The sequence below is a fragment of the Panthera onca genome, chromosome C2 (genome assembly GCF_046562875.1).
Source record: "Panthera onca isolate mPanOnc1 chromosome C2, mPanOnc1 haplotype 2, whole genome shotgun sequence".
Lineage (NCBI taxonomy): Eukaryota > Metazoa > Chordata > Mammalia > Carnivora > Felidae > Panthera > Panthera onca.
This window is the reverse complement of record NC_138347.1, coordinates 104,925,958-106,079,390: the sequence shown is the minus strand read 5'-3', so window position 1 is coordinate 106,079,390 and position 1,153,433 is coordinate 104,925,958. Positions and strand designations below refer to the sequence as shown.

The 1,153,433-nt window shown below is 39.4% G+C and overlaps 4 protein-coding genes, 1 long non-coding RNA gene and 2 pseudogenes across 12 annotated transcripts; 3 read left to right on the top strand and 4 right to left on the bottom strand.

Annotated features, from left to right (window-relative positions):
* The first annotated feature begins 171,603 nt into the window (after positions 1 to 171,603).
* IQCJ (IQ motif containing J) lies at positions 171,604 to 372,218 on the top strand. Its single transcript, XM_078432573.1, has 6 exons — positions 171,604 to 172,117; positions 344,312 to 344,376; positions 350,493 to 350,573; positions 369,629 to 369,849; positions 370,868 to 370,970; positions 372,116 to 372,218. The coding sequence occupies exons 1-6, from the start codon at positions 172,109 to 172,111 to the stop codon at positions 372,216 to 372,218; spliced, it is 582 nt and encodes a 193-aa protein (XP_078288699.1). The 5' UTR covers positions 171,604 to 172,108.
* LOC132683315 (uncharacterized) lies at positions 255,877 to 259,629 on the bottom strand. The gene is made up of 3 exons (XR_009612162.2): positions 259,385 to 259,629; positions 257,303 to 257,413; positions 255,877 to 256,103 (listed from the first exon to the last, which is right to left on the bottom strand). It is a non-coding gene; the product is annotated as an uncharacterized LOC132683315 (long non-coding RNA).
* A 7,776-nt stretch (positions 372,219 to 379,994) lies between the features above and the next one.
* On the top strand, positions 379,995 to 929,010 carry SCHIP1 (schwannomin interacting protein 1). 6 transcript variants are annotated; one of them, XM_060639085.3, is made up of 8 exons: positions 379,995 to 380,126; positions 806,459 to 807,160; positions 900,392 to 900,510; positions 919,283 to 919,400; positions 920,607 to 920,804; positions 921,709 to 921,832; positions 924,274 to 924,367; positions 928,374 to 929,010. In XM_060639085.3, the coding sequence occupies exons 1-8, from the start codon at positions 380,064 to 380,066 to the stop codon at positions 928,423 to 928,425; spliced, it is 1,470 nt and encodes a 489-aa protein (XP_060495068.1). In that variant the 5' UTR covers positions 379,995 to 380,063; the 3' UTR covers positions 928,426 to 929,010. The 6 variants fall into 6 exon arrangements, with proteins under 6 accessions (XP_060495068.1, XP_060495071.1, XP_060495069.1 ...); XM_060639088.3 differs by lacking the exon at positions 379,995 to 380,126 and adding an exon at positions 805,835 to 805,933; XM_060639086.3 differs by lacking the exon at positions 379,995 to 380,126 and adding an exon at positions 806,105 to 806,204.
* Positions 846,076 to 869,599, bottom strand: LOC132683317 (ribosome biogenesis protein NSA2 homolog pseudogene; annotated as a pseudogene).
* A 12,108-nt stretch (positions 929,011 to 941,118) lies between the features above and the next one.
* LOC144617371 (small ribosomal subunit protein uS2 pseudogene) lies at positions 941,119 to 942,930 on the bottom strand (annotated as a pseudogene).
* Positions 942,931 to 1,011,832: 68,902 nt separating this feature from the next.
* On the top strand, positions 1,011,833 to 1,019,739 carry IL12A (interleukin 12A). The gene is made up of 7 exons (XM_060639093.3): positions 1,011,833 to 1,012,230; positions 1,012,873 to 1,013,027; positions 1,016,364 to 1,016,477; positions 1,016,817 to 1,016,858; positions 1,016,934 to 1,016,975; positions 1,017,079 to 1,017,222; positions 1,018,974 to 1,019,739. The coding sequence occupies exons 1-7, from the start codon at positions 1,012,215 to 1,012,217 to the stop codon at positions 1,019,127 to 1,019,129; spliced, it is 669 nt and encodes a 222-aa protein (XP_060495076.1). The 5' UTR covers positions 1,011,833 to 1,012,214; the 3' UTR covers positions 1,019,130 to 1,019,739.
* Positions 1,019,740 to 1,026,500: 6,761 nt separating this feature from the next.
* Positions 1,026,501 to 1,071,940, bottom strand: LOC132684250 (uncharacterized). 3 transcript variants are annotated; one of them, XM_078432201.2, is made up of 17 exons: positions 1,071,444 to 1,071,940; positions 1,061,322 to 1,061,356; positions 1,061,120 to 1,061,206; positions 1,058,570 to 1,058,626; positions 1,058,212 to 1,058,241; positions 1,054,789 to 1,054,833; positions 1,054,384 to 1,054,431; positions 1,053,973 to 1,054,019; positions 1,053,814 to 1,053,863; positions 1,053,322 to 1,053,539; positions 1,052,960 to 1,053,210; positions 1,049,774 to 1,049,908; positions 1,046,712 to 1,046,850; positions 1,033,081 to 1,033,134; positions 1,032,523 to 1,032,603; positions 1,029,478 to 1,029,747; positions 1,026,501 to 1,027,944 (listed from the first exon to the last, which is right to left on the bottom strand). In XM_078432201.2, exons 1-17 carry the CDS (start codon positions 1,071,923 to 1,071,925, stop codon positions 1,027,925 to 1,027,927), a joined length of 2,049 nt encoding a protein of 682 aa, XP_078288327.2. In that variant the 5' UTR covers positions 1,071,926 to 1,071,940; the 3' UTR covers positions 1,026,501 to 1,027,924. The 3 variants fall into 3 exon arrangements, 2 of the variants coding, with proteins under 2 accessions (XP_078288327.2, XP_078288328.2); XM_078432202.2 differs by lacking the exon at positions 1,071,444 to 1,071,940 and adding an exon at positions 1,062,706 to 1,062,884; XR_013549774.2 differs by lacking the exons at positions 1,026,501 to 1,027,944; positions 1,046,712 to 1,046,850 and having other exon boundaries at positions 1,029,637 to 1,029,747.
* Between the last annotated feature and the right edge of the window lie 81,493 nt (positions 1,071,941 to 1,153,433).

Sequence of the window (1,153,433 nt, the reverse complement as noted above, 5' to 3'; positions counted from 1 at the left end):
AGATTTCTTGTTTAGTTCCTTGTGAGTGTTTCCAGTCTTTTTCTTTCTCTCCAGCTACCTTTGCGGGGAGTGCTTTTCCTTTACCCTCTCGATGTGCCACACTCTCCCTCCTCCCCTCTGTACTCTCTCTGCAAAAACAGCTCCCTACCCTCTGCAGCTTCTCTGTCCCCCAGTTCACCTCTCTGCACTGTGTAGTTCTTTGCATTGCTGAGTTCTGTGGCTCAAGTTATGCATATTGTTGTGTTAATCCTCAGATCAGTTTCCTAGGTGTGCAAAATGATTTGGTGCTGATCTAGCTGCATTTCAGGAAAGAGAGAAGCTGAGAACTTCCATGCTGCTCTGTCATCTTGGTCCCACCTCTACAAATATATTTTTAAATTAGTTTTCTCATATTCTTGGGCAAATACCCAGTATTAGAATTACTGAATCCTATGGCAATTTGTTGTAGACTCTGGGTCTAAAGTTCCTTCTTTTCCAGCAAGAAAGCGGGACACAGGATTAAAATGCAAGAGATGGCTAATGTCCAGTAGGGAACAACAGCCCCGATTAAGGGTCCTTGCTCTGTTTTTATTAGGATCAGAAGGCTTACAAACATGGTGATGGATGTGCACAAAGAGACAATAAATCTGTGAACATTAACTCATGGGTGTGAGGGAAAGAGGGTTTTGAAGATATACATTGTTAAGGGTTTGGGTCAATGTAAAACAAGATCCTGGTGCTGGGCAGATAGTTGTTGATGGCAGACATGAGGCTCCTGTTTATCTTAGCTAGCCTAGGGGATAAGACAGAGCATGCTACCTCAGGGTCAGCAAGGCACCTTTCTTTTGCTAATTAGCTCTGCTCTGGACAGCTTCACCCTTCAGCAGTCTATAGCCCTATTTACCTAATTTGGTTCTTAGTTCCTTTGAAAGCAGATTTCTGCTGTAGTACTAAATTGGGGGGCATATCTGCCCTGAATACCTAATCTTATTGATCTCAAAACCTTTGTATTGGGACCTTTGCCCTGCCTCTCTATACTAATTTACCTAATCTTGTTTACCAAACTCGGGTGTGACCATCCTATGGCTTTGTAATTCTTTATGCCTTGTTAACCCATCAGTGCAGAATAATTCTATTTGAAATTTTGTGGGAACCTCTGTACTTTTTTCCACACATTGCCATCAGTATGCACTAGGATTCATTTTTCTCCACCTGCTCGCCAACACTTGTTTCTTGTTTTTAGCTATTCTGACAAGTGTGAAATGTATCTTACTGTCGTTTTGATTTGCATTTCTCTCATGATGAGTGATGTTGATCATCATTTCATGTGTCTGTTGGCCATCTGTATGTCTTCTTTGGAAAAATGTTCATGTTTTCTGTCCATTTTTAATCAGATTATTTGTTTTTTTCATGTTGAGTTGTAGAAGTTAAGTTTATTTTACTTTTTAAATTTTTATTTGATTTCTAGTTAACATACAGTGCAATATTGGTTTCAGGAGAATTCAGTGATTCATCACTTACATACAATACCGAAAGCTCATCACAACAAGTGCCCTCCTTAGGACCCATCATCCATCTAGCCCATCTTCCACCTATCTATTTCCATCAACCCTCAGTTTGTTCTCCATTTTAAGAGTCTCTTATGGTTTGTTTTCCTGTCTTTTTTTTCTCCCCCACTTTTCCATATGTTCATCTGTTTCTTAAAGTATGTTTATTTTTTATTTTTGAGAGACAGAGAAGGAGTGAGTGAGAGAGAGAGAGAGAGCACATGTGCATGAGTTGGAGAGGTACAGAGAGAGAAGGGGACAGAGAATCTGAAGTGGGCTATGTGATGACAGCCAAGAGAACTGATGTGGGGTTTGAACGCACAAACTGTGAGATCATGACCTGAGCTCAAATTGGACGCTCAATGGACTGAGCCACCCAGGTGTCCCATCATTTGTTTCTTGAATTCCACATATGAGTGCAATCAGATGTTATTTTGTCTTTCTCTTTTTTCGCTTAGCATAATACAATCTAGTTCCATCCACATTATTGCAAATGGCAAGATTTCATTCTTTTTGATGGCTGAGTAACATTCCGTTGTATATACACACCACATCTTCTTTATTCATTCATCAATCAGTGGATATTTGGGCTCTTTGCATAGTTTGGCTATCGTTGATATTGCTGTTTAAAACATCAGGGTGCCTGCACCCCTTTGAATCTGTATTTTTGGGTAAATAACCTAGTATCCTTTGGGTAAATCCTTTGGGTAAATAACCTAGCTAGCAGTGCAATTGCTAGATCATAGGGTAGTTCTATTTTTAACCTTTGAGAAACCTCCATACTGTTTTCCAGGGTTGCCACACCAGTTTGCATTCCCACCAGCAGTGTGACAGGGTTCCCCTTTCTCTGCACCCTTGCCAACACCTATTGTTTCCTGAGTAGTTAATTTTAGCCATTCTGACATATGTGAGATGGTATCTCATGGTGGTTTTGATTTTTATTTCCTTGATGATGAGTGATGTTGAGCATCTTTTCCTGTGCCTGTTAGCCATTTGGATGTCTTCTTTGGAAAAGTGTCTATTCATGTTTTTTGCCCATTTCTTCACTGGATTATTATTATTATTATTATTATTATTATTCGGGGGGGTGTTGAGTTTGATAAGTACTTTATAGATTTTGGATACTAACCTTTTATCAGATATGTCGTTTGCATATCTGATTCCTTGTCTTATTCCTGACTGTAGGAGAAAGCTCACAGTTTTTCCCCATTGAGCATGATGTTAGCTGTGGGTTTTTCATATATGGCATTTATAATATTGAGGTATGTTCCATTAGTCCCTACTTTGTTGAGGGTTTTTATCAAGAATTGATGCTCTATTTTGTCAGCTTCTTCTTCTGCATGTATTGAGAGGATCATATGCTTCTTATCCTTTTATTAATACGTATATCATATTGAATGACTTGTAAATACTGAACCAGTCCTGTAGCCCAGGAATAAATCCCACTTGATCATGGTGAATAATTCTTTTAATGTACTATTGAATTCGATTTGTTGGTATCTAACTGAGAATTTTTGCATCCATGTTCATAAAGGGTATTGCTTGCAATTCTCCTTTATAGTGGATTCTTTGTTTGTGAAATCAAGGTAATAATGGCCTTGGGAAGTTTTCTTTCCATTTCTGTTTTTCGGAACAGTTTCAGAATAGGTATTAATTCTTCTTTAAATGTTTGATAGGGGCACCTGGGTGGCTCAGTCAGTTAAACATCCAACTCTTGATTTTGGCTCAGGTCACGATCTGACAGTCATGAAATTGAGCCCTGTGTTTGGTTCTGCACTGAACATGGGGCATGCTTGGGATTCTCTCTCTCTGCGTCTTTCCTGCTCATGCATGTTCTCTCTCTCTCTCTCTCTCTCTCTCTCTCTCTCTTTCTCTCTCTCAAAATAAATAAATAAACTTATAAAATATCAGTGTTTGGCAGAATTCCCCTGGGAAGCCATCTGGCCCTGGACTTTTGTTTGTTGGGAGATTTTTGATTACTGATTCAATTTCTTTGCTGGCTGTGGGTCTATTATAATTTTCTATTTCTTCCTGTTTCAGTTTGGAAGTTTGTATGTTTCTAAGAATTTGTGTATTTCCTTAGATTGCCTAGTTTGTTGGCATATAATTTTTCATAATATTCTCTTATAATTGTTTGTATTTCTGTGGTGTTGGTAGTGATCTCTCCTCTTTCATTTGTAATTTTATTTGGGTTTTTTCTCTTTTGATAAGTTTGGCTAGGGTTTTATCAATTTTATTCATTCTTTTTTTAAAGTTTATTTTGAGAGATCGAGAGAGAGAGAGAGAGAGAGAGAGCACGCGCGCGCGCACAAGCATGAGCAGGAGAGGGGCAGAGTGAGAGCAGAGAACCTCAAGCAGCTCTGTGCTAGCAGTGGGGCCCAATCCCATGAACTGTAAGATTATGACCTGAGGCGAAATAAAGAGTTGGGTGTTCAACCTACTGAGCCACCCAGGCTTCTCCAATTTTATTAATTCTTTTGAAGAACCAGCTCTTAATTTTGTTGATCTGTTCTTCTGTTTTGTTTGTTTCTGTATCATTGATTTCTGCTCTAATATTTATTATTTCCCTTCTTCTGCTGGCTTTAGGTTTTATTTGCTGTTCCTTTTCTAGCTCCTTTAGGTGTAATGTTAGGTTGTGTATTTGAGACTTTTCTTGCTTCTTGATTTAGACCTGTATTGCAATATATTTTACTCTTAGGACTGCCTTTGCTACATTCCAAAGTTTCTGGACTATTGTGTTTTCATTTTCATTTGCTTCCATGTACTTTTTTATTTCGTCTTTTAATTTTTTTTTTTTATTTTTTTTTCAACGTTTTTTATTTATTTTTGGGACAGAGAGAGACAGAGCATGAACGGGGGAGGGGCAGAGAGAGAGGGAGACACAGAATCGGAAACAGGCTCCAGGCTCCGAGCCATCAGCCCAGAGCCTGACGCGGGGCTCGAATTCACCGACCGCGAGGTCGTGACCTGGCTGAAGTCGGACGCTTAACCGACTGTGACACCCAGGCGCCCCTCGTCTTTTAATTTTATGGTTAACCAATTCATCCTGTAGTAGAATGTTCTTACCTCCATGTATTTATGGTCTTTTCAAAATTTTCTTATGGTTGAGTTCAAGTTTCATAGCATTGTAGTCTGAAAATATGCACGGTATGATATCATTCTTTTTGTACTTACTGAGGCCTGACTTGTGACCTAGTATGTGATTTGTTGTGGAGAATGTTCCATGTGCACTTGAAAGGAATGTGTATTCTCCTGTTTTTGGATGAAATGTTCTGAATATATCTGTTATATTTATGCAGCCTAGTGTGTCATTCAAAGCCACTTTTTCCTTGTTGATTTTCTGCTTAGAAAATCTGTCCATTGCTCTAAGTGGGGTATTAAAGTTACCTACTATTTTTGTATTATTATTAATGGGTTTCTTTATATTTGTTATGAATTTATTTATATATTTGGGTTCCTCCAAGTTGGCATAAATATTTACAATTGTTAACTTGATGGGTAGATCCCTTAATTATGATGAGTGCCCTTTTTCATCTCTTTTTTTTAAAAAAAAGTCTTTTGTTTAAAATCTAGTGCACCCCTACGTTTATAACAGTATTATCAACAATAGCCAAATTATGGAAAGAGCCTAAATGTCCATTGACTAATGAATTTATAAAAAAAAGATGTGGGGTGTGTGTGTGTGTATAATGGAATATTACTCAGCCATCAAAAAAATGAAATCTTGCCACTTGCCATCTTTGCCATGTCATTATGTGGATGTAGCTAGAGTATATTATGCTAAGCAAAATAAATCAGTCAGTAAAAGACAAATACCATATGATTTCACTCCTGAAGCCAAGACTATATTGTATGGTAAGAAAACATATTCTTTCTTGTAAAGAAAACAGAAGAACATGGGAGGGTGAAAAAAGAAAAAAGAGAGAGGGAAACAAATCATAAGAGACTCTTAAGTAGAGAGAACAAACTGAGGGTTGATGGAGGGATATGGATAGGGGGATGAACTAAATGGGTGATGGGCATTAAGGAGGGCACTTGGGATGAGCTCTGTGTTATATGTAAGTGATGAATCACTGAATTCTCCATAAACCACTATCACACTATATGTTAAGTAACTAGACTTTAAATAAAAATTTGAAAATAAAAAAAAATCTAGTGTGTCTTGGGTGGCTGGGTGGCTCAGTCGGTTGAGTGTCCGACTTTGGCTGAGGTCATGATCTCGTGGTTCCTAGGTTCGAGCCCCGTATCAGGCTCTGTGCTGGCAGCTTGTAACCTGGAGCCTGCTTTGGATTCTGGGTCTCCCTCTCTGTCCCTACCCCACTTGCTGTCTCTTGCTGTCTCTTAAAAAATAAAAAAAAATATGTTAAAAAATTTCAAATCTAGTGTGTCTGATGTAAGTATGGCTACTCCACCTTTCTTTGGATGTCCATTACCATACTAGATGGTTCTCCATCTCTTCACTTTCCATCTACAGGTGTCTGTAGTCTAAAATGAATCTCTTTTAAGCAGCTTATTGAAGGGTCTTGGTTTTTTTTAATCTACCCATTTTATTGTCCTATGTCTTTTGATTGGAATGTTTAGTACATTCACATTCAGAGTGATTATTAAAAGATAGAAATTTAGTGCCATTGTGTTACCTGTGGAGTTGGTGTTTCTGGTGATGTTCTCTGTCCTTTCCAGTCTTTGTTACTTTTGTTCTCTTTTTCCCCCAAAGAGTCTCCCTTAATATTTCTTTTAGGGTTGGTTTAGTGGTCATGATCTCCTTTAGTTTTTGTTTTCTAGGAAACTATCTTTCCTTCTATTTTGAATGACAGCTTTGGTAGATAAAGTATTCTTGGCTCTGTATTTTTCTCATTCAGCATGTTGAATATATCCTGCCATTCCCTTCTGGCCTGCCAAGTTTCTGTGGACAGTTCTGCTGCAAACTTGATCTTGTAGGTTAGGGACATTTTTTCTGTTGCTGCTTTCAGGATTCTTTCCTTGTCTGTGTATTTTGTGAATTTGACTATGATATACTTTGTTGATGACTGGCTTTTGTTGAATTTAGTGAGAGTTCTCTGTGATTCTTGGATTTTGATGTTTGTGTCCTTCCTCAGATTAGGGAAGTTTTCAGCTATAATTAGCCAAAATAAACCTTCTGCCTTTTTTTCTGTCTCATCATTTTCAGTGTCTCCCATGATAGGAATGTTATTCTGTTTTAATAAGTTATTGAGTTGCATAAGTCTACCTTCATGATCTATTACCTTTGTTTTCCTCTTCAGCTTCATCATTTTCTGTAGTTTTATGTTCTGTATCATTGACTTGTTCCTCTGCTTTGTCCATCCTCATTGTCATGGCATCCATTCAGGTTTGCATCTTAGTTATAGAATTTTAAATTTCGGCCTGATTAGATTTTAGTTCTTTTATTTCTGTAGTAGGGGAACTCTACTGTCTTCTATGCTTCTTTCAAGCCCAGCTAGTATACTTATAGCTGTTTTCAGTTCTAGTTCAGGCATCTTACTTATATCTGTATTGATTAAATCCCTGGCCATCATTTCTTCCTGTTCTTTCTTTTGGGGTGAATTCCTCTGTCTTGTCATCTTGGGGGTCAAAAAACCTGAAAAATAAAAAAAAATAAAGGAAGCTAGATTCTGGGTGTGTTTTGGTTTGCTTGTTAAGAGAAGCGTGTTTAAAAAAAAGTAGAGATAAAAAATTACTAGGGGCACCTGGGTGGCTCAGTCAGTTAAGCTTCCAACTCTTGATTTCATCTCAGATAATGATCCTGTGGTCCATGGGTTTGAGCCCTGCATTGGGCTTTGTGCTGGCATCATGGAACCTGCTTGAGATTCTCTCTCTCTCTCTCTCTCTCTCTGCCCCTCACCCAAAATAAATAAATATTTAAAAAGTCCACAATTAAATAAATAAAATAAAAGATTCCTTTTTCTCTATCCAAAACAAAAATTAAAACTAAAACAAAAAAAACCCAAAGGAAGCTAGATCCTGTTTCTCCTAAAGATGAAGCTTTGCAGCATTCTGTGAACAGTAGATTTGGTACTTGTGAATGGTCTGTGTTGGTCTTCTAGGGGAGTGGCCTGCTGATTCTCAGGTAAACTTCCTCTAGTGGAGATGTGCCTACAGGGCACAGGTGGGTGGGGCTTGATGTAAGCCGGTTAGGTCTCCACTTGGTAGTGCTGTTTTTCTCTCACTGAGGTGGGTCACTGCTGGTGGGTGAGCCCATTTTCACCCCACTCTTTTGTCTCCCAGAGGGGAGCTCGTGCCCTCCACTCTTCAGGAAGACCTCACAGATGGGCAGGCAATTTTCTCTCCTGTGTCCCTGGCCTCTGTCAGATCCCTGCCTTCACCCTGTTTTAAGCTTGGCTCAGAAAAACAGTCACGTGACTGCCCAGCGGTTGGAAATTTATGGTAAATCGCAACACATAGCCAGGGGTTGCTGTCCACAGTCAGTGTCTTTCCTTCTGATGGTGAAGGGAACAGCTCAGTGGCTCCTGCAGGTCCTTTGCTCCCAGAGAAGCAATTTCACCTATACCAGATGCACACCTGGCCTGGGAACTGCTTCTCCCCTTGTGACCTAGGGAATTCTCAGACCATGCTGCCTGGTCCCAGGGACCTCCTTCCCCACCAGAGCACTACCAGGGATGATCCTGGTGGTGGCAATGACCTCTGGAACTTTATACACTCTGCGCTCTGCTGTTTATAAAAAACTGTTGGTATTTAAATCCTCTCTTTTTTCTCTGTCAGTGTTTTTGGGGAATAGTTTTCTTGTGTATTCCTCTGCATGTGTTTTCATTTTTTTTTCTCTTTTCACTCTTTCTCTTGTTCTTGTTCCTCTCTTTGTGATCAGGGCTCCCTCCTATCTGCCACAATCACTGCTCTTTTCTCCCCCAAATCAACTCTCCACAGCTCCTACCTTGCATGGGTCACTTTTTCTGCCTGTAGGGTTGCAGCTTTGTTCTCTAAGACCTCCGATCGATTTCTTGGGTGTTCAGAATGATTTGATATTTAGGTGTGTTTTGAGAGAGGAGGCAGGCTTAGGGTTGCTCTACTCCTCTGCCATTTTAACCCTCTCCCTGTTCTTTATGTATTTTGAATACTAACCCTTTCCTAGATGTGTTATTTGTAAATATCTTCTCCCATTCAGTAGGTTGTCTTTTTGTTTTGTTGATTGTTTCCTTCACTGTGCAGAAGCTTTTTATTTTGATGTAGTTTCAGTTTATTTTTGCTTTTGTTTCCCTTGCCTCAGGAGAGATATCTACAAAAGTGTTGCTGTGGCTGATGTCAGAGAAATTACTGCCTGTGCTCTCTTCTAGGATTTTTATGGTTTCAGGTCTCACATTTAGGTTTTTAATCCATGTTTAGTTTATTTTTGTGTATGATGTAAGAAAGTGCTCCAATTTCATTCTTTCGCACGTAGCTGTTCAGTTTTCCTAGCACCATTTGTGACTATCTTTTTCCCATTGCATATTCTTGCCTCGTTTGTTGAAAATTAATTGACCATATGGGGTGCCTGGGTGGCTCAGTCATTTTGGTGCTGGCTCTTGATCTCAGCTCAGGTCTTGCTCTTGGGATAGTGAATTCAAGCCCCATGTTGGGCTCCATGCTGGGCGTGGAGCCTAGTTAAAAAAAAAAAAGAAAATTAATTGACCATATAATTGTGGGTTTATGTCTGGACTGTCTGTTCTGTTCTATTGATTTGTTGTCTTTTTTTGTGCCGGTACCATACTGTTTTGTTTACTACAGCTTTGTAGTACATCTCAAAATCTGGGATTTTGATACCTCCAGTTTTGTTTGTCTATTTTAAGATTGTTTACTTGGCTTTTGTGGTTTCATGCAAATTTTAAGATTATTTTTTCTAGTTCTTTGAAAAATGGTGTTGGTATTTTGATGGGGATTGCATTAAATCTATATATTGCTTTGGGTAATATGGACATTTTAATAATATTGTTCTTCCACTCCATGAGCATTGAATATCTTTCCATTTGCTTGTGTCTTTTTCAGTTTCTTTCATCGATATTTTATAGTTTTGGAGTACAGAACTTTCACTTCCTTGTTTAAGTGTGTTCCTAAATATTTTATTATTTTTGGTGCATTTGTAAATGGGATTGTTTTCTCAATTTTATCTTTCTGCTACTTCATTATAGAATGATCCTTTTAAAACCTAATTGAGATCAAGATACTCCTCCATGTCTCCCCTCTGCATATGTTAATCCTTCAGTGTCTCCCTAGTTCTTGATTTCATGAACGGTGAGGTAATGACCTAAACTAAAATCAAGAGTTGGACACTTAACTGACTGAGCTACCCAAGGGCACTCAAACGTAACTAGTAATTCCTAACCGATATGGGCTCTCTTACATTTCTTGGCAACATCTCAGACAGCACCAAATCCTTTATGGTCGCTTTTAGTCATTAGAACAATGTTACATTCAGATGTGAACAAGTTCAGGCCAATTTAAACCCAAAATTTATGGTCTCATCCACTGTCAAGTTTCCTTCCCTTTCCCTGCCAAAGACAGGCTGAGGGACCTAGAGTGGAGAAAAGTGTGTGGTTTGCGTTTTCATTTTTTATCCTTCTCCTCACTATACTGCTCCTATTCTATCCAGAGTCCAGTGAAGAATGAAAGACTAAGGGTGGAGTCTGTCATTAACTGATTAGGTTGTAATCTGGTGGTACCTTCTCTGAGGCAGATACTCATGTACATGTTATACTCCCCTCCCCACAATTCAGGGACCTCTGAGATGCACAGAATCCTGATGTAGGTGAAATCTCCTTGAGTGACTTCTAGCAGGATGACCCACCTATAAGGTACCTTTGTGCTAGGATATTCTCATATTGGCAAGAGCCCTTTCATAATGTCTTGAAAGAGATGCTAGCTATAATGCTGCACAAAGAAAGACCTCCCACCTAAAGATAATTGTTAATACAGTTTATTTTATTGCTGTTATTCCTGTCTTGGGCTGTGATGCAATTAGGTAGAACCTAAGGAATGATTTGAATCTGTGGCCCCAACAGAGAAATGGAGATAGGTGGGACTCAGTCAGTCAATACAAGTTTCTAAACCTTAGTCTTCTTAACATTCAGGTGAACAAGTAAGTATATACACAGTTATTCCACCAGTAGTTAGCTGTGCGAAGTAGCAGTTAATTCATTTCTGGAACTCACCATCATCATCCATAAAGTGATGTGGTTGAAGTTTTAAGTTAATGTTTAGCTGTAGTATCCTGTGATTTCCTTTGATTCTCTGTATGTATGTATATTTCTTGGATACATCATGGAGATTGTGCATTGCAAGGTGTGTTAAGCTCCTGTGTTTAACTCTTTCTACGACATAGCAGTTCTAGCACTCTGAAGCATTGGTTTCAGAATCTATATTGAATTATTAATAAAATACCATTTGTGGAGAGCAAGGCTAGAACACAGGGGAGAGGCCAAGAAGCATGGAAATCTCAAATAGGGAATAGTCCATCCTTTTCTCTTCCAGTGACAGAGTGGCCACTAGAGATGATGAGAGGGGCTTGGTGGTATGTGCCAGGCATGCCTGCCATGGGTCTTGGAAAACAGAGGCTGTTCAGTAGATGGGGGAGATATATCTTCTTGACAAAGCTCCTGCCAGAAGAGAATGTACATAACTCAGCCCTGAGCCTTTCTATGAGCTCTGCCAAATCTGACAGGCAGGTAACAAAACACTGAAAAGAAAGTAATGTCAGCCCTGCCTAGCGATGGCCAATACCGCACCTTAATTACTCTACCTAGTGACAAAAGCTATTTATCAAGCTTGAAATAAAGTGGTTTTAAAGTCAGAAATTTATGTTCCAGCCAGTCAGGGGCTGTAATTTTCAGGGCATTGGCTTAAAGAGACATAAACTAAAATGAAAACAGATTAGAGAATTAAACAACTGTATATATGCACAATATCTCCATCAGTTTTTCTGGTTCTTCCTGATTTTTCTACCATGCCATTGCACCCATGTTTCTAGCCACTTACAACATTTCATTCCAGCCAAGATCCTACCCTGTAGCCAAAAGGATGGCACTCAGTTTTGATTCACTTACTCAACAACTACTTATTATATTTAATAAGTCTAGTTGAAGACTGTGAGGAGTCCTGGAGGAATTAATTCTTTTACTTAACAAACATTTATTGAGTGCCTACTATATGCCAGACATTGGCTGAGGGGCTAAGCATGGTGGTGGTGAACAAGACAGTAAAGACTTCTTCTCTCATAGAGCTCCCATATGTATAAACAAGAACACATATAAATAAATGAGGAAATATGGGTAGTGATAAATGATAGTGATTGGGGGAAGAATAAAAGATGCAAGAAGAAACGTGAAGATTGGGGAATAGAGAGTTCAAAGTGAAGGGAGCAATCCTTTACAAAAGGTCTAGAGCAGGAATAAATTTGGCTCATCTGAATGGGGGGGGGGGGAAGGTCAGTGTGACTAGAGTGGGAAAGAGTAGAAACAGATAAGATTATAGAAGTAGGTAGTGGCCAGATCAGAAAGGGCCTTGAGGGCCTTGTGAGCCAATATGAGGAGTGTGGATTTTATTCTAAGTATAGTGTGGGCCATTGGAGAGTTTTAAGCAGGAAGCAATGATGTGACCATACTTCATTGAAAATGAAGGAGTAGAAAAGAATTTTACAAAAAAAAGAGGCATTAATTACTTACTAGTTGAGTAATTAAATACACATTTATGAATTTCTCTATGTGCCAGGTGCTGATGACAGAAAAACTAGTAAGACACCCCTTGTCCTCAAGATGCTTACAGTCTATTGGTGACAGTCATGTGCATGAATAAGAACATGGCAGTGGACATTTGGGTTGCTTCCATACCTTGGATATTGTAAATAATGCTGCAGTAAACATAGGGGGGTATATATCTTTTTGAATCAGTATTTTCATTTTTTGGCAGGTAAATACCCAGTAGTGGAATTACTGGATTGTATAGTATTTCTATATGTATTTTTTTTGAGCAACTTCCATACTATTTTCCACAGTGGCTGTACCAATTTACATTCCCACTAATAGTGTATAAGGGTTCCTTTTTTTCTATATACTTGCCAATACTTCTTATTTATTGTCTTTGGCAGATGAATTAGTAAAGAAAATGTAAAACACACACACACACACACACACACACACACACACACACACATGCACGCACGCACACGGAATATTACTCAGCCATACAAAAGAATGAGATCTTGCCATTTTTTTATTTTTTATTTTTTTTATTATTTTTTTAATATATGAAATTTATTGTCAAATTGGTTTCCATACAACACCCAGTGCTCATCCCAAAAGACGCCCTCCTCAATACCCATCACCCACCCTCCCCTCCCTCCCACCCCCCATCAACCCTCAGTTTGTTCTCAGTTTTTAAGAGTCTCTTATGCTTTGGCTCTCTCCCACTCTAACCTCTTTTTTTTTTCCTTCCCCTCCCCCATGGGTTTCTGTTAAGTTTCTCATGATCCACATAAGAGTGAAAACATATGGTGTCTGTCTTTCTCTGTATGGCCTATTTCACTTAGCATCACACTCTCCAGTTCCATCCACGTTGCTACAAAGGGCCATATTTCATTCTTTCTCATTGCCATGTAGTACTCCATTGTGTATATAAACCACAATTTCTTTATCCATTCATCAGTTGATGGACATTTAGGCTCTTTCCATAATTTGGCTATTGTTGAGAGTGCTGCTATAAACATTGGGGTGCAAGTGCCCCTATGCATCAGCACTCCTGTATCCCTTGGGTAAATTCCTAGCAGTGCTTTTGCTGGGTCATAGGATAGGTCTATTTTTAATTTTTTGAGGAACATCCACACTGTTTTCCAGAGTGGCTGCACCAGTTTGCATTCCCACAAACAGTGCAAGAGGGTTCCCATTTCTCCTCATCCTCTCCAACATTTACAGTCTCCTGATTTGTTCATTTTGGCCACTCTGACTGGCGTGAGGTGATATCTGAGTGTGGTTTTGATTTGTATTTCCCTGATGAGGAGTGACGTTGAGCATCTTTTCATGTGCCTGTTGGGCATCTGGATGTCTTCTTTAGAGAAGTGTCTATTCATGTTTTCTGCCCATTTCTTCACTGGATTATTTGTTTTTTGGGTGTGGAGTTTGGTGAGCTCTTTATAGATTTTGGATACTAGCCCTTTGTCCGATATGTCGTTTGCAAATATCTTTTCCCATTCTGTTGGTTGCCTTCTAGTTTTGTTGATTGTTTCCTTTGCTGTGCAGAAGATTTTATCTTCATGAGGTCCCAATAGTTCATTTTTGCTTTTAATTCCCTTGCCTTTGGGGATGTGTCAAGTAAGAAATTGCTACGACTGAGGTCAGAGAGGTCTTTTCCTGCTTTCTCCTCTGGTGTTTGATGGTTTCCTGTCTCACATTCAGGTCCTGTATCCATTTTGAGTTTATTTTTGTGAATAGTGTAAGAAAGTGGTCTAGTTTCATTCTTCTGCATGTTGCTGTCCGGTTCTCCCAGCACCATTTGTTAAAGAGACTGTCTTTTTTCCATTGGATATTCTTTCCTGCTTTGTCAAAGATGAGTTGGACATACTTTTGTGGGTCTAGTTCTGGGGTTTCTATTCTATTCCATTGGTCTATGTGTCTGTTTTTGTGCCAATACCATGCTGTCTTGATGATTACAGCTTTGTAGTAGAGGCTAAAGTCTGGGATTGTGATGCCTCCTGCTTTGGTCTTCTTCAAAATTACTTTGGCTATTCGGGGCCTTTTGTGGTTCCATATGAATTTTAGGATTGCTTGTTCTAGCTTTGAGAGAATGCTGATGCAATTTTGATTGGGATTGCATTGAATGTGTAGATAGCTTTGGGTAGTATTGACATTTTAACAATATTTATTCTTCCAACCCATGAGCACGGGATGTTTTTCCATTTCTTTATATCTTCTTCAATTTCCTTCATAAGCTTTCTATAGTTTTCAGCATACAGAGATCTTGCCATTTGTGACAACATGGTGGACCTGGAAGGTATTATGTTAAGTGAAATAAGTCAGACAAAAAAAATACTGTATGATTTCACTTATATGTGGAATCTAAAAACCAGAACAAATGAGCGAAGAAATAGAAACAGGTTCATAAATACAGTGAACAAAATGGTGGTTGTTATAGGGGAGGTAGGTAGTGGAGAGCGATGAAATTAGGTGAAGGAGATTAAGAGGTATAAACTTGCAGTTGTATAATTAAGTCCTGGAGATGAAAAGTACAGCATAGGGAATATAGGCAATGATATTGTAATAACATTGTATGGTTACTACACTTACCATGGTGAGCGGAGTTAATATATACAGTTGTCAAATCACTATGTTGTATACCTGAAACTAATATAACATTGTATATCAAACTATTCTTCAGTGAAAACAACAATAACATGGCAGTAATGTACAGTGATGCCTTAGTGGACAAAGTCTTGTGCAGTCACTTCTGTTTATTAACAAACAGAATATGGCTTCTTAAAAGAGGCTCTCTGCATGTTAGTTTTTTAATATGAAAAGGCACCTACTACATTACAGACAAGGGATATGCCCCTAGGTCACCTCTCCCATGGGAAGTGCAAGTATTCTAAGAGGCCCAGTGGAACCACAAGGCACAAGACTGGGTTCTCTTCACTACGTGGCTGTGAGATGGGAGCAGACGTTACCAGGACTCTGGGCTTCGCTTCATCTGTAAGAGCTGAAACAATTGCTCTATAAAGTCTCCTCCAGCTCTGTTTCTGTACCTCAGAGGCTGCTTTGCCTTGATCATTCATTTTAAGCTCTGTTTTTGCCAGGATAATCCAGAAGACTAACTTTGAACTCTATTTAAGCAAAATGTTATCCATTCAAAAGAATTTCATTTTATTAGTAGACTTACACTGTAAAAATTGTACTCAGTTATGATTATTGTGTTTCAAGTTTCGTTAATATATTTTAGAAAGTTTTTCTCTCTTATATGTAAGTATTTCATATCCTTAGTTTGGGGTCATGGCCTGCGAAGACTGAAATATTTACTCTCAGGGTGATTCATATTTTAAGGCTAGAATACTGTGGAGCAGAGTGTTTCCTGGAATGAGATCCCTGAAACCCCATTCCTGCCAGATACTTAATGGAGAAGAGATTTCCATGGTCAAATAAAGACCCTGACAAGTCCTAAAGTAAGAAATAAACCAATTCGTGGCCATAGTCAAATGAAGAAACAAACCTGGGTCACTTTGTTTAACCCAGTGTTTCCATATGTGTTTGAAGTCATACCTTTTATTAGGTAACAACCCTTGGTTGAATTTTGAATACTGGTCATGAGCAGGTTCCCTCACACGCATTTCTGTGTGTTCTAAGAATGCACTCTTAATTTCAAGTTGCCTGCCTGTAATGTTAAGGAAGTCTATATTTATTTCAAATTATGTAGTCTTTCCCTTCTGGTGGACCAACTTTGCAGCAAATGGGGGAGCTACTCAGGCTGAAACAATGCTTATTTCTTCCAATCCTGAGAAATATTCCTTTTTAAGCCTCCATATTGTATGCCAGTTGGAGCAGAGCAGCCTCAGGATGAGGATATATAGATCTTTAGACAATGTAGAACATTTGAAATTGCTTTGCCTGGTTGTGGTGAGTGATTTGAACCAGTCATCTGCCTTCTCTTGCCTGGTTTATTCTGGATAACTCTTAACAGAGCACTGTCCAGCTTACTATGCTCCCTTGAGTTTCTCTGTAGGACAGCTACAACCAATGACAGCAACTTATAGTTCAGCCTGTGTTGTACAGGCCAGGCCTGTACCTGACTTCCACCTACCTTCACGTCAAGTACCACCATTTCAATATTAATAACCACCATTTCTTTTCATGAACCTCCTTGGTAGGTTTTGGCACTAGCCTTTGGCAGTGGTCAGTGAGTCACATGGAATGTATAGGGTCGTGCTCATCAAGAGGGCTTTATCAGCAGGTGTTCAACATCTGAGGCATAGACATTGGTTGAATGAATGAGTGAGTGAATAAATGCTGTTTAGCCCCAGACAGTTGTGTCCTGATGGGCAGGGACTGTGCAGTATAGGGGTTCTAGACAATCTTTGTGCACAGGATTCTATATATAAGAGAAGACAGGACAGAAAAGTTGAACAGGAATAGGTTTGAGTTCCAGACCTACCAATTAACCAAGGTATCACTTTGATCAAGTTCTTTACCTCTCGAGTGCTACTTTTTTTTTGTAAAATGGAGCAGTGATATCTATGTTGCTGCATTTATGTGATGATGAGGCTGCATAAAGGAATAGATGTGAAAGCTTTCAAGAATCTGGTATATGGCAAGCACTCAATGGAGCACAGCCGTAATTAAGAGATTATTAAGGATGGGAAGCATCATCAATCATTACCCTATACAGTCCCCTCATTCTACAGATTAGGAGACTTGGTTAGTATGGCACAGTTAGTGTGAGAGCACAGGTTTCCTTAGTCCTAGTTTAATGCTCTGTGTAGCACATTTCTCTTTCCAGTCATCCATTAACTGCTGATGGGAAAATCCTGATTCTAACCTTGCATATCCCTTGAAAATCCTGACTTTGCTTTGAGACTTAAAGGATGGGTGTCTGGCCTCTAGTGTGCATGAGTTGTACATTGTGACTTTTTAAGCACAAAGCTGAGAGAACATCGCCTTCCAGAAGGAATACATCTCTCCACTAGTGCCTCTCACATTGCCATGCTAGGACTTGGGAACACCAGGCTTACGGATGCCTCAGACACATGAGTGGGTGACCTGGCTTTGCATCAGGCCTTGGGGAAGGTGAAATTCCTTTGAACCAGTTGCTTCCTTCTTCTCTCTCTTTTTTTAATTCCAAGATTTTATTTAAATTCAAGTTAGTTAATATATAGTGTGGGGTGCCTAGGTGGCTCAGTTAGTAAAACTTCTGACTCTTGATTTTGGCGAAGGTCATGATCTCACTGTTTGTGAGATTGGGCCCTGTGTTGGGCTCTGCACTGGCAGCATGGAGCCTACTTGGGATTTTCACCTTACTTGAGATTCTCTGCTTCTCCCCTGGGCATATGCTCTCTCTCTCAAAATAAAGAAATAAACTTAAAATAATATATAGGGGCACTTGGGTGGCTCAGTCAGTTAAGTGTCTGACTTTGGCATAGGTCAAGATCTCACAGTTCATGAGTTCAAGACCCGTATCGGGCTCTGCTCTGACAGCTCAGAGCCTGGAGCCTGCTTCACATTCTGTGTTTCTCTCTGTCCCTCCCCCACTTGTGCGTTCACTTGCTCTTTCTCTCTCTCTCTCAACTGTAAACAAATAAACATTAAAAAATATAGTGTAGTACTGGTTTCAGGAGTAGAATTTAGTGATTCATTGCTCATCATAAGTGCCCTCCTTAATGCCCATCACCCATTTTGTCCATCCCTCCAACCACCTTACCCCAGAAACTTCCAGTTTGTTCTCTATGGTTAAGAGCTGCCTTCTTATAACACATCTGTCTAGAGTGGGTCTGGCTAGGGCTTGGTAGGGTGTACAAAGGAGCCACCTGAGTCAACTCAGATGAGTGGCAACATGTCAGGGAGGAGAGAAGTGGTGGCAACAGAAGGGAAGAGAATGACAAGAGCACTTGCCATAGACTGGAGCAAGCAACTTTTTTTTTTTCCCTCAAGACAACATTATTATACCTGGTATCTAGATTCATTTCCAGGTAGACCCATAAAAATCCCACTAAACATTATACAGCACTTCCTATTCTGGGTATTTATCCAAAGGAAACAAAAATTCTAACTCCAAAAGATGTCTGTACCCCCATGTTCATTGAAGCATTGTTTATTTATAATAGCCAAGACATGGAAGCAACCTAAGTGCCCATCAATAGATGAATGGATAAAGAAATGTAGTGTATATACACAATTGACTATTATATACAATGGAATATTATTCTGCCATAAAAAGAAGGAAACATTGTTTATGACAACATGGATGGACCTTGAGGACATTATGCTAAGTGAAATAAATTAGACAAATACTGTATGATCTCAATTATATGTGGAATCTGAAAAAACCCTAAAACTAAAATACCCTGAACTCACAGATACAAAAAACAGATTTATGGTTGCCAGAAGCAGGGGTAGGGGGTGAGGGAAATGGGTGAAGGTGGTCAAAAGGTACAAACTTCCAATTATAAAATATTAAATAAGTCCTAGAGATGTAATGTACAGCATGGTGACTGTAGTTAATAAATACCATATTGTGTATTTGAAAATTGTTAAGGGAGTAGATCTTAAAGATACTCATCATACACACAAATTTGTAACTTATGTGTGGTGATGGATGTTAACTAGAGTTACTGTGGTGATCACTTTTCAGTATATACAAATATCAAATCCTTATGTTGTATACCCGAAGCCAATATGATGTTATATGCCATTTATATCTAAATTAAAAATCCCATTTAGCACAGGGGCACCTGGATGGCTCAGTTAGTTAAGCATCCAACTCTTGATTTAAGCTCAGGTCATGATCTCACAGTTTGTGAATTTGAGCCCTGTGTCAGGCACTGCGCTGGCAGCATGATTCCTGCTTGGGATTCTCTCTCTCTCTTTCTCTCTGATGCTTGCTTTCTCTTTGTCTCAAAAATAAATAAATAAAGTAAAAAAAAAACCTATTAGGCACATACAGCATATGAACTGTAATACTCCAGAACTAATAGGGCTACCTGGGTTCCTGTGACCTGACCTGGTTATCTGCCAACTCCGCATTATCATATTATTAGCTTCCATTTATTATTTTACTATAAAAATATCAAAAAGTATATGAAAGAGTATAAAATAAGTCCTTTCCATTATAGTGTCTGAGAATATGTAATATTGGTCATTTCTCATATTTAAAAGATGCTTATTAGAATCCAGCTAATTCATTTCTAGAACTCTGGACTCCCTTGTTGGGAATGGCTGCACTAGATCATTATTCTGGAGTCTTGTGTTTCTGCTTTTGGCGACCGTATTCTCTGCACCCTGAGTTTCACTGTGCTTTCTTGTCCATTGATTACTCTCTGTGTCTTATAATGAAAGCACAGTGAAGACAATAGCACAGTGCTATTTATAATTTTCTTCCTGGAGCCATTTCAATTAAAAGTTAATTAAATGTCTTCACATCATAATTTTAAAGTATTCTTTCAGTAATAGTGAGATAGTATGAGAGCTGTAAGAATCCCCAGGTCTAAAATAAACTTATGCAAATACCTCTTCAAAATGCTGCTATATGTGTAGACAGCATTACTTAAACATGATTAGTACTTTTATGTCTTTCTTAATTTTATTAAAGTATTAAGAGAGTGAGCCTGTGATTAGGGGTATTCAGTTAAGGCATTCTTGAGGTGTTGGATTATAACATCGGAGTGAGCTGTTGACCCTTTTGTAGCCAGCTTTGCTTTAGAGCTGTGGTTCTCAAAGTTCTGGCGGCTACAGGGAGACACCTGAAGAACTAACAAAGAACACAAAGGCCTAGGCTCATTGGAGTAAGGATTGAGCCTTTTGTATTTTTATTAATTTTCCCACATGATTCTTACCCACCAAAGTGTGAGAAGCACTGCTTTAGAGCATTAAGGTGTTATAGTAGTTTCGGGTTGATTCTGGATATGATAAACTAGGAGGCAAATGTATTGTGCACTGCTTTAGGTATGATACTTTACTCCCAGCATTCCAAGAGTGTGAGTATATTGTTTACAAAGTAACTAAAATCATCAGGGGCCTCAAAAACTTCATGCCTAGGAACACCTCATGCACCCTTTAAAGTTGAGCTGTGGAATTCTGGAGTTCCATTAATAAGACTGCAAATGTGTGGATTTCCAGGTGATATATTGGCTTGTGCAAAGGCAGTTCTCTTATTTCCCTGCCAAATGTATCTCCTGATGTGGCAGCTCCTAAGTCTATTTTTCTGTCAAGGACCAGCGGTGGCTGTAGGTGGGAGAAGCCTGTGTGGACCACCCAGGGATAGAGCCTTCTCAAACCAAAGGCAGCAAGGGTTGCTAACCTATGGTCAGGAAGGATAGGGTTTCTGCAGGGTTTGACACTTTTAGGGCCACATCTTATTTCTGTTGTAGGAGAGAAAGATACACTTGGTTTTCCTAGTAATAGTAACTATTAGTGAGTACTAAGCACTGTTTCAAGTGCTTCATATGTAATGATTAATCATAAATTAATATGTAATAATTAATCACAAATCCTACTGACAGTTTATTATCCCCATATTACAGAAAAGGAAATGGAGATACAGAGAACTTGCCCATGGCCACCCCAGCTAGTTGTGGGAACTAAGATTCAACCTAGGCTGTCTGGCTCCAGAGTTTATCATTTTAGCTATTGTGCTCTGCTATCTCCCAATCTATTGGGATTTATGCCCCCCCTTCCATTATACTGGCCTAGGAATCATAAATGGGGGTGACACAGAGATGAGATACTTCAGGTGAAGCCCTGAATATAATTGAGGAGTCTGGTGACAGGCAAGACAACAGAGATCTCCTAGGATCCTTCCTTCACCTGAGCAACCAGGACTGGGGGTGGATGGGGTAGTGGTGGGGAGCATGTAGGTGGTATTCAAGGGAAAGTCTGAAATTTCTCCTTTCAGGCAGCATCCATTCTGATTGGGCAGTTCCATGGCATACCTGTCATTGAATGTTTTAAATATTGCTCTTGGATGTATGTACCTCCCTTGGAGAGCTTTAACTGGCTTGGTGATAGGCTCCTGAATTATCATGGACCTTCTTCTAGGTCAGGAGGAGAAGGCCAGTTGTTTACTGGGGCTTTTCAGTTGCTCCTGATACCTGGGAAACCCCTGGGTTACCAGGAGGAAATGGGCCAAAGGCAGGGGAGGTGTGATGAATAGGATAGGTAACATGATCCAGGGCAGGATTTCTAAAATTTGAGTAACCTAAGGGTTTCTTTTCAGAGAAAGATATTGTAGCATATTTTCGGGTTAAGTGACATTAACCACATTATGGTATTACTTAAATATGTCCAAACAGAAAACTAGTTACTTATTCCTTATATTTTTAGTTGTTGTACAGCTATAAAACCAAAACAATTTAGTAGAACCAAATAGAAACAAAATTACAGTAGAATAATATTCCATTTAATGGCATTGATTTGTGATGGATGCTGTTTTGCTGAAACAGCCACAACTTACCACGTGTATGTGGCATTGATACTACAGGTTCTTTGGACATTGTGGCCTCTACTTCCTGTGTCAGTTACCTGTCATCCTGCCAAGTATGTCTGGAGGCACAACTATCAGGCCTTTGTTTCTGTAGGGGCCTTGATGTCCTTTGGTTTCCACTAGGTGCAAAGATGTTATCAGTGAATTAGGTTGGCCTGTGCACAATTCCCTGGGGCCAAAGTGATCGCAAAACCAAGCTTGAGTACCAACACTGGATGGCACTTTTGGTGATAAAGAGATTGATTATACAGATGATAAAATGTGTACTTATTTTGATATTTTTGATATTGACTGGGGATTGCATTCCAGTGTAATGTAAGCTCTCATGAGAGCAAGGGCTTTTGTTTTGTACTGTGCTATTTCTTGGTGCTAAGAATAGTGATGGGGGTTGGGAGGGAAGGGAAAGTAGGTCATGGGCATTGAGGAGGACACCTCTTGGGATGAGGACTGGATGTTGTATGGAAACCAATTTGACAATAAATTTCATATTAAAAAAAGAGAAGAAAAGAAAAAGAAAAAAAAGAATAGTGCCAACAATGGCTCTGTCCAGTAGAAATATAATATAACCCATAAATATGAGCCACATATGTAATTTAATATTTTCTGGTACCTACATTTAAAAAAAACTGAAAAAGGAACAGGTGAAATTAACTTTAATAATATATTTTATTTAACCCAGTATATTAAAAATATTTCAACATGTGATCAATATAGAAATTATTAATGTGAGATTTTATGTTTTTGTTTTTGTGCTAAGTCTACAAAATTTGGTGCGTATTTTACATTTAAAGCACATCTTAAATTCAGACTGGCTACATTTCAAGTGCTCAATAGTCACATGTAATTAGCGGCTACTGTATTGGGCAGTGCAGGTATAGAAGATAATAGGCATTCAGTAAACATGTTTTAAAAAGAAGATTGCTGGATGACTTAAAAAAGAGCTTTTAGACCCTCAGGATACCGTTTTCAGGAATTCTGGTGCTTCCTCTTACATTACAGTGGGGGGAAGCAGAAGAAGAAGGGGCCCTAAGCTCTTTACCTCTCACTTGAATGAATATAGTATTCTCCTACCTGGTTTCCCTGTGTCCGGCCTTGCTCTTGTAATTGTTCACCTCAGGATAGCCAGAGTGCTTTTTCCTAAAATACAGAGCTACTCAAGTCACCCCCTTACTTAAAAGCCCTCTGGTGGTTCCTCTTCAACATTAAAATAAAGTCCAAATTCCTTAGCACAGATTATAGGCCCTTGGGCCTAGCCTTGCTCTCAGGGTATTCTCTCCCACTGTCCTCCTTGAACTCTCTGCCCCAGCCACACTGAGCTTGTTTCAATCCTTACACATGGCAAGCTGCCTTCACATTTGTGTCTTTGTACATGCCACTTCCTATGCCTGTGACAGTCCTTTCTCCACTCTTCATCCCCTCCCATTTCCTGGATAACTCCTACATATCCATCAGGTCCGGGTTAATGTGTCACTTCCTTAAGGAAGCTCCCCTTGAACTGCGTGCGCTGTTTGGCTTCTGATTCCTGATGCTGTGCACTGCACTCGTTGAATATTTTTCACTCTCATATCTCACACCAGATCCCCCTTTTTGGGAGCTATGCCCCCTATCCTTTGAGACGTGGGACAACGTAGGGAGGAAAAGGACCAATTTGGATCACGGAAGCCTGGCAGATTTTATTGTCACAAAGTGTGGCCAAGAGTATTAGGAGAAAAGGACCAGAATACATCCTACCTGATTTTAAAATGTGCATTATGGACAAGGCTTAAATAAATTGCAGAAATCCTTTTCCTCATGATAACACTTGATAATCCCTTCCCTTTCATCACTTCCATCAAGGACCCTTCTGTCCATGATCAGGGGCTTATTCTAGTTGAGATCAGACAGTCACTGTGTCCTTTCCACATTTAGGAGATGTTGGTTATTGGCAAACTTGTGACTTGTTGGTCCTTGAATATTGAGAGTTTTTCCCAGGTGCTCCCCCTCTTCAATTAAAATGACTCGCATAGTAATTATATTTAGTGTACATGTCAATTAGAACAGTGGTTCTGAACCAGAGGAGCATTTCAGAATCATTAGGGAGTTTTCCTAAAGTACGTTGTCCAGTATCCATCCTCCCCCAATTCACCTACAGACCTATGAATCAGAATCTCTTGGGGTGGGGCCAACGGTGAATAGGCTTCTCAGCCAACTCTGATGTTTCATCTCTGGTGAAGAATCACTGGGCTAGGATAAGAAAAAGGCAAAATAGTCTAAAACCAAAGCCATTGCAGATTATTATGATAGGTGCTTCTTTAATGAGGCACTTAGTCGCCCTAAGGGTGCTGATATTTCTGACTCTCAGAGCACAATCTGGAGAACTGTTAGCCAGGGCAGAAATGGGCAGCCAGTATGAAAGCCAAGAGATTTCCAAACCCAAGTGATCAGGCTTTATTTGTTCCTGTGCAGTTTATAATCTTAACTTTTTATTATTACATAGTTGCCAATTCAATTTTACAATGCAAATAAAAGTCTGGTATGTTATGATGCTTTGCATTTATTGTTTACAATATCTGTTAAGAGATGGAACAGTTTATTAAAAATTGTTCTTAAAGCACATTCAAATGCCTGTTGATAAGCAAGTTAACATAGTAAAATCTGATATTTTATCTTCTGTTGGCCATGAGGCTGTGGAGCTAAGGATAAAAAGTAATGCCCGTATCTTTGGGGCAGGGGTTGGGGGAGACACACAGTCCTGGCTATTAACAGTATTTTATATTTATTCAGTAGGTATGTATTGAGGGCCAGTGATGTGCCAGATCCTCTTTCTAAGCAGTGAAAAAAAATCTCAACCCTTCCCTATGGTGTACATTTTAGTGGAAGAGACAAAAATAAGTAAAATAAATATTTAAATTATATAGTACCACAGATGTTGTAATTGCTGTGGGGAACAAATAAAGCATTATTGTGTTTGGAGTGGTGATGGGCAGGAGTGGTGGTGGTGATATTTCAGCACAGACCTGAAGGAAGAAAGGGGTTGAACCATTCAAGTATCTGAAGATAAAGTGTTCTGCATGAAACAGTAAGTGCAAAGGCCCTGAGGCAGGCAGGAGCATGTTTGAAGTTTCTGTGGAATCATGAATCAGTGAGGGTAGCATGGAGTGGAGAGGGAAAGCATGGTAGGATGAGGTCAGGAGGTAACAAGGGGCCTGAGAGGGCATGGGAGGTTACGACAAGGAGTTTTGCTTTTTCTCTGAGTGAGACAAACAGCCACTATTGACTTTTGAGCTGAAGTATAGGAGACACAGTCAAAAAGATCATCCTGGTGGTAAGTGGAAACTATATAGGAACAAAAGTGAAGCAAGAATACCCTTTAGGAAGCTGTTGCAATATTCCAAGTGAATGGTAGAAGTGGCTTAGATGAGGGTAGCAGAAGCGGAGGTGGTGAGAAGGGATCAGCTTCTCAATACATTTTAGAGGTAGAGCAAGCAAGATTTGCTGGGTATGGGCTGTCTGTGAGAAGTAGAAGAGTCAATGATGAGGTGGGTTTCTGACCTGAGCTACTGAAGAGACGGAGTGGCAGTTAACTGGGATGGGGAAGATCTTGGGGAAGCAGGGCAGGGACAGTGCCAGAAGTTGAGGGATTTGTTTTAGATCAGTTTATAAAATTATAACAAGTGTTGGTTCCATTGCAGCATCCGAGATTGCACAGAGTTGCTGACTCTAAGGTCTTAACGCTTCTTGTCACCTCACTAGCTTAGGTCAAATGACAGCCTTTGTTGCTTATCTTTGTGTGGGAAAATAGTTAAGAATCTCCCCCCAAATTTTTTGATCTACCTTTATTCTTTAAAAAGAAAACTCTTGTTTGTCACATTTTCTCTATACCCTGTATGATTAATTTCTTAGCCCCTAATTTGGCACTCTCCTTTATGTCTCATTTCATCTTTCTTTTCAAAGTTCCTGCTTCTAAGGAGCTGAGGCAATCCCCCCCCCACCCCCCGCCTCCTCGCTCTTGAGGTAATTTCTCTCTTGAGTCATTGCCTTTTTAGAGTGGTCCTACCCAGCTTCCTAAGTTGTAAGAAACAGATCTACTCAATGTTATACTTAGTGATGAGAAATTCATTGTAAGGATTTTATAGGGAGAGGGGTTGGGGTGAGATTTTCTTTAACATGATTTATTTCTATATTTTTTGCCTGTGTATATCATAGAAGGAATAGCCATAAGACTGCAGTTGAATAAATTAACAAAATATAAATCTATGGGCTCATAGTGACACTAAAAATGATATAAAAATAAATCTCATTGGTCACCATTGAAGGTTGCTAGGCACCAACTCATTCTGAAAACAATAAAATGGTAAAGAAAAAGAATCAGCATTTTAAAAAATTCTGCCTTCCTTATAATGACTGTGTTTGAAGTTAACCACATGTTAAGTAGGGACAGTTTCTTTTAGAAGAATTTCAGCTAAAATGCAGAAGGAATTATACAGTCATAAAATAAATGTAGGATCTAGGCCATGTGTATCAATGTGTGGTAAAAACATTGAGTGAAAGGCAGGTGTAGAACTTCATGGTGGATAGATGGGGCTGGCAATACCAGAATCCACTGATTAGTCCATCTCAGCATTGCTCGAGGTCTAACGCTAGGTGATAGGTGTAGAGGGTTCAGTATATTTTATTTTTATGATGTTTGACACTTTTCTTAATGTGTTTTAAAAGACAAAATGTTTACACATACATAAAAATATTTTATTTTTAATTTAACTACAAATAGGATTATACTCAATAATACCGCTCTACATTTTCCTTTTTGCACTGAATTGACTTTTTGGGTTCAGTATTGCTTGACGAACTGGCTTCTAGACTTTCATAAAAGCGGCTTTGCTGAGGGTTTTTATTTATCAAGACTGGCAGTGAGTATAGGAGATCAAAAGATCAGGGACAGACCAGCACATTTTTTCCCCACATAGGCTTGCAAAGAGCACTCTGGCAAGGACCTCTTGAGTCCTCAGAGGTAAAAGGGGACCTTTAGATGAGCAGTGTTGGGGGAAATAAAAATATTCAAAACTGTTCTCTTTAGCAGAGAAAGGATGGATTCACAGACTGCTCATGATGCCATTTAGTGCATATAACCTTGGGAGCAGCTGGAGAGGAGGGCTGTTTTCTGATCTTGGGTCTGAAGCCCTCTCCTCAATATGTCCAGCTATGCTAGAGGCCAATCAGTTTAAACCCCTTTTCCCTGGGTTCTATCTCCAACCTCAGCAGTTCTTCCCAGGGAATTTGAATCTTTTGGTCTGGAGTCTGATATCCCAGAGGTTATTATATATGTGGTCAGATACAAGAGGCGAGGGCAGTAGATGGAAACCTAAAGAGGTAGCTCTCCTGGAAGATGTTCTGACAGATAAATGGGGAGAGCAGCCTGGTACGTGTGGAAAGAGCATGGACTTCAGAGTCAGGCCTGGGTTTAAACGGTTGTGTGTATGTGGGCAAATCATTTAATCACTCTGTGGTATTTTACTCTTCTTTAAAAATACTGACAAAAACCCCTCCTTCCTGTGGCTGTGGTAGGGCTCCATAACACCGTATTAACCAAGCCCACGACAGTACCTGGCATTGGCAGATGCTTTACAAATGCCCAGTCCCCATTTCTCCTTCCTAAGAGCAGGGCCACTAGGTGTATCAGAAACCGTGCTACAGAGATTGGAGCCAAAAGGATGAAAGTCAAGAATCATGGTTTGGTCATTGAGAAATAGGGCTATGTGGCCTAAAAGCTAGTTTCTGAGAGACTGGATCCAGAGCAAGCTTCTCGAGCTAAAGACCCTATTTCAGGGAAACTCAGCATTTCCCAACATCTCCGTGTATTGCTAGCTCAGTTGTGTCTAACTGTCATAGCCAGGATGCTCCAAAAAGACTGGGGCCTGGATGTCTCTTACTTGCCATGGTGTCTTATGGCACCTCACATGCCACGGGGACTTAATACCTCTCTGTACATGAGTGAATTAGTGTTTATGGAAGAAATTCTAGCAAATACAAATTGCAAAAAAGAAAAATCACCCCTAACCTAATCACCCATCCTTTCAGTCCCATTTGTTAAATTACGATGTACATTTATAATTTGTAAAACTGTGGCCATACAGTCTGCTTTGTGAAAATATATTATGAATGGTTTTCCTATAAAATGTTTTTAATGGCTGCATAGTATTTTTTGTGTATGTGTGTGTGTGTGTATATATGCCACATTTTTTGTAATGAACTAATCCCTTGCCTTTAGACATGTAGATAGTTTGTGCAGTATTTTGATGATATAAGCAGCATTGTGATGAACTTCCATGTAGCTAAATCCTTGATCAAATAACAGATTAGCTTCTCCATTTGAATACCAATTTTCTTTTACTCAGTATTTTGAGATAATTGTAGATTTGCATGTAGTTGTAAGAAATAATACAGAGAGATTCCTCAAACCCTTTACCAGTATCTACCAATGGTCAGATAACATATTGCATAACTGTGGGACAATATCATAATCAGGAAATTGCCACTGATACAACCCTTCAATGCCTATTTTTAGGTTTTTAGTTTGCTTTGGTCAGATGTTGTAGACATGCTTTGGGGAAGGTCTAGTTTTGCATTTTCAAGCATGTTTTTTCTTCTTCGATCAGCACCCTCCTCTGCTTTTCCCCTTCCTCAGCTGAGCTGTGTCTACTAGTTAGCCTACCCGGTTGGCAGTATTCCAGTGGTCTTTGCACAGGTGTGTGAGTTCTAGATTCACAGAATTCCAAGCACTAATGTTCTCCAGAGTCCCTGTGAGATAAGGTCAGAGAGTGTTTCTTCTGCTATGAAACTGTAGCCATCTGTTGGTTTCTACTCTTTAATACCAATGCAGATAGCATGCAGGGTATCAGAGCCGGCAGGCATAATAGATAAAGTCTGCTGCTGATCAGATTCACTAATTAAAACTGTGAGCCAGACGGTAAGGTTACATTTCCTTTGTTCTTCAGTTTGTAGAGTCACATTTTATGTGCATATGAAAGTGTGCCTATTAAATATTAACAGAATTTCACCTTATGCACAAATGAAATAAACACAAGTATTTCAAAGGAAAATATCAAGAATTGGGTAATCTCAGACTAGTCTAAGTGAAATGGTAGCTGTGTTTAACTTTTGCTTCACAGGAGTCTCACTTCAGCCCTGTAAATGGTGAAACCTACCATGGTTTGTCAGAACAGGAACTTCTATAGATGATGTTGGTTACTGTTGTGCCTTTATCTGAATATTCACTATTAGTATAATTAATTGTTTTTTTGTAATCATGAAATAATCACATAACATGTTTTCATTAAGGGCGGTATTGATATTGGTGCTAGTTGTAAAAATATGCCTGAAAACCAGTAACTGAAAAGGAATGTAGATATGATAAAGCACTGTTGAAACAAACTAATGCTTCAGTATACTGTGTTGTTAATTTCCAAGATAATACTTTATGAAATAGTATAGACAGTGCTGAGGAAATAAAAGACTGCATTACAGCAAAATATTGCTACAGTGTTGTAGATTTATGTGCCAGCATCTTCATACTTTGTATTTATTCCAATGGGAAAATTAGTTGTGAATTATGCAAGTTTTGATTTATACAAGGTCTTCAGTAATTTATCCTGAACATAAAATACATTCCCCTGTACTGGATTTACTTTGTACTTTCCCCATGATTCAAGTAGTGTGCACATTTAAGATGCACATTTAAGGTGGGAGTTTGAAACTTAGTCCTAGTGGAATTTATTTTTTATTTTTACAGATTATAAATGAGATTTTTAAGCCAGTTGCTTAAAATTCAAGAATATATTTCTCAAAGAAATAGTCATTAATAGGAACTCACATTTGTTGATTTCTTATTATGTGTGTGTCAGTGCTTCATATATTAGTTTTATTTTAATTTAGACCTTATAACAACTCTGGGGTCTGTCACCACCCTGAATTTGTAGAAGAGACTTCCCACAATTAGAGAGATGACGTCCAAGGCCCTACACCAAAGATGGGAGGGTCAGGATTCAGATTTATGTATGGTTACAAAACCTATGTTTCATCTAGGGGCTCATGGACTCCTGGGAAGTTAATAGGTGGGATTGGGTTCACTACCCCTAAAATTACAGGCAAAATTTTATTGGCCTGTGTGTTCATTGTTTTGAGCAGAAGGTCCATGGATTTCATGTAACATTCAAGGAGCTTGTTGATCCTTTCTAGTGTTATACACCTCAGAACTACACCAAAATCCCTCCTGAATGACCACACAGCCCTACCAAACCCTAACCATGTATCACCCATTGCAGTCAGTGATATTGGGTGTTAATTAAGCATTGATGTCTATATGAAAACATCTGACAGCATGCAGTACCTTTGGAAATAGGGTTTCTCTCTGCCCTAGGCTTCCTCTCAACAAGTTGAAGGGTGCAGTAAAATCTGTTAGCTGCAGATTGAAACTAATAATGACCCTTGCAACATTTTTTGCTCCCTGGGTTTCTAAGAGACTGGGGTCATTGTGTTGTCCTCAACATTGGGCATCCATTTGAATGTATACGATTATGCAAACAAAAAGCCATCTTATTTCCTATAGCTTTTCATTTGTTTGTCTCTTGAAGATGTTTTTCACATACCATGTTGCCTTAAAATGATTATGTTCATGCTTCCTCTCCCCATTCAAATTAGAAGGATTCTGAAAGCAGGCACCACATTTTGTTTATCTTAGGGTTCCCCGAATGCCCAGGATCATGTGTGACAAGGAGAAAAAAAACACTAAAGTATCAGATTCACAGCAGTCTTTCTCTCCAGGTCCTACTTAGTGTGGAGTCCTCTTTGTTGCTGCTGTGGCTCCTGGCCTTTGTGGCATAGATGTGGCAATGGGCAGGAGGTGCAGAACAGCATTGGTGGGGTAGCAGATCAACTTCAGCTCCCTGTGGAAAAAACGGAAACAACCAGGATGCTGGAAGAAAGGGGTAGGGCATGAAGCAATGTGGCACTGAGTCAGTGTGGGCTGGAGGCTTGAAAGTAGAGTGTGGAGATGGGAGGTGCTGTGGCAAGGGGGCTCTGAGGAGAGATACAGCAGAGACTTATGCATCCTCCCATCTCCCACCCCCATGCTTCTATGTAACTTGCAGAATTTCATGGATTTTCAAGGCTTTTGGGGCTAGGTTTCTTGTTAGATTTAAGTGTGTACCTAGGCTCATCCTGATGGGGGACATACAGATTTAAGTTAATTACACATATCTTTGTTTTTTATTAATTTTATTATTTTTTTAAAATTTACATCCAAATTAGTTAGCACATAGTGCAACAATGATTTCAGGAGTAGATTCCTTAGTGCTACCCTTACCCATTTAGCCCACCCCCCCTCCCACAACCCCTCCAGCCACCCTCAGTTTGTTTTCCATATTTATGAGTCTCTTCTGTTTTGTCCCCCTCCCTGTTTTTATATTATTTTTGTTTCCCTTCCCTTATGTTTATCTGTTTTGTCTCTTAAAGTCCTCATATGAGTGAAGTCATATGATATTTGTCTTTCTCTGACTGACTAATTTCACTCCAGTTCCATCCACATAGTTGCAAATGGCAAGATTTCATTCTTTTTGATTGCCGAGTAATACTCCATTGTATATACATACCACATCTTCTTTATCCATTCATCCATCGATGGACATTTGGGCTCTTTGCATACTTTGGCTGTTGTTGAGAGTGCTGCTATAAACATGGGGGTGCATGTGTCCCTTCGAAACAGCACACCTGTATCCCTTGCATAAATGCCTAGTAGTGCAATTGCTGGGTCGTAGGGTAGTTCTATTTTTAGTTTTTTGAGGAAACTCCATACTGTTTTCCAGAGCGGCTGCACAAGCTTGCATTGCCACCAACATTGCAAAAGAGATCCTCTTTCTTCGCATCCTCGCCAACATGTGTTGTTGCCTGAGTTGTTAATGTTAGCCATTCTGACAGGCATAAGGTGGTAGGTATCTCATTGAATTACACATATCATTTAAGAGCAGAATGAATATTAAACGATTAAGCAAATTGATTGGGTTAGCTTTAGTAAATGTGTTTGCATTTTTTTAATTTAAAAAACTTAGTTACAGAACATAGTATTTTCACGTAATTTAAGCAATGATGAAGTAAGTAATACAAAAAATAAAATGTCTCTTTCCCTTCATCTCCCCTTCTTCTCTTCCTACCCAAGTAACTACCTCTGTAAATAATGAGGGTTTGTCTCACCAAACTTCTTTGTACAGTATTCGTCTTTCAGTGGACAAAGCCCTACAGATTTGGAGAAGAAAAAAAATCTCTTCTTGAAGTATATGAAGTGTGACTAGTGACAGCCGTAGAATTTCTTCACCCAGTTTGACCAGAAAATATAATTGCTTCTTCTGTCACACTTGAAAGACCGCTTGTATCTCACTTGCAGGAAACCATCTGTGTGAGTAGGTCCAGAGTTCGGAATATGTGAACTCAGAGCAGCACATAAGGAAATCCCTTAAGTCTTTGTTGCCCTCTCCTGACCACACAGAAATTGCCTTTCCCCACTGTCATTCATTTGGTTAAGCGACAGCTGTTTTTATGGCTGTTTTTTCTTTCTTCCTTTTTTTTCTTTTTGTTTGTTTGTTTGATAGTGCCCTCTCAGTCAAAATGTCTTAGCAAATGCTTTTCTTTGCTCAGCTCCCAAGGCCATGTCAAATAGAGCATCAGGAACATCTGAAATAAAAACAGCATCCGTCACGGTGTTGATGCTGGCTGTAAATCAGTGCATTGGCAAGGTTTACAAACCATGGCTGACACTTGTCAGGGGCTGCCCCCATACTAGGGTGCAGACTTCTTTACTGATTCTATACATTTTATAGATTCCTAGCACTGTTCCTGAGGCCTTTATGGAAGCTCATGTTTGGTTTATCTGGGTTTCTGTCTTGTTTCAACTCACTGCCTACATCCTGGTGAGGTCTTATGGTGGGGGTCTGTGTTTTTGCTGTAGGTCCTTTGAACCTGCTGTGTATTCCCTGGAATGGTCTTATCCTGCTGTCCCTATCCCCTACTTGCATACCTTTTTTACAGGGCCCACCTTAATGTAATTTCCTCAGGTTTTCCAAATCAAGTCAGCTGCCTTTCTTGTCCTCCCTCCCCTTACAGTGTTTTGTATTTCACCTAACACTCTTCACACTTGGAATTTTTTGGTCAGTGTCTCTTTGCCTTGCTAGGTAGCAGTCTTCATAAGGGTAGGGACTGTGTCTGTCTCCATCTGCTACATCCCCACTATCTTGCCTAGAACTTGGCATAGAGGATATGCTTAATAAATAAGTTGTCAAATAATGGAATGAAGTGAGAACAGGGTTTCCCACACTTGCTTAATCGGAATCACCTTCAGAAGCTTGGTTGAAATAGAAGCCTTGGACTCTTCCACCTTAGAGATTCTGAAAGTAAGTCTCAGGTAGGGTCCAAAAGTGTGTGTTAAAAAATTTTTTTTTAATGTTTATTTTTGACAGAGAGCACAAGCGGGGGAGGTGCAGAGAGAGGGAGACACAGAATTTGAAGCAGGCTTCAGGCTCTGCACTGTCAGCACAGAGCCTGATGCAGGGCTTGAACTCATGAATGGTGAGATCATGACCTGAGTCGAAGTCAGACGCTTAACTGACTGAGCCATCCAGCTGCCCCAAGAAGTGTGTGTATTTAATAAGAATGCCTTCTGATCTAGTTTGTGGTCAAACTAACTTGGAAGACTTCTGGGAGACTCTTGAAGAGGAACAGAGAGAACAGAAGGAACATTAGCCTGGGTATCTGAATATCTTTCACTATCTATCTTTGTGTGCTCTGGGCCTTGCAACAACCAGCTTTCTCAGCCTTCATCTCCTCATCTGTAAACAGAGATGTGGATTAAATAACCTTTGAAGTGCTTTCCAGCCCTTACAGTCCCCACTTCTAAAACCTCTGATGGACCTTCCATAAACATATATGTATATATGTCTTCTCCCATTCCCACCCTCCTTTCCTTTGGGTTGAAGCAATGGAAATATAAATGTGAGGTGAGGCTTATAGATACAAGGCACCTAATAGCTTATCCACTAAACTGTGGTACAATCATTGGCCTGGGAGAAAGGAGCATGATAATGCCTTACATTGGTCTGTTACAGACAAACGTTAATTTGACTCTCATGATCTCTGCTTTTTGGTGTTCATTCCCTTGCATAATCTTCTCTTTGTAAGTGTGACTTGCTTCTAACCAACAGACTATGTAAAGATGATGGGATGTCACTCCGGTGATGATGTTACATTAAAATACTTAAATGGCTTTTAAACCACTTGTTGTAAGATTACATCTTGCTAGAAGACATGCTCTAGAGTCTTTCTCTTCCTGTTGCCAGCTGTAAAGAAGTGTAAGCTACAATGAATCCTGTAGCTACAAGGAAATGAATTCTGTGAATAAGTTGAGGGAGCTTGGAAGTAGCTCTGATGAGAACCCAGCCTTAATTTTGTCTGACAACTTAATTTTACAGCTTTGTAAGACTCTAAGCTGAGAACTCATCTAAGCCATGTCTGGATTTCTGATCCACAGAAACTGAGATAATAAATATGTGTTGTTCTAGGCACTAAGTTTATAGTAAGTTGTTATGCGGTATAGTCAGAAGTTGATGAAACAATGCCACATAACAAACCACCACAAAATTCAATGAAAGTTTATAATGATAAGCATTTATTCTTATGCTCTTAGGTCTGCAGGTATACTGTGGCATGGCTAATGGAGTCTGCGCTGGTTGCTGAATGTAGATTATGTTGAAGTCTGCTCCATATATGTTGGTCCGAGGGCACAGGTTGAAGGGCAGCAGCTTATTCTCATGGTGACTCACTGGCACTCAAGAACCAAGACAAAATGTACAAATACATCTAAGGCTCATACTTGTGTCACATTCGTTAGTATTTCTTGGCCAAAGCCAGTCACATGGCTAAGTCCAACATCAGTGGGAAGTGAATGTTTTCTGAACAATAATCAAAAGTACCAAAATTTGTCTTTTTATTTTTATTTAAAGTACCCTCGTGTGTACTAGCTCATTCTCTTCTCCCTACAATCTTATGAAGATAGAAAAAACATTTTTTTTTCTTTTTCGGAGGAAGAAAGAGAGGCTCAGATTGGTTGAATGAGATTCTCACTATCAGATGACTGGTTTCTGGTAGAGTTGGAACTACAAGGAAGGTTTTTTTTCACTTGGAGCCTTTTCAACTGTCATTTGCCTTTTATAAAGTTTTCGCCAATTACCTGGTGTCTGTGAGTGTCAGTTTAGTTATGTGTAAAATCTAGAATAAAAATAGTAACTACCTTATAGAATTAATTGTTATCCCATAATTATCTCATCATCATAATAAATGGCATAATAAAAATAAAGCTTTGCATAGTAAGCACTAAACGAAAGTGGTATTATTTTAATGAGAATATAATATACCTTTCTTACTAAATTATATACCTCTCAGTACTTGGTACAGCAAAAGTGCTTCATATAGTGTTAATTGAGTAAAGAGCCAAAGGCCGAAGGGAGGAGAGAGGGGGAAGAGGAATAGGTACTCTTATAACCTGGCCCATTTTGGAGCTGGTGGTTTATTGCTTCCACAGAGGCTATGAATCTCAGGGCAGCCAAATTCAAGGATACAAGAGACAACTCCTTTCCTCTCATTTTCTGATGATTAACAGTCGCAAAGACAGAAGAGTTTGCATTTTAAGGGCACTTTTATTTATTAAATGCCTACCAAGTTTTATGCTTTTCACATACAAATATGTCATTCAGTCCTCATGCCTACCCTGTAAGGTAGATATTTTTATTCCCATTTCACTGGGAGCTTATGTAACTTGCTCAGGCCACCTTATCTTCGTAAGTAGGGAAGGATTTGAACTTGGGACTTTCTGATTCCACTTGCCATGTTCCCTCTGGTCCTGAGCTTAGGTGGGCTCTCAGAGAGTATGTGCTTTAGATGTGCAAGGGATCACACCACAGAGAACATGGCTGGGGAGTTGTACATCTTAAGATCTTTCATTTATTTGCAAATTTATAAGATGTGTCTGACTGTGTGCAGGGGGAAGAACTTGTGGGAAACTTGTACCCCGAAATAAAGGTGTAAGAATCTATGTATGTTGTGACATGAATTCCTCTAATGGCTCCAAGCAAACACAATTCAAGAACAACAACATGGTGTATATTGGAGGCAAAGTTCTAATTCTGCTATGGTTTGTGCAGCTGTGTAAGAGATCGGAGTGTGGTCTTGAATCATCTCAGATTTGATGCAAATTTCATGAACAATTTAGAAATAGAGATTAATACTATACATGGTTTGTACTCCTGATGTTCAAATTTCCTTCAACAATTGAATTTACAAAACACCTTCGTAATTCTGGTGGTCTGATGGAAATACTGTTTGCCTAATCTCCATAAAAATTGACTTCAAGAAAGGTTAATTCTGGGTCCTAAAGTGACCAAATCTTTTCTTTAACAAGCTTATTTCCTGCCCAACAAATATAATGAGCTAATTAATAAACATGAGCTCAATTTGGCTACTCTTCTGAAGCCAGGCAGTCAGAGTTTTACTTCTGAGAGTTGCAAAAGGACACGGAGAGCTTCATTATTAAGTGCTAAGTGGAGTCACCTTCCTTTGTGCCTGGTTCCTTGTAACTGTTTCTCTTATTTAAAGGCCAGAAGCTCAGATCTGACATCTGGGAAGTTGAGAACTTGGCGACAATACCAAAAGGAAAAAGGGATATTTAATTACTTTCTTGCACCTATCAGTTCCACAAGGAAGGCAGGCCCCAGGATAATGACATCGACACCCTGAAAATGGTGTCTTTGTGCTTCTCTTTGATAGCTATTAAATGCACTGACATGTTTCACTGCAAATTACTTCTTAAACCATTAACCATAACCTAATAAAGAGACATTTTGACAGAATAAAATGGGAGAGGTTATTTTTGTATAATGAAAAAACATTTATGAGTTGATATAAAAATACAGTTTAAGTGCATAACTTTGCTTTAGCATCCGGCATATATATAAAGCACGCTACTCCTTAGAATGGATTCAGCACTTTCAATTCATTTGTGACCTGACCTAGGATCAACCATAAATTTGTTTTAGCATAGGAGTTTTTTCAAAGACCCAAGTAGTAGGATGGCTCAGGATATAGACAATGAGGTGATAATGGAAACTTTCCCCACTTCAAAGCTGCCAGGGACAGTGGTCCTTAAAAACTGGAGTGTTGGATAAATATTTACCTCAACAAGGCTCTTAGTGGGTAGATTTTATTTCAGAATGGTTGGGCCTGCAGGCCTCCCAAAGGCAGAGACGTTAGATCTACCACTTTGACAGCCATTTTGCAGAGGGCAGGGCCATGCCAGGGTGTATGGAACCCTGGGCAAATGTATTTTGCAGGGCCTTTACTATATAAACAAGTCTATTTAAAATGTCTTACAAAATTCACGAGTGCATGCGAGCTAAGTGACTTATCAATGAAGATTAAAAATAGAGGATAGAGAGGCAGTATTAACTTATGTATTGCTTTATTGTCTACTCTGTGCCAGTGAAGACCCTTTGTGGTGTCCAGGCACCATCTCTTCCTATTCACATCCAGAAACCATCTCTTTGTGTTCTTTATTGTTAATGCACTCTTCCTGGCTAATTTTATATCTCCCACTGTCAGGAAAAGGTAGTGATGCTATTATTGTTCGCACGGCTGTGACTCATCATAATCTGTCTGTTTTTGTGCCAGTACCATACTGTCTTGATGATCTTATTCTTATAACCACACCTCCATTTCCCTTTAAGTAACCAGCTGTCTTCTCCAACTCTCAGTCCATGTTGCCAGAGCAGTGTTCAGCAGACTTGTTCTGTAAAGGGCCAGATAATAGTTTTGGCTTTGTGGGTCATATGGTTTTTGTTTCAATACTCAACTCTGTCATTGTGGGGTGGAAGCAGCCATAGACACATACGTAAATGGGTGTGGCTCTCTTCTAATAAAATTTATTTGCAAAAACAGACCAGATTTGGCCTTTGGACAATAGTTTGATGATCCTTTTAGAATCTAGGGTCTAAAGCAATGGCTTTCAAATTTTTTTGAGTGTGACTTACAGAAAATACATATTTTACCTCACTACCTAGTATAAACACATATATGATTGAAATAAAAGTTTATGAAACTCTGCCTGTCTTTTATTTTTGATAAACTCTGATCTATTCTCTTCCATTCCTTTCCAATTTACTCCATTCCATTGTCTCTCATATTTAAAACGTGTCAATTCTGACTTCCTAATTTGATTTCATGACTCATTAAAGGTCACAACCCACCGATTTGAAAGACAGTGCCCTGATAGGGTTGACCCCACTGGAGAGTCCAGGAATGGGCATAGGCCTGTCAGCACATTCTATTTGTGCCTACTACTAGGCCCTTTTCTCACCTATCATCTAGGTATTCTGAATTCATTTCCTTAGGGAATTCATTTCCATAGCTGTACTGATGTGCTACAAGAAAAGAATCAATTCTTGGCTTTTGATATACAATCTAATTTAATGTAGATTTTGGAGATAGAATCTGATGAAGAAAATGCTTTGCAGGGCTGAGTACAGAATGAAATAATGAGATCCTTTGTTAAAAACTTAAGAATTTCAAGATGGCAGCAGCAGAGCATTAAACCAGTTGTGGGGCTCTTCCAAGCAGCAGGCCCTGTGTGACTGCACAGGTCTCACATATATTAAGCCAGCCCTGTTTGGAGACATAGTGAGTTATATAAAAACTCGCCAAACTGTGAGGAGGAAGTGATAGGAGAGGATGTGAGGTGAGAGAGGAGGAGATGAAGGGTATGGACATAGAACAATGTGTAAGTCAGATTGTTTCAAGTTCTCTGATCTCTCCCAGGTTCCTCTTGGGAAGTCCATGAGTAGAGCCTGAGTCAGTGCTCTGGAAACCAGCCTCCACTTGAGTGAACCCCATGCTTTGCCTATGTGGCTGAGCTGTGCGAGGTGCAGTTCCTGTTCGTATCAGGTGTAGACTTCTCTTTTATAGTAACCAGCATGTTGCCATTGGCCTTGGCTATGCAGGAGAGAGGCCCACGTGAGATAGAGGAGTGGCTTGGTCCTCTCACTTACCACTTGTTGGCAACAACCCCTTTAGCATTCCCAGATGCTAGTGAGCCCTGAGATGCAGGAGGTGCCTTGGTCACCCAGAAGAGTGATGCCTATGTCTGGAAGGGTGAGGCTTGTATTAGTTTGCCAGGATGGCTGCAACAAAGTACCACAGACTGGATGGCTTGAATAACAGAAATTTATTGTCTCAGAGTTCTGGAGGCCAGAAGCCCAAGATCAAGGTATTAGCAGCGTTGGTTCCTTCTGAGGGCTCTGAGGAAGAATCTGTTCCATGCCTCTCACCCAGCTTCTGGTGGTTTGCTGGCAGTTTTGGCATTCCTTAGCTTCTGCTGCATCACCCCCATCTCTGCCTTCACCTTCGCATGATGTTCTCCCTGTGTGCATGGCTGTGTAAATTTCTCTCTTCTAAGGATACGTGTCATATTGGAATAGGGGCTTAGCCTACTCCAGTAGGACCTCATCTTAACTAATCACATCTGCAATGACCTTATTTCCAAATATAGTCATGTTTCAAGGTGTTTTGTGCTATGGCCTTAATGTATGAATTTGGGGGGGGCACAGTTCAACCCATAGAAGAACTGAAAGAAACCAGTTTTTCTTTTTCCTCAGCTGCTTAAATGGTGAAACATATCTCTATAACACTTAGGACAGTAACCCCAAGAAGGGCTGTGGCTGTTGGTTGTATGCCCAACAGTTACTTCCAATTTCCTTTTTCTTGCTGACTTCCCACTAGAGGCTGGGAAAATCATATATTATCCGAATTCTTAGCTTCCCTTACAGTTAGGGGTATCTGTATGATCTAGTCTGGCTAGTGCTGTGGAAGGGGATATCATATGGTTGTGTCTGAAGAAGATTCTCTTCCCAAGTGAAAGCAGGGAGAGGCCAGTGGGGAGAGATTTTTTTTTTTCTCTTGGAATGTTGCTCTGTGAAACTGATGCTTGATGCTGCTCTAGTTTTCTGCCACCATGAGGGAAAGGCCAACAATCATAGAGCTTCACAAACCCAGCACTGTGACCTCCCTGAGCCCCTGGACCAAATAAGGAAAACCTTTGTCTGCACATCGTGATATGTGAACTTTGTAAGTATTTATGTTGTGTAAGACATTGTTGGCTGGGTATTGCCATTCACAACCGAAAGCATGCCAACTTCTATAGAAGTTGTGCAAGAAGTGGTTAAATAGATTAGGGAAAAGTTGAATATTACAATTTCTCTTAAAGCATGTTAGTGCATAAAAGCAACTCAAAGGCTTTAAAGGCATTCTATTAACTCAGTGTTTTCCAAATATTTTTAACTGTGAAGGCTTCTCTCTCTCTCTCCCTCTCCCTCCTTCCCCCCTACCTCCAATGGCATCTATTGATGTTACCATTGTCTTTTTTAGTATAACATCTCTTGGTGAAACTCATTTTGGAAAACATTAAACATATGGTATCAGATATGCTCAAACTCTTTGCTGCAGCCAAAGTTTCTGACTTTTTACTGCCATCCAAACCACCCCTGTTAAATACCACCTCCAGCATATCCTTCTTCCAAGAACAGACACCTCACTACCTTGCATGCCACTGTGCCTGGAGGAATGTGGCTGTACATGTTGCCCCCTAACTCGGAGAAGATGGCTGACTCTATTGTGGCACTCCTCGTGCCCCTTGAGTGATCTTCCTAGATGATGCAGGGACCTCTCAACAGCTCCTTTGCTATCTCACTGTGCTTCTCTCAGAGACAAGCGGAAAAATGTTGGAGCCAGAGGCTGTGCTTTAACTGTCAGCTCCCGAAGAGCCATTGTCTCCCTGGAACTAGCAGAGACTAAATTCAGGGAGAATGTATGTGCTCCCTCTCCAGGAGACAGAATGGAACAGATGGCCTATTAGCCAGAAAGGAGTTTCATTAGCATCAGCTAAAACAACTACAAAGAAGCAGCTTTGGTGAAAACCACTGGCAGCTTCTAGGGGGACTTAATTTCTTGTTGACAACCCCCACCCCAATTTCCTATCTTATGTTTTATCATTTCTGACCTGGCAAGATGGAGAGTGAAGCTAGCTTATTCTGCTTTATATTTGTTTTACATTCCATGTATATGAAGCTATTTTTATCTGCTCCCCATGGGGAATTCTCTTTGCTATCCCCTCATTATGGAGAGGAAAATGTACCTTTTTTTTTTAACCTTTAAGACTACCAAGATTAGAATTTGCGTCTTTTGACTTTTTTAGTTTTTTTAGAGGGGTACCTTTATAAAGCCACATCCCAACAATCTCAGAATGAAGTTCACATCAAACGCAGTGAGGCTACACTGAGTAATGGATAGCGATTCTTAATTTGTAATTAGACCAACCAGGCATGGATGCTGGGCCTCTAATATGTGATTTTCAAATTTTATTTAAATTCCACTGTAGTAAACACAAAGTGTTGTTGTAGTTTTAGGTGTATAGTGATTCAATAATTATATACATTACTCAGTGCTCATCATGATATATGTATTCTTAATCCCCTTCACCTATTTTTTTTTTTAATTTTTTTTTAACATTTATTTATTTATTTATTTATTTTTTTTTAATTTTTTTTTCAACGTTTTTTTATTTATTTTTGGGACAGAGAGAGACAGAGCATGAACGGGGGAGGGGCAGAGAGAGAGGGAGACACAGAATCGGAAACAGGCTGCAGGCTCCGAGCCATCAGCCCAGAGCCTGACGCGGGGCTCGAACTCACAGACCGCGAGATCGTGACCTGGCTGAAGTCGGACGCTTAACCGACTGCGCCACCCAGGCGCCCCTACATTTATTTATTTTTGAGACAGAGAGAGACAGAGCATGAACGGGGGAGGGCCAGAGAGAGGGAGACACAGAATCCGAAACAGGCTCCAGGCTCTGAGCTGTCAGCACAGAGCCCGATGCGGGGCTCGAACTCACGGACCGCGAGATCATGACCTGAGCCGAAGTCGGCCGCTTAACCGACTGAGCCACCCAGGCGCCCCCCCTTCACCTATTTCAACCATACCCCCACCCACCTCCTCTCTGGTAACCATCAATTTATTCTCTATAGTTAAGAGTCTGTTTTTTGGTTTGTCTTTTTTTTCTTTGTTTTTGTTTTTAAATTCCACGTATGAGTGAGATCATGTATGATTTGTCTTTCTCTGACTCATTTTGCTTAGCATTATACTCCTTAGATCCACCCATGTTGTTGCACATGGCAAGATTTCATTCTTTTTTATGGCTGAATAATATTTCACTACATATATACACACTACATATATACATACCATATGTGTGTGTTTGCGTGTGTGTGTGTGTGTGTGTGTACACACACATGCCTTATATATCTACCACATATATATACACCACATGTTTACCCATTAATTTATTAATGGACACTTGGGATGCTTTCATAATTTCGCTATTGTAAATAATGCTACAGTAATCATAGGAGTGCCTATATCTTTTCAAGTTAGTGTTTTTGTATTCCTTGGGTAAACACCCAGGAGTAGAATTACTGAATCGTGGTAATTCTATTTTTAACTTTTTAAGGCACCTCCATATTGCTTTCCATAATGGCTGTATCAGTTTGCATTCCCACCAACAGTACATGAGGATTTGTTTTTCTCCACATACTTGCCAACACTTGTTTCTTGTGTTTTAGATTTTGGCTGTTCTGAACAGGCGTGAGGTGATACCTCATTGTGGGTTTGATTTGCATTTCCCTGATGATGAGTAATGCTGAACATCTTTTCATGTGTCCTTTGGCCATCTGTATGTCATCTTTGGAGAAGTGACAGTTCATGTCTTCTGCCCATTTTTAGATTATTCATTTTTCAGTATTGAGTTGTATAAATTCCTTATATATTTTGGATACTAAGATTTTATTCCATATGTCATTTGTGTATTTCTTCTCTCATTCAGTAGGTTTGTGTTTTAGTTTTGTTGATTGTTTCCTTTTCTGTGCAGAAGATTTTTATTTTTAGTTTTGCTTTTGTTTCCCTTGCCTAAGGAGACATATTGAGAAAGTTTTGCTGTGTCCAGTGTCAGAGAAAATTATGGCCTGTGGTCTCTTCTAGGACTTTTATGGCTTTTAGGTCTCACATTTAGATCTTTAATCCAGTTTGAATTTATTTTTGTGTATTATGTGTATTGGGTAAGAAAGTGGCCCAGTTTCATTCCTTTATGTGTAGCTGCCAAGTTTCCCCAACACCGTTTGTTGAAGAGACTGTCTTTTTCCCATTGTTTTCCTCCTTTGTTGAAGATTAATTGACCATATAATTGTGGGCTTATTTCCAGGTTTTCTCTTCTGTCCTGTGGATCTATGTGTCTGTTTTGTGGCAGTACTATATTGCTTTGATTACTATAGCTTTGTAGTATATCTTGAAACCTGGGATTGTGAGCCTCCAGTTTTGCTCTTATTTTTTAAGATTGCTTTTTTGGCCATTTGGGTTCTTTTGTGGTTCCATACAAATTTTAGGAGTGTTTCTTCTTTTTTTTTGATATTAGAATGATGGCTTTATTTTTTTATTTTTATTTTTATTTTATTTTATTTTATTTTTATTTATTTTTATTTATTTATTTATTTATTTATTTATTTTTATTTTTTAATATATGAAATTTACTGTCAAATTGGTTTCCATACAACACCCAGTGCTCATCCCAAAAGGTGCCCTCCTCAATACCCATCACCCACCCTGCCCTCCCTCCCACCCTGCCCTCCCTCCCACCCCCCATCAACCCTCAGTTTGTTCTCAGTTTTTAACAGTCTCTTATGCTTTGGCTCTCTCCCACTCTAACCTCTTTTTTTTTTTTTTTCCTTCCCCTCCCCCATGGGTTTCTGTTATGTTTCTCAGGATCCACATAAGAGTGAAACCATATGGTATCTGTCTTTCTCTGTATGGCTTATTTCACTTAGCATCACCCTCTCCAGTTCCATCCATGTTGCTACAAAAGGCCATATTTCATTTTTTCTCATTGCCACGTAGTATTCCATTGTGTATATAAACCACAATTTCTTTATCCATTCATCAGTTGATGGACATTTAGGCTCTTTCCATAATTTGGCTATTGTTGAGAGTGCCGCTATAAACATTGGGGTACAGGTGCCCCTATGCATCAGTACTCCTGTATCCCTTGGATAAATTCCTAGCAGTGCTATTGCTGGGTCATAGGGTAGGTCTATTTTTAATTTTCTGAGGAACCTCCACACTGCTTTCCAGAGCGGCTGCACCAATTTGCATTCCCACCAACAGTGCAAGAGGGTTCCTGTTTCTCCACATCCTCTCCAGCATCTATAGTCTCCTGATTTCTTCATTTTGGCCACTCTGACTGGCGTGAGGTGGTATCTGAGTGTGGTTTTGATTTGTATTTCCCTGATAAGGAGCGACGTTGAACATCTTTTCATGTGCCTGTTGGCCATCCGGATGTCTTCTTTAGAGAAGTGTCTATTCATGTTTTCTGCCCATTTCTTCACTGGGTTATTTGTTTTTCGGGTGTGGAGTTTGATGAGCTCTTTATAGATTTTGGATACTAGCCCTTTGTCCGATGTGTCCTTTGCAAATATCTTTTCCCATTCCGTTGGTTGCCTTTTAGTTTTGTTGGTTGTTTCCTTTGCTGTGCAGAAGCTTTTTATCTTCATAAGGTCCCAGTAATTAACTTTTGCTTTTAATTCCCTTGCCTTTGGGGATGTGCCGAGTAAGAGATTGCTACGGCTGAGGTCAGAGAGGTCTTTTCCTGCTTTCTCCTCTAAGGTTTTGATGGTTTCCTGTCTCACATTCAGGTCCTTTATCCATTTTGAGTTTATTTTTGTGAATGGTGTGAGAAAGTGGTCTAGTTTCAACCTTCTGCATGTTGCTGTCCAGTTCTCCCAGCACCATTTGTTAAAGAGACTGTCTTTTTTCCATTGGATGTTCTTTCCTGCTTTGTCAAAGATGAGTTGGCCATACGTTTGTGGGTCTAGTTCTGGGGTTTCTATTCTATTCCATTGGTCTATGTGTCTGTTTTTATGCCAATACCATGCTGTCTTGATGATGACAGCTTTGTAGTAGAGGCTAAAGTCTGGGATTGTGATGCCTCCTGCTTTGGTCTTCTTCAAAATTACTTTGGCTACTCGGGGCCTTTTGTGGTTCCATATGAATTTTAGGATTGCTTGTTCTAGTTTCGAGAAGAATGCTGGTGCAATTTTGATTGGGATTGCATTGAATGTGTAGATAGCTTTGGGTAGTATTGACATTTTGACAATATTTATTCTTCCAATCCATGAGCAGGGAATGTCTTTCCATTTCTTTATATCTTCTTCAATTACCTGCATAAGCTTTCTATAGTTTTCAGCATACAGATCTTTTACATCTTTGGTTAGATTTATTCCTAGGTATTTTATGCTTCTTGGTGCAATTGTGAATGGGATCAGTTTCTTCATTTGTCTTTCTGTTGCTTCATTGTTAGTGTATAAGAATGCAACTGATTTCTGCACATTGATTTTGTATCCTGCAACTTTGCTGAATTCATGTATCAGTTCTAGCAGACTTTTGGTGGAGTCTATCGGATTGTCCATGTATAATATCATGTCATCTGCAAAAAGCGAAAGCTTGACTTCATCTTTGCCAATTTTGATGCCTTTGATTTCCTTTTGTTGTCTGATTGCTGATGCTAGAACTTCCAGCACTATATTAAACAACAGCGGTGACAGTGGGCATCCCTGTCGTGTTCCTGATCTCCGGGAAAAAGCTCTCAGTTTTTCCCCGTTGAGGATGATGTTAGCTGTGGGCTTTTCATAAATGGCCTTTATGATCTTTAAGTATGTTCCTTCTATCCCGACTTTCTCAAGGGTTTTTATTAAGAAAGGGTGCTGGATTTTGTCAAAGGCCTTTTCTGCATCGATTGACAGGATCATATGGTTCTTCTCTTTTTTTTTGTTAATGTGATGTATCACGTTGATTGATTTGCGAATGTTGAACCAGCCCTGCATCCCAGGAATGAATCCCACTTGATCATGGTGAATAATTCTTTTTATATGCTGTTGAATTCGATTTGCTAGTATCTTATTAAGAATTTTTGCATCCATATTCATCAGGGATATTGGCCTGTAGTTCTCTTTTTTTACTGGGTCTCTGTCTGGTTTAGGAATCAAAGTAATACTGGCTTCATAGAATGAGTCTGGAAGTTTTCCTTCCCTTTCTATTTCTTGGAATAGCTTGAGAAGGATAGGTATTATCTCTGCTTTAAATGTCTGGTAGAACTCCCCTGGGAAGCCATCTGGTCCTGGACTCTTATTTGTTGGGAGATTTTTGATAACCGATTCAATTTCTTCGCTGGTTATGGGTCTGTTCAAGCTTTCTATTTCCTCCTGATTGAGTTTTGGAAGAGTGTGGGTGTTTAGAAATTTGTCCATTTCTTCCAGGTTGTCCAATTTGCTGGCATATAATTTTTCATAGTATTCCCTGATAATTGTTTGTATCTCTGAGGGATTGGTTGTAATCATCCCATTTTCATTCATGATTTTATCTATTTGGGTCATCTCCCTTTTCTTTTTGAGAAGCCTGGCTAGAGGTTTGTCAATTTTGTTTATTTTTTCAAAAAACCAACTCTTGGTTTCGTTGATCTGCTCTACAGTTTTTTTAGATTCTATATTGTTTATTTCTGCTCTGATCTTTATTATTTCTCTTCTTCTGCTGGGTTTAGGCTGCCTTTGCTGTTGTGCTTCTATTTCCTTTAGGTGTGCTGTTAGATTTTGTATTTGGGATTTTTCTTGTTTCTTGAGATAGGCCTGGATTGCAATGTATTTTCCTCTCAGGACTGCCTTCGCTGTATCCCGAAGCGTTTGGATTGTTGTATTTTCATTTTCGTTTGTTTCCATATATTTTTTAATTTCTTCTCTAATTGCCTGGTTGACCCACTCATTCGTTAGTAGGGTGTTCTTTAACCTCCATGCTTTTGGAGGTTTTCCAGACTTTTTCCTGTGGTTGATTTCAAGCTTCATAGCATTGTGGTCTGAAAGTATGCATGGTATAATTTCAATTCTTGTAAACTTATGAAGGGCTGTTTTGTGACCCAGTATATGATCTATCTTGGAGAATGTTCCATGTGCACTCGAGAAGAAAGTATATTCTGTTGCTTTGGGATGCAGAGTTCTAAATATATCTGTCAAGTCCATCTGATCCAATGTGTCATTCAGGGCCCTTGTTTCTTTATTGACTGTGTGTCTAGATGATCTATCCATTTCTGTAAGTGGGGTGTTAAAGTCCCCTGCAATGACCACATTCTTATCAATAAGGTTGCTTATGTTTATGAGTTTTATATATCTGGGGGCTCGGGTATTTGGCGCATAGACATTTATAATAGTTAGCTCTTCCTGATGGATAGACCCTGTGATTATTATATAATGCCCTTCTTCATCTCTTGTTACAGCCTTTAATTTAAAGTCTAGTTTGTCTGATATAAGTATGGCTACTCCAGCTTTCTTTTGGCTTCCAGTAGCATGATAAATAGTTCTCCATCCCCTCACTCTCAATCTAAAGGTGTCCTCAGATCTAAAATGAGTCTCTTGTAGACAGCAAATAGATGGGTCTTGTTTTTTTATCCATTCTGATACCCTATGTCTTTTGGTTGGCGCATTTAATCCATTTACATTCAGTGTTATTATAGAAAGATATGGGTTTAGAGTCATTGTGATGTCTGTATGTTTTATGCTTGTAGTGATGTCTCTGGTACTTTGTCTCACAGGATCCCCCTTAGGATCTCTTGTAGGGCTGGTTTCGTGGTGACAAATTCCTTCAGTTTTTGTTTGTTTGGGAAGACCTTTATCTCTCCTTCTATTCTAAATGACAGACTTGCTGGATAAAGGATTCTCGGCTGCATATTTTTTCTGTTTAGCACACTGTAGATATCGTGCCAAGCCTTTCTGGCCTGCCAAGTTTCAAAGGAGAGATCAGTCACGAGTCTTATAGGTCTCCCTTTATATGTGAGGGCACGTTTATCCCTTGCTGCTTTCAGAATTTTCTCTTTATAGGAGTGTTTCTTCTAATACCGTGAAAAGTTCTGTTGGTATTTTGATAGGGATTGCCTTATTTCTGTAGATTGTTTTGAGTAATATGGACATTTAACAATACTAATTCTTCCAGTCCATGAGCATGGAATGTCCTTCCATTTGTTTATACTGTCTTCAGTTTCTTTTATCAGTGTTTTATGGTTTTCAGAGTACAGGTCTTTCACCTCCTTGGTTAAGTTTATTCCTAGGTATTTTGTGATTGCTGATGCAATTATAAATGGGATTGTTAATTTTTCTTTCTGCTCTATCTTTATTAGAGTATAGAAATGTAATGGATTTCTGTATATTGATTTTGTATCCTGTGACCTTATCCTAGGATTTTCTGTACATAGTATCATGTCATCTGCAAATAATGAAAGATTTACTTCTTCCTTAACCAATTTGGGTGCCTTTTATTTCTTTTTGTTGTCTAATTGCTGTGTCTAGAACTTACAGTACTATGTTGGATAAAAATAGTGAGGGGGGACATCCTTGTCTTGTTTATGATCTTAGGGAAAAAGCTCTTAGTTTTTCCCCATTGAATGTGATGTTAGCTGTGGGTTTTCCGTATATGGCCTTTATTATGTTGAGGAATGTTCTCTCTAAACCTGAGGTTTTTTTTTTTTTTTTCCATAAGTGTATATGGTGCTTTGTTAAATGCTTTTTCTGCATCTATTTAAACAATAATGGGGCACCTGGGTGGCTCAGTCGGTTAAGTGGCCAACTTCAGCTCAGGTCATGATCTCGTGGTCTGTGAGTTCGAGCCCTGTGTCGGGCTCTGTGCTGACAGCTCAGAGCCTGGAGCCTGTTTCGGATTCTGTGTCTCCCTCTCTCTCTGACCCTCTCCTGTTCGTGCTCTGTCTCTGTCTCAAAAATAAATAATTGTTAAATAAATAAATAAATAAATAAATAAACAAACAAACAATAATATGGTTTTTATCCTTTCTCTTGTTGATGTGATGTATCACATTGATTGATTTGCAAATATTGAACCACCCTTGCATCCCAGGAATAAATCCCAGTTGATTGTGGTGAATGATTTTTTTAAATGTATTCTTGGATTTTGTTTGCTAATATTTTGTTGAAGATTTCTGTATCTGTGTTCATTAGAGATAATGGCTTGTAGTTCTCTTTTTTTAGTGGTGTCTTTTTCCGGTTTTGGTATAAGAGTAATGCTGGCCTCATAAGGAAGTTTTCCTTCCTCTTCTAATTGTTGGAAATGTTTGAGAAGAATAGATATTAACTCTTACTTGAATATTTTGTGGAATTCACCTGCGAAGCCACCTGGTCCTGGACTTTTTTTTGTTGTTGTTGGGAGTTTTTGATTACTGATTTAATTTCATTGCTGGTATTGAGTCTGTTCAAATTTTGTATTTCTTCCTGATCCAATTCTGTGATGTTATATCTTTCTAGGAATTTATTTATTTCTTCTTCTAGGTTGTTCTGGTTATTCACATATAGTTTTGCATAATAATCTCTTACAATCCTTTGTATTTCTGTGGTGTTGGTTGTTATTTCTCCTCTTTCATTTCTCATTTTGTTTGAGTTCTTACTCTCTTTCTCTCTCACCCTGCTTCCCCCCCTCCCCTTCTCTTTCATGAGTCTGCCTAAAGGTTTATCAACTTTGTTGATCTTTTCAAAAACTAGCTCCTGGTTTCATTGGTATGTTCTTTTCATGTCTTTTCTTTCTTTTCCTTTTTCCTTTTCATTTATTTCTGCTCTACTCTTTATTATTTCCTTCCTTCTCTTAGTTTTAGGTTTTGTTTGTTTTTCTTTCTCTAGCTCCTTGAGGTATAAGGTGAGGTTGAGATTTTTTTTGCTTCTTGATTTAGGCCTATATTGCCATAAACTTCCCTCTTAGCTTTTGCTACCTCCCAAAGATTTGGGACTGTTGTGTTATCATTTTCATTTATCTCCATGTATTTCTTGATTTCCTCTTTGACCTCTTGGTTGACCCATTCATTGTTTAGTAGCATTTTATTTACCCTCCACTCATTTATATTCTTCCCAGATTTTTTCTTGTGATTGGTTTTCAGTTTCCTAGCATTTTGATTGGAAATGATGCATGGTATGATTTTGATCATTTGAATTTATTGAGACTTGTTTTGTGACCTAATATGTGATCTGTTCTGAAGAATGCTCCATGTGTACCTGAAAGGAAGTGTATTCTGTTTTAGGATGGAATGCCCTGAATATATCTGTTACATCCATTTAGTCCAATGTATCCTTCAAAGCCACTGTTACTTTATTGATATACTGTGTAGATGATCTATACATTGATGTAAGTGGGATGTTAAGGTCTTCTATTATTGTATTACTATTGATTACTTCCTTCATGTTTGTTATTAGCTGCTTTATGTATATGGGTGTTTCCATGTTGGGTGTATAAATATTTACAATTGTTATGTCTTCTTGTTGGATTATTCCCTTTATGATCACATAGTGTCTTCATTTGTCTCCTGTTATATGTCTTTGCTTGTTTTAAAATCTCTTCTGTCTGATACGAGTATTGCTCCCCTGGCTTTCTGTTCACTTCCATTTGCATAATAAATGCTTTTCCTTCCCTTCACTTTCAATCTGCATCTGTCTCTAATTCTGAAATGAGTCTCTTGTAGGCAACATATAAATGGGTCTTGCTTTTTTTATCTATTCTGTCACTGTGTGTCTTTTGTTTGGAGTGTTTAGTCCACTTACATGCAGAGTAATTACTGATAGATATGTACTTATTGCCATTTTGTTACTTGTTTTATGGTTGTTTTTGTAGTTCCTCTCTGTTCTTTTCTTCTCTTGCTCTCTTTTCTCACCATTTATTGACTTTCTTTAGCGATATACTTGGATTTCTTTCTCTTTATTTTTTGTATATCTATTACTGGTTTTTGATTTATAGTTACTATTAGATTTGTATATAACATCTTTTGCTTATAGCAGTCTATATAAGTTGTTGGTTGCTTAAGTTTGAACCCATTCTTTACTCCTCTCTCCTCCATGTTTTATGTAAGTGGTGTCACACTTTACATGCTTTTATTTTGTGAATATCTTGATTGATTTTTATAAGTATGCTTAATTTTATTACTTTTGTACTCCTTACTTTTATTACTCTACTTATGGTCTTTCCTTTCCACTCATAGAGTCCCTTTTAACATTTACTGTAGGGCTGATTTAGTGGTCATGAATTCTCTTAATTTTTGTTTGTCAGGCAAACTCTTTACCTCTCCTTTCATACTGAATGGTAGCTTTGCTGGATACAGTACTCTTCACTTCATATTTTTCCTTTCAGCACTTTGCATATATCATGCCACTCCTTTCTGGCCCGCAAAGTTTCTGCTGAAAAATCAGCTGATAGCCTTGTGGGGTTTTCCCCGTATATAACTGTTTTCTTTTCTCTTGTTGCTTTTATAATTCTCTATTTGTCACTACTTATTGCCATTTTAATTCCTATGTGTCTTGGTGTGGACCTCCTTGGGTTAATTTTGTTGGGGGATCTCTGTGTCTCCTGGATCTGGAGTTCTGTTTCTTTCCTTAGATTTGGCAAGTTATCAGCTATTATTTCTTCAAATAAATTTTCTACCCCCTTTTCTCTGTCTCTTCTTCTGGGATCCCTATAATGTGAAATTTATTATGCTTGATGGTGTTGCTGAGTTCTCTAAATCTGTTTACATGTTTTAGCATTATTTCTTCTCTCTCCTGTTTAGCTTGATTGCTTTCTATTACTCTGTCCTCTAGGTCACTAATCTGTTCTCCTGCTTCCTCTAGTCTACTGTTTATTCCCTCTAGTGTATTTTAATTTTAGTTGTTGAGTTTTTCACCTCTGCTTGTTTTTTTATGTTTTCTCTCTCTTTGTTGAGAGTCTCACTGAGGTCCTCCACACTTTTCTCATTCCAGTTCAGATCTTTATGGTTTTTACTTTAAATTCTCTATCTGGCATATTGCTTTTCTCTTTTTTCATTAAGCTTTCTTGGTGTGACTTTGTCCTTTCATTTGGGACATATTCCTCTCTGTCCTCATTTTTTCTTTCTTTTTTTTTTTAAAAAATTTTTTTTTAACGTTTATTTATTTTTGAGACAGAGAGAGACAGGGCATGAACAGGGGAGGAGCAGAGAGAGAGAGGGAGACACAGAATCTGAAACAGGCTCCAGGCTCTGAGCTGTCAGCACAGAGCCCGACGCGGGGCTCGAGCTCACAGACCGTGAGATCATGACCTGAGCCGAAGTTGGACGCTTAACCGACCAAGCCACCCATGCGCCCCTGTCCTCATTTTTTCTAACTCTCTGTGTCTGTTTTTATGTGTTAGGAAAGTCATTGATGTCTTCTACTTTTGAAAGTAGTGGCCTTATGAAGAAGAGGTTCTGTAGTGCCCTGTTGTGCAGTGTCCTCTATTCATTAGAACCTGGCACTGCAGGGGTATCTCCTATGTGTGTTGAGTGCACCCTAGTGTTGTGTCTGTGCCTTTTTTGGCTTCAGTCCAATTGTATACAAGGGCTCTCTTTGCTGTTGTGGGCAGGGTTTTGTTCCTGTTGTTAGTGGGCCAGCCTAGAGCTGCCTTGGACTTCATTTGAGTCAGCCCAGGCATTTACCAGAGATGCAATAGCACCAAATTGCAGAGTGATTTCCCTGTGTTGTCCCCTGAGAAGCTTTTTTGGCTGGGTGGGGCCTGTGGTCAGATTATATGTCTGCCCCTAGGTCACTGCTGGTGCCTTATTTGGACTGGTGTGTGTGGTTATCTTCCTTTCTCCTTGGGGCAAAAGGTACTTTGGAGTGGTGCAGTCCCCTGTTGGTGCTGCTTGCACAGTTCCAGGTTTGTAGCACTGCTTTGGATGGACTCTCGCCAAGGGCATATTGGAAGGAGCAGGTCTGCACAAGAAGGTGGGGACTGGCCTCAAGGTGTTAGCAGGGCTTGGGTAGTTCTGCTGTGGGAGGGGACCTGGAGCCACTTTAGAAAACTTCTCTGCAGGACTGGGGAGAGCGAGTCCATAGGAGAGTGCAGGGATATCACCTATGATATAAGAAAGGTTTGGAAGGTCTGCCCCGGGAGTAGACCTGGAGCTGAAGCCTATCTTGAGAGAGGGCATGTCAGCAGGAGAATGCAGTGGTTGAGGTGGAGAGTGTAGGCACTGCGCTGGTTCTTGCAGATATTTGTGTATTTAGGCTACGGGACAGGGGAGAGAAATGGCATTTGCCATCTCCTTTGTTCCTGGAGAAGTTTCCTAAAGATCTCTGCCCCTACCACATGCTCTGAGATTAGTAAAAAAATCTCCTTCCTGTATAACCTCAGACATTTTTCAAACTGATGCTTCTGTGCTTTATCTCCATGGAGCTGCTTGTTGTGCTGTCTCTTTAAGGGTAGGGGCTCAGTTTCCTGTCATCTTCCAGGCTCTCCCAAAGCTGAGCTCACTGATTTTTAAAGTTCCAGGTGTCAAGCCCCACTGATTTTAGAATTCTTGAAACTCCATCCTTCTGATCTTCAAAGCCTAATGTTATGGGGAATTTGTCTTCCTTGTGTGGGTTCCCCCTGCCTGGGGTGCTTGGTGTGAGGGTTTGTTTCTCTCCATTCTTTGGGCCCAGGGCATCCCTTCCTCCTGTGAACAGTCCCAGGCTGCTTTAGCTCTTGACTGCATCTCTGCCCTTCCTACCCAATTTGATGTGGCTTCTTTTCTACATTTAGCTGTGGAGAGTCTATTCTGCCAGTCTTTGGGTCTTTTTTCTAGATTATACACACTGATGTTGGTGTCATCTAGTTATATCTGTGGGATGAGGTGAGTTTAGGATCTTCCTCCTTCACCATCTTTTCCAGAAGTTTGCTTACATGTGACTTTTAAGGAAGTGACTTGAGTTCTCTAAACCTCTGTGTTCCTTGTTTGTAAATTGGGAATGACAGAATCTGCCTTGACTACTTCATAGCATTGTTGTATGGATCCCATTGAGGAAGCAGTCTTTAGCTTTTGGCTTGTTCCCTGGCATGTAAGCAATATTCAGTAAATGTATGTTGAGTAAGAGAATGAATGAACAAATAAAGGTTACTGTTTCCCACCACACTTGTAAATGTTATTCCTAGCATGCATAGAAGTTTTTAATTATAGATGTAGTTGTTTGGTTTGTGAAATTATTTGTATAATATTTTGTTTTGACATTTGCTTAACTATAAAAAGGTATACAAATATAATACTGTTTTTATTATCTAGAATCTAGATAGTTAAAATGGAAGTTAAAAGATTCTAGACTCTTCCTCCCACGTTTTAGTCAGTTGGTTGTCATAATATCACACTAATTCATGCCTTCTTTCTTCTCATATCACACTCACTGTTTTGTGTTTACTATTCAGTATATGAAAGTTACAGGGTATATAAAAGCTTCCCAAGTTTAGATTAGAAGATAGTAGGGATCGCAGAGTAACTTTTAGGATACACAACTTAATACTTTTGGGTAACATGGGAAGAAAGGAGTGGCAATATTTCAATAAGAAATATTGACATGAAGGTGAAGGTTGTTGCTATTTATATATTAAGAACTTCACCAAGCACCTTCTATGGTAGGCACTATGCCAGATACTGAGAACAGAATGATAATACAGACACTCTTGCCTCCATAAAGTATAGAGTTTACTTCTGAAAAGCAACTTAAAAAGTGTGTGGAAATAAAACTCACTCTTTGCAAAAAAACCAAAAAACAAAAACCCCAAAACCGACAACAGAGTCCAGTGGGAGGATAAATATTAAACACGTATTTGCACAAATAAGTCTATATGTATAAATTATATGTATATAATATACACAATTATATTACATCCAATATACAAATATATGCTAAGAAGGAAATTTAAACACTGCAGTTAAAAATTACAATGGAAAGAGAGATTTAGATTAGGGGACAGAGAGTGCTGGAGGGTTTCTATAAGAGACTAGAATAAACGGAGGCTTATAGAATCAATATATTAGACAGGTAAAGGGAGGGATAAGAGCATTCTAGGTAGAAGGAAGTGGCAAAAGCCCCAAGGTGGCCCCAGGGACATGCAGCAGGTTATAGGTGGTAGAAGTAAGTTGGAGAGGCAAACAGGACAGGTGATGCAGAGCTTCATAGGCAAAATAAAAGATTTAAGATTTTTTAAAATAAATTTTCACAGCTTTATTGAGATAAAATGGACATTTAACATTGTTTACTTTTTACAACATGATACATGTATAGAGTACAAAATGATGACTACAATAAAGATGATTAACATATCCATAATTAGTTGTGTGTATGTGTGTGTGGTGGTAACATTTAAGATCTACTTTCTTAGCAACTTTTAAGTATATAATACAGTAGTTTTAATTATAGTAACCATGCTATTCATTAGAGACCTAGAACTTACTTGTTTTGTATCTGGAATTTTGTATATTTTGACCAACATCCTCCATTTTTCCCACATCCCAGAACCTGGTAACCATCATTATACTCTCTGTTTCTATGAGGTTTTTTTTTCAGATTTTGCTTATAAGTGAGATCATAAAGTATTTGTCTTTCTCTGTCTTACTTACTTCACTTAGTATAATTCCCTTATTGTCCATCCATACTGTCACAAATGGCAGGATTTTTCTCTTATTTTTATGTTTGAGTAATATTCCATTTTAGATATACATACCACATTTTCTTTATCCACTTATCTGTTGATGGGCACTTAGGCAGTTTCCATGTCTTGCCTATTGTGAATAATGCTACAATGAACATGGGAGTATAGAAATCTCTTTGAAATGCCGATTTTATTTCTTTTGGATTTATGCCTAGAAGTGGATTATTGGATCATATGGTAGTTCCATTTTTAAGTTTTTGAAGAACCTCCTTACTCTTTTCCATAACGCCTATACCAATTTACATTCCCATCAGTAGTGCACAAGGGTTCTCTTCTCTCCACCTCCTTGCCAATACTTGTTATCTCTTGCATTTTTGAAAATAGCCATTCTAACTGGTGTGAAGTGATAGCTTATTGTGAGTTTACCTTAACTGCAATTGAGAAGCTATTGAACAGTTTTCAACAGGGAGTAAAATTTACATTTTAAAAGGATTGTATTGATGGATGCATGGATAATGAATTGGGGTCAAGTAAGAGTAACCAATTAAGAGGGTATTTATATAAATTAGACAAGGAATGTTGGTGTTTTGGATGAGACAGGTGAGGGTAGAGAAAAATGAAGGAATTCAGAATGTATTTTGGAGAAACTCTAAGACTGGTTGATGTATTGGGCATTTGGTGATTGGAGGAGATAGTAGATCATGGAAGACTGCAGAATTTGGGCCTGATAAGTTAGTTGGATCAAGGAGCTATTTACTGAAATGAAGACAGTTGGAAGAGAAGCAATTTTATGAGAAGATTTAGAAATGTGAACTCAGGAGTCCTTTTTGCAGACAGGAGAAGGAGAGAGGGAGATTGAGAGCAGAGTGTTAAGTTGGCACAAGAAAAGCACTCTGCCAAAACCATTGACTGGGCAATTGGGAGGAACTGACTATCACAAGTTTTTGCAAAAGTGGAGCTCAAATTCTGAAGTGTTCAAAGTTTGCACCATTCACTGGAGTTAATCTTGGTGGGTGGCAGCACTCCTGGGGAGAAGGAAGTTTGGAGGCCCAGAAGTGGACAGCGGACAGCATGGTGTGGGGATCCTCTGGGTCACACTGGGAGAGAAAGTTCCCCTTCCTGGAGCGCATTTGGAAGAGGGTATATTGCCTCTCCAAGGACAAAAAACCTGGATGGTGCCTTTGAATGGCTGTTCATCACAGGGGAAAGAAATGTTCACAGAGGGCAGATAACCTGGTTGCAGCTTTTTGCTGTGCTTTACCATAAACTCAGGCATTGGCATGGCTGTGTGGATGATTTTCTGGGACAGAATGGCACCAGGAACAGTACTGCAAAGCTCTCTTCTGGAGGAGGGGAGCAATACATGCCTTGCTGGATCTTTTAAAATTGAGTTTTGAATCCCAACCATGCACCAGAGATAAAACCCAGGAGAGGTACCAGGCATGGTGATGACCTGGGCATGGAAGGGTTGAGGGCAGGGATCTGACAGAAGCCAGGGACAGAGGAGGGGAGACTGTTTGCTTATCCAGTGGGAGGTCCCTCTCTGGGGACAAGACAGCAGGGTGACCCTGTCTCCCTTCTGCCCACTGGCACAGTTGGACTTCAGTGAGTAACACAGTGCCCCCAGTGGAGGCTGGAGATGCTTACTCCAAACCCTACTTCACTGCACCCTGCAGGGGCATCTTTACTAGGGCAGGTCTGACGGTGAGCTAGAGCATCGGGCCTCTTCCCCAGAGGACAAACACAGGCACCCCGCTTACATCAAGTCTACTAATCATAGAGTGATCCAAAGTGTCAGCCTTAGTTCTGGTGGAAATAGGACCAAGTTTTTGTGTTCCTTTTCCTTTTCTCAGTTTTTGAATCAGGCTCTTTTTTTTTTTTTTTTTTTTAATCAGTCTTATTTTAACAAACAAATCAAAGCACACCTAATTAAAGGTCCAAATACTCCCCACTGAAAGTAAGGAGGAATGCAGCAGAGGACTGACCTGGGGAAAAGAGTAGCCAAATCACACAACAGAGTGAATACAGCATACATTAGAAACACTTCTTGAAGCACCAGACCCTGGACAGTGTCTGACCCCTTCTTAATATAGCATTACTCTCAGGAGCAGGAAACATAACAAGCTTATATAACATGCAAAAGACAGAAAAGTAGACAAAATGACAAGAGGAATTCTCCCCAAAAGAAAGATCAAGAAGAAACTACAGCCAGGGATTTGTTTAAAACAAAATATAAGCTATATACCTGAACAAAAATTTAGAACAACAGTAATAAGAATACTTGTTGGACTTGCTAAAAGCATAGAAGACACCAGAGAAACCCTTGATGCGGAGATAAAAGACCTAAAAACTAGTCAGACTGAAATTATATAAAAAATGCTATAACTGAGATGCAAAACTGACTGGATGTAATTACAATGAGGATGGAAGAAGCAGAGGAACAAATAGGTGATACAGAAGATAAAATTATGGAAAATAAAGATGTAGAAAAGAAAAGGGAAAGAAAACTGTTAAGACATGAATATAGACTTAGCGAACTCAACAATTCCAGAAAGCACAATAATATATCCGTATGATAGGACTCTCCCAGAAGAAGAAGAGTGGGAAAAAGGGGGAGAAGGTTTATTTGAACAAATTATAACCAAGAACTTCCCTAATCTGGGGAAGAAAGACACACAAGTCCAAGAGGCATAGAGAACTCCTGTCAAAATCAACAAAAACAGGTCAACACCATGACATATCATAGTGAAAACTTGAAAAATACAAATATAAAGAGAGAATTATGAAAGTAGCTAGGGACAAAGGGTCCTTAACCTACAAGGATAGATATATAAGGTTAGCAGCAGACCTGTCGACAGAAACTTGGCAGGCCAGAGGGAGTGGCATGATATATTCAATGTGCTAAATGGGAAAAATGCAGCCAAGAATCCTTTATCCAGCAAGGCTGTCATTCAGACTAGAAGGAGAGATAAAGAGTTTCCAAGACAAGCAAAAGACTAAAGGAGTTTGTGAACACTAAACCAGCTCTGCCAGAATTATCAGGGGGACCCTTTAAGTGGGAAAGAGAGACCAAAAACAAACAATGACTAGAAAGGAACAATCTACAGGAACAGCAACATTACAGGTAATACAATGGCACTAAATTCATATCTATCGATTATTACTCTGAATGTAAATGGACTAAATGCTCCAATAAAAAGGCATAGGGTATCACAATAGATTAAAAAAAGAACCCATCGAAACGCTGCTTGTAAGAGACTTACTTTAGACCTAAAGACACCTCCAGATTGAAAGTTAACGGGTAGAGAATCATTTATCATGCTAATAGACATAAAAAGAAATCTGGAGTAGCCATTCTTACACCAGACAAACTATATTTTAAACCACAGACTGTATCAAGAGATGAAGAAGGGCATATATATATATATATATATATATATATATATATATATATATAGTGATATATCACAATAAAGGGATTGATCTGAATAGAAAAACTAACAGTTGTAAATATTTATGTCCCCAACTTGAAAGGACCCAAATATATAAATCAATTAATAACAAACATAAAGAAACTCATTGGTAATAATACAATAATAGTAGGGGGCTTTAACAACCTACTTACAACAATGGACAGATCATCTAAGCAGAAAATCAACAAGGATACAATGGCTTTGAATGACACACTGGGCCAAATGGACTTAACAGATATGTTCAGAACGTTTCATCCTAAAGCAGCAGAATGCACATTCTTTTTGAGTGCACATGAATAGTCTCCAGAATAGATCCCATACTGGGTGACAAATCAGGCCTCAACCAGTACAAGAGATTAAGATCGTACCATGCACATTTTTCAACCACAATACTATAAAACTTGAAGTCAACCACAAGGAAAAATGTGAAGGTTAGTTAAGAAACATACTTCTAAAGAATGAATGGGTTAACCAGGAAATTAAAGAAGTTAAAAAATACTTGGAATCCAATGAAAATGAAAACACAACTGTCTAAAATGTTTGGAATGCAGCAAAAGAGGTCATAAGAGGGAAGTATATAGCAATACAGGCCTACCTCAAGAAGCTAGAGAAGTCTCAAATACAGAACCTAACCTTACACCCAAAGGAACTAGAAAAAGAATAGCAAATTAAGCCCAAAACAAGCAAAGGATGGGAAATAATAGAGATTAGAGCAGAAGTAAATGAAATAGGAACCAAAAAACCCAGAACAGATCAATGAAACTAGGAGCTGGTTCTTTGAAAGAATTGACAAAATGGATAAACTCCAAGCCATACTTATCAAAAAGAAAAGAGTAAGGGCCCAGATAAATAAAATCATGAATGAAGGAGGAGAGATCACAAACACTGCAGAAACACAATTATAAGAGAATATTGTGAGCAATGATATATTCACAAATTGGGCAATCTGGAAGAAATGGATAAATTCCTAGAAACAGATAAACTACCAAAACTGAAACAGGAAGAAATAGGAAATTTGAACACTCCCATAACCGGTAAAGAAATGGAATCAGTAATCAAAAGTCTCCCAAAAAACAAGAGTCCAGGGCTGGATGGATTTTCAGGGGAATTCTATCAAACATTTAAAGAAAACTTACTACCTATTCTTCTGAAACTGTTCCAAAAAATAAAAACGGAAGGAAAACTTCCAAACTCATATGAGGCCAGCATTACCTTGATTCCAAAGCCAGACAAACACCCAACTGAAAAGAATTACAGACCAATATCCCTGATGAACATGGATGCAAAAATTTTCAAAAAGATACTAGCATATTGAATCAAACAGTACATTAAAAGAATTATTCACAGTGATCAAATGGGGTTTATTCCTGGGCTGCAGGGCTGATTCAATATCTACAAATAGTCAAAGTAATACACCACATTAATAAAAGAAAGGATAAAGACCATATGATCCTCTGAGTAGATACAGAAAAAACATTTGACAACATACATCATCCATTCTTGATAAACATCCTCAAGAAAGTAGGGATAGAAGGAACATACCTCAACATCATAAAGACCATAAGTGAAAGACCCACAGCTAATATCCTCAATGGGGAAAAACTGAGAGCTTTTCACTTAGGGACAGGAACATGACAGGGATGTCCTGTCTCACCACTGTAGTTCAACACAGTACTGGAAGTCCTAGCCTCAGCAATCAGACAGCAAAAAGAAATAAAAGGTATCTGAATTGGCAGGTAAGAAGTCAAGCTTTCACTATTCACAGACGACATAATACTCTATGTAGAAAACCTGAAAGACTGTATTAAAAAATTGCTAGAACTGATAAATTCAGCAAAGTTACAAGATATAAAATCAATGTACAAAAATCGATTTCATTTTTATGCACAAATAATGAAGCAGCAGAAAAAGAAATCAAGGAATCAAGCCCATTCACAGTTGTACCCCAAACCATAAGATATCTAGGAATAAACCTCTGAAAACTATATAACACATATGAAAGAAATTGAAGAAGACACAAATAAAAGGAAAAAACATTCCATGCTCATAGATTTGAAGAGCAAATGTTGTTATAATGTCTATACTACCCAAAGCAATCTATACATTAGATGCTACCCCTATCAAAATAACACCAGCATTTTTCACAGAGCTAAAACAAGAAATTCTAAAATTTATATGGAACCAGAAAAGACCCCAAATAGCCAAAGTAATGTTGAGAAACAAAAGCAAAGTGGGAGGCATCACAATTCTGGACTTAAGCTATATTACAAAGCTGTAATCATCAAGACAGTATGGTACTTTCACAAAAACAGACACATAGATCAATGGAACAGAATAGAGAACCCAGAAATGGACCCACAACTATATGGTCAACTAATGTTCAACAAAGCAGGAAAGAATATCCAATGGAATAAAGACAGTCTCTTCAACAAATGGTGTTGGGAATACTGGACAGTGGCATGCAGAAGAATGGACATGTACCACTTTCTTACACCATAGACAAAAATAAATTCAAAATAGATGAAAGACCTAAATGTGAGACAGGAAACCATCAAAATCCTAGAGACAAACACAGGTAGCAAACTCTTTGACCTCAGCCATAGCAACTTCTTACTAGACACATCTCTGGAGATAAGGAAGACAAAAGCAAAAATGTACTATTTTGACTTCATCAAGGTAAAAAGCTTCTGCACAGCAAAGGAAACAATCACCAAAACTAAAAGGCAACCTATGCAATGGGAGAATATATTTGCAAATTACATCAGATAAAGGGCTGGTATTCAAAATCTATAAAGAACTTATGAAACTCAACACCCTAAAAGTAAATAATTCAGTTAAGAAATGGGCAGAAGATACGAACTGACACTTCTCCAGAATAGACGTGCAAATGAAAAAATGCTCAACATCACTCATTATCAGGGAAATATAAATCAAAATTGCCATGAGATACCACCTTACACCTGTCAGAGTGGCTAAAATGAACCACTCAGGAAACAAGAGATGTTGTCAAGGATGTGGAGAAAGGAAACCCTCTTACACTGTCGGTGGGAATGCAAACTGATGCACCCGCTCTGGCAAACAGTATGGAGGTTCCTCAAGTTAAACATAGAGGTACCCTACTACCTAGCAATTGCACTACTAGGTATTTATCCAAAGAATACAAAAATACTGATTCGAAGGGGCATATACACCCCAAAGTTTATAGCAGCACTATCAACAATAGCCACATTATGGAAAGAGCCCAATTGTCCATTGACTGATGAATGGATAAAGAAGTGGTATATACATATAATGGAATATTACTTGGCCATCAAAAAGAATGAAATCTTGCCATTTGCAACAATGTGGATGAAACTAGAATGTATTATGCTAAGCAAAATAAGTCAGAGAAAAACAAATATCGTATGATTTCACGTGGAATTTAAGGAACACTACAGATGAACATAGAGAAAGGGAAGGAAAAATAAAGATAAAAACAGAGAGGGAGGCAAAGCATGAGAGACTCTTAGAGAACAAACTGAGAGTTGCTGGAGGTGGGGAGATGGTGGAGGGATTGGCTAAATGCATGATGGATATTAAGGAGGGCACTAGTTGTGATAAGCACTGGGCGTTATATGTAAGTGATGAATCACTAAATTCTACTCCTGAAACCAATACTACACTATATGTTAACTACCTTGAATTTAAATAAAACTTGGATGAAAAATGAAGAAATATGAACTCAGGATTTTTTCTTTTATTTTTTATCAGGACTTTATTATTTAAAAACATTTTTTTAATGTTTATTTTCAGGAGAGAGAGACAGAGTGTGAGGAGGGGGGGGGGCAGAGAGAGAGAGGGAGACACAGAATCCGAAGCAGGCTCCAGGCTCTGAGCTGTCAGTGCAGAGCCTGATGAAGGGCTTGAACTCCTGAACTGCAGGATCATGACCTGAGCTGAAGTAGGATGCTTAACCTACTGAGCCACCCAGGTACCCAAACTTACTTACTTACTTACTTTATTTGTTTATTATTTTCTTTATTTTTGAGAGGCAGAGAGAGAGCACGAGTGAGGGAGGGGCAGAGAGAGAGGGAGACACAGAATCCGAAGCAGGCCCCAGGCTCTGAGCTGACAGCATGGAGCCGGATGCAGGGCCCGAACTCATGAACTGTGAGATCATGACCTGAGCTGAAGTCGGATGTTCAACTGACTGAGCCACCCAGGTGCTCCAAACTTTATTATTTCTTTAAGAGAAATTTTAGCTTTCCAGTAAAATTGAGGGGACATTACAGAGATTCTCATATAACCCCACTGTCACAAACATATAGTAGCCTCCTCCATTATCAACATCCCCCACCAGAGTGATAGGTATTTTGCATTGGTGGACCTACATTGACACATCTTAATCACCCAGTGCATATTTACATTAGAGTTCACCTTTGGTGTTCTACATTCTGTGGGTCTAGACAAATGTATAATAACATATATCCATCATTAACATACAGAGTATTTTCATTGCCCTAAAATTCCTCTGTGTTCTACCTTTTCATCCTTGTCCCCCATCCCACCAACTCTTAACAACCACTGATCTTTTTATTGTCTCCCAAAGTTTTGCCTTATGAATGTCATATAGTTGGAATCATACAGTATATAGCTTTTCAGATTGGTTTCTTTTACTTCGTAATGTGCATTTAAGATTCCTCTATATTTTTTCATGAATTGATGGCTCATTTCTTTTTAGCACTGAATAATATTCCATTGTCTGGATGTGCCACAGTTTATTGATACATTCATCTATTGAGGGACATCCTGGTTACCTCCCAGGTTTTGGCAATTATAACTAAAGCTGCTATAAATATCTGTATGCAGATTTTTGTGTAGACATGTTTTTAGCTTCTTTGGGTAAATACCAAGGAGCATGATTGCTGGATTATATGATAAGAGTATGTTTAATTTTGTCAGAAACCACCAAACTGTCTTCCAAATTGGCTATAGCATTTTACATTCTTACCAGCAATGAATGAGAGTTCCCATTGTTCAGTATTCTGGATTTTTATCATTATAATAGGTGTATAGTGGTATCTTGTTTTAATTTGCATTTCCCTGATGAACTATGATGTGGAGCATCCCTTTCTATGCTTATTTGCCATCTGTATATGTTCTTTGACGAGGTGTTTTTTGTAGTTTTTGACCAAATTTTTAATCAGGTAGTTTGTTTTCTTATTGAGTTTTAAGAGTTCTTTGTATATTTTGTGTAACTTATAGTCCCTTATGAGATAGATATTTTGCAAATGTATTATCTTAGTCTGTGGCTTGTCTTCTCATCATCTTGATATTGTTATTTGCTGATTAGTTTTTACTTTTAATGAAATACAGCTTGTCAGTTATTTATTTCATGGATTCTGCCTTTGTTTTTGTATCTAAAAACAAAGATCATCTAGGTTTTTCCCTCCTCCTCCCCTTTTTTTTAGGAATTTTATAGTTTTGCATTTTACAGTTAGGTCTGTGATCCATTTTGAGTCAGTTTTGTGAAGGGTATAAAGTCTGTGTCTAGACTAATTTTTTCGCATATTGATGTCTCATTGTGTTAGCACCATTTGTTTAAAAGACTGTTTTTGCTCCATTGTATTGCCTCTGCTCCTTTGTCAAAGATCTGTTGATTATATTTATGGGGATCTATATTTGGGCTCTCTATTCTGTTCCATTTATCTATTTTCCTGTTCTTTCATCAGTTCCACAGTGTTGTGGTTACTGTAGCTTTCTTTACAGTGAATCTTGAAATCAGGTAGTGTCAGTCATCCGTATTTGTTCTTCTCCTTCAGTATTGTCTTGGCTATTTTGGGTCTTTTGCCTTGCCATATAAAGTTTAGAGTCAGTTTGTCAGTATTCACAAGATAATTTCCTGGGATTTAATTGGAATTGTATTGAATCTATAGATCAAGTTGGGAAGAACTGACATCTTGACAATTTTGAGTCTTCCTGTTCTTGAGCATTGAAGGATATCCTTTCTTTAATATTTAGAAACATATTTGGATTTTTTATATTCAACTTTCTATATTTTTGAAGCAGCTGCAGAATATATTTATTGAAAAGGTAAATGAGATTTACATTTTTAATCATCATGTTTTTGTTTTTTTTTTTTTTTTTTTTTTTTTGTTTTAAATTTTTTTTTCAACATTTTTTATTTATTTTTGGGACAGAGAGAGACATAGCATGAACGGGGGAGGGGCAGAGAGAGAGGGAGACACAGAATCAGAAACAGGCTCCAGGCTCCGAGCCATCAGCCCAGAGCCTGACGCGGGGCTCGAACTCATGGACCGTGAGATCGTGACCTGGCTGTAGTCGGACGCTTAACCGACTGCGCCACCCAGGCGCCCCCATGTTTTGGTTTTTATAAACAAACTTGTCAGTTGCGTTATATTTCTTAGTACCTTTGATGCAGATCTTTAGGCAGATAGGAATATGTTAATCACCACACATTCATTCTTTTGAGCTATGTCAGGAGAAGTGGGAAATCAGTTAATACTTCATAATGAGAGAAGGTCTACTTGGCATTACATGACAGGGATCCTGGTTAGATTTCTCAGGTTATGGGATATAAAGGGCAATTAAAGTGAAAATTTTTAATTACCTCTTCAGAATATAAGGAAGATTATTAAGAGTCAATCATATTGGAATATATTTCACAGTCAGAGGAAAGGTTAAAGGCAGTTGAAGTGTTCAAACCTGCCATGTTTTTTAAGGTCTCTGTTGAGATTTCACCAGAACCTTTTCATACTTGACAGCATTAGGCAAATGGCAGTGGGTTCCATTTATATAGGGAATTATTCCTTAGCCTCAAAAAGGGCTGTAAGCGCCTTCCCACTAAAATGTCTACTTGGATGAAGAATGGTTTATTTTAATTCTTAGTCTTTTATAGATCAGTGCTTACTTACTTGGTAGGGATAAAATACATGTTCTTATATTTCGCATTAAAGTTTAGAAGACTTTACTTGGACAAAACCCATCTATCTTTTTATAGTTGCAGGCAAAGTGGTAGATTCAAACAATATCTTAATAAGAATCATGTACCTTCATTTATTTGCCCTACTTGATTATCTGTATCAAATGACATTGAAACACATTGCTAGTAATGCAATGAAATGTCAGAATTGGATACCAATCACCAGAAATTCCTGTGTCAACATATTTTGGATTATTTAATATAGTCCAGGTTTTCTGTTTATGGGTTACACATCAAAACATGTAGTTAAAAAATATCAAGCTTAAGATCTACTCTTCACCTATTTATGTAATGCAAAAGTTAAATCATCGTTAAAAATATTACATTAATTTGATATCTAATTGAGAATGCCATACACATTTAAAATGTCTTCAAGGTATTTAACATATGAAAATCCATCTGTGTTACTGTTTATGTAAAAAAGCTTTTCCTAGTTCCTTGGCACTAACAGTTAAGCTTTATTTTCCATGTCAAAACTTAATAATCACAAAATATGATGTATATACTCAGTAAATTTACTTATGCAGAATACTGAGTCTTCTTTGATCAACTAATTATCTTTGAAACCCTCCTTTAGAAATTTTAGATTTCTGAAAAGCTGTTTAAGAAATAATAAAGTTAGAACATGGGAAAGAGAGTGTGGTTGTAGGACATAAGCCAAAGTAAAAAATAATTATGCAATTAACCAGTCCCTTAATGAGAGTAAGCAGAGGTAATTATACTCAGAAATGATAGATAATATTTATTTTATTTATCATTGTTACCTGGATGTATTACTTTCTTGGGGTTGCTGTAACAGAGCCCCAGAAACCTAGTTGTCTTAAAACAACAGAAATTTATTCTTTCATGGTTTTCGAGGTCAGAAGTCCTAAATCAAGGTGTTAGCAGGGTTGGTTCCTTTTTAAAGACTACTGGAGGATCCTTCCTTGCATCTCTAGCTTTGGTCAATACAGGTGTTCTTTGGCTTGTGGCAATTGGAAGTCAAATCTCTGCCTCTGTATATAGTTTCTTCCTTGTTCCCCTTCTTCCTGGGTCATCTTTTCTTATAGAATACTTGTCTTTGAATTTAGAGTTCACCGGGCTAATCTAAGATTATCTCATCTTCAGATCCTTTACTTAATTATAGCTGGAAAGACCACTTAAAAAAAAAAGAAGGTTACATCACGTATTCTGAAGTTTCAGACTTGGATATATCTTTTTGGGGCTGCAACTCAACCCACGACAGTTAATTAAAGCATTGTGTAAATGTTAATTTTCTGGTTTTGATAGTCGTACTAAGATTTTATAGTTGTACTAAGTCACAAGTATATGGTTTTTATGGATAAAAGTGGATGATACACCCACCAGACTTTTTGTGGTGGCTCTGGATTTCAAGAAATTTCTTGACTGAAACATATTTGAACTTAACTCCTTGTAAGTTTTTATTATTTTGGCAGTGCTGGAATTTACTTCATAATCTCTCATACAGTGACTTACGTTTACTTTGTTTTATGTAATGACCATTGACTGATTGTTTTTAAGGTAGAGTTGCAACCACTATAGAGAGGAGGGTAATTCTGTTTTCCTCTAGTTCCCAAATGGTAAGTTTTTCAGCTTAAATGCTTTGCATTGTAGGCTGTGTGGTACTTAGTCCTTTCAGCAATCTGATTCAGTAATTACTGCAATGACTGCCCTGCAAAGTTACTAGTTGGAAAGGATTTTAAAATTCAGTAAGCTATTTTGTGGACTTGACATCAACATGGTAGATTAACTGAAGTTTTCATTTGAATAACTGAATTTCTTCGTTTTTTTTTCTTTGTGACAAGTGATAGTAGTTTTGGTGTCTATAAGCTAAGCCTTAGTCTACTCCAGTGTTCACCATTTAAGTCCCCCTTGCCCCTTTTCAACTGCTTTAAGAAGACTTTGTCTGGAAGAACACATAGCGTAAGAGGTATGTTCATGGTTATTCAGTGAAGCTCTTCCCAAATCTGAGTGAGCCTCTGCATATGTATGGGCTGATGTGGGAAATTGACCAGAGAAAGTATATAAATATTAATATGCTTCCAGTACCACATCAAGGGATAAAGTGAGAGGAAAGAATAAAAGAACTTTGCCTGTGTACAGATGTGTGGATGCATTTTCTTCTTGGATCATGAATTTAGTTCACAGCTAGCCTTATAATTGAGGAGAATGTTTGAAGTTAGAACAATAAAGATGAAAGAGGGTTTGGTAGAAAGAAGGAGAGTAGAGAGAGAATTGAGGGTGAAAGAAAGCAGGGAGAAGATGAACCTTCTAAGTTGGCCTGTGTAGTCCTACTGTGTGACAAACTCAATACCTTCAGCTGTATAAATATTTGAACCCTGCTTTTAAATTTCAGCCAGAGACTCATTAGTTACCTATATATTTGATCTATTTTATCACTCCTAAGATCACAACTTGACTTGTTGTTTTTAAATTTTTTTAATGCTTATTTTTATTTATTTATTAAAAAATTTTTTTTAACGTTTATTTATTTTTGAGACAGAGAGAGACAGAACATGAACGGGGGAGGGGCAGAGAGAGAGGGAGACACAGAATCGGAAGCAGGCTCCAGGCTCTGGGCCATCAGCCCAGAGCCTGACACGGGGCTCGAACTCACGGACCGTGAGATCGTGACCTGAGCTGAAGTCGGACGCTTAACCGACTGAGCCACCCAGGCGCTCCTAATGCTTATTTTTATTTTTGAGAGAGACAGAGACAGAATGTGAGTGGGTTAGGGGCAGAGAGAGAGGGAGACACAGAATCCGAAGCAGGCTCCAGGCTCTGAGCAAGCAGTCAGCACAGAGCCTGATGCGGGGCTCGAACTCATGAACTCTGAGATCATGACCTGAGCCGAAGTCAGACGCTCAACTGACTGAGCTACCCAGGCATCCTGCTTGTTAGTTGTTTTAAATTGCCAGATAACAGAGTTCAGTCCTGTGTTTGAAGAAAATAAGCAGAAGGCTTCATAATTATCCTTATGGAACTTAAATTCTAATCATGAACTCTGCAACACAACACAGATTACAAGTAACAGAGTATTTTACTCACACAGAATACGCTGAAGTTGAGCATACCCTTTCCTCTGTGAGCCCAGAGTTAGTGGCTGTTGAAGTCTTATTCCACAACACAAAGCCTAGAATCCTATTGGGAGATTTATGGGGGTATGTTAAAAACTTAACTTTTTCAGGGTGCCTGGGTAGCTCAGTCAGTTAAGTGTCCAACTTTTGGTTTTGGCTCAGGTCATGGATGATCTCACAGTTTTATGGGTTCGAACCCCTGTCAGGCACTGTACTGCCTGCCTGGGATTCTCTCTCTCTCCCTCTCTCTTTGCCCCTCCCCAATTCTCACTGTCTCTCTCAAAGTAAATAAATAAACTTAAAAAAAAAAAAAACTTAGCATTTTCATGCCCATCAAGAAGTGATGATGTGTTCTAATGATTAAAATTAAATCATGTTAACATGTTAACATTTTGGCTATGAATGTTGGCTTCTATAAAAATGGTAACTCATATTTTGAATCACCTCACATTAAATGTTACTCTTCTATTTATCTATTCCTGTAGCACACCTCCCCTCTTCTCTACCTGTCACAGTAACCTGCACATAGTAGGCACTCAGTAAATAGATGTTTAATTTAAAAAGTGATAACAGAAAACGTTTTCAGAACTTTTACCTACTACAAATATACAAGGCATATTTTTAGGGGGAAAGCAAGCAATTTTCTTTTTAGAAATTTTAGGTGTTCACTGAACTAACATTTACTATAAATTTGTTACATTCTAGATATTCCTAGGGAATCAATGATGATGGAACATGAGCCTTGAGCTTACAGTCAAGTTAGGGAGATAAACATAAATGCAAGGCTATCACCAACTATGATCCCATTTATAGGTGTTTAGTTTGCTCAGTAAGTGCACTCTCCCCACTCCCTAGGGTTAATGTGGATTTCTCCCATCCTTGAGTGTTCAGGACTCCTTGCCCATTATGGGTTTCCTAGAGTGTGAGGAGGTTTGATGGGATGAGAACCAAGTAATGTCTTCTGGTGTGGAGTGTATTGGCAGTTGACACTAAGTTCACTCAGAACAGAGGTGAGGGGAAGGAGGCGAGTGAAGAAGGGCATCCTGTCTGGTACAGAAGAGGGATCAGGTGGCCTAGGTGAAGAAGATGGGAAATTCTCCTTGAAGATGAAAGCTGAGCTGTCCTTGGGTAAGAAATCCATTTCAACATGGCTTCCATTTGTTCTCAGGCCTAGGGACTCCCATCATTTTCCATCTCCTTCCCTGAACTTGCTTTCCTTTTCCTCTAGTCCTCTTGAGTCCCATGTTTCCCTCTGTATTCTGCATCAATTTTCCTGCATTTTCTTCTCTCATACACGAACTTATTGGAAAGATATTACCTACCCCCAATTTTTACCTAATGTTTCTGGAGGTCAGGAGTAAAATCTTCCAGTGCCCCCAGATAGTGAGGGAATATATTTCCTTTCATTCTACAATTGCAGCAAAAGAGGGGAAGAAAACATAACATTTACATATTAAAACAGGTTAGCATATTAATATTTACACTCACATAAATAGTTTCGTGAGCTTCAGTAGAGGCATATAAAAAAGTGTGAGAACAAAGAGAAGGGAGCAGGAGGTGAGTGCAGTTTTATCTGAGGAAATGATGTTGGAGCTAGGCCTTGAAAGTTGTGTGGTATATCTGACGGAGAATTCAGGTGGAAAAAAGGAATGCAAGGAGCCACAGAGGTAAACATTTTGGAAAGGCTGGGATAGATTTGGTGGGGGAATGGTGGACTAAGGCAGGGAAGCTAGATATGAAGGAGCCAGATTGTGATCAGCTGTGTAAGATATGCTAACGAGTTGATCTTGACCTTCCAGGTAACGGGGAAACTATTACCTAAAACTCACAAAGGCACCTTTTCCAACCCTCCCTCTAAATCAGTCTAGACGTTAATAGCATTCCTCAGCCTCACAATAAATATGGGGTCATCCTGCCAACTTGGGCTCACCCCAAGAAGCTAGAGAGCAGTTGTCATCTAGTAAATGAACCACATGTTTAGCAGGAAAGGCACTGCTTCCTCTCATTCCTCCCATCCTGTCTAGTTAATCAATACTTGTATATCAACAGAGAGCTGAAAAAAAAGAAAGGAAGATAAATTATAGTTGTTGAGTAAAACGGAGCCTTCAGATTCATGGAGGCCTTCCAGGGAAAAGCAAGGTCTAATCGGCATTTCTTATCTTCCTGGTTTGGGCTCAGGTGATGAATGAAAATGGATTCATGGACACAAGTGACAAAGCCTGATGCTCCCAGAGTGATGAACCCCTTCCACGTTTGTCCACTCACTTTCCTGGAAAATGAGGAGTTGCCTTCACTTTTTCCTTTGTTTTTGTTCTTACTGTCAAAAAATAAAAATCCATTAAAAAATGAAGTAAAGAGTTATCATTTATCATGCTGTGGTAATCAAAAGAGTAAGTTTAAATACAAAAGTGGTGTTAGGATTTAAATAATCCACTTAGAAGTAAAGCCAAAATGATTAAAATTTACCAGGAAAAACATACAAACACTCAAGTTTTACCTTTTTGGGTATCACCCGGGGCATATTTCTCCTTTCAGGTTTCCACTTTATCTACACAGTTTTTGTCTTGAACTATCCTGGAACCTTGCAGGGCTGACCTGGTATATTTACTGTAGTGAAGCTTCTGTAAATCTGTTCTGATGATAAGTACAGCCAGCAATGGCCTGGGTGAATTATGTATGGAGAGTGAAAATTAACTGCTCACTTGAAGGGCACAAATGTTGGGAGTTACCTAAGGGCATTTTGAAAATAGCAAGTGTCTGTAACTGATTTCAAAAAGGACATCTCATCTAATTAAAAGCAGTAGACATCACATTAAAGTTGCAAATCATATACTTGGAGTTGCATTTGGAATTCTCCTTCAAATTTCATTTACCTGGCCATTTGAATCTGGGTGAGGTGAGAGATGCCGCTGGACTCTAAGGACAACAATTCATCCACTCCCATTGTATTAACTTTTAAACTTCTCCCCAGCCTACTTTCTCCTGCTGACTTCTTTTCTCAGGGACTAGGGGACTGATGATATCAGCAGTAGGGTGCAGCCAAACAGGTAATTGGCTAATTGCCATCGTTGATGGTGGTGGGTATGAAGTCTAGGGGTAAAGAAAGAGGTATTGCTGGTTGTTTTTTTTTTTTTTTTTTTTTTTTTTTTACCTCTATCCCTTTTTCCTTTTTCTTCCTTCCTTCCTTCCTTCCTTCCTTCCTTCCTTCCTTCCTCCCTCCCTCCCTCCCTCCCTCCCTCCCTCCCTCCCTCTTTTCTTGTTCCTCCTCTACTTCGGTAATAACATTCATCAAACTGAGTTAACAGAGACCTGATTCATAATTCTTGTGAATTGATGATGGTTTTTGTTGGCCTGGAAAGCCAAGGTTCATAGACTGCATGGATCTCTTCCTAAACAGAGTAGGAAGTGGGGTGTCATTTCAGGCAATGCATTTAGAATCCTAGCATCTTAAAATCTCACATGCCTGGACTCATGCTTGAGATTTGGATTCAGTAATTTTGAGTGGAATGCATGGAGCCACAGAGGTAAGAGTTTGGCAAAGGCTGGGGTAGAAATCTGATTTTTAAATATTCCAGGTGGTTTTAAAAATGGAATGTTATTTATTTAAGAAAATTTTAAGTAGCTACAAAAATGAATAAAATTGAGGAATGAACCTCTATGCACTCATCATCTAGTTCCAGCAGTTATAATTTTTTTTCATTTCATCTATGTCCCCATTAAAATTTTTCTCCTATATACTTTAAATTTTTTTTTAACATTTTTTTTTTTATTTTTGAGACAGAGAGAGACAGAGCATGAATGGGGGAGGGTCAGAGAGAGAGGGAGACACAGAATCTGAAACAGGCTCCAGGCTCTGAGCGGTCAGCACAGAGCCTGACGCGGGGCTCGAACCCACGGACCGCGAGATCATGACCTGAGCCGAAGTCGGACGCTTAACCGACTGAGCCACCCAGGCGCCCCCCTATATACTTTAAAGTAAATCCAGACATCAGGTTATTTCATGAGTAAGTATTTAAGTATGCATCTCCAATAACTTTTTTGTTTTTGTATACCATTCTGGCATGTCACAACCAACAAATCAATAATTCTATATATCAATATTCAGTTCATTTTTATTTTTGTTTCTGTTATGTTTTTTGAGAGAGAGAGAGGGTGCAAGTGAATGGGAGCAGAGAGAGAGAGAGGGAATCCCATGAGGGACAGAAGTGGGGGGAGGGAGAGAGAGAGAAATGGGGCTTGCCTGATGCAGGGCTCATGCTCACCTGATGAGGGACTCGAACTCATGAACTGTGAGATCATGCCCTGAGCCAAAGTCAGGTGATTAATCGGCTGAGCCACCCAGACACCCATCAGTTCATTTTTAAATTTCCCTGATTATCTCAAAGATGCCTTTCTATGATTTGTTTATTTAAATCTATCCAAACAAGGGTTATACATTACAGTTGGATACTCTGTGTCATAAATCTCTTTATTTTTTACTGGTCTCCATTTTCTTTATGACATTGATTTGTAGAGAGATCAGACCTTATCTAGCTTTAATGTACATATGAATCACATCATATGAATCAGCTTTAGAATATTTTCATCACCTCAAACAGAAGCTCTATACACTTTTGTTATCATCCCCTTATCTGTTCATCTTTTATCCAGTCCCAAGCAACCACCAATCTACTTTCTGTCTCTATAGATTTCCTTGTTTTAGACATTTCATATGAATGGAGTGATATAATATGTGGTCTTTTGTGTTGGCTTCTTTCACTTAGAATAATGTTTTCAAGGTTTATCTGTGTTGTAGCATGTATCAATACTTCATTTTTCTGGCTGCCTACTATTCCATTATAGCACATTTGTATGATGCTTTTTATTTTTCTATATCATCATCAATTGATGGATATTTAGGTTGTTTTCATCTCTTGGCTATTATGAATAACACTGCTAAAAACAATCTTGTACAAGTTTTTGTGTGGACATGGGTTTTCATTTATCTTAGGTAAATACCTAAGAGTGGAATTGCTGGTAACTCATATATTAACTCCATGTTTAATCATTTGAGGACTGCCACACTTTTTTCCAGAATGGCTACACCATTTTTATTTCCACCAGCATGTATGAGGATTCTGATTTCTCTACATCCTTGCCAAAACTTAATTTCCAGTAAACTTTTTTTTATTATAGCCATCTAAATGGATGTGAAATGGTCTCTCATTGTAGTTTTTTCATTTACTTTTTAAAACATTGTTACTTATTATTGAAGTATCATTGGCATACAGTGTTACTTTAGTTTCAGGTGTATAACATATTGATTTGACAGTTCTATACATTACTCAGTGCTCACCATAAGTATGGTTACCATCTGTCACCATGTAATATTATTACAATATCCCACCTCCTCTCTGGCAACCATCATGTTCTCTTTAATTAAGTCTCTTTAAGACTATGTTTATTTTTTGCTTGTTTAGTGTTTTTTTTAATTTATTTTTTTAATTTTGAGACAGAAAGAGAAAGAGCGTAAGTGGGGGAGGGGCAGAGGTTGAGGCGAGAGAGAATCCCAGACAAGCTCTGTGCTATCAGGGCAAAGCCCAACTCAGCTCAGTATTTTGCACTTGATTTTGAGCCAAAATCAAGAGTCAGCTTAACAGACTGAGCCACCCAAGCACCCCTGTTTTTGTTTTTTAGATTCCACATATGAGTGAAATCATAAGGTATTTGTCTTTCTCTGTCTGACGTATTTCTTTATTTTTATTTTTATTTTTTAAAAAAAATTTTTTTTTCAAAGTTTATTTTTGAGACAGAGAGAGACAGAGCATGAACAGGGGAGGGGCAGAGAGAGAGGGAGACACAGAATCTGAAACAGGCTGCAGGCTCTGAGCGGTCAGCACAGAGCCCGACGCGGGGCTCGAACTCATGGGCTGTGAGATCATGACCTGAGCCGAAGTCGGACGCTTAACCGACCAAGCCACCCAGGCGCCCCTGTCTGACGTATTTCATATAGCATAATATCTGGTGGGTCTATTCATGTTATCACAAACAGCAAGATCTTATCTTTTTTTATGGCTAAATAATATTACAATGCATATCTATACCACATCTTAATCCATTTATCAATGAATACTTGGGTTGCTTCCATATCATAGCTACTGTAAATAATGTTACAATAAACATAGGACTGCGTATATCTTTTTGAATTAGTGTTTTCTTTTTCTTTGAGTAAATACCTAGTAGTAGAATTACTGAATCATATGGTAGTTCTATTTTTAACTTTTTGAGGAATCTCCATACTGGTTTTCACAGTAGCTGTCCCAATTTACATTTCCACTAGCAGTGCACGATGGTTCCTTTGTCTTTCCATCCTTGTTAACACTTGTTTCTTGTGTTTTTGATTTTAGCCTTCTGACAGATGTGAGGCAGTATCTCATTGTATTTTTGATTTGCATTTCCCTGAAGAGTAGTGATGTTGCACATCTTTTCATGTATGTGTTGGCCATCTGTGTGTCTTCTTTGGAAAAATGTCTATTCATGTCCTCTGCCCATTTATTAATTGGATTGTTTGTTTTTTGGTGTCAAGTTGTGTAAGTTCCTTATATATTTTGAGTGTTAACCCCTTATTGGATATATCATGTGCAAATATCTTCTTTCATTTATCAGGTTGCCCTTTTGTTTTGTTGATGGTTTTCTTCGCTGTGCAACAGCTTTTTGTTTTGGTGTAGTCCCAAATAGTTTATTTTTGCTTTTGTTTCTCTTGCCTCAGAAGATATATCCATAAATATGTTATTAAGGTTGATGTCCAAGAGATTACTGCCTGTGTTTTCTTTTAGGAGTTATATGGTTTGAGGTCTGACATTTAGGTCTTAAATCCATTTTGAGTTTATTTTTGTGTATGGTGTGAGAAAGTAGTCTGGTTAGAACTAGCTAGAACTAATGCTGTGTTGAATAAAGGGGTGAGAGTGGACATCCTTGTCTTCTTCCTTAGTGGAAAAGATTTCACTTTTATTTTTAAAAATTTTTTGTTTAAAAATTAAAACAATTTTTTTTCACTGTTTATTTATTTTTGAGAGACAGAGACAGACAGAGTATGAGCAGGGGAGGGGCTGAGAGAGAGAGGGAGACACAGAATCAAAGCAGGCTGTAGGCTGTGAGCTGTAAGCACAGAGCCCTACATGGGGCTCGAACCCATGAACTGTGAGATAATAACCGGAGCCAAAGTCGGATGCTTAACCCACTGAGCCACCCAGGCACCTCTTAAAATTTTTTTTTTAGTGTTTATTTATTTTTGAGAGAGACAGAGACAGAGGCATGAGCAGGGGAGGGTCAGAGAGAGAGACACACACACAGAATCTGAAAGCAGGCTCCAGGCTCTGAGCTATCAGCACAGAGCCTGATGTGGGGCTTGAACTCACAAACAGTGAGATCATGACCTGAGCCAAAGTCAGATGCCCAACCAACTGAGCCACCCAGATGTCCCAAGAATTCACTTTTTTATCATTAGTATGATGTTAGCTGTGGGTTTTTCCATATATGGTCTTTTATTGTCATGGAGTGTGTTCCCTCTAATGACACATTGTTGAGAGTTTTTATCATGAATGGATGGTGTATTTTGTCAAATGCTTTTTCTGCATCTATTGAGATAATTATATGGTTTTGTCCTTTCTCTTGTTAATGTGATGTATCATATTGACTAATTTATGAGTATTGAACCACGCTGTGTCCCTGGAATAAATCTCACCTCATCATGGTGAATGATCTGTTTAATGTATTGTTGGATTTGGTTTGATCATGTTTTGTTGAAGATTTTTGCATCTATGTTCATAAGAGACATTGGCATGTAGTTTGTGGGTTTTTTTGTAGTGTGTTTGTTTGGTTTTGGTATCAGGATAATGCTTGCCTCCTAGAATGAATTTGAAAGTTTTCCTTCCTCTTCTATTTTTGGAATAGCTAGAGATGAATTTTTAACTTTAAACGTTTGGTCAAATTTGCCGGTGAAGTTATCTGGTCCTGGACTTTGGTTTGTTGGAAGTTTTTTGATTATCAATTCAATATTGTTACTAGTAATTGTTCAGGTTTTCTATATCTTCCTGATTCAGTTTTGGAGGATTGTGTTTATAGGAATTTATCTATTTTTTTCTAGGTCACCTAATAATTTTTCATAATATTCTTTTATAATGCTTTGTATTTCTGTGGTGTTGGTTGTGATTTGTCCTCCTTTATTTCTGATTTTATTTATTTGAGTCCTCTTCTTTTTTCTGATGAGTCTGGCTAAAGGTTTAGGAATTTTGTTTGTCTTTTCCAAGAACCAGGTCTTGGTTTTATTGATCTTTTCTATTTTTATTGTCTCTCTTTCATTTCTTTCCACTGTGATCTTTATATTTCCTTCCTTCTACTAGGTTTGGGTTTTCTTTGTTCTTTTTCTAGCTCCTTTTTGTATAAGGTCAAGTTGTTTATTTGAGATTTTTGTTTTCTTTTTTTTATTCTTGATATAGGCCTGTATCACTATAAACTTGCCTCTGAGAACTCCTTTTGCTGAGTTCCAAAGATTTTGGACCATTGTGTTTTCATTTGTCTCCATATATTTTTGATTTCCTTTTGATTTCTTTGTTGAGCTGTTAGTTTTCTAGTGGCATGTTGTTTAGCCTCTATGTGTTAGTGGTTTTTTTTTTCCATTTTTTCCTTGTAATTTATTTCTAATTTCATACCATTGTGGTTGGAAAAGATAATATGATTTCAGTCTTTTTAAATTTATTGACATTTATTTTGTGGCCTAATATGTGTTCTGACCTAGAGAGTGTTCCATGTTCACTTGAAAAGATAATGTGTTCTGCTCTTTTTGAATGGAATGTTCTGTATGTATCTGTTAGGACATCAGGTCATGTTGTCATTCAAAGTCAATGTTTCCTTGTTGACTTTCTGTCTGGATGATCTGTTGTTGACTTAAGTGGGGGTATTAAAGTTCCCTACTATTATTATTTTATTATTTTAATCATTATAATTATTTTACTAGTATTATATAATAAATAATATATTTACTATTATTTTATTATTTTACAGTCTATTTCTTTATGTCTGTTAATATTTGCTTTATGCATTTAGGTGCTTGTGTGTTAGGTACTTAAGATATTTACAATTGTTCTCTCCTTTTGTTGGATTGATGCCTTTCTCATTATGTAATGCTGTTCTTTGTCTTGCTATGGCCTTTCTATTTTGTCTGATGTAAGTATTGCTACCCAGCTTTTTTCCCCCTTTCATTTGAATAGCATATGTTTTTCCATCCCTTAACTTTTAATATGTATGTGTCCTTAGGGCTGAAGCGAGTCTCTTGTAGGCACCATATAGATGATTTTTTTTTTTAATCCATTCATTCACCCTACGTCTTTTGGTAGGAGCATTTAGTCTATTTACATTTAAAGTAATTATTGATGGGTATGTACTTGCTGTTTGTTCATTGTTTTCAAGTTGTTTTATAGTTCTTCGTTCTTTCTTTTCTTGCTCATTTTGTGGTTTGACGTTTTCTTTAGTATTGTACTTGGATTCCTTTTTATTTATTTTTAGTGTATCTATTAAGGTTTTTGGTTTGTGGTTACTGTTGTGTTCATATAGAACATCCTCTGTGTATAGCAGTCTGTATTAAGTTGATGGGCACTTAAGTTTTAGCACATCCTAAAAGCACTAAATTTTTACTCCCGCCTCCACATTTTTTTTGTATATGATGTCATATTTTACATCTTTTTATTTTGTGTATCCCCTAATTTTTGTAGATATACTTGATTCTACTACTTTTGTGTTTTAATCTACACATTGGCTGTATAAATGATTAACCTACTACCTTTACTGTATATTTACCTTTATCTGTGAAATTTTTTCCTTTCAGAATTTTCTTAATTCTAGTTATGGCCTTTTCATTCTACATAAAGAATCCCCTTTAACATTTTTTGTAAGGCTTGTTTAGTGGTGATGAACTTCTTTAACTTTTGTTTGTCTAGGAGAGACTTTATCTCTCTTTTTCTTCTGAATGATAACCTTTCTGGGTATTCTTGGTTATAGGCTTTTTCCTTTCAGCACTTAGAATATATCTTACCACTGTCTTCTGGCCTGCAAAGTTTCTGCTGAAACATCAGCTGATAGCCTTACGGGGCTTCCCCTGTATATAACTGTTTTTTCTTTTTTCTTCTCTTTTCTTTTGCTGCTTTAAAACTTCTCTCCTTAGCATTACTTTTTTTCCATTTTAATTATTATGTCTTGGTGTGGACCTCTTTGGGCTCATCTTGTTAGGGCTGTCTGTGCTTCCTGGACCTGGATATCTGTTTCCTTCCCTGGTTTAGGGGAGTTTTCAGGTATTATTTCTTCAAATAAGTTTTTGCCCTTTTCCCTCTTTCCTCTTTACAGGATATCTGTAATGCAAGTGTTATTACACTTGATGATGTAGCTTAGTTCCCTTAACCTATTAATGTTTTTTTTTTTTTATTACTCTTTATTCTTTTTGATACTCAGCTTGGTTGCTTTCCATTACCCTATTTTCCAGATTGCTGATGCATTCTTCTACACTGTTTAATCTACTGTTGTTCACTCTAGTGTATTTTTCATTTCAGTTATTGAATTATTGAGCTGTGACTTTTTAAAAAATATTTTCCATATCTTTGTTGAAGTTCTCATTGAGTTAATTCATTCTTTTCTTAAGGCTAATAAGTAAGCATGTTTATGATCATTACTTTGAACTCTTTCTTTATCAGGCGTATTGCTTATCTGTTTCATTTAGCCCTTTTACTGAGATTTTGTCTTGTTCTTTCATTTTGGACATATTCCTCTGTCTTTTCACTTTGTGTAACTCTTTCTGTTTGTGTCTATGTATTCGATAGGCCAGGTATATCTCCTGGTCTTGAAAGTAGTGTTCTTGTGGAGAGGAAATTCTTTGATGCACTATAGTATCTCCCAGGTCACCAGAACCAGGTGCTCTGGGATATCACTTCTGTGGTCTCTGTATCCTTCTGTTATGGCTGAGCTGCTTTTGCTGTGGGTACACTAGTGGGTTGGGATAGCCTTCAGCTCAGCTGGCTGCAATGACCCACTTTTCCTTCTGTGGTACACTGGGCAGGGTTTGCTTTCATGCTGTTGAGAGGCCTGGCTGCAGCCCATGGTTTGATGGTGGGTAGGGCCAGTATTCAGCCTAGCTGTCTGCAAGTACCCTCTCTGCCTCAGCTGTAGGACTTGCTTCTTGTGCAGTCAGCTGAGAGGCCCAGCTGCAGGAACAGTGGGCACACTGGTATGTGGGGTTATCTGCCCTACTCCCCAGAACAGGAACTCACTTTGGAATTGGTGTCAGTCCTGTCTGGGGTTTCCTGCCAGGTGTGGTGGGGCAGAAGGTGCTTTGACAGGATGCCTGCTGAGTCTTTGGATTGGGTGTGGCAGGTCCAAAGGGGAATGTCTGAGTGGGAATGTACTGCTAGGAAGGTAGGTGGAGAATATTAGAACTGGATCCTTCAAGTCAGGCTATCTAGGCTGGGGGAGAGGAGGAAAAATAGTACCCGTCAACACTTTTGTTCCTGGAGAAAACTCCTGCAGATCTCTGTGCCTCCAGCACATGTTCTAAGATTAATCAGTGAATCTCCATGTATACCCTAGGTGCTTTTCAAAACTGCTGCTTCCGTGCTGTATCTTGGGCCAAGAAGCTGGTTCTTCATGTACAGGGACTTGGTTTTTTATGGCCTTCTAGCTCTTCTGGAATTAAGCCCTGCTGGTTTTCAAAGCCAGACACTATGGGGACTCATTTTCCCAGCATGGGTCCCCAGTATTAGGGTGCCTGGTGTGGGGTCTGATTCTCTTGCTTCTCTGTGCTTGTGATGCCTGTCCGATTTATGGTTAGCCATATCGAGAGTTTGGTTCCCAACTGCATCTCTGGCCCTCCTTCCCTTTTATATGTGGTCTTCTCTCTATGACTAGATGTGAATGATCTCTTCTGCCTGTCTTCAGATAAGTTTTCAGAGTTTTTTTTTTAGAGACGTATCTGTTGCCTGATACATTCATGGGATGAGGTGAGCTCAGGATCCTCCACTCTTCCATTTTCCAGACTCTCATTGTGGTTTTGATTTGCACTTCCCTAATGACTAATGAGATCAGGTATCTCATTTGTATATCTTCCTTGTGGAGATATCTGTGGTTTTTTATTTTTAATATTTGGTTCTTCTTAAGCTTCATCTGTAAGAGGAGGTTGTAATGCCTAGTTGTTAATAGGATTAAATGGAATGGTACACATAAACATTTAGCTTGTGTCTGGCTCTCAATTAATGATTCTAATTATTGTCATCATTCACATCTCTGAACCTCTGTTTCTTCATCTCTATTGTCCTGAAGTTCTGAAATTTTTTTCCTAATATACCAAAATTATAAAAGTAATCCCTAGTATTCAATATTAAACCATGTTCTGTGCCACATCCTAATGAAAAAAAGTATTTAATTTCTGCCAACTATGATCTTGATATTTGAGACTGACCCTTCCCAACCTGAAGCATTAACGAGAATGAAATTAAGGATATCCTGGGAATTCATTTGGAGGAACAGTGTGTAAACATCAGATTCCATAGGGTACAAGGATATTGTTAAAGGCCTGTTACTAGAATGCCATACCAAGAAAGCTTAAGAGTTAAGTAGAACAAAATCCATGGTCATAGTTCTGGATGAAAAAACAGTGCCTAACTCAGCTAACTCTTGTAATAATAAGAACAATCACTTGCATAGCAGTTACTGTGTGCCATGCCTTGTTATAAGCTCTCTCTACATATACTTATTTGATATGCACACAAAATATGGAATAAATGAAATTAACAAATAGTGCCTACCATATTCCAGGTTCTGTGTTATATGCTGGTGAGCCAAGTGGTGAGCCAAAAGGACAAATTTCTACCTTTAGGGCCTGCATTGTAGAGAGGGAAGTGACCTTGCTCAAATAATCCCACCAATGAATGTAAATTACACTGGGATAGAAACCATGGGAGAATGGTCATGGTGCCATACAGATGTATGCTGGAGGGGAATTGCTTTTCTGGGGAAATAATAACTGAACTGAGAGGTTAAAGGAGTGCTTTGGTTGAAGTAGAGGAGTGAGATGCCAGAGGGAATAGCATGAGCCAGTGTACTGACGGGAGGAAGCAAGGTGAGGTTGAGAAACTGAAAGATCAGGGTGGATGGAAGACAGCAAGTAAGCGGGTAATTGCAGTGAGGTGGGCAGGAGCCCTGTAAGCCTCAAGAAGGATTTTGGTCTTTATTTTGAGAACAATAGGAAATTATTAAAAGATTATAATTAGGGGGATAACATGACCAGATTTCTGTTACTGTGGCTACAGTGTAGGAAACAAAAGGGAGGGGCCTGAGGAGATTGGGGACACCAGTATAGACAAAGACTTAAGTGAGCAAATTGGAGAGGTTGAAGTTAATAAGGTGGATGACTCTGCTGGCCTGAGTCATTTTTGTAAGGCTTGGGTATTTGTCTTCCCAGTCATGCTGCAGGCTGTCTTCCAGGTGCCAGCCAGGAAAAATCAATTTCACAAACACATCTGCATATGATCCACAGATAGAACCTGGAGATACTGGGCCCATAGTAGATGCTATTCTGTTATAAATCTTAGAATGCCTGAAATACAGCCCCTCGTTCAGTGCCATGTTAGCCCTAGGCATCCTGTAGGACTTAACTTTAAGTCCCTCTTGATTTCTTTTCCCAGCACTCCTCTGAATTTCTCTTGGGTTTTGTAATCTCTTTCTAGTTTGGGCTTTGCAAGGTCAGAGCTTAGCGTCTTTACTGTGGTTGGACCTCCTGCTGTACCCAGGTGAGTATACCTTCTTATGACCTCATGCTTCCAACAGCTGGATTCTCCACAGGGAAGATTAACAGCAAAGGATAGCAGTATCCAACTCCCCTAAATGATACCCAGAACAATAGGCATTAAAATTACTTTTTAAAAAATGTTTATTTGTGAGTGTGAGAGAAGAAAGCACAAGCAGGAGAGAGACAGAGAGAGAGAGAGAGAGAGGGAAACACAGAATTTGAAGCAGACTCCAGGCTCTGAGCTGTCAGCACAGAGCTCAACATGGGGCTTGAACCCATATAAACTATGAGATCATGACTTGAGCTGAGTCAGATGCTTAACTGACTGAGCCACCCAGGTGCCCCTAAAATTACTTTTATTAGAATTACTGCACATATATATTAGCTTATATGAATAATCATTGAATTTAAATAGGCAGTTACTACTACCATTGAGAGAGATGCTTTTTTTTTTGGTCTTTTCTTTTTTTTTTCTTTTTAATTTTTTTAGAGAGCGAGAGAGTGGGAGTGGGGGATAGGGGCAGAGGGGGAGAGAGAGAGAAAATGAGAATGAATGAATGAATGAATGAATGAATGAATCTTAAGCAGGCTTCACACTCAGCATGAAGTCTGATGTGGGGTCAATCCCACAACCCTGGGATCATGACCTGAGCTGAAATCAAGAGTCAGACACTCAACTGGTCTGTTCTTTCTTTTTTCTTTTCTTTCTTTTTTCTTTTCTTTCTTTCTTTCTTTCTTTCTTTCTTTCTTTCTTTCTTTCTTTCTTTTCTTCTTCTTCTTCTTCTTCTTCTTCTTCTTCTTCTTCTTCTTTTTTAACTTTTTTAATGTTTATTTTTGGGATAGAGAGGGACAGCACGAACAGGGGAGGGACAGAGAGAGACGGAGACAGAATCTGACGCAGGGTCCAGGCTCCGAGCTGTCAGCACAGCCTCACACAGGGCTCAAATTTGCCAACTGTGAGATTATGACCTAAGCAGAAGTCAGACACTTTTAACTGCCCAAGCCACCCAGGCATCCCTTGGTCTGTTCTTAATGCTATAATCCAAAAGCCTAGAAAAGTGCCTGGCATATTGTAGTTGCTCAGTAGATGTTTGTTGGATGAATGGGTGGATGATGAATGAATGAATAGCTGATTGGATGAATGGAAAACTTGGTACATGTCAAACACTATTCTAGGTGCTTAGCTTGGATAATGTCACTTAATCCTTAACCCTAGAAGTTATTATTATTCTGTAAAGCAGGCAGTGTCCAACAGAAATATAATGTGAACCATGTATAAAAGGTCAAATTTTATAGCTACATTAAAAAAAAAAAGGCAAGGTAAAATTATTTTTATAGTATATCCTATTTAACTTAATGTATCTAAAATATTATAATTTTAACATGTAATCAATATAAAAATATTAGTAAGATATTTAACACGTTTTTTTGTACTAAATCTTTGAAACTCAGTGTATATTTCATAATTACAGTGTATCTCCACGCAGAGTAGCCACATTTCTAGTGCTCAGTAGCCACACATAGCTGCTGACTACCATATTGCCCGACAGAGCTCTAGAACTTAGGATGGCTGAAAAGCCCAAAGTCCTCAGTTAGCAAGCGGCAGACCTAGAATTCACTTCTGGGCCACTTGGTTCTAGAATTGTTGTCTTAATCACATGAATGTTGTTTTTTAATAAGCTCTACTTCAGGGCATATATAAGGAATTAAAAAATTAAAGACTTCTGCTGAATTTCTTCTTGGAGTCAGCCTCTTTGGGGCTTGCTGCTTGATCCAGACTTTAGGTCAGCTTGTTGTTAAAGTTCTTCTAAGGAGATGCCTCAGGCACAGTTTCTTTCTGTGATAAGTACAAATGGTAAAAATGATCTGTTCATAGTGCTTAGACTGTTAGAAGAAAAGGAAAACATGGCCTTCGTCCTTCCTGGTCCTGACCACTGGGTCCCTGCTGGGTTCTTCTTGGCTCTGTGGTTATTTGCTGTATATTATGATCAAATTGGAAGGAGACGAAAACTACACAGTTGCCTCATTGAGTGCCTCTTCCATCAGAAAGAAGTCTTTTCCTTTCACTTTGAATTTAGAGTTCTATCATTTCTGTATTTAAACTAAATAGTTCCTTATCAACTATTACAACCCTGGATACAATACTTTAGTTTTTTACAAAGGCTGCTTTTGAAAAGGGAGAATTTTTTTTTGATCTGTTATAAATTAGTGATAATATTTTGCAGATATGAGAAATAATTTACTCTTTCTACTATTTATTACTTGGTCATTGTTCAGCTTTCTATTGTTGTGAAACAACCCCAGAATTTGAGGCCTGGAACATTTGCAGTATTTAATTCATGATTTTGGGGGAATCATGGAACCTTAGAAGGGCTTAACTGGGCATTTCATCTCATGATTGGGGAAAGATCTAGTTGCAAGAGAGCTTCTTCACTTACACATCTGGTACTTTTTGTACATTGTATCTCATTCTCCAGGGTTTCTCCAACATAACTGGATCTTCACAGAAGAGTGGTATTGTAGTGATTGCTGTTCTTACATGGTGACTGGGTTCTAAGAGGTAGGAAGCAGAAGATGCCAGGAAGTTAAGGGTTATACTTGGAACTGGCATTGTATCATTTCTGCCATATTCTATTGGTCAAAGCTGTCAGCAGGCCCAACCAGATATAAGGGTGTAGAAAAATAGATTCCACCTATTCGTGAAGATATGTTAAGGTTGTACTGTATAAGAATATGTGGAATGATATATATTGTTGTAGTCATTTTGGAAAATACAATCTGCCAGTTATATGCCATTTTTGATGATGTCCGTTTGTGTCATATCTTTTTTGTCATTGAGAGTATAGGCATCCTTTTTTTTTATAACTTCTCTCTTTTTTCCTTTTAAAAATTTTAATTAATAAATTAATTAATTTTATTTTTTTTTTTAATTTTTTTTTTCAACGTTTTTTTTTTATTTATTTTTGGGACAGAGAGAGACAGAGCATGAACGGGGGAGGGGCAGAGAGAGAGGGAGACACAGAATCGGAAACAGGCTCCAGGCTCCGAGCCATCAGCCCAGAGCCTGACGCGGGGCTCGAACTCACAGACCGCGAGATCGTGACCTGGCTGAAGTCGGACGCTTAACCGACTGCGCCACCCAGGCGCCCCAATAAATTAATTAATTTTAAAGTAGGCTTCATGCCCAGCTCAGAGCCCAATGTGGGGCTTGAACTCACAACCCTGATATCAAGACCTGAACTGAGACCCAGAGTTGGATGCTTAACCAACTGAACCACCCAGATGCCCCCTCTGTTTTCTATAGAGGACAACAACCTCATAATAAATACTAATTAATGTTGATTTTCTGATAAAGCATCCAGAAATAAATTAGTAGCTGAAATTTTAGGAAAAAATATAAGTACCTAGTTATACCTTAACGGAAACTAGTTTTACCAGATGGTTTACTTAGTTGTGCAAATATATTTTGTGCTTTTTTTCTTATTGTACCTGTTCTTCTCATTACTTTCCACCTTTCTAAATCATCCTTCAAGGCTCATAGCCATCTCCTCCTGAAGGTCTTCTTCAACTAACTCAGCCTGCTGTGTTCTGTTCATTTTCTCTATTCTAGACATTTGTGCTCATTATGAAGATGTCTTCTCTTAGCTCCCAACCCACTCTTCTGTATCCTGCTTTGTGATACTGAGGCTGGCGTCCTACAAACCAGATTTCTCTTTTTTAGCTGTATTCCTATAAGGTTCCAGCAATAGGACATAATAGAAGGAGACTGGAAGATAAGAGTGGGATGTTACAGACTTGGTTCTTCTTGTTTGCTTGCTCTTCCTTGCCTGGTCCTCAGCAATGGTTGTTCACCGTGGCAGCAGTAGCTAGTTCTAATTTCCAACTCAATTACCTACACTGTGACCCCTCAGAGGTACCAGTTCCAGTTCGACAGTATGTTCTCCTTGGGAATCTGTAATCTAGCTCCACCAGGCCATCCCTCCAAGTTCCTATTACCAGCACTGGCAGATAGTGCCACCTCTCCTGGAGGTCTGGGTCTCAGATACATAGGTCCTCTCCGCCAAGTTTCTAGGTCTGATAATCTGATATCCTAACTGCTTCCTTTTGTTTCCCAGTCCTAAGGATGGTAGTTGCTTCCTGCAGTTATTAGCTCTGTGTTACATCAGTATTCCTTTTTGTTTTCACCATCCTCTAACACCAATCTCTTATATTAAATTCTCTCTGTTGAAATATATAGAGTTCTCTCTGTGCCTGACTGGACCCTGACTGATATACCATGCATAATCCTCATTTGATAATTGTTTATTACTTTGTGACATGTTCTATAGCTGCCCTGAGCTGTTGCTTACATTTTAATTACTATTTTCCCATATTGTTCTTGCTTTTCCACTTTATATTTTAAACTCCTTGAGATAAGAGACCATGCTTCTTTATGTTTTGCATAACACTTTACAAGGTATTTTGTACTTATTATTCCTGTAATAAATGTTTTATCATTTTTTTTAGTGGATTTGGCAATCAAGGATAGCAGATGTAAAATTCAAATCCTTCCTGAATGGTCAGGGCAACAGAACTGATTGCTCATGGAGATGGCGATGTTTTGCTACTGAGGTGTCATTAATTATGAGCTGATAGTGGATGGGACACAGTTACAGGACGCTTACCCCAGGGTTAGTTTGGGAGGTCACAGTCTGTGTTAGCTGAAATCCTTTAAACCAGTATTTGAAAATTTGAAGTAATTTTCCCTTCAAGTTGAGACAGTTCTTGTTGATGGAGTCCTAGGTACTGAAGTCCCACATTTTATTTGTTCAGGTTAGTTTTGAAAGTAGCTTGTCTTCAGTACACACCTTACCTATGTTGTGAAAAGTGAACTTGTTTAAGTAAATTAAACTATTTAAATGTGGACTACTGAAGTGGATGTGGGTGATTTTTACTTTGACATTTGTGACATTGTCCTTATATGAACTTAAAGATTTAGGGAAAAACTTCTTTACATTTGTATTTAGTAGTCTTCTTTTAAGACAGCATATGTGATTGTTTATGCTTCAGTATTTCATGGTAAAGTGGAGGCTACTTTGTTAAACTATGTGACTGGTTTCCATCTTCCCCCCCAGGCAGCCCAAAACTTCCCTTTTGTCAGAGTTTAATTTCTCCATAATACTGCTTTCTTATGCTGAACTTTCAAAGTTTGGTTTCTTAAGTTTCTCCTAGGCTCTCACATATTTAATGTAGTTGCTGAACAGGTAACTCCTACTTGATTCTTAGCTTTGCTCACCTGAATGTGAGTTTTAGTAAAAAACAAAAATCAGACATTTAGTCAGGTGTCAGTGTTTGGAATGGAGATTTCCAGAATATCTTTTACTTTCTTTTTGGTCAGACAAATGTTTTGATTAATCTGGCTTTTGGTTATAAGATAGAAATTATCAGAATGAACTTCTCTTGTTTTTTTTTTTTTTTATTTATTTTTTATTTTTTATTCTTAATGGGTTCCTCTCTGGACATATGTGTCATTTGGAGAAGGATTAATGACCACAGTAGCATCAACACTAATTATAAGCGGGTCACCTGATGAGGTGCTTCTCTGCTGAGTATCATCAGAATAAGCAGATAAAATTAAAAACTCTAACTTACATGGCTTTCTTGGTATTAAAAAGTACGAAGTTAATTATACCTTTCTTAAATTTGGCACTACTAAGAATCATGTTTTGTTTGTTTCATTTTGTTTTAATTACATTTTAACTTAAGGAATTATGTCCATGAAATGAAGTTGATTACTAGTTGTCATCATCCAATTTTATGCAGTTGACTACAAACCATCCCAGCACCTCTTCTGTTTGCCTGGAAAACTGATTCATTTTTTGTGTTCATTAATAATTTCTGTGCTTTAATAATGTTTGGTGCTTCTGGTTTTAGGGTGTGATTTGAAATAAATCTAATTTATTAAAAATTTAGGGTGCTTGCACAGTTGTTTGTGAATCAGGAATTAGTGTTTCCATGGAGGGATAAATCAAGGCATGGAAGGAAAGCCCATGGGCTATTTTAAAGTTAAGAAGGGATGCTTTTATAGCTTTCAAAACTGTTTGAAAATTAAATGTTTGGGGGCGCCTGGGTGGCGCAGTTGGTTAAGCGTCCGACTTCAGCCAGGTCACGATCTCGCGGTCCGTGAGTTCGAGCCCCGCGTCGGGCTCTGGGCTGATGGCCCAGAGCCTGGAGCCTGTTTCCGATTCTGTGTCTCCCTCTCTCTGCCCCTCCCCCGTTCATGCTCTGTCTGTCTCTCTCTGTCCCAAAAATAAATAAAAAACGTTGAAAAAAAAAATTAAAAAAAAAAAAAAAAAAAAGAAAATTAAATGTTTGATTTATAAGGGCTTGTGTGCACACAGGACTCAAATTATTCATGTATCATTTGGAAATGTAAAATGCTTAATGTTCTGACATTATGTGATAATTGCTATTCTAATATATAGTGTCTACTAAATCTTTTTGGGAGCTGGAGAGGGTGGCATTGATATACAGGAGCACATGCTTCATGTGCTAGTAAATCATTCTTTCATTGAATTAAGGCCAAGGAGGGAGCATTGAGTGGAACTTAAAGTGATATTATAGTATCTGGTGCTGTTCTAATCAAGAAGTACGTAGAAGTGCTAGTGAAAAATGGGCATAAACACACGAAAATCCACTAAGGAGAAAATGAAATCAGAAATTAATCAGTGATGTTTTTGGCAAAGTTTCCAGAAATCATGGTCATCACTAGATAGAGTTGCTTTTCAAGGTTGATGCCATCTTGGTTCTCTTTTGCATTGGTACTCCACTGAAGACATGAATTAGAATCTCCTCCAGGGGGGTGCTTATTAAGGAGTGAATTAGAGTCCCTCTGGCTCTGTCATTAGCCAGGGAGTTGAACTTGGACTTGGCTTCACTGTCTAAGCTTCTGTTTCCGTTATATTCATAGCTAGCTCATAGAATTAATATGAGTAAATGAGATAATTCATGTCAGGCACCTGGCACAGGGTTTGGCACACAGTGATCACTTGATATTGCTGTTATCACTATTCACCTTCTGCAGATACCTGCCCACAATTATTTTGACAAAAAGTGAAAGGATACATTATAAAAGACATTAGGGAAAGAATTAAGGAGGGACTATAGAATTGGTGACTTTATCCCCACAATGCCAGTATATGCAAATGGAGCTCTCCAAGTAAACATAAGGATATAAGATGCCTAAACCTAATGTACATAGGAACTAGTTGGCTAATTCCAGTTGTTTTTGAGTTGTAGAAAGGAGCTGCAGGCACACTTTTTTATATACTCTGGCCTGTATCAGGGAACTCAGTTTCTTCCCTTGACATTATAGAGCTCAGTACACAGGAGAAGGGGAAGTCCTCCTTAGCTACAGTTATTCTCTTCTCTGTCATGGAAGTCAGAAGCCAGGAAGACAGGCAGTACATCCCTTTTGAGGACAGTGGTATATAGATACGTATTATGGGTGTAGGGGTAAAGAGAAAGAGGGAACAAATTAGGCTCAGTACTCTATGTCAATATTAGGATGGTGAGTTCATTAAGCATCTTCAAGAATCAAATCTATGAAGAGTGTTTACTGTATTAATCGCCAATATAGGAGAAAACTCAAAGATGGGGAAAAAATCATGGATCTCTTTTCTTGTGGATCTTACCACCTAATGGGTGGAGGTTCTCAGGTTCCAGAAGCATGAACATTTCCCGCCCCCCACACAGATGGAATGACCTACCTATGTATGGGGAAGGTTGTGACACTATTCACACCCATCTGGATTTCTTTGTGTTCCTTGTCTTTTCCTTGTCCTTTGGAACCAGGATTGTTGAGGCCCTGACTTGTTGGTCTTGGGCTGGTGCTAAGAGAGACCTGAGACTCCACTGAGCTAATGTTAGTAGCAGATCTTCTGAAATAGTGGTTCTCAAACTTTTTATCCTCAGGACCCATTTAAAGTTTTAAAATTTATGAAGGCCCTAAAGAGCTTTTGTTTATGTCTTGTATATATTGACATTTACCATCTTAGAAATTAAAATATTTATTAATTAACTTAAAATAGCACGAATAAGCTCATTATTTATTATGCCAATAAATTTTTAACAAAAGTAATTACATTTTTCAAAACCAATTGAGAAAAGTAGCTTTTTTTTCCCTCCAACTTTCTTTAATGTTTGGTTTAATAGGAGACAGCTGGCTTCTCAGATTGGCTTCTAAACTCAGATTGCAATCTCACACATTAAGTTAGTTCTAGAAAGCTCTACTGTACACTTGTGAGATGAGTACAAAAAGCAAATAACATCTTAGTTTTTGTTTAAAAATATTTTTTTAAGTTTATTTTTTTGAGAGAGGCAGAGACAGCATGAGTGCAGGAGGGGCAGAGAGAGAGGGAGACAGAGAATCCCAAGCAGGCTCCATGCTGCTAGCTCGGAGCCCGATGCAGGGCTTGAACTCATGAAACCATGAGATCATGACCTGAGCCAAAGCCGAGTTGAACACTTAATCGACTGAGCCACGCAGGTGACCCTTAAAAATAGTTTTGACCTCACAGACCTCCATGATAAAGGCTGGGAACACACTCCTTAAGTTAATTTTAAATGCAGGAAAAAGGGGATTATCACCTTATAGTTTGGGGACCATGGGAAAACTGGCAGGTAGTGTCAGGAACTGGAAGTAGGGCCATGGTTCTACAATTAGAGCCCTACTTCTACCACTTACTAGCTGTGCAAACTTGGAAATGTTATTTATGCCTCAGTTTTTCCATCTTTAAGGTGGAGTTCATAATAGGATCTGCCTCTAATGGCTTTTGTGAGGCTTAGTGAGATAATGCAGGCAAAGTGTTTAGCTAATAATGAGTGCTCAATATTAGCTTTGTTTCTTTGGTTTTTATTATTATCAAGGTGCCAATCCATTATCAACCTCAGTTTCCTCATTTACCAAATGAGACCTGTCTGGATGGTCCTGAAAGTCTTACCCAGCTCTAACATTCTGTGATTTTGCCCCAAAGTCTTCTTTTCCTACATTAGGCATGGGTAGTAGGGGGAAGGTATATACAATTCTAAGAAAAGCACTTATTTTTCTGCGGTTTTTGGTAATTAACCACCCTTCCATGTATGCCCCCCCCCCCCATAAATCTATTAAAAACTTTCAAAGGTTTTAAGAATAAAACTAGGTGAAAAAAATTGTTTCCTTGGGAAAAATTAAATTTAGCCCTTCCAATTGGAGCCAATATAGGAATCAGAGCAAAAAGAAATTTAAAAGTTTGTTTCCAGATCCCATGGTAGTTTCAGGTCAGAGTCATAATAAGGTTTATCTCATGTCTAAATTTAATTGAAAGGTAAATGAAACTATGTTTAAAAAATATTGCTGACTCCTCAGTTTACAAAATACACAGAGTAGGTAATAGCCTTTTAAATGGAAAAGGAAAGTAAGGACCTCAGATTCATGGAGACGGGATAGAGGAGAAATAACAGGTATGAAAAAGCATACTGAAAGGCAAATGTTAGTCCTGCAGTTTGATAGAGGACCCAGATCAAAAGAAATCAATATAAATGCTTTGGTTTATTTTTTTTCTCCATTTTCACTTAAGTAGTAGTCTCTAATACAATGAAAAGCAGCCACAAAGCATATTAGAAAGGAAATAAGACAAATGGTCTCAGAAGTAATAGGAAGTGCAGCACGTGTTGCAAAGTGCTTAGTTTAAATTTACTGGAGCCTTGTTACAAGAACCTTGTGGGAAAGCATGAAGATTTGCATATAAGGACTTTATTGGAAGAGGATTCTTTGAGGAAATCTGAAGAACACCACAGCTGAAGCATTATTGCTTGTCATGGCTCTCAAGGACAGTACAATAGTAAGGCTTGAATTTGGTGTGAAAATGTGCTAGAATCCAAATCACAGAAACTTATATTGATAGCAAGAAATAATATCATGATGACAAACATAATGGAATAACGCTAAAATCATATGCTTAAACATGGCTATCCAGATAGCAACTTTATAATTATAGATAGAATTATTTACCAGATATGAAATCATATTGGTAATTTTGATACTACTGACATTACTCGAGTGATGCTTCATGTCAACTTTTCCATCAAAAGCTGTTTGATGCAATAATGGAAAGCATGAGGTCTTGCTCATACTGAACTCAGATTGAACGAGCAAACCACTTCTGAGAAAGAGGAATGTGTTTGGGCTCAAAAGAAAAGGATAATAGCTATAATCAGATAGATTAAGAACTCTTTTACTTGTAATCACTGAAAAAATGAGTAATTTTTTTCATCTTTTTAAAAAATATATCGATATGAAGGAGACAAACTGATTTGTTGCCATTTGCAGCCTGCAATAATTATGTTCTATGTGGAACTAGAAGTCAGCCACTTGAAATTTGTTTCCTTATCAAAGCTGTTATCTGCCTAAGTCTCTCATCTACCCAGAAAGTATATGGAAAGAGTCCTAACATGGCACAGGATCACAAATGCACAAATACATGGGTCCTTCTTTTTATACTGAGCAAATATGTTCCCACTTCTGGCCCCACACAGCACTCTTGAACTAGAGACACTACAACTCTGGCTGATACTTTCATGGAGCTGGGAAGTAGTTCTGTGGTTCTGTGGTACTATGGTAGATATGTGATACTATGTCTGGGAGCAGGCATACAGACAGAGGTCCATCAAAAAGGCAAGGGGGAGTGAGTAGTGAGAGAAGCAGTAACACCTTTTCTCTCTGAAGGACTGGGTGAGTAGATCTGTGGGCAGACAAACCTCTATTGATGTAATTAAAAGATTCCTAAAATCCTTTTGGGCACACCTTAGGTACTTAGGTAACAGTTTGATTGAAGTCCTCAGATGGTACAACTGAGTGAGACACATACATGTAATATATTTCTCTGATGATTAATTGAAAGAAAAGACTACAAACTGGTTTCTTTTCTCTATACAGTAGGCAGTCTACTTCAGGAAGAAATGATGATGTTTAAATTCCAGTACTGTCTGTCCTTTATGATAACTGGCACTTGAGCAAAACTCTGCTGAAATAGGAAGGGTTGTAAGTGTATTCACCTCCTTAAAACTGCTGGAGAGAATTTCGAGAGCAGGGTTCCCATTATTGACTTTGGTATGGATTTGTGAAAGTATCTTAACTTCTCTGTTACTCATTTCTCATCTTTGAAAATTAGATATGTTCCTCTGGGAGATATTTCCAATGCTCAGCTCACCCATGTCTAGATCTTTTCACCTTTTGGGTATGTGAAAGGTTTGCATTTCCCAACTTGTTTTACAGTTCGGTAAGTCCATGAGACCAATATTGGCCAATGAGTCAGGGTAGAAGTAGTGTGTGTCATTTACAACCAGAGAAGCTCATTGCTAGTGGAAGACCTCCAATATTCTTTTGCCTGTGTTGCTGCAACCAGGAATGTTCCAGATGGAGCCTCCATAAGCCTGGGTACTAGTGAGAAGCTGTGGAGCAGAGCTACCTTCCACCATCACCTGCACCACCATTGGTACCAGCTGGACATATAATGTGAGCAAAGATGAAAGTTTTGTTTCAAGTCTCTGTCACCGCAGCACAACTTATTCTGACTGATAAGTGCTCCTTGCTTGATTCTTCAACTAAATGATTACTTCATTAGTCTTTAATCCTTTTTCAACACACAGACCTTTGGTTCCCACCAAAGGCCTTTAGAATGCATCAGAATCACATCCTTTTTGTTCAGTTTGCAGGTTCCTAGGCCTTCTATAGGGTCAGAGCTGATATGTCTAGTGTTATTTCCAGGAATCTTCTTTTAAAAAACAAACAAACGAACAAACATAAGGCTTTTAAATGACTCCGATTTCAGGAGGAAAGACCACATTTCAAGAAATGTTGTAAATATGTATCATACTATAAAGACTCTGGATGTTATTTCTTAGGTTCTCCTAGTCAGGCATGTTCAGATATTAGTAAACGGTTACAGGCATTTAGGGCAGGAGTTAGTGTAATGAATATAAAGTTCACCAACTCTCTTTCAAGGTTGCATGAAACAATGATAAAGTGAAGACACAGAAGTAGTGATTAATAGACCCAACTACTTTCTAAATGAGAATTTTAAAGATTATAAATCATTTGAAGATTGAAGCGATGATCTGGGAAACAAGTTAAAATTAAGAAATCTCAAGTAAGAAATGGATTTGAAGAAGGGAAAGTAGAAAACATTGAGATAATTCCCTCATAGTTGATTTGGGAGGGAGGTGGAGAGCAGGAGCTGGAGGATGTTAGACTCTGTCAAAGGGCCAGAGAAGGCGGAAATTGTGTTTAGCTCCACTTCTGGGCTTTGTGCTATATCTAGAATTCTGAGGTTAACTCAATGCCTTGATACAGTACTACCATTTATAGTTGTAGTTTTTCTCTCGATCTAAGGAAGTGTTTTGGGGCCCTCTGGAGGTGAGTTTTGCTGAGTTCACAGAAGGAATTTACTTCTCTAAATTTCTTTTTTTTTTTTTTTAATATTTTTAATGTTTATTTGTTTTTGAGGAGAGACAGAGTGCGAACAGGGGAGGGGTAGAGAGAGATGGAGACACAGAATCTGAAGCAGGCTTCAGGCTCCGAGCTGTCAGCACAGAGCCTGATGTGGCGCTCGAACTTGTGAACTGTGAGATTATGCCCTGAGCTGAAGTCGGACGCTTAACTGACTGAGCCCCCCAGGTGCCCTTGCTCCTCTAAAATTCTAAATTAAACAGGCAGTAACCTCTTTGACCTAGGCTGCAGCAACTTTTTACTTGACGTGTCTCTGGAGGAAAGGGAAATAGAAACAAAAATGAACTGTTGAGAGACCTCATCAAAATAAAACGCTTCTGCACAGCAAAGGAAACAATCAACAAGAATAAAAGGCAACAGACAGAATGGGAGAAGATATTTGCAAATGATCAGATAAAAGACTAGTATCCAGAATCTATAAAGAGCTAGTATCCAACCTCAAAACTCAAAAACCAAATAATCCAGTGAAGAAATGAGCAGAAGACATGAATAGACACTTTTCCAAAGAAGACATCCACATGGCTAACAGACACATGAAAAGATGCTCAACATCACTCACCATCAGGGAAATACAAATCAAAACCACAATGATATATCACTTCACACCTGTCAGATAGCTAAAATTAACAACCCAGGCAACAACAGATATTGGCAAGGATGCGGAGAAAGGGGAACCCTTTGCACTGTTGGTGAGAATACAAACTGGTGCAGCCAATCTAGAAAACAGTATGGAGGTTCCTCAAAAAACTAAAAATAGCACTACCCTATGGCCCAGCAATTGCACTACTAGGTATTTATCCAAAGGATACAAAAATACTGATTCAAAGGGGCACACACACCCCAATGTTTATAGCAGCACTATCAACAATAGGCAAATTGTGGAAAGAGCCCAAATGTCCACTGACTGATGAATGGATAAAGAAGATGTGGTATGTGGTATATATATGTACACACACACACACACACACACACACACAAAATGGAGTACTACTTGACAATGAAGAAATGAAATCTTACCATTTGCAGTAATATGGATAGAACTAGAGTTCTACTCTACACTAGAGTGTATTATGCTAAGTGAAATGAGTCAGTAAGAGAAAGATCGCATATTATTTCACTTATATTGGAATTTAAGAAACACAACAGATGAACATAGGGGAAGGGAAAGAAAAATAAGATAAAACAGAGAGGAAGGCAAATCATAAGAGACTCTTAGAGAATAAACTGAGGGTTGTTGGAGGGAAGGTGGGAGGGAGGGTGGGTTAAACGGGTGATGGGCATTAAGGAGGGTACTTTTCAGGATGAGCACTGGGTCATATGTATGAGATAAATCACTGGATTCTACTCCTGAAGCCAAGACTACAGGGCATATTAACTAACTTGAATTTAAATTACAAAAACAGATATTTTTGATACCTGCCTCCAGCTATCTATCATTTCTCATACCTACTATTGTTTGTAGATGTATAAATTTAGTAGCATGGCACAAATTCCATGAGTTCTGCTTTTGGTGGGATAGAATCATTTAGGGATTCCTTCCTCTTGTAGTTTATCATGGGTTGTGGGTGACTACTTACAACTAATAAAAGTAGCTGTGGAGTCAGCATGTTGTTTTCGGGAGATGAGTACATTTGAACCTGTGGAGTCTACTTCAGAAATATGTGTCTAGAGAAGAACCAACCACCCATAGCAGAGCCATCCATAAGAAATAGAGATGGAGGAGCTTATCAGGGTTAGCTTAGAGGAAAGCAGGAGGCAGTGCCCATCTGGGGCTTTTAACCAAGGAGACAGCCTAGCAAAACTGGAGGTGGTTCTGCCAGCCAATATTTGAAGTGTCCTGAAGTCATGGTCTTACACACTGAGCAATTAATCTTCTCTTTTCCTACTGTCTTCAAGGAAAATCATACAACTATCCACCTGTGCCCACCATTACTGATATGCTACTCAGTCTGTCCTTGAGTGATTTCTTTTCCCCTGTACGGCGGCCTTTGCTGTCCCTTATAAAGACATTTTATTTGTCTAAGCATCTGAGGATAGGGAGTAGAAGCAGTGGGCAGCAGGATTTGCTTGAGTTCCATACTGAATTTTGGCCTGGGTCTTTTACTCTACATCCCCTCCAACCTGAAGGAGTTCAGAGTATGTCACCCCAAAATATGCCTCTTTGGCCTAGGATTTTTTGAGCTGAAGGCAGTTGAGAAAAAGCAGACACAAGATAAATGCTCTGCCCTCCTCCATTTGCCTTAAAGTGGAACATAAATTCCCCTTGTGAGGGTATCGCCTTCACCCTCACTTCCCATACCAGAAAGAGGGTAATAGCCTTATCACTGGAGATGAGGTGATATTAAAAAATATCAACACAAACTTTACTAACTGTCCCTTATCTTCTGTTTCTGTATATATTTGCCTTCCCATAATTTGCCACTCCAGAGGCTCAAAGTCTTTGTCTTTTCACTTTTCTAAAAAATTATTGACCTTTGCTAAGATGCCCGATAGGCTCAAGTTCTAACCACCCCTTTGAGTTACTCATCACTGAGTGCTCCTGTGTATTATGAACAGTGCACATGTTAATAAACATATGTTTATTTTTTTCTTGTTAATGTATCTTTTGCCATTCCACCTTATAGGGCCCCAGCTGGAGAATGTAAGGTGGGTTTTTTTTCCCTCCCCTAAAACCCTGTGTCCTATTTTTTTCATGCCATAATTTTAAAGATTTTTAACTTATGTAATTTAGAAGGAAAATTTTTGTTGCAAGAGAGAGGAATCCAAACTGACCTAGTATATGCAGGAAAAAAATATGAGTGCACATATATGCTGTGTGTGCATGCCTGTCTAAATGTCATATATCTGAAGAGTCCAGGAGTATCTGAGTTCAGTATGACTAGAGTTACATACTTACACAGTGTTGATGAATGTACACTTTCCTCAGTCCTGCTTTCTTCTTGGTTGTTTTCCTCAGTCATATTGTTCTTAAGAGATGGTAAATATTCTCTTCTTCTAGATTAGCTGAATCAGTGGAAGGAGAGTACCAATTTCTCTGGAATTCTAGCAGAAGTTCTTGGGTTGATGTCTGTTAGCTCTGATTGGCCTGTCTTGAGTCCTGTTCCGTCCTTGAATCAGTTACTGTTAAATGTTCAGGTGGACTATGCTAATTGGCCAGGTCTTGGCTATGTACCTACCCCAGAAAATTGAAGATAGGGTAAATTTCACCTGAATCATATGAAAGGAGACAAGGATCAGAGTGGTTACCCAAAGGAAAATCAGAATATTCTTAACCAGAAAAGGGAGAAATAGCTGCTGGTAGACAGAAGTTAAAACTATCCACAGCAGAAGGGATATGAAAGTCTCTTGGTTAAAAGTGAAAATTGAAGGTTTTAGATTCTAATAAATAGCCAAGAGAGGATGAGAATTGGATCTACTTCTTTCTCATTCACTTTATCAACCAGTCAGTACAGGAAGTAAACAAAAAAAAAAAAAAAATTCCAGTTCTCAGGAGTAACATCCTTTATTTGACCTGATTTAGGAATCATGAAAGAATTTGCAAAATAGGATTAACGTTGCTTCTTATTAGTGCCACATAGGCTGAAGCTCTTTAGGATTTCTATTATAAACTTCTGTTTTACTCTAATATATCTATAGGGAAGGAAAACTTTTTGCTTCCTCCTTTCTAGGGTCTTTGGCTTATCTGATAATTAAATTGACATGAGACAGGAGAAAAATTTAATTTCAAGTATATGGGAATTCATAAAAATATGAGACCCAAAGAAGTGGCTAGGGAAGGCAACTTTTATACTTTTTAAAGAAACAATTATTTGTGAAGAGTTAACAAAGGGATTTCAATTTGGGATAGCAAATTAATGAAAAAGTAACAAGATTTGTTTATGCAGCCTTCTAGGATCTGAATTCCCTATCTTCACCAATAAGGATGCCTTCTATACTCCAGGTTCAAGGACAGTACCCTTCATATGGGGAATTTATTTCCTGCTTTTGGGAGGCAAAGGGGGGTCGGGTGTGTCCTTCTTGCACCAGCTGTTTAAGTAACTTTAATTCAAAATGGTCAGCCTGCTAAAGTGGCGTATTTTGAGATGGCATATTGTGCTTCTCTTCATATCTAAACTTCTCAATTTGTTCATGAGATGTATATTGTCATATTCACAGTTCATTATGTCTTTCATTATTTTATATCTGGTATAAGATTCTTCACTGCTTGTTATAGTGAAAGACAACTAGTTGTGAAACAAGGTTTACCTTTATACTGAGAAAATTTCACTAGGAATAAAAACTCTATAGAATTCCTCTGTGACAGAATCTTTTACATTCTTAAGTTTAGTATTAATAAAGTGGACTCTGGTCAAACCTGAATGAGCTGGGTGACCTTGGGCAATTACTTAGCCTCATTTGTAAAATGGGATAAGATGGGAACCTTTCTCTTTGTGTTGGATGAGGATTAAATAAGTGAATGCATGTAAAGACTTTAAAACAGTGTCTGGCACATTGTTAGGATTCAATAGATATTAATCATTCTAACCTTTTAGATGGAGATACCTGACTTGGTAATTCCTTTCGCACATCTCTTTGATAATTTTATGTGCAAATTAAATGTAGGAACTGCTGGTTTGAGATTTGCAGCCTAAATATATCTTAAATCATTTTTAAAATAACTTTTTAAAGTTTATTTATCTATTTTGTGAGAGACAGAGAATGGACAGGGGAGGGGCAGACAGAGAGGGAGAAAGAGAATCCTAGGCAGGCTCCACTATCAATGCGGAGCCCAATGCAGGGCTTGAACTCACAAACCATGAGATCATGACCTGAGCTGAAACCAAGAGTGATTCTGAACCGACTGAGCCACCCAGGCATCCCTCTTACCCCATTCTTTATAAAAAAATTCCATGCTGGGATTAAGTTTTAAGTGAAGCAAATCCCAACTTCTAACTAAATGGTTGTAGTTACCATGAAAAAGAGAAAAATAAAGTAACTATAAAAATTGTTTTTAAAAAAGCAGTTAATTCTTCATTATTGACAAAAGTAAATACCTAGGCATTTAAACACATAAGCAGTTGGAGAAACAAATTAATAAATATATTTAAGATACAAAACATTTGAAGGTATACATATTGTAAACCTCATATAAATAATTACTCTCAAGGGGGAAGAGGTGGAGGAGGAAAAAGGGGAGGAGAGACTATAGCATGCCAATTTGGTGCCTGGTGAAATCTATGCTGCTTGGTTTTTGTCACCCCAGATTCTTTTTTTGTTTGTTTAATAGTATTTATTGTCAAGTTAGCGAACATAACAGTGTATAGAGTGTGCACTTGCACTTGACTTCGGGAGTATATTCCTGTGATTCATCACTTACATACAACACTCAGTGCTCATCCCAACAAGTGTCCTCCTCAATGCCCATCACTCATTTGACCCCCCCCCCCCACATCAACCCTGTTTGTTCTCTGTATTTAAGAATCTCTTATTTTCTGATCCCAGTTTTGTGATCTGATGACTCCTTCATGTCTCCCTTTTCCACCTTCATGGTGCTGAACTGCTTCTGAGTCTGATTTACTCTGACATAACACCTTGGGCATGCACCCCAAAGTGGGTGTTTCAACCTAGGATCCAGTCCTGCTGAAAGAAAGAGCACATTTGGTCAGTTCAGAGGAGGAACAAACTCCTTTTCTAGTTGCTTACCTAAATTGAGCTTTCAATCTAAGAGAATGGTAGGCTTGGTATTTCTATTAGGAAATAATCTTATGTGACCAATAGAGTAGCGAAAATACTGCGATTTAAGAATTCATCTATCAGCGCAGCATCACAATTGATAGGACCATCCTTCAGTTGGTTGGTTTAGTCAAAACAGTCGGACTGAGTGTTTAACAGAATTGGCCCGTGTGGTGTTTATTTTTATCTCCCTCCCTCCCCCAAGATTTAATGCTTGAAATTTGTGGATTTTACCCAGGAGGAACATTTGATATGTTGGCATCAATGACCAAGTTACTACCAGATCTGTATAAAAGTAGAGCACAACCCAAATAATTTGTTAAAATAAAGCAGAATTATCAATGGGTCTCTAAATTTTTGGGTGGATAAATGATTCATAATATAGGGCAAAACTTAAAGAACTTTTCAATGGGCTTCAATTGTCATCTGTTCTTGCTTACTTTACCCTCATTTCCCCAAATTGGCTTTAAAAGGAAGCTTTTAAAAGTCATTTTTTAAGTTTTTTTTTAAATGATAAAAGTCACAAACGTGGAACACTATGAAGCTGTTAGAAGCAACAGACAAGATTTGCACATAATATTATAGATAGATCTTAATATAGTTCTGAGTGAAAAACAGTAAAAATTTAATGAAAGTAATATCATAATACTAGTTATGTAATTAAAAATACACATATCAAAGCAACAGTGCATATTTTACTGCACAGAAGCATGGTTTCCTGTGGGAAAGGAATGGGAGTAAAAGTTTAAAAAACAAGCAAAGAGAGGCCTTGTAAGGACAAATAATGGACTAATAAAAAAAATTAATAAATGTGAGAAGAAAGCCCACATACCCAATCAAAAGAGGGACGGGGTGACTCAGAACACAGTGAAGTGAGGCTTAATCAATGTTCTTGCAAGAGTGGGTGTTTGACAGGCAGGCACACTTGGGGCAGTTACAGCAGACAGTTGATGTCCTAGCATGCAAGTCCCTCCCCTGGTTCCTCATTGACTGAGTACTACAGAGGTTACAGCCTTACCCAGATGTCACCTATGCCCATGTAGGGCAAAAAGTAGCCTGATTGGAACAAATGTATATTCCCTGAGGTGATGCAGAGACTTTCAGTCACTCCTCCCTTTGTTGTCTGGTGCATGCTCATTGCAAAGCCCATGAAAATATGTTGAAATGGAGAGGGGAAAAAAAACCAGGGAGTGAATTGTCTAAGGGTTTGGGACTCCAGTGTGATTGGTGGGGGGGGGGTGGTGGATCATACATATTTCCAATAGGTTGTAAACCTACTGTTAACTAGATAGCATAGTTTTACTTAGTATGTCTGAAAATGAATCATCTCCCTTCTCATAATAAATACTATAAAAGGTAAATAAAAACATATTCATTAATTCTGCTCTATAAAGAGAATTGGCATTGGCATTTTAATCTATCCATTTATAGCCTTCTAATTTTTTTAAAGACAAAAGTCTTTAAGGCTTTTTATATGGTTTTCTGAAGGACAAAAAGGTATAGACTTGTTCATGGCAATTTGAAATTTGTGCTTCATTCTATTACCTGTTTTCAGGTAACACATACAAGCTGCTTTACTGTATTATCTGTCTTCATCCCTTCCTAATTTACCATTTTCCCTTTTCTGTCTTCATTCAGAAATTTTAATGAATGGTTGGAAATATGGTTCAGAACTCAAGGGAAGGGCCTGGGTGATGATAATGACATGGGTGGTATCAGCTTTTAAATGCCATTCATTTGTCAGACAGAGAAAGACAAATACCAGGAGTTCACTCATATGTAGAATTTAAGAAACAAACAAAACAAAACCCCAAAGAAAACAAAGTAAACAAACAAACAAAAACAAACCAGACTCCTAAATACAGATAACAAACTGACAGTTGCCAGAGGGGAGGTGGGTGGGAGGATGGGTGAAATAGATAAAGGTGATTAAGAGGTACAGACTTCCAGTTATAAGATAAATAAGTCATGGAGATGGAAAGTACAGCATATGGAATATAGTCAGTAAGATTGTAATAATGTTATTTGGTAACAGATGGTGACTATACTTACCTTGGTGAACACTGAGTAATGGATAGAATGATTTTATTTTATTTGTTTTTGAGTATAGTTGACATACAATATAACCTTAGTTTCAGGTATACAACATAGTGATTCGGCTAATTTATACGTTATGCTAAGTTCACCATAAGTGCAGCTAGAGTCTGTCACCATACATTGCTATTACAATATCATTGACTATATTCCTTATGCGGTGCCTTTTATTCCATGAAGTATTCACTCATAACTGGAAGCCTATGTATCCTACTCCCTTTTACCCATTTTGCATGTACACACACACACACACACACACACAGACATATACCACTTTTTTATCCATTCATCTATTGATGGACACTTAGGCTGCTTTCATATCTTGGCTATTGTAAATAATGCTGCAGTAAACATAGGGGTCCATATTTCTTTTGAATTAGCATTTTCATATCTTTGGGTAGATACCCAATAGTGGAATTACTGGATCATGTGACATTTCTCTTTTTAAATATTGAGGAACCTCATGCTGTTTTCCACAGCAGCTGCACTAATTTAAATTGCCACCAGCAGTGTTCAAGTGTTCCTTTTTCCCCACATCCTAGCCAACACTTGTTATTTCTTGTGGTTTTGATTTTAGCTATCTGATGGGTGTGAGGTGATATCTCATTGTGGCTTTGATTTGCATTTTTCTGATGATTAGTGATGTTGAGCATCTTTTCCATGTATGTGTTGGCCATCTATATGTCTTCTTTGGAAAAAGAAGTGTATTCAGGTGTATTCAGGTTCTCTGCCCATTTTTAACTGGATTTTTTTTTTTTGGTGCCAAATTGCATAAGTTCTTTATATATTTTGGGTATTAATCCTTATCATATATATTATTTGCAAATATCTTCTATCAGTAGGTTACATTGTTGTTTGTTGATGGTTTCCTTCACTGGACAAAAGCTTTGTATTCCAATAGTTAATTCTCTTGCCTTGGGAGGCATGCCTAGAAAAATGTTGCTACAGTTGATGTCAGAGAGATGACTTCTGTGTTCTCTTACAGGAATTTTATGTTTCAGTTCTAATATTTAAGTATTTAATCCATTTTGAGTTTATTTTTGTGTACAGTGTTAAAAAGTTGTTCAGTTTCATTCTTTTACTTGTAGCTGTACAGTTTTCCTAATACCATTTATTGAAATGATTGTTCTTTCTCCATTGTATATTGTTTCCTCCTTTGTCATAGATTAATTGACCATATAATTGTGGGTATATTTCTGGGCTGGTCTATTCTGTTCCATTGATCTGTGTATCTGTTTTTGCACCAGTACCATACTGTTTTGAATTGCTTAGTTTTGTAGTTTATCCTGAAATCTGGGATTGTGATACCTTCAGCTTTGTTTTTCTTTCTCAAGATTGCTTTGAGTATTTCAGATCTCTTGTGGTCCCATATACATTTTAGGATTATTTGTTGTAGGTTTGTGAACAATGCTGTTGGTATTTTGATAGGGATTGCTTGAAATCTGTAGATTGCTTTGGGTAATACAGACATTTTAACAGTACTAAATCTTCCAGTCCATGAGCATTGAATATCTTCCCATTTGTTTGTGTCATCTTTAATTACTTCCATCAGTGTTAATGTTTGTCAGAGTACTGGTCTTTCACCTCTTTGGTTAAGTTTATTCCTAGGTAGCTTATTCTTTTTGGTGCAATTTTAAATGATGTTTTAAAATTATCATTCTGCTACTTTGTTATTGCTGTGTAGAAATGCTACTGATTTATGGTATAATTTTGTATCTTGCCACTTTACTGAATTTATTCATTACTTCTGGTAGTTTTTTTGGTGAAGGCTTTAGTGTCATGTCTTCTACAACTAGTGACAGTTTAACTTCTTTACAAATATGGATGCCTAGTTTCTTTTTCTTGTCTGCTGTGGCTGGGACTTCCAATACTGTGTTGAATGAAAGTGGCCAGAGGGGACTTCCTTGTCTTGTTCACGATTTTGTCTCATTTTTTTCCTCCATTGAGTGAGACTTAGCTGTGAAGTTTTCGTATGTGGGTTTTATTATGTTGAGGTATGTTCCTTTTAAGTCTAGTTCATTGAGAGTTTTTATCATGAATGGATGCTGAATTTTGTCAAATGCTTTTTCTGCATCTGTTGAGATATGATTTTTTATCCTTCCTTTAAAAAATTTTTTTTTATTTATTTTTGAGAGAGAGAGCACAAGCAGTGGAGGGGACAAAGAGAGAGGGAGACACAGAATCTGAAGCAGGCTCCAGGCTCTGAGCTGTCAGCATAGAGCCTGACATGGGACTCAAACCCATGAACCATGATATCATGACCTGAGCTGAAGTTGGACGCTCAACTGGCTGAGCCACCCAGGTGTCCCTATCCTTTTTGTTGTTGCAGTGTATGATGTTGATTGATTTGTGAATATTGAACCATCCTTGCGTCTCTGGAATAAATCCCACTTGATCATGGAGAAGGACCCTTTAAACATATTGTTGAATGTGGTTTGCTAATATTTTGTCAAGGACATTTGCTTCTATGTTCATCAGGGATATCTGCCTGTAATATTCTTTTTTGTGTGTGGTATTTTTGGGTTTAGTATCAGGATGATACTGGCCTCATAGATGTATTTGAAGCTTTTCTTCTATTTTTTTGGAATAGTTTGAGAAGAGGTATTATCTCTTCTTTTAGTGTTTGGTAGAATTCACTTATGAATCCATTTGGTCTGGGACTTTTATTTTTTGGTAGTTTTTTGATTACCAATTCCATTTTATTACTTGTAATTGGTCTGTTAGGATTTTCTATTTCTTCTTGATTCAGTTTTGTAAGATTGTATGTTTCTAGAAATTTTTCCATTTCTTCTAGTTTTCTCATTTTTTTGGCATACAATTTTTCATAGTGTTATCCTATATAATCCTTTGTATTTCTGTGGTGTCAGTTATTACTTCTCTCTCATTTCTGATTTTATTTGAGGTTTTTTCTCCTTTTTTCTTTGATGAATCTGGCTAAAAATTTAGGAATTTAGTTTATCTTTTCAAAGAACCAAATCTTGGTGTCATGTCATTGATTTTTTTTTTTTTTTTTTTTTTTTTTCTGTTTTTGGTCTCTGTCATTTATTTCTGCTCTGGTCTTTATTATTCCTTCTTTCTGTTCATCTTGGGCTTTGTTTTTTCTTCTAGCTTCTTTAGGGGTAAGGTTAGATTGTTTATTTGAGCTTTTTATTATTTCTTGATATAGGCCTATATTGCTGTATAGTTCCTTCTAGAACTTCTTGTACTTCTTCTCAAAGATTTTGGACCATTGTGTTTTTATTTTCATCTGGCTCCATGTACTTTTTGATTTCTTTTTTTGGTTGCTTCATTGGTCCATTGGTTTAGTATTATTTGTTTAGCCTCCACGTGTTTGTGTTTTTTCCAGTTTTTTTCTTGTGACTTATTTTTAGTTTTATTCCATTGCAATCAGAAAAAATGCATGGTAGATTTCAGTTTTCTGAAATTTGTGGCCTAATATGTGATCTATTCTGGAGAATGTTCCATGTGCACTTGAAAAGAATGTGTATCCTGTTGTTTTAAGATGGAATATTCTATATGTTTGTTAGGTCCATCTGGCCCAATGTGTCATTCAAAGACAGTGTTCAAAGAGACTGTTAATTTTCTGCTGGATGATCTAACCATTGATGTAAGTGAGGGTATTAACATCCCTACTATTACTGTATTGCCATCAATTGCTTCATTGTTGAGTGAATGGATATTTACAGTTGTTATCTCCTCTTATTTAATTGGACCCTTTCTCATTATGTAATGCCCTTTTTTGGTCTCTTTTTATGCCTTTGTTTTAAAGTGTATTTTGGCATTTTTTTCACTTCAATTTGGATGGTAAATGTTTTTTCCATTCCTTTTCCATTCCTGTATGTGCCTTAGGGGCTGAAGTGAGTCTCTTATAGGCAGCATATAGATAGTTCTTTTCTCTTTAATCAATTCTACTGCCTTGTCTCTATTGATTTAAGCATTTAGTCTATTTACATTTAAGGTAATTTTGAGAGGTATACACTTGTTGCCATTTTGTTATTTGTTTTCTGCTTGTTTTTGTTGCTCTTTTCCTTTCTTCGTCTCTTGCTTTTTCTTGGTGATTGATGAATTTCTGTCATGTTTGGCTTTCTTTCTCTTTATTTATTTATTTTTTGTGTATCTATTTAAGTTTTGGGTTTTTGGTTACCAGGAGGTTCATATATAACATTCTAAGTAAATTGCAGTCCATATTAATTTTATGATCATTTAAGTTTAAACACATTCTAAAGAAAAAAAGAAAAAGAAAAAAACATTTATTTAATAAGTTATAAAATAACTTTTTTCTTTTTATTTTTCCTCTTTTTTTCAAAAAATTTTAATGTTTATTTTAGAGAGAGAGAGGGACAGAGTGTGAGCAGGGGAGGGACAGAGAGGAATATCTGAAAGTAGGCTCCAGGCTCTGAGCTGTCAGCACAGAGCCTGATGTGGGGCTCGAACTCAAACTATGAGACCATGACCTGAGCCAAAGTTAAATGCTTAACCGACTGAGCCACCCAGGTGCCCCCTTCCTCTTCTTTTTTTGCTCCCTCCTCCATGTTTTATGTGTAGGCTGTCATATTTTACATATTTTTATCCAGAATTTTCTTATGTCTTATTATAGCCATTTCTTTTCCACTTAAAGAAGTCCCTTTAACATTTCTTATAAAGCTGATTTAGTGGTGATAAATTCCTTTATCTTTTGTTTGTTTGGGAAACTCTATCTCTCCTTCAAATCTGAATGATAGCCTTGCTGAGTAGAATATTCTTGGTTGTGTGTTTTTTCTTTTCAGGACTTTGAATATATCATGCCACTCCGTTCTGGCCCACAAAGTTTCTTCTGAAAAATTAGCTGATTGCCTTATAGTTTTCCCCTTGTGGGTAACTTTTGTTTCTCTCTTGCTGCTTTTAAAATTCTCTCTTTATCTTTAACCTTTGACATTTTAATTATTCTGTGTATTGGTGTGTGCCTCCTTCAATTCATCTTGTTTGGAACTCTCTGTGTTTCTTGAACCTAGATGTCTATTTCCTTCCCCAGGTTAGGGAAGTTTTCGGCTATTATTTCTTTAAATAAGTTTTCTAACCCCCACCTCTCTTCTTCTGACACCCTGTAATTCAGATATTTTTTTCTTGATGTTGTCCAAGAGATCCCTTAATCTATACTCATTTTAAAAATTCTTTTCTCTTTTTGCTGTTCAGCTTTGATGCTTTCCATTATGCTGTCTTCCAGATTGGTGATTTGTTCTTCTGTATCTTTTCTACTGTTGACTTCCTCTAGTGTATTTTTAATTTTTGTTATTTTATTCATTAATTGTTTTTTTAAGTTTATTTATTTGTTTTGAGAGAGACAGTGCAAGCAGGAAAGGGATGGGGAGAGAGGGTGAGAGAGAATCCCAAGCAGGCTCTGTACTTCTAGTACAAAGCCAGACATGGAGCTCAAACTCACGAAACTGTGAGATCATGACTTTAAACTGAAACCAGGAGTCAGACACTTAACAACTGAGCCACCCAGGAACTGCACTAATTGGTTATTTCTTATGTTTTCTATCTTTTAATTGAAGGGCTTACTGAGTTCTTCCACTCTTCTCTCCAGCCTGGTGAGTATCTTTATGATCATTACTTTAAATTAATTATGAGGCATATTGCTTATCTCTATTTCATTTAGTTCTTTTTCTGAGGGTTTTTTTTTTTTTAATTTCTTTTGGGGCATATTCCTCTATGTCCCCGTTTTGCTTTACTTTCTGTTTTTGTGTGGATTAGGCAGGACAGCTACTTCTCCTAAACCTGAAGGAATGGTCTTGTGTGTGGTCATTCCTCCCTTATGTAGACTGTGTGGTTGGTGACTTTTTGCTGGCTTCCTGGAGCTGTGGCTGATGTGGACTGGGGGTCCTGGGACTTTCCATGTAGCTGTTATCCTATTAGGACAGCTAAAGCTGAAGTGGATACAGGCTGGCATGTACTGGGGTTCTATGCACTGAGGGTGCTCTAGCAGGACAGCTAAGGCTGAATATGCACTGAGGGTACCCTACCCTAGCAGGACAGATAAAGATGAAATAGGTGAAAACTGAGGTGTCCTAGGGCACTCTGAGCAAGGAGTCCCTTGGCAGGGAAGCTGGAGCTGATGTGATGTGTGGACCAAGAGGACCCTGAGCTCTCTGTGCAGAGGGTGCCCAGGCAGGATAGCTGAAACTAAAGTAGGTACATGCCAGTATAACCTGGGGCTCTATACAAAGAGGTCATCTTGGCAGAATAGCTGAAGATGAAGTATGTAAGCCAGGGTATTTTAGGACTCTCTACACAGAGGGTGCTCTGAAGGAGCAGCTGGCACAGAAGTGAGGTTCAGGGTAGGAGGTCTTGGGGTGCTTTGGGCAGGGTGCTCCCTGGCAGAACAGCTAAAGCTAAATGGGCATGGGGTGGTGTGGTCCTTGGGCTCTGTAGACAAAATGTGCCCTACAGGATAGCTGAGCTGAAGTGATTATAAGCCGGATTGTCTTAGGGTTCTCCACACTGAGAGCAGTGTGGGGGGACAGCTGAAGCTGAATTGGGTGTAATCCAGGGTGTCTCAAAAGTGTTGAGTGCAAGGGGTGCCCTGGTCAGACAATTGGAGCCTAGGCCAGTGCTAGGGGGAGTGTTCTGGGGTGCTCCACACAGGTGGTGCCCTGATGCTGTGTCTGAAACTGATGCAGGACACAGTTCTTGGGTTCTTGGGGTGCTCCACACAGGGGCATCCTGGAAGGGTGGATGGATCTGAAGCAGATGTCATCCACAAGTTTCTGGAGCACTCTGCACTGCAGGTGCCCTAGTAAGCCATCTGAAGCCAAAATAGTGTGGGCCTGGAGTGTTCTGGGGTTCTTTGCACCTATGTCACCTTAGCATGAAGGCTGGGGCTGTAGTGAGCAGTGGCCAGGGGTGTCCTGGTGTGTATCACCCTCTGGTCATCTTGATGGGGTAGCTGCAGCTGGTGTAGTGTAGGGGCCCAGGGCTCACTAAGTCAGCAGGCCAGTTAGGGCACCCAGAATATGCATTGGTCTGTGATTTCAAGGTGGAGGGGGAGGTGGATGCCAGTCCTTGCCATCCTGAGAGTGTTCCGGCAGCTCCCCTTATTGTTTGGTGTGGTTCTTGGGATCTTTTATATGAGTTGCTCTTTTAAACTGTGGCTTTTTGATGAAAAACAAAAAACAAAAAAAGAAAAGCATAAAAGAAGAAAAAAAGAGAAAAAAGGAAAAAAGAGGAAAGAAAAAAGGAAGAAAGAAAGAGGGGAAAAAAAAAAATCCAAGGCTTATTTTCTGTGTCCCAGAGTGACTGGGGCTGGTGTGAACTTGGGAACCTAGGGCTTGCTAAGGCAGCAAGCTAATTATAGAGACCCAGCCCTGCTCCTATCTGCTTTTAAGGTGTAGAGGAAGCAGAAACCATGTCACTCTTTAACCTCTCTGTCCCAGAAAGCATTCCTGTAGTTCCTTGGCCCTTTTAAACCGCATCTTTCTGTGCCTCAGTGCAACCAGAGCTGGTGTGGGCTTGTGGACCCAGGGTTTTCTGAGGCATCAAGCCACTTATGATGGATGTCCAAACCCTGTTCTGGTCTGGGCTTTTAAGGTATAGGGGGGAATGTAAACTGGGCTCTCCAGTCCCTCTGACCTGGAGAAGGTTCTGCTGCTCCTCCTGTTGCCACTGCTATTTGGTGGAATTCTAGTGTGGTCTCTTTTATATTCTAGTTGCTCTTTAAACTGTGGCTCTTTTTCTGCACTGAAGGACAGAAGAATCTATTTCTGGTCTCTCAGTATTGTCCTTCCCCATTGTAGATTGCAGCATTGAGGGGTGGGAGTTCCCTTTGTTACCATGTCTGTGTCTCTCTTGCTGTTCTCTTTTGCCCATTCTCTCTGTCTTTGGTTGTGCAGAAGCTGTTTAGTCAGCCTTAAGTTCTTCTTCAGGAAAAATTGTTCTAAATATGGGTATAATTTGGTGTGTTCCAGGGAGGATCTTTCAGGGTCTTTCTACATCTCCATCTTGGACCAGATGTATGCCTGAAGCTAATACAACAGTGTATGTTAATTATACTTTCATAATAATAATAATAATAAAAACCTTTGGGCACCTTGCTGGCTCACTTGGTGGAGCATGAAATTCTTGATCTCAGGGTTGTGAGTTCAAGTCCCACGTTGGGTGCAGAGATTACTTACAAATAAAATCTTAAAATTTTTTTCCTAATTCCATGTATGAAAAAATAAAGGAAGGCCATTCATTTAGCACATGGTTATTAAGCACTGAATTTATTAATTGAAACAGTTAATTCTACAGTTGGTTATTGAGAGCCAACTATGTACCAAGTACTGACCTAATAGAGGGAAATAGGAGAGGATTAACAATCCTGTAATCGGTTGATTCTTTCTAAGTATTTACTGTGTGATTGCTAGGTGTATAGCCCCTTAACTTGCAATACTTTTTAAGGTAACTTGCAATTTGTAAAGGTAAAGTATTTTTGAGTAAAGTAAATATTAAACAAGTCTTTTGCCAGGAGGGCATCTTTTCTGGTGCAGTAGTAACCTTCTGAATCCTAAAACACTTCAGTCTATAGGTGGGCCATAAGAATTCCCTTAAGAAACCTATGTAGACTTTCAGCTTTGGTCCAATTATGAAGAAAAATTTATGTGAGAAAAAATTGTCCTGTATACAAGATTGTGAGGGAATGTTTAAAACTACTTAAGGACATTTTTATGTGTCCTTTTATTATGTTTTTTACTGTGTGAAAATATGTGTAACATGAAAATTATTATTTTAACCTTTTTCAAGTGTATAGTTCAGTAGCATTAAGTGCATTGACATTTTTGACCATCCATAACCATTATGATCATCCTCTATGTCTAGAGCTTTTTCATCTTCCTAAATACATTTCATATTCATTAAATAAAATCTTTCCATTCCTCTCTCCCCCTAATCCCTGGCAATCATTATGCTACTTTTTGTCTTTATGATTTTGGTTATCCCAGTGCTATAGACTGAAGCTTTTGTCTCTCCAAAATTCGTATATTGAGACTTAATCCCCATTGTGATGGGATTTGGAATTGAGGGCTTTGGGAGGTGAATTAGATCAAGAAGGTGGAACCTTCATGAATGGGATTGAGGCCCTTATAAAAGAGACCCCAGAGAAGGAGCCCTGTGAGGACATGATAAAAAGACAGTTGTCTGTGAACCAGGAAGTGGGATCTCACCAGCTGCCAGATCTGCTAATGCCTTGATCTTGGACTTTCTAGCCTCCAAAGCTGTGAAAAATAAATATTTGTTGTTTATAAGTGACCTAGTCTATGGTATTTTGTTATAGTAGCCTGAAGAGACTCAGATAACTAGGTACTTTCCATAAATGGGATCATACAATATTTGTCTCTGTGACTGGTTTATTTCACTTAGCATTTCACTTAACATTTTGTTGTATATACATTTTATTTATTCATTTATTCATTCATCTATTGATGGACACTTAATTGCTTCCACCTTTTGGCTATTGTGAATAATGTTGCTATGAACATGGGTGTTCAAATATCTGTTTGAGTGCCTGCTTTCTGTTCTTTTGGGTATATACCCAGAAGTGGAATTGCTGGACCGTATGGTAATTCTATGTTTAATTTTTTCAGAAACCACCATACTGTTTTTTCACAGTGGCTGTATCATTTTTACATTCCTATCAGCAATGCACAAACGTTCTAATTTTTCCTTGCCAACACTTGTTGTTAGTATTATTTTTTCAACTTTTTTGTTGGTATTTTTGATAATAGCTATTTTAATGAGTGTGCAATGGTATTTTATTGTAGTTTTGATTTGTACTTTCCTAATGATTAGTGATATTGAACATCTTTTTGTGTACTTATTGGCCATTTATATATTTTCTTTGGAGAAACATCTATTCAAGTCCTTTGTTCACTTTATTTATTTATTTATTTATTTATTTATTTATTTATTTATTTATTTTAATGTTTATGTTAGAGAGAGAGAGAGAGACACAGAGCATGAGGCAGAGAGAGAGGGAGACACAGAATCCAAAGCAGACTCTAGGCTCTGAGTTGTCAGCACAGAGCCCGACGCGGGGCTCAAACTCACGGACCACGAGATCATGACCTGAGCTGAAGTCGGATGCTCAACCGACTGAGCCATCCAGGCGTCCCCCTTTGTTCACTTTTAAATTAGGTTGTTTAGTTTTTTGTTGTTGAGTTGTAGAAGTTTTTTATTCTAGATATGAATCTCTTATATGATTTGAAAATATTTTCTTGCATTCTGTGGGTTGCCATTTCATTTGCACATCTTTCAAGAATCTTTAATACAGCTTAGAGGCATGTATTTACATTGAAGTATGCGACATTCATAGAGACACAGAGGCAGGATAAAGGAAGCTTTTGCCTTGCAAGTTCTCATAATCAAGTTGGAGGAGGAAACTAATAAACATAATTAGAAAGCAATGTAATAGGGAACATCAAGGGCTAGAAGAGCACAAAGAAAAGAACTCTGCTACATTAAGTGTGAAGTGTTTATATCTATTCATTAAAGATGTTACCCCAAAGACCTGCACTCGATTTCTCATCTAACCCAGGGTGTTTGTTGATACCATATGGATGGCCTATTAGGAAGATGAAAACCCAATTTCCTTTTCTAGACTGAACATCTTTTCCTAGATATCTTGCAAGTATGTCATAATCTTGTTCTGGCCAGTGTGAATTTTGTTTTATCAAAAAGTATAATGATTCACCTTTTCATCAAGTTCTGACTGAATTTATTTTCTTTAAAAAAATCACTGAATTTTTCACTTTCAAGGTCATTTTTGTACCAAGATGATGCTTAGATAATACAGAATACATAAAAAGAAGTAATTTTCAGTTCACTTTGTCACTGTCATGTTTTAAAAGTTTGATTGAATGTGAAACATTATTCATACATGATATTTAGTATTTCAGCAAGAAGGTTAGTATAAATTTCCTACAACTTCAAGTGATCGCTTTTAATATTCTAGAAAGATTTTGATAGAGTAAATATTTCACTATTTTAAAAGGTGGCAAGAGCTGTTGATCAGAAAGAAAACAACATATGTAACTCCATTCTAAAGCTACACTAAATTTTTAATCTTATCTTTAATTTTATTTATTCATTGAACATTCATTTTGCCCATCCATTTAATAATTGATTTTGGATAACATTATTCTTCCAAAGAGAACAAAACAGACTAGATAAGTCAGATTTTTCCAGTGCATAAGTGCTTTCCTATGAATATATTAGATGTTCAGAATCTATACAAATACTTTCTGTAAGGCTGCTTATTATTCATAGATGATAATAAAAATGATGACTAACAGTTACGTGTTTTTTATAGTTTATAAAGTGCTTTTGCATATATTTTCTCATTTTATCCTCATAGAAGGTTTGTGAAATAGGTGTTGTTGTCAGCACTTCTACAATATAAGTGAGGAAATAAAGGCAGGGAGAATTTAAGCAGCTTGCTCGAGGTTACTGGACAAGAGCTTGGCTCTAACCCAAGCCTGCTAAATACAGATTGTGTTCCCTTTCCATCAGTTTCCACATCTCCTCTCATCTCTTTTGATACATGAGTTTGCTTTTCTTCAAAGTTTTCAGGAGCCACTACTGAAGTCCCTTGTGAGAGCCTTCAAAGATGTCTCATATGAAGAGGTTGACCCATGTTACTCATAGGAGAAATTTGGTTATTATTGTAGAAGGAATGAAATCTTAATTCACCAGCTGAATTATTTAATTTCTAGTTCATAGTCACACGTTGCTTAATGTTTTCTAATGGGTAAAACTCAATCAATCAGGATAATCTATTACTTTGTTTTCTCAGTCAATTCAAGATTTTCTTCCACCATCATCGTTCTTATGAAGCCTGCTTCTAATTCCCAGAGACTTCCCACAGACTTTGTAGAGTCAGGGCATCTACGTTAAGTGGGGGAAGCATTAGATCTATGGGTTTCATTTGTCCAGGTTGGCATCTGCTAAACAGTACATTGGCCCATCTGGTCCCTGAGCATCATCTCTTTCTGCGAGCATCTGCTGAAATGTCTGAATTCCCAGCTGGCCTCTGGTAATCAGCCTCCTTTGGCATCTACTGTGATGTCCTTCTTATTCTTATAACAAGGTTCTTCAGATCTGCTTGCCTTCAGTGTTGTATTTACCTGGCTCTTCGCCATAATGGGCAAAGGTCTTCTGCTCCTTAGATCCTGCTCAAAGGCTGTGAACCCCTGTATGCTCTCTGCAGACATGGCTATGCAACTGTTCACCAGCTCTGCAATGCAAGGGAGCTTCTCTACAAGGCTTGCCCCTTTCTAAGCTGTGTTTGGAAAAAGTGTTGCCTTACCTAGTATTTCTTCCCCTATTTCCACTATAGGCCATGTCTGGGGGTGAGCAGTGTACAGGGGTGTTTTCCAAGGAACACTCACCATTAGCCATCTATCTTGCATCCCTAAGACTCTCTATTCCATTCTCCATTCCAAGGATTTATTTTTTCATGTATGATTTCCTTGAATGTTTAACTCTATTTATTTATTTATTTATTTATTTATTTATTTTTAATGTTTATTTAATTTTGAGAGAGAAAGCATATGAGCTGGGGAGGGTCAGAGAGAGAGGAAGACAGAGAACTCAAGCAGGCTCTGTGGTGTCAGCGCAAAGCCTGAGGTGGGGTTCAAACCCACAAACTGTGAGATCATGACCTGAGCTGAAATCCGACGCACAACTGACTGAGCCACCCAGGCACCCCTGTTTAACTCAATTTAATTCTTACTTAAGCATTAATTGTCGACTACTTATTTACTAAATTACTTAATGAATAATTTTCTTTTATCCTCATGACCTGTTCCTTCTCTCTCCTCCTTACTTATGGACAACCATTTCACCCTATTTAATGTGTAAGTTTTTGTTCGTATGTCTTCTTAAGTATGCATATTGTTTTAAGTGCGTTCATTTAATTTACATAAATTAACATTATTTATATAATAATACATAGTAATAACAATAACATTACAACTAATATTAAAATATTACCCTTATCTGTTTTGTCTTCATAGTAGGCAGGTACTGATGGGCGATTGGCACAAGAAGCAGACTGTTTCATTTTTGTATGTGTGAATATTGGAAATATTTTCACTTATTTGGATAATCTATTCATTTTTAAACAGATGTTGAGGGCGTCACATTAGCTGGACAATGGTGGAAAAACAAATGCAGCCATGTTTTAACAGCTTCTAGTCTTGAGGGCTTCATTGCAAGTGAGTGTCAGGTTGAACCTCTGTGAGAAAAGCTGCATGGCCTGTGTCAGATCTCATTTCCAGAGGTGAGAGAGAAGCCAGGAAGTGTTGATTAGTTAGGTTGAGATGTGATGCCATCACAGCAGTATCTGCCGACCCTCTCCCCGCAGAGCCCTTGTGACTTGGTTGGTGTCAGAGCTGCTGCTACTGCCAGGTAAGGAAGCCAGCTAGTCCTGGAGTGACTTAGTCCTGGCTTACGTGAAAGAAAAGTATTCCAGGAATCAGCAAGAAATCTAAAAACGCGTATTGTAGATAAAAATTTTTCACTACACTCAAGCTTTATAAATACTAACCCCAAACTTGAAATCCATGTGCTTTTAGGTTGAGTGTATTCTTTTTCTGCTGCTGTGAATGACACTCCAAGGCCAAAAGTGAGTGTGCGGTTATTTAAGTGTTGTGATGATTAACCATTTTAGCTTCATTTTCTGACTGCCAATACAGTGGGGGTCAACATATGGCTCTTCTGTCTCTATTAACGTTAACCTTCAGCACAAAGATGTCCAGGCCAGAGAGCCAGAGAGGACAAATTCTTGTAAAATCCAAACATGTACATATGCACAGCCTAATAAGACAGAGGTTTGGGATTGGAACAGGGTCCATATGGGGTGGGGGTGATGAAGAGGTGGTGAAAAGAGGCAAGAATTGCTATAGTTTCATCCGAAGTCAATCTAGCTTCAGTCCTCTGGTCTTGGAAGTGTTTATTTTTCATTATTTCTTATCCTTGCTTCCTGGGTACTCCCATGCCACCCGACCCTCTGTGCCCCTCCCAGAATTTTGTGTGCCTGCATTCAGGAAGCACTTAAAAACACATGTAGACCCTGTCTTATAAAAATCATATTATTCCTTTTCTCCTTCTAGGATGTTTTACATTATTATCTTAGGAAATGGGGATGCAGAGTCCTTGTTCTGTTGTGATTTGATTTGCATAAAACTCAATCACTTAGACATTTCTGAGATATTATGCTCTGGTAAAAAAAAAAAAATAGTCTCTATTTGGGAGTGCAGGGTGGTTCCTGTAATATGTTTCTAAATTTCTTGAGAAATCCAATTGTGAGGCCATCTGGTTCAGGGGTTTATGTCCTTGTCTTGAGATAATTGTATTATCTATACATCAGCAGTGATATCCTCCTTAGCTAACTGAGTCATCTCACAATTGCTGAAAATATTTTGATTTGATCTTTACTTTCGATTAAAGGACTGGAGCAATGTAACCTTATCAAAGAATGTTCACAAAAGGGATTGAATATAGTATTTTTCTTGCTTAACTTTTTAAGTGGAGCTAAGGGGGATTTCTTTTGTTTTTGTTGTCCCTTCCCTTCCCTAATTATAATCCTTCAGAAAATTTTACTAGGGCATAGCAGAAATGCAAAGTGGTAATTATTGACCATAGGTAAAATGATCATTAAAAAAAATGTATAGACGAGTGTGGTGATAGGGAAAGGCTAGAAGAAGGTAAAGGAGTTTGCAATTCAGGCATTTAGTGAATTATGACTAAAAGAAAAAGACAAATGCGTGTATGTGTGTTGAGGTGACGAATGAATCACAGTGGACAGACTGGATAAAGGAGAGGTAACGTGGAGGGTTAGGTGACGAAGGAAAAGACAGGGAGCAGAGTGAAAGTGAGGAGAGGTTAATATGAGAAGCTTGAGCCTAAAACATAAGGGAAAAATACCCCACAATGATTATAATGAAAATTTCAGTTCAGTGTTTGTAATGAAAACATTTATTTAATAAAAAGTTATGAAAAAGGAATGAGCTTGAGAAGGAAGTCAGAGGAGAATAAGTCGCCATAGCGATAGTCTAGTTATTTATTTATTTTTTTATTGGAAACACTGCTTTGGACCTGGTTGATGTGAAAACTAGTGACCTAGAGTCTAATGCCATTGTATCCAATTAGCAGTTTTTTAGTCATCTTAAAGAAAACCTGAAGTGCAAATGAACATGATCTACAATAGCCTGGAATGATGAACTGAATGGGAAACTGAATGAGAAATCTGACCTGTTGAAATGAAAAAGCAGGTACCTCATCTGTTTTTCTTGAGAGGTTTAAAATTTGGCATGAGAAATGTGCATGTTGTCTGGATAAGTTGTTTGGGTAATGGTTTTGAGTTCTGTTCTCCCACAGTTTCAAAGAGTTTTACTTCTCACTCCTCTGCTATCCTTCCAGTGTGACTTTTAAGTTTTGCAAGCATTATCAATAAATATAAAAGTTCTAGCAATTAATTTTCTAGGATTTTATGTATTGACAAACTAGCACATACAGGCAAACATGTATGTCTAACTTTGCAGCATTACCTGTAATAGCACAAGAAAGAAACATGTAAGTGTCCATCCATCTGAGTAAAAGGGTAATGTTGAGAAAATTATTACTGTGTTTCTTTCTCTTTCTTCTTTTTGAGCCCACGAGCATCACAGTTATTCTGAGAAGCGTTTCAGCCTGGAAAGGGAGAATAATCAGTTTCTGACATGCAAAGTAAGATCATACAGCAAGGTGATAGCCTGGAAAGCCAGGCAATTGTCTTAAGAAAGGATTTTGCAAATATCAGTTTCTCTCCTTTGACATGGAAGCAACCAGAGATGATCCACCTGCCTATGACAGCAAAGTGATAGGGCTCTTTTCCATATCTTTAATGGTGGAAGGAACAAGGGAAATTGAGAAAATCCTGGCCATTTTCTACCCTGGGATATTTAGGGAAGAAGAGAGAAGGGAAAGAAGTCAGTGGAATAGAAGATATGCATCCCAGTGTTCGCCCTTCCTGATTTTTGCAGATGGGGAGTGGGACATTCTATAAGGGAGTTTAACACTGAGGTGAAAGGAAAGGTAGGATCTAGAGAGATTTACTGTGGGCCATGCCCTCATGCACCTGGGTGAGAACACATCACTTTGATAGCTCATCTTCAAATGCTACATGGTTTCAGCAAACAGGATGAAAATAACTGAAGTTTTGCTTTGTTTTGTTTTGTTTTTAAAGAATGCCTTAGTGAAAGTAAACAGAATTTGATGCTATCATTCTTATCTAAAAGCATTGTGCCCTGTGGCCAATGAAGCTGAACTTGGGTAACTGACCACTGATGTGAGATTTCAGAAAGAAACAGCAACCCTCCAGTCCTTATTAATGACTGTCAAGGCTCTTTACCTATGATTAAAAGGATTATCAAAGAGATATGGATGAAGTGCCTTCTTTTATCCTTTGGGATGGGGTGGGATGGGGTGTGCAGTAGTGATTCCAAAACATTGGGACTACTAATCCTTTTTCTCAGCTTCAGTTTGTCCTGAGGATAGCTGCCCTTAACCAGGACTCCTCCCCCACTACTCTCCCACAGCAGGCTGCACTGACATTGCTCCATGTCAGGGGAATGAAGATAAGTCACCACTTAGAACATTCCAGCTATTTAGAGCATCACCATTCTGAGTAACTAAAAGGTTTACACTTAGAAATAAATGTGGTTTATCTTCATTTTTTTCTGCTGTGGGATGGTCCCGGCACACAGGCCCAACAGCAGCTGCTCTCCAAATGCCTGTACCCGGGAGTCTCTGAGAGCTGGGCTCAGTGCCCAAAAAAGTACAAGCATGAAAAATGAAAATACACACTGAAGAAAGTTGGGCAGAAAACAACCCTGGCTTGGAATTAATGAGCCCCAGAAAATCCCTTTACTAACAGGAAATTTTCATGTCTTCTGTGTCTAGAGGTCTATTTTGTTTTAAAATAAAATTCTGATTCATTTTTAGAAGGGCTTAGAGATATGTATAATATGCGTGATATTTCTGAGTCTGGTGGCAAATTCTGGTTCCTTACTCTCTTTTTCTTATTTTTAATCAAATTCTTGAAATAGAGGAAAAGCACCTATCTCCCCTCTCACCCTGAGTTAAAACAGAAATATATTATACTATACATAGTATAATATAATGTTATTACTTAATATATATACATATATATTAAAGTGAACACTTCATGATAAATTGAGATTCTATTTGCGGATTTCCCATTATCTAGCTCTGTGACCTTGAGCAAGCCACTTAATCTCTGTGGGCTTCAGTTGCCTCGGCTGAGAAATGGGCATGGGTTTTAATGAACTTACTCCAAGATGCCTACTAGCCCTAAGAACCTTGGGATCCATGCACATTCCCCACTTCCCCTTTCTATGAACTTCTCTACCCTCTGAGGTGCCTTCTTATCTTTCCAGACATTCAGTAATCTTAGGCTTGGAGGCTGCACAGACCCCTGCCCTTCCCACCTCCATAGTTTTTTCTGTTCTCTATCCCCTCCCTCCCACCTGATCTCAGTTGGCTACAGAAGCCAGAAAGCATCTGAATGTGGATGACTCCTTATAGTATTAGTACTTACCTATTTCATTTTCCTTCATTGCAGTTTTTGCCATGGCCACCAACTGTAATCCTCTGTTTTTGTGACTGTGTACTTAATTACTGCTCACCTCCCTCATAGATAGTAGGCCTCATGCAGGCAGACAGCATGTGTCTTTAGCTTGCTCTGGCCCTGTATCCCTAGTGCCCAGCACAATGTGTGGTACACAGTTGTGGTTCAGTATATATTTGTGTGAATAAATGAATGGGTCCTGTTGAGGCAGCACATCTTAAATTGCATTTAGCAGGCAGCTTAAGGTGGACCTTATTGAAATCCTTGTTTGTTTATGTAGGTCCATCCTGAGCTCCTATCTAAAGTAGTCACCAGCTTTTCTCCCTCCCACCCACCCACTCACCCTTGGACTTTCTCCATTCTTTTATCCTACCTTATTTCATTTCTAGCACTGGATACTACCTGAATTTATGTATTCCTAGCTTTATTATCTGTCTCTTTTACTGTAATGTAAGATTTGTGAGGGCCAGGACCATCTTCACCTTATTCAAGGTTGTATCTTCAGCACCTGGAGTAGTGCCAGCTCATAGTAGGCTTTTAATAAATGTGTGTTGGCTAAATAAATGAAAAATTACTTACTGTCTGTAGCCTATTCAAATGATAAGGACTCCCTCTAGTTCTATATCAGTTAGAAACCTCTGCCTTGCAGTGTCCCAGGCTGTTACCAGGTACTATTCTCCCTGCTGACAAGCCAACATGCTCTTGACGTATTTTTGTCATGTCCCCTATGAGGCCCAGAGCAGAAGCCATGTTCTTCAGTGACAGTTCAGAATAGACTGTTTTATCCTTAGCTTGCTTTAACCTCTTTGCCTTTATTTTAAAATTTTCAGAACTGTGAAAAGAAAGAGAACAAGAGACTTGAACAGAGTATACTAACTCCTCAATCGAATAATGTTTCCTTCACTAGGCAGGCAGGCATGCGTGGTACCCACGCCTCTCTGGTGAATGGGGAACATCTGCCCTAACTAAGCGTGATGTCTTGCAAAACACTCAAGGCTCCTAGTGGCTTCAAGCACAGTACCCAAGGTGCCCTGCCTGCTGTTACTGCTGCCTATTTGATGGTTGCTTTTTTCTTTCTTTGTGCCTTTGGGTGTATGTTTTTTGTTGTTATCTACAGAACCTCTGAGCTTTCTTATTGCAAAAGCCAAAAGAGGAATTGGAATAACAGATGTTTTTGTTTTGCTGTATAGAGAATTAATAACTTCCTTTCAATAAAGGCCATTTTCATACTGCTAAATATCTTGCTTAATTATGCTTTAAAACTGAATGTGTGTGTGTGTGTGTGTGTGTGTGTGTGTGTGTGTGTGTGTATGCGTGCAGGACAGAGGTGTTAGGGTGGGGACAGGGGCAGTGGAACTTTTGAAATGATTTTTCTTTTTTTGAGAGAGAAGGAGAGACAGAGCACGAGTATGTGTAGGAGAGAGGGGCAGAAGGAGAGAGAGAGAGAGAGAGAGAGAGAGAGAGAGAGAGAGAATCTTAAGCAGGCTCCATGCTCAGCACAGAGTCCGATGCGGGGCTTGATCTCATGACTGTGAGATCATGACCTGAGCTGAAATCAAAGAGTTGGACCCTCGAAATGACTGAGGCATTCAGGTGCCCCCAATTGAAATGATTTCTAAAGGAAAGACTTCCTGGCTTCTAAAAATATAAACACTTTTCTTCATTCTTCTAGTAAACTAATGTTTGTCTGTGTGGCAGGTACAGATGAACTTGAATTTAGCCCAAAGTGATTGACCCATGCTGCTCCTTAAAGTTTGATAAAAATTTCTAAACATCAGGCAAGTAAGAGAATAGATTAGGGAAAAGAAAATGTTTATATTGTAAACTGTTTCTCTATAATGAGTTTGATAGAATTAGGAGTCATGCACTGACTGCTCTTCTTATTATGCTGGCCTTTAGTACTGGCTTTCTAGGGTTAAAGTAAGCTTTAGTTTGTAAAAACATTCTATTTATAAAGTATACTTAATTTCCATGAATGCTTAACTTTCTCAAAATGGGTGCTTTTTCTTAACAATAAAGTGAATATTGGAAACAGTTTCTCACTAATATGATGTGGATTTCATGAAAAAGGCATTGTTTCTGTAGACAATTTACTAACTCCTTAAAAAAAACCTTTAACCTGTTTACTCACTTGCTCTGTATTGGAATAGTAGCATATAAATTATTCCTACCAAGGATGTGCTGTTTTATATGACTTCATTGTTAGCCTTCTCCTTCAGATTTCTTATAGCTAATTTAGCAAAACTGCATTTAAATTAGTCCCCGATGAGAGGACCTGGAGTTCACATTTTTGCTTTTAATAGACACATTAGTCTTCCTACATGGTAAGATTTCATAAGTGGCTTCTTATTCTTTTCTTGGGAGATAGCTATTATATATCACTCAGTGCATTTCTGGTCTTACCTTAGGGAATTTACAGGGCTTGTCATTGCTTTGGCTTCAGCTGAAACACAAGATGTTTTAAATTAGATCTTGTATTTGTGTTCAGGATTGATAAAACTCTTCATGTACATTTTAACAAGAGTCCTGTAAAGGTTATGTTGGCTAAGCTAATTTGAATAACCAAATATTACTTTAATACTTAGTTCTTTGAAGGTTGCTTTATCCTTACCCCCAGTAAGGAGACTACTGGCAGGGTTCTTTACATATTGGCATTGGGGCATAGAAGCTGTGGGAAGCCATGAGTGGGGTATTATCCTGCTAGGTGAGAAGTTAGAGTAGATTTTTAAACATTACACAGTGTAATTCACATTCATATTAGAACTACAGATAATACAAATCAACAAAACTGAGAAAAAAGATCATTCATAATCTTTCCATCCAGAAATAACTACTGTTAAAATGTTGTGTGTATCCTTTTTATGCTTTTTAAAAATGTTTGTTTGTCTTTTATGTTTTAACCACAAAAACGGGATCTTGTGATTCGTTAGTAAAGTGTTAGTGAAGTGTTCTCAATTAAAAATCTATACCCTTATCTACTGCTTGTTAAATAACCCTTGCCATGTGCCACATAATACACATAGTGTTTACAAAAAGAAGAAGAATGTGGCCACCACCCTCAGTCACCAGCTTCTCAATTGACTGATTTGAGATGAATTTGAAGAGTATATGGAAACAGAGTCTTCAGGAGAGAGAGCAATACCATGTGAAAGCTGCCTCAGTGAAGCCTTTAGTTAAAATGAAAACAGAAAATCCTGGTTGTGCATGTTCAGAAGTCACAAAGCAGGACTGGGACATTTGCATGAAGACTCATACACAAAATGGGGGAATGGACATTACAGGATCTGTAACCCTTACCTACTTGCCATTTGTCAGGATTTAGAAAGTGTCTGAGATTTGATCCTACTTGCAAGCTGGTGAATTAGCCTCCTACAGCTTCATGGATGCTGCCAGAAGGTACAAGATACCTGGATCAGAGACAAAGGACTTTGGCACAGACTTTTACTTATGGCACAGAAAGAAGCATGAGCTTAATGTTCATGTCAGTTTTCCTTGTCCCTGCAGTCTTATGACACAGAGAGGCCCAGGTGGGTGTCATCTATAAAAATCAGGCAACTCTTGGTTTGCACACCATGTGTGTCTCTTAAAACTATGCCTTACTCCTCCCCAACCCTCCGTCTCTGTACACCTTCACACATATTCTCTCCTAGTAGAATTTTCCCTACCTTAATAAAATTTTAGCCCTGGTAGAGCTATCCCTTAAAAAAAAAGTATTGTTAAAGTGTAGTTGCTGCTTTTCAAAACAGCTATCAGTTTTGAAGGACAGCTTTCCTAAACATCAGTGAATGCAAATAAAACTGGGCAAGTTCTTTCCTTGTTAAAAAAGAATGTGCTATGTATCAGATTTTGGGCCTCCTGCAGACTTTAGGGGCCTATTTCAGGCCTCACTTGGGGAGAATCAGTGATTAGGTTACTACTTAACAGGATACCAGATCATTAAGTCTCAGAGGAGACCTGGGTATTTTACATTTTAGGCTAACTGCTCCTTTTATGACTTTAGATGGCATCTAATTTGGAGAATAAACACCTTTGTAATTAGCTTAGAGGCATGGAAAGGTATTTGGTGTTTGCACCTTTGTTACCAGGATTGGCTCTGCCAGCCACAGTAAGTTTTAAAACCCTGAAAGTAAAGCCTGTATATATTTAGGAAGCTCTACTAGGACATCTAGTAATTAGGATTAATTTCCATCCTGGGTGTCCAATTAATATAATTAATATAGTATATTGTGACTTGGTCTGAGGATATGAATTGCAGTGTTTCTTATTTCACAATGTGAATTTGGGGGATCATGTAGGTTTGGGTGGGGCTTGGGAGGTGTGATTTCAGGCCTGGGGATATCCATGAGTTTGGGAATCATTAAAAAAATTGCTATTCAAGGCACCTGGGTGGCTTAGTCAATTGAGTGTCTGACTCTTGGTTTCAGCTCAGGTCATGATCTCACAGTTGGAGAGATCTAGTCCCATATAGGGCTTTGCACTGATAGCATTGAACCTGCTTGGGATTCTCTCCCTCTCCCTCCCGGTCCCTCCCCCTACCTCTCTCTCTCAAAATAAATAAATAAACTTTAAAAACTTGCTATCAAGCTCTAGTCGTAACCTTCTTTCCCAGCCTTATATAAGTTCATTATTTCCAGTGGAAGGATTTGCTCAGCCAGGCTGTCTGTTCTCTGGCTACAAAGAGTCGGTCATTCCCACCTTCACAGCTTCATCCATAACTTTTCCTTCCCCTCCTTTATGGAGGTAATTCTAATAAAGCCCAGTGAATTCCTGATCCTTTATAAACCTTCCTTTATTCACATTCCCTTTTCTTAAAACCCAAAGCATCGATTGTCTTTACTACTTTATTCACTCATTCATTCATTCCACAAGTATTTTGAGTCTGTTGTATCTAGGGAATAAGACAGATGCTAGTTCTATTTCTTTTATGGAGTTTATTTTCTAGTGGGAAAGATGGACTTAAAAAAAAATAAATATGGAAATAATTATTTTTGTCATAACTCTGAAAAGGAGAAAAACTGGACATAAGATCCTACTCATTTGGCACTTATTTGATACTATCTTTAGGGAAAGAAGATAGGCACTAGGCACATATTATCTCATCCCATCCCCCCAGTAGCCTTATGCATGAGACCGTGTTACCATTTTTCAGAAGAGGAGTCAGGGGCTAGCCAAATGCAGGACTGTCATCTTGCTAATAAATAGTGGAACTGAAATTTGACTATTGCTTTTCAAAGCATATGTACCTGTTTGTTATTCTTGTAGGTTAGTTTCTTAATTCCCTCAACTAAAGAGTATAAAGTTTTTTTTTTTTTTTTGTTTTGTTTTTTTAAATTTTTTTTTCAACGTTTTTTATTTATTTTTGGGACAGAGAGAGACAGAGCATGAACGGGGGAGGGGCAGAGAGAGAGGGAGACACAGAATCGGAAACAGGCTCCAGGCTCCGAGCCATCAGCCCAGAGCTCGACGCGGGGCTCGAACTCACGGACCGCGAGATCGTGACCTGGCTGAAGTCGGAGGCTTAACCGACTGCGCCACCCAGGCGCCCCTAAAGAGTATAAAGTTTGAATACAGGAACTTCACCTTGTACCTTGCTTAACACACTGCCTTACTAATAAGATCTCAGTGACCAACTGGCTACTTGACTGAATTAAATCATGAAATGAAATAATAGTGTATAGCAGCTTGAGGGATTTAGGGGGTAATCTAGCAAAAAGATATGACCACAAAAGGGATTTAGGGGCTGATTTAGAACAAGATAGAACACAAGCTTTATTGGTGCTTGGATAGGGTTGCAGGAGAAGGAAAGTCCTCATATTCAGAGGCTTATGGTGAGGGAGGAGGAAAAAGTAAATTCTCAGGGAGAGGGGAATGAGAAAGAGGGCTTGAACATCTACATGATGTCCATCAGCAGTACAGTTTGGGAAATTTCTGGGTCAGAGAGCTCTGTAGGTCAGAGAGCGGTTGTTTGGGGTACTATATATAGAAGGCCCTGTCCTATCACAATGTAACATTTATTCAGTGAGGTTTTGTGGGGTGTGCAAATCAGGCTCTGAATGCTAAAAACTTGCTAGTTTGGGCTATTTTCAAAATAACTGAAAGTGTTAAAATTTGAGCTTGGCACTGGTGGGCTTTTGAGCTAATGGGTCTCAGATGGCAGGGAAGAAATAAACAGCCTAGTAGCCAATACAAAAGACTTAAACTCCTTTATATAACATAGTAAAATGTGGCCCACATATCATTCTGAACTCGGATTTAGGCTAATTTGGTGGATGGTTTTGTGACAGGAGTTACTTACTCCTGCTGTTTCGTCTGCCAATAGCACCCAAAATTGTATTTTTATTTTTAAATTTTTAATTTATTTTTAATAAAAAAATTTTTTTGAGAGATAGAGTGCGCCCTTGCGTGAGTGTGAGCAGGGAGGGGCAAACGGAGAGGGAGAGAGAGAATTAAAATAGGCTCTATGCCCAGCGCAGAGCCCCATGTGGGACTGGAACATCATGACCTGAACTGAAATAAAGAGTCGGATGCTTAACTGACCCACTCAGGTACCCCCCAGAAAATGTATTTTATAAACATACAAACCTGAGCAAAGGCTTTGGCAGTTATGAACTGGTTCCTGGACTTGCTGTCTTTTATGATTACTCACTGCAGACTAAATGAAGGAAGAAGTGGGGTCGTTGTGGGCTCTGAAAGAAAACATCTGTTCTAGAGGTGTGAGTGGGTCAGTACAGTCCTGGTAGTGGTAACTGTGGGTGGCCCTGCTGTTACGATAGGCAGAGTACAACAAGGTTTGGTTGTAAAAGATTACTCTTCAGGTTGTTACCTATTTTATTTCTGGGCTTCTACACACTTTTCTCTATTTCAGGAGCTTGAGTAGGATAATACATTTGGCTTTAAAACTATAACCTCCTACCTTTTCAAACTCTTCTTCCTCAATCTTCTTTCTAGAATGTTAAGGTATTCTTGTTTTTGACGTTGCATTAAGAAATCTTCCCAATCTTTATCTTGTGTTTCTTCTGAGAGACATTAGAACTCAAGATAACAGTGAAGCATTAATAACTTATCACTCTGTGTTGAAATAGTCATTGGTTCTTTAAACAGAAGCATTAACTGAGTGCTCATCATTTCAGTCTTATTCCTCACTACTCTAAGAATTCCTAAGGATCTATACCTACCCCTAAAAAAAAGTTAGGTGAAAGAATTTAATTTGTATGAACTTGCTAAACTACTGATAAACAAATATCATTTCCTCATATTAAAGGCAGTGGACCTAATCCTATTGCTGAACAAGAACTAAAATGCTCACCATCTGGAAATTAATTAATTCTTTATGTCATTAGTTTTTCTAATGTTATATCAAAATGTTATCTTTCGGGTATCATTTCATACACTATTCATTTTGGAAATAGGACTAGACTAGTAGTTTTCAGAAAAGATTTGAGGTGATGTTGTATGGCTCAGCCATGTGGCTTGAGTAGGCAAAGAGGTCTTCTTTTCTCTCAGATTTATCATTTTGTACTCATCAAGCATATTTCATTTTCTTCCTATTCAGCCCAAACTTCTTTTCATCTGCTTTCCCCTCCTTTTTCTCTCCTTTTCATATGAACTTCCTTCTTCCTAGTCGTCTTCTGTGCTGAAATTCACACAATCTCAAAATTAGTAGTTCAACTTTTAAAGGAAGAGAATGGTTAGTCCTTGTCCTTTCAGTATACCAAAGTGACAGGGGTAGAGGCTACTGGGGAGGTTGGAGTAGAAGAGGGTGACCCCCCCCCCCCTTCCTTTCCAACACTTAGATATTTTAGGAGATATCTTATAATGGCTCTCAAGGATGGCTGCCATCAGCCAGGTGGAGGAATGGGCTGGGAAGACTTGTCAAGGGCATGTGTGGACACAGCCTTGGCAGAACCTTCCGTCAGCACCACAGTCTACTGAATTTTGACTTAAATTCCTATATTTGTGGATTAAAATGTCTTTGAAAAGGATGAGACTGTGAGGTAGCATTGAATTCAAACATTGTTAGATACAAGAAGTTGCTTATGCTAAGACAGTCAGTGACATTGAGGGCTGTGGAAATGGCCAAATCTCCAATTCTGGGTTGCAGATTTTCAAAGCGAGGAGTCTGGGGAGATGGTTTATACTCCTAAACACCTATCTGGTAAGAACATCTCACTGGCTTTCAAGGGAAGCTGTTTAGCATTACATTAAATATACTCTTAAAAATGAAATTAAAATAGCATACCTTATTCACATTTGGCACTCTTCCTATATAGAGGTTCTGAATTAGTTTTAGCCATTTTCTAAGTTATATTTAGACTCAGGAAGACATGCTAATTTTTGTAAGCTAAGCCCAAGATTTTGATTTCTTCATCACATGAAAAGTTTAGCATATAGTTTTTTCATAGAATAGTCTTTTCCATACAATGATATCTGTATAGCTAATATTTGTTAAAGATTTATCAAACTTTACTTTTTAATTTAGGTATAACTTACATATAGCAAATGACACAAACCTTATACATAGCTGACAACTTATTCATATGCAAATTACATACATAACCACATAAGATCAAGTTATAGAACATTTTTGGCACCCCAGAAGACTCCCCACAGAGTAATTACTATTCTGATTTTTACCCCCACAGGTTAATTGTGGCTATATAAATTTAAGGATACCGTGGTTTCCAGTTTTGCATGTAAAGAGCTTGAAAGTTGCCACTGCATCCTAACATTATGTAAAAAGCTGAACAGACTGAAAAACTAACAATTTTTATAGGATTTGTAAGAGAAGTGAGGTCACAGGCAAACTGCTGCCCTAAGATTGGAGAGATAAACAGAGGAATACAGGAAATCATGGCTTATCAGAACAGAGACTCATGAGTGGAGACTGTAGTGGGACCAGTGCTGGGGTAGAAAAACCTAAGGTGTAATGGACAAATTAGTGGACACACAGTGTGGACATCTCTGAGAGTTTACTCCAGAGGGGGCCAGATATTGGGGGCTGCCATAATATTGTGAATTTTATCTCTAGCTCCATCAGGTTCTGGTAGTAAATATCAGAGAAAATCCCCTTATGCTTTTTGCAGGGGAGGGGAAGAGTAACTATTTTGAAATATTCCAGAGTATTCTATTCTTTTTTTTTATTGAATACAAAACTTTAATTAATTAGTTAATTATTTTTTAAATATGAAATTTATTGTCAAATTGATTTCCATACAACACCCAGTGCTCATCCCAACAGGTGCCCTTCTCAATGCCCATCACCCACTTTCCCCTCCCTCCCCCCCCCCATCAGCCCTCAGTTTATTCTCAGTTTTTAAGAACCTCTTATGGTTTGCCTTCCTCCCTCTCTTTTTTTCCCCTTCCCCTCCCCCATGGTCTTCTATTAAGTTTCTCAGGATCCACATAGGAGTGAAAACATATAGTATCTGTCTTTCTCTGTATGACTTCACTTAACATAGCACTCTCCAGTTCCATCCACGTTGCTACAAAAGGCCATATTGCATTCTTTCTCATTGCCACGTAGTATTCCATTGTGTGTATAAACCACAACTTTATCAATTTATCAGTTGATTGACATTTAGGCTCTTTCCATAATTTGGCTATTGTTGAAAGTGCTGCTATAAACATTGGGGTACAAGTGCCCCTATGCATCAGCACTCCTGTATCCCTTGGGTCAATTCCTAGCAGTGCTATTGCTGGGTCTCAGGGTAGATCTATTTTTAATTTTTTGAGGAACCTCCACACTGTTTTCCAGAGTGGCTGCACCAGTTTGCATTCCCACCAACAGTGCAAGAGGGTTCCTGTTTCTTCACATCCTCTCCAGCATCTAATCTCCTGATTTTTTCATTTTAGCTACTCTGACTGGCATGAGGTGATATCTGAGTGTGGTTTTGATTTGTATTTCCCTGATGAGGAGTGACGTTGAGCATCTTTTGATGTGCCTGTTGGCCATCTGGATGTCTTCTTTAGAGAAGTGTCTATTCATGTATTCTGCCCATTTCTTCACTGGACTATTTGTTTTCCGGGTGTGGAGTTTGGTGAGTTTTTTATAGAGTATTCTATTGTTAACAAGACTTGACCTTAAGACAAACTATTTTACCAGAACCTAACTTTCTGGATTGTTATCAGAGCCTAATTGACCTGGGAGTAGGGAAATACTGAATGCTAGCCCATTATGCTCATCCTGTCCCACCTAAAGGGGAAGAAAAATATCTGAGGAACATTTGTGAAGTTTACAGTCCGGAGGTATAGGCTTGCTAAGAGACTGAGACCTAATTATATGGCTGTACAATTCTTGCCTCCCAGCGCCTCACCACCACATTACTGAAGCTATTTGTAGTGGTTCCTTTTGCCCTGTACATTATATCTGGCTATTAAGAAAAGAATTACAAGGCATACCAAAAAGCACAATTTAAAGAGACAGAGCAAGCATCAGAACCAGACATGGAAGGAATATTGGAATTATCAGACTGAGAATTTAAAACAATTACGATTGGGGTGCCTGGGTGGCTTAGTCAATTTCAGCTCAGGTCATGATATCATGGTTTATGAGATTGAGCCCCATGTTGGGCTCTTTACTGACAGTGCAGAGCCTGCTTTGGACTCTCTCTCTGCCTCTCTCTCTGCCCATCTCCCACTTGTGCGCTCTCTTGCTCTCTCAAAAATAAATAAACATTTATTTGAAAAAAAGAATAAGAAAAATAAATTTTTTAATTTTACTTTCAGTTATTCCTTCTTCAAAGCTCTTCCTTTATGTAGATCAGCATTTCTAAACTTTATCATTTTTCTTCCCTCTGAAGAATTTCTTTTAATTTTTTACAAGGCAGGTCTACTGGCAACAAATTACCAATTTTTGTTTGACTAAGAAAGTATTTCTTCTTCACTTTTCTATTTTTTAGTTTTTTTTTAATGTTTATTTTTCAGAGAGAGAGAGAGAGCTAGCAAGCAGGGGAAGGACACAGAGAGAGAGAGAGAGAGAGAGAGAGAGAGAGAGAGAGAATGAATCTGAAGCAGGCTCCAGGCTCCAAGCTGTCAGCACAGAGTCTGACATGGGGCTTGAACTCACGGACTGCGAGATCATGACCTGAGCCAAAGTCAGATGCTTAACCGACTGAGCCACCCAGGCACCCCTCTTCTTCACTTTTGAAGCATAATCTTGCAGAGTACAGAGCTCTAGATTGGTGATTTTTTTTCTCTTAATATTTTAAACATTTCACCCACTCTCTTCTTTCTTGCATGTTTCTGAGAAGTTGGATGTAATTGTCATCTTTTTTCCTCTATAGGTAAGGGATTTTTCTCCCTTTTGGCTTCTTTCAGGAGTTTTTATCTTTAGTCTTCTATAGTTGAAAATAATATTCTTAGGTACAGTTTTTTGGGGGAATTTATACTGCTTGGTGCTCTCTGAGTGTCCTGCATCTGTGGTTTTATGTCTTACATTAATTTGGAGAAATTCTCAGTCATTTTTTCAAGTATTTCTTCTATTCCTTTTTCTCTTTCTTCTCCTTCTGGTATTCTAGAAGTCAGATGCTTAACTCAGTGAGCCAGCCAGGTGCCTCTATTTTTCTTATTCTTAATTCATCTAACAGGTAACAAGGTAACCTTTGGGAATAATAATAGCAACAATATATTTGATTATATACTCTTATGTATATATCCTATGTATTTATAAATGCATGTGTATGCTTATATATAGGTGAAATGAGTGATAATAATGAAACAGAAAGGGAGGGAGGAATTAAAAGTATTTTTATTATAATATACACTATCTGTGAAGTGGTAGGGTATTACTTGGACTTGGACTAGTTATAAGTGTATATTACAAACTCTGAGAACCACTAAAAAAATTAAAAGAAGAGGTAGAACTGATATGCTAAGAAAGAAGAGAAAATGAAATCATATAAAATTCTCATTTAAAATTTTTTTAAAAAGCTAAGTACTGCAACTACTCAGAAATTAGCTCAGAAAACAAATAATTCTTCTGTTCCTATATACAAAATGTCTCTCAGCCCAAGGAAGGAAGCAAAAGGGAGAGCACATATCTCTATAAAGACATCACCCTCTAACCTGACCAGGAGCCAACAGCATATGGCCTAGTACCAGCAGAGCCCTGGACAACCTGTGCTTGATGTCCCTCTCCAGGAAAAAACAGACAGAACAGATACACCAGCTACCAAATGAATTATTTTCATAAAAACAAATAAATGGCACTCTCATGTTTATGTTCAAAAAAGTAAAACCACAAAAAGCAGAAAAAGAGTAGAAGACAAAAATCAAAACAAAGAACAAGGGCAGTCTATCAAAAAAGTAACAAATAGGGTATATATTAATCCACCTAGTCATTAATCACTTTGAACATCAATGGTCTAAATGTACCAATTAAAAGAGATTGTTAAAGTGGATCAAAAAACGAGCCCCAAATGTATGTTGTCTACAAAACCCCGCCTTAAATATAAGACACCTGTAGATTAAAAGTAAATGGATAAATATATCATGCAAACATTAATTAAAAAAAAAAAACTAGGAGTAGCTATTAATGTCAGACAAAGCAGACTTCAAAGCAAGGAAACTTACCAGGAATAAAGAATGACGTTACATAACGATAATGGAGTCGAGTCTCTGAGAAGACATAAAAATCCTTAATGTGTATGCACTTAACAGCATCAAACTACATGAGGCAAAAACTGATAGTAAGTAACTGCAGGGAGTAATAGATGAATTAATATTCTCTATCACAGCTAGAGACTTCAACAACTCTGTAATAGAAATGGAAAGACACATTGGGACAGATCCAGGTGATCAGTAAGGACATAGTTGAATTCAACAACACCATCAATCAACTGGGTATCATTGACATCAATAGACTACTTCTTTAACAATGGCAGGATACACACTCTTCTCAATTTCACATGGAACATTCACCAAGATAGACCATATTCTGGGCCATTGAACACACCTTAACACATTTAAAAGAACAGAAATAATGCAATGTGTGCTCTCAGGCCACAATGGAATTACACTAGAAATCGGTAACAGAAGCATTACTGGAAAATCCCCAAATAAGTGGAGATTAAATAATTCATTTCTAAATAACACATGGGTCAAAGAAGAAATCTCAAGAAAAAAAAATTTTTTGAATTAAATGAAAATGAAGACACAATTCACCAAACTTTGTTGGATGCAGCAAAAGCAGTGTTAGAGGAAATTTATAGCATCCAGTGCATATATTAGAAAAGAAGTAAGATTTAAAATCAATAATCTAAGTTTCTTTAGAAACCTTGGGAAACTAGAAAAAAGAGTAAATTAAATCCAAAGTAAGCAAAAAAAAAAAAAAAAAAAAAAGTGAAGGAAACAATAAAAAAAAGCCTACTCAATAGGAGAAGATATTTGCAAATGACATATCTGATAAAGGGTTAGTATCCAAAGTGTATAAAGAACTTATAAAACTTAACACCCAAACCCAAATAATCCAATTAAAAATGAGCAGAAGACATTAATGGATATTTTTTTCCAAAGAAGACACACAGATGGCCAACAGACACATGAAAAGATGCTCAACATCACTAAACATCAGGGAAAAACAAGTCAAAACTACAGTGAGATATTAAGTCACACTTGTCAGAATGGATAAAATGAACAACACAAGAAACAACAGATGTTGGCAAGGATGTGGATAAAGGGGAACCCTCTTGCCTGTTGGTGGGAATGTGAACTGGTACAGCCACTCTGAGAAAAGTTAAAAATAGAATACCCTATGACCCAGCAATTGCACTACTAGGCATTTACCCAAAGAATACACAAAAAATACTAATTCAAAGGGATACATGCAGTATTATCTATGATAGCCAAATTATGGAAACAGTCCAAGTGTCCAATGACTCATGAATGGATGAAGAAGATGTGGTATGTATACACAATGGAATATTACTCAGCCATAAAAAAGAATGGAATCTTGACATTTGCAACAACATGGATGGAGCTAGAGAATATTATGTTAAGTGAAATAAGTCAGAGAAAGATAAACACCATATGACTTCACTCATATGTGAAATTTAAGAAACAGAACCAATGAGCAAAGAGCAAAAAGAGAGAGAGAGAGAGAGAGAGAGAGAGGCAAACCAAGAAACAGACTCAACTATAGAGAACAAACTGGTGGTTACCAGAGAGAAAGTGCATGGAGGGATGGGTTAAATAGTTGATGGGGATTAAGAAGTGCACTTGTTTGATGAGCACTGGGTTTTGTATGGAAGTGTTGAATCACTATATTGTACACTGGAAACTAATATTATACTGTATATTAACTAACTGGAATTCAAGTAAAAATTTAAAAACAAAAACAAAAGTAACCCCACAAGGTAAGGAAAAGAAAAAAAAAAAAGAGAACTAGAGCAGAAACCAATTTAATTGAAACCAGGAAATTAATACAGAAAATCAACAAAACCAAAAGCTGGTTCCTTGAAAAGATTAATAAAATCAATAAGCCTCTAGCCAGGGTAACAAAGGAAAAAGAGGACACAAGTTTTTGGTTTAAGGATATCAAATAAAAAATAATACCAAAAAACAACCAAGTTTTCATGTACTCCTTGGTTGACTATGTTCACGGTAATTTAAGATGTCCATATGATAGCTTCTATTTCCATTCCAACTTCCCCTGTTCACTCAGTCTAGCTGGAAGGCAAAGGCAGGTAGTGTTTATGTTTAGAGAGTTTAGGGGGTTGCTTCAGCTGTGGAGTTTTCCTGCCTTTCATTATTTGATGCCTGGTATCACTGCAATGAAGTTTCCTTCTTTCAACTGAGTGAGTTGTGTCTGGAGGGTAGTGGTATCAGATTATTAGTATAAAGCAGCCTCTTCAGATTCTGTCTTTTAGAGAAGCCAGTCCACAGGCTTTGATAGTGAAGAAGTGAGGGAAAGTTGGGTGTTTAGCAAGGGCAATCTGGAAGGGAAGTGTTTCAGAAAGAGGAGAGAAGTTGAGAGTGAAGCTCGTCAATAGCTGACCAAGGGCCGCCCCTCCTCCCAGTCAGGCCTCCTTGCTTCCATCTCTGAGGATGCTGCCACAGGCCACCCTCCTCATGATCTTGCCTCCCTGTCTCTCCTTAGGCACCAAGCTCCTTCTGTTTTTGATGTCAGAGTAGCCTCATGAGCCGTCCAATGCCCAAGGCTCCTGTGCTCAGCTACTCAGGGTTGAAATGACTCAACACTACTAATCATGACCATGAAGATTGTGGCTGGTGACTTGTGATACTTCTATCCACAGCATCTGTCAGAACCACTGGGATGGGGAGATGGTTGGGGTGTTTCTGCCACAGAGTGAAGTGATTTGAGATGACTTGTTTTGCTCTTCAGCTAAATGGATCTACCCTATTTATAGAGGATGTCTTAGTACTCTTTCTGATCCACGTTTTGTCTTACGGTATGTAGAGAAATGTCCCTCTTTTCTGGCTCATATCACTGGACATTTTGGGACAGTTGAACTGTAGTTATGGCTATCCTTGGCTGAAAAGAAGAGTTAGGAAAATTCAGAATACATCCCTGCTTACTCTTCTCCCCCTTCCACTCATTTCCTTTCACAGTTTTATTTTCGTGAGAGCATATTAAAACCAAATGTAAAGGAAACAAAAACAAACAAAAAACCAAATGTGAACTGGAGGGGGTAAAGGATACCTCAGAAAGGTGTCAGACAGCCTAGTGTCTCACACTGCATGTGAGAGGAAAGAGAAGGGGCTATTCAACCTCCTCAGCACTCTTCTTGCTTGATTATGGAAAATGAGCACCTCAAATCTTGCTCTTTAGGGAGACACAGAATCTGAAGCAGGCTCCAGGCTCTATGCTTTTATCACAGAGCCCGACGACGTGGGGCTTGAGCCCAAGAACCTCAAGATCATGACCTGAAGTCAGATGCTTAACTGACTGAGCCACCCAGGTGCCCTGAATCTTACTCTAAATGCAGTGAAAGATTCCTGGAGAGTTTTAAGCAGGGAACAGATGTAATTTGATTTGGGTATTTTAAAAGATCATTCTGATTATTGTATGGTGAATGGATTAAGGATGAATGAGTAGAAGCAGGGAGATTAGTTAAAACTCATTGTAATAGTCTAAGATTAGAGGGTATCTTAGATCAGAGTGGTGTGGTAGAAATGGAGTGAAGTAGAACAGTTTGGATATATTTTGGATGTGGGTCCCCAAGGTTGTTCATAGATGGAATGTGGGAGAAGATGGAAAAGGAGGAATCAATGGAAACTCTAATATTTTGGCTTGAGCAACAACTGGGTGGGTGCTAGTTAAGATAGAGAAAACAAAATTTTGGAGGGGAGAGGAGACTATAGGTACAGTCTATGGAAATAAGGAGTGCTGCTTTAATAATAAATATGTGACATTAAACACCTATGTGGAAATGTCATGTAGGCAGTTGGATATAGGATTTTGTGCTCAGTGATGTTATCAAGATTGATGGTAGATATTTGTGAGTCATTGGTATATAGGTGGAATTTAAAGCCTCAGAAATGGATGTGGTCTTGTAGGAAGAAAAGAGGGCTGAGATCTGAGCTCCAGCAATCTAGAGGTGAAGCAGAAGAGAAGAAAAGTAAGAACACTCAGCCGGAGAGGTAAATCAAGTGCTTAATCCACATCTTGGCATGTAGTAATGGTAGGTACTATTTCAACCACTACTACTGCCACTGCCTTTATAGAGCTAAAGTATATAAAATCTCTAATTTCACTTCTCCTTGTAGACATTGTCTTTGATTATACAGTGCCAGCATTTCATGCATGTTCTTTAATTTTCTTATTTGCCTTCACAGTTGAAGACACAGGCAACTGGCTTGAGTCCAGTGAGCTTCCAATTGAGCCTAAAGATTCACTGTGTTAAGCACGTAGTGATTTCCAAGTTTGTATCAATTATATTAACTTTATAAGAATTGTACTTCCTGTCACTAGTATCAACACTTTCATTTCTATATTTCACACTCACTTCATAAAACAAAAAAGACAAAATGTAATAAAGTATTCACATAGTTGCACAAATTGCTGTATGAAGATGGTGACTGCCAAAATGGAACTGGTTGCAAGCAGACAGTGCCATAGTGTGATAGATTTAAATATTTACTACTCAGCTGAGGTATGAAAATATGCATATGAAGGTAGTTTTTTGGGTGCCTATATATTATCTGAAAATGCATTTTTCTGCCAAAAGTCACATATATAAAAGACAAGACATGCTTGTATTTGTTCATCACCAGGCAGACCAACTTTTTTTCATACACCACTTTAGCCCCTTTCTTCACAGAAGACAAGGATCAAGAAATATGGCCTCCATATGTAGCAATGGTGCTTGATTCAGTAATCAATAGCTCAAAATATCATTTAGTTGAATAGTCCTCTTGCTTAATAAGGAGTTAGAGATTGGCTAACAAAAGACATCACAGATGGTAAGCAACAGACTTAAAGGGAGCCATGCCAGCCACTAATTACTAAGACATACTTGGAGAGCATTGGTACTTATCTTAACCCACAAGTGAGAACTTCCACTGCTTCAGACTTCCTTCCATTTCCAGCAGTGTTTAAAGCATGGTTTCAAATCAAATGCTTTAGCAATTGGCTTGGTTTTCCAAATGTCAGGCTCATTTTAATAAAAAAAAAAAAAGAATCTTTCTTATTCCACAGAGATTAAAGAATTTTAATTTCTCTAAGAATTCTCCCCTCTCCCAATACATATCCCAAAACAGTGGTTGCTTACTGATTTTATTCAGTGCATATTTTCTTTGGAATCTTTACATTGATAAAACAAACAAACAAAAAACCATGTTTATCTTTGTGACCCATTTGTGAAGGCTGATCATTGATCAGATTTATCCCATTTTACAAAATTTGCTGGATATTTCAGTATTTCTTTACATCTAGAATGAGGAGATAACACCTTAAAAACTTTTTAAAAAAATATATCACAGGGGCGCCTGGGTGGCTCAGTCGGTTAAGCGTCCGACTTCAGCTCAGGTCACGATCTCACGGTCCGTGAGTTCGAGCCCCGCGTCGGGCTCTGGGCTGATGGCTCAGAGCCTGGAGCCTGCTTCCGGTTCTGTGTCTCCCTCTCTCTCTGCCCCTCCCCTGTTCATGCTCTGTCTCTCTCTGTCTCAAAAATAAATAAACGTTAAAAAAAATAAAAAAAAATGTATCACATATATATATTATATTATATATGTAATATAATATATATATATTATAGACCCATTCCCTGTTTAAAAAGGGGAGCTTCACTAAAGCTGGTTTTCCCCTTTTAATCTTGTTTTGCTAGCTGTGTCATCTTTATATTGTCAGAGCACACAACACTTTCATACTATTCTTTTGCTCTATCATCATCTTTTAACCTTAGTCTACAGTTAAATGTATTCAGTGTTCGATTCATTTTTTATATGCTGAAGTTTTCTCAGTAGTTTATTTGTCTGAAGCTCATTTTCCAGTAGAATACTCAGGAAAACTTCTAGAATTAGTATCTCCGAGTACTTACATATTCATAATTGGTTGAGGCATTCATGCTTTAGAGATGGATGTAAAATCCGGCTTATAGTTTCTTTCTCAGAATAGCTTTTAAAATGTTGTTCCATTGTTCTCACCAGAAAAAGTTGCTTTTGAGAAGTCTGATGTCAGTTTTATTTTCTCTCCTCATATGTGACCTGGTGTTTTGTTCAGATACCCGAATAATTTTTTCCTTTTCTTTAAGTTTAGTAGTTTCACGAGAATATATCTCGGTGTTAACTACTGTGGGGTAATTTCCTTGGGCACATGGTAGGCCTTTCTTTGAATGGATATTTAAGTCTTTTATTTCAGGCATATTTTCTTAAATTATTATTTCAATGTTTTTTATTTAGTTTTCTTTTGGGGGGGCTCAAATTATATGCAAGCTGCAAGTTTGAGCATTTTTTTGCCTGTCATTACTTTCTTGGATCTTTGTTACACTGCTTTCTCTATTTTCATGTGATTTTATTTATATTTTCTCTGGGGTCTATCTTCTTTTGTGTTCCTTTTGATTAATTTTTTTCTAAACCTATCTGATTTCTTTTTTTACATTTCTAATAACAAATATTCTTGAATTTTGTATTTTTATGTAATGCTATTGCCTTTTTTTTTTTACTTTTTCAAAAATGTTTATTTTTGAGAGAGGGAGAGAGACAGAGTGTGAGTGGGGGAGGGTCAGAGAAAGAGGGAGACACAGAATCCGAAGCAGGCTCCAAGCTCTGAGCTGTCAGCACAGAGCTCGATGTGAGGCTCAAACTCATAAACTGTGAGATCATGACCTGAGCTGAAGTTGGCCACTTAACAGACCAAGCCACCCAGGTGCCCCATAATGTTATTGTTTTAAAGATAATTTGTCAATTGCACAATAAGATATAATTTGATTTTTAGTTCTTTGTAAGTATTTTTTTGTGTAAGTCACAAATTAGGAAAAAATTTTATTGAGTCATTTGTTCTGTTGGTAGGGTTGGTAGACAAGACAAAAGTTAGGTTGCCAGGGAAATTTAGTTTTACACCACTTTATGTTAAGCTGTGCTAGAGAGTTCTTTTTTTTCTTCTTCTTCCTCCTCTTCTCCTCCTCTTCCTCTTCCTTCTTCCCTTTCCCCTTCCCCCTTTCCTCCCCTCTCCTTCTTCTTCTTCATCTTCTTTTGTTTTGTGCCCTCAACCTCTAAAACCTTGGGTACAATATGGAATCTGTAAAGACTTTGGGTAATTCAACCATGGAAGTATGGCTTTTGTCTATAAAACTGTATAAAATTTGCCAAACTATTTCTTTCCAAAGTAAGGGATGGATCAGAAAAGCACAGATTCCCAGTCTATTGTATTTTAGCTTTTGACCCCCTTCACTCGTGTTTTCTACCCACACCCCTTGCCTCTAGCAACGCATAATCTTGTTCTGTACCTCAGAGTTTGGTTTTGAGATCTGTCTCTATATGTATGTATAGACACACACACACGTATGTTTTTATATATACACATATATATGTTTTTAGATTCCACATATAAGAGATCATATGGTATTTGTTTCTCTCTGTCTTATTTCACTTAGCATAATGCCCTTGAGGTCCATCCATGTTGTCACAAATGGCAAGATTCCATTCTTTTTTTAAAAATTGTTCATTCTTTTTTATGGCTGAATAACAGCCATATGTATATATGTATATACATACATATATATGTACATACATATATATATACATATTTATATATGTATATACATACATATATATGTACATACATATATATACATATGTATATATGTATCAGAGTTTCCTTACCCATTTATCCATTAATGGGCACTTAGGTTGTTTCCATATCTTGTCTCTGTATATAGTGCTTTAATGAACATAGGGGTGTAGTTTTCCTTTTGAGTTAGTGTTTTTGTTTTTGGATAAATTCCCGGAAGTGGAATTGCTGGTCATATGGTATTTATATTTTTAATTTTTTGAGAAACCGCCATACTAGAGGTTTTCCATAGTGGCTGAACCACTTTACATTCCCACTTCCAGTGCAAAGGGTTTCCTTCTCTCCAGATCTTTGCCAACACTTGTTTTTTCTTATCTTTTTGGTGCTAACCATTTTGACAGGTATGAGGTGATACTTCATTGTGGTTTTGATTCACATTTTCCTGATGATTAATGATGTTTAGCATCTTTTCATGCACTGTTGACCATCTGTATGTCATCTTTGTAAAGATATCTATTCAGATCTTCTGCCCATTTTTTAATGGAATTGTTTGTGTTTTTACCATTGAGTTCTTTATACATTTTGAATTCTTAATCTATTTTGAGTAATAACTCTTAATCAGATATATGATTTGCAAATATTTTCTCCTATGCAGTAGGTTGCCTTTTCATTTTGGTTTCCTTTGCTGTGCTGAAGCTTTTTAGTTTGTTGTAGTCCCACTTGTTTATTTTGCTTTTGTTGCTTTTACTCTTGGTGTCAGATTAAAAAAAATGTTTGCCAAGACCTGTGTCACAGACCTCACCATCCATGTTTTCTTCTGGAAATTTTATGGTTTCAGGTCTTATGTTCATGTCTTTAATCCATTTTGAATTGATATTTGCTGTATGAGGTACGATAGTGGTCCAGTTTCATTCTTTAGCATGTAGGTGTCCAGTTTTCCTAATATTATTTATTGAAGAGACTGTCCTTTTCCTATTGTGTATTCTTGCCTTCTGTGTCATAAATTAATTGATCATATATGTGTGGTTTATTTCTAGGCTCTCTATTCTGTTTCATTGGTCTATATGTCTGATTTTCTGCTGATACCATCCTGTTTTAATTACTGTAGCTTGGTTATAGAGTTTGAAATCAGAGAATGTGACACATCCAGGTTTTTTCTTCTTTCTCAAGATTGATTTGGTTGCTCAGGGTCTTTTGTGGTTCCATACAAATTTTAAGATAGCTTGTTGTACTTCTGTGAGAAATGTCATTGGAATTTTGATAGGGAATACAAAGCAATCTGTAGATTGCTTTGGGTAGTATGGACATTTTAACAATATTAATTCTTCCAATACATGAGCACAGAATATCTTTTCATTTATTTTTGTATTCTTTAGTTTTTTCCTTAATGTCTTATAGTTTCTGACATACAGTCTTTCTCCTCCTTGGTTAAATGTATTCCTAGGTATTTTATTATTGTTGTTATTTATTTATTTATTTATTTATTTACTTACTTATTTAATTAATTAATGAGAGAGACCACAAGTGGGGGAGAGGGGCAGAGGGAGAGAGAGAACGAGGATCCCAAGCTGACTGAGCCACCCAGGTGCCCCTTATCACTTTTGATGCAGTTGTAAATTGGATGGTTTTCTTAATTTCTCTTTCTAATAGTTTGTTATTAGTATAGGAAAGCAACAGATTTTGGGAGCACCTGGGGAGCTCAGTCGGTTGAGTGTCTGACTCTTGATTTCGGCTCAGGTCATGATTTCACGGTTTGTGAGACAGGACCCCACATCAGGCTCTGTGCTGACAGTGTGTAGCCTGCTTGGGATTCTCTCTCTCCCTTCCTCTCTGCCCCTCCCTGTCTGTGCACACTTGCGTGTGCGCAGTCTCTCTCTCAAAATAAATAAACTGAAAAAAAAAAAGAAGCAGATTATTGTGTATTCACTTTGTATCTTGTAACATTTCTGTTCTGATTTCGGATGATTTTCACATTTCATTCTCTTCTTTGCTAGCCATTTTGTTTCTGATATATGCTGTATTTTTAAATTATGTTTTCTGTATTTCTTTTAGCTCATTTGGACATATAATAGTTTTCATCTGTTTTGAGTCTAAATTTCTCTTGTTTGTTGTCATTGTGTGTTGGGATAATTTATAATTAATTTTATTCTGTTTTTCTGGCAGTAATTTAGTATGGAATTAGAGAGTATATTCCTTTCATACTTCAGTGAGATGGGTTTTCTTGGGCTATGAGGAGAAGGCTTCAGAGTGATGTGGGGATTGTCCAAAGTAGCCTTCAGAACTTTATAGCTTAAAGGCTTTCTTTTATATTGTTACTATAAGAGATTTAAGTATTGGCTTTTCCTGCACAACTATTGCAGGACAAAATCTAGTTCAGGAAGGTTTTCTGCTCCTAGCCCTGATTTTCCTGAGCTTTAAAGACCTTGTCTTCAAAAGAAGGGCTCTAACCTTTAGATGTGGTATTTTGCTCTTCACTATTTCTTGAGTTCTGCTTCCCCTGGACTCTTCCTCACTATATAGTATTTGAAATAATCTTCCTCCATGGCCTTCAGGATCCTACCTTGCTAACATTTTTTTTTTTTTCATTTCCACCAATTTTTTTCTTGGATGAGACTCTGTCTTTCTAGGAGAGAATTTCATATATATATATATACATACATATATATATCTGAAATATATATGTGTATATATATGAATATATATGAATATAAATATATTTATATATATATGAATATATATGAATATAAATATATTTTTATATATATGAATATATATATGAATATAAATATATTTTTATATATATGAATATATATATATATATATATATATATATATGAGAGAGAGAGAGAGAGAATACCATTTGTCTTAAAAGTCTCTCTCTCTTTTTAAACTGGTATTTATATAGCTACCTCAGCTTTTTCTTGGTCAGTACTTCCATGATATATCTTATTTTATACTCTATTCATCCTTATCCACAGGGATATGTTCCAAGACCCCCAGTGGATGCTCACAACCATGGATAGAACTGAACTCTTTATATATTATGTTTTCTTCCCTATATATACATATCTATGATAAAGTTTAAGTTATAAATTAAGCACAGTGAGATTTTAACAATGATAAATAAAAACTATATATATTGTGATAAAAGTTATGTGAATGTAGTCTGTATCTCTTAGAATATCTTGTTGCATTATATTTACCCTTCTTGTGATGACATGAGATGATAAAATGCCTGTATGAGATGAAGAAAAGTGAATGACATGGGCATTGTGACGCAGTGTTAGGCTACTAGACCTACTGTTGGTAAGACATACAGAAGGAGAAGCATCTGCTTGTAGATCCCAGTTGACCCAAGGGTAACTGAAACCTCAAAAGTGAAACTGGGGATGAAGGAAGGACTGATGTACTTTTATTTCAACCTTTCTGTATCCTTCTCTTTTACGTAAGTATCTTATAAACAGGATATAGTTCCTTTTTTTTCCAGTTAGACAACTTGTTTTTGTAATTGCCAAATTAATTTTATTTACATTATTTTATTGCTGATAATGTCTGGAACTGTTTCAGCTGTCTTGGCATTTATATATGTACAATTGTTACTTTTCCCCTCCTGTTTCTTTTTATGTTTTATTTTCCTTTTACAAATTTCCCCCTCCACAGGTTTGAATTTATATACTGTATATTTTCAGTATTTTTTTTGTTTGAAATCTTATCATGTATATTTAATAATCCAACAAAGTCTAAAGATCATTAGTATGTCAGACCCCCTCCCAAGATAAAAAACTACATATGCACAAAGATGGAATCTGGTCATTCCTCTCCTGACTGATTCCCATGCTAACATTGCCCATTATGTTATTTTTAATTTTTTGCTGTTAAACTGGACTTTACCTTTATATGTTTTTGTTAGTTTCATAGCTGTTGATAACTATCATTGTATCATTTATGTTTCTACTTTCTTCATTTACCATTCCTTCTTGTGACTTAGACCTTCTACTCAGATTGTTTTGTTATGCAGCAATAGATAACTTCACAGTATTTTTTATCAGTTATGAAAACTCTCAACCATTATTTCTTTAAACATTTATTTTACATTCTCTATATTCTTCTTCTTTGGGACTCCAATTAAATGCATCTTATATGATCTTTATCTGTCCAAACGTCTTCTTTATATTTTTGACCATTAAATATTCAAGCTGTATTCTGTACTGTCTGCTTATCAATTATACTTCTCTCTTTAGCTTATCTTATCTACTATATGACTTCTCTATTAAGTTTTTAATTTCAAAATCAGTTATTACTCAGAAGTTTTTGTGTTTTTTTTAAATTTCCTTAGTCATTTTGGTACTCTCTTATTCCTTGCTAGTTTTGTTATTCAAAATTTTAAAGCATTTTATACTCAAATATTTATTTTATATGTGGTATCTAATAATTTCAACTTCAGATGTTCTTAGAGATCTATTTTTTTTTTTTTTCAATCTCTTGACTCTGACTGATGAAGGCTTTTTTTCTTGTGTGTTTGGTGAGTTTTGATTGTGAACTCATATGGTACTGAACTTACACTGTGGAAATTTTGAGGGCCTAAATTTTAGTTATTTTTCTGCAGAGAAGATTTCCAGCTGCATCTGGTAATATCTAGGAGGTGTTGCCAACTTGGAAAGATTTAGCTCCTTTTAAGAGTCCTTGCTTAATGTAGGCATTCAGGTTCAGCTCTTTCACATTGTGAAGGACAGATTCCTACGATCTTATCATCATTGGCTCTAGGAAAATCCTATGGCTTTGCTTCTTCATTAGTGTTAACTGACGGGCATTGTGCAAGATTCAGCTCTTCATTTTTCCTTTTTTTCCCTCTTGGTCTTGAGGATATCTCCTAAGCCTCAAAATGCTTTATAAAATATATTTAAGTTAATCTGTGATTTTGTTATATTTCTTTGGAATATCTACTTTTGGAACTGGATGTCAGGATTACTGATCACTCACTTTTCTCCAAAGCAAATAATTTCTCCTATATGTAGTACTTTAAATATGTAAAACTTCGAGGGCAAAGATATGATCTTTTCTATTAATAAACAAAGACCTAATGTTAGGTCTTCAAAAGAAACCCTACAAATCAGCTCATAACATTATTTGGTCCTCTCTTCCAGTATTCTTCCATGGATGCTAATAATCATATAAATATGTAATAATATATAGTAAGATATAATTTTCAATTAGCTATAAAGTATAGTTTCTGTGTAGTTTATTAAATAAACTTCTTTTGGTGTTACATCTGGGCATCATTCTATAAAAGCATCTATTTTCTAAATTTTTTGAAAATGTATTTTCAAATTCATCAAAGCAATAATACATGACAGAAAGTTTGGGGAAAACCACTGCAACTCTGCCTCTTCAGCTTTCAGCTGAGAAATCCATAAAGCACAGGTAGAGATGAGCTAATAAGCCCTGAAACAAGGATTCCCCTGATCACAGATAAGTCTGCTGGGGCAAGTGTATGAGAGAATCCATGAAGCCAGGTAGAAGGCAGAGCCAGAAGGGAACAAAGGAAAACCTTTCCCTTGACCCATGGGGACCAGGAATGTCAGAATGTCTATTCCCGAATCCTGTCCCAGACTCCACCAACCAAGATCTGAATTTCTGACAAACTCTCAGAATGACAAATTGTTTACAATTAAATTTTAGAATCAGTGGCCTAAAGCTTCCCACCGATTTTTTAGCAAGAAGAAATTAGATGTTGACATTAGACTCCTGACAGCTTTTGGTTGTTCTAATTATCTATGCTCAAGTTAATATGGGGTAGACATTATATAGTTCTCATTTCAGATTGTGGGTTCAGCCATCCTTAAAAACATTGCTTGATACATTATTAAGTGTTATAATTTTCATTTAAGTGTCATCTGTAATTACAAAATGATATAACAAGGGAAATAAATAATAATTTACTTATGTTGTACATTTAATCCATTTCCAACTTTTGGCTATAGTATTTAATATTGTAATAAAACTTGAAGTGCAAAGACCTTTTTAAAGCCTTATTTCTTTGCACTTAGATATTTAGATTTGGAATTACTGGAAGTAAAAACATTAACACACTTAAGACTCTTGGTGAGGATTGCCAAACTGCTTTCCAAAAGGTTATACCAGTTCTAACTGCTGCTGGCAATGTAAGAATATATTTTGTAGCACTCTGGCCAGCATTGGACATTATCATTTATCTATTAGGCAATTAGTGTTCTTATTGATTTTTAATTTTCAGCTGTTGGAGTCCATGGAGTCTACTTAATGAGTCTTCAGAAAGGGTTGGGCTGAGTGATGAGTGAAGAGATGTAGGGCAGAGGGCATCCCAGTTGTTTGGACATTCATCATAGAATCTAACCACATCTGTTTCCTCTTGGTCTACCAAAATTCAGGTTACTTCTTTTCTTTCAACTTCTGTTTTTTCATTCATGAAATAAAGGGGTGGGGCCAGCTACCTCCAAGATCCCACTTGGGTTCAAGATTCTGATCCACCTCTTGGTGTGAACTTCTAATTTCAAATCTGTGCAAATTTTTCTGGTTGTCTTGTCAGTTGCTGCAGGGATCTGTCTGTCCACCATCCATATTATTTTCTTTACTTTGGTGTCCTCAGTAGAATGTATTTTAAATTTTGTTCCTCCTCTGCTTCCCTTTCCAGTTTTGAAAATTTCAATAATAAAAAAAGAATGCAAATATGGTATATGAATATTTAAAATGTGATTTGCATTTAACAAATTACACATGATCACATAATTCCCAATGTGATTTTGCATCAGGGAAAGTGAGAATATGTATTTTATATTAAATGCATAGCATTTAAATACTTTAATACAAACAAACTGCATTTGAATATTAATCTTTCCAAAAAAGACCTTGCCAGGCGCATTAAATATTTAAAACTTTTCCTTAATACAAAGTTCTGGAACCCCTTGAACATTTTCACTTTTCTGTATTATTTGTAAGTTTGGAGAATCTTATTTTTTTATGCATTTATTGTCAAATTTGAATCTCTACTTGTGAAGTTTTTCCTCTACAAGGACAAAGGTAAATTAACAGGCTAAGAATCCCTCAGGGTAGAGAGTGTTAAAACTATTATGCTAAATGCAGCAGTGAGAGCTGACTGTGTGAAGGGGAAGGAAATTATCTCATAATAAGATGTTCTGCCTAAAAAGATAGAAACATTGATTCTTAATATTGCACATGACCTTAGAAGTCATCAAGTTGAATAATCTATCTAATGCAGAATCCATGTACCACATCTCCAGGTGGTTGGTCAGCTAGTTACTTCTTGAATATACATCTTCTGTGTTTGGGAGCTCATCACCTCACAGCCCAGCCCTGTCTTATACTATAATTGGACAGTGTTTGGGAAATCTCTTATTTGAGTTTAATTCTACCTCTAAATGAGCTACTGATTTTAGTTTATTCCTCTAGAGCAATTACATGTGATTAGGTAATTCCCTAAGTGATTTTGTACAAGATAATATTCTGCAAGCATGTTCACTGTTCTTAATAATGATTAAGAATAAGTTTCACAAAAAGGGATGATTTGTCAATTATTCACTGAGGAAATTGAACTCAAGAACAAATTAGGTGATCTTTTAGATTTTGCACCCAAAGCAAAGACAACAAAAGCAAAAATAAACAGATGGGACTACAACAAACTTAAAACCTTCTGCAGAGCAAAGGAAACCATCAACAAAATAAAAAGGCAACCAACTGGGAGAGAATATTTGTAAATCATATATCATTATCAAAAAGACAAAGAGTTAACAAGTGCTGGAGAGGATGTGGAGAAAAGGGAATCTTTGTACACTGTTGTTGGAAATGTAAATTGGTACAACAACTGCAGAAAACAGTATGGAGCTTCCTCAAGCAATTAAAAACTGGGGCGCCTGGGTGGCTCAGTTGGTTAAGCGTCCGACTTCGGCTCAGGTCACCATCTCGCGGTCTGTGAGTTCGAGCCCGGCGTCAGGCTCTGGGCTGATGGCTCAGAGCCTGGAGCCTGTTTCCGATTCTGTGTCTCCCTCTCTCTCTGCCCCTCCCCCGTTCATGCTCGGTCTCTCTCTGTCTCAAAAATAAATAAACGTTAAAAAAAAAAATTAAAAAAAAATTGAACTGCCATATGACTCAGCAATTCTACTTCTGGGTGTATATCCAAAGTAAATGAAATTACTGTCTTGAAGAGATATCTGTATCCTCATGTTCACAGCAGCATTATTCACGATAGTCTAGACATGGCCACAACCATCAATGGATGAATGGATAAAGAAAATGTGGTATATATGCACAATGGAATATTGTTCAGCCTTAAAAAGAAGGAAACCCTGCCATTTGCAACAACATGGGTGGGCATTGAGGGCATTATGCTAAGTGAAATAGAGAAAGACAAGTACTTTATAATCTCATTATATGTGGAATTAAAAAAATAGAACTCCTAGAAATAGAGACAGATCTGTGGTTGTCAAAGGCAGATGGGTGTGGGAGTGTGGGGGCAATGGATAAAGGTGGTCAAAGTGTACATACTTCCAGTTATAAGATAAAGAATTCTAGGGATGTAATGGTGACTAGTTAATAATGTGTATGTGAAAGTTGCTAAGAGAGTAGATCTTAAAAGTTTTCATCGCAAGAAAAACTGTTATAACTATGAGGTGATGGATGTTAACTAAATTTATTATAACCATTTCACAATATAAACAATATCCAATAACTATTTTGTATGGTTGAAACTAATACCGTGTTATATGTGAAACACCGTGGGGGAAAAAGATCAGAAGTCAATAAAGATATCTTTAAATCGGTGATCACAACATACTAATAACCGCCAGCGGTTTGTTAGCTATTTACAAGCACAGTACTTTATCATAAATAAATACTTATTTGGTTTATTTAAAAAAAAACTAGTTAAGACTTAATAATGGTAACAACAACAAACATTTAGCACATAGTGTTTCTTCTGTGCCAGGCAATACTCTTAAGTACTTTACATATTTATTTACATATTTATTGAATCTTTACAGCCATCTATGAGGTATATAGTGTCATCTCCATTTTACAGATGAGGAAACTGAGACATAAAGTAGTTAGATTTCCCAAGTTATAAATGACAGTGATTGGTTTTTAACCACTTTGATGCAGTTCGTCTTATTATGCTACACTTAGACTATATAATTTATCCTTCAAATCAAGACACTCTGAGAGTGAAAGAGGGCATTAATAATAACTACTCCTAGACAACACCACAGCTATACTGCTTTCCATTGACAGTCTAAGAACATATTGAAAGCTCTCAAAATAACCATGAGGGGCATATCCAAGTTTTCTGGAGCCTGGATGTTATGCAATTTTGAGCATCCAACTTCAAAAACAAAACAAAACAAAACAAAACAAAACAAAACAAAACATGATGGCTATGAATACATTAGATATCAAAGTGAATTTTTTTTAATGAGAGGGAAATCACAGCAAATCAGTGGAATCTTGGGGATTCAGGTCTCTTTCTTCTGAGATCTGTTTGAAAAATTTACCAGAAGCTCTTGATTTCATCTTGGCTTCCCTCCCTGCCTCGAACATTCTACAACTTCCAGATTTCATGGGGATAGTACAAATCAGACATCTGCATTAGGTTCATGGTAGGTCTGTCTCTGTTCACCATTTTCAGGTCACTTAGAAAATAAGTTGGGCACCTAGAATGTTTGTGGTGCTTACAACTTGGTAAGATAAAATAGTATTTTAAAATACATGTCCAAGAGTGATCACAGACATGTCAGAGTGGCCACTTTATAGTTACATGATCCCAATAATGCACCATTTAGATCCTCTGGAACCTGTGAGAACAGTTCCTACCTAGGCAGGTAGTGGGGTGACTTTTGGTGAATGGGTTAAGCTACTGGTTAAGAGTTTCTGGTATGGGTTCAGGCTAGCCAGTGTATTATTTTGACTTGACGTCCCATCTCCCTCTCTCTATTGATATCTTTGACCCTGTCTCCCGGGTCAGGGATGACTTCATAATCTTGAGTTTCCAGCCTTAGAATACCCATTTTGTAAAGAAAACTTGAGTGATTCTGCAAGGTCTGGTGCCCCTTATATCTAGAAATCTCATAGTGCCATATACATTTGCAACATTAGATTATCAGTAATAAAGGATAAGAAAGGCAAGTACTCATTTATTTGTAGTCATGTATAGATTTAAATGCTCTCAGATATAAATTAAATTCTTATTTATGTTCTATGTGGCCCCACCTCCATTCTCATTCTTTTCCTCTTCTCCTCCTTTATCTGTTCTCTCCTTTACCCATTGTCCCTTAATCTTCTAAGATAGCCAGTGTGGAAATTTGGGTTAGGAAAGAAAGAAAACCTATTTCAGTTGTTGTTGTTTTTTTTTTTTTTTTTTTTCTTTTTTGCGGTGAGGGGAGAGGTAATGGCTGTCTCGTCTTACATAATTTTTTTCCTATGATCCACCCCCATTGTTTCCTTGCAAAAACAATTATTAGACATGGGAATTGAAAAAGTTCCTTCTGACTATCCTAGTAAAGGACAGGAAGTCTGAAATCTGAAGCCAGCTACTGCCTGTCAGGCTAAGTTGTTCATTATATTCTTGTTTGTCTTGTTTAGATTATACATCCCCTGGGAAAGAGGCCGGGTGGTTTTATTACAGTACCCATCGGTCTGTCAACACCATCTAAATTAAAGCAAACACTCTACTCAAATGGTGCTTTTTGATCATGTCTCCCTATGTCTCAGACTGCTGAGGACTGAGAGCTTTGAGTTAGCTATGACACCATTAAAATGGACTGAACCCAAAATGACGGGGCTGTTCTTGAGAAAACTCATTTTCTCATCCTGACATGGACTGCAGAAGACACATTGAAGCTGTAAAACACAGCTTAGAAATGACTAGACTAATTTTAGAACCCGTTTACACAGCTGCTCCACTGAAAAGCTGACTTTCATTGTAATTCTTGCTCTGGGAGGGCTTGCCTTTTATTTAATTAAAAATGATCGGCAAGGCAGGCTTTTGATATAGTACTGTCCAGAGTAAAACTGCAAGGTGAGTGTGGCTGCAGTAGCTGTCTAACATTCTGCTTTATTAGATGTCAGCTTATAATTAAAAGTTTGAGTGGCAGAACTCTGGGTACCCAGCAAAATGGTTTTGAGGATCTTAATTATTTCCAACCATCTTACTAGCAAATATATGAGACTGTGAGATACAGCATGGAGGGAGACATTTGGCATTTCCCAAATACTCCCTTTGAAAAATGCAGAAATAGGAAATGCTCTAGGGTTTAGAGCCCAGGAGAGGAAAATTCACATTTTGAAATGCAATTGAAATCATCCCCTGCTAGGTGAAAGAGTTACATGTTTGAAGCAATAGATATTAGAAGCAAAACAAAGGGAGTCAAATATCCTAGGGAAAGACATCAGTCTTGGTTATGAAGTTAATTAGAAAAATAAAAGTGCTTTTTCCTTCCAGTTATGCTTGTTATTACTTATGCCATGGTATTCATTTTATGGGAATGCTTTTTAGAAATACCTAAATTTTACTGAAAAAAGGTTTTGAGTTTTTTTTCCATTTGGAAAACTAATATAACAATACACTAAACTTTGGGACTCATCAAATGCTCTTTTATTTTGTGACACCGAGGTGCCTAGAACTGAATCACAGTCATCAAATGTTCTTCTCATAAGGGCTATTTATATATCTGAAACTTCATACTTCGTAAGTGAGCCAGTTAGGAATTTCTGGGGAACCAACCAACTCAACTGTTAATCTTATTAGCAAATTACATAATGTAATAGTCACATATACTTTATATTAATATACTCAAGGCTACTTGCAATTTACTTCTAAGCTTGCTATGTTCAATACTACCACATTTTAAAGATCAAGTAGGTTTAGCAATAAGACTGTCAGCAAGGTTGCAGTTGAATCTGTTAAGGCTGTTTTAGTGGGTCAAAGTTAGGTTTGTAGACATCATTACGACTTGTTAGTTAGTACTATTTAATAAAGGGACTTATTAATTGATAAGCAGAAACAACGTAAAGAGAGATTGCATGTTCCAAATGACAGTTGGTCTGTTTTGATGGTGGGGAGTCTTTGTTTACATCCCTGTTTTTTAGAAGGAAATAGTAGCAAACAAAGAGAAAACATCCATTTTCTGTTGCCATCACATTAACAGGTCGCTGAAATTTCTGAAAACTAAATTTTAAAACCAAGTTCAGAAAATATTTAGCCATATTAGTTTCTAAAAACCTCAAATTAGAAGATTTTTAGAACTGTCTGCTAATTTAAATGTGAGAGGTGAATTACAGATTTAAATGAAGTACATGTGGTGTTTGGAGATGACTTTTTTAGTATGCAAGTTCTCCACTAATTAGCTCCCAGGAGGTGAATGAGAGTTTTTGTTGTTTTTCTAGGTTCAGCTTTAAGCAAAGTGACCCAGCAAAGTTAGCCACCTACAGGCACTTAAAGTATTGTTTGAAATCCCATACCTTCTCATCCCTCCAAAAGAGAGAATGTTATATAGGAGATAACCTAACTTTGGTTTACAAAATGTACTTTAAAAATATTGTGTTTATTATAGCATCTTCTTAAAATCATCATCTCATTTTCAGAATCATGAAGTTAAATAATGTATATATTTTTAAGTCTGATGGGGCCTTTCAAAATACTTTCAGTAAGGGGTAATTTTAAGTTGCACCATGTTTTGGGAAACAACCTAAGTGAATCTGAGGTGAAGGCATTATGAAGGCTGAAGAGACTATTAAATATGTTGATAGAGAATGTCTCAGCTGGCTGTTGGAAAACAATGTTCCTCATCAAGTCCTTATCCAAATTCTGTATTGTCCTAGCCAGCTTGGCTAAGTCCTTCTCCTCAGGTTAATTAGTAGTGTTGAGAAAAATAAAGAGCTATTGAAGAAATTATTTATCTTCTACAGTGTGTGTATGAAAGATCAGATTCAGGGCTTTAAAATTCTTGGCACAAATCCATAATGTTCTATGCAATCCCTCTTTCTTTTTGGTTTTGTTTTTTCTTGATACACAGAATGTGTTTTATTTTTCTTAATTTATTAAACTTTTAAAAATGTTTTATTTATTTTTGAGAGACAGAGTATGAGTGGAGAAGGGGCAGAGAGGGGGAGACACAGAATCGGAAGCAGGCTCCAGGCTCTGAGCTGTAGCACAGAGCCTGACGCAGGGCTTGAAACCATGAGCCACGAGATCATGACCTGAGCTGAAGTTGGCTCCTTAACCGACTGAGCCACCCAGGCACCCCGACATAGTATGTGCTTTTAAGTTTCCTTGAGTTCCATAAAATAAGACTCAAACCCTATTGGGATGAGTTAAGCCTTTTCCTTCCTCTTATAATTTTAATGACCACATGTGGTAGTGTATCCTTTAAAGTAGTTGGGCTGTATATTGATGAGAATCATTGTAGTAGTATTGGTCTGCTAATGAATTCATTCAAGGAGAGTGTTAAGGTCCAACTATGTGTTATGAATTGTTCAAGGTTCTGGAAATAAGAGTGAATAACACACAGTGCATTTTAAGGGAACAGTGAGTCAGGGTGAGACCTGAAAATAGATGAAGACAATCCAATGTAGGAGTGCTACAAATGATAGACAGGAAAGGACATGTATTATGCTAAACGGACTACTATAGGCACTTACATGTATTAATGTTAGTATAGTCCCCAGAAAAGCCCAGTGAGTCAGGTACTATTATTAACCCCATTTTATAGCTGAGGAAAGTGAAGGAAAAGAGGCTAACCAACTTAACCAATGTCACACACTCAGTAAGTAGCTGACCCAGGAAGCCTGGCACATGAATTACTTTATTTCTGCTCAGGATGACAATGACTCCATTTTGAACCCCATAATTTTTGGTGCTTCAGCTTCTCCCTACTCCCCACCCCAACACATGCAACAAGCCATCACTCTGTAAGACCCATAGGAGTGTGTAGTTCCTGTACTTTCATGAATTTTCTTGTATGGCCTGGCTTTTGGATGTCCCCATCCCTTTTTCCTTTCAACTGATTTTGTATCATAAGAACCAGGTTGGCAGATTAGAAATATGGATATCTACCTTTTATACCTTCTCTATTGGATGAAGAGAATTCATGCCAGTAATATCACTTTGAGTTACAGGTTTGAGCTTTCAAATAGTATTGGAATGCATGGTTTTGGAGGAACTTGAGATCTGAGACAGTGACTGAAAGATTTATGTTTCTAACATTCCCAAGGGTAATCTATAAATGGGGAAACAACCATGTATGCTGATTTAAATTTAAGGCTCTCTTTAGGTCCAGAAAATCCTTATATAAGAGAAAGAAGAATCCATTTATTCATTCTGTATACATTAATGAGATACATTTTTCCTGGCTTTGAGCAATTTATTATTTCTTTTGGGGAAACAAGACGTATATACATTAATTCAATAATAGAACAATTCCAAGACTTAACTTAGCAACTAAATGGAATAGATAGTGTTTCAAAGTTTGCCTTGATAGTGGAGGCAAGGTTTCTGATCATTGGCTTATAGTTAGAATGGGAAAGGATCCTAGAAATAATTTAATTCACCATTTCTCCATTCTGTGTAATTAGTACCTATATATTATTTAGTTAATATTTTTCCTTAAATCAACTTCCTGTTTTTATTTAAATATATTGTAAATGAAATCAGTTTTATATGCCATATATTTTAATGCAATAAGGGCAAAAAAACATTTTAATTCTAACTAAAAACTGCCTTTGCAAGACTCTAAATTTAAGGTGTACCCTTTGTTAAAAAAGGAGATTTGCTTGTTTTAGGGAAGTGTCAAAGCTATACTAGCATGAAGGTAAGACTTTCTCCTTGACCTTGTTAGAAAAGTTAAAAAGAGAATTGAAAGGAAAATAAATTTCTTTGGGATTCAAAATTATTTAATACTTTTAACTAACTCATCTATTATTTCCACTAATGTAGATCCCAAACTTTGGGACACATTAATTCAGTTGCATCTTCTTAATTTTCAAACCAGAAAGCCTAGATTCACAAAGAGAAATTGTAGCCCAAGTCAACACTGGAACCTGGGTCTCCCGATCCACAATCTTTTCCCTGCCCCATCTCCCTGCAATTAAAAAAAAAAAATGGTTTGGTTTTTAGAGGTGACCTGTCAACTTTGGGCATGAAGTCTCTTGTAACTAGTTATGGTTGCTGCTTTTAGTAATGAAGTGATCATTGTTTTTCTGCCTTCTTTAAGTAGATGTACTATTCCCTTTACATATCTGCTTGCTTGTTTGTATATACTTATTTATATTTAAACACATGTATATGTGGAATTTGAATTTTGGAGTTTCTCAAAATTAAGAAACTGGATTAAACTCAACCTCAGCAAGATCCTCTCCTCCCCTGCTGCCCCACTATATTGCCTGTGATGAAGTGATGAACAGCTGGAATTTTGCTATTACCCTGGGAACAGTTTATTTTGACTTTGTCACAGTCTACCTGCTTGCTATTCCTAGTATAGTACCTCTTCTCATTAGAGAACTGGAAACAAACATTGTATTATGCTTTTTAAAATTCAGGCTGAAGTAGGGCTTAGGAAAACACCGAAGCAATACACTTGGGGGCGGGTGGTGCTAAGGCACATTATTTTCTCTAAGACACATTTCATCACGTTTTTCTTAATATATTTTACACTTTACACCTCACTGTGAAAGAAAATGAACTCCTAAGCTGTCCAAAAAGGGCAGATTTAAAATCACATAAATGTTTTTAAGTTTTAGGGTTTTTTCCCCCGAAAATGAATACTATCCTATTCAGGTCTTCTTGTTATTATTACTTTTGTCGTTCTTGGTTTTAGTTCACTTTTTTTATTGATGCTGAAACTAATTTTTTAAAAGTATATATTTTGTTTCCTTTTTTAAATTTTTTTTTTAACGTTTATTTATTTTTGAGACAGAGAGAGACAGAGCACGAACGGGGGAGGGTCAGAGAGAGAGGGAGACACAGAATCTGAAACAGGCTCCAGGCTCTGAGCAGTCAGCACAGAGCCCGACGCGGGGCTCGAACTCACATACCGCGAGATCATGACCTGAGCCGAAGTCGGCCGCTTAACCGACTGAGCCACCCAGGCGCCCCTTTGTTTCCTTTTTTAAGTGAACTTGAGGTTAATATCAAATAAATAGTATAGACATTTTAAATGTTTGGCCTTTGTATATCGAGATATTGCTGCTACAAAAAGTTATCACAATCTTGATGTGTTAAAACAACACAAATTTATTACCTTACATTTCTGGAGGTCAGAAGTCTGACACAGATCTCACTGGCTAAAATCTAGATGTCAGCAGACCCACATTTCTTTTTGAAGCTGTAGGGAAGAATCCATTTTCTAGCTTTGACAGCTTCTAGAGACTGCTTGCATTCCTTGGCTCATGGCCCTTCGCCTCCATCTTCAAAGCCAGCAGTGGCTGGTGACATCTTTCTCACATTGTATCATGTTGACACTAATTCTTCCTCCATCTTCCACTTTTAAGGACCTTTGTGATTGCATTGGACCCACCTGGATAATCCAGGAAACACTCCCTATCTTAAGGTCAATTGATTAACAAACTTAATTGCATCAGCAACCTTAATTCTCCTTTGTCATTTAGTTGCAGTTTCAAGAATGTAGACATCTTTGGGAGACCATTCATGCAGTCTTTTCTTGAAGGTTATCTCCTTATTCATTCATTCTTTCTTTCTCTTTCTTTCTTTCTTTCTCTTTCTTTCTTTCTTTCTTTCTTTCTTTCTTTCTTTCTTTCTTTCTTTCTTTATAGTTTTTTAATGTTTATTTCTGAGACAGAGAGAGACAGAGCTTGAGTGGAGGAGGGGGAGAGAGAGAGAGGGAGACACAGAATCAGAAGCAGGTTCCAGGCTCTGAGCTGTCAGCACAGAGCCTGATGCGGGGCTCAAACTCACAAACTGTGAGATCATGACCTGAGCCAAAGTCAGTCGCTCAACCGACTGAGCCACCCAGGTGCTCCTCCTTATACTTTAAAAAATAAAAAATATATTTTGAGCAAAATATGAATCTCTTGTAAGTTGATTATTAATTAATTCATTTTAAAATCAAATATACCTCGTCACATAGATTAACATTTCCTGGAGACATACATTTTAAAGGTTTAAATTAGGGGCACCTGGGTGGCTCAGTTGGTTAAGCTCTCAATTCTTGGTTTTTGCTCAGGTCATGATCTCACAGTTCCTGACCCCTCGCTGGGCTCTATGCTGACAGCATGGAGCCTGCTTGGGATTCTCTCTCTCTCTCTCTCTCTCTCTCTGCCCCTCCTCTGCTCACAATCTCTCTCTCTCTCTCTCAAAATAAATAAATAACAATAAATAAAGGTTTAAATTCATTATGAAATCTTTAGTTTTTTGCAATTAGCATGGTATCATTAAAAGTTTGATGACCATTCAATATTTGTGTGTGTGTGTTTATTTTTTAGAGAGAGAGTGCAAGTTGGGGGAGGAACAGAGAAAGAGAGGGAGACAGAGAATCCAAAGTAGGTTCTGTGGTGCCGTCAGCACAGAGCCCTACGTGGGGCTTGAATGCATGAACCATGAGATCATAACCTGAGCTGAGGTTGGAAGCTTAAGCAACAGAGCCACCTAGGCACCCCTGACCATTCAATCTTAAACTTTTATATGTTTTTGGCATTTGGATGTGAAGTTTACAGAGATATTAGTCAACTCTTTGGTAGATAGATTTTTTTGAAGTTTGGTTGTGATGTGCTTTTCAGCCCACTGGGGTTTCTTTCTCTCCCTTAGTCCATTCTCTCCACATTATCCCTGTATTTCCTTCTACTGAAAGCTTGTCCAATAATTACTGATAAAAATCAACTTCAACACTTCCAACTTCAGATCCTCAGTTATAGAGAGAAGACTATGTTCTACTGTGGATTTACTTTTAATTTGTTTTGGCCTAATCTAAAAAAGATTCAAGGATTCTGAATTTATTTGTTATTATAATATAATATTATGATTTGGCACCTACAAAAGTGTGCAAAGTGCTTTTAAAAAAATTAAAACATATATGTGTTTTCTGTTCTCAGAGTGGCAAGGTGAAGAAATTAAACTAGAATAAGAATAATATATTAATACAGATTGACGAGACAAGAACTGTTACAGGCAGCACATGATCAATGATTAATTGGCAAATCAGTGGACAGGAAATAAATATAATGAGTTCTGAGAAAGATAACTCTCTTCGTATTGTGTGTACCCCATGCCCATATATTACCCATTACCACTTAATTAACTACATCAAGCTTGCCCCGAAGTCACAGCAATTCTCCATATTGTCATTAACCTGTCCTTGTAAAAGGAAAAATCTTGGTACTGTGTGCAAGTTGTAAAGCTCATGCCCAGATGTGCAGAAATTATGACTATTTTCAGATATCTGGGGTTCATAGGGTTATTTGCAGGAGGTTTTCAGAATAAAGTACTCATGGTGAATGCTCAGCAAATATTTATTAAAATAAAATTATATGAGTCAGATCTTATTATTTTTTCAAGTTGATAGACACTTCACTGAATTTTTGCTTTGTATTATTTTAATCTTTTCATGACTTTCATTTAACATTTATTTTGGGAGGATTTTTCAGTTATTATCTACATTACTCAATTAAAAATCCATGGTGAATTTAATTTACATGGTGTTTTCTGGTCATTAATGAGTATTAAAATCCAGCCTAATATCATTTTAAGTAATATTTTCTGTCAAAGGACCACTTTTTTCATCTCAAATCTTGAGATATTATCCATGTTATGTTTTTCCATGCTTTTGATATTATTGCAGATATTTGTATGGGATGGTTGCATTTGATGTTAATCATATAATTTAGTCCTATCCTAAGAATTTAAAACTATAGAAGAATATTTCTATAAAAAAGGCATTTCTAAAAAGCATTTTTGCCTTGTTAATTCAAGATAAGGGTAGAGTTTTCACACCATAGATTTTTTTCATTAGTGATTATTTACATACTGATTCTCTGGTAATCATGGTTGTCATAGATAGATATTACTTTTGAACATTTTGATTGGACTGTTTTTGCTATTGAAAAAGATTTTTTCCAGAGTAATCCAATTCTATTGTATGACTCTAATTTCTAGCCTCCCTAACACCGATATTTTCTTTCTGTTATTTGTAATTGCATTATATATGGGGGGGGGAGGGGGAGAGGGAGATGGGGTCCATGACAAGGATGTGGATACAGGAATGGGGAAGTATTGGAGCCAATAATTTAATCTATCACAATTACTACGGATTATATTAATAGATAGCCCTGAGAGATGTATGTATCAACAATGTGTCCAAGTTAAACAATTGGCTTCAGTAAATTAACAGCATTATGTGCTATCTGTCTATCCAGAGTACATTAAAAAGACCTCTATCTAGTTATATAATTGCATTTTATAACAACAGTAATACCTAAATTTTATTTTTGCATATATAATCTCCGCATGATCCTCACAATGATCTTGCTGATGTGAGATGCTGGAGTGAGAAGATTCAGAGAGCAACTGGTTCCTGGCTTGCAGCTGGAGCTTGTGAACCAGTGGAGGCAGATGAAGTGGGGTTATGATATGATTTTCTATCAAAGCAATCTTCCTTCCTCCTCATAACACATCTCTATTTGATCCTTTACTCCATTGTAGGTATCTTTCTCTTGTATTCCCATCTCAGTAAGATTAAACTACTTGACAGTAGAATGTGTTATGGCTGGCAGCAGATAACTAGGAATTCTATCTCCTGTCTTATGTTATTGTTAGTGCCAACTCTGACTAATATAAAGACCACTTTATAGAGAGCATTATTTTCATGTACACATATGCAAAGGAAGAAAACATAGGTCTAAAAGGAAGGTGACTTGGCTTGGTAGAGCCTCACTAGCTGCTCACCACATCCCTTGTCCTCATATTCCTGCTGAACTACATTTCTCATTCTCCTGTGTAGTAGGTGATAGGTGACTAAATTGTAGTCAGCGAGTGTGAGCAGAATTCATGTGTGCCACTTCCAGGCTTGGCCTAATTTATTATAAGCTTCTTCAATGTGATCCTCCATAATGTCTTCCTGTCAGATACACTGAAGATTTTGAAGATGGCAAAGACACAATATGGAAGGAGCCTGGGTCCCTGAGTCACTGCTCAGACAGTGCCCTGCTACTCTTGTAACAGGATTCTCATACACACAGTCGTGACACAAGGCTTTTCTTTCCAGAAAGCAACTTTATTCCTGCCAGCGTGGCTCAGTTGGGTTCGTATCTGAAGAACTGAGCCCCGAACACCATGTGGCATACTTTTTTGTATATTTTCCACTTCTTTGTCTCCCATGTATGGCAACATACAAACATGTAGTCTGATTAAGTGGTCTTATGTTACAAGGTCGTGAGGGATGTTGTCATGTACTCATATAACCAGGTTGCCTTGAGGTTTTTGTTTTTTTTTTCTTTCCTTAGGGAAGGGACCCTAACACACTCTGGTATACTGGTATTGTAAACAAGATGTATACTTCTCTTTCATTTGAGTATATGTTCATTTTGTTACAGCAGCTAAAATTAACTTAACTGATATACTTTGGTTTTCCAAAGTTATTTCTCTAGGCCTCAGTTTCCTTTTTTATAAAATGAAGGAATTTGCTAGACTGACCTTGCCTTTCCCCAAACACACAGAACATTTGGGACTTCTGCACTTGCTGTTTCCTCTGCCTGAAAACTCTTCTCAGAAATTCACACTGCTTGCACCTTCAATCCTCAGTTCAGCCTAAATGTGACCTTATCAGTGAGGCCCCCTGGGCACTCTAAGTGTTATAACATTTCTCCTTCTCCATTACTCTTTTCTTCTCTTATCTTGCTCCAGTTTTCCTTATAACACAAGCACCAAAGAATTATTTATTTGGCACCTAGTAAAATATTTGTTGAAGAATTGTGTGAAGTGCTCTCCAAGGTGCCAAAGAACTATAAAAGATTATGTTTTCTATATTCAAGAATTTGTGATCTGAGGGGGGAAATAAAATGGAATTAAAAATCAATTTTAGGGGCGCCTGAGCGGCCCAGTTGGTCAAGCATTTGACTCTTGGTTTCAGCTCAGGTCATGATCTCACGGTTTGTGAGTTCAAGCCCCACATCAGGTTCTGTGCTGATGGCACAGAGACTTCTTGGGATTCTCTCTCTCTATCTTTCTCTCTGTTTCTTCTCCACTTGTACTCTCCCTCCCTCTCTCAAAATAAAGAAATAAACTTAAAAAAATGTTTTTTAAAAAGTCAATTTTAAATACACAAAAGGCATGTACACTTTTCTTCATTATATTGCCAAATATGTACGGGAAGATAGGAATTATAAAAACTATTAAGTACTTACTGAAATTTTAAAGACATTATTTTGTTTGGTGACTCTGCAAAATTAGCATTATTTTACCCATCTCATAGATGAGGAAACAGGGTAAGAGGGTTGGAATGGGAGCTTCGTAAGAGTAGGATCACATCTGTCTTATTCTCTGGCATTTAGCAAAGCTTCTGACAGATAGCAAGAAATAATTTTTTTTTTAACAGAAAATGGGTTGCATAACTTGTCCATGGTGGATCAGTTGAGATTAGAACAGGTATTTGCCTAAAAATAAAGTCCCTGCTTTTTTTCACACTCCTAGGATGGCAGTTATGTTTCACTCTGATCTAATTCCTGACTCTGGGCTGCAGCTTTTTCTGTTTCCTCTCATGAAAGACTGTTCCCTTAGTAACCACATGTCTGAGTTGTTTCCATTTGTCAGGCCTCTGCCCAGCCATCACCTCAGTGGAAAGGCTTTTCAAGCCCCACCCAGGCCTACTGTACCAGAACTTGCATTTTAACAAGATCCCCAGATGATTCCTGTACATATCAAAGTAGGAGAAACCTGACTTTAGGAATATAGATAATACCAATCAATTAGCCTTGGCAAATAATAAGAACCCTCTTTACCATCTCTGTACTTCTCTGTTATATTCATCTAGAGCTAGAACCCTAACTTTGGCATTATTATATATTATCTAGAATGGGTAGGGCTGAGTGGAAATGATGTGGAAATATTTTGAAAAGATGATCTTCAGGTGTTTAAAAATAAAAAAGGTATTTGGTTTGCTAAAACAGGGAGAGATGCATTCTGGATCACAGGAAATTGAACAAGTACTTTTGGGATCAGTTCACTATGGCAATAGGTAAACATCTATGTACAGAATTGGGAGGATACTTGGTCTAGAGCAGTACTTACCTTTAATGAATGGATATAGGATGAAGGGAAATTAGTGTAGTGGCAAAAGAAACAGATGAAAGTAGCATTAAAAAGGCACAAGGATAGAACAAGGCTAGATAGGGTCTAGGTGAAGGATGATGTTAGCAGCTAAAAGCAAGAGGAGAGAAAAAAAACTGCCAGGGAGAATTAAATTTGGTAAGATGAAAATTATGAGTGTTCTTACAGAAAATAATTATACTAGGTAGTGAGGACAAATGTTATAATGTGAGAAGTTGCAAAATCAAAGGCTTTAATAAAAAAGAGGCTGATGAAAAAGTGAACCATGAATATAGATCATTTATTTATCAAATTTACCATTTAAGGAATCACAGAAAGAAGAGAGTTTATTTTTTTTTATTTTTTATTTTTGAAGTTTATTGCCAAATTGGTTTCCATACAACACCCAGTGCTCATCCCAAAAGGTGCCCTCCTCAATACCCATCACCCACCCTCCCCTCCCTCCCACCCCCCATCAACCCTCAGTTTGTTCTCAGTTTTTAACAGTCTCTTATGCTTTGTCTCTCTCCCACTTTAACCTCTTTTTTTTTTTTTTCCTTCCCCTCCCCCATGGGTTTCTGTTAAGTTTCTCAGAATCCACATAAGAGCGAAACAATATGGTATCTGTCTTTCTCTGTATGGCTTATTTCACTTAGCATAACATTCTCTAGTTCCATCCACGTTGCTACAAAGGGCCATATTTCATTCTTTCTCATTGCCACGTAGTACTCCATTGTGTATATAAACCACAATTTCTTTATCCATTCATCACTTGTTGGACATTTAGGCTCTTTCCATAATTTGGCTATTGTTGAGAGTGCTGCTATAAACATTGGGGTACAAGTGCCCCTATGCATCAGTACTCCTATATCCCTTGGGTAGATTCCTAGCAGTGCTGTTGCTGGGTCATAGGGTAGGTCTATTTTTAATTTTTTGAGGAACCTCCACAGTGTTTTCCAGAGTGGCTGCACCAATTTGCATTCCCACCAACAGCGCAAGAGGGTTCCCGTTTCTCCACATCCTCGCCAGCATCTATAGTCTCCTGATTTGTTCATTTTGGCCACTCTGACTGGCATGAGGTAATATCTGAGTGTGGTTTTGATTTGTATTTCCCTGATGAGGAGTGATGTTGAGCATCTTTTCATGTGCCTGTTGGCCATCTGGATGTCTTCTTTAGAGAAGTGTCTATTCATGTATTCTGCCCATTTCTTCACTGGATTATTTGTTTTTTGGGTGTGGAGTTTGGTGAGCTAGAAAGAAGAGAGTTTAGATGGAAGGGTGATCGGTTCAAGAATTACCTCCTGAGGCCTGGACAATCAGGGTCCCTGTGCTGAGCCCTGTATCTTAGCCTAGCTCGTATCCTTCTCTAGCTTGCCCTTTCCTATTAGGTCAAGGATCAAGGAACCCAGGAAACCGCTCCCCTGGTTTCTCTTGCCTCCATTTGAGAGCATGGTCTCAGATTCCAGAAGTGCCTACCTAAATGACTCCAGAGTCATTTCCAGGACCCTTGAAGACCTCTTTCTTTGGTCTAAAATCTTGAGGGCAGACTGCCTAACTAACGTGCAAATATCCAACAAGGGCTATGCAGTGGGGGTGTTTGTAGCCATGGGTTGGGAGTGATCTGAACAGAGCTTGCACTTGTCTTCTGGGTTGTCCATACACATGCCTATGAGGCCCCACATATTGCTTAATGGAGGTGGGGATGTGAACAGAAAGGGTCTAAGGCAAGGGGTGGGGGTGCTAGTTTTCAACTGCATTATTGCCCCAGGCTGGTGTTGGATTCGAGTGAAGCTTTCACTCAGTTCTGTACTCCATGAATCATCTTTTCCCTGTAGGAGAAAAGATGCCTTCATAATTTAGAAATTTAATTAATTTTGATTGAATCATCAATTAAGGGAGTTGAGTGATACACAGCTGAATGCAGTTATATTTACTGATTCTTCAGACATTCAGAAGGCATCAATATGGTGACTTCAATAAATAATTCCACTCTCAGTGCAGATGTGGGACTAATCAGAGTGCTATAGGGGAAAATATAGATTGGATTCAGCCCCTATTAGTAATGCACTTCCATTTTTAGAAAAGATCTTTTATCCTGAGAGCCATTCCTACTATACTAAAATTAACTACCATGTGATTGTAGCATTTACTGTAACATCATGCTTGTGTCTGGCATCTGTGTTTGTCTCCCTGTTAATTCCTCAACCTTTCCATTTATTTTTCATGTTCACAAAGGTTAATTGACATCGACTACTGTTTATATGAGGAATTCCTTGGTGAATCTTAGTGGTGGTCACTTTGTGAGGTTTCAGTTCAGTTGAGCAAGAATTTTGATAGTCAATCTACAAGGCTGTCTGGAAGCCTAGCACTTAATTGAAGTGCATTACCCCTGACTGGGCTGAATTGTTAGGCATGGGTGGCCGGGGGGGGGGAGTTTGATTTTCTTATCTCTTTCTTATGGCTTAATCCTCTATACACTGACCCCCTCTTAGGGTTTTTATAGGTGCTTGCTCCCTTTGCTAAGACATTATGTAGCTAGAACAGTAATTATTTATTAGTGATACTCTGATGTCTTGGGCTGAGGTAGGGCAGTAAGACCACAATACATTTGTATGCTCGTTTGGATTGGTATACAGATGGGTCTACTTGGTGTTGTGTTCCATACCTCAACACTATCAAGTAGCCTGGGCAGACATAATCCCAGCTATACTGATGGGAGATCTGCGGCTCAGGTCACAGTGCTCAGTGATGGAGCAGCAAGTGAGATTCTGGATCTTCTGACTCCTGGTCCAGTGCTTGTCCCCTGTACCACATGGCACATGGGCCCATTTAATTTGAAGTGATGATCAATTGTGCTTGCTGTGGAAGCCCTTCATACTCTGTACATTTTGAGAATCAGTGCATAGATGTCACCTCTTGATTTTGAGTTGGCAATTGACTCCTCATCACTCAACTTTCCATTTTTGGATTTCTGTGGGTGATGCTTACACACTGTTCTCATTTTGTTCCACTGGCTGGCCTTTCAGGGCTTGAAAGATTGTCATCTGCTGTTTTCACTTAAAGAATATGATAACAAATATATAACAATATAACAATAAATATAGAATTATATGTGTGTGTATTATATTATCTCATGATTTTATATCTACTATCACCAGATGGAATCAACGTAAAAAACTTGGTTGGGGCTAATTTAGCCTAATCATTGATGCTTTACCAGAGGGGGAAATCATGTCAATTTTCCCTTAGGTAAATTAATTTTTAGGGTTGATCTGTGTATCTAGTGTGGCAATGTCTATATCCTCTCATAAAATCACTTCCTGTCCTTTGCCATTTGGGCCCAGAGAAGTAACACCCATAATGTCAGGGAAAAGTGGCTAATATCACCACCCAAGCTTTCTGTTCCAGTCCAGTAATTGCAACCAGCCAGCACCTTGGCTGATGCTTCACACAGACCCATGGCGGTCTGCCTCTCAGTTGTCTGTGCAGGGCACCATCTGTGGTTGCTGGCCCCATGGCAGTGCTATGCCTCTGGGGATGGGTAGACACCAGAAGCTTCAGGCTTGAAGCTTCCAAGCCTCTGGCCCTTCTGTTGAGATGGTCTTCCAGCTCCTACCAAGTCTTCCACTAATGCCTCAATTTTATAGGATCTAGGGACCCCTAGGTGGGCCCAAAATGAATATGGGTGCATTGTTGCCTGCACTGCAGTGGGTATAGGCAGGTTTGTGGAGACAGCTGGGTGGCTTTGAAGCTCCCTTTCTTTAGCTTCTGACTGGCTTGATGTGTGGGAATTATCAGGGATTTTCCAAGCAGTAAGCATGAATTTACAAAAACATAACTCATAGGTAGAATAATTTGCCAAACTGTCACCTAGGATACTGTCATCTTGTTTTATTTTAAATTCCTTTACCTATGAGTATGAGTGGCATGGAAGTGCACTATCCCACATGGTCTCACCCTGCATTAGGTATATGGTAGACTTCTGCTAACCACCACTTGCAGAAGTTGAATTCTTATCTAGTGCTGTTTGCATGGAGTCTTGTAGCCAAAGCCTGGAAATCAAAGGAAATCATCGGGGAGAACAAAAGGTAATCTTCTGCCTTTAAGAGACAGGTCCTTCTGTTGTTCTATTAACTGCCCTAAATATCTGAATGATTTAACCAACTAGAGTACATTGGTCTCCCTGACTCTGTCTTCATTAGGCAGGTTGAGCATTAAACACACATGTGTGTGTATACATGCACACGTGTACACACATAGATTCTGTAGTCAGGTTCTTGTGAGAGTACAGCCCATGTTGCTATTTATCATTCATCAAAATATATGAGATTTCTGTTATGAAATGTTCTGTCTCCAAAAACAGATATTTCTTCTCTTTTAGAAAAATATCTTTGGCTGGATCCCTGGAACTTTAATTAAAATCCCGGTTGCTCTTTAAAAAAACGTTATTGCATTTCAGACAGCTTGGATGTAAAACAGGGAGTCCAGGAACCAGAACGTTTTTGCCAGTGGGATGGAAGGGACCATGAGGACAGATCAAAGTGTTGCCTGGGCTAGCTAGCCTGACGGGTCTCAGGGGATGGCTCTTGGGCTGAAACCTGCCACTTAATGAGGACCAGCCCATTAGCCCAAGTCCCTAGGTTTGAAGGTAATTATTGGAAGCAGTCACAAATTTTCCTTCATTTGTGTCCTTGACATTGTCTGGGCTGTTATATATAAAAAACTAAGAAGATTATCATTAACTAATTAGTTAATTCATTTATATAGTGTTATGGACTGAATATTTGTGTCCTTTCAAAATTCATACATTGTAGTCTTAACACTCAATGTGACTGTTATTGGAGGGGGGACCTTTGGGAGGTGATTAGGTGTAGATGAGGTCGTGAGTTTGGAGATCCCAAGATGAGATTAGTGTCCTTGTAAGAAGAGGAAGAAACACCAGAACTTCCTCTCTCTGCCATGTGAGAATACAAGGCGGCTATCTGCAAGTCAGGAAGAGGGCTCTTACAGGAACCAAATCTGCTGGCACCTTGATGTCAGATTTTCCAGCCTCCAGAACTGTGAGCAAAAAATGTCTGTTGTTTAAGCCACCTGTTCTATGGTATTTGTTGTGGCAGCGTGAGAAGACTAAGACATATAATGTAGTTATTCATGATGATTGTTTAACTTTTGTCTCCTTCAATAGACTGTGAGTCCCATAAGGGCAGAAACCACTTCTGTCTTGCCCACTGCTGTGTCCCTGGCACCTACTTGGGAATGTGGGAATAACAGAAGCTCAAAAAAACTTATAGAATGAATGTGGAGGCACATGGCATACTAAGTAAGAGGAATATGAAAGTGACTAAAACATAGTCCCTGTCTTTACAGGCTAATGGTGTACTGAAGGCAATTGGATAATTTTGATTATTATAACATAAGTTACTATTTCTTAGGCAACTTATGATGCATCAGGAACTTTTCATATTTTAACTCTCAAAATAACTTGATATGGCAGATACATTTTCTTTTACAGAGGAAGAAGCAGGATGAGGGAATTTAAATGGCCTACTCAAAGACGCATAGCCCCTAGGTAGAGAATCCTGTCTTCAAACTCAGGTCTGCGTGTCTTCAATATATCTGCAATGCTACCATCTTTGGACATTTGTGGTATTCTTTCTCTTTGTGCTTCAAGATCAAGCTTTTCTCATTTTCTTAACTGAGGACTAGAAGATAGAGAAAACATTTACTTTTTGGTAGAATTACTACAAGAAGAGGTTTATATTTTAGTTGGTCACTTGAGCTTTGTCTGAAAAATATCTGCTAAGGTTGGTTTGGTTTCTTCTTGAGTGAATGAAGGTGGTGCTGAGCACAGGGTAGTCAGTTGAGGAAAGAGGCTGAGTGAACCTTCTCCTCTGAGCCATTCTTATTGTCACTGTAGGTGGGCTTGTGGGGCACAGAGTGAGCTGTGATGAAAGTCAGAGGGTGGTGTGGGCAGGCAGACTGGTCTGAGGGTGTTGTGGCCATATTCTCTTACATCTTTGAGGAGTGGCATGGAATACTCCTTCACAACCACAGATTAGAAGTAGAGCCTGGAGGAGCTGCTCTCATAAGCCCCAAACTCACCATCTCAGGCCCTCACATTCATTTGAAGGGGATTGCCATGAGGAATGGGGTCAGGTGGTAGCCTGGCCTCTGTTGTGTGACCATTTGCTTGAAGGTTCCAGGATCTGTCATTCACCAGGGGGTCCTCCAGGCTGAAGCTGAGGCAGTTGCTGAAGCAAAGGGTGGAGTTGGCAGGTAATATGCTTGCTTTCACACTCTGAATTCCTCAGTGATCCCTGCCATGGGGAAATGGAGAAGGAGTATCCTATAATGCTGGTCCCCAGCTCCTTAGGCTGAAGGTTCACCCTCATGAGATTTGATCTGCTACTAAGTACATTATTGAGCAGTAAGATAGAAGTTAGGAATTCTGAGTTTTAACCTCAGTTGTGCTCGTGTGTAGGTGTCAGTGTGGCATGGAAATAAATGGCTTTCTCAAGTATGGTACTCATATATTTTGGCAGAGAAATTAGAGACTCAAAGCCAGTCCTGACCTCTCATTTTTAGATAAGGAAACAGCCCAGAGAAGTTCTCTGAATGTACCAAAAGATTTGAGCTTTATTTTTCTTTGCCTTTAGCTTTGGCTTCCAAATCCAGTGAGAACCTTGCAGACTCAGGCTCTGGGTCACATTGATCAAGTATGGGCCTTCTCCAAGGTAGAGTGATGAGCAAAGAAATAGAAGTGTGGGTCAGCTGGAGTAGTTGTATAGTTTGAGTCTACATGCAGCAGTGGATGGGATACACTCCTCTGAGAGTTTATCTCTTCCACTAGAGGGCTAATTAACAATCGTCTTGAATTGCTGCTAGTCTTATGGAGTGGAGGAGAGGATTTAAATCAGAATCACCTGGGGAGATTTTTTTTAAATGAATGTTTATTTATTTTGAGAGAGAGAGAAAGAGAAGGAAGGACAGAAAGAAGGAGAGAGAATCCTAAGCAGGCTCTGTACTGTCAGCACAGGCTCTGTACTGAGCCCGACATGGAGCTCAGTCTCACAAACCATGAAATCATGACCTGAGCTGCCATTAAGAGTTGGACACTTAACGGACTGAGCCACCCAGGTGTCCAAACAGATTTTTAAAACACACATACAGACTCTGCTTGCCTCATTCCACCAAAAGTGAATCCAAAATAGAAGAAATGGAGGTGAGCATGGGTATTTGTAAGTAATTCTGATGTGCCTATCCCTTAGTGAGACCCACTGTGTTACTGGCAGTGGTAAGCTCCCTGAGGGATGATCTCGTGGTAGGTGTCTTTGTGTTCTCCACAGAATTGGGTGGAGTGTCTAATTCACTGGATTTTTTCTGAATAGATGAAGCAGATGGCAGTGGAGAGATAAGAAAAAATCCCCTAGACAAAAAAGACTAGGCACTGGAATGTGAGGAAGCCTGGAGGCTATTTAGTCAATACATGTTTATTGAGCGTGCTTAAAGGTGAGCCCAGCCATCTTCAGCTGTCTCGCTATCGACCTTCTATCAATAAACATAAACACTGTTTTGCCCTTGACCTCAAGAGTTAAAATAATAAATAGCTTAATTGGTCATTATTAATTCCACTTTGAATTTATTATAGATAAATGTGGCCTTGAAAAGAATCACTCCCACATTCAGCCCATGCGTTTTATCCTTGAGCCTCCCAAAGGTGTGTGTGTAGTAAAACAAATAAAATCGGCCTCCCACCACCACCCTCCCATCGACAGCACATTTGCTATTGAGTCCAGGCAAATGGCCATTTGCAAGGCTGGATGAGTAGTTAAGCCACACAGGCACAATGTAATATGACAACATTCTTCATGGTAATACCGTCTTTCTCCTCATTACATTTGAATATAGATTGCCAGTGTGTGATGCTTCCAACCTCACACTCTATTCTTGAGCTGTGGAATTTTTCAGACAAGGTGAAGTCCACATGTGCTCCCCAGACATTATTGACTTATTTGTAAGCCTAAATAAAACCACAGCTATTGTCTCTAGGAACTTAATTTGCCAAAGCTCTTTTCTTCCTACCTTTAATTATGTATATATTTATAGACTTGAGCCACCTGCCTGCTCGGTGCTCGTGTATAACCGTATCTCTTATGTACCACTTAGTGGCTCAGGGCTTTTCCTTTATACCCTCTTCGCTTCAACTCAACATTTAAATATCTGTACTCAGCTCAGCTTCGGAGTATTAAAACATTTTTTCTTTACTTCCTTGAAAAGCTGCAAACAAGCCTTTTAACATTTTATCTGGACCAAACAGTAGTGGTCTTACACAAGAAACGAGAACTCTGTAAGTAAATCTGTGTATTTATATGACTAAAGTGCATTATAAAAAGAAGCAGTAAATCCAGTTTTCTACATAAAAGGAATTAGATTTTCCAGTTTACCTCTGCTCTGGGATTAATAAAATGTGCAACAAATAGCTGATGGAATGATCCATTTGAAGTTTGTAAGGGCATCTTGGGAAGCTGGCTGGAGTAGCTTTTTTATTTTTTCAAAAAACGATGCCTGTTAATTTTTTGATTCAGTCTTGTTCATGAATGACTGTTTTAAAACGAGCCGAGAGAGACTGTTACCTGCCCATTTCTGCATGGCTGAGCAAATTCACCCGTAAATCCAAGTTTCTCTTCATTTCCATCACTATACGTCTCCAAATTAAGGAGAATTCATTCCTGAGCTGGAGAGGTGCCAGAAGTTTCTCATCTACTGTCTGTGGGCTGCCTTTTTCTTTCCCCTCTTTGAGGCTTTCTGATGCTTAGAGTGAGCTCAACTCAAAGGTTTCCAGCCTCACACTCGCCTCACATTCCCCCACAGTCACACCGAGCTCTGTGATTCTGAGGAATACCGTGTGCCAGCATCCGATTCACAGTCTCCTTTTACCTGCAGGTGTTCCAGAAACTTCAAAATGCGTCTGGTAATGTATTTGCTCCTCTAAACATGCCACTTTGGCATGTATTTTATGCAGCTGCTTATTATTGTTTTTTTAAAAATCTGTCTTCTGAATAACATGCATGCTAAAAAATGTCAAAGGGGGCTTATAGAACAGTGTGGGCTCAATTATTGGTCTAGGTCTGCATGTGTGTGTCCTTGTTAATGTAGGCATGTTTGCATAAATATGTATGATTTATGTACGCATATATGTCTGGACAGGCAGATTTCACTAAAGGAATCTCATTGAAGGCACTACTTTTTATGTACATACAGGTTTTCTAATCAGATCTGTAAACATCTTACACAGCAGCAAGTAGAGGAAAATACATTTTTCATCCCCTTGCAAATGGCTTGTTTTAGGTACCTATTTGAAAAACCCTCCTTTCTTTCTTAAAAAAGGGTGAGAGAGAGTGTGTGTGTGTGTGTGTGTGTGTGTGTGTGTGTGTGTGTGTGTAGGGTGTGGGAGTGTTGGTTTTTGAGAATTTGGAGACAAGAGTTACCTTGCTGCTGCATGAGAATTTCTACCCCATGTCACCTGCCTTCTTAAAACTCACTAATCACTGAGAAGAAGAGATGTGGTTCTGCTTAGGAATAACCCCAGGGGGACAGTGAGCCGCAGTGTTCAGCAGGCATTATAGGTATTCTAAATACTACTGCTTGAATAATAAGTAGATGGAGTAGATTTGCTATCGCCGAGTCCTGCTATGTTTCCTGGCTTATAGAAATCACAATCACATTGTACATTTAGGATGTGCATGTGTTTATTGAACTCTAGGAAAGCAGCATGAGAGTCTGGGCTCATAAATCACATTATTTATTTGTCAGTGTTGGGTGCTAGATTCTAAAATTAAGAAATTACTTAGCAATTAATAATACATTCAGCATCCCTTGTCTCATTGGGTGAGATTTACATCTTTGGAACTTGCTCTTCTAGTTATAGAGACGAATGATTTAAGGTTCAGACTTAATTGCTATTTCAAATCTTTAAGCTAGAAAGATGGTTGCAATACTTTATTTAAAAGACTTATTTTGGAAAATGTGTATGTATATTTCTAACTGTGGTGGTGAGCTAATTATGACTATAATGTGTTGTATGTTTAAAATATACAACTTGAGTATTACCTGATAATAGAAATTTTATTTCTTGTCTTCATAGTATAATAATTCTTTCACTTTGCATGATGTTCTTGTTCTTGAGAGATCAATAATTATTGTAAAGATGAGAATAATGTAGCAACTCAGTATTCAAAGAAAAGTAGGTTGAACTAGCAGTTTTCTGAGAAATCAAATAATAATAGATTTTTACAAGTAAGTTTTCTAAATGTACAGTCAGTATTGATATTAGAAAATGGAAATATCTCAAACGTAAACTTGTTAAGTGGAACAGACTAGAATAATATTTATGCCATCTTGTTACACTTCCTCACTATATTTAAAACAAGGTAGTAAACAGGTTATTTTACATTGGCTATTAATTACTTTTGCTTCATGATATTGATTATAAGACAAACTATTTTTTACTGGCTTTGAATTTGAGATGTTGTAAACTTTGGTAAAATAGTTTACTGAATTATAACAATAAAATGTATATTCTTGAAAATCAGTGTGAAAACTATTGTTGCTTTTTAGCTCTTAAGAGCTAATATTTTATCACTTATAGAGCTGGGTACTTACAGAAGATTGTGTATATTTCAAGAAAATTCCCAGCTTTTAATGCTGATTTTTATCAACCTTTGTGTTCAATTTATGATTACTCAAAGCATCACAGTAAAAATACATTTCAATATGTATGAATGGTTCCTTGAAAGGGCATATTATATTAGGAGCCATTAAAAAACCCATGTAGGCTATTAATGTTATACTCGTGTATTGCTCTGTGTGTAAAGGATTTTTGTTTTAGGTACCATTCATGTCCAGTGTCTAAATACACCTAAAATTGTGACCTATTTGATGTAGGAGGCTTGGCTTTGACGTGAATATCTTGATGAGGATTTCAAATTGAAAGTATAGGATGACTGGAGATTTAGTAGCACTTTTTAAAATACGTGTTTTACAATATGCGTTATTGCATATGTACAAATATTGGACTATGTAAAAACATTGCTTATATTCAACTGTATCACAAAATACTTTCACCTTACTTTTGAAGTTGGTTGTTTTGTTTGAAGTCAGTTTCACAGGTGTAAAAAGAGGTTTTATTTTTCTGAGCCTATATGGCACTGTGTACTAGCAGGATAACATTCAGTGCCATTTTGTAGGGAATATAGCATACACTAAATAGTGAGAGGAAAAATGCCATGTTTCTGTTTCTAATTATGATTTCATAATGCCTTTTAGATGCAGTATAGACCAGGCCTTTATTTTATAAAACAGATTTGTGTTACCTACAATACCTGAAATGATTGTAAAACACTTCCTCCATACATTAGTTTCCCCATTATATGACTGAGATTGTTTTCTGAAGCATTTAATTTTTTAAGGCTCACATGTAGAAAGAGGATATAAATATATAATTTGTAGACTGACCATGCATCTACAATGGAAAACATTCATGCTTAAAGTAAGCATTTATTGAGCATGGCTTTACCAAGCCATCCTCTATCCTTGAGCACAAGGGTGGGTGGAGGAAAGGAGTTCTTATCTAAAGAAACACGAGATGCTATTTCTGCTGTTTCATCGTTAACAATTGTTTATGGTACAGACACTTTTTAAAAAAGTTTTTTTTTTTTTTTGTAACGTTTATTTATTTTTGAGACAGAGAGAGACAGAGTGTGAACGGGGGAGGGTCACAGAGAGAGGGAGACACAGAATCTGAAACAGGCTCCAGGCTCTGAGCTGTCAGCACAGAGCCCGACGCGGGGCTCGAACCCACGGACCGTGAGATCATGACCTGAGCCGAAGTCGGAGGCTTAACCGACCGAGCCACCCAGGCGCCCCAGTACAGACACTTTTAACATAGCTTGAGAATTTTACGTACATTGGTGTGATGTGTTGTGGTGTGGGTTGTGTGTGTGTGTGTGTGTGCGCGCGCGCACGTGCATGTGTAGTTTGTTTGTTTGTTCTACTTAGTTTCAAAATGATACCATTCTAGGGTTTGCCTGTAGAAAGGGATGATCACAGTTGGGGTGAGTAGAGCAGGCAGGCTGAATAAGGAAATTCTGGAGAAGATGAGTTCTCAACCAAGATTTGGAGGAGATTATTAGCAGGCACTGATGGAAAGGGGAGGAATAAGCATTTGGGGTGAATGGGAAAGAAAGATGGGGAGAAGAAATTCAGGTCAGGAAAAAACAAGGTGATGACATTGCATGGAGAAGAGGTACCATATTGGGAGTAACAGGAAGTGTAATTGAAAAAAATCACAGAGTTGGGTTTGAAATATTTGAAGATTGAATAATTTGAAGATTAAATTAATCTTCATTAGCTTTATCATATCTTGTGGAAAAATTTGCAAAAGTAAAAATTTCTTCCATTTTATCATAACCATTTACCTCTCTAAACAGCATTTCAAATTCTATTCAATAACATTACTTAATATTTCATGAGCATTTGCTATGGGTCAGGCACTGTGCTAAATACTTTCAGTACATTATCTTGTATAGTCCTCATTTACTATTAAAATCCTCATTCTACAGATGAAGAAAGTGAGGTACCGAGAAGCTATATAGCTAGTCTAAGATTGTACAAAATCAGAAGTGGCTGAGCTGGGATTGAACCTAGACTCTGGAGCCCAGCCTTCTAACCACTACGTGACAAGGCCATTGAATTTTGTGCCTTTATCTCTAGCTCCAGGTCCAGATTGGTGTGATCAATTGCTTACTATTCATATACATGTCATTTGTTCCCTTTGTTAACAGATGTTGAGAGAGAATTACTGAGCAAGGAGTTTATTGGGGGTGGATGGGAATGGGGTAAAGATAAAAGGGGAGGAAGCAGAATTGGACAGAGAAAGACTTTGGACCACAAGGCAGATGTGGCAGTCTCAGCCAACTCAGTGGTGACCTTCAGAGGGGGGATTGTCTATTAAAGGAGCCCCACTTGGACAGAAATTGCCAGGCTGAGTATCCCTAACCTACTCAGTTTCTGACTAGGGGTTCCTAGGAAAGACATGGCTGTGACTCAAAAGCTGAGACAGATCCTGAATGTTCTGTAACTGGAGGCTCTTAGCTAACACACTTTTTGCAGCTGAATAGCAAGTCCTTTCTTGAAGGGTGTTCTGAGTGGTGTACCTCCTTAGCTGCCAAGGTGATATCTCTACAAAATCTACAAAAACTCAGGGTGAGGCAAGGTAAGCACTTAGGGTAAAGAATTTAAGAAGGCACTCACAGTGCACCAAGTGCTGACTGGACACTTGGGAAGTTAATTTTGCACTGCCTCACTCTAATACTCAGACCCTCAAATTCAACACACTTAGAGTTTTGTTCATCATTTTCTTTCCCCTAACACATGTCTTTTCAGTCTTCCCTCAGGCAGACCCAATGGCCTGGGTCTTTCCATCTCTAGTTTCTTTGCTCCCATCCAGTTCAGTCTCCACTGCTACAGCATCATCTGAGTTAAATGCAACTCTGATTTATAATTTTAATGCTTAATACTCTTCATTGTTTCCATATATCCTAGAGAATAAATCGCAAGCTTCTTTCTATGGGCATAGAAGGACCCTGCATGATCTGATTGTCTGACAATCTGGACCCAGGGGTAGAGGAGTTTTAATACTACAGCTAAGTGCTTACTTTTATAGGTAGAATAAGTTATATTTAATTTGGGGGTTGAATGAGAGACAGGAATTTGTAGAGTTGAGAAGAACTCATGGAGTTCCTTCACATGGAGGAAGTAGCCTGAAGTAATTTGTGAGAGAATAGAGGGAATGGGCAGTTTATCTGGAATTTGGAAAATTCATAGGAGGTTAATGTATATGCCTGGAAAAGTAGATCAGAATTGATCACAAGACTGTAGCTCGGGACTGTGTAAGTTTTCATCTGAAGGTTTGGGAGCAGAGGAGTGATATGATCAAAATGGTCTTGTTATGGTCATGATGTAGAGGCTGTACTGAATGGAGAGCACTTAGGAGTCAGGGAAATTAGTTAGAAGGCTGGTTTGCTATTTTAAGCAAGAGGAAATGAGATCTTGAACTAGGTGTGTAAAGAATAAAAAAGATATAAGAAAATATGCTTTAAGTGTGAATAGGATTTCAGGACTGATTAAAGGAAGGAGGTGAGGAAGGAGAGTACTCAGGACTTAAAAGTTTGAATTAGGTAACAGGAGGCTGGTGTATGAGAACCAGAAAGGGACAGAAAGAGATTCTTTTCAGGGAAGATAACAAGAGTCCAAGAGGTATCTGCAGATGGGCCATCTCATTTATTTCCCCAAAGGAATGACATACAGATCTTCTCATTTTTCTCTCATGCCAGGCACTGCTTATTCAACTCCTCAAGTTTTGCCTGATTTTAACTCACTGTCTTAATCTCTTGAGTAAATGTTAAGGCATAGAAGACAAAAATTATGTTTATAGACACCAGCCATTCTGGCAGAGCTTAGGTTCTTTTTTCTAAATTCAAAACTATACCTTTTTTTGGATCACACAATTTCTAACTGCCAGTTTGAGTGAATTATTATCATGATTAATTTTCAAGAAGATACTTTTGCTTCATATAGACCCAATCCTGGCTAGCAGAGCTTGGCAGGAGTGGCCTATTTCATTGAAGGCTTATCTCATGAAGTAGGTAGAAAAGTTAACATTGTTATCGTGAGATGCAGAAAACCTGAAGAAACTGCTTCCCGCTGCCCAACTAACAAAGGGACAGATGTAATTGATTTAAAATGTACAAAAAGACTAAATTTCTTGGCAAGTAAAGATCCATATAATATAGGATTGTGATGTATAATTGAAAACACAATTTTCAGTGAATGACAAAGACTTAATGCTACCTGAGCTTTAGGTACAGAAATGAATAGTAAGTTTTTACGGATTTGCAATGCAATGAGAGAAGCTCAAAGCAAATATTTAATTACTCTCAAAACTGAACAACACAATGGTAAAATTTGCACGTTCTTCCAGGCTGACTTGTTATAGTACAAGAAGACACTTGTAGTAATATAACATTAGCATCCATGGTGTACAAAAAAAGTACACTTTTAAGAGATGATCAAATCTCCAAAGCCTACTAAGCAACCACACGTTGTTGACAATGATAACATAGATCTGATGCCCCGTTACAACTAGGGCTGCCAGACACAGAAATACGGGAGTTGCACCCTCTGACCTTCAGGGTATAGATCTATCATAAGAAGATGAGTAGAAATCTCCTTTGCAGTCCCAGACCTAAGCATAGGACAGTATGTTTTTCTGATTGCATTAAAACAAAAAAACATGAAACATTGAAATATGAAGGCAAAGTATCCATCTAGGTGGGCTTGGATGATGCTGTGCTTCACCCTCAACCTTCAGGGAAATGATCTGTGCTACAGTAGAAAATATTTAATCTTTATTATAGACTAATGTTGTTGATACTGTTATTACTACTTTTATAGATGAGAAAATTGGCTAGAGAGGTTTAGTAACTTGCCCAAGGCCACACAGCAGGTAAGTAGCAGAGCAAATTTGAACCAAGGGCCTGAAAAACTCTCATGCACTGTGCTGGACGCTGGGTGTAAGCAGAGCCGAAAGAGGGCTTTCCTACCTAAAAGCCTCTTCTCTGATACCCTCCTTCCTCTTGCTGCTCTTATCTTCCTTGGGCCCTCCATCTTTTCTGTGTACAATAAGGAAATATTGTTATAAATTCAGGAGCCAGCACCAAAGCTGTTTTTTTGAAGGACTGAAAATTATTTGCTCAGTGAGATTAAAAATATGTTGCTACCATTTCTTGTGATTTGTATCTCTGCTGTGCGGGAGTCTACCTGCTCATCCTCACCTAGCTATGTTGCTGTTCTTAAAGGGCTTTTGTTGATGTTTAGAATTAGACAATAATTCTGCCTTTAATTTTGGCTCACTTTAGATAGTTTGAACCCACACTTTATGGGAGAGCGCAAATTGCCACTGTCTGCTACTGTATAACCACATGCATGTGATTAAAAATACCTAAGCATTTTAACTTTATAGAACTTTGGTGAAGGAAGAATCAGGTGTGATAAAACTCCTGGTAAGTTCTGTTTGTTGACGGGGACAGCTCTTATTTAGACTTCCTTATATATCTCATTCTGAAGACATGATTCCCTTAACTGTAAAATGGGTATTACAACAACTAGCTTCTATATAGAAGTATGGTGCAGTAGAATAAATAGAAGTTTCAGAATTAGATGTGCCTGGGGTGCCTGGGTGGCTCAGCTGGTTGAGCTTTCAACTCTTGATTTATGCTCAGGTCATGATCCCAGGGTCATGGATCAAGCCCCATGTTGGGCTATGCACTGAATGTGGCATCTGCTTAAGATTCTCTTGTTTTCACCCTCTGTCCCTCTTCCCCTCTTGTACACACACACTCTCTCTCTCTCAAAAAAAATTATAATAAATAAATAAAATGAATTAGATATGCCTGGGTACTAATTCTCCCTCCTGTCACTTTGGGAAGCTGCTTTACTGCCCCTGAGGAATAGGGAGAATATTTGCATTGCTTTCAGGATAAGATGGTTCATGTGTTGTTCTAGGCATGGAATAGGTATTCAGTAAATATGTTTAGTACATCAGTAGGAGCACAGAGACATAAGTGGTTAAAAGCACCTGACTCTGGATTCAAACTTCCTAGGTTCAAATCTGAGCTCTATCATTTATCACCTGAATGACATTGAGAAACTTACTTAACTTCTTTGTGCATAGTTTTCTTGTATGTAAAATGAGAATGATACCTCCCTTATAGGATTGGCTTAATGTAAGTAAGGCACTAGGAATAGTGCCTGGCACATAGTAAGAATGAGTGTTAAGCCCCTCTTTGTGAGATTGAGTTCACTGAAATCTTGTTTCTTTTCAGAGTGAGGAGCCTGGTGATTCACAATACACCGAAGGCAAGAATTTATAGTTTCTTGGTATTTGACACCTAAAACTATTTATTTTCATCTAATGTCCACTGAGTCATTGATATTATATACCTAAGTCTAACAGTTTCTTGTATACTCTATACTCATTGTTGGTGAAGGTTGGGCCCCTAGATACCAATTGTTTTCTTTTACTTTTAGATGACAATTTGCAATCTCTCTCACCATTTTATGTTAATATTTTTATTTTATTTCAATTCCAATGTAGTCAAAATGAAGTGTTACGTTAGTTTTAGGTGTACAATATAGTGATTCAACAATTCTATATATTACTCAGTGCTCATCAAGATAAGTGCATTCTTAATCCTTTTCACCTATTTCATCCATCCCTCCACCTACCTCTCCTCTGGTAACCATCAGTTCTCTATAGTGAAAAGTCTGTCTTTTGGTATTTCTCTTCCCACCCACCCCCACCTTTGTTTCTTTTGTTTCTTAAATTCCACATATGAGTGACATAGCTAGAAAAATGTTGTTACAGCCAACTCCTGTACTCTCTTCTAGCATTTTTATGGTTTCAGGTGTCACATTTAGGTCCTTAATCCATTTTGCATTTATTTTTATGTATGGTGAAAGAAAGTGTATTCTTTTGCATGTAGCTGTTCAGTTTTCCCAACACCATTTGTTGAAGAGACCATCTTTCTCGTTGCGTATTCTTGCCTTCTTTGTCAAAGATTAATTGCCTATATAATTGTGGGTTTATATGTGGACTTTCTGTTCTGTTCTGTTGATCTGTGTGTCTATTTCTGTGGCAATACCATATTGTTTTGATTACTACAGCTTGAAATCTGGGATTGTGATACCTCCAGCTTTGTTTTTCTTTTTCAAGATTACTTTGGCTATTTGGGATCTTTTGTGATTCCATGCAAATTTTAGGATTGTTTATTCGAGTTCTGTGAAAAATGCTATTGGCATTATCTATCACCATTTTAAATGCACATCTCTTTTGACCTATCAATTTTACTTCTAAGAATTTTCTGATAAATGTACTAACATAATTGAGTAAAGATGTGGTGGAGTATTTGCTTGCAACTTTATTTATGATAATAGAAGTCTATTAACAACTAAATATATGTCCAGAAAGAAACATTTAAATAATTTATGGTATATCCATGCAATAAGAATACTGCAGAGGAGATTGAAAAACTTAGAGCCATAGTGAATATGAAAAACTGTACAAACTCTTAGGAGAAAAAAAGCATTTTTTAGAGCAATCTCTACAGTACAGTGATACTGTTTGTGTTAAAAAATAGATATATTAATATCCATTTGCTTATTTAAGCATAAAAATACTCTCAAAATATATATGAGAAACTGTCGGTAGTGTTTATAAAAGAGAAATGGAAATGTGCATTGAATAAAGTACTTTTACCTTCCACTATACATGTACTGTTTGAATTGCTTAACATGGGCATATATTGCTTTTATAATTTAAAAAAATGGTCAAGAAAAATACCTTTATTTCCCCTACCCATGGATGTTAGTTTTTGAAAAAAATTATTCCATCGTGTAAGTATAATCCTAAGCCTTGGTATAATATTTTTGAATTATTGAGCTAAGTATTATCCTAAGTTAAAACACAATGTGTAGCAGCTCAGTGCCAAAGCTCCAATTGGGAGCAGAAACCAAAATTACTAAGGAGATTTCTTAACATCAAGTCACAAGAGAGTCTTAAGTCCTGTGGCAAAAATTCCTGTTGTTCTAAAGTTCATGCACTTAGAGAGGAAATATTAAATCAAACAGCATTAGGTAGGAGAAAGTAACATCTATTCAGTGACTTTTCCTCAGGACCTACTTAATTGAATGCTAAACATGGGCAAGCATTACACATGGGACTTTTCTTACATTAAGGTTTCTCTGTATTTCTAAAGCCCCTCATTCAGTCTTTTGCAAAATGCTATATAAAAGTTACATTGCTTTTGGGTTTTGAGCATGGAAGTAATTTGCATGGAGAGGTTAATCAAGATTTTTTGCCCTTTGTACTTTTAAAAGTGCTTACACATACATTGTCTCATTTGATACAAATGAGGTATTTAGGAGAAGTATTATAAAGCTCATTTTCTACATAAGGACTTGAGGTTTGGAGAGGTTAAGTGACAAGCTTAAGCAAGTCAATGTGAAGCTGACACAAGGACTCTTGGTTATGTCTTGGCTGTCCTTGCCATTGGTAGCCAAGGGCATGACTGCATAACAGAGTCATTTCTACAGTTGTAATGTTGATCTAGTATTTTCTTGGAATCACACTGATTCTGATTTAGAAAGACCCAGCCATGACCAATTGAACTTTCTCCCCAGTGTGAATTATAAACAAGCTCATTTAAATAGCTAAGGGACATCTAATGAAATTTAGATGAATCCTGGTTCCCATTTTGTACTCCTTACTAGCCATGTAATCTTGGGCAAATTGTTCTCTCATCTATAAAATGGGAATAATGATAGCATCAATCTTCCAGAGATTCTCTTAAGAGTTTACACAAAGTAATGCTTGAACAGTGTTTTCCAGAATGCATGGAATATATAGCAAGGGTTAATAAACACCAGCTACAAAAATAATAGTAATGAATAATATTATAAATAAGTGAGAGTCTAGGTCAGTACAGCACACATGACTGTGGTAGAGACCAGAGTTTTTGTGCACTTGGAGATGATATCCAAGAGCTTCATCCCAGGGTGGGCACCAATCAGTTTCTTTCTTTTTGGAGAAAGCTTCCCTGGAACCACAAAGAACTAAGTACAGGCAGAAAGGTTGCTTAAAACTTCACTGAACCTTATTGCAGGGGCTTAGGAATCTTTGACCTAAGAGACCACCCCATCCAGAAATATAGCTCACCAATTTTCCAGTTTATGGTCAATAGTAAGGTAAGGTAAGTGAGTCTCTTAAATGTCAACTTCTTAAATCAGATTTGGGGGGAAATCTGAGAAGCCAGAGCTCAGAATCCATGTAAGGAATAGAGAAGGGATTTATTTGCTATTTAGCTTGAAAGTACTTTACTAATTCTTTTGAGTTTTTTTTTTAAACTTAATTTTCTTTACTATACAATTATTAATACACACTGCCAAAATACACAAAACCAAAACAGAAGAAATAAAAGTTCTTAGAAGGAAGCATTGTTCATATTTATTTTGGTATGCAGCTTTTCATACTTTTATAAATATATTTTTAAAGCAAGATGGTAAAGCACCCAGTATATAGTTTATGGCCTTTCAAATCCCAGCACTATATCATGCACATCTTTTCATGTCAATAAATGCTTTTCTAGAACGTAATTTTAATGATAGTATAGTATTTCTTTGTATGCATATTTCATAATTTAGTGCTTATGTTGTTTTATTCGTGAAAGAAAAATTGTTCTTGAAAAATAATTGTACAGATTCTTAATTTTTTCTTTAAAATAAATTCCTAGAAGTGGAATTTCTAGGTCAAAGCATACATGTATTTTTAAGGATTTTAGTTTCAAATTGTGTTCCAGTTAAATTTCACCAATTTTATCCTAATTAGTACTCAAGTGCAACTAGATCAATGAATATTTAAGTAAACATAACTTCTGTTCATTTATTGTAAAAGGTTACAATACTTTTATAATAGCCTATATTGCTCTGCCAAGAATAAAGAGTATTTCTTGTTAATGCCAACTTGCATTTTTGTTTTCATACAACAAACACAATATATCCATAAAATAGTGTGTTCATTTTTCTGGGGAGGTTGGTAATGATATCAGCATAACATGATTAGTTTTTGATGGAATGAAACAAAATTTGGTAATAATTTGGAGGAAAAATTACTACAAGCACACTTCCACTGTAGCCTGTTAATTCCACTCACCTTTTTTAGGTGTGAGAATAAAACAATCAAGGGCGTATAAACCCTTCCACTGTGGTTATTGTCACATCAATTTTCTCTAGGGTTGAAAGTAACCCTGTCTGATCCCTTCTGCACCACACTAAGTTTCATAGTAGAAATGTTAAGATTGGAACCTTTTTCAGTAGAAATTACTCTTGATGACACCAGCTCTGCTGTCAGAGTAACTCCTACTAGAAAGAGGGTGTTTTAATTAATGGTCTAATAAACTGAGTTAGTGTTTCATCTTGGCAAAGGATTAATTAGGGGGAAAGCATGTAACATTTATTTGGGTTCTTATTTGACAAGTCCTTTATTATTACATTACTGTGTTTACTACTCCCTATAAACCTATAAGGTAGATATTACTGTGGGCATAATGAAGCAACTGAATAAATTGTCTTGCCTAAGGCCATACAGCTGGTGAGCTGCAAAGGTGGGATTTGAACCCAGGTTCCCTGCTTCTGGGGTCTGTACTGTTTATACTGCTCCTTCTTACCAGTGATATAGCAAACCTGTTTTCTCTTCTAGAATATTCATTTTAAGTATGAATATACTGTTAGCCAACTAAACTCATAAAAATCATCATGTCAGGCAGGCTTAGAGACTGGATCCACTTATAAATGCGGTGTCAGGATACTTTTGTAGGCCCTAAACAGAAAACCCACTATCTTGCTTAACAAGATATCCTGAGGCAGAGGGGTGTCAGGTATTTTCAGAGGCTTGGTGATTTCATTAGGGACCTAGGTTCTTTTCTTCTTGCTGCTCTGCCACATTTAGTGCTGGCTCATATTTGCCTTTTGTAGTTGTGTGGTAATTTCAGGAGCTCCGAGTACATCTTCATAATATAATATTCAGAGACAGAAAAATGGAATGGCTCCTTCTCCCACACTTTTTTTGTTGAAAGAACAAGAACAAGACAAACTGCCCAGCAGATTTTCTCTTGTGCCTCATGACCCACAACTGTGTCATGAGCCCCTTCCTAAACCAAACATTGGCATGGAGAATGGCTTAGGCCAATCAAGATTCACCCCCAGGACTGGAAAGGGTGATCCCAGAAACCAGAGGTAGTCATGGTTGGAGGAAGAAACAAGTGAAAATGTTACTGACACTGTTTGGGGGAGATTTGGGGACACACTGAGGTTCTTCAATGGAAGAAAACTGTATTGTTAATTTTCTGGAGTTTTATTTTTATATAACTACCATCTGCAAATGAGCATGTCATTCTTTCAGTGTAGTCCACCAAAACCTTCCAATTTCCATCACCTTTCTGTAGTAGAAAACTAGGTAACAGGTATACAATATCTCTGTGTATTTTTTCTAACAACTACATGCAAATCTTTATAATTATCTAAAAATATAAAGTAAAAAAATGTGAGAAAAAATGAGTATACTAGAAAAGATTCATTTGGAAATGTTGAGTTTGGGAGTCTAAAGAAGCCTAGTATGATGTTTATAGGACAATTCCAGAGTTTAAGGACAATGTTAGGGGTGACAGGGGTTAATAAATCTGAGGGTTGTTTGCATGAAAACGGTTAGGGAAGTCTTTGATGAGATTCTGGAGTGAGAATAAAGCAATGATTGTAATGAGAGCACATATAATTGATGAACTACTAAATGCCAGATATTTGTGCAACTGCTTTAGACCTATAATGTAGCTACTATTAATATATACATTTCCAGATGAGGAAATTAAGGTTTAGAAAGGTTAAGTAACTTTACCAGGGTCACACGACTGGTAACCAGAGGAAATAGTCTGTATGACTTCAGAGGTTACCCTGCCTCCTGCAGTACAGAAGAGCCCTGGGTGAAAGCATAAGAAACATGATCATTGCAAGTCTTGGCAGGAAAAGAGAAGCTCATGAAAATTACAGAGATGGTAACCCCATTTCAACCTAGTTTCTGTATCCTGAGCTTTAATGAGGTTTTATTCTAGTCCTGTCCCTCAGCTTTCAGTTAATCCTAGCGTGTTACCAAGGGGGAATGGATAGATGCTGGGTGCATGAGATTGGTAGATAGGCAGATTGGTTCTTAAAAGCATATGGTCCACAGAGCTGGTGGGTAGGGATGGTACTGAGTCTCTTACTGTAGTCAGTGGACCCCCAAGGGAGGGAAGTAAGACCAGTGATCAGCAGACTTGGCCCAGGCTGAAAATTAGGAAACATACAGTGGCAATATCATAATGGAGGAACTGGGAAGAAAGGAATGAGGGGAAGTAAAGGTCAGCTGGTAAGTAAAGGTCAGAGGAAACCAACGTGCAAGTGGATGAAATGAGATGATTCTGGAGCTCAGTCCAGGGCTGCAGAGAACCTGTAGTGACCTTCTTTTCCACAAGATCTCAGATAGCCAGGGCTCTTCCCTTGAAGAGACAGAGCTGGGTCTGACATAACCCATTTGTCTGACTTAGTCTCAGGCTTCCTATCTTTTCTTTTCACTAAATTGACCAATTAGAAGGAATCAATCAAATTGATCAATTATGTGGTTTCATGTGGGTATAACATAAAAAAAGCCCCACTAGCTTTTAGGGAAAAGGAATGTCTTAGTTTCTTGTGTGCTCTGATTTCACCAGTTGATTTGTATTTTAATTCCTAAAGATGTAGCTTAAAAATAAACAAAATCCCTAAAGTATACTGAAAAGAACTAATTGAGGAACTTTCAAAATTATATTAATAATTTTGACACACAGTAACCCTAATTTGAATTTTTTCTAGTGTATTTCTGAGTACTTCAGCACTATCATTTTATAGGTCATCAGTTCACCAGTTTTTACTATAATAACATTGACTAAAAAGAATACTCCTATGATAAATGGATGATTATAGGAGGAGAGGAGTGAAATACAGGTGATTCAGAAATCAAGGCAGTTCTCTTCCTGATTTCAAAATGTATTACAAAGATATAATAATGAAAGCAGTATGATTTTGGTATAAAAACAGACATACATATCAATTGAGCACAATGGAAAGCCCAGAAATAAACCCAAGCATTTAAGGCCAATTAATTTTCACAAAGACACCAAGAATCCACAATGGGGAAGGGATAATCTCTTCAATAAATGTTCCTGGGAAAACTGGATATCCATATTGAAAAGAATGAAATTGAATCCCTATCTTACACTATACACAAAAATAAATTCAAAGTGGATTAAAGACATAAATGTAAGACTTAAGCATATAAAACTCCTGGAAGAAAACAGTTAAAAGCTCCTGGACATTGGTATTGTCCTGGACAACGGTTTTTTTGGAGTTAGCACTGATACCAAAAACAAAGGCAAAAAATAAAAAATAAATGCATAAGATTAGATCAAACTAAATCTGCACAGCAAAGGAAACAACCAACAAAATGAAAAGGCAATTTGTGGATTGGGAGAAAATATTTGCAAACCATGTATACAATAAAAGGTTAATATTCATATAAAATTATATTATTTAATAAGATTAAATTATTCTATTCTACTCTATTATATATATGGAACTCCTGCAACTCAGGGGCAGAAATCCAAATAACTCAACTGAAAAAAGGGCAAAGGACCTGAATAGAAAATTTTTCCAAAGAAGACATCCAAATGGCCAATAAGTATATGAAAAATTGCTCAACATCACTAATAATCAGGGAAATGTAAATCAAAACCACAGTGAGATATCACTTCATGCCTCTTAAGAAGTCTACTATCAAAAAGACAAGAGATAAACATTGGTGAGGATATATGTAACAGAGAACCCTTGTATATTGTTGGTATGAATGTAAATTGGTATAGTCATGAAAAATAGGGAAGTTCTTTACAAAATTAAAAATAGAACTATATGATCCAGCAATCCCACTACTAGGTACATGTCTAAAGGAAACAAAAATCACTGTCTCAAAGAGGTATCTGTGCCTTCCCATTTTTATTTCAGGATTATTCACAATAACCAAGATATAGAAACAACCTAAGTGACTATTGACTGATGAATGGATAAAGGAAATGTGGCATATTTATACAATGGAATATTATTCCATCTTTAAAAAGAAGGAAATTCTGTCACTTTTGACAATATGGATGAACCTAGAAATATAGTAAGCCAGACACAAAAGGATAAATACTGTATGGTATCATTATATGTGAACTCATAGAAATGAAGAGTAGAAGGATGGTTGCCAGGGGCTGAGGGTGGGGGAAGGTAAAATGGAGAGAGATTGGTCAAAGGGCACACATTTTTAGTTATATGATGAATAACTTCTGAAGAGCTATTGGACAGCATAGTAACTATAAGTAATAATACTGTATTGTTTATTTGAAATTTGCCCAAGAGGGATCTTAACATTCTTACCACAAAGAAAAGTAAATGTGTAAAGTGATGGATGTGTTATCTTGATTGTGCAAATCATTTCACAATGTATGCATATATCAAATAAGCAAAATATATTACAGTTTTCTTTGCCAATTACATCTCAGTACAACTGGAAAAAAAGAAATCAAGGAAGTTCTGAAAACCTAAAAGTGTCATTAATAGACACACACATACAAAGACACACAAGTTGACTTGAAGGAGTTCCCTTTGGCATATTTTGGGACAATTTGAACATCAAAATAATAATAACACTGAAGGACTATAACTCATTAAATAAAAAATTTCAAAGGTCCATGGGTTCATAGTGATACTAAGAAGATAGAGGAAGCAGGAAAGAGGAGTGAGGAAAGCTGTTCTTCATAGAATTTCAGCTAATAAATGAAGAAGCAATGATGGAATTAGACAACCACTAGTTTTTAAATTTCTAATAAAGTAGTCAAAGATTATCAGTGAATAATCAGTGGATGTGAAAATAATTTTGGGGATCCAGGGCATTTTCATAATCTTAACACATCACCCCATAGATAACTTAAATGATTACTGAAGGAAAAATGTGCCTTTATAGTGGAGAGATCCAGAGGGCACAACCTTATCCAAATTAGCATTGCTGATGGTGAGATAAGCTAACATTACCACGCATAGGAAGAATACAATATCACCTACATAGTACTCTTGATAAAAATGTTAAATCAGAATATAATCATAAAAGTAATCTGACAAGTCCAGAATCCATTTTGTAAGACAAGTGGCTGGTATTTAAAAAAAAAAAAAAAATTCCAGGGGTCCCTGGGTGGCTCAGTCAGTTGAGCGTCTGACTTCGGCTCAGGTCATGATCTCACGGTTCGTGGGTTCAAGCCCCACATTGGGCTTTGTGCTGATGGATCAGAGCCTGGAGCCTGCTTCAGATTCTGTCTCTCTCTCTCTCTCTCTCTCTCTCTGCCCCTCCCTTGCTTGCTCCTCTTTCTCTCTCTAGATCTCTCTCTAAAAAATGACTAAACATTAAAAAAAAATTCCAGTACAAACCATAAAAGACTCTTAAAAACTGAGAACAATCTGAGGGTTGATGGGGGGGTGGGAGGGAGAGAAGGGTGGGTGATGGGTATTGAGGAGGGCATCTGTTGGGATGATCACTGGGTGTTGTATGGAAACCAATTTGACAATAAATTTCATGTTAAAAAAAATTCCAGTGTAGTTAAAATACAATGTTATATTAGCTTCAGATGTACAATAAAGTGATTCAAACATTCTATACATTACTCAGTGCTCATCATGATGAATATACATTTAATCTCCTCTACTGATTTCACTCATCTCACTCCACCCACCTCCCCTCTGGTAACCATTATTTTCTCTATAGTTAACAGTCTGTTTCTTGGTTTGCCTCTCTTTGTTTTCTTTTGTTTCTTTAAATTGCACATATGAGTGAAATTATATGGTACTTGTCCTTCTCTGACTGACTTAATTTTGTTTAGCATGATACTCTCTAGCTTCATTTATGTTGCTGCAAATGGCAAGATTTAATTATTTTCTATGGCTGAGTAATATTCTATCATGTATATAGCATGTCTTCTTTATCCATTCATCTATCAGTGGACACTTGGGCTTATTCCATAATTTGGTGATTGTAAATAACATTTCAGTATACATAGGGGTGCATATATCCTTTCAAATTAATGTTTTTGTATTCTTTGGGTAAATACCTAGTAGTGCAATAACTGGATAAGGTAAGTTCTATTTTTAATTTTTGAGGAAGCTCAATACTGTTTTCCATAGTGGCTATACCAGTTGGCATTCCCACCAACTGTGCATGAGGGTTCCTTTTTCTCCACATGCTCTCCAACAGTTGTTGTCTCTTGTGTTTTTATTTTAGCCATCTGACAGGTGTGAGGTGATATCTTATTGTGGTTTTGATGTACATTTCCCTGATGATGAGTGATGTCGAGCATCTTTTCATGTGTCTGTTTGCCATCCATATGTCTTCTTTGAGAAATGTCTATGTCTTGTGCCCATTTTTAAATTGGATTATTTGTTTTTTAATACTAACCCTTTATAATATATGTCATTTGCAAATATCTTCTATTCAGTAGTTATAGTTTTATTGTTTCCTTCTTGTGCAAGAGCTTTTTATTTTTATGCATTCCCAATAGTTTACTTTTGCTTTTGTTTTGCTTGCCTCATGAGACATCTAGGAAAATGTTGCTATAACTAATATCAGAGAAATTATCGCTTGTGCTCTCTTCTAGAATTTTCAGGGTTTCAGGTCTCACATTTAAGTCCTTAATTCATCTTGAGTTTATTTTTGTGTGTGGTGAAAGAAAGTGGTCTAGTTTTATTCTTTTCATGTAGCTGTCCAGTTTTCACAACACCATTTGTTGAAGAGAGTGTCTTTTTACCATTGCATATTCTTGCATCTTTGTTAAAGATTAATTGACCATATAATCGTGGGTGTATATGCGAATTTTCTTTTCTGTCCTGTTGATCTGTGTGTGTGTTTCTGTGCCAGTACCATACTGCTTTGATTACTATAGCTTTGTAGTATATCTTGAAATCTGGAATTTTGATACCTCCAGTGTGTTACTCTTTTTCAAGATTGCTGTGGCTATCAGGGTCTTTTGTGGTTCCATTCAAATTTTGGTATTATTTGTTCTAGTTCTGTGAAAAATGCTGTTGGTATTTTGATAGGGATTGCATTAAATCTATGGATTGCTTTGGGTAGTAAGGACATTTTAACCATATTTGTTCTTTGAATCCATGAGCTGAAATATCTTTCCATATGTTTGTGTCTTCTTCAATTTCTTTCATTAATGTTTTATAGTTTTTAGAGTATAGGTCTCTCACCTCCTGTATTAAGTGTATTCTTAGATATTTTATTATTTTTGGCTCAATTTCAACAGGATTATTTTCTTAATTTCTCTTTCTGCTACCTCATTATTAGTGTATAGAAATGCAATGGATTTCTTTATATTGGTATTGTATTCTGCACCCTTACTGAATTCATTGATCAGTTTTAGTCGTTTTTTGGTAGAGTTTTTAGGGTTTTTTATATATACTATAGTGAAAGTTCTCTTCCTTACCAATTTGGATGCCTTTTATTTATATTTTTTTTTCTTGTCTGATTGCTGTGGCTATGACTTTCAGTACTATGTCAAATAAAAGTGTTGAGAGTGTCATCTTTGTCTTGTTCAAGATCTTGGGGAAAAGCTCTCAGTTTTTCACCGTTGAGTATGATATTAGCTATGGGTTCTTCATATATGGCCTTTATTGAGAACGGTTCCCTCTAAGCTTACTTTGTTTAGAGTTTTGATCATGAATATATCTACTTTTTCAAATGCTTTTTCTGCTTCTATTGAAATGATTATATGGTTTTTATTCTTTCTCTTGTTGATGTGGTATATCATATTAACGTGTGAACATTGAACCACTTTTGCATCCCAGGAATAAATTTCACTTGATCATGATGAATAATTTTTTAACGTATTGTTGGATTCAGCTTACTAATATTTTATTAAGGATTTTTGCATTTATATTCATTAGAGATATTGGCCTTTACTTCTCTCCTTTTGTACTGTTTTTATCTGGTTTTGGTATCAGGGTAATGCTGGCTTCATAAAATGAATTTGGAATCTTCCTTTCCTCTTCTATTTTTGGAATAGTTTGAGAGAAATAGGTAGTAACTCTTCTCTAAATGTTTGATAGAGTTCACCTATAAAGCTTTCTAGTCCTGGACTTTTGTTTGCTGGGAGTTTTTGATTACTGATTCAATTTCATTCCTGGTAATTGGTCTGTTCAAATTTCTACTTTGTCCTGATTCAGTTATGGGAGGTTGTGTGTCTAGGAATTTATCCATTTCTTCTAGGTTGTGCAATATGTTGGCGTATAACTTTTTATAATATTCTCTTACAATCCTTTGTATTTCTGTACTGTAAATTACTATTTTTCCTCTTTTATTTCTGAATTTGAGTTCTCTGTCTCTTTTTTGATGAGTCTGGCCAAAGATTTATCAATTTTGTTTATTTTTTTTCAAATAAGCAGCTCCTGGTTTCATAGCTCTGTTCTATTGTTGTTGTTGTTTTCTATTTTGTTTATTTCTACTCTAAACTTTATTATTTCCTTCCTTCTACTGGTTTTGGGTTTTGTTTCTTCTTTTTTTTCTAACTCTGGTAGGTGTAAGCTGAGATTCTTTATTTGAGACTTCTTGCTTCTTGAAGTACGCCTTTATTGCTATAATCTTCCCTTATAGAGCAGCTTTTGTAGCATCCTAAAGATTTTGGACTGTTGTGTTTTCATTTTCATTTGTTTCCATTTATTTGTTTATTTCCTCTTTGATTTCTTGGCTGGCACATTCATTGTTTAGTAACTTGTTATTTACCTTCCATGCATTTGTGGTCTTTCCATATTTTTTCTTGTGATTTATTTCTAGTTTTCATAGTGTTGGGTTGAAAAAGATGCATGGTATGACTTCATTCTTTTTGAATTTGTTGAGACTTGTTTTTTGGCCTAATATGTGATCCAGATAATGTTTAATGTGCACTTGAAAAGAGTGTGTATTCTGTTGTTTTAGTATGAAATATTCTGAATATGTCTGTTAGATCTATCTGATCCAATGTGTCATTCAAAGACACCATTTCCTTGTTGATTTTCTGTTTGTATGATCTATTCATTGATGTAAGTGGGGTGTTAAAGTCCTCTACTATTACTGTATTACTATTGATTACTTTCTTTATGTTTGTCATTATATTACTATAGATTACTTTTTAATGTATATATGGGGTGCTCCCAGGTAGGGTGCATAGATATTTACAATCGTTATATCTTCTTGTTAGATTGGTCCCTTTAGGATTATATAGTGTTTTTCTTTGTCTCTTTTTACAGTCCTTTTGTTTAAAATTTATTTTGTTGGATATAAGTATTGCTACCCCAGTTTTCTTTTCACTTCCATTTGCATGATAAATGCTTTTCAAAGTACCTTCATTTTCAATCTTCAGAAATCAGAAATTTCAAATCTTCAGAAATGTCCTTAGATCTGAATTGAGTCTCTTGTAGTTAGATATAGGTGGATCTCACTTTATCTATCCTGCCACCCTATGTCTTTTTATTTTGGGTGGGGGGGAATGGAATCCTTATTCCATTTACATTCAAATTAATTATTGACAGATACTGACTTTTTGACACATTGTTATTTGTTTTATGGTTGTTTTGGTAGTTCTTCTCTGTTCCTTTCTTCTCTCGCTGTCTTCTCTCACAGTTTGTTGGCTTTCTTTAGTGATATACTTGGATTATTTTTTTGCATATCTATTACTGGTTTTTGATTTGTGGCTACCATTAGCTTTATATATAATACCTTATGCATATACAAATCTGTATAAAGAGTTTTAACCCATTTTCTTCTTCCCCTCCCCCACATTTTAGGTAAGTGGTGCCATTCTTCATATGCTTTTATTTCGTGAATCCCTTGACTGATTTTTATAGATATACTTATTTCTACTGCTTTTATGCTTCCTACTTTTTTACTTCTACTTACGATCTTTTCTTTCCACTCAAGAGTTCCATTGAAGGGTCTCCTTTAACATTTCCTATAAGGCTGGTTTAGTGGTCATGACTTATTTTAACTTTTGTTTGTGTGGTAAACTCTTTCTCTCTCTTTGCATTCTGAATGATAGCCTTGCTGGATAGAGTATTCTTGGCTGCAGATTTTTTTCTTTCAGCACTCTGAATATATCATGCCACTCTTTTCTGACCTGCAGAATTTCTGCTGAAAAATCTGCTAATAGCCTTACGGGGTTTTCCTTGTATGTAACTGTTTTCTTTCTTCTTGTTGCTTTAAATTGACTTATCACTACTTATTGCCATTTTAATTACTATTCAGTAGCACCAAACTGTAGGGCACTTTCCCTGTGTTGTCCCCTGAGAAGCTTTTGTTGGTAGGCGAGGCTTGCAGTCCATCTAGATGTCTTCTGTCAGCCCACTGCTGGGGCCACAATTGGACTGGTATGTGGGGTTATCTTCCCCTTTCTCTGTAACAAGAGTCACTTTGGTGTGGTACTGGTCCCTGTGTATGCTACTTGCACATTGCTAGGCTGTGGCACCTGGATGGGCTCTGGTCAAGGGCATATGTGAGGGGGAAGGTCCACAGGAGAACACAGGTCATGGTGTGCTGTGCCAACAAGTCTGCACTGGTCTACTGCAGGAGGGGACCCATGCCCAGGGTCTGAAGAAGGCTCGGTTGGAAGGGGTAGATCTTCAGAAATGCACAGGGGTAGGGTATCAGATGTTAGCAAGTGTCTGCTGTGGGACTGGACCTGGAAATAGGCCTGGCTGGAGCAGATGTGTCAGCAGGAGAACATGGGGTTAGGCACCCTGTTAGGTAGCATTTTTGGTGCTGTGCTAATTCCTGCAGGTGTCTGTGCATCTAGGCTGGGGGCAGGGGATAGGAGGGAACTTGCTCTGCCAGCTTCCTTGTTCCTAGAGAAGTCTCCCAAAGATCCTTGCCCCTCCAGCACATACTCTGAGATGAGTAAATAAATCTCCCTCTTGTATACCCCAGGCATTTTTCAGACTGCTGCTTTTATGCTGTATCTCCAACCCCCACTTTGTGCAAAGGCTGTAGAAAATGTTTTAGAGAAAACAGAGGAGATTTAAATATGGACTGAATATAAGAGAATATTGAATGAATGTGATTTTTCTTAGCTGGGATTTTGTATTGAGGTCATGTAAGAGAATACTCTTAAGATATATATGCTGAAGTATTTAGGGTTGAAGTGTCATGGTCTTCAATATCCTATCATACATATCAAGATCTACTTTTAAAGAACTAAATTTTTATGGACTTAAAATCTGATGTGATTTGTTTAGGCCTTTAATTTATAGTTATTAATTTGGATTTTTCTCATTTCTCAAAGTTATGACAGTTTAAAATCCCTCTATAGTAGTTCATACTCTGTCTCCCATTTCATTAGCTTTTTGGTTTCTTTTCACTTTCCTAGCTTCTCAGCAATGATGGAGCAAATGCCTGGATTTGTATTAATCTCCTATGTCCTTTAGAATCTTTTCCCCACCTCTCAGTCAGCAGATATACATTGGCATAGTAAGCTTGCATGATCCTTACCATTTTATTAGATTCTTGCAACAATTTTGCAAAATGCATTTAGGTCTTTTCCCTGTTTCCAGTTAGCCTTTGTTTGAAAATGAATCTAGCTCATTAGTTTCCTAGAGAATAATCATTTAGAGAAAAGCCAGGGACTTTTATATTTCCACTTCCAGTGCCTTTTGTTGACTAATTATTTGATAATAAAAGATACATAGGAAAATTTTACGTATTTTTTAAATCAAGATTTGGCTCTCCCATTTTTCATAAAATGCCTCACCTTCATATGGCAGCCACAGTCAACTGCATTGCATACTGCCTTCCCAATGGACCTTCACCAAAACCTGGTGAGGCTGGAAGGACAGGGGCCACCCTCCTCCTCCTCCTCCTTCTTCTTCTTCTTCTTTTTTTTTACATAGTAGGTATTTATTTATTTATTTTTTAATATGAAATTTATTGTCAAATTGGTTTCCATACAACACCCAGTGGTCATCCCAACAGGTGCCCTCCTCAGTACCCCTCACCCACCCTCCCGTCCCTCCCACCCCCCATCAACCCTCAGTTTGTTCTCAGTTTTTAAGGGTCTCTTATGTTTTGTCTCCCTCCCTCTCTAACCTTTTTTTTTTTTTTTTTTTTTTTTTTTACCCTGGTGGTCTAGTGCTTAGGATTCAACGCTCTCACCCTCCTTCTTTTCATGATGGGGAGGTGGAGGCTATAGATGAGCTGTGCGACACAGGTAATTTGTGGTTGAGTTATGGGAACCGGGTCTGAACCTCCTGGTACTTTGGCTGAGGCTTTTTCTTCTTTACACACTTCTCTGCAATGTCCCAATCCTGTGCTTTTAGCCATTCTTGCAATGGTATTTCTTTTCCTCACAATTGTTGACTGAGAATCTACTGTACGTCCAGACCAGGACTGGACATTAGGGACAAAGACAAATATGATCTCAGGCCTCAAAATGCTATTATATGATGAAAAGAACTAGATTTCAGATATAATATGTAGAAATTAGATATTATATTAAATATAGATTAGATATTATAGAAAATGAGGGTGGAGAAGTTGGTTTGAGGCACCTCTGTGGTCTTCAGGATTTTATTTATAAGTCTCTGGAGGTTTCTAGAGGGAATCTACTATTCCTTTGAACTAATGGGTATTTCTATTCACTATTGGGAATTGTGGCTAAACATTGACTTATTTTTTTAATGTTTATTTATATTAGAGAGAGAGAGAGAGAGAGAGAACAGAGCAGGGGCAGAGAGAGATGGAAACAGAATCCAAAGTAGACTTCAGGCTCTGAGCTGTCAGCACAGAGTCTGATGCAGGGCTCAAACTCATGAGTGTGAGATCATGACCTAAGCCGAAGTCAGATGCTCAACCAACTGAGCCACCCAGGTGCCCCTAAACATGCATTTCTGATTATTCTTTTGATTCTAGAATCAAGCTCAGGCCTGCAGAAGTGTCAAAAGAACAGATACCATACCACACCTCACACCGTCCCTTCCTTCACTGTTACCTTTCTTTGCACATCTACAAAATGGAGAAAGCCAAATGTGTCACCACTGGATGGGTTCACTGAGGAGCAGAGAGTGACAGAGGAACCTCTTGTGAACCCTTAGAATAAGAGGATGACATTCAAGTAGCTAAAAGAGATCTAATAATTTAAGTTTTTAGAATTGTGTTTTAAGAGATAGGATTTGATCTTGGATGGATCAACTCATAATGATATTTTAAAGACATTTTCCTTATTATCAACTGCTTGCTGATGTTACTCGTTTTAATTGTAACCAGGTTGGTATTTATCTAATATGCACCTGTATAGCAGGGCCAGTTCTTACAGTATTGACATACTTCCACATCACTTGGTAATAATTATTTCTGTGTGAGAACTCTCACCTCTGCTCTCCCAGCAGCTTCTCCAAAACTGACTCAACCATCTCCACCTCCAAAATACATCAACCAAAGGATCAGTGCTTCTTAGCACAGCAAGTAAACTAAACTGATTGTTACATATTTTGAATATCTTTGTTTTCCTGGTAATTATAGTTTGTTTATTTCATGCCCATCAGTCATTCAGTTTTTCCTTTAAGACATTCTTATACTTGGGGTGCCTGGGTGGCTCAGTCATTTAAGCATCTGACTCTTCATACAGGCTCAGGTCATGATCTCACAGTGGTAAGACAGAGCCCTGTGTCAGTCAGGCTCCATGCTGAGCGTGGAGCCTGCTTGGGATTCTCTGTCTCTGTCTCTCTCTCTCTCTCTCTCTGTCTCTGTCTCTGTCTCTCGAAATAAATAAAGTTTAAAAATATTATATTCTCATACTTTAGAATGGGAGAACTTTTAAAACTATTTCAAAATCATGACATTAAGTGAAAACTTGGAGCCTTTGTAGTTTTCTAGTTAAAATAGTAAAAATAATTGTGTATAGACAGTGTTCGTATTCCTGAATGCTTGATAGAGAAGATGTGTCTTTTTGGAGTATACAGAACATCAGCCAAGAGGAAAATTAAGATGGAGCCAAGTGCGATGTAGCTTTATATACCGGAGGTATCATATGCATGTTGGTAGGTCATCCTATAGGGAATGAGCCTATTCTGTGGAGAAGAGAGAGCTAGTCAAGGGATATCAGCTATCATATCAGTGTGTTTTGTTATAAAGGCAGCCTTCCCCAGTTATTGATTCTCCTTGATTCCATCTTTGTCCACAAAACTCCTTGTAGTGATCTCCAGGAGCTGACCTTAGCTATCCCCCATGATGCTTTCTCTTGGACCATGGCCTCAAACCCATTTAATGTCTCCTAGACCTGGACTCTCTTGTCTTCTGGTTTCACCAGATACAGCTCAAATCTTTCTGGGATCAACACTTCCCTAATGCCAATACTTCTGTCCCTAGCTCACGTTCAGTTAAACATTTTTTTTAAAGGTGTAGGAAAAGCTAAATTCATTAACATATTTTATAGTTCAAGTGAAAATATTTCTATCCAGATCTCTATGAGAGTACGTTTCTGTATACGGTTTCATTTATCTACTATTTATACATAGCAGCTGCACATATTTAGCTACTGGGATGTTAGATTGCCTTTCAGATTCAGAAAAAGTAACTGCAGCTGACATGAGATCTGCACAATGGCTGTCTTTGACTATAGTTTCTCTAGCTCTTTTGCTATGATGAGTGTCATACCCATAGCCAGTTAAAAGCATGTTTACCTGAAATGGTTCTTTTTCCAAACGGGAAACATGACTTTGAGTGCTGTACATCAGTTGCCAAGCTAATAAGATAATCCTCTTTTCATTTCAAAGTCTATACTCTAATCTTAAAACAGAAGTCTCCTTTTCTCTTTGCAACGGTCACTGGATAAAGATTCTGTTATCGTAATCCTATTAAAATGTATTCACTTTTGCAATACACCTTGATAATAGTATTTATTCCTCTAAGTACCTAGGAAGAAGAGTGATAAGACAAATCTATCCAAAATTTCAAGGAAAACTGGGTTCAGAGGGAGGGCAGGTATGTTAAAAGCTTAGAAATAAGTAGTAACTAATATCCATCATAGGAAGAACAATCATTAATTTATGAATTAAGTTTCTATTTAGCCTGTAATTGAGAAAGAGTAATTTTCCAATTGAAATGCCCTATACTGACCATATGTGTCCACACAGGCACAGTTTATGTTAGATAAACTGAATTTCCCGAGCACTGAACTAGACACCAGTCATCACCTATGGCATTTCTAATACATCACCCTTTATAGACAATGATGGCTTTAAAGTTCCTAACACCATTTCAAAAAATAAACAAATGACTAACTTTGACAGGAGATGTGCAAACAGAGCTATAATTAGTGAATTGGTGCTGCTAAGAACATTAACTGGTACTGTCTCTTTAGTTGATACAGATATTGTGCTCTTTTCTTGATTTTGTATGGGAGCAGTTTAAATTTCTGGTGACTTCTGACATTTATGCCTACAGTGAGGAGGTCTCCCCTCCCCCCCACTTTTTTAGAGGATCCAATAGTAGTAAAGTTTAGTTGTCTATTCCTGATATGATCATCTTGTATTACTCCAACTTCATTTATGTAAACAGTACATAAAATGATTTGCCATTTCCATAGGTTTTTCTCTAAAAACCTATGAATTTTGTTTCAAATCAAAGTGCATTTCTAAGCATCTATGTAGTTTACATCTAGCACTAAGCTTTTCATTTATTTTCATACCAGAGTTTAAGCTATTTTGTATTAGTGATATATTTCAGATATATCTGTGGTCAGAAAATTGAGAAAATATCCACTTTTGTTCACAAAGGTTCCACCTGGAAGTTACTAACAAGTTAGTATAAACTTAATGTTTAATATTATTAAATTCCCTCTCAGTTGCAAAATGTGTACATAATTATAAATTTGCAGAAAATTTAGTGTCCACTATATATATATGTATATATATGTGTATATATATGTGTGTGTGTGTATATATATATATATATATATATATATATATATTTAATATAATTTATTGTCAAATTGGCTTCCATACAACACCCAGTGCTCATCCCAGCAGTGTCCTCCTCAGTGCCCATCACCCACTTTCCCCTCTCCCCCACCCCCCATTAACCCTCAGTTTGTTCTCTGTATTTAAGAGTCTCTTATGGTTTGCCTCCCTCCCTCTCTGTAACTTTTTTCCCCCCTTCCCTTCCTCCATGGTCTTCAGTTAAGTTTCTCAAGATCCACATATAAGTGAAAACATATGGTATCTGTCTTTTTCTGACTGATTTCATTTATAATACCATCCAGTTCCATGCATGTTGCTGCAAATGGCCGGATTTCATTCTTTCTCATTGCCAAATAGTATTCCATTGTATATATAAACCACATCTTCTTTATCCATTCATAAACAGTGTGAAGGTTCCTCAAAAAATTAAAAATAGAACTACCCTATGACCCAGCAATAACACTGCTAGGAATTTACCCAAGGGATACAGGAGTGCTGATGCATAGGGGCACATGTACCCTAATGTTTATAGCAACACTTTCAACAATAGCCAGATTATGGAAAGAGCCTAAATGTCCATCAACCATTTTATATTTTTAAAACCTGGAGAGTTACTTCTTTTGTAGATAAATTGACTTGACTAATTCTTTCCATTCTTAGGCACTGACATGATTTGATTGACATTTATAAAGCTTCCTGAAATATGCCATGTTTCACTCTTGAGGAATTTGGTGATTAAATTTAAAAAATGGAGACATAATAGCTTATGGATTGATTTAAGGGTGTTTCAGGATTTATATTTTTCTTGACTAAGGAGCAGACATATAAGGCAACTATTATCAAACATTAAGGAAGAAATTGACAATGATACAATATTAGTAGAGGACTTTGACACCCCACTTACATCAGTGGCTAGATCACCTAGACAGAAAATCATCAATGAAACACATTGTGGCTTTGAATGACACATTGGACCAGGTGGACTTAACAGATACATTCAGAACATTCCATCCCCAAAGAGCAGAATACACATTATTTTCAATTGCACATGGAGATTGCATGTTAGATAACATGTTAGGCCACAAAACAAGTCCCAGTAAATTTAAGTAGATTGAAATCATATCATCCATTTTTCCAACCATAATGCTATGAAACTAGAAATCGGTCACAAGAAATCTGGAAAGAACACATATATGTGGACGTTAAATAACATGCTGCTAAGAAATGAAACAGTCAACCAAGAAATCAAAGACAAAATAAAAAGATACATGGGGAAAAATGAGAATGAAAACATAATGTTCCAAAACCTTTGGAATACAGCAAAAGCTGTTCTGAGAGACGATTATAGCAATACAGGTCTTCCTGAAGAAGAAAAGTCTCAAACAACCTAGCATTACACCTAAAGGAGAAAAGAAAAAACAAAGCCCGAAACCAGAAGAATGAAGGAAATAATAAAGATTAGAGCAGAAATAAATGAAATAGAGACTAAAAACAATAACAACAAGAACAAAATGCAGTACAACACATTAATGAAGACAGGAGCTGGTTCTTTGAGAAGATCAACTAAATTGATTATAGTCAGACTCATCAAAAAAAAACAGGAAGACTCCAACGAAATCAGAAATGAAAGAGGAGATATAACAACCTATATACCACAGACATAAAAAGAACTGTATGAAAATATTATAAAAAGCTATATGCCAACAAATTAGACAACCTAGAAGAAATGGACAAATTCCTAGAAACATATCACCTTCCAAAATGAATCAGGGGATGTCTGAGTGGCTCAGTAATTAGTGTCTGACTCTTGATTTTAGCTCAGGTCATGGTCTCACAGTTCGTAAGATTGAGCCCCACATTGAGCTCTATGCTGACAGCATAGAGCCTTCTTGGGATTCTCTCTGTCTGTCTGTCTCCCTCTCTCTGCCCTTTGCCTGATTGCATGCTGTAAAAATAAATAAACACTTAAAAAATGAATCAGGAAGATAAAGAAATTTTGAACAGACTGATTACTAGCCACTAAATTGAATCAGTAATCAAAAAACTCCCAAAAAACAAAAGTCTAGCACCAGAAGCCTTCACAGGTGAATTCTACCAAACATTAAGAGAAGTTAATACTTATTCTTCTCAAACTATTCCAGAAAATAAAAGAAGGAAGCTTCTACATTCATTCTACAAGGCCAGAATTACCATGATACCAAAATCAGAAAAGACACTATGAGAAAAGAGAACTGTAGGCCAATAGCTGCTGATTAACAAAGGTACAAAAATCCTCAACAAAATATTAGCAAGTGGAATCCAACAATACATTTAAAAAATTATTCACCATGATCAAGTGGGATTTATTCCTGGGATGCAAGGATAGTTCAATATTTGCTAGTGAATCAACATAGTCTATCATATCAATAAGAGAAAGGATAAAAACCATACGATCATTTCAATAGATGCAGAAAAAGCATTTGACAAAATACAACATCGATTCATGATAAAAATCTCAACCAAATAGGTGTAGACTGAACATATTTCAACATAATAAAGGCCATATGTGGAAAACCACAGCTAACATCATACTCAATGGTGAAGAACAGAACTTTTCCCCTAAGTTTAGGAAGAAGACAAGGATGTCCACTCTCACCACTTTTATGCAACATAGTACTGGAAATTGTAGGCATAGCAATCAGACAATAAAAAGAAATAAAAGGCATCTGAATTGGTAAGGAAGAAGTAAGACTTTCACTATTTGCAGATGACATGTTACTATATATAGAAAACTGTAAAGACTGCATAAAAAAACTACTAGAAATGATAAATGAATTCAGTAAATTCACAGGATACAAAATTAATATGCCCTCATATACAAAACTACTATACACTAATAATGAGGTAGCAGAAAGAGAAATTAAGAAAACCCCTTTGACAATTGCACCAAAAGTAATAGAATATATAGGAATAAACTTAACCAGGAAGTGAAAGATCTGTATTCCAAAAACTATAAAACATTGATGAAATAAATTGAAATTATAGAAACAAATGGAAAGATAGTGCATGCTGATTTATTAGAAGAAACAATATGGTTAAAATGTTGATACAACCCAAAGCAAACTACAGATTTAATGATATGCCTATCAAATAACACCAACATTTTTCACAGAACTAAAACAATCCTAAAATTTGTATGGAACCACAAAAGACCCCAAATAGCCAAAGCAATCTTAAGGGGGGAAAAAAAAGCTGAAGATTTTATAATCAAACAATATGATATTGGCAGAAAAACAGACACATAGATCAATAGAAAAGAATAGAGTCCAGGAATAAATCCATGCTTTTGTGGTCAATTAATCTTTAAAAGGGAGGCAAGAATATACAATGGAGAAAAGATAGTCTTTTTAACAAATGGTGTTGGAAAACTAGATAGCTATATGCAGAAGAGTGAAACTGGACCACCTTATTACACCATACCGTAAAATAAACTCAAAAGGGATTAAAGACCTAAATGTGAAACCTGAAACTATAAAGTTCCTGGAAGAAAACATAGGCAGTAATTTTTTTTATATCTGCCATAGAAACATTTTTTCTAGGTAGGTCTCCTGAGGCAAGGGAAACAAAATCAAAATTAAACTGTTGGGACTATACCAAAATAACTTCCTTTGCGCAACAAAGGAAACCATCAACAAAAGAAAAAGATAACCTACTTAATGAGAGAAGATATTTGCAAATGATATATTCAATAAGGGGTTAATTTCCAAAATATGTAAAGAACTTAAGCTACTCAACACCAAAATAAACCAAAGAATCCAGTTAAAAAATGGGCAGAAGACATGAATAGATGTTATTTCAAAGAAGGCATACAGGTGGCCGGCAAACACATGAAAAGATCCTCCAAGTCACTAATCATCAGGGAAACGCAAATTAAATCGCCATGAGATATCACCATACCCTTGTAATGATGGCTAAAATAAAAAACACAAGAACCAACAAGTGTTGACCAAGATGTGGAAAAGAAGGAATCCTCATGCACTGTTGGTGGGAATGGAAACTGGTGCAGCCACTGTGGAAACCAGTATGGAGGTTCCTCAAAAAATTAAAAATAGGATTACCATATAATCCAAAAATTCTACTACTGGGTATTTATCCAAATAAAATGAAAACACTAATTCAAAAAGCTATATGCATCGCTACATTTATTGCAGCATTATTTACAGTAGTGAAATTATGGAAGCAGCCCAAGTATCCATTGATAAATGAAAGGATAAAGAAATCTTGGGGCGGCTCAGTAGGTTAAGTGTCCGACTTTGGCTCAGGTCATGATCTCAGGGTTCATGAGTTCGAGCCCCACGTGCGGCTCTGTGTTGATAGCTCAGAGCCTGGAGCCTGCTTTGGATTCTGTGTCTCTCTCTGCCCCTCCCCCAATTGTGTGCATGTGCTCTCTCTCTCAAAAATGAATTAAACATTAAAAAAATAAAAAAGTAAAGAAATCTTGCCATTTGCAACAACATGGGTGGACCTAGAGGATATAATGTAAGTGAAATATGTCAGAGAAAGACAAATACCATATGATTTCACTCAAATGGAATATAAGAAACAAAACAAAGAATAAAAAGAGAAAAAAAACAGACTCTTAAATAGAAAATTAAATGAATTTTCTTAAAATACTGGTGGTTGTCAGAGGGGTGGTGGGCAGGGTGATGTGTGAAATAGATAAAGCAGATTAAGAGTACTTATCTTGATGAGCACTGAGAAATGTGTGTAGAATTGGTGAATCATTATATTTTCTTCTTGAAACTAATGTTATGCTGTATGTTAATTAAACTTGAATAAAAAAAATAAAAAGAAGAGCAAATATATTTTATAGAGTAATTTAGGGCAAAAAGTCCAAATTAAAACTTGCCATTTTGAAATGAAATATTTATGAAACATGTTTTGTATTTCCCTTTTTTGGGCTAAGTCTAAAATTCCATAATGCTGGTATTTCTTATAGAAGTTTGTGAGGGATCTTCCGAGAGTTGACATTTAATCACCCACTTGTCTGCAGTGTTTTATATCTAAGTTGGACAAATGCATCCCTCATTTCTCTTTACATCAGACAGGGACACTTTAAATTTTTGGTAACTGCTTATGCTTAAATGTGGAATTTTTTTTTTTTTTTTTTTTTGAGAAGAAATAGTTTCAGTTTCCCATTTTTGAAATGGAAGCCCTGCAGTGATTCAATTTCACATATATTAAATTTGCACGTACCTACATGGGTTTCTTTGTTTATTTCAAGGACAAGCTGGTAAGACAGAGAGAGCCTGTCCAGTCTCTGTGTTTCTTGGCCAGTAGGACTCAGCAGGGCTAGTTAGTGGGGAGTTGATAGTTTAGAAATGAACTAAGCAAATGCTGCCGGTCATCTCAGGAGGATGTCAACCCACACAGGACCATTTGCTCTTCCCCAAGCCTGCCTTAAGCATTCTCTCTTTGGTATCCTGGAGAGCTAGTTTCTGGCCTTCTCCCATTCCATCCCTCCTTTGATTCTTTCCCTTTGGATTGGATTCAGAATTGAGTTAATCCCACTTCTCGGTTCATCAGACACTACCGTCAGCAGTCTATGCAAGATCCCTTTTTGTTTTATGAATTTATTTTCCATTTAATCCCTGATCATCACACTTCATTCTCCCTAAGACATTCACTTAAATGTGTTTGGTGTGTGATTCCTTATAAAATATGCTGTCTTTGTGTGTTTTTAAATTTGTGTAAGTATTATTGTGTCATAGTTCTGATTTTTTCTTACCTTTTCTCCTCAATACATTTTGCAATGTGTTCATGTACATATAGCTAGTTTACTGCTTCTAATTCTGCATAGGTATTTATGGTATAAATTTATCGTATTTTACTTGCCTATTCTCCTAGAGCTCCTGCTCACCTCAGTGGCCTTCCATCATTTCTCAATATTCTGAAGTTTAGTCAGATTAATTTCTTTATATTCCTCTAAAGTAGCAGAAGTCCTTATACTCCTGTTTGGTTCCCATGCCCACCACCTAGATAATACCTATTATTATACATTCTTTATATTTCTCCTTAAATGTAATTTAATTTGGGGCACCTGGGTGGCTCAGTCAGTTAAGCATCCGACTCTTGATTTCAGCTCGGGTCAGGATCTCACAGTTGTGAGATTGAGCTCTGTTTTGGGCTTTGCACTGAGCATGGAGTCTGCTTGGGATTCTCTCTCTCCCTCTCTCGGTACCCTTCACCTACACAAGTGCTCTCTCTCTCTCTTAATAATAAACTTTTAAAAAATGTAATTTAATTCAAGAAGTCAATCTTGATCTCCTTTCCAGAATATGCTTAGGTACCCATTCCATGTTGATTGCATTTCCCTTTTTGAAACCAAAATGGCACTTTATTATAATGCTCTACTATTCAGTAAGCTCATAAGGGGCTGGATCATGTCTGCTGTGTTCACTGTTGGATAATTAACTTCTCAGTAACTAGGTCAATGTCTAGAACATGTTAGATACTCTATAAAAATGTTGATTGAATGAACAAATGCATGAATAAAATTAAGACATGACCACTGAATCCAAGAACTCTTAATGCTGCTAATGACACAGCCAGTTAGTAATAGTATCTCCATTTTATTGGAAACTGAAGATTAAATAAATTGATTATTATTTATTTATTCACTTACTTAAATTCAAGTTAGTTAACATACTGTGTAATATTGGTTTCAGGATTAGAACCCAGTGATTCATTAATTACCTATAGCACTTGCATATAATATAGCTCATGCCAACAAGTGCCGTCCTTAATGCCCATAACCTATGTAGCCCAACTACCCACCTGCCTCCCTTCCAGCAACCCTCAGTTTGTTCTCTGTATTTAAGAGTCTCTTATAGTTTTCCTCCCTCTCTGTTTTTATCTTATTTTTCCTTCCTTTCCCCTATGTTCTTCTTTTTTGTTTTTTAAATTCTACATATGAGTGAAATCATATGGTATTTGTCTTTCTCTGACTGACTTATTTTGCTTAGCATAATACACTCTAGTTCCATCCACGTTGTTGCAAATGGCAAGATTTCATTCTTTTTCATTGCTGAATAATACTCCATTGTGTGTGTGTGTGTATATATATGGATATATATATATATCTATATATATATATATAGATATATATATATATATATATGGATATATACCTCACATCTTCTTTATCCATTCATCAGTTGATGGATGTTTGGGCTGTTTCTATAATTTGGCTATTGTTGATAATGCTGCTATGAACATTGGGGCTTCCTCAAAAAATTAAAAATAGAACTACCTTAATACTGAAGCAATACTGAAGCAATACCAGTTATTTAGCCAAAGGATACAAAAATGCTGATTCAAAAGGGCACATGCACTCCAAGATTAAATAAATTGTTAAAGTTATATGCAGATGAGTCATGGAGATGAGATTCAACACCTATTATCTTTGTGTATGGTGGTGTTTTAGATTCAGAGACCTTTGGGGACTAGTCTATGACTTTTTATCTCTGGTGATTTTATTATGTTGAATACTCTCCTAACTCCAGATACCTAATCCACTTCTTTTAGAGCTATCAGCTGAAGGGGAAGATAGCACATTGATTCATTAGGACATCCCTATTGAACTTCTGCTGTATTCCAGGCACTGTCTTAGGAGCTGAGAATACAGTGGTGGAGATAACAAGCAAAATCTCTCTTGCATTCAAGTTTATATTCTTCTACGAGAGACAATGAACAAATGAGCATATACTTCCAGGTAGTATTAAGGGATTTGAAAGAGACCTTGTGTTGGTAATAGGTACTTTAGATTGGTTGGTCAGGACATTTAAATAAATGAGAATGAGAACAGTCCAGTCACAGAAAAATCCAGGGCAAGAATATTTCATGCAGAAGGAAGAGGAAGTGTGAATGCTGGGAGCGGAGAACAAGCTTGGTGATTTGAGGAACAAGTAGGCGGCCCCTGAGGTTGCAGCTTGGTGAACGAGTGGTGGAGATGAGGTGAATGGTGTCTTAGTCCATTTGCTGGGTGGCTTATAAACAGTAGAAATTTGTTACTCACAGTTGTGGATGCTAGAAGTCTAAGATTAGGGTGCCAGCATTGTTGGGTTCTGGTGAGGACCCTCTTCTGGGTTGCCAGCTGCTAACTTTCATTTTATTCTCACGTGAACAGGTGAGAGAGCTGTTTTAGATCTCTTTTATAAGGACATAAATTCCTTTTGTGAAGGTAAAGCCCTCTTGATCTAATAACCTCTGGGGTTTCACTTTTTTATATCATCACCTTAGGGGTTAGGATTTCAGCATATGAATTTGGGTGGGGGAAGGACAAAAATGTTCAAACTATAGCAGATTGTTCAGCAGGTGACACTTTACACAGGTCGTATAGGCCATGATGAGGGCATTGTGTGTCAGGTACCCATTGGAAGGTTTTAATCCAAGAAGTTATGTGATCTGACTTATGTTTTAAAAAGATCACTTTGGGTTATTATAGGGGCAAAAAAAGTGAAAGGTGAGATACCAGTTAGGAGACTATTGCTATAGTCTGTAGGAATGGTAAGAAGTGGTCAGATCTGAAATATATTTCAAAGTATTACAGATAAGATTTGCTAATTCATCGAATGTGTGTATGGGGGAAGGGAGGTGATTAGGGTCATGGATATGAGGGAAAGGAAGGGACCAAAGTGGGTTGCCTGTAGGAGATGATGGAGCCACTGACTGAGAAGGGAAATACTAAGGATGGAGCAGATTCCCAAGTGAAAAGCCAGGAGCTCTGTCCTGGACATGCTTGGTTTGAGGTACTTGCTGGACATCCAGAGGCCTTATCAAGTAGGGCTACAGCCCAGAGCTTGGAGGAAAGTTCAGGCCAAGAGATATAAATGTGTCTGTGTCTAGAAAGTTTTAAATCTAGGCTCAGGGAGTAAAGGAAGAGAAGAGGGTGAATGATTGTAGCTCCTTAGTACCTCAACATGTGGAAGTCAGGATGAGGAAGAATGCCCAGAAAAACAGACTGAGAAAGAGTGACCAGTGAGGTGGGAGGGAAGAGAGAAAGTAGAGGAAATGTTCAAGAAGGAGAATATGATAGGCGGTTGAAAGGACAATGGTCACTGGAATTGGCAAAAACCAGGCTCATCGATGACTTTCCCAAGACCCACTTCCCACAGTGTGGCTGAAAAGCAAATGTACATGCTTTTTGCTTGTTGTTCATGTTTTTATAAATCAAGTTCTGCTTTATAGGTATCAGAGGATCCTATTACCAAAATGACTTTACAGAAGGGAGTCCTTTTGTGAAGTCAGCCATCCTGTTGTACTGCAAATTATCACCCCCCTAATTTTTGTAAGAGCTGTGATTCATGTAGAGATGTCTTTTCTTTTTTTTTTCCTCAAGTAAAACTCTCATTATTTTACCTGATATACCTAACTGCTTGAAATCCTTAAAGCCTTTAAACTTGCTTTCTGAACAATGACCATCTACCAGCTAATGAAGCTTCTGTCCAGTTTGCTTAAGAACAGTGGAGATTGAGTGTGATAGTAATATTTATAAACTGATAAGTTACAGTAATAAGTCTGAAAGTAATAATAATAATAATAATATATTAAGCATTTACCATATGCCAGGCAATATTCTAAATGCTTTCTATTTATCTAGTTATTTAATTCTCACAACAACCTAGGTACTGTTATTACTTTCTTCTGTGGATGAATAAACTGAGGCATACAGAGGGTAAGCAAATTGCCAAAGGTCAGGCATCTAGTAAGTGGAGGTCCTGAGGAGCCAAAGCTTGAGCTTTCTAACCACCAATGTAGGTTATCTTCATTTATTCACTCTTTCATTGGGTGTTCTTGAGTCCTGGGCACTCGTGACAGACAGGGATGAAAGGTTTCTACACACTAAGAACTCACTGTCATCCTCAACTCCTGCTTACAAGGGTTGTCCCAGAATAGCTGTGAACTGAGACTGTGCATGTTCCATCTGTGGTTTAAAAAAAAAAATTAGAAAATAACTTAATGGGCGTGAAAAGAACTTTAATATTGGGTTGGTGAAGATGACATTCATCTCTAGTTCAAGTAAGTGAATTAAAAACTTGCATAATGTAAGTGCCTTCTAGGAGCCCAGAGAAGCTGCCATTTTGATTGCTGTTTTATTTAGAGACTGTAAATATTGACAAATTGAGATTAAATTTCCCAGCTCCCCTTTTCTGTCAGCAATAATGACACTGAAGATCTGGTTAAAATTAATTACTTGATTGGTATGCATTTTGTTAATTGTTCATTGCCTCCAAATCTGAATATGTTCTAGTCTTGTAGAATAAAATAAAATAATTAAAGATGGCAACAAGACTAGAAGAGATAGAGACTTACATTTATAATAGTGTTCACTGATTCAAAAGTTGAGGCAATTCTTTGTCCTCTTAGGTGTTTAATTTTTTGGGGTCAAAGAGGAATTTCTTCCCTACATAAAATAGGTGATAAAGAAAACAACAAAGAGATTCGGGGTAGGTGGTGGATTTGTTTGTAAAAATACCTTATATTCTATTTGGTTATTTACATTGAGTCTTTCTTTAAAAAAAAGAATTTCAAACAGTGATTTACATAGCTGTATTAGTTGTGAAACTGTGCTGCAATAATTTGTTGGTGAATTTTATGCCCCAAGATGGAGCTCAGCCATAAATCCCCATCATCTTGATACCCTCTCACGCCTACCACTCATTCACGGAAGCAACTATTTGAAGTCACAAAACATCAAATAATTATGCTATACACTTGTGTTTTATTGTTTTTTATTTTTGTCTTCAGATTTCTAAGAAACTACTGTAATGAAAAATGGTGTCGTTTGGAAATCCCCACGAGATGGTAGGAAGCAAATTGAGTTCATATGGGAAGAGGGTTGGGATCGACAAATACTGGATGCCTCCTGGGTCCCAGGACTACTAGACACTCTGAAGCATTATCTAGTTTAATTCTGCCAACAACCCTGCAAAGTGGTTATAATCACTCTTGATTTATCAGCAACAAATACTGAGCTCAATCAGAAATCCTCAGACATGGGTGTTTCTGCCTGTCTCCAGTCTTAAGGCAGCCTCGAGCTGGGTAGAAACTGGGTAGAATGAATCTAGCACCTGGCACTTACTGAGTAGGTTGATGGAAAGTGGTTTCCATGCCTGCTGTTTTTGTTATGATTTTTCCCTTTTGGAGGGTAGAAGGGATTAGGTCCCCTACAAGGCCTTTCTCCAACTGTGTAATTTAAATATGTAAATCCACCCTTTCTATCAGACTCACTTGAGGAGAGCAGGTTAAGGAAATGATCCTACAACCCACAACTGTTAACTCTTGGTTTACCAAGGAGCCTTATGTTAATGATATTTACTTTCTTTCAACTAGGGAGAAAGCCTCACTTTAACTCTCAAATAGCCAAATTAAAACAGCAAATACAATTTATCAAAGGCTAAGAAAGCACATAGTGCCATAGGCTTTCTAATTGTATTAAACAAAAAACAATGCCAGTTGTACTTTTGTGTTGTTTGCCAATGAAAAGCTCTACTTTTCCAGTACCAAGTAATCATATTCCCTGTTATTTTACTGGTTTCTAGAGATAACCTCAGGTTCTGTATTTGGTGTAGCTGGTGTATGTGTGTGTTGATTTCTAAACATGGAATTGGGACATGCTGACTAATAAAGGATTTTGTCTAATTTTTCATTTATTTACATATGACTATCTTATGAAGATGTTCATCATACCCACTTAAGTATTAAAAATAATAAGTAAACAAAAATCCACCTTTGTGTAACCAAGATCTCTAATACATATAAACATTAATGACATAGTTTGTATACAAGCATCACTCCTATCTTTTGCAACAACATTTGAGAGGAATTTACAACATTTTATTGTCATGCATGTAAATGTTGATAGCAATGTAGTATTCTAGCAATCAGGTATGTTTTTTTTCCCTCTGCCTTCTAATTAATGCTTTAGCAATATCAGACTATTTATAGCTTTCTGAAGAGTAGAGCATAGAGGTGGAAAAGGTAGGCCGAGAAGACTTTGTTCCAGGTTTGACCTCAACTTTGCTACTTATTAGCTGTAGGATCTTTGGCAGATGAATCTCTCTAAGGCTCAGATTTATATCAATAGAATGGAGATAAAACTGTTGTGAAGATTAAATGAAATAGTGCACTTAAAAGTGTTTAACATAGTGCCTGATGCACAGAGCCACTCAGTGAAGGCTAGCTATGTGATTCTCCTCAGCGTCATCACATTATACTGTTTTATCTTTACGTGTCTTTGCATCTGTGTTTCCTCTGCATCTTCTCCCATTTGGTCTTCTTTCTAATGAACTCTTTTTTTATGTTTTCAAAGACTGGCTAGAGTCATTTCTTCTAGGAAGCCTTTCCTCAGCTCCAGCCTAGGCACAGTGATTTGTTCCTTTTCAGTGCACCTTTCTACCTCGTGCTTGATTCTGCTGTAACATTAGATGCCCTGTCATGATGGTTACTGAGTTGATGTCCTCTCCTTGTCTAGACCATGACCATTACAAGGAACTATTCTTTCTTATTCATTATGTATTCCCAGCACCCAGTGCAGCACCTGGCAGACAGTGGATGCCCCATAGATGATTATTCAGTTGAATTTCTAACAGATACAGGCTGTGCTGCGTTGGTATAAAAGAGTTCAAGGACTGTGAATCTGAGAATTGAGGGTGCGTAACAGTAAATATTCTTCTCTCCACCTGTTGCATCAAGTTGAAATCTGTTTTCACATCCAATAATGTCCAACCTGAAACTGTGGTTAAAGGAATTTTAGTGCAACATTGTACACAATGAAATTTAAAAGAAAATGACATGCATAAGAAAATGACTGCGTCCTTTATGATAATAAAAGAGGCTTACAGCAAAACCTTATTTATGTGGTTTTGTAAATCATAATTCACATGCTTTGCCCAGGACCTCACTGCTCTTGCTGTAGGCCTCCATGCTGCTGATATTCACACCTTGTGCTTTAGCCTTACTAGGGACTTATGTGTAACTGCCACATAGTTTTGATTTATATTTATGATTTTCATATTTCCAGTAAGCTCTAAGACAAACCTTTGTTCTCTAATCTCTTACTAGAAAATTAATGGAGTACATTCATGGTAGTGGGTAGAATTCAGGTATTACAATAATGTTCTAACTTGAAATTATATAGAACTATCCAGTAAATATGTCTTAATCACATGATATTGAAAATATTTCTCTTTAAGCCAGCCTTCTACTCCAGGATTTTAAACATTTTTAAAAAATGTTTACTTATTTTTGAGACAGAGACAGAGCATGAATGGGGGAGGGGCAGAGAGAGAGAGAGAGAGAGAGAGAGACAGAATCTGAAGCAGGCTCCAGGCCCTGAGCTGTCAGCACAGAGCCTGACATGGGGCTTGAACCCACAAACTGTGAGGTCATGACCTGAGCTGAAGTCAGACACTTAACTGACTGAGCCATCCAGGTGCCCCACTACTCTATGATTTTAAATGGAAAACAGTGAAAAAATAATTTAAAATGATAAATTGACCAGTATCTTTGGTCTGGGGCTATATTCTTGAGGCTGCAATGCATATTCTATGACAATCTTTAAAATTAGGTCTTTTGTTTTGATGATAGTCTGAAAATTAGTCCAAACATCTTCTGAGCCATCCTATAACTGAACACTGGGCTTGCCTACGTGCTAATGTTGGTGCCAAATGACCCCAACTTCCTGTGACTAAGGAGGAAGACCAGAAATTGGCCAAATGACGTCCCTTGTACACAGGGAAATGGGCCTGCTCAGGCAAATAAACTTGTGCCTTAGCAGTCAGCACCACATTCACATTCCCAAAGGTTATTTGGTTTTGCAAAAGCATATAAATTTGTCACATTAAAGTAATGCTATTAATTGGATTGTATTGGTTTTATAGTTTTATTTGCATTTAATTTTCAAATTTCTTCTGGTTTGATAATTGGTTAAAAGAACAGTAAGCATAAGGGATTTAGTTTTACATTTATACATATATATATATATATTTTTTTTTTTTATTTTAGAGAGAAAGTGCAAGTGGGGGAGAGGGGCAGAAGGAGAGAGAGAGAAAGAGGGAGAGACAGAGAGAGAGAGAGAGAGAGAATCATAAGCAGGCTCCACGCTTAGTGCAGAGGCTGACACGGGGCTCAATCCTACAACCCTAGGATCATGATCTGAGCTGAAATCAAGAGTCAGGCACTCAACTGACTGAGCCACCCAGACACCCTTACATTTACACACATTTAAATAAAATTTTGGGGTACCTGGGTGGCTCAGTCGGTTGAGCATCCGACTCTTGATTTTGGCTGAGGTCATGATCTCACAGTTCAAGAGTTTGAGCCCCACGTTGGGCTGTGCACTGACAGTGCGGATCCTGCCTGGGATCTCTGTCTCCCTCTCTCTCTGCCCTTCCTCTGCTCATGTTCTCTCTCTCTCAAAAATAAATAATAAATAAACATTAAAAAATAACATTTTAATTTTTTTTAATGTAATGCAACATTGTATCTTGAGGTTTATTTTTCTTCCAGTTCTTTGAAAGGAAACCATATAATTAGTCCATTTTGAGAAATACTATAATGGGTCCTACTTATTTTGCTGATTTTTTGGGAAGTTTGTCAGTGATGTAAGAGCCCCTTGTATATGGCATACCACATGCCGTAGGTGCTCAACAGTTCCTGATTACCTGAGGAGAGTCCTGGGTTCTTGCTCTCCTTCTGCTGCCTGCTCTTTGGGCAACTGTGAACAAGTTACAGAATCAGTTTCCTTATCTGAGTTGGTACTTGGATTTAAGGATCTTTTTAGCTCCTTCCACCTCTAACATTTGAGCCTATCCCACAGGTTTCTGCCATTTGTTTACTTTTCTACCCCATCACCCAACCTGACCTATAAAATTGGATTTTTTTTTTCCAATTTCTTAGACATCACTGAAACACTGACATGTTTCAGTTCATTCAATCAGTTTTCTTGAAACATGAACTCACTTTTCTTACTGGAAGTTGTAAAGTCGTTTTTTTTTTTTTTTTTCCTTGAAAGAAAAGAAATATAAAAGGAAAGCACTTAACCCAGACCTTTGGACATATGGAACCAATATATCCCCTTTGAAAGGACTTTAATATCTCTGACAAAGGCTGCTAAACAGAATGGGAATGTTAACTGTTCCCTCTCCTCCCGTGGATCCTGGGGCCATTGATTCTCTTAATTGGTATGAAATCTCTCCAGCAATATGACAGACATGGGACCTGGTCCATAATTCTACTCACCCTTGCACTGGGGCTCTGGGGGGTAGGGCGTGACTAGAACAACTCAGCCATGGGCAGCACAGTTGTGGTGCCTTGGACAGATCTTATGCTTAATGAATGGGCTAAGCTTCTTTGAGCAGTCTTAATAGAGACCCAGATTATTAACTTCCTTAGTCTCTCCGGGGTGGGACCTGCAGGGCTGGAGGGAAAGTAAGGGAGCACTTTCCCAGTGGAGCCCTCCTCCTCTGAAGAGTTCACCTCGTCCCAACTAGAGGCCTAAATCAACCTTCAGAAGTTCCTGAAGAAATGGCCCACTTAAGAAAATTTATCTCTAATATGTGATTAATTCACACTATTGTGTGCTGGGTGGCAGATTGGAAAAAGGGGAAGCTAATCTTATAATAACTTTTTGGTTGATGGGCTATAGGTGAAGTCAGGTTTGTTTTGAAGCAAAAAAACATGCCATGAAGAAAAATGTTTATAGTTGCCATTTGGTTTAAAGAGCCCTGGGGCTCCCATCTTTATTATGAAATACAGTCTTAGAACAAAAATATTTAGCTGCACTTCTGTAAATTAAAATCTAGTTTCTCCTTAGGCTTATGATTTGAAGTCAAGTTTCTGACTGAAGTGAGATAATTAAAAGGAAAACAAAGCAAGAGGATGATAGATGTGGCCCACAGCCTTGGCGTACAGAAAAGCCCCAGCTATTTTTCTTCAGCTCAGCGTAGACTGTAGATTTATCATCAGGACAGCTAACATATTCAAGGGGAGTAAAAGAAAGAGAAGTTACATATAAGCTTTTTGACAGCATCTGTCACAGAGAAGCAAATGAATATTCTTATAGGGACATTCCATTTAAAGCATTGCTTTTTATTGTCCTCCGAGTTGCTTTATGTTCATTTAATAAGCAACACTCAGTTCAAAGATAGCTCTGACCTTACGACGCTGGCGATGTGACGATCCTTGGCACCTCGATACGGTAGGCTGAGATAGTAATTACATCATTGGTACCTGTCAGAAGCTGGGCACCCAAGTGGAGGTGCTGGATGGGGAAAGCACTTAGGGATGGAAGACTCGCAGCTCTAATTAACTACTTACTGCTTACTCAGTGATCTCTGACAACATAAGTTGTATGGACTTGATGGAGCCTGAAGTAGTGTATAAGATGGATGGTGCCATAATAGGGGGGAAAGTCGAAAAACATTTATTTTTATGCATTGAAAAATTAAGAGAGTGACAGCTTAAAAACAGATGTAAATATTTGACAGCATAAGCATGCTAGAGACAATAGAAGGTCAAATAACAGTTCTGGCTGATTATTCCTTTCAGTTCATACTTGGCTGCTGAGGGTAATTTTGTTATTTCCTTCTCCTTCTCTCCACCCTGAAGAAAAAGAAGAAATTAGAGGTCTGTGTACTTGAAATTGGTACTTGTTAATTCGCTGACCTCATTTTTATGAGGTGAAGAGTCATTGAAACAGGCTCCAAGTTCCCTGAGCGCATTGGGTTTCTTGGGTAGTCTTGCCAAAGAAACAGTAAACTGTATCTTCTGGGGTTCTTTGTTGTGTGAATAATTCTTTTATATTTCACACTTATCAGTAACATAGGTTTAATTTCACGCAAGACTTCTTGTTTCTAAATGGTTTTGAGTAGTTTCTTTGGGTAGTTCACATTCTGAATGCCTGTGTACCCTTAACCTAGTGAAAGAGGAGCTGGGATGGGCCTTGGCCTCTGCTTGGCCCCTTTGTGCATCTGCAAGGAGAAGCCTGAGATGTTAAAGCAGCTGCTGGTTTCTCAAGCTGCCCAAGAAACACCATCCCCTTTTCTTAGTTTTGCCATTTCCTCTCTTTTCCCCATACTCCTGCTCTGTTCTTGCAGTGTAGATGAAGAAGAAGAAATTTCACAGTAGAACCAAACAAAACTAAATGGTCATGTCTCCCAACATGGTTCACCCTGGAGTAAGAGCCAGTGTATAAGTGACCAATTCAAACCAATTCAAATCAAGAAACATCAGACTAGAGATATATCAACCAGAAGGGTCTTTAAATGCTGTTCCATAGATTCTATATAACATGATTGCTTAAAAAATTAAGCAATGTGATCCTCTTTCTAATCAAAGTCTTGTGTAAAATTTCAATGCTAACACTTCTGTTCCTTCCCCTATGTAGCTTCATTTCTTCTGGGGTGGGGCTGAGAGGGATGAGATTTGGGGTTCCTACCCTCATTAATCACAGTAGCAATGCCATCAACTCTTTCTCCTGTTGGCTCACATAGAAGCTGTCATTTGAAGAATGAGTTTTGTGTTTTAAAAATGCTTTAAAACCAGTGCTCTAGAACAATGACATTCAGATTTTTTAGATTTGTGCATCCCATTTAGTGAAAAGTTTTTTGAGCATACTTTCAATATAAGTATATTTATATAGCACTTTGTCAACATTATGTGCATTTAAAAATGGCCCGGGGCGCCTGGGTGGCGCAGTCGGTTAAGCCTCCGACTTCAGCCAGGTCACGATCTCGCGGTCCGTGAGTTCGAGCCCCGCGTCAGGCTCTGGGCCGATGGCTCGGAGCCTGGAGCCTGTTTCCGATTCTGTGTCTCCCTCTCTCTCTGCCCCTCCCCCGTTCATGCTCTGTCTCTCTCTGTCCCAAAAATAAATAAAAAAACGTTGAAAAAAAAAATTTTAAAAAATGGCCCAAAATTGGTTAATTAAAAATGCGGTTGTAATAATTTCACCCTGTACACCAGCAGATGATCTTGCATACCTCCTGTAGTGCTTGCCCTCCTCTTTGGAAACCGTTCCTAAAGTTGTATTCATAGTAGGCTGACTTCTGTAACAGCAACCTCAAAATCTTGGTGACTTGCACAATAAATGTTACTTTTTATATGTGTCCTTGTCCAGCTTCGGGAGCGCAGGGCTCTGCCTTCTGGGTCAGGAACCCGGGCCTCTTCCTTTGTGTGGCTCTGTCATTTTCCAGAAGCCCTTACTCCTTCACATTCAGCTGGAGTATGGGAATAAAGCTAGTGTGGTAAATTGCAGAGGAAGGTTTTAATGCGCCAAATCTGCAAATGGCTACATCACTTCCTTGCCTGTTTCACGGGGCAGAACTCAGCCACATGGCCACATCTGGGGAAAACTGTGAAATGCACTCAGGAGTGGGACCAGGAGGAAAACAGGGTTTGGTGAACATCTGCAATGCTTCTGTCACCATAATGAATGCTACCCTGAAGGGGAAATTCATTATCTTCTGCCCATTCTTCCTGGATTTGAAGTCTCAATTTTACTTTTAGTTTGTTGAATGAGGCATTTAGAGAGAGGGGTATGTGCCTATTTTTCAGTTAGGGATTATGTTCTGCTGAGTATAACAGAAACCTATCTATAGTGGCTAACTGAAAAGGATTTTTTTTTTCTCATGTCATAAAAAGCATGGGGGTGGGCAGTCCAGAGCTGGTGGAACTGCTTCAGGGAGTTGTCAATTACCAAGCTCTTTCCAGCTCCCTTTTCATTGTTCTTCTCTCTGGTTTTTATACTCATTCCCAGACGGTGCTGGTCTTTCTCCAGATATCTAGTTTGTTTTCTAACAAGATAAAGGATGGAGAAAAAAAAGTGCAAATGTGAGTCCAGTTTGTCCCATTTAGCAAGCTTCCTAGAGGCCCTTCTGGTAGAGTTTGCGCATATCTCCTTGTCCATAACTGTGTTCCCAGACCATCATATCCAGCCATTGCTGCAAGGGAGTCTGGAAATTATTTTAAGCTGGACATATTGCTAACCTGAACAAATTAGGGGTTCCCTTACTTAGAAAGAAGAGAAGAATTACTATCTGTAACCATTTGATAATTCAGAAATCTCAGTTCTGTGTAAGTCCATCATGGTTGAAAAGAGGTTGGTAATGCTACCAAGCTGAGTATATACCAAGGCATAACTTATGCTTTGCCAACTTTTTGTCTGAGTTCAAGTTGGCTGCTGAGACCACTTATAAATGGCATTATAAAGTAAGCCATATTTTCTTTGAGGTTTAAATTTTTTACATGTATATTTCTTTTTAGCGAACTATAATATAAACCTTTTGAAAAACATTTTCTAGTTAACAGGAGTGCAAGTATTTAAAGCTCAGTGTTGTATTGTTTCCAAATGCTCCTGGGACAACTGATATGAGACAGAGAGCATAAGGGACTTTGATGTTGATCCTTGCAACAGTCCTGTTCTTCAGGAAGCGTATGCTTGGCATTAGATTATTCTTCACAAACACATCTTCTTGGTACACATTCAGATTATATGCAGGGGCTAGTAATGAAGAAATTTTTGCAGTCCTTAACATTGCTGCTTGGAGGCACTGTTTGATATGACTTTGGTGGCAGGTGGAATTGTGTCTCTTTTAAAGAATTAAGAATATGCTCCTTGCAAGCTTTGGAAGATATATAAGCCTCCTCACAGTTTTTTCTTTCTTTCTTTCTTTCTTTCTTTCTTTCTTTCTTTCTTTCTTTCTTTCTTTCCCTTGGCTACTGGGACACTCAGAGCTAATTTATTACTCATGAATAAAGTCTTATTTCGTATTCCTGATAAAATTATTCCCATTTTTTCTCTAAACAGCTTCTGATATCTTTTTCTTAACTTCACTTTTAACTATCTGCTATTGTGTGTGAATTTTTAACACAAACTGCCTTTTGAAATATAGAATAGAAATGAAAAATAAAGTAAAAATAAATGAGGAAAATCCAGATTGTTTATTAATGTCTTATTGTATGAAAACAATTTCCTTTGGTAGGGAGTAATTTAGGCTGTCAGATTTGTCTAAAGTCTTTGGAGTGTAGTATGGCACTTTGACTTTGGAAGTAAATAAATAAGCTACATTCTTCAATCTGTTCTTCTTTCTGCATTTTAACTAGAGTTTAAATCTTGAGGGGGGTTGGCATGAATGGGTAATTACCACCAAGATGAATGGTGATGATGTTTATTATTATGATGATTTTTCTTTTATTTGAACTTTCAGAGGGAAGTAGCATTTATCTCAGTCAGTCCTTGAGTTTGGGAAGATAGGGGCATTAAATTTTTCCCTTCTTTCAAAATGGTAAATTTTAAATGTGACAGGCAGTAAGTTCTGCTCAAAGCAATACAACAGTGTATTGTTGTTAATGGGGAATGTAACTGACATAAAGCAAGCACCAGGTAGGAGAAGCGTTCTCACCACCCACCTGGAATATATGTTCCTGTTATACACCTTACTGTAGATGTCCAGGACCCTGGACACTCCTGCCCAGTTGGGTTCTGGAATCTGTGTGGGAGTGGCCAAGGGACAGCTGCTTTTCTTGGGGGTCACAATGGGGGGTGGTTTGGAGCTTGAATGAGTGGCAGTCCATCATGGCACAGGTTAGGTTTGGGGGTGGAAATAGAAGGGGTGGGCAAGTCAGAGGCTGAGGACCAGGAGCTAAAGGCTGACTTTCCCCACATGTCTACATTCAAGTACCAAACTCTGGAGAGTCTGAGAAGTCTAAATTTTAACCTTCCAGCCTCAGGTTCTTTTAAAGAACCTAAAGGGCAATGCTAGAGACCTCTTGAGGGTAGAAGTTGCCTGTTTTTGAGTTATGGTAAAGAAAAGCTTTAGGACATGTAGAATTAGGAACTCCATCTAGATTCTTGCCTGGGCCATGAGAATGTTAGGGCAGGCCTGCCTAAAATATTCCTGTCTTTCCTAGGTTCTACTGTACAATGTCCGGACTCCTTCAGGTGGTTTTTAGGGTCCTACTCCACCTGGCCCCCATTCTCTTTTATACGCTTGCATCATCCTTTCATGCACCCTGTGTTTCCTACTTGTCTTCCTTCAGTGTGCACTTTCCCTAAATATCACTGCCATCTGATTCCCCAAGACAGAGAAGTAGAGTCATGCTCCATAGTTCTGGTTCCCTCATTCTCATTCCTGATCTGGAGTCCTACCTCTCATTTCTTTGTAGCCATCTGTCTGGTATGAATTGCTATCATTTTCACTTGGATTACTGCAGAAGCGTGGTCACCCCACATCTACTCTGACCTCATCCAATCCTGACTCCACTCTGTCACTAGAGTAATTTCTTTGATATATGATATTAAATCAGGTCACTCTTTGTTTGAAAGTCTGCAAAGGCTACTGTGGACAAATACACAAAGTTTGGTCTACAAGCTCCATCTGGTCTGGCTCTGCCTTCCTGTCCAGCCTCCCATCATATTACTCTGCTCTTCATTCTCTATACCCTAGTCATACTGCTCTTTTCACGGTTGCTTCCTTAGTCATGTGTATCACAGGACTCCATCTTTTAGCTGCCTGTTCAACTGTCTTTCAGAGAAGAAATAAGTAGGTTCCCCTGGAACATTATAGCACAATGTGACTTTTCATCATTGTACTTGCCATTATTTAGAACTATATATTCATTTGGGTGATTACTTCACTAGTCTTTCTCTCTGCTAGATTGCACTACATTCTATAGGTCAGGGGTTGTATTTGTTTTGCTCACTGTAACCCTAGGGTCAGGACAGTGCCTGACATATAGTAGATGTTCAAAGCATCTTTGTTGAATGGATGAAGGAATAAATGTATGAATAACTATTTCAGTGTGCTTTTCCACAGGGAAGCTGGTATAAACGGAAAGTAACAATAAGAGTTTTCTTTTTAATTTTTTTAATGCTTATTTATTTTTGAGAGAGAACGAGTAAGCAGGGGAGGAGCAGAGAGAGAGGGAGACACAGAATCTGAAGCAGGCTCCAGGCTCTGAGCTGTCAGCACAGAGCCCAATGTGGGGCTTGAATTCATGAACTGTACTGTGAGATTATGACCTGATCCAAAGTCAGACGCTCAGTGGACTGAGCCACCCAGGTGTTCCAATTAATTCATCTTTAAATGTCTGGTAGAAATCTCCAGTGAAACTACCTAAGTCTGGAGACTTTTTCTGTTGTTGACAGCTTTTTAAATTAATTTTTTAATGTTTATTTATTTTTGAATGAGTGAGTGAGAGAGAGAGAGAGGCAGTGAGAGGGGGAGACATAGAGTCAGAAGCAGGCTTCAGGCTCTGAGCTGTCAGAGCCTGATGAGGGGCTCAAACTCATGAACTGTGAGATCATGACCTGAGTCAAAGTTGGATGCTTAATCGTCTGAGCCACCCAGGTGCCATGGTAGTTTTTAATATTTACTGTTTATTCTGTGCCAGGCACTATTCTAAATGTCTAATACCTATTAATTCAATATGTACAACATATCTACAAAATATGTCCTTTTATTACCCACGGTTTTACAATTGAGGAAACTGAGGCACAGCAAGGCAAAGGGCCCACTCTTGTAGTGTGGACTACATGTAGTGACTTTCTTTTAAAGACTACAGTATGGAGAAGGGAGAACAAAGAAATACCTTTGCAGTCGAGAAACACTACCTCACACAGGTGATCAAGCTGAGCATCAACAGTCATCAACATGAATAAGTCATATTGATAGTATGTTCCCTTGATATGATGTGATGAAAATGGTGCTTTACTTCTGTGATCTTCCTGTTTGAAACACAAGACTAATCATGAAAAAACATCAGACAAATCCCAGCTGAAGGACATTCTACAAAATACCTGATTAGTCCTCCTCAAAACTGTCAAGGTCATTTAAAACAACAACAAAAAAGTCTGAGAAACTGTTAGAGCTAAGAGGAGCCTAAGGAGACATAAAGACTAAATGTAGTATGGCATGCTAGATGGGATCCTGGAACAGAAACAGGACATTAGTTAGAAACTAAGATAATCTCGGGGCGCCTGGGTGGCTCAGTTGGCTGGGCGTCGGACTTCAGCTCAGGTCACGATCTCGCAGCCAGTGAGTTCGAGCCCTGCGTCGGGCTCTGGGCTGACAGCTCAGAGCCTGGAGCCTGTTTCAGATTCTGTGTCTCCCTCTCTCTCTGACCCACCCCGTTCATGCTCTGTCTCTCTCTGTCTCAAAAATAAATAAACGTTAAAAAAAAATTAAAAAAAAATTAGATAATCTCAATAAAGTATGGGCTTTGGTTAATACAAATGTATCAATATAAGTTTATTAGCTGTAACAAATGATTCATATTACATAAGATGTTAATAATAAGGGTGTGGGGTATAAGGGAACTCTGTTCTATCTTAAATTTTTTTTTTTTTTTTTTTTGCTGGACCTAAAACTACTCTAAAAAATAAAGTTTATGGTGCACCTGGGTGGCTCAGTCAGTTAAGTGTCCAACTTCGGCTGAGGTCATGATCTCACAGTTTGTGAGTTTCAGCCCTGCTTTGGGTTCTGTGCTGACAGCTTGGAGCCTGGAGCTCGCTTCAGATTCATTCTCTCTCTCTCTCTCTCTCTCTCTCTCTCTCTCTCTGCCCTTCTGCCACTCATGCTCTGTCTCTGTCTCTCTCTCAAAAATAAATAAACATTAAAAATGTTTAAAAGTAAAGTTTATTTTATTTTTTTAAAAGTCAGAGTCACAGAGCTGGTAATGAATATAGCCAAAATTCAGTCCCCTGTTACTGACCATATACCCTGTTTTAACCTCTACATTCAAAATTCCAGTGTTTAAATTTGGCCCACTCAATACAAATCTGTATGTGATTCATGGCAGTTTGACATCCACAGAGGAACAATTTGGGGGACCTTCAGTTGTAGCAGGTCCATAGGTGTGCTGTAAGAACAATATTTTAACCAGGTTGAAGCAGGATTATAGGCAGTGATTAATGGGGAGTGGAGGCACTCTCTATACTCAGACTGGGTTTGTATCAGGCTGCAAGTTAAGGTAACTTCCCCAACAACTTAGCTAAGAGAAAGGATGGGCTTATTGCTGATACCTGGACAGAATGTTCCTCAGTCTCCTTCTTTTGAAATCCTACATTTAATCTCTAATACCCCTGTCATCCATAAAGCTATTCTGATCCTCTCATCAAAAACTAACGCCTTGGCAGTGTGACATCAACAGTGAAAGAGCATGGGCTTTAGAATGGGTGGTTGGGCATCCTGGCTCTGTTGGCCATGGTCATGTGACCCTAGGCCAGGTATTCAATCTTTTAGAGGCTCAATTTTTTCCTCTAAAATAGGGATAGAAATTCTTACATTTTAGGATTATTGTGAACAATAAAAAGAAGGGGGGATGTGAAAGCCCCTAGTTCAGTACCTGGCACATAATAAATGTTAAGTAGGACTTAATTCCTCTATTTCCTTCCCATTGTCCTCTTTATGGGGTCAAAGCACAGTTCTGATGTCATTATTAAGCCCTGGTTTTAATGTCTCCTATTAGTTCTAAAAATGACTCTGTCACTACAGGACCACAAACTCCTTGAAGGGCAGAATCAAGTTTAATTTTTTTTTTTTTATGTTTCAAGTTTTTATTTAAATTCTAGTTAGTTAATACATAGTGCAATATTAGTTTCAGTAGTAAAATTTAGTGATTCATCACTTACAACACCCAGCACTCATTACAAGTGCCGTCCTTAATCTCTATCACCCATCCCCCTGCCCACCTCCCTTCCAGCAACCTTCAGTGTGTTCTTTATAGTTAAGAGTCTCTTTTATGGTTTTCCTCCCTCTCTCTTTTTTCCCGCCTTTGTTCATCTGTTTTGTTTCTTTTTTTTTAATTAAAAAAATTTTTTTTAACTTCTATTTCTTATTGAGAGACAGAGAGACACAGAGCATGAGCAGGGGAGGGGTAGAGAGAGGGGGAGACACAGACTCTGAAGTAGGCTCCAGGCTCCAAGCTGTCAGCACAGAGCCCGATGCAGGGCTGGAACTCACAGACTGTGAGATCATGACCTGAGCTGAAGTTGGACACTTAACCGACTGAGCCACCCAGGTGCCCCTGTTTTGTTTCTTAAATTCTACATATGAGTGAAATCATATGGTATTTGTCTTTCTCTGGAAGGCCTATTTTGCTTAGCATAATACACTCTAGCTCCATCCATGTCATTGCAAATGGCAAGATTTCATTCTTTTTTGATGGCTGACTAATTACATTATATATATATATATATATATATATATATATATATATATATATTCATTCACTACATTATATATATATATATATATATATATATATATATATATATATACACACACATACACACACACTACTTCTTCTTTGTCCATTCATTAGTTGATGGACATTTGGGCTTTTGTCATAATTTGGCTATTGTTGATAATGTTGCTGTAAACATCGGGGTGCATGTGCCTCTTCGAATCAGTATTTTTGTGTCCTTTGGGTAAATACCTAGTAGTACAATTGCTGAATCATAGGATAGTTCTATTTTTAATTTTTTTAGAAACCTCCATACTGTTTTCCAGAGTGGCTGCACCAGTTTGCATTCCCACCAGCAGTGCAAGAAAGATCCTCTTTCTCTGCATCCTTGCCAACATCTGTCATTGCCTGAGTTGTTCATTTTAACCATTCTGACTGGTGTGAGGTGGTATCTCATTGTGGTTTTGATTTTATTTCCCTGATGATTGATGTACATTTTTTCATGGGTCTATTAGCCATCTGGATGTCTTCTTTGGAAAAGTGTCTATTCATGTCTTTTGCCCATTTCTTCACTGGATTATTTGTTTCTCGGGTGTTGAGTTTGGTAAGTTCTTTATAAATTTTGGATACAAACTAACCCTTTATCAGATATGTCATTTGCAAATATCTTCTGCCTTTTGGTAGGTTGCCTTTTAGTTTTGCTGATTGTTTCCTTTTCTGTACGGGAAGCTTTTTATCTTGATGAAGTCCGAATACATTTTTTGCTTTTGTTTCCCTTGCCTCCAGGGACGTGTCTAGTAAGAAGTTGCTATGGCTGAGGTCAAAGAGGTCACTGCCTGTATTCTTGTCTAAGATTATGATGGTTTCCTTCTCACATTTAGGTCTTTCATCTATTTTGAATGTATTTTTGTGTATGGTTAAGTGGTCCAGTTTCATTCTTCTGTACATCTCCGCCCAGTTTTCCCAACACCATTTGTTGAAGAGACTGTCTCTTTTCAATGGAAAAAAAAATGGGTATTCTTTTCCACTTTGTTGACGATCAGTTGACCATATAGTTGTGGTTCCTTTCCAGGGTTCTCTATTCTGTTCCATTGATCTTTGTGTCTGTTTTGTGCCAGTATCATATTGTCTTGATAACTACAACTTTGTAATATACCTTGAAGTCTGGAATTGTGGTTCCTCCAGCTTTGCTTTGCTTTTGCAAGATTACTTTGGCTCTTTGGGACCTTTTGTAATTCCATACAAATTTTGGATTGTTTGTTCTAGGTCTATGAAAAATGTTGGTGGTATTTTTATTTGGATTGCATTAAGGGGCACCTGGGTGGGTCAGTCAGTTAAGCATCCCTACCCTTGGTTTTTGGCTCAGGTCATGATCTCACAGTTCGTGAGTTCAAGCCCCACATTGGACTCTGTGCTGACAGTGCAGAGCCTGCTTAGGATTCTCTCTCTCTTCCTTTCTTTTCTCCTCCTCCTCTCTCTCTCTTTTCCTCTCTAAATAAATAAATAAATAAATAAACAAACTTTTAAAAAAGATATATAGATTGCTTTGGGTAGTATGTATATTTTAACAATATTTGTTCATCCAATCCATGAGCATGGAATGTTTTTCCATTTCTCTGGGTCATCTTTAATTTTATTCAAAAGTGTTCTATAGTTTTCAGAGTGTAGATCTGTTACCTCTTTGGTTAGATTTATTCCTAGATATCTTATGGTTTTTGGCTCAATTGTAAATAGGTTCGATTCCTTGATTGCTCTTTCTGCTACTTCATTATTGGTGTATAGAAATGCAACAGATTTCTGTTAATTATGTTAAATTTGTAAATTATGTTAAATTGTTAAAATTATGTTAATTTTGTATCCTGTGACTTTGCTTAATTCATGTGTAAGTTCTAGCAAATTCTTTTGGAGGAGTCTTTTCGGGTTTTCTACACAGAGTATCATGTCATCTGTAAATAGTGAAAGTTTGACTTCTTCCTTGCCAATTTGTATACTTTTATTTCTTTTTGCTGTCTGAATGCTGAGTCTAGGATTTACAATACTATGTCAAATAACAGTGGCGAGAGTGGACATCGCTGTCTTGTTCTTGACTGAAGAGGAAAAGCAGTCGGTTTTTACCCATTGAAGATGACATTAGCTGTGGGTCTTTCATATATGCCCTTTATGATGTTGAAGTATGTTCCCTCTATTCCTCTGTTGTTGAGGGTTTTTATCAAGGATGGATGCTATATTTTGTCAAGTGCTTTTTTTTTGCATCTATTGAGAAGATCATATGGTTCTTATTCTTTCTTTTATTAATGTGGTATATCATGTTGATTGATTTGTGAATATTGAGCCACTCTTGCAGCCCAGGAATAAATCCCATTTGATTATGATGAATGATTCTTTTAATGTACCATTGGATTTGCTAGTATTTTGTTGAGAATTTATATATCCATGTTCATCATTTTAGTGGGGTCTTTGTCTGGTTTGGGAATCAAGGTAATGTTGGCTTTGTAAAATGAGTTTGGAAGTTTTCCTTTCATTTCTATTTTTTGGAACAGTTTGAAAAAAATAGGTATTAAATATTCATTAAATGTCTTTTAGAATACCCCAGGGAAGTCATCTTCTAGGACCCCTGGGAAGGTCCTGGACTTTTGTTTGTTGGGAGATTGTTGATTACTGATTCGGTTTCTTTGCTGGCTATCAGTTTGTTCAAATTTTCTATTTCTTCCTGTTTCAGTTTTAGTAGTTTATATGTTTCTAGGAATTTATCCATTTCTTCTAGATTACCCAATTTATTGGCATATAATTTTTCCTAATAGTCTCTTATAATTATTTGTATTTCTGTGGTATATGTTGTGAACTCTCCTCTCTCATTCATGATTTTATTTATTTGAGCCCTTTCTCTTTCATTTTGATAAGTATATCTTGGGGTTTACTAATTTTTTAATTCTTTGTAAGAACCAGCTTCTAATTTCATTGATCTCTTCTACTGTGTGTTTGTCATTGTTTCTATATAAATTCTTTCTGCTCTAATCTTTATTATTTCCCTTCTGCTGGTTTTAGGCTTCATTTGTTGTTCTTTTTCTAGCTCCTTTAGGTATAAAGTTAGGTTGTATATTTCAGATTTTTCTTGCTTGTTGAGGTAGGCCTGTATTGCTATATACTTCATTCTTAGGATTGCTTTTGTTGCATCCCATAGGTTTTGGACCATTGTGTTTTCATTTGTTTCCATGTATTTTTTAAATTTCTTCTTTAATTTCCTGGTTAACCCATTCATTCTTTAGTAGGATGTTCTTTAACCTTCACATATTTGTGGTGTTTCCCAATATTTTCTTGTAGTAGACTTCAAGTTTCTTAGTGTTGTGGTCAGAAAATATGCATGGTATGATTTCAGTTTTTTGTACTTGTTGAGACCTGATTTGTGACCCCATATGTGAACTCTTCTGGAGAATGTCCCATGTGTACTCAAAAAAAATGTGTATTCTGCTTCAGGATGAAGTGTTCTGAATGTATCTGTTAAGTCCATCTGGTCCAGTGTGTTATTCAAAGCCATTGTTTCATTGTTGATCTTCTGCTTAGATGATTTGTCCATTCCTGTAAGTGGGGTGTTAAAGTCCCTTACTATTATTGTATTATTATCGATGAGTTTCTTTATGTTTATTACTAATTGTTTTATATATTTGGGCTCTTCCAAGTTGGGTGCACAAATATTTACAGCTGTTAGATCTTTTTGTTGGATAGACCTCTTAATTATGATATAGTGTCCTTCTTCATCTCTTGATACAGTCTTTGGTTTAAAATCTAGTTTGTCTGATACAAGTATTGCTGCTTTGGCTTTCTTTTGACATCCATTAACATGATAGATGGTACTCCATCCCTTCACTTTCAATCTGCAGGTGTCTTTAGGTCTAAAATGAGTCTCTTATAAACAGCATTTTGAAGGATCTTTTTTTTTTTTTAAATCTTTTCAGATACCCTTTGTATTTTGTATTTTGACTGGAACAGTTAGTCCTTCTACATTCAGAGTGATTATAGATAGATAGAAATTTAGTGCCATTGTATTACTTGTTGTCATTTCTGGAGATTTTTTCTCTTCCTTTCTAGTCTTTGTAACTTTTGGTCTTTCTTTTTCACTCAAAGAGTCTCCTTTAATATTTCTTGCAGGGCTGCTTTAGTGGTCATGAACTCCTTTAACTTCGTTTTTGTCTGGGAGACTCTTTATCTTTCCTTCTATTCTGAATTATAGCCTTGCTGGATAGAGTATTTTTAGATGCATATTTTTCCCATTCAGCATGTTGAATATACCATGCTACTCCCTTCTGGCCTGTAAGTTTCTGTAGACAGATCTGCTGCTAACCTTACTTGTCTTCCCTTGTAGGTTAGGGATTTCTTTTCCCTTGAAGATTCCAGGATTTTTTTTCTCAACTCTATTTTGCAAATGTTACTACTAGATGTCTTAATGTTGGGTGGCTTTTGTTGATTTTGATGAGAGTTCTTTGTGCCTCCTGGATTTGGATGTCTGTTTCCTTCCCCAGATTAAGGAAGTTTTCAGTTATAATTTCCTCAAATAAACCTTCTGGTTTTCTTTCCCTTTCTTCTTATTCTGGGACTCATATAATACAAATGTTATCTGCTTTATAGAATCGCTGAGTTCCTTCAGCCTACATTCATGATCCAATATTTTTCTTTCCCTCTTCTTTTCAGCTTCATAAAAAATAATGAAGCTGAAAATTGTAAAAAATACAATTTTATCTTCTATTATAACCTATTCATTCCTCTGCTTTTTTCATTCTGTGGTCAGTATATCCGGTTGGTTTTGCATCTTAGTTATAGCATTTTTTATTTCAGCCTCACTAGTTTTTAGGTCTTTTACCTTGGTGGTAAGGAACTCCCTGGTCTCCTCCATGCTTTTCTCAAGCCCAGCTAGTATCCTTATGGTTGTTGTTTTAAATTCTGGGTCAGGCATATTACTTATATCTGTTTTGATTAGGTCCCTGGCTGTGAATTTTTCTTGAATGAATTCCTCCATCTTGGCATTTTGTCTAGGTCTCTGTCTTCTTCTCTGTGTTAGGAAAGCCTGTTATGTTTCCTGCTCCTGAGAATAATGGCTATATGAAGAAGAAGTCATATACTCTCCAGGGCCTAGTGCTTTAGGAAGTGTTTCTGGTGTTTGCTGTGTGCACTCTGCTGCTGTGTTTTGGCTACTTTTCCCCTCCAGTCAGTTCTCTGCAGGGGAGTGTCTGGACCTTGTCCAGAAAGTGGTGAGTTTTATTTTTTTTTAATTAATTTTTTTTAACGTTTATTTATTTTTTGAGACAGAGAGAGACAGAGCATGAACAGGGGAGGGTCAGAGAGAGGGAGACACAGAATCTGAAACAGGCTTCAGGCTCTGAGCTGTTAGCACAGAGCCAGACGCGGGGCTCGAACTCAAGGACCGCGAGATCATGACCTGAGCCGAAGTCGGCCGCTTAACCGACTGAGCCACCCAGGTGCCCCGCAAGTGGTGAGTTTTAACTAGGTGTGTTCTGGTCTCCTTTTTACAAGGCCTGATGCTGTTTTCACTAGAGCTGAAGTTCTGCGGCAATCTGTGGTCAGTAGACTTGGTATGGGTGGAGGGTTTGTGCTGGTCTTCTGGGGGAGGGGCCTGTTGCTCTGGTTCTCAGGCACACTTGACCTAGTAAAGAAGCACCTGCAGAGAGCATGGGCATGGAGATTGGTGTATGTGGCTAAGGCCTCCACTGTTGGCACTGTGCTTCTCACTGAAGTCAGTCCATGCTAATAGGTGGGGGGGAAATGGTGCCAAACCTTTCCCTTGTCCCAAGAGAGGGGAGTTCACACCTGCCACTGTCTGAGAAGCCCTCACAGAAGAGCAAACAATCTCCCATCATGTGTCCCAGTCATCCCTCAGTTCTCTTCCTTCACCCTGTCTGTGTCCTGGCTGTCTCCCCACCTGGCAGCACACAGTGCACCTGTATTTTATCTCAGACACACCGGATGAATTTCAAAACTCCAAACTAGATACCTGGTGTGGCACAAACCCATGCTGGTCCTTGTGGGGGAGCTAGTGCAGTTTGTCCCAGAAAGGCATTTGCACCATTGTGCAGGAGCTTTGAGTTTAAAATGCAGCAAAAAGCCTGGGTCCAGGTTAGCCACCCTCAGTAGATGTCTCTGCCCCTATGCTTAAGGGATGGGGGAGCACAGTGGTACCCATTGGCTCTTTTGTCCCCTGAGAGGCCATGCCACCTCTCCCAGATGCACCCCAAGAAGGGGGAAGCATCTCTCCCAGTGAATCCCAGGGGATCCTCACATCATGCTGTCCACTCCTGGGCCTCTCCCCTCCTTCTCCACGGGAGTGCCTCTGTGCCCACCAGGCTCAACACCAGCCAAGGTGTGGACTTCTAAAACTCCGTTCTTTGAGGGGTGCCTGGGTGGCTCAGTCACCAGTGCCTGGGTGGCTCAGTGGGACTGAGCCAAAAGTCCCACTTTGGCTCAGGTCATGATCTTACAGTTTGTGAGTTAAAGCCCTGTGTCAGGCTCTGTGCCGACAGCCTGAAGCCTGGAGCCTGCTTCAGATTCTGTATCTCTCTCTCTCTCTGCCGCATTAAAGTAAAAAAAAATTAAAGTAAAACTCCATTCTTTGAGCTCTGCTGATTGTAAAAACTCATGATAATCAGCCCCTCTCATTTTCCCAGTGGCTTTGACGAAGTGTTTTCCTTGTGTAATCCTCTGTGTGCTGCTCTCTCTCCTACCTTCCTCTCCCACCCTGCCTCTCTGTGATCAGGTCTCCCTCCCCTCTGCGGCATCTGAGTTCCTTTTCTCCCACAGATCACATCTCTGCACCTCCTACCTTCCATGATGTGGCCTCTTCTTTTCGTCTTTTGTGTAGTCTGTTCTGTCAGTCCTCAGATGGGTTTCTTCAGTGTTAAGAATGATTTGATATCTACCTAGCTGTGTTCAAGGAACGAGGCAAGTATAGGGTCCTCCTACTATTCAGCCATCTTAACTCTACAACAGAATCATGTTTAATTTCTTTGTGTCTCTAATGCCTGAAACAGAGCAGTGTATGTTCTGAACAAATGATCAGTTTAACTAAACTGAATTGAATTGAATTGAATTGAATTAAGCTGATTGAAAAGGCTGGATGTTTTTCAAGTGATTCTTACTGTTAGGGAATTAGACACAAGTAGATAAACCCACCCAATGACCCTGGGAGCTACCTAAGACTTTCTGTTAATCTAAGTAGGTATTGTCTTAGCCAACATACTGATGTTTATTTTTCATTGGTTGACAAAGGACTTTGATCATCAATTGTTAATAAAATGGTTTCAAGTTAACAGAAATCAGCTCACCACTGCTTAATGTACCTGTTTCAGCCTAGGCTGATCCTACTTGGAGGGCAGAAAACTAAGGAAAGCCAAATACCAATGATTAACACAGGAGGGGTCAGGCTTTGGTTGATGAACCCTAGTGGGAAGCTCTGGGCATATTCACTTGGCCACTGTCCACTCTGGGCACTGGCCTCTGTGTGGCACAGATTAGGGGGCACCAAGGTGTGGCAAATGGACATGATGCTGACATACTTACGTTAATTTGGTAACAAGGAATTCCATGCAATTAATAAGCATGTTTTGAGAGCCTGTTGTTGGCAGAGTATCATCATCAACAAGAGAATGTGATACTATCCAAGCCATGGTTCATCTGGAACAAGTTACTGCCTTCTTCATTTATATAGTGAATTGGCAAAGTTTCTACCCTACAGAAGGAGTTGTAAGGGCACAGGCTTTAGGATTCTGGTTCTACTGACCAGCTGTGGAACTTGGACCAGGTAGCTAAATCCCTCTATCTATTTATGCATCTATATATTATCTTGATCCTTATTTGCAATGAGTCATTATGACAATGGTTATAAAGGCTCCTAGCATAGTGCCTAGTACAAAAGAAGCACTTAGGAAACTATAGTTGTTTTAAGTCTTGGCAGTACTTATTCTTTTAATCATAAGGTAATCTGTTTGCATTTCAAGACTGAACTTCCCAGTTGTGTGTTATTCTCAGGGTGAACATCAATTTCGCATGGTTTGCATTTTTTAAACTCTAGAAATGGAAAGACTGGTTGTTCTTGGACACACAAGGCGTAATAAATCTAGTTGTGTTAGTGGAGAAGAGGGTGGCAATTAGAGAATTTTATCAAATCTATTATCAGTAATTACAAAATATAGCTTGAACTATTATTATCAAAACTGTAAAGGAAAGTCACATTATTGATAGCATGCTTATTAACTCAGTGGGAATGACACTTAATTAAAAACCAGTAGGGGGTTGCCTGTGGGTTTTCTGTACACTGTGTACCAAAGATTTTGCTGCAATGCGGAAGTGTAATAAATGCTTCTCATTTAATCTGGGAGTTCTGTAACTCCACAGTGCTTATTTATGTGATAAATGGTTATCATTGATCTCTCATAAGTTATTACTGCTGTCTATTTAAAAAGAGACCTCGGTCGCTTTTATTATAGTGTATTTGAAAGGCTGTAGAGGGAAATATTGGAAATCATTGCTTTCTGGTTACCATCTTCATAAACCTATAAAGTGACTTGGAATTTTTTTTTTTTCATTTCATTTTGGCTAAATAAACCATAGTCTAGTGAGATGGTTCTGTTTTATTATCAGGCAAAGGTACATGTTAAAATTCATTGGATAATAAGTTGAGATTACCAAAGAAGACATTCATAAGAAAAATTTTGGAGGCTGTGAATTTTAAGTACATTCTAGGACTGAAAATTAGTAATAACTGAGATTAGAATTGGCTGTGGATATATCTATATATGAGCCAGAGGAATGGATAGAAATCTAGACATCAAGAATTAATTTCAGACTGCCTATGTCATTTCACCTAGTATAGACAAGAATATTCTTATCCATCTCATAACAGAATGGATGTTAGAAATATGTTTTTTCTTCTCTTGTTATCTGGGAATACACAAGCAGACTCCACAAATATTTTTCTAGTAATGCCTGTGGGGATTTTCCTTCTAAAGTATGAGTTTCATCTGTACATTTCACATTTTTTTCAGTGTTGGCACATTGTCCCTTGTTTTTAGGTTTCCCTCCCTCCTCGTTATGTCTTGCCTGGACTCTGGTGGGAGAGAGATCTTTCACTGCCGTTCTCATCTTCCAGTCTACAAATGTTTCAGTCCATCCTGTGTAGTCAAATCAGCTTCCCCAAAGCTCCACTCTGAATACATCATTCCCCCTTCTCTCTCTCAATACACGGAACGCTTCTTCCCACAATGTCTTATGAATGGATTTCTTCTTCTTTATGATACAGACTGACTCACCTTTTTCTACCCACCTCTCACACATATTCCTCCATGTTCTATCTAAATGAGGTTCACCTTGTTTCCTGAACATACGTGCCCTTTGTGCTCTTGCCTCTGTGTTTTTGTTCCTCCTAATCCATCAGCCCTGAAATGCCTTCTTTCTTATCCCCATCTTCATCTGCTAATATCCTATTCATTGGCAAAAATAACTGGAAGTGCCAACCCATAATACATTCAATGACAACACATTTTTTTTACTTTAATTAGAAAAATCACTAAAACAATATTATGCTAATTTGGAAAATAGAGAAGAAAAAATTACAACAAAGTCTATGATGTAATTATTAACATTTCCATTAAAAATTTGAGATAATAGTAGATTCTCATGCACTTCTAAAAAGCAATACAGAGACATACCATATACTTTTCCTGCACTTTTCCCCAATGGTAACATCTTGCATAGCTACAGCGCAAACAGGAAATTGGTGTTGCTACAATCCACTGACCTTATTTGGGTTTCACCAATTTTGCATGCCCTTATTTGACTCTTTGTATCTGTGTATACGTGTGTGCTTTGTGTGTATGTACCCATGGGTGTATTTAGTTCTATGCAATGTTTTCAAATGTGTAGATTAGTGTGACCACTGCCACATTCAAGACCCAGAACAGGTCCATCATTAAGATCCCTCGTGTTGCTCTTCTGTAGCCACAGCCACCTCCTTCCCCTGCCCCTCCATAACCTCTGGGAACCACTAAGCTGTTCTCCAGCTCTATAATTGTTATTTTGAGAATGCTATACAAGGGGAATAATAAGGTAAACAGAAACCTTTGATAGGACTTTTTCAGTCATTTGCTGAGAAGTTTTGTTATGTAAGAACTTCCATTTTCCTTATGTCATCTTCAAGACAGGCTGTGCTGCATACTGTTGCCTTTACAACCGAGGCCATGCAGAGACAGGATGTGATGGAATGCAAATTCCTGGAAATTGGCAGATGTTTTAGGGAGAGCTTTGATTTTCAAAGACCACAGATTTGGTGGATCTTTGAGCCCCTCATACCTAGGTCTCTGAGGGGCAAGAAGGGCATACATAGCCCACATTTGACATGGAGTGCATTTTGGTCACAGCACTTGCTAGCTTTGTATGATGAGCTTCCTCATCTGTAAAATGCAGGTGATAATAATGTCAACCTCTTAGGGTTGAGACGGGGATGAAATATATACATTGCATACCTTTTCTGGCACATCAAGTTTGAAACATAATAGCTCTTCAGGTGTTATAGAACATCTGTGGTATGCCAGGAAGTGCCATGCCAGGTAAAATGGTGAGCAAGGCTGGATGGACCTCTATAGAATATCCACTTTTAGTTAAGTGGAATGTGTTTTCAGATGACATATGGAAGCAGGACTAGAGCATAATGTAGTCTGATTTACTTTTCTACAAAAGTAGAGGTTTTAAGTAGAATCATACTTCTCCTGGTTAAGATCTTTTATATAAAAAGTATCCTTCCTTTGTTACCATTTAGCAATCCCTTTCATGTTGTAAATTGACAAAGATTGCAATCCTTTGCTCGTAAAATGCTAGAGAATTAGAAATAGTTTTGTGTCACACCTTTAACTTTATGTAGTCTACAGCTTTACTGGGTGATCTTTTTTAGGAGGTATGCCATTCAAATAGCACTCAAGTAGCTAGATGTTAATTCTTAACTCTGTTTATAAATTCTTAGGGAAAAATAAAATTTAGACTAGCAATTACAGATATATACAAACTTAATAAGAATTATCATAACAAATACCTGTTAGTGCCTTTCTCATTTTAGATTTCACATATTATCTGTCAGTGCTTAATCTTTTCTATTTGGCTAACTTATGTACCAGGAAGCCCCCACACTGTATTGCTTATTCCCTTCTCTTGTTTGATCAAGGACATTAATTATCACCTACTTTTTAGAAGAAAAGTGTTAATTGCTTCTTTGATCTTTAGCTGTTTCATCTGTGCAATAAAACTGAAGTCTAACTTTCTTACCCCTCAGGATTTAGGGAATAGATATGGTAAAGTATGTAAAAGAATTGGTAAGTAGCAAAAGGCTTGCAGATGTGGGGTATCATGAGAGTAGCAAAGAGGAATGAGCACATCCTTGGAACCAGAGATCTGGGTCCAAATACCAGCCCTGCCATCTTGTATAGATTGTGTAACTTGGAACAAATAACTACTCTGAGCCTTAGTTTCCTGACATATCAGACAGGAATGCCATTACTTAAATATGTCTTTCTTAAGGTTGTGTCTTGTTACTCTCCATACCCTCTTCCTCACAGCCCCTATCTTTTCTCTGCTTTTCTCTATGCCTGAACATCTGTTACTTGTGAATGAATCATGTAGACTCACTTGCCTTAAGTTTGGCCAGTGGGAGGCACTGGCGGATCAGACAGTGATAGGAAAGAGAAGCTGGGCAGTTCTTTGCTCTCTCCAGCTTCCGTGCCTAGTCTCTGGCAAAGATTGTATCCTTCCTTGAACTCAACACTCTGGACAACCTCTCCCCTAACAGTTCCAGTTCTCTCTGTGCTCCAGGAATGCCATCTTTTTCTGGGGTTTGGTAACAGCTTCCTAGTGTTATTAGTCCCTGGATACCTTGCCACCCCTTATTAGTTCTATTGACCCCATATGCACCTCTGTACCCTTCATTAAGTTCTGTTCCTTTGAACCAGCTGTGCTGATTATTATTCTTGTTGGGATCCCAATCTGTATATGTGGGAAGGGATTAAATTTAAACATGAATGAACGTTATTTAGCCTTGGATCTGGCACATAATAATAAACATGGTTCTTGGGCTTTCATTTGTCTACACTGTTTTCCTTCATTTTTGTGCAGAGAGTAACTTCTTTTTAATTCTCATGGCTTACGTCAAATCTACTTTTTCATGCTAAACACGTAAAATAAAGTAAACCTGATTTTTCATACAGAAATTATGTTCTCATGGATCCTTTTCTGCCAGCCCTTCCAGCAAATTCCCAGGCCCTCATCCCCAATCCTGGTTTGTTGTAAACTATAATTTTTTGTACTAAGTGGGCTAGTTATCCAAGCTTCTTCTGGAGTTTTTATAGCCTGTATTTTGATAGAGAAAATTTTGTTGTTGTTGGTTTTAAGATTTAGGCTCAGAACTGGAAGCTACCTGGGGGTCATCTCCTTCAGCTTCCCTTCTATACACAGTCTCAACAACACTCATGGCAGATGGGCACCCAGTCTTTTCAAGGTAATTAAGGTAATTAAGGAATATGATATGAGGGAAAAAAATTTAAAAACTCAACCCCTTCCCCCATGATATCTAGGCATAGATTAAGATGCTACCATTTGAATATCTTTCTGGTTAGATTTTTCTTCTTTCCTTAAATGATTGAGTGAGAACAATTAATTTTACAAATCTCTTTTGGTACTTGCAAGTGATTTTTTTTAATTATAGGATTTCTAGGAAGAAAAAGATATGCAGATAATGACGTTTCATGACCAGAGACAAATAATATGATTGCCAGTATTCAGAGTCTAATTGAAGTATATTTCCTGCCTTTGGATGTTTAGATTCCTGGGATTTTAGAGCTGGAAGGAGCCTTACTGGTCACCAATCAATTTCTACTTCTTACAGACAAAGCACCTGGAGCTTAAAGTTAGAAACTGACTTGCTCATTTGGAAAGACATCATTTATAGTTTTTTTTTAGGGGTAGTTAACTCAAAAGCATAATCTAAGTATTGCTGTTGACCTCAGCCCCTTGAGTATAGAGAGATGTTCCCATGTCCACCGACTCTTTTGGAAAGAGTCATAGAAATTTGAGAATGCTGACCCACTATTAAATTAAGAAAATCAGATGCCTGTGTGTATGTGTGTCTGCTCATATATGCATGCTTGCTTTCCTTGTTTTTGTTTTTCTCTAACAACCTCTAAGAACTGTAATCTTTGGTTCCAGTTTTTCTGGAATTTGTATGTGCACGTTCTTTTCTTCTTAACTTTTAATAGCATTATGTTTGACCTATCCATGGCATTTGCTTGTGTGAAAATTTATAAATGTAATAAATAAGAAACAAAGTATGCAAGCAAAGCAGGGCACTTTTACTCATCATATAGTCCTGTCACAAAGTCCAGGTCACATGAGGTTCTCAGGGAACAACAGAACACATTGAGACTTGAGCAAGAAATAGTTGACTCTAAAATTCTTAGGGAACCCTTCAAAAATGAAATTAATAAACATTTAATTAAACATCTCCTAAAATAACATTATGTCAGCTTCATTAAGTGTTCAATTTAGTATGTATAAAAATTTCATTATATTGTAAAACATTTGAAGGTGAGATGTTCTCCTTTCACAAGTTCCCAGGTATGCATGATAATTGCCACAAAATCATTGACATTCTAAATTAAATGAGTTTTTGAGCTAAATAATTTTCAAGGTAAAATTGTAAATTAAAAACGTTCTTGTTCATTTTCCTGCAGAGAAAATTATATTTAATGTGTCATGTGGGTGCATTATGATATTTATGTGATGTGGACTTTAGCTTCCTAGACTTTCAAAATATGTGGGACCTTTAAGGGACTTAAAATATGGCCAGGGATGACAAGTGGGAGAAACATTTTATAGTTTGTTAGAATATAGAATATAGTTTGTTAGCAGTGCCCTGCTAATGTAGCATTAGCATAGTAGAAGGCAGTTGTGGTCACTGTTTCTGTTAACAGACTGTATTAGTTATCTCTTGCTATGTAACAATAAATTGCCACATACTTAGTATCTTAAAACAACACATTAATTATCTCACAATTTTTGTGAATCAAGATTCACGGCATCATTTGAACAGGTCCTCTGCTTAGGGTCTTACAAGCTGCAAAGTGTCAACCACGTTATGTTCTCATCTAGAGCCTTGACTGGGATAAAATCTGCTTCTGAGCTCATTCAGGTAGTTTGTAGAATTTTTCTTGTGGTTGGATGGGGTGGAGGGCCCACCTTCTTGCTAGATGTCAGGTGGAGGCTGCCCTTTGCTTTTGGAGGTTGCCCACCATTCCTAGAGACTGCCTTCTGTTCCTTGTCATGCTGGTTTTCCCAGTACAGCTGTTTACTTGATTAAAGTCAACAAGGAGAGTCTCTAGTGTAAGTCTGATATGATAGCAAGACATATACCGTAATGTAATTGTAAGAGTGGCATCCCATTACCTTTGCCATTAGAAGCAAGTCATAAGTCCCTTCTACATTCAAAGGGAGATGATTGCACAAAAGTGTGAACACTTTCTACAGGCTTCCAGTTATGGAATGAATAAGTCATGAGGATTAAAGGCACAGTATAGGGAATATAGTCAGTGGTATTGTAATAGCATTGTATGGTGACAGATGGTAGCTACACTTGTGAGTATTGAATAATGTACAGAATTGTTGAATCACTATGTTGTACACCTGAAACTAATGTAACATTGTCAACTATCCATCAATTAAAAAAAGAGTATGGTGGGGTGGGGCACCTGGGTGGCTCAGCTGGTTAAGCGTCTGACTTTGGCCTAGGTCATGATCTTGCGATTCCCAAGTTTGAGCCCTTGTCAGGCTCTGTGCTGACAGCTCAGAGCCTGGAGCCTGTTTCAGATTCTGTGTCTCCCTCTTTCTCTGCCCCTCCCCACTCACACTCTGTCTCTCTCTCAAAAATAAACATTAAAAAATTAAGAAAAAAAAGGGGGGTGCTCAGTCGGTAAAGCAGCTGACTTGATCTCAGCTCACATCATAATGAATTTGGGCTCTGTGCTGACAGCCTGGAGACTGCTTGGCATACTATCTCCCCCTTCCCCCCTCGCTGCCCTCCCCCCTCAGGCACAATTTTGCACGCTGTCTTGAAATAAATACACATTAAAAAATAAAGTGTGAACACACGGAGGTAGGGATAATGGGGCAGCCACCTTACAGGCTGTCCAACAACAGAGAATGCTAAGAATCTATTCATTTGCATGAATTGGTTTGGTCTCTTTGATTAGGTATTTACAGCAGTTCTGCTTGTGAACAGTCATAGAACAAACTTTAGAGCACCCAGAACCACGTTTCTACCAAAAGCTTATACATCCCTTGTTGAGTATTGGCCTCTTCTGTCCTTCCTGGCACCCTCGGCAGAGGGCTTGCTAGCCCCCAAATGGTTAACATTTCCCCCAAAAGTGGCGTACCCAAACTTGCCTTTCTCTATATCTGTCTAAGCAGGAGATGAGCCCCAGTCCCATCAGCAAAAATTACCCACACCTCACTCCATTCTGTTGGGTCCCTATAAGCAATTGCGAAACTGTTCTTATAAAGTAGCAAAACTCAGGTATTCAGAGTTGATTATGACCTTATTTGTTATCCAACACAGATTGCATTTTCATGCTAATGGGGGGCAACACTGTGTCAGCCCAGGGTTGTGAGAATTGAAAGGATTTTAGTCATTGAGGCAAGCCCAGCTGGGAAGATATTTGGGCACATTATGACAAATGCAGGCCTAGAAAATTATACCTCTAGGACAGTTGGCTTGTGCTCATGGGAACAGGAACTCTGGCAAAAAAGAAAAAGGAAAACGAATGTCTTCTAAGGAATTGTCAGAAGCCAGTTGGACCAACACTTGTCATGCCTTTGAGCAGCTTTGCTGACTGCAGCCATCTTTCAACTTATACTGTGTCCTGATTTTTGTGCTTATCCTTTGGATTTGACATTTCTTGCAGGGCTTACTTAGTATTGGTCCCTGGTCTCTCCATAACTGTTTTCCTTTCCAGATAAGGTTTTTCTGTATCACCCATGCTTTCCTGGCATCTGATCTCAGCTGAATCCCGGTTTTGACTGAACCATCCCCTCTGAATGTTATAATGAGTTTACCCCAGTATGCAGCCCCATGCAGAAAATATTGAAGCATGTGATTAGGATAGCAGTGCTCGCTGCCCAAACAAAATCTCAGGAGCATAATACAATAAGGATGTATTTCTCATTGACAGAGCAGGATAATGCAGGCATTCTTGATCAGGCAACTCTTCCATAGATACAATGATGCTGGGACCCAGGCTCCTTCCATCTTGTGCCTCTACCATCTTAAACACACAGCTTCCGCCGTTACTTTGTTTATCTGAATTAAGCCATGGAAAGGGAAGGATTATGGAAGGTTGTGCCTAGGATTTATGGGATAATATTGCAGTAATGCCAATCAGTTCTCACTTTCACTGGCCACACCCAATGCAAAGGAGTCTGGGAAATGCGATGTATATGGCCAGAAAGAAGGGGATATTTAGCTAGCAGTTTCTGTTACATAGATTGTTTTGGCAGCCATGAACTTATGCCCATATACATGTTGGGAAAACATAGCTGGGCAGTGTCTTTGAGGGAAAGGACAATAACCAGTGGTTTATTTATTGAACATTTATGGAGAACTTCATATGTTTCAGATACTGCTCTAAGTATTTTTTTAAGTAATAAGTCATTTAGTTCTTATACAACCCTGTGGAGTAGGTCCTATTATTATCCTCATTTACATGGGGATGGGAAAACTAAGGCACAGAGTAGTTTAGTAGATTGCTTAAGGTAGTAGCACCAGTAAGTGTCAGGAATGAGGATTTGAACCCAAATATCCTGGCTTCAGAGTCCATGTTTTTACCAATAGGCTATATGGATTCTCCAACTTCATCAGTACTGTGACTCTTTCATCACAGTGAAATCTTTTTCTTCATAAAGAAATTGGGTATTTTAGTACAGCCCCGTGAGGAAAGGAAGTATTACTCCCATTAAAGTGATAATGTAATATAGTCCACAAAAGTTGAGGAACCTCCTCAAATCACACAGAGAGTAAATTGCCATGTCTCTGTGGGAATAATTCCATTTTGAATTAAGTTTGACATTTCTCATGGCCACATCTGGTTTTTGTTGGTGGAGCTGTAAGGGTGCTCCCTTCAGAGAGCATTTTGGTGCTACTTTATAAGCAAAAATGGGAAAGCTTCATCTGAGGTAAAAGACTCACTTAACCCAACCAGGGTAGGGTAAAGACAGGATTATGAATTAACTTCAGATCTTGTCACCTCCAAGCTGTTTTGTGTTCTTCAGCGTCGTAGAAATTAACAGCACGAATATCACGAATGTTTCTGTGTCAGGTGATGCTAGCAAGTGCAGTATTAAGGACTGCATTAAAGCTTTAGAAAATCCTTTGACTCAAGTTTACTTATTGTTGAAAAACAATACCTAGAGCTAATGATGTGATCTTCATACTTCTTTGTGAGTGAAGGTTACCAAGAGTATTAATGAATATTCTACAGCAAATGATCTGACCTTTGTACTTCATATAGCAATCTATGAATAATACCTAACGATTTGTTTTTTAAACATTTTTCCCTTGAATTTTCATATTTTTATCAAGAATATTTCATATTTTTATCAATTTTTTTATTAGCAAAAAATTTGGGACAGTATCTCTGATTTATCTTTTAATTACACTTTTGAATTCTAGAATTTTGCCATTATTTATTTTTGACTTATTGACTGTTAGTCCACACAGGCTTCTACAATAAAATAGCAGTGACTGGTAGCTTCTCAAGCACAGACATTTATTACTTACATTTCTGGAGTCTTGGAAGTCCAGAATCAGGGTGCTGGCAGATTCTATGCCTCGTGGGGACTCAATTCTTTATTGATGGCTCCCTTCCTTCTGTACTGCCATGGCAGGAGGGGCAAGGGAGTTCTGTCAGACCTCTTTTATAAGGGCACTAATCCCATTCATGAGGACTCCATCCTCATAAACTAATCACCTCCCAAAGACCTCACCTCTTAATACCGTCATATTCGGGGTTAGGTTTTAAAATTTTGGGTGGACACAACATTCAGACCTTTTCATTTTAAGTTTCAAGACCACATGCCTAATCTCTGGATTAAGTTGTGAGCTTATTAGTACCTTTTTAATAAATGACATGATTCTAACATCAATAAGAAATGACTCTGTTTTAGGGAGTCTTTTTTTTTTAGTCTCTCATGTTTTCAATGTAAAAAGTATAATGAGTCTCTTTAAAAAAACAACAAAGTTTTGGGGCGCCTGGGTGGCTCAGTTGGTTAAGAGTGCGACTTTGGCTCAGGTCATGATCTCAAAGTTTGTGAGTTCGAGCCCCACGGCGGGCCTCTATGCTGACAACTCAGAGCCTGGAGCAGCTTCTGATTCTGTGTCTCCCTCTCTCTCTGCCCCTCCCCAACTTGTGCTCTGTCTCTCTCTGTCTCTCAAAAATAAATAAATGTTAAAATTAAAACAACAACAACAACAAAGTTTTCTTAACCTTAGCAATATCACTTCTCGGCCTTTTGGCTAAGATCAAGTGTTAACCTTAACAATATTTTTTAAAGGCAAACTTTAAAAGCAAAACAGATGGCACAAGATTTTTATCATTCCAACTTAACTCCTGGTGTTTCTATGTATCTTCCTTTTGTTTTTATATATACCAAAAATCACAGTATTTTCAGAGTACAGTACTTTGAAATTTGGAGATTAATTTCATAAACAGCACTCATTCAATATTTTCATCACAGTTGTGGGAAGTAAATATAATTATAGTCCTCAGTTTACACATAAAGAGGCAGAGGCCTGAGATGCTGGGGACTTGTCATGTCCCACAAACACAACTGGCAATGTGAGGCCCAGTTTCTTCACAAGGATTTAGAATCTGGATTTTCCTGCCTCTCTCTGAGGGCAGAGAATTAATGTGGATGTTTTCTTGGAAATGTCATTAGCTGAAGGTAGGCTAGGAGGTAAGGGCCTTCTACATGTTCCCAAAAATCTGCCAGGCATTCCACCCTGCTCATAAAGAATTTCATCCTCATAATAGCACTTTGGAGTCAATGTTACTATTGTTTGTTTTCTTTTTTAAAGATGAAAACTCCTAAAATTTAGAAAAAGTACCTGATTTACCCAAGTGTTCACAGTTAATCACAGCGAAATCAGAATTGAAGCCTGTGTTCATATAGCTCAAGATATTCTGTGCTTACCTGTATTTCTTCCAAAATAAAACCTTGTTCTGAATACTCTGTGTGTGCTTAGACCTATTAGTATTGAATTTAACAGCAAATTAGATAACTGGACTCTGGTACTGGCTGGAGTCTAAACCAATACTTGATTGAGCAGTTGGTCATTAGTATAGGCCCATGTCAAAGTTGTATGTGTGCATTATATGATTGGGTATGTTTATGTTCACCTTATATTCCTCCTAGCATCTAAGTTAACCTGGTAGGTATGTTCCAATGCTTTTAGGTGAGACTATCTTCTTTTATATTTGAGATTGATACTATAGACTTGATATTTCATTTTTGACAGTATCCATATTTGTTGGTAGTACTCTTTAATAAGAAGTAATTTGGGAATTTATTCATAAAACAGCTATTGATTCTTATATGAAGAGCAGTTATTTACTTCCAGGAGCGAGATCCTGAAAATAAGATCTAGGATCTGTTTGTCACTTGGCCTAGAATCAAACAATTATCTTTTCTCTAATGCCTTGAAACAATGCCTTTCTTGTCTTAAGAAACCTAACTAACATTTAAGTAACTCTATATATTTGCATTCATATCTTTATATACAAAATAGGTTTTTCCTGAGTAAGGAAAGGATATGAAATCAAGGAACATGTTTTTTTCTTCCTTGAGCTCTGCTTTGTAAGCATGTTGGATTTTTATTTAACATTTTTATTTATATCTGTACACTGGCATTGGCATATTATGAAAAAGTGAATCCTAAGTTCTGTCAACACTTTGGCCCCGAAGTAACAATTAAAAAAATAAATCAATTAGCTATTTTTGCATGTATTTACTTGTTATAGAACTATATTTGAAAATAGTGTAGTTGGAAAAAATACATTTTATATAAAAGCATGTTATTAGCCCCTTTACTGTGAGACTGCGACTTGGATGCATCTCAAATTCTCACACCTTTGTCATGGAGTTTACTTTTTTCTGGTATTATTTATACATATCTTTACGGTCAGGCTGATAACTGATCCCCTCCATGAGGCCTGGTTCCACCATTCTTCCCTGAAGGCTAAAGTCTACTTGCCAGAGTCCTGCTTGGCTGCCTGACCCTGCTCGGTAGCTGGGGATAACAGGTTGGCAACTGTTGGAGTAATTGCTGTGGAGAAAAGTAGGGGAAATGCCTGATGGACTTGCTAAGGATCCCAGGAGTCCAGCAGCAATGGTCAGGAACACCCATTGAGAGGCAATTCAACAGAAAGATCTTTCTCACGTACTTACCCCTACTTGAAGCAACTGCCAATGAGGCAGGCCTTGAAAAAATATTTACTGAGAACTTACAGTCTCTACTTGAGCTTGCACTCAGTGCTTTCCTAAAGCTGTATCACAGATCATGTGAGGATTAGAATTAAGATGCTGTATTAGGGCCATTTTACTAATGAAGTTATATCACAATCAAACACATGTTGCTTAAAGTTTCACATGCAGTGATGAGCACCCAAAAGCCATATTTTTTGAAAATGGTAGGATAAAGTTAAACATTTTGTAAATAAACTTTATTTTTCAGGCAATTTTAGGTTCACAACAAAATTGAATATAGTTTCCCCTGCCTCTGCCTGCACACACAAAGCTTCATTATGAACATCCCCCACCAGAGTGGTACTTTTGTTACAGTTGATGAGACTACATCGACATATCATTATTACCCAGAGTCCTGGGTTTACATTATACTAGGTGTTGTACATTCTGTAGATTTTGACATTCATCTATTGTATTATACAGAATAGTTTCACAAAGTTTTAAAAGGACAACAAAAAATATATTCTGACTCCCAGTCTGACTCCCATTGATCAGCAACGCCAGGAGTAGAAAGGGAAGGCCTGGAAATGGACAATTGTGGATGGACTGCTATACAGATTGTGTGCAAAGGTCTGTGGATTACATGCTGAGCTTGTTACGGACCTCAAGAATCTTTAGTTTTTTGAATAGTACTATACTTTAAAATTTTTGGCACATGTCCATAATGCTAAATCATTAGGTTGTTTCCATAGAGACATCTAAGAGGAAAGCATTAAATGTGAAAAAAAGAGTTCAACACAGGGGCAGGAATATATAGGGTTTTCAAGTGCAGGCTCCAGAATGAAAGTACATGAGTTTCTCTCTTGCCTCTGCCACACACTAAAAGTGAAACATTAGGCATGTTGTCTACTGCCCAGTGCCTCAGTTTTCTCATCTGTAAAAAGAGAATTATGGTGCCTATCTCTGTCAGTTCCCCAAGATTGCTATAGCAAAATAGCACAAACTAAGTGGCTTAAAACAACAGAAATTTATTACCTCACAGTTCTGGAGACTACAAGTCTGAAATCAAGGTATTGGTAAGGCTATGCTCCATTTCAAACCTGTAGGAGAAAATCCTTCCTTTATCTTCCCAGTTCCTTATGGTTTGCTGGAAATTCTTGACATTTCTTCCCTATGATAGACCCTGCTAGAAGTCCTTAAAGACATCCCATACACTCAGGCTTTAATTATATGAAGTCATGAATGTGTCTACTTTTTATAGAATAAATTATGATGACATATTAGAACATGTCCCATTGCCCATTGATTACTTTGAGTGTGTACCGTTTTAATCAGTTCTAGTTGTACCTCTTTGTTATTGCTAAAAAAAAAATAAAGGATCAGTGTCCTTTAAGTGTTTGTTCCTCAGTTGGTTTGAGTAACTTGAGGTATGGAGTAATCAATCACTTACCTTGCATTTTGCAGGACTTACCAGTCCTGCCTCTGTAAAGTCTGACTACATTATTATTGTTTCCTCCATTTGAATAACTGATTGTCACAATTCCTTGAAATGGAGGATTAATATTTGATTCAATTTTGTTTTTTTAATTCATAGTTTTAGTCAAAAGCCTATGACTTTCAGTTAAGCTGATCATGGTTTAGTCTAATTTCCTAAAGCCTCCTGAGGATTGTTCAGAGGTGACAACTGCTTGTTTTTAGCACCCCAGGAGAATGTGGGATCTTGTGTTCTTTACAGTAGATATCCAGGGCCCTAAGGGCAATCAGTGAGAGGAGTGTATTGTTTAGGTATTGATGATGGTAGGTGCTAAGAAGGAAGCTGTCACCCAAAGGCCACGCACTGAGGAGACAGGACTTTTATTTTATTTTGTTTTTAGAACGTGCCGGGGTGCCTGTGTGGCCAGTCGGTTAAGTGTCCGACTTCAGCCCAAGTCATGATCTCGCGGTCCATGAGTTCGAGCCCTGTGTAGAGCTCTGTGCTGACAGCTCAGCCTGGAGCCTGATTCTGATTCTGTGTCTCCCACTCACTCTGCCCCTCCCCCCCACTCATGCTCTGTCTCTTTCACTCTCAAAAATGAATAGATGTTAAAAAAATAATAATAATAATAATAAAAAGAACGTAGTGCCAAATGATGGCTCCATGTCTGTAATACTGGCTTTCTAATATCCCATTGAGTCTTTTAATTGTCTTAATATTTTGATTACTATAACTGATTTCTTAAGTTACAGACATGCAGTATCTGGGGCTACTATAATTGTTGTATACAAGCCTTTGATATATATATTTCTATAATGATATATATTAGGTTTTGTTAGTTTAAGTGGCCTTGTGTTTGTCATCATTGTGCTCAAAATTATTTCCATGAAAATGTAAGAGGCAATCGCATTTGGACAAACTGGGTATATTATTTTGGGTATATTATTGCACACATCAACCATTAGACTTATGCAGCATACCCATACACCAGCTCTTGAGAAAGGAAATTTATGTTTTTAGAACAAAGCACTGAAGTCACCATCTCAATGTCACATAGCCAAATGGTGAGGTTTGAAGAAGTAACTCATAGCATTTGGTATGTAATGCTTGTAAAGCTGTGACTCACATGGTCAAGAACAGGCTACATTTAAAGAATCAGCTCCTAAGTAACTTCTTCATTTGTATTTCTCTCATTTAAAGAAGTCCACACAGATTCTTAGTGTTATTTCTACTATGCAGTAGCCTCAACCTTCTGATCCTACCCCCCATCCCAGAAGAACCTCCTTTCTCATGTATGCTGATTTTTGTTTTTATCATTTAATTATTTTTTCTTTTATTGTACTTTCCTGCAGAACAAGTGTTCTGCTCCATGGACACTTTTTCTCCTCAGAGATACAGGATAAAGTTGGGGAAGAGAAGCTAAACAGTAGTTGCCTAAGTGGTCTTTATAGGTTGGAGGAAGAAGAGTATGAAATGTAAATAATTATCTCTAAAATAAGTAGGAGAAAGCATTTTGTTCAAAATTCTAACCAGTTAATTCTTACTGTGCTCTACAGCAATAGTGGAGCTGGGAACTATACTAGAAATCAGAGAGGACATTGATGCTGTCATAGTTGAGGTGACCCATGCAGGCTTGCATATTTATTCACTTGCAGATCCAACAGCAGAACCGAAGCCTCTTGATACTTCACTTTAACTATGATTATGCAAAAATACTTATCTGGAGTCTTCAGTGGTGTGCAAGCATTCTAGATTTGAAGGTTTTGTGGATGTAAAGTATAGAACAGCCAGCAAACTTTTGGCATGATTTAGGAATCATAAGGAATTCTGATACCAGCCATAGGTGGAACACTGTTTTGGTGGGCAAATACTTTCAAGCACATTATCTCACTAGTCCTCACAACAATCTTATAAGCTGACAGATAATATCAGTCTTATTCATTGATGAAATATTGAGGATCAGAGATGCTACATGACCTCTTCCTGGTCACATTGCTGGGTAAGCGATTGAGCCACAACTAATTCCCAGATCTATTGACTTCTGGTCTATTTTCAGTCTTTCTGCTAAACTCTATCTATGGACACACACACACACACACACACACACACACACACACACACACAGTTCCTATTGTACAATGAATAGATCTTAGCAGGATCTTGGTATCTTCTTCAGGAAGAAAAGGTAACCTCACTACCTGTAAGAGGAAATAAATCAATGGCTTATCATTAAAGGAAATTTCTTTATCTTTAAAGAATTGGATATGAAGAAATGAATGGCTTCATGTCAAATAATGAAAATGTTTATCCTCTTTTTTAAAATTTTTAACATTTATTTATTTTTGAGGGAGAGAGAGGCAGAGCACAAGGGGATAGAGAGAGAGGGAGACACAGAATCTAGGCTCTGAGCTGTCAGCACAGAACCTGATGCAGGGCTCGAAGCCACAAACCACAAGATCATGACCTGAGCTGAAGTCAGATGCTTAACTGACTGAGTCACCCAGGTGCCCCATTTATCCGTTTTTAATTTTTTGAAATTATTTCCACCTTTTCTTCCAGCATTGCTCACAAATGATTAAAAGTTTCTGTAGAAGGAGGGACACCTGAGTGGCTCATTCGGTTAAGTGTCCGACTTTGGCTCAGGTCATGATCTCACAGTTTGTGAGTTCAAGCCCGTGTTGGGCTCTGTGCTGACAGCTCAGAGTCTGGAGCTAGCCTCAGATTCTGTATCTCCCTTTCTCTCTCTGCCCCTCCCTTGCTCTCTCTCTCTCTCAAAAATAAATATTAAAAAAAGTGTAGAAATCTTTTTAAAAAAAATTTTAATGTTTCTCTTTTATTTTATTTTTGAGAGAGAGAGACAGAGCGTGAGCAGGGGAGGGACAGAGAGAGGGAGACACAGAATCCGAAGCAGGCTCCAGGCTGTCAGTCCAGAGCCTAACATGGGAGTCGAACTCATGAACTGTGGGATCATGACCTGAGCCAAAGTCAGATGTTTAACTGACTGAGCCACCCAGGTGCCCCTCTGTAGAAGCAAATCTTAATGATCATATTCTTTTCTTTTCTTTTCTTTCCTTCTTCATTTCTTTCTCCATTCTCCCACTCCTCCTCCCCCCCACCTTTCTTTCCAGCTGACTTACTCTGAGCTGGAAGCAATGAGAAACTTCTGGTTCCTTTCATTGGTGTTATTCAGGTTAGTAGAAAATTCTGCTTCCTTCATCTGTCAAGATCTTCAGTCTTGTGCTTTCTTTGAAATCTGACCTCTGAACAAGGCTGTAACATCTGGAAAATAGTAGCTGAATTGATTTATTTCAGATTGTTGCTATGGTGATTCCCTACCAATATAGATAGAAAATGAAGAAGGGAAATGAATATGTTGAAGAGAGTGATGGAGAAGCTGGTCAGACTGAGGAAAAGGCATGCAGGGCTGAGGAGGGCATTTATGATTGATCTACTCAGGGGTAGAGTCATCTTATAAGTTTGCTATTAAGTCATCCACAGTGATCACAAATAAGTCATTTGCATTTGAGAAGAAGCAGTGAAATGTTTTTGTTACATGGGTAGCAAAAAATGTCCCAGACTTAAAATTCCCCAGAGATTTTCTTTTCCCTCTCTAGGAACAGGACAGTGAATATAAATTGTAAAAGAAATTTTTGTGACAGGGAACATTGTGAATCTTGAAATAGTTCTCAGCGTTGTGCTTTATTAAACATATTTTTTGAAATGATAGGAAAAAGACTTATCTGGAGAAAAAGTAGATATATCAATTCATTTTTATGTATTTATTCATCTGTTCATTCATTTCTTCAACTGTTTATCCATTCTTTAATTCAACAAATTTGTATTGATCCTTTATACCAGGCTCCAGATACTTTAGTAAATTCAATAAATATCAATAAACTCTACATATATTTATGAGGCATTAACTACACACAAGACAACCTACAGGTTGATGTGAGTTGTATAATCATCAGGGCCATTGAATAGCTGTTTCTGCCTCAAGGTTTGATGAAGGAGATATTTGGGAGAAAAATAAGGGCAAGAAGGATCTTGAAAGGTGTGTGGAGGTAGGATAGAGGGAAGAAAAATGTGAGGGAAATGCATACAATTGTGATTAAAAAGAGTTGATTACATTGGCCATTTATAGTCTTAGAGATTGATACCATATGTAGAAATGCTCTTCACTCTTCACTTACATTATTGACCTTTGGAAGGCAGGAGCTCAACTTGACATAGCTTAGAGGTATGTCAAATAGACACCTGGGTTTGGGTGTAGGTGATGTTGGGAAGGCTTTGGAAATAGACATTTGTAGCTGCTCAAAATCAGAATGTGAAAAAAAGGAGGAAGCAGTATAAATGCGGTAGAATCAAATACCAAGCAGGGTACAACCACTTTTTTCACAACAGGTGACACAGGGCCTCCTTGCCTGTTGTGACCCTTCAGGTTTTAGATTTCAGTCATATGGGGTTCCTGGGTGGCACAGTCTATTGAGCGTCCAACTTTGGCTCAGGTTATGATCTCGTGGTTCATGAGTTCAAGCCCACATCAGGTGCTGCTGTCAGCACAGAGCCTGCTTCAGATCCTCTCTCCCTCTTTCTCTGCCCCTCCCCTGCTTGTGCTCTCTCAAAAAATAAAACATTAAAAAAATTTCAGTCATATGAAAAAATGAAGAGAGGTGAATTCTACTCTTTATAATGCAGCCTTCCAATCCTGCTCCCACACAGGATTGGTGCCACAGTGAGGGGTCAAAGTCAAGAGTATGAACATACAAGTTTTGAACCTGGCTCTGACACGTACACTGTGTTTAACTTTGGACAAATCCTTTAACTTCCTGGGACTTTAGATTTCTCATGTCAGAACAGAACAACCTCTCAGCCAAGTAGTTCATAAGAGCATAATATTAGAATCAGAAAGGGCTATAGTGGTTTAAAATATATATTTTCAGCTGTATAAATAAAAGCCTGAGATGTAAAAGAAATATGTTAATTCTTAACTTCATTAATTCATAAGCTGTGTAATTCTCCCTAAGAACTTTGTGATTCCATCACATCTTTCAGCCAAGATTAGTCAAGGGCTGTCAGGTGGGCTCAGCTTCCTAAGACTTCATTATTATTAAAAATACACTTTGAGGAATTATCATAAATAATTAAAATAAATGTCAGTTATTTAAATAAATGAACAGGGGTGTCTGGGTGGCTCAGTTGGTTGAGAGTGTGACTTCAGCTCAGGTCATGATGGTAAGGTTTGAGGGTTCGGGCCCCACGTGGGCTCTGTGCAGACAGCTGAGAGCTTGGAGCCTGCTTTGGATTTTGTGTCTCCTTATCTCTCTGCCCCTCCCCTGCTCATGCGCTCTCTCTCTCTCTCTCTCTCTCTCTCTCTCTCAAAAATAAATAAACATTAAAAATTTTTTTTAAATAAATGAGCAAAGACTATATTCCTGTTTTTGCACAGAGTTTTCAGCATCTGTGAATTAAATAACATTCCTCATTCAATGCTGGGATTTAGCCTTGAGTAAATTCTATTCATTGTTCAAGTGTGTAATTTCCCTTTAATATGTCAGTGTAGAATTTATGCTAATTTTTACTGGAGTTAAGTGTTCATAGCAAAATGAGCTCTTTTTGAGCTCTTTTAATTTAATAATGGGAGAATGCACGGAAGCAGTTATTTAGTGGAAAGGGGCATTATTTATTTGTTTCTGGAATTTGGACTTTTCTTAAAATATTCATTATAGCACAAGGGCTATCATTTGCAGCAGGATGTAAAGCATGTGCTCAGCTGAAGCCCTGCACTTTACTTTGCATCTGCTACCTTTGCTTCTCCCCTTCTTCATGGTATCTTGAGACAGAATAATAGGTGATGTTTTCACATCAGGACAGAAAATCCAAGACCTCCGAGTAACAAGTATCAATTTCATTGACTTTATCTGTTCTCATTCTCAGAACGTTATGCTCTTGTTAGGGATTGAACTTGACCTAGGTTCTGAACATCCTGCAAACAGACTTGGTGACCTTACACAAATCTCAGTCAATCCTTCTACAACTTGTCTTTTAGAAAAGTTAGATTGGTTAGATTGGGGGTGGGTTATTAAGAAGAGGGATGTGATGTAAGCATTAATGTTATGAAATAATTACTGTGATTGAATTTTTTATCAAGTGTCTTGGTTTATTCGAAGATAACCAATATATGAATTCTTGTCTACACAATTTTTACAACTGGATCTCTCTCTGAAACGTACAAGAAAGGGCATGGCATAAAGTCTCTAAGGATGCTAACTATAGTGAAAGAACTATAAAATGGCAAATCCATTTATGCTATGGTTCTCAGAGTGTGGCCTCTGAGCCAGCAGCATCTGGAGGACCTGGGAACTTGTCCAAAATGCATATTTTTGGCCCCAGTCTAAACCTACTAAATCAGAATCTCTAGAGGTGGGATCCAATAGTTGTGCTTCTCTAAGTTTTCCAGGTGATACTTAACAAGCTATAGTTTGAGAACCATTAATTTATAGCATTCTACATATTCTGGTATGTTCTTTTGTTGAACTAAGCTGAATAACATCTGACTTGGCTATATTGTTACATTTACTTTGTTCTTCATTTACTGGTCTTTTTTCTCATGGGTTCTGTGACTCTTATAACTAATCTTAAAATGAATGTTTCCTCTTAAAATAAGTGTTTCCTCCTGAAAATAATATTTCCTCTTTATCTTTGGCTGCTAGGAAGCTCAGAGCCAAATTTGAGGCCTTGTACAAGATCTCACGGCCTCCTTCCTAGTTCTCTTTTTATTTTCTAACCTTATTGTCCCTTTGCCCCAATTTCCCCACACTATTACGTTACATGTTGAGTATTTTGAAAGATCATGATTAAATAAGCAAATTTATTAGGTGACAGGAGTAATAAATGCATATATCTGATATGATCCCCTGGTGTCAGTTCTCAGTGTGTTTATTTTATGTACAAACTGAAAACTTCATTTGGGATATCCTTGAGAGAATCTGTAAGATGCAAGCTTAAATATCCAGACTCATTTTATCTGATAGCTCCTACATATTGACATCTTTCTAGTATGAAGTGATCCATTAACTTAAATACATTGAAACCGAGAAGTCCTATTTACTTCTTAGAGGCACTAATGGTAGTGAAATTTTTCATCAAGGATTCTCTCGCCATCAAAGTCATTTTTTTTTGACATTGCAAAATCACCTCTACCTAATGGCTTTATTAACACATTGAGAGCCAAAATGTGATTGTAAAAGAGGGATTTTTCTTACAAGTGCTTTTACTTAAGATGGGTAATGTTAAAGGTTGTATAGAATTTCAGCTTTCAGGGACATTCACACATACAGCACCCACTGCTTGGGATGGCTCTGACACATTTTGGCAGCAATGCTATAATTAACAGAGTCAGAATGGAGCCTGATGTCAACCATATAATATGGATCACCAAAGCCACCCCCTTTCATTTAACGTATAGGTGTCACTCACCTCTAGCAGTTCTTAATTATGTCAGATCTGTGCAGCAAACAACAAATAGTTAGGGGAGGATTCATCCTCCTGTATATTTTGTAATGAAGCTTGTGAGCCTGCTAAATAATTAAAATAAACAAATGAAGACTAATTTGCTTACTTTTAATTTTTACCCAATCTACTTTAGTTAATAATTTACAAGGTAAAAATGAATAGAAGATCAAAATGACTTCCCTTCTGGCTCGCATGTCAGCGTGATGGTGGAGAGATTCTGCCTTATTGACTGCTCATTTGTAGTAGAAATAACCCCAGAGAAAACAGTGTTCAATGTGAACCAGGCTTTAATAAAAGGAGCGGCAGACTCCGGAGGTTTTTTTCTATTTCCATATAATCCCAGGATCATTTGTCTGGAGCTGTTTTTGAATTATTCATACCAACAGTAGCTCTTTCAAATATTAGATGTGAACAGTTTCTATGGTACAGTTTCACAGGCAGCGTCTTTTTTTGCTGGCATTTTAAAAATAGAACTTTTTTTTTTCCTATTCCAGATTGCTCTTGGGTGCTTCCAGGTGGGGTTGTATTATTAGCAAAACATTAAGAGGCTGTTTGGGGGCTAATTCTAAGACTTCTCCAGGTGAAAGAGGAAGAGAACAGAGAACTATAATGAGAATGTGATATTTCTGAGAAAGTGTTATTCATTTTAACTGGGCTTTTGAAAACCCTAGCACAGTCCTGTTGTAAGCATTGTTCAGGAGAGTGGAGTTACCATTTATTCTCATTCACTGCACTCTTAAATAAATTGGATTGAAGGGATTTATTCCGCTGATCCTATTGTTCTTATGCCCCATTTGACCCCAAGCTTTGAGTCTGTGTTTTGCAGGAGAAAACAAGCCTCTTTACCGAGGTCTCACAGGGCAGGGAGATGCTCTTTCTCCTACTTCTCCTGTCACTTCTCCCCACCCTTCACTTTATACCCCAGCCATTCCAAAGTCCCTTAAGTTCTCCACTCACCATGAAAGTTCTTTTGGTATCTTTTCTTTGCACTTGCTATATTTGCCTAAAATGCCAGCATGTCTTACCCACTGACACCTTGATTCTCTCTACTATTACGTATGTCCTCATCCTTTAAACTTAGGTTAAAGTGCTCATTTCCTCCCCAGAACTGGTAACTGATTGCCTGGATTAGAGAATTTCCCCAGAAATAAACTCTGAGTCAGCAATTTGAGTGCAAGTAGTATTTTGGGAAGTGATTCCAAGAAGTACTGGTAGGAAAGTGCGTGAGAAGGAAGTGAAGGAAGCCAATGGAAGGTATATTATAAGCAGTTTACTGTGGGCAATTGAGACTGGAGCCTGCTTCGGGACTCTGGGAGCCAGTGCAGAGTTAGGCCACACAGGGAGAAGCCAGCTGAATGATATCCTCTTGTTCCCATCTGTCACTGGCTGAGGACAGAGGACTGCTCCTGGAGGTACTGAATCCTTGTCACTTCTGGCCTGTGCCTGGCTGTGAAAAGAAGACTGGTGGAGAATTGCAGATGCATTCAGTAGAACGCATAGATATGTGCTAGAGCAGTGAGAACCAAGGGGATATGTGTTAGGAACCAGTACATCTATTGCATTGCCCTTGCTACACACACACACACACACACACACACACACACACGTGCTGTGTTTCTGTATGTTGAGGGTAAGGAACTGCTTCTTATTCATCTCTGTGCCTTCCGTATCCTAGTATAATGCCCAGCACACCATAACTATGCAGTGAACATTTGTTGAAGCAGCAAGTGTGGAATGATCGAGTGAGTCTATTAGGCAGACCCACCCTCAGCTTTTATTTCTGATGCCTCCTTATAAGCACACTCTACCCATCATTAAGGCACCTTCCTCTCCTGCCTACCTACTCAGTCCTCAGAGAGAGTCACTCCATATATCAAACAACTACCTTGGTGCTTTTATAGTTCTGCTTTTAGAGGAATATTCCATCCCCTACTCTGAGATGTGCCTACTCTATTAAGGCCTTTACTCTTTTTTATATGAGAGAAGGTGGAGGAGAGAGGGGGAGAGAGAGAGAGAGAGAGAGAGAGACAGAGAAAGAGAGAGACAGAGAGAAAGAAGGAGGGAGAGGGAGAGAGGGAATGAAAATCTTAAGGAGGCTCCACACACAGTGCGGAGCCTGACACGGGGCTGGGTCCCACGACCCTGGGATCATGACCTGAGCTGAAATCAGGACGCAGATGCCCAACTGACTGAGCTACCCAGGTACCCCCTCTGTCAGGCCTTTTCAAATGAGGTAGTGAAGTGGTGGGGGAGCTCTATGGGAAGATGCTGGGGAGTAGAATTGGTGCCAGGGTTTTAGTTCCCATATTGCCTTCCACTTTCTTCCTCTCACACACCAAAGTTGGGTGGCAGACACCCCCAGAGCCCTGCTCTTTTTAAAGGAGCAGAATCTCTCTTCCATTAGGAGGTTTGCTCAAATTCAGGGCAAAGAGAAGAGGTCCCTTTCCTGAAAACAGTAATCTTAGCCTAGTGGTCTGGGAAGCCCACACCCATCCTCTGTATGTGTCCTTCCTGAATGCCAGTCCACTTTGTGTTTTGGGTGGAGGGTCTCCTGCCATGAGTCCTGAATCCAGCCTACTTGGCCTATGCCTTTTAGTTTGGTCTGATTGGCTTGGTTCTGTCTTCAGAATTTCTGTAGCCACCCACCTGTGTTTTCTCAAAGCACTTTCCCCCACTGTGATGTCCAGCCTATCTTTGTCTCTCCATCTTCTTTGTAATCCTGAGAACTGGGGGGAGTTCTTGGGGGACTCCAGAAGCCTGGGGGGAGGAGTGCAAAGAATAAATAGGAATAATCTCTCCCCAACCCCAATTTCCATTATAGTAAGGAAGATAGAAATAGAAGCAAATAATTACATCATAGTCTGGTAAATCCAACAATAGCTTCAATGAATTAATAATTTGCTTACAAACAGCATATGGAAATTTCAATATTTCTTTATCTCCTACCTTGTAGAAAAGAATCTATTGCAAAGAGATGAGATAAGGCAGCATGTTGTAGGTTACTCATTTTTGGAGAGCTGTCAGGGCCATTTTGTGCAAAGGCGTAAAGGTAGGTAGTGAGGTAGAAGAGACACCAAACTAGGAACACACAGGTCTGGGAGTTAGTTTTGGCTTTGCCAGATTTCAGCTGTATAAATATTATAAGTCATTTACTCACAATGAGCCACATCAAATGTAAAATAGGATGTCTGTTCTTTTTCTCATAGTACTGTAATGTAGGTCAGTACAATAATGGTTTGATAGAGTTATGAAAATTATGCATAATTGGATATAAACTTTAAGGAAAAGAAAATAAAAATCTTACCATGCATCCTAAAAGTCTATCCCTTAATGGCAGAGTATAGAAATTTTCTGTAGAATATCTCTTAATTAACTTTTCTTTAATCAACTCCCCAAATAACTGTAACTCTCTACTTCCTCTATAAAATAACCTAACAGATGCCAACAGCACAGTGAAGATTTCAGGGTTATAATGCCTATGAATGTCTGCTACAACTGTTTGAGTTGTGTGCTCGCAAGAGTCCTGGTTACCATGTCTATTCATTCCAGTTCATTCTTTTATTCAGTAGATACTTGATCATCTACTCCAGACTGGGTATCATTTCAGGTACTAGAGATGTGGCAATGACCAGTGTCCACTGTATTCTAGTTGTATTTAATATTATAATTATGTAATTTAGTTAAAATATTTCATCAACTAACTAATGAAAAATAAGTGTGAAAGAATTGCTGATTTTTATGAATATTCGGTTAAAAAGTTATAATGGGCATCTGTCCTACTATCCAAGATCTTTTAAATTCCTTCTTAAACTTAAAAAAATTTTTTTAATGTTTATTTATTTTTGAAAGAGAGAGAGAAAGACAGTGTGAGCGGGTGTGAGGGGCAGAGAGAGGGAGACAAAGAATTTGAAGCAGACCACAGGCTCTGAGCTGTCAGCCCAGAGCCCAACGTGGGGCTTGAACTCGCAAACCATGAGATCATGATCTGAGCCAAAGTCAGACACTTAGCCAACTGAATCACCCAGGCGCCCCTAAATTCCTTCTGATGTTTCCATTTCTCTTGTGACTTTGGATGTGCCAGTCAGGTGCCCCTGTAACTAATGGACATGAGATTGGGTGTGGGGCATCTATTTCGTGTTGAGGTTCCAGAGTTAGCTGTGGTGGCAGTTTCCTCAGCTCAGTTCTGTAGCGTAATTCCTGAAAATTTGGTTTATAGCTACTTGTATATCTTCTCCCTCTCCAAATTCTGCATCTCCAAATATCTCTTAATAAATTCCTTTTCTTAATGAATCGGTCATAATGAATCCTGTTGTTTGCAACTAAGAACTTTACTCATTACAAATCCTTTGGAAAGATTTTTAAAAACTAAGCTTCAAAACATGCACACACACACAAACACACTGTCAAATTGGTTGTAGGCAAAACAATGTGCAACATTAAGGGGATGATAAAAATCATTAGAAATATTTCACTCTCAAATTGCTTCACAGTTTTTTTCTTATTAGTTTTGGTCCCACTTTAAAGAAATCTAAATTGGAAATCAGTGCTCTGGCATTGCGGGTGTGGGACTCTAGTTAGTGCATCCATGCTCAAAGAAAGGCCTTTACTCACCATCAAGGGGTAGAATATTGATGTACATTGATAAGTTTTTATTTAAAATAAAATATTTAAATTATTCATGAATCACTTTTGATAATTTTCAACTTTTGATCACTTTGATCCACCAACCTTTTGTCAGGTGCAGAGACTTCTATACACTTTGAGGCATGTGAGCTTGGACATCATGTCCAAGGAGGAGCCTCCTCCTTACGCCCCACTGTTGGCTTCTTTGGGCCTCTGCCTCTCAGGCAGTTCTAAGGGCTTGGCCTATGTCTTTCAGCAAGGCTTCCTTAAACTCCAAGATGCCCTTTCAGGACTGATACCTCTGGTAACTCCTTTGGTTGAAAATCTCTCTGAAGCTATAATGAGGTCAGGTTGTCTCTGGACAGGGTGTCATTTAGCATTGTGGTGTCATAGGTGTAGCCAGTGGCCATGTTAAGCACTCACTGTCCTCTAATACATAAATAGATTTCTTATTTCCTCACATCTTTTCCTTCTATTGTTCTTTCCTCTCTCTGTCTTCTCTCCTTTTCCTTTATCTCCCTCTCTTTCATTTGACTTTCTCCTTCACATTTGTCTCCCTCACTCTCATTTCAGCCTTTCCCTCCTTGTTTCCACACTTCCCCCCTTTCCAAGCCAGTGCACCTGAGATCCTGGTAGGAAATGAAGCAGAAATTCCCTTCATTGAACACGAGGGTACAGTTTCTGTGGTAATCTTTGCTGAATGATGCTTCTGTCTGCTGTTCAATGAAGGGCAGCAACTAATCCATCATTTTTTCTTGCCAAACATTTAGATAATATAGGTCCCACCTTACACCTCCATGAACTTTACAGAAGACCACATGTACTCCTTCTAAAATATTAACACTGTCTTTGTGTAGTCTTTGATGGTATCACAGAAGAAAAGATTTGAATTTTTAAACTAGATGGTTTTTATCTAAACTTTTGACATGAGAAAATAAATTGTGTGGATGAATTTCCAGTCACTCAGGCAAATTTTAATGTGCTAATTTTAATTTGCCATTTTAAAGGATTACTGTAGAAACTGAATATCTTAAGGCTTTAAAATACACAAATCACTTGAAATTCTATAAAACAGCTAATATTTTAGGTAAAATAAAATAATAATTAATTTATAGTTTTTTAAAGTAACATTATTACACATTTAGCCAAACTAACAACAGTACAGACACCAGACTGGTACTCAGTGAACATCTACTACATGATTGTAGATCATCTCTGAGGTAGTGAAATTTGCCTTTTCTGGCTAGTGTTAAAATTACCCAACCTATTTTGAAAATTGAGCTGTAGCCATACATATATACCTGAAAGGAATGCCAGAGACACTGAACACATGCCATCTCATTTCTAAATATATACACATATTTAGCACTCTTTATGCATTTTAACAGCCTCCTGATTTTATCTAATTCCCTACATGTTTTCATCAAATATTTCTTAAGCCCTGCTATGTGCTAGATCTTAGAAATGAGAGATATCTAAGACAAAACTGGATTCTGCCTTGGAGGAGCTTCTAATATTATTGGGAATATTGAATATGTTTGCAAGAAATGAATAAAATGGCCAGTTCAAGTGAATGTCACAGAGGTGTGAAGAAGTAAGAGATAGCCGTGAAGATTTCTTGAAAGAAGTGGGCATTGACAGGGGCCCTGGGCTGGGGTTAGAAGGTATTGAAGGTTCCAGTGCTAAAATAAAACTGCAAAAACCAGTGCCATGGTCAACAAAAAGACGTGCAAGGATTTTGAGCCCATCCAGGAGTTGGTAACTTATAAAGACTCATCTCCCAACCTGGCTACCAAATGGAAGCTAGCAAGTGGCTATTTCCCATTTTCTTTTGTCTAAATAGCAAAAAAATTTTTTAAACTAATAGATACTTTCTACCAACGGACTCAGTGTTCAAACTAGCAGATAATCCAAAAGTCAGTTAAAATTTGGCTTTGTACTGTGCTGCCAGATCTTTGCAGTGGCAGATTTACCTTCCTAATTGTGTTTTGCTTAGTCTAATGTTGAACTTAATTTGTATTCCCTGAACACGCAAAGGCTGGACAGTTCCAGAGAGGAGGATGAGATTGAGGAGAAGAAGTGAAGGGAGAAGGGTTGTTGTTCAGGGAAGCTGGCTCAGAATTTGGAATTTGTCACACATTGTTTGCACAGTGGACCATCCTCTCACAGGTAATTACAATCAACTGACCAGAATTGTTTTACAAGTTGTGGTAGTCTGTTCAAAATCACTTGTTTATAAGTGGCTTTCTTCAAAATTTATGAGTCTAAGTTTCATGTCTCTTGCCTCTGTCCTGTATATGCTTATTTCTGATGATTGTCTTTATTTTCTTCAGTAAAAACACACATTTTATAATGTCTCTGGTCACAGGAAGCCTTAGGCAATATTATTGTGTAAGCAAATATTTATCTTTATACAATGTGAGTAATGAACTCATTCTAACCTATTAGTAGGTATGAGGTAAAACCATGCAGGCATTCTCTGAAAGATTTTTTAAAAATAGGTGTTATAGCCATATAATCTTAGTTTAAAAATATATATATATATATATATATATATATATATATATATATATATATATATATATATATATATCTATGGGAATTTATATAGATATAAGTATGTATAAAGGTAAAAGATAACAATTTCTCTCCTGTCCTTGTCTACCATCTGCATGATCCCTGTGGCGCCTCATACAAATAACCACTGTCACTAGGTTTTTGTGTATTCTTCTGATTCTAAACAATTACAAGAAGTCTTGTATATTCAGAGTAGTGAAGCTTCCCTAGTGATGTCATTAGCCTTCCTTCCTTGGTGATTGTCTACAAGGAAAGTTTCAGGAACTCTTAGAACCCAAATCTGACCTGAGTTTTATAATGAGTAAAACAAAAAACAAACAAATAAAACAAAAAAAACCCAGTTATATTTGTTTACATGAGTTCTTACTTTAGGATGCACAGATCGTAGAATTCAGGGATCTTTGAACTTAGATGGGAAATACACAGTTTTATTTTTACTAACTTCTGTCTGAAATTAAACATTCTCTTTAATTGTGAATGTAAGCAAAACCATAGTAGAATTGGCAGTACCTGTGTCTTTGTTACTTAAAAAAGCATAAATATAATCCATAAATATAAGCATAAAAAAGCATAAATATAATGTCACATTATAGCCATTGCAAATATTCCAAAACATCATTTATACTCATCATTATATTGAAATGATGAAGTTAATTATATCTACTGCTAGTGTTCTAAAATTTGTATCCAGGATTTATTTTAATCCAGTATGGTAAGACACACAGACGTCGAAATGGCTGTCATAAAAGAATAAGTTTATGCTCACCAATCTCTAGTAATAGAAGGCATGCCACACCATGCAGGGCCATATGTGGAACATCTGGATTGGTTAGGAGGCAGAAGGAGAGAGGGGAGAGCATGGCCCAAAGCCTTTATTGGGGTTTTTAAGGGAAAGGATGGGCAAGGCAGGGATAGGTATACTGAGTAAATTTAGGATTGGGTAGCTTGAATAATTTTAGCAAGCTCTGGGCAATAGAAGCAGTCCCTAGTTGTCTTGTACGTGGCCTGGGGTTATTTTGGGTAGGGAGAATATTGGCTTGGTGTGTGATGGCTCCTTGATAAAGGAGATGGTTGAGGGTGTTGGCTCTGGATTGGTTGGCTTGCATATCAAAGTTGTGCTTTTAGGGGAGTACTTTGCTATCTCTAGGAATTACCTAGCCCTGGAAGGGGCTCTCCAGGATTAAGTTCCCAAATGCCAGAGCATCAAAAATACAGAAAATAATTACACTCAATACAGGTAGATATTTATTATTTAATGTGGTAATAATGAAGCACAGGTACTACATAATTACAGTTGTGCTTTTAAAAATATTTTAGTGATTATATATCATTCTAATTAGCTTCTAAGGACCCTCTGTACTTTATTTTCTGTATCTATGAACACTGTTCTCAGGAGATCATAGTCTTCACCAGACTGTTAAATTGTCCACAGCTCAAAGATGTTAGGCTCCAAAGAGAGATTGGGTTCTTAACTTACTGATTCTCCTGCATGTTCTATTTTTCTTTCTTGTGGATTTAAGTTTGTCCAAACTTAGGACTGGAACAAGTAATTGAAAGAGATGCTGCCTTGGCCCTACCACCAAGACCCATACCTTCACCTGCTCTTAACCCTCCCCTACCTGACCTTGTGCTAAATGGAAGAGAAATTCATTATGGCTGTGATTTATTGAACACTTGACACATGCCCAACACAATTCTATACATTTTTATGTATTATCTCATCTGCTTCTCATGGCCATTCTATGAAGTAGATATGGTTATTGCCATCATTTTACAGGTGAAGAAACTTAGGCATGGTGTACATATAACCTGCCCAAGGTCACACATCAGTGACAGAGCCATATTTTTTTTTCATTTTATTTATTTATTTATTTATTTATTTATTTATTTATTTATTTATTTTAATATATGAAATTTACTGTCAGATTGGTTTCCATACAACACCCAGTGCTCATCCCAAAAGGTGCCCTCCTCAATACCCATCACCCACACTGCCCTCCCTCCCACCCCCCATCAACCCTCAGTTTGTTCTCAGTTTTTAACAGTCTCTTATGCTTTGGCTCTCTCCCACTCTAACCTCTTTTTTTTTTTTCCTTCCCCTCCCCCATGGGTTTCTGTTACGTTTCTCAGGATCCACATAAGAGTGAAACCATATGGTATCTGTCTTTCTCTGTATGGCTTATTTCACTTAGCATCACACTCTCCAGTTCCATCCACGTTGCTACAAAAGGCCATATTTCATTTTTTCTCATTGCCACGTAGTATTCCATTGTGTATATAAACCACAATTTCTTTATCCATTCATCAGTTGATGGACATTTAGGCTCTTTCCATAATTTGGCTATTGTTGAGAGTGCTGCTATAAACATTGGGGTACAAGTGCACCTATGCATCAGTACTCCTGTATCCCTTGGATAAATTCCTAGCAGTGCTATTGCTGGGTCATAGGGTAGGTCTATTTTTAATTTTCTGAGGAACCTCCACATTGCTTTCCAGAGTGGCTGCACCAATTTGCATTCCCACCAACAGTGCAAGAGGGTTCCTGTTTCTCCACATCCTCTCCAGCATCTATAGTCTCCTGATTTCTTCATTTTGGCCACTGACAGAGCCATATTGAAGTTGGAGAGTGTGGCTGCAGTTCCCACATCTTGTACACTGAATACATTATGCTTGAGATACAAGCAAGATTGTGATCCATGCTCTAAATATGTGTACCAGAAAGAGTGTTTTCTCTTGCCACGACGCCATACTGATTAACTATTGGAACTTACAAAAGCTTGGAAGCCAATCTCAGTGCAAGTATGGAAGTAGTTAATTGCTGGGTCCAGGAGGCTTTAAGTCTATGATAAATATTCAAGGTGATTTAGAAAAAGAAAATATGGAAATGAATTTAAGGTGTGATTAAACTATGTTTCTCAGTGAATCAATTGGCAAGCTAGATTCACCCTTTGAACCTCTTTGAAATTTACTCCATGTAACTTACAAGGGCCATAAAAGTTCATAGTAACTGAGTCATATCAAAAGCTTGTCCCTGATTGCTCTATCAGAGTCATGATCACTTCTGGCTTTTTTGCTACAAAAAGAAAGAAACCCCAGTCTCTAGCCAGACTTTTTGCTTCCTTACTGACCTGCCTTTTACAGTATTTGATTTGTATAAATCAGATATTTGTAAAGTAGGCAGTGTCCATTTATTCTTTGCTACTGAGGTTCAGGTACATTGTATTATTGTTTTGAAAGTATAAGGGGAAAGTACGTTCATACTCTTTCAATCAAGCTTTGCCTTATTGTATCAGCCTACTATAATTAGGCTGGGATTCAGCTACATGAGTCAGAAAACTCAAAATAATGGTGTGTTATATACAATGGAGGCTTATTTTTCTCTAGTCATTCCAAAGAGGTTTTGGAGTGTACACTGTTTATGTATTTCTCAGATTTTGGTTCCACTATCCTTACATTTGGCCCTTGAATTTAGGGTCTACAGTGGCTGCTAAAGCTCCAGCAATGACATCTTTCTTCCAGGGAACTGGATGGAGACAAAGAGAGCAATGAGTGTCTGCAAGCAGTGTTTTAAATGAAATCTATTGCCACATAATACTGGTGCTTACATCTTTTTGGGAAAAATTTGGCTCAAGTTCACTTCTAATCAAGGGAGACTGAGAAATGTACCAAGCTGAAAATTAAGTGTTCTACAGCTATAGAAGAAGGGGAAATGGATATAGGCATGCAGTTAGCAGTCTTTGCCATGTATACTATTTGGATGTCTTCATTATGATTGAAGCATCTAGGGCAGCATACCCTAAGCTCAACTGCCTTGTGAGGAAAATAAATCTTCTGGACATACATGTGCAAGCCCAAATATATAGTGTGATTATAGCACATATCACAGTGTTAAGGTGTTAGCCCTCCAGATAGCACATCATGTTGACAAGATCTTCTGAATATAAACTCGCAACTCAGGGACCACCTCCAAGGGTAGTAATTCTGGGTACTGTGTGTCAATGGGAGGTTTGGGGATGGCAGAACTTTCTGGGTTATCCCTCAGATTTTATCACACAGGCAATTACATATTCTGTCTGAACACATTTTCAGTTACAACAGAAACTATACTGAAACAGCCTCATTTTGGGAAGAGTGGGCTATTGTTAAATTTTGTTAAAGTACATTTTGTAAAATATAACATCTATTTGCTTTGTTATATTTTGCGTACGTGTCTTTGGAAGTCTTTGGAGTTTTACAAGTGTCTCATGCATTCATTTGAGTCATTGGCTCATTTTCCCACTTTTCTGATTTGCAAAGAAATAATTTTATTGATGCTTTACTCCAGCAGGTGGAAATGAAAACAGCATCATGCAATGCAGGAAGGAGTTGCTAAGCAACCATTTTCAGTGTTAAAAAAATTCCAAACAAACCTTCCTTTTAAATGTCTGCAGCATGTAAAAAATTAGACAACTTTCCATCCAACTTTAAATGAACTCACACAACTTATAAAAATTACATCATACTTTTCTGTTTCCTACGCTTGTAACTTTCATCAACAATGCCACAATCTTCAAAGGTGCAATTTTAGACCTGGGTCAAACTAACCATGGAACACAGAGAATACAGTTAGAATTCCTTAGCTATGGCTTTTCCAATCTGACATCCATCGGCACAAGATTCTTGTAATCCATTTTCTATGTTCTTTGAGTTAAAATTATGTTAGCAAAAGTCTTGGGTGCTTCTGAAAAGCGGATTCTTTGCTGGCACCGGATTGTAGTTAAACTTTAATGTTAGCTCCCTCACTTCCCAAAATAAATTAAGTGGTCTGATGTGAGAGAATTAGTTCAGGAATTTGGAAATATTACTCTTCTTAGCACCAAGTGCAACACATAATTGGGGGGCATTTATATATGTATTTATTAGTTCTGCTGCTGTGTGATGGCAGGTGGATGCTTTCTTAGGTTTCCAGGAATACTTTATGCAAAGGGAGACTGAATGACTCCATCTAACCAGTCTGTAGTTGATTTTAAGACCCACAGAGGCTCAGCATTCTTCCTAGAAGATGGAAGAATATTTTGATACTCAAGATATGCTCCCCTGGCATGACTTCCTAGAGGTCATTGGAAATGTCTCCTGGAAAGTTGGGGCGGATCCTGGTGCCAAGAGACATGTGTATGATACATGTGAAAATGATGGGAACTTACCCCTAACCATACCATAAAATTAAATTCCGTAGGAGGCAACCACAATACAGTAAAATCTAGGTTTGTGAGCATAATTCGTTCCAGAAACATGCTTGTAATCCAAATCACTTGTACATCAAAGCAAATTTCAAGAAACATTGGGTCAATTTTGATCATTTGACATTGGGCATCATGTACTACTCGCATTGCAAGACATTGCTCATTTATCCAGTTAAAATTTATTAGAAATGTTTGCTCATTTTGCAGAACACTTGCAGAACAACTTACAATCCAAAGTTTTACTGTATTTCCTAGTCTGGCTGATGGTCTTGCACATACAGGCAGCCTTTGGTCAAACTGGGAAGTGGCAGAGTTCATCTTTGACCCCTGTTTTTTTCCTCTGTTTTATCAGGTGAGGACATTCTGGTTGCCTAAAATCCTAGCACAGGTATCTCTTACCATCTAAACATAAAAGACCACTGGATCCAGCTAGTGAGAAATTCTTGTATATCTATAGCTCTTTATAAAATGAGTTTTTACATTCCTTATGTCGTTTGCTTCAATAGCAATCCTGTCAACAAGGCAAGCCAGAATACTTTCTTTACATTTTTTAACAAGGAAAACAGGTCATCTATTTGATGGAGCTTGAATTCCCCACTTTCAGTTTAGAGTTTTTGCCACAGCATTGTAATTCACAATTTCTCTGTCTTTTGTCTCTTTCTCAGTGGGCTCTGAATTAATTAATGCATTAAAATAAATATATTAGGTTAATTAATACATTAAAGCTTATTTAAAAAATTGAGTTAAGTTTTCAGTGGGTCATAACTTAAAGCATTGTCCTTACAGGTAACATTTGAATCTCAATCTTGCAATATAATGCCATGCTTTAAAAAAGCCAATAAAGGTGAGAATTTCAGGTGTCATGAATTCTTTAGAAGACAGAAGATGGTATTTTCAAGCAGAATTCTTGAATTCATTAATCAGTCAATATTAATTGAGTTTCCTTCATGTGACAGGCCCTGGTATTACAATAGCAAACAAAACAGACATGATCCCTACTTTCATGAATCTTATATCTCAGGAAGCTCATTTGTGTTCACAAAACAAATTTTGTCTTCATCCAAAGCTATCTCTGATGTGAAGGCCTGGGTAAGATGATTGGATCCTGGTTATGACAGAGAAGAAGAGGAGAAAAGACAAGAGATAAAACTTTATTTTACAGGGCTCTAAACTATTTTGGGATCCTTATTGTTTTCAGAGAAGTTTTGCATTACCTGGATGGAATAGAGCAGGCAAGACAGATAAGGAAGACTGGTGGATGCTATCAGTAAAATCCTTAGGCTTAGAGAGAGAATAGCCTTTTAGTTCATTTTATTTTTTTCATTCTGGAAATGTGCATGGCCTCAGAGAAGAGGATGCAGTGCAAGCTAGAGGATGTCGATCTTGTTGAGGGAACAGGTTGTGAGACCAACCAGTCCTGCTTGAGGCCCATCTGTAGAAGATGCCTACTGTTTTGAATCCCGGCTTACTCATCTCCTTTCACTGTGTACTGTGAGCTTGAGTGGGGATGCTTCAGAGAGGAAGATTAGAATGAGAATGAACTTGAAGAAGCTTTTTGAAGGAAGTCCTTCTAAAACATGAACCAGCAAAGAGCAGAGACTCCCACATATAGTCTTCCTATAGTGTACACACTATTTAATTTGCAAGTGATTTACAAGTGATTAATGGTTTTAAAACCTTTTGTCAGTTACACTTGTGATGTAAAATTTTAAAATAAAAACTCAGTGAAATATAACTGTGGTTCCCCATCTACCACAACCACCAGTACAAAGTGATCTTAGAAATGGTTTCATTGGTCATAGCTGACTGTACATATGTTTTAACAAAACCATCAGATTTTGAGCAGACATATAAATGACTGACTTTTTCACAGCCTCTAAGTGCATTTGTTATTTCATCCATGAGATTAGTAATAGCACACTCTGCACATCTTCCTCTCATTGTTGCATGAAATAGCTTATTTCTAACATTACAGACAGTTGCTGGCTGAACTATTAGTTTGATTTATCTTCAAATAACCTGTTGGTTATTACTACTCTTAAAATATTTTGAAGCCTTATGTTAAAAACAAAATCCAAACACTGTCCCCCCAACCCCTGCCAAAAAATTTTAGTTTAACAGAGTCAGTGGATCCAAATAGCTGAAGTTACTCTTGCATGAGGATTATTCTCAGTGCCAGACTGGCCAAGCTCTCACAATGATCCTGATAGTAATTATGGTATAATATCCAACTTTTACTTTAAAAAATACTCATATAACATTTTTCAAGGACACTGTGACACTGTACTGATCTCTTTTCATGCATTACTTCATTCAGTCCTCATTTTGGCTATATAGCAGAGATACTTTTGGTATTCCTGTCTTATGATTGAGGAACCAAGGCTCAGATGGTTAAGAAAAAAAACACCTCGTTGCAACTTGTCAAAGAACATATAATTTAGAAATAAATGTTGAATGTGAGTCTAAATAACCCTAATGCCCATGTTTTTAATCACATCATAGCTCTAGCAAGTTGTTAGAATAAACAGGAATAAAGACAGGCATTGGGAGCTTTGGCTTGTTGCCCCATTACCTTTTAAGGTCCTGAGTCTAGCTTAGATTACTGGGGCCCAATTGTACTCCTTGAACTTGATGGTTATTTAGCGAGTTAGATTCAGTGGATATATAGAGCAAAGGAGGGAGTAGCCCTGAGGTGTTTAGCTATCTTCAAATGTGGTTTAGAGAGGGTAAGATATGAAAATTCCAACCTGTTTGAGATCATCCATTGTCAGGCCAGCACACCTCAGCAGCTCACCATCTGGTTCAGTATTTACAAGTAGATAGTTTTCCACCATTTCCAGAACTGACTTTCTGAATGTACTTTGGAGACTCAATTCTAGAAGGAAGGTTGCTTTATGTCAGCAAGTGGTTAGCAACATTTCTTGGTGCCCAGATATCTTTGATCATCTGATATACCCTGTGATCTTCCACCTTAGAAAAAGATCCATAACACGCTTACACACAACTTATTATTTATAATGTTAGGTCATTCAGAGACCATGTACAGCCTGTCCATACTTCCACTGAGAGGTCCAGGAACCCAAGTTAAGAAATCTTCAGGTATGTCCAGTGTCAAAGATGGATTTTTTTCACTGTATTTTTGAAGATTACTAGGTAAGTTAGAAAGAAAGGAAAAAAACAAAGGGATGGAGGGAGGAAGGGAAGAAGGAAGGAAGGAAGAAAAGGAAGGAAGGAAGGAAGGAAGGAAGGAAGGAAGGAAGGAGCAATGAGAAACAATATGATCCCTCTTCTCCCTGCCCCCACAGGGAGAATGGTCACTTATGTAAATAACTTGAGGACTTGTCTAATTGGGGTAGTTCTAATGACTAAGAGGGACATGAACAATTTTGGCCAGTTTGCTATTTTGATATGAGACTACAGCCAATGAGCCCTTTATATTTTTTAATGGATTAAACAAAAATTTAGTAAGTAACAAGATGATCTTCAGAAAATGAAAAGCCAGGCGTCCCTCCTGACTCCTAGCCTGAATGCTCTTTCACTCTCCCTTTCCTGTTTCTTCCCTTTTGCTTTTTCTTTCCTTTTGTATTTTAACTTGTCTGTGGTGGTCTGAGTCAGAGATCATTCCAACTGGGATAAGGTGTTGTGACTCTTCTTGCCACTATAGATGAGGGAGGCAGTGAACCTTGGATGTCCTGTGCCCATTGGCAGCTTGGCCCAAAAGCCTTAACTGTGGATGCCTCATCAGCCTTCTCTTAAAGCCCAAGTTAAAAAAAAAAAAAGAGCAGTGAAAGCAAAGTCACCTGTCATTTTAGTATCATCTAATATTAGCTTTCCAGTCTCAGTTAATAAAGGTGCAATGTCTTCCTCATTCTCAAGGCATGCTTGTATTTAAATAACTTTACTGATCTCTCCTTATGCTTGTGGAAAGTTTTGCCTCCCTTTTCTTTATAAGTTAGTCATGTAGTAATCAGCCAATTCTTTTTTAAAAACATATTCTATAGCTCAGAACACCCCAACTTTATATTTAAAGTCATTATTCTTAGGAATCAGTAGGTGAACAAATATGAACCATGATTAGTTTAACTAATTAAAGAAATATGATAAAACTAGCAACGAGTTACCATTCAACATCTCCCCCCACCATAAAATTAACCAATACTTATATTTCTCTATCTTGGTCTTTGTCCATACTCATGTATTTATATATTTATATACTTTTTGGTTTGATTACATACATGAATGTGTGTGTGTGTGTGTGTGTGTGTGTGTGTATACACACACATCTCCAAGAGAAGGTAATTGATTTAATAAGTTAATTTTACATCCTCATAATGGAATAGTCATTAAAAATGATAGCTGTGAAAAGTGGCAATGTGGAAAACTGTTGTGATTTAAATCCAAATAGAAAATACATAAGTGCTATGATTCCAACAACGAATATCTGAATATTATACACACATGCACACATAACTGTATAGGCATTTGTGCACCAGAGCCACTGGACTGTTCTTTTCCAAGCAGACCATTAGATAAGTGGTTCTCAAACTTTAATGTCTATTAGCATCATCTGGAGGGCTTGTTAAACACAGATTCTGGACCCCATCCCAAGGATTCTGGGGTGAGGCCTGATGATTTATATGTATGTGTGTATACTGGACAATTAAATCAGAACTTCTGGGAATGTGTCTCAGGCTTCAGTAGGTTTTAAAAGTTCCACAGGTGATTCTTATGTGCAACTAAAGTTGGAGGCTAGTGGTTTTAAACCAGTGGTTCTCAGACGTGGGTGTGCATCAGAGTTGCCTGGAGGGCTTTTTGAAACAGATTTCTGCCCCCACCCCCAGGGTTTCTGATTGAGTAAGTCTCTAGCTGGCCAGGGAACTTCCATTTCTAACAAATTCCCAGGTGATGCTGATGCTGTTAGTCCAGGGACCATCCATTGAGAGATACTGCTTCAAAGTTTAGTCTCAAGATCTGTGCTGGTCAACTGAAACATAACACTCCCACTGGTGTCACTGAAAATTGTAACATTTTTGGAATGGAGCAATAGATGTGAAGAATCATAAGTACCTTCATGCCTGTTGGTCTGGTAATTCTACTTTGGGGAAATCTATCCTAAGAAAATAGACTAGATATGGAAAACAGCTATAAGCTTGATGATCACAGAACTGATTTTTGTAATGGTCAAAATACTGTAGCTAAAAATGTCCAAAAGTAGGTGATTGGTTTAATAAATCATGGTACATTCCCATAATGGAACAGTTATTAAAAATGATAGCTGGAAAGTGTCGTGATTTAAATCCTCATAAAAATGTATAAATGCTTATGATTACAGCCATGAAAAAGTACACATAGGAAGAAAATATCAGAAGGAAATAAACTGAAACAATAAATGTCATGTCAAGATGATGGGATTTTTTTCTTTCTTTCATTTCCAAATTTTCTATGACTGTGTTTATCAATTTTATAAATATAACCATAGTTATACATATATACATTTTTATATTTGGCATCAAATTACTCATTACCACTTCCTTCATGATAATGTGGTTTTATCTTGGTTTGAAGTAAAATTTCTAAGAATTTTGCATTTGTCTGCAGATCCTAATTGCAACTTTTCCTAAGTGACAACACATGGTCTGTCTCCTACAGCTTCTGTTCAGATATTTTCTGAGTGATGTTAATTAACCTCAGAGGTGACACAGAAAGCTTAAAGGTTCTTATTAGACAGAGAGCAGCCAAAGAAAGAGGCAGGGGGCATGTTGATGTTTCCTTTTTATGATAATTGATAAAGCATTCAAATGAAACTCATCTCTATTCATTATGCCTGCAATATCTAAAGGATTTATAAGAAACTCCAATTATAGTCTTTGGTACTGTGCTGGTTCACCGGAGAAGTTGAGAGTTATTTTTCTAAGTCACTGTATAAGACAATATATAACACATCAAATCCTATGACTGGGAATATAACTTCAGGAGATTTCTCACTATCATTAAAATAGATTTAAGACGTACATGGCTTAGGGCAATCTTGCTTTGCAGACCTTATTAAGACTAGATCACCTGCCATAAACACCTCTACCATCTTTAGGACCAGACTGTGGATAGCCCTTAGGATGGCACACAGATCTCAAATTGGCAAAAATGATTATATTCCATGTTTAGTCTTTAAGCATTTCTCTTTTTTCTTTTTTCTTTTCTTTCTTTCTTTCTTTTTTTTTTTTTAATTTTAGAGAGAAAAAGAGCATGAGAGGGGGAGAGGGGCAGAGGGAGAAAGAGAGAGAATCTTAAGGAGACTCGGAGCTCGATCCCAGGACCCAAAGATCATGACCTGAACTGAAATAAAGAGTTGGATGCTCAACAGACTGAGACACCCAAGTGCCCCTAGTCTTTAATCATTTCTTAATTCTAAGTTTTTCTTTTTTAATTGTACCTGCTGTTTTTATTATAGTTTCTTTTCTAAGCTATTGACATTAACACAGTGTTCAGAAATGAGATGTCCTTGGAACTCAACATGATTTTTATATCTTTAACCTAAGTGCTTTGTCTATTTTTGGAGGATACGTTTTCTATTATATTATTATTTATAATAGAAACATTTCAATTTGTAAGTAAATTTTACCAATTTCTTCACTTACTGTTGTCCCTTTTATTTCATATTTACATTCCATGATAATTTCTCTTCTTGCTCAAATGCATCCCTTCTTTCAGATATCTGTGGGTAATAATTCTCACTTATGCACCTAAAAATATCATTATTTCTACTCTCTCTGCTTAATTAGGGTAAAAAAATTCTAAGTTTTCCTACCCATACTTTGGAGATATTCTCCGTTGTCTTGGGCTTCTTTTGTTGCTGATGAGTTTGCTGCCAATTGATTGTCATTTCTTCTGAGCAACCTTTCTTTTCTGTCCATAGCTCTTTTTCATTGATTTTTTTTTTTTTTTTGCCATTTTACTACAGGTATGTATGGATACAAATCTGACTGTATTTATTCTGCTTGTGTATTGTGTGATCTTTTCAATTTGACAACTCATGTTTTTTCTCCAGTTCTGGAAAATTCTTAGCAATTACTTCCTTCTGGAAGTTCCAATAGACATATCTTAAAACTTCTCAATAAATCCTCCATATATCTTAATTCTCTTCTATAATTTTCCTTCCTTTATATTTCTCTGCTGCCTTATCTGGGATCTACTCATTTCTAACTTCTAATTCATTAAGTCTCTTTGTACCTCTTTTTAAATCTACTCATCTACTGAGTTTTAAAAATTTCAATCACTGCATTTTTCATTTATAAAAATTTTAATTGCTTCTTTTTTTTTTGTATCTCCTTGTTCTAGTTTTATATTCTCTTGTTTTTGTTTCATAAGCTCCTATTTGTATTTTATGGGTACTATCTTCTTGATTTCTTTAAAGATTTTAAAGAACAAAATTTTCTGATTCCTCAAGTATTTCTCTTTCCTTGAGTATAAAATCTCCTTTGGTTATAGTTTTTTACCTATGTTTTGTGGTTAAAGGTCATTTTCAAAATTATTTTTTAAAAGAGGTTAGAGTGGGAGGGAGCCAAAGCATAAGAGACTCTTAAAAACTGAGAACAAACTGAGGGTTGATGGGGGGTGGGAGGGAGGGGAGGGTGGGTGATGGGTATTGAAGAGGGCATCTTTTGGGATGAGCACTGGGTGTTGTATGGAAACCAATTTGACAATAAATTTCATATATTAAAAAAATTATTTTTTAAACAGGAATCTATTTCCAATGTATATGTAAACAGAGATTAGTACATATTTATACTCCAGAAATAAAAAATGCTAAAATTTGGTTGTAAATGTTTCAGATAATTCTAAAAGTAATAAGCATTATAGATACTTAAATTTTATGTTTAAATATGCTTAAAATATACATTTATCCTCAGTTTCCTTCTTCTGCCTTATAAAGGCTAACTTCTGTCCTAAAGTTGTGAGTTATATTACTTACACATATTTATGAATATATTTTACACAATAATGTTTCCACAGTAATATTTAATATTGTTTGATATTTCTCAAAATTTACAAAGATAATTTATTTTGCTATATTTCAATATTCTTTTTTTATTAGTCTTAGTCATGTTTTTGAGATCTGTATTGATGCATATGGGGCACACATTCGTGTACATATCTCACCGTGTAGTTAAATGTAGTTAAAGTGGATTACCTAGGTCCTAAGGTGGTGCTATGGTTCTATGGTCTTAGGGTTCATTGTCAACTTTACTAGATAGCGTAAAATTGTTATTTAAGTCATTGTACAAATCTATACTCTCATTCACCAGGGATGTATGAGAAGTCCCATTTCTTCACATTGTCATTGATAATTTTTTTTGTGATTTAACTTTAAAAAAAATCAGCTTTATTTTCAGTGAGGTTTTTTTTTTATTTTTTTTAACATTTATTTATTTTTGAGACAGAGGGAGACAGAGCATGAATGGGGGAGGGTCAGAGAGAGGGAGACACAGAATCTGAAACAGGCTCCAGGCTCTGAGCTGTCAGCACAGAGCCCGACGCGGGGCTCAAACTCACGGACCGTAAGATCATGACCTGAGCCGAAGTCGGCCGCTTAACCGACTGAGCCACCCATGTGCCCCTCAGTGAGTTTTAATAGAGATATACACCCTACTACAATTAAGACAGAGACATTTCCATCGTGCCCAAATGTCATTTCTTGCCCCTTTTGATCACCCCATGTTCCTACCCACAGCCCCTGGTCGGATTTCAATCATTAGCATTCCTTTTCCTAGAATTTTGCTTAGTATAATGTGTTTTGAGATTCATCTAGGTTGTTACATGTATCACTAGTTTGTTACTTTTTGTTGTTGGGTAGTGTTCCATATAGATAAACTATTGATGGAAGATTGATGGAAATGTAGGCTGGTTCCTGTTTGGAGCTATTATGAATAGAAGTAATATTCATCTATAAATTGTTGTGAAGGTTGGGTAAATACCTAGGACTAGAATTTCTGAGTTGTATGGGAAGTATATGTTTAACTGTGTAAGAAACTGTTAAACTGTTTCCCAAAGTGGCTACACCATTTTGCATTCCTACTGCTAATACATAAGAGTTCCAATTGCTCTACATCTTTGTCAACACTTGAAATTAAGAAATGTGAGTCATTTAAGTAGGTGTATGCATTGCCCTAATGAGTAATGATGTTGAGCATTTTTCATGTGCTCATTTTCCATTCATGTAGGCTCTTTAGTAAACTTTTTGTTCAAACTTTTTGCCTGTTTTGAATCAAATTATCTTTTTTTTAATTTACATCCAAGTTAGTTAGCATACAGTGCAATAATGATTTCAGGAATACAATGCAGTGATTTATCCCCTGCATATAACACGCACTGCTCATCCCAACAAGTGTCTTCCTTAATGCCCCTTGCAAATTTAGCCCATCCCCCCCCATTAGCACCCCTCAGTTTGTTCTCTATATTTAAGAGTCTCTTATGTTTTGTCCCCCTCCCTGTTTTTATATTATTTTGCTTTCCTTCCCTATGTTCATCTGTTTTGTATCTTAAATTCCACATATAAGTGAAGTCATGATTTTTGTCTTTTTTAGACTGCCTAATTTTGCTTAGCATAGTACATTCTAGTTCCATCCACATTGTTGCAAATGGCAAGATTTCATTCTTTTTGATTGCTGAGTAATACTCCATTGTATGTATTTTGTGTGTGTGTGTGTGTATAGTGTGTGTGTATGTATGTATATATATATTCTTTTATATTATATTATATATTTATATTATATATAAGAGAATACACACACACACACACACACACACACACATACATACAACACATCTTTATCCATTCATCTGTCGATGGACATTTGGACCCTTTCCATTCTTTGGCTATTGTGGATAGCACTGCTGTAAACTTTGGGGTGCGTGTGCCCCTTCAAAACAGCACACCTGTATCCTTTGGGTAAATACCTAGTAGTGGAATTGCTGGATCGTAGGGTAGTTCTATTTTTAATTTTGTGAGGAAACTCCATGCTGTTTTCCAGAGTGGCTCTACCAGTTTGCAGTCCCACCAGCAGTGCAAAAGGGTTCCTTTTTCTCTGCATCCTCACCAACATCTGTTGTTGCCTGAGTTGTTAATTTTAGCCATTCTAACTGGTGTGAGGTGGTATCTTATTGTGGTTTTGATTTGTATTTCCCTAATGATGAGTAATGAGCATTTTTTTCACGTGTCTGTTAGCCATCTGGCTGTCTTCTTTGGAAAAGTGTCTATTCATGTCTTTCGCACATTCCTTCACTGGATTATTTGTTTTTGGGTGTTGAGTTTGGTAAGTTCTTTATAAATTTTGGATACAAACTAACCCTTTATCATATACATCATTTGCAAATATCTTCTGCCTTTCGGTGGGTTGCCTTTTAGTTTTGTTAATTGTTTCCTTCTCTGTATAGGAAGCTTTTTATCTTGATGAAATCCAAATACATTTTTTCTTTGGTTTCCCTTGCCTTCAGAGACATGTTGACTAAGAAGTTGCTGTGGCCAAGGTCAGAGAGGTTTTTCCCTGCTTCATCCTCTAAGATTTTGATGGCTTCCTGTCATACATTTAAATCTTCCATACATTTTGAGTTTATTTTTGTGTATGGTGCCATAAAGTGGTCCAGGCTTATTCTTCTGCATGTCGCTGTCCAGTTTTCCCAGCACCATTTGCTGAAGAGACTGTCTTTATTACATTGGATATTCTTTTCTGCTTTGTCAAAGATTAGTTGGCCATATGTGTGTGGGTCCATTTATGTGTTCTGTATTCTGTTCTGTTGATCTAAGTGTTTTTGTGCCAGTACCATATTGTCTTGATCATTACAGCTTTGTAATACATATTGAGGTCCGAAATTATGATGCCTCCATACTTGGTTTTCTTTTTCAAGATTGTTTTGGCTATTTGGGGTCTTTTCTGGTTCCATACAAACGTTAGGATTGTTTGTTCTAGACCTGTGAAGAATGCTGATGTTCTTTTGATAGGGATTACATTGAATATGTAGATTGCTTTGAATAGTATCAACATTTTAACATTTGTTCTTCCAATCCATGAGCATGGAATATTTTTCCTTTTTTTTGTGTCTTCATCAGTTTCTTTCATAAGCTTCCTGTAGTTTTCAGTGTATAGATTTTTCACCTCTTTGGTTAGGTTTATTCCTATGTGTTTTATGGTTTTCGGTGCAATTGCGAATGGAATTGATTCCTTGATTTCTCTTTCTGTTGCTTCATTATATTATTAGTGTATAGAAATGCAACCAATTTGTGTGCATTGATTTTGTATCCTGCGACTTTGCTGAATTCATGGATCAGTTCTAGCAGTTTTTTGGTGGAATCTTTTGGGTTTTCCACATAGAATATCATGTCATCTGCAAGAGTGAAAGTTTGACTTCCTCCTTATCAATTTGGATGACTTTTATTTCTTTGTGTTGTCTGATTGCTGAGGCTGGGACTTCTGAGAATGGACATCCTTGTCATGTTCCTGGCCTTATGGGGAAGGCTCTCAGTTTTTCCCCATTGAGGATATTAGTGGTGGGTCTTTCATATATGGCTTTTGTGATCTTGGGGTATGATCCTTCTGTTCCTACTTTCTTGAGGTATTTTATCAAGAAAGGATGCTGTATTTTGTCAAATGCTTTCTCCGCATCTATTGAGAGCATCATGTGGTTCTTGTCCTTTCTTTTGTTAATGTGATGTATCACAATGATTGACTTGGGGATATTGAACCAGCCCTGCATACCAGGTATAAATCCCACTTGGTTGTGGTGAATAATTCATTTAATGTATTGTTGGATCTGGTTGGATCTTGTTGAGAATTTTTGCATCCATGTTCATCAGGGAAATTGGTCTATAGTCTCCTTCATGTGGGGTTTTTGTCTGGTTTTGGAATCAAGGTAATGCTGACCTCAGAGAATGAGTTTGGAAGTTTGACTTCCATTTCTATTTTTTGGAACACCTTCAAAAGAAGAGGTATTAACTCTTATTTAATATTTGGTAGAATTCCCCTGGAAAGCCATCCGGCCCTGGACTCTTGTTTTTTGGGAGATTTTTTATCACTATTTCAATTTCTTTACTGGTTATGGGTCTGTTCAAATTTTCTATTTCTTCCTGTTTCAGTTTCAGTAGTTTATATGTTTGTAGGAATTTGTCCATTTCTTCCGGGTTGTTCAATATATTGGCAAATAATTGCTCATAATATTCTCTTATTATTGTTTGTATTTCTGCAGTGTTGGTTGTGATCTCTCCTCTTTCATTCTTAATTTTATTTTTTGGGTTCTTTCCTTTTTCTTTTTGATCAAACTGGCTAGGGGCATATCAATTTTGTTAATTCTTTCAAAGAACTAGCTCCTGGTTCCATAGACCTGTTCTACTTTTTTTTTTTTTTTTTTTTTTTGGTTTCTATAGCATTGATTTCTGCTGTAATCTTTATTATTTCCCATCTTCTGCTGGTTTGGGGTTTTATTTACTATTCTTTTTCCAGCTCTTTAAGATGTAAGGTTAGGTTGTGTATCTGAGAACTTTCTTCCTTCTTTAGGAAGGCCTAGATTGCTATATGCTTCCCTCTTACCACTGCCTTTGCTGCATCCCAGAGGTTTTGAGCTGTCATATTATCATTTTCATTGACTTCCATGTACTGGGAAATTTTTAATTTCTTCTTTAATTTCTTGGTTAACCCACTCATTCTTCAGTAGGATGGTCTTTTTTAAAAAATTTTAATGTTCATTTATTTTTGAGAGAGAGAGAGAGACAGAGTATGAGTGGGGGAGAAACAGAAAGAGAGGGAGACACAGAACCCAAAGTGGACTCCAGGCTCTACACTGTCAGCACAGAGCCCAACGTGGGCTTGAACTCACAAACTGTGAGATCATGACCTGAGTTGAAGTTGGACACTCAACCGAATGAGCCACCTAGGCACCCCAGTAGGATACTCTTCAATCTCCAAGTTTTTGTTGTCTTTCCAAATTTTTTCTTGTGGTTGATTTCAAGTTACATAGCATTGTGGTCTGAAAATATGCACAGTATGATCTTGATCTTTTTAAACTTTTTGAGGGCTGATTTGTGTCCCACTATCTGATCTGTTCTGGAGAATGTTCCATGTACACTCAAGAAAAATGTGTATTCCACTGCTTTAGGATGAAATGTTTTGAATGTATCTGTTAAGTTTATGCTGTCCAGTGTGTCATTCCTTGGCAGTGTTTCCCTGTTGATTTGTTGTTTAGGTGATCTGTCAATTGCTGTAAGTGGGTTGTTGAAGTCCCTACTATTATGGTATTATTATTATTGAGTTTCTTTGCATTTGTGATTAATTGATTTGTATATTTGGGTTCCTTCATGTTTGGAACATAAATGTTTACATTTGTTAGGTCTTATTGGTGGATAGACCCCTTAATTATGATATAATTCCCTTCTTCAATCTTGTTACAGTCTTTATTTTAAAATCTAGGTTGTCTGATATAAGTATGGCTACTCTGGCTTTCTTTTGGTAACCATTAGCATGATAGATGGTTCTCCATCTCCTTACTTTCAATCTGAAGGTGTCTTTAGGTATAAAAGGGGTCTCTTGTAAACAACATATGGATGGATTTTGTTTTGTTTTCCATTCTGTTACCCTATATCTTTTGATTAGAGCATTAAGTCCATTGACATTTAGAGTGAGTACTGAAAGATATGAATTTATCACCATTGAGTTGGAGTTTCTGGTGGTGTTCTCTGGTCCTTTCTTGTCTTTGTTGCTTTTGGTCTTGTTTTGTTTTATCTTTTTTCCCCGCAGAGAATCCCCCTTAAAATTTCTTGCACTGCTGGCTTAGTGGTCATAAATTCCTTTAGTTTTTGCTTGTTTGGGAAACTCTTTACCTCTCCTCCTATTTTGAATGGCTGCCTTGCTGGATAAAGAATTCTTGGCTGCATATTTTTTTCTGATTCAGTACATTGACTATATCTTACCACTCCTCTCTGGCCTGCCAAGTTTCTGTGGATACATTAGATGCAAACCTCACCTGTTTTCCCTTGCAGGTTAAGGGCTTTTTTTTTCCTTTGCTGTTTTCATAATTCTTTCCTTGTCTGTGTATTTTGTGAATTTGACTATGATATGCCTTGTTGATATTTGTTTGTTGTTGAATCTAATGGTAGTTCTCTGTGCTTCTTGGATTTTGATGTCTGTGTCTTCCCCAGGTTAGGAAAGTTTTTTTTTTTTTTTTTTTTTTTTTTAAATTTTTTTTTTTCAACGTTTATTTTTTTATTTTTGGGACAGAGAGAGACAGAGCATGAACGGGGCAGGGACAGAGAGAGAGGGAGACACAGAATCGGAAACAGGCTCCAGGCTCCGAGCCATCAGCCCAGAGCCCGACGCGGGGCTCGAACTCACGGACCGTGAGATCGTGACCTGGCTGAAGTCGGACGCTCAACCGACTGCGCCACCCAGGCGCCCCAAGGTTAGGAAAGTTTTACACTGTGAATTACTCACATAAACCTTGTATCCCCTTTTTTCTCTCTCTTCATCTTCTGTGACCCCTATGATTTAGATATTTTTCCTTTTTAGTGAATCACTGAGTTCTCTAATTCTTATATCATGCTCTTTTGCCTTAGTCTCCCTCTTTTTTTCTGCTTCATTATTCTCCATAGTTTTGTCTTCTATATCACTGATTAGATGGTCTACTTCATCCATCCTTGTTGCTGTGGCATTCTTTTGAGATTGCTTCTCAGTTATAGCATTTTAAATTTTGTCCTAACTAGATTTTTCTTCTTTTATCTTTGCAGAAAGGGATTCTATGCTTTTTTTCAAACCTAGCTAGTATTCTTATTATCGTGATTCTAAATTCTAGTTCAGACATCTTGCTTATATCTGTGTTAAGTCCCTGGCTGTCATTTCTTTTTGTTCTTTCTTTTGGGGTGAATTCCTTCATTTTGCCATTTTGGAAGAAGAAAAAGAATTAATAAAATAAAAAATAAAAAATAAAATTAAAAACAACACAAGAAAGGAAGCTAGATCCTACATATGTTTTGATCTGATTGTTGAAAGAAGCTTGATTGAATAGAGAAAAAAGGGAAAGAAAAGAAAGAAAAGTAAGGAAATGTTTAAAAATTTTAAAACATGTATACAGTAAAATAGAATAAAATGAATTGAAGAAGGTAAAATAGAATAAAAAAATAAGTTTACAAAAAATAGAAAATATTATATAAAATTACGAAAAAAATTCTTTATATAAACAGAAAATAAAAGTAAATTTTTCTCTTTCTGTATCTAAGAATAAAAAAAGAAAAGAAACTGAATAGATGGACCAGTGAACAGAATGAAATCTGAATGAAATGACATCTAGTTTCCCTTGGAAGTCAAACTATGAAGCACTTTATACTTCGTACACTAAGAAGGCAGAGAGACTTGTGATCCCTTAGGGCTTGGTTGGAGCAATTGGATGGGGCTTGGTGTAATGGCTCCATTCTCCACTGAATAGCACTACTTAGCTTACTGGGGTGGATCGTTCTGGTGATTGTATGTGCATGTGTGGGAGAGGTAAAAATGGTATCACCCATCTTCCCAGTCTCTAGCACCAGAACTCTGTGCTCTGACCGAGGGACAATCAACTCCCCTCCTTTGTCTCCAGCTTCCATCCACATCCTGCTTCTACACTGTCCACATCCAAGCTGTCAGTCTGCCAGGCGGTACCTCCCTCCCGAATTTTATCTCAGATGGGGCTGTGTTTCCAAACCCCTTCCTTCTGAGGGCCCTGTGGCTTGGACCCTCCCTGACCCTCTGTAGGAGGGTCTTGCCAAGCAATGGCTGGGTGCCAGCTTATCCCCAGGAACGTTCCTGCAATTGCACTCCTACAGAGGCTCAGAGGATGTGGCCAGATGCCAGCTTGCCCCAGAATAAGTTCCTGTGATCACATAGCCACAGCAGTTCAGGGATTATGGTAAATCACAGTACAGAATCAGTGCCAGGTTCCACCACACCCTGGTGTTTTTGTTCCAGAACCAGCAATTGTGTTCTCCTGGATTTGCTGGGACCTTTGCCTGTAGGGAGGCTGTATGGCCTCTACCAAATGCCCTCCTAGTAGGCATTCTCCCTGTGTGTCCCACAGACCCCTCAGACCTTGCTGCCTGCTCCCAGGGATTAACCCTTCCCACCAGAGCACTACGAGGTATAGAGCTGCAGAATTTCCAAAGCTGCTCTATCCTCTCCTTTCTTCTTTCTCCCTTTCTTGTTCAGTCACTTGTGAGTGTTTCCCCTCTTTCTCTTTCTCTCCAGCTGCTTTCAACAGAGGGTGCTTTTCCTGTACTCCCCCAGCTCTGTCCTCTCTCCACAAGTGAAAACAGCTCCCTGCCCTCTGTGGCTTCTCTCTACCCCAGTTCACCTCTCTGTGATGTGTACCTGCCAAGCTCTGTTGCTCAAGTTATGCAGATTGCTGTGTTAATCTTCAGATCAATTTTCTAGGCGTGCAAAATGGTTTGGTGCTGATCTAGCTGCATTTCAGAGAGTAGAAAAGCAGAGAACTTCCATGCTGCTCCGCTGTGTTGGCCCCTCCAACCAAATTATCTTTTTTTTATGTTTATTTATTTTCGAGAGAGAGAGGGAGGGAGGGAGGGAGGGAGGGGCAGGGCAGAGAGAGAGGGAGACAAAGAATTTAAAGCAGGCTCCAAGTTGTCAGCACAGAGCCTGGACACAGGGCTCGAACTCGGGAATGGCGAGATCATGACCTAGGCTAAATTCAGAGGCCTAACCGACTGAGCCACCCAGGTGCCCCTAAATTTTTCTATTTTTAACTTTTAATTTTATTTTTACTGTTCTGGTTTTTGTTGTAAATTTATTTTTAAAAATATTTTTCTTTATACATTTTATGTTGCTGTATCTTTTTTAGAAGAATATATAGAATGAATGAGTTTTAAAAATCTAATATTTTGTTAGTAAATATCTAACTTCTCTTGCTACACTTAATAACGGTATAAATTTATTTTAAAGTAACACTAGAGGGATGCTTGGGTGGATCAGTTGGTTAATTGTCGGACTCATGACTTTAGCTCAGGTCGTGATCTCACAGTTTTGAATTCAGGCCCCATCTAGGGCTCTCTGCTGTCAGCTTGGGATTTTCTCTGTCCCTTTCTCTCTGCCTCTCACTCACTTGTGCATATTCTCCCCCTCTCTCTCTCTGTCTCTCTCTCATTCAAAATAAATAAATAAACATTAAAAAAAAAAGTAACACTAGATATTGAAATGCCTTATAGATGTTGAAAATGTAACTAAATTTTAATTCTATTTATTAATAGCAATAGTCTTTTCTTCTATAGCAGTATTGCCTAACAGAAATGTAATACAAGTCACATATGTAATTGCATATGTAACTTATACTTCCCTAGTAACTACATTAACGAATTAAAATTAAAAAGGTGAAATTAATTTTAGTAATATATTTTACTTAACCCCAGTACATCCCAAAATGGTATCATTTAAACATATAATCAAAATGAAACATAATGAGATATTTTAGATTCTTTCATACACTACTTTAGTTTAACATATTAAAATGTGGCACATGTGACCAGGGGTGTGTCATATTTATTGGTCATTACAATTCTAAAGGACAGGCAAAATTTATTTCAATTTAATAATCTCCTACAGTGTACACAGTGCTGTACAATGTGTTGATAAAATATATGAGATTCAGCTGGGTAGCCAGGAGAATATAAAAAAGCAATTTCAGCTTTGACGATCTTGTGGAAACACCACTGGGTAGTTTATTAAAGCTCTATATGTTTATTACATCCTGGAAAGTGGATGTAGGTCTCAAAAATCCTGTTAGTGACAAGAATACTTTTACCATTAAACAGAAAACAGTAGGGAGGCTTTGTTCCTGCAGGCAAAGGAATTAATAGTTTATCAGTGTTATTGTTCAATGACCCATATCAATGGGGCTGCCTCTGAATGGTCTTCATTGGTTTAATTATCACAGAATTCCCACACTATATAAGAATCTGGGTGTGTGCTCTTCTTTCCTCCCCCTGTTCAGCAATACACACATAACAATTTACAAGGTCACTGCATTCCTATTAGAATGCCTGGTGAAAAACAACAATTAAAAATACCAAGTGCTAGAAGGGACATGGAGCAACTGAAACTCTCCTGCACTGTTGGTGAGAAGAGAAAATGGCACGGTCACTCTGGAAAACACTTTCTTATAAAGTTAAACATATAATTACCACCTCACCCAGCAATCCCACTCTGAGGTATTTACTGAAGTGAAGGAAAATTTGAGTTTGCACAAGTCAAGGATTTCTAGAAACTAGAGATAGAGGGAAGGCAATGGCTATGAAAAAGCACAGGAGAATTTTTTGACATGACTGAACATTTCTTTATCTTGATTGCATTGGTAATTACATAATTATAGGCATTTGCCAGACTCATAGAGTCATACATAAAAAAGAGTGACTTTTACTATAGATGTTGCTGAAAGAAAAATGTATTGGGTCACTAGTAAATGCTAGGTCCAAAGGAGGGACAAAGGTAAGAGAGTATAAATATGATACAATACCAATTCATGCAAAGTAATGGAATTTGACCTGGCAACCAGTATTGCTTTAGGTTAATTCAACTCAGTAAATATTTATTGCCTACCCTGTGTCAGATACTGTTCTTGGTCCACAGATAGATAGTAAGACATCTGCTGACTTCAAGAAGCAGTGTTCTTTTTTCTATGACGTCTGCAGACATATGATGGACATTTTTGTAATTTGTTCTCCTCCAAAGTTAAGTAAATACAGTTTGAGCATGTTTGCTGTAAAGCAAACACAAGGAAACTGTTCAGAAAGGATACTAGGCAGGGGGTGCCTGGGTGGCTCAGTTGGTTGGGCAGCCGACTCTTGATTTCCACTCAGGTCATCATGATCCCGGGGTCATGGGATCGAATCCTGTATCAGGCTTTGCCCTGAGCATAGAGCCTGCTTAAGATTCTCTCTCTCTCTCTCTCTCTCTCTCTCTCTCTCTCTCTCTCTCTCTCCCCCTCTCCCTCTCCCTCTCCCTCTCCCTCTCCCTCTCCCTCTCCCTCTCTCCTCCCTCTCTCTCTCTCTCTCTCTCTCTCCCCCCCCCCTCTGCCCCTCTTCCCCCATCATTCTCTCTCTCTCTCTCTCTCTCTCTCTCAAATTAAAAGAAATAAAGAAAGAAGGGATAGCAGCTTTTGAAATATATGTTCATTTCTATTCCTTATCATGTTTGGGATGTCAGTACCCTTTAAATGAATTCACTGGAAAGTAGGTAATGTTAAGTAGAAGTGTATCTTGCTACTAGCAGTAATAGAAAAAGGCCCATCATGGGAAACAGTGTGCTAAGATATATCATACATTTCTAGTGCTGATGACTCTGTACAAGACTCAACTTGAGTGACAACCACTTAGTCCTGAGTGAGTGACTTTTTGCCTAGTAATGAAACCACTCACTCTGATGATGGAAGCCATTGCAATCCTGCAGTCAGCCTAATAAAATCATTCCTGATGGGAATGAAGTAGGAGTCTTGGCACAGTGAATATTCAGAGAGTGACAAAAGCATTATCTCACAGTATAACACCTTTTGGGTGGCTTAAGGTTATACCTACATGTGCTTTACATCAACACCATTTTTCTTTATCTGCTCCTCATGTTCCACTCCTCAGTTGTATGCTGTCTCATCTTTCCATTGTGTTCCGCTCTGAAGGGAGTAGGCCTGTCGGACATCCAGGAAGAAAATAACTTCTATGTTTGCATAGTGTTTAATGGCTATAGAGCACTTTTAATTTAACTCAAACAGCTCTGTATGGTAAATAAAGGCAATATTAATAGTTCAGTTGCAGGAAGAAACAGGAGTCCAGTGGGGTTGTAAGTTGTCCAAGTTGCCCAACAAGAGTGGGATGGAATCAGTTCTCAAGTCTGAATCTTCTGATCCCTAGCCCAGTGCACTTACACCTCTATCATGATATCTTGTTACTAATTGTGCTGGCTTTTGGTTTAAGAAGCTATGGGCAGATGCGGGCGCCTGGGTGGCTCAGTTGGTTAAGTGTCCGACTTCAGCTCAGGTTATGACCTCACAGTTTGTCAGTTTGAGCCCCACATTGGCCTCTGTGCTGACAGCTCAGAGCCTGGAGCCTGCTTTGGATTCTGTGTCTCATTCTCTCTCTGCCCCTCCCCCACTGTGTTCTCTCTCTCTCTGTCTCTCAAAAATAAATAAAAATGTAAAAAAAAAAGCAGCAGCTATGGGCAGTGACGTAGTTTTGTTTTGTTTTAATTGATACTCTGAACTACAGAAAACAGATCCCACAATGCCCAAATTATCTCTGGCACAATGCCCATGAATATGGTGTATATATATATCATATATATATGTCATATATATATGATATATGTTAAATGAGGGAATTTGACTTCCTTCTTTGATCCAAATAATGTATAACAGTTGCCTTGCTGGTAGGCTTGTAGAAATTCTGATTTTAACCAGTGCAAGTCATAGTTACCATGATGCATTATTTGAGGGGAAAATGGAAAGGCTCTTGTAGGCTTGAACTGTCATGTCACCGGAATATATACCTGTTCTTAAAATCCTCACATTTTTTTCTTCTTGGCTTAAAATGTCTGCTGTAGGTATGGGGGGAAAGATGTGAGATATTTGGCCAGTGTCCATTATTAATGAGTCAGTGTTAATTAAACAAGTATTTTGTATATACTTCTATGAAAAGGGACTATTATAATTACTATAACTACCTCTTATTAAGTGATTAGTAAAGATTAACCCTTAACATATTATTTTCTTTATTTCCACAACAACTGTATGAGGAAACTTTGAATGAGGAAATGAGACTTACAGGTTAAATGACATGTTCAACTAAAAAATGGAAGAGCTGGATTCCAACCCAGATTTTCCTTAGCTTTGATTTTGTGAGCAAGACATAACCCTTGTACTCAAGTAGATGCAAGTGTATAAGGGATCCTGAGAAAAGGCTAAGCAAGTGGAGAGAGAGCAGTTCATGGCAGATATGATGGGATCTGTAAGAGGAAAATGAGCAAATTTCAAAAAGAAGCAAAATTCTCACCTGGGCTAAAAGCAGAAGAGGGATCATGGAGGATGCATCATCTGAGATGGGCTTGGAAGGAAAGATAGTGGCATATAGGGATGTTTACCTGTAGACCGTAAATATGCTTAAGTAGACATGTTGATTCTGCATTATCAGTAGAGAACAAAACATGAAAATTCTGGCTCCTGAAGTTTTATTTGAAGTCCTTTATTCACCCATGGGTCAAAACTCAGAACTAGTGCCCTCACTAGTTCGCTCTCTCTCTCTCTCTCTCTCACACACACACACACACAGAATAATAGTGATTGTGTGTATACATATACACTTAATATAATTAGTATGATTTAAAAAGTTATCCTCCTCAAAATGTCCTGGTTCTCAGGAGGAATATTTAAAGGTGAAATAACATGATGTCTGCCACTTAAAGTGATCCAACAAAAAGAGTGTATATATGTATTATATATATTATATGTGCATTATTCGTTTATATATGGACCATTCTTAAGGAAGAATAAAGTAGAGTGTATGTATATATGTATGTATAGATATAAAAAGGGGTGAGGGAGAGAGGGAAGGGAAGAAAGAGAGGAAGAGAGACAGAGACAGAGATTGAAAGAGAGAAGAAACATCTGAAATATGTTAACAATTAGTACATATGGGTTCTAAGTGAAGAGTATGTGGGTGTTCATTATACTGTAACTCTTCTTTGTTTCATATTTTTCATTAAAAGTTAGGAGCGAACAGGGAACATATAAAAATAGCAAAAGAAGCAAATAAAAACCACCCATAACCCCCCAGTCTGATATAGCCACATTAACAGAATGAATTCTGTTTCAGTCTTTTTCTAGATGTATGGACTTTTTGCATAATTTTGTCATCAAGTTGTATATACAGCTCTACAACATGCTGTTTTTCATTTAGCACTGTAACCCAAGCATTTTCTCATATCAGTAAAATCCCTAAGTCTAGTCCCTTCTCAAAGGGAAAGGAATTAGTTTCTGCCTTTGAAGAGAAAAGTATCATAGAATTTGTGCACATATTTAAAAATCACCACAATTACCTTTGCTCATCAAGAGGTCACAGATCAGGGGGATTGTCAGGATGGAAATAATTCTCCAGTAAATGTTGATTCAGTGAGGGCTAAACTTTTAGGGTCTAGAATAGATCTGATGGATCTAGGTCAGCCTAAGTAATTACATATCCCCAGCACCTTACACCGTGTAAACACTATAATACATGGTAGACACATTATGAATGTTGAATGGATAAAGGAAGGAAAGATTGATTAGATATGGGTAGATGATGGCTGGATGAAAGAATCTCAACTTTTAGGATCCCCAGCCATAATTAAACTAATCCTTCAAATACGGTAATTCAGTGGCCAATCTGGTTGCATTTGGTTCAGAATTACTTCCTTAACAATAAGACAACTTATCTCAAAACAGTTCACATAAACCAAATGTTGTGGAAAACCAGGTTGAAACTCTCATGTGTATGTTATTCAGGATTTCTAATCAGAAAATAGAACCTACAGTCAAGAGCAAGTCAATAGCCCCACATGCTCTGATATTATTAAGGAGACAGCCATTGTTTCTGAGCAGAAGAAAATGTTCTCACCCTCTAGGCTTAGCAAATTCAGATGGGAAGAAAGGTGACTGTTACTGTTCTATATTACTTTCCTTTTTCACCAGCTTGCATCACTTGCTATTTTTGAAAAGTTACTTCCTGTCTAGCAAGATGCAGTTAATGGCAGAGCAGCAAATTTCTCACTCATCAATCTGAACTAGCAGGTCTAAACCAGCATAGCACTTTTGAGAGAGCTGTTGAGAGAAAACGGAATGTCATCAGATTGGTTATCTTCGAAAGGTTTTCGTGAAGCACATGGCTAGTTTTCTGAAGAGTGAAAAATAAGCCTCAAGGTGACAGTGTTCTATTGTTCAGGCAAAAAGTTATGAAAAATCCATTGAACTCCTCTTTAATGTTGTTATTGAGTATCCAATCTTGGGACTTGCCTTAAAGTTTCTGTTTTGAAGACCCTGGATTAGACATGCTGTTAGAATATTTTTTTTTAATCTAGGGAAGTTATTCTACAGGTAAATAAAGGCAATTTGTAGCAATTTATTCAGCATACATTTAATGAGATCTTATTAGACACTTGCTGGTGTGCCAAGCCCTGGGAATACAAGGTGAACAAGAGACAAAGCGTGCCTCCCTTCATAGCCATTAAGGTCCAGCTTTTTATTCCTGAATGAAAACTCAGTATCAAACTCCAGTAAGGCCTGAACTTTTGACATTTTCATTGTCTTGCCCAAAAGTGGAGAACTTGATTGTGATAGACTTTTTGAAACACTTCCTCTAAGGGAGTTATCATGTTGTAAGGGCAATTCAAGAAGCTCAGTGGAGAAGCCCACATGGTGAGGAACCTCCAGCTATTAGATGAACTTGGTTCTACCACAGGCCCAGTGACTTCAGCACGGAAGGAACTTCTCTCTAGAAGGGTGTACCCTTTTCTGCTTAGTCAGGTGGCCACCATGGGCAATACTGTGAACTGTATACATCTATGATTTTAGTTTGAACTTTTCATATTGCAAAAGGCAGAAGCTCAAACACTGTGCTGTCCTCAGGAGCAGTCTTAGGGAAGTTCAAACAATGGCACCAGGACAGGTTTCTCAGCTCTGCTTCCTCTGGATATGAGCTGTCTCATTGCATCCCTTGGTTTTATTCTCTTCATGGTAACAAGATAGCTGCAGCCTCAGAAGCATCATATTCTCACACCCTGCTCCAGAGGAAGAGTAAAAGCTTTTCTTTCCAAAGGCCTCAGTGAGCAGTTCCTGGAATCCTACTGCTCTGATTGGTTCACATGCCTATTTTTGAACCAGTCACTGTGGGTGGGATATGCTAATTGGCTTAAAACCAGTCAGAACTCTTCACTGAAGCTGGAATGTGATCAATGTCCCTCAAGCTGCCCACTGAGGGTAAGGGACAGGTGATTTTTTAAATGATATTCAGGCATTAATAGGAAAAAGAGGGTCTATGCATGCCTTTGCCACTGTCTTTGATGTTCTCAGCCTTATTTTAATTTCTTTTTAAAAATAGTCTTTATTTTTTAGAACAGTTTTAAATTTATAGAAAAATTGTAAGCTAGCACAGAGGGTTTCCAACATACTGCAAACCCAATTTCCCCCATAATTAACACCTTACGTTAGATGCTACATTTGTTGTAACTAATAAACCAATATTTGATACAGTATTATTAAGGTCCCTAATTTATTCAGATTTTCTAATTTTCACCTAACTTCCTTCTGTTTCTGGATCCCATTCTGGATACAACATTACAATTAGCTGTCATGTCTTCTTAGGCTCTTCTTGGCTGTGGCAGTTTCTCAGACTTTCCTTGGAATCCCACTCCTTCACCTTGTAACTTAAATCAAGTGTTACCTTTATCAAATCAATGTGTCCAGCTCATAGTAGGAGTTGAAGAAATTACTTGTTGGATAGTTGAATTAAGAAAAGCTGGTTTTTATAGTCCCAATTCCTTTTTATGGCTTTAGAAATTTTCCCTCTAGGGGGATTTGCATCTTAAACTGGAATTTAGTTTAAATCAGAGTAGATGATGCTCTAAGTATGAAATTACAAGTTCAGTTGGGGGAGGTGGTGATGATGGGATTGGGGGAGAAGGAATATGTTATTTAGCCATTGAGGATTTCATGGCACATCTGAATTAGGTGTATGTAAAGTCTCATGTCATGGGTAGAACTTTGACATAATAGAGGATGGGATTCAGAAGATAACAACTTGGGGCTCCTGGGTGGCTCAGTTGGTTAAGTGTTGGACTTTGGCTCAAGTCACGATCCCAGTTTGTGAGTTTGATCAAGGCCTGTGTCAGGCTCTGTACTGACAGCTCAGGGTGTGGAGCCTGCTTCAGATTCTGTGTCTCCCTCTCTCTGCCCCTCCTCCCCCCTCTCTCAAAAATAAATAAATATTTAAAAAAATAGCAACTTGTAGGATGTTTGGGAGGGAAAATTATTAGTCAAGGAAATAACAACTACTACAGGTTATTTGCTTTATTGTATCTAAGGAAAGGTAAATTTGGAAAGGGAGGCTGGGACTCTAGAAGATGATAAGAGGTGATTATTTATTTACTTTATTATTATTTATTTATACAACCTTCATACCCTGAGGCTAAGGAGAAATGTTGATAATTTTTTTAGCCTAGTTTATCTGTAATTAACAAGTTAATGTTTAGTCCTTCAGAGTCTGCTAACAGCCATCTGTAACCTTTAGCTGTGAGACATCTAAGACCAGGATGGTTCTAGCAAATCATGGCTCTTTTCATCATTTAATGCTGCCCATATTCATCCTCTGGCTCTAGAGGGTGATAGTGACAGGCAGTTCCTAGAACTAACAGAGAACCTGAGTGAAGCTCTAAATACTAATTGTGTGGAATTTGCTGCCCTAGGTCAGTGAGTGTTTAGTCTTGGTCAAGGGTAGGAGTTTTTTAGTCTCCTACAAGAAGACTCAGGTTGGAGTAAGACAGGGAGGGTGTCAGTGGCTTCCCACTTCCATAAACATGTATGAATCTTATAATCGGCCAATCTCAGGCTCAGACAGACCAACACTGAGTAAGTAATCTGATGAAGCAGGCAAACTGGTGTTCCATGTCCCAGCTGTTCTTTTCCTAGCCCTTTCCTCAATGCTGATTCTGATCCCACCCTCCTCAAGCTGTACGGCCTTTATGCTAAGGTTCTCACACTCTCATATTTCCCTTTAAAAACCCACTCTTAGGAAAAGGCATTAACAAACCCATTTATATCAGAATGTGAATATCTGTAAATGCTCAACCTTTGTCAAGGAATGAACATTTAACTGTGGAATTTCAGGCATCATATAGTATGCCTAAGGTGTGGAGGGTGGATACAGTTTCAGGTAGGATCCCTGCTAGCCCAGTGCTCCTGAAATGTGGCCTTAAGTACCCAGATCCTACCCTGTGTAAGACCAGAGCTGGGAAGTGAGGTCAGGCGTAGCAAGCACTCTGCTCAGCTGCAGTGAATTGGAGAAAGGCTCTCTTTTTCCAAGTGAGATTTTTCTGTTTGATACAAGAGTCTTGCAATCGTTTCATTGTATTATTGAAGAAAACAGCCATTTGTCTCACTGCTCTGTGTTTCAGGCGAATGTGTTTTGTTCAATAAACATTTCTTGAGCACCTACTTATTCCAGGTGATGTATGAAGCTCTGAGCTAGGTCAGGTGGCATTGACTTCCCAGGGTTATGGTCTCATCTGGGATGCCTATACAGGAGCATGTCATTCTGTCAGGAGGCCCATTAGGGAGTTCATTCTTCTCTGGTTATAGAAGGACAAAGGGAAGCTGGGAGATGAGGGATGAATCCTAACTTGGAAGGGCTGCTTCAGAAGCAGCTGGAAGTTTAGGAGTGCCTTGTTGGATTTGGCAGGAAAAGATGGAGAAAAGGAAAGTCATTCCCAACACAAAGACTAGTCATATGGTGGATAAACTGGTGAGGCTATAGCCTGAGAAGCACAGAAAAGAAAGAAAGGGAAATAATTATCAGCAAAATCTTGGGGCCAGTTAGGTTCCAGAACTGAACTCAGACAGACCTGGGTCCCAGGTGTGGCTTCACTATTTACCAGCAATATAATTTTGGACATTTTGCTAAACTTTTCTGTGCCTCATTTTCTTATTTGTAAAAATGGGAATAATAGTAGTAACTAGCTTATAAGCTTGATGTCAGGTTTAAAAGAGATATCTAGGATATATTCTTAGAATGGTTTATGATACATGGCAATGGCTCAGAAAATGTTATTGTATAGTTAAAGTACCATTAGACATTGTATCAAATAAACCTCCAAATTTCAGTTCTTAATACAACAGAAGTCTATTTTTCACTCATATAATGATCCTATGGGGATGCTCCTATTCTCAGGGGTTCTTCAGTTCAGTGATTTTTATCATCCTTTGGGATCTAAGAGCACTTGGCATTTAGTCAGCATATAGAGGTGAGAAAAACACAACTCTTCTTAACCCTTACCCAGGCCTGAAGGCAACACATATCACCTAGTGAGAATGGGTCCCATAACCCTACCTGGCTGGCAGCTGCTTCACAGAACAATTCTATGCCCAGGAAGAGGAACCTGGATTTTAGTGTACAATTAGCTTCCTCTGCCTCTGTTAGTTAGATGATGAAGAGGAGGAGGAGGAGGCTGGGGTCTAATCAAGGAGCATCTTGGCTCTAGATTGAGGATCAAGATTTTGCCCAGACACATCATGGTTTGGAGGAAGCAGCAGTGATACCCCATCATACATCTGAAATTCTTTGCTCAGTTTCTCATGTTCCCTCAGGTAGGAGCCTTACACTACTGAGGCTCAGGGAGCAAGTGGTCATCTTGTTTTCCCTGTCATCGCCGAAATGAAGTGGGCGATGGGATTTATGGTTTATATAAGGCTTTTGAGTTCGTTTATTAGAGCGAGTTCATGCAGAGGGTTAGCCAAATAGCCCTCCAAGTTGAAAAATAATAACACGGCAGCTTTATCTCTGCTTTTATCTGAGGAGCTACAAAGCACTTTACAAAGCCTGACAGCATCCCCCTGAGGTGACTAATATTATAGCTATTTTAACAGGGAGATTTTATCTCTATTACAAGTTGGTATAAAGCTGTTCTGAAAACACTTTGGCCAAGGTTAAAAATTCTATTCAGGAAAAAGAAGCAGTTGGACACAAGCTCTGTTTTCCATTCTTCCCATTAGGGACTGTGTAGAGGTCTATATTTTATCATTATGATGATTTTCTTGGCTATATCTCTGGTACAGTTCTCCATACAGGAGACCAATGGTGCCATCGAAACTCTTTCAGACATTTTAGGAGAAAATTATTTCCCTTAAGAAGCTAAAATTTCCTCCCTAGAGGAGTGACACTGTTCTATGAGTCCAAAGGGGCGAGAGCAAAAATCTTTCCTCCTAACTAAGCTCACATGTGAATTTATGCTGAAAGCATTAGGAGGACTTTACTGTTTAAGGTATCTTGGTAGATGCTCTTTTTTGGGAAAATCAGAATTTTGGCTGCTATAGGCATACTCTTTCTGAGATCTCTCTTTAATAATTTTTATTAATAATTACATGCTTTGGAAACAAACATCCTTTAGAATCCTGGTATTGCCATTCTTATTGAGGGCAAATTTGGGGTGGAGAGAGTTTCTTTTTTATCCATTAAGTACAGAACCTTTATTCTGATGCTGTAGATCCAGTGTCCAGACTCTGAGATGGATAGTTGCATGTAAGACATTTATGGGAGAGTACTCTCATGAATCACTTTTATGAGGAAGTGAAGGAAGTAAGATTGGGCACAAGGAGAAGTTCAGCTGTGAAGCATTGTAACAAAGCCTCAGCCAGTACCACTGGGAACTTGGGAAATAGAATGGTCCATCAGAGTTGTCCAGAGATGAGGTAAAAGGAGCCTAGTGTTTTTTTTTTTTTAATTTTTTTGATGTTTATTTTTGAGAGAGAGAGACAGAGTGCGAGCAGAGGAGGAGAAGAGAGAGAGGGAGACACAGAATCTGAAGCAGGCTTCAGGCTCTCAGAGCCTGACACAGGGCTCGAACCCATGAACTGTGAGATCATGACCTGAACTGAAGTCGAATGCTCAACCAACAGAGCCATCCCAAAAGCAGCCTAGCTTTTATATCCCTGCATTGACCAGCCATTGGATGTGGACTGCTTTTGGGAGGCAGGATAACTTTGAGCAAGGAAGCCCTCTCAGCCAAGAACAATTCCTGGGAGGAATTCTTCTGTGCACCACCACTGGCCAGCACTCCTCACATCCAGGGGAATGTGTGTCTTGTTTCTGAAAGGCAGCCTGGACAGTATACCATAGCATCTACTATAGTTCACCTCTTGTGTGCTCAGATCCACTGCCTTCAAATACTAAGTTCATTCTATTTGGGAACAGATCCTCAAGAATTCTGGCTAGCCTCTTTCCTGAGAGAACTTATAAGAGGAAATTTAGAAGATAAACCTCAGCTCCAATTACTGCAGTTGGTCTCAGGGCCACATTGACATTTATTGTTTCCCTTTTCTGCTACCCACCCCTCACCCTCAAAATTGTTGCAGTCAAAGTAGCTTATCTTGTGAGGCAATCCAGAGTCTCATCCCTAAGAGGTCTCTGGTCACCATGTCCTTCTATGTGTGTGACTTCTATACTTGACCTTCAAAATTGGGCAAGAGAGTACCAAGAGATACCCTAATAAGTACCTGGTCAGAGGGAAATACTACCTCTCTGCAAGCCAAGATCTGTAGACCTGAATCACCTAGAGCTGTGAAGATGAGAGGCACAACTTCCCCAAGTAAGCACTAGGAATAAGGATAGTGGGGCCACTCCTACTTTCACCCCTTGATTCCAGATGCGTGTATTTTAATTACTGGTAGCATATTTCCCTTGAAAGGTGTCATCTCCAAACTGATATCTCAGCGAGCCTCCCAAATGCCAGCTGAGTCTGGAATCCTGTGAGTTGTATAGCATGTGATAAAGAGTGCTAGATGGCAATGCTCATATGCCCTCTGCTCTACCCTCTTTGCTCTAAAGTGGGTTCTTTGGTTCAGTGTGATGTTATGTGTGATTCTGTATTGGTGGATCAAACATTCTGTAAACCCTTGGATAATAATGTAGGATGAGACCCTATGGATAGAGAAAGCAAATCCATACCCAGAATACATGTCAGTTATAGTCAAGATCAATCACTTTTAAGCAGAAGGAATTTAATGTAATCAACTTGCCACAAAGTAGATATTTGATCTTTTCAATAAAGATCACTTCACTCCCTCCTCTTTCCAGTATGGAGGCCATTGGGCTTGTTTACTGGAAGATGAGACATTTGTCAGCAATGAAATCTAGGTAAGACTTGGTGTGAGGTTTCCCATGATGTCAGGCCCATGTATACCTTCCATTCCTGCCATCATGGCTACTTTGTTCATATGGTCATCGTACCCAAACTGGCATGTCCAGTGACAGAGGCTGGTTGTCATCAAGTGCCTGAGTCATTCTATCTACTTAGCTGTCAAAGGTTATTAATGTCCACAGTCCTCAAAATATGTTAATTTTTCACTTTACTCAGTGTATGGTTACCTGAGTAAATGGTCATAGATCCCACTGGGGAGCACTTGCCATGGTGTTCCAAGATCTTTTCTCCTGGTAACTTAATCTCTCCTGTAGCCTATGGGCTAAAGGTCTGAAAACTTGCTCAGATATGAAAAATGTATGAGGAATTAAAAAAAAATTATTGAAGAAAAACCCTAGGCTTCCTGATAATCCATCCTTAATTTGATTGTGTAAGCTATCCAGTACCCTGGTGAGATGCCCAACTCTCTTGCCCCTGGAGACTTTGTGTCCTATTAACCATTTCCATAGCTGTCTGTGGGTTAAATGTCTCTGGAAGCCACTCTGACTTTCCATTTACTGGAATAATTGTACCTACTTTCTTTCTGATGGCTGAGTGTCACTACCTGGCCTCTACTTTTTTGGAAACCTATCAAGTCTGTTACAATAAAGGAACCCAATTCTGTAACAACATCTCCTATCAATAGCCCTGGACTGCAAAGGATGTCCACTATTGAACTTCTCAGTGATGTTGGTATCCTTATCAGCAGCACATTCCTTATCATTTTTGACATTCAAAGTGACCTGTGAGTTCTCTGAGTCTACCCGAATACAGTTGACTGAAGGGTTTTCTAGCTTTATATACTATACCCTTTTTAGCATGCCACTGTTCTCAGCCCTTTGATCTTTCCTTTCATCTAACAATTATGGCATGACTTAGTATGAGCCATGAAAGCTTCCTTGAGCCATTCTATTAGCAAGCTAACGCCATCTGTTAAAGTCCTTGTCAGGGTTTTAAATCTTATATCCTTGGAGTATGTTCCTGTGTAAACTCTATAAACTCTCGTTTATCCAATTTTATTTTCTTCTCCTTGAGCCAGCATCCTTAAGACCCAGGCTGTGCATCCTCTCTTGAATCCTGCTGGTACATATTGCTAGGTCCTTTCCTCCATTAGGAGGCCCAGTACTTCCTCAGCTGGTTAGTTATAGCTCGATCCTAGTTTTTGGTTTGTTGGCCAATAGGGGAGGTAGGGGTCCACTCTGAGGAAGCACATATTGTCTTTCAAGTCAAAGTTCTTTGTACTATTATCATTAGGCAATGGGGGAATGATAGCTTTCAACAGGGAGGGTTGGGCCTCTTCTGTAAGCCCAAGTGGTTCAATGGGATGAGGGGTTTCAAGTATTTTTAAGTATGTCAAATTGGAAGTCCCTAATCCAAGTCTCAAGGTCCTATTCTATCTCAAATTGGGCATTAACCTTTCTTAGCAGACTTGATAGGGTAGTGAATTCAGCCTTCTCTGGAACTCTGCTACCATTATGATTAAGTCCCCAGCCTGATCTTCAGCTTATTCTGACCTCCCTCCTCTTTCCCACTATCAACTACCCTGGAGAGAGAATTCTTTTTTTATGTTTTGCCCAGGAGGCCCTCTGAATTTTATACTTCTCCTTAAATTAGTAGTCAGTCACCCTTGGTCTTCATGTTTACTGTCTTAGCTCAGATTCCCTGGGAAACAACTCTGAAATGAAGGTCCTTGTGCAGATAATGTATCTGGGTATGTTTTCAGGTACAATGCCCATGAAGGAATCATGGGAAGAAGGGAGAGGGGAGCAGTGAAATAATTGGCACAGAGGTTTCAACTGATCCCACTGAGAACTCTGGAGTGCTGCTGTACCATCGGAGATATCTTAAATTGATGCAAAGGAATTAGGGTTTTGTATCCCTATGTTGATCAGCCATTGGATGTGGATGGCTCCCTGAAAGGATGTGTGATCTTGGTGAAAGCAGTTCCTCTTGCCAAGGATAGTTCCTAGTTGTGAGCCAGCACTTCTGGCATTAGGGAAATGAGTGGCTTGATCCTGAAAGAACATCCCAGGAATGTATTACAGCATCCAGTGCACCAGGTATAGACCAGCTTAAAGCCTCCTAGTTAGGCCTGAGACACAAAAGTTGTCACCTCCACACTGAAAATAAGCATCAGACTCATAACTTAAAGGTCTTTATAATAATGCATTTACGTGTGTGTGATAACTCTGTGTGATAGTGAGATAATTCTTATTTTACAGATGAGGAAATTAAAGCACAGAAAGATACGTAACTTTCTTAAATTCACACAGCCAAGTGAATGGTAGAGCTGTAATTTGAATGAAGGACTAATTTCAGAGCCCTTGCTCTTAATCAGTACATTATTTTTACTCTGATTTCTGGTAAATAGTATTTAGATACTATTTTTATTATATCTTTGTAAGTCATGAACATACAGTAGTGTTATAAGAAAAGAATTATTGGAATTTACATTTAAATGTACATTTTGGTGGATGTAGTCCATTTTAAAATGAGAAATCCTACATCTTTTGTGTCTTCCAATAGGAATGTAGTTCTCAGAATTGGCTATAGATTACAATCACTTGAGTAAAAATTTTAAAACTCCCAACACTCAGGCCACATACCAGAACAACTCAATCAGCATCTCTGGTGGTGAGATCCAGACATTAGTATTTTTTTGGAATTGCTCCAGGTTTTACAATATGCAGCTACATTTGAGAACTGCTTCCCTAGGGCTCCATTTGTCTCTCTGCCTCCAGAAGGGCTCTGCATTTGGCTATCTTCCCTCTCCATCGTGTTCCCGAGGAAACACATCCTTTGTTCATGCCTTTTATGGCTCATATCTCTTTCTAAGGTCCCAGACTCACTCCTGTATTGCCATTATGAAGTAGGCATTGCCAATTCCCATTTTTCATAGGAAATCAAGGCACTGAGAGGTTAAATAACTTACTTACCCTACCAGGTAGGAAGTAGTACAGCTAGGATCCAAACCCAGCCATTCTGGTTCTAGAGTTCACGTGATTGAATATTATACTGTACCACTGGACATCTCTATCCATTATTTGAATCTTGCCTGCCAAAATAAACCCTTTAACTTCCCCTACCTCCAGCCTTTTCCCGTGTCCTACCCTCCAAAAAAGAAAACCAACAGTGCCCATTCTCTTGCATTGTTTGTCTTCATTAAAGGCACCTATCATTTAAGATTCAACTTTGATGCCTCCCTTTCCTTTGGCCCTTTTAGTTAAGAAACCTATTAGAAAACTAGCCAGGAATTAGAAGATGAGCAGAAGAGTCTGACTAACCTGGGGAGTGTGGGTATGGAAAGTCCAGTGAGATTCATGGAGGAGGTTAAGGGTAAATAAATACCCAAATCCAATCAATTATAAGCTCCTATTGATTCTGCCTCCTCCCAAATCTCCCACATCTGGCTGTTCTCCATTGCTGTAGTTCAAACCACCACTTCATCTCTTCTAAACCATTGCCTTTATTTTCTAACTCTTTTCTCCCCACTACAATACATCTTTGATCCAGACAAAACTGGCTGAAACACCGGTTCGGTCATGGCATCTAAGCCCACTGGTCAGAGGTACATTCTCAAATGTGGGCATGATTTTCATAGAATATTATAAGGCTGAGAAAATAATGTGACTTGATCCAACAGATTTTCACCTGAAGGAACAGGAACTATGCAAGTAAAAAAACGTAGTTATGCCTTACAGACCATAGAACTCAGAAAAGAGGCATAAAGTCATTTGCCTACAATAGCTAGGCAGAGAATATAGGTAAGCATCTGGGTAGATGAGGTGGGGAGCTGAGACAAACAAGAGTTTCTGCTCTGTGCTAAAGGAGTAGCTACTCTCAACTGAACACATCTTTACCTTGGGTGCTATGGGCCTGGTCTGTCCAGCCTTTCCCAGTTTTCTCCATAAGCCAGAAATTCAAATTTAATATGATATCTCTTGGCTTTTAAATGTTGGAAGCAAATAAAATTTTTTGCTAGCATAGTATAGACAAACAAACCATGCCTATGGGCTGATGTGTTCTGTGGCCTCTAGTTTGCAATTAGTGGTCTAGGGAAAGTTGTTTTCTCCTCCATGTACTCTGACTCTGTAGTTGAATTGTAAATACCCTAAGGCCTTGAATTTTAAAAGTAGGTCCTGTAAATCCTAATGAAAAGTACTCTCCAGCAATCTCTGAAATGAGCTTTATCCTATTAAACAAAGAATGTGTGGCAGAAATGGAGACATCTCCTCAATGGTTATAGGGTAACTAGATGGACTGTGAAATTTTAATCAAGTAGAAAAGCATATGTACTTCACTGCACCAACATTTCCTCACACAGTCATGTTTCCCTGATTCTAAACAAATGGAAAATGGAAAGAAAAAAATGGAATCTAACATTACTGAGCATCTTTAATATACAAAGCATGCTGCTAGGTATGATAACTAGAGTATTAATTCTCCATATAACCTTAGAAACACAGCTAGGTGAACACTTGCTTCCCCTGGGCACACTCTCCATGAGAGTAATATTTGACATGAAGATGTTAAAACAATGATGAAAAGCTATTAGCTTTGCCAGTAAGATATCAGTGGTTAGACTGTGAGATACATGGAAAAATAACCATGGGTAAAGTTTTCTTTTTTTCTTGAAAAAAAAAAAAAAGTAGGGGTATGTTCAAAGAAATAAAGTAACCCACCAGAGATTAAATAGCTAGTAAGGGGATAAACCCAGGATTCAAACACAACTCTATTTAATGCTAAAATCTGTGTCCTTTCCATTGCACTCCACCATTTCTATCCTTTTTACAAAAGGAGTCTTAAAGTTGGGTGGCACTGTTCTGAAATAAGTGATCTGAAGAATATTATAAATGGAAAATCATGGGATCTTATAATCCATGAAAAGAGGCATAGCTCCAAGGTACTTTCTACTACCTTCCAATACAGATCAGAGCAAATGGAGCAGTTGCCCTAGTACTCACTCTCACTTTGATGAGCTGATAAGCCAAACAAAGTGAATATTCTCCTCTTCTTTCTGAAAACAGAAATAAACTACATTCCCTAGCCTCTCTTGCAGATCTGTATGGAAATATGACTCTAAGTTCTGACCAGTAGAGTTTGAGATGAAGAGGACTGTGCTATTTCTGGGCCAAAAAACTTAAAGATGTGTCAGTGCTTCTTACATACTTTTTTTCCCTTTATGTGAGATGGATGTAAGTTGATAGCAACTAGGACCTGGGAAATGATGTCAGGGCCACAAGATGGAAAGAACCCAGGCCACTGAATTATCTCACAAAAGAAAACCATTCACCAACATGGAACACTCACATTGGCCTGTGTCAGCAAGAAATTAACTTTAATTGTGTAGGAGACCTTATACCCTTTGAGATCTATTTGTTACAACATTTTATATTACCCTGATATAGAAATTGGTACCATGAAGTGAGTACTGCTGTATAAAAACCTAAAATATGTGGTTCTAAATTTGCAGTCAGGCAGTAAAGCAATAGATATTTCAGGCGGAGAAGTTGGAAACCCAGTGGCAGAACATTTGGTAATGGTTTTTCTTGCTTCATTAGATAAGATATTCAAGTAAAAATTGGCTAGTTTGAGATTAAAAATGGAAGGTAATACGGAGAATCCAGAAATCTGGGGCTTCACTGGGCTTGAAAAGCCAACTGCTTTTGAATTTAAACACTAAAAGATAAACTAAAGAACTCATTGAACAATAAAAACTCATACAATTTTTGTAGTTAATCAGAGGGAATCCCAACTTGTGATTTCCCCTTTCTCTGGGTATCTGCCTCCTCCATGTTTGTGCCACAGTCAGAGGGAGAATTAGCTCCTTTAATAATTATCTATTTAAAATAGTCCAAGAAATGCAGAATCCCCTTCACTATTTCTGGACTTAGATATCTCAAGTATTTTCCATTGCTGTAGTAGGTTTGGCTGTTTTCTATTCAGACTATGATTATGGGAGGCATAATAATGTCAACCAAAGTTTTCTACCTCTTAATCTCTGGAACCTGTGAGAATGTTATTTTACATGACAAAAAGACTTTAAAGATGTGATTAAGAACTTTGAGATCAAGAGATTATCTAGGTTGGCCTTAAATGTAATAACAATTGTCCTTAAAAGAGTCAGTGAAGGTATGATAAGCAAAGCAGAACATCATATTCAGAGAAAGATTTGAAGATGCCTTACTGTTGACTTTAAAGTTGGAGGAAGGGGTCATGAGCCAGAAGTGCAGGAAAACTCTGCAAGCTGGAAAAGGCAAGGAAACAAATTGCTGCCCCCCCCGCACCCCCCCCCCCCCCCCCGCCCCAGCACCTCCAGAAGAAACACAACCCTGCAACACCTTGGCTTTAGTCTAGCGAGACCTGTGTCATACTTCTGACCTCTGAAACCATAAGATAACATACGTATGTTGTTGTAAGCCACTAAGTTTGTGGCAGTTTGTTACAGCAGCAATGGGAACAGACAGTTAAGGTGAAGATCACAGATATGGCAAGAAGAGAGCTTTTCTCTCTCTTGATTGGATAGGCTATGAGGGCATCACTCAGAACATTTATTGGGAGCTGAAGGGAGTGACAAAGATCTTTCGGATAGGGCTAAAGTTTAAAACAATCACATGTGGAGCAGTCCTGGACCCTTCACAATAGTCTACAATTAGAGTATATATCTCTTCAAAGCAGAAACTAAGTATCCTTTTTTCCCCAAAATGTTTATTTTTATTTTTGAGAGTGGGTGGGGAAGGACAGAGAGAGAGGGAGACCGAGGATCTGAGTGGGCTCGCACTGACAACAGAGAGCCCGATGCAGGACTTGATCTCACGATCATGAGATCACTACCTGAGCCAATATCAAGATGCTTAACTTAACTGAGCCACCCAGGTGCCCCAGAATTAAGTCTCCTTAACATAGGCCAATTATAACTGAGAGAAAAAGACTCCAAGACCCAGAAAGACAGCATAGTGAAATAACTGAGAGCACATATTCTTCAGATTTTCTAGGATGAAGCTACTTCTTGTCTGTGTGACTTTGAGAAAGACATTTAACCTCTCCACGACTCACTTTTCCATCTGAAAAAAGGGGATAGCTGTAGTATTTTCATAAAATTATTGTGAGGAGGAAATGATTGTATATCTAAAGCACTTAGAACAATGACAGGTGCACAGTAAGTGCTCAATGAGTGTAAGCACTACTACTTGCTACCTAGAGGATGAATAAATATCACTGAGACTCATAATTGTTATTGGCACAGTCAGGGTCAGTATCCAGATATCTTGGCTCCTGGTTGAGGGAATTCCACCCCCACTCCCCCCCCTCATTGGACAGAGTGACTTTCTGAAATAGTTGGTAGAAAAGAAGCATTTAACCATCTCTTAGTGGTATGATGTGGCTGTGGTATCAGAGAGGAAGTGAAGTGGTCTGTTTTAGCCTGCTCCCTGGATTTCTTTATAAATCGATGAAGGTTCTTTGGTTGCAGCCACAGAAAACTGCTTTGGCCGACTTAAGTGAAAGGGAGCTGATTGGCAGGATTGATGGTGGTTAGGGGGCTCTCAGGATTGATGGGAATGCTAGAGACCCCAGAAACAAAGGCCTAGCCATACATAGTCTTCTGGCAGGAAGGTCCAGGTTAGGGTGGGACCAGTAAATGAGTCTGAATCTTTTGTCCTTGTGTCCGTTGCTCAAGGTTCAAAGTCCTGGAAGAGAATATCTGATTTTTTGAGCTCTAGCTACATGCCCTTCTCCTGGCTATACTGTGGCAAAGAGGAAAAGGATCTGGCTTCTGGCCTCCTCATCATATCAAGACTATATTCGGGACTACACCACATCTTTACTGACTTCTAAAAAGCTTCATGGACAGATAAGGGGAGAAAGCTGGATGAGAGGATCCTGTCTAGGCTGAGTTGGGTGATACAGAAATATGCTTTGGGGAGGTTGTTAAAGAAGCAAGTGTAGGGAGTTCTTTGTTCTGACAAGGAGTTGCCACGGTTTAACAGCAATGTGAAATCTGTGAGTGAAGAGAAAGATAAGTGTAATAAAGAGGTGAAGAAGAAAATGAAATAAAAAGAAATTCATCGTTAAGGAGGTCTGAAAATGACCTGTTTGAGTTGCTATGAAGTGAAAGAGGTGGAGCACACATGTTTTTGCAAGAAGAAAAAGCATTGGTATAGAAACTGAAGAGTAATAGCTTGATTACATTTAATAATTGTGTGAGGACCAGTGCTTATTATATGTGTGTGTGTATTAAAATTAAAATTAATTTTAGCCTGATTGAGTAATTCTACAGAGACCACTCTGTTAACTTTTGAAAAGTGGAACTTTGGATTTTATAGTAGTAAGATCTAGAAAAACCCAACCAAAGGTATTTTGTGAACAATTAAGCATGCCAATGGGGAAAAATATCTAGAAAAAACAACATCATTAGAATATGATTCTAAGATATATTTTATGCCACTGCATTTATGGAAGTATGCTGGGTAGTACTTTATGGATGTATGTACATATGTGTGAAAAATCATTTATTTTGGAACAAGTGAAATAGAAGACCAAATCTGCCAAGAGTTGCAAGTGTAAAATGCCATTTTAAAAAACAAAACTGTTGACAGTGGTTCTAAATCTGATTTTTTTTTTTTTTACTCCACCAGTGAGTGAATGAGTCAATTATGGTCTATGTTGAAAGTAGAACCACCATGGTCCCTGCCCTCATGAGGCTTATAGTTTGGCTGACTCAGCTGGAAGACTGGTTTTCCAATGCATAGAATGCATTGGAAGCTGGGAAATGTAGGTTCTATACTAGTTCTTTTTGAGTGGCCTTGGGAAAATCACTTTACTTCTAAGACTTCCTATTCACTCCTAGGTTTCCTAAAATTGTATGTAAAATATTTGTGTAAGTTCATGTTCATATTTTTGGGGGGAGAATGTCCATAGCTTCATTAGCTTCTCAAAGATCCATTTGCAACTTGAAAGACCCTTTAAGATTCTGGTGGTTAAAACTAATTCTCATCTATAAACCCTAGTTTTCCTTTTATGATGTTCCAAGCCAAGAATAGTTCCCAGTCTGAGAACTAGAAGGGAGGATAACATCATTTGATGGATCAACTTCATTTTCTAAACATGAAAACTAAGGGCCAGATGGTTTATCAAAACAGAAGCAAATCGAAATATAAAGATTTGATTTTAACAGCAGGTTTCTCAGTTTATGTTCCCTGAGGTATTTCCATTCACTTGACTATATTTCCTGGATGCCTCATGCAGATCCCTTCACAGTCTTTCTGACAGGTCCAACGTGATTTTTTTCTCAAAACAGATAAGGATAAAACAGTTGCTGTTCTTCATGGTTTTTCTTGATCCTGTTGGCTCTCCGCACTAAGTATCCCAACTGCCAAAGCAAAGGGAGGCTGTATGGTGGCGAGCTAAGCAAATTGTAAATGCCCAATCACCACGCTTGTTCTGGGGCTGTCTAAGCAGCAGTAGAGCATAATTGTGCAGATTGCTGTGTATGGCATTTGGAGAAGGAGGGAGCTGCCTCAGTCAGCTTTCTTTTTAGCTCAATAATCACAGCTGAGCTCACAGACAAGTAACACAGATTCTTTTTGATAAGGTACAATGGGTTTTTAATTGACTCTTACATTTCTAACTGCTTTTTGACCCATACCTGATAGTTGTTAGTGGGTCTAGGATTCTAGGAAATGTATCATTAACTAAATCCCTTTCTGCTGGCTGTTTATTCTTATGCAGAAATTAAATAACTTATGAAAACTTTTCCTCCTTAAGCTCCCAGCATCACTGAGTGAGTTGAAGAGGGTGTTTTTGCTTCCTTTTCACTGGTTATTTAGTATAGGGTTGTTACTGAAGGGACACAAGACACTAGATTAAGCATTTTAACAACAGTCATGGAGGGTACAGTCTGTGGAGCGATTTTGCCCACTTTAATTAAAAAAAAAAACAAAAAACAACTGCACTTCTGTGTGGAAAGGCCACTGGTCAAGTTCACAGGAGCAAAGAATGGACCTTCTAGGTGTTGATTTTCTGGTTTGATGTGTGTTCCTTTTGTTACAACATGGCCACAGACATCACTCTCAACCCTGACTCATTTGCCCAACAATCTAACCCATCACCACCCTTTCTCTCCTCCTAAGGAGTCTGAAATGGCTATCATTAGAAGTAACTAATACATCAGACTCCAAAGGTCACATCATGGTCTCTACAAGGCCACTGTTAAGTGCTAGTTGTAGCTGAAAAGAGAAAGACAATGTTTGAGGGAGCTGCTTGATCCTGTGTGTGTGTGCATGATAGAGATGGGTGGAAGGATGGAGGAAGTGGGGAGAAGACTGAATGATCCTGTGAAAGATAGAGACAGAGACAGAGAGAAAGAGGCATCTCTGATCATGGAGGTCAGGCCATCAAAATGAGCACCACTCTCCAAGGGGGCATAAGAATGTGACCTTCCAGGTGTGTGAGAGCTCAGTCCCCAGATGGGAGAGGACTCAATCCTTGTGTGTGTATTAATGACAGTTTTATGTGGGTATTAGAAGGTTTTATCCTTGTGTATGAAAGAGCTTTGTTCATATGTGATGAGAGGACAGGGTTCTCAGGTGGGAGAGGGTTGAATTCCTGTGCATGCAACAGGGTTGGTTCTCTGTAGCTGTGAGATGGTTACAGCTCTGCATATGAGAGAGAACCAGGCTCCCAAGGCATGAGAAGGTAGAGACTCATGTATGAAAGACTGGGCCTCATTTATGAAGGAGTGCTATAATTATCTATTGTTGTATAGCAAACTTCCTAAAACTTAGTGTCATAAAAAAAAATGACCCTTTTATTATATCTTACAGATTTTTGGGTCAGAAATCTTTACAGGACATAGCAGGGATAATTCATCTCTGCTCCTGCATGACTGTGGCCTCAACTGGGTTGGCTGAAGTGACTAGATGACTAGAATGGCTTTACGGGGTCCTGTGTGTGCCCTCTCAGTTCCAGCAGTTTGTTGCTTCTTTAGATTGCATTTTGCAATGCTGGGATGTTCAAGAGGGCTTCTTCGTGCTCATGTTTGGCACCTGGGCTCAGCTGGCTGGAATAGTTGAGACTGCCCAGTCATCTTTACAAGGGGGTTAGCTTGAGCTTCTTATGGAGGGGACTGTCTTCCCCAGATCTAGTGCTCTAAAAGATAAGAAGTTGAAGCTGTGTTTCTCAAGGCCTGAGCCCCAGAAATGGCAGTGTCACTTCTGCCATGTTCTTTTTTTTTTAATTTTTAAAAAATGTTTATTTATTTTTGAGAGAGAGAGACAGAGTGTGAGCGGGGAGGGGCAGAGAGACAGGGAGACACAGAATCTGAAATAGCCTCCAGGCTCCGAGCTTCCAGCACAGAGCCTGATGCAGGGCTCGAACTCACAAACTGGGAGATCATGACCTGAGCCAAAGTCGGACACTTAACGGACTGAGCCACCCAGGCACCCCTGCCATGTTCTTTTGATTAAAGCAGTCACAAAGCCTGCCCAGATTCAAAGAGATGGAACATCCCATCTTTCACTGGGAGAAATGTCAGAAAATTTATGGCCATTTCAATCTGCTGTAATTATGGATGAGTTTCTGTGTGTGTACAAAGGCTGGATCCTCGGGTATGTGAGAGGGCAGGATCTTTATGTGTGTGGAGAGAGGGTTTCTGTTGGGTAGACTCCAGAGATAAGTGACCAATGTAGGTGTGTTGGAAGTAGGAGAATCTGGCAGAACAAGGTTTCTGAAAAGGACTGAATGAAGGCCTTGCCTCTGCATTCTGCACATTATAGGTTGCACCTGTCATTTCTGGCAGTCTTGGGTGGCAAACGGATGTGGTAAAGGGTGGCTTGCCAGGCAGGGTCTGCTATGGATCTCAAACTAAAAATCACCAGATGGCAAATCTTCCTTAGCTTCCACTCTGGTCCTGCTACCCTGGTCTCATATGTTTGTCTCCAGGTTGACAAGCAGGAAGCACTTCTGCAATTTGCAGTAAGCCTCTGTAGGGAGTTTTGCCAACCCCAATTTTAATAGTTTGTTAGAAGGACTCACAGAACTTACTGAAAGCTCTTACACTCATGGTTATTGTTTATTACAGGGCAAAGCATACAGGTTAAAATAAACCAAGGAAAGAAGCACACAGGGCAGAGAAAGGGAAGTGTCAAATACAGAGCTTCTACTGTTTTCTCCCTGTGGAGTTCAGGCCATGTTGTGTTCCCATCATTAATGTGTGGCAATACACAGAGAGTATTGTCAACCAAGAAAGCCCGTCTAAGCCTTGGTATTCAGAGTTTTTATTGGGATTCTGTTATGTTGGTATGATTGATTAATTTTCTGTGTGGTTAATCTCAGTCTCTAAGTCAGCTAATATTATATGATCCAAAGTCCCCACCCTAAATCGCACTGATGATCTTTCTGGAATGGCTAGCCTCCACGCTTATTCATATTGTTAATAATTTGGCTAGCTCAAGGACCACAACTAAGGATGATCTTACAGGAGCTGAGAGAAAAGGCTAGACATCTTTTTCAACAAGATTAAATTCTTTACTACACAACCTCATGTAGAGAAGGCAGCCAGCAGTGTGGATGGGCACCTCTCACCTACAGAATACTCTGAGAATACATCAGAGAAATACTCTAAGTAAAATCCAAGAATTAGGATGACATTTTACTCTGTAATATGTGAATTCTGGCAACTGTAATGTTTTCTGCTACAAAATTATAAAATATTTCAGGTTTTCGTTTCTTTTGTTCCCCAGTGTTCTCTGCAGCACCTGTCAACCCTAGGCGCCACCTTTTACTTATTAGAAATATTAAGGAAATGAACTGGGTAGGCAGTGCCTCAACTTCTCTCTGCCACAAGATTTTCCTTCTCCCCTTATTTTCTCTGTTCCCTCCTTCCTAATTCAGAGATGGGAGTGTTGGCCTGGGCCAGTTCCTCCAACCTTGAGAGTCTGTCCCCTAATTACTCCTCTGGATTCTCAGACCTCATTTATTACCTGTTTATCACCTATTTTCAGTTTCAGTTTCTCCCTTTTCAGTGGAGTGTGCTCATACCCATCAACTCCTCTAGCCACTAAAGTTTTCTATATCTTTCTAAATTCCAGTTTAAACTTCCAGTTTAAGTATTTTCCTACTTTTCCTTCCCTGCATCCCCCTCCCTGCCTAATTCTCTCCAATGGTAGGGTCATAATGATTGCACCTGGCCTTTATGTAGTGCTGTGTAGTTTACCTAACACTGTTGCATACCATAGTGGGATCCCTTGTTTTGTATGCCTAGTTAGCTGTTTCCCTTCTGTTAGGTAATAACACCCCAATTTTGCAGAACAATGTCTTCCCCATTAAGGGCTAGCAATCTGCTAGGATTGTCAATCAAGATTCCCTCTCTGTTCTTGCTAAGGAGTTGTTTTGTGATCCTGGCGAGTAAGTCAGGTGCTCTGAATAGGAATCTTACCTGAGTAGTACAAGATTGAAAGTGGTTAGCATTCGTTCAGCCCTGAGACTGATGGGAGACTGATGCAGACCATTAGATTCTGCTACCTGCATCCTCTAAACTTACATTGGTTCATGTCTTTTCCCAAGACTGAGTTCTTCAGCTTTTCTTTTAATTCTGTTATCTTTTTTGATAAATTTTTCCTTTTCCCCTAAGTTAGGCTGTCAGTTTCTGCTTCTAGCAACCAAAGTACCCTGATGGCACATTTTGATTCTCCATTAATCTTACAAAGTACAAAGAGAAGGGAAGCTAATATTTACTGAAAAAAATTTTCTAGTTTAGCTAATTTAAGTAAATTTATTTGTTTTAATTTTTTAAAATTTGAGTATGGTTGCCATTCAATGTTACATTAGTTTGTGGTGTACAACATAGTGATAATTTAAGTAAATTTAAATTTGGAAAGGTTACGTACCTTGTCAAAAGTCCATATAGTTTTAGCACTCCCCAATTTCCTGAGACATCTGTATTTGCTACTCCTCTATCTACTCCCCTCTCAATTCTTGAGCCCTAATAATTTGGTTTCTCTATTTTGCTCTCCTAAAAGACCCCAAGATACTATTACTCAATGCCCAACTTCATAATAGCCTTCTGTAACTCTATAATTACTGTACAAAGGCTTTGAGCCCAGCAACTGTGTTCTAGATGCCATTCTAGAAGACATGATTACACACACAATCTATGTATGTGCCCTATTTTGTAATTCCTTTTTGCTTTCATGTCATAAACCTAAAAGGTTAAGTTCATGGTTAGTATTCTGTTATTTTCTTCTTGTTTCAGAACCTTACTTCAAAACACAAGTGGATATAGCATTCAGCTGTGCATAGTCATGAAAAACAGTAGATAAAGGCTTTGTTGTTTTATTTTCCATCAACTTTTCCCCTTATTAATAAAATATGATTGTTAAAAGCTATGGCACTTCAAAATGAAGAGCTGTGGGGAAATTCAGGATTTTATAAAATGATCAAAGAGAAAAATAAATGTCCAGTACACTGTTTTTGAAAAATAAATAAAAAGATGACTTTGAAAATCACTGTTGCATTGATGGGTTTCAGAATATTGCTGCTCTGGTGTCATGGGGGTAAACAGGCCTAAAGGAGTCATATTCTCACTCACAGAAGTTGTAAATAAGATTCCTGATCATTTATCAAAAGTTGATAAGAAAGGAAGTTCAGTGTTTGGGGAATATAGCAAACAAGGGTAGGAAGTTGTTTTTGAAAAAATGTATCTTTTTGGGAAAATTTGTGGTAGTTATTAGAAATCTAGCTCCATCTGGTTGGTGTTGGGAGGGATAATAACTAACTTCATCTTGAACCTTTGGGGCACTTTGAAAATTGCACTGATTTTTCCAGTATGCATCCCCAGATGAACAAGCTGAAAAACAAATACAGCCAGATCTTTTGACTTCATTTGTACACGTGCTAAGAAAGCAAGCATACAATAGTTTGGAGGCAATTAGGGCTGTGGTGCAGAGCAGCATTATTTTAAAATTTACCCTTTAGCACAGTTGTGACAAGATAATGAATGTGCATTTGCTACTGTGGGAATGGAGCAACTTGGAAGGAAGGAAAAATGAGCTCATTGAGTGTTCATGGACCATCAAGTCCAGAGACCTTTCAGTGTGAAAAAGCCCTTTGTTAAATGCTTCTGGGGAGCTCCTGACAGATGATAGGAAAGGTCCCAGACTATTCTTCAAGGAAAGGCCACCCCCAGAACAACCATGCCATGCTCAGCCTTTGCTCCCAATCTCACCTTGTCCAGCTACTCATACTGAATGGCTTGTGGTTTCCATGCTGCTTTACCCACTGCCCTTATAAAAGAGACCAGCTCATGCACTAGCAAGGGTCACAAATTGTCCTGCCCACTCATAGTATTCTCTGTGATACTTCTGGCTCCCATTACTGTTCTTTGTGGGGACACCAAGCACAAACCTAAGCCTCTTTTTCTTGGCCTCTTCGGTTCTTGGTATTTTTCGGTCTCTTTCCAAGGCACTTGGCCCCAGGGCAGAATTCTTGGCCAGTGGGCTGAGATCTACTCAATATTTAACAATCCTCATTTTACAAAAAGGACTTCTCTTTTCTCCAACATCTTATTTGTGGGAGGTTCTTAGCTTACCAACACTGTCACTACCTGTAAGTATGTTGAATAATGGCCCCCCAAAAGATTATGTTCATATCCTAACCCCAGGAACCTGTGAATGTAACCTTATTTGGAAGAGGAGTCTTTACAGATATAATTAAGGATTTGGAGATCTCTTGAGATGAGGCCATCCTTGATTAGGGAGGGCCCTAAGTCCAAAGACAGAGGTCCTTAGAAGACACAGACATGAAGAAGAGAAACACAGAAAGAAGGCCGTGTGTAGACAGAGAAAGAGATTGGAGTTAGCAGATACAAGCCAAGGAATGTCTGGAGCCATCAGAAGCTAGAAGAAACCAGGAAGGATTCTCCACTAGAGAATATGGAGGGAGTATGGCCCTGCTGACACCTTGATTTTGGATTTTTAGCCTCCATAACTGTGAAAGAATAAATTTTTGTTGTTTTAAGCCACTGAGTTTGTGATAATTCATACGGCAGCTCTAGGAAACTAATACATTGCCTGCTTCAGCCAGGGATGGGCTTGGATAAAACTAGTCAAAGCTAACTTGGAACTATACCATAATAGCTGGAAGTGGGCCTTAGTGATGACCATAAAACAAATTAAACAATTGAAGTCTAGTGAATTCCTACTCTGAGGTTGAGAGGGATGAATCTGCCCCCTCCTGGGGGAGTTTATGTTCTAGTTTCTAGCATTATATCTAAACGTGCTTTTTAAAATTTCACGTTATTACATTGCGAGCTATCTTAACTGTAAAGACAGACACAAGACACACCAATATAAACTGAAGAACCTAAGGAAAAGCGGGCCAGAGCTTAGAGAATGGACTGAAAGGGCTGCTATGGTCTTATGGAAGCAGTGCCTGACCAAGAGTGGGCCAGTGGGAGCAGTCTACCCAGTGCAGACAATGAGTGCATAGTCTGTATGGAATTAAAAAATAATATAAAACCAACTAAAAGTCAGTCTGCTTTTTATTATCACCATGGGACAACAATTAGAAATTATGTCAGTGACACAGTGCCCCTCCCCACAAACCTTTCATTGGTATAAGTTTTAAATAATTGCTACAGTACTGATGTCTTAATATTATATATGTATGTTTCAAAATGGCACATTTTTATTACTTATCCTTTAATAAACATTGTATTTTACATTGAAGTTAATTCAAGTTATGCAGTTGACCCAACATGCAGGGTCAACTGTATATACTTGTTTTGAGAGTCAGTGTATGTGGTGAGGAATTGTTTGAGGTCACTTTGGGCACAGTTCATGTCTCCAACACCTGGTACTACATATTCTTGCATATAAGTACTAAATTCATAAGAAGCAGTGATAGCACATGGATTCTAAAGGCAAAGGTACAATTTGACTTACTTCAATTCTATTACTCTGTGCAACTACTTTGAATTTTCACTTGTGATTGAGTTTAAAACAGTGAAATTATAAGGTGTACTACTTTTGTTTGGTAAGTTCAAATTGTATTTCCTACATGAAATATTTTACTGAATTTGAAGATCTTTAAAATTGAAATGAATGGTTTTTAATTATTGTTTAAAAGTTAAAAATAAATCTAGAAAACATGGTTATTACTGATTATCAAATGGTTATTTCTGAAAATAAATTTTATTGTATTGGCAAGGTATTGACAAATAATGCATTTTGGGTGTCAGATAGGTAAGGAACATCACTGTGTGAAATGAGAAAGGGAGTTGTAAATTTAAGGAATGGTGGTTTTTAAGTCATTCTTCTGAATTTAAATTTGTTGCTTAAAATTATCCTGGTCAACTGGAACATTATTTTAACAAATATTTTACAGCAAAGAATGGGATTATGTAAATAATTAACCATATGACCATATGTCCTGGTTTGCCTAGGACACCTCTGGTTTAAGCCCATTACCCAGCATCATAGTGAATAAAGCTTCTTTCCACTCTCCAAAATCTTCCTATTGGTTATCCCTTTGATGAGGGGCAAGTTGTGCTCACACAGAACAAAGTTTAGAATTGGAAGTATTATTTGTATTTCTACATAAATGGACATTAAGAACCATCTACTAATAAGAGTGGCAGTTGGGGCACCTAACTGGCTCAATCAGAAGAGCGTGCAGCTCTTGATCTCGGGGTCATGAATTAGAGCCCATGTTGGGTGTAGAGATTACTAAAAAAAATTAATAAAATAAAATAAACTTTAAAAGTACCATCATTAAAAAAAAGAATGACATTTGACAATTTTACTGTCAATGGTGGGTGATAAATATTGAATGGTGAATAATGAATTATGAGTCCATTTAAATGGCAATCAACCCAACTCCTTTCTTTGGTTGGACTTTCAGATGCACTGGTACCAGTGCATCATCAAATTTCTGTTTCTTTGCTTAACAGTTTTGGAAGGATGCCAGAGTGGTGAAACACAATCTAGACAGAAGAGTTTAGGGGTAAAATTTGAAAATTGTCAGATTGGAGTCAAGTCAGGCAAAAAAGAAGGGAAAAGACAATAGAAGTTGTTAAAAAAGGCAAAGATGTTCCGTGGTGGACCATGTGGGTATTGGCAGCTGGGGTTCAATAGAAAAATGTCTGACTATTGAGAGAATAAATCTACAAACCATTTATTTTTTTTAATTTTATTTTTTTAAATTTACATCCAAATTAGTTAGCATATAGTGCAACAATGATTTCAGGAGTAGATTCCTTAATGCCCCTTACCCATTTAGCCCATCCCCCCTCCCACAACCCCTCAAGCAACCCTCTGTTTGTTCTCCATATTTATGAGTCTTTTATGCTTTATCCTCCTCCCTGTATTTATATTATTTTGGTTTCCCTTCCCTTATGTTCATCTGTTTTGTCTCTTAAAGTCCTCATATGAGTGAAGTCATATGATATTTGTCTTTCTCTGACTAACTTCACTCCAGTTCCATCCACATAGTTGCAAATGGCAAGATTTCATTCCTTTTGATTGCCGAGTAATAGTCCATTGTATATACCACATCTTCTTTTTCCATTCATCCGTCGATGGACATTTGGGCTCTTTCCATACTTTGGCTATTGGTGATAGTGCTGCTATAAACACTGGGGTGCGTGTGTCCCTTCGAAACAGCATACCTGTATCCCTTGGATAAATACCTAGTAATGCAATTGCTTGGTCGTGGGGTATTTCTATTTTTAGTTTTTTGAGGAACCTCCATACTGTTTTCCAGAGTGCCTGCACAAGCTTGCATTGCACCAACAATGCAAAAGAGATCCTCTTTCTCCACATCCTCCCCAACATCTGTTGTTGCCTGAGTTGTTAATGTTAGCCATTTTGACAGGTGTTAGGTGGTATCTCATTGTGGTTTTAATTTGTATTTCCCTGATGATGAGTGATGTTGAGCATAATCTACAAACTGTATTTAAAATAAAAGGCATAATCTGAATTAGATAGCAGATAAGATTAGGATGACATAAACCATGAGAGGATTTTTTCCCCAGGGTAGTTGTAAGTGAAACCCAGGATAACTGTGCATGTGCCTCCACATTTCTTTGTCTTACTGCTTGCCCTTTCTTGGAATAGGAATAGTCATTCCCATCTCATCCAAGGAACAAATTCCAAGCTGTCTTTTAAAAGGCAGTGTATAACGGTGGTTTTAAGCACTAATTTTTCAAGCAGAGTTCCTGGGTTCAAATCCCAGCATTATCACTTTCCAGCTGTGTGTTCCTAGACAAGTCAATCTCTGTACTTCCTTCTCATGTGTAAAATGTGGGTCAGTGGGGATGCTGTGATGGTGAAATGAGTTAAATGTTTAGTGTCTGGAATGGAAGCTGGCTCCTAATAAGTGCTACATAAATTAACTATTGTTATTTAAAACTCAGTTCATGAAATCAATGAAGTACTTGGGAGTACTTCCTGATTCCACTTCCAGGCTCTTACATAAGGCCCCATGGACAGCCTGTCTTGCACTGTAACTATTTTATTTGAGTACTCGTTTTAAACCCCTTGTACTAAAGATTGGATATTATAGATTCCTACATGCCACTGCCTAGCAGTGCTTGTAGTAGTAGGTGCTTGATAAATATTCATTGAATAGAGGAACGAAAGCTTGCTGGCAATTCGCCTCTCTCCTAGTTTTTGAAAGGGATGATACTGTTAGGAAGAAACTAAGCCAACTCTAGCAACAGGGCTCTGGAAAGAGGAATTTACTTCTTAACCACTGAAATCTGGCTTTTCCTCTCGATACTTGACTAGATCACAGAAGTGAACCTTACCGTCACCACAGACAACCTCCTACTTGTCAAAACCAGTAGATAGGTTTGATCTACTTGATCATTGGTGGCTTCTTATTAGAAACTCCTAACTTTTATGACCCCATTTTCTCCTCCTATTCACTGGCTGCTGATTTTCAACCTACTCTGTGGGCTTCCCTTCATCAGGTCATCCCTTAAATGTTCATGTCCCTCAGAGTTATCTTTATTTCTCACTTATTCTTACTCGACACACTTTCCCTGGAAAATCCCATTCTTCCTATTACTACCCGTTGATACCCAAATTTCTTTCTCTCTCCTGTACCATCCCCTGAGTTGCAAACCTGCCTTCTGGACATATCCACTTGGACCTCAAATGCAACAAACAGAAACACAAAACCGGACCTATCATCACCTCTATCCCCACCCAACCTGTTTTTCACTCTCTTTCTCTATCTGTTCTTATTAATGACATCTGTTGCTAGAGTTAAAAACTGAGGAATTATTATAGACAACTCTTCCTCTTTCCCTGATTTTATCAGGGGCTAGTCCTAGCTGTTTGACCTCTCAAAGATCTCTTGGCTCCATCCTGTCTTCTCTAGATCCTCATTTTGTCATTGTCCAAGTTCACCTTTCAGCAGATCTTGCTTGAACTATTTCCAGGTATTTCCATTAGGGTCTTCACAGGGTTCACTGGTGCTGCATGGTTTTTAAGCTTAGTTTCTTGGCTTGAGAAGCATTCATCAAATGAATGCTTCAAGTTCAGGCCTCTTATCTGCATAGCAGGCTTCAGTCCCTACCTGTTCATGATGATTCAATTATTCCATGATTTCCCCTCACCCATACACATATATCACAACTTCTTTCTGGCTTCCAGCCCTATAGGAAAGACCCTTTCTACCTTACTACCAGGTACTGGTGGTAAAAACCCACCTGTGAGGTATGCACTAACTCAGTGTTTCTGTAAGCTGCAGGATTTCAGCTCCGGCTCATAACTGTGGTTTTTGGTGACTTCTTTGTTTCTGGCAGCTGGAGATTTTCCTTTCTTAGTTTTGAGCATGGCTGTGTATGTACGCTTGTTTTTAAAAAGTTTATCCAGCAAGCCCATGTGTTTGGAGACAGAGGGGTTATTGCTATCCATTCTCAGTCTGCCACACTGAGGGGAAGTCTCTTGTTAAAAAATAATTTCAAAAGAGGATAAAATCACAATTCTCTTATAGAGCTGCAGATCTATGTTAAGGATTTTGTTTAACTCATTAATGAGAAAGCCGGCAAAGATGCTACACCAAATTAAGGAAAAAATTGAAAGCCAGACCCATTTATAGGCCAGGAATATTGAAAGGAAGGTGCAAAGAAAGGTAAAACTAATCTCTTACATAGAGGAGAGAGAGAAGTCAGTTGAACCTCCACTGGACATGACAAAGTTTGCATGTCTGTAGGCAAGGATTATTTTGCATTGTTACCATTCTCTACAATTTACAGAGTTGTAAAATAGCTTAGAGGCAATGAATAGCTAGACCAGATGACTCAGAGGATGTGCTGGATTTAGATAATATACAGTTTTCCACTGAAGCACAATTTCCTCCCTATACTATGCTGTAATTATTTGTTTCATGTCTGTTTCAATTTCTCTCAGGAATAGGAGTTGTGTTCAAGACATTGCTACATACCCAGGGCCTAGAACCTCTTATGTTACTTGGAAATGCCTCACTAACTGCAAATGGAATGAATGAAAGCTAAGTGTCCCTTGTAGAAACTGGAGGATTATCTCACCTCCCTTAAAGAGGGAGAATTTGGGGAGAAAAAAAGAGAGGGGAAAAAAACCTCATGTGTGTGTACACACACACACACACACACACACACACACACACACGCACCTCAGAAGAGGAACTGAGACACTTTTGTCCTCCACTTTTCTCTCTTGCCAACCCAGGCATTGGATAGGCTTGCTACTGATTGCACAGTATCACTGCATCATTGATGCATCACACTGTTGTAGTGAACTCCAAATAAAAGATCTCTCTTTTTAAATTATCTGTCATCAGGTCTAATTTCTTAAGGCATTTTGCCAAAGTATCTTTATTTTGATGAATAATGCCAACCCTTCTTGGAATACATGTACATAAAATTCTTAATTTTCTTTTCAGATGCTTCTGTATCTAAATTGCTTAATGGTGCTGCCCCTTAGGTCCTACCTTATCAGGGGGATCTTAGGGGCCTTGCCAGCAACACCATCAGTCAGGTAATTTACATGAATAGTTCTTTAATAAACATCCAGCCCCCTTATCACTGTTCCCTGCAGGATCCTCATTAGTCAGTAACCTAATTCAAGCTTGATAGATTTCCATTATGTTGCCCTTTGTTTCCTGCCCATTGCCTAATTTTCTGTTCAGCAGGACATTTTTTTCTGCAGCCTGCGACTTGTTTCTTGACTGACATACATGTATTTTTTTCTTCACAATAAATGAGTGCGTAAATGCACACAGTCCATTTCCTATTAATGGTGTGTTCAGTTTGGCAATACAATAAATAAAATGTCAGAGGGATATTATTGAAACAACCCCTAATGTCATCTTTAAAAACAAAATAAAGTGATAAATAAAAAATAGATAGATAAATAGAATAAATAAATAGATAGATAAATAGATAAATAGAATAGATAAATAAAAAATAGAAGTCAATAACCTGACTGTGAGTATACATGAAGGTACAAAGACAATCCAAACCACAAAATCAATTTAATCATTAAAATAATAGCTCCCATTTTACCAGTTTAAGAACTCAGTCATCTCTACCTTTTTTGCCTTACAAATTTGGGTCGAAACAGTAATCTAAATTGGAATATATCACTTAATATAAAAGTTTAGGATATTTCAAAACTTTTAAAAATTTTACAGATAGTGCTAAGTCAGTAATTTTCATTACTGACTGCACATTATCATCACCTAGGAAAGTTTAAAAACCTGCCAATAAATTGGTCCTATTCTTAGATATTCTGTTTCAGTTGGTTTGAGATGAGGCCTAGGAAAAGGTAGTTTTCAGAAACTCCCTAGGTAATTCTAATCTCTAACTAGGGTTGAAAAACCTCTAGATATTTTGCTCTGTAGAACTCTTATAAATAATGTTAAATTGTGATTTTCTTATTTTTGGATGACTCAGTTGTCATCTAGATTTCAAGGTGGTCTGTCAAGACATTTTTCTTTAGAAAAAAAAATCTTTTGTATTAGCTGAGCATGTATGACATGCTTGGCTGTGTTTAATCATGGTGGCCTGAGTTTGTGAGTTTGTATAATTCCTGTTATGTAAGAATCAGAAGCGTGGATTCCCACTCAATCTCTATGATTTGGGAATAATAATCTTGAATTTGCATATTGTACTGAAAACAGGATTCAATTTGCAGGGTTCTGGTAAATCAGGAGAGTCACTTCCAACCCAAAATATATGGTCCTTCCTGCACATCCTGTCCATCCTATAGGGAACATCCTTTTATTAATTCCCACTGCTCAGAACCTCTTGTTTTCTTCTTTTTATGGTGATTCCACAATACAACCTCCTCCTCAATTCCTTCATTTACCCGTCCAACTCCTTCTGTTTTCTAGGTCTCAAGTGAGGAATTACCTTCCTAAGTGGCCTTACCTAATTGTATCTACCCCCAGGTTCTGCATCCCCCTATGTGCTCCCAGAGCCTGTCCATTGAGGCATCCACCCTGAGTCACACTGAACTCTTTTCTTACATGACTCTCCCACTAGGAAGCTCCTTGATGACAAGAGCTGTGTTGTCTTCACTATTGCAGTATTGGTAGCAGTTGCTGTTCCAACTACTTTGTATAATCTCTTCATATAAGTCTCATAAACAACCCTTTCTGATAGTTATTGCTATTATTCTCATATTAAACATGATGAAATAAGGCAAAAAAAGGAAATTAATTTGAATATTCAAATTCATACAATTTAGGAAAAAGAGTTAGATAGATTTGAACCCACAAAGTGTGGCTCCAGAGTCTGAGTTCAATAAACATGCTGAATGATTAAGTGTATGTGAATGAGTACAGTCACAGGGGCCTAGGGGAATGATGAGTGTTAACTCCCATTTAGGTGTGCCTTAAGGGATTATGCTGAAAGATTGGGACTGTGATAAACACATTTCTCAAAAAAGAAATGTAAGTGGGGTGGAGTAGGGGATGGGGAGTAAGAGAGAGAAGGAGAACATATTGTCAAAAGTTCAAACACACAAGAAAGATGCAAGATTATGACAAGTCAGTCAATGATATGTCTGGGATGGGGCCAGGGGTCAAGTCAGAAACATAAAAATGCAATACTGTGTCAAAGCTTTTTGAACCAGTTTGTCTTTGTCTTCTATATAAGAAGAGAGAACATGAAGTAGTGTCATAATCTACCTGTGGCTTAATTGGACCATTTGAAACTCTCTAGGTGACCTGGCATGAGAAAAAAGATTTGAGAACAAGGCTCAGAATGGTTTATATCATCAGTGGGGTAAATATAAAGCAGGCATTTTTATTTTTTTCTTCAAGTTTTTATTTAAATTACAGTTAGTTAACATACAGTGTAATATTAGTTTCAGGTGTAGAATTTAGTGATTCAACAGTTCCATATAATACCCAGTGCTCATCATGACAAGTGCACTCCTCAATCCCCATTACCTATTTTAAACCATCCCCCCCACCACCTGTCTTCTGGTAACCATCAGCTTGTTCTCTATAGTTAAGTTGAATATGAGTGAAATCATATGGTATTTGTCTTTCTCTGACTGACTGACTTCGCTTAGCATAATACACTCCAGCTCTATCCACATTATTGCAAGTGGCAAGATTCATTCATTTTTATGGCTGAGTGATATTCCACTGTATACCAAACGATCCAGCAATTGCACTACTCGGTATTTTCCCAAAGAATATAAAAATAATAATTCAAAGGGATACCTCCACCCGATATTTGTAGCAGCATTATCAACGATAGCCAGCTTAAGGAAAGAACCCAAATGTTCATCAACTGATAAAGAAGAAAGGGTACACACACACACACACACACACACACACACGCACACATTACTCAGCCATAAAAAAGAATTGTCTATTTTAAACCCTCTTTGGAGACTATATAGATTGAATCTTTCTATTAGTTTTCTGTTGCTGCTGTAATAAATTATAAACTTAGTGGCTTAAAACAACACAAGTTTATTTTCTTACAGACCTAATGGTCAGTGGGTTTCAGCAGGCTAAAAGTAACTGTATGGAAGGCTGCATTCCTTCTGAAAACTTTAGGGGAAAATCTACTTCCATCTTCTAGAGAGTGCCTACATTCCTTGGTTCCTGGCCTCTTACTCCATCTTCCAAGCCAGCAGTGTATCATCAGCAGATCTCTCTCTTACTCTGACTCTCCTCTCTCCCTCATATAAGGACTCTTGTGATTCCATTAAGCCGTTTTGGGTAATCTCAGGTAATCTCATCTTGATATCCTTAATTTAACCACATTTGCAGTGTATCTTTTGCCATGTAAAGAAACATATTGACTGGTTTCAGGAACATCTTTGGAGGTAGAGGATATTATTCTGTTCTACTACAGTCATTAATAATCTCCAAGAAAACATGTCTAGTCAAAGGACACCCCCATATGTTGTATCTAGTTGAAAAGTCTGTAGAAAAAAAACCCCAAAGATTCAGAATTTTTTTCAGTCTTGTAATTTAAAAGGAAGCTGCTCTTTATAAGAATTTAGTTGCAGGAAGGATAGAATGGAGTCTTCTTCAGCCAGAAGCTTGGAACTACCACATCTCAGTTCTGTACATATTAAAATTACTAGCTTTCCTTTATGCATGAGTGTAGTGTAGGAACCACCTCCTTCCCCCCGCCACTGCAACCCCCACCAGTAGTGACCAATAGTCAGGAAAGAGAACAACCTCTTGATACCCAGGAGACACATGACCATTTGATGCTCAGCAAAGGAGGTGAAGATAAATTTTGTAGTCATAAATTAGCAAACTTCAAAAAGGTTATATGAAAAAAAACCCCACCAATTCCAGATCTTTCAAAATGATCACAATATGTTCTCAATAAAACATTAGGCCTCACCTTTGCTATGTATTTTAATGTTTTCCTTCTAAGTGTATTGACTTGTATCCATGCCTTCTTATGAAGTGGCTGGTCTCATTAGGAGACACATGTAAACTGGCTCATTTTGCTGTATTTAAGAAATGATTTCTGGTCCAGGCTAAAAAGACTTCTTCATAACTTCCACTTCATGTTGAAGTCTGCAGTATTCTCCTGTTGTCCATCCCATTGGACAAATCCCTAGGTGAGTGAAGGAGAAAGCCTACTTAAATGGGATGCTATCCTCTGCACATAGCAGTATGTCTGGAGAAGTTTGACAGGTTTCTCTTTGCTCTTTATATTCTTGAAACTTTTCTCTGTTGAGGCATGAATGAAACCTAATGGACAAGGGATGAGTCTACAATGGATATGTTTCCAATGTTCCTAGATCTCCGGTTTCCATGACATGTGCTCCTTGATAATTCCTTTTTTTATTCTCACATTGTCAGCCTACTGAAGGCAGTCCCTGCAGCAATGTGACTGCATTTGGAGATAGGATCTTTTAAAGAGATGATTGAGATTAAAAGAGGTCATAAGGTCGGGGGCCCTAATCCAATGGGATTCATGTCCTTGTAAGAAGAGGCAGAGATACCAGGGAAGTGTATATATAGAAGAAAGGCCACATGAGGACACAGCAAGAATGCAGCCATCTGCAGGCAAAGGGGAAAAGTTTTAGGAGAAACCAGTCCTGCCAGTACTTTGATCTTAGACTTCCAGTTTCCATAAATGTTTGTTAGTTAAGCCACCCAGTCTGTGGTATTTTGTATGGCAGCCCTAGAAATCCTCTTCTTTATAGCCACAGGGACTGGAAACACTCCAAATGGTGGCTGCTTCATTGGCCAGAGGCCCCACATCAGCATAGTTAAGCTACAGCACCCCAACAGTGGATCTGTGATGAACATGGAACATGAGCAAACATTAACTTTGTAGTTTTAGAACACTAAGACTTGGGGGCTGCATATACTGATTGCTGACTATGATTGTTGTTATTTTCATCTTAAATATTAGTAACCAAGTTGATAGTTCAAGGTGATTTGCCTAAGGTCTTCTGTCCCCTAAAGCTTCCATTACTGTGATCACGCTATTTACACACCAGTTGTCATTTACATGTTTTCGGGTGGGGAGGGAAAAATATTTTGCCTCTATTCATCTTAGGTTCTCAGGTTGGGGCCCTGTATATTAGCCTGACAAAAGAAAGATTAATAAGAGAAAAACAAACAAATTGATTAACCATGTGTATGGCATATACACATGGGAGTGGTCTGTGGTGAGTAACTCAAAGGGGTGGTTAGAACTTGGGCTTATATAGCATCTTAACAAAAGAGTAATATGTTTTTAGAGAAGTGATAAGACAGTGGAAAAGAAATTTGAATTTCTAGGGCAGCAAGTTTTAGGAAGGTAAGTATATGGGAAAATTAGTGGTAGATAAGGGCTAGTTTTAGTAAGATGGGTTAAATAGATTCCTCTGGTAGTCAATGAAGTGATAGGGTTCTTAACTGCTGTCCTTTCTGGTAGAGAGGGAAGGGTAGGCACCTTTGTATATTTATGTCTTGCTTTTAGGGGAATAGGGGAAGGACAGAGAGTTTTTCTTATATTTCCTTCATCTGCACTGCCTTCAGCTCAAAATAATCAATATACCAAAGTAGCATATTTTTGGATGGCATATTCTGCTACCCTTCAAGTTCTTTCAGAATCTGAGAAGCTTAATGATATGAAGGAAAAATCTGTTATGGAAAGGATAAGTCAGGTTGCCAGCATTTGAAAGATAACTTAGAATAAGACATCAGAGAGCAAACAAATCAAGAAGTCAGTGGGGAAAGAACAAAACCTTGGTTTTTGCTTTTTTTTTTTTCAAATTTCAAACAGAAAGTAACATTATTTATGTTAGAACAAGCCTATATTCAAATGCTTACTCTTCTGTAATGCTAGACAAGTACTTAAACTCTCAGATTTTTAATTTCTTCTTTAAAATGGTATTGATTAAAGTAGTCTCATGGGCTTATGGGGGAGAATTTAATTGTACAATAAATGTAAGGTTTCTGATTTAGGGTAGATGCTCTATCATTTCCAGGCCCCTTCCATAACACTGCGGATGCTGACAAGAGACCTTCAAGGGTTAAGTAATGCTTTTCTGAAAAGCTGTTCTTAAAATGATCTCTGCTGCAGTCCTAGATTTCTGGAGGAAAGGGCCTGAAGGTGATTGTCCCTGAGTGTTTTCCTGCAGAGAATGAAGTCATTATAAATTACAACAATTTTCTTTAAGTAGGGGCAAACACTGTGGCTTTAAAAGGCACATAATGTCCTGCTCAACATTTCAAAGATTTCATGGAGATTTGAATATAGAATGCCTGTCAGCTTTGTGCTTAGTCCAAATTCTTCCAAGTGGCAAAAGCCCCGGCTGTCTTAGTCCCTTAAGACAGACCAAACTAGCTTTTAAAAGGAGTTTCAACTGCATCCTCTCTTCCAATCTGGTAGGCTTATCCTAGAGTCAGCCTCTCTGCCAGGGAAGTGACAGAAGCCAAGAAAGAATTAAGAATGAAAGAAAGAAAGAATTTTAGAATTGAACACTGAACTAGAAGACACACAAGAGTGCATAAACACACAGTGCCTTCAAAGATATAGATGGTGAAAAGGAGGACAATACTTAAAATAAAAAAGAAATGAATAGAGATTTGAAAGAAGACATGCAACATATTCAGTCCCTAAAGAAGAAAACGAATGCAAAGGAACCAAATAGTGTAATTACAATTCATCAGGAAAACTTTCTGATTTGAAACTACATATTGAAGGAGGACCCTGTGTATCCAAGACTGATCAACCCAGAATGACAAATACCGAGACATATTCTAGTAGCTTTTCAACTAAAAAGAAAAATAAAAATAGCCATTAGATATCTAGGCAAGAAGAACATGTGACTTATAAGGGGAAAAAAAGTTAGATTACCTTCAGATTTTTCATTAGACACAAATAAAATGGAGTAACATATTTAAAATACTTGAGGAATCGGGGTGCCTGGGTGGCTCAGTCGGTTAAGTGTCCGACTTCGGCTCAGGTCATGATCTCACAGTCCGTGGGTTCGAGCCCCACGTCGGGCTCTGTGCTGACAGCTCAGAGCCTGGAGCCTGTTTCAGATTCTGTGTCTCCTTCTCTCTGTGACCCTCCCCCGTTCATGCTCTGTCTCTCTCTGTCTCAAAAATAAATAAAAGTTAAAAAAAAATTAAAAAAAAATAAAATACTTGAGGAAAGAAAACATATACCAAAGATCTTACATACTTGAAAGCAAAACTTCCAAAAGAGCAGTGTAGGGGAGGAAAGACCTTACACACCTAGGTTTGATACCTGGGCTGTGAAGTAAACTGACAACAAGTAGATGAATGTCAAAATGAATATGATAAATAAAATTGTATTAAATTTTAATATTACATGCATGCGGGCATCATAGAGGGGAAAATGAATAGCCAAAAAGGCCGTGAGATTTGAGAGTTTGTGTATCATCATAGTAGGGGAAGGAGAGGATGCAGGCAACTTATGGGAGAGCAAATGATTTTTAGGAAAGGTGAATGAGCCCTTAGAAGAATAGATAGGAGTTATGATTGTTTGTGACAAAGTATGTCTGGGAGGGGTATGGACCTCTAGTCTTCTGTCCTATAGTAAGAATCCATCTTCCTTGGTTGATGAAACTCCTGGGGAGGGCATTTATGGGTTCCTTTTGGGAAGGTATATCTTTTGACAGATAAGAGGAGTTCAGAGAAAGTCTGTCGCTGCGTGTGCTGTTTTTCAAGTGCTTTCAGCTCAAAAAAACCAAAATACCAAAGCAACATGTTTTGGGGTGGCATGTCCTGAACTCCTTCCATGCAAACTCTTATAGACATCTAAGAACTTAGGGAATTTTTCTTCTAAGAGTAATTCACTAGAGAATAAGCCTCAGGCAACCACACTGACCCGAGAGACATGAGCTGATGTACTGGTGGTACCTGTTAAATATGTGCTTACTGAAACATTAAGATTAAATAAGGGTCAAAAGAGAGAGAATATAGCATATAATGGCTATATGCGGCCATGTAGAAGTAATAAAACTGTTTAAAGAGATGAGGAATAAAAACTGAGGATAGCATATGTAAAAAAAATTAATTAACTATTTTGAATAACTTCAGTGGGTGGCAGTAGTATTAGCAATGTTACATGTGTGTTCTTGTGTGCATAATATAATTTTGGAATGAATGATTATATAATATTCTAATTCTCTTACCTCATATGTCCTTGAGAACCAGGACTTTAACGTGAAAGATGGAGATACAGACATACTATTAAAAAGGTTAAGTTAAAACTCTGCAGTCCTGAAATTGAATTGGAAATCTCACTATGAGCCCATGAAGTATTTTATTTTGTATCCTAACTCTATCACTGAGAAACCTTAGAAACAATGACCAGTGCATTGATGATGAGCATTCCTACTGCCCAGATTATGCTATGAAAATACCATTGCCCACTAAAAGAAATGAGGGCTTCTTAAAATAATGGCTGATTCCTCATTTGTGGCAGAAAATATATAAGTTTGGATCATTTTGTCAGAGCAAATAATAGCCGGGAAGTTATCAGAGACTACAGGGCTTGTATCAAAAGGACTCAACAGCCATCTTAAAGACACTCTCACTGCCCCAAAAAAGAATGATTTGAGTTTCAGTGATAAGAAAAATAATAGGAATACCTACTATTTAATAAGGAGAAAAACCAATCAAATTTGTTTATATGCATAAATTCTTAGTGATGTTAAAAAAAATGGGCCACCTTTGCAGGATGACAGAGAACTACTTTATCTTGTAAACTGCTAAAAGAAAATAATCAAGGTTTATCCTGTCTCTTTTAAATGAATGTACTACTGGGTAAGCCAATAGTAAATAAAGTTTTTTATGAAATTATTTCATATAATAAATACAATAAAATTATATAATTAGCACATAACCATCTTGCACCTCCCACCCTCAATTAATGGATGTAATCATTGAGCTTCAGTGGTCTGTCATCAAAGATACAGAGACCACCTGACTATTATGAGTCTTTGAAAGAACATGCCTCCGTCTTGCCAAAGGAGTCAAGCTAAAATCTGATCAAGCTTCTAGAGCCTAGAAGCTAGAGAACTTGAGCATGAACTTCACCATGGACCTATAAATCAGTAAAATCCAGACTAGGAAATTCTATAGTTCAATTTGTCTGGGTTTTCAACAAATTTATTTTAAGAAAAAGAAAAAGATTGAAGGGGAATGTGTAAATTAAAAGAAATTTAAGTACATATCAAAATGGTGAAAAATGGGAAACACAAAATACTAGTAAGGGTGCAGAGAAACAGGTTAACCTCTGTATTGCAGGTGGGAATGTAAAATGGTATAGTCATTCTGGGAAATAGGTTAACAACTTCTTCTAAAATTAAAAACTCACTAACCATGTGACTCAGAAATTGCATTCTTTGGCATTTATCCCAAAGAAATAAGAAGTAAAAAGTTATGTTTACACAATCATTTGTATATAAATGTTCATAGCAGTTTTATTCATAATAGCCAGAAACTGGCAACAACCTAACATTCTTCAATTGATGTCTGATTAAATAAACTGATACATCCATAAGCGAAATACTAATCAACAATAAAAAGGAATGATACTATTATTACAGACAGCAGTGTCAGTGGACCTCAAGGAAATTATGTTATGTGAAAAATACATCATGTATGGATCCATTCTAGAATATTATTGGAAGAAGTCCTATAGAGATGGAAAATAGATTAATAGTTGCCAGCATTAGGATTTGGGAGAAGAGGCTTGTGGCTATAAAGAGGTAGCATGGGGGAGCCTTGTAGTGATGTAACAGTTTGCATCTTGATCGTGGTTACACAAAGGTACACATGTGGTAAAATTGCCTAGTACTATAAACACACACACACACACAAATGAGTGAATATATAATTGATGAAATTCCAGTAAGTGAATTGTGTCAATGGCCATTTCATGGAGCTTACAGTATAATAGTTATGCCAATTGCTAATATTGGGGGATAAGGAGTGAAGGATGAGTGGAACCACGGTATACATTTTCCACAACTTTCTCTGAATTTATAATTATGTTTTAAGAAATTTAAAAGTGGGCAAGGCTAAACAATAGTAGTTAAGAATGCACAATTGGGTGAGAATATGGGGCATGTGAAGGGGCATCTCACATATTTGGCGAAGTTCTATTTCTTGATTTAGGAAATGGTTATAGGAGATTACCTTATAATAATTCACCAAACCACACATTTTTTTTTCACGCAAGTGTTGTGTGTTATGTGTGTGTTGTGTAAGTACATGTATGTGTACATTTTCTAGATTTGCTTTTGTTTGTGGAGCAGAAGAAAAGGTGAACAGGGCCCGTTTAAGCACACACAGTAGATTGCTTTCAGCTAATACTAGACAGCTGCTGAAATCAGGAGGCTTAATGAGCTGGTGCAATGCTCTTAGGTTTATGTCTTTGCATTAACAGGGAAAATCTCCAAATGATCCAGGTTTAAGTAATGGAATGCATTCTGAATTGTTAAAATTAGACTATTTTGGTAGCAATGAACATAGACAATGCCATGCTTCACCTTGAGAATGCATGTTTTTAAAGATATCAGGAAATCCATAGGTTTGGCTGTAATGAATTATAATCTAATGAATTTGTAATTATCATAAATTATTAAGCCACCACAAAATTGTAGCTAATTGGATTCCGAGGTCTATTAAAGCTTATAACCACTTATATTGATATTTTCGAGACCCTCTTACATAAAGTGAGCATCTTTATTATTTTGTGTGTGGGCTGCTGAGAGGATGAAATATCAGGACTCTTTTCTTTAAGGAAATGTCCCAGAATCCATTTGATCTTTTTCACCTTGCATCTGGGTAAATGCTGGGGTAATAACGACCTTTAAATGTGGCATTGTGGATTTGATGGCTATCTCCCTGCCTTAGCACTTCAAAGCTTCTGGTAGCAGAAAATTGCCGGGTCCAGAGTAGACTCTAAACAAATGTTAGCTGGTTGGAGTCTATTGTATGCATCAGAGTTGTTTTTTTTTTTTTTGGAAGATTCTGGCTGGCAAGATTACCCAAAGGGGATTCTGCCAGATTTCCACATGGCAAAGGAGAAACATTTACCCAAATGTTTTATCAAAGGAATGCATTTTCACGAGAGCTTTCCAATATAGGTGAGAACATGGATGTTACAGAGCAGGTATAAGAACACAGTTTAAGAACACAGTCTTGGAGAATTCAGGATGAAATCCTCAATTTGGAGATTTTACAGATGTTGAGAGTGACAATTTCATATTGAATAGAGGAGTAAGTAATAGGTGGTAAGGCAACTTGATGTGAATAGGGAGAAAAGAGAAGAGTAGTCTAGTCACCAGCCTGGGGATAAGAGCTTCAATGAACTGAGCACAGGGGAGTTAATAGCACTCATGAATTTAGCAATCCTGAATAGTAGAGAATGCTATTCCATGTTTTGTTCCAATAACTTATTATCCTCCCCTTTCTCTTTTTACTCATCCTCTACCTTTAGAAAACCACCTATTTTCCCCCTTGTATATTTCTACTTGGCTTTTAGATAACAGTTGTGTCACTATATCTTGAGTACATAGAGACTGCATGTCTAAAAGATACAATAATAGTTTTAATAACAGAGAGCTCAACCGGGGTTTAATTTCCTCTTTGTAACTTCGGCATTCTTTTTGAACATTCTGCTATAGCTATCTGAGGGAAAAATATCAAATTTAACATACCTTGGTTTAGAATAAAGTACTTCTTATCAAGATTGTTCACCTACTTGTTATGAAGCAATTTGAGCAATCACTAAAATCGTGAAATCTAATGATACAAATCTAATGGGGAATTTCACATATGAACAGAATAAAGTCATCTCATTGAGAATTCTTGTTGGTTTTGAAAAGTGATGCCCTGTTTATGTAAACCTAGTATTTTCCCTTCCCTGTAGGTTTTTCTATTCATGAAAATTAACCCTTGGTTTAGAATAGATTGTCCTTACCTTGGTGAGAAATGTGGCATTGAGTACCAAGGAGTGGGGGTTGGGGAATGATTTTTATGTGCGTTTTTCCACCTAATGCTAAGCAGTATTTTTCATATGTGGTCACTCATTTCTAAGATAAAAAGAAACATTGCCCTCCAGTACACACACACACACACACACACACACACACACACACACGAGAAAGACTTACTCTTCTGCATGATCTGCCTTTGATGTTACTAGACACATCTGGTAGTCAATTTTTAATAGATAATAGTATGCTGGGGGTAAATAGGTATTCTTATGTTTAGTGATGTCATGGCTCATCACAGGACAAAGCAGATGTGGACACACTGTCTTTTGTTCTCTTGTCTGCCTGCCTTGTTCTGTCTTCCTCAATAAATGTCATTCTTATTGAATAAGCCTCTAATCCATACTTGGGATTTTTTTGCATTTCAGTTTGGTGGTGTTTCCATCACCTTTTCACATTCTGCACACAGGCAAACCATTCTAGTCAATTCTAGCAATTGTCCCACCATGAGCACATGGATTGACAAATTTTTTCTTGGCCCTCTCTAGAATATCATCTTTCAAACCGACACAAGAGTCCAGCTAATTTGAGTGATCTGCATTCTTTCCTGAATGGCAAAATGTTTAAGCCAGTTATTGAATGAAAACAGTCATTGATAACTCCTTGGCTGCTTAAAACTCATCTTTCCTCATCTGGTTGTATTGGGCTTTTCAAGCTGCAGAAGGACAGGGCTATGCCTGCTTATTCTTGCCTCTGTCCCCATTATATACTCATAGGACAGTGCTTAACATATATGACTATATTTTTGTTAATGAATGAATGGAACAATGAATAATGATGAAAGAAAAGTTTGCTGACTTGCAGCGCTTTTTTTTTTTCATGTTTTCTCAAGTTCTTTCAATTTCATACTTCTGTGTTATGGCCTCCATTTAACCTCTAAGTGTCTCTTTCTTCTTTTAATGAATGTTATTGATATTTCTTCTTAACACCCACGTTATTGCTATGTGTCCAGAATTATGCTGGATGCTAAAATTTATCATACTTGATGTGCCCATGAGATCGTAATCCAAGCTCAGAAAGCTCAGCATCCACTAGGTCTGGTATGTAATTAGGTGTAGAAGTGAGTTTTCCTAGCTTTATACCATTGTGGTTAGAAAATATACTTAGTATGATTGATTTCAGCCTTCTTAAATTTGTAACATTTGTTATGTCTCTTTTTATGTGATTTAACTAGGGGATTCTTCTGTGTGTACTTGAAGAAAATGTGTATTCTATTTTCCTTAGAATGTTTTATATATATCTTTTAGAACCATGTATTCTGAAGTATCCTTTGAGTAAAAACTGTTCTAGTTGAAAAAATAACTTTAACTGAGGGTACTTGTTTAAAATAAAGCATATCAGAGGGAAGAAGGGTGGGGGATGGATGAAATAGGTGAAAGGGATTAAGAGTACACTTATTATGAGCACTGAGAATGTATAGAATTGTTGAATCACTATATTGTACACCTGAAACTAATATAATATTATATGTTAACTATACTGTAATTAAAAAAAAAACTTGGGGCACCTGGGTGGCTCAGTCGGTTAAGCGTCCGACTCTTGATTTCGGCTCAGATCATGATCTCATGGTTTGTGGGTTTGGGCTCCACATTGGGCTCAGCAGTGGCAGTGCAGAATCTGCTCGGGGTTTTCTCTCTCTTCTTCTCTCTCTCTGCCCTTCTCCTTCTCGTGTTCTTTCTCTCAAAATATAAATAAATAAACTTTAAAAAATAAAATAAGTGGTGCCTGGGTGGCTCAGTTGGTTAAGCATCCGACTTGGGCTCAGGTCATGATCTCACAGTCCGTGAGTTCGAGCCCCACGTCGGGCTCTGTGCTGACAGCTCAGAGCCTGGAGCCTGCTTCAGATTCTGTGTCTCCCTCTCTCTCACCCTCCCCCGTTCATGCTCTGTCTTTCTCTGTCTCAAAAATAAATAAATATTAAAAAATTTTTTTAAATAACATAAAATAAAATAAAATAAAATAACTTAATTAAAAAAAGGAAGTGAGTTTTCCCTTCCCTAATTAGTAATGTCTACTTCATTTGCTATTATGTGGATAGGCATATATGGATTCCACCTTCTTCCTCCACAACCAATGAGTTCCATAAAAGAGACAGAAATAAACTGTGGCATTGAAAAAAAGAATGTTACTCTTACAAGTATAAAATGTTTTTAATTTATGCACTGTTGATAGAAATCATACTATTACATACTTTCTTTTTCTAAAAAATATTTATTTTTGAGAGAGAGAGGGATAGGGAGCACAGGTTGGGGAGGGGCAGAGAGAGAGGGAGACACAGAAACTGAAGCAGGTTCCAGGCTCTGAGCTGTCAGCACAGATCCCAATGCAGAGCTTGAACTCATGAACTGTGATATCATGACCTGAGCTGAAGTCCGGTGCTTAACCAACTGAGCCACCCAGGTGCCCCTCTATTACATACTTTCGAGCAATCTTAACTTTAAAAATACCTGATATTCACTTTCCATCCTGACTAGGGTAGGGCTTATCAAATTCTCCACCCAGAAATCTTGAAGGCAGAGAATAGCATGTATATTATTGTTGGAGGGGTGTGGGAAGAAATAACCATATGTAAATCCTAGGATCTTACCCTGTAAGATCTTACCCTGACACCCCTGATACCCTACCACTAAGATCCTTGATCCTTGGGCGAGTTTTAGGGACTGTGTGAGAGGTATTTGGGATACAGAGAACTAAATATCCAGATATGGAGACATGTTCCAATGTATAGAGTTTTCCAATAAACCATTCTCCAGATAATTGAGACAATGCTGTCTTTATTATTTAATGATAACATATACACTGTAATGCATTATTAATTGTTTCTGTTTCAAAAAATTCTTTATCTCTGTTTGATTTAAATTTATACATGGACTGATTCATTCCAAGTATTTGAGCACCTGATCTTAAGTCAAGGTTTTTCTGACATGTTCATGTTCCAAGAGAATTAAGTGGAGTGGGGGTGGGTCTGTCAGAGAAAAGGGCTGGAGGGACAGATGGGACAGGTTACATAGAATCATTACATACATACATCATATGAGGTCCTGCCAGACTCAGGGGTTTAGGCTCTAACTTCTAGGTGAAGGGAGGCAAGAAGGGTTTCAAGCAAGTGACTGACCTGATGATGAGGTGGGCATTTTAGGTTGCTCACTCTGGCAGGCAATAAATTCTTAACTAAGGACAGTGCAAACAGGGAGGGTATGCTCTGGAGACAATTAGAAAATAGAGTTGGCAGAACTCGGTGAGTAATGGAAATGAGTTTAGAGTAAGCTGGGAGAAGATGTCTGGGTGTACATCCATGTTTTGGAGAGGCTAGAGAGAGATGATAATAAATTAATAATAGTGAAAATAATGAAGGTTATTGAATACCTACTATGTGCCTGGTGCAAGACTGAATGATTAACAGGAATTTTTAATCATCAAACAGCTTGGCAATCCTTGGAATTTGGTATAGTTAGTGTCCCCATCTTAAAGATGATGAAACTGGGACTCCAAGGGGTTTCCCAGCCCAAGATCACACAGCTAGAATGGAACAAAGCTGGGTACCACGGAAACAAGTGAGACGTAATTGCTGTCCTCAGTAAGACAGGCACTTAAGGAATCTCCTAGTGGGTGGCCAGTACTTTATTGTACAAAAAGCACTTTTAAATATGTTATTTTAGTTGATCCTCACATAACACTGTGGAGTAGGCATGGTCATCACCATTTCACAAATGTTGAAACTGCAGCCTAGAAGGGAGTTAATTGTTTAAGATGACACAGCAAGTAGATGACAAGCCTGGTTCAGATACGAAATCTCAGTACTTTGCAGAACACTAAAACTTCTTCATGGGCCTCATGGGTAAGTTACTGCCACTGCTCATGCCGTTGCATGTTCCATGTCATTCATGGGCAAAGAGTGGAGAGGATAAAGTTTAGATTCTGGAATTGGACTGCTTAGGTTGAAATGCCACTTTCCTTATAAGACCTTGGTCAAGTTATATAATCTTTCTCAGTCTGTTTTCTTATCCAGGTAATGGAAATAATAATTGCATCTTTTGCTATTTTTATGGGGCTGCAGTCATAATTTTAAAAAGATAATTTATACAAAGTGCTTGGGACCTAGTAAAATTCAATAAATGTTAGTAGTAATAATAGTAGTTCAAAGAAGTGACATGACATTAGCTGTAGAAGGAAATATTAAAATGTATAAAATTGCATTTGAGGTGAACTTTGAAGGATTTCAGAAGGGATAGAAGAAGCAATAGTGGGGTTACAGGATTAAGAGTATTTTTAATCCTGAATATTATTTTTGTTTAGAGTTTATGAGTAGGAGAGTTAAATTATTGGAAATGTATATGAAGAAAAACAATTAGGTAACCTATGTTTGGTTCTGGTGAGAGTCACTAAGGTCCTGGACACAGGTGACAGTAGAAGAAATGGAAAGGAAGAGAAGGACAGGTCTAAGGTATAGCTCTAAGGAAAGCTCTTCCCAGCATGTATTTGGGTTGCTTCCCCCCAGTATCACTTGGTGGCTACATAAGAACTGCAAATTCATTTTCTAGTTGGACTAAGAAAAAATCTAATCTGGATAGTATTTGCTAACTATAATGAAATGCATTCCAGAATCAAGCATTAACAATTTGGGAGTTACATGATGTTCTGATTGCCTGCACTTTGCTTTCATCCTTTGACACAGGAAACCAGGAGTTGGTGTATGGATTCACTAATCTACCTTTGTTGTTGTCTGCATTCTGAGAGGTGTTTGTTTGATGGCTTGTATGCTTATGAATGTGTGATTTTCAGCTTGAAGCATGGTATCTAGGATTTTGTTTTTCCAGAATACAGAAATGTATAAGATGCAAAAATATCTCTACCCTAGTGGTTGTACTTAGTATTTCAGTCTCAGTTTTCACTATTGTCTAGCTATTTAGCTGAATTAACTTTGAGTAGCATGATTACTTTAAAATTATTACTAATAGTGTTTTAATTTCTCATATCCTAGAGTGAGTAGCAGTGGATTAGACTTCTTGTAATGAGCTGAGTATTCATTTTATAATAATAACTTTAGAATGTCTGTGATCTAAAACTAGCAAAAGTTATTGAGACCATGCATAATCTCAGGGAAAGGAGAAGGGCAACATTTAGAACCTAAGTGGTATTTTTTCAACATACCTGTCTGACAATCCTGGATCCACTGGGGCCATGCAGTGTAGCCCGATGAAATTATAGGTGCTTATTCAGATTAGGGCAAGGGCTGACTTGGGTGGTCTGGTTGTCTATATCCCCTTCCAGATGAGTATCCTTCCACACATCTACCCCAGGAGAATCTCAAGGTCTGAAATAATCTCAGATCCAAGGTGACCAATGACTTATACAGTCATAAGTGGGTTTTTACTTAATGTGTTTCTATTTGGCATCTGTTCAAATGAGCTCAGGTGTTTGGCACTCTCAGAGTTGGCATTCAAAGGGATTTTTTAATGTCCTAATGCTTGTGAGTATAGCCTGGTTGGTCAAACAAGAATAAAGAATGAGCTGTCACAGCAATTCCCATTGCCATATCTCATGTTGGAAAGTTTGTAAGTTTTACTATGTATGAGGTAGCAAATAATAATGCCACTGAGAACTGGCACAGTGAAGCCTAGAATGACCTCACTCAGTGATTGTCACTATAAGATCACAGCCCCTCTGCATCTCATTGGACATTCAGAATGTCCTTAAAAAGTGCTAGAAAGAGGCAAATCTCTTTTTTAGTCCACTACCTCATATATGCCTCGTGTGCCCATAACTTACCTGAATGAATCCTTTAAATGAGCTGTTGATGTCCTATTAGCCATTTTTTCCTCCCAAAGAAATTCATGTTCAGCTGCAAGATAACTTCCTGTGTGAAATTTACAGGTCTGTCAGCCATAAAAAACATTAATGCATAATACATAAACAAAACAGATGCTCTTTTTGCAAAAAAAAAAAAAATGGCAAAAGGAAAAAAAAAAAAAAAAGGAATTTAGTCTCTGCTTTCCAAAGGGAGAAAACATGAATCTTGCATTTTTATTTTTGATGCCGTTTTGCCTTTAAATATATGAGATTACTATTAATGCCCATATTCACAGCAGGAGTAGAAGGGAAATGACAGTAAATTGTAAAGCACATTTACATTATAACAAGGCCCATGGAAGCATTGTAATTCACACAGTTATTTCAACAGAGGTTTGGACTCCCTCCAATTTAATTTTCTGAAGTTGGGCTGTGCAGCTGGGTCATTCCTGGTCTAATCTGGGAAATGTATCTCTTAAGGCTGTGGATCAGAATGCCAGCCTCCCAGCTGTCACCAAAGAGCATCATTTACAGCCACTGAGGTCCGAGGGCAAAGCATCAGAATCACTTTATGTGGACACAGCAGCCTAGCTAGCTTCATAAATTCTGTTGTAAAGAGCAATAATCAATATTTCATGTTTAATGATGCAGAGCTAAAATTAGTATAGATTTTATGTCTTCTACTTTTCCAAATTATGCAAACATTAGTAACTCCTTTTTTAGTGCCCTTATTACATTTCCATTAAAAAAAGACCAGGTTGGGGGGTTGGGCAGTGAGGAAGCTTGATGATGTTTAATTGAATGATTGAACTGTCAAAAGTGATTTTGACTCTTAATTTTTGTTAAATAGTTACCTTTAGGTTAACATAAAATTATTTCCAACGCAAAAAAAAAAATGATGTGTGTAAGTGGCACAGGCTTTGTCACACAGTGGAGTAAATTACAGATTGTTTCCATGATTTAAGTTACTTTAAATACTCAGGGATACGCTGGGAATAAAATGGCCATGGCGTAAGTCAGAAAAGTTAAAAGGTTGGTGTTTAGGCACAGGTGCACTTTAGAGAAAAATTAGTTTTGAGTGGGTTTCTTATTTTAAACTTGTTCAGGGAACATACCCTGATTCTTGAGATAGTAGAAGTGGCAGGGACAGAAAAAAAAAAAAAAAAGAAAGAAAGAACAATGTTTTATTATTGGGCAAGTTAAGGGTCTAACTAAGTGGCCACAGGGATGAGCTGTCTAACTTTTTAGCTATATCCCTCTGTTTGTGACAGGAGACAAACCTGCTGGAGTAAGGTAAGAGGGACGGCCAGACACAAAAGAAAAAAAATCCAGCATGTGCCCTCCAGGCCACATGTTCACACCCAAGTCACTTCAAAACAAGTCTTATGACAGTGGAAAGCATGGGCTTTGGCAAATAGTCAATCAATTATTCCCCCTAACAGTACAGCCTGTATTTCATAGCTACTTATAACACAAGCTTCATTTGGGAAAATGGGATTAAGGATATGCAATTGTCTGGGTTATGCTTGAATAATTCAATTTGTATTTTGCAAAGGGGCTTAGCCAAAATTTCAAAAAGCCAGAAATTAAATAGAGCATGGTAGAAATTATCTCCTTATCTAGTGAGTCAAACTGAGCCAGAAAATTGGAGCTAGACCTTTCAGTTGGGACAACTTCTATAGAGTCAGCCATCAAACAGACATATTCTTTTGTTAATTAATATGATCAATTAATTGATTAGTTGAATTTGTTGGATTATAGAAAAGGAATTGCAAGGATGGGGCAAGCAAAAACAAATTTAGGGTTCTTGAGGCATGTCAGCCAAAGTCCAGTGAGAAGACAGATGACTCATTTAAAAGGGTGATTGACAGAGTTAATGAAGTGAGTGCATAGATATGGGTAGGGTATAGGGAAAACCACAAGGGATGGTGAAGTATCTGAGGCCATCAATGGCTGGAAAGGCAACAATAAGGAAGGGGAGGGAAGTGAGGGAAAGGAATAAAAGGAAAGAAAGACCTTGGAGGGGTGAGAAAAGGGAGCAGTTATGGGACTATGGCAAGAATCACCTTGTGGGTGAGGCCACCCCATGGGAGCTATGGCCTCTAGTTACACCAGTGTGTGCTTTAGTACCAGGAGAAAAGAGAATACTCCAACTTCTCTCTTCTGCTAACCTCTGATCTTATGCAATGCCTCCCACTGCTCAATTCTTATCCAAAGCCACAGGATAGAGGGGCCTGGTTGATAAAGCCCAACATCCTGAGCCTCCCAGAACACAGAAGAGAGTGGAGATGAGTCAAGAGTATGAATAGAGAGATGTTGGTTAAGCGGAACAAAGTTTCAGTTATGCAAGACGAGTAACTTTTAGAGATCTGATGTACAACAGTGTACAGTTAACAATACTGTAGTGCATAATTAAAACTTGCTAAGAGGGTAGATTTTAAATATTTTAACCACACCAAAAACAAAACCAAAAAAAATAAAAGAAAGGAAGGGAGGAAGGGAGGGAGGGAGGGAGGGAAGAGGAAAGGAGAGGGAGAAAGAAAGGAGAAAGAAAGTGGTAACTATGTAAGGTGATGGATATGTTAATTAGCTTGATTGTGGTGATTATTTCACAATGTTTACATGTATCAAATCATCAGGTCATACACCTTAAATATGTACAATTTTAAACTGTCAATTATACCTCAGTAAAGCTGGAAAAAATAAAACATCAAATAAAAAAGCTACTGAATGATGAAAGAAAAGTGTGTTGGGAGAGGTAGAGAAGAATCATCAGAGGACATACAATTTCTTGGGATTTTTTTGGGCCATTAAGCTACTAAGATGTCTTTTCACCTCAGTCAGAATAATGCATTCAATTCATTTGTAATTCATTTATTCAATAATTATGTATTAAGTACCTGCTGAATGCCTCATTGGGGAATAGCCATCTTGATGTGAGCAGGTCACCATCCCTGACTTCAAGGATCTTAGTGGTAGGGTATCAGGGGTGTCAGGTAGAAAGGTAGTGCTAAAATAGGGATCACCATGGGTTGCTAAGGAAGCAAGGTGAGGTACCTGACCTTCCTGTTGAGTTTGGAAAGCTTTTATGGTGGAGGATAATGTTGGGAGCTTCCTGAAGGAAGAGTAGAGTGAGCCAGAAGAATAATTGAGGACACACTGTCATTGAATGTCCATTAAGAGAGAGTGTGAGTTCCAGGATTGTGTGAAGTTTCATATGACCAGACTTAGGGAGGAGGTGTGTGGGCCACGGCCTGTGAGGTGGAGTGGGGAGAGACAGATGGGCCCTGTTGCATCAGACCTTGGCTGAGGAGTTGGGAATCTATCCTCAAAGCACTGGGGAGCTACTGTTGGTTTCTAATAGGGAAATGTCACTGCCAGATCTGAAATCAGAGACAAAAAGGACTAGTGGGAGAAACCAATGATGGAAAAGGCCAATTTGTATATGTTTTTAATGGTAAATTGAAGCAAAACTTTCTTGGAAAGTAAAACTCCAAGTGAAGATCTGTTGAGCAAGCAACTTCCTTATCGATTTCCAAGAAAATGAGGACATGGTTTGGAACTTCCAGGCCCATTGAATTGAAGTGTTTTTGTATAGTTAGCTTAAATAACCAAATGATGAAATCAATCCTCCAAATTGTCAGCAGAGCAGCTGTTCAGAAAGCTCTTGTTAGTCATTGACCTTATGTTTAATATGATTTCCTAGAACGTGGATAGTCAGATTGAATAAAGTACTGCATCAAAGCCCTCCCCACACAGCAAGCTCTCTGCAGTGAAAGAACCAAGGAAAGGAGAGTGGCTGGCACAGAGTGCAAAAGCCCTTTATTTCCTGCCCCCCAGGTCCCCCGGGAAAAAGAAAAGAAGAAAGCACGCCACAGGCACATCTTAGAGAAGAAAGTGCTGGGACTACCAACAGCTCAGTCTCTTTCCTAATCATAATGCAGGGGGTGAAAAAGACCAAGTTTATGACCTAAAAATCCTCCAATCCTCCTCTGATTTTCAAGAATAACTATGGATCTTATTCAACCTATTTTCTCTCTGTATAACAGCTGCATCTATTGCCTATATCACTGGAGGTGGAATGGGATATGATGATTAGGTGGGAAGGTTGGAGGTTTGGGGGAAAATAGAGGATAAATGCAGAGACTTGTTCTTAGAATTAGAAACCAGCCTCTATAGTGCTGAAGAGTTAGTTTTACCTTGAAAATAAAAAGCTATGTATAAGAGTGAAAAGGATGCTTTATCAATCTATCTACCTACCTACCTATCAATCATCTTTATCTTCCTACCCACTTACCATGTATACACTCTGCCTATATCGTACTGGCTGCCACTTACTGTGAAAAGCACACATGTAAGAGTTAAAATAAAAATAAAGACTGTCACACATCATGTACATGTAGTGAAAGAGGGGGATATAATTGTACCAACAACATGGAAAAAGTAGTTCTGACAACTGAATATTTAATTTAGCTTAAGCTTCAAGGAAAAATAAACAACCTCTGTAAGACTTAAAAAGTTGTTGTTGATGAAAAGAAGTATACTGTTATATCAGAAGGGGAAAATATCCCTTAGTAGTAAATCCTAAAATGTTATTCTTTTGTATGGAAGAACCTGTAGCAAAATGTACAATGTCTTATACAGCAGTTTTGCAGAAGATGCAGAAGTATTCTTCATATGAGGTTTGTTGTACGAATATTGGATATAAAAGCAGCAGCCTTTAATAAAAAAGAACTGAAGACCATGACCTGCTTCATCCATTATTCTCCTGAATAGCACTTTTTTTTTAAAGAGACTGACAAAACAAAATAAACAACAACTGCCCAGTTCTGAAGTTTTATAGTCCCATACTTCATCTAGTTAGGGTTTTGTATACAGTAGCCCTAGGTTATTGCTTAGACTGTCACTTCTGAGTTTGAATTCTTTCAACTGAAAGAAAATAAAAACTCAGCCAAAAGTGCCTTAAGCAAACGGGAGAATCTATTGGCTCATGAAACTGAAAAGTCCATCAATATGCTGGTTTCAAGTTCCAGTTTGATCCAGAAGTTCACAGTATCATTAGGGCACTGGCTCCTTGTCTGTTTCCTTGGCCTCTGTCCGTTCTGCTATGTTATCTTTTTTCTCCAGTTAGTAGTTCTTACCCCATAGCAGACACTTACATTGCAGTTCCAGGGTTCTTCACTTCAAAATCTTTACGTTCTTAGAATTCAGAGGAAAAAAAAAAAAAAAAACAAGTTATTCCCCAGGTACCAAAGTGAACTTTAAACAATTAATATTGGTTGAGCAACGAATTTCAAAATATAATGCTGAGTGAATTAAACCAGACATGAGAGAATAATTTTGTATGCAGTTCTAGAACAAACCAAACTAATCTATGGTGATATAAATCAGAACCAAGGTGCCTTTGAGAGAGGAACTTTGTAGAGAGAGATATGTTCTTTATTTCATTTTGGGTGGTGGTTCTACCAATATACGTCAAAATATTTTTGTCAAAAGTCATACTGTATATTTATAATATGTGTATTTCACACACTTAAAAATGAAAGCCTAGGTACTAGAAGATCATGCTGGCTGATATAAGGACAATTGACTGAAGTAGGCTAATATGGGAAACAGAGACAAGAGACTCACAGTTGGCTTAGACCACACTGCAAAGCAGTGGTCAGGTCCTGGATGTATTTTGAAGTTGAGATCAATAAGATTAGCTGATTGATTGTGTTTTGTGAGAAGAACAAAGGTATAAAAGCTGACTCCTGGGGCGCCTGGGTGGCGCAGTCGGTTAAGCGTCCGACTTCAGCCAGGTCACGATCTCGCGGTCTGTGAGTTCGAGCCCCGCGTCAGGCTCTGGGCTGATGGCTCGGAGCCTGGAGCCTGTTTCAGATTCTGTGTCTCCCTCTCTCTCTGCCCCTCCCCCGTTCATGCTCTGTCTCTCTCTGTCCCAAAAATAAATAAAAAACGTTGAAAAAAAAAAAAAAAAAAAAAAAAAAGCTGACTCCTAGGTTTTAACTCTGTGTATCTAGGTGAATAGTGATACCATTGGCTAAAATGTGGAAGAAGTGGTAAAGAAGGAAGTTTGGGTGGGAGGGTAGAGGCAAGGAAATCAAGACTTTGATTTTGAACTTGAGATGCCCATTATAAGTGCATCAAGTAGGCAAGTGGATATAGAAGAGTGGAGTTTAGAGGAGAGATCAGGTACAAATATAAATTTAAAACCATGGGATGGGTTTTAAGGAATGGATCCTAAGGAATAAGGATTGATAGGGAAGAGGACAGAGGCGTAGGATGAACTACTGGCATGTTTCCAGAGGAGCTAAGATTTTATAGGAGTGAGGAGGACCTGGAAGAAGCAAGGAGGAGAAGAAAAGGTCCCATACCTCCTTCAGACCATGCTGGATATAGCCTGTGAGACATAAATGGCCACCTCTTAAGCACGCTGCAGGGGAGATGGTGTGTTCAAGGACTCAGCCAAGTTTGTCATCAGCAAAATCCTCTATATCCTAAAACTCTTTTCTAAATGATCCTTTGATTTTCTTGCTCTAACAAAAATTTAGCTGTCTCAGAACAGCAAGGCAAAGTACAGTCAGAATAAGTTGAAGGATATGTTCAAAGAAGTTGAGGAGGTAGAGGATTTTGCTAACAACAGACTGAATTCCAAAGGGCTCAGTGGAAAGGTTGGAGGCACTGGGGAGAGGTTAGTGACTGGGTCAAATTCTGGGATGCACAATACAGTATGAAGTTAAAGAAATTGAATAATGGGGATTGACCTAGGAGACTTGGATGTCTGGTAGCTTAGAAGCATGTTGAGACTAGTCCTGCTGGTCTTTTAAAGGGACAAATGTATGATTAATTCTAACTGGGGCTTCCTCTTGGAGCTTCAGCATTTTTTGTGATGAGCCAAGTAGTGGCCTCTGTCCTCTCCCTGAATCACTGTGGCCTGAAGAATGGGATTACAGAGACTATGGAAGCCTAAAATTCAGGGAAGTTGTGTGTGTTTGTGTGCGTGTGCACACTTGCACATGTCTGAGCACTGTGACTCGGGGATGAGGTTACCTAGAGTTCCCAGGAGACAGGAGAGGATGGTTGCTGAATGGCCAAAGCCAGCACATACTCATTAGAGCCCTTCACCCAGCAACCAGCAAACTTAATACTGTTGACAGAGTAAATTTGGGAAGAGAGTGAGTGGATCCGTATAAAAACATCCCCACTCTGGAAGAATAACAGGAAACATTATCTTTAGTGGCATAAAAAAAAAAATCACACAATTTGAGTGGCAGTATTGTATTCTAATTTGATCAAGGATCAAATTGAATTGTATGTCTAAGCACTTACCCATTGCAAAGTCCAGAACTCTTAACAGTGTGTTATCTCAATTTTGCAAACAATTGCAGTCAAATATTATTACCCACAAGTACATGGGGTCAATTTGTAAGATAATTCTTTTCTTTTTCACAGGAAGAAATGAAAAGATTGCAGAATCCTTTAGGACAAGTTAATGATGGAAAATATTTACTTGAAAAGTAAGTAAAAAATACCAAAGGAAATTAATTATGTTTGAGGTTTAAAAGCTTGCATGGGGGAAAAAAAAACAATCAAACACCTGGCAAGGCAAAAATGAATAAATAAATTTGACAGTTTCTTACGATATCATTGTGGTCAGGAACCCAGAAATGTGGCTCATTTGATATATAGTTAGATAGATTTATGGCTAGTTGAGCTATGATACACAAGCTATACTGATTAACAGATTAGTATGATGCATGGAGATGTCTTGGTGCTGTGTCTGAGGGCTTAAAACTTAACAACCCTGCCCTCTTTTTGCCTTTTAATCAATGGAGTGTATAGAAGGTAGTCCTAAAATTTGTAAAAAGTTTAAGGGTAACACTAATAGAATTAACATTAAAGTAATACTACAGAGGGGTGCCTGGGTGGCTCAGTCAGTTAAGCCTCCAACTTTGGCTCAGGTCATGATCTCATGGTTTGTGGGTTTGAGCCCTGCATTGGGCTCTGCACTGGCAGTGTGGAGCCTGCTTGGGATTCCTTCTCTCAGACTTTCTCTGCCCCTCCCCCCCCCCCACCCTCCCCACTCCCGCACTCCCCCATTCCCCTACTTTCCCACTCATATGCTCTCTCTCTCTCTCAAAATAAATAAATAAATTTAAAAAAACAATACTATAGAATAGAACAAAATTGAGCTGAAAAAAAACCAAGAAAGATGAAATTCAATATGAGTATATTTTTCATTTAGATTTTTAAAAAATTGTACAATCAGATACATCAGAGATATATTCTGATTTCAGTTTGTGAGTAGATGCTTAGAGGTTTTATCTGATGTTAACACAGGACCATGATTTTATATGACTTCTAAAAATATTACCACAATATTAGACTGATAATAGGCATGCATTGTCCAGATAAAAGAAAAAATGAACTATCATTTACTGAGCATTTATAATTATCTTCCATATCAGTGAATGCTTACAGATGTTTCCTCATAGAATTCTGATTATAGCCTTTTGACATAGGGATTATTTCCATTTTACAGATAAGGAAAGAGGCTCAGAGAGCTTTCAGCACTTGTCTACTAAGAGTAGTGAGGGTGAGAATCAAAACCACTCATGGATGCCACCAGAGCTCCTGATCTCAAACACTGGCTAAGTCTCAATGCCAAGCCCTTGTGAGTGTCACCCGTGGCTCTGGGTATCACATTTAAAAAGCCCGTAGACCTTCCCAAGAGCATCAGAGGAGGTCAGTTAAAATTGTGAGTTTCTGGGACCATATGAAACTACTACAGAGAGTTGAAGATGTGTCCTGGAGAAAAGAAATCTCAGAGGGAGCATAATGACTTTCCTTAAAGATTTGAAGGAATTTTCCCATTAAAAAGGGGCCAGAGGCGCCTGGGTGGCTCAGTCGGTTGGGCGACTGACTTCAGCTCAGGTCACGATCTCATGGACCGTGAGTTCGAGCCCCGCGTCGGGCTCTGGGCTGATGGCTCAGAGCCTGGAGCCTGCTTCCGATTCTGTGTCTCCCTCTCTCTCTGCCCCTCCCCCATTCATGCTCTGTCTCTCTCTGTCTCAAAAATAAATAAACGTTAAAAAAAAAAATTAAAAAAAAAAAAAAAAAGGGGCCAAATTGCTCTTCTTGCTCTAAAGGGCATAACAAGAATCAGTGAGCAGGATTTACGGAGAAACAGCTTTGTGACTCAGAAAAAGAATAACTATTGTAAAAATTCAGCCTGCCCAACAGAATGGACTTCTTTATTAAGCAGTGAGATGACAGACACTAAAAGTGCCCATCTGAGATGCTGTTGAAAACATTCCTGAAAATGGAACATCTTGAATATGATTCCTTTCTCTGATTTTATCCTAGCTTTGTGAGTCTGAACAAAGTATTTAAATATCCTGAACACAGTTTCCTGTGCCGATAATAACACTGACTTGACAGTCTTGGTGAGGGCCTTAAATAAGACACCCACAATAGCCCACTGGCTGCAACGTCAGCCCCTTCTCTTTCCATCTGGGTGGCTGTTTGGACTAGACGCATTCAGGTTCATTCTATCTCCGTGATTCTAAGAATTTGCCGTGTCATCACTTGGAAGGACAGTTTTCAGCAGTTTGATCAAATGAAGTTTCTGCGTTATCTTCAGATTGAATTTATCCTTATTATGGTGTGCCCTCACCATTACCATCACTAGAAGTATATAAATAATAACTAAAAAGTTTTTGTGTAACTAGAAAGATTTTCCTTTATGGAGATTAGTGTGGTAATGACATTAGATAAGTGATTCTTCATCCTGGATGCCTTTAGAATCACCTGGAAGTTAATAAAGATGGCATAAGCCTTGGCGTAAGCTCCACCCTAGACGAATTGAATCTGAATCTCTCAGGATGAGATCTTGAAATTAGTATTTCTCAAAGTTCCCTCCATGTGATTCTAATGAGGAGCTGGGGTGAGAACCAGTGGTCTAGGTACATTTTAGATTCCTTGTGGTTATTCAGTAATCTCACCGTGGCTTAATTTTCTTAGGACACACTTTCTCTGTGACGTGCAGCCCTTTTGATACAGGGCTGCTGAGCCCATCGTCAAGAATGAATTCTTGAGATGTTTTTGGTGCAAAAAGTACAGGGACAGGACCCATGGGAAGAAGGAGCTGTGCTATGATTGTGAGGAATGATTGATTATATACTTCTAGGTTGGGTGTGGGGGCAGATAGAGATAAAGGAAGTCATTAAAGAGATTTCCATATGTTAAAGAAGACTACAGGATCCTGGAGGTCTGGCTATTCTCAAAGGTTGCTTTTACTCTCTAGCAAAACATCAACATTAAGGCAGCCATGAGTTCCTTGAGGAGTGTCACGCCCTGCATGTCTCAGGTATTTATCAATGGGCTGCGAGTTGTAAGGAAATTTAATTTTATCTATATTTCTCTTGCCTTTGTTCTCCTCATCACTTGTATCTATTAAGTTAGGTTGTGCTGGTATTTCATTATTGATTTTAATGTAAAAAGTGAACTCCAGAAGTTTTTTTCTTGCTAATTGATCACAACTCTGTATTGAACTTCTCGCTAATCCCAACATGTATCTTTCCCAGCTTTCTGCTCTCAAGAAGATTTGTGAAGATTAATGGCATATATGTGGGCTTCTGCCTCCTCTTTCCTTCCCTATTCTTTCCTTCTTATTGTCCAGAAGCCTGGGAAAGCTTAAAGCTTCTGGAAATGGCTAATCTGCTTTGCATGCTTATTTTTCCTTATCGTGATTGAGGAATTCCAGAGATGGGAATTAAAGTCTCCCCTCAAAGCACACAAGCCTGTGGGGTAAGCTTCGCTTTCAAGTTTGTCCAGGACAGAGAGAGAACAAACAATGGCTGCCAGCCCTAACGGCTATACCCATTTGCCTGTAATTCTAGAGATTTTCCTGCTTTGCTTCGGGGCAGGTCTGTGTCCTTGAAAGCTGTCAAATTTGATTGAAAAACTGGTGTGCTCTGAGTGAGCAGTTAGGCATTTCATTATAGCTGTAGCTGACTTAGGTGCTGATGTAAATCACCTCAGCTACTTGAAATGGCCATAAGTTAAGTGATAGTGGTGTCATAGCAGTTGATCAGTTATTCCCCCTTGGAACATTACATTTATTCTGAATGCTCAACAGGGTTTTGTGGTAGACAGCGTGAAGAGAGGGGGAGCTGCAACTCTGTTCTTGAGACTATGCGCAGGGCCAGTCCAGGTCATTTGTACACACATACGTGCACATATTCAATAACGCTTTCTATGTGCTCATAAACAGAAGAGTAATTAGTAATGCCATTATTTAAGAGCCTGCTTATGACTCTGTTGTTTTTGATAATCATTTATTAACTTAAGTAAGACCTTAGGGTGACTGCTATTTGTTGTAAATATTGAATCAAGCTGGGTTTCTGGTGCGAAATATATGATTGCAAGCCACACATTCACCTCACATATAATCATTTTATTACCAACAGGTAATTATTGATGGAATGAGATAAAGCTATCCAATTAAAATCTACAGGTATTCATAGTTCATAGTTTGTTGAGGATGTATAACTGCAAATTGTAATTTATTATTATAAAATTTTTTTTCTGTTTTTGAAAACTTGAGTTTTGCCTTTGGTTGCTGTATAACTAGAGGTCCCACAACACCTCACATGTATCCCTATTGCCCAATTTACCAATATGCTATTAAGGGGGTTAGTTAACAAAATCTTAAAGTATCTTTCTTATAAGGCTTTTGTCCCTACAAGATCATAAAATTGCAAAAACAACACTTTCCATGCCAACTGACCCTGCATTAAGTCCCTCTGTTTCCCCTTTAATAACATCTGTCACTCTTGTAATTGCTTGTTTAATATCCACCATGTCTTAGATTGTAAAACCATAGAACACGGAACATGTCTAGTGTTTTCACCATTGTGTCACTTGTGTTTTGCATCATTTCTGACACATAGAAGATACACAATATACTTATAAATGAGTGAATAAGGATGAATTAATAATGGACTCAGAATACCAGTGGCATAGAGCAAAATGAGTACAGCACTTTTTTCCTTGCCCCTTAATATCCCAGCTAGGCCACCACAAGGCTATATTGTGCTGATGGCACCACCTACTGGCCAAGTAGGAATTTATCTAATCTATATGTTTCTCCACCTTTTTTGGTTATTCCTTTATAAAGAGGAGAAAGTCCTGGAGATACTTCCAGCTCAATTTTTTTCTTATCTTTTTCCTTTCTTTACTGGAACCACAACCTGGTCCTCATTATCAGACCAATTTGAATACCCTTCTAAATATTTTTTTCCCCCTTCTAAATGTTTTCCGTCCCTCTCCTTGTCACTGCTATTAAAAATCACCCTTAAACATCCCATTCAACTTTTCCTGCTCTAAATACTTTATGTTTCCCTGCAGCAATGTTTTTCAAACTATAGATAACAATCCACTGATGGTTTGTTAAATCAGTTTGATGGTTCACCACTGAAATGTAATATAAAAAATCTGAAATATAATAAAAGATATCAGCATACATTACATGTAGTTGGGGAAATAATATTTCTTGAAATTTTTTTTTCAGTTTTAATGAACACATATGTACACACACACATTCCCTTAGCACACGCATGTGTCTTGGATTGGGATGTCAAATATTTGACGTATGAAAACCACAGTCAGTAGCATTAAGTTGAATAAGTATGAAATTAAAATCCTTCAAGCAGTATTTTGTGGTTATGAAACTTGAGTTTCAATGTGGTTTCTGCTGTACAGTGACTTGAGCATAACCTCTTTGAGCTTCAGATTTCTCATCTGTACAATGGGGAAAATACATACTTGGTAGAGGCTACTGTGAAAATTTAATAAGATAATACATATAAAATGTTTATGACAGTGTTTTGTATATATTATGCGGCCAATGACTGTTAGTCTTCTGCTTATCCAAACTTATTTCCTACTTTTATCCTCGACTTTCACCAAATTGTTCTTTGTTATCTAAAAATAGCCTGAGTTTTTTCACCTCTAATCCTTTGTTTTAATATCTGTCTCATATGTATTACCTTTCACATCTTAACCTAATTCCTGTCCATTCTACAAAACCCAGATCAACTACCACCATCTCCACAAAATCTTAGAAGCAGTGATCATATATCTATGGATACAGAATTTTCCAGGGCAGAGATTCATGCTTTGACAAAGCTTACAGAATGAAAGAAGGAAAGGTTCAATGGCAGTGGCACCATTGAAGGGTGAGAATGAATGAGCTACATTCTCTACAACTTGGTTAATTCCATGGGATTTATAACACCCTCCTTTCGTTTTTTTCTCCCCCCAAAGTGGCCCAATATTCTGCTTTTCTCTTTGCTTAAAGGAAATGACTCTCATGCCTTAAATATGAATGTTGAGCTAAGGAGTAAGTGTCAAAAGAATAGCAAATGTAAAAAAACAACGTTTTGTTTTTATGGTGTGGTCATTTATCCATTATCTATCAATAGGAGACTTTAGGACTCTGTGAATTCATTAAAATGAACAAAATTGGATATATATCTGCTTTTTCAAATAAATACAAATTATCAATATTATTTTTATAAAGGTTAACTCTCTGTATTCAACTATATTGAGGCATTATTTCTGTTTCTAGTCACCAGATGGCCATGGATATGGAGAATAATATTGAAAAATATCACCTCAATCTACAGCCCCTGGAATCAAAGGTGAAAATGTAAGTTATTTCAAAGTTTACATTAAAACATTACAGTTCTCATTTTATGAACTTCTACACTACTCTTGAATTTGGGGGTATAAGAATTAAACATTTACTTGTTTCACATTTATGTGTTAAACATTTCTGTTTTGAACAGCAACAAAGCCGTTTTGGGCGAATAGCACCATCTACTGGATGGTGTGGGGGAATTATTATATTGTCGTCCCATCATCATTTCTTGGTTTTCCCCTTTTAGACAGAGTGCATTTTCTGCTGTTTTGTCTTAGTAACTTGGTTAATTCCACCTTGGAAAACTTGGTTATTTTTATATCATGCCATTTCTTTTATCACACACACATGCACGCACACACACAGGTTAATGCTCTGAGAAGCATGTATCCAAGAATTTTAACATGTCTGAGCCTGGCTAGGATCACTGATAATTTACAAAAAAGCCCAAAGAGGAATCTTTTAGAAAAGAAGTCACCCTGAAGAAGGGAGACTTCAGGTGTACAGCTTTAAAGAACAGTAAGCCATGGATTTGGGAACTGAGACAGAAATGATGCAGATATATAATATCCTGCTGCATAAAAGCAAATATTAACATAAACCCTTGTAAATCTACATTAGCCCTGGATATCAGTAAAAAGCTTGTATCTGAATGAGAACAGTGGGATACCTTCAAGATAAAGTTCAGACATGGCTTCTGAACCTGTTGGGTCCCCCACTATAGGAAGCCCTATGTCATGCTTACTAAATGAATAATAAATCAGGCTACCAAATTTATGCAAGCAATGTGTCAGCCTCACTACACAGGATGTTAGTTTTCAAACATAGGTTGTTTTATCCTTAGGAATTTTCTCATTAAGATAACGTCCTCTTAAATGAAAAAGTGCTGGAATGGAAAGTTGTTTGTGTGAAAAATTAGAGTGTTTAATTTGAATGCTGAAATGAAGCTAGGAATCCTCCCTGGTGTTATTTGGTTTTCATCATCTCTGATATGTATAGGCAGGGGGGCAGGTGCCAGGAGGAGGAGCAGGCAAAGAAAAAAATCTCTCTGCCTGAGATTCCAGCCAGCTCAGAGAGTCTGGGACTTAATGCGTAGCTGGCTTGATGGAGGAATCTTAGGTCAGTGAGGTGCAAAAAGAATGGTTTTATCTCTTCTAATAACTCTGAACCCCATTTCCACTCACTGGAGGGGGATGAGGGAGAGAAAACTTAATCTTGCCCAATAATGGAATTTGAGTCCCATCAGAGAATTTAGTCCAGTTCAGTGACTCTTGTCTAATCTGGTTATTAAATTCTTAACTCTCATGACAGGTTGAACATCTCCCCTCTATACACATTAGACTTTTCCTGTAGCTGTGCAGCCTGCTGTCCTCTTTAGTCTCTCCTCTTTCTAGTTGTCCCTTCTCCTTGTTATTCCTCTCCCACCCCTCATCTGCCAAACACCCAACTGCCCCAAGATTTTCATTAATGGTAAACATTTCGCTCCCAGGCAGTTGTTTCCTTAAAAATAGGGGTCGGGACATTGTGGGAAGCGCATTTCATCTACCCTGAGTCTTCCACCAATGGTGTAGGCTGTGTTTCTCATTATGTCCCTTGCTCTGCTGGGACATCTCCCTCAGGCTGACCTTGGCATCCTCAAGAGGGTGAATTTTGGCATACCCTCCTCCCCACTTCCCAAAGGATGTTCTTTAGACCTGCAGAGCACTGGGTATGAAAGATGGGACCTTCTCCCAGGTTCAAGAGTCACTGTCACACTGCACAGGCTTTCTGTTAAGGTCTTCTTTTGTTGGGGGGAACCTGCTGAACATCTGTCTTCCCGTGGTAGGTAGAGAGAAGTAGGGAAAGCGATGGTTACTACACTATAAAATCCGCTTTACTGGAAACTCTCCTCTCCCTTCTCTGATCAGGAGGAGAGAGGGAGACTAAGTTCCATTGAAGGTTTTCTGGACAGTCCAACCTCTGCAACCCCTCAGGTGGGATGCATTTTGGCAGGCCAGTCTCTGAGTGTAAAAGATAATAAAGCAAGATGAGAACTGTTCTCAGCTGTGGGCTGCCTCCATTTTATACCTGCACTGATGGGAACCCAAGGTGGAGGTTGGATGGGGCAGGAAAGACTCTCAGTTGTTTCCTCATACTCAAGCCAACTAAAAACAAAAGGATTTGATAAGGAAGCCTAAACCTCTATGTGGAGTGCAAAGTATCAGTGGAAGTAGAGACCTCCAGGGAAAGGACACATGTGAGTATGTGGATGGAATTTAGAGGAAATGTCAGGAAGGGTGCATTACCTGGTTCACGAATGCGACCATTAACAGGTAATTTTGAGTTTTAGAGTTGGAGGATCAAAGGACCGCATTGAAAGGGCAAAAGCAATCAAGATTGCACAGCTGTTAATAAAAAGTAATTTTGGGGAGGTGAAAGGCAGGTTTTCTGAGGATCCAACAAAAGCAAGCCTCTCAAGTCAGAAAACTTGGTGAAAGCAAAAGTAATAAGTGAAAGCACCACAGTGAAGGCTCTCAATGCAACTCGAAGACTAAAGACAAATATGTTAGGAGGCAAGGCTGGAACGAGGGCCTGAGGAGGAAGGCTCACATCAAGGAGCACATGCTTTAGCACAGAGACCTGACTGCAAAGGAAGGAAATGGACTCTCCAGACTCCATAAAACTGCTACCCTTTACATGGGGTCACATCTTGGATATAATAAGATCCGAAACCCACCTTCTAAATACAAACTGTCCCTTAACAGTTGTTCGTTAAGTGTGTGCAATCCCTGTCCTGATGTTTTAACCATATATTTATTTTATTATTGAACAACATAGACATCTGTTGAATACAGATCATCTTTTGAAAGTCAGCTCATTAAATATGCCCAATTCCTCTCCTTATTTTTTATTAATGTATTTGATTTAGTGATAAAACAACCTTTAGATTCTATAAAAGACAAAGAGAGAGACAGACAGATAGACACACTGGAGGAAAAAGACAATTCCCAAAAGAATTTAAAAGATATTTCTCAATGAAGCCTTGTTAGACTGCATTTGTTTGAGAGTAATGCCTATCAACTTTAGTCAAAAGCTTAATTAAAAGAAGATATGAGAGAAGAATGGTTGAAAGCATAGACTTTGGAGTTAGAGCAAATAAGGCAAATCCCAGCTCTGCTCCCTACCCACTGTGTGACCTGGGAGCACTGCTTACCTGTCTGGGCCACAGTTGCACTTCTCTGTATGATGAGAACACTAACCGTGTCTTAAAGGATTGTAGTGAACTTTCAATGAGAAAATCCTCCCTGCCAAAATTCTGACCGAATGCATCTTTTCCATGGGAGTTACACTGTTCCAAACACGTTTTGTAAGCCAAACTGGGCTAAGAAAATATTGCCCATAAAGATCCTCAGGAATCCAGCTTATCATATCAATGTATGTGATTAGCACACATTGCTTAAAAATTTTTGAAAGTGTTTGATTTTCTTAAGTGATTATAATGATTTATCTAGGGCCTCTATTGGTCAAGTTTGAGGCTGACTTAGATACCTTATCCTTGACTCCTTGCAAGAATTACACAAAGGTTATTATTATTCCTGTTTCTTTGGGTAAGCATAATGTAGGCCAATAACTTGAGTGCTTTGCCCAAAGGCCACAGCTAATGAGAAGTAAAACTGAGCAAGAACCTACATCTCTCTAAACATACTGAGTTTCTGGGGGGTTCCAGTTCAGGATGGCTATGCAGGAAGATCTTGAACTCACCTCCTCCCACAGGCATTACTGACTCTACAGCCACATATGGAACAATATCCCCTGAAAAAAAACCCTAAAAACTGGTGGAACAACACCTTTACATCACGCAAATGAGAGGGAAACCACATCAAAACAGGTAGGAAAGGCTAGGACATAATCTTGCAGTAAACCCCACCCTGAGCACAGTGACTCACAGTCAGGAGGGAATTCAAAACACAGAGCTCCTTGCTGCCTGAGGAAAGAAGGATTGTACTCTACACCAGGCACCCCCACTACTAAGACCAGCACCTGAAAGACGAGCCCTCAAAACATACGGCTTTGAAGACCAAAGGGGTTCCAGTGCCTGTGAGACCTACAGCTCTGTGGCCAACTGAAGACGGCTCTTAAAGAGCCCGCATGCATGGATTCACCAGTCCCAGGGCCCCATGCAGAAGTATCCCTTTGAAAAGTACCCAGACTTTATGTGAAAAGACTGGTTTCCTAATTTTAAAGTATTAGTCTGAGAGACAGGGGCCTGCTAGGATATTCTCTGGGGTCAGAGAATGGTGGGAGCCGTCTTCCTGCTCTCTGCCTTGCTAAAGCTGGTGGATGCCATCTTTTTAATTTTTCTCCTTTTTATTCTTTACCTTCTTTCTCTTTTCTTTCTTCTTCTCTTTTCTGTTTTTGGTGGGTGCCTCTTGGCATTCTCCGTCTTTCTTGCTCCAGCCAGTGAGCACCATCCTGTACTCTCCGTCTGCTGCACTCCAGAATACCATCTCCCAGATGACAGCTTCTACACAGGTTGGGGGCCTGGTGTTGGTGACTGTCACCCAGAGAACACCCCTTATCACCTGGCTCTGGAGGCCAAGGGGTTTGGATTCCTGGGTTCCATGGAGCTGTGGCAGTTAGACAGTTCTTGGCAGACCATCATTCCTGAGACACTGCATAGACAGCAGACTGAAACACACATTCACTCTTTCTGAGAAAGAGGCCTATTTACTGGTCCACGAGCTTTGGTCTGAGTGACAGGCTTCTGGTTTCAAGCATATCTCGGGTCCTACAGAGGAGTCTCAGGTAATGGAGGCCAGTGAATGCAATCTCCGTGCTCTCCCTTGCTCCAGCTCACTGGAGTCTTAGAGAAAGGAGCTTATACCTTGTCTGGTGCCCTGATTTTTGCAGCTGCTGCCAGGGTATACCTCCCCACTGCCTGGCTTTGGTGTGACTTTCAGGTGTTACTTCAGGACAGTAACCAGTAGACAGAGTCTTTAACAGCTACAGCTACCAGGGTACAGCAAGAGGCTACAGACCCAGGAGCTCACTACGATGTAAAAGAGGCCTATTTTATCATCATAGCTTATCATCATAGCTGCAGCCTGAAGCGCAGGCTTTTAATTAAACACACATTGAAGGACTGACTATAAACCTTTTCTAAGACCTCGGAGGCCAGCTACTACCTTTAAACTCTCCCTCTGCCACACTCCAGAGTACTAACATGTCTTGGACGGGAGCTCTTATATGTGTCTGGTGTAAGAGCCAGACTTTACATCCCAGTCTGTAGATCTGGTAACCTGATTTTTGTGGCTGCTGCCCAGGAGATACCCTTTGATTACTTGGTTCTGGTGACCAGGGGGGCTTACATTCCTGGGCCCTATGGGAATGTAACAACTGGAGAGACAGCAGGCTTCCACCACAGGGCCCTGAATAGACAGCAGATGGAACACACCCTTAGCCACTCTGTAAAAGAGGCCTACTTGCTTGATGTGGAGCTTGGGCCTTAGAGGGCAGACTTCAGATTTGGCACACATCTACAGGCTACAGATATGCTCTTAGGGAACATAGGCTGGGGGATACCGTCTTTGTGCTCTCCTTAGGCCTCATTACAGCTCAGCCAAATCTCCCAGAAAGGAGATAATACACTTACCTGCAGTCCCAAATTTTGCAACTGCTACCCAGATCAACTGGCTGTGGAGGCCAACACAGTTTACAATTGCAGCCCCACGGTAATGTTTACCTTTGCTTACTTTAAAAGCTTCTGCCTTCATAGGAAGATGGCGGCGTAGGAGGACGCGGGGCTCACAGCGCGTCCTGCCGATCACTTAGATTCCACCTACACCTGCCTAAAGAACCCAGAAAACCGCCAGAGGATTAGCAGAAGGGAGTCTCCGGAGTCAAGCGCAGACTAGAGGCCCACGGAAGAGGGTAGGAAGGGCGGCGAGGCGGTGCGCGCTCCACGGACCGGCGGGAGGGAGATGGGGCGGAGGGGCGGCTCGCCGGCCAAGCAGAGCCCCCGAGTCTGGCTGGCAAAAGCGGAGGGGCCGGACGGACTGTGTTCCGACAGCAAGCGCGACTTAGCGCCTGGGAGGTCATAAGTTAACAGCTCTGCTCGGAAAGCGGGAAGGCTGGAGGACAAAGGGAGGGAGAGCTGCTGAGCCCCCGGACGGCAGAGCTCAGCTTGGCGGGGAACAAAGGTGCTCGCCAGCGCCATCTCCCCCGCCCATCCCCCAGCCAAAATCCCAAAGGGAACCAGTTCCTGCCAGGGAACTTGGTCGCTCCGCGCAAACACCCAACTCTGTGCTTCTGCGGAGCCAAACCTCCGGCAGCGGATCTGACTCCCTCCCGCTGCCACAGGGCTCCTCCTGAAGTGGATCACCTAAGGAGAAGCGAGCTAAGCCTGCCCCTCCAGCCCCCGTGCACCTTGCCTACCCACCCCAGCTAATACGCCAGATCCCCAGCAACACAAGCCTGGCAGTGTGCAAGTAGCCCAGACGGGACACGCCACCCCACAGTGAATCCCGCCCCTAGAAGAGGGGAAGAGAAGGCACACACCAGTCTGACTGTGGCCCCAGCAGTGGGCTGGGGGCAGACATCGGGTCGGACTGCGGCCCCGCCCACTAACTCCAGTTATACACCACAGCACAGGGGAAGTGCCCTGCAGGTCCTCACCACGCCAGGGACTCTCCAAAATGACCAAACGGAAGAATTCGCCTCAGAAGAATCTCCAGGAAATAACAACAGCTAATGAACTGATCAAAAAGGATTTAAATAATATAACAGAAAGTGAATTTAGAATAATAGTCATAAAATTAATCGCTGGGCTTGAAAACAGTATACAGGACAGCAGAGAATCTCTTGCCACAAAGATCGAGGGACTAAGGAACAGTCACGAGGAGCTGAAAAACGCTTTAAACGAAATGCAAAACAAAATGGAAACCACGATGGCTCGGCTTGAAGAGGCAGAGGAGAGAATAGGTGAACTAGAAGATAAAGTTATGGAGAAAGAGGAAGCTGAAAGAAAGAGAGATAAAAAAATCCAGGAGTATGAGGGGAAAATTAGAGAACTAAGTGATACACTAAAAAAAAATAATATACGCATAATTGGTATCCCAGAGGAGGAAGAGAGAGGGAAAGGTGCTGAAGGGGTACTTGAACAAATTATAGCTGAGAACTTCCCTGAACTGGGGAAGGAAAAAGGCATTGAAATCCAAGAGGCACAGAGAACTCCCTTCAGACGTAACTTGAATCGATCTTCTGCACGACATATCATAGTGAAACTGGCAAAATACAAGGATAAAGAGAAAATTCTGAAAGCAGCAAGGGATAAACGTGCCCTCACATATAAAGGGAGACCTATAAGACTCGTGACTGATCTCTCCTTTGAAACTTGGCAGGCCAGAAAGGCTTGGCACGATATCTACAGTGTGCTAAACAGAAAAAATATGCAGCCGAGAATCCTTTATCCAGCAAGTCTGTCATTTAGAATAGAAGGAGAGATAAAGGTCTTCCCAAACAAACAAAAACTGAAGGAATTTGTCACCACGAAACCAGCCCTACAAGAGATCCTAAGGGGGATCCTGTGAGACAAAGTACCAGAGACATCACTACAAGCATAAAACATACAGACATCACAATGACTCTAAACCCATATCTTTCTATAATAACACTGAATGTAAATGGATTAAATGCGCCAACTAAAAGACATAGGGTATCAGAATGGATAAAAAAACAAGACCCATCTATTTGCTGTCTACAAGAGACTCATTTTAGATCTGAGGACACCTTTAGATTGAGAGTGAGGGGATGGAGAACTATCTATCATGCTCCTGGAAGCCAAAAGAAAGCTGGAGTAGCCATACTTATATCAGACAAACTAGACTTTAAATTAAAGGCTGTAACAAGAGATGAAGAAGGGCATTATATAATAATCACAGGGTCTATCCACCAGGAAGAGCTAACTATTATAAATGTCTATGCGCCAAATACCCGAGCCCCCAGATATATAAAACAATTACTCATAAACATAAGCAACCTTATTGATAAGAATGTGGTCATTGCAGGGGACTTTAACACCCCACTTACAGAAATGGATAGATCATCTAGACACACAGTCAATAAAGAAACAAGGGCCCTGAATGACACATTGGATCAGATGGACTTGACAGATATATTTAGAACTCTGCATCCCAAAGCAACAGAATATACTTTCTTCTCGAGTGCACATGGAACATTCTCCAAGATAGATCATATACTGGGTCACAAAACAGCCCTTCATAAGTTTACAAGAATTGAAATTATACCATGCATACTTTCAGACCACAATGCTATGAAGCTTGAAATCAACCACAGGAAAAAGTCTGGAAAACCTCCAAAAGCATGGAGGTTAAAGAACACCCTACTAACGAATGAGTGGGTCAACCAGGCAATTAGAGAAGAAATTAAAATATATATGGAAACAAACGAAAATGAAAATACAACAATCCAAACGCTTTGGGATACAGCGAAGGCAGTCCCGAGAGGAAAATACATTGCAATCCAGGCCTATCTCAAGAAACAAGAAAAATCCCAAATACAAAATCTAACAGCACACCTAAAGGAAATAGAAGCAGAACAGCAAAGGCAGCCTAAACCCAGCAGAAGAAGAGAAATAATAAAGATCAGAGCAGAAATAAACAATATAGAATCTAAAAAAACTGTAGAGCAGATCAACGAAACCAAGAGTTGGTTTTTTGAAAAAATAAACAAAATTGACACACCTCTAGCCAGGCTTCTCAAAAAGAAAAGGGAGATGACCCAAATAGATAAAATCATGAATGAAAATGGAATGATTACAACCAATCCCTCAGAGATACAAACAATTATCAGGGAATACTATGAAAAATTATATGCCAGCAAATTGGACAACCTGGAAGAAATGGACAAATTTCTAAACACCCACACTCTTCCAAAACTCAATCAGGAGGAAATAGAAAGCTTGAACAGACCCATAACCAGCGAAGAAATTGAATCGGTTATCAAAAATCTCCCAACAAATAAGAGTCCAGGACCAGATGGCTTCCCAGGGGAGTTCTACCAGACATTTAAAGCAGAGATAATACCTATCCTTCTCAAGCTATTCCAAGAAATAGAAAGGGAAGGAAAACTTCCAGACTCATTCTATGAAGCCAGTATTACTTTGATTCCTAAACCAGACAGAGACCCAGTAAAAAAAGAGAACTACAGGCCAATATCCCTGATGAATATGGATGCAAAAATTCTTAATAAGATACTAGCAAATCGAATTCAACAGCATATCAAAAGAATTATTCACCATGATCAAGTGGGATTCATTCCTGGGATGCAGGGCTGGTTCAACATTCGCAAATCGATCAACGTGATACATCACATTAACAAAAAAAAAGAGAAGAACCATATGATCCTGTCAATCGATGCAGAAAAGGCCTTTGACAAAATCCAGCACCCTTTCTTAATAAAAACCCTTGAGAAAGTCGGGATAGAAGGAACATACTTAAAGATCATAAAGGCCATTTATGAAAAGCCCACAGCTAACATCATCCTCAACGGGGAAAAACTGAGAGCTTTTTCCCGGAGATCAGGAACACGACAGGGATGCCCACTGTCACCGCTGTTGTTTAATATAGTGCTGGAAGTTCTAGCATCAGCAATCAGACAACAAAAGGAAATCAAAGGCATCAAAATTGGGAAAGATGAAGTCAAGCTTTCGCTTTTTGCAGATGACATGATATTATACATGGACAATCCGATAGACTCCACCAAAAGTCTGCTAGAACTGATACATAAATTCAGCAAAGTTGCAGGATACAAAATCAATGTGCAGAAATCAGTTGCATTCTTATACACTAACAATGAAGCAACAGAAAGACAAATGAAGAAACTGATCCCATTCACAATTGCACCAAGAAGCATAAAATACCTAGGAATAAATCTAACCAAAGATGTAAAAGATCTGTATGCTGAAAACTATAGAAAGCTTATGCAGGTAATTGAAGAAGATATAAAGAGATGGAAAGACATTCCCTGCTCATGGATTGGAAGAATAAATATTGTCAAAATGTCAATACTACCCAAAGCTATCTACACATTCAATGCAATCCCAATCAAAATTGCACCAGCATTCTTCTCGAAACTAGAACAAGCAATCCTAAAATTCATATGGAACCACAAAAGGCCCCGAATAGCCAAAGTAATTTTGAAGAAGGCCAAAGCAGGAGGCATCACAATCCCAGACTTTAGCCTCTACTACAAAGCTGTCATCATCAAGACAGCATGGTATTGGCATAAAAACAGACACATAGACCAATGGAATAGAATAGAAACCCCAGAACTAGACCCACAAACGTATGGCCAACTCATCTTTGACAAAGCAGGAAAGAACATCCAATGGAAAAAAGACAGTCTCTTTAACAAATGGTGCTGGGAGAACTGGACAGCAACATGCAGAAGGTTGAAACTAGACCACTTTCTCACACCATTCACAAAAATAAACTCAAAATGGATAAAGGACCTGAATGTGAGACAGGAAACCATCAAAACCTTAGAGGAGAAAGCAGGAAAAGACCTCTCTGACCTCAGCCGTAGCAATCTCTTACTCGGCACATCCCCAAAGGCAAGGGAATTAAAAGCAAAAGTGAATTACTGGGACCTTATGAAGATAAAAAGCTTCTGCACAGCAAAGGAAACAACCAACAAAACTAAAAGGCAACCAACGGAATGGGAAAAGATATTTGCAAAGGACACATCGGACAAAGGGCTAGTATCCAAAATCTATAAAGAGCTCATCAAACTCCACACCCGAAAAACAAATAACCCAGTGAAGAAATGGGCAGAAAACATGAATAGACACTTCTCTAAAGAAGACATCCGGATGGCCAACAGGCACATGAAAAGATGTTCAACGTCGCTCCTTATCAGGGAAATACAAATCAAAACCACACTCAGATATCACCTCACGCCAGTCAGAGTGGCCAAAATGAAGAAATCAGGAGACTATAGATGCTGGAGAGGATGTGGAGAAACAGGAACCCTCTTGCACTGTTGGTGGGAATGCAAATTGGTGCAGCCGCTCTGGAAAGCAGTGTGGAGGTTCCTCAGAAAATTAAAAATAGACCTACCCTATGACCCAGCAATAGCACTGCTAGGAATTTATCCAAGGGATACAGGAGTACTGATGCATAGGGGCACCTGTACCCCAATGTTTATAGCGGCACTCTCAACAATAGCCAAATTATGGAAAGAGCCTAAATGTCCATCAACTGATGAATGGATAAAGAAATTGTGGTTTATATACACAATGGAATACTATGTGGCAATGAGAAAAAATGAAATATGGCCTTTTGTAGCAACATGGATGGAACTGGAGAGGGTGATGCTAAGTGAAATAAGCCATACAGAGAAAGACAGATACCATATGGTTTCACTCTTATGTGGATCCTGAGAAAAATAACAGAAACCCATGGGGGAGGGGAAGGGAAAAAAAAAAAAAAAAAAAAAGAGGTTAGAGTGGGAGAGAGCCAAAGCATAAGAGACTGTTAAAAACTGAGAACAAACTGAGGGTTGATGGGGGGTGGGAGGGAGGGCAGGGTGGGTGATGGGTATTGAGGAGGGCACCTTTTGGGATGAGCACTGGGTGTTGTATGGAAACCAATTTGACAGTAAATTTCATATATTAAAAAATAAAAAAAAAATAAAAATAAAAAAATAAAAGCTTCTGCCTGAGGGTCTGGCTTCCAATCGGCCTGAATTTAGGTGCTGATTAAGATCCTCCCCTTTAGGGAGATTTTAACATAGCTTCCACTACTGGGAGCTATTAAAAATAAAATAGGCTGCTTGGACAATCACAAAGGTTTGAGAGACAGCCAACAGCTAAGGCAGGTTGAACAATAAGCTTTATCTGCTGCATAAGGCTGACCATTTAATACTCCAAGAGGTGACTGTTTCATCTAATGCATAGAAGGTGGCAGTATCAAGGAAGATGAAGAAACAGAGGTATGTGTTCCAAATGAAAGAACAAGATGAAACTTCAGAAAAAAAAAACCCTTTAATGTGGGGCGCCTGGGTGGCTCAGTCGGTTAAGCGGCCGACTTCGGCTCAGGTCATGATCTCACGGTCCGTGAGTTTGAGCCCCGTGTCGGGCTCTGTGCTGACAGCTCAGAGCCTGGAGCCTGTTTCAGATTCTGTGTCTTCCTCTCTCTGACCCTCCCCTGTTCATGTTCTGTCTCTCCCTGTCTCAAAAATAGTAAAACGTTAAAAAAACAAAAACCTTTAATGTAACAGAAATAAGTAATTTATATAATAAAGAGTTTAAAGTAATGCTCTTAAAATCACTGAACTTGCGAGAAGAATGGATGAGCACAGTGAGAACTTCAGTGAAGAGAGGGAAAATATAAGAAAGTTCCAAATAGAAATCACAGAGCTGAAGAATGTAATAAAAATGTTTAGTATCTAAGCACACTTCTTCATGAGGTAAAACCTTATCCTCTTTGAGGATTTATTGAGTTATTTCTGGGACCCAATGTTAGGAGAACATATTTGTTGATCACCTACTTACTGTATTTCTAGAACTGTGGCAATATGGTGGACATGTGTAGTCACTGCCATCAAGAGATTCACAATCTAGTGGAGGAAGAAGACTTGTTGGAAAAGAGTTGTCTGGATTAGCCTAATCTTCTTTTTGAACATTTAATATCTTCCAGAGCTGCTATTCTCTTTCATGGACTCAGTAGTCTCTGTGTGCCTTATTTCTAAAGTGCCTCCTTAACCTTCATAAAGAGTGTTATAGAGGCAAGACCCAAGTTGCTCAAATTCCCATCTGTGAGGGAGTTAGGGGTTGCTGACTGTCAGGATGGTTTGGTGAAGGAACCTGCAGAAAGATCCAGAAGAACGTAGGTCCCTGATGCTTTGGAAGTACCAACAGTCAAAGTAGGAAGTACCAACAATCAAAGGAAGTCAGGAGTTACAAACTAGGAAGAAACTGGAATGGAGTGGAAGCAGGCTAGAGATACAGGCAAATGCTGTGGGGAACGTGCCTATTGCGTGCAGCGGCCCGTTCCTGGCATTTGGACAGGTTTGTATCAGGATACAGGGTTGAGGCAGACACCAAATAATGAAAACATGGTACATCTGTTAGGGTAGTTTTAAAACACACATAGAAAATTTAACTAACACTTGCTGAAGAGACTGTCTTTATTCCATTGGATATTCTTTCCTACTTCGTCAAAGATTAAACTGGACAGCTACATGCAGAAAAATGAACCTGAACCATTTTCTTACACCATACACAAAAATAAACTCAAAATGGATGAAAGACCTCAATGTAAGACAGGAAGACATCAAAATCCTTGAGGAGAAAGTGGACAAAAACCTCTTTGACCTTGGCTGTAGCAACTTCTTAATGTGTTTCTAGAGGCAAGGGAAACAAAAGCAAAAATGAACTCTTGGGACCTCATCAAAATAAAAAGCTTCTGCACAGCGAAGGAAATAATCAGCAAAACTAAAAGGCAACTGACAAAATGGGAGAAGATATTTGCAAACAACATATCAGATAAAGGGTTAGTATCCAAAATCTGTAAAGAACTTATGAAACTCAACACCTAAAAAACAATCCAGTGAAGAAATGGGCACAAGACATGAAAAGACACTTCTCCGAAGAAGACATCCAGATGGCCAACCGACACATGAGAAAATGCTCAACATCACTTATCATCAGGGAAATACAAATCAAAACCACAGTGAAATGCCACCTCACACCTGTCAGAATGGCTAACATTAACAACTCAGGCAACAACAGCTGTTGGTGAGGATGTGGAGAAAGAGGAACTCTTTTGCATTGCTGGTGGGAATGCAAACTGGTGTAGCACTCTGGAAAACAGTATGGGGTTCCTCAAAAAACTAAAAAAACAACTATCCTGCGACCAACCAATTGCACTACTAGGTATTTATCCAAGGGATACAGGTGTGCTGTTTCAAAGGGGCACATGCACCCCCATGTTTATAGCAGCACTGTCAACAATAGCCAAAGTATGGAAAGAGCCCAAATGTCCATCAATGGATGAATGGATAAAGAAGATGTGGTATATATATACAATGGAGTGTTACTCGGCAATCAAAAAGAATGAAATCTTGCCATTTGCAGCTATGTGGATGGAACTAGAGGGTATTATGCTAAGCAAAAGTAGTCAGAGAAAAACAAATATCATATAACTTCACTCATATGAGGGCTTTAAGAGACAAAACAGATGAACATAAGAGAAGGGAAGCAAAAATAATATAAAAACAGGGAGGGGGACAAAAACATAAGAGACTCTTAAATATGGAGAACAAACAGAGGGTTGCTGAAGGTGTTGTGGGAGGGGGGATGGGCTAAATGGATAAGGGGCATTAAGGAATATACTCTTGAAATCATTGTTGCACTATATGCTAATTAACTTGGATGTAAATTTTAAAAAATTAACTAACAGGCTTAAATAGGGGTTCTACTTACCTACTCAAAGTCAGCATGTGACAAGCCAAACCCATCATCTTGCTCTCTTCTCCCTTTCTGCCTTTTGCTGAACCATGAAGTGGTAACACAATGTAATGGAGAGACAGGGGATCTGGTCCAAATGTTGTGTCTGTCAGTTAGCTCCCATTTGTTCCCTGAAACTTGTCGAAGACTCCTGTTTGCAAGTAACAGATACTCAACTCAAAGTAACTTACAAATGAAAAAGAGATTATATTAGATCATCTAACAGAAACATCCAGGGGCTGATGTGCTTCAAGCACAGCTAGATACAGGGGATACAGGGAGTCAAGCATCGTCAGATATCTCTGTGCTCTTTTTCTGTGAGCTTTGCTCTACACATTTTGCTTTATTCTTGTGTGGGCTCTCCCAACATTGTTGGCCATGGGTTGGTGGGTCCCCAAAGAAAAATGAGGCTGAAACAAAAAAAAAAAAAAAGGAGAAATTAATGTTGGGCAAGCAAAACTACCACTATGTTAATAATAGCATCTTCCTCAAAGCCCACTTGTGGTTAGGATTGAATGGGAGAATACACGTAAAAGAGCTATGTGTAATAGATGTTATCTCCAAAGATATTCAGACCTGTGGCCTCTTTGATGGTGCCTTTTTTTCCCCATCCCCAAATTCAGCCCTACTTGAGTCATAATGTATTTTGAAATTGTAAAAATTATTTGGTAACATTTAAGAACTAGTAACTTTCAAATAAAAACCCAGATTTCTGACTATCTTTGATAAGTAGTAAGTCCTGGCAACGATCAACTGTGTCAAGATGGGGTTCCCCCTCACAAGGAGCAAATGCTGCCCAGTCTTCCCCCAGCCTAGCCCCAGGAGACATCTGGGATCCTTTCCTGTCTTCACAGCCTGATGTCCTACCACTTTTCTCTAGGAACCTCCTGCCTTCTGCCTGGTACCCACACTTCAAGGCTTTGCCCAAAGACCTTTCCTCTTCCTTCCTACCAATCTAGATCCCATATATCCTACAAGTCTAATTAAAGTACCAGGACTCCCTCAAATCTCCTCTAAGCATTCTAGCTCTGTCTTTGAGATAAGAGCTAGATAAGAGCTTTGTCTTTGAGATAAGGACATCTTCTATGTAAGGGCATCCAGTGACAACCAGGACTGCACAGGCTGTGAGTCCCAAAGTGGCTGTGAGTGCACGGGGGAGCCACTGGCACTGTAAAACAGACAGGGATGTATATAGAGATGGCAGAGGTAGGCGATTATTCCTGAGATAGAAGATAAATAGGAATTGACCAAGCAAAAAAGTTATTGAAAAATTTATTTATCATCTACTTTGACATAAACCTCTGTATTTATAATTCAAAATATAGGAACACACAAAATGTGCTCCTTTACTGCAACCAGCCTTTGAAGAATTATATTGATAGCACAGCTTAGTTTTAGAAGTAAAAATGTCAAGGTAGTTGGTGGTGTTCAGGGTTTACTCTGCAGCCTTAAAGGAGACTCGTGAGTAGGAATTGTGGTACAGCTGTAATAAGAAGGATGAAGAGTGATTTCCCATGACTGATGGATGAGGGCTTCTACATTTTGTTTTAATTCCCTCTTATGGTAAAATAACATTTGGAGATTGTATTTAGAGAACTAATATTAGAACAATTTAATCATCAAAGGTCTCATCGGTGTGGTCAAATGGGAGTAAATAGTGTGTGATGTAAACAGTTTCCTATGATTCAGGGAGTAATAACATGATTCCACACGTAAAAATATCCAGGGTCACAATTTAGATAATAGTGATGTGGCTGGCCTCTCATTTTTAACTTCTGAGTTAAAAAGGAAGAAAATATAGTATAATATACCTTCAACTAAGTAAAATTGTTTCCATATATGTGGACAAGGATGGTGAGACAAATATTCAAAAATTAAATTAGATTTTTTATTAAGGAAGTGAGGAGGCTTATAGGAGTTTTTAATACATATTTTAAAAGTATTTAATCTCGACACATTCTCTGTCAACTAAAAGAGGATATCCATCCACTAGGAATAAAGGAATACTGTCTTCTTAAGGAACATTGTCTGACTATAAGGAAAACTGATATGTCACTTTCCAGATACCACAGAACTTGGAAGGGAAAGGGGATGGTTTAAGTGCAAATTCACCTTGCAGATCTCACATCCGTTTGCCCAGCATTATTTGGTTCTTTAAAGGTGTCACACTGCCCCCTAGTGTTCAACAAACTACAATATAATATCTCAAATGGCTGCTACAGTTTTTTTCTATATTTCTAAATAATCAAGATGGTAATGACAGAGAGTCAGAGAGAGAGGAATGTCTTGAATATAAATTTGTGGGTATTCTATGGCTTATCATTTCATATTTTTAAAATAGCCTATAAAAATATCATGTTTTTTAAGCCCTTAATGGGCAGGTTTATGGACTTTAGGTGCCTTCAAATGGCAGAACTTGTTGGCAGGACTCTGGGAGACCCCAAACACTTCAGATGATGTAGAAATTATTAACAGTTTCCAAAAGTATGCTACTCCTAATAAAATGGGTCCCTCACTGAAGAAGTAACAGGACTACATAACCCTTGCAGAACTTTCTCTGAGATTCTGTTTAAAATCCTTAAATAAATAAGTTAAGTAACTAAGTAAGTAAGTAATTAAGTATTTTGAGCAAGCATTGTGTAATAAAACAGTAACCACATATAACCCAAGGCAGGGCCATATTCTGCTTTAATAGGGTCTGAAGTATATACATAATTTAGAGGATACTTACAAAAACCCTAAAAGGTATCTACTTTTGCAATTTTATGCAAACCATGAAGAAATGCTCACAGGGTCTTAGAAGAAACTTCCGGCCCATGAAGGCTCCTGAAGCTTATGTTTCATAGCTTTGGGGGATCTTGGCCTCTTATTTCAAGATATTGTTTAGCTGCAACTTCTGGATTTTACTTTGAGCATTATAATTTAGAGCCTTAATAAATTAGGGAACATATACAAATTCAATAGCGTGGTCGCATTTTTGTGTCCTTTCTATCCTCTGGCTACTGAGAATTAATGGTCTTTGAACCATTCTAGTCAAGTGAAAATAAATCAGTTTGTTTACACAGAAACAACTTTAACCGCTTTATGTGTGGGAAGAATTACAGAAGATCAGATACTTCTAGAAGTCTAGAAGAGATAGTAATGGAATTAGTACATCTATTTAAAACTATCTTGGGGCGCCTGGGTGGCTTGGTCGGTTAAGCGTCCGACTTCGGCTCAGGTCATGATCTCACGGTCTGTGAGTTCGAGCCCGCGTCGGGCTCTGTGCTGACAGCTCAGAGCCTGGAGCCTGTTTCAGATTCTGTGTCTCCCTCTCTCTCTGACCCTCCCCCGTTCATGCTCTGTCTCTGTCTCAAAATAAATAAACGTTAAAAAAAAAAATTAAAAAAAAAAAACTATCTTAAATGGCTGAATCTTGACAATTGGTCTTCATGTTAGGCATTATAATTCCCAGAAGAGGATGGATTGTGTTCACTGATCACCTATGTAAAACTACATGTTAATCTCAAAGATTAGAAACCAGTCCAAGTGGAAACAAATTACTTCGCTTTCATAAAGAAGTTTTCTGTTACCCAAAGCAGAAGATGACTTGGTTTTGATACTAATAACAGGAAATAAAAAGCTTTCTTAAAGGGTAAAATCTCAAATAGCTACCTAATCATGTGTTAATTTTTTGAGTAGTATGTAACATCTTCAGATATTCTGTCTTCTCTATTTTTTTTTTTAACGTTTATTTTTGAGAGACACAGAGAGTGTAAGCAGGAGAGGGGCAGAGAGAGAGGGAGACACAGAATCCAAAGCAGGCTCCAGGCTCTGAGTTGTTAGCACAGAGCCTGACACGGGGCTCAAACTCACCAACTGTGAGATCGTGACCTGAGCCGAAGTCAGACACTCAACCAACTGAGCTACCCAGATGCCCCATATCCATTTCTTTATTTACTTATTATATACCATCTGTTTCCTTCCACAGTATGTAAAAATGCATGACCCAGGGCTTCTGACTGTCTTGTCCCAGAACCGGGCCACTGCATTTGGCCATGTAGACTACACTGTGTAACACGGGATTCCCTTCATTTTGAGGTCTGTGTGAATGGCACCCCCTAGGGCTACATTGCAGTCACTGTCCAGAGCCTAGGGCTGACCTTGGCACAGAAGAGTCTCTCAAGAATGCTGTGTTAGTGAACGAGTAAGAGATATGTCAGCTTATTTATTATTCTCATTTGAAATATAGGATGAGAAATTGAAAGATTTTGGGTCCCATAAATCAAAGTACATTTATACATGCAAACTAGTTTCACTTCGATGACTTTTTTTTTGCTAAGATTTTTTTTGACTAAGCCTCAGAGACTGATTTAGCTTAGTCAAGTCTGTGAATGTCAAACCAGTAAAATAGAGAAACAGTACAGGTCTTCTGATTTTCTGTTACATTCTATGTGTTACATTTTCCCTGTCTCCAAAGCCAATTCCTTCAGACTCCTTGTGCTTTTCTGAGTCTGTGGGCTGTGACCAGGGAATGACAGTGCATGTGCTTTTATTTATTTATTTTTTCCCCCAGCATTCAGAGAGCCTGGCGTGAGTACGTGCAGAGGCAGGACCCTCTGGAGAAGAGGAGCCCGTCCCCATCCTCTGTGTCCTCAGAGAAGCTGAGCAGCTCTGTCAGCATGAACACCTTCTCAGACAGCAGCACACCTGTGAGTGCCATGTTTCCTTTTTATGGCCTGACTGGCCAATCATTTGATCACCAGGTCTTTGATTCCAAGAAAGGAATCTCAAGATGTGAGCAGGTGGTTCATTGATAGGAGGATCTACATTGTTTATTTGCTATATTTGAACCCATGGTGAGGGTGTTGTCATCTCAGAATGAAGACATGATTCATAAGCACTACTTCATCAAGTCTGAGAGAAATCAGTTGCATTTGACCTCAACCTAAACTTACTCATATGTGTGTTTGCATTCCTCTGTTACCAAGAATATCTTTTTCCTTTTCTTTGTAACAGTATGTTCCCTTTAGTCTGTGCTTCTGGTAGAGTTTTGTGGTGCTAATATGATAGAAGATTAGCTTGGTTATAAGGATTATAGAGAGATGTTTTACAGGAAGAATTGAAAGGGGTCACAAACTCAGGGGTTGCAATTCAAACGCCTACTGGGGCCAGGTGGCTGATGTGGACGAGGTTGTCACTGGCTACTGAAGAGCACAGGCCTCACCTAAAGGGGTAGCCCCACTTGACTCCTGGATGTGCTGCCATGTGGGGATGCTGGACAGACATTGCCAAATGTGGTTTCTTCTTTCAAGGGATGTCAGAAATTCAAACTTTTTAATGTTGGCAACTAGTAAGAGAATTTAAAATGTAACTAGATCCTGCCTGCAGATCACAATTGTCCCAGAGGCCAGCTGTTTAAGAACCCCAGGTACAGGGTTTAGGAATGGAAACATCTGCTGAAAGTCTTAACAGCAACAACAACAACAGACAGACCAAAAAAAAAACATCCCAAATGTGGTAGTAAATAACTGATCAGGCAACTGTAATGCAGAGTTTTGTGGATATGGCCCTTGTGATCATTATGACAGCCACTGGAATACACAGAAAGAAGTTAGGAAGAGAAATGAAGTAACTATACAAGTATACTACTAAAAAAAATATTTCTTGACTACTTTGTAATCATGTTTATTCAGTGGTAAAAAGGCTTCCCAGCGGCCAAAATAATGTATTCACATTGGGATCAAGCAAAGGTTGCTTTGACATGTTTTCAGATGATTATGTTGCATGTATTTTAATATAAGGTTTTATCTAGTTATGGATTCTAAAGGCGAGCAGCAAGTTGAGTTTGTAGCTGTGCAGAAAACAGTGGCAGAAGATCTGTTTTTAGCAGACAGTAGAAAGCAAATAGTGAATCTGTACCTTTTTAAAGCCATTTTTAGAGGGAATGAATTGTCTTAACTGGTGTCACTGTCACGAGAGGGCGCTGATGAGCCACACTGGAAAATGTTTAAAGTGTGTGTTTATCTCATTGTTTGCAAGTCAAAAATAATATGAAAATTGAGTGTTTAGGATGCTTTTGCTGTCAACAACAATAGAATTAATTTAATAGAAATTAAATGACTGAAGATTTGATTTGAATGATGAAAGCTAAATATCAGAAATCATTCTGCCTCTGAGTTAAAAGGTTTGCATTTACTGCCTTTGTACTTTCTGCTAGCCCCAGTTCCTGAGAGTATCACCCATTGCTGTGTCCAGTGTTACCTGATGGCTTTAGTATTGCTGTAGGGTGGTTAACCTTTTGACTTTATTGAAATTCTGAAATAATCTATTTTTGTTTTACATTTACCCTGCCACACCACTTACATCCTAGCACCTTAAGAATCTTTGCACATAAATGCACATTCTTCCCTCATGGGTCATCACATAAATGTGATGTGAAATATCTTTTGCACAGCTTTGCTAACAGTTCTACCTTATTTAATTTACCCTGGCCTCCAGGTCCCCTGATGTTTCTTAGTAGAGCAGATTTCCTCTCTCAAATGTCCCCAGCAATTTTGTTTCCTGTAAAGTGTCTCAGAATGAATTGGGAGTGGCATCCTGCTCCACCACCATATTATCGTGTCTTATCTCTGTGCTCCTGGGACAAGGATAACTCTCTTCATTGTGTGGAAGTCTGGTTCATTCCCGATGGGCTAAATGTTTTGTGAAAATCAAAACATTTTCAAAAAACATTATCGGAAATAGCTTCAGAAAGCAAACAGACCCTGCCCAGAGTTCCAGTAGAGGTTATTGATTATAACAACTGTGGCATTGATAGTGGTGGTGGCATGACACTAAATATGCAAAATAAAATATGCAAATATAAGTTGTTGGGGCACTTCCAAGTGTCTAGTTTGTCAGGCAGATAAAATTTCCAATTCATAATTCTTAAAAACTTCATGCTTAGTTGTTTGGACTGGTATGTCTAGGTAGGGTCTTATTTCCCACGATCATCACTTTGCTGGGACCTCTTTCGGAAGATTCATTCGTACATTTTTTGATGGTCATAACCCCATGAAAGGAAAGTGACTGTGCTCCACCTTGATCAGCTTACCAGACCCACTGGGTTCATATATACTCTCAGGGAGTTCCAAGTAGGAAGACTTGGTTTTACTACTCTTTAATGAGTAGACCTCAAGTTTATGGAGGGGATAAGGATGAGTGAGCTCTGGACCACTTCGGCTAAGCCTGTCATAAAGAGATGAGCTTCCTCTAATAACCAGTGAGTCCATTTGGAATTTTAGGGGTAAAAGCCTTCAGTCCAAGTCAAATGCTCTCAAGGAGATATCTCCCTGGCAGATTTTCTGGGACCCTGACTCCTACCAGATACCCCCAGCTTGCTGAACTCAGCCCTCTTTGGGCTTGATCTCTCACTATTGCTGCCTAGACCATTGTATGTCTTTGTGAATTTGATCAGCTACCTGTCTTGTCCCAAGTGCTAACCCTCTACTGTCCTCCAACACAGCCTCAATTGGAGGCCAGTCTGCCCTTGTCTAACCTGTGGGCCTTTCCAGCTGCTCTGCCTGCCCCATGTCTATAATAACTGCAGTTACTGCCCACAATAGCTGTCTGCCCCAGGCAGGTGCTGCATGGGAAGCCAGCAACCTGATCAGGGTGAATCCCTGTGCTGAGCTGAGAATGATTCTCTTGTATGCTTTTGCTCTGTTTTGGCTAAGCATAATGGTTAATATAGTTCTTAGAATATTTCTGCTCTAAAATATATAAGAACAGTAATATTTCAGTATGAGCTCTCAAAATCATCATCTTAATAAGAGCTGAGCACTTGTTATTTGACAGGCACCTTGCTAATGCTTTCCATAGATTATTTCATTTAATCCTTTCAATGACCATAGGAAGGAGGTGCTATTATTATCTCCATTTTACAGATGATGAAAATGAGACCTAAAGAGATAACTAATTTGCCTTGAGTTACTCATTGGGCTGAAGCCGTCATGCTTCACTAGTCTACAATATTGTACCACTTGAAAATAAGCCTGAATTTAGACATGGTCAAGCAGAGGAAGAAATAATCAGTGCATCAATGCATTTCTAAGACTATTCTACAATTTAGTAGGTATAAACTCTGAAGGAAGTAATTGAGGAGCGCCTGGGTGGCTCATTTGGTTAAGCTTCCGAGTCTTGATTTTGGCTCAGGTCATGATCTCACGGTTCATGGGATCAAGCTCGTGCCTGGCTCTGCACTGACAGCATGAAGCTTGCTTGGGATTCTCTTTCTCTCTCTCTGCCCTTCTTCCGCTTGTGTGTGTGCTCGCTCTCTCTATCTCTCGCTCTCAAAAATAAATAAACTAAAAACAGGAGATAATTGAAAAAATAATCCTCATTTCATTTTATAAATTGCCTCATTCAGTGCTCTTTGCTTAAAACCTCAAGCCTCAGCTGCTCAATGCCAAATTAAAGAGCAACATGAGGGAAGATATATTGTTATGTTAGCAATTTGCATATTAAATCTCCTTATCCCACACTGTATCATGAGGTAACAGAAAAAATTGTTTTAGAAATAGCAATTTTGAGCAGCAAGTTATTGGGAAGTGGAGCTGATGGGTATCAAAATGAGAAAAAAAGAACTTTTTATCATAAAAATATTAGTTATTGCATAGAAGACAACAGTAGAAAATTATTTGTGTATTTTATTAACCAATTTCATATTACTTATTCTTTTAGTTCCCAGCTTTGAAAAATCTGTAATTTGTCTAATAGAATATCATGTAAAGAAACTGTAGAATGGTACATTCTAAATGACTTGATAACCTTTTCACAAGTCATTAGCATACCCCTCGGATAAACCCAGAAATATTTTTGGATTGTTTGGAGACATTTTCAGTCCTGTTTGGTTCATTCTGCCTGGATCTTCCTTCCTGGCCACGCCTGCTTACTTCCATTGGTTCCTGTGTTATTATGGTGTGGCCTACAGGGGGCTCTGTGGCTCATGGAATGAGGCCCTGGCTTAGTAAGGGAACATAACTAAATAGCAGCTCTGCCATAGTTTTTTTTGAGTCTAAGATGTACCACTTGAGAAACGATTCTTCATCTGCAAACTGGAAATAACACCCACCTTAGAGATGGGTTGGTATCGCTGTGAAGGTTAATTGGCATTACCTATGTGAAACATAGCACAGAGCCTGGGACCCAGAAGTCTCTTGATAAATGTCAGTAGATTCTGATTCTGCTCTTGAAAACACTCTATGTGTTCAAAACAATGCAAAAGTTGTGAACGGCAGGAGTGGAAATGTTAACTTGATTCCCATTCAGGGGCACAGCGCCTGCTTCTGATTCACCAAATGAATCCATGAGAATTATATATATGTTTTTTCCTCTAGGATTGGAACTGTACATTACAGAAGTAATACATCAAGCATTTGTTTTAGTGTTGCTTCTTTTAAAGATTAATATTCAAGGTCCAAAGTTAAAACTGGGTTGAAAGTTGTTTTGCTTCTCAGTGATTAGGCCTCTCCTGAGAGACCACACCCATGTACACAATAAAAGCCAGCCTAGGTCACTCTCCTCCCTTCAGATTTGGGAAAAAAGAAACAGAATCTGCAGGATGTTGGGGTGAATGGGTTACTTGGCCTCACTTCTCAGACAGGTCAATGCAACACACGGAACTCTAGCCACACAGCCTTACTTCACTCCTGGTGAGGAAGAATTACAGTTCTGAGCCACACAGCTTTACTTCACTCCTGGTGAGGAAGAATTACAGTTCTGAGCAGGTTCAAAGATTAGTGTGGTCTGGGCCAGCTAAAGACCCCATTACTTCATTTGTCCTGAAGAGAAGTCCATGGAGCCCTCCTATGTTTGGGGCTGCTGGGGTTGCCCTAGATTTTAGCAAGAGTAGCTGGAAGAGTTAGCAACAGGCAGCCAGGTGACCTGTCACACCTGCCCAAGTATGCTACCAAAGGCCAGTCCTGCTTCTGCCTGCCAAACATGACCTGTACAGCTACATTCAAACTGCTTTATTACCCTCAAGCTTTATTGCCCGTTCTGAGATTTACAACTTCCAGGCTTTAAATGTATCAGGAACAATCTTGTGACTAAAAGGATAAAGTCTTCTTAGAAAGTCACACTTGTTTTGGGGGGAACCCATACTCTAAAGGAGGATTTTTGGGGACGTCTTCCAGTATAGTCTTGAAAGCTGCAAAATGATAGAGAATGTAAGCCTTGTGCTACTTAATAATTTACTAACCTAGATTTTCCAGGTCAGGGACAAGTTACAATATTATGCCCAGCTGTTGTTATAAACTTAAGCCCATGAGTTTTAATGTTCAGTACTCAAGCTCTATCTCCCACCCAGCCTCTCAGACCCCCAAAATAGCACAAATTATAAGTCTATTCATCCCAAAATTTTGGTTCAGTGAATATAGGAGTCATATGTAAAAAGAGACTTCTTGGTACTTGCATAAAAGTAGATCTGGTTCTCTTTTCGTCAAACCAGAGTCTTAGAGAACAATTTTTTTTTCTCAAAGCTTTAGAAATTACATTATATAATATATGACCATATGTGACAGTTTGAATGAATATATTTTTATAAATTTTTAAATGTTTATTCAGTTTTGAGAGACAGAGTGTGAGTGGGAGAGGGGCAGAGAGAGAGAGGGAGACACAGAATCTGAAGCAGGCTTCAGGTTTTGAGCTGTCAGCATAGAGCCCGATACAGAGCTCGAACTCATGGACTACAAGAATGTGACCTGAGCTGAAGTTGGCCGCTTAACCAACTGAGCCACTCAGGTGCCCCAAATAAATTTTATATAAAGATATTTATCTTTATGCCAAAACACTCCTTTATATATCTTTGAATATTGGTTGATGTTATAGATTGTTTTTCTCAAATTATCATTTTTTAAATGTTTATTTATTTATTCTGAGAGAGAGAGACAGTGCGAGTGGGGGAGGGACAGAGAGATAAGAAGAGAGAGAATCCCAAGCAGGCCTTGCACTACAGCACAGTTACAGAGCTCATCTTATAAACCACAAGATCAAGACCTGAGCCTAAAGTAAGAGTTGGACGTTTAACCTACCGAGCCACCCAGGTGTCCCACAAATTATCCTTTTAATAATGATTTGAGGACATTTTTCTTAATAGGTTTAAAAGTAAGCATGTTGTTTCAGTTTGGGGATCAATTTTTTTAAAGGACTACTAATAGCAATCATTTTCTGGGTTCCAAATGATATACAAAATGACAGTTCATTGTTTGATAACTGACTCATCCATAGCAATATAATAAGTCCTCCTAGATGCATTAAGCATTTTACTTTTGATAAAGAGAGTTGAGAAGGAACTTGTTTCCTTTGTACTTTACCTCAAGTCCAGTCTCAGCATTTGTCCTCACATAGATCCTGTCCATATTCTATAGCTTTGGTGAGATACAGTGTCAAATCCCTTTGTTAGACCCAGAGTGTACTCTTTGTTATAAAATCCAATTTTAGTATTACAAATCAGTGTTTCACTCATTGGGTGAGTATGAAAGATGCTTTAGGATCCAAGGAGAAGTTGAATGTGATAGAACTAGAGTGAGATCTATTATTGTGTTCCTTTTATTCTGGATGCTCTTTGGCCTAAGGCTCTTTCAGACTTCCTTTCTTTTTGTAAGTAAGACATCATTGGGGATGGGGTAGTTATTCATATCCCTGGATTAGGTGTACATCATCTGTTCACTTATTCAACAAATATCTGAGTGCCTGTGTGCTGGGCCTTTGCCGAGCCCTGGAGACACAATCATCCAAATACACACAACCCCTGCTCTTGCAGAATTTACATAATTCCTCAGTCATGGTTGGCAACTCTTCTCACAGATGCACTGGTAACTTATAGGAGATAATAACATTTTATTGATTAGTTGTATAGAAGGTTGAGGTATTATTATTAATAAAAATCTGCTGAAATATCTTCTAGAGCAGAATTTCCCATGATGTGGTGCCTGGAATATTAGTTTTATAGGATATTGATGGATGTTAATTGGAGGAAGGGTGAAATAAACCCATTTATTTACTTCAGGACCTCTTAGAGCCTTTGTAAGCTAATACACATTTTGAATTTGCAGGAGGGTAGGGTACTGTTTTTCATGTTTTCCAAACTTCTGTGACCATGAAACCCAATAAGAGTCACATCTTATTGAACTATTAATCCATGGAACACTCCGTAAACACTGTTCTCGAATTAGTACTTATTGAAGAAAAATTCCAAGAGCTGGAGTTTCTAACTGGCTCAATAATAAAATTAATATGAGTTGAACAATGCATTTTGAGAACTTCCAATGAAATTTTTACACTCCTTTTTATAGGCCTTTATCACAGAATTGTATTATGCAAATGCAAATATTATTAAGTTACTTCACATGTAAAACTGGTTACATTAACTGGCTGGCAGGGTTTAAATAAAAAGGACGAGTGTCAGAAGATGTAGTTTTAGGGAGCCAATAAATAACTCCTTTTCCCTTCTTGATTTGGAAACTTATTTTGAAAGGCAAGAGATTTAGGAAGAGTGATACCAAAATCTCATCTTTACTTACTGTCAAACTTGGATTTGAGGGTGTAACTGACTTATGGCACCATTGAGCTGACCTTTGTAGGGAAACTTACCAATCATGGGAAGCACTGAAAACTGTCAGACTCACCCCACAGATCTCGCACAGGGAGTTGGATCTCATAGAAAAATGGAGAGAGAATGATCCTGGGCTACCCAGTCCCTTTGCCCAATCCTCCAATCAGGCCTACCTTTCTACCTTCATGGAGAGGATTGTGGTGTGGAAGTCAGAGGCTAGGAATATTTAGGAAAGTGCTTCCTCATGGAAACCTGAGGACATGAGAAGAAGGGCCCCTCCCAACATTGGATGCTTCATGAAGCGGCAATTTGGCCTTTTATTATGATAAATATCAAATTTTTTTTTTTTTGCCTATTGTGATTTTTTTTTAAAGATTGTGTACATTGTACTATATCAATTATTGCAATGTTTTCCAAGTAAGAATTACTTTGGGAACTTTTAAAAAAATATAGATTTCAGAACCACAGCAAATATGTTGCATCAGAATATCTGAGAAGGGTCCTGAGATTCTGTATTAAAAAAAAAAAATGTTCCAGGCAATCCTCCAAGTAATATTTTTTTGAAGTATAAAAAGCACTATGTTATAGGAATTGCAAAAAAAAAATAACATTTTATTTAGTAAACTTACATGACCAGAACATCCAGGTGATTAATATTTCTTCCAATTTTTATTTCAATCATGGAGAGGATTATAGCATGGCATCAATACACTTGGGGAGGTGTTGAAGCAAATTTTTCCTGATCTGATACCATAACAATCGCTATTGTTTTAATGGAATTTTCCCAGTGGCATTAGTTGTGTAGAAAATTCTGTTTTCTCTTCCTCAGTGTACTGTGCTCTTCAAGGAAGGTTTCTGTTGTTTGATCCATTTGGGTTTTTATTAAAAGGTGATACATTCAATAAACTGATTAGATTAGTTTCAGAGTACTCTTCACATTATGAAGATTATTTAGTTGGCATAAAGGGGGGATTCAATGACTTAACTATTAGCTGACAGGAATGTCAACTATGACTGAAAATCCTAAAATGTGTGATGTGTGACTACATAGTTGAGAAAGAGAAAAGAAATACATCACCTAAAGTGGAAATGGGCATTTCTCATTATTACACATTTTAAAAAATACTATGTATATATACCATCACCAGTTACATGTACGGGTTAGTTATAGTTAAAATTTTAATTGTTACTTTATTCAGAGTTGAAAAATATCTAAAAGTAATAAGTTAAAGTTTCCTGCCAACATTTGAAAACGTACTCAGATCCTTTCAGGTAGTGAAAGGATTTTATGTCTTTGAAACATCTTTAAAGTTTAGTTGCATAAAATGGTGTCAGAAGTTGAAGACAGTTGAATTAATTTTTATTCTGCCATTTTCATGGATTGATTTTAAGAAGAATAATTTTTTTAACTTGCTAAAAATTCTGAAAAGTGTTTTAGGGGTAAATTCTGTGTCTCTACAGTTTGTCTAGCTCCCGTAACAGCTCCTTCTTCACTATATTTGCCATGAGTTAATTACAATTATTCATTTCCTAAAGTGGCAGCAGAAGCTGGTTTTAACTTAAACAGACATGCTGCTTCACATGTAAGCAATAAATTGATTTTCTCTTTATGCCAGTATTTTGATAGGGTTACGGATATTGATAGAAGACCATGCTATTGAATGCAAGTAGATTTTCAAGAAAATCACTATGCCAAACACTTCACTAGAAGGACTTCATCTACATACAGCAGCAACTGTGACCTGCTTTAGAGATGACATCATTGGGTGTCATGTGGCTCTTTATACGTTTCAGCCTCAGAAAGAGATAATCTGTGAAAGCCACAAGAGCCTGATTTCTGCTGTGATAATCTTCAGCAGACAGAAGCTAAGGCTACAGTGAGGCATATCTATTTACATAGTGTGTGCAGTGCCTTGTCGAATTCTGAGCTTTATTTCGTTTTACTATTTTTTATCAAAAAGTAGATGCAATGATAGGATGAAGTGAATTGGATGCTTTGGACTAATGGGAGCTTGTTTTCTGCATTAAGATCAAGAACTTTTCGGAATCCTCTGTTCTCTGGGTAGCCTTGTATTCTGTGTGTGTGTGTGTGTGTGTGTGTGTGTGTGTGTGTGTGTGTGTGTGTGTTTCAATTTGAAGAACACTGAAGAAAATCAGCAAACTTCATCTCCCAAAGAGCTCTCTCTCTTTTTTGTCAATACTTGAAGATTTCTGCTCCAAAATCTTCTTTGAGCTGTCTGAGCATCGTGATTGATAACTGAAGGGCAAAGCATCTCCTTTGTAGTATGTGTTACAGAAATTCTTCAGATAACTTTACTTGCTAACACAGGCGACTCTTTATGGATTTCTTTCAAAACCAGTTCGAATAAATAACTCTTCCCTCTCAAATGGGCAAGGGTAGCTGGTCAGCACCATGGAGAGGTCTGGGCAGAGTGGGACAACGTGGGACTGTGACCAGGGCAAGCAATCTGACAGTGTAAGTTTCCCAAATATGTCATCTATTTTATGTGTATTATATTTTTCATACATAGAAAGGAAACTCTGAAGTCTAATTGAGCTAGGCTACTGTAAAAAGTGGTGACCTTTATTGCATTTCAAATTCAATATTAACCACTTAAAGATATTGTATTAGGAAGTGTTAATATATTAATTTGAAAAAGTTACTTTCTCATCACAACAGTTGGAATGTGAATGGTGCTTTGAATTTTGAGAATCTAAGTTTTTGTTTTAATTTACCATAAATTAATTGCATTGCAGTTGGAGAAAACAATTGCTTTGGAAATAGCATTTCTTTATACACATTTAAATAATTCCAACTTTGCAGTTTGTTGCCATTTGTAAAAACAAGGCTCTTTTTGAAAAGTAGTTTCTGATTTGTGTTTAGAAGGGCAGTTCTAATTTTTTAAATTGCAGCTCATATTTCTGTTACCAAAAAGAGCAAATGTTTAGGTATTCTAATATTGGGACACATAGGGGACATTTAATAACTTATGAAAAATTTAAATTTACAGGATAAAATATATACAGTAAAAGCCTATAGTAGGTGGAAAGGACAGATGCTTTTATAAAATGACTAAAGATAGGGCACTAAAGACATACTTTTAGGCATCATTGGAAATATTTTATTAGTTTCAAATAGTCTAATTTAACTGTTCAAACCAGAAATGTAAAAAATGGTTTATTCAAAAACATCTTTAAATACCCTCCTTAAAACTGTCAAAGGTGTTAGTTCTATGATATGATATCACATAACCAATGAAGAAAAGATACTTCAAACTGCTACCAAGAATGATCCCAATAGATATTTTGATGAACTATTCAAATTTGTCTAAGAGAACATAGTGTCATAAAAAAGTAATATAACAAATAATTATCTTTTCTCAGGTCAGTTAAGCGAGGTTTGGAACATTTATTTATAATGAACCATTTATTTTAAAGTCTACTAAAACTATCTTTTTATATTATTGTAATATGGAATTTATTTCCCTCAATAGTTCTTCTCATGTAAAAACCAGTAGTAAATGTAATTTACTTAGCTAAAACCCTACTTCAAATATAACTAATTCTTTTGTTATAGATAATTTCCAAGTGAAGTTGTTGTTGCTTCTTAACTCATTAGTAATTTGGCATTTGATTTTTGGATAAATTACATTTACATTTTGACAGTGTAAGATTTTGGAGGATGTGACTTAATTTTAAATTAAGGAGATCTTGTTATACTTTTTTGCCTGCTTGGCTTAATAGACCCACTGATGATTTCTTTAATTAGTGTCAATAGTTAAAAGAAACCACTTTTTGAAGGGAATGAAACGTAGATTTATGATTCCAGTTCTTTTAGCTTCATTTCCCCAAATTTTATAATCCTGCTTTGATTTTTACAGATGAATAAGGAGTGCCTTTCATACTATCAAAATACTGTTGAGTGCACCTCTGTGATTTTAAAACTTTATTTCTTTATGATAAACTGCATTCATTTTCTGCTGGTAGTGGACTTTGGACAGATCATTCTGGTTGATTATACTGCAACATTCTAATTTAGAGGATTTGAGGCTCATATCACAAAACACATCTGTTTTATATCCTCAAATGGGGGGGAAATGTACCTGATTCAGAAATTTATTCTCTGCAATATTTGTCTCCGTATTTGTCTCTCAAGGATGTCATTCAATTATGATATTGTCAGAAGTGTAGCATTTTATATTTCGTTTTGCACACATTTTAGTGATGTATTTATAATAACAGCTATCTAGTATTATCCATTTCGTAGTTGAGATATGGTTGTCTGTGTATTTATTTAACCAAAAATTGTTGCTGTATGATACACCACAAACATGTTTTGGCTTCTGCTTTGATAGCCTTTCAATCATTGTTGAAATAGCATAAGTCATCTGAACAATAGAAATATATTTAGAGCTATTTAGACTGTGAACCATTCACATTTCTTTCTTTCTTTCTTCTTCTTCTTCTTCTTCTTTTTCTTGTTTATAACATTCTGGTGGTAGCAGATGTGTGTGAACAATCTTAAATTTAGTTGAGTGACATTTTTGTTTTCTTGCCAATGCAAAAATATGCTCATGGATCTCTTTTTCATGGTCCACCCACCATTGCAAAGGCTTGATAACCTTTGATTAGAAAGGATTTAAGGGCATGTTTACTTAGTTGAAAACCACCCTAGTTAGGATGCTCTTCAGGGTGGCTGAATATAGGGAGAGCTGATTGACAGGTGTGGTTCTTACAGCCATTTTCAACCTATTTTTGGAACTAAGAAAGTTAAGTTGGTTTTGGAAATTATTCTTAAATTTCAGGTAGTCACAGACTCATTTCTGTTGCCTCAGTTTCCATCACAGCTTCCAATCAGAAGCACCTCTTCTAGCTAGAGTCCCAACAGGACCAGTTTCAGTAGGGGAGAGACTGAAAGTGGAATGTATTGTAAGAAAATCCCAAAGGGTAGTTTCTTAGAAGGAAATAGGGATTCTTGAGATTATTTTAGTGAAGCAGGACCCTAATTGGTTCCAAATGGATTCTGGGTTTTAGTAAATTTCTAGCATTATGGATAGGGTGATATCAGGTGCCCAAGGGCAGTTCTTCAGCTTCCTGGAGAATCACTCTGAGTTGATGCTTCTGCATAGGGATTTCCATCAAATGATTTTTGTTTTTAGTTATCATATTTTACCATCAAGTATTCCTTCACTCTCCCAATTTTACTCACAAGACACATTCTTACTTTATGTCTTACTTTATGTAAGACACCCTTTATGTCTTACTTTATGTGTATGTTGGGCCTAAGTAGATACGACCTAACTGATGTGAAATTTATATTAAATATTACTAGAAACTGTAGGGGTAATCTGAACTGTTTCAGAGAACTGAAGAGAGCTTAGAGACTTTCTAAGGAAGCTATCCAAGTATCTGAAAGAACAGAAATATCCTCCAAAGAGAAATAAGTCTGAATACCATGCATTTCTCATTTTAGCTAGTCTTTTAAATCCCAGCACCTCTAAATGAATCTGGCTCCCTCCCATCAGTAAGCTCAAACCAGAGCACAGAAAACACAACCGCCTACCTGGGCAGCCAGTTACCTAGGATGAATTCAGGTCATTTTAATCCTGCCTAATTTGTTGTGTGCTCTTAATTTTCATCTTACTTGTATCTTTGGCATCATCTCATTGGCACTTCGGCACTCAACACACTACGTTTCATGGTGCCTGACATCAATAATAAGACCCATCTTGGTGGAAAACCCATCTTGAATTCAACATTCTGCAGTGATCTCAATAGCATATTTCTCCAGGATGCTGTTTTGGTGCTTGGTCTCTGACCCCTGTGCACCACAGTGGCAGGAAAGAAAGATTTCTCCACCTAGGTCTTCATTTTGGGTGCATTGGAACTAATGGAACTATACCGGGCTGATCATAGTTTTGGCATAGAGAGCAGGTCTATTGATAATCCATGATATGGTATCTATATATTGTAATAATTGCTCAAAGATAGACTCAGCCTAACAATTTGAATTAGAAAAGAATATCAAACTTCAGTGCCTTAGAGCAAGTCATACAAATTTACAAATTTTAAGTTTTATTTGAATTACTGGGAATATTAATAAAGGCATTGTATCTGGACTTCAGTATGACTTTGAAGTTTTTTTTCCTGATACCTTTGAGAAGATAAAAAACTGTGGATGAAATAATTATACAAATTAGTACATGTTTTCTGGTTAAGTAGCCTTATCAAAATAGTGTTAACTAATAATTAGAGTTAGCCTAGAGATAAGTCTCCAGTGGTGTGTAATAAGTTTCTGTTATTTTTATCAACGATTTTAAACATTATTTGTTTTCCTACCTCTCATTTCATAGTTTAAATTTCATTCAGAAGAGGAGAAACAGCTTGTCAAAGGTCAGATAGTTGATCAGCTACAAAGTTAGAACTGAAAAGCAGGTTTTTTATTACCAGGCAAGGGAATTTCTATGGGGTGTGTGGCCTCGAAGGACCCCCAATGCTAAGCAATCAGTGAAAGTTTTAAGGAGAATTTTTTTAATTTAAAATAAGTACAACTTATGGGGCACCTGAGTGGCTCAGTTGGTTAAGTGTCGGACTTTGGCTCAAGTCATGATCTTAACATTCGTGAGTTTGAGCCCGTGTCAGGCTCTGTGCTGACAGCTCAGAGCCTGGAGCCTGCTTCGGATTCTGTGTCTCACTCTCTTTCTGCCCCTCCCCCACTTGCAGTCTGTGTGGCTCTCTCTCTCAAAAGTAAATAAACATTAAAAAATAATTTCAAAAATATTTAAATAAACACAACTTTATAAACTATCGAGCTGTCCTTCAGTAGTGTAAGCTTTCTTATAAAGCAGTGAGCTTCTCATTATCAGAAATATGTATGCACAGACTAGATATTCTACATCAGAGATGATGTAGACTGAGACCGTGTGTGTGTGTGTGTGTGTGTGTGTGTGTGTGTGTGTGTGTGTCTATCTGTCTATCTAGTAGTTGGACTAATTGATCTCTAAGATCTCTTTCAACTTGAACATGGAAAGAGGACATTAGTGCAATGTTGTCTCCTTAAAATAGAGAATGAGAATAATGTCTTCATTCAACAAACATTTATTGGGTACATACTCAAGGCATTGTGTGATTCTAAGAACTGATATGATTACCAAAATATGACTGATCCCCATGAGAAACTTTTCATTTGAGAACGAGTAAGAAAGAGGAAAATTAAGAAATGAATTAAGATAGAGGATGGGGAAAAATCACCCAGGAGGAAGGGTAAAATGCATTATTTGAATCTATTTGGGAAGGGAAAACTAGGTTAAAAGGGAAAAAGAAGAATCAGAGTTATAATTTATCTCTTAATTATCTGTAGCATGGAGATACTTCAATGTATTAAAAAGAAACAAAGATTTTAAATTTGTTGATCTCATAAATTCTGCAGTTCAGGATCATCAAATCTTTAATGAACCTTTTTGCTTGCATCCTTTCAACTTGTATAGCTGTAGCTGCAAATCTACCTTTAGAGATTCTATCCCAACTGTCATCTGTTTTTTTCCTAATTGAGGGAAATTCCAAATCTGTAGACCATCAGTTCAAGGACTCAACATCTTTTATCCTACTTCTCATTTGATAATTAATAAAATAACAGCCTTTCCTTTGGTTCTGCTCTGATTTTGAATTTTTTCTTGACCAACTGGGTTTTTACCATACATAGTATGTTTAGGCTATGCAACAACAAATAGCTCTCCAAAAGTATAATAGCTCAAACACAGTAGTAGTTTATTTCTTGATTAGGTATCCATACTGGACTGGTGAGCAGGTCAGTGGGGCAATCCTTCTTCATATAGTCATTTAGAGAACACAGGATGTTGGGGGTTCCACCATCTTCAACAGGTGGCTTCCAGGGTCACTCTAAAGTCATCTACATTCCAGCATACCAGAAAGGGAAAAAGAAATGGAGCAACATATGTGGAAGTTTTTAGTGGGACAGGTCTGAATGAGACACACGTCACTCAGCTTACATTCTTTTTACTGAACTCAGTCAGATGACATACAGGGGAGACTTGGGAAACATAGTCCTATAGGACACATAAAAATAAGACAAGAGAACAGATTTTAGATCATTTAGTACTTTCTGCCATACCTGTACTTCCTCCACCTGGAAGGAAGTCTTCCAAACCACTGCTACAAACTTGACATATGCTGCTGGATTTGCTTGATGATGCTTCTCTACATCCTTGGCCACTGCCTATTTCAGTCTTCCAGGTTACAAACTACAGAACCTGACCCAAGTTAATTGCAGCTAAAAATGAATTTATTAGAATAATAAAATTTACTTATTAGGAAAACTTATTTTATTATCAGCTATCTCACTAAATTGACAGGAAAGTCTAGAGCATCATACTCAGAAGAAAAGGGGACACTAAAGGAACATGGTTGACCAGAACCTCAGGCAAAGGCATACATGCAGGACAACATTGTTCAAGTGCTGCTGGCCTCATGGGACATTGGATACAGTGGTCATAAGGAGCTCTAAAATGTTCCTTGCTTCCTTGAGATACTTCCTCCAGATTCAGAGTCCTGAACAGGGCCATCCCCTTGACTGATTTACATCATATGTTCAAAATCAGATTGCTAGGATTCAGGGAAAGAAAGTTACTTTTGTCTTGTAGTGGGGAAGTGGTGGTAGAATCCTGTTCCTTATTGTAACTTCTGTAACAGTAAATTCTTTTTTTTTTTAATTTTTTTTCAATGTTTTTAAATTTATTTTTGGGACAGAGAGAGACAGAGCATGAACGGGGGAAGGTCAGAGAGAGAGGGAGACACAGAATTGGAAACAGGCTCCAGGCTCCAAGCCATCAGCCCAGAGCCCGATGCGGGGCTTGAACTCACGGACCGCGAGATCGTGACCTGGCTGAAGTCGGACGCTTAACCGACTGTGCCACCCAGGCGCCCCTGTAACAGTAAATTCTATAATTATGGGATGGGGGCTCAGATGTACCAAAAAAAAAAAAAAAAGACAAAAATCCACCATGCCTGCTGGTTTAAGATGATACTAATTCTACCTTAGATCTGCTGATGGCCTTCACCAATTCTTACTGATTGTAATTTGCCCCATGCCTAGACTGTGCCTTATTGCTATGCCTAGACTATGCCTTGTTATTCTTCCTAGGATGTGTTCTGATCACTTTCACCAGATATTACCCCAACCCACCTTGTAGCCTCTGTAAGACTTGCTCTAGCCCTTTTTGATGTTAAACTTTTCAGGTTCTTTCTTACAACACTTCGGCATTGTTTTGAGAACTAAATTCAGACCCGGGACCTATGTGATAAGTCTGCGTGGCCAGGGCCCAGATATTTGATGCACCTTCTGTGGGATTTTCTCATCTATAACATGAATAAGTCGGCTCAATTCCCATTAGTCTCAAAGGGACACCAAGAGGCTTAACAAGATGGTGCTCTGAGATATTTGGAACACAGGGTGGCATTATCACATTATTATTTTCACAAGCTGTTCACCTGAAGAGAGAAAATAAAAAGTGGAAGTTTAATGCCAGAGAGGTTTTTGGCACTTTGTCAATTCGACATTAGCTTTGAGGGCTTTTGGAATTTTGCCTGAAATTTTCAGTACCAAGCAGCTAGAAGCTATGTTTTTCTGGGCTTATGATATTTCTGTCCCCAGGGATGGCATTAAGCATTTGTGAGGGATGAACTGTGCCAGGCCCATTTTCCAATGTCCCACCAACAGACACACAAAAAAGCAATGCACACTCTGTAAATTGCTGCTCATGCCCATGTTTCACACTTGGAACAGCACCTCTGACTTGTGCCAGTAGAAAAGGGATGGAACATATACATGTGTTAAGGAAGCTCCCCGTCTGACACATAGGCTGTTTACGGCTGGATGGCTTCTATTTGAATGGTCACATGGCCCTACTGAAGGCCCACAGAACCTTTTTTAGACCTTTGAAAATCACTCCCATCACAGTCTTTGAAAGAGAGCTATTGGTTATGCAAATGTCACTTTTGCCAATTAAACCAAGTAGGCTAATTAGAAAATAGGGAGGAGAAGTATATACTTTTGGAACTTCTGTTAGTGACTTTGGAAGGAAGAGAAAGGCAGGAAAACTTATTGGAATCCAGGAAGTATTTATGTGACTGAATTTTAATCATACAGAAAGGTTCTAAATGGTTTTCTTTATTTGAATAAGAATCATTTTCAAATACATGGGCTTCTACATATGTACCTAAAATACATGTTTATGTATATTTTTAAAATAGTAATATGCCATTTATACATTCAAGTAAAAGAGGTTGATAGGAATTGCTCAGTAGCAAGAGCTAAAAGGTTCAGCTTCAAATCTGTAAATATGTTTCGCATTTTTATAAAGATCAACAAATGTGAACTTTGTTAGGAAGAATGGTGCTACTTGCATATTAAAACAAAGTACAGTCACCACTAGTTTATCTAAAACAGGAAATGAGGATTCTACTTAAATGGAATCTACCAATAAAGGCAGGTTACCTTTTTTGTTTGCTTTTCATATTTTCAATGACAATGTTTTTGAATTACGTTATAAAATTCTCTATCTTATTTTATAGCAATGCTTATTTATTTCTAATTATAATGTATATCTATGCTCATTTTAGAAAAAATAGACACTTTAAAAATATATCCAGTAGACAGAGACTAACCATTGTTAATATTTTGGTGAATTTCCTGAGAGTTCTACATATACACTAGAAATTTTATATATGTGTATACCTTAAGAAATATTTCCAATATTTTGAGCTGTGCGTTTTAAACTCAATGTTTTAATTTATATGTCACTAAAATTCCTCAAAGTCTGATAAATGTTTAATATTAAATCACATAGATATATGAGCTATAATTAATTGAACTATGCTACTCTTGATATCAACAACATCAATATTGTGTGTGTTTATGTATTTTTAAATTTCTGTTTCCTTATAAGAGATTACTATAAGTAGAATAAGTAGTAGATTACTATAAGATTACTATAAGTAGTAAAATTTTTATAAGATTTTCTAAGGATCTTGATATATATCAATATATATCAGTTCTGCCAATAACATAAAGATGATAGATTGAAAGAAAGCATGTTTTAAATCAGATTTCTTTTTTTTTAATTTATATGTATCTTTTTTTTAATTTATATGAAATTTATTGTCACATTGGTTTTCATACAACACCCAGTGCTCATCCCAACAGGTGCCCTCCTCAATGCCCATCACCCACCCTCTAGTTCCTCCCACCCCCCATCAACCCTCAGTTTATTCTCAGTTTTTAAGAGTCTTTCATGGTTTGGCTCCCTCTAACTTTTTTTTTCCTTCCCCCCTCGCATGGTCTTCATTAAGTTTCTCAGGATCTACATAAGAGTGAAAACATATGGTATCTGTCTTTTCTCTGTCTGACTTATTTTACTTAGCATAACACTCTCCAGTTCCATCCATGTTGCTACAAAGGGCCATATTTCATTCTTTCTCATTGCCACGTAGTACTCCATTGTGTATATAAACCACAATTTCTTTATCTGTTCATCAGTTGATGGACATTTAGGCTCTTTCCATAATTTGGCTATTGTTGAGAGTACTGCTATCAACATTGGGGTACAAGTGCCCCTATGCATCACAAAAAGCTTCTGCACTGCAAAGGAAACAATCAACAAAACTAAAAGGCAACCAATGGGATGGGAAAAGATATTTGCAAATGACATATCAGACAAAGGGCTAGTATCCAAAATCTATAAATAACTCAGATTTATTTTTAAAATTTTTGTGGTTTGACATTTTCACATGTTTTGTGGGCATTTAAATTTATTTTGTGAATTGTCTGGTTATGGTTTTTGCCTATTATATTGAGGTTTATTGTTTTTTTCAATTATTTCTATAAGCTCCTTAAATATTATGTATATTAATCTTTTACCTTCATATTTGTGGAAAATATTTTTTAATTGTATGCTTATTTATGCTTATACTATTTTAATCTATACAATTTTAAATAATTGTTTCAATAAAATAAAGTCTACATAGTATCTCTTTTTACCTTTATATATAGTTTTAGGGTTTTTTTTTTAATGCTTTCATCTTTAATGCTTGTCTTGTCATTTGAAATTTTGGCATATGATAGGAAGAAAAGCAATAATTTTATTTTATTCCAAGTTAGTTTACCCATTACCTTAGCACCATTTACTAACCAATCTTTTGTTCTCTGCTGGTATGTGACATGATCTTTATCACATGTTAAAAACCTATTAGAATTTCTTTCTGAACTATTTTCCTGGTTACATTTGTCAGTTCTAGCACTTGTATCAGACTGTCTTACATATTACATCTTTATCATAGATTTTAATATCTGGTAGAGAAATTATCCACTTCATTTCTCTTCATGTTCTTAGTTGGCCATATCATTCCAGATAAACTTTAAAATTGTGTAGTTAGCTTCCAGACACATCTTTGGCAACTTTAATTGTAATTGTACCAAATCTTTAAACTGATATAATAAGAACTGATATCTTTACAAATTTGTTCTTGCTATCTAGGAATATAACATATGTAGATAGGTAAAGATATAGGTACAGATATCAGGAAAGATTTGAAATTTCACTATAAACATTTCTTCCTTTTCTTATTAATTATTCCTATTACAAATTGGTTCCTCTTTTCCTTTTTCCACCTCTAAATGGTTATCACTAGAATATAGGAATAAATTTTTGTATGTTGATTTGTATCTGTTCACCTATTGAAATCTCTTATTAGCAATTACAAGTTTTTAGTTGATTTTTGGAGCATTTCTAAGCATGCAATTTTTTCATCTGCAGAAAATAATAAATGTGCCTCCTTTCCAGTAGTTATAGTGTATTGACTAAATAATCCATCCCAAACAATGTAGGTTTTCTTATTATCTTTGCTGATGTGATGAGTTATATTTTGGAAATTAAACATTCTTGCATTATGTTATCATCACTGTATTGTTTTAATGGGTGGTTTCCTCATAAGTTATTCTTTATTTCAACTTTCTGGTATGTTAAGTTTTCACAACTCTTCTAAGAAAATGAAATTCATCTGTAGTTTGTGATATTTTTCTCAAGTTTTCAAATAGGGCTATGCCAGCTTCATAAAATGAACTGAGAAAGTTCTCAGATTTTCCTTTGGCCTCTAATATTTATGTAGCATGGTGATTACGTGTTCCTTGAAAGTTTGGAAAAAAATTTTTAATAAAACTGTTAGTACATGAAGTCTTTTATTATAGTCTTTTTAAAATAAAATTTGCATTTCTTCCCTAGTTATTGGATATTTAGGCTTTCTACATTGTAAGCTAATTCTGGTGCTTAATTGCCAAGACATATCAATGAATACTTTGAGAGTAATTAGCATATTATAAATGTTATTTTTGTTTTAGAAATTTCTCTACATATGTTCTTTTATTAGTTTTCATATTTCTAATTTTGTTAACTTAATTTTTCTCTTTGTAATAATCAGCAATTGTATTAATCAATTCTGTGTTTTCTAATAATACATTTCATTGTTTAAATAGTATTTACTTTGCCTGTTAGCTTTGGGGACATTTTGTTGTTCTATTTATTATTTCTTGAGCTTAATGCAGTTAACTTGTTTATTTTAATGGGTTAATATTTTAACAACAAAATTAAGGTTTTGAATTTGCTTCTAATTCAGTTTAATCTAATTAACAGTATCTTCATTTTCTTTATCTTCTAAAGATTTTCTAGTTATATATTTTTCCTTTGACCCAATTATTATTTACAAAAGTAACCTTTATTTTTAGACTACAAAGAGTTACTATATTAGTTAATAATTAGTAAATTATTTATATTCTTTATCCCTACTTAATTTTTATGTTTCTTTGATAAATAACAGTAAGAAACTGGTTCTCAATATTTCTGAGTCATTTTTATTTCATTGATCATTTTATAAGCAGTATGTAGTTGAATTTTGTTTTAAATAGTAACACAGACTTTTTCTTTAATGAAGCGTTAATTACAATAACCATAATAGCAAATATTTTTTAAAATGTTTATTTTTATTTTTGAGAGAGAGAGACAGCATGAGCTGGGGAGGGGCAGAGAGAGAGGGAGACAGGAAATCCCAAGCAGGCTCCATGCTCAGCATGGAGCCCGATGCAGGGCTCTATCTCATGACTGAGATCATGACCTGAGCTGAAATCAAGAGTTGGATGCTTATCGCTCCTTATCAGGGAAATACAAATCAAAACCACACTCAGATATCACCTCACGCCAGTCGGAGTGGCCAAAATGAACAAATCAGGAGACGATAGATGCTGGAGAGGATGTGGAGAAACGGGAACCTTCTTGCACTGTTGGTGGGAATGCAAACTGGTGCAGCCGCTCTGGAAAACAGTGTGGAGGTTCCTCAAAAAATTAAAAATAGACCTACCCTATGACCCAGCAGTAGCACTGCTAGGAATTTACCCAAGGGATACAGGAGTCTTGATGCATAGGGGCACTTGTACCCCAATGTTTACAGCAGCACTCTCAACAATAGCCAAATTATGGAAAGAGCCTAAATGTCCATCAACTGATGAATGGATAAAGAAATTGTGGTTTATATACACGATGGAGTACTACGTGGCAATGGGAAAGAATGAAATATGGTCCTCTGTAGCAACGTGGATGGGACTGGAGAGTGTGATGCTAAGTGAAATAAGCCATACAGAGAAAGGCAGATACCATATGTTTTCACTCCTATGTAGATCCTGAGAAACTTAACAGAAACCCGCGGGGGAGGGGAAGGAAAAAAAAAGAAAAAAAAGAGAGTGGGAGAGAGAGCCAAAGCATAAGAGACTGTTAAAAACTGAGAACAAACTGAGGGTTGATGGGGGGTGGGAGAGAGGGGAGGGTAGGTGATGGGCATTGAAGAGGGCATCTTTTGGGATGAGCACTGGGTGTTGTATGGAAACTAATCTGACAATAAATTTCATATAATTAAAAAAAAAAGAGAGTTGGATGCTTAACCGACTGAGCCACCCAGACGCCCTACAAACTATTATTGTTTCATTTTCCCTTGCCTTGTTTTTTGCATTGTGTTTCTCATACTTCATTGTTTTCTCTCTCATGTATGAATGGATTATATTTTATTGTATGTATCATCAAATGAATTAGGATGTGCACATTCCATTTTTATTCTGTTGGTGTGTAATTATATATTTAAATTCAAAAATAACAACTGAAATTGCACTTCTATGATATTGAATGAATGTTCAGTCATTCAATAAATATTTATTGAGAACCTACTTCTTGCTAGGCACTGAGGACTTCTTGCTAGGTACTGAGCTAGGCACTGAGCTAGGGCACTAGCATTAGTAATACAGTAGAAACCAGGATAGTCAGTGGTTCATATTCTTTTTAGTTTTTCTCCTGTCTCATTATCCTCTCTCTCACTTCTCAATCTTTATTAATAATCGGGGTTCCATGACCACCCAGATTATCGTTTCTGTGGTTTTTAATTTTTTGAATGTTTGTTTGTTTGTTTGTTTGTTTATTTATTTATTTATTTTTGAGAGAAAGAGCGGGGGCAGAGGCAGGAGGGTAGAAAAGAGAAGGAGACACAGAATCTGAAGCAGGCTCCAGGCTCTGAGCTGTCAGCACAGAGCCTGACATGGAGTTGGAGCTCACGACCTTGAGATCATGACCTGAGCCAAAGTTGGATGTTCAACCAACTAACCCACTCAAGTGCCCCCTCGTTTCTGTGTTTTTTTTACATATATACTTTAAAACTTATCTTTCAAGAGTTATCTTTTGGAGTGCCTGGATGGTTCAGTCGGTTAGGGTCCAGCTCTTGATTTTGGCTCAGGCCATGATCTAGCAGTTTGTGAGATCCAGCCTGGCGTTGGGCTCCATGCTGACAGTATGGACACTCTTGGGATTCTCTTTCTCCCCTCTCTCTCTCTCTGCCCCTGCCCCCACTCAAGATAAATAAATAAACTTTAAAACAATGTTCTCTTTTGACATTTTCATTTAGTTTTATAACCTTTTAACAATTAGACCTTTTAATTAATTAGATTTAGTATATATTTTATATTTTCATTAATTTTTTAACCATTGTTTATACTGAAGTTTATTCATTCTTATTTTTATTTTTATTCTATACTAATTTTTTGAAATAGGCAAAAATATTCTTTATTTACTTGAATAACAGAGAACATCTTTTTTAGCTTTTGAGCATGAATTCTAGTCTAACATACTTTCAGTTTAAAATGATGCCTCACTAGTATCCTCTCATGTAATTGCTTCTATTTTTACATTAAAATACCTATGAAGTACCAGTAAAATATGAAAATGCACATCAACATTGAAAACCCCCATTGATAGACAGCTTTTTGCTGAAATCTTAGAGGAACTGCATTAACAATAGAATCAGTGAGGGTGGACAACGTTGAAGGCTGACACTTGCTTCACCTCACAAGCAAAGCTTGTGAACTATCAAGGAAAAAAGGGAATGGTATCTCTGTGGGAAGGGTGTTTCTGCTTGGTAGTTGGAGCATTGTTGAACCCTACCCCTCACACATACACAGACCATACTATCTTTCTGTAATCCTGTCAATAGCCTGTTTCTCCCTCGGGCTTCCTCTGTCAATAAATTGTCACTGAGATGGTCAGGAGAGAACACTGGAAGTCATCCTTGATTCCTTCCTTTCCTTACCACCACCTTGTCTTTCTTGTCTACATGTAATCTACCAGGTTTTGAGTCTACCTTCAAAAATGTCTCTTCACCTATTTATCAGTCAATGGAATTTGGGCTTTTTCTATAATTTGGCGATTGTTGATAATACTGCTATAAACATCAAGGTGCATGTAGCCCTCTGAATTAGAATTTTTGTATTCTTTGGGAAAATACCTATTAGTACAATTGCTGGATCACGGGGTATACAATGGAATATTACTCAGCCATCAAAAAGAATGGTATCTTGCCATTTGCAATGACATGGATGGAGTTAGAGTGTATTATGCTAAGTGAAAAAAGTCAGATATGTGGAATTTAAGAAACAAAAGAGATGAGCATATGAGAAAGAAAAAGAGAGGGAGGCACGCCATAAGAGGCTTTTAACTATAGAGAACACACTGAAGGTTGTTGGGGGGGAGGTGGGCAGGGGAATGGACTAAATGGGTGATGATTATTAAGGAGGGCACTTGTGATGAGCACTGGGTGTTATATGTAAGTGATGAATCACAAAATTCTACTCCTGAAATTAATATTATACTATATGTTAACTAGAATTTAAATAAAAACTTGAAACATAAAAAAAATTTAAAATAAGGGACATCTGGATGTCTCAGTCCATTAAGCGTCCAACTCTTGATTTTGGCTCAGTTCATGATCGCATCGTTCGTAAGATGGAGCCCCACATTGGGCTCTGCACTGGCAATGCAAAGCCTGCTTGGGATTCTCTCTCTCCCCCTCTCTCTGCCCCATACCACTTGCATGCTCACTCTCTCTATCTCCTTCTCTCTCAAAAATAAACATTAAAAAATTAAACTGTAAAAAATAAAAGTGTTAAAATGTCAAAGAAAACCCCAAAAAGCAAACAAAAGCAAAAACAAAAATGTCTCTTAATTTTTCATCACTGCTGCTGACACCTTGGCCTAAACTGCCATCATCTTTCATCACCATAGCTTCCAATGTTGAGTCTTTCTCCTGCTCTCACCAATCCCCACAAAGCAGCCAGTACAAAAATCTAAATTTATTAAAACCTAAATTGTATCACACCATCTCTTTACATCAGTAGCATCCATTTGTACATTAAATAAAATGCAAACTCCTTACCCTGATCTATAAGTCATAAAGTTATTTTTTGCTCTGGCTTTCACCTGTTCCAATCTATGGTCTGAAACTACACTGCAATTCTTAGAGGTCCTTGTTGACAATACCAAGAGGTAGTGTGTCTGGAAGAATTATAAATAAGGCAAAGAGCAGGTGTTTAATTCAAAAGATATCTCAGACAAGTAGGAGGCATGTGTCTTTTCTCCCTCCATACCTCCTTTTCTCTGTTTGTTGTCCTGGATATCAAATTAGCTGCTGAGCTTTCGTGAAAGCCTATTATTCTCAGGATATCATTTAGACAATTTGACTTAATAGTTATTGAATGGAAAATAATACTCTCTCTCTCACTCTGTGGGAGGGAGGGAGGTGAGAGGGAAATAGGAAACTTCTTTCAGATAATTATTTTCTTTAGGGGAAAATTAAAGTAACACAGAGGATTTCCAAGAACCATAGGGCACAAATATTAGAGTTAGATACAAGGTCAGAAACTACAAGGCAGTGATCATGGGTCCATCCTAACTCCAAAGGCAGTACTCTGCGGGTACCATGTCTCTGGGGCATTGTGATCATACATCTTGAATGGATCACATGGTGCTGAACAATGTGGACAAGTTATTTAACGACTCTTGGACTCAGTTTCCACATTTATACAATGAGGAGGTTGATTTAGTTGCTTATTAGTATATTAGCCTATTAGGGTGGCTTCATGTACTAGGGCAAGTAGCATGCTCCCAAACATTTGTTTTAGCAGAATATGATAAATATCGTTTAGTTTTATCTTACTACTAGCAGAATGACTATGTAGTCCCATCTCTCCATCAACAGTAAATGACAAATACTGATCTTATCAATTTGATTTGGGATTTTCAATGGACTCTCATAAGCTGGAACTGCTAATGAGATGCTTTAAAATATCCTCCTTTGTGTGTTGAAATAACTTTGAAAATTATAACTTGATAATCTATATTTATTTATAGCCCACCTTTTGGTTGAGATTTGAGATGACATTTTTTCTTTCAACAAAACTCTCAAGTGGCACACCATGATTTATAATTTTATTTGGTTATTGTCTGCATATGCTGCAGAAAGCTGAAAAATTATTCAAATCCTGCCAAAAAGTATTGACAGTTATTTTTTCTGCTACTGAAATTTCCACCTTCAAAACATTTTGAAGTCTTTATATAGAATCAAGGTTGGGCTTTTAGAGAAAAAAAGAAAAAAGAATGAGAAGAGCAAGTTTTTGTCTTTACCCAGAGAAACCTGAAGTAGATTTTAGAGTCTTAAACTACTGTCAAAAATCTAGAGTGGCAACAAATTTCTGTTTAGCAACTTGAACTGCCCAGTCTCCATAGGTACTTTATGCCTTTGTGCTGCTTGTTCATAAGAAGTAGAAATAATTTTTCTAAGCATCTTAGAATGGATCAGAAGCAGACCATTCATGGAGGGAGAAAGGTAGTTTTCTCCTGGTTATCTTACTTTATCAGGATGTCTTTTTGCCAGCTGACCCAGTTTCAGGCTTTGTAGATAGAAATGGCATGTATCCTGTAGCATATTTCTATTACCCTATATGACTCAAGATAGATGTCATACCCTACATAAAAGAAGCATCCAATAAGGAAGTTTACAGCTGTCCCCAAATTGTTCTTCTCATTCAATTTCATTTCTGGTTTCAGAATAACTAAGAAGATTTGCCTATTTAAAAATAAAATCTTCAGTACCCTGTACTCTCCTTCCCCCTTCCTTTCTTTGGCTCCTCCCATTTTTACTTTTGCCTCCGGCAGGGATCCTTTCCCAATGTGCCTGAAGTGTGCACCTGGAGAATACGTCCTTTCATCAGGCAAGGTCCACTTTCAGTTTTAGTTCTAACCTCTCATCCTCTAAGAAATAGCACTTTAATACCCCCTACCCTTGTGGCACTTACTTTATAGATCTCTATTTGCCATGTTGCCACTGCCCTGTGTTAGAACTGTACATGCTTATGTTTTTCATTCTAGGTGGCAGATGTCGTTGGCTTTGACCTTTGTATTTTTCTCAAGATATTTATACCAAAAGATATCCCTTTTTTTTGCAGTAGGTTTTCACACCCAATGCAGAGCCTAATGTGGGGCTTCAGCTCAAGACCCTGAGATCAAGATCTGAGCTGAGATCGAGGGTTAGCTGCTTAACCCACTGAGCCACCCAGGTACCCCTCCCATAAAATTTTTTGAATTGAAATAACTAGTATGTAATCTTTCTTAATATATCATTAATATTGTTCTCATACATGTCAGTGGTAGGGGAAAAACACTAAAAATGAGGTTTAAATGTGAAAAGGATAGAAACTTCAGGGATTATCAATGTTCGCTTTTCATACTGGGTTGCACAGTTATGTTTCATTGTCTCAAACCTCAATTTCCAATAATAAATAATGTCTTTCCTGACACAGGAGCCAGTAGGGGGTGGAGGGAGGGACTGCTCTTGGTGCTCCAAGTCGGGCATTATCATTCTCACTTTTTTTAACGTTTTTATTTTCATTCCAGTTAGTTAACATACAATGTTATATTGTTTCAGGTGTACAGTATAGTGTTTCACCAATGATTCCATACACTACCCGGTGCTTATCACAAGTGCATTCCTTAATCCCCATCCCCTATTTAACCCGTCCCCCACCCTCTCCCCTCTGGTAATCTCTGTAATTAAGAGTCTGTCTCTTGGTTTGTCTCTTTCTCTCTCTGTTTTTCTCTTTGCTGGTTTGTTTTGTTTCTTAAATTCCACATATGAGTGAAATCATATGGCATTTGTTTTTCTTTAACTGATTTTGCTTAGCATTATACTCTCTAGCTCTGTCCATGTTGCTGTAAATAGCAAGAGTTCATTCTTTTTTATTACCATTCTTACTTGTAAGGGAGATTCAGTCACTTGCTCAGCCCCTCACAGTCAGTAAAGCCTAAAATCAGAATCTGAACTCAGGGCTGTTAGAAAGCAAAAGCATGGTGCTCCCATCATGCTGCACTCACTGCCTAAACAATGATGACTATAAAATATTAACAGTGAAAAGAAAAATTTGCACACTACCATCAAAGAAAACCCATCTTTCTTTTGTAAGTTTGCTTCCACATTCCACAGGCCACAAACTGTAAATTTGAAAAGTGTGGTGATTGCTATTTCCAATCAACTTATTCATATCATGAAACCTTATGGTAAGAAAGACTTTTCTGATGACTCTATAAATTAACAACCCATCCCTGTCCACCAAGCTCTATTCCCTACAATGGGGAATTCCTCTATTTCCTTCTTCATTCATCTCCATCTGACGCATTACGGTACATTTGTTTCCTTGTTTAGTGCCTGTCATCTGCTTACTAGAGCCTACGCTCCATGAAGGCAGGGACTTTTTTCTGCTTTGTTCATTAATGTATCCCCAGCACCAAAGACTGCCTGGCACATGGACATGGCAGACTTCTCGCAGATATTTCTTGAAAGGTTGAATAAACACAGAAGAGAGGGTTCTACATTTCACCTAACTGATTCAAAATAGTGCTACTCTTTTGGGATGAGCACTGGGTGTTGTATGGAAACCAATTTGACAATAAATTTCATATATTAAAAAAAAAACAAAATAATGCTACTGATAGCTCCTCAATGACTGGAAAATCTGGGGTCTTTTTTTCCCCCAATTTACTTTTCTACAGTCTAAAAGATTTCTGCCTATGCTCACCATCCTGTTTCCCAAATTATTTCCTAGAATTCGTTTTCTCTTGTTTTTGCCATAGGCAACTTTTATCACAAGTCACCCACATAGACCTAAAGATGTTAATACTTATTGCAAGATTTCTTGCATTAAATCATATGTGTCACCCAGGGACTCCCCAGTGTCTTAATGATACTACTACACACAACTCAGCACACACTTCAGAGATTAATAAAAACTTTAATTGCCAAGACTTCTCCCCATTTCTACTCCCATAGCTTTTCTTTACTACTCCAGTCACTTATGCTGAAAACATTTATTATGGGCCCTTTATGTTACATATAGATAGAACAGTGAAAGAAATGGGTGCTCTCTCATTGCTTGTGGAATACACCAGTCCTAATCCTGTGGACCAGGTCTGCACCTGAAGCCACTTGAACACCTGACACTCAAAGCCAAGGAATTGCAGAAACCTTAATGGAGAACAACATGGAAGTGTTTGGAAAAGACCACAATGTTGAAAGGCAAGCACCAGAAGTGGTGATGGAGACTAAAAGCATAGGAAATAAAATCTAAAAATCAAACTTTAGTCTTTTAAAATAAGCCTGATTGGCCTATCCGCCTCTTTTTTGGAATTAAGCTAAATGGGCATTTTGTTAAAGTTAATTTTGAAGACTTTTTTATATTTACCCTCAGCTCATCTTCTCTGACACTCATTGCATTTCAGTAAATGTCACCACCAGCATCTGCCAGATGCTTTAGCCAGAAACCTCCAGTGTCTCTACCTCTCTCTGCATTGTGTCCAATCACCAAAACTTACGTGTTTCTTTTTTTTTTTTTCATTAAAAAAAATCTACTTGGCCAGTACCCTAGGAAAAACCTGGATTACTTGTTTTTAAAACTTGTAATTTGGTCATCTCCCATTGTTACAGGCTGAATTGTGTCCACACAAAAGATGTTGAAGTCCTAACCCCAGTACCTGTGAATGTGAAATTCTTTAGAGATAGGTTCTTTGCAGAAGATCAAGTTAATATGAAGTTATTAGGGTGAACTTAATCCAATATGACTGATGTCCTTATAAAAAGGGGAAATTTGGACTCAGAGACAAACACAACAGGGAGAACTCCATGTGAAGATGACGGCAGAGATCAGGGTGTTCCTACTAACCACCAAAGAAATGCTATTGGCTGCCAGCAAACCACCAGAAGCAGGGAAAGAGGCATGAAATAGATCCTCCCTGAAATCCTCAGAAATAACCCATCCTCCTGATACTTTGACCTCAGACTTCCAGCCTCCAGAATGGGGACTCAATAAATTTCCATTGTTTAAGTCACTCACTCTGGTACTTTGTTGTGGACACCTTAGGAAACTAAATCACCTATCTTCTCTTCTGTTACTATCTCAAATTCTACTTAAATTTTTAAAACTTTTTTTAAAGTTTAATTAATTAATTAATTAATTAATTAATTTAGAGAACACGAGCAGGGGAGGGACAGAGAGAGGGGGAAAGAGAGAGAATCCCAAGCAGGCTCCACACTGTTAGTGTAGACCCTGACACAGGGCTCAAATTCAGGAACCATGAGATTATGACCTGAGACAAAACCAAGAGTCAGATGCTTAACTGACCGAGCCACACAGGCGCCCCCTACTTAAATTTTTAAAAAGTTTACAAGAAATGTATTCTCCTTATAAAAACTTTACATTTATTTAAAGCTTTCTTTATGTGCCAGACACTAGGTGCTTTATATGTTATTTAAATCATTTAGTCCTTATATCAGCCCTATTATCATCTTCATTCTACAGATGAAGACACTGAGGTGTAGAAGGCTGAGTAACTTGTCTGTAGTCACATGGGACTGAGCTGGGATTCAAAACCACATGGTGTGGTTCTAGAGGCTGAGTACTCAAACACCATGGCATAACCCCTTTGATTACCACATGGTGCGCTCCCCAATCCCCTGAGAGTAATTGCTGTTAGCTTTTTTGTGTAATGTGCTACATTTACATGTTTGTATATGTACATGCATATGCGTATATCAGTATCTCTATAAAAAGTATGCAGCCTTAAAAATACCTAAAAGGATCACACGTATCTTCTTGTAATTTGCTTTTTTCCTACTTAATTAATTTATCTTAAACACCCACTTAAATAGCATATATATTCTTTCTGTATTGTTTTATATCATGAATGTTAATACTTGTGTACTAAGATGGGGGCAACAGCTTTTGATGTCCATGGAATGCCTTCCGAACAGTCAGAGGAGCAGGAAGACACATCAATGTCTGTGAGATGGTGTTGTTGTTTTTTTTTTTAATGTATATTTTTGAGAGACAGACAGAGAGACAGAGAGACAGAGAGAGAGAGAGAGAGCGAGAGAGCACAAGTTGGAGAAGGGCAGAGAGAGAGGGAGACACAGAATCCACAGCAGGCTCCAGGCTCTGAGCTGTCAGCACAGAGCCCGATGTGGGGCTTGAACTCACGACCTCTGAGATCATGACCTGAGCTGAAGTTGGATGCTTAACTGACTGAACCACCCAGGCACCCGAGGTGGTGGTTTTTGGAATTGAGAATTGACTCTGGGAAAAAGAATATGGGCCTGGAAATCTCAGTATTTGGTATTTATATTCAAGTAGGTTTCATTGGTTAAGTATCATCTCAGCTTTATTTATTATATTTATAAAAGCAGAGGTAATAGTTCCTGTCCTACCTTGTCATAAGATTTCTGTGAGGAAAAACTTAAATGAAATATAAAAATGTCTTGCAGTCATAATTGATGTTATGATTATCATTACCTTCATACTGTTTTCGCATACTAGATATCAGAAATATTGGTTTGTAGAGGCTTTGAAATACCACTATATGGGATAATTTTTTTTTTTTTTTTTGCTTTTATGGGATTGTTGTAAGAATTAAGTGAAGTGATGCATGTGAAAAGATTTCAGGACAGTGTATGGAATATGTCAGGCATTGGTGAAATCTAAATTTCCTCTCTTTTCTCTCCCTTTTTTCCCTATACATTCAGTGCCATGAGTGTCCTTACCACTGTCTTGTTGAAAGTCCTAGGATCTACTTTTCCATGATACAAACTCTAAAATATTTATGACTCAGAAATTTTTCAAGCCTTCTAACAGAGACAGCATTAAATCATTAATTATAAAAACACACAGTTTAGTGAATTTTTCATTGATTTTACATACAAGATTATTTGGCTGCTTTGTGTGTGTGTGTGTGTGTGTGTGTGTGTGTACTTTGCTCTCTCAAAACTGTCCCATTACTTGCACAGAAGCACACACCTTTTATGTCTTGGTCATTCCTGAATGATCTATCTCCTTTATCTCTGATAGTCTGAGCTTCAGTAGGGCCTGTTTTTCTTTTTACCCACGTGAACATGAATAGGGAGTTTGTACAGATGCTGCTTTGAGTAATAGAATTCATAACAGACCCAGCCTCTGTTAGCCCAAATTAAGAAAAGGGTACACATGGCTCTTTGAATACAATAAAAAATTAAAGCAAATGAGTAAAGTTTGAAGAGACATCCATCAAACTATGGTGATGGCCTCACATAGGCATTTCCCACACCATGAGGAGGTTCTTTAGATTGGTTGTCAGAGCTTAATAAAAATGTGTGTTTTCCATTTTCCTGGCTCTGCAGCTGAGATCCTTGACATCTTTGTTAAGGTTCCTATTGCCATTGTATTAGTTTTTCATACAGCGTAGTGTGATCTGTGTAGTGTCATCTTTTTCTGGCTGAGTGGGTCCCACCATAGAATGAGGGTTCCTCACCGTGATCCCTAATTGTCTGCAGGCCACTCCTGATCTACACCATGTGTTTCCGATGCCCACAAATTACCAGAGGATAGTTTCTTTCCTGAAGTGGCCTTGGCTACCCTTTTGGGGGCGTGAGCTCCCATACGTTCAACCTCAGAGAACGTTTAAACTTACATTCAGGGGTTCGGGTGATAGTTGCAAACCCATGGGAGAGGATAGGAGAGGTATAATTGTCTGATCTAACTACCCAATCCCCTTGTGCCTTGCAGTGAAGGAAGATCTTGCAAAGGTGAGGGTTGAAAGCAGGAACTTCAGAAGATGACTATGGGACTATTTTCTTCTTCTCTGAGCCACCTTCATGCCTCATTTTTCTGCAGCCCTTTCGCTTAATATCCTTCCCCTCTTCTAAGAAATCTGCATTTAAAAAAAAAAAAAAAAGTGAAAAAAAAAAATGTGTTATTTCTTTTTGAGAGAGAGAGAGTGCAAGCAGGGGAGGGGAAAGACAGATGGGGGCAGAGGCTCTGCCCTGCCAGCAGCAAGTCCAACGCGAGGCTCAGACTCACGAACTGTGAGATCATGACCTGAGCTGTAGTTGGATGCTCAACTGACTGAGCCACCCAGGTGCCCCAAGAAATCTGCATTTTTTAAACAATTTTTTTTAGTGTTTATTTATTTTTGAGAGAGACAGAGCATGAGCACGGGAGGGGCAGAGAGAGAGGCAGACACAGAATCCGAAGCAGGCTCCAAGCTGTCAGCCTGATGCGGGGCTAGAACTCATGAACCGTGAGATCATGACCTGAGCCAAAGTCAGACGCTTAACTGACTGAGCCACCCAGGCGCCCCAAGAAATCTGCATTTTTAACCAACACCATAGTCGATTGTAAAGACTCTGAGGAGATAGACACTTTGAGAAATGCTGGCCTATATAATATAAAGCCCAGTTCCATGGTGTGATGTTGGTGGACTTCCTGGTCTTTCCTGGCCTCCCTTGGCCCCTCTCTTCAGCTTCCTCTTCTGCTCCTCTCCTATATTCTTTCACCTAACCCTCAACTCCATGAAATTGACATTTGGCCAAAACTGAATTCTTAATTTTTCAAACACATGGAGTTACATAAAAATTCCAAGCTTTTGTGGCTGCAATGGCTTGCTTTCATCGTTAGCTCTCAGAGTAGTACTTACCCTGAGAGAGCCAGTGAGGAGACATCTTGTCAGATGATTCCCTCAAGGTCCCCTTCTTGTCCCCTTGTGCCCCCTCGGCCCTCTTCCTCCTCAAGTTGTAAAACTTCATCTCCTCCTCTGTTTGGTCACTTCTGTACTTTGCTTATATTTCTCTTATCATCCTTATCACACTACTTTAAAACCCAATTTCAGGTGCCTGGATGGCTCTGTCGGTTAAGCATCCGACTTGGGTCAGGTCATGATCTCACAGTTCATGAGTTCTAGCCCTGCATCAGGCTCTGTGCTGACAGCTTGGAGCCTGGAGTCTGCTTTGGATTCTGCATCTCCCTCTGTCTCTGCCCTTCCCCCCTCTTGCACTCTGTCTCTCTCTCTCTCTCTCTCAAAAAGAAAAAATAAACATTAAAATAATTTTAAATAAAACCAATTCACCTCCTCTTTAAAGTTTGTCCTGCTCTCCTGAGATATTCTCTTTCTTAAATATCCATTGCATGTCATCTTTTTTTTTAATTTTTAAAAAAATGTTTTTATGTATTTCTGAGAGAAAGAGAGTAGGCAGAGAGAGAGAGAGAAACACAGAATCCTAAGTAGGCTCCAGGCTCTGAGCTGTCAGCACAGAGCCCGATGCTGGGCTCGAACTCATGGACCATGAAATCATAACCTGAGCCAAAGTCGGACGCTTAACCGACTGAGCCAACCAGGTGCTCCCCTCGCCTGCTCTCTGCCAATTGCATGTCTTCTTTTTTTTTTTTTTTTTTTTTTTTTTAATTTTTTTTTTTTCAACGTTTTTTATTTATTTTTGGGACAGAGAGAGACAGAGCATGAACGGGGGAGGGGCAGAGAGAGAGGGAGACACAGAATCGGAAACAGGCTCCAGGCTCCGAGCCATCAGCCCAGAGCCTGACGCGGGGCTCGAACTCACAGACCGCGAGATCGTGACCTGGCTGAAGTCGGACGCTTAACCGACTGCGCCACCCAGGCGCCCCTTGCATGTCTTCTTAAACTGTGTCCATGTCACATTCAGTCTTAAAATTCATAATAGTACATGCATTTATAGCACCTGCTATGTGTCAGGCCCTATTCTAAACATTTTATATAAATTAACTCATTTAAGCCTCACATCCTTCTACAGAAGTTGGTGCTACTGTTATCCCTCCTTTCACAGATAAGGAAATGAAACACAGGATGAGTGACTTATGAAGTCCCCCGCTACTAAATGGCTAAGCCCTAGTTCAAACCTAGTCACTCTGGCTCAAGAATCTGCTCTATATGCCTTATATTTTGTAATTATTTGTATAAATATCTTATGACTTTTTTTCTTCCATCTCTACATACCTGTGTCTCCCAGTACATGGTAGGCATTCTCCAGATGCTTGAACAATAGAATTATATGGGAATGACTTTTTTCAGGAATTCTAAATTTTGGGAACGCCTTGGGAAAAAAACCTCCAGTATATCTGATAATGGAATTTCTAGTGGTGGTAAAGGTCAAACCATAAATCCCTTTTGGCAGGTAGCATTTTCTCAGGATTTTTGTTCTCCTACATACCTTTCCAGGCAGTTTTCCTTTTCATTTGTTTTACTTTTTCTTACGATATGTTCACACTTATATTTTAAATGATGGAAAGAAAAAGATCACTTGCAAATGCCAACTGGCAAAGTGTTTATTTTAAACACTGCTGTTCTGGTGCACCAGCTGCTGTTGCTATGCTTGCATATTGGTTGCTAGGGGTAGTGAGGAGAGTTAAGCTTGTGATGTTGAGATGACAAGGTGCTTCAACCCAACGTTCCATTGGCCAGGATTTTTCTGAGATCAGGAATCCTCAACTCCAGGCAATTAGAAAGGTACTTGGTTTTAACTTGCAGAACTAATTTAAAGGACAGAAAGAATTAATTATAATCTAGTCATTTTCTAAGTGTGGAAGGAAATGTGGCAGTTTGTACAGATTTAGAATTTGGACAAGAGTTTTTAAAAGTTTACTTCTCCCCAAATGATGATGTAATCATTACAGACAGCTAATAGTGTTGTAGAATAAAAAAAAAAGAAAAGCTACTCTTAATCTCAGGATATGTTATCTGTCCAAAAAAGGATTTGTTTAAATATATCAGTTGTCATAACACAGGAGAAGAGACCTCACCATTTTAGAAATTGTCCCACTGTGAATGCAGATTTATAGATTTATATTTATATGGAAATATTTGTGTGTGCTTATCATCATTTTGCTTATATTTTACATACAGACCCATTCAATAAGAAATCCTTAACCACCTACTACATGTAAAACATTTTCTGACGCATCAAGGCAGAATGACCAACTGTCCCAATTTATTTGGGATTTTTCCCAGTTTTAGCACTGAACATCTCATGTCTTGGGAAACCCCCAAGTCCCAGGCAAACACAGACAATTGATCACCATACAAGGAGGAGACAAAACAAGATTAAAATCGTCTCCAAAAACTTCCATGTGTCTAGGAAAACAAGTTGAACGGCCAAGTAATCAAGGGACACAAACAATGAAAGCTTGCATTTATCAAGTGTTTGTAAGGTAAATTCTATCATTATCTCCACTTTAAAGATAAGACCTTGCTGAGACACAGCAAGGGGAAATAACCCAGTTAGTGGAGGAGTCAAAATTTAAAGCCAGGAAGTTTGGTTTTAGACCACATACTATCATTAAATACTGTATGGAAAAGCTCTCCAAGGGGAGAGATTAATAGAGCCAGGAGCACTGGGGAAAGCATCACAGAGGAGTGAATGGCTATACCTTGACTCTAAAAAGTGAGCAGGAATAAGGGAGGAAAGCATCATTAAAGAGAGGAAATCACACAAGCCATGGTCTGGAGTAAAGAACAGGCTAAGTGTTTTCTCTCCAGAGACACGGCAGAGTTAGCCTAGGAAAGAGGACAGAGCCCTTTGTCTGATATTGCAGACAATTAAATGTAAAGGGAGAGAGAGAGGGGAAGACAGAAAGAAAGTGGCTTTCCCTGGAGAGATTTAGCCTCTGTGGTCAAAGGCAAGGTCACCTACTAGATGAGGAGGTGGGATTGAGGCTGGAAGAAGGGAGTGAAGATTTGCAAGCTCCTTTCTTGAGCTATTTTAAGAAGTCCGCAGGTGTCCAACAAGAGGATTCCTGAAGAGTAAGAAGGAGTTGAAATAGAATGTTAATAATTCTTAATTTTAAAATAGTCATACAAAAAATTCTGAAAAATAGAAAAAAGAGAAATCATGAAACCCACTATAACGTTAGTCTTTGTCTTATTTGTTTCTTACACACTTAGAATCATGGTGTGCCTGTATAGCTGAATCCTGCATTTGATTTTCCTTAATTTATGATCACAAGTATTTCCCATGTTGTTCTATAGTCTTTATAACCATCATTGTAACAACCAGACAATATTCTGTCGTGGATATATTCCACAGTTCCCTTAACCTTAATTTTAATTAATCTTAACTTTTTTTAAAAATTAACTTTAACTTTGTTGATGTTCAAGTTTCCAGTGTTTTCCTTTCATAAATGTAACTAGAATGAAATGTTCATGCTTATATCTTCTTCCCATTGTCTAACTAGTTCTCATATGTTTTTATTTTTTTATTTTTCTTTAGCTGCCGTGAGGCTATGAAGCAACAAGATTCATTTTTTACACAAGCGTACACATGCTAACACATCCACGTGCATGTTGTTTTCCTTAAAAAAGCAAAAAGTGGTGTTTTTTGGGGGGAAATATTGACTTATTTCACTGACATTTCTAATTACTTAAACGTTTGGATTTGTTTCCGTTTTTTGTAATTCCTTCAGAAATAGCCTGAATTGCCAACTCCGCCCCCCAACTGCTGGAAATTAATCTTGTATCTTATCTATAGTTTCTTATCTCATTTATAGCTACATATCTTATAAGTGCCCAGCTTTCAAAGAGGACTTGGCTCTGAATAAACTGGACTGGACCCAAACCAGAAGAGTTACTTGTTACTACCCAGAAGAGTTAACCTCAGAAATCCCTGCCTCTGACTCACAGTTTCTGCAAATAGCCCATCTCCCTCCCCAGTTCCACTGTGCCTCTTACCTATCCCTATCCCTCCATGGCTGTTGCTCTTTGAGCTCCATTTAAATCTCTGGTTCCTTGATTCATCCCCTTTCTTCAAGACTTGAAGTCAGCTCTTGACTTCCTCTCTCATACCCATCACTTCATCCTCTCTTGCAGCACCCTCCTCTCTTGCCTGCCCCTGCCCTGCTGATTCTGATTCCTGGATTAATCCAGCTAGGCACCTTCTTCATTCCCACATCTGGCCCAAATACCTTCTGGGGTCAGGTAGAAGATGGTTATCTTACAAATGTGATCCTGCACCAAGCTGTATCCTCAGGGCTACTCCATACTCCTTAACTAATGGTTAATTGAGTGCTTGGTAAGTGTTGTGCACCATTCTAAGTGCTCAGAGGTATTATCTTTGTTAATCCTATAGCACATTATGTCCATGAAGAAGCTGAAAGATTAAGTAAATTGCCCAATAACATGCCATTTCAGTGTGGGGGCTGGAATTGTACTAGGCACCTAAAAATGCTATCTTTATTGTAAAATACACAAATGTGTGACTATTTGAGCCTTCTTTATTTCTAATAACATAGAAGAATCTGGTTAGAATTTTGTCATCATTAAAATAAATATGTAATTTTCTACCTTAGTATAGACTTAAGTCCAGGAAGACAGGAGTCTGATCTTCTGGTGTTTTTGTATCTCTAATGTTTAGCTCGGTGCCCAGCATGTAGCAAAAACTCATAAGGAATATTGAATAATGTAATATAGTAATTCTTAGCCCTTCATTAAAAGTTCTCTAAAATCTCTATAAGGTATGTAAATGTATTTAAAATAATTAAATATTTTATGTTTATATCCCTTGACAAAATAATACCAGTCCTGGGAATTTATCCTTAGAAACTAATTCAAAAGGAGGAAGGAGAAAAAGCATTAGGCAAGGAAATGTTCATTGCAGTGATGGCTACACAAACAGAGAAATAAGACATACATAAATATAAAAGAATAGTGCAACAGTTAAAGTTATGATATATTTCTTAAAATGAATTTTGTGCAACCAATAAAAAAGATAAGTTCATTTAACATGAGATGGAAAAATAGAGCAGGATAGCCCACCCCACGACTTGATCACATAACACAGCAGGCCATATTACAGAGTGACCAGAACTCAATTCTAGGATCTTTCAAGTTGCCACACAACCTAAGGCAAATTGCTGAACTTTCGTAAATCTCAGTCTCCCCTGTTCCATGGGGCTGATGCTCTCAGAGTCATTGTCGGGATTAAATGAGCAAGCGTGAACAGTGGCCAGGACATCATCTGGCACACTGATCTGGCAACCATGCATGTGGTAAGGACTGGCAGAAAATATGGGCAAGGAAAAATAGTTGATGCTTTCTGGTGTGTGTGTGGGGGGGGGGAGATTGTGGATCAGTCTTTTTAATTTTTAAATTTTATGACATATGTGAAATAAATAGCAACTAATAGAAAAATTCAGTCACTTATAAAATATCCTACAATTAGTTTTTTCTCTAATTTAGAAAAACTTCAGTCCAAACAAGTGAATTGACTCAACTGTGCTCCAAGGCTCCTCTCAGAAACCTCACTAGCAGGACTGATGCTTCTCCACTCCCTGCTGCTCATGAGCTGGTTCACTGGTTCACCACCATTCACTGGTTCACCCAATTTCCACCAAACAGATGTGGAATTAGACTCATTTTCATGCTACAAAGATATAGAGAGAGTCATGCTCATCTGATAATGACAATGCTGTGGCCTGGTCCTTTGGTTTCCTGTTCACGTGTGGAAGGTATCTTGTAACCTTACAGGTTATCAGCTCACACTCTACTATTTCTCTTCTTCCTCCTTGTTTGTCTTCCTCTTATCAGACTGAAATTGGTAAAGATGAATTAAAGGTGCCTGCGTTATCCCTCAACCTGCAAACAACTTGGAATGTTTCAACACCTAACCTTTAGTTGTAATAAGCCTTATTTAGTTGAACACCTTGCCAGATCCACAGTACAATATTTGGATTACAAATATACTCAAAGCAAAATTGTTGGGTGCAAAATGTATCTGAAGGCATCATGACAGAGTTCCATGTAGCAAGAATCAATAATAATTATCTTGGCATAAATTATTTTCATTCTTTACGACCTCAGGATTCAGAGAAATTTTTGAAAAGAATAGTCTCCTGCATCTTCAAATCAAGCAGAAATGAAATCCGGAGTTCGGTGTAAGCTCAAGGCTTGTCACCACCTGCTCAAATGTGAGAACGGCACTTTAGGCATGTCCAAGTCTGCTTAGCTTATTCTTATTAGTAGGGGCATTTAATTAAACCAAGACAGTTTCTCTGCCTGACCAGGGCAACTACTGATGAGAACAAAATTGATGGGAGATGAACAGTTAACAGCAGGAGATACATGGGAACAAGAAATAAAAGAGCCATAGTCAAACTGAAGAATATTGCTGTAGTATATTATATTTGACATTTACTGCTGTGTCTAATAATGCATCCCTTACTTCTCTCCAGCAGCCATGTTACTTCATTATTTTAAATTTTGGGAGCTTTTGTTTTTTGAAAAATGACAAAAGTCTCAGTTCTCCATTCCTCATTAGGGTGCATATTTAATTGTATTCCTCTGTTCATTATATTTGAATGTTGCCATTCAACCAGAAGAGTGCTGGCAAAGATCATGTAAATGGCTATGCCTGGCTTTTCCAGGGTATTTAAAATTCTGTCGTTGTTTCCATAAGCCACAGACAGTGGGTTATTTTTCATGGACAGACAGTGCATTCTTCTCTTGGGGTTTTTATGGACAGACTGTATAAAATGATAACACAACGAATGGGATACCAGCTCTACTATATCAAGGGCTTAAATCAGCTATTTCAGACAGAAACTCAATGTGGTAGGGCACGTTTCAAATGGGTTTGCAGGTACAGGCTATAACACAAAAATTTCAACATCTTTTGTGATTAATTCTCATGAAAGGTTAATGACATTTTTTTACAATAAATTAGAGCTAAGGTGAGGGAGATTTCGGTAATGTAGGTTCAGGTGGCAACCTGAATCAAATCGATAAGATTTGCATGCCAGAATTAAAATAGAGATGTAATCTATCTTCAAAATGGCTAGGGTTTGGATTATTGTGGAAGACATAGCACAGGTGTTTCTTCTACTTGCCTGTGCATAATCCCTTCCATGTCACGTGATAGTTATTATGCGTTTATAATACCATATTCGCTGTAGTTCATTTCACACTCTCCTGAAAGAGAAGTTACTTCACTATAATTGCTTAAAAAGAAACTATTTTTATTTAAAAAAAATTTTTTTTAACATTTATTTATTTATTTTTGAGACAGAGAGAGACAGAGCATGAACGGGGGAGGGTCAGAGAGAGAGGGAGACACAGAAACCGAAACAGGCTCCAGGCTTTGAGCTGTCAGCACAGAGCCTGATGCGGGGCTCGAACTCACAGACTGTGAGATCATGACCTGAGCTGAAGTCGGACGCTTAACCGACTGAGCCACCCAGGCGCCCCCCCCCCCAAAAAAAGAAATTATTTTTAATGTTAATTTCTAATTAACCCCAACTTAATCATAGTCCTTAGAGCTTCCATTTTGTTGTTTCTTTTTTAAACCTGTTGTGAAAAAATGGTCTAATTTCTTAAAACTGTCTCTAAGGAGTGTGAAGAAATGTCTGTTTGCAGCTAATGATCCAGAAAATCAAGAATTACCCCCAGTCTGCCAATGAAGGATATTTTTTATTGGTTTGAAATTCTTTATAATAGAAAAATTTCACATGGAATTAATTTTTAAGCATAGCCTTTAATGCAAACTTAAATTCCCAGCTACCCAGGTGTGACATGTGATCCAGATCTCTTTTCTTGTTATATTTCTTCTGAGAATCCTAAGTTTGTATGTAGAGCCTCTATCCAAACTATTATGGCCACAGTTTTACAATTATTAGTATGTAATAAATGGATTCATTACTCAATACATTATAATAATATTATGTAACAGACATCAAAATAGTTTGGTTTAAATCACTGAAAGAATTTCAGCATTATATTCTACAGCCTTCCCACTTAATCTTTGTCTAATAATTATGATTGATAAACTTGTGAAGAGTTGATTTCTCTCTCACTGGAGAGAAAGTACCATATTTTTGGCTATCTAAAAAATAACAGGGGGAAATGCAACTGCAAAAACTCATAAAATATTATGTTCTTCATGATAAATCCATTTTATTTATTCCTTTATGTCTCATTCACTCCCATCAAGAATATAAGGAGGCTTTATCATTAGAGTGACTATATAATTTATCATCTAAACTTTTGAAAGTGAGAGGGTTAATATCAATCATCATACTGAGGCATAGACATAAACTAGCCCTATCCCAGAAAAGCTGGAACATATAGTTAGTCCTCCCAGTTACCAAAAGCTCAATACAATAAACCTATAGCCGAGACAAGACAAGACAAAAGGAAAAAGAAGGAATAATAAGGAATTGATAGTGAAAAACCATTCAGTCTTTTCATGAATGCCTGCCTGACTTTGATCTATCTAGACAGAACATATATCACTTAACAGGTTGAAAGTTGGGAATCTCCTATATCACTTTACTAAATCATAAAGAATACTATATCAGTCTGGGCAGGCTAACTGCTATAATAAAGAAATCCAAAATCTAGGTGGCATAAGACAATAAATGTTTATTTTTCAATCACATTACCATTCAGTGTAGATTAACAAGGAAGTGACGATTTGTGGGCATGGCTCAGTGGCCAAGGCAGACAGAAGCACCCTTCTCTTGAACTTGGGATAAGCAAGATAGCCTTGGATATAAATACCCATCCTTGAGACAGGAGAAGAAAGAGAGTGTGGAGGATCAACCTTTTGTCATGTGCCAATTCTGAAACTTATGTGCCTCACTTTCTCCTACATTCCATGGCCAAAACTCAATTGTATGACCCTCCACACTAGCTTCAGGGGACACTGGGTAATGTGGACTGGCTGTCCACTAGGAGGAAGTGAAAATGGGGTTTGGTAAACACATAACCATCTCTATCACTCTCCAGCATTCTGGTTACCAAGTACTCATTTCACTCTTCTTCCTATACACAGAATAAGCAAATCTCATATGTAGTTTCTGCATGGAGTTCAAACTCTAGAATCTCTGGGAGGTGCCCAGTTCTCATCAGCTTCTTATGTGGCTTCTTATAATATGCTGACCTATGAACTAGAAAGGCAAATTATCAGCTCCCTATCATTTTTCTTCATACATTCAGTAAACCATGGTGGAATAGGGATAAACACCATGGTTGACATTTCTGTAGGGAAAGATAATAATCAACTAGAAGGCATTTTTCTTACCTTTGCTTTTATAGAACCTTGCATTATTCTTTAGCTTCCATTAAAAGTGTCATCTTCTTTCCTTTTTACCGTTATTCCTCTTGAAAAATCACCCAAGTATTTGTGTCATATTAAGAATATATTAAATCTGTTCTCTTGTAGCTTAGATTAGAAACTATGCAGCTGCTAAGTAAGACCGTCTGCAGTCCTCATTCCTTAAAGTATATAATGGAGTTAATAACAGAAAGAGCTTCTTATCAGTGATTAGGAGGATTATGGAAGAAGATTTATAAGCACTAAAAGAGTTGAGAAAATTAATTCTCAACCAAGATATACAGGAGAGGAGGAAATTATATACAAGCAAAGTTATCAGTTTCCTGACATTCAAATTATTGTTAACTGGATTATATCTTTCTGTGTACCCCTAGACTTGGGTACTTTCTATTTGTTTTTATGTTTAGTGCCTAGTAACTATAAAGATCCCACTTCATTTTGTTGGCACAAACATTACCACTGTAGAGAACTGGGAAAAAAAGTGAAAGTCTGCTAATATTTATTGAAGATTTTGAATCCTAAAATAAAAATGGAAGAATAGCAAATAAACAGTTTTTAAATATTTTATTTCAAAATAATTTTAGACTTACAGAAGAGTTGCAACCATTGTATAGAGAATTCCTGTATACACTGCACCTAGTTTCTCCTAATGTTAACATCTAACATAACCATGGTATAATTTTCAAAAGTAAGACATTAATTTGGTATAATACCAAACCACAGACTTTGTTGGGATCTCATCATTCTTTCCACTAATGTCCTTTTTGTGTACGAGTATCTGATCCAGGATCCCATGTTACCTTTTGTTATCATGTATCCTTGGTCTCCTCCAATCTATGTCTGTTACTCAATACTTCCTGTCTTCCATCACCTTAACTTTTTGAAGAATATTTTCAAGTATTTTGTAGAATATTCAACAATTTTTATTGCATGAGGGTTTCTCATGGTTAAATTAAGGTTATGGAATTTAACAAAGAATGTCACAGAAGTACCTGCTCCATTGTATGATATAGGGAGCCATATTGTATCAAATGGACTTATCACTAGTGATGTTATCTTTAATCACTTGGGAAAGTGATACCTGTCAGGTTTCTCTATTTTAAAGGTACTATTCTTCTCATTAATAAGTATTTTTGGGGAGATACTGTGGTCAGTGTTTGTGTCTCATCTCTCATTGCAGCCATCTGCTTTTCCCTGGATTATGGGTGGTTAGTTGCCCTGTACCCTCAGCGCACGGGTAAGAGAAAAATTGTGAATTTGTGTTTGTTCAGCATTTTTGTTGTAAGTTTTAGAGTTTGTTGTTTCCACCCCTCAGCAGAAACCAAAAATCCAGAGTTTGAGGTTTAAATAAATACTCTTAATGTTAACTGTTACTGTTAGTTGTCATGTTGGTCAATATTCCAATATCCATTCCATTGCATAAGATCAGTCTTAGTCAAATCCCATCAGCCCATTTCCCCTGCCAGTGATTGACTTTGGAATTGGTTGTGACTCCCTTTTGGCCAATGAAATTTGAGGGAAACTGTGCTATGGTCCTTCTAAGGAAAAGTTCTTTTCTTCTAATATAAGAAATACGTAAAAGATAGTTTACCTTTTACCTCTGGATGTAACTATTTCTGGATATATTGTCTGAAACTTGACCACATGATTGACAATCATATTGTTTCTTGTACAAAAATGTAGCCAACACTGAGGACACCAGAACAAAAAGAACCTAAACCTGGTTGCTTACTGGCATATTTCAGCTGCTATTCTAACTAACCATGGAACCGAGCTTATCTATGTAGTTCTAGTTATGTGCAATAGTAAATTTCCTTATTGTTCCAGCCCAATTTGATTCTTGTTTTTTCAATTACTTGGATCCAATGTCTTGTAACTTACCACCACTTCAAGTAAATTATGATTTTTATGCAAATATACTACAATCTCTCTATCCATTCTACTCTTCGTGGGTATCCAGGTTGTTTCCAGTTCTTAGTTTTAGGAACACTGATGCTATAAATGTTTTAATACGTGTCTTTTGGTGAATATGTCCACATTTCTTTTCAGTGTATGCCTTAGAATGAAATTTCTCAGTAGTAAACTATGTGCACGTTCAACTTTAAAAATAGATACAACCAAGTGTGTGTGTGTGTGTGTGTGCATGTGTGTGTGTGTGTATTTAATATGAAATTTATTGTCAAATTGGTTTCCATACAACACCCAGTGCTCACACCAACAGGTGCCCTCCTCAATGTCCATCACCCACACTCCCCTCCCTCCCACCCCCCATCAACCCTCAGTTTATTCTCAGTTTTTAAGAGTCTCTCATGGTTTGGCTCTCTCCCTCTCTAACTTTTTTTTTTTCTTCCCCTCCCCCATGGTCTTCTGTTAAGTTTCTCAGGATCCACATAAGAATGAAAACATATAGTATCTGTCTTTCTTTATATGTTTCAACAATAGCCAAATATGGAAAGAGCCTAAATGTCCATCAACTGGTGCAGTGATAAAGAAATTGTGGTTTATATACACAATGGAATACTACTTGGCAATGAAAAAGAATGAAATATGGCCTTTTGTAGCAACATGGATGGAACCAAATATATTTTTTAAAGGCTGTTTCAATGGGGCGCCTGGGTGGCTCAGTCGGTTAAGCGTCCGACTTCAGCTCAGGTCATGATCTCGCAGTCCCTGAGTTTGAGCCCCGCGTTGGGCTCTGTGCTGACCACTCAGAGCCTGGAGCCTGTTTCGGATTCTGTGTCTCCCTCTTTTTCTGATACTCCCCCATTCATGCTCTGTCTCTCTCTCAAAAATAAATAAACGTTAAAAAAATTAAAAAAAAAATAAAGGCTGTATCAATTTACCCTCTTGTGAAAAATTTGTGAGAGTTACAGTCGCTCCATATCCTTATCAACACTTGGTATTATCAGTCTTCTCATTTAGGCATTTTGATGAATGTATATGTGTAGTTGTATCACACTGTGATGAATTATATTTATATGTGTATTAATATTTATATTCATATCCATTCTATATCAATTTCTATATTTGTTATCATTTTAGAATCACAACCTGGATACAAATTGTTGAGAAACTACCAAAAGACAGTTAATATTCATGTAAACTAAAAGTCTTTATACTGTACCTGGAAATAAGGTGGCAAAAAGGGAGCAATGTTAAGCTTAAGTGTACATTGTCCAGTGAACAAGCTCTAGTCCATTTCCTTTTTAAAAAAATATTTGCTTATTTATTTTGAGGAGGGGGTAGGGGCAAAGAGAGAGGTAGACACAGAATCCAAAGTAGGCCCAGCCCTGTCAGTGCAGACCAGACACAGGGATCAATCTCACAAAATGTGAGATTATGACCTGAGCTGAAATCAAGAGTCAGACGCTTAACCAATGAGCCACCCAGGTGCGTCTCTAGTCCATTTCTAAGGATAGAGTTGGTTTTGTAAAGTAGAATAGCAAGATTAAATAAAATACAGAAATTGCTTCCACTTATAACATGTGAGAGTTGAAACATACCAATGGGAGAGACATAAAAAGGCATGATGCAAAGAAGGGTTTTAATCAAATCATTTACTCTTTTTGGACTCACTATAAAGTGAAGAATAGATATAGATGATTTCCATATTTTTCCTTCCATCTATAACATTCTATTGTTTTTTATTTTCTCCTCAAGAATATTATTTATACTCTTCTAATCCAAATATTGTGTGCTTGTCACCCACATAAAACCCTGAGACCAGTTGTGGGGTCAGGAGGGCTCCCCGAATCTCAAGTCATTGCCCATAACCCCTGGAGAACAGGTGCCTTGATGGAAGGATCTCCTTGATTCACATTTGCATATGGGCAGTGGTGATATGGACGCTTCTCTGGAGAAAAAGTTTCATTTTCTCTATGTGCTGAAACTTGTACTTGTGAGCAGTTGTAAAGGTCAGTGCTCTAAAAGTTGGAGCATGAAAAGCTCTAGTTGTGGTTTTGACTGGAGAGAGCTAATCATAAGATAGACAAATAGCTATTGGGCTTCAAAACCCTGACGAAAGCTTATCTGCCTGTAGGTAATCTAAATGCCTTAATGAATATCTGTGCAGGTCTCTGTGTCTATTTAGGGTGTACTTGTAAGCCCATGGATTGTGGCTGAGAACTGGGCCAGATCATTTGTGCAGTGACTATTTTAAAGTTCTATTACAGTGGGGGCAACTTTTTCTTGGGCAGTGATGTTAATATTTAAAGCGTGCCTGTTTAAGCAGTTATCTTCTCTGACATCAATGCCTCATTTTCAATTTGCTTTGAAATCTATTGCTTTTTTTTGAAAGCATCCATCCACGTGTTTGTTTCTAGTTTTCAAGTGTAATGAATGATAAATGCATTCCCTCTCCTTTTATAATCATGGTTTACTCTTCATTTGAATCTGTCAGGCAGTACTTAATGTTGGCCAATTAAGTGTTTTAGGATGTCACATGTTTGCTCTGTTGATACTCTAATAGCATCCCCCTGTGGCACAGATAATGAGACCTGAGTTTGCTTAGCAACCTGGTTCCAGTAGTTCACCTCTGACCATCATTCTAATGCAGGGTCAGAGTCTCTTGGCATTTTGTACTCAAGGGCCATTTATTTTGGGAATATGGTAGTAAGTCCTGGTTTTTCTTTAGAAATAGTATAATCTTGATCATTCCTATTTGGGAAGTACATTTTTTGTTTATCGGATACTTCTTAGTATGTACAGTTTTCAAAAATGTGCGAGGGCAGCATGGAATTATACACCATGGAGTATCATAGATGTGGTTCTAATGCCAGCTTCCTTATTTGGCAACCTAGTGGCCTTTGGACATTTCTTCAATCTCTCTCTCTGCCATCTGAAGAATAAAAAGAAAATAAATAAACCTGGGAGGGATTTTGCAGATTAAATATAATAAATGTAAAGTATCTGGCGCACAGTGAGTAAATCCTTGGTGGTTATTCTAATTGCAAGAAACACCCCTCTTCCTCATACATGTATTGTGTCCTTAGTGACAGTACTCTCCATCTCTCTTCAGTGACATGAAGATTTCTTCATTTCAATTGGATAAATAACTGGTAATCTGAGAAATGAAGACTAATGATATTCCAGAGATAGCCAAACATAAAGATATGTTTTGCTGCTTTTATTAAGCAGATTCTGTTAAGGTAAATACTTAAATATAAAGAAATTGTGCCAAATGATTTCTTCTTTCAGGCAAAAATTGAAGCAGAAAAAGTAGATTTTTATTTTTAAAAAACTATACTTTTAGTTTTCTCTTAAAAAAAACTTTACTATTTGAAGAAGATAAAGTCATCATCTAATCAAATAAACTAAAAGGGACATTTCTATGGTTTCTAGCTAATGGCATGTATCCTAAACATTGTGATCCTAAACAAACTCTTTATTTACAGTGGTGTGATTTTGATGTTATACTTACTTTTTGATAACAGGGAGATATATTATTTAATGAGCAACTTTTTCTAAGTAGTATTTTTATATATATATTTTTTATTTTAAAGACAGAGAGAGAGCATGAGTGGGGGAGAAGGGCAAAGGGAGAGAGAAAGAGGAAGAGAATCTTAAGCAGGTTCCACGCTCAGCATGGAGTCTAACTCGGGACTCAATCCCACAACCCTGGGATCATGACCTGAACTGAAATCAAGAGTTGGATGCTCAACTGACTGAGCACCCATGGCACCCCTAAGTGGTATTTTAGTCAGAGAATACATCAATTTCTTTTGCTTTAAATCCCTTTTCCCCTCGGTGGAAAGTATTATTCTGGGCTATATATTTGCCACTAGTCCCTATCACCTTGTCCAGGCAGAAGACATCAAAGTTGTATATCATTTGGGGCAGAATTAGAAGACTAGATTTGAGCAGTTAGTTAGTAGAACTTAAATCCATCTTCCTAACCCTGAGTGTGAGACACTAGGCTCCTGAATTGTCTAATTTGTATTGGGCACTTATAACTTCTTTTAACAACACCCTCTCCCAGTGTTTCCCTTGCACCAGTAATTGTGATGCAGGGCATCTAATTGATGTTTGAGAAACATTTTGGCTCTCTTTTTTGCGATGGGGAAAAAAAAAGCTGGGAGTGTACCAAAGTTCCCTTGCAGTAATATGGTTGTTATTAGACAGATATGAGGTTATGGAACTCTGTTCTGAATGTAAAACCTAGGAATACGAGGGACTTCTGTCTATAACTCCTGACACTTCCATGATTACCAGAATTCATTTGGCCAGTATCCCCATTGTCACTGACTGCTCCAGCTGTAACTGCTCCATTGAAAAGATAACATTCTCATCAGTGGAGGACTGAGAAGCCATACTGGTTTTGATTAACTTGGTTCCCCACTCAAAGGATTAATATTAAAATTATTTTTGTGATACATTGCTGTATTTTTAAGGCTGGAAATCATATATCAGTTCAAATGCCTTTATGAGAAATTGGCCCTTCTGCTGTTATTCCAGGTATTGCAAAAGTTAGACTTTTAAAAAATTAATTTATGTACTCAAATAGAAAAGTCATGAACAAAATCAAAAGAAACAAAAGGATATACATACACAGTAGTTTACACTTCATCTTTATTTCTCAATCCTTCAATTCATCTCCCCTGACCAACCATTGTTAGCAGTTTCTCGTGAACTGATTTAGATATATTTAAGCATATATGATTATATACTATACACATTGTTTGCATCTTTTTATTTATATATTTTTTCCTTAATGATATTTTGGGGGGTTTTTTGGTAATTGGTCCTTGTACACACATATATATCCACCTCAAATTCTCTCAATATTTGTACAGTATTCCATCTAGGGATGGGCCATAGTTTGTTTTATCATGCTCCTCTAGATGAACATTTGAGTTGTCTTCAGTCTTTTGCTCCATAAAGCAATGCCAGAATAAATATTCTTTTACATACGTGTTTGCACACTGTTGAAATAAAAACAAAACAAATGAGAAAAGCAAAGACTATTTATTCAGTCTTGCTATAACTAAGGAGTCAGCCACTCTCACTTGCGTTTTGGCAGAGACTCAAAGGCAGGCAGAAGAGCGGGGAAGCTTTATAGTGTGAAAAGGGAAAGCTTCAAATGTGCCCTGATTGGAGGCTGTTGGCATGGGGAAGTTGGAGGTGAGTTTAGTAGGGCATCCTATGTAATTGGTTAGGGGAGCATATTTGCCTTTTTCTGATTGGTCTTAAGTTGGAAGTGGAGACAAAAATTAGGGAATCTGTCAATTATTAATAAAATTTTGAACTGATTATTACAGAACCTATTGTTTAGCTTCCTAGATTATTACTATAGACAGCTAATCTAGCTTTCTTGCAAGTCTGACATATAGCAAGCTGACTTCTTGGGCAATTTATGGCAGATAAGGAGTTGGTTTCCTGGGTAGGTTGCTTCAGGCTGTGGGTCAAAGTTCTAACTGTTCATTTGCATATTCAGTCTCTCAACACATATGCAAATACATCTGTAAGATAAATTCCTAAAAGTAGAATTTCTGAGTCAAAGATATATGCCATTTAATTTATAAATATTTTGTCAAGTTGCTTTGCATAAGTTTTCATGAATTTATGGTCCTTATAGCCTTGTGGGGATATAACAGGGTGGATTACCAAACTTTTTTATCTTTGCAAGTTTGATAGGTAAAAAAAAATACTATCTCAGTGTAGTTTAATTTGTATCTGAGGTTGAGAATTCTTTTTCACGTGTTGCCATGTTTTTCTTTCTCTGTGAGTTGTCTATTCATGTCCCTGGTATCAACATATTTTTAAGTGCTCCCAGGCCAAGGTATATATATAGAGAGAGTATAGAGAGTAAGTCTCTGGAATTTGAAATTATCACCTTGAAAATTCAACCTAGAATCAGGACAGGACATGAGATCCACTCTCTTAGCAAATTTTAAGTACACAATAGAGGTTCATTAACTATCATCACCATGGTGCACATTACATCTCTAAAACTCATCTTTATAATTCAAACTTTTTACCCTTTGACCAATATCTCCATATTTTCTCCACCCCAGCCATAGGCAACCACCATCTATTCTCTGTTTTTTTATGAATTTCACTTTTTTAGATTCCACATTTAAGTGAGATCATATGTTTGGTTTTTTTTTTTCCATGTCTGGCTTATCTCAGTTAACATAGTGGCTTCAAGTTTCATCCATGTCGTTGCAAATGTCAAGGTTTCCTTCCTTTTTATGGCTAAAAAATATTCTATTATGTAGATAGCAAATATTATATAGATAGATTGATAGGTATGAAGATATGCACATATCTTCAGTATACTTCGTAATTTTTTTAATCTATTCATCCATCAACAGGCACTTAGGTTGTTTCCAAGTACATGGGCTTTGAAGTTAGGCAACTGAAGCTATATTCCCAGCACAGGTATTCATGGCCTTAGGGGAAGTAGTAACCTTTCTCATCCTCCTTTTTCTCACTGGTTCAGTGGAAATGTTAATACCTATTCAGGAGTTCTTGTGTAGGGGGGTGATTTTTAGCATACTGCCTGGAATGTTGGAAGTACCCAGCCAATTGTTGGCTCATGTACTCTTCTTTGGTATCTAGTGAACTTTCTAGCCACTTGGAAATTGAGGCAATACTGAGATTATTAGCAAAAATTTCAAGTCAAGCCCTCATGAACATGAGTAACAGATGCTAAAGCTTTCTAAGTTGGCAGGACTTCTTTAAAGAGTCCTAGTTAATACTGGAGTTGGGGGGAAGGGATGGGAGCCATGGTGGATGTGTGTGGTGTAATTTTGTTGCAAATGCAAATTAGTTTTCCTGTCATTTGCTAGCAAGCCCACTGTTTATAATAACTGTTCATAATGAATCAGGCTGATATTTTGTTCATACATTTTCCCGTGAGGCCTTAATAACTCTGCTTCTGTGTTTTATGGTTACACATTGTGGAATGAGACTCTGGTGGAAATACAATCCTATTTTATAGCCTCTGTAGAAATGAAAGGCAGAAAAAAACAGCAATGGAAGCAAATTAGTGGTCAGAAAGAGTTCCAAGAAAGAGAGGGGTGCTCTTCCAGCCAGGCCTGGAAAGTGTATGGGAAATATGAAGGATGGTCTAGAAAGTCTCCATCAATGAGGTGGCTGAGAGGAATTTAAAAATATAGCAAAGGCTCTTAGGCTTGATTAGGTGGAAACCTTGGGTGACCTAAACTGAATGGCTATACAATTCAGCAAATAGTTACTGATACCTACTGTGTCCCAGACCCTTTATAAACTCTAAAGCTGTACTATCCAATATGATAGCCATTAGCCACATATGCATATTTGAGTTTAAATTACTTAAAATTAATATGGTTTAAAAATTCAGTTCCTCCATTGCACTAACCACATTTCAAGTCATGGGGCTGTGACAGAAATTTGTCAACATACTGTTGTGGGGGCTGACGCTAGGGTAAGGAGGCTTAAAAAGGATAGTGGCCAAATATCAGAGGATGAAGGAAGAGCAACTATTCAGAAAAGGCTTCGTAGTGGGTGGAGAAATGACCTGAGTCTTAAAGGTGAGTGGGTTTTCTCAGGTAGACAAGTGTGGAGGAGAGCATTACAAGCAGAAGAGGTAGATAAGCAAATCAAGGAAATGTGAACCAGTGTGGACTGTTCAGAAAAATGCCCATAGTTTAGTATGGCTGGAGTTTGCGGCCAGAACTAAGCTCATAGAAGTGGGTGGGGAGGGTTTAGGCACTATACCAAAGGGTCAGGATTTTGTATTTTGGGCAATGAGGAGACAGTGAAGAGTTTTAAACAGGAGAGTGAATTATATGGTCAGATTTACATGCATTGGAATGGAAAAAGTTCAGAGTTTATTGTCAAAGTCTTGATGTTTTAAATGCTACACATTTCACTGTATCTTTGGCCAAGTCATTTAACTCTTCTGAGTCTCAGTTTCCTCATGTGTAAAATGAGGCTTATCTCCACCTCACAGGGATGATAAGAGGATGAAATAATGTAGTAAAGCAGCCTGTATGGTCCCTGGCACACAGTAAGTGTCCAACAATTCTTAAATCCTTTTCTTTTGGCCTATTGTTGCAAAGGAAACAAAATGACTGAAGCCTGTCTGTGCTTTCAGAGATACATTAACGTTTTAATTAACTAATTAACCAATGTCCCTTAATGTTGAGTGGGAGTGGGAATATGTAGATGAATAGGAAAAGGGCACAAGTAACTACTGTATACCCCTCCAAACACAATCTCTCATACCCAAGGTTATATTCTAAGGTACAGGGAGGTATTGGCATCAAGTAATCTGTGTATGTGTGTGGGTGTGTGGGAGGGTGTTTGTTGGGGATTAGTTTTAGTGAGGGATTGGGCATGCTTAAAAGCAGAGGATTGATTGAGCCAAGAAGGTTATGTTGACATAAAGAAAGAAAATAAAGATGGTCCCTAGTACAATTATGAGGTAGAAAGAGATGAAGTCTATAGCAAAACACCTACTGAGCTTCCTCTCCTAGAGACTGTCCTTTGGGGCTCCACACCAGAAGGTTGGATGAAGGAAAGGCATGTTGGGTTCTGTGTGAGGGTTGCAAGTCTGGAATGTGGAGCACTGTCTGTGGAGTCAGTTGGATTTTCTATTTATTTATAAAAAACCTTCTCTACTCCAATTTTATAACAAATCCTACCTCTTTCTATGACCATTATCTCACTTATGTTTTTCCTTTCCATCATTTTCTGTTTTCTCTTAACAGTTGAAGATTGCATTTTGACAGTATATTAGGGCTCTAGTTCTGGTGGTAAATCTATGACAGTGTTTCCCAGTTTAAGACCCTCAACTCTCACATGCCAGTGGAAGAAAAAGTGAGGGCACAAAGACCCTTAACATTAAAAAAAATCCTTTGGCTAGAGTTCTGTCAAAACAGGGTGATTGCTATGGTTATATTCTATTGATTGAAAGTTCTGAATAGATTTGCTTAACTCTTATTAACAAAGTATTGGAAAATTAATTGTCAATATGTGCAGTTTAATGTATAAAATCTTTTAAAATACCTGGAGAGTTGAAAGGGATATTAGGAGGTGAACAGACCAGCAGTCACTGGCCTACAGCAGGATTGTTGTGGTGCGTGGAAAGATAAATCCAACTCATCATCTTTTCTTTGAGATTGTTGAAGGATGATCACAATTTTATACATTTTCTGCTGATTGTGTGGGTAGACTTTTATCAAAGTATGCATAGATCAAGAATGCCTTTTTCTATTTCTATGTGTTATTTACCTATGTAATCGGAGAGATGGTATCCCATAAGATTGCACACTAGTCTAGAAATTTTTTGTCATGAGAGATGTAGTGAGAATGGCACATAACTCTGAGATCCATAAATGTAGGAGATCTGTTGTAGTCTTATAATTCCAGAGCTAAATTTTCAAGTCAAATTAGTAATTTGTTTCTGTTTCTTCTTTTGGTGCAGTTGAGGTATTTTAATAAATATTCAACTTAGAACATTCCACTTAAAAATTTTAATCTTTGTAGATTTATAGTATTGCAGTTCCGCTGTCAAAATGACAGATACTGATACGTATTTTAAGGTAATCTTATATGATTATTTTTCAGTGCACCATATCAGTCAATCCCCTGACAGGTCATAAAATGTTACAGCTCATAAAGAACCAGTAAATACTCAATTTTCAAGGTACTGCAGAAGAACTATAAATTAAATTGATTACATAACTATAAAATAATTAGTCCAGTATTTCCAGATAACTTTGAGAACTTCTCTGCCACAGATCACTATTTGAAAATGAACTGGTACTTACTAATTTTATTCAGTTTCACACACTGTGCTTGAGTTTTTTTCTTTTTTCTTTTATGTCCCAATATCTCACCTCTTCTCCCTTCCTCAAGATGAGTTAATTTCTTCTTCTGGCTTCAACAAATTTATTTATGCTGATCTTTTCTAAATTTATGTCTCCTACCCAGACATCTCTTTCACTCTACAGATTCAGATGCCCCAGTGCCCACTGGGCATGGCTTGGATGGGATCTCCCCTTACAAGCAGACCCTGAGACAAGAGTTTGAGTGCAAGTAGTTAATTTGGGAGGACGGCCCAGAAAGTTCCAGCAGGGAAGTGAGGAAATGATACAAGAATCAAGAAGCAGAATACTACTTGTGTGCAACTGGGCTTCATTCCTGATGGGGCACTCTGGGAGACAGTATAGAAGATGTCTTAGATTTATCCCCCCCCAGAGGAAAAAGGGAACAAGGTGTGGTATATGTCCTTCAACTGTCTCTGTCATGGCCAGAAACTAGCTTCAGAGAATAACCTTCGTGTTGGTTTGTATGCCCATGCACAGGGGAGAGAGGAAACTCAGGTACAAAGTCCATCAAACTCTAGACATCCCAACCCGGTTCCCTAAACTTGTTTTTCCTCCACACCCTGAGGAATGTGCTGTAATTTACTCCTTTATCCAAGCAGGGACTGATACCATTACCTCCTTCTCAGGGACTGAATCTTACCAGTTTTACCTCAGTAGATCCTAACTGTCTGTTTTTTCCCTCAGCACTGGGTACATTACTTTAGACCCTGATTATTTTCCCCATGCTTACCTGTATTAGCCTTCTAACCAGTCTCTCTACTAGTCATATCCATCTGCCAGCCTTCTTCCTTCCAGATGTAAATGTTCCAAAACAAGTAAACAACAATGAGACATCCAAACATACATCTGACCTTGTCTTTTCTCTGCTTAAAATTATTAATGACTGTCCAGGGTGAAGTTTAAACTCCCGTGTTCTCCTTGTAAGGCTGTTCATGGTATCGCCATTCTCATCCCAAGTCACTTCTTCACTTCACCATGCACCCAGGCCACAATGAACTGCCACAGCTTTAGGATTTTGGCATAAGCTCTACTCAATCCCAGCTCATCTGTGAGGTATCCCCTTCAGAGGGTGCCTTGTCCTGACTCTTCACCTAGCAGTGGCTGCACTTACTCACATCCCTTAACATTAGTGTTACAGACTACTTATTTGTCCATCTCCTCAACTCAGTTCTGAGTACTCCAAAGACAGAGTTTCTCTATTAGTCTCAATCTCTGGCACCTTGCGCAGTATCTCCTCATAATAGGTGCTCAATAGTTGTTGAATTAATTATTTTGCCAAAATTATCTTCTTTACTCCTCAAAGGGGTTCTATGAGATTGTATCCTTATCTTTTCTTTATAGATTAAGATTTTGCAGTGAGGTAGATTAAACATCTTGCTCAAGATCACAGAGCTAATAAATGATCAAATCAAGATTTAAATTAAAATCTGCTTCCAAGGTCCATATTCTTTCCATTAAATCGTGCTAATTTTCACTATTGCAAAGCACTAAACAAATTTCTTTATTTCACTCTTTACGAATTAAAAAAACACCTGAATTTAAATTTTTTTTTCTGGAAATGAATGTATTCACAGTTAGCTTCTTCTAGAAATGAAATATTCAGCAATCAGGAATACAAATCCTGCAAGGTTCAGTGTAGAGCTTATTGAGAGTAGACAGTGACTTTGTAGTGGAACTTTTATGTATGGGGGTTAGATCATAGAAATGAATATCCATGGTTAAATTGTGATGCCTCTGAGCTTGTGAAATTTAAATAATCATCAGTCAGTTTGACAGTCAAGAAGATATATGCGAGGGCCTGGGGGTGGGCAGGGTGAGAAGATTTGGAAATATAAGCAGTAAATTTTCATACATCACTGATTATGGAAGTGAAATGATTATCCATTAATTACAAAGCAGTTAAATGGATATGTTTTCTGGGTTTTTACTGCACTACTTATGGATCCTGGTCTCTTGCAAGAGCTATTTATGCACCACAGCCCGTGCTTGACCGTCTGCATCAGTGTCAGTGTATGTTGGAAGCAGAGTGCTCATTGGATTTAAAAATAAATAAGCCACAAAAGAAGGGATGCTACTGAAAGAATGTTACTTTTGAAATAAAACACACACCTTGGAAATTATAAGGAAATAATTTTCCAAGATAAAATTAGGTCAGACTCACATGAAGTTTGTTTTTGCTTTTATACTGTGTAACTTAAAACATAAACTTACTTATTTGCAAAAGGTATTAAATTATCTATAAATCCAAAGTTGCGAAAATATGTTTTCATTACATTCATTTAAGCTTTGAGTCAGTTGGATCCCTGGTGCAAAATGTAACACTTGGAAGATTCAAGTATTATATGAGAATTTATGAGAGGAAATAAATGAGAAAATGAATGTAAGACATTTAATATAGTACATGGAATATAGCAAACAATAAGTGTTTGCTATAATTATTATTAATACTATTATGAGAGAAGACAATTGCTGAATGAAAAGTTATTCTTCTGTGATGCTGATATTAGTCAATGTCCACCTATTAGCAACTACACTCTCTCTTTCACACACACACACACACACACACACACACACGCCACTGACTCTTCCTATGAGACTGAAATTAAATTCATAATTTATCAACTGCTCACAATTCAATCCTAAAAGAACACAGCAGACACAAATGACACACAGAAGATACTAAAAACTATTCTTGCACATATGGACCTTACAATACCTTTAAAGATATTCGTCTGATCCAGATGGCTAACAGACACATGAAAAAATGCTCAACATCATTCATCACCAGAGAAATACAAATCAAAACCACAATGAGATACCACCTCACACCTGTCAGAATGGCTAAAATTAACAACTCAGGCAACAACAGATGTTGGTGAGGATGCAGAGAAAGATGAACCCTTTTGCACGGCTGGTGGGAATGCAAACTGGTATAGCCACTCAGGAAAACACTATGGAAGTTCCTCAAAAAAGTTAAAAATAGAACTATCCTGTAACCCAGCAATTTCACTACTAGGTATTTATCCAAAGGATAAATAGGAGTGCTATTTCGAATGGGCACATGCACCCTAATGTTTATAGCAACATTATTGATAATAGCCAAACTATGGAAAGAGCCCAAATGTCCATTGTCAGACGACTGGATAAAGAAGAAGTGGTATATATATATACATAGACATATGGACATAGATATAGATATATATATATAGATAGATATATATGGATATGTATAGATATATATATATATATATATATACACACATACATACATACATACAATGGAGTATTACTTGGCAATCAAAATGAAATCTTGCCATTTGCAACAACGTGGATGGAACTAAAGTGTATTAAGCTAAGTGAACTCAGTCAGAGAAAGACAAATATCATGTGAGTTCACTCATGTGGAATTTAAGATACAAAACAGATGAACATAAGGGAAGGGAAGCAAAAATAATATAAAAACAGAGAGGGAGATAAGCCGTAAGAGACTCTTAAATACAGAGAACAAACTGAGGGTTGCTGGAGGGGTGTTTGGTTTGGGGGATGGTATAGATGGGTAAGGGGCATTAAAGAGGGCACTTGGGATGAGCACTGGGTATTATATGTAAGTGATGAATCACTAAATTCTATTTCTGAAATCATTACTACACTATATGTTAACTAACTTGGATTTAAATTAAAAAAAAATAAAAGAACAATAAAAAAATAAAGATATTGGTCTGAATTCAGCCTTTAAGTTGAATGTTTATAATAGGCTGATATCACCAACATGTGATAGGATCCCTTTTCCTTCCACTCTGTCTGTAAAAAATACATCATATTAAATTGGAAAGTACAGGGGCACCTGAGTGACGTCAGTGTCTGACTTCAACTCAGATCATGATCTCGCCGTTCATGAGCTCGAGCCCTGCATTGGGCTGTGTTCTAACAGCTCAGAGCCTGGAGCCTGCTTCAGAGTCTGCGTCTCTTTCTCTCTCTGCCCCTCCCCCACTCACATTCTCTGTCTCTCTGTCTCTCTCTCTCTCTCTGTCTCTCTCTCTCTGTCTCTCTCTCTCTCAAAAATAAATGTTAAAATAATTTTTTAGTTTTAAATTGGAAAGTACAGAAAGTACTAATAGCCATGGGATTTCTCAAGTAAACATTAAAATTTAAGAATTGATTAATAGGTCTTTAGTCCTGATAGGCAGGACTGATGGCCCAAATGCTTAATTCTGAGTTCCCAGAATCAATGACATCCTTCTAGTGGGCTAAAAAAGACAATCAATATAAAAGAAAGCAAGTGTTAAAAGCACATCTACCAGTTTTGAAATATGCACTCAATAGTAAGCTCAAATACATTGCCGAAGATCATGTTCTGTGGAAGAAGAAAAGAAAACACGATATTACATACCCACAACAGATTATATCATTCAAGAATCAACTTCATCATGTGGAAATATTGCTTGATAATATATGCCCATTCTAAATTGGCCTTCCAGATCATCTGAAGTGTATAAAGAAGTTGTGGGTGAGACTATCTCACCAGTTTTTGCAATGGTCCAGGGGAGAGGCAAGTGAAGACAATCTATAAAGATCATTTACCTAAAAGAGACAACTGTATATTGGGTTTGATATGGCACCCTCTAGGCCTTCAGCCTTGCCCCAGCACCAGTGCCAGCAAATCTGCCCTTTTAAAATTTTTTATTTAAATATTTTAAATTTATTTTTTAAATTCAATTATAATTAACATACAGTGTTATGTTAGTTTCAGGTATAATATAATGATTCAACAATTCTGTGCATTACTCAGTACTCTTAATCCTCTTCACCTATTTCCCTCATCCCCCTGCTCACCTTCCCTCTGGCAACCACCAGTTTTTTTCTCTACAGTTCAGAGTATGTATTTTTGGTTTCTCTCTCTCTCTCTTTTTTTTATTCATTTGTTTTGTTTCTTAGATTCCACTATGAGTGAAGTCACATGGTATTTGTCTTCCTCTGATTGACTTATTTCATTTAACCTAATACCCTCTAGATCCATCTATGCTGTTGCAAATGGCAAGATTTCATTCAATTGTGTGTGTATACATCTTATCCATTTATCTGTGGATGGACTGTTGGGTTGCTTCCATATTTTGACTACTGTAAATAATGCTGCAATAAACATAGGGTATGAATTAGTGTTTTCATTTTCTTTGAGTAAATTTCCAGTAGTGGAATTACTGAGTTATATGGTATTACTATTTTTAGGTTTTTGAGGAACCTCTAATACTGTTTTCCATTTATTTTGTAAGTGGTTGCACCAGTTTACATTCCCACCAACAGTGCATGAGGGTCCCCCTTTTCTCTATATCCTTGCCAATACTTGTTTTTTGCATTTTTGATTTTAGCTATTCTGACAGGTGTGAGATGATATCTTATTGTGGTTTTGATTTGCCTTGACTTTTTATTTTTTATTGCTGACTGTTTTAAATTAGATGCCACATTTTTAGTATATACTTCTATGAGTTTTAACACATACGTTCAGGTAACCATCACCACAATGAAGATACAGAAGAGTTCTCTAATACTGCCTGTTTGTACTTTTCCATCACCATTAATCCCTGGTAACCACTTATAGGTCCTTCATCCTTATGCTTTCTTTGCAATGTCATATATATGGAATTATTCAATGTGTAGTCTTTTGAGACTGACTTCTTTTACTTAGTATAATACTTTGAGAATCATTCACGTTGTGTGTGTCAATAGTTTGTTTCTTTATATTGTTGAGTAGTATTCCATTGTATGGATGTATCTCCATTTGTTTATTCCCATTTAAGGACATTTGGATTGTTTTCAGCTTTTCACTACTATGTATAATGATGCTATAAACATTCATGAACAGTTGTTTTTGTTAATGTAAGTTTTTCTTTGGGTAAATAACAAGGTGGAATTGCTTAGCCAAATAGTATATACTCTGGTTTATAAGAACCTGCCAAACCATTTTCCAGAGTGGGTGCACCATTTTGCATTCTACCAGCACTGTGTAAGAGATCCAGCTTCTCCATATTTTCTTCAGCACTTGGTATGGTTAATCTTTTTTATTTCAGCCATTCTTTTTAAAAATATTTTTTAATGTTTATTTTTAAGAGAGAGAGAGAGAGAATGCAAGCTGGAGAGGGGAAGAGAGAGAGGGAGAAACAGAATCTGAAGCAGGCTCCAGGCTCTGAGCTGTCAGCACAGAGTCCAACGTGGGGCCGGAACTCACTGACTGTGAGATCACGACCTGAGTTGAAGTTGGACACTTAACCGACTGAGCTACTCAGGCGCCCCTGTTTTAAAGCCATTCTTAATAGCTTCCCTGTCTTCTAATGATCAAGTTTCTATTTCCAGTTCTCTGTACCATCAGGAACCCACCAGTGGCAGCCCAAATTGTCTGTCAAGAAATCTTGGGACACATTCTCTAATTTAAAATATTGGCCTCTTTTCAATTTAAAAAGTATATAATGGTATGAGATACTTCTAAATACTGTCATACATTGTAAAATCATCTACATCCTATGACAACTAGAATGCTTTCACATCGATAGTAATTAAACATCCTCTGCCGTTATGTAGATAAACATTTATCTTTGTTTATATTAGGCCTAGCTTAAGTGCTTAAACTGAAAAATGTCAAAGAACACTTAACAACACTTTACATATCCTTTGCTCTTATTTTTTATTATCATTTCATTTGTGATGAAACAGAAGTTTATTTGCTTTCTCTCTAGCAACCTGCTTTCAGCAAATATTTGTTGAGTTCCTTCTTTGTGCTAGGAACTTTACTGGGTACTGGGATACAGCTACAAACAGCACAGACAGAAAAACTTGCCCATACAATGCTAGGTTTTTAGAGTGGGTTAGGCAATAGAAAATAAATAGTTGATATAGGTAATATTGTAAATGCAAAGTGCTATAGAAAATAAAACAGGGAAAGAGCTTGCAATCTTAAATAGAGAGGATAGGAAAAACTTCAAAGAGAAGGTCATGTTTGAGTAAAAACTTGCATGAGGTGAGAGTGAACCTTGCATATACATCTGTAACCACATTACAGGCAGAGGAAACAAGGGCATAGGACTGGAGGCAGGAACCTACAAGTCATGATCAAAGATCAGCAAACAGCCTGGGTGGCTAGTGGCAAGAGTTCACAAAGAAATGGTATAAGATGAGGTGTAAGAGAGGTAATTAGAAGGAGGGAGGGAGGGAGGGAGGGAGGGAGGGAAGGAAGGAAGGAAGGAAGGAAGGAAGGAAGGAAGGAAGGAAACAACTTTTGGATAGGTTGCTAACTTTGGCGTTTGATAGCTACGAAAAATTTAACAGAATTACTAGGATGTAAATTTTGGCTACACTGTTTTATCTTTTCAGAATGCTTTTTATGGTGTCGAATGGGTAGTCCACAGTGCAAATGCTCATTTTTCCCATTCACTATCAATTCAAGACTTGTAATTATTTGGACACAAAATAGAATGAAGTTTGTCTTTGTTTAATATCATAATTATTAGAGAGGTAAAAACTAATTTAAATGAAATAGTTTCAAATTCTCAAACACTTCAGAGGTACCAGACAAATGCTGACTGTCAGCAGTCTTAGATTTTCACTAAAACAAGGTTACTAACAGCTGAAGGGCCCTAGTTTTCATGTTTACTTTATTTATCTCTCCAAAGTGAATGTAAAAACAGCCCCAAACCTCACATTTCTCACTGTTTGACTGCCCCCACTCACAATTAAAAATACTTTACTGTAGTTCAGAAAGTTCTGAATATGATAAATCTTGATTATTTTATGACTTCCCCTTGACAACTAATGATAACAGCTAGTATTTAGGGAGCACCTGTGCCAAACCCTTTATAAGAATGGTCTCATTTGACCCTTATAACATCCTATGAAATAGGTATTATTATTATCTTCATTATGGAAATGAGGCTAAGCTTAGTGGAGTAAGACAGCTTGTCCAAGTCATAACCTAAAGTAAGTGGCTTAGTGAGGATTTGAACCCAGATTTGTCTAATTGCAATATACCTAACCAAACTACTTCCAGCAGTATATTTTATGTGTTGAAGAAACATTTTCTAAGATAACAGTATCAAATGTTGCTCTTGATATACGTATGTTTTGTTTTCATTAGTTATTTCTGCAATAATGCCATGTAACAAAGCCCTACGGCTTCTCCTTGAATCACATTTGCTCACAGTCAGTTGGCTAAAGGAAATTGTAGGGCCGGGTCCCGTGTCAGTAGAGCAGGAAAGTATACTCTACTCCATGGGAATATATATTTCTTCCCCAAGGGAGAGAATATTTCTTTTTTTAAGTTTATTTTAATTCCAGTTAGTTAACATCCAGTGTTATATTAGTTTCAGGTATACAGTATAGTGATTCAACAATTCCATACATCACCCAGTGCTTATCACAGCATTCCTTAATCCCCATCACCTATTTTACCTATCCCACCCCTCTATTGTAACCATCAGTTTGTTCTGTATAGTTAAGAATCTGTTTCTTGGTTTGTCACTCTTATTTTTATCCCTTTGTTTCCTTTGTTTCTTAAATTCCACAGATGAGTGAAATTATATGGTAATTGTCTTTCTCTGACTGACTTATTTCACTTAGCATGATATTCTCTAGTTCCATCCATGTCCTTGGAGATGGAAAGATGCCATTATTTTTCATGGCTGAATAATATTCTATTTTATATGTATACTACGTTATCCATTTATCAATCAATGGACACTTGAGCTGCTTCCATAATTTGGCTATTGTAAATAATGCTACAATACACAGAGAGGTGCATATATCCTTTCGAATTAGTGTTTTCCTATTTTGGGGTAAATACCCAGTAGGGCAATTCCTGGATCATATGGTAGTTCTATTTTTAATTTTTGAGGACCCTTCTTATTGTTTTCCAGTGTGGCTCCACCACTCTGTATACTGGGAATACCGTTGTATTCCCATCAACAGTCATGAGGGTTCCTTTTTCTCCACATCCTCTCTAACACTTGTTGTTTCTTGTATTTTTTATTTTAGCCATTCTGACAGGTGTGAGGTGATACCTCATTGTGGTTTTGATTTGCATTTTCCTGATGATTAGTGAGGTTGAGCATCTTTTCATGTGTCTGTTTGCCATCCATATGTCTTTGGAGAAATGTCTATTCATGTCTTCCTCCTATTTTTAATTGGATTATTTGTTTTTTGGGTGTTGGGTCTTGTAAGTTATTAATATATGTTGGATACTAACCCTTTATCAGACATGTCATTTGCAAAATCTTCTCCCATTCCATAGGTTACCGTTTAGTTTTCTTGATTGTTTCCTTTGCTGTTCAGAAACTTTTTATTTGATGTAGTCCTAGCTTATTTTTGCTTTTGTTTTCCTTGCCTCAGAAGTCTATCTAGAAAAAAGTTGCTGTGGCCAATGTCAGAGAAGTTACTGCCTGTGCTCTCTTCTAAAGTTTATGGTTTCAGGCCTCACATTAGGTTTTTAATACATTTTGAATTTATTTTTGTATATGGTATAACAAAGTGATCTGGTTTCATTCTTTTGCATATTGCTGTCCAGTTTCCCCAATGCCATTTGTTGAAAAGACTTCCTTTTTTCCACTGGATAGTCTTTCCTGCTTTGTCAAAGATAATTGACCATATAGTTGTGGGTTCATTTCTGAGTTTTCTATTCTGTTCTGTTGATCTATATGTCTATTTTTGTGCCACTACCATACTGTTTTTTGATTACTACAGCTTTGTAATTTAACTTGAAGTCTGGAATTGTGATACCTCCAGCTTTGCTCTTTTCTTTTTCAAGATTGCTTTGGTTATTCAGGTTCTTTGTGGTTCCATACAAATTTTAGAATTGTTTGTTCTGGTTCTGTGAAAAATGATTTTGGTATTTTGATAGGGATTGCATTAAATATGTTTGGGGTAGTATACACATTTTAACAATATTTGTTCTTCTGATCCATGACCATGGGATGTCTTCCCATTTCTTTGTGCCATTTTCAGTTTCTTTCATCAGTGTATTATAATTCTCAGAATATAAGTCTGGTTTGATATATTCCTAGATAATTATATTACTTTGGGAACAGTTGCAATTGGAATGTTTTCTTAATTTCTCTTTCTACCACTTCATCATTGGTGTATAGAAATGCAACAGATTTCCATACATTGATTTTGTATCCTGTGACTTTACTGAATTTGTTTATCAGTTCTAGCAGTTTATTGGTAGAGTCTTTGGGTTTTCTATATATACTATCATGTCATATGCAAATAATGAAAGTTTTACTTCTTCCTTACTGATTTAGATTCCTTTTATTTCTCTTTGTTGTCTGATTTCTATGGCTAGACTGCCAGTACTCTGATAAATAAAAGTAGTAAAAGTAGACATCCTCATCTTGTTCCTAACCATCAGGAAAAAGTTCTCGGTTTTTCCCCATTAAGGATGATGTTAACATATATGGCCTTTATTATGTTGAGGTATGTTCCCTCTAAACCTACTTTGCTGAGGGAGTTTATCATGAAAGAATGGTGTATTTTGTCAAATCCTTTTTCTGCATCTATTGAAATGAGCATATGGTTCTTATCATCTGTCTTATTGATATGATGTATCATATTGATTGATTTACAAATATTGAACCACACTTGCATATGAGGAATAAATCCTCCTTGATCATGGTGAATGATTTTTTTAATGTATTGTTGGATTGGTTTGCTAGTATTTTGTTGAGGATTTTTGTATCTATGTCTATCAGAGATACTAGCCTGTAGTCCTCATTTTTGGTGGTGTATTAATCTGGTTTGGGTATCAGGGTAATGCCGGCCTCATAGAATGAATTTGTAAGTTTTCCTTCCTTTTCTATTTTTTGTAATAGTTTGAGAAGAAGAAGTATTAACTCCCCTTTAAGTGTTTGGTAGAATTTGCCTGTGAAGCCATCTGGTTCTGGACTTTTGTTTGGGGGAATTTTCTGGTTATTGATTCAATTTCTTTGCTGGTAATTGGCCTGTCCAAATTTTCTATTTCTTCCTGCTTTAGTTTTGGTAGGTTATATGTTTTTAGGGATGTATCCATTTTTCTAGGTTGTCAACTTTGTTGGCATATAGTTTTTCATAATATTCTCTTATTGTATTTCTGTGGTGTTGGTTGTTATTTCTCCTCTCTCATTTGTGACTTTATTTATTTGAGTCCTTCCTCTTTTTTTCTTAATAAATCTGGCTAGCAGTTTATCAATTTTATTGATCTTTTCAAAGAATCAGCTCCTGGTTTTATTGGTCTGTTCTATTGGGTTTTTTTTGTTTTGTTTTTTGTTTTTTGTTTTTTTTTTTTAGTTTATATATCATTTATTTCTATTCTAATCTCTATTATTTCCTTCCTTCTGATGGTTTTAGGCTTTGTTTGTTGTTCTTTTTCTAGCTTCTTTATGGGTAAATTTAGGTTGTTTACTTGAGATTTTTCTTGCTTCTTGATTTAGCCTATCTATATACTTCCCTCTTAAAACAGCTTTTGCTACATCCAAAAGGTTTTGAAACATTGTGTTTTTATTTGTTTCCATGTACTTCTTAAATTTCTTCTTTGATTTCCTGGTTGACTCATCATTGTTTAGTAGCAAGTTATTTAACTTCCATGTAGTTGTGGTCTTTCCAGTTTTTTCTTGTGGTTGACTTCTACTTTCATAGCATTGTAGTCAGAAAAGTTGCATGGTTTTACTTGGATCTTTTTTAGTTTGTTGAGGCTTATTTTGTGGCCCAAATGTTACCTGTGCTGGAAAATGTCCATATGCACTTGAAAAGAATGTGTATTCAGCTATTTTAGGATGGAATGTTCTGAATATATCTGTTAAATCCATCTGGTCTTGTGTCCCGTTGAAAGCCATTGTTTCCTTGTTGATTTTTTTGTTTAGATGACCTGTCCATTAGTGTAAAGGGTTGTTAAAATACCCTACTATAATTCTATTATTGATCTCTTCCTTTATGTTTTTATTAATTGTATTATGTATTTGAGTGCTATCATGTTGGGTGCATAAATATTTACAATTGTTATATCTTCTTGTTGGATTGTCCCCTTTACTATTATTTAGTGTCCTTCTTTGTCTCTTGTTATAGCCCTGTTAATTTTTATTTTGTTTTATGTAAGTATTTCTTTTTTTCTTTTTTTAATGTTTATTTATTTTTGAGAGAGAGAGAGAGAGAGAGACAGTGCAAGCAGGAGAGGGGCAGAGAGAGAGGGAGACACAGAATCTGAAGCAGGCTTCAGGCTCTGGCTGTCAGCATGGAGCCTGACATGGGGCTCAAACCCATAAACTGCAAGATCATGACCTGAGCTGAAGTCAGATGCTTAACTGACTGAGCCACCCAGGTACCCCTATATAAGTATTTTTACTCAGGCTTTCTTTTGACATCCATTTGCATGATAAATGTTTCTCCATCCCCCAATTTCAATCTTCCAGTTTTTTTAGGTCTAAAATGAGTCTCTTTCAAGAAGCATATGGATAGGTCTTTTTAAAAATCCATTCTGCCACCGTATGTGTTTTCATTGGAGTGCTTAGTCCATTTATATCCAAAGTAATTATCGATAGGTATGTATTTCCATTTTATTACTGTTTTGTGGTTGTTTCTGAAGATTTTCTCTGATCCTTTTGTGTCTTTCTCTCTTTCACAGTTTGCTAGTTTTCTTTAATCATATATTTGGATTTCTTTCTCTTTATTCTTTGCATATTTATTAGTGGTTTTTGATTTGTGATCACCATTAGGTTTATATGTAACATCTTCTGCAGATAGTGGTCTGTATTAAGGTGTTGGCCATGTAAGTTTGAACTCATTCTTTACTACTCTCCTCCTGACATTTAGGGATATGGTGTCATATTTTGCATCTTTTTATTTAGTGAATTCTTTGCCTGATATTTTACAAAAATATTTATTTTTACTGCTTTTGTGTTTCCTACCTTCATATTGTCATGTTTGGTCTTTCCTTTCTACTCAGAGTGCCCTTTAATGTTTCTTGCAGGGTCGTTTAGTGGTCATGAATTCCTTTAGTTTTTGTTTGTGTAGAAAACTCTCTATCTCTCCTTCTATTCTGAATTATAGCCTTTCTGGACTGAGCATTCTTGGCTGCAGATTTTTCCCATCCAGCACTTTGAATATATCATGCCACTGCCTTCTGGCTTGGAAAGTTTCTGCTGAAAACTCTCCTGGTAGTCTTACGGAATTTCCCTTGTATGTGACTGCCTTCTTTTGTCTTGCTGCTTTAATTTTTTTCTTTATCACTGTACTTTGCCATTTTAATTGTAATATGTCTTGATGTGGATCTGCTTTTATTGATTTTGTTGGGGGTTATCTCTGCTTCCTGGATCTGGATATCTGTTCCCTTCCCCAGATTAGAGAAGTTTTCAGCTATTATCTCTTCAAATAAATTTTCTTCCCCCTTTAACCTCTCTTCTTCTTTTGGGACTCCTATAATGAGAATGTTATTACATTTGATAGAGTCACTGAGTTCCCTAAATCTATTCTCATTTTGCATAATTCCTTTTACTCTCTTTTGCTTAGGTTGATTACTTTCCTTTACTCTGTCTTCTAGGTCATTAATTCATTCCTCTGCTTCTTCCATCCTGTTGTTCATTCTATCAGGCATGTTTTTCATCTCATTTATTGAGCCTTTATTTCTACTATGTTATTCCTTATCTCTGTATTAAGGGTGTCACTGATATCCTCCACTGTTGTCTCAAATTCATTGAGTATCTTTATGATCATTGCTTTAAATTCTCCATCAGGCATGTTACTTATATCTGTTTCACTTCTATCTCTGGCCATGGCCTTGTTCTATTCTTTCATTTGGGACAAATTCCTCTGTCTTCTCATTTTATCTAAGTTTCTGTGCTTGCTTCTGGAAGTTAGGAAAGTCAGCTACTTCTCCTATTCTTGGAAGTAATGGCCCTATGAAGAAGAGGTCCTATAGTACCGTGCAGTGTAGTATCTCCTCTTTTCCAGGGCCTGGTGTTTCAGGGAGTGTCTCCAAAGTGTGGTGTATATGCTCTCTTGTTGTATCCTGGCTGCTTCAGGCTAGTTGTCTGCAGAGGCTCTTGTTGTCTATGGTGGTGGTGTGTGGTCCCTGGCCCAAATGTGGTAAGTTTTAGCTAAGTGTGATCTCATCTGCTTGTGGAATGAGACCTGTCACCACTGCTGCCAGAACCAAGGCCCTGAAAAACTCTTGGGTTGGGAGACATGTTGTGGACAGGATCCCGCAGTGCTAAGACTGAGGTAAGGGTGGCTGGGAAGGGTAGTTCCACAGGGGTGCAGGGGCACAGGATTTGGTGTAACAAGTTAGGTAGTGAGTGTCAGCACTGTACTGGTTTTTGCAGGTGGCTCTGTGTTTATGCTGAAGGGTGGGGGAGGGAAATGGCACATGCCAGTTCATTTGTTCCAGGAGGGGTATCTCTGTGAATATTGTCTCTCTGGGACATGCTCTGAGATGAGCAAATAACTTCCCCACTGTATGTCCATGGGCTGTTTGCCCTGCCTTCTCTCCAAGAGCAGCTCCAATGTCTCTGGGCTATCCCTGAGTCAAACCTGCTGATCTTTATAACTCCAGGCTTTAAGCCCCACTGGTTGCAAGACCTCATGAAATTCAGCCGCTTTCACTTTCCAAGCCAAATGCTATGGGGATTTGTTATCCCTGTGTGCCCCTCTGTGTGTCAGTCTATCTCCTGCCCTTCTCTTTGACCACAGCTCCCTCCCCACTGCAGTGGCTACATTCTGTTTTGGGAGGATAGTTCTAAAACAGTTTCAATCTATTACAAATTGCTTGTGCAATGCTATGGGTAGAATGCTTTCCTTTGTTATTATCAACATTGTGCATGCTAAATTTATGCAGTGAACATGTGTATATATCACAGGTCCTATGTAGAATGGAAACTGAAGTATATAATAAATTATCAAGTGGAGTTTCTACTTTTATGGATAAAATTTAAATGTTTTTATTAATTCTTTAGTTTTCTAAATAAAAGATCTGCTGCTATTTGGAAAAATAGCTCTAATAAGGCCTTAAAATTATTTTGTAAAAAAGTGGGTTATCTAAAAACACATATACATAAATAAAAGTTGAGCCTCATCTTGGTTTCTTTTTTCTTTTTTTAAGTTTGTTTGTTTGTTTGTTTGTTTGGAGAGCATGTGTGTAGGCAGAGGAGAGAGAATCCTAAGCAGGCTCCAGCCAGCACAGAGCTGGACATGGGGCCTGATCCCATGAATTATAAGATAATGATCTGAGCCAAAATCAAGAGTCAGACCCTTAACCTACTGAGCCATCCAGCCCCCACTCAGCTTGGTTTCTAATGCCATTCTCCAATAAAAGGAAAAGTATGAAAAAGATGGGGGGAATGGAAAAAGTAATTTTACAGTAGAGAAACCTGACAAACACTACCTCAACCAGGTGGCCAAGATTAACATCAATAGTAATAAGTCATGTTGATCGTATGTACTCATGATATGATGTGCTTAAGTGACACTTTATGTCTGTGGTATTTCTCCCAAAATATACAACCCCAGAAAGACATCAGTAACATTCCAATAGAGGGACATTTAACAAAATACTTGACCAGTACTTCTCAAAACTGTCAAGATCATCAAAAATAAGAAAGATCTGAAAAACAGTCACAGCAAAGAGGAGCCTAAAGAGAAATGACAGCTAGCTATAATGTGGCATCCTATATAAGATATTGGGGCAGAAAAAAAAGTACATTAGGTAAAAACTAACAAAATAGGAATGAAATATAGATCTTAGCTAATAATAATGTATCCATGTTCATTTATTAATTGTGACAAATGTACCATAAGATGTTAATAGTAGGGGAAACTGGGTGTGAGATATATGGGAACTCTGTACTGTCTTTATAATTTTTCTGCAAATATTAACTATTCTAAAATAAACAAATCTATTTAAGAAAAATATTAGGGGCGCCTGGGTGGCTCAGTCGGTTAAGCGTCCGACTTCAACTCAGGTCACGATCTCGCAGTCTGTGAGTTCGAGCCCCCGCGTCGGGCTCTGGGCTGATGGCTCAGAGCCTGGAGCTGCTTCGGATTCTGTGTCTCCCTCTCTCTGACCCTACCCCGTTCATGCTCTGTCTCTCTCTGTCTCAAAAATAAATAAGCGTTAAAAAAAAAAAAAGAAAGAAAAAATTAAATTGCAAGGATATAAAATAAAGAAAAATAATTAAAAGACAAAGTCAAATACTGGAAGCAGTTTTTTTTAAAAGAAAATTATAATATTAGTAAATAATTATAGCAGTTGGGAAAGCCAATCAAAACTAAAAGTCATCTGACTATTGATAAATATGTTTCATTATGATCATTAATATTTTACCTTTAAACAGTTAGAGCTGGATGTCCTGAAGGAATTGCCCTAGGACTGCCTAAGACAATGGTAGGAAGGTTCAAATGCCAGTCTTATGGATTGAAAGTCCAATTTATTTGATAGCATTCTCTCTTTGTCTCTGTCTCTGTCTTTCTGTGGTACCATTGATCCTTGCTGTGGTTTCTTGTTCTCTCTTCCTGTTGCTTATTTCTGGACCCCCATCTGTCACCCTCACTCTTTTTACTTCTGACTACCCAAAAGAAATCTGTAATTACTTTGAGCTAATGAGAAAAGGAACATGGACAGGAAAGGGCTAAAAGGGGACTGGGAAGTGAGGATAGGTCTTGGAACACCCAGGTCACTAAGAAGCTAACTAAAAACATTTGAGAAATTTTTCAAAACCCCTGATGATGCAGAGTGAATAAAAAAAACTCTATTAGTTGCATCAAAAAATGAAGACTAACACCTTTTCAATGATTTCTTTACACAAGAAAAATTTGGTTGGATTTTGATAAAGGTGAAATGGCTTCTAGTAGCATCTCTCTCTCTCTCTCTCTCTCTCTCTCTCTCTCTCTCTCTCTCTCTCTGCTGTATTTTACAGTTTCTCTTGAGAGAAACCATGATATACCATTTCTGGTTCATATGTTTTAGAAAAAAAATGAAAGCATATTGTCAGTCATGTAATTGATATACAGTGCTTCTTGACATGTCTATTTTTAATTAAAACACATTTTAATTAAAAAAGGAGAGAGCAATTTTAAGAAGAGAAGCTCTCTGCCAGATGGTGATTCCTAATTTACCTCAAATGTGTTGGGAGCCACATGATTCATTTTGATTAGCTTGGGTTTGTGCATTGTAGAGAATAGCAATTTTGTTATAAAAAATAACAACCCATAGCACCCCTTTCTAAGTACGTGTGTAGGGGCATGGTCATTGGCATTAGTGAATATATTTTACAAATATTTACCCAGAAATTCTAATGGCATGAGTAAGATGTCTGTGTAAAACTTTAATGCAAGTTCTAGAGCTTTTGTTAATAAATACAGCCCCTGCAATATCAGATTCAGGTTTGCAAATGCAAAATCACATTTGAGGGCCAGTCCTCAGAGTCAAGAAATACTCCTGGACAGGGGTTCACTCATAGAGCTTCCAGTAAAGGAGACTGGGAGGAATAATATTGTTTCTCCCTTACTCTTTTCTATAGTTTCATACCTCATTGGCTTCATGACCAAATCTGAATTCCTCATAAGCTCTGTGGTATACAAATACAAATATTTCACGTTTCACGTGTTCCACATCTGTAAACTACAGTAAGTGTGTATATTACTATATGATATACTGTGTTTAGTATGCTATATACTCGACATTAGTAAGTATAGTTCTATGTGTATAGACTATACTGAGAGAAAGCAATGTGGACCAGAGGATAGTAGTTGTTCCAAAGAATTTCTCCCTATTTAGAGGGGCAGAGAGAAACTAACACCAAAGCATTCTAATAGACACTTCTCCAAGGAAGACATCACATGGCCAACCGACACATGAAAAAATGCTCCACATCACTCATCATCAGGGAAATACAAATCAAAACCACAGTGAGATACCATACCTCACACCTGTCAAAATGGCTAACATTAACAACTCAGGCAACAACAGATGTTGGCGAGGATACGGAGAAAGAGGATCTCTTTTGCATCGTTGGTGGCAATGCAAGCTGGTACAGCCACTCTGGAAAACAGTATAGAGGTTCTTCAAAAAACTAAAAATAGAACTATTCTATGACCCAGCAATTGCACTCCTAGGCATTTATCCACGGGATACAGATGTGCTGTCTCGAAGGGACACATGCACCCCCATGTTTATAGCAGCACTATCAACAATAGCCAAAGTATGGAAAGAGCCCATATGTTCCTCGATGGATGAATGGATAAAGAAAATGTGGTACATATATATACAATGGAGTATTACTCAACAATCAAAAAGAATGAAATCTTGCCATTTGCAACTATGTGGATGGAACTGGAGGGTATTATGCTAAGTGAAATTAGTCAGAGAAAGACAAAGATCATATGACTTCACTCATATGAGGACTTTAAGAGACAAAACAGATGAACCTAAGGGAAGGGAAACAAAAATAATATAAAAACAGGGAGGGAGACAAAACAAAAAGAGACTCAAAAATATGAAGAACAAACTGAGGGTTGCTGGAGGGGTTGTGGGAGGGGGGATGGGCTAAATGGGTAAGGGGCATTAAGGAATCTACTCCTGAAATCGTTCCACTATATGCTAACTAATTTGGATGTAAATTAAAAAAAATAAAAAATAAATGAAATTAAAAAAAAAAAAACAATTGCAGCATTCAGTTAAACTAAGCCTAAATTATCAGTTAAAGTATCAGAAGAAACCAGCAGTAGCATTCCGTGGATGTATGACTTGGGTGAGGCATTAACCTCTATGAGTCGATTTCCGTAACTGTGAAAACAAATAATAATACTTGCCTCCAATAATAATTGCAAGAAATGAATGGAATGACAATTAGGGTAATTTGTAATGGCCAAAATAGCATAATATATTTTATTAATAGTGAATTCAATAACGCTGCTTTTCTTGGATTTGAATATTCTATCATCTGCAAAAAAAATCCAGTGGCATTAATGTTTTTGTCTGTTTTTTAATATCCTCTGTGAGACCAAAGAGGAATGGAGCAAAAGAGAAAATGGCCCAGGTATTTTGGGATCTTAAACGAACCTAAATAGTTATTTCAATCAAGTTTATAATTTTAATCATTCATGAGACACTCACAGTTTCTTTTTCTTGCCCAGATTCAGTTCCTGAGTCATATTCAAAATAGCTGTAAAAATGAGAATATAAATTGTAGGCATTGTCAAAAACAACCATAACTTTGAAAACAAGATGTCATTTTATTTAAAATCCTGTGATGAAATTTATCCCAATTTGAAAAAAGGAAATCATTTATTGGACTCAATGAGAAGATTGTGCTTTCTGGTGTATTTTAAAGAATGTTTTAGTATTTAAACACTGAGTTTCTGACCACAATTTTAAGAAATGACAGGGTTAGGATACTGCATTGATTCTTACAAGTTATTATAACACAGTGAGATAAAATTGATTGACAAGTAATAGAAGCTTAACAAATTACAGATTTAAAGATTTTCAATAATAATAAAACTTTAATCCTCTCATAACTCAAATTCACTTGTGACACATGCCTTAAATTTTACATTGAATTTTGGTTGCAGCAAAGATACCCCATACCCTACATCATAGAATTTATCAGTGAATGAAAATAGTGTGAGAAGGGGGAGTAGGAAAGTTAAGTATCTTTGAGTGTACCTTTTAGATTAAAAGTCAGATATTTGACAGATGTCACATATATCTTGAGGTTAGTTAACATTAATCTTGCCAAAACACAGTTTTACTTCTAAATATTAAAGTGTATTTACACAAAGGCTATAAAGACATGGCTCATTACTTTTACCAAAATGACACTGCTGTAATTTATCTATCTAACTCCTACTTTTTATATTAGTTTACTTTGCATTGGCATGATTTCTAAAGTGTTCAGATCTTTTAAATTTGCATTTCAAAGTAGCTATAAAATATGTATTCCATTGCAAAACATTAGCATAAAGCGATTCGGTATTATATATTCTGTCGGAAATGCCAGGAAGAATTCCACAACTATTGCATTTCCATCTGGCAGCATCTTCCTACACTGAATATTTGCATAAATATTTCAGCAATAAAGTAAAATTATGAAACATAAACTCTTTAGGTTATATTCCAAATTGATAACCTCTTCAAAATTTAATAAGCAAAGGAACTATGCAATTGCAAGGAAATTACTATGGTGCTTTCCACCTATTTTGAACTGTCCTGGGGAAATAGTTCCTTCCTCAATTCATATTTCATTCATATCTTACTCTTTCTGTCCATAAGGAATGAGTGCTCAATGGTTGAAAAAATGAATTCCTACCCAATATAGGTATGAATGTTTAAGTAGTCTGGCTGCCTTTTCCAGAACGTTATTCAGCCTGAATGAAAGACTTACGTGCTGAGTTAATGACAGGTGACTGTCGTGGAATTGGGATATTATAGAGAAAGAACCTTCTATTTTATTTAAATGAATGCCATCTTTTTTACTGCAAAGATAACATTCATCCTCAGAGCTATATTTCTCAAGATTGGTGGTGATTGGTGTGCTAACCAAATTTCCAGAAGCCCATTTATTTTTCACCAGTGGTAACAGACAGCACCTATGCTTTCACCCATACTGTGGAGGGATGTTCATATTTTCAAGAGTAAGTGAAGATAGAGAAAGGTGCTTTATATGGTACTTTAATAATCTAACTCTTCAAGTATTATTATACATTAGGAGGTGGCTAAGTGTCCCTCAGTGGAGTCAGACAGAACTGGTTATCAATTTGGCTCTGCTTCTTATTGATTCTGTGACCTTGGGTAAGTTCCTTAAAATCCTTTTGCTTATCATGCAAAGAGTAGTAACAACAATGCCAATCAGTGGAGTTGTTCTGCGAATGAAGGGATATAATGTATGTCAAGAGCTCATTCCGAGTGCCTGGCATGGGTAAAGGTTAAGAAAATGAAGTATTATTATTAAAACTGTTCTTGTCTTTATTATCAGAGTTATTACCTATATTCCCAAACGTCACTAAATGACCTCTCTCATAGTTATGTGTGATTTAACAGAAAAAGAAAAAAACTGGGAGTCAGGGCACCTGGGCTCCAGTCTCAGTGCCATTACCTACTAGGGTCTTTGGGTCAATAATTTACATCTCTAAACATAATCTTCCTAATATTTAACAGAGGGTTAGGTTAGAAGATGATGGACAAGGAAAGATTCAGTTTTTTCCAGAAGACTAATTCTTACAGAATTAAGCAGTAGTGTTGGAAGCTTGAGCTGGTAAACTTTCCCAAAGCATCCCAGCAACCTTTCTTCTGACTCTGTAAGCCCTGGTCCTACTTTTGTCAGTGTGTAAATGATTTCAGGGAATAGTAGCCTGCAAAATGAGGAGATTTTAACATTTTCCAAAAAAAAAAAAAAAAAAAGAATGTTGGGTAAAGCTGTCTCTACATGCTGCTCTTGAGTTTTTACTACACTGTTTTTGTTTTTTAATGTTAAATCAACAAAACAGTAGAATCTATGGATAGAATGTTGACCAGCAATTTGCCTGAATATTTTGGTTTTATATGTGTGTTTTAGTATCACATAGACACCAAGAGAGGACTATTTTCCTGAAAGATGCTTTAGATGTCCAAGTTTATGTATTGAAAAAGGTAAATGACTTAAATTACACCTGGATGTAATACTGGTCACTGTTATAAAGGGCCCGCTATAGCCTAAAGCTCACATGTCCTACAAAAGGGACACATCTGTGTGTTAGAATGAGAGAGTTTGGTCTGGTGGACTGGAACCCTATAATATGTAGTTGTCTGCTTGTTTATTTGTTTGTTTGTTATTTTAGATAGCCTGATAATAGAGTAAACTTCAGGACTATAATGTTACATGCACATAAGTATGACACTGTCATTGTCCCCTTCCTCTACTAAATATTTGCAGGGGGGTTTTTGGTTGTTGTTTTGTGTGTGTATGTGTGTGTCAGGTATTTTTCCCATTTTGTCAATCCTGGAGATCTGAACACCACTATCAAACTATATTACTAGCTATCATTTAATGATCTCTCACTACATGGCTTTCACTGTTCTGCTACACACACCATACTACCTGGCAGTTCTACTCCTGGTATATACTTGATAGAAATTCATGTATATGTTCAGGAAAAGACACATGTGAGAATGTTTATAGCAGCACATTTTGCGACTACCCAAATGGCCATCTAGAGTAGAATGGATAAATCATACTAAGGTCACACCATACATAAAATTTATAGGAGATGTGGTTTATAAGCTATTATTACTTAATAATCTAAAACTCTACAAGTACTATTATTTCTGTTTTACAGCAAAGCAAGGGGAAGTTCTGAAAGCTAAACTGATTTGTCTGAAAGTAATCACTTAATGAGTATTGTGTACAATTGAAGCCCCTCAGACTTCCAAAGTCCAGATTCTCCATTATACCCATGGCCACTTAATAGCTTAAGCACTTTGTGTTTGGCTCTTAGATGCTTTACATGTATCATTGCATTTAGTATCATCTCATTTTCATGTAATAACTCTACAAAGTTAGGAAATTGAAATTCAGAGGAACAAGAATGTGGAGAAGTTGAGGTTAAAACCCAGCTCCTTTCAGTCTCAAAGCTCACATTTGTTCTGCCACGACACAATGTCTCATATGGTAGAGGCTATATATGTTTTTCTTTAAATAAATTTATGAAGCTTATGGTGGAAATATTTTACATGTAAAATCAGATATTGTATAGTAAAAAATATCTTATTGTGTTGTAATTATTTACCCTAAAATGTAATATTAGGTCTATTAAACCTGACAGTCTGTTTTGATTTTTTCCCCTCACTTTTTTCTTATTAAATACATATTTTTAATGTTTATTTATTTTTGACAGAGAGAAACAGAGTACAAGCAGGGGAGGGACAGAGAGAGAGGGAGACACAGAATCTGAAGTGGGCCCCAAGCTCTGAGCTGTCAGCACAGAGCCTGACTGAGTTGTCAGCACAGAGTCTGACACGCAGCTCGAACCCACAGACCATGAGATTATGACCTGAGCCGAAGTCAGATGCTTAACTGACGTAGCCACCCAGGTGCTTCTTCCATCACTTTTAATTACAAATTGTGATGGTTGGGGCGGCTGGGTGGCTCTGTGGGTTAAGCATCTGACTTTGGCTCAGGTCATGATCTCACTCACAGTTCTTGAGTTTGATCCCTACATTGGGATCTGTGCTGACAGCTCAGAGCCTGGAGCCTGCTTCGGATTCTGTGTCTCCCCCTCTCCCTGCCCCTCCCCTGCTCATGCTCTGTCTCTCTGTCTCTCTCAGAAATAAATAAACATTAAAAAAAATAAAAATGGTGATGGTGAAAAAAATAACTAGAGAATATTAGTATTTTCCTTACAATGGGCCTAATATTTTCAATGTTTGTTTTCAAAAAGTAATTGTGAGACAACCTGATATTTTTTTTCTGTAAGTTGTTGGGGAAAAAATGATGAATATTTTTGAGGTTATTTTTATTTTATTTTTTAAAAAAACCCATACATTTGATTAAGAGAAAGTGCCTAATATAAAGACATAAAAATACTTTAAAACATATCTGTATAATATTTAAAAAGTAAGTCTGGGTACAAAAAACATCATATCAGCTTTTTGGAGTCCCAAGGACTCTCAGAAAACCATTGGAGGAATTGATGTATCCATTTTTGCCATGAACAGTTCCCGAGACCTTCCTGCACTTAGAGCCCGAGACCTTCCTGCACTTAGAGCTCTGCAGAGCTGAGCATATACAGATTTTAATTTACTAATACAAAGTTAAAAAAAAAGGGACAGATCTTAAGTACAGATATTTTAACATTTTCTTGATCAAGGGAGTCTTTGTAGTAAATGAGAATAGATTCTCAACCCAACATGTATTTATTTATCTTCTGTCTAGTAAACAAAAACCAAATGGAGAAGTGAGGTAAATTTTGATTCAGAAAGAAATGCAACATCAATTCCATTAAATACCACCTTCTACTCTGCTGTGTACAAAGTAGGTATTCAATAAATATTTGTTGGATACTTTATTGATTTAATTTAGGATAACTTTTACTAGTTTAACAATGAATCTAAAAGTTACAAATTGTTTCATTTCCCAGTAAATTGCATTTTATGAGAACCAACTGTTAGCACTAAAGTTATTTTAAATTTTTATTTGTTTTCATTTCCCATGAACTTCTAAACAACAGCAAAATTGAATGAAAAATTCTGCTACTCACTGACTTACAACACTAAAAACAAATCTGTTATTTCAACTAGATTCACTCCACAATTTCATTACTTTCTAAAAAAATAAATTTATTCAGCTTTTAGTGAAAATACACAATGGCAATGGATTGGTGTTACAGTTAGTATAACCTTTAATACAAGTTATTCTAATTTTGGTTCACAAAATATAAAATAATTTTGTGTCTGAGGATCTTGCTGCATCTTAATTAGAAACATCATGCTACTATATATCTAGAGGCTATATTTGCAGTATTTATCACTGCATTAATTCATAGGAGTTTTCCCCTGAATATTATGAAGAGAGGCAGTGGATATTCTCTTTCAGAAAGATGCTTCTGGAGTTTCTCAATGGCTGTTTCAGGAAAGAAGAAAGCTTTTCTTCATGCTTTAAATTTTATTAACTTGACTTCTAGAACATTCTTATTGAAAGTTTGAAGAATATAAAGTGTTTATTCTCCCAAGGAAAGAGCACATGTGAAAATGGCTTAATAGTGATTTAAGATTAGGGATGCCTGGGTGGCTCAGTGGGTTAAGCCTCCGACTTCGGCTCAGAGCATCATCCTGTGGTCCATGAGTTTGAGCCCCGCGTTGGGCTCTGTGCTGACAGCCTGGAGCCTGCCTCAGATTCTGTGTCTCCTTTTCTCTCTGCTCCTTCCCTACTTGCACTGTCTCTCTCTCTCTCAAAAATAAATAAACATAGTGATTCAAGATTAAATGAAAGAAATACTATTGTTGCCAGGGTGACCCTTGCTTTCACATCTGGTGGGAGTAAAGGGGAATACTATACTAAAAGAACTAACTACCGGGGCTAGCATTTTAAAACTTTATGCATGCTAAATACAACAGCTATTTATAAGGAATGAACTTACTTCATTTATTTCACATCTAGTACTAGAATGATGTTAGGTAGGAAAATGCAAGTAAAACTCTGTTTTGATTCTTCATTGCAACATTTAAAGACAAGAACCACAGAAAGAAGGGGATTCTATTGGAAGAACTTCTTGCCTTTTCTGTCTTGACAACATGCTAAATGTAAACAGATTGGCAAGACTGAATCCATTGCCTGCTAAAGGTGGATTGTGCTTTTGTCTGTGTTTATTGACAAAACCTTTGCCAAATCTGTTAGATCTGCTACAGCTGCATCCAGCTTACAGGTTAAAGGGAGGCTTTGGGTCACATCATCAGCTCTCTAGAGTCATCCTGCTCTGCAGACATTACAACAATCCAGGCTAGACAGTATAGACTGGATGCTTTTATACACATACACAGACACACACGTACACCTCCCTGAATTTACTCAGGAAGCATTTAAAGAAACTGAACAAGCCCTCAAAAAGGATGAAAAGGGACCTCATAATTTACTCTCTAGAAGTCTGTCAGAGGGCATAAATCAATGACACTCATTCCAATGTAGCATCTCTCTTGCATCGAACCCCCCAAAACCATTACTGTGTCAGATCAAAAACAAGGAAATGACTAGATCAAAAGAGCCAGGGCTGAGGACATCTATCTTAGTCATTAGTGTAGAAAAAGGTGACGCTATATAGGATCAGATAGCTATGTGCTCAGAAATCTGAAAATCAGTTTTCTCAGATGCATGAAATAGAAACTTGATAAACATCTATTGTGCTTCTGGTACTCAGTATTAATCCTGCATTCAAAATTATATTCAGTTTCTTGGGGAAAGAGTTTCTCCATTCCCTACTCTTAATAATTCCTGGTTCCCCTTTTGTGCAACCCTCCAACCCACCCACCAATACCTCTCCCCCGACCCACCCCCATGTTACCAAATCTCTGCCAAATTTCCCACCTTACTATATTTTTCCTGATGAGGATAAATTTGACTTGGCAATTTAAATTAGAATTTCTTCAGAGATTACAAACCTTAGTGAGTTAGGACTTCATACTAACTGCTGTTTTGCTATTGCTTCACAAAGTCATTTTTTTCACTGCTTATTTTAGAAATTGAGAGTTTAATTCAGAATACTTTAGTGAAGGCCAGTCTGTTTTTCAAAAAGAAATCCTCTTAGAGTTGAGTATTTTATTATCCAGTCCTGTGCTACATCTGGAATACATTTTTGTAGGCAATGAAAAAATCTCAACATCCTTTCTGTACCATGTGTCCTTCTTGGTCATGCCAGTCTGCCTTCTCTTGTGTAATGAAACCTTAGTTAATTCCCTCAGAGTGGTAGGTCAATGTTCAGGCTTTGTTGGGGATTCTTTGTTTTGTTTTGGAGGGCAGTGGCCTCTATATTTAGGAAGTCCCCGTTGCTACTTCTGTCTTGCGCATAGTAGATAGAGAAACCTGACAAAATTTTGATTTGTCACTAGGGTTTGAATTAGGCATTTTAGTATGGAAAAAATTAGACTGAACAGATCTCAAACTTAATGACGGACACCCCCCCCCCCCGTAAGCTAATTAGACATTTTTGACAGTAGAATCAAGTTTCTTGCAATTATCAACCTCAAAAGAAAATGTGTCTTAGGGCCTGAAAGAGTTAAGCATCCAAAGATGCCTAATTTACTCCCTAGCAGTAGTTTAGGCCCTGGAAGAATTTTGACACATAGTTTTAAACTTTCTATCTGAGGGAGCAATTCACATAGAGGCAGACCGAACAGAGCCCTCATTATAGTAGAAACATGCATTGTGAGCCCCCTTTATGTCTTGCAGAGACCATGCAAAAGAGAGAGCAGCTCTAAATTATGCTTCTCACAATGCTTCCCAAAGAGAACGTGGCGAATGAATTCAATTCTTTTAAAGCAAATTACATACCTAAAGGAAAATAAATCTGGACAACCCACCTAGTTTTATGTGTTCCCTTCCATAATTTTACTGCATTCCCATTATTTGAATTGGGTTAGATCAAATTTAAGATAAAACACCTTAACACAAATTTGTGGAATGAGCTTTTAAAAAAGAGAGAGAGAGAGAGGGAGAGAGACTTTAGGACAGAGAGACAGCTTTCCTAAAATTGAATACCACTTGTATTCATAATCTTTCACTGTCTATAGCAATGGTGGTATATGTTATTAAAATAAAGCTAAGAAAATATACGTGCAGGAGAGAAACCCCCACAGAATCTGCTAAGATATTATCAGATGTCCACATGTAAAAACACAGAATAGACTAAGAATAAACCTCTCTTTTGTTACATATTTCCAGATTGCTGATTATAATTGAGATTCTGGGGAAATGTGTATTTTTCAGATAATGGGTTTGGCATAGTATCTGCACACACACATACATTGACATATACAGAAACACATACTAACTGGACAACTAGTCAAGAGAGACTCAGGTGGGTTTTATCAGGGAGAGGATAGGAACTATTGCCCTTTGGAACACATTGTTTCTAAATTTTTTTTAAATGTTTTTATTTATTTTTGAGACAGAGAGAGACAGAGCATGAGCAGGGGAGGGGCATAGAGAGAGGGAGACACAGAATCCGAAGCAGGCTCCAGGCTCCAAGCCGTCAGCACAGAGTCCAACGCGGGGCTCGAACTCACAGACTGTGAGATCATGACCTGAGCCCAAGTCGGACGCTTAACCGACTAGCCACCCAGGCGCCCTTGAACACATTGTTTCAAGGGAAAAATTACTGTGTGGACTAGAATAGCTCAAATATCTTACCAAAGATTATGAATTCTGGTAGGGAATTTTCTGAAACAAAAGTGTTTCGGTCACCCTGTTTTTAGAGTCAGCATTTTTACATCACTGGAGTTTTTTGTTTTTAGTTTTTTGTTTGTCTCTCTATTATATCAACATGCATAAAACCCTCTTAAGAAGCAGTAAAATAGTGTTTATTTATTTACTGAAGCAAGAAATGGTTATTGAGAATTTACTAAGCGCCAGGTACTATCCTGGATATGTAGTAAAAACGCAGAGAAATACAACACAACCTCTACCCTTCGAATCTACCCTTACAGCAGGGTTACAAGACACAATGAACTGAGCAGTAAAGTGAGAGTGCAGGAAGGGCTAATGTGCAGAGGATCACAGGAGATCAGGGTAAGAACAAGTGATTCTGCCCCCATAAGACACACAGAAGGGAAAGCTTCTGCTAGGGTGGGAGTGGTGGTATTTGAACCAACTTTGAAGGATTCAACTTGGTATCTGGGGAATGTTGGTGTTTGAATAACAGCCAAAAAAACAGAGTTTGAGGGGGCTTCATTTAGTACGAAACCAGGATCCAGCAATGGCTGTCCTGAATGCAAACACAGAGACTAGGGAGAGGGAGTTTAGAGGGGTGGGGGCAGTCAGATTAGAAATTTCTGTTGGACATGCCTGGCTGGTCCGCTGCCTGTCATTATACATAGCACCTGTGTAGCACTTCCCACCTCTGCAGACCCTCATAAAGGTAAATGGAGGTGTCTGACAAGTCCTCAGGACCACTGGGAGAGAAAAGTAATCTGGCAGAGGAAACAGCCTATGCAAAGGCTAAAATGCAGTATAATTGGGAAATGGCAAGTAGTAGGTGTGACTTGAATTTGGAGTATGGGCTCGAGGTACAGTACCATGGCTCTACCTACTGGAAGACCTGCCTGTGACAGGAATTGTCTTCTGTGCGTGGCAGGGGCTGCAAGGGGCCAGTGGGAGGCCCAAGGCCCTAACAGAGTCTGCACTTTTCACAAAGAGCCACCCTGTTATTGATGAAACTGCTTCAGTGAGAACTTTGTTGGCTTTTAAGTTTCCCAAGCGAATACTTCATAAGGTGTCAAAGACATGTGCCAAAAACAGGCACCTAAAAATTGAACAGAAGCATAGTTGGCATCTCATATTGATTTAAAACTATGCAATGTGTAAAAAATCCACATGGCAACTTAGAAAATAGGTGATATCAGGTGGCTAGTCAATAGTAAGGTGAACTTATGGGAGGGTCCCTTGGTAGTCGAAATAATATAAGCACAGTGTTGTTAGTTGAATTGCACATGGAATCTCATAGGATGTTTGAGTCAAATGTCTATATAATTTCACACTCATAAATCTTTTGAAGGACAAGGTGAAAAAGAACACGATTATATGCTGATAGGTTTCAGAGTGGCATAAAATGGTGTGAGGATTCATTTTTCATAAGAGAAATGAGGATTACTGATCCCTTATGCATAACAGGAATCTAGTCCTTTCCCTGCGTTTGATGGATCATGTGACCTTGAGAAAGTTATTTAACCACTTTGAGTCTTTGTCCTTATTTTTATTATTTTAATTATTAAGAAAATTTAATGTTTATTTTTGAGAGAGGCAGAGCATGAGTGGGGGAGGGGCAGAAAGAGAAGGAGACACAGAATCTGTAGCAGGCTCCAGGCTCTGAGCTGTCAGCACAGACCCAACTGCAGGGCTCGAACCCATGAACCAAGAGATCATGAGCTGAGCTGAAGTCAGACTCTCAACCAACTGAGCCACCCAGGTGCCCCAATGTCCTTATTTTTAAATCATTTCCAGCTGGTGGAAATGATACTTCCTGCCTGTCAGCTTAATTGATTACTATGAAAATTAAAAGATGCCACACAAATAAAAGTATATAGTAAAGCATAAGATACATATTAAAGATAAGGTATTATCAAGGTAATTAATAGGATAACCTTAAAATTTTCAAGATGGAGTTTACTTGAAAAGTGAATTATGTATCATATGAACCTGGAATTTGAGTAGAACAAGAATGCAGGGGGAAGGTGGGAGTAGGTATAGTAAAAATCAGAAAGAGACTCATTTTTGAACCAGTAATCCAAGGACTGAATGCTACTTCAACTAAATGTCCTCCTGTAAAAAAGTGAATCATTTAATTCATGAGTAGGTAAGTCTTATAAAGGGAAAGCAGATCTAGTCTCATGCAGTTACTATAACAGCAGGCCTGTTGTGAAAACAAAGACCGATAGGTGTGACTTTTGTGTAGGTATCTTGTTAGTTAGCTGACAGCACAAATGTGGAAGTGACAGGCCAGGGCGGGTTTAATAAATGACACCTTAGAGCAAACACATACCCAGAACTTTTCACTGCCAAATAGTGCATGACTGGACAAATGTAAATATCTGGACCCAGAGGAGCCCTCCCTGGTTGTCTAAAGATGCTCAATGCAAACATCATAAGGAGCCCAGGGACCATTAAGCTTCCACTTTCTTTCCGATTTATGAGTGTGTAGCCTTACAGCTTAGATTTTAGCAGAGCATCAGCAGTATCTTGTAAATGGGGAATGTCATTTAAAAAATTTACATACAGTGATATTCACTTTTTCTGGTGTATAGTTCTATGAGTTTTAACAAATACAGAGATCTTATGGCCAGCACTACAAATAGAAAACAGACTAATTCTAATACCCCTTGTAGTCAGACTTTTCTCCTATCCCTCACCCTTGGCAATCACTGATCTGGCCTTTGTTCCTATCTATAGTGTTGCCATTTCCAGAATTTCCTATAAATTGAACTAATCTGTATGATTTTTTTTTTTTTTTTTGCTGGGTTTGGTTTTGAGCTATGACAAGTTATTATTATAAAAGTGCATGTTGACCAGACCATCAGAAAAAAGCTAAGCTCAGATGGAATTTCAACTGGAAATAGAATTAGTTTTTTTTATAATTTTTTTTTTAGTTTATTTATTTTTGAGACAGAGAGAGACAGAGCATGAACGGGGGAGGGACAGAGAGAGAGGGAGACACAGAATTGGAAGCAGGCTCCAGGCTCTGAGCCATCAACCCAGAGCCCGACGTGGGGCTCGAACTCATGGACCGCGAGATCATGACCTGAGCTGAAGTCGGACGCTTAACCAACCGAGCCACCCAGGTGCATTAAAACTAAATAGAATTAGTTATTAAAACTAATAGTTATTAAAACTAAATAGAATTAGTTTTTTTTTTATTTAAAACAAATTTTTTTTTAAACGTTTATTTATTTTTGAGACAGAGAGGCAGAGCATGAACAGGGGAGGGGCAGAGAGAGAGGGAGACACAGAATCTGAAACAGGCTCCAGGCTCCGAGCTGTCAGCACAGAGCCCGACGCGGGGCTTGAACTCATGGACCGTGAGATCATGACCTGAGCCAAATTCGGACGCTTAACCAACCGAGCCACCCAGGCGCCCCTAAATAGAATTAGTTTTAATGAACCTTGTGTTTTTTCTCCATTCTTTGCTCAATTCCTGCTTAACAGGATTATGTTCTCAAAAATGCTTTTTGCATTAGGCCTTTCTTCTCAAGGACATTGGTAATTTTCTATCATCTATGGAGTCAGACTTTATTCCACAATCATTTACTGACCACTTACTGATTTCTCTTTATTTTTAAAAAGGTTTTATTTCAATTTCAGTTAATTAACATAAGGTATAATATTAGTTTCAGGTGTACAATATAGTGATTTAACACTTATTTTTAATTGGGATATGGTGCCCAATGCTAGGGATCTGGAGGTAAAAGGCCTTGTTTCTGCTATGGAGAAGCAAGAAGTTCTCCATCAGTTGTTTCCTGATGACTACTGATGTCTACTATGGAATTCTCAATTCTCTTAGACAACACCTGACTTATTTTCACCTTTATTTATTCAATATTCGAACATGTACTATGTACCAGGCACCATTCTTGACACTTGGGATTAAAACAGTGAACAAAAGAAAAGTTTCTGTTCCGATAGAATTTATAGTCCAGCTGGTGGAGACAAATAATAAACCATAAATATAATAAATAAGTAAATGGCATGTTAGAAAGTAAAGAGTGCTAAGGAAAAAAGAAAAGGTAAGGTGAAATAAAAGAGTGCTAGAGGGGGTAGAGTTGCTATTTAAATTATCTATTTTTAGAAAAGGTGACATTTATTAGATAGAGATGACAAGATTGGTCATGTTATCTGAGGAAAGAGCATTTTAGGCAGAGGACACAGACAATGCAAAGGTCCTGAAGTGGGAGCATTTCAGAGAGTTTCAAGAAGAGCAAGAAGAACATATTGGCTGGAACAGAGACAGCACGATAGTAGGAGATGAGATCTGAAAAGTAATTGGATGATGGGGACTGAGAGCATGTGGGGCTATGTAGATCATTATAAACAATCTAGCTTTCACTCTGAGGAAGATGGGAATGATTGCAGGGTTTTGAGAAGTAGCATTGCCTGACCTGACTTACATGTTAGAAGGAACTCTTTCACTAGTGTTTTGATAATAGATAGTAGGGGCCAATGGGGATACAAAGAATCTATTGTAGTAATCCAAGAGAGATAATATGATAAAAACCACGTTATTAACAGGGGAGGTTAGAAAAGTTGGATTATGGATATATTTTTAAGGTAGATCCAACATGATTCTCTAGGAATTTAAATCTGGGTTGTGATTAAGAGGGGAAAAAGCATATTCAAAAATGATTCCGTTTTTTTTTTTGTTTTTTTTTTTTTTTTTTTTTGCCTGAGGAATGGATAGTTTCAAATTCTCGTAAAATGAAGTATGGGAGGGCATGAATATAAGATTTGGGGAGAGATCAGCATATGTAGAATGTAAGACAGATATTAGATATCCATGAAGATTTGGGTTATATCTAAAGTTTGGAAGATAAGTATGAGCTATAGATATAAATATGAGAGATGGTATATAAAGTCATGACGAGAATACATAGAAACGGTACCAGATCATCTTCCTATCTTGGCTCTTATAGCTAAACTGAAACGAGATGGAAAAGTCTCACTCTCTCAGATATTAAACATTTCCTACAGTTTGGCCTAGTTTTTTCTCAGTAGTGGCCCTTCCTCCTTCCTTTCTTCCTTCCTTCCACTATGCTTTCTTATTCATCGGTACCAACTTCCTCCAATCAAAGGAGAGGAAGAAGAATAGAAAATGAGAGAGGAAGGAGGAAAGGGGAAAGGATTTTTGTATACTTTTGATTTGACCAAATAATCCCATTTCTCCTATTTTTACAATAAAATACTTGCCATTCACTAAATATACATGAGGCTTAGTTTATGATGAAGATAATTTTTAATTGTTCACATTTAAAGAGCCAGGAAGACAAAGTAGAAGTTTTGTTCAGTCTTTAAATGTGTTTTCCCCTTCCAAATTTTATTGAAGAAGATGGTGAAGAATTTTCTATTCTTTGCTGTGAAAGGGAAGGCTGCCAGTGAATTTTATTGAAGAACCTTTGCACGGCATGTGGAGACAATTGCTTGTTTTCATTTCACATACCAATTCTCAAGTGATTGGACTGTTAAAGTTGCCCAAGAGGGCCAAAAGTCAAGAATAAGACAGTTTTTTTATAAGCGACATATGATTAGTTACATTTAACCAATGTAACTAACCAATGCTTTTTCTCCCCCCTAAAACCAAAACTAGCCTCATAGATGGCTGGAAATTATATGGAAAATGTTCTTGTGTCCACCATTCTGAAGTAACTATTCCATCTCCACTTGATCTTGGCTGCCCAAGGGAAAACTAGGCAGGCTCAGGCAAAGCCCCTTCTCCTAGACTAAAGGCCAGGATTTGCACATCTGACCACGAGTTTGTTATTCCTAACACTGAGCGTATACTTCAGTCAGGGGAACCTTGACCCTTCTGCCTTCACCCTGTTCATTGCCTCTTTTAAGACTGCACTCTCTACACCACTGGGTCCTGAGGGCTGATCCCTATAATAGGACTGACTTTCCCTGGTACTGCTTCTGCTTCCCTCCCTCACACTTGGTGATGCCCATCACCTTCTCCTGTACCAGGGTGACTGGGCTCTTCAGGGGGAAATTGCACAAACAAGAGCAGGGTCCAACAAGCCTCTGTAACACCTATTACTTACCTGTTTTGCTCTCCCCTATCTCAGTTTCCTACTTCCAAATATTCCCAATTACAGCTCTTTTGAAAATTAGCTCATGCTTACTCTTTTACTCTAAGTGTGTATAGTTGGTGATGACCAAGGTCTGTCTGAGTGAAGGCTGACAAGGAAAATAAGTGGCCACAATATAATTAAATTAATTAAAAGGTGAATGAGAAGTAGAATAAAAAGATAAAAAAAGAAAATTGGCCTAATAGGTAAGTAAATCACTTTAATAAATTGTAATTTTTTTTTTAACGTTTATTTATTTTTGAGACAGAGAGAGAGCATGAACGGGGGAGGGGCAGAGAGAGAGGGAGACACAGAATCGGAAACAGGCTCCAGGCTCTGAGCCATCTGCCCAGAGCCTGACGCGGGGCTCGAACTCATGGACCGCGAGATCGTGACCTGAGCCGAAGTCGGATGCTCAACCGACTGAGCCACCCAGGCACCCCTAATAAATTGTAATTTTTACATGGTATATAAGAAAGTAAGAAATAATCAAGGACCTTGTATTTAGATAGTAAGCAGAATTTCTTCTTTAATGAAGAGCAGAGTGAAATATGGATAGAAATGATAAATGATCACAGCAGCTGCTAAGTTGGTTTGAAAGCTAGTAATGTGATAGTAATAAACCCAAAGGGTGATGGGCCCTCAAAAGTTGTCCACTAATGAAATATTGAATAAATACTATAGAGACTGCTCCTCCCTACCAGGCAGTTGCACATCTGTGTGAGTAGCCATCTGGCAGGCTTTGGTAGATAAAATTATCATGCTTAATTATCTGAATTTCTGTAAGACCCCTAACAAAACACCCACTAGCCCAATCATCCCCCAAACAACTATTTTTATCTAAAAACAGGATTATTAATTGGAATCTCTTCTCCATAGATCCTAATGTTTGGCCAGGTAATACCAACTTATGTCAAAGGTGATGTTTGGGATTGCAAATTGACATTGTCTTATTGAAGGTCATATTTCTCCCTATTCTGCCTGAAAAATAAAACTATACTTTTTGATATAGATAATGAGTTCTATTTTTACTAGAGGCTTAGGGAAGAATAAAGAAGTCTATAAACAGACTATACCTAAAGCCAAATAGGAAAATATATAGAAATTCTTCAACTTTTGTATAATGAAAACTATTAATTTCTTTGGACAAGGTAATTCTAAAATAGCCAAATTTACTCTCCATTTTTTTTCACAGTGCTGCATACCTATTTTGCATGGGTTTTTTTTTTTTTGTTCCAATAATAGTTTAACACAAAATTTGGGAATTTTCCAAGGGAAGAACACTTTGTACTATTTTCTGTTGACAGCATATCTTGCTATCATCACTCTACTTTCCATTGATCTCACAATAAGAACTGCATATTAGCCAAGCTGGGAAACAGGGATTTAGAGTTTGATGCAACCTTCTAAAAGGCCAATAAAACATAATCTAAGAGAATGTTACTTTCAGAAGTTGAGCACATAGTAGATGCCAACTAAAAATACTTTCTCATTTGTTATGAAGGACTCTGTGGCCTTAAAGAAATGGATTTTTCAGAACTAGCAGGATAGGAATTAGAACAGCTTATAGGTGATCAATGGCAATAAAATCAAGACTCAAGGAGAAAGGACTCTTTGTTTCTGTTCCTTGCATTGCAAAGGAAAAGTTTGTGTCTTTAGGACTTAGGTCTAGCACATAGTAGGTGCTCTATAAACATTCCTTTAGTGAATCTATAGCAGTGAATGTTCGTAACATTCTCCCGGTGGCTTTTCCAGAGGCAGTATTTCCTCAGTTCTACTGCCAGAGATTTAAAAGTACTTTGCAGTTTGGCATAGAAAGAAATTGAATGTCACCTCTGCAATTTGGGCAGCAGAAATGAAAGATACGGCTAGTACAAAGACTCGGGCAGAGCGATGTGGAAGTGACTCATGAGTTCAAAGATCATTATAAATCCTCCACTTGACTAATTAATCCCTGCATCATACAGGGATTTATGTGTCCCTTTCCCTGTAGGGTGAAATAGAATTGAGATAATGCTTATCAAATTTTAGAGTCATGAGATATTTTTATAGCTGATGCATATGTGTGCACAGGATTAGGGGAGGGAGCCTGTGCATTTCCTTGGATATTTTCGGTTTGTTGATAATGTTTTGAAACCATCTAAGTGCAAAACAAAGCACCTAGTAGGCTTGGCATTAAGGCATCCTCTACACTGGCTCTTATATCTGGTATTTAGTCTCAGAGAAAGAATTGAGCCTGACAGTGATGCCATGGAGCAACGCCTGTATCATGCTGAATTCATTACCATCTCCATATCCTGAAGAGCAAAGGATTGGGGCGGGTGCCCAAGAGATGGCAGACTTGACAGGACTGTCTTCTGATATGAAGTATAATCATATTGGTCTGTCTCTTTTGATATTGCTCTGTAGACAGATATTCTACTTTTAGAATATTCTGTAACAGAAACTGGGTATCGCAGGTTATTACATGATGTTGCTCTGTTATGGGGTAGTATGTTGAGATGTACTAAATTTCTTGAAAGTAAGAGTTGAGTGCTGGTGTGTATGATGTATTTCACCACTAAGTGCCTAGAATAACACCCACTCTATTTCTCCTTATTCCTTTGTCTTGATCACTTTCTCATATATTTATTGTTTATTGTTCCTCACCCTAGAGCACAAGGTTCACAAGGGCAGGGAGCTTGTCTGCCTGTTCACCATTGTTCCCTGATGTCTAGAACAGTGTCTGGCATATTATGAACATTTAAAACATTTGTTGAATTAATAAGTAATATACTCTGTGAGAGTCCTAAGGTTGAGCATGGGTCTCTTAGCTTTAATGTCTTTTCTGTGCTCTTCTTCAAATGGTTTACATGGTTTATCTGGTTGTTCATCCAGTAAAGTCATCCATTGAAATTCAGTGGTGAAGTCTGGTTGAATCAGTAGCCCTCTCTTCTTTCCTATATGTATTCTAGCCAAACGACTCCATAAATAGCTCATTTTCCTTGTCTCTAGTGACTTCAGTTTGTCCAAAAGCTCCTGTGCTTAGTCAAACAGAGTGAATTATCACTGTGTCCCAAGACTACACTTGGCCAAGGACCCCTCTCTCTTGTTTTTAATTTATCCTCTCACATTGGTCCTCTTGGCAGTCTTTTCTGTACTCAGGGTTTTTCATAACTACTTAAACATTAATGTAACTTGGAGTAACATGGTGAATAAGAACTTGGAATTCAGGCAAACCTGGGTTCAAATGCTAGTGTTAGCTCTTGCCAGTTTGTGTCGTTGGGCAAGTAACTTAATCTCCCTATCACTCAGTTCTCTACCTGTAAAAATAACTTAATGATAATATCTACCTCAATAGTGCCATAAAGGAAGCATTCAATAACGATTACCTATTGATATTGCTAATAATTCTAGACATACCTCCAGACTTAACCATTTGCTGACATTCCAGACTTATCTCTCATAGGCCCCACTGGATTTAAAGTTAAGAATCATCTGATAAAAGCTGAGCTACATTGTCTTCCCCCACACCCTATATCTCTCATCATGTCCCCTAATCTAGGGGTTACTCACCTGTAGATTGCATGGGGAAACATTTAAAAAGACATTTTTTGAAAAGGAAAAAGTAGTTTACATCATAGGAACGCTAATTTTTATTTAGTAAGTAGTAACATTTTTGTTTTTTTATTTTTATTATTTTTTTAAACGTTTATTTATTTTTGAGACAGAGAGAGACAGAGCATGAACGGGGGAGGGTCACAGAGAGAGAGGGAGACACAGAATCGGAAACAGGCTCCAGGCTCCGAGCTGTCAGCACAGAGCCTGACGCGGGGCTTGAACTCATGAACCACGAGATCATGACCTGAGCCGAAGTCCGATGCTTAACCGACCAAGCCACCCAGGCGCCCCAGTAGTAACATTTTTAAAATACCAATTTCCACTGTTAGCATGATTTCACTTAAAAATATTTTAACTTCCCCCAAAACTAGAAAGGATACAATCTTGGAAAACAGAATAAACAGTCCTTCTCAGAAAAGAATATCTAGCAACTATATCTGTACTGTGTCATCTAGGAATCAATATCTTTATGTATTACACTGCTTTTGTTTTATTTTTCTCATTTCACTGGAGACCTGCAAAAATTTAGGAGAGACAAGCACTGGTCCACAGTCTGGCATTTGAAAACCTGTCTCTCCCATGCCTATGTGATCTCAATTTTATCTCTTTAAAAATCTTCCAGGGTAGTTTCTGTAGCCTCCTTTGAACACTCTATAATGGTCATTTCTACTGTCTGTCAGAAATTTTAATCTCATGTGAAACCTTATGATCCATAAGCAGTAACTTGTAACTTCTTTCAGTTTACTTTAGTATTTTCTTACTGTTGGTCAAATAATACATACATACCTATGTCCTAGGTACTTCATTTGTATAATCTACAGAGAGTTGGGATATATAGGCTATCTTAGATATTCCAAATAAAATTTGTTCACAAACCATATTTTTTTTTCTTTCATGCAGAATTTCTTTGCTCCCACCAGCTGGCTTCACCCATAATGCCCTTACCCCAGAACACCCTGAAGAGATAAGGCATAGTGAGATAGAAAGTTAAATAATGTAAGAGGTGGTAACTGTTCAAACAACAATATGAAGAAAGATACAAGACAACATATGTTTAATTGCCAAGTTAATGGCATTGAAAAATTATGCTTTAGTAGCCGTGAATTAGTGAATGCTCATTGGTGCTTTGAATGTCTGTGTTAACTTGTTCATAAAACAGCATGTTACTACCTTCACTACTTTGAAAAAAAATTTTTTTAATGTTTTTATTTATTTTTGAGACAGAGACAGAGCATGAGCAGGGGAGAGGCAGAGAGAGAGAGGGAGACACAGAATCTGAAGCAGCCTCCAGGCTCTGAGCTGTCAGCACAGAGTCCGACATGGGGCTTGAACTCATAGACTGTGAGACCATGACCTGAGCTGGTCAGATGCCTAACCGACTGAGCCACCCAGGCGCCCCTTTCACTACATTTTTTTAGATATCTCTCTTTATTTTCATCCCAACTTTCTGATTCTTGTTTAATTCCTGATCTTATTAAGAGTTTACTAACCACCGCCTCCAGTATCTTTCCTTTTTCACTATCTTGAATCCTTCTAACTCCTTGGATCAAGATTCCACTTCTTATGTATGCTGGATACAATGATTTTCATCAAACACCACCTTATGTTTGTTATATCCTCTCTAATTTTTCACAAACTCTCAATTATTGACTTACCTAATGGTCCTTTCCCAGCTGGTTTGGGACGACCATAAGGACATTGCCTCTCTCTTATTCCTTGACTAAACATTTCTCACCCAGCAGTCAAAAGTCACCTCCTAGCTCCTCCTCCTACCACATTTATTCTCTCATTCTGATGTCTAACTGTGGTGATTTTTGGTTACCAGCCCTAAATATCTTGTTTGTTAATTATTTGTTTATTTGTTTTAAGAATTAAACTTTAATTCTTAGCACCAGCTTAAGAGTCAAAAGACCAAAGCTTAAGTTTGAAAGAGCCCTATACTGGTTAACTTTGAACAAGTCACTCACTGATCCAGTGCTAACCACAGAGTAAAACGGTGATTCTAAAACTTGGTACTTTAAAACATTTCATTACCTGATGAAGTAAAAATTTGACAACCCTATCAAGTAGGCTTTGTCCCTAACAGTAACAGTGAAACACGTCTTTTGAAATGTTGTTGACCCATGGAAGCCACACCTCTGACACCTCCTACATTTGTGAGCATGCTAGTAGATTTGGGCAGGGAGACAGTATAGCTTAGGTTTTATCCAATGATGCTTAACATTAATTCCAGAGGGGTCTGTCAGAGATGGGTCTGGAGAGCCAGCATGTAGTTAAGCCTAGAGAGACATGTCTAGACACAAACTACTAATTATAATAATGGGTAAGTTATTAGTATAACCAAACTGACACATCTGTAAATCAGATGATGTATGTGACTGTACTTCATAATCTCTGAGCTTTATATAAGTAATTCCATAATACTACCATTCTGTAGCTGATCAAATCTTACTTTTTCATTTGAGTGCCTGGTGCTTTTAGACAAGCAATGGAAGATATACTACAGAATCTGGGTCCAGGTCATAGCCTAATGCCGGCCCCCTAGAGGGCTTCTCTTCTCTGGGATTTTATATTGGTCTCTGAAAAAGCAGAGGCCCTTTTTCCTGGTTTCATAAAATTGAAATGATATCCACTATGAACAGCGATACACCAACAAATTGGATAATGTAGAAGCAATGGATGAATTCCTAGAAACATACCAGTTACCAAGACTAAGTGATAAAGAAATAGAAAATCTGAACAGACAAGTTACTAATAAGAAGATTAAATATGTAACCAAAACCTCCCAACAAACATAAGTCCAGGACTGATTGCTTCACTGGTGAATTCTACTAAATATTTAAGGAAGAATTAATGCCAATCCTTCTCGAGTTCTTCCAAAAAACAAGAGAAAGGAATTCTTCCAAACTAATTTTATGAGGTCAACATTATCCTGATGCCAAAATTGGACAAGAACACTATGAGAAAAGAAAATTATAGGCCGATATCACTGATGAACATAAATGCAACAATCATCAACACAATATTAGCAAACCAAATTCAACAATACATTAAGAGGATCATATACCATGATCAAGGGGAATTTATTTCAGACATGTAAAGATGGTTTAACATATAAAAAACAATCAATGTGATATATAACATTAACAAAATGAATGATAAAAATTATATGATTATCTTAATAATAGATTCATAAAAAACATTTGACAAAATTAAACATCTATTTATGATAAAAACTCAACAAAGTGTATATAGAGGATATGTACCCCCACATAATAAGAGTCGTATGTGACAAGTGCACAGCTAGCATCACAGTGGTGAAAAGATCAGAAATAAGACAAGGATACCCATTCTTACCACTTTTATTCAACATAATATTAGAAGTCTTATTAAGAACAATTAAGCAAGAAAGAAAGAATATAAATCATCCAAATTGGAAAAGAAGAGTAAAACTGTCTCTGTTTGTACATGACATGATATATATAAAAACACCTGAAAACTCCACCAAAAAATAGAACTAATAAATGAATTTGGTAAATTTTTTGAAAACACAAAATTAATGTACAGAAATCTATTGTGTTTCTATAAATAATAATTGAATATCAGAAAGAGAAATTAAGAGGGGCACCAGTGGCTCAGTCAGTTAAGCATCCAACTCTTGATTTCAGCTCAGGTCATGATTTCACTGTTGTGAGATCAAGCTCTGCGTAGGGTTCTGTGCTGAGAGTGGAGCCTCCTTAAGATTCTCTCCTTCCCTCTCTTTCTGCCCTGCCCCTGCTTGCTCACTCTCTCTCTCCCTTTCTCAAAAAATAAAAATAAATTTTTAAATTTTTAAAAAAGAAAGAGAAATAAAATAATCCAATTTACAATTGCATCAAAAGAATAAAATGCCTAGGAATAAATTTAACCAAAGAAATGAAAGAACTGTACATTGAAAACTATACAATATTGGTGGAAGAAATTGAATAAGACATAAATAAATGGAAAGATACTCCATGCTCATGGTTTGGAAGAATTTATATTGTTAAAAAATGTTCATGTTACTCAAAGCAATTTACCAATTCAGTACAATCTCTTTCAAAATTCCAATGGCATTTTTTACAGAAATAGAAGAAACAATCCTAAAATTTGTGGAGGCATCACACTAATTTCAAACTGTGTTACAAAGCCAAAATAAAACAGTATGGTATTGGTGCAAAAATGGACACATAGATCAATGGAACAGAATAGAGAGCCCAGAAATTAATCCATGCATATATGGTCGATTGACGTACAACAAAGGAACCAAGAATAGACAATGAGGGAAGGACAGTCTCTTCAATAAATTGTGCTAGTAAAACTGGACCCCTATCTTACACCATGAATAAAAATCAATTCAAAATGGATTCAAAATTTAAACATAAGGCCTGAAACCATAAACCCCTAGAAGAAAACATAGGGGGTAAGCTCCTTGACATTCCTCTTGGCAATGATTTTTTAGATTTGACACCAAAAGCGAGTACAGCAAAAGCAAAAACAAATAAATAGGACCATCAAGCCAAAAACCTACTGTACAGCATTGGAAGCCATCAAGAAAATGAAAATGCAACCTACTAAATGGAGGAAAATATTTGCAAATCATATGTCTGATAAGGGATTAGTAGCTAAAATATGTAAAGAACTTCTACAACTCAATAGCAAACAACAACAACAAAAACAAAAACAACTCCCAAACAGTCCAGTTAAAAAAATGGCAGAAGATCTGAATAGAAAATTTTCCAAAGAAGGCATACAGATGGGCAAGAGCTACATGAAATGATAGACAACATTACTAATCATTAGGGAAATGCAAATCAAAACCAATTAAGTATCATGTCACACCTGTTAGAATGGCTAGCATCAAAAAGTCATGAAAATAGCAAGTGTTAGGAGAAAGAGAACTCTTCTAGACTATTGGTGAGAATATAAATTGGTGCAGTCATTATGGAAAACAGTATGGAGGTTTCTCAAAAATTAAAAAATAACTATCAAATAATTCAGCAAAACCCACTTCTGGGTATATATCCAAAGGAAATGACAATAGGGTCTCAAACATCTGTACTCACATATTCATTGTAGCATTATTCACAATAGTCAAGATATAGAAACAACCTAAGTGTCCATCAACAGATGAATAGATAAAAAAAGATATGGCGTATGTATACATATGCAATGAAGTAACATTCAGTCATGAGAAATAAGGAAATCCTGCCATTTGTGATAACATAGATGGACCTTGAGGACATGTTAAGGGAAAATAGCCAAAGACAAATACAACGTGGTGTCATTTATATATGGAATGTAACAAACAAGCAAACAACAACAAAAGAAACCCAAAAAACAAAGCCAAAGTCAAATTCAGCAACCGAGAGTAGGAAATGGTTGCTAAAGGGCTGGGATTGGGGAAAATTAGGAAGAGATTGTTAAAGGGTACAAACTTTACTTATAAAATGAACATCTAAGTATCTAATATAAAACGTGGTGATTATAGCTGATAGCATTGTGTTGTATAATTGAAATTTGCTAAGAGAAGAACTTTTAAATGTTCTTACACTCGCACATAAAAGACAAATATGTGAAGTGATTGATATGTTAATTAACTAGGTGGGAGGAATCCTTCCATAATGCATACATATATCAAATCACCATTGTGTACATCTTAAATACCTTATAATTTTATATGTCAATTATACCTTAATAAAGGTGAAAAATTTTAAAACCTAATGATATGAGTGGGAATTAATTTTTTTTTTTTTAGCCTATTGTCTTCAATGAAAACATATTAAATATTTGCAGCTTTTCTTCGGTTAAAATTCCTAGTCTGGCACCACTTTGATTTACTTCAACAATTTATTTAACCAGTATCCATGATAACTTTTGCCAATAAAATGATAAATAATATAAATATGCTGTTCAGAAATTTTATTTCAATAACGGCAATTTAGCAATATTGTAATCTTGGTAATACCTCATATTGTGTATCTGTTATCAGCTTTACAAGTGGATATTCTTTGTCATTTCAAGAAGAAAGATAATAGTTCAGGGAAATAAGTGGTGAATAGTATGCCCATATAACCTAAACATCAGGTTGATCATCTGTAGCTAAGGATCCAAATATCAGGGAGTGGAGAGACTAAAACAAATTTGTTTGATATTATTTATGTATAAATATATGTAGGATTTTTTAAAAGAAAATTATGCCATATAGCTATATAGCTTTCAGATTCATAAATAACTGGCCCCAAGTGTTACTTGTCATGAATAAATAAAATTGAAGAGAACACTTTGGTGCATAAATAACCCAAAGGCAGCCAAATCAAAAGTGAACAATTCATTCTCACATTCAATTTTATTGTCTGGACAATGACAAACATGCACATTTTAAATATTCAGTGTATGTAGAAAGTTGAGGTTATCCAGTTAAAATATCAGGATTGATTGACTTCTTTTTATTTTTCTTGAAAGTAATCAGCTGCCCCTAGACATAATCAATGAGCAATTTAAAGGGAAACAAAATCATTCTTTTCAACCGTATTCACACTCCTGAGAACTATCTCTCAGTGAACAGTGTTGGAAAAAGAAACTTTTAGGCTAGCAAGCCTGAGTTCTGGTCCCATATTTCCAAATACTAACTGTATGACTTTAGTCACATGCTTGCTTTATGCATCAGTTGCTCCACATGTACATTCTTTTAGTGAATGTGATCTTGATAAAACTGAAATTAAATATGTCACTACTCTGCTCTAAATCCTCCAATGGATTTTTAAATTTTTAAAAAAATTTTAATTGAAGTATAGTTGACATAGAATATTGTATTAGTTTCAGGTGTACAACATAATAATTCAACAGTTATGTATATTACACAATGCTTGCCATGATAAACGTAGTTACCATCTGTCACCATACAAGTTATTACAGTATTATTGACTATATTCCCTATGCTGTACTTTTCATCCCCATGACTTATTTATTTTATAACTGAAAGTTTGGATTTTAATTGAAGTAAAGACCACAGTTTTTGCAATAGCCTTTGCGGCTGTAGATGTGGCTCCCTGTGTCTCCCTTGGTGTCCTTACTGATCCTTACTTGCTCACTCCCTCCAAGCCACACTGGGCTCCAACCTGCTTTCCCCCAGTTATTCAAGTTGTTCACTTCCTTCCTTTCTTAAATCTTTACTTAGTGTCACATTCTTTTTTTTTTTTTTTAATGTTTATTTATTTTTGAGAGACAGAGCCTGAGCAGGGGAGGAGCAGAGAGAGACACACACAGAATCCAAACAGCCTCCAGACTATGAGCTGTCCACACAGAACCCGACACAGGGCTAGAACTCAGGAACCATGAGATCATGACCTGAACCGAAGTTGGATGCTTAACTGACTGAGCTACCCAGCAGCCCCTAAATGTCACATTCTTAATAAGGCAGTCCTTTCTCAACACTCCTTGCACTCTTCCCTGCTTAATTTTTCTCCATGACACTTAATAATCATCAAACATTCCATATGTTTTCCTGGTTTATCTTGTTTATTGTCTGACTCTTCTCATAAAATGAAAGCTTTACAAGAGTAGAGATTTTTGTCTGTTTTGTTCAACTTTGCATCTCTAGCACCTAGAATGATAGTTGGAACTAAGAGGCATTTCACAAATATTTGTTGAATGAATAAATGAATTGGCCGTTTATTTCCTGAGCACATGTATCTTGCCATACATCATGTTGGCCACTAAGATCCAAACGTGAATAAAATTGCAACCCTAATCCTCAGAGAGGTCACATTCTGCCAATGTGAGCCAACATTTGCTAAAAAGCTGTCTAAGTTTAATAAGATACAAGGAGTGTTGGTCACATGGAGGTTGGAGTGTGAAACTCTTGTGGAGACTGAGGGAGGTTCATGGAGGAAGAAATCTTTAAGCTGAGATGTGTAGCGTTCCTTCAATTGGTTGAAGCCAAAGTACCGAGGGGAGAAAGAGGTTGGGTTTAAGGGCATTCCCTATATCACAGAGTTTAAAAAATAAAAGGAAACAGTGTATACGGAAGTGCTTTGCAAACTAGTGCATAAAAGAGTGTATATATTATCATTATTTACCTGTGTTTGTTTTTCTTTTCTCATTGGCATCATCTCACAGAATATTCCATAATACAGCATTATGGCAAAAGACAATCATGCACATTTGAATTTTATTGGAATAGATCATCAAAATTGAGATACTCATATTGGTCAAAGAATATATGTCGAGGAATGTATGAAATGTTTAGCATGCCTAAGCATTTTTTAAACCTGTTTTTTCAGTAATTAAAAGCTGTTATCTCTAATTTTTCAGGCTGAGTACAAATTAAGTAGGACACTCTGAAAAAAATTAGGCTTAAAATAAGCCATGCTATATTTCTCAAGTGTACAAATTGTTAATTAGAACCGGGAAGTGAACAGAAGGGGCTTAAAATAAAGACCTTCGATTTCAAATTAAAACTGAAAATGGACCATGTTTGACACTAGCATTAAAAAAAAAGCTAAGAATTATGAGGCCTGAAATAACAGTTGAGAATTTCTGAAATATTTAAATAAGTTTGACTTTAAATTTTTATATTTATTGACTGAAATGTTCATTTTGCCTTTTTATTTTAGTAATTTTGAATATTTTAGAACACAAGTATATTTTTAGAAAACATGAGAATTATTTATTTTTGTAGTTTTACATTTACTTTAACTTATATTTTTTATAATACGCTCAAACTTTGTATACTTTGAAAGCAACTGCATTTTGTTTTTCAATCATTTAGATAAGTGGTCAGCAGGTTATACCCTACAGACCAAATCTACACCTGTTTTTCTATAATCTGCATTCTAAGAATGTTTTTTACATTTTTAAATAGTTGAAAAAAATCAACAGAACAGTAATATTGTGGCATATAAAAACTACATAAGATTCCAATTTTAATGTTTATAACTGTTTTTTTTTTTACTTTTTTGTTTATTTTGAGAGAGAGAGAGAATGCAAGCAGGGGCAGGCAGAGAGAGAGAGGAAGGGAGGGAAGGAGGAAGCAGGGGGAGGGAGGGAGAGATAGAGAGAAAGAGAGAATCCAAAGCAGGCTCCATGCTGTCAGCGCAGAGCCTGATGGGGGGCTCAAACTCATGAACTATGAAATCATGCCCTGAATCCAAATGAAGAGTCGACACTTAACTGACTGAGCCATGGAGGCACCCCTGTTTATAAATAAAGTTTTATTGGAATACAGACATACTCATTTGTTTACATGTTGCTTATGGCTGCTTTCACATTACAAAAGCAGAGCTGGATAGTGGAGACAAATTCATAATGTCCATAATGCTGAAAATATTTACTATTTGTCTTATACAGAAAAAGCATGCTGACTCTTGCTTTAGATTATTATTGTCAATAGAACACAAATTATGTGGAAATCTTGACTATAATAACATACTATATCCTTAAGAAAAACAACTTATTTATATTTTAAATGAATAATATATCAAAGAGACTTTTTAATTTTATTACTTTTCTAAATATCACTGGCCCATTAACAGAACATAGCTTTACATGAATCATTTGAATTTGATATTTTCAATGTGTTTGTCAGTGGGGGAGAAATGAACATATTTAATGGATTATTGACTTGATTTATAAATGTTAAGTATTTAGACATATGGTATAGGTGAGGCCCCGCTTGTACTCTTGCCTCCAGCTCTGTGATGTTAAGGGAGCTGGGAAACAAAGCAACCATAAAGAAGCAGAAAGAGTGGAGGAGGTGAACAGAATGATGGCCAAGCAAGTGATTTGACAGAAGACACTTAAAGATTTCTGAGCACATTAGAGTCCAAGAAGCAAGCATATCTCTGAGCCCTGTGGGTATCTGTGGCCTGAAAGAAGCTCTTCCTAGGTAACTCCACATATCACAGAGCAGACTGAAACACAGTAAGATTATTAGTCATAGTGTTAATTATGATGAGACATGACTAACTAAATCAATCCATGCATCAAGGAATCATTAAAAATCCAGAGATTATAGAAAGATTTAATTTCAAAATTATCTGTCGTAATGACCTTACATGGAAATGTCAACTTTATGGCATTAGAGATGCAATACTTGATGTTGCTTGTGCCTGAGACACATTTGTGAACAACATTTATTAAATAACTTTAGGATTGTAGACACTGCACTAAGAGCAACGAAGTACAACTATATAGTTCAACATGGTGACCACTAGCCACGTATTGACCACTGAGCACTTTAATTGTGGCTGGTTCAAACTGATGTGTATTCTGTGTGTGTAAAATACACAATGGACTGTGAAGATTTACTATGAAGAAAGAGAATGCAGAAGTCTCAGTCGTAGTTTTTTATATTGGTTACATGTTGAGAAAATGTTTTAGATACATTGGGTTATGTAAATTTTATTAAAATTAATGATTATAAGTGCCCTCAGGGAGCTCACATTTTAGGCAAACCAATAAGGAAATAAATAATGGCAGATGACAGTTATAAGCATGGGCTGCTTTGGTAACATCCAGGCAAGCCCAGAAAGCCCAGGAAGGTCAGAGGAGCCTGAAGCAAGAGAGAATGCCCAGGATGAATCTTCAAGGATGAGCAGGAGATAACCTTTAGTCAGGGCAGAACAATCCAGGTAGAGAGTACAGCACAGCTGTTTGAAATAGCTTATCTTTGAGAAACCATTAATAGTTTGGTATATTTAAAACTCGGGTGAGTTTGTGGGAATGGGGAAAGCAAAACTAGAAAGGTAGTCACAGGCCATTAATGAAGGGTTTTGAAGGTCAGGCATTAAGGAGAGTTTGGAGGAAATTGTGGACCTGGTCTCATTTATGAAAATGTGCCATCTTCCATGAATGTTGAAAAAGCACTTATAAACTTGGAGTGAACCTTCTCCAAAACCGCCCATGTGAATTCTAGAAATGATACTGAGTGTTCCCTCACATTTGATCCATGAATCAACTAACATATGGCCCAACAGAAGAAGAGTGTCCACAGTATTATTGCATATGTATAAAATATAGATAATGCTTAGAAAGGTGCTGAAAAGTGAAAGGCCCTGTTAGGTAACAGAGAAAATAGTTTTCCAGAGAATGCAAGAGTTACTCAGACAAAGGCTACTTCCTTCAGTTGTAATTCACTAGTTTTTTATGCAAAAAGTAAGCAATAATCCACTGTCCAGGAGAGACTGCAGCTCTACATGTTTATGCAGTTGTCTTGAAAAAGAGACAAATGATGGTAGTATCAAGGACTTTGTAAAAAAAACCTTGTTTCAGAGCCAGCTCTGTACCTAGGGACTGATAATCCTGGTGTAACCATTGCTTGGCTCCTGCTGGAAGAGTCCTTTTCTGCCGATAGCTGTGGCTACTTGATTGCCCAACAAAAGCTTCAACTCTACCCCTCATCCTGGAACCAATTAATTGCTAAGTAAAGGAACACTTTAAGGCCCCCAATTTAGCACATTATTTGACTAAATATCACTTCCTATATGTTCCGACCTTGGATTCCAGGTCTAATAATGAGGCTTTGAAAAAGCACTTATTTTTTATTATTTTTAAACATTTTTTTTAGTGTTTATTTATTTCTGAGACAGAGAGAAACAGACAGAGCATGAGTGGGGAGGGACAGAGAGAGAAGGAAACACAGAATGAGAAGCAGGCTCCAGGCTCTGTGCTGTCAGCACAGAGCCCGACGCGAGGCTCAAACTCACAAACCGTGAGATCATGACCTGAGCCAAAGTCAGTCGCTCAACTGACTGAGCCACCCAGGCACCCCTGAAAAAACACTTAGTTGAACCTCAGCATCTTTTGAATGGGTACCTGCCATTCTCTTTCATCTAATCCAACTTCATATTCTTGGCTGGACCTTCTTCCTCTTCTTGCCTGTCCTACGCCAGTGAGCATGTCATGATTGTCAGCCTTGTCCCACCTCTGGGCCAGCACACCACAGTTGACCCTCTGCCTCTACAGCAATAGCCCCAATTGTAGACTCCACGTTGAAAATGCTCACTGAGAAAAGCACACTGTTTAAGGAGTCAGTAATGCACCGGCATCCACTGAAAAGGCTGCTTTGACCCTTAATATTGCAGTGTTTAGATGTGGTATCTGATTAATTTTATGAGCTTGGACTTTCTTCACAGGTGAACTACTCCATTGTTAACACCAAAGTTGAATTTTCAAAGGTGGCAGAACTCTTCAATTTTTACTTTATTCTTTTTCAGTTCCTTAATCCTTTTGAACCAAAAAGTAGGCTTGATTGCTAGGGGTTAGCAGTGAATTTACTAATTGTTTGGCTGGACTGTGGAACATAGAATGAATATTTCTGAAAACCAAGCACTCCCATTGACACAAATAACCCATTTTCTATACACTCCTATTAATTTTCCTTATTTCCAATCAAGATGAGCTGGGCAATTTTAGCCTGCCTCCAAAAAGTGCAGTATCTAATCCTGGTCCTCGTTTCCTGAAAAACAGCATGGCTGAAGTATTTCCTTCAAGTGCTTCCTTCAGGGTCACACTCTGGGTTCACAGGTTTAGCGTGGTCAGAGCCTGGGTCTGCTTACCTTTTGTTTTGCAGATGATTTGTTATGGCCTATAGACCTATATCCTGTAAGCATGGGGGAAATAAAGTTAAGTAGGAAGAATAGGCAATCACAGATCTATTATTTTTTTCAGACTTGGGTTGTCAGCTGCTGTCTCAGTCATCTATTTTCTGGTAGTCTTTTGAGATGCTGAGTAACTGGAGGAAGCAACTGATTTTTTAAGTAATTGAAGAATAATACCTCTCTTAAGGATCATGAGCCATTTACATTGGAGTGATTTTTATTTTTTCACCTGGAACTATATAATGCAAAATCAATTTTGTGTTTTTAGTCTCAACAGCTTGTGGTATTTAAGCACTTTTTAAAAAGTGTATGTTTAACAAGTCAGCTTACTGGGAGAAATCTTGTGATTTAGAATTTATAAACCAAAGGATGGGCTGTAAGAACCACAAAGACAGTGTAAGAGAGGAGTGAGAGGAGTAACCATGTCATCCGGTCTCAAGGACAATGAACACATACTGCATCTTCTGTTCCTTTCAATTGTGTACTGCCTTTGGTGAATTTGCTGCCAGGGTCTGTCAGGTGGGGTGATGTGGAGCCAGAGAATGGCTACATTTTAGGAATGATTAAGAGCTTAAAAAGGCAGAATCAATGACTGTGGCCTTCTCCCTTTGAAAACAGGATCCATCCCTAACAATGAAAACTCTTCAAAAGCAAAAGTATTTTCTTCAGCAGCCCCACACGTCTGCATTGTTATTACCTAATTTGTAGTAGTTAGGGGAGCAGCCCGGGAGATGTGTAAGGTTAATGTCGGTATTTGTGTGTCATCGAAATTCACACTGACTGCTGGGGTTTGCTGAGCTTTGCCACATCAGCCAGTCAGTTCCAGCCACAGTGAGTAGGCAAGAAGAGGTATTTGGACAAAAAGAATAATTCTTCCTGGGTGGTGGTATTGACTTTCAGGAAACCTTTTCTGGAGGTACAACATCAAAGAGATCATTGATTCCTAGAGTGGATGTTTCTGTTCTTTGTTTTTAACTTTCAAAATATTTGGGAACTGTTACATCTAACTAATATCTGATCATATCTAATCTCAAGACAAACTCACTCTCAAAGGAGGAAGTGGTATCTTCTTGTTGTGTGATTGCTCTGATTGGCATCAGGTCCTGAGGCTTGTGAGGGCACCCTTGTCTGTATGTCAGGTTTACACTGCACTCTGAACCCTGGGTACAGTGTTTTCAGGAAAGCTCTGAGCTCTCTCAAGCAGGAAAGCAGGTAATTGAAAACAACTGTGGAAGCCGAATCTGTTCACCATCATCTGTTATTATCACCTAGACACAGCCTCTTGTGAAGGCTTTGTATCTGAGAAGTCTGCCTCCAAAGTCGCAGTGGCAATTAATAATGTCCACACCTAAATAAAAATTCCTACCACTGCTCTTACTGGTAATGTAAGATTCTTCCTGTTTCTTTCATAAATTAGTTGATAACTGTCTCTGCTTCTCTTTTGAGTGAAAGGATTTTAATTACACAGTGCACAGAAGCACAAAGCTTCATCTCACGGGCAGCAGGCAATGGAAGCTCATGATAAAAGCACATTAAACCTTCATTGAGGTTGTTTATACATTTCTAACAGTGGCTGTGGTCGTCTCTGATAGCAGGGACAATAAATCAAAACCTTAGGATGTTCTTTTCATTAGCCAATGATTTTATAGCCTGTGGTAGTTTTGTTCTGTTTTTTACTATCTGTGCATAAAAGGAGTGATATAATTTGTAATTACTGGAAATAACTAGTTTTAATTGCCCCAATGGATATTTAGGGCTTTTATTTGATTTGGAAGATTTAAGTTGGCTTCAAAATAATGCATTGATAACCCCCGATCAGTCACACAACCCACTATGCATGCTGCGAACTTCCATAGGCTTCTTCCTCAGCCCTTTATTGGGGGTTACATTACTCTTATAACCCAGAATATGGCCGACATAGTGGTAGTGTTGATCCCAAACAGATGACAAAAAGAAAAGCCATCTGATCTCCTGGGGAACAGATGGGAAGAAGAAATGAAATGTGAGAAGAAATATAGAGAGAGAGCTCTCTCTGGGAAAACAGAAAACTATATTTGCATCCTACTGTACCACATACCAGGTGTGTGGACTTTGACTTATAACCTAGTCTCTCCCATCCTCAGTTTCCTCATATGTAAAGTGGAAGTTATCACATCTGTCTCATTCAGAGGACCAATGAGACGATGTCTACGACAGTGCTGTGCACAGTAATTGATTCAGTAAAAGGTGCTCAGTAAATTAAGACTCCTTCATTTGTTCAGTCATCTGCAACATGTGCTACCGAGTGGTCTGATATTTCCTTATCTCTTCCAAGAGGACTGCATGAAAAATCGATAATAATAATAATAATATTGTAGCCTCTTCAAAGTTCCCAGATATCATCTTTTTGTTTTCTAGCAGGAAATCGCAAATGAAATTTTGCATTTCAGAACCCTAGTTTGATGCTTTGAGTGTGGGTGTAATTTATAATTTCAACCCAAATCCCAGCCACACCCAGAGCATCAATTAGAGGGAAAAAATGGCAAAAAAGAGAAACTTAAAATGCACACATATCTGGTTTGAAATTTTGAGTCAAGTTTCCTTGAGCATCAGAAGGTGTCTGAAAACATCTGCAAAGTCCTGTTATTGAAAAATACCATGGTTGTAAGTGAGGGTAGTCAGTCCTAAAATCCTAGGGAGTGGTGACAGCCCAAAACCCATTTGCAGGTGGGCCTTGGGTAGAACAATCTTTCTCTCTTCCAGCCTCAATATCACCTCAGGAAATAGCTGTTATTCACCTTGTTTGATATCAGTTGTTGATGTGTTTAACAGTGACACATTTTCAATTGCATATCTTCTTTTCATCCAAATAACTAATGATATATAGGCCACCAAACTCTAGACATGACATGGTCAGGTAGAAGTTTCTTATTTCTTCTAATAAAATATATAGAATTGATTTTGCTTTGAATCTGCCTTAGGTGTCATTGTCATATTAATATTATTACTCTTATATCTATACTTAGACCTAATTAATATATTAATACCAATATTAAAGTATAGTAACTTTATATGTCAGTATGTAATAGCAGTCATTAATACATATATGTTATATATTATGATAATATCTCTATTTGCTTAGCAGTTCTCAGGTGCTAGGCTTTATATACATTATTCTAAATACAACATTCAAGAAAGATGGAAATTATCCTGAAGTTACAGATAAGGAAAGTGAATGAGGCTCAGAGAAGTTTGGCAAAATTTTCAGTGCTATATGGCTAGTAATTATAAAAGCTAGGATTCAAATACAGTCTGGTCTGACTATAAAAGCCAAGCAATTTTCACCATATGCGGTTCCATCTTTTTCTTGGAAAGTGGACCACACTCTAGTAAAAGATGTGTCTTATATGGAACAACATAGTCTACCACAGTCCATAACAGAACTTAAAGAGCGGTTGCTATTTTAGTCTCTGTTAATGCCATAAATGTGTCAAATAAGTGTCACTTTCATGTGGGCAAATTTTAACTACCTCATGAACTACATTTACAAGAAGATGCCTAATTTACTGTGGGTTGTTTATGAGAGCTCTCAAGTGAGGTGAATCATTTAGGACAATTTACTTTCACAGTAACACAAGTGGTAGATTAATAAAATACAAACAGAAGCATTTTAAGGAAACTCAGAACAAGGTGGACACAGCAGATTATGAGGCTAAGAGAGCTGAATTTTGAACTTAAAGACCCCTAATGCCTCTCTGTAACCCTGATGCAGATATCACTGGTCTTCATTTCACAAGACCAACTTTTTAGTGACTATAAAGCTTTTTCTTTTAAAAAATCTGAATTGAACCTTATTTACTAGAAGATTTCTTTCTCCCTACTTTTTTCTACCATATTTAGTTTAGACCAAAAAAACTTGGAGTCATCCTTCAGACCTTTTTCTTACATCTCCTACCTGATCCATCCAGAAACCCGGATATCTTACCTCAAAGATACATTGAGAATATGAATATTTTCACCATCTCTGAAGTTACACCCTGGCCTGAGACCCCATCATCTCTTGCCTGTGTTCTAACTGGTCTTTCTGCTTCACCTGTCCTCATGGTCTGTTCTCAACACAACAGCCAGCACGTGATCCTTTAAACCCTAGTCAGCAGGTCACTCCTCTGCTGTAACCCTCCGTTGGCTCCCGTCCCTCTCAAGGCAAAACCCTGTACCTCTTGCGTGACCTTCTTACTCTCATTGCCTTTCTGACCTCTTTTTCTACCATACTTCTGACTGCTTCACTTTAGCCTCCTGGCCTCTTTGCTGTTTTTTCAGTATAGTTCCCTGCAGGCCTTCATATGGGTTGCTCCATCTGCCTGGAGGATGGCCCCAAATGTCTGCGTAGGCAGTTACCTCACTTCTTCCAAGTTTTCACCCAGACGTCACCTTCTCAGTGAGGCTAAGCTTCCATAGTAGATAATATTGCAAATTGTCCCTTTACCCTGTTCTGCTACTTCTTTTTATGTAGCACTTGTCAACTTATTTATTATGCCCACTGTCTGACTCATTATGACTCTAGAATGCAGGCCACAGAAGAGCAGTGACCTTTGTTTCACTCGCTGACCTACCTCATGGGCCTAGAGAAGCACCTGGCACATAGTAGATATTCAATAAATATTTTCATAATGTTAGACAAATAAAGGTGTGGTGCCAGTATGGGCAAAGAAAAATAATGGTTTTACCTTATGTTTTAACATTTGGCAGATACTTTCTAAACATAACGTACGTTTTTGCTAGTGGACAATTCCATAGTAGACAAAGCTGGCATTTGACTAATACTTTGGACTAATGTGGCATTAGCATCATTGCCTGGTCTCTGAAACAAATGACTGTTCAAGGAATATGATAAACCTTTGGCTTTCTAGGATATAGCGGACTGACCTGGGTCTGCACCAGGAGGGTTTCATGCTCTCAGGGTTAAATGACATTCAAGAGATACACTGACTTCTACATTTTGCTCCAGTTCTACTTTTCATTGCCTGTGGTAGCAGCTCTTCAAAGCAACAGCAGCATGAAATCATGGATATCAATATCAGCAGATATTAGAGGTACTCCTTAACAAAGAAATAATCAAAGAGGCATACAAAAAGGTAAAGAGATTAAACAAAAAAAATTAGTCATAAATCTATATCAAAATATCACCAATAAAAACAGTAATAGCAACAACAAAGCCTACTATAGACTTTATATTATAGTTCATACAGTCATTTGTTATTATTTTCTCATTTTATCAAGTTGAGCCAATGCTTTTGACCAAAATGACCCAATATTCTTAAATTTGTACTCATATTGCTTATACTCTGCCTACTTCCAAAAGAGACTAAAAAAAAAAAAAAAATGAGGAGCAGATTACTTTCAAAGGTCCAAGTAATTAAACTCTTAAAAAGCATGAAAACTAAATATCAGAAGGTAGATGTAGAAATAATACATTTTAAAATGATATTTTCAGCAATTTAACATAGCATCTAGGTATCACTTAGGAGATGCTAGGTTATGCTGCAATAACAAATAATCTGAAAGTTTCCATGACATAATATAATATAAATTTATTTCTTTCTCATGTTATGCATTCAGTATGGTTTGAGAGTTCCCTCTGCCTCTAATTGATCAGTTTTAGACCCAAGCTGACAGCCTCTACCATCTTTTAGGCCTTATCCATAGCTTTCTTTTTCTGAAGAAAAAGAGCTGAGAGATGACTCTAGCAATTAAACGCTTTGGCCTAGAAGTGATTCATATTGCCCCTAGTCACCTCTTTTTTGGGGACCAGAATAAGTTATATAGCCATACCTACCTCCAAAGAATAGGGAATTATACTCTCTGTGTATCAGAAATAGACAAGAACTAGGTATAGGTGAATATACTTAATATCACAACTTAGATCGAAGCTCCTTGTCAGTGAAAGCCAAAAAAAAAAAAAAAAGTTTTTCTCTTTGCCTAATAAAAGATCACACCAGTTCATTAAGAGAGAAAAGCTTTTACTCACATCATTCCTTACGGGGTTGGAATTTGGCCCTTTTACCAAAAAATACCCTATGTTTTATTTATGGACATTTTTTTAATGTTTATTTTTGAGAGAGAGAGAGAGACAGACAGAGCGTGAGTGGGGGAGGGGCAGAGAGAGAAGGAGACACAGAATCTGAAGCTCTGAGCTATTTGAATCTGAAGGCTCTGAGCTGTCAGCACAGAGCTCTTTATGGACATTTCTTCTATCAGTCTTTGACAAACAGGCCAAGGGATTAATTTATAATTTTGTAAAGCTAGTTTCATTGAGAAGATGGATAATCCAGATATAGCGAATTATGATAACCTGTTTCAAGGAATAACCAGGTAGAGTAAATCTAGAATAACTAATGTCTGGCATATCTTTTAGAATCTCTAGAGCGTTGACTATTTCTCTGGGATTTTCTGATCTATTGTTTGCCAATCTCTGCAATTCACCATCACTAGGGTAAGCTGTGCTTACTGGAAATGATACCAAGTCATACAAATATAGGTTTTAAATGGAGTGGGCAAGAAACTCAATTATCTCAAGAGTTGCCATTTTTCCCCTATTAGATCCATTCCCAAAAAAGAGGAGCCATTAAAATTACATAAGAAATAATTGCATTAATGACAAAACACTAGAATCATTTCCACTAACATCAAAGTAAAGAATATGGTAAGAACAGCTGGCATCACTCCATTACTCAGTGATGTCTTGGGAATCCCATTCAATGGAGTAAGAAAGCAAAATAAATGTGGTATAGATATTTGAGAGAAGAAGACCAAATTACCAGTATTTATAAGTGATACGATCTTTTACCTGGAATATTTAAGAGAATCAATTGAAAAACATGCAGAACTAGAAAACCAACCATAAGGTAAACATTTAGAAACATAAATTTCTTTGCTCCATACCAGCGATAACAATTATAAAATGTAAAAGATTTCATTCATAAAAGGTCAGAAACTGAAAATGCCAAGGAATAAACTTAACAAGAAATACATAAGACGTAAGTGACAGGACTATAAGACTTTACTAAAAGGCATAAAATAATAGTCAAATAAAGGAAGTGGTGGTTGGGTTTCTGGATATAAGACTCAATAACTTAAAATTTTCAGTGTTTTCCAAGCATATTTATAAAATCAGTGTAAACCCACTCAAAATCCCTATCGGCCTTCTGTGGACCTGGACAAGGTAATTTGAAAATTCATCTTGAAAATTATATGTGAGGGCAGAATTAAGCAAAATGGGAAAAAGAGAAACATTGAAGAGGATTTGCCATTCCAAATAATAGAACTCCGGTTAAGCTAGAGTAGTTAAAATAGTACTATATATTTTTAAGAATTAAACAATGGGGGTGCCTGGGTGCCTCAGTCAGTTAAGCATCCAACTTCAGCTCAGGTCATGATCTCACGGTTTGTGGGTTCGAGCCCCACATCAGGCTCTGTGCTGACAGCTCAGAGCCTGGAACCTGCTTCAGATTCTGTGTGTCCCTCTCTCTCTGTTCCTCCTCTCCTTGTACTCTGTCTCTCAAAAATAAATAAGCATTAAAAAAAATTGCTTTAAGAAGTAACCAATGGATCAGTGATACAGAATGTAGACTTCAAAGGTAGACTCATGTAGAGCCCTGAGAATATATGGAATTGTTGCATCACTATAGTGTTCACCTGAAACTAATATAACACTATATATTAACTATACTGGGATTAAAAGTTTTTTAATTTTTTAAAAAAGATAAACTATTTGCTAAATTATTTTGAGATAACTAGTTTACCCATCTGAAAACAAACATCTTCATACCATATATGAAATAAATTCCAGGTGGACTAAAAGTCTAAATATATTAAGAATTTATAAAAGAATCAGAAAAATATTTTTATAAGCTTTGATTGGGAAATAGCATTTATAGAGAATCATAAAATCCTATACCCAAGAAAGAGCATTTTATACACATACACATACACACACACACACACACACACACAAATACATATATATATATGTGTATGTATATTATATATATATACATATACACATACATACACATACATACATACATACATACATACATACATACATACACATTTAGGTCAAATATCTCAGTGCTTTCCTTTCAGAGTGAAAAATTTTTTAATTTGTAATATTAAATGTGAGCAAGGTGCTTGGGGATGTGGTCGCCCCAAATACTTTTATTAGGAATAAGATTGTCAAGCATTTTTAGAAGGCAGTTTGGCTCTTTGGTTACTCTTTAAAATGATCATATCTTTTGATGTAGTAATTGTACTTTAAGAAACTCTCCTGCATAAGTACTAGCAAATATGTATTAAAATATATACATAAGCTCTGCCCCTCCCCTGCTCATGCTCTGTCTCTCTCTGTCTCAAAAATAAATAAAATATTAAAAAAAATTTTTTTTAATGGGGCACCTAGGTGGCTCAGTTGGTTAAGTGTCCAACTTCGGCTCAGGTCATGATCTCACGGTCCATGAGTTCGAGCCCCGCGTCAGCCTCTGTGCTGACAGCTCAGAGCCTGGAGCCTGCTTTGGATTCTGTGTCTCCCTCTCTCTCTGCCCCTCCCCTGCTCATGATCTGTCTCTCTCTGTCTCAAAAATAGATAAAACATTGAAATTTTTTTAATATATGCATAAGGATAATTAGTAAAATGTTTCTCACAGGAAAACAAAGTTGGAACAATATAAATGTTGCATTACCCTAACAAACCAAGAGTGATTCAGGGAAATGTGATGACTTTCTTACCTTAAATTGTTTGGAAAAATGGTTGAAGAGTAGGAAATGGGCAAAAGAGATTATGAGGTATTCTTTCAGTAGAGTTTAGATGTTGTCTAATGGACTCTCCATGGATTATATGATTCTATAAGTGTGTAAACCTCATATTTCTATTGACTAGACTATTTTTGCAACTCTGAAAAGACAGAAGCTGTAGAAAAGGAACATTAATACAAATGGTTCTTGTCCATAGGAATGCAAATGGACTATGCCCCAAAGAAATGTAATTGATTTCTACCCCATAGAGAAAGATAACCTCAAACATTACATTTAATTGAACCATAGAATATTAACCAGTTTTGCTTCTATTAGCACATTCATTTCACCATTTCTGATTGCCTGTATATGTTTGTTCTTCAAGTTCTCCTTTGAGCTGGTCTTTACATGTTTTGGATTCCCTTACTAATTTATGAGCTGGAAACAATCTTTGATATGTGGTCATTTTACATTTGCATGAGGATCAAGATTGTACCTTTCTGAAAATTATACATCAGCATAATATTGAAGTAGTTGCTTTTTATGAGACAAGAAGCGCTTTATTGCATAGTCTCTGCTATGGCTTTTGACATCTGTTTTTATTCAAAATAAAAATAAATTTTACTATGCCATGGACAAGAATAAGATTTATTTGGTGATACTGTTGAACTGTATGTTGAGACAAGGATGAGGCTTATCTGTTGGGCACAAAAACCAGGTGAGCCAGAGAACATTTCCTGGAGGTTCTGTATTCTCTTATCCCAAGGCACTTCAACACAGACTTTATGTGAAATTTATGCTAACAGAGAAGGGGATTTTAGACACCAAATAATTGGGGCATCAGAGAGAAGTCATTAAAAAAAAACAGTTCCTTTGATAATTAAAATATTAGAACAGTGGTTCTTGAAAGTTTAAAAAAAATTTTTTTTACACTTAACACTTTGTTTTCCTTTGCCAAGGTAAAATGCATCGTGGGTAATTTCAACAAAATAGAGCTGTGCCCTGTTCTAATCCATTTTGCCATGTGGGCTGCCAATACTGGTATTTGTTGAAGCAGATGTGAAGGCACAATAGTATGGACTTTTGTCATGCAGCCAAGTCATTCTTCTTGCCATGTAGGCAGTTCCTCAGGGAGGAGAAAAAATCAAGGTGGTTAAGGAAAAAAAAAAATAAAACAGAAGAGAGAATTCAATCTGTATAGCTCTGTGAAGTACCACTTGCTTCTTCCCTCCATACAATCAGTTAATCACCTTATAAAATGCCGAAATCATCAGAGCCTGAGCTGAAACAGCGAATTCAATTTTTTCTGTCTTTTAAATGTCTCCTTTTCAGTTATACAGTATTTTATGAAAAATTGATGTCTTGCTAGTCAACATGATGAATGTTGGGACATGCAGGGAATAGTTTAAAGAGTTTGTTTTAACAGTTATGCATTTAAATTGTCCTATTATAGTGGACATGTTTCCTTTGCCAACAAAAAAATCCGTTCTTAAAGGTCCAGTTCTCCTAGAATTTTTTTGCTGCTTTCAATCATCTTGATAGCAATCCTGATGAATTCATGAATTAAAATTATTTCATCCAAATGTTAGATTTCAAGGTGGCAGTTCAGAGCCTCTTTTTCTTTTATTGCAGGGCTTTAATACATAATGCTGAAGACATTTACAGTTTAAAAATATGATACGTTCTCTAAGGAAAACCTTTAGATACCTAGGCTCAGTGCAGCATTTGTCTGAAAGCAATTAGGTCGTACAATGTGTATCTGTATAAAAGCCACTTCTGCTACTTGATGTACTTTTGTTTCAGTCCCGTTCTTATTAGGTAAAGGTTCTAGCCTCTGATCTTGCTCCTAGTAGATACATAATAAATATTTATTAAACAAATGAGCACATAGAAAGCAACATATATTATGCTATTCCAAGAGTGAGAGAAAAAGATAAATTCTCTTTTGCTATCCCTTTGTTCTTGCTTTTCTACTTACCCCAGAATCATGGATTTATAGAATAACATAGCTGGACTTTATGAGCCATTAAAGCCAATTTCTACATTTTACAGATGGAGTAACTGAGGTCTAGAATTTTGAAGTGCTTATGCACAGCTACACAAGTTGATAGCATGACAACCAGATGGTAAACCCAGGCGTTCAAGGTGTGAATCCAATAGTTCTCTCATTGTGCCAGCTTGCTTCTCAGGTGTGTTCCCATAATCCTGGTAGAAGGTAAACTGAGACTAGTAACCTGGCTAGTAACTAGGCCTTTTGGCTTTTCCTTTTCTGGAGGAAAAGAGAGATCCCAAAAAGACCTTTCTTTTTTTTTTCTTTAAGTGTCCAGACTTTTGGAAGCACCCCAGAGCTGGTATATTTCTCCTTGGCTGCCTGTCATAAGTTATTATCTATTTCAGTTCATAGCAGTCAGTGCCACTTCTGAACCGTCAACAAAGCAGGATTAGTGGCAATGTGGTTGCATCAGTGTCTGTAGTACTATTCTAATAAAGACCAGTAAACATGACTGAAATTTAAGACAGTGTCCTTGGAAGAACTCCTCCCAAGGTGTTCTATGATTACAACAAGTTAGTGAAGGATTTAAGAGCTGTGATGAACGTTCTGGTAGGTTAGGGGTGGCCATGGAGGAGTTTTAAGCTTGAGAATGACACATCTGATTGGCTCTTTTGAAAAAGTAACTTCGGAAGAGTAACTGTGACAATAGAGCTATAGCATGAATGCAAGACTGGATGCAGGAACAATGAGAGGCAGCAGCTATGATCCTGGCAGTCTGTGTATGGGACCCAAGCTGAGAGGTAGTGGAAATGCAGAGAAGTGAAATAATTTGGGAGGTAGGTATTTTGCAGTAGGATAGTCAGGTCTTGATAGTCAGTTGAATTTGGTGAAAGGAGGAGTGAGGAATCAGGAGATTCAAAGATGACTCCCAAATTTCTGGTTTGGTTGACTGGAGAAAGTGCAGGGTCGGAGGATAATATGTTGAGGTTTTGTTCATGTCAAGTATGAGTATTTTAGGGCACCCAGGTGGAAATGTCCATTCGATGGTCAGATATACTACCTAGCATTTTGACATGTAGAGGATTATTCAAACAAGTGTGAATAGCAGTCTACAGCACAGCTCAGAGAATCTATTCCCACCCTAACCTTATAATCTAGTGCCCACCCTTACCCTCCACTCCATTCCAACTACACTGGCTTCATTTTTGTGGCCCTACCACACAGACACACTATAGCCTGAAGATTTTTGCAGTGGCTATTCTCTCTGCCTGGAATGTTTTCCCCAGATCTGCATGTCTAACTCCTTAAAAGCTTTGCTCATATTTTTCCTTCTCAGTGAGACCTTACCAAGACCACACTATTTAAAATTGTGATCCCAACCCCCTCTCCCCCACATTACTGCTCTTTCTTTCCTTGGTCTTCTTACTCTTTATTCCATAGTTCTTATCATCTGGTATCATACTGTATTGTGTATTTATTCACTCTATCTATCGTTTATTGTCTCTGTCCCTTTATAAAAATGGAGGCTCTATATAAGAAAAGATCATTATCTGTTCACTGATCTATCCAAGTGGCCAGGATAGTGCTTGGCACACTTAGGTCAATGAATAAGTATTTGTTGAATGAGTGAATGAATGTTTTTGTAGCACTTAAGTACCCCATCTATTGACTTTCTGAAGCATCAGAGTCTCTGTGTGGGAGCCCCCATCCCCACCACTGTGGGAGTCAAGGAAAGAATGAGGTCCGTATGTGCCAGAAGAGGTAGAGATGAGAGGACTGGGATGGACCTTGAAGAAAGGAGACAGTTTGGATAGGTACAGAGAAGATGGAGAGGACATTTGGTAGACAAGAGTACTATGCCTGTGATAATTGGTTGAGAGGCAATCGGTTGAGAAGTGTTTGGTTTAGTTCCTATCAGAAAACAGACTGGTGTATTGAGCAGTTAGACTATTCATTAAATAGTATCTAAAATAAATTCAGTATCTGTTATATGCTAGGTACTTTTTGTATACTATCCTAATCTTCCCATCAACCTATATAATAGTATTGCATGGTATCTCAAAAGAATTAAATTACTGGACTCTGAGTACATGATTGGCAGCTACTTGGTATTCAGTGTGAGTTTGACTCCAAAGCTTCTGCTCTTTCTACTCCAATATCATGCCTTATAGAAATGAATGGGTCTGACTGTGGGATCCTCTGCCCACTGGAAATCCTCAGATTCCTCCAGCCTCTGGAGAACTTGAAGTGATCCAATCATGGACTCTGGGAACAGTGAGCAATTGATGGAATGCCACTTTATCCTTTACTCCTCACTGCACCTCTTGAAAGAGAAAAACTATTCCTTTCCTCTCCACTACTACCATACTTACACTTCCAGTCACCAAATGTGTGGAGGTTTCTCCCAGCAACCAATTGACCAGTTCTCAGTGGACACCAGTTAGATGTTCTACAATTTCACGCAGTTTTGACACTAACTTCCTGTAGTTAGCAGAGACCCCCACAGGTTAAGGGCTCAGTCCTACAAAAATGTCCCCTTCTCTCTAATGTCAGGTGCCAGTCACAAGTCCAGGTTGTCACCTGTGCTTATGACTGACCAGCTGTAAATTGGAAGTTTCTATGACCCATTGTCAGGTTCAATAATTTGCTAGAACAGCACACAGAACTCAGGAAAACAGTTTATTACTAAATTACTGGTTTATAATAACAGGATATATGAATCAGGAGCATGCAGATGTAAAAGATACATAGGTCAAGCTATGTGGGAAAGGGCTCAGAACTTTCATGTCTTCTCTAGGTGCACCACCCTCCCAACACCTCCTCCTTGTGTTCACCAACCTGGAAGCCCTCTCCCTCTAACCCCATACTTCAAGGACTTTTATGGAGGCTTCATTACATAGTCATGATTCATTAAATTATTTGCCATTGGTGATTAATTCAACCTCTACCACCTCTCCTCTCCCTGGAGGTCTGACTTTTAGTCCCACGCCCCCTAATCACATGGTTGGTTCCTCTGGCAACAAGTCCCCATTTGTTATCTAGGATCTTTCCAAAATCAGCTCATGAATGTAAACTCTGGTGTGGTTGAAAGAGGCTAGTTATGAATAACAGAAGATACTTCTTTCACCTTTCTAGAGCTATTACAGGAACAAAAGACCACATATAACAAAAGATGTCCCCATCATTCCTTATTGCTTAGGAAATTCCAATGGTTTGGGGATCTCTGTGCCAGGAACTGGGAGGAAGACCAAATATATATTTCTTATTATAAATTACAGTATCACATCTCTGCTTCCCTCTTAATTTCCCTTTCATTTGGGTGTTCCTGCAGTTGAGACATAAGCACCTAATACCCATCTCTTGGGAATGGAAGGGAGCAAACTCTGGACTTCAAATTCTTCCCCATTTTCTTTGCCCTGTGACTCTGGGACAGTTACTTAACCTCTCCAAAGCTCAGAAGCCTTATTTATTAAATAAACATAATAATAGTACTTGCCTAATAAAGCTGTTATGAGAATCAGAAGGGATTAATGCCTGCAAACTTCCAGCCCTTGTGCATGACACATAGCAAGAGCTCAGTAAACGCTAGCGATCAGAGCACTTGCCCTATAGTATTTTATGTGCCCTTTATCTGTTTCCCCCACTAACAGTAAGCAACTTAAAGGCTTGAAGCATAGGGTATTCATTTTTGTATTTCCATACTTAATATTACACAAATAAATAACTGAACATACTATAATTCCACTGAATTCAGTAAATATCCAGGATTCTGGTATGTGCTGAGCTCTGCATTGATGGTGAAAAGTTGTGCAGAGTTGAAAAAAGTCCTACCTTTGGGTAATCTAGACTAACTGATGGTAGTTAAATTTGAACAGTATTGAATGACATCTATTTGTTGAACGAAATAATTTTAGATAATACTAATAAGAATAGTTACCATTTTTTACCCCTTTGTTACATGCCTGGTACATGAACAATTTCATTTCATCCCCATACTAACCCTACATGATAGGTACTATTTTTATCCCTACCCAAAAGAAAAATAAACATATTCCAAAAGGCTAAGTAATTTGTTCAAGTTCAATTAAAAAGTACAAAAAATGGTGCTCAAACTCAGGGCTTTGTGACTCCAAAACTCATACTCTTTTTAGCTTTCTCTCTACACATGGTGTGAAGTACTTATAGAAACATCTCCCAAACATCCAAACATTTATGAAGGGGAGCATGTAGATAATATTGTACCTAATGGAGAAGACATGGAAGGCCATTGGCCAGTTATTGTCAAACTGACAGAAACTCATTGACAAGGGTGACCCATGGCCCACCTACTCTATCCATTCTTTTAGTGGGTAACTAGGATGTGTGGACAACCAAGAAATGTAGGAGCAAAAGTTGGGTAGCATTTAAATATACATCTACTGTACAAATAAAAGTATGGATGATTCCTACTTGAACTATAGGACATATTTGCTGAAGGGTTTTGATTAGCAAATAGCAAATCAAAATTATGTTGATACACTAGTATATATTGAAGGATTAACAAAATAACCCAAAACAAAAGTAAATAATATACTTAAGAACTGCTAATAAGAAACCCTTAATTCCTTATTAAACTGAAGTCTATGAAATCTCATGTCATTTATCCATACAACAAAATGAAACACCTACATGTATGAACCAGTTCTCAGGCCATTATCTGGACCCTTGTGGCTTGGCACTGGGCCACACAGATCATACACTGAGAATTGCTCTCATGTTACATTGTAACAACAATTATAATTGAGACCTGTGTTCATTAGACCCAAAAGTCACTTTTAAAGCTCAGGTTAGTGAACCAGACACCATTCATGAGGCATGAAGACCGGGACTGTGAACCTTTTATTTCAGGGAAAACAGAGTGTAGTCATAGAGAAAAGTCCAGAGTTGAAATAAAAGAGAAGAGGAAAATCAGAGCAAGCAAGAAATGAAACCACTTATCACTTAATACAACTATCAATATATTATTATTATTATGTAATAATTATCAAGTGTTTATTATATGCCTGAGATTATGCTAACTGCTTTGTATATATTACCTTGTTTAAATTTCAAAACAAATCAATAAGGTAGTAACTGTTACCAACCCCCTGTTTATAGCTGAGGAATGGAGGCCTAGAAAGGATAAGTACCTTCTTTCAAAATCACTTAGCAGTAGAGTCGGATTTTGAACCCAAAGCCCATCCTCTTAACCACTAACCAATTCCATTACTATATGCTGAGTTTAATGTCCTCTCAGCTAATGTCCTATTAGAAATCAGACTACATCTCTTAACATAAGAGTTATCACTCAAACTGAGATACTTTTAACAATAAAAGGGGGCACTCTTTTTTGTGGTTGTTGGGCATTCACCAGGACGGTCCCAGGGAAACAGGGACATATAGCCAGCCTATTAAATATATTTCCACTTGACATTCTGACATGATACATACACAGCAAGAATTCAAATGCCAGTTTGTAACCGTAGTTGAGAATACTCAACTTAGATGGTATACCACAAACACCTGCAGGGTAACCACTATGATATATGTATCGATGTGTTAGCAGATCTCTAATGCACTTGGAGAAAATTTATTTTCCACGTTTGAAAGGGATCAATCAATTGTATGGGTCCAAAATAGTGCTTTGTGACTTTGTAAAGCAAAGTTGCACTACAAAAATCCACAGAGGCAAGAAACTATTTCAATGAAACGCTGGGACCTAGTTACAAAGCCAGCTCCCAACATCCCTGGCCCAGCAGGAAGGCAGTTCTGCTAAATAGGAGACAGGCACAGCTGAAGCATCTGGATGGGTCCAGGCTAGACTGACTGGGATATCAGAGCAGTACCAGAGCAAGAAAGGTAGAGGCATTATGGTTGGGGCAAGTGAGGGGTGGGAGAGAAAGAACAAAATAAGGCTGCAGAGGCAAGCTGAGATATGATCAATGTTAGTTATGCAGATTCCTTTCAGACATTGATCCTTTTATGATAATTATTTTTGTGAATTGAAAAAGGAATTTTAAAAACTCTTCTGCATAGATATTCATTTAAATCATCACAAAACATAAGCCATCACAAAACATACTTATCTCTGGGAGCTGAAGATTCCTACATTCATTCAACAAATATTTTTTGAGAGTCCATTAAATGTTCCAGAAAGTCTTCTAGGAGCTAGAGATATGTATCTCAATGCTTTTATGGAAAATGGCCCTTTAAAAAGGTATTTATATAAACAGTATTTTTCAAGTCATGAAAATTATATTCCCTCTCTAGTCCTCAGTTCCCTCAAGTGCAAAATGAGGGCACTGACCTGAATACCTCCCCAGGCCTCTTCCAGCTCTAAAATCCTATGACCCTGTTGTCATTTTCATCGGGTTGGTGTGAAGGGCAATGCCTCTCTTTATTCAACTTTTCGAATATTAATATTAAAAATCTAAATCCATCTGACTGCAACACATTCCATGTTTTTCCATTTGCTGAATACAAATAAAAAGGTTAAATACCTAAATCACTGAGGAATTAATTAGGAGGTATGGTTATGTGCCCCATATGTAACAGATCTCTCCACTGACAGCTACACCAGAAAAATCTTACTCTGCATTTTGTGGGCCTTATGTAAACCAGTATTCCAGAGAAACCAGAAGTGGCATCACACCATAATTAAGGAAGAAATTTTATTTTCCTTTTTTTTATTCTTGAATCTGAAATGGGTAAATAGACTCCAAAGATGGCCACCCTTTTCCAAAATAAGAAGAAAGTCACCATTTCAAGGTCAGGACTGGTAGGAATTAGCAAGCTAACGTAGGCAGAAAATCAGTCTTAAGGTTCCCATTCTCCATGTCAGCACTATGAAGTGACTTACATATCCAACCTCTATGCCTAATAAGAAGTCTATTTGGTAAGCATTGTTACTTTCCATTTTAAGATGAGGAAACTAGGTATGAGAAAGGGCAAGTAAATTATTCATGATTTAGCTAGGAAGGGGTCAGAGTTGAGATGCCATTTGAGTCCAGAACCCTACTCTTTGCAGGTACTTCGCTTTCTGGGCTACCCACAACATGTTTAATGCAGTTTAAAGACTCCAAATTTAATTATATATTCAGAATTTTAACTTTTGGTTCTTCACATGTAACTTCATAGTATTATTATATTAAAATAACATAGAGGTACTCCTGATTAAAGAGAATTTCTTTAAGGTCTGTCAGACAATTTTGGCATCTGTTATGTTGTCATTGGCATCTACTGATTGTCTTTTCCCCTGTGAATTATGGTTTTTCTGATGTGTGTGTGTGTGTGTGTGTGTGTGTGTGTGTGTGTGTGTGTGTTGAGTAATTTTGGATTGTGTTCTGGATATTTTGAACATTATGTTTTGAGACTCTGTTACTTAAATCCTATGGAGAGTGTTGATATTTTCACATTAGCAGTTAACTGTCCAATTAGGTTCAGGCCACAAGCTCCCACCAGCTTTCTGTGCCTTATGGTTTCAATGTCAGTTTCTTTCTTTTTCCCAGTCCTCCCACATGTGTGCCACTGGTTATGAAGATACAAGTAAATGCATAGCACAGTGCCCAGTACATATAGATGCTCAAATATTGCTACATGTTCTCTTTGAATTGTCATACCTATGTCTATCTAATTTAGTTAAATCACATGAATGAGGATTGATTTGTTTTGAGATCAGACAAGGAACTAAGCCAAATTAGTGAAGAGCAGTTGATTTAACACCAGCATGGTGAGGAAAAATGAACAGAGTTTGTGGATTCAGGGACAAAATTTGAATAGAAATTTGGGCATGTAATAACTTTGTAACTCTGGGTGAGTTACTCCAACTCTCCGAGTTTCTGTTTCATTCTCTGTAAAACAAAGCAAATAATACATTGCAGGATATTTTTACAGATTAAATAAAAATATACAAATTAAATACTGAAATTAAAATATATTAAACCCCTAGTACAAATACATGGCACATAGTAAGTACTATACTTAATAAATATTTTCATTACAATTTAAGAAAACATGTACTATAATAAAGTTATTAAAAAGAAAGAACAACAGTGATATTTTCAGTGCACTTAACAAAAGTCTACTTTTGTTTTGCTTTGCTTTGAGAATATATTCTCATTAGTGAAAGATGCTAATGGGGTTATGATGGGCTAAAACCCTTCCAATGGCAAGCAGTGAAACTGATGGCCTTTTAGATTTCACATGATCTAGCCCCTATCTCTCTGACCTTATTTCCTACCACTGCCCCTTCATTTACTATTTTAGGATCCCCAAATTGTCTAACCCCAGTACCTTTGCATCAGCTCTTTCCCCTTTCCCAAAATCTACACGTGGCCAATATTTTCTCATTATTCGGGCCTCAGAGCAAATGTAATCTGTCCAGAGAGACTTCTTCTGATCACCCCATCCCAAATCATGGCCCTACCTCCACCCATTACTGTCCATCCTATTACCCTAATTTTATTCACAGCATTTATCACTATCTGAAATTATTTAAGTTATCTGTTTATTTAGTTTTTTGTTTATTGTCTATTTTTACCCAGGAAAATATCAGCTTTATGACATAGGTATCTCTATATTTCTACTGTGGTATCCCCAAGGCCTAGAACAGTGTCGAGCACATAAAAGCCTTTTAAATACTTGTTGAAGGAATAAATAAGCAAAGTTGCATTTTGTTGCCTATAATTCTTGAACTGTTTTACTCTACTAGAAGAAAACCTATAAATATTATTTGTTCATTCAATTGGACTTTTTTTTCAATTTCTCGTCCCCCAAACATTCAATAATTCATCAACATACCTGAATAAATTTTTCATTTGGATTGATTTCCACATTTAAAGTTTTGATTTAATATTTTTGTTATAGAAGAATCCAATGAAAATAGGAAGCCATTAATTGTGCAACTTCTTGGCATCCAACACATGCATATGGTGTGGCTACATGGGGCTCCTGAGCAGGGCATTAAATTATATAACAATCACAGGATACTAATAACACACCTGAGGTTTCATAAGACAAAATGATCTATCTAATCACCTATGATTAGTGCCATCGCTCCCTCTAGGGAAAGCAGTCTTCAGCTTTGTACAAGACGAATGTGGATTCCTGACCGAAAGATGCAGCCAGACAGTCATGTCTGAGAAATATAAATTCTGTGATGATTCTAGCCAACTTCAATCTCTAATGTGGCTGAAAATGAACAGAGGTTGGATATTGGATTTCAGGCCAAAAGAGCTTCTCCTGAACTGGCTATTACATGTGTCATATTTCAATCCCTTTGGTCCACTTCATTTGGCAGAATTTGTTCAAGACAAGCCCGGGGGTCATTTATCCTCCTCACTAATGAGCTATCCCTCCAGCAGAGTAGCTCTCCCCAAGCTGGGGCCCAAGTCATTAACAGAAGGATCTGGAGGATACATTCAAATCTTGGGAGACCATTTGACAGAAAGAATTTGGGATTCAAAGTCACCGAATTATGAAGAGTCACTCTGAGTCTCACAGAAGCTTAGATACCTCAGTAAAATAGACATTTAAAATTTTTTAAATTAATTTTTTATGATAAGCTTACTAATTACATATAGTTCTAGAGATTGAGAAATGGATTTAAATATCTATCCCACCCACATCCACAAACCTACATCCCAAAAGATAATCACTATTGTAATTTCCTTGGCATCCTTCTAAAAATGTTCTAGGTAAATGTAAACATACATCTATATATGCTAACACTTAGGTAAATAGATGGCTGGGTAGTAATAGGGTCAATAAATATGATTCCTCAACTTATATTGTGTGGCAGATTGCAATGATGGCCCCAATGCTTCACTCCTTCCTGTAACTTTGCAGTGCTCTCCTGCCATAGGTAGTTGATCTGCCCTATGTCTTGACACTAGACTCATCTATGTGATTTGGTTTGGCTACTGGGTGATGAGGGACACAGGAAGCAGAGCTGAGTTGTCCCAGACTCCCTAGCCTAGGTCCAGTCTGGACCACCCAACAGCCTGGCAGCCCTTAGATTTGTGAGTATGCCCAACTAAGAGCAGTAAAGACTTCTGGCTACCTCTCCTCTCCCCATCTGACACCAAATGCTTAGGGAATGAACACTTTTTCCATAGCCACTGAAATTGGTGATTATTAGTTATGCAATGTTATTATGACAATAGGTAACTGATCCCTATGTCTTGTAGCTCTTTCCATAGTGGCATATAAAGACCTACCTCCTTTTGTTTTAATTACTGAAAAATATTCCATTGTATGTGAGTGTACTCAATTTATTCAATTCATTCTCTATAGACAAGCATTTATATTGTTTCTAGTTTTTTGCAAGACAAACAACACTACATAGAACATATATAGACAGATATCTTTCCATACTTGGCACATTGATCCAAAGAATAAACTCCTAGAGGTAGAATTGCTATGCTGAAGGACAGTGCACTTTAAATTTTGCTGGAAATTGTCATAAAAACTTGCTTCTAAAGTATCTGTGCCAGGTCTTGATTTTATTTTAAAGATGAGAATGTTTTCAGCCTCTTCTAGAGTAATACATCTTTTTGAAAGACTATTATAGGAATTTGATATTTATTAGCTTCTAAATTTTATTAACTGGCTTGTAGTGTTTTGCCTTCAAATTATACAAAGTATTGACTATTACCATCATTATTTATGTTTTGAGATATAGAGCTCTTTCTTTCTTTCTTTCTTTCTTTCTTTCTTTCTTTCTTTCTTTCTTTCTCATTTTTAAATGTAAGAAATTATATCCTCAAAGTCAGACTTCATTTGCTCAGCATGTCTGACCTGGAAAATTTCGATGAAGGACTGGGAGCCCATAAAGGGTTCCAGGACATAGTAAGAGCATAAAGGCCTAAGGGAAGTAGGACTCAATGGCCACCAACACTGCATTTCTCTTTGTAAGAGTTGCAGCTCTTTTGGGGTGCCTGGGTGGCTAAGTCGGTTGAGTGTCCGACTTCGGCTCAGGTCATGATCTCGCAGTTTGTGAGTTCGAGCCCTGCGTTAGGCTCTGTGCAAACAGCTCAGAGCCTGGAGCCTGCTTCAGATTCTATCTCCCTCTCTCTCTGCCCCTCCCCCACTCACACTCTGTCTCTCTCTCCTTCAAAAATAAATAAACATTAAAAAAAATTTTTAAAAGAGTTGCAGCTCTTACGCAATAGAAAGAACAAGGTTTTGGAGCTCACTGAAATTCAGTTTGTCTCAGGGTTTTGTCCTTTATATACTGTGTGAATTTGAGCATGTTATGTAAATCTGTGGGCCTTAGTTTCCTCGCCAAGGAAACTTCATCAAGGAGATGATGAAACATATGTATTCACCATTTTGTGACATCTAGTCCTCTTCTCATATGTCTGGGAACAAGCAAAAACACGAGGTGACCACTGGAGCAACTCATACTGTGAGATAAGGAAACATACTGAAGTGGAGAGAACACCACAAACCTGAGTAGAAACACTCAACATGCCTCTTAGTGGCTGAGTGATCTTGAGTGTGGTCAGTTCATTTCACTATAATTTTTTCCTCTGGACACATGGAACCTGAGTTGCAGGGCTGGTCTGAGGATTAGAGGTACTGTGTGTGAAGCACCTCACACAGGGCCTGGCTCACAGTAGATAGTACTTTTACATGTGTGACTTTCATGACTGTAAATGAATGGTTGTTACTTTCCCTTACTCTCTTCTCGTACAGTATTTTATATAATTTAGGAGCATATTCTCCACATTTCCAGATCTCTGAAAATGCTCTGTGGCTTAATATCAGTGATACTTTATAAATGCTGTCAACCAGGCTGTAGTTACAGTGTAATTGTCATTGCTTGTGAATGGGGAAGTTGGTGACATGAATGGACAACTAGAACCTCTCAGTGTCTCAGTTCACAGACCACTTAAAGACCATTTGAAGAAGGACTAGGATTCCCACTTATCTGAAAACTGGTTATTTCTACTAGTGCCATTTTTATTACCTTATGTTACAGCCAACATTTATTAAGCACCTAATAAGGAATCTGAGCTAAGACTGAGAAATGCAAAGATCTAAGAGTCTTACAATATCACCAGGAAAATAGGGCACAGACATAAAACATAATACATAATTAACTGTACAAGGCAGTCTGTGGCCGGTGCCAAGAAATAGTGCAAACACCGTATAAATGCTTTGGGAAGCAGAGAGAGAGAGAGAGAGAGAGAGAGAGAGAGAGAGAGAGAGAGAAATGGCTGGGAAGGTGGGAGTTCAGAGGAAAATTGTCATGGGACTTTATTATTTATTTTTTTAATGAGGATAGGATTTAGGGATGAAGGGAGATCTTTTTGGCATGGGGATAGCTAGAACAAAGGAGCAGTGTAAAAACATGAAAGGGTGTGAAAAAATATTAATAGTCTCTTTAGGGCGAAGCATCAGGCACCAGATGAAGAAATGGTGTGGCAAAGAAGAAAGGTGAGAAAGTTAGGTACAGGCTAGATTGTGACCTTAGAGTTGCACCGTCTGTCCCTCCCTATTTTAATTCATAAGTTAATGACGTGAATACTTGTGGATGATTGCCATTTAGGCCATTGAGAATAGGAGGGAAATTTCTTCTTCATGGATGATTTGATCTGATTATTCAGAACTGGAAGAGGTCTCAAAAGACAGTTTGTCCTGCTATCTCACTATTACTGGAAAAAAAATGGCATAATTATCAACCACCCAGAAATGGAGATCATTATTTTTGGCAGATGTCCTTTAAATGTAATTGGTTCAATTTGATAACCCCAGGAAACAAGTTGATCCTTCTGGTTCCTGAGAATCTTTATAGAGACATTTCTGTGGCCGTGATGGGCAATTGGTAACACCTGCTTTGAAGATCACACAAGGCCATATCATCCTGACAATATGGTATACAACTTTTATATATAAGCAATTATTTGTTTATGTAGTAGATTCAGGCCATTTCTTAAGGCAAGCCTGCCTGATGCTGAGAAAGAGAGCCTATCAATCTAAGAGTCTCACCTTATTGAGGTCCCCCAATATCCATTAAGGACGAGCCTTACCTTTCAGTAAGCCCTGAGATCTGGACAGTCTGTTGAAAATTACAACCTGCCCCCTTCCCTGCTGTTTTTTCTCCTATAGAATTTGTCACCTTCTAGCATGCTATATACACTTGTTTACTGAATTTATTGTTCATTGTATGTCTTACCTGCCGGAATGTATGCTTCAAAAAGGCGGGAATTTTAGTCTGCCCTGTTTATTACTGTATCATGGAGGTCTAGAACTATACCTGAAGTTTGAGAACTTCAACTATTTGAAGAACTATTACTTGGATGAGTGATACTAACAACACGAATCCTGGGGTATTGTGAAGACTGTCACACACTCCTGGGATCAGTTCCTCATATGATTCTGCAGTTTCATTGTTTCTTTATTCTCTGAATCCATGACTTTACACTACAAAAAAGGAGAACCATTAAAGTCAAATTCTTTTTAAAAATATTGGTTGAAATGTGACACATGCTTAAGCAATGTGTTATTGGATATGTCTAATGATACCCTGTCAGGTCTTTTTGATCTAGAAAAGGACCTACAGAAAAGGACATGAGCATATTCTTATATCTCTCAGTTACAGAAATTGACTCTATTGCTCTTAACCACTGGAGTTTGGAATTGAGGTATATAACTGCAAAATAAATAAATTAGATACACTAGTTCATTTATTGGATTCAGCTTTTACAAGGAATTCTTAACTTACCACCAGCCACTACCAGTAATTAAAGTCACATTGAGCCTACTGTATGTTTCTCTCAAGCCCTTCAAGGGCACTATTAAACCATGGTGCAATTATATCAGCACTATGACACTTCAGAGAGGGCTTGTGCTAGAAAGTAAATTAAATGAAGACAAAATTTTCCAATGCCAGTTCTCTTCTGAGAGACAATGCCATATATTTAGGTGAGAGTTGCATTATATTTTGTTATTCAGTTGCTGAATTTAAACCATAGGATCATTTTCAGCATTTTCTCCATAAGGGACAACACTCCATAGATGTTTCATCTGGTATGGCTCTCAATTTAGCATGTGTAAATAGTAATATGCCAAGTAGAAATCTAAGCTGTCCTCAATTTCGTTGTTGGATTGCAAGGTAGGGAATGGAAAGAGTGGGAGCACGTTACCTATTTATCCTCTGACTTAGAGTTTTTTTGGAAAATTCTTATTGGTTTTGCAAAAAACAAAACAAAACAATAAACAAAAAACAAAAACAAAAAACAAAAAAACAAAAAACCTCCTAGGTTTTATCAGCTTTTCCAGATACATCCAGCAAATGCTTTCTATGCTAAGAAGGTATAGGCCGAAAAAAGGAACACCTGGTGCCTTTAAATCCAACTAAACTAATACTAGGGGATTAATTAGTACTATTCTTTTAAAAAGATTGTATTGAGATTTTTCTTTAAAAAGGACTTATGGGTGCTTGGGTGGCTCAGTTGGTTAAGTCTCTGACTCGATTTCAGCTCAGGTCATGATCTCACAGTTCATGAGTTCAAACCCCACATCAGGCTCTGTGCTGACAGTGTGGAACCTACTTGGGATTCTCTGTCTCCTCTCTGCCCCTCCCCTGCTCGCTCTCTGTCTCTCTCTCAAAATAAATAAATAAACATTAAAAGGGGGGGCTTAAACTTATATAAGCTTACAGCTCAATAAATTTTTACAACCTGAACAAACCTGTGTTAACAACGCCCAAATTCAGAAATAGAACACTGTCAGAAACTCAGAAACATCCTCTTGTGATCTCATCAAATCACTAGACACCCCTCAAGGGTTAATCACTATCTTGACTAGCAGTTAAATGGATTATTTCTCCCTGCATTTTTGTGCCTTTTTTTTTTTTTTTTTTTTTTTTTGCTCTTTATATCAATGGAATCATATGGTATGTATCTTCTGTGTTGGCTTCTTTCATTTTCTTATGTTGGTGATAGATATTTTTTCCTTGGATTTAATTACAGATCATTCATCCTCACTGCTGTATAGTAGTGCACTGTGTGAATATCCCACAGTTTACGTACCATTTCAGCTCTTAATGGGAATTTGGACAGTTTCCAGTATGAGGCTATTGCAAATAATGCTCCCATGAACAAATTCTATTGCATGGGCTTACAGTGGAAATATATAGACATTTGTTACTTATATACCTAGGAATAGAATTTCAGATTCTAATACTTTTCTGTAAATGAACTTTGTTCTCTGGCAAGGAAAACATACATAAGCATCATCAAGAAGAGAACACATGATGGTGAGAGAATCCAGCGATAGTCATAAACTCTTGATGATTTCATAAGAGGGCTATAAAGCAGCTTCCATAGGGCCCTCCCTTTCTGGGGCCACGAAGAATGCAATTACATGTCCTCAACACCTGTCCTTATCTCCCCCACAGAGAGGTGGAGTGAGGTATAAATATCCCCATCACCACAAAAACCCACAGAGAACTTTCCTCTCCAAAATTAAAGCATCTGAGTGATAAGTGAGACCATTGCTTCTCATTCTAAGAAATTATCCTATTTGTATCTGCCAAGGAGGGCAGGGAACCATAATTAAAATTCACAGTTGCATATCACTCTCCATCTGTAAAGTACTTCATAGATATTAACTAATTAATCCTCTACCTCTCTCCTCCTGCTTTCCCACCCTTCCTCCCCACCATGAAGCAGGTGGCGTCTCCGTATTATGTTGCCCATTTGCAGAAAGATAAACACAAGAACAGGTTATGCCATTCCCTTGATGAGGTCCAGGAGTGTAAAATAAATACTTTGCTGCCTGGGGCCTTTGTGAAATAAAATTACCACATACTTTAAGCCTGGAGATCTAAATTGCATAAATAAAGACTCTGACGATTTTTTTTGTCACATATGACAGGAAAGATGGATTTATCATCATGTTTGTTTACTAAACTGTCACAGTGGTTGCTCATGAATATCAATGATGCAATTGCTCCTGGGAGAGCTGTGTAAGAACCCTAAGAAGGAAAAATTACTAAATGTTTTCTAATATGGTACCAAGAAAGGCTATTAAGGTGGTTACTCTGGGTTTGTTTGTTTCTCAATTCAAAGAAAAAACAATTGAAATTGGTTAGAAGAGAGAGCATGGGTGAAAGGACCCTGAAATTTTAAATATATAAAAAAGAAGTGGTATCTATTCCTTCATGTGTGTGTGATTAGAAATGAGCATTTTGCTGTGATTTTTTAAAATAACAGTACTGCATATGAGTTCTAGTTGTCTATATCCAGATATTAACCACTAATCAAGTTCAGTTTAAGTTATTATTTTCCAATCGGAAAAAGCCTAAGCCTGTGGAAATTTTTCTGTCATTTCACATTTATGATTTATAAAAATGGAGTAATCTACTTTAATTTTAGATACAACCTACATTTGTAAAACCAGGAGCCAGGAAAGTCATCAGAACTAGTGATTATACCAGACAAAAAAGAATTCTTCCTGAGGCTACATTCCGCTCTGATTCTATGCACACAGCTTGCTCTGGATTCCCAGGACATTTTTGTGCACATTGAGGGCACTGTAAGCTCCTTAGGGTATTGAATAGAAAAAAAATAAATAAAAGGGGGAAATAAACAGTTATTAGGCTTGATAAGTTTGTTCAAAAAGGAAATTAAGATGCTTAATATTTGATTTTTTTTCTATCCATTTAAGCACTGCTGGGATGAAAGCCCCAGATCAGAAACTACCAAGAAAATAAAATAGAGCACTGCCCTCAGGGAATTTCTATAGAGTGGCAGGAATAAATCAAGTAGACATATGTCTAAATTACAAGATAGACTAAGAATAGTCTTCTGTAATAGAGTAGACTTCTGTAGTGGAGCCACTCAGGAGGGTCCTCATCCCTGTACCCCCACAATATACAGAAATGCCCCCCAAATAATAACACATTTATTGTTCAATAACAATAAATGTATAACAATAAATGTTACTGAGAAATACAGAGAAGAAATACAGAGATAGAGAGCAATGCTCCAGGCAAGCAAAGGATATCTTGAGATTCTAAAAATGAAGAGGGAACTCAAAGCTAGAAAGGTAAGTAGGCATTGAAGCCAAAGCCCTAAGGAGAAAAGTCTACCTTAGGGCCAGGACTTCTAAGACTAATTTGAAGTGTATGTTGAACATCTCCTGTGGAGAGGTTTTTAATGAGTTTGAGAAATAGGAGAGAGAGGAAAACAAAGCAAAACAGCATCAGAAAGAAGAACCACTTAAGGAGATATGAGAGGACCAGGAGTGAATGGACAGAGCTGACTTGACTGAACTATGAGCATAGCACGTGCAGGGGCAGAGGGGCCCTGGACCAAGGAGCTGTTTTCTAATTTTGGTGCCTCCTAAGGTCACCGAAGATGAAGTCTGAGAGGCCATTGTGTTTGCACTTGACAATTAGAAAGTCTTTGGTGATGCTTGGGAGAGTGGTGTCAGCATGTAGTGGGCAGGGTAGAGTTTAAAAGGGAGTGGCTGGGGCCGCCTGGGTGGCTCAGTTGGTTGAGTCTCTGACTTTGGCTCAGGTCATGATCTCGCGGTTCGTGAGTTCGAGCCCCGCGTCGGGCTCTGTGCTGACAGCTCAGAGTCTGGAGCCTGCTTTGGATTCTGTGTCTCCCCCTCCCCTGCTCATCCTCTGTCTCTCTCTGTCAATAATAAATAAACGTTAAAAAAAAAATTAAAAAAAAAAAAAAGGGAGTGGCTGTGAAGGGTAGAGGTAGCTGAGGAGGAAGAGGAGGAAAGGTGGTGGGGAGGGGAACAGGCAAAAAAATGAAAGGAAAGCCAGACCAAATAAAGAGTTTAATTTGTTGGTGGTTGTTTTGTTGTTTTAGGTTAGAAGAGATCTTTGTATGTTTGCAGGCAAGAAGTCATAGAGAGAGAAAGAGACATTGAAATGCAAATGGCAGTAATAGATGGAGCAAAGTCAGGAAGAGGCAGAAAAGATGGGACTCAAAAGTAGGTGGAGGAGTTAACATTGGGAAAGGGTAGGTAAAAGCAGTGACTTTTCCTTTAGCCTTTCAAGATACTGTATTATCTTCAGGCGTTACTGTTGCTAATGAGAAGTCTGCTAGGCTGATGTCATTCCTTTGTAGGTCACCTACCTTTCTATCCTGTTAGTAGGTTAATTATCTGTTTTTGCAAAGCAAATTATTCTAAAAGGCTGTAGCTTAAAACAATAAGCATTTGCTATCTCACACAGTTTCTGTGGATCAGGAACCTAAGAGTAGCTTGGCTGAGTGGTTCTGACACAGGGTCTCCATGGTATAGTAGTCAGTATGTTGGCTGGGACTGAAGGCTTACCTAGGTCTAGAGGACCCCGCTCCAAATGGCTCACCCTCAAACCTGGAGATTTAGTGCTGGTTAATGACAGGACTCTTAGGAACTCCACATGTGCCTCTTCATAGGGCTGCTTAAGTGCCCTCACAACATGGCAACTGGCTTCTTCAGAGCAGATGATCCAGGAGAGAGAGAGAGAGAGAGAGATTGGGAGAGCAAGGGAGAGAAAAGAGGAAGTCACAAATCCTTTAGTCCTTTAGACTTGCAATCCTTCAGACTTGTAAGTTGCATACCTTCATATCTACCACATTCTGTTCGTTGGAAGTGAGTCCTTAAATGGTCCCTACATGTAGGGAGAAAGGAATTGGGCTCTACCTTTTGAAGAGAGAAGTGTCAAAGAATTTATAGACGTCTTTTAAAACTATCACTGGCAGCTAGATGTTGAGGTGGATACAGTTAAAAAGTTTGGGGAATCTTGGGGCTCCTGAGTGGCTCAGTTGGTTAAGCAGCTGGCTCTTGGTTTCAGCTCAGGTCATGATCTCCTGGTTCATAAGTTGGAGCTCTGCATCCAGCTCTGCGCACTCACAGCGCAGAACATGCTTCAGATCATCTGTCTCCCTCTCTCTGCCCTTCCCCCATGCTCTTTCCCTCCCTCTCTTCCTCTGTGTCTCTCAAAAATAAATATTGGGTGCCTGTGTGGCTCAGTTGGCTAAGTATCCAACTTCAGCTCAGGTCATGAATTTGCGGTTCGTGGGTTTGAGCCCAGCGTCAGGCTCTGTGCTGACAGCTCAGAGCCAGGAGCCTGCTTTGGATTCTGTGTGTGTATGTGTATGTCTCTCCCTGCCCCTCCCCCACTCACATTCTATCTCTCTTTCTCTCTCTCTCTCTCTCTCTCAAAAATGAATAAACATTAAAAATTTTTTTAAATAAATGTTAAAAATTTTTTTAAAAAGAAGTTTGGGGAATCTCACATTGGAGATAGTTAATATCCTTAGATGATCTGAAATTCATTAGGTGGGAAATAATGAAGTGTATGCCATGTTATTCTGCTATACATACCAGAGAAGGTGCGTGTAATTCTGAGGATATTATCAGTACATTGTATGTGCTGTGGCATCTAAGATAGTACAGTGCTGATATTGATAATGGAATGGATGTCAGGGAAGGGAGTAGATGCATCCATGGCTCTATTTCCTACTTTATTTCCTTGCAAACCTCCTCAGTGAGTACTCTTTCTTGAGGCTTGTCACAGAAGAAACAACGTTAGTCACAGAATTTCTGTAAGTTCCTACCTCACTTGTCCAGCTGGTCCCTTGTGTGAGTGGAAAGAGCCAGATTTGAAGGGAGGTTTCTAAAACAGACACATTAAAAAGAGGAGAATTTGCCCCCAGTTTTGTTTCCATTTTCCTTCTGTGAGCTTGGAAGGAAGAAGGAATTAATGAGATTCATTGTGTATGCAAGGGTAAGCACAGTTAGTGTTGAGCTAAGTCTAGCAGAAGCTGAAAAGGCATATCTGGCACAGCTAAGTAATTAGACTTCACATTTCTAGAATTTTGTAAGGAAAAAATGTCCTTAGTGGAAAGTGTCTTTAAACTCATTTTCCACAGACAGAGAAGACTTTCTCAGCCATCCTCATGCTTGGTCCTTTGTTGACTACATTTAAAATAAAGATGGAAATTGATATTGTCATGGTTTAAGTTATTTATATGCTCTGTACGAAAGGGGTGACTGCTTGAGGAGGAAAGAACATGTCGGTGCTATGTTCTTGGCTAGAATTAAAATCCAGCAAAATGTGTGTGCAAATCAAATGCAGGAACCAGGGTAGTGATGAAAGCATCTATTTCCATTTCTCTCAAATGATTGGAAATATTTACAGAACAGTGAACATATCTTCCATATACTGGCTAATACCTGATCTCTGTAGCCAGACGGTCTGGATTCAGTTCTGGCTCTGCCACTTACTCTCTGTGTAAATTAACTTCATTTTTCTTTTTTTTTTTTTAATTTTTTAATTTAAGTAGACTCCACACCCAGCATGGGGCTCGAACTCATGATCTCGAGATCAAGAGTCACACACTGTACCAAACTGAGCCAGCCAAGTGCCCCAACTTCATTTTTCTCTGTCTCAGTCTCCCCATACGTAAAATGGGAAAAATAATAGTACCTACCTCATCATGTTGTGGAGAAGAAATAAATAAATATGCGTAAGTCCCAAAAAACAGAAACTGGTGCATTATAAGCACTGTAAAGCTTATCTACTTTTATAATGATTACTGATTATTACCAAGAATAATGTCATGCACAGAGTAGGTGTTGAATAAGTATTTTCTATTTAAACTGAACACCAGGAAAATTAAGGGCAGAATCTATGAGGAGAGATGACTCCATCCCCATCCTGTCTTCATTACAGCATTGGTAACTCTACTTCTCATGGTCCTATAACAGTTATAGCACTCCTCTGTTATAGCACTTCTCACATTGCTTCATAATTTTGTGTCTAATCTGCTTCCCTTACTTGAACTACCAGCATATTAAAGGTAGAATGCATGTCTTATTTATCTCTTTATCACCAGCATCTATCTTAGTGCCTCACATATAATAGGAGTGCACAATGAATATTTGTGGAGAGATTAATTAATTAATTATAATTAATCAGCAAATATTATTAAGCACTACTATGTATGAGGCACTTTGCTAGGTGTAGGAATACAGCAGTGACAAAAAAAGACACCATCCTTGCTCTAATTAAATTCATGATCTAGTAGAGCTATTTCCAGAATGCTAGATCCCTCCAAGACATTGAAAGAGAGGAAAGGAAAGGAGGGCATATGTTTGCTGATTTCTACTCTACATCAGTTAGCATGCATTAGACTGCAGATATTGAGAAACCCAATTAATAATGGCTTAAAACCTAAGGAGGCATATTGTTGAAGTAACAAAAAATCTGGAGTTAGATGGTTCAGAAAATGGTTCATTAGTTTCCTGAGGTCAGGGTGATAGGTTAGGTTGTCAGCCTTTCTATTTGCCTTTCCCTCAGGGTAGCAAAATGGCTGTCTAAGGTCCAGGCATCATGTCCTCACATGATTTTTTTCCACCATTTTCCAAGTCAGAAATAATGGGTTTCAGTGTGCCTCTCTCCTTTTAATACAGAGAGAATATTTTCCCCCAAACCTCTCTAGCAGATCTTCTCTTGCATATCACTGGCCAGGATAGACTCACATGGCATCCCTACCTTCAAGGGAGGCTAGGGAATTGAGTTTCTGGTTTGTGCAGGTTTTGTAAGGAAAAATGCCAGAAGAAAAGGAGGGAGGTTGGGAATGACTTTTCAGTGGTCAACCAACAGTGTCTACTGCTCTCTGATTACTCCTGCTCTTCTATTGCCTTAACCTTGAGAAGAATGTGTGAACAGGCACTACTTGATACTCTGTACCCTAACACCACCCTGTCTTCTACCTGTAAAATGAGGAGATGGTGTGGATGGTCCTTAAGGGTTCATCCAGCTTTGCTTTTCTAGAATCAGTTAATCCATGATGATGGACTGCAAGACCTGATAACAACCAGGGACACTTCTGTGTGTAATTACTATGTGCCAGGTACTATGTGCACCTGACTGCAGTAGAATGGAATATTTGCAGTTGAAAGATCTAAATTCTAATCTTAGCCTTGGCTTTTGGCAAATCCCATGTCTTCTCCAAACTTTAGGGTTCTTATCATTTAAATAAGGATAATTACTCCCAGCAAGTTTGTTTTGAGGGTTAAATGAGTTAATCGGTATACTTTACATTTTATTTATTTATAATCTGCTATTTCAAGGAGAATTTGAGTTGGATATTCTTTGTAAGCTATTGTTATTACTACCTCTTTGTAAAAGAATCAGCTTTATTGGGATATAATTGATACACAAAGAACTACACATATTTAATGAGTACAGTTTGACACCCATGATATCATCATCATTTCCCCTACCCACTAGCCCCTGCCAACCACCATTCTGCTCTCTGTTTCTATGAGTTTGACTATTTTAGATACTTCATATAAGTGGAATCATGCATTGTCTATCCTTATGTGATTGGCTTATTTCATTTACCATGTTCTCCAAGATCATCCAAGTTATTTTAAATAGCAATATTTTCTTCTTTTTTAAGGATAAATAATATTCCATTGTATGTATCTTTATTCATTCATCTGATGATGGAACACTTACAACTCAATAGCAGAACACCCTAAAAAACAAAAAACAACCTTATTAAAAGCTAGACAAAGGACTTCAACAAAATTTCTCCAAAGAAAACTTATAAATGGTGAACAGGTGTATGAGAAGATTCTCAACATCATTAATTATCAGGAAAATGCAAATCAAAACTATGAGATACCAACTCATACCTATTAGGATGGCTGTTATTTTTTTAAGTGTTGGCAAGGTTGTGGGGCAACTGTTGGGGAGAATGCAAAGTGGTTAAGTCACTATGGAAAAAACTATGAAGTTTCCCAAAAAATTAAAAATAGAACCACCATATGATGTAGGAATACTACTTCAGGAATTGAAATCAGGATCTCGAAGAGGCATTTGCACCCCCGTGTTCATTGCAGCACTATTCATGTTAGCCAAGATATGGAAATGTCCCAAATGTTCATTGACAAATGAATGGATATAATTACCTCTTTATACAACTCTGCTATGAAAACAATCATATCAAAGCAAAAGAACACTCAAAACAAACCCCAAATATTTCCTTCTACACCTACAGTGACAAGTGCTAGCTCTCCTGGGGAACTTTGAGCTCATTGCCATCATAACTGCCTGTTTTCCGACTACAGGTGCTAGCAGTGAGCTCTTGTTTTATTGTGTCCCCTTGGACTTCTGAGATCTTCAAGATGATTAAACACAAACTGTGCAAGGCAGGTGAAGAACTTTGCCTTAGGCTTCTTACAATTTCAAGGTTCATTCATATAAGAAGGTATTTTCTTTCAGACAGTATGCATGTAAATGTAGTCTTAATTTTGCTAAATATTTGAAACATGCTAATAAGAAGGCTGTGTTTGTGTTCAGTTGTGCTCACGGGTATGCCACACTTTGCATGATGTCTTTCCCCATACTAAGCATGTGCTGCTCCTCACACTATGCAGGTGCGAATTTCTCTCATACCAGGCCCAAATCCTTGGAGGTATTTGAGGAAAGGTGGAAGTATAATTTTTTGAAATCAACTCATGATTTCTGAAATCTAACTCATTTTTTTTACAAGCTAAGCTTATTGAATCATATCACCCAGCAGGAGATGCAGACAGCCAAGCCAAATACAAGAAGAGCAGATTAGTCGAGTTTGCATGATAAGAACATCCTAAGCATGTGTCTTAACTGCTTAGGACACATGATGGAATCTGACAGCCCAACCTAAAAGCTTTAGCTAGAAAATGATGGAGAACAGAAAGCTGCTAAAAATGCTCCATAGGTGTGGTCACCTAAGGTAACTCTGCAGTGTTATAAGTGATTTAATAAGTACTGGTATCCAAATAAGAGTGCTGGAATTTTCTACACATCCATGCACATTCTCACACATAATTTCTTTAACATTTTCCTATCTTTTAAAATAAGCTCTGTACACAGAGTAGTAGTATAGGCTTTGTAGTCAAGCAGACCTGGGCTTGGATCCCTTCAGGACCTACTTGTTGAGTGATATTAGTTCTTGGCAGCACAGTTTTCTCAACTGTAAAATGAAAAGAATACCTACCTCGGCACCTTGCCCTGAGGATTAAGGGAAATAATCTCTAGAGAGAATCTATGTCTGTAGTGAGTGATCAATAATAGTTAAATTCCTTTCCTTTTTCACCAGGACTAGTGGAGATTTGTACCTTTTCTTGGCTGTGCTTACTATATTTTTTCCAAATACTAATGGCTAATGTAGTTAATTTGGGGAAAACCTAACGAACATTCTAGTTTTTTTATTGGACCTTAAACTTGGAGAGTGGAGTCTATTTTGACCAGATTATAAAGAGTGATTGGGACCCAGGTATTTGCAAAGGGAATTAAATACTGAAAGGGCAAGTGGCATATTTATTATGTGAACAGTAAGGGCTTAAGTGCCAGGTAAAATGGAGTGATATTTCTTAGCTTAGATGTCAGTTTGCCTCCTGGTCAGCGCATACGACATATTCCAGTAGTCTATCTTTCATGGGGTCATCCATGTCTAGGGTCCTATATCTGTCCTCTAGGCAGTTCTAAAGAGCTACTATGTAAAATGACCCTAGTGAGCATGACTGACTCCTACCAATTCTTAGCCTTGATTTATAGGTACTCAGTTACTGTTGATTATTAGTAATAGAATATTTCTATTGGAATAGAAATACTGTTCATTCTTTCTACTCCTAGCTCCTGTTGTCCTTTGCTAAGTCCATACTATAATTTATGAGACTCCCTATTTTCTTAAAGACAAAATCCAAGCTCCTTAGTATATAAGGTATTCTCTTACCATGTCCTTACTCTTCTCTTGAGTTATCTCCATTGATACCTCAGATACTTGATAACTTCTAGCCACACCAACTATCTTAAAGGCTAGAAATGTGTATCTCTCATCTGCATGCCTTTGAATATGTTCTTTCAACAAATGCCAGATTTGTCTTTTCCTCCTTTAACTATCTGGCTAAATCCTCCTGTGACCACCCTCAAATATGTAAAGGTGATTTCTCTAAGATTCTTTTGTAGCTTCTCTTTTGGAGTGTCATCCTGGCCTATGGCTGCTTCAGGACTTACTCTGTGAATTATAAATTTTCATTTCACTCTAGACTCCGAAGTTCTTAGTGTCAGGCACTGTGACTTGAATTCCCTGATCTCCACTGCTTAATTTGGTTCTGGCCCATGGCAGATTGTCAGTAAATGTGAAAGGAAGGAAGGAAAGAGTGAAGAAGGAAAATTAATCCCCATTGTCTTTCAAAAATATACTTCCTACAAAAGGAATCCAAAGTCATTTTCTTGCCCACCTTTAGCTAAAGGGCAATAAGCCTGAATTCTTGCTCAAAGAAAGCTCTAATGGAGAATGTTTTGGATGCCAAAATTAGTTTTATGAGACAAGGTTTATATTTAAAGGTGAAACCAAGTTTTAATATTAGAATCATGGAATCTTTGATAAAGAAAGGTACTAGTGAGAAGTAATATTGCACTGGCATTAAGAATAACAATCATGTAACCAGAGTATCTTGGTTCATATCCCAGCTCTACTGCTTAGAAACTTTATGAAGTTGCTTAATAGCTCAGTTTCTCCAACTCTAAAATGGAAATAATAATATTACTTATAGGAGTGGTTGAAATGATATGATGTACGTAAAATACTTAGAAAAGAGCCTTGCATGTGGTAAGCACTAGATAAGTGTTTGTTCTTATTCACAATTTTCTAGACTGGACTTTTCTTAAATATTTAGCTATAATTTTTTGTTTGCTTGTTTCACACAATCTTACCTGGAAGCCCATTACAAAATATAAATGTAGAGCTGTCATGTTGAGATGGCAGTGAGGTAGGCGGGTGGCTGGGATGAGGCCCAAAGCTCCTTACTGCCTATTCCTGAGGGATTTTTTTTTGAACTTTAGGGCTATAGGAGCCTAGTTGAGAAACTCTGATAATACCCCAAAGCCCTTCATTTTCTAGAAGGTGGATTGAGACTCAGCCTTGGCCTGAATTGTCCAAGGTCCTACAGGAACACCCCACTAGGCAGTAGCTTGGGGCCTAGGTCACCTGGTTCTTAATCCAAGCCTCTCTTCCCCTACCTTGAGGCCCCAAGAGGATTCAGAATTAGGACAGGGGAGCTGGTTACCACTTCACCTTCTGCAGTAATTTCTGAGTGGCCACTCAAAAATTTTGTTCCATGATGTGGTTGAATCTCTTTGTCTTCAAGAGTGGAAGAATGTGCTTCTGCAGACTCCAAAATTTATATCTTAGAGGCTGAAGAAAGAAAACAAATGAAGATAACAAATGAAGATGTGATTTTACTGTGCAATTATCCCTGCCCTTTTTGGTAAAATTAGAACTAGAATTCACTCATTTTTGATTCCTTTTTCCAAATATCTTAAGAATCTCCCCATCCTTAATTCATCACCAAGCATATTTTTAATCCTAATTTTCTATTATTTGAGCACTCAAATTGTCCCAAATCATATAGGCTATGACCATACTGTATGCATCTACGCCAATTTCTAAATCAGAAATTTTATCATATTATAGAAATAAACATATGTTCAAACCAACCCAACCTTTTCTGTAGTCCCTATTGGTCAGTTGGTTGACTCAGCAGAGATGTTTGGAGCTGGTTAACGTCCTCACTCAACTCAATGGCTCCTTTCCTAGTAACTAAAGTCCACTTTTATGGAGAAAATAATATATCTTTATTTCCTAAAGCACAGCTCTCTGACCAGGTAGCACACTTGAGAGCTGCATAGGCTATTTTCTCAAGACACAGGAGAATTATCTTTGTATGTCTAGATCCAGAGACCCATAATCACCATGCCTGTAGGGTAGGTTCTGCTAGCTTTATTGTTACCTGTGAGATCATGTGGAGTGGTCACAGAAAACTAGCCTTTCCCATTAGTTTGTTTTCCTAGACTCTGACCAAAAGAGAGGCTGTGAAATAATGTGTGCGCATGTGCACATGTTTATAATTCCTTGAAATATGTGCTTCCTGTTAGCCTTAAATGACCCTGCATGTTTCATTTGTGAATTATTTGTTTTTATTATTATGGTAGAAGAAGCTTGAACATGTTCCGTTATTCTTTTAGCATTCATTGATTACCGAGTGGTGATGACTCCTGTCTCCAGCTTCTAATTTACCTTCACAACAATCCTCTAAAGTGGGCACTGTTATCCCCATTTTATAGGTGAGTCAACATAGAAAGCCCAAATAACTTGCACAAAACCAAGCAATTAGTCAGGGGAAGAGCTGGGATTTGAACCCAGGTATGTGACACTCCAGGCCAGTATGCTAAACTACTACATGACATGCCTCCACTTGACAGAACTTACATGTGGTGATGAAGATTAAAAATAGTAAGTGACATGGGGTGCCTGGGTGGCTCAGTTAGTTAAATGTCTGGCTCTTGATTTTGGCTCAGGTCATGATCTCACAGTTTGTGGGCTCAAGCCCCTTGTCAGGTTCTATGCTGATGATACAAAGCCTGCCTGGGATTCTCTCCCTCTCTCTCTGCCCCTTCCCTGCTCTCTGTCTCTCTCTCTCTCTCTTAAAAATAAATAAACTTTAAAAAATTAAAAAAAATTGTGGCAAACTCTGCCTTTGGGAATCTCGTACATACCAATACATAACTCTGACAGAGTGATAAGTGCTACATGGAATGATACACTGCAGGGTTCTGGGCTAGGGAGGGATCAAGTCTGCCTGGCAGAGATCAGAGAGAGCCTCATGGAGAAAGACCTTTGATATTGGCTTTGAATGGTAGGTAAAAATTCTCAGAGGGCAGAGGGAGGAATGTTCTAGTAAGAAATAGCATGAACAATTAGATGGCTATGTGTTATGTCCAGGGAGTGGTGATTAGGCTGGTGTGGCCAAAGTGTAGTGTGACAAGGGTTAAACTGGCAAGAGCTGAGATTAAAATTTATCCTGAAGGCAATGGTAACTATATCAGCCAGCATTCCTTGCTTGCAAACAAGAGAAACAGATTCTATGTTAAGCCAAAGTACACTCATGGGGGAGTGCACTGAGAGCTTACAAAGTCTATAGGGAAGCTGGAGAACCATCCTTGCTGACTGACCAGAACTGTTTGCGAATAGCAGCTCCAGAGTGCCAGGAAAGAGAAATATCAGTAGTAGCATCCCAGTAGGAAGAATCTGGTCAGGATATGAGAGCTCCGACCATGTTTCTGTCCTCCATCACGTGTCAATGATTTAGAATCTGGAAGGATAAAGCACAACTGGTGACCTTAGGTCCCTTAACCTCCCTGGGCCTGAGGAAAAGGGCTGTGGGAAGAGCATCCAGAGGCGCTTTCAGTTTTTCACACAAAGGGAAGAGTAACTGCCCAGAAAGAAAGAAGAAGGATCTTCTGTTAAGGGAGAATAGATACAGGGTAGATGAAAACAAATTCCTCTGTAGGAACTATCTGTGGTTTCAGAGCAGGGCAATCACATGGTCACATCTATGAGGTGGGTGCTCTCTGGCAACATAGTGGGCAGTTTAGAGAAATTTGTAGGAGGGCCAGTGGTTTGGCTAAGAGGCTGCTGCTTTGGTCTAGCTGAGAACAGCTGCCTTCAGAGTGGATGTACAGATGGAGGTGAGGAGACAGATTCACAGGGTGAAAGGAACAGTGCTCCACTGCCATGCTTACCTAGAACATCCCTCACTTGGACAGTGTTACATTCATGTGATGAGAATATTATTGATCTAATGAGGGATTATCCCAAGGCTTATGATTTTATAAATGAGAAAATAACACACACTCCAGGGAGACTTAGCTGTTACATTAACAATTAATAGGAAAATCTGACAAAGCCAAGGCTTGGAAGTCATGCTTATCATGAATAATATAGAGCTGAGAGAGTTGGTCTGAGCCCAAATACATTCAGAGTAATTTTCCATAAACCTGCCACCTCTAGTTTGAAAATATTTCATGTGTGAGACTGCAATTTTCCCTGACAGGCTAGGATAGGAAGAAGAGGAAGTTGAAAAAGTAAATTGCTCTTTTTGTAATGGTAAAAATGTCATTACTGTGAAGAACATTAATCTTTCTGATCAGGTATTAGATTTTGAGCTGTGATTCTGCTTCTGTAATTCTCAGTGTTATTAAGCAAGCATGTTTGAGAACTCCAAGTATATGATAACTTGTTTTATTTTACTATCCAAACCATAATAGATGATTTTTTTTCAAGTCATTCAGTATAGCCAATCACTTTTCAAAACACTGGAAACAGCAGTAGTTTCAAGGTGAGGTCATTCTGATCATGGCCTCAACCAGCTCTGGTGGTTTCAGTGAGCTTCTTCCATCAGCCCTGCCATGTCTCTTGTATTCTCTGGGCAGGCTGTACTTTGTAGGATCTGCTGGAGATAATGAGGGCAGTTCTGTGTCCGTCAGTTAGCTTCACTGTGTTCCATATTCTAATCCTAGATCTGAGGACCAGAGGGCTGTAAGGAGAGGGTAGAAATTGTCTTCATTTAGTCTCCCCAACTGCAGATCCTGAGACAAGAATTTGGGAGCAAGTAGTTTATTTGGGAAGCACTGGTGAAGTGAAGAGTAGGAGAGGAGGAAAGACAATGAAGGTTGCATTTGTGAGTAGTACAGCTGTGGAGAAGGGGAGCTCAGTCACACCCAGGACCCTCACAGAAACTATATGGGACACACTTCAGAATTGTCCCCCTGAGGGCCAAGGAAGCTGGGACATTGATTCACCATCTTGTCACTTGTTGAGGGTCACTCCTGGAGTGCTAAATCTTTAGTGCTTTGGGCCTGCCCCACTCCAGTGCAGGCCAAGCATACCCCTGCAGTCAGAGAACGCCCTCAAGTCGCCTTTTGCATGCACAAGAACTGTCTGCTTCCAGGCAGGTGACTGCTAGGGTAGGCCCAGAGGATATGGGCAAAGTACAAACAGCAGGTGATACAAAATGCACTGGGAAAAATTAACGACTGTGTTGGAAAACCAGAACAGAACAAAACATGGCAATGAGTGCCCTTAAAGACTTGCCATTATGTTAAATGAGGTAGATTGATTTCCTCTCTGAGTGAGGCACTCAGAGTAGCTATTCAGCCATGGATCATACTTTAAACTACTTACAATTTAATAAAGGAGTTAGGATGTATTTACAAGTAAGTATAATACAAGAGACAAAGTGCTGAGAGATCTAACAAGTCATATACAGGGGGAGAGGTAGGAGGAAAGAGACTGAAGAATGACTTCTTAGAGAAATCAGCACTTGGCTTTTACATGCAGAGATGAGGAGGATGGTCATTCCATGCAAAGGAAACAGAACCATCAAAGACACAGAGGTTGGGAAGCAAGGGACAAGGCTTGGGTCAATCTAACTTGACCTTGGGGGAAGGAAGGTAAGCAGTTGGAGGGCAACTGGGCCCACATTGTGAAGACTATTAAATACCAGACTCAGGTTGTTGACCTTTGCCCTTGCAAATAGTGTACCAGGCACATGGAGGTGCCAGCAACCCTTAAAAGGTATGCTACCACTTGTTTTATTAAAATGAAAACTTTATTTTTGCTGCAGCAGACATACACCGCGCACACACATACACACCACTCTACACATACTGTGATGTTGATACATTTTAGGTAAACCTAGTGGGTCATGTATCATAGTGTAGGGCAGGGTACAATTTGCAAGGAGCAAGTAGAGAGAAGTAGAACGGAATGACACAACAATATTGCAACATGAGAGAATGCTGCCTTGTGTGTATATAAAGAAGCCTAGGCAGGGCAATAGAGAGATCTCAAATGCCATCTCAAGTTCAGAAGACAAACAAGTAAATAGTACAGTGACAATAGAAGTAATCCACTTAATACTTTCAGCTGGCATCTGCCCCTTTCCCAGTTCAATATTTAGGAGTGTGCCGAGAAATCAAAGAAGGTTGTTAATCATCTGAAGACAATGTAGAACCATTTCAAAGTTTTTCAGAGGGGAGCAACACATCTGACTTTGGCTCTGTTGTTAAGAGCATGAATAGTGACATGGGTTTTATGTTGTTCTCCATGGGTAAGGGTTTCTCTTGCATATGAATAGGTGTTGAGGCCATTTGCCATACTGCTTATGCATATGGCAAAGAAGGAAAGAAACTAAATAGGATATTCTGGGACTAGAAACAAAACTCTCTTTGATATGGGAATAGAAGAAAGAATCTAGACTCACATCAATATTCATTGATATGCTTTGGACAATTATGTACTAGACACTTTACTGTACACAGAACCCCTTTAAGTCTGGAGGCAGAAAGAGACTTAATATTAATACTCTATGATCTTAGTAAGCTACTGATCTTGGTTGGAGTTTGCTTATCTATAAAATAGAGATAATAAGAGCTGCCATACAGAGAAATTGTGAGGATTGAATGATACAATTTATTAAAATTCTTGGCCCTTGGTGGAAGCTTAATAAATGAGAAATCATAGATACTTTATCACTAGGTGTCTGAGGAGCAGACCTTGAAAGTCCTTCAAAGCAAAGCTCCAAGGAATTCTAGATGAGATGAGACTATCTGTTAAGTGAAGCTATGGTCTTCTATATAAAGGAAGTTCCCAGGACATTTAAGCTTATGCAGTTAACACTTGGACAATGCAGGGTTAGGGGCTAACCTCTGCATAATCAAGAATACATGTATAACTTTTGACTCCCAAAAACTTAATACTAATAGCCTAATACAACTAATAGCCCACTGTTGACTAGAAGCCTTCCTGCTAATACAGTCATCTCACACATACTTTGTATGTTATATGTGTTATATACTGTATTCTTACAATAAAGCAAGCTATAGAAAATAAAATATTATTAAGAAAATCATAAGGAAGAGATAATACATGTACAGTGCTATAGTATTTATTGAAAAGTTCATGTGTAAGTGGACCCCCACAGTTAAAACCCATGTTGTTCAAAAATCAACTGTATCGATACCATATGTTTTCACTCTTATGTGGATCCTGAGAAACTTAACAGAAACCCATGGGGGAGGGGAAGGAAAAAAAAAAAAGAGGTTAGAGTGGGAGAGAGCCAAAGCATAAGAGACTCTTAAAAACTGAGAACAAACTGAGGATTGATGGGGGGTGGGAGGGAGGAGAGGGTGGGTGATGGGTAGTGAGGAGGGCACCTTTTGGGATGAGCACTGGGTGTTGTATGGAAACCAATTTGACAATAAATTTCATATATTGAAAAAAAATATATATATATATATTGTTAAGTGAAAAAAATCAACTGTATCTGTTAATGTTGGGCGTAGTTCTTATAGAAAATGGGATATATATCTCTCTATATATTCTTAACTGGAACCATGAGGCTGAAAGTTATGAGAATTATATTACTACACAATTCTTCAATTTACTCTTCAACACATTATGTTACCTCACATACTTCTTTGTTTATTTAATAATTAATTCTACAGCCATTTTTTGAGCATATACTATAAAAGTAAGGTATGAAGGCGACAGAGAAGTTGAAATTTATTTAAGGATCTTACAGTCTACATGTAAAGTCAAACTCTCTCTCTATAATATTATGTATACAGTGCAAATATAAATTGTGCCAGTTAAGTAATACTGCCAGACAGTATTGATTAAGAACAAAGATGAAGCATGTGATCATGAATATTGTAATTGTTTAGAAGTGGAAATGATCAATCTGAGTTGAAATGGTGAAGAATGGTTCATGGACAGAAGCCTTAACATGGCTTTGAAGAATGGCTCAGATAGCATCATTTAGTAGGGAACAGGAGCCTGAATAAATTGGACAGTGAGAAAGTCAAGCCAGAGAAGAGGGTTATGTTAGGAATCAAAGGAAAATAAGGCTGTGAAAGTAGCAGGATTCATGCTGCAGAGAGATTTCATTGCCATATCAAGCATTCTGGCCTCTAGATCAAGATCATAAACCACAATACCTTCAGGAGTCAGTGAAAGTTTGAGGTGGTCAAGGTAAGAAGTAGGGAGTGGTAGAGACTGTGGGAGTGCAGGAAAGTATAAAGGTCTTTAAATTCAAAAATACTTCAAACACTTGGGCTTTCCAAACTAAACATGTCTCCAGGCCAAATCCTGTCAGCCAGAACCTGGTTTCTAGCCACTGTTGTAGACTATTTTCTAGACTACCCATTGCTATGCCACCTGATTAGCAGACATTATCAAACACACAGATCACTATTTCTTACTGAGCCTAGACGATCCCTTAGAATCTGCTTCGATATAATAAATTATGAGCATTAGTTCTTTATTGATTCTTTTCCCACCCTATTCCCCAGTCTTAATACAACTGTTCCAACAAGTTTTCTGTGTATTTGCAAAAATACATTAACTTATGAGTGAAGGGAAGTGGTATTATCAGAAGACTTATCAAGGTCTCATTATGTCCTGTGAACAAGGAATTTAGGGATCCAGGCTAGGGTAGACAGGGAAATAAGGTTATTTAGGGAATTGGAAAACAGATCCCTGGCTCCATTGCTGACTGGTATGAGTAACTTAGCCTCTCAGTCTCAGTTTCCTCAGCTGCCAATGAAGGTAATCATCTCTTCTTTGGCCACCTGGTGATGTTATTGTGAGAATCAAATAAGTTCATGGATGTATAATCCAGACAGCTAACAGACACGTGAAAAAATGCTCAACACCACTCATCATCAGGGAAGTATCAAAACCACAATGAGATATCACCTCACACCAGTCAGAATGGCTAAAATTAACAACCCAGGCAACAACAGATATTGGCAAGGATGCAGAAAAAGAGGATCTCTTTTGCACTGCTGGTGGGACTGCAAACTGGTGCACCCACTCTGGAAAACAGTATGGAGTTTCCTCAAAAAAGTAAAAATAGCACTACCCTATGGCCCAGCAATCGCACTACTAGGTATTTATCCAAAGGATACAGGTGTGTTGTTTTGAAGGGGCACATGCACCCCAATGTTTATGGCAGCATGATCAACAATAGCCAAAGTATGGGAAGAGCCCAAATGTCCATCGATGGATGAATGGATAAAGAAGATGTGATATATATGTATACATACACAGTGGAATATTTCTCGGTGATTAAAATGAAATCTTGCCATTTGCAACAACATGGATGGAACTGAGTGTATTATGTTAAGTGAAATAAGTCAATCAGAGAAGGACAAATATCATATGAGTTCACTCTTATGTGGAATTTAAGGTGTAAAATAGATGAACATAAAGGAAGGGAAGCAAAACTAATATAAAAACAGGGAAGGAGACACACCATAAGAGACTCTTAACTACAGAGAAAAAACTGGGGGTTGCTGGAGGGGTGTTGGGTGGGGGGATGGACTAAATGGGCAAGGAGCATTAAGGAGGACACTTGTTGGGATGATACCAATACTGGGTGTTGTATGTAAGTGATGAATCACTAAATTCTATTCTTGAAATCATTATTACATTACATGTTAACTAACTTGGATGTAAATGTAAAAATAATTATAATAATAATAAAATAAAACATATACCTTAAACAATACCTTAAACACCTTATCCAGTAGTGATTTGGATAATGTAAAATAAAAAGCACATGTATGTATAAGGGTTTGGCAAATTAATGTTAAAAGAAGGCTTTTAACATTATTCTTCTGTCTGTTCCTCTCATTTATCAATCACAAGGGATGAGCCTGGTATGTGCTGATTAAGTTGTATAATTTTAAGATTTACCGTTAAATATACAGTTTTAAAGGGTGTCCAGGAAGCCATGGGAGTTTTCTCCATAGAGAATCATGTTTGATGATAATAATCACAAAGAACAGAAGTAAAACAAAGAAATAAGCCATCATTTTCCAGACTGAGTGTTATTCTGTGCTACAGATAATGAAACTTGCTCCTCTCCAGCCGCTATCATCCTAACACCCCTTACACACTCGTGAACCCATGTGGTCTTTACAGTGCACCATGAAGTGGTCTAGAAAGAGATGAGTACCCTTAGTGAGACCTGAGGAAATCAAGAACAGAGAGGGGAAGTTACTCATGCCTTGTCAGTAATAGAACCGGGAATTAGATTTGGGTTTTCTGACTCCCTGCATAACTCTGTCAATTTCCCTATCTTTTCCTATCTAAAAATATTATACAACTCAGGTTCCAAAGGACTATGGGAATGGGAAAGAAAAAGAAATCAAAACGAGGCCATTCCTCTCTATGTGTTCAGTTTAGGGCCAGAGATTGCACTCCCAGATTTCGGCTGCCCTTAGCTTGCATACTCATGCCCTACTTAGTAATTTGTGTAGAAGTAGCCTTACTTGCAATTAACCTGATGCTCTTCTGCTTTGCCCAAATGCTAGAAGGGATGGATTTATACTTAAATCAATATTTAATCTAATGTACCTCCCTTGACTCCATTTGTAAAATGGTGTGTAGATTTTGGATAAGAACACAGCCTGTGAGCTTAACCAAAGCCTTTTGTAAGACAGTAAACTCAAGAAGGTGACGGTAATACACAGTAATATATGTAGAGGAGGGGATGTTTCTTTGGCAAGGACCAGTGTATTTTCCTACCTTCCCCCCTTTTTATTAGAGATATGGAAAAGGGAGTCAATAGTGATTTAATTGTGCCCTATTGCAAAAGAGGCTTAGGATTCCAATAGGCCCAAAGACATTAGCAATAATGAGAAACAATACCTTAATAACATGGGCAGGAATTCCTTTCAGTCATATATCATAATATTCTGCAGGATATTTTCTTTATTTGGAGGACAAAAGTCCCTGTGTATATCATTTTTCCATATCATAAAATAAAAAAATAAACACATGGATACTAAATTAAACTTAAACTCAACTATTTCATTTATTATGTAGAACTTGAAATCCACGGGTAGTTTTCAAAGTGCCTTGATATAAAATGATTTGTCCAATGTCATTTAGATTGTTAATTTCAAACTAGAAATGAAATTTTCAGCCTGATATTTCAGAAACAGGACTTGAACTTCAGTTTCCCAGCCTGTGAAATAAACTGTTGTCTATGGAATGGAGATGGTAAAGTAAGTGAGACTGAAGGAAGAATGGAAGGTGGGAAGAAGGAAAAATAAAGGAAAAGAAAAAGAAAGGGGAGGGAAGAGGAAGAAAGGAAGGAGAAAGGAGAAGAGAGGGAATAGTATATCTCTAGCGACTTGAAGGAATCAAAGTTACTAGAGTAAATAGTAAGATTTTATATCTTTCTTATTGTCAAGATGAGACTCATTTTTAATTAAGAAATTTTAAGGTTTTAAGTTTAGTGAATTGGTCTACTTAATTTAAACGTGTTCTCACCCTCCCTATGCTAAAATATTGTCCCACATTCGGTAATGTTTTATATGACCCTGGTTTTGATTGACAGTAAAATCACAGTAAGGGATTCATACCATAAATTTACAATTAAGTGACTCTATGAGGCATATGAAATGAGCAGCATTTCATCAGTGAATTCTATTGCCCACATCTAAGCATCAACAAAGTGCCTCTAAATCCAGGTTGCCTTTGGAATCACTCATTATGTTCATAAAAAACTTTAGTTATATGCTTCGAAATACACAGTTCCAACAAGCAGTGACACCACTCAAAACTAGTATGTTTAATATAATTTATTGTCAAATTGGCTAACATACAGTGTGTAAAGTGTGCTCTTGGTTTTTGGGGTAGATTCCCGTGGTTCATTGCTTACATACAACACCCAGTGCTCATCCCAACAAGTGCCCTCCTCAATGCCCATCACCCACTTTCCCCTCTCCCCCACACCCCCCGTCAACCCTCAGGTTGTTCTCTGTATTTAAGAGTCTCTTATGGTTTGTCCCGCTCCCTCTCTGTTTATAACTATTTTTCCCCTCTTCCCTTCCCCCCTGGTCTTCTGTTAAGCTTCTCAAGATCCACATATGAGTAAAAACGTATGATATCCATCTTTCTCTGACTGACTTATTTCACTTAGTATTTTTAATATTACTCATGGTAACTAGGGCTTTTGGAAGTCAACTCAGATTCTGAACAAGGAGCATGTTTTGATAACATATCTGTTACAAAGCTTGAGCTTTGGATTTCTTTGGTGGTGAAATGCTTTCTTATAGTCTCCTTCAGCCTCTGTCCCAGAAGCCTCTTCAAATAGATACATAATCAAAGCAGAAGCATGGTGCTTGCTGTGCAAATGCAACTTCAAGCCAAGTAGCTTTCTCCCCTTCAATCCAATGGCCTCCCCTAAGACCATACTATAACAAAATTTTATTGGAACAAAATCATTACATTTGAGAATGTACAAAATAACTAACTTTGCTCAATTACTATTTTCTTAGTGTGGCTATGAGATTTTGTACTACTTGGATTAATTCATTATAATAAGCTAAAAGTTTGATACAAGCATACAATTGAGAACAGCAGTCTCTATCTGGAGGGTAAATGTTATAGTCCACGTGAGTGGTCATTTGTTTGTAAGTTATTGCTTACACTTCCCTCTTAACCTTGATGGCACTTGTCTGATTATGTTAATGGACAAGAGAGTGTTGGACAAAGCCACTGTGGTCAAAATAACAGGGAGAGCAGATGGATAAACCACATGAGAATCGCATCCATTCATCTGTGACCTCTTTAAGAACACACATTTACACTGTGAAGGCCTGATAATGATATTTACTTTGTCATTTTTAAGTTTAACTAAATGGACAGTCAATTAGAAAAGCATGAACTATGCTTTAACTGACCTTCATTGTAAATTAGATTATACCACTCCTGTTGTATCCATTTGAAAAGATTAAATCAATACTTTCTTTAAAATTCACCTCCAAGAATTTTTAGTTGACATTTGAATCTCTTCACAACTGTTCAAGCACTTAGTCAACACATGTTTATTGACTGAATAATCTGTCTGGTGCTATGGAAGATGCAAAGATAAGTAAGACTGTCTTTCCATAGGGATTTTACAATCTAAAAGGAAAGTAAGATGCACACAGAGACCCATGATATAAAGCAGAACACACTACAAGGAATACATAAGTAAAATGCTGTGAGAGCTGAGAAGAGGATTTGACTGGAGCCTGTCAAAAGATGTAGATCAGAGAAAGCTTAAGGAACAGGTGGCTATTTAAAAGAGGGTTAGATTTTGACCCCCAGATAAACATACTTCTTTCCCTTCCAGAAAAGAAAATCCCAACTTTCATAATTTTGCTGTGAAGATGGTTACACAAAGAAGTCCTTAAGAAAGTGAACCGCATGGGCCAAATTGTCTGTATTGTGTGCAATTATTTCATCTAAATACCTAACTTCACTTAGCCATGACAATAAAGTACCCCCCAAAAAAACTTGAAACATCTCTTATAACAGATTTGCTCTACCATCAATGCAAGAGAGAATACAAAAATGCATAAAGAAAGTAAAATATCAGATGACAGAAGTTAAATTGCTAAAATTTGGCTCAGAATTCTTAAGAAACCAAACTTCTCTCTTATTTAATTTTGTAAACCTTGTCATATGGAGCTGGCCTCTGAATCAACTTCAGTTGATTCACAGCTGAGTCACAAAAGTCACAGCTGAGTCCTATCAATGTAGGTCCTACCAGTCAGTAGCTGTTCTCTCTTCATCTTTGATACTCATTCCAGTTAGGGACTCCCAACCAATTCTATTCACAGGGCTCAGGGCATCCATTAGTGGAAGCAGTGTGAGACCAAGAAGGAAGTGCTCACCTGGACCTGGAGTCAGGTGTCTTTTCAACCAGTGATGTGCCCCTGAACAAATAACATCTTATTTCTAGCCTCAGTTTTCTCATCTGCACCATGACATGCCAGCATGATGTGGTTGCTGTGATTCCCAGTGAGACAAGTTACATGGGAGTGCTCTTTTTCTTAAATGTTTTGTTTGTTTGTTTGTTTGTTTAGAGGGAGAATACGAGCAGGGGAGGGTCAGAGAGAGAGGGAGAGAGAGAATCCTAAGCAGGCTCCATGCTGTCAGCGCAGAGCCTGACTTGGGGCTTGATCCCACGAACCGTGAGATCATGACCTGAACCAAAATCAAGAGTCAGATGTTTAACTGACTGAGTCACCCAAGTGCCTTGAGAGTGTTCTTTAAACTGTAAAGAGCTGCTTAAATATCAGTGAATGTCTGTGTCAGCAACATCACCATTGGCGGTTGGTTTCTGCCCCAAACAAGAAACTTCCCTTACTGAGGCAAAACACTTATTTTGTCACCAAGGCCATTATTGCTACTGCTTATTAATTATGCAACCTCAAAGAAGCCATTAGATCTTGAGCTGCATTTTTCTCACCTACAAAATGGGCATTGAAATTAGGCCTGCCCTATCTTAGAGATTCAATATAACAATAATATAAGAAAAAGGGATATGAAAGCAAATTGTAAACTTAAGACATACCATAAATATTCATTGTTATACCCATACAGAGGCTCCAAGCCTGCATTCCTAACCTAGGCTCCTTGACTGAGTATCTGATCCTCACTTCTCACACTACCACCATGTAGCTTATCACCTGCTCTGACTTTCAAGCCTTCAAGCCTTCTGGTCATCCTCAAGCCTTGCTTGCCTCTCTGACTCCCAGCCCACCAAGTGCTGATATAGTACATGCCTTTACTTTGGAGTGCCCCACTCTACCTTGCCCTTTATTTCAGGAATCCCACTGCAGAACCAAGCCACTGCATGCCATGGCCCTGACCCTGGTCTCCAGCTAGCCACAATATTGTCAAGTCTTGACAATTCTAGACCTCTTTGCCCTGGGCCTATTACTGTCTGTTGCTTAGTCTTTCAAAACTCCCAACTGTTTTCATCTCACTTCATGTTTAGAATGCTGATAGAAGGCAGTGATTGTAAACATTGGCTGCATATTAGAACCATGTGGGCAACTTGAAAAATAACAATGCCTGGGACCCACCTTCAAAGATTGTGATATAATGTATCAGGAGTGTAGCTTGAGCATTAGATCTTTCAAAGCTATCTGTGAGATTTTAATATGTAGCCAAGATTGAGCAAAACTGAGCAGGTGGTTGCTACCAACCAAGCTATAACCTGAGATGGGAGTGAGGTATGGTGACAACCTACATTTCATCTGCTTTGGGTGTGGTGGCCAAAATATACAACAAAGATGATTCCTAATAAGCAACATGTTCAATCCTCACAGTCCCAGTCCTGAAGCTAAATCCTAAGGAGACTGATTCAAAATGGTAGCTTACTCCAACTGGATCACCAGGTCTTAGGTAGCAGAACTCACTAAAGAAAAGGATGGTAATGGCAAGACTAAATCTGGGCATCTATCATAGGCATTGTTTATATGCCCCTTAGGGTTGTAAGTGGTTAGGACCCTCATAGTTCAGGATAATGGACAAAGTTTTCCTTATAGTGGGCAAGAATTGAATTTTTATGGACCCAAACGTCAGCTTTTAGCTTATTCTTATTTGTGCTTATCTACAAGTTTGGACTCACTCCAGGCCCAGGAAGTCTTGGTCTTCCCCTATTCAAAGTCTTTGATAAAGAATCAAAAAAGAATAGGGCGCCTGAGTGGCTCGGTTGAGTGTCTGACTTCAGCTCAGGTTATGATCTCACAGTTCATGATTTCGAGGCCCATGTCTGTGCTGTCAGCACAGAGCCTGGAGCCTGCTTCACGTTCTATGTCTCCCTTTCTCTCTGCCCCTTTCCCACTCATACTGTCTGTCTCTCTCTCAAAAATAAATAAACATTAAAAAAAAGAATCAGAAATGAAGATGGCAAGAGCCTCAAAGGGCAGCCTTTTCATTTTACACGTGAGGAAATGGGCCCGTAGAGGACACTGACTTTTCTAAAGTCACATAGCAAGTTGGAGGTAGAGTTAAGAGTTAGGGTTCAGGTCTTCTAACAATGGGCATGGAAATGCCTTGTATATGATGTATTTAAATGCAAGTCAAGAACTATGTAGAAAATTCTCTTACAATAGATTGTGTTTTAGAAAATTTCTGACTAATGCAGGTATGTTTTAAATTCTTCTTCCATTTTGAGAATATAAATCAAAACACTTTACTAAAAGTGGGGGGCTAGCAGGTGAGAGCCAGGTGCCTGCCACTTATATTAAAGGGGGAAAACAGAAGAGAAAATGATTTGGGGGACAGATTTTTTTTTTCAGTGAGCATTTCCATTATCTTTGCTCTGTGATTTCTGAGGGAATGCAGTTAGTGGGCTGGGAGGCATTTTTAACCTAGAGTCAGGATATTGTTCTAAGACTCACACTGACTGCAGCAGATGTATAATATGTCCATATAGGTGACTATCAGGCCAAGGGTGAGCCACCAGAAGACCCATCTCCCGGGAGGATTTGGCTAAACAGGGAGACAGACAAAGCAATACAAATAATACTTGGCATTGAACTTTACAGATTATAAAACATTTTTAGGCACTGTTGTAGCCATGTCTTAGAAAAGTATACAAGTCAAGCAAGGGTCACAAAATAGGTAGAAACAATTCAAGCTATTTTAAGAGAAAAAGAAAAAGACACTTTATGAATGCTCTGTGGTTTGGAGATACCCATTTCTTAGGTGTCAAAACTAAGTTCAACAAGATCAATGTAACTTGTCAAAATGACACAAGAATAATGATAATGACCAAGTTTCTTTTTTTTTTTTTTTTTTTTTTTTACATTTATTTAGTTTTGAGAAACAGAGTGAGACAAAGTGTGAGCGGGGGAGGGGCAGAGAGAGAAGGAGACAGACACAGAATCTGAAGCAGGCTCCAGGCTCTGAGCAAGCGGTCAGCACAGAGCCTGATGCGGGGCTTGAACCCACAAACCGTGAGATCATGACACGAGCCGAAGTCGGACGCTCAACTGACTGAGCCACCCAGGCGCCCCGTGACCAAGTTTCTTATTTCACATTTAGAGTCTGTTTTACTGTCACACCGCAGATGCCTCATGGCAGATAATGGTAGGCTGAGTTGAGAGGCCAGGAGGCCAGAATTGGCAAGAACAACACTAAGTAGCAGGTTTGGCAAGCCCCAGTTGCCGGACTTGGTATGAGGTTTTGTGGGTTCATGAGTAGTGAGGGGGGTAAAGGTAGGACAGATGCCTGGGGCTGCAGTCAACTTGATGGAGGCAGAGATGCCATTATTAGTGACTGTTTCTAACTTGTCTGTATGCCCAGGTTGTCCCTGCTGTACTGAGGAGCATCTAGGCAGCTACGCAACTCAGCCAGCTGAGCTGAGTTTGTCTCTGAAAAGACCACTTAGATATAGCCTCGACCTAATAAAATAACTTAATGGAATTTTTCACTCTGATCAGATGGTTTCAGGACCAGTTAGGATGACTGATCACATTCCCACCGCCGTTCCCTCAGCCTCCCTTCAGTAGAGCTTGTTGGATTGGCTAGAGGCAGGATTTGAATGATGTTGCCTTATGGTTTGCGTCTCTATTTAACTTGGATGCATATTGTGGGACTTACATAAATTGTTTAACATAAACAGTGAAAGTATTTCTGTGCCATTTCTCTATGTCGAGAGAATAGTAAGGTAGAATAATAGACTTCATTTTAGAGAAAATCAGATAAATTGATCTTTTCATTTGTATGGGTACTGGGAGCTTTCATACTTTGAATTGGAAAGATGAGCCCAAACTCATAACAACTAAATACCTTATGCCCCAGAAAAGTCTCCTCTGTGGAAAACTGATCTTATAAGAAATCTAAACTATACTCTCTCCAGCCTGTGAAGATTGTGATCATTTTTCACAAGTGATATGTTTACACATCAATTAATACAAAGTCTCTAATTTAGAAAAAATAAATAAATAAACCCTGTGTTTGTGAAAACAGGACATTTCTTTAGTGAAGACTCTGGTGCCTGACCATGAGTTCAGGTTGAATTCTGCCACTTACCATCTGTGTGCCTGTGGGCAAGTTACTTAAACTCCTTTTGCCTCAATTTTCTCATCTATAAAATGGGAATTACCCAGAGGGTGGTTCAGAACATTTATTTAGTCAATTTATGTAAAGCATTAGAGGGCCTAGAACATGGTAAATACTCAACTGGATCATTTTAGTGGTCTCCTCTCTCTTATTTCTGTTTTGTCTCCCTTTTTCCAATTCCTTGCTTATCCAACCCAATCTATATCTGGTTACTAAACAGTCTTCTCAATGAACAACATATACAACTTCCCTACTCAAAAATTCACATTGAGAAGTTTCTTTTACAAAAGAAAGTGGAAACATTTTCACGTATTATATTTTCACATATAATAGGCAACTGAATCAATATGTGTATGCCTGTATAAACTGTCTAGATCATTGCAGGGGAGGGGGGAAGAGGGAGCAGAAGAGCACATGAAATGTTAGGGAAGTTATTGATAGATATTCAGAATGAGATTAGAGTTTAACAGGTAACAGACTTCCACTTCATAAAATAATCCATTAAAATCTTAATGGGTATTTTTCTACCCATTGGTCACCCTGACCTGGCCTTAGAAGTATCAAAGTATCAAAGAGTGAGAAAGTCACATGTAACCATTTTGAATAAGTGTGTATACTCATAAAAATAAATAGAAAATTTTAAAGATCATGATTTTTAATAAAAGATTTTATAGAAGCACACAACAATACCAGGGAGAGTTGTTAAAAAGCAAAATAATTTTGTCTTCACATGTCATGTATTTATCAACCTGAATTATATAATTAAAATTGTATATTAATATAAAATACACATAATATAATATATAATATATGCATAATATATAATATATATTTATTTTATATAAAATGTAATTTTATATAACATAATACCCTCAATATAATTATAATTTGGAATATTTTTAAAAAAGAATTTCTGCCATAAATTAAATAAGTTTGTAAACACAAGTATTTCTCTTGTCTGTGTAAATATATATACATACATGACATATGTATATGTGTATATATGTATATTTACATATACATGATATTTTTAGAGTAAGAAATAATGAGAAATTTGGGACATGGGTACTGACAACCATGCCTTTAATTAGCTCAACTTTCTCATTAGGGAATGCTGCTTTTAAAATGTAGGAGATTGCCAAGAATAATGGCTTATCTAATTGAAGGTCATTATAAACAAATTAGAATGTATTTGTGAATTATGCTAGTGATGCATGGTAAATATATGAAGGGATATTCTGGTGTACAAATACGGTGAATATCTGTCCTTCACATTTTTAGTAATTGTTGTTTTCTATTATGTATGTGTTTCCATTTTTCTTATATAAAGAATGTCATTTGGGGAGTAGGAAAATTGCAAAATTGCCACTGTGCTTTGGGAAAATTTTTCTGGTAAGTAAGTATAAGTTGATTGGATAAGCAAAGGAAGATCTTAATGGGAGATTCTTTGATAAAGAAAAGGGAAGAAGCTGTAAAGAAAATGTTAATTTTTGTTAATATCTGATCTGAAATGTCACATATCAAGTACTGATTCAGCAAAATGTTATTGTTAAGAAAAATATGAAATGTCATTGGAAGAATTATGTTTTTAAAGTATGCTAGCAAAAATATATTAAATCTCAAAATTGGCTTAGCAATTAATAAAACTTTTGAAGATGTCTTCTATGTAGGAAATTTAAAGCACTTTATCATGTATATATTTTCCAAGTGATGCAGAGTTCTAAGGGAATCATCCAGAAGAAACTTAAAAGAAAAATAATATGAAATCATCATGAGTTATTTTCAGGCAAATGCATCCACCCATATGACACTGTGGCAATGATCCACTGACACCCCTCCTGTCTTCCCTAGTGGTGGTTTTTTGTTAGGAATAGATGGCCAAGCCTGCTCCACATACAACTCTCTCCTGCAAAAATGTCTACCTTTTCCCCAGGCCTCCCTCTGGCCACCAAGTATACTCCTACCTGTAGCCAAAAAGAGGACTATAGCCCAGGAGGGCAATTTTATGAGGCATGCTGAGTGTCAGAAGGTATTTAGGGCATTAGAATGGCTTTTGGGCTTCTTTTCTTGGCTACTGAAAACAAAGGTTAAGGAGTAACTGGACTCAGCATCAGTGATTTTATATAAAAAGTTACATGTTTAGTTCAACCTCATAACAGATGAACTGACTTTTTTTTTTTTTAAATAGTTAATGGTTTGGGATGGTTGTAATAGCTCCTTGTAAGAGGTAGTAAAAGAGTTTTGTGGATTGAAGCCAAACTTGCCTTCAGTGGAAAAGCACATGAAGGTAATTGCTCAGAGAACTTGTACACTGAAGAAGAACAGTTCATGACATTTTAACACGATAAATGATGGTGAAAGGCCATTTGGGAATTAATTTCTACTCCATATGAGCTAGAAAGGTGAAAGAGAGAAGAGTAAAACTATTCTTTTATCTGACTTTGGAATGAAAGAAACCAAAATCCTGGGGGAGTTACATTTTCCCTGGAAAGTACAAGCACTTCCCTGAGATTGTACTCTGATTAAAAACAAAAAGGTTTTTAAAACGTGCACTTTGACATACATCTTCATGTGTACTTCTGCATTTTTACTGAATACCTTTATGCTATTTCTGTAAGCATATTATTCTCCATTGTTCTAAGTTTTGGCATCTAAGGTTACATATGTATTTGACAGTTCAAAAAGATAATTGTAAGTTTCCCTTCTCTGCTTTTTTTATTATGCAAAATATAGTGAAAACACATGTACTCTTTCTATAAACACAGTACTCAATCATGTTTGCTGTCCCTGCCCATTATTCTACCACTTTAAAAGTTCCCATGCTACTGATTGCTGCTGTCTCAGGTACTTTGTCTCCAGGACCCAATGGTGGTTTTACAATGCTCGGATCAAAGCTCAGTGATTTAACTGTAGCCATTTTAAGGTTATGGCCCAGAAAATACCAATCAAAAAGTTAATAAAATTGAATAAAATGAAGGTGGAGAGGAGCACTTCTTAGTCCTGCTCTTCCAACCTTCTTGCTCAAAATGCTAATCAGTGTTTATTCATTTGACAGACATCACAGAGTACCTACTATGTACAGAGTCTGTCTAAGGGGCTGGAGATAAGAGATGTGAATAACAGAGTCCTTGCATGAAGAATTTGACACACAACCAAGTTGTGAACAAACCAAGACATCTGAACAAAGTATTAGTAGTTTTTTAAATGTTTTTATTTTATTTCAGAGAGGAGAGAGAGAGAGAGGGAGAGAGGGAGAACACGAGTGAGGTAGGGGCAGAGAGAGAGGGGGACAGAGGATCTGAAGTGGCTCTGTGCTGACAGCAGAGAGCCTAATGTGGGGCTTGAACTCACAAACTGTAGGATCATGACCTGAGCCAAAGTTAGATTCTCAACTGGCTGAGCCACCCAGGTGCCCCAAACTATTACAGTTTTATATAAAATGTGCTATATAACAAAAAAAATGTGACGAGGGTGTGTGTATCAAATAGAAATATTTCAGTGCAAATGACACAAAGTACAACTAACCTCAAGGTGTCCCAAACAGCAAAGCTAATTTATTAGCTTACATAGCTAAAACAACTGTTTTTTAAAATTTTGTTTAATTTATTTTTGAGAGAGAGAGAAACAGAGTGCAAGCAGGGGAGGTGCAGAGAGAGAGAGAGAAGGAGACACAGAATCCTAAGCAGGCTTCAGGCTCTGGGCTGTCAGCACTCGAGGCTGGGCTCGAACTCATGAACCATGAGATCATGACCTGAGCTGAAGTCAGGTGCTTAACTGACTGAGCCCCCCAGGTGTCCCATAAATAAAACAGATATTTCTGATCCATGACAAAAACAGATCCAACAGCTCAAAAGTATGACAAGAGTCCTGGTTTCTATATATCTTTCTGTTCTGCCTTCCATAATATGGGTATGTTATGGGCTGAGTTGTGTTCCAAAATTCATATGTTGATGTCCTAACCCCTAGTACCTACAAGGTGACTGTGCTTGGGTATAGGGTCTTTAATGAGGAGATTAAGTTAAAATGAGGTCATATGCTTGAGTACTAATCCAGTCTCAATGGCATAAGTTTGGTATAAGATGAGATTAAGACACAGACATATACAGAAGGAAAACCATGTGAAGACAGAGGGAGAAGGCAACCATCTACAAACCAAGGAGAAAGGCCTGAGAAGAAAGCAATGCTGCAGACACCTTGGCCTCGTATTTCCAGCTGCCAAATTTTAATAAAGTGAATTTCTGTTGCTTACACCACCCAGTCTATGGTACTTTACTATGGCAACCCTAGCAAACTAATACAAGATAGCATCTCAAGCTTAATGGCGGCTCCCATCAACTCTTGGCATCATCGTTGGGGATACAAAATACCATCAGCAGTTCCAGACTTTATTATTTCTCACTATATCATCCAGGTACTACAACGGAAAGCTTCTAGTAGCTCTCCACAAGTTTTAGGATTCTCACTCTTTCCTATGCCCTTGTCTGAGCCGTTGCTGTGCTTGAGGACTGGGATCCTTGGATTGGCTTAAGCCACCCCTGAGGATAGGTGGGGGTCACATCCATCCAAACCACAGAAGGTAAAATCCTCAAAAGAAAATCAAGTTATGCTGGTGAGGCACAGCTATGGAGGTCACCAACAAAGATCCAAAGAAAGGGGTCAAATAAGTCCACCTAGGAAAACTGAGCAAAAGTAACCATAAGGGGTTTGGGTTGGGTGTTGGAAAATTAATAGACATTCAGCAGGTAGAGAAGGACTCAAAGGATAGTCCAGACAAAGGAAACAGCATATGAGAGGGCAGAGAAGGCACGAAAGAGCCTTTTGTGTTTCATAGGGTGATCAACTTGTCCCAGTTTTCCTGGGACTGTATCTTATTTAAAATAGAAATCTCAGGGTGCCTGGGTGGCTTAGTAGGTTAAGTGTCCAACTTTGGCTCAGGTCATGATCTCACAGTCCGTGAGTTCAGGCCTCGTGTCGGGCTCTGTACTGACAGCTCAGAGCCTGGAGCCTGCTTCAGCTTCTGTGTCCACCTCTCTCTCTGTCTCTGTCTCTGTCTCTCTCTCTCAAAAGTAAATAAACATAAAAAATGTTTTTAAATAGAAATCTCATATTCCAGGACCCCCTCAGTCCTGGACCAACTGGAATGGTCGGTCACTGTATGTTTGGAGAATTATGGGCAAAGTTTATGGGGCAAAGTGGCTGGAGATAAGACTGGGAAGGTTGGTTGCAAAGAAGTTTGTACTAGAGACGAAATCTATATTGTCCATCTGAAACATTTGTTGAAAAGGTAAATTGTAAGGTATTATTCCATGGAGGATAATGAGACTCTATGTAAATAATATGAATTCCATGGACATTTTGCAACTTGAGGTATTTCAAGAAGTTCATGCAAGTTCATGGAACTTGAGGATTATATCGCATTTGGGAACAGCAGACAGTTTTAGGTCAACTCTTCTGACTAGGAGGCATTAAAGGATAGCACAGTGCTGGGGACATTGTGAGTCTCTACAAATACTACTTGATTCTTGGTTATCAAGCCTCCCTTCATAACTTGAATTCGTTCTTTGCCTTCAATTACCCTCTCTGTGTATCTGCCTCTTACAACTGTCTCTCTTTTTTTTAACCTCATGCCTTCATTTCAAACTGCCCACCTGGAGCTTCAAATTCACAATATCTACCACTAACTTCTCACCTTCCCTCCAATATTACCTCTTTTGCCAACTTCCTTACATCTGTTGAGAAGGCTACTGTTCTCCCAGTCACCCAGCCCACACTATGGAATACATTGCAGCCACTGAAAAGAAGATCCTGGAGAAAACAAAGTGGCAAGCACTGAATGTTTAGAATGATCCAATATTTATAAAAAAATGTATGTGTATTTTTACATATATGAAAATATGTAGGAAAATGCCCAGAAGTATATATACCAAACTCTTAACAGTTACTATCTTGAGAATGTCTGGTAAGAAATGGGTTGAGGGGAATCCTTTTACTTTTTATTTTACATACATCTCTATTATTTGAATGTTTATAGAGTAAGCATGTATAGCTACTTTCCAAATAAAGATATACATGTTCACTATACAAATTTTTAATTGCAGATAAACATAAAGAACAATAGAAATCTGAAATTTTACCACCAGAGGTACTGTAAACAGTCTTCTGGGGAACAGCCTACCAGACCTCCCCTTGGGCCCCATGCTGATATAGACACAGAGACTGAACTGAGAGGCTCTCCCCCACCTGCCTCAACACCCTGCCTGCTGCCTGAGACCCCTGTATGTTGTATAGAAAGCCCTCCTATCACTTGTGCATCTGCAAGGTCTCTGGAACCTGTCACTCTCCATTTCCACCGTCATCACCCTTGCTGAGCTCTTATTAACTCCCTCCTGCTCTGCAGCAGTAGCATCCTAATGGCTCTCACTTCTTTCCTCTCTACTTCCTTGCATCCAATTTCCCCTACAGCATCCAGATTAACTGTCCTAGTTCTGATCATGTTAGCACTTTGTTCAAAAAGCTTCAGTGACTTTCTATTGCCTATAAAAGAAAGTCCAAACTCCATGATCTGGACTTGCATTGTTCCCTTGGGAACGTTTCTTCCCCTCAACTCTAGTTCGTATTGTTTTCTCTGACAGGACAGGAATACCATCATACCCAGGTATTTCCATTAATTAAAATTCCCCTCCTTCAGATACATACACACATGTGAGAAAATGTTTGTACAAGGATGTTCATTGTAGTCAAGTCTATATTGGAGAACATTAAAGCCAATGTAAATGTCCACCAATAAAAGACTGATTAAGTAAATTATAGAAATGCAAGTGTCCAAAGAGATACAGTTACAGCGATTAAAATGATACAGATACAGATTCTTATATATAGGCATGGGGAAAGTCTACAGAATGTTGTCAATCAAAAGAGTAGGTTATATAACAGTTTATAAATACTTTTTTTTTAAAGCACTCGTATTGGTAGAGCTCTCTAGAAATACATCATCCAATAACAGAGGTAAACTCTAGGTGGTTAAATTGGTTGATTTTTATTTTGTTCTTGGTAGTTTTCTATTTAATTTGAAGTTTTATGAATACAACCACAACTATAGAAGTTATCATTTTTTTGAGAGCTATTTGCCAAATACTGTGCTTGGTGTTTTGCATATAACTATTTAGTCCTTATGTCCAAACTTTGAGGATGGTTATCATCACCTTCATAGAAAAGTAAACTGAGGGCCAGAGAGTGAATAGTTATTCCCAGGGTCATACCATTAGTAAGAAACAGAGATAGAATTCAAGTTTCCATCTTTCTAATTCCAAAAGGCATATTCATAGGCATTATGTTACATGATAATGAATTTTCATTTTTACAAAAAGAATAAAGCTACTAAAATATGTTTTCCTAGTCTTACAATGTCACACTCAATTGCTCTACTCCCCAAAACCCTCTCTTGTCCCTATATCCAGAAGTATGATGTGGTAAGAAGATGAGAACACAATGAGAGATATATCAGAAACACATATAAAAGTTTTTGTTTTTTAATATAAATAACATCATTCTATGTATTACATTTTTTATGAAAATATCTGACTGTTCATACCTGAAAGTGTGCTGTGAACATCTTTATTGTAATTTATTGTATGGATGTGTATAATCATTTAACGTGCATGGCCAATAATGTTGTTTATAAATTTTGCTGTTGTAAACAAAAGCAAAATGAGCATCCTCATCTGAATCTATGTCTGTACACATGTGAGACTGTTTTGTAATATTGGATTCCCAGAAATACACTTCCTAGGCTAAAACAAAATACAGGTCTTTTCCTTTTCCTGTGTCAGAATTTCAAAAAGTTTTAGCTTTAGTGAGAGAATCTGATCTAGGAACCAGCTGGCTGGACTCTAGTGCCTTCGTTTCACCCTCACATCCTCCCCAGGCATTGGCAACTCTCTGCACACATGTCATTGCATCATCTCCAAACGGGCTTGTAGAGGAAGAGCAAACTGGGCTGTGAATTGCCTGAGTTCTGATGAATGCTTGACCAGCAAGTTGCTTTGTGATCCTCAGCAAAAAATGATGCCTCTGGTGACTTTCATTTCTTCTCTCTAAATAAGATCCTTCCAGCTCTACATTCAGTGTTTTTTTTTTTCTAATTTTTTTCATGTTTATTTATTTATTTTTTATATTTATTTATTTTTTAATATGACATTTATTGTCAAATTGGTTTCCATACAACACCCAGTGGTCATCCCAACAGGTGCCCTCCTTAATGCCTATCACCCACTTTCCCCTCCCTCCCACCCCTCATCAACCCTCAGTTTGTTCTGAGTTTTTAAGAATCTCTTATGTTTTGGCTTTCTCCCTCCCTAACCTTTTTTTATCTTCCCCTCCTCCATGGTCTTCTGTTAAGTTTCTGAGGATCCACGTAGGAGTGAAAAATATGGTATCTGTCTTGCTCTCTATGACTTATTTCATTTAGCATCACACTCTCCAGTTCCAGCCACGTTGCTACAAAAGGCCATATTTCATTCTTTCTCATTGCCACGTAGTATTCCATTGTGTATGTAAACCACAGTTTCTTTATCCATTTATCAGTTGATGGACATTTAGGCTCTTTCCATAATTTGGCTATTGTTGAGAGTGCTGCTATAAACATTGGGGTACAAGTGCCCCTATGCAGCAGCAATCCTGTATCCCTTGAGTCAACTCCTAGCAGTGCTATTCCTGGGTCATAGGGTAGATCTATTTTTAATTTTTTGAGGAACCTCCACACTGTTTTCCAGAGCGGCTGCACCAGTTTGCATTCCCACCAACAGTGCAAGAGGGTTCCCGTTTCTCCACATCCTTGCCAGCATCTATAGTTTCCTGATTTGTTCATTTTAGCCACTCTGACTGGTGTGAGGTGGTATCTCAGTGTGGTTTTGATTTGTATTTCCCTGGTGAGGAGCGATGTTGAACATCTTTTCAGGTGCCTGTTGGCCATCTGGATGTCTTCTTTAGAGAAGTGTCTATTCATGTTTTCTGCCCATTTCTTCACTGGATTATTTGTTTTTTGGGGTGTGGAGTTTGGTGAGCTCTTTATAGATTTTGGATACTAGCCCTTTGTCCAATATGTCATTTGCAAATATCTTTTCCCATTCTGTTGGTTGCCTTTTAGTTTTGTTGATTGTTTCCTTTGCAGCACAGAAGCTTTTTATCTTGATGAGGTCCCAATAGTTCATTTTTGCTTTTAATTCCCTTGCCTTGGGGGTGTTTCAAGTAAGAAATTGTTGCAGCTGAGTCAGAGAGGTTTTTTCCTGCTTTCTCCTCTAGGGTTTTGATGGTTTCTTGTCTCACATTCACGTCCTTTATCCATTTTGAGTTTATTTTTGTGAATGGTGTAAGAAAGTGGTCTAGTGTCATTCTTCTGCATGTTGCTGTCCAGCTCTCCCAGCACCATTTGTTAAAGAGACTGTCTTTTTTCCATTGGATATTCTTTTCTGCTTTGTCAAAGATGAGTTGGCCATACGTTTGTGGGTCTAGTTCTGGGGTTTCTATTCTATTCCATTGGTCTATGTGTCTGTTTTTGTGCCAATACCATGCTGTCTTGATGATTACAGCTTTGTAGTAGAGGAAAGTCTGGGACTGTGATGCCTCCCACTTTGGTCTTCTTCAATATGACTTTGGCTATTCGGGGTCTTTTGTGGTTCCATACAAATTTTAGGATTGCTTGTGCTGGCTTCGAGAAGAATGCTGGTGCGATTTTGATTGGGATTGCATTGAATGTGTAGATAGCTTTGGGTAGTATTGACATTTTAACAATATTTATTCTTCCAATCCATGAGCACAGAATGTTTTTCCATTTCTTTATATCCTCTTCAATTTCCTTCATAAGCTTTCTATAGTTTTTAGTATACAGATCTTTTACATCTTTGGTTAGGTTTATTCCTAGGTATTTTATGCTTCTTGGTGCAATTGTGAATGGGATCAGTTTCTTTATTTGTCTTTCTGTTGCTTCATTGTTAGTGTATAAGAATGCAACTGATTTCTGTACATTGATTTTGTATCCTGCAACTTTGCTGAATTCATGTATCAGTTCTAGCAAACTTTTGCTGGAGTCTGTCGGGTTTTCCATGTATCATATCATGTCATCTGCAAAAAGCGAAAGCTTGACTTCATCTTTGCCGATTTTGACGCCTTTGATTTCCTTTTGTTATCTGATTGCTGATGTTAGCATTTCCAACACTATGTTAAACGACAGTGGTGAGAGTGGACATCCCTGTCATGTTCCTGATCTCAGGGGGAATGCTCTCAGTTTTTCCCCACTGAGGATGATATTAGTTGTGGGCTTTTCATAAATGGCTTTTATGATGTTTAAGTATGTTTCTTCTATCCCAACTTTCTCGAGGGTTTTTATTAAGAAATGATGCTGGATTTTGTCAAATGCTTTTTCTGCATTGATTGACAGGATCATATGGTTCTTATCTTTTCTTTTATTAATGTGATGTATCACGTTGATTAATTTGCGAATGTTGAACCATCCCTGCAGCCCAGGAATGAATCCCACTTGATCATGGTGAATAATTCTTTTTCTATGCTGTTGAATTCGATTTGCTAGAATCTTGTTGAGAACTTTTGCATCCATATTCATCAGGGATATTGGCCTGTAGTTCTCTTTTTTTGCTGGGTCTCTGTCTGGTTTGGGAATCAAAGTAATGCTGGCTTCATAGAATGAGTCTGGAAGTTTTCCTTCCCTTTCTATTTTTTGGAACAGCTTGAGAAGGATAGGTATTATCTCTGCTTTAAATGTCTGGTAGAATTCCCCTGGGAAGCCATCTGGTCCTGGACTCTTATTTGTTGGGAGATTTTTGATAACTGATTCAATTTCTTTGCTGGTTATGGGTCTGTTCAAGTTTTCTATTTCTTCCTGTTTGAGTTTTGGAAGTGTGTGGGTGCTTAGGAATTTGTCTATTTCTTCCAGGTTGTCCAGTTTGTTGGCATATAATTTTTCATAGTATTCCCTGATAATTGCTTGTATTTCTGAGGGGTTGGTCATAAAAATTCCTTTTTCATTCATGATTTTATCTATTTGGGTCCTCTCCCTTTTCTTCTTGAGAAGCCTGGCTAGAGGTTTATCAATTTTGTTTATTTTTTCAAAAAACCAACTCTTGGTTTCGTTGATCTGCTCTACAGTTTTTTTAGATTCTATATTGTTTATTTCTGCTCTGATCTTTATTATTTCTCTTCTTCTGCTGGGTTTAGGCTGCCTTTGCTGTTGTGCTTCTATTTCCTTTAGGTGTGCTGTTAGATTTTGTATCTGGGATTTTTCTTGTTTCTTGAGATAGGCCTGGATTGCAATGTATTTGCAATGTATTTCCTCTCAGGACTGCCTTCGCTGCATCCCAAAGCGTTTGGATTGTTGTATTTTCATTTTCGTTTGTTTCCATATATTTTTAAATTTCTTCTCTAATTGCCTGGTTGACCCACTCATTCTTTAGTAGGGTGTTCTTTAACCTCCATGCTTTTGGAGGTTTTCCAGACTTTTTCCTGTAGTTGATTTCAAGCTTCATAGCATTGTGGTCTGAAAGTATGCATGGTATAATTTCAATTCTTGTATACTTACGAAGGGCTGTTTTGTGACCCAGTATATGATCTATCTTGGAGAATGTTCCATGTGCACTCGAGAAGAAAGTATACTCTGTTGCTTTGGGATATAGAGTTCTAAATACATCTGTCAAGTCCATCTGATCCAATGTATCATTCAGGGCCCTTGTTTCTTTATTGACTGTGTGTCTAGATGATCTATCCATTTCTGTAAGTGGAGTGTTTAAGTCCCCTGCAATTACCACATTCTTATCAATAAGGTTGCTTATGTTTATGAGCAATTGTTTTATATATTTGGGGACTCCCATATTCGGCGCATAGACATTTATAATTGTTAGCTCTTCCTGATGGATAGACCCTGTAATTGTTATATAATGCCCTTCTTCATCTCTAGTTACAGCCTTTAATTTAAAGTCTAGTTTGTCTGATATAAGTATGGCTACTCCAGGTTTCTTTTGACTTCCAGTAGCATGATAGATGGTTCTCCATCCCCTCACTTTCAATCTGAAGGTGTCCTCAGGTCTAAAATGAGTCTTTTGTAGACAGAAAATAGATGGGTCTTGTTTTTTTGTCCATTCTTGTACCCTCTGTCTTTTGGTAGGAGCATTTAGTCCATTTCCATTCAGTGTTATTATTGAAAGATATGGGTTTAGAGTCATTGTGATGTCTGTAGGTTTCATGCTTGTAGTGATGTCTCTTGTACTTTGTTTCTTTGCAACATTTCACTCACAGAATCACCCTTAGGATCTCTTGTAGGGTTGGTTTAGTGTGGTTTATTGTCCTTCAGTTTTTGTTTGTTTGGGAAGACCTTTGTTTCTCCTTCTATGCTGAATGACAGACTTGCTGGATAAAGGATTCTCGGCTGCATATTTTTTTCTGTTCATCACATTGAAGATTTCCTGCCAATCCTTTCTAGCCTGCCAAGTTTCAGTAGATAGCAGTGCCACTAGTCTTCTGGGTCTCCCTTTATAAGTTAGAGCATGTTTATCCCTAGCTGCTTTCAGAATTTTATCTTTATCCTTGTATTTTGCCAGTTTCACTATGATATGTCATGCAGAAGATTGATTCAAGTTATGTCTGAAGGGAGTTCTCTGTGCCTCTTGGATTTCAATGCCTGTTTCTTTCCCCAGACCAGGGAAGTTCTCAGCTATGATTTGTTCAAGTACACCTTCAGCCCCTTTCTCTTTCTCTTCTTCTGGAATTCCTATGATACAGATATTGTTCCATTTGATTGCATCGCTTAGTTCTCTAATTCTCCCCTCATGCTCCTGGATTTTTTTTATCTCTCTTTTTCTCAGCTTCCTCTGTTTCAATAATTTTATCTTCTAATTCACCTATTCTCTCCTCTGGCTCTTCAATCCAAGCTGTGGTCACCTCAATTTTATTTTGCACCTCATTTATAGCATTTTTTAGCTCCTCATGACTATTTCTTAGTCCTTTGATCTCTGTAGCAATAGATTCTCTGCTCTCCTCTATACTTTTTCAAGCCCAGCAATTAGTTTTATGACTATTATTCTAAATTCTTGTTCCGTTATATTGCTTAAATCGTTTTTGATCAATTCGTTAGTTGTCATTACTTCCTAGAGTTTCTTTTGAGGAGAATTCTTCCATTTCGTCATTTTGGATAGTCCCTGGAGTAGCACAGAACTGCAGGGCACTTCCCCTGTGCTGTCTGGAGTAATTTGTGTTGGTGGCGGGCCACAGTCAGACCCGATGTCTGTCCCCAGCCCACCACTGGGGCCACAGTCTGACTGGTGTGTACCTTATCTTCCCTTCCTCGAGGGGCAGGACTCACTGTTGAGTGTTGTGGCCCCTGTCCGGGCTAATTGCACAGTGCCAGGCTTGTGGTGCTGCTTTGATGGAATCTGGTGTATTAGCCAGGGTGCATCCTCTTCCGTGAGCCTCTTGTCTATGCTTGGCTCTGGAGAATCTGTTCTGCTAGTCTTCTGGCGGTTTTCTGGATTATTTAGGCAGGTGTGGGTGGAATCTAAGTGATCAGCAGTACAAGGTTTGCCCAGCGTCCTCCTATGCCGCCATCTTCCCCTGGATCCTTTGTGGGGAATACCCCCCACCCAGCAGTCGCCCCACGTCTGCAGTGGGGCCACCTGGCTTTGTCTCCCATGGCATCATGCTCTGGTGCTCGCTCTCCCCTACATTCATTGTTTCTTAAGTCTAAAGATAAGAATACTGTTTTGTCATTCTGAGCTTTTAGATGTAGGAAAATAATACATATACCATAAAGGGTTACCTTACCTCATTGAAAGTTCAAATGGTATGGTGATAAGGCCATATTAAAGGCATTTATAAAAGTCCATGGTAAAGAGTTCATTATGGTTCATTAAATCCCCTCATGCTTTTATCCACTTCAGTTACTGTATTTCCTGTAAACGGAATTTATGGCAGGACCACGTTAACACCATTTCATATTCTGCTGTGCTATTACCCATTGAGCTTGAATCAATTGAATGAAAGAAGCCTTTTTGAGTGTATTGATTTTCATTTATCCAAACTCATCTGTTTGCTTTGCTGCATGCTCATTCAGGAGAATAGTGCACAGCTAAACTTCTCCACGGCGTTGCTTTTTTCCCTTAAGCATTTAATACTAGAATATGCATATGACAAACACTAAGAACTGCAGAATATTTTCTGGGAACATAGTTTTCTATGGGTGATATAAGAGCCTGGATCTCTTACCCATGTCAGAAAGAATGCTGCCTACAGCAAGATATTACAGCCTCTCTCCCTGCATGAAGGCAGCTACCCTCTCCCACTCTCCCAGCCCCTAGGGGACTCAGTCCAGAGATTCTGCCTTCCTCCACCCCAAAACAAGGAGAGGAGTGTTGTCAAGATGATGATTCTTCTAAATGTAAAGTTTTGTTCACTGTCAGGAAGCTGCGTATTCTGCTGTTCTGCAAAGAAACACTCTTGTTTCTTTGGCCAAAGATCAAACTGAAGTCTGGACAAAAATGCATAATAAAGAAATAAATGCTTTAAATGTACATTTTACTGTCCTTTCTCTTAATCCTAGCTTAAGGTGTGTGTGTGTGTGTGTGTGTGTGTGTGTGTATGAGAGAGAGAAAATTCATTTTGACCCATAGGATTTTGGAGGTAAAAAGTATTTTAACAGTTTTGATTGAATTATTGTATTAGTCAATAGGTAATGTGTGACCACGTGATGTAGTATTGTCCTAGGCTTATAGTAAATAGATCTTGACTTCTGCTTAAGTAAATACTGAAATTTATTTACCTGGGAGAAATACTGGCTAAGGCACAGCCAAGTTCAATATTTCCTTTGAGTTGTAATAAATATTTCTATACCCTGAAATAAGATTTTATGTTATAGTTAATGATTAGATATAATCCAATGCACCGGAGAAATAAAATTATCAGGATAATTCTAGGGCATCTTTATTTTATGCTTAATGTTGTAAAGGAAAATCACTGTTGGTTTAAGCAAGATCGGATGGTAGATGTTGGCATAGATGTTGACTTGGCCTGAGTTCTCATTGTGAAATACAAGATGAATAAAATTTATTTATGAAAAGCTCAAATTATTTAAATAGACCAGTGAGCAGACATTGCTGACTTAAATGAATAATTAACTTTAACAAAAGCTTAAATATGACACTAATTAATAATTGAGCTTATTATTTTCCCTCATGCATTTCCATACTATGTGCAATGTTACACAACTTTATTTGTAGAAAGAATATTTTTGGAAAAAAAACTATTTTCATTTAAAAAACAATTATACTGTAGTAAATAAAACATTTGAATGTTACTTGGTTAGGGGCTAGGAACAATACAGTGGTATACCTTCAAGAAGATTATAATCTGAATACAATATTTGGCAGTTATGAAGAATATGAGGTTTGAAATCCTAATGAATTTGAATTCCGGCTCTGACACTGTGAGCTCCAACATTTTCTGAGACTTAGTTTCCTAATCTATAAAAATGAGATAAGATAATTGTCCTCATAGGATCTTAGTAAAAATTAAAACTGTAAAGCACTGAAAATGTTCCTAGCAAACGGAGAGCCCTCCAGAAGTGGTAGCTATTTTAATGATGCATTGCTTAAGTGACAGATGAAAATATTCTTATGGAGGTGATCCAAGGAGGTACACAATTACTGAATTTAAAAATGAAACATTATATTTGCCTAGATTTCAGAGAAGAGAGCTCTTATGAGTGAGCTGCAGGGTAAGTCAACTCTTTAAGGAAGAGGTAGGATTTTAACTAGAGATTGAGAGAGGACTAGGGTTTTCTTAGTTGGTAGATAAAACTAGAGGTTATGAACATTACAACTGCAAATGAAATAGCAGTCATCTACTCAGTGATGGCCCCAAGCACATCCTCCTTAATTTTCTCTCCTTCATTAATTATCCTATTAATATTTCTTCCAGGTTTTTAGTATTTTTCCAACCCTTTCTTCTGGGTCTCCTTTGTTGGTACCGCTTCTGCCGTTTTATTTCCTCCAATTGAAAACTAACTTTAAGTAATAAGTAAACAAAATAAAACAAGAAAATGAAAATCACCCAAAGTCTCACTTTCTAGTTAATATATAACCTTTCATTACTATTTGATGAAGTGCCTTCCAAAGCATTCTGTATCTCTTTGTCTTTCTGTTTGTCTCTCTCACTATGTGCATACATGTGCCCTCACTCACATACACACACACAAACACACATTCAATATGATCTAAATAAGGTCATAATGTAAATGCATTTTGTCATTGAAAAAATTTCAATATGCCATAAATATATTTCCATGTCAAAATACAACTTTATTATATTTAAATGAGTTTATCACATTTGATTGTATATATGTTAACACAATTTAATAAACTCATTAATGGACATTTTAGTTTTTTCCAATATTTCTTTATGAAAAAGTATGATAGTGCTACAGTTACAATCCTTTTACATTCATTTTGGCCCACTGATAAGATTATTACTTTAAGAAAAATTCTTGGGGGCACCTGGGTAGCTCAGTTAAGCATCTGACTTCAGCTCAGGCTCAGATCATGATCTCACAGCTTGTGAGTTCGAGCCCTGTGTTGGGCTCTGTGCTGACAGCTCAGAGCCTGGAGCCTGCTTTGGATTCTGTGTCTCCCTCTCTCTCTCTGCCCCTCCCTCATTCTCTCTCTCTCTCTGTCTCTCTCTCTCTGTGTCTCTCTCTCAAAAATACACATAAAAACTAAAGAAAAGTTCTTAGGAGGGGAAGAGGAATCAATGTATGCACATTTAAAACTTTGGTGTTTAGAGCCAGAAACAACACATAAAATCTCCACATTTTCATTTCAGAGGACTTTTTAAAGAAGAAACTAGCCTCAATCTTAACATTCATAACAAATAAAACAGCTGCCCTTTTAAAATTCATGTTTGAAACTAAAATTTAAAAAATAGGAATGCGTAACTAGAAGTAGTTATGTGTGCTTTTGTAGCAGGCAAAGTCTTAACAATAGAAAAAATTATGTGAAGGAAAAAAAATGATCAAATTGGTTTTGTTGTAGAAAGTCTTGCCCATTAAGCTAACCAAAGTTTTTCATTTAAATGCCTGACTACACAGTTAAATCAGTTGGCTTTCTGGCACAATTTGTCTGACATTTTAGATGAGTTATTGTGGAATGTTGAACCAAACTGATCATTTTAAGTCTCTTGCATAGAGAACCTGTGAGCTGATAACAATTTAGCGCATTTTATGTCATTCTCTCTTCTCATTTCTCCTAAGACTCTACTGAATAACTCACTTCTTAGTCATCAGTCACCTTACTCTCTTGTTTATATAAGAAGCTTCCCATTTTCATGACCTCAGTTTTTCCAAGTGTGGCTCTTATTATGAAGGGTGTGGTTTTGCTAAATTTGGTTTATGTGTCCGAATCTAAATCACTTTTTAAATTTAATTCATAGTTTTATCAGAGTAGGCTGGATTTGATGATTCTGTCCTATTGGAGTATGTTTCCGATGTCAAACCAGTGGTTGCCTGAGAGAGGGAGAGGAAACTGGCCACAAAAGGGCACAAGAGAACTTCTTGAGATGGTAATAGAGACAGAACTATGCAAATTTGTACAAATGTATAGTACTGTATACCTAGAAAGGGTGAAATTGACTGTATTTGAGTTATACCTAAATAAATAATAAAATACAAACACATGCTTAAAAGGAAAAAAAAAGATGAACCTTAAAAAGTCCCTCCTGAAAAAGAGCTGTTTGCCTTGAGTCCTGTAAGATATTAAAATGTATTTGAAAGCAAAAGAATTGAAGCAGTTGCTCATTTACAGGAGAAAAGACAGGTCACTAGCAGAGAAGTTATGAGCAAAACTTCATTCTACATGATAATTAAATATATGGTAAGAAGATCTCACCAAACTAATGGAGACAAACAAGAGTTTTCAGCAAATAGTTGTAGAATATGAACTGGTGAACGCTTTTCAGTTTAGGTGTATACCTCACATAAAATAAGTTTCATATGGATTTCTACATAATCAGTATCACATCTTAAAAAATAAAAGCATTTTCCAAGACTCTAAATATTTAGAAATATTATAAATAAATGACAAAAATAGAGCCAACGGTCTAGAACCTATATTCTCATATAAATAAAATTTTAACAAGAAAAATAGTAAGTGGAAGAAGGTATTCATTCCCAGAAAATACAGCAAAAAGGGTTATATGTTTGCTATCCTACAGTACAATGTAATTGATAAGAAAATATGAAACTGTTCAATAGATACTTAATCACACTAGCCACAAAATTATATATAACCACCAAACCAAACTTATGGAAATGCTTTAATATGGTAAATATAAAAATGCACATTATCTTGATCATAGCATGCTACTATGTTACGTGAACAGTTATATTGATGAGGTCTTTTCTTGCTCTTGATGTTAGAAATTTGTATATACCATTCAGAAAGACATGTCTGAAATATAAAAACATTCCCCATTCCCCCTTCTGGTCATTTTTTTACCTTTAACATTTTAAATAAAGGAAAACAATATTATAGAAAGATATTTATTATACCATTATTTACTATAATGAGAAAGGGAAATCAATTTAAATGTTAACCCTTGTGCTAGATAGAATGGTATGTAATCATTACAATTTTAATTGTGCAAACTATAAAACAGCATGGGAAGTAATTGTTATGATCTTAAATGAAACAAGCAGAATACAACCTTGTGTGCATATTATCTACTCAACTGTGTTTTCAAGGAGCCATGTAGTAGAGGAAAAAAAGAAAATGCTGCTTGAGGGATAACAGCAAATGTTATACAGCTCACAGGCAGTATTCTAAAATCTTTTTGTGCATTATCTCATCAAATCCTTACAATTCTAGGACTTTCAGTTAGGAATTTGTGCTACAGAGAAGTTAAGTAACTTTCCCAAAGTCACAAAACTATGAGTGCAATTGCCAGTGTTTGAACTCAGACAGTCTGTTTGGTAACTATTATCCTGTATTGCTTCAATGTCCCATATTCCCTGAAACACACAAATGGATGTAATTGTGTTAGGCTGTAGTTGTGATAACAGTACCTGTGACTTTGACTTTCCAGTCTTTTTGTAATATTCTTAATTAAACATGTCTTTTAAAAATGCTTGAGTGGAAGGCATTAAAGGCTTTATGGGAAGTGGTGGAAAGTATGAAAGAGAATGAAGGAATCACAACCACCAGACTAAGCCAAAGGAAATTGCCCCCTTCCTACAAGGTTGAGGGTTCCATCAGTTCTGACCTGACCAGCAGAGAAGCCAGTGTGTGCTCTGCAGGAGTATATGGGGAGGGAGGAGACCTGGGGGGGGGGGGGGGACAGAAAGGCCATCCTGTTTCTTGATTGGCTCTCCCTTAAAGTCTGTTGGGCTCAGTGGAAGAACAAAATATATCCTGTGAAATTCCATAGTGGGTTGTGATGCACTTGAATCAAGTGTTTGGTCCTCTCTGATTCATCTGGGCTTAACTATCAATACCATAGGTAGCAAGAAACTTGAATTACTAGTCCCAGTATATGGTCATTATTTTGTATCACATAGGAAAAACAGAAAGAATACTGGAAACAGAATGTGGTTCTGTTTTCTCAACTCAATAAAAAAATATATTGCCCCAGGTCCATTTGGAGCAGTTATATTAGTTATACATATAGCTATAGGCTAAATTACTTATTAAAGTCCATCAGAACAGTATTGACTAAAATTGTGTAATTTATTGCCAGTTATTGGAAAAGATGAGACAATTTGCTGTAATGCTTTAGGCTGCAATTGGGGAAAAAATCAGAATTATAAAAATTGCCCATATTTCTAAAAGTACCACTAGGAACGAAAAAAAACAACAACATTGATTCTCTTACTTTGTCATCTAAATATAAAGCATGTTTCTTTTTTGTCAGAAAAGCCAGCAATTCTTGTAATAAAACTTACCCTGGAGGGTATGTAAGAATAAGCTTAGAAAAAAAATGTGAATAAAAGAAATCATAAAGAATTACTTGGAGCTATAGTTGTTGATCATGAGGATTAGGTCTGACAGGAAAATATATCCTTTGGGAAATCCTATTAATTCTTAATAGCAAATTTTGCTACAACCTGTACAATTGTTGCAGTGTATCTGCTGCTGAAAACCTATTTTATTTGAGAAACAGAGGTTTCTAATGCCCTGAGATCTACCCTACATGAAATGTGACTACAAAATTTAAATATGAAGATAAGAAACAAATAAACAAAATCTAAAATCTTAAAGTTCATAAATGTTGAATGGATAGAGCATCTGGATTTGTAGACATTTTCCTTTTGATGTTTCCACATACTGAATTTCAAATAGAGATTCACTGAAATCCAGAAGAAACTGGTATGGCTAATATTTCAAGTGCTAAGTAGACTACAAAACATATTTTGAAAAGATTATCTTCTTTGTAAATAATTTGATTCCCTCTTTTTTCCCACCCCAGTTGTCTTTCAGTCTTCAGTACAGATAGCCTCTTATTCCAAAATACAGGTTAAAAGTGTCTCTAAATAAAACGTGTCTTGTTTCTTTTTTTTTTTTTTTTTTTTTTATTTTTTTTTTTTTTTATTTTTGGGACAGAGAGAGACAGAGCATGAACGGGGGAGGGGCAGAGAGAGAGGGAGACACAGAATCGGAAACAGGCTCCAGGCTCCGAGCCATCAGCCCAGAGCCCGACGCGGGGCTCGAACTCACGGACCGCGAGATCGTGACCTGGCTGAAGTCGGACGCTTAACCGACTGCGCCACCCAGGCGCCCCAAACGTGTCTTGTTTCTGATGGACACAGATTCACTCTGAAATGGGCTATTTCTTATCTCTTATTAAGAGTATTGATCTCTTTGAAGCATTTTTCAGTAAACTTTAGTCTCCACTATCTATTTGATGTCCCAGAGTCCTGTTATTACGGATACAAAACAAAAATATCCCAGTTTAAAAGGACCTCTAATGCCTCAGTGATTTGGTTTTATAAATGTGATTTCAGCTTTGCCTTGTTTTGGACCATTTCATAGAATCTATCAGACCATGGAGTCTTTCAGCAAACCTCAAGGTTTCTGAAAGCAACACAATAAGGTAACATGGACTGTGTCTGCAAGGTGTGTTCCCAGTGGTCTTTGGACAGTGGGCTTTCACAATTCCAAAAATAATGTAGTAAAACATGCTACAATTGGAGAAACAATTTTAAGGCCCTGATTCTATAGTATATCCTATAAATTAAGTTTGTAAGTTAACTTAAAATTTGCATTTCAGGGAACTTAATCTCCAAAACTCATTATTTCAAAAATTTCCTAAACTATACCCAGATTCAGTATTTTGACAGTAATGGAATAAAGACATTCCAATACAAGAAGTATAGATGAGGTCCCAAACTCATGCCCACAAGAGCCGGGCAGGTAACATAAAGGGGTGAATCCAGACACATGTTGGATAAGGTGGAGGAAAGCTCTAAGGAAGCAGTGGAGAATTCGGACCCCAGCTAGTTGTCAAACAAAACCCATCCACGAGCCAGATCTGGCTCCCAGAGGACACCAATCAGAGACCTCCGGTGCAGATAATCAAACTGAATGTGTCCTGTACTCATCCTGGGATGTCTTTTGACTATTACCTTTTAGACTAAGCCTTGACCCAATGAGATACCATTTCATACCTACTAGTATGGCTATAATAAAAAGGATGGACAATGCCAAGTGTTGATGAGGATGCAGAAAAATTGAAACCCTCACACATTGCTGGTGGAATATAAAATGATAGAGCTTTTTTTGAAAACACTTTGGCAGTTCCTTGAAAAGTTAAACATAGAGATATCGTATGACCCAGCAATTTCACTCCTAAGTATATACCCAATAGAATAGAAAACATACACCCATACAAAATCTTGTATACTGTATATGGCAACACAGATAAAATGCAGAAACAACCCAAATGTCCATCAAATGATAAATGGATAAACAAAATATGTTTAACAATAAAATTATTCAGCAGGAATAATTAAGCAGGAAATGAAGTACTGCTACAACATGGATGAACCTTGAAAGCATTATGCTAAGTGAAAGAAATCAGATGCAGAAGGCCACATATTATAGGATTCCATTTATAGAAAACATCCAGAGTACATAAATCCATGGAGATAGAAAATAGATTAGTGACTATCAGGAATTAGGGAAAGAAGGCATTGGGACATGATTGTTAATGGGTACAGGATTTTTTGGAGGGAGTAAAGAAGATGTTCTGGAATTAGCAGGAATGATTTCACAACTCTGTGACTATATTAAACACTCCTGAATTGTCTACTTTAAAGGAGAGAATTTTATAGTATTTAAATTGCATCTCAATAAAAATAAGCATTGATGTGAGTTTACTGGTTTTACTTTCTCTTAAAAGCTTCATGCTCACACATAGAGAACTTTCTCCTTAAACCCACTACCCATCTTTGAGTTTCTTGTTCTTAATTTTTCACATATGTGGTCTCACTTCTGCATCTCTTTTTGGCAACTTCAAAAGTGTTGTTACATTATCTGGGAATAATGGAGTAGGAATCTCCTACTCCAGTAGGAGGTAATTAGGTAAAGAAGAATTTGGGAGCTCTGGGAATAGAAACAGGAAGTAAGGTAAAAGTTATGGCAGGAGTTGAAATTTTTATAGTGAAGTCTTGGGAGAAATAAAGGAAGCTGTTGACAAGTAAACCAGGCAGGGATCTGCACTTCTGTATCTGTAGGTAGGCAGATGCTGAACTGTGTAAGCCAGAGACTCAGGGGCTGTTCCTCAAAACTGCTATTTGGTGCCTGGATAAGACATAGAAGCCTCTGGATGTTAACAACTCAGAGTTGGAAAAGTTCAAAGCATCTTGGGTTGAAGGACCAGTTAGAGAAGAACAACTATGCCTCTCAGTGGGCAGCCCATCTGTGACCATTCAAAATGATTTTACAAGCATTTTAATGAGATTTGAAGGAGAAACCAAGATGTTTCAAGGCAGTCAAGGGATGGTAAGTCAAATTGGCTGTATTGTGCCCACTAGCATTAATTTATAATATATAGCATGCCATCAATATAATCCTGAGGTCATGGTGGGTAGAGTTTATTGTTGCCAATATTTATAATGGCTTTAATCTCCATCCTCCAGCCCTATTTTTTTCTATAAGGTCTTCACTGCTTCAACTGAGATTCCCTTATAGAGGGCTTTTCATTTGTGGTTGGGGAGGGAACTGCTCCCTTTGGTTGACACGGGTTCTGCATAGCTGGGTGCAGCAGGGTTTTTCAAGAGCAGATTCGGTGGTTTTAATTTTTATTTAAAGCAGTCCTATGCACTGTGATGCATAGACTACACCACCAAAAATAAAACAAAGCAAAACAAAAATTTGATCTATTTGTTAAAAAAGGACATTTCCTAAAGTCCCAATATAAAATATTGTCATAAATTATGATAAATACATATAATGAGATGTTATGCAGCAATTTTACAAAGATTTTTAAAAACATGACAAAATCCACACATATTAATATGATATTAAGCCAAACAGATTGTCAAATGTTATATATTATGCTGGGCTAACAGAAAACAATTGAGAATAGAGACTAGAATTTAATGTTAAAGTTTTGACAATGATTATCTCTAGTCAGTGGGATTATTAATGATTATGTTCCCTTTTATATTTTTCTGAATTTTCCAAATTTTCTTATGTTTTATATTTTTAACCCCCCAGACCCCCAAATGTTTGCTAAAAATAAAGTTCAAAAAATTTAAGATCTAGATCTGGGAATGCTGAATTTCCCAGGTGCCACTGGCATAGTTGTAAAGCAGGTACAAGAAGGCTAAGAGAGAAGGATTCTGTATTCAGGATGTGGAATAGCCTTTATGTCATAAATTTTGCAATATTCCAAAAAGGCTGTCCCCTTTTTACCCTACATATGATCAGATTGAATCTATATATGGTTAGACAAGTTGCTTAGCTTTTAAGTGAACAAATAATTTATTTTTAGCAATAGTAGACAACTGGTTGGATAACTTGTTTTTATTTGATTAAATTACATTTTACACTGTATATTTAGATTTATATAAGCCATACCTTAAAAGAAGGATTTCACTGAATGTCAGTTCAATGCTCCCCTCTACATTTTTACAGATGAGAAATCTGAGACCCAAGGAAGTTAGCTGGCTCTCGGGCAAAAGTCTGATTAGTGAGAAAAGGAAGACTAGACTCCAGCCGTCCTGATTTGGCAGCTGACAGGAACTATAGAGTAAAAGATGACAGGCAAAAAATGATTAATATAACTTAAAAGTTAGCTTCTCTATACATTGAAGATTGCTTGAAATAACTTGTTTAAAACAAATGCCTACCAAAAGAGGCATGTATATTTGGTCAGAGAAAAAGCTAAGGAGGAAAAGACTCATCACCTATGAGGGTATGTGTGTGAGAGGTAAAAATGTTCACAAGCAACTATGATTCCGATTCAAAGTGCCCCTGATAAATTACATTTCATGGTCAGTAGGGACTAAAGTTCACTGAGCCTCTGTAATATGCCAGGCTTTCTGTAAGACTTCCTTGCACCGTCTCTTAGAACCTCACAACCATGCTATATTTAAAAATGTTATTTCCATCGGTGTTTGGAACTGGGGGGAGTTATTAGGCTCAGAGAGGTTATAAGAATTTCTCAAGGTCACTCAGCTAGAAACTAGCCAACCCAGAATTCCTTTGTAGACCATGCAGACTCTGAAGCCTACCATAGAGAGAACAGATGGAACAATAGGCCCCATTGGCTAAGCTTGTGGCCTCCAATAACCAGCACCCTTGAATATGGCACTTTCAACCTTATTCATCCTACCCCACTTGTACTGCTTAGGTGGAAAAATCCATTCTTCTTGAGGTTGGGAATAAAGAATGTTCCATCCTGAAAGAAGTAAGATGGAAGATATCCCTGTTTGGTATAGTGTACGTGTCTATATGTATAGTTATCTCTTTACCCACTATTTTTGCAAATTTCTAGAAACTGCCTCTCCTGTCTTCTGAAGCAAATACTTAGAAGCAAATATTTAGAAGCAAATACTACTAAATGCCATTAGTAGTATTTGGTCTTAAGGTATTATGCTGAATGAAATAAGTCAGTCAGATAAGGGCAGATATCATATTTTTTTCACTCATATGTAGATCTTGAGAAATTTAATGGAGGACCATGGGGAAAGGGAAGGTGAAAAAAATAATTACAAACAGAGAGGGAGGGAGGCAAACCATAAGAGACTCTTAAATACAGAGAACAAGCTGAGGGTGGATGAGGGTGGGGGAGAGGCGAAAATGGGTGATGGTCCCTGAGGAGGGCACTTGTTGGGATGAGCACTGGGTGTTGTATGTAAGCGATGAACCACAGGAATCTACCGCCCAAACCAAGAGCACACTGTACACACTGTGTGTTAGCCAACTTGACAATAAATTATATTTTTAAAAGTTTACTCGTTAATTGTTTTACATGTTCCTTCCTTACCAAACCATAGAGAGATAAATATAATTTTCTTTCTGTTTTTAGGCTGACTTCAATTTAAATCATGGCTTATTGAGAAGGGGTAAGATGGATGATGCCTTGGGAGAATTTAATCTTGTTTCTGTATAAAATACTGAATACCACCTCCTCTCATTTAGCAAGAACTACCTCAAACATTGCCTCTTCCTTTCTTCCATCTTCCTGTTTGGCTAAACCAGGCTCTTTCATGTTGTAAGATTGGCTTATGATGACCTGGGCAAACAAAGTTCACCTTGATGTCTATTATGACCAGCAGCATCAGCAGCATCTGGGACTTTACTAGAAATGCAAATTCTCAGACTCCACCTTAGACCTGCTACATCAGAAATCCTAGAGATGCGTCCCAGAAAACAATGTTTTGAAAAGCCTTGCAGATGATTCTTAGGTACCCTAAGTGTGAAAGCTACCTGCATATAAATTATTTTTTTTAATATTTTTCGGTGATATAGACCAGAGCTCTAAAAAGTTCACTAAGAGTAAACTTAGTAATCCAATTCTTGCGTATTCAATAATTAATGTTAGCAAACTAAATATAAAATTGCCAGTTAAATGTGAATTTCAGATAAATAACAAAAAATAGTATAAGTTTTGTCTCAAGTATTGTATGGGACATACTTACTCTAAAAAAATTATTGTTTATCTCAAATTCAAAATTAACTGGGCATTTTGTTTTTTTTTAATTTTTTAATGTTTATTTATTTTTTGAGAGAGAGACAGAGCGTGAGCAGAGGAGGGGCAGAGAGAGAGGGAGACACAGAATCTGAAGCAGGCTCCAGGCTCAAGCTGTCAGCACAGAGCCCAACGCGGGGCTCGAACCATGAGATCATGACCTGAGCCACAGTCAGACGCTTAACCGACTGAGCCACCCAGGCACCCCTGGGCATTCTGTATTTTTATTTGCTAAATCTGGCAACCCTGTCATCAACTCATTCTTCTACAAGTGAGCTCTGAGATGTAGGAGTAGCTGCAGTTTGGTGGGACTGAGTGACTTCCTTTGTTCTGATTTTGCAGCAGGTCAGTGTGGAAAGAAAGAACCATGTAATTCATGCCTGTGCCTGTTATAAACATCTGGCTGCATGCTGTGATTTGGGAGAACAGTAATTACTACACTTAACATTACTTGTTCATTTTGCATCACAGAAGAAGGTAATGCCCTTTCCCCCCACTTTTAACCTAATAGGCTCTTAGGAAAGCACAAGGTGTCATCCTCCCTATTAGTCCCTCTAGGAAATTTCAGAAAATCAGGCAGAGTGAGACAAACTAAGGGTTGGATAGGATGATTTATAAAAAAGCTGACTGGCAACCATAATGCTTTGAATGACCTAGGGCTAAGATTTTAGCCAATTGTGTATGTGTATGTGTGTGTACACATAGGTACAGGCTTGAATGGGAGATGGGGGAAGGATCCACAAAAGATTAGGAAACTCATATTTACCGGATCCCTACTGGTGTCAGGCATTGTGCATGAGTCTCTACATAAATCATATTTCATCTTGATGTTATCACAGAAACATTCTTTGAGAAAGGAATGTTGGAAACTAGGGAGTTCAGCACTAATATCAATCTTACCCACCTAACCCTGTGCCACATGTGCTTCTTCATGAAACCATAATGTAAGTCTTGCCCACTTATGAAGAAGAATGTACCTAACTGTATTTGCTGCCCATGCCTTTCCTTCAAGAAGACATGAATACCTTTTTGAAAGAGAGAAAATCCAGGCTAAACTGTAAGGAGGTTAAAATTAATTTCTGAGTTTTCCTTGCATGGAAATCTTCTAACAACAGGCTACTGAAGCCTTGAATGATTCCAGGAGATGGAGTAGGAGTTACGAGAGACTCAGCTGAATGTGACTCATGAATTTAATCATCCTACTGAGTACCCTGACCTACAGGTAATAATTATAAAGCACTATGAGAATTGTGGCAGAGGTATTTCTTGTTAACTAGTTTACATAAATATGTGTTTCTTAGCTGGTAATAGAAATAGTTTATATTTTGAATTTGTTTTTCTAGTATTTGTATGCTTTTGCTGCTATGGATTAAGGAAAGAGACATAAAACAGCCAAATGCCCTCCCTATCCCCTACCTCTGAAATGCCAGAGAATTTAAGATGCGAGAGTGATTCATGCGTGGTTCAACATGGAGACCAAATGGCCTCTTCTGCCCTCTAGCCCCCACCTCAGGGCAGGCGTTAAGTAACAGTGGAAAAGGGCAGGTAGTCGTATTTCTAATTGTGCCTGATGGTGAGTAGTTCATTTTTGTTCAATGGCAAATGAGCAAATGCCCAGGCACTGGAATCAGAGGAGTGGGGTGACAGAATGGGAGAGACGAAAAGGGGCCTCGTTATCTGGACTGCCTTATGATGATTTAAGAAGGAGTGGGTCAGGACTCCAGCACCGTTTGTAACTTTCCATAAAATTTGACCAATATATTTTATCTGTCTTCAAAGCAGCCTCCCAAGCAATTAGTTTAGCTGCAATTTGGGGATCGCTGACATAGCTCCCACAGTTTTTCACTAGCCATTAACCAAGCAGCTGTTTAGGGGGATTTTTTTTTCCTAAACTAATTCAAATTGAGGAATCACTTTTATGAGCACTTAAATTGCTCTTGTTATTTCCCCTTCCCTATCAAAGATGCTGTTTTTGTGATTTCCAACTAAAAGACAAAGGATTGCTTGACATAATGATTTCCTTTTCCTTACTGGGTCCAAAAATAATTCAGTTTAGGAAAAGGACCAGAGTCAATCAACAGTCATGTTACAAGCATAATCACAGGGGTTTATATTGTATTCTGATTAGTTAAAAATTATGGTTCATATATGTTATATGTTAGCTAGTAAACAAGATCATTCAACTAACTACTTGGCTCATTTCTCAAACATTTGATACAAATTAAAAATTTACCATGATCTTATTAAAAGTATATTCTAATTTTTACCCTTATACCATATCAATATGACATCATTAAAACGGGCTGAAAAGTGAAAATTCAGTTAAAGAAGCAATCCATGTAGTTAGACCTGTGGCAGAGACAGTGATGGCCAGAGTTCAATGTCTCATGGTAGTTGGGGTCCCCCTGATGCAGACAGAAATCTCAGTGGCATAAAATGGCAATAGCAATTGATGCCAAGAAGTTTTTCTAAATCACAATCAGAATTCAGTGTCATCATGTGGTATGAAAGGACCTCATCTATATTTTGTTGATAGAACCCAAAGAAAAGTTTTTGTTTTCTTAAATAAGTACAGGCATTTACCCTCTCTGAAAAAATCAAATGAGAGGCACTACATAAGTATCGCTCATTGTTACAGCGTCTGTTTAAAAAAAAAAAAACATAACCCTGCATAAACAGTCACCAAGGCTGATTAAAATCACGTATTATATGGGAATTAAAACTATTGACCATTTAGGGGAACAATTACAAATCTCTACAATGCACTGGCACAGAATTCCATCAGTGTTTTCTGCCTGAGCCAAAACAAAATGACTCTTTGGATTCCTACAGCTCATTAATTTCCAAGCTGGGTTATTAAGGATGATAACGTTTAGTTTTTCAATGTGTTGGGTTCTCTTCTCCCTTTTGGTTTTTAAAGAGTAAATGAACATTTTACATCCAGGACATGGATAGTAATTTCACAGCTCTGTCTTTAGTACTTTACATATTTGACCTTGAGGAACAAACCCCAGCCTTCCCTCTGGGCCAAACAGAAGCAGAGATCTCAACATCAGACTTTGGTTCCAAGGAAATTTCAGAAAATCCTTTCTCCCCTCCCTCACATTTTCTGGGCAACCATCCTGTGCACCACCCCTCCATTATCTCGTAATGACATTATAGTGTCTAAGAGGCACAGAGGCGATGACACACTGAGGAGCCAGCCCACCTGGGTTCAGATCCCCAGTCACCCACTTACTCCTCTAGTTGACTTTGAATAATTGCCTCATCTCTAAGTGCCAGTTCCCTCATTTGTAAAAGGTACCAGGCACCTAGTAAGCACTTAATAAATATTAGCTGGGGAAAGGGGGCATTCCAGAAATCTCTGAAGGGCTCCATTGTGATGGAATAGAAAAAGTGGTGCTCTTGGAACCTAAAATAATTGGTTGTGTGATATGAGGCCTGTAACTAAACATCTCTGAGTACTTACTTTCTCCTATATAAAATGGGAAACATTCTTATGGGCTGATTATGAGGAGAAAATAAAGTAATATACTTTTGGAAAATATTCTCTCTCCCTTTTTTTTTTTTTTTTTTTTTTTTTTTGAGAGACAGAGTGCAAGTGGGGAAGGGGAAGAGGAAGAGAGATTGAGAATTTTTTTTAACTTTTTTTAAACATTTATTTATTTTTTTTGAGAGACAGAGAGAGATAGATCATGAGCAGGGGAGGGGCAGAGAGAGAGGGAGACATAGAATCCTCAGCAGGCTCCAGGTTCTGAGCTGTCAGCACAGAGCCTGACACGGGGCTTGAACCCATGGACCACAAGATCATGACCTGAGCCGAAGTAGGACACTTAACTGACTGAGCCACCCAGGTGCCCTGAGAATTTTTTTTATATATTTTTTTCAATGTTTATTTTTGAGAGACAGACAGAGACAGAGCGTGAGCAGGGGAGGAACAGACAGAGAGGAGACTCAGAATCCAAAGCAGGTTCCAGGCTCTGAGCTGTCAGCACGGAGTCCAACACAGGGCTCACACCCACAAACCATGAGATCATGACCTGAGCCAAAGTTGGACACTTAACTGACTGAGCCCCCAGGTGCCCCGAGAGAGTGAGAATCTTAAACAGGCTTCACACTCAGCATGGAGTCCAATCCCACGGCCCTGGATTCATGACCTGAGCCAAAATCAAGAATCAGATGCTTAACTGACCTAGCCACCCAGGCGCCCCACGGGAAACATTCTTGAGAGAGGATGGGTTTTGGCATCCAGTGGAGGATTTGAGTCCCAGCTCTTCACTTACCAGGTCTGTGATCTTGAGCAACTTGCTCTTTGCCTCCTTATTTATAAAACAGGCACCATAGCACCTCCAGTGCAGAGTTGCTGTATGAATTTAGAGTTAATTTCCATAAAGTTCCTAATGCATGGTAGGGACTTGATAAATGGCAGGTGTTGTTTTGTGAAATATTCTGTAATCTATGCAGCACTGTGCAGATATGAACTGCCAACCTCATTGCTATTTTTCCTCTTCTGGAAGATGGGTCAGTAAGCTCTTTCCCTCAACATCCATATGCAGCCTGCAGAAGCCTTTAACAGTTACTACTTCCTAAGAATGCCAAGTATATACACCATGAACTTTGGAACCTGAAGTTCTGATTACTTTTGAAGTCTCAGAAATATGACAAAAGAAGGCATTGCCTCAGGAAAGTGGCCCAGTCAGTGATCTGCTTTCTGCAGCAAGTATCAGAAATCCACACCAAACACATGAGGATTTATTCATCTCACACAGAAGACATGGGGAAAATAATCCAGAGCAGGTTCAGCCACTCAGAAGTGCTATCAGCAACTCGGGCTGCTCTGTCTACCTGCTGTTTCTTCCTCAGTGTGTAGCTTTTGTCTTCATGGCTGTTTGTGCAAACACATCCCAGCAAGGAAGAAAGTGGATGGGGCAGCAACTTCCACTTGTATTTCATAGCCAAGAGCGAGGGCACATAGCCACCCCTAGCTGCAAGGGAATCTGGAGGGAATATATTTAAGCGGGCATATTATTGCCCCGTATGAAATCAGGATTCCAATAGTGAGGAAGAGGGGAGGGTAGATACTGTTTGGCAGCTAACACTGTCTGCCACAGCGGTGTGGCCTCCTGACGGGTGTGCAGGTTAGAATGAGCTGGTGGCACCTCCAGCAAAGCAGAGGGCTGCTCAGGCTGCTTCAGAAGATGACTTTGCACTGAAAATTCTTGCAATTAGGAGATTCAGACTGTCTTCTTTGTGTGTGTGTGTGTGTGTGTGTGTGTGTGTGTGTGTGAAGAACAGACAACGTGAGATCTACCCTCTTAAATTTTTAAGTGTATAGTATAGCATTGTCACATATGGAATAAGGTACTGTGTTCTTGCTTGCTTTACTCACAGGGAATGGGAATGCAAGGGTGCATCTGAGAGAAGCAGTCCTTAACTACGGTGACTGTTTTGGTTTGCTTTGGTGTGATCATTTTGTTTTTCTGAGGTTTGCAACTGCCTCAAGAGTCCAGATGGACATAGTTCTGTCAGCAGCTCCATGCCCATGGTCCATGGCTGCAGGGCCACCTCTCCCAGGTAATTTGAGGACATTCTCCATACCATCCTGAACCCCTCTGGGCTCTCTGTTGCAGTCTCCGGAGATCCTGCCAGGCAGAGCACAGGCAGGGCAACCAGCAGTAAGTAGCGTGCGTTTCACGGCTGGACCTGCTTTCTTCAGTGTGAAAAGGGGAGCACTTGACTGAAATATAAATTCTACTCAGATAAGCTTGGCTATACTCACATAGGCCATAGGTATTGCTATGAATTCTCTGTCTGAGAAGGGATGATAAATCAAGTACATAAAACTGAGATTGGCGCCGTAAATACAAAAAATAAATGTTAACATACGCAACAGGTCTGTGTGACATGAGCCCACCTAAGAAAAGTGTCTACTCTTGCTAGAGGGGATCTCAAAGGGAGGTAGAGTCAGCTTCTTGGTTTGCAAGTGGCCCTCCACACAAGGGAAAATAAAAAGGGTGATCCACCGACCTTGACCCAGTGGCTCAAGTTTTTAAATTACTTACTCTCATAAGTTCCCTGTTAAATTATGAATGCTCTATGGGATGTGACTTATTGATTAGACTTTATCTTTTGTAACACTTGATCTTAGATAAGTTCATCAAATTAACTCTAGAAAATTCTACTAACTTGAAATTTTCCTGGGAGCGGTAATTGGATTTTCTTCCTGCATCCAAGGACCTGGCACGATATGGGCGCTTGGGCACAGAGCAGGCGTCACTGAATGTTGGCTCAAGTTAACGGAGTGGATAGGATGTAGGAATGAAGGAGGGGAGAGTCTGGAAAGGGCAGAACTGAAGAGGCAGATGGCTCTCTAGGGGCAAGCACTGGCTGCTATTAGGAAACCAAATATCTGGGGAGAAAGGGCGCAGAAAGAAGGCCAGAGCAGCCCCATAGAAAATAGGCATTCTATTTGCATGCATTTGGCAAGAATTATGCTGCCCCTTGGTACCATCAAAATGGAGATCAGGAACCAATTGTGCAATGCCACGGGGAAAAAAAAAAAACACCATGAGAAGGATAAATATTTGTCACCAGGTCCAGTTCTGGCATCTACTCTGGATTTATTTTTAAATAAAGCAGGTCTTAGCCTAGCTGTGAGAGGTTTGTCACTGATTCTGCAGTTCCCAAGATAACAGAGCACATGTTGAGTAAAAAGATATTTCTACGCTTACATGTTTCTCTAGGGTCCTTTTTTAGTACACGCTTATTGCCCAAATTCATAAGTGTTGAGCTAATATAATGTTTTAATTGCTCTTGCTCCTCTGTATGCAGTGATAGAATGCAAGCCATAACACTGATTAAATTTACATTTTGATTAAGCAATATAAAGTCCTTTCTATCCTTTATTTTAATCATGCAATACTTTTAGAGTATATTCTTTCAAATTTTTGTTTAAGAATGAGTGCTGATATTCATATTTTGATGAATAGTGTTTGCCCATATCCACTCCTCTGTCTTTATGAATTTGGGTTCCTACTAGATAAAACCACTGAGTCAGAAACATTTAGGATACTTTTAATATTAGTCTGATATAGAGGGGACAATATCCTGTGCTCACTTACTGCATTACACACACACATGTATAACCAATCACTGAATTTATCTGGTCACAATTTATGATGAGATAATTAACCATCTTCCTCTTTAGAGTAGAAATGCCTTGCTCTGGGATCCTGGCAAATTATTGGTGAGAGTATAAATAATTGGCTAAGCTTTTGGGGGAAAGCAACGTGGTGGCACGTATCAACATTATAAGTATTTATGCTCTTTGACCAGCATCCTTGCCTAAGAATGTATCCTACTGAAATGCCTGCACATATGTACAACAATGAATGTTCAACACTGCAACATGGCTTATAACAGGCAAAATTTATGGAAAAAATCTAAATGTTATTTTAAACAAAGAAGTCATATAAACTACAGGACAACCACACTTTAGATTATTCTATACTCATTTAAAAAGATGGTCAGTGTGTACAGAGGTAGTAGAAAGAATGCCAAGACACATTGATGGGGTGGTAGTAGGACAAAGCATATGGTATGGTCTTCTTCATAGAGAGGAGAAAATCTATATATTTGTATATGTTTGTATATGTATGTAATTTTGGATGAAAGGAGATTGGAAGGGTGCACACCAGATTGTCAACTCTGCTTACTTCTGGGGAGCGCACTGGGGGAGGGGAGAATGAGTATCAAGAGGGCTGCTAGCATTTTGCTGAGAGAATTTTTTTTATAATTTGACTCTTTTACAATGAGGATACTTTCATGCATTTGCTAGATAATTCTTAAAAGCATCTTGTATTTTACTTTCTTCAGATTTAAAAATAAAATAGCATGTCCAGTTTTTAGTTTCAAAAAAATAACCAGCATTTGTGAGTACCACGAGTAGATGTGCAAGAGAGAAATATCAGAAAGATAAAACAGAAGAGTAATTAAATGCGTTCTTGTAGCTACATGTGTTACCAAACAGCACACATGCATGAGTGCATGCACACACACATGTATGCACACCTACTTCATTCAACTTCATTCAAGCACTTATTCAACCAATATTTATCTGCCTAAACTTGTCAGTGCTAAAATAAATGTATAGGTGCATACGCCGAAACATATAAACACTGGGGAAATAATGAGCCTAAGAATTAATTGATGTTCTATTAAGGTCTATTCTGTTACCAGAGTTGTGGATATAGAAGGTTGTATATGGGGAGGAAATAAACTCTAAGATTTACACTGCAAACTCCACAGGAGGAAGGTTTGGGTGTCATAAGGTAGAGTGAGGGAAATTAATCTTGAGATTTTCATCTGTAAGATAACTGGAAAATGACTAATTATACATGGAGATGCCAAGAAGAAGGGGGAGTTGGTTCAGTACATCGGTATGGTGCTATACAAAGAAGTTTAGAATCTGATTTTTAATCTCATTTTTCAAATTTCAATTTTAAGGGAGTCATTCAGTGATAAGAAGTCCCACTTGACTTACAAGTTTATAAACTTAATAAAATTACTAGTAGCTTAGAAGTCAACATTTTGCAAGTTCTGGGAAGGCAGAAAAGAGCAGTGAAGGGCCTGAGCCCCAGGTCCTACACATTTAAGAGAGTCAGACTTACCAAGAGAAGCCAGGGGTGAACCCCTTCCACATTTCCGGTTTATACCACTCTTTATACGGAGAAAGGGCTTTCATGAATGTTCTATATCACATGTCCTTTACAGACACATTATGAAATAACAGTTATCCTATATTGAGGGCCTAATATGTGCCTACTGTCATACTAGCTGCTTACATAGACTGTCTCACTTAATCTTCAGTCACCCTGCAAGTGTGTATTATTACCAGATTACAGTGGAGGAAACTGCTGGTGTGACCACATAGCAGAATTAAGATGACAAACAATGTCTAATTTTGAAGTCAGTGTACTATCTCCTAAAAGATGAAGAGGAAGACAAAGACTAATAAAAGGGGCAGGGATGGAAGAAAAGGAGGAGGGAGTGAAGGGGAGGGAGAGACAGAAAAAGAAGGAAGGAGGAGGAAAACACTTATCAATTACATTGCTTTACATGTTTAAAATTGAGGTCTGGAGAGATAGTTGAGTTTGCCAGGGTGTCAACTAGCAAGTGGCAAAACCCAGAACAAAGCTCACATACCCAGAGTACTCTTCCCATTATGTCACTGCTGTCTCTCCAGTGTCAGGAAATAATGAAACCATGATAAATTTAACAATCCATTATGTGCTCATTTTACATCTGTGTATTTTCTCCAAACCAGTACTGGAAGTGTAGAAAACTGATTTAAAAATATTCTTTTATCTCTCCCTGATAGAAATAGTTTTTCTCAATCAAGCTATAATCCAAAAGTGAACAAACTATGTATTATATATTCAAATTACAGAGAGCAATAAATAATTCTCAAAGGAAATAAGCAATGATTTCCAAAAATTCAATTGACATCCCAAATTAGATCTACATAAGAAGATCAGCCAATTAACTCTGCCAACAGTTCTTCCTATTTTGCTATTCTCACTTGCATTCTAAAATTTTGTTTATATAATTACTTCAGAACCATAGGGGAAGTAAACTCATTTCTATCTGTTAGGGAATAATTGTCTTATTCGAAGGGCAGCAATTCTATCCATGAATATGAAAAAGATGCAAAAGAAGAATAACCAATAATTCCTTATACTATGAGAGAAAATTGCTCCAGGTTGCAAAAGAAGGAAAAGGTTAAGGAGATTAACTAAAAATAATCTAATCATTTACCTCTATAAATGTCAGAGAAAAACGAAGTAGAATTTGTCTCTGGTTTTTCCTTCCTAAAGCTGTAACACACAGAGCTGGATGGAAGAAGAGTCCACTATGTGATGGATTCTTTATGTAGAAATTCAGGAATGTTCATTTTCAACACTGGGAAAAAAGGACAATGAATGCTGCATTCCTACCTAGATATTTTCAAAGCGGCCTTTCCTCAAGACTAAGTCATACTTTGCATAAAGACATAATCAGTTACAGAAAAATTTTAAGGTACCAAATATGCTCATCGCAGTTCTATTTCTAATAGCAACGGTTGGAAACTATGTGTAACCAAATAAATTATGGTGCAAATATATGTCATATTTCTCTGCTTTTTTTGCCTATAATTTGACTCTTTTACAATGAGAATACTTTCATGCATTTGCTAGATAATTCTTAAAAGCATCTTGTATTTTACTTTCTTCAGATTTAAAAATAAAATAGCATGTACAGTTTTTAGTTTCAAAAAAATAACCAGCATTTGTGAGTACCATGAGTAGATGTGCCATGAGTAGAGTAGATTCCTTTGGGTGGAAAAGATACACTATATTATATATTTACCAAATATTTTTGATTAATCAACATTGCAATTTATCTGTACAATTGAGGTTGGAGTCTTCTTTAACCACTCTCCTAGGATGACGTTTCATCTGAGTCCTGTGCCTCTGGGCAGCTGCTGTGGCTCAGGAGGGACATTGGCTTATCTAATTCAGGCCCTCATTTTAGCCCCACCTTGTTAACAGCTTTGCAATTGGCCATTTAATTTCTAGGTGTCTGAAAAAGTATTTGTGTTCAGTCTGCATTTCCTCTTTGCTTAAACTGGTAGTTCTTCTTTCCTCTCCTGAATTACTCACACCATATATTTATTCAGTAGCTTCTCTTCAAAGCAATTTGGAAGTTTTTGACAGAGATGTTTAGTGCCCGAATGATAGACCATCACAATGCATAAATCATGCACATCTATTCACCCAGCTTTTAAAATACTATGATCTACTCTGAAGAATTTGGCAATTTCTACTGCCTTTAATTCCATTATTTAGGGTATGACAGGCTTTCTTCTGCATACACAATAATTTTTCCTTTTAAAGCCCCATCATATTGTGATATTTTTGAAGTCATTAGGAATTCATTAGGAATCCATATGTAATTTAAAATGTATTTGGTATTGCTGAATTGACTGAGAGTTACTCAAGTGGACAGATACTTTCTACTCTTAGATAGGATCACCTAGTCTCAGGTAATGACTACTTTACAATATACTCTTCTGTCTGGCCACCTGCATGTTCCTTTGACATTAATCACTTCCTAATTTCAAAAGCATTAAAATGTTTTTAAAAATTCTTAGAAAACTTGGGGCACCCAGGTAGCTCAGTCAGTTGAGAGTCCAACTCTGGATTGTGGGATCGAGCCCAGCATTGGGCTCCACACTGAGCTTGGAGCCTGCTTAAGATTCTCTCTCTATCCCCTCTGCCCCCTCAGCCCCCTCTCCTCCTTTCGTGCTCACTCTCTCTCTCCAAAATAAAACATTTTTTAAAAAGTTAAAAAAAAATTCTTAGAAAATAGAGGCACCCAGCTGGCTCAGTCAGAAGAGTATCCAACTCTTGATCTCAAGGTTGTGAGTTCGAGCCCCATGTTACGTTTAGAGATTACTTAAATGAACAAACTTTTAATATTCTTAGAAAATAAAAATACTACTAGTAGAAGCTCATTTACCCATTTAAAAAGTTGTGTTTAAAAATTTTTCAACTATAAGTGAAAGTACTCATTTACCAACTGTTACACCTGGGATGAGTTACTTCTCTGTTGAAGTAACATTATCTATAATAGGGGGCTTTGGTGAGGATTAAGTGAAATGATGCAGTACGTCTCAAAGTGTGGTCTCTGGACCAGCAGCATCAACATTACCTGGGACTTGTTAGAAATGCAAATTTTCTAGCCCTATCTCCAAGTGACTTTGATGTATCCTGATAAAGTTTGTGAACCACTGGGATAAAGTATTCAAAACATCTAATACATAGTAATAACCATAGCTTTCAATTTCTAATATGTAGCATGTGAAAAGCATTATGTTACAGTTTTACCCGCCTAATATATCTTACCTACCGCAACAATCCAGTTAGGTATCATTACATTTTATAAATGAGAAAATTGAGGCCCAGGGAAGATAAGGAGCTTAGATTTGTTCTGTACTCAGATTTCTTGTTTTGAGATATCAGTGTAATAATCCACAGTTTCACTCACCTGGTCAATCACATGCTTAATAGTGTCATTTAGCTTATCACTTCACTTTATACATTAAAAAAAAAAAGTGATTCCCAGAGAAAGAAAGTGACTTGCTAGGAGTCAAATAGCTAATGGAAGAGTGAAAAGTAGAACTGACATCTTGAAGCTTCTATTCTGGGGCTGTTTCCATCACAGCACCCTTCACTTAAATTTGGTTTAGATACTCTGATTTCAAAGTAACAAAGCATGCGCATAAAATGTTAATCTCAGAATATGTTTTTTTTGTTCCAGGGGAAAAAACTTTTTCCATTCCCCCCTAGCCCCCAGAATACTCAAGGACCTCAAATATCTGGCAGAACATTTCAAACTGTTCTCTCCAGTGCCCACTTGTATTAAGATCTATATTGTTGACATTTCTTAAGTAGTTAGCTTACTGACTGTATCAGAATGCTCTTGTTATGTTGAAAACAAATATTATTATTTCATGCTCTAAAGAAAAACAGACAAAAATGTTGCTGAACCCAGTGTTTGCTAATAAGTTGAAAACTGCAGTACCTTTTTAGCAGTAGAATATTTACCTAAAAAGCAAAATGTTATTTGGAAACCCTTCCATCCTATTTTTCATAATTTTATCATATACTCATATGTTGAATTTTTTATTTACAAACTCAAAGCTGAGATGCTTATATAGGCTATTTCATGTTTCAATCACAAATTAGGACTTTATTTTTCTAATATTTGTTTTAATCAGTTAATTAGTAGTGATGCTCTTGGTAGAGATATACATATACCAGAAGTTATTTATCATAGCATTTGGAATTTTTCAGAAAAACAGATTCTATAAATTCAGTATTTTCCTGGAAAATCTCAGCAATCTGGGGCCAAGACAAAGTAACTTTTTGTACTTTGGGGAAGAAGCTGTGTTGTTTGTTCATTTTTAAAACCAGAAACTCATGGACTATGGCATCTAATTTTGTCCATGTTCTCGCCTATTACTGTGATTTCTCACAGCTTACTTAACCCCAATTGGGGACATTTATTTCCTCATCTCTTAGAGAGGATGGTAAACAGTTGCATCACTTTAAAGTTTGGAAACTAAGGAGGAATTAAGATGGAGGAGCAGTAGGGGGACCCTATGCTTGCCTCGTCCCTTGAACACAGCCAGGTAATATCAAATCATTCCAAACACCCAACAAATTGATTTGGAAGCTGAGAGAATAAACTGCAGAACTACAGGGAGAAAAGAAGTCACATGATGGAAGGTAGGAGCTGTAGGACATGAATCCAGGGAGAAAAGAATCATGGGCGCTTGGGAGGGAGCCTTGATCTCAGAGAAAGGAGAGAGAGAGAGAAACAGAGAGAAAGCAGCATGCTTGGGACTGTACAAGAGAAACACTTCCCCAAAACCATTGGGAAAACTACAGTGGCTGATTATTGGAAGTTATTACAAGCAGCAGAGCTCAAAGTCTGAAGTTTTGGAAACCAGTGCCACCAATACGTGGATCGTGGCAGGCATAGCAGTGCTCCTATGGGGAGAGAGGGCAGAGGCCCGGAGTGGACAGCAGGTTTCAGGATCCGCTGAGTCACACTGGGAGAGATAGTTCCCCTTCTTGGAGCGCATTTGGGAGAAATGGGATGGCCCCTCAGGGGACAGAAGAGCTGGTGGGTGCCAACATGCTGCCCTGTTCATTAGCATAGGAACAGAGATGCCTGCTGAGGAAGCGAATGGTGGTGCCAGCTTTTTGCAATGCTTTACCATAAACTCTGGGACAAACTGGCACCAGCTGCAGCATGGTGAGACCCTCCCCCAGAGGATCAGTACAGGTGTGCACGGCACCAGGTCTTTGAAATTTTGAGTTTTGAAACCCAGCCATGCGTCTGAAGTAAAACACAAGAGCGTGGCATCTTCTGGCAGGCAGATAGTTCAGACACAGACAAGATGAAGGTAGGGATCCTACAGAAGCTGGGGACACAAGAGGGGAGATTGTTCACCCTTCTTGTAAGGGCTTCCTGAAAGGTGGTGGGTGCAAATTCCCCACTCTGGATAAGAGAGCAGGGCAATGCCATTTCTCCCCACTCATCAGTACCAACAGACCTCAGTGAGCAACACTGCCCCCTAGTGGAGGCTGGAGCAACTTACACTAAGCCCCGCCCTCCCATATGCTGCAAGTACATCTTTAGGAGTGGAAATAGGCCTGAGAAACAGTGCAGCTGGCCTCTCCCCTAGAAGACCAGCACAAACCCCTCTCATGCACCAGCTCTGCTGATCAGAGTGCTGCACAGCTTCAGCTCTAGTGGAAATAGGATCAGGCACATTTTAACAAGGTGACCAAAGTACACCTAGTTAAAATGCCACACACTGAACAAGGTGCAAATACTCCCCACTGCAGGCAAGGAGAAACACTGCAGAGGACTGATCTGAGAGAAAGTACAGCCAAAACACAACAATACAGTGCACACTCTGAAACACTTCCTGAAGCATCAGACCCAGGACAGTAAAGGGATCTCTCCTTAATACAGCCATTACTCTCAGGAGCAGGAAATATAACAGGCTTTCCAAACACACAAAAAACCAGTGATCTAGACAAAATGACAAGACAGAAGAATTTCCGAAAAGAAACTAACAAGAAGAGGTCACAGCCAGGGATTTAATCAAAACAGATATAGGTAATATGCCTGAACAGAGTTTAAAACAACTATCATAAGGATACTAGTTGGGCTTGAGAAAAGCATAAAAGACACTAGAGAATCCCTTACTGCAGAGATAAAAAAAAAAAAAACTAAAAACTATCAGGCTGAAATTTAAAAGTGTTATAACCTAAATGCAAAACTGACTGAATGTAATGACAAGGATGAATGAAATAAAGGAACAAATCAGTGATTAAAGTTAAAATTATGGAAGATAGTGAAGCTGAAAAGAAGAGACAAAGAAAAGTATTGGATCAAGAATACAGACTTAGGGAACTCAGTAACTCCATGAAGTGTAATAACATTTGTATCATAGGAGTCCCATAAGAAGAGAAGGAAAAGGGGTCAGAAGGTTTATGTCAGCAAATTATACATGAAAGTTTCCCTAATCTGGGGAAGGAAACAGACATCAAAATCCAAGAGGCACAGAGAACTCCCATCAAAATCAACAAAAGCTGTCCAACACCAAGACATATCATAGTAAAATTTACAAAATACATGGGGTACCTGGGTGACTCAGTCGATTAAGTATACAACTTTGGCTCAGGTCATGATCTTGTGGTTCATGAGTTCAAGCACCACATGGGGCTCTTTACTCTCAGCGCAAAGCCTACTTTGGATCCTCTGTCTCCGTCTTTGCTCCTGCCAACCTTGTGATCTTTCTCTCTGTCTTTCAAAAATAAATAAACATTTAGAAAGGGAGGGACTCTGAGTGATAAAGACCAAAAAGCAACAAAGACTAGAAGGAACAGAGAACATCACAGAAACAAACTTTACAGGCAACACAATGGCACTAAATTCATGTCTATCAATAATCACTCTGAATGTAAATGGACTAAATGCTCCAATAAAGAGACACAGAGTATCAGAATGGATAAAAAACAAGACCCATCCATGTGCTGCTTACAAGAGACGATGTTAGACTCAAAGACACCTGCAGATTGGGAGTGAAGGGATGGAGAACCATCCATAATACAAATGGATGTCAAAAGAAAGCCAGAGTAGCCTTACTTATATCAGACAAACTGGATTTTAAACCAAAGACTGTATCAAGAGATGAAGAAGGGTACTATATCATAATTAAGGGGTCTATCCAGCAAGAAGGTCTAACAACTAAGTATTTATGCCCCCAAATTAGAGCACCCAAATACAGAAATCAATCACAAACATAAAGAAATGCATTGATAATAATACAATAATAGTAGGGGATTTTAACACCCCACTTATAGCAATGGACAGATCATCTAAGTGAAAGATTAACAAGAAAACAATGGCTCTGAATGACACACTGGACCAGATGGACTTAACAGATATATTCAGAACATCTCATCCTAAAGCAGCAGCAAACACATTCTTTTTGAGTGCACATGGAACATTCTTCAGAATAGATCACATACTGGGTCACAAAACAGGCCTCAAGAAGTACAAAAAGACTGAGATCACATCATGCATATATTCAGACCATAACACTATGAAACTTGAAGTCAACCACAAGAAAAAACTTGGAAAGACCACAAATAAATGGAGGTTAAAGAATATCCCACTAAAAAAATGAATGGGTTAACCAGGAAATTAAAGAAGAAATTTAAAAAAATACATGGAATCAAATGAACATGAAAACATGACAGTCCAAAATCTATGGGATGCAGCAAAGGCAGTCCTAAGAGTGAAGTATATAGCAATTCAGGCCTACATCAAGAAGCAAGAAAAGTCTCAAATACAACCTAACCTTACACCAAAAGGAGCTAGAAGACGAACAGCAAATAAAGGCTAAAGTGAGCAAAGGAAGGGAAACAATAAAGATTAGAGCAAAAATAAGCAATATAGAAACAAATAAACAAAGTAGGACAGATCAATGAAACTAAGAGCTGGTTCTTTGAAAGAATTAATGAAATTAATAAATCCTTAGTGAGATTTATCAAAAAGATTTATCAAAAGAAAAGATTTGTTTACCAAATAAACAAAATCATGAATGAAAGAGGAGAAATCACAACCAACACCATAGAAATACAACCAATTATAAGAGAATATTATGAAAAGTTTTATGCCAGCAAACTGGACAATCTAGGGATGCCTGGGTGGCTCTTTTGGTTGAGTGTCCAACTCTTGATTTCAGCTCAGGTCATGACCTCACGGTTCGTGAGATTGATCCCCACTTGGGGCTTTGTGCTGGGAGTATGGAGCCTCCTTGGGATTCTCTCTATCCCTCTCTCTGCCCCTCCCCCACTTGTTCTCTCTCTTCCCCCCCCTTCTCTCTCTCCCTGCTTCCCTCCCTCTCTCCCTCAAAATAAATAAACATTAAAAAAAAGAAAGGCATCCAAATTGGCAAGAAGTCAAGCTTTCGCTATTTGCAGACAACATGATGTTCTATGTAGAAAACCTGAAAGACTCCACCAAAAAATTGCTAGAACTAGTACATGAATTCAGCAAAATCTCAGGATATAAAATCAACATACAGAAATCTGTTGCATTTCTATACACCAATAGTGAAGCAGCAGAAAAAGAAATCAAAGAATCAATCCTATTTACAATTGCACCAAAAACTGGAAGGTACCTAAGAATAAACCTAACCACGGTGGTAAAATATGTGTACTGTGAGAACTGTAGAACACTTATGAAAGAAATTGAAGAGAACACAAAGAAATGGAAAACATTCCATACTCATGGATTGGAAGAACAAATATTGTTAAAAAGTCGATACTACCCAAAGCAATCTACACATTCATTGCAATCCCTATCAAAATAACACCAGCATTTATCACAGGGCTAAAACAAATAACCCTATAATTTGTATAGAACCACAAAAGACCCTGAATAGCCAAAGCAGCCCCCAAAAAGAAAAACAAAACTCACAATTTCAGACTTTAAACTATATTACAAAGCTGTAGTCATCAAGACAATATGGTACTGGCACAAAAACAGATTCAGAGATCAGTGGAACAGAAGAGAAAACCCAGAGGTGAACCCACAATTATATGGTCAACTAATTTTTTACAAAGTAGGAAAGAATATCCAATAGAAGAAAGACATTCTCTTCAACAAATTTGTGTTGGGAAAATTGGAGAGCGACATGCAGAAGAATGAAACTGGACTACTTTCTTATACCATACACAAAAATAAATTCAAAATGGATGAAAGACCTAAATGTGAGACAGGAAACCATCAACATCCTGGAGGAGAACACTGGCAACAGCCTCTTTGACCCCGGCTATAGGAACATCTTACTAGACACATCTCCAGAGGCAAGGGAAACAAAAGTAAAATTGAACTATTGGGACTTCAAGATAAAAAGATTCTGCACAATGAAGGAAACAATCAACAAAACGAAAAGGCAACTGACAGAATGGGAGAAGATATTTGCAAATGGCAAATAGGATAAAGTGTTAGTATCCAAAATCTATAAATAATGTATCAAACTCAACGCCCAAAAAATAAATAATCCAATTAAGAAAAGGACAGAAGACATGAATAGACACTTTTCCAAAGAAGACATCCAGATGGCTAACAGACACATGAAAAATGCTCAACATCACTCATCATCAGGGAAATAGAAATCAAAACCATGATGTGATATGATATCACCTCACACCTGTCAGAATGGCTAAAATTAACAACACAGGAATCAACAGATGCCTTCTTGCACTGTTAGTGGAAATGCAAACTGGTGCAGCCACTCTGGCAAACAGTATGGAAGTTCCTCAAAATCGAACTGCCCTACATTGCAGCAATTACATTACTAGATATTTACTCAAAGGATACAAAAACACCAGATGCAAAGGGGCACATGCACCCCAATGTTTTATTGCAGCGCTATCAAGATTAGTCATATTATGGAAAGAGCCCAAATGTCTATCGACTGATGAATGGATAAAGAAGATGTGGTATATATTTACATGGAATGTTACTCGGCCATCAAAAAGAATGAAATCTTGCCATTTAAAATGACATGGATAGAACTAGAGTGTATTATGCTAAGAGAGATAAGTCAGAGAAAGATAGCTACCATATGATTTTACTCATATGTGGAATTTAAGAAATAAAAAAGATGAACATATGGGAAGGGGGAAAAAGAAAGAGAGGGAAACAAACCATAAGAGACCCTTAACTAGACATATGTTGAACTAGACATATGGTTGAGGGGATGGCCTAAATGGGTGATGGGATCATGGAGGGCACTTGTGATGAGCACTGAGTGTTATATGTAAGTGATGAATCACTAAATTCTAGACCTGAAACCAATTTTACCATATATGTTAACTAATTAGACTAACTAACTAGAATTTTAAAAAAACTTGCAAAGAAAAAACCTAAAGTTTAGAAACTAAAGGAATTCTGTAACTTCACTAAGTTAGGACAGATTCACATACTTTTAACTCCTGCCAGCCCAAACATTATCATTTTCCTGAAAAGCACATTTTGTTGCTGATAAATAACACAGTGGAAACTTGCTTAATTACCACTTGACTAAGACAATAAGATAAACAGTGTTAGGGGAGTCCCGGGTGGCTCAGGTGGGTAAACGTCCAACTCTTGATTTTGGCTCAGGCCATGATTTCAAGGTTTGTGGGATAAATCCCTGTTGTTGGGCTCCTCACTGACAGCAGGGAGCCTGCTTGGGACACTCTCTCCCTCTCTCTCTCTCTGCCCCTCCCCAACTTGCGCTCGCTCGCTCTCTTTATCTCAAATAAACTTAAAGAAGTTTTTAAAAAGAAAAGTAGTGCTAACATCAGAAATATGGAACAAAACTATGGACTTCTGTTAATGTATTCATTACTTAGGTGGTATTCTCATAGTGTATACAAATACCATATACTTCTGACCAGGTCTTAGAAGTTTACTAAGTGGTATAGCAAAGTAATACTTTCATTTTTTTTTCACTAAAGTTATGCTATTTACTCAATTTCATATACAGCAATTCTAAAAATTTTTTTAATGTTTTTTTTTTAATTTATTTTTGCGACAGAGAGAGACAGAGCATGAGCAGGGGAGGGGCAGAGAGAGAGGGAGACACAGAATCGGAAGCAGGCTCCAGGCTCTGAGCTGTCAGCACAGAGCCCGATGCGGGGCTTGAACCCACAGACTGTGAGATCATGACCTGAGCCGAAGTTGGATGCTCAACCGACTGAGCCACCCAGGCGCCCCCAGCAATTCTAAAATTTAATAATCACATATAACATGAGTAATATACTACTTGCTTTCTTTTTTTCCTAGTTGATATATTAATTCATTTAAAAAACTAGACACATTAGTGTAGCATTTTATGTTTTGTAAAGCATTTCCTGTACATGATTATGTGGTTCTCACACAAATCCTATAAGCCAGTATGATGGATACAGGGCTTCTTATTCTAGAAATGTGGAAAGTAAATGATTCTATTCATAGTCACATAGCAAGTTTTGACTCAGGTCTCCTGATTATTAATTCTTTTCAAACTTCAGCAGTCCATCATTGCCTGTAAGTCATGTCACTGTCTCTTCCACTAATCATTTCCACTAACAAACTTGGTAGGAAAAATTTCAGTTTGTGAGAAGTCAGTAGATGTGAACTTGAGAAAATAAAGTTAATAATGGAATTAGCATATAATTACAAAAGGGAAAAAGAAATGTAGCCAACCACTGTAACCTGGTCTCAAATTTGCATGGTTTGAAGTTATAACAATCTAGTGATACTTGATACTTCTGAGGAGAGGGGAAACAGATGAGATGTAGACTTTAGGTTTATCTGTAATGTTATTTGGAACATGTATATGTATGTGTTGGGGGTGTGTGTGAAGAATGGGCATTTATCATGTTGTTTACATATAGGTGGGTCTAATATGTGTTAGGGAGTGTGGAGGGGTTGAAGAATGGTAAGTGACATCCCTTATTCTCCTCCCAAATTTGTAACCAAGTTATAGATGGCAGACACAAAATTATCAAAATCAGTTTTATTGCTGATAAGATCTGGGTAGGTGTGTGCACCTTAAATATGTGGCCACATGGCCTTTCTAACACTTACCTCTTAAATAGACTGAATGACTTGCCCAGATACAGGTGCATTTGGATAACCACAGGCTCCCCTGCACAGGGGAGACTGGCCCCTGCAAACTTATACATGGAAGAAAGAAAAACACAAGCAGACAGACTGATGTAAGGAGAAACATTCTGAAAGGGGGTAAGTGGAGTGTGCCCAGTTCCTTCTTCGAACTCACCAATCAGATAAGTTATGACTTCCCCCCTGGGCAGGTACTGGAAGTGTTCCCCCACACTTTTCTCTCCTGAGGAGTAGACTATTCCATTGCTCCATGGAAACATAGAGTGATGCTGGAGGTAAAGTGTTCTTCTGGACATTTATCAAAATAGAGAGACAGGTGAATAGTATCCCTTTACATGCAGGTGGCTCCCTAGGCTTAGTGCTATTTGGAAGTACCTTCTTCCCTCATTTTGGAGGCATGGTGACATGTCTTTTTTGACAGCTCACAGATTTTTTATTTGTTTTCTCTTTTCTCCTTGGTCAGGTCCCAAATAAATGAGAAAGTATGAAACTATGGCCTCTCCCCAATTTGTATCCATGAAGTAATTTTTGCTTTCCTGTCATTGGTATTACTATACATGGTGAATAATAATAAAGACTTAGTAACATAACCATATAGATTTTCAAACCATGGAAGGACACATGGCTTCAAATTTTACAGATGCTATTTTTCTAGCATACGTACATATTCCTCTGACAATATCATAAGATTTTAGTGACCACTGTCATTGAATCAGGAATCTGACTGTGGCAGTAATGAGATGGTCTCCTGGATTCAGTCCTACTGGCTCAGGCTCAACCCAACCCTTTCATGTGATGTTTAGAATGTTTAGCCACAGGAGTGGCTGTTAATGGCATGGCTCTCAAGAAAAAATAATAATTGAGAATTTTACTAAATTAACTTCCTTTTGACGAAATAACGCCAATTATACTTTTCAACATTCAATTAAGAAATACATTTTCAGTTTGATGTCACCAATAATCATTCACAATTTAGAGAAACTTTCCTGAGGAGTTACGTAAAAGCAATTCATCTAACATTTACTGACTAACCATTAGGTGCCAGGCATCATAGATAAAAGAGGAATAACAGGGTTCCTACCTTGAGGAACTCACAGTCTAGACAGGGAGAGAAATGCCAACATGAATAATTATGACACAAAGTGGGAAATAGGGAAGAAAAGGTAAGTCGGCAAGAAATGAAGGGCCTTCTATGCTGAACTAGAAGTTTGAATTTGACCCTTTAGCCACTAGCCATTCATCCTCAGCTGTTAAAGAAAGGACTGAGTGTTTAGATTTGTGTTTTGGAGTTCTTAAGTGTAGAGTCATGGAAGACAGAGGAGAGATAAAGGATCAATGTAGCAATAATCTGAGGGAAATGTAGTAAGAGCCCAAATTCACGCAAAGAAAAGAATGAAATTGTCACTTTCATTGTTTTTAAATTGTGTTTAGAAAGCATGAAGTTTTCTACTAAAGATTAAAACTATCATAAAGAAATAATGTAGCTAACCAGAAATTGCTTTGCCAAAATTCTTCTCCCATAGCAAAGTCACATTTGAAGCCAGAATCAGTTCTTACCTGCTGTGGAATTAGAGTTTCTGTAATTTTTTTTTTAATATCAAAATTATTGTCAAATTGGTTTCCATACAACACCCAGTCCTCATGCCAACAGGTGCCATCCTCAATGCCCATCACCCACTTTCCCCTCCCTCCCACCCCCCATCAACCCTCAGTTTATTCTCAGTTTTTAAGGGTCTCTTATGGTTTGCCTCCTTCCCTCTCTGTAACTTTTTCCCCCTTCCCCTCCCCCATGGTCTTCTGTTGAGTTTCTCAGGATCCACATAGGAGTGAAAACATATCGTATCTGTCTTTCTCTGTATGACTTATTTCATTTAGCATAACACTCTCCAGTTCCAGCCACATTGCTACCAAAGGCTATATTTCATTCTTTCTCATTGCCACGTAGTATTCCATTGTGTATATAAACCACAATTTCTTTATCCATTCATCAGTTGATGGACATTTAGGCTCTTTCCATAATTTGGCTATTGTTGAAAGTGCTGCTATAAACATTGGGGTACAAGTACCCCTATGCAGCAGCAATCCTGTATCCCTTGGGTCAATTCCTAGCAATGCTATTCCTGGGTCATAGGGTAGATCTATTTTTAATTTTTTGAGGAACCTCCACACTGTTTTCCAGAGCGGCTGTACCAGTTTGCATTCCCACCAACAGGGCAAGAGGGTTCCCGTTTCTCCACATCCTCACCAGCATCTATAGTCTCCTGATTTGTTTGTTTTAGCCACTCTGACTGGCATGAGGTGATATCTGAGTATGGTTTTGATTTGTATTTCCCTGATGAGGAGTGACATTGAGCATCTTTTCATGTGCCTGTTGGCCATCTGGATGTTTTTTTTTTTTAATTTTTTTTTAATGTTTATTTATTTCTGAGGCAGAGAGAGACAGAGCATGAGTGGGGGAGGGTCAGAGAGAGAGGGAGACACAGAATCAGAAGCAGGCTCCAGGCTCTGAGCTGGCAGCACAGAGCCCGATGCGGGGCTTGAACTCACAAACCGTGAGATCATGACCTGAGCCGAAGTCGGTCGCTCAACCGACTGAACCACCCAGGCGCCCCTGGATGTCTTCTTTAGAGAAGTGTCTATTCATGTTTTCTGCCCAGTTCTTCACTGGGTTATTTGTTTTTCGTGTGTGGAGTTTGGTGAGTTCTTTATAGATTTTGGATACTAACCTTTTGTCCAATATGTCATTTGCAAATATCTTTTCTCATTCCGTTGGTTGCCTTTTAGTTTTGTTGATTGTTTCCTTCGCAGTGCAGAAGCTTTTTATCTTGATGAGGTCCCAATAGTTCATTTTTGCTTTTAATTCCCTTGCCTTGGGGGTGTTTCAAGTAAGAAATTGTTGCAGCTGAGTCAGAGAGGTTTTTTCCTGCTTTCTCCTCTAGGGTTTTGATGGTTTCTTGTCTCACATTCACGTCCTTTATCCATTTTGAGTTTATTTTTGTGAATGGTGTAAGAAAGTGGTCTAGTGTCATTCTTCTGCATGTTGCTGTCCAGCTCTCCCAGCACCATTTGTTAAAGAGACTGTCTTTTTTCCATTGGATATTCTTTTCTGCTTTGTCAAAGATGAGTTGGCCATACGTTTGTGGGTCTAGTTCTGGGGTTTCTATTCTATTCCATTGGTCTATGTGTCTGTTTTTGTGCCAATACCATGCTGTCTTGATGATTACAGCTTTGTAGTAGAGGAAAGTCTGGGACTGTGATGCCTCCCACTTTGGTCTTCTTCAATATGACTTTGGCTATTCGGGGTCTTTTGTGGTTCCATACAAATTTTAGGATTGCTTGTGCTGGCTTCGAGAAGAATGCTGGTGCGATTTTGATTGGGATTGCATTGAATGTGTAGATAGCTTTGGGTAGTATTGACATTTTAACAATATTTATTCTTCCAATCCATGAGCACAGAATGTTTTTCCATTTCTTTATATCCTCTTCAATTTCCTTCATAAGCTTTCTATAGTTTTTAGTATACAGATCTTTTACATCTTTGGTTAGGTTTATTCCTAGGTATTTTATGCTTCTTGGTGTAATTGTGAATGGGATCAGTTTCTTTATTTGTCTTTCTGTTGCTTCATTGTTAGTGTATAAGAATGCAACTGATTTCTGTACATTGATTTTGTATCCTGCGACTTTGCTGAATTCATGTATCAGTTCTAGCAAACTTTTGCTGGAGTCTGTCGGGTTTTCCATGTATAATATCATGTCATCTGCAAAAAGTGAAAGCTTGACTTCATCTTTGCCAATTTTGACGCCTTTGATTTCCTTTTGTTATCTGATTGCTGATGTTAGCACTTCCAACACTATGTTAAACAACAGCGATGAGAGTGGACATCCCTGTCGTGTTCCTGATCTCAGGGGGAGCGCTCTCAGTTTTTCCCCATTGTGGATGATATTAGCTGTGGGCTTTTCATAACTGGCTTTTATGATGTTTAAGTATGTTTCTTCTATCCCAACTTTCTCGAGGGTTTTTATTAAGAAAGGATGCTGAATTTTGTCAAATGCTTTTTCTGCATTGATTGACAGGATCATATGGTTCTTATTTTTTCTTTTATTAATGTGATGTATCACGTTGATTAATTTGCGAATGTTGAACCATCCCTGCAGCCCAGGAATGAATCCCACTTGATCATGGTGAATAATTCTTTTTCTATGCTGTTGAATTCGAGTTGCTAGAATCTTGTTGAGAACTTTTGCATCCATATTCATCAGGGATATTGGCCTGTAGTTCTCTTTTTTTGCTGGGTCTCTGTCTGGTTTGGGAATCAAAGTAATGCTGGCTTCATAGAATGAGTCTGGAAGTTTTCCTTCCCTTTCTATTTTTTGGAACAGCTTGAGAAGGATAGGTATTATCTCTGCTTTAAATGTCTGGTAGAATTCCCCTGGGAAGCCATCTGGTCCTGGACTCTTATTTGTTGGGAGATTTTTGATAACTGATTCAATTTCTTTGCTGGTTATGGGTCTGTTCAAGTTTTCTATTTCTTCCTGTTTGAGTTTTGGAAGTGTGTGGGTGCTTAGGAATTTGTCTATTTCTTCCAGGTTGTCCAGTTTGTTGGCATATAATTTTTCATAGTATTCCCTGATAATTGCTTGTATTTCTGAGGGATTGGTTGTAAAAATTCCATTTTCATTCATGATTTTACCTATTTGGGTCCTCTCCCTTTTCTTCTTGAGAAGCCTGGCTAAAGGTTTATCAATTTTGTTTATTTTTTCAAAAAACCAACTCTTGGTTTCGTTGATCTGCTCTACAGTTTTTTTAGATTCTACGTTGTTTATTTCTTCTCTTATCTTTATTATTTCTCTTCTTCTGCTGGGTTTGGGGTGTCTTTGCTGTTCTTCCTCTATATCCTTTAGGTATGCTGTTAGATTTTGTATTTGTGACTTTTCTCATTTCTTGAGATAAGCCTGGATTGCAGTGTATTTTTCTCTCGGGACTGCCTTCGCTACATCCCAAAGCATTTGGATTGTTGTATTTTCATCTTCATTTGTTTCCATATATTTTTAAATTTCTTCTCTAATTGCCTGGTTGACCCATTCATTCTTTAGTAGGGTGTTCTTTAACCTCCATGCTTTTGGAGGTCTTCCAGACTTTTTCCTGTGGTTGATTTCAAGTTTCATAGCAATGTGGTCCGAAAGCGTGCATGGTATGATCTCAATTCTTGTATACTTATGAAGGGCTGTTTTGTGACCCAGTATGTGATCTATCTTGGAGAATGTTCCATGTGCACTCAAGAAAGTATACTCTGTTGCTTTGGGATGCAGAATTCTACATATATCTGTCAAGTCCATCTGATCCAATATATCATTCAGGGCCCTTGTTTCTTTATTGATCCTGTGTCTAGATGATCTGTCCATTGTTGTAAGTGGAGTATTAAAGTCCACTGCAATTACCACATTCTTATCAATAAGGTTGCTTATGTTTGTGATTAATTGTTTTATATATCTGGGGGCTCCGGTATTCGGCGCATAGACATTTATAATTGTTAGCTCTTCCTGATGGATAGACCCTGTAATTGTTATATAATGCCCTTCTTCATCTCTAGTTACAGCCTTTAATTTTAAGTCTAGTTTGTCTGATATAAGTATGGCTACTCCAGCTTTCTTTTGACTTCCAGTAGCATGATAGATAGTTCTCCATCCCCTCACTTTCAATCTGAAGGTGTCCTCAAGTCTAAAATGAGTCTCTTGTAGACAGAAAATAGATGGGTCTTGTTTTTTTTTTTTTTCATCCATTCTGATACCCTATGTCTTTTGATTAGAGCATTTAGTCCATTTCCATTCAGTGTTATTACTGAAAGATATGGGTTTACAGTCAGTGTGATATCTGTAGGTTTTGTACTTGTAGTAATGTCTCTGGTACTTTGTGGTCCTTGCAACATTTCACTCAGAGTCCCCCTTAGATCTCTTGTAGGGTTGGTTTAGTGGCAATGAATTCCTTCAGTTTTTGTTTGTTTGGGAAAACATTTATCTCTCCTTCTATTCTGAATGACAGACTTGCTGGATAAAGGATTCTTAGCTCCATATTTTTTTCTGTTCATCAAATTGAAGATTTCCTGCCATTCCTTTCTGGCCTGCCAAGTTTCAATAGATAGGTCTGCTACTACCCTTATGTGTCTACCTTTGTATGTTAGGGCCTGTTTATCCCTAGCTGCTTTCAGAATTCTCTCTTTATCCTTGTGTTTTTCCAGTTTCACTATGATATGTTGTGCACAGGATCGATTCAAGCTATGTCGGAAGGGAGCTCTCTGTGCCTCTTGGATTTCAATGCCTGTTTCCTTCCCCAGATCAGGGAAGTTCTCAGCTATGATTTGTTCAAGTACACCTTCAGCCCCTTTCTCTTTCTCTTCTTCTTCTGGAATTCCTATGATATGGATATTGTTCTGTTTGATTGCATCACTTAGTTCTCTAATTCTCCCCTCATACTCGTGGATTTTTTTATCTCCCTTTTTCTCAGCTTCCTCTTTTTCCATAATTTTATCTTCTAATTCACCTATTCTCTCCTCTGCCTCTTAAATCTGTGCTATGGCCGCTTCCATTTTATTTTGCACCTCATTTGTAGCATTTTTTTAGCTCCTCATGACTATTTCTTAGTCCCTTGATCTCTGTAGCAATAGATTCTCTGCTGTCCTCTCTGCTTTTTTCAAGCCCAGGGATTAATTTTATGACTATTATCCTAAATTCTTGTTCCTTTATATTGCTTAAATCAGTTTTGATCAATTCATTAGCTGTCGCTACTTCCTGGAGCTTCTTTTAAGGAGAATTCTTCCGTTTCATCATTTTGGCTAGTTTTATGTCCCTTATGTGTTTTAAAAGGTTGTGTGCTCTGCACCTATGAGCACTGCTATATTAAAGGAGGGTCATACACTGTCCAGGGCCTGGCCCTTCAGGAGGTGTTTTTTTGGGGATTGTTACTTGCTCTCTGTTGCTGTGACTTTGGTTATTTTATTACCCTACTTATAGTAATATTTTGTACCCTCCATTAGGTGTGCTTTGATTTGTTCCTTGGAGTAGCCCCTACATATTTTGAGTCCAGAAGTGGTAGCAGCCTCATGAGGCTTGCCAGGGATGCTGAAATGTCAGGGAACCTCTGTCCATTCCAGGATCCAAATCGGTGCTGGGTTCCTGCTCAACCGGGGTCAGAGAAAGCTTTTTTTTTTCTTTTTGGAGAGAGTGAGAGAGCATGTGTTAGCAGGGGAGAGGGACAGATGGGGGAGGGAGGGACAGACAGAAAGAGAGAGAGAGAGAGAAAATCTAAAGTAGGCTCCACATGGAGCCTAATGGGGCCTCCATCCCATGACCCTGGGATTTTGACCTGCACCAAAATCAAGAGTTGTACACTCAACTGATTGAGCTACCCAGGTGCCCCGAGAGTTTCTATAATCTTAACAGATCATGGTAGTTGCTGGAAATATCAATAGCAGTTTAAAGTATATTTACATTTAAAATAATTTAAAACACCAGAATTTATAAAATACATTCAACAGAAAACTAATTCTAATAAGTCTGGGAAGCCAGCTTGACACAATAGCACTTATACACTTATCTTTAATCCAATAATTCCTACATTTTACTTTGTATTATAATTTATATGTACAAGTCCAATCAGCCCACTAGACTATAAGCTCTCTCCCTGAGGGCTTAGTCAATTTTTTATACTCCTAAACTGCCTGATATAGAGGCTTGCTTCTAGTAGAGGTTAAATATTTATATACTCAACATTTTTTATTGGGTACCAACCAGGTGCCAGGTGCTTGGAATCCACCAGTGTTTGGGAGAAAAACATTATAATCTCTGCCCTCCCTGAATTTACAGTTCATTAGGAACAGGAAATTTCCATATTGTTTGAGTAACCTTATGACAGGGGAGGTAAGGGAAATGCTAAGGATGTTCAGAGCACAGTATCTAAGCCACATATAAGAGGGCAAGTAAATCCTCTCAAGAGAGTAAGAATAAAACCAAGCAGAAGTTACGGAGACAGAGAGGAAGCAAAGAGTGTGCCACACAGAGGGAAGGGCATCTGCATGGGTCAAGAGGATGTGCATTTGCTCACGGGAAAGAGGATCCTGATGTCTGTGGTGCAGAGCACATGGCGATGTGGAGGGGTGAGGACAGCAGAATAAACCAGGCCCAGATCACAAAGTTTCCTGTGTAACATCAGCACAGCAGCTGGCACAAAATAAGAAGGATTTTTCACATTTATTATTTCATTTTACCTTCCTAGTAGCATTAGTCTAGATGGAGGACTAAGATTAAGTGACTTTTCTGGGCCAACTAATTGAATGAGAGAACCTGGACTGGAACCAGCTGTTTCACCTTCACCATGGCTTCCACCAGCCCAGCCGCCACTCAGTGTGAGGGAAAGAACTGGTGCCACAGAGACTGCCTGAAATGGCTTGACTGAAGGGAGAAAGGGGCTCCAAATTGCTCCAAATAATGCTCTCTAGACAGAGCAGAGCAACTAGCATGCTTCCACAGCAGATGCTGATGGTCAGTGGGGTCCCCTAAAGGGGCTGCAGAAATGCATCAACAAACTGGGGGAGCCTGACTGCCCTCCCTCTTCTCAAGTTTCAAGGCACTAATCCTAATAGTCATTGTCACTAGATTGCAGTGTTCCAGATCCCCATTCAGGGCATGATTAAGCATTGGTCTCTTTAGGTGTAAAATATTGTGTCTATTTGACAACAGCATCCCATAGAAACAAATTAGGTGAGCTTGGTAGTAATTCAGGTACAAGATGTAAAATGAATCCAGTATTAGGCAGAAAGACAGGATAATGGTTTCAATGTGGAATTAGCTTATGGACATTTGGGAAGCAGTTCTTTTTTCTGGCCCAAGCACCTTTCACAAGCAAACTGGCTTCCCCCAGGGGCAGACCCAGAACATAAGAGTTCAGGAAACTGCCACCATCATTGAAAACTACAAATGTGCATCAGGAAGGGCTTTCCATTTTTGTGTAGCAAAGAGAAATGCAAAGAATATATCAATTGATGATACACTGAAATTCTTATTTGCTGACACATTTTCGTAACTATTAGGCTTGTGGAATTAGTCACTATAATGCATTCAGCTAGTTCAAATGAACTCCTGAAAGGAATTACATATTTGTTCATAAAGTAATTTATAATGAATTATTAACAAGGTCTCAGTTCAGTGCATACACGGTTTATTAGCAAATTGAGACCGTCCTTCACTGAGCAGAGTCAGCATTGGCTATACCTGACACTTCTACCATTGAATGAATGGAATAGCCACTGCCTCTTTGCTGAGAAAGAAGTACAGTGAAGCTGTGGCTCACTTTTCTCATGTGATTTCTCTAAGTTTCTATCACTGCTGGCCTTCTATTTTAAAAAAGATGAGGGTAGCCAGAATATTTTGCATTACATGTTATTTTTATTAAAGACTACTTGTCCATTGCTTCTAAGTACACCTGGAATTTCAACCTGCCCCATGGCTTCAAATACAGCTAATAACATTGGACTTTGCCCCTGAACTCTAGGCGTGGGTATTCAATTGCCTACTCAGCATCTCCATTAGGATATATAATTGATGCCTCAATTTTATCATGTCCAAAACAGATCTTCTCTCTACTTTACCAAAACTGCTTCTTTAGCAGCCTTCCCCATATTGGTTAGTGGCAACTGTATCCTTTTCATTGCTCAGGCCAAAATCAACAGAGCTTATCCTCCAGGGGAAGTCCTAAAACATAAGGGATCAGAAAACTGCCATCATGTGCATCAGAAAGCCCTCTTCGACTCCTTTCTTTCCCTCACATCACATCTCTGTATCCTTATAACTAATATTCAGGAGGTCCTCTTATTATCTATCTTCAAAACATATTAAGAATTTGACCACATCTCAATACCACCTACACTGTGACCCTGTTTTAATCTACCATTATCTCTTGCCTAGATTATTTTAGTAGTCTTAAAACTCCTGTCCCTTATTCTGCTCTGGCTCCCCATTAGTTTATTCTTAACACAGCAAAGTGTTTCCTTAAACCAAGGTATCATGGAACTCCTCAAAATCCTTTAATAGTTTTCCATCTCATTCATGACGCAAACCAGATCTGGATCTCCATTACGAAGCCCACCTCATTTATTTCCATTCTACCCCCCTCCCTGCCCCTGAACCTGCTTGACTAATCAATAAATGAATGAATCAGGGTTCTATTTCTAGGTTTCAAGGTCAGCGTCCTCCTCTGGCAAGGGCACAGGTCCAGGTTTAAAATCCAGTTCAGCCACTTAATAGATTACTTAGCCAGATTACTTAATTTCTTGATTTCCTCATCTGTAAAATGGAGACATTGACTACAATGTAAATTATATAAACCGCCTGCCATATGTTTTGTGGTTAATACAAGGGAGTTGCTTTTATAATCATTTATTTGTCTTTGATGGAAATATTAAGTGTTAGTGCACAGTAACAAACAACAATTAACATAAATGAGAAAAATATACGGTATTTAGGGGTAAGTGCCAAGTGAATAATATAAAGCAAGCAAGGGGGATATAAAAGTTGGGGTGAAATCTTGGATAGGAGAGCCAGGGGTGGCCACACCTTCTACCTCTCAGACCCTTCCTGGATCCCCTTGTGGCTCTCTCCCTCCCTCTTCTGGAATCTTAAACATTGGCAGCCCCCAAGTCTCTGCCCACACCCCTTCTCCAGTGCCCTGAACTCTCTGTAGGTGATTTCAGAACATACTTTAGTTTCTTCATTTATGTCCTTCCAGTGATTGGCTTCCAAATCCTCACCTGGTTAAGGGCAGACACTCATTGCCTTCTCTCGTGGATATCTCCATATGTGCGTCCAAAGTCCATGTGTCTGGAATGAATTAATTCCTCTGTTCTCTTTGCCCAAGCTTCCTTGTGACACTGCCTCCAAAGCTTGACAGTTTAGTGGATTTCAGCCCTCCCTCTGCCTTACTAACTGGAGAATCAAACATGCGGCCTGTCAGACTTAACTTACATAAAGTCTCTTGAATCCTTTTCCTCCTTCCCATCTCTTCATGTCCACTAACTCTACCTCTCACATGAAATTGCCCTCTGTAAACTTCTCTCTGTTTCTACCAACCGAACCCATGTTCAGCTCCACTGACAGTTGAATTTCTTAAAAGTGGAGATTTGGGGACACCTGTGTGTCAACAGATTAAGTGTCTGACTCGATTTTGGCTCAGGTCATGATCTCATGGCTCGTGAGATTGAGCACTGACAGGGCAGAGCCTGCTTAGGATTTTCTCTCTCTGCCCCTCCACCACTTGCTGCTTGCATACTCTGTCTCTCTAAAAATAAATAAATAAACTTTAAAAAGGAAGTGGAGGTTTGACACTGTGCCTCATGTGTCCCAAGATGTTCTTCTTTTGCCTTTATTGTAATACCTAGTCCTGGCACTAAACGTCCTCCACAGCTGACCTTGTCTTCTCCTCCCCAGTGCACATTCTTCCCCACTGCTCAAACTCTTCTTCATGCTGGCTCTCCCACATGCACCACTCATTCCAGCCTAAGCTGGAAAGTGTTTATTTGGAAAACTTTACAGTAGTCACCATTGGAAAATGCCCAACTTCTCCCTTCAGTTGGTCCAGTCCCAACTCACATCAACCAGTGGTCCCCAAAGCAGCATTTGTGCACTACTGAGGCTGCACAGATAATCCATCTGGGGAAAGAATCATAAAAAAAAAATCAATTTCTGCTTATTTTTTATCCTGCCCTTACTAATATATAATATGCAAACTGATACTGATGGCCTCACTCAAGTGGTATATCAGACAGGAGGTGTTCTGAAGGCAAGAGGACGTTCCCCAAAACAATGAGGGTTGTGGTGCTCATGCTCTTTCATATTCCAACATAATATGGGAAATTTTAATCTAAATGTGCCCAAATAAGTGTTTTTATGGATTATATTATCAGTAAAAGGAGAATTTTATTATACTTGATACTGAGTGAGCAATGATCACAAAGTCTCTTTATCATACAAAAAGTTTGATAAAAAGAGTTGCCAAATTTAAAGCTGAGTTGGCATTATTTTCTTTTAAATAAATAGAAAATGTTAAGAATGAAAGTGTATAAATATTTTCATTGTTCCATGATGTTATCCCTGATTTGATATGTGTCTCATATTAAAATGCTTCGTCTGTATGCTTTAAAACTTTGGAATATAATTTTCTAACCTGCTTTAAAGTTTTCCAAAGAAACACTTTTGATGTTTTTTAACCCAACTGTGTGTGTGTGTCTGTGTGTGTGTGTGTGTGTGTGTGTGTGTGTATCTCATACCAAAACCTTCTAAATAGTTCGTAAAAGCAACTGATTGACATTCAATGGAAGTACACATTCAGGGAAGGTAGCCAATTTAAAAAAAAAAAAAAAAAACAGAAAACTTCAGCATAACTAGTGGGAGGAATTGAAAAAAAAGACTTAGTAAATGCAGCTATCAATGCACTTTTCCATTTGAAACTACATATCTCTGAGCAAATGTTCAATGGGGCATTGTTGGTAATTGCAAAAAAGATGAATTAACCTAAATGTGCATCACTATAGAAATAAACAAATTTGTGGTCTATTCATATAATGTAATTCTATACAACTGCAAAATGAGGAAACTAGAGCTATATGCAATCATATGGATAATTTTCAAAAACACGTTTTCGAGCTAAACATGTAAATTGTAGAAGGATATATAAATGTTGAGTCCATATATGTCATTTCAGAACATATAAAATAATATCAAATGCTGAGCTTATTATTACAGGCATGTCCATATGTAATAAAGCCAAATTAAATGCATAGGAGTGAGACACACCAAATTCAGAGAATAGGAGGGAGAATGGGATCTGGAGAAGGTACTGAAAGGTCTTTGATGATTATTTTCATATTTGATTACTCATACTACATAGTGGAAATGTAAGTTTTTCTTTTATTATTTTCTGTACTTTCATGTACACCTGAAACATTTCATATTAAAAAATGTTTTCTGCTATTGAAAATGGATTTTGTATAATACCCTTTGAGGAAATTACAGCAATGACAAATTTGTAAACTTATATCCATGGCAGAAACATTCTGAGATGCTCTATTAATTTTAGAAAGCTGGCATGAAACTGCTGTGGATTTCTGAAAGTGTGGATTTCCATGTTTTCTAGCCATTGAGGAAATTCCTTCCTTCTGAGTGTTAAATATAAAGTACCAGAAAGCCAAACAACCTAGAGGAATTAACCTTTCAGAATCTAACCTCAAAAAAGATAGAAACATAGGGGAGGGCAGTGGGAGCAGATCAGTATTTCCAACTTTGAACTCTAAGCATCTTTCTGTATGCCTCTAATGATTTCCAGTACCACAATGTCTTCCATATTCATAAGAAAATCAAATAAAAATGCATTGGTAATGGTAAAATAATCCATTCTCATTAAATCATGTCAAGGATGATTTCAGATTAGATTTTCCAAGAGACCCAAGTAAAAATTTAGTAGAAAATCTATGTGTCTAAGCCAAGATAGTGAAAGCTTTTTATTTGTTTACCTTGGGGAAATCTTTCTTTTCAATTTATTTAATAAATTACTTTCATTTAAGAAACCAAACTCTATAACACTAACATTGTTTACTTATGTCTTAGAACTCAAAAAACAATATTTAATAAAAAAAATACAAATACCAGGTTTAAAAGCTTGTGATCTAATCTCCAACTCACAAGTGAGGTGAAAATAAATGAAGAAAATGTGGATTCAAAGTCTACTGAGAGAGCCATGTTATCCCCTTTTAAATAAAAGAAGAGGAACAATTAAAGATAGCTTTCAGGTATGGTGTAAAGAGGAGAGAATTTGCGGTCAGAAATATCCAATTATATGCATGACTTGGACAAATCATTATAACTTTGCTTAACTTCACTTTGCTTACTTGCAAAATGACAATAATAAGATTATGTTGAGGATCAAGTGAAAAAATATGTGACTTCATTATTATCTATCAGTACTTGATTATTTTTCATGTCAATTTGCCCTAAATGTCCGAAAGATCCCAACAGGAACCCACTGTCATTTTCCAGATTGCTGCACTCATCTCCAAATTATGTAGCAAAAAAGATCACAGAAGACTCACTTCACATCGATAACTAGTAAAAAAAATATTTTTTTAGAAAAAAATAATTTTTGTTGGGAAATAACTAATAGGATGTTTTTGTTAATGCCTTTATTTTTCTTTCATTTTTTAAAATAAGATATAAATGCCTTTAAGTGCCCTAGGTTTAGAGAAATTTGAGTTTATATGATAAAAATATATTATTATTTTTAAAAAGCTGTGAGCCTCGAGGTTGTAAAAGCAATATCTTGCACACTGAGTTTTAGAGATTAGGAGGAGGGTAATGGGTATTTGCTCCCTGTAAAGACACAGAGCAGCCCTCAAGGCATATTTAGCATGTAAAAAAGACAAATATATACATGAAATTTAAAAACTATTGAGGTCCAGGGTCACCATATATAGTTGTGCAGTTGAGGCACAGCACAACACCATGTGGCACAGTTCATGTGGACCATAATGGGTAAGTACAGCACTGTTTTCTTATATTGTGTAATGGATAGTGTTATTGCTAGATGTAAATATGAGGAAAACATCATTTCCCTTATCAAAAAAAAATCCCAGCTCAGAAAAGACAGTGCAACAACAGACACAAAAACAGATCATTACAAAAGAATGTGGGAGTGCAAAGACAGAGATAGTCACAGAAGAAGAAAAATTTACCCAACTGAGGATTTACAGAGAAACTATGCCTCAACTGAACCTGAAATCAAGAGTAGCGGTTAGTAGACAGAAGGTAGGACTGGAGCTTTCCAGTCCCATGGGTAGTAATGACTGAGGTATAGAGACAAGAAAGAGTCTAGTGTATCTACGGAATTGCAAGCAGTTTGGTGTTACAAGACCCTATAAGGTGAAGCATTGAGCAATAAAGATCTGACTGCTCAAAAAGCCAGATCTGACTTATGTGTTGTGGTTTAGCATTATAGCCACAGACATGACCAATAGCCTTGGAATAGCCCAAATCCATGAAGTCCTGTCTTAAAAAATGGTAAGTGTTGATGAGGATGTGGAGGAAAGGGAACCCTTGTACACTGTTGATAGGATTGTAAATTGATGCAGTAACTATGAAAAACAGTATAGAATTTTCTAAAAAAAACTAAAGAAATACCATATAATCCAGTAATTCCAATGGTGGGTATTTACCCAAAGAAAATGAAAACACTAATTCAGAAAGACATATGCATATATATGATTATTACAGCATTATTTATAATAGTCAAGATATGGAAGCAACCTAAGCGTTCATTGATTGATGAATGGATAAAGAAGATGTGGTATAAAAACAAAACAAAGAACAACAACAAAAAGAAAATGTGGTATATATACACACAGTGGAATATTACTTAACCATAAAAAATAATGAAATCTTGTCATTTGCAACATGGATGGACATAAAGAGTATTATGCCAAGTGAAATAAGACAGAGAAAAACAAATACCATATGATTTCACTTATATGTGGAATTAAAAAAAAACAAATGAACAAAAAATGACAACCAAAAAAAAGAGAAAGAGAGAGTCATAAATATAAAGAACCAAGTAGTGGTTGCCAAAGGGGAAGGGGGGGAATGGGGAAAATGAATGAAGGGGATTAAGAGGTATAAACTTCTGGCTATAAAATAAATAAGTCATGGGGATGAAAAGTACATCATAGGGAATATAGTCAACAATATTTTATTACACTTGTGAGCATTTCATAATGTATGAAATTACTGGATCACTATGTCATACAACTGAAATTAATTTGGTATATGTCAGCTATACTTCAATGAAAGCTAAAAAAATTAAATAAATAGATTAAGTCCTGTGTTCCATATATACACTATATTTAGGCCTTTGGATTAACCTAGAGCTTGATGTTCTGCCTACGGCCATTTTTGTACTTTCCATTAGCCTTATTAGTCCTACTCATTAATTTCTTTTTCTTGGTTTACTAGTACTTCCTTGCATCATGTTCCATTGACAACTTTCTTTTTTTTTTTTTTTTTTTTTTTTTTTTATTTTTTAATATATGAAATTTACTGTCAAATTGGTTTCCATACAACACCCAGTGCTCATCCCAAAAGGTGCCCTCCTCAATACCCATCACCCACCCTGCCCTCCCTCCCACCCCCCATCAACCCTCAGTTTGTTCTCAGTCTTTAACAGTCTCTAATGCTTTGGCTCTCTCCCACTCTAACCTATTTTTTTTTTTTTTCCTTCCCCTCCCCCATGGGTTTCTGTTATGTTTCTCAGGATCCACATAAGAGTGAAACCATATGGTATCTGTCTTTCTCTGTATGGCTTATTTCACTTAGCATCACACTCTCCAGTTCCATCCACGTTGCTACAAAAGGCCATATTTCATTTTTTCTCATTGCCACGTAGTATTCCATTGTGTATATAAACCACAATTTCTTTATCCATTCATCAGTTGATGGACATTTAGGCTCTTTCCATAATTTGGCTATTGTTGAGAGTGCCGCTATAAACATTGGGGTACAGGTGCCCCTATGCATCAGTACTCCTGTATCCCTTGGATAAATTCCTAGCAGTGCTATTGCTGGGTCATAGGGTAGGTCTATTTTTAATTTTCTGAGGAACCTCCACACTGCTTTCCAGAGCGGCTGCACCAATTTGCATTCCCACCAACAGTGCAAGAGGGTTCCTGTTTCTCCACATCCTCTCCAGCATCTATAATCTCCTGATTTCTTCATTTTGGCCACTCTGACTGGCGTGAGGTGGTATCTGAGTGTGGTTTTGATTTGTATTTCCCTGATAAGGAGCGACCTTGAACATCTTTTCATGTGCCTGTTGGCCATCCGGATGTCTTCTTTAGAGAAGTGTCTATTCATGTTTTCTGCCCATTTCTTCACTGGGTTATTTGTTTTTCGGGTGTGGAGTTTGATGAGCTCTTTATAGATTTTGGATACTAGCCCTTTGTCCGATGTGTCATTTGCAAATATCTTTTCCCATTCCGTTGGTTGCCTTTTAGTTTTGTTGGTTGTTTCCTTTGCTGTGCAGAAGCTTTTTATCTTCATAAGGTCCCAGTAATTCACTTTTGCTTTTAATTCCCTTGCCTTTGGGGATGTGCCGAGTAAGAGATTGCTATGGCTGAGGTCAGAGAGGTCTTTTCCTGCTTTCTCCTCTAAGGTTTTGATGGTTTCCTGTCTCACATTCAGGTCCTTTATCCATTTTGAGTTTATTTTTGTGAATGGTGTGAGAAAGTGGTCTAGTTTCAACCTTCTGCATGTTGCTGTCCAGTTCTCCCAGCACCATTTGTTAAAGAGACTGTCTTTTTTCCATTGGATGTTCTTTCCTGCTTTGTCAAAGATGAGTTGGCCATACGTTTGTGGGTCTAGTTCTGGGGTTTCTATTCTATTCCATTGGTCTATGTGTCTGTTTTTATGCCAATACCATGCTGTCTTGATGATGACAGCTTTGTAGTAGAGGCTAAAGTCTGGGATTGTGATGCCTCCTGCTTTGGTCTTCTTCTTCAAAATTACTTTGGCTATTCGGGGCCTTTTGTGGTTCCATATGAATTTTAGGATTGCTTGTTCTAGTTTCGAGAAGAATGCTGGTGCAATTTTGATAGGGATTGCATTGAATGTGTAGATAGCTTTGGGTAGTATTGACATTTTGACAATATTTATTCTTCCAATCCATGAGCAGGGAATGTCTTTCCATTTCTTTATATCTTCTTCAATTACCTGCATAAGCTTTCTATAGTTTTCAGCATACAGATCTTTTACATCTTTGGTTAGATTTATTCCTAGGTATTTTATGCTTCTTGGTGCAATTGTGAATGGGATCAGTTTCTTCATTTGTCTTTCTGTTGCTTCATTGTTAGTGTATAAGAATGCAACTGATTTCTGCACATTGATTTTGTATCCTGCAACTTTGCTGAATTCATGTATCAGTTCTAGCAGACTTTTGGTGGAGTCTATCGGATTGTCCATGTATAATATCATGTCATCTGCAAAAAGTGAAAGCTTGACTTCATCTTTGCCAATTTTGATGCCTTTGATTTCCTTTTGTTGTCTGATTGCTGATGCTAGAACTTCCAGCACTATATTAAACAGCAGCGGTGACAGTGGGCATCCCTGTCGTGTTCCTGATCTCAGGGAAAAAGCTCTGTTTTTCCCCGTTGAGGATGATGTTAGCTGTGGGCTTTTCATAAATGGCCTTTATGATCTTTAAGTATGTTCCTTCTATCCCGACTTTCTCAAGGGTTTTTATTAAGAAAGGGTGCTGGATTTTGTCAAAGGCCTTTTCTGCATCGATTGACAGGATCATATGGTTCTTCTCTTTTTTTTTGTTAATGTGATGTATCACGTTGATCGATTTGCGAATGTTGAACCAGCCCTGCATCCCAGGAATGAATCCCACTTGATCATGGTGAATAATTCTTTTTATATGCTGTTGAATTCGATTTGCTAGTATCTTATTGAGAATTTTTGCATCCATATTCATCAGGGATATTGGCCTGTAGTTCTTTTTTTTTTTACTGGGTCTCTGTCTGGTTTAGGAATCAAAGTAATACTGGCTTCATAGAATGAGTCTGGAAGTTTTCCTTCCCTTTCTATTTCTTGGAATAGCTTGAGAAGGATAGGTATTATCTCTGCTTTAAATGTCTGGTAGAACTCCCCTGGGAAGCCATCTGGTCCTGGACTCTTATTTGTTGGGAGATTTTTGATAACCGATTCAATTTCTTCGCTGGTTATGGGTCTGTTCAAGCTTTCTATTTCCTCCTGATTGAGTTTTGGAAGAGTGTGGGTGTTTAGAAATTTGTCCATTTCTTCCAGGTTGTCCAATTTGCTGGCATATAATTTTTCATAGTATTCCCTGATAATTGTTTGTATCTCTGAGGGATTGGTTGTAATCATTCCATTTTCATTCATGATTTTATCTATTTGGGTCATCTCCCTTTTCTTTTTGAGAAGCCTGGCTAGAGGTTTGTCAATTTTGTTTATTTTTTCAAAAAACCAACTCTTGGTTTCGTTGATCTGCTCTACAGTTTTTTTAGATTCTATATTGTTTATTTCTGCTCTGATCTTTATTATTTCTCTTCTTCTGCTGGGTTTAGGCTGCCTTTGCTGTTCTGCTTCTATTTCCTTTAGGTGTGCTGTTAGATTTTGTATTTGGGATTTTTCTTGTTTCTTGAGATAGGCCTGGATTGCAATGTATTTTCCTCTCAGGACTGCCTTCGCTGCATCCCAGAGCGTTTGGATTGTTGTATTTTCATTTTCGTTTGTTTCCATATATGTTTTAATTTCTTCTCTAATTGCCTGGTTGACCCACTCATTCGTTAGTAGGGTGTTCTTTAACCTCCATGCTTTTGGAGGTTTTCCAGACTTTTTCCTGTGGTTGATTTCAAGCTTCATAGCATTGTGGTCTGAAAGTATGCATGGTATAATTTCAATTCTTGTAAACTTATGAAGGGCTGTTTTGTGACCCAGTATATGATCTATCTTGGAGAATGTTCCATGTGCACTCGAGAAGAAAGTATATTCTGTTGCTTTGGGATGCAGAGTTCTAAATATATCTGTCAAGTCCATCTGATCCAATGTATCATTCAGGGCCCTTGTTTCTTTATTGACTGTGTGTCTAGATGATCTATCCATTTCTGTAAGTGGGGTGTTAAAGTCCCCTGCAATGACCACATTCTTATCAATGAGGTTGCTTATGTTTATGAGTAATTGTTTTATATATCTGGGGGTTCAGGTATTTGGCGCATAGACATTTATAATAGTTAGCTCTTCCTGGTGGATAGACCCTGTGATTATTATATAATGCCCTTCTTCATCTCTTGTTACAGCCTTTAATTTAAAGTCTAGTTTGTCTGATATAAGTATGGCTACTCCAGCTTTCTTTTGGCTTCCAGTAGCATGATAAATAGTTCTCCATCCCCTCACTCTCAATCTAAAGGTGTCCTCAGATCTAAAATGAGTCTCTTGTAGACAGCAAATAGATGGGTCTTGTTTTTTTATCCATTCTGATACCCTATGTCTTTTAGTTGGCGCATTTAATCCATTTACATTCAGTGTTATTATAGAAAGATATGGGTTTAGAGTCATTGTGATGTCTGTATGTTTTATGCTTGTAGTGATGTCTCTGGTACTTTGTCTCACAGGATCCCCCTTAGGATCTCTTGTAGGGCTGGTTTCGTGGTGACAAATTCCTTCAGTTTTTGTTTGTTTGGGAAGACCTTTATCTCTCCTTCTATTCTAAATGACAGACTTGCTGGATAAAGGATTCTCGGCTGCATATTTTTTCTGTTTAGCACACTGTAGATATCGTGCCAAGCCTTTCTGGCCTGCCAAGTTTCAAAGGAGAGATCAGTCACGAGTCTTATAGGTCTCCCTTTATATGTGAGGGCACGTTTATCCCTTGCTGCTTTCAGAATTTTCTCTTTATCCTTGTATTTTGCCAGTTTCACTATGATATGTCGTGCAGAAGATCAATTCAAGTTACGTCTGAAGGGAGTTCTCTGTGCCTCTTGGATTTCAATGCCTTTTTCCTTCCCCAGTTCAGGGAAGTTCTCAGCTATAATTTGTTCAAGTACCCCTTCAGCACCTTTCCCTCTCTCTTCCTCCTCTGGGATACCAATTATGCGTATATTATTTTTTTTTAGTGTATCACTTAGTTCTCTAATTTTCCCCTCATACTCCTGGATTTTTTTATCCCTCTTTCTTTCAGCTTCCTCTTTCTCCATAACTTTATCTTCTAGTTCACCTATTCTCTCCTCTGCCTCTTCAAGCCGAGCCATCGTGGATTCCATTTTGTTTTGCATTTCGTTTAAAGTGTTTTTCAACTCCTCGTGACTGTTCCTTAGTCCCTCGATCTTTGTGGCAAGAGATTCTCTGCTGTCCTGTATACTGTTTTCAAGCCCAGCGATTAATTTTATGACTATTATTCTAAATTCACTTTCTGTTATATTATTTAAATCCTTTTTGATCAGTTCATTAGCTGTTGTTATTTCCTGGAGATTCTTCTGAGGGGAATTCTTCCGTTTGGTCATTTTGGAGAGTCCCTGGCGTGGTGAGGACCTGCAGTGCACTTCCCCTGTGCTGTGGTGTATAACTGGAGTTAGTGGGCGGGGCCGCAGTCCGACCCGATGTCTGCCCCCAGCCCACTGCTGGGGCCACAGTCAGACTGGTGTGTGCCTTCTCTTCCCCTCTCCTAGGGGCGGGATTCACTGTGGGGTGGCGTGTCCCGTCTGGGCTACTTGCACACTGCCAGGCTTGTGTTGCTGGGGATCTGGCGTATTAGCTGGGGTGGGTAGGCAAGGTGCACGGGGGCTGGAGGGGCAGGCTTAGCTCGCTTCTCCTTAGGTGATCCACTTCAGGAGGAGCCCTGTGGCAGCGGGAGGGAGTCAGATCCGCTGCCGGAGGTTTGGCTCCGCAGAAGCACAGAGTTGGGTGTTTGCGCGGAGCGAGCAAGTTCCCTGGCAGGAACTGGTTCCCTTTGGGAATTTTGGCTGGGGGATGGGCGGGGGAGATGGCGCTGGCGCCTTTGTTCCCCGCCAAGCTGAGCTCTGCCGTCCGGGGGCTCAGCAGCTCTCCCTCCCTTTGTCCTCCAGCCTTCCCGCTTTCCGAGCAGAGCTGTTCACTTATGACCTCCCAGACGCTAAGTCGCGCTTGCTGTCGGAACACAGTCCGTCCGGCCCCTCCGCTTTTGCCAGCCAGACTCGGGGGCTCTGCTTGGCCGGCGAGCCGCCCCTCCGCCCCGGCTCCCTCCCGCCAGTCCGTGGAGCGCGCACCGCCTCGCCGCCCTTCCTACCCTCTTCCGTGGGCCTCTAGTCTGCGCTTGACTCCGGAGACTCCCTTCTGCTAATCCTCTGGCGGTTTTCTGGGTTCTTTAGGCAGGTGTAGGTGGAATCTAAGTGATCGGCAGGACGCGCTGTGAGCCCCGCGTCCTCCTACGCCGCCATCTTCCGGCCAAGCAATCTCCATTGACAACTTTCAACTTATTCCCCATCCCAGTGAATTAGATCTAGTTTTTCCTTATGATGTTTTAAAACATACAATCAATACACAACCAGTTGTCTTTCACTTAAAATAATACTTGTGTTTAATTACAGCAATGATGTGCATAATTTATACAACCGATTTGCTATTGTTAAAAATTTTGTATTTTTCAGTGTTTACTATCATAAATTATATGAGACAAGCAACCTTATTTGAACCTCTGGGATTTAAAACACAGTCATTTAAAATCTCTGATTTTCTCCTGTGAATACATTTATAGAAGTATAATTGTTCAGAAAAAAGAATGTGTATATATTTTTTTAATTTTTAGCATACTGCCAAATTGCTCTCCATAAAAGTTGTTCCAGTTTACCTTCCCACACTCATGTGAGGAAAGTGCCTGTTTCTCCATCTTCCTAGTCATTTTCAAACCACACTGCTAAGTTATTCTATAAAGTTGCCCCATATCTTGCTTGGGTATGTACAGTGAGCATACAGAAGTTCCTTATCCTGATTAGAAGAAATACATTCATATATTGAGAAATGAAGCAAATTGTGGAAATTCCACAGTAGCAAGCATTCAGAGGCAAAGTCCTAGTGCTGCTGTGTGTCCTAGATCAGTGTTTGCTCCCTGCAAACAACAGGCATGACTTGTTTTTAAAATCAGGAAATCCAGGGGTGCTGGGTGGTTCAGTCGGTTGAGCATCCGACTTTGGCTCAGGTCATGATCTCTCAGTCCGTGAGTTCGAGCCCTGCATCAGGCTCTGTGCTGACAGCTCAGAGCCTGGAGCCTGTTTCAGCTTCTGTGTCTCCCCCTCTCTCTGCCCCTCCCCCAGTAGCATTCTGTCTCTCTCTCTCTCTCTCAAAAATAAATAAATATTAAAATAAAAATAAATAAATAAAATCAGGAAGTTAGACATAAAAATCGAGATTTATGGCTTTTCTAGAAAAATAGCACATCTCAAACAGTATGCCCACCAGGTACAACTAGCCAGAGCTAAGAAGTACTCCCCCATTCAGATAGGACAGATACAGCCAGGTGACCACATAAATATTCCGCCTACCTGGTTTCACTCATTTATGTTACCTGCCTCACCTCTATCAGCATCTGAATTTGAAACTCTACCCTAAGTACTACTTATTTACAGAAATAATAGTAGAATTCTCTTGGAGCAGAATTACAACAGAGATTTAGATATACTGAAGATCAAACCATGACTTCTGAAATATATCAACAACAGTGGGGCTCCTGAGTTGGTACATACTATGCAGTTCAACATTATAAAGAGATTTTACCATAATGTGCTTACATAAATATATACATTATTCTTATATGAAATATGCATAGCAACAAATCTAATTGCTAATCTATTATTAGAAATACATGCAACGATAGACTTCAAACAAGAAATAGTAGAATTTTGTTCACACATACTTTCCAATTTAATTTCAAACTCAAACTGCAATAAGCTTACTTGGAAAAATAATAGCCAATTAAAAATTTTAAATATCTAGCCTGTGATCTGAGGACAGAATTATATTCATTTCATTAAGTTCAAAAGTGTAATTAGACATATATCTGTGCATGGTGGTGGAATTCTGCAGGCAGTTAGTTATGCAAGACCATGCAGGAATTAAAGCCTGTGAAATAGGTGTTCTGAAGTCTTTTCAATTGCAACATAAATATAATCATGCAGAGTAAAGATGGCAAAACCCTCAGGAGAAAGCTGAACAAATGATAGGAGTATAAGCACATACCTTTGTTAGAGAAATAGGCCTGAGGTTTTAGTTTAGTAAATCTTAGTTAAACATATCAAGAGGATTTATGCTAAGGTTTGCAAGTAATATAGAGTTACTTTAAAGCACAAGGCATGGGTCTTAAGATGGCCTATATAAAATGAGTTATGTGACAAGTAAGAAAGAGAATGTTTTAAAGGTTTGTTTTATTTCAGTGACTTCTGAGATAAAAATAAATGCCTTCTTCACCAAAGTATCTATTGCTCTGTGAATATATATAAACAGAAGCAATAGATTAGATGAATAAAGAATTTAGAAGTGTGCTAATCCAGTTAGCTTAAAACACAATAGTGTCTGCTATTCCCGTTTTCTAGATCTTAATATCTACTTTAATTTTTTTCATTTCTTAATTATTTATCAAGGAGAATTTCAAATATGTACAAAAATAGCATAAGGAATTGTACTCATCATCCAACCTTAACAACAATCAAATGTTGGTCAATCCTACCATATCCACAACCCCAACCACCTCACCTCTTTTGAATTAATTTGAAGCAAATCCCAGATATCATAACATTTTACCTATAAATGTTTCAGTATGTATCTTTGAAAGATAAGGACTCTTTTTTTCCTTAAACATAACCACACTACCATGATCCTACCTGAAAAATAAAGTAATTTCTTAATATTGTCAAATATCCTATTAGCGTTCTAACTTCCAATTGTCTCATAAATGTCATAATTTTTAAAACTTATTTTTTGAAATCAGGCTTGGAACAAGGTACTTACATTGTAATTATTGTTTTGTCTTTTTTTAATCATTCTTTTAAGGTTTATTTTTGAGAGAGAGAGCATGAGCAGGGGAGGGGCAAAGAGGGAGGGAGACAGAGAATCTGAAGCAGGCTCTGTGCTGTCAGAACAAAGCCTGACATCAGCCTTAAATCCACCAACTGTGAGATCATGACCTGAGCCAAAGCCAGACACTCAACTGAGCCACTTAGGCACCCCTGTAATTATTGTTTTGTTTTTTATTTTGCTTTATATTGATAGGTTCCTCCTCCATCTCTTTTTTTTTCTTGAAATCTATTTCACAAAATAAATTCGGCTTTTAAAATCACTGTAACTATAGGAAATAAAATTTAAACTTGGCTTTTGTCTTTCAAAAAATTCATATCTGATTAAAATGGAGAAAAAAGGAATCAATGTATGGTAGAAATAAGTATAAATGTGTATATGAGTGTATGAGATGCAGCATCCTTTGTGGGAACATTTAGCAACAATGTGATCACACATTTACTCTTGCAGGCATTCATTTATTTACTCTTCCTTCCATCCATCCATCCATCTGTCCATCCATGCAGCCATCCATCCATCCAACAGCCACACATCCATCTATCCATCCATCAGCACTCTCTGAGCATTCTACATGCCAGGACTCACTAGTCAGTGAGGCCTACCAAGTAAAATAAGACACTACTCTCTGGCTCCAAGCTACTTGCTCATTTAAGAGTCAGAACTATAAACAATGTGATAGGTGCTCCAATTGTGTCTGCAGCCCAGTTACACAGCAAGGAAAGAATCCAGCATAGCAAGGTGCTAGATTGCTGAATCTGTGCTTGATTTCTGAATCCGCCAGTAATCTGGGTCAGTGTGGTCTTTCTGTGCATTGGGGATTATTTCCAGCTCAGCACTTCCTGACTCAGGAACATCAGTAGCCTCTTACTACATAACTTCTGTTCCTCAAAAGCACTGATTCCAGTCTCAGTATGCACCTGCATACATTATCACCTTCATCAATTAACTTGATGTTTGTAAAGCATCCATTGAAATCCAGTTCACTGTGCACCATATAGAAATGTCCAGCTACTGCACAAGGTGAGCGTGCATGGGCATATATTTGGATGGTGCTTATGTGACCTACCTGTGACCTCAGCAGATATTCCTCCACACTCTTAGAACAAAAAGTTGGCTTTGCAATATTGACTTCTTCACTGAAAACTGAAAGGCATTTTCTCCCTCCTCAATCTGTCTTAGAACTTCATATAATCCTTTTCAATACCCACAGGAAATTTTGACCTTGTCAGGTCAGGAAAGCCTTGCAGCCAGGTCCCCTCTCAAACTTGGTAAGACTTCATCTTGCCCGGATTACTGTGTCACTCCTAGCCAGTCTATCTACAGTCAGCCTCTGCTTAAACATACTAATCTACCCCAGTGGATCCAAAGATCTATAGCATACTCCTCCAGAGTTGCTGCCTTCCTTAAGCATCCTACCTCATTGATATCCAAGTTATCCCTTTTAGGCAATAGTAGGAATCTATAGTAAGCTTCTGAAATATGTGACTCTGGAAATTGTATAAAAGGAGAAGGCTAAACCCAAGAGGAAGGTTGGATTCCAGGTGATCCAATGGGGAGAAGCAAATGTGGGCGTCAGGGAAGGTACAGAGGCTGGGGAAGCATGGAAGGCTAGTGAATCAGCTCTACTACACGGAGCCAGTCTTCCTCCTACACTACACATCCAAGTAATTGTAACTCCTGTGGGCTCCTCCTTCAGAGTGTTTCTAGAATCTGACCCCTCCTTCTCACCCTCACTATATACCACAGCCCCAGCCAACATCATCTCTTACCTAGATCAGTGCAATGGCTTTCTAATTGGTCTCCCTGTTTCCACACCAGTGTCCCACTTCTGGACCTTTGCATTTGCAGTTTCCTCTGCCTGAAGTTCCTCCCCTAGGTGTCCTTTGTGCTCATTCTTCACCTTTTTCAGGTCTTTGTTCAAATGTTACTTTGTTAGTGAAGCCTTCCCCCAACCTCCATTCTTAGAGGAGAATGGACACACACACACACACACATTCCCATCCAGTTCTCCCTGTTAACTTCTCTAGATAATTTTCTTCACTTTGTTATACGCTGTTTTTTTTTCTTTTGCACTTTGTTTATTGTCTGTTTTCCCATATCCTCACTAGAAGGTTAGCTTTATGAGGATGAGGATTTTGTCTTTTTGTTCACTGTTGTTTTCTTAGTGTCTAAAAGTACCTGGCACATAGTAGGTGCTTGGCAAACACTGAATGAATAAATGAATCAGTCAATGACTTCCTCTCTCAAAGAATTAGGGAGACTCCTGTGTGACACGGAGTTAGGCATAGCTCTTGTCTTTGAGACACGGAAACACAGTGATATTTTAATGGTGATAGCAAAGAGTATCTAATATAGCTGTGGACTGAATTGGGAATGTTAGGTGTGTGGGGAGATGGTTGGTAAATTGGGATAAGAATCAGCCAAAATTCTTAGTTGTGCTAAGGACGCTCAGAGTGACAAGAAGAAAATGCTAGAGAGGAAGGAGGCATGGTTATATGACATTTGCCATTTTCTTTGGTTTAAAATAAACCTGGCAACCTGTCTAGACTGAAGTAGTGCTAGGACCTCAGGCAGCAACATCTGGCAGGACAACCCAGATTTCCTTGTGGGCATGCATGCCCAGGGTCAACCAGGACATGTGGGCAGCCTAGATGGGCTATCGCTACCCCCTTAAATGGTTATTTTTCACATATTTGTTCAACATTCATTTAATGAGAATGTAGGAAAAAAGTTTTATTCATAAAAATTGCATTCCTTGTGTTCAAATTCAATGTGAAGTATTATTTTATTCCTTGATATACCATCATATGTTAACGTACTTAGAACCCTTTGCATCACAGTTTTGCCACCACTCATAACTAGATAGTGTTAGTCATCTAACTCACTGAAAATAAACTTCACTTACATAGATATGCTCAAAATATGTTTAACTTTTCTTTTCTTTTGGACTTCATGTTGGCAAAATATTTCCCACTTTTCTCTCTTTGACTTTTACATATATTTCTTCAAATGAGAACTTTTTGAGAGACGCATTAAAGGGTTTAAAGTTGAGTGGATGAAATCAATAATTTGTTCCTAGGGAACCTCACCAGTACATGCTTTATGCAGTTTCTCTGAAAGCTGATGGCAACTTCTGAGTAGGAGATTGTAACCTGGTAGGTTGTAGGATATTAGATGCATGTCTGTGATTCTAGCATCCACAGCATACATAGGTTATATAGAAGGGAAGCATCTTCTTTTGTTTTTTGAAAAGTACAGTTTTCCAACTGGTGCCAGACCAGTTGAGATCTTGCCTGTTTTATAAGATGTGGCGTATGGAAACCTGAGTTAGCCAGCTCTTGTCCAATCATCTCATGGAGAAAAATGGGCATTCTGAACAGTGCTATCTCTTTCTCCACTCTTACTGCTGTGTTCACTGCTCTGCAATGTAGACTGACAGCCCAGGACTGCAAGTTTTCAGAGTAGAAGAAGGAGCAAGAGTAGGTCTCTCTACTAGTGTTAAACTCTGCCTTGATCGTCTATGTCACCATGATCCTGGGTTCCAATATTATAGCTCCTCAGTTAATACACATCCTACCCCCACTGACCACACGTGCAAATACACACACACACACACACACACACACACACACAAACACATACGCACCCCTATATTTTCCCTGTGCTATGTTTCCAATTCTCATGTGCCAAGAACCAACACTTTGTTCAGATGCCCTCATCCTTAAGGTAAATTTTCTTTCACAACTTTCCAGTATCTTCTTTTGACAGTTGACCTCTATCGGAGCCACTTCTTGCAAATGAAACGCTGAACTTCAGAACAGAAGGCATCAAAATCTTAATTCCACTCCTCCAAGGACATCCCTTGTCCCCCATGCAACTTTTCTCTGCTATCTCCCCATAAGTATTTTATTTTCCCAACCAAGATGGATGGGAAAACAGGGCCTCTGTCAGGCCAACAAATATCCAGATACAGTCTTCCCCAGTGTAGTATTACTGGCCTTACATGTCCAGAACTAAGAGTGTCCACTCAAGGTATTCCTCCAACAGAGACCTCTGCCCCAAGGTGATGTTAATAAACAAGTGACTAAGTGACCAAACAAATTCTCTTAGCTGTGAACACATATGGATTTAATGTTGAAAATTCCCACTGCAGTAAACTGTTTATTATTGCATGCTCTTTGGTATATGTTTTATAGAACTGTTAGAAGTTTCGTTTTGGACTTAAAGTCTCAACCATCTATTAATAAAGAATTTTTGACAGGGCAAGAAGAGCTTGAATTTAGGTATGGCCAGTTCTTGCCCATCTTAAATGACCCAGAAAATCTACTATACTAATGTGCATTTGGAATAAGCAAGGTTTTTGTTTTGTTTTGTTTTGTTTTTTGTAAATTGTTTGTGAAGCAAGTGGGTTTTAACTGGGGAGGGTGAGTGATGTCCAGTGTGGTTGATCTTATTAAAAGGATAAATTTTTTGTACATGAAGTTTTAATATTTCAACTATGAGATTAGCACTGTTACATTGCAAATCTCATTTAAATTGTTTGCCAAAGGCTTGAATTAAAAACAGTTTGTGGTAATATAAAGTCATAATGGCCAAAAAAGCAATGACAGATAACTTTTAGTGGATTTTAGAATAATTGTTCATCTAACAAAATGGTTTCCAAGTCAAATTTGAGACATCTGTGAAGGAAAATGCTTAGTGATGTGCTAATTACCTTAGGTGGTTTATTACTTTAAAAAGTAGTTATATTTATTATAACTTTAATAATAATAATATAATAAATTTAAAGTATTACTTTAAAATTAGTTATATCTAGAGAAGGAACTCCAAGTCCTTTGTTGCAATGAATAATGCAAAGGTTTGTTTAAATTCATGCAGTCCTATTTATAAAAGAACACCTGGATAGCTTTATTTTGAGCTTAGAACAAAACATAAAATTGTTGAGAACATGATATTTAAATGTACTCATTTACATTCTTAGGCAGCTCAGCAGTGGTAAAATAGCCTTGCTGAGAATATAGAAATCTAGATCAATGATTCCCTAACAACCAGGAGCCTTCGATTAGAGGGAAAGAGGGGAATGTAAAGATCATCAAGGTGCCGGTGCTGATCCCGTCCCCCTGTGGAAGGAAAAAGGGCCAGGTCACCCCCTTAGTGAAGGTGGAGAGAAAACTGCTGGCAGCACAGACTCTACTTTTACTATGTTCTTTCTGTTTCCCTCCTTTCACCCACTACTGGCTCAAATGTGTCCCTTTCTGTACCCCCTCTCTCTGCCACACACTCATCCATACACATACACACCCCATTATCTCTGTTGAAATCTCCTTCCAAGGTTCTCCTCCCATGTTTTTGGGGACAATTGGCTTCATGGGCCACAACAAGCCTCAAGAATATCCCATACCCTGAGCTGAATCAGGGGCAGGGGAGCTGGGCACCTGCCTGGAGCACCAGCCCATAATGGGAATGAGATATATCACCACAGGAATAAACCTGACACGTGTCCCCACATGACTCCTTATCCTGCACAATGTCACTTGGCCCTGCTCCTAGGAAAGAAGAGAGATTCCTCAAATGAAAAGTAGAAACCAACATAAAAATCCTCTCCAGAACACTCCAACCTCTGTTAAATAATTTTTCTGCGTGCATATGACAATGTCTATATTCAGAATAAATCACTAATGTGTGACTAGTTATCCAACAAACTCTGACGTCAGCTGTCAGAGTCCATTAAAACTTGGAAACTGAATACTGCTGTTACCAGTAATAAGTCTTAGTACCCACATCCATGTACATTTCTACCATTGTAACAGAGTGTGAAAGCCAAACACTACCCAGGTATGTATGATAGAAAAGCTATAGAAGTAAATTGAAATCCAAATGAGTAAAAATGGTGGTAACTTTAAGGCACACCAATCCTTCATGACATACACACTACTTTCATTAATAGAAAATCACTCCCTCCTCTCCTTAACTAAATAAATTTTGAGCAAATATTGAATAAATATTAGGTTGAAGGAAGACCAAATCATGAGTAGAGGCCACGGCATACATCAGAAATTAGGATGGAAGTAAGGATGTGATACCTGAGCTCCTAATCAAAGGCAGCTTTCCCAGGTCTGACACAGCCCCAGGCCCCATAAGGACTTCTGGACCTGGAAAGCCTAAGGGGAGGACTGACAGGCCCTAGGGTTACCACCAGGCCTGAGGGCACATTAGGGTGGCCACAGGGGGCGCCCAGACCAACTGCTCCTCATAGAGGCCCAGTCCCCCAGCCCTAGCACTAGCCTACTGGGGAGAGCTGAACAATAAACACTGATGATGTGTCTTGCAAAAAAAAAAGATACCCCCCTTTGCTGGATCCCACCTTCTCTCTTGGTCTTCCAGGCTTGGCATATTCCCAAGGCACCTTAGGTCACAACAACCTGGCCTCCCCAAACTCTCTCTTCTTAACACTTGGACTAGTAGCTTCAAGTCCAGGCCTGAGAAAGAGTTGCTGAAGGAGCTTGTGCTGTCTTGACTGCTGCATTGGGCCTGGTACCATCACCCTTTTCCCATACCACCCTCATTCACCATTGGAGGATCAGGCTTAGTCCCTCCTTACCCATACTCCAGCAGATGGCCCACATTTTCCCTACTCCTATAATCTCTCTCACCACCTGCCTTCCTGTGTCCTGGAAATATTCATCTTCTCTCCCCATTCAGGCTGCCACTTCCCCATGGTGTGTACTGAACAGATTCATCCTCGGGTTTCATTCTGCTGTGTCCTTGGAGGGCTGTCCTAGAGGCCCACCATGCAAGTATGAGTAATGGGTTGGCCGTAAGCATTAACAGAAACCCATTTCTTGCTTTCTCAAACACAGACCTTCACATTGCCCTCCACATGTTCACCCTCTGTCCATGTCCCACATGGGCACTGCCCTGTCAAGAATATAATTGGATTCTGCTCACCAGAGACCAGGACATTGAAATCCACATGCGGGTCATGAGTGCCCTTCTGTGTCACCCAGGGAGCAATCATTTTTAACATGGTAACAACAGCCACATTTTTGCCTCTAAAAATCCCCAGAAGTAACCCCCCACTTCTGACAATTCACTGCCTTCATTCAGAGCCTCACTAAAATTGAACCTATATACTGGTTTGTGGTATATAGTACTTAGATTTATCCCAAGAGACCCTAAAAGATTTCAAGATTATATTATAATGAAGGTGAATAATTTTTAATTAATAAAACCTTTATGGAATAATTTTAACTAACACTCATGAGAACCAGACCCTACTTATAATGATAAATTATCATTTAAAATGCAAAGCGTGCAGACATACTAGGGAATAACCACATTAATGACTCACTACAGCCATTAAAATGTTTCCTAGAGATGCTTCACGCAATCTCTACCACCTGGGATGCCCTTCTGCTTTCTCCCTGATAATGTAAGTCCAATGTTCCCTTCAAGACCCAACTCTAGTCTCACTTTTTACAAGAAGCCTTCTCTTTCCAGCCCCACTAACACATACATACATAGAGGTCATTTCGTAATTAAGTTCTTTTGAGGTTAACACTATCTCTTCTCTTTTGTTATATTTGCAGAGCTTACTAAAACCACTTAAATACAAAAGACTAAATAAATATCCCCACAGAGTGCAGGATACCATACCTACAAAAACTGATGGCCACTGGATAAATGACCAAGAAAATCATTTTATCAATTAATCAGTCAATGCATAAAGACATAAATTTGATGCCCTGATCCAGAAAGTCACACATGGAAGTTTTAAGTTTACCAGATGGGATTATCCTTGCCTAAAAAGTGTAGATTCAGATAGGAAGCAATGAGATAGAAGTTCAAGCTGTATTTGGCCATTTAACCAAACACTAGACAAGTTATTTCCATGTCTTAGAAATCATTTTCCTCCGTGATTTTTTTAAGTACAATACTAAATTAAATGGGAGAACGAATGAGCAAAGATCTCATAAATGATGTAAGTGTTAGCAATCACCAGTATTATTTAAATGAAGAAAAAGGAAATTAGGCACAGGAAAAATCTGTGAAATCTATTAGAAATATAATATTTGAACCAAACAAAGGTATTGTTTTTCCTTAATATTCAGCATATTTATATTCTCTAGCTTATTATTTTGTAATTGATAGCAAAGCTACAAATGGCTTTGGGGATTGTTACATGTCTCACATTATGTCCTTGTGGTGGAGTAGCATAATTAACTGGAAATAGAGATAATTTTTTTATCAAAGATTTCTTTCTGTAGGCAAGATGCTGCTTTTTTCTAAGTATCTTTTGGCTATTTACTATTTTATAACAATTGGTATAAATATAAAAATGGTAAACAATGTTTATTGTTTGCACACAAGTGAGTCTGAATTGGGGGCTTTTACTGCCAGTCATTCCCAATGCAATCTCAAGAATGTAATAGGCAATCAGACAGTGATTTATCTGACCCATTATTGAGAAAGAACCAAGAAAAATCTAAACATCATTTGGCTCACTCATGTGCACATTGCAGATGCAAAACAGTGAATTATCTGAGCCTTGTCATGGTTTTCTATGCTATAAACATATTTAGTATTTGAAAATTTGTTTTTATTGCTGTCCTTAATTTTTCTTTGTTCAATCATAGAAAGATATATAGGAGGAAAGTAAATGTAATGTAGTTTCTTCCTAAAGGAAAGATATCTAAAAATCAAGCCAGTGACTAGACTAGAAAGTTAATCTTATAGGCTTTCTGGGGGTGAGGTGTGTTGTTCCAGTGTCATGACTAAATTCTAGCTAGGGTAATTACTTCAGTCTATACTGCCTGCAGGAAATGCCTCCTGTGGTCTGGCCACTGGACTCTATCACATTGCTAAAACTGCTGGAGAAGTGGTCTGCTAAGCAGCTGTCACGCGGTTACATTTCAAGGGAAGATGAAGCAGGCTTGTGTATAGAGTGCTTTAAGTCCCAAAACAAACTCCAGATCACACAATATACATTTAATTTTTTATTTAAGACCAAAAATTATGTTATGAAGTTCATTTGAAAAAAACAGTACAGGGGTGCCTGGGTGGCTCAGTCGGTTAAGCACCTGACTCTTGATCTCAGCTAGTTGGTCTCATGGTCTCAGTTGTATGTATTGTTTCGTGGTTTGTGAGTTCGAACCACACATCAGGTTCTGTCCTGATGTGTGGAGCCTGCTTAGGATTCTGTCTCTCCTTCTCTCTGCCCCCCTCCCCACTTGCGCTCTCTCTCTCTCTCTCTCTCTCTCTTTCAGAATAAACATTTTAAAAGTTTTTTTTTTTTAAAGAAAAAACAATGTAGTCCTACAGCATGTAAAAAAATAAGCCACGAATGAATTACTTTACTGGTTAGTTCAGTAGCTAATTAGCAATTGCTTTTGTGCCTGTCTCACAGCTTCATAACCTGGTGAGCAAGATGAACAGATCCAAATAACGGCACAAATCAGTGTATAAACTACACGTGAAAAGAAGGGATACAAAGGAAAAGAGCAGGGTTCAGTGATAGCACATGGCCAAGGATGCTGACTGGAGCTGGAGTGTCAGAAGAAACTTGAGTTGAGACTGCAGGGTGAGACGGAGTGGGGCCAAAGCAGAGGATTGAGGAAGGGGACAGAATACAACAGGTGTAAAATCTCCCCAGTGAGAGAGAACACAGTGCATTGAAGGAAGCAGAGGAAGGCTCTGGGCAATGAGTGCATAGGTAAAGATGAGGTGGGGAGCAAGACAGGAGCAAAAGTATCCCAGGCCTTGTGAGGCTGACAGTATTCCTAGAAAGTTTTACCCCTAAGTTTTAACAGGAAAGATTACCATTACAAATAAAATTACTTTTATAGAATTCAGATAGTGCTGCATTCCATTTTCACCATATTTATTACCTTTGCTTTTTAATAAGAATAATTAAAGATTGGGCACTACCTTAGGTGCTTTAATACATCATTTTGTTTTCTTCTCACAGCAAACAATGAGGCAGACATTTTTCCAATTTGGGTATTGAGGGAACAAACTGTGTAACCTGCCTGAGGTTCACAAGTAATATGTGGCAAAGGAATAATTCACACCTTAGCTGGCCTGACTCCAGAGCCTTTTTATTGATCTGCCTGCCCACATTTGTTCTCTGTCCCTGAATACTGAAGTAGTGTGTGGAACTATATGGTCATAGTTTCAAGGAACATTAGAGCAGCCCTTTAGATCAGTATGGGTTGTTAATGCTGCAGTTTTAATCTTAAGGTTTTCAGTGGACATAGTTGAGGCCAATTAAAATGTGCTACTAATTCTGAAGTTTTCTAGCTAAGCAGAGAATAAAGGATGCAACCTTTTAGTGTGTAGCGTCTTATAGAAACCAAAAATTATACATATATAAACCAGAGATATATGTACGTCAAATTACCATGATGTAAACTTTAAATATCTTATAATTTTATTTGTTAATTATATATCAATAAAGCTGGAAAAAATAAGAATTGGGCAGAAAAAAAGATTAGAACACTTTTAACAAAACTCTGCAATAGTGGTAAATGAGGATAAAGTCCAACCATAGCTTCATGCATGAAAGCCAGCCCTGATCCTCTCTATGACTGAAAATGATTTGGTCATCTTCATACTTTGCAGACCACAGCCAACTGCAAGGCCCATATAGTGAAAGAAAACTGAACAACAATCTAAAATAATTGTGTGGTTTTTTTTTTTTTTTTCAAAACAATGCCTGCTATGTTTATTTTATTCAAAAACACTGTCCTTTTAATAGTTCATCTTTTTCAGAGGTCTCTGAGTTATTATAAGATTTAGTCAAGAGTCAGTTTCCTTCTAGGGCAAAATGATCTGTTCCTACTTAAGAAATTTCTCCCAAATGAAAGATCTATTCTTAGTCATGCCAGTTAGATGAACTAAACAAGTAATGGGTTTGTGGTGTTGATATTGAAGCAAAGTAGGTGGGGATTTGTTAATGTGTATTGATTGCTGTAACAGATAAAACTGAAATCTCAGTGTTTTGACTCAGTAGAGGTTAATTTCTTGTTTGCCAAATCCTAACAGTGGCAGGGGTGCTGGGCTCTGTTCTATGCACCACTCAGAAACTTAGACTGACAGAGGCTCTGCCATCTTCGACATGTGATTCCCAAGGCCATCCTGGGTGTAGTCGGCGAAAAAGTAAGAAAGTGGAGGATCATGTGAGTTTTTGTCAGCCAGGCCTAGGAGTGGTGTATGTTACTTTCTGCCATATTCTGTTAACCAAAACTCAGTCACACAGCCACCCCTAACTGAAAATGGGGCATGTGCTCTAGCTGTGTGCCATGGAGGAAAGGAAAACAGGCTACAAGTTGTCATTGCTTAGTCACAAGAAGGACTTAAGAGAATTCTTTCTTTTCCGAAGTTTCTATTGAGTCTGATGATTTGGGATAGGAGGAGATATGATCTACACCTTGATATTAAAGCCAGTTTTATATATCTATGAAGGCTTCTTTGTTCATCCATCTCCCAAATCTGATAAACATTCCACGTTTCTCCCAATTCTCCCTTTCACAACAAGGAGCTTGTTAAGAACACATCCCCTCAGATACAGACAGAAGCAAAACTGCTCTCCATTGTTCTGTTTCCAGTTTCCTCCACTATAAAACAAGTATAACATTTAATTTAACATTTATTGAGCGCTTTTTATGTATCTTGATTCAGAGCTAAAGCAGGCACCTTATTGTGGGACAGACAAGGGCAACAGTGTTATGATAGAAACAAACAAAATTGCATAATATATTTGTACACACCCACAATAGGGCTTAGCAGGCACTATGGCATCCAATAATTCTTGGTAATTTCCCACTTCTGTCTCTCAGATTCTCAGCTCATTCACTAGCCCTTCATTCTTCCAGAGACGTATATGGTCATGGAGAAAGGTCCATTATTTTAGGAAGACCTCTCAAGCTCCTACTGTAACCTTGGAAGCTGGGCCAGCTTAACTCCTGCCTGGAGCTTCAGCCTCCCTGCAGTTCTGGCCCAAACTGACTCTGAGCTGGTAGCCATGTGGGCCTGTCCTCAGGTCCTTCTTGCTTTGCTTCTGCTCTAACTTGGTCCTTTGATCCCCAGTCAAAGGCTCACATCTTGTACATAGCTTCCTTATGTTTGGTGCCTGTCTTACATTATCAGTACCAGGACTCCCCTAAGTTAGCTACGACTCCCTGGGGGACCTCAGAGTAATATAGAGAAAACACAGACTAGTCTGGATTGTATAATCCTAGGAAAATCTACTGACCTCATTGTGCTCACTGTCATTAAAGAAGTAATTAATTGCAATGTCTAGAAGAAGGGTCAGCAAACAGTTTCTATAAAGAGGCACATAGTAAACATTTTAGTCTTTGCAGGTCACGTACAACCCCTGTCTTATACTGTTTGTTTGTTTTTCTTCATTTAAAAATGTAAAAACCATGCTTAACTCACAGGCCATACAGAAACAGTTAACAGGCTGGATCTGGCCTTCAGGTTAAAGTTTGCTGACCCCAGGTCTAGCGTGTCACTGTCCAGTATGGTGCTATCTAGCCATGTGTGACTATTTAAATATAAAATTAATGATTTAAAATTGTATAATTTTCTACTAATTGTATTAGTTCAATAGGCATATTTCAAGTGCTCAAAAGCTACATGTAGCTGTTGGCCACTTTACTGGAAAACAAAGATATAGAATACTTCCATCATCATAGAAAATTCAATTGGACAGCCCTTGTCTACAGCCTGACTCAAATTAATAGGCTGTTCACAGTGCTTTGTTTAGAATAATCCCCTCTCCACATTGTAATCCCCTCTCCACATCTACTCCGTTTTCCTCCCAGTTAACTCACCCCCCATCACCATAATGATCTACATGATTTCCTCATAAGCAGTGGGGGCTATAATTAGGAGAAATGAAGCAGCTATCTGGCAAACTTGAATTTTACCACAATTTGTTTTATCATGATCTGGACTTTTAATAAAAATTAGACAGTCAGTCTTTGAAAATTCCCTTCTAGACCAGAGCCTTGCGCTTCTCGTTGCTCTCCATAGTCTTCCCAACTTCTAGTATCAATCTATAAGGCCAACACCTGGACCCCAGCAAATAGAGGGAAAGTCAGGAGTCCTAGCTCTGACAATCTACCTGTACCCCAGTCACAAAAGAGAATGGAAACAGGGAAAGTAGGATATTAGAGAAGACACTCTCCCTCCCAGAGGCAACATGCAGGGTACAAAGGGGGAGGGAATACAGACAAACTAAGGAAAGAAGTTTAAGGGGAGCTTGAGCCAGCTCCTACCAATTCATGATATCCAATTGTTAAATGTTCAGGAATTCTTTAAACCTGTTGTTAAACAACCATTATTTGGAAGTAAATTATATAAACTTATAATTAAGTAAATTATATTAAAAACAAAGGTAATAAATTCATAAACTCATCTCTTCCTAATTGGTTTACTACATTTTACTATCACCTGTGCTCTTGAGATTATAGATGTCTATTGTATATGTATGATAGAAAGATTACATAATAGTTTGTTGTTGCACAACTCTTCCAAATTCCATGTCCAATGATGTTGTGTTGGTAGTTTGAAATTGGCCATGAGAATATTTATAGCGCACAAGAAGGCATATGCTACAATCAAGATTGCTTGTTTGTTTTTAACCCAGAGAGTGAGTTGTTAAACATGTACCAGAACACCATGCTGCTACACAAAGCCAAAAAAAAAAAAAAAAGTAGAAAAAGAAATGCAGGGTATTAGAAAACTGTGTGACACCATCAAGGAAGGGCAGAGGAAAGGAATTCAGACCAAGAAGTTAGGAAATTTCTAACTACAGACCTCTGCTCCTGAAACTGAGTGCTGATTAGAATTCACTCAATTCTGAAGAAGCATCCCCCCAGTTAGAGCTTCCCCTACATCTTAAACCAGTCTGCCTCAGTGCTTTTCAACCAGGATACCTGTTACCAGCCCTCCTTACTGCCAAACACCTGTTTTATGGGGCCTCTGCCAATTACTTGCCATTTTGACTTGCCCTGATTCCCTACCCCATCATTACTTAGACATTATAGGCTATGGATCCTGTTCCAGTCATAGTTAATAATGTTTGCTTCCCTCCTATCTTTTTTCTTCTGGATTAATCTCAACCTTTCAGATTTTCTTTCTGATCATAAATTCTTGCTGTGCCTAAACCAGTAAACACCTGTCATGCTGTAACCCCTGGCCCCAGCTTAACCTGACAGACTGGTTATCTGACCCTAATCTTTCCTGATCTGGACAATCCTGTTGAGGCCTTTCCAGGTATCTTTCCCTCAAATGGGTTTGTATACCAAACCATAAACATGGCTTCTGTTGAAGACAGAGGAAGACTGGCCTCAATATAAAACTCTGAATGGTATCTTAGCAGTTTTATGCTACATTCAAGGTTGAAAAAAAGTATTTTTATAAAAATAGAGTAGCATTTTCAAGGAGCTTAGAAGAAATTAACTGTTATAAGTTTTAAGCAATCTAGTCTAAGTATGGTTATAGATAATGGAAATACACATATGTACTATGTTAAAGGCAATTCACAGAAGATCAAATGAAAGTGATGCATAATACTGAACTCAACCGACACAAACTCATTTAACTCTTGACACAAATTATGAAACATCATCCTTTTTTTGTGACCTGATCTGTACACTCTCATGGATCAAGGGAGATTAGACACGATGCTGCAGTGAGGATTTAGATGTTCTCATTGTGAAGGAAACTGCAAAAGCAGAGCACATCACTTACATGTAATTATAATGATTGCAGTGAGAAGTCCTTGGATGTAAAAAGGAAAACCATGTAATGTAAAAAGTCACTATTCTAAAAAGATAATACAAGAATTAGCCAAGATTGTTGAGAAAAGGGAGGAAAATTTTAGGATACGGTTATAAATAATTCACATATAAGAAATAATTCAAAAACAGCTGCAGTAGCAGTTTGTTGATGAGAGGGTAATATTGGGCTAAAAGTTTTATTATTTTTCCCTGCTAGTGATTTAAAGAATTGGGTTTTATCTCCATTATTTTTCTTTCTTATAAATTATTGATAAAATAATAAATTAACTAAATAAAAATATATTTTTATGTCCTCTTTCAAATTCTTTGTATAGAACTGGTACTTGGGAATTTTTCAAGGGACACTTTTTGTTTCTAAACACCTAAAACCTCCTTTTATATGACAGAAGCAATAATTTACTGTATATAATACCTTGCATTAGCCAAGAAGCTAAGGAAATATTTCATAGCTTCAACCTTGACATGGTGAAAGCACAGTCATAAAAAGATAAAAGGAGCATTGCAGTAGTCTTAGGTATTTAAGTTTTAGAAAGCATTGGTTTTGTATGTCTGTACCTACCAGGTGATGCTGGTATCTATAAATACTGTTTCTGCCCATAATGTTGAAAACCACCATTATGGTTATATATAACTGCCTATAATTTTATTCATTGATCAGATTATTAATTGAAAAGTCAACATTATTTTTATTTTTGTTGGGTTCCCTTTGCCTAACTTGAAATGGCTTCCAATAAGCAGATATTTGATGCTTTATAGTGTATTTGTTCTTATTTTATTTATTTTATTTTATTTTATTTTATTTTATTTTATTTTATTTTATTTTATTTTATTTTATTATCTCAGAGAGAGAGAGCACATGAGCAGGGGGGAGGGGCAGAGGGAGAGAGAGAATCTTAAGCGAGTTCCATGCTCAAAGTGGAGCCTAATGTGGGGCTCAATCCCACCACCCTGGGTTCATGTCCTAAGCCGAAATCAAGAGTTGGACACTCAACCCACTGAGCCACCCAAGTGCCCCTGTCCTTATTTTAAAATAATGTTTTGCATATATGCTGTCTATGCCTCCATAAGAATATGCTTTATCCAAACAAAGTAACCCCATGGTCAAGGCCCCCATCTACCTTCAGTATGGTATAATCAGTATACTTTTTCCCCCTGATCTGTGGATGCTTATACAAGTACATGTAAACTCCCTCCAAACAGTATATATCCTTATAAATACCTGATACTAAGAATAGCCTTGGGTTTAAGCTTCGAGATAAAAACCATTGCCCTGTAATGCTATATTGATCCATAAAGACGGCATATAAGAAAGTACAGTGCCTACTGAAACTAAAATTTGTGAGTCCAACTATATTCTATCTACATTCTAAAATCTATTTTTCCTACTTTTTTGGGGGGTAGTCAATAATACTAATCAATCTTCAAAGGTCAGCAATTAACTTAGTGTTACTTTTTATTTGTAGCATTCTTTGTTTCAAATGGGATTTAGAATGCATACAAACAAGTGTACAAGGCAGTAGTAATATTAGAACAAAGTGAAAAAATAAGAAAAGTGTAAAACAAAAGTAACAAAAATAATACATATGTCATAGTTAGTTTAGTCCATTAGAGTTTAATAACCTGAAATGGACTAGAGGTGGAGTTAAAGAAGGAAGAGTAAGAAAAGGGGTGGGTAATGAACCACTAAATATGCAAAATATGGTGCATGTATTTGGTGGACATTTTCTGCCCCGTCCCCCTTCATAAATCTTTTTAACAACAGCAGATCCTTGAGGGTAGATCTACAGTCCTTAGGTATCTACAGAATGTCTGTACTATGTCCTGGGACAATGTAAGAATGACTCAGTAATGATACAACAACAAGATTTTGGTCTCCATTCTGGCTTTTTCTAGTTCCTTTTCACATTCTTTTTTCTTCTGCATGCTTTCCCCCAGTTTTACCTAATCATTACTGTCTGCACTTCATAACAAAAGGGAAAAGAATCACTTTTATCATAGCACATACATTACAACAGATAGGAACTACAAAATATGTTTGCTGTAAATCTTACAGTGAGACCAATGGATACTCTATAGGGATGGTTCCTCTTCAGAGACAGTACCATTTCATGTTATGCTAAATAGATGAGAGTTTCTTTAAAATTAGAAAAGACATGTAATTCACTACTCTCCCCTCTCTAAATTCAAAAACCTAATTAAAGTAAATATTAACTGTGTATACACATACATGTATATATTCCTCCTTTCTTTTCTGTCCTTTCTCCATCAGGATTTCTGAAGTATAGAAATCAAAAACAATTTCAAAGAAGGAATTCTTAATAGCAATATATTCACTGTCTTTCCTTATGTCACCTCTAGCTTTTCCATTTCTCAATTTTTAATGGTGTTTGTGATACAAAACAAGGTATTTTTCAAAAGAGCACATGATAATGCATTATCTTTCCAAGTGTCAATGCCTTGGCCATTTTTCCGTCCCATCATCTCAGGAATGCATGAGAAGTCTTCCCACCCACAGGAATTTCCCTACTTGCTACCTGAAATAAGGTAATTAAGGGTTAGGCTCTCATAGGAACATGTTGAAGAATTTTTAAACTCCCTGAAAATTGGTTTCATGTTCACTTACCAAGTTTAGTCCCTCTTCCATTTTGCCCCCTCCGGGTGGCTGTATTGTGTTCATTTCGGTAAAGTTTCCAAAATCTTGAACCACTCTTAAAATTATATCCACGGGAAGTGGTCAGCATCCCATTTTCAGAAAATTATACAGGAGAAAAATCTGTATTATTTTTGCCAAGAAGAACTTTAAGGCAAGTGAAAGAGTTGCTTTTATTAATGTATTAACAGGGGAGGGAGGCCAGGAATATAAAAGTCTTTGCTACACTGCCTGGCTGTAAATGGCTTGAACATCCAGTTTTATTTGTTTGTTTGTTTGTTTGTTTGTTTTTAATATAGTGAGTGGCCACAAGATACATGAGCATCTTTTAGGATGGATAGAAGCAGAATAAAGAGACTCATTAAACTATTTTAGTCATTTTCTGCTATCGGCTGAATAGATTCCCTAAGCACAAACTAGCAAAACCATTTGCTCTTATATTTGTTCTTGGTTCTGGAGAAAAGTTTTCCCTATTCCTGCAAGTGACTCCAGCTGTGTCTATATCTGCAAACTGGTTTCATTGTTTTATCTCAGTCTGGTAACTTTTAAAAAAAGAAAATTTAAAATCCTTTCTAAACTTTACTATTTGCTTTGTACAATTCATAATCCGACATAACATCACACAAGGGTAGCCGATCAATACCTCCAACTACTGAGCTTTTTCAAAATATATTCATAGATTTAAAAATAACTTTAAGCACAGAACTGAAAAGTAGTAAAAAAAACTCACGCTGTCAAGCTATTTCTGTAGACCTGAAATATGTCAAAAAACTGGAAATATGTAAATAACCATATAAGGCAGTTTACATAAATTCAATAGCTCTGAGTCAGAGTTCAGTCCATATGTCAAATTCCAACCATTTCAGGGAAGATATAGTTTTCATTCAAAAATGAGAAGGTCCAACCTTCTCGTTATACATTTTATAAAACAACTGTAATAGCATTTCATTTTGTAGAAACTGCTATGATTTATAAATATAAAAAAAATTTGTCCTTGCTTTTCCTTTACTTCCTCTCCTTCTTTACATTTCCCTTCCTTCCTGTGTCCCTATGTCCCTTCTGCCTTCCCTCCCTTTTACATCTCTGACCATTTCAGTGCATTTGTGGGATTCTGTCCCATCCTTCTTCAGAGAAAGGAAGAGGTCCACGATTTGCACAGTGCACAGGCATGATGTTTTAATAAAAAGAGCCCAATCATTGATGATGACCCAGAAATGTATTTTCTCTCCTTGGACCTGTGAATTTTCACTGTAGGAACAGCTGTTATATAGTGTACTTTTCTAGAAGAGTAGCTAAAAGGAGGCCAATGCATTTTAACCATCACCTGTATAAATAAGCAAAATTTGGAGCTGAAAACTGGTGATGTGATAAAAATATTTCCAACATACTTACAGGATACTTAACCCCATATGGGTCCTTTGTCCCAAGGGGAAGCAGATTTTCTAAATGGCCTAGCTTATTTTCAGAACACATAGACAACACTTAAGTAACTTGGCAAGACCACCATGGTGCCATTTTGACTTCAGCTATATCTCATGTCTGGAAGGGGGAAATAAAGATTTTCTTGGTTTCTGGCAACATGACACATAGAGGGTTAGAAGAGAATTTTGTACTAACCTTTTCTTTTACTTACATATAAGGTGCAGGTGGAGATGACTTGATGAAAAGAAAAGGGAAATATGGTCTGGGTAAACATTTACATTTTAATTTTCTCTTAATTTCTTGAGGCCCATTATGTGTTTATCAAGGCGTGTAACAGCTTTAAGTTAACAATGCAACAATGCATCGTTAAATGTACACCAGATGTTTCTTTTCTGGCACCTATTACTGAGAGCCCTCAACTTGCCTGTCAGAGCGGGGGAAAAAATGTGTGTTCTCCTTTAATAACGAACACTAACCCATCAAAACAAGAAGCAATAACAGAGAGGCTCTGACACATCGCTTTGATAAAATACTGCCTAGAAACTCATTAGTGTAACAGGCTGCAGATGAACCAGCAATACCCACTCCTCAGCCATATTCTTGAGTTGCTGAGTAATAAAAGACACTCAACAGAAGGTTAAGCCTAAGGATTGAACCGCTGATTCAGTTCCAAATGATAGGCACATCAGTTGCCCTTGTGAATCCCAAATATGGAGGACTTGGGAATTAGATGAAATTGACAGCAAAGAGTATCAGCAAGCCCATTCAGAAAACTGGTAATATGTGTTTTGGAGATCATAAACCAAAATGATGCAAAGAAAGTTGGAGCAGATGGCTATAGGGGCATAAACGTTCTAAAATGTTGGTTTTTTAAAAGCACTTTTATGGAAGATGTGCTGTTGGATCTTGGAATGGATTAAAAGTGGAGGAGTTATAATTATTCACTTTTTCTTATTTGATTAATTTACCTCCCAGAGAGAAGTTACTTAAATGGACATAGATCCACCGTGGTAAATCCTGTGAAAAGATGACAAATTCCCCTGTGGCTGATAGATTTATGGATATTTCTCCAGATCAAATCTCAGCCTGGAAAACTGTTGGTGGGGGAAGGTGAAGAACAGAAGTAGGTGGGAATAAATGTATACATGAAACTTGTGCCATTCCTTAACTGAACCAAATTAATTAAGACAAGTCTGCTTTCTGGTTCTGAAGGACATTTTAATGAATTTTGAATTGCAAATGTCTTCGGAGTAAAGTAGAATTGAAACTTCTTCAAATGTTGAAATGTTCTACGCAGTTTGCTTTCTATAAGGGAAAACATTCTCTTTTACCCAAACTGATAAACTCAGGGTTTATTCAGAGAGAAAAAAATCAGAAATAATAAAGTTAGAAGGAGCTATAAAATTGCTTTGAAATATGTAGAGCACACATTTTCGAGGCTGAAGCTTTACCCAGCTACAATATATGGAGGAAGTTCAGAGCTTTTATGATGCTATAGCATGGAACAGAGAAACTTTGGTACTGGCGGTGGGATATTGGGATTTCATTTCTCCTCTCCTTTAATTCTCCTTTCCTCCTATTTTCCTTTGTAAGTGAAAACATCGTGCACCAAAGTTCTGTCAGTGTTGTGTCAGTGAACTGAAGCTCTGACCTCAGCAATGAAATGCAGAAATCCTCTGTTGGTCAATATCCAAAGGTCATTTATCCAGCCTTTCAAAGAGCTGTTTAGTTTGGTCCAAGTGATGTTGATCCCTCTATTGAAAAGAATCTGTTAGCAGGAGTCCTCCCACCCACAGGTCCGTTCAGCATGAGGCATGATGGGATGCTTAATGATAAGTTAAATCCTCCCACAAAGGAATTTCTGAACCTGCCATTTGAAAGCTATGCCATTGAGCTATGATTCCTGTAATTGAGAAAATGAAGTTCTGCCTCCCACTGAGTGATCTGTTAGGTCTTTCAGTACTGAGATGAAAATAAAAAAATTAATGTAAAGAGTGTAGATTACAAATGTAGTTGTTGCTGCAACAAAATTAATAAAAGCAACTGTCCTAGGTAATTTTGGACCTTTCCAAATTCTATTAGTTTGAAAGTATTTAAAAGATTATTATTCTGAGCACTAGAAACTAGGATACTAAAAGAATGGTTTGAAATAAAAATGAGTCAGAGCATTTTATATATATAAAACATATAATTTTATAATGTAGAAAATGTATAATTTATATATATAATATGTAGTACAGAAAATGTATAATTTATATATATAATAATACATGTAATACATACAGAAAAATCATAAATAACATGTGAACAACTTGATGGGTGAAATGAGTACAACCTTGCAACCATCAAATACATCTAGAAATAGAACAGAATTGGCATTCAAGAAGCCCCAGAAGGTCACCTCCCAATCATTACCCCACCCTTATTTTCAAAGGTACCAAACAGCTAGGTATCACAGTAGATTAGTTTTGTTTTTCAGCTTTATGAGACTACCATCATGCCTTATATTTTGTGTATATGTATACATATAAATATACATATGGATATATATACATGTGTGTTATGTATGTGTATGTTAATTCTTCCACTCTACATTATGTTCATGAGATGCCTCCATTCAATGATTTTTCATTTTCATTGCTGTGTAAGTTCCATTGAATGAATATACTACAATTTATTTATCTATTCTAAGAATATTTGGGTTGTTATAAATGTTAGGGTACTATTAACAATGCTTCAAGAGCATTCTTACACATATTGGACATATACCTAGGAGTAGAATTGCTAAGTGATAGGATGTAGTAAATAATGCCAGTTTTTCAGCATGTGTTGTGCCAACTTATAGTTCCATCATCAGGATATGAATCCCTGTTACTCAAATCCTTGTATAGTCATTGTGCTTAAGATTTAGCCATTCTTGTAAGGATATAGTATATTTCATTGATTTATTTTCCCTGATGTTGATGTAGTTGAGCATCATTTCATATGTTTACTGGCAATTTGAATATTCTATGTAGACCCTATTTAACTTTCTTGCCAATTTTTAAAATTACATTATCTTTATCTTACTAACATGTGGAATTCATTATATATTCTATATATGTGTTCTTTGTTAATTATATATATATTGCAAATACCTTATTCCATTGTGTAGATTGCCCTTTTACTTTTTAAATGTGTCTTTGATGAGGAAAAGTTCTTCATTTTATTATTCAATGTTTCTTTCATATATTGTTAGAGTCATTGTGTCCTTAAAAAAATTCCTTGCCTCCCCAAGATCATAAAGATACTCTCCTATGTTATGTTCTAGAAGTTTATCATTTTATTTTCACATTTAAACCTGAAATCTATATGGAATTGGTATTTGTGGGTGATCAAGAGGCATTGTTTTCATATGGATATTCAATTTGTTCAGTGCTAAGTATCAAAAAGATTTTCTTTTACACACTGCCGGGCAGTGTCCCCTTTGTCATAAATGTCTACACATTTGTAGATTTGTCGGAATATTGGAATTGCCTTAAATCTATATATCAGTTTGGGAATGATTAACATCTTTACAATACTGAAATTCCAATCCATGAATTGAGTATGCTTCTCCATTTCTTTAGGTCTTTTTTATTTATCTCAAAAGTATTTTGTGGTTTTTTATAAAGGTCTTACATAGTTTTTTAAGATTTATTTATAGGTATTTTATGTTTTTGATGCTATTGTAAAGGATATTTTGTTTTATCTTATGTTTGTTGTTTACATAGAGATGTACATGGCAACCTTGATAAAATCATTTTTTAATTCTAGTCATTAATCTGAGCCATTTGTTTGTTTTACATAAACAACCATGTAATCCATGAATAATAACTATAGTTTTATTTCTTCCTTTCCAAACCTTACACATTTTATTTTTCTTGCTTCATTCTACCTCCAGTGAAATTTTGAATAGAAGTGTAATGATGGCATACTTGGCTTGATCCAATCCCCAGGGAAGGGGAAGGAGAAGAATGGGATGAAATTTATAATATTTTTTCCATTAAATGTGTTTTCTGTGTGTTTTTGTAGATGCCCTTTATTAGATTAAAGAAGTCCCCTTTTTTGTAGCTTGCTAGAAAAAAATTTAGAATGATTGGATACTGAATATAATAAATGCTTTTCCTCTATTGAAATGATTCTATGATTTTCTCAATTATTCTATTAGAGTGATCAATTACAGGACTGGTTTTTTAATGTTAAACCAATCTTGTATTCCTTGAATAAACCCATCTTTGCCATATTGTGTCATTATTCTTTTTTTTTTTTTTTTTTTTTTAATTTTTTTTTTTCAACGTTTTTTATTTATTTTTGGGACAGAGAGAGACAGAGCATGAACGGGGGAGGGGCAGAGAGAGAGGGAGACACAGAATCGGAAACAGGCTCCAGGCTCTGAGCCATCAGCCCAGAGCCTGACGCGGGGCTCGAACTCACAGACCGCGAGATCGTGACCTGGCTGAAGTCGGACGCTTAACCGACTGCGCCACCCAGGCGCCCCTGTGTCATTATTCTTTTTATATATCATTCTATTATGCTTCATAATATTTTGTTTGAGGTTTTTCACATTTATGTTCATGAGTGAGATCACTAGAAATTACTTTTCTCTTTTCCCTCCCTCCCTTCCTCCCTTCCTTCCTTCCTTCCTTCCTCCCTCCTTCCCTCCCTTCCTCCCTTCCTTCCTTCCTTCCTTCCTTCCTCCCTCCCTCCCTCCCTCCTTCCCTTCCTTCCTTCCTTCCTTCCTTCCTTCCTTGTAATATTCTTATAAGGTGTTAATATTAAGGTTATGCTGGTCTTGAAAAAAAATGAGAAGTATCCCCTCTTTTTCTGTGCTCTAAAAGAGTTTGTAAAAAATGGTTTTGTTTCTCCCTTAAATGTTTGGAAGAATATGTTAGAGAGGCGATCATTGCCTGAAGTTTCCTAAAGATTTTTAATTACATATTTTATATTTTAATTTCTTTAGTAGTTAGAGTACCATACATATTTGCTATTTCTTCTTGGGTTAGCTTTAATAAGTTTCTCTTAAGAGTTTACCTATTTTATTTAAATTTTCAAAATTATTGTCATGAAGTTGTTTATAACATCTGCTTAGGACAATAGAATCTGTATTAATAACCCACTTTTCATGCTTATATTGGCCTCTCTCTCTCTCTCTCTCTCTCTCTCTTCCTACTAAAGAGCAAGGTTTCTTTTTCTACCCCATTGTCTCTAGTATATCCTTTTGAAACTCAATGACATATATCTTGACCTTTTGATATTCTTTTATAGGTTTCTGAAGCTCTGTTTATATTTTTTTCAATTTCTTTCTAGCTTCTTGATGTTGGATTATTTCTATTGATCTCCCTTTAACTTACACTTTCATCTGTCATCTCCCTCCTGCTGTTAAGTACATCCATTTTTAAAATTTCAGATGTTGTATATTTTTTCAAGTTCTAAAACTCCATTTGATTATTTAGTTTTCTCTGAAGAGATTTCTTATCTTTTCATTCATTGTGAGCATATTTCCTTTTTATCCTTGAGCACAGATATAATAGTTGCTTTAAAATTAGATGTTGCTAATTTCAGCATCTGAGTCTTCCCAGGTTTAGGCCTCATTGATTTTCTTTTCTCTTGAGAATGGGTTACATTCTTTTGCTTCTTCATATGTTGAGGGATTCTGAATTATATCCTGAACATTGTGATTATTATGTTGTAAGACTTGATTCTGCTCAGCTCTTCAGAAGAGTATTGATGTTTTTATTTTAGCAGGCACTTAGCTTGGTTGTATTGAACTTGCAAACTCTATCTCTTGAGTGGCAGCTCAAAGCTCAGCCCAACTCTTTTATCCTTAGCTGGAGTCTGTCCCATGAATGCCTGACCCGAGTCAGAGAGAGATTTGAGCAAAGATTGTATGTTGAATTTGAGGCTCCTTCTCAGGTCTTCTATATGATTCCCTACTCAATTTCTATTTCTTAATTTCTATCCTTAGCTCTATTATCTGATTCTCGGGCAAAAAAGACTGTAGATTTTCTATTAGAGTATAGCTAATCCTTTGGTATAGATTGAATGTTTGAGTCCCCAAATTCATATGTTGAAACTCTAACCCTAGTGTGTCTATATTTGAATATGGGTCCTCTGTGGAAGTAATTGAGGCTAAATGAGGTAATAAAAGTTAATAAGATGCCAATACGATTTGTATCCTTATAAAAACAGACACCAGAGAGCTGTCTTGCTCTTCACACATACAAAGAAGAGGTAATGTGAACACTCAATGAGATGGCAGCCTTCGATAACCCAACTAGTCACTGATTCTGCTAGCACCTTGATCTTGGAATTCCAGTCTCCAGAACTGTGAGGAAATAAATTTCTGTTGTTTAAGTCTATGGTATTTTATTATGGCAGCCCAAGCAAACTAATACACCCAGGGAGCCCTGATTTGACCTATTTTCTGGCTGAAAGCCATAAAACTAGGCAGATCACTTTGTGTCATTCCCTTCTCCCAAATGTTGATTTTCTTCCAGAATCTGCCTGGTTGACTTCAGGTTGTTTCTGTATTTTGTCCAAAGTTTATACTTATTATTTGGAGAAGAGTCAGGTCTGGTAGGAGTTTACTTGACCATGTAAGAAATAGGACCCATGTTGATCAATTTTATTTCTATTTTTAAAGAACCGTCTCTTTGCTGATTCCTTCCATTATATATTTATTTTATATTTCATTAATTTCTGTTTTTATCTTAATTATCTTAAGATGATTATCTTAATTATCCTTTTAATATTTGTGTGGGAGGCTTAGTTTACCAACTTTTTTTCCCCTGTGTACTGAAATAGATCACTAATATTTTTGCAGCCTTCTTTTTAAAAAAACACATAGATAATGTTAGCTGTGCATTTCTAATCTTTTATATTATTTGTTAAATTTTTTGACTGCTTGTTCTATTATTTACCAAGTAAAGTTATTAAAATCATATGCTTATGGAAATGCCTATTTCTTCTTTTAGTTATGATTTTTTTGCTTTGTATATTTTCAGGGTATGTTATGAGGTTTAATTTTTCTAGCTTTTAATTGTTCTATATTCTGGGGAATTATCCTTTTTTAATAGTATGGAATATACTTCTTTAATGCTACTAATACTTCTTGTTTTAAAGACTACATATCTGATATTGTCTGATATTCTTTTAGGTAACCCAGTTGCCTTTTGTTTAGTGATTGCATAGAATTTTTGTACTCCATTTCCATACAGAAATTAAAAGCTTTTATTTTCTTATATTTAAGTGTTTTTAAAATTAGCAGCATAAGAAAACAAATTTTTTCAATAAGCAGCATAAGGTTAGACTCTGTACTTGTATCAAATTTGTATCCAGCCCAGTTATCTTCATCTCATAATTGGAATACTGAGATATTGTACCATTCACATTTAATATCTTTACTGATCTATTTTAGCTTAAATCTATCTAATTGCTTTCTATTTTTCCATCTCATTCCATATTTGGGGTTTTTTTTCTCCTTTCTTACCTTTATTGGATTAATTAATTATTTTTAAAAATATTTTCAATTCTATTAGCTTGCTATTTATACATTCTGTTTAATAGTTCCTTTAATTTTACTGAGATCTATGCTTGCATTCTTGACTTGTTAAAACTAACATAAAATTGTTCATTTACCATTTCCCCAATTTATTTATTTTTATATTTTTATATTTTATTTATTTTTATTAATTGTTGGATGTTGTATATGAAAAATTTTAGTAGATAATTAATATCATTTAAGGCTATGGATGATGATATTGTCCTTCAGTGAGGATTTGCTTTTCTTCTGGCAGGCATTTGAAGAGGAATCACTTACTTTTCAAATAAGCATTGTACTTATTTAAAGCTGAACTCCAGCCTTTGTGAGGATTAGTCAATTTCTGTTTTACTCTTAATCATGAGGTAGAGCCCTTCAGGAGTACAACTGAATGTCTGGAGTGTTTGGCAGGGCTACTCCTTCTTGGTGAGCACTGAACTCCAATTTTTGGTACCCTAGTCCCCTGAGACTGCTGAAATTCTGGGCTTGCTTTCTCAGCTGTTACATAAAAATTGCCAAATGCTTTGCCAAATACCAGACTCATCTCTCTAGGCCTTCCTTGTCTCTGGGTTCTTAGCCTCTCAAATTCTTCTTTTCAAATCAATTTTTCAATGTGTAATTTCTTTCGCCTTTTCTACTTTATCTCAGTGGTAGGGCTCAACTGATGAAAATTAATCTAGCATAGCTGGAGTCTCCAATATATTTTAATGAAGAAATGGTTTTTAAAACCTTAAGCTTTTATTAAGGTTAACTGAATCACAGACTAAAAATTTTGACTTATGTTAAAGAAACAAATGTTAATCTTTCTCTGAATTTTGACCCAATTTGTTTAAATATAACCAGTAAAAAAAAGAAAGCAGTGACTTTTACTTTACCTTTTAAATAACTTCAGCAATATTGTTTTGGTCATGAGTAACTGACAGGAACTCTTCTGGGAATCATGGGTACCGTAATGCACAAGACAGACAGAGGCCCTGCTCTTACACAGATTAAGATTTTCTAAATGTGTTGAATTGTAAATCCCATTTGGTTTTAGCAGTGACATGGCTGTTACAAGGAGGGAAGTATAATAGAATCATCCTTCCCTTCTTTGTGTGAGTCAGTTTCAGCTTGGGACTAGCTACCGAAAAACTTAACCATACAACTACCTTCTCAATTTTGCGTAGCATGGAAGCATAGCATGGAAGTGCCTGAGTAGGTGATATATGGGGCCAAAGCAGAGAAGCAGATTCCATACCAAGTGAAAAGCCATGATCTGATGAGCAAAAAAACAACAGGTGTTCAATTGACCATATTATAAGGTAGCAAAATCAACTGAATTCAATCCTCTACTTAGGATGAACTGTACAACGCATAGTTGTAGAAGTAGACTTAGTTAACTATTTTAAGAAAAGCTATAAGAAAATGGCAACCTGACAAACATCATCATTTAACAAGACTAACATGTGGCTCACATCAAAAGCTAAGTCAAAACTTAGTAAAGAAGAGAAATCTTTACTAAGCCAGACCAGTAAATCATTACAAATTAATATGACCCTCAAATATAATATTTCTACTTACTTAAAACAAGTAGAAAGTATTGGGAGTTAGCTTTGTATTCTTCTATTCCATAATATTTATTTATTCTCAATGAGATCTTTCTATTATGTTCATAAAGTCTCAAGTTAAAGAATGACTCCAAGTTTCCTACTACATTAGGGATTGTTAACATGAAATCGACAGACCCCTTTTAGCAGCTCTGGATGAATTGAAATTTCTGCCAAATTTTGTGTGGATGTGTGACTAAGCATTTTGCTGGGGAAAGAGTTCAAAGCTGTTATCTGTTTTTTGAAAGAGTTCATAACCAGGGTGATTCAGTCGGTTGAGCCTTCGACTTTGGCTCAGGTCATGATCTCACGGTCTGTGAGTTCGAGCCCCGCGTCGGGCTCTGTGCTTCAGCTAGGAGCCTGGAGCCTGCTTCTGCTTCTGTGTCTCCCTCTCTCTGTGACCCTCCCCTGTTCATGCTCTGTCTCTCTCTGTCTCAAAAATAAATAAACATTAAAAAAAAATTTTTAATAAAAAAATAAAAATAAAAAAAAGAAAGAGTTCATAACCCCCCAAAAGTTTAAGAACCACTGCTATTTCATCAGTATCTGAATTCAGTTTCCCAGAGTGAATGAAATAGGAAAAGCAATTCCCCTACAGAATCTTGCCTTGACAAGGTTTACTTTTAAAAGAGTAATGCCAAATTTTACAATGGAATATGATAATATACACCACACTAAATCTCATCTGCACTATTATTTCAAAATCCAACCACCTCAAATAGCCTGCTGTTGTAGCAATTTTTTTAATAAATTTTGATTCTTTTCCTGCCTTATTCTCAGCCTTAGTTCACTAAAGGAAAAAAATCGAGATTGAGAAAACTGTTATTATTAAGGAAAAACATACTTCTTCCAGTAGAATCAATATCTATAAAACTTGCCTTCCACTACTAATTTTAAAAATAATAATGAGTTATAAAATAGTTTTATTTTAAAGCCTATAGATTGCTTGCCAGAAGTATTTACAGCTCATATATTTTTTAGGTATGGTCATTTGTTGAATTTCACTACCATTGAGATTTTATCATTATGATGCTATTAAAATGTTGTTTGTAGTTTCCTAATTCTTTTCTGTTAAAAAAAAAAGATTTAACAGATTTCATTAAACTGGCCAAAAAGTAATCACGAGGCCCAGTTGATTTGCATTGTGTTGATACATGAAACCACCATATTAGGGAGGCCAGAATTCAGATTGGAAGCAAGTTATCCCCAGTTGATATTAGTATAATATGTCATTAAATTATTTACAAAATTAGCTTTTGGCTAGACATTTTGTGATAAGTACAGAGAGAGAAATGTGAAATTACTAATTTGCCCTCACTTCTGGTGTAGTAATTTCACGTGAACTGATGTTCCTCTAGGCTGCCACATTGCATTTTAATTAGGATCCTTCATTTTTGGACAATGACCGTGGAATAACTCAGCCGACCTTGAGTTTCTTAATCATCACTCTGTGGTAATGAATGAATCAACAAAAGGGAGTAGTTTTCGTTTCCAAGCCAGAATAGAAGTGGGACATTACTTCCATGTTTATTTGCAGTCCATTCAATTCTAAAAGACCATTTTACAGAATAGCTAGGGGTGAATAGAGGCAATTTCTAGAAACATTCTTTACATAGAGTCAACATGCCCCTGAAAACAAACGGTAGGGTATAGGATTATGTGATTAGTTTTTTTAAGGAGCTTAATCCATCCTTCTTGCCTTTGTTATTTTTTAAAAGGAAATTACTTTCCTAAATACAAGCAGGTACAGGTCTAGAAATAGTTGAGATAAAATTATAAAATAGCATTAACATTATACCTGTAATCAAACCCCAGCTCCTTATGTAACCTTACCATTGATTTGAAGAACTTCCTTTATTACCTGACAAGCTTGCTCACTCTGTACATTTATTTCGATTTTGTTGGGCTTTCAGCCATGCCTGTAATGTTGCTGAGGAGTAAAATATCTTTCATAACCAGAATCATAAATCTTTCTTATAACTATGAGACTATATCTTTATGGCCATAGATCATTTTAGTTACTGTCAAAAAGTGTCATCATATCACATTACAAATTAGAAAATGAAAGACAGTGCATGGTTGACAATACCTATTATGTGTGGATAAGGAAAATAATTTTCCTTTCTCATAAACCAACATTTCTAATTACAAATATTTTTTAGACACATAGAAGTTATTTGGATATGTGCTTTAGCCAAATTTTGAAAGCACAATTGGTGTAATGTGAGCAAATCAAACTGGTATTTATGAAAAGAGTACTTGTTCAAATAGAGAGGGTTAAATAAAAACATGGAAAAGAAGGAAATTGATCCTTTTATCTTATGAGGGATGAGAGGAAAAGATTACCTTTTGGATTTCAATCTCTCACACAAACATTGAACACGGATTAAGTAATGAGATACTCTTTTGAGTTTTTTCTTGGCAAGAACTGATGGTTGTCCAAATGTTAATGCATGACCTTTATTGATATTTTGCATTATGGTCATTAAGTATAGTCTTCTCAGGAAAAGAAAATAAAAATTTTGATAAATAGAACTTTATTTTGATTAATAGAATTTTTAACTTTTTTCTTTTATTTAAACTCTCCTCTTACTCTCAACCTTAGGTGACAATGGTTATATTTTTAAAGCTCTTTGCTTCTTAGAATTCATAGTATCTTCTGTCCCCTGATTGTGCTGTTCTGGGTGTCATAAAGCCATAGAAGAGAGTTAGCCATGGATTTTCATGTATTGTGCCTGACTTCCCTAACATATCTATGCATAGAAGAGCTTTTACATAACCAGGGTCTTTGATTCAGGGCAGTGGAAAGAGAAAGTAAACCCAGGCAAGCTTTGTACTCTTCTTTGTCTTTTTGTCCTTAAATACATTTCCATCTTCCCCTGCTTTGCCTTATATTACAGGGGTACTGACCCTGGAAAATTATGTTGATGAGACACTTTTGCCAACTGTCTTCCAGCTACCTTTAGCCAATGGGAGATACCAGAAGCAAAGAGGATGCAAAAGAAAGTGAAAAGTCAGGTATTTCTCCTCCTCTCATGCTACCCTAGGAGAAGCTGTTTCTGCTCCTTTTTCCAGTTTCCTCTAGGCAGATCCACTGTGGTTCTAGCATTCTGGATGGCCCCCTGCTCCAGGCTTTAATGCACTATTTCCCTCCTTTGTCTCTCCAGCCCTAGGAGTGGTGTTGGCATCCTGAAACTGTTTGTTTCTGGGCTCCTCACCTTTCCCCACCTGTTCTTTTAGTATCACCTTTTAAACTAGGATATCTCCACTTACTTACTTTCCAATTTGTATTACAAATACTGGGCCTATTTCCCTCTGTATGCTCCCCCCTCTACTTTTATTTTATTAAATCAAAAGGAATTTGCAGTCCTGGGAGAGGGAGAAGAAAATGAAGGGACCCAAATTTATGTGGATACAATAAAAATTTTAAGGAAAAGGATAATAAAAGCAAAACCAATATTTATCAGCACTACACACACACACACACACACACACACACACACACATTAAGTGAAAAAACAAAACACTTAATTTGTTCTTTATAACTTGTCCTTCCTGACCTCTGCTTTATTTTAAGTCAAAGCTCAGATAGTTGAATTTAGAATACTACTGTGTCACTATTTTCGCATCTAGGTCCCTCTAGGTCCATGAGTAGATTTAATTCTCCTCTGTGTCTACCAAAAGATACAAGGAAATTTCAGTATTGATAGTGACTTTGGCCTTGGTTGTGGGAGGTTAATGAAGCCAAAGACATGTGCTTGGAGAGCCTAAAACTCCCACTGAGAGTTAATTTTGTTTGCCCATTTCCTAATGGTCTTTGTGGTCATTAGGCCTACTGCTGTTTGGCACTTGATGCATTTTCTTTTTACTTTTGACTTTTGTTATACAGGGTTCAAAGCTAAAAGCATCTACTTCTTAAAACTACTGAGTGGTTTTCTAATGGTCACAGTATGTGGGAACTGGGCACTCTACATAGCTAAATGCCATTTGGCACAAACTATACTGGGTAATTTATAACCAATATAACTGAGCAAATTGTGTGTGTGTGTGTGTGTGTGTGTGTGTGTGTACATGTATATATATGTACTGGAAGTGAGAATTAGGTCTGGTATATTAACTTTCATTCTTTATTGGAGGGCATGAATTGACCTGAAATTCATAATTATCCTTATGATACAAAACAACTATAAGTATTGTAATTCAAATTAGAAAACCAAGAACATGTTGTGGTCTGGGCCACATGTGTCTATCTCTGTGGTAACTGTGTTTTCCAAATCAAGATCTAGGACACATGTTATGGCAAAGAACTCCCTTTAGAAATGTTCTTAAAGCTTACTTATATAATCATTCTTATAAGAGTATAAAAATTCAACCCTATTTTATGCACCTTTCACAATTTTTAAAGAAAATACAATTTTTATAAATAAGAAGTAGTCCAGAGAGCCTATGATATTTGGAATCAAAGTATGTATTTTCCTCATTGCTCCAAGGAATGGTTCTATTTGTTTAATTTGCCTTGTGTAATCTGCAGGTCTAGAAAAGAATAGAATGGTTACTGGTTTATCCAGAAAACAATAAAACACTGGGAGAGTACGCATTTAAGAATCAAAATTCAAATGCAATTAAATTGGAAGCTGGAGATTGGATCCTTTAAAATAGCTCCTTTATGGTGTGCCTGGGTAGCTCAGTTGGTTAAGCACTCAGCTCTTGGTTTCAGCTCAGGTCATGATCCCACATTTTGTGGGATCAAGCCCCATGTCAGGCTCTGTGCTGACAGTGTGGAGCCTGCTTGGGATTCTCTCTCTGCCCCTCCCTCACTTGTGCTTGCTGGCTCGCTCTCTCTCTCTCTATCAAAATAAATAAACTTAAAAAAATATCTTCTTTGTTCTGAACTACAGTAATATATTCCCAAGAATTTAGAAGAAAAAGAAATCACAATACACAGTCTTTCCCTATGGAACAGATATAATAGCTTTTCCCAAAACCAGATTAAAATCAGTATAGTAAAAAATAAGGCAAATGCAGTACACATTTTTTATACAAACAAGTTTTCCAAGTGAGTAAAGGCTTAAGGAGGCAGTTCCTGAGTAGAATATGAAGGCTTTGAGGAAAGAATTACTGGCCAAGGGATCCCCAAGAGGTAGTCGCCCATTTGGGAATAGTGTGGGCCTAAATAGGAGCACCTTGTAAGCTCCCTCTGCACCTCATCTAAGAAAGAGTCTGTAGAACCAGATATCAGAGGTCCGAAAAAGACAAGTATCAAAAGCCATAGGGAGGTTTGAGGAACTCTTCTTTGAGAATAAAACTAGAAGGTAATTCTCCATGGTTCCTCAATACCAGCTAGTAAGAAAAACAGGCAATATATATCAGAAACTTTGACTATGAGAAGTTGTGTGACTTCTTAAACCTGTGATTTGTGATTTAAACCTTCTGTGATTATTACTTATTCATCCACTTTTTTATAATAAGAGCAAACCCCTTCGAAGGAAATCCTGCTTCTTCTTGTTTCTAAGACAATAAGAAAGAGAATTGGGGGAGACTACATCTAACTTGGTATCCCAGCCCAAGGGGAGAAGAAATCTGAGGATAAGAGAGGAAAGAAGGGTAGTAAATACTTGGGATTTGAAGAAAGGTGCTAAGGAGGGTAGTTATAGGCTGTGGACATGGGAAAGAGAAGAGGCCAGGAGTTTAACATCCAGAAGTAAGTGCCTTTCCTCACCCAGGGATCTTATCAGTTGCCCTAAGCTCCCTGACTCCACAAATGCAACAATGCCAACAGAGTCTAAAAGGAGAAAACATTTTCTAATTGCAGTTTGGTTATAATCTCATTTTCTAGTCCACCTCTCCTGCCCTATTATAATCCCATTAAGAGCAGAAACTGCTCATTCATTTCCTTTACCGCTCTGTATCGTTTATAACTGGCACCGACATATTTTTCATAAATATAGTAATGATATTTCTCATGCTGCCCCTTCAGTTCAATGTCTTTTCCAAAAGTAATGGACAAAAGAATGTCCCAAAAGGACAAAGGAATACGATGTGGGCAGGGTGAATTGGGATGGCAAGTGCTTGGTACATTTTTTAAAAAGGAATTTCTCTCTCATAACTAAAAGTATCTTTCCAAGAGTTGGAGACCCAACTTTGCTCAGATGGAGAACTACTGTTTTGGTTTCTAATTTGCATTCAGGGCCCAGGTCTTAGCTCGAAATCCTTTCATATTAGAGTAGAGTTGTCTTCAGTGTAGAGTCATTTTCTTTTTTTTTTTTTTTTTTTTTTTTTTTAACGTTTTATTTATTTTTGAGACAGAGAGAGTAGAGTCATTTTCAAAAAGAGAAGACTCTTCTTTTTTTAATCTCATCTTATTATAAAATTTTTCAAACATACAACAACCAGAAACATTTTAGAGTTAACACCCAGATACTTGCCACCTGGATTACACCACTAATACTTCACTATGCTTGCTTTGTCACATATCTATCCGTCTATGCATCTGTGAGGCCATCAATAAACCCACTGTTTTTACATTTCAAGATGCAGACATCAAAATATTTCTTCCCTAAATATTTCAGCATGTATATGATTAGCTAAAATTTAATATTTGTTTGTAGATTTTAATGTAAAATTTGCATATGATAAAATGTACAAATACTAAATGTATTATCTGCTGAGTTTTTTAATCTGTTGAGTTTTAACAAATATATACATGTGTGTGATCTTAATCCTTATCAAGATGTAGTATTCTATGTTATATTAAATTCTGTCCAGCTTTGCCATTATTCCAGAGAGTTCCCTTTTGCCCTTCCCAGTGGATCCCTGCCCTCCAATCTCCCCCAGAGTTGCAACTCTTGTGATTTTTGTTTTTCCTTAGATGAGAGTATTCTTCATGCTTGCCAAAGAGCCATGCAAATACTAGTTTTAGAGATGAACTTTGTGGTCAGTCACACATTAGGAACATTTGGCTTTAACACAAGAAAAATTTAACATTTCTAAATGACTGATTATTGCCGATAAATGAGTGAAAGGAGAATCATTCTGTTGCATAAGTTATCTTCACCTCCTGCTCATTCACATCTAATAGCAAGGATGAGAAATAAGGCACACATTGTCCCTGCTTGATAAGTCAGCTATCTCATAATATCTCATAATGGAGGGTCAAGGTAGAAGTTCTTCAGTTTCTAAATATGGTCCCATGTGATCACTAGTCTCAGAATACAAAACGAAAGAGAACATATTGTGATACTACCAATGAGGTCTTTGGGGCCTGGTCACTCATACTCACCTACTAATATTATGGGACCCCAGAAGAAAATGCAAATACAAGAACTACATTTTGGCAAACAGTTAACCACTGCTGGGTGCAAGTTAAGAACCATGAAAGGTGCATTTCTTCCTCCAGGTTGGGTAGCAGGTAATGTGCTCCGTAATGTACCGTAATGGTACTGTACTCCGTAATGGTACCCTGATGGTTCATGAGAGTGAATTCTACTCCTAAAGTGGCAACTGCCTATAGGAAGTACCGTTCTGGTCCATTGTTTTGCAAATTAAATGGAAAGTTTCTGACCCCTGTGGGTCAGATCTTTTCTCTAGTGTTTGTTGGTTGTGTTTTCTGATAGCTAATATCATTCTTCCTCTTTATCATATTGAATAACTTTTCTTTCAAGTTTCTCTTTACCAAGTCTTTCCACACATGCACATCCACCCCCATGTTTCCTTTCTTTCACATCATTGTATGTTTTATTCCCATCATTGGACTTACTGCTTCTTCTTGTAAATTCCCACCCCTCTCATTCTCCTCCTTGCTGCAGTCACCCCTCTTCACTTACTATGCTTTTTGTTCCTCTTTCCTGCTGCTTAATGATTTTTCTTGCTGATAAGCTGTGCTCAAAATACTGAGAGGCCTGAAGCTCTTGCAAGACAGTTCATTGGGCTCATTGCTCATTGCGTGTTCTGGAGCAGATGGAAGTAGGGCTCCAGTCATGCTCATCACAGGACAGCTCTGTAGCCATGTGTAAATCTTATAACATTCCATCAGCATTTTGGTTAATGAGCCTATATGCCTCCCGTTTTTATTTCCTTTTTTTTAAGTTGGAACTTGATGCTTTAGAAAATATTTTTCTGTTGGAGACTTATTTTCAGTGCCATCTTTTGGAAGCAGAAACAAACCCAATGTTTATTCACTTTACAAACCAGAGTCAAGTGTTTTTATTATGATTAACACTGGGATGATAGAATAATAGTAATTACTGATATTTGTAATTATGGAATTGTTCTTTGTAAATGCACTCTCATGCATTATCCCATTTGAGCCTAACAGCAACCTTAGCCATTATTTTCATGACCCTCACTTTCTTACGTAAATAAAAAGTGTCTGCAGGCATCACAGTGAGAGACTGCTCAGAAAAACTACACTTAGTCAGTATAGAAGCCACCCAGGAGAATATCCCTTTTTAAAAGCTAATGCAAAATTTGCCTTGCTCCTTCTCTAGGTTTTCCTCCCCTGTATCAGCATTTAGAATACAAAACTTTCCACAACCCTGGTCTCTTTCTTAAACACCCTGCAGTGGTCAAGAAGCTGCTACTACCATAATTCATCAGACACCAATACATTGTATGCTGGGACGTTTAGCCATATAGACCAACCATCATGAATATACAGGTATTCCACTCTTGACCCTGAACATGTGCTCCTAGAAAAATTGTATGTAGATCAGATTACTGTGCATGAAATCATACTGTAAAACACACCATGGTAATTTGCATTTAAAGAAATCCTTTGGTTATCTTCATGTAAAGAAATCTTTCATGATGCAAATAATCCATATTTTATTTGTAAATTTAAGACTTTAGACATAAGTTTGCATGAAGTGAAGGACACATCAATTTTAATGGGCTTAAGTAGATGGTGGTCTGAGACACACTTTCCCGAACCACCCAGGGGATCCTAGCAACTGTTCAGTGAAACAAAGGGACAAATTAGTCCCTCTGGAACAATAGAACTCTGCCATTATTCTTAATATGAGTTGATATGAGAATAGGAGGTCCTTTCCCCTCTCCCACAGTGGTTTTACCTTTCCCAGTAATTGTTTCCTTAGAGTAAACTTGAGCTTTATATTTGTGAGAAGCACAGACATTCTTTTCTAGCAAACCACATGAGCATCAGATACCCTTGAACTAAGCATACAAGGGTACACAAGTGCTTTCCTTGCATTTCCCAACATGAGGTTCAAAACGTTACCTCTGGTCTCTGAATGCTCCTTAAGCAGGCTTTGCATTTCCTAATTTACGACCTTGGAATCAACTCTAAATTCCCTCAATCCTTTGCTCCTATTTTCAGTTCACAGACAAACAACTGCCATGCCCTTGGATTATTTACTTCCTCTTTGTTTTCAACAACTGATGCCATATTCCACTTCCATTAAAGAATTTTTTATCTATATAATAAACAAACACCATGCTTGCTGTAAAAATTATTTCTAAAATGCTCACTGCTGAAGAAAGTATAGCATGTAGCCAAATTGTGTTACAGGGATTGACCATCTCCAGTGTAGATGAGTGTCCTTCCCAAGGAGCCAACCTCAAGAATGTTGGGGCACCTGGGTGGCTTAGTTGGTTAAGCATCCAATTTTGGCTCAGGGCATGATCTCGTGGTTCATGAGTTCAAGCCCTGCATTCGGCTCTCTGATGTCAGCATAGGGGACCGCTTCGGATCCTCTGTCTCCCTCTCTCTCTCTGTCCCTCTCCTGCTTTCTCTCTCCTTCTCAAAAATAAATAAACATTTTAAAAAAGAATGTTAGAGTAAACTGCTCTTGAGGAAAGAAGGAATCCACTGATGATTCATCAGTTGTGTGCAGAAACATCCTGAAGATAGAGTAAATTTGTCTCAACTCTAAGGATCCTTTTGGAGCCTTGCTATCTGATTGCTATGGAAAAATGTATCAAGACAGAGACCTTGAATGTCCAGACATTAGGAGATTTTGTTGGCTATACTGAGTTGTACCCTACGCCTTGAGAGTTAAGTATTGTTTTAGTCTATTCCCAGGAGATACTTTCATGAAGATTTTATAAGTTCTCAATTTGCAATAACTTCACAAGTTTGTTCTCAATTTCTCCCCTGCCAAAACCAACCATAGGAGAAGCTATGGGGGAAGCTATTATACCAAGAGAGACAAAATTGATGAATTTGGTCCTACAATTGCTGTAATTTTTACTATTTTTCATAGGAGTTCTCTCATCCTTTCTTGTTCTGTGACTAAAATCCAGTCTTTGGTATTGTAGCTAGACCATGACCAAAATGCTTTGTTCCCCATGCCACACCTCCAAAATCCCAAATTCTAGATTTCATAAAATGTATAGGAAAGGCAAACATTCTTCACCTTTCCCATGCCTACCTTTATTTGGGAGAAGTAGGATTTGTAACCGGGTTAGAGATCCTTAGACATTTGTTTTAACAGAGGTATTAAAACTTAGTTGGAAGGGGAAAGAAAAAAGGGATTGCACCCTGCAGATGCTGTTCTTAAGATAATGTCAGCTCTGTGTCAGCAAGCTAGAGTTGGGAAGTATGCAAAGCTTAAAGGTCTCCTGATTCCTTGGAATTTATTGCTTAAATTCCTTTTATATTAAACTTCCATATGATTCATATTAATCCTCAAATTATATCTCCACAATTTTCAGTGTAGAAACTCAGGCTCCCACAATGCTATATCAGAAGAATGGACTTTTAAGTAATTTTTTCTTTAGACTTACCTATTTTTAAAAATTTTTGCATAAGTAGGTAGCTTATGCAACCCATATAATTATGTATGTAATTATACCTATATTTACCTACATTTATATAGAAGTGCTTAATTATTATACTTATATTTATAGGTAAATAAAAGTAGCATATGCTACCTATAAAGTTATTTTTAAAAAATTAAACATTGTGAAAAGAAGAATACTGGTTCTCTATTGCAAATAAAAAAATCAAAATCTAAACTCCTTCCTCATTTTATCTCATCATATATGCTTCTCTTTATATGTATTGTTAGATTTCTGCTTCAACAAAACACTTTCTGCCCTCTGCGTGCTCTCTTCCCCACTTCTTAATATATAATATACTTATTACTACTCCTTTAAGCTGCCCACATTCCTTAGCTGAATCTCAAAATTCACCTTCCTCAACCAATCTTTCTATATCAGAATTCATAGATAATTCCAAATAATTCTTGAATTATGGTATGATGATTTTTAAATTCTCTCAAGCTGGAGCTCTCCACTGGTCAGTCACGATTAGGCAGTCAATGTTGACATCCAGCCTGGTGGAAAGCCACATCACACCCAACTCCCAGTGCTTAGCCTATGGGTAAGTAGCCACCCACTCATGTCTCTATGAGTGCATGCGGGAGAGTTTCTTCAGGGTGTATAATTCCCACGTCCTAAGTGCTAGTGTAGCTTACTTCATCTCATCAACCCACCTAGGGAAAAGGCAAGTCATTTTTGTCCATGTGTTGTGCTCATAACCAGCCATAAACCCTTTGAGAGCGGGAATTTTATACTATTTTAGTTTTTAGAATTTCTCAAGTCATCTATCCCACCTTCCACCCCCCTTGAAGAATACGACTTTAGATGTTTATAATATGATATTAACAGCTACCTGATTATGGACTTCTGCCTCAGGCATTTGTACATGCCCTTTCTAATGGCCCATTTGCCTGTGTTCTGCCATGGTAGCTATATGTGGATACAGATAGACTGTATTTGCTAAATGTTTTACACTAAGGGGTCTTCTTCATCTTACATGGGCTTATCAATTCTGTTGACACTAATAGCCATGAGGTGTTTTTATGGAGTATGCAGGCCTTTGTATTCATAAGGAGAAGCTCCAATTGTATCCTCCTTAAAATGCATTTTTCTTTTCTTCATTTTAGGCTTTAAACAAAGTGGAATAGAAAGTTCTGTTTGATGAAATGATACCATATTATGTGGTTACAGTAAATGCATGTAATGTAAAACGTTTATATTCCCAACATTCCTCACATGCCTCATATAATGAACATCTTACTATTAAAATTCTCACTAGTAAAATTCACAGTAGGATAACCACTTACCTTATATACATCAGGGCAAGCATGACTTAGAGGCTTTTGCATTCTGTTTTGCTTGAAGTAATTCTTATTTATGAAATAAATAGAAGATTTCCCTCCAGAGTAATGTATTTTCTAGAGATTACATAAAATTTAAAGGAATAAACCCACTTGCCATTCTAATATTTTTCTTACTAGAATATATTGAAATGTGGAATTTATTCAAGTCAGAGATAGGGCAGCCTTCTATACTTGAGTCTCTGCTGGACACTTGCCCTGTGACTTTGGACAAGCTCCTTTGTCCCCCTGTATCTCAGTTTCCTTTCAGTGTACGAATGGGAATGATATTTGTCCTACTCTGTTTTACAAAGTGTTGGAAGCATTACGAACAACACTGTAATAAACATTTTATGCACATTTACTCTTTAACAAGTATTTATTGAGCAGCTACTATGGACCAGGTATTATTCTACATACTAGGGACACTGCAGTAAACAAAAACAAACCAAAACCCTGCCTTTATGAACTTCCATTCCATAAGTAAGTAAATGAACAAAACATATATTATATTCATGATAAGTGCTAAGGTGAAAAAAAATTAAGTGGGGAAGGAGATAAGAGAGAAGCTAGGAAGACCCCAATGAGAAGTTGACATTCAAGTCAAACTGTAAGAAAACACAGAAGGAGACATGGAGATACCTTGAGGAAGGGCAGTCCAGGCAGAGGAAACAGCAACTGTAAAGGCCCTAAGACAGAAACGTACCTGGTGTGTTTTAGGAATAAGGAAGCCACATGGCTGAGGCTGTGTGAGTGAGAGAAAGACCAGTAGAAAACAGCAGCAAAGAGGTAACCAGGAGCAGACCACAGAGGGACATGTCTTCATGAGTGCACGTGCAAGAGTTTTCTTTAGGACATATAACCCAGAAGTGGTATTGCTAGGTCGTTAACATATGAGTGTGTGTAACTTGGCTACATATTGCCAAATTGCTCCTAAGTATACAATTTTACATTTTCATGTGCTTTTATTTGAGTTCCCTTGTTGTTCTACATCCTTCAAATTCTTGATTTTTTTCAGACTTAAATCTTTGGTTTTCTGACAGATATGAAATACTGTCTGTTGTAATTTCAATGGATATTTCCTTAACTAGTGAGTTTGAAGATCTTTTCATCTGTTTCTCCACATTTCTTCTTTTGTAAATCTTGTTCATATTCTAATTTTCTAATAAATTGTTTGGGTTTTTTTAATATTTATTTATTTTGAGAGGGGAGGGTGGGGCAGAAAGAGAGGGAGAGAATCCCAAGCAGGCTCCACACTCAGCACAGAGCCCTATATGGGGCTCGATCTCATGACCATGAGATCATAACATGAGCCGATATCAAGAGTCGGATGCTTCTTAACTAACTGAGCCACATGGGCTTCCTTACATGTTCTGAGTATTAAATCCTTTGTCAATTAAATATGCTGCTATTGTATTCTCCATGCCTGTGGCTTCTGTACTTAGTTTTTACGGTATCTATTGAGGCATAGAAGTTTTAAATTTTAATATATTCAGTTTTGTGGATCTTTTCCCTCATGGTTTATGCTTTCTGTCTTAAGAAACCATTTCCTATACACAAGATATTTGCTGCCTCTATACTTTCTCTCAATCATCTAACATTTTAGTTTTTACATTTAGAAATTATGTCTTTCTGGGATGGTGTGTAAATTTTTTTTTTTTTTTTTTTTTTTTTTGCCACATGGTTGACCAATTGTACTAGTCCCACCTCCTTCTTTAGAGAAATGGTAGTTTTATTGTTTATTAAGTTTCTGTACAAGTGTGGGCTCCTTTCTGGATACTTCAACCTCTCCCATTGGTCAAATTTTCTTTCCCTACGATAATAACATATTATTTTAGTTGCCACAACTTTATAATAAACCTTGAGATAATATATTTGAACAAGTGGACAGTTTCTCTTGTTCTTCCTCAAAGTTGTCTTGGCTATTCTTGATCCTTTGCTCTCCCATGAAAATATTTAAAATTACTTTGTCAAGTTCCATAGGAAAACCTCTTGGCATTTTCATTGGAATTGCATTGAATTTAGGGGTATGGATGTCTTTATAATACTGAGTCTATTTATTACAAATGTGGCATATCTTTTTGGAATACCTTTTGTTTATTTAGGCTTTCTTAATGCATTCATTAGAGTTTTATAATTTTTACCATGTACTTCATTCACATCCATTGTTAGATTTATTCTTAAGGATCATTTTTGCTGTTGATTTTAAATGGTGCTTCTTTATATATTTTTTCTATTTTGTCATCATTTTTTCCTGGTGAATAAGGAATGTAATTTTTTTACATCGATCTAATGCCAGTACGCCTGTTAAACTCTCACATTAATTCTAATAATTTTATTATAGATGCTCTTGGATTTCATAGATTTCATATCATGTCAATATGATATCCAGAAAATCATATAACCTTAGAATAAAAACAATATTATTTCTTCCTTTGTGATTCATATGCATTCTATTTCTTTATCTCATTTTAATTCATTGACTGGGCCCTTAGTAAAATCCTGAAGCAAAGATGAAGTTTTTTTGTTCTATTGCTTATTTTAAAAGGAATGAGTCTAACATTTCATCATTGTGTACTTACTATGAAAAATAAGATAAAAACAGGGAGGCAAATCATAAGAGATTCTTAAATATAGAGAACAAACTGAGGGTTGCTGGTGGGGAGGGGGTGATGGGCTAAAAGGGCGATGGACATTAAGGAGGGCAGTTGTTGGGATGAGCACTGGGTATTATATGTAAGTGATGAATCACTGGGTTCTACTCCTGAAACCAATATTACACTATGTTAACTAACTTGAATTTAAATAAATACATTTTAAAAAAATGGATACTGGATGTTTGTTAGGAAGGGATACTGAATGTTATCAAATGTCTCTTCTGCTTTTATTAAGATGATCATATGTTTTTTACGGTTTTACTTTCTAAATTTTATAAGGTAATTTTACTGGTGAATTTTTTAGTTGTCATGATGACTTCCTAATGGATTGCTGGAATAGATTTGTTAATACTTTGTGGTCAATTTTTGTTTAATACTCCATGTTGTTGGGGGGGGGGGGTGGAAATGTGTCTTTTAATTAGTAGTGCCAGTCTGTGTATGAGTGTGTGTGTGTGTGTGTGTGTGTGTGTGTGTGTCCAATAGATCAAGGCTGTTATGTTCTCAAAATTTTCTATATCCTTGCCAAATTTTATCTGTTTCATCTATCAGTTACTATGAATAATATATACAGATCTGCGTCAACAATTGTGGATTTGTCAGCTTCTCCTTATAACATGTAAATTTTATCCCTGAATATTTTATTATGCATATGCAAGCTAGAGATGTTCTATTTTTCTAGTGAGATTAACCTTTTATCACTATGTTGTGATTCTCTTTAGCTCTGATAATGCTTTTTGCCTTAAAAACTATTTCATCTAATATTAATTTAACAACAAAGGCTCATTTTTGGTTAGAATTTACCCAATGTATTCTTCTGTATCTTTTTCTTTTCAATATTCCTGTGTCCCTATATTTTAGATGTGTCTCTCAAAAGCAGACTATAGGTGGATTTCTTGTAATCCAGTCTGGCAACCTGTCTTTTCATAAGCAGGTTTAGACTATGTAGATTCATTACAGTTCTCACTAAATTGAATTCTACCATATTATTTTGTACTAGTTTCCATGAAATTTTCTGTGCTTTTTCCTCTTCTTTCCTCACTAATTAGATTGTATTATTTTTATTCTATTTTTCCTTCTTTCCTCTCCTTGCTTGGAATGTTCACTTTTAAAATCTAAGTCAATTCTACACCCAACAAAATCAACCTTGATCATCCTTCTCCCTTTCACGTTATTGATTTTCAGTATTTTGCCACTATGTTTCTCCACCACAAGTTAGTCATTAATATCATTTTTGTTACTGTTTTATACAATTAGTATTTGTTTATATTTAACCTCATGTTTTCCAATTACTCTGTTCAATTTTCCCTCCTATACCAGCATCTGTTCTTCTAGATTCAGTTTAATTTTTCAGACAGTACATTCTTTGAGGGTTCCTTTAGTGATAGCCTCACAGATTGTTTTCATCATAAAATGACTATTACACCATTTTATCTGAATGAATATTCAATAGGCTAATAGATATTTTCTCTTAACTCTTGGAGCACCATCTTCTCTGGGTCCAATGTTTACTGTAGAGAATTTCTGCTATCAATCTAATTGTTATTCCTTTGAAATAATTTATCTTTCCTCCCAGCTGCTTTTTTGATCTTTCCCCTTTTGTCTTCTATGTTCTTTTATTAAAAATGCACTTTTTGTACCTCTCTTAAAGTTATACTTTAATGTGTCTATATGTGGATTCATTATTATTTATCTGCTGGGATTTGTTACAATCCCAGCTTCTGAAGATCCAGTTTGTTTATCAGCGTTATAAATTATCAGCCAGTATCTTTTTGAATGCTAATTACCCCCCACTCTTTTTATTCTCTTCATCTGTAATTCTAGTGAGAGACTTTGTCATCTCCTTTTGCCGGTAGACAGAAACTTTTAGTCTGTCCTTTCACTGAAGCATGATCTTGCGATTCTGGCTTTATGAAAGGGTCTCAGTTTCAACTTCTTTTTTTTTTTTTAATATGAAATTTATTGTCAAGTTGGTTTCCATGCAACACCCAGTGCTCATCCCAACAGGTGCCCTCCTCAATGCCCATCACCCTCTCTCCCCTCCCTCCCACCCCCCATCAACCCTCAGTTTATTCTCAGTTTTTAACAGTCTCTCATGGTTTGTTTGCCTCCCCTGTCTGTAACTTTTTTTTGAACTTCTGATTTCAAGTGGGACCGAAGTTTTGCCTCCTTCTCCCTACCTACCCCCACATTCTGCATCTATTGGTTTAAACATATACTCTGCTACCACAGACACACACACTGAGAGCAGCGGCAGCTTCCTCTAGTCACCATTTCAACTCTGGTTTTGCCCCTGAGTTTTCCCATGTGTTCCTATGTCCTCAAGTATGCATTTGAGGAGATATTTCTTGCATTTTATTCAGCATGTCCACAGCCTTTGCAGTTGAAAGGTACACATATAAAATCTAAACTACATATTGCCATAAATAGAACTCTAGTTTTTAAATGATAATTTTAGAATTCCTTAGCCCTTTCCCTTGTCTTGGTCACATGATTAAATAATAACATTGCCATTATTCCAAAGCACTTTTCAGGTATTACAAAATGTTATAGAACTTCTTCCCTACTGTCAGCTATCAATTATTTCTCAACTCCTCTCCCCTCAACCAAAGAGAAGAAAAAAAAATTTTACAAGACAAAGGATGAAGGGTAAACCCTGTGGGATTACATTTTGCTCCTTCTCCTGCCTAGTTGCTGAAGTTCACCTGAAGTTTTAATTGACACTTATTTTGTCAAATAATTCCACTAACATTTCTAAGCATCCAAATTTATTGTGGTCAATCTGCTGATGAATCACTCATTTATTTTTATTTTTTTTATTTTTTTTAATGTTTATCTTTGAGAGAGAGAGAGAAAGAGACAGAGCACGAGTGGCAGAGGGGCAGAGAGAGAGGGAGACACAGAATCTGAAGCAGGCTCCAGGATCTGAGCTGTCAGCACAGAGCTCAACATGGGGCTTGAAACCATGAACCATGAGATCATGAGCCAAAGATGGCTGCTTAACAGACTGAGCCACCCAGGCACCCCTGAATCACACATTCTTAAAGTGGGAAAATCATAAAACTCCAGAGAAAAGATGTTGGCTCCTCTAAGGAACTTAGAAAAAGTACAACTATTTGAGCCTTCAGCATTACTGGCAATTCCTTTTTATAAATGAGCAGTAGGGTTGGATGATTAAACTCTACACAGATTTCTCACATACTACCTTCCACGCCATTATGAGAAACAGTGGGGGTATTTGTTCTTATGTTTCTCACTTGGGACCGCAGGTCTACTCAGTGTGTCGTACTACTTTTTGAATAGACACATTCACTAGTCTACCTTAAGGCAGCTAGAAGAGAAACCAAATCTCATCCCTTTGCAGGTGATTACCTTAATAGCAGTCCTTCACAGTGAAGGACGAGATGGACAGCAGAATTCTCCACAGAAAATCTGGATTTTTCCAAGTTAAAATTGTTACAAACAAATGATCAGAAAGTACTGACTATTTGAGAAAGAGGTGATTAAAACAATATTTAAGCAACTTTTCATATGTACCATTCAAGCAAAAAAAAAAGGTTTTATGCAATATCTCTAGCATTGCTTATCAAAATTTAATAAGCATATGAATCACCCGGGGTTCTTGTTAAAATGAACATTTTGCTTTCATAGATGGGTGGTAGGAGGGGGATCCCTGAGCTTCCATCTAACAAACTTGTCAGTTCACCTCACTTTGAGAGACAAGGACCTAAATGACTGAGGTAAAATGGGTTATACTCCAATAATCTGGGTCTGGGCTATGTGAGACAATAGCCACCAGCCACATGGATGATTGAAATGTGGCTAATCCTGAGTTGTACTGTAACTATAAAATGTACACTGAATTTTGATGATTTAGTAAGAAAAATGTTTATAAAATTTCATTTAATTATATGTTGAAATAATATTTTGGACATATTGGGTTAACTAAAATATATTGTTAAATTAACCATACCTTTTATTTTTTACTGTATTTAATATGACTACTAGAAAACTTAAAATTCCATATGTGGCTCCTATTTGTGGCTCTCATTGTTTCTGTATTCATTTTCTATTGTTATTGAACAAATTATCATGAAGTGGTTTAAAACAAATTTACCAGCAGCACAATATCTCTGTCTCTGTCTCTCTGTCTCTGTATTTCTCTCTCTCTCTCTCTCTCTCTCTCTCTCTCACACACACACACACACACACACACACACACACACACATTTCTGCTTCTGTCATCACATCTCCTCTTATTTTGATTTTCCTACCTCCTTCTTATAAAGACCCTTGTGATGACACTGGGCACACCTAGAGAAGCCAGGATAATCTCCCATCCAAGATCCTTAACTTAACCATATCTGCAAAGTCCCTTTTGCCACATAAGATAACCTATTCACAAGTTACAGAGATTGAGACATGGACATCTTGTGGGGGAGGGGCATAATTTTGTCTACTACATTTCTACTGGACAGCATTGATCTACATAATTCATTATGCATTAAACAATAGCCAGTTGTGTGCCTTAATCACTATACAAATATAGTGAAATAAAGGATTTTTTATTATTTTGGTATCACAATGTCAAATATTAGGTTAAAATAAAATTTTTTTTAATTTTTTAATGTTTGTTTATTTTTGAGAAAGAGAGAGACAGAACACGAGCAGGGGAGGGGCAGAGAGAGAGACACACACATACAGAATTCAAAGCAGGCTCCAGTCTCTGCGCTGTCAGCACAGAGCCCAGTGTGGGGCTCAAACCCACCAGCCTTAGAGCTGTGAGATCATGACCTGAGCTGAAGTCGGCTGCCCAACCAACTGAGCCACCCAGGCGCCCCAAAACAAATTTATTTTTAAGTGGAGTACTTCTGATTTCAGCATGGATTCAACACCATATAAACAGGTTTTGTGGTCGTAAATCTTGGCCAAAAAATCCAGATTCCTGGATTCTCCTAATTCAAGAGATTTTCATCGCCTTCAGTTAATCCCCCTATTAACTGGCACACAAAGGGTAATGAATATAAAGAATTAATGAATGTAAAGGATAAAGTCTGGGTAGTTAACTGAAAATCCAGTGATAGTGTAATATGTCTGAAAGACAGAGTGTCTTTTGGGGTTGATTTAGCTTGTAAATTATTCATGAATGGATTCAACAAATATTTTTTCTTTTGGTGGGGTACTGCTATATGCAAGGCATTATAGGAGGATTCTACGTATTTGAACTCTAGGAGTTCACAACCTACAAGGAAATGAGATATGAACACCAATGGTAGACATCCCAAATGAGAAATTATAAATATCACCTGTGTGGTGGTGACAATAGGGATTTGAGCAGAAAGAACAACTGCGTTCTGGCAAGGTCCTCTTATCTCAAAATAACCAGGGAAAATCCTTTGGAAAAAGTAGACTAGGTCAACTGACCTAGGTCTTTAAGAATAGAAATTAATCAGAATACCTTAAGCGCTAATTCAAAGCAGTTCTCTGACTTTTCTATTTTGTTTAAGAGGCATGTTTTTAAATACTGGAGTTGATAGTATTGAGTTTCCCCCCTTTTTTTTTTCCATTTCTTAAACATTAACCTTGGAGGTTAGATCAATGAAGTGAAGGACACAGAAAATGAGGGCAAGAGAAAAAAAGAAAAAACGGAAATTATTGCTGTTTTTTCCTCTACATAATTCCTGTCTACAATACAAAATAACTTTTGCTTAGATTTGAGAAACACAACCATAAACTAACTTGTCAGAATAACAGAAACTGGCTGATTTTCAGGATATTGAAGGCACATCATCTAACTTACTATACATTTCAAAACATTTAAGATTCTGCTATGGTCTAAATGCAGCAAATTTCCATATTCATAAATTATGCATAGATCCACATTATCATCCTATCTGTGTACTTCATCCATCCATCCATCCATCTATTAAATAGCAACTTTATCTTAAGGGCGCTGCCAGGATTCCAATTTGAAGAACCTGTGTGGAACAGCCCAAAAATCCAAAGGCCTATTTTGTCATGGTTATTAATTAAGCATCCATAAGTGCCAGGCATTTCCTGAACCTTAGTGACTCATATGCCTAGACAGTAATTTGTCCCAACTAGAGGAGGGAGTAGATGAGCCCAGTGCCTATACTGAGCTGTGATCGAGAGGGCTGACCCAGAGAAGTAGAGCTGCTTCAGACACCCCAGAGTAGCATAAAAACTGTTTCTTTACGGGGTGCCTGGGTGGCTCGGTCGGTTGAGTGTCCGACTTCGGCTCAGGTCATGATCTCACAGTTTGTGAGTTCGAGCCCTGCGTCGGGCTCTGTGCTGACAGCTCAGAACCTGGAGCCTGCTTCAGATTCTATGTCTCCCTCTCTCTCTCTGCTCCTCCCCGGCTCATGCTCTGTCTCTCTCTCTCCTTCAAAAATAAATAAAAACATTAAAAAAAAACTGTTTCTTTACAAGACTTTTGAGATGTTTCATAAAATATTCATTGGATGAAATACATAAAGTCCCATGAATGTTATTAAATATTTTCAACGAAAAATAATACTAAAATAAGACTAGGGAAAAGATGGTCACTTCCATGGAAATTTGGTTTCGTCTTGTCAAAGCCTCATGGGTACTCTTTACCACTCTCCTGAGAACAGCAGAATGCGGCCACCTTATCAAGGAACTAAGATATAAGTTGTAAGCGCCCAGTGATCTTCATAGGGCTTCATCAATGGCTCAGGGCTGTCTGAACCTCCCTGAGAGATGGTTTTCTTTTCCAGAATTAAAATTGGTGGCAAAAAGAGAGTCAAAGCCAGAACCCCCTCTTAAACACTTTCCATGATCGTTGGTACTTCTTGGAAATGTGAACCAAGTTAGCATCCGTGCCACATTTCACAGGAAGGGTGGCAGGGCATTCTGAAAACCTGGTTTTTGTTTTTTGTTTGGTTTGATTTTAGAACTTCAGCCTACTGTCCTGAAAAAGCCTGCTGTGGATTATGCCTCATCCCTCTTCACTACCTTCATTTTACAATTCATGGTAAAGGCTGAGCACTGTTGATAGCACTTTCTTGGGGACGACTTCTCCTTCTGGGAGTATGGAATAGATATACTTTTATCCCTATTCCTCTCTGTAAGCACAACTAAAATCCCTAAACATTATACATAAACATAAGAAGACACTGAAAGGAGGAAACAAGGAAGGCGGAATGGCTTGGGACCTCAGGACCCACAGAATGGAATAACAAAGCTGCATTTCCTGTGCTTTCTTTTTGCCTCCTATGTCCCAGACTTGGAGCTGAGAAACGGGCAACCCAGAACACCAGTTGGGTGTAGGCAGGAACAGGCTCTGTCCAGCCAAGGGAAGAACAAGGGCAACTTTGTAAGACCAAGAGTTTGATATAATAACCTGACACTATTGAAAAAACTGTAGCCCTGTGCCCATCCAAACCAGAATAGAATGAGGGAAGAGCCTAGACTTCCATCCTCTCGAGGCTGTAAGAGGATCCTGGTACCATCACCCCAACATGTTACAAGAAGCCAAGTTAGATCCTGGACTTCCCTATCCCACTTCATGATAGCATTCATTCTAAAATTTATATGGGAAGAAGAAAGAACTTGAATATCTAAAACAGTTTTGAAAAAGAAAAAGACAGTGGGAGGCAACAACCTGCCCAGTTTCAAGAACTATTGTCTAGCTACAATAATCAAGACTTTGTAGTATTGTCAGAGAGATACGTATACAGATCAATGATGTGAATCTACAATTATTTCAAAATAAAAGGCTTAACTGTAAAAAAATTATTTGTGCTGGGGTGCTTGGGTGGCTCAGTCAGTTAAGAGTCTGCCTCTTCATTTTGGCTCAAGTCATGATCTCACGGTTTGTGAATTCAAGCCCCACATCAGGCTCTGTGCTGATAGTGCAGAACCTGCTTGGGATTCTTGGGATTCTCTGTTTCCTTCTCTCTCTGCCCCACTCTATCTCAAAAATAAATAAAAATAAAATTATTTGTGTTATGAACAGCTTATTCATGTTTATCTGGAAAATACTACTGTGGAGCTGATGGGTTTTTCCCTCTACAAAATCTTCACAAATTGTAGAAGTGTTTTAGAATGTAAATTAAAACTGAATTCTGGATCATATTTATGTAACACTTAGCCTTATATTTTTAAATATTGTGAACATGATTTGTAAAATCAAAATCCAGATGCAAAGCCCAAATTTAGTCATCTATCTGGACAGCTTCATCTACACTAGATTATCTAGATAATTTTGCAATATGACAAAATAAGAACAACCTGTAAATTCAGAAATAGAGGTTCTATTTATAGTTGTACTCTGAAGATTAATCATATGGTAATTTAAGTCTGAATTAGCCTGTGTCAACAAATAATAAGATTGAGATGGTCAGGGCTACATTAAAGAATATACATATATATAGCACACACTTTTTTTTTTTTAAGGTAAAAGGCCAGTCTCAAAATTCACAGCCATTATTCTTAAGTCATGGGAACTAATTTTAATTCAAGGTAACTCACTAAATGCAAATTAGCATTAATTAATACAGTTGGTAATTGTTCTTTTCTGATAGTTTTAGTCAGTAAGCACGTGCAATAACTTGTTGATGTGAAAACAGTCAGTGTATTTAAAAGTTGTGTGTGCTTCAACATTTCTGCAAAACTGTGTAAATCATGATTCTCGTATATAGATAATACTAATATCAAGAATTTGTGCAGCACTGAAGGATTTAAAAACACATTTACAAAAGCCAGCTTTTACCTCCAGCAACCCCTTACCTAGAATCATTATGCAGACTTTCCAGGGAGTGTAAGTGACTTTGCTAAGGATACACAGCCATGGAAAAGGCTAACCCATATGTCATAGCCCCACATCAAGCAACTTTTCCAAGTCACCAAACAGACTTCCTGTAGGTGAATATTCCAAATCTACATATAGTCCAATTGAGTGAATACTGCTTTCATTAGGAATTGATACTCTTGTGGCAATACCTTCACAAAAGATGACTTATTGAAAAGTAGTGCTTCACTATTTCTCTCGGTAAGTATAATATCAGTAAGCATTATGGGCACTTATTGGAGATGTGGGCTTAGCTGAAATAGATAGCATATTGTCACTTTGACTTTGCCTGGAAAAGTGGAACTGTCTCCGAACCCAAAGTATAACAAAGCAAAAAAAAAATGAAGAGAAACATGTATCTGAAAATAACTTGGTAATTGCTCCAAAATATGAAACACTGCTTTATAATTTAAATCTCCCTAAGGCCTGGTATTCCTTAATCAGTCATACGCGGAAATCAGTATCTCTGAGTCAATGAATGCTTTCAGCTGCAGAGGCTTCTCCATGGTAGAAACAGAAAGTATTTGTCATAAGGAAATGATTACATTAGTTGTGTGCATGTTTTTAATCATTCCCCACTTGTCCTCTCGCACCCGTTGGAGCATGTCTGTGTCCTCGTTATTTGCATTCCTAACATGCCAATTGCCTCTTTATTCTCTCGCTGAGTACCTCTTCTCTCAGGTGCCCTAGTGATGCATAATTGCCCATGCCCAGCCTATAGATCAAACTCCAATCTAATTTGCAAAACCAAGTAAATACAAAGTAGGTTGCGCATAATTCAGACCTCATCTTGTAATGATTAAGTTATCTGATTCTAGGTTTCACATTTTCCTGTTTTCCACTTGATAGTCTCCCCATTATCTCTTCACAACAAATACTGCCAGGTCATTTCGGTTTTTTGAGTGCAACTTTAGCTTCTCCTTAAAAACGCTCACAATCTACTCCTGAAACTAATATTACATTGTATGTTAACTAATTAGAATTTAAATAAAAATTTGGGGAAAAAAACAATCACAAAAATATTTTATTATTTGGAAGTCTAGGGGATTCTTGCCTCCTTTTCCTTAACTTCTGAGTACCATCCTGATGAGGATACACTGTGGCACTCTAGGTCTTTAATCTTCCTCTCTTGAGAGACAAACAGAGCCGTGTGCTATTTTAGAAGGTATTAAGTCAAGCCAATTTTGTACCCTATGGAAAGGCTTTTAGTGCCTCTTAACATTATCTTTTAAGAGGCCCAAATTTGTGTTTGTAACAAAGTACTCCATAAAGTCTTGTTCAGTGAATAGAATAAAGTGTGATTATAGCAGGGTTAAGGAGATACCACTGTGGCTGAGAAGTTAAATCAGAAACATTATCAAAAGTTTTTCTACCCTAACCTGAGTTAGAGGTCAAACATGTTCTTCACCTGGTTGGAAAGATGAGATTGATGCAGGACTCAGAGTGGTCTGTAGATGAGTGATCCTGTCCGAAGTTCCCTAAGACCAGGATTCCTAAACGGTGATCCTAGGCAGACTTTAGGAGTCCAGGAACACCATTAAAACCTGTAAAATAGGGTAACTGTGTTCTAGAAGAGAAGTTCTCAAGGCATGTTTCCCATTCCAGCAACATCAACATCACCTGGGAATGTTTTAGAAGTGTTAGAAACTCTGCAGGGGGCGGGGCGGGGCGGGGGGGGGGGGGGGGGGAGTTGGGGCAGGGAGGGGTGGACCACCACAGCCTGTGTTTTCACGAGCCCTGATGCATGCTAACGTTTGGGAATCACTGTTCCAGAAAAAGGGCGGCTAGCTTTCCTCAGGTAGTCTGATCTCATCTCCTGCTCCTCTCTGACTTTCTCAACTCTAGCCACACTGACCTCCTTGCAATACTCAAGGCCTGTTCTGCGTTGTGACCTTGGCATTAATTATTCTCTCTGCTACAAATTTGCTTCCCTCATACGTCTCTGCAGCCAGCCCCCTCACCTTCTTCACATCCTTGCTCAAATTTTACCATCTAAGTGAGGGCTACTCCAGTTACCTTATTTTTAAATGACGTCCCTCCCTGCCCCCACCAACACTCCTAAACTCCTTTTTTCTGCTCTTTTTATTTTTCTTAGGCAAGTATCACTTCTTACATACAAGATTATTCACTTGGATATTATATTTCTTGCTTATTGTCCATCCACCTCCAGAATATAATCTCTTCCAGGGCAACAATCTTTGCATTGTTTCCTGAATGCCTAGAATGATGTTTAGCACAGAGTAATTATTAAGTCAATGAATGAATACTCAAAAGAATTCATGACCCTAAAAAGGGAGAAAAACACTATTCCAGAGGCAATTGAGTAATCTTTCACAGAGGAATTCTTTCTTAAAACCAGTGTGTTTACCAGTGTCTTCATGCTATTACATTAATCTAGGTGTACCATCCTTGGGAAGACTGGAGGAAAAACATGTAGAGGGGGTTCAAGAATGATGTTGGGCAGAAGTCAGAAATATTTGTGTAAATTCCCTGTTTGGTTATATTTTTGCCTTATAGGTTATCATTGATCATTTCTGAGTTTTGAAATAAAATGTATTAATTTATTTAATCCTTCTAGAAGATAGATACTTTATTTATCCTCATTTTATACATGAGAAACTGGGATACAGAAAGGTTAATATTTTGCCCCAGTTTATACAGAAGATATACGGGAAAGATAGGATTTGAACCTAGCAGTCTGGCTTGATACTGTAGCTCGTATAGCTATACAGTATCGACTTAACCTTCCAAAGTTCATGAGTTATACCAATGTGTTAGCATTTAAAATGTATTATTGTATGGCACAAAAACAGACACTCAGATCAATGGAACAGAAGAGAGAACCCAGAAATGGACCTACAAACGTATGGCCGACTAATCTTTGACAAAGCAGGAAAGAATATCCAGTGGAATAAAGACAGTCTCTTCAGCAAATGGTGCTGGGAAAACTGGACAGCGACATGCAGAAAAATGAACCTGGACCACTTTCTGACACAATACACAAAAATAAACTCAAAATGGATGAAAGACCTAAACATAAGACAGAAAGCCATCAAAATCCTAGAGGAGAAAGCAGGCAAAAACCTCTTAGACCTTGGCCGCAGCAACTTCTTACTCAACACATCTCTGGAGGCAAGGAAACCCAAAGCAAAAATGAACTATTGGGACCTCATCAAAGTAAAAATCTTCTGCACAGGAAAGGAAACAATCAGCAAAACTAAAAGACAACCGACAGAATGGGGGAAGATATTTGCAAACGACATATCAGATAAAGGGTTAGTATCCTAAATCTATAGAGAAGTTATGAAACTCAACACCCAAAAAACAAATAATCCAGTGAAGAAACGGGCAAAGACATGAATCGACACTTCTCCAAAGAAGACATCCAGATGGCTGACACATGAAAAAATGCTCAACATCACTCATCATCAGGGAAATACAAATCAAAACCACAATGAGATACCACCTCACACCTGTCAGAATGGCTAACATTGACAACTCAGGCAACGACAGATGTTGGCAAGGAAGCAGAAAAAGAGGAACTCTTTTGCACTGCTAGTGGGAATGCAAACTGGTGCAGCCACTCTGGAAAACAGTATGGAAGTTCCTCAAAAAATTAAAAATAGAACTACCCTACAACCCAGCAATTGCACTACTAGGTATTTATCCAAGGGATACAGGTGTGCTGTTTCAAAGGGGCACATGCACCGCATTGTTCATAGCAGTGCTATGGACAATAGCCTAAGTACGGAAAGAGCCCAAATGTCCACTGATGGATGAATAGATAAAGAAGATGTGGTATATATATATACAATGGAGTATTACTTGGCAATCAAAAAGAATGAAATCTTGCCATTTGCAACTATGTGGATGGAACTGGAGGGTATTATGCTAAAGCGAAATTAGTCAGTCAGAGAAAGACAAATATCATATGACTTCACTCATGTGAGGACTTTAAAATACAAAACAGATCAACATAAGGAAAGGGAAGCAAAAATAATATAAAAACAGGGAGGGGGACAAAAACATAAGAGACTCTCAAATATGGAAAACAAACAGATGGTTGCTAGAGGGTTTGTGGGGTGGGGATGGGCTAAATGGGTAAGGGGCATTAAGGAATCTACTCCTGAAATCATTGTTGCACCATATGCTAACTTGGATGCAAATCAAAAAATAAATTACTAAAAATTAAATAAATAAACAATAAAATGTATTGCTATAAATTTGTATCATTCTATCTTTGCTGTTAGGCTTAAAAAATCTTAAAAGTGGCACCATTTCTTATTCATTATCTCTGTTTATGCAGTGCTTAGCATCATGTTATTGGGAGGATGGATGGATGGATGACAGATGGGCAAATGGACAAGGGTGTAAGTTTGAGGCTGGCTGCTGCATTCAGCTCTAAGATAAACAATCCCTTGAAACTCCAGAAATGAATTAATCAGCTTTGGTTTTTCCTCAACTTAAATCTGTCAAATAAGCCTAAGGTTTTGTAATTGAAAAAATGTGTGGGTGATCAGATAAGGGAAACTGAACGATAAGGACATTTGTCTCCAGGTACTTTTGGCCACAGGAGTGTCTATTCCCATAGGCACCTGCCTCCTTCCCCAGAAGATAAGGAGCTGCAACAGCAGGGGAAGCAAAGGGTTGCTGGGCTGTGCCCTTTTCCTCTCCGTGTGAGGGACCGGCTTAGAGGGATGAGCCAGCTTAGCCCTGACTGGGCCCTGGTTTGCATATGTAATCAGGACCCAATGGTAAAAGTAAATTAAAAAACGATGCCTAGAATTGAAAGAATGCAGAGGAAATGCAAATCACCAGGGCTGCCTGGCCTCCTAGTGAGGCCTCCAGCTCTATTCTTCCTTCTTGCTGTTTACAAGATGCTGTTTCAGAAGACATATGTTAACATTTAAACCTAAATTCTTACAAACGGAAAGCATCGCAGCAGAATTCCTTTGGATGCTGCAAGGCTCAGCCTTCTTACCCGGGATGGGTCCAGCTTGCTGGTCTCATTCTCCAGCCTCCACTCCTGGGGTGGCTGGAACAAGGACTGATCCCACTTCCAGGCTAGGCCTGAGGCTGGTGCAAGGCCTTCCTCTGCACACCACAGGGCTGCTACCCTCAGCTGGGATGGTGAGGCTTGGAGCCCTTCCATCACAGATTCCCAAGTATCCTTTTTAAAACACTTCAGTTAACTCTTCTCAAAAGAAGCAGAGAGGCGCAACTAAAGGTACCGGCATTTAGGAAATTTACTGGCAGCAGCTAACTTTAGAAAGGTGGTTATTTATCCTCATTAGAGTTGTGGCCCACAAGTCAGCACAGGGTGGGAGTGTCTCCCCACACCTGGGGAGTCTAAGCTTGCACGTGCTGTTTCTAAGTCACTGGCTTCCAAATGCCAGTCCAAGGGCAAATGCCACTCAGCTGCATCCGAACCACTTGGGAAGCTTTTCAAAAATATAGATTCTGAGTCTGGATATTCTGATTCATTAGGCCAGAGGTGAAACCCAGGAATCCATCTGCATTTTTTTAAGAGCCCCTCCGATGAGTGCAATATACAATCAAGTTTAGGAACTACCCATAAGACTTTTGAGGCCTGTGTCATCTTAAAATATAATTGACTTTTTAAAATGAAAATATCTTTATATTTATTATGGAATGTTACATTCTCATGTTAACACTCCAAAAATCTACAAAAACATAAATAAGAAACTAAACCTCACTCAAAAATTTTATTACCCAGAGATAATTACTGTAAAGATTTTGGAGAACATTTTCCCAAACAGCTTAATATGAAAATATATACAACTTGAAAGAAATGTCAGTTTTTTTTAGATAAACTGTACACATGTATAATAACCATTCTATTACAAGCCAAAAGTATATATTCTAATAACAGGCTTTCTCAAGACTTCTACATCAGAATTAGAAGTAATGGAGGAGCCTGCATGGGACCTCAGACCAAAGAAAGTACACTGTGAAAAACTGTCAGATGGTAAATATTTACTGACTGATACTCTCCCCTATTCCATGTGGGAATTTTTTAGGTAAAAATGTTTGATACTAGTCATAGTATCAGTGAATGAACCACAAACCTTCAAATGTGTATTCAGGAGTCTTAGGGCAGAGAGAAAAGAGAAGTGTTAGGGATAAGTTAGGGCAGGTGAAGCAGTTATTGCTGCCAGATAAAATATAGAATTTCAAATGTGAGTTCCAGATAAACAAATAGTTTTTTTGTGTATATTCCAATTTGTTTCTCTGAAATTCAAGTGTAACTAGGCTTTCTGTATTTTTTATTTTCTAAATCTGGCAACCCTAACAGGGGAGCACCCAAGCTTTGCTAGGGCAGAGTTGACCCAGGGTAGATGTAGAGCTGGGCAGAGAGTTGGCCAGACTCCAGCTCCACGTCCAAGAACCAGGTCATGGCAAAGTTCACTAGCTCTGACATGTCTCAGAGTCTGGAACAGCTCTGCCACATGGAGAAGTCAAATCCAACCCACCTACATACCTCATGCCCCCAGCTCAGTGCATGGAAGGAACCAAACCACCAGAACCCACCATTCTCCTAAAGCACTCAGCATTCTTACCTGGGCTCACTCCATCTCTTTTCATTTGGTAGTAAGTCTCCCTCTCCCAGGGCACTTTCTCAGACTAAATAATTGCTTACATCAGGAGAGTTTCTTTTAATGATTACTTTGTTCCTTTAGTTCTAATTCTTCTGGGGTTTTTCTCAATAAAACATAAATTTCAGGTGGGAGCTCCATGTATTGTCCTCCACATTTATCATTGTCTCTCTCATCATTTTTGTCTCTTTTTTCCTTCCCTCTGCATCCTGGGGAAGCTTCCTACATTTGCCCGGGACTTGATTTTATAACTTCAATTCTGACTTTACCATGTCCAATATGGATTTCATTCTGCCATTGCCATTCTGCCATTGCTTCAAGGATGCAAGATTGCATCCTTGCAATCTTGACTTATCTTACCCATATCCCTTTCTCTCTCATCCCATTTTTCCTTTACCTCTCCTGTGGTTTCTGCTCTTGTTTCTTTGAGGCTGTATCTTACTGTACCCTACCAAAGACCCCAAGGGGATTCTAAAACTTTCTTCTGGTTCCTAGAGCCTGGCTGCATATTTGCCAATAGAAATTGAGTGTGGATTACCCTTGACCCAGCTTTCTATCTGCTTGGGGGCTGGTAAAATTCCTTGCTCACATCTACAGCAAAAGCAGATGGATGTGCCTAGCTGCTATCCCATTACCCACTATAGCAAAGCTTTCATCTTATATGGGCTCTGCTGGACTGAAACGGGACTTTCTCATCCCTCTACTTCTTGTTTCTTTGAGTTGCTGAAGAGAAGAAATCTATAAAAATTTGTAATCACCAATATGTTGTGCTCCCAGGACCCTTCTCTCTTATTTGTGGGAGAGGTATCTCCCAACATGCATTTGCCCCCCAAATCTTCTTCACTCCCTAGTCTCTGCCTTTCACACTACCTATGGAGATTCTAATTCAGTAGGTCTGGGAACGCAGATATAGAAAGACCCAGTTACTTGTATAGAGATTGGAATGAATTTCTCGTATCTAAAAACCAAAGACCTCAAATACGAGAGTGTTGAAAGGCCTTCCTCTTAGCTTTCAGTTGAGCAAGTCCTGAGTGAAACCGCAGTTGAATTTTTCAGTTCAGTTCTCTGGGTCTTTTGGTTATATTCTGCTGGTCTGATTAACCCTGGCTTTGCTAATGCTATCATTTTCCATCTTTTCGTGAGTTTCCTGTCTTCATGAACATTTTAGATCAGAAGAAGCTAACCTGATTCCATTTGAAAGCAGAACTTTGAGAATATTTTAGCTTGTTTTATTTTGATGTAGTCAACTTCATATAAAGAAATTTCATTGATTGGAATAACATTAATTTAACCATTGCCAGGAACAATAAAAGCTACCCTCCTTTGGTAGGTAGATGTAAATCAACGAAGATTATAGAGATACTTGGCTGTGTTCTGTTGGATACTAGTAAAATCTTTAAACTGACCTACCCTAATGCATTGTAACATAAAAGCCCAGAGTATAATAGAAAAAGGCAACTAGGAAACCTCAGGGTACATAATGCAATCGTCAACGTGAAAATATCTTGATTTCAATGGTTTTGTGCTAGATCCAAATGTCAAGTTATAAAGTTGTTTAAACTTCTCAAATAATTAAAATTTTATCCTGCACTATAAATTATACTTTGGACAAGCCTTTCAAGCTTCTTAACGCAATTTAAGGTCCTTTCACACCTAGGTTTCCCCTTCCTTCCCCTCCTTGTCTTCAAAATCCCTACCATGCATCCTTTACCTGGCAGAAACACCAAGCCTCTCCTTTCTGTGAATGCATCAGGCCCTTTCCTACAACTATGCCTTTGCACATGCTGTTCCTCCCTATGCATGCCTTATGCCCTCCTGTACCTGGGGGACCCTACCTATCCTTAAGACCGAGGTGCCAGTTTTTTTTTTCTTTTGTTTTTTTCTGTGAAATCTCTCTTGTTCCCCCAAGCAGTCATGGCTCCCTCTACTTTGTTTATTTAACACTTTGTTCCAAACCTCTCTCATGATGCATGTCATGACCAGTTGTCCCTGTGTGATGTTTGGTACACACTGAACTAAATGAACCGAGAAGTAATAGGAGTCTGGTGTTTATGCTCATCTAAATAGCAGAAGTGGTCCCTGCTGGCCCCTCTCTTCTTCCAGAGTGGATGATCTTAACTTATTTTTTAAAAATAAAGGGAACAAACTAATAATTTTTGAGTCTTGTGCTGAAAGGGCTGCCCTGGAGGGGAGGAGAAGTCCAAAGGCTGTCACTTTTGAGCTGTATACCCTTCAGCAAGATTCTTACCTTGTGTTCTTCATCTACAGAATGAGGATAATAATAGTAGAAGTTTCCTTATAGGATTGTTGTGAAAATAGATGGTATTTTAGAGTCCTTAGAAGAGTTCCTGACACACAGTAAATGTTCAGTAAAAAATAGCCATTAATATTATTCAGTTGGAAAATATAGACAAATTGAACATACCAGTGTAGGTGCCTAAGTGGAATCACAGAGAGGTACTTGGCCTGACTTTGGAGTTGAGGGACAACATGCCAGGGGGCATGACCCTTGAAAGAAGCCTCTGCAAAGAAGCGCCCTTCCTGGACATGCAGACATACAGGCTACCCTTTTTACGGTGTTTCCTCCAACCCAACCTGCCTGGAGGGCTAATCTGATTTAGGACCCTATTCTCTAGGGGTCCACTGCTACAGCCCAGAATATCCCAGACCTTGGACAAGAGTAAGGATTCTGGAAGAAACTGCCTCTATCATCAATCAGCTGTATGAGCGTGGAAAAGCTCAGCCTCTGGGCTTCCAGGGACTCATCTGTGATGTTCCTTTCCAGGAGAGGTCGTGGAGCAATGAGAAGTCCCTAAGGTGTCCCCCTCAGCAGATCAGGTGACCCAATGCAAAGAAAAAATAAATTAGGGTTATCCTGGACAAACAGAGCCTTACTCTTTTCCCTACCTCCCCATCTGGATGGAAAGACCTGAAAGAGAAGAACAGGAACTGATTGGAAATGCTGTGCCCTTGTAAGCAAGAATCAGAATGGAAAAGGCAGGAAGTTGTGTTATGAAAGTATTTGCATAGATAGTGTTTCCGGGTACCCAGTTTATTACTTTCCAGGATGTTTCTCCCTGAAATAGTGGAGGGCAAGAGCCAGAGGGCTGTGTCCAGAGCTCCTGGCTCAACTTGTCAAATTTGATTCTCTCCTGATTGCTTCTGTGGCCATCTCTCCGCATCCCTTACCTGTACAACATAGAGAACTCTCCACTTACTTGAAATTGCTCAAGCAATGCCCTCTACTGACCCCTGGCTACTCTCAGCGTGGGGAAAGGAACTCTGACACATTTCCAGAAACCCATAAAAGCCCAGGATGCAGCTGCCTCCATCTCTTTGTCAAAGTATGGGTCAGATTAATTCATTAGCTTCCTGTGTTTACATGGCTGAAAAAAAAAAAAAAAAAAAAGGCAACTTTGTAAAAAAAGAAAGTAGCCAAACAAAAGGCAGGCTTTGATGGCTGCAAAATAAATTAAGAAGAGAAAATCACCAGTTAATTTTTCCCAGGCATGTTTGCTTTGTCTTTAAACATTTTTTTCTCATGTTATGTCAATGGGTTAATTGCCTTCTGACACTGAATGACAATAAGACATGTTTGGCTGCTAAGATAAAGGAAAGTTAGTAATGAAAATATTGGACTCAGCCCATTCCAGGTAGAATATGACACTTGAAGTTATAGCCAAAGTGACTCTTGCAGTGACACATAATGTTTCTAAAAGCTTAGCCTCCAAAAAAAAAAAAAAAAAAAACTTAGCTTCTGAGGAACCAGCTATCAGTCACGCAGTGTTCTGTGTCCGTTACAAACAACCAATGTGGGAATCTGTAAACCAAGACTCTTGAACATCACTGGAGTACAAAAAGCTATGGTGCTCATCTCTAGAAAATTCATTACCAACATCTTCAGCATAAAGAGAAGCCAATTGTTTCTATATTTAACCATAATTTTATTTCTCAATATAAACTCAGATGGCTGAGCAAATTCATTTCTGAAATATGTTTACCCCCAATACACAAACTGCTCAGTATGCTCAGCCCTTCAGTGATGGAAACCAGCGTTTGATAAAGCACAAAGCATGGCTGTTCACTTAATTGGCTGCTGTGTTGTTGGATCTACAGAAATGAGAAATGGGGAGGATGTCGCTCTCCAACCCTGTGTCTACTAAGGAGCCCCTGAACTTAAATACCAAACCTCTACCAACTTCTGAAGGGCTCTTTGGCTAGAATTTGTCATAAATTCAAGGAAAAGTACTACAATCAGCCAGGGAGCAATGAAGCCAATAAGATTCGACTAGTCACTGGTGATGAGAATTGCATGCATACAACAGCATCTGTAAATGTAGGTCCAGGGAGGGTGGTCCCTGTACTGCTGACCCTGTGTGACTCTGCTGAGAACAATTCTCAGGCCTACTGACCTTCTATTCTCTAACTGTCCTTAGAATGGAGGGACATACATCCATGGCTCCCAAAGCAAGGAATTCAGACAATTAATATATTAATTGTCTAGGAGTATTCTTTCATTATCTAGTGAGCATTATTCCTTCCTTGATGGCAAAGCCAACTATACACTAAGCAGGTAGCCCTACATGAGTGATTTCAGAACATCATTTCAGATTCTTCAAAGGGGTCCATCAACTTTTTCCAGTAATCCCTGAAATCTACATGAGACTGGAGACTTCAGTTACATAATCAGAGGCAAAATTTGAAAGGGTGAAAGATTCAAAGGAGGGTGGGCTAAGAAAGGAAATGGCATCTATTGAACATATCCTGGGCATTCTGTGATATATCTTACAAATAGATTCTCATTGAATTGTCCTAGCTGTATTTCCTGATAGAAGAGAGCTGACACACTTAAGCTAGTAATGAAAAGACTATAAAGACATTATTTGCAAACGTGTAGCAGAGTTTGGAAAACTGAAAACGATAATATCCTGGAAGTAGTAGAAGTGAAGAGTGTCCTCCATCCTAGGCCTGCAAGGGTAAGGGTTTAGAATGGTCACTCGAACCCAGTGAGTAGATGCATTGAGAGGGCCACTGGACAGTTGATATGGCCAAATCGAGTGACCCAGAGTACAAGCCAGGGGAACAAATGCCCCACCTCTCTCTTACCCCTCCAAACTCCTGTGGGTGCTCTCCACTGGACAAACCCAACTGGAAGCCAGAGGGCAGGGAAGCCTATTGATGTAACTGCTAGCAGACTAGAGAAAAGTAAGAAATCGGTCTGAAGGAGCGCATGAATGACACTCAACACCATAGGTATATAATTAGCCCTGTTTCACAGATGAAGAGTCTGAAACTCATAAAGGATAAGGCCGACAGTTAACTAACTAGGATTCAGACTCACAGCTGCTCCACAGAGTAAAATGGACAAGTTCTGAGTGAAATGAAGGACAGACATAAATTCACACTAAAGCTCTAAATGCCTGATAGTGTAGGGGAAGAGAAAGATAAGCAGATCCTGAGCAATGGCAGAGTACAGTGAGTAGGAGCTATAGAAGGTGAGGAAGGATATAAAAGAGGAGACCAGAGTATCAAACCTGGCCCTGAAGAGGTCCACTTCCCTTTAAGAGTCATGCAAGGCATTAGAGTCCCAAGGCATTGGACAAGGGTTAGAGTTCCACCATCAGATATATGGTCAAAAGGTTCCTTAACGTGAAATTTCAGATTTTCAAGCCTAGGTATTATTCCCCCAAAGCATTACTATTTGAAGAAAGAATACCAGAAGTTATATATGGAAAGATAAACTATCCTAACCTAAAAAGGAATATTAATGAGTATCTTTGTAGTAAGGTCAGTATCTACCATGAAAATTCCTGGCACTCAGTTATCTTTGGGGCAAACTAAATACAGCACAACATCAGATCCAGGGACCAAATTGACTTCATGGCAGAGTGAAAACAAGCCCTAGTCTTGAATTCAAAACCTGGGTTGAAATCTTGACAAGTCACTTCCTAGCCTGCCTCAACTTCCTCCCACCATCAATTATTTTCTATTCTGTAAAATAGGGGAAAGCATTACCAGCCCAGTGTGCACACCATATAGATTTATTGTGGAAATCAGATAGTGTAAGGTATAGTTGTAAACTATAAGATACATAAAATACAAAAGTCTTTATATTCTACAGACTTTACTTAAAAATACATTTACATATATTTGTACATATACACACGCACATATACATACAACATACATATACATATATACATGCACATACATGCTAAATATATGTATATACATACATATACACATACATATACATATACATATACATATACATATACATATACATATACATATTCAGCCCCAAAACAAAAACCAGGGATTGGGTTGGGAGAAGTCTCTTTCATGTTTTAAGAAATGTCCTGATTGCTATATCATTTCTAGCTCCACCCAATACTTATGGCCACCGAAAGAAAAAAATTCACCTAAAATGTAAACATAACTGTGACTCATTTCTTGTCAATTTTCTCAATATATCTGAGTGAAATGCAATAGCAAACTAATATCTGTCTTTGTCTTTTCTCTGCCTTGTGCCTTTCCCTAACCCCACATTCCTAATGAAGTACTAGGCAGCCTGAGAATTCCTTGGTGACTACTATAGCGTCATTTTTTGAGTAGATGTGTAGTCTGGAGATGCGAGAAGATCATTTAGATGAGCTAGGCTCATATCTCCCTCTTCCTGATATCCCCTCATGCCAAGAACGTAGTTATAAGTGGACGACAGCATAATGCAGGTACTGACAGTGAGATGGCTTATTTAACCAGCATTGCTGAGTGCCTCTTCTATGCCAGGCACTGTACCAGTGTCTGGGGACACTGAGGTAAGTAAAGACAGATGACAGTGACCTACCCAAGAAGCTCACTCACAGCTTAGTAGGGGAAGTTATTCAAGTAAACCAGCAATTGAGGCTCCTCTTACCATGACAGGGGTAGAAACAAGCATGTGAATGACATCTCCATTTGAAGTTGTTTCAGCACCTAAACACAATTTAAAGGTAAAAATATCAGACCTTGCTGGCATGTTTTGCTAATATGTTATTGACAATCCAGATGTTTCTCACCATCAGAATATTTGGCATGACATGGATCCAGATCCAGATCATCAGAGTTTTCACATTAAAATGTTCCATAAGGCTATTTGAACATGGGATCAACACAACCCAAGGAAGTTAGTTTCCTATAGATGATGATCAATAACCTCAAACCATTAAAATGATCTGATTGTGAAATAAGTACAAGCCACTACTTGACCCAATACATTTTCAATGACATTCAATGACAAAGTCACTGATCTAATTAGTGTTTTTCTTCTACCAGAGAAAAATAATCAAGGGACACAGGGTGAAAAAAACATGCACCAAATAGGGCTGCTCCAAAACGACTGGCAGGGAGGTGCAAACTGGTGAAGCCAATGTTTAGATGAGGCTAAAACCTTCAGTCCCACAGTCAGACACAAGATTTAAAAGGATGAAGCATTAGAAAGAGGGTAGGCTGGGAAACAATGAATATACGCCTTCAGGAAGCACCATCCTTTTAACAAGGATTTTAATCAGATATGTTGCTAATCTGCCAAATTAGATTTCACATGACACATGCATGCACAGGCATTAAAATGTTAGCAAAAATGAATTAAAACCCCAGTAATTAATTTATGGGTTTGAACTGGTTTTGAACTCCTGAATGAACTCAGAACTGGCAAGTAATTAAGGCTTGTATCACAGACTTTAGAATTGGAAGAAAATTTAGAGATCTTCCTGACAAACCCCATCATCCTCTAAGATGAGGAAACTGAGTATGTGAGGGGTTAAGGTCACTAGATAGTTAATTGCAGTGGCAGGTCTAGAAAACAGAGTCTACACTTGAGGATAAGTATAAAAACTTGACAAGACATGAGATGACAGTGACGCAATAATGCAATCACATGAGTAGTAAAAAACATGTGTCAAAGTTAAGGAAGTAGACTTAATCAAACTGATGAATTAAGGTTAAGACTTGTTTTAATAACCAATAAGAATTATTTAATTGAGGTAAACCATTCTTGTCCACTCTGATCATATGAAGAGATTCTCCTCAGGTGAGTGGGTAGCTACAGGATCCCAGAGAGAATGCCTAGGCACTGGAGACTCACTCTCCAGGAAAAATAGCAAAAGTGACTTTGCTCGAAAGTGATTCTGCTCATCCCTACTCAGATGCAAGCCCACCATACACAGTTCTTCTCTGGGAATCTCAAATATCAGTCCCAGCCTTTGAGGAGGAAAACATAGAGCTACGATGCAGCCTCCTCATATCACCGGGCAGCATTAGAATTGTGACAGCTGGGGCAGAGCATTCTTACATGAGCTTCGCCAGGTAGTTTCATTCCATTCATGAAATGCTGCAGAATTGGCCGTCTCTGTACATGTCTTTCTGGGGGATATTGTTCATAAACATTATAGGTGGCATAGAGTCTTGGGGGGGGTCCCTCAATTTTTGGATTTAATAGGCTAGTATATTTTCATATAAATCCTAGGCACTCATTGGTAACTTTCTACTTGGCCAAATAAGGACATTTTAAAAACATACATCCATATCATGCAAAAGGGATCATTTTAAACCCCAGAAAGTAGAAAGGAAGTGTGTACTAAAAAATACACTAGTCTGGCTTGAACAAGTTCAACTTTATAAAAAGTCTGTATTTCCCTTCTTTTTTCAGTTTCACACTGGACCAGTGAAAACTTTGTCACAGTTCTCTCCAGTCAGTCCACAGATGGCATTTCGAGACCATGATCTTATTCCATTAGAAAATACCTCTACCACCACTTATGTTTATTCATAATATCTAGTCACCTCTTTAAAAAGGAACAGATCCCAAATATGATGAATTGAGATATTTTACCAGATACTAATTAGAGAGATGTGGGCAGAGTTAAGGAAACAAGGGATGATGACGAGCACGAAAGAAAAGCTGTTATAACCCACAGGCCCGAGGGCTGCCAGTAGTGTTACCAGGACCCAGGAGAACTGGTGCCCTAGAGGAGAGGGACCAGGCAGACATTATACTCATGCAGTAATCCAGCCACTTCCAGGAAATGGAAGGAAAGGAGTGGAGAAGGAACCGCAAAGGTATATCTTGACCTCTTTCTTACCCTGTCCTCTAGGCTCTTGCTGAGTCTTTTATTGGCTGAAGCCTTCTGGAAACCAAGAAGCAAGGGAGGCCAGGTGATATGATCCCCAGGGGTCTGCCTCCTAGGCCAAAAGTAGAGAGCAGAATAATTGATCTGGTGGTAGAGAGAAAGGGAGAAATGGAGAAGAACGAATATAAAACAAATAGGTCATCCCTTTACTTTCGAGGTCCTTTAATTGTCAGAAACTTAAAACTTATTTTATGGGCTAATCAGCAAAAAAAAAACATTTGTGAGAGTGTTTTCATAGCTTTCCCTTTCTTGTACTATTTTCTTTCTAGTGCCATTTTTCTATTGAAGGTTTCAGTGTGCCCTATGAATCAAATTCTAGATACACATAAACTTTGTTTTCTAAAACTTTTTGTCCCAAATATGTTTGTGATGTATAACTATTAGGCATTCAGTTCCAGTAATTGTTCACTTTGTCTTATTGACTTATTCTTAAATCATATGTAGTGTTCTTAAGGAAAATTTTTATTTAAAACTGAAACTGATTGTAGCTATTTCTCAGGAGGTAGGTAACATAATTCATGTCAGCAGAAAGTTAAATCCCAAAACCATCACAGAGACTGATGAGGGAGAGATCAAGGAAACACTCAAATGTCAGAGCCTCTGCCAGGCTGTTCTAGCTCATAAAATGTGGAAGCTCTTCTTTTCTCTAAGCACATTAATGAGGTTCTGGGTCTCCAAAGAGACACCCAGGGCCACAGAGAATGGGTGCACAGTGGCTTTGCATAAGGATGTGAAAGAAACTGAGTTTCAGGGGATGTCAAGAATTAGAAGACAGAGGAGGACAGAGACATAGGAAACCTGAGTGAAAGAAAATGTGAACAACATGCAGAAAGTTGGAGAACAGTAGCTGCCAGTGGTGGGAGAAACAGAGGGCTCTGAAGAACAGGGTTAAGTGCTATCTAATTCTCAGTTGTCTTGTATTTTATAATGCAGTGCTTACTCCATTGACTCAAACTTCACATATACATATAAATGTCTTCTGAGGATGGTCTGAGCAAAAACTAAAAATGGCTGAGTTCCACTCACAAAGCAGGGAAAGACAGCAGTTGTGGAAGGGAAAATCCTGGCATGATTAAGAATCCAGAGCAGCAGACACTAGGAGCTCTTAGTGAACAAGAGAATAGGAGCCCTCAGGAATCCACAGAACATCTGCAGAAGCCACTTGGACTGCCCTCAGAGTCAGGTGGTAGCTCAAGCCAGTGCTATTTAAATCTCAGCGAGACAGAATAATCATACTGCCCATATGAGTTAAACATTAAATTCCAGGAATTAGAGAATATGAATCTGCTATTGGTCAACAGGACCCGAGTAATTCAATTTGCTATCTTAATGGTATGTATGTAAAATCTAGATTTGTGGATTGAAAGTTTTATACTGTCTCCAGTGCCGATATTCTGCATTTTATAAGCACATCATTTAAAATTTATATTTGCTAGAAATTAGCGCCTAACATGTATAAATGGAAATAGCCATAAGTAAAAAAAAAAAAGAATGACAGATCTTTCACTTTTTACTAGGCTATAAAACTAGTACGCTCTGTGAACTAAGACAGCTACTATTTTGCTATACACAACGCACTGTTCCCTTTTACTCTCCATTTCAGGCTGTCGTGTGTCAGATATGGTTGAGTTTTAGAGTTTCAGTAACTTACTCAAGATTTTAAAAATGCTTTAAAATAAACCCGCCTAACCTCTCAGCCTGTTGAATACTTCAATATTTGCAGTCACATATGAAATTATTTTTAGAGCAATGAGATATATATATATATATATATATATATATATATATATGTGTGTGTGTGTATATACACACACACACACACACACACACACACATATATATATAGATATGTATATATGTATATACACACACACACACACACACACACATATATATATATATAGAAATAGTTTTACAAAGAAAATCCGGAGACCTCAGCAAGAGTCTAGTTCTGCTTTGAAGACCTGGATGACCAGGGATATTCTTCTTACCTTTCTGGACCTCAACTTGCCCATCAACAAGTGAACAGATTGATTGTCTAAGACTGTGTGAGCAAAAGAAAGCTGGTGTTCTAAATAAGTCCATTAATGACTCCAACTCACTTTCTCTTTTACCTCTTCCATGTACTTGCTCTGTCTGTCAACTTACCTGCAATGATGGGAGAACCAGTGGTCTACCTTCTTAACCTTTGTAGCCAACTTAACGTCTGTAGCAGTTAATGTGCAGTGTGCAGTCCCTAGATTGACTGTTCTACTTTTATTTAAACTTTATCCATTCATCATATCTAGACTAAATATGAGTCCAGCAGATACTAGGTTTCAGGGATTCAAAATTAGAATAAAATAAACCCTTGCTTTTGAGGAGCTTCCAGCCTAGAGAGAAGAGGGAACCATAAATAATTAAAGTTCTGTACTCAAGTTATAGATAAAGCCCAAGGGAAGATAAATGCAGTGATTACATTTTCCAAAGGAGTGAGGGCATTAGCAAAGACATCGAAGGCTATTTAAAGTGGTCCTTCAGTGAGTAGGAGACCACCAGGTAGGCAGAGGAGGAGCACACACTTGCAAAGGTACTGGGGACAGCATTTCTGTTGGCATTTCTGGCAGCTTGAGGTGGCTATGTGACTGAGTTCTAGCCAATGAGATTATAAGAAATGATAAGTGCCACTTCCAAAAGCATGTGTATACGTTTCCCTGGCCCTGGCCCTTTCCCACTGATTAGAAGATGAAAACAACAGGAGCAGCCACTGAAAACCTAGAAATAGTAGAGTCGTCCTACTAGCCGTGGACCACTCACTCTGAATGTTATGTGAGACAGAAATATCTATCCTGTTTAAGCTACTGTACTCTTACGCCTATACCCTAACTAATTCAGCTACATCCTCGAATTTAGAATTTGTTCAGTAAATGGTGGCAAAGTCATCGAAGACGGGGAGAAAAATGACCTGATCAAACACATGTATGTAATGGGAGAATTGAAGCAGAGAGAGACTGGAAACAGACTGACAAGGGATGGAGGGACCCATACTCTGAGAGGCTGCTTTATGCCAGATATTGTCCTGGGTATTTTCCTAAAGATTGTCTAATTTAATCCTCACAATAACTTTTAAAGATACTATTATTATTTCTACTTCACAGATGAGGAATCCCAAATTTAGACAAGTTAAGCACACCCAGAGTCTCATGGCTCATAAGCAGCAAAGTTGGAATTCACACCCAGGTTTGTCTGCGTCCAAAACCGGTATTCTCCTCTCTGCACCAGTCTGCCCCTAAGTAAGAGATGACATGGAGGTGGGCATGGGGATGGTATTGTCCAGAATAAGATGGTAGAGTACAGGAGTAAGCAGAGAGCAGCAGATGATGTGAAATACATTTCAGAAATAAAACTGATAGACATAGATAACTGACTTAGAACCTCGGAAAACAATAATGATCCATTCCCTTGTTCATTATCCAGGAATGAATCCAAGATGTTGTGGATTTTATGACCTATTTTCATTTTTTTCTAAGTTGGATTCAGTTTTTTGTTGTTATTCCCTTCAAAGCTCATTCAGTTTAATTTTGTTTCTCTCTCTAGGAGTCTCGTTTCTTATTATTCAGAGATACTTGTAGTGTGGGTGTTGCCAAAGACTTTTCACCTCCCTCTATTCCGTTAGGGTGTCCCTGTCTCCTTTCCCACATCAAACACATACCATGTGGAGCCTGAAACCAAATCTATTGGCAGCCCTTCTGGAAAGCTGGAGGGTAGCTTCTTTTACCCTGGGCCATCCTTAGTGGGGCATTTCATCCTTTGTTTTGACCAGTGGTCTGGTAAGAATGGCATTTCAGAGTCTTCATTGCTATTCCCTGCTTGCATGGAGGGTAGTTTTAATTGAGATTAGTGTTCTAGATAATGCAGTTACACTGAGATAATAAAATTCTGGTCACAGCAAGGAGAATGGGGAAACATTCAGAGGAAGAGTTTGCAAACTAGCTTATCCTTTCATGGCGGGTGTATTTGTGCTTTTGAACTGTAATCTTCATGTATGACGTATCTAGCACTTCACAAATTTCAATACAATTTCATATTTCTTATGACACTTCACCCTCTTAAGAACTCTAAGAAGCAGGCAAGGTAAGAATTATTATCCGCATTTATAGAAGAAGAAATTAGCTCAAGTGCTTAGCTGGCTTGCTTAAGCTCTCTTGGCTAAGGCTGTCTTAGAATGCAAAGGTCACTAAGGGGCACCTGGGTGGCTCAGCTGTTTAAGCATCTGACTTTGGCTCAGGACATGATCTCATGGTCTCGTGTCTCATGGCTTTGAGCCCTGCATCGGGCTCTGTGCTGACAGCTCAGAGCCTGGAGCCTGCTTCAGATTCTGTGTCTCCCTCTCTCTGACCTTCCCCCACTTGTGCTCTGTCTCTCTCTCAAAAATAAAGATTAAAACACTTAAAAAAAAAAAAACCTCAAAGGTCACTTATCTCCTCAGTGTGATCTTTACTTTCATAACAACCTCCCATTAATATGGAAGAATATGTAGTAATATGAGAAAGCAAAAATATAGACTTTTATATTAAATGATGGTCTCTGACCTCTTTCAAACATTTCAGATAATTTTGCAAACAAATGTCATTATTCCCAAGAAATGAAAGCACCCGTAATATTAGAGAAACACTCTTATGGGAACAAAAGGCACTTTTCAGATAATAAGAAATGTTGTACAGTGTTTCCGGGCTGGAGTTTCTTCTCTCAGAAGGCAGTTTATAGAGAAGAAACTTCAGTGACTGGCCGTGGGCTATGTGGTAGAAAGCTTGGATAGGCAGGGCAGAAATGTAATTCAAAAGCAAAATGCTTCTTCTCATTTCAAACTCTGGATAGACCATTTCATGAACTACTAGAAAAACCTCTCAACTCCTTCAGCACCGTCAAGTTCTTGGAGCTGGGCTGACAGCCCCAATTCTTATGTTTGTCAGAGAACAGACCACTGGGAAGTTGTATGACACATTTAGTGCACAGCTGTATACGCTAAGTCTCTCTAGGACACAGACACTATCTTTTCATCTTTGGATCTCTAGTGCCTTGGACACTAGGTGCTCATTAAATGTGTGGGGGATGAAAAGTAATCCCTGATGAAAAATATGAGCTTCTGCCAGCATTTTGCCAAAGGAGCACGGATGAATCCCCTTTAATTTTTTACATATGAACATTTGGATCCCAACAGTGCACTGAAGAGGATACCTGTCAGTATTCAGAAGAACCTCTGCTTCTCTATCTAATCTCTGTCATTGGGTCCCACTCTGTTATTCTCTCCACTCCTCTCTGCCTTTCTCTTTGACTCCCTGTATATGTCTAAATCATTCTGTCTCTCTCCCTGTCTCTCTTTGTAAAATTCCTTAACAATTTTTCTCATGGATTAGCTAAGAAATAAACAAAAACTATAGACCATTTATAAAATTTATTATGAACTAATCCTGGTAGGAATGTAATATTACTATTAGAATCAAAACTTTACAAGTACTAAAACCATACTCAATAAAATTTGTTAACTAAAAATTAGTGGAAAAATCAAATATTTGTGAGAAAATTTAGTCATGAAAAAAATTGACCTAAGAAAATTGCACCTTGTAGAAGTAATGGCCATTAAGAGAAAAACTCATTATGACCGAAGCTATAACCATTTAAAAACTAACATATCAATGACAAAATGAATACCTGACATAAAATTTAAGTGAAAAGAATTAATCTTGGTGAAAATAATTTTAGTAAAATAAAAACAAAACTGGAAAAATATGAAAACTATTAAATGCACTCTATAGACAATTAATCAGGGAACTAAATTGTCCTAATGGTTTTCATTCCAGAAAACGCTTTCTTGCACCAAATTATTCAATGTTGGTATAATTCTGACTGAGATTTTCATATTAAAAATGTCCTTAGAGGGACACCTGGGTGGCTCAGTCGGTTAAGTGTCCGACTTCAGCTCAGGTCACGATCTCGCGGTCCGTGAGTTCGAGCCCCGCGTCGGGCTCTGGGCTGATGGCTCAGAGCCTGGAGCCTGTTTCCGATTCTGTGTCTCCCTCTCTCTCTGCCCCTCCCCCGTTCATGCTCTGTCTCTCTCTGTCTCAAAAATAATAAAATGAACATTAAAAAAAAATGTCCTTAGAATCAAAATATTGGGCCAAAACTGTAGGCACTAAAAACTCTCTACCCGTGACACGGTATATCTGAAAGCCTGCAAATTATCTCCTTAGCCAGGAGAATGTCTTCTCTGGACTTAAGTTTTCATGTCTTTCAGATGAAGATGTTGGAAAAGATTATTTTCCCCTTGTTTCTGAAGTTCTATAATTCTATGGCTAACCAGATAAGTATTCAATTCTTTAAATTTTTTAAACAAAATTCCAAGTCAGCATAAATAAAAAGATCACGAAAGTAAGTAAAAAAGAAACCCAGGCAAGATTCCTTTTTAAAAACATTGTATGAAAAACTAGACAATTAATCATACAAATGACATCATTAAAACCATAAAAATATGTTTTCATTTTGATAAATAGTGAAAAATTGATTTACTCTATAAACTGAGAACATTTTTCTTTCATTTCTGTAAACTGCTGGCCAGAAAGAGTATTTAAATTATACTTACTATCAAACTCAACACTTTGTCCAAAGCAATCATAAGAGAATAAGTTACAGTCAGACAACTCGCAAGCAAAATTTTATACCATCAATATAAAATTAGGTTAATTAAGTAATCAATAGTGAATGAACTCATTTTGTGTAAAATTTTTTCTTCCAGTTTTGCCACAGACTGTATGTCTCATTTTGCTTAAAGCATTAAACATTGTTGAAGGTATTCCTATCTGAAAGTATTTACATTAATTTCTATTTTCTGTTAAGATGATTGGCATGACCAACACGTCGAACTTCAGGTGCACCTTGATGACTCTTAGCAGAGTACAAAGAGTACGGCTTCAAAAATCACTGCCAGGGAACAAACTGTCAGATTAGAGTAGTCAACAAGACCCACTACTGAAGGATTGCTGTCCTGGTTCAGATAACTACCAGCCAGCCCTCCATTGGCAGGCTGCATGGAGTTGTAAGCCATAAAAATGAAGTTACAAAGTGAATGTGGCCATTTCTGCTCACCTTTCTGTATATAACATATTTGATTATGAAAAACTAAACATTCAGCCACAAACTTGCATTTCATGCAGGATCACTTACAAAAGAAAAAAGTCTTAGAGACCATTAGAACTGCATTGCTCTGCAGATTTTAATGATTTTGCTTATGACATAATAATAAAAATCTTAAAAAATAATGATGATAATATCAGCTAACATTTGCTGAGGCATTATTCTAAGCTTATATGTATTTAATCTTTACTAAAACATCATGGAGTAGATGCCCTTATGACTCCCATTTTACAGAGGAGAAAACTGGAGCTCAGAGAAGTCATATAATTTGCCTGAGGTCACACAGCTAGAAAATGTCATACTCAGGATTTGAGTACAAATAGTATGGCTCCAAAACCTATACAGTGCAGCCTCCCCAGCACACCGCGGGGTTTTGGAAGAGGATGATTGCATGGAGAAATTTAAATTCTTTTTCTACGGCAATTGATTGAGAACTTTAGGCAGAAATTTTCTACTTAATGTGGAAGACAGGTATCTATAACTATAAAGCTGAAGACCATGATCTCTCAGGTTAAATTATAATATGCCCTGTCCTGCATGGGGTTTTATTTTCTCATCTTAAAGTTTCCCTGGCCTGTTTGACCACAGTTTAATTGCTGTTCGGAGTTCAGCATCCCTTAAGAATTCTAGGTGAATGTCCTTATCTTGTTTTCTTCCTTACATCTGTGGGTCACAGCCGCCTTATCTGTTTAAACATAACAGTGTTGTTTTCTCCATTTGCATTTTGGGAGGATCAAGTGAGAAAAGTGATGGAATAATACCAGCAGACTCAGTTATGTTTCTTTCATCCTCCGCCCTTCACAATTCACAGAGACCAAGTGCCGAAAGGCAATTTTGTAGCTTAAACCACTGTGTTTAAATGAAAAGGTGAGGCAGAAGCTTAAAATTAAAAGAAGTTCAATTGCTGTTAAATTTCACTGAAAAGCTATATATTCAACCCCTAAGAATAAAATGGAATAGTGTTTTATCCACGTGTTCATTTATCAAACAGATATTTAAGAAGAGCCTGCTCCCTGCCAGGTTGTGCTCAATGCAGGGGACACAAAGTGAAATAAGGCATAACAGACTATGTCATCGAGGTCAGCCAGACAAATATGAGAATGTAAAACGCACAGGTGCCACGTTAGTAGGTTCAGTGAGGGTGTGAAAGAGGAAGGGTCGATTCCTCTTGTTGATGGTCAGGAAAAGTTACAGCAATAGTATGATGCTTTGGCTGAATCTCAAACAGAGAGTTTCCAAGGCAGCCCAGGAATTGGGATCGGGGAATGGGTACATTCTAGGCAGAAGGTAGAGAAGGACAAAGGTCACAGGGTCTGTTCTGGGTTCTCCAAGGAGTTCAGATAGTGTTTGGCAAGGCAGGGAGGAGTGTGCAGGGAGGGAGAGGCTGGAGAGGTAAAGAAGCCCACATCACGGCAGGCCTCATAGGCCACGTTAACAAGTGCATACTTTTAAGGGCAGAGGGCAGCCCTTTAGGTTTTTAGGCAAGGGAGTGCCAATATCAAATTTGTGTTTGTGATCAATCATTCTGGCTACAGCATGGACAGGAGGAAAAGAAGACTAAGGGCAAGGAAACTGATTAGGCGGTGGTTTCATTAGAGTGAAAGATGTTGAGGGGAAACTAAAGCAATTGAGAGAGCTACAGTTGACTTACCTGTCACCTTTATGAGGTTTAGAAAAAGATACCCGCTCTGGACACTATTAGAAAAAGTCTCCCCTCTGGGCCACAAAGCCCACTGTCTGGGAGGCAGATAACCCTCATCACCCTCAACCAGGCTCCTTCAGCAGTGCACAAACCGCTCAGCACATGCGGTAGCCTTGGCAATGGTGTGAAGATGAGGAGGAAGGAGGTGAACATGGTAGAATGGATGGAATGGGGGAGATGAGGAATAACTCTAGGATAACTCCCAGATTTCGAGTTTGGGTGAATGTGTGGGTGATGTTAGTATCTACCAAGAAAGAGAATTTCATAATAAAAATAGATTCAAAAGAACAGAAAACCGCGTCAGAATTAACGTTTTCAATGTGCTAGAGAATCCAAATGTAATTGTCTATTGGGAGGGACTTCTTGATCAGCCATGCCTAATTCTACTTAGATGAAGCTTCCTCTGTACGTACAGTTGCCCTTAGAGCTCCAGAGAGGGTCAGTATCCCATCCCTCACTCCTCACTTATTTCTCTTTTCCCTGGTAAGTGGTGGGAACATGGAAAGTGCGAGGACAAGCCTTCCCATTGAGCCAACAGCACAACTTCCGCCCCTTTCTGAGAGCTGACTTACAGCATTATGAGCAGAGTCTGGGGGTCTCAAGCCCCGGGACAAAGTAGCATGTCTGACACTTTCTCTCACTTCCAACTAGGACAGAGGAGGCCTATTCAGCTTTGCAAAGAGCATAATGACCACACCAGAAATTACCAAGGAGATGATCAGCCATGTGAGGTCTGAGGTCATGGATGATTCCTTTTAGGAATTCCAGAACTAGACACAGTCCATATAGAGGAGATAGTGGCTGAGGAATCATTTATTACAGTATATCAGTCAGGATAGGATAGGCTATGCTGTGGTAACAAATGACTCCAAATCTCAATGGCTAGAACAACACAAGTTTGTTTCTCACTCATGCTACCTGTCCCTGGGCAGTTGATTGGGTCACTGCCCTACATCATCATGCCCTCCCTCCTAGAGTCAAGCTGATGGAGCCAGTCTCTGGAACTATGCTACCCAATATGGTAGTCCTTAGCCACAAGGATTGCTCATATTTAAATTAAAATTAATCAAAACTCAATAAAATTAATTAAATTTATTCCTCAGTTGCACTTGCCATATTGCAGGTGCTCAAAACCACATATGGCCAATAGCTACTCTGTTGGACAATGTGAATAGAGAACATTTTCATCATTATAGATAGTTGTATTGGACATGCTAAGTTAGAGTATTGGGGCTTTAAGGGTCTTACACCAACAACTAAATGTCATGCGGTCCCATCCAAAAACTGCCATTCTACCACATGCCCAGAAAACAGAGCCAGAAATATTCAGTGGGCAGCATTAACAACCAACCATTTGTGGCTTCAGAAGAGCTCACAATTTCCCCCCCTACTTTGTTATCATGCAAGATATGAACAAGGAAAGAAGTGGGAATAATTTGTAAATGTGAGAACAGGATATCACAAGTAAGTTGTGAGTTCAGAATCAAATTAAAAGAATGACAATTATAGCAGTGATATTTCACTGAATTCTTCCTCTGCATTATATACCTTATTTATCTTCACAATGACCCTGTGTAGATATATATAACAAAAACATACCTGTATTATAATTCCCACTTTAAAAATGAAGAAACAGGTTCAGAGAGGTTAGGTTACTTGACCAACAGGCTTCTACCTGACTTTGAAGCACCAGAAATGCTTCATATGGAGATGGAATATACTATTTCCCAAGTCTTTTCATTTTTACCATGCTTCTGGCCTATCAGTGGCATCCCAGAAGCCACATTCCACATGTCTTCCATTCCTCTGATTGGCCAAAGAAACCACATCATGTCTGCTAAGTTCTCCTCCTCTCCCCCTTTGCAGCACTCGTTAGCAGAGTAAACAGTGCCATTTCAGCGATTTTAAAGGTGACTTCCAATAAATATGTATGCAGATTTACTTCGGGGTTGGTAGGCTGAGCTATATACATTGACACCAGGTCAACCATGGAAAGTCCTTCAATGAAAAAAGAAAAAAGAAAATACCTAAGTAAAGTTTCTATCGACATTTACCTTTGGATAAAAATGTCATTTTTTTTTCTTTTCTGTTGCTGTTTGTTTTTTCCTTTCTTTAAAAAAAAAAGCGAATGCATTTTTTCTTTCCTCTCTTTTAATGGAAAAGAAAAAAATGCCCATGAAGAGCAAATGACTGAAGGATTTCAGTAGCCTGATTTATAAGCCTCTTTTATACTGCCTGGAAATGGAGAAATCCTCAGTGTGGCCAAGCATCACTTCGTACAAGCCCCTGTGCTTCGGGCTGCAGACATGCGTGCCTGACAGTCTTCACCTCTCCGCAGCAATCTGAAGCACTGCCATTGGTTCCCTCCCCGCTCCCTTATGAAAACTGAGGGATTAGCAGAGCCTGCGACAGATCCCTGCTGAGCTGCCAGCATCAGTGGGCTCTTTCTCCTCTTTCTTCTAAACTCCAGCACCCATCTCTTTCAAGGAAAACTGCCTTCCATCCCTGTAAATGGGTGACCTTTGGCCTCTGCCAGACAAAGACTGCAGATTGCTTCATACTTTTTATTTGCCAAGAATTTATTGGAGCCCATAAGACAATTCCTGTAGCTGAGGAAACTGTACCCTTTCTGTTAGTGGTTAGTGTTGTTGTTTTTAATCTAGGCTGCAGTCCAAAATCTGCAGCATGAGTGAACTATTATGCTCTGCTTTCTAGTTTTATTTGGCCAGGAAAAAGCAAACAAATAGCAGTGCTTTGTATTACATTATATATTAGAGGTTTCTGATGTTTGGTATTTGCCTCATCATCTTCAAAATAAAATCTTAAAAAAGGGAGAGTACCAAAATGTTCAGTCCGTGGTGTATAAAGCAGTTCTTTGCCAAGTTTCAAAGGCATTAATAAAATCAACTTTATCTTTGTAACAAAACTGTATCTAGTAATTGGAAGATATGTTTATCCCATTTTATGGATGGGTATACTGTCTGGGTCTAGCACCCATCCATTCTAAGGTGCCACACATTTTAGGATCACAAAATCAGCGAGAGATGGATCAGTATCCCTGTCACTGTCCCAGAGTTCTTGTCCCCTGTGCTCGCTCCCACCCTTACAGGATATTGGAGATTAATTTAATTTTGAAGCAGAATACTTCATGCAAAAGCCACTATAGACAAAATGTCTTCGTTTTAGTCCAAAACAGGAATCGAGTAACAGAGAGGAGAAAAAATGACACTCTGAACTACAATGATAGGTCATGCTTACTTCTATGACATAGCATATTCCTTTGAGGATTTAATCCATCTGGAAACTATGCCATGCATAAAACCCACTTTGAGCTGGGGAAGGAACTAGACAATGGCACTCGTCAGAATTTTGTGTTGGCTGGAAAGATGGAGAATAAAAGTAACAGAGCAACCATGTCCCTTCTCCCCTCTCATGTCCAGACTGTTTCAAGTAAACTGACCCTATAATCCTTGGGAAATAATTCACTTTGCAGGATGTTGCGAGAAGGAGCCATTGGAGGCAAAGCAGATGCTATGGACTGTGTCCTCACTTCTGTCATGTTCTGTACTGATAGTGGGTGTGTGGTGCCTGTGTGCAACTTGCTGGGTGTAGAGAGCAGCTGGTCGTGTCAAGAAAGTAACAGAACCAGGGAAGCAAAGTCTTTTCCTTTCCTTGATTGTAGCTCCAGGTTTTGTTAAAAAAAAAAAAAATCCTTCTTTTCGTGGCATTCTTTAAACTACCTAAGCAAGGAATTAGCCCAGCAATCCGATTATAACTCTAAGCTTGTTTTTTCTGCTATTTCACAGCTATGTTAGGCACACAAACTATATACTTTTATTTATTTATTTATTTATTTATTTATTTATTTTTAATATAATTTATTGTCAAATTGGTTTCCATCCAACACCCAGCGCTCATCCCAACAAGTGCCCTCCTCAATGCCCAACACCCACTTTCCCTCTCCCCCACCCCTCATCCACCCTCAGTTTGTTCTCTGTATTTAAGAGTCTCCTATGGTTTGCCTCCCTCTCTCTCTCTGTTTGTAACTTTCTTTTCCCCCTTCTCCTCCCCCATGGTCTTCTGTTAAGTTTCTCAAGATCCACATATGACTGAAAACATATGGTATCTGTCTTTCTTTGACTGACTTATTTCACTTAGCATAATTCCCTCCAGTTCCATCCACGTTGCTGCAAATGGCCAGATTTCATTCTTTCTCATTGCCAAGTAGTATTCCATTGTATATATAAACCATTATCTTCTTTATCCATTCATCAGCTGATGGACGTTTTGGCTCTTTCCATAATTTGGCTATTGTTGAAAGTCCTGCTATAAACATTGGGGTACATGTTCCCCTACGCATGGAAAACAGTGTGGAGGTTCCCCCCAAAATTAAAAATAGAACTACCCTATGACCCAGCAATAGCACTGCTAGGAGTTAACCCAAGGGATACAGGAGAACTATATACTTTTTAATATGCCCTGTTAAGTAAGCAAATGCTCAACACCTTTCTGACATATCCCCACTGAGTCCTCTGTTCCCGCCTGTGTTCAGAAGAAAAGCACGGTCAGATGAAGTGAGGAACGCTAGCTGATGCGGTATCATCCTGTCACTGCCAGGTGCGCTCCACGTTGTCACCTAAAAACCTCATGGGAGGAAGTTTCCACAGCAGGTAGAAGGGTGACAAGAGGACAGGCATCAGTAAGGGTTTTATGTGCTCCAAAGAAGCAACAACCGTGTGAATCCTCAGTGCACAATGAGTATAATGTGAGTGTACTAGAGAATTCCAAACAGACATGCAAGACTGCTTCCTTTTCTGAGGATTTGGCTGAATGGACTTGGGGCTTCTGAGGGGCAGAAAAGCTGTTCATAGGCACTGAAGATTCTTAATCTTTGGGATTCCACATTCTGATGTAACTCAAATACTTCCAACTGTCCCTCTTTCATGGTATTTACTGGCATCTCTGGAACCTAAAGTAAAGCCAAGGTGGAGTGAAAGCATTGTGTTCCCCAGTAAGGATTCTAATCCTTTCATTTTCTAATAAGGTAACGGCTCCATTTGCTTCTTTCTTAAAAAGTAGCTGAAGCAGAAGGGGTGTGCCTGTGTATTTTAATAGGGACATCTGTCTGCCAGCTGCAAGGTACCCATGCGGCCTCGGACCCTTCCTTTCACCGCCGCAGCACCCCTTTTTATCACACAAGTGAGAAAGTAAGTAGTTCCAAAGCAGCTCTCTGTCTTGTCAGCCTTCCCAGGCCCCCACGTTGCTTCAGGCTTAGGCCTAGCAAGCTGATGCCATGCTTCCTAAGCAAGCGCACACCCCCAAACACACAGCAGGGGCACGGCTGACCACACACTAATGGGGCCACGCAAGGCACACATCCAAGCCTGCCGTGTCAACACATCTGTCAGTCTGGAATAGTCCCAGTCCAGGTTAAAGGGCTCTGCCAATTCCAAACTAACATAATTATATAAACAATAGCTTCTGTAGCCAAACAAAGGTGTTTGATCTGAAAGGAAATGCTATTTGTTTCAGATGATTTTCCTGGAAGCTGGACATAGCTTTATTTCGCAGGTAATATTATTAGACTTACAGTATAGCTAGAATTCTCTTTATCCAAGATCTTAAAGACTTTTATAATTTCATTAATCCTCACAAGTGAATGCTGTAAAACATTGGCTTCTATATAGATGTTCCTGCCCTTTGACTCAGTAATCCCAAATATAAGAAGTTTTTGCAAGGGAATAGTGGAAATGGAGAAAATATGTAGGTGTGGGTATGTAAAAATACATATACATCCAAAGGTGTTCCTTGTGGTATCATCTTAAGGTTAGAAACAGCCTGAATGCCCTCTTAGAAAAACATTAATTGAACCACAGTTAAATTCTCTCAACTGAATCATGTTCAGGCATGACAAATAATACATTTGAAGCTATATAGTAGATTTGAAAATGCTCGTGATGTAATAGATTTTTAAAAATGCGATGCAAGCATTTTATACTATTTGTTTTATACAATTTTTACACAATTATATACTAATTGTTAGTATTATTATATACTAGTTGTGCAAAAATAATAAATGTTTATGGACAAGACCTGAAAGGAAATATGAAAAAAAGTGTGTGTTGGGGCAGAAGGAGGATCTTTACATGTAGGAGTGGGAAACTTGAGAAGTGTATGTTTCTTGCAAGTATTTATTTAATGTCATTATAACATTGTTCGCGTAACGAAAGAGAAAGTAAAAGCAGTAGTTTTCCACTTGACGTGGCAACCACTTCCTACATTATCCTTAATGGAAAATGGAAATGTTCAGGTGCACGCTGTAGGGTGCTGTTAACTTCTGGTTTTCTTGAAGGTGTAAAATTTGGAAGGTTGTGGGTAAAAGAATCCTGCAGAGAGAATATAATGCCTCCCAGAAAACCCTACTGGGAACATGTTTAAGCTCTGCCTTGATTTAAAAAGAAACTGTTCTCCTCACACCCGTGCTCTCTCTCCCACAAGGACAGACAACTTTGGAATGCTAGGCCACTAAGCACAATCCTCCCTCCCCTGCCCCCACTGCCTTCCCTGACCTGAGTCTTAACTTCTCATAGGAGGCTCAGGATGCTCCTGTGAGGTAGAAAGTTGGTATTTCCAAGTTAATGTGTAACAAGGCAATCGAAGCACACACGGTTATTGAGCATCTCATATGTCAAAGGCACTTGTGAAAATTATGTATGGTGCTACATCTTAAGAAACAATTATAATACTGGGTAATAATTATTTGACCAGGCATTGTGCCAAGCATTCACATTTGATCCTCACCACCGCCCTCTAAGATAGGCTCCATTAATAGTCCCATATTATAGATCGAGAACACGAGACTGGAAGATCAGTTGTTAAATGGAACCAGAATTATGCAGTCTGTGACTCCAAAGCCACACTTTAACAAACTTAAGTTCTCTGCTTTCTCACCCAAGTACTTTTTAACCTTTTACAACATTAAAGCTTGTGAGAACTTTCCTTAGATAAATCAGCAATTTCCTTTAACTTGCAGATGTTGGTAATATGAAGCATGAACTGGGGACACTGCAGAACATGGTCTGCATCCTCTCAGCATGGAGGGGATCTGTATTCAGGGGGGACAACACCTGCAGGATAATTTTAAAAACATACAGAAAACAAGAAGCTGGCAGACAACAGCTGGATGCAGGGGTATGTGTTTCACCCAGAATTCATGGACCATGGACTCACACACTTAAAATGTGATTCCTAAGGCCATGGAGACTGGAGGTAGAAGACAGGCACCTCCTTACCCAGAGATTGAAAAGACAGCTACAAGTAATAGCTCAGTTTGGGTCAAGGAAGCATCCTTGAGCTAAGCTATTAAGAACCACCATCCGGAGGTTCAGGAAGGGAAGGGCTAGAAAAGCCATCAGGCAAAAAGCTTGTGGACCACAGCACTTGAGGGGTTTGTTCAAGATGTGGGGCTTTGGCAAATCTCCCTGAGTTGCCTGAGTCTAAACTAACAGCCATTGCTAGAAACAAGGTTTATGCATCTAAAACCCTTGCACCAAGATGGAAGTTAGCCGTGCACTTGAACCAACACTGTATATTGGCCTTTGGGATAAAAGGAGGGCTGCAAGATCGGAAGAGGCAGTTTGAGACGGCAAGAATGTGGGATCTAGAGTTTGACAGAGAAAATGTGTCCCCTGAGTGGAAACAATGAATGAGATAGTGAAGATGATGCACTAATCTCCTGGATGCTGGACTTTTGCCCTGGGTCCCAGTGGAACAGAGGTTTGTGCAGACACATGTGGTAAACAAATCATGGGTCCCAGAGCCAAGAAAGACCAGGTTGAGGTCCTGAATTGCCCACTTCCTAGCAGTGTGACTTTTAGAAAGTTATTTTTGGACCTCTGAACCAGCATTTCCTCATCTGTAAAATGTGACCAGTTCTAGTGTTGTTGCCTCCTAGTGTTAATGTGTGGTGTGAATGGCATCAACTGAAATACCTGACACATAACAAGTACTCAACAAATTTCAGTCTCTTTCCCTCTTTCCTTCTGAGAGTCACCCTCATCAACCAGGAGACTCATTTGGACCAGCTAGAATAGCATTGGATTTTAAATACATAGTTCAAGAGCCCCAGGCAACAGGATTCTTCAATCCTATTTCTCAAAGAACATCAAAGACAATTAAAATGCTAAGTCTTTTCCTTCCTCTTTACTTCCCTCCCACCCAGTGGTATGCTGAATTTTTCTAGCTAGTTGACTTTGCATTGGTAGCCTACAGTCAGCGTGGTGAACTTCTTCACACCATGGAACCTGGCAGGTGCTGCAAATCAGGGCCTTTTTTTGTTTCTAAAGACCTGGTTTATCAGCATACCATAGCCTCAACTCCACAGCTGCTCCAAAGCCTTTCTCCTCAACTCTCAACCTCTCCCCCTCCCAGCCACCCCAGAAGAAACTCATCCTCCACTCTCAAGCTTCACAGATACCTTCCTGGCTTCCTTCATTCTCCACCGTGTGACTCAGCACATTAACATGTGGACCCACTGTGCTTCTCTTTGATGTAATAAGACAAAAATGCTGTCAAAACCACCTGGGGTTAATATTAGTTACGTCTCAAGAGGATTTGACATCGACACTGATCATAGTTACTCTATACCAAACTCGGAGCATCTTCTAAAACTAGCACTAGGGGCACCTGAATGGCTCGGCTCAGAGCCTGGAATTCTCTCTCTCTCCCTCTCTCACTGCCCGCGCCCCCCCCCCCCCCACCTCACGCGTGCACACGCTCTCTCAAAATAAACGTAAATAAATAAATAAGTAAATAAATAAATAATAAAACTAGCACTGAGGGGTTTTCCACTCTGGATCCCAGCCCATAGTTTTTTACCTTTGAAAAAAATCAAAGGAAGCAACTTACTTATTTTGAGAATGAAGCCCTGTTGAATCCATCTTCACATTCACCTCAGGGGTCATGTGCCCTTTCAGGCACTGCATCAAATAGGACCTGAAATCAGTGTCCCTGCCTATGTACTTTGGAAGATCTACCCAGACATGATTTTACCAACTTCCATCGATGGTCCCCTAGAGCATGAATGGCCTATTATTTTATATAATAATAAATCTAAGAGATTAAATTCCTCCACCAAACAAAGTTTAGCAAGCAAAAGGATTGCAAAACCATTTGCCTAAGAGTATAGAGAGTAGTTGGCCTTTTCTAACTCATATCATACTCAGGTCATATAAGACCATCCAGTCGCAAGAAATGTCCTCTCATGCTGGTATTCTATACAATTTTTTTTCTTTTTTTCCTTTAATGTTTATTTATTTATTTTTGAGAGAGAGAGCACAAGCAAGGGAGGGGCAGAGAGAGACAGAGAGAGAGACACAGAATCCCAAGCGGGCTCCAGGCTCTATGCTATCAGCATAGAGCCCAACACGGGGCTGGAACTCACAAACTGCGAGATAGTGACCTGAGCTGAAGTGGGACACTTAACCGACTGAGCCACCCAGGCACCCCTCGCGCTGGTGTTTTACAGGCTCCTTTATGGTTCTCTTCTGTGATAGGACCTGAGAAACCTAGTCTAGAGTCCATTCCTGCCCTCTCTTTTGCACACACCTTGAGATTGCCAAGTGTCCCAGGGAAGCCAGCACTGGCAGTCAGCTGCCATTTGGCAGTGGAGTTTTGGTAAATCACTAGTGAAATTATAGATCATGGGCTTCTCAGAGCCACTGTGGAAAGAAAGAATCTCCTACGTTCTTCTAATCTTTTTTGTAAACTCAAACTGTATAGCGTGGCAAATATATTTAATCCATTGGAATGGCCTTAGGCAGAGAAAAGGTAGGAAAGTGCTCACTGTATGCCAGCAATGTTCTTTTTTTTTTTTAATGTTTAATGTGTATTTATTTTTGAGAGAGAGAGACAGAGTGTGAGCAGGGGAGGGTCAGAGAGACAGAGGGAGATACAGAATCTGAAGCAGGCTCCTGGCTCTGAGTTGTCAGCACAGAGCCCAATGCAAGGCTCGAACCCGTGAACCACGAGATCATGACATGACCCAAGCCGAAGCTGGACGCTTAACCGACTGAGCCACTCAGGTGCCCCCAGACACTGTTCTTAACACAGTACCTCACTTAATCCTTATAGCAACCTTATGAGAAAAATACTATTTTAAAGGAAAAACACATTTCCTGGGTGTGTCTCCTTTACTCTCACACTACTCGTCTACACTACTTCACTTCTGACACCGGATGCGTGGGTTTTCCATACATCATGCAATTCTTGGACACCGTCTGGGTGTCCTGTAATTCACCCCAATTCTGCCCCTATCTATCTGGAGATAGCATTAGATCCCACAGGTTAAAGGCTCAGTCCTGCAAGACTTCCCCCAACTTCAGATGTCAATTGCAAGTCCAAATTGTCCCCTAAGCTTCTGACCTTCCAGCTACACATCAAAGGGTCCTATAACCCCCTCCTTGTGCCCTATTAATATGCTAGGGTGGCTCACAGAAATCAGGAAAACAGATTACTTCCTAGATTACCAGTTTATTATAAAAGGATATAACTTAGGAACAGATGGAAGATATGCACTGGGTACAGTGTGGGAGAAAGGGCACAGAGCTTCCATGCTCCCTCTAGACACTCTCCCAGCACCTTCATGTGTTCACCAACCTGGAAACTCTCTGAACCCAGTCCTTTTGGAGTTTTATGGATGCTTCATTACATAGGCATGATTGGCTAAACCATTAGCCATTGGCAGTTGAACTCAAACTCCAGCCCCTCTCTCCTCCCCTGAGGTTGGGGGATTGGGTGGGGCTGAAAGTTCCAACACTCTAATCACCTGGGGTTGCTAGGACTTGAGAGCCAGGATACTGAAGAGAAGAGAAATTTGCTCAGGTTATCCCAATATTGTGTGCTTTACTGTAGTCCTTAGGGCATTTTCATTCTTAAAAGTTTAAGGCTGAATGGAGGTGCTAAAAGGTAGATAAGTCCATAGGGCTTAGGGACTAGAAAAAAAAGGGCTTGCTAATGCAGCCAGAACTTCAGGAGCCATGATCCCAAGAAAGGATAATGCATAAAAATGAGCCCAACATTCTATGTAAGTTTTCATCTCAGGGTACTTGTTAATTCTTAAGCTACACAGAATAAGAGGCTAAGAAGCCAAACAGAAAGTAACTGAGAAATTGAGTGGAGTTTTTGGCAGTCTCATAATACCAAGGAGACCAAAAAAAATGAAGTTCGAGTCTTAACCAAAGAGGAGCCCTGTTAAACACTCTAAGCATACAGAAAACTACTTTCAAGATGTGCAAATGATCAAAATAATACAAAACTCACAAATTTTGAAACCTGGGCTCAAGTGATTGGATTGTGGGTGATTTGCTCCTGCCTGCCAGAGTATAAAGAGAATCTTCTCTGAAGAAAGATACCAACATCCAGAGCTTCTACAGTGCTTCATTGACAATGTTTAACATTCAGTCAAAACTTACCATGCATGGGGCACCTGGGTGGCTCAGTTGGTTGAGCTCCGACTTCGGCTCAGGTCATGATCTCACAGTTTGTGGGTTCGAGCCCCACATGACTCTCTGTGCTGACTGCTTGCTCAGAGCCTGGAGCCTGCTTCAGATTTTGTGTCTCCTTCTTTCTTCGCCCCTCCCCCGCGCGTGCTTTGTCTCACTCTGTTTCTCAAAAATAAATAAATGTAAAAAAAAAAAAATTTTTTTTAATTAAAAAAAATTCACCGTGCATACCAAGAAATAAGACCAAGAAAAGAAGAAAAACAAAACCAAACAGACCATGAAAGCTGATGCATTGGTGAGGCAGATATTGGGCTTTTCAGTTACCAACTTAAAAAAAATATTATTAGGCTCAAAAAATAGATAAGATGTAGAATCTTACCAGAGAATTGGACTGTAAAAAGTAAAAATGTGAAAATTCTAGAAATGGAATCATACAAGAATGGACTATAACTGATATGTGAACCAAAAACTTACTCATTTAACCCAGAATGTAGGAAATCCAACAACACACATGGACACAGCTATCAATAGGCATTTCCTATGTCTAAAACAAAAGCAATAAAACAGGGTCAAAAGTAACAAATCACATAAATGCTTAATAACATGGCCATAGAATTTGAACTATTAAAGATATCAAAGCAGCACCTGACTTTATGTTTTTCAAATGGTTTTGAATCTTTAAGAAGGTCTTGAATTTCCCTTTTTGGATAAATCTTTTCTATTTGCTTATTTCAGAAATTTGCTTTTTTAAAGATTGGTTGCTCTATCCCATTTTGTTACAAAACTTTCAGTTTATCTTTGAGCTTCTGAATTAACATTTTATTCCTGCCAAGTCTTATTTGTTCAGAGGTTGGGAAATTAGTTTAAAGGATAAATCTTGCCCATTAGCAGCATTGGCACTTACAATCAGCAAGCAGAATGTGATTTCCAGAATGAGAACAATCTGCTACTATACAACACTCACCAGTTGTGTGACCTTGGGCAAGTCACAACCTCCCTGAGCCTCTGTATCTGTAAAGTGGGGCCATTTCCATTTCCTTAATAAGGTTGTTATGGAGATAAAACAAAATAGAGCATATGAAAACCCTTTGTAAACCACAAAGCTTTTTTAAATTGTTAGTTGTTGCTACTTTTGTTCCCTGATCTCTATTTAGAAGGAAGTAATTGATGTTTGCATCATTTATGTTTGCAGATAAATAAGGTATGCTTTTAAAACAAATTTCCATTTTTTCCTTCACTCAACATTCAACATACTTTTGTTAAACATCTATGATGTTCCAGGATCCCTGACAGGTACTGAAGATGCAAAGATCAATAAAGCAATCACTTTACCCTCAAAGACCTCACAGACCGGGAGACAGTCAAATAAATAAATTAGTACAATATGTTGTGATAAGTAGTGAAACCAAAAAAGGGGAGTTATCAACTCTGCTTTAAAAGTCAGGGAAGTCTGTGTTTCGGAGGACAAGTAAGAGATCGCCAGGCAAATAAAGGAGGTTGGGAGGACCATGGCAGCCAGAGGGAGTGCAAAGATCCAGAGGCATGAAAATGCGTTACAATTTTTCTTTGATTAAAATATGAGTTTGAGACATAATCTCGGTCACTGCCCTACAAGGGCTCAGTGTAATAAAGGAGAAAAAGATACAAACAAGTCATTTTAATGATTAATGATTTAATGATTTTGATGTGAAAATCAGGGTACAAAATTACATACCGTATGATCTCATCTATGGAATTTAAAAAATGTATAAAAGTGACTGGAAGCAAACAAAAGAAAAACAACCCACTTAAAAAATAGGCAAGAGACATGAATAGGTATTTCTCTGAAAAAATATACAAATGGCTAATAAGCATGAAAAGTTGTCCCACCTCATTAGTCATTAGGGAAGTGCAAATTAAAACCACGGTGGAATACCACTTCACACCCACTAGAATGGTTTTTGTTTTTTTTTTTTAAAAAAAGGAAAAGAAAAAATAGCAAGTATTGGTAAGAATGTGAAGAAATTGGAACCTTCATAGAACCTTTGTGCCTTGCTGACAGGAATATAAAATGGAGCACCTGTTGGAAAACAGTTTGGTGGTTTCTCAAAAAGTTAAATATACAGTTAATATATGACCCAACGATTCCACTCCTAGGTATAGACACAAAAGACTTGAAAATAAGAACTCCAACACATGCTTGCAGACTAATGTTCGTAGCGGCATTATTTATAATAGCCAAAAGTGGCAACAATCCAAGTTTGATCAGCAGGTGAGTGGAGAAGCAAAATGTGGTAAACATTTTGATAAACAAAATATTTTGAAAAACAAAATGGAGTATTGTTCATCCATAAAAAAGGAATGAAGGTCTTATACATACTATAGCATGGATACACTTTGAAAATAGGCTCAGTGAAATGAGCCAGACAAAAAGGCAAATACCGTATGATTCCACTTACATGAGCTGTTTAAAAAAGGCAAATTCATGGAGATAAAGTAGAATAGAGATTTCCAGGGTGTGGAGGGAATAGAGGATAAGGAATCGTTGACTAATGGTTGCAGATTTTCTATTTAGGAGGATGATAAAATTCTGGAAATAGCTAGTGGTGATGGTTACACACCACTGTGGATGTGCTTAATGTTACTGAATTACAACACTTAACTATCATTAAGATGGTAAATTTTATATTATGTGTATTTTACTACAATGAGAAAATGTTTTTTGGGATTAAGAAGTGTACCTTTATAGAATAATCTCTCTCTTTCTTTGCCCTTATTTCCATTCTCTACATTTCCCTAATGCATACATATTCTACTTTTTATTAAAAAACTCACAATTCCACTTTTCAAAAAAAAGAAAAAGGAGTAGACAAAACCGATATGGTAAGAAAAAATAAGCTATGCTTTCTCTATGTACAGAGTACCTTGGGAATGCAGAGGACACCATCTGGATTTTACTTGGCCTGGCAACAGACTTGCAGCCGGCTTGTTTGGAGGGCTCCTAAAATGTGGCTATGTGTCATCTCACCCTAGGAAACCTCTTGGGGAAGGAAGACAGCCCAAGCAATTATTTTGATCATTCCACAGAGCTTTAGCACTGTGCCACAGCCCCACATAGGGCAAGACATCTAGAGTCTCCCATCTTCAAAGAGGCACTTCTCCCTTGGAATGCTGCTGCTCAGCTGGCCTGGTGGGCTGTGAGGAGACTAGAAGCGCCAGACAGAAACCTTCAAGTAGAGAGGAGAAGGGATGGAAACATTAGCCAATTTCTTCCCAGGACTCCTTCCCACTCAGGGTGCTGCCAAAGCTTCTCCCCTTTTACTCCAGGGAAAGAAGAGCAGCTAGTTTTGTTTTCTTAGTAAACTGGCCCCTGGCCCCCGCTGCCCTTCCCTTTGTCAGAGAGAAAGCACAAATAGTATTCTTTCATATTGTAGCCATGTCTCTCAAACTTGGAACAAAAGTTTTGGAACCGGGCCCTGTCTAGGAACTGGATCATCGGCCAAGGACCTGAGGCACTGCTAGTTTGCCCAGGATTTTGCTCTAACCTGGTTTGACTTGGGAGTCAATTAAACTGCTAGAGGAGGTGGGAGGTGTGATGAGCTCTAGTAAATCTGTCACTTACGCTGATGATGCTCACAAAGGAAGACAGGTTTAAACCATAAGTCAGGGAGATGTGGACCCTTAATTTGAAATGCCCTTAACTGTTAAAGGGCATATATGTGAGACTTCTAATTAGGGTGCTGAAGATAAAAGTTGCCTTTTCTTCTGGGATTATGTGCTGAAGATTGAATCTGGATTTAGTTCAGTCATCCAATATGGCCCCAGAGAACAAACACCAATGTGAAAATCTTCTCCTAGATCTGAGAAAACTCATAGCCACAACCCTGAAATTTCACTCTTTTGTTTTCAGACCCCAAGGTCTTGTGATTTCAAAATTGAATTAAGAGTTAGCACCCAGGAAATTTTAACACTAAACCCTCATTTTCCATGTATTTTTCTCCTTTGCAATATCCAGCACTCTATTGCAGTGACCTATATACATGCAATGTATTTAAATGTCTGTTGTCTAGAGAAATTGAAATAGAGAATCTTTGGACTCTGGGACCCAATGGTATACTAGAAACAGTCCATAAGGGCTTTCAAGAGCCAATTGTACACATCTCTTCCCAACTCTGTTCACATATTCATGTCACATTGATGGCTTGAAATCAGCCAATGGAAGGTATTTACAGTGAAATCAGCAAAAACTAAAAATCTGGGTGAGTGTTTGTTTGCTTGTGGAAACCAAGTGTGAAGCTCAGAACTAAAAAGATAAAATGGTTAAGTTAAAGTCAGCATGTTGACTTTCAAACCTACCTCCTCCCCTTGCCTTGACCCCAGAATGCAGCTATAAGGCATTCACCACCAGGCAGTGGATTAGAAGTTTATCTCTGAAAAACTAAATGAACCCAGAGATAAATACCTGTAGTTAGTATAATTCGGGGTTCCTTAACAAACAAACACAAAAAGCTGATGTATCACTCATGGCCAATAAGTTCCAGAGGATTTTCAAGTAGCTGTTTAGTCCCTTACTTTGACTGTGAACTTTCATACAATTTTTATCAGAGATTTATGGAAAATCTCCAACATGAAAGCAATAAAAACATATTTTTTAAGTAGAGGAAACAAGTAATTAGGAAAACAAAGAAATCTTCAGAAAGATAAGAGATGAGATTGCAACTACAAGATAGAATAGTAGGTTACTGTATTTGTTATTCATTACCGCATAACAAATTGCCACAATTTAGAAACTTAGAACATCTATTTTTTTTCTTTTGAAAATTTAATTTTTGGTTTTTGTGTGTTTATATTTTTAATTTAAATTTTAGTTAGTTAACATACAATGCAATATTGCAATAAATACAGTGCAATAGTCCTACAGTTTCAGGAGTAGAATTCAGTGATTGATCACTTAAATACAACACCCAGTGCTCATCACAAGTGCCCCCCCCCCTTAATACCCATCACCCATCTAGCCTATCTCCCACCCACACCCCTCCATCAACCCATAGTCTATTGTCTGTCATTAAGAGTTTCTTGTGGTCTGTTTCCCTTTTCTCTCTTTTTTGTTCCCCTCCCCTTCCCAAATGTTCATCTGTTTGAACAACATCTATTTATTACTTCACAGTGAAGATATGGTTTGGCAGGTTTCTCTGTTCATGGTCTCAGAAGGTGCAGCCAAGGTGTCAGCTGAGCTATGTTCCTTTCTCAAGCTTGGAGTTCTCACCCAAACTCATGTGGTTGTTGGAAGAATTCCATTTCTTATGGTTGAGTTGTTGGTCCTTGCGCTCTCTTTTTAAAAAAAAAATTGTTAGCCTTTTATTATTATTAAACACCTTAATGGTAGAATAAATGATTGTGGTCAGTATGTATGACATACATCCCTGTTCTCTTGTTGACTGTCAGCAGGAGCCTGTTTTCAGCTTCTAGAAGCCAATTGCAGTTTCTTATCAGATGGCACTCCCCTAGGCCCTCTCACTAATGACAACTCCCTTCTTCTAGGCCAGGGAGAACCTCTCACTCTAAGACAGAGTTTTATATACTGTAACATAATTCTAGGAGTTTAACTTCCACCTTTACAATATGACATAACCAAATGAAGAAAGTGACTGTCCCATTGCATTTGCCATATTCTTTTGACTACAAGCAAGCCTGAATTCAAGGGAAGGAGATTTTATTAGAAGATGACTCTTTGGGTCAAATTAGGATATGTCTGCTACAATTGCTATGGAAAAGGAACAATGAGAACAAGAAAGATCCTGAAAATTTAAAGCCAAAAATAAAAGCGTTAAATAGAAGAATTGGAACATAAAGTTGAGAGTATCTCCCAGAAAAGAGAACAAAAAAAACAAAAACAAATTAAAAACATGAGACAAAGGATAAAAAAAAAAAGTTAGAAGACGAGGACCAACATGTGGCTAACAGAAGGTCCCAAAAGACAGAACAGAAAGAAAGTAGAGGGAGGAAATGTATCTAAGACATACACATGAATATGTCCCTGACTGAGACAGCACAAGTCTTCAGATTGGCAAGTGCCAATGGCCAGCACAATAAATGGAAGAGAGAGTGAAAAAAAGGCCCCCATCAATAAGGCATGCCACCAGGAAATTCTGAAACACTAGGAAGGAAAAGAAAATCTTAATGGCTTTCAGAAAGGGAAAAAGTATTAGATACAAAAGATCAAAACTCAAAAAATATCATTAGACTTCTTAGTAGCAATCCTGAAAACTAGAAAAGAATGGAGTAATGCCTTCAGAATCCTGAGGAGAGCAATTTTAACATGAAATTTGAAACAAAGCATAGCCAAACTGAAGTGTGAGGGCAAGAAAAGACTTTTTTTTCCATATTCAAGGGCCAAAAAAGTTACTTCTTATGCATTCTTGATTAGGAAGTATATTCAGAATTCATTCTTGACAACATAAATGAGTAAACCAAAAAGGAGGAGGGCATGAGGCACAAGAAATGTGGGAATCTAGGTCAAAGAAAGATGTACAGAAGTCCTGGACATTATAACAAAGCAATCAAGGTTGGAATGTCAACAGAAGGTTATGGAAGAAAAATTACCAGTAAAGAGAGAGGATTAGAACATCTAGATTATCTGATGTGGTTAAATATTTGGAAAATATTAGTGATAGGTGATTTTACAGATATGAAAAATTGCAAGTGAGAGAAAAATAATACAATAGTGGTCCTAAGCATCAGGTGAGGGATGATGGCGGGGCGGGGGGAGGGCAAGTCTTAACTCCTGAAAAAATAGATCTGTAATATTAGGAGACTCCTTAGCTCAGTAGGGAGTAATTTTTAGTCACAAAAATGTAAACACTAAATACAGATTTACAAAATATTGCAACATGTGAAGAAGATAGGATATGGGGAACATAGGCATCTGTTTTTCAAGGGTTTGGGGAGTAGGTTAGATTGCTTAATAACAGGAAGTAGAAAATATTTAAAATTGGCCAAGCATGCTAGGTAGAAATGTGGAGAGATTGTATATTCCAAAAGAAAAGGTGGTGGGGAACGTGGGTGGCTCAGTCAGTAAAGCAACTGACTCTTGATATCAGCTCAGGTTGTGAACTAGAGGTTGAGATCAAGCCCGTGTCAGGCTCTGCACTGACAGCATGGAGCCTGCTTGGGATTCTCTCTCTCCGTCTCTCTCTGCCCCTCTCCCACTCACACGCTCTTTCTCAAAATAAATAAATACACTTAAAAAATGCTAAAAGAGTTGAAATGAGTTACCTCTAGGATGTAGAAATGAGGAGTGGAAAGAGGATTGTTTTACTTTTTATTCCATTTGGTACAATAAAAATAGGAGAAAAAAGAAAACCTATGTAAATGTATTGTTTTGGATTTAAGATATCTATTTTTTAACTACTATATCGGATTTCATCAAAATCTGTGAGAATCAGTTTTTCCAGCCAGAATAGACAAACAGGAAATGCTGAACAGTTAGAAACAGAGACCCACCTCTCTTGGTTTAGTCCTTGGTTTAACAAAGACAAACAAACCAAATTTATCTTCCTTTTGTTACAAACTCCACACTGATTTTGACAGATTTCCCTGAGTGCCTATGCTCCACTCCAAATTACTTATTTTTCTGAGTCACTCTTGTCTAGACTGCAAGAGTGGGCCCCTGCACAGTGTTTGGCGGATGGGAATTGTAGGTTCTGCTCAGATTTGTTTGTACAGCACTTCCTCCCTCACGCCAAGTATACATTATATGTGAATGAGGCTCTTTACAGCTCTGCATAATTACCGCATTTGGAACCATTCTTCTCTTCAGAGGTTGGGTTTTTTTTTTCTTTTCTTTTGATTTCTTATATTTTGCAGCAACTGTCATCATTATTTTGATGCTGTGGTTTAATAGGGGCTTCAAATGCAAATTTGACAACACAAGCTGAAAATTATGGGTGGCAAACAAAGGAACTACACTTCCATGCCTGTGTTTTGAGAGGCTCCACCTGATGTATAAAAGCACACATGTTTTAGTAATAAGCCCAGCACACAACCTTGGCTTTTGTATCACAAGAAGAACCAGAATTTTCTGAAGACATTCCCCAACCTGGGCTCCAAAATGGAGTCTCAATTATTTTTTTCTTACTCCCTGTTTTATGATTCTAACTTTGCAGGTAGTTGAGATCCAGTAAGAAACTCCATGTTTCCCAGTGAATCTGTCGTCCTCTTTGTATCATTTATCCAAGGGTGAAAAGCCAAATATTTCACAAATGGAAATGCCCAGACAAAGGCTAATCAGAGCAGGAGTAGAGCTGGAGCTCCTGGTTGGCACCTGCTTTCCACCGTTAGCTACTGGATCATGAGAGAGAGGATGGCACTCTGGCAGGGGGACCTGTAGGGTAGGTGGGGAGCCTGGAAAGCAGCTATAACTGATCAATATGGGAGTATTTAAATGTTTGAACAACTGATAGGGTCGTGTCTAGGCTTTCTGAAATACCACCCCCGCATGATTCACTTCCTCTTTGTAACAGTTACTCATGTACATACCTTCTAAGTCTGGCTTCCTTAATCTTGACATAAAAAGTGTTCCCCATTGAAATTAAACATGCTGAAATTTAGGTAGGGAGGTACTTTTCATAAACACAAATCTAGTCATTCAGGGGGACAATGGGACCTAGAAACAGAGATCCGACTTATTTCTTGAAAGCAGTTATCATTGGTATAATGGATTCTGGGGAGAAAGATGAAAGTATATACTTTGTTAGTTTGTTGGTTTTGTAGGTAGATATGGAGTACAGTGGAAAAGACTTCATGCTAAATTTTTTTCTTTTGGAAATATGGGGACTTCATTGGCAATGTTTTAATTTTGCAATAGTTTAGGTATAAATTAATACAAGAAAATCAAACCATAAGCATCACACTGGCAAGTCTTTGTTTTCCCTACCAATGCTAATTGAAGAATAGAAAGACATCCATAAATAGTCAGAAGAAAATTAAATTTTTTTAGATCAATTCTCAGAACCTAAGAAATTATCAAGCTATAAGGATAAGGGATTGTAAAAGAATATGATTTTTTGTCTAGGTCATAAAATTTACAGCTATTTTCCTTCCTTAATTTAAATGTAGAAATAATAGACATCTATAACATGTCAGCCCACCAGGATCAGAAACATAGAATCCTAGGTTAAAACACTTATTTTTCATCCATAGAGAAATTGGCATGAAATACTTTTATCAAGGGACTACATTTTTAAAGCATGCATTGCCTGGCTGCCTAGGACAAAAAAAAATCTAGTATATTAAAGTAATAATTCCTTTTGAACTATAGGTATTAATGTAAGATGATAGAAACAGACCAAAATAAACCATTTTCAAAGAAGAGACTGAGGCCAGAGTATCATCTTGCCTCTCCAGTACTTTATTAGTTGTAGTTTTAGCAACTTGTGTTCTTAAAAGATAATTACCTAGAATTCTCTTAGCTCCTTCCAAAGCTCTAAGCAGACCTGACTTACTGATAGCACAGTGTTAGTATGAACCAATTGCAGGATGTTTCTTTCGAAGCAACTGGTTTATGTAATGCAAGAGCTGTTGACTATTTGAAGTAAATAGTAAATTACTCTAACTAGTCTACACTAGACTTTAGGATATTTTTAGTTGTTCCTTAATAAGATTCTGAAAATAGTTTGTATTTCTCTAATAACATGTTTCAGGGGGTACCATGTGCTAGACAGACTATTGCTAGGCACTGAAAATATAGAAATAAATAGAATACTCTCTGCTCTTATCCTAGAACTCAAGACTGGAGCATAGGGAATAGAGAATTCCATAGATAACTTCAGCAGAGCCTGATAAGTTTCATAGTAGAAGTACTCCAAAAGAAAAAGACTCTCTACAGCAACCCCTGAGGTATATCTGAAAGGAAATAGAGACATTAACCAGGCAAGAGGGACATTCTAGACAGGGGGAGTGGAAACGTGGGAAATGCATGTGGTATTGCAGAAGCATAAACTCAGACTGGAAATTATCAGAGGAAATGTTTAAATTAATGGACACACAGGCTAAAAAGCTTTTTTCAGAAAAGTCATACAGACCAAAATAATTAACACTTTCCTTTTGAGAGTTATCATTGCATTATGTTCTCAGTTGCTTTCAATAAAAAATATATGGAAAACTTCCCAAGGAGTCACCATAAAAACGCTTGGGAAAATTCCAGCATTGTCCATTACAAAACATTTCTATAATATTTAATATTTCTTTCCTGAGAGGATAAATAAAACACTAAATGGCTTATACCCATAGAATAAAACCAAGATTTGCTATATTTGATTATTTTTTAAAGAGTTACACGTAGCCCATCCATGTATCACAATGTGGACTCTTCAAAATTGTGTCTTCGTAACAGTTTTCCTACATACATTGTGAAAAAAAAGTACTAACATGAATCATGTGAAATTTGCATTTCTTATAAAGTAAGACATTTTCCTGTTCTCAAATACCAATTCCTTCTTCTGAGCCCAGCCAAAAGTTGGGCAGGCCAAGAAAACACTGAACTGTCCTCGCCTCCTGTGTTAATGAGATGAAGTCTTATGTAACATAATGTTACATAACATTCTAAATCTAACCCTGTGGATCTCAGTTTCCTTGTAGTAAAATAAGAGGGTGGAGCAGATGACCTCTAAGTTCTTTCAGGTCTAACAGTCATTTTTACAAGTTGTTTTTTTTTTTTTAATTTCATGCTTAATATTCCAGACATGGCATCGTAATGACTTCCCAGCACCAGTCAGTGAAACCACTTCGTAGCATGTGTCTAGCCATGGAGATCAAGGGTCTTATTAACGGGAGCCTGTCTTGTTCATCTCACTTAGGTCATAATGATATTTCTCCACCCCCAAGTGGAGCACATTAGATTGAGACTTTCTTTTATTGGCTTTTACCCAGCGAGTGTGTCTCATTCAACTACATCGGCCTAAGTCCAAGTCTAGTGCAGAGAGAATATGAAATACTCTAAGATGGTGAACAGCCAAAGCATTGAAAAATTTATTCCAGACAGCCTCCTGTGACTTTATTTCAGAAAAAGAATAATCACCTAAATGGAGTGCTGCATTTGCCATTTGATAGCATTATCTTGTATATATTGACCATGTTCTACTTAGTCTTTCTTGACTGGAGCGGTCTTGACGTAGAGCGGTGGTCCTCAAAGATTTTTGATCACATACCACCTCCTCAATTAATATATAGATACATATTAATATATAGATAAGAATATAAATATTCTTATATTTATATATTGTGTGTACCTATTTATCAACCATATATTGTGTGTACCTATTTATCAACCATATTCATGTAGTATTGAATTAACAGGTTATATAGATCATAGAACATGTACAAAAATAGAAACTTTAAAAGGAGATTTTTAAAAATTAATAGATAGAAGTGGAAGTTCCAATATTCTTCCTGAACCCTGTGGAATATCTTGAGGGCCTTACTTTGAGACAATTGCTTTAAAGTGCTGACTCTTCTCAATGACCCAGAAGATTTACATCTTAAATCTATTCCTTTCTCTTTTGTGATTCTTAGTAACTTTTATTCAAAATCTTAAAATAATTTTAGAAATTTAAATCTGAGATTTGAACTGTTTACATGAAGTGGTCAGTTCACCATTTTCAGTGAAAAACAAAGTGGTAGCTGAGGGAAAAGTTTACCGGGCAAGTAATATCAGATCAAGTTGTTATTATTATGACCCTTGACCCATCCCAGCCCTCCAAAATCCCACCCACATCACTCACTTTTCTCTACCATTCATTGGATCCTGAATATGGTCTCCTTCTTACTGGAAAATCTTTTTTACATGCACATGAGGTAAAATAATAAGATAGTAGTGCTGGTCCAAAAACACTCCAAGAAGTATATAATTGTATCCTCATTATTTTATGATTACACTTTATTTTCTTTCCTTTTTTTCCCGATTTTATTACCCACTCAATTCATTTACTGGGTTGAGCCATTAATAACTTTTGATTATTTCCAAAAATCAGACCCATACAAAAAAAAATGAGGTTGTTTTTTTTTTCCTAGAGACAAAAGATCAAAGATTTACTTACCATCCTGAGATTGTTTAAAACGATGTGTCCTGGAATTCTGACAGTAAACCCAAAGAGAATTGACAGCATCTTTATAATCAATGTATAAATAATTTACATATTAAAAGGAAACATAAGCTTATGGTTTTTAAAAATCTGTTTTATTTCATCATAGATGTTCATCATAGATCTCTCCACCTAGGTTGTAAGGCAGTGTGGTGTGCTGGACAGAGCCTTCAAAGGACTTTAAACCAGAGTTCCAGTCTCCACCCCATCATTAACTGTCTATGTGACCTTGAACAACTGACTTGCTTAATCTTTAAGTCTCAGTTTCATATTCTGCATAATAGGGTACTGTCTACCTCTTAATCTTATTGTGAAGATTGAGTGTTTATAAAGCTCTTAGTACAGTTCCCAGAATATAGCAGATAGCCAATAAAGGCAAATGTTTTTGCTACTCTTTTTTTTTTTTACCATTTAATTTAATTTATCTTTTTAAATTTACATCCAAGTTAGTTAGCATATAGTGCAACAATGATTTCAGGAGTAGTTTTCTTAATGGCCCTTACCCATTTAGCCCATCTCCCCTCCCACTACTCCTCCAATAACCCTCTGTTTGTTCTCCATATTTAAGAGCCTCTTATGTTTTGTCCCCCTCCCTGTTTTTATATTTTTTGCTTCCCTTCCCTTGTTCATCTGTTTTGTATCTTAAAGTCCTCATATGAGTGAAGTCATATGATATTTGTCTTTCTCTGACTAATTTCACTTAGCATAATACCCTCTAGTTCCATCTACCTAGTTGCAAATGGCAAGATTTCATTCTTTTTGATTGCCAAGTAGCTAATCTTTTAAATCCTTAAAGATAATACATCTCTCTCTCTCTCCCTCTCTGTCTCCCCCCCCCCCCCCCCGCTTTAGTACCTAGCATAATACCATCTTTGGAGTAAATATTCAATAGTTTTCCATTGGCTAATACAGATAATCTCCTACACTTTGATAATTTTATTTAACTTCAAAGAAGTAAATGATGCTTTGATGCTTCTTATATTTTGGAGATTAAAGATAAAATTGTTTGACAACAATATAACAATAACAACAAAAAGTCTGTTTGTGCAGTCCTGTCCACTTTTTCAGCATATGGAACATCGATTCCCAGGGTCTGAAGTTATCTTGAGTTCTGAGGTACAAATGAGAAATTGAGGTGCTCTAATCCTGATTATACCAGTGACTGTGTATGATAGACCTGCAAATCCTTTCTCAGGTCAGTTCCACAATGCAGGTCTCTGCATCTGTGGGGTCAAGTCTAATCTTCTCCATTTGGTGATTTGGGTAATCCTCTGGCCTTCATCTTTGAGGATAAACCTTATCTTATTCATGAGAGGGAAGCAGGGAACGTGTTTTTCTATCCATATGTGGCCAGATTAGATTCTGTGTGAGAGTGTGCATGTATACACAAAAAAAAAAAAAAAAAAAAAAAAAAAAAAAAAAACAGAGTTAGTCAACTGACTCATCTACAACTCTCTGCCTTAATGTATAAGAAATCTGGGCCTGAATTTAATCTTTAGCCCCAACACAAGAAAGCAGATTCCTCAAAAATGTCAGATAGAAAGAAAGTACAGCCTTGAAATCTGAAATAAAGAGTCTGTTTGCCTGAAATACATGGTCTAACCCGGCTATTGATTGCATCACCATTGAATGGTCAGGAAGACCCAAACTCCATGCCTCTGTGGGGACAGAAATATTTTTGAAAGATCAGCCTCTCCAGCTGGTAGCTCCCTCTGAAATACATATAAAGTTAATGAGTTCTGAAGCAGTTCTTTTGAACATTAGAAAGACAATAGTTAAATGTATATATTCTGTTTGGAAAATGGCATGTCATAGTGGACAGACATTTGACTTAGAATCAGATTCTGGTGCTTTTCACCTACTATTGATCTGACACTGAATAAGAACGCCTAAGATAGAAGCCCCAATTTTCTTATATGTAAAATGGAAGAAATAATGCCTACCTCATAGATTTATTGGGAGAACTGATTGAGAGAACAAATGTAAAAACTGTGTAGACAGTAGCCATTCAATAGGTGTTGTTGAATCTGCATCATGTAATGAAATGAATGAAAATGAAATATTTAGGTTGATATTCCTAGATCTATCTTATCCCTTCAACCCGGAATTTTGACAGAAATTTTCTGCTTTTAGAATCATGTATCATTGATTTGTATTCACATTCTTTTGGATGATTAATTATTTAGCATTAATGATTTTTGCTGCTGCAAAGATAGGTTTTGAAGATTAATGTCTGTGTAAGTTTTAATACTTATAACACCCCCCCATATTTGCATAGAGCTATGTTCTCCAAAAGTCTTTGCTTTCTATTGTCTCATTTGCTTAAGACTTAATATAGTTATGCTCTTAAATTTTAACATCAATTTTATGGAGATGAGTTTAAATGCTTTTCTGTGGCTGGATATGAATAGGGCTTTTTATTTTCAAATCTTCATTTGAAAATGGCAACCATAACCCATAACCTATCGCAGAAATGACACCCAAATAGGGCAGTGTTTCAAAGGAAATTCAGAAAAATTTCAAGCGTAGATTACGGAATGAGCATCTGACATTTGCCTTTTGGCTCCTAAGTGAATGTAATTCACCCGAATGGGTGGCACGTGTGCAGTTTGCAGCACACTGGGAAATACTCAAAGGCCCACTCTGCACAGTGGACAGACTACCAAGGAAGAAAAACAAACGGCCGTCTGTAAGAAAAGAAAATATTGGTGCTCAATTCTTTATGGACATTTTATTGTAGCACAAGGAAGTCCACATTAAAGCAAAAGAAGGAAATGACTTTGTTACACTTTTACATTAAATGATTTTTACCATTTATGATTTCAACTTGAGCTAGGTCTCCAAACAGAGTGCATTCTTGCTGCTTTATTGTGTAAGCAGTACAGCTGAGGGGAAATGTGGAAGAGGAGATTTAAGGCCCAAAGACCTGGTTTTGAATCTCATCTCTGCCATTTACTGACTCCATGATCATGTTGGAGCTTCTGTTTGCTGAATGTAAAATCACAAAGCACAATAAAACTACTTCATGGTTTATTAAGAGGATTAAATTAGACAATACATATAAATAGCCCTTCATATACTGTGAACTGCTAAACTTTAACATCAATGCAGAAATATTACTATGAATAGGGATACGAGTAATACTGATACTAAGGTTCTTGCATTGCCATGTTCAAACCTCCCTGCCCCTATGTATATACACCCACCTCCTCCTCTCTGAAATTTCTATCTATTCCTCCCCTTCAATTCTGTGCATAACAAACATAATTCCTTATCCACACAATGTAATACTCAATGCATGAAGACTTCAACTCCATCTTCCTTAAGGCCTTTTGTCTGTTTAGCTTTCTCCAGCGTGTTTATAGATTTCTCAGATGATATAGTTAATTTATTCAGTCAGCAAACAAACATTAGATGAAGGGTTGTCCTGCACAAGGCTCTATGAATGGCACTGCCTGATCACCTCAGACAAGCAGAGGTTCGGGAGCTGTAAGGTACAGGCTGGAAATAAAAACGAAATACCGTATGTGAGGATATAAAACATTAGGTTGGACATAGGGACAGAGCACTGCTTGCCCATAGGTTGCAGATTGTGGAGTCAACAAAAAAGATGGCATCTTGGACCTTACAGGAGTCAGCAAGCAAAGGGTACTTGGCAGATGGGAGAGTATGGAGTACAAGAACTCAGGACCAAAAATAGGAGCAAATGTGAGGTGTGTAGTACAAAGTAACAGGAGAATAGAGAAGTGGCTACAACACTGAGTAGAATAATTGTTCTTGGGTGGGGGTGGGGAGATTCCTGGGGAAGGAGATAGTCCTAGTTGTTTTCATTTGGTAGAGGAATGTAAAGGTGAGTAAGCACTGAACATGAAGATGAATGGGTAGTCAGATCTAGGGTGGACAGGAATGTACTATTGGATGGTGAAATTTCTGTGGGCTGGCTATTATATCAAATTTAGCCCCTTCAAGAAGAGAAGTCAAGATTTAATGAAGTAATATCTAAAAATCAAAGGACAATACCTGCGATAGGTGTTCACAAAAAGGTTACTGTTCTGGTTTCCAGAAGACTTTCTTGTTTCCCAAGAACTCTCAGTGAAATGGAATTTGTTACCTTGGTGAATATACTGTGATCCAGAGTCTGTGGCTCGGCCTTGCAATTTCTAAAACCAGATTCCGTAAGCACATCAAAAGTGGCTCTGACCCTCCAGGGCAGACTCATGTTAGCCAAACCCATGAGATACAGAATGCCAACAGACACATTTACAATGAGAGCTATTATTGTCACACATCCCAGAATACTCAGATGGCACACTGGCACATTCCCTCTCTGTAGGCAAGCCCACATGGGAAGTCAAATTGTAGTCAGAAGGTAGTTTGGTAAGCACAGAATCAGAACACAAGGAAATAGATTATTTGAATGTTTAATGGCATCAAACTATGAGAGCTGGTTGTATTCTTTAGTCACAATAGAAATGCCCTTGACTATCTGCAAAACTCCATAACTTTAGATCCCTTCTGTCTTGGACTGGGCTTGGCTAGGCATACCTCATGGTTTCTTCTATGACTCATTTTTCCCATGTTCCCACCTCTCTAATACATGCTTGCTTCCTTAGACTTGTTTAATGCATATTAATACTATATAAGTAGCACTTTATATATTGTTTGATGGAGCCTAGGATATCTCTCTTCTCATCCAGTTTGTGCTGGCTTTTATGGTTTGACTCTAAGAGATCTATCATATTTCCCTACTTATCTATCCATGGGCAGAGGTAGGTGAACAGGGCAGAGGGTACATCATAGCCCCCTCTTACAAATAACAGCTACAGTAAATTTGAACTCTTCCCTTGCCCTGTTCAAGATAGGAACATTTCTAGGTTGTCAATGGCCATATCAAAAAGCCATACCTGGAATCAAACACAATATTTCTGGTATGGTTTGATGGACTTCCAGAAACTACAATCTGTCCACTCATTTTTCTCAGGCATTATATTCTAGTAACATACCCTAAGATAGAATTTGTTTTCTCAGCAGCAAAATTGCATTGTTGATTTATCTTGAGCTCTCTTAAATTAACTCTCTTAAGTTATCTCTTAAGTTAAGCTACATATCTCAAGCTTTTAATGGTATTTTTCATTTTTTTCCAATTAAATTTCATTTTTCATGCCTTGGCCCATCATCACAGCTTACCAAACATGTTGAAACTGGTTTGTCACTGATCAGGAACTGTGTAAACACCTGGGTATACAATATAGACTGCTATGATTATAGACTAGATTATAGACTGTAGATGATTATTTTCTCTACTTTATCTGGGCTATCAGTAATGCCAGTTTGATATAAAGTCATCAGCCACATTCCTTCTTGATCTTTTTCTCTTTATCCATTTGGAGCTTTGTATGAGCCATTTTTCTTTCTCACTGGTGACCATAGGAGGATTGAAACAAGATAAGCTCATCTCATACTAATCAATAAGTAAGTCTGTAAAGGTGCTTATTGCTCCAAAATAAACAAGGTAGAACACAATTCTGCAGACTGAATAATGCTTACTAAATTCAAATTAAAAGCTAACTTCATTGTTTTACAAAATCACAGGATTACCTGTTTTCCTTACTTTTTCAAGTTTAGTGTTTATCTTGTGGTACCTGGAATATAAGCATTCTGCAACATGGAGTAGTAAGAGTCATATTATCATTCAGACAAAAATATTGAACAACTACTGTATGCTAGGAATTTGGAGGAATAAAAACTGAAGCAGACAAAGATTTTGCCTCCAAGAAGCTAACACTCTAGTTGGGAAGAGACTGTAATGAAACTATTGAACTTAATCTTTGTGCCCCCCTGAATGACTGATCCCCAAAGCATAGCTAGTCCAGCAGTCCCCCAAAATTTGAGGACGAGAACATCCATCTTAACCAAACACATACATATAACTTGCCTTGATACCGTTTTCTGTTTTATCTAATAAACCATTATTCTAGTGGAGGAAAAAAGGGCTGAAGTAGTTGTTTCATTTTTCAAAATTCTTAAGAGCCTAGGACAATTCACATAGGCCAGAGTTGGAAAAGCCATGACTCAAGAATGAACTTGAAAAAGATCCTTCCCTTCAATTAATACCCTACCCACACTGCCACCCCATCTTGGTTCTCTGATTAGACTTATCTGAAACAAGGGATTCTGCCTATTATACTCACCGACAGTATCCATGCCATAGGACCTTGGTGAGCCAAGAAGCACCCACCACATTCCCTTTTTCAAAAACAGTGGGTTGACTTTTGCCTTATATATACACAGGCAAAAGAAACAACTCAACAGTTCTCAAAACAAGGAATAAGCTGCTCTCAATGTAAATTCCATTTTGCCCTGTAGATTGGAAAGTCTGCCTGCAACCTCCAGAATGACCATTGTGCTTTTCCCACAATTTAAAGATTCTGCCTCCACCAGACAACCCCCGTGCTTTTAGGTAGCTCATTCTGGTTACAATGTGAAGGATGGATTAGGGCATGGTAGGGCCAAACCCAGTGAGGGAGCCATTGCCATAATCCAGCAAAAAGGTCATGATGTAGCATCGATGTCAGTAAGATTAGAGAGGAGATATGGATCTGAAAATATTAATAAGTGAAAAGAAATAGTAGTTAGTCATGTATTGGATGTGCAGAACAAGGATAGGAATCAAAAGGTGGTGCCTAGATTTCAGGCTTGGGTAACTGGGTGGGGGGAGGTGCCGCTTGCTGCCGAGAAGGAAAGTCTAAATGAAAAGGCAAGGTGTACAGTTTTGATAATGTTGTATTTAAAGTCTCTGTAGACTCTCCACACTGTTTTCCAGAACGGCTGCACAAGTTTGCCTTCCCACCAACAGTGCAAGAGGGTTCCTTTTTCTCCACATCCTCACCAACATCTGTTGTTTCTTGAGTTGTTAATTTTAGCCACTCTGACCGGTTTGAGGTGGTATCTCAATATTTAAAAAAATAAAATAAAAAAATAAGTTTCTGTAGAATCTCAAACTGGATTTGTCCGTGTCTTAGGTTGGGTTCTACCAAACAGATTATGAGTCAATAATTCATGTGCAAGTTATTTATAAAGGAAGTGCCCCCAGGAGAGATTAATAAAGGGCTGGGAGAGGCAACAAGCTATAATCTGAAATCTGATGGGTCAGATACATCTCATGGCTCCCCCACCTGTGGCAGCCAGTTGAGCAAGCAACTAAGTCCTCTCTTCAAGAGTGTAAGTAGCTGTTAGCAATTAGCTATTGGTGCTTTCATCCTTAGCTTTCCAGCAGAGAGAGCATGTGCTTCCCAAGCAGCCTCTAGCCAACTGAGCACAGAGGTGTAATTATAACAACTCACCATTTCTGGGACTCCTCTACAATCTTTCCACTGAAGCATACCATTGGACTAACAGACTTTCTCAGCACTGCACTGCAGTCAGAAACTCATTCTGTCTAATCTTCCTTCCTTCTCTCTCTCTCATTTCACAGGTGTCAGACCTGTGAAGTTTTGCCTATTCTCACTCCCTCTGTCCTTTACCTTCATAGGCATTACCTTCCAATAATTACTTGCACTTTTAAGACCACCTTGGCATCTGCTTCCTGGCAGACCCAACACACCACTCAATACAAAGGAGCTGGGCTTTTATACTCTGTACCCAGAGTCCTTGGTTAAGAATTGAGGAGGGCACCTGTTGGGATGAGCACTGGGTATTGCATGGAAACCAATTTGACAAGAAATTATATTTAATATAAGAAAAAAGAGTCGACAGTGAAGCATGTTGGAGAAAAGGAATGGGCATACACATAAACATCTGGAAAATTACAACTCTCCATGCATATAGCAAAGCTGCTGTGGTAATCTAAGACTGAAAAAGCCACAAGTGCAAGTTTGAAGAGTGGGGTGGAGACCTGTGACACACAGAAATACTAAAAGAGACTCGAGGGAATCTGGGCAGAGCACCAGTAATGTCTGCTACATCCAGAAGGAATCTGGGTATCTATATAGACCCAGAACACAGAAGATACCAGGGCTAGAGATTGGATGCCTTAGAGTGTGGCTGCTGGGTGAAGACTAGAAAGTAGGGTAACAGAAACTGAATATAGAGAGGGTGTTATGGAGGAGAGATAACAGCCAAGGAAAGAACCAGAAAGCAAATCAGAATTTAAGGAGCAGGAAGAGAGAAAAGAGAAGTTAGTGAAAAGGTGAAAGGCAAAGGCAGAGGAAAATGAGAAGAGGTTGTTGTGAGAGAAAGCCAAAAGAAAAGAGAAATTCAGAAATGAGGGAGAAGTGGACAATGACACATGCTCCTGAGGTCAAGCAAATTCCTAGGTGAAATGAGTTCAATGGAGAAAATAGGGAGGCCAGAGGAGGAGAGGATCAACCTGTCAGGGAGTTGAAAGTTGAATGGGAAATGAGACAGAGATCCTAAGTGCCCAGTGCTCATTTACAAAATTTGTCATTGAATTGAAGGAGACAGGACTGGAAAAAAGGAACCATAGGTCCTTCTTGGTTCTTTGTGATTAGAGGCACACAATGTGCTTGTGAGAATTTTCAGTGATAACAGTAGACTTCATACGAAGAAGCCCATGACAGCTCTTAGCCTATACAAAATGCTGGCCAACAGGGTCTGTCAGAACAAATGATTTTGCTAATTGTGTGTCTTCATAGCCATTGCACTTTGCCCTAGAAAGCCATTATAGCTAATGTTCTGATGCTTTTTACTACTTTTGCCCACTGGACTGGTCCAAGATAATACAATTGTTTAGCACCATTCATTTTCCTATGTCCTGTCTAGAAACTCAATTCTATGTAGTTGCTGACAGAAACAAAAACGGAAAGCCACTGAAACTAAATCAGGACTGCTTCCAATTTGGTTTCTTTGAGGAGTAGGAAAGATTTTGTAATTTTAAAGACATTCTCCATCTTCAAGGAGCTCTTCCCCCCAAAAATAGGCTTTCTTTCCTACAGGGTCATGAGGAAACCAATTTATCCAGAGATCTCTGCCCATAAGTAAGCTCCTGAGGCAGGTAAAAGGCAAGCCACTTCTTCCCCTAAATCCCACCAGGCCAATGAGATGGACCTGCTTATGGCTCAGGTTTCTCAGAAAATGGCTGCCAGCCAAGCCAGTGCTGAAGGAGGAAGCTGCAAGAGCTTCCTGAAGGGAACAGGAATGGATGGTGGAGAACAAAATTGTCATATGGTTCCTGGCACACTCCCCCCTGCTCCTGGCCCCCAATTTCTCTTTCTTGAAAAACTATGAGTAAAGAATGTTGGACTTGCCCTTGACAGGAAGTTAGAGGGAGGCAACTGCACACCTCCACCCGGAAGCCATGTATTCCTGCTGACCTTCGGGCAGGAAATTGCACTGAGGTTGAGAGCATGACTCTGGGGCAAAGCAGAATTGTTTAGAGCCCTATATTCATCACTCACTGTGTAATCTTCAGCAGATTCCTTACTTCTCTCTGCCTTGTTTTTCTATTTCTTAAAGAACCATTATGCCTACCTCACAAGATGGTCGTGAGGACTGAATGGGCTACTGCCAGGAACATGTTTAGCACAGTGCTAGGCCACTAACTCTTCAAGGGGAGCTAATAGGATTATTATAGAAACTGGTACAAATGGTACTTACAGAACATTGTCTCATCTTAAATCAGTTTGTCTTCTCCCTTAGGCTGGATAGTCTCTACTTACACACAACCCCCAAATCCATTTTCTGCCCTTCTCTGTGCCCTAGGTGCTGACCTCAGTAGATAGCTTCTGCTACGCTCCTTTGCTCTCTGGCTTAGTTACACCAAGATACCGCCAACAGAACCTGCCAACAGATCAGTGAGAACAGAGTTCAGTCTGCTTTGGATTTTCTGTCACTCAGACCTGAAATTAACTCAAAATAACACCTTTCTGATTTCTTGGAGATGGAAGACAGACAGAGAGGGACTTGACTATCCGGGCAAGAACCCTAGAGAGACAATTCCAAGGAGAGAAGTTAGAGATTTAGATATCCACATTCACATCAGCAACCAGAAAATAGGAAGGTTTGATTCTGCCATTTTGATCCCAAGGGCATTTGCCTCCAACCCTTCATACCTGCGGATGTTTTGGCCTCTCCACACACTCAGGAGCTGCACAGTGATTCCTCAGGACTGTGATGGTTTCTTTTTATGTCTCCATTCTCTATTGCTCTCTCTCTCTCTCTCTCTCTCCACTACAAATGCACTCCAATTTTATCATGGATTAGCCAGGAGGTAAATGCAAACCACCATTCTTTTATTCAAATTTATGGTAAACAATGAATGTTGATGGTTGAAAAGTCAACACAAAATGGGCAATGCCTAAAACTGTATATTGTAAAATTTAATATTGAATAAAAGTGACAAAAGAACCAAATCTTCATCCCAAAATTTAGACCTGCAAAAGTAGACTCAAAAATGAATTTTGCAGAAATAACGTCCACCAAAAAAATGACAGCAAAATCAGTGCAATTTTGTATAGACAGAAAACTGATGAGTCAAATCTGTTCAATTTAAAAGGAAAAGAATTGAATACAACAGAAATAAGTTCAGTAAAATAAAAATTAAAATTGGGGGCGACTGGGTGGCTCAGTCGGTTGGGCGTCCGACTTCAGCTCAGGTCACGATCTCACAGTCTGTGAGTTCAAGCCCCGCATCAGGCTCTGTGTTGACAGCTCAGAGCCTGGAGCCTGCTTCGGATTCTGTGTCTCCCTCTCTCTCTGCCCCTCCCCTGCTCATGCTCTGTCTCTCTCTGTCTCAAAAATAAATAAACATTTAAAAATTTTTTTAAAAATTAAAATTGAACAAAAGAGATATGATGTAACTACATCATAAAGAAAATTGATGAAGGGATTTGCATTGGCTCTAGTGAACTCCATTTCAGGAATAGCTTCTCAATGAAAATTCATCACTGTTGTTATAGTTCTGATTACAATATTAAATGTAAAGAGTCCTTTGAATCAAAATGACCCAAGTGGAGAGGGTCCTGCATCAGTGTTACCTAAAACAACCCTGAATATACAACCTTTAGATAGTGCTAGTTGCTGCCATATCTCCAGAAATTCTCTTCCCAAGACATGAGTACACTCTACTTGTTTAAAAGCATGGCTACATTTTTTTATAGAACCATGCACAAGCCCTGTAAAATCACAAGCCAGCATCTTGGAATTTGTAACTTGATTTTTTAAAATTCATATTCTCAAAGAGCCATTGAGCTGGAAGGGACTTTAAGAGATCATCTGGTACAAACTATCTAGGACAGATGGTGGTCTATCCCCCCTTGATCCTCCCTGGAGCATGATAGAGATGGAGAAAAATGAATAATAAGAACTAAACACTGTTGGCAGGGAAAAACAAAAGCTGTACATTTGAAATCGGGAAAAAGGGGAAAATTCCAAACAGCCATTCATAATTTCACCATTTAACTATTTTACTTCTGTCTATATAATCATTTTATGACTGGCCCACAAATGCTTTCTCAGGAATAGGACAAAATATCAAAAACTATAAAGATTTGTTATAAAAGTTATATATTCACAAAATTACTTTCATTTAAAGTATTCGGTAGTGAGAAAAGGCCTAGAATGGTGTGGGTGGCAAGTATTCTAATTCGCTTCTGGAACAGCAAGATTTTCACAACCTGTGGGGAAGATAAATGGGTAGTATTTAATAGGATTTAAAATGCGTGCATGTTAGGGGCGCCTGGGTGGCTCAGCCGGTTAAGCGCCTGACTTCAGCTCAGGGCATGATCTTGAGGTCCGTGAGTTCGAGCCCCGCGTCAGGCTCTGTGCTGACAGCTCAGAGACTGGAGCCTGTTTCAGATTCTGTGTCTCCCTCCCAGATTCTGTGTCTCCCTCTCTCTCTGTCCCTCCCCTGTTCATGCTCTGTCTCTCTCTGTCTCAAAAATAAATAAACGTTTAAAAAAAAAATTTAAAAAAAAAATGCATGCATGTTCTTTGACCCCCAAAAGCCCAATTCTAAGAAAAATAAAAGTGCTAGTGCACAGGGTGGGTGGAGGAGGGGGGGGGGGGGCGCCTGGGTGGTTGAGTCAGTTAAACATCTGACATCAGCTCAGGTCGTGATCTCTTGGTTTATGAATTTGAGCCCCCCCCCCCCATTGGGCTCTGTGCTGACAGCTCAGAGCCTGGAACCTGCTTCATATTCTGTGTCTCCCTCTTTCTCTGCCCCTCCCAGCTCACGCTGTCTGTCTGTCTGTCTCTCTCTCAAAAATAAATAAACATTTTTTATTTTAAAAACTAAAAAAAATTACAATCCTGTTTATTGTTTACTATTTGTTACGGCAAAAAAAAAAAGTAGAAACAATTTGCATGTTCATCATAGGAAACTAGTTGTATAAAGTATGATACATCTACAAATGGAAAGCGATGCCACCGGGCACAAGAATATCTTAGCTCTATCTTCATTGCCTAGAAAGAAGCCAATGACATTTTGTTAGGCATGTGAAAAGTTATAGGAAACATATGGTACAATCCCCTTTACATAAACCAACCAGAAAGCTAAGCATGAGAGACAGTATAGCTAAGTAATTAAGACTATCTGCATTTGAATGTTATGTCAGCCACACACTAGCTGTGTGACCTTTGACAAATCGCTTGACTTCTCTGTGCATCAGCTTACTAATCTATGAAATGGAGCTAATACTTATTTCAGAGGGCTATATGGATATAGCATAATATATGTCTAGTCCTTAAAAAAATACAAAACATATCCTAAGCACTACAAGAGTGTTATTTGCTATTCTTTTTTATTAGTATATTTAATGTTTATGTTATATAAGCAAAGGGCAAAATAAGGAATTGACAACCTAAATATTTAGCATCAGTTATATGAAGAGTGGAATTAGAGGGGGACACAAAGACAGTTTTAAATAAATACTTCATTTTTGTTTGAACTGCTGCAACAAGCATGTCTTACTTTGGAACTCAGATGACTGAAACTTAAAAAAAAAAAAACATGGAGAATTTTTTTTTAGTCAAGTGTATCAGGTAAATCCAGAAATATTAGCACACATTTGAATCTCTTACGGGTATGAGTATGGACAGCAAAACTCCTGGAAGACTTTTGTCATGGAAAACGTGACCATCCCTTCTCCCATTTGTAAGAGTGCAAGGCCATAAGCAGTCCCACTACCATCAACACTAACAATATGCTTGTTTGGTTACTGCCTCAACCACATTAAAATACATTTTTGTTTCCACAAGTGCACTAAAGGTTTAACAATTTCCATTAGCACCTCTGTAAAGAGCAGTTGCAATATAAAAGGCATGTAGTATAATTATGAAAGCATTAGACCCAATTTTTCTTTTTTCTATTACTTTTTAGTAAGCAAACTTTTATTTTATTGAAAACTCTATTATAAAGTAAGTTTGAAAGCCTAAAGCATTTTATTGCGAAACTACTCAAAATATTACCAGAAGTAGAACAAAAGTACACATTACAATTTAACTTGAAGAGACTAGGTAAATGTGCCCTTGTGACTTCTTTATATAGTTGGCCCATATTTACATAATAAAAGCAGTTTATTCATTATTCAGGCTACCCCCTTCATTAGGTTCTGTTAGAATCCTCAAGATATTTATTGAGCATTATCAGAGGAAACATTATATTTGCATTTATTATTTTTTGCTAAAGCAGTTATTGGTGGTCTTTAACACATTTAATGTAGCAGTAGCCCTGTTAAGAATTACAGACACTTAAAAGGAAATAAGACCAACCAATCACTGCTAATTTTCAGATTTCAAAAATTAGCTTTCCCTAAGCCAGTGATAAATCTGCCAGGTAATGAGCCTGGGTGGTCCCTGACCCAGTGGCATTTACATGCTAATGGGAGAGAAATAAGGAAGCATAAACAAGACCATTGCAACCTATGATGAGTGTCAGGAAGGACATACTAAGGGTTATTATGAAGGAAAGTGGTCCCAGGGGCGGGGGGGGGGGGGGGGGGGGGGGGGCGGGGCGGGGAGGGGAGTGTGCAATGATGACCACCAGGAGATCCTTCAAAGGAAATGACATCTGAGCTAAAACCTGAAGGGCAAGAATGAAGCAGCCAAAAAAAGGATGAGCCATTGTACAAGTCATGGTAAAAACAAGGGTAGGGTGATCTTTGAAATTAACTGTTTAGGTTAGCTTCTAATAATTATTAATTGTTACCTCTATAAAAGTGATCAGTTTAAGAGTCCAAGCTCAGCTCTTACCAATGAAGTCTAAAACATACCATTATATATTCTCAAGAAATTATTTTTAATACTTGGTGTTGCTTTTATCATTCTCAAATCAGAGAATTTTGTTCTTTAAATTGTTAATATAAATAATTAGAAAGATAGTCACATGCAAATCACATAAAGAGGTCAGAGAAACTCCCCCAGTCCAGCCTCTGAGTTAGGAAATTTTAAGGTTAGTAGAACATGAACCACCTCTTACTGTCTGGCACCGTGGGCCCTTCCTCTGCAACCTCCCTAGCCCTCTCTCCTATTTGCCACTTCCTACTTTCCTACTCTCTCAGATTCAGCACTCACTTTTCATTTGCCACTTGACTCTGCAGACCCAATGAACTTGCTGGGTCACCTTGGATCCCAGTTTCCTCATCTGTAAAACTAGGTGGTTGGCCCAGATTACCTCTAAAGTCTCTTTCATTCCTAGCAGTTTATGGTCTATGATTCACTATCTGCAAACCCCAACTCACATGATCGGTCTTATCTCTGCCCCCTTACACTCCAAGTGTATAGGCCTGTATGTGTCTGTGTGTCCATAGTCTGAGGATATGGGTCTGTGGGAAGGGGGGGAGGGGAATGGAAGCCGGTGCAAGGAGGAGCTGAGTGTGAGTGCCAGGGAGGTAGGAGGAGGAAGGCAAGGCCCACGTGGAGTTTGGGGTGTGGGCATGGGTGGAGTTCCAGGACATGTCGATTTTAATTACTTTCTCTTTGAAAAATAAGAAGTAACATGGGGCACATGGGTGGCTCAGTCAGTTAAGTGTCCGACTCTTGGTTTCCATTCAGGTTATCTCATGGTTTGTGAGTTGAAACCCCCATTGGGCTCTGCACTGACAGTGCACGCACACACACACACACACACACACACACACATTCTCTCTCTCTCTCTCAAAATAAATAAAACTTTAAAATAGGAAGTAACAAAATTTGAGTTACAAAAATTCCTCATAAACCATGCAAAGGCAATTTGCACACAAAGTAATACATTGATTTGTCACCCATCAGTGACAATGAGCAGTGCCAACCAGAAGTGATGGTACCAGCCATGTACCCATCTTATTACATCACCTCAGTTCCTGCTGCCCACTAACTGCCTCCTTTCACAAACCAGGAAGGCAGGCCTACAGTGTCTGTTCAGGGCAGTGCAATAGAGTAGTCAACAGGATGCATTCTGGGTTTGAATCCTGTCTCTACCATTTGTTTGCTATGTGACCTTGAGCAAATCACTTCAACTCCCTGAACCTCGGCTTCCCCATCTATAAGGTGGGAACAATAATCACTTCTACTTCATAGGTTTTATGAAGATCGAATACAAAACATCTTGCATAAAACTATTTTCATTAGTTCATTCAAGTCTCAAATACAAGGTGTTGCCTCCATAGTACAGATGAAGATATTGAAGCTCAGAGAAGTTTGTAAGCTGTCCAGTCACACAGCTTCAGAGTTTCAGGGACGGGATTCCAAGCCAGGCCTTCGGCCACCAGAGCCACCCACGTGGAGCATCCCCTCCGCAAAGCCCATGTGGCAATGTGTCCCATGTGTTTTCCTGCTTCCTTTCAGTGACATCTGAGGACGTTTGAGTCACATGGCCTGCCCTATCGTGTTCACAGTGTGTGAGTAGGCGGGACGGGGGGTGGGGAGCTCCTTCCTTGAGCATACTGCCAGTCTTGAATGTACACACCAAATAAATGACTAGAAACATCATGGGTTTCCCCTTTATTACCACACTTGCTATTATAGGCCTACACATATTGAAAGAGCCAGAAACTTACATCAATTATGTTAGCTGAAATAGACTTTGAGATTAGGAATCACCAAAAAAGAGATGCAAAGTGACCATCCTCAAACAGATGGTGCTAATAAACAGTGAGGGACACAGATCAGTGACTCCACAATTCCTCTAGCTGTACCTGAGAGCCCAGGTCAGCTGCCAGAGCACATTTATGGCTCTCTCTGGACTCGTGCATGGCGGTCACTGTGGTGTTCATTTACTTTGGCTTTTATCTAATTAGCCCACAGATATTATTAGGTGGTGATAATGTACTCGTACATCACGTTCTGTTTATAGGCTTGTAGTTAAGGCTGTTAGTCACGCTCCATGTGACTACAGCCAAATCTGTCACAGAGTCTAAACTGACCAATAAATCCATGTCAAGTGGAGAGAATAATTTAAGTGATAATAAAAGACAACTGGTTTAGATTTTGATTTTATTGGCAGAAGTTTCCTGCTGCCTGAATGCCATTTAACTCTTCAGGAAACAGTGCTAAGGGTCCTGAACCTTCCAGTCATAAGTGTAAAAGTGGGGATTAAAAGAGATATTAGCCTCCTGAAGACAAGAGAATTGTGAGATCTGATTTTAAATTAATAAGTGCCATCAGTGGGGGAGAAGCAACTGAAAGGATTTGAGGGGCACCTGGAGGTACATTGTGTGGCTGCAGTTACTATGGTGATGGGTTTGTTCTCCAGAAGACAGAAGCTGGAACCCAGGACGGATGTGTGGAATCAGGATGTCACTGTCTGCATGAAGCCCTTCACCCTGACCTGCAGCTATGAAGCTTCCAGGGTCCCATCAAAGGCCGTTTTGCTTCCAGCATTGTCTTGGCAGAACCAGCAACTTGTGGGCTTAATGCTCTTAAAGATGTTCCAAGTATGGTGTCTGGCCCACTCCCTCCCACAGTTAGTTACCTGGAAAGAGCAGCAAAGTGCCTGTCCACGTGTGTGAAAACAATGAACAGGAGCCCCAATGTCTTAATGGGAAGTGTGTGAACTGTTTCATAAAACTCTGCAGTTCCTGATACTGATATTCTTTCTGATTCAGGAAAACAAATGAACAAGCAAAAACATGCTATCTGGCTGATTCACAGTCCCCCTTCCATGACTGTAATGTCCAGATGACAGTATTGTGGAGTTAGTCCTAATCAGAGCCTTGAGGATCAGGAGTTAGATTCTCAAGTCAATGAGAAAGGTGGAAAATGGCAAACATTAAAAATAACTGTTGAAAATCCCTTAAACTGCAAATCACTTACAATGCACCCAGTTTTATATATTCCGTTTCACATATTTTTTTCTTTTTTTTATTGAGAAATAATTGACCTATATAACATTATATTAGTCATCGGTGTACAACGTAACAATTCAATATTTGTATACGTTGTGGAATGATCACCACAATAAGTTTAGTTACCTGTGGAATGATCACCACAATAAGTTTAGTTACCATCCATCACCACACATAATTACAAATTTTTTCTTTTTTTTTCTTGTGATGAGGACTTTTAAGATCTACTCTCCCAGGAACTTGCAAGTATGCAACACAGTTTTAACTATATTTACCATGCTGTACATTACATCCCCATGATTTATTTATTGTTCAGGTATTTTTATGCTTATTAAACTTTGAGAATGCTTGAGACAGATTACAGGAAGGAATGATGCCCTGTCTTCAGTTGATTTCAGGACACCCCACTCCTAATGGTGCTGCTGGCTTCTTCCCACTTCCCAATTTTTATGGATTGGACTGCCACTGTTAAGCCCTGAGCCTCCGTTCTTATAAATCCACATTCACTTCCTCGGAGATCGAATCCAGTCTCACAACTTTAAACTTACCCACGTGCTGACTACTTCCAGATGGGCATCTTCAATGTCCCTGGACATCCCACCCAAACTCAGATCCATGTGTCCCACTAACTGCTTACTCAACACCTCATTTGGATGTTGACCTGGCATATCAAGAAAACTGAATTGCTAATCTTTCCCTACAAACTTGCTCTTCCTATGGACTCCTCTGTCTCACTAAATAATTCCATTTCAGTCACGTGAGCCCAATAACTTGTCGTTCCTAATTAGCATTTCCTACTATCTCAGGCCTTTGGGCTTGGTTTAGCTCCTTATGTGGTGGTGATCTAATGGATCAGATCTGTGTCCATGAGGATCCATGAAGACAGAGACCGGGTCTGACCTGCTCTCTGTACTGTGCCGCAAAAGGCCCGGCTCAGAACAGACACACAAGAAGCTCATCAGAGAAGGGAGATTGCTGGAGAATGAGTAACAGGTCCTTGGGATGACACTGGAACTGGACCCTCAGCATATCAAAATGGTTCATCTTTTCTTTTGCTGGTTATGAGACTGTAGCAACCAGATGAGGTATTTACCCACGTGGCACAGCCCCAAGCCCTGTCGAACCACAAGCCTTCATTTCAAAGTGCCGCCGTGTGCCTGCTAGGATTGTTCACAACAGCCCCGTCGGGTACAACTTCCAGTGCCTACCTCATCGAACATTCAGTACTTGTAAAATTGTGCTAAGAAGGCTGAATATACTGAACTAAAAATCTAAAAGATAATATCCTTGTTAACGAAGACATTAGCCTTTTTGTAGTTCTTCATAATTTTAAAAATTCTCAAAAAGCTAGATGAAGGAGAGTCATGACATATTAATGATTTCAAACGTGTGCTGGAATTGGCAGAACAGAAAATGGCATGAATAATTCAAATAAGACACCAGTGGTTTTTTTTTTTTTCCTTGCAAAAGGTTGAAGCATGAAAACCAGGGAAGGGGGGCTTCCTTCTGGAAAGACAGAATCATACATTGTGTTGTCTGGCAATCTCCTTGCACTTGGCAGTTTAACGCAAGTTCAGGCAACCTAGGACATCATCTAGTCATTTGGAGGGGATTATATTGAAATCTTCTGACACCACATTTAGTTCCTTCTGACTCTGGCAGCTGCTGGGGAGAGTTAAGACTGAATGTTTGATGCCCAGTGAATTAGTCTATTTTTGAACTCAAATCTCCAAATCCTAAAGAAATGGTCACCGAGAAGAAAGGAAAGCAGGAAGCAGCACTGGGGGCAATTGGTTAGTGCAGTCTGTGCTTATCTCTACTACGCAAGGGGCGATGGAGATCGGATATGAAATGGCCTGAAAGGAAGCTCGGAGTCGGGTTGATGACTGTGAGTAGGCCGGGAGTAAAAGCCGACACGGCTACCTTTTTGCTTTAATACCTTTTCTCCGTTGTCTTTTTACCTTAAACCACTTTTGAAAACATAGCTATAGTGCGCTGAAGAAGAGCAAAGTCTGTTTCAGCTGTGCATAGATTCTTATGACTGGATATGTCTGAGTGAGATGGAATTTCTGCTAGATCTATATGATATATATTCCATACACACACACACACACACACACACACACACACACACACACACATCTACACATACATATAGTGTATACATGCACACATAAAATGAATGTATTTTAACAGTGCAGGAAAAAAATACCTTAAAAGAAAATTGCTGTGAGTGTGCTCAAGGCTGAAATTAATGAAGAATAAGGATTTAAGAGATTAGAGTAAGACTAAACCTCAGGAAGATCATGAATTTAAAGTTTTCTTTCAGAGTTTCAGTAGAGAAGATAAATCAATAGGTACTTGAATCAATCCATAAATTATCTGCTGCAGGTTGTCTTTTAGACATTGGCCCAGAGAGATTAAAACAAAAGGAAAATTAGAGAAATCAGCCCACAGGATCAGGCAGCAGTCTGCAGCCTAGGAAAGGATAATCCATCCGCCCATCCACCCACCTATCTGTCCATATACTGAGTGTATACTAATGTCAGGCACTGTGCAAGATATTGTGGATTTATAATAAAACTCAGAACTGCTCACTTCCCTGAGCTCTCATCCCAGTTGGGAGCGGAAGCAAGCAAGCACAGAATCTGGTTGCCATTCACTGAGCTGTGACGAGGCAGGAGTAGAGGGCTCTAGGTAAACAGAGAGTGGACAACCATTATTCACTAAAAAGCCATCTGAGATTTCAGACTTTCAAGAGTCAGAATGCAGCTCCTTTCTGTAAGGATTAAACTACATGAAAGCGGAATTTGCTAGTTTAGTTCCTTATTTACACTACATAACTTATATAATACTTTCTACATGTTTTAGAGGCACTTCCCAGTAAGTATCTCTCCACATATTAAGAACTGAAATAAATACCTAATTCTCAAGCTCATGCCCAGCTATGTACAAATTATAGGAATAAATTTGTTAAACACCTTATGTTTTGCTGAAAAAATGACTATGCTCATAATCAAATAATATTTGCAGATTTTTAAATTAAGCACCTATTATGTGCCAAGCCTTGTGCTAAGAAGTTTCACATACCTATACAGCAAAAATCCTGTAAGAAAACATTGTTATTCCTATTTTACAAAAAAAAAAAAAATTATACACACATACCTATATACCTTTAGGAAGACTAAGACTTAAGCTCTGAGCTTCTAGTTTCAAGTCGTTATTATTATTATTATTATTATTATTATTATTATTACTACTACTACTACTCTTATTATCATCTTACCATCATCATATATATGATAATGTGTATTACAGATACATACTTTAGTCACTAAGACCTTGCAACATAAGAATAAATATGGCAAGTATTGTTAGTCTAAGAAGACATGAAAGAGTACTTAATTCAGGGTGACCTATAAGTGAAATGTGTCTTGTTAGCCAGCATAGTATTTTGTTTAGTTTAATTTGAATTTGAATGTTTCTCTTTGGTGTGTGTGTAGGGGACGCAGGAGCAGGGTGGTGAGGCAAGATGGCTGCAGGTTTCCAGGGCACCCACTCACAGCCTGGTCCTAAAGGCTTGGAGTTAATGTTCCCTGAATCCTGGTACAAGCCCTTCCTTTTATGAGTGAAGAAAAAATGCCCAAGAAAGTTAATTCCCTTCCCAAAGTCACAGCATTCAATGGTTCAATGGCCCTTGTTGGAGGACTTTGACATGTAGATATGGAGATAACCTAAGTCACATGAACCACATGCAAGCACCGCGACCAGGCAGCCCTATTGGGCTCTGACCCGGCAGGCATCAGAATCATCTGAGCAGCTTTTGTTTATTTGTTTTCTGATTTAAAAAAAACAAGAGGTCACTCTGCTTTTCACTGGGGAAAAAAAGTAATAATGCACTTGTTTTAAAAGAATCAAACCATTCAAAAGGGTATAATCAAAATCCTAGTCTTCTATCCTCTAGGCCAAAGCTGTTAATAATTGCTTTGTATCCCTCTGAAAATTTCGAACACACAAAAAAGTAAAAATACATTTTTATGTCTTCTCCACTTCTTTGAAAAGAAATGATGCCCACAATGTTTTTATTCTTTCGCTTATTGCATCTGGTGAATAATTATAAGGTTCTATGGCTGTACATATGGTTCTACCTTACTCTTCTAAAGACTGCATAGTACTTCACTTATTGGAAATTCCATAATTAACCAATCCCCTATCGACAGATATTTAGGTTATTTCTAATATTTCATTGTTATAAATATATTTGCAATATATCTTTGCCTATGTATGTAAATATATTGGTAGGATAACATCTTAGAATTTCTGAGTGAAAGGAAATAGAACTTTTAAAAATATTCTGATGGAGATTTCTAAATTGCCTCACATTAGTGTGCTGACAGCAGTCTGTACCAGCTCACAAAAGCCAATTGTTAAATATGCAAGCATCTTGTGAGCCAGTTGTTAAGCTTATGACTTGAAATCAGTGATGGTGGGGGCATTTATATCATGAAAATCTGGGCATTTATTTATTCATTCATTTATGGCAAACAGTTTACCAGCACACCACTTCCTAGAAAGATAATTAACACTCATTTGGGGAGAGGGGTTTTTCAAGGGTGAGGCCCAATCCCAGACCTACAGAATCAGAGCATCTATTGATGGGAACAGAGAATCTGGACTTGTAGAGACTCTCTGGTGGGGGTTCAGTGTAGGCCACCTGGAAACAATGGTGAGGGAACCCTAGTGGTGTTCAGAGAAGGGGAGGGTAGTCAGAAGAAGCTTTCTGGAAAAGATACTAAACTGGAACTTGAGGACTGTTTAGGAGTTGGAACACAATGGATTCTAAAGATGATCCAGGTGTGGGAGGTGTTTTCTTCAAATATATGAAAAATAGACTTGCTGGAAACAGAGGTCACACATGGTGAGGGGTTTCTCTCACTCAGCTATTCCCACAGCCATCTGTCTTCTACTTTTTGTTAGGGCTCCCCTCAGAACTCTCCCCGCTAGTCCTACCAACTCACACACTCACATACACACCCCAAGGATGACACAAGCTTTTACCTCTCTCCCCACCTTCAAAATCCTACCTCAGATCTGATTAAGTTTAAGTAAATGACCTCAAGGGCATTAATATAGACTCACACCAAGGGGGCCATGTCTCTGGGTTAGGTCCTGAGCTGTACATCTCCCTAGAGACCTAGAAGTCTTGGAGGGCAGATAGGGTTTTTCTGACCAAGAATATCACAATGACAGAAAAAAAAACCTCACTCTCCATCCCCATCTTCCAACAGATCTCAGGGGGGTCTCATCTGAGAGGCTATTATAATCTTTCTACCCACCACACCCATCCCCCACAACACTGCTCTGATGTTGTTTTAGCTAGGGGTGGAAAGGAGACCAGCTGATGCTAGGTGTAGATTAAAGCAACACAATTCAATGAAAAGTGAAAATTCCATTGTCTAGGTCATTCTACTATTTTTCTTTTTATTAGATGACCATGTAGTTACACAGATTCAGCTAACCAAAGAAGCAGTTTGGAATGGTAGTATGGCACATAGATTCTAGAGATGGACTGAGCTCCTATCTCAGCTCTGCCATTTATTAGCTGCTTGACTTCAGGTGCGTTGCTTAACTTTCGTGTACCTCAATTTCCTCATGTGTAAAATGGGAATAATAATATGTACAATAACAATATGTAATATCTCAAGGTTGTTTTGTAAGGCTTAAATAAGGTAATATATGTATAGTATATGATACACACATATCTATCACTTAGAGCATTAATTACTTACTGTATTAATTAATTACTTCTGTATGCTATAGCTATTTTGATTGTTTGGACAAAGTCTTTCAAATATCAATTCTCCACCTCAGATCATTTCCCTCTAGATGGACAAATCCTGGGACAGGAAAATTAAAGCTAGTTTCATTGCAACAGGAGGAATATATACTATATGATAGATGAGAGAGAGAGAATAGATAGAATGCTTTAATCATATTTTTCCAGCAGTCCCTTGCTCACAAAAAAACACATCAAAATTATTCACTTCAACAAGCTACAGTGGGATATAAGGTGCAAAAATAATTGCTTCAGACCTCAATTCTGACAGACCTTGTAAGAGTTTCCCTTACTTTTAAAATCACTAACTCGGTGTGAAAAAAAACAAAGTTTAAATTGGGCAGAGTCTCCTATTCCATCATTTGAGCTTTATTTGCTTTTCTGTTTTCACTTGGCCCATATGAAGGGATTTAATAGAAGCAATGGGAGCCAAAAAGGGTAATAAGGCACTAACTGACCAGGAAAACTTGCACAGAAACTGCAGGAGAAAGGGCATTTCATTCATCTCTTTCCTGATCAGCACTGTGCCCTTTCCCCAGAGGCAAAGTCACCAGGAGAGAAATGAGTCTCTGGCTGAGTGTGGGTGGAGAGTGGAGAGACCTAGAATCTATTTTATATTTACTTATATTGATATACACTGACTCAATATCACATCTGTGGTTCCATCGTTAATAATATAGCAGTTACGTTTCCTTATTTGTTTCTTACAAATTAGGGTATTTTTAAGGCTTATAATGACGTAATATAAAAAATGTACTAAACCATCCCAAGTGTTGAAAAAAAAGTGGAGCCATAGTTTATTTTTGTATTTATGTTAGTGTAGGAGGTAAAATCCCATTTAATGAAAAGCTACATGTTGTAGAAGTGTATATATTAACATTAACAAATTCAGTGCAAGTTCCCTAATTTACATTTACTGGAGGAAACCTAATGCCAATGAGTGAAAATTGCATTACGGCCTCTTGTCAAAGAAGTGTGTTTTGTGACAGGGGAAGGTGTTGCAGGCAAAAGGAAAGGTGTTCAGAGACCTATAGACTAGAAGGAGCACTGTGTATTTATTAGAGGAACATAAGTTCTAGGTGGGTGGGGGAGAGTGGACAAACTGCGAGAAGAAAAAATAAGGTTTGTGATAGTTAATTTTATGTGTCAACTTCATTGGCCGAAGGGATGCCCACATAGCTGGCAAAACATTATTTTTGGGTGTGTCTGAGGGCATTTCTGGAGGAGATGAGCATTTGATTCAATAGACTGAGTAAAGAGATTGCCCTCACCAATGTGGGTGGGCGTCATCCTCTAGTTCACAGAAGGGCTGACTAGAACAAAAAGGCGGAGGAAGGACGGACAAATCCCTCTGGTTTGAGCGCAAATGTTCATCTTCTCCTGCCTTGGGAAATAGAACTTCTGGTTCTCGAGCCTTCAGACTCTAGGACTTACACCAGCAGCCTTCCCTCTCTTTCCCTAGCCCTGCTCTGAATCATGTCACCAGCTTTTTTGGTTCTACAGCTTGTAGACGGCAGGTTGTGGGACTTCTTGGCCTCTATAACCATGTGAGCCAATTCCTATAATAAATTCCCTCTTATATCGAGTAGTCCTTCCCACCTTAATGCGATTCCACTTTCCCCAGCTTCAGTTACCAGCAGTCAACTAAGGTCCAGAAGCAGATGATCCTCTTTCTGCTGTATATCGTCGGAAAGTCAGTAGTAGCCTGGCACTGTGTGACAATGCCTGTCATTCGCCTCACTTCATCTCATCACTAGGCATTTCATCATCTCACATCATTATCATAAGAAGGGCAGATACAGTCCAATGAGGTGTTTGGGGGGAGGAGGATATTCACATAACTTTTATTACAGTATATTTTTATTCTTGTTCTATTTTTGGTATTAGTTGTTGTTAATCTCTTACTGTGCTAAATTTATAAATTAAACTTTATCACAGGTATGTATGTACAGCTGACCCTTGAACAACTCAGTTTTGAAATGTGCAGGTCCACGGCTTTTTTGTACGTGGGTTTTGTTTGATAAGTACAGTATAGTACTGTAAATGTATTTTTTCTTTATCATAATTTCCTTAATAACATTTTCTTTCCTCTAGCCTATTTTATTGCAAGAATATAGTATATATTGAATCATTATACTGTGTACCTGAAACTAATATAACACTGTTAGTTATACTTGAGTTTAAAATAATAAATAAATTGATTTTTTTAAAGAATATGGTATATAATACATATACAAAATATGTGTTAATCACCTGTTTATGTTATCACATCTCATCAACAGTCAGCTATTAGTAGTTAAACTTTTGGTGATTCTAAAGTTATATGTGTATTTTTTTTTAATTTTTTTTTTAAGTTTATTTATTTTTTAAACAGAGAGAGACAGAGCATGAACGGGGGTGGGTCAGAGAGAGAGGGAGACACAGAATCGGAAGCAGGCTCCAGGCTCTGAGCTGTTAGCACAGAGCCGGACAGGGGGCTCGAACTCATGGACCGCGAGATCGTGACCTGAGCTGAAGTCGGATGCTTAACCGACTGAGCCACCCAGGCGCCCCAAGTTATATGTGTATTTTTAACTGCACAGAGTGTCATTTCCCCTACCTCTGCATTGTTCAAGGGTCAACTGTCTAGGAAAAAACATAGTATATACGTGATTTGCTGCTGTCTGTAGCTGCAGGCGTCCACCGGGGGTCTTGGAACACATCCCCCACAGATTTATATCCTGTTGGCTCGGTTGCTCTGGAAAATTCTAATACAATACAGAGGGCACCTGAATGTGCATCGTGAGCAACTGGGTGTACAAGTGGTCCTCAAAGTGTGGCTAGTATCATCAGCATCCCCTAGGAACTTGTTAAAAATGCACATTCTCTGCCCCATCTCAGATCTTCTGAATCAAAACCTTGGGGTAGGAATCAGCAGTCTGTGTTTTAACAGAGCATCCAGGTGATTCTAGTACTTTGATTCTAATGGTTTGAGAACCAGGAGTATAGATTATACTGAAAGGTTTAGCCCACACATTGCAATCGGCTGGGAAGCTTTAAATACAATATCTGATCCCCACCCCAAACTAAATCTGGGAGTCAGGATCTGGCATTGGTATTTTCTGAAAGCTTGCCGGGCAATTCTAACATGGAGCCAGGGTTGAGAACCACTACCTCAGACTAACATTTTGTAATCTGTAACATAATCCTAGGGAAAGTTTTACTCTCAGAGAAAATTCATTGATAACCATCGCTCTTCTACTTTAAGCCTTAGTAACTTTGATCTGTAATTAACATCACGCATTTTCTAAAGGCCAGTACTAAATTGTCCATGCCCTTGGCAAGCATGTTTCTTTCCATGACTCTTAGTAACAGAAAGTCCTTTTAGCATAGATAGCATGAGGAAAACTTCAGTTTAGCACAGACTATATTATCAACTGAACAGTCAGAGAAATGGATCCAAAGTAACCAGATTTTTAAAAATTGAGTTTACAAAATGATTATTTATGGGGGAGGGCTGTGAGAATGGGAAGAGGGGGAAGTGGTAGGGAAAGGAAGAACACAAATAAGTATCCATTAAGAAAGCTAAACTTTCATACTTTGCCTTATGAACTAAAGAAATAAAGTAGTCATGGTCTCTTTGATCTAACAGCTACTTCTTTTAAATTTCCGATATCACCTTCACTTTTTATAAATCCTTGGACACTTCTTAAGTGGGCAACCTTTGATAATGAAAACTCCCTTGAATTGAGCAGTTACGGTGCCATCAGACCTTGGTGGGGGACAGCATAGGTTCTAAAGATAGTATATAAATTGAAAATCAGATAGTCACAAATACCTTTGAACATCCTTTAATAGCTGCGATACAAGAGGCACATAAGAAACAAGTCCCTATGAGATCAGCTTGTCACATCTCCAACCCCAGGTTCCTCTGAGCTCAGGGAGGGGGATGGCATTTCTCTCTGTGTCACCCATGGACCAGATGCTTGCTCAGAAGTGCCTGCCCCCTGCACTTTGTGTTGGTGTTTTACATGCGTTATCTTTTTAAATCTCCATCACAATCCCATGATGCAGCTACTATCATTAATATGTTGTTATTATCCCTATTTTCCTATTTTACAAATAAACTGAGATTTGAAGCCCAGCCTACGTAATGGAGCCCAGGTTAGGTTACAGCGTGTACAACCATAGGACTCAGATCCATGGTTTCTCCATAGCAGAACCAATTTTAAAATTATTTTTCTTTAGTGCAGTCTTTTTACCCTCATCTCGTTTCCAGTAACAACAAACCTCTTCTGAGCAATTAATTATGATCCCAGCAAGATTGTTGAGCCAGTGCTATGGGATCGAGGCAGAACTCGGTCCCTGCCTTCCCACACTATTCCAGGAGTAGCTCTCAGAAGAGCCTGTGTTCCCATTTTGTATTAGCCAAATATATATAATTATATCTCAATAAAGCTAAAAAAATAGAAAAAAATAAAAATAAGCCAGACATTGGACACTCTTATAAAATCCTCTCCAACCCCTTCTTGGTGGTCTCCAGAGAAGGGAGCCCAGGATGAAAGGGCTGACAGGTCACATATACAAGCATCCCAATGTGAGGCTTTGGAGGAAGAAGCAGTGGATAATGCCAATAGTTTAAAAAGTTATCACATCCCTTCTTAGCATCCCCAGGCTCAACTGGAACCTTCTTTCCTTTCTGGTGAGAAAACAGACTCTGTGAAGGGGCAGACATTTCCAATTAATGCCCAAAATAAAGCCAGAAGAAACTCGAAAGAGTTTCTGAGATGATTGATTGCCTGCTCAGTTTAGCATCTCCCAGGGCCCATTCTCCTCCTCCCCCTGCCTCCCAGCCTCCGTGCTACTGTGCAGAGGGAGCAAACAGGGCTCTCCTCATTGCCCACATTTCCTAAGACTTTAATCTAGAGCAGGGAAGAAGAATTTTGCTTGGAAGAGAAACAGAAGCAATGAAATACCTCCCTGTTCCACAGACACTTCCTCTTCAAACAACTCAAGTCCCAGTCAGTAGTTAATTGATGAAAAGCAAAGAATTGTATGAGCCCAATTAAACTCTCTGAGCTGCTGCACACAGATGTGCAGGTTGCACACTGAGCAACTCCATACATTGCAATGTGAATGACATCCCCTGGAGTTGTGTAGTACATAATCTGCACAGCCATATGTGGCAGCCTTGCCAACTGTCCCTGAGGCTATCCCAGACCTGCTTGATGTAGTATCAAGCTTGCAGGCATGGAAGCCAGCTGGCCAGGTTCAAATCCCACTGAATTTGGGCCAGCCGCAGAATCGTTTGTTTCTTTGTCTGTAAAATGGGGATGAAATGTTGCCTGCCCACGATCAGGCTGTGAGCATATGTGGAATAGTGGTGATGGTGTGCTTCGTATAGCATCTGGTTCACAGTAAGCCTTCAAGAAATATTAGTTCTAGTTACTGAACCCCAGGTGGGGAGCTGAAGCTTGTGGCTAGGATCAAATTCTGCAGTTACACACTGAAATATCCAAAGAAGCATGCATTAGGAGACAGGGCAGGGAAGCCAGGGTGAGGAGCCTTCTGTAGAAATCCTGAGAAATGGCCAGTCTGCGCTCTTGACCCTTTGTAAGGATCAGGTTCCACCCCCTCAGGCAAGACTATGCTTTCTTTTAAGTATTTATTTATTTTGAGAGAGAGAGAGCTGGCGGGGGAGGGGGGGGGGGGAGGGAGAGAAAATCCCAAGCAGGCTCCAAGCTGTCAGCGCAGAGCCCAGCATGGGGCTCAATCTCACGAACTGTGAGATCATGATCTGATCTGAAATCAAGAGTCAGATGTTTAACCAACTGAGCCACCCAGGTGCCCCTGCTTTTTTTTTTTTTTTAAAGCATTACTCTTTGCAACCAGTGGGGAGACATTGTAAAGTAATAGCTATTAGGTTGACAGTAGTTTTACTGCGAATGCAAAAGGGACCTGTGTATATGGTAGCCTCTTGATTTACCCCTACATGGATGACCAGGACATCCAGTGTTCTGGCCAGGCTGGAGCTTCGGGCCACAGACCAGTGTGTGTATGTGTGGTGGGTGGAAGGGTGAGGGATGAGCTGGCATAGGTAGTGAGCATGGGGCACAGGGACCAAAGTACTAGTCGTTTGTTGGTTAGCTCCTGGAAGGAAGGAACATTTGAAATGTTGAGTCTCAGAAGCAGGCACAAAGCCACAATGACCTCCAGAAGGAAGGGATAGTGGAGTCTGGCTTGAGGAAGAGGAGAGCTGGGAAAATAGAGGCTGGAGGACTCCCTTAAGGCAGTGCTTTTCCAACTTTTCAAACCATGACCCATGGTGAGAAATCTATTTTACATCACATCCCAGTATACACATATACACATATAACTAAACGTAACTTTCACAAGATGGTGCTTACTCATAACGTATGCTGCATTCTGATATTATTCCCATTCTACTTTATTTTCCAATGCTGTTTTATATGTTTCAAAGACACTGTTTTAATGGAAAATATGGCCCTTTTGTGGGAGGCGGGGGTACCTTGGGTCCAAGATAGTGAGAGAGAAGGTTTATTTGAATAGATGCTTAGTAATGGCAAAGGGCTTCAGGCTACAATGTGGCAGCAAATGTTGGGCTGTAGGCAATTAAATCAATGAGACCCCTTTAGACTAAATCTTTTTTGCATCCTGCATGCCTGGCACAAAGTTGGCATTCCAAAAAAACTTATCTTAATGAAACTTGACCTGTCTTAACTAAACTGAAATTGGCTTCCTCAAGTATATTTTAGTGGCCTCAATGGAACTTTCAGCAGTTGGAGGAGTGAATGGATGGAGTGTCCCATTCTCGTCCTGTCTGTTCTCACCTGGGCCTGCCCAAGGACCTTGATGACAGAGATGTCAAGTTTGCGTGTGCTGGTGTGGCCTGGAGTACTGGGCTTCTCTAAAATACTGTCTTTGGGATATTCAGAACCCGGCAGTTCCCATCAGCTGGAAAGGGCTAAGTAGCTATTTAAAATAGTTCAGGTGACTAAATGAATTTTCTAGAAACTCTTTCCTTAGACTCCTTCTCTCTTTCCTCTCTCTGCAGAAGAGAACTTCTTTCTTCCTTTTCCTCCCTTCGTCTCATTAGACTTTTTCAATAAAAAAGTTACCATGCTTTTTTTTTTTTTTTTTTTTTTTTACAAGCAAGCACGAGTGCTCTGGCTGTTCCAGAATACTAATGCTTCCCTAAGAGAAAAACATGTTCATGAGACAGCAGGGTCTACCCTGGCATTTGCAGTTTCCATCCCAAGCAATGCAGTCCTGCTTCTTCCCTCAGCCCTTTCCTCAGTGCTCCCAGAGGACCTGAGCTTTCATCCTGGGTTCCCCCCTTCGGGAGAAGAAGCTGACCCGACCAGAGTTCTCCCTGAAGGAAGGGCTGCAGTGGGGTGCCGGGAGGGCAAGCTGTGCCTGAACCCCAGCTCCTGGCATTTCCTTTCTTCTTCAAGAGAAGTAGGATAATGATGAATATCTTGCAGTGATGTCGTAATGCTAAGAAGCAACGTATATAAAACGAAGGAGAGCGTGAGCCTCATAGAGATGCTCAGAGTTGTAGTGGTAGAAGTAGCAGTAGTTTTGTTGTTGTGAACATGATCAGAGTTATAGTGCGTTTGTTCTTAGATGGACCCAAAGGAAGCTAGGGTCATTTTGATTGCAACCAGAAAGGAGCTGGGACTTATCACTGTCATCACTCTCGTTAAGTGTTTGTGAGTTGGCCTTCGGCTCACAGCATTTATTAAGAGTATTAGAGCCAGTGTCCATCCAATAGGAAAGTCTTTAAGATGGATAACATGGGTGTGAAGTGATAGCACTCTGTGTAATGATGGGAAGTGAGGAGATCACAGGAAGGAGGAACAGGGCAACTGGCCTTAGTGGTGACAGATTTAGGCACAGATCTTCTCTGTTCTACTAGATTAAGAGCCCTCTCACCCCATCCAGGTCAGAGGCTCAGTTTCATTTGTCTTCAAATTCTTCCTACCCCCTCCCCGTGCTCAGCTCCATACACACAACAGGAATTTTACAAAGTTTAGTCAGATGGGTAATTACAAGTATTAGTCAACCCTACAACACTGCATCAGATGCCCAGGTTGTTTTAGCACATTCTTGGTGATGGAGGGTAAAGAGCAAACCCTGAGGCCCTTCTCAGAGTTAACTCACTGTGTTTTGTCCTCGAGCTGTGGGAGGAAGCAGTGGGTGAATCTTTTCAAGTCAGGGTTGGCAAGAGGCATATGGGAGCAAGGTGGTGCCTGAGCTTGTCATAAGTGAACCTGTGAATCAGTGTCTATTGCAGGCGACTAACTCCTTGCTCAGGGGCTCTCTAGGGAAGACAGATATATCAGACCACAAATTCTGAACAGCCAAAGAAGCATTCACCTTGAGGGAGGATGTCGACCAAAACTCTTAAGAAAATGATCTGACATAGGGAAAGCTTGTATCTGGAAAAAGGACTCAATGCTCCACTTGTGGGAAAAATCTTGGTTATGCATCTATTTGCATTTCTATGGATTAGAACATTCCAGGTAGGGGCGCCTAGGTGGCTCAGTTGGTTGAGCATCAGACTCTTGATTTCTGCTCAGGTCATGACCTTGGGATTCGTGAGATCGAGCCCCGTGTCAGGCAGGCTCTGTGCTGACAGCATGGAGCCTGCTTGGGATTCTCTCTCTACTCTCTCTTCCCCTCCCCCCCTCGTGCTCCCTCTCTTTCTCTCTCAAAATAATAAACAAACTTAAATAAAAACATTCCAGCTATTAAAATCTTTAGGTCTGCTTAATAAACCCATGACAAAGAGAAGCTCAGGTGCTTCTTGGTAATTTTCAGCATCCTCAAAGTTAGACCTCAGAGCCTGAGTGTGCCTTTGTTTTCATTTTTCAACTAATCACACTTTTTTTTTTAATTTTTAAAAAAAAATTTTTTTAATGTTTTATTTATTTTTGAGACAGAGAGAGACAGAGCATGAGCAGGGGAGGGGCAGAGAGAGAGGGAGACACAGAATCTGAAGAAGGCTCCAGGCTCTGAGCGGTCAGCACAGAGCCTGACGCGGGGCTCGAACTCACAAACTGCGAGATCATGACCTGAGGCGGAGTCAAATCTCAACCAACTGAGCCACCCAGATGCCCCTCAACTAATCACACTTAAAAGAGCACCTTCACTGCTCTTTCACAAAATATACCAAATTTCAGTTGGATTTAAACAGCCCAGAAAACTCTCCAAAGAGAGACCACCCAGGGCAAGGTGAATGCTTCCTTTTGCTATCCAGAATTCATTTGGAGGGTTGATGAAAACTCACCATGAATTATTATTTCTGCTATTCTAAGATGCTCTTTTCTTTTTGATTCACAATTTAATGTTTCTTGTATTAGTATAGGTTGGATATTTTTTATGTATAGCCAATGTGTTTGGGTTGTTGTTGTTGTTGTTTTTTCAGAAAAAAAAGAAGCTACCATTAAGCCAGTGGAGTACCATATTTGATGTTATCTTAGAATTAAGGCAATAGGACACTTCACTGCTTCCTCTAAGAACCTACAGCACAATGTGCTGTGCACGATCCTTGAGTTACTACTGAGTCCCCTCCCAAACAGCCCCATCCTCCCTGGGGTCCTGGAGTAATGCAGAGATGACACATCACTGAGACACTTCGGGATAGCATATGCTGCCCAGAACTAGTATATAGTTTGTGGATCCAAGTGCAGAATGAAAATATGGGAACCATTGTTTAAAAATTATTGAGAATGCCCACAGAGTAATAGCAGAGTGTTAAACCAAGTGTGGGCCCTCCTGAGCATGGGGCCCATGCAACTGCACAGATCCCATGTTCGTAACGCCAGCCTGCTCGTGGCAAAAGGAGCAGGTTGTGCTGAACTTTGAACACTGTACAAGTTCTCACACTTCCCAGAAGCCCTCCCTCACTGACACTTCAAGCTTTCCCCAATCTCATGCCCACACTCTGGTGCAGCGTACTAATTCTCCATATGTCCAACTAACCCGGTCTGTCTTGAGGAAGAGTGCTGAGAGTCTTGTGGGCATAGTGAAGCCTCAGAAGACCTCCCGGCATGGATCTGGTAGCATAGCCCCAAATCTGAGCCCTGATCAGTTTGGGCTTCTTCTCCTCATTGATTCCCCTTCTTGTTCCTCTTTCTCTTTTCCCCAGTCCAGGGTCTTCTTAGAGCTAGCATCCCTGTTCCATTCTCTCAGGCGCTTCTTTCTCTCTATGCTGTGTTCAAACCAGTTTATTCCATAAACCAGCCTTCAACAGTACGCTCAATAAAGATTTTCCACCTGAGTAATTGATCTGCGAGTCAGAATTCTTGTCTGTGGGAACTGTAATATGGTTTGGTGTATTACCAAGTTATTAGATGAACTTCTGAGCCAGCCTTCATTTATTTGGAGCATGGTGCCGAGTGATGCCTAAGCTTTCTTCTGCTGGCAATGGACTTTCATTGCTCCCCATGAAATGATTACTATTAAGTCATTGTCTTAACTCAAACTAATGCATTTGCAATCACATTTTTTTTCTTCTGAGACTACGACTTTGATTTAGAAAATGCTTTCAAAACCCAGGACTTTTTTGGAGAGACAGTGTTAGGGAATCAAGAGGCTGAGAAATACAAGAAGCTAGTTTTTAACTGATTCCATTTTCCCAGCAATCCCCAGGCACTCCCCTGGGAGGGGGTGACATGCAGTCCCACACCAAGAAAGTGCCTGGTACCAAAAAGGATGTGTGATCCTATCAACTAATTGGTTGACTCCGTGAAAATTGTTCAAAACAATCCTTTTTTGACAACTCAGGCCTGACCAGGTACATTCCATAGTTGGGGATAATTGGAATCGTAGATGTCCCTAAAATCTAATATCTCACAAGGACTCCAGACTTGAACTTTGAAAAATTATTAGCCGTTGCAGAATGCTCTCATGCTGCTGCAATGGCAAATTTTCCTTTTCTGAATCTATTTTATTATATGCTGAGTCTGCAGGCATATCATTCCTCACAGAGTTTGGAGATGATTAAATGAACCAATGTGTATAAAGTGCTTGGCATACTTCTTGGAACATAGTAAGCACTCAATAAATGTTAGCTGTTATTATGATATGCTCCTTTACTTTGAAATGACTTTAATTGCTATAACAACCAGGATACATTGAGTCTTTCTACTGTCATGCAAGGCAGTCTCTTCACATGAGTGCTGATGTTTACACGTTAATTCATTTTCTAGCTAAGAAAAGAGTTGGCTTTGAAGACAGACATATTTGGATTCAAAGCCCAGGTTAGCTACTTTCTATGAACAGTGATTCTTACCTAGGGGCAATCTTACTCCCAAGGGCCTAATTCCTAGTGTCTATTCCTAGCATATCCAGCAGGTGAGCCAGACACAACAACTGGGAATCCAGGCAGTCTTTGAATGTCAAGGCCAGACTCATAGGTCTTTCCTGTCCATGTATACCAGGACCCTGAGCCACTGTCCTTAAATATAGAGTCAGGATTCAAATCTTCAGAAAGAGTACCTTTCAAAAGTATCTTCAAAATCTATATAAAAAACAAAATTTGAATTGAGAGCAAGATAAAGATGGAGGAATTGTATATATTTAAGCAAGACCACTGGCCAGTGAATAGAAGCCTACCCAAACACCCAATTCCATAGGCTGGGCAGGTTCCAATTAGGATATGACTCAGGGGTACCTGAACCCACTGGGACATGCCCAAGTCTCCTTAGCCATGATAGCTCACAAGGTAGGAATGGGGATCAGGGAGGGACAATGAAGTGCCACAGTGGTAACAGGGTCTGCGGAGCTCAAGTTTGGGAGCAACTTTGCTCCAACAGCAGCCGAAGGGGAGAGGAAGACACTACAGACTAGATGGGTTTGTGCTTCAGGGGGTGTGTGCTTTAGGGCAGAAGTCAAGATGCAGAAAACAGTACCAAGGCAGCTGATTTGTATGCCTTTGGATGTGCAGAAGCAGAAATGTTGAACTTCTTAGTTTGACATGCTTGTGTTATGTCCTGTATGAGACTAAAAGACTGTTAAGCTTATAGAGCACAGTTTCTTTATGCTCTGAAAAATCCTGTTTGTTATGGCCAAGAATAATGGGGAAGAAGAGAGTGGTATATATTGGATTACATAGTCCCTGTAAGTTAAGCAAAAGTGTAGCCACAGACATAATCCAATGCTTCCCTAAAACACTAATATATAGTTTGAATGTGTCAAAGGATGACACCACCCCACTATGATGATGAGTACATAGCGTATGTGTGTGGCACATCATGGTCTTTGTTCTTCACACTCTAAAAATAGTTACCCTAAGTAGGAGGGACACAATGTGCATCACTCTGAGATCTTTGGGGGCTGTCCCAGCAAAAACAGGAAACTGCCATTGGGCCTGCATGAACTTGCCCTACACCATAAGTTTGGCTAGAACTATGTGTTTGGGCAGGTTTGGTGAGGGCAGTTCAGGAATGCTGACAGCCCTAGACAACTTCACTTGTGAATTAGTGCCAGTTTTACTTTCATAAAACTCCTCCCCCACACACCTATCCCTCCTACTTGGATATTAAAACCTATCCAAAGAGAAGTGATGCCTGCCCACTCTTGTTCATGGCAGAAAACTTGGAGTCAAATCTGGGCTTAGAAGTATGCATTAATATTTACATATGGGGGCACCTGGGTGGCTCAGTCAGTTAAGTGTCCAACTTTGGCTCAGGTCATTATCTCGTGGTTTGTGGGTTTGAGTCCCACATCAGGTTCTGTGCTGACAGCTCAGAACCTGGAGCCTACTTCAGATTCTGTATCTCCATCTCTCTGTGCCCTCCCCTGCTCGCACTCTCTCTTTCTCTCTCTCTCAAAAATAAATAAACATTAAAAAAATTAATATTTACATATGGAATATAAGCACTGCTATGGATATGAAAGGGCACCAGGATCTAGAAGGATTTACCCTTTACAATTCTTCCTCTCAAAAATAGTCTTCCTAAGGAAACAGATGGTAGCTCCTTCTTATCTACGTCGAAGTTCGAGAATAGTCAATTACTCAGATTATTATGCTGAAGATAAACAGTGTTATTCTATTCAGTTCTTCAAATAATCTTCTATTTAAATCATAGCTAATTACTATTTAGCAAATTAAACTCATTGAGCACTTCAGAATTGTCTATTTCGCTGTCAAAATGAAAGCTTTAGGGAGCCCTTATTGGAAGAAGCTTTTTTTCATTATATAGAATATTATCTAGTTGGTCTGAACCCACAACAAAGAAATATTTTTGGATCCCTTAAAACCAACCAACAAACAAACAATACAAATCATTTTTGAAACTTCAAGTCTTCAAGTAGACATTCCTTTTCCACATGGTGTTTCCTGAGTAAAACAGAAGGACCTTGCAGGTATCTCTAGCTGTGGGCAAGGCCCTCAAAAAGCAGGTGTCAAGAGATTAGGAGTAGAGAAGTGGAGAGCTTGTGGGAAGGTGTGCCTTGACAGCTGAGTAGACTGGGCACTCTCCAGGAGAGCTGCTACCTAGGCCATGTGCTCCAAGCCCTACAATTGTTCAACTACCCAGCCTCCCTACAACTTGAAGGAAATCTTTAACTCAAGATTTTGAAAAAAAAAATTTTTTTAACATTTATTTATTTTTGAGAGACTGAGAGGCAGAGCATGAGTGGGAGAGGGGGAGAGAGAACAGGAGACACAGAATCCAAAGCAGGCTCCCGGCTCTGAGCTGTCAGCACAGAGCTGGATACGGGGCTCGAACTCACGAACCGTGAGATCATGACCTGAGCTGAAGTTGGACGTTCAACTGAACTGAGCCACCCAGGTGCCCCTTAACTCAAGATTTTATGCAATCAATAATAAGGATTCCTCAAGAACTCAATCCACATTATGGAATGAAGTCCATTTATTGAACAATTCGTAGGCATGATGTAAACAGACCACACTACAGAAGAAGATAATGACTGTAGTGGGGTATGCCTACCAACAACACTGCCTTTATACCCTGGCCAGAAGGTCTTTAGAAGGTCTCCAAAGGGCCACGTGCTCCAGAGGATGCCTCTCTGGCCATCCTATAGCCACATTTCCAGCCACATCCCCACCTCCCATAATGAGGAATTCAAGATACCAAGGGATTTTGTCTACTGGAATCCAAGCCCTCCCTTCTAGGTAATGATCCAAGTACCCAGGACCCTAGAGTTCCCTGCTCAGATGATCCCACACCTACATTCCTGACCTGCATAGGCCTCTTTTCCATCTTTTCTCTCAAGAGCAGACTGTGTCACCAGCGTACATGCTTAGGGGCCCAAGGAGTGGCCAGTTGCAGGGGTGTGGGGGCTGTTGACATGGGATGTGGACAGAATTTGGACATACAGTAAGGGCGTAGGGAAAGGTCCACACCCATACACACAAGTCCCATGGTGCAGGGCTGGAAAGAGAGGGGAGTCAGACTGCAGGCTGAAGATCAGTTCAGTTCTTTCTGCACTACAGAATCCTAAATTTGAACCTAATCTTCCAGGTAGTTATGAAGGCATGTTTGTTAAGATGGGAGAGATGTTAGATAACATTTATTTAACAGTTTACCAGACGAATTGATAGCTTCTAAATATTTTAGCATATGGTATGTGAACCTCCATCTGTACTCCTGACCTGCAGCCCACCAGTGGTAGAGAGTGGGTGTGGCTGGGGCAACCTCCATTGGAGCTTGGCCGATCTCCTGGTCTGGCGGGGATCCATCCTCTTTATAGCATCACCTGGGTCTGCACTACCTGCTGATCTGCTTCCTGATCACACCTCAGCCTGTCAGTTATACCGACGTAGAGAATTCTCAATGTGTATATCTTCAGTTACTCAAAATCCATCTTTAAAAGGAAGGCCTTTATCAGATGTGTTTTTAGTACTCTAGTTATTTCACAAACATGTGCAAGCTCTAGGAATTGAGGCAGGAACATTAAATGAATAAATCTTATCTGTCTTTTGTGTCTAGCTCATTTCCTCTTTGGACCCGTGGCTTTGTGCTGTTCTCTAGCTATCCAACATCTCAGCGATATAACCGCATTCCCACCTGAACCTGCATTTCCATAAATCATCCTATTCTGCCTTCCACCTGCGACTCTGTTTCAAAGTCCCCTTTCTTGGGACACCTTGGTGGCTCAGTTAGTTAAGCCTCCACCTCCTGATCTTGGCTCAGGTCATGATCTCACAGTTCATAGGTTTGAGCCCCACATCCGCAGGGGCTCTTCACTGACAACACTGACAGCATGGAGCCTGCTTGGGATTCTCTGTCCCTCTGTCTTTCTCTCTGCCCCTCCCCCCCTTAAAAATAAATAAGTGAACATTAAAAACAAAAACAAGTCCCCTTTCTTTAATAAAGATGATTCTCCAAGTAAAAACAAAGTAGTCTACAGTGACTAATTCATACTAAAGAATGATTAATAGTCTCCTTAGCATGTCACGTACAATTGACTATTTCAAAAATTTCAATTAAACAAAATAATTTCAGCTGCCAGATATTAGAGACAAATTTTAGGAACAAAGTAGGTAAGGATTTTTGCTTTTTTATTGGTAAAAAAAATATATTAGCAAAAATGTATTGGCACTGAAAAAGCATTTTTTAAAATTTTATAATTAATCCATTTATAATGAAGACCAAAATAGTAGAATACCCTATATAATAAGTATCCCAATAAGAGAAAATAAACTAATTAAGGTTAATTGGTTATTTATTGGATCAATGACACTGGCTGGCAAAACAGAGGAGAAACTCACTTTCTCAGAGTGAACATTGCCCAAAGGATTCTACTGATGCACTATTTCCTCCGAGTCTCAATTTAATTCTCAGAGTATGACTTTAGAATTTCATAATTAAATTTGAATCATGGCAGTGTCTACTCTTGAAGCCTACATGAAGGTGATTTCAACCTAAGAGAGTTAGTTTTAAATTTAGAGAGGACTTGTTGGCAAACATGTTTTGAGAGGGGGAAAATATTCCTCAAGTGGGTTTACAATATATCTAAGACCATGTCAAAGACAAAAACAGAACAAGGAAGGAAATTGATTTTCTGCTCCCAGTTGCTATCAGGAGAGCACCCCAGATTCAAATTCAGAGCACTTTGGCACCATACTTTCACGTTAGGCTTGTGTAGGGAGGAGCAGACATGCTACAGGGAAAGTGACTCTCCAATTGGAAGCTTCTTTCATAAGGGGAGTTTTGGTCAGTCAGGAATAAGGAATGTTTACCCCTGTGTCTAGCTAGTTTTGGAGGTACAGTAGCTAATCACTTATGATACAAAGAATGGGAATGGAAGGATCTGTGTCTGGCCTTGTCCTGGGTAAACACGGGAGTCATCCGTGAACCATATCTGTCATGTGGAGAAAGGTGGTTCTTTGCAGTAAGCCATTTCTCAGAACACAGAAGGGGGTGGGGAGGATTTCTTGACCAACACTCTTTTCAGAAGTACAGGGTGCAGGGGCAGTTCACCATTGTTCACCCACTTGTGAAAATGTTCACCTTCTTATCCATCTCTTCTCCCTCAGAGCAGCCCTGTACCCACCACCTGCCCACCTGGCACCAGCCTCGGCTCTCCTTCTCCTGCACACAAGGCACACTCACCCCAGGGCCTCTGCACCCACTGCTCCCTTGGGACACCTCGGTGTCCCATGCCAGAGATACACAGGCCACCCTCCTTCAGATATTTTACTCAAATGCCCCCCGTCTCATGAGATCTTCCCTTCCACATTGCCTAGCTCCCATCTTTATTTTTTTCCTTAGCACTTATATGCTTCACTTATTGCCAACTTTATTATATGCCTTGCCCTTAGAATATAAACCCCATGAGGACAGGGATTTTGCACCACTGCATTCCTAGCGCCTGGCACATAGTCAGCATGGAATAAATGTTTTTGAATAAATATGTTACAATAGCATATGTTTGCCTCACCACATATTATTAAGGTTATGTATTACAATGATTAATATCCTTGGGGGCTTTACACAGTGTGGCATGAAAAGCACAACCTGGGAAGGATAGTAATCCTGGGTTTCTTCCAAATGCTCAGTCTAAAAATACGTATTTTTAAATTTTATTTTTATTCTGTATGATTATAACTAAAGATCCTAAAGCCAGTATAAAGCTACATATGTTCCAAATATCAAGTTCCAGAATTTTGGCCCTGTAATTCACTTCTCTAACTTATCTGAAAGAAGGCAGCAAAGTACTATGTACAAGAAATGACTACTGATCCCCCAGTGTCTGCTAATCTGCAGGTGCCAAGTTTTAATCATATGCCACATGTGGTCTGGGCACATAGGTATTAATCTCCTCTCTGCACCAAGTGAAGTTTGCACAATTAATCAGAAATTGCTTTTTTTTTTCTTTTTCTTTTTTTGGTAGAGGAAACAGGCATAGCATCACTTTTCCTTATTATCTTGCAGAAGGTTTGGATTCCCAGAAAAGGAAGATTCTACACCAATAGATTAAAGGCCCTGAGAGGTCTTTCAGAAAAGGTGCCTTAAGGGGCGCCTGGGTAGCTCAGTCGGTTAGGCTTCTGACTTCAGTTCAGGTCATGATCTCGCAGTTTGCGGGTTTGAGCCCCGCATAGGGCTCTGTGCTGACAGCTTGGAGCCTGGAGGCTGCTTCTGATTCTGTCTCTCCCTCTCTCTCTGCTCCTCCCCCTCTCTCCCTCTCCCTCTCCCTCTCTCTCTCTCTCTCTCTCTCTCTCTCTCTCTCTCTCTCTCTCTGCCCCTCTCCTGCTCATGATCTGTCTTTCAAAAATAAATGTTAAAAATTAAAAAAAAAAGATTGTTAAGAAAAGAAAAGGCGCTTTAACTCTCAGCTTTCCCAAACTTTGATTGCTGCAGAACTCGTCCTGGAATACAATGTGAAAATCTGAGGGAGCATTCGAGTTCCCTAGAACCTAATGGAGAAACACTGTTTTAATGGCTCTCTCTAACCAGAGTCCTTCTAGCCCAGGGACCCTTTCCACAGCTTCCTTTCTTGCCCAAAAGCATCTCTAAACTCACCCATTGATTTCATAGCTAGACTCTCAGAGAAGCAAATGGAAGCAAATTGTCTTAGTTTTGGCCTAGAGGTAGGTAAACAGTGCAGGTGCTTGGGGACTACAGGTCTGGTTTGCACTCCCAACTTTGTTAGTCTTTCTGTATGACTTCAGGCAAATTGCCACTTCCTTTGCCCTGCTGTTCACTCTATCTATAAAGTGAGGGTCTGAACTAGATAGATTTTGCAAAGGTAAGGCTGAACCCAGCCCCTACAATCTGCACAAATGCCTGGGGAGACAATGGGAAAGACTGGGGGGAGGGGGAGAGGGGGCAGGTAGCCTGAGGCGTTCTCATCTGAGTGTCTCATGGAGCCCAGTCCTTGAGCTTTCAAGAAGGGGATGTTGAACTCTCACAGAGAAGCTTCCACACTAGCCTAAACCCTCCAGCAGAGCATACACATTATTCTCAATTGCCAGGAACATTGTCCATGGTCATGAGTCTTCTCTATTTCCTTTCCTATTTAATTTCCTCTGTTGTCTTGCTGTAAAGGACCTTCAACAACTCACTTCACTTCTCTAAACTTGTGTTTACCCTTTCTGAGGCTCAGTTTCCTCATCTCTAACATAAAAATAATCCAACCTCTTAATGAGATAATGTATTTTAAAAGACTAGTACTTAGGAAGCACTCAATAAATCATTTTCTCTCCCTCCTTTTTCCTTTCCCATGTTAAGTAAATACCAAGTGTCTAAGGAAGACAACTGTCAGGGCTCAATAGTTGCTACCAGAAAAGCCAGTTGAGCATAAAATGTCTCTTCAGGAAAGACCTCAGCTCCAGCTAAGTAACATGAAAAAGTGGCTGGTGGATCTTTTGTGCTTGATTACTTAATGCCTATTTACATATGGGTTGCAATGATGTCAGTGAACTACAGAAAAAGAAAGAAAATCAAGAAATGTTTAAATGAATTTGTAATGAATTTATAACAGGATGATTGGAGTATATGCCAAGTCTTTGAAAATCTAGATTTTAGAGGGAAACTATGACTGGACTGGGTTCACCACCTGGTGACTTAAGCACAACAGACAAAGTATAACATCTGAGCATGACCCTACTTGATCTGGACACCTTGGCAGCTGGGGTTATTTCTATCAACACACTCCCTATATTGTCCTTTGAGCTCAAATTTCACAACTGATTTTCAAACCATTGTTTCATTTGTATACTCACTGATGCCTTCAACTTAATATAGTGTTGACTGGGGCACCTGGGTGGCTCGGTCAGATAAGCATGAACTTCAGCTTAGGTCATGATCTCACAGTTGGTGGGTTCGAGCCTGATGTCAGGCTCTGTGCTGACAACTCAGCCTGGTGCCTGCTTTAAATTCTGTCTCCCTCTCTCTGCCCCTCCCCCACTTGTGCACTCTTTCCCTCGCTCAAAAATAAACATTTAATATAGTGCTGACTGAAGTAGTTCCTTCCTCCTTATTCTTTGAACTGTAAAATGACAAAAAGGAAGAAAGTAGAAGTGAGAAATATTCAGTTATAACAATATTTCTTTGAGTTTGATCTTGCATCAGAATTATCAAAGATGCTTGTTAAAATTCAGATTCCCAAGAAGTATTGGCAAGAATGTGGAGGAAAAAAATTCCCATACACGTTTTTGTAAGTGGAAGTGGAATAGTAACTCAGCCATTAAAAAATGAGATCTTGCCCTTTAAAACAACAACATGGATGGACCTTAGGGTATTATGCTAAGTGAAATAAGTAGGACAGAGAAAGACAAATACCATATGATCTCACTTATATGTGGAATCTAAAAAACAAAACAAATGAATAAGCAAACAAACAAAAAGCCGAAACAACCATAAGTACAGAGAAAAAATGGATAATTGCCAGAGGGAAGGGGGGGGCGCAAAATGGATGAAAGGGAGTGGGAGACACAGGCTTCCAGTTATGGAATGAATAAATCAAGGGGGTGAAAAGTACAGCGTAGGGAATGTCATCCGTGGTATCGTAAGTAATGCTGTATAGGGACGGCTGGTAGCTACACTTGCGGTAGGCATAGCATAATGTATAAACTTGTTAAATCACCAATTGTGATTTGACATACAGGTGGTATACCTGAAACTAATGTAACATTGTGTGTCGATCATACTTGGGTAGAAAAAAAGTCGGATTTCTGAGCTCCATCTCAAACCTATTGATTCAGAATTTCTGGAAGTGAGATTTAGGAATCTGCGTTTTAAATAAGCTACTTGGATAATTCACATGAACATTACAGTTCAGACCCTCACAGTTCATGCCTGGGTCCCAGCAACTGTCTCTTATCTGGTATCCTGAACTTGTGTTTTCCTTCCATCATTTTGGGGATACTTCTCCCTGAGGTTCTGGATTTATCATGTCATCCCTTCAGTGAGAACCTAGCCTGGTTCCTTTAGATCACTTCATTATAATTAGACCTGCCCCTTTGTGGTGAAAGGCCTTCCTTCTGTTTCCCCAGTGCTTCTCATTGGCTTGTACCCAACTCATCCCTAATGCATTTGTCCACTTGGGGCAACATAAGCTGCCTTTAAATGGTGCTTGGTGGAGCCCTAGAGGTTCCGAAGAGGACCACAGGGGCTAGCCTGGGGGGAGGCAGGGTGGCAGATGGGGTAAAGGGCTTTCCATCTCCATTGCAATCAGATTTCCATGTGCTTCCTCATAATATCATTTGAGGACAAGACCCCAGTGGGTAGAGTTTTTTAAAATACTCTGCTAGATTAAATCTAGACATCCCTTTCCCTTGGCTCAGGTCATGACCTCATGGTTCATGGGCTTGAGCCCCGCATCAAGCTCTGTGCTGACAGCTTGGAGCCTGGAGCCTGCTTTGGATTCTGTATCTCCCTCTCTCTCTGCCCCTTCCCTGCTCATGCTCTCTCTGTCTCTGTCTCTCTCAAAAATGAATAAACATTTTTAAAAAATCTTTAAAGACTAAACATTTTTTTAAAAAATTTTTAAGTCCCTGTTCCTTGTGGAGCTTACATTTTTGGGTGTATGTCCTCCCCAAGGAGATTATAAGTTTCACAGTAGGAATTTGGTCTCCTATTAGTTTTGCATCCTTCCACAGGATTTAGTCAAACTAAAAAATTAAATTCATTATAGGAAACATGATGCAAAATTCAGGACAAAGCTATTTCATGTCTTAATGTCGAAACCTAGAGTAAAGGGTGTTTTTTCCTTATTATTTTTAAAAAATTATGAATAATGGTTTCTTTATCTGTTTCCTGTGTTTCAGATATTGTTTAGAATCAAAGACCCAAAATTTGGGATGGGTTTGAGGAACAGGGATAAGTGACAGTTATTTACAATTCTTTAATTCTGTGATCGACATGATATTGTACAATTTTTCTCACAGTTTTTTAAATAGCTCTACTATTCTTATGAAAAGAGCTTGTTTAAATTCCTAAACTTACCTAACCAATTTGCTTTACTTGCAAAAACCGCAAGGAGCTCAAAAAAAGGAAAAATATCACTCTATCAGTTTTCTTAATCCCTTCTGGAGGCCACAACACTTTTCTTTTTCTTCCCTTACAATAGAGACAGTGAGCTTGAAATTATACACTCACTTAAGTTAGGTATGACTTCTGATGCCCAGGAATGATGAGCTAATTTATTCAAAACAATTCTCCCACTAAACATTGCTAAAAATACTGACTAAAATACACTTTCATCTTTATTAAAAACATCAATAAGCCAAAACATAGTAAGGCGTTAACAAGCCAAAACCTAGAATAAATGAGAACACAGAAAAGTAGGCCAAGCACTAGAAGCTGCTTTTGTTCCAAGGCCATTTGCCTATTTGGACTGTGAAGCTGGGCTGTGGCTTCAATGGATTCCTGGGGTGAGAGGGATGGAAATCAAATCCTAAGGCCCACAAATGTGGAGAATGTAATAGATGAACCTCATATTAAAGTGGAGCACAAAGGGCCACACCAGAGGGAAGTCCATCCCCTTCCACCCCCCTCAAAGAGCCACAGAAAGTTGCATTAGCTCAGGACAGAGCAGGGGAGAAGGAAAAGAAAAAAGGAAACCCTGCCCTGAGAGGCTGTAGCCATAGGAACATTTGAAGCCCCGACATGCAGTCCCAAATTTGTATCACTGCAAAAAATTCAGCTTAGAGTGGTATCAGACCGACAGTATACCCAAGCCTTCTCCAAGATTTCACCTTATTAATCTTCTGAGAATTCGCACATATACTTTCTTTCTCAAGTGGTATGAGCAACACAGAAGCAAAGGTAACCAAGTACACAAAGAAACAGAGCACCATGAGCAAGAAGCAGCAGGAAGAATGGACAGCAGAATCAGACACTCAGAAACTTGAGATGTTAGAATTACCACATTCAGATTATTAAAAGAAAATGCTTATCATATTTAAAGAAGTTTTTGAAGTGGGAAAATGTCTGAAAGGAGCAGTCTATAAAAATTGTCAAAGCAGTTTATAAAAAGTCATAGAATCTGTGGAAATTAAAAATATGATAATCAATATAAAAAAAGATAAATGTGTTTATTTCTATAATTGAACCTAGCACCTGGGCCCTATTTCTGCCAATGGTAGAAATTTCAAATGTATTGATTAAAGGTAACTCAGTCACCCCCAGGTTACATTCAGTCTTTGGGTAAATATTTAGTAACTCAGTACTCAGTAACTCTGAACATAAATGCCAGGGCTTTGGAGAGGGGTTGGCCTATGGGATCTGTCCTCTTCTGGATACTAGACCTACATTTTCCATTCTTAGGGCATTGATTAGCCTCTCTTCTCACTGTATCCACTATAGAGGCACCCACATTCACTTCTGCACTTCTTCTAACTCTTGTTCATCTCAACTGTAAGGTCATTTTAGGTCCACAGACCTATACCTAGTCCTAGCCTGTGCCTTCTAGAAAATATGGAAAATTCTCACCTGCTAGGCTACCTTCTAGGGCGCTATGATCTCCACAGGACTGCCTCAGGTCCTCTCTGCCCAAAATGTCACTTGGGAAGCTGTATTTTCCCAGACAGGAATTGAGGCTCAAATCCCCTCTACACTCAGATCTGCAAACTTCTCTGAGTGTTTTGTCTTTCACAATCCCACTCCCCTCCCTACTAAGACTCAAGCAAAATGAAGAAGAGAGCTCTCCTTTTCTCTTCCCCCTCTTTGTCAAATTTCTCATCCATAGAAGATATGCTTCTGTTTCCTCTCTACACTGCAGGAAAATACTCTATGTTTATTAAAGAATTCTTCCCGTTTTGTGTTTATTGTACCAATTCTGTGCTCTGAGACCTCCAATGCTTTGTCTTGACATTCAAGCTTTTGGAATTAAAAAAAAAAAAAATAACGGAAAGTTTTCTCACATCAAGAACTTTATACTCAAAGTTGAAAGCTCTGGCTTTGAAGACTTTCTATAAAAACTCAAAGCTGTTTTCCCACCAACTTCTTTGTATTCCCTCTTCTCTAAGTTGTGTGTTTTTCTCACACTGAGGGTAAAGGGGAATTACTAAGATAGAAAAATACACTCAGTAATATTCCAGAATATTATTCTAATGCATCAACTTTTCTTATTCAGTTTCCACAAAATGAAAGCATATTTAACAATGAACTTGGTATAACAAAAGTATCCTGTGGCAAAAATGTGGGGGCCATAGAATTTTATTATATAAGGATTTGTTCAGCCCATAGGTTTCAAGAGCAGCTGCTGGCAATTTGTATTAATTTACCATGCAGTTCTCACAAGTCAAAACCAATGTTATTGAGAGAACTGAAGATTTGGAGCAAAAGTTTGTATTTACTTTATGGAGATAGAATCAATTTTTTTTAATCTTGAAATCGAGTGCTATGCTGTTACCATGATTATATTACCTCTAACTGTCAATAGGGAGGGATCTTTTTCTTAATGAGAATTGATGCCACAAATTGGCAGTTCAAAAATAACTCTACTCATTACCTAAAAATATTACAATATTTAACATTATTAAAAAGTTTGGATTTCATTGAAGCAGAAACAATATTCATGCAACCAAAAAAAATGCAAATTCTAAGATCTTTCTTTCCGTTGAGAATAAAAAGAATATATATGAAGAGAGAGTAGGTGAAATCTGCCAACTTTATATTTGAAAAGAAATTCAGAGATTATTTTCCTGCCAGCAGTCTTGGGCATAGACCAAGTAGATAAAGTTATCAGAAAGAATTAATTGGGTCCCCATCCATATGTAATTGAGCTGCCATGTTTGGTATGCTGGCTATTAATGTTTCAGACTAGAGGATACAGTGCCTCTTTCAGTTAGAATGGGAAGACTAACTGGAGAAAGCATTAAGAATACATGAGACACCATGATTTTATTTGCATATTCCTGATTGTGACTATACATCAGTGCCATGGAATCAGCATCCATTCTGTACATCTGCATTTAAAGCAAACAATAACAAAATCCTCCAATTTTCAGAGATTTAGGTATACAGAAAAACTCACCTAGAGCTGAAATTTACAAAAACTATAGAAATTTCCCATGTTTTAAATATTTCAGTTAATAAGTTTTAAACATTGTTTCCAAAAAGTGAATTCACCCATTATTAAGTCATTTACTGAATGTTAGAGCTCAGGGTACGTGTGTCATGAAGATCAGTGCCATGGTTTCCACAGCAACTGTAGCTCTGTCTCGCTTGAATCCTCACTTTGTGCTTTATTCAGCCTGTGCTAGTAAACTCCGGCCCATGGTGAGTACAAGTTGGTGATTATGGGTGCACACACGCACCTGTGTGTGGACAGTGCCTTTTTCATAAAAACTAGGTTTTCCTTCTATCATGTGATGATATACTTAACCTTTAAGCTTGGAATCAACAGATCCATTTGCAGGGCTTTCAGTTCTCAGGCATTGTACTAAAATATTTTTGTAATGAAAATTATGACCAACTGAATGTTAAAAAGAAATCAAAGGATCACGTTTTGAAATAACCCGAATCCCGTAATTTTCTGAACAGCAGCCCTGTCACTGATTCAAGAGAGAAATGTCTCTTCTTGAGCCTACTGCTAAGTCCAGAAACTAGGCTAATAGAATAAGGGGATATTTCAGCTCAATTTGCCTTGAAACCAGGTATCTGGGGTTCACACATCAGTACTTCCATCTCTTCCAACTGAGCTTCTCAATTGCTTTGTGATTCTTGGTAGATTAGTTGATTGGGCCCAATGTATCTATCACACCAGGTCCTAGTGCTTGACTGATTGCTGTGTAATGCAATTAACAGGCCATCAAGTTATTTAGAAGATTTGCCCCCACCATGAAAGACAAGCTCCATCACAACTACTCCAAAGCTTCTTGTTCTGCTGTTTTCCATGGCAAGATTTCCTCCTAAATGAAACCATTATTTGTATCGTTGTTATCCCATTTATCAATACATCCAATAAATATATTTTTTTTACATTTATTTATTTTTGAGAGACAGAGAGAGACAGCATGAGCAGGGGAGGGGCAGAGAGAGAGGGAGACACAGAATCAGAAGCAGGCTCCAGGCTCCGAGCTGTCAGCACAGAGCCTGATGCGGGGCTCGAACCCACAAACCGTGAGATCATGACCTGAGCCAAAGTCGGACGCTTAACCGACTGAGCCACCCAGGCGCCCCACCCAACAAATATTTATAGAGTTCCTGCCCCATGGAAGGGGCTGTACAGGGCACTGGAAGCCCTATGCTGACCCTATAACTAAGCACCTTGAATGGAGTCTCATCAAGACCCATAGCATGGTGAATAGTGTTAGAGAAAGGCTTCCACTCCTAAGCCATTCTCAGCTACCGAACCCTTAAAATGACTTTAAAATGGCTACTACCATGTTTTCTTCTTCCATCATAGGCTTTCATCTTGCATTCCAAAGTCCTGTCCTGCTACTGACCCTTCCTGCAGAGTCCTCCTTCCTGCCTCTTTTCCTAGTTCATTCCCGTCACCAAATAAATTTCCACCTAATCCCCACTCTCACCTCAGCCTTGCTTCTTGCTTTCCATTACTAGAACCACCCAGCTGCTCTATCTCACACCTAGGTTCTTTTTTTTTCTACTTTCATCCCTTTTCTCACTAGACTTTCAAAGTGTTCAAGAGACAAGGAGACCCAAAGCATCATGTGGCTTTTGTCTCTGAATGGTTCAAGGAATCAGGGACTCAGATTTGAGCCTCCTTAGCTATATTCTGCTTAAATAAGCTTTGTAGTAATGCTATGAGGATCTAGCACTTTTGCCCTATTATTTCTCTTGGTAAATGTCTCCATATTCCAGCAACCCATTACCTTCTTTATCTCCCCCCGCACAACCAGACTGAACTTTCAGTGAGGAGACCACTATTCATACATCCACCTGAAACAGAATCCTGGGAATGTTGCAAGATGCTTCCTACTCACTCTCTAACCCTTCCTTATTCTCTCCAACGCCAAACCCAGTGGGTTTATCTTTCCTGCCACTGCCTCATTTAGGCTCTTATCACCTTGGGCCTGAATTATTGCCCTCTCCCCAACTAATTAGTTATATCTACCCCCACTCATCACCACTTTCACCCATCAGATTCATCCCTCTACGTGCAGCCATCGTATTTTTTCCAAAATATATGTCACTTCCTGGCCTGATCCCCATAGATTTCAGAATAACATTCAGATTCTTTGGTTTAGGACAAATGGTTCATTATTAGGTCCTGCCTACATTCGCAGCTTCCTTTTCCAGCAACCTACCGTCCACCCATGCACTCTTTATTTCACCCATATAGAACAGTGTGCAGCTCCTGTAACTTCTGCTTCTGACTCACACCTCCATTATTTCACAAGTGCTGGCTGTTTCCTCTACCTGGAATGCCCTTTGTTCTGTTGTAGGGGAGGAAAAATAAGGTTCCTTCCATCTTTCTAACTTCTCAGCCAAGGCCCCTGTAACAAAAGACAGATGAACAAGAGAAAAACAAACAGAAGTTTATTAAGGTGTATATTTCATGTGTACATGGGAGATTCCCAAGGAAAAGTGAGTAACTCTCACAGAGGCAACTTAGAATTCAGGCTTAAATACCATGTTGAGCTTTAAAAAAAAAAAAGTGTGTGGGGAGGCCACTTATGGGGAGATGACCATGAAAATTAGAGTTTGTTACGCAGATTTAAATTCTCTTAAATCTCTATTGATAACAGTTTCTACTGACTTAAAGACATCCTTCTCTGAGAGAGACAGAGACAGAGAGAAAAAGAGGGAGAGAGATTTCCTTTATAAATATAAACTTCCCTTGCAAAAGGGAAATTTTTACTCTGTTTTCAAAGCTTCTCCTCTGTATACTGTTTCTCAAAATAATCCTAAGGCCAACAAGTCACATGAAGATTAACAACACATAAAACTAACTCTTATTGATCAATTATTGATCTTATTGATCGTTTACCATGTGTTGTACACTGTACAAAGAGTAGTACCTCTGTTCCTTGAACCCCAACTCCAATTTAGATGTCCCTCAGTTAGGTCCTATAGCATTTTGTGAATACCTCTATTAGAGCATCTCTTATAGATAACATTTATTTTGTAAGTCTCATTCATTTATTCAACATTTATTTATTATGTGTCATACAATAGTAGAGAATTTAGACAAGTCTTTTACTCTCCACTTTTAGAGTCTGCTAAGGAAGAAAGACAACTGAGGAATTACAATAAAGTGAGTCAGTATGAGTGGAGGGAAAGTAGAAGGTTCTATGGGTTATGAGGGCTCTTAACACTACCTAGGAGGTCAGAAAAGGCTTTCCAGGAGAGTTATCCTTTAGGTGACACTGAGGCATGTTCTAGGAAAAAAGAGGCCCATTGCAGGCCTAGAAATAAGAGCACACATGCATAGGGCCTCTTTTCAGGTAACTGTAAGAAGTTCATTACAAATGGAGACAGACAAGGGACTGGCAAGACACCAAGATGGAGAGGTGATAGAGTCTCTGGCTGGTGTAGGGCTCAGGAAGCCTTATTAAAGGAATTTAGATTTTTATCACCCAAATAATGGGAAGGTAGTTAAAGGATTATAAGAAGGGAATGACATGATCAGGCTTGCCTTGTAGAATAATCACTGTAGGGAGCTCCCTTCTACTTTCTAGATGGGATGCTGCCAGATTTGTGAATCATTTCATAAAGCCAATTAGAGCTAAAAAATAATAATAATAATGAATAATCACTGTGGCTGCCTGTGAGAATGGAATGGCTGGGGGCAGGGAGAAGCTAGATACAGGGGCACTAATTAGGACACTATTCAATCAAAGTGAGAGATGAAAGTGAACTAGACTATATAGTACCAGTGGGAATGAAGAAATGTGGACAAATTTTAAAGCTGCTTAGGTGATAGAACTGGTAGAATGTATTGGCTTATTAGAAAAAAGATATGAGGAGGGAGTCAAGGATAATTGCAAATTTCTGGATTTAGATCATTATGGGTGCCATTCCTGTAATTGGGAGTGTTTGGCTAGAGGGACAGTCTTAAGAGAAAGATGATAAACTCAGTTTAGAACTTGTTGATTTTGAGGTATCTTTAAACAAACAAGTAGAGTTACCCAGGAGGTATTTGCATATATACGGATCTAGGAATCATAGGAGAGGACACAGACAAGTCTGGAAACCGAGATTTTAAAGTCATAAGCATATATAGAGACTGTAATTAAGGCCAAGAGGGTCCATATGATCCCATAGGCTGTAGATCTAATAAGGCAAGGGCCATACATTATTTACCTCTGCACCCACAGGATCTAATATTAACTATGTCTGGAACAGAGTAGGTGCTTGGATAATTTTGTTGAACAAATGAATAAACAGTGTGAAATACAATCAAGTCTACTTTGAAAAAACGCCGAATATAAAATATTAAAGATACAAATTGTTATGGTATTGGTATTCCTCAACCAAGTCTTTATAAAAACACTATTGGAATGGAAAATCCCCCCCTCAAAAAAAAGTTGGATAGAATAATAACTACTTTGAAGACAAATGAAATGCATTGCATTTGAACAAATTAAGGCACAGTTACAGTCCAAAGCAGATTGCAAATGCTATTTTATTATCATCATTTGTACGGTGTCTATGACAGTGCAATTAAAATTTGATAATCATATTTGTCTATGCATAATAATTAGCAAGAGACAAAGAGATTAAAGAGATAGTTAAAGAGAAACAAACACGAGCAAACTTTAAACTGCACATTTGGCACCACGGGATTCTGCTTTCAGCAATGGCCTGTCATGGTGGTTTGCTTTCCATTTTCCACTTGTTCCCCTCACAGAGCTTAAATGTGGGTATACAACAAAACTCCTCTGGTGTATTGTCATGGTAATTTTATAATTATTTTCAAAGGGATGTCTTTGAATCTTTTTGTTCTTTTATTGAATATAACATTTAAATGTAGAAATACATTCTCTGGAACCAAACAGTGCCTGCCAGCAATGGTAATGGATATCAACTGAACTGCTCAAAGAATATGCCCCCACTTTTTAAGTGTGTCTCTTTTTTCTCTTAATTCTTTCATTTCATTGGAAAACGTAGGAGATACATACACCTCAGAGATTTTTTTTCCTTTTTTTTTTTTTTTTTTTTTTTTTTTGCATCATAATCCCAGTCACTATTACAAAGCCAAAAGGTAATGGAGTATGTCATTACCAAGTGAGTGCATTGTGGAGGAAAACAATCTGGCCAAAGTCAGACATGGGTTTATATTGCAATGCACCTGCTCAGTTGGTAGAGGAACTTGAAGAAGACCAACGATCGTTCAAACTGTCTGGGCCTCAGTTGTCTCATCTGTTAAGTGAGGGATCGGATTTGGTTACCCCTAAAACCCCTTCCAGCAGAATAATTGCATTATTCTATCCTCAGGAATATTGTATTACTTTAAACTATGTAGGCTTCATTAGACTTGACTTTGTTTCAGTATTTTATTGTATCTGTTCTCTATTAAATACTAATTTTTGACATCCTAACTATGTCTCCATGCCCAGTGGAACTAAAGGGCTAGAGACCTAGCATGAATATGGGAATATGATAACACTAAAAACAATGCTTCCATTCTTTGGGCATTTACCATGGGCCAGGCATTGGCCTAGGCATTTTGCTCTGTCTAATTTGATTTTCACAACGACCCTATATAGCAAATATTAACGTCATTTTACAGAAACTTGTATTTGTATATGTGGGTAACTTGATAGCTAGAAAGTGCTATAGCTCGATATCAACCCCAGGTCTGCCTGCCTCCAGAGCCTGGGCTCTTAACCACTATGTTATATCTGGATTTCTGGCTAGGTCCCACTCTGAGGGTTGGCATGAGCCCAATATAAGCAGGTAGCACTAGTCGAGGAGAGTTTAATGGAGCTATCGGGGTGTTTATACACCCAAATGCAGACTTGAAAGATAAACAAGGAAGTGAGAACCAAAATTAGACTGGAGTACTGCTCGAATTGTGATTGTAAGACTGCACAAAGTTTCATGTCCAAGGGGAGAGAGGCAAGGTTGGACGTGGGAAAATGAATAGTGACAATGGTAGCCAGTAGAATCTTGCAGAATTCTCTCCAGGCCTTCATCACTAAGGCCAGGTATAACAGGGTTATGTGGAAATTCTCCTTCAAATGGTATCTAGTGGTGGCAGAAGGAAATAGAGTGAAAATATCTAGAAGACAATGGAAATGGTCCTCAGGAAACGGTGACAAGCAGTTTGTGCTAGAGCTTCTCTCAGGGTCTCCTGAAAGGCACATTAGAGAGGCTTTCCAAATTGGTCAAAGAAGAAAGGAAGAGGTGGGTAAGATGTACTAGGCAGAGAGAAATCTCATATGCCTGGTATATAAAAACAAGTGCTGTTGGCCCAGTGTTCTATAATGCCAGGCCATCTCATTTCACATGGTGAAGAGCCCAGACATAACCATGCCCACTCTTTAGAAAGTTTTCAATCTTAACGAAAGATGATATTAAAACGTCAGAAGTAAGTGGCTTGTATTCATCAGGAAGATGCAGTTGGCTCTTATAAAGTATTCTTGCTTAAAAAATGAATCTGAATCTAATCAAAACTCTACATTAATTAATAAATAGCAAGTAGACAGCATTAGGGAAAAAGTTAAATGATACCACAAGAGAGTAATCGGGCAAATCCTGAATATAGAATATTTTATAGGACAAGTGATCCAGTTTCTCCAACCACAAATGATCCAGTTTCTCCAACAAAATAAGGGGATGTGGATTATAGAATATAATATATTTAATAGATATTGATTTTAAAAGAAGTAATTGTTGTAATAATACAACATCTGGTCATTTCAAGCAAATAATTGAACAAGAGAGTATAGGTGTATGCATGTGGGTGTCCATTGCTCTCGTTTATAATGGTGGAAACACTAGACATTCACTGAAAAAGGTGCAGTACTGAGACAGAAGAGTAAATTAAAAGGGAGAAAACAGCAGGTTACAGGCAGTCTGTATGGTATGAAATGGTATGATAATCAGAAGACCTAAATTTTAATGCAAGGCTACTTTCCACTGTTAGACCTTGAGCAAACTAATCTTTCTGAGACTCAATTTCCTCATTCAAAATAAGGATATGACCCTTGTCCTGTACCAAATAGTCCCTATCTCACAGAGATAGAGATATCTCATGGAGATGCTACAAGAATTAAATAGAGTAATGTTAAGCACAAGACCTGGCAGAGTAAACATTTGATATATCTAGGATATAAATCAGACTTTGTAGAGTGGTCATGTCTACCTAGAGAAGAAATTACAGATTTTTCCCCTTTTTAATTGTAGATAAACTTTCACTGTCACTAAACTATAAACATTTTTTGTCATTTTCATTGTGAGAGTATGTGTGTGTATATCTTTTTTTAAAAACATTAACAGAACTTTTTAGAGCAGTTGTAGGTACGTGCAAAACTGTGTAGAGTGGAGTTTCTGTTTCCCTCCTGGCCCCATACGCATGCAACCTTCCCCCACTATCAGCCATGTATCTTTTTAGAACCATGAGTGTTTTGAATGTGATTTTAAACATTTAAATAAAAGATTTTAAACTGATAACTTGATACTTGATTATTCTATCACTGGAGAAAATGGTCTTAGATTTCCCATTCTATAAGAATTTAAACTTCCATTTTCCTATGTATTTTAATACATATCAAATATTTAAAAAGAGGCATATTTTCTACATGCAGGGTTCTAGATATTTCCTATGTGACCTATCATTCTCTTTTTAATTTATTTTTTAAATTCAAGTATAATTAATGTACAGTGTTATCATTTTCTTATATATATTTAAAAATGGGCAGTTATGATTGTGACTTTGTCCATTTTTATTGTAATTTTTCTTATATTTTCGGGGCCATCTTATTCCTTGTTGATCTTTTTTGCCTTCAATTCTATTTTCTTATGTAAACTGTTTACATACAGTAGCACAGGAGAAAGAGTAATGGGGAAATTAGGAAGATTTCAGGCAGTATGAAAGTCAGAATGGTGTGGTGATTACTAGCTCTGAAGCTTATCATATCTCAACCTCAACTTACTCATCTGTATAATGTGGCTGATGGCAATAACAGTACCTACCCCAGTCCAAATCCATACCTTGAGGTGCACCGGGGTAAATGTTGGGACCACTGCAAAATTCTGACAAATTTCCCGAAAGTCTTAGTTGGGGAATAAATCAATTATGACTTTGAATAATACATGGGCTTGAGAGAGTTTACCTACTTGTGGTAATAAAAAGAAAACTATAAAAATTATTTCCCTAGGGGCTCCTGGCTGACTCAGATGGTAGAGAATACGACTCAATCTCTGAGTTGTGAGTTCGAGCCCCATGTTGGGTATAGAGATTACTTTAAAAACATAAAATCTTAAAAAAAATTCCCTAGCTAAGCTGAAATCCGCAGTGGTAATTGTAGTGTGATTAGCCAGTGTTCCTGAATCATGGGTTCATCACCACAGTTTTCAGAAACACAACAGGAGCTTTCCTCAGTTCTCACTTTGTGAGTAAATATTGAATAAAGTAATTTTTAATTCAGTCATAATATTCCTAATATCAAAAGAAATTAATAGTAGTGAAAATAATAATGATATTTTACTTAATACTTTGTCCTTTCACTATCTTATATAAATTACTTAAGACTCTCTGTCCATCTCTTTTTTTCACAAAAGTACATACAGCCAAACCTAATCTTCTCTTGACAAAATACGAAAAAAGAAATAAGCTTTAAAGTCTGCATATCACTAATAGGAACATTCTGCCTGGAATAGACACAGTTTATAATGAATGTTTAACTTTTCAAAGTGTCTAGATTTCCTAACTTTGTCCAGCTCTAAAAGGGCCTCATTTATCCAGAGCTTAGTTCAGTCTAATAACAAGTATTTGGGCCTCTACTATGTGCTGGGCACTGTTCTAGACTTTTGGGGAAGCCAAAATTGGTAAAACATGGTCCATAGTAAAGGGAATCCTAGTCTGGTTAATAAACAAAGCAAGAATTAATATAGTTTTGTACTAGAGGTTGAGCACCGGTAGCCTGCAGACATTTGGCCCACATGGCATTTTAACTTTTATCCAGAGATTTCTTTTAATGTTTATTTATTTTGAAAGAGAGAGAGCAGGGGATGGGCAGAGAGAGAGGGAGAGACAGAAACCCAAGCAGGATCTGTGCTGTTAGCACAAAGCCAGACACAGGGCTGGAACTCACAAACCGTGAGATCATGACCTGAGCCAAAATCAAGAGTCAGATGTTTCACTGACTGAGCCACACAGGTGCCCCTAATCCAGAGATGTTAAATAGAAGTGTGAGTTTGGGGTTATCTGGAAGAGTCAGCAAATACAGAAAGTACAGCATTTTGGACCCACTCTCCTGTATGGCTGCAGCCAATCAGAATTAAGAAGCCCTGCTCTCTTGGGGTGCCTGGGTGGCTCATTCAGTTAAGCCTCTGAGTTCACTTCAGGTCATGATCTCGCAGTCTGTGAGGTTGAGCCCCACGTAAGGCTCTGTGCTGACAGCTCTGAGCCTGGAGCCTGCTTTGCATTGTCTCACTATCTCTCTGCTCCAATCCTGTTTGCATGCACTCTCTCTCTCTCTCCCTCCCCCCAACTCAGAAAATGAGTAAACATTAAAAAAAATTTTTTTTAAGAAACCCTGCTCTCTTTAGAAGAAGTATGTGTTCCTCAGGTGGCCTTAGGCTATACGTAGCCTGCCTCAGACACTTGGGCTATCTGCCTGGCTGCTGTAGGGATGGAAGCCTGTGACCCTTGTCCTGTACCAAATAATCACAAACAAGGTGGTTTTCTGAATAACCAATGACCACCATCACAGCAGTTACAAACTGTCTTGATACTTCTTTGTATCTAAAGACAACATTTTAATTTTTTTATTTGTTTTTAATGTTTATTTATTTTTCAAAGAGAGACAGAGCATGAGCGGGGGGAGGGGAAGAGAGAAAGGGAGACACAGAATCCAAAACAGGCTCCAGGCTCTGAGCTATCAGCACAGAGCCCCATGCGGGGACTTGAGCTCACCTGCTGTGAGATCATGACTTGAGCCACCCAGGCACCCCAAGACAACATTTTAAATATAATTATTTTAATAGACACAAAAGCCCATGCACCTTCATTAATAAGGCTGCAGGAGACCCTAGGGCAGCAAGGAGTGATCTTGAGATTTCTTTGGTTAAAATAAAAAGGTACTAAATATACAATCTACAGTGACCAGATTACTCTATAAAAAGAGCAGCTTCTGAACTGATGTTTGTTCACAATGGCAAACCTACGCATTTATAATGTTTTGAGATTTTTTCAGCAAATAACTTATGAGTGTCGTACATGAGTAAGCAAAAAAATATTTGCTGTTAAGCAGAGAACATCTGTAAGGTTATTGCCCAAACAGTCATGCCCTAACTTCAAATCTGTGGTACAGAGCTCTCTATATCTGAAAAAGCCAGCCACCAAAAGCAAAGCTAAACTGAATTGTGGCAGGAAAAAAATGCACCCTGAAAATAACTTGCTTGGATTCCTCCTGGCAGGTGAAATTAGAATCTGATGTTAGTTTCTGATTGAAAATTTCAGAAAATGAGTACAGCATTTGACACTGGAAGTGCAATTGCATTCTTGCACTTAATTTTCCAAGGTTCAACTATACAAACTTTATTATACATGGTTTATACATTTCAAAACTGTAAAAATGTATTTTCCATAAATATTTCATATTCTCATATATTTTTCATATTTTCAATAAAAAGATTATTTTTAAAACCAAAGTGTAGCAAGAGTTTGTGATGACCTTTTGAAACCAGTAATCAGTTAAAAGCAGTCAATGATGTAATTTTTCTTACATTACCATTTATAGAAATGACAATTCTTCCTTAAGCAATTGTCAGTATAATTGACAGAGTATATGCATTTATTCTTTCTCTGTTTGTCATTCTCTGAGTACTTGAGGCATAAAGGAGGCTATTGTTTGGGACCTTGAGCTGAATTCGTAACTATGATCTTAATTCAGCCAGTGTAGTACCTTTCTGCTCGGCCTGGAGGGGCAAAGGAGGATTAGCCAAAAAGAATCAGGTGAATCAAGAACTTGAGCTGCAATATCAAATACAGTTCCTTAAAGATTAGATTATTAGATTATAATTATTATTAGATTATAGATTAGCAGAGTGCTTATAGGTTGAATGAAAAATCTTATTCCATTAACCATGTTCATTGAAGAAAATTATTTTCAAATTTTCTTCTATAAATGTTCTCTTTCCAAAATCATTTCTCCCTTATTAGCCTAAGAACACTGGTAGAGGAAGAGCTGAGTTACAGCTTGACAGTACGTGGTGTTTGCCAAGAGCCTAAAATGGATTTTGCCCAAGACTTGTAGCTGATCCACCAGAGAGATATGGGTAAATTATGTCACAAAAAACCCTGCAGAACTGAACTAGAAGTCCTACAACAAGACCTACCACAATATTTTATGGAAATGGGATCCCCAGTCTTTACTGGAGCCAACCCCTACTTCTCTACTTTCCAGTGCTCTGAAATATCAGTGCACCAGTATCTCTCAGCATAACATAGTTCATCCATACCAGCAAATATTTGAATGGCTTCCACTTACATAGTCAAGCTCTTACTCTCAAGAAAGAGGGAACACAGGAATTCAGAGAACTTGAGTTTTTTCTTGCGTGTTAAACTGTATTTGGACAAAAGCCATTCTACTTGGCCTAAATCTGTGTAATTTGTCACTCTCCAAACATAGGCCTGCTTCTCTTGCTTCTGTGTTTTGTATGTTCTAGAGTGTCCCTTCCACGTTTCCTTACATTCTTAAGCTCCCACTCATCCCTACAAGTGAAGCCCAAGCTTCTCCTCCTCTGGAAAGTCGTCAATGACTCTCTCAAGGCCTTCAAATAACTTTAAATATACTCTAAAGTAATTATTGTTTTGTCTGCTTAACTGTCTACTAAACAGTGAGTGCAGGTGCTGTGTCTTTCCTGTGTTTAGTGCCAAATGTTGAGCTGGGGCTCAGAAAACATGTCAAATGAACAACTGAGTGAATGAACATATCAATATCCATAAAACCAGACTAGAATGTTAGTTTATTAGAAAAGAGAGTATCTTATTTATGACCAACCAGTATATTGATTCCTGTGATTCCCATTTACCTCTTCTTTCTTTAAATAATGGAAATGGAAAAGCAAACTTCCTGGCATCCAGCTATAACTTAATAAATATTTCTTGAATAAATAAACATTTTTAAAATAAAAGATTGGTTTCTTTTTGTATTAGGCAATTCTGTTGGAAATTAAAATAGGTTTTCCTTTACAGAAAAGAATCTCTTTCTTCAGCACCAAAAAGACCTCCGTTTAAAAGTAGTTGGATCCTGGTCTCAAGGCCAAAAGAATCAATGGCGCAAGTACAGATGGGGCTTAGTAGCAATACAATTGTAACAAGATAATATTTTGAAAAATTAATTTTTGCTTTTCTTTTTCCAACTTCCTTTTATGTGACCACAATGTCTCAAAGAGAGTAGAATGATTAGATTGAGAATAAAAGAGACGGACAGTACATGTTCAGCTTTGCGACTCTGAAGCAGACTTTTGAGGAAAATCAAAGGGATATCTTGAAGGAGCCCAGAGATCGTGACATAAAAATAGAAAGAGATTAGCTGAAGGGCCAAGCCACCAGCCCCCACTCCTAAGGAAAACCAACAAATACAGAGATAGGACAATGCTTGAGGTCAGGGATTGAAAGAGAAAAAGACCCGACCTTCATGGGGTACCTACAAAATACAGCATGAAGAGGCTTGATGGAGGTGAGGATGGTCAATATCAGAAGACTACCCAGCACTTTTGGAGCCCAGTACCAGGAGGAAGCTGAGATCACTAACCACCACTTTAAAGAGCATTGCATGAGGCATAGGCAGAAGAGCTAGTTTGCCATTCCTTCTGTCAACAGTTATTTTCATGCCTCCTGTGGTTTGTCCAGCCTAAGAACATTCACTTGTATCCAAATACTTTTCTGAATTCCATCTATACTTCCTCATGTAAATAAGTCCAATTTTTTGATTGTCCAAGATACCCATGAGCCTTCTACCTGTCCCTTAAGTAGGGTGCATGAGAATCCTTGGCTTCCAGTGAGGCAAGGGGAATAGAGTGGCATGGAAGAGAGAGGCCCAGCACAGGTAGTTGGGAAACACTAGGTAGTGATTAAATAATTACCTCCATTACACATATTTTAAATGGAAATTGAGGTTTCCTTCATACTCTATATCAGTCAGAGATGAGATTCAGTTAGCATAATCTTAGTTTAAATCTGGTCAGACCATATCTAAAGTTCAGATCACTATCTGAACTAAGCATGAGAGTACTAAGCATGAGAAACACAGATTCAGAAGAATGTGGACAGACTGATGATATGAGAATAGTCTAAGGCAATGGATACATGCAGCCTGAAGAAGAGAAGACTTAGGTGACTTGGGTGAAGCTTTCTTTTTGGGGGGTGGAGGGGATAGATAGCACTGGAGGTCATTAGTATGCTCTCCTGAACAATGACTGGCACTAGTAGTCAAAGTGATCTAAAGATGGTTCAAGAACAGTTGGTTGACCAGTTGGTTACAATGATGCCATAGGACTTCTTAGGGATGAATGCTATAGTTAGCAGTTGGGGTGACTTCTGACTCTGAGAACCTACAATTCTATGAAATGAATATAAAAGGATTCATTCAATCAATAAAAATTTGTTGATCACTCATTATATGTTAGGCATCGTGCTATAAGTGTTAGAGATATAATGGAGCAAAATGGCCTCTCTGATGCAGCTTACAATCTAGAGAATAGAAGATAGACATTGATCAAAAAAATCACACAAGCAAATATAAATTTCGGTGGTGACATCTGTTACAAACAAGAAATCCAGAGTGCTATGAGAGCATTCATGAGGGGTATTCCTGGGAAGGAAGATGGGGATGGCTCCCTGAAGATATGACTCTTGACTAGAAATCAAGAATGTATAGGAGCTATCCAGGATAAGAGGGAAGGGAAGAACAATCAAGATCATTGGAAGGAGCAGCCCCCTCTTTCCATTTCCAGGTGGAAAACGTTCACCTTATTGAGAGGCAATATGGCATAATTATTAAAAGATAGACTTGAATTCCATATCCTCCACTTATGAGTTGTGTGTCCTTGGGCAAATTATTTAGGATCTCTGAACTTAAGGTTTCCTCTCTGTTAAATTAGGAAATATCTACCTCACAACGTTGTTGGCTCAGATAAAATAATGAATGTAAAATGCTTAGCCCAAGCCTGATACATAGTTGTTTATTAAACTTTGGCTATAATCCATAAGTAGACATGACATGACAATGACAGTTTATTCACTGAAGGCAGAACATAAGCCTTTTAAACTGCAAACTAGTAGATTCTGGGATTGAGTAATTCAGCAGTAAGGCTAGGAGCACCAAACCATTAATGAGAGGGAGTGTGAACTGTGGTCTACAAACTTTAAGAAAAAAGAAATCCCATGATTTTCCATTTTGCTTTGAATCTAATTAAGTCTTAACTCTTACCTAGATCAAGAATTAGATCAAAGAATTCAATCTCAAATTCTAATCTTCAGTCCATCATGGTAATTAGTGATTAATTAATTCAATGTCTAAGATAGTTTCACCCCTTGAAAGGCAGCTAACTCAACTAGCCAAAGTCTCTTTCCATTTCTTCACCTGGGCACTTTCCTCTCTGGTGGCGTTGGTAGTGCTTCTTCTTCTTCTGGATATTCTCCTTCTTCTTCCCCTCCTCCTTTTCCCCTCCTCCTTCACCATTACCTCCCCTCATAAGACGGGGGGGAGGGTATATGCACAAGGGAATGAATATTCTTACATCTCTTTTCTCCCACACCTTCCATCTTCTGCCAGTGCTTCTTATGACTGACTCTAATTGGAAGCCAGACAACCAGAGAGTCTGGCTGTAGTCCTCAATAATCAGCCTTCTTGGATACAGAGTAGATTAGAGAAGGGCAGATCAAAGTTGGGAGAGAGTGGTGGTAAAAGTCATGTAGTCACCTGTGATAAACATTTTTGCCATCAAAAGAAATTAGCTATTCTTGGATTGACGAAAGTGTAGAAATGAAGAAAAGATAAATGGTTGTCATAGGTGGGGTTGGGAGGAAAGGAAGTTCGCTTCCTTTCCTTCTGCAATCAAAAAAGGGCAACAGAGGAATCCTTATGGTGATGGAAATGTCCTGTATCTTGACTGTATTGATATCAATTTCTTAGATGTGATGTTGTTCTATAGTTTTGCCAGATATTTCCACTGGGAAAATTGGACAAGAGGTACATAAGATTGCTCATATTATTCTTGCAACAGCATGTGAATTATAATTATCTCAAAATAAAATGTTTAATTAAGAAAGAAAAAACAGGTTAGCTTAAGATAAGATACTGGATATTTCAAAAGAAGTGTAATCGTTTGCTTCCCAAAAAAGACTATCTTCCATTTAGTTTACACAAAAATCTGGGATTCTTAGTCAGTAAAAATCACTGAAAAAATTGGTTTGGTTTTTGCTAAAATTTCCTCATTCTTCAACTTGACTACATCTTTAAAATTTTTGTTAGATTGCAAAATCCTGAGTATACCCATGAATAGCCTTGGTCTGTTAAGACTTTGGCAGAATAAAGACAGAGAGAACTGAGGAACAGGTGTCTATTAGACATAATAAAAGGAATAGAGCAGGGGAAGTGAAGGCACTTTATTTAAATATTTATTTATTCTTCATTATATTATAAGAAAGATTTAAAATGGATTCCAAACATAGTACAACAGGATGATTTTTAATATGTGAAGAAATCTGGGTGAAGAGAAAACCCCAGTAGTAACCATGAGACACAGGAGTAGGGTTAGTACACGGTATACAAGCATGAAGTCATGTTCACTATGAGAAGTCGACCACTCAGGTGGCCTTTAGCCCACCTTTCTAAAAGCCAATGCAAACGCAAAATGTGATCTATTATGTGATTATAAGGTAAAACTTGACTTGAAAGAAGCTTCTTTGCTGTGTCATCGTAGAGGACACATTACAATTTCCTCAACAACATCCTTAGGATTAATAAAACAACTAGTTTCATAGTTTAGCAAAAACGGTTCTATCAGGGACGTAAATGATGCAGTTTAGGTGTACAGCTTTCTAGTTTTGATCTGGGGACATTTTGGAGTATATTCAGAATGGAAGAATTACATTTTACATGAGAAAATTTTTAAAAATGTTTTTCGAACAAGTCTTAGGTAAGTATTAGTGTGGTGGCAAACTAAAATCCTGACTGGGAGCAGGGAGGTAAAATAACTAAGAAAAGTGGGATGTCAAAAACAAATATGCTACATGCTACATGCTACCAATAAAATGAAAAACAGCATATTATATATGGCCTCCAGTTGGGGGCTACGCTGAGGTATGGTAGGATTTCTGCAAGTTGGAACCTACTGCTCATTCTGAGCCTATCGTTTCCATAACCAAAATCAGGGCCAGATGTTCCCAGATTTCTCATTTTTCCTTTGCATTAGTCAGAGTTCTGTTACAGAAAACAAACTACTCTAGCTATTTTAAGCACTGAGGGCAAAAGGGCTTCAAACAGGGAGTTAGGTGCTTACAGTATGCTGGGGCTGGGCTTCCAGGACTGACTGCCAGAGGAACAATGAAGAACCCCGCCCCCAAGGAAGCTGCCAACTCTGCTGGTCAGGAAGATGGGAAATCAGCAAGTCTCCACCCGCGCCACCCCCCACCCCCTCGCACTGTTAACTCTAGGAACAACGTAGAGATTAGGAAGCTACTGATGCTGTTAACTGTTGGCTCTGGAGCCATGCTTCACCTGTTAGGTCCACACTGGCGACAAAGTAACAACTGCTAAAAAGGTGCTGCTGACCTCACTTGTTGATCCCCACAAAGCTGGGGACAAGAATGCTACTACAAAAAAATCCCAAAGTGTCCTTGATCGTGTTTGCCACCGGGGGCAGCTGGGATCTCTGCCTTTTAAATCTCACTTGAATGCATCTTCCTGCTCCAAGCTGAAGCTAAGTCACTTCTGGACGACCAGTTTATAAAGGGCATTTTCAGCTGCTCGGCCTCTGGGGGCATGAAGGAAAGTGAGGGGGCATGTATGCAGAATAATAATCTAATTTAGCACCATATTGTATTTTTATCTGGATATCATGGCTTTTAAATGCTGGTGATTAAATTTTTTTTTTTTTTAATTAATGGGCAGGCCAGTAATGTGGGAGTTGATAAAACACATCTGTGAACAGATTCAGCTTATGGCAAGTTAACTGGAGGGTAGGTTTTGGTCCACATCTGCACATGGAAGAAGAGTAGTTCAAGCCCTGCCCCCTCCCACCAGTCAATATATGAATAACAGTTTACATAGTGCTGTGCTATAGTCAAAACACTTAAAATGCAGCTATTACTACAAAGGTAGTAAGTGCTTGATGAAATAATACCCCAACAACACACATGCATACAGTAAAAGTTGATTTTTCTCCACTCACTTGCACTGTCAACTCTTCAGATGTAATTTTCAATAACATTGTGAAAGAAATCAGATTTCACTGTGTTTGAAATTGAATATCCTAGAAGCACTCTTTGTTTCAGGTGGTCTACCAGATGATCTAGCAAAAGAAAGCTAGAACCAAGTGTTTGGAGCACATGAACTCACTCAAGAATCTATCCAATATATACCACAGGGGATGGTTAATTGGGCTGGTGAGTCTATTGACTGAGGAATGGGTTTGCCATTCAAAGCATAGTGTTCATGTCGGCCTAGAACAAATATAATTTCCCACAACATATTTTATAGCCAGGCCAATATATTTCCTGCATCAGATATATTTTACGAGCTTTGTGGTAATCTCAGACTTTGTGGTTAATGGTCATTTTTATTGCTGATATTTGAATATCTTACTGTCTTCCTTTTCTCAATAAACATTAAAAAAGAGGGGTAACAATTTATTCTAAAACACTGTAGGCAAATATTTAAATTCAAGTAAGACCTTTGTTCCTCTAGCTTATCTTTCAACAGTGTTCCTTGTTTATTATGCCCCTGTTTTCACCAGCAAGTAAACATTCTCTCACCTTCTCTTTCTTATCTTATGGAGAAGAGTCATGTTCAGCACTTCTCAAGTAGTTGGGTCAACCAGACATTGCCTTCTCAAGGCAGGTTGTCAAATCCACAGTGATCTCTAATTTTATTTACATTTAGCCAAGGTCAAAGCAGGGGTTTAAGCTTCTAATTATTATTTCCACAACTGTTTGATATATACACATGAGACACTTATAATATATATATTTTGTGTGTGTGTATAGAGAAACCTGTGTGCATATATGTACACACACATACACATTTGCATGCATATCAGTTTTTCAAGCACTTTCACATGTTATCTTATTCAATTGTCACAACCATATGAGGAAAGTAGGTTACCTATTATTATCTCCAAAGAGGCTCAAAAAGGTTTAGTAGTTTCATTAAGATAACCCAACTAGTAAACCATCCAACCAGATTTGGGTCCTCTGAGTCCAGTCCTCTTTTCCCTAAACGATATGCCTTCATATAAAAATCAAAAAATATAACTGAAGGGCTTTAGAGTTCACATCCCTAGTCCTGGAAAGTGGGGAGCACAAGGAGTAGTTGAGGTGATTTCTCTCAAGAGCGTCTCTTCCTCTTCCAGTTCTAGTAGCTAGAATCTGCTGTTGCGGTGTGTCCTGTGTGTGTCCAGTGCTCCAGGAACTAGTAAATATTTTGCAGCCTCTTGTCTGAGTTCTTGACCTTAGTTCATCCAGAATTTAGGTTCTAATTGGTTTTCTTCAGTCCTCCTGGATATTGGAGAACTATCCCCTTAGCCTTAATATTTTTCTTAATTAAAATACTTTTATATGTTAAATGTAACTAATTTAGAAAAAATCACTTCATAAAGATAAGAAAATAAAAATCAGCAGTAATCTCACTGTCCAAATACTTCTATCACTAAAGTTTTGATATGTATCTTTTCTTAGTTCAGGCTGCCATAATACAATACCATAGACAGAGTGGCTTAAACAATATGTGTTTATTTCTCACAGTTCTGGAGGAACTCAGAGACTGAGATGTCCAAGATCAAGGTTCCTGCAGATTCAGTGTTGAGTAAGAGCCCTCTTTCTAGTTTGCAAACTCCCTTCCTTCTCAATGTGTCTTCACATGGTGGAGAAATACAGGGCTCTGGTTTCTTTCTCTTCTTATAAGGGCATTAATTCCATCATGTGGGCTCTACCCTCATGACCTCATCTAAACCCAATTACTTCCCAAAGGCCCTGCCTCCAAATATCATCCCACTGGGGTTTAGGACTTCAACATATGCATTGGGGTAGGAGGAGGGAACACAGTCCTTTCACAGCACTTTCTTTCTTCATAAATATAAACGTTTCTAAAATGAGCTTCAATCACTTATTCCCTCTGGTGACATTTTGTTTTCCTCTAGAAATAAAAATATGTTACAACTATATTTCCACATCATTAAATAGTCCTCTACAAGAACATTTTCAATGACTATCTCACTGCATGGTGTCAGGTGTATATGTCATATACTGGTTGAGCTTGTAAGTTATTTCTATTCTTTATCATCCTAGATATGCTTATTTCATTTCTTGTCTCTTATGGAGAACGGGGCACCTAACCCTAACTTCACAGAGTTAAAGTAACCATATGCATCTTTAGGACAGTTCTCTTCCCAGACAAAAAACAGTCAATTGAATAAAGCCAATCTATTGGCACTTAGCAAGCAATCAGTCAAAATCAATCAAAAATTTTTATTTAAGAGACCCAGAAAATGTAACAGAGAGGAGGCATTTTCTTTATTTTTTGTAATGTTTATTTATTTTTGAGAGAGAGAGACACACACAGAGTGTGAGTGGGGGAGGGGCACAGAGAGAGAAGGAGACACAGAATCTGAAGCAGGATCCAGGCTCTGAGCTGTCAGTCCAGAGCCCAACGTGGGGCTCACACTCACATACCACAGGATCATGACCTGAGCCAAAGTCAGAGGCTTAACTGACTGAGCCACCTAGGCGCCCCAGAGAGGAGGCATTTTAAATGAAAGATGCCTTGCAACCTAATACTTACAACCAAAACAACCTTGACTAAACACTGTGGTAAAAGCTTAAGGCTGAATCTTTTTTACCTATTCATATTATTTCTTTAGAATAATTCTTAGAAGTGGGATTCCAGTTCAACTTTATACATTTTTAAAGACTTTTGATGCATATTACCAAATTACTCTCTAGAAATGATATTCTTCTCCCAACCACCACTAAAGGTTAATTTATCCAATTTGATTTACAAAATTGTATTTCATTGTTTTAGGTTGTATATCTATGACCTGAAGTGAGCTTTAACATTTTCTATGGGTATTGGCCATTTGTACTTCTTTTGTGAATTGCCTCTTCATACCATTTGCCCATCTTTTTCTGTTGAAGTAGTCATATTTTTCTTATTGATTCAAAATAAAACTATATATTACAGACTTTAATCTTGATAAAGATCTTTTTTATTGTGAGCTGGTGGGAATCAGGAGGAAGGTCAGGAAAAGATGGACCAAGGATTTGAGGGAAGGTCTGCGGCCCCTGATTTGGGATCAGGTCAGAGGACACTCCACCTTGTGACTCTCCTTCCTCCTTCCTAGATTTGTTTTTAATGTGGGGTACAAGTGTCACACTGGACATTCACAGACTCTCAAAGGGGTACATAGACATAGATATTTTTAAGAGAACTAATTTCCAAATCTCCAAATTTCATTTAACTTGTTCCTAAGATTCACTGCCTGAGAAATCCTTTCCTATGTCTCTTTTCCAGTAATGTTTTTCCCATTTTATAAAATTGTGCTATGGTGATTTGCATGCAGGCATTCACATAACTCGAAGGGAATTAAGTGACATTTGCTACACCTGCCTTCATTCATATCTACATGAGCAAGATTTCTCAATGTTTTTATTAAGAGATGCATTCTCAATAATTAAATGTTTTTTCTTAATAATAACCTATCAAAAGTGGTGATACGTTCATGTTGTTTTGATCAGTTCTGCCATATATTGATAAGGATAATGTAAGCTACCTTATGGTAACCAATAAACTTAAAACTTCAGTGGCTTAACACAACAAAAGTTTATTGCTCATTCACATCATGAGGAGGCTGTCCTCACTCTCCACCAAGGGAGACCTAGATAACTCTGCATCTATCTCGCATCTCTGCTGTCTCAGAGTTCCCAGCTTTCACCCAGAAAGACAAGAGAAAGAGAGTGTAGAACTCAACCCACTCTTGACTGCCTACGACAGGAAACAATACATCATTTTGGCTCATACTCCCAATGGAAACTGAGAAATATAAACTTCCTATACCTCCAGGAAGAAAAAAGGGTGTGGTGAACACAACATTGTCTCTGCCATAGGTACTCCAGATAATAATGGTAATGACAACTCAAACCAGATAAATTTTTTTAACAGGGTCTATGGCCACAAATTTTAATTCCACCTTATTTTTATAGAGAAGTATAAAAAGGTAAATAATTTTATACTCTTAAGTACAAAAAAATACATTTTTTATTAGGATGAGATTCTGTAAAGGAGTGAACATAAGAATTCAAGACAGAACCAGAAAGATATAAAATGTGCCACTCTTGCCTGCTGGGTGATGATGGGCATCACATTGTTGTAACATTTACATTCCATTGGATTTATTTTAACGAGTTGGGTAACCAGATCACTTTAAAAAGGCAACGTTTACAACAGAGTGTAGATTATATCCTGTGCTACTGTTCAAGCTTCTGATGAAATTTGTTTACACTACAACATAAAACTGAAAGAGGATGCATAGTTTTCCAAAATCCCCTCAGGAGACCATGAACAAAAATGTTGAGGCCCAGTGCCCTACACTATCTTTAGGGAAACACCCACCCGATTTGATTTCATTTAAAAGCTAACAAGAAAGAAAGAAAGAAAGAAAGAAAGAAAGAAAGAAAGAAAGAAAGAAAGAAAAGAAAGAAAGAAAGAAAGAAAGAAAGAAAGAAAGAAAGAAAGAAAGAGAAAGAAAGAAAGGAAGGAAGGAAGGAAGGAAGGAAGGAAGGAAGAAAGATTGGTAGCAAGACGGTTTCCACTGCACTGGATTTGCAACTGCAGTGGGCCACAAACCACACTCATTCTAACACCAACTTCCTAGAGAGTCCAGGGAAAGAAAATTCCAGGTACAGAAATGTATTTCTTGGTAGAGTTCACATGTCAAGGTAACAAACCAGACCCACTGCCAGCCACACCCTGCTTAGCTTTGTGGTCAAGCATCCTTAGGATTTAAGTCTTCTGCCTTGAAGTCAGTGAATTCTTATTGCCTTGCTCATCAGCTGGTCATATTAAACCTCTCTGGCAGCTAAATAAACATCCTACCACTTTCCAGAAGAATCGAAAGAAGCCTGTCTTTTTGACTATGGAAGACAGCAGTTTTAGACAGGGGTCTAGCTCTCCTTCCTAAAAAGGCCCATTGACCTTTATTGCAAGTGACATAGCTTATGGGAACAGTAAATGGCTAACCTTACTGTACCATAAAATAGAGCTCCCAAAAGCCTTTTCTCTCTCAGCGCTGGCGAGAGGCCTGTAATAGCATTCCCCATAAAAGCCTCCGTGCCATTTCCCTGGTGCAAACCTTTACAGAAGTACAACTAGGGAGTTTCCATAATTGCTTAAAGAGAAGACTAAGAATAATGCCAACTATTTAGCAGATGTTTCTTGACCAGAATTTGAGATCACTTTATTTTTTGCACGTACTCTTTTGGTGTAAGTGCCAACTCTCAGTGTCCTGGAAACATAGGAGGGAAAGCTTACATTAAAAGGCCATTGAGAATGCCATCTGATTTGGAGGTTAAAGACAAAATTCTACTTTCTGAACCAATAAAGTTAAAAGCCATAAAAAAAAAACTTGTGTCAGGTTTCAAAAAATAAATGAATAAACGACTCTCTAATACTCCTTGAGCTCCAGCCATTTGCAAGGTGCAGTGCTGTAGAAACCAGGAAGAAAAATGTGATGAGCTTACAAGTCAAGAATTCAGAAAGTCCTTTCCTGATCAACACGCAGTCACCCCCTTCACATTCCTATTTTGTGTTCATCATAGAACGTATCACTACCTGATATTTTCTCCTCTATTTCTTTACTGGTCTGTCTCTCACAAGAATGTAGGCTCCAAGAGTGTTGAGACTTTGCCCATTTTGTCGAGGGCTGTATCTCCAGGGTTCTGAACAGAGCCCAGCATGACTTTCAACAATCTTGTCAAAAGATGACTAAATTCCAACCCTCAGAAGGAACATGGACTCAAAAGAGGGAAAAACAAAACCCCAAATATTAATAATATTCATGTATCTATGCAGCAAAAAAAAAAAAAAAAAGAGCTCGAACAAAGTAATAAGGGCTTGAAGAATTGAAGAATCGTATGGAAAGAATTAAGTTTCCCAGAAGAGATCATTAGATTGGACCTCAATTTCCTGGCTACTGTGGGCCTAGGGGGCAGGGCACACTACAGAGTACATATAGGGATTATTGGTTCCATGGCATATGAAATGAAGTGTTGCTACCGAAACTTTCATGATAGTCAACAAATCAATTAGCTTTTATTCAGGACATTTACTGTACCCTTGCATCATGCCCTGCTTGGTCTTTCCTCCAAGTGGGTGTCCAGACAATTCCTGGTTCTGCCCTCTCAGCCCAAGTTATACCTGTGACATCACCAAATTTAAAAATCCAGTCTTAAAAAAGAAGTCAGTCTATAATCTAAGAGTAATTTAAGGAGGCCTTCACCTACTGTTAACTTCCTTCACCTAGTGCTAACTTTAACCATGTTTAAAATTTGTAATCTACATGATGTCAGATATTGCTGTGATTATCTTGCTGGTGCCATAGGGACAGACTGTATGCCTGTGAATTGAGGGGGTTGGGGAGAGGTGGTGGGTGCTTGCTAGAAGGAAATGGATCTTCTAACTATCATTCTAGAAGTTACCAATCCTGGACAGGAAATAAGAACTCTGGATGTGGGCCTTACATTTATGTCACAGATTATCTTCCTCCTCTCTCTGGGTAGATAGTCAGTATTGTCCAAACTCCAAGAGGAAAAGATTCCCTTGACCTCTAGAAGCAGATGAAGATTGAGGCAGGTTACCAGCCCCACAGGGGACCCTAAAGCTAGTCTGGGATGCGTGATACTGTTTCTCTTCCATTCACTTCCTACTCTCCTCATGTCTTCTTATGTTTAATCCTGACATCAGCTGTCTTGTGAGATAAAGGGGAGAATCTGTCTCACATTGGTTGGAATGACCAAAGGGGAAAGAGTTCCCTGTCTCCTCAGTGAGCCCAGCATGGCATTAGCTACAGTGGTCACTGGCAGAGGATAGTTGGGCTGAAGAGCCTTTTCTGAAAGTCATTTGTGGTAGTGACCACAGGGTACGGAGAATAAGGAGGCCCTGCCTGCCTTGGGTATGCTTCACATGGCCTCGGAGAGCACCTGGAAACCTGAAGAAAAAGCTGAGGGACAGTTAGAGTTATCCCTAGTAGTCAGGACAGGGAGTGTTTGAACTACCAAGTTTAGTCATTAAAAATTAACTTGTTCCAGATAAATTCTTAGTCAAATTGAAATTTTATACATAAATTATTTTCATAGTGGTAAGGAGCTATCCATTTATTACAATTTTACCCGAGATGGCAACTTGATTAATGGTGAAGTACAAAAAAGTTTCCCAGTAAAGTGTAGAAAAGATAATATTATTAACACATTTAGATAATATTGTTTAAGTACTACCTCATTAGACATGAGAAAAAAATGTATAAAAAATTGAAAAGGATGAGCCAAAGTGGTAACTATTTATAAGTGATATAATCACATTATTAAAAGAGAGCCACATGGAAAACTATTAAAAGTAAGATAACACAGTAGGAAAACTAGTCGTTAAATGCAGTAACTAATTACCAATAACTTTAAGAACCACAAGTTAAAAAATGTATTGAAAAAAATTCCCATTTAAAACAGTACTTGGGGGGTACCTAGGTAACTCAGTTGGTCAAGGGTCAGATTCTTGATTTCAGCTCAAGTCATGACCTCCCAGTTGTGAGACTGAGCCCCGCATCATGCTCCCAACTGAGCATGGAGTCTGCTTAAGGTTCTGTCTCTCTCCCTCTGTCCCTCTCCCTCGCTCTCTCTCTCTCTCTCTCTCTAAAAAAAATAAATAATAATAAAAAAATTAGACAGTACTTGGAGTGACAAAATACCTTAGAATAAAAATAACAATAAACATGCATGATGTACATGGCTGAAACTTGAGAGAATAAAATGGCTTTTGCTACATTTAAATTAAAAGTTAAATATTATAAAGATATCAACTTTTTTTAAAATTAAATTACTCAGTGAATGTTATACCAGTAAAAATGTCAACAAGATTTTTCTGGTTATTATTGAAATCACATGTGGCAAATAAAGATCTTCATTACACAATCATTATAGTTGCAATAGCCTGGAAACAGTCTGAATGTACGTCAAGAGGAGATGGGTTAAATTATGGCATGTTCCCAAAGGATACCATTATGGCATCCTCCGATTTAAAAAAATAAGGGAGTGGGGCACCTGGGTGGTTCCATCAGTTAAGCCTCTGGCTTCTGCTCAAGTCATGATCTCTTGGTCGGTGAGTTCGAGCCCTGCAATGGGCTCTGTGCTGACAGCTCGGAGCCTGGAGCCTGCTTCACATTCTGTGACTCTTGTCTCTCTCTCTGTCTCTCCCCCACTCGTACTCCCCCCCCCCCTAAAAATAAATAAACATTTTAAAAATCCTTAAAAAAATAAGGGAGATCTGCAAGCCTGGATATGGAATAACCTTTAAGATAAATATAAAGATCAAGTTGCAGAAACACACACAAAAATGACATAACTATGTATGTGGGTGTGTGTACATATATGTGTGTGTATATATATATATATATATATATACACATATATATATATACACACATATGTATATATATACACATATATATATATATATACTTATATAAGTATATACACACAGAGGTATATTATGATTTCATAATATATGTGTGTGCACGCACACACACACACAGATATATTATGATTTCATTTGTATACATGTATGCAGGCACACACGCGCACACACACACACACGCACGCACACTTCAAAGATCACCCAGAAAACTTTGCCACTGGAGATGTGGAATGGGAATGGGTGAAAAAAGATTTACCTTTTACCATATATCCCTTTTATGCCATTTGGTGTTTTTATTATGTGTATGTCTAACTTTTCAAGAGGGGAAAAAAAACCATTTTTAAGCAAAAGGACTAAGAACATAGACCTCAAAAAGAGCTCTTGTTCAGTTTCCAGTATCTATGAACATGTAAAGAAACATTCCCACCCACCTGGCTGGTCAGCTTCTACTCATATCCTGAAGAAACTGCTGCCCATGCGCGTAAGTAAGCGTATACAAGGATAGAGAGGCGTGGCATGGGGACAAGGGGGTGGCAACTGAAACATTATCTTTCTCTATAGGGCCTACTATTCAGAGTGTAAATAAATATTTATGATAACAAAAATTAGAAACAAATATCCATTGGCAGGGAGAAAATTTTGGTACAGGTAAGTATTCTGCAGATGTTAAAAGGAATGTAAGAAATGCATACATAACATAAAAGATGTTCATGTTATAATGTTATTAAGTGAAAAATCAAATTCTAGAACAATGTATGATGTATGTAGTAGTAGTAATTTTTTGTATGCATGCATGGAAGGAAACATATCCAACCATAAATAATAGATGCCTGGGTAAGACCGTATTTTACTCACTTCCAAGCCAAACCTGCTTCTTCCTATCTCCTTCCACGCTACCTGCTGAGGGAGTAGCGGTTTCTGATCTGGGCCTTGAATCAGCGGGCTCACTGAAGTAACCTTGGCTCCAAGCTGGCCTTTAGCAGCTGCTCATTGGGGTGCAGAACTCACAGCCACTAGCAACATTATTCCCTGGTTCCCATTCTGCAGCTCCTCATGTGTATTGACTTCTGGGGAATTTTGCATAAGAGGCAAATGAGAGGATTAATGTGTTTCTGTGGCTCCACCATAACCCCGAATAGATACTTCTGGGTGCTTTTAGGAGGGATTTCCCCTTCTCACTTTTTATACTTTTAACATCAGCATCTATGCATTTTTTTTAATTTGTGAAACTATATAGTCACCATAAGTGTACAAAGAAACTACGACATACCTAACAATAAACTTAACTTGAATGTAAACATAAAAATAACACATATGAAACGCTATTTACTGATGCCTCTCTCCATAATGTACAAAGGATTTGTGACCACAAAAGGATTAATGACTATTGTAAAAAACCTAATGTTTAGTTTGTTTTGTTTGGTTGGTTTTTCTTATACTTGTTTTTCATTTTTCAAAATGGGTAATTTACTGTTGCATCATATTGATTTAAAGAATATTAAATAAATTAGATCAATTTACATCTTTAACAGGTAAATTTTAGTTTACACTATTAACGTTTGATCCGGAAAAAGAACAATTACTTTACTTTAAACATTTTATTAAGCTTATTAAAATCGTAATTTATGTATTCATTCATTTGGAATCACATGGTTTTCTTCCCCTTTCCTCTCCTTCTCTCGTGAGAGAAAATCTCTGAAATAATTTTAGGAAAGAAAATATGATATTGGGTCAAAGGCTATAAAAATATTAATGCCTCCTGATGCAAGTTTTCAGTCTGCTTTTTATAGCTTCGCTTCTTGGAGTTTGCAATACCTTATAAGGTATAAATGCATTAATTTAATACAACCCTCAACAGCTGTGAGCATTTTATATAATTTTTTAATTGCTAGTTAATTTACACCAAAGCTTTCTCCTTTGTTCACTGAATAAGCTTATCTTCTGAGATGTATCTGTTTACTGATAAACATTTTCAGATATAGAACCCCTTGCTGGAAGCCTTCCTACATAAGGAAAAATTTGGTGAGACACGTTTTCTCAACGTCACTATAACATAATGCTTTATTCCAATCAGGTCCATAAATCACAAAATATTAGATGAAAATGGACATTGTAAGATAGCACTTTGATGTACAGTGAATTCAAGGGCAAACGGTGGTGTAAGATGTGCACTGTGTGATGCACGTGGGCCCTGCCTCCAGTTACAGTGAATCATTCAGCTGTCGGAGAGCTTCCTTGCAGATAATGGCACCATCAATAGAACCTCTTGACACTCACTAATTGAGGCCTATAGCATCGTTTAGAGGACCAGAGCAGGATAGATAAGCTAAGAGCAACAAGAAAGCCAAGGTCAAAGTTTTTGTGGCAATGATTAACTTTTTATTAGTTTTTAAACAATAAAAAAATATGTAAAATAATTTGGGAGAAAATCATATTAGTTCAAACATTATTATACAACTACTTTCTGTTTGCATATTGCTTGCCATTTCTTAGAGATATTTAGCTAGTGGCAATCCGAGATATTTTGTATTCTTCCCCTTTCAGTTAGCTTTGTAGCATAAGCATGTTTCCATGTTTGTACTAAGCTTTCACGAGTCTTATTTTTAATGGCTGCACACAGACCATTATCAATTTTATTAATCTATCCTTAGTGCCTCTTATAATGCTCAGTAAGTCTTAATGAGAGCCTAGCATGACGCTAGAATTTTAAGTGCTGGTGCCAGAAGACCTCAGTTCAAATGCCAGATTCATAACCTCTGTGCCTTAGTTTTCTAATCAGTAAAATGGGGATGATGACAATTCCTACTGCAGAGCTTTGTCATGATCAAATGAGTTAATCTATATAAAATGATTAGATCAGTGCCTGGTACGTGAGGAGCAATCAGTAACTGTGAGCTATCATTACTGTTGTATAAATGACTTTTGAGCCCTTAAGTAATTTCTTATTTTTAATTTTTTTAACATTTTTTCATTTTTGAAAGAGATAGAGTTGAGTGGGGGAGGGGTAGAGAGAGAGAGACAGAGAGAGACAGAGAGAGACAGAGAGGGAGACACAGAATTCGAAGCAGGCTCCAGGCTCTGAGCTGTCAGCACAGAGCCGGACGCGGGGCTCATACTCACGGACCATAAGATCATGAGCTGAAGTCGGATGCTTAACCAACTGAGCCACCCAGGCACCCTAGTAATTTCTTATTTCTACTATTACAGATAGCGATGCAATGAACATCTCTGTTTATATAATTTTTTGCTTCTGTTTAATTATTCCCTTAGATTAAGTTCCTAATCCTAGGAATCAGAGTTTATCATGACTACCTTTTAGAGAAATTATTTTAAATATTAACCTCTGCCCTTGAAGGAAATTTGATGATATGGAAAATATATACTAGTTCAAATAAAAGAGACAATAAAGCAAAGAGACTGGATTTATTTGACAATAGCAATAATTTAGTAAAAACCCATTTTATTCATAAAACTGTGTAAACATTGTAAAAAGCCCTGGGTTCCATCCAGTTGATTTTATCAACAAATATTTCCCAGTCTACTATATGCTTGTTCCAGGCTAGGTGTTAAGCAGAGTATGGAAGAATATGAGTGGTCTTTGTCCTTAAAGAATCAAAATCTGGGGTGCCTGGGTGGCTCAGTCAGTTGAACATCTGACTTAGGCTCAGGTCATGATCTTGTGGTCTGTGGGTTCCAGCCCCACTTCGGACTCTGTGCTGATAGCTCAGAGCCTGGAGCCTGCTTTAGATTCCGTCTCCCTCTCTCTCTGCCCCCCCCCCACTTGCACTCTCTGTCTCTCAAAAATAAATAAACATTCAAAAAAATTTTTTAGGGGCGCCTGGGTGGCTCAGTTGGTTAAGCGTCCGACTTCAGCTCAGGTTATGATCTCGTGGTCCGTGAGTTCGAGCCCCGTGTCGGGCTCTGGGCTGATGGCTCAGAGTCTGGAGCCTGCTTCCGATTCTGTGTCTCCCTCTCTCTCTGCCCCTCCCCCGTTCATGCTCTGTCTCTCTCTCTGTCTCAAAAATAAATAAACGTTAAAAAAAATTTTTTTAAGGAAAAGAATCAAAATCTACATAAAAAGGCAAGATATGAGAATAGTACCAAACTATATAATCGGGGGCCAAATTGAATTTTTTAAAAGATCCCAAATATAGTAAACCTTGCTTTGTAAGCATAATTCCTTCCAGAAACATGCTTGTAACCCTAAGCACTTGTATACCAAAGTGAATTTCAAGAACATTGACTCAATTGTGATCATGTGACATTCGATGTCACATACTATTCACATTGCAAGACATTGCTCGTTTTTCAAGATAAAATTTATTAGAAATGTTTGCTAATCTTACAGAACACTCGCAGAACAAGTTACTTGCAATCCAAGGTTTTACTGTGTATGGTACAGATACTAAGTATTAGGTAGAGGAGGAGCCAGGCAATAAAGAGACAATATCCACTTGGGATTGAAGAAAAAGGTATATAAATACCCAAGTGATAACTAAATTAGGTTCCACTTTTCTTTTCTTAGACTCTAACATTTTATAACTACTTTTAATCCACCCCAAACCAACAGGACAGGCTTGCATTTGACTATCAGCAGAAAATGTTTGCTTTTGCTAAAACACCTTCTCATCCCTGACATTTGAAAGATAAAGCAGTCCTCAAACTTCAGCTGTGGGCTTCAGCCACAGGAGCCCAGGAAGGGTTGTCAGGAGTGGACATGGCCTTGGTTGAGAACTGTGTGTGTTTATCTGTTTCAGAAGGGCCTCTGCCAGCTGAAATAACAAAATCATCTCCACTTCAGTCATTGTCAGGGTGCGCTGCTAATGTGTCGTAATGAAAATCTCATACCACGAGCCTTACCACTCTTGAGTCTTCTCTCTTTAGTCTCAAAGTCAGGAGGAAGGGGGTCAAGCTGTTCTCCCCTTTCAGAAGAGCAGGGTCATTGACTTCTAGGAAGCCAAACCTGAAATAGAAGCAGAAGCCTTTTCATCTAATTGAGAAAGTCTTCCCAGTCACTACCTTTTCTGTAGGGAGACAGGCCCCAGACAGAGGATTTTCTGGCCTTTGAAAATGGCCTGCCAAACACCATTCTTGTGCCTTATCCAAGCTGCCTACTGGGTACAGATCCCTGAGAACTGACAGGCTCCAGATTTCCCTGGAAGGCTTCAGCCTCTGCAATCATCAAGAGAAGGAGCTGCTTTGCCCAAACAGGCCCCAAGTGAAACTGTCTTCCTTATATGGTGAAAAGTGCCCTGTCCCTTTAAGGCCAGGAGACTTGGCTGCAGACAGTCCCTGGGAAGTTTGCCTGCAGCCCCATCCTTGTGTCTGATCCTTGCAGCTCTGCAGGTGAGTCTCCAAACCTCCTTTCCCCAATTTGCCCTCTACAATCACTCTTGTGACAGGCGGGTTGGAAAAGCTGTTAGAGAGGGCTAGAGAATTTCAGGGTCAACAGGGGAGGTGTTATGGAGAAGTTTTAGTTGAAGAAAAAAACAAGGTTACCAGGGAAATGTGCAATAATGCAGCCAGTGAGGATGCTTCTAACTTCCAGTGGAGAAGAGGCATCAAGGTTACAGAGGGCCCTGAGGCGTTCCAGAACAGGGCAGGGGAAACATATTCAGCAGAGGAAGAGGGACAGATTCTATGTAAAAGCCTGCAGGGGTCAGTTTAGACTCCTGAGCTGTAGAACCTGGTCAACTTCAAGTTTAAACCAAACATAGCTGGGAGGAAATAATGCCTCTGCAAGTGCTAAAGGCTTTGCAGAGCTGGAGATACAGGGCTGACTGCAGATGAGAAAGTATACCCGAATGTTTGCAATGTCTACTGGTTTGGAAGGCTGCAGCCTTAATGCTTCGTGCAGCCTGGCTGTTTAGCAGGTAGGGTTTGCCTGCACAGAGCACGGGGTGGGGATGGGGGTGCGGGTGCCTGCTTGGCGTACTGCAGCAGAAGACTAAATAAATAAATAAGATGATGATTGTGGAAACACATCTCTGGTATCCCCACAGTACCACCTGCAGAGAAGAGAGATTTTCTAAGCTTGCAAATTCTGTGTCATCCGCAAGCAAAGGGCTGGAAGAAGTCTCATTTAAGCTGATTACTGCTCTGTCATTTACTAATTCAGCTTCCTGATTTATTTTCCCCCCCTGGCCTGGGGCCTCCTAAGACATTAATTGGAAATAACCAATAGAACTTTTTAACAGCTGAGGATGTGCTAGAAGTGTGTCTATGAAAGCCTGAGATGTATACAGTTGGGGTTGGGATTTTATTGATAGGATAAAAAGAGGTGGGCATGGCAGAGGAGGAGAAACACTTGATGGTCATTTTACAATGTATCCGAAATCCTTTAACAGAGTGCATTCATCAGCTACAACCAAAAAAGAAGTCCACCCAGGAGTTTACAAAGGGAGATGCCCCATTACAGAGCTTGGGGCTGCCTTCCCTCCTGGTTGAGTCCAGGTCCATTCATCACTCAGAGGCCAGTGATTTCTTTACAGTTGTTGTGTGGGGGAGTGAACACAGAGGCTGGATTAACATTCCTTACATACTCCATGCCTTTAAGAAATACTCATTCATCTGAGTATTCACTGAAGAATTCTTATTATTAAGTAGCAAGTGTTCTATCCCTTGCTTTCTAAAGACAGAATGTTCATGAAACAAAGATTTTGCTTTATCAACAGGGATTCTTTAGTGCAAGAGTTTCTCTCTTCTCACTTATGATGGGTGGGCAAAGTGGTGATTATAGCTTGCTGAATAGAAAGATCTACTGATTCTAAAAATCACAAGACTCTACTTGGGCCTTACTCCTTCAGAAACGCTGATGTCCTGAGCAAAAAGTTAACTCACGCATTCACAATTTGGAAGAGAGCAGAGTGCGTGGGTCTAACTTTGCTTCATTTTGTATCAAGCTAAATCCAGAAAGCAGTGTCAAATATACTGCTTTCAAAAATGAATGCTGCCAAGAAAAACAAAATCCCATCCCCAAAGCTGGAAAATCTCTAAAAGTAACATACTGTGATCTTTCATAAGCTAAATCTAGGCATTGAAAAGGAAAAAAGATGTGGCTTCCTGAACATTTCACACAGTGACCCTCAGTCTCAGACTGACGACACAACTTGAGGCAAACTATTTTATCTGTGTCTCAGTTTCCTCACCATTAAAATTGTACCTTATTGGGAGGGACTTTCATTGAAGTGGAAAAAATCAATTGGACCTGGACTTAGAAGATGTCTGGGTTAAATTTTCGGTCCCTTCATTTATTCCATAACCTTGGGTGAGTTACACTGCCAGTCTGATCCTTGGTTTCCTTATTTGTGAAGAGAGTAAATAATTAACAATGTGAAAAGCACTAGAGGAACCTGAACCCAGAAGAGCCTCCATAAACGTGATTTTTCATTTCTTTCTTTTTCTGTGACTTAGGAAACTATATTGTTCCTTGGGGGAGGAAATGTGTTTTGAGAACAGAAACCAGCTCCGTAGCACAACTTTAGAACCATAGTCGGTTCACCCCCTCTTCTCACCCTCCTTCAAAATAAGATGCCCAGTCTTCTTAGGAAATCCATTCCTACTTATTAACCAGGCTCCCTGGACGTTCTTCTTAAAGTAAACCGACTTCTGCGTTCAGAGACACAAGAACAGTTGGGAGTTTTCCTTTCGTATAAAAATATTCCGTATGCTTGAACAACAATGGTAAGCCACCTTAGAATCTCAGCAGAGGGGATCTATCCAAAGCTAAGTTTAAAAACATATTTGAAGTGAGTTTTTGGTTATTGTGAGGCACGTTTTCCAAGTGTTTCAATAATACCCAAATGATATTTTTTGGTAAAATCTCCTAACATGCACATAGCTGTCATTATGAACATGGTTAGTGTTAATTTTAGAGTTTACATCGTTCACTTCAAGCCAAGAACAAGTTTGCCTTATTTGCAAGAGGGCTGTGTATAACATACTTTTAAAATGAAAACATTCCCTCCACCAGTTTGGAAAGGTGGTGATAAATTTCAGCAGCAGAAACATTCCACTGGAAGTACAAATCACAGCACACACATCAGCTGGGAATGGAGAACTGTCATTTTTAACTAAATTAAGGGAAGGTCACCCCTGTAGCCGATCTTCTAGTTGTAGATTAAACACCTCTGTCAGGACACCGGTGTTTAGGATCCACACTTGGCCACTTAAAGTAGCTATGGGGACCCTGAGCTCGTTCCTTTCTGTGTCTGAGCCTCTGTTCTGCATTCTGCATTATAGAGTTGATGATGATACCTATGCACATGGTTGTGGGAAAGGCAGGAAATTTGGCAGTGTAGGTGCTCAATAATTATGTTGGATCTGAATGTCTGATAGTCTCTAACAAGATCCTCGTACTTTAATAAGATACTGGCCTTAGATCTTGTCTACACCCTTTAGAACATTCTGCAAGTGAGTATGTGTCTAAGGATGTGTAAATTAAATTTTTAATGAGAATTTAAGTTTCTAATTAGGTGGAACCAAAGATAAGTAGATGCCAAGGCAATCATAGATCTGGCTGCAGGGGTTAACTTTGGAAATGGGTTTAAAACCTGCTGAGTCACACAGGACTTCAGATTGATTATGTTCTTTAAAAACATTTTTAACTTTTAACTGCATGGGAAGCACTTCTGTGTCTGGCATAAAGAGGTGGAATGGGGGAAAGCAAGTGGTCTAGGTTGAACAGGTAGAGCAGAGAAGTCCTGGTAGAGGATTGCATCTCCTGACATACCTCCTCCCGACCCCCACTATCCACTCTGAGCTGTCAGATACAATTTGTTCATGAAATTGCCAAGCTAGAGAAGCTCGAGGAAGTGTCTAGACCAGCTTATTGCCCTGGTCAAAGCTGCATTTGAAAAAACCAAGGACAATGGCCACCTACCTCTACTCAAAGAAAGAGCCTTTCAAGTTTAGTCTATTGTCTACCTGCACTGGGGCTGCATTTGGGACGTTTTCCTTTTACCTAATTTTGTCCTACAAGCCCATATTCTCTTAGTGTGCTCCGGTCTGTTTTGTATATTATGGCAAGCTGCTATCCTGCCTGGAGAGAGTTGCCACTGGGGTGGGGAGTGCTGATATGGCCTCTGTGAGGGGTGGCTCTCCTTGTTTCCTCTCTGATTCATCACCAGGGGAGCAGACAGTCTTCTCCCCTGGCTTCATCACTTCTATTTTCCCTCCCTGTCCCTCTCTCTATCACAGTGGTTCCCAAACTGAACAAAGCGGGCATCAGAATTACCTGGAGGGTTTGTTCGCACACAGAATTCTGGGACCCATCCCCAGAGCTTCTGATCTGTAGGTCCAGGCTAGAACTTGAATATCTGCAATTTGTGACAAGTTCACAGGTGGCCTGGGAACCACCTTGGGAACCACTCCACTGGTCCAATACTAAATCTCACTCTAGTGTATCTAATGACCTGCACTCCTCCCACCTTCCAAAATTACACCTGCTCCATTCTTGGAGCCTTCTTCTAACCACAGCTAAACAGTACTATTATTGAATTCTAATTGTAACAAGCACTGTGCTAAACACTTTACATATGTTATTTGTAATTTCTAACAACCCTCGTTTGGTATCATGAAACAAACAGAAAGAGGGTAAAAAACCAAGGTGTTGTAAGTGACAAACAACAGGTGTGGTATTTAAATTCAGATGTACTTGGAAAGATTGTCTCTTTCCACTATTCCAAGGCTGGCAATAGATGTTTAACTTGTATGCCAGCTTTGATTCACTGGTAGCAGCTGCCTGGAGCACTGAGTTGAGGAGTCCCTGGCAGAATGGGTGCTCAGCAGGAGTGAGTTCTGGAATTGGTGAGCCATACATGCCAATGGTGCAAGAGTGGAGAGGGGCAACGCGGATGCCATGTATTCGCCATCCCTACACTATACTTCATTCATGGATCAGTTTTGTCAGCTACTAGAATGAGATGAGAGATAAGTATTCAAATTTGTTCCGTAGGGAACAATACAACTTATTTCCTTTTCCCTCCCTTTCTCTGAAGGTGAATCTAAGTTTTTGAGCCTAGATTTGAGAAGGTATAACCTGTAAAGTAAAATGAAATGCAACTGGGATATAGATAGTGGTGATCACATGGGCATGTAGCCTTAAAGTGGTAGGGACAAGGAATTATGTTGATTATAGTCTTTGTATGTTATTTGTCTTTTTGTGTGACCTATCTAATGGATTGCCTTATACTGGATAATCCACTGTGACTTCATAAGGAGGTAATGGCATTTCTAGTTTTGTTCCTCCCTCCATCATTAATATTCAGTGTGGGATTTGTTATTTTTAGTATCTCAGTGCCTTATCTGAAAACTGAATTTCATAATGATTTTCTGCTTCTTCCTGACATTTTTATGTGTGTGATTAAGTGATCTATAACTTCATGGCGTCTCCTTAATTCAGTCAATAGACATTTATACAAATTTATGCCTGAGTGCTGGAATGTAGCAGCAAACAAAACACACTGCTCTCATAGAACTTACATTCTAGAAGGAGGGACAGACAATAAACAAGTAAACAAATAAAGGAGAAAATCATGTATAGTGGTATGTGCACAGTGAGAGATTAACTCTGTGTGTGTGTGTGTGTGTGTGTGTGTGTGTGTGTGTGTATTGCTATTTTAGATGGGGTGGTCAGGTGAGGCCATTCTGAGGAGGTGACATTTAAGCTAAGACTTGAATATGGAAAAAGATCCAAACAAAGTTAGTCTGGCAGTAGAGCAGTCTAGGCAGAGAGAACTGTCTGTGCAAAGATCCTGAGGTTGAAGGTAAGCAGGGGCCAGGTCAAGTAGGCTAATAGGGGGTTTCAGAGGAGGGGGGGTGATGGGGAGGAAACACCTTCCTGGAGGTGTTTGAAGATATGCAGATAGTGATATGGATGCAAAATGCTGGAGTTGAGGACCGAGAACAATTGACTCTTAATGGGCAGGGACCAGGGATGCTAAACATCTTGCACGGCCTGAGATGGACTCACATGAGACTTGTTCTGCTCATACTATGCTGCACATATTATCTCTATCAAGAAATCCAGATAAGTTTGAATTGCATCCTAACTACATTGGGAAGCCATTGGAGAGTTGTAAGCTTTAAAAAATGATCTTTAAAAGATCCCTTTGGCTACTGAGTGAAGAGTGAATCCTGTACGGACAAAGGTAAAAGCAAGGATGGTCAGTAGGCAGCTCTTTCCGTAGTCCAGAGCAGAGGTGATGGTGGCCTGGGCAGGGGAAGAATAGTAGAGGCTTTGGGGAAGTATTTTTACCTTCAAGAAGACTGTTGGAGAAATGCAAGACACTGTTTGCTCTGACACACCTATGTCATCCCTTTTGAGAGAGGAGAGAGAGATTTTTTGGTTTCAGAATCAGCTGGTTTCCTCTCTACTCATTTAAGAGAATCTTTGCAGCACCAAATGACAGCCAGAAGACCTTGTTCTTTCAAATGCAAGTCCTTATCCTCTTGCTCTTTAACCTTGCAGATCCGTGTGCATTTCAATTTGTTCATAGCTCAGGAAGGTAATCTATTTGATTGGGGCTTTTAAAAAGAGATAAAATTACATGTGCTTCTTGAATAACAATATATGATTTCTTTCTCTGAAGGGTCAATAGGAATTAGCCTACCTGTATCATTTTACAAAACCAGAGCCTAAGCGCATGAAAAACAGGGGCCAAGTCCACATTTATTCTGCTGAAAGGGAAACATTAAGTGAACATCAAAATCTCTTGAAAAGATTACAGGCATTTCAGTATGAATTTTACTTGAGCAGTAAAGCCTTGCAAATAGTTTTCAGGTGCATCAGCTCCTCCCCCACAAAGGCAATTCAGCTTCTGAAATTTTAGAGAATCCCCCTCACTGTCGTGTTCTTCTGTCTCCTCGCAGCCATCTCTTCTCACGGCACCCCCACTGCAAGTGGCCCCCGTAATGCCTCGGGTTTATCTCCAGAAGAACCCACCTCTCACATACTTGGTTGGGGGGCGGGGGGTGGGATCATCCTAGCTTCCAGGCTGACCTGAAGGGGCTGCCTGGAAAAGAGAGAGGAGGTGGCTGGCTTGAGGCCATACCCACCCTAGTGAATGGTTTCAGTGAATGTAGAAGTCAGGAGGTGGGTCTTGCCACTAGAATCTTGTGTTCTGAGATCAGAGGAGGGTGGTCACCAAAGGGACCCAGGTGAATGGTTGTGAGACTGGCAGAATGATAAACCACAGCCTCCAGCTGGTGCTGATGAAGTCAGGTACCCCCTGAGCGTATCCTGCCTTCCAGTTTCTAGATGAAACTGAAAAGAAACAGAAACCAGATAGGACCCCCACCCCTGACATTAAATCTGTAAACCCATCACCCAATGACCAGAAGCCAAGCTCCCAGGAACTAAAATATCAAGTGGTTTGACTTAACCTGTAAAAGCCAAGGAAGAGGAAGTTCTGCCTTCATTTCTGGGCACACACCCACTGCCTACCACAAAAGGCACGTATTAGGAAGGAAAGGGCAGATGGTTTCCATGAACAAGTCCTGTCCTGGCTACCAACTACCCATGCAAATATGGACAGGGTCACCTTCTTTTTTTTTACTATTTTTTTAACGTTTATTTATTTTTGAGACAGGGAGAGACAGAGCATGAACGGGGGAGGGTCAGAGAGAGAGGGAGACACAGAATCTGAAACAGGTTCCAGGCTCTGAGCTGTCAGCACAGAGCCTGACACGGGGCTCGAACTCACGGACCGCGAGATCATGACCTGAGCCAAAGTCAGACGCTTAACCTACTGAGCCACCCAGGCGCCCCAAGGGTCACCTTCTTAACTTCAGAAATAGGGTAGATCAAAAGTTCTCTCAGACTCTAATGTGTCCTGTGACTACACTTCATAATTCAGCTCAAGATCTTCACTCTCCCCTAAGACCTCTTGCACCCCAAGCCATCCACTTCCCGGTGTTCTATTTCTCTCTCTTACTCTAAACTAATAACTCTCTTCATGCTATCCCCATTGACTCCTGAAACGCTCCCATAACACACCTAGCACACTATTGCTTTTCCTTCTTTCTTTGCAGACCTCTGTCCTTCTATTCGCTCTTTTTTAAAAAAAATTTCAAACATTTATTTGTTTTGAGAGAGAGAGAGTGCACACGCAAGCAGTGGAGGAGCATAAAGAGAGAGAGGGATAGAGTGAATCCGAAGCAGGCTCCTTGCTGTCAGCGCAGAGCCTGATGAAGGGCTTGACATGGGACTCCATTGCACAAACCGTGAGATCACGGCCTGAGCCCGAATCAAGAGTCTGATGCTTAACCCACTGAGCCACCAGGCACCTCTGTCCCTCTACTGCCTCTTCTGCTCCTCTGAAGGGAGACACCAAAGCCATAGTTTTGTTTTTCCATAGAATCTCCTGTGCTTAGCACTATACCTGACACTTACTAGATGTTCAATAACTGTTTGTTGTTGAATGAATGGAAAGAGAGGATATAAAAATAGAGAAGAGTGAGCCCAAGCCAATTCAAAGCTCAAGAGCCAGCTTTTGCTAAAAGCCATATATTCTGCACATAACATCCTGGACTTCTTGGAATAAAAAGAGAGAGAGAGAGAGAGCAAGAAGAGGGAATTTTAGATATTATAGCAATAATTTTCAGATTATCACAGCTTCTAATACCCTATGTCTCCACTGAGCTATACCAGTTTCACAGGATTTTAGAAGTACTCGAATTTCACCTAGTCTTTAAGGAACGTCTTATATTTGTAAAGAGCTAGTATAAAATAGCTGAGTAGGTGGGTAAAGGGGGTCAATTATATGGCAATGGATGGTAACTAGACTGGGTGGTGATCACTAGGTAGTACATACAGATGTCTAATTATAATGTTGCACACCTGAAATACATATAATGTTCTATATAATTCTACCCCAATTAAAAAAAAAAGCTGAGCAGAAATTTCCAGATTTCTTTCTCTATAACTTCATGCATCTTTAAGCTGTTTCCAGGGTGGCGGGGGAGCGGGGGGGTGGGATCAGAAAATTTAAAACTGCCTGCCTCTTGTCTTTATAAGTTTTGATCTTTCCATTTGTTTGTTTATTTATTTATTTATTTGATGTTTATTCATTTTGAGAGAGAGAGAGAGAAAGCACAAACAGGAGAGGGGCAGAGAGAAGGAGATAGAGAATCGCAAGCAGGCTCCAAGCTGTCAACACAGAGCCCAACATGGGGCTTGAACCCACAAACGGTGAGATCATGACCTGAGCTGAAGTCAAGAGTTGGACCCTTAACCAACTGAGCTACCCAGGCACCCTTGATCCTTCCACTTATTTAAAATCTGTAATCTCCAAGGCCTCAGAATTGCTAAAGAACCTAGGGAGGGCCAGGTGGGATGGAACCCCTTGCTTGTCCAGCCAAATCAACAATACAGCTAAGCTCTGCTGGGTTGGTGCTGAGAAGGGAGGGATCAGGGAATCACAGTGGAGGTGGCCTGATATAGGACAAATCCAAGCCTGGTCCAGTTCCAGGAGTTTGGATTTGAGGGGATTGAGATAGGGCATGTGGTCAAAACTTTTGGGTAGTGGCCAAGTGTTTGATGAGTTCAGCCTAACCAGGGCGGACCCTGCACGAGTGATTCCAACCTCAAGAAAGGGGTCAAAAGGAAAAGGGAAACAGAGTTGAGTGTGCCTCTTCCTTGAACCCAGCACTGAGGAGGGGGGGCTGCCACTGGATCTACCACAGGGCTGGGGCAAGAAGACACTGCCCCAAAAAGCGTGGAATTAATGGTGCTGTCCCCAAAGGATACTGAATTCCAAGATCCTGTCCCCAGACAAAGAGTAACGAACATCTCCACTTCTTCATGGTGATGTGCCATGTATGGTTCATCCATCCATTTTTCTGAGTCCTGTTTCCAACTGGAGCAACAGTGTCATGAACTCAACTGTTTTTAATTTTCCTGACCACTGCGTAAAGAAGCAAGTCCCTTTGGCCCTTACTAGTCCTGTCCTGGGAGTAGGGGAGAGGACCACCATGAGTATTCAACTATAGGTTTAATGACAATAAGAAACCTTATTCAAACCAAAAGAGGCAGAGTTTTGAGAAGTTCCATGATGTCTTATCTAAGGGGCACCTCAGGAAAAGACCCTGGGAAGCAGGGGACACTGGTGATCACAAGTTCGATTAGAGGTGTCATATCAGGAGCATACACTTGCTTGTGACTCTGTGGGCTGTTGTCTAGGGCATGTGCTTGCCCAGGGGGGCTAGTGTCAGTTGAAGTCCCCACAGGCCACTTGGCCAACAAAATGGATGACAAGGCAGCAAAACCATGGAGTAACTTAGCCAAACTCTCAAAAATACCTTGTAGTTAGACTATAAGGAAAGGCAAGGGATTAAGCCACATTTTAGGATAGTGTTGTGATGTGGGAGAGAGAGGCAGAGAGAAAACTGTGACCAAGCTAGGATACTCAGGGCATCAGGGACGCCAGAATGATCTGACTTAAAACGGAGAGATGGGGTTCATTTTATCATTATTCTTTAAACTGTGCATATATGTGTTTGTATCCTCCTTTGTATGTGTGATGTATTTTAAAATAAACAGATAAAGTTGACCCCTCCAAAAAAACAAGGACCCAGGGTCTGAAAGACATTGATTGGTAACTAAAAACAGCTGCCAAAATAAAGCCAATAAGACCTTAAGTGAAAACTTAAAACAGAAACCATAGAGCCAATACAGATGTCTCTCTCTTTCCCCCTACTACCTCCCCTCTCCCCTCTCCCCTCTCCCCTCTCTCTTCACTCCCTCTTTAACTCTCTGCCTTCACTAGTAAAATTTTTGCTGACTGGAAAAAACTTTGTGGGAGTGAGGAACATTAGAACTTACTTAGGAATTACATTTGAGAGAAAATACATCTCCTGTGCTCCCTATCCTGCTGGCCAGGGCAGGAGTGATTTAACACACTTTCTTTCCCAAAGTTGAAAGGTTAAAAATAATGTCTGCTCTCCTGAAACTGTTGTTCTAACACAAGGTAGCCATCAAACAGAAGCCTGTTTAATATCAGAATGTATTCAATCCGGCTGTTGTACCGTGCTGTGCAGGTAAGCACCTGGCCCTGCCCTCTGCCTGCCTTTCCCTGGGTTGATTTCCATCCTAGGGCTCTCCATTATGCTCTGTGCACCAGCTCAGTATTTCTTATTTTGCTTCACTCTTTACATGCCTCAAATAGTTCTTTTTTTTTCCTTGAGCCCTAGCTTAGCCAAGTTCCCTATATTTGATTCCTTTGATCTTTCTGTTTAAATCAATCTCTTCCTCTAATTATTTTCTGTTCCACTTCTTTGAACCCCTTCCAGTTGCCTCCCTTTCTCAAGAAGCCAGGTGTTTAAAAATCTGGATGAAGTTCAGGCAGAATCAGGTAGACACAGCTGCTTGCCCCCAGGTCACTTGTTGCCTTGTCTTTAAGCAGCAAAGATGGTTTACTAAAGGCACGTGACATTCCGGAGCAGTGAGCACTGCCCTATGTGTGGCAGGTGCTCAGTAAGTAATTACAGAATGGAGAAATTAACTGGGATCTCTTTTAAATGGGCTGCACTATATTCTAACTTACACTTAATTTGCTTCCCCATTGTATCCTGGGCCTAGGTCTCTTTCTGCTTTTAGGTTTTCTGTCCCATCTCATAGTTATTTCATAGCTTACTTCTTTGATGCTTTACACATTTTTAAATTAAATTTCTGTATGCTTCCTGCTCATATATTTAACTTCATTAGTTGCATTCATGTCATGAGATTTTGTTAATAACCTTGTTTACCAAATCCATGTTATTTATAAATTATTCTATTTTACTCCTTTCTTTAACTGATAATCATGTTCATATTTTCTTCGATTTAATTTCTGTTTAAATTAGAGTAGACTTTCCTTGTGTATTTGTTAATTTTCAGTGTTTTTCTAGTTAGCCACAGTACAAGATTCATCATATCCTATAATTCCAATATAAGTTTGGGTTGAGAAAAAAGACCATTGTCTTCGATGATATGATGTCTGAGATTTGCTTCAAAATAATCTAGTGGGTGGGGCACCTGGGTGGCTCAGTCGATTTAGCGTATAACTCCTGATCTGAGCTCAGGTCTTGATCTCAGTGTCGTGAGTTCAAGCCTTGCGCTGGGAATGAGGCCTACTGAAAAAAAAAAAAAATCTAGTGGGTGTGGGGGAGTAGGACAGTTATAGGCGAAATAAGATTGCCAAGGGTTGATAGTCGCCAGAGCTGGGTGATAGGTACATAAGGGTTTATTATACTATTCAATTATGTAAATGTTTGAAGTGTTTACATAATAAAAATGTATTTAAAAAGAACAAACGAATATAGATATAAAGATATAGAATTGATCCTATGAATTACCTGAGGACTCCAGCTGTCCTTGTCGTTGTTATTTGTTGGTTTAGCCATCCCTCTGCCTTCATTGCAAAGTTTAGCACTTGCTTCTCCTCTTCTTTTCTTTCCAAACTCTCAGTCTCACCTGGGAGGTTTCATGGTGCTTGTGTGTGGCTTGTCCAGTGCCTCCCATCAGCAATGCTAATCATCTATACTTCCACTGTTATTCAGCAGCCCACTCTTCCTTGATTATACTTCAAATCATTTCTACAACGATGCAGATCTCCATATGCTGACCCCCCAGAACTCTGGCTAAGGCTTTCAGGTTATGTTTTGTTACAGAATGTACTTTTCATCAGTCTAAATATAAAACACTTATATAATCCAGCCATTTCTGTTTTACAAGCCTTCAGGTCCCTATTAGTTTCAAGTTCAGGTTCAAACTCGGTATCCTTCACATCCAGCTCTTGCTTTCCTGCCATGTCTTGCCTCTTTCTCTAATATCCTCTGATACTTACTGTCTTTTCAAGTTATTTGTGGGTAACAGACCATGCTTTCTTACACTTCCAAACTTTTGACCATACTATTCCCTGAGATTGGAATGTCTTTTCATCAGTTGGCCCCAGGAGGACTTCTGCAACTTTTGTTTGTACCTCAAAACTCAATTCAAGCATCACTCCTTTGAGAAGGCTTTCCTGAGCTGTCCACATTGAGTTAAATGCTCCCTCCAATACCTTTTTTCATTTTATTTATTTTCTTAAAATAAACTTTAAAAAATCTTCTTTTTGAGAGAGAGAGCACACACGCATATGAGTGAGGGAGAAGAAGGAGGAGGAGGAGGGAGGGAGAGAGAGAGAGAGAATGAATGAATCCCAAGCAGGCTCCACGCTCATAGTATGTAGCCCAACTCAGGGCTCTATCTCATGAACTGTGAGATCATGACCTGAGCAAAAATCAAGAGTCGGTTGCTTAACCGACTGAGCCACCCAGGCACCCCAACATCTTTTTCATAGCACTCTTGACCATGCCCACCCAAACAGTTTGAAACCCAACTGAAATCATGGATATTCTTTGTTTCCTTTCTGGAATGTAAGCTCTTTGACCTCTTTCAACTCTTTCTGTCCAGAGTCCAACCCAGTGCCTGACACACAGTAGGTATTGGAATGAATGAGTAACTGAATGAACAGAGGAACACATAGATGAATGCTGTTATCTTCTTAAGGTAGCACTTCCCTACCCAACAGCCTTCTCTACGGGTCTGGGTCAATGCTCTTGGTCCTGGGCAGCCTTTCCAGTCTTTGCCTCCTAACTGCCCTTCTTAACCCACCTGTCCCATCTGGTTCTAGCTGTAACCCAATAGTCCCTGTTTCTGCTGAGTCCTTTCTATTTGGTGCTTCCTCTAGATGAGTGTTTCCCAGAGTGTGGTACACAATAATTTTTAGGTGATACTCAGATAAGTGTCTTTTGATAGTCTTGTGTTTATATTCATAAATATTGGAGGAAGGGGAATTGAACACATAACACCTGTGATTTCACAGAGAATATTGATTAGGACGAAACAAATATAGGTAGTGCCATGGTAATCAACCTTACCTGGACCTCATAAACCAGAGGCAAGGTGCTCAGATATAATCATCAATTGTTTCTAGCCCTCAATAACTGAATCCTTGGCCATGCCCGTTAGAAGTATAGACAGCCAGGAATAACATCAATAAGGAAGGATTCCCAAACACTGAATTCCGCAGGCATCTCTGTTTTAATTCAGTGATATGTTGAAATGTCACTTCCTGATGTTGCAGAGTATGTATAGGTACACTTAACTATGTTATATTTTACAGAAAAAATAATTAAATATTTGTTGAGCTGTCCAATGATATCCTCATGCAAGTTCAGATTTTTAATGTGGGTTGATATAGAAACTGACAGATTTGTCTCATCAGTGCGAAACCTTATCTTTCTCTGAAACCATCAGTTAGGGTATCTAGCTATTTGGATCAAAAAGTGCCATTCCTCTCAAAAAGAAACTTATTTGCAGCCATACATATTATATGTCATTTTGATGTATTTTATTTTTTTGTTCGGCATTTTTATTTTTCAATTTTACAAGTTTAATAACATTGTTCTTATAGAATTTACCATACTCATCAAATCTAATATACCATTGATATGTAAAACACATCATTATTTTATGTGCTGCTGAGAACAACAGAGAGGTTGCTAATCGTAATTGCAAGCTGCCATGGATTCTAAGACACATTCCAATTTCAGAGGGGTTAAAATTATTTTTTAAAGTGTGCTTAAAGTTGATAAAATGCAGATGTATATTTCACTTCTATTTTACCAAATAATACTTATATTTCATTAATCATAGTGATATAGTTTCTTTTTTTAAATTTTTTTAGAGAGAAAAAGGGAGGGAGAACATATATAAGGTGGGGAGAGGGGCAGAGGAGGAGAGAGGGGGAGAGAGAGAGAGAGAGAGAGAGAGAGAGAGAATCTTAAGCAGGGTCCACACTCAGTGCAGAGCCTGATGCAGAGCTCAGTCCCATAATCCCCATGGGATTATGACCCAAGCTGAAATCAAGAGTCAGATGCTCAACCAACTGAGCCACCCAGGCACCCCCAAAGTTTCTTTTTTGAGTGACTTTAAAAATGAGTTGGTTAAAGAAAAATCATATGTAAATAGGAGTAGACATGGAATGTAGCATGGGAAAATCCTGGAGGTGATAGCCATGCAATTGTGACTTGGCCTAGCCACCTATAGGGGCCCAGATACTGCCTGTTGGCCCCACCTGCCAGCTCAGGCCAACCCACTGCTCTCCAGCCCTGCGCCCAGCTCCTACCTGAGGGAGAATCTGTCTCTGTCTCCTCCACCACGCATGAGGGAGGAGATTGGGCAATCATGCCTATGCTCAGGTTGAAAAATGTGGCTATAACTCACTGAAGTCATTTTATGAGAGTGAAAAGAAATTCCTAAAATCAGACTCCTTATATTCAAGTAATCTAGACTCGCCTCTATTTAAATAAGAGCATACTGACAGGTTTCTGTTTTGTTTTGTTTTGTTTTGTTTTTAACCAATTCTCCACAAAGTAAGGAGAAAAGAACATGTTAGCCTCTCTTGCTGGGTAATTTATTTACTAATAATGGCTAACTAAACATGAACCGTTTCAGTGATTATTAAACCGAAGAATGGTCTGCTTTGTTTTTCATAATAAATTTACCAGTTATAATTATGAATAAGTTGACGAAAATTGCATTTCATTGACAAAATACAGAAGTGGCTAATTTCCTACTTCCACAATGGAGGTGGAGAGAGAATCGTTTTAGATGGAGTCGGGAAAAACTGCCAAGTTTCCATTGGGAAAATGTTGTGCTTTTGCGCACTATCTCCCTATCTGTGGATACGTGTCCATCACGCTTCCAGCTCCCACCTTGCACAAGGTCTAGTCCTCAAACTGCTTGGCACTGTGTGAATATTTCCCCAAGAGCCACCCAAAACCCTTGGATTTACTTGGTGCTTATCCTTGAAGGTTAGTGTGAATCATTAACCAGAATGCAATGGAGCAGGAGGTCACAAGTCATATAGGCTCCACTGCTTGCACAGAGCCCGTTTTTGCAAACCTAATTTTGAAGGTTTTAATGTAGGTGTAATTGAGAAGATAAATTGAACACATATGCATATCCTAATAAAGGTATTCTTTGGAGTCAGCAAATAGTCACATCATACTAAGCATCAATGATCCTATTATAGTATAATAAAAGGGAAAGGTCTTATAATAGAAGATTATTTATAGGCTATTAGTTATTAGTATAATTTTAAAAATATAAGCAGTAACAATTAGCAGAATTGATAGTATTGGAGATGCAGCTGTTCCCGCTCACTGGTACTAATGATATTAACAATAATTCTAATAGCAATGTCATTTGAAAGCTAAACCTTTTCCAAGTTCTTTATCCTTATGGGTGTTTTTATCAGATCACTGCTGCATAATTTTATAAAAACGAGTTCCTAATATTCATAAAAGTTCCTGACATCATACACTAAATTTTGAAATTTATTCATAGATTAGAATAAAGTTGTAATTGTGGCTTTCGGCTTTCTGTGGCTCTCTTTCTGTGGCTTTCTCCAAGCAGAAATAGTGGTCAGAAAGTCAAATATATTTAAGAAGTAGACTCGCTAAGACTTGGTGTCTTAGGTCAGGTTCCCTAGAAGCAAAGCCTTAGAGAGGGACTTGGATGCAGGTGGTTTACTGAGAGATAAACCTATAAAGAAGGGAGAGAAGCAGGATAGGGACGTGGGAAGTGCCAGGCACAAGGTGGATCAGATGGTATGCCTGGCTCGATGCGGGTGGATGGATAAATTGGACCACACAGGATAGCCGTGAGCCCTTATAGCCAATACTCACAGCAGTTTGGGGGTTGACGTGGTGGCCAGGAACAGGGACCTGCTTGGAGCACTAACAGCACTAAGTATACTTGGTGATGGAGGGGGACGGGAATGGGGATTGGGGAGAGGGGAACAAGGACGGCTCCCAGATTTGTGACACGAACAAGTGAATTGATTCTTGTATATAACAACAACACTCCCCTCATAATACCAAAAATCCAAGATTGCAGAAGAAATAGGAAAAGATTCTCATTGTACAAATAAATAAATTTTCCTTTAGCTTTTACTTTCTAGATGAAAAATGCCAACTTTTTGGCATATTTGCATAGGATTTTCTACTAAAGATATGTAAACTTTTTTTAAAAAGTGGTTTTTTTAGAACTTTTCCATTTACTCTGCTTTGTGTTGAAAATGAACCCAAGCTTTGTGTTCAAAAATGAGTCCAGTTTGGGTTGTTAGAGTTATTAGCACTCTAATAATTGAAGATTCAGTCCTGATATTACAATATTATGGTAACTTTTAATGAAAAAGTATTATGCATTGCTCTTATGCATTCACCCTTTAGTCCAGAGGTCAGTAATCTGTGGCTTGTGAGCCAAATCCAGCCTGCAACCTGTTCTTGTGTGACCTGAGAGCTAAGAATTTTTACATTTTTAAAGGGTTGCTTTATAAAGAATTTAGCAGACTATATGACACACAAAGCCAAAAGTATTTACTATTTTTAGCCCTTTTACAGAAAAGTTTGCTGACCCCTGCTTCAGTCCATTATGACCTCAAACTTTCTTTCAGAAGTGTGCTGACCAATCCGTATTTTGAGATAAAATCTGACATTCAAAAACTTCAAACTAGCAAGTGATTTATGGAACCAGAAAATGATTTGTTTTATAAAAGGATTCATCGCAGAATTTATACAAATAAATTCTAGTTCATCTGAACAGTTGTTTTTAATGGAATTCTTCAACAAATTCAGAAGCATTCGTTTTAAGTAAAATAAATCTGCATAATTTCTCTTTGTTTCATAACAATATTACTACCCATTTTGTGATTATTGTAAAGAAACTGAAAATACAAATAGATACAAAGGTAAAAAGTCACCTGCAATATTACCATCCATCTTTAGCCACTGTTAACATGTGGTACATCTTTTCCTAGGCATAATAAGCATTTAATTTTTTAAAATGTGGATAACGTATGTATGATAGTATATCCTCTTTTAGTCATTTAATATTATGATTTTCAAAAGCATCGTATTTGACTGCATTTATTCCACAGAATGAATGTGTCACAATTTATTTAAATATCTTACCATTTTTTGACATTTAGGTTGAAACTAATTTTTCACTCTTGTAAATGCCACAATGAGCGTCTTTATGCATAAATATAGATCCTCATTTCTGTGTCCTTAGGCTAGATTTTTAAAAGAGTAACTATTGTCTCCTCCCCCCAGTTTGTTCCTTGTCTCTTACAAACTCATTTTTCTTCTAGATCTATCAACCGTGGAGTTCCTCGGGGTTAGAAATGTGACCTACCTCTTCCTACTCTCTCTGTCGGCAGACATGTCACCTATACCCAAGCTTTCAAATACAATCTCCCATATTTACATCTCCAGCCCCAGATCTCTCTGCTAAGCTCCAGACACACATATCCAGATACCTACTTGGCATGTTCACTTGTATGTCTTATACCATCTCAAATAGAAAATGTCCAAAAATGATTCAATATTTTCCCTTCTTTTGCTTGCTACCAAACCCCCTCCTTGTTGCCCATTTCAGTGAAGAGATACCACCTTTCCACTAAATTGCTTATGATACAAAGCTGGAAACCATCAGTGACGTCTCTCTCTATTACGTCACCAGGTCTTGTTAATTCTTCCATCTAAATATATCTTTAATATTTCTATTTCTCTCCATCTCCCCACCCTCACCTAAACCACATTTATCTCCTCCCTGGACTACTATATTTGCTTCCTAATTGGTCTCTGCATCCACTCTTGTCCTTCTCGGTCCTTCTATCCTCTGGTAGTTCTCTACCGAGGAGAACATTTCTAAAAATGTCAATCTGCCTTTACAGTCCTTACGCGGTTGTTAGGATAAAGATCTTAATGGCAACCCCTTCTCTTGCCACTCTCCCCCTTACTCTCTTATTCCAACCTAGTGGTTTTCTTTCAGCTACTCACGTAAGCTAGGCTTCTATCAGCCTCAAACCCTTTGTTTAAGGTGTTTCTTCTGCCTTTAACACCCTCCCTCTTCTTCAGCTGACCAACCCTTTTTCTGATGCAACCTCCAATACACACACTACCTACGTGCTTTCTCAGCATCGTATGAGTCTACTCTGGGTACTTATGACAAGTTGTAATCTAAATTGTTGGGTATCTTTTTTCTGCTGTAATGTCTGTTTCTCTACTAGAATGAACTTTCATTTTGGGCAAATAGTGTCTGTCTCTTTCACCACAGTATCTCTCAGGGCCACCCATGTAGTAAGTGCTCCATAAATACTTGTTGAATTATTAACAGGTTATGGGGTATAAACTTTGCAAAGACATTTAAAACATTTTATCAAGGGTGCGTGGGTGGCTCAGTTGATTAAGTGTCCGACTTCAGCTCAGGTCATGATCTCACCATTCATGAGTTCGAAGTCAGACGCTCAACTGACTGAGCCATCCAGGCACCCCCGATCACACTCATTCTGACATTGTATATTATGTTTTAAATAATTTAAAAATATTTTATAGGCAATATGTAACCTCATTATTATTGAAATTGCATCTTTTTGATTACTAGTGAAGTTGAACAGTTTTCACATTCCCCCATGCCTTGAGTGATCATTTGATTTATCATGTAAACTGGGACGCTTTTGAGAGTGAAGAAAGGTGCTGTTCATAATTATGCCAGGACAAGATGCCAGGATAAAAGCAGGACCATCCTATACAAGCCAAGATGGATAGTTTCCCTAACTCTTTCATTTTCATGTAGTCTTAGAACTCTGGGCATCTAAAGCTGAGAGCAGAGGTCCAAGTGATGATCCAGGGGTAAACTGAAGATAAAAATGCTTTTTGTTCTTCATTTTCATATGGATGCCGTGTGCTGTGCTGTCCAGTAGCTCAGTGACTTGCTCCAGAACTCCCTGTCACCAATGCTGCCTACTTCACTCGTTTACCTTACCTGCCTAACCTTTGGAGACTTCCAACAATTTCATACCACTCTCCTTTCATGATAAGACCATTGGCCCAAAGAGCTGCGGGAACTGTCTTGCCCATAAATGCAGAGCTACTCAGAGGCAGAGCCAAGGCTTTTGGAAGAGTTCCCTCCTGTTCCACCAAGCTGCCTCCTCCTTCACGTTCAGATACATTCCTCCTGCTTGGATTGCACTGACAATGCCAGTAGTTATTTTCTGATTTGATAACACTTCCAAAGTTATATAGAGAAGTGACCAGAACAGAGTTTTCACTTCTTAGTGCATCCTGTGAGGATGTTCCTCTTTGACAGCATAACACATCAAAGCACAAGGCACACAATTTCTGGGGCAATTCATCTTGTACTGGGGTCATGTGCACATGGTTTCAGTGCCTGTGACTTGTAACGCTTCCCTGAGCTCATGCAATGAGACTACAAACTTTCGTAGCTTTTCCTAAATGTCCTCTTATGTAATATATGCCCTTCAGTGAAGCTCAAAAAATAAATTCAGAGTTGCTTACAGATTTGCATTTTCAAGAATTGCTAGGAACTTAAGGAAGGTAGAATATGATGACAAAGAATTTCTGGAAAAAGAAAGATGAGGAGAGTTTAAATAAGTTGAATTTTTGTCAATGCCATCTGATCTGAGGTATGACTTTATTAGGAAAAGAACAGCAGCCTTCCTCTTCCAATCTCCTCAACAGAGAACAAATTTCCTTCTAATGAGATTCCCAATAGAGCCTCTGATTACTGTTGTGCAAATTGTGCACTGCACAATCCTAGGGGGTGCCATTTACCCCACCACCTAGGCAAAGGTGCCAAACGGTCCCTCTTGGCAGGCACCTGTGGTGCAGATCACAATCCTCCTGGCACCAGACAGGGTACAATCTGTGCGGCCATATGTTGAGGTCCTGACTGACACTCTCTGTGTGACTTTTCCTTGATAAAGAAAGACACTATCAGTGTCAGTTAGAGTTGCCTTATTCACCAATACCTGTAGACTTTTTAGAGTAATCTTCATTTCATACATTCACCTAGTTTTTGTAAGCACTTTGGTATATGTCAAGCCAAGTGTCCTGGTTTCAGGTTTAGGAAATAGGTCATTGGAGCTATCTTTTAAGGGCTGAGGTTGTCTAAATTTTGCCATTTCATTTTTATTGAGGAAAATGCAGGAAATAAGTGCAATCTCATGGTTTTCTAGAGAACCTAAACATTTAAGATGTTAATGTTTTTTAAAGGGATGTTTTTCATTAAAATTTAGCTATGTAGGGGTGCCTGGGTGGCTCGGTCGGTTAAGCATCTGAACCTTGGTTTCTGCTCAGGTCATGATCTCACGGTTTATGAGTACCAGCCCCACAGCAGGCTCTGCGCTGACAGTGGGGAGCCTGCTAGGGATACTCTCTCACTCCCTCTCTCTCTGCATCTTCCCTGCTCATGCTGTCTCTCTCTCTCTCTCAAAATAAATAAATAAACTTAAAAAATATATAGCTCTGTAAATGAAAGAAAGAAAAAAAATTAGGTGTATATAGGATCCATCTCCAAAATATCTATACATATAGACTAAACGTTAAAAATCAACTATTGGCTCTCCAGAAATAAAGGAGAAATGCCATGCATTCAACCTGCCCAATGGAGAGAGACCTTGGTTTTAAATTAATAGAGAAACCAACTTTGTATCTCCCAACAGAGAAGGTGATGAAACCATTCAGAGACAGTTTTATACCATATTTCCCATAGTGTCTAGGATGAAATCCAAAGGGTCTTCAAGCTGGAAGAAGCCTTTTAGTTCATTCACTTACTCATAATTCTGACTATTTGTGTAACATCATGACCATGCAGTCTAGCCCCCTTCGTGAGGAAACTGAGGTCACAAAGTTGGTTAGAGACAGGACTGGAAACTAAGCCCAGATGTTCTATATCCAGGACACTTGGCCCCACAGTGCTGCTACATATTACCATGTAGTTAAATTCAGGTGATGAAATAGGAGAGCATCTGTATACTGCATGTGACTTGCATGTAATTCATGCAATAAAGATGAAATACAAACCTCTTTGCCAGCCATTTCTTTATCACTCTAAATGCCACAACTTAGAGAAAGAAGGTTCAGCATTAGGGGCAATAATTTCAGAATTAGTTTGGGACTTTTGCAAATAAACCTTTTTCCCAGCTATCTATACTCCTTACAATTTAAATATTTCAGTCATGCCTTTTCTCAAATGTTGCCTTTACAGATTAACATCCTATAAATAGCACTGACCTCCTAGGAACATGCTGTCATCCCTACCCTTGGAGTATTATTCCAGTTTTCCGTTCATGACAAAAATGAAAATCCCAATCTCATGGCTACCTTCTGAAAGGATTTGCTTTGCGGGGAAATTAAAAGCATGTAGTTCATACAATTGGAAATTTCATTTTCCAGGGTGTCTGTACTCTTCTTTTACACAATTAAGTCTCCCAACGTGCCGAATAGCACTGAACTTGTTGACAGTTGAGGAGGTGGAGCACATGTGTGCATCAGGGAACAGCTGCTCTTGCCAGCTGCCTTCTCCTCTGCATAGACAGAAATATTGCCCAAGGAGCCCCTGCAGGGCAGGAGACTCAGAACTCCTTTGAACTTGCTGCAAGGAGCCCTTTCTGACATTTTGCTCTGTGAATTTATCCATATGCATGCAGACCAAAGGGTAGTGAGCCTTTCACTGAGTGACTAGCAGCCAAGATTCTGGAGCCAAGCTACCTGGGTCCAAATCTTGGCTATGCCACCTAGTTTTCCAGCTCTTTGACATTAGGCCGCGTTACTTAATCTTACTATCTTCAGCAATCTCACCTGTACATGGGGATACTAGTTTCTTCATAGAGTTGGTTTTTTTGTAATTTTTTTTTTTAATGTTTATTTATTTTTGAGACAGAGACAGAGCATGAACGGGGGAGGGTCAGAGAGAGAGGGAGACACAGAATCTGAAACAGGCTCCAGGCTCCGAGCTGTCAGCACAGAGCCCGACGCGGGGCTTGAACTCACGGACCGCGAGATCATGACCTGAGCCGAAGTTGGACGCGCAACTGATTGAGCCACCCAGGTGCCCCTCTTGATAGAGTTTTTGAGAATTAAATGTTATTATTAATAATCCCAGCATCCAATATATATTTTTAATGTTTTTATTTTTGAGCCAGAGAGCACAAGCAGGGGAGGTGTGGGGGGATGGGGGGGACAGAGGATCTGAAGTGGGCTCTCCACTGACAGCAGAGAGCCCCATGCGGGGTTTGAACTCCAGAACCATGAGATCATGACCTAAGCTGAAGTTGGACTCATAACCGCTTAACCGTCTGAGCCACCCCAGTGCCCCTGCAGCAACAAATATTGATGAAGCTTCTATTCCATTCCAGTTATCATGAACAAAACAGAGAAATAGCTCCTCCCTTAGAGTATTTACTCCCTTAGAGTATTTACTCCTCTAGAGTATGTTTTCCCAGTAGGAGCACTGATCCACTTAAGGGTTATAAAGTCAATGGTGAAGTGTGAGCAAATTTTCTTTTAAATGAATTAGGATAGGATTTACAAATAAGGGTTTTATGAAACTTTTAAATATTTTTATACGTATGTGTGGCCTGGGTCTTGGCAGAAAATGGTTTTCTTGAGTCTAGTAGAGAAGACATGCAATTAAACAGCAACGTAGATGCAGCATTTATGATGAGTGCAATAAATATCTCTGGAGCATGGGAAAGTTACCTGCTTCCTTTTAGGTGGGCGGTACAGAGAATCAGGAGCCTTCCCGGAGGAAGTGACATTTAAGCCTAGACATAAAGGATAAGTAGAAATTTGCCAAAAGAAATGGGGGGAGGTTGGGCAGGAAGCAGTTCCTTTAAGGGAAATGAGGAGCCAAGGGGACTTTAAAGGAGCTGGGAGAGACCTGCACTGCAGAGAGGCACTCTGGCTGCATGCAGAGAATGGGCATAGGTAGTAGGGAGACTGTTTAGTAATTTCAGGACACAGTGGTCCATACTGGGGTGATTGATGGGGGAAGGTGCTGGTTTGCGATGACACCCACTTGACTCACATCTCTGATGTCTAATTTACAAAGGTTGCAGGGGACAAATCTAAATCTGTAAGCCACAAGCTCCTAACCTGAGGACACGGTCCTATAAAGAGGAAGACAGGACCTTTCAATCACTTTCCAAATAATCTCTCCATCCTGCTGGACATATCTGTAGACTGTCGCCGGCCTAGGAATTGGCAGGGCTCTCTGTTCCAAAATGGGACAGTTCTTGGCAGGAGATGGAAGGCTGGAAACAGAATGGAAACTGGGCTAGCCAGGCACCTTGCATGAAGAGAAAAGAAAAAACGAAACCTGGTACTTTCCCATCTGATCCAGAATATCTGGTCAGAAAATTATTTAAAAGGACAGATAATTCAGAGATATTTGGCTTTGAAATGCCATGCGTTTTTGGCAGTGGATTTACCTTGCCAAATGTTTTTCTAAGGCCTTATTTTGCATTCCCTGAACACAGACCATCTGGGCAGCAGGGGGGATGAGTAGGAGCCCAGGAGGGAATCTGGGTGGGTGGCTGAGGAGGTCCTAATGTTTAAAAATTGGGACTGAGACCACAACTTTTTATCACTCCAGTTGATGAATACTTATCTGTCTACCTGTGTTCTGCCCCAGAGCAGTGAGCTTTTCCTGACCTAACCCTTGCCAATTCACATGGTGATTTGAAAAGCAGCTATCTAGTTCCCAGCACCCGGTGTTTCCTACCCACATCTCTGAACACTTTTAGGGCCACATCCATCCTACGGGGCAGGGGGTGGGGGACGGGCAGCCAGCTGACCCAGGGCTTCACAGCAACCTCAAAATCAAACCATATTTGGAGCACAAGGCAGGCTGTTTACAGATGTTACCATAAAAGACATTTGAAATTATAATCAGTCCTGTTTTACAGAAGAGCTGTAAAGGGGCCAGACCAGAGGCCCCTTTTCCTGTATTCATTAAGATTGCTGCTTCCAGGCAAGTTAAAAGATTAGTTTATCTTCCCTGGCTCAGGCCTACCTAGGACTGGAAAGAGTCACACTTCACTGAAATCACTTAAACAAAGGGTCTCTGCACCAAGTCCCAATTAGGACCTAGAAGAAAAGTCAGGATGGCAGCCACTCCCTACTAAAGAATTCCAAGCATTCCCCTGGTCCTCCCTCTGGAGGGTGCAAAGCCAGGGTAGTGGCCTGGTCCAAGCTAGAATTCACTGGGAATAATTAGTAACAGCCCAAATCTGGAAGTTCAGGGAAACTGGTTTTCCCCCAATCCATTGTAAAATTAAGTGCTAGGGTTGTTTGGGTTTTTTTTTTTCTTTTTGAATTTTTTCAGATTTACTGAGGTATAATTGACACATAAAATTGTTAAATATTTTAAATGCATGCTATGGTTATTTGACACAAGCATACAGTGTGTAAGGATCCCCTAGTTAACACATCCGTCACCTCACATGTGTGTGTGTGTGAACATTTAAGAGGGCATTTCCTTGTTTCCCAGTTCTTACAAGTCCGAACTGGTTGGTTCACAGTAAATCTCTAACCCTGAAAAGGTGCTCTATGACCCATCTATGCTTTCCAAGTGATGGTATCTTCACTCCAAGGAACCTTGTGCCTAATGAGATGAGCTGCCAAATTCAGGGAACCAGTGTGCATTCTGAAAAACCCAGCATAGGTTTCTTTGACTCGGTTTCCAGAAAAATTTAAGGACGCAGAGTCAGTGCAAGTGCCAGGAGCAGGTCACCTGATATCCACGTCTTCCCTTCCTTTAATGTCTCCTTGATTGGAGGCGGCCAAAAGGGACTTTAGAGGTTCGCCTAAACCTTTAGAACAGATTCTTCACCAACGTTCCAGGTATCAGTCCCATCTTCCACTTAGCTCTCCATTCCCCAGACACACACCTCTCTTGAGGTCATCCTCAGCGTGCGGCCGGTAGTGGGAAGGAAGCGTGAGCTAAAGCAACAGGTTCCGCCCACAGCCTGAACTTGGAAGGGGCGCGGGCAAGGCGACTGGAGCAGGGCGGTGGAGGGAGAGGAAGTGGCCGAGGAAGGTGGAAGGGAAATGATGGTGCATGACCACCCAGCACACGTCACTTCGGGCTCCCACAAGGGCTAGTGTCTGTGCGCGTGTGGGGGGAGGGAGGTCCTTCACCGGATCACTCGGGGACTTCCGCGTGGGTTAGCATGCGCCGCGACCGCGCTTTGGGGGTACGGGGAAGCTAAGACAGAATAACGAGCCCTGAAAAGAGGGCTTGAAACGCGCCCAGAAAATCTTTGTGTGTGCGTCTGTGGGTTAACACCCGCCACCCTCCCCAGGGTGCCGCCCCTGTTAATTGGCCAGGTCTGCATCCCTAACGCCCCGAGCCCCTTTCCCTCGGCCTTTTCCCGACCTCTCTGAACCCAAGCCCTCCCGCCTCCCGCCTGAGACTGCAGCCGCGAAAACCGGGAGAACGGACTGCGCCGCGCCCGGCAGCCTCTGGGCATGCTCGGTGGCGGGACCGGCTCCGCCGCCGGGAGGGCGCGTCCTCCCTCCCCCAGGGCGGCGGCGGCGGCGGCGGCGGCGGCGCCTGCAGCTACCGCCGCCGCGCCCGGCCCCGCACACCTTTGGGGGTGGCGAGAGCCACCCTCTCCTGCGAAAGCGGAGAGCGCCCCACCACCCCGAGCCTTCCGGCGGGCCGAGGAGGGGCCGGTCAGGGAGGCGCGGAGGCGGGAGTGAGACCTCCGAGCTGCCTGCCGTTCCTTAGAAAGTAAAGCTCAGCTGGCGAACCGAGCCGGCTCCCAGCCGCCGGCGGGGGCGGGGCGAGGCGGGGCCGAGTGGGGGGTGGTCTCGGCGCCCGGAACGAGGTGCGAATTCAGTAGCCGCCCACCCTCTTCTCGGTCCCGCCCCCAGGGAATTATAATTCTCTGGGAAAGTGTCTGGTTCTCGGAGAATCCTTGGGGCGGGGTGCAGGGGTGCTCCCGGCGCAAAATGGTTACAACAAAGTCCATGCGCGCCCCGGGGACCCTCTTATGGAAAGTGTGAGCGCTGGTGGCTGGGCACCCCCTTTGCTAATCTGAGGGTTAGTTACTGGAAGGAAGTATGGTTGGGGGGGGGGGGCGGCGGTGGGCGAAGGGAAGCCTCAAGCTCGTGCCGGCTCCGTCCCCAGGCCTTCTTCGGGAGTGCACCTCCGACCAGGCAGGCTCGGGGCACTGGGCCGGGGTGCTCGCGGCGGGTGGCGGGGGGCCGGAGCAGGCTCGGCCCGGCAGCTCACTCTCTGCCTCCTCCCTTCTAGGATTACCGAGAGGATGGGATGGATCTAGGCAGTGACGCCGGCGGCAGCAGCAGCAGCAGCAGCCGCACCAGTTCGCAGTCCAACTCCACCAAAGTGACCCCTTGCTCCGAGTGCAAATCCTCGTCGTCGCCGGGAGGCAGTCTGGACTTGGTGTCTGCCCTGGAGGACTATGAGGAGCCCTTCCCGGTCTACCAGAAGAAGGTGATTGATGAGTGGGCGCCGGAGGAGGACGGGGAGGAGGAGGAAGAGGAGGACGAGCGCGACGAGCGGGGGTACCGGGATGACCGCTGTCCGGCCCGGGAGCCGGGGGACGTGAGCGCCAGGACCCGCAGCGGCGGCGGCGGGGGCAAGGGCGCCACCACTGCCATGCCGCCCCCCGTGCCCAACGGCAACCTCCACCCGCACGACCCCCAGGACCTCAGGCACAATGGCAACGTGGTGGTGTTGGCCGGCCGGCCCAGCGGTTCTCGGGGCCCCCGCCGGGCGGTCCAGAAGCCCCAGCCCGCGCGGGGCCGACGCGGCGGCCGGGGTCCGGCAACTGGGGTCCTCTGCCTTCAGCCCACCGACGGCGGGACGTGTGTCCCGGAGGAGCCCCCGGTGCCCCCTATGGACTGGGAGGCACTGGAGAAGCATCTGGCTGGACTGCAGTTCCGGGAGCAGGAGGTGCGGAACCAGGGCCAAACGAGGACCAACTCCACCTCCGTAAGTTGGCCGGGGGTGCGTGCCCACGCGCGCACACACGCGTACACACCGCGCGCACAGCCCGCACGCGTCCTCCTGGCTCTCCCACCCGCCTGCGGCCCCATTCATCCTTCCGCGAGGGTGGGGGCCGGGCTTGAGAGCCTGCCTTCTGCTACCCTGGGGTACGGTTGCTCAGTCTGTGAGCTGTCTGGGTTTGCAGGATGGGCGGAGAGGAGGGAGGGGCAGCCAGAGGGCAGCGGAAAGTCGAGTTAGTGGAACCGGCGACTCATTTTAATGGAATTACTTATGGAGACGAGATTGTGAGTCACTTGCCTGAAAATAAATCCGGGGAAATTTTGGCACCGAAGCCAGTGCCCTGCGGGTGATATTTCAAGTGGTAATAGTTGTGGCTTTGTCGACCGTGGTGGGTCTCCCTTCGTTACCACTAACGTTTCGCCCATGTATAGTCTGTCCCTGTGCACACGCTCACATTCGCCTGCCCACACCTCCGGTATGGCAGCAGGGTTTGTTCCGTCTCGCGTTTAAGCAGATGCTCCTGAATTTGAATGGGTGACCGCCCTGCCCTGAGACTTTGTTCCTTTCTGAAACCCGACCTGTTGTTGACTTGGGGAATGGGGGGCATTGACCTGCTAGGGTGAGAGAGTGGTTGTTGCCTCTGTCGCCTCAGCCTCTCTGGTGAAGCCCTCCTTGTTTTGAGAAGGAGCCACTTGCAGTTCCTTACCGGAGGCCACACTGCCTCAGTTCAGGAAATCCAGAGAGGGAGGGGTGCTGAAGTGGAACAGAGAGAGGGAGAGAAGGAGGGCTGCATCTATAATAAGAAGCTCTGGCAGGTTTGCACTTGTCTCAACATCTTTTTTGCCCCTGAGAGGAGAGCAAATCAATGACTTAAAAGCGTCATGAATGTAGCTCCGCTATTTATCACTGTTTTGAGATAAAGCAACAGTTGTAATTTGAAATCGTTAATGATGTCCCTAAATGGGGCTGAAGGGCACACGGTTTCAATAAGCCGCTTTCTGTGTGTGGCAGCTGTGTGGCAGTGTGGGAGAATGCTGGCTTGCAGGTGTAATTTTTCTGCTCCAGGGCCCTGGGGCTACTGGAAATTGGGTGCATGCACTTCTGACTTCAGGGGTGAGGACACTAACCACGTTTCACAGAGAAATTGGCATGGTTTCTATCAGAGAGAGCCCTTGGCTGACAGAGCCCACTGGTTAGTGTCCCTTGAGAAACTACCTATTAAATTAACACACTCATTTTAATCCCAGCTGTTTACCATGGCCACTAGCAGACGTGGAATCTTTCCATTACAGCCAATTCTATGTATTATACCTTGCAATAGAAAACATCCTTTTCCCACTTAGTGTCTGAGAAAAATACCTGATTAAGCTCCTTGGACTTAAACAATGACTTGAAGATAAACACATTTCATTTACTATTGCATGATATTAATACATTCCAGGAGAATATAATAATTTGTGTACGTGCAAAGTTAGGATTTGACAATGACAACGAACCCCATTATTTGATATTTTTTGTTTAATAACTATTAAACAAAATGTTATTGAGCACCTGTGTACTATGTGCTAAATGCAAGGTCTGATTCTCTGTGCTACAGTTACACATCTGTCCATGTGAGACTTGAATTATGGTGAGGGGAGGTAGGGTACAGACTGACTCCCCTCTAAGAACTTAAAATTTAATAAATTACTTAACACCATCCCTTCCCCCAACACACACACACACACACACACACACACACACACAGCCTATTACTATGAAGACTTTGTGAATCTTTCCTTCTTGGGCAATCTTTGAAACCAAAGGTGTCTCCTCACCTGTTGAACAATTTGCATTATTTGGGTTCCCTTCCCTCCACCCCAGCCCCCTGAAAATGTCCCTTCTGGGCATTTCCTCCACAAGTTATGCAGAAAAACCTGAAACCCATTTCTTTAAAGCAAGTATGTGCACAGAAAAAAGGGGGAGGGGAGAGCCTTTGAGGTTGTTTAATCAATTTTACCATTTTTTGGTTTGTTAATAACAAAATTACTAGCCAGTGTCGGTTTAGAATAGTGTTTTTCATACTGTAAGTTACCCATGAAATCACCTTAACATTTAAAAAAAAGATATGAAATAAAACAATAAGCTTGGTTTTAAAAACTTTTGCTTTGGTTTTATGTAAACACTGGGTCATGATGTAAAATTTATTTCTTACTATGGGTCATTGTCATAAAATTCAAAAAACACTGATTTAAATGCCTGGAATAAGTGGAAGAATTTATAACTATGAGGACAGAAACTTGAAAATAACAAAGGAGTCATGTAGAGGAGAAAGCCTATCTGGAATAAGTTGTTCAAATCAAACATTTTGCTCCTCTTTAAAAAATTTTTTTAAGTTTATTTATTTATTTGAGAGAGGAGGGAGAGAGAATCTCAAGCAGGCCCCACACCCCCAGCACACTGCCCAATGTGGGGCTTGAACTAACGAACCATGAGATCATGACTTGAGCCAAAACCAAGAGTCAGACACTTAACCGACCGAGCCACCCAGGCGCCCCTTTTTGTTCCTCTTTAAAAAGCTCTGTATAAATACATGTAAATGGAATTAATACAGACTACTTGGAGGAAGGATATAAAATGAAAAAGAGGGGTAGGTTCTCCTTTACCTATGAAGAGGACCAAATGAGCTCTTCCCACCTGAGGGCTTTGCCCGTGGGGTTGCCTCTCCTCGGAATCAAGTGGCTTATTCTTTCCCATCATTCCAGACTACTCAGCCCTCACATCCCTGACCACCCTCCCTCCCCCGCCCCCCAAAGTAAAGTAAGGCACTCTACCCAGGCACTCCTTGTGTTTTCTTAGTGCTTATCACTACCTGACATCTTGTTGGGTTCCCCTTCATTTTTGGTCTCTTGAGAATCAAGTTGTAGTGTAGAGGTCTTGCCTCTCTTTTAATCATTGTAGCCTCGTGCTTGTGATACTGCCCAGGATGCAGTAGGTTCTCAAATACTGAATGAATGAAGGAATGAATGAATGAATGAATGGTTTATTAGACCCACACACCCAGACCTAAACCAACCCCCTCATTTTACAGTTTCAAAAATTGAGGCCCATTGAAGTAAGTGATTTGCCTAAGGGCCCATAAGTAATCTATGAAAGGTTTTCTTCTATCAGACTATGTTTTTTCTCATTTTAATGCTAAAATCAATTTGAAGTAAAAGGGAAGGAAAGAGGCATCTACCTCCATAGGTTTCTTAAATGACAAGTCCCCTCTTATGCTTCCCTAGTAAGTATTAAGGACAGAAATAAATTAGGAAATAACCAACATACCATTATTTATGAGTCTCTTCTCACAAACATGGTTTAGTTTTGATTTGTTTTGATGGAATAATGGCTGCAGCAAAACACTCAAAAGGAAGAACTAAGATCTCAAAAATGTTTTGACCATCATCCTTCCCTAATCTACTGAAAATTTAGAGGCAAATTTAAAAACTCACAACATTTAAACCCTAAGGCTGACCTTTCCTTCCTGTAGGATTTAAGCAGTTTATCTCTAGCTTGGTGTCAGCCAAAGAGCATGGGCTTGGATGGTGCCAAGAACTGTCTTTGGGGTCAGAGCTCTGAGGTGCCAAAGGGAGTCACCCCAAGGAAACGCTTTGGTGACCTTACCTCCTGCTATCCTGCTGGACCAACTTGCATTGCCTCAGGTGGCCCAGCCTCTTCCTTGATGGCCCAACCCCCAACCTTGGATGTTGGAGCCTTGAGGGCACCAGGGTTTCTTTACTCCATTGTCTTATCCCCAGTAGCTCCCATGGGGAGGGGAGCTGTTCAACCCAACTACCAGAACTACCCCCAGAAGTGCCTCATCCAGTTGGCCAGGCCCTGCTCATCTGGCTTCTACCTGTTTCTCACAGTCCTGCCTTGGGCTTCCATCACCTCAGGTGTGTGGCCCCCATCTAGGGCCACACACAGTAAAGAAGTAAAGAAAGATACTGGGGATTGGTGCTTTTGATGTCAGATTTAGAACCAGCTGTGGCAAGTTTAAGGGAGTCCTGCCCCCTTATATTAGTGTTCACCCTAAATTCTCATTTCCCTGCCTACTATGACTGGTGCACTGGCTTGGGCAATCAATCCTAGGGAAACCTGGTTTCCCTCTTTTCAGTGCAGACCCAAGCAGTCAGCTTTCTCTTTCCTCCTACTTCTCCTGGATCTTTCTTTGTAGCCCTGTCACTCTTCTTGGGGTGGGGGTGCCCATTGCCTCAATGTACTCCTCTTCCTAAACGGAGTATAATTATACCTCTTTTTCTCAATGGTCTTTCTGTGAGGTTTTCTCTCCTCAGGGTCTGAGGTCCTCCAAGTTTAGCCTATTCTGCCTAGAAACTTATCCTCTTGTCCCATTTTTTTGATTCTTAAAAAAAAAAAAAAAAACTGTTGAGGTAGAATTGACATACAACCAACTGCACATATTTGAAATGTATAATCTGATGGGTTCATGTGACATGTGTCCACCTGTGAAACTATCACCAAAATCAAGATAATGAACATATCTCTTACCCCAAAAAGTATCCTCCTGCCCCTTTGTAATACTCCCATCCTGTCCTTTGGCAACCACTGGTCTTATTTCTAGCACTGCAGGTTAGTTTGCATTTTCTAAGATGAATGTAAGTAGAATCATATAATATGTACTCAGTTTTTGTCTGCCTTCTTTCACTCAGCATGTAATATTTTATGATTCATCCATATTATTATATATATCAAGAGCTCACTACTTTCTGTTGCTAGGTAGTGTTTCATTTTATGGATATACCCTATTTCCCTGTTGATGGACATTTGAGTTGTTTCTAGTTTCCTTGTTGTTGTTGTTGTTGTTGTTGAATTTTGAGAGAACCTGTGCGTGAATGGGGGAGGAAAGGAGGAAGAGAAAAAAAATCTTAAGCAAGCTTTACACACAGCACAGAGCCCAACTCAGCACTTAATCTCATGACTCTGGGATCATGACCTGAGCAGAAGAGTAGACCACTCAACTGACAAAACCACCCAGGCTTCCCGTTTCTAGTTTCTGTCTATTACTAATGAAAGTGCAGTGAACATTCATTCATAGGAACATATTCTTTCATTTCTGTTGGGTAAATACCTAGGAGTAGAATGATTGGATCATACAGTAAGCAACTTTAGAAGTTGCCTGTTTTCCAAAGAAGCTCCTTCTGTCACCATGATTATTTATGCACTCACTATAACCTTGGCTTCCTCTCCCACTGGTTGCTCTGTTCCATCTATGTCCTTGGGGACTTGCAAAACCTCTCTCTTCAGGTGACTGGGGGGATTGCTTCCCTCTCTTTTACAACAATGAGAGAGTAGGAGGATCACATCTTACACCCAACCAGAATCATTACACCTATTGTTCCAAAACCCATTTTTAAATTAAAGAGTTCTAGTTGTAGACCCAACATGTTTTAATTATGGTTTTATTATTTTTAGTGCCTGTGACAGGTACATTTTCTCATTTAATGAGAAGATAAGAATAATTTTAATCGACATGTTAATTGAAAGCAAATTCTCCTGATGAAGTTTTTTCCAAAGTACTTGAAAATAATGTCTTTTTATTTGTACCATTAACTAGTAGCAAACTTTAAATTACATACATTTCTTCCAGAATGGTAGTAATTACAGGTTGTTTTCAATGTATTATTCTGTAAGAATTATAGCTCAGGTACTCCATCTCTATCAATGACACCACTGAAAGAGCTTGAATGGCTGAGTGGTTTGTTTCTGTAGTTACTTGGGCTATGTTTAGATTATGTGAATTGCCATTTTTATGGACTGAATCAAGAGGTCTTTATTACTCCTACAAAATATTGTAAAGTTTGTAAGTTTGTAAAGTTTTTAAGTGATTTGGCAGTGCAGGGCATAGCAGTGAAAATATTCTGTGTGGTATGCAGCTATCTCTTATTCCTTGTTAGTTACAGAGCAGTACATAGCATTGGTAAGTCTTTTTGATTTTTTAATCATAACCAGAAATTACCAGGGCTGATCGTATTCTATGCTTCAACCTTTTACCTTGAGATGTTTAGTGCCATCATTGCCTGTTTTTCTAATTTATGTTGATATTTGTTTAAGAGATGTAAAAGCTGCTCTATCCATTAGCATGTATTCAAGATTTTAAAGAAATATATGGTTGGATTAAAAAAAAACACAGGTTGCAGGGGCACCAGCGTGGCTCAGTCGGTTGAGTGTCTGACTCTTGATTTTGGCTTAGGTCATGATCTCATGGTTTATGGATATGAGCCCTGCAGCGGGCTCTGTGCTGAGCTTGGAGCCTACTTGGGATTCTTTCTCTCTCGCCCTCTTTCTCTCAGCCCCTCGTGCGTGTATGCTCTCTCTGACTCTTTCAAAATAAATAAACTTAAAAAAAATTAGGTTGCAGGTAAACTACAAATTCTGGGGCTGTGTGGGTACTTAAACTACCATCACATGGTTCATCCTGTAATGGAACAGCGTTTGAAAGTGTTGTAGGTGGACTAAAGGAAACCTTTGCCTACCAACTAGTTTGCATGTAGTGGTACATTAAAACACCCTAAGGAAAATTTCCAGGATAGTGCGTATCTGTAAAACAGATGTAGACATTCTCATCACACATTCACTGACCTCTTTGATCACCTTACCACTGACATCCTGTCACCTTCCTCCATCCATGTCTGGCTCTGCCATGCCTTCAAGTCCAGATCCTGTGCCTGCCATTCCTTATTATTTCACTCAGGAAAGCCCAGTGTGAGCCCTTGGCTTCGGAGCAGGTCCACATGCTGCTGTCCACCGACCTGCCCAGCACTTGCTTCTCCAAGGTCCACTCTGATGCAGGGCCTCACCTCTTTGGGAAACTGCAGCTGATCATCTCAGCCCTGAGCAACCACTCTTCTGAACTTTTTATTCCACTTATATACCACTTTTTCATACTTAGCTTTTTAAAAAAGACTTTCCAGTCTTAAGTGTTTTCATATTCATTATCACATTCCTTCCTCATGACACCTGAAATTTGAACAAAGCAGTAATGATTCCTGTTTTAGAGATGATAATACTGAGGCTCAGCAAGGTTCAGGGATTTGCCTGAAGTCTCAGGCCTTATAAAACTTAGACCGACCTGTCAATTTCTGACTCTGATTCCAGGCTCTTTCAGTGACATTGTCTTATGTTCTCAATTATCTTTTTGTGGGTATGTCTCTTATCTACCCAAGGGCTAATAATAATAACTCCAGGTCCTTTCTTAAAAGCTTATCTAAACTCTATGGCATTTGCATTTAAAAACAGAAATTTGTTTTTACTCCTAGACCTTTACCCCTGAACACATGAATGGTCTTGTTTTCTTACTTTTGAAATTCAGTCCCAAGAACTTTAACAAAAAAGGCTTTTGTAAATTCTTGTCTTAGCAGCTTTATGCTCCTTAAGCTGTTAGGTGGGACAGATGATACTTTATACTGTCAGTGACTGGGAGATTATTTTGCATACAATTTTAGTAGAAATTCAAGTGTCAATCATGAAATTGAACATTTTTAATAGAAAAGTAATAGGATTTTAAAGACAGAAAGAATCCTAGAGGTCTTCTCATCAAACCCTCATCATTTTTAAAGGCAGAAACAGGTCTATGGAGATTAAACATCTTCACCCAACTTCATGCAACATCCTCAGCTCAGGCCTGACCAAGTCTGGAAGTAGATTCTACTTTTTAGCGCTTGATCAAAAGTTTTTATTTTACTGTTTGTTACTCTTTTTCTTTTTTTAAACCAACATTTTCAGGCAATCATAAAATTGCTTCCTTCTATGCAGACTTCGGTTCATCACTGTGTGTATCTCTACCAACAAAACAGTGCTTTTCCGGGGCGCCTGGGTGGCGCAGTCGGTTAAGCGTCCGACTTCAGCCAGGTCACGATCTCGCGGTCCGTGAGTTCGAGCCCCGCGTCGGGCTCTGGGCTGATGGCTCAGAGCCTGGAGCCTGTTTCCGATTCTGTGTCTCCCTCTCTCTGCCCCTCCCCCGTTCATGCTCTGTCTGTCTCTCTCTGTCCCAAAAATAAATAAAAAACGTTGAAAAAAAAAATTAAAAAAAAAAAAAACAGTGCTTTTCCTGGGTTGACAGTATTTTCCATTACTGCTCCTTTTTCTGTCTGTCTAACCTCCTTTCCACCACTGGGCAGCACAGTCCTTCCCTCTCTTTGGGCCAGTGGATGACTGGCACTTGAGAACTTTGCAAGGAGCCACCTGAGTTCTAGGAGGCAGAGAAGGGAGCAACTAGGGTTCAGGCTCACCCTTCTGTAGGTCACTTCTTTGTACAAAGTCCTTCCATTGACTGTCAGACCATGAGGCAGAGCCCGGGTTCAAAAAGATAGGAGAGAGAAGATCTCTATGCAGCTCACCTACAAGTAGAAATAGACTTTTAAGTGAATAGTTGATTATAAGCCCCCACAGGAGAAGATAATAAAATCAAGGAAAATCTAGAAAGCTAAGCATTTGTGGAGTTAAGTAGCAGCCCGTGAAAGAGTCTCCATTAGGAAGGACATCAGGCTTCGTCAGAATGTGGGTGAGAATAAGGAATCGAAAAATGGACGTCAGGAAAGGGAGACGTGTTTGGGTTTTTATGTTCCCTGTATGACATTTCTCAGTTTCCCATGTAAATTTGTAGAACCATGCCATCACAAATTCTTCTTGTCAGGTTCAGGACACTTGTAATAACCATTGTCCTTCACTTAACCAAGCCTCATCAAATCTGTCAGCACCCTCATTGTTTCAGCTGCTCTTGGTTTGTTTCTTTGCTTCGTTTTGGTTTTGGCTACTACTTCACTGTTGTGATGTTATTTTCCTTATATATTTGTTACATACTTAGGTCGAGCATGTTCTATCACCAATCTTTATCACTTGTCTTTCTCGGTTTTCATTCCTACACGTGCTTAAACTAATTTTATTCTCCCCACCTGACCTCTTTTTTTTTAATGTTTGTGTCATTTGAGGTTATTCCCATTTTCCCCTACTTTGGTGGTATTTTCTCCAGAAGGTATATATAACTCAAAAGATGATGGTTTAGGCTAGGAAATACTCAAGTGATAGGAATGAACTCAACCAGTGTTTGTTCAGCTCCAGGTTGATGGCTTTTTAAAAGTACTTGTGAAATATTTTTTTTAGTTGTGTGTAACTGATATGAAGTCATATTAAAGCAAAGTTTACCGGAAGCAAAAGAGTTACCAGTTTTCTTCCATCTAGTTTTGTATATCAGATTTCCTGATAAATCCAGATTTCCTGATACAGTGGCAATTATCCTGTACATTCTACTGATACTTGAATCCTTGTTCCTGTACATTCTACTGATACTCCTGAACCTCCACCCAAACATTTAATACTTATTTGTAATTGAATGACCTTTCTGGTATATCCGTCATCAGCAATATCATGTTCATCTTTTTTCTTCTTATATTTCCTTCCATTTCTCAAAGTTACTCCTCGGTATTTACGCTTCTTGAAAGTGATTGTGGATCTTTCTTCCTTGGGATATTAGCATAGTATATATGTTTTTAAAAAGCTTCAATTTTTATGGTTTACAAGAAGCCATGCATTAGTCAGCAGCTGATTTCTGCAAATTTATCAATTCAAGAGGGTTTTATTGCCCATGTCTTAATAGAGATGATTGATCCTTCAGAACTCTTTCTTGTAGAAATGAATGTCTGGGTTATTCACAGAGTTGGGTTTTTTTTGGTACAAAATATTACAAAAACCTATCAAGAAAATGTGTGGGTTGGGCTTTTCTAGTGCTGCTCCACTTGCCCAGGTGGATGAGGCTGGTTCTCAGAGTGCTTGACAAAAGGCAGAGTAGAGCATGGTCTCTTCAGCCTCATGGCCAAGCCTCCAGGCAGCAGATTGCCTGTCAGCACCTCCCTGAGCACAGGCGAGCTGATCGGACATGTTGTTGTCCCCTGATCTGGCATGTTGTTGTCCCCTTAGCGGTACACACCTGTTGCTTTCTCCTCTAGGGTCCCCTTCCCACCCCCCCCGCCCCCCCCCCTGCTGTGATCCTCAGCCTGCCTCTGTGTCCTTTCATTCGTGTGCATGTCACCTGTCTGTAGAGAACCAGTTCAAAGTCTGTATGAAAGTGGCTCATCTAGGACTGAGCACCTCTGATGACCAGGGCTCCTGGCCAGGTGCCCCCATGGACCACCTGGTAATGAGGAGACAAGAGTGAGCACTCTCCCTGGCCTGCTGGCTGTGACCAGGGTCCCTTCACTCACTAATAGGTTGTAGGCATGCTCAGAACAAAACAACAGGTAAGTCATGGCAACTACTAAACTAAGGTAATTTGATTCTGCTTCCTTCTGGGTTTGCCATATATGGAAAGAATTTTCCTGTCTAAAAAAGTTTAAAGGGAATGAGGTAATTTCCTCATAATTCCTAAGATCTCCAGTAGTGTTATAAATTTAGATATGAGGTTAGATCATTAAAAAATAAAAACAGAACGAGAAAAGCTGCTGTGTTACAAAATGCTGGGGTATTTTTAATGTCAAGTCCAGCAGCATGATAGCTTGTACCCCCTTTTCGCCACGCAAAGAAAGAGTAGTGTTAAACTTATTTCCAAAATAAGAAGGGCCTGGACCTCTGGGAACCTGCACAGTGTCTTCTTAGAAAAGAACTTAAAGGCTAATCTCCACTCTTATAAAAATAACATGTTTTCAAATAGTTTCAAAACCAATTTAGCCTTCTGTTTTTCTCCTCATGGTACCAGTAGCTAAAAATTATACCACTTATGAAAATTGCAGACAATTTTTTTTTCTTTGTGCAATCTTACATAATTTTTTGGTCCATTTTGACCTGGTCTGACATTTTATTATGAGCAACTGCATCTTAAGTGCTCTGTCCTTTTTATTTCCACTCTAAAATTGGTAAGGAGTAAGAGAGAAGACCATTGGGATTTTATTTTTGAATACTTAAATTATGTAACCAGTGATCTCCCGTTAGGGTTGTTACCCAGCCTACAGTGGCCCCACAGCCTGACCCAAATAGCCCTTAAAGTCAGATCTTGTTCTAGAAGAACAACTTGAAGCCGCAGTAATTTTAAAGCTTTTTGAATACCTGCTCTACTCTGGTATGTGGTTTCAATATTAGATTTATTTTTCTTGTGTTTCATATAGAAACACTCAACAAAGCAAATGTACAGCTGTGGTGTGTGTGCTAACATATGAGTAAGACCCCTACAGAAATTCCACTGTGCTGGTGGCCAAGTTAGAACTCTGTGTTACTAATAAACAATCACACTGGGAATCCAAATCTTAGAGCTGGGAGACATTCCATGGGAAGGATGCAAACCCATATGCTTCCAGAGGCCATGTAGGTAACTAATGAGGGCAGTGGGTCAGGGGGGAACAGGACCAAGGTGAACTGGAGGGTGTGTTCTTCCACGCTGGCTGATTTGCTGCCATGCCAGAATGTGGTCTCGGCATTCTGACATAACAGGAGAAGCCCAAGACCAAGGTTTTATGAGAAATAGCTTGAATATGAAATGTTGGCGTGTAACTTAAAAAAAAAAAAACACTTAATTTTGTAGGGCTAACAAACATATCAGCTCTTCAAAATATGGCCTCTGGGCTACCAGCTTCCCACCTCACACCAAACCCAACCTTTCCGTTTCATAGATGAAAAAACAGAGACCCAGAGAGGTTACATGACTTTTCCTGAAGTGGGGGGGTGAGGTGGGTGAGGTAGGGGTGGCTTGCTAAGAGGTCTGGTGAGATACTAGAAACGAGAGATGCCAGGAAGGAAAACTCATGAAGTGTTCTGATTTAAGAACACTTAAATTTAAGAACACTGATTATGTTTAAAATAATTTGAAACAATAACATCCAGAGGGGGAAAAAAAGTAAGAGATAACATGTACACCTTGCTCTATTTTACCTAATTCTTACACACATCCCATAACTTAGAATTTACTTTTCTCTTTCATCTTCAAAGCAGTTCAAAAACTGAGTTTTTATTTGGATTCTGGGAAATGTACCATGATTCATTTTTCATTATTTATGAATAATGAAAAGGGAGGAACACTTTAAGAACAAGTTACCTTAAACAATGATGCATGCGTGCGCGCGCGCACACACACACACACACACACACACACACACACGCTGCAGGATATGTGGCCTCAGTTCTTTTATCTGCTGGAAACTCCTCTGAGACCATTTAATTCAAGGGATGGTGGTAGGGGTAAGTTTTAATAAAATTTCTTATTATATGGAATGTAATGAAACTTCAATATTGCTGAATCATATTTAGATTTTATTTAATTCCAGCTGCTACTACATAATATACTGTTGAAAGTATAGAGGTTGGGAAGTTTGTTTGTTTGTTTGTTCGTTTTCCTCTTTAGAACTACTGGCTCTAAGTACCATTACAGATTTCAAACAAATGAGAGAAGTTCGGGGTCTTGATTCACTTCCCTTAGGAAAAATAGGAAGCACTGTTCATTTAGCTTTTTAAAAATGACTTTTTATTTTGGAATAACTTTAGATTTACAGAAGAGTTACAAAGATACTACAGAAAGTTCATGAACGTCCTTCCCCAGCTCCTCCTGATGTTGACACCTCCTAGAACTGTGGCACATTTCTCAAAACTAAGAAACGAACGTTGACACCGTATTGTTACCTAAACTACAGGCCTTATTTGGATTTATACTAGCTTTTACAGTTTAAAAGGTATTACAACTAGTCAACAATGGTAATAAGTAATATATCCTCGAAGGCTGTGGCTTGAGAGAGGGGAGAGTTGGGTCCCCCCATAGTCTCCTGTACCTCCCTGCAAAGTCATCCCAAGCGAACATGAAACCTAAGCAAATATTCCACTGTGTGTTTGCTTTTTGTAAATCCATTTTTCAATGTTTATTTTATTTATTTTTGAGAGAGAGAGAGAGAGAGAGAGATGTGTGTGTGTGTGTGTGTGTGTGTGTGTGTGTGAGTGCACAAGCAGAGGAGGTGCAGAGAGAGACTGGGGACAGAGGATCTGAAGCGCGTTTGGTGCTGACAGCACAGAGCCCGATGTGGGGCTCAAACTCACAAACTGTGAGATCACGACCTGAGCAGAAGGTTGATCATTTAACCAACCAAGCCACCCAGGTGCCCCTGTAAATGCATTTTGAAGACAGGTCTAGCCCCTCTTCCAACCAGGTCCCCTTCCTCAGTCCCTCCTATGTGGAGACTACTGCTGCCCAGTGGGGAAAGCGTGTGCAGTGACGCAGACACGCAGGGCAGGGAAAGAGAGGAACACATGCATACCTGTGGAGGGTACAGCTCTAATCAGGAAGGCAGGCATGAGGAGCTGTGTTGGGAGTTTCCCAACGTGGCATAAACTGCATACTTGCCCATCGTCTACTTTCCTGTGGCCCGTAAACAGCCACAAATTGTCACTGTCCTTGGGAATATTATTTGGCTCCCCGACATCCACATTTTTTGTTTGTTGTTTGTTCTTTAGGAAGCAGCTTTTCAGTTTGGGGGTTTGCTTCTTTAAAGTCAAGCTTCGAAAATAAATAAATAAATAAATAAATAAATAAATAAATAAATAAATAAAATAAATAAAGTTAAGTTTCTGGTGGAATTGCGAAGGCTCTGTGGGCGGCATGAAAGTTCAGGCAGAAAGGAATAAGTTACAGTTGACTAGAGACAGCTATAAGTGACCTGGGGGACAAATGCCACTCAAGATGTGAAATGAGTGACAAGTCATGGAAACCAATTTGGGAGGTTTCACAGATTAGAAATAACTATGAAAGGGGTTTGAGACTCCTGCAGAAGTGGAAAAAGAAAAGAAATGGACATATCATGATGTTCAGTATTTGTTGACTGAATCATCAGAATTTTAAAAACTAAACTAGTAATGGACACACCCATAGTTTTGTCAGCAGTAGGATGTCCCTGTGATTCCGTGATTTCTCATGAAGAGGGTTTCCTGGTTAGTCATTCTCTGCCTTTGGTGGCCTGGCTTGGCTGAGAGGATCAGTGATTTCCTCTTAGGCTTGTTTAAATTTCCCAGAATTCTTTTACTAATTACATGTTCAATGTATTGTGGATTATGATACTACTAAGTAAATGTTTCTCTCAGCAAAACCCATAAAATCACATTGGAAACAGTGTTCTCTAGACCACAATGTTTTGAATAGATTCTTCAGAGTATATACTCTCTTGAAATTCACTAGATGCTGTGCTGGAGGATAGGCTATTTTGACATCACCGACCCCTGTGTTCTTGGGTTCCTGCCCCCATCGTGGATGTTCGTGGGCTTTGTGCCCAGCATGAGTTACCCTTCCTAATAGGGCCCGGGTTCCTTTTAGGGAGTTATCCCTTCTCTGCTGTGTGTGATTTTGGTGGAAGGGTAATTGCCAGTGGCTGACTCATGTTCTGGAAACCTCAGTTGCAGATTCTCCCTCCCCTGGCGCTGTTGCAGGTGGAAGAGCCCCTCTGGGACTTCGGGTCTAGAGCACTCATGGCAAGACCGTTAGGAGCAGCCAGAGGGCCTTGCAGTAATGACTGCCAAACCCTTCCCATGAGGGACCATGTCCTGCTTCTGCTAACCAGCCTTCCCAGCCTGCCTTGCTCTCTCTGTGTTTCCAGCTGCTACTCCAGGGCCCACCTCCTGTTGAGTCTGTGAGTTTAGGTTGGCCAGTGTTGGCTTTATTGCTTTCCAGTCAGGAACCCTAGCTGATAACAGCAAACAGTCTCTTGACTTATGACTCATGTTCATATATGATATCTGTAGGCCCAATACCACTAAGTAGAAGTCTTTAAGGTTTTTGAGTCTTAAACGGAATCATTGAATACCAAAGGTGGAATAGACCTTAGAGCTCATCTGGCCCAGTCCTCTTCATTTTACAGATGAGGAAATAAGCACACAGAGCAGGAGAGACTTTGGACTTGTCATAAACAGAACATCGACATCCTACACAGAGACCTCATAGCTCGTCTGCCCAGGGCATCTTGTCCATACACCCTCATTCTACTTCCCTGCCCTGTGACTCATGGTACCCATTTAGGGGGTGACTGGGCAGATCTAAGGGTGACCTCAGCAGTCTTGGAAAGGATCAAAGCTAATTGGATCATGTAGGGTTCAACCTACAGCTGGTGATGCAAATACCAAGAATCAAACACTGGGCTGAAACATCAATTGCAGTTGCAGGCGTTACCCCGGTGCCCTGTGATGCCAGTCCAGACGTGTGCTCATGATGCAGCTGAGACTTTAATGAGGGAGTGGTTATCAGCTGGCTCTGGAATCACATGGTCCTGGCCCAGAATAGTAGTCGTAGCCTCCTTATAATTATTGGGATAAAAACAACTAGTATGATACAAATCTTGTGTAATTTTTTAATGTGAATTAAAGACTGTCTTCTAACCATTTTTGTTTTGTAGAAACTATGCTCTTGTGTGATCTAAGAGTAGCAAGTCTCTGAGTTTTGAAGGAGTAAAGTCTCTGAGTTCATTTAGGAGTACAAGCTAGATTTTAAAATTACTTATGTGAAGATTTTCACAAAGCATAGGCTGTAAAATAATGTCTGCCAAGCCTTTCCTTTTTTTTTTTTTTTTTAAGTTTATTTATTTTGAGAGAGAGAGAGAGAGAGAGAGCGAGCAAGTGGGGGAGGGGCAGAGAGAGAGAAAGAGAATCTCAAGCAGGCTCTGTGCTGGCAACCTGGGACTTGATCCCACAAACCAGGAAATCACGACCTGAGCCAAAACCAAGAGTTGGACACTCAACCGACTGAGCCACCCAGGCACCCCTGCCAAGTCTTTTCTTAATATATGCCATTATTTTTTCTTCATGGCTTTATTCACTCAGTAAATATATATATTGAATGCCTACTGTGTGTTAGGTATGGAGGATAAGGGTGAGCAGATGCTCACATGGAGCTGTCATGTCAGGGCGATTCTCACCCTCATGGAGCTTAAGAGGTTGACGTAAATCCCATCAGCACACACGTGTGCCAGGTGCTGCCGAAGAGCATAATGATGCTGTGAGGACTGAAGAAACGCGGGTTAAACCTGCGTTCGTGATAATAACAATAGCTATTACTTACGGGGTGCCAGCTATGGGCAGGTACTGAGCTGGCTGCTTCTCACTTATTGTGCCTGATGCTCACAGTGAGGCAGGTACTCCCACCGTATAGACAAGGAAACTGCGGCTCACAGAGCTGGGGCAGGTCTTGCTGGCTCCAAGGGCCATGTGCTACTTTCAGTTAGTAAAACTGCTACACCAGATTCTTGGGATTTAGCCTTTCTGCCATTCATCACATGATAACTGCTTGTCTTTGCTAATGGCCATGGCCACATCCAAACATCTGTAATCTCTGGATATACAATATCTGCTTGTACCCATATGCTGCTATTTGAGAATTCTTCATAAGTGAAAACTTTTAATCAATTAGTTAAAAATTCTTTTGAACATAAATGCATGGCTTTATGTTTCTTCCCTTTGCTTTCCCACCAATACCCCTTTGCTTGCTTCTAATAAATCTGTCTAGTCCATTAAGACCAGTCAAAAACTTGCCCTATATGTCGGTTTGAAGGAGTCTTAATGCTCCTCTGGTTGAGCAGAGGTCCTGAGAGATAAAATGGTGCATTCCTGCTCTCTTGACACCTAGTCCTGGGCTAGCTGCTCCTCATAAATTGTTTTACATACAGAACAGGACTGTGGGTCACCAGGTTACAGGCAACCGTGAACAGTGGGGCATGCCTCAGAGTCCTTCTCATCTGGTGGGCAACACACCCAGAAAGTCCTGGGGCCACATTCAGATATAGTGTCATCTGTGGCCGTCTAACAAAAGAAACTGACATCTGAAGGACCAGGAAGGGAGACAAGGTCAGGTAAGATGTAGTAGAGGGGGTTCGGGCTACAGTAAAACCCAGTGCCTTCCAGGATTTTTTTCTTGCCCATTCATGTACTTACTTACTTAACAGCGATGTATTCAGTAGCTGTATGATGCTGGACCCTAGGGAGATGAGATGGCTCTGAGCTCTGCCCAAGTGGCATGTTTATTTTGGTGAGGGAGATGGACATTAAACAACTTTCTCGGGTAGTTACTTACTGAGGTAAGTGCTATGAAGGGTGGTCTGGGAGCCTCTCACTCAGCCACCTGCAGAGGCAGCTGCAGGAGGACAGCTGACCCTGACCTGGAGAGGAGGGAGCCCAGTGCCAGGTGGGATGGCCTTGCCCCAGGTAGCTGCCTCTTGGGGTGGGGCTGTGGGTGAGGGCTGGGAAGGAGTTTGGAAAGGTTTGTGGAAATGGAGGCAGGACTAGCCTGAGGAAAATCACTCGCTTTCCTAATAAACATGCCCCAGGCATCGGAGTCTGCACCTCATCTCTGGCACTTGTCACCACTACTCCTAAAAGCCATCTTTTGTACAATAAAATAACTGTGCAATCTTCCTGTAGTAAACAAAGTATTTTTTTTTTATGTTGCAAAGAGTTTAATGATAGGCACAAGGCTTGAAATGCCCTTTCCTTGTACCCAGAGAATTAGGGGTACCGTGGGTACCCTTTTAGGAAATTAAGTGGGAAGAAGCTATTTGAATTGAGTAGTGAATTAATGTTAAACTTCTCAGGCTCCAGGAACTTCTTGAGTGTTTTGGTTGAAAGGAGCTGGCATATTTGTGGGGTATCCTGATATGGTCTACTGGGTGCTGTGGGCTGGGAATATGTTAAAACAAAGCTCCAGCCTTTTTCCTGATGAGCCACTTGTGATTTACCTGAAGCTGTAGGCACACTGACCTGAGATGGGGCAGAGATGTTGAAATGCCAGATGCTGACAGGATTGGGGGCCGAGAGTCAGGCATTCTAACAGTCAGCCATGTGAGCTGAGTCTTGGGTCTTCCTTTCAGGAGCCTCTTTGCAGGCAGGTGCAGGGAGGTTAGGGAAACCCCTCCCTCCTTTACCCCTTCCATCAGTGCAGGACCAGTGAATTGTAGGAGCTGAGGTAAAGGTGAATTCTCTCTTCTACCCACCCACAGTGAAAAACTGTTGAATGTCAAATACAGTTTGCAACTTTAAAGTGAAATGTTTCCTGCCACATGTCATCCAGTTGAGCAAGTCCACACCTGTTCAGCCTGGTCGCTGGTTAGTAGAAGGAATGAAAGAGAACTGTGTGCCTTTGAGCTAAGGCATTTTAAATACTTATTACTCTGATTCACCTTCGCTGCCATTTTCCTTTTATCTTAACACCGTAAGTAATGCATGAGCCTTCCCTACGGAACATTGCAGATCTCGTTTAAATGGTAAAAACGTCTCCAGCTCAGGTGATCAGCTTGTTAGAACAGCCATTTGCTACACGAGAAACATGAAACGTTTTTGTCTGGTTGGAGCTTACAGATTCCCTGTAACGTGGGTGGCACCCATCAGTTTCTATTACTATTTTCCTTTAACCGCTGGCTTCTGTTCCTTTAGTTATCCTTTAGAATGGCATCGTGCTGGGTCTAGGAAATTATTTACAAATCTCTATCAAAAAAACCCAAAAAAACTGTGGGACGCCTGGGTGGCTCGGTAGGTTGAGTGTACGACTTCAGCTCAGGTCATGATCTCACAGTCCATGAGTTTGACCCCCACATCGGGCTCTGTGCTGACAGCTCAGAGCCTGGAGCCTGCTTCAGATTCTGTGTCGCCCTCTCTCTCTGCCCTTCCCCAACTAATGCTCTGTCTCTATTAAAAAATGAATAAACATTAAAAAAATTGTAATAAAAACAACAACAAAACTGAAGGTTTTAACAGTAAGTAAAAGTCCGAAGAAACCTGATTTTTCTTCTTAGTATGGTTGCTTTTTACTTTGTGACCTGGAGACTGAACTAAAGCTAAGAGGTTATGAACTAGACAGGTCTTGCCTAGTTTTTCTCTAACACCCTTCTCCATCAAAGAAAAGGTTGTAGAGTGAACCCAAAGCTTTGTAATAACTTTAAAAAATAATCACAATTATGTATGATTCATTTTATACACCTATTAATGGCAATACACTTAAAATGCCATAGCGGAACAATTGTGCAACTCCTCAATTTGATAGCTTTTCTGAAAAGCGTAACCCTGCTTCTGTAAATGTAATGAAAGCTTTTTTCATATTAAAGGCATGTATTGGGAGATGGAATGTTTCCTTCTCCCTACATAACTGCAGGGCGATTAAATATTGACTAAGAGCCAGGAGTTGACAGCCAGCGGCCTCACCCTGGTAAATGCTGATGTGTGCAGCTGAATGTAAATACAGAGCCATCCCCGTGGGGCCATGGTTTTTTTGTTGAGAAGTGGGGAGCAGGCAAGTTGTGAGTGATGCACGAGGTGTCGAATTTGAGTGCTACTGTAGAAGAGTGTAAGTTGAAACAAGTGATTCTTTGAAAAACAACCCAACTCCGTCAAAAGAAAAATATATTTTCCCAATCAATCTGAATAAAGAGGATGTTAGTCAGAAGTTGTAACAAAACACCCAGGGTACCACTGCTTGCAGAAACAAAAGAGCTGTCTGTCACTGGAACCGCTTATTCTTTCACGGACAATGATTACTTGGTTATATGAAACAAACTGGTTGAAATCATCAGATTTATTTTCATGATATTCATTTGATTGGGAACTTATTCAATACATCGTCTATATTTTTGTTGTATGTGCGGTTTACTTTTTTGTTGTGTTTTAAACAGTTTGAACATCTAAAAGACATAATTAGTTGTTTCTGCCTGGGGGAGGGGCTTGCAAAATGAGATGTTTTGCTTATTTTCTACAAGGAAATAGCTTTCATTTCATTTTTTCCTGTTAATAAGGTTCATTACAGATCTAATTATTTTTACTCTGAGACTTTTACACTTTGCAGCAAATACCTAGAATTTGTTTCAAAGTAACTCCCATCTGAGTTGATGTAGGGTGGGAGTCTCTAAACCTTTGTGTGTTGAGCTGTCTTATAAACTCTAGAAGTTGCTGAGGCACCTTCCTCCAACTTTCAAGTGCCTGTTTAACCCATGCACGTGCACACAGACCTGGCTCAGGCCTGTAAGCCTGTCTGTGGAGGCTAAATGATTGTCAGCCTGCCCCAGGCCCTGCCCCAGAGCCTGCGCCTTGCTGAGAGTTTAGGGAGATAAATGGATACATTGTGAAATGAGGAATCCGGTTCCTCAAATTCTAAGCTTTTTTTTTTAGGTGAAGGGAGCAAATCCAACAAAGTAATTCTTAGTGTTTTTTCCTCCAGGAGAATACCTTTGTAGTTTAACTACTTTCATAGATTCAACCTCAGGACTGACTACTTTGTTGAAAAGGCATCTGTTGGCCCTCAGTCCTCCTTTCTGCCTGCCTCTGCTTACCTTTCGACCAGCTCCCCTCGCTCAGCCTGAGTCAGTCCACTTTAGCAGTCCAGTGCTAAAAATCTGGCATAGTTTCAAAGAAACTTGACTTGGGCTTCAGTAGGCGGGGGATGGAGAAGGTTAGCTGAAGAATGTTTACTTTTTCTGCTTTCGTGGGGCAGTTGAATGACCATCCCAGACTTTTCAAATAGTCTAATCAAGATGACTCTTGACCCTCAGAAACAATACCCTCAGCCTGCAGCCTAAGCTTTTAGCCTTTGTTCTTAGTGACCCCTGCTGAAGTGGAGGGGAGTGTCCTTGTCCATGAGTTCTGTTCCCATCACTCAGAAAAGTACATTCTTTAGGTTAATAGATTGAGGCAAACACTAAAATCGACAGTATTTGAGACTAAGTTTTCGATTGCACTCTTTCCAGAAAAACAGTATACAATAAAAATCTACTCTAAAATCATGCTCTAGATACAAGGCATAACAGAAATTATAGGATGCAGTCACTGTGCCCAGGCCACTTAAAACAGTGGGTCCTGTGGATAGAGCAGAATCTTAAGAATGGCCTGCTGAGTGCCGAGCATTCTTTCACTTGTAAGAAATTAAACTCAGAAACACTAAACACAATTCCTGAATGTGATTTCCTGTTGGTTCATCTATACACTCTAGAAGATTCCTGAGGAGAGGTTTATTGCTCACAGCAATTTAGTGGAGGTATCCTCAGGATTGACTGTTTTCTGAGAGCCCCCTCACAGGGCCGAATTATCCAATTCCTTTTTTCAGTAGGCTTACCACAGTTCATACATTTATCAAAAATATAGAGAGCCTTACTATGTTCTAGGCACTATACTACTGGAAAAAACAGAATCCTAGTTCTAATGTACACATACATTAAACCTGTATTAGGGTTTTCCAGAGAAAAAAGAAACAAAACCAATAGGTGAGTGTGTGTGTGTGTGTGTGTGTGTGTGTGTATGTGTGTGTGTGTGTGAGAGAGAGAGAGAGAGAGAGAGAGAGAGAGAGAGAGATTTATGTTAAAGAATTGGCTCTTTTCAGGACTGACAAGTCTCAAATGTACACAGCAGGCTGGCAGGCTGGAAATTTCAATAAGAGTTGATGCGGCAGTCTTGAGACCAAAGTCCATCTGGAGACAAGAGTTCCTTTTTCAGGGGACCTCAATCTTTTCCTTTAAGGCCTTCAGTTGATTGGGTGAAGCCCACCCACACTGTGGAGGGTAATCTGCTTTACTCCAAGTCTATGAATAAGTGTGTATCACATCTAAAAAAAAATACCTCCACAGAGACATCTAGAGCTTATTAAAACAGAATGCTGGCCTTCACCCCCTTGACTCAGGAGATCTGGGGTTATGCCCAAGAATTTGCAGTTCTCACAAGTCCCAGGTGATTCTGATGCTGCTGATCCAAGGACCACACTTTGAGAATCGCTGATGTATGTAATCCAGGATCTTTCCCTTAGCCTCATGGCTCAGATACAGATTTGGTGATCATAAGAAAGGTAGTTTTATTTTTCAGAGATGTACTCAAGTAAATCAAGATTACCACGCTGATGTGTAAAAAAATATCAGTGTAAATTTGTTGATTTATAATAAGAACTAAAACCACCTCTGTGAGCAGAATAATCCTATCAGCTTGGTAGGGGTAGTCCCTCCTAGTGCAACACTATGGAACGCTGAGCTGAAGGAAATGGAGAGTCAGCCAAGGAAAGGGATGATTGTTTGCAGCACCACCACCCCCTACAAGGATGGTCACGTCCTGCCTGCCCAAGGCCCTCTCTCCCTGGACTTTGTGCGAGGATTAGACAGGGCCATTGTTTGGGGAATGGATCCTTTACTTGGACAGCTTCAGTTTTTACTGGTCTGTAAGAATGCTTCTCTCTGACCTGCAAACTCTACTCAGCAGTGGGGCTCAAAGTCCACAGAGATTGGAAATACTTTTAGCGAATCATTAAACATTTAATTTTTATAGTAACTTTTCATTAGATGTAACATACACTGCTTTTATGAAAGAGGATCTTGGGCAGCATTAGAATTTGTTAATATGTGTCCTTTATGTGTTGAGTTTCCTTTCTTGGTTGTTAATTTGGGTGAAGTTACCATCTCCCCTTAGGAGATTATTTCCATCTTTCTTTGCGCATGAAGGGAACTTGACTTTGAAAAAACATTTACACGTTTAATATTTTCAAAATGTTCCGTGTCCATTTAGAGGTCATTTTTCCCTGAGCTTTGGCTTTCTGCCTCCATCATGCTATTTTTAGATTTTACATTAAGAATGGGATTCCTTTCTTAATAAAGATATTTGAACCAAATTGTGTTGTAAAAAAGTTATGTTTATACTATTTGTTTTAGTGTTTTTATTGTAGAGTCCTGCAATTGCCTTCATTGGCACCAAAAATTTGGCCTTTCAAATAAAGACAGTCCCTTAAAACTGGTTCTGAGAAATCAGACTGTAGGCTGAGTCTGTATAACACCTCACACCTTGTCTGCCATGAACTTCTTGTGAAAGACACTTGAATAAATAGCCTTAGCACATGGGGATAGATGGCCCTGGAACGGCCGTGGGTTATTGTGCGTGGACCTCAGTGCAGACAAGAAGTCGATCCACACCAATCTCAGTGACACGGCACAAAACAGGCGCATTCTCATGTTTAACCTTCTGGTTTCATTGTCCTACCCTCCCAGCGTCCAGTCAGCAAATAGAAACCATTCTATAAATTTTACAAGGTAGATATCCTGCGGGGAATTAGTTACACAAGTGAAGGAAGAAGAAAAAGTAGACGGCAAGGTAACCCAGAGACTAGTAACTGCAAGAAGCAGCCACCACCTTGAGAATTGAGGGAACAAAAGGGAAGCGATGGTGTAACCAGAACCTTCCTTGGAGGTGCCCTGGGGTTGTGCTGGCAGGGGTGGGGTGATGCAGCCGTCCTTGGGAAGCATCCTTGGCGCGCATCTGGCAGCCACAGTCAGATCACAGAAGGGTTGTCCTAGCACTGGTAGTCTCTGCAGCCACAAGAGGAATGTCATAGACGAGGTGGATCTCATGAAACACCTCCTTCCTTTCCCTTCACTGGCCGGTCTCCCACGGGTGCCTCCCACGGCCAGGATCTAGCAGGGAGCCAGGTGGCAAAGTTGCCTGAGAAATGTGGTTTGCGAGTGTCAGCCTCAGCATCATAGAGCAGCAGCTCGTGGCTTTCTTTGCTTCCCTTCCTTCCTGTGTTGGTCTCTTCTATCAGTTTCATTCACTTATTTCTACTAAAATATCACAAGTGAGGGCAGTGTTTGTGATAAAGGGACCTCTTATAAAGAACAAGGGAGGGAATCTACTAAACTATTTAGATTAACCTACAGATTATTTTCCAGCCATTGTTAGGAAATGCTTTTATATTAATGAAGGAAACAGAAATCTCAGCTTTTTTTTTTAATGTTTATTTTTGAGGGAGAGCATGAGTGGGGGAGGGGCAGAGAGAGAGAGGGCAGCAGAGGATCTGAAGCAGGGTTTGTGCTCACAGAAAAGAGTCCAATGCAGAGCTTAGAACTCACAAATGAGCCATGAGATCATGACCTGAGCCGAAGTCAGATGCTTAACCAACTGAGCCACCCAGGCACCCCAGAAATCTCAGCTTGTTTTTAATATCACATTTAAGTTTCTCAGAGAATAGAATGCTGTGTCATATTCTCATTTCACTTTGAGATTTTATTTGAAGTCATGTTCATATTTGAGTGTAAAAATCTGTCCTCATAATAGCTGTTCTTATCTTGGTGTTTCTGTCTTGTGTCTAGAAAAAAAAATGACTCATTTTCTCCTAAAGATTAGAATTCCATGGTATCTCTTTTTGCTACAGTTCCTTTGTGTGTTCATTTGTAGGGCTGATAGAATTGGTAATGATAGTGCCCTCCTTGTGTCATATTCAGAGCAGTTCAACAAGCCTTTATTAAAGTCCTGTCAAGGGCCATGGCTTTGGATAGAGGACAGACTTGGCTTTGAGTTCCCAGCTCTACCACTTTGGTATCTTACCCTGTTGAGCTCAGTTCTTTGTCTATGATGTGAGAATAAACACTAATGTTGCAGGGCTATTAAAGTATTGTGTATGTAAAGCACTTGACACTGTGTCTGAGAAGTGCTCCATAAATGGTAACATGCCATTATTATTACAGTTTTGATGATCATTCATAGCTTTGGTAGATACTGTAGACAGTATAGTTAACAATAAAGTTTTCATTGTTGAGATATTTCTGTTTTATTTTCACAGTTAATCAGCATGTTAGTTGTCATTGGCTTGGAAGGGCATTTTTCTTTAAAGTTATTAGTTTGTTTAGGATTTATTTTATTGAAACTCCCTTTCCTACCTGCAGAAAGGATTTAGGTGACTGGCTTTTCATTTCTAAAGTTTTAATAAGAGAATCAAAAATAAATAACTCACGGCACCTATGTGGCTCAGTCGGTTGTGTCCAACTCTTGATTTCGGCTCAGGTCATGATCCCAAGGTCATGGGATCGAGCCCCACGGCAGGCTCTGCACTGAGCATGGAGCTTGCTTGGGATTCTCTCTCTCTCCCCCCTCCTCTGCCCCTCTCTCCCACTTGTGTGCTCTCTCTAAAATAAAAAATATGTGTACACACACGCACGCACACACACACACACACACACACACACACATACATAACTCAAGTGCCTTAACCACTTCTCAGTCCTTGGGTTTTTCATGCTTACTTACAGATTGACACTTTGCTAATCGAAATGGAGATTTAATATGGGCTGGAGTGAGGAGACGGTATTCTGTTCTAGTGACTAGAGTACTGAACTGAATTTGTTTAGAAAGAAGTTGGGTTCTTTGTTTAACCAGGTCAGAGATTTGCCAGTAACTGTGGGCAAACTCTTTGATTCTTTGCTTATTTTTATTTTGTTTGCCATCTCCTTGATTCACAGTAGCTTATAAGAATTTATAAGAATGTTTATAAATAGCATATATTTACCTTGGATGAAGAGGGCTCTATATTAACTATATCTTAGTCTACTTTTGTTGGTATGGGATAGGGTTCTTAGCCTTTCCTGTGTATCACAAACCCTGAGGGACTTTAGTACATTCAGATCCAAGGCATTACTCCCCACCCTAAGAGCCTGATTCACTTGGGGCTCTAGCATTAGCGTGTGTGTGTGTGTGTGTGTGTGTGTGTGTGTGTGTGTATCTATATCTACACCTGTCTGTCTATCTATCTACCTACCTGTCATCTATCTAAGCTCCACAGATTGTCCTAACATGGAACCAGTTGCAAAACACTGGCATAAAGGAAACAGCCCACCTGTGTGCTTGAGTCTTTCTCTTACATTGTGTCTATTGGCCATTTTGTTGCTTGTTGGATATGGGCACATGTATTAGTTTTCTATTGCTCCTATAACAAATGGCCACAAACCTGGTGGCTTAAAACAACATGTTTATTATCTGATAGTCCTGAAGGCCAGAGGTCTGAAATGGTCTTAAAGGGCTAAAATCAAGCTGTTGGCAGGACTGATTCCTTCTGGAGGCTCTAAAGAAGAATTTGTTTCCTTGTCTTTTCTAGCTTCTAAAGTCTGCCTGCACTCCATGATTCACGGCCCCACATTCCTACCTCTGCTTCTGTCATTGCATACCCTCCTCTGACTTTACCTACTTTCATCTTATGAGTACCTTTGTAATTACATTAGACCCCCCTGGATCATCCAGGATAATCTTCCCATTGTAAGACCCTTAATTTAATCACATCTACCAAGTCCCTTTTGGCAGGTGAGGAAATACAATCACAGGTTCTGGGGATTAGGATATGGACATGTTTGGGAGAGGCCATTCTGTCTACTGCAGCAAGAAAAAGTTCAGATCCCCCCATTTTTCTCATTTGAGTACAGAAACCTCTGAGTTAGCCACACTTTTTTTCTACAGTTTATGATAGGCAAGAAAGGAACATTTTCAAAGACTGGAAGTGATGATACCATATTCAGAAATTTGATTTTATTGATTTTTTAGAAGGCTACCAATTTTTTTTAAATTTTTTTTTAACGTTTATTTATTTTTGAGACAGGGAGAGACAGAGCATGAACTGGGGAGGGTCAGAGAGAGGGAGACACAGAATCCGAAGCAGGCTCCAGGCTCCGAGCTGTCAGCACAGAGTCCGACGCGGGGCTAGAACTCACGGACCATGAGATCACGACCTGAGCCAAAGTCGGCCGCTTAGCTGACTGAGCCACCCAGGCACCCCAGAAGGCTACCAATTTTTAAATTTTCTCATGCCTTAGGAACTTGTTTCAGAAATAGATTACATAACATTTGAATCTCATCAGCTTTGAAATGGTGCATTGCTAAAGTTTCCCTCAGGTAGAGTACTTCTCTATCACTAAAACAGTAATTCACAACAGTGTGTGACTTATTCTTGGATTTATTCTCCTAACAAGCATTTGTTGACCGCCAAGTGTGTGTTCAATTCTTAGATACGAGAAGACTGGATTCCTGACCTTAAGTTTAGGGTCTAAGAACTCACTCCTAATGGTTAATATATTTGTATTTCAATATAATTGGTTTCCTTGTAATCCTATGTTTTTTGCTATATGCATGTAAAAACATCGTGCTGAGAAGGGGCCCACAGACATTCGCCAGAATATTAAAGGGTTTCTCATGACATTAGTATGATCAAGAACTCCAATGAGAGGATTCTCATAAATGTGTCACCAAAAAGATGATCATGAGATGCAGGAAGCTGCTCAGGGAAAGGGGAAGCTCCTGGCAATGATTTTCAATGCTAGCTGCTTACTGGGTTGATGAGCAGAAAGTGGGTGGTGCCCCTTAAAACTACCAGTGCCTGGGACACACTGACAGATTCTGATTTGATTGTTCCTGGAAAGGTTCTAATATCTGTCTTTAAACAAGTGATGTTGAGTTTGGTCTTGTAGAGGTGACGTAGAATAGGAAGACCTACAAGAGTACGGCTGAGGTCAAGGGCTCAGTAGAAGAGCTGTAAAGAAGTCTATGGAGCTGGGACCTAGACACAGACAATATTAGTCCTTAGTTCATCCTGCTTCTGCCCCAGTTCTTCTGCCACACACTGTCTGCTAAAGACTCTATGACCTTTGATCAGGGTAGAACCAAATTTAGACATTTGGCAACTCAACAACTTAGCCAGCTCATTTCCTAGTAGGGAAGACAGGTTTCCAGTAGTTAAGAATGTGGGCCTGAGCCAGACTGCTTGGGGGCTAAACCCCCATTCCTCTACTTACTAGCAGTGTGACATTTGGAAATGTGCTTAGTCTTTTTGCCTCAGTTTCCCCAATAATAGTAGTATTTCCTAGGATAGTACCAACAGCTGACTGGGGTAGGTAACTTTTATTGGCTCTGTTTACAGATGGCACTTAGATTAATTTCATAGCTGATGTTATAGACTGAATGTTTGTGTCCCCACCACAGTACATATGTTGAAGACCTAACCCCCCGTGTCATGGTACTAGGAAGTGGAGTCTCTGGCATTGTAATTAGTTTAGATGAGGTCATGAGAGTGAAGCCCTAATGAAGGAATTAGTGTCCTTATAAGAAAAGGAAGAGAGACCAATACTCCTTTCTCCACCATGTGAGGATTTAAGATGAAGGCTCTCACTAAGTATCAAATATGCTGGCTTCTTGATCTTGGCCTTCCAGTCCTTCAGGTTGTGAGAAATAAGTGTCTCTTGTTTAAGTCACCCATTCTATAGTAGTTTATTATGGTAGCCCAAATGGACTAAGACAGCTGGTAAGGGGGCAGAACTGAGATTGGAAACCATATCTTTGACTCCCAAACAGGGATGCTTAACATGCAAACCATCTTGGTATTGGGTAATATATGTGCTAAAAGTATGCACTTAGACATGATGGTGGTCCAAAGGAAGGATTCACTTTATTTGAGTAGGTCAGAGGAGGAGAATCTTCAGCTAGTTTTTTAAAAAAAATAGTTAACCCTTTTGGAATTGCAAGGAGGATGTGGAAGAAGGCATTCCAGGCAGAGGGAATAGCATGTGTAAAATTCTGGAGACATGGAAGAGAGACTGCATGGGGACCAGATGGCCAGGGGGTAGGGTGTGTGCAGGGAAGCCGGCAGTGGGAGGGAGGCTGTGGAGCCGTGTTTCTCCAGGGTTGTGCTACATGGAATGTATATTAAAAGCCCTGGATATGCAGTGCAAACACTCCTGAACTGAGACAGAGGGTGGCAGTAGGAGAATGAAGGGCAGAATACAGGCCATATAAAGCATGTTGAATCATCAGAACCTAGCGAGAGATGGTCTATGTGTGTGCGAGGGAGGGATTAGAGGGGAGTCTGGATCGTTGGATTGGCACTGGTTGGAATCCAGTAAGGGTTTTTTGTGTTGTTGTTGTTGTTTTTAAGTTTATTTATTTACTTTTGAGAGAGACAGAGACAGCATGAGTGAGGGAGAGAGAGAATCCCAAGCAGGCTATGTGCTGTCAGCACAGAACCCAATGTGGGGGTCAAGCTCATGAAACTGTGAGATCATGACCTGAGCCAAAACCAAGAGTCGGATACTCAACTGACTGAGCCACTCAGGCACCCCGTGAGTTTTTGATGTATTACTACTTGCAAAGGAGATCTGCCAGGGTAGAGTGATCACACACCCATTCTTCCCAGGCTCCTAGAGGAAAGTGGTGGTGAAAACAGTGTGACTGGGCAGTGACATCTGGGGGGTATCTGTGAGAAAGCCATCTGCGTAGCTACAGTTCCCCCTCTTCTGTGACACTGGCTAGGTAATGATAACAATAGTGAAAGCAGATTTGGAGATGTGGAATGTAAGTTTCAGTGCAAAGAGTTGACAGTCATTATGCCAAAGCAAAGTACTGATGTCTGAGAACACTTTGGTGAAGAAGAAGCCTTATGTTGATCATAGAGAAATGAATAATCACTCTAAGGGCATACCAAGGCGACAGAATCATGAAAGGGAGATAAAAATTAAACCGTGCAGTCTGTATATGAAGGAGGAAAGTGACTGAAACTTTCTGGACAAGCACCACAGTGTTTGTCTTCTGAATGATGTCATTCAGTTAGAATAAGGACGTGAACGACCAGCTACTGAATTATCCATTTTTTCCATGACTAACTGGCTTTTTCTCTGGTATTTGGTCTTTGGCTTTCTGCTGCTCAGGAGATCCACATCTACATGTTCAACTTTAAATCCTGCAAAATTATTAACATAAAGGACTGTTTTTTAAATTCCTCTAAATTGGTAGGGGGCAATGGTATCACTTATTTCTGCAGCATGGTATTGATAAGTTGATAAGGTTGTTGTATGTTTTCAAACCTGAATATTTATTTTGTCTCTGTTGGTCACAGCATACAGCAGGTCACTGTAAAACTTGATTTTATTAGATGTCCTTAAATCTCTCTTAAGGTTAAAATCTGGCACTTCTACATCAACTTACTTCCTAAATTTTTCCTTCAGATCCTTCCTCCAAGGGATTTTTCTTTTTCTTCCTTTACATTGTTACCTTAGAAGGAATTAAGCATTCATCAACTTAACCAAGTTTCTTACTGTGGATAGCACATATGTAAGATACACATTAGTATTGAAATGTTATTAAACCAGGCCACCTGGGTGGCTCAGTCAGTTGAGCATCTGTCCGACATCGGCTCAGGTCATGATCTCACAGTTTGTGAGTTTGATCCCCAAGTTGGGCTCTGTGCTGACAGCTCAGAGCTGGGAGCCTGCTTCAGATTCTGTCTCTCTCTGCCCCTCCCCTGCTCACGCGCGCTCTCTCTCTCTCTCTCTCTCTCTCAAAAATAAATAAATATTAAGAAAAATTAAAAATAGAGAAATGTTGTTAAAACAATTCTGTACCACATTTTTCTAAAATTGTCACTCTAACTACCAGAGAGTGTAATTTATATTAGTATTACACAAACTAGGAGGCTGGTTCTGTGTAGTGGGCTTGGAGCCAGCTGAGCTGGGTTCTAATCCTTTCTGTCCCTTCTAGTTATGTGATCTTGAGCAAATTATTTGACTTCTCTATACCTTGACTTCTACATCTATAGAACAAGAGTATTAATAGTACCTAACTTGACAGGGCTGTTAGAGGATTAAATTGCATTGTATATGTACACTTGACCCGTAATTAATGTCAGTTAGTTTTCTGTGTCATCATCATGATCATTCACTCCATGTTCATAACAGCCAAACAAGGCTTGTTTTTCCAAAGGCCTACTGCAGTTTTCTGTACCGGTTGGCTCTCAACAAATTGATGAATCTGAACTTCTGAGTTAGGATGGTAAAAAGAGAAAGTGATTTTTTTTCTGTTTGAGAGAGAGAGAATGTGTGTGCACACATGAGCAAGAGGGGGAGGGGAGGAGGAAGGAAAAGAGAGAGAGGGAGAGTGAGAATCCCAAGCATAGCCGAAGTCAAGAGTCAGCTGCTTAACCAACTGAGCCGCCCAGGCACCCCAAAAAGAAAGTGATTTAAAAATCCTTTCCTTGATTTCTTGAGCCTTTGTTTTTAATGATAGTTACAAAACTCCTGGAATTTTCCACTTAGCTATCTTCCACTTGTGGCCTTACATGTGCAGTGAGAAAAGTTGGGCAATAAAGGGAGACTCTGGGCAGGGCATTTTGTTTGACCTACATTCTTTTACTCTGGTGTTCAAGAGGCTGTATTCATATTTGTGCGTGCAGTCTTGAGTAACCATCTAAATTCCATCTCCTCAGGCATTCTTTCTTCCTGAGGTAATAGATGCAAGCAGCATCCAACACACTCAGACAAAGGTACGCTGCCCGGGCTGCTCTCGGGGAAAGGGAAGGCTAAATGCCAGCACGTGGCACAGTGGAAAGGAAGCAGGCTCTGGAGTCCACTGACTTGAATTGGAATCCTAACCCCAGGCAAACTGCTTACCCTCTCTGGGCCTCAGCTTTCTCATCTCTGAGATCGGGAAATAGAGAATCACAAGGAGCATGGCACCGCACGGGGCACAAAACAAAACATACTTATCCAGGAAAAGTTGCCTCGCTACCTCCTTTGTGCTAGGCCCTCTTTGAGCCAGGTGCCAGGGACACAGGTGGCCAAGGTGACGAGCCGACAGTGTTAACTGGCCAGCAGACAGATGGCCCCACGGGTTGTTGCAGAGGAGCCTGGTAAACACAGTGATGGGGAATGAGGGGCGGTGAGAACACATGGAAGGTTCATGCTGGGACCTGATGGATGAGCTAGGAGTTTGCCCCCAGTCTGGTGGGAGATGGGAAGGAGGGACATGCAGGAGAGTATTGGGCACACAGAGAAGTTCAGTAAGGCTGGCCAGGTTAAGAAGGATGGGTTGGGGTCCCCTTTAAAAAGCTGGACTTTATCCCTTTTCAAAAATAATCTCTACAGCCAGTGAGGGACTTGAACTCCCTACCCTGAGATCAAGACCTGAGCTGAGATCGAGTTGGATGCTTAACCAACTGAGCCACCCAGGCGAACCAAAAATCCCCATCTTTAAATGCTGGCAACTAAGGGCATTTTTTTAAAACATGCAGTTTGTAATCATCTGTGGGCTGGATTCTTCTTTTATCTTTTCCAGAAACCTCAGCTTGTGGCATCTACTTTTTTTTTCCCTTTTCATTCCTCACTAAATCCTTTAGTCCCTCATTATGTCCAATAGAAGTGACTCATGGTGGGGCAAAATGTTCTTGCATTTAAAGAAAAGTTACATGCAAAGTCAGTTTATGTATATACAAGAATTTTTACATAAGGAAGAATTTTCAGCTGGGGTGGTAGCAGTTACTGTAAGTAAAATACAGTTGTAAATGTTTCTCTGAAGGGAGAAATTTCTTTTTTTTTTTAATTTGTTTTAAATGTTTATTTTTTTTTTTGAGAGAGACAGAGACTGAGACAGAGTGTGAGTGGGGGTGGGGCACAAAGAGAGGGAGACACAGAAACCCAAGCAGGCTCCAGGCTGTGAGCTGTCAGCACAGAGCCTGAAGCACGGCTTGAACTCACAAACAGCAAGATCATGACCTGAGCTGAAGTCTGATGCTTAACCAACCAACTGAGCCATTCAGGAGCCCCTGAAGGGAGAAGTTTTTGAATTCCAGTCAACTTACAAAAATATTATGGAACACAAACATTTATTTATAAATAAGAGGAAAAAACGTACATGCAGATGTATTCAGTATATATTTACACACAGGACATATGAGTACATAATATATTTTTCTTAGGACTTGTCAGATACTTACCTTTTCCTGCATCAAATGATGAGGACTATTTAAAGTAAAAAGGAAAGAAAATTAATATATTCTGCATGGATATTTTGTTATAACTTTTATGGTAAGCAATAACAATAAGCAGGTGCCTCTATTCTGACATTATACAGCTTTAGATTGCTTTTTCATTTAAACACAAGTTTCAGGAATGAACCAAATATTTTGTACCTTCTTTTATGATTGGAACCTTTCATTTTCTTTTTTTTTTTTTTTTAATTTTTTTTTTCAACGTTTTTTATTTATTTTTGGGACAGAGAGAGACAGAGCATGAACGGGGGAGGGGCAGAGAGAGAGGGAGACACAGAATCGGAAACAGGCTCCAGGCTCCGAGCCATCAGCCCAGAGCCTGACGCGGGGCTCGAACTCACGGACCGCGAGATCGTGACCTGGCTGAAGTCGGACGCTTAACCGACTGCGCCACCCAGGCGCCCCAGAACCTTTCATTTTCTAAAACTTAGGGTATGGGGGCGCCTGGGTGGCTCAGTGGGTTGAGCGTCCAATTCTTGATTTCGGCTCAGGTCATGATCTCATAGTTTGTGAGACTGAGCCCCGGGTCTAGCACAGAGCCTGCTTGGGATTCTCTCTCCCTCTCTCCCTCTCTGTTCCTCCCCTGTTCATTCTCTTTCTTTAAATTGATAAATAAACAAACAAACAAAATTGAAAATAAGTAAAATAAAAATCAGGGTATTTGCTTCTAAAAGAAGTAACCTATTTAATCAATATTACTACTATATTAATATTTATATTAATCATATAAAACTATATGCAGTTTTATAAATTTATTTTACATACACTATCCTTAAAATCAGCTTCTCATTTTTGTTTACGTCCTTAAAAACATCTCTTGGTATTACAGGTTTTATTGAAATAATGAAAATAAAGGACTTAATGCAGTGCCCAAAATTTGATGATCATGCCATGTGTCAGCAATTGTTATTGTTATGATTAATGATATCACTGTTGTAAGCCTGACTGACAGTTGAAGAAACAGTCTTAAATAACTGAAGTCCACTATTGTTCTATAACTAGTAAGTTTTAGAGACTAAAAAGACTTTATAAGACACAGTTCTACCAAGCTAAACTCCATAGTCTTTCATTTCTAGCAAAAAAGAACAAACAAAAGAAACTTTTGTTATTAAACCATCTATTTGTGTGCTGGGTGCATTGCACATATTAGCTCATTTGATTTTTCTGCAAGTACAGTTGCCCTTGAACAGTGCAGGGGTTAGGAGTGCCAGGCCCCCTGCAGTGGAAAATCTGCATACAACTTTTGGCTTCCCCCAAATTTAACTACTAATAGCCTGCTGTTGACCAGAAGCCTTACTGATGATGTAAACAGTTGATTAACACATATTTTGTATGTTACATGTATTAAGTACTGTATCCTTTTTAAAAAAAAAAAAATTTAATGTTTATTTTTGAGAGAAAGAGAGAGAGAGAGAGAGAGACAGAGAGAGACAGAGAGAGACAGAATCCAAAGCAGGCTCCAGGCTCTGAACTTTCAGTCCAGAGCCTGACACGGGGCTCGAATCCACAAACTGTGAGATCACACATTGAGCCTAAGTCAGATGCTTAACCGACTGAGCCACCCAGGCGCTAAAGAAAAGAAAATATTAAGAAAATCACTTAAAAAGCAAATATAGGAGTGCCTGAGTGGCTTAGTCAGTTGAGCGTCTGACTCTTGATTTTGGCTGAGGTCATGACCTCATGGTTCAGTTCGTGAGTTGAGATTCTCTCTCCCTCTCTCTGCCCCTCCCCCAATCGCCCTCTCTAAAAATAAATAAATAAACTTAAAAAAATGTAAAGCAAATACATTTACAGTATTGTACTGTATTTATTGAAATAAATCTGTGTGTAAGTGGACATGCAGTTCAAAACAATGTTGTTCAAGGGTCAGGTGTATTGTATGAGGTTTCATTTTATAGATGAAGAAACTGGAAGTACTAAAGGGTTAAATTACTTACCAAGGTCACATTGCAAGTAAGTGGCAAAGCCAAGAAGTGCTCCTAGATCTGAAGCCAAGGCCCATGACCTTCTTCCAGAGTACAGTGTCTTTTACTACATTGTGTCTAATTGATGCTTGCGTGTAGCAAGTATTTTATTTGTAACTGATAGTAAGCACTTGAGGAGTTTAGGTCACTAAGAAAATAGTCTTCGTTTCATAAAATTGCTGGCTAAAATAGGAGAAAGCAGTCATCTTGAATAGATAGGGTTTTCTGTAAAACAAACAAAAAGGTTTTGTTCTTGGTTTTTTGTTGTTTTTTTTTAAATCTCTATTTCTTTCCATGTCTGGGAGGTGACCTTTCTGATGTTACACCGTGGGTAGAATTCATTTTGTAGGATGTGAGTGGGATTTGGGGAGTATGATGGGAATGACTGATGAATCCATACCCCATTCGTAAGTGGCTTGTCATGTTAAAAACAGTGCAGTTCTGGTCTCACAGATGAATGGAGAAAACATAAACGATGGATATAGGAAAGTATCAGTTCAGATTAGGTTTAGCTGTGAGTGACAAAAAAGCCCCAAATGCCAGTGCCTCAAACAAGATGGAATTTTATTTCTCATGCATGTAAAAGAAGTGTGGAGGTCAGGAATATAAGGCAGTTTCAAAATGAGGATTTTTTTCGGTTTTGCTGCTCCATCATCCTCAGTACATAGCTTTCTTCCTCATCATCCAGGCTCGCTGCTTGAACACCTTCTATTACACTGTAATCCAGCTGGTAGGAAGGGGGAAGGACACATCTCCCTTCCTTTAAGGACACTTTCCAAAGCCACACATGACACGTTTGTTTAGATCTGTTTAGCCAGAATGTGCTCACAGGTGCGTGAGTACACACACTTGGTTGCAAGGGAGGCTGGAAAATGTAGTGTCATCCTGGGGTGTGGGGGTGGGGAGATATTCTATCAATGAGAAAGAGGGAGAGAACAGATACTGGGAGATAAGTAAAGTCTGTCACAGAAAGAATGAAAAGGAGATAACCGTGTAACAGAGAGAGATTGCCTGTGGTCCTCGGTTGGCGGATACCTTATACAGTAAAACCTTGGCTTGCGAGCATAATTCATTCTGGAAACATACTTGTAATCCAAAGCACTTGTATATCAAAGTGAATTTCAAGAACCTTCGGCTCAGTTGTGATCGTGTGACATTTAGCGTCACGTACTACTCGTATTGCAAGACATCGCTCATTTATCAAGTTAAAATTTATTAGAAATGTTTGCTCATCTTGCAAAACACTTGCAGAACAAGTTACTCGCAATCCAAGGTTTTACTGCATATGCCTTGGATGGGAATCCTGGAACGAACATACAAATGCAGGTCCTAACCTTTTGCTCCGGGTATCTGCCTTTGAATGAATGATAGAAATCTTTAGGAGCCTGTGTCTTTAAAAAAAAAAAAAAAAAAAAAAAAGCAAGGATGACAATTTTATCTTTTTTGGTAGCTCTTTTGAATACTGCTTCACTACAAATAAGACCTACCTACCTGAGGAATCACATCATTAATGAATCACTAGCTCAAAAGTTGCACTTAGGTTCAGAAGCTCGATATTTCCATTTGCAGGTCTGAGCTGCCCTGACATGGATACTGGGTCCATGAGGCCCATGGATTTGGAAGGTTTTGCAACCTTCTCTCATTAGCACATATACACTCAGGGTATCTTGTCATGGGTGAGAAGTAAATGTATGTATTGGGAAGAATGTTTAGGGACCTGGCTGCTTTTTGTTTTTGTTTTTGTTTTTCTTATGCTTTCTCCTGTCATAGTGCTCTTTCATTTCAAGGATTATTGAAATAATCCTAGCAACTATTTTTTGAATGCTAAACCCTTTGCATATGTTATTACGCTTAAACTTCAAAACAACTCTGAAAGGTAGGCTTTATTCATTCTCATTTTATAGACAGAAAAGCTCAGAGTCACATAACTAGTTAAGGAGAGTTGCTGAAATTTGAACTTGGGTCCAGTGGACTCCAAAATCCATGCCCGTTATCACCATACCCCTTCATCTTAAAAAATGCAAGAAAGTGCAAGGACCCATTCAATGTTTCTTTTTGTATAATAGCCTAAGGAAAGCAGAGATGTGGGGGTCAGTTGTCCTGGTCCCTGGACTTGTATGGGGACTCCCTCAACCCTCTCCTTGGTTCTTTACTGAACCAGGGAACTATGGGAACTGCCACTGTTGTAGAGACAGAGGAGTAGACAGCTTAGAGCTCTCCAGGGGAGGGAGGTCAGTAGCAAAGAGCTGGGCTGGAGCCCTATTCTTTCCCCAGTTTGTTGCTTTCCCAAGGTCTTGCTTTTAGCACTCTGTGTGGGTTGTTTTTGTTTTTGTTTTTTTGCAGTTGCCTTCATCGTATAGCTGTCCCTACACATTTGTAGTTTCCAGATGACTGTCTGTATCTCTAGGGCTTTGGGTTTTTTCATCCTCAGGGCGGATGGGGGGTGGGCGTGAGGAGGAGAGAGGGAGGTAGGGAAGGAGTGGAGGGGAGGGAGGTGGTTACTGAAGGAAGAGCAGGGAAACTACTTTCTGTGTCATTGCAGCAAATTTCTCCTCAATCTTTACTGGTCCAAATAGGGTCCAAATAGGTCCAGATAGGGTCACATCTTTGTCCCTGACCCAATACGGGAAGCTGGGAGGTGGAATAATGCAAGTTAACTTTGAGCCGCAAATCCCACTGCCAGATTAACTTCCCCCAAGCACCTGGGCTTTGCACAAGAAGCTGAGGGTACCCAAATAAAAGTAAAGGTTGTATTTATAAAAGATTGGGACTAGGTTTTGGGAAAGCACTAGTATCTTTTGAACTCAATCAGCCCCTACCCGCACTCTACCAACACCCCAGGACCCCAGACCCCAGAACTTGGGCTCTTCCCTTGACCGGTGACTTTTGGAAGGCTGCTGACCCCTAGTGTTTGAAGTAGAGCATTGGACAGGGAATCCAGAGATTTGGGTTAACCTTTGAAATGATCACAGAATCACAAAATCTTGTGCCATCCCCTCACATAGTGAGGGTGTGAGCAAAATGAAACTTCTGGAAGCACTTTAATGAGCACAAAGCGCCAGCCACTGGCACACCGATGCTTAGCGAACTCTCGTGTGAGTAAATGAAGAACCCAAATGTTGCTCAGCTCTCCTGTTCCCTTCCCCAGCCACCGCTTTCACTTGTAAATATCAAATATATCAAATATATCAGCCTACTTGTGGTCACAAAACAACCACTACAAAGCAACGAATTATATTCGGAAGATGTGCATATGTGTATGAAAGCACGTTTTGTGATGTGAAATGCTACTACCTGGTAGGATAGCTGAGAAGGCTACTCGTTATGCAGGGCTTTTTATTTTAAGCAAATCAACAAGCACTGCTACCGTGAGGTCTGCTTGGAGCTGTGGGCGAAGCTGTGTTAGATGGGGTGCCCTTGGTCTGTGGCTTTGAGGGAACAGGATATTGCTTGCGTTCCATGTTTTGGGGTAGGTGTGGAGAGGAAAGGCAGGAAAATGGTCATTCGAATATTAGATGAATCTCAAGAAAATTGAATAGTAGTATGGTCTTACTGTGCTTTGCTTTTAATTGACTTCCAATTCAAGTGTCACGCGGCGTTTCTCGGGATAAGAAAAATCTTGCACAAACCCAGGAGTGGAAATGAACCGCCACTGGCCGTGGAGGGCACCGAAGGACAGCTAGGATTTCTCAATCTGAGGTCTGGGAGAGAGTTCTGGGAAATGGTGGCAGCGGCAGCCGCAGCTGTAGAACTTCCGACAGCTGTTTGGTTTTGGCAGGCCAAGCTGCCACTCGCTGAAGAGAGCTGTGCGGCTTCCATCCAGGGCCCCTCCTGTCATGCAGCCTGTAAGATGCCTTCCAGGAGAGGAGTCATGCTCTCTCCCTCTCTTCCCCTTTTCACAGGGAGAAGGAAAACGGGCAGGTAAGCGCCATGGTGGTCAGATGGGTCATGGATGTGGAAAAAAATGAAACCACTGATGCAAAGTGATTGGACAAATCAGACTGTATCCCTGCATCCAAAAGTATCGTACCAGTTTTGCTGGCCTCCTCTCGTTTCTTAAGTAAAGGAAGTACCATTTATTGTCAAGACTTACTGTTATTTTTGTTAAATCCTTTTTAAATGCATTTTTAAATCTTTATTTTAAGGGAGAGGGAGAGGAGGAGGGGCAGGGAGAGAAAGGAGAGACACAGGATCCCAAGCAGTCTCCTCACTGTCAGCGCAGAGTGCTGGCTAAGCTACCCAGGCTCCCGTATAATTGCTTTTTAAAACATTATTCAGATTTATGAACGTCTAAATGCTAAACAGACTAAAAAATAAAGACCAATTTGTAAATAAGCCTATTTTAATGTTGCTTACAATAGAATACATAGTTCTCTTGATGGCTGCAGGTAGGTAAGGCCGTCTGGCTGTATTCAGAGAACCACCACAGTAATGGTGTTTTCCTAACTGGTGAGTAGCCTTCAGTAATTGTCAAGAGTTACTTGTCTGAAAGTGCTGTCAAACCAGCAAGACTGCATTTATGCATCCATCGTTTTCAGGATTGTTGGTAACCTGGGCATATTTTCCCCAAATAACCTTGCCTCCTTGTGTCACAAGGCCCAACTCCCTCACGTTCACCTCAATGACAGTACCTTTGGTAATAACACCCAAAGACCTATATAGTGGGGATGAGGGATTCTTTTTTACACCAAGTATTGGCAGACAAAAGGTGGCTTTCAATTCAGGATGTGTTACGTGGGCCGTTTTGAAACGTAAGCCCATTGGCCTAATGAATCTTTCATATTTAGGTGGTTTTCGAGTAAAGCCATCTCCAACAAAGCAGACTTTAGTAACCATCCTCTTCCATGCTTTCTTTTTTCTCTTTCCTGTTCGAATAGCTTTTAATACTGCTGTTTCTCCCTGGGCACGAACTTTGGGCATAGGGACTTCCCATTTTCCTGCTTTCTCTTTTCATTTTTGTTTAATCATATTGGAAAGTACTTTAGCTCGGGACTGTCCCTCCCTGTCCAGTAGATACGCAGGTACTGCTCCTTGTGGAGTCTTTTCATTCTTTGGCTTGGTGTTTCTCTTTTCATGCATCTTGATAGTCTTTTTCATTTGTATTTTCTCAGCGTGGCGCTGTTTATGGTAAAGCTTACCAATCATCTTTTTTGCCTTCTTTGAACGTTCATGAGCCTCTCGACCTTCCTGCTTTCTCTTTTTCTCATGGTAATCCAAACGATAGCCATAGTGCTTCCGGCGTAACTCAATATATATATGTTTTGTGGCTTGGTGATGGCCACAGAGCCACCGGGTGCAGCTACCAGGGCGCAAAGACTTATCGTTATTAATACAATTTTGGTATTTTGTAGAGAATGACAATGGACACTAAATATTCTAGCTTTCAGTTGACACATTGCAGGTTTCCACTTTGCATTCATTCCTCTCTTTTAAGGTACATAGTATTACAGAAATACAGATTTTATTCAGTCGGTGTTTAACCAAGACTTAGAAGACTACTTAAGTTGCAGGCCAATCCCAATCAGCCAGTGTGAACAGTCCTGTGTTAAGTTGTATTGGTGCTTCAGGGAGAAAGTGATGGAAGGGACTCCATGTTGATTTCATGAAACTGAGGTATGAATAATGGGCAAGTAATGGACGACCTGGTGTTCATGCCAGTAGACCACCGCCCCCCCCCCCCCCCCCACCGCACATCTGCTTTCACAAGCACTTGACACAGGTTCTACATTTTTTAAATGTGCCAAGTACATAAATATGGTTGGTGTGTTTTTCTAAGTGCTCTCTGTGACTCTGTAAAAGGAGCATTAACCATTAGGAAGGTTACAACACTGGGTAGAAAAGTAAAAGTATTTTTTGAATTTTGGTCTCCACAGGTTAACTTTTAGCTTCAATGTGTTTTTGGTTTTGTTTTGTTTTTGCTCCCCCACCCCTACCACATTGGCATATGTGAGAGAGAGAGAGAGAGAGAGAGAGAGAGAGAGAGTGTGTGTGTGTGTGTGTGTGTGTGTTGAATAGATAATAACTAATTAGGAATTCTCTTGAGAAAAAGTCTCAGCCAGAGAAATATGGGGAAACCATGCTGGAGAACTCTGACACAGCTGTTTAATTTTGGCAAGGAAGAAAATTGGAGTTCTTCTTTGTTTGGGTATATGAGGCACCGTTGTACCATGCTGCAGTGTGATTTGACCGGATGGAAGCTAATGCATGGGCACGTGCTTTATACCTGCTGTCTTATTTGGTCCTCAAATAACCCTTTGAAGCAGGTGTTATTATTCTCCTTGTAGAGACAAGGAAGTTGAGACTTAGCTAAGTTACAAAATTTGCCCCAGGCATATTTTTTAAAGGATTTGACCAACTTTTGAATCCAGACATTTCTAAACTCAAAGACCCTGTTCTTTCTACTACACCAAATGGCCCAGTACCCAACTTATGTTGGGTTAAATAAGTCTTTTTTGTCTTTCAAATAAAAATGCAAGCAACATTGAACATTTATTCTGTTTAGTGTTTCTCAACAGAGTAACAGTTTCTCTGGAGCCCTTATGTTTTCACTGAGAATTTGATTGCTTTTGTTTTCATTTTGATAAGAACCCATTCTTATTCTGGATAGTAAGCATATTCTGGATCACCTGGATTGTCATTTTATAACTGAGTACTACTCTATTATGTAAGCAATTCTGGTTCTATTTGTGTTTACATTGACACCAAGAAGTATTCCTCCACCTCAGAGATTGCTAGCTGCTCTGCCAACATCCACTCTTTCTTACTTCCTTACTAACAGAACCCTGATTTGACTGCAGGTGGCAGTATTCCTGTATTACCCAGACTCTCTTGAAGTTAAGAATGGCCATGTGACACATATCATTCTGGCCAATGATATGTAAGAGAGTTACTGGGTGGGGCTTCCCAGAAAGATTCTTAAACATGGCTACTTAGAGGCTAATGCATTTTGCACTGTCTGTTCTTTCTCCTTTTCTAGGCTGGAAAGAGATTGAGTTATGACCACGAGGGCAGGAAAACATGCTAGGGATGGCTGCAAACGGAATGAGTCTGAGTCTCTGATGACTACAAAAAAACCCACAAAAAACAAACAAACAAACAAAAAAAAAAAAAACAAAACCCCACAACATCATGACAGTGATGGATATGGCTATCTACACACTACTTATTATATGAGAACCATAAGCTGATATTCAAAATAGCTTTAGTGTGATGGGGTGCCTGGGTGGCTCAGTTGTTTAAGTGACTTACTCTTGATTTCGGTCAGGTCATGATCTCACAGTCTGTAAGTTCAAGCCCCACATCAGGCTCTGCACTGACAACATGGAGCCTGCTTGGGATTCTCTCTCTCCCTCTCTCTCTCTCTCTCTCTGCCTCCCCTCCCCCACTCTCTCTCTCAAAAAATAAACTAAAAAAAAATTTTTTAAATAGCTTTAGTGCGATAATTTATATACCATGAAATTCACCTGTTTTAAGTGTATAATTCAATGATTTTTAGTAAATTTTCAAAGTTGTGCAAACATCGCCACTACTCAAATGTAGAAGAAGATCCTGCTTACCAAATGCCATTCCCAACCCTAGGCAACTATTCATCTGCTTTCTGTTCCTATAGATTTGCCTTTTCTGGACATTTCATATAAACAGAATCATACAATGTGTAATTGTTTTGCATCTGGTTTCTTTCACTTAGCTTGCTGGTTTTCAGGTTCATCCATATAGTAGCATGTATCAGTAGCTCTTTCTTATTGCTGAATCATATTCCATTATATAGCTATCCCACATTTTGTTTATCCATTCATCAGTTCATGGACATGTGGATTGTTTCTACTCCTTTGATATGAGTAAGGTTGCTATGAACACATACATGTCTTTGTGAGACATGTGTTTTCATTGATATTGGGTGGATACTTAGGAGTGGAATTACAGGGTCATATGGTAAATTTATGTTTAACTTTTAAAAAATTTATTTATTTTTGAGAGAGAGGGAGTGAGAGAGAGAGAGAGAGCACATGCGAGTGGAGGTGGGACAGAGAGAGAGAGAGAGAGAGAGAGAGAGAGAGAATCCCAAGTGGGGACTCCATCTCATGAATCGTGAGATCATGACCTGAGCTGAAATCAAGAGTCAGACTTTTAACCAACTGAGCCATCCAGGCGCCCCTGTTTAACTTTTTTTAAAGAAACTGCCAAACTGTTTTTCAAAGTTGCTGTACCACCTTACATTCTCACCAGCAATGTATGAGGGTTCCAGTTTTTCCATATTCTCACTAACAATTATTTTGTCTTTTGGATTATACCCATTCTGTTGGTCGTGAAATGCGATCTTACTGTTGTTTTAACTTGCATTTCCCTAATGACTAATGATATTGAGCATCTTTTCATGTGCTTATTCATTTTTTAATGGGTTTGTCTCTTATTAGTTTATAAAGAGATTTTTATATATTCTGGTTAGAAATCTTTTATCAGAAATACTATTAGCACATATTTTGTTCCAGACTGTGGTTTATATTTTCACTTTATTTTTGATAATTTTGAAACACCAAGGTTTTTAATTTAAATGAAGTGTATTTTTCCCATGTTTTTTCTTTTATATATTATGCTTTTGGTGTTGTATTTAAAAACACTTTTCTGCGTCCTATATATTTCCACATAGACTTTAGGATCAGCTTATCAATTTCTACCAAAAGTCTACTGGAATTTCGATAGGAACTGTGTTGAATCTATAGGTCAGTTCGAGGATAATTGCCATCTTAATTATACTGAGTGATGTAATCCATGAATATAGAATGTCTCTCCATTTTTTTAGGTCTTTAATTTCTCACAGCAATAATTTATAGTTTTCAGTGTATAAATCTCATACATCTTTTATTTCTTAGTTTCTGAAGTCACTGTTTTACGGACTTTTTTCTGCTAAATTGAAATCCTGATTCATGTTCTAATTGGCAAATAAAATAGAAAGTAAAAGGAATAGAAGTAGACTTAACATACATAAATAATATTTTCCTGTGAAGGGTAAATGATTCTTGGTGCATTATATAAATGATCAGTTTCACAGTGGAAAATGAATACAAGTGGTGAAGAAACCAAATAACTGCAGGGCACACAGAACATTGGCATATCCTGGGCACCTGGGTGCCTCAGTCAGTTGAGCATCCGACTCTTGATTTCTGCTCAGTTCATGATCTCATGGTTGGTGGGCTCAAGCCCTGCATTGGATTCTGTGCTGTCAGTGCAGAGCCTGCTTGGGATCCTCTGTCTCCCTCTCTCTCTGTCTCTCCGCAGCTCTTGCTCGCTCTCTCTCAAAATAAATACACTAAAAAAAATTGGCATATCCAACCCAAATGAACGTTTGCCTTATAGTTAGTACCATATGTGTGAAAGCCAATAAAGCAACATGATCTGTCACAATAACTCAGTATTTGTTCACTGTAATTAACTGGTTGTATATCATTTTTGTTTATATTTGTAAATTTATTTATGTATTATCAGCATAAAGAATTTATACCTAGTTTTACATTTATTGGCCCAATATTTTTCCCTTTAATGGATGTCTGGTATTCAACATGGGGAAACACTGATTTTAGTTTATTAGTTTACAGAGCATTTTCAGTTTACCATCTTATTATTCTCACAGCAACCCTGGAGCTTGGGTAAACTAAGGGTTTTTAGTATTCCCACATTATAAATGATGCAGATAAAACTCATAGACATAACTGATGTGCATAATTTTATACATCTCTAATGTGGCAGTTCTGGGATATAAAATTAGGAATTCAGGCTCCAAATCCCTAACCCTTTCTGCTACATGTATTAGTGATTCTTGATCACTTTCTTAAACCCTACTAAGGACACAAGGGAAATATAAAACTTTTGTGAGGCTTTGTAGGGAGGTAAAACCCATGAAACGTGTTAAAAGTAAAGTTAGTGCAAGAGAGCCCACAGCCCAGACACCAAGTTCTTTTGGCATCTACAGAATGCAGACAACTCAATGGACTTGAGTAACTGAGTAGGAGAACATGACCTGAACCATGTAGAGGGCACTATCAGGCAGCTCAGATCCATGACCCCACCCTACCTGCCTTCGGAACTGGAGCATTCATTCCCCCCAGCTGCTTGGAATATTAACAGTCAACAGTTCTCTTCCACGAGCCTCTCTGGGGAATTGCCCACGGCCAACGATAGCTGCCTTGCCCAAGGGCAGCCCATATCTAATGTCTGGTTGATGGTGGGGGGACTTAAAGGCTGATCCTTTCTTCTCAGCTTGGGTCAACTCTGAAGAGCCATCCCAGCCCCAGACCTCCCTTACAGGATGAGTTAGGCTTTTCTGCAGCTGCATTAGCAGCCGGCTTCTCCTTCTGCCCTATTATTACTTCCTCTAGTCCCTCCCAGCTGTAGATCCCCAGCGTGCTCCTTGATGAAGTTCCTCCTGGTGACCTCCATCTCAGTTGGCTTCCTGGGGAACCAGCCTGAACCAAATGATCTCTAAGGTTTCCAGGGAGTGGTAACAGCATGAACAAACGCCTTAAGGCCAGAATTCTTGAGGCCATAGCAGAGTAAATGGAATAGTGTTTTATAGAAACTAGAAAACAGTGGCCAATGGTGGAAGACTTTGGAAAACAGGATGAGGTATCAGCCTTGATGGAGAAACACCGCAAAAAGCCTTCACTGACCCAGTGAGAATATTGGAGCCGCCCCAGACATTCCCTTGACACAGCAAATGTGTCACCTAATATCAACTCAGACCCTGAACATTTACTGCTCCATTCATCTGATTCTGTGAACTCTGTCCTGAAGCCAGAAAGGGAAAGTCTGAATTTAAGATCTCCCCTGCCAACTTTCTTTTTGTGTGATTTTAGAGCTTCTGTTGCTCATTGGGAAAATGGGTATGTTTTGAGGATTGAAATATTCCTAATTTCAGAGGCAGTTCATTGGTATCATGTGATAGAAGGTTTCCAGGGCCAATATAACTTTTGGTGATGCTAGGCTAAATTAGGTTAAATGTATGTCTTTACTGTAGGTTTTCTCAGTCTTTAATATATTGCTGTGCCTTGTGGTCTCAAGGAGGAGGATGGTAATGTAAATCATCTTACCTTAACTCATCAGGAAGACCTTTCCCTACTCCTGACACCCTCCAGGGAGCATCTCTTAGGCTTGTGTCCTGCTGAAGCCATACTGAGAAACTCTGGCCCATCACATAGGCAGTTAGCAAATGTTAAATCAGATCGTATCAATTACCATGGTCTGCCCTGCCTTAACCTTCACCTAAGTTAGGAATCTCTCAGAAATATGTTAAGACTTCCCATTGACTTTGGTACTCAAGATCAATGTGGTCTTGCTTATTTAATTCAGCTAGGCATACTTCACTTTAACGATATCTCCAAATCATGATGTGTATCTTTTAATTTTATTTTTTTAATTTTATAATGCTTATTTATTTTTGAGAGAGAGAGACAGAATGTGAGTGGAGGAGGGGCAGAGAGAGAGGGAGACACAGTATCCAAAGTAGGATCCCGGCTCTGAGCTGTCAACACAGAGCCCAACACGGGGCTCGAACTCACAAACTGTGAGATCATGACCTGAGCCAAAGTCAGATGCTTAACTGACCGAGCCACCCAGTGCCCCACACGTGTATCTTTTAAAGAACAGTACTCTCTCAAGCCTTTAGATTGGAGAGAAACGTGGGTTTCCAATGCACGTACTCTCCACTGGATGGGTGGTGTCCACCCTGTTGTGCTGAAACATATGATGGCTGCCTTGCAGGGACAGAGCAATGTGTGGAGAAGGATGCTGAAGCTGTGTTTGGACTGTGTGAGCAAGTGTGTTCTGATAGATGAGTGATATCCTCCATTAACACAGCACTTGCTACCTTTATTTTAGGCTGTAATTTAACTGATACATTCCTTTGCCTTTTGAAGACAGTGGGGGAATAAATAAATTGTAAACCATCCCCAATGCATGTTCAGAACTAACTCATTATTGTCATCTTCTTTAGAGAAGTTGAGTCTATGCCATTGTCCTTCATATCAGTTAATGGCAGTGGCCTCCACCATCATATCCATGATATCCATGACCACTCAGTCACCAACTCTTCTAAAGATGCCTCAAATCATCATCCTCCTCATCACAGATGCCACTCCCATTCTCCAAATGCTACGAATTCTCACCCAACTGCTACAGCTTCTCTCTGGCCTTCTTTAAATCTCTCCTGCGATTTACCCACCTGTCTACCCATTCAGGTGGGTCTCCTTCTCAAACCTTTTAATGAATTCCTCAGGGTAAAGCCTAAACTCCTAAATTTGGCATGAGAGGCCTCCCAAATCTGTATCCTACTTATCTCTGGTATCATTCTTGCTATTTTCTTAGGCTCTACCAAAACCACTCTGCTGAACTGCCTAATTCATGCTGTTCTTAGCTTCCATGCCTTTGCTGTATCTTCTGCCTGAAATGTTCACTCTGTCCTTTACCTGCCAGGTTAATGCCTACCCATCACAGGAATTCAGCTCAGCCATCAACTACTCCAGAAAATCTTTCTTGACCCCTCCCTTTCCCAGACTTGCTTAGATGCCCTAACCAATTATATGTACTAAGTCTAAATAATGTAAATATGCAATGTATAATTGTCTGTTTATGTGCCTGTCTGCACCTTGATAGTGGGGATATGTCTTATTTCATCTCTATATTCCTAGTACCTATTAACATGCCTGCTTTGTCTTAAGTACTCAATAAAAAATGTATGGACTAAGTGAAGGAAGTAAAAATCTGTCATGAATAAAATTATGCCAACAGCAGCCCATGGATATTGAGAACATAATCCATGCTCAGGTAAAGAATTTTCTTTATGGATTAAGAATGATTGCCATGCATGGCTGGTAGGGTCTGAAAAGGAAAAGCAGGCAACAGGGTGTCATCAGTAAAACCAGCACTGAGCAGATTCTCTTAGCCTTCAGTGTCATATAAAGCAACATGGACACTGAGTTACATCTTTCTTTCCCTGGAAACCAATCACTTTGAGATGTGCTTAGCTGGGTTTAAAGTAATTTCCCTCTTTTGTGTGTGGCCATTCTAGGTATTTGCCCATATCTGTACTTCTGTAGCTGTCTTTTTAAAAATGCCTATAATTTGGCTTATTTTCTTCATGGATTACAATAATTTTTTTAATGTTTATATTTGTTTTTGAGGCAGAGGCAGAGCATGAGGGGGAGAGGGCAGAGAGGGAGACACAGAATCGGAAGCAGGCTCCAGGCTCTGAGCTGTCAACACGGAGCCCGACGCAGGGCTCGAACTTGTCAACTGAGAGATCATGACCTGAGTCAAAGTTGGACAATCAACCGACTGAACCATCCAGGTGCCCCCATGGATTACTATAAAAAGAACACCTTACTACTGATTAAATCAGATTTAAGTCAACCCAAGTGACCTATGGTGAATTACCAAGTAGATTAATACTTCTTCTCAACTAAGTGACGACAGAGGAAGAATTGAGTGTAAGTTGTCACCTCCTGGTTAAATTCTTCATTGTACTTTCATCGCTGTGTTTTCTGCCAGTCATAGCCTCTACGTCTTGGTTTTGAATGGCCTTGGGAATACGGTCTTCCAGACTCTTCAGTGCCCCCATTGTTTGGATTTTGTTTTTTTATACACATATACTTACAATGTGCTATAATCTAAGAACCCGAATTTAAAATAAACGTGCAGTCCCCTCTCACTCATCTGATGGTGAGACCGTCAGCAACTGAGGCCAAGTGAAACCTAGACAGATACCCTAAAGTCAGACAACGAAGTCAACAGTGATCAGCAAAAGTGTTTATAAAGTCCACGTATATTACACTCAAGTAGGACACGAGTGTGTGCGGAGGAGTAAGCTACCATTGTGTGGAAATTTCACTCGTCCCCAAATGGTGCTAAATAAAGAAAGCTTTTTACACAAAGCAGTACCTGCAATGCTCCTGTCACATGGCTCCCAGTCACAGTGCTGTGTCTAACACTAATGTGCTAGGGATAAAAAGAGTAGAAAAGCTGGAAGCAATAGCTGGGTATACTTCAGTAACGCTCTGAGATTCAAAACTCAAGTGGAAATGAGTGTATAATGGTGTAGCAAAGCTGATCCCTTGTAAACCTCCTGAACAACTTGCCATCAACTTTTCTCTGCTATCTCCTCTCCTAATCATCTCAGATTCATATCCGCTTCCCCAGGAAGGGGCAGAATGGAGCTGTCGGCAGAACACTGTCTGGGAGTCTGCAGGGCCTCTGCATGTAGGCCAGCCTAGGGTCCAGGAATCCCTGCCATGAGCTTCCTCAGTGCCAGAGGCTTTGCTCTCATGAGCTCATGCAGCCCGTATAACCACACCAAGAGGAGGCACTGAGGCTTGGAGAAGCCAAGTTTCCGAGCCATGGTCACTGAGCAGGATCAGGTGTAACCTGCTTAGAGGCCCTGCCCTAGTCTGTGGAAATGTCGTAAGTCCTTTCCCTTTCTGGAAAATTATAATTTTGTTAAGGTAAAAAAAAAAGTTCTATGTTTCAGGTTCTTAATTTTCAAATGAAAAAATCTAATTATGTGGTCCTTGCCCTCTGTCTTAGTTATCTATTGTTTTGTAACCATTTACTATAAAATTTAACAGCTTGAAACAAAAAACATTTGTTATCTCACAGTTTCAGATGGTCAGGAATCTGGGAGCTGCTTAGCTGGGTGGTCCTGGCACAGAGTCTCTCCTGAGATCATGGTCAGAATGTTCATCGGGGCTGCAGTTCTCCGGAGACTTGAGTGGGTCCTTTTGCAAGTTGGCTCATGCACATGGATGGAGGCTGGCCTCCATTCCTCACCATGTGGCCCTTGCCAGTGGTTGCTTGAGTGTTCTTATAACAGAGTGGCTAACTTCTCCCAGTACAGGTGACTGAGGAGAAAGAATGGGAGAGAGAGAAAGCAGATGTGTCTTTTTTTTTTAATTTTTTTTTTTAACGTTTATTTATTTTTGAGACAGAGAGAGACAGAGCATGAACAGGGGAGGGGCAGAGAGAGAGGGAGACACAGAATCTGAAACAGGCCCCAGGCTCTGAGCTGTCAGCACAGAGCCCGACGCGGGGCTCGAACTCACGGACCGTGAGATCATGACCTGAGCCGAAGTCGGACGCTCAACCGACCAAGCCACCCAGGCGCCCACAGATGTGTCTTTTTAAACCTAGTATCACTTCTGCTTTTCTTTTCTAAGTCCAGCCCTCACTCAGGGATAAGGGAATTAGGTCCCACTTTATTAAGAGAAGAGCACCAAAGAATTTTGGACATATCTTAAAACCACCCCACTCTCGAGGCACCTGGGTGGCTCAGTCAGTTAAGCAGGCAACTCTTGATTTTGACTGAGGTCGTGATCTCATGGTTCATGGGATTGAGCCCTGTGTCAGGCTCTGCACAGGGATTCTCTCTCTCTCCATCTCTGTTTGCCCCTCCCATGTGCCCTCTAAATAAATAAATAAATAAATAAATAAACTTAAAAACTTAAAAAAATAACACCCCACTCTCTCTAACCCATATCCATACATCTTCTGAGGAAAACAAAACAAAACGGAAAAGCACCACCACTAAAGGTAAATTGCTTTGCTTTTTCTGTTTGACTGTCACTTGCATGTTCTTGCCACCCAGTGGCTTCAATTAAGAAAACATTTCCCCATCCCTGAACTGCTTCCTAAGGAAATGGTTATTTGCATAGCAGAGAAATCTTTACTTTTCCAAGGAATTTACAGGGACATATAATACAACTTGTCCTTTCGATTAAGCTCTGATTTGGACCAGGCACTCCATCTGAGAATCTGCCTCCCACTGTTTATCATGTGGGCCAGTGGCCTAAGGTGGGGCCACCAGAAGGCTTAGTTCTCCCACAGATCCTCCCCCCCACTCTTCTCTCCTCCTGTCTCCCTAGATGAGGCCTGGGCCTGATTAGCCTGCTGCCCGGGATTCCCAGCCTCAGGACCGACAGCAAAGGTCATTAGGTCCTGGGAGTCATCTCTCCCTGGGCCAGTTGATCTTAGTTGGGATCAGCCAGTTACTTCCAGGCTTGAATGAAAGTTCTACTAATTACTAGGGCCACCTGGCAACCTGGAGAACTCTGCTTGTTGGCCATTCCCAGCTGCCTGCCCAGACTCTGGGTGGACATTCTGTAAAAAGACTTCCATGGCTCCAGGAGGGCGGCCCTAAGGTTAATTCTATAGTTTAAAGCGGCTTTCTTAGAAGAAGTGAGCAGAACCAGTTCTAGAATCAAGGTGTTTTTACCTTTCCCCCACCGCACCTACCTTAATCAGAATTAGTATTAGGAAGTTCTGCCACTTAAATCAGACACCAAGACTAACTAAACACTTCAAATTATGATTTCTTCCTATGAGAGGAAATGATTAAAATTTCTAAAAATTACAATTATAGACAAGTTATGCTTAAAAATACATGTGTGTATATACATATTTCAAATGCGTTTATTAGTATGGAATATTTTAAAACCTTTAGCTTTCATTCTGCCTGAAATGAAGTGAATTTTACACTAAAGGGGTGGAGGTAGTTATTAAAACAAAGTAACTGAAACCTTAGGAAAATTAAGAATGAAAAAATATGTGCCTCTATTTGACCATTCATACCCACAAAATGTTTGTTGAGGTGACTGCTACAGTCAACTCTCTAAATGCTGGGGACAGCTATAAATAAAACAAAGTCCCGCTAGTATAGAGCTGACACGATACTGGGAGTTAAACAATAAACAAACAAGAACATATGTAGTATTTTAAATGTGGTATGTGCTAAAGACAAAGCAGAGGCGTGTGCTCTCACACAAAGCCCCAAAGTGTGGAGGCAGGGAGAGGCATCAAGTAAGAAGTATAACGTTAAACAGGATGGTCAAGGAAGACCTCAAAGCCAAGGCAACATTTGAGGAGCGATCTGGAGAACGTATGGTAGCAAGTCACAGGCTATCCAGGGCAAGACACAGGCTATCCAGGGCAAGAGAGTTCCAAGCAGAAGCAGAAAGTGCAAAGGCCCTGAGGCAAGAAGGTGCTGGGCCTGATCAAGGGCTAATGAAAGGGCTTTGTGGCAGGGACCAAATGAAGGGATGAACAGGTCCTGTGGGTGCCAGGAGGCAGATGATAGAAATCTCTGCAAGCTCTTAGCAGGGCTTTGGCTTCTACTGGGAATGAAATGAGGACTATGAGAAGGTTTTAAGCAAACCTGAGAAATGATATAATCAGATTATGTTTTAGAAGTATCCTGGATATTGTATTGAGTATTTACCAAGTTAAGAGAGGTTGGAAGGACAGAAGCAGAAAATCTGGGTAGAAGACCTTTGTAGTAATCCAAGTGAGAGATGATGGTTGTTCAGAATGGTGGCAGTGGAGGTGATGAGTAGTGGGCAGATTCTGGATATATTTGAAGGTTCAGCCAAAGAAGATTTGCTGGTGGGCTGTAGGGTGTGAGACGCAGGGAAGAGTCAAGGATGACCCCAGATTTTAGGCCTGATTGACATAAAGCATGGAGCTGTCATTTACTGAAATGGGGAAGACTGTGAGTAAAGAGTTTGCAGGAGTCAGGTGTTGGGGATATGGAAGTTTGTTTTAGGCCTTATAAATTTAAGACGTACATCTATTAAACATGCAAGTAGAAATGGTGAGTTTGCAGTGAGATACAGGAATCTGAGTTTAGGGATTGGTCCAGGCTAGAGGTATAAGGGTTGAAGTCACCAGCCAAGAATCTGGATGGCATTTCCAAGGAAGTGAGTTCCAGATAGAGAACAAGCCCGAGGACTGAGCCTTGTGTATTCTAGTGTAGCACTGTGCAACAGAACATTCTGTGATGGGAATGTTCTCTCCTCCGTCTAATACGATAGCCACTAGACACAGGTGACTACTGAGCACTTAAAATAGGACTAGTGCCAACTAAGTAACTGAATTTTACTATTCTGAAATTTAAATTTAAGAACCCACATGTAACTAGTGGCTACCATATTGGACAGCACAGCGCTAGTAGCTAGAAGTGGGGGAGAGAGGGGAAATCAGCAGAGGACAGGTTTTAACACAGGAAGAGAACCAGAAGAGAATGTTGCCTCAGATACTGATTGTAGAATAGTTGAATAGTGCTCATAGATCTAGTTTGAGGAAGACTGGGAAATCTTGGGATTTAGGAAGGTGTAGCCATTTCAGTGGCATGGGAGAACAAAACCAACTGGAGAGTGTTCAAAAGAGAATAAAGGGCAGAGAGAAATTGTAGACAGTAAGTCTGGACAACTCTCTCAGGAAGTGTTGTGGTTGTCTACAAGAGTGTGAGAGGGATGGGGCGCCTGGGTTGCTCAGTCGGTTAAGCGGCTGACTTCGGCTCAGGTCATGATCTCGCGGTCTGTGAGTTCGAGCCCCGCTTCGGGCTCTGTGCTGACAGCTCAGAGCCTGGAGCCTGTTTCAGATTCTGTGTCTCCCTCTCTCTGACCCTCCCCCATTCATGCTCTGTCTCTCTCTGTCTCAAAAAATAAATAAACGTTAAAAAAAAAAGAGTGTGGGAGGGAATGGACTTGGGAAATATAGAGGAGACCAGGCAGCACAAAGGGCACACTTGGCATAAGCAGTCGTGAATTTAAAGTGAGTATGGTTGTATATTTTTCTCCAGCCACATATGTCAGCCTGGAAATAGGCACAGAGTAGCAAAGAACTAAATTTAACCACAGTTGGGATTTAACTTGAGTCTGAAGTTGGTGGTTATAATGATGGGCCATGGAATCTAAGATGTGTAGAGAGAGAAGGGAGGACATAATGGGACTGAGGGATGGGAGGAAGATGGACAGTCTATGTATGGGGTGCAGGGTCTAGTGCAGCTGAAGAATTATTGGAATTAGAATATTAGGGTTGGCCAGAATGAGAAAACAAGATTGTTGGAGAATAAGAGGATTGAAATTGAAATTTTGGAGGTCATGATGTTGTTGGTAATGGCATGGTGAGGATAGGACCATGGGAGTGGATGTAACTGAGATAGAATCGAAGAGGAAGGAAGTCAAGGAACTTACAGGCCAAGATATTGGAGGGCTATCTAGCCGACATGGAAATTCCCAAGAATTAGAACTCACATCAGAGACTGACTCTTCAAGGCATGAGGCAGGTAAGCTGGGAGATAACTACAACTAAGAGGGCTAATTAGAGGTGGTATCAGGAGTCTGTTGGTAGAAGAGTCAGAGCAGGGTGTTAGGGAGGAGCAACAATTGTCTGGAAGCAAGAGAGGAGCAAAGACACCTACTCATCCCCCAGGGCCCTAGCTAGAGAAAGGCAAGAGAGAAAACAGCTACCACTTGAAAGTGGTGTAGAAAGAGCTGTAGGGGAGACAGTGCTTTCAGGCTCCTGTTAGAGCAAGACAATGAAGGGAATGTTCCAAGAAGAGGGCCCCCTGGAAGGGCTGTGGAGGACTGGGGGCAGTGGTCTGAGGAAGTTGTACAAAGCTGTATAGGAAGGCACTTAGGTAGATAAACAGTGACCTGGGAGTCGAGGGGGCATAACCAAGAGTGCTAGACCAAGAGGGATTAGTGACAGTGTTGAGGCCAGCTCGGAACCAGCAGCTGGCATATGTTAGGTGATTCATAAAGGTAATTTTTCTCCTCTCCTCCTCAACAGCCTCTTAAATTTCATCTCCTCTCATACTGTAGGAACTTATGTCTTCCCATTGGCATTCGCATGCCAAAAGTCAAAGATTCTTTTTTCTTCCAAAACTCGAGAACCCACATAATTCTCAAACGAAATGACCGTATGTCTGCTTCCCTTCTCTTCCCCCATGTGCCACCCAGGACCAGTGTCATGGGCATTTAACCTCTGAAATCACACAAGGCTCTTGGCTTCATGCTCTGTTATCGCTGTCCTGAAAATCTTAATATTTGAACAAAAGGTTCCCATTTTCATTTTGCACACGGTCCTGCAAAGCATGTAGCTGGCCCTGTGCTTATTCCAACCCCCTAAAAACAAATAACAGATAAAACTTGACCATGGCAGGGTCAGGTCATTTGAATTATTATCCCATCCACATGTCAACATTTTGGTATTGAAGGGGATTTTTGAAAATAATGGAAAACAACTTAACCATATCATTTGTAAATAAGGAAGTAATTGAGTCCATCTAAAACCTATGAACTCCCAACTTTTAATCTTTTTTTTCAACATGAGAAACGAGCATCACTTTCAGAAGGATTCTTCATTTATTATTACCTCCGTGTATTAATAAGTTGAAAATCTGAAAGTTACTCCTAACTCCAAGTGAGCATGACTGATTTATTATTGCTCACAGTCAGGAGAACATTGAATCCTTACTTGAGAGTATTTCATGTCTGCATGTAGGAGCTCTCTCCTTGTCTTTACAAGAGACTTCCACTTCCTCTGGTGTGTACATTCGAGAGCAGTAGCCTTGAGTAAAAATAGAGGTGACACACGCAGGGCAGGCCAGGACAAGGGTGCATACCAGACTGAATAATCATTTATCTGGGGGTAGACAGCAGACTTGCCTCATTCCACTCACCATCTGGGGAAGGCAAATCCTTACACAGATTCAGCCGTCAAACCTGGATTATGGTAACTGGTGTTAAATGAAGAGTCCACATAGGCTCTCTAGATTCAGCAGTGCCAGACTGGTACTCAATGCACTCTTGACACAGATTCAAGATTAATTTGTCACCAACACAGGACAAGCAGGTACCTGGAGTGCTGACACTTTCGTGATTCTTTTAATGTGGAAATTGCAGTCGGTGATGATGCTGTAATACAGAATCGTAAGTATTTTCTACAGAGAGGGAGCATTTGGATTAGAGAGACTCGAGCCACATCCAGCATTTCTTCTTCAAATAGTAGAACACTTTCTGGAAAGCCGCAGCCTAAATTATAGGTTATGGCTTGATTTTTAGCGGTCATCTTTGTTTGTTGTCTTCTAAGAAAGTAAACATGCTAAAATAATTTTTTGTGTGTGCCTTTTTTTCATCTGGCCTAAACCACAGTGGATGAATTTAAAATTATCAGTCTTTCACAAACTCAGTTTACCTTCCTACGGGTCACTTTGCATCCTGGTCTTTTGATGAGAAAACTAGTTGGAACACTAGCATCCCTTAAGTACAGTAAAACCTTGGCTTGCCAGCATAATTCATTCCAGAAACATGCTTGTAATCCAAAGCACTTGTATATCAAAGTGAATTTCAAGAACCATTGGCTCAGTTGTGATCATGTGATATTCGGCATCATGCACTACTCGTATTGCAAGGCATCACTTGCTTATCAAGTTAAAATTTATTAGAAATGTTTGCCCAGGTCTTGTGGAACACTCGCAGAACAAGTTACTTGCAATCCAAGGTTTTTATGTGTAAGAATTCTGACTTTTTGCTCTTATCAATGTCCTTCTTTGGGGTGTACAAGTTGACAACATCAAATTATTTGGTATTTTGCCAAGCTATCCTATGGAACCAAGAATTCATTACATAAGGTAGCCAGTTGGAAAGGGGAAAGATACATCAGGCTGGTTTTTTCTTTTTTTTTTTTTTTTCTGACTAATTTTGAATTAAGTTGGGGTCAGTAGTCTAGTGGATTCAGCTTAGTAAGTGTTAACCTTACATGGGGAGCTGTAAATGATGATCTGCCCTCGGGTTCAGCTGGCATAGTCAGTCCTGCCCCTGAGACACATCAGCAAGGTGAGGGGGCCCTGTTGAGCCTGCCAAAGCTATAACTCACAGCAAGGAGGGAAATGTAGCCAAAAGGCCTTACCATGTTTAGCTCACAGACTGGCAGTCAGCCACTTAGCTATCCAGGTGAGGCTTCACCCACTGCCTCGAGTTGAAGAATCGGGCACTTGCCCAGCTTTACGACAATAGTGACTTGAGCTAATACCAGCTGGTTGCAGGCACACTCCTGCCCTGGATCCAAGGCTCTGATGGGAGAGAACTTCAAGAATTTCATGCATTCATTCAAATATTTGTTGAACACCTACTATATATGTCTGGCAGTGTGCTGTATGCTAGATATATAATGGTAGACTTGATATGGCCCCTACTTTCTCACGAACATACAGTCTAGGGGAGCAAATCAACATTACAAATCCCACCAATTAACTAATGGTTACAAATTGCGATAAGTGCTAAGAAAGAAAACATAGTGTGCTAACTAAATTTGAGGTAGGACCTTACTTAGACTGGGGGCTTGGGGAAGGCCTCCAACTTGAAGCAAGAGAAGTTATTAGGGCAAAGAGGGAAGTATTTTGGTCAAGTTGAGAAATAGCTCATGTGAAGGCCCTGAGTCAGGGATGAGCTTGGCTTTTCGAGAAAACTAAATGGCAGCCAGTATGCCTAGAGCTAAGTGAGCAAGATTGTGAGTGATGCAAAGGAAGTCTGGAGCGTAGGTCAGGACCTAGAGCAGCAGTGTTGGGGAATTATTTCATCCCAAATGTGTCATCCTAATGTGAAGGGAAACCTACCCAGAGTTTTAAACCAAGATGTGACATAATCTGTGTTTTTAGAAGTATTTTTCATTCACAGAGGGTAAGGCTGCAAGTTTTTATAACAATTTGGGAACTAAATAAAAAAGCACGCAGCTATCAAGACAATCAAATAGGGCAACTGGATGAGTAAATGAGGCTTAATTTTTTTTAAAACAATGTTTTATAAATTTATGCCATTTAAAATTAGGGTGAGAGGTCCAATCACCTGTTATACTGACAGCTCCGTTGAAGAGATCACTTCTGTCCTTTGGAAAGTGAATTTGATTTTAAAAACCTCAAAACAAAACACAAGTAGCTTAAACCATCAGTGTAAGTTTTCCACTGCTGTCTGCAAAGCAGATGTGCAAAGCAGCCTTTTTAGCTGGCTGCTATTCCTCATAGTTCTGCTGGAAGTCCAAGGCCATGAGAGGAAGAGGGGAAGAGAGGAAGCATTGGTATCTGGGCATAATGGATTGTGTTTATTTTTCTAGTTTTTTTTTTTTTTCCTTCTCTTTTTGCTCTGCTTGAATGTTAAGAATGAAAACAAGCCAACTCTACTGTCTCAGACGAAGGGAGGGGAGAGGTATTAGAGTGAGGTAGATAGGGATTCTGTAGGCACTGAACCTCAAAAGCACTGCTAATTCCTGTCTTGGCTTTCTCAATAAATAATGAAAAAGCTACGCACTTACAATAAGTGAACATTTTGTTGGCCTAGCCTTTGTTTCTGAAAGAGACTATCTTTGCTGTTCACAAAGGAAAACTGGTTTAAGTGAGGGAGTTTTAGAAGAGTTGGGGTTAACATGCAGATTAACTTTCCTGTTTATGAACAATCCATGACGGATTTTAAACCTCTTCTCTGAGCATGAGTCCCCTGGCTGTCCATTGTTCGGAGTAGCGTGATTTCCTAACCAGTACCTTTATATTCAGAATTTATTTCTAAAAGATGAGGAATTTTCTTAATTGAATAGCTTTAAGTAAGTGTATGAAATCATTAAATGACATTCTTGCATTTTTATTACACTTCAGTAAACCTTTTAGACCAATGTTTGCTTTCCTACCCATTAGCAAGTAAAAATCATTTGAACACCTCTTTTGAGAAGTAAGATTGATAAGAAAGATTGTAAATTCCAGACTGTTGCTTAACTGGCCCCAGAAAAGCTGGTTAGAGAATATACCTGAGGAAGCTCTTAAGTACTAAATCCCGTTATAACTAATAAGCATTTCAACATTACTCTTGTATTGAGGGGGAAAAAAACAATAAGATTTAAGGACCACTAAAGAATTTTAATAGTTCCTTAGAGATTATGTTAATAGAGTTTAATCATAAATTATGCCTCTTTCCTGTGTTCAGTGACAAACTAGGAAAATACGTCAGTTGATAAACAGTTTCCAGAAGAGATATACTACATAAATTATGTTTCTTTTTTTTATCATTGCCTTGTTTTATTCTGTGAAATAAATCTTTTGAAAATAGTAACTAATTTTCATAATAAACTAAAATTGCATCACAAACTAATGATCTAGTGTGCGTAGCTTTTGAAAATTGTTTTTCACAGTGTAAAAAAGGAAAAAAAAATCAGTGCCTTTATCTTCATTACATTTATATAAGGAAGACCTTGAATTGAAATCTAATTGATTTTGCTGACTTGCTTAATGCTCATATGTACTGTGACATTAATTTCATTGTTGTTGCTCATTTGTAAACCTCAGTATACAAAATAAGCTTAATTTGAAAAGACCGTCATTTGACAGCCTAAAAGTAGTAGTGGGGTTAGTGGGTGCAGGGAGATGACAGTTTTTTAGTGCAAACATTATATAGGTTAGAAAATGGAGGCTCCTAGAGGCGCCTGGGTGGCTCAGTCGGTTGGGCGTCCGACTTCGGCTCAGGTCATGATCTCACAGTCCGTGGGTTCGAACCCCGCGTCGGGCTCTGTGCTGACAGCTTCAGATTCTGTGCTTCAGATTCTGTGTCTCCCTCTCTCTCTGCTCCTCCCCTGCTCATGCGTTGTCTGTCTCTGTCTCAAAAATAAATAAAAACATTTACAAAAATTAAAAAAAAAAAAAGGAAATGGAGGCTCTTAGATATGAAGCTGTTGCCCAAGAGAATTGAGCCCAGAACCTAGGTCTGTAACTCCTGGTCTAAGGCTCTGTCAATTCCAGAACCATTAAAGACAGCTTAGATTGTAACTTTGGATGTAGTAGCTTTGTGTAACTTGAAACCCTTTCATTAATGTAACTGAAGACTTATGCACTTATGTTTATAGTTGATATTAAATATATCATTGAAAGATCAATACAACAGTGAAGCATACTTTTGACATTATTTTTGTTTTCTAATGTCATTCTCAGTTGGAATTGGTTAAAAAACACAGTTGTCCACTAGAGGTCACCTTTCTTCAAGATGAGGGTCAGTCCCCTTCCCTAATACTTTGTTAACCTGATTTTAAATCAACCATCACCACCTTGGAGAAATGAACAGCCTTTTCTGTCATCGGGGATTCCATGTACTCCTGTAGCTACATGCACTCGTATCAGTAGGGAAGGCTGACTGGGCAACTGAAAAACCTAGAGGGATGAAGGAAGATGGTGCCCCTGCCTCCCCTACACACACACACACACACACACACACACACACACACACACACACACTGTGCTAGCTCTGGCTTGGGTCCTCTTGACATACCAACTTGTTTTTATTTGAAAGTCTTGTGTTAGCCCTGGAAGGTTTATACCACCTTTCACTTTTCTGCCACTGCTCTCTGTGACTCCAAAGGCTGGGAAATGGAGACGAAAAGAAATGACCCTTAAAAACTGACATAAATTTGGGATGAAACCATGTAGACTTCACCCAAATTTATCTGAGTCAGTTACTATTTTTCTACAGTGTGCGAATTTCAGTCAGCGTTGGCCAGAAAATACTATGGGGAGAGGACTAGGACTGTGTCCAATAAACAAGCACTTTGGCAGATTCTATTGAAATATAAACCATCGCATTATTCTAGAAGGAGAGGGAGGCTGCCTGCTATAGCACTGCCTGACGCATCAGGTTTCAAACTGTGTCATAGAAACCCAGAGTTGCAGGAGATATTTTTAGAGGTTCACTTGCACCTGTTCTATGAGCTTCTAAACACCTCATTCCCAGCAGCCCCCCCCAAATCAAATTGGTAATGAGAAAGTTCTGAGATGTGAAAATAATTCTGAATATAGATACAAATGAGATTGTCTATGAGACCTTGGGCTTTTAGAGAAAAGTGGTCCTGTAAAGTGACAGTAAGAAGAATATAACCTTTTAGCCCAAATGTAGTGATTCCTTCCCTCATATCTATGCAAAGTATTTCTCCCTACCCCTTTTTTTTACATTAGCATATTCATTTATCCTGCTGGGTTAAATAGTCTTTTACAGTCCTTGAAACTGTACTTGTAAATGTGTCATTGACCATGTGGGTGGTACCTCTGTACTGGTCTTACTGAAAAGTCATGCCTGTGCATCTCCAAGAAGGAAAAATCATCTAAGATGCCTAAGGGGCCCAGCACGGTTCACTGCCAGGTTAGGGTCAGACATATCTGTTGGGCACATACCCTCATCAAGCCTAATAGGTAGATTATGCAGCGCCAGGTGAATGGCAGATACATCAGGTGAGCAGGTCTGGTTCTAGAGAGATGACCTCTGAGAAGTTTGCACACTCTGCCTTTTCGTGTCTATCTCTTATGAGAAATGTGAGCAATTGCTATATATTGTTAGTAGGTCAATCTGGAAATAAATTTCTTGTTATTTTGCTTTCAAGCATTTAGGTATATTTAATGAAGAATATCAGAGATTGCAACATAAGCTATTAAAAAGGACTGCTGCCATTTCCGACTACTTATCTATGTGAAACCAGATTCTCTTGATGTGGTGCAATCCAACAAAATAAATAAATGTAAAAATACAGTTGGAATAAGACTGTAAATGACTTCTATAAATTCTATTTTCAAATGTCTATGTACAACAAAGCCTCATGTTCTCAATGAAGGATATGATAAGTAAATATAAATTTGAACTAGAAGTTTTATGTTGATTAAAAACACTTCTATTATCTTGCATAGCAGTTTTCATTTTAAAAACAGATTCTAATACTTCAAGAAGAAAAGAAAAAGTGACAATCTTTGATTCACATTAATAATTTGCTCAGCAAAGTATTTTTTAATACCTGAAATAAAGGTATCCAGGGTCAGAATAGTCAAAACTTCTGAGTATATTAGTTTACAGTGGTTTGTAAGACTCTTAGATAAGTTTCTTATTTATGGTTTAAGGATAAAAAAATTATAACCCATCTCATTTTTATCCTTCTCTTACTTCTCATTTCTGGGCCCCAGGGCATGTGGGAATATCCTGATACCAAGCGTTCTCTCTATATATGAAAAATGACCTTGCTGCAACAGGGGCCTTTCAAGTCCATTATAGATGCTCTATCTCAGAAGTCACAGACCAAATTAACATGCTCAAATCATAGTTCATTGAATCAGTTTAAAGCATATCAGAAAGCAAGGAAAAGGGGCCGCGCTGACATACATACAATATAGTGTAGGACCGAACTACCTGAATCTTAGGTTATACAGTATTTGTGTGTCCAGGCTTTCTGCCATGGCCACCTTCCCTGCTGATGATAAGGTTAGGAAACTGAGTTGAGATTTGAGAAAGGAGGCCCAATTAGACCGAGGTATCTGCCAATGACATGCAACTTGCTTTATCAGAGACACAGGGGCAAGTCCCTCTGGCTTCCTCTGTAGCTTGCCCCCTCTTCTGATGAGCTGCTATGGATTATATTTGCATTTCTTAGGCAGAGGGTACATAGGGCCAGAATGGGAGTCACCAGTGCACAGTCAGCGTAAATCTAATGAATATTGAATGCCTCGGGTTATTTAGTGTGTTGTGAATATTAGGTGCTTCTTTAGTCTTTCTATTCCTTTCTATGACCTGCACACGTGTTTGATCCATGTCTGACACATCCAGTCTACATATACTTTCTTACTCACTGACACTTAACACATATGATGAATTCTGCCTCTGTCTGCTTGCTTACTCATTGTGTAAATCTAAACATCTTGCACATTTCACATATGTCTGACAAACTACTACATACTCATTATCCTTAACACCTCTTACAAGTTTCATTCATCCCATTTGTTTTTCTTGTTCTTCTATAACATTAACTGAATATTCTCAAGTGATACAGCAAAACCCTCTACAAAATCTCTTGGAAAAGCTGTCCACCATATTGGTCCAGACTCTCTGATCCCACTCTGGCCTTCCCTGCCTTTCAGGTCTTAACCACCTGCTGCTCCTTTAAGGATCCCAAGATAACCACCACCCCCCCCCCCCAACCTGTGCTCCTGCATCTTTCTCCATCTCCTTACTCAACACTGCTTCGTAAGTTTGCTCATCATACCTTCAGGTCCACAGCTGAATGAAGAACCATCACGTGCTCCTGGTCCAACTCCAGGACCTGGCCCTTTGGATGATTTGTCAATTTCTCCCTTCCCTCTAGCTCCTTCCCTGCTGAACACATAGATGTTCAGGTCTCCCCTGTCTTAAAAATCAGCCACAACCACAACCTCCCTGTTCCACTATACACTCAAGCTACTGCCCTAATGCTGTAATTCACCAACAAACTTCCTTACAAACGGCTTTCTACTCAGTCCCTCAACTTCTTAACCACTGATAACCTGGCTTTTATCCCAACACACTACTACTGAGATTATTCTCTCAAGAGTAACTGATGACTTCCTAATAGTCAGACCTAATGGCTTTTGGTGGTATTTACCTTCCACCCTACTAGTCTTTTCCACTTCCCTCAAAAAAGTACTTGAAGCAATTTAGCTCTGCCAGCAAATCCCCTGGTGACCCCTCACTACATTGGATTTCATTTTCCTCTCACCCTGTCAACCACACTCCCTTCCCTTCCTCTTGCCCTCTAAATGTGGGCTTTGACCCAAGATTATTGTATTAGTTTTCTATTGCTGCTATAAAAATTTATCCCAACTTCATCAATACAAATAATTATCCTATAGTTCTGGAGGTCAGAAGTTCGTAAGTGGTCTCACTGGACTAAAACCAACGTGTCAGCAGGGCTATGCTCCTCCTTCTGGAGGCTCTAGGGGAGAATCTGTTTCGTTGCCTTTTCCTCTTCTAGAGGCCTCCCACACTCATTGACTTGTGAGCTCTTCCTCTGTCCTCAAAGCCAACAACACTGGCTGATGCTTTCTCATACTGTCATCTCTGTTCCTTCTTCTTCTGCCTCCTCCTTTTACCTTAAGGACCCTTGTGATGACACTGAGCTCATCTAGATAACCAGGATAATCTCCCATCTCAAGGTTAGCTGATTACCAGCCTTAATTCCCCTTTCCCAGGTGGAGATTAGGACATAAATATTTTGGGAGGTCATTATTGTGTTTACCACAGGGACATCTTTGTTTCTTACTAGTTCTTTCTCCACAGTCTCCCCCTTCATCTAATTTTCTGCAGCTTCAACTATCCTCTCCCTGCAAACACATCCCAAATTCTGTTTGCCTGACTTCTCTCTTGAGCCCCAGTTGCCTCCTGCACCTTCAGCTCAGAACTTCATGGTGAAAAATAAAAGAACTCATTACTGCAGCCCAATCCCCCAGAATCTGTTCCTCCTTCTGACCTCCCTGTTTCTTTGCACAGCACCAATTTTACTCCAGCCAGTCGTTGGTCTCAAAGCCTCATGACTCCTTGTCTTGTTCACTTCCACGTCAGATCAGTGGCTGGACGCATTGGTTCATTTTTCACAGTGTCTCATGCAAGCATCCCTTTGTCTCTTCTTTTCCATTCCCACTATGACCTCTATCCTTTAGGCGTCTTTTTTTTTTCTTGAGCTGTTGTATTGCCTTTAATTAAGAGGGGGGAAAATCCATTTCTGCTCCTCTCCTCAGTACCTAAGAGCTATTTTACATGTTATTCTCATTTCATCCTGTCAGCAACCCAATAATCAAGGAATCAACATCCTCCGTTGATAGATGAGGAAACTGAATTCTAAGATAAAATGAGGTGACTTTCTGAAGGTCATGATCATTTATATATTCATTTAAAAATATTTAAATGAATGAATAAATGAATTAAATGAGAACTTGTTATATGCCAGGTATTATTTCAGATGCTGGGGATATTAGCACTGAATAAACCAACCAAAATCCAAGTTCTAAGTAAACTTGCATTAGTCTAGAAATAGAAAAGATAGGTATTCAAGAAGTGAACAACCAAACCAACAAGATTATTGCAGTCTCCTGGTTTACCCTAGCTAAGAGTTCTCTTCGTCTCTGAATTCCCAGTGAGCAAACACAAAATCTCTTTGAAGGCACTTAAATCATCAGTTGTTATATGCAGCCATCTCTATGCTGCCTTATTTCTCATACCAATCTCCTTGAGGACAGAAACATGTCTTTACACGGCACAGAATAGCCATCTGTTTCAACTGCAAGGTTGTAAGAATCAAGGGAGATATTGGAGAAAGTACTTCGTAAACTATGAAGCCATTTTCTAAGGTTCATTGTCGCAGGTGTTGCCGATTGTGTTTTTTGGGTGAACACAGAACATCAGGAGAGCATCAGGAGAACATCAGTTCTCCCTGATGTGGACAGAATTGATTTGCCTCATAATTCCTTTGCTTCCATCGCCCCTTCCATTGCAACTGAAAGCTTTATAAAATGTCTACCTGCTTTCCCAAAATTCCTAAGGAAAAGCTTGAAAGTTTAAGACAGTGCTTAAGACGATGATTTCCTTGCTCATCTTCCCCACCCTCCATAACTTCATTTTTTTTTCCTAAAATTTCATTATGAACATTTTCCAACTGGATAGTTCTTACGTGAATACCCGCTTATGCACCTTCCAGATTCTACAGTTAATGTTTTACTAAACTTGCTTTGTCACAGCTTTCCATCAAACTATCCCTCTACCTAGCCATCAATTCCTCTCATTTATTTGATGCATTTCAAAGTTTCACTAAGCCTCCCTCTAAAAACTTAGCCTGCATATCATTAACTACAGTTCAATATTTGTTAAGCATATTTTTAAAGTTCTTTTGAGATAAATTTCACATACAATGAAATGCACAAATTTTAAATATATTATTCACTGAGTTTTGGCAAATGTACACACCTGTGTAAGCCAAGACCTTATCAAATCACCCAGCTTGTGCCAGAAAATTCCTGATACCCCCCTCCAAGTCAGTCCCTGACCCCAGAAATTCGCTTTTGAAACTGTATGCTCCCATGATCTGTAGATGTGACTTTTTATCATACATTTACTACCCAAAAAATCTCTTTGATTCTGTTGCTAGTAACTGCCAAATTGAAAAAATACTTTTCTGGATTTACAGACACCACAATTTGCTCAATGGCAGAAAAGTAGCCCAGTCAAGAAATACTCTAATTTTTCCTCCTTTTAAACATACCTTTGATTCAAATTTAGGTAGAGCCATACTATAACCTTTTACCTTATGATAGATTTTTTTAAGTTTATTTATTCATTTTCAGAGAGAGAGAGAAAGAGAGATAATGCAAGCAGGGGAGAGGCAGAGAGAGAAAATCCTAAGCATGCTTCACACTGTCAGCATGGAGCCCTACTGGGGCTCGAACTCATGAACTGAGATTACAACCTGGGCCAAAATCAAGAGTCGGTTACTTCACCAACTGAACCACCCAGGCATTCCCCATTATGATAGATTTTGATTTCAAGGCCAACCTACATTGGCCCAAAGGGGTTTATTTCTCCAAATCTCGTGGGCCTTCATTTAGCATTGTTTAATAAGAACACATTCACAAGATATGACCCTAGAAAATCTGGAGGTTTGTTTTTCTTGGATGGCTTGTTGTTGTTTGAGGAGGAGGATTTATATTTTTGGGCATGTCACAACTTTCTTAGGCCTCAGTTTCCATATCTGGAAAATAACAGTGTATCTCATGAGGTCCTGTCCAAATCTGAAAACCAATACTTTTTATGGGAAGGAAAGTTGTAAAGACCTAAGAAGAAAAAAGAATCTCTATGCTACATAGACCATACTTAAACAGTTCACAAATATTTTTTGATCCAAAAATAACAAATGTTACTGTAGTTTGGTAAGTTATTCTAGCTTAAATGTTCTTGGAACAGCTGGTTTCTGTTTAAAGTTTTTTGTACTAGCAAATCATAATTTAAATTGTAACACAGAGTCCTCTCCAATGAATGACTATAAAGGGAAGCTGACTTGATATATTACTTTTTTTTTTAATATTGTTTATACCACTTGAGAGGGTTTTTTTGACAGGATTTGAGATACAATTGTCAGAAATTTGTTCTCCCCAGAGCCACCTCTGAGTCACTTCCACTATTTATGGAACAGCAACTGTGAAGAGTGGGATCATGTTTAGGCTTTTTTTTTTTTTTTTTTTTTAAACAACACATGATAAATGTCTTCAGGAGCTTATGTAATCTATCCCAGAGCCTTTAGTTTTCAGAAGAGAACAGAGTCCAGGAAGTGGCTTTTTGGGCCTTGTACAGCTTGAAAGCATGTTCCCGAGTCTTTAGGTCATAGATTGTCCGTGTAATAACTTCAGTAAAGTGTTAACGGCCTTTGAAGTTAAAGCTCTTCTGTCTTGGAAAGTTGGGGTATGCCTTCTATATTAGGTATAGGATTTCCATTTCATCTTATTTGCTACCTTGCAAAAGGAACTTTTCACTTTGGCCTACTTTTCCTTGCACATACATAGGCTTCCAGAACCTTCATCTAGGTAATTATATAGCAAGGTGCTCCTCACAGACATCTCTGTCTCTGTCCTGGCTCAGTAGAAGGACAGAGTTTGGGATGAGGATGTACTGAATATTGTTTCCTTTCCCTGAAAAGTTTCTATTCTCTTTTCTTCATCCTACGTTTAAGAAGACTCATGATCTAGCTCAGGCTTCTGCTTCGTTCATCAACCTTTCGTTGTGCCACCTGCCAATGAACAGGTCTAAAGAGTCCTGCCCATGTCACATGGCCTGTCTTTCTCCCATATTCTACAGAGAAGGGCTGTGACCTTCTGCAGGGTACCTCTCCAGAGTACCAGAGTATCCAGAGTACTGGGTTCATTGGAACCCAGTGAGCCCTGTGCTGAAATGCAAACCTGTGAGATCATCACTTGGGCCTTCCCTGCTGCCTTCTCATTCCCCTAAGTAGGATGCTGAAGCCGTGCATGTGAGTGTTTCACTGGAGTTGAACTCAGGTAGCAAACTTTTCTCCTATGTGAATCTCAAGTAGCAAAAATTAAGAATATTTATTTTAAAAAACGTTTTTTTCTCTTTCCAAACAACAGAGGCGCTGTTACAAAATTATAAATATATCACCATATATTCCTAACACACATTCCTACCCTTCCTTAAGACAGGGATTGAGGTGAAAACTTGTCAAACATGTTGATTTCATTCCTCAGGCAAAAAGTACTTGTTTTTCTCTGTCAGTAACATAATGAAAACTGCATGGTTAATAGTAAGAGTTTTTGAGGAGGTAGATAGATAGGTAAAAATTGCTTACGAATAATAACCCTATTGAATTTTTTTTTAATTTGCTGGTTTAAATTCAGTGAAGGTTTTATAGAGTACCATTTATGTGGTCGAGGCCATGTCATTAAGAAATAACAAAACAGATTGCATATGGCAGCTGAATAATATAGATAAGGAAATTTTATTTTATTGTTTACTTTCTTAATTTTCTGTAATTAAATTAGCTTCAAGAATTTACAGGCCTGGTTGTTTCTTTTTACATATCCTAAAATCCCAGGATGACCCTGAAGTACTTCAGAAATTGTTTCCCTTTTTTTCCCCCAGAAACATGTATTTCCTCTGAGTACTATCTGCAAGTCCAGAATTCTTTCCATTACGGCCTCTTAGGTAGAATGGCCTGTTTCTAGGATCATATGTCCTGTATTGGGGATATCTATATATTCAAGTCACGGCATTGGGTTATATAGTTTAGTTTCATTTTCACAAAATGAATGAATTATAGTGACTTTGATACTTGAATCAGCCCTCTCCCTAAAAATTTTTTTTAGAAATAAATATTTCATTCGATTTCTGTTTGACTTAAAAAGCAGCTAAGAGCCAGTAAGAAGTGGGGAATCAACAGAATTACAAAATGCCATTTTTTAAATGAGTGAAGACCCTCCTTTTAGTTCTAAAGTTGACAAACACTTTCAAAAACTCAACACAGAAAACATCCCTTCAGTGTCAATATGCAGAATGGATTGTTTTCCCCTTTGCATGTTAAAAGTTCCGAAATAATCCTTAAGGCCTCTTTTTCATAGCACCACGCAAGCAGCATCCGAGGGCTGGAAGGATGATGCCGGAGGTTAGAAATGTTCAACTGCAACATTGATTTGTGTCTGTCTCTCTCCCTCTCCCTCGCTGGCCTTTTTCCCTTTAATGAGGACTAGAATGTTTCCACATCAGTTAACTGCCTTCATAAAGCACCAGAAGGTCACACCAGCCCCAGACTGATCCTTTTCTTTGTGCCTATAATATAATTGGCTGATTGTGCCAGCGATGAGCGCGCCCCCTCCCCCAGCCCAGTCCTAGCTCCATGTTTGTGAGCCTGACTGCTGGTTTCCGAGGAGAGCGGCTCGGCTCGCTGCGCGCTTCCCGGCACAGGCAGTGCCACTGCGCAGGTTGATCAGCGAAACAGCATCCATTTTAATCTGCGGGGAGCCCCTGCCTTCCCAGGGCGTTCTCTCCGCCAGTGGATGCTCCGCGCTTTGCCTCGGCAGCCTCGCTGAGCAGTCCTGCTTTGGGGTCTGTGCCCTAGGATGCACTGAGATGGTACATCAGGAGAACTGTCCGTATCAGGTAAGATTTAAAGCCTGATTGCGAGGCCGGAATCCTTTGGGAGAGGAGGCCTTCCTCTTCCAAAGCAGCAGGTTGCCTCTTTCCGGATTTTCAAGGGATTTTGCCATTCCCCACTCCTGGCCTTCATCGCATACAGTATCTGAATTGTAATTAGGTTTTCTGGGGAGTAATGGGGCAGAAAACAGTGCTTCCTTGGCCTTTAAAGCACATTGTGAAATCCACTGAGGTGATCTGTGCTTTGCACATTCTCTATGTATGTGCAAAGAGAGGAACTGCTATAAACTGTAATTGAATTTAAGGGGCTTCACAGAGAGAAAAGCTGGTCACAGTTCACTAGGGTAACATTGCAAAATACGGTTTTTGCTCATTGCATAGGATGTGAATTGCTTTGCATCCAGTTTTTAGGATTGTCTTTAAGGAAATTATATAAATACGAAGTAGTAATTGATGATCTGAGAAATTTTCAAAAATCAGCCAGCATGCACTTGATGTTTAAAGTTGCACTTGTTATGTCTTTCCAAACTTATTTTTACATGCATGTTATTTTAAATGGCTAGTAAATAAGAATTAAGGTGCCGACATGCATAAAAAACTCCACAGAGAAAATTTTTCAGGATTACATATTCACCTTTGTGCTAACTTGCTACGTGAAGTTTTGAATTAAACACTTAGACAATTTCAGAAGACCAGTTCTAGAGTGTTAATAACTCCTTCCCTGCAACTTGGCCTGTCGAGGCAGCATTGAAAGTGTCTTCCTTGTAAGCAGACAACGAGAATGTTCTCAGAGTGATTGCTCTTTGCAGCAGCAGGCATGGCTAATCCAAGTCCAGGATAGTTAATGTTGGGGTATTACCCAACTGACCGAGTTCAGAAGCTCTAAGAGACCAATTCTTTAACTTAACAATGCCTCTTCCTTGTGTGAGGTAGGTTACCTGAGACAAGCAGGTGTTTCTCATTAGGTCAGATTTCCCACAGGTAAATGTATGCAGGCAGACTCGTACATTTCACAAGCCTTAAGCCGGTGGTTTCTCAGCTAAGTGTGCCTATACAATATATTCATACACCTTTTTCTCTGCTTAATAATTAGAATTGTGTAATTATGGGCTTGTTTTATTGTATTTTCATTTCATAGTACATTTAAGTCACAGACCCTAAATACCGAGATATGCGCTTAACAGGAATTCTTCCCAGGAGCAAGGGAAGATGCTGAGGAAACAGCCAAAACTTCACTTAGACACAATACCGAGTTTGGGAATGGAGAATGTCAAACATCCATGGAGAGCCTAACCTACTTATGGCATGGCTCCAGGTGACTAAATTACTATCATAATTAAAATCATTTTTCTTCTCTCTTTTCAGAGAAGCTATATAATTTAATTTTTGAAAGGCAAGCTACTATAAGATTATTCCCTATACCTTTTCATTCAGTTGATCGTGAAATCCCTGGTTTTATAGGTCAAAAATTGGTCAACTATCAGCAGTTTCACCTGAAGAGAAAGGATTTTGTTAGCCAACTGCTCCTGAAAGAAGACAAATTGATTTTATTTTACTTGAACTATGACATGTAACACTGTCATTGTGTGTTTAATAGTTTTGAAGTATTTATTGCTTATTTTCATAATAAAAGTAAGTGTATTAGTCAGACAATAATAGTATATTCTGCATCTTCATGGGGTTTTGGAGTAGAACCACCTTCATGTATATGTTCTTTTGAAACACCCTCCCTTTATGCGTAAGTCAGTAAAAATGAAAACATTAACCGTGAAGCCAAGTCTCAATCCACTTGGAAATCTTAGTTTTAGAACCCACCTGGCACCACATGTGATTGGATTCAGAAAAGACAGGTTCTCTAAGTCCTTAGCTTGATTGTCATAGTCACTGATAATACAGACAGTAGGATGTTTTTCAGAAACCTGCCCCTTTTTGGATGAAAGCTTATTTATTTGTTTGTTTTTATTTTTTTAATTTATTTTTTTAGTTTCTAATTTACATCCAAGTTGGTTAGCATATAGTGCTATAACGATTTCAGGAGTAGATTCTTTATTTGTTTTTAAGGATAAAAATGCAGCGACTAAAGCAAGTTCCTTAGGGTAGCATTTTTACTGAGTAAGGTCTAAGTTATTTGTAGGACTGATTCCTTTCTTCCCACAAATGTATACCAGAGTTTCTCAATGGAGAGTCCATGAATGGGGAACTTCAGGGGCCATTCCCCCAAAATTACATCCACATTTTGGATGCATATGTCTAGGTGTATATTATTATTATTATTATTATTATTATTATCATCATCCTCAGAGCATAATGGCCTCCTAACTGCTCTTACCCTTGTCCACACCCCACAGTAGTCTTATTTTCAACACAGTATCCAGAATGATCTATGAAAACCTAAATCAAAGCATGTCAGTCATCTCAGATTCTCCTCCTCACAGTAAACCCCACATCCTCCCAGGTCTTTGGCCCTCAGGGCCTTGCATCAATTTGCCTCTGATTCCTCTTGGACTCTCCACATTGTCCCTTCCTTTCACTCCCCTCCCACTATGCCAGCCTTGCCTTGTACTTGCTGTCCCTTCTGCTGGTTGTGCTTCCCCCAGGTAGGGTTGCCAGATTCAGCAAATGATCTGCAGTGTTTGGAACATGCTTATACTAAAAAATCGTTCTCTGTGTATCTGAAATTCCAGTTCACCTTGGCATCCTGTGTCAGTAACTGCTTTCTCACTTTCTTCAGGTCTTTGCTCAAACGTCACCTTCTTGGGAAGGCCTTCTCTGGACTTCCTGTGTCAATTTCCAACTCCCCGGTTCTATTCCAGTGTTTCTATTACACTTCCCGAATTTACTTTTTTACTTGGCATTCATCACCATCTATCAGAGTTCGTATTTTGTATGGTTCTCTATTTTCTGTCTCCCTCACTTTATGTAAGCTCCATGAGGGCAGGGATTTTTATATTTATATCCATCTGCTTTCCCAGTGCTTAGAACAAACCCTCAAGTAATATGGATGGATATGCTTACTCTGTATAAAATTGACTAAGAAAAAAGGCATGTAAACATACTGTGGCATCGTGGTTTCTTATATTTTGGTAGCCACTGGGATGACTTTCTGTCTTACCCTATCCATCCTTCCCTCCCCCCACCCCCCACACACCATTAACCTGCACTGTTTTCATTGTCTGTGGGTCAGATAATCCTTTTGTTTCTTGTTAGTTTTCTCATCTATGAAATGGGATTTTTCCCTAGTTATTATCCTGGTATGGGAGCTGGCAGGTTCCTGTCAGAGGCCACCTTTCTGCATAAATAAGTCAGTTACCATGAATTAAGAGCAACCTTCTTCTGACGCACACCAGGGGCCCAGTGACAATTGTAAAGCAGCCAAGGAAAACCATGTATCACTTCATTTCCCAATTATTTGTTGCCAATGTATGGATGTAGAAGTGATTGATTGCTTTTTCAAATAGAGGATTATTTTGAAAAAGAGTTTCACTGCTACCAAGAGCTTGAAAACCTCTGAAGTGTTTGGACACACTGTGCTTTGAACAAGTTAACCCAAGGACAGATGCTCAGAGAGCAATTCTCAGGCAGAATTTTTTATGGTTGTTTCGTTTTTAAAGGTTCTCACATTGTCATCATCTCCGTGTACTTCCCCCTCACAGGATTTACATTCGCCAAGAGGTTACTGAGGCATGTGTTGTCATTTTCAGTTGTAGCCGTGTTAAAAGATAGAGCTATCGACCTCCATTTTCCAGTTTTGGGAGGAAGCCAATCTCTTCAGGAAAGAACCTTGCCCACAGCTTCAGGCCTGGCAGCCTTCAAGAGGCCAGATTTTTCTAAATGGTCTCTGAGAGGAAGCTTTGAAATTTTGTTAACTTGAAAGCACAAGTTTAGGTCAAAGGGTCCATTTTGCTTAAAAGCTCCTAAATATTTTCTTCTCTTTCCCTGCAGTTGGTTTTTGGAATTAGTGTGGATATAAAAACAATGACATGCTTTTATCCCTTTCTTCCCATTGCTTAAATTCCCTACGACCTCAGATATAGATCACGCCCTCACATTCTTAGCTACTGTGGGAATGGAGTCTTGAAAGAAAGAAAGGAAAATGGCATGTGAATGACTCTCATCTCTTTCCTCCCTCGGGTACATAAAGAGACTCTTCTTCAAACACACACCTGGTCTTGAGGAAGCACAATAGAAATCTTTAATGTTCCCTCGTTTTCCTTAGGATAATTCCAGACCCCTTTGCATGGCACTCAAGACCTCACTGTGATCTGAACCCCTGGCAGAAACACTCCTCCCTCTAAACGCTATACTCGTGCCCCCATATTGCCATTAGTACTCGTGCTTTGCTGCGGTACCTCAGCCCAGAATGTCTCCCACCCACATACCACCTGCTTCTACCTCTGCAGGTTGATGCAACTTTCAAGGCTCACATGCCACCTCCTTTGGGAAGCTTCGCCCTCTCTTCCCCCACTGACAGTGTCTCCTTCTCAGGGCACTTTGTTTTTTCTTCTAACAGAACCCAATTACAGCTAGTGATATACAAGTCTGTCTCCCCCATTAGGCAACAGGCTTCTTGAAAACAAGGACCTTATTTCATTTTTAAATTTGTTTTAAGTTTATTTATTTATTTTTGAGGGAGGCAGAGAGAGTACCAGCAGGGGAGGGGCAGAGAGAGAGGGAGAATCTCAAGCTGTCAGCACAGAGCCCAGCATGGGGCTTGAACTTGTGAACCGTGGGATCATGACCTGAGCCAAATCAAGAGTCGGCCGCTTAACCAACTGAGCCACCCAGGTGCCCCGGGACCTTGTTTTAATTCCCTACTGTACACGTGGCATACGTGTTCAATAAATGTTTGTTGGATTGAATTAACATTCTCCACATTCGGTGCTGTACTGAGTCCCCAGGACGAGAACTACCCATGCTAATACCAGAGAGAAGCTCAGATCTGTGCATTGCAACAGGGAGTTGGCGAAGCTGACCGCAGCATCCCTAGTCTCTGGCTTGTGAACCTCTTGAACAGTTGCCAGCATGTCAAACATCCCACGTGCCAAAAAAGGGGGGTGTAGCGCAAAGAATAAAATAAATGAGACAGACATCCCAGCCTCCCCAGAGACGGTGCATTAAGAAGATACCTATCTACCTATTTCTCTTTCACCCCCAAAATCTTCCCAAGGTGAACTTCATGGTCTTTCCCCAAGCACTTTTTCAAAATAACGTGTGGTCAGTTGAGGCAAGTACTTATCCCCCAAGCCCCCTTTCTTAATATATCAAATTTTGCAGTGAATCTTTTTACCGTAGAGAGGAGTAGTTTTACTGCCTCCTGAAACACGAAATTTTTCTTGGACAAAACATTTCAGTCCAATTGAAGTGTCATACCCAGCACATAAGATAAAAGATGCCCTGTATTGATTCCAAATGATAAACTTAGGGAGTATATCAATTTAAGTAGTACATCAAGATATTTTTTAAATTCTTGCTGGAGAAAGTAGTAAACATGCCAAGATTCTAGTGGGTTATTTAATAGTTAACAAAGGAAAGGAAATATATTCTATCCCTGTTGACATCAGGCCAAGTGAGGGCTCATTTCCCAATCCCTTCTTCCTGTGAATGAGAAAACAAGATATCAAATTTGAGTTCATTTAAGATTCCACCCAGTTTAAGCCTGGTTTCATCCCCAGCCAGGAAGAAAAATATATTGACCTAATGGAAAGGGGAATTTCAAAGCATTTTAGTGCATTATTTAATACAGGCTTTTAAAAATAAGTGCAGTGAAACAATTTTTAAGCTTATAGTTTTTTTTAATTGGAAAAAGATTTTCCCATAATTAATAGCGTTGAAGAATACTTCATCTGCATTATTTTGCCTGGTTGATGTATAGTTGTGTTTTTCTGAGAATGGGATCACATATATATCCCCTTAATTTAATTAAGAAAATAATTCTGGATATAAATCTATCTGTACTTGTTTTTAGCCAAGATATCTGAAAATCTAATTCATATGTTTTACCACAAAAGGAGCACAGTGATAAGTGCCCAAACAGAAAAAAAAAAAAAAGTCATTTCAACAGAGTTTCATTATGGCCTGATCTGAAATAGAAATTTAGTACAATACATCATTCCTATTTAAAGTAGCACTTGGGGCTTCAAATACCATGATTCAGACACCAAGTAATTTTAAGAAATAAATATGCCACACATTTCAAGATGGACATCTAGTATTTTCTCCTGGAAAGGGGATGCAATGAAGGATGGGAAGGAAATGGGAACATCTCTATGGTAAATATCAGTGCATGGATGATTTTTGGAGAGTAGAGACCCTACATTCTCTCACACACACAAATACACATAATCTTGGGTGACTAATCACAATTTCACATGCAGAAGTTCAACACTAATAGAGCCATATCCTATTATTTAGTTATATCCTCCATCCCAAGGGAAAATTTGAAGTCCTGATATACTTACTATTCCCCGTGCAGTATATAGAAGCATCAGAAACTATCAAACTTCCTGAAATAGTAAGTACTTTGACACAACTATTTGAATTCAGAGGGAAACATCAGAGTGGCCTGTGACAGTTAACCTAAGAGAGAGCCATTAATGGGGTAAAAATGCTAAGAACACAGAGAAAAGAGGGCATTGTCCTGGTCCTCCTTGGAAACGTGCAGTGGCCATCAAAGTGAGTGCAGTTGAGTTTCTTGTGCTCAGGTTTTCAGTTGAGCAGGGAGATTTATGTCTGTGGCCCTCAGTCTTTCAGATATGGGTAAACGCCTGACACTCTGCCAACACATTCACCTCCTCCACCCCACTCCCAATGCTGTCATTTTAATTTTTTTAACCCGCACTAAAAAGTCCATTTAAAAATTGCCTGCATATTTTTATAGCTTATCTAGCTATCAGAATACCTTAATGGAAAGCAAAGCAAATTTAGATGAACTTTGCACAGAAGAAAATAATAGTTAATTTGCAAAGAGATTATAAATTAGGCATCAGTTTGTATAGCACATGGAGTTTGGATTTTAAGGTGGAAGAGAATGCAGTGGGCTGCTGAAGGGTTAATCAGGATGAACTAGAGTTTCCATCTATGAATAGGAAAATCTTTTGACAGCACGTGAGTGATTTCCCAGTAATGTGGTCAGTGTTTTCAGAATCGATCATTTCCACCACTGGCCGATAATGATCATTTAAAAGCATTAGCTCACGTGACCAGTTCAGATGTGGCTTGACAGGAAACTTCAAGTTCTAGTCCTTGAATTTCAGGGCATTGGGTGAGAAGACACCCTTTCAAGCTCAGGGATTATAAGTAGCTGTGTGTACACTTTTTAAAGGAAAATATTAGTAGCATCTGGGCCTATGTTATGTCAGCACAGTTCATTTTAGAGAGGTCAGCATTAGAGGAAAGAACCAGAGGAAATTATCTGTAGGAAGGATGCTGGGGGCTATTATCCCTTTGTTTGCATAGCTACTATAGAACCACCAAACATTATACTCAGCTCAAATCTTCCAAGGTGGTCTTTTGTTTTGGTTTTTCCTTTCCTCTACTCATTTGGACCTCTTGGAAGTAAAATTAATTACAGTTTGATCCCAAGCATCTAAAGTCAGGGTCTTGCCACCATGTCTGGCAATATGGTCTGAAATAGATAATAGCTTATAAAGAATTGTTTTCAAGGTCTGAAGCTGGACTTCTGAAATTGAAGGTGCATTCAAAATTCCTAGACTCTTAAAAATGAAATTTCTGATTTCAGTAAGTCTGGGGTGGGATCTGAGAGCTTGCATTTCCAGTCAGCTCCCAGGTGATGCAAATGCTGTAGTCAGAAGGACACACGTTGAGTAGCAAAACTCTCAAAAACACCAAAGATCAGACCCCATGGTAGGAAAATACCTTATATTCAAGATGACCCAAGCCATTCAGATAGTGGTGGTACAGCTTCTTCTGGAAAGGGTCTAAGTTGTGAACCTATGTGGTGAGCACTCCTTGAGGAGGGGGTGCAAAGTAAATTCACAAGTGGGGCCCGCCAAGCTCTTGCATCCATGTTTCAGGGGAGATGTTCTATCACTTTTCTCTATGTAGTGCTTATTAGAGAACTACTTATGACAAGAAGAGGTATAGGGGTTAGGGAAAGGGAGTGGTCTTTCATACTTGTTACTGTTGTTTGGCTGGGAAATTTCCATCTTGGATTTTGAGGTGGCCTTCTCCAAAAGATGGTACGGTAACAGTATGTATGTATACATGTATATGTATCTATGTGGTCAGTATATTAGTGTATATATATTAATTTGAATATAGATAGTTAATGGTGAGAGTTTAGTCATTTTAACTAAATGTATAAACCCACCGGTTAAAATTAAAATAAAAAGATATTAGTAATTAGGCTTATAGTTTTATGTATTTTGCTCAGTCTTGTAAATTTTAATGTTTTAAATGTTGATTTATTTTTGAGAGAGAGAGAGCAGGGGTCGGGCAGAGAGAGAAGAGGACAGAGCATCTAAAGCAGGCTCTGCACTGACAAGCATTGAGCACGATGCGGGGCTTGAACTCGCAAATCATAAGGTCATGACCTGAGCTGAAGTCATATGCTAAACCAACTGAGCTACCCAGGTGCCCTCTAGGTTTTTGTAATTTCATCCATGTTAACTTTTTTTTTTTTTTTTGATGGGGGTGGCGTGTGCATGGGAGGGGCGAAGGGAGATGGAGAGAGACAATCTTAAGCAGGCTCCACACCCAGGGCAGAGCCAAATGCGGGGCTCAGTCTCAAAACCATGAGATCATGACCTGAGCTAGAATCAAGAGTCAGATGCTTAACCAACTGAGCCACCCAGGCAGGCTCCCCCTGTTAACTCAGGTAAGTGGACTGGGATGCTAACTAACCTAGGCAAGAGATTGAAATTCCTGAAATTTGTGGTAGTCCCCGTCTTTCAATCCAACAAGACCTACTTTTATCTTTTGAACATGTGTGATTTCCACAGAAGATTTCAGTTGAAAAGCACTAATAGGAACTGTTAATGTTTCCTACTGTGGGGCATTTAGAGGAAACATTTAAAAAAAAAATTTTTTTTTTTTAATGTTTATTCTTGAGAGAGAGAGAAACAGAGTGTGAGCAGGAGAGGGGCTGAGAGAAAGAAGGAGGCACAGAATCTGAAGCAGGCTCCAGATTGCTGTCCAGCTGTCAGCACAGAGCCCAACACGGGGCTCCAACTCATGAACGCTTAACCAACTGAGCCACCCAGGTGCCCCTAGAAGAAGCATTTTAAGTAATACATACATTTCTCCTCTCTTCATGTATTTATTCAACAGCCTTTCACTGTCCACTTAACATATGTAAGGGGTTGTCTAGATGCTGTGGGGAAAACAAGATGAATAAACAGAAATCCCCGCCCCCTTAGAAAAAGGCTTGAAACCGTAACAGCTGTTGGAAAGAAGTCACGGTAGCGCTAAAAACACCATGGTAAACTAGAAAGGAAAAGTCACCATACAGCATGTTAGGGCATGACCATCAGTGAGGGAGCTTTTATTTTATTTCTTGAAAGTCTCATTATCAGGGGAACACGATGTGGGGTGTTCAGATATGCGATTTAGAAAACGTTTCAGTACGTGATATTATGAGTGCAACCAGAATCCTCTGTATTAAACCCTAATTTTTAAAAGCTGCGCCTGACTATTTTCTTGTGTGCAGTTGTTTCTTACTGAGGCAGCCAGTAGAAGGTGGTATAGCACACCCATTTAGAAGCAGAGGGCCCAGGTTTCAATTGTGGCCTGGGCCATTGGCAAGCCGTCACGCCTTGGACAAGATACCTGACCTCACTCAGGTATAAAACGCAGTTGATAATAATATCTACTCCAAAGGTTTACTGTGAGGATTAAAGACATATGTAAGAGACACGTGTAAAGTGCCTGGCACATAGCAACCCCTCCACAAAGGACAGCTATTGTTACTGTGTTAATATCTGTCATACAATAAGATGCATGCATGCTTCCTTCACTTTAACTAATCTCCTTTGGCAGGATTTAATCTACCCAGGGTCTTTGAAAGTAGAGCATTTTTACCCAGAGCCATAGGTTTGGAGAAATCTGCAATGTTGGGAACACCCACAGTGGGGCTGCACTTGGTGGCCAGCATTGCCTCCCAGGCCTGGAAGGTGTTCTGAGTTTCTTGTATGCACATAGTAGGACCCTTGTCCAGAGTGAGGGTCCTGGGGTCTGGAAGAGAGTAAGACAGGGTAGATCTCGACTGGGGAGAAGCTCTGCCCAAATGCAGGTGTGGCTCATGAGATACAACTTGTCATCGTACTGTCCAGCAAATGTGCAAGTCGTGCTTTCGGGAACTGGGTCAGGGAGATGAGGGGGAAATAAAGGCAGGATTTGGATTTGAATCAGGGACTGCACAGGAAGGTGTTTGCCGTATAGGCATAGGGCTCCAGTAAATTACATTAAGACAGGTTTATGCCACGAGTCTTCCACAAATTGATTTTTTTTTAACTTGTGGAGAGAAATAGACAACTCAGAGTGAGCATGTGAAGGCTTACGTTGCATGGCATTTTTGCTTTAGAACTTTGTTGTTAACAGCACTGGGGTTGGTCAGGAATTCATATTGGAAAACGTATTGAGTAGGACAGTTGCTGCTTTCTGTCCAAGCATGTCAGAGTGTGAGATCGTCTGTTAAATGGAGGCTGGGCCTTTGAATTCTTCTTTGGCCCCTTTCTCCTGCAAACAGTAACCTTTTTTTTTTTTTTTTTTTTTTTTTAATAGTGGGTATATTTTTAGTTTATGGTAGTAGTAATTGGATAATGATGAGTATGTGCTTGTGTGTGCACTTCCGTTTGTCCTCTTCTTGCAGCAAAACATCCTCCAGCTGTGGGCCTTTTCCATCTCTGTGCGTAAAGCCAGTTAAAAACCAAAAGCCATGGGAGAAGGGTAAAGAGAGCAGCAGAAAGGAACGTTCTCTTTTGTGAAAAAAGCCCGCCCCTGGCTGGATTTTAAAGAAAAGTTGATGGATCTTTTTCTCTTGCCTACATTGATAGAACAAAGCGCTGATTCTGAGGCAGAGGGGTCCTTCTCTGAGTTGGAAATAAATTTTATCCTTGTGCTGGGGCTACTACCAGAAGATGAGATTTTTATATCTGATTTTAAGAAATGATTAGCTATAGGAAAAAGGGGGGTGGTGGGGTGGGAAGCAAACATCTGTCCTACAGGTTAGCCTTTAAATTATACTGTTTTCATTTTGTCACAGGATACCCGGCTTTTAACTCACTACTGAAGTCTGGGAGTCTGGGGTTTTTGCATCTATTTTTATCCCACACACTACCCTGGTTCAGAATAAGGTTGCTGGTTCCTCTCAGGGCTGCCGTCCACACTCAGCCCTGAACTGGGGAGTTGGGGAATTGAAGCAGCTTTTCCTTGATTGGGAGTAAGCATCGTGCTGTGGAGAGGAATCCGGGCGGGATCATTCAGGGGAAGGTGACAGTGAACGGTGGGGAAGGCTGGGCACTCCACAAGCTGAGTGTCAAGGCAGAGTGAGCCTCAGAAATAGCAGCTGCCCCTGTGCCAGAGCTCAGGACAGACCAGGGAGGCCGGCAGGGCGGTGTCTCTGGGACAGAGCAGGGGCAAGGACACGCACAGCCAAACGCAGACTCTTAGCTGGCCCTCCATGTCAGCATGAGCAGTAACCAGGGTACTGGGCAATTGGCACATCAGCCTATCAGAATTCATGGGAGGTTATTTCTTAAGTGAAATTCTAAAGAGTTAAAGGATGAATTTGGACAGTGATGGAGTGGATGACATCATCAGTCAAGAATCCCCATTGGATATGGAGGGGAATTATAAAAAGGTAAGGGGGGGAGAGCTCTTTTGTTTGTAAACAATCAGACCATTTTTCTAACTGGGAGAAAGATCACCCTTGAGGAGTGGCCAAATTCCACACTCAGTGGCCATTGCCGTAATATATTCAGGAAAGCTAAATGCACAGAAGTGGATGCATGACATTGGGAGGGTGCTTCTTTCTGCCTTTCCCAGCTTGTGTTCATTAATATTCATTAATTCATAAACAGTAACTGGAATGCACATGTTATTCTGAAGTTGAAAAAATTCTATCATGCATTTAGTTGCTAGGTCGTCTTATTTATGTAAAAGAATCATTTTTAAAATTTTTGATGTATGTTGATAGTTTACTTGCAGTAAATAATTACTAGAATGTTTAACCTATCTTTCTAAGTTTGACTTTTTTAACAATGAAAAATATAGTTTTACTAAGAGAAGCGTGGGGTTTTGAAAAATTCATATAGTATCCGCTAATACTTTGCTAACCTTTTGTTTTGAAAGGCAGTAAATATATTTTTGGAATGTTTTATCTGGCAATTGTCTGGTAATAACAGGCCTAAGTAAAAATAGCTTTAGTTATATGGGTGAGGTCATGAAATTAAACTACAAGTATATGCTTGTCTGTCCACAGAAGGCTGAACACATAGTATGTCCTTCCCCCTCATTATTGTCCACAAGTCAAGTGTAGGGTCACGACACAGCACAGTATGAAGAATTAGGGTCCTTCCATTGTGGATCTGGAAAGTAAGACCTCTTTTCCTTCAGAGGTAAATATTAGTATAGCCTCCTAGAACAGCAAAACTTGCTGCTCAATCTTTAATTTGATCAAATGTGCCATTAACTTTTCTTCCCCCAGAGATATAGATTAGATATAACTTTCTAAGTTATATAGATATATATAGTTATATAGATATAACTTTCTAAGATACAGAAAGTTCTCTCATGATACTTCCTTAAGTGTAATAATGTACAATATGGCATTTTATATCTGATACACAAAATTGTGGTATGCGTGTGGGGGGGGGTGTTTTAAGTATGTACTTTACTTCTTAGAGCAGGTCACAATAGTTTATGCTCCATTCTCTGGAACCTAAAACTTAAATATGTAAAAGAGGTTTCAATGACCTGCCATGTTGCCCCCAGCATTTTTCTCCCTTCGCCTTCCCCAAGAAGGGAGTGAGTGCCCAAGGTGGTAAGTGGTCAGAACACTGAAACTCAAACATCTCTCCACTATCCCTTCCTGCCAGACATGGGTGTAGGATACTCAGCAATCAGAGTCGGTCACTTACGCAGCCCCGAAGATAAGTGCACATTTCTCGTATCTCCTCTGTTTTCAGTGTCAGAGGACTGGTCACAGTCAAACCATTTCTCAGGTAGAAAAGTGTAGGTCAGTTTGCACTTAGGAAAAATGAAAGACATACCGTGACTATTGTAGTAACAACAGAGTGATGACCACTGTAGTTTTTTCCTCCTTAGAAACAACTGAGAGAGCCCGCATGCCTGGAATGAGCAAGCGATGATATGCCTGCAACCTGATACAGCACTGACTAAAATGACAAACATGTGAGGCTCAAGTAGCTTTAAAACATCATCAACAACAAGACAGAGTTGCATTGTGTAATTTGTTATCTAACTAAGGCAGTAGAATGCCACATGGGGTTTAAAAAAAAATAGTATCTGAAAGGTTAATACAAAAGACTGCTAGATGAAACTTTTAGATGTGTAGGATACACAGAGAGCAATGTATATTTTTCTGGACCCCAAACACGAGAGTAGTTCCCTTGTGATTTCAGCTTTTTAACTACTTTTCTCAAGCAAAGGGCTTTCAAATTAATGTACATATTGGTTACTCTGAAGACTTCATTATGCTAAAAAAAAAAAAACCCACTATTGATCATTTCATCAAGAGATTCTAGTGAAGCAGGGCAGCATATGCTTTCTTTAAAATATAAAGACTAGGATTGGGACGCCTGGGTAGCTTAGTCAGTTAAGTGTATCTGACTTCAGCTCAGGTCATGATCTCGTAGTTTGTGAGTTCAGGCCCCACTCTGTGCTCTGTGCTGACAGCTCAGAGCCTGGAGCCTGCTTCGGATTCTGTGTCTCCCTCTCTCTCTGCCCCTCCCCCACTTGTGTGCGTGCTCTCTCTCTCTCTCTCTGTCTCAAAGATAAATAAACATTATTTTTTTTTAATATATATATAAAGAATAGGATTGGGCGCCTGGGTGGCTCAGTTGATTAAGCATCTAACTCCTGGTTTTGGCTCAGGTCATGATCTCACAGTTTGTGAGTTTGAGCCCCACATCAGGCTCAGTGCTGACAGCAAGGAGCCTGTTTAGAATTCTCTCTCTCTCCCTCTCTCTGCCCCTCCCTCACTCATGATTGCTTGCTCTTGCTCTCTCTCCAAATAAACAAATACGGGATAGGACAACAGTTCCCTCATATAAAAATCACTTTTCCTAATTCAAATCTTCCTTTTCTACATTTTTCTATTATTTTTGCTATTTGGTTGACTAAATAGAAGATTAAATTAGATGCCATAAAGCAGCGGTCTGCAGGCTTTTTAGACCTTGGATCCATCAGTAAAATGATTGAGTCCATACCTCTACTATGTATCTATTTTATTCATAAGTTATACATATATACTACTATAAATACATATTTTGTATGTATAAGACCTGTACACAAATACATATTTTTTAAATAGAATGTTTATAAGTATAAAACTTAAAAATTTCTTCTTTCACTGCCTGTCACTTTGAGGTCAGTTGTCAAAAACAATTGGAAAATTGGTATACCCTGCCTAGGTCCAATAGAATTTCCTATACCAGTCACACTAATAAATGCCACATGTGTATAGGGATTATTTTACAAGGGTGTTTTAAAGTCAGGCAAACAGCCTTCAGGGGGAAAGGTCACTTTCCGATACTAAAATTAGATTCCACCTTGGCAAAGGAAGGAAGAGAGCACACATCTGTTCCTATTCCTTGGGGAAGGTCCTGATTGTAAGAAAGGTGTTTCATTAAGGACCTCTGGCTTATTCAGTATAGTAGTGAAACTGTCCTCTACAGAAAACACATCTTAGTATATTGGAACGAAAGCCTGCACGGTGGTAGAATCTCAGGTGTGTATGCTCAGTCCGTTGTTGCCCTGCCATGCTCTGAGCAACCTCTGACCTCCTGGCAAAGACCCACAGCTGATTTTCCTCAGGACCACAGTGACGCACAGCATGGGATCTACATCCTGGTCCCTCCACCGTCACTCAGAAGAGTCCCCGTCTGTCCCTGGCATTGCGTGGGGAGCCAGGATCACGGAAGGGATGCTGGGCTTTGCCTCCAGGAGCTTACAGTCCACGTGGGGAGGTACACGAACAAATAAGCTGACATGGGACTGATGCTGCCTGGAAGAATGTTCAGATCCAGTGTGGACCTGGGAAGCGTGCAGCCCATGCCGTCTCAGACCCCGGGAAAGATCCAGCTTACACTGAAGGAGACAGAGAAAGGAAATCGAGAAGATTTAACCTAGAAGACTGGCTGCCACTCTGTCCCAGAGCAGAGCAAACACGCTGGTCTGTTCCCAGGCTACTCCTTGTAGAAGGAGCCACCCGACAGGGCCGTGTGTGGTCAGAGGCTGGGGAAGCCAGCTTGCTTGCTTTATTTTTCCGAGGTGCTGTCTCTGGTGTTGTGCATCCAATTATGGTGAAAGATTAGGGAGGAGCCCGTGAAAAAATTAAAAGGCTGGAAGGAACAATATTTAAAGTGAAGCCACAGCTGCGCCTCATGTTTTTTTTAAAAGGTGAATGGAAATGACTGCTTGAGATAAACTGCAATAAACAGGAACACAGAATGCCAGCTGCCATTCCAGACAAGAGCTCTGCCCTCCCCACACAATTACTGAGGAAAAGCAGCCGTCGACCTCCATTAACCCTCACGTCTTCCTGCCTGTAAGGGCTGAATGCGCTTGAAGAACTCTGTTGAGTTACGGAACCCTGGAGCCTAGCCCCACCTCGGCCACCTGGGGACAATCTTTTCAGCTTTCTGGGCCAGAGTCTCCTTTTCTTTCATGGGAGGAATTGGCCTGGTTGGTCTTAGATGCTATAAATACGAAGCCTCTTGGCTTCTGGTTCAGGGCTCTTTCCACCCTATCGCCCTGTTGGCACACCTCGGCTAGCCAGCCCGGTCGGGGAGTGGGTTGTTTCAGGTAACTAGATTTTCCAGATTTATCGTATGTGAGTTACCTTTGTGGGTGTAGTTTATTTTTTTGAGATATGATTCTTTAATATGGATGAGATATAATTCATATAGCACAAAATTCGCCATGTCCTAGGGTACATTTTGATGGTTTCTAGTATATGTATAAGGTTATGCAGACCACTGCTAATTCCAGAACATTTTCATCACCTCCCCAAAGAAGCCCTGTACTCATTAGCAGTTACTCCCAGTCCTCCACTCCCCCCACAACCATTAAGCTACTTTCTGTCTTTATAGATTTGCCTGTTCTGGACATTGCTGGCTTTTATCCCTTTCTCCATTCTTCTCATCAGCTTGCCCAACCCCTCCCTTTAGTGTTCACAACAGCTACTGTTTAATAAGTTCTCCTCTGGGCTAGGCTCTTGCCGGATCCTTTCTGTACAGTACTTCATTTAATCCTTAAAACAACCTATAAGATAGGTATTATTATCCCTTTTCTCAGAAAAAAGAAACCGAGGCTTAAAGAATTTCTATAAGTTGCACTAGTAAATATCCGAGTCAAAATGTTACCTTGGGTCTTCTTGACCCCAAATCACCTGAACTCCCTGCCTCCTTTCTTCTCATTCCTGTGTTCAGGTCTCCCAGATCCTAAGTCCACCCTGACATGGGAAATTGAGGACATCAGCTTCCTGGCAGTTGATTGAGGTTGGGCTAATTCATAACCATGCAGTAGGTGTTTTGAACTGTTGCGTTCTCACTGTGATACCGAATGACAGTGGTGGTTTTACAGACTTCTAAAATGTCACCTGTTAGAAAGAGTTCCCAGACAACACTGCCCCTGTGTTAAAAAAGTAGTCTCTGTAGCCAATCCTGTGAGAACCAGAAGGAGCTCAAGATAAGATGCTCCCAGAAGTTCCTGTTTTGGATATACCGCCCATAGGGGAGGAAAACTTTCGTTTCCAACTGTATCCCCACAGGGTCTAATGTTGAAACACTTCCACTGCTTTGTTATCTTTGTGGATTGCACCTGGGGCTCCTTTACCTTCTCCAGAGCTCCCATTCAGCCAGTTACTGGCTACTAAACTTCAACCCACTGAGTGTTAGATACCTTTGCTCCCTGGTCCTTAACAATTAAGAGTATTCAAGTGTTAGGGACTCTGCACAACAGCACTTGTGTCCGCCTTCTTCTGCTTATATTGTCTCCCTGTAGCATGAGAAACAATGCAGTCACTAGGCAAAACCATCCTCGCGGTTGGCTAATTGTAAACAAACATCTCTCTCCTCTGGACTGGCATCCCAACACTTTTCATGTCGGGCAGTTCTCAAGTAAAATAGGTGTCCTTCTCCTTGGGTTCCCGTCCTGGACATTAGGTATCCAAGGACAACTTTCTCATGAGTATTGATGCTATGCAAGCTGAACCCAGGCAACAGCTGAACCCAGCAAGCTGAACACCAACAGCCTGGCCTGACTGTTTAGGCAGGACTTGTTTAGGCAGCTCAGTGCAAGGATGCAAAGATGAGATTTCAACAGCATTTCAGGAAATCTTTCTGGATTGATTAGGTAAGTGTCTGAAATGGAAATCATCAGAAGTACAAACTGAAAAGAAAATGTCCAGAGAGTATCCATTCAGTGATACAATGGAAAAATACTAGGTTATTTAACTTCTGTTTCCACCAATAATTGAAAAGCTCTTCCCAGAGGATAAAATAAGATGCAAAAACTTGACCGAAAAAAAAAACCCTGCATATTGCAAGTACTTATGAACTTGACATTCAAAAGAGTACATTTTATTTTCTTATAGAATGATGTTTTCATATTTTGATCTTGTGACAAACCCACGGTTGTTTCAGAAAGAAAATAATTAGTATCCACATATGTGGGTTTTCCTTTTGATTATTTTGTTTTCAAGAAAATTAATACAATTTGCCTAATGAACAAATGAGTTCTGTACTTCTGGTTCCCAGTGTTTAAAAGCGTCAGACTCCTCCGCCCTGGAATGCTGCCTATAAATGTTAGAGTAAAGCTGCCTTCCTTACAAGCTGAGGAGAGAAACAAGAGTGACTACTGTTTTCCTATAGGAAAAGTGCTTTTCCACAGGGAGCTCCAGAATCCCAGCTGCATTCCCCGGTGAATGATGCTAATGGGGATGATGCCGACATCACTAGGCAATAGATTGCACTGAAGCAAGGGGTTCATTAATTGCTTCAAAACAGGCATCCCAGCCAGGCCTTGGCAAGGCCAGGCGTCCACAGATGATGAAATCCACCTGGGTCCAGAGCCTGGACATTCCACATGGAACAGATTTGTGCTCCCGTAGAGGAGAACCGACTCTGTGTTCCGTCTCACTACTTGGTCTGTTCAATTGCTTAAAGCCATGGTTCTCCAAGTCTCTGCACCAGCAGCATCAGCAACATCTGGGAACTCGTTAAAAAATGCATTTTCTCAGCCACACCCCAGACTTTCTGAATGAGAAAAATAAGTCTATGTTTTTACAAGCCCTCCAGTGATTCTCATGCGTAATCAAGTTTGAGAACTACCAGTTTAAAGAAATTTGTGACAGAGAGAGGGCCACTTTGTACGTGTGCCTTCCCGTGCAATTTTCCGCTTGGCATACGGGTGGTGCAGCGACCTCCTGGCATCCTGAGTTTCTTTATGGGCCATACGGGGGACCAAGGTCATCATCGGCTTCTGGGATAATGCAGTCCCCAGTCCTTAGGAAGTTTTTCCTCAGCGGTGATCCATATACACCCTGACCTATGAAAAACAGTAACCAGGTAGCAATTTAGCAGGACAGGAAGGAGGATGCCAGAAGTGGTATCTTCCAGGATTAGAAATGAATTGAGTACTGAGACGCTTAGCATTACTAAAACCAGTAACAAGCACATCCAATAATAAAAAGTTATTTCTGTGCCCATGGTGAACAAGCAAAAGCAAAAAACAAATGGAACTGGGCAGGAGGGGAAGATCAATCCAGGGAAAAGATGGAAGACAGGGAACTTGGGGGAAAACTCCCCATTCCTACAAGGGAATCCTGGCCTCCAAGATCACATCTGCCGTTATCCCCCCAGACTGCTGTGCCATTCACATCAATCGGGTCCTCTGGTTTTCTAGACCAAACTTCTTTAAATCTCTTCCTCCTTTGGGGAGTTTAAGGAACTCCTTCCTTTTAATCAGACAGGCCCTTTCCGGCTACGTGGGTTTCATCATCTGTGCAGGAGTCAGAAGGAAGCAGCTGTTTGCAATGTCCTGAGTACCAGCTGGATTTAGGTTTAAGATGTTATTTCCCAGAGTGTGTTCCTGAGAGGCCTGGTGACCCCACAGCTAACACCACAAAAATACGGTGTGTCAAACAAATTTTAGAAATGCAGAAGATACCCCGTCTTCCGTTTATAAATTCATGTGCAAGTTAGCACGTGAAAGATTAGGTGGCCCCTGCTTCAGAGACCAGAGACATCACGATGCTTCTGGGCCAGAGGGGTGAAGGCAGGGCCAGAGGAGGGGACTTGGGAATGGTATCAGCGTGTAAAGGACAGGTCCCGCCTCATCCTGAAGAAAGTATGGAAAGGACTTTGGGACATACCAGATTTGGAGATGGACAGTATCTACTCAAGCAGAACATTTTGGTTTTTATTTCTTTTACCAAACACCCGTCTTTGTTCTTGTCAAGCTTGGGGAGTTGCAGCAGAACAGTGGTACAGGGGGAAAGGCTGAGCATCAGCGTGTGGGTTCTGAAAAATGCCCAGTGGTCTGTATTCTGAGATCGTGGCTCACATGGTATCCTCAAGAGCCATTGTGAGTCTTATCTGCCTGGGCACAGGGGGTGGCAATGGGGAATTCAGCAACAGGCGAGGACAAAAACTAACTGCCTGTGGCTGGACAATGGTGATTTTCTAAGCACATTTTTACTCTCCTCTTGGTCTTGAATAGGCTTTCTGTCTTACAGCGATGAGCCACTATTCCTCAGTTGCCCGTTTGCTTTTTGCAAAGAGTTATCAATTTTTGATGTTTTACTTTTGTTTTAAGAGGGTATTTCCCAAGGCCATTTTAGGAGTGGACATGACTCCACGTGCCACAAGCCCAGCCAAACAGTGTAGTTTTGAGTAAGCCTCTTCCTTTTCCTGTACACTTCCCTGTTCCTCACCCTGAGCCACATCTGAGCTTCAGGAGGTTGGAGGACATAATTGCCCTGCAGGTATAATTCCTTGGAGAACAAAAGAACTTTGAAACTACACACACACACACACACACACTCACTCACTCACTCACTCACTCTACACCTGCAGGCAACTGAAAGGAAAATAGTTCCAATTGTTGAATTTTAAGAGAAAAACTGTTTTACTAGTCAGTTGAATCATGGTTACTTGAAATGTTAGGAATGGCATTTGTTCCAGAAGGAAGATTAAGCAGTGGTGTCAAGGAGAGTGGCTCTGATGAGAGGTATTTGTTTGTAAGTATCTGCAGTTATGATTTGGCCTTGGTGTGTATGTTTTGCAGTCAAGTGTTTTCTCCTTTTCTGAGAACACATGACACCCCATCTCAGGGAAGAAGTAGATCCATAACTTGTCAGTCCTACATCATATCTCCAAACATGGTGGCCACCATTATTTGCCCAGACACCTCACTCATCAGTGTGGAAGAGCAGAAAGATCTGGCACCAGAAAGATGGACTTGAATCCTAGCTCTCCCATCTACTAATAAGGTAACCTTCCTTCACCCTCCAGTTCCTCATCTTCAAAGCAGGAATTATAGGAGGATTAGCCATAATAGCTACCATTTATCATACATTTACATCACCACCACTGCTGCTTAGCAGTTTCCATAAATGTTCTCATTTAATCCTCTAACGTCCAGTGAGATCCTTTACCTCTAGCCTGGGAAGGGCTTTCCATGCACAAAGCCGTCAACGACATTTCAGAGAAAGGGAGTGATTGAAGTAAATACATAACACTTAGATTTAAACTCAAAAGGACTAATGATATGCTTACTATAAAAATTTCAAAACTCCTCAGATCTTTATGGAAAAATAAGCAAAGCTAGAAGTAATTCAGATAAAAGCAAGTATGGTAACTAAAAAAATTTTAAGTATTTAATATCACTGGTAATCAAGGAAATCAACAAAAAGAATACCACTTTTTGACTATCAAAACCAACAGAAGTTTTTTTTTTTTTTTCTCAGTGAAAGTACTCAGTGTTAGCCAGGATATAGTGAATGCCACACCCTTTTACGTTGCTGTTGGGCATGTAAATTGGAACAGCTTTTCTCCAGAGCAATGTGACAAAATGTGTCAGGAGCCTCAACAAATGCTCACACTCAGCTGATCTGGTAATTCCACTTCCAGGAACTTATCCTGAGGAAAGAATCAGACATGTGGGCAGAGATGTATGCAAAAATGCAGACTTCTGTGTTAGTTTTAATTGGCTACAACCCAAATGACTAACAAGAGAAGGTAACTCCTTAGGACAGAATGATATACAGCCATTAAAAATTGTATCTTTAAAGAATCTTAAATGGCATGAGGGAAACTCTCAAAATGAATAAACAATATGATCCCAATTTTATAAAAAGGAAAAAAAAAAACCACACATAAGATAAAAAACTAAAAAGAACTATCCCAAAAATCCCAAAATGTAAAAAAAAAAAAAAAAAATCCCAAAATGTTAGCTGTGATCTGTATCTAAGTGTTCGATTTATGGGTGATGTTTATATTATTTATACTTTTTTTGGTCTATTCAGTGGGATCCAGAGAAAGAGAGAGAGAAGGGAGAGGGGTGAGAGATTGTGTATTATAAAAGAGTCCTCTTCAAGCTGTCCATCACAATATCCAAGTATAAAGGGTTGTAGTTAATGTAAATAGAAATATTTTAAGCCCTTCTCTAATATCGATAGCTGTAGTGTACCAAGTACATTAGGAAAGATATACATGGAATCAAGTGTGTGTTCACACATTCACACCTGGGATAGGTATTTTCTTCAAATAAAACCTCTTCCAGGCTAATGTTGGGCACCAGTATATTGTTAAACATCGGTCTTTAACACTCATGTTATCTGCTGCTTTTATTTTTGGATACTCAATTTCACGCAACACTTTTCTGACTATACTGTTGGGTGCAAATCTCTTTTGTATTTTACATGAATTAAGAAATAGGTTCACTGTGCTAAATCTGCATGGCAGATGCTGGGATTTTGAAACGAATTTATAAAGATGTCAGATGCTATCAAATGGTTCTGTTTTGGCAGAACCATCACAAGTGCCAGCCCCACATATTCAGGAGGGTAGGTTGCTTTAATTAAAATTTCCAGCAGCACAATTGCAAACGTTTAGTCAAATTAAAAGCATTCTTGCTTCCCCTTACAACCTTATGGTTACTTTCGCGGGGATCCGTTCTATGTTAGCCCAGGAGACAATGTGATATCAGCATCACCTCTGTAACTATATAAAAGCACTCTTACACTTTGTGGCTGTATCGCGCACACACACACGCACTATGGCTCTTAAGTATGACACGGTTCCATTGGTGCATGCCAGAATGGAGGGCTGTCTGCATAAATAGATACCGATATAATCACTAAGTGTGAGACTTGATAGAGCACTATGGTTTCCATGGATTAAAAAATGTGAAAGAGGGGTGCATGCCTAGGCAGTACAATTGGTCAAACGTCCGACTGTGGCTCAGGCCATGATCTCATGGTTCATGAGTTTGAGCCTTTGAGCCCTGCATCGGACTCTGCGCTGACAGTGCAGAGCCTGCTTGGGATTCTCTCTCTCTCTGTCTCTCTCTCTCTCTCAAAATAAATAAACTTTAAAGAAAAATGTTTAAGTGTGAAAGAAAAGGAGAATAGAGATGAGCTTTCCTTGAACTAGAAGTTCGCAAACCTATTTAAAGTAAATATCTGATGCTGGAGCCTGGGGGTGTGTATTTTAAAGACTGCAGGAAATTCTGATGCAGCCTGTCAAAGCTGGCAATTGAGAACCACTATCTTAGCCAGCACTGTGCTATCAAATATTTTATTCTGCTCTGTTTAATATGGTGCCCAGTAGCCACCTGTGACGGTGGAGCTCTTGAAATGCAGCTAGCGTGACTGAGGAGTTGAACTTTTAATTAATTAATTTTTAATCGAAATGTGAATGGCCACATGTGGCTAGCAACCACCATTTTAGAACAGCTTTGACCGATAGTACCCTGCCTTCACTTGGGGGTGAAATGAGGCCAATTTTCAGCCCACCCTTCCAACAGGGTGTGCGTTTCATCACTGACGAAGTGATGCTCAGGTGACAGCTCAGAGCTTTCACGTGTAACTTCTGGGTACCAGTGGCAGCAGATGTGGCTCCAGAACCTCTCATTGGGAGGTTCAAGGGCCATCTTGCCTTCCACAGCCACACTCAGTCATGTGAGCTGCATTTGGTAACATCATTGGCTCACCAGAGTCGTCAGCCTGCTGCTCAGAACATCCGACGGCCCTGCTGCCAGCCCCAGAACAGAAAACCAAGTTCTCATTGTCACCCCAGGATTTCTAACTCATTATGTTTGTTTTTGTAGTTGTTTTATTTTTAACTAAGGAAATCATTTCTAATCTTCTCCCCTGTTGTTTAAAGGGTTTAAAAGTTCAGCATGGTGAGTTTTTATGGGACTTTTGTGGGAAGCCAAGTGTTGTAAACATATCTAAATTATCACAGTAGTGTAGTTTCCCACATCCTTTTCCTATGCACACCAACCTGACTTCTCTTCAAAACGCGAAACAGATGGGCCCAGTTAGAATCCTCCAGCTATTCCAGGCCCTTTGTTAGGGTTGCTCATGTTCTGGACCTGGAGAGATAAGGGTAGCTCTCGAACAGAAGCAGTAGTCCCCATCAAGACTATAAGCCGGATGCAGGCAGGGGCTGCGATCACCCATCCTGGGCTGTGTTCTGTGTTGTAACGTAGCACCTGCCATTTCATAAAGGCTCAGTGCATATTGGCTGAATGAATTAATATTCTTGCAATAGAGAAAGTGGGCCGAAGGGACGATATACAGAAGAGAAGACACGATCCGGGGAAAGGCCACATTTGGGATAAAAGTGATTTGATTTAGGACAGAGTGCTTGCCCTCCACGACTTTCCTCTAGCAGGTAAGAAGAAGGATTACAGCACCAAATAATCTAGTTCTGTTCCGGTGAGAATCACATTGTACCAGCGTGGTGAGTTCCTAGACCCGTGATCCTGAAAGGCTCTGAAGAACTGAAATTGCTTGCAGAGGTGAAACCAGGAAAGATTGGTTTAATTTCAGCTCCTCATAATTCAAACGCTCTTGTGCTGTGGCCTATTCATGTTTCATCTAAGGTTGCAGTTCTAAGAAACCTAGCAGTTAGGCTATGGTTGTCCTGTGTCTGCCCACTTATCAGCATTTTTTATTTTCCTGAAATTTTAGGCACAGAAAAATGAGAGAGAATCTATCCGACAGAAGTTGGCACTTGGAAGCTTCTTTGATGATGGCCCAGGAATTTATACCAGCTGTAGCAAAAGTGGGAAGCCAAGCCTTTCCTCTCGGTGAGTGTTCTTTTGAGTTGATTTTCTGATATGTACCTAATGGATTTTGTCATCCGACTATACGTTTAATAAAAGATACCTTTTAAACCCTCGAGTGTTTTTTTCCCTATAATACTACTACCTTTATTTGGATTCTAGACAGACCCCTCCCCACCTGTTGGGTTTGTTTTTTGCTTTTTAGTTTTCGCCCAGCCACTTGCGGTCATATTTCTATATTTCATTTTTTGTCCTAGACACAATTCTGATTTTTCTCTGTGATGGGGGAATCAAGCCACACTCTTATTCAAGCTGGCTGGTTGCTTAGAGAAGTGTGGCAGACCACCAGATTTTCCATTAAGCAGTCCTGAAGCATCCAGCATCACCCCCCTCTCTGAAACATTTGATGGCAGTGAACACTGGTAACTGAGAAATACAATTCCCACTTTGATCGTTTGATGTTTATTGCAGTGCTTAACCTGTCCTCCAGGCATTATTCCTTTATCTTAATTTATTTCAGGATATCATTGCTCATTTATTGTAATTTATTTCAGGATACCATTGGTCATTTGCATAGCTTTTAATTCCAGTTAGGATATATTAAAATTCTAATTGTACCTAGAAAACAGGGCTGTCGACCAGAGCCTCCCAAACTTTAATATGCGTATGAATCGCTCCCTGTATAAATACTGGCTATATTTGCCATGTTAAGCCTGGTGTGGGAGACACATGATAACGTTCATGCATTTATTCAACCAACAGATTTCCACTCTCCTTCCTCTGATGTCCAGAATTAGACACTTTAATGTCTGCTTAAATCTATTCTATTTGGCTTTCAGTAAGCCTTGTACTTCAGTCTGATCCTTAGGGACTCATCTGAATCAGCAAAAATCAGAAAGCACACACACACTCCCACATACACACATGTAGGAGTCACTGCTCTGGGTTCAGACATGGAGACGAGAGTCACAGTCACAGCCTCTAAGCCTCAGCTGGGTGCCTATCAGATCTCTTAGAGTTCCCTCACTTTTCTCCTGTGTCATTCCGGAGCCAGAAGGTAAGCCTTCCCTTTGCCGGAAAGCACCTCTTTCCCCTCCTAGTAAGGATGTGGCAGGAGGAACCCTGGCTTAGGGACCTGCAGACCTGAGGATTAGTCCTGGTCAGTTTCTCATTTTGAGACTTTAACAAATTCCATTCTACCATGGCTCCATTTCTTCATTTTTGTAAAATGAGGAGATTTGACCATATGTATAGATCTTTTATAGCTTTTCTCTAATATTCCCCAAAGCACCAAAGAGTTTGCTTCTAGAAACCCCATCTCTCTGCCCAGCAAAGTCATATTTATCTGGCCCAAATGGAAGGTTTTTGTTTTTAAAAATCAAAGTTATACACACACAAATTAACAATAATGATTGTTAATTATTAAACAATTAACAATTGTTTAATTGTTTAAAATTAAATTAACAATTTATTGTTAAATGAACAATAAATTAAATTAACAATAAATACAAGGTGTATAATAACAACACAAAATAAAAGTAACTGTCACCTGTCCCATCTGTCTCTATCTTGTCCTACTCTCCAGAAACAATAACTTTTAACTCTTTGACTGTTTCTTTTGGTAATTTACCTGTATACCTCTAAGTAAAATGCTTATTTTCTTAGCCTTTTAAACAACCATCTACCAACTGCCAGCTATAGAAAATTGTGATTCAGGTCCTTTACAGCCCTCCCACAGACAAATCTGTGTATTCCCCCCATCCTCCCTTTATAAATGTCTCATAATTTGGGGTCAAATAACAGTTCACTGTTTACATTATGAAGATCATAGATTATTTATACTGAACCATGTAGTAAACTGTGATTACTTGAGAAACTTTAGTGTTTGTCTTGAAATGAAAATTGCCCCCATTTTTCCCTTTGCCAGGCCATAGTTTTGACTGCTATTTTATATTCCCCTGTGTGAATATATCACAGTTTACTCAGCCGCTCTTCTGATTATAGGCATTGAGTTTGTCTCAAAGGTTTGCTCTTATAAACAGTGCTGCTTATAAACACTCTTGTACATGTCTCCTGCTGTCCATGTGCAAGAGTTTCTCTTTGGTATTCACCAAAGAACAGAATTATTAGGAAAACACATGAATGTTCATATCTAGAAGATAATGCCAAAGGTGTACTCCAAAGTGGTTGCAAAGTGGTTACACTGTGACCAGCAATGTTTCAGAGATCCTATGGATCCATAGTCTTTCTAACACAATATTGTCAATCTCTTTTACATTTTTGTTAATTGAATTGGTATTAAATGGTATTTCATTGTGTTTATTAGCCGTCTTGGTTTCCCCGTCTGTGAAATGTCTGTTTGGGTCTTATGTCCAATTTCTGTTGGATTCATTATGCTTTTTAAAACTGATTTTATGGGATGCTTGGGTGGCTCAGTCGGTTAAGCATCCGACTTCGGCTCAGGTCATGATCTCGTGGTCCGTGAGTTCGAGCCCCACGTCGGGCTCTGTGCTGACAGCTCAGAGCCTGGAGCCTGTTTCAGATTCTGTGTCTCCCTCTCTCTCTGACCCTCCCCCGTTCATGCTCTGTCTCTCTCTGTCTCAAAAATAAATAAACGTTAAAAAAAATTTAAAAAATAAAAATAAAACTGATTTTATCAACATTTTATAGTCATGATACTAATCCTTAATATATTGTATGTATTACAAATATCTTTTCCCAGGTTGTGGCCTGTCTTTTTGCTTCCTCACTGTGTCTTTAATGACCAGAGTTCGTTCTTATCAGACTTTTATAGTCCATGTTTTCTGTGTCTTGTATTAAAAATCTACCCCAAGGTTCAAAAGACATTAACCTAGATTTCCTTCCAAGAGTTGAGAGTGTTGATTTTTTTAAAGTCTGTAATCAGTCAGGAGTTTATATGGTTATGGAGATGTCTAATTTCATCGCTTTCCATTTACATGACCATTTTTTTCCATCCTGTTTATTAAAAAAATCTTTCTTTTATTCACTGAGACGACACACCACTTCTGTATATACTATACATTAATGGGAATACATTCTGTTTCATTAGTGTTTCTATCCCTGCACCAATACCATAAAGTCTTAATTATTGTAACCTCAAAATAAGTCCTAATATCTGGACAGGCAAGTCTCTTTCCTCTTCTTCTTCAGAAATATGCTAACTCTTCTTGCTTTTTATTCTTCCATATAAATTTAAATCCTCTAATCAAGTTCAACAAAATACTCTCTTGGAATTTTGACTAGAATTGCATTGAATCTATAGATCAAGTCAGGTGAGAATGCATTTTTAGAATATTAAATCTCCCTACCCATGAACATGGCCTTTCTCTCCCTTATTTAGATCTTATTGAATATTTCTTGATAAGGTTTTGTAATTTTTCATGTAGAGATGTTATACATCTTTCGTAGTATTTATTTCTAGATATTTGACATTCTGATATTTTAAATTCTCTTTTATAATGAGTTCTCATTGTTTTGCTGCTGAACAGAAATGCAGCTTACTTTGTGTACTAATCTTATATCCATCCACTTCATTATACTGTTTCTATTACTTTTCTGCCCTCCCGTTACTTATCATAAAGTTGTCTGTAGATTCTTTTGGATTTTTAAACAATATCATCCAAAAGGAGCAGCTTCGTTTATCATTTATTGCTTTCCATTGCTCATTCCTGTTTTTTTTTCTTTTATTGTATGGGTTAGGACCTTAATATATTGAGAATCAAAAATGGTGGTAGTTAGGGGCACCTGGTTGGCTCAGTCAGTTAAGCATCCAACTTTATCTCAGGTCATGATCTCACAGTCCGTGGGTTCAAGCCCCACACCAGGCTCTGTGCTGACAGCTCAGAGCCTGGAGCCTGTTTCAGATTCTGTCTCCCTCTCTCTCTGCCCCTCCCATGCTTGCACTGTGTCTCTCTCTCTTTCTCTCTCTCTCAAAAATAATCATTAAAAAAAATGGTAGTAGTTAGAATCTTTAGCTCATTTCTCATATTAAATGGAACACTTCTAATGTTTCCTCACTTAGGATGATGTAAATTTTAGGTTTTCTTTAATGTTTCTCTTTATGAGTTAATTATGTTTCCTTATATTCATAATTTACAAAGAATTTTTTTCATGAATAGGTATCTAACTTTATCACATGCTTTTTCTGCATCTCTTGAGGTCATTAAATGATTTACTCTGTTAATATATTAATCAATTACATTTATAGTTTAAAATATTGAACAATCCTTGCATACCTAGTATAAAGCAAAATTTGTTGGATTTTTTTCAGATAGTATTGAATTTTTTGTGTAATGTTTCATTTAGGATTATTACATTTATATTCTTGAGTGACATGGGTCTGCTGTGTTCTTCTCTTATAGTATTTTTTTCCTCACTTCTGTATCAGGACTGTGCTGGCTTAAAAATAAGTTGGCTACTGTTCCTTCTTGCAGTGTCTAAGAAAAGTCTGCATAATATGCTGTTTGTCACCTGTATAACCATCTGGGCCTGCTATTTACTTTGTGTATTTGCTTTAACTGCTTCCTTTTTTGGAGGATTTTAAGATTGTACACGCTTCTTACTTCTTCTTGAGTCAGTTCTGATGGGTTGTATTTTTCTGAGATTTTGTCCATTTTGTTTAACTTTTCAAAAATTTTTGAAATGATACTTCCTCATTTTACTGTAGATATTAATTTTAGGTAAATTGTTTAAGATGTTTTCTTCTGATTTCTACATTGTCCATGATTTTTTCTGAGTTTATATTTTGTTTTGATTTCTCTCCATCAACAATTCAGTGTAAAATGCTAAATGCTGTGGGCAAGCTCTCTGGTTGGGCTTGGTGACATATATTGTTTCCTCAGAGAGACCTTCCCCTGACAGTTTCCTCTCCTCTTACCTTGCTTATCCTCTTTCTCTGATTTGTTTTTCTTTGTGATCCTTATCACTACCTGATATCATATAATATATGTAATATACGTACATGTATATGTTGTGTGTATGTATATATGTGTATGTATTTTAATACATTCTTTGTCTATATAGGCTCCAAGAGAGCAGGTCTTTGTCTGTTTTGTTTACCACCATAACTCTTGCCTAAATAATGCCTAATATATAGTTACTGAATATTTGTTGAATTAAAGAATGGTGAACTTCCCCTTAGAATGGTCAAATAAAAATGCAGCTATTTCATTAGGGGGCATCTACATAAAAGTATGGTCTGTAAGTTGCCACAGAGAGCTCTCCAACCTTGTCCTGAGGAGCTTTGAGCCTGGCTGCCAGTATTTTAAGACTCTAGCAGGGGAATGGTTGAAGGTTCAACATGTAGAATGTTACTTAATTCCCTTGATGTCAGTGAAGGGTGCTCCATATGACATGTTAGCTGTGTCTGAGTGTGCCATGTTTCAGAGTTCCTCTGATTCAACCTTGCAAGACAGTAAACTTCCTCATTCTGCCAGGCCACAGGTAGACGGGGCCAACAGAGGGTCTGATAGTCCTTCCAGTTTGTTCAGTCAGTTTTTCTTTGTGTGTAATCCTACCCCACTCCCCTACCTTCAGGTGGACCTGAGCGTGTCTGGACTCTGCAGTGCAAATAAATGCATGGGCTTCCTCTACCAGCCATCTGTGCAAGCACCCAGCAAATTGAAATTTTAACTCAAGTACCTCTCACCCATCCTCATTTTATCTTCCAACATTTTTTCAAACTCTCTTGTGCACTATTATCTCCTTTTCCACTTTCTTTGTCCAAGGAGGTTTGTACCTTCTTTCTTCTCTTAATATTATCTTACTAGGATTTCAGAAGAACAAGTTGACAAATGCCCATGTTCAAAATGCCATGTTGAACTAGAAGTATCATGCAGGTTTTCATTATTTCTAATGGCTGAAGTATCTTCTCAAATAAAATCCTGTGCAGAAATCCCGTGTGTAAAACAAAGCCATCTTCCTTTGGTTCTGGATAACCGAAGAAGAGGGTCTGGGATATCCCTGCCCAGAAAATGCCTCCCCTCCTCATTTCCCTTCAGTGCCACTCTGCATGTCCTAGCTCCAGTGCCCCTCACCAAGCCTCCATTTCACTGCCTCTCTCCATCACTCCCTACACGCCTCCAAAGCCCACCTGAAACTCTTTAGGCAGAGCAAGCTTGGAAAAATCACTGAGTCATCTACCCCCGTGGGAGACACAGCTATCTAAACATATATGTACTTCACAGTCACTCATAACAAGCTACACTTGTTGACTTGCCATAAGGAATATTATTTATATCCTGGGGTTTTTTTTTTCAGATGTTTTCATCTCCACATTCTGGGATGAGATCATACTCTGTGAGAACACAATGACTTTTTGGATACCCTTTAAGACGATGGCTAATGATGAGACTTAATGTTTCTAAGAAATACCACTTTTTTCCTGAAAATTGGAAGTCTGCAAAGACTATCATCCCCTCCTTGTCAGTAAAATGTAAGAGAAAAGCCTCAGGAAATGTTCAGTTGCAGTTGTATAACCTACCTTCCCCATCCCTGTTTTTCTAACCTATTACAATCCCTGAAATTTTTCACTGAGCTAGAAATACCTCACCTCTTACTTACAAAAGGACTTGAAGGATGTTAGAACTTTCAAGCCCACTAATACAGTGCTCCAAAATGCACCAGAGTACATGTGTTGAATTATTAGCTAATCAGAACCAGGTAAATCTTTTCGACTGGGTGATTCCAAAGAGCTCAGGGCTCCATTTTAAATGAGGCCAAGGGCTTAAAATTAATTGGCCAAAAGCAATACATTCTGAAGTGCTGAGCCTACTTTTAAGACGAGACCCACCCCAGTTTTGGAAGCTTTGGCAAAATAATAGAATTCTGTTTATGTATTTTAAAGAACATGCATTTACCTGTAAGAATTAACTTCATGCACGTTGTGTGGAAAATCATGAAGTAACAGAGGGGTCTTCTGGGAAGACATGTTTGAGCTGCTCCTGCAAGTGTAAGTCCTTCTCGATTGTCTTTTACATTTCAGCCCCACTGAATTTTTCTAATTGGTGCTGTCTCCCAGAGCACTTTTTAAAAGAGTGACAAGCTGTTAAATGTAGGCTAGGCTTCCAGTAATCCCATAAAGACATTTCATGCCTAATACTGCAGCAAAGGAATTTTTTATATTGCTTCATAACCCAAATTATTAAATTTGACTTATACCAAAATGTAGCAAATATAGGAAATGCCATTTTTTTCTTTCTTCAAAATCCACACATAATCAACCTTTTCAAACTGAGACTTTATGACCTTTGTTATTTTTTCCTATTTGAAAATGTTTCAGCAAAAGCTTTACAAAGGCTTATAGGGAAATGAGGAAAGTGAATTACCTACTATATTTTTGAAATAGGTTTCTAAGAAATATTCAGTGTAGTCATGTTCTTGAAAAAAATATTCCTTTTCTCTTACTACTAGTATTATACTTTGCTATAAAATATTTTTCATTGACCACATTAATCTTGAATCATCATTATATTTTGGATTCTGAGTTTATATAGCTCAGCATTATTAAAGGAATGCAAACTGGCCTGGCTGCTATGAGAACAGAAGACAGAGTGGTCATTAGTAATGGACCTCTAGGAAACCTTTCATTTTTCAGACATACAACCTGATCTGACATTGTAGAGAAAACATGTGCGGCCTCCATTCTCCTTTTCTCAGAGTAACCACAAAATAAACCTCTCTCTTACCTCTTACCCTACCCCAAGACAGGTTTTATTTGCATACATATAAATAGAAATACAGCTTAATGTAGTCTTTTTCATAAAGTATACGATGGGAAGGTGTAGCCAAAATAGGCTATACGCTTCTCTCCGAACATTGTAAATATTATGAAAAACAGAAATTCCCCAGAGAGCTTTTGAGCAGCTGGTTTGAATAATGATTACTGTTTACTCATCTCAACCATTCCAATATCCGCAACTCATTTCTTTCCTGATCTTCTAGGTTTAATGGTGAACGACTAAGACAAGACCAGTAATAGATACCTACCACCTTCTTTTGTGTCTGGTGTGGGGATAGGGGCCGAGAAGGGGGGCACCATAGCCCAGGGGGTTGTATCAGCTAGACAGATAACAGTGATCCAGAGAGGCTTGAAAGAAATTGACTCACAGGAGCTTTGAATATGAGGAACTGAGAATCTGTATATATAATCTGCCACGGAATCCCAAGTTGAACAAGCATCATTTTGCCAGGAAAGTGAATCATCCCTTTGTCTCTAACAGTAATAATTTTTGTACTATTTCCTGGAAGAAATAAGCAGTGTAGTCATATATACCCAGCATGGGTGAGGTTGTCCTACTTCAACAGAGTGGAATTTGCTTTCACTGGCATCTTTCTTGAATAGGTGCATATGGTCACAACCTATTTATAACATGTAGCATATCTTTTAAACTTCATCTCAATCTCGTACATGTGAACTAATAATTTGCTTAGGAAACCCTTCATGTAAGTAATTCCAAGATACACGTCACGGTAAACGGTAGTTTACAAACTATTGCATACAGAAAACCTATCATTTTTTTATGCCCTCCTTCAAGGATTACCTCTACTTTTCTAAAATATCACCCAATTTTAAAAGTGAAGCAAGATGTGAAGTGGGTCTTTTGAGGAGTAATAAGATTAAAATGGCAAAACAAATTTAATTATGTAAGCAATTCTTCTCTTTCACAAACCCGAAAGAAAAGCAAATTGGTATTTGTGAAATTTTCTTTGTCTAATAAATAGCCTCACTTTACAATAATGCCGATGACCCCAGTTTAATTAGGTGCAATTAATTTTGTGCAAGCGAAATTTGACATCTTGCTAGAGGCAGAACCAGCTGTACCCTGCCTTATGAATTTTTTTATTATCACCAATGAGAATTCAATTGTCGGAGCTATTGCGAAAGGGTGGGAGGCAGGGAGGAAAAGGCCACAGGGCTGCATTTTATATTTAAAAATGGCTCCAGTGGACAGCTAAATGTTTAATTAAAAGAGCTTCTAGGAATGATTTTTCATTGGCGCATCATCTTTGACAAGTTATCATGACTTTATTACTTTATTACTGTGGTTTACGCTCCCTTTGGACGGTGCTTGCACACATGTGTCTGGACACACGCAGTTCACATGAAGACCAGACTCCTTTGAGAGTTTACAGAAGATTCGCTGCTACAAGAAAACTCCCACTGACCACAAGTGAGCTATGTCATCTAGAGGTTTAACACAGTCCTGTTGTCCAGTCTTAAAAAAAAAAAATTTCTGTGCCTTTCAGAATGTTCCTTAAATTTTTTTTCATGTCTCTGAAAAGAGAGAGGGTGCGCACGCCTGAGGGAGGAGCAGAGAGAGAGAATCCCAAGCAGGCTCCGTGCTGTCAGTGCTGAGCCTGATGCAGGGCTCAAACTCACAAACCTGAGATCATGACCTGAGCCAAAATCAAGAGTCAGACGCTTAACTGACTGAGCCACCCAGGTGCCCCTCCTTCAGATTGTTCTCGTTCGGATTATTACGTGTATTAAAAACCCATGGAAGGGGCACCTGGGTGGCTCAGTCGGTTGAGCGGCCGACTTCGGCTCAGGTCATGATCTCACAGTCCGTGAGTTCGAGCCCCGCATCGGGCTCTGTACTGACAGCTCAGAGCCTGGAGCCTATTTCAGATTCTGTGTCTCCCTCTCTCTGACCCTCCCCCGTTCATGCTCTGTCTCTCTCTGTCTCAAAAATAAATACACGTTAAAAAAAAAATTTTTTTTTAAAAACCCATGGAAGATATTTTGAAAAACCACTGTCAATTGAATGATGATGCATGCCTCCTTAACACTTAGAATTATTATTTTAGTTATTGAAAGAAGCCTTCTAAACTTACTTGGATATCCGCTTTTATCACTTATGTCTTGTACATACAAAAAAAGAAAAGAAAATGTGTAAAATACATTGGTTAAGATAGTCCACTTTCAGAATCCAATTGTTCACTTAACCACTTTCCCTCAGAGTTGTCCGTCTTTGCTTTTCCCCACAACATCACCCTCTGTGCCCTTGGGAGATGCTGTGCATCACCTTTCAAGCCACTGGCCCTTCTGCTACAGGTTTTGATGCTGGAGCTTTCCTGTTCTTACCAGAAGGCACGAATATCTGAACTGCCAGAGCCCACATCTTCATTAGTGGTCCTTAACTGATTTGTTGGCTGAGGGGGCTACAGCTCAGTGAAACAGTCATGCCACGAGCCGCCTGGGTGGCTGAGATCGTGAGACAGCTGACTTTAAAGACGCCAAAATATGAACAACCGTGCTTCATGGAATCAATGAAATTCAGCAGATCTACTGCATTCTTTTTAATGACTGCATATAATTTGAGTGACCCCATATGAAATCATGAAAGAGAATGTCTTCGAGATAAAGCTTACTCTACAACCAAGCCTAAATAGTAGCCCCAACTGTTTTTAAACATGATATAAAAAGTGGTGAAAGCAGTGATTCAGTATTGAAGAGCGTAAAAGAATTTGCTGTGGAGAGTGTCTCCAAATCCAGTCATACTCCTCAAACACATGCACAGGCATGACTCTCCAACTGCCATGTCTTTACCCCAGACACAGGAACATGATCACCCAACTCAGGAAGCAGCAAGCAGCTGAAATTCATCAGCAGGTCAGATGGATGCAAGTTTAAACCCAGTCCGGGCCGAGAGGAGTAATTAAACAGTCTGGCTTTAAAAAGACAGACATTTAAATGTATATCAATTACTTCCGAGTCTGTAATCTACTGCAGATCCAAGGGGGGAAAAAGGGGGCCCAGACCGGGCAGGGAAGGGATGTGAACGGTTGAATCAAAGAGTCCATCTCCAGAAACGTTCACTTATAAGAAAATGTTTCTTGCTGCCCTTCAAGAGGATCTCCCGCCCCCAGCCCCCTGCCAAGAACAAAAGCCCGGCCTGACTCATATGTGAGTCATGCTCTGTGCATAGCCTCCATTTGAGTCAGACACACAACCATCCTCTTCCAGCTGTCAAACATTTAATCCTACTCACCTTTTCTCCAACACACAAGCGCTAATCAGCTCATCCATTCTCTCTCCTTTTCCCTTTTTAATTCCTGCTGAATGCCCACACATGACAACTCAAAGGAGCTCAAAAGAGAACAATTCGAAGTCAACTGAATTCCTTCCACCAAAAAATATCTAGGTATATTTCCTGCCATTTTTTCTATGCATAATATATCTTCACATTTTTGTTTACAAAATTAAAATCATAGTATATGTACTGTTTTATAGCCTGATTTTTCTTCACAGTATATCGGGAACATTTGCCCATGTTCATAACTGTTTTTCTATCATTATATTTTTACTAGCTGCATAATGGCCATCATATATTTTACTGTAGTATACTTAATCTCTTCTTGTTAGATACTGGAATTGTTTCCAGTTTTTTGTTTTGTTCTTGTTTTGCCTTCTTTTTTCATCTTTTTTTTCTTCCATTCATGGACTTATTCTATCCTTCTTAAAGTGCCCTGGCTTCTCAAAACAGACTCTCACAGAGTAAAATACCAGCTCTGTGACCTTGTGTAATTTAATCTCTGAGCCTTAGTTTTCTCATGTACAAAATGAGGGTCATAATGCTTACTTTATGTGTATCTGAGGAGTAGAGGGAATATATATGAAGTGCCTTAGCACATAGTAGATGATCCAAAAATGTTAACTCTTTTTATTTCAGAGTGTAAATTGCTTAGAAATCATTTGGCTTTGATTAAAATGTAAGTAGACCACATTTGGCACCTAAGAGAGATGACTGTTTCATTCCATCATTATTCTAGTATCAGAAGAAGCCTCATTCTGGTCTTCGGTTCATGGTAGAAAATATTTCTGGTGAAATGCATTTTTCCATCATGAAGATCCTATAACTCCAAATTGAATTACATCTAAGTGGTCATTAGTGAAGAAACTGGAGGACACTGATGTGAAATTAGAACCAACGGCTGTCTGGGGAACGCAAGTATTTATAGCTCTCGAGAGACTCCGGTTAGGATCCAGGGGCTGTGACGCTTCACCAAAGAGAAGCTGGGGACGGCTAGTTCTCCTTTCTATCAGTTAATAAGACTCTGTGGCCATGTGGTGTTGGATGCTTACCAGCCATCATGTGGACATGTACAGATGGAAGGTCCAGATCTAGCCTTAGAAAAGGGAGCAGAAAAAGAGATTATGTACAGGATTAGGAGAAAGAAAAAACCCCAGAGCGGTCCATTTACACTCCAGTCACCTTTGGAGCTGCCAAATGCCTGAGTCCTAGAAGATATGGGGTCAGGATGGGACATAAAGAGACATGATGTCCTCTCTTCTCCCCAGTCCTCTGTTTGGCACATAGTTTGAAACTACCGCTTACTTCTCGGGACACATGCCTGCTGGAAGGTAGGCTTTCCCATCTCTCCTGCATTTATTTCCCCCACCCCTGCTTCACCCAGACGTCCTTTCTTCTGTAGTTCCTGCTCGGTCACCCTTCTTGGTTAACACCTTATGTAGTAATGAATGTCCAGGTAGTAAAAGTATTCTTTTCTCATATCTAATATAGGGAGTGTCTACTGAGTGTTTTTTGAGTTCTTTTCCGATGCTCTATATATGCCACATTTCTGTTTATACATTATGATTTAATGATCCAAGCACTTGGTACCTGTTAAAAGACCAGGTTTTTGTTCATGGCTCAGCTACTAACTATGCATCCACTTAATATAGGGGCCCTTAACTATAAAATGCCTTCAGGGGTCAGCAGGAAACAAATGATTGAAGTAGCCTAGATAAAAGGCAATAGGGAGTAGTGGGGACTATAGAAAACTAGAAACTGTATGTCCTGGCGAAAGCACTAGCCTATTGGTGCCATGGGGTTCGCGGAGATGTTATCACCTGAAATAGATGAATGAATGAGTGAACAGTTCAATCTCCCCTTTCTAATATAAAAGTCATTTACAGTACTTTTGTGTGAGTGTGATGGTATATGTTGGACCAGCACCATTCACACCTGTTGTGTAAATATCAATCTTTTTTAAAAGTCCAATAAATTATCATCCCATGCATTACACACCACTTAGCAAAAGAAATGAACACAATCCTAAGGTAAAAGAAAAAATAGCATTTTAGAATAGTGTTTTCACAATAACAAATATTGGGCAGCAGAAGAGGAAGGGGTCAGGGTTTGGGGATGGGAAAAGTCTTTTATTAAGGACTAGCAGCACCTCATTTTAACCCATCTCAGCACATTCTGTAGAGACACCATCACACCTTGAGGACATCTGGAGCTTACTGAAACCTCAATTGTGCCCACATCCTTTCTTTATGACAAATCCTTAGAAAAAATGAAATGTGTTTACAGCTACCTTTGGGTAATTACAACCCACATTATCTATTCCTTCCCTTTTAAAAGTTTCATGAAATAGAAAAAGATATATTATAAAAATATGAGTGATTATTCATTATGTATAAAGCCTTTGAATAATGCATCAAAGATCCATTAAAATAAATGGAAATAACATAATTTTAATGGCCCAGTCACAAACTAATTGGAGATATTGACAACAAATGATAGGGCAGGGCCAGTGGCTCTCACGGCATCTCTGGTTGTGGATAGAAGATGAGCAAGGTGTGTTTGAAATCCACAAGCATATGGGAAGTTCCTCCTCTCTCTGCTTCGTGAGGAAAACCAAACAATTGCCTTAGAATTATATGCAACTGCAGGAGGTAGAAGTCCTTTAAATCCTTTAAATTGCCAGACATACAGACAAGATCTAATAAATCCAAACCTGAGGTTAAGTGTAGTATGGGGAAAAGGGCCCTGGATTCAAAAACCAGAGGTTTGGCCTGTTGTCTCTTGCTTTGTGACCTTGTACCAGTTATCTGTTGCCACAATGATTATATATAATTAAAAAAAAAAAAAACACCACATCAGTGACATACAATGATAAACATTGATTTCCGCTTAGGAGCCTGTAAGTTGGCTGAGCAGTTCTGCTGATCAGAGCTGGGCTCAGATGTACCTGCAGTCATCAGATGTACCTGGTGAGGTACCTTTGACTGCCCTTGGCTACACTGTCTCTTGCATTGTATATGGGGCTTAGGTGGGGACAACTGCTGATTGAACTCTGTGCTAGGAAGTCACTCATTAGCCAGCAGGCCAGCCTGGACTTGTTCTGAGGGCAGTGGCAGGGTGCCCTGAAGGGGAGACTTGGAACTGGAACACTGGCACTTCCTATGCATCCTGCTGGCAAGACACAACAGGAGGCCAGCCCAGGGGTGGGGAAATAGACCTCATCTCTTGACAGGAGAAGCTGCAAAGTCACATTACAGAGGCGGCAGGTGCAGAGAGGGGAAGAATTGGGACCATTTTAATAAATCAGGTGGTCAAGGTGTGGGGAACTTACTTGATTTCTCTGAGTAACTGTTACCTTGCCTGTTACCCACAGGTGGTTGCACAGCCCAAAAAGAGAGTATAAGCAAACATCATTTTAAACTCCAATTCATTGCAACAGTTCAAGTGAAGTTAACTAAGGGATGATGTAGGGGGTAAAAACCAAAGAATCTTAAACACTTCTGTGTAGATACTGCTGATCTAAGCTGGTACTGGGAGATTGCTATTTCAGAAACACTGGGGCACCCAAGTGGCTCAATCATTTAAGCGTCTGACTTCAGCTCAGGTCATGATCGCATGGTTTGTGGGTTCAAGCCCCATGTCCGGCTCTGCACCGACAGTGCTGAGCCTGGTTGGGATTCTCTCTCTCTCCCTCTCTCTCTGCCCCTCCCTGACTTGCACTTTCTCTCTGTCTCAAAATAAAGAAAGAAACTTTAAGATCAGAAACAGCAAGTAATTCTGGGATTCACAACTAGCCTCAGAACAGCCCAGACCCAGTCACCTCAAACCAGGGCCCAGGACCAAGGCCAGATTCACAGTGGCTACCACACAACTTCAAGTCACGGCAGACTTTAGGATCATCAATCACATCGTTTCTCTCAGGGAATAAACTGGTCTTGTCCTTGTATTTTGAAAAAAAGTATTCTCTTTATACCAGATTATATTATCACTTGGCTACGTGCTCTTAGTAGTTAAAAACTTTTCACCTCTGCCATCCTGTCTTTGTTGTGCATATTTTAATAATATCCCCAGCAATGGTAGTTGGAAGTCAGCACAAATGTTTTACAAGAAATAGTCTTCCTCACCCTAAAAGCCAAGGAGACGTTGGTGCTGAACATCCTGTCGCCTGTATGCCTTCCTGATGCTGGCCAGTAGGCACTGTCGCTAAGAAAGCCACTTCCACTCACACGGAGATGCCCAGAAGACACATTTCGTCTTTGTGTCTTCATATTCTGAGCATTCTCCATCCAGAACACCCTCTTTCCAGATCCCAGGGCTCCCTGTCAGTAACTGGGCTGCAGTGTGGGTTTTTCCCTGGCTCATGGTGCATAAGGAGAAGCGTTTTCCAGGAAAACCAGGACACAGACCTTTCAGATCTCCTATCGACAGGCAAGGCAGATGTCAAGCAGCCTTTTGCATGCAACGCTCCAGTAAATGCCACTCGAAACATCAAGCAACCTTGAACTGGATACCTTAAATTATATCGCTAATTAAATGATGATGATCTTGTTTTGTTTTCACCTCTGACTGTGCCTGAGAGATGCAAGCAAGCAAATTCGCTCCCTGGCAGCTTGGATTTTGCAAGACTGGGTAGCCTGGTTGTAAGTGAGGCCAGATGCACTGCAGGGTGAGGGACGGAGGCCAGGGACTCCGGCTTGCAGGGATGAGCCTAGAGCAGCCAAGCTTCCCCCGGGAGTGGGGGGATGGGTGGGGCGGGTGGGGAAGGGGCCCAGAACAGGGGTTATCATTTCTTGACGCTGTGACACAGAGGCCTTCGAGAGCGCCAGGGGCCCCACTCACCCCCCAGCCAGGCTGCTGCTTGAGATCAGTGATGGAGTTTCCCCGAAGCCGCCTTCATCTTAAAACCTGCTTAAAGGCTAAAGGCAAACAAATCCTTCTTGAAACCTGAGTCCATTTTAAGATGTCTTTACTAAAATCCCCTCTGAACCATTAGCTGATATGTCATATAATTTCCTTTCCCTGAGAGTAACATTCTTGGTGATTACCGCTATAAGGAATTATAAGTCTCACCCCATAAGAAGCTCTGTTCAGTTTCCCACGGTGATAATGTGGTACTAAGGCGATTTTCTGAATTTCTACCTGAGGTGTTTTTTCATTTCATTCTGACTTAGTAGTCAGAATCTTTCCCCCCCCCACCCTTTTTTTTCCTTTGACTTTCCTGAGTTAGATATGCTGTATGGTTTGGTTGATTTAGGTTTGAGTTGATCCTAAGCACAAAGGTCATTTGGGGGCAGGACAACAGAATTTACAGTCAGACCTTTTTCAGAATGAAAATGTATATCCCTGGATATTTTAAACCTTATTTGGTAATGGTATCGTGGGTTATATTATATTTTTATAATTTGGGTATCCAGTGACAGACACTTCTTTTCAAGACTTTAGCTATCCAGTAAATAGAAAATGCAACATAATCCTAGATTCAAAGTAGGTTTAATTTAAAATGTCTTTTTTATTTTAAAATATGCTTTTAATGTGTTTTTTTCATTTGCAGTTTTACTTCCCACTATTTTCCAATGCATATATCTTGAGGTTTATGTTAGAAATGGGTTGATCGAAGGGGTGGTTGACAAACTACAGATAATTAATTTTAAAACTTAATTTATGTGGGATCGAAGGGTAATGTGAACATACTAGATTTCTCCAGGGACAAAAAAATTCCAAAGGAAGAAAATTAAAAGGAGATAAATTCCAGCTCAGTAAAAGTCCAAGCTGCCTAACAGTTAAAGACAACTTGAGGACACTCTTTCAGAGGTATTCAAGGTCAGGCAAGGTATTCGAGTAAGTGACTTTAGAGGTCCCTTTACCAAGTTGCATCACCTTTAAAATTCTGTATTCCTTTGTCCAGGCTTTCAGAAAGTAGAAAAAGGAGGATAATGAATATGTACAGAGGACCTGCCCTGTGCCTCACTCTGAGCTGTTTTCATTTTTCTTACAAATCACTGAATTATTCACCCCATTTTACTGATGAGGAAACTGAGTTTCACAGAAGTTAAGTAAGGGGCCCGGGAAAGAAGTGAGGATTCAGAACCTAAGTCTGACCGACACCAAGCTCCCTGCACTGATCATAGCAGAACCTGTGCCTTCTGCCTCCAGCAAGGGCCTGGCTCTTTAAGGCAGGCGGGGAACAGAGCCAGCCTGCTGAGGGGAAGGCTGCCTTTCCTTCCTGGACCTGCAGTAATTACAGAAGGTACCAATAGGTGGCAGTGCATACATATAACAATGACGGTGCCTGTGTTAAATCAGTAGATTTTCTTTCTGGATTCTGTGTCATTTTCAAAGAATCACTTGATATGAGTCATCTGGGCAATTTATACAAAGCATCCCTACCCAATGGAATAGAAAAAGATACTAATGTCAACTACCAGATCAGTTACTCTTTACATTTCTCCCTGTGATAGTAATAATGCCAGAGCAATTCAGTGCTGGCTTCCTAAACCTGGCTTAGACGGTCTCCTTATGATCTCTTGCTGCCTAGGAGGCTCCTTCGCCTTTTCTAAGCTTACGCACAGACTGGGACTAACAGGAAATGCTTGAAAAATTACTTCTTTAGGGGCACCTGAGTGGCTCAGTCAGTTAAGCATCTGACTTGGGTCAGGTCATGATCTCACAGTTCGTGGGTTCCAGCCCCACGTCAGGCTCTGTGCTGACAGCTCAGAGCCTGGAGCCTGCTTCGGATTCTGTGTCTCCCTCTCTTTCTGCCCCTCCCCTGCTCACAGTCTGTCTCTCTCAAAAATAAATAAAACATTTGGAAAAAAGAAAAATTGCTTCTTTAAAGACTCTTTATAGGAGAACAGTATTGAAACGTGTCCAGTTTCAAAAGAAAGTTAGGACACTGAGTTGAATCCACTGTCTGCCCTTGCGTGTAGCAGACACACAGCCGGTGACCCTCTGTGGCCACATCTCCAGCAACATCACTCATGGAGCTGCAGGATTCACCACCAACATAATAAGCTCCCGAAAAGTCTCCACTTCTGAGGCTCTGTGTACGCGAGGCAGTCTGCTGTGTTACAAGGTTGTGCCTTTCTGACTGGGTTTGGGGCTTCCTTAAGTTTCTCTGGCACGAACCTGTGGTATATGTTTTTTTAATGACATAAATGGGCTCCCTTGGCTGGCTTTTGGCAATTTGCTTTAAGCGTAGTTTTCCTTCAGGCAATCCTAGTCTGTGTATCTGGGGAAAAAAAGGAGTCTTTCTTCAGGGAGCTGTGGCCCTGGCAAGCCGGCTCTGGTGAGCTTCGTTGAATTGTCTCCATCGGACAGGACACTAGATGACACCAGGCAGCTTTACTCTCCTGAGGACCCCATTCATCTTTATCCGCAGGAATGTAAACTCGGTGACTTGACACATTGCATTTTGCACAGCTGTGTTTGGTATGGTGCTAGGTGCTACTATATGTGGATTTAAATTGTCTTTCACTTCACATGAAGTTGGTATGAAAAAAATAATATAATATTAGCAAAAGTTATCACTTTATCATTTATCAAGTTCTCAACTCAGTAAGTCATCATTATTCTCCTTCAGTAAAAGTTACCATTTGTAAGTTGGGAGTAATATTGGTCACTCACTTCTCCGTGCGAAGAACACAATGAAACTGCTTTCTGTCAATGAAACCGGACGGCTCTGATGAGGGCCACCTGATAACAAACAGCTGAGTAGAATGAGTGTCCTGTTTGCTTCTGCCCAGCCTGCAGAGTGGGATGAACCTGCAGATATGCTTTGTCAACGACAGCGGCAGTGATAAGGACAGCGACGCTGATGACAGTAAGACTGAAACCAGCTTGGACACCCCCTTGTCTCCCATGGTGAGTCCAATACCACCAGAGCTGTGCGTGTGTGCTTTCCTGGACATTTAGCTTCTTTTTTTGTTGTTAGTCAGGAAAAAAACATGGCAGAGGTTCAAAAAGAAATGTCTCTTGCCATTTCTCGACATAGCGTGCTCCTAAAATTTGACAGTGATTGAAAAATCACAAGGGTGATACAATAAGGAGACATAAGCGCTTGTTAAAGTTAGCAACCACTTTCATATTAAACCATGAGAGAAATCACATGTGCCCTAATAATTTGTGCTAGATACCAATGCTTCCCCATCGGGCTTAGAAGTATTAAGCACAGACCAGCGGTAGGACACGTTTTAAAAGGCAGGGTGGGGATCCAGGTGAGGATGAGAAGGCCAGCACCCAGAGACGTTGCTCCGAGAAACCAGCAAGATAATGTGTGTGAAGCATTCCTTACTCATTCCTTGCACACATATTCCAAAAGGTGGCTTAGTGATCCCGGGACTGTATTGCTGGAATTCCTTCCTCTCTGTGAAGTCTCTATCACTTTTCTTACCAAAGATCAACCAACAGGAAACCGTGTTGGTCCGTGAGCACAGTGCAACGTCAACTTCAATGGATACCTGACATTCCATCCAGAGAACACTCTAGAGAATAACACACTCACTGCCTTAGCTCTGGGTTACTTTTCTGTGTCTGATCACTTCAGGAAAGTTTTGAGACCACGAGCCAAAGAAACGTCTCAAGTTTGTCATAAATAGATTCTCCCTGTTGTCATGTTACTCTGCTAAAATCAGAGCCTGTTCGTGGCACTGAAGAAATAAACCATCTTTTTTTTTTTAATTTTTTTTTTAGCGTTTATTTATTTTTGAGACAGAGAGAGACAGAGCATGAACGGGAGAGGGGCAGAGAGAGAGGGAGACTCAGAATCGGAAACAGGCTCCAGGCTCTGAGCCATCAGCCCAGAGCCGGACGCGGGGCTCGAACTCACGGACCGCGAGATTGTGACCTGAGCCGAAGTCGGACGCTTAACCGACTGAGCCACCCAGGAGCCCCAAAAATAAACCATCTTTAACGTTACTTGAGATTGGTACAGACCAAATCAAGTGGCGAGTCGCATCGGTGACAGGGACCCTCAGTCACTCGAGCGGGATCAGGGAACACTGTAGCCCATCTCCAAAGATGGTACCTGAAAGCTCAGAAAGCTCAGGGCTGCTCTTTTTCCCTTCACAGAGCAAACAGAGTTCTTCCTATTCCGATAGAGACACGACTGAAGAGGAATCCGAATCCCTGGATGACATGGATTTCCTCACAAGGCAAAAGAAATTGCAAGCTGAAGCCAAAATGGCCCTAGCCATGGCCAAACCAATGGCCAAAATGCAAGTAGAAGTGGAAAAACAGAACAGGAAAAAGTCTCCCGTCGCTGATCTCGTAAGTAGCGAACACTGAAACGCCAGCAAGTGTTTGGTGGCTGCAAACGGTTGACGCTGTTCCAGTTCTTTCCCAGAGTTATGCAAACTTGGGTTTCTACAAGGCAGTTTGTAAAAAGTACTGTCATTGAGAAATATTTGAGTTCGTTTCTTTTTCCTTCCTACTGTATCGCTGAAAGATACATAGCAACAGATTACACAAAAGTAAACTTTGTTCTTGGTTCATATCTACTGTATTTCTTAGGAGCAATATTAGCTGTCATGGGCATATGTTAATGCCATTAAGGCCATCCATTTAGAACCTATTGGTTCTGATGTGGCAGAACTCGCTGTTGTTTGGCTCTCATTCCCACCTTTCAGCGAAGACAGGATTGCATAGTGGATAAGAGCCCTGAGCTTGGGAGTCCAGCCCTGCCATTGACCTGCTGTGGGGCTCTGGGCAAGTTACATAAGCCTCAGTTTTGTCATCTGTAAAATGGGGATAACAACGCCTGTGTCAGAGCATGACTGGGGAGTTCCGTGAACAAAGCGTTCAAAGACACAGCACAGTGCTCCTAACACGGTACCAGTTGATGAATAACTGATATTATTAATTTTATCCATGTCATTCATATTCCTTGAGCTCCCTAGTCATTCATTTGTGGATATGACAATCGATTCAGGGTTGTCACAGCCTGTGTTCTAGACCAATCAGAAAGCTTTTGATTAGAGTAGTGTAGCATTTTGGTGCCATAGTGTCGTAGACAGTGTGGTGCGAGTGTGGGGGGCCCTCGCACGGGAAAAGTCAGCCTGGGAAAGCTCTGGAGCCCAGAACCTAAACTGAAGTGGGTGGGTGAGAGTGTGGTTTGCATTCAGTGTACCTGCTGCTCTGTTCACACCTCCGTTTCTTCCCTTTGTACCTTCAGCTGCCACACATGCCTCATATAAGTGAATGCCTGATGAAAAGGAGTTTAAAGCCCACTGACCTACGGGACATGACTCTTGGGCAGCTACAAGTGATAGTCAATGATCTCCATTCCCAGATTGAAAGTAAGAGTACGGTGTGCTTGGAAATGGGGGGTCAGATGTGAAATCTCGTGGGATACTACGACCTCTTTGATTCACTTCCTTTGTTTGTTTCATTGGGTTCCTCCTGTGTGCTGCAAGAGAAGGAAGAGAATCACAAGGCTCTGTTTTTGTTTTTTTACTGTAAAGGGGTCAGAAACTTGAAGAACTTTTCAAGGTTCATAGAGGTGATAGGGCCTTTCTATTCATCTCAGATCCCCAGCGCCTGGCACAATGCCTGGTGTGTATGTGGCTCACAGCATCTGTTCCTGGAATATAATTTCGTAGTTATACATCATTGATTAGGCACTTATTCCCTCAACATAACTTGTACATACGTTCATGTTAGGTCTTCAAATCAAATTCAACTTATTTTGTGGGACTCGAGGTGGGGGAAATATGTACGACCGGTATGTGAAAATTACAGGACGGCAAATTACGGGCCTTCTTTCCTCCAGAATAAAGAAGGGCCTGTGACAGAAGTGTGCCAAGTAGGTGGTAAATGAGAGGTGCTCACTTGAGGTGGCTGCTTATGCAGAGCACAAATGAGCCCGATGAGAGAGAGAACACAAAACATGCTTGCGTGGGCGGTGTGGTTAGTCCAACTGAACCGTGTGCCCTCCGGCCTCTGGAATGTGTGATTCTAGAAAATCCTGTGGACTTACAGATTAAAAACCACCTAAGAGACATGCCAACCAAATGCATTCAAACAAACGAACTGTAAAACATTTAAGACCAACGGAGGAATTTGTACACGGATGGAATGTTTTATTAAAGATGCACTTGTTTGTTACATATGCTGAAGGTATTGTGGTTATGCTAACTAAAAAAGAAAAAAAGAACTCTGTTTAGAGATACACACTGAAACATTTACAGATTAAATAATAATATGCTGTCTGAAATTTGCTTTCAACTAATCTGGTAGGAGAAGGGGAGGTCGAAGAGTCAAGATTGGCCATGAGTTGATGATTTGGGGAGCTGGTTGGATGCATGGGACATGAAGATTCATTAAATCAGTCTCTTTGTATCAATTCGAAAATTTCCATGGTAAAAAGTTAAAACCATCCTATGGGGAAAAAAATTTCCATGCACTACGTGGGCCCTCTACTGAGAGCTAGTATAAAAAGCTATCCTAGTGGAATTTTTTTTTAAATATAAAAAAAAAAAAAGCTTCCCTAACAACATACTGAAAAAGATATGGACGTATTCAGAGTTAAGCTAATATGTTCAGTGTTGTTTTAAAATCAAGAGAAAGGGTTTAACATTCTAATTAGGAAAGCATAGATTCACAGGTTTTTTTTAAAAATTCTACTACATTGTAATTTCAGTTGAGACTAAATTACTAGGACTATTATTCTTTCAAGGATGTGAAAGGCCTTCTGATATTTTACCACTGAAATATCTTCCTTAGACTTCTAAATACTAAAATTGTCATCTAGCTCTTTTCAGTAGTAGATGAATTTAGACCTCTTTATATAATTTTTTTTCTCCCTTTTTTTAAACTGGAAACTAGTCTGAACTAAAGGCAGATCAATGCATCGTTTGAAGTCAGGATCTCTAAAAGCATTTCCAAGGAGGACCTGGCTGAATACTGAATACCTCCTTCCTTCCTTTTGTTTCTGGGCCCAGAGCTTTGCTGCTAAATGAATGTTATCTCCCATGCGTCTGGACCTAAAAGCTTCGATCTAAGGGGGAAAACAATAAGACAGCCCCTTCTGCTTGTTCATATTTTTCAGAAGCAGAAGCCAGATTAACCTGGTGCACGGATTTCAGGAGGATTAGAAATGTATCTGTTCATCTGTGTTTTATTCCCAGTATAAATCCTAAGGAATATTTTCCTTGGTCCTCATCCAGAGATTGCAAGTTATTTCTTCGGGTCTTAACAAATCTAGCTTTCCAGTATCTGTAGCTGTGACTTAGATATGACTTAGAACAGCCTGCACAGAGGGGTGTTCCTTCTGCGGGCCGTAGGAAGCCTTGGAGCATGCGTGGGTCACCTCCTCTAGCTGCGCGTCTGATGTAGCACTTTGGGTACAGTGGGTCCCTCCAACTCTCGGGTGGTGGGAGTGTCCTCAGGATGGAAGGTGGAAAACTTAACATGCCCCAGACATTTGTGTGCACGTTTCTTCCAAGGAAAATCCTGCTTTTTCCAGCAAGCTATTTTCCTAGCAGCTAACGATTTCTTTTCCCACTTTAACGTGAACGTAAATGGAAATACTTCATACTTCACTGCTTTTCTTCCAACACTTCTATAGTTATGCGAGCTGGTGATGTCTGCAGACTGATGACTTCTCCTGGGCTTATGAAAAGCTAACATAAGAATTCTAAATTTTAGCAAAAGTAACTTGTATAATGGTCTGTAGAGCTGCACATACAGACTTTGATGCAGTTTTATCTGTTTTTAAATGCTCTTTCCTTTGCTCCAGGCTTGAATGAGGAGTTGGTCCAGCTGCTGCTCATCCGAGATGAGCTGCACACAGAGCAAGATGCCATGCTGGTGGACATCGAAGACTTGACCAGGTCAGTGACGCCTCCCCCTTCCCAAAGAAGGAAAGGAGCCCAGGATGGCCTAACGTTGAAGAATTGGGGCGAGAGCGAGCCCCAGAGAACTTCTTCCCCTTACTTCCATGAGTAACTCACCTAATCTCTGCCGATGTCAGCTGCTTAGCTGAGGGGAAGTGGCCAAAACTCCTTCCCAAATGCATTGCCTTTTCACCCTCCCTTTGTGATGGGTTGTCAATGCAGTAGAACTTCCTACACCGCCTCCCCCAAATCAGGTCGGCATTTCTGGCCCAGGAGGACTTTTTCCTGAAGGACTGTCCCCTTGGGGAGTTAGCCCTGAGCTGTTCCCTGCTGGCAGGTGATCGGTGCCACAGAGCGGCATTTGCTGTTATGTGACCCAGCTCTTGATCACATCTGCCATGTCCAGAAGGCAAGAACACTGGCACCTTTCCACAGCACCAGGGCCACCAGATTGCTCTCACCATGGGGAAACCCCAGCACTTGAGTTTCTAGCTGGGCCTGGCTCCAAGCACCTCTCTATAAAGAGGTAAAGAATGTTTCCTCTCCTGGGGGATACGGAAATTAGGCTAATGCCAGTCCAGATCTTGCATTTCTTAGTAGTTTTCTTTGTAGAAAAGCCTATCACCACAAGTATATAAAGTACATGAAATACTGTATTTCCTACGATCTCATGTTTGCCTTGGTGCCTTTCCTGAGACAGTACGTATGAAGTCTTTAAACCAAGAGGTAATAATTACTCTTAATCCCAGAAATGGTATTCAGAGAGTAATAGACTCCCCAGGGAGAAGAAGAACACTGCTTGTCTCAATAACATAAGGAATTAACCACATGATCCAGAACCATCCAAGAGAAGCTTGAAAACATATGTAGTGAAAATGTGCTTAGCACCTACCACAGGACCTCTTCTCAATGTGTAGCATGGAGTAAAATATTTTTCTATATTTGGTGTTTTAAAATAGTTTTGGAAAATATAAACCAAAAAATTTTTTTAAAAAGCAAAAAAAAAATAGTTTTGGTAGCAAAATAAATGCTAAAGAACTATGTTTAGGCTTTTCTTTCTTTCTTTCTTTCTTTCTTTCTTTCTTTCTTTTTTAAAGACCTATGGGCAGTACTCTGTTGTATGCTTTGGATATTCTATTGCCTCGCCCCCCCCCAAAAAAAACAAAAAAGCCGAAGGCCTCATACTCCTCAGCATATTTACTTGTATCTAAACTATCACAACAACACTCACATAATATTATTGCCACCTACAGAGGTATTCAGGCACTGCTCCAACAACTGTAAGACAAATCCCTTTTTGTTAGCCTAAGAAATTTGTAAATAGGTATGAAGATTATGGGAAATCATTCATGAAATATAAGATCAAAACCTAAATCTTCAAAAAAAAATATGTACATTCTTTTGTAAATTCTGTGACTTGCCTGTGATAGCAGAGACCTTTCCTCTACTCCCCAAAGCATGTTGCTTTCCTCATTGCAGGGAAGACACTGAGAGACTCTGCCTTTCTCTCAAATGTTAAGCTTGTACTTAGGTTTACAGTGTGTTTTTTAAATACCTTTCAGATGGTGTGACCATGGGAAACAGGGCAGGCAGAACCAAGGGGTGAAAAGGAGAGGAGTTACTAATTTAAAGGCATTAGAGGAACCCTTTAAAGTGGAGCAGGTGGGGAGAAGTTCCTATGTCCGTTCCTGGCTACACAATATAACTTTGCTTGTGAGGGGATCTGAGGATACTTAAACATACCTAAAGGTAGCAATGTCAGAATTTTGCAGCCTGATCCCAGAAGGCCGAGAGCACCGTCTGGGAAGTTCTAATCACCTGTTCCCTTTACCTGTCCAGTAGATAATGAGACGTTCTTCCATTCCTGGTGTCAGTTTAGATCAGTGGTTCTCAATTTCAGCTGCACATTGGAATCACCTGGGGAGCTTTATAAACCATTGGTGCCTGGGTCCCACCTCTAGAGATTCTTATTTAATGATTCTGTGGGGTGGCCTGGGCATTAGGATTTTTCAAAGCTCTCCAGCTTTTCTGAAGCTATTTCCTGTTCTTTCCTTCTCTCTCAGAACAACACACATGTGCATGCACAGATACACACAGATACATATTTTAAAACTGCTGTAGGAACTATAATTTTTTAAAAAATTTATTTTAGAGAGAGAGCGTGAACAAGGGTAAAGGGGCAGAGAGAGAGAGAGAGAGAGAGAGAGAGAGAGAATCGCAAGCAGACTTCACACTCAGACAGGGCCCAGTGCGGGGCTTGATCCCACAACCCTGGGATCATGACCTGAGCTGAAAGCAAGAGTCAGACACTCAACCGACTGAGCCACCCAGGTGCCCCTAGAAACTATAATTTAATTAGCCACAGTGGAATCTTAGCTCAGTGGGCATCAAAATATTTCTGAGCTGAATTTAAATGAGACCCATAAGCCACTTGATAAAAATGATCAAGCCTGTTTTATACACATAAACAGGGCCATGAGATGGTCTGCTACAGGGCATTGTGTTTTAGGAATAAAGGGCTGATATCTTTTCCCCAAGTTACTTTATTGTTAAATGAATATCACCAATTATTTGCGGGCTGTTGAATATGGCAAGGACACTGTTGTCACTTCCCTATTTCTGAAAGTATTTGTGGTTTGTCCCTATGCCATAGATCGGAGACATTCTGCACAAAACCAGTGAGTTAAACTTGACGTCATTGACTACCCAAGTCTAGGCAGCACACAAAAACTGCCCCTGAACCTTTGATTACAGCTGGAAACTACAGCGTTAGAGACTTTCTCTTGCCAAATTTATAAATTCCTAGAATTGTCCTTCAAGACATTTGTCTTTTGCAGACGTCAAACCCTACCACTCTCTGGGAAAACGTTTAATTAGTAGCCATTCAAGTGATGTAAGCAGCTTGGCCGTTTTTCCCCCTCTGTCTCCACTGGCCAGCTGCTGGGTTGGCTGAATTTGGGGCTTATAGGCAATAATAGGGCTTGATGAATAAGAAGACTCACCCCACCCTACTTTTACCCTCACTGCCATGATCATGCCCTTTGGATTAATTGGAGGGGAGGGCGGCAGGGAGGGAAGTATGCAAACATGGAAAATCTTGGCATCTGCAAAGACCTACATTTGTTAGGAAGACATTAGCTTTTGTAAGAGTGGAACTGGATCATTGGCTTCAGATTTCTGTCAGTAGCCTTTTTAATGCTTATATTTGTGTCTGTGTGCATGTGTTCAAATAAAGTAGTCATGTAGTTACCTTCTACCATGACACCTTTTTTTGACTTTTGGCTTAGAACTATTTTCTCTCTGCTATCTTCTGCTTTGCTATCTGTTGCTTTTTTGTCTCTCTCCACTGGAATATATGTTCCACGAAAACAAAGACCTCATTGTCTACTCACCAAATCCACAGCACCAGGAACAGTGCCTGGCACATAGAAACATATCAAACATTTGTTGGATGAATTTCCCCAGATACTTAACTCTTTTTTTTTTTTTTTTAAACACAGTGCTTTTTCTTCTCAAAAGTAGTGACATCTACCATTCTCAGGGTAATCTAGTAACTTATTAAATAAAAAGATTCTTACTTAGAATATAAAAATTAAAGAGGACAAATCCATTTGAATTAAGCTCTGTTTCTTTTTTTTTTTTTTTTTTTTTTTTTTTTTTTTTCAACGTTTATTTATTTTTGGGACAGAGAGAGACAGAGCATGAACGGGGGAGGGACAGAGAGAGGGAGACACAGAATCGGAAACAGGCTCCAGGCTCTGAGCCATCAGCCCAGAGCCTGACGCGGGGCTCGAACTCACGGACCGTGAGATCGTGACCTGGCTGAAGTCGGACGCTTAACCGACTGCGCCACCCAGGCGCCCCTAAGCTCTGTTTCTTAATTCTCTTGATTTCATTACGAGTAACTCCGAACCTCAGTTTGTGGGATTGTTTTAGCTACAGATCAGAAAGCAGTTTGGATCTCTCTTCTTAGCACTAAATAATTGTATGATTAATTTTACAGACATGCCGAAAGTCAGCAGAAGCACATGGCAGAGAAAATGCCCGCGAAGTGAAAGAAGCCATCCGACCAGAGGACAAGCTAGAATTTATTTTGCTTCTGTGGTTGTAAAAATGCTGTTATTAAAGGTGGCGCAGAAACAAACAAAATATCAGTGTTAGTCATTGATAATGTCTGAAGCTTAATGTCCAGTGATTGGCCTTTGCTTCTTAATTTATTTTAATTTTTTTACTGTGCCACTAAATATCAGGCATTTTAATAAAATATTGTTACAGAAAATGTACAGTACTGACACCATCACTAGTCATGGTTAATCAAAGAGGGTAGTTTTAACTTTATTTTTATTTGTTTCGAGATTTTAAGTTGGAGCACTATTTTACCATTGACTACTTTCATTCTTCACTGTAGTTTTAAAGAACTGTAAATGACGGTGCTATACAAGTCAAAAAATACATGCCTGCCTCGTAGTGAAGTCATAGCTGTCCGTAATATGTATATTTTAATCAGTTTTCAACATTTTGTGAATGTTGACTACCTGAAGTTCATTTTTAGATGTGCTATTCACATTCTGTTGGATTCAGAGGGTTCCTTGAAAGTTTTATGTATAAATATGTAAAATAAAAATGAAAACTTTGTTTCATATGATATGTCTTCTTGCTCACTAGCAAGCCCTATATAGTTCTCGCCTCTTCACACCTCCTCCACCAAATTCCCCACCATGAAGATTTGGTCAGTGAGAAGAGAAAAGTACTGCAGGAGAAAGCAATGCAGAGAATTGCCGGGGAGATTGTGAAGGGTGTGTGAGTGTGTGTGTGTGTGTGTGTGTGTGTGTGTGTGTGAGAGAGAGAGAGAGAGAGACTATGTGAGCAAGTGTGTGTGTGTGAGAGAGAGAGAGAGAGAGACTGAGCAAGTGTGTGTGTGTGTGTGTGTGTGTGAGAGAGAGAGAGAGAGAGAGAGACCATGTGAGCAAGTGTGTGTGTGTGATCCAAAGAAGACAACCTCAGCAGTGTTAGAGCTAGCACCTCGGTCAGTGCTCAGTTACCCATCTGGAACATTAGCACGTTACTATTAGCTCCTGGTTCAGCCACAGGAACAAGTGATGCTTGCATTTAGTCTTTTCCCAACCCCAGGTGTTGCCATTTTTCAGATTTTAACCACTTCTGTTTGGTCCCATGAAGAAAAATGCCAAGTCTAAAGTAGATTACAGATTGTTCACCAATAAGTAGAGCCTCAAAATTGAGTTAATCAATTTAGCTAATGGCCATGCAGGTATTTGAGAATCATAAACTATAAGCAGAGATGTGCATTCAACATTCCAGAACCACCCACAGACCACCTGGTTTCATTATTGCATTAATGATGTAATCAGAAGATAGAAGTTTCCTTGGGTGCCTGGGTGGCTCAGTTAAGTGTCCAACCCCTGATTTCAGCTCAGGTCATGATCTCATGGTTTGTGAGATGGGGCCTTCTGTTGGGCTGTGCACTATAAGCACACAACCTGCTTGGGATTCTCTCTCCCTCTCTCTCTGCCCCTCCCTACTCGTATGCTCTTGCTTGCTCGCTCACTCTCTCTCTCAAAATAAATAAACATGAAAAAAAAATTTAGGTTTTATTTTATTTAGTTTCAGGTGTAGAATTTAGTGATTCATCACTTACATATATGAAGATAGAAGTTTAGACACCTGTCTACATTTTCCTTTCTTAAAAATACCCAGATAGATACTTTAAGTAATGAAGAGTTGCCAATTTTCAGTCTTCTATTTAGCAAAATAGGTAATCAAAAATTGTAACACCAAATCATTTTTTATGGGCCTCAATCAAGTTTTCATTTGGAATGGAAAAACAAGGCAGCCTGTAAATATATTTTGGCCTTTGTGAGTTGGCTCTTGAGAAGGATCTAGGTTGCTCACCACTGAGTGAAGTGTGGGGCCCGAGAGAGGTCCTCTCTGAGCCTCAAAGTCCTACACCAGCTGCCAGTGATCTCCCAGAGTGACCTCAGCCCTGAGAACAGGCTCAGCTTCTGGACCTTTGCTGCCTCAGCTGGGTGAGAATATTGGTCAGTAAACCAACGAGTCTCAACCATTAACTGCTCAGTGGAATCGCCTGGGGACCTGTAGAAACTGCTAGGCCTAGGTCCCAGCCCCATAGATACTGATTTAATTGGTTGGGGTGTGGCCTGAATGTCCCAATTTTTTAGAGGTCTCTTGGTGATGCTCATATGGAGAAGCACTACCTTAGACGTTCTTTTTTAGCTATGCTTTAACCATTTTTCAACAGCGGTTTTTGTCAGGGTACCTGGGTGGCTCAGTGGGTTGAGTGTCCGACTTCAGCTCAGATCATGATCTCACGGTTTGTGAGTTTGAGCCCTGCATCGGGCTCAGTGCTGACAGCTCAGAGCCTGGAGCCTACTTTGGATTCTGTGTCTTCCTCTCTCTGGCTCTCTGTCTCTCTCAAAAATAAATAAACATTAAAAAATTAATATCTAGGTTCTTGTCTAATTAAAACATATTTCTATTAATTTGAAACTTCTGGAGAGAGCCAACCTAGGAAGAGTGCTATAAAAAATGCCTGTCCCCAAGCAACAGTGGTAGAATGCCCCAGACCTCCCGTGTCAGCCATGGCCCGAAGTCTCGACCCTAAAGCTCAGCCCAGCAAAAGAAACTATCCTAGTTTTTTAAATCTTTGCCAGAATTGCCAGTTGCATCAAAAATTTAGAATTGAGTTTTTTCTTTGTCTTGAACAATGCCATCTCTGGCTGGAAATGTGGTCTGGAGAAACCAATGGCCTCTAAACTCTTCAGTTGTTTGAAGCCCGTAACCCTAACTGAAGAGCCCCTAACACGAGAAGGAAAGGACTGAGATTACACGCACAAGGGCGTCTGAAAGCACCTCCAGGGTCAAAGCCAGCTAAAAGTAGAGCAGTTCTTCCCACCACCCTGAGACCCTCAAAGAAGATTATACTCCGTGTACTTCTCTGTCCCCATGTAGATGTCACCAAGTGACTCATCTCCAAGGGGTTCTTTCAAGAATGGGTCTTTCCAGTTCTTAGGATTTTCAGCAAGGACTGGGATTATTCCCAACAAGATTCTTACCTGTTTTAGATCACCCTTCCGTTCATAAACTAGGACCCTCACTAGTTAGCCAGGCTTCATTAGAATGCTAGATCACTTGACCTAAGAAATGGGCCACTTGTCTTCCTGATTTTAGGAGAGTGAACTACAGGCAGGAGCACAGGGGCTATGGGGCCAGAGGGAGTGGGCAAAAGTGCTTCACAGTGATTTGACCCTGAGCAAGTTACTAAAGTTCTTTTATCCTGTTTTGTCACCTGTAAATAAGATCTCTTGGGATTATTCTAAAGTTCAAATAAAATGATGGCCATGAAAGTACCTGGCACCGGATAGATACTCAATAAATAATTATTGAAAGAATTAAATGATCAGGGTTTGGATGGAGGAAGCATTCTGTATTTTACCAGTTTCCGAGATTTAAAACATCCTTGTGGGTTTTTTTCTTGTTTATTAATCATTAATTTACAAAGCAGATACTTAAGGAAAAAGTTAATAGCTCCAGTCTTTAAGACCTCCTTCCCCCAAATATCAATGTTTAAATCTTGGAATGTATTCTTACACACTTTTCTCTGTGCTTATACAAATACATACATACAGGTTTTGTGTTGCAATTTGTTTATACAAAGATGGGATCACATAAAACTGCTTTGTACCCTGCTTTATCCATAGATATCCTTCTAGGTCAGAATGTACAGATCTAAGCCATTCTTTTTTTTTTTTTTTTTTTTTAAGTGAGGTCCATGCTGTGTGGGGCCCAATTTTGGGCTTGAATTAATGACCCTGAGATCGAGACCTGAGATGAGATCAAGAGTCAGACGGCTGACTGAGCTCCCTACATGCCCCCTAAGCCATTCTCTTTAATAGCTGTATAGTAATCCCCAATATGGTGAAAAATACTTTAGCCATTCTCTTAAATGATAGACATTAAGGATCTTTCCAAATTTCTGCCACTAAAAACAGCAATGCAATAAATATGCATGTACTCACATCTATTTGTGCTTTTATTCTGTGATTACCTCATTTTTCTTTGACTGTTACTTGGTATTGTGTTTAGACACTTCAGAGTACAGAAAGCTAATGAAGGTAGGAAAGACCAGGTGAGGCCACTGCAGAGAAGTTCAATTCTATACAACAAAATTGGACAGTTTCTGACAAACACCAACTTATTTTATCTTTAAAGGCCATGGCTGTCACTTCCTTGACATAACTGTTTTTCTCTCTCTCTCTTTCTGTGTGTGTTTGTGTGTGTGTGTGTGAGAGAGAGAGAGAGAGAGAGAGAGAGACACACACACAGCCTCCAATTCAGCCTTCCTGAATACAGGCTTTCCTCCATTTCCTGTTTGAGGGTAGAGGCAAACCTCAGCCACTGTGGTAACTATAGTGCTCAGCACAGAACCAACTAGAGAGGTGTCCCTTGAAGAGAAAGTCCCTGATCATTGGGACCCACCCTTTTGACCCTTCCATTAACTGGTGGCACTGTACTCTTCCTGATGTCTAATGCCTCTCCTCTTAGCTGAGGGATGAGCCCCTTGGCCTGACTTTTATTCAGGTTTAATCTTACTGTTCTCAAGCTTGATCCCCCATGACTGGTTGACTCTTTCTTAAGTCTTTCATCTCTCCAAATTTTTTATCTGTAGTCCAGCGACTTCCTTTCTACAGAATGGATCATCGCTGCTCTATCTCTGATAAACAGCCCTATGGCAGATATAGCCAGCCAAAATGCATGCCTCCCCATCATGTTCATAGTTACAAAGTTTTTCCTGACAAGCAGGTCAACAGACAAAACTACCTTTCCCACTCACCATCCCTGTGGGTCAAGATGTGACCCATGATTGATTACCGCCAATGGGATGTTAGAGCACGTGAAGTGTCTTCATCCCAGCCAAGGCTTTTAAGAAAGGGTTTGCCTTCTCCGTGTGTTCTCTTTCTCCGTGTACCAGTTGCAATCACAAGGACCTAGAGGATGGAAGAGCCACAATATGGAAGGAGTCTGGGTCCATGTGTTCACTGCATGAGCACAGCTGCCTGCTGCTTAGTAGGATTTGCTTTAGACAGTTACAGGAGTGAGAAATGAATTACGATTACATTTGAGCCACTACACTGCAACCTAGTTACAATGGCTAACATTACCGTAGCTAATGCAAGTCCTAAACAAGAACAGCCACAGTGCTGGAACACAAAGAAAGAGCTGGAACACAAACCCAGGTTCCTGAAGACAAACCCTGTGTTCTTAACCATCATGCCACATGACTGCTAGAGACCCGCCTCTTTCCTCTAGGAGATCTTCTCTAGGTCAGTGACTTACCCTTTTTCAATTCATGGACCTTTTCGGTTTAGGTGAAATCCTATCCTGCATTCTCTCCTTTTCTTTTTGGGGCAGAAACCAGAGAGGTTCAAAATGAGATTTGTCGTGAATAAATAATTAATTCATGCCAGAAAAAAGAATATGGATTTTATTATGGTGCCAGAAACAAATATTTATCAAGTGACTACAGGATACTTCTTTGGTATCCATCTGGAAGAGCCCTGGATTTCTACAATCCTCAAGACCACACTTTGATTATTACCAACCCAGCTGAATTCTGCAGCTTAGAAAACCCAATTACCTTTCGCACTGACATTCATTTAGTTTTTCTAAATAAGATATGACACATTCATTATGAGATAGGTTGATGGGTAATGAGTTTTTCAGAATATTTTAATTGAGGTTTATAGTCAGTAGTTGGTATAAATTAATATTATATTAAATAATTTATGAATTCATGGTCTGGCTATGCAAAATGAAAGTGTCTTCCTGATTTCTGATTGAGAACCCAAAGGTGTTTCATTTAGGAACTTTGGTAGGAAATGAGTCACCAGGACTAATTAATTGGTTGTAAGAAATTCCTTGCCATTGTGTCATTTTCTCTGTACCTTCCTCTGTTTTAGAACAATGTCCTGCTTGTGGTTATGACACGGCCTTTGTTTTACAACTATTGAATCTACTTCCCTGCACCACTATGTAAGTGCACAAGGTAGAAAAGCAATACTTAGGGGAAAAGAGATTTTATTTTCACCCTCCAGACTAGGCATTCAAACTTTCTTGGTGATTATTTACTACTAGAGTCTCTCTTCTTTTATATTCAATCAATACCTTATTTGCTTTTTGGCTTTGCAGAAAATAGTGGCCTGTGTCCTGACTCTGGTGGAGCAAAGATGAAGCTGGAAGTGACTTCTTTAATTTTCTGCCTCATAAAGTTACTTCGCTCCAGATGTCTGTTAGTTCTCATAGAAATCACAGTCTGTAATGACGTGTCATCTCACCTTGTGAGGGGCCTTTTTAGGTCACAGAGCATCCCCACGTATTAGAAATGGCGATTCAAAGACAGCCAGGAGCCCATACTTCACCTTAGGAGCAGTTTAGACAGGAGGGTTTAAAATGAAAACGGTGTTGACTCTTATAGACAGTGAGGAGAAAGGACTTTACTAATTCATCACAAAGCATCTGTTTCCTCTTTCCAGTGATGTGAAGGGCTCTTGTCCCTTCTGCTTAAGGCGGCTGGTTTTAAGAAATGTCATTGTCTCAGATGCAAATCAGATTGAGAATGAAGCACCAGGCAACTCTGTCAGGCTAAGTAATTTTTTAAGGGAAGTAATAAATGCCTCAGGAGGAATAATTAGGCGTGGGATGTTCTGTATGGGGGTAATAAATCTGTGTCCTTGCAGTTCTGGCTAAACCAAGAGTGGGAGTGGAAGAGAGCACGGGGCTTCTCGGAGTTCCCACACCGGTCTCCCACACTGCAAGTGGGGACACCGGTCCCTAAGGAGACAGAGCTTTCACTTTCTGGACCCTTGGCCAAGAGCAGGAGAGGCTAATGTGAGGACTGAGGAGAATGGGGGTGCTGTTCAGGAAGAGACCCCTAGGACCCCAGACGGCCTCTGTAGATGGGGCAGCTCCACTCTGGGCCTTGCCAGGGCCACTCCCTACCATGCAGTTTGGTGCCCGGAGCCCATTTGCCAAGCAGTCACCCGGGGGTGTTGCCTCTGTGAGAGTCAGAGCTGGAGACCCACCCAGCGTGCCTGTCAGGGAGGCGCCCTTGCCTGGGAGGACATTCTTCAGCCACCACAGTGGGACCTCCTGAAGCTTAGCACTGGGCCCATGCCCTCCAGTGCTGAGGCCTGGAAAGCTTTTGCCAAAGGCAGCCTGGGAGGGGCTGAATAACAGGTTTTATGAATTGTGTAGGCAACCCGTCGGCAATTAAAAGCCTCTTTTGAGTTCCCTCCACTTCCCAAGCTGATTTGGGGGCTACCTCCCCATAAACACTTAGGCAAGGATCGTTAAGGAAATATAAATTTAATAAGTTTTGCAGTAAAGGCAAACGCAACAATAAAAAAAAATTAAAAGTAAATGTTTTGAATTATGCCCTCTTTGACTACACTTGAAATTTGTTGTCCATTCGCCTCTTATCAGAAAGAGTCCTAGATAAACCACCATGGTTTTGAAATCTAAATTGTATTTCAAGTCTTATTTTCTCTCTCGTTTCTTTTATGGTCAGCCGGACCCCCTGATTTGCATAGCTGGTGTGCCAATATAGTACAAACAATGCTAATGTCCCCAATACACTAAAATAAAAATTCTAAATGCCCACTTCCTCTTTCCAAAAGTACACACATGTGTATCACTTCCTAAATTATATTCATTGTCAAGAATCTTAGACCATAAGATCATCCAGCAGTTGGTTCTCATCTGAGGCAGTTAACTACTTCTTTAAAACATCACAGTTGCCTTCCTATCTCAGGAGTCTCTCTGTACTTGCTGGCTGGAGCCAGATACCTACACCTATCCTCAGAATCTTACGTTTCAAAGAAAGCTCGGAGTTCACAAACCAATGACTCTCGTTTCAGGTGTGTGCACGGATTTTCCTACACTACCAATTAATTAGGCAAGCAGCATTGCTTTCACATCACGCCAGAAAATGAAAGCCAAATCTTAGGGCTACTTCAGATTTCCGAGACAAGCAGTTGTGGTCATTCCCAACTCAAAGTTACCCAGGCTTCTTGGCTCAAGATGAAAGCATTTTCACTGGGAATTCCTTTGGCTTCAGTTTCCAGGCCGGTCATGCAAACCTCCAAAAACATGGATCGGTCTCACCACACTGCAGGTGGGGGTGCTGAGTCTTTAGGAAGATGGTGGCTTTACCTTCCAAGTCCTGAAGCCAAGGGAGCAGGAGGCGGGTGAACGTGATGACTTGTCCAAATAAGATTGGACAATGGAAGAGAAATTTGAAAAACGAATATCAGAGGCAGCTGGGAAGTGGGAAAAAAAAGATATGGAGGTTGAGAAGTGTGGACGGGGAGTTGGACCACTCGTTATGTACATGTCTCCCAGAAGTGACATACGCAAATGCGTGTAGGGGCCAGACTGGTAACACAAGTAACTGAAATACATTGGGTGTAAGACACTAAGGAATGGTGGGGAACACATGCCCTGACTAAAGGGATTCACAGTCCAATAAATGAGAATACTCATCTAAAAGTTCATAAATGGGTTCACCTGGCTTCTGCAAGACTTTTTTAAGATTTCAAAATATCCTGGAATTCTTACAGAGTACAGTACTCCTTAACTAATATTTTAGCTATATGACATTGGCCACCACTGAAACCATTCTAAGAGCCCCACAAAATGTATTCTTATGTTTACTGACAGAATGATATTACTACAATCTTACACAACAACTTCATGAGTGCCTGGAAAGATATTCTTTTCAGGTTTCAGAATGAACAATAATCAAATTTCTCTGATGATCACTGTAAACTTTTTGACTGATAATGGTGCCCTCCTTACATTGGTTTCCAAGAAGCAAAGAACTACATTTGCAGCCTACTTATAAATTGGGGTAATATGACTCTTAGTTTTCTATATTGTTTCTTTAAGTTATGATATCCAAGAAAGGTATCATAAGCAAATAAATATCTGTACATCTATCTATCATCCATCTATCTATCTACCTATTTTTACTTAGGTATTTATCTCTATATATTTATTTAGCCCTCTCTGGCTGTCAGTACCTGCAATCTTCTCCCAGTGGCAGCATCCATGTAGAAGATAAAGTGAGTAAAAACCAAGTCTTGATGTCATTTATACCCCCAAAAAACCTATTTTGTCTGTCATCTCTTCCATGTTGCCACTGCCATATTGTAATTAAATTATATTTCTGTGGTCAGTGGTAGCTACAGTTTTTTAAAAAAGTTTATTGATTTATTTTTGAGAGAGCACACAAGAGGAGCAGATTGAGAGGGAGAGAGAGAATCACAAGCAGGCTTTGCACTGGCAATGCAGAGTGCAACATGGGACTCGAACTCATGAACCACGAGATCATGACCTGAGTGAAAACCAAGAGTTGGTTGCTTAACTGACTGAGCTACCCAGGTGCCCAAGCTACGGTTTTTATATTCCCAGTACATGTTCCCATTCTTCTTCTAGTTCCTTTGGGGATCTCTTTCCCAACTCTGTGTGGTTCTGCTGGGGCCGTCAGACTTGGCACTTGCCCCTCTTGGTCACAGGAATGACCCGGGCACTTACCCAGAATAGAATTCCCATTCCCCCAACCTCCATTAATAATTGGTTTATTGTTGTGCATGTGACCCCAGAAAGCCCATCAGAAACTTGCCTGGGATTGGTATATGGATATTGGAATTGCTAAACTGAGAAAACAAGAGCCTGGCAGCCATCTCAGAAGCTAAGGAGAGCAGCAGAGCTGAGAGATGGTGAAGGAGGAGAAAGAATTGATGACAACTTATGAGTTCTTGGATTTAGTCTGAAGCCAGATCGTCTCCTGAACATAATATCCCATTTTGCTTATACTTGCCTTCCCACTGAGCCTAACTCAAGCCACTCTCCATCTGATTTTGAGCAGGTGACATTTGAGCTTCTTGTTGATCTGGAGATCCTCCTGGCCTCCAAGGAGACATGACATTCATCTTTCTTGAAATGCCCTCCTCCCTATTTTGAGCTCAAACGCCATCTCCTCTGGAAAGTCTCCCTTTGCTTCCCTAGAAGAAATTTGCTGTTTATTCTCCTTTGCTCCCACAGTATTTCATTTGGGTAATTGTAGAGTTTTATCATTGTTTTTGCCTTTCTGCAGCCAGCGTATAAGCTCCCTGAGAACAGGGAAGGGCATTTATCTGTGTTTCTGCAAATGGCACTTGATAGGAGCTGAATAAATATACAGTGAACGAGTCAATGAATGAATATGCTATCTCACCTTACAGAGAAATCCTACCCCCAGCTTCTCTTTCCACATGCGGTTCCTCACCATCATTTCCACACAGGTTCTCGGGCTTATACAACAACTGAAAACTCCATGTCTTTTCAAGACTGCAGGTATCTTAAAAGTCCTCATTTGAAATTCATTGTTCTCAGAAAGCTTCTGAGGCCAAAGCCAATTGTGAAACACATTAGGCCCACTAGGTGTCACAGGTTAATGAACTTTATGAACTGGGAGGAGAGGCTTGAGGTCCAACTTTCCATTAATTGTTTATAAAATTATAAACATCTTTAAGAGGAAAGGACTTGAATACAATGTATGTCAGATTGATCTACTAAGCTGAAAGGGCCCATATGGTATGGAATGACTCTCCTCAGTTCCCTGAATAGATGTTAAAAGGACAATACTCAGAACCTCAGTCAGTATTCTCTGGGCTAAGATAAATGTGCTTCAGGGGCATTTGGGAAGGGATTTTAGGCTTTTTGGCTTTCCTGTTGTAGAGTCTATGGTTTCTCTAACTGACTATCAGAGGAGAACCTTGGACTGTGCCCTGAAGTAGAGCTAGGTCCCTTCTTGCTAACTCTATGATGCAGAGATGCAGAAATTAGTTGTATTATGTTAGATTGCTTTCGTGAAGTTCCAACAGCTGAATCAAAACTGGGGAAAATGAGAGGCTACAGTGAAATAAAGGTAGTAATAAGAATACCTTTCATTTATGCTTTCTGGGGAACTAAGCAGTATCCTGTTAGCTTTGAAAAGTTATTGAAACTTCCCAGAGGTGTCCAACTTGCCCCCAGGAAATAATCTAGACCTTTTCACATTATTTCATATGATCTCAGAATTTTCCTGAGAATAAGGTAAAGCAAGCAGGTGTGCTTTTTTTTTTTTTTTTTTTTTTTTTCCAGAAAGAGAAATGGACAGAGAGGGATTAAGAAGGGCATTTCCCCAGGCTTATAGTAACCACGCAGCCAGGATTAGAACATCACGCTTCTATTATTGGCCTAGTGTTCTTCAGATCTGTTTGCGTAGCCCCCAGAAAAATGTTGAAAACAATGTACTCCTCTTACATTACTAAATTCACTTCAAAATTTATCCGTCATACGTTTAAAGAATTGCAAAGAATATAATTTCCAGAACTTTCTAAATATTAACATTTAAAAATATATTTGATATATCCAACAGAATGTATCTTTTAAATATATCAAATGAAACTTAAATACCAAAGCAATTTGACTATCACTTCTATTTTTTTAATGAATAAATGAGCAAGCTCTTCTGTTTTTAAAATCTTTTTTAATTTTTTTAATTTTTAATGTTTTTACTTATTTTTGAGACAGAGAGAGACAGAGCATGAGCAGGGGAGGGGCAGAGAGAGAGGGAGACACAGAATCCGAAGCAGGTTCCAGGCTCTGAGCTGTCAGCACAGAGCCCGACGCAGGGCTCAAACTCACAGACTGAGATCATGACCTGAGCTGAAGTCAGACGCTTAACCAACGGAGCCACCCAGGCGCCCTCTGAGCAAGCTCTTCTTTAACTTTTGGAAATTTTATATTTATATCATTTACTTATTCTTGAATTTATATTTCCATTCCACTTCCCCCTGAAGATTTAGTACTAATGTAATTTTATTTCATTGTTTGAAATATTTTATTGATCACCCTATCAAACTTCTTTGCACATAGTATATAAATATCAATTTAAAATTTTTAAAGTCTCCTGTGACCATAAGGTTCTAAGTGATAAAATTCTTCTATATTGTTACTATGAGAATTACTATCATTAATCAATTAAAACAATATAAATATAAACTTTGAACAACTGTGGAATAAAAAGGAAAATTATATTGGAAATGCACCTTTTATTGAGAGGAGCTTGTTTTCATTTCCAACTCATTCAAGTATTCAATGAATATTACTTATTAACAGAATAAGACTAGAGTTCTCCATCATGTCTACCTCCATTTTTGTTTGTTTTTTTTTAATGTTTGTTTATTTTTGAGAGAGAGTGAGAGAGAGAGCAGGTGAGGGGCAGAGAGAGAGAGGGAGTCACAGAATCCAAAGCAGACTCCAGGCTCTGAACTGTCAGCACAGAGCCAGATGTGGGGATTGAACTCACGAACCACAAGATCATGACCTGGGCTGAAGTCAGACGCTTAAACCGACTGAGCCACCCAGGTGCCCCTCCATTTTGGTTTTTATAGATGTTAACCTTTGAGAAAACTTGTTCATTAGTAAGTAGGTGGAAATGGAAGGAGTCTTGTTACAGCAATGTCAATCAGTTCCTTGAGTTCCCTTTGAAGTATATGCCAAACATCACATTGTGATTAAACTACCATCAAAAATTATTTTTAACAATCTATCGAATGACAATTCCATTAGGTTCTACCTAAATTTTGTTGACAAAAGCATTGGAAACCACTTGACTTGCAAAAGGTATTAGCCAGTCATTAGAGTCATTTACCCCTAAACATTTCTTCTCCGGGTGCTTTTTACCACCTCGGGGAATGCATCTCAATAAGCCTGGAAGAAAAGGCATTCATTTATTAAGAGAAGCCTGTAAAAGGGAAGATGGGGGGAAATGTCAGCAGGACAACTTTTCAGCAGTTCCCAGGCAGATCACCTTTGAGAAATGGTTCGTGTGGAAGTTGATGATCTGGAAATTGATTCCCCTAAAGCTATCTATCCCCACCCATTTCATGGAAAGTCTTTGTAAACTCTTTTGGGGTATGCATACTGGAGTTTGAAGACCATTGTATTGGTTCATTCTTCTACCACCTTTAAATATATCCTTCACATCTGCACTCCATTATTACACCTTGTACATCAATCACCAACATTGTGGTGGGCATTCTTCCAGTTATTGAAGATATAACAATCAATAAAAGAAACAAAATTCCTGTCCTCTGTGCTAGTAGAGGAGATAGTAAATTATCAGAACTTGACTCCATTTTACAGTGAGCAAACTAAGGACACAATAGACTCAGAAATAGAAAGCTCAGGCCATTGCTGATTCTGGAACACAGCTGTCATGTCTCTCCGTAGCCTGCAAGGGCAGGTCATTATGACCTTTGTCCTATGTTTCTCCAGCACCGAGTAGAATGCCAAGCGCATAATTGGCTATCCATACATATTTGTTTAATTAATTGACTGAAGTTACAAGCCAAAAAATTGTATTCATCCTTCCAAAGTGCCTGATAAATTGTCCCTTAAATGAGGGCTACTATAGAGTCGTTTACAAAATCACAGCATTTTTAGATTCAGAAGGAAACTTAGTGACCACTTGGTCCCATTTCTCCTTTACTTTTTTGGGGGGAACTGTTTGTTTTCCATCAACCTTATTTCCATTTCTGTTTAAGAGTCTGTGGATGGAGCAACTTAGGATCCCTCAGGGGTTGTTCCCACCCATTCAGGGGCCCGAGCAGTGGGAGCTGCAGCCCAGTCCTGAGCAGTGGCTGAGAGCCCCAGTCTTCAGTAAGGAACTGCTGGACGGGCACTGAGGACCCCGCATGTCTCAGACCACCTGAGACCTCAGGTTGAGTAGCAGTAAATTCGGGACCCGGGGCAGTCCATTCACCTGGAAATCCCTCCTTGGTCACAGCCTTTTCAGCATCAGCCTGCTCTTCCTTCTCAGTCTCTTCAGGATCTCTGTGGAAGGAGAGGTCAGGTGTGGCCCCCCACGGGTGTTCATGGGAGATGGTGCACGGGAGTGTGTGCAGAACCTCCCAGGCCAGCATCCACCGCCTCGGACCCACTGAGTGAGCTCCCTTGCTGTTGCGTGGGATGGCAGTGTCCACACAGCGCCGTGGAGAGTCTGGGTTACACAGAGCAACGGTAGGCAGGTTAACATAAGACACCTCTGTGAGGGGCTGGTGGTCAGCCCTGAATCAGTGACCAGCAGAAGACACGGTTCCCGGGAGGCAGCCTGGACCTGGCTAGTGAAGGTTCCAGGAGTGAAGTGGCCCACAGTAGGAGGGGCTCCAGTGGCAGCCGTCGAGTTGAGCACAGCCCAGTGGCCAGTGTTCCTAGAATATGATGCTGACATTAGCTGGGTTTTTGATGGAAACAATGGAACAAGCTGCCGGCAGAAGCTTCTCATAGATCTCTCCAGATTTGTAATGCGCCATCACTTTCTTTTTGGTAGATGTACTGTTCTGTTTGGAAGTCAATGTTAGTGTCATCTAAGCGAGTTCTGCAAGGAATTAGAGGACATCCTCCTCCCTTTGCAGGACGTCAAGGGCTCCGGACATTGTGCAAGTTTCCCTTTAAGTTATGACTGGAACCCAAAGCAATGTCATTTGGACCCTCAGCACAGAAAGGCCATTTCACCTTTTCTTGAAGAAGAGAAATGAAGCCTGGAAAGACGAAGTGACTTGTTAAGTTTATGAATCAAGTCAGTGATAGATCCTGTATTTGTGGCCAGTGGAAAATCTCTAGATCCTTTCAACCCAGGCAAATTCTGTATCCAGGGTCCTTTAACACAGCCCCATTCCATAGCCTCTGGAAACACCCCTGCCCTGTACCCAAGTAACCTCCCAACAAAACCTTAGCATCTACAATAAAAAGTGAAATAAGAGAATGTTTCTATTTCATGAATTCCCTTGGAATTCACAGGAAACATATCATGACGGAAACAATTGTTCACTTGTGTCATTTAGAGTGGCTATCCCTATAATCCAAACTGTGGTTTCTTGTTTTCAGCTTTGAGAGTATGAATGAAATTTTTAATGAATGGGAGTCTTCCACAGTTTCACTGTGAATTTAATATCTATACTGAAGCCCAGAAGTCAAATTTCCCATAAAAGGTTAGCAGGATTACTGGTCAGGAAGATTCCCTTTGGCAGAGAAATAATAGCTCAAGCAGAAATGCATTTGCTTCTGTTCTGAGATCTCTGGGGCAAGTCCTTGAAGACTGTGGCCCCTACCATAGGGAAGTCCCCAGTGGCTAAATAAAGAGGTTCCAAGTAAAAGAAAGAAAGAATTATTTAATTACATGGGCACAAATGGAAACCAAACGAGTAAATAAAGAAAAAGTCTCTGAGAGGAGAATTTGTTGGTTTGGTTTCTGAGTCTGCCCCCAATGGTTTCATTTTGCATATCTGTGGCATTTGGTTGAGGTGATGTGCGGTGAGAAGTTTCTGCTCGTGCCTTTCCAATAAGAAATCCTGGAAGCCACACTCAAGGGTAGGATCCCAAGGAACCCAAAAGAAAGAATCTTTTCACAGCTATCCTTCACCCTCCACTGATGATTCCCAGATAATTAGCTCCACCTCCGAGCTCTCTTCTGCATTCTAAGCTGGCTTTCTCATTCCCTCCTGAAAGTCTCTACTGGAAACTTCCAAAGACATCTCAGATCTATTCTCATTGTCTTTGGCCCCAAAACTGTTCATTCTTCTGTTTTCTCCTGCTCGGCAAACCACCCCACCATTTACCCAGGTACCCAAGTCTGAAACTTGGAATTTCTTCTTGACTCTTTCTCCTGTGCCACTTCAAATTCAGTCATCACCAGGTCCTGTCATTGCTGCCCTGTGAATAAATTTCACACCTTTTTCCTCCTTAGAAGGCATAGTGTCAGTGCCTTAGGGGATCATCAGTTCTCACCAGAGCTCCTACCTGGTGTCCCAGCCTACTTTTAGTCCGTTCCAGTTCATCCTCCACATTGTTCCTCATGGTCTTCCAAAATAAAAGCCCAATTACCTACCTTTCCACTCCTTAAAGTCCTTCAGTGGCCCTGGCAACAAAAACATCTATAAAATATAATGAAACACATAAGGAACCTATAAGTCTGGACACAAGAGTAGGAATTCTATCCCTGTTACTCATCTTGGGCAAGTCACTTGGCCTGTCTGAGCCTCCATTTCCTTATCCATAAAATAAGACATTGTGAACCAGAACAATGGATTTAAAGCTTTTTAGTCTAGGACCAATAGTAAGAAACACATTTAGGGGTGCCTGGGTGGCTTAATCAGTCAAGTGTTCAACTCTTTTATTTTTTTAGCATTTATTTAGTTTTGAGAGAGAAAGAGAGACAGAGTACGAGTAAGGGAGGGACAGAGAGAGAGGGAGGCACAGAATCAGAAGCAGGCTCCAGGCTCTGAGCTGTCAGCACAGAGCCCGATGCAGGGCTCAAACCCACGAACTGTTATATCATGACCTGAGCGGAAGTCAGACGCTTAACAGACTGAGCCACCCAGGCACCCCAAGCGTTCAACTCTTGATTTTGGCCCAGGTCATGGTCTCATGGTTTGTGAGTGTGAGCCCCACATCAGGCTCTGCGCTGACATTGCAGAGCCTGCTTGGGATTTGCCCTCTTTGCCCCTCCCCCACACGCGTGTGCATGCACACACACTGTCTCAAAATAAATAAACTTAAAAAAAAAAACAGAAATGCATTTAAAACCACAGCACACACATACACATGCACAAATATATGTATAAGCACATAACACATACACAAATACACAAAAAGCCCATACATGCACATGCAGACCACACATATACAGGTATGCACATAAACTCATACACAGAAGTACAACAAATCATACCATAAAACACAGTTTCCCAATATGAAACATAGCCTTTCTATGTACAATGTATTCTGATACTTTGTTTTAGTCTATATTATTTTTTTTTTAATTTTTAGTGAATGAAGTAATGCTAGTTTTGACCCACAAATTTAATTTCAGAATTCACTGGGAAGCTGTGACCTGCTGTTGATAAATACTGAATTGCATAGTTTCCAAGTTTCCTTCTAACTCTGAAGATTTAGATAGGCCAAGTCAGAAAAGTGAAGAGCTTCTAGAACATAATGTGAAATGCTAGGAAGAATCCGTTTTAACTAATACCATAAAAATACTCACTTGTATACATAAAGCCATCCCATATGCCTGTCAACAGCTCACTATGTTGCCACTTGCAGATATGGAAACCACAGATACTAGTTAAAAATGAACCACAGACCTCAGTTTAAAATTGTGTAACTGTCTTAATGATAGTATCCACAACTCCCTGTCTCTTTAGGCAGCCAGTCCCTTTTAAAACAACACAAAGAAGTGTGGAGAACAGCTTCTTGTTTTTTTCACTCAATAATATATATTGCAGATCACTCTATATTTGTATGTTCACATATACCTGCTTTTCATGGCTGCATAGTATTTCATTTCTAGACAGAGTTAATTTAATTAATTCATTGCTGGTGGCCAGTTACACTGAACCACAAACACCCTAGAAGTGGAATTCCAAAGGCATCTATCATTTGATAGATATTGCCAAGTTATCTTCCATGGAAATTTTACCAGTTTACACCCCCAGTTAACCGGGTATGGGTGCCAGTTATCCCAGATCTTTACCAACATTTGCTTGTGAATCAGCCACATGGCTTCATATCTCAGCTTCTGCATAAGTTATGTGACCTTTAACAAGTGGCTGAATCACTCTGAGCCTCAGTTTCCCTGTCTTTTGGCAACACCCACAGGGTTGTTACAAAAGTTAAAGGCAGTAATGAATGAAGAAGATATTTTATAATTTATTAGATGTGTTTGGCAGCATCTCATTTTTTACCAGCCCCATCCCAGTAATAATAATATATTTAACTTTAACATACTGTTGTAAGCTAACTCACAGCTCCTCAAAGGCTGTCAAATTTAAATAGTATGCCTTCTAGCCTCTGTGGCAAACTCTATGCCCAATCAGTGTTGGCACATGATGTCCCAGAGTGCACATCTTTGTCTTTAAATATATGGTTTTCAGGGCACCTGGGTGGCTCAGTCAGTTAAGCATCTGACTTTGGTTCAGGTCATGATCTCGCAGTTCACGGGTTCAAGCCCCTTGTCGGGCTCTGTGCTGACAGCTCACAGCCTGGAGTCTGCTTCTGATTCTATGTCTCCCTCTCTCTCTGCCCGTCCCCTGCATGTGCTTTCTCTCTCTCAAAAATAAATAAAAACATTTTTTAAAAAGTTAAAAATATATATGTAGTAATTAAACAACTCTTTCTTTCTTTTACTTGGAACCTCTTTATTTAGCCACCAGGGACTTCCCTGGTAGGAGCCACAGTCTTCAAGAACTTACCCCAGAGATCTCAGAACAGAAGCAAATGCAGCATTCCTCCACTGGACTTCTCAGTGTTCCAGCAGCTCTGACCCTTGGCCATCAGTGGACATTCCTGTAAGCGATGAATGCTTTGGAGGGAGAGCCAGGACCCAATGTCACTGTGCCAGACCTGTCAGTCAGGAGGTGGCCAGATAACACTCAGCATATATACTTTGTCTTGGTTCTTCAGGGGAGACTGATGGGCAAAATGAGCCCAATAGGACAAAGGAAGCATCAGTAAAAAAAAAAAAAAAAATATGTATATATATATATATATGTGTGTGTGTGTGTGTGTGTGTATACACACACATACATATAGGTATTAAATAGCCACAGAGTAAATAAAACTTCCTCTTGTGGCTTAAAAGCTGAGAACTGAACCCCTTTCCAGCCTAGGAAAATCCAGAGATGAAGGACATTTGGACAGAAGATAACCTCCTACAGGACTGTGCACAGGACTCTGGGAGACAGATACAGGGCTGAAGGAAATTACTGACATGAGACTGACATATTTTGTTCTAAGCAGTATAGCAAATTCAGTGCTCCTCTTACATCCAGAGAGTGAAACCCTTTACTAACATACCAAGAAGGCAGTACCATATGACAGCTTGATGTACAGGGTCTGGAGCCAAACCCCCTCGGATCCTCCCTCTTCCACCTGCCCCATTTGCATGCTATGTGATGTTGGCCAATTTCCCTAAGCTCCCTTTGCCTCACCTGCCACACCTTTAAACAATTCTTGCCTCAGAGGGTTGGTACATGTGGAAGGCCTTTGACTCATTCCTGATCCATGGTATAAGCTCAATAGATATTAGTTCTTACTAATATTTTAAACACTGTTTCTAGGGGTCCCCGTGTATCCCTCATGAGAGGTTATTGGCCATGGAATGTCCTTAACAGCTCTGGGATAGGGAAGTGAGAGCAAAAGCTTAAGAATGGTGCTGATTTCAGATGCAGAATTGTGCCCCCCAAATGGGCAAATCCACTCTGACCTGCTGGCCACCATGCTTCTCAGGGAGTTCCTAGAGACCATCCCATGTCTGCACCCAATCCCTGAGCCATCAGGCCCCACTGTGCCTGGGCCACATGCCTACTGACCAAGCACCTCTTTCCTCAGGCTCAGGGGTCCCTTCACCTAGATTTTCCTAGCTCTTCCCTTCAGCTCCTTTAGCCAAGTCCCTGGCAGCCTGCACTCCGACCAGCCTACTAACTCAGCCTGGCTCCAGGCAATGGCCGACATTCCCTAGGGTGACACTTAGGAGCCCCACTAACCCTGCCAAGACAGTAAGTATCCACCTTTCTGATCATCTGAAATAATTAGCCACCAGCTTGATAAAGACAAATTCAGTAAAAATATATACAAGCCATATTCTTGGTATAGGTCAAACTTATTCCAAAATTTGCTTGGGGCAGCATGAGACACTGCAGAGTGTTTTAAAATAATTTTTTATCTTTGGGGCACCTGGGTGGCTCAGCTGGTTCAGCGTCTGACTCTTGATTTCAGCACAGGTCATGATCTCACGGTTGGTGGGTTCAAGCCCCACGTCAGGCTCTGGGCTGACAGTGTAGAGCCTGTTTGGGATTCTCTCTCTCTCCCTCTCTTTCTGCCCCTCCTCTGCTTGTGCTCTCTCTCTCGAAATAAATAAGTAAACATTTAAAAAATTAAAAAATAAAATAATGTTTGATCTCTTAGAAATATATGCCAGTCCCATTTGGAAAGCTCAGAATTAAACACACTAAGAGTTGTTATCACATTGAATTCCCATTTTCATGCTATAGAACAAAAACTCAGATCTACATTCTATGGGTTTAAATGACACAATCAAGCTTAAGGCAACCAAAACAAAATGAAATAAAACAAAGCACTAAGAAGGATGTGTGCATAGTGGCTTAAAGAGCAGCCAGTGAGCACAAACCTTCTGAGTTCAAAGCCTTGGTCTTCCACAAGTAGCTGGCTGGGCTTGGACAAGCTAATTAACCTAGCGGTGCCTGTTCCTCCATCTGGAAAATAGGGATAATCATAGTACCTGCCTCATGGGCTTGTTTTAAGAAATGAAGGGTGTAATGTGTGTAGCATATTTAGAATAGTGCCTGACACATTGTTGATGTTTATAAAGTTTAGCTATCCTTCCATTTGTCCTTCTTATATTATGTGCTGGTCAGATAAATCAGCATTTCCTAATGGCTGGCCCATGGGACTCAAAGAGGCCACAAAAACTTACCACTAAATGGACTTAATTTGTAAGACAAAAACTCATGCTATGCTTAATCAGCAAGGTAAATTATCACATTGGATGCGATTTGTATTTTCAGTGACACAATAAATAAGGACAAAATGATTATTCAGATGTTTTACTCTTTTTATTGTAAATCTTCATAAGAATGTAGTCTGTGCTCGCACACCTTTAACAGGCTGTGAAGGAGAATTTTCATGTTTGACCAGTCCACAATAAACCCATGCTGGGAGGTGTTGCTAGGAGAGGAAGCACTTGGAAAGCAGCTGCTGCCCTCCTTAGTTTCCAGGTGAATGTAGGCACAGTTGACTAATGACTGTCCCAGGACACATTCAACGTCAATAACAACATTAAAATAATTAGAAAATAGTGACTCAAAACAGTGTGCTAAATGTACATGCGATACATATAAGAAAGGCATAATATTCACAATATGTTAAAACATCTTACTTATCCATTAGGAACAGGCTAACAATGCAATTTATAAATGACAAAAGAGAATAAATGGGCAGCTTATAAAAGAAATGCAAATGACTACACAACATGAAAAGATGCTTAACCTCACTAACAATAAACAAAATGTCACCCAGATATATTTACTCCTGACACATGGGCAAAGGTAAAAATAAATCATTGATAATACTCAGGATTAGTAACAGTTCAGTGGCAATGTGAACGGTACAGCCTATAGCAAGAATGCTACAAGACCTTTCTCCTTCTCAGGTTCAAAGCCAGCTGGAAATAATTGCCTCCAAATTCCATCAAGTCCCATGAGTTCTACTAGAGTCTTACGTACTTCCCTAAAGCAATCACTGTGGCCATGGAAGCTAGCACCATAGCTGGCTTAGTGTGAGCCAATGTTGGAACCCCACCCAATGGAGACAAAAAATTGGGAGTTTTCAGCATGAAGACAGCATTTAAAGCCACAAAAATGAATATGTTCACTCAGGCAGAAAATTTAGAGAAGAGCCCCGCACCACTTGGGAAACTACATGACCACGGGTATTGTGTGTATCTTTCCAAAATTGTTTCATGCTTTTAGATTCTTACTTATGTACGTATGTTTTGTTTTGTTAATATACAAGAGTTTAGCTCATGTGTATCTTTCTACACGTTTGTTTGTTTGTTTCACTTACCAGTACGTCCCAGAGAAATTTCCATGCCTGGAATCCCCAAAGTTCAGGGCTTCCCTGGTCCATTTCTCTGAAGAATTAACTGACTGGGGCCAAGAATAAAGTGGAGGTGGTCTGCTCCTTACGCCCCAACCCACAACCCACCTCACCCCCACCTTCCTGATAACAGTGCCACCAGTTCCTGAGGCTTAGAAGGAACTATCTCTTCTTATGCTTTATTTTTTGTTACCCTTTTCAGAATTTATTGCCATGATTTGGTCTCTTTGGGAATATATTTGTGCTGTCATTTCAATAAGTTTTGAGGAGCAAAAGTGTGTAAGTCATATGGTCAGCCTGCTATAGCAAAGCAAAAGTCTCCATAATATACTTTGAAGGAATAAAAGCAAGTTTTAGAAATATCTGCATATACACATATCTACATATATGTATATAATACATATATTTACATATAATGCCATTTTTAATTAATAACTGTATGCTCTGTATGTTTAGAAGTTAAGCAAGAAACTTCTAAAGTATACATCTCTGTATTTTAAAAAGTTTCTTGAATGGGCATCGATTATTTTTACAAAGAAAGATTTTTAAAAATCAGTAAGCTGATTTTTAATTTTTTAAGAGAGAACATGGTCATTAAAAAATTATTAAAAATTCGGGGCGCCTGGGTGGCTCAGTCCATTAAGCATCTGACTTCAGGTCAGGTTATGATCTTGGGGTTTGTGGGTTTGAACCCCGGGTCGAGCTCTGTGATGACAGCTCAGAGCCTGCAGCCTGCTTTGGATTTTGTGTGTCCCTCTCTCTCTCTCTCTCTGCCTCTCTCCCTCTGGTGCTCTGTCTCTGTCTCTCAAAAATGAGTAAGTGTTGAAAAAAAAATTTTTAATTAAAAAAAATTATTGAAAAGCCAAGAAGAAAAATGAAGTAAAAAAAAAAAAAACCCTTTCATGAAGTGTTGAATTACTACATTGTACACCTGAAACTAATATAACACTGTATGTTAGCTAACTGGAATTAAAATGAAAGCTTAAAAAGAAACCTTCCATAATCTCCTTTCACTTTGGTGATAACTATTTGTCAGATAAATATTTTGGCTTGAATCCGCTTTATCTTTCCCTCCTGCAAGCATGCACATGCTTTTTCTCCCCTGTGCAATAATTTTTATCATAATGATACTTTCTCTTAACAACATGTCAAGAGCATCTTTCCAAATCAATAAAGAAGTATCAACTAATCTAAAAGAATAGATTTAACAGTCTCTGTCCACAGAGCAATAAAATTAGAAATCAATATAGAAAGATAAGAGAGAATACATTTGGAATTTTAATGATATAATTCTAGTAATATATAAATTCAAGAGGAAATTACAACAAAAATTTCAAAATGTTCAGAACTAAGAGATAACCAAAACTACAAATCAAGAATTGTAAGATGCAATGAATGTTATGTTATGTTATGTTAGTTGTCTTAAATGCATTTATTGGTAAATAAGAAATCTTTGGTAAATAAGGAAGGTTGAAAGTAATCTGTTTTTTAAAATCTGTGTGGTAGTGACATGGGTATTTATTACCAATATATGTTTTTGGTTTTTTTCTCTTCTGGGTATTTGGGATATCTTATATATTAAAACTTTTTAAGAAAAATAAATGAGTTAACTCAGGCAGCATTTGACTCAAAGCAAACTCAAAGAGAGTAGGAAAAAAGAAATAAGTACAAAACCTGAAATTAATTATGATCAATAATTATGTTTTTGAAAAGACAACAAGTAAGCCCCTGGTTATACTGATCAAGCAAAAACAAGAGAAGACACAGGTTAGGCACAAATTAGAATTAGAAGTGAAGGGAAGATATAACTATACATGCAGTAGAAAGTTTAAAAGTATAAAAGAAAAACAATATAAACTTGAAAAATATAAATTATAAAAATAAACTCAAAGAGAAATAGAAGATTTGAATAAACCAATAACTATTTAAAAACTTGAATAAGTTGCAGGGGGAAGAAGTTTCCCTTTCTTCTCTCACAAATGGTACAGTATGGTTTCACAGGCAGGTTTTAACAAACATTCAACAGATTACAGAACATTTTTTTAAATGTTTATTTATTTACTTTTGAGAGAAAGAGATAGGGCACGAGCAGGGTAGGGACAGAGAGAGAGGGAGAGAGAGATCTCAAGCAGGCTTTACAGCATCACTGCAGAGCCCGACGTGGGGCTCGAACTCACAGACTGCAAGATCATGACCTGAGCCGAAGTCGGACACTTAACCGACTGAGCCACCCAGGTGTCCTGAGAACACATTGTTATTTATGAATGATGTGTCCCATGCCTCCTATGAACTGGTTCATCCACCAGATACTAGAGATTTAAAAATAATTATACATAGATCCTGGCCTCAAAGTAAACAGACAGGTAATAAGAGTAGAATGCAAAAGGTATTTCAATTGTAGAATGAACAGTTCTGTGGGAGTTTGGCAGAAAGAAGAGCCCTATCTTGAAAAATTAAGTTTCACAAGGAGATAGCTCCTGAACCATCTCTTCAAACTTCAGACCAAGAAGAGGCAAAGCAAGAGCAGTGCAGATAGAAGGAATAGTGAGTGTATCAATAATGAAGTACCAGGAAACAATCTGACATGTTTGGGGAATGGTAAAAATTCATTCTGTTTACACTCTGGATACTAGAGTATTTTCCTTTAGAAGTAAGGAAAAGGAAAAAGCTGGAGAAGTAGTAAGAGAGAAGAAAGAGGAGGAGGAGGAGGAGGAGAGGGTGGAGGAGGAGGAGGAGGAGAGGGAGGGGGAGAGGGAGGAGGAGGGTGAAGGGTGAAGGGGGAGGAGGAATAGGGAGGGAGAGGGAAAAGAAAGACCCCTTAATGGGAATGTAAGCTGGTGTAGCCACTCTGGAAAACAGTATGGAGGTTTCTCAAAAAACTAAAAATAGAAATACCCTACGACCCAGCAATTGCACTACTAGGCGTTTATCCACAGGAGACAGGTGTGCTGTTTTGAAGGGACACATGCACCCCCATGTTTAGAGCAGCACTATCAACAATAGCCAAAGTATGGAAAGAGCCCAAATGTCCCTTGATGGATGAATGGATAAAGAAGATGTGGTATGTATATATATATATATATATATATATATATATATATGTGTGTGTGTGTGTGTGTGTGTGTGTGTGTGTGTGTATACACAATGGAGTATTACTCGGCAATCAAAAAGAATGAAATCTTGCCATTTGCAACAATGTGGATGGAACTGGAGGGTATTATGCTAAGTGAAATTAGTCAGTCAGAGAAAGACAAATATCATATGACTTCACTCATGTGAGGACTTTAAGAGACAAAAAAGATGAACCTAAGGGAAGGGAAACAAAAATAACATAAAAACAGGGAGGAGAACAAAACAGAAGAGACTCTTAAATATGAAGAACAAGGAGAGGGTTACTGGAGGGGTTGTGGGAAGGGGGATGGGCTAAATGGGTAAGGGGCACTAAGGAATCTACTCTTGAAATCATTGTTGCACTATATGCTAACTAACTTGTATGTAAATTTTAAAAAATAAAAAATGAATTAAAAAAAGAAAGAAAGAAAGACCCCTTAAGCTAAACAAAAGAGCTCCTTGAAGAAAAAGAAGCTAGAAAAAGTCTTTAGCTATGGAATAGGTTTGATTTTTTTTTCTAGTTAACTCTGGTAGAGATTAAGAGCAGACTGGTATCAGAGAAGCCAGTTAGGAAGAAATGAAGCAGTCCAGGTAAGAGGTGGTAGGAGCTCCAGAGAAGCAGTGGAGATATAGGGAAGGGGACAGCTTGGAGAGGTTTTAAGCATCAAGGATATGGAGACCAACTGGACATGGAAGTGAAGGGACAGGTAAAGAATGGCAACTCCATAAGAACAGGGAAAACATTATTGTCTGTGCACTGCTGTGTCCCTGGAATTTATGCCAATTCCTGGCACACAGAAAATACTCAGAAACCAACTGTCTAATGAATAAATGTAGTATGACTCCCAGTTTGGAGAGTGGAAGATAGATTCAGTGGTGACTCGAATAGGCAAAAACATGGAAGGAGGAATCAATGTATGGGCAGAATGCAATGGTTTATCTGAGTCCTATTGGTTTATGTACCTGTAAGTGGAGATTCTGGCTGGAGCTCAGGAGTTTGAGACTGCTGGAATACATGAAATTCCCAGGAAAAAGCATCAGAGCAAGAAAGGATAAGATCCAGACTGCACCCTTTCCCTTCCTTCCACCCTCATCCCCTCACACACACTGGGTTTTCATCAACTCTCAAAGACGTAGATACTCTCAAGAGGAAGTCAGCAAAGGAAACTCAGAAGCAGCTCCAAATGTAGGAGGAACATGGTCCCCTGATGCCAAAGGATAAGAGTTAAGCCAGAGAGAGTGTTTACCCTCTCATAGGCTGCAGGGAATCCAAAAACAAGAACCACACGACTGACAATTAGGAGAGTAAGTTAGTCTGCTCGGGCCACTGTAACAAAATACCATAGACAGGGTGACTTGAACAACAGGCATTTATTTTCCCACAGTTCTGGAAGCTAGAAGTCTGAGACCAGGGTACCATCATGGTTTTCTTGCTGGGCTTTCTTGCTGACTTGCAGAGGGTTGTCTTATCTCTATGTGCTCACATGGAGGGGAGAGACTGGGAAAGGGAGAAAGAGAGAGAGAGAAGCTCCATTCTCACCACCTCATCTAAACCTAATTAACCCCCAAAAGCTTCATCTCCAAATACCATCACATTGGGGGTTACACCTTCAAAATATGAATTTTTGCGGGGACACAATTTGGCCATAGTGGAGACTGTTGATGAACTTTGAGAGAGCCACTTGAGAAGAGTGGGGAGAACAGAAGCAGATAGTAAGGGTAGAAAGTGAAGGGGAGTAACCTTCCATATTTTTAGCTCTTTGTGCCTGGTTTACAGTAGGACCTTAATGGATAACATTAAAGGAATGTTTGTGGAAGATTCTCAGAACTTTTACCTACCCCTTTCCTAACTTAAAATAGTTACTTACACCTTATCTTGAGTTTCTCCTGCAGCCTTCCTTCAAATCCTTCTGGACTAACTTCACTTTAGACGTCACAATTGTTTGCTGAAAGCACCTGATGACCACGCGCCAGTGCAGAGCAACAAGCCAGCTGCATGGAAGGGAAGAGTGATAACATCTGCATCAAGCTGGGGAGAGTTCCCAGGTCTAAATGGGGCCACCTGTACTGAGTTCCAACCAACTGTTGCCAAAAAGAATTGTAAGCCTAGGGGCGCCTGGGTGGCTTAGTCGGTTGAGCGTCCGACTTCAGCTCAGGTCATGACCAATCTTGTAGTTTGTGAGTTTGAGCCTGCACTGGGCTATCAGCACAGAGCCCACTTTGGATCTTCTGTCCCTCTCTCTCTTTGGCCCTCCCCTCTTGCGCGCTCTCTCTCTCTCAAAAAAAAAAAAAAGGAAATTTTAAGCCCAGAATTGCCGAACATTGGTTATTTTCCCAGAGAAGCCATAATCTCAGATTCTTATGTAAAACCATCCAATTTTTCCATTAGCAACTAATTTACATTAGTTTTGGGGGTTCAATAAAGCACACCTGCAGGGCTATGAGACACTCAAGCCACACACAATCCTCAAGTTGCCTGTGCTGATTCCTGCCTTAGATCTTACAGGAGGCAAGCTAAGCATAAATGAAGAAAAGTTCTACTGCTACACAATAAGCGGTAACGCTAAGAACCTCATTAACTCCCAGGGCATGATTTGGGTTGAGAAGAAAAATAAGTTTCCCCTGTATTCATGGAAACATAACCCAAATTAGAGTGGCAGAGGGCACTCACAGATGTCAAGTACATTCCTAACTGATCCAGAAGGACAAGCAGGCTGTTGACAACACAGGCTTTCATGTCCCCTTGGTGAGGAGAGGCCACAGGGCAATGATGTCCCTGAGATCCAGGCTCTCACTAGGAATGGAGGGCAGCAGGGGGGAGTCAGAAGAAACAGGACCAGACTCTGTTCCCTTGACCTCTCAGAGACCTGTTTCGTCCTTTGTGCAACCAAGGGGCTGAGCCCAGGATGCTCTCCCCAGTCCCTTCCACTCTGCCCATTTGCACTGAATGGTGCACTGAATGCATTTCTGTTCCCTTGCCATGACACAGTGTTGTTTTCTGATGGGCAGGAGCAAGCAGCATCTCTTCCACTGGATGAAGAGCTGTTGCCAGAGGCCTCAGCCACTCAGCACGCTGAACCAGCATCTCGGGGGAATAAACAATGTCAGAAATTCATCTTCATAACTAGTAAGTGAAATCTGGCAAAGAAGAAAAAGACAAGACTAAAGGGAGTAATCTCCTTTTGTTTTGCTCTTCCACTCAGTATCCCTTCCCTTATTAAAATGAGAGAAGCAAGAAAAAGTCTGGCTCTTAGAGGAGTAAATTGCACTCAATTTGTTCATTCAATCACTCACTCAACAAATATTTATTGAGTGCCTCCAGGCTCCAGCCCCTGTGCTAGGCTATATATATATATATATATATATATATATATATACATGGGCTATATGTGTGTGTGTGTGTGTGTGTGCCACTATATAAATGCATGCTATGAAAGAAAAGAACTGTGTGCCATGATGAAGAATAACATGAGGTGTACAGACGGCCTCCCAAAAAATGATATTTAAGCTGGAAGGTGGAGAAGGAGAAGGTGGCAGGAACTGTTCAGGGAAGGGTGTTCGAAGAATAGGAAACAGGAAGTCCAAAGAACTAAGTCATAAGGAGCTTGGCAAATTCTAGAAACTGTCAAAGGGCCAGGTGGCCAGAGTCTGCTAACAAGAGGGCAAGTAAGTGGATTCCAAGATTACTGGAGAGGTGGCTGCCTTTCCGACAGCCATCATGAGGCTGGATTTTACTCCAAAGGCAACGAAGAACTGTTTGTAAAGGATATAAGTAGGGGGTTGAGATTATCTGATTTTTGCAAAGATCCCTTTGGCTGCTGCATGGAGATTCAATTTCCGGAAAGCAGGAGAAACCTGATCATGAGACGGATACAATCATTCAGGCCAGAGACTGGCTATGGAGAGCAGTGAATGGACTCAGGGTACTTTGTAGAGACAGAACAGAGAGAACATACTGATGGTTTGGATGTAGGCGGTGTGGGAATGGGAGGAATCAAGGATGACCCCTAGATATTTGCCCTGAAATACAGACATTTGTGGATACTGTTTACTGTGGTGAGAAGGCTGCAGCAGGTGGGTTCAAAGAAGAAAAAAATGGTTATTTTAGTAGGTAAATGACTAGGCTTGCAAACACTGCTTTAGAAGAACCCCTTAAACATAATATCCCATATCACAGTGCTGATCATGTCAATGGCCCTGCCTCAAACATGTCAATCACTTCTCCAGGCACTGAGATGAAACACAAAATAGCATGGAATTTAAAGGGCTTTATGGTGGGGTGTCTGGGTGGCTCAGCTGGTTAAGCACTCAACTTCTGCTCAGGTCATGATCTCACAGCCCATGGGTTCAGGCCCCATGTCAGGCTCTGGGCTAACAGCCCAGAGCCTAGAGCCTGCTCTGGATTCTATTTCCCTCTCTCTCTGCCCCTCCCCACTTGCTCTGTCTCTCTCTCTCTCAGAAATAAATAAACATTTAAAGTATATATTAAAAAAATAAAGTGCTTTACGGGCCCAGCTTTATCTCTCCAGTCTCATCTACTTCCACTTCCTACACACATTCTTTCATTATTATTATTGTTATTTTTGTCATTACATGTAATTTGCAGTTCCTTAAATATGCCTTTCTCTCCTCATGCCTTTTAGCCTTTGAACGTATTGTTTTGTTTCCCTAGAAACATCCTTCTCTCTTCTTACACCTCCTGAACTCAACTCAACACAAAAGTGACACCTCTTCATAGAAGCTTCCCTTGATTGCTCTGGGCTGAGTTATGTGTGTTTTCTAACCAGGCAACATAGTATTAATTTAGAGCACAGAACATGGAGTCAGATTGCTTGTGTTCAGATCCTGACTATATCACTCAGCAGCTGGGAGTCCCTCAAGGTCAGGGACTACACCTGGGATGAATCTATACCCCCTAAAGTGCCCAGGACAGTGCTTGGCACATAATAGGGACCCAGGAAATCTGAAATGAATGAATGCGTGTGTAAATGTTGCCTGATGAAGATCTTGTGACGAAGCATAAATGACTTTCTTTACTGCTCTCGTTAGGCTTCGAATGCCCAAACCAAGTTTTTCAATCTCCCTTCTAAACTGAGAGGATATTCTCCAGAGATATATATCAGAAATTGCTGAATGCCCCAAATGAGAAGCAATTGCACTTACTTTCCTCCAGTGCTTTCCCTTCTTAAAAATTTCACTACAGTGAGCCCGCCATGTACCCTCTCAGTAAGCAGGTAAACCATGCGCCTTCCTGGACGCCTCACCCATGCACGAGCTGAATGCCCTCTGTTGCTGACAGCTGGGCCAGCCAGCTCATGGGTCCTCTCCCTCTCCTCTCCAGTTCCTAGCAATGGCAGCCCCAGCCTGAGAGTCTGAGCCATAATCGCACACACCCCACATATATATTCTCCAGATTTCTTCTCTATTCAACCACCCAGCAGATCTCACGGTAGTCTGAAGATTTGTGCAGTGTGCTGGGAGGCAGAGGGGAAAGAAAGATGGCAAAATTCAAAGACTGCAAATCTGGGCCCAACTAGTTAGGCCATCTTAGCAACCACTCTGAATCAAGTCTCCTAAATGAGCACAAGGAAGTTTCCTGCCCTGCAGGAGTGTTCTGTGTGTGGGAAGGTATTGTTAAAAGCACTTTGAAAACTAAAAATGTCTATGGAAAACATCACATAATTGGGCGACCCGAGAAAGAAAGAGAGAATATTGCTGCTAGTTGTCCGTTCTCTCAATATTGTGAAAGTACTTTAAAATTCATTGCTTACTTTATAATAATTGACTGTCTGACATGGTATGTGCTCTGCTCCAAGGAGCACAACAGAGCAAAGCAGGGCTGGATTCACACTCTGGTCTCTGGGTTCTGAATCCACTTGTTTTTCCATTCTGCTGGACAGCTGGGGTCCAGGTCAGCTGGGGGCCTGTATCTCTCTCAGGGGAGCAGGCCATAGCCTATGGTGGGTTCCCCCACGTATTCCTCTACACTGATTCACCCAAATTCCTGTTGCTCCCTCTTCTTCTTGGTTTCTGTGCTCCTCAAGACTACAAACCCATCTGTTAAGACAGAGGAGGTTTCTCCTTCTTCCCGAAGGCCTCAGCCCCTGGCCGAGTCTAACTCTTAGCAGCAGAGGGAAACTAGCACCCATTGTTTCATAACAAGCCTTTCCACCTTCTCACAGGAGCCTCATCAAGCAACTCATGCACACATTCAGTTTCCCAAGTACCTACAGCATGTTGGGTGCTATCCCAGGTCCCTTGCAGGTACAGAGTTGAACAGGTACAGCCAGTCCCTGACCTTGACAACTCCCAGGTGGTCAGTGATGGAGTCAGGATTTTAGGCCAGGCAGGTCATGAATTTTATACTGAAAGGGTTCTCAGAGTTCACAAGGTCCAATATTCTCATTTTACAAATGACAGTGCTGTTTCAGTATTTACTAGGTGCCAGGCAGTGTTCTAGGGATTTTTAAAATGTGAGATAGGTACAAAGGAAAAAATGGAGCTGAAGAACTTCTAAGAAACTTACCTAAGATTGGACAGCCAGGAATAAATGGCAGAGCTAGGATTCAAAGCCAGACGATGGGGCTTCCTCATTCACACCCTCAACCTGTCTTATTGAGTGAAGAGTAGCATGTGGGCCTCAGACCCCTCTGGCAGGTTGCCAGCCCTTCCCTGAACACCCGTCAGGATGCCCTGTCTCTACCTTCCAGCAGGCCAGACAAGGCCCAGTCTTGAGCCAGAGAGCAGAGATGCTAACAAGCCCGTGGAATCTGGACAGAGGCCTCAAGCCTGCCAGCCCTGAGTCTGCTGCCCAGATGCTCTCGTCTCCCCATCAGTACATTTTTTGCAGCTACTTCCTACTTCAGGAGAACAGATTCTGGTCTTTTTTGTGCTGGGGTTGTCAGAGCCCATCTGTGTCAGCTAGATTCCATGGGCCTGCCTTACCCAGGGCCAACTGGGGTGCTTCACCTGGTAGCCGCACCCGCCCCCCCCCCCCCGCAGGGGGTTTGACACCACATTTCATGAGCTGCCCCCAGATCCAATCAGCAGATCTGTCTCGACCCATCTGTTGACATTTCTCCACTCAAATGTCAGGGTTTTTTTTTAAGTTTATTTATTTATTTTGAGAGAGAGAGAACACAAGCTCTCTTTCATACCTTTGAAATATGAGAGATCTGGTCTGAAAAAACCTTGACTCTGCTGCTGGTTTCAGGGCCTCACAGTTGCTTTCAGGCCATCATCTGCTCCATGTTTATTGAGTATCTACTATGTGTCAGCCATTATGCTCAGTGCCAGAGTTCAAGTGATGAGTAAAACAGCTATGGTCCCTGCTCTTGAGGAACTTAAGGTCCAGTGGAGATACAGGCAATCATGACCAGGACTAAGAAGTACAGAGCTAAGGAACCTAGTCTAGTCTGGCTGGTCAGGGAAGGCTTTCTAGAGGAAGAGATATCTAATCTGAGGTCTGATGAATTAGTGGGGTTTAACCAAGCAGAAGTCAAGGGAAGGAGAACTGGGTGGGAAAGTCTTCTAGGTAGCAAAGAGCATGTGCAGAAGCCTTGGTGAGAAGACACCCTTGGCTTTCAAGGAATGAATGTTGTGGAAAACGTGATGGGTGGATTCTCAATAGAGAAAGGCTGGAGAGATTACAAAGACAGAAAGGGGACTTATGAAGAAAATAGAGGCCATTACTGGGTTTTATGGAAGCCACAGTTTGTCTGACTGACCCCTCACCCTACCACAGGCCATATTCAAGTCCATAAGTGACCTGGCCCTCAGCTCACATGTTACCTTCTCAGAAAGTCTTCCCCGAGTGCCTTAATGTGCACAGGGAGGAGACACAGAGCTTAATTTGTATGAAAACTGGAAACTTTGATTGACCTAGGCCGTGACTGATAAGTTATAGGATCTGGCTGGGCTGAATCCTAAGGCAGGGATTCAACAGGTCTCTGTCACAGCTCTTGGAAAAACTAAAGCCTTCCAGCTTATAATCAACAGGTTGGTGCTTTTCACTCAAAACTGTCCCACAAGGTCAGGGACTGTCTGGTCACTTGCAGTAGCAAACACCAGAGGGAACCAAAGCCAGGCCTTTGAGGAAGAAGTGTGAGGAGACCGTGGGCGTTTCACATAAAAGGGTAAACAAGAACTTTCATTTTCTCTTGACCCCAGAGCAGGTATGAACAGCAACGCCAAAACACTGAGGCATTTCACCAGAAACGGCATTACTATCACAAATAAACCACCCAGATAGAGTCTCATTACTCAAGCTAATGGCTTAAAAACCCCACAAGGCTTAGCAGTAACCACGAGGGAAGTGAGAGAAGGGGAGACCTGTGAGCTCACCCCAGGTGGGGGTGGAGCTGCAGGAAATCCAGCAGTGCCCTCCGTCACAGCAGGTCTGGGCACTCATTTTGGAAACCAAAATAAAGAAGAAACACCAACATGGAGTGAGCTAGAAAAAGAAGAGGGAAACAAAAAATCCCACAACTGTGAATTGTGGCTCTGTGAGCAGAGCCGGGCAAATGGAATTTCCTCTTGCTGTTCAGGAACGAGGGTTTCATCAGGCAGGTCTCCAGACAAGACAGAAAGCAATGATTCATTACATCAGAGCTCTGTTTCTGCCAGGGCTCAGCTCAGGAAGAAATGAGGCCCTGGTGCTCAAAAGTTCCCATTCGTATTTATCCTTGAAAGGCCCCTTTGAAAAGACTGATGAAAACTTGACGAATGTAAATATTAACCGTGTCTTGACTGATGAGCATTTCTCAAGCAAGAAGCTGGCAGTTATTTTACAGATGTATATACAATAAAAATCACCCCATGGAAGCATGTCTTGCCATCTCTAACACCACAGCTCAAATGCCCATGTTTGCAGTTCACCAGGTTCTGGGATCTGAGAGGAGAGTATTTCTGGATGCAGGTGAAACCCACACGGACAGGCACAGACCAGCTTTGACTAATCCCGGCTTTTCAAATTAAGTTTGCAAACCAAGGGACTCTTCTGGTGATCAGTGAAAATGATAAATGGGCTGGGAAATTGATCATCAGTGCAGGAAGGCTACAGAAATGGTCTGAAGAAATAAGTTGAAGAAGAAAACTGTGGGGAAGCTGAAGGAGCCTTGGGGACAAGAGTACTTGGTAACAGTCATCAGATTAAAAAAAAAAAAAAACTACGTGAAAGATGGTGAGCAAGATCTTTTCAAATCCACAGAGGGGGAATGAGAAAATGCACGTAACCAGCCACCCAGTCCTCTAACCCATTTTGAACACTCCCTTCCTCCAATTACTGAGCTCTGATCCAAAAGCCACTTACAGAACCTGGAAGCTTGTCTTTCAAGACCACATATGCTCTTAACTCATTCTATGGCTTTATCTATGTAGCTATCATTCTTTAGAATGACTGCCAAACAATGATCAACCACTAACAGAATATGAGATCATTAGTAAAATATAAGATTTCAAGTGAGTAGACACATGGTCTTAGTTTTCACTCTGTCCTTCAAAATCCCCTTACTCTTTACATCCAAGTTCACTGGCGCCTTACAAGAGTAATGATAAACTGGACTCAAAGATTTCAAAAACTCTCTGGGCTCCTGTCACACCGCGTTTGGGTTCAAGCCTTCTCCCACTAGTCTGGTTCCCTAAGATGCCATTCTTTTGCCCCAAACCTGGACTCTCCACAGAGCCTCTGGATGGATGACTCAGCTGTCCTGAAACCTTGGGTTTGTTTCTCTTTTTTCAGCCCCAGTTCATTTGGTGTCTCATCCTCGGTTTCACATCTTGCAGCCTATTGGCAAATCCCATCCAACATTACCAATCAACTCCAATACCAATATTCAGCTCCCTGAAGAAGGCTTCTATTCTCTGGGAGAAGAAGCCTCCAAGTACAGCTGGCAGGAATGCTAACATAAGCTCAGGAAGACCTAGCCAACACTGGACAAATGGTGCTCTTTGGAACAAGTCATGGTAGTGGATTACACTAACACCAGGATTCCATGATCAGATAAGAGGGGGACATGTTGGGTTTCTGACTCTACCCACTGACACACAACAATACAGTAAGTACTGTTAATGGAATACATGAATTAAATACATATCTGCAGGACTTCTCAAAAACTTTACAGTTCTGGTGTGCATTATAAACCTCCAAGGGGATAACAATTTTGCTCAAAACTTGCTCAAGGGATCCCTCTCTTATTTTTCGCTGAACACCAATTAACATTTCATGGAGCACTATTATACCGAGTTTGGGAAATATTGACCTAATTCCTTTTTTTCCTCCAATGTGATTTATCTACTATGTTTGGGCCAGTCATATCTTTGAATCGAAACTATCTGAAAATAAATAACTCTTTATAACACATATGTTTCTTCAAACCATAAGAGTTTCCTACCTGTGCCATCAGTTTTTCATGTAATCCCCCCAAAAGCACCACAGGAGAGAATTATTGGCCTTTTAGAGGTTCCATATGCATTAAAGAACTTGACTGATTGGCTGGGTCCCAAATAGTAGAGGCTATTTGCTAATTTATTTTCTAGCCAAAAATACCTGATTCAAATAAAATTAGGCACCCACAGCTTTTTAAAAAATGTTTATTTAGGGGCGCCTGGGTGGCGCAGTCAGTTAAGCGTCCGACTTCAGCCAGGTCACGATCTCACGGTCCGTGAGTTCGAGCCCCGCGTCAGGCTCTGGGCTGATGGCTCAGAGCCTGGAGCCTGTTTCCGATTCTGTGTCTCCCTCTCTCTCTGTCCCTCCCCCGTTCATGCTCTGTCTCTCTCTGTCCCAAAAATAAATAAACGTTGAAAAAAAAAAAAATTAAAAAAAAAAAAATGTTTATTTATTTTTTGAGAGAGAAAGAAAGTGTGAATGGGGGAAGGCAGTGGGGGGGTGGGGGAGGACAGAGGATCCGAAGCAGGCTTTTTTGCTGATAGCAGAGAGCCTGATGTGGGGCTCAAACCCATGAACTATGAGATCATGACCTGAGCCGAAGTCGGATTCTTAACCAACTGAGCCACCCAGGTGCCCTGAAGCCACAGTTTTTAATATCAGTATCGTTTTTATGCCATAGCTTTACTTTGAGGGGTGTGTATCCTAGAAGCTTGAGTACCAATTAGCATTTAACAGAGCTGTGTCTCAGTTTCCCATGTTTCACTAGAGACATCTGCCTTCTCTTGCCTTCTGTGGATGCCAAGAAAAGTCCTGAGCCAAAAGATGTAAAAGAATCTACAACTCTTCATGCATCTATGCCTTATATGAATTCACAATTCAATACAATAGTATTATATCTGCCCAGAAATCACTATTAGAAGCAGATAAGAAACGTAACGTTAAAATGGTCTCAGAGTAGCCAAAAGAGACATTTATTTCATGGCTTATGCCCTGAAGTGCACACACCTTCCTCATTGTAGTGACCCTCACACTTTCACTCAGAGCCAAATTATTCATACATAATTCTAACAAGTGTAAGGACTTGTTTAACAGTGTAAGAACAAGTTTAAAATTCTAAGAATTTTTTTTTTAAACAGCAGCCTGCTGGGCATGATGGGGAAAGGGCCATGCTGCAATGATCTGATCCTGTCCAGGATCCACCCCATTTGCTTTAATAGCTGTGGGCTCTTTGTCTTTACACCTGTAAGGCTGGCTGGTCTCTCAACTGCAGAAACAATCCCCCTTGGGAAGGACAGGGCCAGTTCCTCGGTGGCTCAGCATCATGCTGGTTTTACAGTTCTGTTCTGACAGTTGTACCTCAGTTGCCCATCACTGAATTCTGCTGTGTTCTAAAGACCATAACGTGGTCCCCTGTGAAGCCTACTTTGGGCCAGTCTACCCAGAGGACACTCTCATTTGAAAGCTGATATTCTTGGGGCGCCTGGGTGGCTCAGTCGGTTAAGCATCCGACTTCAGCTCAGGTCACGATCTCGCAGTCTGTAAGTTCGAGCCCCGCGTCGGGCTCTGGGCTGATGGCTCAGAGCCTGGAGCCTGCTTCCGATTCTGTGTCTCCCTCTCTCTCTGCCCCTCCCCCGTTCATGCTCTGTCTCTCTGTCTCAAAAATAAATAAATGTTAAAAAAAAAAAAAGAAAGCTGATATTCTTTCCTTTAAGTATAATAATCCCACTTTGCAACATCAAAAATTAGGACCTAAAGTCGGAGGACAAATAATTTTCTGACTTGTGTATCATCACATTTAGATGGGCACATTTAACAAATTATTATTATTGAAGCCAAATCCATATAAAGCAATAAATTTTGCCATAAATATTTAAATACAGTATATACTATTATCTATACAATTTTTAAACATTAGAAGTTTGAACTTGCCCTTTAAAATCGGGGTTATGTGGCCACCTTTGTTCCATATATCTAGAGAGGACATATTTGCTTCTTTCTTGAATTAACTTTCTTTCTTTCTGCTGTGGGGGTATTTTTGCATATAAATACATGCCCAAGCATTTTAGTTTCTATGGCACTAAGAAAAAATGAAGCCCATTTTCTTTATAAAAAAAAAAGTAGTCAATTTCTATGCACATAGGCATATGCATCTCCCTCTGGGGAGAGGAACACTGGCTTCCTGGCCAAGTCAAACAGGCTGGTTCAGCGCAGAGGCCTTTTATAGTCTGGAGATCTGGGCTGCATTTCACTCATCTATAAAAATAAGGCACAAAACAAGGGCTACTGTCAGTTTCAAATGAGATAATATGCATGCTAGTGCTTCGAGAGGAGCTATAAAAATACAAGCCATATTATTACCAGTGGAGTAGGGATTCCAGCTAGGCACCGTGGTAAATGTGGTCATGAGATCAGGGGTAAAGACTCCTAGGAAGCCCTACAAGGCCCGGCCCCTCGAGTTCTTAAAGCTGCAGGGAGGGATAGACTATATATATGTCTGCCCACCCCCCAAGTGTGTACACTCTATGCCTGGGAACACGTTCTTTAATCACTTCTTTGTTCATTCAACAAATATATATCAATCTCCTTCTGTTTTAGCCAGATTTGCCTAAAACACCATTTTTTTAAACACATAAATCCTTTGTCTCCTCCTCTCCTACAGACCCAGCCCACATATCACCTCCGTGGGGCTACTTTATTTGTGAATAATTGCTCATTGACTTTATCATACTACAGTTTACCTACTCACATACCTGCCTCCTTTACCAGGTTTTGAGTACCCTCAAGGCAGTCCATGAGTCCTCTTGGGTTATTTTTATTATTTTATTTTATTTTAATTTTTTAAATTCATTTTTTGAGAGAGAGAGAGAGACAGACAGACAGACAGAATGTGAGCGGGGGAGGGACAGAGAGAGGAGACACAGAATCTGAAGTAGGCTCCAGGCTCCGAGCTGTCAGCACAGAGCCCAATGTGGGATTTGTACTCACGAACCGTGAGATCATAACCTGAGCCAAAGTCAGGTGCTTAACCGACTGAGCCACCCAGGTGCCCCATCTTGGGTTATTTTTGGATGTGAACATATACCATATATTTTAACCCTCAATTAGATGGCAAGTTTCTGGAAGACGAAATCTGTGTGTTTTGGTATAGGATAATGTGAGCAGTAGGTGCACAATAAATGGTTTGTATTAAACACTCTCCAGATCTCAGTTATTCATGGGACCCCATCTTTCCCCATTCTCCTCCCCAAATCACAGATCAGTATTGTCACTCTTTAATCCAAATTCAGGCAGATTTACGAATCTTCTCTCACTCTCACTTAGGGGCAAGTTTCCTGCATGGAGGACATCCCCATGAAAATTCAAATAAAGATATTACGGGAAGTTTGAGCCTGGCAACCTTGCTTATGTATCCTCCTGAAGAGCAGGAAAGTTCCACTTCCTTGTTATTATAAAAGTTCTCTTCTGTCTTTCAACAAGTGAAGGAGGTCACCTAGGGAGGAAACAAGTAGGATCTAAACAAGGAAGTTTCGATATGTCAAGGATCTAGAGTCAGCAAAACTGTGTCCAGGAGCCATGGGCAGGGACTGCCGACCTGAGAAGGTGGGTTACGGCACCGAGTTTGGAGTGGTGCAGGATGGTAACACCAATGAGCCTCAGCTGCCAGCGCACATCTGCCCTAAGCCAGGCACTCTGCAAAGTAAGTTTCGGTCACCCTATCATTCAATCCTCACCACACTCCCGTGAAAGCAAGACTAATATTACCCCCATTAAAAAAAAAATGTTGGCTTATTTTTTAGAGAGAGAGCAGGGGAAGAGCAGAGAGAGAGGGGGACAGAAGATCCGAAGCGGGCTCCATGCTGACAGCAAAGAGCCCAATGCAGGGCTCAAACTCATGAGCCGTGAGATCATGACTTGAGCCAAAGTCAGACGTTTAACCGACTGAACCATCTAAGTGCCCCTGCTCCACTATTTAACAGATGAGCAAACTGAGGCTCAGACTGTTTAATAGCATGCCTGACTTCCAAGAATAAACACAACTACTACACCACAGTGAGTGGGTTTTTCTAACAACTACTGAGGCTCAAACCCAAGAAATGAAATTGTGTTAAACATGGGCCCAGTATTCTTTATGAGCATGAACTGATTCTGAAGTTGATTTTTCTAAAATGGCTCCAAATGCAATTTAAAGTAATTTCCAAGTGTTTAGGCTTATTGTGTCAAGAGAGCTCTGAGGATCACAGAAGAAAGTTGTTACATGATGCAGCGAGACCAACTGCCTGCTCTGGTTAACCTTGCAAGCTTCAACAACCACAGGAAGAAAAATAAATTCACCCAACTGTGCAGAGCAGAACAGTGCTCCAGATGAGCCATCTTGACCTAGCCAGTAATCCCACCATGACCTCTGGGCTCTAATTGCCTTTATTGTGGACATGATGGGCAAGGCTGAAGATACAAAGATAACATTTAATTATGAGTCGCTCCCTGGCTCTGAGGGGATGGCTGGCAATTCAAAGCTTCTGGTTGGGTGTTCTAGAGCTGTGCTTTAAAAACACATTAGTTACAATGTTAAATCAATTTAGTGGGTAGTAACGAGCACAAAAGAAAGGAAATGAGAGAGGGAGAAGCAAAAGAGAGAAAATAAAGTGTGTCCCTCACAGTATGAGCAATATTGTTTTGTGAAACAGTTTTCAGTTGGAAGTCATTTTTCAAATATATATGTTTACTAGAACACAATGAAAAAATCATAGCCTAAGAACTTGAAAAGCATTGGCCTTGATTTTTTTTTTTTTTTTAGTGTTTATTTATTTTTGAGAGAGAGAGACAGAGACAGAGACACAGAATCTGAAGCAGGCTCCAGGCTCCCAGCTGTTAGCACAGAGCCCAAGGCCAGCCCAAACTTAAGAACCATGAGATCATGACCTGAGCTGAAGTCGGAGGCTCAACCGAGTGAGCCACACAGGCACCTCGGGCCTTGATTCTTGAAGTAAAGTTTCTTCAAAATACAGACTGTTGAGTCTCCACAATTATTGAGGTAAATGGAAACATTTCCAAAGTTGTCCTTACCAACCTCACTGAGCCCACTGGAGAAGTTCAAGAACCTTTCAGTTTTGCTCACTCCATCGGCAAGATTCCCTCCCTATCCTAGATCCTGGGAGGCACAGAAAACAAATGAGTGACAATTTCCCTTACCCTTGTCCCTAACCACCCTTACCAGAAGGCTTACACTGTCTTAAACATCTGATCCTTTCTTGGCCTGACCACACAAAGGTGATGCCATCTCACTCATTTCTCACCAGATTATGAGCCCCTTGTGCTTGGAACTATTTACTATCACTGTGCCCTCACAGCACAATGTCTTCTTTTCAGTAAGCACTTTGTAAATATTTGGTGAATCAAAAAAACAGAGTGACTCTGCTATCACTTAAGATCAGCTAGGTGAAGGACCACATTTAACTTTGATAGGGCCTTTCATTAACCAAGGGCTAATGAGCTTTGCTAGTGTAATAAATGTCTGGCTTTGAACCCAATTAAAATTCATCTTCCTCTGATTACCAGGGCTAAGTGAAGGTCTCCAAATTGCAGAAAAGATCTAGGAGACACGTGTTCCCATCTCGTAAGTGGTGGGCCCACTGAGAGTTGCCAGGAGGCCAGTTATCTGTCTGAGCAGGTGAAGAATGCCTGACAGAGGACAAAGGATTCTATGTTTTGGGTGGAGACTGCTGGACAACGAGGGAGGGGCGAGGGCAGGCTTGGCCCCTCAGAGAGAACCCTGGGTCCATCAGGAGCTCACGCAGAGGCTGGAGGAGACGCTGGGGTCCCACAGTGGCAAACAAGTGAAGACGGGAGGAGAGACATTTTTGGGTGCCACCCACACGACATCTCCCAGCTGTCCCCCAACTTTACCCTAGGGAATTTAGTGCCAGTCCTGGAGAGAGAGGGCTATCAGAAACAGGCACCTTTCTGTGCTAATTCGGGAGGTGTAACTGAGGGACAGGGTGACTGTGGGTCAGCTCAGTCCACAAGGGTGAAACTCCCAACAGTACCGGCATCGCATAGATGGCCTTGGGTTGATCCCTGAAGTGGAGGAAACCCAGCTGCAACAGCTCCTGTTCAGAGAGCCTATACCTGCTGCAGAAATGTTCTAAAAGGGACCACGGAGAATAAGAGAGTTCCTCAAAGACCGAGAGGAGAACCCTGAGGGTGCTCTGGTCCAGATGGTTGGGTAGCTGCTCCACACTAAAGTTAGCTTTCATTCCTGTCACCATTATTAGCCAACCCTTCGTTTGACCTTTCTCACTGATGTGGCTTGGCAGAAAATAGGGCTACACAGCATTGTGGAAAATCCTTCAGCATCAATCACATTTTTCCAGAGAATTCACATATCCGCCGGCCCAACCCCGAGGGGCTCATTCATATTCAGGAAATGTGCTAGTGACTCAGGCCCTGTGAGCATAATTTCATTATTAAAGAAGATCCTATCCTATGAGGAACTGTAGATCTGGACTCTGTCTCTCTCAGCCTATTCTAATTTTAGGATGTGGGGTTCCATGGTGCAAAGCACACTTCTCTATAAAGCCACAGAAATCCCTTCTGAAATTACAGCTGGGTAATACTTTTTTGTTTCTATTCCGTTATCACATCAATTCACTGACAACATGTACCAAAACATCTAGGAAACTTTCAAGCTCTGTACAACTGTTGAAGAGACTTATACAGAGCAATACTGTCACTGACTCATGGTTTCCAATAAGAGGGAAAAAACAGACTCCTTGTTTCTTAGGAATAATCTATCCATTGAAAGGTCATCCACTTGTTTTGCAAAGACCCCCAATGGTCACGTGGTTCATAAGCTTTTGGGAAAGTAGTGTGTGTCCTCATGTGAAAAGAAAGAGAAAGTATTAAGGAGTCTGACGCTTTTAAGATGTGAATTTCTATGCTGCATGCTAGAATGGAAAAGTAGCAAAAGAGCCATAACAACAATAATAGTTGCCGTTTATTCCATATTTTCCATGTGCTGAGTGCTGTCTATGCAGTGTCTTATTTAATCCTCCAAACAATCCTATGAGAGGAGTAGACATTCAGCCAGTGAAGTTACTGAGATGATTCTTTACTGGTTAGTGTATGTCCACTGCCCCGAGACCACTGACAACACCCTCTCTCTCCATGCACACAGCACCCTATCCTCCCTTTCCTCTTCCCTGGAGACATCCAGGACTGTTCCAGAACTAAAGATCGACGCCAGAGACTGTCGTGATTGGTGAGCGTCCATGCTGTACTCGCGGTTAAATATTTCTCATGTTACCCCTGACTTAGGAGGTAGATAGGATTATCCTCATTTGCAGGTGAACAACTGGAAGATTTAGAGAGTATGGCAGACGCTCTTCCAAAGTTGGCTACAACAATATTTCCAGTCATGCATGCTCTTCAAGAACCTTGTCACTTCCCCATCGAGAGATGGGCTCTGTTTCTCCTCCCCTAGAAACTAGGTGGGCCTGTGTAGCTCTCTCAGCGAACAGAATGTGGCAGAAGTGATGCTGTGTGACTTCTGGGGCTAGGTTAGCAAAGGCAATTCACTTTTCACTTGGCTCTCTCTCGGGACACTCACTGTTGAAATACAACCACCATGTAGAAAAAGCTCAAACCACATGAAGAGGCCATGTATAGGTAGGTGGTCTGACCAACCAGTTCAGTTGACGTCCCAGCTGACTGCCAGCATCAACAGCTAGACATGTGAGTGAATGAGCCTCCAAATGACTGCAGCCCCCAGCTGCCAAATTACCCCTCAGCCTTTGAATCTTACAGCTAAGGTTTCAGATACCAGAGAACAGAGGCAAACTGCCCTGAGGCACCTGATCTAAATTTCTGACCCTAAAATTTATGAGTATGCAAAATGGGGGGGGTGGGTAATTTGTTACATGGCAATGCATAATCATAGAGAGTTTAAACAACTTGTCCAAGGTCATGCACCTAGTAAGTTGTGAAGCCAAGATTTCAACCACAAATCACCTGACTTTGAAAGCCAGCATTCGTAACCACCAGGTGACACTGCTCCTGTGGCCACAAGATCAAGAGGCGACATGGTAGCATGAAGATGCCAGTTGGACCACCTTTCAGTTGGATGTGCAAAGTGGATGGATCTGCCAGGGTGCCGTCACTCTCCATGGTGTTAACCCACACGCTTTTTATCCTGGGGCTCTGTTGTGTGTCGTTTCCATTTCCAATATGATCTCCTGATCCAAGATAGCTGCTCCAATTCCAGCCATCACATCTGCATTCCAGTCATTAGGAAGACAGAAAGAAGAGAAAAACATGTACCCCTCCTTCCAAGAAAACTCTCTGGAAAGTGCAGACACTATTTCTGCTTAACGTACCACTGTCCAGAGCTTTGTCACATGGCGTACCTAGCTGCAAGTGATGTTGGGTGACCTAGTGTCCAGCTAAAAACTAGAAGCATATTTATGTAGATTCTAGAGTGTAAAAGAAGAGATCTTATATCAGGACACCTGGGAATGTTTGCCATAGAAAAGAAAGGGGATCAGGTAGGAAATTAATGATTTCCAATTTGGAGCCATGCTAATCCCTCACTTCCTCTATTTTTTTCCAGTGTTTTGTTTCTTCAAAAATTATTTATAATCTATTATTAAATATTTTCTAGAGGATTTAAACTGATTTTGCTGTAAAAGTTTTGAATGCCTCGAGACAACAGGAATCCCTTGGCTGTGTTGCAAGGGTAAATCTACCCTAAAAATAATCTGGGTTCAATCTACTGTGGTGCATCATCCTCCAAAGGGATAGAATTGCTGAATGGACCAAGAAGCTAAAAAAATAAATAAAAATAGGGTCATGTTCAGGCATCACACCACAGAAAGCCACACAGGATTAGTTATTGTTCTGGCCTAGTTGAGAAACAAAGGTTACAATGAAATTTGCAGGATCCCATTTCTAGTTTTCCAAGTGTATTTCCCTCCCCTCTTTTAAATGTATATCTAAAGAATATTTCGGATGACACTTTCTCAGATGACTACAATGCTGAAACTGATATCACTTATTTCTCCCTAAAATGGGAATGTCTACTCTCTTTTCCATTTCCAAGATTCTTCCCAAAATGGAAACCATCTAGGTGGGTGGAGGTGGAAAGCTGTCTCTTGGAACAAACACATTACTTGAACTTCTCATTACAAGCCTAAGGTAGACATTTTTCAGTGCTTGATGATTCAATCACAAAGAATTCTTTAAGGAAGGGACCTAAAATGCAATAGCCAATGGAAGCAAGTTTAAAGGAAGGCAAATTATAGTTCCCAATAAACAAATCTGTCTTTACATCATTTTGATGAAAATTTGCCACCCTTTAAGTGAATAAAACAGAAAGTCAAGAATGGCTTAGCAATAGGGAGAAAGGACTATATATAAAATGTTCTGTTGGCACAAAAACACAAAACCTGCTTTCTGAATTGGAGACTATCTGATCTTAATTAGAGATATCTTCAACTTGTTTCTACAAGAAATGGCACTGTAGTTTGTATGGAACGTTTCACCTAGGGTTTCCAGGGGAGCTTGGGAAAGTGTGTGTAACAAGAAGGGCCTAACCCTAAGAATTCTTCCCTGGAATCTAAAATCCCAATCCTGAATTAAAACTGGGTAGGAACTCTGTGATCTCCCTTCCCCCTTCCTTTCCTTCCCTTCCCTTTCCTTTTATTATATTTTAGAGAGAGAGCTCACATGCAGGAAAGAGGGAGAGTGGCAGAAGTGGAGAGAGAGAGAGAGAGAGAGAGAGAGAGAGAGAGAGAGAGAATCTCAAGCAGGCTCCACACTGACTGTGGAGCTGAGCTGAGACACCCAGGTGCCCTGTGACCTGTACTTTCTGATGAGAAAGGTACAAGAGTTTGGGCTCTGCCCACAGGGGAAGAGGAAAAGTGTTAGTGAGGAGAGGGTTTGCTATGGATGCTTCCTTCAGCCACACAGAAAGCCAGCCAGAACAGAAAAGTAGCATAAGTCTGCACAGCATTTCGTGATAGGCAAATAGGTTTCATCCTTAGACCTCTATGAGGCTCTTTGCCACTTGTAGGGAAAACATACCAATCACACAATTCTGATCGTGGAAACCAAGGTGCAGAGTACTTGTGAGTTTCTAGGCTTCATCAACTGGTGAGTGGAACAGCTGGCACTCCAGCCAGGTCTTGTGTGCCAAGGAGATTATTCTTTCTACTACTTCACATTTTTCCCTCTCTCCACGTTTTAGGTGTCTACTGCATAAAAACACACAGCACAGGTTTTTAAAATAGGTCCACAAATTCTTCAAAACTCCTCCTTAAAAAGAAAGTAGTGGGGCCTGGGTGGCTCAGTCAGTTGAGCATCCAACTCTTGATTTCAGCTCAGGTCACGATCCCAGGGTTGTGGGATTGAGCCCCGTGTTGGGCTCCACGCCGAGCCCAGATCCTGCTTAAGATTCCCTCTCCCTCTCTCTGCCCGTCTCTCCTGCTCGTACTTTCTCTCTCTCTCTCTCTCTCTCTCTCAAAAATAAAAAAATTCAAAAAAAATTTAATAAGTAGAGCCTACTAATTCTTCTTCCCTTTAACATGCACTGGACTTAGTGACTCTCTTCTAACAAACAGAATATGGAGAAATGACCATGTAGAGACCAGCTCACAGAAGTCACTGTGGCCTTCTCCCTGCTGTCTGCTGGTTCACTTATCTGGGGGAAGTCAACAGACAAGCTGTGAGGGCACTCAAGCAGCTCTATGGAGAGAACTAAGGCCCCCTTTCAACAGCCAGCTGTCTGAAGGGGGTCTAACCCCATATTGACTGCAACCTCACGAGAGAGTCCCAGCCAGGACTACCCAAAACCCACTCTCAAATTCCTGACACATAGAAACTGTGAGATAACAAATATTCATTGTTTCATAGGACTAAGTTTGGGGGTTAATTTGGTGCACAGAAATAGGTAAGTAATATACTAGAGAACTCTTCATTCTGTTCCTTGTCTCCCAAAAGTATATTCTTTTCACTATACCATGGAGTGGTTTTTTGTTGTTGTTGTTTTAATCACTACCATTTATTGAGGGATTAGTGTGTACCAGGGGTAAACATTTTTTTCATGGATTTTAGTTTTTAGGGCTATTTTAGATTCAGAGCAAAATGGAGCATAAAATACAGAGTTCCCATTGACCCCTTGCCCTTCCACATGCACAGTCTCCCCCACTATCAACATCTCCCACCTAAGTGATACATTTGTTACAATCAATGAACCTACATTGACGCATCATTATCACCATAGTTTACATTAGGATTCGCTCTCAGTGTTGTAGTCTATGGGTTTGGACACACGTATAATGACATGTATCCACCACTATGATTTCATACAGGGTAGTTTTGCTGCCCTAAAACTCCTCGGTGCTCTGCCTATTCATTCCTCCCTCTCACCTAACCCCAGGCATCCACTGATCCCTTTATACAGTTTTAAGTTATGTCATCAGTGAGAAAAAAAATGACATACGCTTTGAAGGATATAATTGTCATTGTTACAAAAACTGGTGGTCCATTAGCACTTGTTGATAAAACATGGGATGTAAATTCTTACGTCTCATGATTATCCTTTCTCACTGGACTAAAGCTCAGCCTCCCCAGGCTCCTTCCAGTTTTGGTGAGAATTGGTATCTGTATATCCAGCTGAGTGCTGGAACCTGCAGGAGGTTTTGCACTTAAGGAAGCAGCTAGAGTAAGGGAAGGGAGTTTGTGGAATAAAGAAAGCTGATTCGTCATGCACATTCTCTATGCATGTATCTATTTTTCTGTCAATTTCTGAGATTTTCTTTAATTTTTAACAATTGCTACTCTTATTGCTACTCTTATTGATGTATGGAATTTTTGATATGTTGGAGAAATTAGTCTTTAATTTATATTGTATTTCCTAAATTTTACATTGTGTTGGGACTTAAGATATTTTACTATATATTTTTTTAATGTTTATATGATAAGAGGTATTAATCTTTTCATTTATAGAATCTACATTTTGTTTGCAGTGTGAGGCCAATCTTTTTTTTTAACTTGTTTTATTTTTAATTTTTTTAAATTTAAATACAGATTAGTTAGCATGTAGTGCAACAATGACTTTAGGAGTAGATTCCTTACTGTCCCTTACCCATTTAGCCCATCTCCCCTCCCACAACCCCTCCAGTAACCCTCAGTTTGTTCTCCATAATTATGAGTCTCTTTTGTTTTGTCTCCCTCCCTGTTTTTATATTATTTTTGTTTCCCTTCCCTTAGGTTCATCTGTTTTTTCTCTTAAAGTCCTCATATGAGTGAAGTCATATGATTTTTGTCTTTCTCTGACTAATTTCACTTAGCATAATACCCTCCAGTTCCATCCACGTAGTTGCAAATGGCAAGATTTCATTCTTTTTGATTGCTGAGTAATACTCCATTGTATAGATATACCACATCTTCTTTATCCATTCATCCATCGAGGGACATTTGGGCTCTTTCCATACTTTGGCTATTGTTGATAGTGCTGCTCTAAACATGAGGGTGCATGTGTCTCTTCGAAACAGCACACTTGTATCCTGTGGATAAATGCCTGGTAGTGCCATTGCTGGGTCATAGGGTAGTTCTATTTTTAGTTTTTTGAGGAAACTCCATGCTGTTTTCCAGAGTGGCTGCACCAGCTTGCATTCCCATTTAGTGGTTTTTCTTTTGGCGGTGGGGGGGTGGGGGGGAGTTATTTTCTTTCTCTACTTTTCATGGAGTCCAGACTGTGTAAGTACAGATAACCCAGGGGACTCCTCATGCTGTTCCTTGGCTCCCAGAAGCCCCACCTTTTAGGAAAATCTCCCCAGATTCATGATATCCTTTAGCTATTCTGCTCATCTAATTTGAGTCAACATGTTAATATTTAATAATGTATTATCATCCCAGATATCATGTTTGTATTTTAACAGGGAACGTCAATATCTTTTTTCTGCATGTGTCACTAGCTTATTTTTATTTTATTTTATTTTTTATTTTCAAGTTAGTTAACGTACAGTGTAGTCTTGGCTTTGGAGTAGAACCCAGTGATTCATCTCTTACATATGACACCCAGTGCTCATTCAAAAAGTAAACTTCAATATCTTAAGCTAAAGGACAGCTGCAACATAGAGTGGTGGGGTGTGGGTTTCTGGCCCCTGGAGATCCCTAGAACTACACTCATACTGTTTCTTGGTCTTTCTCTCTGTGTGGACACTCTACAGGCTATGCTCACTATGTGACTACCCAAGATATTCCAGTGACCCAAATCCTGGATTTGAAAAAGGTCCAACAAAGGAAGTAATTGAAAAATTAAAAGTAGAAGGTTAAATCAGAAAAGGCTACATACTGTATGGTTCCAACTCTATGACATTCTGGAAAGGGCAAGACTCTGGAGACAATAAAAAGATCCATGGTTTCCAGGGGTTAGGGGCAAGGGAGAGATGAACAGGCAGAGCACAGAGGATGTTTAGGGTAGTGAAACTACTGGGTATTACACTGTAATGATGAATAGATGTCATTATGCATTTGTCCAAACCCACTGAATGTTCAACACCAAGAGTGAATCCTAACGTAAACTATGGACTCTGGGTGATAACAATGTGTCAGTGTAGGTTCACTGATGTTAACAAATGTACCCTTCTGGTGTGGGATGTTGACAGTGGAAGAAAAAAGACATGTGGGGACAAGGGGTCACTATACTTTCTACTCAATTTTTCTATGATTCTAAAACTGTTTTAAGAAGTCTATACAAACCTAAAAAATAAAAATTTTAAAAGTAGGATATTGGTCTAGATCCATAGATTGTATAGAAGAGAGGCAGACAGCAAAGGAGGAGACCACAGATCGAAGGAGGGCCTACTTCCAACACCAGAATCCTTGATGCCCGTGCAGTGAGGAGTCAAGATGGCATGTCATCAGCAGCAAAGTGTACTTCGGAGCTATTTGTTTTCTGCCCAGCCTTGGGCTCCATACTGGTGGTACAGAAGCTATAGATGACTTCTCAGATCTACACTCCACTTAAGGAAACAACACAACACACAAGAAGAAGAAGAAGAAGAAGAAGAAGAAGAAGAAGAAGAAGCAAGAGCAGCTAGTAGTAAAACCTAGGGTGATAAGGACTGCTGACGTGTGGTGGTGAAGTCAGGTGTGGACTGACTAGGAAGACAGGGCTGTGAGAACTAAGTGGCTGAAGGCGTGGCTAGATGATGCAGAATGCTGAAGAGTAGATAAAAGATAAAAGGTGCCGAATTGGGAGGGAGGAGTTGCTATCTTGGTGGGGATTCAAGTGAAGGTATCTTAGAGAACTTGAACTCTGAGTGATGTTTTGAAAGGGTATTGCACGTGGATTTTCAAAGAACTAACTCTACTATGTATGAACTTGATCTTATTCTCCAAAAGCTCAGAAAATGGAGGGAGCTCCCAATGATGAAATGGAACCTAAATGTGCTCCTATGCCTATATAGAGAGACCAGCCTAGTGCTAAGTATCTGTTTTCTCAAGAGGACCTGGTGTGTGGAAGGTTTCCTGGTGTGTGGAAAGGTTTCCTCTTGAGAGGACCTGGTGTGTGGAAGGTTTCTACACACCAGGTCCTCTACTCTCAGATCTGGGCAGCCTGTGGAACCACCCATCTGACCCCAGTGAGGAGTGGCAGGGGCCAGCTGGGTGCTGGTGAGGCAGGGCTGGTTTGTGGACTGTGAGTACAGGGCCCAGGGCACTTAGAAGTCAGAATCCATGGCCAGACAAACAATGCAAATGAAGGGGGAGGGGGCTACTAAGGGGAAGGCAAATCCATCTTGCAAATCCAGCAAGAAATAGAGACCCTCTGAGATGGGAAACTCGAAAGCTGAGACCTTTTTCTAATACATCACTCTTAAATGGGAAGAGGACTGCTAAGGTACAGCCCTTAAACTGTACTTCTTCTTTATACAGGTCCTACCTGCAGAATGGGGATGACAATAGAGCTGCCTCAAAGAGTCCGTATGAGGAATGGGTGAATTCAAACACGCACACTCAGAGCTACGCTGAGCACACAGTAAGTGCTTAATAAGGATTAGCTGCACCTCTTGTTACTAAACCTGGTCAGAAGCAGCAACAGCTCCTGGAAACAAAGTTGCCAGAGGACCCCACACAACACTCAGTGACAAATATGCTTCCTGACAGCGTGCTAGAAACTCTTTCAGAACGCATTCTGCCAAGCTGATTGCCTTTTCCTTTAGGGATGGTGCATTCTGGCCAAGCTCCCAGGCTCCTGCCAGGGGCTGTCCTGCCTCACTATCTGTTTGGAAAGCCATGAGGGGGCTGTTCCCTCAGAGCACAGGCTGTGGGGACCATCCTGGGGCCATGCAGCCACCACAAGCCTTAACCCCCTCGCATGTGGTGAACAAGGAAACGGGGCCTTCTTGCGTGGGGAGATGTGAGGAGATGTGACCCGAGAAAATCAAGCTGCCATTACCTCAGGCACAGCTGCCCCTGAAGCCTGTATTCATTTCCTGTTTATTGAAGGAGCGGTTCCCAGGGTTATCTTTAGAATTCACACTTCAAATGCTTTAGCAAGGAGAGAATTTTACTGATTGGTAAGGGGATGAAACGGGTTAGCACAGCTGTCATAGTCACAGAAAGAGGGGCATTAGTGTGCCAGTAGGACAGTTAGCATTTTTTTTTTTTTTAATGTGTGTTTATTTTTGAGAGAGAGAGGAAGCGAGAGCGGGGGAGGGGCAGAGAGAGAGGGAGACACGATCTGAAGCAGGCTCCAGGCTCCCAGCTATCAGCACAGAGCCCGACGACGCGGGGCTGGAATTGGTGAACTGCAAGATCAGGACCTGAGCTGAAGTCAGAAGCTTGCTTAACTGACTGAGCTACCTAGGTACCCTGAGAAAGTTAACATTTAAAAAAAACTGATGACGTCTCCTGAGAACTTTCTCTTTCGCCTTACCAAAGCTGCTCGCCTTCTCACCATCCCTATTTTATGTGGCTGAAGGTGAAAGATTCAGAAGTGTTGGGAACCTCTTTCTTTTCTTCATAAAGACCCTCTCCCCACAACTCTTCTTGTGCTAGCATCTGTGTTCTACTCTGGCTCAGCTGGCTTCTAGACTTGAAAGCATCTAACAGTGTTGGTCACTCATTCAGAAATATTATGAAAGACTTACCATGTGTCAGGCATTGTACTAGGCCCTGAGGGTGAAAAGAAAAAGAAGACAAGTGGTCTGTGCTCTGGGGTCTCTGTCCACCTGGTGGGGTCACAACCACCAAAAAAAAAATAAAAGCAATGTAGTAAATTCTATACAGTGGGATAGTTATATTATTTTAAGACTTCACAGAGTATATATGAGAATCTATACCCATAACCCACCCCCTGATGAATGTCTTAGAGTTTACCCCCGTCAGTTACCCCTGCCAGGGAGAGTTATGTTTTAATAAAAGTACTGAAAGACAGAAAGGCTTTCAAGACAAAATAGGAATTAATCTCATGGCAGACACTCCTTACTGATGAGATTGGGGGGATGAATTTTCTGATTCCACCTTCCTTAGACGGCAGCCCCAGAACCCAAGAATGTAACTCAAATGCCCCACCTTCATAAGTGTTTTATCAAAAGAATCATCTATACTAATAAGTTTCTGTACGGAAAGGGGAAGGGTTGCCTGCTATTAAGAAATCCATATCTTTATACTAAGGACACATTTTCTCCCAAGAGTCAAACCCTTTTTCAGGGGAAGGAGACATCAGAAGTCTGTTGCTAATGCATCATCATTTATCTGGTAAGAGATACTGATGGGTTCCTGGCCACAGAGGTGGGCTTGCCATGGGTCTGCCCTGCAGCGTCAGCTAAAATTAGGCTTTATCTCAGCTAGAAGGGTCTCCTTCTTTTTTGGAAAGCCATTTGGGATGAAAAGGGATATAGTTATCTTTTGACAAGCCATTTCAGGCTAAGAATGACTTCACTGGATGACCTCAACAGTAAGGAACAGGGGAAACACCCTACACGTTTTGAGCTCCTGGAAAGAGCCCCCCCACCCTGCTTTGAGCTCTGCCCTGCCCACTGCCACTGACCATGGCCAAAATTCGAGCTATACTGACCTGGGGGACTACCCCTGCTAGAAGCAGACACTTGCTTAAAAATAAACAAAACTGGAGAAAAAGAATTGGATCTGCAGATCAACAGACTGTACATAGGACAAACACAGTATGGAGTCCAAGAGAGAAGCCCAGGAGAAATAAAGAGACACAGAGAGTTAATGACCAACTTACAAATTCACCCCATAGAGCACAGACTATCTAACAGCCACCTCTGCCCAAGGCCTGATGAGTGACTGAAATACTAAGTGCTATAAAAAAGGAACGAGCCAAGAAGGAAAGCAATTCTGTGAGTCAGGGGCATCGGGGCCAAAGAAAGCTTACAGAGGACATGGGACTGTGTTGGGCCCCTGGAGCCCAGAGCAAAGTAAAGTAAAGCAATCTCAGAACCAACAACTGTAACTCAAATGACATTTTCAGGTATCTGAGTCAGGAATTTGAATTGTACACAAGTGCACTAACTTACTGAAGCTTGAGCTAGCTCATGTAGTAATTTTTATTAAACTATGAATTGACTTAAACTGAAAAGATTTGATTTTATAGAGTGACCAAATCAACTCAAATGGAAATAAACCAACCACATTTTTTTAATATGACCAATAAAAATTAAAATGAAGACATTCATTCATTCATTCATTCATTCCTTCAACAAACACTGAAGGCTGGCTGTGCCAGCCAACATTCTAGGAGAATAAGACATACAAGGTCCTTGCCTTTGGAGCTTACTGTTTGGTAGAGGAAAGACAAACAATAAAACAGATTGAATAAACAAGGAAAATCAGGAAATTATAAGATGAAAATAAAATTACAAAAAGTAATTTGCTAGAACTACTAATCAGATTGGGTGATCAGAGAAGGGTTCTCTGGAGGAAGTGACACTTGATAAGAAATGGAAATGATGAGAAGGATCTGGAAAGGCAAAGACAGGGTCATGGGATCATTCCAGGCAAAAAAAAATAAGGGTGAAGGACCTAGGTAGAAGCATTTGATGTGTTCAACAAACCAAAAGAGAACAAGGACTGTAAAGTGGTGGGCAGGAGGAAGGTGGTACAAAATCAGTGAGGAAAGCTGGGAGGTCCATATCATGGAAGGCCAGGGTAAGGGGCTTGGACCTTGGTCTAAGTGTGATGAGAAGCCATAGGTGGTTTCAGCTGCTGTATGGAAAATGGGCTGTACAGAGTGAGAAGAGGAGGCAAGGAGACCACATCAGGGGCCATGGCAGTAGCGTGGTGAGAGATGGAGATGGCTTGGGCTAGGCATGCATGCCAGCTGACCCAAATCTCAAATTTTTCCATTGCCCTCATGGGAAAGCATCAGCAAGCTGTTCTTAAGTTACATGTGATTGAAAAACAAAACTGAATTCTCCGAATAAGATTCAATCAAACCATGTAGGAATGCTCTTTTCCAACAGGTCATGTGAGAGTTTAGTTAGTTTCAGACAAAAGAATAGACCAAACACCCCCGCCCGTCCCCCTTTTTTTTTTTAAGACAATGGGCTTTCTTTCTTTTTTTTTAAAGTTTATTTATTTATTTTGAGAGAGAGAGAGAGAGTGAGCAGGGGAGGGACAGAGATAGAAGGATAGAAAGACAATCCCAAGCAGGCTCCGCATTGCCAGAGTGGAGCCTGATGTGGGGCTCAAACCCACAAACTGTGAGATCATGACCTGAGCCAAAACCAAGAGCTGGATGCATAACTGACTGAGCCTCCCAGCTGCCCCACACCCCTTTTAAAAAATATATTTATTTATTTATTTATCTACCTATTTATTTATTTAGAAACATATGGGGGTGCAGAGAGAGGGTAGGAGAGAGAATCCCAAGCAGGCTCCGCACTGTCAGTGCAGAGCCCAGCATGGGGCTTGAACTCACGAACGGTGAGATCATGACCTGAGCTGAAATCAAGAGTTGGATGCTTAACCACCTGAGCCCTGTCCTTGAATCTTTAATAGCCTTGGAATTTGGTGAGAAGATGAGTTTGAACTAGCTAGACTGGGTCTTGGACAGCACAGACTGAAAGGAAGTTGGGCTGACGTGCTGGCGAGGAGGCAACACCCCTGCATCGCCAGCTACCTAAATTGGCAGTGGTCTGTCCTTCTGTGTGATTATTCCTGTGGAAACTCAGTTTGTCTTCAAAGTTTTGTCTTCATAGAAAGTAAGGTTGGAGAACAGGAGATGGGATTTCGACATGAATCTCCTCTGGTACCTTCCAAACTCTTCAGCAAATCACACACCAGAAAACTGGTTCTTCTTGGCTGGGTGGGAGAAGAAAGAGATTTCATGAGTCACCATGTGCACAGAATATTACATAATGTTCTACAAGGTACAGAGAAAGTGTAAAAGGCGTATTATCATTTACCAGATGCCAACTGTGTTTATATAACTTGATTTTCTTGGTTGGTGATCTCCATTTTGTAAATTAGCTCAAACCAATAAATCAAACTCCATTTCGTGCTATAAGAAGGCTACAGATTAGGCTAGCAAGCCCTGTGTGGGGCTCTTTTTAAAGAATAAGAGAGTCGAAGTTGTGTTCTTAATGCCCATTTTATATGCATGACTTGAGTTCCTTATGCATAATTCATGTGGTCATTTACAGGCTTTTTCATGACTCCTCCATTAAGAGTTAACTAACAAAGGATGTTATCAGCCATGGCAACCAAGATATTATGCAAATCTGTCTCTGAACCAACAGCAAAGGGGGTAGAATGATTAATTAAAAAGATAGAGGAGGAAAGAGGGGTACACATCCCTCTTGATGTTCCTCATCATTTATTGATGTCTTTAACTGAAAATAATTTCGAAGGGTAAATATGTGTTTATGCATTTCCTCTGGGTGTGAGGGCACTGCTTGACCCTGTGAGCAACCATTGGAATGAATGCAAAACTGCTGATTTCATTCATTTCATTTCCTCTCCCTCCAAGGAACAGCATCACGAGAAGGTGGATTTGGTATTAGGTGACACCAGATTCTTGTCCCTTTAGCCCATTAAGCTAACCAAGTCACTTATTTGAACAACTCTGTTTCTCACATATGCAGTATAGATAAAAATACTTGTCCCTATTTATTTACTTGGTACAGGGTGGGAGGGGACTCAACAAGGGTATGAATAGGAGAAGGCAGCAATCATTGGGAGTCAGCTGGAAGCTGGGCTACCAGATGTCAGAAGCAGAGACCAAGAGAGGTGATTTTTCCCAGAGTCGTTGGGGTGACAGAGAACCAAGTCAAAGCAAAGATCCAGCCAAGTATTCCCACAACAAAGCTCCTGACATAGCTTCCGCTCACTGAACTGCCAGAGGGACACAAAGTGGGATCCTCTAACTTGCCAACTGAGACTTTGAAAATTTTCATTTCCAAAAACTGGTTACAAAAGCAGTAATGGGATCTGACGCATGAATAGTTAAAAGGTTTACCTTTTACCTGAAGAACAGATGTTTCCATCAAGCACAGCTGGAAAGCAAGGTTGAATCAAGAAGCAAGTTAGTCTTTCTCTCTCCCTCCCTCTTGCTCCCCCCACCACACCCCCACCACCTCTCTCTCTCAGGCTTTCACACTGATTGAGATAAGGTCAGGGCTCCTGTCCAGGAGAATCTTCCAGGGAGAGTGAGGGAAGCCATCAAAGGTCTTTCTGGATTCTATAAACGGTCCTAGAGTAACAGAATCTCTGTGACAAGGCAGCAGCCACATTTCTCTGTGAGCTGCTTGGCTTTATTTCCTTTATTTCCTACACCTGAGAACTAAAGTTACCTTCTCCTGTATCCCAACTATTTGCTTTCAGTATATTCTATTTTAATATTATGGTGTAATTACATTCTAATCCCACATTACAAAGAATTTGTGGATTGTTCTGATTCAGCTGTGACGTAGACAGCACTTTGTTACTGTTCTAAAATAACCTCTGTTATTTTTTGATTATACAAATAATTTATGTTTATTGCATAAATGTTAGAAAACAAAGAAAAGTCTGAAGAAAGAATTAAAAATTCCCTGTCAGTATTTGATGTGTTTTTGAGGATTTTTTTCTTCTGTATATATGTGAACACAGCTGTAGTTTACAACATTAAAAACATGGTCTATTTCCCCATCGGAAAAGCTATGCCTCTGATCTGGATTTCCACATTTCACCCCAGAGGCCACAAATGATGTGCTATAAAACAGAGCTACAACTACAAACTTCTATAACCATTTAAAATTCGTCTTTTAAGGGGCACTTGGGTGGCTGTCGGTTAAGCCTACAACTTCAGCTCAGGTCATGATCTCATGGTTCATGAATCCAAGCTCCGTGTCAGGCTCTGTGCTGACAGCTCAGAGCCTGGGGCCTGCTTTGGATTCTGTGCCTTCCTCTCTCTCTGCCCCCTCTCCCATTTGTGTGCTCGCACTCTCTCTCTCTCTCAAAATTAAATAATTTTTAAAAAGGTTTTTAATAAAAAAATGAAATTAGTCTTTTGAAATGAATAATGCTCACAATTCCTGCCAATATCCCAGATTGCAATGAAGTCACAGAGGCTCCAAGCCACTGAATACCACTGCTCATTCTTGGAACTAAGAGTTCCCTTCTTAACCTTCTAGGAAGAGTACTCCAGGATCACCAGAACAATGGATTTTCAGGGTTTTGCTGTTTTCCTAGCAAAGCTGGTGCCCACAGCCCCAGTCTCCAAGTCTGACCAGTTATTGGGCTGATATCATTGGGGTCTTTGCCTTTCCCCTCTGGAAACTAGAGCCCAGTCGATACCATAATTCCTCATACCCTTAAACCATAGTACAAAAGGCAAACCTCTCCAGGTTTCTTATATATCACTTTTTCTTAATTTCGTTTCCCTTAGAGCTTCCTTCTCACCTTCTTCCACTGTAATTTTTTTTTCTAAGAAAACTTCCTACCATTCTCCCTGGAATCCTCATTCCATGTAAAGAAACCTCCAAATCCCTTATTTTTAATAATATCATAGGTTATTTGGAAGAACTTCCTGCTATAAACAACTAAAAAAAGAGCTGAATTTACTGAAGTGAAGTCTTCCTGAAAAAAATCAAAGAGCTAAGAAGGCATCAAGGAATTATGAAACTAAAGAGAAAAGGATAACCCAGTGAGTTCAATAAGCAGAAAAGTTACGGAGAGCCTGTGTCCATTCTGAAAAGTTTAAACCTTGATTTCAATGGCCTGGTGGTAAAGGGAACATTTACCAATCCCTGAACCTGGGCAAGTCAGAGGGTCTAACAGGAGACACATGGGCAGGTTCTATGTAAGCTAAGACTTCCAAGGACCACAGCCTCAGAGTGAGGCTAAACTGGTTTACCCTGGGAACCTCAATCCTTAAATCCGATAAGATGGTCCTAGATTATTAGTGGTCCAAGACCCCAAGCAGAAGCAAAGAACATTCTTTTTGTAGAATCCATCGTAGGCTTTGAGTTGTTATTACAATTTTTTTCAACTACAATTACATGCACACAATCATAACTAACAACCCCACAGCAATAAATAAAAACTCACATGTACAACTTCAGACATAGAAAGTATCAGATAAAGACGATAACGTAATTATGTTTGTGTTTAAAATTATGAAAGACATGCTTGAAGATGAAATAAAATCATAAAAGTAATATAACATATTTGGAAAAGAACCAAGTAGAATTTCTGTGAAAGAAAAAGGCTGTAACAAATAAAAATTCAGTGTATGGTTTTTAATGCCGCTAAAGAGACAATTAGTGAGCCGAAATATGGGCCAGGAAAATTATCCACAGTGCAGCATAGAAAGACACACACACACACACACACAAATGGAAATCACAGAAGAAAAGGTAAGGAATATAGAGGACATAACGAGAAGGTCTAACATGTATTTAGTTTGTGTCAGAAGAAGCTAGATATTATGGAGCCAAGATAATATATGAAAAGATAATGGCTGAAAATGGTCCAGAATCGGTGAAAGATGCCAATCCAAAAATTCAAGAATCACAATATTTAGCAATATAGCTAAAAATGGTAGACACATTATAGTGAGAGTCCAGAAAACTAGAGACAAAGATAAATAAAACCTTAAAAACATCCAGAGGAAAAAAGGTATTAACTTCAGAGGAGCATCAATTAAACTGTCAATTTCTCAACAGCAATAATGGAAACCAGAAAACAATGTAGTCCTATCTCCAAAGAGCTGAAAGATTACTTGCCACTTGAATTTTACAACCCAAAAATATATCATAAAAGAAAGAAGATGAAATAAAAACATTCCAGACTAACAAAAACCAAGAGATGCCACTGCCATCACGTTCACGTGAGAGGAAATTCTAAAGGATATGCTTTGCACAGGAGGACAATGACTGCAAATAAGAAGTCTGAGCTATAAGAGAGAGAAAAGTAAAGAAAGTAGTAAAGTGCATATATAAAGCTAAATGAACACTGATAGCACAAAATAATAGCAATGTCTTAATATTTTAAAATATAGAGAATTATGGGCACCTGGGCGGCTCAGTAGGTTAAGCATCCAAATTCAGCTGAGGTCATGATCTCTTGGTTTGTGGGTTTGAGCCCCATGTCAGGCTTTGTGCTGACAGCTCAGAGCCTGGATCCTGCTTTGGATTCTGTGTCTCCCTCTCTCTTCCCCTCCCCTGCTCACACTCTGTCTGTCTGTCTCTCTCTCTCTCAAAAAATAAATAAACATTAAAAAAATTTTTTTTAAATATAGTTTTAAAATATTTCAAAATGGTAGCAAATTGGTTAGGAAAGGAGTAAATGGAATTAGAATTATAAAAATGTGATTAGAATCCTAATTGTTTTTATTGTCCTCTGAGAGGGTTACGTTAGACTTTGATACATTACGGATATAAATTGTCATATCTCAAGTCATCTCTAACATCCAAACAAGTAGAAAGGAAAAGCAGAATGAAAAAAGTAATACTTAATAACTGCAAAGGAAATAAAGGAAGATATGACTCCAAAAGTCACTACAGTAGTTAATTCCAGGGTTTGAGGGAAAGGGACTTGATGAGGAGGGAACACCGAATAGAGTATTTCTAGAGTACTGCTGATGATCTGTTTCTGCAACAGGTTGGTTGGTTACATGCACATATGCCTTACAATCATGTATTATACCATACATTTAGGTTTTGATGTATTTTTTATGTGTGTTATGTTTCATAAGGAAAAGAAAGAAACTCTCCCATACTTTCCACCTCTTCACAAAATAGTCATCCCATTTCCTTGTCTTGGTGGAAATCTGGCCCTCTCATCCACATCTCTCCTCCCCTGTTAGAGCCTTTGTTGCTGCTTCCAGAGCATAACTCTATTATTTTTCACTAAAATCCGTGCCATGTAGATCAGCCACCCACTATCCTTCTTGATTTCTGCACACACACATCCCCACCTTGGTGCAATAATTGAAGAAATTGGCCTTGACTCCCAGCTTTCCCACTGACCTTCTCACACCGCCGTCATGAGTGACTTCAACATCTACATAGCCAATTCAGCTCACAACATGCCCTTCAATTGTGGATGCCACCCCCATCCCCACTTGCAACACTCATTGCTCTGATCTTTTTTTTTTTTTTTAATTTTTTTTTTTAACGTTTATTTATTTTTGAGACAGAGAGAGATAGAGCATGAACGGGGGAGGGTCAGAAAGAGAGGGAGACACAGAATCTGAAACAGGCTCCAGGCTCTGAGCTGTCAGCACAGAGCCCGACGCGGGGATCGAACCCACGAACTGTGAGATCGTGACCTGAGCTGAAGTTGGACGCTTAGCCGACTGAGCCACCCAGGCGCCCCTCATTGCTCTGATCTTAACAACCCCATCCCATGGTCATATCCTGGACCTGGAAATGCTTTTTTAAATATTTTATCTTATTTTTAAAGCATAAAAGCAATACAAACTCACTATAAAATAAGCAATGTAAATGTTATTAACTTTTTTTTTAAAGAAAGAGACAAAAAGGAAATTAAAATCACTCATGATCCCACCCTCCAGAAATAACAGAGCACGGCTGTGCATGTCTGCCCCTAGGTGTTTGGGTGCCTAAGAGAAAGGCGACCTGTCTCTCACAGGATGGGTCTGTCCTCTCAACTAAACCATGTGCTTGTCTGCATTGTGTGGGAATGTCTCTTGTCAGTTAGTTGACTGTAAACAGTTAACGGAGTTCTGTTCTGGACACATGTAAGCCATCACTTTGACCTTAGCAAGCTGCTCCTCTCTCTGGGTTATAGTCCCTTTTCTGTAGAACAAGAGCTTTGAACTTGATGCTTTCCAAGGTCTCCATTTTCCTAAGACTTCCCTAAAAGTGAAACTTGAGGGGACATCCAACCTCAGAAAGCATCTACAGCGTCAGCCTCCGCAGCTGGGCTGAACAAATGTACCATTAGAGCAAAAGGCCCAACCTGACAAACTGTTATCATCCAGAAGACCCGCTGTACAAATCCATGGCCCTGGCGGTATTACCGTGCATTTTTAATCAGCGGCTATTCTGATGAACAACATTTCCCCATTTCTAGTTTCTGCACTCCCTTGGCACCTCCATTTCCATTTTCAAAGGATATGGAAACAGCTCGCTTCACTTCAGATGTCAGTGTTTATTAACACCAGGGCAGGGAAGATGTGCATCTGAACCAGCAGAGATTAAATAATTGAGACGGACATAAAAGCTTTTTATGTTGATGTTCTTACATATCATTTATTGACAATACAATCCTGTTTAATGCTTTCCAGTTCCATTTCGGGGTCTGTCAGGAGCATTCTGGGACATTGTTCACAAACCATTTTATACTGATTCCTTGGCAAGCAAATGAAAAATCTTTGAAGGGTAGCGAGCTAACAGTGGCCATAACAGGAGAATTCAGTCTGTGATTCTGTGTTTGGTGTCCAAAGGGCCTATGCTCCCCTAAGCCCTTGGTTCAGACAGCTCCCAAGCGCTGTGCCTGAGTGAAGTCTGATCATCACCCCACCCCTTACTGAGGCCCTCCTGCTCACTCATTTTTCTTACTTGCAGATTACATGAATGATTGGCAAAATTCAGGACTCTGATGGAACTCACAAGCAGGTGAGACAGACACACACCTTGGTCTATGGGAGGATAGGATCAAAACCAGACATCACGACTTGGTGAGTAAATGGAAGATTACAAACAGAATACTAAAATCCCAAACAAATGTAGAAGCAGTGTTTACATGGTATATCCAGTCTAGGGTCAAGTACATCTGAGCATAAAAAGAGATCAGGAGCTGAGAGAAATACCAGATGTGTGTACCCACAATCAGAGAACAGTTACCCACAGCAACATACCCCCACACTGAATATTTAGTATAGAACTATATTCAAAATGGTTGAAGCAGCATTCTCATATTTCATATCAAGTTTCTTCACATTTAATGAAAGAATATGTAACACAGTAATTAAGGACTCAGGTTCTGTAATCAAGCATATCTGAGTTCAACTCTTGCTTTCATGAACTCTACTTTTCTCTAGCCAAATGGGAATAATAATAAGATACCCTTCCTAAGATAATTGCAAAAAAAAAAATTAATGAAAAGATGTACATAAAGTACTGAATATAGCATCTACCACATCCGGGGAACTCAGTCATGATAATCTATTGTCACTGGTTATAGGTGAGTTCCTTTTTGGTTACTTGAGATCAGTGGTTAGAGATGGAGTCAGTTTCCTTACATCTCTACCAATATCAGCAAATATATTGATAAGATCAGTTTCAATACTTGTGATTATGATTTTTTTAATTCCACCTGTCTTCATCTTTACTTACTTACTTTTTGTCCTGTGATGTAAAGGACAATGTTTTTTGGTAATTTTATATATTTGAAAACCCCTGTAGAAATTTAAATGAATTTAAATGGTCGTATTCTTTTCTTTAGATCTGCATTTCTGAAGCAGATAGCACATAGTATTTCTTTAGAACAATAATTTGTCACATGTTGAAATTATTCTTTAAAAGTATAAACTCCTATACAATTATTAGGGGCTATTTTAAATGTCTTTTTTTTTCTTTCAATAACTCTATGTATGTAAGGATTTAAAACTAAGGCAGTAAAATTCATGGTCCAAAAGGGCTGTCAATCTTCAGGTAGCCCTAAGGACATGGCACGCTGTTGGTGCTTAATAATGATGTATCCTAATCATTAACATAGACTCTTTCTTTGTTTTTAGAGTGTTATAGAAAATCTTGTATAGAAGATGTGCCAACTTTTGGGGATAGTTGTGTAAAGTGCTTGAATGTGGAAGCCACAGACGTTCACAGTGTCCTCACTGAGGTCCCTGTACACCAAGTAGATTGCAGAAGATTCCAAGATTGGTTAATTCAGTGCTGGATCACCAAGGACCAAGATTCTATATTTCTACTCTGCTATATATCTCCACTGGGTCACATTTATCCTCAAGCTGTTTGCCTTTCTGGTAACTTCCCATCCAGACATAAGGGTGCCCAAAGGAAGAAGAGAGGTCTGGCTTACTCATTATGTTCTAACTTCCCTCTATGGGAAGAAAAGGATGTTGCTTTCTTTTCCCACCATATACATGCCCTTTCCTAGCCCTCCATTCTCCCAGTAGTTACATCACAATTTTGTCAGAGATATATTCAGTGTTTACATTCTCGTGACTATTTACACATTATTCAGACTGAGTCAGATGTTATCTTATGAGTTATAGTTTCTTTCTTGTACAACTTTGTGTCTTCCCTAGAGTTAACAACTACCTACTTCTATTTACTTGTTTTTTTTACATTTATTTATTTTTGAGAGACAGAGAGAGACAGAGTGTGAGGAGAGGGGCAGAGAGAGAGGGAGACACAGAATCAGAAGCAGGCTCCAGGCTCTGAGCTGTCAGCACAGAGCCCAACACAGGGCTCGAACCCATGAACCGTAGGATCATGACCTGAGCTGAAGTCGGATGCTTAACTGACTGAGCCACCCAGGTGCCCCTGTTTACTTATTTTGAACATACTTAACTACTGATTCAACCAAAAAGTCTCCATTAATCATCTAAATTCCTCTCAAGATGTTGAGAAACATAAGAAATGCATCAAATCATATTCCTAAAGAATTTTCTCTTGGAGACTTCTGACCTGTTCTAATCAGAGCTAGCTGCCATTTGGGGATCCTTGTTTAACATCATCCTAAGATGTTCTTTTTCCGTCTCTTGTCTCTCCAATTCTCTTTTTTTGGTGTACTAGTTAGTTTTTGTGGTAATCTCCCTTAAAAAAAAAAAAGGAATGAATCAGAGGTAATTTTATGAGATCCTGAAAATGTCTTTTTCTTATCTTCATTTGATTGATAGCTCTGTGGGTATAAAATTACTGATTGCAAAATATTTTGCTTCTGATATTTTGAGGACATCTCTCCACTTTCTTTTAGCTTCCAGTTTCGCTGTTGAAAAATCCAGAGCTGTTCGGATTCATCATCCTTTTTTACATAATCTGTTTTCTTTTCTCTCTCGAAACTTGTAGGATCATATCCATGACCCCTGTGCTATGAAATTTAATGAGACTATGCCTTGATGTGAGTCTGTTTTCATCTATGTTGACAGCCACTCGGTGGGCTCTCTTTCCTTTAGTTCTAGAAAATTTTGTTGAACCATTTCTTTGTTGATTTTTTTTTCAGTTCCACATTATAAAACTATTTTTAATTGCTAATGCAATGAGCAAAAAAGATAAATTTTTAAATGTTCAACTTTCACTTCTTTGGTTACTAGTGATGTTGAGTATATTTTCATACTATGCCTACTATTTTTTATTTCCTACGTTAATTATCTTTTTGTGCCCTTTGTTTATTGCACTCCCTTTCTTTCCAGCAGGACTTTATCTACTTATAGATAAATGGTTCTTCAGCCATTATAAAAGTATAAAGAACAAGAAAAAACACAGAAAGAGAATTGGTATGGTCCCACCACCCAAAAATAGCCCAGCCACAGTAGATAATTTGGTGTTTTCTTCCATCTTCCTTTCCTTTTTGTTCTAAGCATATGATTGTGGACGATGTTGTTTTCTGATAAAGTTGTGATCATTCTTTTTTCTTTTTTTTAATGTTTATTTTATTTGAGAGAGCACTCACATGCTCACATGTCAGTGAGGGAGGGGCAGACAGAGAGAGGAACAGAGGATCTGAAGTGAGCTCTGCACCGACAGCAGAGAGCCCCATGCGGAGCTTGAATTCACCAACCGAACTGTGAGATTGTGACAAGGGCTGAAGTCAGGTGCTTAGCCATCTGAGCCACCCAGGTGCCCCATGTTGTGATCATTCTGTTTGTACAGTTCTGTGCTCTACAATCCTACTTTTATTTTTAAACCTCTAAAGAAGACACTTTGAAATGTGTGAGTCACTCAATTCTTTTTTTAAACTTTTTATCAAAGAGTTCTCTCCTATAAAATCCTAATTTTCACTATGCCCACTTGCTCTGAAATCAAAGCAGGGAAAGGGCTGTACCTCTGGAAACATGTGTAATTGGAAAATTTAAAAATAGTTCTGTGACAGGGTCTGGGTGGCTCAGTTGGTTGAGCATCCAACTCTTGATTTCGGCTTAGATCATGATCTCTGGTTTGTGAGTTCGAGTCCCATGTCGGGCTCTGTGCAAACATGCAGAGCCTGCTTGGGATTCTCTCTCTTCCTCTGTCTCTCTGTTCCTCCCCTGCTCATGCGTGCTCCCTCTCTCAAAATAAATAAAAACGTTAAAAAAATAATTCTGTGATGAAAGCGAGTTAGTTTAAGATAAGGATTGTGAATCTCTTAAGATTCCAAGCTCAGGAATTCCCCACTCTTGGCAGATCCTTCCGATTTCTCTCTTTCTCTCAAGAACTGTACCTAGACCCTCTCTATTCTCTCCTTCTAAGCACTCAGGTCCTCTTGCCATCTTTCTTTCCTCACTGCCCATTCTAGATCCTGGTGGCCTGGGTGGCCTCACCCCTGGACCTTATTGCCCCAGAGATTGTCACGACTCACTCCCGCACCTCCTTCCAGCCTTCACTGCCTGGTCACACACACTCCCGCCCACCTCACGCCATACTCCCAATTCCTTATACTCTGTTCCATAGTTTTTGTTCCTAACTGCACAAACTTACTGTTTTTATTATTTACTCTGTATTCTCTATCCACCCCACTCCTGAAGTTAGAGTTCTTTGTTATGTTCACTAATGTACCCCCAAAATGACTAGAATAATGCCGGGCACACAGCATGTATCAATCAATAACTTATTAATTTTGTTGGATGAAAAAATGATTGCTCAAACAAGCACTCCACCTGCCTTTACCATCCTGGCTTTCTCCCACATTCACTGTGTCAATTTCCAAACTGGAATTTAGCCAACACTCATTTTTTTCAGCTTCTGATGCTGTGGCTTCTGGTATTTTCAGGCTGCTGAGAGTCTGCCCAGTGGATCCACCACAGAATCATACTGCTGAAGCTCATATGTGCCTTTAATCATACCTAGCCATCTTTGTATTTATCTCTCTAGCAAATTCCACACTGTGATGTTCCAGAGCACCTTTTCCTTCTGAATTCGTATAGAGCCAGATTTGTGGTCCACCTGTAGCCAATGTTCAAACTTGAGCAATTGTTTCCATTTCTGCAATAGTTTTTTTTTTTTTTCCAGCTCTTATTTTGTACCTACTCTTGTTGGCCTCATTCCCTCACCTACTTCTAACTTAGGCAATCTTGCTGAATTTTCAATCCACTCACAAGCTGCTTTAAATCATTTTGTTTTAACAGACGGTTGTAAGCTTTTTTTTTTTATGTTCCTCTGTGATTTTTAAAAGCTCTCTGCAGCTGAATGTTAATGGCTGCATTGTATTCCATTATATGATAATGTACTTAACCTATACTGATGTTCAACATAGATGTATTTTTCATTTATTTTGTTATCATAAAAACCTAGAGACATAAATCTTTATTTTACATTTCTTCAAATGCCTTATGGTAGATAACTAGATTTATTGGGGTCAAACTGTATAAATATTTTGAGATGTATGATAAATTTTGCCAAATTTCTTTTCAGAAAAGCTGTACTGATATATGTTCCTAGGCACAGTGATTATTTCAGTATACTCTCGCCAATAATAGGTGTTCTCATTTTATCATTATTTCCCAACTGGATAGACAAAAAAAAAAAATGGTATTTTATTTTAACTATCTCTTTGGTCATTCATATCATATTTAACATTTTTTCACATCTTTGTTAACTGTACTTTACTTTTTACAAATTGCCTATGAATGTTTTTTTTTCTCATTCATCTATTGGAGGTATTCATGTTCTTAATCATTTTGTGTGTGCACTTGATAAATTTAGTGTAGGAATTATGTGTAACATCTAGCAGAAGTAATTTTCCAGTCTGATGATTGCCTTTTCATTCATTTTTGCCTTTTACATATGTACACGCTGTTTTTAAATCTTGTTAGAGCTATGTATCTTTGCCTTTGGGATCTTTGCATTTGCTTTTAACTTTAAAGAGTTTTCTCTGATCCAGAAATTTGATACTGTGTTCTGGTGTTTGTTTTTAACAGTTTAAGATTTAATAAAAGTTATTCTTTATATATTGGCACGTGTTCTCATATACATGTTTCCCCCAACTAACCAACCACTGATGTTCCAGTTTTGGAGTCTGAGCTGGACCGGCAAATAACACCATTTCCCCCTTGTGAATTACAAACCACTTAATAGATGAAGATACAATTCTTACATATGGAGAACAAACAGAGGGTTGCTGGAGGGGTTTGGGAGGGGGGGATGGGGTAAATGGGTAAAGGACTAAAGGAATCTACTCCTGAAATCATTGTTGCACCACGTGCTAACTAACTTGGATGTAAATTATTAAAAAAAATGAATTCTAGAAAGAAAAAAGAGAGAGATGAAGATACAATGTGGGCAGATGTTGTCTTCTTATTTCTTTAAAGCTGATAAGAACACGTAATTTTAGATAAACACCCAGTCTGCTAATACACCTCCTCTCTGGAGTAGGCTGCCTCCCGACCAAGTCCTGATAGACCCCCAGCCAATGCCAGAAGTGCCGGAGAAGGAACTTCCTCACTAAGAGATGCCAGAGCAGAGGGCAGACCTGCATCCTTCTCTGTGGGCCAGCCAGCTGAGCTAAATGAGGGAGGAGGGGCTTGAGCTGCAAGCGCTCTTGTTTCTGGTTCTAAACTCATCAGTCAGGTATTTCCCTCCTCCTCCCGTAGAAAGGGGAAAGTGAGGGCTTGGGAGGAGAGCAAGCAATGTGACTCTAATTGATGACCCTGTACATAGAAACACACACTCAGGAAAACAGCTTCTCTCTATTTCCTCCTCCAACCCCCCTCCCACCCCCCAACCAACATCTAGCACCACTCATTGGAGAACCCTTCACTGCCGTCCTGTTTTGTGATGCTATCTTTATCATTATTCTGTGTGTCTGTGGGCTACTTCCGGCCTGTCCTGTTTCACTAAACTAACAGTAGAAACAAATTGATAATATTATTGTTCTTTTCTGTTGTCTTTTACTTTCTGGGAAAGCTGACCCCTCCTCACCACCCCTCTTCTTCTTTTTATTTTTTTCCTCAAAACGTATTAGTTATAGCGTCTGTTGTCCTCTAGATGCACTTTAGAATGATTTTGTCATATTCCAAAAATAACCCTATTGGGATTTTGATTGGAGTTATAACCAGAAAATTAATTTGGTAGGAATTGACATCTTTATATTATTCAGTCCTGCCATCCAAGCACATGGTATGGTTCTATTTATTGAAGCCTTCTTTTAGATCTTGTAGTAAAATCTTGTCATTTATTCATATAAGTCTTTCATATTTCTTGTTAAGTTATTCCTGGATAGTTCATCTCTTTTGTTGCTATTGGGAATGCAGCATTTTTCCCATCATGTTCCCTCACTGGTTATGGTTAGTATATAGAAAATCTAGTAATTTTCAGATACTTATCTTTATATGTGTGTGCATATCTTTCATATATCAAGTCATTCTTTTCACTCTTTTATTAATAATGTCAATATTCCCCTGGACCTTACTCCCCAAATCCTCTCAGATCTCCTTCTTGCAAGGAGATCTCTCCTTGTTCTCTCTTCAGTCCTCACCATCCTTGACATCTTTGCTGACCACTCTCTTCCTATCTAAAAAGCTATTATTGGTGGTGGGGGTGGAGGTGGGGGGCCTGGGTGGCTCAGTTGGTTGAACACCTGGTTCTTTGCTGCAATTCAGGTCATCATCTCAGGTAACGATCTCATGGCTGGTGGGTTCGAGCCCTGCATCAGGCTCTGTGCTGGCAGCATGGAGCCTGTTTGAGATTCTCTATCTCTGCCCCTCCCCTCCCCTCCCCCCCCCCCGTCTTTCTCTCTCAAAAATAAGTAAATAAAAAGCATTTTTAAATAAAAATAAAAAGTTATTATTGGGGCTTCTGGGTGGCTCTGTCGGTTAAGCGTCCGACTCTTGATGTCAGCTCAGGTCATGATCTCACAGTTTGTGGAATTGAGCCCTGAGTCAGGCTCTGTGCTGACAGCATGGATCTTGTTTGGGATTCTCTCTCTCTCTCTCTCTCTCTCTGCCCCTCCCCCACTGCACCTGTGGGCTTGCATTCTTTTGCTCTCTCTCTAAATAAACAGTTTTTTAATAAAACAAAAAATAAAAAGCTATTATTTATTAAGTGCCTCTTGTGAGTCAGGAATTGTGCTAAGTGTTTTATTTAGATTATTGTGTTCAGTCCTCATGATAGCCTTATTTTAGGTAGGTCTTTTTCTACTCATCTTACAGATGGGGAAACTGAGACTTAGAAAGATTAGCAAAATTCCCCACACAAGGTAAGTAAGGGGCAGTATTGGGCATTCACATGTTCAAAACCGTTTCAATCCTCGGTTGTCCTTTATGACATTTTGTTAGCCTTGTTCTTTCTTCTCATCCTGTATCTCTGTTGTTTGTTTTTAAAATTGGGGAAATTTTCAGTCATGATTCTTTCAAATATTTTTTCTGAAGTTTCCTCTTTCCATCCTCTTTCTAGGACTCTGATGACAAAAACGTTAGACCTTTCGGTATTCTCCCACGGAAGAAAAGGACTCTGCTCTTTCTACCCCCCTCCAAATGTTTTTTCTCTGTTGTTCAGATTGGATAATTTCTACTGATTTGCCTTCAAATGTACTGACTCTTTCTTCTGTTATCTGAGGCCTGCTATTCAGTCCATCTGGAGAGCTTTCTATTTTGGTTATTGTCTTTTTCAGTTCTAAAATTTCCATTGGTTCTTTTTATATCTTCTATTTCTTTGCTGAGTCTTTCTATCTTTCCATTCATTTCAGACTGCTTGCCTTTACTTCTTGGAGCATCTCTATACTCCCTATTTTAAAGTTATAATTCCAAAATCTGTGTCATCTCAGCAGTATTATCTGTTACTTATCTTTTCTTCTGTGAGTTGACATTTTCTTGGTTCTTTGTATGATTAACAATTTTAGACTGTACTTTTGACATTCTACATGCATGCAATGAGACTTGGGGGTCATGCTTACATCCTAAGGGAAATTTTGATATTTTAGTTTTAGCAGGCAATTAACCTGGTTGGGTTCAGGCCACAAGTTCCAACCAGTTTCTGTGGGTCATAGTTCTAACAAGAGTTCAGTTGCCAGTGTCTTTGCAGGGCTACTCAGATCTGTGCCCTGTGAGTGCTGTCCAGTGACCAGTGAGGGACCAGCATGGTGTCAGTCCACAGATCAGTTCTCATAGTCCGATAATCTGTTTAGGATCACACATATGCAGGTCAAAGGTCAGCCCAGGGGTTCATAAACAACTTGATAGGGTGGATTTCCTGAGCTTTTCTGTCTTGATGATCTTCTTGATACTTTTTAATTCCCGTAAGCTTCCCTTTTCAGTCTGGGTGTTTAGTTCCCGCTCCACTGTGTACTTCCCACAACACAGTGCATGCGTTCCCAAACATGAAACGTGCACTCAATATGATAAGGCCAATTTTCATGCCATGTCTCCTCCCTACCCCCAGACCAGTAACAGTCAGCAGGGAGATGCCTAGAGCTGATGAGCTTGCACCAGTTAGGCCGCTCCTCAGGGGCTGAGGATGGGCTGGATATCTGACAAAATCAAAGTGCTATGAAGAACAGGGAAATGGCTGTTGAGTAGACAATGAGTGGTGTCCATACACTGCTTCTTTCCTCCTTTTCTTCCTTAAACCTTAAACCACTAAATGTCACCAACACCCTCCTAATCACTCAGGCTTTTAAAACTTTCGTGTTTTTTTCACTCCTGTGCCTCTCCTCCCCACCCACACCCCTGTGAACATCCAGTCAGGTGCTCAGCCTAAAGATGCTTCTTCACCAAAGCTTCACCAATGCTTCTTCTCTTTGATATTCTCTGTCTAGCCAATTTTAAAGCCTCTTTAGTCTCCTTGCCCTCAGCTGCATGTTAGGGTAGAACAAGAAGATGAAAGTAGCCTGGATCCCTAATCCCATGTAACCACCAAACCCACTTTGGCTATTTCCACCCACATTGTTAAGAAAGTGAGCTAGAGAAATGCCTATTTTATTTAAGCTGTTGCTACCTTTGTCTCTCAAATGACATCAATATTTACATCTTTAATACTACAATGCATGGACGGGTGCAGCCACTCTGGAAAACAGTATGGAGGTTCCTCAAAAAATTAAAAATAGAACTACCCTATAATCAGCAATTGCACCACTAGGTATTTATCCAAAATACAGCAAAAATCAGCAAAATCCAAATCCAATCCAAAAATCAGCAAAAATGCTGATTTGAAGGGGCAGGCACATGCACTCCAATGTTATAGCAGCACTACTGACAATAGCCAATGTATGTAAAGAGCCCAAATGTCCATCGACTGATGAATGGATAAAGAAGATGTGGTGTATATATACAATGGAATATTACTCGGTGATCAAAAAGAATATAATCTTGTCATTTGCAACAATGCAGATGGAACTAGAGTGTATTATGCTAAACAAAATAAGTCAGTCAAAGAGACACAAATATCATATGATTTCACTTATATGTGGAATTTAAGAAACAAAATAGATGAGCATACGGGAAGGGAAGAAAAAATAAGAGAGGAGACAAACCATAAAAGACCTTTAAATACAGAGAACAAACTGAGGGTTGCTGGTGGGGTGTTGGGTAGGAGGATGGGCTAAACAGGTGATGAGCATTAAAGAGGGCACTTGTTGGGGTGAACACTGGGTGTTATATGTAAGTGAGGAATCATTAAATTCTATTCCTGAAATCATTAATACACTATATGTTAACTAACTTGGATTTAAATTTTTTTAAAAATTACAAAAAAAAATAATAAAATAAAGTCCATGAGAAAAAAAATAAAATGCATGGCCATTTTTATGGCCATTTTTCCCAACATAAAAAAAAAAAAAAGGATGAAGGTACTTTTTTGAAAAATCCTACACCCGTAGACCAAAATTCTTGGCTATTTACCATGTGACAATACTTCTTTCATCTGGAGCTTATCTCAGGAAGAGAATGGCACAAGCTGTAGATATAAGATATCTCATTCTTTAAAGAAATGTATATTACCACAGGGAATTAATGCAAGCATAAGACACCTTGCAGGAAGCAACATGTCCATCAGTAGATGAATGGATAAAGGTCTGGTGCTAAACACACACACACACACACACACACACACACACATGCACACACACAATGGATTATTCAACCATAAAAAAAGAATGATACCTTGCCACTTGTGACAACATGGATGGACCCAGAGGGTATTATGCTAAGTGAAATAAGTCAGACAAAGACAAATACCACATGATTTCGCTTGTATGTGGAATCTAAAAAGCAAGAGGAACAAACAAACAAACAAAAAGCAGAAACAGACCCATAAATACAGAGAATGAACTGATGGTTGCCAGAGGGGAGGAGGGTTGGGGGATAGGCAAAATGGATAAAGGGGAGTGGAGAGTACAGGCTTGCAGTTATGGAACGAATAAGTCACAGAAATGAAAGGTGCAGCATAGGGAATATAGTCAGTGGTACTGAAATAGAGTTGTACAGTGACAGTAGCTACACTTGTGGTGAGCATAGCATAATGTAGAGACTTGTTGAATCACTGTATTATACACATGAAACTAATGTAACATTGTGTATCAACTATACTTCAGTAAAAACATAAATTAAAATGTTGATAGCTTTAAGAAAAGACATTTTGCAAAATTTTTATAACTTGTTCTATGTCTTGAAAACTTACGGATGCTTGCTACCTTGTGATATTTCTATTAAAAAATAAAGTTGACCTTTCAGTATCTAAATAAGAAAGGAAAAGTTGTAATTGAATATCTACTGAGAATCATTTTGGTTATAAGTAAAGAGTTAGGAGTCTGTCCCCTTGGATTTTCGGGGCCAAAGAAAAAAATCCAGCCATAACATTACTGGTTACTACTTAATGTTACCTTGAGTGGATAGCAAAAAGGGTACTATTGAAAAAGTCTTTTGAATTATGTTTGTCTCTCAGGGTTCTGAATCTTTCATTTACTTCCCTCAACACAAAAAGAACTAAATACTTAATTTTTGGCCTAGCAAAGCAAGGGAAATTATTGGCTAGGAATCCCCCTAAAACACTTAGGGTGAGTACTGAGACAGTATGCATTTCATTAATTTAGTTGCTGAGAACTTTGATTGCTTACTTATATTTATGCAACTTTTCAAACTTATTAGTGATAACTTCATATTTTTTATGTAAAAGAAACAGTAGACTCAGCATTCTTAGATTTAACCTCATGGTTTCTATCCACAAAAAACTTGGAATGTGTACAGTATGACACGATCTTACACTTTGCTACATTTCATAGAGGAAACCATATCCTAGAATGATCCATTCGACAGGTTCACAATGGTCTGGGAATGTCAGGGTCTCACATTCAGATTTATGACTATCCTCTCTCTTCAGCAGGAAGCTTGCCTGGTTCAACAGACCTTGCTCATCAGAAATCTAGGTCGGGGTGGGGGTGGGGGGTTTGAGGGAGGGGCTTCCTTCTGTAGATACTAGAGTTTACAGTGCCTGAAAGACCAAGAGAAGAGATCACTTCCTTTCAAAACCTTTTTGTTAGTCCTTAATAATAGAGAGAAGCAACTTTTAGTTACTGATCTCTTTTCTTTACAAATAATTCTCTTGCTAAAGGAACAGACAAAATATTGCTAGTAGATATGCAGTTTGGAAGAAACACTATCAATCATGAGATCTCAAATGAGTGAGGCCCTTTACAATGGCTACCTGGATTAGAAAGTGTATTCATTGCTCTATTCAAACCTAGCACAGGGTCAGGTACACCGGAGGTGCTCAACAAATATTTGTTCAATGAATAAATAAATAAATAGATTCTATGGACAATTCAAGGAAGCATAAGAAACATTTCCTGCCCTTAGTGAGTTTACCAGTCATACACGTACAATACATAAGTAAAAAGAACCCAATTTTCTAAGAAGCAAAGGATTAGTACTGATTGTAAGTACTGTAGCTTTTCTGGAATTTAGTTCTCTAAGGCTTAGACAAAGTTGAAGGTGAGATGAGCCTTAAGAGAAGGGGAAGAAAAGAGGAAGGAATTCTAAAGAGAAAGATAGGCATTACTACGTAAGGTAGAGCCGAACACAGTGGGCAGATAATATGGCAGAGCACGATTGTGGTTGAGGATGAGGTGAGAAAAAGAAGCAGGGGCTTTGTGTGGAAGACCTGAGCCAGCCAGCTGGGAGCTCTGATTTTCCTTTGGGTCACAGAGGCCATTGTGGTTTGCTCCAGTGGAGGAGAGAGCCAGGAGAGGGCAGGAAGACCAGTTGGGAGGCAACTGCTCTCACGTCCGCATGTCCAGATAAGAGTCTAAATTAGGGCAGTGGCAGAGGTGATGCAGAAAGGAATTGCATCAGGAAGCACGATGAACCACCCTTGTGGGATCTGTGAGATAAACCTGCAACGCTTTTTGCTGGAATCACAGGAATCAAGTCAGTTAATTGTGAGCTGCTCTGACATAAGGTGCACTAGAGTAAATTCTAAGGTGGAAAACACTTTTTTCTATACAGTTCTATTAGCTTTGCCTAAAATCTTTTTCAGAAATATTCAAGTTCATTTCTTTTTAAAAATACACAAGAGTTTTCAGAAACAAGTAAAAATTACCCCAAATCCTACTCCCATTCACCAAGATTACTGTTATTATTTTGGTGGATACCTTTCCACACATTCTTGTATGCACAGATATGTACAAAGTATGATAGAATTTTATTAAAACACAATTGTTCCACATGTGCTGTTCCAGAATCAATTTTTCTCATTCCCTAATATTTTGTAAACATTTTTCCATGTTAATAAATATTGACCTACATATCATAATGTAAATTAATTTGCCTATATCATAATGTTCTATTAATGGATACTAAGATTCCCTCTCTCTCTCTCTCTCTCCCTCTCCCTGTGTTACCATAAACAACCCTGTGATTAACTTTATTATGCACATCATTTACCATCTGTATAATTATCTCTTTAATAAAAAATCTAAGAAGTTGAATTGGCTAGGTCAAAAATATGTATTATTTTGTGTTTTGATACATATTTCCAAACTGCCCTTCAGAAAATCACATCCATTCATTTATTTACTCAATAATATTTCTTGAGGAGCGCCTGGGTGGCTTGGTCGGTTGAGCGTCCGACTTCGGCTCAGGTCATGATCTCACAGTCCGTGAGTTCGAGCCCCGCGTCGGGCTCTGTGCTGACCGCTCAGAGCCTGCAGCCTGTTTCAGATTCTGTGTCTCCCTCTCTCTCTGCCCCTCCCTTGTTCATGCTCTGTCTCTCTCTGTCTCAAAAATAAATAAACGTTGAAAAAAAATTTAAAAAAAAATATTTCTTGAGCACCTACTATGTACGAAGCACTATTCTATGTGCTGAGAATACAACAGTGAAAAAAATGGACAACGTCCCTGCCATCATGGACCGTACATTCTAATTCAGAACAACAAACAATAAACAAACAACTAAACATATCATACATTGTCAAGGAGTGGTAACTACTAGGAAAGCAAAATAAAAAGCAGAGGGCTGGAGAGTCACAGAGTGGGTGGAGGGAATAACGCATTTGACACAAAGTGGTGAGGAAGCAACTGTGAGGACGAGGCATGCGATGGGACCTATAAAGACAACCAAGCATTAACAGTGGCACAGAAAGAAGGAACAGGAAGTGCAAAAAATCTGATGTGGAAACATGCCCGGCATGTTTCAAGGCCAGAAAGGCAGTGTCTCTGGAGAGTTGTGAGAAATGCATGTGGATAGATAGCCAGATCAGACCAGAGAGCACTGGGAGCAAGTGTGTCCAGGAGGGGCTTCACAGCCATTCCTAGAGGTGTTTGGATTCATTGGGATATTGGCCAAGGGGATCTGATATTCTAGTGTGAGAATATTAAAAGAGAAAGGAGAAAGATAGAACCAATCTACTTTTGTGTTTTACCCCTTCTCGGTCTTCTATTCATTAGACACGGTTTAATGGATGTCTATATTTCTCTCCACCCTTTCCCCTTACACCTGGGGTCTGGCAAGGGATGGATCACAGGTAATACTACCTGGGAGATACTTAAAGTTCCCTTAGGTTCATTTTAGAAGTCTTACTATACCTCCTAACTGTAAACAGATGTGAAAACTCCTTTTGTCAGCTTCCTAACTAAACTGAGAAATTCTGTTCCCTCTGTCATCTTAATAAAAACTCAGGCAGCAACATGGGCTCATTACAGCTGATTTATACTAATTTTCCCCAAGCCATCTAACACAGAATCTTTAACATGGAAGGTGGTCTACAAATATTTGCTGGATAAACAAAAGACAAATTTTCTCTAAAAGTACCTTTGCTTTGTAGGTGTTCTATTATTTTGATTAGCAACAGTTTCGGGGGATACATTCTGCCCTGATCTCTAATTCTGAAGCTCTTTGACGACAGTTCCCTGAGTCTTGCCTTTGGGTGTCTTCTCATCTACTGGGGATGCCCAGGGAATTTAACAAAGGAGAGCACTGACAGACAGTATTTAGGATACAGGTTTGAGTAAACCTAGGGCTTTACTCTGCCCTAAGATGTCTGCCTGAGATGATGATTTCTTCTACAGTGATATTTTAGAAATCACACAGAAAACAAATAAGACGAAGTAAGAACAAAAGAAATCTTTTAAAACATTAACTTCAGGAGGGGTGGCTGGTTGACTCAGGCGGTTAAGTATCTGACTCTTGATCTTGGCTCAGGTCATGATCTCTCGGTTTGTGAGATCGAGCCCCACATTGGGCTCTTCACTGACAGCACGGAGGCTGCTTGGGATTCTCTCTCTCCCTCTCTCTGCCCCTCCTCCACTTGTGTGAGTGCTCTCTCTCTCTCTCTCAAAGTAAATAAATAAACATTAGAAAATTAACTTCAGGAGGAAAGGTGATTTGCTGACAATGGAAATTGCGATGTTAATTAATTTACTGTTCTTTAAACGAAGTTAATAGTAACATTTTCTTCTGGTTATAAAAGTAATTCGTACTCATTGCAGAAAAATGTTTCAATATTGAAACGCAATAAGGTAGAAAATAAAAATTACTCAATAAGCCATTCTCCAGTGATAGTCACTGTTGAAATTTTGTTGGGTTTCCTTCCATTTTAAACATAATTATCATATTATACATGCATAGTCTTATATCTTTTTCACCTGACAACAAATTCTGAATCTTTTCCCAGCATGTTTTTAATATTATTAGTAACAGATACATAATGTTCCAACTATGTCTTTGTCATAATTTATATTATGTGCCTATTATGGACAACTGTTTTCAACCTATATTATCAACTCCTATAAGTACTGTTGCAGTGAACACTCTCATACATGATTGTTGTCCAAATCTCTTATCAATGTCCTGAACTACAGCCTCAGAAATGTAACTGTTTGGTCAAAATATATGATATTTATAAAGTCTTTTGTTAAGTACTCCAAAAGTACTTTCCAAAAAGGTCGTATTAATTGACACTCCCTTCCTACTACCCTCAGCCATCCCTATCACCCCATTATATTCTAAAAGACTAGCAAATATATCCTGGGTTCAAACCCCAGCCCCACTATGTTAGGAAAGTTATTTAACTTCACAAAAGCCCACTTTCCTCGTCTGTACAGGGGTGATAGTAATGGTATCAAGCTCATAGGATAGTTATAAAAATTAAATGAAATGAGGGCCACCTGGTTGGCTCAGTCAGTCAAGCATCTGAATTTGGATCAGGTCATGATCTCACAGTTCACGAGTTCAAGCCCTGCATCGGGCTCTCTGCTGTCAGCATGGAGCCTGCTTCAGATCCTCTGTCCCCTTCTCTCTGCGCCCCTCCCCTCTCTCAAAAATAAATAAACATTAAAAAATAAAATTTAAAAATAAATAAATAAAGATTAAATGAAATGATAACATAAAATTGCCTACCAGTAACCAGGAACCAGTAAACTCACCCTTCCCAAATCACTCCTATAGCCAGAGTAATATTTGAGTACAAAATCCCCTAACACAGTTGGAAAAAGTACCAAGCTTCCCTGTTTAATAAAACTGTTTTAATAGCTGGAGCCACACGATTATTGCATCCACACCAAAGCCTCAATATTCTGAAAACAGCAGTGCCTACTTAGTTGCCACCTGGGAGCAAAGAGGATCTTTCCGAAAGGTGTTTTCTGCCCCTTATAAATTATTTTCACAATGGTGTTTTTTTCTTATTATTTCAAGGGAAACATATTTATGTAAAGGGCAATGGCTTCAATTTGAAAAATATTTTTTTTTTCCAGAAAGAGAGAAGACCAACATGAATAGCTGCATAATTCATATCCAGGGCTCACAAATATCAATCTACTACATTTTGGGCATGGCCTTTCAAAAAGAAATCAATGTTTTTAAAAAAATGTCCCTGAGCAACTTAACTAAGATTTGAATTCCAATTAATCTGAAGAGTCTGCTGGAACTTTGTGTAGAATTCAGTAAGTTTGTTGTTTGGCGGTCCCCTGAACTTTTGGTTGAGATGATCCCAAGAAAAATGAAATCACTTGTGGAAAGCTGTTTATCAGATGGAGGCCCTAATACGTTGCATGAAATAGGTTCAACTTTAAATACAAAATAGATCATTTTCAATTGTTTTATGAGAATACATTTGCTTATTTTTTTTTAAGTTTATTTTTATTTCTTTTGAGAGAGGTAGAGAGCAAGCAGGGAGGGGCAGAGAGAGAGGGAGACCGAATCCCAAGCAGGCTCCACGCTGTCAGCACAGAGCCAGATGCGGGGCTTGAAGTCACAAACCGTGAGGTGATAACCTGAGCCAAAATCAAGAGCTGGATGCTTAAGCAACTGAGCCACGCAGGCGCGCCCTTGTTTAATTTTTTATATAGATATTTATTGGATGTGAGAACATTAGTATTCAGCTCTAGAGAGAAACAACTCAAAACTGTTCTGTATTCGTTGTTTAAGAGGGTATTTATCACTACCGGTGAGATAAATACACAGAATGTGTTCTAGATTCTTTGCAATTCCTTGACATTGGGTAACTTTGTGTCATTATTTAGGAGAGAAACACTGGGACATTTCATGCTGTAAAAACAACAGAGGAAATGAAATTGTAGGATATCAGAAATGGTCTGGGCTACTGTTTTCACCTGTGGTTTCTTTGGAAATCTAAATAAAAAACTTTGGTCTACTGCCAAAAGGTGGCATTTGGGAACAGAAAACTGATTCAATCCTTCCCTTTCCGAAGTACAAATATGCCCAGTGTTTTCCTGTCCCAGTTTCCTTCTCCTTACTCTGAGATCAGTGTTATCAGACCCTATAAATTTCTTATGTGGTAGGTCACCAAATAAACAGAGGTGTATGGTAACAAACAGTTGGGCTTAGATGTCTTCCTGTCTAACTGTTTTGGCCAGAAAAGATGGGTAATTTCTCCTGTGAGATGTATCAGGGAAAAATTCTAATTTAGAGTTATCCAGAACCTGATCCCACCCAGATTACTTCCAGCTCTCCACCACTACAAAGAATGACTTGCCGAACATCCTCATACATGTTCCTTTATGGACCTGCATAAAAATCTTTTTGGGATATACACCCAAGGTAGAACCCTGAACCATCAGGTGTGCATAGATTTAATCTGACCAAGCCAGATGACACATATAGCTATGTACTGTAATGCAGTATTCTTGCATTACATAACATATTCTGGAATCCTACATTTCCCCCTACCATTTGTCAGTATCCAATGTTCTAATTTTTACCAATCTAATAGGTACGAAGTGATATCTCATTCTTTTTTTAATTTGTATTTTTCTGATCATAATATATCTGAGTATCTCATTATGCTGGTTAGCCTTAGGAGTTTCTTCTCTGTAAATCATCTGTTCATAAGCTTTGCCAATTTCCACTGGGTTTGCTGTCTTTTTCTTGTTAACTTGAAGGAATTCCTGATATACTCTCTTATTGGACATTGCAAAATATCTTCTCCCAATAAGTCAACTGTTAACCATCCATGGTTAACAGGAATTCATACTACAGAAATTCTTAATTTTTATGTAATCAAATTCATCAGTATTTTGCCTTATGGCTTGGGGCTTTGATGTTTTTAAGAAGGCCTTGCCGTTCTTGAGCGACAACGATAACCTCTTACGTTTTCATCTAGTACTATAATAATTTTATTTTTCATGTTTAGTCTTTAATCCCCTTTACGTGCTCGCTTCGGCAGCACATATACTAATCCCCTTTACGTGGATTTACCTGTGTATGCTGTTTTAGGTTGGAGTGCAGTTTTATATTTACCATATAGTGAACATTTTCTACTAAACAATGTATGCTTTACTCACTGACCTGGGTGCCATCTAAATCTTACCCTAAATACTAATACATACAAATATTTGTGTCTCTAATTTATCTATTTTGTTTCAATGGTCTATTTGGTTGTTCTTTTGACAAACACGTATTTTATTACTAACGTTTTGACAATGTCTTTACATCTGGGGCTACTCCCATTCTTTATTACTCCTTTAAAAATTTAGCTTTGTAAAAAGCTTCATGGGTTTTTATTCTTATATATACATTTTAGAATAGGCTTATTATTAAGCTCATCAGAAAATTATTTGTAATTTGCATTGGGATTGCATTGAATATGTGAATTAGACAAGACTCTTCATATATTACAATCTTCCACCCAAGGGTATGGAATGTGTTTCCATTTAAATTAAATAACTCTATGTTCTTGATTAGACTTCTAATTTTTTTCCTAAAGACTATTCTATACTTACACTAACTCATGTAATAATCAAAACAGCCCTGTAATCTTTTATTATCATCATTTTCCAAATGAGGAAACTGAGCCCAAAGAAATAAGTGATTGCTCAAGAACTCACAGCAAGTAAGTAACAGAGTCTACATTCAAAGAGTTTATAGTTCATACTCTTAACCACTGTACTGCCTCTCAGTTTACAGGCAGTTACTTTAGTTTGGCTGCTACTGTGAAAGATAACTTCTTTGTATTATTATTTATTTATTATCTGGTATATTGTTTTTATTATATGTTCTAATTTATTGTTGCAGATGTAGAGAAATGTAGTTGGTTTTTTAAAATTTTAATCCCAGTATAGTTAACATACAGTGTTATATTCATTTCAGGTGTACAATATAGGGATTCAACAATTCCATACATCACCCAGTGTTCTTTTGTTTTTAATTTTAATTCCAGAAATGTAGTTGATTTTTAAAAGTTTATATTTGCATCCAGTGAAGTTGCTGACTTCTCTAATTAGTTATAATGGTATATTGTTTCTGTTGCTTTTTTAAAATATCAACTGTCAATAATGACAATTTTGTCTTTTCCTTTCCAATTTTCAAGTCCCTCATTTCTTTTTCTTGCCTTATAACATTGGCCAAAGACTTCCAGTAAATGGTAGACTTTCTGTAGTAATGATCATGGGCAAAGACAGTGTCTTAAAAAAAAGCAATGTTATCCAGAAGAAAGTTTTCATTTTATCTTGGCGATAGTATATGCAGCACATCAGAGAACTGTTTCACAAAAGTATAGGTTAGAAATTGTGCCTAGAATAGGTCAAGAACCTATTCTAAGCAGACAGGCCCTGTGCTTATCTGTGCCACAGAAATCACTTTTCCATAGGAGACAGCCCTTCCAGGGGAGACATAGCTCAGTTGTAACAAACTTGACTTCATGCTGACTCTAAGTGAATTTAATTCCATCCTAAAGCCCTATAGCAACAACACAGCTCTGCACCTGTCACTTGCTTCATACAATCTGCTAGATGCAATTGTTTTTGACAACACATTGGTCTCCATCCCCATGGGGGAATTCACAGACAGCAACATTGGAAGGAGTCTTAGAGATCAACTATTGCTCTCATTTTACACACATCTAAAAGTCCCTATAGTGGGTGCCTCATCACCTTTGAGCAGATAGATGATCCACTTTGGGGGGACTGATGCTAACAACTGAGAGAGTTTGAATCAGACCAGGGGCTAACACAGCTTTCTCCTAATTGGCTTCAACACTCCATCTTCAGTAGAGGTTGTCAGATGTTTACGGCAACATCTCAAGACTTGCAGTGACCTCATCCATCCTGACTTCAATGGGGATCCGGAGGAGAGAAAGAGGAAGCACCTACTCTTCTTTCTTGTATCCCCAAAGGCTTTTCCCTATGCAAGATTGGTGCATCTGCACAAAAGTGTGCACTGGTAGCTCTGTTATGTAGTCCTGGGGCTTGAGTACAGTCAGACACATCAGAAGCTCTGAGTAGGTAACCAAACACAACCCCTCCCTTTTATACATACCCAGGGTGACTAATACTTGTGGTAGAAATGAGTGAACTGAAAAGCCCCACAGGAACCTCAAACCCAGTACATCCAAAATGGAACTTCTCACTGTCTCCTCCAAACGCACTCCCTTCTCACCGTAACCCCTGCCCAGGACCTAGAACAACCTCCATTCCACCATCCTCAGCACCTTCCTGTCCATCACACCTGAGGAGTCACTCAGCACCCTGAGAATATCTCCTGACCACCCTCTCCTTCCCATTATGATTGAGGACTTGGCCACACCCTCCCAGCTACTCTAGGAGATTACCCCTGACTCCTGGGATCCACCCTTCATACTACTGCCGGAGGGAATCTTCAAATCATGCCTTCACATGTAACCATGTCTCCTGCCTAAAGGCTTTCAAGGCTCCCCACCACTCTCGGAGCAGATGCTCCTTAGCATGGCATCTACTACCCTCATAGCACAGGCTCTTTGCCCTCTCCAACCTCACACTCTGACAGCAGGATCCCCAGATCTCCATCTCTGTACCCTCCCTGACTGTGCTTCTGATCACTGTTCCCCCTACATAGAACCTGCATCCCCTTCCACTGGGAACAGTCTAATGTCTCTAGGAGCATGTTGGAGGCCCCTGATCTGGGAACCTTTGCTCCCTCCTCACACTCCTTGTCCTGCTGAGGTGCCCTCCCTCTGGGCTTCTTCCAAGACCCTGTGCATCCGCCCCACTAAACTGTAACGGTTCTTTCCTGGACACTGTAAGAGACTAGATTCTCTATGACAGTAGTTATTGCATAGCCAGTCTTGTTTCATCCCTTTCCATATTTACAATAGTACCCCTGGGGTGCCTGGATGGCTCAGTCCTTAAGTGTCCGACTTCAGCTCAGGTCATGATCTTGCAGTGCATGAGTTCCAGCCCTGGTCGGGCTCTGTGCTGACCGTTCCCCGCCTGGAGCCTGAGTTGGATTCTGTGTCGCCCTTTCTCTCTCTGTGCCCCTCTGCCACTCGCAGTCTGTCTCTCGCCCTGTCTCAAAAAGAAACATTAAAAAAAAATTTAAGATAGTACCCATGAATAAAATACACTGAGTCAGATTTTAGTATAGGACCTGTTCAGCTGTGGGTGTCCCACGCCTAGCACAACGTCAACCTGACACGCTGTGGACCATCTGAATGAATAAATGTTGAGTGATGAATGATGAATGAATGATTTGCTCAAGCCCTTTCAGGACTAGGTGGGATGTCACGATCAGGGAACATCCTGGGTATAGATGGAAACTGAGTGGCACCAACAGGCGCTCGGTCGGGAGGGGGCGCTGCAGGGCGGCGGGACGAGAGCTGGAGGGTTGGGGGCGGGGGCGTCCGAGACCCGCAAGTGATCGGGCTTGCCCGGGGACCCTGCGCCACGACTCTGCATGAATTTCGCTTTCGCTTTGGGCCAGCCGGAGGCGGCGGGGCCGTCCCCTGAACGCCTGCGGCCGGGCACCCGTGGAGTTAATCCGAAAGCGCCGCAAACCCCGCGGGCCGAACTCCGCGTGTCACCGAGAAGCTGATGTAGAGAGAGACAGAGAGAGAAAGCAAGCAAGAGACCAGAGTCCCGGGAAAGTCCTGCCGCGCCTCGGGACAATTATAAAAATGTGATCCCCTGGGTCGGCTTCCCACCATCGCCCTCACCTGCTGCGTCCACCGTCCGGATCCAGCTCCAGCCCAGTGTCCGCCCAGTGCCCGCTCAGCATGTGCCCGCCGCGTGGTGAGTAACCAGCCCGACTGGAGACTCATCGCTGGGGTGGGGAGGGCGGCAGCCAGGGAAGAGGAGGCAGAAACTTGGGACCCGCTGTGAGGGAGACTGGCAGGCTGTCAGCAGCCTCGTGCAAAGGTGAAAAAAAAGCGTGACTGCGTGCTTACCATGCACTAAATAGGATATTGTCTCCTTATCTGCCCACTTCACAGATTTGAAACTGAGGCTCCATGCACTGCGTTTCTCCCTCAGGGTCCCTCAGCTACAGTTAGAAAAGGGCAGATCCCAGCCAGCTTCAAAGTGAGGCTTTGTCACCCCACTGTTTCCAAACACTAGGCTAGGAGTCTGGGCCAGTCACTTCACTGCCTGGCCTCAGTTTCCCTACTAGTGAAATAGAGGCCTTTTCTGTGTGAGCTATGAGTCCAACACCTTTGTCCGAGCTCAACAGGGGGCCTTCACAGGGAGTTGGCTTCTAGCCCCGGAATAGAGCACTACTTTCCAAGAACTTGATTCCTCTCTCAGGTGATGAAGGAAGATTGGAGACGGGGGAGGGAGGTGGATGCTGGTAAGATGTGGATAGGTGGAGATGGGTGGAAGGTAGAGGCAGGCCAAACCAAGCTGACCAGCTCAGCCTGCTCCTCGCTTGGTTTCCAGGCCTCCTCCTTGTAACCATCCTGGTCCTGTTAAACCACCTGGACCACCTCAGTTTGGCCAGGAACCTCCCCACACCCACACCAAGCCCAGGAATGTTCCAGTGCCTCAACCACTCCCAAACCCTGCTGCGAGCCATCAGCAACACGCTTCAGAAGGTGAGTTTTCCAGTGTTCTTGTTCCCACTTTGCAGCCTCTCTAGGGACGGGGGCTTCTCTGAACCTCTGGTCACCCGAAAGAACTGCAAAGAAATTGTGGACTTTAATCAGGAGCTGTCAAGAAGGGGAGAGGGAACTTTATAAAGGGCCCAACTATTAGCTAAAGAGTCTCAATGAAATTGTGTCTCCAGAGAAAGCAAGAGTGGTAATAAATTATAATGGCATTCATTTTGGCTGTGTCTACGCAGAGGAAAGTGGATATTTACAGTGTTCCCTGTAGCCTGCCAACAAGATGGAATTGTGTCAAGCCCACACTGTTTCTCTGACACACTTATCAATCCAGGAAACCATTATTAGGTGCAGCCTCTGTGCTCTAGGGGCTACAAAGATGAATTAGGCTTGCCCCTCACACTGCTCGCCAGCTTCCAGTGTAGTGACCCAGTTTGTTGTCTGAGCAACATTTCAGGGGGCCTGTGACAGTGCACGTCCAGCCTTCAATTTTCTGGCTTTTTTAAAAAAAATTTTTTGTATGTTTATTTATTCTTGAGTGAGAGGGAGACAGAGTGTGAGTGAGGGAGGAGCAGAGAGAGAGAGGAAGACACAGAATCTGAAGCAGGCTTCAGGCTCGGAGCTGTCAGCCCAGAGCCCACAGCAGGGCTTGAACTCAGGAACGGAGAGATCATGACCTGCTTCAATGTCGGACACTTAACCGACTGAGCCACCCAGGCGCCCCTGCCTTCATTTTCGAGGGAGAAACTTACCTAATATTATTGACAGCTTCATTCATTTCTTAGGTTTCATATTTTAATGCAAAAAAAATTATTTTCCTTTCAAAAGTGCTTCAATACCTACAGCTTTTGCTGAAGCAACCCAAGACTGATGTTTTAAAAGCGGTCCTTTTGCCTTCCTGTTCTCTAGTAAATCTTGCTTGAATTTCTTGTTGTTTTATGAATATCTTAAAACGAGGTCAATGCCACAAGGCCTTAAAGAATTCTTTTCCTCTTCTAATCTTTCACAATCTGCTGCCAGTTGCTCCTCACAGTTCAGTCGATCTTAATTAAAAAGGCAACTCAGCAGATGAAAACGGCAGAGAAAAGTGCTTTAATTCCTGAAGAAAGTTTCACTGTGGATAAAATTTAGAAGCTGCAATTTCAGTAGATGCTTTACGTGAAAAAGCTAACTCTTCTACTCCCCAGGACAGCGCCAAAGGTCAAAAGATTGCAGGACTCAATCTGATATTTTTTAATATCATTCCTTTGTCCAATTTGGTAGAACACACGAGCTGGCTACCGCAGAGGAAAGAGGTGGCAAGTGCATGCGATTCACAGCCCATGGATTTGTAGAGTTTGGCCTGTAGCTTTTGTATTTGGTTTTGATTTTGAGTTTGATGCCATTGAAAAAGTGGACCTTCCATATAAGAATCCAAATTTCCAGCTTCTCTTGAAAATCTCTGAAGAACTACAACAGAGGGCCTGTATTTCCAAATCTAATGCTTTACAGCTTGCTCGGGAGAGTGGCTGCCCACGTCCGTGTGAATACCTCCAGGAACAGTGTATAGTTGCCTGTTGCTGCTATAACAGATTACCACAGACTAAGTGGTAACACACATTAATTATCTTACGGCTCTGGAGTTCAGAAATCTGAAATGGGCTAAAATCCAGGTGTGAGCAGAGCTGTGTGTGTCCCTTTCCGGAGACTCCAGGAGAGAGTCCATTCCATTCTCTTGCCTTTTCCAGCTTCTAAAGGCAGCCCACATTCCTTGGTGTATGGCTTCCTTCCATCTTCAAAACCAGTAATGGCCAGTTGAGTTGTCCTCGTGCTCCATTACTCTGACGTTGACTCTCCTGCTTCCTTCCATTTATAACAACGCAGTAATTCCATTGGACTCACCCAGATAATCCAAGATAACCTCCCTATTTAAGGTCAGCTGATTAGCAACCTTCATTTCATCACCAACCTTAATTCCCCTTGACCGTGTAACATATTCTCAGGTTCCAGGGGTTGGGAAATGGATAGGGACCTGGGGGGATGGGGCAACATGTTCTGTATCTCAAGCCTTGATGATGGTTCATGCAGTTCCCTCTGCCTGAAATTCTCTCTCCTTTGCCTGTCAGTCTTCTGATCCACTTAATGCAGATGTCCCATCACTGGTGAAGCCTTCATACCCTTCCCAGCACTTCTCACCTGCTGACATGACTCCTAATCATTGGGCGCTTTGCTGTCTCTGCAGCTGAACTTGGGATCCTAAGGGGGCATAACATAACACAGTCCTCTTCTTTGTCATGTTCCTTAATACAGTAAGTACCCCCTTATCCAAGGGGGATATGTTCCAAGACCCCCCAGTGGATGTCTGAAACTGCAGACCATACCGAACCCTATACTATGTTTTTTCCTCTACACACATAACTATGATAAGAGATTAACAATATAGCTAATAATAGAACAATTACAATGTATTATAATAAGTTACGTGAATGTGTCTCTCTCTAAATCTCTTACTGTACTGTACTCACCCTTCTTATGATGAGGTGAGATGATAAAATGCCCATGTGATGAGATGAAGCAAAGTGAATGACGGGCACTGTGACACAGTGTTAGGCTACTATTAACCTTTTGACCGTGTATTGGAAGATCGTCTACTTCCGGACCATGGTTGCTGGCAGGCAGGTAACGGAAACCAAGGAAGCAAAGGCACCGATAAGAGGGAGGACTCTACTTGCACACGTGAGGCTTGATGAATGGAAAAAAGATGTCAGTCTTCAATCAGATTTACTGACTTCTTAGATAAGTTTCATAGTTACATTCAACAGTGCTTTCCAACATGCTTGTAGGGTGACATCTGTGCGTTTGTGTGTGTGTATGTACCGCAAATTAAATCTCCACTTGTCTTTAGGGTTACATGTTCGTTATATCCCTCAAGTTGTGACCTCACCAGTTCTGCCTTTACAAGTTATACTTGAAAAGGATGTTCATAAAACACAGGTCCTTTGGCAAAAGGAAAAAACCAAAAACTGTTTTCACCAGAAGCAAGTGTCACAGCGTGGTGTGGATGCTGATTAGCACAGCCTGTTGAAATGATTTATAGTGTTTACATAATGGAAAAACACATCATCCAGAGAAACATGTCCTAAGCGAAGGGAGAGAGGAGGGAGGGAGGGAGAATGTAAATAACTGGTTTCCTTTTGTCTTAAGAAGATCCCAAATTTCCTGCAGGTCAAAGAGATGGATGGCAAGGACAGCCAGCTCTCACCTTGCTGGTACCGTGGGGTGCCAGCCTCATAGGAATCCAGGTGCCTTATTAATATTATAAACCGGGTTACTCTTTGTTTTTTACAGGCCAGACAAACTCTAGAATTTTACTCCTGCACTTCCGAAGAGATTGATCATGAAGATATCACAAAAGATAAAACCAGCACAGTGGAGGCCTGCTTACCACTGGAATTAACCATGGTATTGTTGATTTTCTTCTCAAAGTATGTAATACAGTGAAGAGCTGTGCATCAAACCTCATCTTCTTCTAAAAATGTGCATGTTTCAGGTCTCCATCATCGTGAGACTTTAACAGGTCCCACTTCAGAAGTTGGACTTGAAAAATATATATATAAAACAAACACATTTTCTACAACAATGTGAATATATTTAACACTATTGAACTGTACACTTAAGAATAGTTAAGGTGGCAAATTTTATGTTCTATGTTTTTTACCACAATAAAAAGATATGTTTGAGAAGAAAAGTAAGGAAAATGTATATTGAGAATTAATATCTTTGATATTTTTTTTTCTCTAGAATGAGAGTTGCCTGGCTTCCAGAGAGATCTCTCTGATAACTGTAAGTCAGAAAATCAAAGGTTTTAGCTCATATGATGAATTCATATCATTGATGTCTCATTATCTTTTCTTCTAGAATGGGAGTTGCCTGGCCTCCAGAAAGACCTCTTTTATGACGGTAAGATACAAAACTCTTTCCTTCCTCAAACGCAATGGTGGCGGGGAGGGAGACATTTTTAGCTCATCTCAATGGTTCCTTCCCGTTTTGTCATATCACTTAGACCCTGTGCCTTAGCAGTATCTATGAGGACTTGAAGATGTACCAGGTGGAGTTCAAGGCCATGAATGCAAAGCTGTTAATGGATCCTAAGAGGCAGATCTTTCTGGATCAAAACATGCTGACAGCTATTGATGAGCTGTTACAGGTAAGACCTTCATACTACCAGTAAGAGCACCTTCTTCATGCTGAGACAGCTAGTCACGGTCCCTGATGAAGTGTAAAATCTCCCCTTCTTGGATTGGGAGTGGCCTGAAATTGCCCTTCCATATACCATGCAGAGCCTCTTGACAAAGGCCAGTGGTGAGCAGGTCACCGTAAGAAAAGCAAACTCCCACTTGTTGATGATATGGTATATACCAGGCTCTTTGCAGATGTTTTCATATATTTTCTTATGTTGTCTCCACAACCACCACAGGGGGTATGTACAAAGGAGGAAACCAAAGCTTAGAGTTAGCCACTTGTCCACATGGCTTATAAGTGGCAGAGCCAGGATTTAAACCCCCATCAAAGGGATTCCACTACACTTATCCTGTCACTCAAAAGGCTCCAATGATGAGGGCACCTGGGTGACTTAGTCAATTGAGCGTTCCAACTTCAGCTCAGGTCATGATCTCATGGTTCTTGGGTTCGAGCCCCATATTGGGCTCTGTGTTGACAGCTCAGAGCCTGGAGCCTGCTTTGAATTCTGTGTCTCCCTCTCTCTCTGCCCCTTTCCTGCTCACACTCTGTCTCTCCCTCTCTCTCAAGAAATAAACATTAAAAAAAAATTATTTTAAAAAGCTCCATGATGTGCATTGAGAGGCCAACATGCGTAACTGCATATAATTGTCAGAGAAAACAACTGAGGCTGATGCCTGGGTGTGACCCATTTTGAACTAAAATGTGCATTAAATAAAAAGAATGACCTATCCCCTAATATCCACAATGTTACTCAGAGACAAGAGCTTGCTTTGTAATTTTCTGAATCATCATAGCATGTGATGCTAATACAAAACATAGAAATATTCACCTAAGCAAAAGCCGTGTGACTATCTTGGTGACCAGGGCATGGGATAAAAAGAAGTATGATGTCAGAAATCATTGTCTGAAAAAGAATTTATTCTCCTTTCTTTCCTTCTTTGTGCCAAATTACTGTTGGAAAGGCAGTGAACTTCATGCAGGTATCAAAGAACGTTACCACCTAGAGAGTTGTAGATGATATTTCATTTTCAGGTCTCGGAGTCAGGTGATTTGGGCACTGGAATCCATTCTCCCGGGAATCAGCCAGCCATGCACAAACCATTCACAACTTGGGGGCTCAGTATTTTTCCTTGCAAAATGGGATGACTTTACCCACCCCGCCTTTCTCTTAGGCTTTTTGCAGGGAATAAGTGAAAGCATTGATCATTGTGCCAATATAAGATCTTGCATTGTGTTGGCAAATTAACAGGCTAAAACTGAGAGATCCATTGCCAGGTTTATTTATCTGTCACAAATGAGTGCACCAAACAAGTCTGTTACTCATGGAGTTCCGATCAATAGCAATCCGTCACCTCTCTGTTCTAAAAAAGACTTAGCTTCTTAGTAGAACATATAAAAATTAATTAGATATTGCAGCAGATGTCATCTTAACAGAATTGTTCCCTTCTAAAATGTAACTCCCACTGATGATTTTCTAAATAGCTTTAAGGGTCTTTTCAGAGCTCACTGAAGATCCATGTGCTTGGATAATGAGTATTTCTTCTCTCAGGTTCTGCCTGGCCATCTGGATGGGAGTAGATTTGGGTCGGGTTTAGGAGATGTAATGAGTGAGTGGGTTGCAGGCTCTGAGACATGTATTGGCTTCACCCATTTTTACGGATGAATGTTTTAATTTTGGGATACTGTATATGTCATCCTTAATATTTATTCTCCTAGGCCCTGAATGTCAACAGTGTGACTGTGCCACAGAACTCCTCCCTGGAAGAACCGGATTTTTATAAAACTAAAATCAAGCTCTGCATACTTCTTCATGCTTTCAGAATTCGTGCAGTGACCATCAATAGAATGATGAACTATCTGAATTCTTCCTAAAAAGCTGAAGTCTCTCCCAACCTTAAAGCCACTTTTACAGAAATGTGAACCAAAAAAAAAAGAAACCAAAAAAACATATATATATATATATATATATATATATATATATATATATATATTTCACAGGATGTGGGTTAAGAACCAGGGAGTGGGTGGCTTGACCTGGTCCTCCTTAAGCTAGTACAATAATTCTCATACTTGTTTACATTAGTTGCCACCCAAAATTTGAAAGATATGACTGTTATGTCCACGTGATGCCTTTGACCAAGTCTATTTCACATTTACTAGGGAGGGATAAGTTGTTTTTAAGTTTTCATGAGCAAATTGCTAAAGAGGGAAAATGTCCTTCCTTGAACATGTTTTTCTTTTCCCTTTAATAGAAAAGCAAGAATTTATAAGCTATTTCTGTACCTAAGTGTTTGTAGACACAAACACCCAAGCATAATTTATTTTAAAATACTTATTTATATAATTTTGTGTTCATGAAAGCATGTGAGCTAACTTATATTTATTTATGTTATATTTATTAAAATATTTATTATCCAATGGATTTGAGAAATACCTTATGTTCTAAAAATAAAATGATTGAATAAAATAATTCTCATATTTTTCTAATGTAATTGGAATATTTTAAGTGTTAAAATACATGTTGTGGGAAAACTGAAAACTCCAATGAAATGTGAACAACATTCCCTTAGAAAGAATGCCACAATATTCTTACCCATGTCCTAGTTTCTCTAATCTCTTATTTTATTTTATTTTTCCTAAGTTTATTTATTTATTTCGAGAGAGAGAGAGAGAGGGAGGGACAGAGAATCCCAAGCAGGCTCTGCACTAACAGCGGGTTTCGATCCCATGAACTGTGAGATCATGACCTGAGCCAAAACCAAGAGTCAGCCACTTAACTGACTAAGCCACCCAGGCACCTCTTCCCCCAATTTCTTAAAGGGAGACTCATTAGACTAGATATGCTCTAATACTAAGGCCATCGAATGAGTTATGGTTTTTGAGAGTATATTTTGTTCAGCATCTACATCTGAAAGTAAAATACATAAAAATGTTTCTTCCCTGTTAACCATAACATGCTGTGCATTAGACAAATACATAATAATATCCTCCAACTGGGAAAAACATCATTAAGAGTCCTTCTAGTTAAATTATTCTAATTTTTGTGACACTTTGGGCCCTCAGGGGAAGCTGTTTCTAAATTACAATGAGAAAAACTCTCCATTTGCTTTAAATTATATAGAACTTCTGCCTGAACCACATGGATAATTGCCTCTCTTTGGCTTAAGAGATGTGCTCTTAATGATCCAAATATTAAATTCCATCTTTTTAATTCTCTAAACCATGTGAATTTTAAAAGATTCACCTGGCAGAATACCATGTAATTTTAGTACTCTGATAATTGTCTTCCTCCTTAATACAAAAAGGCCATAGGAAAGGAAAGATTTGGTGTGCCCCGCCCCCTTCCTCCCGTGACTCCTGTTCATCACATCCTAGCTGGTATCCCTGTGGACCAAGAGGGGATGTGTATTGGCCACCCCAGGTCCTCATTTGTGTGGCAAACTGACTCCTTTGTTCAGACTCTCACCCCCCTTGATATACAATTAAATAGAAACCATCAGAAACTAGATCCCAATACATCTCCTCTTTTCTTTAGGGATTCCTCCACAAATTTGAATGACCTTCAAGGGATTCACAAACAGGAATTTCTTGCCTTTAAGTGTTGGGTTTGGGGTTTCAGCAGCTTTGATTACAGTTAGAAGAGCTCGAGGGCTTGATGGGGCTGGAGCCATAGACTTGCTGCCATCCCTCACTTGGAATGGCGACTTGTCTGTTGTCTGGCCGGTTGTCTGTGCCCAGAAACAAGGAGAGGCAAGCAGATCGTCCATCTGTGGACAGGATGAGTACAGAGGAATACAGGTGTTACTTTGGTTCTTTTTTAAAATTTTATTTATTTTAGAGAGAGAGCGTGAATGGAGGAGAGGGGCAGAGGGAGAGGGGAAGAAGGAAAAAAAAGTCTTAAGCCGTCTCCTAATGGAGCCCAACTCGGGGCTGTATCCCACGACCGTGGGATCATGACCTGAGCTGAAATCAAAAGTCAGACACTCAACCAACTGAGCCCTACTTTGGTTCTAGAAATTACCATGACATATGCTTCAAAAACATGACTGGCCCTTGGGGCACCTGGGTAGCTCGGTCAGTTGAGCATCTGACTTCAGCTCAGGTCATGATCTCACATTTTGTGATTCGAGCCCCGTGTTGGGCTCTGTGCTGACAGCTTATAGCCTGAAGCCTGCTTCAAACTCTGTGTCTCCCTCCCTCTCTCTGTTCCTCCCCGACTTGTGCTCTTTCTCTCTCAAAAATAAATAAACAAACATTAAAAAAACAAAACAAGACTGACCCAAGAAACCCCTTTACAACTAAATCCTTTATTACATGGTTCGTTTTCCTCTTTTCTTTTAAGCCTGGGCCTACAATTTACAAGTTGTATAACATGACCAAGTTGTTTTAACCTCTCCTGTTTCCTCTTCTATGAAGTGAAGGTGATGGTAGGACCTACCTCAGAGGATCAAAGTGAAGGTTAAATGGAACAGCTCATGCAAAGCACTGGCACTGCACCTGACCATAAATATGAGCCATTTTTGAAAATTATTAGTCTTTGGGCTTGGTGACGGGGCCAAATCGATTAAACTCTCTTTTGCTACTGTTTTCTTATCTGTGAAAGTCAGAAAACCGTAGCCCCTATTTTAATGCTGTTGTGAGGATTAAATGGCACAGGACAGTGCTGGCGTCTAGTCAATGCTCACTGTTAATTTTTTCGAAGTGTGAGGGTTGTTTAAAGATTTCAGCGATGCCCTGTCCCCGCGCAGCATTATCACAGGCGTGTGCCAGGTGTCTGGGGCAAGTCCCTGCCTTCACACAACAAAGGATGGGGAGCAAAGTAACTTAATAAGACCGAGGTTCCTCTCTCAAAAATAAATAAACATTAAAAATTTTTTTAAAAAGGGGCGACTGGGTGGCTCAGTCGGTTAAGCATCCAACTTCAGCTCAGGTCATGATCTCACAGTTCATGGGTTTGAGCCCTGTGTCGGGCTCTGTGCTGACAGCTCAGAGCCTGGAGCCTGCTTCGGATTCTGTGTCTCCCTCTCTCTGTGCCCCTCCCTCCCCTCAAAAATAAACATTAAAAAAAAAAGAAAAAAAGTTTTTCTCGGCTTAAGACCGAGGTTCCCCCACTAAAAATATTTCCCAGTCCTAGTCTGTTAGAGATTCATTTGATTAACAAATTATTTTTAAAAGAAAATAAAAAGTGAAAGTGTTTCTCACACCTGAGAATGACTTAATCAGAGAATGAACACGAAAAACAGCTGACAGTTGTCCCACTGAGGGCCCAGAGCTTTAGGAAAAGGGAACAGTTCTGGGGAGCAGTCTGGCCAGACGTCCAAGGGTTGTCTTGGACAGCTCAAGTGATGCAAAAGGACCTTAGATACCCTAATGAGGAAAGAAAACATAGGGACAGAAAGGAAAGAAAGAACAGCTTTGTCTGGGGCCCAGCACTGACAGAAACGGTGAGTCCTCTGCCATAACACCCTGAACAAACCATTCAGGTGCTGTCCTTGTTTGAAGACTAAACATACGGTTCTAGCTAGCATAATGTGGCTTCCTAGTTTAAGACAAAATACGTTACAATATTGCCACAGACTGAATGTTTGTGTCCCCTTAAAAATCCTATGTTGAAGCCCTGCTCTCCAGTGCGATGATATTTAGAGATGAGGCATTAGGAGGTGAATTAGGTCAGGAGCATGGAGCCCTGATGATGGGATTAGTGCCTTTGTAAGAAGAGACTGGAAGAGGGGCGCCTGGGTGGCTCAGTTGGTTAAGCATCTGGCTCTTGCTTTTGGCAGAGGTAATGGTCTCGTAGTTAGTGGGATCAAGCCTCGTGTGAGGCTCTGTGCTGACAGCAGGGAGCTTTCTTGGGAGTCTCTCCCTCTCCCCACCCCTTTCCCCACTTGCATGCACATGTGCTCTCTCTCTCTCTCTCTCTCTCTCTCTCTCAAAATCAATCAATAAAAAAAATAATAAAAAATTTTAATTAAAGAAAAAAGAGACTGGGAGAGACCCTCTGACCCCCACATGAGGACACAGTGACGCGTGGCTGTGTACAAAGCAGGATAAGAGCCCTCACCAGATACCAAATCTGCCGGCATCCTGATCTCAAACTTCCCAGCCTCCAGAACTGTGAGAAATGAATGTCTGCTGTTGAAGCCACCCAGTCTGTGGTATTTTGGTGTAACAGTCTGAGCTGACCGAGAAATCTATTTTATTTTATTTATTTATTTTTTTAAATTTTTTTTAACATTTATTTATTTTTGAGACAGAGAGAGACAGAGCATGAACGGGGGAGGGGCAGAGAGAGAGGGAGACACAGAATCGGAAGCAGGCTCCAGGCTCTGAGCCATCAGCCCAGAGCCCGACGCGGGGCTTGAACTCACGGACTGCGAGATCGTGACCTGAGCTGAAGTCGGACACTTAACCAACTGAGCCACCCAGGCGCCCCGAGAAATCTATTTTAAATAAAAAAAAAACCCAACCACATTTTCAAAAATTGATTTGTATCCATTTTTTTGGTTGAAATGTATTTGGTGAGAACAAGTCAAAAACTTTAGTTGTATTTATGTTATCTTTCAATATGGTATTAAAAATACAAATGTGGAGAAGCATATGGTTGGTTCAGTCAGTAGAGCATGCAACTCTTGATCTCAGGGTCATAAGTTCAAGCCCCATTTTGGGCACAGAGCTTACTTAAATATATGAATATGAATTAGGACATCAGTATAACATCAGAGCCAATATATTCATGTAACCTTTTTAAGAAGCAATATTAATGCTTTCTGGGTGCTAAATGCCAGGTGTGTTTCTAAGTGTTTACCACAAAATGTATAAAATTCCCCCAATAATCCTACAAGGAGAAACTACTATCTGCCCCCCAACCCTTTTTTTTTTAAGTTTATTTATTTATTTTGAGAGAGGGAGTGCAAGCGGGGAAGGGGCAGAGAGAGAGAGAGAGAGGAAAAGAGAGAGAATCCCTAGCAGGCTTCGTGCTGCCTGCACAGACCCCAACTCAAGGCTCGAACTCACAAACCATGAGATCATGACCCAAGCTGAAGTCAGACACTTAACTGACTGAGACACCCAGGCATCCCTACCTTCCCCTTTTTATCTTTTTTATTTTTTAAATTTTTTTAACGTTTATTTATTTTTGAGACAGAGAGAGACAGAGCATGAACGGGGGAGGGTCAGAGAGAGAGGGAGACACAGAATCTGAAACAGGCTCCAGGCTGTGAGCTGTCAGCACAGAGCCCGATGCGGGGCTCGAACTCACGGACTGCGATATCATGACCTGAGCCAAAGTCGGACACTTAACCGACTGGGCCATCCAGGCACCCCCTACCTTCCCCTTTTTATAGACGAGGAAACTAAGGTAAGAAACCATATAATCCCGCATGATGAGTGAGTGGCAGGCATTGTGATTTAACTCCAGGAGGCCTGGTTCCAGCCTGTGCAACCATTGTACCCTTTGCCTTTGGTTATATTAAGGGCCTAGTGAGTCAAGGGACATCGTTGTCATAACCATACAAACATCACCAGGGTTATTTATATATCTTCGCTTCCACTCACCATACCATGCGAACCTCAAGTATGGAAAAATGTCATGTTACTCATGTCTATGTGTTCTCAGGCCCAGGCACTTAAAAGTGGTAGAAAGCGAGAGAATGGCCAATCTTCATGGGCTCCCATATGTTTCTCATTTCTTTTTCTAATCTAGGAATAAAGAGAAAGTCTTCTGTCTTTAAAAATCATAGCATTCCCAATTACCAAAAAATTTTTTTTCTCTTTTAATTATAAAATGCATATGTTTGCTTGGTTCAAAACAATTGTACATGCTTAGACTGGGGAAAAATCCAAAATTCATAAGCCTGTTGATTTATGCAATTCACATATCTATGGTTTGGCATGATGTGGTCACTATCCATTAGAAGCCATATGCCAACACTTCACACTGGTGAACCAAAGAGTGGTCTACTTCCCCTTGCACGTGACTTCCACACAAACCCCTCAGTGGTAGTTCCGAGAGGCCCAGGCAATCATCTCATCGGCTGGTTCTCACACTGCCCCTGACAGGAGTGGGCCACAGGTCCAGCCAGGCTCCTCAACACCCCCTCCAAATCCCTTGGTAAACCCCTCCTGGAGAAACTCCACTTCTGAATGCTTTATCGATGCAGGTTACAGATAAGATCTCACAAATGACCTCTATAGATCAGGGAAAGTTAAAAACTCACCAAACTAGTCCAAGTCCTGCCTGCAGTTGAGTTTTTATTAAGTAACAAAACCATCTCTTAGACTTCCCAACTTGCTTGAACATAAAACAGTCCTATAAATGCACAGAGCATACCCTAATCTAAAAATGAACGCAAGCTAGAGGTTCCAACAGACAGCAAGAATGGACGGCCACAGGATAAAGATGTCTGACTAACTCCAGGCTGTTTTGTCTAACCAGGAATCTACATCACGACTGGAACAGACTGGATCTAAATCCTCCAGCAGGCTTCAGGGCAGAGCTGGAGGTCCCCAGGACCTGAGGAAAAACCTCAGAACTCCATGCTCAGAAATAAACCCCAGGGCCTCTGTGTTAGTATCAGCAGCTTACAGAGCCCTTGTCGTAAACACTCAAACCTCGGGATGTGGGCTGGAAAAGACACAATCCCGGCAGTAAATCCCTGGTCACCCAGTTGGGATCACACCCCCCAGCAAGCAGTACGCTGCTTTACCCCAAGAAGGACTTCCAGTAACAGGCAAAGGGCTGGGCCAACGGCCTCACTGAGGACACCTTATCAGCAAATATGATGTCCTCTTCAGGAAATGGAGTGAAAATGTGTTTCCACATGACAATGCAGGGGAGGAAAATCTGCCCCTAAAGCAATTCAATAACATTAAAAAATGAGCCTCAAATGTGCAGGAAAACCCCACTAGAGAGATGCACACGTGAAGAACTAAGAGGAACCCACCTAGTTTTAAATAAAAATGCACCTTCCAGTAACAAGATGCGGAGGGATGTAGTCATACACTCAGTCATTCCTGGAGTGAGGACAGTTAAGGGAACAAGGGGATGGGCAGGTTCTTCCAAATTTCCGCCAACTCCTGGGTGAACCAGCCTGCCCTGCTCTACACTTAGCCCCCGTCCATGACGTGGAGAGCTGGGAACAAAACCAACTAATGCCCAAATGGCCAAGGTAACAGAAATCAAGAAATAAGATGCTTTAAAAAAATAATTGATAAGTAAATAAAAATACAAAGGACACGTATTAGTACTGTACAAATGCAGATTTATTTTTCTTCCTTTCATTCATACTATGAAAAATTGTTAGGAAACCGGCTTACATACAAAGCACCTCTGGAATTATGCGTTTCTTCGGAAAACTTATAAAAAATAATGAACATTTAAAAATTCAAGTCCTTTAAGTATTTTACATTCCTGAATGTTAAAACTCCATGTGTTTCCTAGTGTATAGTACAATTTAAAAAAAAAAAACTCATAAAGTGACACTGACTTGAATTCCACAGGATCCCTGACAATTAAAAATATGTTCATCCCTATAAAGTGAATTTGTTCTTCACAGGCAAAACAATAGTTAAAGTGTATTTCTCTGATTAATTCATTGAGATTTATTTTATTCTCCAGCTAATTCCTACAGAAGACCAATGGTAATTTATAGTTAGTTGAAATAAGTTAACAAAACATATCCGAAATGTTAATCGCCACATGCATGATTCTAGGAGAGTGACAATATCTATACATACCCAAAAAACCATTTCACCAATTAACAAGAGCCAATGTGGCTCATTATTCCCTGGGGCAAGTCTTCTTCAAGAAGACATGACATTTTTCCCTTGGTCCTGCTCTGGCTATTTCTGAGTAGCATCTCTCCCCCCACCAGAAAGTAAACGATTCCAGGCTGAGAGTCAAGAAATGTAGTGCTTAGCCTTGTGATTTTGGAAGGTTAATGAAATTTGAAGGGACTCTCTGACCATCCATCCAGTTGAACTTCCCCACTGAGATGAGATCACCTCTGAGCGTGCACCTCAACACGGGATGGGGACTGGATTATATTCCTTTCTCATCACTCAAGGACAAGGTAACATGATTGGTTTAACGGTTTAACAGACCACTAGCCAGACAGGTTGGTAATGTGATCTATGGAAATCATCCCACATAAAAAGATATATTGTACCCAGGGGCATGTATGCCTGAGTGGGGGCTAAAAGAACAGGAAGGTATCTCTCATTATTAATGTCAGTATGAGAAAAGCTCAACTACATTGGTGCAAGTTTAAGCACACTACCACTGAGTTGCTAAAAAGGTTTCAAATACTTGATATGAATTTCATAGTTCACAGACTCCAAAAGGAAAATTACCACATTTCTCACCTGACTGAGTCATTTTAAGCACCTTTGTTAAGGACAGATGTTGGGTGGGGAAGCAGGGCAGGATGGTGTGAGTAGGAGGTGCAAAAAATTTTTTTAAACCTAGAGGTTTTTTAAGTTTTCCAAATATTTTACATTTTCTCTACCCCTGAATAATGCGAGCTGCAGAATGGCCCCCAGTGAAAGGAGCTGCCTCCACAGACTGTGAAGTTCAAGATCTCATCAAGTCCATACCCAATTACCAGTTGAAGTTGGTCTTTACAGGTAAAAGTTCCTGAGGCTTCCTTTTTCAGTCCATCTTCCAAACTTCACCTTTCCTGTAAGAAACCTAACAAAAGAGAGAATACAAACAAATTCAGGGATTCACTGTTAGGGGAAGACAGAGGCATGCTTTTAGAGAAAAATCACCCATCCATTTCAAAAAGGAACTTCTCCAAGTGGCTGGGTTTTCCTGAGCTGAAGATAAGCCACTGTAATTTAAAGACTAGTTGCAAGATGCTAAAACATCCTGATAAAAATACAAAATTCCACCAATTTCTGGCCACAAACGGCACAAAATATTGGTAAATTTTGCTTTTTTTGCGTGTTTTTTTTTAATTCACAGAAGAATTTTGTTTTTCTATTTAATGAGGGAATTGGACTAATAAGCTAGCTTTCATGATTTTTTTCAAGGCTAAAAAAAAAATCTCACAAACCCCTTTATGGTTCTAATATATCAACAAGTCAAGTGTCTAGTGAGATCAGGAGCAGACACAAACAGAAAACAAAATAACCCATTATATAGAGTTTGTGAGAGACATTTTTTTCAAGGTTGTTTTGATGGAAGAGGCTGTGATTATTTGGTTATCACAGCACAGAGGCCATTGTTGTCAATAGGCAGAAGCGTCTATATGCAAATAAGCAGATTTCCACATGTGAGCCTTAGTAATTTACAAAATTTCAACATTTCCAGGAATATGAATGAAAAATTTGGCACTAAAACCAGATATTCTATTTACTTGAGGCTTCTGCACCCAAAATCTACAGGGGAGATAAGCCCACAAGATCTCAAAAGCATTCTGAGTGATCACAGAGTGATTTTACTTTTCATACAAACTTGTGGGGCATATACACATTTTTACATTCTTCTTGGAATAAAAAGTCCAACTAGAATTCCAAATAAAAACGTCTCTCTGACTTACTGAGGCTTTTGAGAAGTAACACTACATTTGTTAACTATGGTAAGAATGTATAATAAAGTTTAGAGTTGGTTTCACTGATGTGCTAGATCAAACCATACACACAAAAAAAGACGAGCTTACACACAAAGGAAGGAACTTGCAGTTTTCTGGATTGAGACTAGAAACTTGAGCCCTCCTCTGGGCTCCACTTTTGCCACTTGAGGTTCACTGGTGCCACCCAGTGGCCTCCCCCGGCACTGCTTCAGTGCCATGGGAGGCCTAGAAAGCTGAATGTCTCAAGTACCATAATGACATTTTTAACTACCCCTTAAAGAGCCTTACTACGTGCCTGGAGCTTTCCACGCATTATCTTTTATCATTCTCACAATAAACTTAGGACACAGGGGTTTTTGCATCCATCTGCCAAAGCGGAACAGAGAGGCTTAAAGTTAGGTTGAGCATTTGCTCCGTCACAAAGCCAGCCAGCACTTGAGATGGGATCTCAACCGTTCCTCTGATCCCACACACAAACCATTCACCTTTACTTAGATTGTGGCAGCCCACGTACTTACCCTACATTAACATAATTCTCTGAATCCAAGCTCACAAGTAAGCAAGCAACACATTCTATCATAGAAACTGGCTCTTTGAAAGACAGAGCTTGATTCGAAGTAGAACGACTAAGAGAATTTCTTGCTCACCTTTCAGCACATCTTGGACTTCAACGGAGATGCTTTTCAAGCAGTTATATAAATTCTGGGCTGTGGCATTACTCTGCTCCTTTTCTTGCCACTTCTTCAGCACCCTAAAGTTATAGATCGTAACATCTTCTTTCTTCTCCTGGATATCTTCAATATCGCTCCTCTCCAACTCCAAGTTGGCAATGGCCATTTTCATCCACTCCTTCCCCAACTTCGCAGCAAGGATAATCAGCTGTGTGTCTGTTAGCAGGTTTCTGGTCTTCGCTCCGTCTAAAAGCAGACAAGGAAGTCTGCAGTTGCTCTCAACACATCATTTATAGCAATTTGTAATGAAAATGCATTCTCCTTATATCTGTGATTTGTAACTTCAAAATATATTTAAGTGTCAAAAACTCTCTCCTTTCCAAACTATTACATGGACTAAAGGGAACTATTTCATATAATAACATTAAACCAGGGTACAACGTTCACAATGTTAATTCAGTAATTCAGGGAATGAAGCTGTTTTACAAAGCAGCACAGATTGGGTTGGAATAAAAAGATCGGACACCAAAAATAATTTATATGGCTCAAAAAGAAAAATACATAGTTTTGCCCTCGCCCAGCTCATGCCTTTACCTGAATGTTAGTGCCACATATAAACGCTATCTTAGTGGTCACTAAAGACACGGCAAGACATCTGAATCCCAATTTCTATTACGCCATCTCCTGGCATTACGGAAAAAAGCACAACTTACGGAAAAGTCATGAGATGGTCTGTAATGTCTATTAATCTCTATGAAACAGCATCATAATCTTGGAGGGACATGTGTTTGCCAATGTAAACTACTGGCCCCATGAAAAATATTAGCCCTATCACTGATCTAGATTTGCTACTTTTATGTTTTGTAGTTAGTTGCACAATAGTGTTGCAAAGCTCACTGGTTGCCTAGATTCCGTCAAGGATCATAAAGGCATTACAAAATACTGGAGGCAAAATTAGAAGGGAGTGACAGGCAGAATACTTTCTGCCCCTTCTTCAGGACCACAGAACTCTACAGCCAACCATTTACTAATATGAATCTAATCTCTGTACTAACCCTTCCCCACTTCACAGATCCCTTCCAGATTGAAGAAAAGGTCTAAACAATGGCCCGTGCTCTCTAGTGGTTTCTTGAGATGCGGTACCCTGCTCCCAGCTCTCAACAGCGGCAGCAATGAAAGCTGCACAGGCAGCCTATGAAAACTGCCAGTTGTCAGGACCATCATAAAACTTATTGCTTCCGATCCCGAACCTAAATTCTAACAAGACCGCAAGGTGATTCTATTAAGACTGAGTACTGGCCATATTTAAAAAGCATCACACTGATACACTGAGTCTCAAACTACCAGGACAGTGACTCAGTATTTCAAAGAATGTTGTGAAAATACCTTAACAGAAGTAAATCTTTATTAACTTATTTTTTTTTTATTTAAAAAAATTTTTTTTAACGTTTACTTATTTTTGAGACAGAGAGAGACAGAGCATGAACGGGGGAGGGTCAGAGAGAGAAGAAGAATCTGAAACAGGCTCCAGGCTCTGAGCTGTCAGCACAGAGCCTGACACAGGGCTCAAACTCAGGGACCGCGAGATCATGACCTGAGCCGAAGTCGGACGCTTAACTGAATGAGCCACCCAGGCGCCCCTTTATTAACTTATTTAGATACCACACTGTCAACTCCAAAAAGGTTGGAAATCCTTAATCTTTCTAGGTAGCATTTAATAATTTTATTTCTATTTCTAGCTGCTTGCTATTGGAGCTCATTTTAAATAGCCAAAAGTAACTGCATGTAACAAGAGAAACTTTTCCTATATATCAATTTAATATAAAAATGTGTCCCCGTTACAAGATGAATACGGTCTGAGGATCTAATGTACCGCATGGTGACTAGAGTTAATAATACTATGTTGTATACTCGGAATTTGCTGAGAGTAGATCTTATGTACCATCACCACCAAAAAAAAAAAAAAAAAAAAGTGAGGGGATGGATGTGTTACTTGACTTTATTGGTAAATATTTTACAATGTGTAAGTAGACCAAGTCATCACATTATACAAACAATTTTATTTGTCAATTATATCTCAATAAAACTAGAAAAAATTATATTCCAGTTATGTTTTAAAAGTAATTCTAGAACCTCATTTATTTTGCTGTTTACTTAGCAAAAACAATATGCGTTTCTGTAGTGATATACAGTAAAGGCATCCACATGTCGTCCTCACAGTCTCCTGCTCTAGAAAGTAGAGAGAATCTTACATCACTTTATAGAGGGCTTATCTGCTTTCAGAGATTCATATCTTACAATAATAGTAAAAGAAAAGGTATTCTGAAGAAACAGCTAATTTAGGGAGTTATATGAGGCCCTTGAAGCCTTGAGACCTTGAGTCTCATATAATTTGAGTCTGTTTTTAAACTTACGTTTGTAAATTCTGCCTGGGCTTGAATTTTGAGCTACATACTCCATCTTCTGGTGCCTTGGAGTACTGTTGTTAAACATTTTCAGTATCTATTGTATTTTCACAATGATCAAGCCTTGGTCTATGCCATTTATTTGGAAGAAATTGAGACTCGCCTCCAATAATTGAGCTGGAGGCTCTTTTCCCCAGATGTAGCTAGTGACCATGACACCAATGAAGGCATACACGGACATTCACAATTTTATTCATTCAATCAGCATCCATGATCTTCTACATAGAAGGCTCCATGGTCACTGCTACAGAAAATGTAAAGATGGACAGTTCGTGGCCCCATCCTTATAGACTGGAAGGGAGCTCCCCCTGGTGCCCCCTTCTATTTAGAGTGAAGGGGTGGAGTGGGGACTCAAGCTGGAAACAGGGTGGGGCAGACCCAGGAGGACCCTTATCCGGGCCCGAGGAGGAGTTGGGACACAGAGGGAAGATATCTGGGAGGGCAGGCTCAACTCATGTGGCTCCAGAAGACTGGCCCAACAGCACGGGCTTGGATAAATATTAACGGGGGGAAGCAGGGAAAATAATTTACAGCCACTGATGACATTTTTACAAACCTGAAGTATCAACCTGCTTCATTCTTTTGTCATAGACTTCCTCATCAGATAAGCTGCTATTCATTTTTCGCCGCCTGTTACCTTAAAAAAAAAATCAACAAATTTGCTTTCCTTATATTATTTTCTACCCACCCTTAATCTGGATTTTTAAAAAAATCATCATCCAGGTACGAACAAATTGAGAATGAATTCAAAGTTTGTTCAGATGATTAAGAGAATTACAGAACACTTAGATCTTTTTTTAAAAAAATTTTTTATAGTTTATTTTTGAGAGAGAGAAAGCAGGGGAGGGGCAGAGAGAGAGGGAGAGAAAGAGAGAATCCCAAGCAGGCTCCAAACCGTCAGTGAAGAACCCGATGTGGGGCTCGAACTCATGAACCAAACTGTGAGATCATGACCAGAGCCAAGATTAAGAGTCGGATGCTTAACTGACTGAGGCCCCAGGTGCCCCAGCAGATAATGAAGCCACATTTGCACAGTAAAATAAAAATTCTAGTAGGTAGAAGGAATAAAGGGATAGATTAAAACTCGTTTAATGTCCAGTTAACTAGTACTTACCACTTGTGCTGCTTTTCGAAATGTTCTGATTCTGATCATGCTGAACCCAGTCACCTGTTAAAGTACAATACGCATCAACTGGAAATAGTACAAAATTTGACTTAAGTCAATTTTTTGAGATAAATAACGAGTACTCTTTTCAACAGGTCCTACAGGGCAAATGTTTCCTACCCTCCAGTCATCCACTGCAACTGTCCCGATTTTTGCCAAACCCATATGCCAAGTGAAATGTTACTTACTCAGTATTTCTTTACATCTCTAACCACTGTAAACAGACCACTGGTATCACTTGTGGTATGGATAAGGAAGACACAAAGATAAATATTTCTTATTTTAAATGTATTTATATGTACTCCACCGAAAACAATCTCATATATTATCATTCTGCACTTTGGGAACACCATACGTGGGGAGTTCCTTCTGAACATATCATTGTGACTTTATGCCACCTTCCCTGTTTGAAATGCAATCCCTGCTCCATGAAGAGTCTATGCCTCATGCAGGCCTTCTTTGGGTCCCTTTAGTGAAGATGCCTTAATAGTGACAAGCAATCTCAATTAACCATTAGTTTAGCCATTCCTCCCCCCCAAATACAGTGGAGACCAGAAACATCTTACAACAAGAGTATCTTCTAAAGTTTTTTAAAAGATGTTTATTTTTGACAGAAAGAGAGAGAGCACGAGTAGGGGAGGGGCGGAGAGAGACACACACACAGAATGTGAAACAGGCTCCAGGCTCTGAGCTGTCAGCGCAGAGCCTGATGCAGGGCTTGAACCCACAAACCGTGAGATCATGACCTAAGCCAAGGTCAGATGCTCAACCAAGTCACCCAGACACCCCATAATGCAGAGCACTATTAAATATGTTTTTAAAAACCAACATGAGAAGTCTTATAAAGTGGTCTTTAAAACTACCAAGAGGGGCGCCTGGGTGGCTCAGTCGGTTAAGCGTCCGACTTCAGCTCAGGTCACAATCTCGCGGTCCGTGAGTTCGAGCCCCGCGTCGGGCTCTGGGCTGACGGCTCAGAGCTTGGAGCCTGCTTCCGATTTTGTGTCTCCCTCTCTCTCTGCCCCTCCCCCGTTCATGCTCTGTCTCTCTCTGTCTCAAAAATAAATAAACATTAAAAAAAAAAATTAAAAAAAAAAAACTACCAAGAGATCTATTCTTAGTCCAGAGAATATGGTATTCAGATTGCTACATGTTAAATACCTCTCTTACAGTGGCATTAGAGGTGACTAAAAAGTAACATTTTTCAGGTTCATTTATCTGAACAAATAACGAATACCAAGAAAAACAACACAATCCCCCCGCCAACAGTCCCAACTAAGACTATTTACAGGTAAATAGTTTTTGCTCAGATAAAAGGGCCTGTTTCAACTACTAACTTAAGAGTATAATATTGAGGAGGGAGTTAAGATGGCAAACAAGTAGGGGGACCAGGATTTTCCTCATCCCTCAAACACAGCTGTACGGAGGTTAGATCACTTGGAACACCCAGGAAATCAGTCTGCAGAGTAACAGAAGGATCTCCACAGCAGAGGGAGACAGTTTGGCAGGATCAAGGGCTACCTCAACAAACAAATCAAAGCACACGTGTTTGAAGGTTCAAACACTCCACCACCTCAAGCAAGGAGGAGCTCTGCAGAGGACTGACCAGCGAGATAGAGCAGCCAAATACGCAATAACAAAGTGTGCTCAACCCACTCCACAAACACTTCCTGAAGTGCCAGGACCTGGGCAGTGTTTGACCCCTTTTTAATATAGTAGTACTCACAAGTGCAGGACACATAACAAGCTTTAAAACACACAAAAGACAGAAACTTAGCCAAAATGACAAAATGGAGGAATTCTCTCCAAAAGAAAGGTCAAGAAGAAATCACAGAGGATTGCTCAAAACAGATATAAACAATATGCCTGAACAAGAATTTAGAATAACAGTCATAAGACTAATAGCTTGGCTTAAAAAAAGCATAGAGGACACCAGGGAAACTCTTGCTGCAGAGATCAAAGACTAACTAGTTAGGATGAATTTAAAAATGCTGTACCTGAGATGCAAAATAAACTAGATACAGTGACAGTGAGGATGGAAGAAGCAGAGGAGAGAATATGTGAAATAAAAGATAAAATCATGGAGGGGCACCTGGGTGGCTCAGTCGGTTGAGTGTCCGACTTCAGCTCAGGTCACGATCTCACGGCCCGTGAGTTCGAGCCCCGCGTCGGGCTCTGGGATGATGGCTCAGAGCCTGGAGCCTGCTTCTGATTCTGTGTCTCCCTCTCTCTCTGCCCCTCCCCCATTCATGCTCTGTCTCTCTCTGTCCCAAAAATAAATAAACGTTAACAAAAAAAAAAATTTAAAAAAAAAAAGATAAAATCATAGAAAATAATGAAGCTGAAAAAAAGAGGGAGAGGAAATTACTAGATCACGAAGGGAGAATTAGAGAACTAAGTGATTCCATAAAACAAAACAATATCCGGACCACAGGAGTCCCAGAAGAAGAAGAGTGAGAGAAAGGGGCAAAAGGTTTATTTGAACAAATTAAAGCTGAGAATTTCCCTAATCTGGGGAAGGAAACAGGCATCTACGTCCAAGAGGTAGAGCGAACTCCCTTCAACGTCAACAAAAACAGGTCAACACCATGACATATCATAGTGAAACTGGAAAAACACAAAGACAGAGAATTCTGAAAGCAGCTAGGGACAAAAAAGGGTAGACATATAACAGTAGTAGCAGACCTGTCCACTGAAACTTAGCAGGCGAGAAGGGAGTGACAGGAAATATTCAATGTGCTGAATAGGAAAAATATGCAGGCAAGAATCCTTTATCCAGTAAGGCTGTCATTCAGAATAGAAGGGGAGATAAAGACTTTCCCAGACAAACAAAAACTAAAGGAGTTCATGACCACTAAACCAGCCCTGCAAGAGATCCTAAGGACTCTGTGAGTGGGAAGCAGCAGCAGAGATTACAAAGGACCACAGAACATCACAACAAACATGAAATCCACGGATAACACAATGGCGCTAAATTCGTATCTTTCAATAATCACTCTGAATGTAAATGGACTAAATGCCCCAATCAAAAGACAAATGGTATCATAATGGATAAAAATAAAAATAAATAAATAAATAAATAAATAAACAAACACCAAGATCCATCTATATGCTGCCTAAAAGAGATACCTGCAGATTGAAAGTGAGGGGATGGAGAACAATCTATCATGCTAATGGACATCAAAAGAAAGCTGGAGTATCCATACTTATATTAGACAAACTAGATTTTAAAACAAAGATTGTAACAAGAAATAAAGGGCACTATATCATAACTAAGGGGTCTATCCATCAAGAAGAACTAACAGTTGTAAATATTTATGTCCCCAATGTGAAAGCACCCAAATATATAAATCAATTAATCACAAACATAAACAAACTCATTGATAACAATACCATGATCGTAGGAGACTTCAACACTCCACTTATAGCAAAGGACAGATCATCTAAACAGAAAATCAACAAGCAAACAACAGCTCTGAATGACACACTGGATGAGAGGGACTTAACATAGATATTCAGAACATTTCACCCGAAAGCAGCAGAATACACATTCTTCTTGAGTGTACATGGAACATTCTCCAAAACAGATCACATACTGGGTCACAAAACAGCCCTCAACAGGTACAAAAAGGTTGATTTCACACCATGCATATTTTCAGATCACAATGCTATGAAACTTAAAATCAACCACAAGAAAAAATTTGGAAAGCCCCCAAATACATGGAGGTTAAAGAACATCCTACTAAAGAATGAATGGTTAACCAGGAAATTAAAGAAGAAATTTAAAAAATACATGGAAGCAAGTAAAAATGAAAACATGACAGTCCAAGCCCTTTGGGATGACTCAAAGGCAGTCCTAAGAAGAAAATACATTTCAACTCAGGCCTATTTCAAGAAGCAAGAAAGGTCCCAAATACACAACCTAGCCTTACACCTAAAGAAGCTAGAAAAGAAGCACCAAATAAAGTCCAAAGCCAACAGAAGGGAAATAATAAAGATTAGAACAGAAATAAACAATAAAGAATCCAAAAACAAAACCCAGTAGAACAGATCAATGAAACTAAGAGCTGGATTTCTTTTTTTTTTTTTTTTTAAATATCATTATTTTTATTTTTTTTTTCAACGTTTTTTATTTATTTTTGGGACAGAGAGAGACAGAGCATGAACGGGGGAGGGGCAGAGAGAGAGGGAGACACAGAATCGGAAACAGGCTCCAGGCTCCGAGCCATCAGCCCAGAGCCTGACGCGGGGCTTGAACTCACGGACCGCGAGATCGTGACCTGGCTGAAGTCGGACGCTTAACCGACTGCGCCATCCAGGCGCCCCTAAGAGCTGGATTTCTGAAAGAATAAACAAAATTGATAAACTCCCAGCCAGACTCCTCACAAAGAAAAGAGGACCTAAACAGATAAAATCATGAATGAAAGAGATCACAACTAACACCACAGAAATTGTAAGAGAATAATATGAAAAATTATATGCCAACAAACTGGACAATCTGGAAGAAATGGACAAATTCCTAGACACTCACTCACTACCAAAATTCAAACGGGAATAAATAGAAACTTTGAACAGACCCATAACCAGCAAAGAAATTGAATCGGGAGGTGCCTGGGTGGTTTAGTCGGTTAAGCGTCTGACTTTGGCTCAGGTCATGATCTCACAGGGGTGGGTTCGAGCCCCATGTTGGGCTCTGTGCTGACAGCTCAGAGCCTGGAGCCTGCTTCAGATTCTGTGTCTCCTGCCCTCTCTGCCCCTCCCCTGTTCATGCTCTCCCTCTCTCAAAAATAAATAAACATCAAAAAAAATTTAAAAGAAAGAAAAAAAGAAACTGAAACAGTTATCAGAAATCTCCCAACAAATAAGAGTCCTAGGCCATATGGCTTCCAGGTTAATTCTATCAGACATTTAAAGCAGAGTTAATACATACTCTTTTCAAACTGCTCCAAAAAGTCAAATGGAAGGAAAGCTTCCAAACTCATCCTATGAACCCAGCATTACCTTGATTCCAAAACAGACAGAGACCCCACTAAAAAGGAGAATTACAGATCAATGTGTTTGATGAAGCTGGATGCAAAAATTCTCACCAAGGGGCGCCTGGGTAGCTCAGTTGGTTAAGCATCTGGCTCTTGATTTTGGCTTAGGTCATGATCTCAAGATTCGTGAATTCGAGCCCCTCATCAGGCTCTGCACTGACATGTGGAGCCTGCTTGGGATTCTCTCTCTCTCCCTCCCTCCCTCTCTGTTCCTCCTCAACTTGTGCTCTCTCTCCCTCTCTCAAAACAAATAAATAAAAACTTAATAAAACAAATTCTCAACAAGATACCAGCAAATTGAATTCAACAGTACATTAAAAGAATTATTCATGGGGCACCTAGGTGGCTCAGTTGGTTGAGCGGCTGATTTCAGCTCAGGTCATGATCTCACAATCTGTAAGTTCACGGCCTACATGGGGCTTGCTGCTGTCAGCAGAGTCTACTTAGATCCTCTGTCCCTCTCTCTCTGTGCCCCTCCCTGCTCATTCTCTCTCTCTCTCTCTCTCTCTCAGAAATAAATAAAAACATTAAAAAAATTAATTGAAAAGAATTATTCACTGTGATCAAGTGAGATTCATTCCTGGGCTACAGGGCTGGTTCAATATACAAAAATCAATCGATGTGATACAAGACATTAATAGAAGAAAGGATAAGAACCATATGATCCTGTCAATATATGGAGAAAAAGCATTTGACAAAATACAGCAAAACGTTTCTTGATAAAAACCCTCAAGAGTATCAGGATAGAAGGAATATACCTTAACATCATAAGAGCCATATATGAAAGGCCCACAGCTAATATCATCTTCAATGGGGAAAAACTGAGAACTTGCCCCCTAAGATCAGGAACGCTAGAGGGATGTCCACTCTCACCACTGTTGCTCAACATAGTGTTGGAAGTCCTCAGCAATCAGACAACACAAAGAAATAAAAGGCATCCAAACTGTCAAAGAAAAAGTCAAAACTTTCACTCTTCACAGATGATTTGATACTCTACATGGAAAACATGAAGACTCCACCAAAAAACTGCTAGAGCTGATACATGAATTTGGCAAAGTGCCAGGATATAAAATCAATGTACAGAAGTCAGTTATTTCTATACACCAATAATGCAGCAACAGAAAGAGATATCAAGGAATCAATGCCATTTACAATTGCACCAAAAATGACAAGTTACCTAGGAATAAACCTAACCAAAGAGATAAAAGATCTGTATGCTGAAAACTATAGAAAGCTTATAAAAGAAATTGAAGGAGATGCAAAGAAATGGAAAAACATTCCATGCTCGTGGATTGGAAGAACAAATGTTAAAATGTCAATACTACCCAAAGCAATCTACACATTCAACGCAATCCCTATCAAAATAACACCAGCATTCCTCACAGAGATAGAACAAACAATCCTAAAATTTTTATGGAAACACAAAAGACCCCAAATAGCTAAAGCAATGTTGAAAAAAGAAAACCAAAGCTGGAAGCATCACAATCCGAACTTTAACCTGTATTACAAAGCTGTAAACATCAAGACAGTGTGGCACTGGCACAAAAACAGACACATAGAACAATGGAATAGAATAGAGAGCCCAGGAATGGACCCACAAATATATGGGCAACTAATCTTTGACAAAGCAGGAAAGACTATCCAATGGAATAAAGACAATCTCTTCAGCAAATGGTGCTGGGAGAACTGGACAACAACATGCAGAAAAATGAAACTGGACCACTTTCTTACAACATACACAAAAATAAATTCAAAATGGATGAAACCCCTAAATGTAAGACAAGAATGAATCAAAATCCCACAGGAGAAAACAGGCAGCAACCTCTCTGACCTCAGCCACAGCAACTTCTTACTTGATATGTCTCTGGAGACAAGGGAGATAAAAACAAAAATGAACTATTGGAGGGGGGCAGGGTGCCTGGGTAGCTCAGTCAGTTAAGCGTCTGACTCTTGGTTTTGGCTCAGGTCATGATCTCACAGTTTCGTGAGTTCAAGCCCCACATCAGGCTCTGTACTGGCAACGTATAGCCTGTTTGGGATTCTCTCTCTCCCTCCCTGCTCCCCCCCATTCAATGCTGTCTCTGTCTCTCTCGAAATAAATAAACTTAAAAAAAAATGGACTATTGGGACCCCATTAAGATAAAAAGCTCTACACAGCAAAGGAAGCACTCAACAAAACTAAAAGACAATGGAAAGAATGGGAGAAGATATTTGCAAATGACATATCAGATAAACAGTTATTACCTAAAATCTATAAATAACTTACCAAACTCAACACCCAAAAAAGAAATAATCCAGTGAAGAAATGGGAAAAGACATGAGCAGACATTTTTCCAAAGTAAATATCCAGATGGCTAACATACACATGAAAAATGCTCAACATCACTCATCATCAGGGAAATATAAATCAAACCACAATGAGATACCACCTCACATCTGTCAGAATGGCTAAAATTAACAACTCAGGAAACAACAGATGTTGGTGAAGATGCAGAGAAAGGGGAACCCTTTTGCACTGTTGAATGCAAATTGGTGCGGCCACTCTGGAAAACAATATGGAGGTTCCTCAAAAAATTAAAAATAGACCCTAAGTAAGTACAAAAAGATGGAGATCATACCGTGCATATTTTCAGACCACAACACTATGAAACTCGAAATCAACCACAAGAAAAAATTTGGAAAGGTAACAAATACTTGGAGACTAAAGAACATCCTACTAAAGAATGAATAGGCTAACCAAGCAGTTCAAGAGGAAACTAAAAAGTATATGGAAGTCAATGAAAATGATAACACCACAACCCAAAACCTCTGACACACAGCAAAGGCAGTCATAAGAGGAAAGTATATAGCAATCTAAGCCTTCCTAAAGAAGGAAGAAAGATGTCAGATATACAACCTAACCTTACACCTTAAGGAGCTGGAAAAAGAACAGCAAATAAAACCCAAAACCAGCAGAAGACAGGAAATAATAAAGATTAGAGCAGAAATCAATGCTACCAAAACCAAAAAAAAAACAAAAAAAACAAAAAAAACAGTAGAACAGATCAATGAAACCAGAAGCTGGCTCTTTGAAAGAATGAACAAAATTGATAAACCACTAGCCAGTTTGATCAAGAAGAAAAAGGAAAGGACCCAAATAAATAAAATCAAGAATGAAAGAGGAGAGATCACAACCAACACAACATAAATAAAAATAATAAGAAATTATTATGAGCAATTATATGCCAATAAAATGGGTAATCTGGAAGAAATGGACAACTTCCTAGAAACATATACACTACCAAAACTGAAACAGGAAGAAATAGAAAATTTGAACAGACCCATAACCAGTAAGGAAATCGAATTAGTAATAAAAAATCTGCCAAAAAACAAGAGTCCAGGGCCAGATGGCTTTCCAGAGGAATTCTACCAAACATTTAAGGAAGAGTTCACACCTATTCTCTTGAAACTGTTCCAAAAAATAGAAATGGAAGGAAGACTTCCAAACTCTTTGTATGAAGCCAGCATTACCTTGATTCCAAAACCAGACAGAGACCCCACTAAAAAGGAGAACTATAGACCAATTTCCCTGATGAACATGGATGCAAAAATCCTCAACAAGATATTAGCCAACCAGATCCAACAATATATTAAAAAAAACTATTCACCACGACCAAGTGGGATTTATACCTGGGATGCAGGGCTGGTTCAATGTCCACAAAACAATTAACGTGATTCATCACATTAATAAAAGAAAGGACAAGAACCATATGATCCGCTCAATAGACGCAGAGAAAGCATTTGACAAAATACAGCATCTTTTCTTGAAAAAAAACCCTCAAGAAAGTAGGGATAGAAGGATCACACCTCGAGATCATAAAAGCCATATTGAACGACCCAATGCTAATATCATCCTAAATGGGGAAAAACTGAGAGCTTTCCCCATAAGGTCTGGAAAAAGACAGGGATGTCCACTCTCGCCACTGTTATTCAACATAGTATTGGAAGTCTTAGCCTCTGCAATCAGACAACACAAAGAAATAAAAGGCATCCAAATTGGCCAGGAGGAGGTCAAACTTTCACTCTTCACAGATGACATGATACTCTATATGGAAAACCCAAAAGATTCACCAAAAAACTTCTAGAATTGATTCATGAATTCAGCAAAGTTGCAGGATATAAAATCAATGCACAGAAATTGGTTGCATTCCTATACACCAACAATGAAGCAACAGAAAGAGAAATCAAGGAATCAATCCCATTTACAGTTGCACAAAAAACCATAAAATACCTAGGAATAAACCTAACCAAAGAGGTGAAAAATCTATACACTGAAAACTATAGAAAGCTTATGAAAGAAATTGAAGAAGACACAAAAAGATAGAAAAAGATTCCATGCTCCTGGATAGGAAGAACAAATATTGTTAAAATGTTGATACTACCCAAAGCAATCTACATATTCAATGCAATCCCTATCAAAGTAATACCAGCATTCTTCACAGAGCTAAAAAAAATAATCCTAAAATTTGTATGGAACCAGGAAAGACCCCAATAGCCAAAACAATCTTGAAAAAGAAAACCAAAGCAGGAGGCATCACAATCCCGGACTTCAAGCTATACTACAAAGCTGTAATCATCAAGACAGTATGGTACTGGCACAAAAACAGACACTCAGATCAATGGAACAGAATAGAGAACCCAGAAATGGACCCACAAACATATGGCCAACTAATCTTTGACAAAGCAGGAAAGAATATCCAATGGAATAAAGAGAGTCTCTTCAGCAAGTGGGGCTGGGAAAACTGGACAGCGACATGCAGAAAAATGAACCTGGACCACTTTCTTACACCATACACAAAAATAAACTCAAAATGGATGAAAGACTTAAATGTAAGACAGGAAGCCATCAAAATCCTCAAGGAGAAAGCAAGTAAAAACCTCTTTGATCTTGGCCACAGCAACTTCTTACTCAACACGTCTCCAGAGGCAAGGGAAACAAAAGAAAAAATGAACTACTGGGACCTCATCAAAATAAAAAGCTTCTGCACAGCTAAGGAAACAATAAGCGAAACTAAAAGGCAACCAACAGAATGGGAGAAGATATTTGCAAATGATCTATCAGATAAAGGGTTAGTATCCAAAATCTATAAAGAAATTATCAAACTCAACACCCAAAAAACAAATAATCCAGTGAAGAAATGGGCAAAAGACATGAATACACACTTCTCCAAGGAAGACATCCAGATTTCCAACTGACACATGAAAAAATGCTCCACGTCACTCATCATCAGGGAAATACAAATCAAAGCCACAATGAGATACTACCTTATACCTGTCAGAATGGTTAACATTAACAACTCAGGCAACAACAGATGTTGGCAAGGATGCGGAGAAAAAGGATCTCTTTTGCATTGTTGGTGGCAATGCAAGCTGGTGCAGCCACTCTGAAAAACAGTATGGAGGTTTCTCAAAAAACTAAAAATAGAACTACCTTACGACCCAGCAATTGCACTACTAGGCATTTATCCACGGGATACAGGTGTGCTATTTCGAAGGGACACATGTACCCCAATGTTTATAGCAGCACTATCAACAATAGCCAAAGTATAGAAAGAGCCCAAATGCCCATTGATGGATGAATGGATGAAGAAGATGTGGTATATATATACAATGGAGTATTACTCGGCAATCAAAAAGAATGAAATCTTGCCATTTGCAACTACGTGGATGGAACTGGAGGGTGTTATACTAAGTGAAATTAGTCAGAGAAAGACAAAAATCATATGACTTCACTCATATGAGGACTTTAAGAGACAAAAGAGATGAACCTAAGGGAAGGGAAACAAAAATAATATAAAAACAGGGAGGGGGACAAAACAGAAAAGACTCATCAATACGGAGAACAAACTGAGGGTTGCTGGAGGGTTGTGGGAGGGGGGATGGGCTAAATGGGTAAGGGGCATTAAGGAGTCTACTCCTGAAATCACCGTTGCACTATATGCTAACTAATTTGGATGTAAATTTTAAAAAATAAAATTTAAAAAAAAAAAGCAAAAAAAAAAAAAATTAAAAATAGAACTACCCTACAACCCAGCAATTGTACTACTAGAAATTGATCCAAAGGATACAAAAATGCTGATTCGAAGGGGGCACATACACCCCAATGTTTATAGCAGCACTATCAATAATAGCCAAATTATGAAAGAACCTAAATGTCCACCAACAGATAAACGAATTAAGATGTGGTGTATATATACAATGGAATACTACTTGGCAACGAAAAAGAATGAAATCTTGCAATTTGCAATGACATGGATGGAACTAGAAGGTATTATGCTAAGTGAAATAAGTTAGAGTAAGACAGATATCATATGATTTCATATGTGGAATTTAAGAAACACAACAGATGAACATAGGGGAAGGGAAGGAAAAATAAGATAAAAACAGAGAAGGAGGCAAACCGTAAGAGATTCTTAAGTACAGAGAACAAACTGAGGGTTGCTGGAGGGGGGAGAGGGTGGAAGGATGGGTTAAATGGGTGACAGGCATTAAGGAGGGCACTTTTCAGGATAAGCACTGGGTGTCACTATGTAAGAGATGAATCACTGGGTTCTATTTTAAAGTTAAGACTACACTGTATGGTAACTAACTTGAATATAAATAAAAAAAGAAACAAACAAACAAAGAGTATAATATTGAGATTAAGAATCAATCCCATCGGGGCGCCTGGGTGGCGCAGTCGGTTAAGCGTCCGACTTCAACCAGGTCACGATCTCGCGGTCCGTGAGTTCGAGCCCCGCGTCAGGCTCTGGGCTGATGGCTCGGAGCCTGGAGCCTGTTTCCGATTCTGTGTCTCCCTCTCTCTCTCTGCCCCTCCCCCGTTCATGCTCTGTCTCTCTCTGTCCCAAAAATAAAAAAATAAAAAACGTTGAAAAAAAAAAGAATTAAAAAAAAAAAAAAAAAAAGAATCAATCCCATCTACCAAAAAGGTTCATGCTTAAACTAGGACTGAGATCAGGTTAAATCAGGTTTTTTTTCTAGAGTATAAAACATGACAAGAATACAGACTCTAACAGAAAGAAATCTGTATTTTGGAAAGACATGCATATATGACCCACACACAGCACTCATTCTGTTACCATTAGCAGTTACCAAATTCCTTTGTCTACACATAACCCAGTGGATACAAAAGAAACTAGCTGAAAATTGATTCAAATGTTGTTCAGATGATAAAGAGATTTATAGAATACTTAACAGATCCTCACTGTTATTACATTTGTACAACAAAATTAAAATTCTGGAGAATGAAATTAATAGGAGAGTGGGTTAAAATCCAGCTAGTGGCACTTACTAACTTGTGCTTTTTTGAAATGACACTGTATTACATATACCAGGACAGAATTAAGGTATCATAATCCAAAATGCAAATGACGCAAAAATAATTTCTACTACAAACACATGACGGTGGCAGGAGGGACCTCAGTGCCATTTGCAGATGAGGATACAACAGCCACAAGGGGGTTGGGAGATTTGCCCACACTCCCACGTACAGCTGGTCAATTCTAGGGCTGGAACTAGAACCCATAGGACCTCACTCCCAACCCACTGTTCTGCCTCCCTTCTGGGTCCAAAATGTGCTCACTATACACATTTCTGCTGTTTTAATAACTCCCTTCAATAGAATTGGAGTTCAAGCTCAGACCTGCCTGAGGAGGAGGCCAGGGGCAGATCTGGGGTATCCCCCTGAGTCTCCCCTCTCCCAGAGGTGGTCCACAGCAGCAGCAGTCCTCTTCAACTCCTCCCAGAGCAGGAGAGCATGTTGAAAAGGTGGTTGTCAGAGGACTTCCCAGCACCAAAATATCAGAAGAGGGAAATGCATTCCCACAGCACAGCTGTGATCACACCCAGCAGGAGCTGCCAGCTCGTGAGGCAAACGAGACAGGCGGTCGGACAAAACATCGATGTACCTCCAGGTCACGAGAGGGACTTTGTCAGGGTACCCCTAATTCACATTAAAGTATCTGAGACCCATGGGGCGCCGGGGGGGCTCAGTCGGTTAAGCATCTGACTTCAGCTCAGGTCATGATCCTGTGGTTCATGAGTTTGAGCCCCGCTTCGGACTCCATGCTGACAGTTCAGAGCCTGGGGCCTGCTTCAGATTCTGTGTCTCCCTCACTCTCTGCCCCTCCCCACCTCTCTCTCTCTCTCTCTCTAAAAAATAAATAAATATTTAAAAAAAAAAAAAAAAAAATATATATATATATATATATATATATATATATATATATATCTGAGACCCAAACCTCAGAATGGTAAGGGGGAAAAAAACAACACTCTATTGGCTATGCCCACCCACTGCCTGAAGTTTCCACATACTCACTGAACTATACCCACTGACCAAGGGGTCTGGACATTGGTGCCTGAGAATCAGAGCCTAGCTGGGGTTTTTGTGTCTCTTAATCACATTTTTAAATGTTATGGTAATGAAACAGACAATTACTCTATTTGTCTTCCCACCCCAACCAACCCACAAACCAGAGTTTTCATTCAAGACACAAAAACACTTACATTCTCTCAGCTTTGCTTTCCATACAATTTCCTCAGAATCCATTTCAACCAAAAGTAATTTAAACTCCACTGGTTGCTCCAAATACACTTCAATGTAACTTTTCAATTTTAAAAGTGAACCGTCAACAAATTCGATCTCCTTAAAAAAAAGGGGGGGGGGGATTTTTAAAATTAAAAGTTGCATTAGTTGACAATAACAAATGTCAAATAAGGAATACTAGAAGGGTTAGTGCTGACCTGAACGCTTACTGAAACTCTGATGCTCGAAATGCCACTCCTTAATCACAGACCCTCTTATTCTCTTGCTTCTAGACCCTCATTACTCCAACCTACTTTTCTACTTCATTGAGGCTTCCAGTATGTTGGCCGTATTTTTTTTAAGATGTAACTTTTCAGCCCTTTCTTGGTTTCAGTGTTTCACGTTCCCAAACTAATCACCCTTTGGTAGGTGCTTTTAAACTTCCTCACCATCTTTTGCTTCGATCATTCCACAGCCCGGAATTGATTTAAAACACTGACAGAACTACACTGAGTGTTTTAGCCACATTCTGTCACTGAATACCACCTTTCTCCCAACAAACCCTTTCTTTGCTATTTTATGGATAAAGAATCTCAGAGAAGCTAATAAACTTGCCTAAATCCACATCTAGGAAATGGTAGAACTGAATTTGAATCCACACCTTCTGACTCCTCTTTTTTTTTTTAATTAATTTATTTATTTTGAAAGAGAGAGAGAGAGAGAGAGCGAGCACGGGTGGGGGAGGGGCAGAGAAGGAGAGAGAAAATTCCAAGCAGGTTCTGCGCCATCAGCACAGAGCCCAGTGAGAGGCTCAAACTCACAAACTATGAGATCATGACCTGAGCCAAAATCCAAGAGTCAGATGCTTAACCAACTGAGCCACCCAGGTGCCCCACCTTCTGACTCCTCTTTACTACAGAGACTGATTCCTGTCCTGGACCTCCTCTGCTCCTCTGCAGACTGACTCACAAGCCTAGAGGGAGAAGTCTACTTAAAAAAAAAAAAAAAATCACCGGAATGTACTAGGCACCACCTTTAAAAACCAGGGATCTTAACCTGCCCCTCTTCTTTCCCATTACAAATCACTAGCATTATCCTCACAACCTTTAATAGGTCACCAAGGCCTACAAAGCAAAGATCTCTCTCTCTCTCTCTCTCTCTCCTGTGGCCCCACTTTTCCCAAAGCCCTCTGCATTCCCATTTCCTGGAACTATTCTGGTGCCCTGAGCCCAGCTGCACATCCCCATCACCTCACTTAGGCACTTATGGTTTCCTCTTCCGGGAGAGCTGCCTCCCCGGTGAATCTCTCTCCCTTCAAACCCAGAACAAATGTCACCACATGGGAACCCTTCCTGAAATTCACCACACCCATCTCTATGGTAATACCACATGACATGTTAAAATTATTTCTTTACATGAATATAGTATGTCTCTTTCTATACTGGCATCTTTTGAAGGAAAAGATCATGACACTCTTAGCTCTTATCCCAGACTGACTTTTAATAGGTAATTTTGATAAATGACAGTTAAACACATCATTAATGGTATAAAATCAGCAAGAATACCTTAGGTTTACAGAGTTTCACAACTCTCAGAGAACCCCAAAACCATTACCTTTCTATGATCCTTTGGGCAATACTAGGAGATTATCCCCCATTTTATAGCCCAGAAATTTGGTTGAGAGAGAGCACACAACTGGTGGCAGAATTAGACTATTTAAAGCCCTCCCACCATCATCTTGTATAAACGAGAGCTCTGGGGACCATCTCAGTCCTTTCCTAGACAGATTTACCCACTGAATGTGTACTATTCCCTCTCCTGGTAGCTCTTAATCCTGGCAGCACATTATAGTCACCCTGGGAGCTTTAACAAGCCCGATGCCGAAGCCACTCCCAAACCAATTATGTCAGTATCTCTGGAGATGGAACCCAGGCCACAGACTTTTTTAAAGCTCCCCTGGGAATTCCATTTTGCAGCAAAGGCCAAGAATCACACTGTTCTAAGCAAGCCCTTCACATTTAATTCCACCTCCCAGGCAAGACCGCAGTTGGCTTCTTGTGATCATCTTGAGGTAGCATCTGCCAGGGCTTGATCAGCTTGCAAGGGCTGAGAACCTCTCACATCCCAGTGGAAAGACTGTGGAATTAGGACCCAAGGGCAGACGGGGCTCAGGGCCAGGCTCTCCCACCGCCTGGCCATGGGACTCAGTGGCTCACTGGCCCACTTTGCACATTAGTTTCTTCAGCCATGCTACTGTAAGGCTCAAAACACACCAGGTGGAAAGAGACCCTTTGAAACTGGAAAGGAAGGTCATAGAAGGCCATCTGATCAACCTGACTACTTCTCCAGGGCACCAGGCCCCTGAGAATATAAGAAAATAATGCAACATGGGCCACTGCAATCAGCTCTCTCTTGCTTCATATTTTAATGTAATGGAATCAAAACGTTGTTCTCAACTTTTCATAAACTATAAAACAAACATAAAAAGGTGTACAAAAAGAATTTCCACACAGATGTCTAGTTAGATAAGGTACGGCACACAATCAGAGCACATAATGAAAATAAGTTTTAAAAATAACTTAGTCATTTACAGGAAACCAAAATCACTTACAAATGTCATGTGTACAGTGAATAGTTGAAACCTAGTGACAATTTGTTCTCATAACAATTTTTCAAATGCCTTCCAGTAAGAAAAGCCAGTATTCTTGTTAGCAACTCTTTTCCATTAACCTTCAGTGCTCTGTGACTTAAAATCAAGCTTAAGGTTTTTATTCCTTTGAAGCTAACATTGAATTTAATTAAAAAAAAAAAACTCGAGAAAATTTAAAACCTTTTTAAAGGGAAAGAGATTAGATAAGTCGATTTTTCAGATTAATTCTGAAATTCAACAGCATCTCTGGAATAAGCTTCAAGTTTAGCAAAACAATTGCTTTCTTTTAAATAAAAAATGAGAACAAAATGCATTATTTTAAAACCTTCAGAATACATATCTACAAAATATACATCCTGCTGCTACTCCAAGTGGTTTTCAAAATATATATACCTCTGGGGTAATTTCGGCTTCTGGTTCGCTGATCAGTCTGTATTTCTTCCCATTCTGCAATAACTTCTGGCAAACAGGAGGCTTGTCAATTTTCATGAATTTCTTGGAGGAGTGCTTTACAGACTTGGAAATATCCTGAAGGTAGAAATAGGTTTTGGTTTTGAAATGCATCAGCAACAACTGTAAGGACTCTAAGCATCCGAGCAGTGCATGTGCTGCCCTGCATTATCTTCATTTCCCTGTACAAAATGACAGCAAGGGAGAAACTTTCACGGTGCTCTGAAAAGAAATGCCATAGAGGCGAATAAGGCACCTTTGATCTGCACTTCAGGCTTCTAGGTGCCCAAACATCTTTCTGCCAAAGCACTACAGCCAAAGCACCCACCCTGCATGGCACCTAAAATTTGCTTCTGAAGGATTTGAGAAAATTAAATTAGGGCTAGTGTTACACATTCGTATTGATTATATGCCAATGATGTGAACAGAGAGCAGCTACTTTATTGTCAACAGTTCTGCTTTACCCGAAGTTTGTTTCTACCCAGCACCTTACATGTTCCCATCCTTATTTTCACAACTGTCCCAGAGGGGTCCCTGATTTTATATGTATAGCTTGAATGCCCCAAAGAGGTTAAAGGAAACTTTGGCCCAGGCTCACTTGTAAAGCAGCTGAGTAGCTGAACATGAAATTTAGGTTTCCTGAAGACAAAGTTCAAGGAGTTCTTCCTATGTAGGGAAAAAAACAACCCAGGAAGGTGTAAAAACCAAACATCAACAGGAAGCACATCCTGCCTTTTAACCATGCTATGCTCCCTATCGTTCTAGTGGTGTCTTCCTCTACATTTGTTGATACAATCAGCCCCTCACCCCAGCTTCCCAGGAAGTACAGATAATACCCTTTTAATTACTTGTATTTACTTTCCTGAAATATGAACTTCATTAAATAATAGTACTTTATTCCAGGGTGCCTGGGTAGCTCAGTTGGTTAAGAGCTTGACTCTTCGTTTCGGCTCAGGCCATGATCTCATGGTTCATGGGTTCGAGTCCCAAGTCAGTGGGAAGTCTGCTTAGGATTCTCTCCTCCTTTCTCTCTGCCCCCCTCACCCCCTCATCCCCCACCCCTACCGGCTCTCTCTTGCTCTCAAAAAATATATATATATATTTATTCCAAATCCATGGTAATTCTACTTTAGATAGGGTTATTTTTATACTATTTTGAAGACTAGCTTCCCAACTGAAAGTATTAACTTTAGTAAGATTAAAGGAAGCATATTTTACCTTAGGAAGAAACTAAAAACCTATCACTTAATAGAATTTTTAAATTTTAATATATATTGCCAATTATAATCAATATAACTTACGTTTCTAAAGCTGTGCAAACACTACAACCTAAAAACACTGGAAATAGGTAGTTTCATGTTGTAGGGGGCCAAGGGAAGGCTACCCCAAGATGGACTACTTTGGCATGAAGGCTATTTTGATTTAAAAAGCAATCAAGGGTGGGTAGGTGGGTGAAATAGCTGAAGGGGATTAAAGAGTACACTTATCATGAAGAGCCCTGTGTAATGTACAAAATTGTTGAATCGTATTGTACACCTGAAACTAATATAATACTGCATATTAATTATACTTGAATTTTTAAAAAAATTAATTTAAACAAATTTTTTGAAAAAGCAATCAAAACCCAGCAGATTCAGGAAACACTCTTTACCTCCCCTACAATCGCCTAGAAGAAGTTGGATAGAGGACCTCCTCCAGGAAGAGAACTATCACCAGAGAAAACTACATTACGTGACATGAACCAGGTATGGTGACAGAGAGGAACCCTGCAAGGCCTGTTTCATCAAAGTCCTCTATGTTCCATTGCTTCTGAGGGGCCCAGCAAGCACTTGTTTACTAAGCATTTACTTTTTCATTTTCTTGCAAAGTGTATTCCTTCCCTTTGAAGTCCCAGCATGCTGCCCCCTTCTCCTTAGTTCACAATGACATATATACCTCATTTTGCCAGAGTGTCTTTGGAATTTCCACATCTGTGTGGATTCCCCATACATACAAAATTAAATTAGATTTTCTCCTGTTAATCTGTCTCATGTCAACCTGATTCTTGAAGGGCAGCCAGAAGGATCTTGTAGGGCAGAGGAAATTCTTCCTCCTTGTCAATGTAAATTCTGTAACTCAAACTACAACTCATCATTTTGTACACTTTATCACAGATCTTATGTTTATTTTCTTAACTTCTGTCAAACTCTCATTTCAAATCTGAAAGGACAATTTTGAGTCATTGTTTTTTCTGTCTACTTTATTTATTTCAGTTCTCCATCCACCTCTAAACCATTACAATTGTACAGAAAATGGTTAAAGGTATAACAGGAGATCTAACTGCCACAGCTCTAACTATGTAAGCATTCAGAAAGCGGGATAATCACCACATCCTGATTCTGGAAAACTGGTTCCATTATGAACACCCAAACCCCCACCCCTCAGGCCTCGCTGCCTTAAACACAGTTAAGTGGTTCATGAATATCTGCTCTACAAAACTCAGAATGTGAACCACAGGCCAATTTTTATCCAAAAATTTCCTCTGCAATGAGTTAACCTGGGAGGTGGATCTTATGTGAGGAACTTTAGGCAAAGAGAAACCTCAAGTCATCCTACATTTGACCCAAAGGCCTCAAATGGCTCCCCCATGTGTTCCAGAACAGGTGCTCCTCGAACTCTTAATGTGCACGCAAATCACCTGGGAATCCTGCCCAGTTCAGGCTCAGATTCTAGAGGTTTGGAGTGGGCTAGAGCTTTTGCATTTTACCAAGCTCCCTGCTGATGTCAACATTCCTGGCCCCCTGGGTCCCAGACCACATTTTGAGTAGCACAGCTATAGAAAACAAATGGCCTAGACTGTACATCAGCCAACCCTCTCCAAAGCCAGGCCTACTTGTCTGGGCCATCCTCATCTATGGAGAGCTACTTCCCCATCTGTTATCTTCTTGACACTATTTACACGTACAGACAACCATACCCCATAAACCTGAGGACTTGGCACACACCGAGGCACTGACCTTAGAACCTTATGCCAAATTAGACCCACAGTGGGGGGACACTTAAATGAACAGGGACAGGACCCACATAAACATGGCATAACGTTTGAACACAGAGTATTCAACATTTATTATTCATTTTCATTAACTTTACCTTGATGAAGGACTCATTATTGGTTGCTATGTACACTCGAAAAGACAAGGATGGATTATGGTCAATGGCTTTGTAGAGAATCACGGCCCCATGGTGGTATACTGTTTCTTCACTTTGAATAACAGGTCCCACCGGAGAAAGAGAGCTCACATGCCACTTGACATGGGTTGCAGAATGATCCACAGTGGATTCTAACGAGGCCCCAGAACTTTTAACATGTAAGACTTTGAACGTCATATTGGCATCATGGTCTGTTAAAGCACGAAGATAAATTAGTGTTCCAGGCAGTATACGGATGGCACACATACTCTTATATACGCACATGCACACACTAATGAGACTTTTAGAAAACGAGTACTTACGACCCAAGCAGAGGGAATGTGGAAACTGAATGGAAGTAAGACAGTTTGGGTCACATTTAACATCAAACAAGGGTCCACCAACAATCCAGGGCTTAACAACCAGGTCTGCGTATTTGCTCCAGGACAAAACGCAATACTTGATGTCAACTTTTCTGTTAACCTCAAATATCAGGCCAGTTTCTGTGCACTGGTAAGTTCCCTCCGCGTCCAACTTTAGCCTGCATTGGACAGATAAGAACACCTGTTTAGGCCTAACATTTGGTCAGCAAAGGACTTTTTAAAATTATTTAGGTTTTTAATTTCATGCAAAAGCACTAATGAAATTCTACCACATTTTGAAGAAGCATCACTATCAAAGAAAACAATCCAAGTAGTTACATAAAATGTGTGAAATTAGTGATATTGCTTTGTGTTTCCCCTATTTGGGGTCATTTTTATGTACAAAGTTAAATTACTAATGATATTAAGTCTTCTGTATTCACAACTACTTACAAAAACTGTTCCCGGGAAAGGAGCCTGGGGGTCACTTGCTCATTCTGTTTCTGAAGAAAAAGTATACACACATATGCACATAAGTGAGTAATATATAAGTAAATGTTGTTTTCTTAAAGCAAACTAGGAAATCATATTTTATAATTAAAAGATACTTACATTTTCAGCATTACAGTGTTCACAGGAAGGTTGGATTTTATTAAGTTCTAAATAATAGAAAAAAGGTTTTACTTATATGAATGTGATTGGCATTTTCAAATAAAATTTTTTTATTTAATTTTTTTGTTATTTTAGAGAGAGCAGGGGTGAGGGGCAGAGGGAGAGAGAATCTTAAGCAGGCTCCATGCTCAGTTCAGAGCCCAACGCAGGGCTCGATCCCACAACCCTGAGATCATGACCTGAGCTGAAGTAAAGAGTTGGATGCTCAACTAACTGAGCCACCCAGGTGCCCCTCAAAGATAAATTTTTTAATAAATATATGTGATATGACCAGATCACAAAATTCAAAAGTACATGCCCCTCAGCGATAAGAAGATCTAAAAGAATATTTTGGAACATGTAAGTTTATACCTGAATGTAAATGATCCTTGGGCAAGTCTTTATCCTCCCACTCTTGCACTGTGAAAGAGATCATCACACATGTATTGGCACAAGTCATCCACAGGGTAAGTCATGTACTACTTAAGTACCCACCTTCAGCTTCCCAACTGACAGGAGTTTAAACATGTATTTAAACACTTGCAGGAGTTAATCCAATGACACATGACACATCATGTTTGTCAATCCCACTGCAGGTCTAAGGTGTGAAAATTAGCTTGAATGTGACTTCAGTGCACCCCCTCTTGGCACATAAATCTTTATGTGATCTTTTTATGCAGCAGTGAAGGCTCTGTCCCCATCCTGCAAACCTGACCCACATGTCATGGGAGAGAAACAGAGGAAACTGGCAGGGTAAGCATATTGCCTGGTTCTTACCCTGAGCAGAAGCTTCCTCAGTGGAAGACTCTCCTGGCTCCCCATCTGTGGAGACAAGAGGGGCATGAGCAATCTCTTCATTAGTTATTCCTCACCTAGGCCGGTGTCTCTCCTGGAGGGCTGCAGCCCCACTGAAGACTCCTTCGTGGCCCATCATAAATGCTTGGCTGGCGTCAGCCCTCAAGCTGTTAGAGTTAGAGATTAGCTTGGGAGAAAGGAATCAACATCCTATTTTAAGCATATTTAAACCGGAACTATTGTAAGACTCTCTGATACAGCATGCAGACTCCTTCCATATGGCTCAAGGCCCTATATGATCTGGCTCCCCATTACCTCATTTCCTGCCTGCCTCCCCACACCTACTGCCCTCCCGTCACTGCTTGCCATTTCTCCATCCCCAAAGCACACTCCTAACTCAGGGCCTTTGCCCATACTGTCTCCTCTTACAAAGGCTCATGCTACTCCTCCCCTCACTTCCTTGTGGTCTCTCTCAAACATCCTTGTATCTGAAAGGCTTTCCTGACAAACACATAAACACACACACACACACACACACACACACACACACACACACTCCCCTGCAAGAGGGCCTGCCTGACATACTCACTCTTCGCCCTTCATTTTCCTTGAGGGCATCTCCCCAACCAGGTACACTGTACAGTTTAGTGTTTCCTGCTTCCTGTCTCTCTCCCTGCTAGAATGTGAGCTTCATGAGGACTGTATCTCTAGGGCCTGGTAAGCGCTCAGTGACTTTTTTCTGAATGATTACAATTCCATAATACAAAAATAATATTAAGAAAGGGAACAGAGAAAGAAAAGAGAGAGAGAGAGAGAGGAGAGAAAGAGAGGAGAGAGAGAAAGAGAGAGAGAGAGAGAGAAAGAAAGAAAGAAAGAAAGAAAGAAAGAAAGAAAGAAAGAAAAAGAAAGAAAGCAAGCAATAAGTTCTTCTATTATTTACACTGGCCACTAGTTGCATGAGCCTGGACTCTGCAGTTATATTACTAAGTCTCCCCATGCTTTGCCTTCCACATCTGTCAAATGGGGATTAGAATAATATCACCCCCCAAAACTTAGGAACACAAATTACCATTCCCTAAGTGCTCCGTAAGTGTTAGATAACTATTATTAACTATTATTTTGCTCTGGTGATAAGCGGGACTCATTAAAAAACTCAAGAATTCTAGACAACAACATTGTCACTTATATTTTAAAGGTCTGAACAACCTTTGGGAGGGTCACCCCATGGGTAAGGTGCTCCTCAACACATATGCAAGGTCCTATGCCATCACCAATGCCCAGAAGGTACAGACACTCCCCAGAAGAGCACTCCAGCCCAAGACACACAAGTTGCCTGATTCCTGGCCTACTGGGGCAGTATCCAGGGACCAGGGTTTACAAGACAGAAGCAGCTTTAAAAGAAAGCATTAAGGGGCTCCTGGGTAGCTCAGTCGGCTGAGTCTCCGACTTTAGCTCAGGTCATGATCTCACAGTTTGTGAGTTCAAGCCCCACATTAGGCTTTGTGCGGACAGTGCAGAGCCTGCTTGAGATTCTCTCCCTCTCTCTCTGCCCTTACCCGTTCGCGCTCGCTCTCTCTCAAAAATAAATAAAAACACACAAAAAAAAATTAAAAAAAAAACAGCATTAAGATAAAGTGGCAAACAGAGACTATAAGTATTCAGAGTCCTGGACTCAGAACACTACAGATGTGAAATACCCAAACCCTACACCACACAATCCTCCAATCATATTTCCTTAGCTACTATCCTATGAAGGATCATAAAATTATAAATTATTTATGGGCTGTATATCTACATTGTATCTCATCCACACCCCATGTTTTTCTGCCTTGGGAGCAGAGAAAGGGAAAGAGATTCGAGAATCCTAACCAGCCCGCAAATACAGAGTCTCTGACCAGGTCTTCCCAGCCAAAGCAGAGAAAAGTGATGCAATTCTCCCCAACTTGTAAATCGCAGCTTCCCTCAATCCATATGACGAGGGTGGCCCCAGAGTTCATGCCCATGAGTAGAAAGCATATCCACTCATGAGGAGGGTGAGTGGGCCTGAGCTGCCTGCTAGCCCACAGAGGAGCAAATACTCCAAGGTGGCCTACCTAGTCTTTCCACCTGACCTGAGAATGGAGGTGAATGGGTGGGTACCTCTCTGATCTCTCCTCTAACGGGAAGGATAAAAACTCTCTTTTAACAAAGAGAATACTTTTGTGGGGAGGCAGGACCCCTTACATGACCTGGGGCTCACTCCTAGGACAAGCATCCTCAGCCAGCCCACAGAAGATGCGAGGCCACTTTCACTGCCAAAGAATACCAAGAAGTCTAATCCAGCCAATGGCCGGGGCTTGTGTCTTGCTCCACACACACCCTGCTGAGAACGACCGCACCCTCCCACCCAATTTTGAGCCTATCTTGAGCCTCACCGACTCCAAATGCCTTCCTCCTAGGTTGCCTGCCCTGGTGAGGCCCTGGGCCAGGCCTAGCTTCTGCAGCCTGAGCGTCCTGCCTCCAGACTCCGTACCCCTATGGCCCTTTACCCAGTTATTACCAGGGATAACATCAGAGACCTGATCCCAATGCACAGCTCTCTAATTTCATTTCTATCTTAAACCATTCTATAGAGGCTAGACTTTTGACTGCATTTTTAAAGGATGAAAATCATCCATAATGTATAGAGACCTGAGGCACACATTTTTTCTTTATAGGTATCAGCATATGACATCTCTGCAAGGGTGATACACAGATTATTACAGGTTCTTATCAATGCATAACACGATTGCAAGAAACTTACAGTTACTATCACAGGTTCCCCACTGGGAAGCTGCAGAGAGAATCAGGTTCTACACAGGACTTCCGAGTGAAGTGATTTCATTTATTTAATAGTATTACAAAGGAGCCCTCTGACTGCCTTGCTACAGTGTTCATGGGCAGATCCCAGTCTAAGAACTGGGAAAAAAATCCTACAGTAAAATAAAATCACTTAAAATAAAAGCTTAGTCACTTACAAAACTCTTGACCAAAACCGTATTTTATATTTAGAATCCATGCCCCTCAAGTGGTTTCATACTCAAGTTGCTCACAAATAACTAGAATGGCATGCCAGGAGACTCTAAACCACAAATGGTACATTTGCAGCAGCAAAGAGTTCACTCTGCTGTAATCTGTGAGCAGCGACCACCACAGAAGGAAGCCAGGCCCGCTTGTGGCCGCACTGTAGATTGCGGTCAGTGCAGATCAAGAACATATGCCACGTGCAGGGAGCTCAAATTTGCAAAACGCTTACAGAAATTTCCCAATGTTTAACTTAATTTTGCATATTAAAAGATAAAGAACAAGCAGTTGGCAACAAAGGCGATCCTTCCCTTTCTTCCTTTCAACAACAAAAAATAAAATTCAGAGGAAGGATATACTTACTTGTTTTTTCTGGTTCTGGTTCCTCATTATCTACAAAAAAAAAAAAAAAAAAGTCTAAATCAAATTCTCTTGACAACCAAGAGGAAACCCGGGCTAATGGGAGAATAGGTAAAATGTTTGCCTTTTGCCAATAGCAACCACTTCCTGTCTTTCTTCTTCAGCTCATCCTGTTCGGCCGCTTTGCTTGCCAGCTAGAAAGTATTTACCATGGAAGTATTTTTTTTCAGGACTTCACAAAACCACACTAGTAATGTGTCCTCACACCGTATAAGGGATGTATGCATTAGTTTAAAATACAAATAAAGGTTCATATGTTTAACTAGAATTCTATAACTTAAAAAAGACATATGTGACTCACCAGATTCACTTTCAGAGCTGTCCTCAGAACTGCTGTCCTCAGAACTGCTGTCCTTTCCTGAATAGAGGCATATGCCGGGGAAGTACACAGTGAACAAAAAATAGGAACTATTTTTTTTAATTCTGGTTCTGTGAAGTAATTTCTACATATTATTTTTTTTAATTTGAGAGAGAGAGAGAGAAAGAGAGAGAGAGAGAGAGAGAGAGAGAGGGAGAGAGAGAGAACCTCGAGCAGGCTCCATGCTCATCATGGAGCCTGACAAGGGGCTTGATCCCACGACCCAGGGATCATGACCAGCGCTGAAATCAAGAGTTGTACACTCAACTGACTGAGCCACCCTGGTGCCCCGTATTTATATATATTATAAAACAGATTCAAACTCAACTAATTTCTTCTTAATTTAATAAATTCTTACTGAGTCCAAAACTACAGTTCATATAAAAGGGGGCTGATTTTCCTTTGGAAATGGATAAAATATACTTTGATTGTTTAAGTGGGAGCTCAAATCACACTTTGCCTGCAGTAATCATTTTATTTGGTTGTCACTCAAGTCCTACCCAGCCTTGACTTGCCCTTACTGCTCCTGTCTTCCTCCTATACTTGCACCTCTGGACAGCTCACATGCACAAGTTCAATGACACAACAGTGCAGAATTCTGGAGAGTAAATGCCACTGACTGAAGCACAGGACAAACTCAGTCCACACTATGCAACTACTTCTGGAAAGAGTAGTCCCCAAGAATGGGGACCTTGTGTCCTTGGTCTCCTTCCACTTCCTCACCCCCAACTCAGTGTCTCAGCCCATTGCAATCAGGCTTCTGTTCCCACCACTAGTTAGGAATCCTCTCCGTGATGTCCCTGAAGGACCATGAACCCCCAGAAAATGACTCCCACAGGTAGACACCTACCACCCCCTCTCACATGGCGCTCTCGTGAGGTCGGTCCTGGCTCTCCTACCTCTCTGCGTGCCCTCCGCCCACCCTGCAGCTCCTCTCTGCCACCCCCCAATTACTAACGCCCCAGCCTCCACTCCCCATTCCCAGCCTCCTTTCCACCTTAAGAGCCCTCAATCGCACCCGCTTCCCAATTGGATTCCAACCTCCACCTCCAGGGGCACCCTGACTCTCCCAGCAGACCCCAGAAGCGCCCGAGGCCTAATCTGTTGGCCAGGTTCAGCCCCCACTACCAATCCGCATTCTCTCCTCCTCCCAGTTTGCAGACACTGCCCCAGCCCCCATGCAGGATCAGGATTCAGCAAGCACATACACGGAAAGTTATTAGCATCACTCTCAAATCCTCCCTCCCTTCATCCAGAACAAAGGATTGGCAGCAGTTACATGGAGGAAAGAAAAGATTTGAGAATAATGATGAGAACAATAATGATAGTAGCTAAGAACGGCTTTGAGTGTTCTATGTGCCAGGCACATCGATACATATATTCACGTATTTACATGTATTTACTCATTTTGTGTATATATACTTTACATATACTTATATAAAATGCTTTACGTATATTTACACATTAATCTTCACAACTGTCCAGTGATGTAAGCTGAGGCCAGTTAATTTACTTAAGCAAGACCACCACCTCCATACCATCCTCCCCTTCACCCACCCCCCCCCCCCAACTCCAGGCCAGGAAGTCTGGAGTTAAGATTTCAACTCAGGCAGCCTGGTGGGAACCTGCACTCTCAACCATGTTGTTAGACTTACACACATGCTCATTATTACTTCAGCAGATCAACCCCCGGGAGCTGGTGACTAACTGGATGTGGGTGTAGAGGGGAAGTAGGAGGCAGGTTCCTGCATGAGAGGATGCCTGAGTGGAGGGTGAGGCACTGACTGTGTAGGAACAGGTGCTAGGAAATCAACTGATGGGACATGGCCTTGGTCCTCCAGGGCTGGAAGCATAGAAGAGTGATTTTCAACCTTGGCTGCACCATGGAATCACCTGGAGAGCTTTCCCAACACATCCAAGCCCAGGACTCAGACACTCCCTAGACCCTCTGATTTAGCTGGTCTGAGGTGGGGCCTGAATAGCAGTATTGATCTTTAAAGTCCCCAGATGACTGCAATGTGTAGCCAGGATTGAGAACCACTGGGCTAGAATCAATCTATTTTAATTACTCCCCTGCTCCCCAAATTTGAATGTTCCCCAAATAGGATGATTGCCACTCCTTCTCCAAGCCTTTACAGATACCTCCCCGTTGCATGGAAGTCTCTTTCCCAGGCCCCAGGTCCAGAGTTCCCAGGGATCCATTAAGACCTAGCCCCAAGTCACTTCTGCTGAAAGTCTCCCTCACCCCGCCAAGTTAGCCATGCCTCCTCTGTGATCTACCCTATCACATTTATCCGACTGGCAAACCGAGGTCTGGAGGTCCTCCAAGGTCCCTGGAGGACCACGGCTGTGTCTTATCACCTTGATTCGCCAGTACCCATCCTGACACAGACGCTCAATGCATGAATGCACATATGCCCAGCTTAAAAGTACCAAGCAGATGGAGACAAGCCTCATAAGTCAGTTCTCTTGCTTATTAAAACTGCCACCTACCAATCTTGAGTGGTTTGGCTCCTTCTTCGGTTTCTTCTTGACCCCCATGGAAGGAGGCTGGCTTGCAGGCCAACAGCCAGTGAACGCCTGAATGGAACAAAGTGGCTGCAGTCAATAAATAATCATTTTCTAAGACTTCAAATGTTTTATACAGTATAGATTAAGTTTTTTAATAACTCAACAATGACTTAGAGTACCATACCTTTTTCTTCTGAAGAGGCATTGTGATGATCATCACTAGAGCAAGAAAAGAAAAAGACTTTTAAAAACAGATACTAGAAGCGCCTGGGTGGCTCAGTTTGTTAAGCATCTGACTCTTGATTTCAGCTCAAGTCATGATCTCATGGTTTGTGAGGTTGAGCCCCACGTCAGGCTCTGTACTGAGCATGCAGCTTGTTTGGGATTCTCTCTCTCCTTCTTTCCTGCCCCTCCCCTGCTCATGCACTTGAGCCCTCTCTTTCTCAAAATAAATGAATAAACTTAAAAACAGGATACTAATTTTACATAAAATAATTATGAAAATCTTCAAAATGATCATTATACTATGCTTCTCCAGAAATGTTGCAAATTAAAGAACTCTCTCCTTCCCCAATAGATTTCCTGGCCCTCTCACTCTCCACCTATGGCCTGACTCCATGCCAAACACTCAATGGAGCTTATCAGGTGTGCACCTGATGGACTTTTTGTCCTGTCACACCCTGGGGAGACATCACAGCACCTTTAAGATTCACAGTATTGCCCATCCACGCCCAGCCATCTGGCTTTCCTCTGTCACCTCTCCAGGAACACAATCCTAACTCCAATCCTGCACTGGCCTCTAGACCCTCCATCCAGTTCGGTGAGTCACCCTCCTTCTCCCAGGTCGTCTCGCTCTACCCTCCTTCTCCCAGGTCGTCTCGCTCTGCTTCTCTGGCCTCCTCCCTCAGATATGGCACTCTGAGTACTGAGGGCGCACATAGCTCCCCCGTAAGTAGGTCTCTCCTTTGTCCTCACCAATGCTGAACTCTCTGTGCCCTACATGCAGCAGTCTCACAAGAGAACACATGATCTCCACTCTCCTCCCTATTTTCCCCTAGACTCAAAGCCACCTGGCTGCTGCTCCCCCACGTTACCAGTGACTACTGCCCAAAAGACCCAGTGGGCCTCCTCAGTCCTTAGTGACCACTGTCTCATTAGACCAAGGTGACAGGCTTCTCCACAGCTTCCACGTCCCTTCTTACCTGGTCTGCCACCACTTCCCACCTCCCCTGTTGCAGTGACCTCTCTTCTCTGTGTGCTTCATCCCCTGGCCCCATCTGCTCCAGCCTCTGGAGCATCGATGTAACCCGGAAGCACATCTGTGCACCCTCCTCTTCCCACTCCTCACACTGCCTCGGGGCTCACCTTCATGCCAACATTTCAGATCCTAAATCCGCACCTCCTTCCCAGGCCTCTCCTTGGAGTTTTAGGTGCCTGGGACCTGGTGGTCACTTCAGCACTTTAAATTAAATACGGTCAGCACTTAACTAATCGTTGCTTTCCCTCTTCATGAAAACCTGCTCCTCCTGATCTGCCTTTGCAGAGAATTCCATCCCTAGATCACCCACCTGGAACCAGCCAGCACCAGCTCCTGCCCCCTTTTCCTCATCGGGCAGCTGGTCCTTGTCCTCCTGAGCCTCCCTCTATATATCTCTCCAATCTGCCCCCTCCTCAACACACGCTGTCTCTATCTCAGTTCATGTGTGTACTCACTCACTGGGGCGCTCTCTCTCTCTCTCTCTCGCTCTCTCTCTCTCTCTCATTGGTTCTCACCACCTGGTTAGCTGATTGTAATTTCCTCATAAATATTATATATAACTACAGTCTCACTCTCTTGGCTTACCCATCATGTGACCATCAGTGAGGTCTAATCATGTCCTTGTTTACACCCTTCTGTGCTTCTCACTGCTTTGTGGCTAAAGCCTAAGTTCCTTAGCAGGGCACACAAGGACCTCCACCCTGCTCCCTGGTCTCCACCCTAAGTGGTCCCCCAGAGTGAAAGATCTTCAGTGTCCCAAGCACACCCTGGCTAACACACACACACACACACACACACACACACACACACACACATCTCACTCTATCATTATCCCCCACACAGGGTCACTGCCTCTGGCCTTCCAAGTCATGTACCCCAACTGTGGGTGCTCCATGGACACGTGCTATGATGTTAGGTCACCCCCTGGAGTTGTAAGTGCATGTAAATGACACCCTGCCCTCCCGTTGATGTCAAAACTCCTACTCATCCTTTAAGAAGAGCACTTCTCGAAGTATGGTCTGAGGAACATTAGAACTATGGGAGGTGACTTCCAAAAACAGTTTTTCTGGGCCCACTGAATCAGAATCTTTGATGATTCTGAAGAAAACAATGATGCTATTTGCACTTAGAGTGTTTAAAATCTTTATTTTCTCATTTAATCACCCCAATAAGCCTGTGAAGGCCATTTTACAAATGCAGAGAGTGAGGCTCAGACAGGTTACTTAACTCCCTCAGGGCCACAGAGCTAACAGCTAGAAAAGCAGCACTTGACTCTAGGCCATTAGAACTTCTAAGCCCATGTACTTGCCTGCTACCAGGCCTTCCGTCACTGCCCGCCACTCCACCCCCAACCCTCAACCCTGGTGGTAAACTGAGGGTGACGACTGCTAAAGCAGTAGCAGACCAACCGCTTTCCCTTCCCTCCTCTTCACCCCCAAGTTATTTGGGATCCCAGACGTGGTAAACCTCCTCGACTCAAGATTTTACACTGGTAAGCTTCCCCAAGTATTTGCTATTTCCCAAATTCCACGACTCTAGGAGATACACACATTCTCATTTTCAGACTTAAATCCTCTCATTTTTTAATCCTCAACTCCTGCTCAAAAGGTCGGGCGGTGGTGGTGATCCTGTAATTGGGAAATGCTTCAAGAAACTAAGAATGGCTAAAATATGGTCTTTAGTGAGACACATAAAAGAACAAGTCAACCATTACATCTTTTTTCCTCTAGACTCATGCCTCTTATAATGCAGTCGCTATGCTTTTTAATTTGAAAATAATTATGCGAACATGGATTGAAAGTTAGCCATTCATATTGCACAAAATATGCCTGGTTTAAACCCACTTCTGTGTCCTCAACAAAACCATGCTTTCCTCTTCACTAGCGCTTTCATTTTCCCCTTTCTACAGCTGCTTATCTCTGTTTCCAGACATATATACATCTACTTAGATATTAGAACTTTTGCTAAAACCCAGAAAGCCTCTGTATAAAATCCTTTATTTTCTCCATGAAGTGGATGAGAGTGAGTGGTGTCTGAGATGAGATTAGTGGCCAGACACTCAGGGGGAGCAGCTCAGGGGGAAGGGCTTAGACCCGACGAGGAGGAACCCGCCCGCAAGGCAGCGCACCTGCCCAGTCCAGCCACGTGGAGGAGGCAGACCCTAGTGGACCCACAGGGCTCCTTACCACTACATGAATGCTAGGTCCCCACACTCTCTTTTGCCATGTGCATTGCTCTAACGTAAAACCACAGCAACCATCGAGAGATAGCACCCATTCCATATATTCTCAGCGTAATTCAGGGACTGAAGATAAGTTGGAAAGGGGCACAGACATTTACTTAGCATTTAAAGCTCCTTAAATTTTGATCTGGACTTAATCATTATTATTAGGTAAAATTTTATTGCAGTTCCAACATCAACATCAAATATAAATGCTGCCTCACACCTATGAGCTTCCCAGGATTAGTACAGCCCCTTTCCCTTACAGGAGGGGGGGAAACAAACAAAAACACCCTGCATCTTGGCACAGTAAAATCCCTGAGCTGCTACAGGACTGAAAGAACAGGCTTGAAACCTCAAAGGGCTGATATTCAATGAGGGTATTTATTGCATGTTTGTTGGGAAATGTGGATAATATTAAAATATGTGTGGCCACCCACGTGGCTCAGTCAGTTAAGCGTCCAACTTCGGCTCAGGTCATGTTTCATGTTTCATGAGTTTAAGTTCGAGCCCTACATTGGGCTTGCTGCTGTTGGCACAGAGTCCGCTTCGCATCTTCTGTCCCCTTCACTCTCTGCCCCTCCCCAGCTCATCCTCTCTCAAAAATAAATAAATCTTTAAAGATAAAATAAAATAGTAAAATATGTGCAAATGGATAAAACCAATTATTGTTGGAATTAAGTCACAGCTGCAACGAAATGAAACCTGAGAGCAACACCAAATTCTCACATGGGTGCAGTTACCTTAAAAGTTCCAAAGCGCTTTCAAACTCATGAGAGCACCAGCTCCTCATACCAGCTCTGCCAGGAAGCAGGAAGCAGGGCCAGTACTGCCATCCCCACCTGCAGATGAGGACACTGCCGCTCTCCCCACCTGCAGATGAGGACACTGCCGCTCGGGAGGTATTGAGTCACTTGGCTGAGCTGGCACCGGCCGGTGAAGGGTGAGATGCAACTAGAATTCAAGAATCCTAACCTCTGAGGAAGCCCGTTCTCCAGCCTCAGCACCCGACTTGACTCTGTGCCGCCTGGACAGGTTGATATCAGGCATCGGAATGATTTCACCCAAATCTGGCTCAAGAAGTAATAATTCTCCACTTAATTTTTTTTTTTAACAATCCTTAAGGTAAAAATAAAACCTTATTATGACAATGGCCTGTATTTATTAGATGTTTACCGTGTACTGGAAATTCAGCCAAAGACTTGGCATGCGTCGATCAGAGCTTATTTAATCATCACGACAATCTTTCAAGTGCCGGTCACTGGACTAGCATTATCTCCATTTCACAGGTGAGGAAATAACACTCAGAGATCTTGAGTAACTTACCCAAGAATCCGGGTCCATGTGACTGCAGAGCCCAAGCTTTTATCAATACCTTTTTACAACCAAAAGCAAAAAATTCTGCCAAGCAGATGACAGAGCACCAGTCTCTCTTCCTACTAAGGTTCCTACTGCCTGTGAAGGTAATTTTCAAATATAGGAAAGACTTTTTTGGTATAATTAAATCCATAATAAGTCCCAAATCCTCCTCTAACTAACTTTTCACCAGAATGAAACCAACCAGTATCTTACCCCTTTCAGCCCCTATTAACCTTCTAGAAAACGGACCATAAAAAGCAAAGTAAAACCTATAAGCAAATGGGTTAAGGAAAGTGGAAAAGAGTTTATGTTAGCCACAAACTAGAGTTAATCATGAAATAACTATATTTCCTAGGGAATAACCCCAATGCAATCAATATTCTCTGTAATACAAATCTCTTTTTTATCAACTCAAATTAACAAACATCTAATTATTTACCGTACAACAGGTGCTGTGCTAGGCAGAGGGGATAAAAAAGTAACACAAGACACATGAACTTTGTCCCCATGGAGCACCCTAATGGAGAAGGGAGACTAATCAGAAAACAAATACATATGTATATGATTCCAGAAGAGCAAAATAAAAACAAACATAAGCTATAGGTTAGCTCAGAGCAGGCTATGAGAACAGGAAGAACTGAGCTCTGATGCTAAGATCACAAGCATGTGACTAACAAAACAGCCAATTAAACCATGATGCTAAGGCCATCTTGCATTTTCAAAGAGTGCTGCCTCCCCACAAACAGAATCCTCTAGTTGTTAGGCTCAGAAAAAGCTGCAAATGAAAGGAACCCACAGGATCTTCCAATCCAATACATCATTTTACAAGAGGAGATGGGAACCTAGGAGAGGGTACGTGGATAAATAACCAAAATCACACAACAAGTTATAAGCAGAGACAATCTCCCAACTTGTCTCAGGTCTTGGTTTTCTCATCAATTCACTCATTCAACTAACACATGTGGAGTATGTGCCAGATACGAGTAAACAAAGCAACAAAACCCATCAGCCTGATGGGGAAGCCTGATTTCCTGTATCTGAGACAAGAAGTGCTTTGAGAGAATGACAAGAGAGCTCCTCTAAGATTGAGGAATTGGGGAGGGCTCCCTGGGAAAGTGACATGTAAGCTGGGCCACAAAGGACAAGCAGAAATGGACAAGAGGGAAGAAATGGGAGTAGTGGGGGCAGCTCCTGTCTGAGACAGGAAGGAGTTGATCAAGGTCCAGGAACAGGGGGAGAGCAAGTGTGGTCAGAGGGAAAGAAGCAGGAGATGAGGAAGGTCAGGGAGGTGGACAAATCCTAACTCTATAACCAAACTGATAGCAACTGCCAGGATGCAAAGTGGCAATTATTCAGTCTGCTGAGTAGTCTCTGCATTTCCACCCTGGGAAGATTTAAAACTTGAAAGCGGAGGAAGAAGTCAATAGTACAGGTCCCCAAACCCACTGTCCTCAGCATCTCACATGGGGACTTGCCTAAACTTGTCAGAACCGACCCCCTGACAACTTGCAGGTTCACACACTGCTTGTATTGAGCCCAGAAGCCTAAGACTTTCTCTAAAGAAAACCTCAGTCCCCCAGACCACAAGAGCCAGCCAAGCCCAAGGCCTTGTAGTACTAGGTGACAAAAACCTTCCAGGGGGTTACTTATTCTTAAAGCACACTCCAGGGAAACTGCCTTCATTCAGAACTGTGCTCTAGAAGCCAACAGTCCCCCTCCATACAAGCCAGGACAGAAAGACTTCCTCTGAGGCAAGCCCTCCACGACTAGCCCTGGGGTAGATGAAAGACTCAACAAAGGGAAGGTAGAGAGAGGAGGGCAGGAGAGATGTGGGTACCCTGGGCCACCAGCTGTCCATCCCTTTGGGGATACTTCCCAAACCAAGCTGGTTTCCCATCATGACCTAGTTTCTTTTCTTCTTTCTTTTCTAAAGATCACCACTTCCAATCAGCTTACTCACGAAAGAAGCCATCCCACGGTTTTTTTTTCTTCTATGTTTAGGTCACTGAATGAGAACACAGTCTTCAGTCCCTCCAAAGGTACTTAGCGCTAGCAAAGATGAAAAATCCACAGGGCTGGCTCACCCAGCCAGCTCCTTCACCTACCCCTATCCCTTTTTAGGTTACTCCAATAGGAAAAAATAATGGTGAAACTGGTAGGCCTTTGGGTATTGAAAGGCTGAAGGATTGATTGCACATTTTTTGTAGTAGGCAACAACTGGAAACTACCATGCTCATCAAGAGTAGAATGGATCAAAAAACACGATACAATCGTAAAATGGAATACTGTAAACAATGAAAAGGAAGGAACTACTTACACACAACAATGTGGATCACTCTCACAAATGTAGTGTCACATAAAATAAGCCAGGCATGAAGATTATATGCCGTATGATTCTATGTTTATAAAGTTTACAAACAAGCAAAATTAAGCTCTCTTTCCTTTAGGGAGGAGAAATACGACTATGAGGGACTGGAGAGTGAGAGGGGCTTTGGGGTGCCATGTTTTAGTTCTTGACCTGGGTTGTGTTTACATAGACGTGTTCGCTTTGTGATATGTCACTTAAGAAGCTTGTGTTTTCTACATGATTGTGTACACGCACCCACCCACCCACCCACGCACCCACATACACACAAAGGATTTTCATCATCTTCAGAAAGGAAAAGTAAAGTATTTAGAACTTCAGCTTTACAGGCCACAGTTGTGAATGGAGGATGACCCCGGCAGGTGCGAAAGCAAGGTAAACCAATGCTAAACTGCATTGGGGATATGGCCTAAAAGGCAGCTATGGGGTGACAGGAATTGGGGGGGAACAGTTTTGAGGTTTATTCCCTTCTTCCTTCTTATAACTATCAATGAGAACTTTGCATAATATACTCCAAAGGGAAGTGGGGCCAGCAGAGAAAAGGACTGGAACCAAGCTAGAACATTTCTAACAGTGAGAAGAGAAGGAGGGTAGGCGGAAAAGAGAAAGAAATCGTAAGTGCCCGGGGTGGACAAGAAGGACAGCTTGCCTGAGCTGACGATGTATGCGGTAGGGGAATTCCCATGAGTCAGCCCTGGAGAAGGAATCACTTCTCTGTTCCCCTCCCTGAGCCAACAACATCTGATATACACCTGGATTAATGGGGTTATTGCACTGCTCTGCTGTAATTTATTTACAAGTCTGGGAACTGAAAAGAAACAAAAAGATGTGAGTTAGGGCATGTGTATAGCCAAGGATTCCATATCCCCAGCATCCAACACATGGTTTGGCATATAATTTGCACTGAAAAAAAAAGTTCACTGACAAAGAAATGAAAGAATATGGTAGACATAGAGATTCTCTATTCCTCAGTATTTAACAAATCTATAACAAACAGCTTACAATGCCAAAAAATGTGAGAATGGAATCCTGTGCAGCTACTAAAAATTACAAGCAACAATAGCCATCATCTGTAGGGTGCTTTACATAAGTTTACAGAGACAATTTGCACCTCACCCTTGTCTGATACAGAATTATACCGACTTTGTTGCCATACTGAAACATGAAAATGACACATTAGCAACAATCTCCCTGAGAGGCCAGAAAGATCAGAGATGGTGAACTAACAGGTTTTCATGGAAAGAGGTAGGGCGGGTCCATATCTCACAGAAATACCAGGAAGGGCTCGTATTTCTGGGTGGCCAGCAGAAAAGTTCAGTTAGCTCTGTTTGTGTAAATAACTGTGTTAATTTCACATACTATATTTCATTTCACTTCCTCTCTTTATTGTTTTCTTTTGGGGGGGACTTTACTTTTAGCCATAATTTAATTCAAAAGTTCTCTTTAACAATTATTCCCAAGACTTACTGTTGGGTGAAGCCCTCTAAAGAAGTGTTTTTGATGTTCAATGTGGACTCAGTCTGTGTCCCACTGTGGTTTTATTCATGAGCCTTACGTCAAGAAATCAAATAGTAAAACCTATCTGCACACAGACTTTTCCGGGCTGCCTTGCTGATTGCAACAGTGTTTTAAAGAAAGGACAGTGGCAGAAAAACAAACCTCTCTCCACCCTGTGAGAAACTGGGCCTAATGTTTAATGATTCACAAAAAACTGAAGTCGTGGACACTTTAAACCTTGGCAGTCTCTCCTTGCTCTAGTTGTTCGTGCAGAAACTTTGTTGTGCAGCAGTGACTGTCCTAAAAGAAAATTTTCTGCAGGCTGAATCTTTGCTGAGCGTTTCTGCCTACTTGGGGTCACTTCCTGCAAGCACTTAACTGCAATTGAGAGGATTACCTAAAGTATATATTTCACAAACCGCCCATCACATGCCTTACTGAAACACTACATCCAATGCTAAAAGCCTCCTTTTGCAGATGACAGTAACTCTGGAGAACACGACCACAATACCGTTAGAGCGTCCCAAAACTAGCTCTTAATAAACATTCCCATGTAAAAAGCAGCTGCTTTTAAAGGTCTGTGGAACGCTGGTGACAAACAGAGGCACTGGCTACCTTTACAATAATAGAAATCCTTCAGGCTTATACTGATTTGAGCCTTCTGTGCGTGAGGCATTGTTTTAGTGCCACATTGGGCATGATGGACTGCCTGCCGCTGGGTAGAGCCTCCACACAAGGGCAAAGGGGGGCGTTAAGGGAACTAATCCTGCCCTCGATTCAAGCCATTTTAAAGCTAGGGAGCCCAAGCGCAGACAGTGCTCAACAAAACCTCGGACATCCGCCCGGAGCGACCGCCCAAGTCCTCCTCCAGGTGCAGAGGGTGCAGGGGCTCCCAAGAGCGGAAGCCCAGGAGCTAGGGGCAGATGAGGACAGCAGAAACCCAACCTCGGGGGGCGGAGAGTCACCCGCGGAGGCGGGAAGAGCGCGAATCCGCCCGCGGGGAGCAAGGGGGCGCTGCAGCGCCACCTGCCCTCCTCCGCACCCGCAGGCCTCCCGCAGCCGCCTCCACCAGGAGGATGTGAATAAATCGGGCCCACCTGACACCGCCGCAACGCCGGGGAGCTAGGTGCCGGGGGAAAACGCGGCAGCAGGGAGCTGCAGCGCCGCCTGTAGGCCCCGCCTCCGGGCCTTGAGCGCGGGGCCTCCGGAGCTGCGCGCCGCCGCCTCTCGCGCGGGCACCTGCGCGCGACCCCGGCGCCGCCTGCCTTACGCAGGTGCGGTGCAGTGCACCCAGACCCCCGGCCAGGGATAGAGGGTTGGGGTAGAGCATGGGGGGAGCCAACGCTCCCCCCATGCTCTGTGCCCGCGCGGGGCAGGCGGCGCCACCGAAGTGAGCTTTGTTTGTGTGGCCGGAGCGGGGGTGCCTGGACGGGAGTGGAGTCCTCGCCCCCTCCCCCGCAAGGGCAAGGACAGAGCCCCGGGAGGGGTGGGGGTGCTCAAGGGGGCAGAGCTTCTGTTGCAACGCGTCGTTGTTGGGCCCAGCCAGCCCCCATCCCGCTCTGCCCTTTCTTCTTCCGAATCCCCCGACCTCCGCAGATGCGCTCACCTGCTCTCCACGACCCCCACGCCGCGGCTCATCGTCGCTCTGCCGCTGGGAGGGGGCGCCACGCGCGCTCCAGGCTCCGCGCTCAGTGCAAGCCGGGGCGGCTGCAGGAGGGGCTCGCGTGCTGAGCGCTGCCCGGCACACTCGGAGGCTGCCGACGCTGCGGGGGGAGGGAAGAGGGCGAGCGAGAGCCACCGGGGGAGGGGACTGACTGGGAGGGGGTGCCGGGCGCGCATCCGCAGCTGCAGCCGCAGTCTGAGGCTGCCGGGGCTCCGGTAACGGAAACGCACGCTTGCCAGCGGCCCGCGCGTGCACACTGGCGTGCACACCAGCGTGCACACTCGCACACTTGCGCAAATCCTCCTAGCCTTTGCTGCTTGTCGGCGCCCTTGCCCTAAGGGAACTCGGCTTGATGAGACTAAGCTGAGGCTTCTGTGAAGGAGAAGGACAAGGGCCATTCTTTCTGGAGGGATCAGAGAACTCATGGCACCATGATTAGGGTTAGCTACTCCTGTATCTGGGAATTTTCACTGGGGACCACGAGATACCCGCCCAAGGTGTTCCGCGATTTGCTTCTTAAGATCTATAACCCCCCTGAAATTCTAGGTCAAGTTTTGTATCCAAAGTACGGGTGCCTGGAGTGAGGTGCCACAGCTTTCATCCGATTAACAGCTGCGTGACCCGTCCCCCCCCCCCCCCAAACCGTGAAGGTGTATGGATTAAATCAGCGGTTCCCAAACTTTGCAATGCATTAAATCACCAAGGGAGTTTTTTGTTTTGTTTTGTTTTGTTTTGTTTTGTTTTAAATCGCAATGCCCCAAGTAGTATCCCGCACCAATTAATTCGGTGAAGTGGGACTCAGGCATCAATAGTTTTAAAGTTCCCACGTGATTCCAAAGCTCGGGAAAGTGTGGGAACCACTGCTTAGACTGTTGGTGACCCTCACCACACTGTTCTCTTTCATTCCATTTTTCAGTATGGTTGCTCGTCTGTCTTACATGAAGTGGTGGGTGTCACAGGCTCTAGCCCAGGTCTGGCTCTCAGTAGTGCTCACTATAGGGTTATTCAGGAAGGCGGCAAAGGCAGAATCCAGGATGGGCTGTCTAACTTGCAGCCTTCTCTTTGTTGTTTCTGGAATTCTCCACAGACTGAAATACCCCTGAGCTCATGGAAATGGCCTCATGTAATGCCTGAAGCTGGGGGAGATGGCTCATTGCAGCTTGAAGAGACCTCTCTGTCTTTTAGATTCCTCCAAAAGTCTCAGCCCCCCACCTGCCTCACTGTGACTCAAAGGTCCTGTGCTGGCAGTGTGGGTGAGTACAATGAAAGTCCTAGCCCCTACAGGTGGAGCACCCATGAATCCAACACCATAGTAGGTACTTATATATTCTAAGAAAGAACTGACCTGGGGCACTGTTATTGGGCCTTGATGTTCTCTTTGTTGAACATAAACAATTTCACAGAACATCAACATCAGATATGGCCTCTCTGTGACCATGATGGATCAAGACAAGAACAAGACCACTATGTAATCTTGTCTGAACACAGACAAAATGTGAACATTGTCCAAGCCACAAAATACCAAACATAGCTATCCTGGCTAATAAAAATGACTGCTGCTTCTTGTCCAGTCACAGCCTTAGCCTCACTCTAGTCTGCCCTCTCTATGGATAACATTTATGAAGATACATATTCGTAGAACTACCCCTGCTTTCTTAAGCCTGCCCCCTAGTTAGTTAATAAAAGCCCAAATCCTTTAATAATATATTCTCACACCCTCTCACTGAGACACCTCCAAGGTTTCCCATGGTGTGCATTTCCCTCACTGTAGTGAGTAATCCAGCTTGTATAACTATAGGTGCATTCCAAGGTCTCTGGGCAAAAGGATATTAAAAACAAATTATCTTATTTAATCATCGCAGTAACAGCACAAGGTAAATATTATACTCTCTTTACATATAAGCTACCTTCTTAGAGATCATATAACTGGAACTCACACAGGGCTACCAGCTGTTAGTGGAGAGCTTGTTCACGTTCACATGGGCTTGTGAGGAACCAGGCTAGTATGTTGCTTACCCACACAAACTTTGGCTTCCAGATATGCCTGAGCTCTAACCCCAGCTCTGCCCTCTTCTAGCTATGGGAATTTGAGCAAGTTATTTAACTTTTCTCAACCTCAGCTTCCTTGCCTACCCCCCAAAAAGCAGGGGGGGGGGGGTATCTAGGAACTGGTATTTTTTGAGATATAATTGTTATATAAAATTGTATTGATTTCAGGCATACAATGTAATGATTCAATATTTGTATATGTTGTGAAACAATCACCACGATAAGCCTAGTTAACATCCATCACCACACATAGTTACAAATTTTTTTCTTGTGATAAGACACTTTAAGATCTACTCTCTTAGCAGTTTTCAAATATATAATATTTGAATCAAATATATAGTACGTTATAATTAACTACAAGAAATACGCATATTTTTTATAGGCTCCCCAGGTGGCTCAACCCAACACCAGACCCTAGTTTGGGATCTCCTGGCCCTATCTCCTTTTCCCTTCTTCCCATTCACTTCTCAACCAATTGTAATATCGTTTTTGACCCACTCCCTGCTCTTGCTAAGGTCACCAGTTACCTTACAGATGCTAGATCTGAGGTCCCCTTTTCCATATGCCATTGACTCACTTGACTATTTTCCCCTTCCTGAAATTCTCCCTCTTTGGTTTCCAGGAGGCCTACATGGTATGATAAGCAACTGAGGCCCAGAGAATGGAAACCCTTTTTTTCTTCTTTTAATGTTTATTTGTTTTTGAGAGAGAGAGCCAGGGAAGGGCAAAGAGGGAGGGAGACAGAGGATCCAAAGCAGGCTCTGCGCTGTCAGCAGAAAGGTGGATGTAGGGCTCTAACCCACGAACCGTGAGATCATGACCTGAGCCGAGGTCAGACACTTAACCAACGGAGCCGTCCAGGCGCCCCAAGAACTGAAACTCTTGATCCAAGCCTGTAAGGCACTGGAGACTGAAAACAACCATGTGAGTGAGCTTGGAAGTGGAGCCTTCACCCCAGTTGAATCTTTTCATGACTGCTAAGCCACTTCCAGATTCCTGACCCACACAAACTATGAAATAATAAGTGTCTGTTGTTTTAAGCTGATAAATTTGGGGGGAATTTATTATCCAGCAATAACTAATACAAACAGGAAACAAGATCCTATGGTTAGTGCAGTAGAATCACACATCATCTGCACTTCAACTTGGGTAAGTTCAGCCTTACTTGGTCTGCAAAAGAGGGACAGAGAACAATTCTGCCTGCTATGCCAGTGAAATAAGATGATGAAATGAAAGAGGTGAGTCTGGTTTCATTAATCAGTCTTTGTTCCAGTCCTGGGCATCTCTCACAGAGGAGAAAGCCTTTTTTTTTTTTTTTTAAATATAATTTATTGTCAAGTTGCCTAACATACAGTGTATACATTGTGCTCTTGGTTTTGGGGGTAGATTCCCATGATTCATTGCTTACATACAACACCCAGTGCTCATCCCAACAAGTGCCCTCCTCAATGCCCATCACCCATTTTCCCCTCTCCCCTGTCCCCCTCCCCCCATCAACCCTCAGTTTGTTCTCTGTATTTAAGAGTCTCTTATGGTTTGCCTCCCTCTCTGTTGAAAACTATTTTTTCCCCTTCCCTTCCCCCATGGTCTTATGTTAAGTTTCTCAAGTTCCACATATGAGTGAAAACATATGATATCTATCTTTCTCTGACTGACTATAGAGGAGAAAGTCTTTGATGTGTTGTTCATATTTTTAACTATCCATGTTTTGTACAAAGTGGGAAAAATGAGGCTAATTCACTGACTTGGGTGTATAATGTAGTCAAAATGACCCCTGACATCCCTTAACTCCTCAGGACCTGAACCCAAGAGTTCCCCAAGCAAAGAATAGTACTGACCTTAGGCCAGTGCCAGCCCTGGGAACTTGCTTCAGAGGGCCCTACCATGGCCCTCCCCTATTTGCACCTTCCACAGGAGGAGCAGTCAGTGAGGCCCAAGGGATGTGTCCTTCTAGAGACTGTTCCTCCCCCACCCCAACTTGTAGACCAAACTCAAGGGATGAGAGACCCTGAGTTCCCTGTCCAAACGGCATTAAGCCCACTTCTAGGCCCTACATAGGCCTTTTCCCCAAGTCCAACTTTCTATGGATGGAATATACCACCAGAATGCACATGCCAGGGCAAGGGGACACCAAAGACAGCTGCTTAAAGGGATATGGATGGAGCTTGGGTGGTCCACATGGGAGCTGAGTGGTCCACTTATGTGTACAAAGCCCCTCACCATGTGGACAAAGCAAGCAGTGGAAAAACAAGAGGGTGGCCTATGGACTCTGAGCCAGCTCACCTAATGCTGTCTTATACTGGTGTTGGACTCTGAGAAGGCTAACTTTACCTGACCTTCAATGTCATTTTACAGGAATATCTGTCAAGTCAGGAAGACAGAATATATTTCTTTTTAAATTTTTTTTAATGTTTATTCATTTTTGAGAGGGAGACAGAGCATGAATGGGGGAGGGGCAGAGAGAGAGGGGGACACAGAATGTGAAGCAGGCTCCAGGCTCCGAGCTGTCAGCACAGAGCCCAACGCGGAGCTCGAACTCACGGACCGCGAGATCATGACCTGAGCCAAAGTCGGATGGTTAACCAACTGAGCCACCCAGGCACCCCAGGAAGACAGAATATATTTCATTTAACAGTGTGCTAACTTGCTTTATACCTTCTAAATATTTGGACATATTACATATTGATAGTCATTAGTACTACAGCCCTGAGTCCTGCAAATGATTAGGAAGCCCTGGCCAAGAACTAAATTGCTTGCATTCACTTCAATTTGCTCTAGTTTTGGTTTCTCTTTGCCATAGGAAGTGGAGGCCAAGGCATCATTTGAATGGGAGAGGACAGCAATGGGATGAAGTGATTACTTTTCCATCCCCTTTTATTTAAATGTATTTGTTTATTATTTTCCCCAACACAGGTGTGTCTTCTCTCTCTGAGGTCCAAATGGAACTTGTCCTTGGGAACCCCTATTGTTAAAGCACATGCTTGGATTCTTTGTATTTTGTGGAGGTTGTTTAACCCTTTCCTCAAGTAAGTACTCATCCCACTTGGCAGTGTTCATTCCAGACCATTTTCCCCAAATCTTTGTATATGTTATAGAAAATACCATTTTTATGCATTTGTCTCAAAAATTGGGTGATATGTGCGCTGTTTTTCAGTTTGTTTTTACTCTACAGTATATCTCAAAGTCTGTCCATCTTAAGAACAAATTCTGCCATTTATATATTTATTTATTTTTTTAATATATTTATTTATATTTCTATTTGATTTATATAATTTTGTTTATCTCATTTGGATACTAAAGATACTATATGAAACTTGTATGTGAGTCATGCAGGCTTTTAGATTAAACAGTAAGTTTATTTATCTTAATTTTTGGAGTATAGAGTGTTAGTGGACAGAGATTTGAAGAGCGAGAATTTCCTGAAGACATCTTGGAGAATTCCTTAAATATTGTAATATCGGGGTGAGAATCACTTATTGAAGCTGTGAATAGGAGAAGACCAGCCATTTCCTGATTTAAATATGGCAAAGACTACTCAGTTTTCTCTCCATATCTGGTTTCTCTGTGTCATAGACTCTTATCTTCTGTATCAGGCCTGGAAAAGCAGATGTGGCCAAGATATCAACACTAAGAAGTTCTTTGGCTGCTGACATTAGCCAGTGGAAATCTTTAATTATATATTCAAACAACTCTTGGTTTTTTTTCTGAAGGCCATCGATACCTTGGGGTTCGCAATGTTTGTTTTCTAAAGTGAGGGCGTCTAATTTTTTGCTGAAGGTACCTTTCATGGCCTCTTAGGGCTTGCTATGAATCTTTCCTCCAACTGACAAAACATGCAGTCCTCTAGGTTCCACGGAGAAGGGTGTTGGCCACTGCTCTGCTATCACTCAGAACCCACCATGGTACATGTTCATTCCAGTGAAACGTACCGCAACAGGGACCTTTCCCCAAAACTGACAGACTTCCAGCATTCAAGTTAAATCATTTATCTAGAAGAATCTTTATTTAGTTGTAATGGACTTCATGTTTGTGTCCCCCATCCACACACAAAATTCAGATGTAGAAATCCTACCCCATGATGTGGTGGTAATAAACGTAGGGTTTTTAGGAGGTAATTAGATTTACATGAGGCCCCCCCCAAAATGAGAGAAGTGTCCTCATAAGAAGAGGAAGACACCAGAGTTCCCTTTACATCTTGTGAGGAAATAGCAAAAATGACTATCTGCAAGCTAGGAAGAGAACTCTCACCCAATCTGCTGGCACCTTGGACTTTCCCAGCCTCCAGAACTGTGAGAAATAAATGGCTGTTTAAGCCACCCAGGCTGTGGTATTTTCTTATGGCCGCCCAAGCTGACTCAGACACTAGTCTTGAGGCTTCTATTGTCAACAAATGTTCTTATGACAGATACATCACTGTGTCTCCCATTAATTCTAGGGCTGTTACAGAACAGTAAAACATTGCTCAACACTATTTTAACTCACCTTAATGTCTTTTTTTTTTTACACCTTCACAACTCTGTATTAGCTTCTTCCTCACTCAGCAATGATTTTCCCTTTTAGAATAACCAGTTCAGATTTCAAAGTAAGGAAAATATGACCCCTCTGATACGCCCAGGGAGATTGCACACTTGGTCCACTGTGTACTTGTGGATATCTTTAAGAGGTACAGACAAGCTCTTGTCACTCTCTCATTGACTTTGAGCTTCTTCTTCTTTTTTTTTTTTTAATTTACATCCAAGTTAGGTAGCATATAGTAGAGTAATGATTTCAAGAGTAGATTCCAATGATTCATCCCTTACATAACTCTCAGTGCTCATCCTAACAAGTGTCCTTCTTAATGCCTCTTGCCCATTTAGCCCATCCCCCACCCACAACCCTCCAGCACCCCTCAGTTTGTTCTCTGTATTTAAGAGTCTCTTATGTTTTGTCCCCCTCCCTGTTTTTATATTATTTTTGCTTCCCTTCCCATATGTTCATCTGTTTTGTATCTTAAATTCCATCTTTGAGTGAAATCATACGATATTTGTCTTTTTCTGCCTGGTTAATTTCTCTTAGTATAATACACTCTAGTTCCATCCATGTTGTTGCAAATGGCAAGATTTAATTCTTTTTGATTGCTGAGTAATACTCGGATATATATATACATATATATGTATATATATATATATATATATATATACACATAGATGTAGACATAGAAATAGATATAGATGTAGATATAGATACAGATATAGATATAGATATAGATATAGATATAGATATAGATATAGATATAGATAGATATAGATACCACATCTTCTTTATCCATTCATCTGTCGATGGACATTTGGGCTCTTTCCATAATTTGGCTATTATCGATAGCGCTGCTATAAACATTGGGGTGCATGTGCCCCTTCAAAACAGCACACCTGTATACTTTGGATAAATACCTAGTAGTGCAATTGCTGGGTTGTAAGTCAGTTATATTTTTAATTTTTTGAGGAATCTCCACACTGTTTTCCAGAGTGGCTGCACCAGTTTGCATTCCTACCAGCAGTGCAAAAGAGTTCCTCTTTCTCCACATCCTCGCCAACATCTGTTATCACCTGAGTAGTTAATATTAGCCATTCTGACTGGTGTGAGGTGGTATCTCATTGTGGTTTCGATTTGTATTTCCCTGATGATGAGTGATGTTGAGCATTTTTTCATGTGTCTGTAGCCATCTGGATGTCTTCTTTGGAAAAGTGTCTATTCATGTCTTCCGCCCATTTCTTCATTGGGTTATTTGTTTTTTATGTGTTGAGTTTGATACATTCTTTGTAGATTTTGGATACTAACCCTTTATCTGATATGTCATTTGCAAATATCTTCTCCCATTCTGTCAGTTGCCTTTTAGTTTTGCTGATTGTTTCCTTCGCTGTGCAGATTTTTATCTTGATGAGGTCCCAATGGTTCATTTTTGCTTTCCTTTCTCTTGCCTCCAGAGATGTGTTGAGTAAGAAGTTGCTGCAGCTGAGGTCAAAGAGGTTTTTGCCTGCTTTCTCCCCGAGGATTTTGATGGCTTTCTGTCTTACATTTAGGTCTTTCATCCATTTTGAGTTTATAACTCACCTTAATTTCTAAAATTAGATATCACTTGGGTTTTTTTTTAGAAGACGATAGGATAATTGTAATTCCAGAAAAATTGGAAATTTTCCTTTTAGTGTGTTTCAGTATCATTTTATGTATAAATCCTTCCCATTTTATTTTTTACAGAATCTGTAAGTGTAGGTCAGGGTGTCAGTTTGAGCTGAAAACAAATTTAGTACACCCTTGCCACACAACGTGGGATCCAAAGGCCAGCAGCATCAGCATCACCTGGAAACTTGTTAGAAATGCAGAATCCCAGGCCCACCCAGACCTACTGAGTCCCAATCTACATTTTCATACATCCTTCTTGGGATTGTAAACATGCGCAGTTTTGAGAAGCACTGCTTTCAAGATACTGGATAGTTCACAGACTCTCCAGGAGGGCCAGAGAGCCATGTTTGGAATATTGCTGTCTGGAACAACACCCAAATCACTCCACAAAAGGGCTCATTGAGGGCAGCAGCCTGGAAAGCTACCACTGCCAGCAGGCTTCATTCACCTTTGGAGCCCATGTGGGCCCAGACCCTTTCTTCTAGCTTCCAAGCCCAGGCATCAGGCAGATGGAGAAGCTTGCTGGGGCCCAGGTGACAGCCTACCCCCCAGCTTAGGGGAGGCCAGGAAAAGGAGCAGCATTTGCAGTTTAAGTAATGACCGGAGGGCTGTATCCCTGAAGGGGAGGGAGTCTTCAAAACATAAGCAAGGAGGTTCGGTTGCCAGGTGGCCACAAAGAACGGCAGATCTCCACTCCCTACATATTTTTTTTTTGAGGAATGGTGGAGCCCAGCTCTGCCATTACCTGCACGGTCACCTTTAGCAAGTCCAGGAACATCTCACAGCCTCTGTTCCCTCATCTTTCATATTATTTTAGTATGATGGTTTCTATTTACACAGAGCTCTACAGTTTGCAAAGCATTCCTACACATATGTTTTCATTTGAGCCACAAAACCGCTCTGTGTCATAGGTAAGGAAAATAGTGTTATCTCCATTTAATAGCTTGGAAAAGAGAGACACAAAGTGACCCACAAACCTTCAAGCTTTGAGTACTGTAACCTGTAACCACAGTCAAATGAATTCATGCATGTGAAAGTAAATTGAAAGTTCAATGTGTTATTCCAGTTAAAGGTGTTCCTTATCTCTCCAGTACCGCTCCACAAATACACTTCTAGCTGAACTGAATCACCCACCATGATTTTGCTGGTCCCAGAATCAGCAGTCCCCTTTCTCTCCCTGTAGTATGCTAAAACTATTACCAGGAAAAGTTAATAATTCACATCAGTGGTGGTGTGAATATTAATGAGCCATAAAAAATACCATAGGAGCCCAGATAGAAGAACAGACTAAGCTAAAATTGTTTCATTGTTTAGAGTCATCTGAAGAAAAGTAACTGAGAAAATGTTAAATGTTTCTTTTGAACTATTTTTGAAGAACTAACATGACCACCAATTCAATTATTAGTTCTTTGTCCTCATACTTTGTAAGTTCTTCTACAAGGTCCTGTGTCCAATTCTAGAAGGTACAAAGGCAGCTAGCTAAAGGACCAGGACAATGATTAGACCAGATTTCAGGTCTTCTGTTCTCAAAATCAATGTTTATTTTGAGTGTCTCAAATAATGAGCCTTTTCTATTTTTTTCTCTAGAAAAACACAATAGTTTACTTTGATCTCTTTTTTAACAGTAGGTCACACCCTATGGCTCCTTCATTGTCTGTTATGAATTCCACTAACTCCAGTTCTTTCTTTGTCATAGATGTTACACCAAGGGAAAGACTTTTCAACAGGGTTGTTAATTGGGTGAGGCCTCAAGGTCAAATGTGTTTGACAAAGCCTGCCCAAGGAAATAAGTTTTTGGCTTCAGCAGTGGAGAAAAGATTATTACTTTTTTTTTTTTTTAACTGTTATGAAGTCCCTGCTGTGCAAATATATAATAATCAATGCTATCATTATCCCATCTAAACTGAAATAATTTTATTCACATTCACTTATTTGCTTTTTTTGGGGAGAGAAGTGTTCTTTGCTATTCTGAATATATATGTATTTATACATATATAATAATTATATATGGCAATAATAATTGCCATTGTAGTGTGCCTACTATATGCAAAAGATTAGGCTAAACGTTCTTTAAATAATTCTTTAAAAACTTTTTAAATTAAAAAAATATTTTTAATGTTTATTTTTGAGAGAGAGAGAGCAAGAGAGGCAGAGCACAAGCAAGAGAGGGGCAGAGAGAGAAGGAGACACAGAATCTGAAGCAGGCTCCAGGCTCTGAGCTCTCAGCACAGAGCCCGACATGGGGCTCAAACCTATGAACCGTGAGATCATGACCTGAGCCAAAGTCAGACGCTTAACCGAATGAGCCACGCAGGTGCCCCCAAAACTTTTATTTATTAAGTAATCTCTACCCCCAATGTAAGGCTCAAACTCACAACCCCAAGACCAAGAGTCACATGTTCTACCCACTAAGCCAACCAGGTGTCCCATGACTACGCTAAACATTTTTAATATATTATCTCAAATCACCTTTGGTACTATCAACAATGTTACCAACATTATACAGTTGATTATAGGGTTGGATAATCATCATCATCATCATCATCACTAATTTTTACTGCCTTTTTACAGGCAATTGTGTTTGAGTTAGGCTCTTTCACATGTATTGTCTTGCTTAGACCTTGCATCTGCCCTGTGAGGTAGCTACTATCATCATTCCCATTCTACAGATAATTAAGCATTGGAGTCTATAACCATGCCCATATAGGTCCATTGCCAAAGCCTTTCTTCTTCCTAAGAGCAGGTTACCTATGAGTTCTGTGAAATTCTCATATACACAGTTGCCTTTGAAAGACATTGGAAAGCCCAACTTAGCACAGGCTCTAGCATCAAACAGACTTGGCTTCAAATCCAGTGAATCAGATTGGCAATAACCATCAAGATAGTTTTTCCCACTTCTACCACCAAGTCTACTTTCCATCCAGTGGGGAAGGAAGAAAGAACAAAAGCATAGGCCCCTTCCTTTCATGAATGACTTCTGCCCTGTGCCATTGGTCGGAACTTAGTCTTATGGCTGGATCCAAGGGAACTGGGGAATTCAGACTTTATACTGGGCAGCCATGCACTCAACTAAAATTTAGAGATTTCACTAATAAAGAAAGAAAGAAGGATAAAGAAAGAAAGGAAGGAAGAATGAATGACTATTAGGATAACCAGTAGTCTCTTCCTCCTTGAGCTTAAGCACTCTGTGACCTTGGACAAGTTACTTATCTTCTCTGAGCCTCAGTTTTGTTCTTTGTAAAATTAGGATAGTAGTATCATAAGCATATTGTTAAGATTTTGCTAGTGCGTGTAAAGTAACTAGCTCAGGGCCCAGGACAAATTAAGTGCTCAATAAATGTTAACTACTACTAATACTCAAAAGGATTATATAATTGAAGTACTAGAGTGGAGCCACAAAGAGGAGAATTGTATAGTGACTGAAAAACTTGAATTATAGTGTCAACATATAACAAGGATTATTTTGCTAGGTTTTGTATTGTTGCTGAGCTTTTTCCTACCTATATTTCAAGGAATGCTGGGAGCCGTATGGAATATTAAAATGAGATAGTTTCAGATTCTTGGACAACTGAGGTTTAATTTCCCCCAATAGAAATGATGACCACACTAGAGCTGTATGTGTGCTAACCTGCACCATCTAGATATATCTAGACACAATATCTAGATAGTAGCCTAGAACAATGACATTTCAGCCTCTGTTTTATAACACTTGCGTTTGTCTCCAATTATTTGTAAGGGTACAACAAACTCTTCAAAACAAACTTAACTAAGATAAATTTTATGCATGCAGTATGCACAGTGTTCTGACACTATTTTTATGAAACATTTATTGACTATGTACCAAACATCCTGGTAGGTGCTGGAGATATAGTGGAGATACAGTGACAAGTGGGCCCTGCCTCCCTGGAGTGGGCAATCACTTAGCAGAGATAGACTTTAATCACATAATTGCACAAGTCAATGTTAAAATTGCAACTCCAGGATTATGAATAGGAGGTACATGGTGCTCTGAAAATGCACAATAGGGAGAAAAAGCAACACGGGAAGATGGGGAAGGTTTCCCTGAGGAAAGTCATGCCCTTTTGCAATCTGAGTCATGAGGAGCACAGTGGACATGTTCTGGTGCAATCTGGAATCAATTCAGGTTTTGTGAGGGCTGAAGGGTATATAATTTGGGAAGCCCTTTTGTAGAAAAAGAATACAAACATATCTTACTTCAGAAATTTTACAAAACCACATTGACCATGCAAAGGGCCCCATGTAAGTGAAAGGCTCTAAGTCTCAAGCTTCATCAGCTGTAGGTAACCCCCTCAGACTGGGATAGACTAACTCAATGATGGCTTTGGAGTGAGCAAGGGGAGACCTTGTCAGGGGAGACAAGTACTCAGATTCTCTCTCAGAGCTGGGCACCAGTGAGAACTTTTAAAGCAGTCTCTATAGTAACCTCAATTTTTAATTAAAAGGCTCAAAAGGGTTTGCCGGGTTACTCCAGGACCTGGACTAGCACTTTCGAATTTTCTGAAAGGAGTATTCATGGGCAAAGAGATCCCCCCATTCTCCATGCCCATGATGTGCAACCCAAGGCAAAAACAAACTAGGCTGACCAACTCTCACAACTGGCCTGAAACTCTCCCAGTTTTAGCACTAAATGTGCCTCATTCTGAAGAAACCCCTCAGGCAAAACAGGACAGATGGTCACCCTCATCCAGCAGAGGGCAGCTTGTGAGTGCTTACCAGTGTGATGCCTCTTCTGGTGAAAGTGGGTGTGACAAGCATTATTGAGCACCCTCTTCCTGTTCCCCTCTATTTCCCAACAGGAGGGAGGTTTATGCTTCTCTGCTCTTTTGAAGTGAGGTGATGTCATGTGATTTTGGAAAAGATGCTTGTGACTTCTGGGTAAAAGCATTTAAGAACCAGTATGTGTAATTCTCCATCTTTTCTTCCTCACTGGCAATGTCTTACATGGTAGAAACTTTGTCAACCTGAATCCCTAAAATGACATGGAGCAAAGCCCCCCACCAACCCTCAAAGTCATGTACTGTGTGTGATAAACTATTGTTCTTGGGGCACTTGTGTGGCTCAGTCAGTTGTGTATGACTTTGGCTCAGGTCATGATCTCACGATTCATGGGTTTGAGCCCCGCATGGGGCTCTGTGCTAAGAGCTCAGAGCCTGGAGTCTGCTTCAGATTCTGTGTCTCCCTCTCTCTCTTCCCCTCTCCAACTTGTGCTCTGTCAGTCTCTCCAAAAAAATAAATATTTAAAAATAATAATATTTTTAAAAAAACTATTGTTCTTTTAAGCCATTGTGATTTGGATGTCTTTTGTTACTGCAGCATAACCCAGTTCATCCTGACTGATATGGGAGGTAAAACCAAGACCCTACATAGAGTCTATAGTAGTAACATGGCTTTAATGATTTTCTTGTGGATGACTATAATAAAACTGTTGTATATATCCTAGCATGGTTGCTGAAAGGAGAGAAAACCAGTGTCACTTTTCCAAACTATCTGGCAGGAGAAAGGCCCTGGACTAACCTGGTGAGGTTAGAAAGACCTAGTGAGAAAAACTCACTGGGCCAGGGATTACTCTAGCAGGTGTTGCCATCTTAACCTCACAGGATTAGACAGGTGCCCGTCAGAGAAAATGAGGCTTTGCCACAAGCATGTTATACTAAAGATTACACAACTTAACATGCACTCAGATAGTAACAGGGTTAAAGTGTATACACACACACACACACACACACACACGTTTATGGAGCTATAATTTACATATTGTAAAGTGATTTAGGTGTACAATTCCATGATTTTTAGTAAACTTACAGGTTGTGCAACCATCACATTTTCATCCATTAGAACATTTCTAACACTCCAAGAAGATCCCTCTTGTCTAATCACAGTTAATACCCAGTCTCACCTCCAATTCCAGGCAACCACCAGTCTACTTTGTATCTTTACAGATTTGCCTTTTCTGGACATTTTATATAAACAGAATCATACATTATGTATTCTTTTATGTCTGGTTTCTTTCAATTTACATAATGTTTTTAAGGGTCATCCACATTGTGGAATGTATATACATATAAATACATAATCTATATAAATATATATACGTGAGTACATATATAAGTACATCAGTATCAGTATATATATTTTTACACATACATATATAGTGTTGAAGAGACAGGGTATGGTGGAGAAATCATAGGCTTTGGAGACTATTAAACTTGTACTGAACCCCAGCCTCCTGGAAGCTCTCAAACTGTCAGTTCAATTATTCCCAAGTCCTTAAAAGAGTAACCAAGTCTCTGTACCTGAATACAAGTACCCCTATCATTCCCCAAGACCTTGTTTCTCAAGGTTTATATCAAAAGGCGAATTTACATGAGAAACAGTATTTCCCTGTGCAGCGATATGGAGACAGGACAAAACACCAGAAACCTCCCAGTGGCCATTTCCTCCTGGCCCATACATTTCCTCAGCCCTGCAGAGGAGCTGCAGGTGCGCACCTGGCATAGTCCTTTCTTCTTCCTCAGGCCAGAGGTGCTGAGGAGCCCTAGAATAAACTGCCCAGAGACAGGCAGCAGGAGGAGGTCAGGAAGGCAGGAGAATAAAGGGGCAGGATAACTCATGAAAACAACAAAGAAGCAACAAACACTGCAGATACAGCCCAAACGGCCTCGGAGGAAAAAAATTCTGGGCACAGGGGTGTGTACTTGAGATGCAAATACAAGGGACACCTGGGTGGCTCAGTCAGTTAAGCATCCAACTCTTGATCTCAGCTCAGGTCATGATCTCACAATTCATGAGATGGAGCCCCGAGTGGGGCTCTGTGCTGTCAGCACAGAGCCTGCTTGGGAGTCTTTCTTTCCCCTCTCTCTCTGCCCCTCACTCACTTGTGCACACTCGCTCTCTCGCTCAAAATAAATAAACAGTAAAAAAAAAAAAAAAAAAAAGATACAGGGGTACCTGGGTTGTCTTCAAGCCCTGCATTGGGCTCTACACTGACAGTGCAGAGCCTGCTTGGGATTCTCTCTCTTTCTGTCCTCATCCTGCTCACTCTCTCTCTCTCCCTCAAGATAAATAGATACGTTTAAAAAAAAAAAGAGAGAGAGAGATACCAAAATATCTGTACATAAATCTTTTTATTTCCTTACTATAAATTCCATATACCCTGGTTGCTCCCACAGTGCATCAAATATATACTTTGCCAAAAGATAATAAAATGTAATTAAGAAGACATCCTATATTGCAGAAAGCATTTAAGCCCCAAGCTGAGGAAAACTGCCAGGAGAGACACTTTTGAAACGCCCTATTCCAGTGGTTCCCAGCCCTGCCTGCACATCAGAATCACCCAGGGAACTCTTAAAAATACACAATGCCCAGGCCACATCCCACCTGTGTTAGTTTCCTGTGACCGACAAACAAATTACCACAAGCACGGTGGCTCACACAACAGAAATTTCTCCTCTCACATTGCTGGAGGCTAGAGGTTTGAAATCGAAGTATCAGCAGGGCTGTGCTTCCTCTGAAGGCTCTAGGGGAGAATTCTTCCTTGTCTTTTCCAGCTTCTGGTGCCTGAAAGTGTTCCCTGGCTTGTGGCACACGGATGTAATCTCTACTCCATCCTCCCATGGCTTTCTCTTCTTCTCCATGTGTCTCTCCCCTGGTGTCTCTTGTAAGGGCATTTATCATTGGATTTAGGGCCAACTGAGATAATCTAGGATGATCTCAGCTCAATATCCTTAACTTATTACATCTGCAAAGACCCGTTTCCAAATGAGGTTACATTCACAGTTTCTGGGAAGTAAACATATCCTTTTGGGAGCATTCAACCCACAAAAAACTGCTAGAGGATGAATGTATGACCCCCAAATTCCTATGCTGAAGCCTTGTCCCCAGTGTAATGGTATGGGAATGGGGTCTTGGGGAGATGATTAAGTCATAAGGTTGGAGCCCTCATAAACGGGATTAGTGCCCTTAATGAAAGAGGTCCCAGAGAGCTACTGTACCCTTTCCACCATGTGAGGACACAGCAAAAACACAGCCATCTATAAATCAGGAAGCAGGCTCTCACCACACACCAAATCTTCTGGTGTCTTGATCTTGGACTTCCCAGGGTTCAGAACAGTAAAAAATAAATTTCTGTTCTTTAGAAAGAACAGAAGATAGCCACCCAGTCTATGGCATTCTATTTAGCAGCCTGAATAAACGACGACAGAAATCAACCAATTGAATCAGACTCTTCAGGGTGGGACTGGGCATTAGCATTTTTTAAATTTCCCCCAAATAAATCCAACCTGCAGCTAAGTTTAAAAACCACTGGTCTATTTAAATTGCCACTTCCTGCCCAGCAGAGACCCTGGGGTGGAAACAGAAGAGGCCCAAAGATAGCCCAGACGATGTTCCTGTTCCCCAACACACATCTGAAGTTGCACAAGATTGAGTGGACCGCCCACTGCAAAAAGAGGAGAAAAAGAGATTGGTTGGAAAGAGGGAATCCCTCTGGAAGAATGTAAGAAATGCCCCATGGAATATAAGCTTCTAGCTTTTAAGGTTTAGAATCTCTTCACAGGAGGGAGTTCTGCTAAAGGTTAAGGGCACGGCCATGAAGTTTCAATACTGGCTGGTTTCAAATACTGGCTGTTATTCTTTTGCTGTGTGACCTTAGGCAAGCAACCTAACCTCTCTGACCTTTGTCTCATCCTCAGAATGGAAATGAGATAGAAGCTACACTGCTGTCAGTTACTGGAGGTAAAAGTTACCAATGGAATTTAGAAATGATAGACCAAATTCCCAAAGAGGTGGCTCTCTGGGTACAGAAAAAAAAAAAAAAGGCAAAGTGACAAGAAAGAAGTTTAATATACTATCCCTTGGCTATTTTTATCTGGAATAACTAAAGTAAAAGTAAAAGGGAACATTGTGGCAAATCCTGGTGCTGTGCCATACTCAAATCTGGCTGGTCAAAGCTATGGAGAAAACAGTCCAAATGGTGGAGGGAAGGGGGTGTTAAGGGTGTGCAAAACCAAGAAACTACTAAACCAGAGGACATAGTGTGAGGAGTGATCTCATTTTGTAGAATGATATCATCAGCTTCCTGAAGAACTTTTACTGCAGTAGATTGTAAGAATGACTAACTGAGGAACAGTGTCTTGATTCTGAATACAGCAGAGTACAAGAGCATGTTTGGTTGATGCAGCACCCACAACTTAACCATTGAATAATCAAACATGGCGGTACGTGATCCAAACACACAGCAGGTTGTTCCAAAAGGGACAGCTAGCCTGGTAGATGGGCCAAAAGCCACTGTAAAGTTTGTTTACCCTGAGAAAGTAAGTTGGTGGTTCCCATTCCTAAATGCCTGATGGAGCTGCCCAAATGAGGCAGCTCATAGGCTGCATATGCAATTCATGCTAAATTAGCTTTATGATGATCAGGATGTTCATCCACTTAATATGCCCCTTACCCAGGTCATAGCAAATGCTGCGATTTAAGGGAGCCCCTTTTGCACAGACACCCCATATAAACATATTGTTGCAAAGTCAAACAACAGTCTAATAAACCATATCAGAATTGTTTTCTCAGTTTTCCTGTAGTCTAAGAAAATTAGATCCATTCACAAAGGAATGGGGGAAAAGAGGGTAGTCAAGGGAGAAGTCCCAGCAGGGTAGAGTCTTTAAATAGTTATTAGGAAATAAAATTAACATGGAGGACACTGATGAGGTTGAAACACAGATCTCAATCCACCACGATGGGAGGCTGAGTGGATTGATAGCAACTCCTGCTATCCCCAACATTGAAGGGCTCTAAACAAATCCACTCTATTTACCTTAGTTTGGGAGAAATTTAAAAGCTGGAAGGCAAAGATGACAATGAAAAACATGACATCATATCACTGGTGGAAATGATCAGTCAAATTAATCAGGATGAAGACCGATAAAAGCACCAGGGTGTCTTGGCCTGATCCCTAGCTGAGGACCCAACGCCATGTGCACATGTGTGGCTAAAATGACCAGGGGGTGAACAAAACTTTTTCTGGGACTCCTTGATGCAGGATCCCAATGTGTAATTTCTTTTTTTTTTTTTAATGTTTACTTATTTTTGAGACAGAGAGAGACAGAGCATGAACAGGGGAGGGGCAGAGAGAGAGGGAGACACAGAATCTGAAATGGGCTCCAGGCTCTGAGCTGTCAGCACAGAGCCCGATGCGGGGCTCGAACTCACAGACCGTGAGATCATGACCTGAGCCGAAGTCGGACGCTTAACCGACTGAGCCACCCAGGCGCCCCCCAATGTGTTAATTTCAAAACCTACTGGTGAGGTCCTGAAGGAGGCCACAATTAGCTTGGGATCATATGGAGATGCAACAGTGATGGGAGTAATGTGAAATTTTGGATGAAAATTAGATTGTTTGAACAGATTTTGTGTGAGATAGCTGTGACTCCTCTACCTGAATGTATTACTAAGATGGGTATTATGTCTGACCGGGGAACACTTCCGATATCTTGTATTGTAAAACTGAAGGCATGTCAGTGTGCCCTTAGCTATTATTAATTAGACATGCTAAATGAGAGCTTATAGATTTGCTGGTGCCCAAATAGTTGTTAATTGTCAGTATTGGATACCTAGTGGATGGAAGAGATTTCCACTTTAATTAATGACACTTCTATGCTAGCACTGTGTGCCCCATGAGAAAGAGATATGCTCATAGAGACTAAGAGTAGATTATCAAGGCTTGAATAAAGTAGTATCACCTATAGCATTAGCAATCCCCGGTATGATTTCAACACTGCAAAAAATACAAGCCGAAGATATTGGTACTCCTTGATTATTCTTGCAAATGCTGTTTTCTTGATCACGATCTCAGAAAAGAGCCAACCACAGTTTTGCTTTCATATGAGAAGGATTCCATATGCATTGTCACAGGATTATTTGAATTCACTAGCTTACTGCCATAATTTGGTTTGATAATACACTACACTGATGATACGATAGTGTTAGAAACAGAGGAACGAGCCAAGACCACTTAAGTGCAATAGTGGCATACATCACTAACAGATGCTGGTTGACAAATCCAGCAGAGATCCCAGAGCCCACCCAAAACCGTGACATTGTTAGGAGTAACGTGGGAAGGAGCCACATCTGACATTCCACAGACAACTAAAAACCACCAATGTCATGGCCTACCCCTGGGACTAAGTGAGGAGCACAGTGCCTGTTGCAGTGCTTGGGTTTGGAGGGCACAGATTCCACGTTTGGGAGCCCTGCTTGCTCCTGTCGTGAAACTACCTGAAAGAAGGCTGTATTTGAACGGGAGACTTAACAGTAGCCAAAAGTGATGGCCTGATCAATATGGGGCCCTTATGATTCACACTCAGATATGATTTTGGAAGTATCTGCAAACTCACACTTAACACAGACTAGAGCTTATGGCAATAGCCCACAAATACCACCCAGGGGTGACTGCTGGAATTGGGGGCCAGAAAATTTCCAGGTGCAGCAGCACAGTACGTGCCACACGAAAGACAATTACTGGTCTGCTATGACCGAGGGTTAATTGAAACTGACTCTGTGACTGAGGGACATAAAATAACCTTGAAACCTGAAACATGCATATTATCTCGGGCAATGTCAGAAAACTTTCCAATAAGGAAATCAGTATCAAGAAGAGCTCCATAATAAAATGGAAATGGTTTATTCAAGAATGTGCTCCAGAAGGAATGAAAGGAGGTTCTCATTGTCCTCAGGGATGGGTAGCCCCGTTTCTAGAGGGCCAGCTTTGGAATTGTCTGAAGAGCTGCCAGATCCTATTGACACATTGGTGATGTCATATGAGCGTCTCTTGACTGACCTAGAAAAACTGCGTGGTTCAAGGTTGGCAGTTCTAAAGTATAAGCAACATCCTGTTTGGAAGACTGTGCACCATAACCAGCTGATGAAAAACTATAATTGAAGGAGGTGAGAACCAGTCTGCGCAGTGGGCTCGATTACATCTATTTTCTTTGCAGTGTTGGAGGAATTGAACAACAACGAGAACCCTAAAGTCAGAGTGTGTCTGGCTCATGGGCAGTGGCCAATGGCTCGGCCATAAGGTCAGGCAGATTAACATGGACAATGAAAAATTAGATTATTAAGTGGATATCCATATGGGACACGGCCCTATGGAAATTTAAGGGGTGCATTAAATAGGACATGTCAATGCCCATTAGAAGAATGTCTTTCTCAGATTTGAAGGTGATTGGAATCAGCAAGTGGTTATCTTGATGCATTCGCCTGGTTCCAAGGTGGGAAACTGCAGCAACACAGAGATGGGCTGATCATCAACATATTCCTCTGGCACCCCCAGAGGTACAAAATGCCAACCAGAACTGTCCTGTCTGCCAGGTAGGAAGACAGAAACTACAGGTGGCTGTGGGGCATATTCCCAGGGAGAAGACTCCCGTGCACAGCTAGCCAGTAGACTACATTGGGTCACTGCCAGTAGTACCTGGAGGCTATAATTGGTACTGATGGAATAGACACATAATTTGGACTGGGCTTTGCATACCCATGGTAATGCAAATGCTCAAGACCATAAAAGGATCAGATCAGAAGAACTACACCAATTTGGACCTCTGAGTTACATTTCTTCAGACCAAAGAATGCCCCTTACAGCCCATAGTGTCTAAGCGTAGGCAAACTGATTTCACACAAATGGACACATGTTGATTATCATCCTCAGAGTAGTGGCTTCATAGAGTCAGCTGGGGCAATTGAACATGTACTGTCCAAAACTGGGGAGATAAAGGCATGAAAGGCTGATTCACACACCTTCATGAGTGTGTGCTCACAATCAATGTGTGGGGAGTCAAGGAGGGGTCTCCACTCATTAGATTCCTCTGCTTCTCTGGAGGACTTGGGGGACAAGGGATGGGGAGGATGCTAGTATGACTATACAATTATTCCCACATCACCTCAACTTTTCTTTTTTCCTAACTGATGTTGGTTATTCAGGGACCAGGACTGCACCTGTGGGTACCAAAAGCAGGAGGAAGTAGGGATGATCCTTGGTAAGAAGCTCTAACTATACCATTAAATCTGTATGCCAGAATTACTAAGGGCCTATGGGTTGCATCGTGCCTTCAGTCTATCTGGCAAAATTCATACTGACCATGAATGCAGCTGTGCTCCTGAATGTTCTGCAAAACCCAGTAGTTCTGTACCTGTGTAACCCCACTGTGTAGAACAGGAGTGGATTGAGGGGGAAGCACTCTGGACCAGCACAGTAGTTGAGCCTAACATCCCTTCAAATGGTGGGAAAGTTTGGGCAAAAAAAAATCACTGACACATGGAGAGAAGGAGACATAGTAGCTAGGGGTAAAGGAATGAATAAATGTGTTATGCAACAGAAGAAATCCAACATTGCACTGATGCCCTAGTGATGCTCAGAGAAACAGAAGGATATTGTCTTCTAGCATAGTTATATCAGGAGACTGAAAGGGTTAAGCCATACATTTGCCAAAGACCATCTCTGCTTTTGGAATCTGATAAGGACAAGTGGGAATCTGCCGATCACAGTGGTATTGCTCTGAGTGACATTTTAGTCACCTGATATATAATGAACTGAACCAAGTATTAAGAACCAGATAGGACTCTAGTAATGTTCCCACACCTTTCGGCTCTTATTTTTCAGGTTGCATCTACTATCAAAGAATATGATTAAGTTAGGAATTTCCAAGAAACACTTTCTACTGGGCCACTGAATTGTGTAGTGTACAGCTTCTGGCCAAGTGATTACTGTGTAAACCTTGATGATCAAATGCTTATGAAGGTCTCCAGTTATAAGGGTCAAAATACAGCAGTGGCATACCCAATATGCCACAGTATACTGTGCACAAATACATACTATCCTTGTTTTTGTGGGTGGCAAGGTATTAAACAGAATAGGAAAACACGATGACTTTCTGGGGAATAAAGCACTGGGCATCACGTGCTAGAGCTGAGTTCCCCTGGGGAACAGCCTCACAGCAAGATGACGAAGGCTATGGTGGTCCTGATGGCAGACTCAGACTAAACTACATCTAGGCTTGACAACCATGTATCTCACGCCAGTATGGGGGACTCAGTGTTCCCGAGCATAAAACATGTGTCCTAACAACACCAGGCCATTAGTATACAATGACAATATGCATGGTGGATTCACACATTGACCCTCAGACAGAAAAGGGCCTTACGGTAGGTAGGTGGTATTAGTTTAGGCATCAGAGGACAAGCTGAGGGGTGCCTGGGGCACTCAGTTGGTTAAGTGTCTGACTCTTAATCTCAGCTCAGGTCATGATCTTACGGTTTGTAGGATCGAGTCCCACATCGGGCTCTGTGCTGACAGCAAAGAGCCTGCTTTGGCGTGGGCTCTCTCTCTCTCTCTCTCTCTCTCTCTCTCTCTCTCTCTCTCAAAATAAATAAATAAACTTAAAAAATAGTTTAAAATAGAAAAGGACAAGCTGAATTTGCTCTTAATGAGGAGCTATATTCAGAGGATGACAATAGAGTTTTCTTATGACCAGCATGAAAGGTAGCCCATCAAGGCCTGCTGTGTAGTGCATAGCAACAAAAGCCATCCAAGTCAGTGATAATTAAAGACACTTTTACTGGATGCCCAAGGCAATTTCAGAATAAAAAGTCTCACTTATTATTGGGCTAATAGCCAAAGAAATGTACCCTGTAAATGTATAAAACTAGTTTCCAATTAAACTCACTTATCGTTTTAGAGTCCGTGTCAAGAGCATTCTTATAAATTCTTAAACATATTTTCATGCAGTTTGATTTTCTAAGGGTCACAGTTTTATGTCAGAAACACTGAGGTTCCAAGTGAATCAGGGAAGATTCTTTTCATAAAATGCATGGTCTCCTGTATTTCAACTCCACCTCTCAAAGCACTCTTTTGTGGCCCACAGAGTCCTAAAGGTTCATTTTACACCTTTAGGTTTAGACTCCTTTTCCAGTGCCTCCGTTTCAGAAGGCCCCAACCAACCTCACCTGCCTCATTCCCCAAAGCTGCTGCTAGAACTACAGTTTTACTGAGTTGGGAGGATAGGAAACGTGCCAAACCATGAAGCAAATGGTAAACAATGAAATATTGATGGTGCCAATATTTCACCATCACGGAGGCTCACATTACTCAAAAGCCTTGTGGGTTTGATAAAGTTGCTTAGCCATATGTCTAAGGATAATAAAACGCAAATACACTGTATTAACTCCAATTATGAGGGAGAGTAAGGCTTTCAAACAATAAAGAAAAAATTAAATTCTGGATTTTAAAGTATTTATTGTCACTTTCATCTGTTAGGCCCTAGAGGCAGATCAATGGAAGACATAATTAGATTTAAAAATAAATGCCTAAAAAATCCAAACTCAGAGCTGCACACTGTAAGACAAAGCCTCCAGTACGCTATTATTTTTGAAGACACTCATCAGCGTCTAATAAAAGAAAGAAAAAAGATAGACTTGAAACTTTTGGAATACGTGTTTTGAAAGAACTTTAAAATACATTTTTGGGGGATACTAAGTAGCTGGGTTGAGAATAAAACACTGTGACATTTTGCTTCTGGTAGAGAATGCAAAAAGCATTTTTATCTCTTTAGAAAGTTCAAAGCGAAATAATTTGGGGTAATTGCTTGAGCATCTGGAAATAACAACTCTCATTACTTTGGTCTGATCTCAGAGAAATGCAAACATACGTTGGAGAGCCCATCAACTTTTCCATTGTTTATGTGTCCATGCTTACACAGATAGAAAAAGCCATGAGCAAAAATGAAAGTAGTTGGATTTATGGTGGTGGATGGGAGGTTTATGGGTACTTTTTTCCTTTTCTTCTGATTTATGTTAATGTTGCTACTCTTACCATGATTTCACAATCACATTTTCACAAATGTTTCCTGCATGATTCTTCCTCTGGTGCCAAAAAGATCCAGTGTTACACAAAAACAGCTGTGGGGCAACTAGGTTCTTGTCCAGGTTTGTGTGAATTCTCCCTAGAGACCAAGATGAGAACCCAAGATGAGAGACAGTTCTATATATGATTTAAGTAGAGTAAGATATGGGGGGTCTAGAGTAAAAACAAATTAGAGGGGAGCCTGGGTGGCTCAAGTTGGTTAAGCATCTGACTCTTCAGCTTGGCTCAGATCTTGATCTCAGGGTCATGAGTTTGGGCTCCGAGTTGGGCTCTGCGCTAGGCGTGAAGTCCACTTAAAATACATACATACATACATAAGAAAAAGTCCAGGATAGGTTTGCAAAATCCCAGAGAACTTATACAAATTGAACATGAAAGGTATTTAATTATTTAAAGACCTAGTAAATCCATTCACAATGGTAATATATAAACATGTCACAAGATAGCATCAAAGCTTAGAAGAATATCTTTAAGCCAATATTTTAAAGACATGTTTACTTATTCGACGTATTTACATCTATATTGATGTAAATCTTCAAACAAGATCCATGAAAAAAAAAATATGTTTGAAAGTAACACTTAGATGACATTTACTTTTGTTTTTGAAAGGAAGATCCCTCCCTCTTTTTTAAACTATTTGGTTCCCACTAACATCTTTTCTTTCAAATTCACTCACTTGGTTTAATTTTTCTAAGTGCCTTTCTCCACTAGCTTTCAAATAAATTATTTACCCCTCTGAAAATGTTTTAAACATCAACTCAGCCAAAGCTGATGTAAGTGAACCCAGAGGAATTGACAACACACAAAATAAAAGGTTTTTTTCTTAAATGGGGCTACAGAAAAACAAGGAAAAATTGATAGAAGAATAACCTTAATTCTCCATTTCCAAGGAGGGGAAATGAGTGCAAGACAAACTGGGGCACGATGACATTTTCCTAGATTTTTCTTTTTCTATCTGGAGGCAAAATGTGGCATATTTGGTGCCCATGACAAATGGGCAAGTTGTGAACTTAGAAAAGTTAATAGTTATATAGGAGAGTGTTGGGGTACTTTGTTGAAAAAGGAAATATTGCAACAGTATACAGTAAATATTTAGTGTGATTGAGCCAGCATATAGGGTTTAATTACAGAAACTTTAAAAAACAAAAGGCATACATTCCTCAAGGTTTTGTTTTGTGGCAAATGACCAAGGACACACACACAAAAAGTGAACTGTGATTTTTCCTCAGGTTCACAAAGAGAGAATGAAAATTTTCAGACTTTGATTTTGACCCTAAAATAAGTTCAGAAATGGGAACGGCTTTGGCCAGAAAGGGGATTATGTACCAGGTGTGTTTCCACCTCAATTTAGAAAAATGCTCCTGGAGGATAAATAATAAACCTTTTAAGTCTCTCACAACAGCTGTATGGAAAGGAGCAAGAAAGAAACACAGCAGAGACTGAGTGAGAAGAAGTGGGGCTGAGCTTCTTCGTGGAAGCAAGTGTGGGCGAAGTAACGAGCTGGGATCTGTTCCCACAAGAATGTTTATATCTTCACTAAACCAGAGACTCCAGCCAAAGAAATACCTCCAGGGACTAGGAATCAGGATTCTTTTTAATGCTTTAGCTTGTAATGAACTACTGAAGAAATAAAGTTGATACAGGAAAAGAGAACCTACCTTATTTTCCTGCCCTCTGACCCCAGATCGCTGGTTTCAGAGTGAGAAGGGGACTTGGAATTCACAGAATCTGTCTCCTCCACCTTATTTCACAAACCCACGGGAAGTTTTTTTCTTTCTAAACTTCACATCTCCCCTTAAAGCCCCAGCATGGTCACTTGCTAAGTCCCCTCAGCTTGTTACTGCTCCAACACTGGTCTGGAGCCCTCTTAGAACTCTTAGGTTCTGGTCAGCACAGTCCTTAGGTGAATTAACAAACCACCAACAAGCCACCTACCCCCTCCACACACACACACACACACACACACACACACACACACGTACACACGTACACACGTACACACGTACACACGTGCACACACATGCACATGCAAGCACAAAAACTTGCTCACGAAGGACAAAAGCAAGAACAAATCCCTCTTAGTAACAGAATGACATGCAGTTACTACATGGTACAGCCAGTTGCACAGTAGAGTTCTCGTAAAAGCACAGGATTGGAGACTGCTGCTGTACAGAAACGTGAGAATGAATTGATACCCAGGAGGAAAAGGCAGTTAAAAAATTATCTTTATTGGGGCGCCTGGGTGGCTTGGTCGGTTAAGCGTCCGACTTCGGCTCAGGTCATGATCTCACGGTCCGTGAGTTTGAGCCCCGCATCGGGCTCTGTGCTGACAGCTCAGAGCCTGGAGCCTGCTTCCGATTCTGTGTCTCCCTCTCTCTCTGACCCTCCCCCGTTCATGCTTTGTCTCTCTCTGTCTCAAAAATAAATAAACGTTAAAAAATTAAAAAAAAAAATTATCTTTATTTGCAGAAGCCTGACATGCATCAACAGTGATAAGTCATGTTGATAGTACATACTTCTGATATGATGTGATGAAAATGATGCTCTTTCTCTGTGGCCTTTTCCCAAAACATAACCCCAGCCTAATCGCAAAGAAAATATCAGACAAATCCCAACTGAGAGACATTCTACAAAATACTTGACCTGTACTCTTAAAAACTGTCCAGGCCATCAAAAACGAGTAAAGACTGAGAGACTGATACAGCCAAGTGGAGTCTAAGGAGACATGATGACCAATCACAATATGGCAATCCTGGATGGGATCATTGAACAGAAAAAAAAGACATTAGATAAAAACTAAGGAAATCTGAATAAAGTATGGACTTTAGTTAATAATAATAACCTATCTAGAGGTGCCTGAGTGTCTCAGTCAGTTAAGTGTCTGACTCTTGGTTTTGGCTTAGGTCATGGTCTCATGGTTCGTGAGTTCAAGCCCCACATCAGGTTCTGTGCTGGTGGCACAGAGCCTGCTTGGGATTCTCTCTCTCCCTCACTCTCTGCCCCTCCCTGACTCTCTCTCTCTCTCTCTCTCTCTCTCAAGATAAATAAACAAACTTTTTAAAAAAACTTTAAAAAAATAATGTATCAATATTGATTTGTCATTTGTAACAAATGTACCACACTAATGTAAGACGTTCATAAGAGGGGAATCGAGGTACAGAGTATATGAGAACTCTCTATACAATCTTTGCAATTTTTTTTGTAAATCTAAAACTGTTCTGAAACAAAACATTTATTTAAAAAAATTCTAGTTACATAGTACGTATACTGGTACTTCAGAAGTCGGAAAGATCAGCTTACAGTCTAGTTTCTGCTTATTAACTTTATAACCCTGGACAACTCTAGCCTTCATTTTCCTTCCTTATCTCTAAAGATTGTAGGAACTGAAGGGGATCCAAATATTTCATCCCGAAGTATGCCAATTTTGGCATAAGGATTACTTTTATTATTTTAAGCTGAAGGCAATTGAGAAACAGCAGAGGTAGGAGAAGCTCTCTGCCCTACCCCTTTCTGCCTAAAAGCAGGGCATAAATTCCCCTTCACAGAAGTGACATGAATTTCCATTTGTAAAGGTGTTCCTCTCTCCCATACTAGGAAGAGAACCAGCTTTATCATTGGAGAGGGCACCTGGAGTTGGAGTCAGCATAGCAAATCTTACTAAACAACTCTTATCTACCACACATTTCCTAGTCAACTTCCCACACCTTACTGTCCTTTGGAGCCCCAACACCATTTTCCTTTATCTAATCACTTTGCCACAATTTATCGTTCTTTGTTAAAATAATATATAAACCCCCGAATCTAACCATTTCTTTGGGTTTTCACTTCTTTCCTGTGAAGTCCCCATGCCTATAAAAATATTAATAAGGGGCTCCTGGGTGGCTCAGTCAGCTGAACATCCAACTCTTGATTTTAGCTCGGGTCATGATCTCATGGTTCGTGGGATCAAGACCCACGGCAGGCTTCACACTGAGCGTGGAGCCTGCTTAGGATTCTCTCTCTCCCTCTTTCTCTGCCCCTCCCTGCTTATTCTCTCTCTCAAAATAAATAAATAAAGGTTAAAAATGTTTTCTCCTGTTAATCTGGGGTGTTTTTTGTCAGTTTAAATCACAGGCCCTAGTTACAGAACATAAGATGATAGAGCAACAGTTTTTGCTCCCTCTAAAATCAAGTGACATCAATAAACTATATGTGGGGTTGTAGCTAAGAGCATTGGAGGCTTCAAATTATTTCCTATTTGTATGACTAATGGGTATCTTCTTTAGAATTCAATTTCCTTGTCTTTAATCTAGAGGTGATAATAGTACCTTTATCTCAAGGAGATGTTGCAAGCAATAGATGAGATGATGGTAATGTAAAATGCCCAATGCAGTTAAGGACATGTGAGGTGTTATGATACATAGTCCCTGCTGCATAGCTGACCCTCAGTCAGAGATCATTCCTTTTTCTTGGCTCTCCTGCTAGAGGCACAGCAGGGGCAATATCTGGCCCCCAGCTCTGTTAGTTTAAAAAATACATTTATCCATCCAGTTAGGTGTGATCAGGTCCAGGGAAACTGAATCATCTTGATCAGACTTTCAAGAGATTAGCTCATAAACCAGCAGGCTAATGTATTAAGTTTCTTGGGAAATATAATGATCCAAGAGACTATGTCTGGCTGTGAGGCTGGTTCCTCCCAATTGGAACATCCTCTGGGGTTCATCTCAGGTTCAAAAGCCAGCTCAAAGAGGACTGGGATGGGGTGCAAAGAATGCTACAGTCTCAATGGAATATGTAGCCAGCTCTTGGTAATTTATATTCCTAGTCCACTGGTATGAGCTGAATTGTGTCCCCTCAAAATTCACATGTTGAAGTCCTAACCCTCAGTACTTCAGAGCATGACTATATTCGGAGGGAGGCCTGTAAAGAGGTAAGTAAGGTAAAAGGAAGTGATTAGGGTGGGCTGTGTTCCAATATGCCTGGTATCTTTATAAAAGGAGCAGATTAGTACACAAACAAGCGCAGAAGGAGGACCACATGAGGACACAGGGAGAAGGAGGCCATCTGCAAGCCAAGGAAGAAGAAATCAGCCCTACTCATACCTTGGTCTTGGACTTCTAGCTTGCAGAACTAGGAAAAAATGGATTTCTGTTCTTTAAGCTGCCCCGTCTGTGGTACTTTGTTATGGAGGCCCTTATAAACTAGCACCCATCCACTACAGAGAAACAACTAGTCGGCCTGCCACAAATTCTGCCTCTTATCCAATTCTCTTTTTCAACTTTCCTTCTCAAACTGAAAGCACAGCACATATTGAGACATGCTACAATTCATTTGTATAAATAACTTTTTGTATAGACTTACTTGCATAAGTATTTATTTTATAAAGAAACTTATTTGTAGAAATATATACAAGCAGATAATCAGAATCCCTTGTTAAAATTAAGAAAATACCCCAGTAGATTTGTCTACAAAAAAATGATTCCATTGTAAAACACTTTTGGAAAATACTACATACTAAAGCTTCTCTTAGAAGTTCACAATGTATGGGCACCTGGGTGGCCCAATCCATTAAGCGTCCAACTTCGTCTCAGGTCATGATCTCGCTATCTGTGAGTTTGAGCCCCGTATCTGGCTCTGTGCTGACAGCTCAGAGGCTGGAGCCTGCTTCTGATTCTCTTCCTCTCCCTCACTTGCGTTCTGCCCGTCTCTCAAAAATAAACAAACATTTAAAAAAAAATTTTTTTTAAAAAGAGTTCACAATGTATCAATATATTAAAGGTCTGAGAAATCCTACAACGATGAATGTGTTTCAACATTATTTAATCCAATACTTGCAGAAATGATTCAGCCATGCAACTCTTTCTAGTAGGTTTCTATTTACAATTCACTTTGAGAAACTTTGCTCTGGTGGAATGCTTCCCACTTAACCATCGTCATTTAAATGTGTTATTTCCTCAGGAGTCAGTTAATGTCATTCTTTTTATTCCCACAGTTTTTGTTTTTCAGAGGGTGACATTTCTTGGCTATCTTCCCAGATTCTCAAAGTTAAAGTCTTTTGTTCACACAGGATGGAAAAATAAAATTCTCCTTGCAAAGCAAGGTAAAGAGAAAACAGAAATCATTTGAGCTCATGTCATTATCTTATCCCATCAATTAACTCTAAAAGTTCTGACAGGGCCCTAGAGAATACAAGAAGCTCCCACTTGGGGCGCTTAGCTGGCTTGAATGGTGTGACTCTTGATCTGAGTGGTAAGTTCGAGCCCCACATTGAGGGGGGAGATTACTTAAAAATAAAATCTTAAAAAAAGAAGTTCCCACTTGGTGAAATGTACTTTTTAAAAGGCCATCTTTTTTGAGGACCTCTCGTTGCAGCTGATATTTTTAAAAGCCAGATAAATAAGATATCTGGGAAGCTGTTAACCTATGTGATGGCTGAAGGGGACTTTCTGGAAATTAAAATGTATCCTATCTCTACACATCTTCAATCTGAGTTTTATCTTGATCATAAGAAACAAGTTAACTCAATGAGTTAAAAGTCATTGTTATTCATAACTGATTTTTTGTCCTGCTCCTTGGTCAGCTGACCAATAAAATAATTATTCCTTTTTTGGTCTATTCTTCACCTTCATCTCTCTTAAGATCCTGATTGTCATTTCAGATTCTGCACATGGGGAGACAGAAGCTTCCGAAGAAACAGATGACCAGCTTGAGAGTAAATAATGAAACATTTATTTTCTAAAATGAGTGAGTTAGGATGTAACTTACAAGCCTACTAAATTGCTCAGTGGAGTTGCAAACAGAATTAGAGGAGGTGCCCAGAATTTTAGAATTGGAAGAGAAAATGATGGCTATGCCATGTAACACCCACCCCCTTCCCATTTTTCTATTAATAGAAGAGGAGGGGACTTGGGATTGGACTGTAAGGGACCATGTGTGGTACCCAGCAAGAGCAGGCACAGTCATGGAGAGCTGGCTTCCAACTCAAGGAGGCTACTTACCAGCTGGGTAACCCCAAGCCATCAGTCAACCCCTCTGCAGAACCTGCAGTCATTGCTGCTGTGCTCTCCTTTGTGGGTGGTTACAAAAAGTAAAGTAAGATCAAGTGAGTTTGTAACTGGGTGACCTCCACAAGGGAGGTTGCAAACTTGATGATCTGTCATTTTCCTGATGTGTTTTCCTGGAATTTATTATCCTTTCAACTCTTAAATTAGGAGATTTTATTTGAAAATCTTGCCACTTGCCACAACATGGATGGCCCTAAGGGAACTTTCACTTATACTAAGTGAAATAAAACAGACACAGAAAGACAAATACCATATGATTGCATTTATATGTGGAATCCAAAAAACAAAACAAACAAACCAAATAGAAACAGACTCATAAAAACAAAGAACAAACTGGTGGTTGCCGGAGGGGATTGAGGTGGGAAGATGGGTAAAAGGTGAAGGGGACTGAGGTACAAACTTGCAGTTAGAAAATCAGTTAAGTCACAGGGATGAAAAGTACAGCAGAAGGAATACAGTCACTGATATTATAATAACGTTGTATGACAGATGGTAACAGCACATATCACAGTGAGCACTTCCTAATGCGTATAAATGTCAAATCACTATGTTGTACACCTGTTACGGAACCTGGTCTGGATCACCCAGTGGAAGAACCAAGTGGCACTGGCAGATCTTGGAAGGCAGGAGATTAATTTCACACGGGTGGGCTCAGAGGAGATCACTCCCCAGAGGTCTGAGCCCCCAGCATAAGCAGAAGGAACAATTTATAGTCTGTTACATCCGCATTAGTAGTGATTTGGGGCACGTGGCAAGTGGGGCAGTAAGAAGAACCTGAAGCGGAGTCCTCCGGCAGGGACTGGAATTCCCCTGTCAGTCCTGTCGGCCATCTTAGAACATAATTTTTCCCTATCACACCTAAAGCTAATATAATGTTGTATGTCAACGATGCTTCAATTACAATAATTGGTTTTCCATCAGATTTTTTAAAAAATTTTTTTAACGTTTATTTATTTTTGAGACAGAGAGAGACAGAGCATGAATGGGGGAGGGTCAGAGAGAGGGAGACACAGAATCCGAAACAGGCTCCAGGCTCCAGGCTCCGAGCTGTCAGCACAGAGCCCGAAGCGGGGCTCGAACTCACAGACCACGAGATCATGACCTGAGCTGAAGTCGGCCGCTTAACCGACTGAGCCACCCAGGCGCCCCTAGATTTTTAGATATTTTGTCTAAATAAATGTCTTTATAGAAATATAAACAAGCAGACAATCAGAAACCCTTGTTGAAATTAAGAAAACGATGTCTTTCAACATTGGGCCCCTATTCCCAACATAGGAATTGGGAGCTCAGGAGCATTTCCCCCTTTCGATGGGACACATGCTAGCCAGGTTATATCAGTGCTCACTCCCACCCATTTGTTAATGAGACTTGCGTGATACTACTGAGAGGCTTTGGATTTCCTAACCTCTGTAAAAAAGAGTGAGTTGCAATACTAGGGGTCAGGATATTAGCACTTCAACTTCTTCTTGGATGTAATGTGTCATTTCTTTACACTAAGATTGGAGATTTGATTTCTCTATAAATCCATAATCACTGACAACATTGAACTTTACCTGGTCCCTGTTCTTCTGGAAAACAGAGAGGATTAATCTTCCCAACCTTTTGTTTTCTGAAATCCTCCACCTTTTTGTGTTACTAGAAAGGAATCCTGTAAAGACCTACCCCTTTCCCTTTGGAAAGACTTGCAATACCCCCTTGTTTACCATGAAAGGGCCAGACACAGACCTTCCGAATTCCTATTCTTTGTCCTGTTAAAAGACAAAACTCAACTGAGTAAATTTGAAGATCTAATAGGTTTTATTCAATGATTCATGAATTGGGCAGCATCCCATCAAGCAAACAGAAAATTACCCCAAAAAGCTGTACAAAATGGGAGATTTTATTGGCAGCAGGGGTCAGGTCAAGGATGTTACTAGTAAAAAATGGATTGCTTTAGGCAAGGTCACCTTCCTTTGGGGATAGCAGTGGTCTATCAGGCGCGTTTCCTCATTAGTGCTGACCAGGAAATTCCAAACTGACTTGTTAAGATTATTTTCCTGGGAAAGGCTGAAACTGCAGTTAGGTTAGGTATGAAGCCTTAGTTTGGTGATGTGGTCTTACACAAGTGACTTCATTTTGGGCTTGTTGTCTCTTTAAATAGTCTCAAACATGATTGTTTGAATTGACCCCTCCCAATAGGAGAGGAAGAATTTCCCCTGCCTTTCAAGGTCCTTTACGCTGGACTAAGAATTAAATTGACATGAGACAGATTAACAGGAGAAAATCTAATTTAATTTTGTATGTATGGGGAATCCACACAGACATGGAAATTCCAAAGACACTCGGAACTAAGGAGAAGGGGGCAGGGGTCTGGGACTTCAAAGGGAAGGAATACAATTTGTAGGATAATGAAAAAGAGTAAATGCTTGGTAAATGAGTGCTTGCTGGGCCACTCAGAAGCAATGGGACATAGAGGACTTTGATGAAACAGGCCTTGCAGGGTTCCTCTCCATCACCATACCTGGTTCATGTCACATAATGGAGTTCTCTATGGTCATAGTTCTCTTCCTGGAGCAGGTCCTCTATCCAAATTCTTCTAGGCAATTGTAAGGGAGCAAAAAGTTTCTTCCTGAGTCTTTTGGGTCTTGATTGTTTTCAGCTGAGCATAATCTGTATGCCAAAGTGGCCCATCTTGAGGCAGATTGCCCTTGACCCCTATACCACCACTCCTCCAAAAAAAAAAAAAAAAAAAAAGCAACTAACTAGATACAGATATAAATATATATATTTTTTGGATCAGCTGGCTGACTGGGGCTTCTCCTGATGAAGGAAGCAACTCCAACTGTAAGATCACTCCATCTATAACTTCTCTGCTTCTCCCTACAAAAGTCTTAGGGGAAACCTCTCTGCAGAGACACTCTGATCTTGACATCTAGAAGCTCTTCCTATTTCAGCTCCGAGTAAAATCAATTTCCTTACCTTCCTTGTTCAGGTTCATTTGCCTTTGACATCCTGGTTCCTGAAAACTGTATAGGACCTTTGCACAAAGCATGAATCCTGTTAAGCATTTCAGACATGACTGAGTCACAGTGTTGGACAGAGGTTGGTGGCCTGAGTGTTCTCCTAGCTTAGGGGCTGATGAAGAAAGGGAAGCTTCAAGAAGGCAGAAAGGGAGAGCAGGACAAATTTGGAGATAAAATGAAGACAAGAGTGGAAGGTAGGTCTTTGTGATGAGCAGAAGATTCTCTAAAAGTCATTTCTGTTCACTCAAGACAATTCCATAAGCTAAGACTTACCACCTCCATTTCATCTCACCCCTCCCACCCCCTGAATTATCTTTGGTTTCCTCACTATGGTGTGTCCTTCATGCCACCTCCAGTTATCTAATCAAAACCAAGCCATGATCATCACACTGATCTATTATAAGACTATGGCTATTCTCCACTGCCTTTAGGGTCAAGACCCAAACCTGTAGTGTGGCACAGAAGATGCTTCACATCTTGGTCCCAACGTGTCTTTCCTGCAGTTTTCCCCCACCAATCCTCAAGCCACACCCTCCCCCAATAGAGCAATACAAACAAAGCTTCTGACTCAACAGCTAGCGTCCCAGAGGAGGCCTGATCTCTATACCCATATTAGAACTCTGGCAGACCTCCAGGAGCACTGTTTACATAAGGAACAAGTGGCCCTAAGAGAAACAGGAAAAAAAAACAATGTTGGAGCTCATGTTAATCCCAGGAACCCTGGCATTAAGGCTGCCCCAATGTGAATGGTACATGGAATTTGCTGGCCATCAAGGGAGAGAGATGCTGTGAGGGTTGTAGAAAGAGCATCCTGCTTCCGGGAAAACCAGGAACTGACAGAGCACAGCCTCAGGTTATCTGATTCTAACCTCTCAGTTGTCTTTGGGCTATTTTGGAAACTTTTCAGTTGTAAACGGTTGATAGTAATGCAAAATGATTCTCATGAACATGTAAATTTTCTCCTGACTGATAGAGGTACAGTTGATTTCCCCCCACCCCCATGGAAAAACCTGTGGAAAAACTAGTTTGCTTCCGTTTACATATGAATTTCAATATTTCTGACCTATAAATACATCTGTTCTTAGAGTTATAATGCCTGCCTGATTCCTTCATTGGTTAATAAGTAAAATTAAATCTTTAACATATATATACAATTGACCCTTGAACAACCCGGGGGTTAGGGCCACTAATACAAAATTCCATGTGTAACTTTTGACTCCCACCAAAACTTTACTGTTTACCAGAAGCCTTATGATAACAGTTGAGCAACACATATTTTGTATGTTATGTGTATTACCTACGTTATTCTAAAAATAAAGTAAGTAGAGAAAAGAATGTCATTAAGAAAATCATAAAGGGGCGCCTGGGTGGCTCAGTCAATTAAGCACTGACTTCAGCTCAGGTCATGATCTTGCAGTTTGTGGGTTTGAGCCGTTTCAGGCTCTGTGCTGACAGTCCAGAGCCTGGATCCTGCTTTGGGTTCTGTGTCTCCTTCTCTCTTTCTGTCCCTCCCCCGCTCATGCTCTCTCTCTCTCTCTCTCTCTCTCTCTCTCTCTCAAATAAAATAAACATTAAAAATTTTTAAAGAAAGAAAGAAAATCATAAGGAAGAGACAATACAATTACATTTACAGTACCCTACTGTATTTATTGAAAAAAATCCATGTGATGAGGTTTTGGAATGGTAGTGGGGGGCTGGTCTGGACATCACAACAAGAAAGAATTCTCGAAGATGTCTTTGGTGCAAAAAGGGGATCTTATTAAAGGACGGGGACAAGGTCTGTGGGCAGAAAGAGCTGCGCTGGGGTTGTGAAGAGTGGCTGGTTATATCCTATGGAGTGGTGGGGGGGGTGGTGATAAAGACAAAAGGGAGGCCTCCAGAGGGACTTTGATATGTGAAAGAGGCCTCCTAAAATACTGGAAGCCTTGCTGTTGTCAAACCTAAGGTTGTTTTCCCCCTAGTAAGGCATTAACATTAAGACAAATATACTCTGTATTTGCCTCATGTATTTGTCCAGGGGCTGCAGGTTATAAGGAAATTTAATTTTACCTGCCATTTCCTTCCTGCATTTTTTCCCCACATCACTATGGAGGGGACGGCGATATTAGGGCTCCAGGAAACTGAGTCTATAGGTTTCTGGAGATCAGGCTATTGATAAGATTGCCTTTTTCTTGTAACTTACTAAGATATTTGTAAACTGATGGACACTCATGTTCTGTATGACTGTGATCTCTGTCAGTTAACCATTTGTTTTCTTCCTTCCCTTTCCTTTGTTCTTGAGCAGCCAGGAGTGCCTGAGGAATATCACACATATCCCACCTGGACTGGTGGGTGGGGGCTTGTGCTAGCTTGTGCTTGATGCTCAACCTGCCTTATGCTCCCTCATCACATGTATAAGTGGACCCAAGCAGTTCAAACCCATGTTGTTCAAGAAAGAACTATATGTGTGTGCGTGTTTGCCATGATTTTAATTTTTTTAAGTTTATTTATTTATTTTTGAGAGATAGTGTACACTCTTCGAGTGGGGAAGGGAGAGAGAGAGACAGACAGAGAGAGAGGGAGAATCCCAAGCAGGCTCAATGCTGTCAACACAGAGACTGACTTGGTGCTTGATCTCACAAAGTGTGAGATCATGACCTGAACCAAAATCAAGAGTCGGACACATAACTGACTGAGCCAACAAGGTGATGAGGGAGCATGGGGCAAGTGGAGGGCAAAGTACAGGCTAAAAGCACCCCTCCACACACACACGCACCCAAGTGGAATATATATGATATTCCTCAGATACTCCTGGCTACTAAGAACAAAGGAAAGGGGTTTAAGTGCTTGCCATGGTGATGTGGGAAACTAAGGCAAATGAAAAACTAAATTTCCTTACTGCCTACAGCCCATTGACAACTCCTTGAAACTGGCAGAGTGACCTTCCTCTAGGAGCTCAGCTGCCTTCATGATGACACTTTGCTAGGGGCAAAAGAGAATCTTAGCTTAAGGTTATAATGACCTCCCAGGATCCTGTAAGTCTATTTTAACATATAAAAATTCCTTTGGAAACTCCCTTTATCTCAACTGCCCCAAGATATATACTGGCAATCATACTCCAAGCTTATGGCCGCCTGATATACATCTGAAAGTGTCTCATGACTAAGGCTTTACTAGACGGTAATAAATGGCATTTTCCAAAAACAACTAGCCCCTGAAGGTCCTGGAAACCTTGCTTCCCAAATACCTTAGAGACTTAACTCTATCCCTAACCTCTTCCAATCCTGAGGATGTATAATCAGTTACCCATCACAACCCCAGTACACCTCTTTCTGCCTATAGGTCCTGTCCCTGTGCTTTCATAAAATCACTTTTTTGCATCAAAGACATCTTCAAGAATTCCTGCTTGGCCGTTGGCTCCAGAGCACCCCACCATCACCCCAGAACTTCATCAAAGGCACCCCTGCCATGATTTTAATTTTAATTATCTTTTAATAGAGGATAAGATGCTGTCTGGTCCTACCCAAAATTCTCCCAAAGCTGCCCAGAGACAAGTTGTCTCAGCCTCTCCAGGGAGTCATCACAGGAGACTGAGGGAGTGATGTCACTATTCTAGTATTTTAAAAAATGAGTTGTGAAACATCATGTAAGGAGACCTTCTTCACCTTGAGAGAGCACTCCAGTGGCTCAGTAGATACCAGCATCAACAGGTAAGTCAGCATGGGGCTGCAATAGCAGTCAGGTTCTGTGCCACAGCAGCAGAGGGTTAAGGAAAGCTGTAGGTAAGGATGCTGACAGGGAGACAGAAGGGAAACCAGGAGGACTGAGGAGTGGATGAGCCTGGGAGCTCAGTGGGCCTCAAGCCTATAGACTTTTCTTGTTGTCATTGTTAATGTTCCCCCATTCTTTGAATATCCATCCTCCTTAAGGCAGACATGGCACTGGGGAGGGAAGAAAGTACTAAGTTACATTGGTGCTATATTCAGTGAGTTCTTGTGATCCTAGTATTCACTGTTCAGGAACCTAGGATACCAGGTTATGTAAGAAAGCAAATATGATATAGAAAATACGCTGAGATGCCCATTTGCTGACATCATCCCTTACTCAAATATCCCTCCCCAAGCACTCTAGTATCCATACCAGTTATCAGTCAAAGACTGTGGTCAGTCTCTCTTCAGCTGTCAGAGACTGTAAATATATCTGCCATTTTCAGATGACATCTGCGACTATGAAGACTACAATGCAATCAATTTCAAAATGAAATTGCAAGTCTTTTAAAAGATGTGGGTGTGTGAAGCAATGAGTCTGACACTGGAGATGTGTTTGAATCATGTGTAAAGCTATGACAGGCAGGAAGAAACAGTTAATAACAGAGGGAAAAAAAACAAAAAGTAACCAGATTTGGCAGACATTGTAGGTGACTCATTCAACATCTCCCACCCCCTTCTTTTCCTGCCTGTCTCTACTTTAGAAGCTGGAAAAGCTGAAATATCTTTCTCCCTGTGTTTTCTGCAGCCAGCAGGAACTGACTGCCAAGTTCAAATCTTTTCCTAACTATGTGATCCTGAGCAAGTCATTTAACTCTCTTTTCCTCAGTTTGCTCATCTGTAAAATGTACCTGCCTCATGGAGATGTTCTGAGAATTAAATGAATTAATATATGTGAACCCCTAAGAATAGTTCCTGGTGAAAAAAACAAAAACACTAACTCAGGGGCACCGGGCTGGCTCAGTCAGTAGAGCATACAACTCTTGATCTTGGGATTGTGTGTTTAAGCCCCATGTTGGGCATAGAGCCTACTTAAAAAAAAAAAAAAAAAGAAGCACTAACTCAAAAAGATATCTGCACCCCCATGTTCACTGCAGTATTATTTACAATAGCCAAGATATGGAAACAACCTAAGTGTCTATTGATGGATGAATGGATAAAAAAGATATGATAGATATACATGTGATACATACACAGAATGGAATACTACTCAGCCATAAAAAAAAATGAAATCTCACCATTTTCAACAAAAACGGATGGACCTTGAGGGCATTATGCTAAGTGAAATGAGTTAGAGACAGACAAATACTCTCTGGTCTTACTTATACGTGGATTTTACAACAACAACAACAAAGAGTCCAAGCTCATAGATACAGAGAACAGATTGATGGCTGCTAGAGGTAGGGGGTGGGCAAAATGGGTGAAGGAAGTCAAATGTTACAAACTTCCAGTTATAAAATAAATAAGTCATGGAGATGTAATGTATGGTGTGGCAAATGTAGTTCATAATACTGTATTCTATATTTGAAAGTTGCTGAGAGAGTAAATCTTAAAAATCTCATTACAAGAAAAAAAATTCTATAACTACGTGTGGTGATGGACGTTAACTAGATTTATTGTGGTGACCATTTCTCAATATATACAAATATTGAATCATTATGCTGTACACCTGAAACTAATATAATGTTATTTGTCAATTATACCTTAATTAAAAACAAACAACAAAAAGGAATCGTTTCTGGCAACTAGCAAGAGCTCAGTAAGTGTGACCAGGAGTCTAACTGATCTAGAAGTAGGGTCGCATGCATGTACACCTCTTGGTGTGGAGGTGGGGAGAAATGACTAACAGTCCCACAGACTGCATATTTTGGAAGAGGCGTGGTTTACTGAAGCAAATTCTGGATGCTGGGCTAGCCAAAGTTTCACCAGCTCTGCTAACATAGCAGGGACAGCCCAGGGCAATTGTCATAAGTCACCAGGGGCCCAAGGAGAAGGTATCTAACACCTGGAATGTTGAATTCCAGAGTCTTCACCACTGCACGTTTGGAAGGCTAGTCCAGAGCCAAACAAATTTGGAAAGGTCTTTTCTTCCTGCCCTGATATTCCTCCTACATTTTTCTGTGCTTAATTTTCTCATGCTTAATTTTCTCAGCCCTGTATTTATTCACACAAAATTGTGATAAACACTCCTCTCCCATCTGTAATGTTAATCTGGAACTATTGGGAATGCATAATCCTGCCAACACTTGGTTGGCTATACATCATCGTTAGCAGAACAATTCTGCCCCCCCGTCAGCCACATTTGTCAAGTTCCTACTGTTTTCTTGGCTGGAACTTTTCTCCCTTAGTAATTCTTCTCAGTAAGCCCCTCAATTTATCCCATCTTGCTGATCGTGTTTCTTTAATAGTCCCTCAGTTTTCCTTGCCCCTACCCCCAGACTCTTCAGGGATTCAAACTGGCTTTTGCTCACCAGGGCAGCCTGGCTGAATGCACGTGTCCTGTTTCTTGGCTATTCTCGATCCCTTGGCTGTTGAGTTTTTCTCTAGAGCATCGTGATGAGTAATTGCACCTAAATCTCTAGCAAAGCAGTGCCAAGAACTAACAGGAGGCCCTCTGAGCATAAAATTACAATTTCACACTGAAATGTTTCTCTAATCATTTCCTGCCTTTCTCAATTCCTTCCATCCCATCTTATAATCATCCTCCATAAAGATAAAAATAAAATGAAATCTGGTTATAGAATTTCTGAACTTTAAGCAGATTCACTGAAACACGGGTTGTAAACTTCCATTTTGTACAAATGCTCAATTTGAAGAGAATAGATATGTAATCCATCTGTGAAATTAATAAAACAAAACATTATTTCATTAATAGGCAAGCTAATTCAATGTAGACATATGAAAAAGACCATGAGGAGTAACCAGCGAAATATATGGAGGATGAAATAGTGAAGTAGTGTTAGCCTCACTCTAAAGTTGAGTCTCTAGAAGCAGCATAAACAAGAAAGGCATGTTGGGAATTTAGAGAAGGGATATCTCAAAGTTGTCATTTTGTGTGGTCATTGATACTTTGATATTACTGTTCAAAGCATAATTTTTAACTCAAAATATTATGGACAAGCAAACATTTCACAAAAGAAGATGTACCAAAGGCTTAAGCACATGGAAAAAATGTTCAACATCATTAGTCATTAGGGCAAAGCAAATAAAAACGACAATGAGATATACTAGATATAGCCAAAAATAAGAAGACTGACAATCCAAAGTATTGGCAAAAACATAGAGCAACTGGAACTCTAGTTTTCATCTCTGTTGGAGATGAACAATGGTACAGCTATTTTGGAATATAATTTGGCAATTTCTTAAGAAACATACTCTTACTTATAACCTGGTCATTCAACTCCTAGATATTTATGAAGAGAAATGAAATCAAATGTCCACACAAGGATTTATACACAAATGGTCTTAGCAGTTTTATTCAAAATAGCCACTGATTGTAAAGAACCCAACTGTCCATCAGCAGGTGTATGGATAAACAAAATATGGTATATATCCATACAAGGGATCAGTAAAAAAGGGATGAACTACTGATATATGCAACAAGGATTAATCTCAAAATCATCATGTTGAATGAAAGAAGCCAAACACAAAAGAGTTTATGCTGTATGATTCCAAGTATTTATTTTTGAGACAGAGAGAGACAGAGCATGAACAGGGGAGGGGCAGAGAGAGAGGGAGACACAGAATCTGAAACAGGCTCCAGGCTCTGAGCTGTCAGCACAGAGCCAGACGCGGGGCTCAAACTCACCAGCCATAAGATCATAACCTGAGTCGAAGTCAGACGCTTAACTGACTGAGCCACCCAGGCGCCCCTGTATAATTCCAAGTATATAAAATTCTAAACAATGCAAACTAATCTATAGTGAAAGTAAAGCAGTGGTTGCCTGGACACAGGGATGAAGAGAGAATAGATTGCAAAGAGGCATATGGAAACCTTTGTAGGTGAGGAAATACTCTTTTATCTTAATTGTGGCAGTAGTCTTACAAGTGTGTCAAATCTGTCAAAACTTATTGGACTGTGCACTTATTTATTTTTTAACTTTTTAATGTTTATTTATATTTGAGAGAGAGATTTAAAATAGTTCTTCAACCTGAGTGCCTTATGTTTGATACTCTTTGAATGGGATTTGAGTAGGGAGCTGAAGTTCCTCCAATACCTTTTAGGTATTTCCAACACCTTTTGGGTATTTCTGGAAAGGTCCTTGTCTCTCCGGGAACTGAGCTTCTAGATTCAGGAGTAATATCCAGGAAGCTGAGAAAGAGTGAAAGTGCCCATCACTCACACTCTCTAACCCTGTCCTCTCTGCTGTCCCTCTCCCCCAGACAGCCAAGTAAACCCATATCTATAACTGCCATCCGGCACGTATTATAGCCAAACACTTCACATGTGTTATTTCACTCAATTTACTATAACAGCTACATAAGGCAGATACTGTTGAGATGCCTCTCATATAGATGAGAAAACTAGGGCTCAGAGAATTTATGTGATGAACCCAACTACATTGCTAGTAATTAGCAGAGCTGGGATTATAAATCAGACATTCTGACTCCAGAGCCATCTTTAAACACCCTATTCCCTAACATGGAAATCCACCTAGTTGACAATTGTTCAGTTAAAAGGACCCTCACTGGGGTGCCTGGGTGGTTCAGTCGGCTAAGTGTTCGACCTTGGTTCAGGTCATGATCTCATATTTCGTGGATTCGAGCCCCGTGTCGAGCTGTGCTGACAGCTTGGAGCCTGGAGACTGCTTTGGATTCTGTGTCTCCCTCTCTCTCAGCCCCTCTCTGGCTTATACTCTGTCTCTCTCAAAAATAAATAAACATTAAAAAAAATTTTTTTAATTAAAAAAAAAGGACCCTCACCTTTGCTAACTATAATTCAGGCACCACCTATAAGTCCAAGTCTGGAGTTCTGGGCATCGCTGGTGCTTTGGTCTCTGGAGGGAGGGGAATTGGTCAAAGGAAGGGAGGCACATGCTTCCACAGAGGATTTCCTGGCTGCCTGAGTCTCCACACCGGGAACAGCCCACAACTTCCTTAACAAAGCCAGATCTGAAAAGGGGCTGATTGTCCCAGTGACACCCCAGGAAGAAAGCATTTCAGGTTTAAAATCTCCTTCTTTGGGAGCATGTCTCTCACTCTTTGTAGAAGACATAGCCACTGTAGCATGAACATCTTTTTAAGAGACATTGTCTAGATACTCTTGCAGAGTCCAGCTCCAGGCCAAATTCTATGTGTGATTTTTCAAGCCCAACATAGGCAACTATAAAGGCTTTCCCTGGCAGGCCATATGGGGGAAGCTGCCGTCCCTGGCCAGCCTTGCTGTTATGCACACCTGCATTCCTAGCACAGGGGCCTCCATTTGGAAGTCTGCTTATCAAAGAACTGGAGAACTGTAAAGACACTTGTTCATTCTGGCTTAGTACTCAGTGCTTTTCCACTCCTACCTCTTTCCTCCTTACACGGTTCCCCGACTCCGCCCTCAGGTCCACAAAACTGCCCAGACATTTTACCTGGGGCTCCTCAGCAGTGACATGACCCTTCTAACGTGCCACACCTGTGCTGATCCACCTGCCCTTCAACTGATGCACTGTTCCACGGGGAAAAAAATGGATCATCAGGGACTTGGCACTTTCTATGGTTTATACTCTTGCTTCTACTATTGCAGTAAGTGACCCTGGCTTGACCATTGCTTCCGTTTTGCTTTAACGGGCTATCCAGGCATCCAGCAGCTCAGCTCTCTCAAGCTCAGCCGAGCTGCTACGACTTTAGTCTCTAAAGAAACTGCCCCAAAGACACATTGGTCTGTGGCATGCCTTTCTTCTGATCAGTCTTCTTACCCACATCCAGTTCTTCTTTTCTCTTTAATATAAGGCTTTGCATGCATCTTTCTTTTTAATTCCTGCCCCTCAGGGCAGTACATGTGGCTATCTTGATGTCCAGATACTGTCACTGCTCAGCTTTCAGACCTGACATTCACATAAATAACTCTCCATGGGTGGTGACAGGCATCCATCCACTTCACCTTGGATGAATTGGGTTGACAGGGACCTCCCACTGGGAGAGTATAACACAGCAAGTAGAGGGGTCACTCATGATAAGTCACAGAATCAGACAATGATGACTAGAGGTGTGTCCCGTGATGGCTCATTCTTGAGCTAGGGTGTACCCGAGAACTTTGGGGAGAGTGAGGCTCTGTGGGTTGCCTGTCTGATTTGGCATTATGTGAGACTGCTTAGTAGAGGTAGTTGTAAGTGACTCAAGACTCTGAATCTCACCGCAAAGACCACGTCCACTTAGTCTCTGATAAGACGAAGTTCCTCAGAGTCAGAGACACTGGTTAGTTCACCTCTGCATCCCTGGTGCTAGATACAACTCAACAAACGTATACTGACTACATGAAAGAAGCCATAAACATACGTTACCGGCACACTGAAGAAATGGGACTTCTGGAATGTTGTCAGATAGCAATTTAATTTTGCTTATCTTGTGGCACTAGTTCTCACCCTGCCCTGGTATAAAAAGTCAGGCAGGTCCTATGACTCCTCTGTCCACTTCTTAAGTCACCAACCTAGTCTCAAATTCAGCATTTAGTATGTCTAAGCCAAATTAAAGTTCAAAACTTCAACCGTGGTTTATAATTGAACTGTTCCTCGTGGGTATGTGGCGCCCAGGGCCAGCTGCAAACAGGAAGACTCAGTTTGGGGAAGAGGCTGTGCTTGCTCTCTCTCTTGTTCCTACTCTGCTGATTTCTGCCTCTTCCATTTTCCCTGCTGTGGTTTCTTACATCTCCAGGGTCTGAGGGTCACCAGAAAGTTCTGAATTGACCGATTCTGTCATTTGCTGGCTCCAAGTTTTCTCATTTTGTGGGTTCCTTGGAAGGCTCTGCTCCCCCTCAAAAGAAAACAGATTATCCATTTTGCAGTTATGTTGACCTAGGTGAATTCCATTTTATTGCACTGGTACCTGATCTAGGATTCCAGCCCCTAGGAATCTAGGCAGACCTTTATCTTCTATCAGCTCTGTCTGCCCATGTGTGGATCTCTGGGGTAGAACCTAAGAGAAGTTTATGCCAGCTCTTTGTTGTGTTATGACCTACATTTGGTGCACAGGATATATGTGCTCCTAGCCTCACAAAGTCTGCAAGTAACATCTGGTCCCAACAGACCTCAACACTGAGGTTTACTTCCCAGGCCAGAATTGACCTCAGATTACTGTGACCCAACTGTGGAGACCCTCATCTGGCTCTCCTGGGGGCCTTTGCATTGGGTTTGAGAGAAGGGCATTCCTTGCCCATTGGCTATGATCAGACTCCCAGCGAACCCATGATATATTTTGCAAAAATCCACTTCCCCATCTCTCTCTTGCCTCTCCTCCTTTCAATCCTTTATATGCCCTTGATGTGGGCAAAGAGTTCAAGGGTCTATAACACTTTTCTGCTAAATACTTTGGAAGCTTGCACATTGGAATGCGCTATCTATTATATCTCTGGTGCCTCAGCAGTTACACACACATCTGAAGGAACTGAAGCATAAATGCTATTAACTTTAACGTAAAACTAATTTGCCTGCTCAGTGAGGAGAAAAGTGGTTGAAGAGCTGTCATGACTGAATGCTCTCAGATGATTCATATGTGTACCCTGACAGCTTCAGGGGTGCAGAAGGGGCCCCACAAACATGAGGTCAAGCTAAATGGAAAATCAGAAGAGTTTCTTCCTAGGGGAGTCTCTAATGGCCACGGCCTAATGAGAACAGCTAGAATGAAGTGATGAACCCCTGCAGGCTGCCATGGCCATGCCATGGCCACAGAGAACTTGGGGTCTGCTGATAGTGTTTCCTGACAGGCCCTGTGGGAATGGTAGTAATACCCATATTGAATGGAAGTGAAAAGTCCAAAATAAAGTCCCCTCAGGAGGTCAGGGGGTTGAGGGAGTCTGTAGGCAGCTGGGGCTGGCATTAAGATTGATAATTGATAACAGAATTGAAAATTCTGCAGACCATTGGGCAACAAAAGTCATCACTGCTGCTGGGGTTCAGAACATGCTACCCCAAAATATAGCACCTTGACATGTTGAATATTTTAGGCTGAAGGAGTTTGAGAAAATGGCAGAAGCAGGAAGGCCAATCTGACAGTACCTCCACCCCACCTCATCCCCCTACCCCCTATTGCCTTTCTTCCCTGAAACAGGTCCTAAAACCCTCCCACAAGTGTTTTCGCTATCCTGGGAGAAAAGGAGCAGCATCATCTCTAAAGACATAGGGACACTGAGAAGAATCCTGACAAACAGGCCTTGCTAAGTTTCTTCCAGTTCATTACAATTACCTCATACTCCTAGACTGTTATATTTTTATGTGACTGTTTGCTCTTCATCAAATGTATCATAAAAACACTCAAGTCTAACTGTTTCTTTGGATCTTCATTTCCTTATGAAGGTTGCTGTGTCCCATAAAAACCTATATTAAATAAATATGTATGCTTTTCTCCTGTTAATCTGCCTTTGTCAGTTCAATTTTCAGACCTGGCCAGGAACCCCAGGAGGGTCAGGGAAAACTTTTCCTCCCTTAAGCTGCTTAGGATTTCTTTCTCTCTAGCACTGCATGTAACACAGGATCCTGAAAAATAAAACCCATAGGAAGACCCAGGGCCTGGCTTTTCCTGGGATCCTTGCCCCTCCTCTAGGCTTAGGGAGTGGGTGAGGCCATTTAGAAGGAAACGAGGAGGTTCTCTTTATTTCTGGAGTCCAGGACCTAAGGAGCCTGTTCTTGGCTTCTTCCCGTCTGAGCCACCAGTCAGAGACATCATCCCCGAGCTCCCCATGCAATAACAATCTCCCATGATCTTTTGCCAAGAAGACTCCAAATGGATCACCAAAAATGCTTCCCTAGCTTTCATAATAATTCCACTTTTCCAAAATTCCTACCCACCCACAAACTCTCTTTTCTTCCTTTTCTGGGGATGAAAAAGGAAGGAAGGCTACATCTGCCAGTACTTCTGAGCCCAAAAGGGCTATTCTTTCTTCTCTCCATCTTAACATATAGCAGGGTTCCCAAGATCTTATTTGTGAAGGTTGAGATAAAGGGCGGCAAAGACTTCTGAGAGACAAAACTAAGAAGTCCAAGAACTGAGAGAACTGAAGGTTCAGTCTGGGAAAACTCTGAAGACCCAGAAGTTCAAGACACAGGTGTGGGACACGGGCATAGGTGTCAGGGGGTTGCAGACAAGTACTTTGGATTTGGACCAGAAGTTGCCACTCAGCCCTCAGGTTAAAAGGCCTGTCTTCCCCCACAGATTAGAGCTGGGACAATGTGTGGAACATTTCAGACTGGTAGTTATGCTGCCTAGCTGAATTCTATGACTCTACTGAGTTGCTGCATATGACACCCAGAGATTCTTAGCCCTGAGTAGATGGATTTGGATGACTCAGCCAGAAGCAAAGTAAAGAATAGGGCTGTGGGACTACGTGAGATCTCAGCAAGCAGTATAGAGTAGAAACTCTTTAATGTGTGTGATCAAAGGGGAACCAGGAGGACATGTGTCTGAGTCAGACACATCAGACCTTTTTGTGACAGATGTTAAAAAAAAAAAAAAAAGACATATGGGTGCCTGGGTAGCTCAGTTGAGCATCCAACTCTTGGTTTCAGCTCAGGTCATGATCCCAGGGTCATGGGATTGAGCCCCACATCAGGCTCTGAGCTGAGCATGGAGCCTGCTTGAGATTCTCTCTCTTTCTTTCCCTCTGCACCTCCCGAACTCACACTCTCTCATTCTCTCTCTCTCTCTTAAAAAACTGAAAATAAAAAGACCTACATTTGGACCTCATGGAAAAATGAAGGAACTATATCATTTTTTTCTTTTACTAAGACATAAATATTGTATAAAAATAGAAGATTAAATGACACAGAATGGCAAGCGATAGCGTAATTCATAAGGGTTTTGTTTCAGATTAAAATTCAAGTCTGCCAATGTTTATACTGGGATAATAAACTCCTAATGAAAATCTTAACCTTTCACTTTCTTCGTTACAATACACTTTTAATTATTATTATTATTTTTTTGCCAAAATCTCCAGCTGTTTGGATCTAACAATCATCCCTTAGACTGTTTATTACCTTAGCATGTTCATAAACCTAAGCCACTTGCTAGGAGGGAAAAGGGAAGCTCTGAAATTAGACTTTCATGCTCAGAGTGCTTCTAATTCACAATAGGATAAATGCAAGGACCTAACAACTAATCAGTTTCATAATGTAAATATTTTAAAGTGTAACTCATCTTGTGTGTGTGCCTGCATCTGTCACATGAGACTTGGTATCCCTTGGGGTTTCAATGGCAGATTTCAAGCATGTTGTGTGCTAGGTATTCTTAACAGGCTAGCTCTGGTAGGAAATTGAGCTCCTTTCATTCAAATGAAAAATGAATCCAATGTCTTTTAATGGGATCTATATTCAATTAGTCGACAAATGGAAGGAAGAGTCTACCAGTGACCACATTCCAGACATCGGAATTAAGCTAATTTACCTCAACCTGATACTATTTTTTCCCTCCTAGAACACAGTATAAAGTATAGAAAATTCTCAAGTTTCCTTCAGTCTTCACAGTTCTTCCCAATTTTGTCTGTCCCTGGAAACATAGATGCCCCTTGTACGATTGTGTTACCAAATGTGATTTTTCTTTCTTAAATTAGAAGACAACTTAATGCAAGTAACTCATTATTTAACATTAACTCCCAGCCACAACAGTAAGCCTTTCTGCATCTGCACAGAGCTCTGTCATCGAAAGGTCAATTTATTGCTCAAGGTGACCTATAACAGTCGCCATGGACCGAACTAGGTATTTCTTCTTATAATAACTGAGGTTTCACAGTATAAATGAATGTGTACAAAATACACAAGGTCAAATAAGTAATAAAATTTGGCTAAAGCACCATAAAACCCCATTTAAATAATTTTTAATATTTTAATTTATTTTTGAGAGCGAGAGAGTAAGTGCATGTGCACAAGCAGAGAAGGGGCAGAGAGTGAGGGGGACAGAGGATCTGAAGAGGGCTCTGTGCTGACAGCTGAGAGCCCAACATGGGGCTCAAACTCAAGAACTGTGAGGTCATGATCATGACCTGAGCCAAAGTCAGACACCGAACTGATTGAGCCACTCAGGCACCCTTAAAAACCTCCATTTAAAAAAAAACAACTTGAGGTGCCTGGGTGGCTCAGTTGGCTAAGCGTCCAACTTTGGCTCAGGTCATAATCTTACAGTTTGTGAATTTGAGCCCTGCGTTGGGCTCTGTGCTGACAGGTCAGAGCCTGGAGCCTGCTTTGAATTCTGTGCCTCCCTCTCTCTCTGTGCCCATCCCCTGCTCATGTTCTGTCTCTCTCTCAAAAATAAATAAACAATTGGCACAAAAACAGACACATAGACCAGTGGAATAGAATAGAAACCCCAGAACTAGACCCACAAAAGTATGGCCAACTCATCTTTGACAAAGCAGGAAAGAATATCCAATGGAAAAAAGACAGTCTCTTTAACAAATGGTGCTGGGAGAGCTGGACAGCAACATGCAGAAGAATGAAACTAGACCACTTTCTTACACCATTCACAAAAATAAACTCAAAATGGTTAAAGGACCTGAATGTGAGACAGGAAACCATGAAAACACGAGAGGAGAAAGCAGGAAAAGACCTCTCTGACCTCAACCGCAGCAATTTCTTACTTGACACATCCCCAAAGGCAAGGGAATTAAAAGCAAAAATGAACTATTGGGACCTCATGAAGATAAAAAGCTTCTGCACAGCAAAGGAAACAGTCAACAAAACTAAAAGGCAACCAACGGAATGGGAAAAGATATTTGCAAATGACATATTGGACAAAGGGCTAGTATCCAAAATCTATAAAGAGCTCACCAAACTCCACACCCAAAAAACAAATAATCCAGTGAAGAAATGGGCAGAAAACATGAATAGACACTTCTCTAAAGAAGACATCCAGATGACCAACAGGCACATGAAAAGATGCTCAACGTCGCTCCTCACCAGGGAAATACAAATCAAAACCACACTCAGATAACACCTCACGCCAATCAGAGTGGCCAAAATGAACAAATCAGGAGACTATAGATGCTGGCGAGGATGTGGAGAAACAGGAACCCTCTTGCACTGTTGGTGGGAATGCAAACTGGTACAGCCACTCTGGAAAACAGTGTGGAGGTTCCTCAAAAAATTAAAAATAGACCTACCCTATGACCCAGCAGTAGCACTGCTAGGAATTTACCCAAGGGATACAGGAGTACTGATGCATAGGGGCACTTGTACCCCAATGTTTATAGCAGCACTCTCAACAATAGCCAAATTGTGGAAAAAGCCTAAATGTCCATCAACTGGTGAATGGATAAAGAAATTGTGGTTTATATACACAATGGAGTACTACATGGCAATGAGAAAGAATGAAATATGGCCCTTTGTAGCAACGTGGATGGAACTGGAGAGTATGATGTTAAGTGAAATAAGCCATGCAGAGAAAGACAGATACCATATGTTTTCACTTTTATGTGGATCCTGAGAAGCCTAACAGAAACCCATGGGGGAGGGGAAGGAAAAAAAAAATGAGGTTAGATTGGGAGAGAGCCAAAGCATAAGAGACTCTTAAAAACTGAGAACAAACTGAGGGTTGATGGCGGGGGGGGGGGGGGGGGGGGCGGGGGGGAGGGAGGGAACGGTAGGTGATGGGCATTGCAGAGGACATCTTTTGGGATGAACACTGGGTGTTGTATGGAAACCAATTTGACAATAAATTTCATATATTAAAAAAATAAATAAATTAAATAAATAAATAAATAAACATTAAAAATTTTTTAAATAAATAAATACATACATAAATAATCAAAACAAAACAACTGTATCCTACCCCTGCATAGGTGAGCCATATGCCAGCAAAACAGGGACTGCTGTGGACAATCCATCTCTGCAGGTGGCCTCTTGTTGAAGTTCCAGAATTTGGAGCTTTGCAATGGATTCAGAAATCCATTTGAAAATGGAACCAAATAACACCAAATAATGAGTAAAGACATTGCCCACCAACTATGATTGTGACTAACTATATTTGAAAATGCAGGCTTATTCAAATGACTATCGTTCCAGGTTACCTTGTCAAGGGTCATAGCCTTGACCCTGTGGCTTTACTGAAACAATAGCAACATCAATAGCAACTAAAATCACAGAGGCTTAAGCCTCTGGAGAGCAAGGGCAAAGCTTGATTTTTCTCCAGGTCTTCCTCCCAGGGGAATGCATCAACCAACCAGTGTTTGTTGTTAGGTTCAAGGGTTTGAAGAAAGTGAGTTTGTCGCTCACCCCAACCCAGGTTGCCCTTTTCCTTGGCGATTTACAATGGTCCAGGGTCTTGCCCCAGGCCTTGGTGGGTCTTGCCCCAGGCCTTACGAAATCTTAGGAGGGTCCCAGACTTGCCTGAAGGCAGACTCATGGTCACAGGAGCCACATGCTCATTGATTCTTTCCAACGAGAAATAGATCAGATGCACATGCCATCTCAAGTAGGCTATTCTTCCGTAGAGGCAGGAAAGACAGGTTAGCTGGTGTTTATCTGGCAGCATGGCATCAGAGCAAGGGCAGGAGGTACATGACTCAAGGGCGTGGTCCCAGCAAATTTGGGTGGCCCATTAGACCATTTCTACAATAGTCATTCCTGTGTCACACACTGGCTGGGCACTCCTTTCCCAGGATGGTGTTTGAATAGGCACCAATAGCTTTTGCTTCAGGGATTATCCTTTCTCTAATTTCCATAACCAACCAACCCCCTCTTAATGATGCTTTCTCTCTTTAGAAAATTTAGTACATTTGATCAAGTTTTCAGCAGTTGGGCTACCTGGGAGCCACTCTGTATCTTTAAGGTGACTTTGTACACCTCTGCTCTGAGCCCCTTTGGGCTCAGAGGATAATTTATTTTCCTCTGTGTGAGGAGGGACCTACTCAGGTCATCATTGCCTTTATTATTTTTTTAATTTTTTAAAATCTGTATTCATTTTTTTGAGAGACAGAGTGTGAGCAGAGGAGGGGAAGAGAGAGAGGGAGACACAGAACCCGAAGCAGGTTCCAGGCTGTAAGCTGTCAGCACAGAGCCTAATGCGGGGCTTGAACTCACAAACTGTGAGATCAGGACCTGAGCCGAAGTTGGCCGCTTAACCGACTGAGCCACCCAGGCACCCCCAAAGTCAGACACTTAACCAACTGAGCCATCCAGGTTGCCCCTTGCCTATACTTAAAAGCTACATGTGACACCAAAGGAAAGTTGAAAAAGCTCTCTAGAGGTTATGTATTATCAGGGAGTTGTGTTATCCTAGGGAGCAAGTCTTCAAAGGTTAGGTAGTCATTGACCTGGTGGAGAGGACAAAGAAGTCATAGTAGTAGTAGTAGTGGGGGATGGTGGGCCGGAGCCTAGAGGTAGTGCAGACACTATTTGAGCACAGATAAGAAGTAGGCAGGTCTACCTTGTCGGATAGTCTGTAGGGTGGGGCCTTACCTTCTTCCTCAAGTGTATCTCTAGTACTTAGCAGTATCTGACACATAGTAGTTGCTCAATCAACACAGTGAAAGGGTAGCGATCAAAGAAATGAATTTACATGGAGTAAAAGGACTCATCCTAAAGTGGGATTTCTTGTTGGGTAGTCCCGAATCAATGGAAAGAATACTGGAGCTTGGGGCACTTGGGTGGCTTGGTCGGTTAAGCGTCTGACTCTTGGTTTTGGCTCAGGTCATAATCTGAGAGCCCTGTGTTGGGCTCTGCGCTGACAGTGCAGAGCCTGCTTGAGATTGTCTCTCTCCTTCTCTCTCTGCCCTCCCCTGCTCCTGTTCACTCTCTCTCAAAATAAATAAATAAACTTAAAATAATAATAATAATACTGGAGCTAGAACCAGAAGATCTGAGTTGTGTGATCCAATATGTGACTTGGAGCACAGCAGTTAACCTCTTGAGGCTCAATTTCCTCATCTGTAAAACAGGGATGATAATACCCACCGTATCCACTTTACAGGATTGCTGAACAATAATGAGTATAATCGTGAGCGGGAACGTACAATAGTGAGGGGGAACGCTATTTTGGAAAGCGCAATGCTCACAGAAGGTGGTGGCAGTGATGATAAATAATCTAGTTCCTTCGTGCAAGGGAAAGCCACTGAGGAAGAGGGCGCGAGTCCATCTCTGTTGAATTCCCTGTCCCTTATGCAAGATCACAGGCAGCCTGCTGATGAGGTTTCAAGGGGCTGGAGAAGGAAGTGGGATTTCTCACCCAAGGCTGGCAGAGTCACCAAAATTAAGAGAACGAGCAGAGTTTCAGAGCCAACTGAAAAGCTGGGCTCAATAAAAAAAAAACGAGATTCCAAATAGGACAACAAGAGTGATGGGGCGCCTGGGTGGCGCAGTCGGTTAAGCGTCCGACTTCAGCCAGGTCACGATCTCGCGGTCCGTGAGTTCGAGCCCCGCGTCAGGCTCTGGGCTGATGGCTCGGAGCCTGGAGCCTGTTTCTGATTCTGTGTCTCCCTCTCTCTGCCCCTCCCCCGTTCATGCTCTGTCTCTCTCTGTCCCAAAAATAAATAAAAAACGTTGAAAAAAAATAAATAAATAAAAAAAAAAAAAAAAAAAAAAAAAAAAAAGAGTGAAGCATCAAAGACAGAAGCATGAAGCCAGGAATCTGAGAGCCGCAGAGAGGAGATAAAAGCAGTGCCCTGAGTATAAGCACATGCCTGGAAAAGAGGGACTTGCCTGGGGTTGCCTTTCTTTTTTTTTTTTTTTTTTTAACGGCTTTATTGAGATACCATTCATATGCCACACAATTCAACCATTCATAAAGGTACAATCCAATGGCTTTTAATGTGTGTGCACAGTTAGGCACTCATCACCACAATCAATTTTGAAACACTTCATTAGCCTTAAGGAGATAACCCACAGCCTCAGCCATACCTCCCCAATCTCCTTACCTTCATCCCTAGGCAACTCACCCTCTGTCTTTACAGATTTGCCTATTCTGACATTTCATCTAAATGGTTTCCTACAATATGTAGTCCTTTGTTGCTGGCTTCTTTCACTTAGCATGTTTTCAAGGTCTCAAGCAATATTGTAGCATATAGAAGTACTTCATTTCTTTTCACTGCCAAATAATAGTCCATTTTATGTATTTGGCATATTTTGAATATCCAGTCATCAGTCAATGGACAGAATTCTATACACAGACTAATTATTTTTAAGGGTGAGGGCACAATAAGGACTCTTGGACTTTGCACCATGCCAGTATTTTCAACTCTGTTAGGATATGCCTAAGCTTATGCTGAAGACAAAGACTGAAATTGTTACTGATTGGATTCATATCCAAGTATGAAAAACACATCCAAGTATGTATTCATCCAATACATGAAAAGTATGAAAAAATACATTCACTTGAAAATATCAATCTCTCTGCGTCCTCTAAGGGTCAGCCTTCCATAGAGCAAATGCTCATTTGGGAAGTGCAAGGGAGTACTTAAGTGCGTAATGCTGTTCTCGTTGATAACCAGGAGAAAATCAAATGTCCCCTTAAATGCACTTAAAAGAAAACTGTGAACCACTAGACAGTCCTGCAGTAAAGGACCCTTCCCTTTCCTTACAGGCCTGGAAGAGCAAGTGATTCAAGCTGTTCTATCACTTGGGAGAGTTGCACTGAGCCCCAGTCTAGGGGCCAGAATACCTGATGACCAGCCACTGAAGTCAGGGCTTCCCAAGGACAGTAGGTCTGGAGCTTCTATTGCACAAAAGTCGCAGACTCATCCTGGCATACACCTCCAACCTTTCCCTCATCAGCCACATGAGCTCACGGCCCCAGACTCCTGGCTCTAGCCGCAGTTATGCAAGAGGATTCCAGAATTAAACACTACAAGTTTGGCTCCCCTCTTGCCAGGAGCTCCCATCCATGAGATGAGGGAGATCATACATCGACTGAGACAAAGTCTGCTTGGGAGGAGGACCCCAGGCAGCAGAACTGGCTCTGCTTTTCCCCAGATGTGACAGGAATCTGGAAGCAAACCAATGAACGTACAATACTCTCTCCCAGCTGATGCTCTCCTTTGGTTGAAAATGACAGCCATGCTTGTTTATTCCCAGCCTTCAGCCTGAGATCCTTTCTAGACCTAGAAGATTTTCTCTACAAAAGATGAAGAAAAGCCGCTAAACAGATTTTCTTGCCGGAATTGTGTGCTTGTTGTAGTTTATGGTTTTCTGAGTTTCTAAGTAGCACATTCCATGAACATTTGAAGGAAATGAAAGCAAACCAAAAAGTATGAAGAAAAGAACAGTAACTTTCCACTCAGATTTAATCACTACATCTGCTGTTTTCTCATTGTGGAAGTCTCTATATATCTGGATTTACTGGATTTGTGCATCATGTTTTCTCTCTCCTCTGCCTCACTTTTGTCTCTATTCAACTATGAGAAAATGTCTCAGTGGTCTTTGTGCCCTAATTTAGTACCAGCTGTGTCCACTGGCCTCCATGCATTGCCAGATGTGGCTATTCTGTCTTAAATAGTATTCCTGCATCCATCGTTCCCTTTTCCTGTCCACCTGCTCCTGTGTCTTTTGGTGCAGTGTGCCCTTAAACTCCCCGAGGCACAAATTAGAGATGGTTTAAGGTTTCCTACTGGGCTGGAAGTAATACTTTCAGAAGGGAACATTTTTGCTCTGATTTCTCAGGTTAGGTCTCTTGTCTTAAAAAAACAACAACAACACCAACAACTTTTTTTTTAATTAAAAAAAATTTTTTTAAGTTTATTTATTTTTGAGAGAGACAGAAAGAGACAGAGCAGGAGCAGGGGAGGGGCAGAGAGAAAGGGAGACACAGAATCAGAAGTAGGCTCCAGGCTCTGAGCTGTCAGCACAGAGCCTGATGCAGGGCTGGAACTCATGAACCATGAGATAATGACCTGAACAGAAGTTGAACGTTTAACTTACTGAGCCACCCGGGTGTCCCGCCCCCTCCCCCCCCTTTTAATATGTCTGGTGATTTTTCTCTATATAGATGGGCTGTCCCTATGTGTCCAGTATAGGGTCACGAGATCTATTCTAACAGCAACCATGTGGGTCCCTGGTTAAAATCCCACAGGCCAAGTAAGGAAAACAATTTCAGATTTTCTGTAGTTCTGCCTTTATCAGATTAGAGGTCTGCTTGCAAGAGGGAATTAGGTGGGGCCCCCCAGCTGCTGGCAGATCTGTAGCAGTGCCGCCCTGTGCAGAAGTTCCCTCTCGAGTTTTGCTGTGCAGCCAGAGGTTCACGGAGGTCATCTTCTCCTGGCTCAGCCACCACTGCCCTCCGCCAGACCCACTTCATATTGATGCTGTCTGCTCCTATGGGGAGCTAGGAGTGAGTGCTGAAGATGCCTCTCACTGTGCCAGGCACTGGTGGGGATGAGATTTCACGCTTTACCCCGGCTCGCTCCCCCCACCCCTGTTAGGCCTCTGACTACCCCCCCACCCCCGCCCCCAACTTCTCTGATTCCATGATAAGGGGCTTTATAGGGGAACTGCTTGGGCTCTCTTCCACCCCCTGTGGCAGACAAGACATCGCTCTTTGCCTGCCCAGTGTCTGTCCCCCTTCCGCTTTGCCTAGAGAACCCTGATTTCATGCAGCCTAAGGTGGCCCATGATTGATTCACCTAAGCCTGTGGTTGTCCAGGAAGGTGGCTGACCACACCAGAGGGTGCTTTGGAAGTGTGTGGGGGGGGTGGGGGGGGGGCGGCGTGGAATGGGATGTAAATGTCACAAGGATTGATGGGCACCAGACAATGGGCCAAGGGGGCTGGGAGCCCTTCAACATGCGGCAGAGGTGCGTGGAGCTGGCCCTGCACATCCTTCTACTGCCCACTGGGAATCTGTGTAGATGAGAAAACCGTCATCTGCGCCTCATGATCTGACTCCATTTTACACGTAAACACAAAATACACATTTCATCGCTTTAACAAACGCTGAAATTTTCCGGAAGTACAGCTATTGCATGAATTGAGGAAAGATTGTGCTACACTTTGTTATGTTTGCGCCATGTTTTGAAATTTACCGGGAGCTATTCACTATTACAGAAAATTACATCACTGCTGGGCGTTGCTCCCTGTGTCGGAGTTGCCACACCCCAACATTGTAGCTATCACATGTAATTATGTGACTGTGACACAGTCTCTGTTAACACGATCAAAGGTTATTACATAAGGGGAGATGCATGAAACACAGAAATCTGAGTTAAATGTATTATTAAAAGTTTTCAAGATAATTTCATGTTCGTTGTCCCATATTACAAATTTTTGTTTAGCATAATGACAAGAAATCTATGTTGTGAGAACAATGACATTTATTCTTTTAGGGTTACCTATTGTTTTTCAACTTTATTTTGATCCTCTCCCCAGAATAGTTCCAAACACCTTCTCTAGAGCCTCTTCTATCATTTTTTTCTAGAACATTTTCTGTTTCATTGCTTATTAAAGCACAAGGCCTCCAAGGTTTTTTTTGTTTTATTTTGTTTTGTCTTATCTTGTTTTGTTTTGTTTTGTTTTTAGGTCCTCAAGGCTGGAGTGTTTGTCTTGACATGCATTAAATCTTCAAAATAGGGTTTTCTGTGGTACTTCCCCACTTTCCTGTCCCACATCATAATTATTTTTGACACTGCACTTAGCAATGGTACTCAGCTCACTTGAGAGAATATCATTGTCTTCACTGTCTCCACTTCAACAGCCTGTAATTTGCCTGGACAATTAAGGGTTTTCTCCCTCTTTCTTTTATCCCCAGCAAACAAGTCTGGTTTGTTACCACTTACACTGGTTTTTATCCTAGTGAGCATTTAAATCTCTGTTCTTTCATCTTCCTGTACTTCTTGTATGGAATATCTTTTGATCTTTTTTCTCTTTTCTTCTCAATTATTCCTTACAAATAGGTACAACATCTGACTATGACATTACGTCTCCTAATGGAGGCCTACAGAGGCAATTATATATTAAAATGCATATATTTTATTACAAATTACTTTCCTCTTATTTCTTATTTTTATGTTACATTTAGGGCATTATTCTGAGATTATGCATCTAGACTGGTTATATGGTCTATTTACTGCTTCTCTGGATAAAGGAGTATTATAAAATATTTGTTTACTCAAAGGAGGGAGTAAAAGGGGAAATTTTTTCTGGTAGGGTTGAGTCTAGGGCAAATGCAAAAGGCTTGTTGCCCCATGTCCCCACCTCCCCAGAGCCAGGGCGGGGGTGCATGTGATCCACTTCTAGTCAATGAGATCCAAGCAGATGTCCGCTGTGTAGAAGGGTTGGAAAAGCCTTGTTGGAAAAGGGGACACAGTGATTTGCCCGCCTCGTCCTCCCTTTTGCTACCTGGAATGCTGATGCCTGGCTGGGACTGCAGTTTATGACCATGAGATGACTAGTCCAAGGAGAAAGCCAACATACTAAGGATACTCTGGAAAGAGAAAGGAGCTGAGCACCCTCATGACATCTTTACCTACTGAAACGATACAAATCCTCTGCTTCTGGATATGTAGTTATACGGGGAAAACTTTTGTTTAAGCCATTGTTTTACAGTGTTCCTTTGCCTACACTGAATCCTAAGTTTGCTGGTCTCACTTGTAGCTGTCACCCCAATGACTCTGCAGCATCCTAAATCAGTAGCAGTTTGGGAATCACTATCTAGAAAGATCCGTGAATGACTGTTCCAGTAGGCACCACTACGCTTACAGAAAACTGCCCATATTCTCTCCAGAATGCTCCATTTTGAATGCTTATTCAGTCTTTTGAACAAACCATAAGGGAAAACTTGATCCAGTGATTACTGCTCTTTGATGCCTTCTTAGGGAGGCAGCTGGGCAGTACTAGCATGGCTTAGAACCCTAGATTGCTGAACTGAATGTTTCGTGGAACAGCATGTTGCCAGAGTCCTGTTGTTGGCTAATGCCAGTAGCAAAGATGAAATAAAAGCAAATCTGTTAACTCTGCTACTGTAACCACTTCAAGCTAATTATTTAAGTGAAGTGGTTTTGCCTTAATATGGAACATTAGTCAATTAAATTACATTTGACTACCCATAACTTTTGTTCAAGGAGCACTTCATATACCGACACCTCTAATCAGAGCACAAAGTACTTAAATACTTAATCTGGTCAAATGGAAGTGAAAACCGTAATGTATGACATTCTCCCTACCAAGGGAAATCTTTAGCCATTGTGTCTGTGCAAGACAAGGTTTTAGAAACAATGAGAAACTACCAGAAATCACTTAGAGTATCTTGAGGAGTTTAGGAAAGGCGTCCAGACTATATTTGTTCTCCAAACTCCCAAAAAAAATCCTTGAAATTATTCTTGTACCAAAATAGAAAATGATGGGAATTATAGTACAATTGATTTGCTCCCTCATCAACCAGCAGACAATATGACAGGGACTTTAAGAGATACTTTGTGATAGGTTGTGGAAGTTATTTTGTCCAGAAAATAGGTCATTTACCATAATTTTATGGAAAAGTTTTTTCATTGTGCTCATCAACTGCTCTTTTATTCAGTGCCTGGTTTGCACCAGGCCATGTGCTGGGTGTCAGTCCGCATCAACATCAGGAGAGACGCTGTCCCTGCCACTCCTGAATTGGTGGTCCAGAGACTGGGGAGAGCGATCAAAAAAGAAGGTGCAAAGGTTTACCAGGTCAAGATGAGCCTTGGGGACAGACATGTCAGGAGTTTGTAATTTGTTCAAAAAGCATAGAGAAATCAGTGGAAGTTTTGCACAACATTCTCCACATCATTTTTGCACTGTAAAACCATCTCTCTGGCTGCAGAGTAGAGACCAGATGGAGAACAAGCAAGACTAGAAGACAGGAGTCTAGTTGACAGGTGAAGAGGTAGGACAATGAAGAGGAAACAATGAATGGTTAGTAGAGATATTTTGGAAGATGATTTGGAAGGACTTGGTGTATTACTAGACACTGGGTTGGGATGGTTATGAATCAGTGGGTCTGAGTTGGTGTCCAGGAAGCTAAGAATCTTTAAGAAACACCAGCCAAAAGTTTTAGAAAAACATAGCAGTTCCCTGAAGAACTGGAGACCTAAAGCTGGTGAATGATGGTCCCTAAGGTCATTTAGCCTGGCTTCTCTCTTGGTTAGCCGGCACTCCATACTTGTTTCTGTATGAGTGTTCTGCTTTTCTTTCCCCTCCACAAACCTCTGGGCAAAGCAGAAGTGACAGACCTGTCATATAGGGCACTAAGTTGAGCAGTCTTTGAAGGAAACTTTCCATTGCCTCTGTGCTAGTAGAAAAAGAGGTTAACAACATTTGTGGAAGGTCTGCCCTCATGTCTGACTCTGGCTAGATACTCTATTTTATCTCATTTACTACCCTAGTATTATTATCCCATTCTGATGATAAAAAACTGAGATTCAGAGAGGTTAAGTGAGCTGTCTGAAGTCATGTGGTTAGGAGTTTATGGGGTCTCAATTCAGGTCTGTCTAGTTCCAAAGAACATGCATGACTTCATGCCATTGCCTGGTGTTTCTGCTGAGAAACAGCCATAGTGGAGTGTAAATAATGGGGCCACTATAAAACTACATAAAACTACAAGATGGCGTGTGGCTGAGCCCAGTTCAACAAAAGTCCCATCTTAAGCCTATGACTTGAGATTACTCCCTGTTGATGGGCCCATTAATTAACACATCTCCTGAAATTTAATACTTTAGTCAATCCTTGGCTAGCGTTGTAGATCCGACCTTCCACCCACTTAAAGAAAGTGTGGAAATTTTTTCTACTGTCAGACACAAATGAGATCCAGCTGCCTGTGACTTCAACTCTAGGCCAGATGTTTTGAATGTTAAGTTTCCTGCCCAGTGTATCTTTCCATTAACCAAAATTTTTTAACTGCAGGCTGCAACCCATTAGTGATCCTGAAATCAATTTAGTGGATCACAACAGTCTTTTAAAATTTTGGAAGAGAATGCACTAGAATGGAACAGAACAGAAAATTTCAGAACACACCGCACTGAGTAAAGGGTGTTATTCTGTGAAACTTACATGTCAGTTGCATTTGTATGTGATAATAAAAAGTGTATTTCTTACTCTGAGTTGTGGTTTTTTTTAAAAAAAAAAAGAAAAGAAAAGAAAAGAAAAGAAAAGAAAAGAAAAGAAAACTGCTGCTATGGAGGGCTCTGTCATTTTTTTTTTATAGTTCCTGAAAGAGTAGTTCCCTCTGCCCATGGGAGAAAGTTAACTTACAAAAAAAAAAAAAAAAAGAAAGAAAGAAAAGAAAAGAAAAGAAAAAAAATGGGAAGGAAAAGATAAGTGGAAGGTGGAGTCTTACTGCAGGCAGGAAAATAACAGCAAACAATAAATGGAGATGCTCTTGTCAACGAGTCATCCAAGGCCAGTGTCCTCAGAGAGACTCTACAGTAAATTATTTTGTTGTATCAACTTTACTGTTTTCCCACATCTCAGGATCCTCAAGATGGCTTTGGGATACTCCCTGTGTCTACTCGACAGTTTGGCTTTCTGGATGCTGCAGCATGAAACAAAGAAGTGTGTGTGTTTCCCTTTCTAAATGTTTATTAATGGAAACATTTTAAAAATTTGCAAAAGTAGTCAGGGGGCACCTGGGTGGCTCAGTCGGTTAAGCATCTGGCCCTTGATTTCAGTTCAGGTCATGATCTCATGGTTTATGAGACTGAACCCCACAGGGGGCTCTGGGATGACAGTGCAGAGCCTGCTTGGGATTCTCTCTCCCTCTGCCCCTCCCCTGCATTCTCTCTTTCTCTCTCTGTCTCTCAAAAAAAAAAAAAAAAAGGATAGTTTAATGAAACCCCACATTCCATCACCCAGTTTCAATGATGATCAGGTTCTCGTCAATCTGGTTTCATCTATAGCTTATCCACTTTCCAGATGTCCTATAATTTCATATGTAAATATTTGAGTGTGTATTCCAAAGAGATAATTTTTGAACACTGATGTCTACTAGGATCTTCACATCTGCACTTGAAGAGAACTTCATTCCTTGAGACATGAGGCTTTGACCAAAACACAAGAACAGGGAGTTAGGTCCCATAAGAAACATATCAGACGGCTTATGTTCCCTCCAACCAAAGACCCCAGAGAGGAAAGCTGATCACATATCCCAAGACAATCTCCAAGAAAAAAAAGGCGGGGGGGGGGGGGGGGGAGTTGGAGGAGAGAATGACTTTATGAAAAGTAGGACATAAATTAAGAGCTCATAGTCACCACAGCTGACTACTAGACACTCACTGTCATTTTGTAGATGAAGTAACTGAGGCCAGAGAAAGTGACTTTGAGCCAAGGGCCAGAGGACAGCTCTGTTTGATCTTTAGTCCACAGAATAGAAATAGTACATGAGTACGATTCTTATTCAAAGTTAGAGATGGAAAGTTATTAAAAGATGGCCTGCTAGTCGGGATGAAGAACTAACTGCAACCATGGCATGCCTTCTAAATTGACATTCTAGATTGTCACCTTTCCTGAGCCAAATCCCTGTGCCTTTAACTGCCTGAGACCAATTCCATCTTTAAAGAAAATTCAACATTCTAAAATCTTCCTCAGATTACCTGCTTCCTCAAACAACTGATTCCTTCCTTTCCCTTGGTTCTGCCCTTCCTCAGAGTCAAGTCCAAACTCCTCAATCAGGCCTTTCATGGTCTCCTGTCCCACGACCTCTACCCCACTCATCTCCACAGAGCAGATTGGTTTTCCCTGTGATCCCTGAATGCCCCAGACTGGGTCCCCTTCCAGGCCCTGCAAAGATGTTTTGTCTCACACAGAACTTTCCTTCCTCCTCTTGCTCCATAATTTATTCATCCTTCTTGGCCTCATTCAACTCTCTAAGCTTTGGGAAGCCTGGTACTCACAGACACTCATGCCTCTATTTCCCCCCTTGTCTGGATGCCCACGGTATTTCACATCTGTTACATTCATACTGGTGCTTTTTAATATTGCCTTTTAGCTTTCTTACCTTGGTTTACCTAGTGATCTCACCTGGCCTCTAATCTCCTTGAGGTTAATAACCGAGTATTCTCCTTTTGTAGACTGTCTCCCATAGTTAATTAGGAACAACTTGTCAGTCAGGGCAGCAGGGCACTATGGAATGACCTTTGGAATCAGAATTCCCTGGGTTAGAACCCCAGCTCCACTGCTCAGTGGCCATGTGACCATGGCCAAGTTCATTGATTGTCTGGAGCCTCATTCTCTTCTTGTAACATTCTCCTCTTTGTAGCATATACAAAAAATATGAAATTAGCTACCTATTTACCCAGATCATATTTAGAGTTTCTAGGTATATGCTACTAGAAGCTACTAAGTACTTTTGTGCCACATCACTGAGGGGACAGAAGCACAGATTTAATTCTATCTTCACTTTCTCACAAGCAACTCCAGGATAAAATTGTGCCACAAACCAAGCCCACAGAAGGTGAAGTCAAACACTACTAATACTGCAAGGGTATGACAGATACGATTACCAGTGATTAGTACACATTCAGCAAGAAATGCAGAGTGCATTAGGGAGACGAATACGTACAGCAATTAACAGGGGGCCGCTACGACAAATCAACCTGAAATCTCAGTGGTTCAACCTAATAAAAACCCATTGCTGTTGCTGCTGCTGCCAGGTAAAGTTGGGCATGAGTCAGGAGGCTGTCCTCCAGCTTGCAGCTACGAACTTGAAAATGTGCCGCCCAGAACACTGTGGCAGAAGAGAGGAGTGCATATGAGAAGCAGCTCATTTCCTGTACCAGGAACGACAAGGAAGCCTGCAGCTGCACACTTGGTGTGCCTTAACTACCCCTACACGTGGCACAAGCGCGGTAGCCAGCAGCTCCGGTCCCAGTTTCCCTGTGAGCGCGGTGGTATTGTTTATATCAGCCATCGCCCAAGATGAAATTCCAATTTTGCTGCTGAGCCAGTGAAATCACCTCCAGGGAGAATTCTGCCTGCTGCTGGCCCAGGCCAGCCACCCTCAAAGCTGACACCACTTAGAGGGGTGAGCAGGGAGCTGACCCTTTGGACCACAGCAGCTGTGCAAGGACCCAGGCTCTCTCTGCTTGTTCCCTGGGCTTCTGTAAACGCCCTCCGTGCTGCCTTTTGCCCAGCACTCCCCCTCCGCCTCTGCCTTTCTCCCATCTTTCTGTTTGTTCGGACTTTGCCCCTACCACCTGTTAGAGCCAAAATGGTAGAGGGAGAAGAGGCCAGCTGGCCATGCCAGGGGCTTTGTGGACTCAAAGTCCTCAGCCTTCCTATGAGATCTATAATTCTCTGATGGTGGAGATCGTTTTATTTTTTGTGCACACAGTAGGTGCCCTATACACATTTACGAGTAGAACAACAGGTACTCCTACAGTGGGATTAGGAGAATGTGCACTGAAGTCAGCCACACCTTCATTCAAATTCTGACTCTGCCATTTCCTGGGTCTCAGACCTTTGCAGCTTTGTTTAATATGTCTGAGTTCCAGTTCATGGTACTTAGATAGGTCCGTGTCTAGAATACATGTTGCTAAATATGTTTACATTAAATATCACCCTTAGTTATCAAAGATAAAATAACACAGTATAAATAAAGTACCAAGCAGAGAATAAATCCTTCTCTAAAACTATTATAGTTATTAGTTTCTCAAGGGAAAAATTCATACCTGACTTATCTTTTATTGCTAGTATTGTCTATAGCACACATTAGGGGCTTCATAAACTTTAAATGGTTGAATTCATTCTCCCAAATTGTTATTTACTGGGTGCCTCCTCCATGCTAGGAGAACTGGGGCTACAAAGTGACAGGCACAGTCCCTGCCTTTGTGAAGTTACTATCTAATGGGGAGAGAATGATAGTATATAAATGACCATGTAACACTCCATGTAGAGATGCGTTGAAGAAAAATGCAGTGGATCAGAGCTAGAGGGAGAGCACTGTTTTAGACTGTGTGATCCCGGAGGTAACAGAGAGCAGACACCTGGGAAGACAAAGCATGGAGATACACCATGTCACTGACAAAAATGCTAACAATCACATTCACTTCGACATCAACGCTGCAGTAGGTTTCAGTGCTTAGATTAGAGTGACAGCAACATTTCTAGTTTTTAAGTAGCCCTTAATTTGAAGGTTTCCATCCTTGTTCTTGTCCTGTCTCCCTTCTTAGCTCTAACTACCAAACAAAGCCATCTCCCTTCTCCTGCTTTTTTTTTTTTTTTTTTCCAGGCACTTCATTCAAATTTTATAGTCCCTCCTTCCCTCTTCTGTTCCAAAACCACTTTGATCCTTTTGTCCTTTTCCTCTCTAAGTGTTCTGTGGCCCTTTTCTGCAGAAGATGCACATTTTCAGCAAAGCTCTCATCTCCATGCCCTTTGAGACTATCACAGAACAGTGAAAAGTGCTGAGCGCATTAGGGAGGCAAGAGGTGCAGACAAGGGGAAGGTCAGAGAGAGCTGAGCTGACAGAACTGCCGGGGCAGGAGTCCCGGGCAGCTGCGGTGGCTCACGGGCAGGCATGGCTCTCAACACAGGGCTCCGATACCAAGAGGCCAATGCCTGCACTCTAGGAGCTGTGGGTTAGAGCGTTAACCAAGAAGCTGGCATCCCTCCTGCCATCCCATGCTGACCCCTCTGGGTTTGGCAGACTATGGCCAGCACAAGCCTCAGGGGCCACAGAGGGACAGCACATCCATGCAGTGGGTTTGTCAGCTTTGCCTGACTGGGACAACCCAGAGCAGGGCCCGCTGGGGACAAATGTGGGGACATTCGCTGCGGTGGCCTTTGTGTCAGTTGCCTGTGTACCTTCATGCCACATCTTGTACCACAATGTGCCATTTCTTATCTCACTCGCTTTAAACTGACTTACCTCTTTCTCTTTATCTCCAAGGAAATCTTCATGTCAAGGTTGTGTGGGGTGGAAAGGAAGCTAGTAATGGGCCGAGAACTAAGTACAATGAAACTGAACAATGATATCAAGCAATGTTAGTCTTAGATATTGCAGCCTGCCAAACACTCTACACATAAGGTTCTATGCTTCATGATACTCTCTCTGCTAAAATGAAACCAAAAAAGGCAGGAAGGTAGGTTAGCAAGTGTAAGAGAGAGATGTTAAAGCCATAGTAGCACTCACGCTTTGACTTTAGCAGAAGGATAAAAGGAAAACTGAAAGGGAAAAAATGTTCTCAATACCGATTCAGTGTTGAAACACTATGTCCACATATAAGGGAATCTGCCAGTCATCTCAGGTTACCCCCCTGCTCCTGCTGCCATATACACTGTGATTTCACACAGACTCTGGCAGGGACGGGGCATTGGCCGCACCGGGTAGGCTTCCCAACCCAGCAGCCTGCTGTAAGCCCCCATGGGAAGGGCCCTGACTACCGCACAATAGTTACAATTTTTTGAGCTTTTCTCATGTGCCAAGGTCTTGACACAGAGTGTCTGACTTTAAGTCTCCAAGGCATGTATCGTTATTTGCATTTTAGAAATGAAGAAGCAAAGAATCAAAATTACAACACGATTCGATCTCAAGACCATCTTACCCCAAAGTTCTTGCCCTGTCCATTACGCTCCACTAACTCCCTTAGTTGTGAGATATAAGCTCTCTGAGTTCTTTGTAAGACCACTGATTTTGCTTGGTGGAGTAGTTTTCAAACTCTTTGTTTAAAGCTTTGCTTCAGTGTTCTATTGCTGTGTACAAACTACCAGTAAATAAAATGGTGTTTTATTTTGAACACAATTCTAGGGTCCACATCAAGGCAAGTGGTATTGGCTGGGCCCTGCTCCACGTGATGTCTGCTGGAGACAGAGTGTCTGAGACAGCATCTTCATGTGCCCTAGGATGGCTCAGAGGGCTGGGGGCTGGCTGGATCAGCTCAGCTGGAAGCAGATGTCCGTGCCTCAGGTCTCCTCTTTGGCTGGTTCCTTGGCTTATTGCCACATGGTCTCTTCAGCAGAGGAGGGCTTCTTAGATGGTAGCTGAGGCCCCAAGAGCCCACTTGTCAAAGGAGAAGTGGAAGCTGCCAGTCCTCTCAAAGGCTAGTGCAGCATCACTTCTGCCACATTCTTTGGTCAAAGCAGTCACAGGAGTAGCCTAGATTGAAAGCAGGGTAAATAAACTCCACTTCTTGATGGGGAAGTGAAAGAACTTCTGGCCATCTTTCATCTGCCACAACTTTGAAGCTTTTGAGAGGCGAAACCATACACAGAATTTGAATGTGCAAAATTGATAAGGGGAGGGAGACATACTGGTTTGAAATGGGGACACAGGGGAGGGCGCAGAGCCTTGTATACCCTTATTTTGAGAAAGAGAGAGAGAGAGAGGGGACTTGCGCATGCCCGTGTGCAGGCATGTGGGAGAGTGGGGAGGGGCAGAGAGAGAGAGAGAGAGAGAGAGAGAGAGAGGGAGAGAGAGAATTCCAAGCAGGCTCCAAGCTGTCAGTGCAGAGCCCTATGTGATGCTCGATCCCACAGCCCTGGGATCATGACCTGAGCTAACATCAAGAGTTGGACACTCAACCGACTGAGCCACCCAGGTACACCCCCTAAACTCCAAGCACTTTCTATTGAATTAACCTCTCTTACTTCATTTATAACACTTAATATCTAGAATGTATCTTATTGAAACGTTCCCCAAGGGCAGGAGCCTGATCTGTCTTGTTCACTGCTGTCATTCTTGGCACCTAGTACAGAGCTTACTACTTACTAGGCCCTGGATGAATACTCATTGAACAACAGCATGATTAGTTGAATGGATGAATGAATAACATTCAGTGAAAGGCTATTTAGCCCTATCTTCTCTTCCTGATGTGCTCCCAGGGCATTCCAGAAGAGAATGGATCTTTTGGGATTGTGTAACTAATGGTTCCTACACAGGAAACAATAATATTAATACAACTAATAAAAATGGCCTCAACAGGGGCTCATTCACTACCCCTCCTTGCATCCCAGGTCTCTGAGTGCTCTTCAAGTGCCTTTCCAAATCAAGTAGCCCCAAGGTGAGGCCAGGTCTGTAGACAGATCTGACTGCTAAAATTCACACAGGTCCTGAGCGAAACGTTTCCCTGCAGCACTGTGAGAATCCCCACCAATCAATTCTCTGGGATACGGCTTTTGTGCAGAATTGTGCCCCCGAGCGTACAGTGCTCAGTGATGGATGAGGATATGACTTCTTCATCCTCCTCCCCCCACTACAAGTGCCCAGCCAAGTATCCCATCTGTGCCCTGCTTATTTCAAGTTCTCTGTGCCCAGCAGTGATATGTATGTCCAAGTATCCCCTGTGGCCTCTCTCTCAGAGAACCCAGCTGGGCAAAGCCAAGTCTTAAAGGGACCCTGTCAGCTTGCAGCTCAGGGCTGTGAAATAAGACAATTGTCCCAGAGACCTGATTAGGAAACAAGAGAAAGACGGCTTCATTCCTAGACAGTGCCATCCCTTTGGACATAACTCTTCTCAGAAAGGGCATCTTTAACTGCTGACCAGAGGGACGTATGAGTTACCAAGGACTAAACTCAGTCCTGTGGCTCTAAAGAAGGCCTCTGTTTAGAATATGATTCTCATGACAAACAGCTTTTGTGCCACAGCAAAGTATTTCAGCCGTTCATTCTTAAAGGGTTCTGAAAAATTCACTCGGGATTGCCACTTGAACATAAAGATTTTCCTGTTCCCACCCTAGGGAAGATTATTTTTTTCTTCCAGATTTCAAAAGATACCATGATTGGTATTAAGGAATTCCAAAACCGAAGAAATAGCTCTTGCTTTTAATTTATTCATGAATGTAACTTTTGTTTCTCTGGGCTGTACCAGTTGCCGGGGGAAATCACAGACATGGGTTCTAATCACAGCAGGAATTAATTTCCAGTCTCTACCCCATTTGTGACTGAATCTAACTCTTCCTGATTTCCATAAATGTCACCCTGGGGCTGCTGCCAGCCCCTGCCACATCATCCATGGGTTCCAGATGACACACACCATCCTTAGCTGCTGCCAACAGTGCTCTCACACAGAAGAAAGCCAGAGGGATAACTGGTCCCCCAAGTGCCACATGTCTTTCAGCCAACCTCTGGCTTTGTGGTCTTGTTTACTCCCCTTTATAATTCCTTGGCATGAAGGACAGGGGGATTTTAATGAAGACATTCCTTCGCTGACCCTGGAACTACATCTAGAAACGGGGCCATATTTTTGATTGTCTCTTGCTTCAATGGAGTTCTCCACTCTCTCCACTGGCTTAAAGACCCCAGGTCCTGAGGTAGCCATTATCTTTGTCTTCATTTCAATCCCAACTGGAAATCCCAGGGCCCACTTCCTTATTTATCCCAATGAGTCTTCATGCAACCAACAATATTTGGTGGTCTGTAAAAAAGGTCTTTGCAGTCCTGTAAAAGCTCATAGATTTGCACCACCTTGACCTCCCTAGCTAGAGAATAATTAGCCTAAGTTTGGTCACACTGAACACTAACTTTCACACACATGGAAAAGAAAGATTTTCTCTCTTCAGACACTGTCTATGGTTCTGATTTTTTTTCTAGATAATTAACATGCTATATTTAAGGAACTAATGGAACCTAACGGGCATACTATGAAAGGTCCACAGTGTTAGTGCTTCTCAATTTCATGCAACCTTCAGCTCCTCCCCCAAACTCAGTAACTCTGGCTGGATGTTTTAGCAAAGGTCATCAATTTCATGACACAGCTCAGGATGGATTGGGAAGTATTTCTCTCAAAGACCGTAGGTCTTGATTTATTATATGCTACCTTGATATTAGTCTATGCTGCTCTCCTTTAAGACAGTGGTTCTAAAAATGAGCCAAGGATCTTTTGGCCTAGAGCATTAATCTTCACAGTATGTACTTTAGGGGCATGAATTAATAATTAAGTTGTGATCAATTTACTTGTGATAGCCCTCCTTGGTGTCTCATCAGGAACACTACCACCCATCAGGACAGCCTATTTGTATCTACAAATAGGAGATTTGAAAGGGGGGCGGGGGTAGAGAAAAGGGAAAGGAACAGTCCATAGACCAAAGCTGTGCAGAGATCAATGGCTCCAACTGCTCTGTTAAATGTTCAGGCTGACTTGGAGAATGCTTTAGAGTCATTTCTGGGGTTAGGTACTGGAGGATGCACTACAGGCAAACCATTTTACTTGTTCCTACTTAAAACTTTGGAAATAGAAAGTACCAATTGTAAAATACCACGATAATGATTATGGTAGTCCAGAATCATCAAAGGACACTAAAATCAGTGAACGGACAGTAGTATAATGAGAACCAGCATATTTACATTTTCCTACATGATACTTATTAATTACAAAGGACAAACAAAAGCGTTAGAGTGGAGAAACCCACCAGAACCACCTTAGCCAAGTGATCAAAGTTTATACCATCAGCAATGGCACATGCGCCTCACGCACCCTCTGATATGATACACCAAGAAGGGGATTCTTGGAAAAATTTAAATCCCAAAGGTAAGCAGGAGGAAACATTACACAAACGCACTTTGCAGATCATCCTACAAAATAACTGGCCAGTGCCCTTCAACATTTTAAGGTCGTGAAAGACAAAGAAAGACTGAGGAATTGTCCCAGATGAAAGGAGATTAAGGAGATATGGCAACCTAGTGTCACTATGATCCTAGATTCAGAAAAAAAAGGGCATTAATGGGACAATTGACAAAATTTGAATAAGCTCTGTAGATTAATTGTATACTATCAATATCTGTTTCCTGATTTGGAACATTGTACTATGATTATATAAGATCTATTGTGGTTATGTAACATTTGGGGAATGTAATTGAAGAGTGTATGGGAATTTTTTGGTACTGGTTTTACAACTTTTTTGAACGTCTAAAAGTACTTTGAAATGAAAAAGTTTAAAGGGTCTTTAGACATGGATGAAATAGGCGGAAAATAAACACCAGAGCAAACTTGGTCAACAAGTACGATTTGAAATAACAGAACTACTCATCCATTCAGCAAACTGAGTGCTTACTATGTGCCAGGGGCTATACTTGGAGATGGGGACACAATGAGGAAGACCCTGCTATCCAGGACACCTCAGTCTGGACTAGAAGGATACAGACCCATAAATGATGAGATGCTGTGATGTGAGCTATGTTAGAAACTTGATCGAAATATTATAATATCACAGAGGGAAAAGAAGTAACAGAAAGTTAGGATGTGTCGTAAGTGGACAAAAAGCAGCCTGAACACACTACAGAAGCATGGGAAAGAGACCCTGCAGAGGGAAGGAAGGAGGGAAGGGTTGACCATGGAGGTACAGAGGGCGGGATAGAGCAGAAAGATATACAGCGGGTTGGCAAGGGAATAGCAGAGGGACTTGGGAGAGGTCAGAGAGGAGCTTGTGAGAGGGTTGGTAAGTGTCAGGAGAAGGCTGTGATTGGAGGTGAGAGTGATAATGAGGACATGAGAGGGACTCCTCAGAAAGGAGTCCCTTGGGAGTACACACGCAGTGAGGCCACAGTGAATGTGAGCATGGGAAATGGGAAATGGTATTTTCCTGGATGACCAAGGAAGGTGGTGCCCTCCCAGTCTGTTCAGAATGAGTCCAGTGTTGCCTTGCTACAAGAAGGCGAAGAGGGCAGATCAGCTGACACCGATTACCTAGAAACCCCAAAGGCAGGATCTCAGGTCTTTCTGAGCATCAGCTGCTGGGGCGGCTCTTTGCTCCTCCTCCTGAGCCCCTGCACTAAGCCAGCCCCCTGTGACCCACAGCAATGGGAGCCCCTAAAGTGCAGAGTCTGAATGGCCACTTTCCTGTACCTCAAGGAAAGCTCTCATGAAATGTATTGATCTCAGAAGGTTCCAGATTCAAATGCCAATTCCTAGCTTGGCCTTCCTGATTCAGTATGAAATGGCTTTGTTCCAAGGAGAACTTAACTAGCATTCTCCCCAGCAGCTCATTTATCAGCTCTTCTTATGGCATCTTCAACCAATTAAAAATAGAATGGCCAATTAAGAGATATTTTCTTTCAGGGTGACTGGGTGGCTTAGTTGGTTAAGGTCTGACTTTTGATTTCTGCTCAGGTCATGATCTCACAGTTCCTGGGAGTGAGCCTGCATAGGGCTCTGAGCTGGCACATGGAGGCTGCTTCGGATTCTCTCTCTCTCTCTCTCTCTCTCTCTCTCTCTCTCTCTCTCATCCTCCCGCCCCCAAATAAACAAATAAACTTAAAAAAAAAAAGAGAGGGAGATTTTCTTTCCTATTATTGATGGTAGTTAGTAATACAATGTGTGTTAGTTATATACCACACCTATTGTTTCTGAGGGTTACTTCGTGAATCTTAAGAAGGAAAAGAGAAAAATATTAGGTGTAATCCTCTTCTTAGGGTAAAGATTCAAGACTTGGAAGGCCAACTCTATGAAACAACCAAGCCAGCAAGAAGGAAAACATGTCCAGGTTGCATCTAAATTCCAAACTGAAAAGAAATGTTTGCCTCAACTAAATAAACGTGTCAACAATTAGCCAGCACTGCGTGTTGAGATGCTAGTTTGTCGGAGAGTGTGTGGGAGTATGTAAGCAAGAAAAACTGGGGTGTTCCCTGCTGAAAAGATTGCTACAAGTCACAGTAGCTACAAAAGGAAAGACTTCCTCAACAACCACATTTGGACCGACCTTTATTTTTAATTTGTGAGTATGGCCAGCAGGTGGGGATAGTTCTTTATTGGTAGATAACTATCACAAACACCCTGTTTTGTAAGTTTCTAGGATGAATCAGAAATCAATTTAGAATTGTTAGGTCTGTATATTCCTTAGATAACGTCAAAAGGATGAAGATGGGTATCATTATGCCTCTACTGGAGTAGGAATCAAAATGATCTTTCTCAAATATTTACTGGGTACTATGTAACAGGCTCTATACTAGGCACTTGAATCCTTACAACAGCCCTATGAATAGGTAATACACAAGTTTAGTTGGCCAAGGCCATAGAGCTAGTGCGTGCTAGAGCTGAGCTCTCATCCAAGCCTGTGTAGCTCCAGTCTTCGCTCACCCATTCTATGAGATCCTGCTACAGAGTAGACTCTAGAAAAGCTGTGCAAAGTTATGGCCACATAGTATAATCTCTAGAGCAATTGCTGAAAAAAGGGGGGGTAGGGCGTGACTGCAAAGAGCTATAGCTACAAAGCTCAACAAAGGTTTTTTACAAAACTTGGCAAATTGACCCCACATCCTTTTGGAAGAGCAGATAACCTAGAAGAATCAGGACAGATTTGAAGGGCAGGTTATTCATAAAGAAGGAAATACAAGTGACCAAGAAACATTAGGAGGTTCTGAAACTCAGGAAAATGAAAATAAAGCAATGCAATACCATTTCCTAAGTCTGAAAATACCATGTGTTGCTAAAGATGTGCGGAAATGGGAATGCTTATAATCGCTGGTGACAGTATAAATTAGCACAACTTCTTTGAAGAGCAAGGTGGGGATACCTAGTGAAGTTGATTTAAAGCAATTATGGTAAAACATTAACATGTATTTAGTCCCAGTAGTGTGCACATAGTTATGTATTGTAGCTGTTCTGTAATTTCAAACAAAACTGGAAGTAAAACAAAGATTTATGTTCAAGGATGTTCATGGAAGCAATTGTTTATAAGGCACAAAACAAAACAAAACACCAGAAACTGGACATCTCCTACATGTCCAGCATTAGGGGACTGGTTACACAGATTGTGTAGAATAAAATAGTATGCAGCTGAATGATATAATTTACCTATGTATGAAAAACGTTATCAAGTGTATTGCTAAGGAATGAAACCAAGCTGTAAAGCAGTAATGCTCCCATCTATTCATTTGAAAACTACATGTTGGGGGTGCCTGGGTGGCTAAGTTGGTTAAGTGTCTGACTTCGGCCCAGGCTATGATCTCATGGTTTGTGAATTTGAGCCTTCTGTCAGGCTCTGCGCTGACAGCTCAGAGCCTGAAGCCTGCTTTAGATTCTGTGTCTCTGTCTCTCTCTGCCCCTCACCCACTCACACTGCGTCTTTTTCTCTCTCTCAAAAATGAATACACATTGGGGAATCTGGGTAGCTCAGTCGGTTGGGTGTCCAACTTCGGTTTAGGTCACGATCTCGTGATTTGTGGGTTCAAACCCTGCATTGGGCTCTGTGCTGACATCTCAGAGCCCGGAGCCTGCTTCTGATTCTGTGTCTCCTTCTCTCTCTGCCCTTCCCCACCCCCTCTCAAAAACAAGTAAACATTTAAATTTTTTTTTCTAAGGGGCACCTGGATGGCTCAGTCAGTTGAGCGTTGGACTTCGGCTCAGGTCATGATCTCACAGTCTGTGAGTTCAAGCCCCACATCCGGCTCTGTGCTGACAGCTCAGAGCTTGGAGCCGGCTTCAGATTCTGTGTCTCCCTCTGTCTCTGACCCTCCCCTGTTCATGCTCTGTCTCTTTCTGTCTCAAAAATAAATAAACATTGGAAAAAAAATTTTTTTAATGGATGAACATTAAAAAACGCTTTATAAAAATTAAACTAAATTAAATTAAAATAAAATAAAATAAAGTAAAATAAAATAAAATAAAATAAAATAAAAGCTACATGTTGTATATGCTTTCATGTGCATAGAAAATGCCTGAAAGGAGGCCTGAGAAACTGTTAATAGTACTTACCACTCAGAGTAGAACTGGGAGAGGGAGGGGCAAGTCTTACTTTTTGATTTATGTTTTTCTAAATTATTTGAGTTATTTTTTAGCTTGAGCACACATTTTTATATTCTTAAAAAGGCAAACTTTAAAAAGTTATTTTTGTTCATAATAGCAGTCTACTAGTTGATTTGCTGACTCATGCCAGCTGTAAAATTTTTAAAAATCTTTTTCTCAAGTTTCAACTAGTGGAAAGAACTTAGGTTTAGCACCATTGCTCATCTCATTATGTCCTTCATCCCTGTTTACGTGGCCTCCACAAGCACCCAGGACTCCAGGTCACCTCCCTTTCCCCCACTCTTTGCGGCCCTGGCCCACCATTGCCAAACTCCTGAAGCCTTCAGGAAACTCGCAGTCACCAGCAGAACCTCCCACAGTCCCAGCCTCTTCTCTAGGGGTAGCCTTCACCTTGCTCTCTGGGAACCCTGCTGGCCCCTGAGGACACTGCTCCCCTACAGCCCTCTTTCCTGGCAACTACTCTCCTTCTCACAGCCGTGCCCCCAGGCGGAGGGAGGTGGCTTCTCTCACCTCCCTCCTTCCTCACTATCTGCACCTGCCTGCATCTTTGGGTCTCAGGTCACCAGGTGGGAACACCCAGATGTCTCCTCGTTCTGTCATCTACCAGCTCTGGGACATGCCCTCAGACCTGGTTCCATGTCACTCTCTCCAACTCTGCTCCTGCCTTAATTCTTGATGATTTCAGTATTTTCTCAGATGATCCTCCCAAAGCTGGCCTCTCAGTTTCTTTCTTCTCATCCAGTGCTCCTGCCCTCCCCACTACTTTGGCTATTCATATCCAGAGACATATTCTAGTCATGTAATTAGCAACAGCCACAACCTCCCTAGTCTAGTCTCTGACCCCTCCCCTCATCTTTCCATTTCACTCTTTCTGGTACCTCAGCTAGACTGATAATCCATCTGTCCTATTACCTCTTAATGGTTCCATAGCTCCCACTTGTCTGTTTACCCAGTTTAAATTCCATGATCAATCTCAACTCTGTCTACTCTGCCTGTGCCTGTACAGCTGAACAAGTCTAGAGAAAACACATAAGACTTCAAGGAGTTGAGTGGGTGAGCCATACAATACCTGGGACAAGAGTAACCCAGAAGTTAGGAACAGCATGTGCAAGGTCCCTGAGGCTTAAAAGTACATGAAGGCCTGGGGAATAAAAGAAGGCCAGGCAGCTCTAAGAAGAGTGAATGAAGGAGAACGTTACCACAGATGTGTTCATGAGAGTAGCCAACATTTAGGGTTTTGTAGGCCATGGTAAAGACTGCCCTTTCTCCAAGTGACGGGGAGCCATCAGAAGGGTTTGAGAAAGGAGTGACATTAATGGATTTCTATGTGTAGTGGTTACTCTGGCTGTGGTGTTGAGAATAGACTACAGGGAACAAGGGAAGGAGCAAGGAGACCATCTAAGAGACCTTTGTAATAATACAGGCAAGAGATGGTGGTGGCCTGGGTCAGTCTGGTAACTGTGCGGATGCTGAAGAATGGTCTGATTCCGGATATATTTTAAAGGTAAACAGGATATGGTAACTGACTAAATGTGGGGTGTGAGCAAATGAGAGGGATTATTCCAAGCTGCTGTTCCTTTTTTAAAAAAATGTTTATTTATTTATTTTGACAGAGAGAGAGAGAGAGAGAGAGAGAAAGAGAGAACAAGTGGGGGAAGGGCAGAGAGAGAGAGGGAGAGAGAGAAACTCGAGCCCAACTCGGGACTCGAACTCACGAAATTGTGAGATCATGACCTCAGCCTAAATCAAGAGTTAGACATTGATTGAGCTCAATCGGTTGACTGAGCTACACAGGCGCCCCACTGTTGTTCATTTTTATTTGTTTGTTTGCTTTCTGCCTGCACAACTGAAAGGACGCAGATGCCATCAACTGAGATGGGAAAGAGTGGGTGGGTGGGACAGGGTTTACTTGGAGACAGAGCCTCAGGCAAAGCTTAAATCTCAGGGAGGTCATTCTTTTTTTTTTTTTTTTTTTTTTTTTAACGTTTATTTATTTTTCAGACAGAGAGAGACACAGCATGAACGGGGGAGGGGCAGAGAGAGAGGGAAACACAGAATCGGAAGCAGGCTCCAGGCTCTGAGCCATCAGCCCAGAGCCCGACGCGGGGCTCGAACCCGCGGACCGCGAGATCGTGACCTGAGCCGAAGTCGGACGCTTAACGGACTGAGCCACCCAGGCGCCCCACAGGGAGGTCATTCTTGACCATCCTATTTTTTACTGTACTCCCACCCCAGCTCTATCTGTCCCCTACCCCGCTGCATTTTTCACAACATGGCTGAAGGAGAGTCTGCCTGACTGACTAACCGCATCACATTTATGGGTGGTGTCAAAGCATAAAAAAAACAAAACAAAACAAAACAAAACAAACACAAAAAAACCCCACCCATAAATGTGATGCTTAGTTTTACGGGATTTAGTTTTATGATTGGGCCAGGAGATGGCCAGATATTTGGTCAAACATCATTTTGGATATGTCTGTGGGGGTGTTTCCAGATGAGATGAACATTTGACTAGGTAGATTGAGTGAAGCAGATGGATCTTCCTAATGTGTGTGGGCCTCGCTGAATTAGTTGAAGGCCTTAATAGAACACAAAGGCCAACTCTCCGACAAGTAAAAGGGAGAGATCTGCCAGGAGACTCTGTCTCCTTCATACATAAGTGCATGATTTTCCTGATTACCTCCTGTTTTAAAATGTATCTGAGATTTGTTTTAATCAGATAGACACAGAGACAACTTCCTGGGCAGAAGAATTTATCACTTTCAATTCCCAAGAGGAGGGGGCATGCTGAAGTAGTCGGGTCACATGGGGGAAGCACCAGGGCTAGTCAGGAGCAGGAGCAATGAGAGGAACCCACAGGCCAGAGGCTTTACTATGGTTTCATTGGAAGGAATGGGCAAGGTAGGGTAGATTCACTGAGCAAGGTTAGGATTGGATAGTTTGAATAATGATGGGAGTGGCTTTGACACTGTGGGGTCTTGTTAATCTTCCAGAGACTGCACCTCCCAGGACTAGTGAATTCCTGGAGATAGTAAACAGCTTGCCTCCAAGTGTACCTTTCATATGCAAACATATGGGAGGCTATGGAGGTGGTCCCTAGTTGTCTGGTACCTGGCTTGGGGTGGTTCAGGACCGAGGAGGTATTGGGTGGGGGGGTGAAGATTAGATGAAGGAGATGGTTGAAGATATGGGCTCTGGATTGGTTGGTTTGCATATGAACAACATACCACAGACTGGGTGGTTGAAACAACAGAAATGTATTCTCTCACAGTTCTGGAGTCTGGACATCTGAGATCAGGGTTGGGTTGGGTTCTGATAAGGGCTCTCTTCCTGGCTTGCAGACTGCTGCCTTTTCTCCGTGTGTCATGTGGTCTTTCCTCAGCATGTGTGTATGGGGAGAGGGAGATACCCTTTCTTCCTCTTCTTATAAGGCCTCCGCTATTATTGGATTAGGACCCCATCCTTATGACCTCATTTAATCCTAATTACCTCCTAAAAGCCCGGTCTCCAAATACAGTTACATTGGGAACTCAAGCTTCAATATATGAATGGGCAAAGGGCACAATCAGTCCATAGTCATTAGAATTTAACACTGATGACTGTGACCATGGTCTTTTATCTGTTGATGGTCTTCTTCAGCACTTTCATATACCGTATTTCATCTGAATAACACAGACCTGCTTCATAGCACGGCTGCACAAGAAGATTTTATCATTTGGGATCAGAAATTATTTTTTTTTAAAGCAGGTTTTACACCCAGCATGGAGCCCAGTGTGGGGCTTGAACTCACAACCCTGAGATCAAGACCTGAACTGAGATCAAGAGTCGGACTGAGCCACCCAGGCGCCCCTGGGATCAGAAATTCTTAACTGAGATTATTTGGCTGATATAACAGGGACTTCATAGGAAAGAATAAATTTGGATTTCTCCAAATTTCCTCACCCATATTTTTATATTCCTGAGGTTTCTATGCCAAAAAAAAAAAATGCTTATTAGTTAACAAGAGTATGCTTTTTCAGAGCAGCTGGGTTTCAAGATGTTCCCACATTTACAAATGGAAGCCAAGATTTATCAAACCTTGCCCCTCTTTCAAAGCCAGCTCAAATCCAATTTCTTCTCTTAAACTTTTCTTGACTGTCCTACCAAAGGACTGGCCTCCTATCACCAAGGTTCTGAAGCAGTTACAGTGTGAACCCTGGAATTTAACACATAATCACATAATACACGGATGACATTGAGACTGCTCTCACTCAGTGAGAATTCCCGCCCAGTCTCCATTGGCCAGTCCTATCTCCATGGGATCATAAACAGGTCAAGAACTATGTGATCTCATGGTTCAAGATGTCAGCTTCCTGATTTGCCACCTATTTCCTGTTTCAAGTGAGGTAATACCCTAGCTATCCCCTGCACATGAATTTGATCATTCTTGCTCCTGTCACTCAAGGTTCGTAGCTGCAAGCAGCAGAAACAAAGTCTGGGTGGCTTAAAATGAAAAGTAATTCATTAAAAGGAGAATTTCAGGAATTTTGTGAGCCAGGTATTAATCACAGTCATTATTTAAAAATTAGATTATACAGGGGAGCCTGGGTGGCTCAGTTGGTTAAGTGACAAAATCTTGATTTCTGTTCAGGTCATGATCTCATAATTCGTAAGACCGAGCCCCACATCAGGCTGTGCACTGATAGCATGGAGCCTGCTTGGGATTCTCTCTCTCCCTCCCTCTCTCTCTCTGTCCCTCCCCCACTTGTGTGCACTCTCAAAATAAATAAATAAACTTAACCAAAATAATTTTTAAAAAATTATATCAACTTACAATGAAATAACTTATATCAAGAACAAAGGTCAAAGCTCAACTCAAAACACAACACCTCCTAATTATTTTACATGATATTAACATCTATACTTTTGAAGTCATTACATGTATCATATCTGTATGATAGAAATACCATAGAACAATACGATTGTATATCTCTTTCCACTTCCATGTTCAGGGATATCATGTTGATAGCTTGAACTCAGCAATGGTGAGTACATTTATTCCATGGGAATTGGCAAACACTATAAGGCAGGTGACTTGTTTGTTTGTTTGTTTTTACTCAAAGAACTGGTTGTTAAATGTTTACTGGCACACCATTAGTATTAAGTAACACCAAACTTCCAGATTTGGCTGAAGGAGTAGGTTTAGATTAGTCAGGATCAACAGTCAAATTTTCAGTATGATCAATGCTCTAGGTCCAGTTACATAATTTGCCGATCCCTTGTTCACAATTATTAAGAGTTTTAAGACAGCAATGGTCAAATATTGAACCAAGTGTGGGGCCCTTTTAAGTGCAGCCACTTGTGACTAAATAGCCCACATGCCCACGAAGCCAGCCCTGCAACACCCAAAGTTATACTAAGTCCAGAGACCCCACTGCCTTAGCTGCTGACAACAACTCTGCAGACTCTGCCACTGACCCCACGTCCATTCTTCACGGACACTGCACTGCTCCTGCTGCTAATGGCACCTCACAGAATTTCATCAACCGCAGTCATGAAGGAAAAGGTTGAAAATACCTCCAAGGGAAAGAAGCAGAGATGGAGCCTACGTAGTTTCAAGTCCAGACTCAGGACACCATTCCTGAACAGCACTGCCAGCCCTGACCAGTGACAGGTAACAAAGGGGGACTTAGAAAATTTTGAGTAAGGCACTCCAAAATGTGGGCGCTCTGAGGCACAAGGTTGGGGGAGGGGCTGGGCCTGGGTCTAAGAGAAGTGCCAAGAGGTGTGTCTGATGGGCAACACCCACCACATGTCCCTATATCCTGGTTGCAAGGATGGCTAGGGAATAGGCCAGCTTCTAACATTTCTTCCTAACACCCCCTGGGAACGAGCCTCTGCTTTCATCCTCTGTATCTCCAAACATATCTTTAATCATCCTTTCTGCTTCTGCTTCCTGCCTCAAAAGAAGACATTTCTCAATTCGTCAGGTAAATAACTCCCCTAGCTTTCTTGATTTCATCCCTCCTGCCTCTTTCAGAATTTCAAGGCATCGATTGTATTCCCTCTTGTATCTTTCTTCTCCACTCTGTACTCTTGCTTAAAGCTTCCTCATCCTAAGAAGGAAGGGAGGGAGGAAGAGAAAGGAGTCTCCTCACTCCCTTGTTGTGCTCCATACTCAGGCTTTCTCCATTTCATTGTCACCCTCTTAAAAAGCAATTTACCACTTATTAACACCTTCACCATTCAGCCCATTACAATCTTGCTTCTGTTTCCACCAACCCTTTGAAACTACCTCTTCTCAACCCCTCTCATTCCCTCCCACTTAACAAATGCAGTGGCTTATTTTCAGCCCCCATTCTCCTTGGCACAAGTTAACAGCCAAAATGACTGATCGTTCCCTCACGAAACTCCTCCTCTTTGGGTTCTGCAACACTGTTTCCCTGGGTTTCTTTCTCTTTTGATGTGTTTTCTTGGCCTCCTTTGTTGGCTCCTCTTTTACCCATTCCTTTACCTCTCAGAGTTGCCCTCAGGGCTTCAGCCTTGGACTTCTTCTCTTTCCCCCCCTCTGCACCCCCCCTTCCCCACCCTCTCCCTGCACGAGCCCCTAGTCTTCACCTCTTGAATACAGATGAGCCCTAAATCTAAATCTCCAGCTCAGACTCCCTACATAAGCTTAAGATAAGCAGCCACCTATTAGACTTTCATATGTCCTAAACTCAAAAAGTACAAAATGAATTTACTTCACTTTAACAACTCATTCTTCCCCAGACCAATGCTTCCTCTAATGTCTTCTTTTTCAGGAAATGGCACTGATGTGGAAATGTTGGAGTTCCAAACGAAAGGTCAAGAAAGAATTTTTGAGATGTCTTGGGTGCAAGATGTTTTATTAAAGCACGGGGACAGGACCCGTGGGGAGAAAGAGCTGCATTGGGGTTGAGGACTAGCTGATTATATACTTTCAAGTTGGGAGGGAGTTAAGGGTAGCGTTAATTCTCTAACGAATTTTGGAAGCAAGGTTTTCAGGACCTTGAGGGGACAAGCTATTGTTAGGAAAAGGTCATTTATTACTATCTAGTAAAACCTCAGTCACAAGACCCTTCAGATGTGTATCAGTGGGCCATATGCTTGGAGGATGATTGCTAACATAATTTGGTGGGTAGGCATAAAAGAAGGCTCCAAAGGAATTTTTATGTGTTAAATGAGACAGGATCCTAGAGGTTAGGATAATGTTAAGCTAAGATTCCCTTTTGCCCTTGGCAAAACGTCAACTTCAAGACAAC

Bases quoted from the DNA above. Each gene is read 5' to 3' on its own strand.
- IQCJ (XM_078432573.1), top strand. The intron at 344,377-350,492 runs GTAAGTAAAAAA...TTCTGTTTCTAG, and splicing joins GGAAAATATTTACTTGAAAA to TCACCAGATGGCCATGGATA. The intron at 370,971-372,115 runs GTACCTTTTTAA...ACCCCATGAAAG, and splicing joins AGAAAGCAAATAGTGAATCT to GAAAGTGACTGTGCTCCACC.
- SCHIP1 (XM_060639085.3), top strand. From the start codon at position 380,064: ATGGAGAGGTCTGGGCAGAGTGGGACAACGTGGGACTGTGACCAGGGC. The intron at 900,511-919,282 runs GTGAGTGTTCTT...GCTTCTGCCCAG, and splicing joins AAGCCAAGCCTTTCCTCTCG to CCTGCAGAGTGGGATGAACC. The intron at 921,833-924,273 runs GTAAGAGTACGG...CCTTTGCTCCAG, and splicing joins TCTCCATTCCCAGATTGAAA to GCTTGAATGAGGAGTTGGTC.
- IL12A (XM_060639093.3), top strand. The intron at 1,013,028-1,016,363 runs GTGAGTTTTCCA...TGTTTTTTACAG, and splicing joins TCAGCAACACGCTTCAGAAG to GCCAGACAAACTCTAGAATT. The intron at 1,016,478-1,016,816 runs GTATTGTTGATT...TTTTTTCTCTAG, and splicing joins TACCACTGGAATTAACCATG to AATGAGAGTTGCCTGGCTTC.
- LOC132684250 (XM_078432201.2), bottom strand. From the start codon at position 1,071,925: ATGAGTTCTCTGATCCCTCCAGAAAGAATGGCCCTTGTCCTTCTCCTT. The intron at 1,046,851-1,049,773 runs GTATATATATTT...CTTTTTTTTAAG, and splicing joins AAGCCGAAATTACCCCAGAG to GAGATCGAATTTGTTGACGG. The intron at 1,029,748-1,032,522 runs GTTTGTAAAAAT...GTCTGCTTTTAG, and splicing joins GAAGCAGGTTGATACTTCAG to ACGGAGCGAAGACCAGAAAC.